Raw genomic sequence first — 880,648 nt, forward strand, 5'->3', positions numbered from 1 at the left:
AAAATAAAATAAACAATTAATTGTCTTTTAGTTATAGCAGAAAACAAATATAATTAAAAAAAACTAAATCTAAAACTAAATAATTGAAAATAAAATTGTAAAGTAAACTTCAGTGTGAATGCCTTTGTGTGGTGGCGCTTATGTTTTATACATGATTTTTCCCCGCGCTCGACCGGATTTGGTGGAGTAGTTTGCTGTGGAGCCGGGGGCCAGGCCATAATTCAAGTAAGGCGTTAATCTGTGACACCCAATGCTCTCCAAAGCCAACAACATGTGTCGGGGATGGAGATCCCAGCTGCTGCACGGGCTGATGTTCGTAGTGGAAGCCCCTGCATTTTGTCGCCGGGTGAAATATGGCACACACACTCGAAGGGGTTAATTACTCAAGGGGTCAATCGATTGGGCGCGCTGCGAGTCCAAAAATTTGAAAGTTTCCCAACCAAATAGACAAGTCAAATTGCTAGAGTAAGTCATGACCACCTTTACCACACATCAGCAAACTAATATATATTGGTTTTTTCAAGTTTTTTTTTATTCATTTTTTTGTTTTAGTTTTTCTACTCATTGTTTTTAACATTTTTTTGTGTTGGAAATTTTAAAAAAATTTTTTACTTTTTTTGTTCACGTTAGTTTAGAAATTTTTGTGGTTTCCGTTTTACACATACATATCCATATATATTCATATATATATATGTATATATGCATCGTATAATTAATTATTAATATAATAATAGTAGTAAATATTACTCTTTATGGTTTAAACTATCACGTTTTTCACATTAATCATTTCTTTCGTTTTGCTTAGTTTTCCTCTCGCATTTTTCATATTTAAGTAGCTTACAAAATTACTTTTAATAGAGTTTCCATTATGTTCATTTCGTAGGTCTGTGTGTATTGTATCATATTCGTAGAGTTAAGTTTAAATTATTCATATAAAAGTTGCAAACTTAAAGTGCACATAAAAGTCAGTGATCCAAGTGTGGTTTGTTGTGTGTTATCATAAACTAAAGTCAACACTTCATGTGAAAAACAAAATAGTTGTGGCATATGTATAATTACGCAACAGCCGATTGATTTGTCTGATCGGACATCTCTCTCATTTTGTAATATCTATAATATTGATAGATCGGATCGTTAAGCTCATACAGATACAGAATTGTCTGGCCAATGTGGTTGTGATTGTGTTTATGTGTGGATAAAATTGTATCAATTGATAAGGCGACATTTTAAAAAGAAGCTGGGAAATATATTTACAGATATCTAATGATAACAAAATAATATTTAATGAAACGTTTTTTGCACTCTTCGAATTTGTGTGGTTTGTAGTGTGTGTTGTGTGTATGCTTGCTTAGGCTAGATGGGCGAGCAAAATCGAGGAGCTGAAGGACCTTGAGAGAGTTTTGCAAACTTCTGCAACTTCACCGTTTGCCCCTTATTTAGTTATGGTATTTTCAAACGCCGTCGCGCTCTAAAGTCTCTCTATATGTGTTTGGATATATGCAGATATATATAGTTGTTATCCGTATTAAGCTTAGATTTGATTTCTCACGTATGTTTAAGTTTAGGTCTATTCACTATGCGAAACAAACTTCATTATTTCTGAATGCTTTTTTTTCGTTTGCATGATTTGCCTTTTCGTTTTTTAAAGTTTTAAACTTTTTTTTTGGACTTGACAATTTTTGTGTGATTTTAAAATTTTTTTGTTTTTTTTTTCGAATTTTTTCTGTAGTCGTAGCTTTCTCGAATTAAAAGTTAACAAGTGCAAAAATAAAGGTAAAAAATAAATGGTTTTGACATGCTTCTAAATGCTTGGCGGGGTACTGAGGTTTTCGGGGTTAACTATTTCGATAGATTGGATTGATATAGACTGGGGGCAGTGCAGTGCGACAGGGAAAGCAATGGTGGACCCGAGTCCAAGTCGGATTCCTATTTCTACTCCGCTGGCGATTGCGCTGGACTGGCTTGTGGTAAATGCTTAAATAACTAAAATTCGCTGGCACTTGAGCCCCGCTTGCCTCAATTGGGTTTAAGGATTACAAGATCTCGCTGCCTCTTAAACAAATACGTTTTACATTTGCGCTAAGGTCACACACACAAAAAATAATCATAATTATAGTTAGTAATCATATTCTTATGTACGCGTTTTCATGGCTTCAGTGTACCTTTGCATATAAAGTTATATATGTTATATATGTATTTATATATATTTTCTTTTGTAATTTACAAAATTTATTTGCATTAAGATCATTTGGTTTTTGTTGTTGCTTGCGTATCAATTTCGATTGATTGGTTTTCAGTTTTCGTTAGGTAATATTTGCATAGGTTATGTCGTTATCGTTATGGTTATGGTTATTAGCTTTAACTTTAATCGTATAGTACAACAGTTCATGGCATTACGTCAACTATTAACGCTGCTCTAAGTAGGAAAATCTTTGCCTTGATTTTTGCATCGCATAAAAAATAAGGAGAATAATCAACAGAACAAAAAAAAATAAGGGCAATCGTTTCGTTATTTTCCAAGATCATGGCTGGTTGGCACTGGTACAAAGCAGACAGACCCCGCTGTGTGTAATTGGTGTGTGTGTGTTTTGTGTGAGCATTGAGCATTTCGTAAGCAACCATTGTTTTAGTTTTTTGTCGAGGGTATGCGAGAAACAAACATTTAGAATCGTAACTACTAAACCAACGAGCGCTAGGCAAATTGCAATAAACAAATTTCAAAAATTTCACTTAATTATGCTAAACGCTAACGACTCTTCCCACTTTACGCTTGACTTGAATACTACAAAAGAATAATAAGAATGAATAAACAAAAGAGTGTGGAGCCATCAAATGCGAGGGCCCCCAGAAAACTAAGTGGTAGCTATTAACTTAAACCTAATCCAAAAAGTGTCTCTGCATTATCTTGTAACTACTTCTGCGACGACGACGACCCCGATGATACCGTTACCGCTGGTGTCGCTGCGGCCGTTCCCGCCGCTGTTGATGTTGCTGCTGATGCGGCTGCTGCTGCTGCTGCTGTAGCTGCCGCTGATGTGGTGGCACGTGCTGAGCCTGTCTGTGATCCTGCTCCTGGCTTCGGCTTCTGTTGCTGCTGCTGCTGTCGCTTGTGTGGCGCCAGGCCAGAATTGCTGCCGCCGCGTCGCAACTCGTGCTGCGATCCCTGATTGCGATTGGCCACCTGCGGCTTGTTGCCCAGGGAGCCGCTGCGAATGCGCACTGTGCTGCTGCCGAAGGAGCCTGTGCGCCTGCGATTTTGCTGCTGATTGTAGCCGCCGTATCCCTGCTGATACTGGTGATGCTGCTGCTGCTGCTGCTGTTGTTGGTGCTGTTGCTGCATCAACCTGCCCACGTAGTCGCTGCGGTTGGTGATGGTCGTGTTTAGGCGACGACCGCCGGCCGCAATTACAGCTGTGCCATCGCTCTCCGACACACTGCGGTGGCGGTTGAGCTGGCGGCCTGGATTCAGGCTGCCCACTCCTTGTAGCATCTCGTTGATCTCCGGCTCCACCACGCGGAAGTCCTCAATGTTCTTGAAGCTCTTCAGGTACTCGGCCAGCTTGGGCTGCACCTCCAACTTCTCACCATTCTTGTAGTATTTTAGGAAAGCCCAGAACTTCTCGAGGCCGTACAGTTGACCTGGTGAAAATGTTTAATATTAGTAAAAATGTTCAATGTTACATGTTATGATAATTTTTATATTTGCCCAACAAATTCTTACCTGTTTCATAATCGGCAACCGTCTCGTCCTGGAAATCCTGATAGACATTCGGTCTGAACTTCTTCTCCAAGCCGTACGAGAAGAACCGGAAGAGGCATTCAAGACCGTAGCGGAAACCATTGCCGGCATCCTCCAGCGCCAACGATCGGAACTCGTTGTACATGCTCTTGTTGAAGTTCTCGCGCAGGAAGAACGACCAGAAGCGGTACAGGGTGTTCATCTCCTGCGACTGACCGTAGCCCAAACGCCGTCGCTCCTTGAGGCAGCGCGAATGGTACTTGTGGTAGGCCTGTTGGGTGAAGTTGTTCTCCTTGAGAAGAGCATGTGATGGATGCTGGAATACGGGCAGCGACTGTGGCACCGACGATCCGAACGATCCGTACGACGAGGCGGTGGGCGATGTGCCCGCCGAGGAACCCATCGAGGTGGTGCGAGGACGATGCTCCACAGTGTCAAGCAGCCAACCGACGTGGGCCTCCACTGGCGGATTGGCGGTGTGACGGAGTTTCCTCTTTCTTGGCGTTCGGGGATCAATCGAGTGCGAGTTGGGAGCAGCATAGAAGCGGGCACGTCGGGACTTGAGAGTGTTGTTCAGCGTGGAGTTGAGTGTGGTGTCACCCACAAGGGTTTCATCAAGATCTTCCTCAAATGGTGGCGGTGGTGGCACCACCTGCGGCGGTAACACCGATTTGTTTCGACCACCGGCCAGTTTTTCGAAGTCCGCCTGGGAAATCACATTGACAGTCTTGTAATCGGCAACCACATTGGTGGTGGTCCACAGATCCTCTTCGTAGTTGACCAGTCCATCGTTGATGATGTTCTCCAGATCCTGGGTGATTTTTGTGCGCGACGTAAAGTCGGCGGTGCGGTCGTAGCCCTCGTGTTTGGGTGCGCGACCCACTTGGGCCACAATCAGCAGCTTGTTAATGTCACGATCGGCAAACTCGTAGTCTGATTCATCGTCGTCGGAGAAGTTTTCGGTGAAGTTGTTGATGCGTCCGGTTCCAGGGGGTAGGGGGTCCATTAGCTCCTCATCAAACTGGAAGTCTAGTTCTTCCTTTTCGGCATGGCACTGAGCGGATGGCGGAGCAGCTGTTTTGGATGAGGATTTGGAGTGGGTTTTGGAGTAAGCAGCATTGCCAGATTTAATGTTGTTGTTCGTGGTGGTAGTGGCGGTGGAGGTGGTTGTGGTTTTGGTGGTTGCTTTGGTGGCTGAGGAAGCATTGTTCGTGGTTACACACACAGTGGCTGATGATGAGGCGTTGGATGGGGCGTTGTTGGACGAGGACTTGGACTTGGACGAGGTGTTGTTCGTTTTGACATTATCGTTATTGTTGTTGAGCGTTTGTGAAAGCGGTGGCTGTTGTTGTTGTGGTGGTGTAGTAGCGTTTTCTTTGATAGCATTTGTTTTGGAGCGTCTCTTTACCTCTTTCCACATGCCCTCCGGCTCCGCCACCAAAGCAGCTGCTGACCCAGCTCCATTGCCCGCTGAAGCAGCACTTCTCTTGTCCGGCGTCGATGTCGACTTGGGCTTTACACTCTCAGCCAGTCCACTCAAATGTCCAGCCAGTTCAGCGGCACCACCCTCCACTTGCTGGGTCAGCGCACTGATCGCATTCACAGAGTTTAGAGCCGCAATAGTCGAGGATCTCGACTGTTGCTTATCCTGCAACATTTTGGGCACCAAATTTTGGGGGTTTCGCGGCACCGGCGGTGGCGGAATGGTGTTCAGCGGCTTTGTGGCCATGGCCGATGTGAGAATGGGCGGCGGGGAATCCGCCTCAGTCTCCTCCTCCAGCTTCTCTTGACCATCATTCTGCTCCAACTGATCCTGCTCCAGTATGCCGATAGCCTTCTGTTCCCCTTCGGTGACCTCCGGCACTTCCGTGATGGGCCAGGTGGTCGGTGTCGTCTTGGTGCGCACCTTGTAGCCCTCAAAGAGCTCCAGTTTATCCGATTCCTTAATGGCGTTTACGATCACAGCCACATCGGTGGTCAGTGCGAGAACGCGATGGAACGAGGCGATCAGAGTAACTGGGATATAGCCCTCGGGGTCCATTTTGCGGCGCAAAAAGAAGTCGCCGGTAAGATTATCGACGCTGAAATAGTATTCACTATGGGGGGCAAATGGAGATAGTTTGGAAGTCAACAAAGAGATTCTTAGTAACAACGGATGTAATGCCTTTAGCTGCAGAGTTTATATTTTTGAATATACATATATAATATATATTTATCTAGCAAAAGGCATTAGGCGAAATGTATCGATATGTACTTACACTTGCTTCTTGATGGCCTCCTTGATGCTGTTAGCGTCCAATTCGATGTAGGCGGCGGGCACGTTGCCAAAATAGTGGGTGCCCATGAGCACATACGAGGACTGCGAGTCGGCGCCGGCGGCGTCCGCCGGGAGATAGTTAGCATACTCGCCCGAAGCTAGCAGATGGCGTGGTATGCGATGAGTCGGGCGACCTGGTCCCTGTCGGGAGAATCCGCCCCGGCCTTGCCGCCCGCCACGGTACGGCGTCCGGTAGCGACGCGGCCCGCGCGTGGCTGAACCAACTCCCGCTCCCGCTGCCCCGGCACCACCCGCTGCTCCAGAGCGCTGCTCATCGAACGCTGCGGTGGTGGTGCTGCTGCTGCTACGCCAGGAATCCACGCGCTCGGACGTAGCAGTCGCTGGGCGTGACCCGTACGGATGCCGGCCAGCGTGTGGATGCCGCGACTCGACTCCCGCTCCTCCAGCACCGGGCTGACGTTCGTAGTAGACGCGCGGCGGACGGCGCTGGTCGGCAATATCGTCGCTGAAGCGCCGATTTGGTCGGCCGCCAATCGGCTTGGGGCGACTGGACTTAGCCAGATCGATGGGCAGCGGACGCCACTTGTGCTTGGGTAGCTTCTTGGTGAGGGCAGGCCCGGCAGCGGTGCTAGTAGCTCCTGCAGCAGAATTGGCCGCTGGCTCAGCGTCTCGCTGGGCTTTGGCATCATGACTCGTGCTGGCAACAGGTGCAGTTGTGGCTTGGCTGTTGGTAGTGGTGTTTGTGGTGGTGCTGCTGCTGCTAGGATTGCTGTTGCTGCTGCTGGTTGTGCCTGCGACGTTAGACTCTGTGGCAACTTCACTTGAAGTGGTATTGCTGCTGGCTGCTACTGCGGCTGCTGTTTTGGCTGACTGCTGTTTTTTCGTTGGGTTGCGCTTGGGTTCGTTGCTGGTGGCTTTGCCACTGCCAGAAGTTCCGCCAATTAGCGTCGGCCAGTCACCAACGTTGCTAAAGTCGCTGGCCTGAAAGAGATGCATTCGCTGTTTAGAATATGGTAGGTATGGGCACGTTACAAATGCAAAGACCATATCAAAGAGGTCCCATTGAAATGCATGACGCTTATTTCAATGATATATTTACTTGAAACATGGTAATATACCATCTTGTTGTCTAGACTTGTATACCCACCTTTTGATTGACCTTCTTTTTGTCCTTTACCACGACTTTGGCAAGAGCATCCGACTGGCTGGCATCAACTGTAATGAAACAAGCAGTTCTGGGCTGAGTATATCGTAGTACAAGAACAGTGTTTTAAAAATAAGAAATCAGGCCATATGCGTCGCCACAAACTGGCACCTTCTCTCGGAGCATCGGGTCAACAGAGAGAGTCGGAGTGCCAGAGAGCGGGAGACACGTGAGCAAGTGCGGCAGAGAACGTGAACCAGAGCAGTCACATGGTGATGGTGGTCGGGTCCAGGTTCTCTCGCCCGTCTCTTGCATCAAAACAACTCCGCAGGGGGTAGATAATATATACGTATATATAAATATATACGAATTTACAGAAATACACAAATCTATTTTATTTCTAAGCATTGCCTTGACACGCAACTAGATAGAGAACATTGTGCTAAATCTTAATAATCTTGCCCTATGATTATGTGATGATATGGTTGAGATTCTTTGAGGTTGCTGAACTATCGAGCTATTCGCATCGTTTTAATATTTTATGAAAAACAGCATAATAAAAATAGATTGCTACTCATAAATTATTGCATGTAAACATACAACCACTTAGTTTTTTGGCTCACAACTAGCTGTCATAGTCTCTTTTCCCCAGTTCACTTCAGATCAATTGAGTTAAGTATGGAAAATTTTCCATCCTCCAAGTGGCACTCACCAGTGGTTGTTGTTGCGGTTTCAGTTGTTGCCGCTGCTACTGCTGCTGCGGATGATGTTTCTGCTGCTGCTGATGTGCTTGCTACTGCTGCGGTTGCTGCTGCTGTTGTTGTCTGTGTGGTTGTTGTTGCTCCCTGTTGAGGTTGTTGTTGCTGCTGTGTCTTTTTGTTGCTGGCGGTGTTCTGTGCGTTGTTGTTTTGGCTGGCAGTTTGTTTAGTTTGCTGCTGCTGCTGTGCCTTTGGCTGCAAAACACGTTTGTCCAATGGAGAAGTTCCTGCCTTTGGGCTGCCGGATTGTTTGGCCGATATCTGTTGAAGTAGCAGAATGGAATTCAAGAATGTGAGTTACATTTCGCACAGTCGGTAGCCCCGAAAAACGGGTAAAAATCAATGCAACTCCAGCTCCACTCCCTATGCGCAGTGCCCCTAACCCAGATTAAGTTCGCGACGAGGGTGGCTAACTTCTATATCCACTTCTATAGCGTATATATGTATGCAATTTGGAGAGCGGCTAATTTCTCGATCTGGCCACTGGAAAATTACCTCGTTTTTGTGCAAGAACTTTTCGTCGCCTTGCCTTGGTTCACTTCTAATCAGTTGTCACTGCGGGTTTTTCGCTTATCTTTGTTTGTTTTGCCTTCCATACAACACCTTTGCTAAACTAGCAATTGGCACAGTTGTTGTTGTTGCTGGCACTACTTTTTTTGTTTATACAATTGCTTGCTAGTCCAGAAGAACTGGTACGTCCGTTCTCTCGAAACGTTGGATGAGTTCTGTGCGATAGCGACAGTTTTTTGATTCGAATATGCCTCCGCCTCTGTTTCGCTCATCCGCCTCTGCCCTTTCTTCCTCTCCCGCTCTCTTTGGCTCCCGCTCTCTTCATCAACTTTTCGCTGTCCACGCGTTGACTACGTGAGCAAAAACGACGAAGACGATGGCACAACAACAAAGGCAGAGGCGAGGGCATAACAACAACTGGTTTTACAACGCAACATAAAAGAAAGACACAGTGAAGCCTCGACTGTCGCTCTTTATTTAAATGCGAACCGAAGAAGTGTTTTTTTCAGCTTTCTTTTCGGACCAGACTTGACTTCTAGTTCAAAAGCTTTACTGTTCACATAAGATATAACTTCCACCCGAAGAAGCCCCACTGTGGCCTCAGATTCAAAACAAAAACAAAACAGAAAACAGCCGATGCGCCGGTTCATAGATGCGTGAGAGAGGAGGACGCGGAGAGTTTTACCGGCGAGAGCGTGAGCGCAGGGCACCCTGTATCTGTATCTTAATGTGTATGCGATGGATACAGGTTTTCGCTCAGTGTGCGTACGTGCGCTTGTTTTATCGTTTTGTTTTTGTACGCATTTTCTACAAATGTTGTTTTGATCCGATTTAAAGTTCACACACCCACAACGAATCGATCATAGGGCGAAAACAGGTGATACGCATATCTTTCAACAAACAAAAGACGTACAATTAAAAACACAAACATTTGCTATCTCGCTCGCGCACGATGTAACAATAACGGAGCATAAAAAGAGGCACAACAAAACAACATGTGATTTTCGGCACGTAGGCCATCCGAAGGAGAGCCGAAAATGGAGAAACGTGGCGGAAAAACTTCAAAACAAAGAGAGTGGATTAAGAAGAGAGAGAGAAAATCGTGGAGATGCTTAAATAGTCCCATAAAAAATATTACACACAGATAAAAGTGCACAAAAAAGATAAATTTGTAAATTTTCTTCTGAAGTGACAACAGAAATTGAAAAACAGGGCTTATGTTGTATGGTGTTATGTTATATAGTTCTGACCTTAAATCATTATCAACCCAAATATCACAACACCTTAATGGCTTCCTATAAAATAACATTGAAAATTACTCTCCTTGAAGGTGTGTTCATAATAAACGCTATCGTTATTGATATAATTATTATTTTCCCAGCCCCTACCTTAACTTATAAATAATTAAAACATTTTCTTTTAGTGTAACCGATGTGTCATGCTTATGCTAAAAATATTTAAACACTTTCCATGCAATTGATCACGTATTCATCAGAATTGCCAAGGATAAATTCATGATGTGTGCCAATAAGCAATTCGCAATTGCAAAGAACATTCATTTCGAATAGGAAAACTACGCATAAAACCATGACTCCGCCCAATTGCAGGGTCATGAGTCACAAGGACTTGTCATTTTGCGCAGAGAAAGGACTTTCCTATGAGTCACGATAACTATTTGAAATTTTCCATTATGCGTACCTATAAGAATCACTTTCCCACAAACTCAAGATGTGCCACTTGTCAAGCACATGTTTCCAATTCTATATTTACACAAGTATGGCTCTTATCACTTTCGAACATTTTGAACCCCCACATAATTGCTGACGTACATGGGTGTTTGTCATTCAATTTCGAATACTATAATACACATAGGTAAGCTTTTTCAAGCAGAGATTAGACATTCATTAGGATGGGTGGTTCAAGGTCAATCATAGTATAAAAACCGATCGAAATGAACGTCAGTGTACAAGTGATTCATAAAGAATTGTGTCATTAATTCACTTGCATACAGCACTACAAACTTGAACTTGCCTATAAAAAGAGCTTCAAGTATCCAATGTTTTTCAGTTTTTCAGTCATTAAGAAAACACCACTTTTAAAGAATACTATGTTTGCTTGTATATCTCTGGGATCTGCGTAAGTGCACTACATCGGGCGATCGCTGAAAGACAACTGAGGCGCCTGCAGTGCAAAATTGCTATTTAAATGGCATTAGAATCGGTCTGGCACGATAGCAGCAACTGAAATCGCACAAAACACGACAAAGAGAAGTAAAAATAATTCCAAACAATGACCGAGAGCCGGGCAAACGTGCAAAAAGACCCACATTCAGCGATTCTCGTTCTCTAAGTCAACAGTCGAATGGCTCGCAATCAGTTTGAGGTTATAGTGCAGGCGGGATCGGGGCTGAGATACAGTATATACATACATATATGTACATATACCCCTTTTTGAGGTTACGAGTCGGTCTTTCTGCGTCTTAGCAAATTAAAAAGTACGAGCAGAATGCGAAAACCAGTCAATAATGCCGGCCGCAAGACATTATGTAAAAATATTGTAAAAAAAAATCGAAAATAAAACCAGAAAACGTGCTCAGCCAATCGAGTGGCTGGCAAAAATATGGAAAAAAGTGTTCATATGGAGAACAAGTGCCGACAATCAGCTCAGCTTACATGAATAGTAATAAATTTACCAATACTCGAAGAAAACTGATAGTGCTGAAATCTAGAGGTACTATGCAGACTAAAAGATACTCAGGTGTTATAGAACCACATTCTGCTCAAAACCACTGGCATAAGAATTGATTTATTGAAATTTAACAGCTACAAGATACAAAAAAAATAAGTCACATTCTAGCTTACAACTATAGCATACCCTTCAACTGATGGGTACGAAAAAGGCCGTCCAGCTTTGAACGCAAACAGTTTAATGACTACTATTCACTCTTATTTTTCTATTTATAGTTCCATTCGTGATTAAATTAAGCGATTAAACTAGCAGGCGATTGACTGTGAAGAGAGTTGAGTAGAATAGTTGGGCTCCGAGGCGACGAACTCCATCGACACTCATCGCCGCACAAACACCGATGATAAGTTTATAGGGGGTGTGCGCGAAAAGTTGTTTACGTTCGAGCGAGTCGAGCAACTTTACTTAATGCGTAGCAGGCTTAGGAACATACATACATACATACATACGTCTTATCGAGGTCCCCACGGGGCGGTAAACAAGGCAAGAACAAATATGCACAAGTATCATGTTTAAATTCTATATTCCACAATTATTTGTGAAAGTAAAACAGATGCCGCCCCTAGGGTTTTCTATAATTTCCGAATAAATATTTGAGGTAGTCTCCATCACCTCATGGTTTTATAATCAGTCGCGTATCAGCATCGTCTAAATACATTATACTGAGTAAATCCCATAGATTACTTCTATCAGCAGTTTGAGTAACTGAATGGAACTTACATATAAAGCGATTCGAAAACAGTTTGCGCTGTGACCTTAACTCTACTTTCAATATTGTGGCTTCTAGAAACTGCGAAGGCTTGAAATTGTTGCGCAAATAATTAGTGGGTCAGCTTTTAAAATGCAAATAATTACTCAAGAATCAACAGGTAGATAAATGATAAAGAAGTGACAATATAAACAAGAGATTAAAGCCATAAATGAAAAGTGTGCATTACTTAATGTACGACCAAAGGTTATCCAATACAATTTGAAGTACAACATCTAATCTTAAAATTGGCGAGATATTGGCAGTACTTCATTTGATTAAATAATATTTGAACAATACAAGAAGGTATTGGATAGGAATTATAAAAGTGTCGAGAAATCAAATTACTTCTTTGATTTGTACTGGTTATTCAACAATAGCATTGTAGTTGGCCTGGGGAAATGCCGGTTATGTGCAGATAAAATTATCTTATAAATTTAAATTAAATTAGCACATGTGCATCTATACTGCAAAGTGCATTTATAAGTAAATATTTTGCAATTTTCTCTTGACAACAAGGGAAAAATCTTGATCGCAAGCACAAAGAACTAGGAAGTGCACGTATTCCTCTTGAAGATAAAAAGGAACGAATAAAAACTGATTATGAAGGCAAATACTGTATGTATCCATCGATATCAACAACAAAGATGACAGCAACCGGGGAAATAATGGAAAATGAATACGGTTGTGATTGTACATTGGGATTTTCAGCTAATTTGATACTCTGATAAGAGGCTTATTATGAAGCCTGAAATTCACATAGCGCTTCAGTTTGAAATTCGAATAATACTGCAACGCGATATCCGACAAAAAAATGGGCAAAACAAGATATAACCCACAATGAAACGTCAGCGTAATTGAGGCAAATTAATGTTATTAATCTCCGGTTGCAACCGAATGCCTAAAAATAGAACATTGAATCGCAATGGCTGTCAACAATAACAACAATGCAAATATCGGTGATCATTGACTTTTATAATGGGCTTAGAATTACAGGGTGAATGGTGGCGGTTGTGGAAATAATAAATTGAAAGCGATTCCCAGCTATTCCCAATTATTTTTTAAAATATATATTATTCACTGTACTGCGTGACACATTTTGTTTCTAAATTTGATACTGTTCTGTCTTTTAATTAAGTTGTTAAGATGATTGCATATTTACTTTCGTTTTCATGTTCATTATTCCTTTTTGTTTTGTTCCGCCGAAGAAAGAGAGAGAGAGAGAGAGAGAGAGAGAGAGAGAGAGAGAGGGAGCGTGCGGTTTCTTATCACTCTCTACGTAGCCCTACGTTACGTAGCGCTCGCAACGTTAGTGCAAGCAAGTGAGAGCGCGATAATCAGGGCGTCGAAAAATCAACAAGTATATCGAGTTTTAGCTTCCACGTCGGCGGCACACGCGATTTCCAGCCTTCCAGCTGTATGTGTGTACATTATTCTAATTTTGATTAGTTGTTCTTCTTAACCGCCTCGCAACAGTAACGAAACGACGAGTCCACCACGTGGTGAGTTCGGTAACACGTGCCGTTTCAGCTGTTTACGTTTCAATCTTTTGAGTAGCCTATTTCTCGTTCCGATCGCACTTTCTAATATTGAAAATTAAGAAATGAGGAAAAATAGTGGGAGTTCGACAAGTTTTCCCAGCTGCGAACTCTTCCAGAACACACGTCAACGGCAACTGGCGTGGAAAAATAAACGGAAACAACAATTTGAATTGCTGCTCTCCAACGCTTGGCAAATGTGATTTATTCCGAGTTTAATTTCACAACGATATGCACACGAGTTGTTTAAATCGAATTTGGTGTCAGGAATGTATAATTCGCTTCTGGCTGAGCAATTATCATTATAAACACACTACTAATGACACAACAATTAGCGAACTAGATTCAACTAAGTTTAAACTTATTACAAGTTACTATCTATTCTCAAAGTAAATATTCTTCTAATTCCTATTAGCCTAATTTCAGGTCCTAACTTCCGGATTTGAGCGATTGGCATGAGTCGAAAATGTCAAAAGTGAGCGAGATATTTGCATATCCATTTCAAGTGGCTCAAAACGCTTTCGAAAGCAGAGCGAATTTCGAACTGACGCTTGACGACAACTTAGTTCAGTTATCAACTTTTATGGACGTGTAAACTTTTGGCTTTCAGCCTTTTCCACAGAAAGAAAATTAGCCACACCTTTTTGCTTTTCGCTGTGTGTTTGCGTGCCTATTTCTGCTTTCGCCCTCTGTTTATTTGGCTCTCCCTTTTGCGCACGCTTTCGTCATGTTTGCGGGGGGCGGGTAGTTTGTGGTGGGCGCTGGGAGGAGGCCGTCGCCTGATGAAATAGATAAACGACAAGCGGCTGACCTTGACATTTATTTTTAGTTGGGAAATATTTAACTTTTTCTCTCGTTCGTTGCGACACCAAAACAGATGTGCCATTATAGATACACAAGGAGAATAGAAACAAAACAAATGATAAAAACAAGAAATTAAGATTTCGGCTTCACCATAGCAACAAACAAATGAATAACACCTGCTACCTAATGGATTATTAAAATTATCTTACAGTCTGGCCAAAAAATATGTATTTTTGAAATTGTTAAGAACCCACATTATTGAAGTGTGTTCGTGCTTTGGGGGCTTCACTGTACCAAAGCTAAGCGAGCATGCTTTTGTTTTTGCCAAAAAGAAAACCTTTTTTTTAGAAAGGCAAGCAGAAAACAAACGGCAGAAATACCGCCGGCAATTCGCGCTGACATTGCGTAATAAGAAACAGCCAAGAATAAATAGAAAATAAACACAATTGTGTGTTTGTTTCCCTCGATTTTGTTTTGTTTTTGATGACAAACTGCTTGCCAGACATTATGCAACCTGCAGTTGTGTATCTGTGAGATACAATTTTGCAATCGTAATCGGTTTTTCGGTTTACGATGCATTCGCATAACGGTGATAAGGGCATGAAAAACCACAACAAAAAGCGGAAAACGTGTTTCCACTGCACCGCGTGTGCTTGTTGTTGCTGCGCCTCGCACTCTGCTTTATTGGCCGCCCTGCTTTGCTCCCTCTCTTCTCCTCCGCCATTCCACGCACATTTGTTTACCAACAACCACACACACACACGCACGCACAACCAGCACAGTGGCCACACATGCATGGACATGTTTTTCCATCATTTTTACGACGCAATTTGGATACAACAAAATGAAGGTGAAGCCGAAAAACGAGTAACAAAAAAGAATATGAACTTCAATTTGAGGGGGGTTTCCTAAAAAACTGCCTTATCGGCATGTACAGTGGATACTCGCTTACTATATTTGTACTGTTTCATATCGCATTCTTCACGATTTCACACTCTTCACAATACTCTTCATATTGAAGCGCTGCTTATCGAGATTTTCTTAGTATTATCTCAACTTTTCTATGAACCGCCCACATCATTACAATTTCCACTTCGGAGAACTCATAAAAAATGTACTTAGATATTAGTTTAAGGCATATTTGCATTGACTTTTGAGTAGGTTTCGTTTTAGCAGAGCTTTTCATTAGCATTTCCAAATGTTTGTGCCTAATTCTATTCCGGTGCACTTCTAAATCTTCTGGCTATCTGAATATATTAGGATTTCCAATTAGAAGACTCCAAAGAACACTAATCAATGTATGAATAACTCTGATGAACTCCTATTCTAATGAAACAATCATTTAAGATACCCCCAAATACAATCAATAACTTAAAGATCAATCACTTGATTACTCACCTTCCATGCGTTGACCTTGGGCGGTGGGGCGGCAATGAATCGCTTGGGCGGCGGAGCTGCTCCAGCGGCGCCCTTTTCGCCCGCCTGCTGATCCCCGTCGGCGGACTTGGCCTCGTTGCCGCTGCTGCCGGCTCCCTCGATGCTGGCGCTGGGCGAGGTATCCTTGCGATCCTTGTGTACTTTCGGTCCACCGGGAGCGGCGGAGGACACAGCTCCAGCATTGGATCCGGCGGCGCCAGCTGCTCCGGCTGCCGATTTGCGGGGACTACCGCCACGCGAAGCACGTGGGCGCACTGGCTTGCGTTCGGTGTCGGAGGATCCGGTGATGCGGCGGCCACCAGCCTGCTGGGGTTTCTGACCATCGCCACGTCCTCCGGCCGGCGGCTGATCGCGCGGCTTCTCCTTGCGCGCCTTTTTGCGATCGCGACGATGATGCGATAGTACCGGCACGAAGTCGTTGTTGTCATCCAATTCCGAAGAGTTCTCGGCGGTGTTATCTCCACCAGAGGCGGCGGCACGCTTCTCACCCGTCTGGGCCAGGCTAATGCTGCCGGCACTTGGCGCTTCGCCGGCTGCCTCGGCGGCAGCGGCTTCCTCGCTCCACGACTTGAAGCTCTTCAGATTGGGCTGGTTCTCTTTGTTGTCCACGGTGGCTCTGGCGGTGGTCGTGGTGGTGCTGCTGGCGCCGGACTTCTTGGTCTCCAGGTTCTGCACCACATTGGCGTAGGAAGTGGTGGCGCTGCCTGAGGCGGCGACAGTGGCCACAGGAGCGGCACCACCCGCGGACGGCGTCTCCTCCTTGCTGGACATGCTCCTCAGTTGCGGCTGCTACTCCTGCGGTTTCTTCGACTCCGGTTTCCTCTCCAGAGTGGGCAGCACACTCGCTGCTCCTGCTCCGGCTTCGTCAGCGGCTAATCCTCGTTGTCGGGTTGGGGAAACTCTTGGCTGCTTCCTTGCCTGCTCAACGGGATGTGGTGGCTCCAGAGATAGGCTTCCAAACTGAAATGGTTGGGAATAGAAGGATTAGATTTTGCAGGCCTGTTAGTAAGTTAGAAAACAAGAGGAAAATCCAGGCCAAATACTACAATTACGTCATTTTATAACTTTTCCACGCAATGTTACTATAGCTAAGCTTGACTGTTTTGGGTCATTAACATATAGAACTATTCAGGGCAATTCTGAGGTCAATACTAATGCAATTTGTATAATAATTTGCATTAAATTAAACTTTTAAGGGAACTAAAAAATTCAAGTCAAAATCTCGAACTTAAACGGTCTTATTAGCTGTAGAAAAATATACTTTTGAAAGTAAGCAACGCAAAGATTAAAACGCAGTTTTTATGAAACAGAAACTTAAACCTCTTTACAAGAACTAAAGATTGTCCATCTAAGCCCAGCTTTACTGTGCTTACTAGGATTTTCCAACAAGATTGCGAGTTGGGCGAACTCGAGGTGTTAGTTGCTCAATTACGGCGATTAATCTCAAGTTCGCCCTCCTGCAATAATATTTACATCTTTACTTAATGCAACTATTACAGCACACACACATACACTGCACTTTGAACTTGGGGATTTCGCAATGGGGATTACTATTTTTGTGGGACTGCAGAAGAGCCTCCCGAGGAGTGCGGTGATTTTTTAGGAACTGGCCATCGGAAAAGCCTCTCCCATCGGCCGTTTTCTCGATTTTCCTCAGATGTCACGCTGCTCGGCGAATTGAATTTACTGCCACGGATTTTGCACGATTATATACTGTAGTTTGGGCGAGCGGAGAAAATCCGTTGCGAGGCACGACCAATCGTGAATCGAGAGGTATTATATTATTATGCAGCAGCCACACACAGCAGTGTTCCAAAGAAGAAGAAGAAGTGAGGTTAGATTTTTGCCCCACACAAGAGGAAGAGGAAGCAGCAACACAACGCTAAGCGACCAGGGCTGCCGCAAAGCGTGCTGTCCACTTGCCAAACTGGAGTACAACGTAATGGCATGGCGTTGAACGTAACTGGTAATACGACAGGAAATCGAAGCGAATTCAAGATGCAGATAAAATAAACTGCGCTTATAGCTACGATTTGGTTCGATTATACCCTGTGGCCTGCCACAATAGCCCTGTTTTCGCTTCACCCAATATTATGCAATATCCAATGCACTCGGCTAACGGCCTGCATTGTTGTTAGTGCCGCCCTGGTCGGGGCTTTCAAAACAGCTGATTTCGACTGCAGTTCGCCTCGAATTTCAAAACGATGCACGCGGTCACACACACATACACAAGCAAAGGTTCATTTGATTTGAATACGCACCAGAGATTGAAATGGAAACAAGAATTGTATTTTATTCCGCTATCTCTCCCACTTCTTGTTTCGTACGTACATACGTTTCGTATGCTCACTACGCACTTTCCGCTCCGCGTGTGAATACGTACGAGTGTGTGTGTGCGTGCGTGCGTGTGTTGTTATTGTTGCTTTGCTTTTGCGGGTTTCCTTGCACACACACTTTCGCACCACTACGCTGCTCGAATCACTGCCTCTCGCTCGCACTCACTCACGCGCTGCTGGGCAGAACGTTACGAATATTATTTATCGGATTTTTCGCAATTGCACACACACTCGCTGCGTTCTTGGTTGCACCGTACTTGCGACGTTCACTGGTCTTGTCAATTAACCGCAATTAGTCAATTAATTGGAGCATTATACCGCCGAAACGAAAATTAAAATCGGTTACCAGACATGTGGTTCTACGGGTCCAAAAGAAAAAGAGCAGGGTTGTTGTCCAATTCGTTTGCGTTGCGTTGCGATAGTTATCGGATGATGTGATAGCTACGGTTACCAGAGATGGCCCAATCGGCGCGTAACTGATTTCAGTTATTTATTGTTGTTTTTAAATATGATTTTGGAATTCCTTCCAGAAAAACTTACTTTTCAAGAACAAACTTATTTTTGCCATTTACCACTTGATTTGAAATTAAAAATAGGACATTCAAATTTAAGAGGTGTATCGATTTCACACTACTCAACTGCTCGGAATCTAATTTATTTTTAAGTACTTCCAATTTTTATTCTGGTAAAATTTTAAAAGTATAACGTTTTTTCAGAATTATGCCTATATAAATGTAATTTTTTCTATTTCTGAAATTTACAACGTGCTTAACATAACGTAAGCAAAATATTTCTACGTATTACAGAAATTACGTGACGTGGCCCTCGTTTTTTAAACATTTGAAACAAATGTTTAATTTCAGATAAGCATTTTTTGTAAAGACAGTTACATGTAGTTCTTTGTTTGGTTTTTTCCATTTCAAAACATATTTACTGGTAAAACATTTTCCAATCCATTTTTAATTGAAAAGAGCAAAACACTTAAAGAAAAACTGGAAATAATTATATTTCAATTGCACATTCACAAAAAGTAGTGGGTCCACAACACAAAGGGTCAGTACAGGCTACAAATGCAGGGGTTAAACATATGCGACTTCAGCCGGAAGGGGCACAAGTGGGTTAAGGGAAGTAGGTTCGGATTTTGATCCGACAAAATACCAGAAAATTTTATCTTAAGTGCTAGGGGGCTTGTTTTGTTTTTCTCAGGCCGATACTAAAATGGAATTCTTGAGGCGGCGCGAGCCAGTTAGCCAAATAGTTGGGGCGCCTACTCCACGGTCACCGACTTGGCCAGGTTCCTGGGGCAGTCCACGTCGCAGCCGCGGAGCACGGCGATGTGGTAGGACAGCAGCTGGAGCGGAATCACCGTGAGCACGCCCTGCAGGCAGTCCACGGTCCTCGGTATCTGCAGCGAACGCGTGGAGAAGGACATGGTCTCGTTGTCGCCCTCCTCGCAGATCAGGATCGGCCTGCCCTTGCGGGACGTCACCTGCTGCAGGGCATTCATGCACTTGGTGTACACCGGATCCCGCAGCACGATCATCAGCACGGGCATCTCCTTGTCCACCAGGGCCAGTGGTCCGTGTTTCAGTTCTCCAGCCAGGATTCCCTCGCTGTGCATGTACGTCAGCTCCTTGACTTTCTGCAATGAGCAAGTTAATTGGTTAAATTCAGCTCATAAGGCGTGGGACAAACATAATGATTAATTGAAGTGCACTTGGCAATAAACAAGTTAAGTGAATTGTTGACATCGGTTATTTTCCATCATTACGTTCCCAAGCATGTATTAGGATGCATAGATGAGATTCAATTAAATTATAGCTCAAATTAGATGGATTACCAGGGCGCCCTCCAAACAGGTGGCGAAGTTGAAGCCCCTGCCCATGATGAGCAGCGACTTGTGCTGGTACAACTCCTTGGCAAGCTGCTGCACCTGCGAGTTCAGCTTGAGGACCGTCCTAATGTGCTCGTCCAGCTGCGACAGGCCGTCGATGATCTCCAAGCGGCGCTGTTGCAACGAGAGACGATCCTCCGACATGACCAAGGCGAACATAACCAGCGAAATGAACTGGGAGGTGTAGGCCTTCGTGGAGGCCACTCCGATCTCGGGTCCAGCGTTGATGTGGACGCCACAGTGCGACTCGCGGCAGATGCTGCTGCCCACCGTGTTGGTAACGCCCACGATGAGCGCTCCTCGCTGCTTGCAGTACCTGAGTGCCATCAGGGTGTCCGCGGTCTCGCCCGATTGGGAGATGAAGAAGCACACGTCGTCCCTGAAAATGGGCGTGTTTCTGTCCAGAAAATCGGATGCCAGTTCCACCATTACAGGAAGTTCGGTCAGTTCCTCCAGCAGCTGCCTGGTGGCCACCGCACTGTGGTAGGAAGTGCCGCACGCAATCAGCATCAAGCGACGGCAGCGCTTGATCTCCGGTATGTACTCCTTGATGCCACCCAGAACCACGGTCTGCGTGTCGAACCTCATCCTGCCGCGCATGGTGTTGACCACGGATTCCGGCTGCTCGAAGATCTCTTTCAGCATGAAGTAGTCGTAGTTGCCCTTCATGATCTGCTGGATCTCCATCTTCAGCGTGATGATCTCGCGGGCGTGCGGATCATCGGAGGATTTGTTTAGGCGATGAATGCTAAGCGTACCATCGCTCTTGACGGCGGCCACGTCGTCATCTTCCAGGTAAATCACACGATTCGTGTGCTCAATAACGGCCGATGCGTCCGAGGCAAAGAAGTACTCCACTTCCTTGCGCTCCAGCGGTTGAAACTCGGCGCTGCAATCGCCGGGCGGCAATACTTGATACGCCTGCTGCTGCGGCTGACCATGTGGACGATGGGCCTTGGCGTACAGGATGGGTATGTGATCTGTGGCCAGCTTGGTCTTGGCCTTGATGCCCACCAAGAGCGGCGAGCCCCTCCTGGAGGCCACGCACTCGCCCGGGAAGTGCTTCGACTTGAAGGCGATGGCGAAGGCGCCCTCCAGCTGCTGAATGGCCTGCTCCACGAGCTCGCCGAAGGTGTAGCCAGGGTGCTGCTGCCACAGGTGGTGCACCAGCTTGGCAATCACCTCCGTGTCCGTGTCGGACTCGAATACATAGCCGCGCTTCTCCAGCAGCGTCTTCACATCCTTGTAGTTGGTTATAATGCCGTTGTGCACCACCACAAAGCTATTATCCTCATCGGATCGCTGCGGATGCGAGTTGACCTCGGAGGGCACACCGTGGGTGGCCCAGCGCGTGTGTGCTATGCCTATGTGGGTGTCGATGGGCAGCGAGTAGTCCTGGCCGCGACACACCTCCGCCACCGCATCCTCCAGCACCTTCACCTTCCCCGTGCGCTTCACCAGCATTATGGACTGTGGCTCGCCAGAGTTCAGCGCATCGATGGCTATGCCCGTGGAGTCGTAGCCGCGGTACTCCAGCCGCTTCAGCCCCTGCAGCAGGAGATCCAGGACCTCCTGACGCGACTTGGGCGTCAAGTAGTTTAGATACGCGAATATGCCACACATTCTGAAATGCGATTGCTTCTGCTGAAATTTGCTGGTGATTCGTGGTTTTCCACGTCGCAATGTAAACTTTCCGGTCAGCTGAGGCTGATCTTACGCTTCTGAAGCGGCTGCAATGCGATTGTCGTGTTTTTATCGCGACACTGGCTGGAATTTTTTTTGTTTTTCTCTGATAAACCCAATTATTTGCTTTTTCGGCGAAAAGAACACGTCTTCGCCCTGCTCTCCCGCTCGCACGCACACACGGGCCGCTCTTGCGCTCTCGCTCACGCACACAGCTACATCCACACGCAAGATTCCATGTAAACATTGGCTTTGTGTGACCGTATTCCAGCCAGGGATGGAACGGTAAATGTAATGAATTACTTTTTTACTATGTGTTGAAGAATATAATAAACTTTTAAAACTATATACAAAGATATATACTGTGTATATTGTCTGAAAAAGGTAAAAATAATATGACCAGACAGGCCCGATTTCAATTCATAGACTTTTTGAACGACATTCTGTTTTTCCCACAAAAAATGAGCATTGAAGATTATATTTTCTACCCCATGTTCTGAAGGTTTTGAAAGTTATGCCGAAAATCATAAAATGATTATTGGTTGCTGAGAGTCTTCAATTAAGTATTTTGACTATATATATCTGAAAGTTTACTATTTATTTGAGCGCAAAAACTTATTTATAAACAAATTTAAGAATATATATATATTGAAATTAATATATCGATACCCGAAAATATGTTTAACAAATTGTATATCGATATTTCTAACTGTATGTTTTTGACATCCATAGTTCCAAGTAAAGCTGGCAACGCCGACATTGTGCAACTCGAAAACGGCGTGAAATACGTATTAAACAGCATTTATTGGCGAAAATCGGCGTAAATAATGACGGTAAACAAGCGCGACGCGGGTGCCACGCGACCGCGGTGCTTCTTCGACATTTCCCTGGGCGGCCTGGGCGTGGGCCGCATTGTCTTCGAGCTCTTCAACGATGTGGCGCCCAAGACGGCCGAGAATTTCCGCGCTCTCTGCACGGGCGAAAAGGGATTTGGCCTGGTCACCGGCAAGAAGCTGCAGTACAAGGGCGTGATATTCCACCGGGTGGTCAAGGACTTCATGGTCCAGGCGGGCGACTTTTCCGCGGGCAATGGCACCGGCGGCGAGTCCATCTACGGCGGGACGTTCGAGGGTGAGTTCTTCCGGCTTCCGACTCGATGCCTGCATACATGCATACATACATACATGCTTGTTTGTGTGTGTGTGCTGCTGTTTGTGTGGGAAAAAATCAATACAGTGGTTATCTGATAAGAAGAACTGAAAACAAAAGGGATTATACAGGGTATATAAAGTGCTGCAAGCAGCCAAGATTCTTTTTTTAATAAAATGTCAATAAAAGGGGGTGGAATGTAATGCAAACACTGTAAGTAAAGAGATGTCTAAAAACTTCCAACCAATTACATCTAAACGGCACTACAATAATCCACTTAAGTGCAATCTTTGAAGACAAAACCTTTGATATGTCAGCCAAACAGAACAAATACCCCATTTAAATGTAAAAAATAAATGCTCACTCAAGCGACTCAATTTAAATTTACATTTTGGCAAATATTTCCATTAGAAATATAAGGGGATGGTGCACATCCTACATCTACATATTGCTAATTATACGTCTGTGTGGAAAATGGGTCAAATATGCAAATAGAAGCGGCTTGGGCAAATCCAATTACTTGCGCATTAAAAAGTTATCTAGAAAATTGGGTTTTCTGGGTGCTCATCTCTTGGGCTTTTAAGTAACATTTAAAGTAAATTTGGTTAAAACAATCTGATTCCTCTTTCCAGATGAGAGCTTCGAGCACAAGCACGATCGTCCCTTCCTGCTGTCGATGGCCAACCGGGGCAAGAACACCAATGGCTCGCAGTTCTTTATGTAAGTGCTCTCGACGGAGGGCCGTAACCGGCTGGTCCGGACTAACGTGGCCGTAAATTTAGTTTCAGTTCTGTTTCAGGCACCGATAATTCAGCTAAACTCTCTTCGCCTTCTTTTTGATCTATACTTAAACCTCTGTTGTTGTTCATTAATCTATTGCCATTTAGCCGTAGCCCGTGGGCGGTAAAGTGTGAGCTAGCGTCCCACTGACCAGCGCACAGATGCATCGCAATCTGTCCTCCATCGGCCGATGCACCGCCATCCCAGCATCCCTATTGCATTCGGTCTGTGGGTCCAAAAACCAAGCTACATGGTCTTTGGTCTCTGGGCCTCGGTCTCAGTGTGTGTCTCTCTCTCTCCCTCGCTGTCGGCTCCTTGCGGATCTTTGCCGGAATCTTGGGCTGGATCCTCACGATGGATCTGCCAGATGACAATGTGCTGGCCATGGCTAGCTGCAGCGACTCTTGCGGTTGGTGGCTTGCCAAAATCCTGTGTGCCACCTCTGCCTACACCTAGAAACCTTTAAACTTTGTTGCACATGATATTGTCTCCACCACAACCGACACCAACAACAACAACGACTGAAACAACAACAACAACACCGATTTCAACTACAACTGCCTACTGCAGCCCAACAACCAGTTAGCCAAAGTGTAAAGAATATTTTTCTCTTCTTCTGTTTCTCATTGTAGTACAACACAGCCTGCGCCACATTTGGACAAGTAAGTTAGCTTTGAGCACGTTAAGTAGATCAGCATAATAGCGTCATCTTTCCTCGTTGCAGTATCCATGTTGTATTCGGCCAAGTTATATCCGGTCAGGAGTTGGTGCGCCAATTGGAGGGTTTGCCTGTCGATCGGAACTCACGCCCGCTGCAGGATGCAGCCATTGCCAACTGCGGTGAACTAGTTAGACAGACAAAGGGTACGACTGCCATCCATTTACGCATATCCATTTTACTTGACATGTCTCTCGTCACATAGCCAAAAAGGAGAAGAAGCACAAGAGGCGCTCTACGGCCACCGAAGACTCAAACAGCGAGGAAAGTGAGACTGAAGCTAAGGCCGTGCGCAAGGCCAAGAAGAAAAAACGCAGCCGCAAAGAGTCAAAGTCGCAAAGCGAAAGCGAAGAGTATGTGATAGTGGTTGTTATTTTGTAATTTGGTTCATTTCGTTTCATTCGTATAGCAATGAAACAAGCCGCGGCAATGGAAAACATGACCAGACCCCGCAGGATGATGACGAGGACCGCGAGGAAGGCGAACTGCATCCGCTGGTCACAATTACAAAGATAGATCCTAACGAGATACCAGAGGTAACTGAACTGGATTCTCTGTTCGTATTATTGAATATACCCTTCTGTATTTAGGTATCGAACAAATTCCTAATGCGCGCGGAGCGATCAAAGTCGCTGGATCGTGAGGAGCGTGGAGCACGCGGGCAGGATCGCGATCGAGGCAAAGATCAGGATCGAGACCGCAGCCGTAACAACTTCGGTTGGTCAAAGAAACAGGCACCGCCCACATCGCGTAGCGGTCGCATTGTCAAAGGACGTGGAGTGTTTGTGAGTATATAAAGCTGTTTGTAACTCCGCACACAATTTCTAAAATGACACCATTTACAGCGCTTTCGCACCCCGTCGCGTAGTCGTTCGCGCAGCACTACGCCACCTCACTGGAAGCATGCCCAGAAGCGCACCATCAAGTTGTCCGACCTGGAGCGCATTGAGGAGGAGAGCAAGATGCGCGAGGAGGAGATGAAGCGACGCGAGCATGAGAGAAAGCGTCGCCACGAGGAGGCCACAAAGAATCCCAAGCAGTCCTTTTTCGAGCTATCCCATGCCAGCACTTACGGTGGCAAAATAACTCCGGATCGATTCTCTCCAGAGCACAAAGCCAAGTCGAAGGACGCCGCAGATCGCGGTAAAGCCAAGGAGAGAGAAAAGGCTGGCGAGAGGGATAAGGCAAGGGATGTGACTCCTGTAAAGCGCCGCAAGTCGATGGACATGAACGCCTTGGACTACGAGCAGCAGACAGAATCCGAAGCCGAGTCCGAGAACGAGGAGCAGTTGAAGGTGAAACCACCAAACAAGCCGGATATCAGAGTGGAGCCATCGACCAGCAAGGATCGCAACGCTAATCGCGATGAGCGTAAGCCCGAGGAGAAGGCTAAGTTAAAGCGCAGTCGTTCCCGGAGCCCTCGTCGCCAATCCCCTCCTCGTCGCCAGCAACGCTCGCCCGCCCGACGTCCTGGCGAAAACTACAACCAAAACCAGAATCAGAATCAGAATCAGTTTAATCGTGGCAATCGCCGAAATCCTTTTGCGGACAGAGATCGCCGCCGTCGCTCGCGCTCTCAGGATAATGAGTACCGCAATCGTTACCCCCTATCACCAATCCGAGGCAGAGGCTCGCCCAGTGGAGACCGCCGGCGTCAGCAGCGCTCCCGCAGTCAGAACCGTAGGCAGGATTCACCCAGCCAGAGGCGTCAGCTGTCGCCGGGCCGAAAACGTCAGGATTCGCCGAGTAAGCGTCCCAACTCAACGGAGAGAAAGCGGCGGGACTCGCCTGAAAGAAAGCGAGACGATTCACGCGACAGGAAGCGGGAGGCTTCTCCCAACTGGAAGCGTGAGGATTCACCTGGAAGGAAGCGCAAGGACTCCGCCAATAGAAAACGGGAGGATTCCCAAGACAAAAAGATGCAGGACAGCAAAAGGCAGGAGTATTCTGCGGGTAAGAAACGAGAGGATAGCCCGAACAAAAAACTAAAGGATTCTGATAGGAAGCGTCAGGATTCTCCTGTGAAAAGACAAGAATCGCCGGGCAGAAAGCGTCAGGACTCGCCAGGCAGGAAACGGGATTCTCCTGACAAAAGAGCTGCGGAGTCCGCCGACAAAAAGCAACAAGACTCGCTGGCCAAAAGGCACGATTCACCGGGTAGGCGGCGTAGGGACTCGCCGGAAAGGAAACGCAGGGACTCGCCTGACAGAAGGCGCAAGGATTCACCGGCCAGACGACGCCAGGAATCCTCCGGCAGAAGGCGCCAGGACTCAGATGGCAGAAGACGCCGTGAATCGTCCGGCAACAGGCGCAGTCGCAGCCGTGGACGTCGGCACAGTTCCTCGCGCAGTCGCAGTCCCTCAACTAGTCGCTCCCGCCGCCGCCGCTCGCGCAGCCCGCTGCCCAAGCTCACCTCCGCGCTGCCCATGAGCGAGGAGCGCGAGAAGGCGGCCCGCGAGAAGATGCAGAAGCGTGCGGAGGCCGCCATGCTGATGAAGGAGCACATGCGCAACGAGATCGCCAAGGAGGAGGAACGCCGCCTGGAGAAACAGCGCCAGGACGACCTGGATAAGGAGCGCACCACCCGCGAGCTGAACGAACTGGAGCGCCTGAAGGCCGAGACGCTCAGGAAGCTACATGAAGAGGATACCGTGGACCCGGAAGCGGCTGCATCCGCCGGAAGTGCGTCCAAAACCGATGCCACCAGCACCGGCGCCAAGAGCAAACGCGATTCCAGCTCGGAGAAGCGGCATCGCGAGAAGAAGCGCAAGCATAAGAAGTCCAAAAAGTCCTCGGCTCGTTCCGATAACGATGAATAAAACTACTCCTAGACTTTAGTTGATACCCCAAACGACGTCAGACCTGGTCAAGTTTCGCCAATTTCAGGCCTCCGCACGAAATTGCAATTGTAAAAATCGCGACCCCAAACATTTTGTAGCCAAGTCTGTTTAATAAAGGTAAACGTCACTGTACTGATGCACTGTCCATTTATTTTTGAACTTTTTATAGTACTGGAAAATATAATTTTTAATATATATTTAAAAATATTTATTTTCAATTTTTTAAAGACTGACAAAATGTATCTACCAAATAGCCGTGTTCCGCACCTAGCCAAGACTCGAGCCAGTGTGGTGAGTTTGGACAATCTCTCAGTGCTGCCCATACAAAAGGTGTTGCTGCCACATGCTTGGCTGCACTGTTTCAGGAAGGTTTAGGCGCTAGGTGGCGCCACTTCTAAAGAGACTAAAAGGACATTTATGTTTTTCGATTTTGTTTGTTATTTGCGAGGCATTCCATCATGATAATTGATTGACTATATAGCGTACAAGCAATATTTAGCACCATTCGCTATGCTTATTTAACATTCGATTATTGAACACATCTCTACAAACCTGTTTATTTAAAATTTCTTGTTGTACCATTTGCAATCAGAGGGCTTTCCAAAATAATCCGACCACTTCACAAATCCGACCAGTTGCAAAGCAAAGTGTAATTGTTAAACAAATTACGTGCAACAGCATATTTTTAATTTCCGAGCAGATTTGTCGGAATTGCCATTTCTTAGTTGTTTGAACTCCCTAATTGCCAAGTGAACTTGCATAAACACTCGTATATCCTCTGACCAAATTGCCCTGTGTTTGCCCAATATTCTTATATTTTATGTGCATTTCTTTTGGACCGAAGACGACCCTTTGGTTTCGAGAGACAAACAATGGCGAGGCAAGAAAAATAATAAAACTGCAAGTTCAACTTTTGGGCTGTGTGTTGTTGTTGCGGCTGCCGTTGCAAGTTGCAGGTGCAGCATTCCACAGAAAGAAAATATGTCAGAGCATTCTAAATCTAGAATGGGAGTATATGATTCATGCGGAATGACACAAAAATGTACAAATCACTGTATTAGGTGCCACAACGTATGTTGCAAACTTTAAGATACTTTTATAAGCGAAATTTAAAGCGATAACTATATAACCTGTTGGTCAGCTTCTTAGCTTAATTATTTTTTAATACTTTTTCTTAAATTTAATGGATTAACTTAATTGAAAATACACTCATTTCGGCCTGGCATTCTGTTGGTTTTCCTTGTGTGCCGGTAGTTTTTCCTCTTGTAGCTCGTGCGTTGCAAGTTGCTGATGCTGTTGTGGCGCCTAGGTGGTTGCTCGTTGCAAGTGCCACTGACAAACACAGCTGTCGAGTGCGGCGCTTAAATGGCAAGTAAACTGCAGCCGAGCGTTTGCTTTGCTAATTTTGCAGGCATTCTGCCTTTGGAGCCGCTTCTCCAGTGCCACCACACCTACTTGGCCCGCCTTCGCCTCGGCGCTCCGCCCCCTCGACAATTGTGTGGGCGTGGCTGTGCACTTGCTGCTTATTATTTGCACTCGGCAAGGCCAACAGCATAATAAATTGGGCGGCAGGAGGAGGAGGAGGAGGAGGAGGCGGTTTGCCTGCTTCTGGTGTCGGGCTGAATCGGAAAATCTTTTATTCATGAATGCCGCCCCCAGCCACCCACTGCGTCCATAAAAATTGCACAATTTGAAGCGCTTTTCCCACTTTCCCCACGAGCCGCTTAGTCTGAGACGTATGTCCAAAACCAAAAAAAAACAGAAATGCGAGAAAAGGAAGACGCGGCGCCCAAGAAAAGAATTTACGCGCCTCGAGCGGCTCTCTCAAGGATTTCGGCAATGGCTCTCCTGGAGTCGTGCCCCACCCACTTCTGGCTGCAGGCGATAGTTGCATAAATCATAAAAGCGGCACTTGTTGTTGTCCTTGCACCCACCCTCCTTTGGACCCAACCGCTCAACCTCCCCCCGCATCCCTGGCAGGACTTTACGACACTTAAGTAACGCAAGTGGGCGGCGTGAGTGTCGCCGAATGTCTGAATTTGATTGCGCGGCCACAACAGCGACTCGAGAGGTGCCACTCCCACTCCTTTACATGGATAAAGGATTCAACTCCCCGCGTAGAACTTGGCGCATTTATTTATGAAGGTCTAAAGGTCTCCCGAAGTCCTTCTCCGCCCGCCGATTTCGGTCTTCAAATTCTATTACCGGAATATTTGAGTGAAGGAGCAGCGATGCTGGAGGAAAATGCTCTTGCAAAGTGGATAAGACATCAACAGGTTGGTTTCGCTAACCAAAATAGTGGATTTGTGACCATGAAACTGGTTTGCAACCATAACAGCCTCCCGTTTTAAGCTATAGGCGAGTTTAACTGAAGCAAAGATTCGATTAAATATAAATTCAATGGCTTTCAGTGCTTCTCATGAATCAATTTATGTTTTTGAAAATGTTTTAAAACTAAGAAAATGCTCGAAGAGCGCTTAATGCTTAATGCAAGTGCTCGATTGGCCACCTGCCACCACCACCGACAAGTGGCGCCCAACGTGCGCACCACACTCGCCGCCATTTCAGGAGGGCCACGCACTTAATTTATGACTCGCCGTGCAATAATTCAAAGTCATAGGCCTCCAGAGGCCATTCAGGGAACACTCGGCCACTCATTCGCTCAAGGGGCTTCTGGAGGGGCATCTGGAGGGGCTGTTGGCCAGGCTTACGGCCACACCTCACTCACACTTTGCGGCAGCATTTGCGAAGGAATTTTTAATTAAAATATTAAAGCATTGGCTGCGAGGTGTTTTTAATCTTGAAAATTGTTTTAATTGTTATTTAGGATTTGTTGCCGATGGTTGTTGTTTGCCCATCTTGTTTGTGGTGCAATTTATGTGCGCCTAATTAGAACAGACACAGCCGCGGTGTCAGAGGTTCTGGCCGCCCTGCTCCATTTTCCCGCTCCCGCCGCTATCCGTTTCTTGTTTTTCTGCTTTCCCGCCTTATACAAAGCCGCTTCATAATTACCATATTTTCAAATTACCATTGGCCAGGGCCATGGTCGCCATTTTCCTTCGGGCCCGCGGCCATAAAAGCTAATTGTATGCGTGCGTGGCTTGGGGGGACGGAGATTGTGAGGGGGAAAGGTAAATCCTTGGCATGTTGTTTCCCCGGTGATTTATATTTAATTGTTGTCATTATGGTCATCAGAAAGCGTGTGAAGTTCCTGGAGGACCTGGCGCAACTCCGGCACTGTCCTGGCATGATGGAGTGCCCCAGCTGCTGGCGGGAATTCTTCGAGTGTTTCCTGGGTCAACACGCTGACAGATGTCTAATTGCTGGCCAGCTTACTAGTTCCCCCATAGACTTTGCTCTTCAAGGACCTTGCGCTCTTAGCATTTTTCAAAGAGAAACGTGCTGCGGAGGAACGATGGCATTGGAACAGGACACGCCAGGCGCATGACTTGCATCCACTTTCATTCCGTGCAGCCTCGCTTAGGAATCGCTTCAGTTGTGGCCCGTTGATGGCTCCACTTGGTCGATGGGGGATTGGCTTTGGTCTTGGGCTGCAGCTGGAGCGTGAGCTTAATCGAATTCGAGCAGAATATTCGATATTGATATGCATTAAATTAAATTCAATTAAATTCGGCTCTGATTGGGTCTTGGCCGAATTATTCTCACACGATGCCGTGCGTCGCTCGAGTGACACAGGCGTAATTGAATAGTTGTGGATTTGATTATGCAATTGTGCCTCAAGTGGGCAAACGGACAGTCAATTTGCCGCTGGCCAATGTAGTTCATCAGCATTTCGACCGCCGGCAGAGCAATAAATATTTTTAATTATTCATAAAATAAAAGCGAACACTTATTTGCCTGATTAATACAATTTCCCCTGCCGCAAATTGAATTAAGCTTTTTTTTATCGTCGCGATCTGGATGCAAACGATGTTGAACGATGAAATCATCAGCACGAACAGCACGAGCTATATTCATTAGTTGCATTAATCCAATATGACATTCCTTTTGCCATTTGTTTTGATGTCGCCGCCCCGCATTCGCATTCGCGTTGCTCCTTAATCAGCCTGCAAGCGATTGTGTTTTAAATGATTATTAATTTAAATGCGTTTTATGCCCTCTCAGGCGTAGCTCTACCCTATCAAAAGATACAAAAAGTTGAAAGGCGGCATATAGCATATAGGTAACTATCTGATTGTAAGCTCCACAAGCTGGAAAATGCTGAAAATGGCTATTTTCACTTTGATGAACATTGCAAAGTTATTAAACAATTAAGAGAATGTATCTAATAAAGCATATTGCCTTCTAGACATTGATTATTTTTCATTGAAACGAAGTTGTTTGTGAGATATAATATCAAAAAATCCATCTACTTACTTCCAGTTTTCTGTAATTCATAGAGTATCTCGAAAAGAGGCGTATTGAATATGGGCCACCCAGTTTTAATTGACTTATAGCATAGTTGTGGCCATAGTTGTTGCAATTATTTACAAGCGTTTGTTATTAATGAAGCATGGCAATCGGAAAAATGACTGGCGTTAATGTAATTTCCCGATTTCAACAGTTGCATCCAGCTTTCGCAAATTAGCTCAGCAAAAAAGCGGTAAGCGGAAACAAAAAGGAAAAAATGAAAAAATAAACCATTTACCCAGGGGTTCGAGGCGATGGCAGGCCTGTTTTCCCACGAAAATCGGTTTTCTCGAGTGGGGGAGGGGTGGAAAAACAAATTACTTGCGACTTGTTTGTTTTGCAAAAATACTCGCCCATTTGGGATTGGTTTTCGGGCCTAGACAAAAGTGCCTCGAGATGAAAATAGGGCTTCGTCATTTGCGAATTCGACAGTTTTCCTTCGAGAGTATCAAATCAACTCGCAAACAGCGGCGCTCAGGTATCGAAAGTCGAGGGTCCTTGGCAAGTGGGGCTCCCCCAACCAGCAATATATCCCAATAAATATGAGACGGGAAATAAAATATATCTCTCATTAAATGATGACAGAAGCAAATATGAAAACACGCCCGAGGCGGAAAATCAACCACCGAGCAGCAGGAGTGCCTGGTAACGAAAAGCAGCCAGGATACACGGCTCGGTCGTGTGGGGAGAAGACATGGAGCTGGTTGGGGCATTAATTACAACTGTCTAAGTACGATTCTGGATGGCCCCAAAACAAAGGTGGAAATGCGGGGACGAGGCCCACGAAAGCACTTGAGCTAAACAAATATTTAAGTTGATTGGGCGGGCGGCGCCGGCGAGCGGCAAATGCAAAAAGTTTCCACTCAAGAAGGAGTTCACCAAATTCGCATAAATTCAATGCGTGCCAGGGCAGCCGTGAACTTTTTAATGTATTTTAAAACACTTTCCACTAAACATTTTAAGCAAACTGCTTCCCCAGGCCTGCGCTCCGCCTTAGTCGCACTCCGTCCCCTGCCAAGTTGACTTCCTGCGAGAGCGGCAAAGTTTTCGCCCCTCCGGAGTTGCAGGCAAAATCCCACGGAGGCTGAAATCAAGTATTTCATTTTGGATTCAACTGCTGTCCGGGCAGTGCAACAACTAAATGGCAAAGTATTTCAGCTCAGCGCAGGCCGGCCCAGCCAGCACCAAGCTGGAGATACCCTGTCCTGTTGCCCATGCAACACCATAGTTCATTCGAATTTCCACCTCAAAACAAATGAACTGATAAGTGTTGGCCGGAGCAAACAAGGCGAAACAATAGTTATCAAGTGACTGTGGCTCAAGTATTATAATTCCGGCGAGTTCTTAAGTCGAATATTTCACGCCTGCCCCCAAAAAGGAAATTCGAGTTTCGTCGAGAGCTGGCTGCCATGGATACAGTGAAGCATTCGAGCAGTCCACCAGTCGAGCAGCATCAACGTGGTAATAACAATGCCAGGAATAAGAAAAAGTTCTTGAACAGTTTTCGGCCACCCCCCAGATGGTTTTCCATTTCCCCCTTCTGTCAGCTGCCAGCCAGCCGAGTTGAGTTGAGTTTTCCAGCAAGTTTTGCTTTATCGAAAATATATAAACTCCATTTTCCATTTTCCATTTTCGGGGCTTCGGGGTGCCCCGGTCAGTGTGTCAATGTTTGTTTTATGTGCCTAGGCCGAAAGTTGTTCCATCGCCAGAGGATGGCCATCGGTGGTGGCTCTGTTTTCAATCCGAGAGGTAAGAACTCGTAATTAATTACTCCGTCTGACGGTTAATAATTGAGTAAATAGAATTGGACCTCACTGCCCCACTGCGGCATCCACACATTCGAATTAATAATGCCGTCGCTGCAAAGTCTGTGGCATTTGTCCCGAACTCAATTTGTGTGTGCTTTATGACTCCACTTAGGCCTTAACTCGGGTCTTAAGCTGCCAGCATGTAATTGCATTAATTTATTTTGGCCATCTAAATTCTCCGAGCAAACGATGGCCAAACTTTGCCGGCTGCCCAGTTGCAGCTGCATCTCCAGCTGCTGTGATCTTTGACCACGACAACAATACCGATACGATGGAGCCGGTAAAAGTCTCGGGCTTAGCAGTCATTAAAACCCTGAAATGTTAGACGAATCCCAAAATAGCAGCATGCAATTCGGAGCTGCAGGATGCGAGGCAAGCTAAAGTTTTCACATTTGAAATGCAGCTAGGATTTGTTTTAGTTTTTGCTTAGCATTGCAGCCAAATATTTGCAGTGGCTCACAGATTTGCTGCTTGCAACACCACAGGCCGAGCTGCTTGACGGCTGCAATTGGAATTTGCTTTTAATTGTTTTTAATTAAGTATAATTTATTGTGCAAACATCAGAGGGCCAAGATTTGTATGCTGATGCATTCACAATTCCCCAGAGACCGAGACACTTTTGCAACCGCCACTTCATTTGCGAGCGCCAGCAGGCTGAAGGTCCTGGCACTCGAATTTAAATAATAAATACCATTATAGGTTTCTCGCTTTAATGGCTTATTGATTTTACTTTGCCGCTAATGAGCACAAGCCAGTGAGCTTCGCTGCCCATTAGGAGGACTCACTCACTTCTCACTCGACATGCTGACGGACAAGTTCCTCCGACTGCAGACCGCTTTCTTTCGCCTTCTCGGACTCGAATTGTTGCACGAACAGGATGTTGGCCATCGATATCCTTGGCGCAGCATCTGCTGCATCCTCTCGGTGGCCAGCTTCATGCCCCTGACCATCGCATTTGGCCTGCAAAACGTCCAAAATGTGGAGCAATTAACCGACTCACTCTGCTCGGTTCTCGTGGATTTACTGGCCCTGTGCAAAATCGGAATTTTCCTTTGGCTTTACAAGGACTTCAAGTTTCTAATAGGGCAGTTTTATTGTGTTTTGCAAAGGGGTAAGCTATCTATTATTGAGATACATTGTATGAACTCTATTTTCTATTAGAAACTCACTGCGCTATTGCTGAAATGATAGTGACCAGGGAAAGTCGTCGGGATCAGTTCATCAGTGCTGTGTATGCCTACTGTTTTATTACGGCTGGCCTTTCTGCCTGTCTGATGTCCCCTCTGTCCATGCTGTTCAGCTACCAACGAACAGGTGAATTGCAGCCGGACTTTCCCTTTCCCAGTGTGTAAGAAAAAGTACTGCTTAAAATCCAGAATATTAAGACACACATTCTGCAGATATCCCTGGGACAATATGAAGCTGTCCAACTACATAATTTCCTATTTCTGGAATGTGTGTGCTGCATTGGGCGTGGCACTGCCCACCGTTTGTGTGGACACACTGTTCTGTTCTTTGAGCCATAATCTCTGTGCCCTGTTCCAGATTGCCAGGCACAAAATGATGCACTTCGAGGGCAGGAATTCGAAAGAGACTCGTGAGAACTTAAAGCACGTGTTTCAACTATATGCGGTGTGCTTGGACCTGGGCCATTTCTTAAACGAATACTTCAGACCGCTCATCTTCGCCCAGTTTGTGGCAGCCTCACTGCACTTGTGTGTCCTGTGCTACCAACTGTCTGCCAATATCCTGCAGCCAGCGTTACTCTTCTATGCCGCATTTACGGCAGCAGTTGTTGGCCAGGTGTCCATATACTGCTTCTGCGGATCGAGCGTCCATTCGGAGTGTCAGCTATTTGGCCAGGCCATCTACGAGTCCAGCTGGCCCCATCTGCTGCAGGAAAACATGGAGCTTGTAAGCTCCTTAAAAATCGCCATGATGCGATCGAGTCTGGGATGTCCCATCGATGGTTACTTCTTTAAAGCCGACCGGGAGACGCTCATCACGGTGAGGAAAGCGTTTAAATATCGTTTATAAAAATGTGCATTGCCTACACAGCTTACTTTTAGACACCTTAAGTGAATGATTAATCCATACTATTAATTACCAACTTTCAACTAATTTATTTATTAATTGCACTTCCTTTTTCACCCACAGATTGTGCGCACTGCCATATCCTATGTAACACTACTCAGATCCCTGGCCTAGCTGACCGGCCTTTCATTATTCAGAGGGAGTCGTACTGGTTTGTTTAAGTCCGGAAATATTTACAATTATGCTTTAAGCCGGTGTTGTTACAGCCAGTTGGCTAATTAAGCCATGTTAATGGCAATAACTGCTATGGGAAACCAGTGCCTGCGCCTGTTAATGCCTTTTGCATTATTGGCCTTGCTCGCAACGCCATCAGGACATTGAACGCACGTATACGTAATATTTGCTGTCGCCCGCTGTCCGCCGCTGTAATTTGCTCTCGTTGTTTTTGTGTGAGCTTTTTGTTGTCCTTTTTTATGTTTTTTTTTTTTTTTTGCCATCCTCGCACAACATTGCGGTTGTCTGCACGTGCTCGACGAACGATTATGTATAAAAGTGTGACATGGTCAAAGGATTTGGCCGATTTAACTTTGTTTTGGCCGATAGACAGACGGAGCTTTGCCCCACCGCCCACCGAATGTGTGATCCCGTGTGTGTGCGGAGACTGCACGTGAGTGCGGTTGGGAAAAAGCCAATTGCAGTGACCGGGATTTCAGCGCATCCGCCGGCGGCTCTTTAGTCATAAACTGCACGCAACACGGCGGCTTAAGTTTAGCCGATTTTGTAATTTGTTTGTAGCCACAATGCGTTTGCTAACAGGCTCTGCTGTACACGCAACGAAAAAGATTCAAGAGCTATAAGTATTAAGTATTATTGTTATATTTATTAAATAAAAGGTTTGCCCAATGGCAAGCAGAACTTAAAACTTATTTGAAAGTTAGTATTGCATTCCTTTGGGCATTATTTCAGATGTATTATAACTAATGCTACCTCATCATGTTTTCCCCGTGTAATTACAACTACAAGCCGTAATGAGCGAATGGTCCTCCATCTGGTTTATGATTAATTTGCTGATTATGCGCGCACTCCTCTGAACTTTTGCTCGATTGACAAAACTGTGTGTAATTTCTGGTGTTAGCCCTTTCCCTCGGGGCTTCGATGTCTGGTCGGGAGTTGAGTGGGAGCGAGAGTTGGCCGGGCAGGCGGGCAGACAAACAAAATCAAAGACAGTCAACACTTTTGGCCGTAGCGAAAGTGGCGAAAAATATACCCCGAGGACATTGGACTATCTCACTGGCGATGTGGGTTCGTCCGTGTCCTTTCTACAGTCTCTCTGCCAGTTGTCCTTGTTTTTGCCTCCTTCTCTGTCTTTGGTTCTTCGCCTGTGTCCTTTGGCGTGTCGTGTGGCGCTTTGTGGCCCATTGAGGCAAATAGTTTCGGTTTAGTCCAATAATCATGCTATTGCAACAGAGCTTTCCCCGCATTTCTCCCCATCTCGCCAGTGTGTGTGTGTGTGTGTGTGGGTGGGTGGGCTTCCGTCCACTTTCATTCAATTGACGCTCTCCCAGTTGAAATGCCATAATAAATTCAATTGTGCCAGTGAGGCCCCCGGCGCCTGTCACTTTGTGTCAGCCCAGATCGGTTACAGCCTCCGCTTTGCCTTTATATTCCCCTCGTCATTTATTATTTTTTGGTTTCTAACATTGTCATAACATTCTCGTTCATTCCCTTTACTTCCTTTGCTGGCTTCCTTGCGCACGAAATTCTTCCCTTTTAATTTGGCAATTAATTGAATCAATCGTTCGCACTTCCTTCCGTCCTTTTTTTGGCCCATTTTCGGCCCGCCTGCCTTTTGGTATTTTAATGCCGCTAATTTATGTGGTCAATTGTTTTTAGTTTTAACGAGCGTTCCGGCCATTTTTTATTGCCAAATGGCCATTCAGCTCGACCACCACAGGACGCTCTCTCATTTTGCTTTCCTTTGCGACGGCTTACATTTTTCTGTGGCGAAGTTGATTTTACTCTTATATAACTACTGAAATAACTTCCAATTATTTCTGTGAACACACATGACTTTAAGCCAAGTTCAGGTCCGGGTTGTACCCTCAATTAGAGCATAAATATCAACTATTGCGTATACGACCCGTACGCTCTGCACTGCGCCTGCCATTGTGCATATATGCGTATGTATATGAAAGGCAAATGAATTCATTTATGTAGATTGCCTGGTAAACGGCCGAAACGAAAATAGTTTGAATGGCTGTCGGCCAGATAGATGAAGCCATCTTGAGGCGCCCGAAAGCACATCAGCATGGCGAGTTTTAAATTTCTGCTGTGCAGGATGCACGCAACACACAAAGGTGGGCCAACGACTTTTTGTCGAATGCAGCATGAGTTCGGCATTGTACACGAAATTGTTATAAAGAGCTAACCGGATATTTTCGGAATTTTTAATTAATTCGTCTGCACTGGCCCCGACTTACCGATCAACCAACAGCAACACATGTACATACACACAGGGCTGACTACCTACCTACCTACACATATCCTGGAGCTGTTGTCCGGTGCCAAGCTGTCCTTGCGTCCACTTTCGTTGCTGCAACTTGCAAGTCAGTGACCACACTCGCAAAAATACCGCCTATAGCTTAGATTGGGCTTTAATTTTAAGCAAAGTAATTCGATTTCTGTTTGACTTGGTTTCTTAGTTGCTTTTGAGTGGATTTCAATTAGGAAATCTGGAGTAGAAAAGGGATCCTTCTTAGCTTCAGAAGTTTATTATTTCTTGTGTCATTTTTTGAGGCAGGACCTTTTTGTTCAGTGCACTTATGTTCCATTTGCTGTTGTAGCCATTGTCAGGGAGCGAGCGAGGCGAACTGCAACAATTTTCGGCAATTGCTGTCCTGCCAGGACACTGGGACACACTTGCCCCCTTGTGCTGCTACTGCTACTGGCACTGGTACTGATTCTGCTCTGCTCTGCTCCTGCTTTGTTGCTGCTCATTCATTGTGCAAAGTTTGTATAAATTTTTGATTTCTTTACACAAAATGCTGTGCATGTCTCTCCGACTGTCTGATGTCCTGCCACTGATGCTCCAATGTGGAGGGTGGCGGAGGGGGGTGTGGCAGGGGGAACCTTCTGCCCCCCAGTGAGCCGCCCGCCCCCTCGTGTTACCATCCTCCTCCGGCTGATGCTTCTTTTGCTGCCTTTCTGCTCTTGCTGCTGGCACAACACAAATGCCATTGATTGAGTCACATCGCCTGGGCATATAAATCTCCACCGATGGGGTGTGGCACGCTCTCGACTTGTGTCAGAAATTCCGGGCTGCCTACCTTAAAGTTTTCGCCGTGCTGAGTCACTGTCACCGTCACATTTTCATCCTGATCCCAGACCATCGAAGCATCGAAGTCTGCTGCTGTGGCGTTTGGCGTAACTTGGCCGATGATTTCGTTATTGTTCGATTGACAATAAAAAATCAACTGAAAGTTGCAAAAGGCACAAACTGTCATTGAATTTGCGCACACACACAGAGATACACGCACACATACATGTGCAGGAGGGTCAGGATGGCCAGAATTTGGTTCCGGAGGAGTTGTAAGCATATAAAAATAAGTCGCTTGGGGCTTTCCCCCTCCACTTTACCCTAACCAATTCGCCCCTGTCCCCCGAAAAATGTGTATGCAAAAATGCAATAAGCGAGCACAGCTTAAATAAAATGCATTTCAATGATTGCATTTTGGATTAAAGCAACAAAGATTCGACAGGGCACAACAATAACATCGAGAACAGTCGACAGTTCTTTGTGCAAAACCGGCATACATACCCGTACTATATACAGTATCCCATGCCCATTCCCATGCATATTTATTAAAACTTTTCACTTTGCTTTTTAACGGCAGCCAAATGGCACTGACAGACATTGCATATCTCTCAGCTTGCTGCTCCGTTTAGGTTTAATGAAGTGCAAACAAAAATATTTTCAATTAGAGCCATGGCAAACCAAACCAAACCCAGCCAAACCGAGCAGCAACCGAGAAAACCAACGACCTAAAACGAAATGAAAAGGTAAAAGTCGAAAATACTTGGGCAGGTGAACAGCAAGTGAACGGGTAAGCAGGTGAACAGGTGAACAAGTGAGTGGCATGCAAATGCAGCTAGGATCTGCTTCTGGATCTGGAAACCGTGGTGCACTCACCTTAAGCCCGGCTGGCTGTCGGCTTTTGGGCGGGTCAGATGTACGCCCCGTTTCGTGGCCAACAAAGTGCTGTCAGCCAGATGGATTCCCGATCCTGGCCGAAGGCAAAAGGCAGAAGGCTTCCAAATATCGCCAGGATAATCCGGCACACACCACGTGCTTGATTTATGCCAAAAGTCAGGGGCTCTTTCGCCTTTTGTTTGGCAGACGCGTCGACTAAACATTCAATAAATAAGCGAAGGCAAGAAAGCAAATTACGATTCGCTGATGTTTTTACGACAGCGACGTGCCCATTTAAAAGTGTTTTTCGTTTGTGTGCCAGTGCCGCTGGCGGCACATTAAATTTATATCCAAAGATTTCACGCACTCCTAATTTATGTGGCGTGGCCAAAAGTCGTTGCTGCAAGTAATATTCCGCCGCCCGGCCAACTTTATTATTATGATATTCATCCATGCCATCACTTAAGCGATGACATTTTTATATGCGACCATCAAAAACAAAAGCGTTTTCGTTCGCAAATTGTTAACATAACGATTTTATGCCAAGGCGTAGCAAATGAAACTATTTCACCAAATAAATGGAAACATGTAAGTGTTTATCGCATCGAGCTGCGTCATTATACGATGCCAAGATGCTACGTACTTTAATTGCAGGGAGATGCTTCACAAGTTTGAAGTTTGTTTTGGATTGTGGCTCACAATTTGTCAGGATTACAAGTGTGCGGCTAGAAAACTGAAGTTTATTTAGCACAAATAAACTGTCCTTATTAAATGTCAACATGGATGCAAAGAATAAGTTTAACCAAAAGCTGCAGCTACCTTAAAGATGCGAACTGCTGTTATCCTTTAAAATGCGTTCTGTATCAAATTGATTGAAATATTCTGTATCTACAAGCCAATACGGATTCATCTTCTTGGCATAATGCAATCACTGATATATTTAATGCAATATTAAAGTTATCCTTGCACACATCGACCTTCATGAAGGGTATGTATGTATGCATAAGTACCCTTCGTGCCCAACATTCCCCTCCACGCACACGGTACTTCGGCAGCAACAATTTGCAGAAGTTTTCAACTTTCGGCTCGCAATTGTTGTTGCCACTGTGCTGCACCCTCATAAGTATTTTTTGTTATTCGCAACGCTCAGTTGTTGTTGTTTTCAGAGTCGCAGGCGTAGACATATAGCCATAATGCTCACCTGAGCGAAAGCACGGCAAAAAATATACGAAAATTTGCATGAAATCGCTTAAGTGCTTTTGCCATAACTTTACAAGAGGAGCGGGTCCTGCGGAGCCAGGACGAGGATCGGCGGGCGTGGAGCTTCAGGGCCCCACAGCAAATGCTGTTGTGAGTTTTGCATAAAAGGCAGCTACAAAAAATTGTTTGGCTGTTGCTCGCCGGGTGTATAAATAAAAAGTTTTGCACATGTGACGAGCAATAAATGCAGCAAATTAAACAGAATTCAACAAATTAAATCCGCAACAGTTATGGGAGTCATTTGCAGCGTTGTTTGCCTCGTTATTTCGCTGATGTACGGCCATTTAAATCTGCCACATCGTTTCGCCGGCGAAAGCTTCCGCATTGAGTGGAGTGTAGTCATCTTTTGTGGCCAGGACCAAACAGCCTTGAGCTGTTGCGACGACACTGAATCAAACTTAGAATAAGCAGCAAATGCTCTCATGTGCTTCCGTGTCCTGGCACTTCCTCCCACTCCTCCTTCTTTTCCCCTTTTTTGCGACCTATCAAGCCATCCATCTAGCCAGCTATCCATACCCTGGCTGTACAGCCACGTCCTGAAAGCAGCTGTTTCGTCCTTCCTCACCTGCAATCCTCTTCATTTGCTGCTTTTCTTCCACTTCTACCTGGCTGCATTGTCTGCTGTGTGTAACTAGCTCCGGGCGCCATGTGTTTTGTAATTTCCTTTCCTCTCCGGACTGTTGCCACTTTCTTGGCTTCACTTCCACTATTTCAGGTGCATTGACCCACTGACACAATCTAATCGCCCACTCAGACGGAAAAGTAAATGTGGGCGAAAAATCCCATCTAGCAGTGAGAAACAGTTAACACAACTTAAAACTCAATCGAAACTAACCATATCTATCTTGCAGATAGATAGTAACATAAGCGACAAGATAAGATTACGCAAACAGAGCAAGACCATCATATCTTATCTAGTTTAAGTTTATGGTTTTATTCCTTTAAATTCATAATTGGATCAACTTTTGGTACCCTATTTGGCCCATTCCCCTGCAAATTAATTTCAAATTTATTTCGAAATACCGAAACAATTAAATTTGACAAAATGCACGCTGAAGTGGGTGGGAAATGCGCTGCGTGGCGTGCTGCCCATTGGCCGCTGGCCACAACTGAGTGGAAAAACTCAAATGAAATTTAATTAGTGCCAAAATGTGGATACGTTTTCACTAATGACACGGCAAACCAATTTACTTGCGGCTCAGCACGTCCGTCCCTCGACGCCCCACTGTCACTCCGCCGCGCATATTTACTAGCATTTATTTGTGTTTTGCGGCATTTATGGGGCGAGTTGGTTGGTCTGTGACCCCACGACCCTATCGTTTTAATTCAATGCGTTTGCCGATTCATTTGTTTGTCGTGAAAAGTTTTTGGCAGTTGACCCAACGGTCCGACGGTCCAACGGTGGGCGGTCCAAATTCGCTTGTTTGCTGGGAAGCAAGCAAGCTTATCATTGATTTTATTGGCATAATCAGCGTGAAAATTTGCGTTACAAACTTTTTGGCAAACGGCCACGCCCCTGAATGCGATAAACATTTATCTTCATTATCAAATTTGCGGCATCCCGTTTCGTCTGAAGCCAAGGATTCGGTTGCCACCTCTGCATCCTCGTCCTCGTCCGCGTCCGTGTCCTCGTCCTTTCCTGTTGTCTGTTGGGTTTTTTTGTCGAGCGGATCGGACGGTCCGGACAGACCGCCTTCGCCATCATCATCATCGTTGGCAGCTTAATGAAAAACTTTTTGCCTCTCGCGCATAACCCTTTTTAATTTTTATTAAGCAGAAAATTGCCTGCCGGCCAGGGTCCTTCTTTCGCCCCAAGTCCTTGGGGGCTGGGAAAATGGTATGGGCACGGCACGGTTCGGTACTGAGAGGAAAAAATGTAAGCGGAAAGTAGCATAAAAATAACAACAGGCCAAGTGCGTGGCCTTGGCTTCACGGACTTTCGCTGCGCTACCACAGGAGAATAAATTCGAAAATAAGAAGTAAGCCTTTCAAGGATATGGCCGATATAATGGGAGTTCTGGAAATTATGGTACCCCAAGGGAAAAATAATATTTAAAAAATCGTTGAAGTGTCTAAAAGTTATTATCTATCACATTTAATTGATTTAAATTACGATTTAGAGTCTAATATCTTGATATCCGTTTTAAATTTACAACTGCAGCGTGCTCGAATTTCCTCTTCGCTTGGCCTAAACCCGATTATATGGCCCGTTTCGGTTAGGCCACTTTGCTTTATCAACTTTTGCCTTGTTTATTTTGCTTTGCATTTTTTGCGTTGTTGTTCTGGTTGTTCTCACAAAATCTTTGGGCCACATTTTAAGCTGATTCGCAGCGCAGAACGTGGGGCGAGGAGAGGGTGGTTTTGGAAAGCTGGGAAAGCAAATTAGGAGAGAAATAATTGCTTTCTTATTAGACCCCGAGTTCGCTCGAAATATTTTCAATCAATGACGAGGACATGGACATTGAAACGAACGCTTTTCCATTGGCTGCACGTGTCGCCTGTTTGCAGTTCATTATTGCTAGCTCATTCATCAGTTGATTGTGTTGCTATTGCATGCACAATGTACATGCCTTGGTGCCACAATGAATATTTAAATAATTCCCCGCTTGCTGCTATGCTACATATACTATATGTTTTTTTTTTTCTGCAGCGGCAGCAGCAGCATTCAATTTAATTACACGCTTTTGTGAAAAACGATTCTTTGGCCCCCGCTTCGCGCAAAGTGTGCTAGTTAATTAAATTTTAATTTTATGTGCCATTAAAATATTTAACCAAATTTAGCAGAGCTTAATAAAACGCTTAATGGTTTATTTAGTTTGGCTAATTGAAATCATTTGCGGCTCACACGGCGTATGAGTAATGACCGGGCATTAGAAAACTTGCATGTTTTATTTGTTGCGACGTATGTACGGGCGCAATGAAAGCGATTAAAAGGATAATCAATTATACATTATTTATAATTCGCACAAACACACGCACACACACACACAGACGAGGATAAACCGGTGGGGAAATTCGGGAAAATCAGGAAAAGAACTGGTTTAGCACAGCAGGCAACCTCCTTGTCGTTTTGTAAGCAACAAATTTGGCCACGCTTGCTTATTTAGTTAATTATCGCAGATTACTTGCTCTTGATTATTTTGTACCCATGAAGCTGGAATCCGGTTTCAGTTTCAGTTTCGCTTTCCCAGGGGCTGTAAAGTCAGCAAGTTTGCTCGTTGTCTGGGCGCTTGGTCCCGTCATGTTTACTTATTTTGACGCAGCATGTGGCAACTGCCAGCAGCTCACAGCGGGCCAATGCCAACTTGGATTTTCTTAGCTGACAAACAGAAGGACGAGGCCGAAAGACCCAGGAGGACGCAGGACACTTGGCTGAGAGACTCGCAGACTCGGAGACTCTGTGGCTGAAATTGAGTCTGTGGCCGATTCATTTGTAGCGTCGCCATATCAACAATTAAATTAAACGTGTTTGCCCTACCCAAGCGAGCTTAGGCGTTCAATCAGCGTTTGGAAGCTCTGGACGAAGGACGCAGAAGGTGGGCTTGGAGCTGGGTTGGGTTCGGGATGCTCTACAAGAGCTATTCAATGCACGTGCGGCATTTTAAATTACTAATTACCAGTGTTTCAGGTAACATTTGCTTTCACCTGCTTCACTTGCCGGGCCTCGCCCCTTTTCGGTCACATAATTAGGTGCAGCTCGCAAAAGGGACTTTCTGCTAGCAAAAGGCAAAAACCAACAACGAAAGTCTGGCTGCCATTCAGAGAGAACCAGCTCATTGTGGAGCTTATTAGACCAGCTAGCTAAATGAAATTCCTATGAAATATGAATGTTGTGCAGCTTCATGGCTCTGGAGCCCTTAAAGCAGTTTGCAGGCTACTGGATTTAAAGGTGAGCGATTTGTCAGTCCGCTGGCTGCATATTTCGCAGCCAATTGCCGTTCCACTGATTTCGTTTGCAGCCACGTATTGCGGTCAACATTAACAGGCCGGCGAGGCCATCATTATCGGCTTTGGAGCTGGGCAAACATGGTTGCTTGCTAGACACTATCGATTAAGTCCGTGGGGCTTTAGAGCTCATATGAAGGTGGTTTTAGAGGGGTCATTAGCGAAATCTGTTAAAGCTCAGCGGTTTTTCTTTTTTTTCAGCTTTTTCAGCCATTTATGCTAGCTTTAATATTACAACTGCGCTATCTTGTACCGACTGCCATCGCTAATCGACGCGCAGGAACATTATCATCATCATCAAGCAGGGCGGGGCCAAAAGCGGGCCCCAAACCAAACTCAATTCCCAATCCCATCATGCAGCTGACCATCCTGCTGCACTCGGTGCAGTGCAAATAAATACGCAGGCTGCAGTTGCAACGGCGACCCAAACCGTTCGCATGGCCCGTTGCAAATGAGCGGCAATAAACGCCAAAAGCAGAAAATTCAAGTTAATTACGTTTTTCAATTAAGCACTGGCTCGCCAACTGACCCCCTTTTCACCCACTCCCCCTGGTCGATGGGTATTGGAAAAGTCACCCAGTCAACGTGGGGCTGGGAACAACAATTTGGCATTGAAATTGAATTGATGTTGGAGAAGCTTAAATCGAAATCACTTTATTATTTCCCCTGGCCAGTAGGTTCGAACGATCGGTTAATGAAAAAGGACTTCGGGACACTTCAGAAAGTTTTGATCGGCTTTGTAAACTTCTCGGCGGTTCCAAAAATGTTGTGTGCCTCCGGTCGAGGCCATCGGGATTGTTGGGGGTATATTTTATTGGCGCGCTGTGAAATATGGATCCCAAATTGACCACCGAATATAATTCATCATTCATGTGTCCAAACTGACACGTCTGTGGCCGCAAACAAAAACGAAATTCACTTTGTTTGCGGTTGCCAATTGTATAAAGTAAGCTTCGTTTTATTTGCTATGCCCTTTGCTTAACCACTTTTGGTATCTCGTTTTTTTTATTCCTCTGCTGGCGCTTTGTGGTATGAAATATTCATGGTACGCATTTTATATCGGCCCAGAATTAATCAGGAAAATACGCGGCCAAGTGGAAATTTTTGTAATCATCGCGGTTGGCAGTCGATTAGCAGGATATTCAGGTGGTGCTCGGCTAGCTATCAAGCTGGGCTAATAACTCGCGTTGGTTGGCATTAAAAATTTACACAATTTTAATTTTTAAATAGGCCAAAGGCAACTTGAGTGCCCCACCTCCTGCCGCCTACCTATTTTCCTCTTAGCCACCGAAGCCACTCGAAGCCGTATAAATCCAAGATTGTGGCCGCCAACTTGTCGCATATGGGAGTGTGTGTGTGTGCATGTGTGTGTTTGGGTTTGAGTCCTTGTGAGTGCTTCTCGCGTGTGTGAGTGTGTGTGGTTGCTATCTTGACTTCATCCTTGAATGGCAACTGGGGGCTGGCTCGCCTCTCTGGCTTTGACTGTAATTGAAGCAAAATGAAAATCTTTTATTCATGAGGCTATAAAATTGCCCAATTTTCAGGCCATTAGCAAAATTTACGCCTTTTTCTCTGCACGCAGCGCATAGTGGCCATTAAACACAGTCGCCTGCATAAGTATGCAAGCCATGGCTTCATGGGCGTTTAGATTTCATTTCCCACTCATCGCGTCTGGGTTTCCTTTTTATTTCGTTAATTTTTTGATTTTTAAATACGCGGCAACACGACACCTCGCCGTTTTCGACGTGAGCAAACGGCAGGAGATGATGAGCAAGTATCTCCCTAGAAAATCGTGACAACGCGGCGTATGCTTGATTTCTGTCTTGCTGCCTCTTGACAGGACATCTACCACCACTCCCCAACCGCCGACGTCATGGCCTAATCCTATTAGGCCCGCCCGGCTTGTATCGAAAGCAGCTTAGACATGTCAACGTTGTAATTAAAAGCAGTTGAAAACATCAGACTCTGTCATCTCGTCTCGACTCGCCCGAAAATGCTGCCAAGTCACGCGTTTCCTGTCGGCTTTCCCGGCTGGAGTGGCCAGTGCCTTCCAGCCCGCTTTTCTGGCCAATTATTATGTTAATTTTATGGTCAAGTGCCGCTCTCATTGAGAGTAATTAAAGTGCAGGCAACGAGCCTGTGGGAGCCAGGCCACAAAAGGCAGTGTTTTCGTTCCACTAATTAGTTTGTTCTTAGAAACATATTTGCATGGCCCTGATTGTTTTGCCCTTAAACGTATATTATGCTCCGTGGAGGCTGAGCCCAACCGATTAATCCGTTTGCAATTAAAATTTCGCCGCCAGTGCTGCGTTGGCAATTAATCCAGCTTTGTCTGAACTTGACATTCCGGCGACTGGATAATACCCAATAGATTTTCAATTTCAATTTTCCAGCTATTGAGTTGGCACACACACGCAGCTGAAGCGCCAGCCGCCTCCTCGTCACATTTGTGTTTTTACGCCAGTGCATATAGCTCACACTCTGGCAGTTTGCCTTGCCATTGAGCCTGGGCCTCCAGCTCGGAGCAGTGTCAGCGGTTTATGGTCCTTTTGTTCCAGGAACACTGCACTCCAGCACGGAAAGAAAATCAGGTCGATTTTAAAATGTGAATTGATATCAAATCATGTTTGAAAATATTATTATATTATTTATTATAATATTATCAATATTATATATCAATGGCATATCTACAAATAAGCCATCGTATCCTTCAACTTTTCTCTCCGTGTGCGGTTTGCATCTGTTTCAGTTCGAATTTAATCGAATTTTCCGAGCCCGACCAATAGCTTTTCAATCTTTCTCAATCTCGGCTCCGCTTAGCCACATTGGGTATTCTTCACACACGGCCGGGGCCACACCCAAATATATTACTTATAAATAAATAGCCGCAGGCATTCACAGCAGACACTTGGTCAGCCTGGGTTTAATAAATATTTATGAAATCCCCCGAGCAGGCGATCTGTAGGCGATTCCTGTGCACCGGTTAGGTTAGTTAGCAACCGCTCTAATCCGGCCATCCAGGCATCCAGGGCGTCCAACAATCCCGGTACATGAGCTTAAATTATATTCAATTCCGTTAGAAATCAAACAACAATGGACAGGCGTAGCTGGGCCAGTTGGTTTGGCCATGGCCATGTTCAACATGCAAACAAATGGTCGAAAAAAAATGTTTGTTCACACAAACAGGAACACAGAGACACACACTCAAAGCGGAAGTATATAGGGGCATTTAAATATGCAAAGGAAGTGTGCACTTAATTTGTGCCATCCTTGTTGTTTGCCTTTGCCTCCACTAGTTGTCATCCTGGCCGCTGCTTTTGCTTTTGTTTGTGTGGCCAGGGAAGGGCACAAAGAGAGAAAAAGGACGAAAATAGCAGATGAGCAGCGAAGGGCCAAGCGCGCTGATCTGACCATAGAGCACAATATTCCAGCTCAAACACAAATCCCAACTAATGTGGGCCAAAAACTTTTGCGTGCCCACATGGGCCAGCTGACTCTGTTGACTGTTGAGTGGCCGGAGTGGACGGGGTGGACATCCTAGACATCCTGGACACTGGACATTCCGGACAGCTGGACTCGCGGACAGCCTTGGTGGTTAGAATGCTGGCCGTGGCCCGTTGGCCATGTGCCATGGACAAAAGTTATCAGCGCTTCGCAGTAGAACGCCCACTTTCCAGCCCCACTTTTCCAGTCCCACTTCCATCTGACAGTTTTAATTGCCTCGAATGTTTGCAAATTTCTTACGATGGGGGGCGAAAATCGTTGTAGCTTGCGGTTGGCGAGACAGACAGACGCCGGTTGCTTTCGAGGATCTTAAGCTGGCGAAAACTTGTGCGTTGTATTTTTATCCTAAATGCTATTGCAAAAGTTTTCAGATACATGCTCTAGATGAAGTGACTTACATTTGGCGAGCGGGAAAGCGAAATTAGCAGCAGCAGCTGCACTCGGCCATCAAATTAAGGGGAAATGTCCTCAGAAATTGTCGTAATACGAATAGTTTGCGTTCGACAAATTCAGTAGTGAAGTTGTGGCATTTTCTCTGACGCACTGCGTCACTTGCGATCATTAGAAATTATTGATTGACTGGCAAACAAGCTCCTTTCCTTTTTCATACCAATACATCCTTTCCTTGCCGCCGCTCAGAATCCGAGACCGGTTATACGTAGATAATTCTATTGTTTTTCTGCCACAAACCGCATGCATCAGAGGCCAGAGTTTGGGCTTGGTGTCGGTATCTTTGCTGCAGTGGCAAGCTCATCAGAATGCCAGCCGGGGCAGCCTCATCATCATCGCCTCACTCTGACTTTGGTTTATTGATTTCACAATGCAGCAGGATAGCATACGTACACATACACATATACACCCATAACAATCTGAGGCACCATCATCATGTGAGCGAGGACACATGTCGAGCACCTTGTGGTTTATCCTGCTCCAGGACCTCGGTGATGTGACTCCAATCCACAAGCTTATTACCTTGCACAAACGTTGTTTAAATTACCGGCTCCACGGCTCGAGGGCAATGTAATTAAGTTTTAATCAAACTTTAAGGCATTGCTCATCCGCCGTGTATGCCGCGCAGCGGGTTGAACTCGAAAAGGCGTGCAGGCGAAAACAAAAACAGGACGAGGACGAGCATGAGAATGAAAATAAGGACGAGGATGAGGCGGGCAGAAGACAAATGTTTGATCATTATTACGCTACCATAAATAAAGCCAGAGACCCAGAGACGCAGACTGTATAGCGAATTCCAGCACCTTTGGCCAGCTGAAAAGCGTAAATGATGATGGCCAAGACACGGGGGGCCCAGGTCGGCAAGGACAGGCCAGGCCAGGACCACCGCTGAATAACTGCGATTAAAGCGAGCAACAAAACAATTATTGAGGATTTAATTGCTCGACAGAATGTAATTAAGCAAAGGTAGCACGTCCCACGTTCCACGCTCCTGTTTCATCCCACTCCCGAGATTTCCGTAGATAAACCACAGAAGCCGAGGCACCTCCATCCATCTCGGAGTGTTTTCAATGCGGTCTCTGTGAATCGGAGGGCATTAAATGCAGAGTGCCTCAAGGGCCACTATACCTTACTGAGCTACACTATACAGTACCATACATATGACACTCTAATGGACTGAAGAGGCCTATTAAAGCCAGCTAGTCTTCAAAATCGCTTTGGCTGACGCATTGGCAACAGCTCTTGGCACTTGTTTCCGGCCAAAAGAGCTTTTGGCCGGTTGAAACTTTTGAGTAAGTTTCAATTTATTAACGAAATAAAATGCAGATAAATGCTGCGGGCAGGAAGGAAGCTAGCAGCAGGCTGAAGACAACGCCATAAGCCTCAGTCGGTGTCAAAACTTTTGATGGCCTCGTCAAGTTTCCGGCGAGTTCAAAGTTCACCTGCTGGCTGAAATAGAGGTGAATGGGTGAGTGAGTGGGTGAGTGGTTGAGGAACGGAGGCCACAATATCCTTCCTCTGACCAGGAGGTCTTTATTTTCGGCATTTCTACTGTTGTTTCTATATTGGCCAGTTGCGGGGCGTTAGGCATCAATGGCAGCGAAATTGCGGAATTTTATTTGTTACGCGCCCGCGATTTTCAATGCAATTTTCACAACTCACAGGCCGAGCTACACACAGACACACACTCACGCATACAGATACAGCGAACGAGGCACATGCAATCGCGTTTCATTGCATGTGTCTGTCTGCGCTGTGAATTGAAATTTTTCCAGCGCCGCGCTGTTCTTTCTATTTATTTGCCGCTTTTTTTTATCCACCAAGAGTCGTTGGCACTCCAAAGTCAGAAACGAACATATTGGACTGAGGGAGCTGGATCTCGGCTGGAGGCGGCAATAATGTTCCGTGTTTGCTAACACGGTCAAATGGCCAAATTGCTGCAGAACCGCATTCCGTTTTCGATGCCGAAGCGTGTTTTAAGCAGTTAAATAAAGCCGGATGCTTCTTGAGCTCTCTTTGAGAATATATCAGGGTGCCTCCAAATAGTTTGGTTCTCGAACTTTTTATCAGCATGCCTAAAAGTATGCAATAATATACTTAACATTTGAAATCACCCTTTTAGACACCTTTAAAACTTGCCATATTCTGTAGTATTAAAATATTAATATTCTCGCTTTCACTTAGAGCACTTTCACATTCTGTTGGCGCAGGAAATTGGTTTACCCTACTTGCAGACGATTTACATGTGCAACCGAAGGATTCGCGGAATGTCCTTGATAGACAGCTATCTGTTTGTGCAACTCGCCGGATGACGCCGCCTGCATAGGAATGAGCAATGAGTTGGCAAAGTTTTTCGATTAAAGTTCATAATTACACTTGCAAGTGTTGCCAGTCGTCGCTGGCTGCATTTGCCGCTCACTCACATATGTTGATTGCCAAAGTAGTTTTAATTGAAAATCTTTAGCATTCGAATGCAAAACTGGCACTACAGGTCCGCCATTTTGTGACCCGGCATCTGGAAAAGCATCCAAAATTCTGCCATTTAGGTTGGCAGACACGGCGCCATCTAAACAGCATATCTACATCTGGATATCGCAGTGCATATGTACATGCATATGTATGTACTATATAGCAAGTCTGACATTGCATCGATAGCTTCACTTTGCCTTTTTGCAGTTGCGAGTTGCGAAACTCCAACCAAACCCACGCATTTATTTCAATTCCTGTGACTGTTTAGCCATTCTTTTCCAACCCAGACAGGATGTCTCCATGTGTGTGGGTGGTCTGGAACTTGCTCGAATGACTCAAATATTTTAAATGTCTTTGTCTGACTGACTGACTCGGTAACTGGCTGAGTGCGTTGTCAATCATGTGCATCACTGGCTTTACGGCTCTTGCCATCAGAATGTCAGCCACAATGGCAATGGCGATGGCAAATAGCGAGTGCTACGAGTGAATGTGGAAAATGGAAAAACTCCGTAAATACTTTGTCTAACTGATAAGCAGTTATCCGTTCGTGTTCATCTCGGTGTAGTTTATGGCTCTATTAGGCCATTTGTTTGCCTCCCCGCCCCCTTCAAATATCATTTAACATGCAAGTCGAGCGTGTGTGCTGCCTGTTTGTTTGTCGTGTTGGCCTTCGACGACCGATTAAACAGCTGAAAGTTGTTTTATTTCCCACAGTTGGTAAAACCATGCTTTAAAAATAGAAAAAAAAATAATTTTTCCATACAAATATGTATCTTCGTATCCTTACAACCCATTTGTTTGCCATCTCCACTCAAAAATGCGAGAGTCCTCCGGCAAGACATTAAAATATAAATAACTTACTCCAAAGTCTTGCGATGCTTGCGACTCAGGCTAATTTAATTGTTTTCCCAAGCGTTTCTCGGAAAATGTCTCGCCCAATCGAGTGGCAATCAGCTAAATGTCTTGTTTCAACAACATACTTTTATACTTTTACTTTATGTTTGTTTTCTCAGAGAAAACAACAAAGAAGTCACACACAGATTGTTTTTCTTCTTTGTTATTTTTTTTTTTTAACACAATCTTGTCAACATATTAAGATAATACCTTTTTAATCCTTTGGCGACCCAAGGTCACGGTCGCCGTAAAAAAGCGACCGAGCTCCATTCACCTGCCAGCCATTTATCCCATTTTGCAGGCTGGCCATAAAAACCCTTTTATAATTATGATGACAATAAACAAGGAGACTGCCGAGACTCGTTGAGCATGCCATCCCATCCCGTCCAGCCATCCAGCCAGTCAACAATTGTTCCCTTGTCTTCTGGCAGAGATGGGATGGAAATGGATGGATGGATGGAGATGAATGTGAGGTGGAGGTGGGTGTCTTCAGGTTTTTGGGACGACGACTTTTATTAGCTACTTTGGCACGGCTTTGTTACACCTTTCATTATGAATCCCGTGGTGGGTGGGCTGCCACAACAATGCCAGGACCAAGGATATTTCAATTTAGCAGCTCAAACAGTCGCCACTTTGACGTTCGGCTGCCTTGTCTTCTTCAGCTCGGGGAAACAAGAGGCAACAGGCGTTTTCCATGGAATGCCAGACGTAAATATTTATGCGGCACAATGCCGAGAGCCAAAGGTGACGATGTCAGCTTTTTAACAGCTGCGCAATTTTCCGGCTGTCTTTGTCTGTCTGTCGTTGGCAATCTCAACTAATCTGCGGTTGTCGTAAAGTGTAAGGAGTCTCATTCGGCCGGGGTCGGGATATATATCTCGGCAATAAATGAGCAGCCAGAATATCCGAGGAGTTCATCAATCATACCAGAGACTCTTATCGCATTGAAGTGTATGTATGGGGTTTGGCCTATGAATACGGCGAGATATCGCGGGGATTATACATACATATACTACTTTTTGTTGCGGTTTCGCTTGAGTCGCCTTTTAATTGTTCTCACTTGTATAGTCGATTCATTTTTCACAGAAACCCAGACCGGAGACCCGACACTCGAGACCCTCGCGCTGAATAAACTTTAAAGACCCAAGACATCAATTGGCGTCAAGGGGTCTGGGTCTTTTGATTCTGCCATTGGGCAGCTTTAAAGAGATCATCAATCTTGTTTAATGGTTGTCCGCACGATTGAATTATTACATGTGTCAGCTGCTCGTGAGTTATTGATATTACGTAACAAATGAAGAAAGCGCTCGAATAAAAATCAACCATCAACTAGGGTCGCAGACACATGAAGATGTATATTTCAAGTGCAGTAGATTGCTTCGGTTATCTGGCATTTTATGCACTGAATGATATATTTTAAGTAATTTACTTATGAGTTTGTGTTTAAATTATTAATTCTGCCACAAGAGAAGTTACCGACCTACTGCTGTTTCATACGGAAACCCTTTTTATCTGGTTAAAAGAATCAATACCGATATAAAGTCACTTTCATCGCAAAACCCAGTGAAAAATGGGTTATTAACGAAATATCAGCGAGTAAAAAATGAAAGAGGCCGCATTTTTCCGGATTTTTGTACTTTACTCCATCCATCCTATCAGCTACATTTCCCATCACATTTTCCCACCCAAAGTGAGCAACCAGTTGCATGTCCTTTTCTGCGATTTCGCCCAGCAGGTGATGGCAAATTTCAAGCATTTTAAGCCGCCAAACAAAAACGAATCACCCGAAATTGCTGCGAGTACAACATGGCATATAAAATCGATGGGCTGCCCAACAACGAGCAGTCGATAAAATAAAGCACCAAAAAGAAAAATAGAATTCCAACGTGATTTGCATATACTTATTTACTTGTAGCGCGAAAGACAAAAAACCCAAAGAAAAGCGAATTGAGCTGCCGACGTGAATCTGCTGAAAAAAATCGAGTTCCAAGAGCAGTTCTTCTTCAAAGGATTTTCTCCAGAGGGCGACTTTGATTGCTGAATGCAATTCGGCAACGGAATGTTAATAAAATATATAGTCAGATGTCGCGAAAGACATTTTCATTCGATGAAATTTTCAATTGAAATATTACAGAGCTGATTAAATTAGCAGTATCCTTGGTTTTGATGCTACAAATATTCAGGCAAGTCACGTGCACGATATAAGCCTCGAACTTAGCTTGGCCATCAAGAGAAAATCTTAAATTGTCATTTCATATTTTCGGTGTTATCCCTGGTTAGCCACAATGGCTTTAAGCCGGTAGCGGTGACTTGATTATGCAATTTTTGGCATAGACAACCGCATAGCCAGGAGAAGTGGCAGTGGAGTTTGGTCACAAAGCGTATTTATGGTGCGGTTGGCCTGTAATGTTTATTTATGCTACATCAAACTGTGGCCATAAACTGCACTCCATGTCGTTGGCCAGGAATTTGCATAATGCAAATGAACTACTACCACCAGGAATCCGGAATCGAGTTGCTCTGCGTCCAATCATTCCACTGCGTAAGTTTTAATTGAGCCGCTCGTTGTTAATAATTGATGCATTAATACTGGCCAGCAACAGGCCAGTGTCCTTTCACTTGTTTACACCTTGTTGGCCGACAAACACAGTAATACACTGCCTGGAAGGCGGAGAAAGCTGTGCCGGTGAGCTAAAGTGGGTGAACACAATGGAGAAAGGCGAAGTCAACGACTTATGTACCTTTGGGTTGGACTGAGGTAAGGATGGGTGACAAGCATTTGAAGCATGTCACAAAAAATTTCATTTCACTCAGCCTTCTTCGGTGTCCTCTTTGCATCCTTCGCATCCTTTGTGCCGCGTGGTGTCGGCTTTTATTTTAGCTTAAAGCTGAAAATAACATTGAATGAAATCGCCCGTTTTCCTTGTTGATGTTTCTCGCCCGTGCTTTGTTTGGTTTTGTCTTTCCTGCCCGTCGCTTCAATTCTTTCTATACCGGGCTATTTCAGCAGGATATGAGGTGTTTGAATCCAATGGAGAATTTGTTACCGGGAAAAACATTTCAATCCGTTCATTGTCTACTTAAATAGATGAAAAGATAGAAATCTTAGAAAAATAGAAAGCTTACTAAACATTGTTTTCGATGCTAACCAAGGAAATAGCTTCGATTTACCTGCTTATTTTCTAATTGCCTCGTAATTGCTGGGCATCTGTTAGTCGTTACACTTTGTCTTCTAATGCTTGCTTTCTTTTTTATACCCCTGCACATTTTATCGCTTATTCGCCATCCCTCCTCCAAAGGCGCGCTAAACGCTTAGGGGCGTGGCACCGATGCTGACGCTGTCGCCGGTGTAAAACAGCATGAAAACTCAGTCACAAGCAGTGCAAAAACATTTTGACACTAATTTCATTTTGTATAGAGAAAAACAGGCACGAGTCTCTCATCCTCCGCGTTGCCTTCTCCTATAGTATATGTATATAATACTTCTTTTTTTCGGATGCCTGGCTGGCGTCAAAGGATTTTCCGGGTGGGGGAAAAAGGTTGAAATAGAAATGGAATAGAATTGTAGACAACGCAAAATGGGAGAAAATGGAAAATACATTGCCGCGAGGGACTCGAACCCTCACAAAACCCCAGGGGGTCTTGTCTTTGAAGATGGCTTGCCAGTGATTTGCTAAATAAAAATTTATGCGGCATGCTAATTGAAATGCCACACACAAAAATAACTTTCAATTTCCCCTCAAAATGCCGAGTTGCATGCGCTTTATAATTAACATTATTTTCGCAGGCTCTCAACACTTTCACACCTGTGCTGAAAATGGTTAAACAGGAGGTTTGCTGTCCTCCTGCAGGCGGGATGTATTCGCCAGGGACATTTAACGCTTCGTTTGGGCCTGGCAGAAATTAACAGCCGTGAAAACATTTAACATTTTTCAGCAAGAAGCCAAAAAAAGGAGCGACAACAAAGGGCAATGTTTCGAAATGTACAAGGAAATCGGCTGGCTTGCATCGAATCGACTGCCGAATGCTCTCCAGCAATGCTTGAACTATCTTGTAAAGGATAATTCCCTGGAAAGCACTTCATGCGGATCAACATTTTCACTCAACTCGTCTCCATTTAATTGCTTTAGCAGTGACACACCCATTCCGAGAGAAATCAGGGAGCTGAACATTCGAGACAAGTCCTGCGGCTATGGCAATCCATTGCTACCAACAAACGGCCATATAAAGGGCGCTTGCCAAGGGCTAGAAATAAGCAAAAAAAAAAAACACAAAAAGAGAAAAAACACTGGTCTGCTTGGAAATTGCAAGTGACATTAAAAGGTCCGCCGAGAGTCCCCAGAGCTCTTAGCCAACCCCGCTTAATGCCAAGAATCGCAGACAAAGAACCGGCCATAAAACAGTTGGCACAACACTGAAACACAGTTGGGGCGTAGGCAAATCGGTAGCCTCGTGAGGACTTGGTTAATTTTCAATTTGTTGCTTTGTCTGCTTGGCTCCGCTGCAAAAAAAGTTAAAGTTGCAAATGAGTTTAGCCATAAAAAGTTTTGGTCCTGAGCTGATTTTCAATTCCAGCCAGATCGTAGCATCACAGCACGCACAATTTGCCAAGGAAAACATAAATAGTAGCAACGGCAAACATATGTATGCTAAATGAGCTGGCAGAATCTGGGCAGGATTGGGGGATTGGGGTTGGGTATCCAAGGCGGTTGCGTATCCAAATTCCAAGGCATATGGCCAGGGAAATGTAACTGGGAAAATGAAGTCATGTGCTCACCTGCTCAATGCATTTCGTGTTCGTTTGTATTGTTGTCGTTCCTATTATCACAGCAACAGTAAGGGATAACATCACCGATGTGGCGGCGTGTCTATCGATGCTACATGGCCCATATCCCAGACCCTCCATCGCCTACATTTGTTACCCTGCGTATGTGTGTAAACATGATTGGAAATTCGATCACAGCTGCACACGTAGAGCACATAAATCAGCCCCTGAGTCGAGTGGGCTTCCAGCCTTCGAGGCACTCTCGGGTATCCCAAAGATACACCCCAGGGCCTGGGATATTCCAAGTGCGTGTCTGGGCCAGTTTGCGTGTGTGTGTGAGTGTATGCCGGCCAGCCAGCTCCTTTGTCGTCCTGTGTATAACACCCACATTGATATGCAAACGCTCTGTCGCCTGCTGTGCGTGTGTTGGTGCGTAAATTAACTGACCAAGTCCATGTCCATGTCCTTGTCGATGGCCATGTCGGTGCGCCGTTGTTGCCCGTGTGCTGGCGATGCAACAATTGATTGTTGCATATAAGTTTTAAAACCGCAAAATGAATTTATCTGCCCGATGGCCGGCAAATGCTGCTGGATTAATATAATTCAAAAGCCCCATGGCGGCAAGAAAAGTCTATAACTTAATTAAAAGGTCGAAACAATAAGACCTAAATATGGAACAATAGTCGTAAATGATGGCCTTTGTGCGTAAGCATGCTAAGATATGAGTAGGAAGCCTGGCAGGACATTCAGTGGGGACGTGCTGAGAGAGATATATGGGTCCTTAGTATTTCCTGAATTTCAAAATGTAAAACATAAATAAAGTTAAATTGGCCATGCACACTGTTCTTGCTTACATCACGAGCATTACATAACCAACTAAAGCGAACAGACATGCGAAATAAATGGCAGGGCAAACGACTACAAGTTACCCTAAATGCCAGTTAAACCAAGTAATGCATTGATTCAAATGGGTAAGTGCTTACAGAAATGAAGTTATTATTATTATGTGGATGGAACAACCGAAAAACTACAATAACTGCAACAATATTGTGTCTATTTTAGTTCTTTTGTCATTAAGGTATGAATTTAAAGTCTAACAAAACTGTATACATTTATACATTGTAAAATAATATTATGGCGACGAAGATTAACTTGTTGTTTTGTCTTTTGTTACCGACATTATTGAAAATATTTATCAGACAAAAAAATTGGTGACTTAATTGTTAATCCTGGGCCGAAGTGGCTATGAGTTTTTTAAGTGATTTTTCCTGATTTCATTTCAATAATCCATATCGAAACAAGTAACAAAGAAACACAATATGCCCGACAAATGCTGCGGGTTCACAAAAAATACACTGCATGCTTTTTAGGCTGACACTTCGTTTTTATATCCACATAAAAATGGTAGCTGAAAATTGTTGTTATTTTTAAACAAAAAGGCGTACAAAAAATGAGCGCCAAATAACAACTCTGGTTGATTATTTTGATGAGACGGGCGCGCAAAAGCACAGAACAGTGAACATGGCCCAAACAATCACTCGCACATAAAACAGCGAACGCATACCAGAGGCACATGTCAATGACTGGAATTTGGGGATTGGGAATCCAAGGGGGCGGGAAATTGGGGATGGGCCCAGGGATGTGGCATGGTTGCCAAATTGGCATATTTGCCATAGAAGCAAAGAGCAATTCATTCATTTGCCGCAGACAAACAATCTCGGCCGAAATAAGCATACAGCACATACAGATAAATACGCATATGAATGCGCGTATTACCGACTGTTTAAAGGAGCCCAGTGGGTGCACTGCAAAAAAAAACTTACATACAACATGATAAGGTAATGAATCCGAGAGTCTGTTATATCTGAGTAAAAAGTACCATTGCCATTGAATGTTTCAATAAATTTGAAGTTGAGCCATATATCCTATTTTCTCCTTCAAATTAAATCATCAAATCTACGTAGGCGTCTATTTGATCTGATATATAAATGAATTTTGATCTAATTTGTCTCTGTGTACCCCAAGGGCTAGTGGGTGGTGGGTGGTAGGCGTTGCTGTCGGCGACGCCAATGCCACAAACAGCGACATATTTTCAAATCAGTGCAAAATGGTAACTTCCGCTCGTTAAGCAAGTGAAAAATTAACTCTCGGCCGTAATTTGCTTATGCCCGAATATATGGGCTATGGATGGTGTGGGGGGCACTGGGTCCTTCGGATCGGATTGGCACAAAAGGACGAGGGCGGTTCCAGCTGACAATGATGCGGCTTATGTGGTGGCGTCGATGGCGACGACAACAACAATAATAAACGCTGGCGCCATAGTGCGCGTCTGGGCAGTAAATAAAAATAATTGCCTTCTGCTTCACTTCGCCTTTCGTCCTTTTCGGCAATTGCGTGAGTGTGTGTGTGAGTGCGTAGTGAGTGAGTGAGCGAGTATGTGTGTGTGATCTGTGCGTGTGTGGCAGCCATAAAAGCGTCTACATTATGAAGAAGCGGCTTAAAACTCACGCATGCCGGCAGCGGCTGAAGTAGTAGTTGTGCTCCCTCACTGGGCCAAGTTTGCCATTCTGTAATAAATGATTACTCGTGTGCCGACTCTACATACCCTGTAATCGTGCACTGAAGGGGTATATTGGGCTTTTAAAGAAATATACGAAAACTATTTCTTTATATTTTTCAAGATAATTATACCAGTATTTAAACCAATATCTCATGCTTAAACTAATTATAATGCGTAGTCCCGATAACAGGTATTCTCCGTAGGGTATCATCCAATAGTCCCTAGTTTTTACCCCTCTTTACTCGTTTTGTGTGTCAAATGGCACACAATGGCTTACTCACATGTGAGTCCGTTTTTACTGTTAAATGAAACACGTGCCAAGGAAGCAATTTCTGTGCAATCTATGACACAAGCGGTCCTTCGATCCTTGAAGCCTCCGGCTCTTTGGTCACTTTGGCGCATTTAAAACGCCACGGGGCTCGAATCGAATCGAATAGAGACGAATGGATTCGAATGGAATATAACCATGGCTATATGCGATAGTTCAGGATGGCTGAGCCAGCTCGGCGCTTTCAATTTGGCTGGAATGTTTCCGATGCCTTTGGTTTTCTCTTTTTCCACTCTTCCGATCCATTGAAATTGCTGGCCGGTTTGCTGGGTAGTCGCCGGGTTCAGGTTACCAGTTTCGGGCTCATGTTCCCATCAGCGGAAGTTAATATTTGGCCTGGTCAGGTGCACAGAGCACTGATTGCGACTGCTGATGGAAATGAGCTGGCTTTTATTGCGGCTTTTTAGAGCCGCTCTCAATTCTGAGGGCCTCAATTAGATGCACAACAAAACGAAGCGGCCGAAACACATTTCCTATTTCTGTATTTCTTCAGCTTTATTTCACTGGATTTTATTTTTATTTTCTTTTGCATTGTGCTATGTAGCTGGCAAGGAGAAATTTATGCAAGTTCTTGGCACGCTTCTGCAAGAATTCTCATTATTTTCTCAAGATTATGATTTCATAAAAATTATGTGCAGAGCGGACGGGCAACGGATACTCGGACTATCCGGACTCGGCTTTGGAAAATGACCCTCGGACATGCACATACACACATAGACGTTGCGGAAAATAAACACATACACACGTAGCCGCGCACACACACACACACATAAAACTCACACACACATACAAGAGCCCTAAAGTTTTTCTATAAAATGGAAATATTAATTTCCGAGCAAGAAATTTGTTATTTCCGCGACGCCTGCGCCAATACGATGGGTGGTGGTTGGGTTTTCTGGGTGGCGGATGCTGAAATTTTAATACGATAATAAATGACTGTTGCCCCCGAATACTCCGTAATATCCCTGCATGCCGCCGTGCACTTGCATGTACTTAAAATTTGAGTAATAAATTTGTATGCTGCAACTTTGGCCGTGCCACGTTCGACCTTTAGACGAGCCCCTAGAAGTAGGCAACGAAAGTTTGGCAAGCAAATTAAACATACTAGGCCTCGGCTGGGGTCCTTAAAGTGCAGCATGGTCCTTGTGGAGTACCCAACCCAGTTGGGTCACTCTTGAGCATGCACATCATTAAATGGATCCGAGACAACGCATAATTGCTACAGGCTCCGGTTTCCTTCCAGCCATGTGTCCAGTTGCCAACACACTGCTTACCATAAGTGTGAATTCATTTGGTTAATTAGAGCGGGATTGTTGGATTACACTGGCTGCTACGGTGTGAAACCTCACGGCGTCTTAGTTTCTGCGTCTGATTGTGTGGCTGCACTGAGAGAAAACGATATAGGCGGAAGATAGATGGAAGGAATCGACAGTTCATAATGTTAAAATAAACATTATTATAGTTCTATCTATGTAGGATCTTTGTTGCAAACTTCCATCTGCATCTATCTATTTGTATCTATCTTTAAGATACGTCCTCAGATCTCTGAGTGTATTTCAGGAGTGTGGTGACTACTTGGGACACAGTCGGCTCGGGGCCTTTTGGCCACGCATGAACAGCTCGGAATGGACTGCGGTTACCAATGCTCCGGCCTCTGGGCCATCTTCTGCCTACGGCTCCATCTTGAGTTTCCGTGATTTCGGTTTGGGAAACACTTGGCCATTACTAATGAGGTGTCTGCCTACCTGGCTACCTTGCCACTTGCTACCTGGTTACGCTGCGTCATTAAACCTGAAACAGCCATAACTAGCCGGACTGAAAGTTTGCTAATGTGACAACAAATGCGTGACAAACAACGTGGAAGAGCCGTCATTTACCCGACTAAATTGTAAATATTTTGAGCGTTCTGCAACGAGAGTTGAAAAACATAAACAGCGGTGGTTGGAAAAAAAGGAATAAGCGAAAATTGAATGTTTTTGTTGTGTGGCCAGGCAAACTGGGCAAACTTTATGGCCACAAACACAAATTACAACTACAACATTTGGCAACAATGCCAACAGCAATAACAACACCAAGTTTGCCATGCAAACAAGCCAGGTGAACGATGGAGCTTTCCACGGGGAAAAGCTGGGAAACGGGCAGCGTTGAAAGTGCTAGAAAAGTGCGCTGATTTACATGTTGGCCATGGACTCCTCTCACGGCCACTAAATTAGAAGTTACTCTGATGCTGATTTCCAGCAAAGTGCGGCGAATGGCGAACGGAGAACGGCGAGCAGGTTGGCAAAAAGGAGCCGCTTCCATTTTATCTCAATTAAAAGTTGTCCTTCAGCGTGTCAGCAGGCGGCGGGACCAGCAACGCTGTTGGCCACTTGAAAGTTTATGCCTTATGAGCCGCAAATGGCCACAGGACACGAACAGGAACACGGCACCAACCAGGCACTCCAGCACCGTCTCCCAGGCTCATAATAAAGACACACGGACCAGGCAACGGGGATATGCAGTACACTGAACGAAAAGGTAATCAAAGGTTGGTCAAATAGCTTTGATAATTCGTGTTTATATAGGCGTTATGAAATATAACTTTCTTTGGCAATTGTTTTGCTATATCTATATATGATCTAGATACATTTTTATAAACATTTTTATTCTAACTGAAGTTATGAAATTACCCAGCTATGTGCCATCACTTTATTCCGCGTGTAGTCCGTTAACTAAGTCGGCTTGGTGCGGACGAAAAAAGGTGCTGAGTCAACAGGAGCCAACTCCTGACTCGCCTGGCTGCGATGGCCATGGCCTCCAGGGTGTTTGCGACCACCATCAGGATGGGGGGCGCCTCGACATTAGCATCAGTAGCCCGGCTAGCAGGATGCCAGGATGGTCGGCAGGAGCAGGACCAACCAGCACCGACACCTACGCGTTTGTCTGCGGTCCTGCGCTCGCTGTGGCCAAGGTGCAGGTCCACTGCAACCGCAGGAGCAGGATCAGCATTCCGGAGAAGGAAGCCTGCAGCCGGGAGACCGGAGTCCATGGCCATGGTCTAACAATAAAACCGAATGTGCGGCGTGTGTGGCCGCAGTGGCCACTGTAAATCCCGAAAAGTGTGCTGCATGCTCGCAAAAAGTGCAGCAACTTAATTCAGTTTGTTTTGGGATTTTTGCGTTTTTTCACCTTTTTTTACGGTGTGTAGTTTGCCTTCGTTTGGTTTTCGCCGCTTTTTTCTAACTCATTTCGCATGCAAATAAAATCGTTATGAATTATTTATGCATGCGTCTGACTGTGTGCGGTTTGGCTGGCTTTTGAAAATAATTTTTATGTAAACTCTAGACCGTGTACAATTTAAATTTTTGTCCACTCGAATTATGTGCAAACATACGTAAGCCCATCGCTGAGCGCAAAAAGCTCAATGCATTGCGAAAAAAGTCGAATCATTATGGGGGATATTGTTGTGCGAAACCGCAGTATATAGATTATAATATTTTAATTAAAATCAAAGCATGCGCGCATAAACTATATAAAATAAATTATGCAATCAACATGAGGCAATAAAGATGCAAATGTAAAGTTTAATTTTGTATTAATAATTTCAAATATGTCATGACCCCTCTTCGTATGTTATCTTGCATATTAAGTAATTGATCATATGCGGCATTCCAATACAATATGCATTCTTTTGCAGTAAAGTTCCATGACAAGTAGTTTGCTCAATTGTCTGATGGCACTGCATTATTTAGTGGCCTCATTTGGTGTGATGTATTTCATATTAATGACATGTTTAAAATACTCAATGTCTAGCAACTGCAAGCGTACACAAAAACAACAGGCAATCAGCTCGGCTGCCACTCAGTCAGACATTCAGACAGCCAGGTGGGTGGAAAGTGGGTGGCTAACGGGCTGAAAGTGGGTGGTTTTGGATTGGATTTAGACAAAGGGGGCACCTGGCAAAGTCGGGAAAAATGAGCCGCATGGCGTGTAATCATTTCGCGGGGCTGCGTGATGTATTACACTGGCATATGATTGTTCATTTTGTGAATTTACACATGTTTACATGGCCCCCCTCATATCCGAGCCACATCCGAAAACAGCACGTAAAATTCGCTGACGATACATGCGAGTGGCGCATTTGTGATGATAAAGCGCTCTAAATTTTCTGCTCGCATTATATTTGTCACCAGACCAAACCATACCATACCATAACAGCCGCACACACGCACCTTAAATCCCTGTAATTTTGCTAAAATATTGTTTAGCTTTTGCTTGGCCCGCGGCTTTGAGCTCACGAATATGTTTGTTGATTTGCGGCTAAGCCGCTAAATGGTGCACAGAGTGCCAAGTTGATGGCGTTTGCTGTTGGCAGCGCACTTTAAGATTTATTTTCATTTGCAGCTACAAACCACTTGCCACTTGACAAAGGGCTGTGGCCAGAAAAGGGGAAACCCATGCCCCCGCATCCTCAATGTTTCGAGGGGCGCCAGTTAGCTGGGGTCGCCCTGCAGCCACCGAAGGGGATTTTTCCACACCCTCAACTAGCGTTTTCCATTCGCTTTTTTCCCCGGTTATTTCTTTCATTATTTGACCTCCAACCCCGCTGACTTGTTTGCTCATTGTCATGGCGTTCACTTTGTGACCGCGCGCTTTTTTGCAGCAGAAATTAAATGAAAGGATATTATGATTTGGTTAATGCATTTGCATTGCCGCGAAGTAAAAGCTTCGCGAGTAATTGCGGTGGAAGTTTAAGTGTGGAAAACAGCTGCAGGAAATGCCGGATTTAGCTTTGTGGCCAGGGAAACCTTTTCAAGTTCGTATGCATGCGGCTAGAGGAAAATTTAGAAGGATACCACAATTAAATTCAGAAGGTTATTACTTCTATACTTAAATCATAAAGCGTATTAAACAACTAGTTTAAGTATTAAATAGACTGAAACTTAAGAGTGTCTTGCATTCACCTTAAGAAAATTCAGAACTTTATCTCTCTTGTTTTCGCATATTCCGTGGCGGTGGAATGGTCTTAAGTGCTAGTTTGCAAGGTCAGCACGTTTGTCTGCTGCTTGACTGGCCATTAAAATGATTAAGGCCAGCTTGAGCCCCGTTTTTGCCATGGAATTCTTTTACCCGGGCAGATGACGATTCGCAGAGTCGCGGATAAATTTGCTTTACGTGCAATGCTCTGCGCTACATTTGGCAATTTACGAGTGGCAATGCCTTCTGCTCCGTTCTGTTCTGTTCTGCTCCAGCCAGAAGGCCCAAGTGGCACGCAGCGGATTCTCGCATCAGACTTAAGCCGCTTAATCCTTTTAGTGTTAAACGCGGGCCAAGTGGCAACCGGCAACTGGCAACTGGCAAGTGGAAAGTGGCAAGTGGAAAGTAGCAAGTGGCAAGTGCCAACCGGCAAGACAACCAACTTTGGCCGGAGGGACGACGAAAGACTCGCCGTCTTGTATTTCTTTAAAGCGAAGAACACAGCATGTGGAGATGAGGGAAAAGGTCCTTTCGGCTGCCAAAGGAGCCGGCGTGGGTGGCATGGACTTTGCGCTTTACACGCGTGTAATGTGCAAAAACGGCGTTTAATGCCTCACTAATCCCTCAACTACAATGCTGCCAATTTACGCAAGTGGCGCCTCTCCAACTCTGCAACTTGCCAGTGGCGTAGCCGAGGGGCGGGGGGCGGGGTTTGGGTTGGGGTCCATAAGTTGCGACGCGTCTGGCTGTGGTGTATGCTATAGTAGAGTAAGTGTAATGAATGGGGCGAAATGGGTGCACAAAACTTGCCTTGAGTAGCAAAGCATCAATTTATTTAAGTGGATTTCCGATGCTTATATTTCGTTTTGGCAAATTTCTCCAGCTTTCTCGGGCTTCACATGAATTATCATCAAAGCGATTTGGCCATGGTGCAGTTGAGTCTGCTTTATTTTACCTATGGAAATGGCGAGGCATGGCTTCCAAGAAATACTGATTCTGATAAAAATATTAATATGATTGAGATTCAGGAAAGTAATTCATTAGGAATATCTCTAGCTCAGAAGGGTAGATCTAATCTTACCTATGATGCTTAATAACGATCGACTTTAATATTTAATATATATTCAAATGTATTTTAATATTTATTGATTTTATGATCACTAGTTGTCTTATTTCAGTGGATACCAATGGATATGAATGAGTTTTTAACTAGTTTTAAATTATTTTATACAGCTTTGAGCCACTTTGTGGTGATTTAGTGCCACTGTATTAGTTGGAAAATGTGCTGCTGACGCGGCTTAATTTTCCCCCTTCCAGAACAACTGTTTCATATTCCTAAAATATATTGCCTTCGCTTTGGCAACCACACACCATATACATATCGTTATCAGAACCCATTTAATTGTGCTGCCGAATTTTCCGCAGTCCACCCTTGGAACGAAAATCATTTTGTTAAAATGAAGCGTTGATTGCCGTGAAGCTGTGCGTGAAAATGCATCAAACTTCGTTTTGTCTGGCCATTGTGAATGTTTGCTATTGCTGTTGCTCTTGTTTTGTTGTTTATTGTTTGTTGCTTTTGCCGCGATGCGTTGCATTGCGCATATAAATTGCATTTTTAACAAACAAAAATTTTTGCTGTTGGTTTTGCTTTGGCATTTTTCGCAGTTTTCCTTTTTTTCTCTTATGTTGCCGTTTTAGAATGCGATTGTGTGTTTGTGTGCCGCGTGGATTTTAATTGATTTGCTGCAGTTTTGGTCTAAATGGCAAATGCTGCTCCCACATTACGCATACGCAGTGTACGCCGGCCGCTTCCTTTCCACTTCGGCCTTTGTTTTTCGGCCGGATGCTCGAAAGTCTATCAAAACAAAATTAATTTGCAGCCATTGGCCGGTATTTGTTTTTTGGGCTAGAATCGGTGGGGCCGTCAAAATGGAGAGAAATTGCGAAGCTCGTGCTAAAATTAAAACGAAACACTTGAGTGCCAGGGCACTTCACACAGATACGCGCACTCTCACATACACACACAGACAGCAGTGTCATGGTGTTGGTGAGATAGGGGATGGGGGCATGGCTCGGTTCAGGCCAAAAACTTTGTGAAACCACTTGAAAAGTTATTTACATTTTAAGTTGTTGAGGTTCACACGACGTCAAGTTGTGTTGTGTCCTTGTGATGTGCAAAATATCTGTAGGCAGGTAGACGCTACACAAAGGACATCCCAGCACCAACCCAACTCCACCCCCTTGGCGACTGTTGCGTCAGTGTGTATCTGTGTGGTCGCCGGTGTCAAATCTGAGGACCGCAAAGGCTTACATAGAAAATCTATTAAATTGCGGTGCCGACGAAGGCGGAAAAGTAGAGTTGCTGCAGCTGGTCTTCGCTCTTCTGCTGGCAAAGTTTGCAACATAAAACAAACATTGGCGAGATATCCGCCGGAGTAGAGCCACGCGAGTCTTGACTGACGACGTCGCACTCGACGCTCTCAATGGCTGACTAAACTTTTGAATAAAAGCAGCAGCCTCGGACTCCAGGACTGCCAACTGGGAGTTTCGAGTTGCCGCTGCAGTGGCTCACACAGGAAAAAAATGAAGATCAAACTAATACTGTGTGCACGGGATCAAATAGAAAAGGTTAAGGAGTGTCGCGCAGAAATCTGTGGAAAATCTGCAAAGCTCTTCAAGAATTTATCTCCCTCGAAAAGTTCTTGAATATTTCACAAAGTTTGGAGTTCGAGAATTGGCCCTTTTCAATAATGTTGATTAACTTTAGCTAACGCGCACATATACGAGTATGTATTTTCTTTTAAATTATAACATATATATTAAATTTTTTGTATTTAAATGGTAATAAAAATAATTAATTTCCTCATGGGAAAAGTAAATAAATATACCCATTGGACAACCATGTCTTCAACAGTTCGTTTCCATGGCTCTCGCGTATTAAACAAACACCGAGTGACCCCAATTAAATATGATTTTCATTGCAGTGCATACTTGGGCCTCTGGCTGTTGGCATTGCAGTTCAGCCGGAAAACATAAAAAACTACTTGATTCTTCCTGCCGGAGTGCCAAAAGTAAGCACAGCAGCGCCACATAATAAATAAAGCGGACTGCGGGGGGCAGAAGAGCTCAGTGGTAGTTGGAGCAGCAGCAGGAAATATGGCACTTAAAGTGCTTTAAATAACATTAGAAAGTTGACTCGCTTTGGCGCAGTATGAGTGTTTAGGGGGGTCATGTTTTTGATACCCAGTCTGGGTTTTGTTGTGGATCTTGTCTGGCCGAGGGAGGAGTTCCCTTCCTTCCTTCCCCCATCATTGTCGACTTTGTCAGTCTGTTTGACTTGTGCGAAAATCTTTCAAGTTGTGACAATCTCAGGCAAAGGCGCCCTGCATTTGTTAAAGTTGTTCATTTGCAAGGCAGCTGACAGACAGACGGACAGAAACGGAGACGGCAACTAAGGAGGATCCTGCATCCTGAATCCTGGCAGCTGCCTCACTGACTCGACTCGTCTACTCACTGTTTGTCTTGTTGCTACAACGCATATGACACTTGCCACGCCCACCGCACACACACACACACACACAGCACTCCGGCGCACGCCCATAAATAAAACATTTCACTTTGTTTTGTCGACTGCCTCTTAGCCTAAACAAACAGAGAGCACCGAGAACATCGAGAATCTCGAGAACCCCTGGAACACAGCATCCCAGATCCGAGTTTGCAGCTCCTCCGCTGCCAATGTGACACACTTTGATTTGACTTTAATGCACAATAACATTTTATACTGCGCTGCCTTTGGCTGTTGTCTTTTGTCCTTTGTCTCGTGTCTGCTGAAAAATGCACAAAAGCCGGGCAAATTGATGACGGAATGCCGGAATGCAGTTCTCGTGGTGAAACCCCCAACACAAATATAGCTACTTCAAATGACTTTCAATGCTCGCTGGCAGGTTCGTGTTCACAAGACCCCACTGAAAAGCGCCCTGCGGCTTGTGCTGCCATTAATCATTATTATTCAAATCTCGGCACACTACTTATACTCGTATGCGAAAAGGATACGCATTAAAAGCCAATTAGAAGAAAATTGCACAGCTTTGTGGTTTTCGCCTTTGAGTTATCAGAAGCCGCAACAATGCTATTAAATTGCCAAAATGCAAAGGTAAACTTATGCGCAATTTGCGTTTGTGCATGTTTTGGTTACCCGAAAATGCACTTTAAATCAACGCAAGCTTTATTTCATATGAACATTAAATTGAGCAACATGTTTTTATTTAACGAAATCGGTTTATTATGGCCAGAGATATTTCTTAGAAAAAAACAACACTTGGGCCACAAAAATGCAATTATGAACAAATTGGAAACAATATAAATTTTATAGTTATTTGTTTAGTCTATTATTTAACAATTCAAAACAGAATACTCGCAGAGTGAAAGAATTGTAAATGTTCAACAGGTAGAGGCAGAGATTCCGATCTGATGAAATAAAAATTGTTGGAACTATAAGAATTAGAAGAAGATTGACATTAAGAGACGCCAAATTGGGGACTAGGATTCCCATCACGTATTTTCATATATATTTCAATAAAAACTAAACACACAATAGGGGTATTATTTCCCCTGGCCCATTAAACACTCTAGATTTAAGAAAGGGTTATTTACCCAGCCCGAATCGTCTTTCTATTCGTCGCATAATGAACTACATAATTAGTTGAATGCAAACTTTTTCCGCCTACTGACAACTTTGTGTGGCCTACGACTGCGACTAATGCAAATTTCAGGCGCTTTCGTTCCGTCTGAATTTTTTTCTGCGGACTCGACCAAAAACTTTGCCTAATTGGCAGCAGGAGGGGGGCTTTGGGGCTGGTAAAACCGGCAAGATGGAGACGGCTCTGGCCAACCGCCGACTTCAGCTGCCATAATCTACAGGCCGCCAACATGTTTAACTCCTGCACAATGTCAGCGGCGTTGTCGTCAAGTTGGCTTGGCTACATTTCGCCCGAAAAAGAAGAAAGTAGAAGTAGAAGTAGAAGACCCACTCGACAAGTCGCAACTTCGGCAAAGTTTTTGGCTGCCGAGTGCTCTCGAGGAATTTTTGAAATGCGCCTGCAAAATTGTTGACAGTTCGAGGTCGTTAACGCCGGCAGTTAAATATTGAAAACGCGCTCGCCAGCTCACCCCAAGTTATTCAATAAATGTCAGGGCGGGAAGCCAAGTCTGCAACTTGTCAGGTGGGTTTAGTGCCACCCAGGGATTGCCCAAATTATGGCAGTTGGCACGCACCAAGCATCCAGCTTCTGCGAGTATATAGCTCTCGACATATATATTTCGACGGCAATACTCACGATGCTCGGTTGGCCACATGTGTTTCGAGAGAGTGCCTTCAAAATTTTTGGGGGAAAGCGAAATTTGCAAGTTGCTGTGACCTTCGCACGGAAAATTAGTACCAGCGCATGCAAAATTTAAACTTAATTAAACTTTCGCGCGCTATGCAAATGTGTGTGTGTGCGAGTGCAAAACGCAGTGCGAGAGCGAGCCAGCCAGAATTCAATTTTAATTATGAACTTAAATCGAAAAACTTTGCATTTACACGAGGTCCTTCTGTCTGTCTGTATGTCTGTGGGTGAATGTGAACCTGCCCACGGACGAAATGCTTCTTTGCGCACGCAGACTGCCGACTGCTTTGACTGCCAGGATCCATTCAAACAGACATTCGCGGCATTCAGGACATTCATACAGTCGCACGACTGCTGCAGTTTTCTGCACTCAAAAAAAAACCATATATGCTTCACATATTTCGTCATAGAAAAACTTCACAAGCACGAAAGTGCATTAAAAGTGTTGGAAAAACCCAAATAGCACGCAAATCCAAAAGGGGGTTGGAATTTAAAATAACACTATGTTGCATTTGCTTAAAATTAATTTTCTTTCCCATACGTACATATTTTTCACATATATGTTATTATAAGCCATTTTTTATGTACGAACATACTTAAATTAATTTGAATGTTTTTGTGAGCAAGCTGTAAACCTAGAAATAAAGTACATTCCCACTAGAACAACATTCGCAAGGATAAACATTTTTATTTTAACAGGGAAACATTTAAAACGATTTTATTTTTTCAAAGGGCCTGAAATTATTCAATAGATTTTACTCAGCTTACAACAAAAACATGAATATTTTTCAACTACAGGTGTTGAATTGTAATAATACAAATACCTCGTCGCAGATTGTTACTGTTTTTCAAGTAATTTTGAAGTGAAGTTGCAATTATTTGTGGATGATTTCTGGCAGTGTGCGGTTCTCCTGCTTTTATTTATGCAAATTTTCGGGTTGTTGCACTTGCGGCGACTCTCAGCACAGAGCTATGAATGTGTGTGTGTGTGCAACTAGCCGGGAGCTAATTAAATGTGGCCCAAAACGCGGGCTGCAGCCATTGAAAAGCGAGCCAGAACAGAGCCCGCACAAAATACGAGGCGGCAGCATGGGCATTTTTAAAGCTAATTTAAAGCCGCTCCCACTTTCGGTCACAAAAGGAAGGGAAAGGACGAAAAGGAGCAGGATGCTGCGAAGCCAGCGGCATGTGGCACACATCACGTGCCGGCGAAGACATTGCAGTCGATGTTCATGCATACAAATGCAGCTGGAAAGCGAGCGGCAGGAGTTTTCCGTGGCCGTGGAAGCCTTTTTATGACGTCAGTGTGCGACTTTTGCTACTCCACTCCGCCCAAGAAACCCCAAAACTATGCCATGACTTTTAGTGTCGTCTAATGCGACGACTACGACGTGAAAGCTGCTACAATGTCGCGTTGGTCGTGCCCCTTCTCTTGCATTCCAATTCCTATTGCCATTCCCATTCCTGTTCCTTTGCCTTGTCGTTTTGTTTTTAAAACAAATTTCCCAAAATCAATATTTGCCGAAAGTGTTTTGCATACCAAATAATTTGGCCAAACAACTTGCAAGGCAGCCAGAGAGCAAGTCAGGGGGTCGAGGAAAAAAGCATAGAATTTGTAGTGGCAACAGAAGCTAAACAAATTGTCAACAAATGATTTTATTTTCCTCTCTTTTTTTTGGGGACCCCCCCCCCCCCCAATCGGTGAACCCACATACGGTGGGGCCTGACCTAACCGCAGGGCATTGGCAAACAGTAAAAAATTGAATCCAACTTTAAGTGGCATAGGAATCGGAAAAAGGACTCTAGCAGCTGAAAACTTAAATGCTCGGCAGGAATGTGGTATTATCGTAGGTAAATGGGCTGCAGAAAGCTCATATTGTACGAAGTAGTACAAGTAGACCAGCTGCCTAAGCAAATAAGCGTTTCTGCCTAATGTGTGCCTAAGTTTTCGCAAAGTTTTCTGCTGTTTGTACTTTGCATAAGTAAACAACAAACGGTCCTGGGACCAGGGCATATTTCAAGCGGTCACGGGCAACCAGGCGAGGCCCATTGATATATTACGTGTCAGTCGTTTAAGCACTGGTCATACCCTGTTAGTTAATGTAGAAAAGTCTATAAACTAACCAAAATTTATAAAAAATTAATTAAGGAATATTTATAGCAAAAAAAGAAAATGACTTAGCTAAAAATGAGTAAAGATTCTTAAAGATCTATCTCCGCATTTTGGGTTTAATCAAAATTTGTTCTTTTGTCATCAAGTTTGTATCTTTGATTTTGCCTTCTTAAAAAAATGCATCAATTTTTTGACCAGGGTAATGGGTGACTGAAAGTCCTTGCTTGTTATGGCCGGTGGCAGAAGTATGGCCAACTGGGAGCCCGCCTTCTCCAACCTCGTTAGCCAGCCGTTAGTTGGCAACACTTCCGTCAGGCAGTGCAAGTTTGACACGCGCATCAACACGCGCTTTGTCAAGCGCTCACTCCTTCGATCTTCGTCCTGCCTCGGTCTCCTGCAACAGGAAGACCGCTCAGACGCACACCCATAAACAAACTCTCGCACACACACTCGCGCGGAGATGTCCTGTGTGTGTGTGTGTGTAGGAAATTGGTTTCGCTTGGCTGCACTTTGCTGAAAAACCAATACCGTCGAGGGAGTCGAGCAGGAAGTCTTCAGCGACCGCGCCGCACTCGATAATCAGCAATGACGGCGCACATAGGACATCAGGACATCGGGACAACAGGACAGCGAGCATCAAGAGGAGCTGCGGACAGTGGGCTTAGCTCCTGTTTGGCCTCTGCTCCTTGAACCTACAATTAATTTACTTTGTTTTTCCAGCTGACCAGACATTAACATTACATACTTGACTTCCGTGCGTGCCAGGCGCACATACGCCTCCTTCGTCCTTCGATTGCTGACCTGCCATATGCCGGCATTTAGCCGTTTCCTTGCTTTAAGGATCATAAATTACTTTAAGCCGCTTTCACTGATATTTCGCTGCTCCGCTCCCCTACGTATGTGTGTGTGTGTGTGTTTTTGTGCCGAGCATATAAGCACTTTCTGGCAAAACGGTGGGCAATTATGGCGCACCTGGTTGCTATTAGGGCGTTCGCCGCGCCCGCCCCACACACCCTATGCCACTTCCGCCCGCCATCTTACCTCTAATGACAGCCATTTGTGCAGTTTTTGTCAGTTTCGCTTATTTATTACACTTGTGTTGCTCCTCGTAATTTGTTTATTTGTTGCTTTAAAACTTTTGCCACGCGACATGCAATCCGCTCTTTTTCTTTGGTATTTGTGTGCACCGGCCAAAATGAAATCGTACTAAATTGGTGATGGATTGTCGATGACGGCTTTTAAATCATTTTTGAAAATGTATTTTAGTTCCATTCTATGTGGGTTAGATAACGACGAAAGAACACAATGTACTCTTTTTAAAAATGACGCTTAACATTTATCTTGGTATAATATGGCAGTGTGGCTTGGCATAAGTTAATTTGTGAGGTCAAAAAAAAAAAAAAATATATTGTCCATTTCCATTTCCAAATATCCATTTGGATTATATGCTTTTTTTGTGTGCATCGCGAGTTTCGCTGGCTTCAGATATTTTGCTTTTGTTTAAAGCCGGTAAAGCAGCGAATCGCATTTGCATACATTGGGTTTAAATATTCATTTGCAGCAAGTTGCAGCACCGCACAATCGGCCAGCACAATAAACCCGCCCCGAATGTCCTGTCGATGTCCTGGGATGGCAAACAAGGAGCGGGACTTCGAAATGGGAACGGTTCATTGCGTTCATTTTCAGTTTGGTTTAACTTCAAACGAGACGCAATGACAGCGAAATTGAATTTGTTGCCGGTCGCGTTGATTCGAGTGACGTTCGATCGCTAATTGAAGGGATTAGCGCTGCTGACCTGTGAACCCACGAGAATGAATGAAAATCACGAGCCAAGATGCGCTGCCAAATGGGGCTTACTTGGGCGAAACAATAAACAAATTAGGCGACTGGTGCTTTAATTGAAATGCTTTGTCGCTGCTCGCACGATAAAGTAATATTAAAGTTGCCTAATGCCTAATGAGCACAAATATTGCTGGCTAAATAATAGAGGTCTCGGTGGAAAAGCAAATCCTTTTCGAGCTGCTGATGCCGATTAGAGCGGCAAATGAGCTGCTCGAAAGACAAAGGCCTTGATTGATTGCCGTGGCGGACTTAAAGTTTGCTGCTTATTTAATTAGTCAAATTTTAATGGCTTTGCCAAGGGGCTTTCGAGTGGTGAAGCATTTGGCTTAAAGCGCTCTGGCCAAATTGTTTTCGGACTCGGCTTTTAAATCAGCCTGCAGCTCTTGGCGTTTGTGTGTGTGTGGGCGAGAATTTGTTTGGATTGTTGTTTTTGCCGTTTGCTAATTTCTCGGCATAATTATGGCAATTGCCGTAAAATGTTGGGTACATATAAATTGGAAATTAGTTAATTTGCCGTTGCATTGCTCTGATTTTGGCCACTGGCCGGGGCATGCCACAAATCAATATGCAGTGCACAAGCGAGTGCATAAATATATTTATTGACATGCCAGCAATGGCAGCAATATTTTAATTAAAAACGTTTGCTAATTTCATAATTTAAGCATATTAGCTGTGCCGTTTTTTCAGCTTTTTTCGCCTTTATACTTAAATAATGCCCATGCGCTCAGCTTAATTCCTATTATTTATTTGCCAGCCTTTTAATTGATTTCGATGTTTATATTCTCCGTTTTTTACGCCTACACACTTCCATGCAATTATGTTTTTCATGTTAATTTACCAATTTGTCAGACCAAATAAAATATTATTATAATTTAAATGTATAAAAGCGCTCACCTCGCTGATACATTCACAAGCAATTTGCTCATCTACTTACGTATATTAAATGAATATTGTTGTATTTCCAGCATGCACTCCCATTATTTATGAATGCTAAACTGCAGCCTCATTTAAATTGGGCAGCCGAAAAAGCCCTTGATTACACACACTTCAAATGCCGAATAATTTTCCAAAATAATTTCAATTATGAACAGATTTTCCGGCCCCCAGCCCAGCAACCGCCCTTTCCATCCGCCGGTTTCCAAATGCAGACACAAATGGCATTTTGGTTTTGTGCTTGAACTCGAGTATGATTCAATTAAGCCTTGGCCAAAAGCGTGGCTCGGTGTCTGTCTGTATGTGTGGGCCAGCTCATGCATTTGGTTACGAGGGAGTTTGTGTGAGTGGCGGTGTTATTTTAGCGCAGTTAAATGCACAGTTTAAAGCGCATCTCACTGCCGGAATGGGAGGACGGCGCATTTAGACCAGAACTTTCAAGTTAATTAACTCAATTACTTCCATTGTTTGGCATTTGAAGATTATTCTCAAAGCTGTGAAATATTTTATAGGCCATGGAGTTCTTTTCAATAGCAATGCTAAACCAAGAACGTTTGAATACTATTTAAAATCATATTCCGACTTAATGCTCTAAATGGGTCAAAGCATTTAACTGAAAAATAAACAACACTTTTAAAACAGATTAATAGAGCATAACATTATATGGGCATGATACATAAATTCGGGTGAAATCCTTTAGAGCGGCAAAAACTTTAAGCCCGATTACACCGTAATGTATCTGTTTCGTACTTTTAAAGTAATCCAAACTTTATTTCTAAATACACAAAAGTGGTTTACTAGTACACAAATTGGGGAAAGTATTGGAGCCAACTCTCCGATTCCGAAAGAAACCTTTGCCATTTGCCCTCTGACCCCAACAAGGCATCATTAAACCCCGCACACATTTGGTGCGCTCTGTTGGCATTGCAAGTTCGTCGGACACCTTAATGGCCAACAGCCGTGACAATCTCTTTTCACATTCCGGCCATGGCCCACACATTTTGCCACTCTGTGGCCTTCTAATTGATGTAACAAGTGTTTGGGCCATGTATCTGCCAGAATTTATAAGTGGCAAAAGAGTCAGGGAAGACACAGTCAACACAGTCCAAGACGCTTGTCGATAGTAGTTGGCCTAAGGTCATCAGACACCCACATGCGACAGCGGACTGGAGACAGGGGACAGGGAGCATGGGATGGACGGAAGGACGCAGGACGACCGCAGTTGGGTCCCCAGCCGACGTCCCCCCAAGGATTCACACTCAATAGAGGACGACACGTAGCTGGGCCAAGTGCTGATGGCCCAGACAACTGCCACTGAACCGGAGGACAGAAGAGCACAGGACTCGCCGGCGATTCCAGAAGCTTTTGCCTTTGCTTTAGCTTCGACTGTTGCTTGTAATAAATTTGCTTGAAACATGCAATGCTGTTTCTGCTGCCCCCGGGGGACAAGTGCGAAGGATTCCGCAGGATACTGTCTATGTGTCTGGCTTTTGTTCTATATCCATCGCTGATGATGTCGGTTTGCCGTGCAAAGCCACAAATTGCCACTTGGCTGCCCGCTCGTGCCAATCTGGTGCAATGCCTCTACTTATTGTCCTTATTGCTCCTGCCCGCTGCTCCTGCAGATCCCACAGCTCTTGTTGTCGGCCTCTGAATAAATCTAAAGAAATAGCATTTAATGTCTATTTGCTGGAGATTAAGATAAAAAGCATTCCCTGGCAATGTCATCCGGGAAATAGGACTCGCCAGGAACTGGCCAGGACCTGGACCAGGACCTGCAGCAGCAGCATCTCTGTCTCTGGGCATTCGTGCGGCTTATCGATCTGGATTTGGTGCATTGTCTTGCTATCCGACCAATCCCTTTTCAAATGGCACGCTCGTAACTGCCACAAACAAGTGACACAATCAACACTTGATAGAACAAACACTTCTAAATTAATTAAATTGCAAATATCCTTGAAGCAGCTGCACTGCTCACTCACACACGGTCAGTTGGGCGCACACAAAAGTCTGTGCACTGTGTACAAAAAAGGACAGAAAATTAGAAATTTATCAATTTCATCGAACATTATTATCAATTAAAAATGGAAGATAAATGAAATATTTTAATGATCAGATCATTTCTTAAAACCTGTAGCTGATTATATTTAAAATGAAATTGCTACTGATTTCTTTGCAGTGCACCTTGCACATCCCATATAGTTGTCAACGTACTCTCGTCAATACTCGTCCGTAGGACCACTCTGCTCAGAGATAATCCAGGCCATCAATAATGCAAACAGTTCTTCCTGCTCCCGCACCATCCAGAAGAGCACTTCCACTTCCACTCCAGCCCACTGGGCCACTACATCGCCTTTGGACTGAAGGAGCTGTAGCCTTGTTTGCTTTTCCTTGCGTCGCCTGCAGTTCTTTTGTGCTTTTGCTTCGGCTTGGAATAGTTTTGCTTTTGTTTTTTGCACCGCCCTCTGCCAGGTTTCTTTGGCTGGCGGCCATTGCCCAACAATTTGGCCAAAGATTTCTCAAGTTGAGTTGAGTTTGGGTTAAACTTGAAAATTAAATGAAATATTTTGCAGGATCAGGTCGGGTTTCCTCCTGTGTGTGTGTGGGTGTGATGGTCAGTGCTTATGCAAATGCAATCAGAAGAATGGCCGAAAATGGTCGAAATTCGGCCACCTCAAAAGCTGTGCAAGAGGTTAGGGCCTTGTCTCTCGGGCTATCAATCAAAGTTATCTGCGGGGTGCAAATGCCGTGTTTGCCTCAAACAATATTATAGCTATGGTTTTTCCGCCCCCCATTACGCATTGCGGCCACGCCCACAAATTTACAAAAGCCGCAGCCTCGATGCGGGCGCGGTGGTTTTGGCAACAATTGCATAACACGAATATAAATTATGGGCGCGTGTAAATTTTTCAATTGCTTAATGAGCGGAAGTGGCCGTCATCGTTATGTGTTTCAAGTTGTACATGTCGCTTAAATGAATACCGCACGGAATAAGCGGGGGATTGGTCCCTTGGGGCATTTCCATCGGTATACCTATGTCCTGTATCAGCGGGCGGTGGGGCGTGGCCTCGTCAGGTGTTTCGCATGCACTGCATAATTAATTACAATTAGGCGAATATCGGGGTTTGATTGCAGGAGGCAGGAGGTTGTTCCTGTTAATTTGCAAAAGTGTTGCCCGTTGAAATACGCTGAAGCGTTCGGCGCGAGCATTTAATTTATGGGCCAGCTGTTAAATGTTGTACTTTGTGTGACAAATAGCCTGCAAAGTTGCATATATGCACTTTGAGATTTTTCGGGCACAGGTAATTAATGTGGCGAGTGGCGCCCGAATGTATGCTACATTTTATGACCCACAACGAGTGAGTGCGTGTGTGTGTTTCGTGTGCGTTTTAATAGCTTATGAAAGGACTTTATGAACTCTCGAGTTTGCCAAATTAAAATTGTCACGAGTGCTATATAAACGAATTTGCTAAATTAATTTTTGAACATCATCAAAGTCGTTTATAATTTTTTTAACTGCACTAAATTGAAATTTAACTGGGGTGCGACAGCCATAGAGAATTCTGTAAAATGAAGTATTTGCTCCCACTTTGAAGTTAATATTACTAGAATTTGAGAAATAATTGTGTGATATGCTGTAATAAAAATATTTTTGGCGAATGGCCTTTAGAGACAGCATTTCGTAGAAGTAGAAGACCGCTTTGTACTCGACTTCCAGCTGCGCAAATATAGCCATAAATTGCTTAGTTGGTTAGGCCCGCACTGCGAATTGAATCACACTTTTATTCTGGCCCGAACTCAATTTCATGGCATTTAGAGCAGATTGCGAGTGGCGGCGGACCGTCGCCGTCCGCAGAGTGACGTAAATTAAATTAGTGTCAAAAGAGCACTGTGCGAGTGTGAGTGAGCGTGAGTGAGTGTCTGTGCGTGCCTGACATGACCGACAAACATAATGACCACCAACACTAACAGAACACGAGGAATGGCTGGAAAAAAAAAATGGGTAAAAAATGGCAAGGCAAAAATTGTATGCAAATTATGCTTGACATTGTTTCAGCATACTTTTTGGCGTGTGCGCCAAGACAAAAGCTGACATTTAGCCCAAGGAGCATAAAAAGTGATACAAAACGCAGGAATGAGACAGAGAAATGGAGAAAGAGAGAGAGACAGAGAGAGAGCGACTAGAGAACGCTAGAGGGAGAAAGGGCGGTGTCAGAGAAAGGCGGGCGGGAAAACTTTGTGACATTTTTTGGCGCGCACAACGGAAACGTGCAAAACTGGCAAATTTATAATGAGCCGCGGGTTCAGGCGCTGCGCGTCCGTTCGCTCCTGCATCTGCCGCCCACTTTTCCATTTCCCCGTTTCTCCATTTCCCACCAAAACTCTATCCATTTCCAGCCAGCGGCATTTTCTTGTGCTCTGCTAAGCACTAAGCGCATTTGTCGCAAGGTTTTGACTTTAAAGCCGAGGTGCCGCGGCAGTTGAAAAGGTTCCGGGTCTCGGGTTGCGCGCTTTTGGCCATGCTTTCCACTTAATACCTGAAAATGCTTTTAAGAATTTTCATACCTTGATTTATTGGTTCGCATGCATATCCGCGCGGGCATTGATCAGAGTTTACTGCCAAGACATTTGCATTTCAAGTATGCCATGAATTGATGTATGGCATTGCTAAGGATTTCGCTAGCTGCAAATGCTGCACATAAAAAAATATATATATAAAAAATATATTAGTTATCAAAAATTGATGGTGTTATTGAAAACAGTATTTGATTGGACAAGTATACGACATACATTAGGTATTTATTTATTATTTGTAAATATGTTATACAATTACTATTAATTATTCTATACGTTTTGAAAAAAGGTCCTCAATCAATGGGTCATTCAACATTCCAAAGCCTTAATTAGTTATTAATTCATGTTAATCAAAATACACAGTTTCATATTTCCCTTTTAAGTTATTAAGAGTACATCATTATTTAAGAACTTTTTTCCTGTGTGCTTAAACTGACGTCAAGGTTCACTGCAATTTATTGCATTATTGATATTAAATCGCCGAGCGAGTGCTTTAAATTAAAATTAAATATAAAAAGAACTGGCAACGATGCTCGTCGCATTCGCCTCGTTGGTGTTGCATTCAAATTTATTTTTCACGCATGTTAAATGTATTTCCGAGCTTAATTGCGATAACGCGGCATCTTTTAACAATAAATAAGATAACGAACGCCGAACGAGCGCTGCAACAATAGCAACCGCGAAAAACATTGACAAACAAAGTGGAAACGCCGGGGGGAATAACAATTTGTTTATCTTTTAAATGCCACACAAGGATCGGCCCGGCTTGGCTTATTAAATTTGCGGCGCTGTACTCTTTTCATTTTTTTGGCTTTTGGGCCAAGTCCGCGAACTTTGAGCCAAGTAATCAGCTTGCACTTCAGCAGCCAGTGACGGCGGATACGCGGGGCGAGGGGGCTAGCCAAGCCGTTGACAAGTTGGCTAACTTTTAATGCAGCTCACTTAAAAGTTCTTACTCTCGACTGGAGCGGCAGCCTTGCGTTTACTTTATTAAAAGCCCGACGAAATCTTGATGCAATGTCAGCGCGAAAAATTTCCATACAGAATGTTGGATATGCACTCTTAAAGGTGTTTCGCTTTAAGAGTGTCCTATAATCTATGCCATTTTAACTACATTAATCGTAAACGTATGCAAAATATCGGAGGAGGCAAAAAAACGAGGACGTCTCCTCCGGCTGAAAGCATCAGTATCCTGGACGGACGGAGCACAGTCGATTGCCTGGCACTTGGACACATGTAATAATTCAATTGTGTGAACATCTATTAAGGAAGATTGATGACAAGCGCCGGGCAATGAGAGCAGCCATCCGTCCCGAGTCCTGGCTGCATGTCCTGCAGGACGGTCCTGGCTGGTCGGACAGTTGAGTCAGTGTCAGTGCGTCGCCAGAAAAAAGCAGACAAGCATACTCGCACACACACATACACTAGCTGGGGATTCGCTCATATGCAGGATAAATAAATAAATAAGAGACCAGATGGAGGAGCATCTATCATACATGCGGGCAGCAACTCAACGCTTCCTTCTCACAACGTCACACGTTTTCAAGGTGTGCGAGTCAGCTCGGATTCCTCACTCGTTGTGTTTTCATACCCGGTAGGAGGTTGGAATGAGGGGTATATAGCGTTTTATAAATGAAATATAAAGTTAAGTTAGCCTCTAGAATTATGCCATGATCCCTAGTATTCATATAAAAAAAATATGCTTTGGCAAATAACGAAAGCACTACATTTGAGGTAGTGGCTAGAAGGTATCTCTAAGTCGATAGTCTATTTTACGTGGTTATTTCTCCTTTTTTTTTATTGCACACCGCAGTCTCGCATGTGAAATAAACGCTGTCAAATGGAAAATAATTCAAGATGGGTCAGTCATGTCAGTCGCTTTTAAAGCGCTAACAGGGGAGCCGTCCAAGCGAGACGAAGCCGAAGCAATATTGACTTACTGCCGGACATTTTCAACCTTATTAAGTTGACACTGAGGCGGCCCGCCCGATTCTATGGCGCTTTTAAAGTTGTCATCTCCGCCCTTTATGACAATACGCTTGAGTGCCCGCCGCAGTGGCTTTAAAAAAAAAGGAATGTGTGCGATAAGTGGAAACAAGCTGACATTTATGCAGTTTGCCCAGCCAGCCTGCAGGCAAGCGTTCAAGCAGAGCATAGCTAAAGCAGCAGCAATAGCAGAAGCAAAAGCACGGGAAAAGCATAGCATAGCACACATCTTGGAGTGGAGTGCACATATTTTGCTGTTTCAGCTGCTGCTGCTGCGGCTGCTGTTGCGACTCCTCGAAGCTCCGGTTTCTGCGACAGCAACAAAGCCAATACAAGGAACTAACGAGCTTATTTCCAGACACCATCTCTCAGTCAAAATCGCAGCAGCCGGAACAGCGGGAGCTTCGCAGATGGAGATGGGGATGGGAACTGCTGCCTGGCGGCTACATCACATGCATGATTGACTGCGCAGTTGTGCAGCGAAACGACTGATAGTCCATATAGAAACAGGGCGACAGGACATTGAGAGCATATCGGGGTAGGGAAAACAGGTGGTCGCCAAGCCGTATCGATTGTCATAAACTCCGGCCACATGACCAGAGTTTCCCGCCACTTCATTTGTAAGTTTGATGAGTTGACTTTGGCTCGTCAGTGGATTATAGCAATTCAAGTTCGAATTTCCGCTGATCCATACTGAATTTAAGCCAATTAAGAACGACGTCTAAATAATGAAAACCGGGGCGGATACGCAACGGGGCGAAGGTGGCGTATACTTAATATGAAAAAGAAGCAGATAATAATAATTAAATTAAAGCGTGGCAAAGGTAAGAAAAACTATGGTAAGAAAAAAAGAGTTTAGCACTTCGGCTTCGGCTGCCAGTTAATTAAAAGTTTATTCTGGCGCCAGGGATGCAGCAGAACTTTGGCAACCAGATAAATCGGAATTCGTGGGCAGTGAAAATTTGATCCAAGATAAGTAATTACTTAAACTCTGCACTCTTTGAGATGATTTTATCTAACTTGTAAGCCTGAATAATATATTCGACCATCCCTGGAATTCAGGCCAGCTGCAGCTACTTATTAAAAAGCACAGTGAGCCGAACAAAACAGCACTTTATTAAACTATTATTAATTAAATGCTAGTTCTACTTATCAATTAAAATTGACTACCATGGCAGCAGGGAATAGAGGATGAGGGCCAGCAGCTGGAGAGCTAAGTAAAATTGGATTAAAAGGCGTTTCCTTTGTCCCCAGCTCCACAGCCAGCTCCACATCCTGTGAGCAGGATGCTCAATCATCGGACTTGAACTCCCGCACTCGCACAACGGAACCAAAAGAGGACAATTAAACAAGCAATTAACAGACGATCAAATTGAGTGAGTTGCCTTGTTGTTTGTCACTTGTCTTTCGGTTTTATGTGGAAAACCAATGCGAAAACGCGACGATAGCAAACAGCGAAAACCAATAAAATGAACTTGTCATAAAATTAACGCATTTATAAAGCATACAATGCGGGATTAACAACGGCGGTCCTGCTCCTGACACACTCATCCACCAACAACAAAAGCCGCTGATGAATACTGGGAATGGGAATCGGTGTGGGAATAAAAGGATATATGCGGGGAAAAGCAAATGGGGGGGTTATAAAAACTGCCGCGTGCCGTATGCCCAACTATAGGCATTTATAGGCCATTTTTATTTACACGCTGCGGACGAGTTGCGTGAGAAATAACTGCCACTTGATTTGCACAGTTCCCGGCAAACAGATAAGACAAACAACATCGCCCTGAGCCGAAGCATCAACAACACACTACAGATCATCATCGCCATCGTCATCGTCCTGGTCCTCGTCGTCGGTGGGATGTTTATGACAGACCCATAGCCATACAACGCAGTCACTGTTGATTCCACGCTCGTTAAATTAAAATTTACACACGATTTATCTGGATAAATTAGATACTCAAAACAGCATTTGACAGATGCGCGGTGAAGATGTAGTTCTTTAGATTGTTTACATACATAAGGATTTATTCTTGTTCTGGTTTGAAAAATATCAAGTACAAATTGAAATGGTTATCTGAAAACAATCGATAAGATACTAGTTTGATCGAATCTCTGGTTTTATTTCCAATTACATATCGATATTTCTAGATGAGATATTTTTGAATAAGGAATATTTTTACAACAGGGTATTCCGTGTTCGCTTTAAATAGCACATCCTCGCACCTTCCGGAGAAGAAGGCATGCCAATACTCGACTTTATCGCTGTAGTTATGAGGAAATCGCGCCGTTGCTGTGGATGTTGCTGTCGCTCCTCGTACATCGTATATTGCACGACAGCTGGCGCACACTTTGCGCCTTTGCCCACAAATTACTGCAGTCAAATTGATCGATTGTCTCGTGCAGGAGCGACAGGAAGGACGAAGGATGAAGGACGATGACGGTGGATGGGGACAACGTAATGGGGCCAAGAGGGGGGCATACCGTTTTATGATATAAGGCAAGAGGCACTGAACTGTGGTAAACGATTTGTTGTTGTTTTTGTTGTCTTGAACATTGCATGCCACAAACACGCACACACACTCACCACCCGTGCCCACCCACCCACTCACATACACACACACACAGATGAATTGAATTAAATTGGATTCGTTGAGTTTGTGTAAACAAAATTTTAATGTCTTTTTGCTTTTGAAGTCATTCACTCAAACTCAAGTTGAGCTGTGCAGCCCAGACTCTCTCGCTTAGATTCACACACACACAAACACACGGATGAGGTGGGCGGTGGGCGGATGGTCTGGAGTCACCATGATGTTGATATGTCTGACATAAATTTCATCAACTGTCTAAGTTAATGACAGTAAATTTGTTTGAAAATTGCTTTAAAATGGCAGGGCAACCAAGCAGCGCAAAAACAGTGAGAGGAGCCGGAGAGATGGGTTCGGTTGAGGCTGGTTTCGTTGGTTAGTTGTTAAGGTAGGCAGACATATAGATATGTGTATGTGTATGTACGTGTACAGCCCACCCCACCAGCACGCACACAAAGACATCGGCTGGGGCGCCATGTCGCTGTGACAGCCATGCGCCAAAGACGCTGGCACTGGGAAAAGTAAAAGAAATGACTGAATCCAGCGAAATGTGTCATGATAACTCAAATAAAGAATGGAAGCCAACCCATGCTGAAACCCGCTGTCGCAGCCTCCATCTTTTACCCCTTAACCCCTGCCTGCCCCAGCCCCTGTTCCATTCTCCACCCCCTCAACCCAATGAGTTCAAGTCAGTCAACCAGCCGCAAAATGCAAAGTGCGCGGCATTCGCGGCAGCGGAAGCAACTCGCACACACACATGGCGAAGAAAAAAAACGCATAGGGGAAAAAACTGAAAAATAGAAGCGCACAGGATGCCGGCTAGGATGAACTTATTACGTAAGAGCGAATTTATGAAGTGAAACGAGTTAAATGCCAGGCCAAAAGCAACCCAGGGTCTATGGGGTAACCGCCAGTAACCAGAATCAGAAACAACACACAAAGAAAAATCTTGTTTGTTGGCAAGTACATAAAAACTACCTACTTTAATAACATTTACCATTTATGATTCTCTGTTAGCCAAAGAAATAGATGTACCAGAACAAGTTGAGATGACAAATTACCAACTAATATCACAGTGTTTTCCCTCTGTGTTGCGACAGCTAAGAAATCATTTCGCAGCCTGTGTCTTGTGCCCAAAATTTTTAATCTGATGATGTCAACACAAATTGTGGGCCACACAGTCGAGAGGGTCGAAAAAAAACACAGCATACAGCACACACCAGCACAGCAGAAGCATAAACGCGGAGCACAGCAAGGACATCAAGGACTAAGGACTCCGCAAAACGCTCTGGCTGGCTGGCAAAAGGTTAGACGGCGAGTGTCAAGCGCGGAGCTCTCGCCTTCGAGTGCCGCACAGCTAGGATCTGAGAATCTGCGACTGCAACTGCCACAGCGGCCTTGTAGTGTCACTTGCAGCACATAAATTTGCGCGGGTTTTTATTATTTTTGTCCATTTTTTTCTATATATATATATGTGTTTTGCCAGGACTCGGTATTATACAAGTGCAATTTGCAGCTGCCGCTGCTGGCGAATTTGGCGGAGTGGCGGTGGAAAGGCGCTAATGCAAGGCACCGCAGTGTGAAGGATACGGGCATGCCTTGGCTTGTTGAGAGAGTCTCCATCCTGCGAGCCTTCGGCTTCCACCTCCTCGAAAATGTTAAATGATGTCGGATGACGACACTGCTTAGGTCACTGGACAGGTAATAATGGCCTAGGTATAATCCCACTCCCAAGAATATGAAAATTGTGTAAGTACGTTGGGAACATGCCTAATTCTGGGAATTCAAATATCTTGTTTCTTTACTAAAGCTGAATTAAAACACAATAATAGTTGTGTGTTCAAGCATAGATATTTAAAGGCACTCCGCGGGTCGGTGCACAGAAATAAAAGTTGATTTAAGCACAGCTTGATCGGTTTCAAATGGCAAACAGATTTCGATTGATATACTTTTTTCCCAGCTCCAATTTAACACTTTTTGTGTTCAGAAATCGACACATTATTCCATCAATGGCAAATACCTAAATGCATTGCAGCTGTCAAAGTAATATACATATACCGCATGTGGATTGCCGCCAAACCGCGCTTGAATGCATTTAATTAAGCCTGATATCCAAATACAATTAAAACGAACATAGTCAAAGCAAGTTGGGTGCTGCCCGCGGTTTCCTGGGCTATTAGATACCGCTATCGCAACATTTGCTTAACCGAAAACAAAGCTGTGAAGCTTCAAGGGGCCCCCGGGTCATCCTGGGAAAGGATGTTCGACGCCCCCATGCCAAAAGTCACGAGTTTGCATGTGTTTGCCCATATCTAGTTTAAATTATCGACATTGCCGCAAGTATATCAAATTTACGGCACCCAAAGTGCATGCATAACAAGTGAGTTCTAGGGGGGTTTTGGGGCGTTTTCGGTGGTTTCCCCGGGCAATCGTGGAATAGCAACATATACAATACAGTGCAAAGATAACAATGAACTTTGTGCCAAACAACAGTGTCCAATTAAATTGCATTCCGAAGCGTGTGCGCGAATTATGGATGCGGAGCAAAATGCCGTTTATTAAATTTCAATACCCAATCAATAAGCCGGGATCCGGGAAGCCAGGGCTCCAAGAATCCAAGGATCCAAGGATCCGTGGAACTCCAAGGACGCCGCTCCGTTGCAATTTAATGAAAGTATCACAATGATTGGTTTCCACTGGCGACTAAGCAGCGGCAAAAATGTCCGGCATAATGAATGGCATCGGGCAAAGACACTGGGCGCCGTCGAGCGTCGTCTTCGTCCGAGTTGCATTAGTCGCCAACATGGAAATGCTATATATAAGCCCGGACAGGAGCCTTGGCTGACAGGCAGCTTAAATCCTGCCGAAAGCGCCGGACCACTACTGCTCCTGCTCCTGCTCCTTGTGCAGCTGTAAGCTGGCGGAGAAGCATCGGCATCAGCATCAGCAATGGAGGCATCCACAGCATAGCCATAGCCATCGCCATCACCATCACCATCAGCGGACCAACCCGACAAGATGCATTGTTTGGCGTAGAATTTAATTTTAGTTTAACTTTGTAATTTATCGATGCCGTATGTCGTCGACGAGCTCAAGCTGCTCGTCGCTCTCCTGCGCGTCCTTCCTTGAAATGCGAACGTCCGAAACGGGAAAAGGTCCTTTTTGCAGGGCGGGCCATGTTACACGCGAAGAAAAAGCATACTGTTACAAAGCAAAACGTACATTTAATATACATTCTATTAGATCCATATCTCGGTTTATACATTTCAATCTTTTTTCTCGAAGTGCATTGGTGGCTATCAAGCGCAGCCCGCCGCTGACAACGCTGCTGACTACCTTCATTAGTGTTTTGTTTGGCTTTGGCTAACCATGGGGGACAGGCAGGGGATCCTTTTTTGATGTGGGCTTGCGCTTTTTGAAGTTTACCCCCGAAAACTGCACAGTTTTCGCCGCTGCAAGTTACCAATTCTACTTTTGCTTTTCTATTTCTTTTTTTTCCGTTTTTGGTTTGTTTTTTGTTTTCCCGTATATATTGTTGGATGGTTGGCCCTACCATCTGCGCTCTGTCTTGCATTTGTCTTCATCGACAGCCAAGTTGTTAGCTCTTTCATTTTTCTTTCGGTCGCAAAAACTTTGGACTCGTTCTCATTTGCCCGCTTTCCACTCAATTCCCATTTGCCCCAGTATCAGTGGCTAACTCGTTTGTCTTCTCAGTTGGCCTTTACGTATACGTAATGACAATTAGAATTGACAGACACAGCGCTCGAAAAGTTCACTTGCCCGTCCAGTTGCCTCCAGCAGATGTTATTGTTGATTGCATCTAATCCCGAAGATTTTATACTTGCTGCAGCTCGAGCAGCACCCACTCCATTAGTCCTTAATGAACAAGTTACAATTTGGGCGAGAGCTGGTCCAACCCTCTCACCCATGACAATCCCTTCTCGGTCTCATCAATATGGAATTAGACCCCTTCTTATACATATATATCCCGAGTGGAATAATAGTTCTGGCTTTATCCCAAACTCCTGGCTTGTTAGCAACCGCATTACGTGCTGCCTGCTTTTAATTTGTGGGTGTCGGTACATTCACCCCAATCAGACATATTCACATATATATGTATCTGGCTGGGGGTTATGGCGCTTGCAATTCTTGGAGATACTTTCAAGTGCACTTCGGCAGTTATTCATACTCTTTGTGGGCCAATTAATATGCTCGCATTACAAATATGCGCTCAATTACGCATAATTAGTCAAGCACGTGTAGCCACGCCCCGGCCATTAGACATGTTGAAGAAAAAGAGTGATTCTTGAGGGGATGGGTGCGGTGGAAGGGTGTTGGGAATCGGAAGGAGTAGAAGGAGGATATGGTCGCCAGGATGGCTGACTGACTAACCGACTGTCAGTCGTCTGTCTGCCATGTACATGAAAATCCAATTTCGCGTGGGTTTCATTAGCAGCTCAACCCAGCGCCGTTCGGTTTGGTTTAGATGTCTCGCACTCGTGTGGGCGACTTGAGCAATTTGGCAGAGCGCTTTCAAACGAAAAAGGACGAGACCGCAAAAAATAATTAAGCACTCGGCGAATTCGCCGCTTGACAATGTCAGCAGCTCCTTTCAGCGACAGGAATAGAAAACAGCCGAAACAGTAGAACAAATCAATGGCGCTCGGTATTGAAATATTTGCATCCTTTCTGGCCAACCAACCACGCAGTACATCCTTTCCTCTCTTCTGCGGCGAAGTCTTAGGCTGAGTGGAAATCCGAAATGCGAAGTCCTCGTAGCAACGGCGGCAAACAACAACGGACATGTGTCGCTTAACATTCTGCCAGAGGCACTCGCGTCCTGGGCCCGCTATATTGAGTTGCCTGCCCATCAGTCAGCCAGATAGCCATCCTGGCAGTCAGTTAGTCAGTGCTCAGTTCTGGGTGCTCGGTGCTCAGCTTGCTGGTCGGCATCAAATGAAGTGAAATCGATGCGCTGCTGACTCTATTCATATGAGCCAAGTAGAGACAACCGGAGGTGGGGACATCCGTCCACTGTGCCAGTCAGTCAATCCAGCACACCCAAAGAAAAGTCATGAGGGGATCCAGTAAGTTATATTACAGAAAATGAGGAACGGCGTCCTTCTGCTATTAGCAAATACAGTGAGATATAATGAGATATTTAAATATTTTTAAAAAGATAATTGATCTATTTGATTCGTAATGTGTCATTATATTTTTGTAGATAATTTTCTCCCAGTGCAGATATCAGAGGGCAGAAACCGAGAAGCAGATTCCGAGCTGCGGGCGGGCGTCATGCGGGCAGCTGTCAATGTGTCTATGGAAATGCGCGGCGCACATTTGAGTGGATTTGCTAACTGATTTTGTTGAACAGTCGACTGGCGGCGCTGCTGATTTGCTGATTGCGATGCCGCAGTGTCCGAAGTGTTCTGGTTCTGGCTCTTTGTGCTGACAATCGAATTGTGTTGACGCGGCTGGATTATTACTTCATAAGCAGGGTGAAACAATAAAATAATAATGCCAAGCCAAACCAATGCCATCAATCGCCCAAAACCCAACCAAAGCCAAGCCATCGAAGTCGCAATGTCAATTATCAGCGATTTCTTGTCAACGTCTTGGGCTTCGTGGCATGCCCTTCCGATTCGACAAACCCATTAACCATTTCATTCGATTTTCGTATGCGAATCGCAATTGCCACTGGCATTCCATATTAACGGCGGCTAAGCTAATTTGCTGCCAAGGACATGGGGCAAAATCGTGTGGATTCAACTCGGAGCCACTTGAGGGCCACCACAATGCCAATTGCCATATAAAAGTGGGCGTGGCTGGATTGAGTAATAAGCTGCGAAGCGTTGAGTTCATTTAATTGAGCCGGAGATCGAATCAATCAGTTTTGTCGAGACACCGAGATTGCTGTTTGCCAATTACGTTTGAAAATGTTTGGTTGCAATCAAAGCGAAGATATACATTTTTCTTATAACAGTTTTCATCAGAAAACATTGGCCACTTTATAACATTTTAATATGTAAAAAAAAAAAAACCAATAAACGCAATTGAGTTATATTTTTGCCAGACACCCTTTTAGCTGGCATTTGGAAAATCTGTATAAAGTGTAAAACAATAAATTTTTGCTGTTGCCGAAATTGTTTAAATTTCAGCTAGGACATACGTGCCAGAAATTTTAATTAATACCTTTTGCCAACAATCAAATATTTTACGGTTTATTTTAAAGCTATTAACCAAGGGCTTTTGGGACGTTTTTCCATAAATAAAATACAGCAAATAGCCAAATAACCGAATCATCATTTTAATGCATTTATTTTACGGTGCGAAGCGAAAAAATGTTTGCCCTCAGCTGCTGATGGAGTCACAATGACGTGACAGGACGAAATGGAACGAACTGAAACGATGGGGCGCCAAGGTAGTTATTTCCGTTCGCAGACACTTCCTCTATAGAGTTGAGAACCTGTTAAGCACTCAATGCGCAGAAGAAAACATTCGGAAATAAGTTCATTCATATGGAGTTCGGGCCAGGAGCGAGTGATTCCTCGACGGGAGCTGCGTCCGTGGTCGGGCCTTTAAATGGATTTTACGGAATCCTCATTTAAATACACAACGGGCGGCAATCATCGGCAATGGGCTAACATAGTAACGCAAATACCCTTAAAAGGCGGTTTCAATTAAAAATATATTAAATATTAGGGGAAACAATCTATTCTAAATACTATTATATTTTGAAAACTAATATACCTAATGTACAAATGGAGTGTCTTATTGACTTTCCCTTCTCCCTAGAACCTTCTCCCAATCACAGAAATGCCCAATTCGCTCTTAGTGTATGCATATGTATGGCTTTTGTGGTATATGGAAGCGAGCGAGCCAGTTCAGTAATCGCATGTGCCTGGCCGCAGGAACAACCCACATGCATACACAGCTGCCCATGAGCTTGTGTGTGTCAGTGTGTGAGTGTGGGAAAACCGGAGAAATAGCAGGAGAAAATCGGGGAAAAACCAGAGGGGAAAATGGGCAAGGGCGGAGGTCAGCGAGCGCTGGACCGGCATAAAAAGCTTGTTCTATGCAGTCGTTTAGCTTAACCGCAACATTATGTCGAATGCTGGAATCTTCAATCTGCTGATGCTGCTCCGGCTCTGGCTCCGCTTTCTAAGCGAGCTGATGGGGTTCCCCGGGGCTTTAGTCAGTGGTCCGGGAGTCCAGGAGTCGCTGGGAGTTTATGTTTCGGGTCAAGCGTGAAGGCATATTCATTTTACCCCATTTCCCATATCCGTGGCCCGGACCTAAATTCCCGCTGAAATATGCAGAGCGATGCGTGTGTACGTAAGCATTGTTTAATTTTGAAATTTTTGCCCAGCGTACCAGGGCTTAATAAGCAAAAGCCAGGGATTGCATTCCTCAGTATTGTGTTCACCGTTTCCTACGGGATTTTCTACCATCAAGGGACCTTGAAAAGTTAGACGAATGAGTTTAAATGGCAATTACCAGTCAAACATTTTGGGTGCGTTTTTCACTTTGAGCAGCAAACTTAATTCAATTGCCGCTGCACTCAGAAAAGGAAGTTTTTGGAGATCAACGGGAGGGAAAGAAGTTCGCATTCAGACTACTCCGTTCGCTGCTGGCAGGCCAAGTCCATTAAGTTGTTTTAATTATTAAGCAGCCTTAAAAGCGATGCCTTTGCGTTTTTAATTCCAACGAGCCTTTGCATTTAATTATGAGCACTTTTGTCTGCTCTGCAGCAGCACGAGTCCGCACAGATCAGAGTTTAACAAACTTTGTCAACTTGACCCTGCCCAGCGAAAAGGGTCGTCGGACAATAAATAATACGACCTCTAATATGGTGGGTGGTGGGTGATTTTCGCTGCGCGATGGGCCAAGAAGGCATATAAATTGGGGAAAAATTCCGATAGCTGGCCGATTGGCTTTTGCCACCTGACAGTTGAAACTTTTGCCGAAAAACCCAGGGAGCACATGCACGAAATCATATCCACGTACAACAAACACAAATCTTAGCCGCACACACACACACACACCGGCTTTTCTATATAAACGCACACATATACATATATGGTATATTGGGGAACTTGGGCCTGATCCCGAGACGAGGGCTAGCTGCGTCAACGGCACAATTTCGTAATTTTTATGGCAAAAGTTCTCTAATCAAATTTAATGAATTGTGAAAAAGGCAACAAATATACGACAACTTTCTGGGAAAGTTTGCCCTGAACCCGAGTCGAGCATCCAGCATCGAGCATCTCGTGGCTGATATTTCTTATAAGTAGACGTCAACCCAGGGAGTCGAGGATGCGGCATCGATTCGGTTTGGCGTTGTAAATTGGCGGATGTGATTTTTGTGGGCTGGCATTATTAAATGCGGCATAAAATCAGCCCAACCACTCCGCATTGAAGTCTAACAAATGCGCACAGTTAGCAGGGGCAGCCAACAAATTGTTGTACACATTTCGTTTTTTGCTTTTTTGACTATGGCTGCTCTAGCTGGTTGTGTCCTTTGTTGTGCCTTGTGGCTGCTGAAGTGTCCTGGCATTGTTCGAGCACTTTTCCCGGCTCAAAGTTTGTCAATGTAACGGAAAACTGTGTTTAAGTAAATTTTTCATAAATTTTCTGTTTGCTGCTAGGGTGCAGATGAATTGTGTGGAGTGTAGCAACTCGGCAAGTAAAATATGCAAAGTGAAGTTTTCATTTTTTGTATTTATTTAGTTAGAAGCAAAGTTGATATTGATATTTCCGTAATTTTGTTGAGTTGCATTAAAAAAAAAAACGATTTGTGAATTGTAATGCACGAATTCGTCAAGCTTATACTCTCATTAAGTTAATTGCAGTTAAAAAGTAATGTTGAATTTTTTTTCTAAATTTATATGTCAGCCACCCTGTTGTGTGCCTGCTGGCAGCTTTTATTATAAGCCGCCATAAATTGTTATATTTTATTAATGTGCCTCGAACGCGTCTAGTTCGTTGGTTGCCAGTTGGCCATATGGAAGTATTAATCAAAGCAAGAAAAAAAAGTGTACCATACATTTGAGCGCTGCAAAATTTTGGCTATTTTTCATTATACGCGTATTTTTGGGCGCTCTAGCCAAAGTTTTGTGCGTAACGCAACAAGAGAAACAGAAGCAATTTACGCATTGCCACAAATATTCGACATGACTTTGTGTGTGTATGTGTGTGTGTGGGTATGAGTGGGTGTGTGAGTGTGTGGTGCCATTATGATTACTCATACGCTGCGTTTGCAGCAATCATACGGCACGTTATTAGCTGTGTCAGCCTAACAAAAATAATGACAATGAGAATATGCCAAAAGTATTTGTATTTCTCCGAACGATTTATATATATGCATGGACGAGTATATATGAGCAAATGTACACACGTAGTTACCCAGCTCGTTGCCAGATGATGACGACGTCTTAACTCCTCATTGCCGTCGTCGTTAGCGTCTTGGGCCAACTGAAACGTTGAGATTTATGTCTTGGCATGATCTTTTGTGCTGCCAGAGCAGCTAAGAAAATATTATATGAAATAATACACACAAAAACACGCTTAAACACACGAGCACGCATATGATAGCATATATGTATATGTATAAGCTCCGTATATACTCGTACACTCATTTTTGGGGCGTTAAGTGCTTTCTGCTGCGTCATCTTTTAAGTATTTGCAGCATAATTAGCTCGCCGAGTGCGTGTGTCAGGAGTCGAGTGTCAAGTTGAGGAGTGTCGAGTCGAGTCGAGTCGAGGCGGGTTGAGTTGAATTTGGGCCAACTAACACGGAATTCACAGGCTAATTGTTTCGTTTCAAAAGGTACGTATATTTGTGTGGGTGAGGGTCTGTTGTTAAAGCCGGTTAATTACGGACCCCCATTGAAAATCATTTCGCTTTAAGCCTTTTGCTCTTTTGGGCTTAGAATGTCAATAGTCAGAAGACGAATTGAAAACCACATCAAAGTTTCGTGGCCCACGACCTTTTTCCACAACCTTTCAGATATTTTTTCGAATTTGTTAGCTAATTAAACATCAGTTGGCTGGCCATAAATTGCCGCTGCAATAGAAATGCTCGGCTTATAATTTGTATTTTTTTAGCCCTTGGTTTTAGGTCCGCAAATTGAGTTCATTGCACTTGTCGGCCAGCCAGCGGCATGTTGCAGCCACGCGGCGTATGCGCAATATTTGCTGGCTGTGCAGCATTTCTTTGGCACTTGGCTGGCCAAAACGCAGTCAGCTGAACTTTGACAGTGGCGGGCTATAATTTATGACTTGTTTTACAGGCACCCCCACACATACGAACACACTCCATCGATAGATGGCGCCACTCGCTAGGACGAAGGACTTGAAATATTTATGGAGTTTTCTTTTCGTTACAATTTCTCCCCCGATTTTCCGCATTTTTTCGTTTTATTTTTTTCGCTGCTGGTCGCAATGGCTTGCTTTTCGTTCTCTGATGTGGTTTTATCTTGGGGACACGCCCCCGCTGACAAGCTTTTGGAATGGGGCGGTCGGGTCGCTCAGTCAACAGTTGACTTTGCCTTTGTTTATGACATGTCCCCTCATTCATTTTAATTAATTCTAGCCAGCATTTCGCGCCCATGGCAATGACGTCCCAATGCAAACAATAAAAAACAAGCGGACAGAAAAAAAAGGACTTGGAACTCGGACTTGGAGTCGAGATTTGCCTGGACATGGCGTTGGAGGATCTGGGGCTGCCCTATGTAAAAATCACGGGGGCGTTTATGCTGGCCAACTATTTTTATTTCCATTCTCATTTTTATGCTCATTCCTGGCGGCTGCCTTACAAGTAACCCGGCAACATTGCGAATTGCGATGTCGAGGCCAGGCATTGGGGGCATGGGCATTATTGACGTAGTTTATGGAGCCATTTATGACGATTCAACATTTTTATTTCCACCGCACTGCAAGGAGTGCTGGCGGAGGATAAAAGGGCCGAAATGGGTGGAAAAAAAAGAAAACAGGAAGTAGCAAGGAGCAGCAGCAACTTAAATTTACTGCTTGTAAAAGCCGCTTGCCCCGGTGTGGGTAAATAAAAACAAAAGGCGGGGAGGGCCGCGAGAACAATGCCAAAACAGCGAAGGAGTCAGCCATAGATAAAGCTTAGATGCGCAAAGCGTATCGAGTTTCTATTATCTCTGCGAAAACGTCGCGACGTCTGGGAGTCGAAAAGTTTTTACGCAAAAGATGGGGAACTTAAAAAATAAAAAATAAATACCACGGAAACATAAAGCAAGAGCGCCAGCAGCGCCAACAGCCAAAAGGCAGTACGAGCTGCATTCACGGAGCATCTTCACACAGGCGCATAATGAAGCGCGTCATTATCCTTAAGATACATAAACAATGCCGGCGAAAGCAGCAGCTGGCTGGAGGTAGTGCAGCTGCGTTGGGTACACCCAGAAAAATCAATTGTAGAATGGAAAATTTATTCACTTTTTATAGGCGCCATTTCAGTTACATAAATGTAAAGTGCATGTGCATGCTTAAATGCAATTAAAGGGTGTCAACTAGGAATGCAGTGAAAACACATAGTTGCATACTCTCGAGAAGGATTGAGTGAAAATATATGGTTGCATACTTTTCAACACCTTTATAAATGCTTTTAAGCCCCTAGCGCTTTTTTAGACATCCACTTAAAATCATTTCTGCAATTATTTTAAACATTATTTTAATTCCACAGTGTAGAGCTAAACTATAACAAGCGGCAACAGAAGCAACAATAGACAGCCGGGCAAGCGAGTGGAAAATACTCCGGCATTGTTTCTGTTCAGTGCTTAATTACCAGGCAAAAGTTCCATAGTTCCTTGAACTGGGCGAAAGTTTGTGGCATGCGAGGATTGGACAATGTGACGGTACACAATTACCTTTTGCATTTCGCAATGCAATAAAATTCTCCCAAACCATGTTGATAAGATCCGGAAAAATATTTTCGAGTCTCTGGAGTTGTGGAATTCTCAATTAGCTTGCATAAACGTTGTTCTATTGGCCAGACAGACACAAATATGTGCATGGGTTGTCGAGTTGGCTGGGCCAAATAATGAATTTAATCGAAAAAGTGCATAGAATAATATGCATGCGAAATATTTTTAATAGATCGTTTTAGTGGCATCCTTTTGTGCTGCATGCTACATGCCGCATGCAAGTTTATTTTCTCAGAGAGAGCGAGTATTTCGCCCCCTTCTGTTTCTTGCCGAGGAGCATTTATTGGTTTTTGAATTTTAATTAAAATTTGATAGCCGGCGGCGCCAAAAGCTGCAGCTTGGGCTCGCACAAAAATATTGCAAATTGCAGCAGCATAGAAGGGTTGCATTATTTCGATTTTACAAGTAAGTTACCCCTATTCATCTACGCCCCTGGCTGGTCAATGAAGAGAAAGCCCCTGCTTTCTGCTGTTATTGTTGTCTAATACCGGCTATGGTTTTGTTTGACTGCTGAACTGGCGAGTTACGCAGATATTTGCGATCTGGTGCTCTCAATAAAAGTTTATTAAGCCAACAAATGTTGGACCACTGGCGTCGGGTGCAACAATTTGGGGCACACTGGAGCTGTGTACCATTAACCCGTAACCTGTAACCTCTGCCAATCAAATTACAGCCGCGGTTTAGCGAGCCCGGCTCAAAATTTCATTTGTGTTAAGCTGGCTAAATTGTTTTGCTTATTATGTAGCTACAATGCTGCCGGGTGTTTCTGCTACTGCACGGTGCACATGGCGTATGAGTAATGTTTATATGAAAATTATGCAAAATGCATATTAAAAAAGAAAGGTAAGCCCGCTTGCTGGCTGCTCTCTAAACGGTGGGTGCAGTAAAAATGTGAGCCAAAAGCTTCTTAAGGATTAAAAACGTCAGCAATTTTGCGGTACACAAAAAATGAGGGGCCCGAATGAAAAGAATGGAACACAAAACAGCAAGGGAGGACTCGAAAAAAGGGTAACAAAGCAAAGGCAACAGCCACAAAAATATTTAATAAATTTTACAAGTAAATAAGCACCAGCAGCAGCCGGGCGGGGAAAAGTTGTAAAAACTGCAAGAGCGCAGGATTTTTGTTGTCCACGCTGAGTGGGCAGCCATGGGTTGAGGGTTCATGGTTCAGGGGGTCGCCGGATGCCACATGTTAATGATAGTTTGCCAAAGCCGCAGCTGCAGCAAATCTGTTGCCACACGACGGTTCTCCAGCGGAATGCAAGCGGAGCAAACGGAGGGCTTTGTGTGCCTGCCTTAGTTGAGTGACATGTAAATAAAAGTAAAGTGCGTTGATGGTGACGACAAAGTGAAACGGATGCCGTTGAACGGCACATTTGGCTTTAATGCTGCATAATCGCCAAACAATTTCATTTCTCACACTCAGGTTGTTTTTGGACCTTGCTTGGCCTTTTCTGACTTTCCTGCGAGTGTCAACAGTTTTTGCAAGCTGCACGCAGGGCCATAAACACACGACCCAACCGAAAGGAGGTGGAAAGGTCCTTTAGATCTCGGGACCGCCATGTATTTGCTATGTGCTATGTGCAGCTTCGCTCCTGTCGGCCCGGTTTCGGGTCACTTAAGTTTTATGTGGCGAAACGCGTTACCAAATTGCGTTCAAATTGCGCACGCAGATAACAGTTTTTCATTACGGCACATAAAAGCGTTTGCCATTGTCCTGGACGCCGTGGTGTTGTTGTTGCTGTTGCTATTTTGGTCCTGCCAAATTGTTACGCCAACACGTGCCGCACTTTGCAGCTCATGTCAGCAGACAGAAACATCCACATCCACATTCACAGCCACATCCTCATCCTCATCCACATCAAGGGAACAGGACAGGCGGCAAAGGCAAGCCCAAACGCAAAGGCAAACTGAACGCAGGACAGCAACAGGCACAGCTTTGTCCAGTTTAATGCTGGGCAGGGTCACTTCGCACTCCAATATCACCCGGGACACCCAATCCCTGCCCACATGTCGCCGACACATCGCTGATGATTCCATAGCACTTAGATTAGAAGCTTTTCAAAAGCCACACTCGAAGAAAAGCCGGCGTGAATGCCCCGCAAATTCCTTGGAAACACGCGTTTCCATGGTCACTCGTTTAAATTCGAAGAAGTTATTTTTCTTTTACTCTTAATGTTTGTATGCAGCGTCTATTTACACATGCAGATTTAGTTTGGTCCACTCCGGGTTTTTACTGAATTAATTTTCCTTTTAAAAAAGTAAGTCATTTCTTTTGAATCCTTCGTCCTAGGTGATCCTATCCTATGGTTTTTAAATTACCGGAGAAATTGTTATATTCCCAGAGTTAAAGGGACGCTATTAAAACCATAAACATTTTCTTAGTGCACTCTATCTTTTTAAAAGTCAGAATCGTGCTTATTTAGTGGCGCCAGTAGGCGGGAAAGTTAATTTTTCAAGAGCCTAAGCGCCCGGAAGCCGATTCGAGTCACCCGATCCTGATTTAAATATGTGTCGCTGGCAGTCGCCGAAAAAGAGGCGAATCGGAAGTGGCAAGAATACTTGTACCAACATTATGTTATGCTATGGGGGCCCGAGAGATTGATGGGCGCCCGTCGAGACTTGTCTGGTTTCGGTTTTGGTCCTGCGATGCGGGAAGGCGAAAGTTTCCAGGCTGTCATTGTGTAGCATGCTTTTAGGCGCTGACAATGAAAAACTTTTGTGCTTATCATGCGTGCAAGTTTCGCCAACGTTTTAATTGAAAAATACTTAGCAAAGTCTCTAGCTCTAGTTCCCGAGCTCAAGAGAGTGTCAAATGGCAAAGGCACACCTTTAAAGCAGCCGTTCAAGTGCAATGCACACGCATGGCAGGATAACACCTTGGATCCTGGCATCCTGCGAGTCGATATGCAGCCTGCGAGCTGGGCTCGAATTTAATTGCTGGCTTAAGTTGGCTGGCCCACTAACCTAGTCAGTCCGAGGCTCTTAGCCCGGCCGACAAGCTCTCTCCTTCCATCTCTCTCTCTCTTTCTCGCTCTCTCTCATTTCCGGTTCCGCTCTCTCTTTTGGCCACGATGAGGAGGATAGTGTTTTTAATTTGGGCGGGATTAGGATGGGTTGCGTGCTTAAATTTAAAAACTCCAGGAGAGCCGGAGTAGGAGCCTCCTCCTGATTTTTGTGCCATCACGTCCTGTTGGCACGTCTCCGGCTTTCTTATTACGCACTCGTAAAAAGAAACGGCTCCTCCGCCTGACTTGTCCAACTCGTTCGGGATTATAGCCATTAACTTTGGCATTGCATATCGCTGCGTGACGTCTTTAGCGCGTGCAGTTCGTTCGGACCTGGCCTGTTTGTCACTGTAATAAACTTGGCAACAAATTGCCAGCCAGCGTGTGTCTTCCTCTAGCCCCCTTACCCATTCCCCTTCCGCGACGCTCGTTTTTTTCCTTTGACGTTTAACCCTTTGGTAGCATTTTGACACGCACGTGTCGAAAAAAGGCACATACATTTTTAAGTGATTAAAAAAGTGCGCACACACACACAAATTTCCAGCGAGAGAGACGGAAGACAATAAGCAAAAACATTTAAATGCGAGCAACGTGCAAAAAATAAATTGTTGTCAATGCGCGCTGGGCGAAAAAACGCGTTGCAGCCTCTTATCAGGCGGAACGCTTTGGACTTGGCACACAGCATCCACAAAAGGGTCCTGTGGTCCTTTTCCCAATCGTTTTGGTCCACAAAGTGCCGAAGCGTTCGCGTTCCACACGCAGCCGACAGGATGCTCGGCTCGGCTTTCTGGCCCGTCAACCGAAAACAGGAGTTCGGCTCGTCGAGCTGCCTCGTTCCGCCGCGACTTCGAGTGCGAATCAGTTGAAAAAGGTCCTTCGTGCGGGTCGGTTAGTGTAACGGTGTTTATAGCGCTCCCACTGGGAAAAGCTGCCTTCGCCCAAAAGTAAACAACAACAATAATTAAATAACATTTGTCCACCGCCCGAGTGCTGCACATATATATCCATGCGTATGCTCCATAAGTAGCTGGAAAATTTCGCAGACGACACAGAAACGTATTTAAATTATATAAACAAGAGACCGGAATCCAAATGCCCGCTAGTGGGCACTGATAACCCGCCGATAACGCGGCTCCGTGGTTCCATTGGCAATTTGCTATTTGCATTGATGAACTGTGCGCGCCGCCCGCAGTGCATAACGAAAGCAGAAACCAAGCCGTAATCCAAATTCCGTCATCCGCATCAACGGAGCGTGGGGTTCATCGATAATCAGTGGAAGAACCCCTGCAGACCTCCAGACCACAGAATCCTCCTCCTGCCCGATTATCCTTTGATGTCTGAGTGAGTGAGAGTGTGTCTCAGTGTGCAAAGTGTGAAAAAGCGCAAAATAAATATTAAAAGCGAAACGTGCGTGGATTAGAAAGCATAAACCGGCTGGCTGGCAGGCAGGCAGGCAGGATCCTTTGAAAGGAGCAGCAACCACAACAACTACCGCCAACTTGGTAGTGAGAGCAGAAACATTCCCATAAGGTTCGTATCACATCCTATACAAAGGTACCAGTTCAATGCACTGCCACTGCTCTTTGTTTTCTCTGCGCTGGGTTCTTGTTTTCCCAATTTTTCTTTCTATTTTTATTGGGGCCGCGCACGTTGGCGCATAATTTACGCTAACTTTTCACTTTGCCACCAGCTATGCCAGCTATACCAGCTATATCAGCTGTACCGGATATACCTTTTCGCTTATTTCCCCTGGCAAGTGAACTGGAAAGTTCGGCAACTGCAAACAGAAATTTGAATTTTTCCGTTAAGTGGGTCGCTCAAACTTGCACCTGTCAGAGGCCTTGGGCATTTGGTCAGCGGAGCGAGCATATGCCAACGGCCAACAATCGGTTGACAGCCCGGTCCATGGCCCCCTTGTAGGCCCATCAAGAGATCCTGGGCCGTGTAGGTCCTTGTTGATTTATGGCAATCGAAGACAGGGAATCTCCCCGTCTATTTGCCCAAGTACGAGTAGCTGTGTGTGCACAGCTCCCGTCCAACTGGAAACTAAATAATTATGTAGCCCAGGTGGGGGGCGAAAGGGGAAGCTATGGAGCTGCCGGCACCGCATTTCTGTCTCAGTTGGGTTGAGTTTAACGAACATTTATGCGAGTGCGGTTGTTTATGCTCAGCCCGAGTTATGTGGCACTCGAGAGGCGTGGCAACCACACACTCACGCACACATTCCCGTTCGCATTCGCACTGGGGCTCTTTCCCAGCCACAGTCATATGCCGTGTGCCCCAGCCCACTCGGGCTGGGGCAACAACGTTTGCATATGTTCATCAAGAATGAATTAAAAGTTATTTTAAATTCGTGACACTCGCCTAATTTTGCAGGTCTCCAAATGTTTGTGCACAGGGAAAATAACAAGCTTACAAACCAAAAAGTGTATATGTGTAAAATGTTTGAGAAGACGGGATATTAAGAATGTCGATATGTGTTATATAGCTACTTAAAGAGGGTTAAACTAAGCTTCTATACATTGCATGTGGGAATTCTTTGAATTAACATAAAAATCAATTAAATAATATTTCGAAATACTGTACCATACATGAAAATTTCAATTGAAAGCGGGAAACTCCTGCATTCTTAAGTCCAACAATCTTATGTCTTGTAAAAGGTCCCGAGTTCTTTTCACAGTGCATTTGCTGGAGCTCCTGAGTTAAATGTGTGTGTTGGGTCTGTCAGTTGTTCCCGGCGTTGCTGTGTTACGTTACTCAAGTGGCGGAGGTGTCACCTGGCAGACAGGTATGCTCGGCGACTATGATGCTGCCACTCACGAGCTCTACGCTCTAATGCGAGCACACACACATTTACATGCTCACACCCACACACACACACGCGCGTACTGCATCCGCTGCGAGTATACACTTATGTGTGCCCCATAGGGGCAATAGTATCCGGAAGGACTCGGCTTGGCAAGTGAATTAAATTTCAAATGTTTCTTAATTTACTTTTTCGGTTTTCTGTTGACAGTTCAAATTGCTATAACAAATTTCCTAGCGCTACGCATGCCACTCATTCATTCGTTCGTTCATTCATTTCACTTTGCTCACAGGCTCTGAGGGGGCGCACATGCATAAGTGAAATATTATGTACAACTGTCGGGTTTGTTTTTCCTTTGCGCTTTTTTCGCAGTTTTCTTCTTTGCCGTTTTAGCTTGTTTTCTTGTTGAATTTTTCTTGTTTTTTTGTTTGTTTTTTATTTTGTTTGCTGGTCGTTGGTGGCGAAAATAAATGAAGCCATTCGAGCGCAATCAGAATTTCGCATTAAAGCGTGGCGCACACGCATTTCCAATGCGATTGTCAGATTGAGAGCACCAACCCATATAGGAATCGTGTTCGAGGAGGAAAGTCAAAGTTGAAACGGTTATTTCAGCTCGGGCCAAGAGGATGGCTAGATGGCAGAATGTTGGCAGCACTAGGTAGAAAAATCGAACGGGGGATCAGCAGAAGAAATTGCAGACAGGTGGCAAATTGAGTAAAATAAATTAAACTGAAAGCTAATATCTAAGGACGTTAAGATGATATATAAAAGTAATACTCTCTTTATTAAAATAAAATGTCCAAGATTTACGAAATTTGGAAATTAAAATCTCCCTAAAAACGAAGAATTCTCGTCACAGAGCAAATATTTAAAATAAATTCTCTAAAATCTGAATCAACAGAACGGTGTTTAGCCAAATGTTTTTTAGCTCATGGTCCAAAATATATTTAAATACCACATCGGAAATTAAATTGAATAGTAAACATTGATAGAATTTCAGCGAAAATATCGAAATAAAAATAACATAAATGTAAATGTATTCCATTAGCTGTTTGCTGCGGGGCAAAATTTGTAGGTTATTTGATATAAGTAGAGATGTACATTGAAAATACTATAAAATGCACTTTAGTGAATGTAACTATTCCAGAACGAAATAGGATTCCAAACCGCACACATACGGCCAACAAATTCGGGGCCAAAATGTTCTCGGATATTACATTTTTCTTTGCATCCTTAAATTTACTTCATTATTTCGACTCCGTTTTGCTGATTTCCGAGTCCTTTGGGAAGGGCGCAGGCAAAGTAAACTGCAGGCAGCACTTGAGAACTTGGCTAAATGAAAGGAAACAAGAGGCAACCATCAGCGTCTGTTTGTTTGCTCGGTTGTCTTAGCCGCCGAGCGCTAAAAACCATTTAAAGTTTTCAGTTAACTCGCAAGGCAAACGGAATTGCTGCGTGCAAAATAAATAAATACTTTGCGAAACTTTCAACAGCCAGCCGTCGTGTTTTTGTGAACAGCTCGCAAATTGAACTTAAACGTAATGCAGTGGAATTACAACTTATTCGGCGTTGTACCCACCATTCCTGTCATTCGCGACGTGTTCCCAACCTTTAACTGTTGCCGGGCTCTTTGTTTCGATGCCGGCCACAAAAACCGGTCTCCACCAAATGAAATTAGTGTCAAAACGCTGCTTCTACAAGTGCTGCATGCCTCGTCAAATCCGTTTCCGTGGCGAGTGGCACAGGCTGGAAGGATAGCGACAGACAGGCGACAAGGCAAGGCCGGAACACGGGCACACTGGGTGTCCTGGCCAAAAGTGGGCGTAATCGCTGGCATCGTCGTAACAGCGATGCCAATGCCTCTGGCGGTCTAGCAACCAACGGCCAACCGGCAGCAACCAACAGCCAACAACTAGCAACCAGCAACAGCTATATTCACAACTACGAAATTATATCACCATGGTCTATGCCTACACAGAAGACAAATTTCCATAGTTTTGGCCTTTTTAAAATTCAAAAAATATTTTTAAATTTATGACCATATTTTAGAATTGGCAATTCAGATGGATTTTCAGAGAAAAACTAAACTAGAAAATTTTAAAACTCTTTAGTACATAGTTGTGTGAAAGTAAGCAAAATATTTCAAAGTGTCGCAAAAACCAATTAGCATTGTATTAATGTTAAATATATGTCCTAATTGGATTTAAGATGTCATATTTGGGCAAACGATTAAATATTTTCCTGTGTAGCTATGCTAGTTCCTGACTTTTTTCACGATGCCAATGCCTTTTAAGTTGATTATGGACGCAAAAAAAAAAGCAAGCTAGAAACAACAAAATAAAGGATAGAACGAGCAAGCAGAGCAGTGAAAAAAAGCGGCGCCGTTGTGCTGAATGAAATTGATGAAGTAGTTTCAAAAGCTGCTACTGGTGCTGCTGCACTGCCTTTGCTTCCGAGGAAAAAACCCTTCCTGACCAAGGTAAATAAGCCTTGTTTTTGCCTCGTGCTCTTTGCAACTTGTTTGCCGCTAAGTTTTTGCCAGGAGCTCCCGCGCTTTTACCTGCAAATTGAATGGGATTTCGGGCTGCAGCCTGCGAAGTGCATTGCCCCGGGAAAAGGACAATGGAGTGCATGGAGCTGCATCGCATTGTGGCCAAATGGAGTCCTACCTCGAGCGAGCCCCCTTAAGTTGCGGCCTCGCTTTGATTAACTTCAATCAGCGCTGGGGAATCGCTTTCAAAATTAAAATTTATTGCCAATTTGCGGGAAATTCGATTAAGCTTAGGCCGCTGCTTCGTTTTCCTTTTCGTGGTCCTCTGACACAAAAGCCAAAGTCGAGCTGGAAAAACACTCAGCTGGACAAGGAAGGAAGGACGGAAGGAAGTCTTGGGCATTTAAATCCAATATGTAAATGAAAACAGGATGGGAAAGCAGCAGGATCAGGCCGTTGGACTCGAACCCCCACTCGAACTGTTGAAAAGCTGTTGAAGTTTATTGGAAAAATATTCAAATCACGTGGGTGGTCTCAGCTCATCGCCCGGCAACGTCGGCTTCCTCCTGGCTGGGTGATAAAAATGGCCAAGAAATTACTTATAGATTGAATGGAATCGTCAGGCGCTCCAAGACTCCAGGTCTTTTGCCCTGGCTTAGGCATTGCTTTGCTGTTCTGGTTTGCCTTGCAACATTTTTGATCAATTTAAATGCCCGGCTAAGACAATAAAAAGTCTTATTGGACCGGCTTAGCTGGGGATTTCGAGAGGCCGAATGGCATTCGCATTGTTTTTGGCCCAGATAAGCGTGCAATTAAAACTGAAGACGACTTTTTGGACCGCTAAATGGTGAAATGATGTACGGTAGCTGGCGGTTCGAGCTGCTCTAAAACTTATCTAATAAGTGTCAGTTGGACAACGTGGGGAAAACAGAAGTGCAAACAATAACAACGTGCTGCGGCTGACCCCCGACCTCAAAGCAAAAGTTTCACTTTCGCTTTTTGGGGTAAGCACCCAAGACTTTTGTCACTTTTCCGGGCAAGGGCAACTCCCTTTCTTTTGAGGCTCTGAGTCGCCGGAGCGAGGAGCCGGAAAATCAATGCCTATAAATTGCTTGACGCCTGCTCACGCTTATTTATAGCGTAGGGATTTATGTTCGGCATATTTATTTATGAACAACAATTTGCCGGTTGCTTTAAGGCTCATTGATGCCCGGGTGAGGGTCGTAAATTAGCCGACGCCCTGCAGCAACAAATGTAAATAGTTCAATAACAAAGGCGCTGCCAATGCCAATCTGTAGAGCCCAATAACCAATAACAATACCCGGCTGCAGGCAGTTGGAACCGAGAGCCAGGAACACATGGACATCGATATAGCCAGGAATAACGTCTGTCGAGGGCAGCAATAACAAGTGGACATGTTTTATTTATGGAGGAAACGTAGACGACGACAAACGACATCGAAAGTAGCTGTTAAAATTGTTTTAATTTGCTGTTCGCAGTCGAATACACACAGCTGAAGGAGGGCAAACACAAAAACACAGCTGACAACATCGGAAAACGACAGGGCCAACAACAAGCCGTCATCAAATAAAAGCCCAGACTGAAGGTCAACTAGGATGCGAATGGGTCAGTAAGCCAAAGGCAGCCAGAGTCGGCCATCAGGGTTACAACAGATACAGGGAAAAAAAGAGAAAAACCAGTTAAATAATAAATAAAATCGAAATTCAGGGCTTAAAATCAGTAGTTTAAATAGGTATCAATAACACTTATGCGTGTCATGAATATCTGAATGTTTTTAAATTGTACATCATTTGATTACATCTTTTTACATATTTACGTTTTAGATTTATAGTCCATTTTAATATTGACCGTAGTTGTGGCATACGAATAGATTCAATCCTTTAGTTTGTAAAAATAGAACATTAAATCAAACAACAGGGTATGGATATTTATATTTGGCATTTGGCATCCGATGACAACCCTTATTTCGCACAGACGAAAGGCAAACAAACATGGGTGCAAATGAGTGTCGATGTCCTTGCTGTGGGCGGTGGGTGGTGGTCCTTGCTGTTACCAACGATATTCTCAGCTGTTGTTGCTGCTGCTTCTTGTTGGCTGGTTAAGTGACCAAATCGAGTACCAAATGGGCAAACGTCTGCTCCACCCGATGTAATAATTCAATTGTGCAGCGGACCAATGCCTTCAAGATGGATGGCGTGCATCGAGACTGGCTTTTGGCGACATTTGTGTGACGTGTTGCCCTAACTTCTTGCTGAATTATGTGTAGATATAGATATAGATATGTGTGTGCGTGTGCGACGCTGCGAGGCGCAAATGCTCGAGCTAAAAACTTTGCCAACTTTGGAAAACAAAGAAAAGTAAAAAAAGAAAAGAAACCAGCAAAGAGAGAAGCGAAGAAGTAAAGCTGAAAGCTGGTAGCAAAGAAAGCCAATGCCTTCAGTGGATTTAAGTTGGCTTTGAGACTCGCAGCAAAGCCATCGTCATCTAGTCATATACTCGTTGCCAGATAAGCATTTATACGCATTAAAGCGACAGCCAACTTTTGACCAACTTTTCCTCTTGGCAAAGTTATCAAAAATTCCACTTGCGCAGTGAATCAAGTGCCATTTACTGATTGTGTCCCACGGTGCGGCGGCTGAAAGGAGCTGCCTGTTCCTAATCCGCTTCACATTTTATCAGCGCTGTGACAGTGGCTCTCTCACATCCTTGAATTCAATCCCTCTCTATGTGTGTGTGTGTGAGTGCGTGTGTATTCATAAGTTCGTCCTAGTCCTGAACCCGGAGTCCTGAGCCTGGCCTGAAGCACTTTTAGGCGCTCTTAGCGCGCCCCAACTTCGAGTGGCCAGGCTGAAACAGCTAAAACGGCTGAATGGGAATGGGGTCGTGTTAAATCGACGCCTAATGCCACATCTAAGCCCTTAACTAGGACATTGACAGTTGTCGTTGTTGGCGGGAAAACTGTGGGAAACTTGCTCTCTGGATGCCCGACTGCTTGAATGCCGGTCATAATGAATTAATCGAAGGCCAGACACGCATTTTCCTCTAAGCCAAGACCTCCAATAAAACTATTTGAACCACGTCTTATCTGGCCGCTTTGTGGCTTTTCTCTAATGTCCAAGAGCCAGTATTTCGGTCTTATTTAAAATTAATTAGAAACGCATTAAAAGCGGATTTTATTAGACGTGATTGGGGGGATTAACAGATTCCATTGAGGAGGCTGGCCGAAAGTTCGTACATGAGTCTGAAAGTGATTACTCAGCATTTTGTTTCCCATTTCTGGTGAATTTTCAATGGCAAATATGCAGTTGGCAGGCGGCTCGGGCCGTAGAGATATGCTTGAAAATATGCTTTCTGGCCAGTCAACAGGCATTGCGCATACGTCGTGTGGGGAATGGAATGGGAGTGCAGAGCAGAAATAACAAGCGATTTTTGGGGCAAAATCAAAAATCAAGTCTTTGCTTTTGAACTACGGCAAACATGGGGACCATAAACCGGAACGTACACCCGGAGAGAGATAGCCGGAGAAAAAGCAGCGTCGAGCAAGAGGAGTAGAGCTGGAAGCAAGCTAAACATTTCCTCAATTTATTGGTGAAATACGATTTGTGCCAGGAGACTTTTACGGACTGGCTGCTGAGCTATGCCATGTACTCCAGATGCTTTTTGAGGCATCAAGGCATTTTATGCAAATGTGGCAACTTTATGGTTTGTTGCTGGTGCATGTGCATGTGCATATGCAAGTGCAATCGAAGCATATGACTTTTAAGTGAACTGTGGTCATCATTACGCCGAGCTCCTCAACGGCTTCCAATCGGCCAAATATATATTTGCACATGCCTTGGCCAGAAAAGAAGTAGCAAAGGAAAAAAATATATATTGCATAAACGGGCCTGGACATATGGAATACGGGCTAAAGCGGCTCGTAAGTGACAGTGACGGGAGGCAATAAGGACCAGAATCCTGTCCAGACTAAGCCTTTTGTACGAAAGGGGCAGGACAACAGAAAGAGAATTCATGTAAATTCAGTTGAGTTTACAATTGCAATTTTTGCATGGGGCTGCCTGCCTTGTGCCATTCGCAGGCTTTGCCTTTCGGTATGTTTTGTGCATTTGTAGCATCGTTGGCTTTCTGCTGCCTCCTGCATATTGACAGATAAATCAATCAAACTGTTCCCCCGGATGCTTCGCTCCACCACCGGAGAATGTGTTGCAAGTGGTAGTCAGCTTTCGGTTTTGGCATTTGGTACTTCGCATCAGCTTCAGTTCCCATGTGCAGTCAAAGATTTTCAATTAAAACTCTATGTTTTCCGACTTGCAAACAATAACAAAAATGACTAAATTATCCCCGGGCACAACAATGCTGTTCTAACAAAATTCCTCATTCACTTGGTATACGTATGCAGTGCGAGTATCTTAGATAATCGAAAAACTTTTCCCTGGCATGTCGAATGGCTTGAAGGAATTTTCGAAACTACGGCTACTATATATATATGGGTGCTGCGTTAAAAAACGATATCCGATTCGCTCGCAGGCGTTTTTAGAAACGCCATTAGTGCCTGACTGGAGCTATTAAAAGTGAAAAGTCAAAAGCAAAATTCATCCCTTTAACGTGCAACTTTTAGACCATAATTAATCATTTCTTGTGGCATTTCGTAAGTGTGTGTGTGTGTGTGCGGTTTTGTGGTACCGTTTCGAAAAGTTTTAACTAAAAAACTGGTATTGGCTGTGGCATCAATTATAATTAGCTCGAAAGTAGGTTCAGGCCTTAATTATACAACTGGCGGACCCCGCTAACTGTGGGCGGTTGATGGGGAAGTTGCCCAACTATGGCTGATTGCCAATAATCAAGTATACGCCCCATGGCGCCGGGGACAAAGTTTTAAAAGCTGCGTGATTTGCGTTTTACGCTTTTAGTTCACAATTTGTCTTCTATTGACGTTGGATATTGCGCATTTTAAACAATTTACGGGGGTATCAATATTTGCCGAATGTGTTTTGAATATCAAATGAGTCCCGGATTCCCATTCCGTACGGAACGCCATTCCGGGCCCTTTCACTCGTTTCGTTTCGGTTCGGTTTGGTTTGGTTGAGTTTGGTTCAGTTGCCTTTTGTCCCTGTAAATTCATTAAAAATTTGCTGCCACACGGCGAACACAAAATACAAATCCGCAGTGCAAATACACAAATTCTGCGGCCTGAAAATGCGAATGGAAACTTTTGTGTGAGTGATAAAAGAGCCGGGTTTGCTCTTTGGGTCTTCCGGCGGAGGCTGTTCGACGAACTATTTGAGCGTCTATAAATAAACAGGGAAGATGTTGAGGGGCTTTTTCGCCCCTTTTTGGTTTCGGGGCTAACAACATAAATCGAATCTTATTTATTTTGGTTTTGCAATTTCTTGAGCACGAGTGTTGCTTGCACAGATAAAACGTATTGAATGCCATGCCTAAATCGCATGCCGGCATACCCAAAAATACGTTCGATGCCTTACCATCATTTGTTGTTGCTGCTGTCGTTTCTAATGCCCTGGTCTAAGTCCTTTTGGCACCCTCGCACAAACGGAAGCGATTTGTAGGGGGTGCCGGGCATAGGAATTTTGTCATCAGGGTTGACCCAATGGTCTCTGATTGATATATGCACAGGGGAAAAAAGCGAGGAGAAATATGTATATGAAATGTCAATAAATGCCAAGTTAAGATATGGTCATGAATATTATCAAGTGAAATATTAGCACGCAGATTACAAATGGTACACACTTTAAATGACCCTCTTATAAATATAAGAATTACGAAGATATTGAATTTTTACACATACTTGAGTTTTTCTTAGTGCACACCTCAAAGGCTATCCAATTATTTTGGCTGAACTTCCAATTAGATTTCCGTTAACAGGATAGTTGGTTACAGCGATAAGAGCATTCGAGATGCGGCCTTACCCAATCGGGAATCCTATATCTTGTTGCTTTATTTATTCGCACACAGCGGCAGGGACAGGACAAGTTTAGCATGAATTCGGGTCAACTTTATGAGCAGCCACGCAGTGCGTGTTGTGTTGCTTCTGGGCCTATTCTTTGCGACTCCTGTGTGTGTTTGTTTGTTAAATTCTGCAAAATCCTTTCATACAGAAAATGGCAAACAAGCACAGTAGCAGCTTGCTCCTAGAGACAAAGGAGGAGCGAAGGTCGCAGCGAATGAATAAATAAATAAGCCAGAGCCGCTGTTCCTGCCTCTGCTACTGTATCCTGTGCCCGAATCCACAGCCCAGTCCCAATCCCATCCGAATCCTTTGAAGCAGCGCCGTTTGCTGACTGACTGCGCTGGCATTTTTGGACAGCGAGCAGCGGCGAATGGCAAATGAAATGCCGTGCAAGAATTTATAGAAAATGTATTTATGCGTCGCTCTGCTCTGTTCCATTTCGTTTCTCTGGCTACAAAGTAAACAAATCTACGAACGTGCCCCACATGCCCGGAACTCACCCATACCCATACCCACACCCCCAGCCACTCACGTATGGTATGTGTATCTCCAGCACGCACACACACACGTTTCAAGGATCTGGCGACCCATGAAAGCGAGCCAGAAATTAAATTTTCGTAAATTTGATTCGTAATGCGTGCAAGGAAATTCATTTAGCGCGGCATTGTCAAACAATTGAAACTGCCTTTTACACTTAATTGCGTGTTTATACGTCAATCAGTTTGGCCACTGAGCAGCTGGCTCCTTTGGTTGCCTCCACTATGATCCCTTGGCCACGCCCAAGAACTTCTTATCGGCCTTTGTGATTTCGTACACGTAGTGTCACGTTCTTCAAAATATGAAACGCTCACTGATTTTTAATGAACCAAAAGTTGTTGGCTTGACTTTTGGGCCAAAAGGTACAAAGTCGCAGAAAACTAGAACAGGTCGAAGGGGCAGAGGGAGAGGAAGAAAAAACTTCGCAGTCCTTTGATTAATACGTGCACTAAACGAGTCCTGGCATCCCTACCTGCGGGCATCTTCTCTAAAGTCCGGCTACATCGTTACGGTCATGTACGCAATAATTAAAAGTATCGAAACTTGTGTGTGACTCCACGTGTATCCATGTGTCCGTGTTTCCAGCTCTGTGTGTTGTATTGTGCCCTGTGTGGGCACTTGTCGCCTGGCCGCGCGGCCACTCACTGCGGCTGATTGCAAACGCAAACGCAGACCGGTGCGGGGGACGCCACTGTTAGAGATATGCCACGTTACGTATACGACATGTGGTCCAGTGTGTGTAGTGGGTATGTGGTACGTGAGCTTCTACAATTGTACGGGATTTCTTTTTCTGTGCTTTATCCCCCACACCCCACGATACAGTGAGAAAAACGAAGACAAAGGGAAAGAAAAATCGTTCTAGCTGACATGACCTCATAAGTATGAAACATAAACCATCAAAGCAATTAGGAATGTCCTTTTTGGTTGTTATTTGATTCACGGCCATCGTTTTTATTTGGCCCAAAATTATTGATTTTTCGCTCAGTGTGCGAATGCCGGCTGGCTGGCCAGTCAATTTAGGGGCATGGCCGCTGTGGCATAGATTGCCAGCGCACGGAACAAAGCAAATGACAAATAAACAAACAAACAAACGAATGGAACGAAACGTAGTCATTGGAGTTGCTGCACACGGAACGTGTGTATAAATAAAAACTTTGCAACAGTCGCCCCGAAGTCTCAGAAAGAAGGAGCAAGGCGAAGGGGCCTGGAAAAGCAGGGGAGTTCGGTGGGGGCTGTGGGCAATAAGGAAAACCCAGATAGCCAGAGAGCAGGCGATGCCCTCCTCACTAATACACAAATACACTTAAGTTATTGTTACTGTTATTTAGTTAGTTTATACCACTTTGTATTATGTGTGTGAGTTTGAGGCGGTGCGTGAGCGTGTTTGCCCTTTGTCTGCGCCCGTATTTGTTCTTCATTGTATTGCGTTTTCTTCTGATTTTCTTCCAGCCGCCACCGCAAAACCGGAAAACTCAGCCAGCAGTGCCGACAATGAATCAAACAACTCCACTTTGATTTGATTGATTTGCGCTGCGTCAGCTGGGCGCGTGTGTGCGGAAATGGGGGGAGGGTTCACAGTTGAGAGTGCAAAATGAACAAAAATTAAAATGGAAAAAAGAATTTGAATCGGCAAAGCAAATAGGAACATGGACAGCATATGGAATTGTTTGCACTGGCAATCAGACAGCAAACAAATATATTCTAAAAGACCGAATTTCAATATGCCCTCGACCCAATAAAGTTACTTAAATATTTAGACATAACTTTAAAGAAAACTATTTTTCCAAATGATCATTAACAACTGAAAGCATTCCTAATTGGTACCAAGTTTATTTATTTTTAAAAGAGCATTAATTATGATTTCCCTTGAGTATTTTGCAACTTGAATTTATAATAAATTCTACGAAATTTTAAAAGCTTAAAATTCTCTTTGTGTTTATGTTGATCAAATTTCAATTCGCATTCAAATACTCGAAGTCCTCGAGAAAGACCTTCAAGTATTTGCCACTTAATAACCAGCCAATAAATCAGATTAAGGAAAAAATATTGCACCTCAAATTTATATGCCGCCTGAAGTTCAGGCTGTGAACAAAACGTCTGAGAAGAGCATTAAGTACAGTGAAGTATTCGCAATTGATTTTAAGGTTTCCCCACCAGCAGCAATTTATTCTCCAGCTGCGAGTGTGTGGTGGCACTTATACACAGAACACCGAGCAAACCCACTCAAACTCGGCTAGGTGTTACTGGCACAAAAAGTATATGTGTGGGTCTAGGCTTAGGCCCCGTGATCCAGGATCCTGAATCCACTCCAGAGACCTTTTTTATTTGCTGGCTGGCGGTAACATGAAAATTTACTTTGCATGAATTTGTTCGTCACGCTTGATTTTTTATTTATACATCAAGCTGGCAAACCAAATATGTCACATGGGTGTGCGTAGGCCGTGAACGGATTAGGAGCGTAGCCAGCAAATGGGTTTTGAGGGGGCTTTTCGAATGGGACATAATAGATTCAAATCCCAGATACTTTTTGTTCGGTGTGAGAATGTAAATTTAATGCGTCACGGTTGGGTTTTATTTTGTAGTTAATTGCAGGTGGGAGCGCACTTAACTAATCCCTTCTACTCCACCCCTGAACTGAGTTTTTACTTTGGGGAAAGGTGGTCTTTCCCAAAGTACTTTCCCAGTCATAACCTGATGAAAAACCTTTCGAAGTTAGTGCTTTCGGTGAGCACATAAGCTCCAAGCTAATTAAAAGTCAAACAGGAATGACTTTTGCAACCCTACACACATGCATATGCAACAGCATGGTTCGAATTTGACGCATTGCTCATACGCAATGTGGGACAGCAGCAATGTCGAACAATAGCGTTTCGTAAACTTCAAACGATTGACAGGATGTAGCGGAACAAGGATGCAGAGGAGGAAAAGAAGGGAGACGAAACAGCACTGGAAGGGAATTCGCAATTGAAGCTTGCTGCTGGCTGCTGGACATCCTGCTGAGGCTTATTAAAATTTTATTGTTCAACCCAGTTGTCTGGCCGAAGAAGGAGTAGTTGACATGGGAAGGCGACATGAGAAAGTCCATGGAGGCGGGTGCCAAAGACACAATTGTGACGGCTGTAGATCGTGGGACAAAAGGAGGCGTCCACCGGAGGGCGGAGACTGTCCATTGATGGCACAAACAAAAGGCAGGTGCAAAATACGGACAAAGAAGCACTTTAACGGAGGGCATTACAGCGATGACAACGAAGGGTGGCCAATGCCGGGGATTCAGCCTTTGTGGAAGCTCGATAAATTACAAGATAGCGAAACGAATCAGACAAAACCCAAAATTAGCCGCTATTCGCTTCCTGCATTTTTTCACACTGAGGGCCCTGAGATTCTGGTAATATTTTAATAAAAATGTCAACTTTTGAGCGCCCGACAGGTCGCGTGACATGCTGCCACAGACAGGTGGTGACGCAGCAGCAGCGAGCAGCTTCAGTCTCAAGTGCCCCATCCCGAAAACTCCCCTGATGTATTTATGATGAGCCCGAACTGATCCGGCTCCTCCAACGCCAACCAGTGTGTATGTGAAGCACGTTTTGCGATTTTGTGATTTTTTGCTGAAAATCCATTTGGCGCCGCCGCACGGGCTTACAGTTTAGTTTATCTGCGTAAAAATATTTAAAGGACCCTCGTGGCCCGGCATCGGCAATCTGGAAATCTGAAAATCTGGAATCAACGCATGTAGGCCTCATAATTCTGTCAGCGTCATAAACGCGTCGCTTGCCTCAACATGGCAGCTGCATGCGAATGGAATAATAAAAGAGGACACCCAATCTGCCTGCCCCAATGCCAAAGCCCCACCACTTCTCCCCGCCCAACCTACCTATTCAACGATTCAACATGAATCTGAATCTGGCCGACTTTATGTTTTAATTTGATTTGATTTGTGTTGTGTTGCGCACACTGTCGTATGTGCAAATATTGTTAAGGCAACCAAATTTGATTTATCACGCGCTCGCACCATTGGATTTTCCCCCGCCCCTTGTCCCTGGCGTCTTAATTGGTTTTTGGCGTGCGAATTTTGGGCGCGGAAATGGGCCGAGCAATTAGCTGCACTCCGTATGCCACTTTAGATGGTGTTTGGGGGCGGTAGCAGCTTGGGTGCCTGTTAAGTGGCCGCAAGTAGCAAAAAGCTGCCAATTTCGCCCGGGGCGAGGAAGACAATTGTCGGCAGAGCTGCCAAGTGAAGTTTGCAGTGGAAATTAGGGAATCTTCACAAATACCAAGCCGCGTTTATGCGGAGCATTTTGCGAAGATGCTCCTAAGCAAGTAGTAGGGTCACCCATTTAAATTTGTTGTGAAAAACATTAGGCAATTCTTTGAAATTAGCATGAGTAAAAATAAAGATTACTTAAGCTGATGCCATACAAATAAAGTGATTAAGTAATATTCTCCAGCTTATTGAGGTTCATGAAGTGCATACCTTTTTGCGGCTTCCTTCTATTAATAATGTATTCGCCATTAATAATTTATTTGCTAAATCGTTAAATTGAAAGCGTATTTTGTTTATTGAAATAAATGCATAACATATTCATGAAACAAAACCCGCCAAGAAGGTTGAATTAGGCGGGATAAAAGGGATACCTAATTCCCCTCCCAGTTAATCGGATAAATTGAGCTTTTGTGAACTCGGATAGCCATTGGTGTGAACGGGTCTAGAAGGCGGACAGCTGCTTTCTGCCACACTTTTTGCTTCAGCCCGTTCCAGAGTCTGCTGACTGTGCTTAGGATTGAACTGCCATTTTAATTATGCAGCAGCAGCCGACAACCGACGCTCGACGGTCGACATCAGCGGGCGGTTGTAACTCAAGGGCGCGCCGAGGTCGTGGCGCCTTGCAGAGCCTGCGAAATTAATATAAAATGGCAAAAACTTTGCGAGGGCATGGCGGGTTGGACGGGGTGGGCATGTTAGCGAATAGCTACTGTGCCTCAATGGCAGATTGTGGCGCGAATGCAGCCGCCAACTGCATAAAATTTAACGAGAGACCCCGGACTGGCTGGCAGCATTCAGAAACAATTTGCTGCAGATTATGAAAATTGCTTAAGAAATTAAATTGCTGCAATGGGCGTAGCTATGTAGCCATGTAGCTATATAGCAGAAGCCGCGTTGGGCCAAAGGTCCTGCGGTCGCAGTAGCAGTCGCGGTAACCGCGGGAAATTTGCATTTCCATTTGCGGTTACGGTCGACTCCACCCCGCCGCCATTTGCCAGCGCCTTTGATTTGGCCCGGCACGTAGCGGGCGGTGGGTGGATGGTGAATGGCACACAAAAAGGATTTCTGCTGCCTGTCCACTTTCTGCCTTGGTTACTAATTCAATTTGCAATAACAACAAGACCGACAGCGGTATGCTCTAATTATATTGCGGCTGCTTTGGTCAGCCAAAGCGGCTTGGGCCGTGAACTTTATTAAAAATATTTGGGCACTGCCCCCTCGAACCTGGACTGTATTTACATACTTTTCCTTGTGCGGGAAATTTTTACGATTCCTAGACCAATTTGGAGGGCAAAGCACGCGCTGGGCCTATAAAGTGGGGCCCTTCTTTATACATTTTTTTTTTACTGTTCAATTAGCATAATGGGCACACCAAAGAAATGGCGATTCTTGTGGGGGAGTGGGGAACAGACATGAAGACGCGACTGATCCTTTTGGCAAATAAATAAATGCATAAATATAAATACAGTTGCGGTTGGACCCCGAATTTTGGGGGTACGCTGGCTGAGTTTGCCCTCTTTTACTTTTCGTCCTTTGTGCCCTTCCGTTCATTTTGAAAATGGTCAGCCGGCAGGCGGCACATCATTTCCGGTTTGTTTACGCAAATCGAGCACATTTCGCATAATTTCCTATTGCCAAATGGTGGAGCGCTGTGCACGGCATGCCAAAGTTACTCCACATATTTATATATGTATCTGCGCAATGTTTTTCTTGTGGGAAATTTTATGAAAATGCTTCCCAAATTGAATGAAAACATATTGACTATGCCATGACGACGACGTCAACGACGGCAAACGGGAAGAAAAACAACGTTGTTGATGGTTGACGGCGAGGATTCGGATTGGCAATGGAAATGGGTATGAGGGATGCGAATTGGGATGGGGTATTGGGCAAAGCGTTTGATGTTGGCACTGCAAATACATGTCCCTGTATATTTGCCTACAAGTGTATACGTATGTGTGTGCGTTTGGAATCTATGTAAGGTCTTTGGTATCTGTGAGTTTGCGTTATCGCCTGCTATTTGTATTTGCTACCCGCTGAGTGTGCGTTTGTGGGTTGCGCGGCTTTTTCTATGGTTTTTTGAATATGTCTCATTTTGTGATTGTGCCCCTGCCATTTGCCCGGCATTCTGCCTCCTACACACGAAATCCCCCCAACCGAATTCCGATCCTGGGACAAACATGCCCCTTGGAATTTGATTTGATGCCGGCCGACAATAGGGAGTGAACCCAGAAACCAAGACACACTGACCGCACTGGCTAATAAACAACAAAGCGCATAAATTGTTGGCCTAGCCAACATCCAGTATACGCCCGAGTGCCTACGCCATGGCCAATTGGCTGCAATTTAGCAAAATGCATCGAAGCGAAGGACCCCGGGTGAAAAATCCAAATAACAAAAACTAAAATAAAGTACGGAAAAAATGACGAGAGAATGTTCAGGAAGCAGGAAAATGAAGCCAGGCGACGAAGGACGACGCCGACGATGGGAGATCAAGCTCAGGAATGTTGTATACTTTCCCTGCTCGTACATAAATATATATGCAGTTTCTGGAAAACATATTGCTTTAATAGTTTAGTGCGGGAATTTTCCGGCTGGGTTATGGAATCCATTCACTTTGGTTAAATTTAACATTTTTCTTGATTGAATGAAATGTTGTGATAAGAGTTAGTTTTAGGTATTAGATTTAGATTTGACCGAATTATATTACATTTTATTTGGAATATAATATTTATACATTTACTTTTATTAAAAAAAGTTTTAAAGCTATTTTCAAAATTCAATTTTTTAATTGCAAATTAGAGCAATGGAAATTCGACTTCCTGCAGCTTACTCCTTATCCCATGATAAGCATTGTATAACAAATGGCCCTTTGGCTCCGCCCGTTCCAAATCCTAAAGGTTGTCGTTTATATCGCTTTTTTGCCATGTATATATAAATAACATCCTGCCCCTGCTGGCTGTCTTCCTTTGACTTGCCGTGCATAATTAAATCAGATCACATTTTAAAATTCCATTTATATTTACCTCTTGTCGGACCTGGGTGTCTGTCTTTTTGTCGGACGGGACCGACTCGTAAATCATGATTAAAAGCTTCGAGCGACAGGGCAGGCCGCCCAACTACTATGCCTAACACGTAGCTAACCAAAAAAAAAAGGAAGAAATATACTACAAAAAAGGACAACAACGGGGCGGCAGAAACTTCAAATAAAAAGCGCTGCGGCCAGCAAGACGACATAGCTGGCAGAGGAGCTAGTTGCCGCAAAGATGGCAGAACTGGGCGAGATTCAATTCTGGAGATACAAGTGGCACAAGAAGAGCAGTCTCTGGTTCCAACCAGCCAGCCAGCCAGCGACTGCGGTGGTGACTCACTTCTCAGCCGCCAGAGGAAAGGATGGGCAAGAAGCGAGACAACACAGCGGAAGCAACAAACAACATAGAGCACACAGTTCTAAAAAGAAAAAACGACGGGCTGAAAACGTGATATGGTGGGGTAGATGGTACATATATGTTGCTCGACTTGTATATAAGGCGAGATAAATCAAATGTGGCGAGAAATTGCAACAACAATGGCTGGCAAAGCCAAGAGCGAAGTCGCCATCGTCGGCGTCACAGGACGAACACAGAGCACAGAAAAAAGGGGAAAAAAACTAGCCAAAGCGAAAATGCGAAAAATTTATCCAATTTGGTAAAAATTTAGGTCACAGCCGGGGTTCCTCTCCTGGAAGCGCCAAAAGCGCAGCAGTGGCATCCACAGGCCACAGGAAGAGCTCAAGTGCAGCAAGTGCTGAAGCCATTGTCTCGCTCTCGTTTGTTGTTGGTCGAGGCGAGCCGAGGAGCTATTAGATAGCGTAAATTTGCAGGACGACGCAGGGCGATGCAGGACATAGAGAGAAAGGATGCAACTACTCTATACTCAACTAACGAAGCCCAACGAAACCGCACGGAACGAGGCGCAGCCGGCACAAAAGTGAGCCATGATAAATATGGCACAGGGGGGCCTGGAAAATATAAACATAAAGCATAAAACTGAAGGACCAAGGACGAAACCGGAGGCCAGTGAAGGAGTCCTGGTCAGAGTTCGTTGAAAGTTGGCAACTGCTAACTGGTTACTAGCAACTGTCATTCCCAGCGACACATACACAACTTACACAACAGCCCCACAACCGCCGAACAACCCCATTCTACTGACAGCTAATAGCACATGAAATGAGTAAATTATCGCACACTTGGTGGCACGGACAGCTCCACTCACCCCCTTTGCCAGCTAATTTGCAGTGAAAAGAAAACCAACAAGCCACAACACTGCGTATACGTGATATTTGCTCTCGGCGAGTTCTCAGCATCCCCCATGCGATGTGGCTGCCAGTTGGCAGATAAGCGAAAAAGTGCAGCGTAAAAAATCGAATGCATATTTCACAAACATAAAATGACGCAAAAAGAATAACTGGAGTAGAAATTCGAAGCCAGGAGGTGGAAAAGGTAAAAAAGTCAGAGGGTAGAAAGTGGCAAGTGTCCTGTTTCTGCAGCCATCCAGCCGTGCCAATAGTATTTTCTGAATTACTTCGCACGATATGAACTCTTGCAACAAGTCCCAATAATTCTTAAGCTGCCAATAAAGGAAAAGGAAACTCGGAGCTGCAGGAACTCCAGGAACCGTTGGGCTGTTGCTCTGCATTAAATCAATGAATCGAACGGGCAACGGATGTCAGTAAGTTGCCATTTTGAGAAATTAAAAGTGCCCGTTGCCGTTTTCATTTCCGCTCTGCCATCTACTCGCTTCCGCTGCTGCCTGCGGTCACACCGCTTTCCTTGTCCCTTCAGGTAATTCCCCAAACGCAATCCTATTAAAAAAATGCGTAAGGATACTGAAATTACTTTCGCCGGCAAGGCAGTCCAAAGGAAGGCAAAGGATCCTGGACCCCGGAAAGCCGCAAAGCACTCGATAATGATGCCCTGACCATGCTGATGCGTCCGATAATAAGCTGCCTAATAACCCAAGGCGACCTGCCGAGACGTTTATGGGCGTGGCCCGGAATGGGCGTGAAGCTCCTGCTGCTTCTGCTGCTCCTTTACAGTTCGTCAATTTTAATGGTTCTTGGGAGGACATACTCGGAAATCGCTGCTAAAAGTAATTCACTTTTATATTAAAAAGATTTTCGTTATGCCCGGGTAGGTCGCTCATTTGCATGGTGTCCTCTTCTTGGGTGTTTCGGCGTTCAGTCCCTTGGCGCGGCGAAAAAGTAATAAAATAAACAAGTGTCCTGAAAAAAAAGGACGGCCTGCTGTAAAAACCGGGTCTACACCAATGTCCGCCGACAAAATGGTGTGAAAGTGATTTATATTTTAATTCAAAAATGAATTATTTAGCACACTTTTTAATTCCTTTTAGTCTTCGTCGCTTTATTACGGCTCGAATCTGAAATTCTGATTACTTTTTATTTGCTTTTACTTCGAGAGTTTATTGCATTCGGTTTGGCCCAAAGAAATGCAAATATTTTTGCTCATTATTGCGCTACATTTAACAGGGCCAAAAGAGGCCTAAAAGCTGTTGACAGTCGGACAACACAGTGAATCCCTGTGAAATCAGAAAAACACAAACCAAATTCCATCAGACAATTTGCTGCTTAAGCGTGCAATGACATGGCACGGAAATGGAAAAAGGACTTCTGCATAACATGCATAATAAGGTACATCAGGAAGGACCCACCCACTCGACTCCACTCTGCTCCTTGGGATAACTAGTTCCTGCGATGTTATGCCTGCTCCAGAAGTTCCCCGTCATATGCAAAGCAAAATCTGGCGGTCCTTAAATAAACCATCCCGCGACTTAGCAACCCGGCTGGTGTGGCGTTATGCCTCGCATTATGGAGCGCATAAAAGCTGGTTATAACCATTATTTGGACGGATTGTAAGTCTCTGGTTAAATGCCTGTGAAATCGACAGTAAATTCAGCACTCTTTTCTGCATACTCTCTCTTGCAACTGATTATTATGAACCCATATAAGCAGCCCGGGGTACCAAAAGCGCTAACAGACCTTGGGCCAAAAACAAAGCAGCTAAAGCTAAAAGTATATATTGTGGGTGCAGGGCCAACAAACTGCGAATAGAATGGAATTTGCAGTGTCCTGGTCGCCAGACTGCAGCGAAAAAATTTGAATATAAAATGCGTTATGCTGTGGAATTGGCGAAGGACGCGGGGCGCGAGTCGTGGGGCGGCGAAAAAGGAGCGCCAGATCCTGCGGCAACAATGAAATTGCGTATGTAAATTTCATGTCGTTACCAGAGGCAGCGGCAGCAGAAGCAGCAACATTGCTGAAATAATTAAAGTGGAATGCACCCGCAACAAAAAGCGGAAGGAAAAAAAATCGCGACGCGGCCAGTTCGGAGTTGGAGTTTCCATTTTGAGTCGCAATCGCAGTTGTCCTTAGTTTCCGGGGTCCTGGGTCGCGAGTCCTGGGTCCTGGTCCTCCTGTTTGTCTATTGCCAGCTTGGCAGCTTTTTTTCACCGACTCCTCGGTCCTTCGTCCATATGCAAAATAGAAGCAGCAGCATCTGCTCCATGCTTCTTGCATTGCAAATGTGCGGCTGCAACAACGAGACACTGACTGCAACTTGTCAAAAAATGTCGCAACAACTGCGGCAGCAGCAAACGCTTTTGCTTTGCTTTGGCATAAATATGAGTGCCATCAAATTAATATGCGTGGCATATGGCGGACGATTTTGTGGTACAACATGTTAAGTGCATTCAGCGCCAGATGTTCCCACTGCAGTTAGCAAAAAAATGTAGGCCAGGAAAATGGGGATGGAAGAATCTCTCAATTTATCCCAAGATTAACAGTAAGTACAGTTGTACTTATCCTCTTTTGTTTATGTTAATAACGTTGAAGACTTCATAGTTTGCATATTCGAATACTATAAAAGAACGTGTGCAGGCTGAGGTACTTTCTTTTGATCCGATTCCGAATTGATTTCGCCTTATAGTGAATCAAAATTGAAGTTCTTGAGAATTCATGTTTTAAAGTCATTCCGGGCCCCGATTTTTTTCCTGAGTGCCTAACTTAGGTGCCTCGGGACCACTGCATAATGCAGGCAGGACTCCTTGCTGACTTCTTGGCATCTTGGCAGGTTTTTCACGCTCCTTGAGTGACGAGCACGGATGCCCGGCGTGAGTTATGATGCTTAGCCGCATTGCTGCGGCTGGCGTGGCAAAGATAAAACTCCCATCTCCTCGAGCGTTTTTCGAGTGTGCTGGAGCAGGAGGAGCTGGAGGAGTGGCATGCGCATCCGGAGCTGGAGGAGCGTTTAATTTGACTCGGAGTTGGCACCCGCAACTGTCCACGGGTGTGAAGCTTTTAGCGGAATTGTCTGCGGCATGAGTGTGTGTGTGTGTGCAACGTGCACATGTTGCACTGTCAGCTCAAGTGTGTCTGTGGAAAATCCGGCGAATCCTGTCGCCGTCACCTGTGCCCTTTGTTAATATCTCAAATGGATCTCACCGCATCGCCCCACATCGGCGGTTGTTCTTAATTTAAAAGCTTTTCATTAGAACCTCAGCTGGAAAACAAAATGCCAAGCTGTCGAATACCCGATAAGGATGGGAATATTCCACCACTCGAGGATATATGTCCATCCTAATCTACTATCTCCTGGCTAATGACATGTGAAATGTGTTGATAAAAAGCTTGGGAATGGGCACTAAGACATTATAAATTTGCGTTCCGAACGTTTGGCAGCTGTTGATTCAGTCCACTCAACGCATCACTGGGCAAAAAGTGGCCGGGCTTAGTTTTTGGGGGAGTGAAAAAGCCGGATCAGCCGTATCGAATCGGGATGGAGCACGGACCTGCCCCTTTGCCACATTAGGCACGCATCACCGGGCACACGAACTCCTTGAGGCAGGCAGCTGCTGTCGCATTTGATTAGACTTTGTTTGCTCTTCTCCCCGGTTTGGTCAAAAGGATATTGATAAAGGCATTGCGAGTCCTTCGTGTGTGTTTGTGTGTGTAAAGGTGCGTTCCGAAAGTTGAGTCAAAGGTTTTTCGCTTTGACTCGTAATTAATTTGCTTTGTTCCATCCGCTTGACTGGGCAGCAACCACCCAGAACTCCCCGAAAAGTGGGCGTGGCAAGTGGCAACCGCTGCGTCGCAGTTGGTGGCCGGCCAACTGAGATGGCCCTTCGGCCTCGACCATAAATTATTTTATTAAGCCACTTCGGACGGCCTTTCAGCACGCCCCGAAGTTATGTGAATTATTTTGCAAAAGTTAATTTCATGCAATAAATTCTAAATCGCGTTGGCTACATTTCATGCCACTGGAGGCGATTTCAATTCGTGGCTGGTTTTTGTTTTTTTCTTTGTTTTATTGTTCTACGGAAACTTTTTGGGGAGCGTGTGAAGCCTGGCCCGAAAAAGTATGCAGCATAATTACATTTTCAGCAGGTGATTAAATGGGCCGTAATTGTTTCTGGCGCTCCTGTTGTTCCTGGGCCCCCACTAATAGCCGTAATTAGTGGCTGATCCCTCTGCTGGGGGATGAGTCCGTGTCCGCAAGGCTGAGTTGGAGAGTGGGGGCTCTGGCCTAAGGGCTGGGATCTGAGAACTCTTGGGGCCTCTGACTTTAATTTATGCCCGCGTGTCTTCCAGTCGTTTGTTTGTCTGTTGGTTTGCCTGGGGCAACATTTAAATTACACGATTTAACAGTGGAGCCTCCTCGACTTTTCCTCCAGTTGTCGGGCAATAAAAGTTTTTCACTCAAAACAATAATTGAGCGACATTGCCGACCCACTTGACTTGGGTGTGTGATGGTGTGAGTGGGACTGCGAATGTGTTTGTGTTTGTGTTTGTCCTGGCTGGCTGGATGCCTGGCACTTCGGGCATCAATAAGCATCTCTTGATAAATGTCCAATTTAATTTTGCTCTCTTTACTTATCTCCGGGACTGGCGCTGTGCCTTTGATTCGGCTTCACCGCCGCCGCCCACATGGTCGCCCATTTTTTTGCCATCCTATATGCAGGAGGAGCTTTTCCAGCTTTTTATCCCATTCTTTTCGTTTCCTCCGCCTTTTTTCCGATTTTATTTCGTTTCATTGGCACCATTTCTTACACTTTGTCGGCTTCTTTTTATGCGCTCTGTAATCACGATACGAGCGAATGAATGGCATATTCGTTTGCCACTTAAGCAGATAAGCATTTCAGCAATTGAGCAGCGGGATTATGGAGAGCAGTTCGATTTATAACCTGCAAGCGGACAAATAATTTGATATAAAAATATTACACGCAGCTCTTAATACCATCACGCACTTGTTGCGAATTGAAAATTAACCTGTTTCTGTGCCGAAATCAGTGTATTTCTCATTCGAATATGGGCTTTATCTTGTGCTTCTTTCTTGGCTTCCCCACATCAATTCCATGATTTTCATTTTTTCCCTCTTTGCTGGCCAATTTATTTTCCCTTCCATTCTTCTTAGTTTTTTTGTATTTTCGTCTTTTTTTTTTGCAGCTTGCGCTTTAAATGTAATTTAATTCGTCTTCCATTTCTACTTGCAGACACTGCCGCCAGCAGACGGCGTCTGGCGCCGGAACTGTCTAGCGGGTAAGAAATATGCTGAGGCTTTGATTTAATTGAACTTGCGTCATTTTCCCCCCAAATGGAGCCCGGCCGCACTCGAATCCGGATCCGGGAACTGTGCATCTGCTCCATGTTTAAAATACGGGGGCTTATTAAACATCCAGCGGGCAGGAGACGAACGGGGTCCATTGAGTTTGGCTAATGGAAGTCTGACACTGATATCAGGCGTGCTCGCTGGGATCCTGCTTCTATGCTACACTACAAAAAATCAAGAAGCAATTCCATGGGTTTTTGAACAGCTCCTTTAAAAATATCTACACAACATATTTCAAAGCCTGAAATATGCTCTTGAACACCTTCATATTAAATTTGACTTTATTTGGAAAATATATTCCAGTGCACACCATGTTGGTGCCACATGTGGGCCAGCGGCGAGTCTAGTAAATATTGTCTCATTTGGTATGCTGTGTGCCGTGGCTAAAATCAATAAATCAAAGCTGGCCAGGGATGAGCCTGGATGAGGAGTGGCGCAGTAGGTGGACCTGCGAACTGGGTCTTGGATGCGACGTCACGAATGTCGCACTCCGGCGCGTGCCTTGGTCCCAGCTGGAGCTGCCAAACATATTTGCGTGCGCCAATGCAAACAATGCCGGGTGTTTCCACCCGTTGACCCCCACCCGCTACAAGTTGTCCAGCCACCCACTACCGCCCAACGAACCGCGCCAACTATCGTTTCAAGGCCGCCTGCTTATTCAGGCCGGTATCGCAGCCCGCATTGATAGCCTGTCTAATGTTTACAGCTGCTTTCCATGCCCAGAGGTCCTGACCTGGCAACAGGTTGACCCGAAACCCCCACGCAGGCATGCAGTGCAAACTTCAACATTGCAGCCATGAACGCCATATTCCCATATATGTATATACATATGGGGTCGAGCTGGATCTTTGCCTGCATGTCAGCTGGGAACGGAGCGACCACAAAGGCAAATACGCTTGGCTAAAACTTGAAGCGGCTCAAAAGTTTCACGTTTTAAAGGCTTAACCCAACCCTTCTGGGCCACGCCCCCCGAGGGCGGCTGTGCTGGTTTTTTATGCGCCGCTCTGTGGGTTTAAAAAGCAATTCCGCAACTGTTTTTGCAATGCCGCACCGCACACAGCATATGTATTTGTAGCTAGCTCCCATCACACATATATATTCGTATTCGTTTTTCATATATCCCAGCGGGCTGGCAACAAAGCTACCGAGCCGAGTAGAGCCATCCCAAATACCATTTCCCAGGATCCCATACGAATACCCAGTCTCCAGTCTCCCAGTTTCCAGCCACCAAACAATGCTGTCGTTATCGTCGTTTTCACTTCAATTAAAAGTTGGCAACTTTTCTTGCCATGTTTACCTAACTTGGCAGGGACAACGAAGAGGAACGAGCTCCGATTGCCATTATGCAGATTCGTATGGCTGATTACCGAATTACAAACTGTAATGGCAGCAATTGTTTTGCTGTGACTCCCCGAGTTTTCCATATGCCACACGCGAATGGTAAGTAGGCCGCAAGTTGTCACTGCAAAAAAATGGCTAAAAAGGGAGCACCCAGCCCCAACACTAAATGCCTTCGAACAGGACGAAATGGGATGGTATGTGGGTGACATGGAACAATGTCATGCAACAATTTGCAGCAGACACTCGGCGACACCCACCCACACCCACACCCACAGCCACACGACCACACACCCACTCATCCACTCACACATAAAGAAGGTCAGACCTTAAAGCACGTATCCGACGTGTGGGCCGAACGACTTCCGTGCTGTTCACGCCCCAATGCGTTTGCCCTCTCCTTCCGACCCGCTGATCCCACTGCCAGGAATTTCCGCGAACGTTAATTGCGACAAGCCAGCACTCGCCTGGGGCCAAAGGAGCAAAAGAAATGCCATCTGCTTGCACCTGGAAATGGCTAGAGACAGGTGCACGCAACTGTATAACAACTTAGTTGAGGGACTTGCCGCCCTCAAAGGAAATACTTAAAAAAAGGGATAAGAAGAAAAAGACACTCGGCACACATACGCATTAAATATGATATGAGATGTCTCCAGACTTTGTCATGTTTCCCTTGGGCAAACTCCCCCTAAAACTATATTTTCAGCAAATAATTACATACATTGTAGATACCTTAGCCTTTCTTAGGAGACATATTTTTGAAGCTACTCTCTGTAAAATCCTTTAAGGGGATTTCAAATTGTAATATATTGTTTTGATTATTTGTTGTTAAAATTCTAGAAAGGTTTTATGTATCAATCGATTTATTTGTTGCAAGTTTTGGGTATAGCTTTAATTTCCGGCCATCTCTGGCTGAAGGGGTCACGTTCAAAGTCGACCCACTGCCGACTGCATATGTTGCAATCGAGGGCAGGATGAGTTAGAGGATAACCATTTTATGGAGGTGCCATTTGCCATTTACTTGCCACCACTCGCCTCGCTTCCTTTCCATTGAGGCTGCCTGGCAGTTTGGTATCATTAAAATTGATTTTGCAGAAGGATGCTGTTCGGATGGCGGCGTGAAGCGGGAAAGAAAAGACTGAGAACCGTTGAAAGTTGGCTTTTCTATTTGCCAAACACCAAGGAATTTGCTAAATTGCTTTTCTGCTTGCACCACCAGCACCAGCTGCCTAGGCACACCTGTCCGCCCAGTCAGTGGAGGCGTGGGGAAAGGGGGCCTGCCTAAGAGGAAGCTGGATCAGTAGCTACTTGGGATGTGCGTTTGGTTTTGCAATTAGTTTTTGCCTCGGGCCAATGGCAAAAAGTTGCAATCGCTGCTTAGTCATACAAAAGCGAAAGCAACAGGGGGCGGGAAGTGGAAGGAAAAAGCTGAAAGGACCCGCCACACAGACACACACACGTAGACTCGCACGCAAGCCAAATTCTTTTTATTGTGGTCTATTGTCGAGTTATTGTTGCGACTTTGGCAACTGTAACAAAAGCGATTAAAACTACCATAAAACCTGAGCCCATTAATAGCGCAATAATATTATCAGCTTATGTCCGATGCCTCATGCAACCAAAGCGTTTCCCTCTCGTCGAACTAAACTTTGTCTCTTGTATTTTCATTAACATTTATTGGTTTTTTACTTAGACGTCAGGACATAATAACTTGGTCGAAATACACACACACGCACACAATCTGCAGGTCCTTCAGCCTCCACGGATGTGGGTGTGGCTGCCTGACTGGCGCACAATATTTCGCGGTCGTATCAGCGTCATCATAAAATAACGTTAATGACGGCAACAAGGTCGTAAAATCAAAATTTCTGCTATTTCAACGCTGAAACCGCTGCGGTTAGGAGTAGCTGAAGCTGGCAGCTTAGCAACATTGTTGATATGAGACCCGGCCAGAGATGAGATGATGGCAATGACGAAGAGGATGGCGGTTGGAGGCGATGGATAAGGAGACGGAGACGGAAACAGAGACCCAGACCAGGCCATGCCAGGCCAGACCAGACCAGACCAGAATCGAGACTTCTGCCCTTGCAAACCAGCAGGCGCCGAGATGATGGCCTGGTTACAAGCCGCACAATCAAACGCACACAGGCAGGAACACTCAGTCCGCAATGTATCTCAGCTGTAACATGTGGCGTATGCGTAATACCACGAGAATTTAATTACTTTAAAGGCGCGCCTCTAGCTGGGGCATTGGATCGGAAAACGCAAATAAAGCCATCAGACGTGCACAGATTTCTGAGATATTATCTCAGAAATAAGTGGTTTTGTAGGAACTGGTTTATTGGTTTGGACTCGACCTGCATGTGCCACTCCATGCAATTGCCTTAAGATTTTTCCCATTGAGACAGCTCCTCTAGCATTTGATTTAATGAAATATATTTGGGTACTTATATTTCAATATAAAAGAAAGACGGCTTTTCAGCGTAATGCAACTGATTAAATAATATACTTTTTTCCGCCAAGACAACTTTCCCTTCTGCAAAATTTCACCTAATGTGCTGTCCTGGCAACCAGTTGAAAGGGTCCATATATATTTCTATGTGCCAGAGGGACGTGCAGCTGTTTAAATATTCATTAGCCAGCCGGCACCGCAACTCTCCTGTGCGGCAGGTCAGGGTCGATTTGAGCGCCGCAAGTGAGAAATGATATTTGAAATTAATTTAAATCACCGAAAATGTGAGCAACCAATGAATTGGCCATTGCGAGGGTGCAGTGCTCTTGAGCTCTTGGGCGATTTTAGGCGGGGGTATCAATGGCAAATCGCTTTCAAGACCCTTTGCAGCCATTGTCTGAGCCCAGGTTTATAGCTCTTGGCCACGGTTTATGGACGAGGACGAGTGAGGGAGCATCGACGTTCAGATTTTATCGTGGCGGGCGTTAAAAGGTCGTAAATGGCTGCTGTCTGTGGCCTAAGTAAATCAGCATAAAACCTAACTAAATGAAGACAATCAAAGTGTGGCCACGCCCTAAATTGCATATACATGATATATACTATATATACATGTACATGTGGCTCTCATTTAGACATCGGGCTACTTGGATTGAGTCACAGCATCTGGCGAACTTGTTTGTAATGGTTTTTGTTGCTCCTCGGATCTGTGCACTCGAAATTATGCTGTGGCCAGGACTTTGCCTTTTGGCCTCATTCCTCTCAAAATATTTGCAGGCCAAGCAGGGAAGCAACAAAAAAAGATAGCCAGTAGTAGCCCAACAATATGGTAAACTATATAAAAATTTACCCCGGCCAAGGGACAAAAGGTCGGGATAGCGACATCATTATTGTCCCCATTGTCCTGGGCCTGGTCAAGTGGCTAGCAGTCGGGACGATGACGAGGACGATATAGCCATATAGCTATAAAGCTATGGCAGTGGCAGCAGAAGCAGCATCAGCAGCATCAAAAGCGAGCAAAAACAGCAACAAGGAAGATTTTACTGTCCTAATAAAAGACAAACAAAGGACTTTTTGGGGTGGCCTCCATGGAGCTCTTCGTATCGCAATTTTCATTATTTTATTTGCCTATAAACGGAGCCATATTTTCTGCAAGTGTATACGCCCCACACACACACTCACACAGATCCATTTGTTTATTTGCCTACACTAGACAATTTTAAGCAAAATAAGTAATTAAAAAAGTCATAAAGTGGTCGGCTGGTCGTTCTATCTCGGCAATAGCCCAAGCTCCATAAAAATCAATGCCGACAGACTGGGGCCAGGCAGCAGGATGTGGAAGAGTGGAGGGATTGGCACTCCGGCCCGGTCAATGGGTCAGTCGCGCCGAGGTCAATTCACTTGACTTTAAACGATAAACATACTCGGCAACAACAAGGCAAACAACTTGTAAGCAATTAAGGCAACGTATTGACTTCTCCTCCCTGCCCATTTTGCGTGTGCGAATGTGCAGGATGTGGCGGCTGTTGGCCAAAAGGAGCAAAGGAGCAGGGGCATGTTGGCCGAAAGGGGATGTTCGAACAGGCCGGCTGTCGCCAAGCGTCTGCCGTCGATATCCTTGTCGTCGACATGACGATATTTACTCCCTTACTCCGCGCACAGTTAACGACAGAAATAAAATAGTATTCAGCGATCAGCATACAATGCAATTCGATATCGATTCTGTTGGCAGTAAATGTCGGTTAACTTGATTAAAACAATTACGATTTATAAATGGTATTGAACTACGGATTTGATATTGTTTCTGCCAATGAAAGTACTACATGCTCATTAGTAATGCTGTCAATGACTAAAATTAACAACTTAATTTGGCTTTCAGGAAATAAAAAAAAGGATTAAACCACAAAAACTTTTTAACACGTTTCAACTGCATAGTGAAACTTGACATCCTATTTAGCTATCTCTCGATTTGAAGAGCATATCCGCTTCGGTTTCTATGATGCTTCAATTTACCCATTTAGATATTAACTGTCTAGCTAGAATTGCTGTATTATTGCCCCCCTTTTCAGTTGAATCCGCACTACGTTTTTATTTTGCATTTGTGGCCAGTTTTCGGGCGCCACTGGCCAATTAGGGACAAATTGTTTTGTCTTTTCTTTGTGCGGCGCATTTGTTTAAATGGATTTTTCTGCGTATTTTGATTTATTTAAAATATATTTTTGCATGTATTTCTATTGCATTGTATTCGTGTGTATGGGTGGGTATAAAAATAAATTTCGGTCAATGCGCTGCACAAAGTAAAGCGTTTTTATTTTGCATAAAAAGTGTTTATGCGCTGAAAATTGAGGTCGTCAGCGTTTTGGAGTACATGTGTCTGCGACTGTGAGTGTGATTGTGCATGTGTGTGAGTGTGTGCGCACTCGTGTGTGAGTGTGAGTGGCAAGTTTTGGCTCAGGGCTGAAGTGCCACCCACTTTCCACCACCCACTTTCACTACAAGAGCCTGCTAAATGTTTGGCGACATGCTGAATGCAGGCAAAAAATGAATTTCTCCGCCTGTTTGCCGCTGTTGCTGCTTTTACGGCTGGTATTGTTGCCGTGAAGTTGAGCTGTGTTAATGAAATGCGTTTGGGTTTTTTAGGCTGGCACAAAGCGCAACTTGCCGCTTGCAACAAGCAACGTGCAACTTGTGGAGGCCGAGCGAAAACTTTCGCGACTGCCTCTCGAAAAAAGGCCGCGATTCGCAACTGTAATTAAATGCAGAGCATAACTGCTCCGAGCAGCGGCAGCATTTATATACAAAGCACTAACACACAGACAGGAAAACACTTGGAAAAAAGAAGTTTACCGCTTTGAAAGTCTATGTGAAAGGTGAATGACCTCTGAAGATATGGTTCTTATTTATTATGTTACATATATGTTGTACCTTTATTTAAATTTTACTTAATTTATTAGAGTGACTTACTTTTTAGTCATTAATTAAAAACGTAACTGTGCAGTCCAATACTAGAAGTTTACTTTTAAAATCAAATTTCTTTCGTTTCTTCTTATTTTTTGTAGTGCACCGACTTTTGCGCATTTACAGTACTTTCTCTGCTTTTTGTTTTCCCCAGCATTTTGACCTAAAATTTTCGCAGCCACCGCACTAATGTCAAGTATGCTGCCGGCAGAGTTTTCATTTCGCATATGCGGCAATTATGCGCCCCTTTCCACGCTCCTGTCTGTGTGTGTGTGTGTGTGTGCGTGCTGTGTGTAAGAGTGTGGGTATGCGTGAGTGTGTCTGGGAGCAGTAACAATAATTGCGGGTAATCAAGTAATGCTCATTTGCAAGGCACAACAAAGTGTATCGTCGCGATAAAGACATCGTGCTGGCAGCGGGGTTGCGTCAAATGTGTCATGTTAATTCCAGGCGAACAGGCAGCCAAGTTAACCGCTGATTGAAGTGCGACGCCCCAGCGATAAGGCAATTTCCATTCAGGCGGGGTGTCGGCGGATTTTTCCTGGAAAAACTCGAGCTCGAGTGCGTACATATGCGTAAAAGGTGCGACTCTTGAGCACGTTACGTATACGCACAAATTGCGGCTTTATTGCGCTCAACTGTGAGCAAATAGAAAGCGGAAAAAACAAACGCACACCAAATCGAACAAAAACGTAGGCAAACAAGAGCCCAGTCATATGTGAAATGAAACAATTTCTGGCGCTAAAAAAATATTCTTAATTTATGTGTACATAGAAATACATTTCGATACTTTTTTCTGTCAATGCTAACCCAATGAAATTGTATAAAAAAAAACAAGGCATTATTTAGAAATTCGAAAGTTTGAACTTTAAGTTTCGATTGCGTGCGCAAGAGTACCAACAAGGGATTAAGGACATATAGCATAGACAAAAAATAAGAAAGTGCACTTTTCGTTTGGAATAAATTTATGTCCTTGTTTTGGCAATGACAAAAATATATTTCCCCAGAAACCATTTTAATTTATAGACGCAAAACACTATTTGCCACTGTCACACTGATACAATGAAAAACATCTTTGCTACCTGAGTTCAAATTTTAAAGGCATTTATTTTCCAGTATTTAAAGCTGGAGTTCGAGAACTAGAATGAGTGTTTAAGTGAACTGTCCCTTTCATAAAATATGTGGCATACCTGATTTGTGGATTTCCCAATTTATGAAGACTGTATTTCAGGATTTCAAAAGCCACTTAGTGCTGGAGAGCAAAAACAAATAGACCAAAAAGTTGTGTAAGACAGCGAGTTTGCACGCTTATCTTCCCCCGGCCATCAATATGCGCCAACTTTGGGAACCATCCTCCATATTCTGGCCTTTATTTTAATTTATTTGCCATTTCGGCACACACCCTCGTCGCCCAGATAAACACGGAGCATACAGAGAGCAGCGAGGCATCAACGCTTGGCTTTTTGCAAAAGGCTAAGGGAGTTGGCTTTTTATAAAAAATAACAAACTTTTTCTTTTGGTTTGTGCAAAGGGCTAAGAACAGAGGAAGCAACAACAGTTTAGCCGGCGTGTGTGAGCAAAGCAGGCTGTCAAAAAGTTACTTATTTTCTTTTAAAAACTTGTACGAGTCCTTCTGCGCTGCGCTCTCTGCTCCGCTCAATGTCCTGATTGCTCCGCCCTGTGCGATGTTTACACAGCTTTTGCTTTTGATAAGGTTAATCAAAAGTTTTTTAATCCATTCTGCATACAGGCAAACATAGACCGGCATACACATGCCGACACATACACACAAGCGCGAGCGCGAGGGATCATCAGTATCTGATTCGTGTGTCCTCATTATACATTAGTCCCCGCGAAAAAGTGCAGAGGAGCAAAAGGCAAGGCTACTTTGAGCCCGCGGCTCATTCGAACTTTCTGGCGCTGCAAAGTGAATTTCATGAATGCCAAATTATATGTATTTGTTTTCTTCAACTTGGAACAGGAACAGCCCGCACTAACCAAGCGCGGAGTGCTGAAAACTCCGAGATGGCTGGCTGTTTAAAAATCGCATAATTTATGTGCCAAAGTTCAGCGAAATCACTTTGGACAGCAGCAGCGTCGACTCCGATGGCAAAAACTTTGCAATTAAGCTCCGAGAGACATTTGGCAAACGGCAAAGTGAATCGAACCGCCTTTCCACTGCCCTCCCATCAAATGTGCCACCTCACAAGCCATTCAACCTGTTCAGGTTGCAGTCCCTGCCAGGCAGCTGCAACTTTTGCGATAACTTTAAATCATCTAATTATGAGTAGCAGGCATTGGACAAGCCTCTTTGCTCCGCAAACAGCAAAAGCAATAGCATAAACGGGAGGTGGAGTTGTGTTAGGGGAACTGCCAGTGGCAGCATTTAATTTCCGCTGTCTCAGCTCAGCCTGCTCACCTCCGGAGTCCTTCGAAGTCCTGCGGACCCCTCGATGGAAGCCGGTTCCCACCTACCGACCCACCGACCGACCGGCATAACTGACACTTTACTTCATTTCTGCTGACTGGAATTAATGGCTTTTGTTGGCATAGTTTTAACGCTTGAAGTTCGACTGCCGTGCTGTGTGTATAAAATTTATGTTCGAATTTATTGCAAAGTTTATTAGACAATTCCTTTATTTTTGCAAAGTAATTTTCGCCAAAGAAACCGATGGGAAAATTTTTGTGAAATTTATGAGCTTCATAAATGACCAGGGATCGCAGGAGGGCACGGGAGCACGGGGGCACATAAGCACCAGTCCGGTCCAGTTGTGTGCTAGTGCTAGTGCGAGTGGGCCCACGCGGCGTATGAGCAACGTGCCAATTGCCATGATTTCTGTATAACAAACGGCCGGAGGAGGAATGGAATGGCACGGAGTTAAAGGACCTGACAGAGTAAGGTCGGTAACAGCTCTTCACATTACGAAATGATGTCGGCTGAATGCAAAAATGCCATAAATATGAATGAGCTGCCGTGCAGAAAGAGGAATCCTTACCGCATCCTCATCCTCATCGTGGCGCACACTGTGCGATGCCATTGCTCAACTGATGTACTTTATTTGTTACAACATATTTAACTGTAGTTTTTCGCCCACCATCTCCAGCACCGTCCCCGTGAAAACCCCCATCATCTGCGGGCAGGCTTTTAGTTTCAGTTTTCTGCTTGTGATTTATGGCGGCGCAGGCAAAACATTTCAAAAGCCAGTCGTCGAGTCGAGAAAACTGTGTCAGGGAGCAGAGAGCACCGAGTGTGTGTGCTTGGTGGCCAGGTTGGTTGGGCGGAAGGGCCAGAACTTTTCCTCATAACTTGCTGTCCATCCGCCTGCCACTTGTTGTGTGTGTCTCATCAAAAATGTATTAACGAGCTTGCATAGCAGAAGATTTTTATCTGCCGGCGTTGATTTCATTTTGAGCTTAGTCCGAGCATCCATCTCGCCCATTTGGCTTAGATTTGTATCGCTGGCGTTTTCAACACGTGCATGCAAAGTTATTTGTGGCAGCTGCGACTCGAGGCGCCGCCTTTCCTCATTCGTTTCCAGTTTCCTTTTCACTTCTTTTGCCTTCCGGCGAAACTTTTAATGGCACATTATTTCGTGCTATAAATTATGAGTGAGGCAGCGCCGCGTATTAACCGCCAGCAGATAAAAACTGTTAACATTTAACAAAGTCAAGTGGCGCCAATGACAAAGCCCTTTGACATTTACGCTGATGAACCAAATGGAAGGATGCTGGACCCAAAAAGGTGCACTTTCGAGACTCGTCGCCCTTTCATTTGGCGACTAAGCAAGCGGAAGCTGCCGGGGAAAAAGGGAAAAGTTTCATTTCCAGGCGTGACGCGATCTTGGCAAAAAGTTTACCAGTAACACACACATATATATATATAGTAAGAGCAAAAGGCACAGACAACAGGAAAAACAAGGCCAAAACACAGAAATAGTGAGCACAAGTTTCAAATGCCACTTTATCTTGCGGCTATGCTATGCCTAGAAGTGAGCTATACATTATTTTCCTCCAGTGGCTATGTGTGTGCGTGTATGTCTGTCTGTGTGGCTGAGTTTCGGACGATATTTATGTGGGTGATGCGGATTTTTGAGCAAAATAAGCATCTACCCAACGAAAAAGTTATGAGTTTCGTGTCATAAAATGCCACCGAAACGGCGGATGCGATTCCACCTGCATGGCCATTGCTTAAACGAGTGTTTGTGTGGGCGGTAGATGTTTATGCACAAGCTCATTTCACGCTTCCGCTTCCGTTTTCTATTATGTAAGACAGCAGCGGCGGCAGCCGTGGCGGAGAAAAAACAAAATCATAAATTTGTAATAAAATAAATATTCCTTTATCCCACTATATAGTCCTCGCCCCAGCCCCAACAGCACGAAACATAACTTCAGCTTAAGCCAAAGAAAAAACCCAGGGGACGAAGCTAAAAGCGAGGCGAACAATGTTTTTTGGCAACTTTGTAACTTTCTCTTTGGCGCAAAAAATTAGCTGGAATTGAATTAAAAGCGTGGGCTAATGAAAGCGTATATTTTTGGCTTGCTAATCAAATTAAATGCAGTCAGTGCCTGATGAGCAAGCTGGGGACCAAAGGCAAATGAAAAAGGATGCGAGGATGTCACGCAGGCCAGCATTAACCCCAAAAGGACTGGGGTGGTTGGCTTCAATCTCGGCATAAGGCTGCAGGGCTGGGTTGTCATGATGCCACGCATCGTGTCGCCTACAATGTGGCAACATAAAACTATTACCGCGACGACATGAACACAACTCCTAATTACCCAGGGATTTGCATTTGTCTTGCGACGTGCACAAAAACACACACACACAAGCACATGGGGACTGAGAGAGAAATATATGGAGAACGAGGAAATACTGTATGTGAATTTGTGGCATGTTGGGGGCGTGGGTGTCATAAACGAATCTTATCTGCCGCGCCTTTTTCTGGGCTGCCACGCCCACAGCCCGGCACTCGCCTGTCTCCGACATGCAATCCCTATCATTCGCAATCTCTGGCTTTCTCTTTTTTCTCCGCTTTAATTTAACGGCTTGTAGCGGAAACGCAGCCGCCATTTTCTTTTCACTTCATTGCCATCGTTGGTGCTTTCGTCACTTCCCTTCTGCCCCTTTCCATAAAGGAAAGCTGCTCCACCCATACTGTTGCAACCCCTTGTCAAGGCCCAGTCACTACTTAGCCCAAAAGTCATTAGCTTGTCTCGTTTATCTTTTAATGAGTGTAAAATAAAAAAAAAAAACGACATGGAAGCGGCTGCTTAAGAGCTAACCAAAAATTCCGGGACAGAGGCAAATTATCGGGCTGTTAGGACTGCTCCCCCTCGACTTTCCACTTTATCTCTATCCAGAGTCAGGGGCCAAGTAGCTGGGTAATCTAAAGAGGCCTACTAATAGGCAAATGCTCGTCATTAACCCAATATCCGGAACAATGTTGCTATACATGAGCATGGAAAAATATATGAAGGGGAACGGTTTTAAGGATGTTGGCTATGAGCCTGAAACATTATTGAAATCTTTATGTCTTTAACACTATGAAAAATGTAAATAGAAAAGCCTTAAGCCTTAGATAATACCAATCACAGAGAAATAAAGGAAGGAGGTCAAACGAAATCCAATTGAAGGATATGCATGTTGTGGAATACAAAAACCCAAATTTTTCAGCAAACACCGAGCAAAACCTATCAGTCTTCGTGACAACATAATCCGATCGAATAGTTTAAGACAAGAAAATTAGATTTTATTCTCCCACCATGCAGTCTTTGCATTTTTCGCTCTACTGCACTGGCCATAGTTTACTTAGTTTTGCGCTGGATTATGTACAAGAAAATCTTTTTCCTTTACCGCCGGGAATGCTGAACTCCATGTTACTTAAAGATTATGGTCCGTTCTTCTGTTTCCATCCAACTTCCGTCATTTGTGTGGGCGCTCTTTAATGTTTTTCCCTAGATCCCGCTAGTTTACTATCGCCGCCTTGGACTGGAGTTGCTGTTGCTGCTCCTAATCTCCAGTTTCTACTTAGCATTAAGCTTGCCTTTAACCAACACTTGCACACAAATCAAGTATACGCACTGGGGTCCGGCGACTGGCCAGCAATGTTTTATCATAGTCACTCCCCGGTGGAAGGAGCCATTTCCCAGACCGCCTCTTCCTGTTTATTCTTAAGCTGCCACTTAATCCAGCCACTTCATCCGCTCCACACCCATGCCCAACCATTCCCACTCCCGTGGATAAACAGCCACGCCCCTTTTCGGGGATTCGAACGCCAAGAGCGTGTGTTTGCGTGCTCACCGGGCGGCGGATTGCCGGGATACTACGGCAAATGGTTACGGATTTTTTTGTTGCTCCGGGTTTCCTTTTTTGTCGCTCTGCCGTTTGGCCCTTAATTAAATATTAAACGCGCCTAATTGCGCATTTCATAACTCAGGCAACGGCAGGTAATTAATTATTTACGTTTAACTAAATTGAGCAGCACCAGCCACGACGGTTCACGCACAAACTTTCGGCGCCCCAGGCCTCCAAAAAACAAATATGCTCAAAATAACAGGGGAAAAAATGGGTGCCTTGTATGGATTTAACCCAAGCTTGGTAAATTAACATGTCTACGGCAGGCAAAATCGGCAGCAGAATCGTTAGCGCCTTTAAGAATTAGACCCACAAACAGTTGACTTCACATGCGTGACTTTGATGTTGAAACCGAAAGCTCGGCGATCCCGCGGGGCATTTAATTATGCAAAACTCCGTCTGGAGGAAGCTAGAATAGTGCTGCTCGTGCATAAAATGAGCCACTGGCATGATTAGCTCTGTCATCCCCGAAAACCCAAAAAACAATCCGAGGCATCGAAATTAAAACCGAGAAATCACAGAGCTGCCGTCCATTGTTCGGCCACAATTTGCACAACTTTTGGCAGCCAGTGGTTAGGAAACTTTTACATAGAGTATACACACAGAAGATGGGGCTGCTGCGATGCCATGGATGGAACTTGCTCCACAAACTATTTTCATAAATAGTCGGCGACCAGCGCCAAATGCAAACAGAGTCCGTCGTCCCGGCGTCTGGTCTCCGTCCGTCCGCCCATCCGTCTGGCCGCCCATGCCACGCCCTTTTGAGGACAGCCGCCCTCGAAATCACATCGCCGCCTTCTGGCCAAACTCCTGACAGCCACCGGACAGGCGGCGTGAATCCTTTAAGTTTCTTTTGTTCGGAATGTACTAATGCCGGTTTTTCACTGTGTGATTTATCGGTTTCGGGGTTCACAGTTCGAGTTTCAAATGCATTTTCTATGTTGCCCGTCTCTGGGTTGGGTCTGGAGCCCTCTGTCAGGGCCTAGGACTCCCAGCTACAACAAACTTCAAATGGCTTTCGGTTACCTCTCATTTGGGTGCGGGGCACTTGGTTCTCTGCGTGGGTGGCCAAACTATTTGGCCTTAAAATTGTCAACTCGTCTCAACGAGTGGCTGTTGGGTGCAATAATAACTAAATGATAAAGTTTTCGTGTGAGAATGGGCGGAAACAAATTGGACACAACTCGAATTTCAGCAACTCAAATATATTCTATAGCATCAGCTTAAGTGAATGGCAATAGCTTTTAACGGCTAAGAGTTTAACTTCGGGCCTGGCGCATTTATATTATATTGGAAAATAAATTAAAGTCAAGAGATTAAATGATAAACATATACGCCTAGAGCCTATAGCAAGTTTGTCTGAATAACAGCTCTATTTGTGAAATATGCAATAATTCAAATTGCTTAATGCGTAATGCTCATAAAGAGGTTAATCGAAACCGTTTGGGTAAACAAAGTCTGAGTATTCAAATAATGCAATGAAATTAATTAGATGTTTAAATAACTGTTTAACTTAGATTTGATTATTTTTAAGAATGCCCATGGAACGCTAAGCGAAACAATGTATTGTATAAGAACTTTTTAGAGTTGAAAGAATTATCAATACTCTATACCACAATATCTGTTTGATATCTATAACCTAGTGCCACATGCTAATTAAGAGGCTATTCGAAACCAGTTAGGCGATTAAATTGCACATTCACCGGGCAGATCTAATCAGATTTCGGTTGCCACCTCACGCCTGAGTGGATGAGCCTACAATCGCACACGGCGTCAAAGAGACGTGCAGTGGCTAATTAGGGCTCGGGACCTCAGGATGCCCCAGTCAGAGTGACAACCGCAATCGGCGTTTTGATTAAATGTTGACCCGAAACAACGGACTCTCACGACCACGTCTTCGGCGGCCGGCTATCGCTGCTGCCTGCAAATAATTACGGCTAAATTCATTAGTGAGTCATGCATAATTAAGGGAAACAGGGGGAGGAGGACGGGAGGCAGGAGGCGTGTCACCTCAAAACTGGGCAATAGCAAGTCTTTGAGTGGAAGATGCATAAGTGGCGGAGGAAGTAGGAAGACCGTTTGATCAGGCTTGGCATAAAAAAGGGGAAAGAAATCAATGTCCTTGCAGGAAGTGCCTTGGCAATTTGCAATCCTTTGTGCCATTACACAAAGCTTCCGCCGCCTGTATCCTGGCAAATGGTCGTGCTCCTGGCTCCTTCGATCCTAGTTGGGTTTCAGCCTGCAGCCAAACGCTGCTGCAATCAAAGCGTGGCCCTAGTGTTCCTAACCAGCAGGAGAAGCAGCAGCATTAATCCTTCATTGGCAATCAGGAACCTGTGATGAACTCGCCCTGCCTCACCGAAAAACGGAAGTTGTAAAAACGCCAACGCCGCACAAAAGCAAACATTGAAGGGTATTTTTGGGGGCCAATGGCTGGCGGCTTCCTTTTTGAAGCGAGCCAAAGAAGATGGGGGCTAACCAGTGGCACGGAACCGATTATAGTATTCCGTATTTGGAATCTGGATTCAGATCCGACCCCGTCGGGCATTCGTCAAACGACGCATCTAGCGGGGCAATTGTTTCGCCAAGTTTCTTTCTCGCTTTCGCTTTGTTCATTATGTACTTTCTGCTGCTTTCAGTTCTTTTATTTTGGTTTCGTCTCGTTTCGATTCGTTTGTCCTTGGTCCTTGGAGCAGAGCGAAGGGCCTTCTTTCCGGCGAGGAGGATGTGGCATAAACACTGATTGATTGATTAGAGGCTGGAGCTCCAAGAGAGGCCGGGGGAGCAGCAGCAGCAACAGCAGCACAAGTGCTCTAGTCGCCTCGCACGGGCACTAAACCTAATGAGAAGCCCTCGAGCAAGTGTCGCATCAATCAAGGACGCATTTAATGCGTTATAAGTGTGTGCGTATGATAGCAACGATTTCTCTTGATTTGCGATTATTGTTTAGGTGTATATGCTCCGTCTGACAGCGGGCGATTAGCAAAGTGGATCAGCGAAATGAATGAGTTTCAGGGCCGGCACAGCTGACTGAATCCTTTAAGTTCTTCGGGCCTTAAAGCCGTTCCACTTTCCCTGTTTCCCATTTTTCTCCCTACAACAATGCCAATTTTCGGTAGCTCAAGTGTCGGCGATTGGCATCATAGCTCCAAATCGATGCTAACTGGACAGACAACTGGGCTTACCTGATGCTGGCTCAGCATTCTGGCCTGTCATGCCTTCCGCATTAGAAACCGGTCAGCAACTGCTCTCCAATAACTACTTATTGGCTACACTTAAAAATGTTAGAAAACCACCAAAAAAAATACAAGAGGGCAGTCAACGTAAATAAATACGTCTACGTTAAGAAAATATGTAACACTGAGAAATATATGATATAAGATACTCATTTTCTCATTTTTCATTTTCATAAAAACATACTTTTAATTTGAGTGCAGCTGTTGTTAGCCATACAACAATCGATTGCGTTTTGCGAACTATTTCAGGTCATTCCAGAAAATCATCTAAATTGGCTCGGCCACTGCTTTTGATTGGTTTGCTGACGTGTCCACCCCTCCGATTTGATTCGATTTCAACTCCATCGATATTCCCGCGTACAGATACTTTTGCCCCCGTCCATCGTTTTTCGATTTTGCCAGCCCCCTGGCAAAGTGCTCATTATCAGCTGAAATGTTGTCAATTACGGATTTTCGTTTGCTTTGTTTTGATTTGACTTTCAATTGAATTTCTTCTCGGAATTTGAATATCCGGCATTGCCCTTTGTCCTTGGCTCCCCAAGAATTCAAATCCGCCCGGAACCCCCTCCCCCTCAACCAACCACCGACTTTCCCATTAGGTTAAGCGTCCTTTTCAGAGCTGACTGCTTATGATGAGCTGGGCTCTTATTGGCAAACTGCAAACTTTGTACATAAAAAATTAATTTGATTATTTCTCCCAAGCGCTTAGATTTGCGTTAATGACGCCATAATCAACTGTTTTATAGCACTTTAAAAAAGTTAATCCGACACATATACATGCACTGCGCTAGACATTTTATTTAGCTGAAGCTGTAACTTTTTTAATTACACACGTTTTCATGTCTGGCAAGAAATTTTGATGCCTCTAGAAAAGCGCCGAATAATATTTTTTGTTAATTTACTCTGTTTATTATTATGATCTACGGAGCTCGGTTGGCTTTTCACGGCACGCACACATACATTAAATTAAATATTTCAATCTTATTTAACTCTTCGTAGCACAAAAGGATTTGGGTTGGGCCAGAAATTTACTATGCGGAGAAATTTCAATTAAAATCATAATGAAATATTTGGAAATTCGTTTTTATCAAATTTGAGCCGGACTACAAATTTTGTGAATTCCTAATGCCAGAGAACACAAAGACAATGGCTGGTAATACAAAAGGGGCTGAGGAACATCAGAGGATATCAGGCCCACAACCAGGCAACCGCAAAATAATTTCCCTTAGTGCCCCGAAAACAGAAAGGCTATTAGTCAGAGAAGGCCTGCTGCTCCGGGCCAGGCCATTCAAACAATAACACCGAAACATTAAAGTTCAAAATGATGACCCGAACATAATCGACTTGCCTACAATAATATTTAAATTTAATTTAAATGCTCACATGAGGGCATTTAACGGAGTCGATCCAGAAAACCAACCCGCAAGCAAACAAATCGATGAGGATGTGTCTCAATCTGCCGGACAATTTGCAAAACGATATGCTCGAAATGGTCGAAAGGAAAGGTCGTTGGGCATGCAAAATGCAAAGGCAACACTTCGTCCTTCGTCCTTGGTCCGAGGTCCTTCATCCAGTGGGTGGCTGTGTAGGTTAATGCGATTGTTGTTTTTGAGGCAGAGGGACTACGACGACGATAACTTTGAGTCGCCTGCTTAAGAGCACAAAATGATTGGAGAGCAGAGGTCCCCCGTCCAGGCTAATGGCATTTTATTGCTCCAACTCTGGGGTTTGTCTTTAGTTCTGGTTTTCTCTGTTTATTTCGAGGGATTGCCATTCAAAATTGGAAGCAAAACGCTCTGCGCACTCGACCTTAAGACGATGCAGTAAATGACATATAAGCCCCGACCCCGGCTTATGTGCTTAGGGCGCCTTGAGTTAATGCGTTGATATGATGATATCATTATCAAAATATCCTGGTCCGTACCGCAGTATCTCCGCTTCTGTATCTGTATCTGTATGTGCAGTGTATGCTTGCGGGCCATTTGTAACTTTTGACCATTAGCTTCTGTTTTTGCGGCCAAATGGAAGCCAAACAATTGGTCTTGCTGATTTTGCGGTCTAATTGATACACGACGCAGACGTCTTGTCCTGTCAGCCAAGTTACAAATGCAACCAGCAACTGACAATTGTTTTCAATGTTTTGGTCACTAGTATCCACCCTGTTCTCGAGATCCCCCCTCTCCAGAACTGTCCACTGTTCACATATCCAATCTATTTCAGTTGTCACAGACGCACCGCCTCAGTCTCCTGTATGCCAAATAAAGCCCCCAGCTGTCAATCAGTGGGTGTTCTGATGCATCTGTCTGCTCTGGTCTGGTCTCGTCTGGGCGAACGCTGCGTATGCTTAATGCCATTTGGCTCACACGCACACCCACTCGCACAGAGAATCGCCTGTTGTGTGCTGTTTAGTTAAAGGTTTTTGTCTTGTTGCAAACTTTTTAAGCACGTCGAGCTGTTGAAACTTACGGACGCGTGTCATTGAAAGCCTTAGAAAGTTGTCAAACGGCAGAAGGGGGACACATATAGGACATAGAATGTACTCCGTGGTGCAAAGTGCAGAGATATAGACAGAAACAAAGCGCACTGAGAGAGCGGATAAATAGACTGAAGATGGGGCTAGATGGAAGAGCAACATTTCAATTTGCTGCTACTGCTGAAACTTTGACAAGTAGCCAGCCAGTTATCAATAAGCCTGAAAGCATCATCTCAAATATGATTATATGGTGCTTCAAACTTTTTCTCATGCACTGCAACTCTTTTTACAGCAGCAACAGGAGCAGCAGCAGATATTGCGACTGTAGCGGCAACAAACAGACATGGCCAGCCAAAGGATACGGAGCCGGCCAGAAGAAGGACGAAAAGGACGAAGAATGAGCAGCGCCTGCCGACCGGGAGCCTTGCATACGGCATTCAATATGCTGGCGTTGAGCTGGATTATAATCTCAGAGTTATTGCTCAGTGGTAAGTGTTCAAAAGACCCACATATAAATGGCATATTGCAGGGCTTCCCCATCCTCATCCCCATCCGTTTCCGAATACGAATCCCCCACCACTTCAGGCAGTCTGTCATGTTAAACAAGCTGAATTTATTATGCCAACTGCGTGTTGCGGGGCGTGGTTAAAATTGATTATTTAATCTACCAAATAACTGTTTATACACATATATTATGGACTGAACCACCCATTCATCCACCCATTGACCAGGAGAAAAACCAACTCTTCCGCCGAACGGCGGTGAAGTAGTCAATTTATTAAATGGCCCGGGAATGGGCGAGCATTGGCCTTTGATTAATATTGGTTTGTTCAATTAAAGTTGCCATAATTTGGCCAACCACATGCCTGTCACTCCACTTGTTTCCGTCGCCATCCCGCCGATCCCACAAATCGATGAAAACTTTTCGAATGGCATGTGTATGAACCGTTGCGAGGACAGGTCATTTATTGAGTACACTACCCTTCGAGACCGAAACTACATATTTATCATGGGTTTTTATGAGCCAGGATAAGAAGGCCATGAATATTAAAATATTTTAATATATTTCCATTTGCTCTGAGCCGGCACTTAATCAAGTGCTCGGTTTGATTAACAAATTGTGTTGCCCGCCATCTCGAAATATTCATTTAGGTCCGAACTTTTACTCATTTAGTTGAATTTATCTTTATTCATTTGGTACCTTTACAATAATTAAAGGTTTAGATGTGAATTAAATATATAAGTGTGTAAAAATTACACCCAGAAATTAATTTAATGCACCGCACCTTTTAATTGAATAATGTTCCAAGTAAAATCAATAAGATCTTTCCACATGCAGATATTTGCGATACCTGAAGTGATCACAGTTTCGTACAAATATATAAAAATTCATTTCTTTTAATGGCTTGGATGTGCGGGAAATTCTTTTAAAGCCATATCTTTAAATGTGTACGAATTCATCAAAGGCAATTAAAGGAGCATTTAAACATATTAAAACCCATATTATTTAACTTTAATTGCATATCTCAATGGCAAATACAACACTTTCTGCTCTTCACGTAAATTAATTTAACGCTTTGTGCTTATGGAATAATCATATTGGCACATCTCTTTACTGGAATTTATTTCAAATTCCAATTGATTCGAATGAGCCATGTTTAATGTTGATAATTGCGGCAACTCGCGTTGAATTGCGCTATTCAGACGGTTCAAATGGAAATGGCAAATCGAAATCGAAACGAAATGGAATAAAATAAATAAATTGCATTTAATGCAAGTTAAATTTGGTTCGGACCCTCGACTTTGTCATAAATTAACATGGAAGTGGAGTTGCCAGTAGTTCAGGTCTGATACCTTTCCTTTGCCGCCTGGTTGGGTAATTGGGTTTTATTTTTCGGTATTTCTGTTCTTTTTTTTTTGTATGCCCACTGTAGACCGCTTCTCCGTTTCCCGTTGGCCCCGCATAATCGAATTCGTACGGTTGCGTATACGACATGTGGGACAAGTCATTCGGGAGATACTACGGTTAAACGACTTTTGGGACTGTCTTTAATATTAATGCCACCGCACTCTTTCAGCTCACTGCCTGAAGGACCTGAAGATATTTGTACCGGAGGCCGTATTAATGGGAAATGCAGCGACATTGTCTTGTCAATACGATTTGGAGCAGGTAAGCGACACTTCCTCCAGGTAAAGTCGTAAGTCGGCATGCGCGGGGAAACAGCAGCCAAGTCAACAATACGGAGGATATTGTCGTCGGCGGCATGCTTAATTATTATAATTACTTGCACTTTGTCTTGCCGTCGACGCCGTCGCTCCAGCAGTCTTCTGCCTCCTGCCGCCCGTCGCCTATTGTCCTGGCTGCTCCTTCCGCTCGGCTCCTTCGGCTGGCACAGCTCCTCCACTATTCACCACTCAGGCTTTTCATTAACGCATTTTCCTTCCGTTCCTTCGCAGGCGGCGCTTTACGCGGTACGCTGGTACTTCGGACAGGAGGAGTTCTACCGCTACGTTCCCCGCGAGGCCAAGCCCACATTTGTCTTCGCCGTCGCCGGCATTAATGTTGATGTAAGTTAAATTAAGCTGAAGATCGCACAATGAGCACAAGCTGCTCGTATTTTACTCTATTAAGTATGATACTCCTTGGAATTCGAGGTGTTCCAGTAGTATCGAAAATGCTCATTTCATGTTCATATTAAAAAAAGAATAATTTCTTTAAAGTCGTTCCTCTACATTGAAATGAAAAAAGAGAATTTAACTTAAGCATTAAAATCCGGATTTGTAAAGTCAGTGCTCGGTATCTGTTAGTTCGGCCTTTTGATTATAAGCCCCGTTTGTTTTGTTTTGGTTTTTGCTCGCCCATTGTCGGCTTAATGGACAAATCACTGGAGCAGCAGGGCATGTGTTTCGCTCGGGCCGAGTTTGCATTTCAACAAATGCAAAATGGGAAAGCATTCAAATGTTGTGCAAATATTTAAATGCGGACAATGCCGGGGGCAGTCGCAGTTGCCGCTGGCGTCTTGCCGCCTGTGTGTCCCTCTTTCGGTGTCACCCATTTTATTTCTATTGCTGTGCAATATTTGTTCACTTTTATTTACAATATTCGGTGGTGTTTTGCATTTACAAGTGGGCATGTGTGTGTTGTCTGTGTATGAAATATTCCGCTTCGGAAAGTGCCACGACACACACACCAACATGCAGCTGGCTGAAATATTGCGAAAAGTGCAAAATAGTTTATGGCGCGGCTGCTGGCAAACAAAACAAACAAATAAACAAACAAATTCTGCACTTGCAGCAACAAGGAGCGGACAGGATAGCCCACCTAGTGGGGAAAAATGCTCGGCATTCGCTCTTCCATGCTGCACTCATTAATAAAAACAACAGCCGCAAAGTAAGCGATAAATTACTCGACCAGAGTCCAGTGTGAAAAGTGGCGAAATTCTTTGAACGCCATTTAAAAATCACCGTTCATCTTCATGGGAAAAGCACCTTAAAATATATAAACTGTGTACAGAATCTTCTTAACACAAAGAAAAATAAAACTTTCTTAGTAATGGTATCTTTAAAATCCCTATATAGACTGGCTAAGTACTTTGAATAACACACCTCAGTAATCTTAATCATAAAAATTGCATTAACAATTTAATGCTGTTGTACAATGTACAATATAATGTTCAACTGATTTAAGAACCCGATAACATCTGCTTTCTGCCGATCAAGTGAACGTATTCAAATAAACAGTCTGTGTGAGAGCGTCGATTTCCGAGGGTTGTGAAAAACGAATCGATTGTCGTATAATCATAAATAAATAAAATTGAATTTACCATGAAAAATTTGTATGGACGAAATATAAATTGAAAACTCATTCGTCCGCACATAAAACTGCAAACTCATTTACAAACACTTCGGGCTACATTTTTCAAATGCGCCAAAAGGGGGAACGTTAAATAATCATAAATAATGGCGTAAAGCGAGGGTGCAATGATGGAGTAATGTTTGTTTTGTGTAAGCGAAACAAAGCAATCGAGGGATGGCGAAGGCTGCTCCATAGAAATAATTTGCCCCCGACTTCCGTTTCCGGTTTGTCTGTCTGCCAGCTGCTCGCCTTGCCAAAAATCCATTGGTCTTTTTGGCCATCTCAACTGTATCGATAATGGCGTGCTGGCCACATCAATCAGCGTGGACTTGATTAATTTGCTTTGATTGTGTCTTTAATTTGCACCCCCAGTCTCCCCAATGCATTGGCCGAGACAAAAGGAGATGAAAAAGAGAGAGTCGTGCGAAAGAAAACCGAAATAAAATACAATAAAATACGGAAAAAATAAAGCAGTCCCTGCTCAGATGTTAATTTGCCACTAATTAGCATTCAAAGGCATTTTTGCACTAATTAAATATTTCGATTGCAGCGTTCGGGGTCCTTGGCGTTCTGTGGGCGTGGCTGTGGGCAGTGCAGTGGGCGGGGCGTCAAGCTATGCGTGTTAATTATTTCCCAATTCCATCTCCCCCCACCGATCTTTATTTGGCCTTACAGCGCCAGCGAATTGGAAACTATTCAATGAAAACGAGCACGCTCACAAACAAACCAACACATTGAGGTTAATGCGAAAATTTTTGTAGCCTACTTATGGGAGCGCTGCAGATGGATGCAAACTCATTTTAATTTGAGCAAATTTTCACTCCACTCCCGAGCAAAACGGCTTGAGACGCAATCAGCCGTTAACCGCTAAAGGTGAAAAGCGTAAGAAAAGATGGGAAATCCGAGTGGAGTGGAGCTTGGGGATCCTGTGGTCGATTGCATAATGCAAATGATTTAGCCATCGTGCTCGCTGTGCAATTAAGTTTGAAGGTTGCCCATAGTTTTTAGACCCCACCCCACTGGCCACGCTGCTGCTGATGATGATGCCATGTTAAAAGGTGGCTTTTGAAAAGTGCAAAAGTGCAAAAACTAAACTAAAAAATAGGTGAAGGTGGAAAAAATACCCTACACCCCAAGGCAGCAGCAACAAATCGAAATGAGGCGCCGGCAGCTGTGTTTTCCAACTTAAATTGATAGTTGCCGGCACTAACGAAGGCAAACGTCAAAGGCCACACCACAAATGGAAATGGAATTTTTAAGTTATGCCAAGGCAGCTGGGCCAAATGAAGAGGGGAATGGCTAGTGGATGCAGAATGCAGGATGCTGGATGGTGATAGTGAGCCAGCTACGAAATTGTGGCAAGTGCCTTAATTGAGATTAAAACATTATAACTTGACTTGTTTTACTTTTGCTAAATCATTTCAAACAGCTAAACACGCTTAATGAGAAAAGTTACGCTCGTGCCAAGTTGGCGGCCATTATGCATATGCATACATGTGTGTGCGAGCATGTGAATGTGAAGGAGCGTGTGTATGGGTGAGGGGCGTGTCGTAGGTGTGGTATGGGCGTGGCCCATAAAGCATCGGGCACTCGAAAGGCAGCTGCAGCTGCTGATGATGCTGCCGCTGACATCCAAAGGCACTTGTGGGCGCACTGGGCGCTGCAGGAGATGGGGGCGTGGCCGACCGACCAAAGTGCACTCGTGTCGTCCACTTGAGCGTTATTGGAATGTAAATGTATGCATATTAAGGCGGTGGGCAGGAAGTCAACGCCAAGTCGCGTCGTCAAAACTTCAAAAGTCATTCAGCAAGGCAAAGCAACAGCCACGCCTACCGCCCCTATACATCACACTCGGAAAAAAATCGTGGAACTTTAACTTCGATAATTGGTTTCTGATTTAGGACAGGTAGAGCTTCATAGGAGTATTTAAAACAAATCTAAGGGCACTTTTAATAAATATTTTCTGTTATTTATGTCAGATGTATTTCCTAGTCCTAGATTTTTCTCTGTGCAGTACTTTTCACATGTCAACGGGGACAACAGCAAAAAAAAGTAAATATATAGAAATGTAAAAAGGGGGAAATAAACAGGAAAGCCATCATGTTAAATGTAATTAAATTTTTAATTTAGAGACAGCGCTCGCTTCGCTGGCAATCTTCAATTAAAAACACAATTACCAGGCCGCTCTCTCAACGGGTTGAGGGTCATCCTTTAAAAAGGGGAAGGGACAGTCCTTTGCAGAGCGGGAACGGGAATAGGATATGCCAAGTGCTCTAAAGTTTTGCGGCTTATTCATTGTCCGCCACAACAATAAAATCGCCAGCAAGCCTCTGTCCCTGTTCCTGTCTCCCTTTCTCTGCCATCGGCTTGTGGACACACTTTTCCTCGGCACTCACCCGCTTTTCCAGCCGCGGAGATCCCAGAAATTTGCGCCCCAAAAACTTTTTGCACACTGTCAACACGGAAGGAATTATTCCGCATTAAGTTTGCGGTAATGGCAGCGTCAGTCGTACTCCAACCCACACACACACTCGAAAGCAGTGTCCTTTTGGCTTTTGCCTGAGTGTCCTGGCTGCTGGCGCGTTTGCTTTTAACATTGTTAATAACCCGACACGCCTCGCATTTATGCACAGCAATGTGCGCTTAAAATTAATGCACTTGCCTCTGGGAAATTTCAGCGGCGACCGAAAAGGGAAAACTGGCGACAGAAGTGACCAAAAAAGTTGGCCGTTGTCTATGGTCTACGATTTGAATGTACTCCCAAGGGTTCCCCCTTTTTGTGGGCTTCTTTAGGCAGTTGTTAATTAGATGCACTAGACAGGAGAAGGAGGCGAAGAATTAAGTGTGCAAAGGGCAAGGGCTAATTTTCTATGGCTGATTCAGGCAAGTTTTTAAGGTCTTAATGGGCTACATTGTAAGATAGTAGTGAGTGTTCTTTGTTGCAAAAAGGCCATGCGTAATCTGTTTCTTTTTGTACGTTTTTTTAAAATTACGTTTATATTTAGAATTATGATGGTAATTTAGTTCGATTGCTTTATTTAGGAAATTTAATATTAATTTTACTTAATTTGTATCATTCTTTCAACCACATTGGACTTTAATCCGTGTACCTTATGAAATCTCCCTTTCTGAGGACTCACTTCAATTTCCATTAGCCACTCAGGCTAGTCACATGCAGGCATTTTCCCCAAGCCATTTTTCCGCTGTTGTTGTTTACGCCATTGCGGCGGCCTTGGCTAGAAATTGTTGTGTGACAAATGGCAACAAATAAACATAATAAATAAAAATGCGAAATGCATTCGTGAAGTGTGCACACCCAGCTCCCCGGAATCGCAGAGTGTAACTAGCTGCGTCCGTCCTGCAGTCCTTCCATCCAACGGCCGCCAAATGGCATTGGTTAGAGGGTCGGTGGGTGGGGGATTGGGGGTTTTCGGGTGCTTTAGTGGGGGTGGGGCATTCACTTGGGCGTGCTGTTGTCTGCCCGGGCCAACAATGAGCACAATAAAAAGCCATGCATTTTCCAAACACCAAAAATTGTTCATAGCAACTGCTCTGGCAGCAGAAGAAGAATAACAACCGCACCGGAAACATCTCATTCACTAAATTTGTGGTCGGTTTTTGCCCAGCGTTAGGCAGTCGAAGTTGTGAAATGCCAACGGCAACTGGAAAATTCGCAGAAGTGGGTGGCATGGCCGGGGGAAAATTGGTTGGAGAAAGAGGAGCCGTTAGTTACAACAATGCTCCAGGCAACGGAAATTCGGCATGACATAATACGTGCACATGGGAGTGTGTGAGCTCGTGAGTGTGAGTGTGTGTGTCGGGGAATAGGAGTAAAGGAGTGTGTGTGTGTGTGTGCGGTTGTGTGGCCGCGACTTGAGTTGATACAGCAATAATTCATAAAGTGTTGCATGCAAACGAGGATGCTGCAGCTGAGCTCCGGCTCACACAGATACTCCGCATCCTCGCGTGCGCGTGTGTTAGTGTGCCGCATGCGACAGCGTTGGCAAAATTAAAATTGCTGCACAACAAACAGCGGAAACTCAGCGAGGAGCCAGCAGTCGCAGGAGGAAGAAAACGGAAAATGGCTGTGGGAAAGTGCTGGGAAAATGGAATGGAATGGGATGGTAGCGAAGAGTAGAGTAGAGAAAAGTGAGTCAGGCAGGGCACTGCAATGAAATTCATTGTATTCTTACAACTCGACGACTCTGGCAGCTCAGCTCAGCCGGGCCGAGAGCTTTTTTGCCGTAAAGTTATTATTTCATAAAGCCAGAATTATTGAAACAATACTTTACTCTCACACATGGGTTGAAGGGGTGTGCGTGTGTGTTGGCTGGAAAAACTCCTGTGTGTGTTTGGCATGCAAAATTACGCTTTAGTGGCGTCATTTCATTTCTTTCTTCCTTTTTCTCATGCCAGAAAGTTGCAGCTGTGGCTGCTAAAGCAATATAAAATATAAATAGAAATTAAAAGCCAACAAATAAATAAAAAGGGGGAAACGGTGTGGGCCGAGTTGGTACAGAAAAAAAACTTTTCACGACAAACGCAACTTGAGTTGAGTTTTCCCTGCCTCACATTTCGCTACTCTTTTTTTCTGTTCTTGTTTTCTCTGCCCGGAGGAGCAGTTACGAAATGGCCACAGTTTCATGCGAGCAAACTAAAAGGATGAATGTGTGTGCGGGTGTGTGTGTGTCATTCCTCAAAATGGCAGACATTTGCGTTTGTTTGGCGCGCTTCCTGGCGCTGCCACTTCCGCTTCCGCCGCAAAGAGCCACCGAGAGTAGCAACAAATAAAGTCACATGCAATTAAATAAATATGACAGACGTAGCAGGTCGCCGCAGAACAACAAGAAAAATCCCCACCGCACGAAGCAGTTGAATAAATAAAGCGGGTCAGGAACAACTTTTCCGTATATGTTTGATTACATAATTAGTGTCATTTAATTAGAGGGGGTCGCAATCGCCTCAGGCCCAGTGAAAGCGGCAACTCAACCTGTTTGTGTGCACAGCTAAATTGAAAATATTATTCAAATGGGATACTTCAACATTTAAAACAATTATTTGCTTTCACAACATTGTGTACATTTCTCTTTGCTACACTGCAATGTGTACTATAACTTATACTATATAGATAATAAAACTTACATATTATAACTTAAAAAAATAGCTTTACATTTGGTTTACTATTGTTTATTAAAAACATGGCATGACCAATCGCTACTTCATAAGTCCCTAGCCCCCATAAGTCATGGAAGCCATAATGCATCTCTAGCCCAGTGCACATTATTCATGGATCCAGGCACACCCCCTTTGCATATAGAGAACCTTATCAATACGATTCGCATTTGTTTTCATTTTACGATTGCGTAACGAGATCAGCGTCGACAAATCCGAAAGCCACTAAAACCACAGCTCGCCAGGGGCCACGAAGCAGCCATTCCATGGCCAATATGCCAATTGGCAACCGCCGCAGAGCACAGGGAATCCGAGAAGGGGTTCGAAAAGGGAGGGTAACGGGGTAAATACCAGAAGGTTGTAGGTGCCTGGCGGCCCTTATCGACGGCGTTATCTGCGAATGAACTGGCACAACTAGCTGGAAAGAAAACAACAAACTAAATAGGAAAAGCCAGGCCAAGCCGAGCAATGCGCCAAAGTGTTGAAACAATCGTAAAAAGCTGTTGTTTGCCGCGGGGCACTAGAAAGGATAAAGGATGGGGCATGGTGTATTGTGTTGTGGGTGGATGCTCCTCTATGCTGCTGCGAGTATATGCCAATAGCAATGGGACCCACCGACCGACCAACAACGGCAGCCATGCCGGGATTAGTACAGATGCAAATGAACAAAGCGATGGCAACGTTCGCGCTCTGGCTTTGGTGGCATATGCAAAACTCGAATGCGAATGGGTTGTACTCGTTGCTGGCTGAACTTAAATACAAAAGGCCAGGACTGCGATAAAAGGACCCCACTCACACACACCCACATACGCACACACGCTCGCACACTCATCCAGGCTGGTAGGTAATCGCGAGTGGTTCGCTGCTGAAGTGGATTTTGAGTAGGATATTGCACAACTGTTTGCCAAGTGGCAAGCGCTTGCTGGCAATTAACAGAATATGCTAAACTGCGACAACGAGTGCGATTCAAAAACCAAGTGGTCTCGAAGCCGGAATACCCTGTTAATGGATCTCCAAAGGGTGGTTTCCCTTTGCCAGATAGCTCTTAGGGTTCGGCATACCCAAACCAATCGAAATTTCGCTTCTGGTACTTACTCATGCTCTGCTGATTACCAACAAATGCGTTGCCTGCGCTTTTCAAGCCATCTGATGTGGGTTTTTCGGGAATGGCGATCGAAAAGAGGAATCTGTGCAAAGATGGAGTTTAATTCGTTTTGGATATTGACAGTGACAGAGACGCATTTCCATTGCAATCTCACTGGGAAACAAGACATTATTGGAGGTTCCCAAATCAGTCAAATCAAGTCTAGTGCAGAAGTCAATTAAAGCGTATCGTTATCACTTCGAGAAGTATTTTATACCTTTTATTGCACGGTGCTTTAAGTCCCTATTCCATTTGCCCACTTTCAGCTCGCCAACTCGGATGCCACGTCGGTGACGTTGAAGGGTGTCACCCGGGAGCTGAGCGGCAGCTATCAGTGCGAGGTCTCCGAGGACGCACCGCTCTTCCACACCGAGATTCGATCGGCCCACATGCAGGTGATTGAGCTGCCCAAAGACGATCCGGTGATGCAGGTGGACAAGAAGGTGATTGGCGTGAACGACAACTTCAAGGCTGTGTGCACGGTGGGACCTTCGTATCCGCCGGCCAACATCACCTGGAGCATCAACGGAAACCAGGTGAGTTGCAGGACACTCAAGCACCTTCGAAACAAGAACTAAAAAACACGCGTGACAATTACACCTTTCCAAACTCGAGATACTTCCATTTACTTAAGGGTATCATGGTATTAAGAAATGAATAGCTATAGAATATACGGACAACTTAAAAGCATTTGCATCGTCCTCGACTGCATAAAGCAAGTATACTGACATATTCCCCACTCATCTCTTGCAGATCCGCAGGACGCCGCTGCAGCGTATCTCGCAGGACACCTACGAGGGCTCCACCACGTACTCCTCGCTGGACATCTACCCCAACAGCCAGGCGCTGCAGGGCTTCTTCGAGACGAAGTACCAGCACAGCGTGAACCTGCAGTGCGTGGTGACCATCCGGCACATGTACCACAAGGTCGTGGCGCAGCGGATCGGGCTGAATGCGGCGCCGCCGACGACCATATCGCCAAATCTGCTGGGACTCGAGGGATCCAAGCGGTATGCCAACGGAGATCCGGACAACTCGGCGCTGACAGGCGCCTCTCAGCGCTGCTGCATTTGCTGTGGAGCCTTTGGCGCTGTTTCGCTGGCGATTTTCACACTGGCCATGGCGCATCTGTGACCGCAGCGGACCGCTTAAATCCGCCATGGAAAACGCAAATGCAGCCGGACAAGTCACCTCCAAGGATGAAACAACAGCGCGAGCTGTGTAATTAAAAAATAACAAAACAGAACGAGTGCTTGATAGCAAAAAAACAGCAAAGGATATGCAAAAATCAAAAGGAAAAAACAAAAAAAAACCTATAATGGGTTTGGGAGTGGGGGAAAGTGTTGGCGACAGCGACCGTGGATTGTCAACGCCTAGTAGCATGTCCTTGTATTTTATATTTTTTTTTTATTTGCCTCATTCGCCAAACAAACAAAAAAAAAACTGGGTCGCAGTCCATAAGTTCAAAGCGAAGGAATATTTTCAATGCATTAATTAATTTGCGATGGCTACATACAAAATTCTGATAATAACAATACATTAAACATAAGTCAGCCGGGGCTGAATTTCCACACAAGCTCGGGCATAGATCGAAAAGAAGGTTAAAATAATAATAGTAAAAGTAAATATATAGCATAAATTTAATACGTAACACACGTAATTGCATGTTGTGGATGAAGGCGTGGTGTTTAACTCTTCGAAAAAAAACTACAAAACTGCCTGCAGACAACACAGAGTATAGAAAAAAGAAACGAATCCATAAATTTAAATAAATTAACACATGCACTTGCAAACAACACTTGCAAACAAATTACATAACAAAAGAAAACAACAATTAATAAGCATAAGCGACACACATTTAACTACTAAGTACACCCTACCCTCCAACTACCGCAGCCTAGGCACATAAGTTATGTAAATAATTACTGTAAAGAACTAACGAAAAAACAGTAAATAATAAATTAATAAATACGAAACCCTCACATGGGCAAACATTAATTAAAGCTAGAGCAAAATGTGTGGAGAAAAAGTTAAATACAAAACTAATTAAGTCCTTATGAAAAATCTATAAAATCGGAACAGTCAAAATGGATATTGGCCAAATTCAGTTTAATTGGATTTGTTTTCATTTCAATTGTGGCTTATTTGCGGCATCATTTTGTCCATTTTCTGTTGAATGTTTTATTTCCGTCGAACGGTTTGTGTTAGCAGCATAAGATGGACTTTGTTTTAGACTAAATTTACATAAATAAATGCAGCGTATATATTTATCGAGTAATGGTTGCCGTGGAGAGGAACTTTAGTGGGTATATGTTAGTTGAAAGATGTTAAGAGTGCATTCTGCGGAACGCACTGAAGGTAAATCCAAACTCCTTGGCCAAAGGACTATTTTTAGATGTTGATGCGCAGCGCAAACTCACAAAAATTCGGGTTGATTGATTATGAGTCGTGTTCTGCATAATCGTATTTCTCAGCTAAGAAACGAACATTTTGGAAATATTTCCAATTACTGAGTAAGCCCAAAAAGCAAAATAATGTAAATCAAAAGAGAAGAGAAACCGATATTATTTTAGCGAGTTGCGGCAGATCGAAGTAACTGAAGCCCAAACTAAACTTAACTAAACTGAAATGCAAACTAATAACAAAATGTAAAATCAAACTTAAATACAGGAAAACGAGAAAATAACAAAAGCCGATGAGAGTCGAGCAAACGAGTCAACGGGAGGAAATTATATATTAAATATGCATAATTATGAATAATTTAATGCGAGTTAAGCAAAGGCAAAAAGGTCAAACGAAATCAAACCACACAAAAACCAACAAAGTGCACGCCGATGTGGGCGTGGAATTTAGCTCAAAATTAAATGCGATAAAGGCAAGAATTATATGACGAAATAAATAAATAATACAAAATGTACAAACGGTGTTTTATTGCCATTTACGGGTTTAAGCTTTGAACACTGTTTGTGTCGCCTAGCACTTTAGGTGCGCATAATTAAGGCAGTGATCCCCTTATTAGGACACACACACTTTCGCATAGGGGGACCGTTCAAGGATGCCCATGACGAAGTTGGTCCTTGTTTCTCGCGTTCGCCAACAACAGCTGCACTTACATGCAACACCAGTTACCCACTGAAGCTGATACCGCTGATGACACAGCCGGGGAGTGCTAAACACACACACACACAAGGGAGGAACAGGAGCCAGGGATCAGGGTCCTGGGACCAGGAGCAGGACCAAGACCAGGCCATCGCCAGCGTCTCATGTTTTGTAAATTAAGCAAACAAATTAAGTGCACTTGGCACCCGGCTTGCTCACACACTCTCCCTACACGCCGTGTAAGCACATTGTGATTGTAACAAAAGCACATATATCAAAACACGTATGGTGGGCACGCATCCCCTGACGCTCGTCCTTGAGCAAAGCTGCCGCTCAAGGACACCGGTCGCCCACCCCCAGCACACCGTTAGTTTGTCTTAATTAGTTGCAGCAACAGCAACAGGAGCGACAGCGCCACAAACCGTGGCACGATGCAAAGGCCACAGAATGGCAAAGCCATCGCGACCCAGCTCGTATTATTTACAAGCCATTGGCTGCAGCCAAGACCCAACCACAATTTCAACTTTGCACCACCAACCTAGGAGCTCCCTCCTCTAACACACCGCTTTCTCAACCCTTTGCGCCATAATTGTGCAGTCATCGTGCTGTTTAAAGTTTTACACGTAACCATATTGCCAAGGAGCTCGTCGCGCACACACGGCGTATGCGTAACGCAAAATGAGTAGGCAAAATGCCCAGCCTTTACCCATACGTATGGATACGTGCCGGGGGAAAACTCGGGTCTCAAGCAGCTCGAGACCTCTTCAATCGTCTTCAATATTGCTGACACAGCTACTAAGTAAATATGTAGCTTATTCTGCTGAGTAAATCAACTATAATTACACTCAACTACAGGGTGCACTTTGCAGAAGAAAGGTAAAACTTATGAAGGGCAATGCAACTCATTTAAGTGAATGTAATGGTATGCAGAAACCCATTCATATAATCTTATAAATTGTCTCTGGCTATTATTATTTCTATTAACTATGAGATAGAGAAATATCCCTTAAAGGTTTTGATCTGAAAAATACTTGTATCTTGTTTGGCAGTATAACAACTTCATACGATTACATTTTAAATAATTTGTGGCATTGAAAGACCATTCATCACTGACAGCTCACTCTGTAAAGTTTTTAAACCCTGCTGAAATGTGTTTCCGATTAGAATGGCAGCACTATATGGCTGATTCTAATCCCAGTCGCTATGCGGCTAAGCCAATACTAATGCAAATGCCCCATTTTAATTAAATGCGTATCGGGCAACAAATAATGCAAATGGGATACTGGAATTCTGGGATACTATGCTGGAATACAGAAATGCCAACCCGCTTGCCAGAAACATCAGCAAAATGAGTTGCATATTTTGAAGCACGATCTATCTATCTCCCTTCGAGTGGAGCTCCCAAATGCCAGGACAATGTTTCACAGCCTCCGCCACTTTTGGGGGCGTGGCAGAGCCGAATGATTTGGTTTATGGTCGCTGCATGCATTTAACAACACAAAACGTCGGCAGCAAACACAGTGGCCATTGGCGAAACAGCCAGCTGACTGGCTGGCATTCCGAACGCAAAAACATTGTTAAAATACAGCAACATTTTTGGATTTATAGCGCGCTAATCGCGGCCAAACAGCAAACGGCAGTGGGTGACTTAGCTGAGTGGGGTGGCACTACCATTGGGCGGGGGTCTGGCATTCCAAATTGTAATGGAAATTGAAATGCAAATGCACGGCATGACATTTACGAGTGCTTCTGCAGCAGCGGCAACATCAGACAAGAGCCAGGACAGGCCCTGCCAAAAACTCCACAATAAAATGTTGCAACTAAATACACGGGGAGAATAACAAAATATGGGTTTCTAAATTAGTTCAAAAACTCACTGGAACAAACGAAATTATATGGTTTAATGATTTCCCCGCTTTGGTTAGTTAATGGCAACTGTTCCCATTAAAATATGGCCCTTTTTCTTGATAATGAGCCGTTTTAGGATAAGAGTTGTCTTGGGTATAAGTCATACATAAATGGGCAGTTTTTCTCTCGGTGCACTACTACGGCGCCCGTTGGCGAAATCGACGTGCACTTGGCAGGCCAGGCGGCTTACTTGGCCGGCATTGTGTTTTCATTTCGCAAATGCAAAACAAGACACTGCCGGCCACGCCCTCAAATCGAGACAGCCTATAGATTTATGGCCATGCAATTAGCGAAAGAAACAGATTTTCGCCGAGAATACAATATATATTCATGGCTTAGTCGTGATGGCCGCAGAGATGCGGACGGAAGAGGGCACAAACGCTTTATGGAATCATCTTCGGGAAAAGAAGGCACCCGAAAACTGGTGATGAGCATCTTTTATGACAACCATCCGACGCCTTGGACATGCAGCTGACGGGAACGTGATGAATGCAGCTCTCGGAGGCGACATTGCATCATAAATTCAGCGAGTGACGTTTAGCAGCATCCCCGGATGGCTGAGATGCAGTGGCAGAAGGTGAAGGCGATGGCTGTGACATAATGCCGAAGCTACGTGCATTCCATTTGGCTTTGATTCGGGGCCATTGATCAAATCAAGGAGCTTCGAGCAATAAATTTCTAGATTCAAAACTAGCAAATAAACAGTTATTATGGCCTGTGCCGACTACTGGAACATTAAAAGGTGGAGTGGATCTACCGCCGAGGCGAGAAATTCTGAACCAATCGTTTAAGCAAATTGACTTTGCTTGTCTTGTCAGCCGTTGTTTGGCTTGAAAATTTGTTAATTTTGCGTTGAATTAAGATAAAATCTGCTTACACTGGCTTATGAAACCAAACATCCACTCAAACCCATGCCAAAACGAAGAAGCTCCAACCCCAAATGAACCCTTTTATTTCGGGCTAACTCTTTTGTTGCTGGCGGAGCCGTACTCCACTCCCCCTGATTGTTTTCAGATTCCGAGAACAACAAGAGCAACTCGGCAACAGTTTATTATTTTTGCTCATCAGTGGAGGCTTCTTCAACTTCCACTCCACGCCACTCCCACTCGAAATGATGTTGTAGGCACTTTTTTGGGCTGCCAGAGAAGCCCTTTCTGCAGCAACAATTCGTAGCGCAGAGATTAAAACTTTTAATTTGCTTTTAATTAATTAAGTTGAAAATCACAGCTGAAAGTCACTGGATTCCTCACTCCCAGCTCTCGTTTACACGCTGCACGCTTCACCAGTTGGCAAAGAGTAACGCCCAGAAGCCCGAAATTGTTTTACATGCCGCCTTCGAAACCTTGTCGTTGATGTTCGTAAATGAAAGTTGTATTTTTATAGGTGTTTAACTTGCTGGGAAAACTCGTTTACCTGGCGTTTAGTTTGCTATCATTAAAGTTGTCCAACTTAAAGCGTGTTTTGTGCTATTTTTGAGGCTCTCGAAGGTAAGTTTTCGGCCCAGCCATCGCAGCATATACTTGTGTGCAGTTACTATCGAGGCGACTTGGCTGGAAACATTCATCAAAGTAAAAGTGGAAAAGTTCCTCCTCTGCCGGAGTGGCCATATGCAATTCAATTTGCATGGTGCGCCCCGAATCAGAAACAGAAACCAGTTAGATGCCTGGATAATGGCCAAATAAAGAAAATTTTCAGGCGAGAGAGAGAGTTTTTGGTTTTAGCCGTAAAGCTAATTGAAAACTTATGTCGATCATAGCGGCAACCCAAACCGGAAATAGCATTCTTTCTGCTGAGCATCAAAATATTCCCTGTCCTGACATGTTCAACATTTCCACTGACTTTTCTTTTGTGCCGCACTTTTCGCCATTCATGTGGAAGTCAAGGTGACTTCTGATGCCACCTGATACACGCAGCTGCAGCTTTTGGCCCAAAAAAGAATGCTACACGCTTGTTACAGCACTCAATGCACTCGATGTCCGCTGCCTTTCCCACTTTTTCAGCCGTTCTCTTGCCTTCTGCCACATATCTTTGGCGGAAAGGAGCAGTCGACTTCTGCACCATGGATACATGGAGGAAAACTATTTGTATCGCGTTCAAAATTGTGTTGTAATTATCGAGTATTTAGGAATTATATATCCTTTTGGACGCAAAACATAAACCCTTTTGGATAGTTTATGAGGAAAGTATCCTGCAAGCATGTTTCATTGTGATTTTATGTTTTTTAGCAAAATATCAACAGGAACTACATATGTGAGACTGCACGGGGAACCGATAATGCTTTGTCATTTTTTGCCGTGCATATATTTTTCGGTTTCCTCACGTGCCTTGCCGCTCCTTTGTGTGCGCAACGTGACGGAAATTAGCGTGGCTTCGTCTGTGTGTGTGTGTGTGTGTGTGACTATGACTATGTGACTACGTCCCATATTTATTTTGCCACTCTGCTGTAGTTATGAATGTACAGATTCAGATACAGACACATGCATCTTTAGATTCCCGAAAATTCTCACTGGCTTTTCATTCTTTTTATTTAATTTTTTCTCGTTGGCTCTGGCAACTGTGATTGATGTGTGCACATACCAAGGGGTGTTTGGGTACCATGGGGGGTTGCTTTCCCCGCAACCCCTTCAACGGCCGCAAACAAACATTTTACGTTTGAGTACGCGCCACTTTTGGTTCGGCGCTCCATTCTGCTTTACTTCGCCAGAACACGAATTTGCGCATATTTGCTTTATATACAAACACTCGAACATACACACTCACACCCATACACACACACACATACAGAGACAGGAGCCAAGGCAACGCTCACATGCGCACACTTCAATCTTTTATCATAATTTCGATGCTGCACGCCTCATAAATTTGTTTGCTGAAAACATTTTCACTTCATTTATTAGAAAAAACAGACGGCCCACCCACCATTCAAGCACCCACTCTTTTCATGCCATTGGGGAAATGCATTTCCACCAACTGCTAACCACCTCGGTTTTTTTTCGTTGTATTTTTTGTATTTTCTCGCCCCACACCCGAAGCCATTTGCATATGAAATTGCAGCTGACTGTTTTCCATCTTGGTCAATTATTTGGGCAAGGCAGCCAGTGTTCGGCCTTTTATGCGTTAATTGCTTGAAAATTGAAACATGAAATTAAATGAAAACAGCCTTCGACGCTCCAGTGTCCCCGGCATATAACTCATACGCCGCGTGCGCCACAAAATGGCAGGCAGACAGATAGACGGACAGACCGCCTACAGACCGCCGCGCGACCGCTGTCCGCCACATGCAGGTAATTAATAAAAGTTCAGCCCTTGCCTTGTCCAGCCCCCAAACCACATTAAGTGTCCAAATGCACTGTAACCAATATTTTCTGAAGAATAAGGTGTTCAATAAAGATTTTTAAGTGAAGTCATAAAAGTTGCATACGTATTTTTTAAGTAATCAATATGTAAGAATATAGTTACAATAGAACTACTAAGGCAAGACTAATATTCTGTGTATAAGTGAGGTAGACCTTATTTCTTTCGCTGTATGAGAGTGTGAGCGACAATCAAGAGACATTTCTCAACGAGTCCTGGAAAGGAGGAGCCAGGAAAACGTTCGGGAATAATAAAATGCCAGTTGGACCAGAATGCGACGTTGGGCCGGTTGACAAGTGACAAATAAATGCGCTTTCAATGTGTTGGTTGTCCGCCTCTCCCGTCCTGCCCACCGTATCCTTTTCCCCCCTGTCCGCCCCTTAACCACTCCATACTAGCCATGCTGGCTGACAACTGCAGCAAAAACAGGAGCGAGCCTACGTTGCTACGTCAGTTAAATATTGCAATATTTTTGCCTGCCTCCTTCTCGAACGCTGGAAATTATGAAAAATTCACCCTGACATCGTGCCGCGTGTGTGGGCGTTCGTTTGCCCGGCTTTTGTATAATTTCGTGTGTTTTTATGCCGCAATATTGCTTGCATATTTTAATGAAACAGCCACATGACGGCTGCCGCGCACATTGCTGGCCAGGACACGCCACACCACCCGCCCCCCAAAATCGAGAATTCTTGAGAAAATGCCGCTGGCAGCCGTGACTGACAGCCCCCCGGAGCATTTACGCACCTGACTCCTGGTTCACCCACTCACAAACAACAGTCATAACATATTGACGTGTTAAACTGTGCGAATGGTGCCAGTATTGCAGGCCATATATACATAAAAAGGTACCTGCGTATAGGAGAGTTCATGGCAATAAAATTCGTCCTCAATTAACGAGAAAGCTGTGTCCATTTAAGGGTCACCAAGTCTGCAGTGACCCTAACTTTCGATCAAATCATTTTCTAAGAGTAAGATTATGGTGAAGGTGCGACAGCCTTTGGATCACCGGACAAAGAACAAAGCCGAGATCGTTGGATTGCATTCGTGGCACATCCGTTGTCCGATGCTCGTTCGAAATTGTATCAAAGCAATTGGTTGCTCGAATCCTCACCAGCAGCAGCTTACTTCTTCATGTAGCTCTAACTTTATTTATGAGTCAATGACGTCGCCTGCAACTTCCTGTGACGTGACAATTTCCCCGAGCACTTGGCACAAGGCGTCCTTGCGAGAACGAGAGGCGCCAAATGAAAACACGTGACTCCCGAGCAATTGGTGGGCAACAAAGCTCTACCTTTGAGTTATGGCCAAACGCAATGGTGCACACAAACAATGGAGGCAGCAGGAGGAGCGTGGGATCCACTCCCAAAAACCCGGACACCCAGCCACGCGGACACCGGAAGGCAACCACTGGCCACGTTTGCATTTCAATTGACTTTCCGTGAGCTTCGCTCTCCACCACATCCACGTCCACGTCCTTGTCGTCTTCGTAGTCCTTCGTCCGCCGCAGCTCTGCATTTTTCACGATAAAATCATAAATCAGCGCTGAATCAGGTAAATAAAAATAATGCTCGAACTCTGTATGCAAATTGAACCGAGAGTCGGAGCAACGGAGACTTATTCGCTGAGATTTGCCTGTGCAAAAATATGATAAAACTTGAGCCAGTCAAAAAACTTTGCAACTCTGGCCAAAAACTTGACTTTGCTTATGCGAATGAGGTGGCTGGGTGGTGGCTAAAATGTTGAATAATATTGTTGAAGACAACGCTACATTTTTCTCAAAACTTTTCCATTTTCAGAAGGATTTTAACAGACGTAAATGGAACTGACTGAGCAATCAGACTATGTTAATTAGCCTGCGCACTAAAGGGCATTCCAAATGATTCAGAACCAAGCCAAGGGGTCACACAAGTCGTTGCAAAACTTGGGTTCAATGAATTCGCGGGAAAGAAAAGCAACGAACCAATCAAAATCTAATTAACAAACCAAACCTCTATGAACTAAAGGCATCCTTAGTATATGATTGAAAAGGTATAGTTAAAGTTGATTGACTCCGATGGAATTGGCTGATGAAGAGCCTGTTTTGAGCATCACTTGTGCGTTAGATACACATACTGCTAGTTGCACAAATAGCTCCAAAATTCCTGTGGACTTGTGCGATTGGCTATAACTGCAACCACAACTGAGATTGACCTGCGCTTTATTACTTCAAAAATGCGGCATTTAGCTAATGCTCAAAGGAATCGATCGAGTCGATGATGGCGCATCGCTGGCCAATTATACGGCTTTGAGGGCATCAGTTTGGGATTGGACCGTTCCTCAGGCGTCGACTCGTTAAGTATCCGCAAAGCATGCAATCTCTGCCAGTTACTGGAATTCGGCTTTGTGGCAGACAAAACTGCATTGAAGTTGTTGCGGTTACGGCTCGACTGCCTAGTTGCCCGACTGCATGGATGCCATGGCAATTGGCCAATGCAGGCGTCGTCTTAAAGTAGGCCCAGTTTATTAATTAACGCAACCCGACCGACCACTATTCCGGCTTTGCATCCGGCAGCCCAGCAGAGACGCCTGACCACACTTGGTTTGATTCCAACCGGATGGTAACTTGGAACTGGGTATCCAGTGCACACTGGCATGCATATTAAAGTGCGATTCCCGGGCTCTGGGTATGCTCCTCCTGCATCAATTATGGGCATTCAAAACTGTTTGTAACCATTTCGCAAATGTTCAGCTGGCTAAACAAAAGCCCGCCCAAGCTTCCCCCCATCACCAGGTGGCCCCATGGAAACCGTTTGGCAAAGCCCATTGGGAGCCCAGTGCTTATCTTCACCGGACAGGTCAAGGGCTAATAGGTATCGATCCAGAGCTACCAGCCTATACATTGGCCTTAATATTTTTATAAGACTGATGGTATCGTGTAATAACAAGCATCCAGAAAGCTTGGGGGCGTGAAATTAAGCTGGGATTAGAATATTGTATATGTATATATACATTAACAAGAAGCTATGCTGTGCTTTAAACATATCGAAATAACAAACGAATTTTTATTAAAAATATTTCAGCTTCAAGTTAGCTCGACTTCTTTGGCCTGTTTGAATAGTTCTGCACACACCTACGATCGTATGGCTCTAATTAGGGAGTATGACTCCGGGGCCCAGGAACCTCCTTTCAGTTGACTTCGTTTTCAAAGGCATGCCCCGCATCATTTAAAAGTTATTAAGCACAAATGCAAACAGACGTTCGAGTTGTCTCGAAGCCATGGTTGTGTTTATCAAGACCGTGTGACGTAGATAAATATGCAGTGGGTGCACGGAGAGGGGGCTTCGAGTCCTGGCAGGATTCAAGCGGAAACGAAGCAGCACAGCAATAAATAGTGTTTGATATCAATGAGATTCGAATTATGTATATGATTTTAATCATTTTTGGGTAATAGTCTCTAGTAGAGACATGAAATTTTTATATTTATGCAGCGCATAGATATTTTGCAGCACAAAGTTATATATAAAATCAAGAGGAGAATCGCTACAATATTTTTGCGTGTACGCAAACAGAGACTCTTATAGAAAAGGCACACACACACAGACACACGCACATATGCAGAGTGAAGTCAATAAATTCTCATTTCGCTGGATGCGTGGAATATTTCACCTGCAAACAAAGTGTGCTCTTCGCTACTCTGCTCTCCGCAGACGCAATAATAAATACAAATAAAAACATGACGCATAAAGATTACAGCCACCGCAAGCGAATGCTGTAGCGAAAGGAGCCAACTCATCCAGGAGCTTTCCATCCTGCCAGAACTCCCCATCCCGCCATCCACACACTCTCAATCCAATCTATATTAAGTATACGCACCGTTTGAACCATGCATTTTAATGATGTCTCCGTTGGCCCGGGCTCGTCACCTAATCTTTCGCCCGGACTCCTGGCCTCTCGCCCTCACATCCACCTGCTGTGACGACGTAAATGTTCATTTATTTTAATTAGTATTGAGCCGGGTTGTCCCTGCACTGGCGTCTTCGATAGATCAAGGTAGCAGGATGTGGCGTAGCTCTGAGATTATATCCCGAAATGTTTTGCCACTGGAAAAAAGTTATACAACTTATTTTTTAATACCTATATTTGCTCGATATTTATTAAGCTTAAAACAAAAAACTTTAAATAATAAAAAGAAAGTAGTTATTAAATTAGAAGTAAAATTTTAAAATAACTTTGATGCTCCGATATTGGTGGTTTTGGCCAAAGTGCTCCTAAGTTCGAAATGGGGAAATCCCAGCTTCAGAACGATTCATCTCTTCAAAAAAACATTCAGGAACCTATAACCAATACTGGATCGTGCATCGAAGAATGTGAAAGTCATAAGAAACATAGAAAAGGTGAAATTTGGGCGTTACGAGATCGAAACCACGTCTTCCAGTCCATATCCTGGAATAAACGACAAGGCGATCACCATTTACGTTTGTGAATTCTGCCTAAAATACATGTTCTTGCGGAAAAGTTACTCCTACCACCTGTTCGATTGCACTCAGGAATCGCTTCTCCTGGAAGATAGCCACAGGACGAAAGTAGAACATTTTCATGATATATTAACAATTTGTATGCCAACAATTTATACTAGTAAACTGGTTGCACTCATCTACGAGAATGTCCTTATCTGATTTTATTTTTTGCGATGTACCTTACCTACCGGTCTAATAAAAAATTACATTAGCAAGATAATCAAAATTCAAGGCAGAAAGTAGGTAAAATCAAAGTATTAATGAAAAATCGATGACATCCAGTGGAACTGATTCCTCAAGCCCATTGAAGTGGCTGCGAAGTTTGATTGCGCAACTTTGATGATAGCAACGGGACATGCACTTTAAGTGAAGTCGTCAAAGAGCCTGGCAGTCGGTTGTTAGGCAATTTCAGATCCGGGCAAAGTTGACTTTTGCACTTGCACTTACTTAACCCACAGCCTCACTCAACTCACTTTGCCGTGTTGACGGTGCCGAGTAAATATTTCCATTTATGGTCCCATACACTTATTGAGCGTGGCCATCGTTCCACGTCCGCCGCTTTCCAGGAGCCAAGGGGGCTACGGGGCTACTTGACCTGGACCCGGAGACCTGGCAACTGGGAAAGTCCCTGGCACGTTGCTAATGTGCATAGCCATTAAGTCAGGGCTGCGTGTTTTGTTTACGCAACGGCGTGAGCTCTATAACTTGGCAGGGGATTGGTTGGGTTGTGTTGTGTTGGGTTGGTGCATTCAAAGGGCCCACAATGCTCTGGCATTGCTATTCGACTGTTGCATGTTGCAAGTGCGGCTGACAGGTAACCGGAAGGGGACACCAGAAATTACATTAAATCGAATGGGTTGGGGATAGTTGGACTGGGCTGGGTTGGGTAGGGTTGGGTTGCCCTAACGACAGCTAGTCAAGGCAACCAGCAACATAGCCGGGAAATGGAATCAAAACAAGCAGCATAAACAATTTAAGCAACTTCGTTATTATTATTCGACAGCTTTAATCAAAGCAGCCCTGCTATATTTTCGTCAGGGAAATGGAAATAACTTTCATCAAACGCAGTTAACAAATTGTGTACCTGTATATCTGAACAGTGTGGCCCAAAGACAACATTTCAAGGCATTCCATATTTGGTTTTTAGACGGCTTGCATTGGCCATTGCCGTAGCTGCAGCCGCAACTGTTGTCCTGGGATACACAAAAGGATTTTCAGACGCCCGGGAGTAAATACGCCAGCACTCTGTGGCGGAAGCGAAACCAAACTGCACAGCGAGGCAGCTGAAATTGATTGAAAGAACAACAAAAACGGAAAGGTGGTTGGGCATCCACCAAGTTGGCATCCAGTGGGAGGACGAGAGATCCTGTTTGTAACGAGAAATCCTGCGAAATCAAGGCAAACGTTTGATGTTCAGCCGCGCGAAGACGCCGACGTGGCAGCCAAACAACCAAAAGAGAGCAAGCAAGGGACCCAAAACCCACTCACATCGGAAACCCACTCCACCGCCCAACTTCAAGAACCTATTCAAATAAGCGACGACCACCATGTCACAAACGCAATTTGAATCCACCTCAGACAGTGCCGATGCCGCGGCAGAGTCCCTTAACAACGTTGAACCCCGTGTCGTCTGGCTGAAGACGATTATGTCCAATATGCTGGGAGTTTTTGAACCCAAGTATGTGAATGCAACGATCAGCAAAAATATGCCCGCCGTGGAGAATTTTTTCCAGCGACGTTACGAGACCCAAAACGATTTGGATTTCGTAGTGTTGTTCTTTTGGCGCACCTTTTACGACAAGCTCATCGAGGAGGAGATTACCGTACTGGAGGAGGTGCCACGCCCACCACCCACAGTTCCCGACAAAAAGGGCAAGGGCAAAAAGAAGGGCGATGCCCGGATGGCGGGCGGAAAGTCCGCCGGCAAGGCGGGAGCATCGGCAGGAGCAGCCGGAAAGGGACGCAAGAAAGCTGGCCAGGATGCAGCGCCACCAGCCGGTGGTGATCAAGAGCCCGTCGAAGAGGTCAACACTGGTGGTGAAACCACAGATGCCGAGGTAGAAGGCGAGTTGGAGGGCGAGGAGGAGGCAACCGTGGCTGGGAGTGGCAAGAGCTCAGCTCGATCCAGACGTAAGTCAGAACTACATAATATTTTCATTATTTGGGTTAGTTCTAAACTGAAGAATAAGGAATATCTGCCTTATGATTAAACTTTTACAATTATCTCTCTGTAACCACATAAAAACCATATTTTCAGCCAGCTCCGATACGGAAAACGGTAAATAAGATGGATGCATTACTTGAGTTTCCTTTGTTACTGTCCAAAGATTTTAATTTAAAAGTTTCAGTTTTTCCTCCTTTATTTTCCCCATTTTGGCAATGCATAATTTTGTAGCCCGTCCAACTTGATATCAAACGAAAATCTTGGTCCACACTTTGATTTGCGCCACCCACTTCACATCATAAATATTTAAGGGCCTCATTTTCGTTTGCCCGGCTAAAATTCATTTCTTTTGTAACTTTTAATTTGAATCAGCCATTCCGACGCAGCCACTATTCCACCCAACCGACTCATTTGATTTCCCATTGCCTGGTGCAAAGATAAGAGCAAAGTTTCGCCGGCTCATTCATTGCATTTAAATGGAAGCGCGCAACTTGCCACAATGCAAATTCCGCCCGCTGCACTTTGTTCCACCCCATCAATCTCAATCACAATCCTAATCGCGGCGCTGCATTCGCTTACTCGCTTCTGACACGCCCATTTCGACCCCTTACTAATGCACTCCCCCAAATGTTCCGCCTCCTCCTCCCAAAAGGTAGCAAATTTAGGAAGAAGAAAGCCACTTATGTACCCGTCTACGTGGAAGTGAAGGTGAGCACCCTAATTGAAAGGCACCTGGAGTGTTTGGGAGATTCCTAATTTAAAATGGCTCAACTCCCTGAATTTGATGTGATAGAACATAGTACTAGATAGTAATGTCGCCTAAAATTACAGAAACTTGTCCCGGCATACGTGAAAACCCCACAAGTGCACTGCCATTTTGGAAGGATGGAGTCCTCGGACTTGGATCCGAAGATTAAGTACATATACATCGTGCGAAAAAACCGGAGGGAGATACGTGAGTACATTAAATAATTTAAATATTAAATATGAAATACATTAGGTCTTACATTTACACTGTATTACCCACTTCTGCGTCCCTGCAAGTTGTAAACTTCTATGTCCTTTTAGCAAACTTCAGTGACGTATCAGCCTGCTTTGCCCAAATGCCCCTGTACTTTCTGCTAGGCACCGTTCGAGGGTCACTCATCAACTCGCTGAGGGATGACTTGAACCTGGTAAGTCTGAGAGAACCGTACTGCTGAGCTGCCATCCGTAATCGGACATTAAGAGACGCATCAGCAAACCAAAATCACTCAAACTTGCACCCGATTCGCTCATTTCACACACCATAAACCGTTGTTCAATCAATCAAGGACTTTAAGGCCGATCCAGCATTGTTTCAAGGACTCGTTCTTCCTTCCGTCCGCTTGTCTTTTCATCCCGAAGTCCGCTCTCCGACCGCAAAACAAAATGTTGTGACGAATTGTAATTAATTCCCGAAACAAGGCAGTCATCTATCAAAATGCCCGCTGTGCCGCAAGATTTTTCCGCTCCACTGCACCACTTTGGAGCTGTGAGGATAGCGGGCGGATTGGTTGACTTGGTTGACTCGGTGGGTGGGGCATCACGCCCACTGAACCGAGCCTTAAGCGTTGACCGCCAACGCAAATTGCTTCATCATAGCTCCAAAACGGGCTGCGGTTTCCATTAGACTGCCATGCCAGCCAAGACTTCGGCCTTGTGAATTCTGCGGTCCACAAAGTCGGCAGCGAGTGGGCTTCCATATTATTAGCTTTGCATGAAAATAAATTGGAAAATTGTTCCCTGAAAATCAGTTTTCGGCGAATGGCGAACGGGGCGAATCAATTAGAAAGTCTACACAGACCGCAGGACCTGAACAACGCGGCCTCCAATATCCGGGCACTCCATCTTTGATTCCATTGTACATGTGGGCTCTGTTTTCTTTTTTTCGCCCCAAAATCAGGTTTACAAGAGCGCCATTCAATTTCAATTTCGCGAACCGGCCACAGCGGATAGCCAGCAAATGGACAGTTATGAGGGGCAGGCCGGCGGATCTGGGGGCGGAGGAGCAGGCGGCGCTGGAGGAGAGACCGGCGAGGATATATCCAGCGAGGCCAAGGAATCGGGCCCGGGTCTATTGGAGCTATCCAAACCATCGGAATTTCGTTTGAGAGCGCTTAAACAACAAAAGTATTTAACTTTTAACAAAGGCAGTCAGGGTGTGGCATTCGCTGCTCTGCTGGCTTCTGGGGAAAAATCGGGCCTGGGTTTATTGGTTTCAAGCTGATGCTACTGGTGCTACTGCTGCTGCTGGAGTGGAGGAGTGACTGGGCTCCGATTGTGAATGCTGCCTTTCTTTCAACCAACCCATTCGAGTTTTTTTCTCTGATTTTTTTGGTGCAAATTTTCTGTTTGCTTTTGTTTTGCGCTTATCGCTGGTTACCATCGGCCACAGTTGCCGTTGCTCCCCTTTTTTATGCTCCTTTTCCCGATCCTGGTGCACAGAACCCTTTTCGCACATAAATTACAGCGCATCCGATAAGAAATTTTTATTTTTAATCGGATTTCATGCTACCATCAACGGCGCCGTACTCCGTTGTCGTCGGTGTCGTTGGGTTGTTGTCTTCTGGCCATTTTCCATTTGTTTGGCAGGCAGCATTTATGGCACTTCCTGGCGAGCCTCATTCATCCTTGCATTGGCCTTTCATTGCCGCCTCGCGAATGCCACTTGACCGCCACAGTTAAATTTTCCCCCTTTCATTTCGGGCATCTTTTTTGTTTTAACATTTTTTTTGCCCCTTTCTGTCATGCAGATTAAAAAATGCCAACGCAGGAGGTGCTGGAGTTGGGTTCGTGGCCATATCCTCGTCCACTTCCAGCGGAGTAGCCTTTGTTACGCTTTGTATTTGTTGCTCATTTTGCTTATCGGTAGCCTTTCATTACGCTTTGTGTTAATTTTGCATACTGGACGACCGTTAATTGTGTTTGTTTGTTTATTTGCCAACCCCTCCCAGGAAAATGAAGGAGGCAGAGGCGGCGGCCAAAAAGGCGAAGGCCAAGAAACCGGACGCTGAGCCCACGGAGGAGGAAGAAGAAGCTGACGCCCACAAAGTTGAGGCCCATTTGTCGTCCTCCGAGGAGGAAGGTGAGTAGATGCTTCATGGGAAGCTCCATAAACGAATTGATCGGCCTAGGTACATATCTTACTTAGTTCTCAGAAATACTTGCTCTAGACTTATTAAGAAACTTTTATTTCTATTTATGTACACGAGAAGTTACTTACCCAATAGTTCTTTACAGTGGAGGTAAAAGTCGAAAAGTTGACGATTGGTCAGCGATGGGAAAAGATGCTCAGTGAGACGAAGGCCAAAGTTGAGGCGGAACACGCTGCCGAAGAAGCCACGCCGCCACGCATCACGCCCATCCAGAGGCGGCTACTCAAGGAGATCGAGGAGTTCCAGAGTGAAATAACCTGGACCATCAATCACATTGTCTGGGCCTTCAGTCTGCCGTCGTCGTACATTCTGCCCGGTCAGGAGGCAACGGAATTCGAGGACGCTATCATTAGGGTGCCTGTCGACCCCAAAAGACTGGACCTGGTGATCACATACACCCAGCAGCAGCTGGAAGAAGTGGTAGACGGTTGGATTAAGTACCTCAAGAAGACAATGAAGACGCTTACGGATGCCAAACTAGACGATTTCACTCCAATGGCCGAGCACCGCTACTGGCACAAAATGGAGGTGGAGCTCTACGGAACTTTGGAGCAGTTAAAGACCGAGTTTGTGGTAGCTGTTCTACAGCGTCTGACTGATGATAAATCCCCAGTGCTTGATGAGTGGCAAGCTGTTGTCGAAAAGACAGAGGCTCGCTTCAAGCTGGCCAAGGAAAACTCTGACTACTTAGGAACCATCATAGATTATCTGGAGGTGAGTTTTATAATTCCACGTTTTACAGCTGAAACAAGGAATTATTTCAACCAAATAGCTTATAGTACACTACTTAAATACATACCAGATCCAAGACGTTGGAAACTAAAAAACTTATTTAAAAATGGAAATCATACATTTTATAAGTGTGGCAACGATAAAACTGGAACTTTAATATCGGTTTGGAACTAGTGGTTCGCTCAAGAGCGTGTTCCTTTCGGAACCGAAACATTAGTGCTTAATTTTCGTAGGCCTTGTTAATTTATTGTTGCTCACTTATCTTAATTGTAACCGTAACCTAACCTTAAAGCTTATCTGTGAAAGTACTAATAGTTTTAAATTTCTTTATCTACTCACCAGAAAGTACGAAGCTATGAGAGCTTTAAGATGGTGGTGCTGCAGATCCCCAACATCATGGTTGGGCTTCGTCACATCTGGACCATGTCCAGCCACTATTGCCGTGATCCCGAGATGCAGGTCCTGCTCTGCCAGATCTCGAATGTGTTCGTCCAGAAGGTGAAGAGCATCATCAACTTTGAGAACATATTCAAGTGAGTAAATTTGCAAAGTGCAGTGCGCAACTTATTTGTGAACTAGAGATGAGCGCGTGACGCGCTGGCTCATCGCATCGCATTAATCGAGTTCTTTCTGATATTAAACCGTTATGATGTATCGATGTAAATAATGTAATAAGTAGCATTATTTTGAAGTAAAATAATATTTATCTCGTGGACAGGTACTCAGCGACCTACACCTACGAGACGGCCACCAACTGTGCGAACTTGCTGCGCTGCTGGAAGCAGGCCTACAAGCTCAGTCGCCAGCACATCGAGGATTCCGGGGCTGGATCCCGTTGGGAATTCGACCGAGTGGCGCTCTTCAACGAGGTGAACCACATCCACCGCGTCGCCGTGGACATTGCCTATGTGGGTCGCGTGTTCGTCCAGTATGAGAATCTGTTTGGACACCGCTTGAAAGCCTGCATTGCGGATCCCTCGATTGTGGACAACCTGATGCGCAAGGTGTATCGCATGCTTGACGATCTGATCAAGAGCGTCGACTATGACATGTTCAGGCCGGGAAACTGGGAGAACTGGGAGTACTCGCTGGAGTTGTTCAACAAGCGGCTGGATAACGTGGAGAATGAGGCCAAGAACGTGATCGATCAAAGCATCAACTCCCTGCTGTCCTCTGAGAAGGGTCTCGACTTGGTGGTCAACGCTATGAACATAGACACCAGAGCCACTCTACAGGAGTTTGTGGCAACCAAACATGAGAATCTACTGCGATTCTTTGTGACCGAGATCAACGCAGTTGAGCGCGTATTCACGGTTTGTTGTGATTCATAAAAATAGTCCCCATATAATGTGGTTGCCTTTCCAGAAATTAAAAAAATCCCCGCCCATGGCCAAGCACCAGCCGGCCAAAATAAGTGCCATCTTCTGGGCACGCTTGCTAGGTAAGAAGCTCAAGACCTCAGTGTTGGCATTCAAGAGGGTGGAGGATGAGCCGGCTATCAAGAACAGTTTCCTGAAGCGCAGCTCTTTTAAGCAGTACTTCGAGTTAATGACTGTGATGTTCCAGTTTGAAAAGGTGCTCTTCGAGAACTTCATACAGAACGCCACTTACTTGGTGAACACCACAAACCGATCCAATGTGTTGCGTATTCGCATATGCAAGGAATCTACAAGTAGGGCTTATGAACAGTAGGTTACAAGAGATGGAATTAATCTTTGTCCCCGTAGTGTCCTATATTTCGGAGGCCGTGCAGACCTTGAAGGCCAAGCCCCGACCTGAATTGCAAATGACCAGTGATAGGCGTGTTACTCCCGTAAAGTCTTCAAATCTTATGCCCGTGCAATCGGAAGCGTTTAGTGCCTACAGCGTCGCGGATTCGGCAGGAACGGAAATCAGCTCGGAATCGGAAAACGAGGGCTTGCTAGTGGGTGACACATCACAAAAGAAGCTGATGTGCCGCATCAACCGGCTGACCGTGCTGGTGGCCATGATCATGTGGATGGTCAGTAACACGCGAAAGGCAAATATACAACTTCAGGAATGCACAGCGTTTATTAGAATGGTCAAGGATAAGAAGCCCAAAGATGTTACGGCAATGGATCGGCACTGTGTTAGGACTTGTGAATGTGAGTTATTGGGATATAACAGAGTTGTAATTGTATACACATGTCGTTTTTTCTGCTCTTAGTACTTCAACGAGCAGAGTCCCAGTATCTGCTGCCCATTTGGCGTGAACTCGTTGGGGAGAAAACACTTATCGAATATGACATGGATTTTGTCGTCAATCTGAAGCGCGATGTCTTCGATGTCCTGTTTGAAGCTCAGCAGTTTGAGCATCTTGGCTTTACACTTCCCGCAGTGTTGCGTACTGCGATCATGAAGAAGGACCTGCTCTTCAAGGACTATGAACGGATGACCGAGGTCGTTGACAGGTATAGGTCAATTATCAACAACCTGTCTATGTCAGAGGTGATCTTCCTACGCGGCCACATCTACGACACTGAACTCTTTATTCAAATGGGCGTGGGTCGATACACTTGGACCTCGTTCAATATAGGCAAATTCTGTGATCAAATCAATTCGCAGCTGCGCAAACTGACCTCTATAGTGTCCCAAATTAATTTTATTCGCCTGGATCTACGCTCTCGTATCGATATGATTAAGAGTTTCAATTTGTTCAACCTTGATGATGAACTTAAAGTTGAGGATACATCTAGAGCCTCTGGCGAATCATATCTACAAGATAGAAAGAACGCGTCCCAAAGATTCAAATCGGTCACTGGGGAAACTATAACAATGTTTTCGATCGAAAAAGACGTTCCAGCGGATGAAAAGGCAGAGCAAGCCTGCGGATCCGGCATATATCCATGTCAGGGATATTTCGAACTCTTAGAGGCATCGCGCAATCGAAAGGCAGCCCAAATGAAGAAGCTTTACGACTCCCTGGGCCCGGTATTAGTCAAGCTGGAGAGCTTGGTGTTGGGCACATTTTCTGGAAGGTCGGACCGGATGAAAACCTACTACGAGTATTGGGAAGGAGAAACATTCAAGTGTATTGTTGAGTAAGTAGTTCTCTTCTTCACTAGTTTCCTTATTAGTTAACCTATTAATTCCTTTCTTAGCATGACGTATCAGAATTTAAAGTGCTATATCAACCGCCTGCTCTCAAATAAACCGATGTTTGAGGTAAACGCTGTTCTCCTGATGTCAGAAATCGTCCTTGAGCCTTCGGTTCAGGAACTGCAGAACACCATTGTGACTGCCACTAAGGACTATATATCTAGGTTGAGAATTTTCACCCGTTGGATGACCGGGACCTGCATAGCCTGTCCACTGGTGGAAATGGGCAAACAGTTCAAGTACAATTACACGTACTATGAGGACGTCATTCAGATAAGATCTATTGTGGATCTGGTCATAAACATACACGATTTGGCTTCTAGAGTGGCGAACGAAGCCAGGGCGTTTGTGTCGCAGTGAGTAATTGCTTTATTTGTGGAAGAAAAATCCCAATTAATGCACTTTATGCCAAAGATTCCGCAAGTACTTCAATCTGTGGGCCTTCGAGAAGAGTTTCATCTGCCAGAAGTTCTTGGAAAAACAGGTGACGCTCATCGAAATCGATGAGAAATTTACATTTTACTCGTCCATTGTGGAAACGCTGGCCAACACCCGCAAGTTCCAGGACATCAAATGTGTGCGCATAAATTTGGAGCCCTTGCTGGCGAGCATAACGCAACATGCCCAGGACTGGTGCACCACACTGGGCGAGGAGCTGTTGCGCCATGTCAACGATAACATGAGGGCAATGCGTAACGAAGTCAAAGTGAGTCCTGATTCTCCAAGATTCCACAAACACATCCCTCCTAATCTGTGCAAATCTGTGGCAGACCCTTAGCCTGAATCTCAACAAGACCACACGCGAGCTGGAGGACTTCAAGCTGGTCATGACCACGATTGGCACGGTGCAGTCGTCGACGTTGACCAACGAGCAGAAAATCCACGAAATGCAGGAGACCTTCACCATTCTTAGCGAACACAAAATTATGGTAAGAATCGTCTTTAAATTTTTTGATAGGGTGCCATTGCTCAGTTTTTTCGCGAGCTTCTCATTCTAATCCAATCCTTCTGAAATGTGCACATCCCCTCCGTTTAATGAAAGTTACTTAAGTCTGCCAACCATGGTGCGCTTATTTGTGTATTCAAATGAGCAGTTTTACAAAAATCCCATCGAAATCCCAGCAGAGCTGGACTGAGGCTACTGTCACTGTTTCTATTTCTGTTTACATATGCATATTCGGCGGTCGGTCTGGCCAGGACCATTTGGAAATGGCTTTCCGCTTTTTGGCGCAGCCACCGCACAAATGGTTACGTAAATGCAGCTGCAGCAGCAGCAGCAACAGGACTATCCGTGCCAGAGTCCATGCTCCATAGTCCAGATTAGGATCCGGGCCCGGCCAATGCTGCGTATCCGAATCTGTGTCTGTGTGCTGGCCATTTCGGTATCCGCTCGCTCCGCTTCGCTTTGGTCCATTCATTTATTGATGGCATTCCGTTGCGGCGGCGACGTCGCTTAGCTTTAGCCAGACAAAAAGGAATTAACTTGCATTTTATATAAATTAATGAACGAATGAATGCATACGCCCGCACACAGGCACAGTGTAATACATATACAGCTGAGGATAAGAGAATAGCTTTTGGGATGTTCTCCATGAAATGGTAATATATATCAATCTAGCTTAAAATATGATTTACTTCCGTTTTTAAAGTCTATATAAGAATTTTCTTTCGAAATTTAAATAATAAATAATGAAAATTGGTGATCCCTGTACAGGATATGCAATTTAGATACTCTGTTAGCTACAGTTGTGACCTCACCTGTATGTATTGGCGTTGCAATTGCCGGGAAAGGCCAAATGAAAATTTATGCGGTGGCGGCCCTGAAAGCTATGCTATAGTTTTTTCCACTTCGGGTTGTGGACTGTTGGATGTTGGTTAAAAAAAGTAGTGGGTGGGGGGAGGGGTCAGAAGAGCTTGAATACCACGCTTCGCTGGTCGTTAGTGAATTTCGGCACTTTTCATGATTATTATTTGCACTCAGCCATAATTGAAGGGCACTGCTTAATTTTTATGTGCGTTGTATTTGCATATATTTCGATCCGCAGTTTAATTCACCTCTGCCATTCCAGTTCCCCTACGAGGACATGCTGATGGCCCATCACCTGGAGAAGCGCTGGAAGAGGCTCTTCCTATCGGCCCTGTATCGCTACGAGAAGCTGCAACCAATTAAGCAGAAATTCGCCGACATGACTTCCGTCGAAATCGATGAGTTCTGCGATGATGTAAGTTGTCGGAATGGAGGAAAAGGAAGTCCCCCGGAGGTCCTTCCTTTTCGAGTTGTGGCAATGGGATTAGAGCTGAGGCTGATGCTGAAGCTGAGGCTGCGCTGTCGACTTTGCATTTCCGCTATTTTGCGTTCTTTTTCTGCAATTCTGTTTTGTTTCCTCCCATTATTATTTCCTTTCAATGGCATTTTAATTGGATTTTTCCGCGCGCCCAACCATTATTGTCAATTGTTAGCGGCGACCTCGCTGCTGTCGTCAGCGTAAAATGAATTAACTTGAAGTGTTTATCATTTGAATTAGAGCGCAAGACAGACGGATGTGGTGGCTGGGTGGGTCAGAGGCCACCCATTCCCAGTGCCACTGCTACTTTGTGCTGCACTAACCTTTTCTCATTTGCTTGACAGTTGGCCGAGTTTATCAAGGATTACGACGAGAACGGGCCCGGCTCCGTGGGCGCCGAACTGGAGCGAGGAGTGCGCCTAATGGATCCGTATGGCCAGAAAATAGCCGAACGCGAAACGAGACGGGAGGAGCTGGCCAATGCAGAGCGACTGTTCGACATGGCCATGGTTGATTACCATGAGTTTGCGCGGGTGCAAACCGAGTTTGAGGGACTGCAGCAGGTGGGGTATTCTTAATAATAAATATCCTTACTTGTTCATCAGATATTTTCAAACCCCATTCACTCTGGCAGCTGTACAAACTATACAAGGCGCAGAAATACGCTCGCGAAGGATGGGGCAAGACCTTGTGGGCCGATCTGGATCCCAATGTACTGACCGAGGGCGTCGAGAGCTATCTGAAGGAGTTCCGGAAATTTACCAAGGCGGTAAGCTTTTTCTCCGGGGCGCGGCAAACTTTGCCAATTAAACAAAGTTTTTCGGCCTGCTTGGATTTTCATAAAATTACAGGACGCCTTGGAACAACAAAAGCAAAATACTTATGAACAGTGAACTCACTGTGAAAAGCGTCTTATGATGCCACTTTTACGCTCAAGCATGTCGGGCTATTCAAATAACTTAAAAGAAAATCTCACAATATTAGAAAAATCTGGTGCTTCCACTCGGTTTGCTTTCAAAAGCGTGCGATGGGAAACCCATTACATCCGTTTGCTGGGTATTTTCTTTTTTCATACCTATGGCCTTCCATGAGGTTTCCCCAAAGCTTTAGTTAAACAAGAAATGAGAATTTTCTGGCCACGCCTTGCAGCGACAAAATTTTGCACCTAAACTGATTATGACAAATTGATTTATTTACTTCACTAACAAGTTTTTGAGGAATTTCGCTGGCCGGGCTAAAAGTTTGTTGCAGCCAAAACTTTTCGCCCATCGCCCATACAAATGAAGTGGGCGTGGTACCCCCGAATGGCGCGGCCCAAAGCATCGGTGGCCATTCTAGGTGGGGTTGGCTTTCTGGCATCATAACTCCTGCGGATAGAAGATTAGTATGGCAAATATTTCAAAAGCACCGCGATTAATATAAACAGCGTAGTGGGTGCAAACAAATTTGAATATAATCATTCGACACGCACATATTTTACTGCAGTTTTATCGCGCATAATTTCGGCTGCCAGTCCCCAAAGCAGTAACTACTGAAAGGCTCTACATAATCAGCGTCCTAAAATGTAAATCAATTTGTTCAATATTGAAAATAATTAAAATGCCAGCGGCCTGTCCATGTCATCTCCCTCCGACACTTAAACCCCTATAACTCGTCCTGTCCATCGACTTGTTGACAGTGGTGCTGCATTGCTGCTGTTGCTCCTGTTGTTGCTATTTCAATTTATGTCCTGAATGGTCCGGAGTGCCGTGCATTTTGCATGTGCAAACAAACGGACGGCAGCCCGGCGTGCAAACAGACTGCGCTTTTTGGCCAACAGCAACGGCAATGATGGGAACGATGGGAGTTGGTAGCTAAAACATAACCGAGACCACTGGCCGCAGGACGCGCGTTCGTCATAATTCAATGGGGGCAACCACAGGCAACAACCACACTATTGTTTCAGCTGATTTTCAGCCAGCTAACTAACCATCCACACCCCGCTAACCAATGGGAACTTTTCGTTCTCGTTTCCAGGTGCGCACCCTGCCCGTTGGCGTCCAGCTGGAGATCCACATGAAGCAGTTCAAGGGCACTGTGCCGCTGATGGTTAGCCTCAAACACGAGGCCCTCAGGGAGCGCCACTGGCTGCAGTTGATGGAGAAGACGGGTCAGTACTTCGACATGTCACCGGCCCGATTCACGCTGGAGAACATGTTCGCCATGCAGCTGCACAAGTACCAGGAGATCGCCGAGCAGATCCTAACCAATGCCATCAAGGAGCTGCAAATCGAACGGGGTGTCCAGGCTGTCATCGAAACCTGGGCCTCGATGGCCTTCAAGACCTTCAAGCACTACAAGGGATCGGATGATCGGGGTTGGGTGCTGGGTCCGGTGGACGAGATCATGCAGATACTCGAGGATAATGCCATGAATCTACAGTCGATGGGAGCCAGTCAGTGAGTATCCCTAAGATATGAGATAAGAGCCCTAGTTATTATTATATTTATTTGTATATCACCAGGTTTATTGGACCCTTTCTGGAGACGGTGAACAAATGGGAGCGTACCTTGGCCCTTATCTCGGAGATCATCGACGAGTGGTTGGTGGTGCAGCGCAAGTGGCTCTATTTGGAGGGCATATTCATTGGCGGCGACATTCGCACCCAGCTGCCGGAGGAGGCGCGGAAATTCGATGACATTGACAAGTCGTATCGCAGGGTGAGTAATTCGTGGTATTTGCTGGTCCTGGTTATGTAGCTATTGGGTTATTTGGAACGCACACTTAGTGTCTGCCTACAATTTATTTGAGTTGATTTAATGTGTGCCGACAGTATGGCGACTCCTTACTTAACGGTAAACATAATACGCATGCAAACGACTGCTTTTGTGTATGCGTAATTGCGTAGCCGCACACACACCGAAATACGTTAGGATATCCCAGGATATCCCAGGAGCCGTAGCACATTACACATACGCAACGTTAGCCCGAGCAGTGTTTACAAATGCCAAGCACTTTCACCTTCCACTACCGACTGCTTTCTCCCCGTTCCCCGGTTTGCACGTGGGCGTGTGTGGGGGGGATAGATTTGTGTTTGTGTTTGGCGCTTAACTTCACTTAACCTTGCCAACCACTGGATTCCTTCCTTCGTTTGCTTTACGTTTCATTTGCAACATTTGCCGCCATATTTGATGCCATTTGTGAAATGATTTATTATTTTGATTTGCTCTCGACATTCGTGTTATGTTCCATACTCTCTCGATTGGTAGGGCCTCCTACTTGACTTGACCGAATTAAGATCCTTGAGTTCGGGCTGTAGTGCCACTCAGGATTAAAATTACTTTACACAATTTAAGTATTAGTATAAGTTTGTTTCACAGCTTGAAGCAACAAAGATTGCATTCTTGGAAGGGTTGTAAGTGTAAGTATTATAGAAACGTTACAGATTCAATTTACATTGAAGAGTAATGAGGGTCTTAAAAGCACGTTGGTAAATTTGGTAGTTACTAAAGACTAAAATTATATAGGTAGGGAATATGAGATGCCATATATCATACACCATAACCATTCCCACTTTCGTCTAATATGTTTGATTGTATTTGGGTTGGTCGTTGCGCTCATTGCCTTTCATAATAATTTACTGCCCCGACTGGCGATGCCGCGTTCTGGTTGCTGACTCCTGCTCCCAGCTCCCTCCTACATCTTTCTCTCCATCTTCCATTGCAGATCATGGTCGATTGTGCCAAAAATCCGTTAGTGGTGCCATTCTGCACAGTACCCGGTCGCTTAGTGGAAATACAGGGCCTGGGCATTGGCTTGGAAAATTGTCAGAAGTCGTTAAACGAATATTTGGACTCGAAGCGTCGCATTTTTCCGCGTTTCTATTTCATATCCACCGATGAGCTGCTCTCCATCCTGGGCAGCAGTGAGCCATCTGCAGTGCAGAACCACATCATTAAGGTGGGTATCGGGTGGGTTCGGTTTGGGTTCCGCATCTGGTTTCAAGTTGGTGGGTGTGCTGCCCTTTTGGTGGTGACAACAACAGATTTGCCAAACTGCCAGCGACATTATTTTTATGTACAGCGGGGCGTGTGTGTATATATATATATATATATATATGTATGTATGTATGTATATACCATAGAGTCTTGCCATAAAAGTTAATGTCACTGTTTATTCGTTCTGGCCAATGTCCATGGCGGAAATTACGCCAATTTCTGCAACACATGCACGGCTCTGGTCTCGTTTCGTTCCGTATTGGGACGCTTGAGCCGTGGTAAATTTTTATGAATTTATTTGGCTTATAAATAATATATATATTTTTTCTTTCCTCCGCCCCCGCCCCCTTCCGTTTGCATTGATTTTGCAATTTTCAGATGTACGACAATATCAAGTCGTTGCGCTTGGTCAAGGAGGGCAGCCAGACGATTGTTACCGGCATGGTTTCCAGCGAGGGCGAGGTCATGGAGTTCCGGAACTCTGGTAGGTACTGCTCCATTCCGTTCGGGAAACGGATTCGGGGCAATCCAGCATCCACGCACTGATTGCCAATTTTAAAATTGAACTTTTTTATGGCAATATTGTCTGCTGCCTGCCGGCTGGCCAATTTCTTTTAATTAATTTGAAGCCAGTCGCAGTTGGCATCGCATCGCATCGTGGCGCATTGACATGGGCATGGGATGGGCTTGGGCATCGGCATGGGCCCATCAGCCAAGCTGGGGATGATTGCTCCTCTGTTCTTACTGCCATTGTTGTTGCTTTATTGTTTGTTGTATAACACTTATTGATATTGGCAACTGGGGTTTATTTATGCGGTTATTGTCTTTTCTTTTCGCCTGCTTCTTCCTCCTCCGGGTGCGATGAATAACAGCACGGGCAGCGGGACGCGTGGAGTACTGGATGAACGATGTCCTGGACGAAATGCGCCGCTCCAACCGCTTCATAAACAAGACGGCCATCTACGACTTTGGCACAGATCTGCAAATTTCAAGGTAAGTGCTACCGTCAGCTGGGCATAAAACATATTTAATGCCCCTGTCCTTCCGCTTCCTTTTCGTATCCTTCTGGTGGGGAAGGCAGAGTGAGTCCTGGGTGGGTACCAGAGTGACACTTCGGCAGCCAATTCCTTTTATGGCCGGCGATTTACATTGCGGGAAGTCAACTGCTCCGACTCTCATCCAGTTCCCACTCCGGTCGCGACTGTATAATTTTGTCATTTCGCGCGATTTATTATTTTGTTTAAGCCGTGGGGCGCATGGCCTGGCATATTTATGGCCAATTGTATTAAATTGACAGTCATTGGCCACTTTCGATTTCAACTTTGTTGTGTCCGCAGGCCCGACTGGCTAATGAACTACCAGGGAATGGTGGGTCTGGCTGCGAGTCAAGTCTGGTGGACGGCAGAGGTGGAGGAGGCCTTCGACCAGGCCCAAAATCATGGAAACATGCGGGCCATGAAGGATTTCCTGGGCAAGAACAACTACCAGATCGAGGAGCTGGTCCTCAAGGTGCGCTCCAACCTCTCCCGCAACGATCGACTCAAGTTCAAGGCCCAGTGCACAGTGGATGTCCATGCGAGGGACATTATTGACAACTTTGTGCGGGACAATGTCCTGGATGCCAGCGAATTCAGCTGGGAAAGTCAGCTGCGTTTCTACTGGATTAAGTTCTACGATAATCTGCATGTGCTCCAGTGCTCCGGAAGCTTCGACTTCGGTTACGAGTACATGGGTCTTAATGGTCGCCTGGTTATTACTCCCCTCACGGATCGTATTTACTTAACTATAACCCAAGCTCTGCTCATGAATCTGGGTGGTGCTCCTGCTGGACCAGCTGGAACGGGTAAAACGGAGACGGTCAAGGATCTGGCCAAGGCAATGGGCCTTCTTTGTGTGGTGACCAATTGCGGCGAGGGAATGGACTACCGGGCAGTGGGCACCATACTTTCCGGCTTGGTCCAGTGCGGTGCCTGGGGATGCTTCGACGAGTTCAATCGTATCGACATATCGGTGCTTAGTGTGATATCAACCCAGTTGCAAACCATCAGGAATGGCTTAATAAGAAAACTGGATCGTTTTGTGGTATGTAGTAATAAGATTAGCCTTCAACTCTGTTTAATAATGATTTGTATCAGTTTGAAGGCGTTGAGATCCATCTTGATCCCAAATGCGGCGTGTTCGTGACCATGAATCCTGGCTACGCTGGCCGCACGGAGCTGCCAGAGTCCGTTAAGGCTTTGTTCCGCCCAGTAACTTGCATCAAGCCCGATCTAGAGCTAATCTGTCTGATCTCGCTGTTCTCTGATGGATTCCTTACAGCCAAGGTGTTGGCCAAAAAGATGACCGTTTTATACTCCCTGGCGCAGGCGCAGTTGTCGAAGCAGTGCCATTACGATTGGGGATTGAGATCCCTCAACTCCGTGCTGCGAATGGCTGGCGTAATGAAGCGGCAGTCTGAGGATCTACCGGAGGCAGTAGTACTGATGCGAGTGCTGCGTGACATGAACTTCCCCAAATTCGTGTTCGAGGATGTACCATTGTTCCTGGGACTCATCAAGGATCTGTTTCCTGGTATCGATTGCCCCCGCATCGGTTATCCCGACTTTAATGCCGCCGTGCGTCATGTGCTGGTCAACGATGGCTACATATTGCTGCCCGATCAGGTGCGTCTGTCCATTGGTTTGTGCCCTGTCACTGTCGTGTTGACAGTGGCAACAACCCATAGTCAGCCGTGTCACTCTCCTGGCGGCCATCACTTTGACACTTTGTAAATTGCGCCATGTCGCATAATCGCAAATGAAGGAAATGTTACAAAGCATTTTGCACCGGCTTCTACGGTGACCCACCGCCCACGTCCAATTTCAACTTTGCTTCTCCAACAACTGCTGACAATTTTCACTAATACAATTTTCCATTTCTTCTTTCTCTCCTCCATGCACGCTATTCTCGAACTACTGGCAAAATCCTTGCCACTTTCATCAAACAAAATGTTGCGCAAATGTCGGCCACCTCCTGCCGGAAATGGACAACTGCTGGACATGCGATGTCACCCGGGCTCGGTTCCTCCCGTCCGGGCAACACCATTTATGACAACTAAATCCCCACAATGGCAACGCCTTCTTCGTCCTTTCGAAAAACTCTGGCTGGCAGGAGGACAAAGTAGTGCAAATGTACGAGACCATGATGACCAGGCACTCGACCATGTTGGTGGGCCCTACAGGTGGCGGGAAAACTGTCGTCATAAATGCCCTGGTCAAGGCGCAGACCCACATGGGCCTGCCCACCAAGTGCCTTGTGCTTAACCCCAAGGTAAGTGGACCCATGGTTCCATCCCCCGAATTTGGACAAGCGCACAAATTGCCTCCTCCTGCGGCACTTTTAGTTTGCTCCGTCCTTTATGAGCTTAGGTGCATGTCCTTTGGCCTCGTCCTGTCTTCAAATTGCACTTTTCTCTGTTTTTCGCATTTTGCTTTGGCAAATCCGAGTTGTTAAGTGCTTGTGAAATTGTTCAATTGCATGGACAGTAATTACTCCATGCAATATTGAAAAACATTGATACTGCAATTCCGAAGCAATCAGGCTTTGGTCCACAGAAAACCCAAACATTCTATATAATTGTGCATACATTAGGCTTTAAGAAAGTATCATTGGGGAATGTATACGGTCATGTTTATCATCATATTTTTATTTGCAGGCCTGTTCTGTGATCGAATTATACGGCTTTCTGGATATGGAAACGAGGGATTGGATTGATGGATTGTTTTCAAATATATTTCGTGAAATGAATAAGCCCATCGAGCGAGAGGTACGTAAAAAGGGGCTGCCTTTTTGGGTGGGATTAGGGGGCTCCGATGGCAAGCCACTGGGAAGGTGCGGGTGCCAACCCGCCGGGAATTAAAGTGCAGCATCAGCGAATCCGCATCCGACAACGACCACGCTCAATGTCGTCCCGCGTGGGGCGCAAATGCAGGTGCTTGGTGGTTGCGTCGCATCATTCATGCGGAAATCGCGTTCATACAGTAATAAGCCGGGATTGCATAAAAACTGAACGCTGGGTATATGGGTTTGCTAAAAATTCACAATTTCTTAAACATAAATTTCATTTAGTGGGGAAGTTTCGTAGAGTCTATTTAAATCTATTATTTATTTACCTTTAAAAATTTATGAATATGTTAAAAATATTCCGAATGGCCATCAGTTATAGCCATGTTGAGGTAATACCTTGTAATGCCTTGTAGGGTAAACTAAAAAAGAATGTCCATGAGATTCGGTCAATTTTTTATTGAGTGAATCCCTGCTGATTTTCGTATCCAAGCCAAGCTCATTCATTCGGCTCCGCAGAGTAATCACTCGTGGGTGGTAAGCTGGCTGGGGGCAGCTGGGTGACGACGAAAACTCGGGTGACAGGCGTTGAGTAACGCACTTAGGCTAATGCAACCCAATGCCAACTCACCGACAGGAGCGACGTTACGCCTGCTTCGATGGAGATGTGGATGCTCTGTGGATCGAAAACATGAACTCGGTGATGGATGATAACAAGCTGCTGACTTTGGCTAACGGCGAGCGCATCCGTCTGGAGAACTACTGTGCCCTGCTCTTCGAGGTGGGCAATCTAAACTACGCCTCTCCAGCTACCGTCTCCCGGGCAGGAATGGTTTACGTGGACCCGAAAAATCTGCGATACAGTCCGTTTTGGCAGCGTTGGGTGCTCACCCGGCCGGAGCCTCAGCGGGAACTCCTTAACGACTTCTTTGAGAAGATTATCACGCAGTCCATAGCCTTCATTCTGGAGGGCCTGGATGGCACTACTCAGGGTAATCCCTTGAAGCTGGTCATAATGCAAACGGACCTGAACATGGTAACTCAGTTCTGCAACCTTTACGACGCCCTCCTGCCCAACTATGTTATGGATAGTAAGAACTACGATGAGCCGGTGCAGCAGAACTACAATACAGACAGTCTGGAGTGCTGTTTCCTGCAGGCGGTCTATGGGTCCATGGGCGCTTGTCTCGTGGAGAAGCATCAGCCTGTCTTTGATGAGTATATGAAGCGCATATCCGGCTTTCCGTTAGTGCAGGACACGCCGGAGAATCCCGCCTCTGGAGGCCAGTTTCCGCAGAGCAAGCCCACACTGTACGACTACTTCTGGGACGTCAAGGACAACGTTTGGAAGGCCTGGGAATGGGTGGTGCTGCCGTACACGCACGACCCGCAAGTGAAGTTCAGTGAGATCCTTGTGCCCACTGTGGACAACACCCGAACCAATCGGACTCTCAGTCTGATGAGCGAGGTGAGTAGTGCCTAGCTGTTTGGGAATGTCATTACTCCCAGCTTCTGGGAGATGCCTTATTAATGTTTGTCCCTATTTCGATTGCGTCGCTTAAACTCCAACTCCAATCCCGTTTACAGATCAAACGACCCGTTCTGCTTGTGGGAGAGGCTGGCACATCAAAGACGGCTACCATCATGCAATATTTGCGCAATCTCAATCCGAGTGTCAACGTAATTGAAAAATCTCTCTGACAAACGTCGCGTTCCCGGCTAACATGGCGACCCCATCCTTTTCGCTTCCCTTTCAGGTCATACTCAATATTAATTTTTCATCGAGAACCTCATCGCTGGATGTGCAGCACACCCTGGAGGCGGCCGTGGAGAAACGCACCAAGGATACGTACGGGCCTCCGATGGGCAAGAGAATTGCCTGCTTTATTGATGACATGAACATGCCGCAGGTGGATGAGTGAGTTCACGTCGTTACAGCAGCAAGATAACGAAGCGAATTCCGGCTCCATCTCATTTCGCTTATCTCCCTCCCTCGCAGATATGGCACCCAGCAGCCGATTGCCCTGCTGAAGCTATTCTTTGAACGCGGCGGCATGTACGACCGCGACAAGGATCTCAACTGGAAGAAGTTTAAGGATCTGACCTTCTACGCAGCCATGGGAACAGCGGGTGGCGGAAGGAACGAGGTGGATCCCCGATTTATCAGCATGTTCTCCACCTACAACATCATATTCCCCAACGATGAGTCCCTCATCCAGATATACTCCTCCATCTTCAAGGGCCATATGGTGTTCGTGAAGTTCCAGCCCGAGTACATGCCTATAGCCGACATGATTGTCCATATGACACTAAAACTTTTTAAGGTAAGTTTTAAGCATATAAGCATACCTAAATCGAAGGAGGTCTTCAGATTATTTATAAAAATGTATAGTGATATTCTATAATACTAACCCATTATTATTTAATTTTAATCATTACTTATAGAAATTACGTCTGTAATTACGTCGTTCAAGTCAACTTTATGACTATGGTTGGCTTTCGAATTTCATGCCTCAGAAATACCGATTATGAAATGCATTTTTGTGACATTTCAGATATTTCTCTGACACCCATATAGACTCTGAATTTATTTATCTGCCTTCGGTTGAATTTTTTCAATATCAGTGAACACCTTGACTGCATTCAGTGCAAATTAACTAGAAGAAATCAATTCCTGAATAATGCTTTAAGGCCTCTCACAAATTTTATGAAATTCGATTTACATATGCAAATAACGACAATTTTTCATAATCTGCTTTGCTGTGCCGCTCACCTCCTGCCACGCCCCACTTGCCCACCCCCGCCCCCGCTGTACAATGGAAATGGAAATTATTCAATGGTCTGTAATGCACTACGACGTCGGGCTTCGTCGTCCTCTCCATCGTCCTTGTTCTCAATCTCGTAGCTGCTCCATTGGTTTTTCGAGTGCAACTCAGTGCCGTAGTCGCCGTAGACGACCCACCCGTACTTGCACCACCAATCCACTGCACTCCAGAACCACTCCACTCTGCCCTTACAATGGTCACCCGCCTCGACGGCTGCCTAGTTGACTGTATCTGGCCCTCCGGCCCTGGCTGTGGATGTAGATGTATCTGTATCTGGTCTTGCTGCTTTGCTCAGTGCTCGTTTTGCCTATCTCTGCCGGAATATCTTGGCCGGGGCGAAATTTGATTATGTTCAAGTATTGAACTGTAGAGAGATGGCTCTTTTCGCAGCTGTGGGCGTGGCACCGGGTCCGGAGCATTAGTTTATGGTCCTTCTAACAATTGTTGACACTAAAATATTATCGCATTTCATTGCGTGCAGATAAAAATGCATTTGTCGCCGCAATTGCCACAAGCAGCCAGGGTAGCCTGGTGTCCTGGCAGCATGACCCTTCCATATCCGAAAAAATGATTTACTTACACCTGCCCTACCCCCGTCCGTCTGCCGCCCATCGGGCAAGAGGAGCTCCTAGTTCGTATGTCTTCTTTACACACTCAGGGCAAGGATATTAATGCGCCACGAAATGGAGTGAAATGAATTATTTGAATAGAATTGCCGTTTCTCAGAAGCGCGCCCTGCTGGTGCGGCGACTGCAACTTGATAATGGCTGTAAATTCAGCAACTTGGCAGTGTCCCCAAAAGGGGGCGGAGAAAGTCCTTGCTGCGACCCTTGTGAACGCATATTGCTAGTCGAGATAAAATTGATTTGTGTGGGGGCTCCTATATATGTATGGGAGACTGTGGTGTGTGAGCTCGACCGGTTACATGGCCCATTGTCTGGCTAGGCTCGCTTATGCTAATTGCTTCCTGATTCCCAGATGGTGATTGTGGACCTGCCACCGACGCCCTCCAAGTTCCACTACATTTTCAATCTGAAGGATCTGTCGCGTATCTTCGCCGGACTGCTGCTCATCGAACCCACTTGCTTCAAGGGCCTAAGGGACCTGATTAGGGTGTGGCGCAACGAGTACACCAGGATCATATGCGATCGCCTGATAACCGATAACGTGAGTGTAACTTCATTTTATTGCCAATTCTCATTACTGTATTCCTGTATACCAGGACATCGCCAATGTGCGTCGAAATCTGGCCGTGGAAGTGGCCGAACGGTTTCCCCCATCATTCGAGGAGGAGCATGGATTTATTGATGCAGCAGCAGCGGAAGCAGAGGCACAGGCTCGCTTGCTCTATGAGCCATCCAAGGCTGATATCGATGGAGGAGAGGAAGAGGGCGAAGAGGAAGAGGAGGGTGAGGAGGCGCCTCAGGTGATACTCTCGCTCAAGGACTACGTCCTGCGTGATCCGCTGCTCTTTGGAGACTTCCGCAATTTTACCAATGAATCAGAGCCTCGTTTATATGAGGATCTGTTGGACTACAACTCTGTATACTTTCTATTCACGGAGATCCTAGAGGAATACTGTGAACGCAAACAAAAGATGACATTGGTCCTGTTTGAGGACTGTCTGGAGCATCTGACCCGCGTCCATCGGACGCTGCGCATGAATCGCGGACATGTGCTGCTCATTGGAGTCGGTGGCAGCGGCAAAAAGTGCATTACTCGTCTGGCCGCCTTTGCCGCCGAATGTGATGTCTTCGAGATTACTATTTCCCGCGGATACAATGAGGCCGCGTTCCGCGAAGATCTGAAGGTCCTTTACACCATAGCGGGCGTGAAGCGAAAGAAGGTCGTGTTCTTGTTTACGGGAGCACAGGTAGCAGAAGAGGGCTTCTTAGAGTTGATTAACAACATCCTGACCGTGGGCCAAGTGCCAGCCCTGTTCCCCGATGAAGACAAGGACGGTATTGTCAATCAAGTGCGCAAGTTCGCCGAAGAGGATGGAGTTTCGGCATCCAAGTGAGTGACAGAATATTAACCATCATTCGCGTTGGCTTAATCCCATTTCCCTCAATCACAGAGACGCTGTTTGGGGCTACTTCTTGCGCACCTGTGCGGAAAACCTGCACGTGGTCCTATGTATGTCTCCAGCTGGCGATGCGCTGCGCAATCGGTGTCGAAACTTCCCGGGTCTCATTGGCAGTACCTATATCGATTGGGTGTTCCCGTGGCCCCGACAGGCTTTGTACGCGGTGGCCAAGCTCTTCCTGACCGAGCACCGCCTTATTCCGGCCAGTCATCGAGAGGCCATAGTGGAGCATGTAGTCCATGTCCATACTTCCATACAGCAGTACTCGAAGGACTATCTGGCAAAACTAAGGCGTAACAATTTTGTCACCCCGAAACACTACTTGGATTATATTAACACCTATAGGGGATTGTTGGGTACGTGAAACAACAATAGGAATAATAATATCTATTTATATTCTAATATCTTTATGCAGAGGAAAAGGCCAAATTCATTACCCAGCAACGTTCGCGTCTCGGCGAGGGCATCAAAAAAATCGAGGAAGCTTCCGTGCAAATCGACGAACTGCGTATTATTGTCACGGAGCAAAAGAAGAACGTGGCTGTTGCATCCGAGGAGTGCGAGGCTATGTTGGTCACTATCGAGTCGTCCACTCAAAAGGCTAATGTCAAGAAGGCCGAGGCGTCGGAAAAGTCTGTTGAGGTGGAGATTAAGGGCAAACAGATTGCTATCGAAAAGGACGAAGCCGAGGAGATTTTGGCAGAGGCTATGCCGGCTCTCGAGGAGGCCAGATTGGCTCTATCCCAACTCGAAAAGGCGCAGATCACTGAGATCCGATCCTTTGCCACGCCCCCAGCCGCCGTGCAAGTTGTTTGCGAATGCGTGGCTATTCTAAAGGGCTACAAGGAGATAAATTGGAAGAGTGCCAAAGGAATGATGAGCGACGTAAACTTCCTGAAGAGCTTGATGGAGATGGATTGCGAGGCATTGACCCAGAAGCAAATAACCCAGTGCCGACAGCATATGAAGACTGGCAACCTAGAGGACATGGGGAAGATATCCGTTGCTGGAGCGGGATTACTTAGATTCGTCAGAGCTGTGCTTGGCTTCTTCGATGTATATAAAGAGGTCAAGCCCAAGAAGGAACGCTTGGACTTCCTTGTGGAAGAGCAAGAAGTACAGATAAAGCTGCTGAATCACCTAAACGGAGAAATCCAAAAGTTGGAGGAGAAGCTAAACGAGTTGAACGAGAATTATGCTACCTCCATGAAACAGATGCGTGCACTTACTGAAATGATGCAGCAGGCGGAGCGTCGTCTGATTGCCTCCGACAAGTTGATCAGTGGTTTGACTTCTGAGTTAATTCGCTGGAGCAAAGAGATGGCTAGCCTGGGTCAGCAGCTTATCGACAGCGTTGGTGGGTGCCTGATAAGTGCCTCATTTTTGGCCTACACAGGCGCCTTTACATGGGAGTTCCGCAAGGCAATGGTCTTCGATGATTGGCTGGAAGACATTGCGTCCCTGGGAATTCCCATACAGCTACCATTTAAAATCGATGGTTACCTAACCACCGACGTCGAGATCTCCCAGTGGAGCAATGAGGGCCTGCCGCCCGACGAGCTTTCCATACAAAATGGCATCCTTACTATGCGCGCCTCTCGCTTCCCACTCTGCATTGATCCTCAACTGCAGGCGTTGCAGTGGATTCGAAAAAGGGAGTTCAGGAACAACCTAAAAGTTCTTTCATTCAGCGACTCTGACTTCCTCAAGCAACTGGAGATGGCCATTATGTACGGAACGCCTGTACTATTCGAAGATGTGGACGATTATATAGACCCTGTTATTGACGACATTCTACAAAAGAATATTCGCATTCAGGGTGGTCGCAAGTTCGTCATGCTGGGTGACAAGGAGGTGGACTGGGATCCTAGCTTCCGAGTCTACTTAACTACCAAGTTCTCTAACCCCAAATTCGATCCGGCAGTCTATGCCAAGGCACTTGTGATCAACTACACGGTAACCCAGACAGGATTGGAGGACCAGTTACTAAGCGTGGTAGTGGGCACCGAACGTCCGGATCTTGAGGCTCAGCGTGAGTCCTTGATCGCCCAGACCAGCGAGAATAAGCAGTTGCTGCAGCAACTGGAGGATTCACTGCTCCGCGAGCTGTCCACCTCGACGGGCAACATGTTGGACAACGTGGAACTGATTGAAACCCTGGAGAACACAAAAACTAAGGCGGGCGTCGTCATGGAACAGCTTAAACTGGCCGCGGATACGGCGGCGGACATTGAGGTGCTCCGAAATGGTTACCGTCCGGCAGCCAAACGTGGAGCTGTTCTTTTCTTTGCCCTCTCGGACATGGCCACAGTGAATAGCATGTACCAGTATGCACTGGCGGCCTATTTGGATGTATTCGTTTACTCCCTGCGAAAGGCTGTGCCGGATGCTAGTCTCAACAAGCGGCTGAACAACATCATCAAAACGCTTACGGAAAACGTTTACTGCTATGGGTGCACGGGCATCTTTGAACGGCATAAGCTGCTTTTCTCCTTCCAAATCGCCACTAAACTCGCCCAGCGGGACGGAATTTTGCTGCAATCCGAGCTGGACTTCTTCATTAAGGGCAGCATTGCTCTAACCAAGAGTGAACGCTCCAATCCCTGCAAATGGCTGAGTGAAAAGAGCTGGGAGGATGTGCTCAAGTTGGCCTTCGATTTCCCAGATATTTTCGGCACCTTACCAGACCACTTTGGTCGTTACCTTACCGAATGGAAAGAAGTGAGTTGGAGCTTTGCACACATTCTTTTAGGATCACCTAAAGGCATATTTAATTCTTTTTTTTTTTAATGAAATTAGCGAAAGGTGGAGTGTTAAAAACCACATTTGAATGCTTAAAATGGGGGCTTGTTTTGCAGCTTTTGGCAATCCACCTTTAAAGTACAGTTTAACCGTAATTTAACCACCCAAAAAGAAGAGCTTCTGAACCCCCAGGAAGGTTCAGCCGTACGCTGTTAAATGTTCATGTTTTCCATATTTTTTTTGTATTTTCTTTTCCGATTTTCCCGCTGCTCGCTTGGGTGCATCATCTTCAACGTCAACGTCAACTCCGATGCCGTTATCAAATTGCTGCTACTGCTGCTCTGTGGACGGTGCTATAAAATGCACAACAACAACGACGATGGCCCAACAACAATAAACAACCACCGACTCACCGACCCAACATCCCAACAACCCAACAACTCGGACTCGGATGGTCGATGGGAACGAAACTGCTTCTGATTCTGATTCTGACTGGCATGTGGCATTCACTGACTTCCGTTCCGTTGCCGACGCTCATTTTGCCTGCACTTATCGCCATCGCCATCGTCATCCGAATGCCCATGAACTGGGGTCTGTGGATTTTGGTCCTTTCCTCTTGGTGCTCGGTCCTCGATCCTGTGTCCTGTTCCCTGCCCATCGTACAGTGGTTCGACTTGGAGAATCCTGAGGAGGTGGCATGTCCGGGCGACTACAACATCAAATGCAATGCATTCCAGGCAAGTGCTGCGTCCTGCCGCTGCTGTATATTCATCCACTCGCTTTGCATGCTTTCAGCTTCGAGTGGTCCTGGCCAGGAGCTGCTCCTCCAACTCAGGCTCCTACTCAGATGCTCCTTCTGAGTAGTTGCTGGTGCTCTTGCCCGTTTGCCATTGAGCGTTATTGGATTTCGTACTTTATGCTCGCTTCTAGTGGATTATTATGTACAAACCAGGCACAAACCCATCTCCATACCCATACCCACACCCTCATCCATATCCATGCCCAAAAGGGGGGGCGTTTAGTTTTACTCGACTTTTGCTACGTCCTGCAACTTTGGCGCACATTTTCCTCTCAAGTTATTAGCAGCCTGTTTTTGTCAGCCAGCATGCCTGGCAGTATTCCTATATATGGATGTCTCTTCGGGTGTCTGTGTGCATTACCATATTTTATCAATTTTCCAAACCATTAGATGAGCGGCAATTTGCGCCCGCAGTCGCACTTGAAACCAGCGCCAAGCGAAGCGAGCCCAATTTGCACTTGAGTTGAGCTTGAAACCGCAGAAACCGTTGGCAACACCCAAGAGCAACAGCAATAGCAACAATGGAGCAGCTACTGGCCAACTATGGAGGACTGATGACGAGCTGTCGTCGGCTCATTGTCATCTGTGTGTATTAAAATGTCTAAAGCCCAAGGATTTCGCCCATCTCCCCCACAGAAATTAATGTTCCTGCGCTGCTTCCGCGTGGATCGCATCTTCAGGAGTATAAATCAATACATCGTCGAAACGATGGATGAGTTCTATATCATGCCGCCAGTGGTGAGCTTCACGGCCATATACGAACAGACCTCCAGCACGATTCCCGTGTGCTTTGTACTGAGTGCCGGGTCAGATCCCACAAATGATCTAATCAAACTGGCGGATACGATTGTGGGCATGTCCAACTTCTGTCACATATCTCTGGGACAGGGTCAGGAGAAGGCTGCTTTGCGACTCCTGGATGGTGCCATCAAACAGGGAATGTGGTTGATGCTGCAGAACGGACACCTGCTGATCAGGTTCGTCCGGGAGCTGGAAAAGCATTTAGATCGCATAGAGAATCCGCATCCGGACTTTAGGCTGTGGATAACAACAGATCCCACGCCCACGTTCCCCATTGGCATTCTGCAAAAGTCTTTGAAGGGTAAAGTGTATACTTCTTACTACTATAGTATACTATAGTATATTTCTTTCTGAGTATTCTTACAATTTATCTTTACTTTTGCAGTGGTCACTGAGCCACCCAATGGTCTAAAGCTCAATCTGCGCTCCACGTACTTCAAAGTGCGTCAGGAGCGCCTCGAGAGCTGCTCTCATGTGGCTTTCCGGCCACTGGTCTATGTGCTAGCCTTCTTCCACGCCGTCGTCCAAGTAAGTGGACCAGTTATAGTGAGCCGTAGATATCGCTATTTACAGAAGGAACCCAGCTGGTCGAGTGTGTGGAGTTGTTTATTTATTAATCTCTTAATTTCTAGCAGCTGAAAGCTTTTCAGAGTGAAGTTGCACAATTGATGGAGCAGCAGCAGAAGCAGTTGCAGCAAATTGATATTGATCGTCCAGTTGGAGGCACTCCGATTAATTTGTGTAACCATTTCCCATCCGCAGGAACGTCGCAAGTACGACAAGCTGGGTTGGAATATAGCGTACGATTTCAACGACACGGACTTCGAGGTGTGTACTGAAATCCTGCGCACTTACCTAACACGATGTGGCACTGGGAAAATACCGTGGAACAGTTTGAAATACCTAATTGGCGAGGTGATGTATGGAGGACGGGTCATCGATGACTTCGACCGGCGGATAACCAACTGCTACATGAACGAATACATGGGTGACTTCCTGTTCGATGAGTTTAAGGTATTCCACTTCTATGAGGACGACAACGTGGACTACTGCCTGCCGGAAGAGGAGACCATTCTGAAAGAGGACTACATAGGTGAGCGATGGGAAGTGGGTGGTCACATTGCCGAGCTATTTACATATGTAATGCATTGATAACAGCGCACATCGACAAACTGCCGCTGGTCAACAAGCCGGATGTATTTGGTTTGCATCCGAACGCGGAAATCGGTTATTACACAATGGCGGCACGCAACATTTGGAACAGTTTGATTGAGCTGCAGCCACAGACGGGTAAGTGGATGGAGTTGGATCCCGGTCGGATCCAATCCAGTGTTTAACCGCCGTACAGCCGCGGGCACAACTGCTCGAGAGATAGCATCCCGCACAAAAAACCCACATATTATCCTGATTATCAAACGCACTTGCCCCTTTCGCCTATCCGCCGATAATTCGAAGCGGTATCGGAAAAAAGTAATGATAATAATGTAATGTAGATATGACCACTGGCCACCCATGGTAAATGGTAAATGGTCAATGGTAAATGGTTCAATTTGCATGCAACGTGTGCCAATTGTCAGCCGTTTATTACATTTTATCTTGTTGATTTTCATTCCGGCACACTCTCTGCTATGCAATGTTGTATTTTTGGCATGTTGAATTTTTAATTTAATTTAATTAATTAGTTGCGGTTTTGCAATTAACTTTATTGCATGCGCCATTATTGCCGGCGCACAACAGCAATGCACACATTAAAAATTAAAATAGAACCGCACACGTAGCCCACATGGGTCGGGTCAGATTGGAGGGCAGTGCACGGCCATATGTATCTATATCCCTATATGTACACATACACACACATGTATATATCCTCACTCCCAGTCCCACTGGTATTCACTCACTTTCATCGGATTGCCGCAAATCGCAGCGAATCGAGTTCAAACCTCACCGCACCAACCGCCATCAGAAGTACCAAAAAATGGCAAAAACGTCACACAAAAGTCGATAATTTTGCGTTACGGACTTAAACGTGTTAAAACCGCCATCAGTGTGCGCTTTCCAGCTGCCAGCCCCCCAATTTAATCCACCCATTCAGAAACATGCATATTTTTTATATGTGTGGCCTTGTAAATAATTGTATATACAATTTGGAATATTTTTTAAAATATATTCGCACACACGAAGTGACCAAGTGGACACCACCGACCGAAGTCAATCCTGGTAAAGTATTCAGCGTAAACAGGGGGCCAACCCTCCATTGTCCATTTAGTGTAAATAAAAGTAATAATAAGAACAAATATTTCCACTGATTAAAAATCGAGTTTAACCATTTTATTTCAATCGAGATACGCAAGGACATACGATTGCCCAAAAAAGTTCAGCTATAGGGAATGTTTAAAACGCTACCATGAATATAAATATGAAATTCAGTCCTTATGACTCTTGTAATTCCATTGTTTTGGAGATTAATGTTGAGCATATCAATACATTTTTAATTCGTTAGTCAAAGCAGAACTTCAACCCACAAAAGGGGAAACATCAATATGCTCGAAAACCTATTGAGTAGCTCCCAGAAAAATTCCGATAATTTGCATATTCATGAGCTTTAGTATTTGCTAATTGACACTTCAACAAAAAATAAAGCGGACGCGAAAAAATTCTATTTGGGTGCCCGATAAAGGGTAAAATTAATAAAATCAACAGAAATGCAGGGAGGAGAATGGACGTGGCAGAAAAAAGGGCAAATGGAAAAACCACAGGCCCTGCATATATTACTGCGGCATGGCATTTTCCTTGCCTTTGTCCTGACACCTGCCAGAACCACAATCCTCCACTGACGTTCTCTCTCCTTTTTCGCCGCATGGTGCATCCAGGTGAGGGAACCGGTGGAATCAGCCGCGACGACTTCATCGACTCGGTGGCAGCCGGCATTCTGAAGAAGCTGCCCCCCGCCTTCGAGACATGGCGCATCCGCAAACAGATCCAGATGAGCCTGTCACCCACCGGGGTGGTGCTGCTCCAGGAGCTGGACCGCTTTAATCTGCTGGTCGTACGGATCAAGAAGACGCTGGAGCTGCTACGCAAGGTAACTAACAGTGTTAAGGATATATACATGGATAGATTATGTGGGATTTTGTCGTATATGGCTGTCAATAGAGGACGCACATAAATCCTTCAGCCTTGTTTTGCATTTCGCATTTGTTTATGCATTTGCCAACTTGGCTGGCGACCAAGCAAACAATGTCCAAATTTGAATGTGCACGATGGGTTGGAGCTGGAGGATGGGACGTTGGGCGATCCCGCCCTCAGCTAAGGCTGCATTTTGTTGCCAAAATAAATTTACAAATGCAAATGAACCCGGGCGGGCTTTTGTCTTGGCCCCGGGATCTGCAGTCACGCCCACACATGTGCCTCTCCATTGTGCCTTTTAATTTAATTGCATGCTCTCCGCAGGCCATTGCCGGCGAAATCGGCATGGACAATGTGCTGGACAACATTGCCAACTCGTTGTTCAATGGCCTCCTGCCAGCCGCGTGGAGCAAGTTGGCGCCGGCGACATGCAAACAGTTGGCCAGCTGGCTGGAGCACTTGCGGGTGAGTAGATCCGCAGTCGAGTCGAGTCGGGCCGGATCAAATGGAGTCCTTCCATACAGTCCGAAGTCCTTTCACAGGCGCTCCGCTCATTAATCAGCTAAGCGCAAAATCAATCAAGGTGAGTTCGTGTCCACTAATCAGCCCTTCTATCTATCGTTCGCACAGCTCCGGGCCGTGCAATACAAATACTGGACGCTTTCAGGGGAGCCACTGGTCATGTGGCTGTCGGGACTGCATATACCGCAGAGTTATCTCACGGCCCTGGTGCAGGTGAGTCTGCATTGTCGCGCCTTTGCTGGTGGTGCGCCGCACATAAACTTCGAGAAAAATGTCCATCGTGCAACTGATTCCTTATTTAGAAGAGTATTCCATGTCAACTTCTTACACCCAGTTTCCATCTATCAATTATAAGTTTAACGCAATTGCTTGTCACCACCATTTCATATCCCTCAAAGATTTGAACTGTACCAATTTTCTGAGTGTACTTTCCCAACCTTTCAGATTGCCTGTCGCCGCAACGCCTGGCCGTTGGATCGCTCCACGCTTTTCACCTACGTAACCAAGTTTGCGGACCCCGACGATGTGGAGGAGCGCCCTGTGACGGTGAGTAGGGACAATGCTTCCTTTCTCTCCTGCCGCCCACCCGATGTGTTCTAAATGGAAAACGATGACCCAACTCCATTCTGGTTCAGGGGCTGGCACTAATTTCGTAATTAGGAATTCTGTTTGCATTTTAATCGCTCAACTTTTTGCAGGGCTGCCTGGTGCACGGTCTGTACATCGAGGGCGGGCGCTTTGACTTGGCCACTAATCAGCTGGCGCGTTCCCATCCCAAGGTCCTGGTCGAGGAGCTGGCCATTCTCGCCGTGGAGCCCATTGAGGCGCACCGTCTCAAGCTGCAGGTTAGTGTGAATTTTGGGATCAGAGTGGAATGGTATGGGATTGGCCCGACACTGGTTACCCTGGATAGCCAGGATACCCAGGATAGCCACCGTCTGGCAGTGACAATAACTAATGTGCGCTTGTATCTACATGTGCCAGGGGCGGTAGACAGTGGCGGGGGAGTGGGCGTGGCCACGCTGATATTTGTTTAAATGCATAGCACTAAATTACAGCCAGCTTCCGCAAAACCCCCCACCAACTAATGCGTAAACTGTTGTGCTAATTGTTTCCGTATTTAAACACTGCACGCTTTTGGGCTGCGAAAGCAAGATACTTTTAAATGGGGCAGACCGTGAACTTGGTCTTCAGCATGTCTCTAACTAAACTAACTTTTTTCCATGTTCCTATAGAATACCTACCTTGCACCGGTATACACAACATCGCTGCGCAGGAACGCCATGGGTGTGGGCCTGGTCTTTGAGGCTAATTTGGCCACTTCCGAGGATCTGAGTCATTGGATTCTACAGGGCGTCTGTCTAACGCTTAATACAGATACCTAAAACTTTATAAAAAGTCTGGTGATATCCTTATGTTATTCATTCGTACGCAATATATTTGTAGCAGTTCTTCCATAAAAATAACATACTTTTCGTCCAAGTAGTAAACAATTTTAAGCTTTTAGACTTGCAGGTTTACACCTTGTTTACCCCGCTCTCCTTTTCAATTGAAAGACTGTTCTCCTTTTAGTATTGATTAATATTTATCGAATGGATTTACTAAGCCAAATAAATCTATGTTTACAGCTCTGTAGTGGCAATGGAGTTTATTATTAAGTACGTAGGTTGCTAGTGCCTGTCAATAACGTGATTTGTGCCTGAACCGCCTGATGATATGCCTCCGCTCCTCCGCCTGGCATTACCTGCGTCTCCAGCATCCGAAGCAGCCCTTGAACTTGTCCAGAATGGTCGTCTTCATGGAGGGCAGCAGGAGCTCGAGGTTCTGGGTACCAGCACTGTCGTCCGACTCCAGATCCGAGTCAATGGTCATCTCCTGTATGCTGAAGGTGTCAGTCAGTTCGTGGTTCTGCTGGCGGCGCTTGGACCGCTTCAGCTGGGCCGGAAAGAAGGAGATCTCCTCGGCCTCGTCACTGCTCTCGGATTTGTAGTCCACCAGGGGTTTGTGTTCCGGCTCGCCAGGAATGGGTAGACGGTTGATTGGTATCAGAGTGGACGACTGCGTCTTAGTGGCCTGCGAGTAGGTTGGATACTATGTATAACATATTGACCGTTGTGGGTTGTACCTGTACTCACCTGCTCCTCCTGAAACTGAGTGTAGTTCCGCCGGGCGCGCTCGACCTTCAGCTCCAGTTTGCGCTGCAGTATGCGGCAGGTGTTGGGTGGCTCGTGGCCTCGACCGCTTCCTCCGGTCGCTTCCTCCTCTTCATCGATTTCTATGGTCGTGGGGGCATAGACCTTGCCGGCACCCCTGAATGCCACCTCAAACTCCAAATCCGACATATGTTTGGGTGCTCCACTGGCCGTTTTCTGCATTGACGTTAGCCGTGAAAAATTGCATTTTCCCCGCTCAGCTGTTGTTGTTGATCCAGTGTACTTACCAGGAGTCCCGCGGCCCCATCCTCGTAAATATTGGATTGTCTGTCCTCGCTGTCGATGCCGCTATCCTCCATACTTTTAAATCTAAACTTTACAATGTTTAAAGAAGCGAGTTAAACGCGATGACAACACAAACAAATTTTATTGTCTTCCTCTGCACGACTCCAGAACTCCAATCAACCCCAGAGTGTAGGGCGCAGGCTCCACTAACAGCTGCTGCTGGGAAAACTGAGGAAAATCAATAACCCCTTGCCACAAAAGCGTTGCCAGATGGGGTGGCATTTTCCAATCGTGGGCCATCCCCCGAGTTGAATCTTTTATACATATGCACTCTTTATTATGTAGTTTTAATTTATTTACAATTACTGATTTTTAGGCTTAAATGCTTTACTCGTTGCACAGAAATGTCGTAGAAACTAAAAAGTAGAAGGCAAATTCGTTTTAGCCGCTTTTCTTTCATCGATTGAATTTAAGGTTACTCGTTATCAAGAATAAATAGGAACACAAACATAAAATCACTAATACTATTTGCTTTTGTCCTGGAAGAGAGTAAAATACTACAATAGAAGTTCGTTCGTTCTTGATCGGTAGGCTATATATATGTAGGTATATATATGGTGGCTATGGCTAAGCAACGATTGGCTTTTTTGGTCTCTCTGCTTTTGGATGATGGGGATGTCCGCGAATGTCGATCCAATTATTCTTGTGTGGTGCGTTTAAACTCAATTCAATCCGAAAACTAAACAAAATTACTCTGCTCTATCTCGCTCCGTGGAATTACACCGCATTGGGATGCAGAGGAGGCGTGGCTACCTGGCCCGCCAACGTGCAGGATCGGCAGCAGAACTTGGTGTAGTACGGATTGGAACAGTATCTGCCCTTGACGATCAGCTTGCAGTTGGCGAAGTACGGATTGTCAACGCACTCGGGCGACACAGGTACAACAGCTGGAAATACAACTACATTAGTACCCCCAAGACAGATTTTAATACACCAAACTCACATTGAATGGACACATTGGCTTCTGAATTGGCGTAGGTGTACGCATTGCTGGCCCGGCAAGTGTACTTGCCCGAATCCGCGGGTGTGACATCACTCAGCACCAGGCGATGTGGTTGGTCTGCAGTTACAAAAGATTTTGAGTTAAATAGATCGAGATATTATTAAATAACTGCTTACATGTAATTTGAACCCGCTCGTTGTTGTAGAGAGGCACGTCGTCCTTGGTCCATGTGACATTCGGTTCTGGATAGCCCTGCACGGAGCAGCTCATGACAATGGTGGATCCTGGGGTGTAGCTGTTCTTCGGCTCCAGAGCCAACACGGCATGGACATTAACTATAAATCATGTAAAGACGTGGTTAGTTTTTCGTTGGCAGAACGTACTACTAAACAGAAACATCCAACACCATGCCAGGCCAGCGATAACATGCAAATGTGCAGTACTTACCTGTGGGCTCTGGCACATAGGCCGGTCGGGTGGGTCGGTAGGGATAGCTGGGTCGCTGGGTCACAGGACGGGTGACCGGATTGAGCACATACTGCATGTATTGCTCCTCCTCTGGACTCAGAGGCCGGACAGGACCCACGGCCTTCAGAGTGACGCGCAGCGAGACCGGACGCCTCTGGTTGTACACCTCGCAGGTGTAGAGGCCAAGATCCGACAACTGGATCGAGTTAAAGACCAGCGAGTAGTCGCGGGCCATCAGGTTGTTCTTGAGGCCAAACATCTGTCCGTTGCGCCACCAGCTGACATGCGGCTCGGGGAAGCCACCGGCCGAACAGCGGATCACCGCCGGGCGGTTCAACTCCACGATCTGGGTAACGTTCTTGTCTCCGTAGATGTAGGCGGGCTGACTTACGGGTTCTACCGCCACCAAGATTCAAGCAAGCAATTACGGAAAGCAGGCAACATGCGCAAAATGTTCAATATAAAGCAGTTAGTTACATAGCCATCACCAAAGTGTATAAAGTATCAGTGGATATTAGGAATAGCAGAATCGGTAATCCGATTCACACATTTCCTACTTATGTCTATATTGAGATCTTAACATAATAACATTTAGTAAGGATAACAAAAAATACAAATGTATTGAAGAGAGTCTTAGAAACGCACCTGTAACCTGGAGGGCGACCTCACGGCGCACGGGTTCTCCCAGACCATTGCTGGCCACGCAGACGTAGGTGCCATCGTCGGTTTGACGCACTTGGACAATGGTCAGATCACCGTTGGCGGTCAGCACATATCGTCCCTTGTTCGTGTTGATCTGTAACGAACACAGTAATGCATTCAGGTGGATGGGAAAAGCGGAATCTCCCAATTGCTTACCACCAAGTTCTTGAGCGACCATGTGATATTCGGGGCTGGATTGCCGGTGGCGAAGCAGCGCAACACGGCTATGCCGCCGATGGCAGTCTGGACATCCAGCTCATGCGCCTCCTTGGGTTCCAGAGCGGCTCTGGCATCGCCCGGATAGGAGACCACTGGAGCCTGAGTCCTGGGCGGCTGAGTTGGACGAGCAGGATGCACACACAGCTGTCCGCAGCCGTCGCTGCAGCACTTGTTGTCTCCACGGCAGTCGGCATCGGTGTAGCATTCGCGGGCACATCCACTGGCATTGGCCGACAGCGTCGGGCACTCTCCTGGCTTATATATATCGCGACACACTGGAGCAAACTGGCGATCGTCGGAACTGGCCACATCGATGGCGCACTGTTGGCCCTCCGGGCAACTGTAGCCCTCGCACGGATTCTCGCAGATGCATTGCGTGCACTCTGGCTGGGATCGTGCAGCCACACGGCGAACGCCGTATGGACAGCGAAGCTCCTGGCATTCGGCATCAAAGGTATCGCACGGATTTTGTCCAATTTCGTTGTCCTGCTTGTTGGGTTCCGCTGCAAGAGAAGGGGATGGCGAGTCAGCCAGGAGAGCATTTTCAGTGAGACATTTCACTCCCAAGAACCCGTGCAGACTTAAGTCTAGTGAAGGTGCACTAACGCAACTACTACAGATGCTACTTCAAAGTTTCTACGAGAGCAAGCGATTTGGGTGTGGGCAGATTGCAAGGTGCATTTGTGGGTGGGTGAGTGCTATTTGAGGTGCAGTGAGCTCTGTGGTGCACAGAGCTTTGTGGTGCATAAGTGGCTGGAGGTGGGGCTTACGTCGGCATTGGTTCGTGCATGCCTCGAAGGATCGGAAGTTGTTTTGGTTGCCGGAGCACCCGGCGTATATGAAGGACACACAGTTTCCTGCAGCGTCGTCGTAGTACCAACGGCGCTCGTGCACCGAAGGTCCATTGCAGCGGCCCGTCGCCACCGGCAGCATGCAGATTTCTACTTACGCAAGAGAAAAACCAGTTAGCCCAGCGACTCCATGGTGACCCCCAAGTCGAGACCCGCCCGCTGTATATGTTACCTTTAGCCGAGCCCACTCTCGGTTCACGACCGGCCAGGCAAACTGTCTGGCACTCGAACAAATCGCTGAAACGGTTGCCGGTGCCATCGCACCCACCATAGGTGAACGGTTCGCAAGCCTGGCTCGCTGTGTTGAAGTAGTACTTCGTCTGCCAGTCGGTGCATGGACCCGTGGTCACCGGTTCATTGCAAACGTCTGACACAAGAGATTATAGCATCTGAAACAAGTACCCAGCCCGGCTGCCCCAAACTTACCCACTCCCTTGAACTCGCCGCACTGCCGTTCGCACTGGTCGCGGGTCTCGAAGCGGTTTCCATTGCCTCCGCATCCCGTGTAGGTGAAGGCCGTGCAGGCCATGTTCTCGCTGTCGTAGAACCACGCGGTGGTGCGGTTGTCGCATTCGCCGGCCTCCGGAGGCTCGGCGCAAACCGAATAGGTCTGTAAGACAATATTCGCATAATTATTAAGACACATGAAAAGGAGAACAATCTAACCGGCACTGAAGGCTCCTCCACTACAGTCACCCCAATACAGAAGTTCAGGCAATCGCTCTGCGTCACGAAGTTGTTGCGATTACCCCGGCATCCGGTGAACTCGAACTCGTGGCATTCTCCGCTGCGCTCATCGAAGTACCAGCGCCGAGAGAGTTCACTGCATCGTCCGCGGACCGGAGGCAGTGCACAGGTAGTCTGGGCGTCGTTGCACTCATTCTGGCACTCCTCCTCGGTGGCATAGTTGTTGGCATTACCGCCGCAGCCCGTGTAGACGAACTCGTCGCAGAGTCCCTCCGCGCTGTTGTAGAACCAGCGGGTCACGTTGTCGTAGCAGTTACCCGACTCGAAGGCCAAGAAGCACTTGGACGTGTCGTGCTCCACGGGATCGGCACCAATGCGGGTGTCTATGTTGACAGAGCAGCGAGCAGAGCACTCCTCCTCGGTGGCGAAGCGGTTATCATTGCCGCCACATCCGCCGTAGTAGAACGACTGACAACGGCCCTCGGTTTCGTTGTAGTTCCAGTGGAGCGCCCATTTGTCGCACTGCCCAGGATCAGCAGGCTGACTGCACTGAGGGACAGTAGGAGCTGGATCTGGCTGCCTGGTTGGAGCAGGTGCTCGTGGAGGCGTCGGGGCAGGAGGCTCTTGGCTAAGACAACGCTGCTGACAATCGTTTTCTGTGTCGAAGCGATTGCCATTGCCGCCACAGTTGCCATAGTAGAACTGACGGCAAGCCCCAACCTTCCGATCGAAGTGCCACTTGAGGACCCAGTCACTACATTCTCCTGGAGCGGGTTCCTCGTCACAGACGGCCTGGCTACTGGCCTGTTGCCTAGGGGCAGGGGTGGTGGTTGTGGGTTCGGGCTTGCGGTCGCAACGTGCCAAACAGGACTCCTCGGTGGAGAAGCGGTTCTCGTTGCCCCCACAGCCGCCGTAGTAGAACTGGCGACAGGCCTGATCCTGGGTGTCGTAGTACCAGCTGGTAACGTAGTTGGCACACTCGCCCACCTCGGCCGGAATCTCACAGATGTCCTTAGCTAGTTGGGTTGAGGGATTGAAAGAGTGTCAGTAGGGCGGGGGTTTGGGTAGCGGAAAACAGGAACACATTGAAAGCCTTCGGAGCAGGCAACATTTAAAGCTTACCAACTTGGCGGGGGCAGTGGTCCTCGCAGGACTCCAGGGTCGGGAAGTTGTTCTTGTTGCCACCGCAACCGGTGTAGTAGAAGGGCACGCAGCGCTTCTCATTCTCGGAGAAGTGCCACTTGGCCAGCTTTTCACTGCAATCACCAGTTTGCTTAGGAAGCGCACAGCGGTCTGGGGTTGTGGGATGGTGAAGGTGTTTGGTGCAGGAGGAGATTCGGATGCGGGTGCAGATTCGGAAAGTCGGCATAGCAAGTAACAAGCAATCATGCACATACAATAAAGTAACCAAGCAATTTTTGGGGGAAAAGGAAAGTTTGGGAAGAACATACCGTTAGCCAGGAAAAACCAGGAGGTTTAAGCTTAAAATAACTCATTAACCCAAGCAAAATATTGCATACAACTAGTCCCATTACCCAATTCATGGCACCACGATATACTAAATCAGATCTCAAACCTTTAAGAACGCCGGGCTGGCGGCAGTTGTAGTTGCAGGCATGTTCCGTGGGATAGTTGTTCTTGTTGCCCTTGCATCCACCATAGGTGAAGGGTCGGCAGATGTCCGTCTCGTTGTCGTAGTACCAACGCTCGAAGTTTCCGGCACATGGTCCGCTCTCCACAGGTTGTTCACAGGTAGCTACAGTGGAAGAATGTCGGTAATCGTGGCTCTTGAAGAAGGAATAGAGGCCCACTTACGCAGATTCTCACTGGCGGCACAAGTGCCCTGGCACTGTTCCAGGCTATCGAAGCGGTTATTGGTGCCGTAGCATCCGCCGTACTGGAACTCCTCGCACCGGTTGCGGTCAACATCGAAGTACCATTTCTTGGTGAAGCCAGTGCAGGGACCTGCGCTCTTGGGCAGCAGGCAGACGTGCTTGCCGGTGTACTCCTGGCAGGTGTCCTTGCACTCGGCCTCGCTCTCGAAGCGGTTGTCGTTGCCATCGCAGCCACCGTACCAGAAGCGAGCGCATCCTCCGTAGGATGTGTCGAAGTAGTACTTGACGCTGTAGTTGTTGCAGGTGCCCGTCTCCTTTGGCAGGCCGCAGGCCTTTTGGGGTGGCTCCTGGACATTCTCGCATCCACCGAACTTCTCGTCCGTCGCCTTGGTGACTCCATCGGGACAGCAACCGAACTTGCTCTCCACACAAGTGCAGCCCTCGCCATTGGGGCCCTTGGCCGGGGTCTTCTCGTCGTCGCAGCACTTGAACTCCGTCTGAGTACAGTGGCATCCGTGGTGGTGCGGACCCTTGGCGAAGGTGAGCCCATCTGGACAGCATCCGAACTGGGTGGCCTCGCAAGGGCAGCCCGCGTGCTTGGGTCCCTTGGCGGCAGTGATCTTGTCGGGACAGCAGCCATACTGGGTCGTCTCGCAGGCGCATCCCTCCTGGTTGTAGCCAGTTGCGGCTGACTTGTTGTCCGGGCAGCAACCATAAGGAGTGTAGTGGCATTCGCAACCCTCGTTGTTGGGACCACGCGCGGCCAAGATGTTGTCGGGGCAGCAGCCAAACTCAGTGTCCAAGCAGCAACCCTCCTTGTTGGGACCATGAGCCGGGGTCTGGGAGTTCGGACAACATCCAAAGCGCTCACGTGTGCATCCAGAGCAACCTTCGCCATTCGGACCGCTTGCAGGTGTTTGTCCATCCGGACAGCAACCGTTCTCAGACTCTGCGCAGCCCTTGGCACCTGGTGACGCAACACCACATCCCTCGAAATCAGGACCCTTGGCGGATGTTTCCGCATCGGGACAGCAACCGAATTCGGAGAAGGAGCAGGACTTCTTGGTGTCTGGCTCAAGTGTCGTCGAGTCTTGGCCTGATCCTTCGATATCAGTAGTTGTCTCTGGCTGTGACTCCTCTGTGGTAGTCGTGGGTGGCACAGTAGTGGTCTCTGGACATCCTTCATCATTCTCACCATCGGCGGCGGTGAATTTATCGGGGCAGCAGCCAAAGAGAGTCTCAGCGCACTGCGACTTGGGACAACCCTTATTATTCTTGCCCTTAGCCGGAGACACTCCGTCCAAGCAACAACCGTACTTTGTATCAGCGCAGGTCTTTGCAATGGGACAGCCCTCGTCAAAGGGTCCCTTCGGAGTGGACTTACCATCCGGACAGCAACCGTACTCGGATTTGGCGCAGGTACTCTTCTTAGGCTTACATTTACGGGGCTTGCTCTTGGTAACTTCAGAATCAAAGGAGTAAGGAGTACTGCTCTCCGATTCCTCATCCTTATCACTGGTGCTCCAGATATCACTGCTGGTGCTGTCCAGATCGGTGGACTGGGTGCTTTCTGTGGATCCGTCGGTTGTGCTTTCAGTGGAGCCTTCGGTAGTACTTTCCTCCGTTGGACCGCTTTCCGTAGTGTCGCTGGTACCTCCACTAACCGTACTATCTGTAGATTCAGTGACATCGGTTGAGGAAGCCTCAGTGGAGGAAGCATCTGTTGAGGAACCATCTGTGGAAGAGGATGAATCTGTGGAACCAGATACTTCAGTGGAAGATGAGGAGTCTGTGATGGTAGAATCAGATGTAACATCGGAGCTTGTGGAACTGGACAGGTCATCGACGGTACTTCCCTCGGTGGTCGAACCATCACTGGCGTTGGCGTCGGTGCTTTCGGTTGATCCGGAGGACTCCGTGGACAATGTAGTGTCCTCGCTTGCGCCTTCGGTTGAGCCATCAGTTGAAGCATTAGAGGAACCATCAGTAGATTGATCAGTTGATCCATCAGTGGTGCTGTCACTGCTGTCAGAAGTAGCAGTAGTTGCATCAGTGGTTGATCCATCACTGGACAGCCCGGTGGTTTCGGTTGATTCCGAGTTGGAAGTGGATGAAGAACCATCTGTTGAGCTCTCCGTTGAAGATTCGATAGTCGATGATGCATCTGTAGTTGAGGATGCGTCCAGGGTAGACGATTCTGTCGAATCAGTCGATGATTCAGGAGTAGTCTCAGTTGTCTGATCTGAAGTAGAGTCCGTGGAATCTGAAGATGCTGTTGAGTCCGAAGGGGCATCAGAAGTACTGTCTGATGAATTCTCTGTAGTACTGGGTGCGCCGTCGGTGGATTCATCAGTACTGTCACTAGAATCAGATACGGATGAGGAAGAAGCCTCTGTTGATGACTCACTAACGTTTGAAGAATTGTCCGAAGAGTCCGTGGAGTCATCTGTGGAACTTGAGGCTTCCGTGGAGCTTTCAGGAGTTGAGTCGGAAGCATTGGTGGAGTCCGTGGAATCTGATGCGCCTGAGACATCAGTCGACTCCGAAGCAGAGGCTTCTGTTGAGCTCGAGACATCTGTGGAGTCATCAGAAATTCCTGTGGTTTCAGTGGATGCATCTGTGGAGTCGCTTGAATCGGAAACTGAGGATGCTGGGGCTTCAGAAGTTGCATCGCTGGAAATACTGGAGCTTGAGTCACTGGAAGTAGAGTCACTGGAGGTGGAGTCAGAATCCGTGGAGCTAGACAAATCAGTGGAAGCCTCAGACGTTTCTTCGTCATCACCGCTTCCTTCTGTGGAAATGCCGCTGTCGGTGGTTGATTCTGAATCATATCCCGATCCCTCAAATGTGGTACCAGTCGATTCCAACTCATCATATGGTGTCGGGCTGTCACTTTGCATAAGTTCTTCGGCCTCTGGCGTAGTTTCAGTCTTTGCTGTTCCTTCCAAGTCGATGACATCTTCGCTCTTTTCATCGTCTGACAACCCATCGCTAATCAACTCAATACCATCTTCATCGCAATCCTCCTCATCATCCTCGATGGGCTTATCAGTACTGGTCAAAGGTAGAATCTCATCCTCAGTGCAGGCTTCTGAGTTACACTTTTCAGATAGAGGTTCGACCTTTTCTTCATCGCAGTTGACTGACTTGGTTCCATTGGAAAGACACAGGACCTCACGTACTCGCTCACCACCATCACAAGGCTTGCTACACTTGCCCCAAGGTCCAGTGAACCATTCGCCGGGGCAAACCTTCTCCTCGCCCTCGCAATCTTGTTCTGATTCCGGTTTCGTTTCTTTGTTGCACTTAGAGTCATCATCTGCTGGAGTTACCGTCTTGCCATCAAACTCCCCGCAAATGACAATGCGAGATTTGACACCTTTTCCGCAAGGAGCAGAGCACTTGCTCCACTCCGAGGAAAACCATTGTGCCTCGCACTTGGGCGACTTGCACGGCCGGGATAGAGTGGGTACCTCTGGTTCACAGAATTCCTCCGGATACACCTTACCTTCCTTGTTTCCACAGATGGCTGTACGTGTTTCGGTATTCTGACCACATGCATTGCACTAGAATACACAGAAATTTAGTAATTTATGGCATGCCAAATTAGTACAATACTTACGCCGCTCCATTGAGAGATTATCCAGTCAACGCCCTCACAAGGTGTCAAGAGGCAGGACTTCTCCGTCTCCGGCTTCTCCTCCACGCAATCTTCTTCGGGCAGGACTCGTTTGTGACCGTTCTCCTCGATGAAGCAGGTAACCTTTCGCGTCTGCTTTCCGTCGCCGCAAAGCTTATCACATGGCGTCCAAGGTCCCAAATGATACTTGGGACAGTTCTTGACATCGCGGTTGCACTCCTGTTTGGTGGCCGGCTTGTTTCCCACCTCCTTTAGACAAACGGCATCTTCTTCAACTGTATGCTCCCTAAATTGTTCCCACGTTATTGTTCATCATATATCTCTCGTGACTCAAAAAAAGACTTACCCCGAAGAGGAGATTCGCTCGCAGGTGATGCTCCTGTTTTGGAAGCCATCGGACCCGCAGCCCTTGGAGCACTTGGACCACTCTCCCTCTACCCAGTGTGGTGCACACGGTTCCGTGCCGCAAGCCTGTTCCTCCACTGGCTTGGACTTTTGGTCGCACAGCGATGGATTGACTTCCGCCAAAGTGATGCGGTTGTTGCAGGTGACCTTTCGACTCTGAGTGCCACCGCCGCAGGAAGCACTGCAGGCATTGAACTGGTGATGCGTCCACGTGTGCGTATCCTGCTGCGAGTGACTAAGGCTCTCCGGAATGCTGTACTCGTAGTCGAGGCTGATGTTCTTCTCCTGCACCAACATAACTATAAAGAGGCTCTCCGAGATCGGACCGCTGCAGGTCAGTTGGTCGGGAGCGGCGAAGCCCATTGGCTTCCGTTGGTAGTTCCACCACGAGTTCGCGAAGAACATGGGGCGTGGGAAGTCGATGCGCCAATCGCCGTTCAGGTAGTAGTGTCCACTGTGGTTCCGGCAGGCCAGGTAATTGCTAGAGGGCACCGTCTCCTCGATACGAATGTTGGTGGCTCCCTCTGGAAGGAGCAGCAAGTCGTTGTATCCAGGAGCCAGATCCTTCGTGGTTATGGTGTTGCGAATGGTCTTGCAGGTGCTGCCATCACCGCCACACTTTCGGCACTTGTCCTCCTTGGCATCGCTGCCCAGCATCATGTCACAGCCCACCGGCATGCACTCCCCGTTCACGCACACGTCGAGATCCTTGTCGTTGCAGCGGGTTCCGTCCACCACCTTCTCCCGCTGACGGTAGTAGAACCGCTCGCCCTTGGGCATACAGTTCAGCTCGCAGGGATTGGGCGCATTCGTGTACGGCACCCACTCGTAGAAGACTCCATCGAACTGCTGTCTGTCGAAGCGGGAGCATTGCTGCGCCCGGAAGTCGGTCTCCTCCTCCGGACAGTCTTGGGTGTTGCAGGAGAAGTATCGGCGACTGCCTCCACTGCAGACTGCCTCGCCACGATCACTGTGGAATGGTAAGAGATGTAAGAGATTTAAAACTATTTATACATAGGCAATCTAGAGGTCTCATGCCTATTATAATATTTGGCTATGATAGGGATGGAATAGGGTTGCTTTATTTTACGGCAGGTCTTGTATACTCACTCTCTTCGCAGGCACTCCCGAGTCTGGTAAGACACTCCACCGCCGCAGGTCCTGGAACAGTCCGAGGGCGAGCTCCATGGTGTCCACTCATCGGGATCGTTACCCTCGCCACCGGGCGTCACCGAGCTCTCCGGCAAGTACATGTTCGCCCCATATTGTCTTTTTTGTCTGAGTCCAGGCTGGAAAAGGGCTAAGTGGATTAGTCGTAAGTCCCTCAGGATATCCGCTGCATACTTACGAATCTGCTCTGGGAATCGTGAATGCCGGCCAGAACAATGAATGCTACCAAGGCAGTTGAGCTGCAAATGGAGAGCGAAGGAGGCAATTTAATTAAACGCCACCAGACATAACCTCGCCCAACTCGACCATTCATTAAAATCATGGGACCGAAGTCACGTGTTGACTTGTTGCACATATATAGCCATGTATTTGTTGACTTCTCCGCATGCCTGTGGACACACGAGTGCTCAGACTCATTAGAGGAGCAACAGGCTGGGTGGCTCTCTCTGGCTGGTTGGCTGGCTGGCGGGGGAGTCACCAACTTCGACTGGGACTTTCTCAAAAGACTTGGGTCTGCGTCCAGCGAAGGGGCACAAACAAACTTTTGTGGGGCTTCGCGGCGACAACATGATGAACTTGTTTATGCTCAATGGCCAGAGCAAGCAAACATTGAACTTGTTTTTGCGGCTAAATCTGTGGCGGGATAGGCGGTGGATTCCCTTACCACTGGATGGCGAAAAGAATGGGACTTGGTCAAGTAAAATTTGCAATTTCTTCGGTAACATTTTTTTATTATGCGCCGCGCGCACGGACCATAAATATGCAATGCCACATAAACAAGACATAATTTAGCAGGGCTTCCTGCCGATTTGCCAAAACGAAAGAACCAGAAAGAAGCGCAGAACCAAGCAAATAATAAGTACCGAAGCCAGGGAGAATATACGATTATGCCGCAGACAATTCGACGCCGCAGAATCTGACTTCTTCGAGGAAGTTGCTCCACGGAGGAGGATGTCGTTGCGCCCCGAGGACAAGTTGCGTGAATATGTCAAAGGCGTTCAATGTTGCAGGCAACGTTTGCTGCACTGCATCCCCGCGCTTTCTTGTTGGGGGCTTGCCAATTTAATTTCTGTCGCTGCTGCGTGCAGGGAGCCGCTCGGTTTGTTACGCTTGGACGCCTCCGACTGATGGCGCTCGCCTCCTGCCCTCTGTAATTCTGTCCTCCTGGCTACGAAGGACATGCTTTGGTGCCTGGGTCCTTGGATTCGGGAGTCCTGCCGCAGCAGGCGTGCTGTTTATGACAGCCGAGAGCAGCAGAGGGCTGGGCGCCAAGTGTGGCCATAATTTTTATGCTTCTGTGTTGGCATTTTAATGCAATTTGAGCGCATTTCCCTTTTGAAACCAATGCCAGGACACCTATTGCTTTGGCAAGGACAACGGAAGGCAAATGGCAAACCGACAACGGCACACATTTCACAGTCCATTGAGCAGGGGCGGCGTCGCCCAGTCGCCTCCTTCTCAGCCATTGCGTCATGCAAACAGGACACCACGACACTAAGACACCCGCCAAACCAGGACCAGAACCAAAATCAGGACCAACTCCATTAATTGGGCAGTTCCAAGGAAACCGATGAGCTGGCAAAAACCGCAAGAGCGCACTTCTCGATTTCGATTTCATACGCGTCTGCTGATTACGCAAAATCCTCGGACCCCCAGATATTTTGTTTGGTCGGGTGCGGAGAAATGGGTATGGGAATAACATTGTTATTGCCACATGTGGCGGAAGCCACGTGACACTAGCACAAACAGTTGGCGCAATCGTCAAATAAGTTACACATGTCATGTGAACCACCGAAATGCCGCCACAGAAATGTCAAATAAGTCTGGAGGAAATGCTAAGTTCGGGGGCGGGAACTTTACACAAATACGGTGTACTATATAATACCAGATTAATGCCGGATGGTGGGCCTTCTCCCAATCCCTGACCCCATTTAGCTTTGTGACCAGGATTTAGTTGGCTGGCGAGATCAAAGCTGCGCCTCTAAGAGGGCCAATTATCGGGTCGCAATGCCTTTCTGGCCTTCCATCTTTCTGGCCAGAAACGGTCCCACAATAGCAGTCCATTGTTCATTGTGCGCCGCATTACAAAGGCATTTGGGTTTCGGATAGCGGCTCTAAGCGGTGATAATACTTTAAGGGGCCCCGCCAATCACTGCATACATGCAGTGAGAGTGCAGGGAAATGATCCCTTTTTAGCTACACAATTGCAGCCATTATCAGTCAACTTGAACAACTGCAGCATGGATGCAAATCCAGGCCACAGATATAGTCGTACGCTCTCTCCAGACCGAGTAGCTAAAAGATATTCACTCCGCGTCCATGCCAGAGATATATTCACGATCGTGTAATTGCTTTCAAATGCCTTCCACGCAACAAGTGCATTCTGGCATAGAATGCGTAATGCACTGGGAGAAATATATTTATTTTATATACTATAGTACGATGGAACCAGGGTATTTTATTGTGATCCCAAAGGAACAGATTGCTACTTTCAAGTATTGAGTTTTCATATACAGATTGCAAGTATTAAGATACAGATACGATTTTCGTTTCAGTGAAAGAAAGTGTTTCAAGAATGTAGGTACTCCAAACAGATATCTTTCCATGTAAAATGTTGCAATGACCATCGTAAATAAAGCGCCTGCTAATGAGCCGTAAGAACAACACTATCAGCGGCACTTACTCCACAAGTGCGCGCACTTAGCCGCCAAACTCAGGACCGACAACAAATTACAGCTAATTTTGGGGCAACCAAAAGTAATCTAAATCTGAAAGGCGAACCGAAAAAAATATTATGTGGCAAGCCGAAATCCAAACAAGTGCCGCAAAAACACACATAAATTTCGAGCAGCTCTCACATCTGACCATCGGGAACTGACGTTGGATTTGTTTACATGACTCATCCGCGAGGTCGAGTTAGTAGAATTCCCCGCACTTCAATCGCAACCACCCACTAGATTCGATTCTTCGGGCCTTTCCCATGCCAATTGATCGGGGTAACAACTAGCTGGAGTTAATCAATTGGCGGTGGGGCATGCAATATGCTAGCTGCATCCATGAGGATTCCGATTCCGCAGCTGCCTGCCTCTGCAGATCCCGGGGCCCTTTGATGAAGATGGAATGCCCATGGCCCCAGTTCGCCCAGCTGCAACCGTTTGACTTCTGCTGGCCCCTTTTTCGCTTTTTTATGTTGATTGTGAGGAACGAAAGGAATTCGATGTTGCAGGCAACTGATTTAATTGCAGCCAACGGAAAATGCGTGCAAGTGCACCCACCTCCTACACAGAGAGAATACTTTATATACTATATAGGCATACAATAGAATATATGACTAAATTCCAATGTGTGTACCAAGTATTTCCCTGTGTACTTAATCCACTCCCTTTTTCCACCCAAGATCGATCCAGGCAGTAAGTCCTAATCAGCTTCGTTAGTGCGTTTTATTTGGCCGCAAAATACCAGGCAGCAATTATTGCACAGGTATCCACCTCATTAGTCGGAAGGATGCGTGCGAGTGTGACACCCGTTTGTTCAAATACAATTACATAGTCATACAATTATCACAAGACAAGCAGACTCTAATGCAAAACGCCAAATTGCGGCTGAGGTGTGGCCAGGTGAATGCGATGATGGTGCTCCTGCTGCTGCTGCCGAAGCTTCCACGATGATGATGATGATGTCTCTATGAAGAAGATGCGGGCAGAAGGCTGGTGGAGCGACGACATTTGTTGCAACGGAAGTAAATGTTTGCATTGTTGAAATTTTAATTGCATTTGCATAAAGCAACGCACACAGAGACTCAGTGGAGATGGGTATGGAGACGGAGCGACATCCACCGCTCTGGCGGGGAATGGAAGCCCCAGCTCCACTTGTGCTGCTGCCATTTTGACTGGCAGCCAAACACTTGCACACAGCCTGTCCGAGCAATTATCAATTTCGAAATTAATTTAACTTAATTGAGTAGTGAAAATAATAAACATACGCCTTTGCCCCCAAGTGTTTGCGAAATGCACAGGGATTATGCAACATTTTACCAAATTTAGTGCTGCACTGCTACAATGTTGCAGCAGCAGCAAATGTTGAACGTTGAGAGGCACAACAAAGTTTGCCCGAATGCCTAATGAAATATTTGCCACGCATTTGACCAAATGAGCAGTGCAAATGAGCAAACAGAATGCGCATTTAAGCCCAGTTCACCGAGACTGGGCCTGAGAAAAATAAAAGGGAAAGAGATTTCACTATGCGTTTCACTTTGCCAACTTACTGACCCATAAATTTCCCCCGCTGTCAACGGCGGCGGCTAAATGTTCGACGGGCAAACAAATCTTTATGACCATGTCGCGGGAGCCACCAGAAGCGGCCTCCGCCGGAGAATCAACAGTGCTGTGCAGCTAATTAGAGGCATCATAACGCCGCTGTCGCGACTTCCCATCCTCACATACCCACAGCCTCACATCCCCACATCTCCACCTCCACCTAGCCCCATGAGCATTGGCAATTTTCTATTTGCCCAACTCATTCGGCCCGAGATTGCAACAAGCTGCTTGACTTCACTTATGGCTAATAGCACTCGAAATGGGAAACAGGGGGAAATGGTTTCTAGGGAAACACACACTTTTGCACCTCCTCGAACTTTGAACCCATCCCAGCCAGTGGGGGATTATTAATCAGGCCTCTGTGTAAACATTTTAGCGCCGACTTGCGATAAAAAACACACAACGGTGCGCTCACAGGATGCCAAATGAGCTGGCATATTTCAGCACTTAATTAGCGGGGAACTAATAAACTAAGGGAAAAAGTAAATAAATGGTGGAATTCTTGAGCAAACCAAAACTATTTTGGGAAGGCTACTTTTTATAGAATTTTTAGTTATGTCAGATCATTCTTTCTGCTCTAGCAATTCAATTGCCCATTACTTATGCTAAATAGAAATATCTGTCTGAATTTCAACAGCCTGTTTGTTTCATCGAAGAAATCTAAAATAAGCAATGACCAACTCCCAATTTCACTTATTCACAATAGCCTTCAAATCAAATTGGCTTAAATGCCATCATGTTGGCCAGTACGATTACCTGACTACCTGACGCATAAAATGTGGAGCAGACATTGATTTATAGCGCAATTACGGGTTAGCTCATCGCTCCAGTACTTGTCAGTGGGTTCCTTGCGTCTTGCAGATTCCTCCGAGGTATTGGCTAAACAGCCGGACCATCGGAAGTGGTAAAAGGGCTGCGTCCCTGACCCCCAGAAAGGGCTGATAGTCGGGTCTGCATTTCGCTTCATTTGCTGTCATCAAGATGCGCATCACGTTTCCCAAGAACACCCAGCAAACCGATCGTCGCCTGTCGTCCGCCAAAACATTTTTATGGGTTTTTATATATTCCCCCTTTTTTTGCGCTCTTTTTTGGTTTTTGGCTTTTGCCTGGCGGCGAATATATTTCACTTGTTGATGCTGATGCTGTCCCTACTTTTCTGGTTTTCTGGTTCCTCAGACAGACAGAACTTTTTAGGCACATTTTACTGCATGTGACGCATCGTTTGCCGGTTGCCGGTTGCCTCCTGGTTGGATCTGCACAATTTTTGGATATTTTTGCAGTCATGCCATGGCGGTTGGCTCCTCCGTTTTTATTCTGCTGTCTGTATATAGTATTTTGTATCTTGTGCAATTTCTGCGGCGGCATATTTTGGGGCATCCTTTTTATCTTCCGCGTTGCCAGGGAGCGACGACCCCATCCGATCGATCCGATTGTGTGTGTCCATACACTCCACTCGTGTGTGCGCGTGTGTGTGTTCGTGGCGGGGCAAACATTAACAATGGCTCTTAAGCTATTTGCCACTCACACACTTGATTCGGATGGAGGAGTTGGAATAATTAACCGCCACCCAGTCGGCAGCCTTTGCTTAATTAAGCATAAGACATTAAGTCATGGGAAAGCGATGTGCAGATCGGTCGCGAAACCATTAACCGTGCCATTGGGGGTCCATCCCATCCATACCCCATCCAGAGCAGATGTGGCAAATGCAGCGTGCAACATCGCCGCCATGAACTTGGGAGGCCAGTGAGGCGTGGAATAGGCATGAACTGATCCACAGGATTGCAGCAAGTTGCAAGTGCAACAACAAGGGGGGCGTTTGTTCATAATTTGCAGCTCATTTGCCGCATCATTCGATATTCTGGAGAAGTCCATACCCACACGCCATATCCGGGCGTGGATTTTGGTTATACTGAATTTGCACACTTCGCGGCAGAGAAGCAGCCACTTTGCTAGATCAACATTTGGATTTCTGATTTATTTATAGCCATTAAGGATCAATTATGCAATTCGAGTGTTTACTCTCGACTCGAAACTCGTGTGTGCATGATGATATTCCGAGTTTCAAGGCAACTGGCTCTGCGTGTTTCATTTCAAAAGCATATATTTTGAAATTCACTGTTTATAGTTGCGGCTCTCGCACAGATCACACTCAATAAACAATTTGGCCCAGCAACTATGTGTGGGCAATTGGATTGGGTACGTGTTTTTCTTGTTGCATCCATTTTCCTGCTGCCCAGCGGAATTTAGTGTTTTCCGCGGAATATTATACTTAAAACATAACAAACATTGCCTGCGCTGGGTAAACTATATATCAGCATAGGTGGAGTCTTATATTTAGATTGGGAATTTTCATTGAGTACACAAGATCTGAGCATCCTATTTTCCACAGAAAGACGAATAGGTATGCTGGAATTTTTCGTCTCTTCTGAAGAGACTTCAAGAGAGTCTCCAACAGCGTCAACTGGAGTCAAGTTCAAAGACGTCACGAGCCACAGATTTTCGCTTAATGTAATGTATATTTTGGCCACTTAATGGCCACACACAGGCGAGATACAACCTACAAGATACTCGGTTACTGATTTACCGAGTGCGTTAAAACGTTTAGTTTGTGCCATTAAACTACAGACATAATGATGGTCTTAGGTATGTTGACCCGTTTGGGGGCTTGGATTTTGGGCTTGGGCCAGCCAAGTGATCAGATACCCTACTCGAGAAGATTTTTAAGCAATGTATTCTCAAGAACTTTTCCATTAATTCAACTAAAAAACATTGGGAAATTGAGGCAGGAAAAACTATGATATGATTTCCTGTGAATTGTGATTAGCCACACACATGTCCCCAAGCTCTGGCCAACATGGGTCATGTGGTGGCCACATTTTCATCCGAAATCTATAGTTTTTCCCATTTTCCCGCCGTTGACAAAGAGATAGAAATTTTTTGCTTTCAAGTGGCTAACGCACAGTTTTCGCGAAAAACTCTAAAGAACTTGACGAATGGATGCGCTAACTGCCAGTTGGCCGAGGAACAAGTTTCTGGGCTTTTATGTGACGGTGTCGGACTTTATGACTCTGGCCAAAAATAAAACGCACGCAACGCTTGTGGTCAGCGAAGAACCGCCTCGGGTGGAGATTATGGCCAAGATAGGGATGTCCAGCATGTGCGTGAGATCGCTGGACTCATGGCTGCCATGGAGTCAACTTTGAACCGACCTCCGAGCTGCTCCGCAAGTATCTGCTGGCCTGTCCGAGCACCTCACCTTGTTTTCCCTACCTTCTGGTGGGCAGGGATGAGGGCACTTCAAAGCACACGCACTTCACCTACGAACGCAACTCTTTGGGATAAATATTTACATTTCCATTTGAAAATTTGATTTGATTTCTTCGTTTCTTTTTCCAGGGAAGGGGTTCGAATCGCACACACATTTCGGTGAAGAAACAGAAAGACCTGTCGATGAGTTGCAGGTGAGGTAATAGCACAATTTCTGGGACAGTGGGTGGAGAACCACCGATCTGGCTGTTTGAAGTAAGATCGTGATGCCGGAAATTGAGATGTTAAAAGCGAAATCGATTGTGGTTGGAATTGGCATCGGCCCTGCCCGACCAAATTAGCTGGACTATACGTTGTTTAATTGTTTTCGATTCATTTTGAATTCCTTGAAAAGGATACGCATTCCCTCCATGAAGGCCATAATTTTTAATACAACTTCCAGAGCTTAATTGCTAATGGAAACATTTTTGCCAGGGCGCAGGACCAAGGACGAACGGCAATCAGAACTCACACAAATACAAACTAAAGCACATTAGGGGCGGGCTGGGAAAACGCTTTGAAAAATGTTGCAATTTTCATTAACAAACTTCAATTAAGTTGGCAATGTAATTTGGCATGCAAACAAAATGCTGGCCAGGATAATGGCAGTCGCGCGCAGTGTCAACATCGAGGAACAGGAGCAGAAACAGGAGCACCGCCTGTTGCACAGCGAGCACGTAGCCAGGATACGCCCACATCCACATCCGCACATGTGAAAGGACAACTGGGAGGCAGGATGAGAACTCAGGCGAGGAGGAGACCCGTGTCAAGTGTTTGCCCATGTAGTTCAAACGGAATTAAAATTCCAATTGACACAGTAATTTGCTAGCAACACAAAGGGAATCAATTTCAGGGATTGCAGTGCCGCATCAGTCGCGTTTGGATGGATATGGATACATGTTTGTCGGATGCTTACCACAACCGCCTCGATAAATCCATTTTGTGGCTCCTTGCTGGCAGGACAGCACAATAAGCGTCGCCTCACTTTTCGCGTTTCTCACCCACTCGAATAGTATATATATATAAATATATATCTATTTATTTTGTATCTTTCTGTGTCGTTCCTTGTCCCTGCAGAGTGGCTAGCACTTGAGTGGAGCACCACTTGAGTTTTAATTATCTGGCACAGAGTTGTCACTTGAAATCAGAATTCACTCGGCACTTTGCGCCTGCGCATTGCCGCAGGATATATCCGGTCGATCGATCGCGCACTATCCTAAGAGTCAAAGTCGGAGTCGAAGTATCCGCCTCGATTCGGAACACATCCGCAGGGTTTGACGGCACGCCAGCAACTGATCGAGTCGCTCGCATGCGATCGCTCTAATTCTGTGCCACACAAAAGCCGCAGCAGAGCAAAAGCAAAAGCAGCAAAGCAAAAGCAGCAAAGCAAGAGCAGAGCAGAGCAGCGGATCGGAAGCAGCAGCCCGATAATCGTGGCACCCAAGCTATATAGCTGTAGCCATAGCCATAGCTTCTTTTCTGCAGCGATAGCGCCACAAAGGACGGCTTCCGCCCCTTCTAATCTCGCGCTCCCAAATTGAAGGGGACTCTAGATGAGCCTATATGACCCAGCACCCAATCTTGTCGCTAGGGCTTCTTGGGGCATATATAAATCTACTCAGTTTATGCACGCTGCATTAGTGATCCTTTGCCAACCGGCCCCCACTAGAGACTAAAGTCGACTTGAGTTCGGTTTTTTTTTTTTGCAGTCTTTGTAACAACTGGTTCCCCGGCGACTCTCGCTGATCTTTATGCGTTGCACGTGTGTGAGGAGCGATGCGATGCGATACGATACGATCCGATCCGAAGTTGGCAAGTGATTTAGTGGCCCTGCCCTCGACCACCACATGCAGCACTCGCATTGCTCTTGCCGTGCCTGTCAAGATCAAGCGGCGGTACTAATGAGCCGCCCCTGCCAACACATGTCGACATCCTTTGGCCAGTGATCCTGACTCGTCATAACCCCGAATGCAGCTCAATTTCACTCTAATTGCCACTGGCAAACACATGTGCGATGTGTTTACTCTGATTTGCTCGCCCATTTCACAGACAAATTTAGGCATCCGTTCTGGTGTGGGATAAATTGCAGTCTGCCATTGCAAGAGCGTCATTGGTGCAGCATATTAGTTATTCGCAGCATCGATTTCACGAAATTTGATAAGTTCATTCATGAAATTCGCCCGTCTAGAAAAACTCGAAGCCTGAGCGATAATTTCCGCATTCCGCTTAGTTCGGGGTTCTATATATAGTTTATATCCAGCACTCAAATCTCAACCAAAACTCAAGTTTCCGCCGAAAAAATAAGAGGCCTGATATTATAGAGCCGAAAAATGTGTGAGAGCTACTATAATTAAATAGAACTTTAAAAACCATCAAACTTGCATGTAAATGCTACAAAAACAAATTTCTAACAAAATTTGCTTGACAACTTAGACAATTTATCTGGATTGCTTTGAAAAAACTAAAACTTTAGCATGGTAACAGCCAAATGCGATAAGGATTTTGAGTTTTACAAGTAAATCATCGCACACACTATCAAAATATTATTTTGATAGTTCCAAGTTTTTTTTTGGATCATGGCAGGAAGCTTCTACTTACAAATATGAGTGGTTTAAATACGAGATTATCTCAACCACAAGTCATATTTCCGCCAAAAATAGTTCTTGCTCGCTGATTTACAATTTTAAGCCGAGAAACCGAATAATGTGTGTGCGGTTATAAAAGTCCTTGAGCATAATTATATAAGAATGATGTTACAGTTATTTTTACACTCCCCTTATCAGCAGTCGGCCAGGGAAAGTCGCCTCCAGTTAGCTAATAAGTCGCAGAAATGAATTATCCACATTTCAAGGCAAACTGGCGACTGGCGATACAGGGAACGCGCTTGATATTATAGAAATTCGCAAACATATATGCTGAGAGGCGTGGGCTTGATATAAAAAGCATCCATTCATGAATATAGGACCAAGTTCTAATTGGCTCCGCGGCGGAAGCCTGCTATCTCTACCAGTCGATATGGGGCTACGGACACCGCCTTGGTTTGGGTGAACTCCAATTAGCAAGGCGATGACCCATTTAGAACAGCTTCCGTCTCTGGGACAGGGGCGCTTCTCCCGCTGTCGCTCTCGATGCTAGAACGTCTCCCTTATCATCGGCCAGTTCCGCTGCCACTCTATATCGGTATCCTAAACGCCTAAGTATGTGGGTGAAGGGTGGCAGCAACGGCAACAGCGGCAGCAGTGGAATCAACAGGAAGTCGGATAGCGGATTGTTTTATATAAACAGTATATAATAGAGAACTATAGATTACAAGACGATAACAAGGCAGATTTGGAAGCGCATACAAACTAGAAACCTGGATCCCAGTCCGTTTGCTGGGCCTCCATTTTCGTGGTGTAGCACTGCAGTATATCGCCGGCCTGGGGCAGCACCTTGGTGTCTCTGAAGCGTAGTCCGCACTCCACGTCCTTCTTGATGGTATCCACTTCATTCTTCAGATGTCGCATTGAATCCAGGGGGCCATCGTAGACAACCTCTCCATCACGCAGCAGGCGGAACTTTTGGGCCTTCTTCAGCACTCCCTTCGTGCAACGACAGCCCGCCACGGGAACTTCCTTGCGACCCTCGTTGATGAGGAAGTTTTGCAGGACATTGGCCTCGCCCAGAACCTCTTCAATTTCCACTGGAGGCAACTTGCTGCTCAATTGCTCCTTAAGATCGTCGATTAGACGGTAGATGATGTTGTAGCTTCGTATGTTCACTTCTTTGGCAGCTTTCAGCTGGGGAGTCTCCACTGCAAAGGCATAGATAATAGCATCGAAAGCCTTGGCCAGCTCGAGATCGCCCTCGGTCACATTTCCCACGCCATAGTGCACGATGTCCAGGCGGCAGCTCTCGTTGCTGTTATAGGTCTCTAGCACATCAAGTATGGCCTCCACAGAGCCATGCACATCGCCCTTGATAATGACACTAACCCGAGGCTTGCCCTCGTTTTCATCCACCTGTTTGACACGCTGGCCACCGCGCACCCGGAAGCGTCCGGCCAGTCGACGGGCTTCTCGCTCAGCTCTATACTTGGCCTGGTGCTCCTCATCCTTCTTGCGGATTTCATCACTGCTCGACTCGATCTTCTCCTGCTGGGACTCGTGTTCGCGGTACTTCAGCACGGCGTGGGCTTTTTTCTAATCGCAGAGATGGCACTTATTATTGTATTATCAATATAAATGAAATGCTGCACTAAATCTACCTCCGTTTCCACCTCGAGTATGAGATCACCAGCGAGCGGCAGCTCCCGCCAGCCCAGAATCTCCACTGGTGTGCCCGGTGGGGCTTCGCTCAAAGGCTGGCCATTATGATCGAAGAGACCTCGCACCTTGGCGTGAGCTAAGCCACTTAGTAACACAGAACCTTTACGAAGGGTTCCGCGGGAGACGATGGCTGTCGATAGTTTGCCACGACGGGGATCGGTCTTTGATTCCACTACAATTCCTTCAACAAGACCAGTGGGATCTGCTTTAAGTCCCATTAGGGTGGCCTGTGTGCTGACAGCCTCGGCCAGAAGTTGAAGGTTAGTGCCCTTGAGGGCTGAGATCGGAATCACTTGTACATCACCACCGCGCTCCTCGAGAGCAAGCCCCATTTGCGCTAGCTCTCGTTTACTTTTTTCCTGAAATGAATGGGGTGATAGGCGTGCTTTTTAAAAACTTCTTTATAACTTACAATATTAGCCTCTGGCTTATCAATTTTGTTGAGCGCTACGATAATAGGAACTTGAGCTTCCTTCGCCAGCTGTATGACTTCACGTGTCTGTGCCATTACGCCATCTTCTGCGGCCACCACAAGGACAATAATGTCCGTGGCAACAGCACCACGAGCTCTCATCGCGCTAAAGGCAGCATGTCCCGGTGTATCCAGAAACGTGACACGTTCTCCGTTCTCCAAGGTGACGGTAAAGGCGCCTATGTGCTGGGTAATTCCGCCAGCCTCGCCGGCAGCAACATCAGCACCTCGCAGAGAATCCAGGAGCGTGGTCTTACCGTGATCCACGTGGCCCATTACTGTCACTACAGGCGGACGGGGCTGCAGGAGCTCTGGAGCAGCTGGCGGTCTGGGTGCCACATCGCGTTCCTTTTGCTCATCTGTGTTTGATTCTTCGGGTGTGGCCACCACCCGTGTTTTGGCACCCAGTTTCTTGGCTATCTCCTGGATGATTTTGAGGTCTGCAAGCTTAAAAGCGGGTTCAATGTTGTCAGCGCCCTTGACATATAGCATGGCCTCCTGAACATCATCTGGAAGATAAATGGTCAAAAGTTCCTTCAATAAATTAAGATATAACCAGTGGATGGAATGTTTACCCAGTGGCCTTTCCAGTTCCTTCGCCAATTGGGCCACGGTCATGTGCTTCCAGATGTTTGAGGCGCCTCCGGCCGCCGTTTGCAACTTCTTGGGGGAGTACTCTATAATTCTTGGCGATTTCTAAATCAATTAGTGAGTGTGTCCTCTGGGATCAAGGGGATTATTAAGAGATTCGAGTTTTTCGGCATACAGTTTGACATTGTCATAGTGGCTCTAAAACCTACCTTCTCCTCTGCTGTTTTCCGGCGTTTCAAACTGGCGGCGCTCACATGGAATTCTCTTTGAAACGCCGGTGGCAGTTGCCATTGTGTGACTGCTCTGCTGAAGTGGAGGGTATTACCAAGTCGACTTATATTTATGATCCGCAACATTTTTTATAGATAATATTATATTTTTAATTGAATCTCGCTTATGTTTTAGATGTCGCGTAACGCAGCAGCTGACTGATACCAGGGACTGACAATCCAATCAGCTGTTTTTCAGCGCTGCCATTCATCCTGTTAGCCGCCTAGAGGGCGTGTTAAAATTGATATACAATTCAGAAAGAAGTAAAGAAAACTAAAAAAAAAACTAAATTTTTTTTTACAAAATATGTGTACTTATACTTAAGAGCGATTATTAGAAACACAGAAAAAATGAGTAATTTAAAATTAAAGTTGTCTTTCCATTAAAAAAAATACGTTAAGAACACACATTTAGTTTTTTCATTTTTGACATTTCATTTTAAATCTAACACTTTATGAAACTTCGCCGTTATTTTCACAGTATTTCCACAGTTGCCACCTTGATCTTAACACATGCCGGGAGCTGCCGTCCTCATATCTATAAAAGACCAGAGTTGCCATACTGACTATTAAACATTTGTTTTCGATAATCACATACTTCCCAATAAGTCCACAAGGTGGCGCTGCTTTAAAATGTCTAATGAAGTGTAAGATGTATGTAAAAGGATTTTGATTCCCAAGTTTAAAGTTTTAACATTACAGCGTTCTCTACACCAACTAGTCTAAAATTAAAGTATCTGTGCAACTTTTTAAAAAGAAAGTCATATTCTTTACCCAATATTGTACAAACCTATTAATAATACGAAACAATAGTGAATTGAATTAACCAATGATATGTTTGGCGTGCATGATTACCATTTCTTTGTTCAAGATCTGATGAGTTCTATTTTAAATTTTAAAGCTATAACTAAAAATGTTATTTTACCTCTTCTGCTAGAATGATTTATTTAAATCGTTGCAAATTCTTTGAATTGCCCTTCTAAGCGGCTGCGTGAGTGTCAATCACTGTCATTTGGGGCTGTAAACTCAAACTGGGCTCAAACTGGGAGGGATGGCATAGGAATGGGGATGGGGTTGGGGATAGGAATAGGGATTCTCGGCTCTCGAGGCTCGAGCCCTTCTCGTGACTGACGCTGAATGCCACTTAATTCGGTTTTGAAGCGAGTTGCATGTCAAAATGATTGCTCTTCTGCAAACAGCGCATCTGTGTTTGAATTATGATGGAGCGCGCAAATATTCCAGATGCAAATATTTGCGCAAAACTACACACACGCATGCATAGTGAGGGGCAGGCACACACGCACACATGCGGCACACAGATACGGGAGTGACTTGAAGTGCTGGCCAGGAGCTACAGCTACAGATACACATGCAGGACGCAGGACTCTCAGTTCGGAACTTTGGACTACTAATGGCAAAGCGTGGCAGCGCCAAGCACTTTTGAAAATGTGTAACCGGCACTGACTGACTTTCGCCAGCTGAGAACTGAGAGCTGAGAACTGAGGACCGAGAACCAAGGACTAAGGACGAAGGGCGAAGGACTCAGGACTCGATCCAGGAATCGTTTGGCCGGAGCCAACATTTGTTGGTGGCGGTGGAGCTGCTGCTGTTGCAGACATCCGCTGCCGGAAATACGCTTACAAACGCAACCAGCACGTACAACGCTGCTACAGGGTGTCCTTTCGAGTCCTTCCTGGCAATGGTGCCATATCACCTTCCCACTGCCCCACCATCCCGCCCCACTCTCTGTTTACTTTGCAGCGCAAGAAGACGGCAGCGACGCAAAGAACTCAAACAAAATATAACTGTTGGAAGAAGCTGATGCAACCAGCGGAATGGAGCTGCAGGGCGCGGGGGAAGCGGACACAGGAAAAGTTTACAATTTATCTAGTAAAATGTAATTAGGATCCTGGGTGCAGGCGACGAGGCACACACCCCATCCTTCCCTTCGCTTCCAGGATTTAAGTGCGTGCAACTTTCCTGGCCCTGAGCTGCTCGGCTTAAAGTTTCGAGCCATGGAGGATTTAAGTCGGGCAGAACGTGCAAAAGAGCTAAAGCAAGATATAAAATCAGGATTGAAATCATCGATTATGTACATATATGTATAAATGAATATGACCGAAGTAAAGAGATGCCTTTATTTGTAAATAAGGCACATTTCCAATTTAATTTGTAAGACTTGAGTAACTTCTAATTGTATTTTTAGTGGTCATTAGAGCGGAACAGATTTGTCTCTTTATTAATACAGATAAGCTGCATTAAATATTTCCAAATTTGTAGCTTAATCTCTTCGTTTAAGGATATAAGATAGATATAAGAAAGATAACGGATAAACAAACATAAGCTTGCTGTTGGCCAAAAATAGTGAGCCACCTTTGGCCAGCTAATCCGTTTCGCATTAAAGCAGCTCCAACCGATGTGTTTGCCCTGGTCACGTCTTAATTTCGCCACCACACCAGGTAGGCTCACATGTATAGATCCGGTTATTTGCTGAGAAATTGATTTTCGTTAATTTCAGCGAATGTGCGAAAATGGCGTGCTGAAAGCGAGGGTCGCTCGTTCAGTTCTTCCAATCGCTTGAAGCGCGGCAATGGCAACTTTTCGGCCGAACTGCGCATAAGACATGCGCAAGAGCGACTGAGATACAGATACTCACAGATACATATGAAGATACAGCCACAGATACAGATACGGATACACACGCACAAGAGAGCGAAACACCCAGGCACGCACACATTCAAGCCGACGAGGCGGAGCAAAGTAAACAAACATGGCCGAAAATGTTTGATGCTCATAATCCGATACAAGTGCAAATGCCTGCACACACACACACACACACTCTGGCATACAGAGAAACTCTGAGACCAACGCAGTTTCCAACTGGTTGGCGATTGGAAACCACACACTTATCATCTCGCTCAAGATGTGCGAACTTTTTGGCCAGGTGTTAATCACAGCAGCCATGTAATCGGCTTCAATAGCTCAGCTGCTCGTTTCTTGGGCAATCAAAAGGGGCTAAGTGACCACTCAGGCGTTGCCAAATGATTCCCTCGAATTTGGCAGCAATCGAAACACAATTGGTGGCAAAACAAGCCGCCTTAAGATGGTGGCTTACAATTTTAATAAATACCCCAACTGCTTTCAACTGCTAGGCTCTACATTTCAAGTTGATAATATTTTAGGAACGGAAAATGCACTTATCGATTTGAAAGTTGATAGTGGTAGCACTTTTCACACGGCCAAGCACTCTAGGTTAATTTATCAAGTTATCATCAGTTCCTTTTCCGGCTGTTTACCTCGCTCGAAATTGATTTGAAGTCCAGACCTCAAGTGGCAAGACCAATCAAAGCCCATTTACGACCACTCGAAGGTGGACTTTTTCGAAGCTTCTTTTTTAATTGAAGAACATTGCAGCTAATTAGTTGGTACTCTCGGAAAGTGACCCTGTCACCTATGGACACTCGAGCGGGACCAAAACTTTTCGGACATCGTTGCACTTCAAAGCTGCGACCGCCCACTTGACGCAGGAAAAGTGTCGCCCACTTGAGTGGGCACCTACCACAGCGTCGGCATCTCGGCTTTCAAGGGTTAAGCGAGGTTCTCCTCTCGATCGCTTGGGTTGGGTTTTTTTCACTTTTCTCTGTTTTTTGTTTAGGTTTTTTGCCAGCCAACAGGTAATCATCGGCGCAATGGCGGCTTTCAAATATAAGCAAAATATTGACAGAGCGGCAAACTCCAAGGTGAAAAGGCCCCGACATCAATTTCTGGCCATATACCATACCGTATATGCCCGCATCTACTTATATGCATATGCGATCCGTTGCGATATGACGTTGCCGATTCAGCAGGGCCAGGTAACACCGTCCATGGGTCCCTGGGTGTACAGGTAAATCGTGTATCGAGTATCTGAGCATTTCCATCCCCAGACCGTCCAGTTCGTTGGGTTTCACTGTTTACACACATTAGAGCCGAGCCAGCCAGCTACAACATCCGTTGTAGCCGTTGTCGACTGTCGCATTCAAATGTTGTTTTTAGCCATTGAAGTGGTAAATTTCACCTGTGTGCGAGGTGGAACCTCGATGCCAAACGGCGGCCCATAGACACGGCCACTTACAACAAATGCACTTTGGCCGGGGTTTCGGCGGTCCGGCCTTTGATAGTGGACCACACAGACTCTCCCATAAATGCGGCGACACTTGAGTTGATTGATTTCGAGATGCAAGCATCCGCGAGATGCAAAAAAAGGGAGAAAAAACACATCGAAGAGGTGGGGGAGAAATCCTGTGGGGAGGGGGCAAAAGATTCCACTCGGGTGGTCTTCCTTCTGGAAGATTCACGTTGTATACCCTATAGTGATGGTATTATATGCTCTTGGATTAGAAAAGCAGGATATTCAGAATATCAAAACCATTTAAGAGTAGTTTTTGATTTATATTATAAGCAAGGCTTCTAAATATGTAATTCTGTAAAAATCAAATTTGATAGATAGAAACTAGTTTTTAAACTGCACACTTAAAACATCAATGCTTTAAATGTTGTTTCTTAAGAAATCACCAACTACCAGGCATTTGATAGTCGTGTCCACCCAATTATGACATCCCTTCGTCTTGCCGTTCTCATCAAGAGATCGGCCATGGCTGTTAATTTGCTGGAGGAAGTTTCCATTTAGCACTTGGGCAAACAGTCCCTGGTTTCTGCAGTTGTCACCAGGCCACTTCTTGTGGCCCAGGCACATTCCAGCTCCTCGATCTGGATGCCAGAGTCCGGCCAAGTTTGCCATAAATACAAAATATCAAAAATATTATTGCCGAGGGGGTGGCGGCGCAGCCTTCTTTATTGTTGCTTCTGTTTGCGGTTTGCTGCTGCTGCTTCAAGTGCCATTCAGCTAAATTGTTTGTATGTCAATCAAAGATGAAAACGCGCAACGGAAAATGCGAAAATTAAACAGAGGGCAGTGGGTGGTGGGTGGCGTTTGGGCTTGGGCTTAGATGGTTCGACGTGGGCCATTGCCACTTAAAGTTCATTGAGGTGACGCTTGTGGTTAACAAAAAGGAAAAGGGAACACTGGCACAATAACGCGGCACTACAGCAAATTGCTTTGCTACACGAAAATGTCAAAGTATTCGCCTTAGTTGGGTGGATTTCAAGCATTCGAAGGGGTGGCATAAACATAAGGCCGAATAATAAAGCAACAACAAAGGCAGCGAGCGTTACAACCAGGCGGTAGCAACAATAACAACACTTAATCAACCGGAGGCTGCTCGAAAACCTCTTCATCCTTTATACTTTGCCCCCGCGCAGGACATACACCAATAATGTTTTAACAAAATATTGATTCACTCGGCTGGTTTTAGAGAAAGAAGTAAGTGTGTGCTTACAGACAGATTCAACAACATGTTTTTAATTTATTTATACAACATATTCAAGCCATTAAAGTTTACAAGGGAATGTCATTTTATGTATAACCTACTACCATTAACAAAATAATAGGTCTTATTAACTCATCACTTTATGTGTCTTTCATTTTCTGTAATCAGGAATATTATATCATATATATTATTTAGCTTAACAGTGAGTATGATAGTTTAAGTATGTCAGTTATCTTGGCTTAATATTTAGTCCGAAGTGAAACATAGATTTTCTCACATCCATGTCACATTCAAATGGTTCTTCCAAATACTTCCAAATTTCCTTCGCACCAACTGCAATCGCTTTAGTTATCCAGTTTAGTTCCGCCGTAATTTATGCTGTTCCCGACTTCTAACCCGTCGACCCAACTCGATTGTCCGTCCATTAGCCCACCAGTTCCATGAGTCCCTCAGTCCATGAGTCCACCAGTCCACTAGTCGGTCCTACGGAGCTCCGGCGTCTCCCTCTTGTTGTTGGTTAAATTTACATTGAAATGCGAGACTCGAAGTAATTCGAAAGTTTGATTTTAATTTGTTTTCGTTTCGCATTAGGTGGAGGAACTCCATCCGTCTCTCTTTTCCCCGTACGTGTGTGGGCGTCGAGTGCGGCTGTCTCTCTCTGTTTACACGCCCAGTTTGCATCACAAACTGAGTGACAAGGCGGCACCGCCTCGAATGGCAGGCCAACATCATCTCCATTCCCATCCCCATCCCATCATCAGCATCAGGAACCCAGGAGATAGACGAGCTGAGGTCTGGCATATTGCTCCATTTGCGCGCCCTGCTGTCTCCACATTTCCCCAATTTCCCCGAAAGGCAACCCGCCTCTCTTTCGACTTTCTCGTTCCACGGGTGTTGGTAAACTTTTGCCTGATTTTGTGTGCTTTTAACAGTTTTAATCAAATAATTGCACATGTGCTAAATGTAAACATATTTGTTCGATTCCACTAACCAGACACGCCCCCAACAGCAGGCGACCTCTCGCTCCCGCCTTGAAAATTGTGCAAAAATTGTTAAGCCAGTCGGGTTGTGGGTGGCCCTCTGGTGCACATTTGCAGCTCCAGTTCAACAGAAACCCAACCAAACCGAAACGAACCGAACTGAAGTGAAGTGAAGCTCCACAGGAATATTTACAAATGCAAACGAAACAGGAGAAAGTTCAAACATACAAACAAATGAGCGTGCAAACAGCACCGAAGACATCACATCGGCAGAAAGCAAGCAAAAGTGAGCCACCCACCCATCCAGCCACCCAACCAACCCACTCGATGCCAATTCCCGACAGGATAGCAGGACGCGTGCCAGGCACATTTTTAATTTTCAGTTCCAAGGCTAGCCCGTTCTAAGCCCAAAGGATAATAACTTGCAGCCCGGCAGATGATGAGTTAAAAATCGGGCAACATAAAATGAGAGTTGCGCGGAATGGAGCGCGTGCTTTTGTTTACACGATTCACGTGGCTCAGCGCCCGTTCGGGGATTAAATGCAACTTGAAAATATTAAAACATTTTGCGACAAGTTGGCAAATGAAAGCCCGCCCAATCATGTCAACAGCCAAGTTCCGGGAGGAGTCCGGAATCGAGGGAACCAGGGAATGCGAGGGAATCGGCAACCCGGGCATCAGCCAACGACACCAACAACAGGAAGGAATGATTTCTTGTGCCAATATTTTTCCAGAGCACACAATTTCGATTTGTCGAGTGCAACTTTGGCGCTCATCGTACTCATCATGGCTGGCGCTCAGCATTTGGCTCCAGCTCCCCGGCCACCGCCCGCTGCTCCCCTTCGTCCTGTCGGTGTTCCATGCCACGTCCTTGACACCCAGTCGACAGTCAGAGTCGCAGTCGCAGTCGGCATTCGGCTGTATGTGTGTGGTTGTGGATGTGGATGTCTCCTGCACGAATGTCAACGGAGAGGCTGCTACACAAGAAAAAATGGACTTTAAATTGGTATTCCATATTCCAATATTATTGTATCATAGCTTAATAAAGTACCTTCTCGATTTAATATTTCAAATCTTCAAATATTTTGTTTTTTACTTTTTTTATACAGATGATCCGCAGATAGGACACCCAAGTGCTTTTTTCTCAGTGGTGCTGCTAAAAAATACGTTGTGTGAAGCGTTCACATCCGCACACCCACACTCGCGCTTGTGTGTGTGTGTGCACAAACACAAGCACACTTACAGGAGTCTGGCTTGGAGAGTGTGTGTGTGTGTAGGAGTTGCTGGAAGGTGGAGAGGGGGTGTTTCTGGGGGGCTGCTACTCGCTTGCAAATCAAGTGAAATGTTTGCAAATAGAATTTGTCTGTGCTTGCTCGAGTGTTTGACTGAAATCTATATACACATATAGTTAGTGTGTGTGTGTGCCAGGATGCTCGCTCTCTTTCGCTCGATGTGTGCGTGTGTGTGTGTACATTATGATCAGTACAAATGTGAACATAACTGCACAAATATGTACATAGCAAGTCGCTCGCTGAGCTACCAAGCCCATGAACCCACCATTTCCACCATATCCAGCACATCCAGCCCATCCAGCTATTCCACCCACCCATCAGCACCACCCACTCGGAAAAGCCAGGCAGGCGAGCCAAAGAGTCGTCAGCTTTTCATGCTCGTATTTGTGCATATTTGACTGCGCTCTCTTCCAGGCATCCACGCATCAGCCATGCGCCCTGTTTGCCTTTCCCGGCGTAAGGATTAATTAGCGACCAAGTGTGGCATAAAAAAACATCGCAAAAAGGGGGGAATTTAAAAAAAAATGCAGCAGAGTATACACAAAATGAAAATAAATAAAATTATCCCTTCAATCGCATCATTTACCGAATAAAAATCAACTGCCGTGACACCTTTACTCGCTGGAAAACAAGGTCTTTGCCCTCCGCAGATAAAGTCTTGCAAAGTAAACTTCTCTGGGGATAAGATGCTATATTAGGACAAATAAGATATCAAGGGTACATAGGGTACTTTACAGAAACTTTAATCAAACTGCTTATAAGGAGGACAATATTGGTTAAGACTTCCAGGAAGGAAAGGAGAAATCCTATATTTATTTAGTTATTTAAAAATTAATAGTTTCAAACGACGCATCTTCCAACTGTTTGAATGACACAATGCACTCAGATAATGCACTTATATTCATGATAATTAAGCACCCGTCACATTATTTATATTTGTGGAAATTAGTATACTCTCTATAGGCACGACTTTGTCTCGCTCGTATTTGAATTCAATTAGATGTTATTGCTCTATTATCGGCCGTGTTGTGGAAATTATTGTTTACCAAGACAATTAGTTTGTTTTCCAATGTCATTTTAAGTGCACATGTTATACATATAGCAAACTATTCGGTAAATCAATTTAGAACTGAGTATGCACCCAATATTACAAGCCATCTACGATATGTGAGATCCATTCGGTGAATAAATCTTTCTTATAGTTAAATTATACTCCCTTTTTAGTGAAAGTTTCGCTTTTAGGATATAGACGACGATTTGATCTTAAAAGGACACAGTACGTTGACATCGTTGATTATGCAGATTTTCCTTGAATTTATTTAACTGGACTTATTTTCCCTGAAATTCTCTTAACAACTTTAAGTGCAAAAGCACACAACCCCATATATATTTTAAGAAATATGACCTCATTTATCCTGCTTTTGGGCTGTAATTTAGACAGCTCTTCATTATCGCATCGACAACAAGATTATCGCCTGATTAACATTCCGTTTTCAAGTGCAATTGCCCCGTTTTCTGGCCGAGTTGCGTAGTCGTGGCCCGGCGTTCATTAGCACAGAAAATTATAATTTTTTGTCAACGCTGCTGATGATGCCGGTTAATTGTGCCCGACAATCTTGCAAAATATGCAAACGTTTGAATTTGACATGCACACACGAAACGCTTGGCAAATAGCCGTGCAGCCAGCATCCTCCGACGGTCGACTGCAAATTTACGGGGCCAAAAAAAAAAAATACAAAAAAATACAAAAAAGGAGGGGCAACTGCATCTGAACTGCACCTGCATGCAAATGCAAACAAAACGCAGTAGCCTCCCTTCGTTCCGTGCCCGGGAATCTGGCAACTGCAACTGCATATCGCAGCAAAGGCAACTCGAAACTGCACCGCCGGAATGCCTGAATCCGGAATGCAGGGATGCTGAAGATGCTGCTGGGATGCCTGGCGAATGACTTTGAAGTGGCAACGCATATAGGGCAGGGTGTTCTTAAAAATTCATTTCATTGTCCTGCATTGTCTGGCGAGCGGGGAGGGCAAATACAGCTTTCTGCAGCGGTCGCCGATGTTCCTGCAGCCGCCATCATTTCCGTTTTAGAGCTGCCTGGCTGGATGGCAGGGTCCTCCTCGGTCCTTCGCTGCTCGGCAAAAAGATGCAAAGACAGCTAAGCAAACATCATCAGCACAAAGATGGCAGCGACAGGACGCAGCAGCAGCAGCAGCAGCAGAAGCAGGAGCACCAAGAGGAGGAGGAGGAGCTAGAGGAGCAGGACCTGAAGCTCTGTTTGCACAACGTACGACGGATATTGTGCCGATGTTTAGCAGTGAAAAGTAGTAGAGCCCCCTACACTCAGGCAAAATACAAGACACATACTGTTTACCATTAATAAGTCATTATAACAGCCACTTAAAACCATTAAATACTATTCAGCCATTTTACTATCTAGCATTTGTACAAGAGCCTCCTTAGTTGTTTTATCAAAATCCGTGAAGATGATCGGATAATCAAAGCAATTAAAAGTTACTTTATAGATAGAATAGAATTCAACCTTGTTGAATCCCAAATTTTTCTCTCAGTGCACAGCTGCAGCCGCGGCAGTCAAGCATTTGGGCAAACACAGGAGAAGAGGCGCCGGCAAAGCAACCAGTGCCCGCGGCCATAATAAGCGTGACCAGGACGAAGAGCAGCAACCAGCGTAGCAGCAGGAGCATAAGCACGAACAGGATCAGAAGCAGGAGCAGGAGCTGTAACACGATGGTCAGATGGTCTATGGCCTGCAGCGGAAATCCAGGGCTAGGCCTAACCCTAACACAATTTGAGGCAGCCCTAAGACGACAAGCGGCCAGAGAGGCCGTGACAAGTGCAGCAGCAAATAGCCGCAGGATGTCGTCGGCAGGATCTGGATCAGGAGCAGGAGTAGCAGCACCCAGAGCATCTGCTGCCCAAATCACGCCGAGGAGCAATCTGTCACAATTATAATGAAAAAGTGAAAAAGAGGAAGGCACAAAAAACTGTCAGGCGATTTCAACAATTTATAAATATTTGGCCAAGCCAAGAGATAGGAAGAAGGAAATGAGGTGCCAGGATAAATCGAAAACCAAAACGAATTTGTCATTGTTGTGCCATTTCGTCTCATAAATTTCACCTATTTGGCAAATGTGTTTTGGGACCAGGACTCGGACCAGGACTCCCTTTCCCCTAATAGGCCGTGCAATGTGTCTTGATGCAATAGTCTGGCATCCTGCTGGGATCTCCCGCTGGGCCATACAAATCGCATTACACGACTTTTTGACTCTCGCATTCAACTCTAATTACCCGGTAGTTGATTGTGTCCAGGCCGGGTCCTTTTGTCCCTTTTGCCAAAACAGGACCCAGGATAGGGGCGTTATCTGTTTGTTGCGTTGTGTCCTGTGCGGAGGAAGGAGGAGAACATGCCCCTCATTTGTTGCCAATTTGTCTGCACTTCCATGGTGGATTTCCGAGAAGAAAGCGACTTTCACACGCCACAAAAACGACCGTCAAGTCGAAGGTCATTTGGGGTCGATCCATCCCATCCCATCCCCATCGTCACATCTCTGGCAAATCCAACATAACAGCTCAGCGCACAGCATGTATAATTAAAAGAAACGACGCATCATTAGGAGCCTTATCACCAGTTAGAAGATAATGCTAAATTCAATTCTATTGTCCCCGTACAGAAACAACTGTGCGGCTTGTTCAAATATTGTATTGAAAGAGTGCTAAATGAAAAATAAGTATCTCTGTTTCAGCTAGGCAAACAGAACGCCTCGAAATTGAATAGAAATGTAGAAACGGATAGGCGAAACGTTCATCAAATGCTAGTTGAAGATTCAATGCTCTAACGCGCAGAGTTCACTAACCCGTTCTATAATTATAATTTTAAGTAAATAATTTGAAAAATAAGTGATCTTAGCAGATATGACATACCATGTTTTTAGTATCTAAGCATATAAGAACATACTGTGTACCATTTGAATTTCCATAAGATGTGATAAGGAAGTGTTCCTTAGGTTTCCTCATGTCTCGATCTACTTGCTGTACCTATGATACCCGCGATTAGAGTAGTTCGATCTTGATACTCTCCGGCGATGCTGTCGCCTGTCTGGCGGTTCATCAGGCTTCTAACTTTCCAAACAGCTTTCATTATCGCTGTCGGAGTTGTCGCCTGCTATTTGCACAGTTGCTGCATTGTGAGCCCGGGCAAAAATTCCAAATAAATGGGAAAAATACAAGCGGCCAGAAATGAGGAAAAAAAATAATAATAATAACACAGAAATAACATTGTCGCGTTAGGTCAACAGGGTCTGGCATTCGTTCCAATTTCAAGCCTATCAATACGAGAGATGTGTGTTTGCACAGGCCCCAGAATCGAAACAGTTTTGTAACGATCTTGGCCATATCTTGACTCGCGTCAAAACACACGTCAAATGTTTGCACACCCCCTCGAAAGATCGCTAACAATGCGGAGGCAAGCCCAAAAACTAAGGTAAGCAAGACGGCCCAAAGAAACCGGCTGCTTCCGCACAGGCCCAACAATGGCCTTTATAGCCAGCAGAACCAGGTAGCATTCTGCCAACCTGTCAGCCCTAATGTAACATAACATAACAACGGAGCAAATGGGCATGACATTGCCATGATCCACACAAAACACATCCGGCCCGAATGACAAATCTCACTTCTCCGGTGAAAAACTCCCCAATTTGGCCGTCATTATTACGAAATCCATTCGGCTTCCGTTCGCTCGGTTCCAGGAGGAGCACCAGATCACCTCACGTCCCATGATTCCCATCGAAAATACAGTAGCGGATGCTGTATGCAAATTCCCTCCATTCAGCCCAAGTGCCGCCAAAGAGGCGTCGGCGCTTTAGCATTCAGCTCCACTGGCGGAGGCGGGATGAAGGGGCTGGGCACCAAGTGCTCCTCCGCATGGCTAATGAGGCGGCCATTAAGTTGGTCACCTAATTGGGGCCAAGTGTAGAAGCGGGCTGATTGAGAGGCAAACATTTTGAAATGGAAACTTTTTACCAGACCGAGAAACTAGACGGGGCACCTGATGCCTGAAAGTCATACAAATTCAGATAGATTTAAGGTCCTTAAGCTGTACAAAATATCACAATAAGAGTATGTTGGAGATATTCAAATTAGTCAAAAAGTAAGGCAGCTGAATATGGATTGATCTTCTCATAACGCCGCATTTCAGAAAAAGTTGTAAACGTATTATAATAGTTAATATTGTTTTTGAGCTTATGACTCAAATTTAAAGGACCTCTTCCCTCCCTTGTGTGCCATTCTGGTTTTTAATAAATATGCACTAGCGTTAATCCGCGAGTAATAATGCCTCAATTTGGCAATCGGTCATGACTCATGAGGCAGGCCGCTTTTTGTTGGCTCTGACCGAAATGTTGATTCATTTTGTTGCCAAAAGTCATTGAGGCGGCTTAATGCCTCATATAACGGTTGATCGCGCGTATTGATTGCTTCTGTTTCGTCCGCTGCATTGTTTGAATTGACTGCGGCTGCTATTTGCATTTGTAATAATTTTTAAAATTAATTACATAAATATCTTCCAAATCTGTAAAATACATTTTATAATAATTCATTTATCGAAATGCACTTTAAAGTGTGTGTGCACAAGCGGCCGCGCACACACACACTCTGCTGCCAATATTAAACATTAAATGGCCAATGCCAACAACATTAACGTCCATTATTTGCTTGGCCCGGACTGTTGGACGGGCGGACTTTTGGGCTATTGAACTGGATGGGCGGCATTGGCAGCCCGATGTGGCCGCATGAGCCTCCAATTAGCAATAACTGTAAATGTGAAATTTGCACAAACATAAAAAGCCTTTAGCCGCCATTTTTCATTTGTCAACTGTCGGTAAATAGAGCCCGCTACCCACAAGTTTAAATTTTCATTTGCAATCACTTTAAGATTTGGCCCAAAACAATCTATTTCAAGTTAATAGCCACTGGGGGGCTTCTAGAAATACGTACGCGTTCACATGTAAAATTCCATCAAAAATCGCGGCTTTTGCCGAAATGGAAACTCGCGGATGAAAATTAAGTTTGCCTTCGCGGTTTTATAAAGCAACAAAGAGTTAAAAGTAATACGGCACTCAAATCCAGACAGGATATGGAATACCCTGAGAAATCTTTCTCTGACAATTATTACATCCAAAAACAACCCTCAGTTGATGAACATCTTTTTTGTGTCTTTCTTTTAATCTAAAACCCTTACAAACCGAATCCAATTGATGTTCTGCTGGTTTTGAGTTGCGGACTTTAATATCTTAATTTGGCTTAACCCTAATAACTATGTTCCATGACTAATTCTTCGACGCGAGGAACCTTTCGGCAGGGAATTCGCAACTCCATTTCCCCATGCCACTCCAGCTTTTTGTATTGTACTTGGCGAGCAAATATTGTGCCGCTGCCGACTGGGCGGCGTGCTGCTTCGAAAATCAAATTCCAATTGCAACGCTGCGTATACGCAACGCAATTTTTGCACCGCCAGGTTGTTGGCCCTCCTGCTCCTTCTTTTGGCCAGCGTGTGGGCCACCATCTTCATTCCGCCTGCAATTCGGTTTATTTGCCTTCACAATTTCGACTGTTTGTTGTTGGCCCTGGCCCGAAGTTGCTTGTTTGTTGTTTTTATGGACGGGGCGAAATTGTAACGTCCTCATTTCTCCACAGCCAGCGAGCCGTAAGTCTATATGTCGTACATATAAATTTTCATTATAGACTGGAGGGCATGGACACCTTCTGCCCTGGCGATTAGTCAGCTCGACATTTATTTGTCCTGTTGCAGTAATCAGCCGACAGCAACGTTGAGCAACGACGACGACGACGACGACGAGCTCTTATTTGCCTTGGCACAAATCCTGGTGCCAGCCATTTGACTGCTCTCTGGCAATATTTGTTTAATTTGCAAGCCCTTCGCTGTCCAGTTAATAAAAATGACAATGAAGCTATTTTCGCAAAAAAAAATGGATAAATGAAGGAAAAAGAAAATAACAGTTCGTGCGAGTTGGAATGCGCTGCATGTCATCAATTTTGGTTTGTGAATTTTTTAAAATGCTAAATTGCCTTGGCCATTGTTGTGTTTAGTGAGCGATAACCAGGACTGCCGCCAAACTAAAAACCAGCTGAAAAAGTCGCGGAAAAGAAGGGGTAACAATACCGCACTATACGAGAAATACACACACACGCGCGTATTTGGGGGGCCATTCGAGTGTGAGTTTTTTGGTTAAATATTTTATAATTAAAAAGCTAACACCGACTAACACCGTGCGAGGTGTGTGTGCAAACAATAAACAAACAAAATCCTTTTCAAATATTTACAGTTGGCATATAGCAAACGTTGGCGGCGACAGCGACGTTGACGCTGACCCCCTTTTTGCCCACCGGTTGAGCCCCGCCACCGCCGCCACCCATGGCGAAAATTTAAAATTTCTATTTAATTTCATTTTGCGGCGCTCGAAGGTAAGTGACACAAAAAAAGCAGGCCATGTGTGCTGTGCTTGTGCGCCTTTGGGTCATTTAATTTTGCATAGTAATTTATTTAGAGCAAAAGGAATATTTTATTGTGCTTTATGTTTTAATTTTTTAACACGCCGCTGCCGAAACAATGGCCATCATGCCCCCAGTCTATTGGCAATTCAATTGCATTGCTTTTTGCCCCATTTGTTTTCGCGTTGCCATTGTGTGTGTGCACGTCTATCCTTTATTTATAACTTTAGCCAGGACATGCACACACACACTCACACACATGCAGGCAGAGAGCAAGTTGCCAACGCGGCAAAATCGTGCGCATGTGTCACATTTTATCGCAAATTTTCACTGCGTGATGAATATTAAAAAAGAAGTTTCAAAGCCGAACCGAAAAGAGAAGGATTTCTATATGTATGCATAGAATGTGTCAAGGATTCCGGCTGAACGGGCACCTGGGTGCTCTAACATCAGGGAAATGCATGGAATTCTATAAAATATTTTATTAAATAGGAACTATAAATTAATCGAAAGATAAGGATACAAAATATATATTTAACTATTGAACTCATAAACAAGGCAAAGAAAGTCTACAGTACGTTTGAGCGTAACTCATAGATGCATCTTTTAATCCTGTTTCAATGGTCTTTCTATCTCCAAACAACTCCATCCTTTTGATTGTAGCGTATGTGGGACTGGTAAAATTCTAATAATTTTGCGCACTCCAGGCACAAACCGAATCCATCATAAATCTCGGCCCGGCTCGATGACAATGCATCATCCGTGTGCAAACAGAGTGCTAAATCTCTTATAATATCCTTTATGTCCAGGATGCGCCATATGCGTGTGTAGGCTAAGGCATGAGCACACAATCACAATCACATGTGAGAGCAGTGTGTGTGTACCTCGGTTCGATTTAAAGTTCGTTTTATTAAATTCCAGCAGAAGTAGCAGTACGAATTGGGGTATTTAAGCTGAATTGAAATCGAGGAAAGTGGCCAACGTCTCTGTTCCGTTCTGTTCTTTTTCATTCTGTGTTCCGTGTTTGGCTGCTCTGTGTGTACCTACAAGATACAATAACTTGGTCCACTAGTGCCCCCTTCAAAGTAGCCGAAAAGTACCGACAAAGTATGTGCAAACAGGAGGCCAAAAAGGAGAGCGCATAAAACAAATGAAACTCTTGTCGTAGCACCCGAGAAAAGCACAAGAAAATTTCAAGAAAAATATTAAGACAACAACAAGGAGGGCAGGCGGCAAATCCTCGAGTGTCTGCTCCACGGATGTGGGAGTCGGGGGCGTGGCAGGGACTGGGGCTTGGGCAGACAGCCAGCCATTTGTAATAGTTGCCAGGCTGCTTCCTGTTTGGCAGCCAGGCATCCTGCGCCAGTAGCGCCCCCAAACAACCCCACACCACGAGCCCTCACAGTCGGCAATAAAATGATATGAAAGTAAAAAAGTAAAAAATCAAATGTAGAAAACAAAGGGCGGGGAGATAAAGTCGAGCCAGGGGGAGAAAGGGAGCCAGTTCTTGATCTGGTTGCTGTAGCTGATGCTGCGGGCGATTCCACGTAGTCGAATCAATTCAAAACAACTGCGAATGCAATTTAATAAAATCCGTGCACGGGCGAAATTCTTTCCAAGACGAGAGCAGAGCAGAGAGTGAAATCCGGGTGGTTCTATATTGCCGGTGGTGGTGGTGGGTTGAGTCCTGAATCCCGAAGCACAAAGTCCGGGGCAAGGAGTAAAGCCAGCCCAGCGCAAAACAATAAAGCGAGCTTGTGTACACAAGGGATATGCTCCTGTCTTTCGGCACACACATACACACACACTCGCACATATCGCACACACTGGTATATACATATGAGTCCTGTGTAACAGTCGCCATATTGGCAGTCCTTTCGGTTGCCTTCTTTGTTTGCCGAGCGTTGTTAATTTGGCAATACCCGCTTTCAATTATCTTATAAATATGAAAATGCAGCAGCAAACGCTGCAGGCAACACCCCAACATCCGGCCGAATCGTAATGAAAAACGTTTCATTTTTCATTAAGAATATACAAAGACCAACTGTGCTGTGTGCCTTTCAGATCAATCAAAAAATCATGACGTACACTCCATGTCCAGATTTCGTACTCACTTTTCTCCATCGCCCGATTCCCGATTGTTTGGCCAAGGACCAAGACGCATGAAAGTGGCAAAAGTCAGCGGGTTTCGCGTACGTGCCACCAGCAACATTCGTTGCATGTTGCGGGACGCCGTCGTGACGCAATTGTGGGCATTACCCGTGCGGATTGGGAAACGTCCGCTCGGCTCACGCACTTTTACCTCTAGTGAAGTAGAAAAAAAAAAGAAGAAAAAAAACCAGGCAGACAGTGCGGACTAGGCGAGGTCGCCACTCCGTTGCGCATCTCTGGCAATGCGCAAATATGTGCACACCAGCTACATCTACGGCAGCAACAGCAACGATCACCGCAGCGACACTATTTCAATTAGCAACTGCAATGCACGCGCTAAAATATGCAAAGTGCCTGCCACTCGCGTCATGCCCATAGCGATCGATGCTCCTCCTGCCCTCCAGTGGCTCCCCCGGCTGCCGCCGATCAATCCAGCACTTGACCCCGCCATTTGCGAATGTTGTTGCTGGCACACTTTGCACCGCGGATTGCTTATTGGGCGTGTACCTCGCTGTGTGGGTAAATATTTAACGCGAAATACCGCGAAATGGCCAGATACCAGATACCCGGGCTAACAGATACTCCAGCATAAGCCGGGGAGCAGCAGCCATGCGATTCTGCGACCGACGCTCCTTCGAAATGTTTGGAAATCTCCGGAGCATGCGCAGCGATCTGGTCAATTATCGCCATGTTTGCCGATGGAATACCGCAAATACGAGCACTGGTTACTATTTCTTGCTCAGATCGGGAGCGAAAGATCCAATTTAGCCCACTCAATGGCACATCGGGCCTATTTACCTTGACCGAAAAGCATTTGCTTGTACAAAACCAGTCCTGCTCAGAGCTAAATAAAGAAACATTTGTGAAAGATCAATTGAGTTAGCTCGACTATTGGCTACCCCGTTTATAAATGTTGCACAATTCAGTGCTAGCAATAATATAGAATACGTAAGTTGGTCTTAATAACAAGTTATTGCATGTTATTTATATAGCATATAGACTTATATAATATACCTGAGCGGTTAGGCATTCGAACATACTATACCTAGACCATATGCCAGTTACTTACATTTATATTCATATACAATAGAGCATTCCCCTGTTCTCCACGAACACTGTTTATAAAAACAGAAAATACTCTATCCACCATTTAGATTCAACCGAGCGCGGCATTTTTGTAGTACCTCGTACTCGTTTGAAACACTCATTATAGGTCCGAGATGTGCTTGTTTGCGGTGATAATGACGCTCGAGCAGCGGTGCCCAGGCCATCCAGCTAACCAGCTAACCAGTTAACCAGCCAGTCAATTCAACGTTAATCACGACTTTTACTTGTCTTTAATTTTTTTGGCAAATAAGCCGGGAAAGAAGGAGAAACGGCTCGAAACTCTCGAGCGTCTGAGAAATGGGCGCGGACGGATCGGATCGATGCGATGGATCGAGTTAACATATACCGTATATACCGTACCGATATATGAAAAGGTGGATATTTCAGGCTAAGTACGGCCGAGAGGTATGTGTAAATTTTCACTGTCGCTTGCTTATTTTGTTGGTGTTTTTCTCTTTTTTTTTTTGTTTCGTGTTCGAATTCAATTTAAAATGCACGTAGTTATGTCTGTTTACTTAAGTTTTTGACGGATATTTTAACGATGTGAGCTCAACACAAATTCACTTTAAACGTTTTGCTGTGACGCGCGGGGGAGGGGGTGCGGCCACATGGGCGTGGACGAAGGGGGGAGGGCCTGAAGAGGGGACTTTTGGATGGGGCCAAGACAGCGACAAGCATTCGCGTTCGCATCCGCACCGATGACGAACGACAACGGCAAACATGTCGAGATATTCACGTCCGAGTGATAATGAGATGCGCGCCTTTTTCCACTGCGTTGCTCTCTCTCAGTCTCTCGGTATCTCCGCCTCTGTCACATTTTTCTCCTCCTCGCTGCTTTTTTCGCTGATAAACAAGATGGAGTTACATTTTTAGGTTAATTATGTGCTAAAGTGTGGGGCGGCATACGAGAAAAGGGGGCGGGGAACTGGTGTCAGTTCTCCTTGCGAGGAGAAACCGTCGAGTTATATAAACATGATATCATGGCCAGATTCAGAAATCCACAGCAGGCTGAATCCGAGCTTGTATGCATCAATGGCTCTGACATTTGGCCAATTACAGGTTACAGGGGACGCAGTTTCAAGTAAGTCCACTCAGCAACATTCAAGGCCCTCCCTCCCCATCCACCCACACAAATACACAAATCCTGTTTGTCTATAAATACATGTATGATGGGATATGCGACTCATAAATAAAATAAGGGTGATGAAAGTCCAGTTGATTTATATGCTGTAAAGGTAATGAATTTGTGGGCATCACTAGGTAGGTAGTACCATAAAACAGCAACCATAACCATAACACAATGAATTCTTTTCATAAAATATATGAGGTATCAAACAATTCGAGCAGCACAGAAAGGACATTATTTTAGGCCTTGATTCGGTATCTGCTGAATTTGTGCTAATTTATCAAAAATGACCAAAACCCAGACATGGTTGAACATCGCTGCGGTGCAAGACGTTTGCTGATGCGGCACGTTGTCCTGAAAAAGGAGCCCAGATCCTGGCCTGGCCGAGACCCAAAACCGGAAGGGAAACCCAAGCCGGATAGCCCACTATCTGGCTGCTGCTGATTCATTAAATCTGTGCTGGGAAACTGCCTGTTGTTGCCTAGTTTATGGACACGGATACGGACACGAGTCCTCAAAGCGAGGGCAAACCCACAGCAGTAGAGGCAGCAACAGCAACAGTGGCGTTGCACTAGCCGAAAGCTGTGCAAATATTTTATGCAAATGTCCGGGCCCCGTCATTGCACGGACCCGGCTATACGGCAATACGGCTACGGCTGTACGGCTCCGGCTATATGGCTACGGCTACGGCTTTGGCTACTACGGTTGGGGCCAGTGAAACGAAATTAATTTGTGTTTATACATAATATGCCTGGGTCCGGGTGTGTCCTGTTTTCCACTCAGTGCACATACGCACACACATCGTTTGAGTAGGAGGGCGGGGTGGGGGGTGGTGCGAGGTCCTGCCGCAATGAAATTTCATTATGAATATGCTGGCCAGCATCATTATCAAGAGCGGCAAAACAACGCAGTGCAGCGCACACAGCAAAGGATATGCACACACAAGGATATGCGAACGCTTTTATATGAGCTGATGCTGCTGTTGCTGTTGCTGCTGCAAATGTTGCTGCTGCAAATGCCGCTGCTGCGGTGGCTTTGCCTCCGACTGTTTGTTGTTGGCACTGTTGTTGCGGTCGGATAGAGAACGTCCGCCAGATAAGCAACAATAATGCACATGTGTCTAGAATTGAGTTTAAATATACAGACAACCAGGAGCGGCGCACGGAGTTTGCAATAGAAGCAAGATACAAATAAAGCAGACAATGCAGTTATATTAAATGAAAATTAACAAATCTGAACTTAACTAATTAATTCAACTAAGGGTTTCGTTAGAACTTAATCATATCACGTGTCTACTAATAATGCTTGTCTGTATACAATCTGATTATACTTTCGATTATATTAAACATATTTTTAGAAAAATACATAGTTGTATTTTTAGGCTTTGGTCCATCCCCTTATTAGATATATAGATATTTATTGCCTGTAGATGCTGGCAGGATGACAACCAAAATCTGAAGTTAAATATTTCGTGTTGCAAACTTTGCGGAAGTTGTGCGGGCGGCAGACACAACGCACAATGGCCACCCACACACACTATAATTTGTTGATTTTGCCACTTAAAGTCAGAGGCAGCAGGAGTTGCACTGCTCCACTGCAAGTCCTTAAACACATGTGCATGTTCAGCTCCTTGAAGAGCCACATTCCGGGATATACCACTTGCGCAGGAGTGTGTGTGCACATTTTTTGGAAATTATGCCGGCGCAGCAGAAATCGTTGATTCATACGGTTGACTCCGCTATGCAAACTCCACTGGCTGTAAATCGGGTAAACTGTTGATGCATGTGGCAGTCAGTGCCCGGACCCATGCCCATGCCCATGCCCCATCCGGCAATTCAGTTGCCACCCCACGGGAACTGGCCAAGTCATCAGCCCAGGGCCGTATGCATATGCAGTTGCCTCGATATTGCTGCAGCAGCTCCATGCTACTGGCTACTGCTGCAACTGGCGATGCTGCTGCTGCTGCTGCTGCTACTGCTGCTGTTGCTTTTGAGCAATCAATCAGCGAGCAAAAGTCAAACATTGACTTACAATCCAATCCACGGATTTAAATTGACGTATTTACCTGCGCAACGACTGTGCTCGGGCAGCCCCAAACCGTAGAGCCGGAGACCCGTAGAGCCGTAGACAATGGCAGCAGGTTCCGGAGTTGCAGTTCCGACTTGGCCAACACCCACTCCCCCTTGGATCCCCCGCATTAAATTGGGCGATTCGCCAAATTATTGAGTTGTCGCCGGCAGGAGGACATGCACATCCAATGGGCAGTGAGAGCGCAAATGGAGGGAATGGGAGTCGAGATTGGGATGGTTTATTGGGGTATGGGGGTGGTCAGTTTTCCAGGGGGTTGGCGACTCGGGGTTTTTCGGCCTCGTGTGCGGGCACGCTGTTTGGCCATTAAAGCTTCATATTTGACTTCTGAATAATTCAAATTACTAATATTGATTCGGGCCACGAGAAAAAATGTAAACGCATTGTTGTTCGGCGACATTTCAGGCATTTTGCTATGCAGGAGCAGCGCAAGCGGCACAGAAACAGCACTGAAACAGCAACAGCGACAATAAAACAGTCAACATGACAAACGTCGCGTCGCTGACGTTGACATTTGGTTGATTGGCGCCCCAGTCGTATACGTAATCAACGGAATGTTGACCACGTCCACCACGCACACGCCCACATTTGGGCGGATATAGCATATAGCCTAGCTACAAACGATATATGCTTGATTGGATACGCGCGTATACGGAAAAATGCCAGGCAGCGGTCGAGCCAACGGCCATCAAAATCGAAATGGAAATGGACATGGAAACGGGAATGGAAAATGGGTCTAGAGGAACGGTGGCGGGATATTCGACGGGACTGACCATGGAAATGGCTGCTTGTCATGCGAGTGTCAGCTCCACTGGGGCACCGAGTTGGGGTCGGGTGTCCGGATCCGGATTCGGCATGGATCCAACTGCTTATTTCCTTTTTATTGACAACCCCGCGATAGACGGGGCGGGTCGGAGTGGCGTAGTCGTAGCTTTTAACTAGTGTAAATAACGTCCTCATCAAATTGTCATAAGGACTCGCCAACACATAGCCACCACTCACACACACACACATAAAACAGGGATTCAGGAGTATTATGCATGTGGACAGCAATGGCAACCAGACACGCTAAGCAGACGAGGCCCAATAATCAAATACCCTATCCTAGATGGGAATACTGCATTTCAGGGAGTATAGATTACTAAATATTTTAACGATTTTTACCAAAAACTTACAACTTATGAAGTTAATAGCGTGGCATAATCTTCCATGATTGTAAAAGTACATCTCGAGAAAGAATAGATTCGGAGTGGTAAATTGAAGGGCATACCAACGATTTGTATATATTTTGAATTGGCAGCTATTCCCGCTGATTAGAAAATCATTTCTGTAGCTCAACTTCGGCTTGTCATTCGGTGGGTGGCACTCACGATGGTCGTTGTCCTGCGGGAAAGTAATCGTATTGCTGCCCAACCACCACGCTCCCTGATAGGGCGCGATAAGCAAGGCCAACTATTTTCATTGTCTGTCATGTTTGCCAACTTGTTCTTAATTAAGCCAGGCTGGAGAGCCAGGTACACCTACATATGTATGTGCACCCCAACCCCTGCTTTCAGTTGGGTCAATAAGCTGTTCACATTTCGCCCCAGAACCAGAGCCAAAGCCAAAGCAGCCACCATTTTGTATTTCTTGCCTTAATCAGCAGCCATATATGTGGAGCCGATAAGAGCTGGCGCAGATTGAGTCTCCCTGAGAGGAAGAAGAAGAAATAAGTCCCGGGTCTGAGCCAACGCTCTATATATAGCCGTGCACACAGGCACGACCTTTTCGCGTTATTTTTTTGTTATCTACTCGGCTGGCAGAAGAAAGAATCTGCTCTGTTCTGGGCACTGTTTGCTCGGTGTGTTGGCGCTGTCGTCGTCTTGTCTTCTCTCCGGATGCATTCACCGGAGGGCTTATCGCCATAGCCTCGACAACTGCCTCATTATACGGCGGTACAGCGGTACTGAAGTACAGCGGTACGGGGTACGCCGATCGTAGCGATCTTTCGTTATTTGCATTTATGCAGCCCGAGATTAGATACGGCACCTCCACCTCCACATCCAACGCCAGTTCAAGATACAGATACGCGAGTGCCTTGTGCGTCTTCCTGTTCTCTGGTCGGTCCCAGGTCGGTACCTGATCCAGATAATGAGGTGGCTTCCACGCGGACCGCGACTTTATCACATAGCCACGCCAGAGATAAACGACGACGGGGTCTTAGCGTCGTTGATTCTCCGCCATTCCATGCCCAGCCTTTTCTTGTTTACAAAGTGCAATTTACAACTTTTCCGAGAAGTGTACAAAAAAAGTATGCCGCCGCATTGGGGTTTATTAAAACGCCGTAAAAATCCACCCAACCCACATGGGAAAGTAAAGCACTGCGATCCCGCATGCCGGGACAATCCCCTCTTAATGCTTAATGCTTTCGCAAATAGTCCACAAACATCCGGTGATCGTCGATCTCGGACACATTTTCAAATTTTCAACATCCCCAGCCGCATTTGAATATCCAAATTATTGTTTGCCCTGCTGCGGCTTTTGTAGCGAAAAATTAAGATCACAGTGCGTCAAAGTAACCAAAACCACTCAAATGGACAAACAAAGCCAGGGCTAAAACAAAAAAAAGGCTTGACCGACTGAGTGCGTTGGAAGCTCGAGCCCGCTGTGAAAAGCAAAACCCCAATGGAATTCCAAGAAATTCCTGCACTCTTACATGGGCTGGCCATTAAAGGGGATTCCACTGGCAAAAGGCATGATGAGTATTCCTCAGGGCGGGAGGAAGTCAGAAAAGTTCTCAGGAAATGCAAAGAAGCAGTCCCACTTAGTAAAACCGAAAGATATTAAAAATTCTGCATATGCTAATTATATTTCCACCACTCGCAGTATATAGTGTTAGTAGAGCTTATAAATCCGATCTACTACTTATCCTCAACTATTTCTCGCGTATCTTATCTGTGACGCTAGAAGATTGGCTAAATCCAGTGCATCCCCCTGTCGCATCAGCCACTTTCCAACTATCAACTCGGAGCAAATCTCCCCCGCAAGAGTACTGACTCCCTAGAGCTCCAGCTAATTGTAATCCTCATATTTACCTATGCATACAAATGCGTGCCTGCTCCATTGTGGCTCCCAAAAACACATCGATTGGCAGTCGTGGGCGTCGTGCTTCGATTGTTTATTATTATCACCTACAGGTGTCGTTCCATAAACATTTTCAAACATGACGACAACATCACCGGCACTCCAGCTCCAAGCCAGGGAGCTGTGCGGCCCAGGTTGGAATCGAAGACGGAAACGGAGGAGGAGCTGTAGCCGAAGGAGGTGGAGGGGCTCCAATGCCTGTATGAATTGAACAATTGCTGAGCTGCGTTCGTTTGCGCAAAGCAAATATTTTACAAATCAAGCGCTTTTCTGATTTTGTAAATGTGGGCTACCAATTTCCCTCGGCACACACATAAACTCCACTTCGTGTGTACACATGGACGAAAGCGCAAGTCATTGGCAATGTGGCTTGGCCTGTTCCAGAGATCTACATATCCACCACTCACACTCACACTTTGTGGCAATAAAAATCGGGAAAAAAGAAGGCTCGTGCCGCAGCTAGTTGGCCCTGCAAGTCCGCAAGAGGCATTCTACTAACAATATTTAACTGAAAAATATTTATTATTTACCAATTTGTTTGCTCGACTAATAACAATAATCGTAGCAGCACAAGAACAACAACAAGAGCGGGCGCACAGAGAAGCCGCAACAAAAAAGAAAAAGTCATTCATAAAGAGCTCCAGTTTCAGGGCTCCAGAGCTACCCCAATGCACATAGCCCCACCAACGATGTGTACCCACTTCGATGCCAGCTCCCTATTCCCGCACTCCCATCCTCGCCGCCAAGGACACTGCACCGCTATGAAAATCGAATACGAAACAATCACAAATATTGGCAGCCAGCGACTGCAGGCGGGGATTCGGAGGAGCTGGGGGCAGCCGGAGCGGGAGGAGCAGCAGGTCGCCCCCATTTCGCACTTGGCAGACATGCGCTAGACGGCGGCTTGTGTACACTCTGTCCGCCATTTGCCTGCGACTCCGGCTGCACTGGAAGAAATATTCCGAAAAGCCCAACCAGTACCACCACTTTTTCAGGATTCAGATGTAGATCTTGTATAGCTTTAAACAAGTTTATTATCTTTAGCAAGCATTTAATACAATGGACAATTAGAGATTCCTATACCTTAATAGTTTTTAATACACACAAATTTTATAAAAACTTTTTACTTATTTTGAAGTGTACTGATGGTAGGAGAGCGGGACCGCCACCGACATCCTTACTGGCACAGCGGCATTGTTTTTGTTTGCCTTTTTGTATTTCTATTTACTCGCAAGTTTAGTTTGAGTTTAAATTTATTCCCGCCGCCATCCGGAATCGTCCTGAATCCTCCGGAATCGTCCTGGCCTGAAATACCATGCGTGGGCGTGTCCTCCGCCTCCTGGATGCCGGTTGGATTTCTTGTTGATTCCGCTTTGCGATGCGGCTCGATTCGATCCAATTGGATCGACCTTGCCCCCTTGCCACCACGCAATCGGCAACTTGCCACATTCCGCTCCCCTGGCTGCATTAGAGCCAAAGTTGTTAAGCAGCGCTAGATAAGTGCTCGAATAAACATAAATAATAAATGACATTTACTAAATAAAAATATTTGCGTTCGCATAATATTTGAGCAGCAAACTCAAACTCGACAGCCGAGCTCCAGCTCTCTTCCATGGCTCTTTGGGTTCTAGCCGGGCTTCGTCGTGGATGTGTTGGTATGTTTGGGATGGCCAACACAACATGGCCAACACACACACACACACATTCTGGTTGATTTCGGAAGCAATTTTGGCACCAAAGTGAACGAACGTCGCGCTTTCCTCGTCTTCCGTCTCGCCAAGTCCACAACCATGAAAGCGGGAAAAGCAGTAGTACTCCATAGTAGTATTCCGAAAAAAAGCAAAGCGAAAGCATTGCAAAATTTGTGCTTTCACTTTCATTTGTTTGCTGTAATAACAAGCGCAAGGTAGCAGCGCATTTGAAGACTGTATTGTGTACTATATAGTTGGGCTTGGGCACACAACTGCGATTCGGAAGGAGATATTCTGGGTGGCTATTCGCCTTTTGTTTATTTTCAGCTTTGACTGTGCATTTGTCAATGCAAACACACAAATATATACACAAAATTAAATCGCACAGTAAATGCCGAATGAGAAGTCATTGACACTGGCACATCGATTAAAGCCAAAGTTAGGACCCTTTTCCACTTTCGTTCACCAAAAAAAAATGGAGAGACCCAATTAATATGCAGATTCAATGACGATTAAGCGCGCTAATTATGCAAACTCAATTAAGAAATTCCCAATGAGTTTCTGCAAGTAAAAAAAGAATGTAAATTCAAGCGGTTTCTGAGCCCTCAATTATAATTATTTCCAGCGATTTTCCTTTTTGGCCAAGACAGACAGTTGACCCAGCCGTGCAATTAAGCGGAAGCGAATGGCAGACGAAAGATTAAACTGCAATTGGCCAGGCCAATCAATTGAAGTTGGTTTGAGCCAAGCTTTTTCCACGCTTTTTTCACACTTTTTCCCAGATTAATGCTGGAATGCCTGCAATTAGCTTGAAGTGTCTGCAAGCAATGTGAAGAGTCCAGATTGCAATTGGCTTATCCTCCGGCAGGCAAACAAATGTCGGAATAAAAAAGCAATCAACCAACTGCAACGACTTTGTGCGGCTTAGAGCACAACAACAGCAACATCAACCCAAACAAAAAAGGCTAAACGCAGTTTTATATTAGCCCATTGCTGGAATATCAATTGTATTAACGCCGGCCTAATCAAATCAAGATCATCAGCCAGCCAGCCACCCTCCTCCTCCGCCTTTTATGACAACCTTACCCATTCCGAAATGGGAAAATCAAAGTTCAGTGCCGGAGTACCAAACTATTAACTGCTAAAACGGCAATGGGCATGAGAGCCAGGAAAGCCGAGCGCAGTTGGATTAACATCAGCTCAGGCCAGTCACCACCCCTGCAATCAGTGCCGATCCGTATCCGTCACCGCATTTTACTCCATCCCGGGTCGACTTTTCCCGCCTCCCACCCACCAGCAGCCATCAGCCAGCACCACCCGGTGGGTCGACCTGCTCACAAATTGCTCGCCCCTTGCAGTCACACAAATGAATAATGAAACGCTTATTGTCGCAATTATTTTATTGCCCTGATATCTGTAGCCTCAAAACATACACCAAAAACGAGAATACGAGACCAAGTGAATTGGAAGGGGACGTCGGGATGTCGACGTCGATGGAAATGACGATGATGAAGAGCAATCCGCCAGCTAAAGCGTCCCCTTTGGGAAAAATCATAGAAACTATAGAAAACTATTTGAATACTCTTTCATCACTTCAATACACTTTTGTAAAAAATAAGTGTAATGTTCATATTGAGATAGTTAGACAACATGTACAAGTTGTACATAAATTATCTTATTTATTTTCGCCATTAGTTAAACATAGAAAGCACAACGTATATTTTTTATATTGGAAGAGTATTTCGAGTTTCTCAATAACATTTCTACTTTACTCTTTGCTGTTAGGACAATGCACTCTGTCTCTATCGCTCCTGCGCCCTGTCGCCAGGACTCGGTGCGCCGAGCCCAGTGTAGCCAGGACCTTCGAGCAAGAACGCAAGCCTTCGTCCTGATGTATGGCATAATCCTTGCTATTATTTGGGGTTGATTGTTCGTGAATCGGGTGTGAGGGCAGACGGCCGTTTTGTTGTTGGGCGGTTTAGGGGTTGTCCCGGCCAAGAACAACAACAGTGCATTAGCACTTTAATGCGGCTAGTGAGCATAAAATGTAGAAACAAACGCTCGCGCCCATTTCAATTAAATGCTACACGAGTCCCGGGGTCTAAGGGTCTTCCTGGGCACAAAGACACGCGGAACAAGAGCAACAACAGCATCAGCAGCATCAGCAACAATAACAAAAACAACACAGCTCCTTTATGTCCTGCGAGGCAGGAGAACCCACAATGAAATCGACATAACCCACCCACCCACTGGCACTTCCATGTCATGGCAATTTATTTCGAGGGTGTTGATGGGCGGTTTTGTTTTCATTGGATTTCCGTTGCTGTTATTCTAATGCCCGACCACGCCGGAATATTTCCAATCAAAAGGCGTCTGTCACCACCGCCGGACGGAGGCTGATTCCGGGGCTTACTCCCCCGGATTGCACTCTCCGAGTAACCTGCGTGCTAAATGCCAGCATATGTGAAAATAAGCTGTGACAAATGGCTTAATTTAGTTGTCAGTCCTCGGGCCAGAGGGCCATAAAGGGGCAGCGACAATTGTTTAACATGTAAAAATATTGGCACATTACGCATAGATAACAGCTAGTAGATATATAATGTGGAAAATATTTCGAGCTGGCTAGTTGACCTGCTGTTAGCATTTGGGCCGCAGACTTTTCAAGACTTTGATCTGACCCCGGGACTTGCACCTGACATTTATTTGCATGTCAGTCAGGTTTAAGAATTTTCTTTTTTATGTTTTGCTTTTTTTTTTTTTTGTTTTTCGTGACCCTAGAACATCTGCACGAATTTTCCCCGGGGTGGCTCGAAATTCTTCGGCGCGGCGACGTTTTGTCGACGGGTTAGACATGATTGACAGTCGCCTTATGAATGGGCGCCCATTGTGCCCGAGTGCGGAGCAGGTACTTAGCCGCCGGAGAGCTGCAGCATTACGGATTTCGAATTTTATTGGGATTGCACCCGCGGCGACAGTCGGTAAGCTTCGCTCCATGGGCTCGATCAATTACGGAGGATTTGCCAGCTCTGACATTTACATGTGCTATGCGGTGAGCTTTGCCACCGGGGCTTCCTCCGCCCACTCCACGTAACTTTCCGGGTAACTTCTGGTAGTTGTTGTGGCCCCTGCTCAATTGGCCGTAAAAACTGTTTGAGCACTCTCGAACACATGACAGGGAAAAGTGCATTTCCCCCGACTCGGCGCTCATTTGCGCATTTGCTCATTTGATGTTTTGCGGGGAATTCCGCCTGCTTACATCCTTTTGACTTGCAATTCGGAAATGATGGCTTATCCTGTTTTCTTTATTGGTTTAAGATGCCGTGAGTCGTCGCTACTTTGAATGGTCCTTGTTTTGATGGCTTAGCTGGCTTAACAATTGCTCTGGGTTCCTACCTCGGTCGCTCTCATGCCAGATCGGTTCTGTTGTCCTGTCCGTCCTGCTCATCCCATTTACCTATTTCCCTAGCTAGCGATTCATGAATGGAATCAACAAGGATCCAGCCTTCCGGGCAAAAGGACGCCAGCGCATTCACCTATGAGCCAACGATTGAATGTATCTCATCAACTGGCAAACATACACAACAATTCGCATTTATAATCATTTACATACTTTTGGTTTACTTTCATACCTATGGAAAAGGTTGTCTAGGAAAAGTTAATCAATGACAGATTTCTTTTTGAATCTATGCTGTGCAGTTCTTCAACTAAAAACCACGAACATTTAAATACCGATCACGACCAAGCCTTATTATCCTTCTCCCAAGTTGACCAACTCGGATGTTTTTTCGGAGTAAAACAAGCGGCGCTCACATGCGAAAGGCCAGGAAAAAGCCCGGAATTGGGGCAGCCGGTCTGTGTGTCAGCCGGAGTCGCCTTTTCCCGGGGCTGTTGCTCAACGCCACTTGAGCCATTTGAAGGACACACATGGACCCTACGATTCAAGCGGTTCGGTCCGGGCGAGCTGCTCCTGCTGAGCTATGCAAATCCAAAAGCCCAACAGAAGGGTGGAGCATGTGGGGGTGGCATAGTGGGTGGACTGGGAGAGGGGATGGGGGGAAGCGTTGGGTTGGGGCACCCACTTGACAAATACCATTTTCGAAATTGAAAGACAAACTTTTGAACAGTCGACGTCGGCTGCTGCTGGTCGTGCTGCTTTTGCTTTTGCTCTTGGTCTTGCTGAAAATGGAAATGAGACACAATGTGCACCAGCAGTGGCGAACGGCATCCGCATCCTGCTGACGAATTTGCTGAGTGTGTTGATTTGTTGATTCGTTTCGCCTAATCGCACCATCACCATCACGGAGAGCCGGAGAGCTGGAGAGCTGGGGAACTGGAGGGCAGGAGCGGCGGAGAGGCGGATTCGCTGCTGGAACGAGTCCGTTGGATGGTCGAGGAATGGCAGACAAACTTGTCCAGTTGGCGAGCACATTGTCCCAAGTTGGAAGCGGGCCAGGACTCGACTCCCTTGCTCCTTCGTACGCAAATGTGTTTGTCCTGTGCACGGACATGTGTGAGTCTGGGAAAGTTTGGCTCACATTGTGTGTGTGTGTGTGTCAGTGAGGAAATGTGTTGAAAATTTATTGACATTATTCAATTAATTATTGTGCAAATATTTTCGCTTGCAACACACAGATACTCGTACGCACATACACATGCACACACACATGCCCACGTAGACTCGTAAGTGGCAGGGAATTTGTCATTAATTGTGAATTAGATTGCATGAAACTGTTGCCTCTGCCAAATTTGTTTATCCTTGTTGTTCGTTGTGTGAATGTGAGTGTGGATGTGAATGAGAGTGTGAGTTGATGTGGCTGTGGAACCCATTCAATCACTCACTCGTCCATTTATGCAGTGAGGCGTTTTCCGCAAACAACCGAGCAGATCGGACCATGACCATGTCCGTTTCCGCTTTCCGCTGTTCGGCATTCGCAACCGGAACCGGATGGGCCAGCTGCCACGCCTACTTCCACGCCCACTCCCCATTTTCGCATTAATTTCGCCTGCGTATGCAAACACATTTTCAAACAAATCGAATTAATTTAATACGATATTTTGATTTGATTTTTGCAAAATGCTAAATGTATCTGTATACTTTCCGCCGTTTGTGTCGGGCATTAACTTAATTGCATTTAAATGAAAAACATTGCGAGTGCATTTCGTGCGAGTTTTAATTAAAACAAAAATAAATAATCAACCTGCGATGCGGAGCAGTCATTCGCCCGGAATGCTGAATGCTATCCGGATACTTTTTTCATTTTCCTGCTGGCTTTAAACATTTCCAATAAGACTTTCTGCCGCTGGCCAAACACTGCGTGCTGGGTTCATTCATCATACTCAGCTCCTAATGAGTTCCATCCCACACTCCCATGCCACCATACTCCCCTACTGTTGGCCTGTCAAAATGCAATTTGATTATTAGATGCCAGCCATGTGGTCGTCTGAAATTTCATCCAATCGAATGGGCTGCTGCTCCACGATAAAGGTGTGTTCGAACTGCCAATCGATAAGCCGCCTTCCTAACCGCCCGTCCGACCTCCTCTTTCCCAGCACATCAGTCACTGTCAACCCACCGAGCCGAGCCGAGCCACCCACCAACCACAAATGGGCAACCACCCACTCCCCAGCGATTCCTACTATACCAATTCCTATACCTTTCCATACCATCCATACGCATGCCGAAACGTGATTAATGCGTTGACGTTGCAGCTAAGCCCGCTGTTGCCGGCCATCATCGGCAGCAGATATAGTCCAAGATATCGGCCAAAACGTATGGCACTTTGTTTTCAGATAATGCCCAGCAGATTTCACACTCAGCCCATACAGATTTGTAATGTTTTGATTGTCGAGGGCAGAGGATGACGCGTGGCAGGACTTTTGGAACTCCTTTGCGCCGAAGGACACGTGCCCGCATTTTCGAGCGTAAGGTTTCGCGGATTAATTTCAATTTGCCAGCCAGGAAATGAGGGTGTGGCACTGCAGAGCTTTGCTGCTAATTATGTGTGGAATGTTTTAGATAAACAAGAAGAGCGAACAATGCAGCAAGGAACAGGCTGCAGCGGCCAAAAGGACATCAGATGTTGCTGTTGGGTGCTTCGCTTGCTGTTGCTGCTGATGCTGATGGTGATGATTCGTGGTGATGGCGCTGGTGCTGGCCTAATCCGTAAGTGTCGTTCTCAAGCACGCAGCAGCGGCAGGCGCTGATAGAGCACACACACACAGCAACGGAGCCGCCAAAAGGACACCGAGGACACTCGCCAGGACGAGGACCTGGGCCAGCAGTGCCCACCCACCCACTTCATAATGATGGGGCGCTGTCGACATCGACGTGTCATCGACAACCGGCAACGGTTTTGGGTGGGGTCACAGAACACAACAGCCGAGCGCAGCAGAGGCAGAGCGCACAGAGCCAGCCTGTTGGTCAGAGATAACGGCAATTTATTTTCAAGTCATCATTTTAATTATCCCGTTCGCAATGCCTGGCAATGGCAACCTTGCGTTTCTGGGCGCGGCTGGCATTAAAACGTGACAACACGATGGCAGGCAGCCATTTTGCTCATTAAAATATAATATGTATTTTTTAATTTCACAGAAATGTTTGCACAAAAATTTTCTCGAAACAAAGTTGAGAGCGCCAGTCCGTTGTCTGCTGTATCCACACCGTGTCCTTTTTCCCTTTGCCCAAAAAGAGACCACCCCCCACATTTTCGGTTCCTTGTACGTTTCCATCTTTTATTCCCTGTCTGTCTCAACTGTAGACCGAAAATCCTTTTTCCCTCTCATTCTTCTACCCTTTTTTTCTACCCAGGCGTTTTCCATTTGCCTAACCGGGTAACCCCACCCACAAGGACTGAACCCCCCAAAAAAACCCCACCACCCGGAACGGCAAAACACTCAACCCATCCGCCATCATGCGTTTTTATAACCGGAAGCGTTCATGAGAAAGTTTCCGCTTTCATAACCGAATTTTAATTAACTTTCGAAAACCTAATTACAAAGTATTATTATAATGAAAAAGCAGTGCACAAAGCGAGTGGAGATCGCAGAGGCGGGTCCGGGTCCATGGGGGTCCACGTGGAGAGATGGAACCATCCAGCCAACCAGCCAGCCAACCAAGCGAGTGCTGCCCCTGCAGCGACATCCACGACTACATCCTACGTTTCCACCACCTCCAACCAGGAGATGGCTACACTGGCAAAAAGAAACATTTGTTCCCATGGACTACATTCACTATTAAACAAGTGATTCGAAATACCATTAATAATTCTTGGCGCTTGAGTATTCAAGTCAGCACTGCCACTTTGGAATTTATACTATACCCATACTATTTTCTTACTATTAAGTAAGCCGACTAGATTGCAAAACTTTGAGTGCCACAATCGCATTAATCATGCCATGCTTAATGGCACATAGTAGTACATGAGCATTAGCGGCGAAAAATGTGATCTTACCAACATAATTAATGCTTTTTGAATAGAAAAGATTTGCCATCATTGTGAGCTACTAACTATAGAAATAGTAAATGCAAACGATTTGGTTAACTAATATGTATTGAGGCAATCCTAATGCTTAACCACTTTTTAATCCAGTGTACTTGCGCTGTCTTTGAGTGCCTTGCTGTTTGGAGATCAAGGAGCAGGAGGAGGAGGAGGACGGAGCTGGGAGGATGGCAAAGGCACTACTTCCTGTGTATCCATCCGGCATAAGCTGAGGAAAAAAGGGTTGCCCGACCACTTTTTCAACGCTTCGCAGGGATTCTCCTCGCTTTGTACGCCCCGAGTTGGCAGTGTCTCGTTTTAAAATTAAATATTCCATTAGAATATTACTACAAGATTGTGGTTCTTTATTAGCAGCAAAAGCAGCCGGGGCTTTTGGCCAGAAACTCGACTGAATTCAACTTTGTTGCCACAATCTGTGCTGCGGGAAAACCGAACTGAAATTCGGTTGCTTTTGGAAAAGTGTCTGAAACTTTTCACTCTGAATTCAATTTAAACTTGGTATTTTTGGTGAATTTTGCTTGTGTAAATAATACATTTTATCAAATAGAGGTATGCACATAATATGAAAAGAGGGGGTTCCCAGATATTATTCGATGACTTCCACGGAACTGTGGCAATCATACATTTTTAATGACCCGACAAATGTCATGTCAAAATTTTCCTATTTGCCGATTTCGAAATGCCTTTGTTTTGCCAGTTTTGTGAAAGAGAGAGTGCAGCTGAACTTGTTGGTGGAAATAGAATTTTAAATCGGTCTCCGGCAAAAATAATTGCAAATTGATGACTACAGCGGTGGCAGTCTGTGGTGTGGCATTTATGAATAGATATAGATAGAGATATAGATATAGATATAGATGTATATGTAGATATAGATATGGAATATAGCCGGGCCGCCTTGGCTAGAGAGCTCAACAAACTCTGGAGCGTCTTTAGCGCGCATGTCTGGCATTAAGGCATCGATATATAAATTGTGGACGGGCTCGGTGGGGGTTCGAGTGGGTGGTTGGGTGGTGGGACCATTGGGTGGTTGTCAGCTTAGCCGAACCAACCCCAAAACACAGATTTCCTAAGCCAGCCCAGATGGGGTTGTTTGCCAGCCGGGGTAAAATGAAGAAACTCCGCCAGAACGCTGACAGTCACAATGTCAAGGAAAAATCGAAATTGAAGCGACAACAAAATGGCGCTTCGTTTGTTGTCGCTTTTGCTGGAGACCAAGGCCCAGACCAAGTCACCCATTCCCAGGTCCCCCGATCCCACAATCCCCTATCCCCTATCCCCTAACCGCCGTACCCATTTCCAGTCCAATACAATCCAATACCGTCGACGGCGCGACCCCAGCTGAACAACAAAGCGAACTCTTTATGGAACAGCTCCAGTCGGCTTGAAGGCTATAAAAAATGTATTAAAGCCAGTCCAGTCGCCCCCACAGGCACATGTACATGTGCATACAAATAAAATGTGTCGTATGGACATATAGAAAATGGTGACCTTCCCGCTTAATTAAAAGCGACAACTGCTCGTCAAACACGCTCATGCCCGAGCTCTAGATAAGCAATAATTTTAATGTCTTCGGAATGTCCGAGAATCGTAGGACCTGGATCGTGGATTCTTCCAAATGAATCACACCGATGTTAATCAAAAGGTGGTTGTAGTTCGCCAGGGGGAACTGCGTCGGATCAGGCTCTGTTGGGTTATATTGCAGCGATAAGGTCCATTGCAGCGATAGGGAAGGTGCTCGAACTCGACTCGTAGTGCTCCATGAATATTACTAGAAAGCAAACAGAGGGGAGTCGAGTCGGGCAGAAGATATCCACTACCCTTCCCGCTCTTTTTGGCCAGGGGGATCGGTATGGGTTGTGCCTGGACTGAGATGGGTTAGTCAGTGTGTCAAGTCCGGGCGGGAATGGGACGGTATGGGACGGGATGGGATGGGTTGGGATGGGTCCCATGTCCCATGTCCCATCCTGGTTGTTTACCTTCTTGTTCCGTTGCAATTTATGAGTGCACGGCGATAAGGGTTTATCGCGGCATGGAAGTGGTGGAAAACTGCACTGTGCATCTGAGTGACGGCGATAAGATAGAGACTCCTGGAACTACTCAGCTCAGCTATCGGTCGTTCAATTCGAATTCGCTGCATTGATAGCGTCGATAGCGTCGATGGAGATAGTCAGCCATCCGGGCGGCCCAATCAATATATAAATGATTGTTGGAGGTCAGTTCAGGTTGGGAAATGAAAACTAATTTATGGTACTTTTTTTTTCCTTTTTCTTGTATTTCAAACATTAAAATAGTCGATTTTGGTTGTCGTTGACGTTGTGTTTGTTTTGCATGATTTATAATAATATTAATTTTACTAGCTTTAGAGTTGGATTTTAATTCTTGCATTGACATTTATTGAATTTTATATTGTGTATTTTACAGTAATTTTCATTTGTTTTCGTGTCTGTCAGTGTCAGTATGTGTGTGTGTTTATATTTAGACTATTTTTTATCAAGTTTAATTAATTAGCTTAGCTCAATGTAAAAATGGGTCTTTGTTTTGTGTTTGCAATTGGTTTTTTTATTTTTCATTACGCACAATATAACTAATATTAAAAATTATTGAATAATAATTGCAGTTTCGCTTTTTATGTGATTTTTTTTCATTTTTGTTTTTTGCTTTCATTATTTATGCTAATTAAACGTTAAATGCTATACAGTATTTATATTTATATTATGTTTACTTTCAAGTGGTGTGGCATAATTTCATACAATTTGATTAATTCTCGAGTTAGTTAAAAGTTGGTTGCTTGCAATGGGTCCTTAGTTAAATTGGGTTTTTCGGGGAGGGGGTTGCTTAAATGTATCTATTTATAGATTATTTACAAAATGCCTTAATCTAACGAATTCGTACAACAACAGAAGACACATAATGTAAATGAAATGCGGGATTTTGCGATACATGGTCGTATATCGATGCGCGTATATATAAATGGGAATTTGTTAAATTATTCAGTTAAAACGTGTCGTTTTCTTATGCATGGCCAGATTTTGTTGCTTAGATAGTTGAAGATTCTTAGGGTTTTGCTGGACTGCTCAATATGATGATTTCGGTTTTAGATTTCTTTTTGGTTTTGATCTTTTGCGATTCGAATTCGATTGCGATTGCGATTGCCTTTGGATAAAGGGTTTAGTATTTGTATCTCTCTTTTTGGGACTGTTTCATTTGGGGCTTTGTTTTCTGAAAGAACATTACACACGATCCCTTCTCTACATCTCCTCTCCTCAATCTTCTCCTTACTCGGATACATTTAAAATGTGATTTCAAATTTTCAGTTATAACCGCTTTGATTGTTATTGCTTGTTTCGAAACAACGAAAACAAATGGCACGGAATTATTATTTTGTATTTGTATTAGCAAAACGTAAAAATGTTAACAAAAGTTCTGCTGCACTTACAACTACATCACGGTTTCTTTCGCTCCTCCTCCTCCTCCTCCGTCTCGATTTAATAACCCCCCGGAACAGAATCTATATAATCTATATAGTACTGGAACTGAACAACTCAAAAGGCAGCGCTCTTCATAGCTATCTCTATATGTACAACTGCGAGTTGCGGCCCAAGACTCACGTGCTCAAAGGATGAGGATGCGAGTGCGGATGCGGATGCGGCCAGGTGCTAAAAGCCACCGCCACTGCACTCGCTAATTGGCAGGCCCGCAACAAAGCCGCTGCCTGTGGAGATCGGGATCTATAGCTATAGCTACAGAAGATTCTGCAGGGCGGCGGCTCCATTGAAAGCCAGGCCGTGATTCCAATTTCTATAGCCTGCCGCCGCGGCATACTGCTGATAGTTGTTGTACAACTGCTGTTGGGCGGCCTGATGCTGCTGCAGTTGCTCCTCGCTCAGATCGCTGGTGATGTTCGACGAGTCCTCCTGCAGTTCCTGCAGCAGTTGTTGCTGCTGCTGGTGGTGTTGCTGCTGCGCCGCCGCCTGCTGTTGTTGCTGCTGCTGGTGCTGCTGTTGCAGCTTCTGTGAGTAGTTAGAGCCCGATCCTGAACCCGATCCTGACCCAGATCCCGAGGCCGAAGCCGATCCCGCCTTGCCGCTGGCCTTTGCTGATGTTGCTGGTGTATTGGAAGCGGATGTCAGTTGCTGCGCCGACTGCTGCATCTGCTGCTGCTGCTGATGCAGCTGGTGCTGCTGCTGTTGCTGCTGGTGTTGCTGGTGCTGCTGCTGCAAGTGCTGTTGCTGCTGCGAGCGCAGCATCTGCTCCGCGCGTCCTTAAGCCAGCGGGTATTGGTGATGTCACAAGCTCGTGGTTCCGGCGGGCGCATGGTAGCCAAGACTCTGGTAGTAGGAGTCCTGGCCTAAGGCAGCGTGTGAGTTGGTCAGCGGACTGAGGGCGTTGTAGCCGGCGTACTGGCTCATGTCGTACATCTTGATGTCCGCCTTGGACTCCGTGGGCAGCAGGCGGTTGATGGAGAACGGGTGGCTGGAGGGCGTGTAGCCAGAGGGCTCCTGCTTCAGCGGATGCATCGACGAGTGGTAGTCGCTGATCAGCGACGGATGGCACCGATTGGCCATCATCGCCGACAGCTCCTCCTGCTGCAGCTGATGGTGCTGGTGGTGGTGATGGGTGGGCACGTGCTGCGGCTGCTGGCTGAGGCACAGTTCGGCATTGGCATGCAACATGGCCAGGGCCTCCGCGTCCTTGCTGTGCGCCGCACTCAGGACATTCACGCCGGCGATCGATGCTCCGCCCGCCTCCTTGTGGTGCTGATGGTGGTCCAGCCGGCTGTGGTGGTGGTGGTGCATGTGGTGCGAGTCCTCGTGATCCTTCTTGCCCGGACTGGTGGCCTCCAGGCTGCTGTGTGACGGACTCTTGTGTAGCTGCCTAATGGCCTCCTTCTTCTCGTCCTTGAAACGCTTCTGTCGCCGCAAATAGCACCCGTTCTCGAACATATTCCCCGAATCCGGATGAAGAGTCCAAAACGATCCCTTTCCTGGCTTGTCCGGCGTCCTGGGAATCTTCACGAAGCAATCGTTGAAGCTCAGCGAATGCCGAATGGAGTTCTGCCAGCGCTGCTGATTTTGCCTGTAGAACGGAAACAGATCCATGATGAACTGATAGATCTCCGAGAGCGTCAGCATTCTGGTGGGGTTATTCTGGATGGCCATGGTGATCAGTGAGATGTAGCTGTATGGCGGCTTGGCATGCGTGTAGCTCCTTCTGTACGTAGTTGGTTTGTCCACCCGCGATCTGCCTAGGGAATTCGGCGATCCCGTCTCCATTTCCCGCGATCCCGGCGGCATGGCACCATAGGTACCGCTCAATCCCGCCGCCGACATACTGGCTGCCGACATGGCCATGCAGCCACCCATGTTCCCGAGCGGTGATCCCATGCTGGCGTAGCTCATCGAGCTGGGGGTCATGCAGTTGCCGCCCATCGAGTTCATGGCCGCCGCACCCATGCTGCCGTTCATGCTGGCATTCATGCTGGCGCTCATACTGGCACTCATACTGGCGCTCATGCTGGCCACCGCCGCCGCCGAGTCCAGGACGCTGGAGCTGAATGTGGCCGCCGCCTGAGGGGAAACCGATGACATGCCGCCCACCGGCAGGCCCATGCTGTTCATTGTGTAGGCGGATCGGGCCAGGGGACTCATGCTGCCGCCGTTGCTCGTCGGATTCGGGTTGTTGTTGCTGGGCGGTGGGGGCCCACCGCCTCCTCCTCCGCCGCCGCCTCCACCGCCGCCCGACGGAGGACCACCGCCACCCGAGCTGGCCATGCTCACCGGAGCACTGCTCGGAGGCGGCTCCGCGTAGAGCTTCTGCATGATGTCAATGGTGGTCTGGTGGGGGCTACCCTTCAGAAAGCTGTTCAATAGTTGCGCCGTTATGTTGCCGGCTTTCGGAGGCGCTACCCTCTGGTGGATCGATGGAAAAGGCAACGCGTTCTGCAACGCGTTAGTCAAAACAAAAATCAAAAAGGAGGTCTTTAAAACGTGGCTTTACTGTGATATATTGTATATCAACTGCGGTTTCAGTGCACTATCACTGCTTCAATCGGTTTGCATATATCTGGCATTTTATCGAAAGCACTTCGGCACTTGTCACTTGTTGGCTGGAAGGTTCTGATTCCGATTACGTTTCTGATTCTGATTCTAAGCTTTGTTTGTAAACACACCGTGGCTTAATTATTTGTGCGGGATAATCATATAAAATATATATTTATTTTCTATTATGATTCGATTCTTTTTGTATTTTCTTTGTATTTTTGTATGTGATTTTTGTTGTCTGCCGCACCGAGCGGCCACAAAACACCGACGCACGAACGTGAATATCTAGCTGGCTGTTGGCCACTGAAGTCTGAAGCTGGGAGTTGTGCTGTGCTGTGCTGCTGCTTTTGCTGCTGCTGCTTTTGCTTTTGCTGCTTTGGCTGATGCTGCTGTTGCCGTTGCCGCTTTAGCTGCTGGTCCGCTCGAGTGTCTCTTTGGCTTGAGCTCTTGAATGTGACTGTTTGCAGAGGGGAACGCTTGTCTACTATTTGGCTTGCGCTTGCTGCCAACAAATATTGTTCGAGCCGCGCTCAAGTGCCTCGGCCGACGTCGGCGTCTGCAGCGGCGGCGGCGGCAGCAGCGACGCGCCCGGGCAGCACCAGCTCCGACTCGTTCTCGCCAATGGCCCGGCGGTATAGTGCGTCTCACCACCACCCTGGCGGAGTTACCAATGACAGGCGGCGGTTCTCTTACGTACACAGTGGTGCTGCGGCGCAAGCGCATTGGTCGGCTGGCCTCTTGTATCAACAGAGCAGGGCCGGTTGCCAGGCAACTGGCCATTGGGGGGCGTGGCCAGGCCGCAGTCAGCAACGCCCTCCACTCACACACCCTCAGCCGTGCGGACACAGATACACGGGCAGAGATACCGGATACGCATACAGCTGCAGATACACCCGCAGTGGCCTAGCCTAATGCTGAGCGACGCCATGTTACAGTTAACGATTTTCCCTAATGCGATCAATAATCGCTCGCTCTCCTTCTCGCCGTAGCGTGCTATCAGAAAATAAAAAGAAAAAATGTGGAAAAAAAACCATTAAGACGGGTTCTGGAGACCGAATCTCTGGGGAGACTGAGAATGCGACGACGCTCTGTTTTTCGAGAGAAACAAAAAGACCGAGTGCTTTGGTCTGGCTTGGCTTGGCTGGGTTTGGCTCCCAAACAAGACATTTAATAATATCTGTGTGTGTTTTTTCAGCCAGTTTTTTCCGTATCCGCACCGCTTTTTCCCTTTTGAGGTTAAGGTATGCCAATGTCACTCTCATTCATTCCCATTCGCATTCGTGGCGAGGCATCGCGAGCGGCAGCAGCAAGTCATCAGAACAGCGGCGCAGTTCGCCTTTTTGGCAAGTCATTGCGAAAGTGACCCAGTTCTGCATCTGGCCAGCATCATCCGCATCTCATCCGAGCATCCCACTGCATCCTACCTGAGATACCCGAAACATGAGCATCCACAGTTCATTGATAGCGCGTGCTGGCGGCTACTTCCTGGTATCCCGGCCATCTATCCACGTTTATGGTCCCGGTTAAAACGCATTCTAATTTCGGGCCATAAACCATAGACGCCTTTCCTTTTCCGCTTAACCCTTTCGTTTGGCCAAGTGTATCTGCGAGTGCCTGTGTGTGTGTGTGTGCCTGTGTGCGGGTGTGTGCCAATCCGTGAGAGTGTGTGTGTGAGCCAGGCTCATTATTGCGAGTCATAAAAAGACGATTGTCTCGTTTCTCAATGAATGTTTTGCTCAATTAAGATCTACCTGAGCTGGAGGAAAAGCGGGGAATTTCCGCATTACTTTTCCATTTGTCAATGCAGCAGTTTCCTTTCCTCTCACGTTTTTGTAGCCTACATCTAGGCGCAGAGGCCTAGAATATTTCAAATTATCAATGAAATGTAATGAAACACTTCACTTGTGGTTGAAATCACAGTTTTATGATCGCCCCATTTCCGAGTAATTAAAATGACTAATGATCATGTTATATAGAGCCGTTTGCCTTCACAAAAGCACTACTGAGTAATATTTTTATCATATTCAAGATTATCTTCAAATTGCTTGAATAATTGTTTACAATAACCATGGGCTAGATAAGATTGAGAGATAAGCGAAACTGAATCAGGAAAAAATCTTTCGCTCCACAAAGGTATTCATAATATTTAACCTTTTTAACATTGTTTGGCTTGCCACTCGGATATCTATATCCCATCGTGATGATCATTAAACATCAAACACTTTCGGTGACTGAGCACATATGTACTCAAATCCTTATGTGCACTTCTAATAACCGTAATGTGCTTAAATATTTAATATTTTTATTGTATTTCACAGGCAATTCAAGTGGCTTTGGCTCATTAATGTTTGCCGTGTGGGCGTTGGGTTGGTAGGTACTTTGGTTGTTCGGAGCGCATCAAATGTGTGCTTTTTTGGCGTAGACTCTCTGCAAATAGTAATGCCAGGCAGTCCAAAAATGTGTACTTATTTACCTTTAGTCATTTATCTATTTATTTATTTGCTTTAAAAGCGCGCCACTGTAGGTCGGATTCACATTGCGATTCGGATTCAGATTGGCTGCCTTTTTGATACAGTCGGCTATATTCGGCTCTAAGCCATACCCAAACTTTTTAATTAGTTTCAATTGTTGGCGCCCCAACAATGTATAAATGTATATTTATGGAAAATATTTGCTTTACTACTTTTTTGCCGCTTTGTTTTGATTTTTGTTGATATGGCTTTAAAATGCTGCGCTTTCTGTTTGTTTTAAGCATTTATGTGACGCATGCGCCGTGTGGCAATGACTTTACAAAATCATATACATATATCTACCGGAGCATTTGACCAACATTTCTCAGATAGATGACGTCCGCAGCTGTATCTGTTTCTATATCTATATCGGCGTGGTGGCATAATACGAATAATATTTATTTTTATTGTTATTATTGGTTATTGTTGATTTATTTGTTTGAACAATATTTTCACACAAATTAAAATACCCGGCCACCATCGGACATCGGACGATGGACATCCATATCAATGTCGTTTAAACGGTTTCGTTGTCTTATTTGCTTTGTATTTTTTGGCTTAACCCAATTATCGGGGCTCATTAGTGATTATTTAACCATTTGCAACAGCAGCAACAGATGATCGCAAAGTTCTAATATGCAGCGCAAACAATTCGAGATCTTGCAGTGTTTCATGAAGTTTACTTAACGATTCTGCTTGGGATAATTAAATGGATATACTGTATAGAGAATCTTGGGAGTGTATGCAAATTAAAGAAGGGGTTTTGTGCCAATTAAAAAACATATATATTTTGTTTATGTCACTCAATACCAAAAAAAAACTGCAGATTATCCGGTTTACGCTGGCATTTAAATCTTGTTTCGGCTCTTTTCAACTAATTTGCATTAACTTTTCCATGAAATTCATTAGAAAAGTGTTAGCTTGCATTATGGAACGTTTAATGTGTTTTGTTTTCGTAGATATACTGTTGTTTTTTACTCTTATTGCTTTTGCTCTAAATAGACCAAACAGCCAATTGTTTAAACAGCTAAGATTAGATAGAAAGTTTTATTTTAGATTTCAATATTCAATTTAGAATTGCCGCTTTTTATGGAGCATTTTGAGTGTGGGGTGTATCTGCTAGGTATTTTGCCATGGCTCTGTGAATCGGTATGCGTATCCGTATCTGTATCTGCGGCTGCGTGTGTATCTTGTTCTTTGTACTGCGTGTGCCGTAATGAGCGTAACCATAAAAGCGTCTTTTGTTTTACGACCGCATTGCGCGCGTGTTTACCATAGAAAACAATGCCAATTTTATGGCTGCCCCGGCCACGCAGACAATGGCCCAAAGAACCGCATCCCGACAGTCCAGCATCCAGCGAGTATGTAGGGTATATAGTTCCTTATGTACCTGGGGCCAAAGGTGACGGCGAATCTAGAGCAAATGGGTCGAAAGGGTGCTGGCGAGCGGGACGCTGCATTAATTAGAACGCTGCGGATATATGTATGGGTTTTAGGATCGAAATTACTTTCTTCGGGGCCATAAAGCGGCTCTTATCTAAATTAGGATGTTGCTTGTTTGCGGCTGTGTCTGCACAACGTCGCCGTTTTCACTATTTGCGTAGGTGTTTCATTTCCGTTTCACAATTTATCTGGCGAGTGTGTTTGCCGGCACACTCAGCCGCGCAGCGCACCTTTAGCCGCCTCAAGATTTTCCTCTTTCCCTACTTTCACATGTGATTTTCCCTCGCGGCCTTATCAGTTTTTGGCGCGTCAGCCGTCGTCATCGTGATTCACATTTTTCCCTCCCTGCCCGCCGCTGTTTGCACTCGAAACAGTGACAGAAACCGAAAACTGCACTTTTCCCAGGGCCCCAGTACTCGGGGTTCGAATCGGTCGATGCAGTTTGGGAATCGAGGGAATTTGGCGCATTTTGGGGTGCGTGCCTTATCGCTGGGGAGCCCATGGGGCTACGACTCTAGATATCGCATAAATCAGAGCCTAGTCGCGCTTTTGCTTGATTATTTCCATTTTATCTATTTGGCTGCGGGTGGCTATAAAGTTTCTGCTTTTTATCTTTGTGCAAACACGGGAAAGCAGTGCTATTAAGGCCCTGGCGACCTTATTTCCACCGGCCCCCAAGAAAACAGCGAGTTCTATTCTTTTAATTAGGAATCCGCAGAAGAGGTGAACCCCTCACATGCAATCCAAACAGCGGAATTCCATTTTAATTTGTGGGGTAAATAGAAAATATACGCCATATTTCAAATTATATAAGAATTTTTTGTAAACCAAAATAGTAGTTAATAACTGTTTGACTTTAATTATTTTACTAAGGCATTCCCAATTATTTATTTCTAAATTCAAGTGATCTTATGTAACATTTAACATAAGCACACATTGTAGTAAAATAGGTACCACTTTGACCGATTGTTCCTAATTTGTTTATCTTAATTTCACAGCAGATTTTTAATCCATGTTTATTCGATCTTAAGTAATTTTCCAAACAAATTATATTTTGGCTGGAATCGCTCCAATCGATTTAGTTGATTAGAACCCCGAGAGCCGGTTTTCTCCCACCAAACCAGTTTATGCAACCCCAAACTATAGCTGGGATTTCGAGAGTGACCACCACCACCGCCCATATTGATCATGCGAAAGAATGTTTTGTTCAGCTCCCGTCCGAAGATACAGATTTCTTCTATCCACTCCTCTCAAAATACCCATGCAACTTAGCACCAGGCTGCTAATTACATATTCGTTGCCTGAAAAATTAACTTTCCAGCGGCGAACATTGTAGCATGCCAGTGGCGACAACGAGACTGCTGCCAGTTTTATAAAGTCCCCCCCTGAAAAAAAATTATTTTTTTTATCTACCTATCTAACTATCTAACACAATATGTTATGAACTGAGCCTGGGCCCAGAAGCCGCCCATTTCAATGACGAGCGTTGCGCTGCGGCAGCCGAAAAGCTGTCAAATTGTCGAAAAAATTATTGTTATCGTGCTGCGCGTTATTGAGTGGCCGTGTTCACACGCAGCTCCAGCTCAAGATACAGATACGAAGACAGATACAGATACAGATACAGCTACAAAGATACATTTGTATCTACACATGTCCGTACAAACAATTCAATTAATTGTTGTAGAGCGGAATATGTCACATCGGAGGGATATGGATGGCTAGCTTTGGACTGGGCGTATAGTTTTTTTTCGAGGGGCTGTAAGCCCAAACTCTTCGGTAGTTTATTGATTTACAAGCTGGGGCCCCCGTATCGCAGATAGATGCAGGTTTAAGGGTGGCGTCCACTTGGGGTTCCAGTAGTACAACCATAACCACAGCTATCACTACAGCTGGAACTGGAACTGGAACCGACTTATCGCAGTGGCGTTGTGATTTTTTGAGTGTCGAAACGCCAAAGCAAATATGATTGGAGTTTTATTTACTCTGGCCGTCCGATTGGGTCTTAATTACTTCCGAAAACAATGACAACCGATGACCAGTGGCGATACGAGCCCCGTCGCCGAGCATTAATCAATTTACAACGAGATTTAAGCAATGGCATCGGTAAATAATAAAATAAATACAATTTGAATACCGGTTTGCCATTTTCTGGCTATCATTCATAAACTTTTGTGCGGCCTGACATGAAAATTAGCTCTTCAGCCAAGCCAGACAGGGCAGCGATCTCCGAGATCTCGTAGATCGGAGATCGCAGATCGGAGTCGTCCAAAGCTGGAACTCCGGTCGCTGAAGAGCTCCAGACTCTGGAGTTCGAGTTGGCGATGGAGATGGAGACCTGAAGAGCATGGCTGTTGATCACGGTGATGACTGCGTAAAAACGAAAAGTAAAAACACCAAACTGGCACACAGCTTCGGATGCTTGAGATGTGTTGCCCGTTTGTGTTAATCCCATCAAGACCCAGCACATTATGAAGTAGCAACACCAGCAACAATAGCACCAGCACCACCACCAACATGGAAACAGCATAAACTAGAGCTGCACTGAAAGAAATGTAGTTCATTAGAACTACACTTAATACTAATACTCAATGTATCTATATACAGTATTTTACCCATTAACTTACAGCGAAGTAAGACTCATATTTCAGAGATGAAAATATTACTAAGAAATATATAAAATAAAATAATTTTAAAAAGTTTAATGCCTTTTAAAAATAGTTTAAATTCAAGGTCGTAAATACATCACATATGTAGGCCACACCAGATAGACCCCAATTCTTTTCCGTGTGGAACGCGAAGCTTGGAGTTGGAGTTGGAGCTGCATGTGGTGAGTGCTCATGTGCTCCACTGGAGGCTCCATCTCTACATCAACGGCACAAGTGACATAAGTGGCGCTTACCCGATGATGCGTGCGCATCCAACGAGCAGCCAAAAGTCAGGCCGGAGCTCCGCAGCTTGTCTTCATCGTTTTGTAAGAGTCATCTCATCATTTTGCTCGTCGCCATCTGGTTGCGACTGGGCCCGGCTGATAAGAACGTGTTAGGTGTACCATGGAGTTGTTAAATGCAGCACCGCTGCGTCGTGTGTGGTCCATCGATGGCGCTTGATAAGAGAATTTTGGATGCATCCGATCCATGGGTCGTACCGACTTACCACGGCCTGCGAGCGACGGCTCTCCCGGTTTTTAGTTTTGGTTTTGGCCCGGTCTACCCATGACGTGACGGGCGGCTGACGTGCCAAGTGCCATCGAAAATGGCAAGTCATTGGCATTTCAACTGGACATGCGGCACCCTTGTTAGCCCGAGCTGTCTCTGCCTCTTTGGTTCCAACTCTCTGACTGGGACTCTGCAGGGCATACATATGCTCATATCTGGCAGTGACTGAACATCCTTCGACGCATAACGGGCAGCACAGGATAAAAATCCAACCCCCTCCCCTCCACCCGATGACGCAGCAATCGGCGAAAGCGTTAATTTAATAATGGCCAAATTTGTGACTAAAAGTCGGTTACTATAATTTGGGAAATGTGTGGCACCTTTTCGGCACGGGAGGTGTGTTTGTTTTCCAAGTCGCTGCTGCCCATAATTGTTACACTCGGCTGCACCAAAGTCAAAGCTACAAAGTCAATGACATCCTGAGCAAACAGCCCAGAAGTGCTCGGCAAAACTGAAAGTCTGAATCAATCGATAAGTGAAAGTAGGGAAAACTCACGGAAAACACAAGAAACTAAACCTAAAATCTATGGATGTAAGGAATAATTCCCTAACAAATATGTATATGCACTTATAAAGATGTCTAAAAATGAAAAATAGAAAAGTATAGAACGCAAATTTCCCTTTCGCTAAAAATCAAGTGGCACTAAAACACAATGCCTTTTATGGCCAGCCACAATAATTTGCTGGACAAACAAAGATCCGCCACTTCATAAATAGTTTGCACTTGACAGCTACTGCAGCAGAAGCCGTTGATTTGATTCCTGCCCCGATCTCCAAGTCCCCAAGCCCCTATCCCCAATATTCCAGAACTGAAGTTGTGGTGTGAAGTTCTTGTGATTCACTCGGTCGGTGCGAAATCAAAGAGATATCCGCCAGGCGGCGGCCAAAAGCATCATAAAAAGGTGGTACCTTGTGTCCACCAGCAGAGTTCATTGATTTTCTGTTTGGGGGGCAACTCAATCAAAAATCCAAGACGAAGCTGAAGAAGAAAACAGGAATCTGGAAGCATAAAACCGAATGAAGAACTTGGGAAAACGCGCACGGCGGTGGCACTCTATTAGCACCTCTAAAGCACAATTTACAACAAACATTTACAACTGTCAATTGGCAACAAAGCCGGCCAGCGAAGGGTGCATGTGGTGGCCAAAGAGGAGATCGGCCTGAAATTAAGGATACAGGTCACCCGACGCGGCACAAAGGCACCGCCGGTTTTAGGATCACGATGAGATGGTTTTTCGGGAACTGGCCGCTGACGAATTGCCGGCAATTAGTTAGCATTAAACAACAACTAATGGCTGCCATTGATGAGGACGTGCATCGAGAACCTTTCAATAACACACATATCAGTGTGAATGCACACAATCGTATCTGTCACAGGGCATACATACATATAGTACGGTTTAAAAAACGAAATTAATAAAAATTTCACTTGAATTGACAAAGTGCCCGAACGCCGTGACGTTCAACTGACGACAAGTGCCACTTGACAAGCTGCCGAACTTGAAATTTTTTTCATTTCAATATTTCATTGTTACCCCCGGCAAACACACGGCATATACCCAACATATAGAAGTCTGACTCCTGGTCTGGCTTGATTCGCTCGATGTGTTACCTGTCCGCCAGCCTCGTCCCACAGCTGGCGATTAATCTTGACATTGAGTTGCTGTTGCTGCTGCTGCTGCAGAGACAGATGCAAAGACAATGGCCCACTGGCATATATAAATGCGATTTCTCGACCATACACACTGTTGACAATAAATAATTTAGCCATCTATAATGGCCCGCTGATGAGTGCTGTTTGGCCTGCGAGGAGGAGGAGACGCTCCCACACTTTTCCCACCGGCGATTGCATGCGAGATTGCGATCATAATCATGGCAGTTCACGTGCAGAGCACGCGGCCGCTGGAGGAAGGACAAGTGGCAGGACTCGAAATCCAGGACATGTAATGGGATGGATGTGCGAGCAAATAGATTCCCAGGCCGTTTGAACTGGTGCTTCACGACAAGTGCGGGTCATCATAATCATCGGCATCATCATCGACATTATTACAATCGACCGCAACTACTTTAATTACACTGTTAGCCGCAGGCAAACTACACTGGCCATCACAAACTTAGGGGTAAATCTGGACAGTAGTAAGTTGGGTTTGGTAATCATTTCAGGATAATCAGGATAGTAGAAGCGAATTGTGGTGAATGATGATGAGTGTATATCCTGGTCACCCAAGTGAGCAAAAACCCAAGCTATGTATTTCCTTGCAGTCCAGTGTAAGCTGAGGTTAATAACTGTAGCACGCCGTGGGCGTGGGACGCGTAGGTGGGCGTACCCGCTTACCAATTGTAATGCAAAGCGCGCGCGCGTGTGTGGGTGAGTGGAATGGATTGGAGTGAGGGGAGGTGGGGTTCGAACCAGGACCCTCGGGCGTATTGCAAAATTCAGCTTCGCCCGATGGCAGAGCGGAGCGTCTCGCCGCTCAAGTGCCAGCCCGCCGGGCTATTGACAGAAATCAAAACGGGCCAGAATGGGCGGATTCAGTGGGCTCAATGGGCTAAATGGCAAGCGCTGGCGAGATTTTTTGCTTCCTGCAACTGCCCCCTTTTTTGCAGCCAGTTGAGACGACGGCTTATCGTGGCATCAAAACAAATTCGTTTGAAATTAATTCGGAGATTTGCTTTCATTAGGCGGCTTGCCGGGTGCAAAGTATGTAGCTGCGTTGGCAAACACAATGGCAAAAGGAGAAACCACCGACACGGCGTGCGGCTAATCCCTAAGCCAAACTTTTGGCTGGTGGAAGGTCGTTTCAGGTCCAAGTTTCGCCGCCCTCCATCCCCCGCCGACACGTGACCCTCAATTGTTACACGCCGTAAACCAACACCCACCCACCCAGGCCATTCGATTGTGTTCCGGAATCGCTTTTCTGGCTGCGTCATCACTTTGAATTTCTGGCGAACAGCCGTGTATGTTGCTCCTAATGCGACAGTTTAATTGCAGGTGAGGCGCAGCGGGTCGCGTGCCCAGGGAAGCGCCGCTGATGCAATTAGACAGCCAACGACTTTCCCATTGTCCTGCCGTGACTTCTCCATTGAATCGCCTGTGTGCGGGCGGGCCTCCTGGTGTCGCTTTCCCGGCACAGTAGCTTCTGCCTTCGCCCAGTCCTGCTGTGCGGGTGCAGTGCGGCTCACCTGGACGAAGCTCTTTTCCGACTCGATGGCGATGACTTTCTAACAGCTTTCGGCAAGGATCATAGATGCTGTTGTCTGCGGAAGTGTGCTAATTCCAATTAAGTCCTTAACGGGTTTTATAAAGAATGTATAGTTGGATATTAATAATACCACTCCATATAATATAATAACATAGCTAGCCTATAAATCAGTCGGCGACACTTTTCTCTGGGGAAAGCAAGGGTCAATTAACCCGTGTTATTTTGAGAACATATTCTCAGGGATTCGCCCACAGGACGAAGTAGATCAAAGGCGTACCCCTGCGCCGAAAAGCGCAGACCAGAAACTTGGGTTCCCATTCCATCCGCTGCACAGAAACTCGACCGCGGACCGAACAACAACGAAAAACGTGAAAAAACTTTCTCACATTACATCACGGACCAGTGAGGACGGCTAAAACAACAAGGACGAGCAACTGGAGCGCTCTAAATGGACACCGAACAACATCGTTTAATATTGATGGCCATTGTTTGAGCGCTTTATGATGGGAAAGTGAGGCCATCTCCGTGGCACTGCCTACGCTTTTCCACCGGACCACGTTGTGTTGGTGTTGCCGGTTCAAGTGAATATTTAATTAAATTGTTTTCTAATAACCACGCGCTACTTTGCTGGACGCAAAACACGCGTCCGCAAGCGGCGAGCGGCGGCAGGACACGCGGCATACGGACCGATACCAGGACACACCTTGTTGTGCCAACAACATTAGCAGGGGCCGAAATAAAAAAGTACGCTGAAAACGAGAGCCACCCCTTTTTCGCTGCGTATCCTGGTTCTAATTTTCCAAATTACGCACCATCAATCATCGCCAGCTTTGACGAACGTCGATGGCGAAGTGGATGTGGATATGGCTGATGTTGATGATGACGTTAGATACCACCCCCACCGAATCCAAACTACCTAGACCATCCCAACCAATCCTGTCCAATCCAATCCAATCCCATGGCGCAATCACTTGAAGCGAGCAACGCTGCGGCAGACGCAAGATGAAATTAAATTAAACTTCAAGTGGCCGCAAGGACCTGCTGAATCCTGAAATCCTAGAGTCCTTAACCCGTAGCCATGGGAAGCAGTGCCGCTCCGGCTGTTTTCCATCGTAATTAACGTTAATTGCGTTTGGCCATAAGCCGTACTTTTTGACTTCTCCACGTGTTCCTCGGATTGTCCACAGGATTTTCCCACCTTAATCCTTGGCCATGGCTGTGTTATTGTTATGGCTTGACTTTGGCCGACAAAAATATTGGCATTGCATAAATAAGCAGTAGATAATGCTGATCGGAAGTGATTAGAGTTTGCGGTCGGCTTTTCTTGGGAATCCTGATCCCAGCGAGACTTTAAACCCGAGACCCATCCATCTGGTAATTGAGAATGCACTCCGGCTAATGAAGGCGGTCATCGTGATGGGAAGTGACCAAATTGGCTGGACAGAGTGGGCTCAAGGATTAATATCGCAGTGCAATTAAGAGCTCAATCACTGTGACTCGACTCGGGTCTTGTTTGCCTCTCTCTGATTACATTTATGAAATTATTATTGATGTTTGGCACTGACCACCACAGCCCACAGTCCATAAATGGCACACCCCCTCCATCTGGCCCCCATAAGCCACCCCGTTTCTAATTTTGTTGAGTAGCCCTAACTCCAATGGCTTGGACATCGCCTCGGCCGGAATAGACAGGCCATTTTGATTGAAATGCAGACACAAATGCTGGCAGGCGGCCATTAAGCTGCTCCGATCTATACATAAGTATGGTCATGTAAGTAACCACAGCAGGGGGTATCTTAGCAAGGGTAATTACATATTATACCAAGGATATGCTTAGTATCAATCCAACTTTAAAGTTCGTATGGCAAATGTTTAATATTAGCTACTAAAGAACTAAATCTGAGGACTATTGTTCCGACCGCGACTGTATGTGCATCCCATATCCTCTCACACTAATCTGTATTATGTACACAGTTGATTTGCCTGCCACTCACCCACCCAGTCCCCGACCCCATGCGTCCACATCCTCGCCCAGGACTCGCCTACATAAGTAACGCCACATATGATTTCATTCATATGCAGAAGAACTATGCTCCTCCCTTCCATCAGGCCGCTCATTGATTTGCAATGCCTAAAATGTTTCAGCCTGATGATGGGTCCGTCCCTGCCCACATCCCGTGCCCCACTTGGCCCAGCCACCATCACCCATCTACCCATTGCTGTTGCTGTTCCGCTCTGCCTAACTGCCAAACATTCCCAAATGCCGAAGTGCGTGTCTTTCGCTTGGTGTGTGTGGTGTGTTTGCCATCGTTTTTGGAAATATTATATGCTCATACCTCCGTTTTCGAGTAAATTGTGTAAATATTTGCGCTCGTAAGTGGATTGGAGATGGATGAGTCTATCAGCAGAGAAGTTGGCGCTGGCAGAGCCGTTGGCATCGCCATCATCATATGCGTATGGGTTGGCCCTGCTGCTCCTCCCTGCCCAGTCGCATTATTTCCAATCCGCACCCTCAGTTCCCCAGTTATCCTCCCTCGTGGAATTTGGGTTCGCATTTGCTTTCGCATTTACCTTTCGACTTTGGCCCACAGCCCACTTGCAGCTTGTTGCATTTTAGAGAATTTCTACTTGGAAGCTCTACAATTTGACAAAGAATTTATTTCCCTATTACATCGAGAGAAACGAGTGCACAGCCGAGAATTCATTCGCACACTTAGAGGGACTAACAAAAGGCTATTTACGAGTATATAAACAATTCAGCCTTATTTGGTGGCCTTTTTGTCGGTTTCCTTCTCCGGTTCACTTTCTGTGGTCTCGTCCTCTTCCTCATCATCATCATCGTCTTCATCGCTTTCATCTTCGTAGTCTCCATCGGACTCATCTTCATCATCATCACCGCCGTAGGAGTAGCCACCACTGGCGGCGCCACCATAGTAGCCACTGCCACCGGCTCCATAGTATCCACCGTATCCCTCCTCGTCGTCGCTGTTGCCTCCTTGTTGCTGTCGCCCGAATTTGTGCGACCGAGTGGACATGCTGAGGTCCTTGGTCACCGAGGTATCGTAGTTGCACTTGGGGCACGGAATTGGCTTGTTCTTGTCGTACTTAAAGCCCTTGCGACGAACGTGATCCTCGCAGTAGCAGGTCTTGCAGCGCAGGCAGGAGTATTGACCCAGCTTGTTGCACGATTGACACTTATAGTTCTCCGACTCCAGCACCTGGAATCGAATGGATTGCATTACATTAGGCGTCACATGAATCTCGAAAGGAAGTTCGGAACAAAGCTTAATGAGTATTTTTGGTTACCCACCTGACAGCTGGCCTGGTGCTCGAACTGATCGTCCTCGCACAGGAATCCGTTGCAGAAGGAACACTTGAAAATGCGGCCGCCGTGCTCCCAGACACCGCGTTCGCACTCCAGGCAGGTCGCATTCTGCAGCGGACACGTGCAGGCGTGGTTTTGGAGACACTTGCGTCCGTGGCAGACCCACGCCTCGCAAAAGTCGCAGATAGCGCCCACCATTCCGAGGCCCGTGGTGTAGACGCCCGGATGCTTGACCACGCAATCGCCGGTCTTTAGCATGCACTTGATCTTCCCGCACTGGGCGCAAATGGGTAATCTCTGAATGCTCTGGCAGAAGTAGCAGAAGGCTCTCGACTTCTGCTTCTTCTCGCACTTGTCGCACTCCATTGGCGCATTGCAGGGCAAGTCCGCCAGGGGAACCTCCCTGCTGCGGATCTCCTTGAGGCGAAGCTTCTGCTTCTCGGCCTTCTTACGCTGCCCAGTTTTCTTTTTCGGCATTTTGGAAATCAAATAACTAGAAAACTTATTTCCTTACGTGTGCGGCAGTGTGGCTACTGCGGGTGCGGCGAAAAATACCACAAAAAGCTTTCGAATAAATATGTAGCTAAATCTTGAAAATAGCTAGAATAATGTAAACGTTGATAAAAATTGATTTTTAGTAAGTCAAAATACTTTTGAACTCATCTCAACACTGTGGAAAATATTTTTTCCTGAAATGTCCTTTAAGGTGGACCTGCGAGCACTTTGGATGCTCTGCGAGTGGAGATATTCCTTGTTCAATTGCATATTTTATTTACTCTATGAATCCAATAAACTGTATGTACGACTTACATAGATAGTAAAAAGTTCGATTTGTTTACATATTTGATTTATAAATCACGTCCGCATGTTCCTTTTTCCACCGTTCCGCTATCGTTGCTTATTTGACGGACACAGATTTTCAGTGGAAGCAAGTCATAATGTCTGCGGTAGTACCGTTTAGTGTAACCAAATGCCTTTGCTTGTATTTTGTAAGAGCTGTGCTAAGGTCTGTCTACGGCTTGTGTGGTCACATCAACATTTTTTTTCAGTCTGAGGTAACGACTTCTATAGTGAGCATCTGTCATTCTCAGTGTCGTAATTTCGCTAGTTTGGTTAAGAAATATAAAATCATTGCAGTTTAGTTAGATATTTATAAGTGCTTCGAAATGGGTGGTCACGACAACTGGAACAACGGTCAAAATGAGGAGCAAGATGTAAGTTGCATACAAAAGAATACACATATTACATACATTTTTAAGGCATGGTGAAAAGAAAGAGGACAGATATTGTAAAAGTATTGTATTAACAAGGGTATCTATCTGTCAAATTATCGTTATCGTTATCAGTAGTATCGAATAGCTGCTGTGTTTAATCGGTTTTTAGAAACGGTCACACAGTATTCAGTTTTTCATTCGTCTCGTGTGTCAGGGGACTTTCTCCATTTGCAAAGGCAAAAAATAGTTAGTATAGAAGTTACTCGACACTTGCAATAGTAAAATGGTGAACTCGAACCAGAACGGCAACTCCAATGGCCATGATGATGTAAGTATTGGTTATTAAGGGTCTAGAAATTTCGTGCAAACTGGTGTCTCGCCTTGCCGGTCGCCATTTTGAAAATTACGCATGTGTCTCAAGGGCGGAAAGTGAGGTTATGTACAGCCATTAATAAAATCAATAATTTAGGACTTTGCTCAGGACTCCATCACCGAGCCGGAGCATATGCGCAAGCTGTTCATCGGTGGCTTGGACTACCGCACCACCGACGAGAACCTGAAGGCTCACTTCGAGAAATGGGGCAACATCGTGGACGTGGTGGTCATGAAGGATCCGCGCACAAAGCGATCCCGCGGATTCGGGTTCATCACCTATTCCCACTCGAGCATGATTGATGAGGCGCAAAAGTCGCGTCCCCACAAGATCGACGGTCGAGTGGTGGAGCCCAAGCGCGCTGTTCCCCGCCAGGACATCGATTCCCCGAACGCCGGAGCCACCGTAAAGAAGCTCTTTGTTGGCGCCCTCAAGGACGACCATGATGAGCAGAGCATCCGCGACTACTTCCAGAACTTCGGCAACATCGTCGACATCAACATCGTCATCGACAAGGAGACTGGCAAGAAGCGAGGATTCGCCTTCGTCGAGTTCGACGACTACGATCCCGTGGACAAAGTTGTGTGTAAGTAGAACGATTTTGCTAATATTTTGCTAGACAATATCGCGCATCGTTTAGAAGTTATTTATTTCTTTGAGAGTAGCTTGTTAGGAAAATCACATTGCCTTGTTAGTTTTATACAATACAGATTGAATTATCTGCACAGGAAACGAATCCGTATCTTATGGTATACATTGTAAATATTAACCCCATTTGTGTATGCGGCGTTGAACAACATGCAGCTGCAACAACCCCTAATCTATATGCTCAATCAGCTCTGGAAAATTGTAAGGCTTCTCACAAATGTCCATCAGCGTCGGATAAACGAATGTAAACTATAAGCAAGAAATTCGATGAAATTGCATTTATTACCATATATCCACAGTCCCAGCTCCGCATAGCAATGTTCGATGTGCTCATGCGGCGTTTGTGACTGTAAGATGAAATCCCAGCCAGTATTATATCATTGTTGTTGGTGCTGTTCGTGCATCAACGATGAAAGAGTATATGGCACACTATAGCTTGAATCTAAAACTGTTTCCTAAAATCACAGTACTGACAAATTAACTGGTTTGAAACCATCGCCAGGGTAGTTTTTTTTTTAAACGCTGTGAGATGAATCAAAGCGTCGGCTAAGCTATGTTATGCGAATGTAAACATTGCGCCTATTCAGCGTAACACGCAGCCTCGTTACAATAGTTCAATTAATTGTTATTATGGAAATCGATACACAGTCCCAGCTCCGCATAGCAATGTTCGATGTGCTTATGCGGCGTTTGTGACTGTAAGATGAAAGACCCAGCCCATATTATATCGTGTTGTTGACGCTGTTCGTGCATCAACGATGAAAGAGTATAAGGCACAATATCAGTGGTTTACCAACTATATGAACAGAAAGAGTATACAATTAGTCTACTGACTAATGCACAGAATGGTGAATATTTTTGAGCGTGAATATATGTATCGTAAAATTAGCTACGATTCCACAGTCCCAGCTCCGCATAGCAATGTTTGATGTGCTCGTGCGGCGTTTGTGACTGTAAGATTAAATTCCAGCCAGTATTATATCATTGTTGTTGGTGCTCTTCGTGCATCAACGATGAAAGAGTATACGGCACACCTTGATTATCGAACCGATTAATCAGAAAGTTTGTAGATCACCCCCTTCGTGGACGTCACAGTACTGACAAATTGACGGGCTTGAAACAGTCGCCTGTATAGTTTTTATTTAAACGCTGTGAGATTAATTTAAGCGTCGGCTAAGCTATGTTATGCGAATGTATATTATAAATCAATTCTGTGTAACACGCAGCCTCGTTACAACTGCAAATCAAAGGCACCGAAAGGTGAATGTGTACTATCGGATATCTATCCTAATTTTAGCTAAAATTCCACAGTCCCAGCTCCGCATAGCAATGTTCGATGTGCTCGTGCGGCGTTTGTGACTGTAAGATGAAATCCCAGCCAGTATTATATTGTTGTTGTTGGTGGTGTTTGTGCACCAATGATGAAAGAGTATATGGCACACTATCCTCCGGATGCACCATATGGGGAAATTTATTTTCGAATCCCACTAATAGCATGCTTTCCCTCTTTCTTTTTGCAGTGCAAAAGCAGCATCAGCTGAATGGCAAAATGGTGGACGTGAAGAAGGCCCTGCCCAAGCAGAATGACCAACAGGGAGGTGGCGGAGGACGCGGTGGTCCGGGAGGTCGTGCCGGTGGACACCGCGGAAACATGGGCGGTGGAAACTACGGCAACCAGAATGGTGGCGGCAACTGGGTAAGGACTTATTGATCGCCAACAATTCGATTTGAGACTTATTACTGGTTAATTGGCATTGCAGAACAACGGTGGCAACAACTGGGGCAACAACCGCGGGGGTAATGACAACTGGGGCAACAACAACTTCGGTGGCGGTGGCGGCGGTGGTGGTGGTTATGGCGGTGGCAACAACAGCTGGGGCAATAACAATCCGTGGGACAATGGCAATGGAGGCGGCAACTTTGGAGGCGGCGGCAATAACTGGAACAATGGTGGCAATGATTTTGGAGGCTACCAGCAGAACTATGGCGGCGGTCCTCAGCGCGGTGGCGGCAACTTCAACAACAATCGCATGCAGCCCTACCAAGGAGGTGGTGGATTCAAAGCAGGTGAGCAAACAGCACATCTGTTGATGTATTGATAACAACTAGATAGCAAGACACAGTACCCTGACACCTAACTGTTAGAGCGTCGATAGAGTTTGGCAGTTAGCTTATTAAACGCTGTAAGATCAACTGACGATGGCCTTCGCTATGTTATGCGTATGTAAGATAATCCCAGTACGACGTAACACGCAGCCACGTTACAGTTTTTTTTATAAACAGTCACCACCAGTGTAGAAACTAGACTAGAAAGACGATTGGATATGTTCCTAACGATCCTGGGTTTTCTTTTAGGCGGTGGCAATCAAGGCAACTATGGCGGCAACAATCAGGGCTTCAATAACGGTGGCAACAACCGCAGATATTGAGAGAGATTCCGGACGAGGTGAGACATCCAAATAACCACTACTAACACCAAAATATACATAGTCCAAGGCGAATTCAGACCATTAACCAACCACCAACCGCTTATCTATCCCGTATGACCATTAATCTTTCGCTTGATTTGACAAACATAAGTTGTTTTTTTTTTTAATAGCGCCCTTATCGGCATTTTCGGTAGTTTTATAAAGCATATTGAGACTAAAATGCAAAACGGCTGAGACAGTCTGACCCACCTTACTCAACAAACTTATACGTATTTACACTTTTAAGTATTTAGAGAACAAAAACCCATCAACCAATTAAGAACTCCTTTTGCATACCAATTGTTTTAAATAACGTTTCTCATTTATCGACATTTTATAGGTGATAAAGTAAAAATCGCTCAGTATAATCCCAAAATTCAAAGTCAAGTAAACGATACGCAATTCAATGATCAATATGAAGAAGTATGAACGCACGTTCATAGTCCTAAGAAGTTTTCCGAGCACCACAAACCAAACATTACAGATTGATTGATCAGGATCAGTGCAGTGCAGTGAAGTCGTAAGAAGTTTGGTTCAGTCTTGGATTAGAACAGAAAGAGAGATCAGTACCAAGCATACCAGACCAATACAGAGTGCAGTGCAGTGCAGAGCAGTGTGTGAGCTAAACAGAAGAAACACAGCAAGTGGCAATACACGTACACAGAAGGTGACCAGGATTCCATTCAATTTGTCTTCGCAAGCGGTGATAAATTGAATGTCAAGAGGCGCATCGAAAACTATCCAATACCCACAGAATTGTAATCTATAATTTGCAACCCACATGTAGCAATCCACATAAGTAACATTGTAATTAGATCCACAAAGCCGACGGCAGGCCAAACATTTGTATTTCCACCACACAAGCAACCAACCAATCAACTTAAAACAACCAGTCATAAACGAATCAGCTATGTAAATCTTCAAGGCGGCAGCCGAGAGATATGTTTCTTTGGTTGCAGACAGCTCTCTAGTCCATCGGCTGCCGGCAACTTTTGATAATCAGAGCAGACAACACAAAATATATAAAAACATGTATTACATTTTACAACTTTACTAGGCTAAGTTCTCATAGAATTAAATCGAGTAGAGCGTGCGGAGCGACTTCTGCATCCATCCGCACGCTACCCTAGACTAAATAATTTTACTATTCAAGTTCTAAGCGAACCTGACCGTGTGTGGAGGAACCTAGATACTTAGATTTTTGAATAAGTGTCGACATGGATATAACCTCTTCCGCTGCTTAGATGTAACCGATCAACAAACAACCTTTATTGTAATTTATACATTTTAGCAAGCAGTCTGAGGAGTCAGCGCAATTATACTTAACAAAATTTACATTTTAATGTAGCTAAAAAATACAAGATGCAAAAAAAATACGCATATGTCCCGCAATTGATGTAAACTCTGACGAAAGAACAAAAAGTATATAGCAGCTAAGCCAAAGCCTCGTAGTTTTCTATATTTCTGTAGCACCATCAGCAAAAGGATCTCGATCAGAATGAGAGTGTATTTTGGAGTGTATTGCCGAGGTAACAAGGAGCAAGAAGCAAGTCTGACCAGGTCCAAAAGCCAGCCAAGAATCTCGTATACTATGTACTTTACTATAGCATTTGTTGTGGGCGGGCCATTAACGTCGTTCGAGAGTTCTCCTTTCACTCGCTTAACAGGAATCATTTTTCCCCTTTATTTGATTTGACCCCCGCCTGCTGAACCATGTCATTTACAACCATGTATATTATTGTAATTTCTGTTGCCAGTTGGCTGCGAAAAGTATGCGAAGCGCTGAAAGACTGCCGCCGCGCTACTGAATGCAGCCACGAAAGGTGCCCGCGTTTGCCAGCAACTCCGTCGCTGGGATTCGGTTCCCTGTGGGTAAGTAATCCTCCGCAGATCCCAAATCCGGAAAAAGTTGTAACTTTCAGATGGTCTGAATCGGCTCGTCGCACTTGAGAATGGAATGGATGTTGAACGATTTCCCCTCTGCAGCATCGTAAATATACGACTTTTATTTATTATTTCATTTTATTTTCTTTTATTTTAATTTTTACAATCTTTGAATAAAGAAATTTCAGAAAACCAAAGAAAATGATTTTTGAATTTAAATTTCACCAGTGCGCATATGGGGGAAAATAACGGTATATGGACAATAATTGCTGTGCGAATGTAACCTGATTAGCATGAAACCACAAATTCTGTTAAATATATTTGAATAGTTTTGAAAACATTCATTTTGTTGCATTTAATATCAGGCCACTAAAAATCATAATTATTTCATATATGGAAACTTTTTTTTTACTCATTGTGGTTGGTTTGAGTCTTCTCTAAGCGGTGAAAGTTGTCTGCGGTATATTTAAGCGGTCGTAGTGCGGTCATACTAATTGCATTTCTTTTGGGCAGGGGGCGTTAACTTGCGAATTAATGACTGTAACTAACTAAAACACCGACTAAAGGCCTCTGAAATGGACTCTACTGCCACTCGCACGCTGCCCTTTGTGTACAAGTACAAAAATCATGAAGGCCAAGACTGCGAATCCCGGCTGGACATCACTTTCCCCTTTGACCAGGAGAATCTGGAGGAGTGTATCACCCAGCTGATGTCTCTCAACCAGATGGACCCCATGATGCGGTACTTGGACGAGAATATCAGTGAGTATCAGCATGTGTGGATGGAGTACCAGCTTAAGTCGTGCTATTCCAATTAGACCTCGAACGGGAGTTGCAGAAATTCGTGGATACGGAGCAGCAAAATTTCCTGGACGACCATGCCGAAAAGCTACTCAAACAGGCGGCAAACGAGGAGCTGGACATCGAGGCCATTGTGCGGGACACAGAGAGGCTGTACAAAGAGGAACTACTGCAGTTTGCCGATCGTGTGGGTCCCAGCGATGCGGACATATTCGCCCAGAGCTTCCATCGCCTGGTGCACTCTTCGTCCCTGGAGGACATACTCAAGCGAGAGCGTGCATATGCCAAGGTGGTGTCCGACATGACCGAGCTCATGGACAGCGAGGTGGAGACGCTAAACAACTCTCAGCAGCAGGAGATGGATAGCCAGATAAACCAGTTGGACATTACCACCACTTCGGAGGATATCAACAATTTGCTGGCGCAGCAGTATACCACGCAGAATTATGTTCGGAAGCGATACGAATCCGAACTAGAGGCAATGATGGGCCATCAGAAGAATGAGTATCGAAATTGGATCACCAGTCAGGTCAGTCAGATGTTTCAAGTGTCGCCGGTGGCCACGCCGCTGGGCAACCGCTCCTCCATGTTCGTCTCACAACAGCCCTCCATGGAGGAGAGCTTCACCATTCACCTGGGCTCCCAGCTGAAGCACATGCACAACATACGCATCCTGAGTGCCAATGTCACGGAGCTCTGCAGTCCGCTGCACGCCGAGGAAAGTCTTAATGGCCTTAACATGGCTCTGGGATTGTACTCCAGTTCCCTATGCGGCGTCGTCGTGCTGACCCCTTCGATTCAGGCGCAGGCAAACAAGAATATCATTAAGAATGCCAACAAGTCCACCGAGTTCCACTTTGAACAAATCGACGTTCAGATGGAAAAGATCGAGAAGCAGATTAAGAATTTGACCACTGAAGATTCCAGTGGCAGTAGTACTAGCAACAGCAGTGCCGAGGGCAGTGCCACACCCTCGCCGACCAAGAAGAGCGTGCCCAGACTGAAAACGGGAGACTTCTTCATCACCAAGCACTCGAATCTCTCGCAAACGCATGTTATTTTTCACCTGATTTCGGACGAACCCATCAACAGTCCCAGTGAGATCAACTCGCGGCATCCGGTGATATTGGGCTTGCGAAACATCCTAAAGACAGCCAGCAGGCACGACATCACCACGCTGACCATCCCGGCTCTGCTGCGCCACGAGATGAGCGAGGACATGACCGTCCAGTGGTGCATCAGAAGAGCAGAGCTTGTGTTTAAGTGCGCAAAGGGGTTTATGATAGAATCAGCATCTTGGGGCGGAGCTGAGTTAAGGTGGCTATTGAGGTTTTCGAACGTGTAAATGTTTGTGCTAATTGTTTTGCCGATTTCAGCACCTTGCAACTGCTACTGCCTGATGACATATCGGAAAGTTTGTTCACCACTCTGGCGGGAATGGTTCCCAGCGTTTTCCACGTGGCCAATCCCAAGATACTAGTGGACACCAGCAAGTAGACTGCGAACACATTCCTCAAACTTCACTTGCAAAAAGACTTTAAATTATTTGTATGAATATACAGTTTTATTCAGATTCAGAGTTATATATGTATGTATATGCTTCGTTATTCGTCGCTTCGCTCAAAAAGTTGTTTTAACTTCAACACACTCAGAATTTTCTGTAAATGTTCCTGTATCAGTTTTTGTCAATAATTCATCGCAACCTTTTCAAAACTACAACACTACAATGTATAAGTACATATTCTCATATATATAGTTATATGTTAGGCATAGGTATCATGTGTATATTACTTCCAAATGTAAATGTTTATCTTTGGTTTCGAACCCCCATGCATTTCGTGTTGTGTGTGTATCTCTGTGGATTGTATTTTAGTCTGTTCGGTTATCTATTACGATTATAATAATGATACTTTGAATAACTCTGATCATTAACTTGTAAATATGCTTTTGAAATATATATTTATGTATATCTAAACAATTGTATTCTGCGGTATGTTATAGGTTTGTTAACAATAATTAGGTTTCTTCTGTTCATTAACATTTCGCTGTTCAACTATGCTTCGTTTTATTCTTTTTGGATTTAGCCCAGTGCGTTGTTTGTTGTGTCTGTGATTTGCTGCTTTGCAGTGGGAGTAGAGTTTCAGAAAATATTTAATTAATGCTTCAGTTGTGTATGTGTATTTGATTGGTTTGTCCGGCTTAAGGGTTACATAAAATTAGTGACAAGTGTTAAGGTACAGGAACGGACCGCTTTGAGTTTTTAGGTGCGAGCAATATAATACACATATATCGTATCTCTGGGATCTTTCTTGTGCCTTTAAAAGCACATAGTGGGAGTGGATAATCGCTTTTTGGTACTTTCGGGAACTGGATTTAAAGAATTGACATAAACAGCGTAATTAATTGGTAAAGTAGCTCGTATAAATAAATTACGTTTCTATAGCCGATTGCCAATAAATGCGCATTGGAGTAGTATGGCCTTCAGAGCACGATCCCTTGTCTTTGGGAAGCCTGTTCCAGCATAAATTATATTTGATAGTTAAATTATAAGCCGATGCTCTGTCTTACACAATGTGATTTAATAAATACTTTAAAATTAATTCTGAGAACAGTGCTGTGGTCTGAGCTCTCTTAAGTATACATTCGTGTCGTGATCTATTTAAATTTCGTTAGTTTTTGCTACATTGAAGAAGAATCCGCTACAATTCGCATGCCAAAAATGTAATGAAGTATTTTATATATGGGATTTTAGCTTAATACCTGGCGTATGCCTTAAACTACGTCGTATGGGTAGTATGCCTAAATATATTTAGTTAAATCAGAACATATTCAAAAGTTTACTAAAATTGAAACTATCACAAAAAACAAATACTTTCTGAAAAGTACTAAGGTATATAAACTCAAATAAGTTACGATTTAAGGGTTGAGTATGCAAGTGGGTGTTTTGGTGCCTTAAGGAGTGAGTTTTCGGGGAGCACAATAATATGAAATCCGGTGCGTTTACATTTGACTCTCCTTGCGCCACTGGAAGGTGCCCGACTTGACGCCAATGCTGGAGGAGCCCTGATTGCTGCTGGAAGAGAGTATGTTGTTGGTGCGCCGGATCAACTGGGATGCGGCATCAAAGCGACTGCGGATGAGCCGCATTGCCGGATTGCTGGATACTCCGCTGCGCTTGCTTTTGCTGTTGGAGAAACATAAAAATCCATAAGTTCTTTGATGTTACATTATTCAGTTATAGCTTTTCTTACCCCGAGGAGCTGGGCTGGTTTTCCTTGAGGTTGCCCAGAATAATACGCATGTGCGTGTCTCGCGCGAAATGATTATCCGGCAGCTTGGCACCTCCGCCACTGCTGGTTCCAGCCCTCTCATCGTCCACGAAGGCATTCAGACCCGGAAGTTGCCCGGGTGAACTTAATTCGCTGCTGGGCGAGTGAGGGGGCGTAGCGTACAGCGGCGACATGCATTCCATGTCGTACATGTCCGCCTCGTTGGTCATGTTGGATGCTATATGGAGAACAATAATGTTAGCTCGAAGCTGAGCTATAGAAAAACTGTTGGACATACCAAGCTGATGCTCGCTGAGATCGGGCAGAACTTGAGAGTGGCGCTGAGCCCCTCCGCCTCCACCACTGGACTTGTGTCCTGCTCCGCCCGAACTGGAAGCGTGCTTCGAGTTAACCATCAGATTATTGCGTGAGCTGAGTTTGCTTTGTCGCTGCAATTGCTGTGTGAAGGTAAGCGGCGCTTGCTGTGGGGGATTCCAAGGGATTAGCGATGGGATAACATGACATTAATCTTAAAGGATACTCACATCATTGCTGCTGCCCGTGGACTGACTAGAGATGACGCTCTTGCGCTTATGCAAACTGCTGGTGTCCGACTGCATGGTGTTCTGGTAAAAGTTGTTAGAGCTGTGCGTGGAACTGGAGGCATTGAGGACGTGCAGGTGGCTGCCATTGTGCACGGTGGCCGTGGTGGCTGCTGAGCAGACCGACGAGGCGGAGGCATGTGCCGGATACGGAGCCAGGTTCTGGTGAAGCGGCAGAGCCGGTGGCTGATCCGGAGATCTCAGCATGCTGGCATGGGCATGGAACTTGGGTTCGTTGGGATTGCTAGCTTCATCTACGTTTGGAAATGGGAAAAGGATAAAAGGGAAAGCATTAGTAACAGAGCAAGAGGCTTCTCCTGCGTGATGAACTCTTACTTTTGGTGTAGCTTTCGAAGATCTTCAGGATGCTGGTGCGACTGGACTTGGCTGCCAGCTTAATGGGCGTTCGTCCGCAGTGGTCTGACTTGTAGGGATTAGCTCCGAACTGCAGAAGGGCAATTACACACTTCTCGTGTCCCTCCTGTGCCGATATACCCAAGGCTGTGGCTCCCTGCTTGCAGGCATGATCAGCCAGAGCTCCGTAGTACAGTAGGATGTTCATTACGTCGTGGTTGCCTTGCCAGGCGCACGAGTGCAGTGGGGTTCGAGCCTCCAGGTCCATGGAGTTCACATCCGCTCCAGCCTCGATCAGGGTCTTGACCATGTCAGCATGTCCTTGCCAGGCGGCCACATGCAGAGCCGTCCGACCTTCGCTGTCCGGAATGTTGACGTCCACGTTGGTCATGTCCAGCAGGTATTTCACAATCTCCAGTTTGTTTTCCAGCGCTAGAATGTAGAGGGTGGTGCGCGAGTCCGCGTCCTTGGAGTTCACATCGCAGCAGAACTTCAGTAAAAACTCCACAGTGTCCATGTGACCCTCCAGGCAAGCCAGTCGGAAGGCAGTCTTTCCATCGTGGGCCTTTTGGTCGACGAAACTTGAGTGGATGTCCAGTAGAGCCTGCACGCAATGGAGGCGTCCCTCCTGAGCGGCCAAGTGCAAGGCGGTCTTTCCCTCGTTGTCGCACTCGTCAATTTTGGCTCCCGACTCAAGCAGTTGCAGGCACACCTCGTGGAATCCCTCAAAGGCGGCATAATGCAGTGGGGTCCAACCGGCATTATCTCGATGTGTTTCATCCAGTCCCCGATCGAGCAGTTGCCTTACCGTCTCCACATTTCCCTGGGCGGCACCAATGCTTAGCACCGTTCGTCCCTCGGAGTCCATACAATCAATTCCGCAGCCCCAGAAGAGCAGCAACTTTACTACGGTGGCGTGTCCTGCAGTGCAGGCTGCCCACAGTGGCGTGCGACCCATAAAATCCGCGAGATCCGGATCTGCAGCGTTCTCCAGAAGCAACTCGCACACTTCGGCGTTGCCCTCGAAGGAGCTGACCAGAAGTGGCGACATGCCATCGTTGTCCAACTGATCCGTATTAGCGCCATGATCCAGCAGCGTGGATATAACCTTACTATATCCTGAGGAACCACACAGGGCGGCTACGCACAGAGCACTGCGTCCATCAAGGTCCAAGTGATTGACATTAGCACCGTTCTCCAGTAGAATTTCCACGATGTCATAGTGACCCATGTAGGAGGCAGCAATCAAAGAAGTGCGTCCTTGCCGGTCCACTGAGTTCACATCAGCCCCCGACTCAATCAGCAGCTTGAGGATATCCTCGTGTCCACTCCAGGCGGCAGCTCTTAAAGCGGTGCGTCCCTCCTTGTCCGCGAGATCAATCTTACAGGCTGGTTGAGCTATGAGTAGACGCACAACCTCACTGTGACCACCCCAGGAGGCGGATCTCAGTGGAGTCCAACCATCGCGATCAGCATGGTTGACATCCACCCTCTTCATCCGTCCAGTTCCATCGTTGCAAGGCTGGGAGAAGCTTAGAAGCAGTTTCACCACCTCGAGGTGACCGTTCCTCGCGGCTATATTCAGGGCTGTCTGACCATTGTAATCCTCAATCTCCAGATCAATTGGACTCTTGCAGGCATTGAGGGCCCTCTCCAGCAGCTGATGATTGCCATCGTTGGCCAGGATGTGGATCAGAGCCTTGCCCTTGTGCAGTTCAATGTGATGGGAATCGGAGAGTTGGTGCAGCGTGCTCGAGGCATTCTCATCCTGACTCTCAGCTGGATGCTCACTGTGCTCAGAGGGACTACCAGCCCGCTGGGTCTCCATCAGGCAACTCTTCTCGGTGGACAACAAGAGATCCGCCAGCTCGAAGTCAATGTTTTGCGACTTCTCAGAGAGTTCCGGCGACATGAGCGACGACTCGCAGGAGTTCTGGGATTCGGCATTGTTGATGCCCGTCTCAATAAGCAGCTTCAGCATCTTGGCGTCTGTGGGCAGGCTGGGCTTAAAGAAATCGCACAGGAACTGGGCGAAGGGTTCGCTCAGCTCGCTGGCCAAGAAGCGCTCCAACATGGCCCGCGTCTTGGGCAGGAAATTGACGTCGTACTTGAAATCGTGCTCGCACTGGGCACAGCAGTTCATCTGGTTCGTGTAGAAGCAGTCGCTTAAATTGAGCCTCGATTCCAGCAACATCAGAATAAGATCCAGGTCCACGTGCCGACTGGTGAGATACTCCCCAGACCTTATGAGATGGTAGGCAAATCTTCGAACTGTGTTCGCACAGAGGGTATCCGCAACTAGTAGGTAGTACATGGAGATCATCACATGTCCCTCGTTTACATCGCAGATGAATTTCTTGGTGGCGAACTTGACGTCCACCAACCAATCGGCAAAAGAGTTGTGGAAGATCTTCAGGCGCTGGGCATTGGAATCGTAGGCCAGAATGTTGCGCATCAGTTGCAACCGCTTCTCGAACTCCTGGCAATCGATCGTGTAGTTGTGGGTGCGGAGACAGTTGAATAGGAAGAGCTTGTCCACGTAGCCGGAAGAAGCTAGCAGGACATTTAGCAGAGGTCGGATCTTCATGTACTGCTTTTTGTTGAAGGACTTCTGGCAGATGTACAAGTACAGACCGTTCAGAGTGCAGGGGATCAGCTTGATCTCCCGGAAACTGAAGAAGTTATCCTTGATACCGTGCAGGACCTTCTCGAGGTAAAGAATGCAGCCATTCGACTTGATGTACAGCTGATGAAGCGACTCGATTATCTCCTTGGTCAGCATGATGCTATCCTTGAAGTCAGAATTCAGCCGGTTAATGATGTACTCCTGAACGTCTTTGACGACGTGGGACTTGCGCAAATCATCCAGCGTGATTTTCTTAAAGCCGGTGAACATCTTGGTGATCTGCTTGGTCTGCTTCTTGGTGGTGCACACAAGGAATAGCCATTTGGGAAACAGGTGGATGTGATTTGACAGCAGCTCGGCCACATTGCGACTCTTGTGGTTGGTGACAGTGCCCCTTCCTCCCTTTAAAGTAGAGATGAGGTTCCCCTCGTTGATGTAGTTCTCATCGATTGAATCAATCAGCAGGAGTAATGCCGTTTTTGGTGGCGTGAGTTCCAGAAGGGGAAACAAGAAGGCCTTTTTGAAGCACTCATCCGGATTCTTTTCGATGTTGTCCACACTCAGGCACTCAAGGATCTCCGGATTGGATAGCAGCAGTTCATAGTAGCCATCCGCTATAATGGTACGACAGCTTTTCGTTTTAGGCAGTGGTGGGGGCAGGGTGTTGGTGCTTATCCGGGGCTTCTCTCCTGGAACTGGTGGTTTCAGCTGCGGTTCCTCCTGCTTGCCATTAACTTTAGTTTCTGTGAAATCAATGAGGGGTTCCGCACTGGAATCCGCCGTAGCTTCTTCTCTGGTCACCTCTTCCTTGGGCTCCTGGCTGGATTTATCCAACTCCTCTTTAAGTAGGTCATTCAGTTCCTTATCTGCTTCGGGCTTATCTTCCTTCTTGTCTTCGTTGTTGGTCTGTGGTTCCTCCACCTTGTCATCCTTGATGGCCGCTTCGATTTCGTGCTTCTCTTGGTCAGTGTTCAGATCGGCTATATCCTCGCCACCACCTTGCTGAATAGACTGGCCACCATTGCTGATGGTGGCTAGCTTAGAGGGCGATAGCACACCGCTGCCAGAACGACCCCGCTTGACGGGAATCTTTGACTTGCTCTTCGCAGGACTCGACTTGGGCGTCTCCTTGGGTTCCTGAAATTGCTTCTGCTCCTTTTCGCTGCCCATGTCCTTATCTTGTTCGGCATCACCACGTTCCCGGGAGGCCCTTTTCGGTGGATGTGTGCCGTAGTTACTGCCAGTCTTCTCGTCCGGATTCACTGAATCCGCGGCCTGCAACGGAGCCGGCTCCGACTGCTGCCGCGTGAGCGTCGTCCTGGCTGCCTTGTTGACTGTGGAGGTGCGCTGCGACTGGAAGTTGTCCAGCTCCTTGGTGTCGCACTCGCTGGCTCCCCTCTTGAGCTCCTCGATCAGCAGTTCCTCGGCATTCTCACTCAGACTGATGTTGTTCATGGCCTCGTCCAGCTTGAATTCTTGCTGCTGGGCCTCATCGCGCAGAAAGGAGAATCCCTCGTCGATGATCCGCTGGCTCTCATCCCGACTGATCAGCGAGGCATGGCTGAGCAGCTGCAGCACGATCTTTCGCATAAAAAGCGAAAGGCTGTGGCACTCTGGATTCTGGGACTCGATGAGGTAGCAGGCCAGCAGCTTCCGGTTCAGTATGCCCTTTGTTCCAGAGTTGCCCTTCATGATTGCCTGGCAAATGGAGGTCTTGCCGGAGCCATTTGAACCTAGCACTAAGCAGCCATTGTAGCTGGAGCTCGATATAGCCGCCGCCTTGGCCCGGGCGGATACGTAACTGGAGGAAGCTGCTCCTCCCAGAGCCACGGGTCCTGACTTCTTTCCCGCCGTTCGTTGCTCCAGGCAAAGGGCAATTTTTTTTAGCACCCACTCGCGGTGGATGTAAACGGTGCTCACGATGCGATTGTTTGGCTCCACGCCTGCACTGCTAACCAGTCCATTGACCTCCTTGTCCGGGGACACCTTACGTTGCATAAGAGCCTCCAGGTTGCCATCGGTATCCTCAGTTGGCTGGGTCTTCAATCCACCAGCTGCCTCTTGGCCATCCTCCTCTGGCGCTGATCCATTGGTTTCACCATTTGCGTGGTGGGCCACATCCTGGGAAAAGTTTTGCTGCACCAGATTGGCGAAGTGCTCCTCACGTGCCAGATTCGAAAAACTGGCGTTGGGACAGTCGCGTCCGGTGATCTCCAACTTCTTCTGCAACTGAGTGGTGTCCTTGAGAAAGTTGAGGATGCGCCGATCCTCTAGATGCTGGTTGGCAGTGCCAGCTGATGGCTGACTGCTGTACTTGGATCCACCGACTAGTGCACTGGTGGAGGCGCAGCCATCTACACCGTCACCCTGGGCATCGTCCTCGTCCGCATCTAGATCGGTGACCTGAACGGGATTACCGTTGCGAGCACTGGCCAATCGATTTGAGTCCCGGAAGTTGGACAGCTTCGTCTCCGCATTCCCAGTGGCCACGTGGCGAGTCCTATCGCCGCTCTTGTAGCGATCGGACTTTCGCAGCGGTGTGGCATACAGCATCTCCTTGGGCATGTTGTTGACTGGCGGCGGATGATTCTTGTTGATTGCCGGCGTGGAGTCGCAGTTCCCAATGGAGTTGGCATTGGGGTTGTGGTTGCTGCTGGCTGTCTGCGTCGATGATTTCTGCTGCTGCATCTTGCGCACCGAATCGTTGTACATCGCCTGACAGGGCAGATTTTCGTAGATGTCATTGCGCAGATTATCGTTGTCCGTGTGCTTAGACATTGTGGCTTGGCTGCTTGCTGTTGGTTGCTCTGCAGGATGTGCGTAATCCGTTTGTCGACTGCCTGCTCCCAGAAGCGGGTTCGTTGGCTTCTGCTGGCTCTGTGTGTCTGTCTGCCTTTCACTTAAGCCGCTCCTCGGTTGACTGCAAAAGGAGAGTGAGACATGGAAATGGGTTTAGTTTTATCACTTTAATATGCAGGCAACTCTCAAAACTAATCGTTGCAAGCGAATGCCAAATGGTTTAATTGCATCTTATGGGGAGATCAGTCGCTGTTGGGTAACCCGTTGGGTAGTTCAGTACATTGCATTTTGATTTGATTTCCAATTGGTAATTTATTTCATGGACTTTTATACCATTGGATAACAAAAGCATTGATTTACCTCGTCATTTTAATGAATTCCGTAGATTTAGACAAACTAATGTAAAAGTTTTTGGGATTTGATTATCTTCAATGCATAATTTCAACGGATCATTAAAGTTATTAAGACTTCTTCATCCTCTTAATCTCCTTCCTCGTTAGCTTTATTATATCCTTAAGATAACAGAAATTACCCTTTCCTATCCTTCCACATTTTAGCTTTTATGTGTCATTACTTGAACTTAACTAGCACTTTCTTCTGCCATGTTTTCCACTAGCTTCACTTTTTTAACATCCTGCAAACAATTGACCTGATTCCTATACATTTTTAACCCTTTGGCAGCTCTGGTCCCATCCCGCTCCCAGCCATTCACTTCATCCACACCCACGCCCACATCCACATCCACATCATCCACGCCCACTGGCTGTGCACACAAAAATACATATACTTGTCATCATTTTTCCTGCGCTTGTCTTTACGCGCAGTGTCTTTTGTTCTTGGGGCTTTTGCTTCTGCTTCTGTTTTTTTTTTGTTGCTGTTGCCATTTCTAAGCTTATATGCCATTTATGTGCGTCGTTGAGGAGGAGCTCCTGGTAGTGGAACGGGTGGACCAGCCCACAGCTCTGTGTAAATAGTGTTCTTGATGCCACAAAGTTTTTATTTTAAACTTCAATTTACTCGTTGAGTCTCCGTGTGTCCACGTCTGTTGGGAATGGGGATGGGGATGGGGATTTTGCAATGTAACTAATGATACGTCCCAGCACGCTTGTTGTGCAACTTTCCACCAGAAATGGAGCAAATTCAGCACGTTCTCTTGGTCCGCTGATGGCGAGGCCACAAAACCCTTGCCGTAAAAAAATCCGGGCCAAGTGAAATGAATGATTTACGCCTGCTGGAAAACGAGGGAGAGCCATTTCCAAAATGACAGCGACGAAAGGAGCGACGACGATGGATTACCATAATATTGGCAAGTCAGCTGTAAAATCCATTGATTGAACGGGTGACGGGATGACGGGGTGGCCCAGGTAGACAGACAGGATAACAGATAACGGGGAGCACAAGCAGTAAAGTCAAATGGAAATGCTCCGGACTGGCGACACATCAACTTCCTGACCGCGATGGCACGTGAGTGCTTTTGCTTTTGCTTTTCCTCTGCTTTTGGCACTGCGGCCGTTTAAGCGTAATTATTGGATGGATGCCCGCATTGTTCAACCCGGTTTGCCAGCGATTGCCACCGCGGTTTTCCACCCAACCACCCACAGGGCACCTCCCACCATCCGTCCAGCAAAGGCATCCACAACAATACGGCACGTACCAAGTTGCATTTGACTTTTCCAAATTCGAGTATTGCACGTTTTTCACGACTCTCCTTTTTTATGGGCACCAAATTGATTCGCCATTGTAAACGATATGGAAATGGCAAAAGTCTGTGATTTCAGCCGTACGATACGATCGGATTTTAAAGATTACCAACAGTGCTGAGAGAGTGCTAATTATGCAAGTTTAATGGCTTTTCCGAGGCGAGTGGTGCGTGTTACAGGCAAATTCAGTAGGGAAATAGGGGGTGCACCCCACAGCTAATTGCAATTTTCCCGGCTCTGCATAAGTTTTCCCTTCCAAACGTGACAAACTGGCAGACCGTGTAACTCTCGATAAAGTTTCCTTTGCCCATTACACAGCTCCCCCTTTGATTTTTCGTAGTTTCCAAAGTTTAATTGATGCTCCTCCGGCAATTATGCTAATTAAACGCAGAGAGCCAATCACGCATTGTAATTGAACCAATTTTATTTCGCATGTGATTCACCGCTAGGAATTTTCCACATCCCTCGCACATTGTAAATGTGTCTATAAACAGGAGGAAAATGTTAAACAAATAGCGGAGAAGCGATTTAATTAAATGGGCAAATATATTCGCCGCTGCCAAACACATTGGGTAGCAATCAGACAAGTCGGCAAGCCACATGGGGCATGGTTTTCTGCAGACATCTGGATCTGGAGCTTGAATGTGGCATATACATATATATATATATATAACATATCTGCGGCTGGCAGCTGGGTGAACTTGAGCCATGCCGGCGTGGGAATATTTCGCTTTCTGCCGTGTGCCCACAAACAAAATGCAAATGGAATATTTTCGCCTGGAAAAACAGACCCGCCCAAAAATGAGGCGCAAATAAAAGACCAAAACCCAAGAAGAAAAGGAAGCCAGTGGTCGGTTTGGGATGTAATTGAAATGTTGCACCCACAGACAGGGCGTTTAATGCACTTCGCATTTACATTTGCATTTACCGCCTGGCTGGCATTCAAAAGGATGCAGACAGGAAGTACTCCATTAATTTGTATTTACATATTTTGGCTCGCATTTTTACTCTTTTTGCATTTCCCGCTTGATGGAGGCGCTGGGCTCATGTTTAAATAATAACTCTGTGACTCGTTGACTTGCTCAATTATTCAGGCAATAACTTTTCGCAAACAAAATATATTCCATGCATGGCCAAACAGTTTGCGAGCCCAGATAAATGCATGCAAACAAAGTTAGATACAATACAGTAGGTATATTTATGGCATGCCTAGGTGGCTGCAGCGATTCATCAGTGCGACAATTGCGAGCGCAAATACTAAATCAAATATTGCATCAAATTGTTTGCGAGCAGGCAAAAGGTAAAAAATCAAGCGAAATTCGCTGTACGTGCAGAACCATGTGAAAAACAGCGGCAAAAGCAGCTTAGAGCCAACCAGTTTGCAAACTCAGGAGCACTTCCGTATCGATTTTCACATTTCCAGGCTCCCCCGGCAGCGTAACCATGAAAAACGATGGCGAAAAAGGGGCCAACCGAACTCAAAGTCTGCATACTCTGCAAAAAGTTTAGCCAGATAAATAAATATCTTAAATGATGATATATGGGCGAATAATGCCGTACGAAGTGAAACTTTATCCGGGCGTTTCCCAATCAATAGTTATTTATGTCCAATACATATTAAATTCAGTATAGCAAGGAGACTGCTTAAAGCTCTAGGTCATTCAATCCTTTTCCGCTTTTCCAGGTGGCAAATCCTTGAGGAATTGGAATGACACCTTCAACGGTAGGGAATAAATCGTTTGAAATCAAAACGAATGCTCTGGGCTCCGCTTACAGATGCGCTTAATTTCGTAATACAATGCCGCTGGAGGCTGAGCAGCTTCCCGCTTTCTAAACCTCCTAAGGACTCCCAGTGGGTTGGGCGTTTGCAGCTTGGAACGTGTCCAAAACCAATGGCATTGTGTGCTGGCTTTCGTGCCCCCTCCCATGCCGCTCCTCCTGCAGCATTTGTGGCTGCACCGGAAGCGGATTCAATGCGGGCATCGGAAAGGACAATGGTGTGTGCCGGTGGCACGGAGCAGCATCACAAATGGGAACAGGATGTCACAGAGCTGGCAGGATGCGATGTCCGTGGGCCCTTGGGTGAACGCTTAATTAAACTTAAATTTTTCATGCCTCTGTAAATGCACTTTATGCATTCACAGGACATTATGGCTATATGAAAATGAGAGGGAACAGCGCGCGCATATCCTGTGTCCTGTATCCTGTATTCTGCATAAGGGCAAACATTAAGCCTGACAGCCTGCCGTCCCCATCATCATCATGATCATCGTTCTTGGCAGGGATTTTTGTGTAATTTTCAAACTCGCATCCTTGCCCCTATTGCTCCTCCTTGGCACGCCAATCCAACTTCCTGCCATGCATTTTTCAACACTCTCCGGGGAAACACAATTTCGTGGAAAACGCAAGAGTTCATCTTAAGTGCCGAAAAAAGAACAGGGCGTGCAGCTTTTTGCACGATTTGCAAAGTTTTAATGCATTTATTTAAGTTGAAAAAGTAATTCTGCTGAGCACTGTAAGATGAACTGAAAACGCCCACTTTTCTTTTATTCCAGCAGCTTTCTTCTCTATGAAAGGGCTGTTTTAAGGCTCAAAACTGGCAGTTGGCCAAGGCAAAGTCAGGCAATTGTTTTTAAGACAAAGTGCGTAGCAATTATATTCTCAAGCAATATGAATTATTCGAGTCATGCATTTCTAACGACTGAAATCGCATTTGTTTTCTATTCGTTTTCTGTTATCAGGCAGCTGCATTGTATCTGCACATTGAAAAGCTGGCCCCTGGCATCGCTCCTCTGGTTTATCTGTGTCAACTGCCTTGTTCGCTGTCTGTTTTGCCCAGAGCAAGCATATTGACATCGTTTTTTGACAAACACTATATGCCCCCGATATCACCTTTTCATACCGGCCACACCCATTCACCCATCCTGACACCCCGCCTCCTTGACGCCTGTTCTCCGCCCGGAAAATGCAGGCACACGCACTTGCCTCTTGGCATTTCCGCCGCCTCCACTCTGCCCTTTGCTCCACAGTTTCCCAGTTTCCGCTCCCTGGTTTCGGCCATGTTTCTCTGTTTGTCTTTCAATAACTGCGAGCTGGGTAGTCTTGTGTAAATGTCATCAGAAGCACTGGGAGAATCAGATTCTATACAGTTTTTTTTCTAACAATATCCTTTCGATTAAAAAAATGTATTCATTGGGTAAAATGTTATATTCAATTTTTTGTTTGAGCTAGCAGCTTGGTGTAATAAAGTTTGATAGTAAGCTTCCAATGTAATCAATGGGTCATCAGCCACACTGTGAAAACTAATGACCAAGTTTAGAAATTACAGCCCGAACAGAATATCCAAAATAATACATTTTGGGTTTTTTTCAGTGTAATGCCAAAACCTGCCAAAGAAGTGGGAAAAAGTTGTTGGATTTGGGTTATGTTCCATGTGTGCCGAGTAGCATTTAATCAAATTAATACACACACAGGCAGACGCAACTGGGACAGAAGGACCCGAATGTCCTGACAGCTGCCTGACATTTTACAACCTTGTCCTTTCCGCCGTTTATTGATGAATGAGCAGGAGTGGCTGTGGGCTGGCAGCGAATTAAAGGGAAACGAAGAAAATGAAGTAGTGGTGGTGCTGGAGGGCATGAATACAAAATTTAATTCATGGCCTCTTTTTGTGTAAACTTTAAGGGAACTTGTCCTCCCCATTCGAGACGGCGTGTTCCCCCAGTTGCCTTTCATTACTCTGACTTGCAATCTAATTGAACTGAATACGGAAAGCTGACACAATGTCTGAAAGGATGAAAGGCCATTGGCAAGTAGCTTTTTCGGTTCTGGCCAAAGAAAATGGAATTAATTCGATCGGAGGAGCAGCAGTGCATATCCATGTCCGAGGACTCTTTCTCCATTGCCCAGACAGAAGTTCGGTTCAATTAAAGTGAAAACCTGGAGCACGTCGTCGTTGTCTGGCATCCTAAGCTCAGGTTTAATTAATGTTGCTGCTGATTACAAAGGGACAAAAAGTAGGGAGCAGAAGGTCCAAGTCGCTCCTAAGTATGCAGTAACAAATGTCCCTCGTTTTGGCATTGATTCACCCACGTTGTCGCCCTTGTCGCTCGCTGGCTTTTCTCCAAAGGGAAAAGGAAAATCAGAAAAGCGCGCAGAAAATGGGAAATATGTGGGCGGTGCGTGTGCAGTTTGGGTCAGCTTAATGTCGCTTAATTGCGGCATTTCCGCCGGTCAAGTGCAAGAACGCACATCAGCGCAAATAAACTTGACATTAAGTGAGCTGCCCGTCTGGATTATATGCGAATAACCTCAACCTAGACCAAAGTCACTAAGTGACAACTGGTGAGCACTTATGAACATGAAGTGCAATCAATGTGATAACAGTTATTGACACAATATGTTCTGCCACTCGTTGTTTAAATTTATTGGGCAGATTAAGTTTAAACGTTCAACTGAAAGTTAATTGAGCCAAAAAGGAGATAGAATTAGATTTAAATGCGTATTTAGAGATGGTTAGTCCAATTAGTCGATTAAATTGCATTTTGAATGCTCCACAAAACTACCTGTATACAAATAAGTAATTCAATTAAATAATTGATTGGCTCAGATTGTATACACAAAACATTAACCACTCGATTATGGAAAAGTGATACAAATATCTGCCCTAATTAGGGAAAAATCAATAAACCAAAACTCGTGCCCCCATCAACGGGTGCTTATTAATGATCATCCACGGCGGATTGCCCTAATGAGGCATGTAATCATGGAGTGGCTTCAATTTGGACCAGCGATGTGTTAACCAGCCTAATCCATCTCCGCCTCCTTGGCTATCTTCCCAACTTATGGGCTAAGAGAACTTTCGTGATGGATGACGCTAATTCCGGTGAGGCAGGTGGCAGCAGCATCATCAGGTGTGCGGGTTGCTAATCAAAATCAACAACACCCAAATGAACAACGCACGCCGAGGAACTCTGAAGTCCACGCCCCAACTCTTCTGTTACAGTTTTCAATTTTCCGGGCAAGTTTAGATTATATTTTGTTGCTTCCTCTGGAAAGCGTAAATTGAATCAGAACTGGAGATTTTCCAGAATGCACAAAGCAGAGGAAAAGGCTTAAACGGATTGAGGTTTCTGACATGCTCTGGCTATGAAGTTCGGATTTTGTGCTGTTTTTCCGACTGCAAAATGTCTATCCTGTTTGCTATTAGTTTAAAGTCATTTGCCAATAGCGTGAGGCTTCTGTACTTGAGTGATGTTTAAATATTTATCAGCCCTGACTAAGTGATGGAATAAGGATTTCGGACAGGCTGGTAATAAAGCTGTTTAGTTGAGAAGTTTATTGAATAAATATTTGCCGTATGCCATTTTGGAATTCTGTTTTCCGGGAAGTTGCCACAGTTATGACCTTGTGCACGGCTCAGTTCGCGGTACCAGCGCGATATGCGATAACAACAAAAGCGGATCGCATAAATTACAACGCTCCTCCATTAGCATGTAAATGCAGCCGGCAGCGCCACCACCGCACCACCAGCCACGCCCCCAACCACTCGGTGGTACCGTGCCCCACGCAAAAAGTGGATGCGACGACAGTGACAATGCTCGTATTTAACTCCTCACATTGCATATTTTATTTAATTTATTGCCGCACATATTGTGATGGCAATGCATGTGGAAGTCGGGGCACGTGTTTAAGCTTTGGGGTCTGGAGCCCCGTCAAAACCCGGGAAAGCTTAGATTGCGCTACATAGGAATATAGGAATTGTGTCAGTTGAACAGTTGGGCATGGTCATGGCGGGAATCGCATGTCCGGCGCGTGTTGTTGTCGCACTTGAGATACATTTCGAGCGGGGCAAGAAACGCAAGCCAAACTGAGGGTAAACACAGGGGTAAAATAAATTACAGAGCGAAAAAATTATGCATTTCCAGAAAATTGCAGAGCGGCGTAAAGAAAAATATAGCAAGGAAAATTTAAGTAAAATTAAATTCTTATTAGAAACAAAATGGTTACACCTAAGAATGTTCTTATTGAAGGCTTAAAACTGATAATATGTTTAGTTATACACGAATTCAATCGCTAATAATCGCTAATTTAGTTGAGTGTACATTTCTGTCATCCCTGAACAGACGAGTACAAATTAGGCGACATATATACAATGTTTTGCCACTGTTCGGCCTCCGAGTTTTAGTTTATTTTTTATGGTTTCGTTAGCCGGCCACATATTTCAAAGAAACGACAGCCGTGGGAGCCATGCAAATGCCGCCATCCGAAGTGCGCCAATTGGTCACTTGATACACATTTCGACTGCCGGTCATACCCGTTTGTTTGCCAGCACAATTGCATTTTCAGCCCGACTCTTGTTGTTTTTTCCGCACTTGGTCGGCAGATGTTATTCATGGCTTTTGGCTAATTAATGCGAGTAAGGAGCAAATGAAAATGCTGTTTAGCCACTGCCACTTGCAGCTGTCTCTTAAAACCCATCAAAACTACTTTTTTTTCTTAGGCCTACGCTGTCTTCTCGGCCATGGGCAGTTGGTCCGGAATCCCGAAGTTGCTGGCCAGCACTTTGCATAATGCGAAAAACCAAGTCTCGACGATGGCTTTCAGTTGTTTTCCGTGTCGCCGGCGAATGTGGGTTAAATGCTTTTTGCGGCTGCTGACCGCAGCTCGGAGCGCCAGTTGAGAGTCTTTTCTGCCTTTGTTTGCCCGCTGAAAATTTTCATTTGCCGCAAAAGTTTTTCATTTAATTTAATTGAAACACACTCAACAAATTGCAAATGCACTACGGAAAATGAAAGAAAATTGCGGTGGTCCGGGTAATAAACTAAAAATAAAGTCAATTATTACGCAATTAAGAGCAGTTGACTCTCTGCGGTGGCACCAAATGCTATTGAGATTGCGAGTGGCGCCCGCGTGGGTGGTTTCGTTGGGTTCAATTGGCGAGGCTAATAAGCTTTGAGAAAAATGCTTGAAATAAAAAACTGGGCTTATTTAAAGTGCCGTAATTAATCTCTGTTGTTCGCGTTGAATAGCCGACGAACCTTATCTACGCGCAGTACAAAAAGAAACCACAGAGATATCAGAATACTGCCACTTTATTATTAATTGCTGTAAACTCTGGCGGCTATGCATTCATATTCCACTGAATAAACAAAGGAAATGCATTGCCCATACGCCCTGTTGTGCGTCATAATTTTGGCTGCAAATGCGCTGCTATTCGATTTGAATCTATTTATTTGTCATTTCAATTCGACCGCAAAACGAACTCTTTTTTTGCAGCTAAGTGGGCGATAACTGGCTAACTGCAAACTGAATGGTTAAGGCCGCAAACGAGTTTGCTGCTCTCTTTGGTTTGCTGAAGAATGAAATGCCCGCGGGATGTTATGCTTGTAAATAAACTTGTTTGGTGCTAAAAACTGCTTGTAATTACAATCGAATTTCCGCCTACCAGCGAGTTGGCCAGTTAGTTGGCTTAACTATGTCAACCCGATAAGATTTGCATTTCCATCACAAAGAGACTGAACCGGAGGAGACTGACTCTCCTCCTCCTCCTCGTCTTCGTAGTCGTCGTCTCGCCTGTCACTCAATTATTTACGCTGACACTTTGTGCGGCTGGGTTTGCTGCATGGGTAATTGGCAAATCCGAACATGGTTTGCTGCATACGTGGCGTATGCGTAATGCGATCGGTGCTGGCTGCATGTTAATGCGTTGGCAAACAGCATTAACGCAAAATCCGCGCCAAGAACCGGGCAGACATGACCATAGACAACACCGCAAATACCCAAAACCCTCTCCAATTAAATGCTTTTCAATTGGCGATGCAGTAATTTGCCGATTTGGTAGTGCGATGCCAAAAGCGCCGCATTTAATTGAAGCCTATTTGGGGGCAAGTGGGGCTTGGTTAGAGCCAAAATGCAGTGGTAATATTCTCATCATTAAGCTTCCAGTTAAGTGCGCTCGCAGCGGAAATGAAAACCTCTTCGAATAATGACGAAACCCAGCAGAATTGATAAGCGCAAATAGAAGTGGAGTAAGCGCTCAAGAATGCTTCACGTTGAGTCAACAAAAAAACAAAAACAGAGGAATGACAAATGCGATTATGATGCGCACAATGAAAAGTTTCGCCCACAAAGATTCCTTCCTGATTGGCCATTGTTCTTGTTCAATTCTCAAGTAAGTTCTCAACAAACTTATTCAAAGCATTCGGCTTATCGGTTTCGGTTTTGGCCAAGAAAGGGAGAAAAGAGAGCAGAACAGAAGTCACTTGCCACAAAACAATTAGCTGAGTAGCAAGACAAAGTCGCAGTCATTGGCATTTTCCGATACGGAGGAGGCTTAAGTCCAGAGCCCCGCGAACGGCTGCTCGTACGTATATGTACATATGGGTAATACCCGTAAAACCCTGGTAAACAACTGAATGGCGCCAATGGGGGCGTGGCCAGACAACCGTAGCACCGGAATAAAAACACACGCACAGAGCAATTCATTCATGGAACTTTTCTTTTTTTGGCCAGATTGTGCCGCTCTCGTTGTTCACGCTTCATTTGGCTATTATTTTTTACCACGCTTCATTTGCCGATTTGTCTGTGCCGCTTTTGGCCTTTTGGGGCAGGGAGTGCTAATTAACAGTTGGTCCCAAATCGCATACATTAACGCTGATATATTTATTGCCATAATTGTGCGGTGCCTGGCCATACTTATATATAGATTATGGGCATTTGACTATGAGCCTCGATTGCCTCACTTCGAAAAGAAAAATATAAATAAAACTGGCCCCAGCGAAAAGTAATGAGTGAACAATTCGAGCTTTGTGTTTGCTTTGGAATTAGCGAAGTGGAAATTTTTTTGTTGCCACCGATTGCACAATGCTCAGTTAAAGCCTTTGGATATTTTAGCAAAATTGCGGCCAGATTTTAATGGTGATTCTCTCCAGCGGTCAGGACACGGCTTCTAGGTAATGAACACAAATGTTCCAAGCAAGCAGAGAACAACTTTATTGGGGAAATGGCAGTGGCAATAAAACAAAGCAATTAAAATGGCCTCCCGGAACTGGCAGACGTATATGGGTCAGGCTGGCAAAAGTTTCGGCCACTTGTCGGCCAACTCGAGCAGTGAAAGGCCAATACAATGCCAATCGGCAAACTGAAGTGGCAGCTCGGCTAATGCAGCCGGGGATGGGAAGTGTGTGCTCCAGCACTCTAAACTTTTGGCTTAGTCCACACAATGGGGTTGTGTAAAAACACAAACTGCACAGGGCTGGCTGACAGGCTCTTTTTCCCACTTGCCCCGTTCGAAATGCCACACTGCAAATTATATTGTTAATATGCAGTAAATGGGCGGAAGATTTCAGCAGAATGAGTCAGCGCAGCGCCGTTTACGTAAGGATTTCTCCGGTTTACTGTCAACATCTTTCCCTTCCTTGTTTCTGTTGTTTAGTACTCATTCATCCGCCGACTGGAGCCGTAAATTAAACAACATTTCTGTCACTTGACTTGGGTATTCATTCATTAATCAGGCCTTACCCTGTCTATAGAAATTGAAATTGTCGCTGCTACACAATAAAGCTAAATGGAAATCCAAGAGATAGCAAGTTGGACACTTTGGCTGGATGGAGGATGGCTGGGGAGGGGTGGCTGAGTGGGCGAGACCACCCACACACACACGCACAGATGGCAAACACTTTCCATTGCGTAAATTGCCTGGGCGCCCATCGAAACGTGCCATTTGAGCTCTGCCATCGATGATAAATGTTCGCTGCATGTTGCACAAGTCTTTGCAATCGGCTATCAAAGATGGACTCTGGGATATGTGAAGAGGGGCGGGGCATGCTACAAAGCAACCCATTAAAAGCCAACACCCTTTAAAGCCAAAAGCATTTGGTTCTTAACTTCCACGATCGGAAGAGAACCATAAAACTGACTTACATATCGGGCCACATCTAAAATTGATGTCATATTTCATTACAACTTTAGCTTTCCTCTAAAAATAAGTAATAAATATATGTTGTTAGCTTGCCGTTTAATTTAACAATTTAATTTAACTTAAATTCGAAAGCATTCGAATTTCTACGGGTGAAAGGGTAAATTGCTGATCATAATAAATGAAGTTGGTAAAAGTTGTACTGCACAAAACACAGCAACAATATGAATCATCATTCATAAGGCAGTTATGGCTTTTCTCTATTCCCGTGCTTGCTTGGGCGCCAAACGAATTAAGCAAATAGCTGAATTTATGAATATTTAGCCAAAGCTCTAAATAGACCCGCATTACGAGCATTTTCGCTTTCACCTCACGCCTTCTGCGGCAGACACGAAATCCCTGACCTTTGCGGCTGCCGCTGGCTCCTCTCATCCTGCCCCCAAAGCTCCTCACACCACCCCTAGTTAATTACAGCCCGCGATCTCTGGATTTTCCGGGCCCCCCTGCCGCGAGCCACCCACCCACCTTTGGCAGCTCACAAAAGGCCCCATGGAATTTTCTTTCTGGCAGCACGGGCTTCGTTAGCAGGTGGCTGTCAAATTTAGGTCAGGCACTAAGTGCAAGTGAGTGTTATGTAAATTATGGTGCGCTGCTTAAAAGGACCTGCAAGGTCCGCCCATGCCATCCGTCTGTCCGTCGTCCCAGTTTAATTTTGAGAAGTATTGCGCTGCCGTGTTGTGTGTTTGTTTGCATTCATCTTGTGAGCAAATGGAAAACTAACTGAGAACTGAAACGCTAACACCACTCCCATTTGTCAGGCCGTTAGTTAAACTGAACGGCACTTGCTGGCGGCCCTCTCTACACTTCTATACTTCTAGACTTCTATACTTCCTCACTTTTTTGCCCCTTTTTTTTAATTTAGCCATCGCTGTTGGCAGCTGACAAAGCGGCAATGTGTGTGGATGTATGCATGTGGCGCGTGGTTTGGGGCACTGGGGAGCTGCGAACGAGTGATGGAGCGAGCTGCCACCACGCGCAGCAGCATGGAAGTCTTAGAAGAAATGTTATTCCACTCGCTGGCGACCGCAGATTATATCATAACACATGCCCCATGGTATCCCCACATATCCCATATCCCATAGCCCACTTTATCCCCACTTTATGCAGCGGATCGGCCAATGACCATGGCGAAGTGCTGCTCTAAAGCAGAACGTAAATAAAGCACAAAAACAAGAGGAGCCGCATAAAAGTGCTCATACCAACAGTTGCCGACAAAACAATAGGAAACACCATATATATATCGTACTATTTTCATTAGCTTTGACAATACTACCTCAAAATACCTTTATAAAGTCTGAAGAGGCAGTCGGCTTATAAATATATAATTATTTCAAGTTCAGTTCAGTCAAACGTACATTATTAAATAACTTAATATGTTAGAAAAGTAAGAAAGATTAAAGGATTCCTACAGCTGGACCAAACTTTTGTCGAAGTAACGAAAGTTCTTTGGAACTCTGTACCCTTTACATTACATTATCTGACCCCCTGGAAACTCGAACTTTTTGAGAGTTTTTAAAGCAAAGAAGTGCTAACTTTACAGTGCTATTATTCTGGCGCTCATTGTGTTGATATATATAGCCCCAGGCCCGGCACTTTCACCCCCTTTCCTCGAATCACAACGCACAGGAAGGGAAGGCGCACACAAGTCAACAATCTCATAATCAGTTGAATTACAAAAGGCAAAGCCAGCAAATACTGGGGGGAAACGAACCGCTTGTCTTTATGGCAATTTCACTTAATGAGTCGGGCCTGTGGGGCAGACAATCGATAGACACATGGCCTGCAAGTTGCAACAATTTAACACGCCAATAAAACGCAATAACCAAATTTATCTGATTCTGGAGCAAAGGCCAAAAGGGCAAATGACGCCATGGGCGTGGCATTGTGACGCAACATGGGCGTCGTCGTCATCGTCATAATCTCATGATCGTCATGTCAAACAAAAGGCAGGAAACCAACCAACCGCCTGCCGGCTTACAATTACAATTGCTGACCCATTTCAGAGGTGAGCTGGGGTGATCCAAGCCGAACCGAGCCGAGCCGACCGAAAACCGTTTGGCCAATGCAATGAATTAATTATTCCCACTGTCATGTGCAGTTTCTCTTTCCCCCTTGGGTGCGTCGAGTCCAGTCCAGCGTTTTGGGCCAAAAATAACAAGCTACACACACTTGACGCCGGAAAAAATATCTCTCAACGAGTTGGGCCTTTGAACTATTTGTCATGGGTTTTTTTTTCGATTTATTTTCCTGCCCGGCTGCATTGGCCACAAAAATAGCCGTGTGCACAAATCTCATTTTTGGGAGTTGCGCCGTGTGCTCCATTTGCTGCACAGAACTGAAGGGAAAAGGCCGAAGCTTAGATGCCCTTTTGATTTTGTATAGAGCACGGGATAAATGTGGATCTATTTCACGACAAAAAAATCCCCCTTTTCAGCTCTTAATCAAAGGGTTCTCAGCATTTAATCTTAAGATTCGTGATATTCGTTGGGACCTGACTAAAATAGAAACAAAACGAAACTTTGAGGATTAGTATGAGCTATAATTTATTTTCTACAAATTTATTTGGCTGCCAAATCATTTTTAGCTTCAACCCCAGATACCCAAAAGTCAGATAATTAATACAATATTATTGTAATGACTAATTTTAGCAGCTCTTCGCAATCCGCTTGATTCTCAGACGCGTTTGATCGTTTGATTTCCCCAATAAATTCCCATTCCGTGTGATTAATCAATGACCAAATCTGCTGCCCTGGGAAAACAAACTGCACGCGAGCATCGTTCTACCCCAAAAAAATGAAAAAGTGTAAGAGTTGCTGGATGAGAACGTAAATCTCAGGGGTCCCAGCTGGCTGCCCGATCAAATGCAAGCGGCTGCGGCTTTTCTCGCTGGGCCCCTGGATGCCTTCCAAAAAAATGGGAAAAAATTCGTTTATTGGAGAGGAGAAAATTTAATGCGGTCACTGGCTTTTTGACATGCCGCAAACTATTTTCAAATGTGCTCGCCGACGGAGTCGCATTGCTATTTCCTACAGAGTATTCATTTCGCTTTGGTCAGCGCATTGGGAGTTCGCTTTTTTTTTTTTGTTATTTTTAGCGCCGGCTAGAGTGAAGTGTGCCCGGTCCGTGGAGCATCCTTCAACGTTTCTTATGTAAATTTCCCGTCGATTTTGTGTTATTTTTTGCTTTTTGTTTTCTGTTTTTTGTTTGCCATGCCGGCAGATGACGATGGGGATGGCGATGATGATGTTGTCGGTTTGTTAGAGTGCGGCTGCTCGGGGGCCAGTTGGAAACTAATAAAACGTCAAAGCAATTTTGACAACATGCAACTTGGAGATCTCGAGGAGGCAAAAGGCCCAGAAACACACAAAAACCCACACAAATCTTCGGTTTGAGTTGGAACAGCCTGTGAATGCTCCTCCTCTCCGCAAGGCGAAAAGTTACTTCGTAAGTTTTTCATCTTTTGCTAGTTTTTCTTTTCGCAATGCTGCTTTCATTTCGCCATATTTCTGCTGGCCCTGTTTGGTTTGGGTTAGGGGCCACTGTCTGCAGGGGATCCAGAGAGCAACGCGACTTGGGACGGGGTTAAAGTTATCTAGCTGGCATATCAGCCATAAAACCGAGCATTAAAGCCGTGTGAAAATTGCGGCTCAAGTGCTAGACTTTGTGTAACAAGATATATGCTAGATTAAAGGGTCGAGGAGCTGTTCTTGGGGTGATAAGCGTTCTTTGTTTATAGAGTTGTCAAGTGCTCATAAAAATCGAGGTGCTCGATTCGACCCTACTCCGACTACCTGCCGGGCAGAATTGGACACGCCCGTTTTCGGGTAACATGGGTTAAGTGCGGCGTCATTAGCACACACCCGCACAGTGGGACAAGAGCGGGATTTGCCGGAACCTCAGCGTGTTGCCGGCACATAAACAATACACTCTGCTACAAGGTTGCGCGACAGTCAAACACAAACAGCTTTATGGCCGATCATGGGAGGCGCTTCACACTCCTCGGCGCATCTCACGTTGAATGGGAATGACTCAGTTCCTGACCGTACACTCAAAAAAAAACAAGTCTTTGTATCCTTTACAAAGTTGTCTGTGATTGAAACTTAAGGACCCAAGATAAGAGGGCATTTAAGAAACTTCCAATAACAAATAAATATTGTAAAGGAAAGCCATTTCAAATATTGTTTTCAGTGTATCCTCTGCGCTTGTCGTGGAGTGCGTGAGTTCGGAACATTAACTGCCAAGGACCTTTCATTTCCCCGTCATTCTGCTGAATGGGAAAAAGTCGCCTAATAAAATTATAAATTTATTTGGACATCAAATGCCGCCCACAAGAATCGTTCCAAAATAATTTCTCTTTTCTGCGGCCACTTGCAAATGTGTCTCAATTCAATTAATTTGTGCTGGGATCTGGGATCCAAAGTGTTGGGCTCTAAAGTGGGCCCCAGTCAGTAGGCAGTTTGGCCGCAGGACCTGCTGCGTTGTTAAATTTTAATACTGCGGTTTATGTGCTCGAGGTTTTGGGCAAATTAAATTTTAATTGCTTGTGGTCCGCCCAAATTGGCAGTCAGCGGCGGTTTGGTGTGCTGTTTGGTCTGCTGGGTTTACTAGGCATCCAGTATTTATCAGACCATTCATTTCTTCTATGCGATTCCGACAATAACACGAAAATACAGCCGAAAACTTTGCCAAAAGCTTGACAAAAGGGCAACGAACCGTGCGCCGGCCCGGGCGAGCCAAAAGGGAAAATGTGCTGGAAAAATCGGAGAGCGCGAGCAGAAAATTATGAAAAATACCCGCTGAAAATACGAGCATTTTCCCGGCCGCCGCAAATGCAAATTCATGAAAAGACCAAGGCAAAGCCGACTTTGCTCTTGAGCTTGAAAAAGGCGCAGACGGGAGCGACGGTTCCAAATGGAAATGGAAATGGGTGTTCAAATGGCCATGGAGCTGGGAACTCTGGGAATGGTTATTCTGCAGCTCGGGATCTCTGGAGTGGCGGTGTCAGACGGACTGCTGACGGTTCAGTTGAGTAGTGTGTCTGGGCCGGGTCTAACAATTACGTCAATGGCGCAAATGTCGAAAAATGTAACAAACAAAAAACCCGTTAAGCGCAGAATGCCATCGCAATTTACAGCAGACTCATCGTCGGGATCTTTGTCATGGCATTTGATACACTCCGAACCGAATGGGTCACTTAGCTGGAACGCACTCTAGGCATGAGCTTATGCAATATAATACTACCTGTTTCTAATTTGTTGGCTTTGGTACTTTCTATTCTAGCTTTTACAATCATCTGTTATACTGTTTAATCTATAGAATACTGTAATACATTATGTGAATGTATAACTACGAACTGAAATAGGGTATTACTTTTACAGTTTATAGCCAGCACATTCAGCTTGCCCCTCTCCATGGTTTTCCCTTCTGATTCATTGCAGATTCTAGTGAAACTTTAGTGCAATTGTTTTTTGCGTTTTGTGTGTTGTTTGGTTGTTTGCTGATGATGGCGATGGCAGCCAGTGAACTGGGCAGACGATGCGTCTGCTGACTGTTGCCTTTTGGCGCTTTGCCTCTGCTCTCTCTGATTAACTCATTCATACATTCTGGCTTTCCAGAGAAAAAAAATCAAGTGTGTAGGGAAGGGGGAAGGGGGTAGTGCTGGAGGATTCGAGTGGGTGTGGCATTGTTGAAAGCCTCCCACTTCTGCGCCCAGCCCTTGATTATGATTATTTTCATTTCAAAAAGTTGGCGGCGCAGAAAAAACCGCAGCCCAAGCACAATTCTCTGTGTAGTTGGGCCAAATATTTAAAGTGCGCCGCGAGTTGGTGTAGTATTGCTAACCAAAACACACGCACACCAACAAAGGAGCACCAACACTCACGCGATTTGTGTACCCTTTGTACAGTGGTACCTTTGTAACCCGAGCTGTTTTGAGATAAAGTAAGAAATAATCTGATTTTACTATGTTGAGAACTGAGAAATAATTTCCGAATATGGATTATCCAATTACAAATTTTAAAACAATTTTCTTTTCTAATGTTTCTTGAAAACGAAATTGTTTTTCTAAATATATACTGATCTCAGGATGTATCTTCAAATGCGAAGGAGTATCTAGTGGATACGATCTAAAGTTGTAAGACGACTGTTTTTTTGCTCTTCTTTGTGAGGTTCCACTGTGGCTGGTGTGCGGTTTCTGTTGTTTCTGCTGTTACTTGGCTCGTTTAACTTTGAGCAGTTCTGAATCGCAGCAGCCGGCATGCCGGTTTTTTTTCATTCTTTTTTTCCCTACTGCAACTTTAATTGGACATGGGTTGTAGCTGTTGTTGTCGCCGCTGCTGGCGTTGGCAAACGTGTTTTATTATTTTGGTTAAATTTGGCATTCGTTTCCTACGCGGCTTGCAGCGAGGTCAACTCATCAGTTTGTTATCGTTAGGTGCGAAAGAGTTTTGGGTAACAAAATTTAAACAACTTTATTTACTCACCTCCTGGCTGGTGGCCTATGACCTTAGGGAGCAGGGGGTGGTGATAGTGGTGGTGGTGGAAAGGACATCCCCTTTCGCACTGCTTGTTGTTGGTGCAAAATCGAAGCAAATTAAACGATAATTTGTTGTGAGCAAAGTAACACGCACACACACAAGCGCACACGCGAACGCACTGCACACAGATACACCAAACACTCCCGCTCTCTTTCTCTCCTCTCTCACTTTGTGTATTTTGTTTGTTCTGGCTTTGCTTTGGTTTTGCTTTTCTTCTGCTTATGCTTCTGACTCTGCTTTTACTTGGCGATGCAAGCAGCGCGACGTTGCAACATCGTTCACATTTCACATTTCCCCCAGCTGAATGCACTTTTATCTCGCTTTTGTTGCACTTCCTCTCTTGTTTTGACTGCGGCAGATGCGGCTCCGCCTTCTGCTTCTTCTTCTGCCACTGCTTATCCTGTTTGTGCTCCCCCCTCCCTCTTGACCAATCGTCGCGTCTTCTTCACACAGCTATCCTGCGTGGGCAAGGATGTCTTGCGCTGCGTTTTCCCTTCCGTTTCGATTGCAGATCCCTTTCGGAGGAAAGATTCGATCACACACATTTAACTCGGTATTTTCACGGCGATTCCGTTTGCGTCCCACACTCGACGCGATTTATTTTTCTCAATTTTTTCGACGGCCCAGCCGCATTTTACCATTTCAAGAACCAATCGAATCGAAACGCGCAGGGTGTTTGCTGCAGTTAATACGAAAATCCCCCAAATGCGCAACTGAATGCCCTAAAAAATCCAGATATTCTCCCGAGCTCACAATTGCGTTCGCAGTGTATTCATACTACCGCGAGCTATCGATAGCCGTTCACACTGGGCCACTAAGCAAGATGTCACAATTCTTCATTTAGGTTCAAAATCCAATATGCTCGATAAATGCAAAGAAAAATATAACTAACCCGGGTTGCGATCATATTATAAATAGTCTCCTGTGCAAACAGTGCTTTATGGTTGGGGTGACGAACTCCGCTAGGCGAAGGGCAACACGGCTAAGGTGGTTTCATTCGCTGTTTGAAAAAGGTAAGTTATGTTATTTTGAATCTTATAAATCTTGCTTCTCTTTGTTAAAAAACATTAAAGATCTTATTAAAGACAAAATATTTGGTTAATTAAAAACGGAATGTAAAAATTAAACACCGTTTAGATCGCCTGATGTACAAAGCTTACAACCAAGCTAGCAATACTAATGGATTTTTGATTATATATCTAAATAGTCGCGACAGCAATTTTTGTAATTAGTACATTGTGAGCTTCAACGATATGAACATCCCACTTATGGTTGCTCTGATGTGGGTTTTCGGTGCTCTGGTACACGGAATACCCACAACTCGACACACAAACATAAAGTGCGAGGATCGGGATAAATCCTTTGGTGAAATAAAAGAGTGTCGATTGAAAGTCCTGGGTCGGGGAATTATTGGAGCTAACGTTTACTATAAAGTAAAGAAGCTACCAGTGAAGACGGTACATGTCAATTTCAGTGTGTGGAAAAGATTGTCCGGCTACCATCCATATCTATTTAACACTACCGTGGATCTTTGCCACATCATAAAGCACCCGAATCCGTCAAATGTATTCTTCTACTTTTATGGGGCACTACGGCCCTTCATCAATGCTAATCACTCTTGTCCGTTTAACGTAAGTTAAGTTTCGAAAATTTTCCTTCAATGGGTTTCTTCTAATTTTTCTATCTCACAGCACGACATCATACTCAAGAATTTCATTTTGGATGACAAGATGTTCACAATTGTTCCAGTCCCCAGGGGTAACTACATGTTCGTAATAAAAATTATGGCTAACGACGCTTGGAGGGCGACTGTTTTTTCGTATTTGGACATTAATGTTGACAAATTGTAGATTTTGTATTAATATTAATTTTTTGTATATGTGTCTACAGTCAAACCAAGTTTTCCCAATGTTTCCCGTTTTAGCAATGACACAATCCATTTGACTAACAACGTGTAAAATTAAATTCTAGCAACGCCGCTTTAATTTCAAGCAGTGAATGTAAAATATTGTACAGAAGCATATCGTTTAAGTCACAAAGTTCTTGTGTGCTGAAAGCGTAGTTAAGATAGTGTAAAATATTAAATATATTCGCTTGTAGTTGGCCGAGTCTCGTAGGCATGGTGTCGCCATCTAGGAGTGAGTTTGTTGTGGAAGATGTGGAGGCATTAATCTTACCATAGGTTCCCGTCAGCTTTATCTGCCGATCCACACTCGATCAACTTGGGGTTACCGCCAGTTGTGTCTCGGCGTCACATCCAGGCGTCATAGAAGTGCAGTCGAGCCTACATCCTCGAGTGATAAAAGTAAATAGGAAAAAATAGAAAATAGGTGCAGGGATTACGTCGGCACACTTATTTTGTACATATCTCTTATTAACAGAAAGTCACGGTTTAACTACCATACGAAATTGGCGTGGAACTTGGTTAGCAGGAGAATCATCGGTGCATCGGGACGGAGTTTCCGAATGCGACTAAAAAGCTCAACATACCGTCGTTGCTTCAGTCTTTTCGCCGTTCATTTTTTCTCATCATACTCTCCAATATCTATCGATATGCCAGAAAAATAAAGAAATTTAGCGTTCTTACTTTTACTAGCAGAATAACGGGAATAGTCGGCGAACTCGACTACAGCATTAACTAAATGAATATTTCCGGAAATTAAAAGTTTTATTTTCAAAAACAATGAAACATTTTACTTTGCTTAACGGTAAAGCGATAAGAGCATATACACTGTGGTGATGGAGGAAGCTATCTAAATGGCAAGACATTCCGGCTGGTCTGAACAGTTTGTGAGTAACTATCGTGGGCTAAACAGTCATGATAACCCTAATGCGACCAATTCATAAATGGCTCTGCTTCTGCCTAATTGCAATAATCGTAATACTCGGCATTAAAACCCAAAATGCAAATACTAAATATAAGAAATTATTGGAAAAGCCCAGAGCTTCAGAAGTCACAGGATCGGATGACTCCAATTCCGACTTCCTTCCTGCTGAAGTAGATCGAAAAGTACAGGACGAAGTCCGACCCGCATATTTTGTGGAGTCCGCCAAGTGCAAGATCCCGTATGTTGATCCCTTCGCCTCAGATGCAATGGCCATTTTCCAGCCCGAGCACTTTGAGACCTGCTCCAACGAAACCGCCCTGGTTACTCCGATCTATGACATCAGTCGGCAGCTATATACACTCTTCATCAATGAGTCGTTAGCCTCCATTATTCTCAACTCCCATGGGGGGGAGTACAATTGCTATTATCAGGAGATAACGCGGGACCGTGAGCACGACAGTTATGATAAGTAATATCTGTCTTGATATGTTTCTTATGACCAACTCCCTATTAATTTCATACTTTTCAGACTGGAGCGAAAATACTTCACTCAGAACTACGAGGTGCCGGTCCATGTTCAGGGCCTGATCTTGGCCTGCCATCGTCTGGGCAACGAGTCGGATATTTTGCAGAGCGATGCGTATAACCTCATCCAATATAGGCCACCACCCAAAGGACTCTCGCTGGAACCGTCCAAAAGGAAGCCAAGTGTCCTTATGTTCGGCATAGACAGCCTTTCGCGGATCAATTTGCGTAGAACTATGCCGAAGGTCTATAAGTTCCTAACGGGGGACGGGTGGTTCGAGCAGCAAGGATACAACAAGGTGGGTAACGAAGCCGGGATTTATAGCCGAGGACTAAATATGGATTATATCATGTGTAGATAGGCGACAACACCTTTCCCAATCTGTTGGCCATTTTGACAGGCTACAATCCTGAGTCAGCCATTAAGAAGGTGTGCAACTGGCACGAAGATGGATGCCTAGATAGGACCCCTTTTATATGGCACTACTTCCGGAATGCCAGCTACCTCACAGCCTATGCTGAGGATGAGACTGGCATGAATACATTCAACTACGTGAAACCGGGCTTCCTGGAGCAGCCCACCGACTTCTACTTAAGGCCTTTTCAGAAGGCCGTTGAAGCGGGCCTGAACACCTGGAAATGCAGTGACTGCTCGATGAGGTACTGCATCGGCCGGCGGATCACGAGCAGTTACGTCTACGACATGGGCAGAAATTTTGCCAACCGTTTCGTGGATGAGCGACCCATTTGGGGTCTGTTCTGGTCAAACAGTTTCAGCCACGACAGCTTCCAGATGCCCTCGAAAATGGAGGACTATGTGCTTAAGTACCTTCTGGACTTCGAGGCCGATGGTGTGTTCGACCAGAGTATTATGGTGTTCCTCTCGGATCATGGCTCACGCTATGGCAGAATCATGTCCCTGCCCAGTGGATTCCTAGAAGAGCGTCTTCCCTCGATGTTTATCTATTTGCCGCCTTGGTTCCGAGCTCAGTATCCGGAATACGCCAGGGCCCTTGAGCTGAATCGGAATCGACTTACATCCAACTACGATCTGCACTACACCCTGAAACACATCATCGAACTGGGCGGCACTCCAGATGGTCAAACATTGCCCAAAGCGGCCGACTGTCCCAAGTGCCAATCCCTATTTTATCCCGTCGATGAGACGAGGTCGTGTGAGGATGCCGGAATACCGGAGCACTTCTGCACCTGTGTGCCTTACAAAAGACTGGATACGCAATGGGCGAAGAGCATTGCCCCCAAGGTGATCGGTCGGATCAACGAGTATCTGGCCGGCAGGAATCTGAGTGAGATTTGCTCGGAACTCACGCTCAGCTATATTCACTTGACAGAGATGAAAGTCGAGCTAGACCAGAACTTCCACGACGATGTGCCCCGTGTGGAGGTGGGCACCTATCGCACCATGTTCAAGGTGAAGCAGAACTCCGCCGACTTTCGGGCCACCGTTATCTTCAATAATGTTACAGATTCCGTAGAGGTGGATGTACCTACCATTAGTCGGTTGGACAGCTATGAAGATGATTCCACATGTGTAAAAGATAAAACCGACAAGATGTATTGCATTTGCACTTGTGATATCAAAGATGATTAAAATGTTGTACATATATTTATCTATTTCCTCCTTTACTTGCATAATAGGTGTAATAATTACATCATTGACTGCATTTTAGGGATGTCTTCCTTTTAATCATGTTACTCGGTGAAACAAGATTTACGATATTTGATAAGTTCCCCAATAGATATACAAAGTGATCCAATTTCATATATAGATTTTTCTTATCAACAAATTTCATAGAGTATTGTTTATTTTTGTTTTGGTTGCATTAGCTATAACTGAAGGTAATCTCAAATGTACTCGCAGAAACACAGATACAGATACTTCAGCGCGATCATCTTCTCAGCTGGAACTGGAGATCGAGATTAGACCTGACCAATCAAAAGTGCTCATGCTAGAGCTTTTCCTATATATCAAGCTCTCAAGGACCCAGACATTCATCAAGACGCCTCGCAGGTCATCGGTGATAAGCGGCATGGGTACCTTGCCGTGGGCTTTTTCTAGGTTCAAAGGGCGGATGGAAAGGTGGAAGCCATCCGAGCTCACCTCTGTTTCCGCTCCTTTCAGTCGGACTTATCTGCGCTTATCATCGCGTGGGTTGTTTACCTGCACAAGCGCACGTTTAATAACAAAGGAGTCGCCCTTCCTTTTCCTGCGAGCTTTCCAGCTGCATCCATTGAACTTTATGTGGCTTGCATTTTGTCAGCAGCACTCATAAAAACCTATCTAAAATTGAATCTTAGGTGCAGCAGGGAATAATAAAATAAGATTCCGCACTTGAAACCGTTCGTCGGGGCAATCTTTAAGCAGGATTTCATCATGTGATGGGGCTGAGCTTACGTGACTCAGTGGAAAAATGGTGAGGTCCTGGTAAAATCAAAATTGAAAGCAAAGTGACAAAAAGTCACTGGAATACATTAAAGCGGCGCTTTGTTTTGCTGATATGAGATATATTTATTGTCATGGCGCGTGGATTTAAAGGGCGAAAGTGGTGGCATTGCAACAGTAAGTCCATCCAGCCGCTGCCACACTCTCCAGGGCCATGGGGCAGGTGATGCTGGTGCAGAAAGCTGGAGCCGGAGGTCGAGTTCTGGCGAAGATGTTGTTCAGGGTGATAAAAACACTGTGCGGTGCATTGGAGGAGGTGCGGACCACCTTGTAGAGCCACAGCGGCATTATGTTCTTGGTGCCGGCGCCCAGAATAATGCGACGCTGGCGGCTCCGATTGTCAGGAAGGTGCAGATCACCATTAGTCCCGGTCTTGATCCTCAGCGATCCGCCGGCACTTATGCGAGTTCGAATCCACCGCTCGATGGTCTCCCAATTGCGATCGTTGATGCTCTTGAACATGGGTGCCACATTGACGTACTTGAAGGTGGCGCACATCTGGTCTCCATAGAGGTAGTCTCCCGATGGGGTCAGATGTCCCCGATTGATGATCACATCGCGTTCGTTGGGAATATACCTCTGGTTATTGCCGAAGATGGTGCGGAATGCACGGTAAATGTTGCGAGGCAGGAAGCTTTGGGTATCGGCCTCGCTGAGCACGCCGTCCCTGGAGAAATCTGCACATGGTCGTTGAGGAACTGCAACGTGGGGGAAACAAACCCATTGAATTCTTTGCTAACAATCGGAAGAAGGTAACTTACAGAAGGTCTTGTGGTACACGGAGTGGGTAGTGAACCTGGCCCGAACTCCATTGCGATCGTAGCAGGCGCGGTAGAGCTCCAAACGCCGATTGTTGATGGTATAGCCCACGGAGTACATGGTAGCTGGACAGGAGGTATCCGTAACTGCCGTGGCCGAGGCGGCCAGTGGTCTTTGGCAGCGCATTGGGAATGGCCTGCTGAAGTTGTTGTGCGTCCGCTGACAGGTCGTCTGGACAATGTCGTTAGGCTGGCAGATCATGTGGAGCACCTCGTTGGTGCGGACCCTCTGCAGACGCTTCAGTTCGTACTGGCCGGCTGCATTGCGGTTCGTAAAGATCCTATTGGTGCCCTCGATCATTGCCCTGGAGAGCGGGCAGTCCGCCTGGGACAGGAGCACTGGAATGTGAAAGTTATTAGTTATTTGCTGCATTAGGGAAGGATTCCTTACTAATGTTAATTTCATTTAGAATCACCAGGTTGTTAGTGGTTTATATCTATGTTTTCTTACCCAATCCCAGTCCAATGGCTACGATTAGGAGCAGTTGTTGCACTTCCATCGTGCTTGTTGATCAATGAGTTGAGCCACTGGTGCTTATATACCGTTTAGGCCGGCTTTTCTGGCCTGGCCCTTTGTTCTGGCCAGGCTCGTGGGCACGTGTCTGCATTCAGACAACAGACTATTTTTGGCCATAGGCATACTTCCTCTTCTTCTACTGACTTAAATGCATGAAAAAGCGATTTTATTACTTTTCGCTATTCTGGACGGCTCAGCACTCAGGCACATTTTCCACTTGGAAAATGCGTAGTAATTGGTGCATATTTTCCCTGACTGCCGATGAAATTTATTTTCGAAAGCTATTCAGTAACAGGAACTGGCTTAGAAGGAAATATATACAGTTTATGCATGGCTAAGCATAGTTGGCCATTAGTGGTGCATATGGATAGGTGTTTTATTGGGAATTTGATGGCACTTTCCTGGGAAGAGGTGTTGTGGTTAGTTAGCCAGTGATTTCCATAGATTTTTGTGACCGAAAGCAAGGTTCAACTTTTACAAAATCCATGCCAGACAGAGGCTGCATAATGGCCGTGTTTTATTCGTCTGTCAGTTGTTGTCTGGTCATTGAAATGCTTTCTGTGCCCAAATGTTTGGGAGTTGTCTAAGTGGCTATGTGTTTTAATGGCCATGTTGCGAAATGGTTAATGCTGGGTAAAGTATGCTAGGCTTTTGTCTGATTTCCGTCCGTCTGGATTTGAAGTGGGCGTAACGCAATTTCCGCTGCTTACGAGCAATTTGGCGCTATTTGGGCACTTTTAATGCATGCTCACAGGGGCGAACCGAATTATGCCATATAAAATTTGTGACTCAAATGTGAAAATGTGCGGTTGGTGTGAGGAACTCTGCCCCCATGCTTGTGTAGAATTGTAATGGTCAATAAAAATAGAAATAAAAGTAAAAGGGGCAGCAAAATCAACAAGCCGGCCACAAAACGGGGCATAAATTAAATTGTGCCGCAGTGCAGAATGGATGCATAGAAATGGTCAGAATGTGGGTGGCCGGCATGTTGGGTGGTGCAAGTGCTCAGCCCATTCACAACGCCATTGAGTTGCGTGTTTACAGCACAATTACAACTGTTAGGTTTTATGAGAGCCCAGTTGAACGCATGTCCGGGTTGCTAAATTTATTCTGCACTTTTATGAGCTCCCAGTGTCCCCGGCCCCCCAGCCCCGCGGCTCCATTATCCACCCAGGATATCCATCAGCTCCATTCCGGCAGCACACGCACAAAACAATTTCGCAGGCGTGCGTATTTAAAAGCCGCACAGACACAAACAGCCATGCCCTGCTGAATAATTTATTTAATGTCTACTTTTAGGCGCAACCCCCGGCCAAGCAATTGCCATGGCCGCCTGCCTTTATTGCACTCGCACGCATTGAAAAGCGTTTGCCCTGCGCCACAATCGCAGCTTGAATTTAAATGGGCCAAAAGCGGGCGGCAGTGGCAGTGGCGTCCCGGGGGATAAATTTATGAGAAGCCGCTGAATGACCATTAAAACTGACGTCTCGAGTCCATTCCGAATGAGCCATGAATTCGAAGTGTTCGCACGCGTTTTAAACTGCCACGCAAGCATTTACGATTTATGAAAATGAAAATTGATTTGCGACCTAAAGGCGAAATAATATACTTTTAATTTCAGTTTAAATTATCGCAAGTTTACCATGTTTGAATATACTGTTATATCAAAAACCCAGCCAGCATTAAGATCATGGTAACAAAATGACTCATATTTGTGAGGCTCGAAGGTTTTTTGTATTGAGAAAGACACCCAATTAGGGCCTGAAAGTGGCGGGGTTGCAGCAGAACGAAAAGCCAGCCCGTGCCGTGTTGGCCAATGCCACTGGGCAATTCACGGGCTGACAAAAGTTGGGAGCAGCTGGACGTTGACGGGCGTAGATGTTATTCAGGGTGAGGAAGGCCACGATGGGCTGGTTGTTGGCGTTCCGCACTATCTTGTACATCCACTGGGGCACCGGATTCCTGTTGCCACTTAGGAAGACATTCTTGGGTCCACTGGCCGATGGCAGCGAGAGTACACCCCTGGCCCCGGTGCGCACATTCACAAAGTTGTTTCCGGTCACCGAATTGCGAACGAATCGCTCGATGGTCTCCCAGTTGCCATCGTTGATGCTCTTGAACTGCGGCACTGCATTCACATACTTGAAGGTGGCGCACAATTGGTCACCAAAGAAGAAGTCAGCCGAGGCGGCCAGATGTCCGCGATTGATGATCACATCGCGGTTGTTCGGTATATAGTTCTGGTTGTTGCCAAACAACCTCCTAAAGGTGCCGTGGATATTTCGAACCGTATAGCTAGCCTCATCCGCGCCACTGATCACTCCATCAGAACTAAACTGGACACAGGGTCGGGTGATATCTGAAAATTTTTGTAAGTTTGAAATACATATCATAATTAAGATGTATCTTACACCTACGTATATATACTTACAGAAGGGCTTTCCATACACCCGGTGTTCCACGAAGATAGCCCTCACAGCTCTCGTATCGAAACAGGCGCGATAGAGCTCCAGGAACTGGTTGTTGCCCACGTTGTAGCCCACCCGGTACATGGTAGCCGGACAGCTGCGATCCTGGACCGGTGTGGTGATGGCCGCCGGAGCAGCGCGGCAGGTCATGGGCAGGGGTGGCCGGAAGGCTGCAACCCTTCCCGCCTGGCAGGTGGTGGCCACTATGTCCCGGGGATTGCACCACATCTGCAGGGTTTCTCCAACCGCCGAACTGGCAGTTCGCTTCAGGGACAGCTGGCGGTTCCGACCACGCACCATGAAGATGCGGTTGGTCCCTTCCACTTGAGCCCTGGTGAATCGGCACTGTCCATGTGCTTAAGAATATAAACTTTACATCCAGCAATTGGCGAGAACATATTTTCATTTATTACCCAAGGCACAGAATGCCAGTAGCAGAAGTAGAATTCGCAACATATCCGAAAGATTCAACTCGGCAGTTTATCGCTTGCAGGTCTATTTATATTGTTCGGAAATCGGAGAAGTGTGTGCACAACTGTTTCAAAAATATGTGCAATTCATTCTCGAATTTTATTGTTTGCATCGACTTGCACGAGCGATCCAGAATTTATTATATTATTACATCATTATTGGTTAAACTGGGTAACGAATTAAAGGTGAAAAAGTGTGGCCTACATTATCACCTGGTTGGCTTAATTACTTCCAGATCAGAGGCCCCAGGTAATATTTAAGCCGGGGGCCTCATGCGGATATTGTCAACTTTTGTGTGCATATGCTGCCATTTGCCGATTGCAAATGTGCCTGGCAGAGTAAATGAAATTAGTTATTGGCCCGATGCCACAACCTGACCAGAACCAACCGAATCACTTTCCATTTACCCAGCGCCCCATGATTTCATTATCGTTGTTTGTTCCACAAATAACATTAGTTCGGTTTGGTTTGGTTTAGCATTGATTTTGTCCATGTCCAGCTCCACGTCCACGTCCAGTGGGCAACAACAACTCGTGTTGTGGCTGAGATTGTGTTTGTTGCCTCATCTATATGGCTGCATGGCTGGAGCTATAGCTGCAGCTATAACCAGGCCAAAACGGTGTGATTTTCTGGTTTGTTTGCGGAAAGGTGCAATAGCAGTAGCCACCATAGACGGGCGTCTCGCACATCCTTGCGAATATTTCATAAATTTATATTTGCCTGCTAAATCCCTTAACGACTGTAAGCTTTTCCGTTTGTACGGTATGCAGAAATGGCGGCCAAAACTAATACATGCGCATATATAACGTCGACTTAGAGAGCCATGTATATGGGATACCTATACGTGTGTGTGTGCCGGGACGTGCAAACTTTGCATGTGTGTATCGGAATCTGCCAAGTGCCAAGGAAGCATTTTGGGCGAAAGGCACAAACATTTGACTTTTACGCGCAATTGAGCCTGAGAATCCAGGGGAATCTCCGCACGGATGGGATAGTTTGGAGTAGCTCTTAGCAGCAGATCTAGTCCTGCCATCGACGGCCCACTCAGGGCGGCTCTTATAAATATTTATAACAGCCCACTCGACACCCACTAAATTATTAAGTTAATGTGTCGCGCTATTCAAAAAAGGCATCCACCCAACCGGGGGACCAATAAAACTCCGTGACCTCAACCCCAACCCCACATAAATGTGGTTGTGTGTGACAATTTCACGCGTCCTTCATCCCAGGATCAGAGTCCTGTGTCCCGAATCGAGCGAGCGACGTGCTTGATGTTTCTGACTATAAGGGGGCAACGATTAATAAGCTCGTTAATGTTGCGCGAAATTATTGGGGAAATGGGAAAAGTTTTGCAAGTCTAAGATTTATAAATGGCTCATGTTTAGAAGTGCAATTATAAGCCCTCGAAGACATATGAGCGATGGCAAGTTAACCAAGTTAAAGACCATAAATCAGAGATGGGTCTTGGGCGTGTGCGAGAGACTTATGAAGTTTCCGTGATATCACTGGGATCAAGGCTGCTGGCTGTCCCAAAAGTGTCACGGGGCGTATACGCTATATTGCATACTCGCCGCCGCTGCTTCGTGTGGACAATACGTATACGTACGGGTGTACGGCCATACAAGTATGCATTTCGGCGTGCCACCTTTTCACTAACATTCCCGAATGCGGTCAGCGGCAGGTGCAATGTTTGGACCCTCGTTCTTCTTTGCCACTCAGCTTGACGTTTATTAAATTTTTCGACCAAACCACAGGAAGCGGAAACCAAGGATGCTGGCGGCTGGACTGAGTCCTGGCGAGAGGGGTGTGCACTTTATGCTCGGCTGGGCGGCAGCTTAAACTCTTTTATGGGCCAAGAGTCTTTAAGTTTCCACCATTGACTGCGGTCGCCTGAGCAAACACTTTCCAAGTATTTCACTTCATTTTACTGTTTTCCACCAGCCGAACACACAGGCGCTTTATTTGATTCAGAGTTCTTTTCGGGAAATATCATCATTAGGGCTTCACATGCGACGACGTTCAAAGCGAAACGGCTCCATTACATTACAGTTTGCATGGCCCCAATTTCTGGGGCAATTATTTGCTTTGTAGCCTGCCAAAAAGGCTGCCAAAAGCAGCAGACAGACAAGGCAGCAGCACATATAGCCTTCTTGCCGCTTTTACACAATTTCCTTCCGCTTTGCTTTGCGCCGGGAAAGTATTACGATGATTTGCATAATTTTAGCGCACCTACAGCAGCCGCAAAGAAGGGGCCAAAAAAGAGGCCTAAACCACGAATCCTGCAGCGCATCCTTGTGTGCTTGATACTCCGGCCCTTCAAGCTTGTTCGTTTTTTCGGCTCGTCTTTATCTGCTTTGCTTTCACGGGTCCTTTGTTGAGGTGTGGGTCTGGTTTTCAGGATGTTCGAGGGTGTTTTTCAGGGGGTAGCCTACATTTTTGTAACTGATGTGCTGCGTTGGCTCTCATTCTCTCTCTCTCTGCTCGAATCCGCTCCTTATCTTTGTGCCTGATCGAAATTGCTTTTGTGCGGTTGCCGGGGACGAAGGACTTGCCGGAGGACCTCAGCTCGCGCCGCCCCGCAAATATCCTTCTGCTCATCAGCTCGGCTGTTGCTGTTGCTATTTTAATTTCAGTCATGTGTGCAGCCCCTTTTCTGTGGATTCTTTTTAGGCACTTTTGCAATTTTCTGCCTGTTTTGGGCTAGATATTCATATCAGCCCTATTCATATTATAGCTATTTTCCGCTATAACTGTTACTGATTGCCGCTTTGTGGCAGCATTTTTTCACCCATACCCATGCCCATGCCGCACACACCCATTCCGATTGCCATTCCCATCAGATCCTTCGTGCCGTCGCCCCTCGATTTTTGAGCACCAATTGAGATGCAAATTGCTTTTGCCTAGAATGATTTGAAAATAATTCAGTTGGTTAGCATTTTTGCCTTTACATATTTCGCTCCTCTTTTATCTGGAATTCCTGCACTCGAATTAATTTGATTCACTGGCGATAATCTTTGGCTTTAAAGTTGCGCATTAAATTTTTAATCATGATTTGGGCCCAGGCTTATTCATTTCTGAATGATTGCGTCCCATGGGACTTTACTTTTTATGCTTTTATGGTAGAAAAGCTTTTTAATATAATGATCAATAGAATTTTAAGGTATCCAAATACTCCACAAACTCAGGCGTATATATACACATAGCCTTGATATTTTGGCTCGACGGGAGAAAAATATTTTGTGTATTTTCACAAACGTCATTTCCTGCCCATTGTGCTGTAGTAAAACAATTCACGAATTTTCCAACGAATTTTCTTTGAGCTATTTCTGGATCAGGGTTGCCGCAAATTTTTGTGTGGCCAAGGAGGCGCATTTATTATCGTTGCGGACACTTGCCCACATATAGAAAACGTTTTAGCGCTTGTCGCTGCCACATGGCGCTTGCATTTCCTTGTTCATTTTCATTTGCAAATATTTATTTGTACATTTCCTCCTTGCACTATTTACCCACTTCCGTTGCAAAATCCCCCCACTCACACTCACCGCCAATGCACAGACACTGAGGGCTTTCATTTTCACTTGCCAGAAACTTGGCAAATTGCTGACCCAGAGACTTGAATGCAGTGCTGCAGATGTGAGTGGAAAATGCGACGTTTTAGTTTTCATTTCGGTTTCGGTTGGATTCGGCTTGGGGCAAATGCCTCCCTGCAATTTGCTAAAACCTAGCCAAAATGCCAAGCCCTTCAGGCGATGTGAAAAAGGAGGCCAAAGCCAGAAGCTGAGCCCCGAAAATACAGCGTTGGTTTTATATTAAATTCCCAAAAGCAGACTGCTTTTGAATAAAATTTCTAAGAGGATGTGCCCGAGAATGGCTGTCAGCAATCACTTGATACGTCGAGAGCTGCCCAATTAAGGGCAACTTATCAAGGCAATTGATTAATTGTCTCATGATTCTTAAGCCAGCCTGGCTGGTCGAATTAAAGCCGACCAGCCGGAAAGTCCTGCGCACGAAAGGTCGCCATGGGAAATCAGTTCTGCAAGTCCTGCCAGGAGCTGGAATCAGGAATCTGGAATCCCGACGCTGACATGCACATCATAAATGCTTAATGGCCACACACGCACTGCACTGCGACTGCGACTGCGATTGCAACTGCAATTGCATGTGAAACTGCTTGTGAATCTGCATCTGAATCCGCATCCTCGCCTGACATTCGACTGCGCTGCGAAAACTCGAATTGCCGGCAATCGGTGCGGATGTCAGGAATCGCATCGAGATAACTCCATGTGCATTGCGTGTCTGTTAAATTAATAAATAATTGCTCGTTCAATTTCCCGCTGGCTGTCCTCCATCTGTGTCGCACTTGGCTCCGCCAGTTTGCTCGTCCTTTCTTCCTCGATGTCCGGCGAAAGAGAAACATGGCCTGGCCGATGGCAACTGGCCTGGCCTGGCCCGGCTCGGTCCGGTCCGGCCCGTTTTCCCGCCTTTCCTATGCACCTTTTTCGCGCACACACCTGTCCGCAGTTGAGCCAGATTAATTGCCTATTTACCTCTCGGTGGAATCCCACCGCCACCCACCATCTGCTGCGCGGCTTCGCCTTTGTTTAATGATAGGCCGTGGCCAAAAATCTCTGACACTGACATGCTAATTAATAAATTATTTTGCAACAAATTAATTAGATCGCGGTGGCTGGTAAAAGTGATTGGTCATGTTGCGGCAAGCCGAAAAGAGCTGGATTTCTGAATTAAATGAAGCGATGGGTTAACTTGTCTGCTGATTGATGGGTTACCTCTCAATAGTAGGGAATTAATTTAAAAATCCATAGAAATACTACGGCCTCAAAGCTTAGTAAGGCTCTTATTTATTAATTTTATGCACCATTTTCCCACACTTTTCCTATATTTTAGCCGATCACCTGGGACCCATCCTTGGTCCTAGTTTTCTTGCCTTTTGTCCTGACACGCACGGACCCCTGAGTCGGCGTCTGTCATCATTAAAATGAATTATCTTCGCTTGGATCGGGTGAGTTTTTTGCTGACCCCTATCTAATTTAATAATAAATATTTTAATTAAAGGAGGGTAATTATTGGCCAATGCCTTTATCGCATGCTCGAGCTTTTGAGTTAATTAAAAGGAACGTTGTTGTTTTCAGTTTGTTTTTATTTGTGCTGGCAAAATAGTTGTTAAAGTTTTATGACAGCCACATAAAATATGAATTCCGTCTGCTTTCAATTACAAAAGCAGAGCAGAAAAAACAAAGCAATTTCTGTTTAAATATCGTTTATTACTTTGCGCTCAACCATTAATTAAGGGCAAATGCCGGGCGATTATTGCGTGCCGCGCGGACCAACTTGCTGCCGCACCCGTGACCAAGTGACCGCCCCGCCCACCTGCCCCTTGACCCCATCGCGTCAGCGCCTCCAGCTCCCCTCCATAGAATAGCATCTGGCATCTTGGCGAAGGGCAAATGAATGCGGAGACAATTAATTGTTGCGCTGTGTGTTCAGTTCGCGCTTTCAACATTTCATCTGCAGTTGTCAGTTACTTTTGTCGTAAGCTCCAGTCCGCTCTCGAAATCCCGCTGCCCCGCCCCCAGGAGCCCCACTACTCATCAGCACCACCATCATCATCCCCACTGCAGCACGCTTATGATAAATGAGTTGTTTTCACAATGCGGTGGCACAATCCGTCGCCTTTGTGTGTGCAGCGAGCATTTAATCCTTTGGGCTTCAAGGCATTTCAAGCGGCCATTCATTTAGTTTCCATTCCCAATGCAGGAGCCACTTAGCGTGATACCCTCGGCAATGGGCATAATGAGCACCCGGTCACCAAGGGTCCGTATTCGGGAAGCAATCTGCACTCCAAAAAAATCTGCATAATATTTATCTCGATTTTGAATATAATTTCGATGTACAATATGTATCATCAGTATTCCAATTACTTCTGATTGGAGAAAGTTCCACGTAAAATCAAGGACTTCCCTTCAAGTTCCCATATCGTTTGCCACAAGGTAGCAGCTTCCTCCAAAGTTTAAACTATATTTTTTCAAGTGTGAGTGGCTAGTCTGGCAGTGGCATAAATAGAGTCGCTTTAAAGCAATCCGCAAGCGAACAGGAAAAGTTTGCTGGGCCAAGTTCGCGCCCAGCGCCCAAGTGGTGGGTGGCGGTTGCATGGGCATGTTGCAACTAGCAGCGCACCACTGGCAACTGGCAACTTGCTTGTGCTGGCACATTCAGAGGAAAGTTTACCACTTCGGCTTTGGCCAGTTTGGAGAACACCTGGGTGCTGCATAAAGCACATGCCCATATATTTATTTAATGCGGCCAAAGGAGCCCCTCAACTTTCCCGAGCACTTGGCCAATTAATCTGTCAAGGACCAGCACACGGTGGTGATGATGATGATGATGCGTCGTGGTCGGTTGGGAAAAGTGATTGGAGCGGTTCGAAGCGTATCCCACTGTGTGCATATTCGATTAACCAAATCCCGGCGGAAGCGCGTGCCACAACTTTTGTAATATATTATTTTGCTTATTTTGTCAACAGAACTTACAAATCCCCCACCGAACTGCCCCCCGGACGCACTGCGTCCTGACAAGCCGCCGCAATGCGACCAAATCACATATAAATTATTGCGTCAAATTGAAGCTGCTGGCCGACCCGAAAGCCGATTTAAAACTTGACACAGTGTGACAGATATACACATGTGTATTTATCGCACGCGGCCCAGGTCGAATCGAAATCCCGCACATAAGCCGAAGGTATTAAGTATTTCACTTTTTTTTAACTTTAAGCGGAGTCTTCTTCCTTGTTTTTCCCCTCGAAAAACTGGAAAATCCTGAAAATAAGCTGCACGTGTGCGCTCGCTTTCTATGGTATCATGTCTATGGAATAAGCATACCGAGAGCCTTCAAAGGAGTTTAGCAATCAAAAATAATACTTAAGGGCAGCATTATTACAATTTTGGAAAAGTTTTGATTATATTTATATTTAAGTGTTCCCGAAAGGTAACAAACATATTTATTTTTGCTAAAAATAGAGCAAGCCACAGCTTAGCTAACCTAAGACTGCTGATCAGCTAAATATCAAAATGGTTGTGTATTACTGACCACGTAGGTGAAAATTAAAAATCTATGCTTTTGTTTTTAATTTTGGACTTGCAAATATTAATACGACCATGATTGCGAAAGAGCATGGTAAACAGAATACTTATGCGCGATACACACAACTACCAAGGAGGCAACAACTTGATGGGAGACTGAGTACTTCCACTAATACGAGTCCAATGCACGACGAGTTCCCCATCGGTATTCTGGTGGAGGAAGTGCAGCGGGTTCTTCTGCTCAACAGGTTGCTCCTTCGGCTGTTTCTTGATGGCAGCGCCGCATTTACCTTTGGGTTCCAATTTTGACTTGCCTGCATGCGGTACATAAGTTGTACTCTTTATAGTTTGCAAGTAGGCGAAAGGACTCACGAAGACATGGCTGCTTGGCTGGTTCAAATCCGTAGGTTTCCAGTACTCGACGGGGCATTTTGTTTGACCGAAATCGAGACACAGAGACTTTGCTAACGTTTATACACTTCTACACACTGTGTGACACGAAAGTCTTGGTAAATCGTTTGCTTTGAACGTTCACGAGCACGTGAATAATCCCTCAATTGTTATGGGGATCATGACGCCTTCGACGCGGTGTACACAACATATTACCCATCCGCAGCGTTGTCATCGTTCCGCTGATAAATCTAAAGAGATTTGTTGCGCATCCATCAAAGTGAGCATTCTTATTATTCAAAGTACTTACACTTACACTTGCGAACGAGCGTTTCGGGCAAGTGCGTGTCCTGTTTGTGTTTGCTGGCTCCTGGGTCTGATATGTTAAGGAGCAACAGTGGCAGAAATCCAAATCCAAGGAGCGCAGATAAAAAGTAAGCGCCACAAAAGTGGCACACTCACACACACAAAATCCATTAACTAAAGTGTCAATTTAGTGACAGAGATAAAACGTCACACGCACAAAGACTTGGACTTGGACACATCCACAAACGCAGACATACGCATATGTCCTTGCGGGGCGGCCAAGGAAAATAAAACGTGGGGGAAGGTGGGGGACAGGAGAATGTCAGTGGAACTGCCTTGCCTTGGCAAATAGCTGTACACAATGAATGACAGCACTTTGTATTTTTCCAAGTTTTTTTCCTCTGCATTTCCATTCCATTCCACTAACATTCCTTGCTCCTTTGGCTGTTGCGTGCTTTCTTTGTTATTTGTTTGCTCATGTCAAAAGATCTTGGGATAAAGTTATCGTTATCAGTTTGCTTGGCTAGGTCAAATCACCTGTTACGTGTCACATTCTCTTGTCTACGTTACGCATACGCCGCTTGGTCCGCAGTACTCTTAATAACCAATTGCATGTCTTGAAATGAACAAAAAATGGTGAGCACAAAAGTAAAAACAAATGAAACCAACAATTTCAATGAAACTTTTTTGGTGCGTTATCCGTTGGAAATAAAAGAACAAGTGTTTCCCAAAAAAAAAACACTAGAAATATATTGTATAAGTTTCTATCTTAAGAAACACTCTTAAAGAAATACCTTATTTTGTGGAATGGTATGCCAAAGACGATGCACAAGTGATTCAAGGAGCCCAAAAAGTGGTGCGAATAAGAAGCACAACTGAAAATTGAAATGCGCTCAAAGACGAACCGCAAGTGAAAATTGTTTTTATGTTTTGTTCCATCATTTCCTGGCTTTTCTGCCACTGACGCTTCTTTCGGCGAATTGTCTTGCAGGCATTTCGTATGCACCACGCAATACCGCAAAGCGCCACAATGTGCAAGTCAATATAGAGCCAGCGGATTGGGGAAGTAGCTCCTCCAGCTTTCAATCCATTGCCTGCCAATCGAGAGTGCGGTGCGTGCTCCAAAAATTTCCACGACTTAGCAAACATCGCCACTTGGAACACACATAAGCAGGGCTCTGAAAATGTTTCGATGATGGCAGCAGGCAGGCGTTTTCTTTTATGCAAAGTCGGGCAAATTGTATAAGCTGCATTGAAATTCAAGAGCAGACGCAGCAGAGCCACTGATAAATGACAAGCTCGTGCAAATGCAGCTCCATCTCCATCTCGGCCACTCGATCCAGTCGAACCATTCGCACCAGCAGGCAGCTTGAATTGGAGACAGCAGGAGTGCCACAACGATGCCACCTCGATGACACCTCGATGCCGCCTCGTGTGGCAGCAAAGGGGTAAAAAATGGCAAAAAATAGATAAACGGAACGGAAGGGGCGTGTAAGCTGAGAGGAATCGCCCGACACGTTTTAATTATTGGCCCAAAGGGGCGGGACAGGCGGTGCAGCCCTTTGGGGGCTGAGCACTTCATTAGGCCCATGGCGCGGCTCTAAGTAAGACACGCATATTTTTCATACTTTACAAAATCCACAAGCGGAGCGAAGCTCAATTATTCAAAACAGCCGCACAGCCCAAACCACCCGAAAAAAAAACAAAGAAAAAATAAAATAGTTTATGGAACGACTATGACATACCCTTAGCAGTTGGGCAGTTTTATACAACTGATATGAAAAAACCAAAAATAAGAATTTAAAAACGAGTACTGGGTATAATCAAATACAATATCTAGAGATGAATGGTAAAATCTGATATAAATTGTATTCTTTTCAAGCAAATTTCTTAATGCACCCGAATACAGTATACCCTTTACTCGATGCTTACCGAGTACAGCGGGTGGAGATGGAACGACTGGGAGATTGGGTGGCCTAGACACGGGTACTCCCTTACACGACATTGACTAATGTTGATATGTCGTCGTTTTTTGTTGTCGGTTTTTCCCAGCCTTCGCCTGATGGTTTATTTTTGATGTGTGTGCAGTTGAGCTTTGGCGACGTGCGTCTCCGGCGCCGAAGGACGCTCGGATGTTGGAAGGCCGGGATGTGGGGAATGTGGGGCAAGCTAGGGGATGCTGGGGACTCATCGGGATACTCGGATGCGGGCATACTCGGATGGTCGTCCCTTTTGTAGCAATTGCTGTCGTTGCTGCCAATTTGCTGCTGTGCGTTTTGTCCTGTGACAGGAAGCGTAGGCTTCTATTGCGCCTCTCCCAGCGTGTGTATGCACGTATGTGTGTGTGTGTGCGTGTCCTTCGAAGGGGGAGTGGGTGGGTGGTTACGTTCTGACGTGACACATGGTTGTAAAGGATTTTCTTTGATGATGTTATCGTTAATGGTGCATGGTCGCAGCTCAGCTCAACTCGGTTCGGTTCGGCTCGATTTCGCATCAGTTTCATCTGAAGCTAAAGCTGAAGCTACAGCTCGACATTGGCAGATCGTTAGCGCTTCCAGCGAACTTTTGCCAAACGTCTACTCCTTGAATAATGATGCTGTTGATGTTGCTGCCACACCATATCGCCCACTCCTCTGAGGGGGAGTCTTTAAAAGCAGGACTTAATTCATCCCACCGGATTGTATTCAAAACAAAACAACAAAGCAATACATTTTAATTAGCCACCCGGGCCCAAGAACCCAGTGCTAATTCAACCGGCTGACCATTGCCAGGCAAATAAGCTCGGCGGCTTGTTGTTATGTCATGTTTTCGGTTGGCGGCTTTGTGTCGCCGGAGTGTCGTAGTTGTTATTGTTAATTACCTGGCGGTGGACGTGAGTGGGACCGGGATAAGAAGAAGAAGTCCTCCGGCCTGCTGGCTTCTCGGAATGCTAATTAAAATTGAAGGGCCCAGAATGGTGTGGCAACAGTTCTTGGCAAGTTATTTGGCATAGTCCAAGCCGCATGGCTCTTAATTCTCGAGCAAACTGATTGCCGGCCCAGCCAGATGGAACGGAATGCACTCAGCTCGGTCATAATGCAGCACTTAATGTCTTATTTAATTTAACCACACAACATAAATTCATCATGAAATGGGGCTGGAATTCAATTTCCTGCAGCAATATGCAATACGCAATATGCAATGTGCATTCTACCTCTGCATTAAAATTCTTATTAAATGATATGCACTGGCCGCATACATTTTCTTCTCCGGACGCCTTAACAACGGCCCAATGTTTGGCCACAATAATGCAAAACATCAGGCTTCATAAATATCAGGAGGATCTGAATGCCTGCTCCTTGGATCCTTGGCTCCTAGCAGCTGGAAGCCACAAAAACCTATGCTGACCGCACATTAATTAACTTGGGGTGGCACACAGATATTTCCTACAGATGCTGAAACTGAATGCTCCCAAAATATATATAATGCGTATACGCAGCGTTGGCTGTTTGGGGTGAGTGCGTGTGTGCGTAAATCATTTTTGAATTGCCAGCCGTGCACCTCAAATTTGCAATGCAATCTATTACGAACTCTCGATAGGTGTAAACTTATTGGGTTGATGGCGTAATTTATATGCCCACTCGGCACGCCCCTTTGCTGTTTGCCCGTCTAATTAGCCGGGGGAAAAAATGGGCCTCGCCAAAACAGGTACACGGGTAAATTGTAACAACTGCAGTTTGGCTGTCTAGTCAATTAGCTCAAGCGTTCGGTTAATGCGAAACTTGGCTGGGTAAATGGAAATTGCAAGGCTTGTTCAACAATTCGCAGTCGTGTTGAGCATGGCTGTCATTGCTGTTGTTGCAGTTTCAGTAGTTGCATGTAGCCTAAACAAGCGGCCTGCACAAATAACAATTTCGGTTTTACATTTTACATGCATGCATAAGGAAGGACTCTCCCTGGTGTCCTTAGAAGCGAATATCGTAGGAATCGCTCTTAGGGGTTGATACTTACGTTCTCTTCGCTGGTTTAGAACAGTCGAAAGCTCTCTCTCTCTCTCCTCCCTGGTCATCCTCTCTGTGGTTCGGGTATCGCCGTTCGTGTCCTTTGAAATCCGATTACTAGGACAACGACAGTTCAGTTGCCTTTTGCCACTCAGCGGTTTGCTCTCGAGCGTTTACCAGGAAATCATGCCAGGACTTAATGCGTAAACTATGTAGTTTATTAGTTCAGCGTGGCCCGTGGGCCAAGCGCAGATTCAGATTCAGATTTAGAAACACCCTTGCACTTTCGGATGTTGTTGAGCAACAATCCATCTTCCCAGCTGCAGTTACAATTACATACAACTTACTTACAAGTTCCCCGGCGGGATGAACTGATTTCATTCAGGACACGTGACAAAATGCTGGCACTAACCCCAATAGTTGGGCCACCCGCTGGCTGTTCGTTCTCTTGTTAAGTTTTATGATATTTTGCTTATAAATAATGAATGCATATCGCTTGGCTCCTCGCAGGAGGAATCCTTGGCGAGGACTCTCGGGACGGCTGGGTGTCTGCTGAGCAGGGGTCACGTTCATTGCAGACGTTTCACACCAATTACTCGCAATTTGCATACAACAGAACCGCATGCAAATGACACAATGCAAAGTTATCCACGTCCTGTTCCCGATTCTCAGCTCTCTAGCTCTCCAGCTCTCCAGCTTCGCTGTTTTCGGGATCCCAAGTTCCTGGGTCCCCAACTGTTTCCTGCTCCCCCCATTTGCATTGGCCATGCATTTCAAATGTAATCAACGAAAGCCGAAACCAAAGCAAACTTTGCTCCCTAACCGCCAACCAGGCAGGCAGGCAGGCAGCCAGTCAGTCTGACGTTGACTCTATTAAGTAATGAATTAAGATGCGAATCGAGATCAATTGTTCGAAAACGCCACAGCGTCGAGTTTCGGCTCCCGGATTTGGGGTGGGCTGCAAAAATGCATTGGGCAAATTGCAAAAGTTTCCACTTTTCATTGGTTTTGCATCGGAGTTAGATAGAGAGAGTTCTGGTCGCACTTATAAATTAATGATTTCCCCCGAAAAACTTTCTGCCACTGTCAGTTGTGTCGATTTGCCAGGACTCTGACGTAGCTTCTGGCAATCATGTCCCTCCTGGCTGGCTGGCTAGCTGGCTGACAAGTAATCACACACACAGTTTCTCGATTGTCGGCCATTTCTTAACGAGGTTTAATTGTGTCCCCGTTAGCCGCGTTTAATTAACAACCGCATCATATGCACGGGGCGGATAAGTAACTTGTCTCGGGCCCCCCTGTCGTATGCGTGACGTGTCATTAGCCAACCTATAAATACCATTGGCCCCTAATTAATTTGTCGAGCTCAAGCTCCCGAATCGGTTTGGTGTAAGTGGCGTTTCAATTTCACTTGAATAATTTATAAAAGGCGAATCGTTAATTGGCCCAGCCGGAGCCATATGCGTGCGATGTCATAAGCCAAGGTTCAACAAGTGCCAAATGAAATTTGCCGCCGATTTTGCTCGGCGTCGCCTTGTTTGCAAAATAAACATGCGAAAAAAATTGTTGTGCTGTAAACAAGCAGATAAGCCGTTGGTATAAAACCCACATATACCGCCTGTATATATAAGTTAAAATGCATAAGGAGATGGGCGCCGACAGGGGAATACTTAGTAAAGGCAAGATTGCAAGTCAGGATCGAGCCTAAGACATATAGACTTTCAGTTCAATTCGTTAGATAGGAAATAAATAACCATAATAATATAATAGGAAAATCTATACTTTTCAATAGGGGTATATACCATTATGACGAACTGCAATGGACTTACCAAAACGCATATGAAGTACATACTACCCCTCAAAACGCAGGGTATCGTATGGGTCTTCGGATCATTTGCATACACGATATGGCGGAACGGTTGAAAAGCAGAAGGAGCTGTTTGCTGTTTGTCGGCGCAAAGTCGATTGTCGATATATACCAAATTGACGTTTAGTATAATAAATTGTAAGCCATGCCCCACAATGTCCCCATGCCGCATGTCTTGCTGGAGATCCTGGGATCCGGGAACAGGGGTCTGGATGAGCTGAGGAGCAGTTGCCATTTCGCATTGTAAATTATATTAAATATGCAAGACAATGCTTTCATATAAATCCTCTAAATGAATTTCAAGCACGCAAACACACGCGCCACCGAGCACAGATACTCACCCACACGGAGGCATGTGTATAAGTGGATACTCTTGTTGTGCCCCAAACAAAAAAATACACGAACAAAAAACATAAGGGACGAGTGCTGAGCAATTTTCTGCGCTGTTTTGCACGCGCATCGCAAAAAACTTTCGAGCTGTTTATTGGAAATTAGTTAAAGCACCCCCCAGGATACGAGTCCTGCGTGTCCCATTGCCCCAGGCTAGTTAAGCTGCTTCGCCACTGCTCAGTGGCTTAATTTCTAGCGGGCTCGTAAATCTCGGCAAAATGCTGCAGACTGTTTAAAAATTACAAACCCCGATCACGTTCTGCAGCGCAGAAAGTTTCGACTTCCTATAAACACTTGAGATGCTTTGTATTGTGTCGTAAACGGAAATGGGAAACAATTGCATAAGCGTTTTGTGGGAGGTGGGCGGAATAAAGGGGGCCTTGATTCCTCGATTGATGCGCTTAGCAGTTTGTGCGAATGCACACGTCGCCAAGGTGAACCGCACTACAGGGCGTATACTTAACCCCACCCGGTATGGTGTATAGTGGCCCCCACTTAACCCACTGGCATTCCCATTCGAATGGGCTTAACCCGACATGGCATGGCCCATTTGTTGCCGCTGCTCTTTGGCACGCTGTCGCTTTGAATGCTTTACGCTCGATTGAGTATTTATTTGATTTCTCATTTGTGTCTGCCAGTTGACTATTTCTTCTGCTTTTTTTTTTGCAGCCAACTCCCCGATTTTCCCCCCGATTTCTCGACTTTTCTCTCCATTTCTTGGCTCTTCGTGTCGCATTGCCCGGGGCCAGCTTCTCCCCTGCCACGTTGTAATTCAAGTTCTGTGGCCAAAAGTTAGCCACAGTTGATTGGTTAGACAAGGCTCTTTGTTCCAGCAAACTTCGATGGCTGTTTCTGGCTTGTCTGGCTTATTTTCCCAGCAATTGTACAGCGCTAAGTTAATGAAACTTCTGCCATGAAGCGATGTAAACTGCATTAAAGGCGCCGGGAATTGCAAAATCACGGGTAAATTGTCGGTGGCCTTTTTCCATTTTGCACCCGCACACTGCACTGTGCAGTATATTTTTTCCGGATATTTCTTTCTCCTCGAAAGAAACCCAGTATATATGGCCTGCCATTTGTTGCTGTTGCCTGCTGTTGAATGCACTAAATATTTTTCCAGTTGATATAGTGGGCAATATTGCGCATACGCCACGTGCCCATAAAATACTCACCGAAAAACGCGCCGACAAAACGCAGCATCTACGCGGCAGACAGACAATGTAGCAGGCCAATCGATGTTGGGTAACAACTTTAGCATACTTTATGCTCCGCGGCGATATCGTTTAATCGGCGAACACGTGTCCCAACTGCCAATGGAAATGGCTACTGGGTAATTGCTATCGTCGCGGAAAAGCAGAAAAGACCGCCATCAGATTATCTTGGCTGCCAGGGCCGGGCCATCGCTCTTCATTCGGCGCTTCACTTTTCAGTTGAGTTTAATGTTCCCGCGCCGGCAGCCGAATTCAATTCACTTTGATTGGCAAAACGACGCTTTTAAGTGGCCCTAAAATCGGAAGATAGCGATAATTATGCCATGAAAGCTTGTCCCTGCAATGGCAGCTTATCTCCGCAAAGTTTTCCCGTTCCCGATCTGTCAACAGCTGGAGTTTTGAGTTGCCTCCTCCTGGTTGGCATTGATAATCTGCGGATCCGGTTGAGATCTGCCGCCTGCCTTCAGTGCAATGTGTCAGTGGAAATGTGTGACACTCAACATGCCACATGCTGTCATCTCCTGATTTGCGGCAGTCATTCAGCTGAAGGTTGAATTAAAAGCCCACTTTTATGCTGGCAGAAAGGAAAATAAACCAAAAACTCGGCAGGCCGGACTCCAAATTATAGATTCCGTTTTAAAATTTTAATAAAAACGAAGCACATTTTTTGTAAGCAATTAAAATGCCAGCATTTCAATTTGATAGAATTATAAAAGGCTTTCGGTTGCTGTTGCAATTTATTTCGCCCACAGAATAAAACATTCTGTATTTTAAAAATGCATTCAGCAGATTTGCTGGTTGATTTCATCGAAGCGGAATCTTTTTTGCGAATACACACTTGCGTTTAAAATAGTAGGAAATGTGTATGGTTAAAAAAAAAAATATATATATATATGCTCACTAAATTGACTGAGGGTCATAATATGCCAATTCATCAAAATATTGCCGTTACTTAGAGGCTATATTTTACCAAAATGACATTTGAATTGATGAGCTTTTATTTTGCCACTTAAGGTTATTTGATAGGATAAAATATTTGATGCTATTATTAGCAGAATAATATTTTAATTGACGAGCAATTATTCGAGATTTTGAATTACCCAGTGTGTCTAAAATATGTCTGATGGCACACATTCTATTTTCATATTTATCTTTGTGTACAATTGCAAATAACTACTTGGCCGAAGTTCATTGCAGATGTTCTCATTAGACTTACATGGGTTTTTGGCAAAGTTACGCGCGCATCCAAAGTAATCACACGAAACCCCAGAAATGTCAAAGAAATCTGAAAAATTACTCGAGGCGCAGCTGGATGGCACGCACAAATTTATATTTCACATTTGACAGGACTTGTGTGCCAGCGGAGTGCAGTTTCCAGGACTCCGGATCAGGAGCGTTGTCATTTATTTGCAGTAGCAGCTTTCTTGCGGCAAACAATGCGAATGCAAATGAATGCTGGATGCAAATGAAATGCAATCGGTTTGTGTATTTTTCATATGCATATCTCGGCTTCTGCATCGGCACTAAGCAAGCTAAATTACAAAAATTTCTGCCATTCCATTTCGGATTCTCTGTCCAGTTCTCAGAGCATTTGAATATTTAAATTCGATTAGAAGAAGGCAGGCTGGCAGGCAGGCAGGTCTTCACATCATTGTCGAATGTCCTTAGTCCGTAGTCCGAGTCCTGATGTCCTTGTTTCTGGGAGTTCCTTGTTCCTGTGGCAGCTACACGTGTGTGCATTACCTTTTAGCATCGGCGCCTCTGGGGCATTGCTACGATTTGGTAATCTGCTTTCGAACTCGAGCTCCGAGTCCAGCTCCCCTTTCCCGGATGCCAATCGACTTTTTGGGGCTTTGCCTTTTGCTTCAGCTTTGAGTGCGCCCTGAATACAATAAAATGTTCGTTTACTGCGTACAATCAACAAATACTTTTCAATATTTAACTTGCACATTTGCGGATTTCCGCCACCTCCCCCCCGTTCACAGCACCCTGAGAGAGGCGTGGCACACATCCTTCGTCCTGGATCGACTTGCCTTCCTGCCGAGTTGTTTAACTTCTGGGCCGAAAAGGAAAACCCTTTGAAACCCGCTTGAGTGGCTCTCATAAATTTGAGTTCAGCCCCCGAGAACGCCCCTTCTATTTACACTTGCCATATAATTTGGGCCCGAATTTATGTGCCATGTGCCACGAGTCGTTCTTCTTGGGCTCCCAACTACCAATTTGTTGTCATAATTCATTGACGGAATTATTACGGGACTGGCAATCGTTTTGAATTTAATTGGCACTCTCCGCAAGAGTGGTGAAACATTTGGTCAATCGCCCGATCCCAGTCATTTCTAATACTCTTGTTGGATTTTTGCTTACATCAACTTGTGGCCCGAGGTTTATGTTATGTATGCTTCATAAGTGGCCTTTATCTCGCTTGCTACCAAAAAGAGGGAATCTAGCTTGTTTAATCCGACAAACAGTTACCAAACTTTGCCATAGAAGTCGTCGCCCTGGAGCAGTTCTCCGAAAATTTGCCCCATCTGTGGGTTTTCCATCCCTCCCCCAAACTGTAGTTTTAAATGCTTTAGCAGCTTGGAGTCCTGTTCCAAATTCGGATCACAAAGACACAATGGAATACTTGGCTCAACTTTTTCGCGATAAGCATTTGCATCTATCTGCAGACGTGCTGCAGTTCCACTTGCAGATGAAATTAGCTGCAGTTTGGCAGGAGAAACTTTCAATTTTTCATTCTGGCACAAAGCTTTGAGATCCGCGCAGCACTCGCAGCTGAATTTTTGAGCTATTAGCGAGCTGAGTGAGACAATGCCGGGCTGGGCCGGCTAAACAATGTGCATCTATTTTCGCTAGTTTTTCATAAATTATTCACGACAAAAGGACTTGCCAGCTACTGCAGCAATAAATGCAAAATAGCTCAGCATGTTTTATTGCAGCCGGCTAAAAAGATGGCATAGAAAACAGCGTGGGACATGCAGACATTCGGCAGGAAAAGCTCTCATTCCTGTCCATTCAGCATTTGTTTTTTTTTTCTTTTGTGCACGCACAAATGCATCTTAAACTGGGTGAGTGGGTAATTTCTTGAGCAAAGCACAATGCAAAAATTTGAATAAATTTAAATATACTCCTTAACGAAATATTTAAAAGTCATAAATATTATTTATTTTATCTAAAAGGCTAAACAAACAAAAATAAAAGTGCTCAGTAGCTCGGCTTATTTTATTTTACCAGTCTGTTGTACTTTTCACATTGTTCCTCGACTGCAACTTATTAAATCTCGCATCCAATCTGATTTAGCCACCATTAACAGCTGGGAGGAACTCACTCTACTCACTTATCTAACCAAATGAGTGCAAATTCATAAACTCGGCCACAGGCGGGCCACACATGTTGCCAGTCCACTCACATTTTCCAGCTGCATAATGACCGCAATAATGGATGTTGCGACTCCGTTCAACCGGCTTTTGGGTGTGCACTTATGCTTGGCACACTTTCGACCGTTTTTCCTTTTATTTTTGTGCTGAATCTCGCCTTAGTTTCGTTGACTTGGGTGTTTTAGCGGTAAGTAGGTTAAGTGATTTTCAGCTCAATTAAAATGGCTGGAAAAGTCGAGCGGCCAATGGGGCGTATGAGCGCTCTTACCGCTGACCGGCAAACAAGGCTCTGTCATATTAACTCGACACTCCAGCCGGCCAGGATGCAGGACACAGAGCCAGGACAAGCTGACAGCCTGTCAACCGTAAAACACTAAAGGCCACTTGCGGGTCGTTGCTGCTGGCGAGGCAATGCGAGGCGAGGCAATGCGACTCTACTCGACTCGACTCGAGTCGAGACTCTCTTTGCAAACTTGAGCGTGAATTGCTACTAAATTGCAACATCACAGTTAACTGCTCTAAACTTACGTGACATAATTATGCGTTTGACTAAGGAGTCGCAACAGCAAGCGGGGTAAAGGAGCGGCAAAAGGGGCTTTGTTGGGGCAGGGGGGCTGGCATATGGCAACCGGGGAGAGTCTAATGTATAAGCGTGTGTGTGAGGTTGTTTACACAATTACTACGAAATGCATGCACCACGCAGGACGTGCAGACAGCAGGACAGCAGACAAACGCACCAACATGCACTCAGAAAAATGAGTTATAAGAACGTCCATAAGAAAATAATAGTCGGAGAGACATGTTTTATATTATGATAATGGAGTCCTTTGACTATCAGACCTTTGTATATGAGTTTGCAAAAATAATTGCATACTCTTTGGGGTCCCTTAATAGTAAGTAAATGCTTGCCCAATGATAAGACTATTTTAGTATATTTCCAAACACATTTATTTTAAAAATTCTTATTAATTGAAAATGGTTAAAGTATATTCGCAAATAAAATGCTTTTCTTTGAGTGCACAGGAAATAAACAGCAGTAGGATCCCCGCCAGTTCGTGCCTGGCTACATTTACATAAGAGTGCGCTTATGGCCCCCAAAAACCCCCCTTTTCGCGCCCCACTCACACATTCACAGCTGTTTGCCAGCGGAAGATGCTTAATGAGCAGGCACACACTCGGCGCCATAAAACAGATTTTTATTGTGCCAGAATTAACTTTGTAGCACGCACGCCCGGCAGACAAAAGGACAGACAGACAGGCAGCGGGCTTGGGAAGGCGATTTCAATGAAGTGGCCCAAAACATTTGGCTGGCCAAAAATCACTTCAAGGTCGCTAAATGGAATTCCCTGGCATGTCATAATACCACTGCTGTCTGTCTGTGTAAGCCAACTCATTGAATTAGGGTGGGTGGTGTGTTGTTGTTAGGGTAGGGCTGGTTTGTAGGTGGCCCGATTTGGTCATAGGTCGCATAGCTCCATGCCATTGTGGCTGAAACAACCCAGCCATTGACATTCGACACATGCCAGGCATTAGCCTGCCAGCCGGGTGGATGTGGGACCCGGGATTCGGGATTTAGGAATCCGGATTCAGGGCGAGGACTCAGGACTCTGGCTGCTGGATACTCGCACTCGGATTGGGCTCGAGTCGAAAGCATTTTGATTAACGACATTGTGCACTAATGTCAAAAGTCATTCAATCAGCTCGAGCTGCTAGAGTAAAGGCAAGTCGAAACGAACCGAACTGAACTGAACTGGGAGCTCGAATCCAGTTAGGCGATGCTTCATTCATGGCTCCGTTGGCATTGTATTTTGCGTTGACAGTATCGATTGATCATTGGCACGTGATTGAATTCAATTTGATGAAATACTTTAGCCAATATGTCGGTGGCGTTGCGCAAATTTTTAACGATGTGGATTTTTATTTCGCCGCCGCTCTCGTCCTCGTTGTCGCACTGAATGAGCAGATTGAACAGAAATAATAAAAACGTTCTAAATAGATGATGATGTTCGGTTTTAATGGTTGACACTTGCCAGCCATGATGACATTATAATAAAGCCCTGACATCGGATGACAAATGTGTTTGCCCAGCTTACAAACGAGTATATGCGATACGTTTGTACATGCCCCTTCCACTGTTAGTTATGTGGCACATTAGCATTCCTTCCGGCCGATCCATTCCAATTAGAGTTTGTTCGCGTTACGCATCGATGGGCGGTTCGATTTAAACATTGTCCCGGGCGGAGTCTAACTTTCTGCTCTGTTTCTAATTTAAATCAGCGAAAATGTGCAGCTATCGCAAACTAAAAACCAATGGCCACAGATCCGCACAGCCACATAGCCACATGGCCACACCCACCGCCAAAATCCATCTGCCCAGCCAAAATGTTCCATGCAAATCAATTAAAATGGACGAGAAGCGGTCGATCCTGACCGAAAGTTGACAGCCAGCAGAGCGAAATCCGCTTAAAATGTTGCTGCTTCCACTTTTGTAGCTCTTCCGATTGTTGTTGTTGCTGCTGCCGCTGCTGATGCTGCTGCTGTTGCAAACAACGAACAAACAGACAAATGGATATTATCTTTTTATCTCCTGGGTTTGCCATTATTGTAACTGTTGTTCTTCTTGCCATTTTAGTTGTTGTTGCAAATGGGGCAAAGCTTTTAGAGGAGCAACAGCCGATGGCTAAAAGTGGGGAGTACGAAAGTGGCGATGCGAATGGTTTGGGAGCCCAGCCCAAACTGAGCTCAGCTTCTCGGGAGCTGTTAAAAATGCCTTAACTTGCGCAGACAGCGAGAGGGAAGTTTTATGTGCGGCCAACGTGGCGTATACGTAATGTGCTTAAGTCTCGAAATTTAATTTGATTTTCCAATTAAACCAGCGCGGCAGCCTCACCAGTCACGCTTTAAGGTGTGTGTAAGTGCAATCGCGTTTACAAATACACCCCACAAATATATGTATATGTGTATGTATAGGGGAAAATCAGCACACCTATATAAATGTGTACAAAAATATGCAATTCTTAATTGAAAATTGATTTCGCCTGGAAGGCAGGCAGCCTCAAGTGCAAATTGCTTCATTTGTATGCAATTTGCGGGTTTGCCTGTGCGTTTCGGCTTTTGGGTTGCTTCGGTTTGGTTTTTGGTCGTCGGTTTTTGCCATTGCAACTGCATTTACGCTCTGTATCTGTGTGTCTTTGTGTGTGCGGCATTTTTCTCGGATAGGAATGGATCCGTGTGCCACAGAAGTTGCTCTTACCTGGCAGCTGTTTGCTTTGCAGTCTCGGCCATTTAATTTAATGCATTATTCAACGCAAACAATTTGGGCTCTGCAATCCCGGTGTCGATGCGAATGCCGATACTAATACCAATACATATCAACTAATGCCCAACGACATGCCCTAATTTGGCAGTAATATCAATCATTGCATACATTAAGGCGCATCCGCTGATTGCACGCCAGGTTGTGGTAGTGCGTATTATTATTATTATTGTTATTATGGCCAGTGAGACCGCAATCTCCAATCCTCCCTATACACACATATATGGACATCCATACTTGATAAGCAGTTAAATGAGCGATGGTTGTGCATATGGAAACGAATCGACCATCACCACGGACAAAGTGGCTGTGTTGACGTGGGGATTAACATGTTGCGGCTTGTCGTACGTAATTATTCAAGCAACATGTCGGGAGCTCACCCATGGACCCACGGACCACAAAAGATGTTAATTAAGAAGCCAAATTTAATCGATTTGCGGGCCAGCATGTTGATAGCCTCTGTGGCCGAGGGCTTTCATGTTTGTTTCTGGAACGAGGTTAAAACCAACTGTGGCTGACGGCATCCACTTGGCTCGACCATCGGGATTCCAGAACGCGGCTTACGGCAGTCAAAGCCAAGTCCTGCATTCCTTTGAGCCAGGCGTGGCTTGTGAAAATGGAAAAAATTCATCCATCTATCCCGCTGTCCAGTGAAACAAAAACTAAAACTGAAAGCACACAAATGACCAGCAGATAGATCGAGCATTTTCCCTTTGGCCTTTACAATTGTTGCAATGCAACCGAGATTGCAGAAGGACAGGAACAACAAAAATAAAAACAAAAAAGACAAATAGAAAGAGAATTAAAAACATTTTTAGATGCTACAGTTGCTGCCACCGGAAATTCACTAATTCAAAGATGGAGTCCGTTCGCTGCAAACTTTAACTTGCACTGTTTCCGCTTCCTCTGCTACAGTTTTCCGCCTCCTCAGCTATTTTCTGGCCAAGATGGGGGTCAGGACCTCCACCTCTACCTCCAGCTCCACCTTTCAGCTTGCCAGATTTCCTTTTCTTTCGAGCGATTGCTGTGCCATTTCTTTCGTGCTACTTGGGGAGCTTTTAATGTTTTATGCCTGATTGAGTTCTGCTTTCGGGTTCGGGCTAGGGTTTTTGTGCAGACTTTTGTTCTGTTTGCCTTCGCTGGACATTTCTATGAGATTTCCGCCTTTGTGGCTTATGTTTTGAGCATTGCTGTTATTAAACTTGCAGCCACTTCAACCGGCTTTGTGCTCCCGGCCGTTGCTAAGTAATGAGATCGATTCTCTTTATTTTCCATTATTTATCCCGCCTCCGCTCAATCCCTTTGTTTTTCTACCCACCATCCATCGTCCACCGTCCACTTCCTAATTGTTGTGCTGGACTTGATGAATTGGAATTCATAGATGGTTGGCGTTTGTTTGTGGCGCAACGCTCATTGATTTTGGGGTTTTTAGCCCACGGGTAAATGACAACTTAAAATAGCAGATCCGCTGTGAAATTGTCATAAAATATTATCCACTTGCGAAAGATTCTATTTGTCACAGATACTTTTTTAATACTTTGGAATGCGATTTGGTGCTGTCATGAAAAGTGATTTTCATTGGACCGTGTTGTGTAAAGGATTAGTTCATTATTTCAGGCCGACAATAGAACCTTAGGGCTTCGATCGAATTCCAGATTAGCCCGCGTTGCATGTGAGCATACCGTGTACTCAATTAGTCATTGCATTAGTCGGCTTCTGTGTGTCTAATTGATGTATTTGCCCGGCAACATTTTGTTTCAGTCCAGGCTAGACTTTCACTCCACCAGCCACCAACTCCGCCCGCGCCTGTTGTATTCATTGTGTTGTGCTAAATAAATAAAGCAATTTGTAACGGAGTCACGTAAATTGTAATCTGGCAAATAAATTGATTTGTTTGTTAAAATCGCTGCAAGCCAGCACGAAGGACCAACTGTACCGACTGTCGGTCCGGATAGCTGCTGCTTTGATGGAACCGGAGGCGTAGCATCCTCACCCCGAACCATCTGAAAAATATCGATATCCATTACAAACTTGCTGTCAGCCTGTATTGTTTTGCCGTTTTACCTAAACAGGTCATGGCAAAGAAGCTGTGGAGGGGTTATCCTTACAGGTACACGAAAAAAGAGAACGGACCAAGTGGTGTTTGGTTTGTTCCAGGACCAGGCTCTGAGTCAGCCGGAGGCATGTTTTTCCTGGCCACCTACCAAGTGCAGATTGAATTGTATGCCTTTCGACACCTGAGACACATTGGCATGTGCTAAAGCTGAAATGTTTGCTAAATTATTAACCGGATGGCAATGCAATTAATATAATTTATGACTGTTAATTTGCTGCATTCCATGGACAAGCGTTTATCGTATTATTACTGCGCATCTTACTTCAACTACTGGCTGCTGCATTCGATCGGTAAATAATTTAATGTTGCATGCCACACAGCCGGGCAAATATTTGTTTGGTCCTGGCCAAATGAGATTTATCTCGAGGAATTTGATTTTAATATTAAACAGGTCTGAGCTCCAGGAGGCCAGGAAGGCAGACACACTCCCTCTCCACATCCAAATCCCTATTCCAATCCCGGAGACATATGCAAAAGCGGTCTGCCAGGTTGGCAGAGGCCAACTAGTTCAGCTTACTTCCGATGGCAACATTTTGGTTTTGCCCAGCTTGAACCAAACTCGGTCCGTCTGTCTAACTGGCTGAGTGTCTGCATGTCTGAATGTCTGACTGCGGCTTGGACTCTGATTTACAAGCGTAAAATAGCAGTGGCATAAAATATTTAACTATTTTGTATCGACCGTCTGTGAGTCCCAGGATCCTCTGCCAGTGGATTCGTAGTTTGGAGCTCGGAGTTCGGTTCGCCGGCCTGCCAGTTTGTTTTTGCGGCTACTCTGAAGAGGTTTCCTTTCTGCGGGGTCGGTTTTAGGTTGGTTTTTTGTTCGCAGCATTCTGCTCTAATCCATAGTATCGCGTGTATGTGTTTTGTATTTTTAATGACTTGTTATTGTTGCTGCGTCAGATATTGAAATTTTCGCCACTTAAAGCCGCAACCCCATCACCCATCACACACATTATGGCTTTAATGCGCCCTGCTAACAATGCCGACCAAAAAAGTCCCTCTGTTCGACGCATTTATTAAATTTTCATTAAAATTTATAGTTGCCTCGCCGCTGTGGCCAGGGCGCCCATAAATCAGCAAATTAATATTAGGTTGTGGCAATGCCGCCAGGAAGGTCGGCTGGCCATTGTGCCTAACACGTGGATAAGCATAATTCATGTTCGCAATGGGGAGGGGATTCCCCCACAGCTCCCTGTAAAATTTCTGACACATTCGAAAATATTTCGTCCAAATATGCGGCACCCTGGCATGTGACAAATTGAATGTGCAGCATTTAGCCACTCCACTTAAAGCCCAGAGTGCACTTTAAAGATGTACCAGGCCAGCCAGCTTCTCATCCATTAGGCCCCTACTGCCATCGGTATCGGCTTGGTCCTGGCTCCCGTGGCCTTCGTCCTGCGTCCTGCCTGCAGAGAGACTCTGACTGCCATGTGGCGTGCAAATAACAAATAAATGGCCAACTAAAACCAACATCAATCAGGTCATGTTTATGCGGGCGTGCTGCGATGAGTTTGCCCGATCCTCTGACTCGGAGCAGTCATGCAGTGGAAAGTGGCCAACAGTTTGCTTGGCGATGCTGCAGAAACCGTGTTCTATATACACATGTACAAAGCTCTGGGTCTCAGTTAATGATGTAAAGCTAATAACAGTCAGTTAATAAAAAAGCGGTATGCTATCTTATTATGTGGTTTTGTTATGACTATGTAATTAAATTACTCTAATGCATACTCTAATTATTATCAAAGCGAGCCTAATCAGGCGTTTAAAAATCAACTTGAATCATTGATATCTACGGTATGTACCCCAAAAGTATGCAGAAAAATGTAATTGTACAAAATAAACTTGTACAGTATGATGAAAAATATGTATATATGTAAATCGTATCGAAATAAATGTGACTAAGATGCCAATTCTTGGAAGCTTGGTGTGGCATTGAGCTGATAAGCTCTTAATATATGTACATTTAATTAAATACTTAGCTGTAAAATGTACACTCCAAAGATAAGATATAAAATCATTCAATTGCGTTGTTTGTGTTTCCGATTGTAATATAGCTACTTATCTTATCATTCAGAATTTTCTCTTTAAGCTTATTTTTCGATATATTCAGTTCTACTTCCAAGCTCGTACCATGAAGATGCACGAGCTACGATCTCTAATTATTACTTTGAGCTTGTTCCTAAGTGAGCTTAAGGACGCTAAGACTCTTTGGTCAACTATTGTGACAATCATTTCTTACAGCTGTGAGAAATGTCCAGTCCTCTTGCCAGATCACACAGGCTGAAACATGGACCGATCGCCTTTTTGTCCACATTGTTAACAATCGCTATGAGCTCTTGCTCACGGATCAATTGCAAGCAAATCAGCAAATAAGTTTGCTGTGCGATGGAAATGCGCAGGTGTTCACCTCCACCTGCGGGAATAATGGTCACTTCTCACCACCGTTGCCCAGGACAAACTGCTCAAAGACCATTCCACCTTCTGTGGTTCCAACTGCGAGTAATATATGCCCACATACCATGTATTTGGTTGGTTTCAGGTACGGAAATACGTTCATGGAGCTCTATCGCAGCTGCTACGACGCGAGAACCATGAAGGCGTATTTCTCCATCAACACGGTCTACCCCACCAATTTAAGTTAGTTCTTATAATACCCTAAGCTTATTTACTCACTAATGGCAACTAATTTATTACAAAATCCAGGGTCAGATCGACCGCCAACGGTGTTCGATAAGGATGGGATCATAACTCCTGCAGATGAGGCTACCTTTCAGCTGAATAGTATCTACAATCGGTTTGAGCATCTTTTTGGATCTGGACAAACATATGTGCCTTCTTCCAGAAGTCTTTCCTTCGATCGTGGTCACCTTACACCGGTTGCCGACTACAGCTTCCCAAAAATTCTGAGAAAAACGAACAAGTACTTGAATGTCGTTCCCCAGTACTACAGTATTAATCGCAGCAATTGGAAGATAGTTGAGAATTGGGTTCGAGGACAAAAGGATGTGCTAAATGTCTGCACAGGGGCATTGGGTGTTCTTCAGTTGTTGAACAGAAACCAACAATCAGTTTCGATTTACCTAGCACCGAACAAGAATCCCGTTCCCAGATGGACATACAAAATCATTAGGAGCCTAACCACCGGCATAAAGTACGTGATATTGACCTCCAATAATGGGTGGGAAGCCCAACAACCAAACCCATCATCAGTCTGTAAGGTTACTGCCTGCCCCAGAACTTTGAATCCAACTGGAAGTGGATACACCTTCTGCTGTGATCCGAATGACTTTATCAGAAGAAACGTTCCTAATTTGGCTGGTGTTTGCTAGGATGATACCGAAAGTTTCTAGAGGTTCATTTTTAATTTTGTATTTGCTTCAGTGTATATACATATTAATACATTTCAACTTGATTCAAAAAATTAAATGCATCTTTGAAAATATATCTGTTCCAAGCTGATGTACCGATTAATAGGTTATTAATCAGTGATGGGACCAGTGTTATCGCTTATAGCTGGACCGCGTTGAGAAATCTTGGGGTTTTCTGAATTAAAGAGATAATAATAATGACGAATACGATGCTGATAAGAAATACTTTTGGTTTGGCCGCGCTCTCAACGTTTCAGAATTCTTAGTTCGTAATTCAACCTTAAGCTGTGAAGATGCCGTACTTGAAGTATCTGTTGTCTAGTCTAAGCCTGTATTTCTGTGAGTATATATAAAAGAAGCTTTTATTATCAGAGGTTCAACCGATCTTAAGTTGTAGGAAGTGTTCAAGCGAGTTGCTTAATCGATTTGGCTCATTTGCACGCCAATTATGTGTACTTAAGCAAAAATAACGGAGTCTATGATATTCAGCGCAGTGATATTGTGCAAGTCCACCAGACGTTGTATCTGCTGTGCAATGGAGGACTTCATCACACCACATTCCTGTGTAGATATGACAGTGTTTTCAGTCCACCGCTAAGCTCAGCAGCATGTGCACACCCCGATCCTGTCGTGGTAAAGGTACCAGATACTTCTTGTTCCATTCCGAGTGCTATGTTCGCCGTAGGATTTTTCTACAATGAACGCTTCATGGAACTGTATCGCAATTGTTTTGATGGCTACAGCTTGGCGTTCCAACATTCCATCTATAAGGCATATCGCTACGTAAACAGTAAGTGGAAAATATTGGTGCAAACACAGTACTTAACCTGTTACTATTAGCCGTTCCACGTCCCAATCCCACTTGGCAGTCGGATCAATTAAGTGGCGGGTTTGACAATGCCTACGAGGGAAGAGCAACACAAGCTTGTTTGCTCACTAACCTGGGTGCAGTACAGCCGCAGTGTAAATTTGATCGTGGCCACATGACACCGGCTTCGGCATTCATATCCACAGAGCTCAAGAAGTCAACGTTCAGGTATCTAAATGCTATCCCCCAATATCGAGGAGTCAATCGTGGCAAATGGAAGGCCGTTGAGACCTGGGTAAACCATATGGTTGGGGGACTGTATGATAATCCAATCATCAATAACGTAAGAATAACGCGTACTTACGATGTCCTTAAGGTTTGCATTGGGGCATTGGGAGTCCATAGACTAAGACATAAAACCAATAACAACATGATACCAATTTACCTGTTGGATAATAACAAAATTCCCGTGCCAGAGTGGATGTACAAGATAGTTAGCCATCTCTCCGGAGATAAATGGGTGATGCTGACCTACAACGACGTAAGTCTCCCCAATCAGCAGGCATTAAACCAGATCTGTCATGTGATACCCTGCCATCCGGGTCTTATCCTAAATACAAGAGATGTTGGACACACAGTCTGCTGCGATCCGTACCGTTTTATTACAATGAACGCTCCACACTTAACTGGTGTTTGCTAAAGTCATCTAGCTACTTTCATAATTATCTAAATATTCCCTTAGTACTTGAAAGTGTGCATATTAAAATAAATATTAAATGGCGTCTTATCAATAACATGCAACAAACCGCGAAGATAATTGGAATTCTCAGAATTGGTGAGATAAGGGAACTGTGTGCAATTGATTTAATTTAGCAGAGCAATGATCATAATAGATGGAATGTAGAAGGAACAGAGGGGCTTATAAAGAACCTACCCCAACCCGGAAAGACAGCTTTGTCACAGTGATTGCATATTATAACTTTTTATGGTGCTTAACTTAATGCTTTATTTAATGCATTCAAAGGCAGAATTCACCACCCTTTGTTACACTATACTATCTTCGGTACACGTTGTAGTTTTGATTTTTTCCGTCTAGATGTCGCACGCGTGCGGTTTCGAATTCTCAATAGTGGGCGCCAGACATCATCGACTGGCGCCATCTATTGTCAAAAGTACTTATAGAAAGAGAAAGGAATAAGAGCGACTGAATACGCAGCAAACGGAAAGCGAGACAAATATATGCGTCAAGTGCGCAAAATTCAAACAGGGGAATTTATTTTTAATTTAAAAATATAAGTTATTTTCGTTGATTTCAACTAGAAAATTTGTATGGTTACGAAAATATTTTTAGGTATTTAGAATAAAGAGATCTATAATTTTAAACTATATTTGTAAACGAAATTCCAGAAACTAATGAATATAAAGGTAATTGTTAATCTTAAGTATTTTCCAATTTAACTATTATTTCCTAGCACTTCATTTACACCTTAAGCCATTTGTGGTTGCTTACAAATAAGAGCATTAAATGCACTTTTAAGTGGCCATAAACTATGGTGTCGTTTGGACGGAATTCCACTTCCGATGCATACAACCAACTACCACAGATAATTGCTGCTTTTGGCCAATTTACTTATTGGCTTACTCTACATACTTCGCTGGTGGACGTTGACCATGTTTGAAATTTGTACGCACTTTACACGTCTGTGGCAAAATTTTTCATCTAATTTCATGCACTTGGAAAACCGATTTTCCTCCTGGAACTGTGTTTTTCCCGACTTCCGTCAAGGCGACTCTGCCAAGCCGGTCGGCCGCCCAGTCGTCGAGTTGGGGCTTATGTAATGTTTGCAAATTGCAGTTTTACTTCTTCGGCGGTTGCGGTATTTGTTCGCTATGGCCACAGCCAACTCGTTGCTCATACGCCGTGTGTACGGCGGTAGTCTGGTGTCGGCGCTGTGGGCATTGTGCAACTTGTGACACAAATTCTTTGGCGCAGTCGGTGGTAGAGTGGTTTTGTAATTTTGGTTATTTACCCGGCATCGACGGGAAAGGCTAGCCGATGGAGCCAGTGGTCGCCGCCTTTATTGAATCACCCGAGCCCGAGGTACTTGCGTAATTATCAAATGCAGTTTTACCCATTCACAGACACGGCGGCACACAAACAAAATTCGAATTCAAAACCGCCAACGAAACGATATCAAAGAGCAGGCGGCAAACAAAGTGTGCTTTAAACTTTCTTTTCATGCGCCACTTTTAGCATTCATTTCTTTGGGCAAACATTCGTAGATGTCTCGATTCGTTTCTTCGTTTGTTAGCCGCTTCATTGATTTTCATTTACACCGACAACTCGCCGCCATCGTAATTGTTGCAATTTAACGACGCCCGCCGATGAGGTAACCCATCCGTCCATCCTCCAATTTTTGCGGCGAGTGAAAGAGCACTTTTTGTGGCCAAGAGAGCAGCCAATTTGCATTTTGGGAAATGCGACGACATACTGTCGCCCGCCATTTGCATACCAATTCGGTCTATTGAAAACGACATAAATATTTAGATAAGGTTTTATTTTAAGTCCCGGCTATTTAGTTTCTGCTGCAATTTGCGCAACACTTACCACCGCTTTCACTGACCCCTTCGATTGAGCCGGAAACTCGGAAACTTGAAAACTGACCTCTGATCGGGAAAATGGCTTTGTTTTGACTTTGTTGTGATGCATTTGATTGGTTGTAATGCCTGAATAATGCAGCGTGAAATTCCCTCTGTATTTTAAATTAAGATGTCGAAAAATATGCGGTTTTCTAATTTGATCTCTGTCACGTTGACGTGAAATGTGTGAATTATACAAGTCGTATGCAGAGAAGTTTTCACCGAATGGCTTTAGCTTCGCTTTTTATTAGCGCTACTAATTAAGTTTCGTTTATGTAGTACATATCTTTCTATTTTACTGCCACAAAGAAACCATTCCGTTGATGGGTAAACGACCACCGCCTGATAATCGTCTTAAAAGTTCATCACTCTGCTGTGTAGTTCATAATTTATAGTGGCGCGTAACGCGACAGTATGAGGTTGGTATTTAGGACCCATAAGCCGCTTTGGGGCACTCTTAACGGTATCGTGTAATGTCTTAATCAAGGCGCAACAAATGCCGTGAAAAATGGTTAAATGAAGCCCAGTGGGCGTAGCCGAAGCTAGTCGAAAATGTGATTTTCAAACGGTCATAATTAAGGTCATTTTCTAAGATTTGTTGATTAATGTGCTGTAAGTGCTTCAAGGAGGAAGTAGGGTAGGTAATAGAAATAGCATTGATACCCTGGACAAAATTTGTATGTTTTTTATATTATTTACACTTCTATTAAGCCAAAAAAATGTCATCTTTAAATCAAAAATATAAAATGTTAAAAGTATATTACTGTTTATACTGTACACCTGTTATTTAATTACCCTTTCTATAATTTAACAAATTTACATTCCCTCAACAAGTTCGTTGGCTCGGTATGTTCGATTTTTGATATTTCACTGATCCATGTGCATGACTGAGGCCATGCATGTTTATCTATGTGAAAAAACTATATCAACATCGTATAAAATACAATCTCTCTCTTCCTCTCTCTCTCTGGCCCACGATCGCAGGTCTCTTTATTAACAAAAACTCTCGGCAACTCTCTCGTTTTGCAGCTTTTGCCGCATTTCGGCAGCTCTTGCGCCTGATGCGCGCGTCTTGGGGTTTCAGTTTCGTTCACGACTCCGGCGCGTTTGGCAGCAGCAGTAAAAATCGGCAGCAAAGCTATAGCTATAGCCATATAGCCAAAGAAAACGATATCACTTTGTGCTCTTTTATTACGTGTACCCTATAAGAAAGAAGCGTTAGTTATAAATCAAATTACGTGTTTTACCTGCGCTCTTTTTTTAAAACACGCTATTGTCGCCGCGCCCTCGCGATTGTCGTTCGAGTCCACGTTTTGAGTTCGAAAACCAGAAAACAGCTGTTACAAGCAAAGCAAACCGCTAAAGGCAAAAAAACGCTCGCTCACTCGCGCCTAATATGAAGTCTTAGTTCGCTGCCTAAGTCTTTTGTTTTGTGCGGAGGCGCACGCGAATTTCAGTGTGAGAAACAGATCGGTGTGTGTGCAGAAACAAATCGAAATAAACAAGACTATTTACTGGCAGCTGCGGCAGGCAAACCAGTTGTGAAACTGCTATTCGCATCATCCATTGAACCACATTGCCCAGTGCCCAGTGCATCCCTTTCGGAAACGGCAAAATGGCGCCGAAGAAAGAGGCAACCTTGAGCCAGCAGCAGACGCAGCAGCCCATCATGGACCTGGAAAGGATAAAGCGTCACTTCAGCTGGTCGGACCCCAGTGCCATGTGAGTCACAGCCATTACAGATGTCTTAACAGGTCCCTTAATGGTCCATAAACTAGTCGTTAAGTCGAGAGACGTCGTCGAAACGGAACTGAACCATCTACCGATCATCATCTGAAGTTCGTTGCCGAAGTCATTCGATTTTACCACAAGCGATAACAACAAATAGTGGTTTGCTTCGAGGTCGCCGCTCAAGAACTTCGTGTCTTCTTTACGTTTCGATCGAATAGATTTGTGTTTTATTGCAAAAGCTAAAGTTTAAACGTACACATTGAATAACAGCCGGGCACGTGTTTTAAGTCATTTATTTTTGGAACGCCGAATCGAAAAACATATTAATCTGTTCGATATGCCGATGAATGAATATTCAAATGAGCCGAGTGAAAGAAATCGCATATGATCACATTCATTACTGGGCGAGCTGTGAAGTATTTATTTCGGATCCAAACGTGAATGACACCTCGATAGCCACCCTCGACATCTGGAGTTCGATGCATTGCACAAGGCTTACATGACGGTGGCTTGGTGAAATGGAAATTTAGACAACTCACTGGGAGCTGATCATTATGGAAGTCGGAGTCAGGAATCAGTGAGCCCAGCTTGTCGCCGCCGCGCAAATTCCCAATTTTGCAATTCGTAATAGTCTGCGCGAATTCCACGTCATGCTTATTAAGCGTTGGGCTTTAATTGCATTTATTCACATGCTAAGCAACTTTAGCCACTTCAGCCACTTTACAGAGTGACGAGTGAAATTCGCAATTATATAAATACGTAGTAAGGTAACAAATTCGTAGCAAGTTATGGCACACTCTGCGATGAGCCACTGAACGCTAAACTGAAGGCTTAAAAATAGAACCCAGGGTCGCTAAAGCTATAGGGCGATGGTTTCTATTCAAGAGACTGCTTAGCCTCGCTCGGCAACGGCTGGCTGGCTTTCAGCACTTAGCATTTAATTTAACTAATTGCAAATTCCAATAATTTCCCTAAAAAATCCGCACAATTAATGGCAAACAAATGAGTTTTCGTACAAATTAACGTCCATCATCGCCGCAATCGGCGTCAGCCCGGTGATTTTTGCAGCTGAGCGGATTGTGGCACATCCGGCAATCGGTCGATTTCGCACAATGTGTGAAAAATTATTTGGCCATAATTTCGCACAACTTCAGGTACAAGGGAGGTGTGTTTCGCTGCGAAAGTATCGGCTTTATGCAAATAAAATTGGTCATTCATTTATGCTGGTTTTCTTCTTTGGTTCGCCTTTTGAATGACATAATATTGGCAGCACATGCGATCGCATACAAGGGCGTAGCAACCAAAATGCTGCAATTAGGGGTGTAATTTTCTGAATTTTTCCTACTAAGAACTGTGTTTTGATAATATCTATATATTAATATGGACCTTATATACTAGCCCCCACCTTTTTCGTGCCAACGCCCATGTATGTACCCTGTGCCACATTATATGTCAAACATAATCATATCATTAGCATCCGAATGCGGCTTTAGGTCGGGTCTATAACCGCCGTATCGATGGTTGAAATGAGATTGTTTGTTGCCTTTAGCGGTGTTTCTCTTGTGCTGGCCTTCATTATACAACATCCACCTTACAATCAGCTACGTCACTTCCGCATGAACTAGTTCAGTTGTGAGTGGCATCGAAGTATTGGGAAATTACTCCGATTTCTGTCTGCCTTTTTTGTCAGTCAACATGTTTTACTTATACCTGTCGCTCCTGGCGTGCCGTTAATTGTTGTTATGGACGATTATGGGTGATGATTTGCAACCCAAGCACGCCCTCGTACAGACGAAGCCGTTCAAAACAGTTTTAGCACGCGCTAAAATTAAAATTCTAATGGCTGAAATTTGCAATTGGAATTCTGAAAACCATAAGCAATAAATGAGAGCTGCCTGCTTATCTGCGCAGTAATTTTATGGTTCAATTAAAATTAATTTTTTATCGCTTACTTAAGTTATTGGTTGCACCAAGTTTAAAATACTTTCTGAAGAATGTAAAATCTATATTAAGTACACAATACATTTGTAAAAACATACGCGGAACATTTTATGATAGTTTTTATACGCAAAGCCCGAATTGTGTTACGCAGTGTAAAAAGCTTTGATGTGAGCTTTGATGAATCTTATAGCTACCGCATTTTTTCGACTTACTTTGAACTTGGTTTAGCTCCCAAAAGCTCATAGCCCCGCTTATACATAAGCTTTTTATTTAATTCACTGTCGTAGCAAAATGATATAAAACTCAAGCTCAAACCAAAAGCTCTAAAGTAATTTAACATTGTCAGCGTTGTCTCATTTATTAGATTAGCCGAGACAAAAAACCTAAGCTCAATAACCATTTGATTGCTCAGTCAGACGATTATAAATACTGAATCTGAGAATGTACAGGCTCGTTGATCTCCAGTAATGGGCTTCAAAGGTCGTTGAGCAAATCTATTTTAAACTATCTTTTGTAGAACATTAGTAACTATTTTCTAACATAGTAACTATGTTCTGTACGTACATTTTCATACAGAACGTCTACAATGTATGTTGAACTTTGTTTTGTAGCCATTAAGGTATATTATGCTTAATTTCTATCCCACTCAGTGTGGAGACAGTCGTTTGGCCTGTAAGGCCACAGATCTTAAAGGAAATCACCAAGTAATCGTAATAAAAAAAATTAAAAGAGATCTGAAAAAGCACACGCCTGTCATAAGAACTTTAGCAATTGAAGATTTATTTCCGCGATGTGCAAGTGTCACTGGCTTTAGCTTTTCTGAGTAACCTACCACCTTTTGATAAACTAAAGAACACAGTTCGGAGTTATACAGTGTGAGCTAAATTTTAATGAATATCAGACATATCACGTAGGCCCGATATAATTGTCCTGAATAAAGACTGTCACATAAATTTCCGCCAGTTCTTAGGGCTTTTGTGCGGCGGTCTTTTCCACGCAACAAAGACGTTGTTATGGTCGTGTTTTTTCGGAAATTTTGTCAATATATTTTGAAGGTACTTTCACTGCAAGAAGCCACATGCATTGTCTTAGAGCAACTATTTCAGCGTATTTGCTTATGGCATTAACAACAATTTGGCCAGCCTGCTAATTGCCACAAAATGTGGTCAAACAGACAAAAAAGTTGCACAACGCGGCCAATCAACTTGGCAAAAATCTGACTCAAATGCCGTGCATTGTGTGCCAAAAAGTTTTCCCCCGATAATTATGGATATATATCCGAAAAATGGAGCTCGGTCCCAAATCGCTCGACCAGCTTTCGGTTTCCATTTGATTTGATTTTATGTGCCTTGTTTCTTTTGCTCATTTGCTAGTTTACAAAAGACCTTGACACATTTGGGGCGTGTATAATTTTTTCTTTTTTGGTAGCTTTGATAGCTTTGGCCAAAATCTTCACAAATTATTCCAGCCGAAGACGAGTCGAGCCAGATTCACTTTGCTATTCAGCTTCTTCGCTGTGACTCGAAGTGAACCAAGTAATTACAGCAAAACCAATGGGCCGTTTGCGTTTACAGCCCCTAATTGTAATTAATTTATCTGTTACATTAGCAGCTCCTTTGCATGTGGCCACTCGAAAATAAGCCAAACTAGTCGAGTCTCAGCTCCGAGCTGTTGAAATTGCATAATATTTGGCAAGCCGCGAATGAAACTACTTTGAGTGCTGAAAAGCTTGGCAGCAGCTGGAGCTTTCCACTCCATTGCTCTGAGTTGCAGTGAGCAAAATTGGAGAAATATCTTGAATATCTTGGAAAGATTTGAACACAACAACCTTATAAAGGTTAACGAAACTTAATTGATCTGATGGCTTATACGGTTGCAATTTACTTGAGGTCAATTGTTAGCTATGATGAACAGGATCAAAAAGATACAGATTAATTACTCAGCTCGGTCAAAGAGTTACCTTTAAGTTAAGCGGTAAGGCCTTTTCAGGGGGCTTATCAAGTCCTCTTTCTTGTATTAAGTCTCCTGTGACTCACAGGGGATTAGGACACAGTCTGAACGAGCGAACAAAAACGAGTTTCGAGCGAAAGGGAAATTTTATCGTTAAGTGCAATCCGTTTTATGGACTTTAGTTTGCCGACACAGTCGTCTCGTGGCTGGATGCAATTAATTTAAAGCCAGGCTGGAGCTTCTGCAGTCCGTCTGGAATTTGGCCCCTTTGCTCCGCCAGCTTCCCAGCAAACTTCCTCCTCTCAAAACCGACGACCTTGTGCCCATTTTCACAGCAGCATAAAAACACAGAGATAAACCGAAAAACGGAGGGAAAGAAGAAACTAAACCGAAATGAATGGGGACTAAGACTGGGAATGGAGGGCTATAAATGTGGATTTCAAATGTGCACATCGCAAGACAAAAGGCCGAAATTGTAAGTGAAGCTGTCGAGTGTAGTATTGATGCAATGGCAAAACCCAAAAACGTTTGTCAACCAATTTCTTTAATAACTTTAGTGCTATTTTCGCAGTTACCATTTGTTGTTGTTCTCATTTTTCCAAGCCGAAGTCAACAAACTTGTTCAAGGTGTTGTTGTTGCTTGCACAGCATGACTGGCCAAAAAAGAAACTTCCATAAGACAAAGAAAGACAAAAAGCCAAGTTAGAAAATTGCAAGCTTAGTTTTGGATTTAGTCTTGATGGCAAACCGTGTTGTCTGAATTATATTTGTGTGGGGGCGTTACCCATTAGTTGAAACTAAAACAACAGTTACGAAATTTGCGACTTTTAAGAGCGAAAATATTGAAGGCTTTACATGACTTCCACAGCACAAATTGGTATACCATGACCTGGCTTTTTACTTATTGTAAATTACCTGGAAATGGAAACTAGATTTGGATGAGCAGACTGAATCATAACGGGTATAAGACTATTTCGACATATCCCAATTTAATGATGAATGAGGAGCTGAGGAACACAGTTTTCAGGGCTCATTAGCACGTTGCTCGTCGTATATTCCAAAAACCATGTCAAGTGCGACAGCGACGCACTTCGTTTATTTATTTCTTGATATCCCCTGAAACAAGTCTGAATTGCTTGTTTTTTCCACTACAATAATATCCATTGCAGCCACTACGAGGATGTTTACAGGCCTATCAGTCAGCCGCGAAATCGGTTTTATGCGATTCATTAAATCCAACTGCCCGCTCCACATGGCGTATGAGTAATCTGTAAGGAAAAAATATCACACCGCCTATTAAATACCGATTTGTTAGCTTGATAAGTCAATGTTTTAGATCCCGGGAATGCATGACGGGCAGATATTATAGTGTATAGCAGGCGACCTTGCCAGTTAATTGCCGTTTAATAGCAAATGAAAAAATGTAAAGCTCCCAAATATTGAAACCCGACTTGCTGTCCATTGCTATTGTATTGCTGTCCATTGACCATTGACCACCTGCTTAAGATGTTCGAACGCGATTTGTTACAACACTCGATTCGATGGCACTCTTTTGGCCAGAAACACCCACATCGCCAAGTTGGCTGTGCATTTTCAATGTCAGCATTGCGCAAAACTGGACAGTTTAGTCTGTTTGGATATTTTCTTGTTTCTTTCTTGTGGCTTCGTTTTTCCCTAACACACATCAAACGCCCTTAGTCACGCCCTTAACGCCGGCTTGTTAATTTTTTCGTTTTTTTTTTCTTGGATGACATTGAAATTGTGCAATAGACAAACAACAAAATTTTAATATAGACATGTTTATTGATTTTGCGGCTTGGCTGCCTGTCTGTCCATCACTCAGCCACCAAAAGCATTCTTTGGCATAGCAATTATAGTAATTAAGGCATTTAATAATAAGGCCTTGGGCAGCTGCAAAAATGTATATCTCTCCCTGGCCCATTTGATCTATTAGCGGTGAACTTTGCTCCAGTTAGATTGCTAGTTACTTGTGCAAAGAAAAGCAATATCAGCCCTAATTAAAAAAGACTTGGGAATTTTAATGAGATTGCGATTGCAATTACGGCCAAATGAAGCCATTAAATGATCTAAAAAAAGAGAGCTGCAGTGAATGGGTGAGCGGCCCATTGGGCTTTTGCAATTCTGGCCGAAGAAGAAGATAGCCAAGGTCGTTCGTGGATTGCATAAGTGGCATGTACATGTAACGTCACTACAACGACGTAAAAAACCCAAAAACCGGGGCCCTTTTTCAGAGAAGGTGAACCGCCGCCAGGAGCGAAGCCAACAAACTTGCCACTCGTTCACTTGTTTTGCTGGACGCGACGAGCTCATTCGCCGCCAAGTTGCCACCAAACCGCTCAAAAGTGAGTGACTTTTCGAGTGCTTTTGAGGCGCAGGTGTTTTGCGGTCTGCTTTGGCTTAAGCTTAAGCTTTGCAGTCGAGTTCCAGGCACTCAGACAGTCAGTCACTCGCAGGTCCAACAACTAGACGCGTTTATAGTCGCGCTTGAAACGCACGTGCAAAAGTGCAATCGCCGTCCGCTCGCTTACCGCTCGCACGCTACCTCTCTGTCGCACTCGCTCTTGCGCTGCCTCCGTCTCTGTCGCTTCCATTGACAAAGTGTAAAGTGCAAAGCTAGCAGCGTCAAAGTCGACGCAGCGCCAGCTTCTCAGCATCAGCTTAAGTCAACTCAGCTCGGCTCAGTCCGCCTTTTGGCCAGCGACTCAAAGTCAGTCTTGGCCGAACCTTTCAGCGCAACGCAAGTGCTCCGGTTATACGCTCCCTCGGTCCGCTCGTCGTTTTTTGTATCCCATCCATCGGCGATCGAGATTACAAGCGATCGCGTTCGTGTCCTAAGTCTTTCGTTTGGCGAGAAGTGGATTATAAAACGAAATCAGCGAAACGACTGAAATTGTGTGCAAACATATTTGCTCCCAGGCCAACTAGAACGCGCATTGTAAGTGTAAATTTGCTCATCAAACAAAATGGGACTTTTTGGAATTTGCCGAGCTTGAATGGCCAACAGTGCCGACATCGCCACACGTTTCAGGAAATCGCCCAAAAGGCATTCAGTTTGATATTTAAGCGAACAACAGCTTATTCTTTACAAAAACAAATGGCCGCTCTGCTGCTTTGTCGTCAATTACTTTGTTTGCGAACTTCCACCATCATCATAATCATCATCATCGAGATCCACATCATCAATAACAAAGTGGATGTCTCCTCCCGCTTTACCTTCCCCCCTCAAAATGTTCCAACGCGTGTGCTCCGCGTTTGGCATACAAATAATGGGCGGAGTGGTCGTCATCGTCTTCCTCCCCAAAACGTTGTTAGAATATGACCACTCTGATATTACCAATCCGTCGACGGCAACTCCATCGCGATATTGCTACACATTTTGCCTGTGATGGATGTGAATTGCATAAAAAAATGTGAAAAATGTGGTCATAATTTCGGTCATTAACTGCATTTCACATCGCTCCGATGTGTCATTCATGCAGCCATCGTACATGGATATTATCGCCATGGCACTTTGCGTAATTTTGCTTTTATTGATCAGCCTTATGGCAGAGTGCAGAAGCTCTGGGAACAATACCTGCCTGGCTTTTTGTCGCAGTGGAATTTTTCTGATTCTAGTCCCGGAGCTCAAGCACTTTCATCGGGCAGTAAAAAACACGTTTCTGACCTACGACTGCCATAAGTATTTTGCTAATAGCCCTTTGATTCTCAGTATTTGCCTGAGATCAGCGCATTCCAGCTGATCCGCCCCTTGGGGCCAAATAAAGAAATTAGCGGCTTTAGGTGACGCCCACCACCAAATTGGGAAGAGGTTATCTACAAACAGAGAGCAGTTAGCCACTTTTTTCACTGGACATAGCAAATTGCAATTCGAGCAAAGTTCAGCGCAATTAAGTTCTGTGACTTTTTGCATTTTCATTGCACACTTTGCAAAGCGTCATAATAATAACAATTATATCTTACAATAAACTGCATTCATCGTCGTATTTTGTGCACCCAGAGACCTTCGTCAAAGGCCCTGAAATTAGTTGTCAAGGTTTAGCCCCTCTCTCTCCACATGTGCATTTCCGAGCTGTGCAGCATTTTAAGTTTAAACTTGAACTGGTATTTTCGACTTGGGGTTTTTTTATTTTCCAGTATCTGTCTTTCTTTCTTTCGGTCGGTGAGCATTTTGGGGGCCTCTTATTCTCTGTTTATCACGTCGCGGCTATACCTCGAGCAGAGTTCAAGGGGCCTCCGATCCATTCCACTCGGCAACAGAGTGAAGTTGACTGAGGCTGTGTCTAGATATCCAGAGGTATAGGCATCATTATTAAGCCGTAAAACGCTGCGACACTTAATTAATACCAAGGCAGCGGCGCCGAGCTATTAAGATAAAAGCTTATATAAATAGCCGGCAGAACTCGAGAAAATTCGCTTGGCAATCGGATCCGTTCCGATATGATTATGGGGATTGTTAGACTAATTGCAAACAATTTGCATTGCTCTAACCGATTTTAAGCGAACGGCTAATACTTCCCCCTGAATGATTACCCTGAGCTGCATAACAATTCAGAATCAAATTGGTCTTAAACTGGACTTAATGCTGTGCTGTGTCCCATGACGTCGGTCACTTAATAACCGATCAACAGGCCCTAATTGCTCAATAAAGTCAAGTAAGATATTTAACGAGCTGCTTGAGATTAAATCGGGACGACAGTTCGTCATATTGATTTCTCAATTGGCCTTACAGCTGTAGACCTTTAGGGTACATCTGTAATTCATACTTGTGGACATTATAAATTCAGAAGCGGTGAAAATTATTCCCTGACAAGCCCAACATTTGTTGGGGTTCACGTGACCCCTGCTGAACTCCAGGTGGCCTGGATGTGATTGTGCAACTGTGAGACATACACAACAATTGAGAAAATTAAATATTAATTGAGGCAATCGGACATTCTCTTTCGAGTTTTCGCAGGAATCGGACTTCAGACTGGTTTAAGTAGAGCAACAACTGCCGATCGATACACGCCACGAATTGATTAGGTCCGACTCAAGTTGGCTTTACAGACTACCATCTGGATTATCTAACACCTTGGTTTTAGTCAGTGGGTGAGTGAGGGTGACTGCTCGGCTATTTATTTTTGGGCACGGGCCGCCGAAAAGTCTAAAGACCTGTTGCAGAACCAGTTGCTAACTGGTTTGGCTCGCCATTTGCAGAAATGGCCAAAAGCCCGCCCGTCGAAGAAGTTGCAGTCACGAAAGTGTGTCGCATACAGTTGTACTTCTGCTGAAAAGCCAACTCACAGACATACGTGCCTGAAATTATGTCATCGGAAAAGCCAGTCGAAGAAAATGAAAACTGGCCACTAGAAATCGAAAGTGTCGGGTGTTGAGTGCTCATTCGGGAGATTATTTTTCGTTTGATATTCTTAAAATTTTCGAGGCCGAATTAACGTCTTTTTGTAGCCCACACACGTAGGCCCATTAAGCCTTAAGTTTTAATTATGGTTTTTCCTGTCTGCAGCTGCTGAAAAGTCGTTCAGCGCTTGCATTAAGATTGCCCCATTGAAATTTAAATTGTGTTGAGTGAATTCATCCAAGCATTGTCTGCAGCTGGTTAAACGGCTAAATGGTTAAATGGCTGAATGCTTTTATGCTCAACTGGCCACCTGATTGAGCAACTTTTAAATGCATTGCGAGTCCATGGGTTTTTCAGATGACTAACTCGTAACTGATGCTTGCCCCCTACTTTTTTGGGTTCTCACTTAGCACATTCGATGACGCACTTGTTAGCGCTTAGATAAAACTTTCCGCTGCACCGGAAACTCACGGAGCTTCACCATTGCATGCCAGCTACTTTTTACCTTGGCAATAGAAAAACGGCAACGCACTCGGCATGCAAACTAGGCATCAGCGAATAGCAAATGATTGCTAAGAACTCGCCTGTTGTTTTCAAAGCTGAAAGCTGAAACTTCGGTGCTTAACACATCTCCAAGTGACTCCGAAAACAACAGAGCCCAATGTCAAATGCGTACATTGCTATCGGGCTCTCAATTATTATTGTTATAACTACTTAAATTGTTATTGTTGCGCTGAACTAAGCGGCTTTTGGTCCGTTCGCATATCGAATTGCCGCTTTTAGTCCAAGAAACAATCACAGTTGTATGAATGTTGACCGTATAACGCTGCAGTCATCAGAAATGACTCAGCAATTTGGCAATATACTATTATCACAACTACAGAAGTAAACACCGCAAGGTGTTGATTGTATAATGTTTGAAACGGGGAATTTGATCAACCGGTTATTGTTACTTTTGGAGTGATCTAGGAGCAGGCTTTTCCCCCAAATTCTAAGCTACTTATGGCGTAAAATCATTGATGATTTCTCATTCATCACCAGCAATGACTTGGCCAAAAGCCTGCCAGATCATATACAACGTGACGCATGCGCGATATTGAAAGCCCAGGTGAAAGACACAAAAGCCGGCAAAGAAAAATAAATAGATACACATACATACAAGCTCTGCAAACTCCAGGTCTCCAGCCAGTGCATAAATCAAACAACAATTTACGCTCAAACATGACTATTATTTATACATTTCAGCAATGTGTGCCTGAAACACATAAAAAGCACAGCCTCACAGCCACTTGGGCATTGCAAAAGATTGGCCCGGCAGCGAAGTAAAAGTAAACGCTTAACAAAGTAACTAGCATTTAGACAAAGGCAAATAAAATCAAGCAATAGGCGAAGCAAAGCCAACAAAACAACACCCACCATCGCCGAAAAAGAAACAAATAAAATGCTGATATCAACGTAAGTAAATTCGTAGATTCGTGGGTAAACGTGCAGAGATTACGACTATAAATTGCAATCAAGGCGCGAAACAAACGCAATCATTTCGGTTTATTTTCGTTTTTTTTTCTTTCTCCATTTTGACCCACTGATGTTGACCCACTTGGGTGCAAGTCAATCGGCCATCAGTCATTGGTTTGGGATTTGGGGAATCGGCATTATCTACCAGTTTCCTGCTGTCAACGCCCGATCTCGACTTCAACACTTGTCGAGCCATCAGCATTGCATAATCCGGCGATTTGACTTTTCCAGCGCTTCACCCTTTTGCCAGTCTTTTTTCCCACTTGTGAACACATATATGTATTTTTTGTGTCTTTTGCTGATTTTTTAATCGCTTTTGCATATTTGCCAGCTAGGCCGAAAAATGCGACCGCATTTCTCAGCGGGGCGAACGAGTTTGTAATTATGTCAAATACCAAAAGGCTCATTGCATAATGCCCCGCCATTGCGAATTCGTCTTCTTTTCGTTTTAAATTCACTTCAGCGGATTCATACCATTCATGTGAAGATGAAACACTGGCCGGGTGTCTCCCAGCCTTCATTTTCAGTCCGTAAATCATGGGAGTTTGCTGATTTATTTGGCAAATGACAAGTCTGTCAGTTCAATGGCTTCCTCGTTGGCCCAAGAATAGAAGCTCTTAATCATATGCGCGCGCAAAAAGAGTACAACAAAAGGCAATTACACGACATTTGCATCTTCCGCGTGTGGCAGCGACTTGTATGGAAATGGCTAAGAGGTGTTTTGCCTGCCAATAATAAGTACCCGGTCTGGCCTGGAATTCCCCTGAGGTCTGGAGACCCAAGAACCCGCCGGGGATCGGCGTGCTTAGCATTCAGCATTCGTTTGCTGGCATCGATGCGTGACAGACTCCAGCTCATCGGAGCCAGGAACAATTTGAGCCCCCGATAATACCTCTCCCTTCAATGATTATAGACGATTAGGAGGCTCGATCATCAATGAAATCGCAGCACGAAGTGCAGCCTCTCAGGCTATTATGTAAAATAGCACTGAAAAGATCGAAGGCAATTTAGATAAATTGATTACAATCAACTTTAAAATCGTACTGTACAATCAATGTGTATACACCAGATTTGACTTTGCCATTTTTCTCGCTGTGTACTTCCTAGTCTATATCTTTATATGACCTCACTGTCGTCTCGGTGGGAGTCACTCTGCACTTTGCCTCTCGCAGCACGCGTTTATTTCAAACTATTCGCCACGACAATTACACATTCTAAAGTTCGCATTTAGCACGGTGAGCAAAGGGCGGAAAGGAAAATGTGTCAGTTATGGCAGAGCAGTGCAGTTAATATTATTGATGGTTTCTGGTTAAGGAAAATGACGAGTCCGTTGGGCTATATATGTATATTAGTGTTTCGAAGTGTTTTTTCCGCCCATAACTCAGTATGTTGACAAACCTTAACCAATTCTCACGCTTCACCATTCAGCTGGGTGCGTCTCTGAAGAAATCCACGAGATAAGCGTCCCAAAAAATGGTGGGCCCGTGCTGAGCACATAGCTGCATGCATAAATAGCGCTCTAATAGTTAATTAAATTATCAATAAGCATTCACAAACACAAACAAACACCACCATCGGCGGGCCGAAATCTTCAAGCCATAAATGTCAAGCACAAAAGTGAGGAAAAGAGGAAAAAATGTCGGTTTGTTGTCATTATAAAAAACTACCTGGCCTGACCTTGTCCATTGTTGACTGGCGCACACAGAGACGCACCGATTTACGCAACCCGCGAGTGTTGGCTGTTGTCTCTTGGCTTTTGGGCTGTGACTAACTCCGCGCCGACCACTGTACGCAAATCGAAAGACTCAGGCAACGAACTTGAAACACATTTCGTCAACCGGTCGAATGAAATTGCAGCATGGCAGCATTTCTGAGTGCGTTTGATATTCAGAATTCGTGCGGCCCAGCCCCAAATGTTGTCAGCGCATTATGCTAATATTTGATAGGCCGCATAATATAGCCACTTAATTTTCCCTGCAAACGCAGCTATTTGAGGATGTTTGCTCGCCACTCGACCGTTGAGCAACCCAATCCCAATTCCAATCCCAACCCATCTCGTGCCATATAATAAATGCAAATATTTGCCGCCGATCGAATATTTATCTTAACGAGAAGTAACGCAATCGATTAGCGAAAACTCGAGACGGCCAAATCGTTTCGTTTTCGAAAGCGACATCGGTGGGAACAGAAAAAAGGCAAAATATCGTCAATCGAATGCGCTCAATTAGTGACCTTGAACTAGTTTCCCCCTCCAGCGTATTATTTATATTTGGGTCTGCTTGTCTCGCTTCTCGTTTTCTGGTATGACTTGCTCGTTTGCCAGCGCTAATGATATGAAAACCCGAAAAAAATAATTTATAGCTGGCAGTCAAAATATGTTCAAGAGGTGCGAATGTGATTAATTGCAGGCAATTATGAACTTTCTTTCCCCGACTAATAGTGAAAACCTTGACCCAAAATTGCCGAATCTTTTGGCTGTTTGCACGTTTGCGCCGCGTGCAAAAGCTGCATGGGAATTGCATAATTTTCTGCCAATGCAAATGCAAATGATAACTGCAAACTGCAATGTGGGCTTGCATATTTGCTCGACGGCTGACCAACTTGGTAGTGGATGGATGGCTGTTGAGCAATCAACAACCATTGCTGGACCAAAACCAGACTTGGCCAACGACTTCACCTTACCTCGTGCATTCAATCCGACTTTAGCTTAACTTTAACTTTAACTTCGAACGGACTCCAGCTTTTCGGCCGACCAAGTGGCCAAAAAGCGCGTTGCTCAAGAGACGAGTGCCCAACTATAAATATTGAAATGAAAAGTGTTGCCAAGCTTGTCCATTGTATTTTTTGCCGTTTCGCTCTGTTTTATGATTTTTTGCAATGTGTGCCGCTGACATAGTTTCGGCGCCGAGATGCCGAGCTATTGAAGCGTACCCCACAAAGCCCATAACACACATTCGAAGCGGGTTCAAATGCAAATCGTTATGCAAATGTATATATCTGATATGCGACAGCAGGAAGCTGCCAATTATAACACTATTAAGTATTCTAGCTAGCGAATGAAACCAGTTTTGTATGGCTAAAACTCTCTACAATGTGTGTTTAACACTCATGATTCCCATTAATTTCCCCATTTAAAAGGATTAGCTCAGAAAGGTCTTACAAAACCGGAGCAACTAAAAGATACGCAAGGCATACGAAAAAGTGATGACAATGGTTAACAACTTTAATTGAAATGGAAACTGGGGTACTACTTTGTATACTTTGTATACTTTGAGTTTGTTCATGCGATAGATCCCTAAAGTTAAATAAACCTACACCTTAGTAATCTCCATTTTATTCAAGTTCAATAGAAGCATTTAAAATGCAAATACTCATACGATTTATGCATTGTAATTGCTACTCCATTGTTTACTTTCAGATACCCTAGCCTTTTGTTGTTTTATTTAATTGAATTATAAATAACTCTAACGAATAAGTCACCTTTTGGTTTCTATAAAGTCATACGATTATCTTTTATATCAAAAATAGGTATCAAGTGTCTTCTGTTTATATATGGATAAAGTACAATTAAAATTTAATTACTCTTGGTACCTTAATAATAATACTTTTTAAAAGCTCAATCTGAAACCTCGAACTAATTCATTTTTCCCGATATCTTTGCAGTATTTCCACAGACTCCGCGATGGCGGCCACAAACAACGATGGTGGCACACAGCCGAATGCCGTGGCGGCATGGGGTGCTCCGGCCAATGGACCACGGAACACACAGGCCGCCGTATCCGTGCGGCATGCCTTTAAGGCGTACGGAAAGAAGAAGAACGCCAACCAGGTGCTGAACAACCTGAACATGACCGTGCCCAAGGGAACAATGTGAGTGAGAGTGATCTTAGCGATTCCGGGGCGGGAGATCCATCAATAAAAGTGAAATGCTGACAGCTCAATTTAGCGAGTTTGTAAAATAGAAACGGCGAAAGTAATTAGCACCTAATGCTGGCTGAACTCGAATTCGAAATTATCAGCAATGCTAAGCGATTTCCTTGTGTCTGAGATTTGATTGCACTTGCACCGATCACCGATCTCCGATCCGATTTCGTCTACAACAGAGGTCACTTGGTTACGCTTGCGCCTAATTGCGGCTATTATATGCGGCTAACCGGTTTAGTCGTTCGACTATCTTGCAATTGAAACGGCATTTTTGCATGATAATTCCAGCGGCTAAGCGAGGGTCGTTAGGAAAGTTCGCCTGATCTCGCATCGCAGAGATGCCCCTGGTGGAGTGATCCCAATTAAGCCGCTTCCCAACTGACGTCAATGACGCGGCTAAGCCCACACGTCTTGGCAATTAATCCCGAAATCTATTTGTATGCCAGACACTGGGCTTATTTGCGTTATTCTCGAAACAAAACCAATATGCCCGGCTATATTGATCGATTGTCGTCTGAAAAGATTGCAAATGGCTGCAAAACAATAATGATGTTTGTTCAGAGACCCCCCAACTGATCTATTGCCATCTTTGTCACGGCACATGTGCTTAATTGCGGCACACGAATTTTTGGCAAACATTTAGGGGCCATAAAAATAAAAAATCGTAGATTCATTTTTTTCTACTGCCTTTGGCATTGGTTGGTTACGGCCCGAGCTGTATTATTAAATTTTGTTTATTTCTTGTTTTCGGCATTCTGAGTGATTAATTCAGCGACCTAATGCTGTGTCGTAACGGATTTTATATTTTATTCTCCGCCGTCTGTGCAGCAGTCTTGACCCAGTTAACAGCCTGGTTCGTTCAGCTTTTTGACCTAGGTCAGGTCGCCGAGTTAGTCATATATTTTTCGGCTTTGAACGAGTCAACGAACTGCTTTTCGGCTGTCAAAGTCAGTGCATTAGCGATTGAAGTCGATTAAAGGCTGGCCAACTACCAGACAGGCAGACACTCCTATCCCCAGGGGCTATATTAACAGATTTTGTCTGGTTTAATTCGCTAAATGGCTTAGCACGCTAATTATAATAATAGATTCAATAAGAGGCCAAAACGTGCGACCTACGAGCTGCAATATTTTTTGTCAAAGGCCGAAGACCAAACGAAAACAGACGACAAACTAACAATGCGATAATCACAATAATCGCAGCCACCAAGTTCATCATGATGATGATGGCGATAATAATAATGGGGGACTAACCCCTCCCCAAAAACACAAAAACGGGGCGGAGTCGCATTTTGTGATAGCTGCGGGCATTTCTTACATTTCAAGGTGAACATTTCGAAATAATTCAACTTGAACTGCTGGAATTAGCATTGACATCGCCGCCGACATGCCACGATCGTATACATATATATCTATCCAGTTACATATATAGGCTTGTTTACGGTGGCGACAGTTTTCGTGCTGCGTTGGCTAAATGTTTTTCCCTCTTTCTGCTTGCTTTTCATTTAATCTCTTTACCTCTCTGTCACGGTTGGCTTCTTGACCTTTTGTGACCCCGTTAATGGGTCAAAAAACGTATAAAAAAGTGACATTCAAGAAAAACTAAAAATGCTAATAAGTAATGTCTGCTTTCCAAAATAAAAACTTTAAAAAAGATTTTATGAGAATATAATTATACACACAACGAGTGTTTGAAAATAATAAATAAAGGTTTGGGTTTAGTATATGCTAGAATTTCATTGCTCTATCATTTCGCTCTCAACAAACACTTTTTAATTAAAATAACTTTTCTTTTCTCCCAGCTATGGTCTTCTGGGAGCCTCCGGATGTGGCAAGACCACCCTGCTCTCCTGCATCGTTGGACGTCGTTACATGGACGCCGGTGAGATCTTCGTGCTGGGCGGCAAGCCCGGCACTAGGGGATCAGGTGTTCCCGGAAAGCGTGTGGGCTATATGCCCCAGGAGATCGCACTGTACGGCGAGTTCTCCATCCAGGAGACCATGATGTACTTCGGCTGGATCTTTGGCATGGAGACCAAGGAGATCCTGGAACGTCTGCAGTTCCTGCTCAACTTCCTTGATCTGCCATCGGAGAAGCGACTGGTGAAGAATCTCAGTGGTGGTCAGCAGCGTCGTGTGAGCTTCGCTGTGGCCTTAATGCACGATCCAGAACTGCTGATCCTGGACGAACCCACCGTGGGTGTGGATCCACTTCTGCGTCAGAGCATCTGGAATCACCTGGTGCACATCACCAAGGCGGGCCAAAAGACGGTCATCATTACAACACATTATATTGAAGAGGCACGACAGGCGCATACGGTAAGGGATTCAGAGATAAGGTAGCTAAATTTAAATAAATTAATAAACTAATAATCCTCAGATCGGTCTGATGCGGTCGGGTCACCTGCTGGCAGAGGAGTCACCCAGCGTCCTGCTCTCCATTTACAAGTGCATCAGCCTGGAGGAGGTGTTCCTCAAGCTGTCCCGCATCCAAAGCCAAAAGGGCGATGTGACCCACGTGAACTTCAGGTAAGGATCTAGACTGCATGCAGCACGTGGCTAACCCGACGACAACCACTCTAATCACCACTCTGAACTCTCCACTATGACTCTCCTCCATCCGACACTCGCATGCTCGCAATCTGTGTTCCACCTCCATCTCTTTGTGGTTTTGAACTGGTTTTTCGGGAGTAGTAACAACATCTCGTTGCACGCCATGGCCTTTGGCAGCAAGATGGACAAGCCGAGTTCCAGCCAGGAGGGCGGCGTGGTGGGCCTCAACTTCCACCAAAGCAAGGAGGTGCTCATCAACGACAGCAATGGCTCCATCTACACGGTTCGTTTTGGAATATCTTTGCGATTGCTATGGTTAATCTTTACATATATCGTTTGCAACAGCTCAACCAGGAGCCCTACAGTCCGCCGCCGTCCAGGCGCAACAATAATCCCAATGACGAGGAGAGCTGCCAGGACTGTTATTCCAACCTGTGCAAGATCACCTCCAAGGGCAAAATCCGCGCCCTGCTCACCAAAAACATGCTGCGCATGTGGCGCAACGTGGGCGTCATGCTCTTCATCTTCGCCCTGCCCGTCATGCAGGTGATCCTCTTCTGCCTGGCCATCGGACGAGATCCCCAGGGCCTCAACCTGGCCATAGTCAACGGAGAGATGAACGACACGGTAAGGGTAAGACACACATTTTACACACACTATACGCACATTCCAATTCCTAGTTCACTATTCAAGGTAAAACTCAAACTATTAAAAGTTTATTAGTTTGAATACCAAGTAAAATTTATAGACTTTTTGAAATATTTTGATTGAGCCACTTTTAAGTTTCTTAAAATTAACACAACCATAAAAACGTAACAAAGTTTTAGATGGATTTTATTAGAATTTAATGCCATAAAATATACCATTTAAATAGCACTTAAATATAAGCTTAATTATCATACAACTATGATTAAAGACCAGCTTAGCCATTTTAATGATCAAATCACTTGCACTTTAACCAATTAAAATATTATATAATATAATAATATTTTCAGGAAAACTGCTATTGGGAGGACGGATGCCACTTCAAGAACCTGGGATGTCGCTATCTGAGTCATTTGAATACGAGCGTGGTTAAAACATATTATGAGGACCTGGACGATGCCAAAGAGGCCGTGAGAAAGGGCACAGCTTGGGGGGCGGTCTACATCAGCGAGAACTTCACGGACGCCTTTATTGCCCGAGCTAATCTGGGACGTGACTCCGACGAGGAAACGATCGACTCCTCCGAGGTCAAGGTCTGGCTGGACATGTCCAACCAGCAGATCGGCGTCATGCTCAATCGGGACATCCAGCTGGCCTTCAGGGACTTCGCCATGGGCCTTCTCGGCCAGTGCGGCAGCAATCCGAAATTGGGCGACGTGCCCATTCAGTTCAGGGACCCCATCTACGGCACCATGAATCCATCGTTCACCGATTTCGTGGCACCTGGCGTGATCTTGACGTAGGTTTCATAGATATACATTTAATGGGAGAGTCATTAATGTTTTTTTTTTCACATATTTAATAGCATTGTATTCTTCTTGGCTGTCGCTTTGACGTCATCGGCTCTGATTATTGAGCGCACTGAGGTAAGTCGAGAAAATCTATCCTCTTTAGGGAGCAATTATAATAAAATTTGCTTACTTCCTTTCCAGGGCTTGTTGGATCGCTCCTGGGTGGCTGGCGTCTCGCCCTTCGAGATCCTCTTCTCGCACGTGATCACCCAGTTCGTGGTGATGTGCGGACAGACCACTCTGGTGCTGATCTTCATGCTTGTGGTGTTCGGGGTGACCAACAACGGCGACCTATTCTGGGTCATCGTGCTGACCCTGCTGCAGGGCATGTGTGGAATGTGCTTCGGCTTCCTCATCTCCTCGGTGTGCGAGCTGGAGAGGAACGCCATCCAGCTTGCGCTGGGCTCCTTCTATCCCACCCTGCTGCTGTCTGGAGTGATCTGGCCGATTGAGGGCATGCCCGTTGTGCTGAGGTGAGTTCTTGTGAGGATCACTGTGTTGTGAATGGAAATTTAAGTATTCTTGTCCCCCAGATACATATCACTGTGCCTGCCACTAACGCTGGCCACCTCTTCGCTGCGCTCCATCCTCACACGTGGCTGGGCGATACTGGAGTCGGATGTGTACATCGGCTATGTGAGCACGCTGTCCTGGATCGTGGGCTTCCTGGTGCTGACGCTTCTCGTGCTGCGAGCCAAACGCGGCTAGGATCTTCAGATATTACGCTACTTTTAGATGCCTAACTTTAGAACACGATAAGTCGTCCTAGTTAGTTTACCCCCACTTCGGGTCTTCTTCTTACTTCCGCTTCCGAGTTTCACTTCCCCTCGTATCTGCCCAAATGTCATAAATTATTTAAGCACATTCGCAGCTTTCCTTAGCTTTCCACTCGGCACTCGTTTTTCCTTAGACTAAGTTCCGCACTTTCGTAGTTTAAAGCGTAAGGTTTAGGTACTCCTAAATGAAATGTTGTAAATATTTTGTGTCACGAATTCAGTAATCCGTTGCTCTAGATGTCCATTATTTGCAACCCTCTGTACTAGACCTTTTCTCGACGCCAACACGGGCAGTTTATCACATACAAACGCAACTAATTTTATATATTTTCAATGGACTGTGATTGTTTTTTCTACATAATTCACGCGAATACACGTAGGGCAAGCCTAAACAAAAAGAAAACACAATGAAAAACGAACAAAAACAATGGTGGGTTTTGTTATTAACATTAAGTAGCTTAAAGCATTTTTGTATGGGTTTAAGTTTTTTAAGGTAAAACATAATTAAATACAATAATGTACACTACCCTAAAGAGTTTGTAAAAATATATTTCAGGAAATATTATGCGCAGAGCATAAGTATTTCACAGCGAACAAACATAAGACAATGAACAACGAACAAGTGAAAAACGTTCTTATTTAAGTAAATATTAATGTGAACGCAGTTATGTATAAATAATAATAAAGCGTGAATAAATAAATAAAATTAAATTCAATTGTTGGTTTACTTACATTTTGAAATAAATGTTATCGTGTTAACATTGGCGCCAATTCACTGTTACTGGTTTCTAGCATGTTGCTAACAGTCTTTTAAATTCAGGAAATAACAACTCACTGTAATCAATTGGCTGCAATTGAATAAATATGCATTTTTATATTACCTTTTCTAATTTGGCATGAAAAAACTATAAATTAAGCGGTTAAAAGTTCAAAGTTTAAATATTTAGCGATAGCTTACTTGAATACCAGGGCTGGTTGCTAGTGTTCTACTTAAAAGCAGTGGTGCGATCTGGTAACACTGGCGTTACAGCTGATAGAAATCATAACAAAAGAGCAATGTTTTCCTGTGTTGTTTGTATTTAAATAGCGATTTTAAGCGCTATTTCGGACGCGAAAATGGACAAATCCAGGTCCACTGCGTACGACAAGTTCGTTGGCTTCGTTGAACAACTGCGGAATACGGAATGCAGGTGGGACTCAACGAAAATTTGATTGTTTTCGGTTGCATTGAATGTTTTGGGGAGGAGACCGGCAACAGTTTGTTGTTCTTTACGGAACAATATTGATTAAATAGTGATGCCCAGGTGATTTCCTGGAGGTTTTATTGCCCTTAAGATGAACCTACCAACTGGTTTGGCCAACCAAAACATTCATTCAACATTGAGCAATAAGTGCATCCGCTATGACGTCATGCCACATACCTGTACTAAAACTCATTTATTTCGAATCCCCACAGCCAAAAGCAGAAGATCACCTGCTTTCAGCAGATCGCCGAGTGCATCATGTCGCCCTCGCTGGCAGGCCACATCAACTATGCCGCCCACTGCGGCACGGCCACGAATGTTCTGCTTTTGTTCTGCGAGGATGTGGATTCCGTGGTTCGGATGAGCGCCGAGGAAAACCTCAATAAAATACTGAGGTCACTCGAGAAAACCCGGGTCAGCCGCATCCTTATGGATCTCTATGGTGAAATTAAGCGTAATGGTAACCAGAGGTAAGGAGTCAAATAGAGCTAAAAGAACAATCTAATGAAACAATAACTTTCTGCACAGATCCCTGAGGATTTGCCTGAACCTTTTCTCCTACTATGCTCCACAAATAAAGGAGAAACACATCAAGTGGTATGCCGTGAGATTGCTCCAATGTATGACCACCATTTCCCAGCGCAAGGAGACGTTGCTCCAGGAGACTCTCTGCGACTTCGTCAAGCACTTTTGCCGCCATATACAACAGGGTCTCAGCGATAGCGAATCCTGCAAACTGTTCGAGGTAGAACAATATCACTAAAGTTCTTTTATTTATATATTTAAGAGTTTGTTGACTTTTGCAGACTTTTCTGGACCATATTAGCTCCGATTGTGCCATCAAGCGTCGTTGCTCGGCCCAAAACTGCATGAGTCTGATTGAGAATGCACGCAATAGGAGCCTCATGGCCAGACATGGGGTCAACAAAGTGATGGGTAAGACAGCTTAAATAGGAAATGAATTGCTGAGAGAAATGTGAAAAATCCATATAGAAACTGAATCATTACTAACAACTATATAGTTCGTGATGTTGTGCTGTTATTTACTATTAGAAATGGTATTTACATTCAGCAGAATGATACACTTGTTTCAAAACACTGAGCCTCTATTGTTATTTCGCAAAGAGTAACACCATTAAATTTAACAATATTGCAGCCTTCATAACAGCCTCTATTGTTTGTACACTTTTGGATACACTTATTCACTATTCGCTGTTAGTTATTTAACGCATTTTCGCTACGACACTTTCTGTTCAACAGGACGCTCTTTATATTCACATCAATAATGAAAGAGGTGTTTAAAAAGCGTGTAACGGCCGAATACTAAGCCGCGCATAGATGGTCATATATATACATATATTGTTAGGTTCGTGCTGGCTCTGCAGCTAAAAAATATTTTTAATATTCTAAAAAGCCGCAAATCCATGAAAAATACCTTACCAAAATGTAAAGCCATCGAACTGCGAACTACGCGAGCGCGGGGATAGATGGTTTTTGGTTTTATTCAAACTCGCATTGTGAATGCAATCACAGCCATGGGTTTGTTTGTCTGTGGCCTGTGGGCGCTGAGGGGGCGTGGCACAATAAAAGTAACTAGACAGTTGATATAAATTATATTTCTACAGTGCTGTTGGTTACCACGCGCAATCGATGGACGAGCCATCGAATGTACGAATATACACACATATATTTTTTCCAGATTTGTTTTGATTTTAGGCAACGATAGCGGGCAGTTTTTATTTTAACATTTGCTGACTGGCGGACTGCAGCAATAACTGCAGCGGCAAAAACAAAAGTCATGGCAACGTGAGCCATGCGAAAATGCTTAAAAATTGCAAACACAAATCATTTTTTATTGAATTTTCATGAAAATATTATTGGCAAACGTCGACGAAGAGGTAAATGCACCATAGTTACGTTACATTTGCCATCGTCTTTTTATGAGCTGCATTGTCCAACAAAAAATTAAGTTTAAACCTCAGAGGAGCTCGGTGTTTGGCATTCGCAAACTATTGAATTGATATACCGGACTGGGAAAACTAATTCAATTGCTAGGACTACCTTTATGGAAGTGAAAATTCTGACCTCGCCCAAGTTCATATAAATTAAGCTTCGGCTTGACTCTTCCTTTGCTCTTTTCTTGTCCAAATGTTTACCTGCAAATCAACTCCTTTAGCTCCTGTTCCGGTTCCTAGCTCTGCTCCTTTCCCTGCCGCCTACCGGTCTTCTAGTCCTGTGTCAACTTTATGCCACTTCTCGGCAAAGGCACAATGCCAGGCAACTCTTCAGCGCATCCTTATACAGTCTGGCGCCTCTTTTTATGGGCACCCATCATAGTACTTGGGCTGCCTGTGTTCTGGCATGCTCCTGGCATGCCCCAACAAACAGACACAAAGTACGGTGCTCAGACCTCAGAACTCAGAGCTCAGCGCTCCGGGATCCTAGATCCCAAACACCAGAACCCAGACCTCAGAGCCGCCCTCGCCCTCGGCATCTCCGTTTGTTTGTCTCCCCGCCCGTAGACGAAATGAAATTTATGCACTTGGACACTTCCATGCAATAATTCATGCGAAATTGAATCAGATATTCATTCCTGTGCAGCTTTAAAGCGGATAATCAACGTTGTAAACAAATGCCAGCCGAACGAGGCCAGCAAAGCAAAGCCGGCAGCTGCAAAAGAGAGCTGGCAAAATTTATGTTGCCCACTGACTGATGCCAAAGCTAAACAAAAAGTGCAAATTATTTTCCATGTCAACTGTGTGGCAGCATAAATGGCACAATGACCATTCATAATCTGAAACCGCTGCTGATCTCTTTGAAAACGTACTCCATGGAACCCAGATTGTCCACCTGGTCGAAAATGTCAAAGTAATTATTTTAATTTTGACTTCATTTTGGGCTTATACGGTGTACGACAGCTGCAAAATTAATTAATATTCAGCTGCAACTGTATATTCGTTTGTGTATGTCAAAAAAATGTGTATGTCAAAATAAATATAAAAAATAAATATAATACTTATTTAAATTGTTGGATTTGTAATCAAATAATTGATAACATTTTTCTCTCAAAACTTCTTACTGTGCACTTTGCAGTCAGTAGGCCTCAAACTAAACACCTCTATTCGGGTGGCTATTAATTGCAGTCCTCGAACGTGCCCAGCATGAAGTCCCCCGATTCCCTGCTCTTTCCGTTTTGGGCTCGCCAATTTTGCAGAAAGTTCTTGCGGCTTCTGCCGCAATTAATTGATACACATGGAAACAGGCCGCAAGTTGTGCTCGGCAAAGTCACTTGGCTGCCATGAGGGCCATGTAAAAAGTTTCTCCGGCGAGAAGTGTTTTCAATTTTGCGCCCCAAAGGAAGAAAATGAAAACTAATTGAGTAACAAACTTCCAACATGGCGTTTTGTGATTGGTGGCGTATACGTAATGAAACGACAAATAAGCGGAGACAACAAGAGCAAGAACTGCGGGAGGTCGAGGACTCAGTCCCAGTAGCTGGGTGGTGGGTGGTGGGTGGGTCTGTGCATGTGTGCAGAGTCTATAAATATCAGATGGAAAGTTTTCAACGAGATAAATTTAATTGGAGGCAATTTGTTGCAAAACATATGAGGGAAAAGTTCGCAAGAACACGAAAGAAGTATGAACTGCAATTGGCCGGCCAAACGCCAAAGAAAGTGGCTAAAGGTATCTGGTACTGGTATTGGTATTGGTATTGGAATTGCTATCTGTAAATGTATCTGTATCAGAAGCTCGCTTATTGCTTATTGAGCAAATTGGAATTGCCAGCACACGCTGCGCAAAAAGTTTGAAGAGCGTTTTTAATTTGTATCAACAGCAGCCGTAAGTTTCCCTCCATTAACTAACTTATCCCTATTATTTCTTGTAGAGCTCCTGCTGACGGATCAGCAAGCGAGCAGCGTGCTGGGAGCCTTGGGGCTGCTGCGCCTCCTGTTGCCACAACTCATACGCGGCTACCCCGGCGATAGCCACGAAGATTCCGAGTCCTTGGCCGGCAAGAAGCAGCAACAGCAGCAGACAACGACCTCCGACTGTCGGCAAATTATTGAAATTTATGATTATTGTTTGCACCTGCTGAGCACGCAGCACAGCGCGAATCACGCCATCATAAATGCCACCCTGGAGGTCATCAACGGCATACTCCAGGCTGTGGACGCCGCATCCGATGGCCAATGTAGCCAGAGTCTGGGCCAAAGTTTGCGCCAACTGTTGTGCAATCAACAACTGCAGCACAATGAGTATTTGCGGCGAAGGAAATCATTAAAGAATCAAATATTCCAATTGAAAAATTACGAAGTGGCGACAAGTCAACACCAGCTCGAGGATGAGGATGAGAACGAGGATGTGGATGAGCTGGTGGTTGGGGCCACTGCAATGCAAATGAAAAAGAATTCAAATGCAAAACTGCAGCGGGCGAAGTGTCGCGAGCAGCAGCAGCATCAGCAGGAACTCGAAGTTGACAACAGCTCGCTGGGAATTAATGCTGGGGAAGATGCCACGACCGAGGCTCCAAGTTCCGTCGCTGATGAAGGTATGGCAAATAAGGCAGAATGCAAGTCGAGATGGTTTGTGGGTTTGCGTTTGGGAGTGTGTGCGCGCAGTCATGTGGAAATGTGACATGCTGACAGAGGATCAGAGGAACTAGGGGACAGGCGGGCGGGGCAGGACAGCGAGGACCGTGAGGACAGAGGGGCAGGCGGACGGAACCAACAGACAGACCATGCCGAAATCAAGAAAATTGAGCAATTGCACAGGCTGATAGAGACGCCCACACACAATGCACATATGAAAATTATTAGTGCATGCTTTTAGGCGGCGGCACATGCAGGAACGAGGTCAGGCCAAATTTGCATTTGCCGCCAGCGGAATCCTGCACAAATATTTACACAAATTGTAGGGCTAACCCATACCCGCACTCATGCCCACACCATTTTTGCATTTTCCAGGGGGAGAGCCGGAGTCAACGAAGCAGCGCTGCCACATTAGGAATGCCGCACGCAGCATCAGCGAATGCGTTGCCTCGGATGAGGACAAGCAGGGGCAAGGACACCGGCAGCAGCGGGACGAGGATGAAGTCGTAGTGGCGGAGGATGATGATGATGACGACGATATGGAGCTGCTGAGTGCCGAGTGTGATGACTTTACAACCCTGTCGCAACTAAATGAACAACAACAGGCGCTGTCAGCGGCATTGAAATTGCCCGCAACAACAGCAGCAGCAGCAGGCGGAGCAGCAACATCGCAGGACGATAAACTGATTGATGTTGATGCCGATGTCGGGGGGCTGCCTAAACCGCAGCATCAGTCATCTCTGCAGAATCTGCTCGCCGGCAGCGATGACAAATCCCAGCATTTGAGTGACATCGACAATGAATCTTTCAACAGCATCGATTTCGATGCCGAAATCACAATTGCCGGCAGCAAAGAGCAACAGCAGCAGCAGCAGCAACATCCACCGGCGGATGATTCGGTGGAATCCGGCGATGCAACAGCAATTGGCACATTCTTCAACAATCTGCTGTCGCATTCCAATGCAGGTGAGCCAGCCATAACTGTGATACGATATTCCATTCCGTGCAAATATTTCATTAGCAAAGTTCAAAGTTAGCGGAGCAAGTTCAAAACTATTTCCATTTGATGTTATTGCATTTCACGGTCTACCGCAGACGCCACCAAATCCCATTTTGCCCACATTTTTGATTTTTGCTTTTGTTTCTCTTTTTCTTTGCGCCAAACAATTGCGCATCTATTTGCAATATTCGGGTGGCATTCGATGGCATTATTTGCATAATTGCGACCGCGCTGCAGACGTGACTCGCAGCCAAGCCAATTGCACTTGCGAATTAATGAAGCGTAATTGTTGCCGGGTTGTCGACTGAAATTAGGCAATTCGTGCACAAGGATCTCGCCTCCTGAAGAGGAAGGATGTAGAATGTAACTCTAAAAGTGCAAGTCCGCGAAGTTATTGATTGTACTGAATTTCTCACCCAGACTTATTGTGCTTCTCGTTCTCAGCAGCTCACTTTAGGCTTAGTTTTTACATAATACAATTTAGTTTATACTTTATTATGATACTTATTTCTCTCCGTGCACTTAAGATGCATCTTGTTGTTAGCTTCGTTGTCCTCAGTCGAAATGGGCAAACAAAGCTCTGCATCCTTGATTCTAATGCTGTTTGCTGACTTTTCGATCCCGATTGATACGTCAATCAATCGGTGATATAATTTATTTTAATATTTAAATCGCTCGACTGCCTGACTGTGTGGCATCGACTCGGAATAACGAGCACCATAAGTATGCTACACTTTTCCCCTGACCTATAAATGGAATTGAAGGAGAGCGACGACTGGCAGACATGATGCCAGACCCATGTCCTGTCGTTAGTTAGTGCGCGGGGTGGAGGCTAGTAATAAACAAAGGAAATGTACTGCACTGAGCCGGAAGTACTAATTAAGCGAATGAGTTGTGGGCGGGGCACAGAGAGTCCTGGACGGGAGGGGAATAAAGACAACTGGATGGGCGAAGGACGAGATGGGGTGCGTATAAAAACCCACATCCACTTGACGTAAATGTTGGGCTTAAATCCGGCATTTCTTGTGTGTGTAAGTCTCTGCGAGGGATGCGGATTAAGCTTGAAACATGGCAATGCATTTGCGCTGTGCGATGGCCCCAAAACTCCCTCTGCCCTCCCCTCCACCTACCTCCCGCACGCCAACCTCATTGCTGGTTTTCTTGTGCCGCCACTGCCACTTGGCCAAAGCATCACACTGCAAGTTGGCAACAAAGTGGTTAAGACAAATGGGTTACGTGATAAAATGCGGTTACTCAAATTGCATGTATGCAAGCTTACATGTTGTGTCACAGTATACTCGTACGTACACGTATACACATAGACACATACGTGTGTGTTTTCGGCGCGGGTGTGCATGGTGTGTATGGTGTGTATGGCGTGTGTGTGTGTGCATTTATTTAGCATTGCCAGGAACAGTCGGCCAAAACGAGAGGAGCCAGCCATCAGTTGCTGCACTTTGCCTGCTCTGCGCTTGGCTCCTTTTTATTTTCGTCCTGCCCACCGCCTGTTGTTACTGCCGTTCCTGTTGTTGTTGTTGTTGTTATCCTTTCTGGGCCGCATTAGTTGTTTTTGCTATTGTGCACTTATGCGCTATCAGCCTTTTTGCGCTGCTTTCCCTCGTCCGTCCGCGGTAGTTATTGCCGCTTGTTTGTTTTTGTTTCTATAAATATGTACACATATATCCAGGGCTATATGTGTGCTCAGATATGTGAAGCCGCAGCCAGATCCGCCCGTCTTTATCTGCATTACAGCCCCGACGATTAGTATACTCTTGGAAGTACTCCAGTGACATACTCTTGCGATCTGAGCTTTTAATAGAAACTTCCTTATATGCCATTGGTTTTTTATTTCGTATCTCTGCTTACAATTTATAGCAAAATCCGTATAATAATAGCAATAGAATAAATATTATCGCTTATTACTAGCCTTAATAAAAGATAGCGAGTCTGGGCTTTCATTTTGTTTAGGCCAACCCACTTATGCTGCAGTCATACAACATTTTTCGCGTATGTTGGTCGTGTCCTTCCCTATATTTTCGCTGTTTTTTATACCCTTTCGCTGCATCCACATATGTAACTTGAGCAGTAAAAAACATTTGCATGTGTGCTGTTAGGCGGAGAGGTTTGCCCGTCCGTTTGGCGGGCATAAAGTAGCAGCCATGGAACCACCATCGCTTCACCGTCCTCGCCGCGGTTTTTCCGACCAGAGCCCGCGTTTCCCACGCGGTTTTCATTGTCGCCTAGTTTGGGGTTTCGCTCCTTTCCTTGCTTATACGCTTCAAAGTTGTATTTGCCATTTTTGTGTGCTGCATTTTTTTGTTTGCGTTTTCAGCGTGATTTTATTATAAAAGGAAAACACTCGACCGAAGTTGCGGAGCTGCTGCCGTTTTCACTTTTATGGAGGCGAAGCTATTAAAGCATAAAATGCCAGCCAACCCCAAACATAATTACCGGCGAGTGTATGTGCATGAAAGTTCCATAAAACTGCATGCAGGATCCCTGATTTCTGGGTGCTTTTATGAGCACCCAGCTTTTCCTAATTTGAGGGATAACTCAGATTGCTGGTTTGGGTAAATCATTTTTTTTTTAGATGAGGGATTACTTGTTAAATGCCAGATGTGCTGCTTAAACTTCGATCTGAGCTCTGGTCTGTGGGGTTTTAGGATATTAAGAGAATGATTTTGAACATTTGTTTGGTATTCAAATGTTTCAATTTAAGCGAAGCATAATTTTGCGTACGTTTGTATCCAATTTGTTGGGCTTACCCACTCCCACACTTAAAGGATGTGTTCCTGGAACACTGATCAGGCTTCCTCGGTAGTTTATCTGCCCCGAACAATACATGCGAGCACTCTGACCATAAAGTGCTCTGCTGCTTCCGTTGGCCGCAGTCGTGGAATCGTGGTTGCTCTAATTTTTACAGCTCTTGCATGCGGCCGGAACATCCATTAGAACAATAACAAAGAACAACAACAACAACTACAAGGATAGCCACAACAAGTGCATCTAAAAGATGCAGCCATTTTTAACCCACTTAAGTGGTCAGTGGGGAAGCGAGTGGCTGCACTATGCTCGTACTTTCCATGAAATTGAAGTTTTCAATTAATTTTCAATACAAGATGGAGAACCGGGAAGTTTGCCCGCGGCGGCAAGCTAATAGAACAACATAAAAAGTAGCTAGGAAAATAGTTTCAGCGGTTTTGCCCTCACATACACATACATCCGTACCAGATACTTGTGCCCTCATGGCTCACAAAGTTTGCCACGATAGACGAATGTGCCGGGTAATTGGCCGTCTGGAGTGGCCGCAAATTAGCCAACGCCATTGCTGGCATTAGTGTCAAACCAAGTTATCTGCTAGACCTTCGACGGGGCGCTCTAACTCTCGTGGCTTTTGTGCTTCCAGCTTCGGAGTCGGTCAGTAAGCTCTTTCGTCAATCAAGCGGCTCTAAGTCCACGCCCTCCAAGTCCGCTTCCACTACGGCTCCCGCCGACAAATCGGATGCCATCTCGGCCGCCTCGCTCACGCTCTCGCTTACCTCCTTGGCCAGCAGTAACCTGGAGCCGCCGGAGCGGCAGCCCTCTATTGCGGAGACGCCCACGCCGGTGGAAGACTCCTGCTCGATAACCGCCTCCCACACGGCCTCCACAGCCCTCATGATGGATGCTCCGGCCGTGGAAGTGGCAGCCTCTAAGCCCGAAACACCGCAGCTGCGTGGCACGCCCAACGGTAAGTCGCTTGCTGTCGCACCTAGGAGACACTAATTAGAAGCTTTATCTCCGCAGCTAATCCCTTTCTAGTGGAGAACTCGCCGCTCCGGCAGACAGTTGTCGGTCGTGCCCTGATCACCGTGAAAATTGGCAGCATCCTGGAGCAGTCGTTGGTCTACTATACGGCTCGCTTGGTGGCAGCTCGATTTCTGCTCAGTGGACAAGCGGCGGGATTGCAGCCCGATAGCATCAGCAGAGTTTCTATCAAGAGCCTCTCCTTGGGCGTGATTGCTCAATGTGTGCGTTTGTCTCCGAGGATTCTTCAACTCAGCCTGGAGATTAGCGAGCAGGAACTGCAGCTGCTGGAGGAGGCCACCTCTCAGACAGGAAGTGGTGATAGCACTCAAGTTTCGAGTCCACAGAGCAGCGACAATTCCCAGGTGGGCGGAGAGAAGCCACCGCTGGATAGTAGTCTCGTTCCGACTAGCTTGGAAGAGAACCTGCTTCTGCTTGACATTAAGGATGATCATTTCGGGCCGAGCACATGTCCAGCATACTTGCAGCCAGCGACACCCACCCTAAGCCGCAGTGCAGACGCTTCAGTTCTCCTACTTGATGGCGGCACTACTTCATCGCCGTTTGCCAAGAAATCGGAAGAGAAGCTCTCAAAGTCCGAGATCATTGGAAGTTCGTATAGGCCAACAGTGGCAGTTGAGGATGTGCCTCCATTGAGCATGCCTCCACGTCCACCCAAGCGCACAAAGTCAACGCGCAGTCGAGTAGGAGTTCTTGGAGCCTCCTCTTTAACTGAGAATTCTCCACCTCAAGACCGTCAGAAGCTTTCGGATATCCTGCTCTTCCATGACCACTGCGATCCCATCTTGCGGGGTGGCGTCCAGCAGGTTGTGGGTAACTTCCTGCAATCTAGTGGGGCTGGACTGTTTCTGGATCTGCAACGTGGTCTTGGCATGCAACACTTGTTGGCCATTTTGCTGAAGGTGAGTGCGTCGATAGTCCCACACACGATATTCGCACAAAGTGTTTCATAGCCAGAGGCACTCTGGCTAAAGTTCCTTTAATGGGTACCTCCCATCTGCCGGTGCCTGGTTAATGGTAAGCTACATTACATGTATGCTAACCCGCTTTGTATATCTGCCGCTATATCTTTGTCATAGCACGCCCACTTGCACTCCTTCCCTCCACCTTTCACTACTCCTTTTTCTGCCCTGCGTTTGCATAACGCATACGCCACGTTGTGCGGCTATTTGCTTTACCCTGCGTAGGGTATAGTGACTTGTTTAGAATGTTTGTTTTGGTCTTAAGCTATAAACAGTGCCTTAATTAACGCAAAAAACAGAAAAAAATAGAAAAAACATTGGTTCTCAAGAATTTTACTTAGAAATTCCAAATTCCCAGAGCATTCCATCTTCGACTGTTTCGGGTTATAATGTGGCAGCAGCGAAGTCCGCCCTCTATTTTCCCCTCTGTGCAAACATTCTATATCTATAAATATGTGCCCCTACCTTTTCGCTGTACTTTTTTCTATGTTAAACCATCAAGCTAACATATTTTAACACATGCAGGCAAACACACACGGACACGGACACGTGTCCATATCAATGGCTGCTGCCTTTTGAATATTTTCCAGCTACGGCCACCAACTCAAGCAGCCAAGCCAGTTGCAGTTGGAGCTTAGCCGGCGGCATTTTGTGTGGTTGGTTGTTTTTCATTTGAAAATAAGAAAGAAAATTCTTATCGCCTTCGCAATGTGCAAGTGCAAATGCCCCTAAAGGGAGCAGCGCGCATCCGTTGCCATCTTACTTTCTCCCATCTTTCCATTCCCATCACCGCACCATCCCACGATTCCACTATCCCACCATCCATTCCCATCTTACCCAACTTACCCTTCCGGTATGCAGAATGTGCGCATAAGTTGCACATTGATTTCTGTCTGGGGATTGGCCGTGGCAGTAAGTTGGGGCTCCGATGCGGGGATGGTTTCTTATTGAATTCAATAATTTAGTGGCCAGCACCGAACATTTAAATTGCTGCTGGCTGTTGGCCTCCCCAAAAGTGCAATTTGATTATGCAATGTTGTTGCAGCGAGATGCACGCGCAGATGAGGAGGAAGTGGAATGGGAATGGGACGCAGGACGTGCCAGCTGAAAATCACATTAGATGCCTGCTATATAATGGCTGCAAATCCGTCTCAATGGCACTTGCCAGCATACCAAAATTGAAGCCAAAACGAGATAGAGATTGTTGGGAAGGGGATCGAAATGGGGTTGGGACGGGAAGATCCTCCCCGGAGCTGGCCAGCCCAGGCCATTCCGGGGCCAAAGGCAAAGCAACTTTGATAACAATAGCCCTTTGGCCGGGTCTGCAGCTAGGAAAAGCTTGTTAGGGATTCGTTAAAAATGCACACACTCTCAGATGGATGCCCGGATGGAGGGAAGGGATGCCCGAGAGCTGGCCACTGTGTGATTGTGGAAAAGTTTTTGCTTGTGCAAACAATAAAACACAAATTCGCTTAGCCAACGTCTCGTTTTGGCCGTGGCCGTCTTATGCCTGTTCTTGAGATCCTGTATAAAGAAATTTAGCCGAAAACTTTTTGCTCTTCTCCACTTATTGCAGGGCTTTGAGGACGAGATCCACACAGTGGTTATACAAGCGTTGAATGCATTCGATAAGATATTTCCGCATGTGGTGTCCAAATATTTGACAGAGCCGCCATGTCATTATCATGCTCATCAGCAGCAGCAGCAGCAGAAGGAGCAGCAACAGCAGCAGGAGCAGGACAACCAGAAGCTGGAGCAGGACCTGCAACGACATTCAAGTGGACAACAAAAGCGTTCGGGCCAGGCGCAAACATTTGGCCAACAAACTTTTGCGAAGGACCAGGATAATGCCTTAAGCAGTCAACGGCAGCAACAAAGGCGTCCTAACGATGCCGGGACATGTGCCAACTCCTCGGCCACTGATAATGATGAGCTACTGGCTGCTCTTTTGAATGATTTCCAATTGCAATCGACTGGCATGCGGCAGCAGCCAAAGAATAATAGCACCGGCACCGGGCAGTCGGGTAATGAGCCCGATCTCGAACCCAATCCCAATCCCGCAGTGGAGCCTTTCTGTGTGTTTGCCATCTCACCGAAATTGCTCTTGAGCAAACTCCGGCTCTGCCATCACAATAAATATTGGCTGGTCCAGAATAAATACGCCGAAGTTATTTCGAATTTAAATTACGTGCTGCTGCGGTCGTACTACGCAAATTTTCGTTGTGCCATCGACAACAAAAACAGCGGCGCCAGGAAGCAGGACTCCAAGTGGCCACCGATGGATGCCAGCAGTGTCTGCCACTCTGGACGGGATGCGGAGGGCGAGGACATTGTCTGCACTTATGAGGTAAGCAGCTAAATCGTCTTATTACAGCCGCTCCCGCTAGCAGTCCACCATCCGCCGCTCGCCAGCTTGTTTATTGTGCAGATTATTTTACGAGTGTGTTTTCGCCCAGCTCTCTGGAGCCTTTGGAGCAAGTGCGCCAGAGCATCTGGAGCATCCGAGGCAATTCGAGTGCCGGGACGGGGCGCTCCTCTGACAACTCTTATTGAACATTTGTGCACTCAAGTGTGTGGCCGGGCTCTTTGTGCATTCTGCAGGAGACTGCGAGCGCATCCTGCCGAGTGCCGAATCCAGAATGACGGGACCACTGACAGCCTGACGGACTGGCTGACAGAGCTTGGGGGTTTTCGTTTTCGTGGCACCAGCTCGCACATATATTTGTTTATTTATTATTTTGACAAAGCTAAGCAATTTACTAAATGGCACTGAGAGGGAAAACGTACATCAACTCGAGAAGAGTCGGCAAACAATTGCGCCAAAAGACGACAGACGGATCAAACTGAATGCCGACAAAATGTAATAGCATGAGGAGAGCTTAAATGTGTGCCTACAACCCCATTGATGTGGAGCATTGAATTTCGTATTCCAAACGTAGTTGCAATTATGGTTGACTGTGTTTTCGCACTGTTCAAAACTTAATAGCCCGCATTTTTCGATGGGCGTTTACTTTAACAATAATTTTGCCAGAGAAAAGCTAAATTATAAATTGATGAAATATTTAAAATAACGTAGTGAGAAGTCAACAATTTTATTTAATATTTAATATAACAACAAAAGTCATTTCCAAATCGATCCCAACCAATGGTGGGCTCTTCATGCCAATGGCCATTTTCTTCAGTGTTCTTTCTACCTTGCGGACCAAATCGACTGGGCAAACCGCATCTGCACGGCCATTCGAAACTGCCAAACTGCATAATGAAAACTTGGCTCACTTTTTGATTTACAACGTGCCGTCAACTGACTCAAATGCATTTTGCCCCCTTGCAGGCGCAGTTTCTGGCTGAACTTTTGCATCTGCTCGGCGACGATGATGCGCGGGTGCGGGAACACGCCGCCTGCTGTCTTTGCCGCTTTATAATGCAAACGGCGCGCCAGGACCCAGCGCAGGGCCAAGGAGCAGGAGGCGGTGGAGACGTTATCGAAGGCAATGGCAACGTCAACGTGGAAACTCAGCAAACTAATTTCAATTTGCTGTGGGATTTTTTCGACTATCGCATATTTGGCAGCATGTCCGTGACGTTGCGTAATTTATTCCGGGCCAGTTCGACGATTGTGCCGCCTCTGGCTGAGCTGGATGCATTGGCCACCTCGAATTCAGCCCCATCCTACCCCGACACTGGCAGCACGTCCGGCTCCTCCACATCGACATCTGCCTCATACGGAGGATCCGCAGCGGCAGTCTCCGCGGCGTCGGCCTACTTCGAGGCAAGTTACGGCATCGGCATCGCCGAGGGGCATGTTTTTGCGCTGGCATCCGCGTCCCAACGTCAAATCGCGCAGGAGGAAAAAGTTTTGGCCAAAGTTTTGTATCGCTTGACAAATAAATTGATGACGCTGAATGATAAAAATGTGCAGGTAAATATTTGTGTTTGCCAATCGAACGGAGCCACCGAATCGAAGCGAATCGATCCAAACCAATCCGCCCACCCATTTTCCCTTCACAGTTTGGCATAATTTACGCGCTGCGCCTCCTGCTGAGGCACTTCAATTTCGTGGACTATCAACAGGCCTGGCTGGAATTCAATTTCGTTGAAATTTGCATTAGCTATGCCTACTACAACAATGCAACAGCTGCGGACCTCGGCTGCCAGAACGATTTGATTGATGTGATGGGCAAATTAATGGCAGGTGAGTAGTGGTCTGGCTGCCTGCCGATCACAAAAGGGGTTACTCTGTTATTTCCTTGCTGGCACAATCCCATTCCCAATCCCAATCCCCATCTCCATAACCCACAATTTCCCAAGCATCTTAACCGACATTCACATTCAAATGCCGCATTAATTCATTGCTAACTGGTGATTTCTCTGGTGCGCCTGAATGCCCTCCCGATATTTCACATATCTGTGATATTTTCGATATTTATTGGATTTATTCGACTGGGGCGGACAGTCGACGCTTTGTGGCTCGTTTGGCTAATTTAATTTGAATGGAATTACAAAAGCAGTAATTTTTAGTCTCAGACTGCATATTTAATTGCATTATGCTGTAATGAATGCTGTGGCAACGTTTGCATAAATCATTTTAATTAATTGTTTGTCATTAAATAGATTTGCATAAATATTTTCATGCTGCGGTGTAAGTGACTGGGCGCAGTTTATTTTTTTTTTAGATACTATTATTTTTAAATTTAATCAAGAAAAACGGGAAATTAGCATAAATGGTTTTAAATTTCCGTTGCACTAAATGTTTACTTCGCTACCAAAAAATAGGCAATTAACTATGGCGAAACCCAATACAGTGTGGCAATATGGTATATGATACACTTTAGCTATAAAAATGACTATTTGAGTCATTGTCGTTTTCATAGATTTGCGACATGCAGACAAACTTTATTCAATCTAATATTTTTGGTTCAAAACTACCGAAATGTTGCTCCTAATAGGCTTACGACCACACTAACTGGCATTAAAAGCTGAAACTGCATTCTGCATTCATTCTCACTTTTTTTGCATGCAACTAAACGTTTTTAATTTAATAATTCCGCACGGCATTATTAACAAAGACCATCTAAAAAATGCCAACAACTGTAGCAACATCAACAACAGTTATGCAGCTAGTGCAGTAATAAACATTTCAATTCAATTTGCGAAATGTTTATGGGTCGGAACAAAAAAAGCAAACAGAAAACCAAACTTCAACTCAATTTCATTAGGGCATTTCACAACCACCAACGACCGAACATCGAACTCCACCTCCACACTTCATCGCATGCATTAGGATGCCATAAATTTTAGGACAGTGTGGATGCAAAGGATGGGGAATGGCGACAGGCTCTTCATTATTTATCATGCCGGTCGCGTATTTGCTGCGCGCTAATGTAATCCACCATAATCAAAAAGTAATTAAATTATTAATAAACCATTAAATGTTAAACAATTTTTGTGTCAGTGACGCCGGCTGCTACCACAGCCCCATCCCTCGCCCCTAAACTAAAGCACTTGCCATGGCCATTTGAATTTGCATCCGCATTTGTGCCGCTTGCCTGCAATGTGCATTCAGCAATTTAATATTTAAGCCGCGTGTACTTATGTGCCCATGTATCCGCGTATCCGTGTATCCGCGTATCCGTGTGCCTCGCATATCTGGACATCGATTTGAAAACAGAATCGCCAAATGTTTTCCGACACTCTCGCGTGCGCTTCATGATAAGTTTTGACAGTTGCCAAAATGTATGCAAATAGTTTCCAATTCATGCCCGGCACCAAAACAAACAGCCAGCGAAATCCTTTAATTGTGGCCTATGTAAATTCACAGTTCACCGATGGCTTAAAGCCATAGAAGCACCTGCAATCCCATTGGATTTCGCGGTATGTGATGGAAGTTATATAGGGCTTTGTAGTGCACCTACATCTACAATTCCTGCTACAATTTTCAATTCAATTTGACTTGATAAATATTCAAAACAATCTTTGTTTTGCAAAATATGTACATAGCTCATTTAGCTCATAATAATAACTTCCTCTACTCTTGTATATATATGCTATGTTGCAGCTATCTTCTCTAATTTTAATGAATTTTGAAGATGATTACGTTAGATTTTAATGAATGGGAGTTTGAGGTGTACTGGAATGTGAGCAATGCTGGAGCTTCCGATAATAATAAATGAATTTAAAGAGCCCTAGGGAATCATTTATCACAATTGTTCGTGTATAGACTTGTGATACGGTGCGGTTAAATTCATCTACTTACACATCGTGAGCGGAACTCCCTCTACCTTTCTGTGGCCTCATAATCGAACGCTGACCTGGCGCCAAACTGGGAAAAATAACTGAAATGTGCGATAAATAAATATAAATTGGTAACGGAAGAATGGCGTCGTCTCATTGCGATTGTGCGCAATTTTCAATTAATTAGTAAATGTAATGCAAACGGCGATGCGGGGCTGCAGGCTATCCACTTGCACATTGTGGGCCCCGAAGGGGTTCTTTAAATGGCTCCCTTAACACTTAATTTTTATAAATATTTATGCGCATACAATTTAATTTATTTGCAAATAATAATTTTTTGCAATGCCATTTCCTTTCGCAGCCGCCAAATACAAATATATATTGCTTATTGCCACTGAATACTGAACGTTGCATTGTTGACACATAAATTGAAATGTTGCGTGCGCCGCACACACTCACATTAATTAACGCTGATAAATCATAGCATACTTTGAAGCGTTTTCCGCTTGTTACCTATGCAATTTTTGTTTTAATTTCGCATTATTTTGCCGCCTTTGCCGCTCCTACATATCCGCGTATATTGCCATGGCAATCCCATTGAATCGTGCATTTTTCAATTGCAAATCCATTAATGCGTTTTTCATTTTGTGAGCTGCAATTACGCCGCATTTGTATAATTTTAAGAGCTCGTTTGCATTTTAACACAATTAGCCCAGGTGGGATCACTTAATTTGCCATTAATAAGCCCCGCCACCGCCACCACCCATCATTTCATCATTGCAGGTGCCATGCTGAGCTCAGGTGAGCCAAACGCCGCCCACCTGGACTTTCTGCTGCGTCACAGCGTCAAGATGCTGAACATCTACTATCACTTGGTCACCAATCAGCGCCCACACACCACGGGATCCCAGTCGGGAAGCAGCAGCTCCAAGCCGCCCAAGAGCGAGCTCTTTGCCCGCGAACAGCCAGCGGCATCCCTTCAGGCTCTGGGTTACTTTGCCGGCGATTACGTTTACATGAAACTTTACAACATTTTAAGAGGTGCTAATGACAGCTACAAGGTAAGTCAGACCACGGACTCGCTGATTCCGAGCCGGGAACCGCCATTAAGTCGCTGCTGGCGCCGAAATGGCAAAAGTTGCGCGGCACGTGCACTGAGATTTCCCAGCATCCAGTATCCCAGGATTCGGTTCGAGATGGAGCTCCTGATGGAGATGGAGCTGCAGCTGGATGCACGTACAGCGCAATGCGCCGTTTTATATGCAACACTTTCCAACGCTGCCGCAGCAATGGCAATGAGTTGTAAAAATTCAGCCCGCGACGAAATGCAGCCAACGTAGCATCCACACTTGACTTTTGCCACTCGCAGCTCAAACAGAAAACTTCTCCACTCGGAGTGACTTAATGTGCGGGTTGCATTAGGTCGGCAGCACATTGCATCCGCCGCTAACTCCTCGTTCTCCTTCTACTGGATAAGTAACTCGATTTTTTCTATTTCTCCTCCCCAGATAACCATAAATCAGGAGGCCGGCAGCTTATTAATTTGTCTCCTGAAAACCTGCCTCCACGCAGTGAGCCTCTGCCTGGAGGGCATGGCGAGTGCTTCGCCCCCGGAGCTGAAATTAATCGAAGAAATACTCCACTATTTGACCAGGCTCATAAATTATGCGCCCGCCGAGTGCGTTGCATGTCTGCGGCAACTGTTGAAATATTTATTCGCCCAAAATTATGCCAGCCAAGTGCGGCTGCAGCCATCGGCCATCGGTGAAAATGGCAGTGGAATTGGCCACCATGCCGCCTTCATGCGTCCCTACTTCGCGGCCAAGGGCAGGGGTCACGGCGCCAGCTCCACATTGTTGCCAACAATAAATTCAAAACCAGCGGTGGCGGGATCCCAGCGAGGGGCACCAACCGACGCTCGCCAGCCAATTGATGCCGGCCCACTCCAGGACATGGGCATGCTCTTTGTGCACGGCCTGCAGCCACCCTCTCCGCCGGCGGGCGACTCTGTCCGGCTTATAAAGCTATTCGAGCCGCTGGTCATATACTGTCTGACGGTAAGTACACTGCGAGAAACTTATCTTTCATTTAGGCTACATTTTAAATGTATTTATGAGTATGTAATCTCTTTTCCAAAGATCCATTTTTATTTTATTTAAATGTCCAAAATGTGTTACACATTTTTCCCACTGTATAAACGCAACGTTGGCCAGCGATGGCTAATTAATTTTAGTTGTAGCCAATTTGTTTGATTAAAAATGCACAGACACGAATACCGACCATCCTGGGGAGCAGTCCTTAATCTCTTACGTGTGTGAGTGTGAGTGTGTGCGCGGATGGGTCAGAGTGCAACCATTGATATTTTATTAATGGCAAAAATTTGCCGAGCACTAGTATTCCTGCATGTAACATGTACCCTTCCCTTCCGTGCCCTTTCCAGCTCTTCATGAAATCCAATGCGCTGGTACAGGCGCCCATTTTGCGATTACTTTCCCAACTGCTGGACTTGAATGTGACCTACAGCATACTGGACTCCAAGAACGTAATATTCGATCAGGTACTGAGCAATATGGATCTGATTGAAGGGGGAATAGATAGGTGAGTGAGTACAAGATTGAATATAAATTGAATAAAAGAGTTCAAATAAACCGATTAATTTTTCACTGCCTTAATTTTGATATAACTTTTAAAACTTGTAACTATAGAAACGCCTTCATCATGGTGCCGCCCATGCTGAGATTCCTGGTGCAACTTACGCACAAGAGCGACCGGCAGCTGATCACGATACCCAAGATCATCAGCATCACCAACAATCTGCTGGCCAACGGATCGGTGCGCGAGGTGGCTCTGCTGGCCCTGAAGACCCTCAGCTACGAGCTGTTTTTCATGCACAGCCAGCTGGAGGAGGCGCTGGACACCGAGGGCCATAACTCAGGGCGAGCCGCGTGCCAGAGTCCTTTGAGTGCAGCCCCCACACCGGAAACCAGAGAGGCCTTGCTGGCGCAGCGACGCGAACTGGACACCCAACGGGAAGTGGTGCTGGGCATGCTGGAGAAGTTCATCGAAGCACGGCCGAGTCAACAGGTCCTCGCCCTACTCCTGCTGTTCGAGCGGAGTGTGCAGCAACTGGACACGCCACCGTATCGCAGTGCCCAGGATGCGGACGCCGTGTACGGGACGCTTTGTCGAGGGCTGTGCTCCCGCCAATGGCGTCTCTACAACGCCGGTGATCTGCGGCTCCTGGAGAGCTGTTTCCGCAATAACGGCAACCATGTGCTGGCCGACAGCAAGGGATTCCTGCAGCTGCTGCAGCTTTTCATCGAGCAGGTGGGTTAAATATGCAGTGGCCTAAGCTTGACAAGGCACTCAGCCAATTCACAGCTGCCCATCAAGCCCTCAATTACGGCGTGCATTAAGACTCCGGCAGTCCTATGGCCTGCACTGCTTCCGCCCATCCGTCCGTCCGCCCGTCCGTCCGCCCTCGATTGAACTCATAAATATGCGAGAAGCCTGCTTAAATATACATGCCCACACACACTTGGAGGCGTCAAGCAATTTGTAATATTTATGAATGCAGACAGAAACTTAAAATCCAGCCCGACATGCAAATGAACGTAAAGCTGTCTATCAGCCGCCTGTTTGGCAGGCTGCCAATGCAAATGACATATGAATGTCCTGAGTAGGTGTCATCGGGCGTGCCTGGCATCCACTTAATAATATAATTGAAGTAATGCCACAAATTACAACACTCTCAGTTTGGCAACGATGGCCGTGCGACTTAACTGGTACTTAGGGCCAACGCCTGCAATTGCATAAATTGAACTCGATGACATTAAACTGCCGACTGGCAGATGTTCGAGTCCTAAGATGACGGCCCATTGTGGCCATGTCTCATCACTTTCCATTCACTTCTCTTCATCGAAGATTCAATGCTCACAGGGCTTTGTCTGCAGAGTTTAAAAGCTTTTTCCACCCAATATATACAAAGGCGGTAGCCAAACACCTGTAGGCCCTCCTCGACCCTCGATACCCGTTGCTCATCAACGATTTGTCATTGCCGCCTTCCCGTCCGTCCATCTCTCCGTCCGTCCGGCCGTTCAACCCTTCGCATTTACATACACACGAATGCACTTAGTTGCAGTTACGGGGCAATTTTTTATTTTGCCCTGCTGTTGCTGGTGCTGCTGGTGTTGTTGCTGTTGCCACTGCTGTTGCTGATCCATGTGGCGCTGTAGTTAATGTGCCACATGTCGTATACGTGACATTTTTAATACCTACGCTTCAACGCCGCACATTTTCAACTATTAATGCGCATTTAAGCTACACATGCATTAACCGTCGGGTCTGTCTTCCATGCCCGTGCAGCCCGTGCCGTTAGGGCCAGCCATGCCCCCACCGCCCATTCCGACCCCCCCATAGACCAGTCAAGCGTTATGCTACAGTTAAAACCAACTTAATTACAGAGTCTCACTAGCACAGCTGGGCGTGTGTTGGTTCAGCGGGTTCGGGGGATCCAAGCGGAGTACTTGTCGTAGGCAGAGTCAATTGCATGTGAGAACTACTCCACTCCACTCGAGTCCGCTGCATCCACGTGTCTAACGGCTTTGGCCGTTGGTCACCCAACTCCCATCCCAAATCGCCCGTATTAATGGCGAACTGACACTTTACTGCCGGCGGCAATTCAACTTCATTTAGCTTGTAAGTTATGCGCCGAGCTTAAAAACTTTAACTAATTATCGTTTATTTAATTTGGACATGCATAAAAAAGATGAGACGACGGTTGGGCAAATTAACAGGGTTTACGCAGTCTTTGCCGCTCAGGTGGCATGAGTAATTAAGTCTGGCCTCCCACTCGTTTTCGCCCGGGTGTTTATGTGGGATGCAGGTGAATAGTTTATGGCAGCAACATTTTAATTGAAATTGAAATTGCACCGCAACTTAAATAACATTCTGCGTGTAAACATTGACTCGAGGAGGCACGCGAGCTGTTCAGGAAAAAATATTCTGTTTAAAATGGGTAGCACAGCAATGGGAACTGCATTCGCCACATGTGCGGAATGGGCAGGATGGGTCTGTGTCCTAATTACTGCCGGAAAATATGTTGATGTTGGCACTGGCAACTTTGTCACACAAATTTATGCAAACTTTCACACTTTACTGCACTGGCGGTCAACAACGAAAGGAGTCATCAGCCAGCGTACTTACGTCTCTTCTCAAACCAGTCTCTTTTTACATTTTCGTTGCAGGGCGTTGGGAACTTTGGTGATTTAGCTCTGGCCATGGTTATGCTGTCCAACGTAATCCTTAAAACGGAGGAGATTTATCTAGTGAATCACATTAAACTTTATTTGAAAAATAATCCAACGGCCGAGCGTCGTCTGCAGGCCCTGATGCCCAGCTCCCCATCGGCAGCTCCTCATTGGCAGGACGAGGCACCATCGACGTCTTCGGCGGCGGCAGCTGCCAGGGCGGCCGCCGCATCCTTTTCCGCCGGCCGCTCCTCCATCAGTGAAATTAACTATTTCGCCAAAGTTCTCAGCGAGAAGCTGCTCGCCTGTTTGGAGGTCCTCCTGGGCTTGGAACCGAGCTCATCCAGCCACGCCTACTGCCAGCTGGCCGGGCGCTTCGTGGATGCCCTGCTCAACGTCTGCTGTCGCTCACGGCACAAGGATGCACTTCAATCAGTTTTCCGTTTGGTTTTGGCCGAGTCTGAATTTCTCTGCAAATACTATAGCCTGCTGTTGATGAGTGCCGCAGGCCAGGGCGGATCCCACTCACTGGATGCCGTGTTGCTGGCCTGCCTGAGGTTGGTGCTCGCCATGCGGCTGGAGGAGCCGGTGGCCCTTTTGGAACAGGCCGCCCAGCTGCCGCTAAAGAAAAACTTGCAGCGGGCGTTGCTACGCGAAGTTTGTCGTGCAAATGCGGTAAGTGAATTAAGACAAAAATCGATGGTAGAATTATAAATTAATTAATAAGTTATGGTTAAACACAGAATAGTTACGCCTGGTGTTATTAATACACATAGATATAGTTTAAAATATTTTCTGAAACTTGAGGCTTTGTCTCTCATCTTTTTTGCGAACCCATTTCTCCCAGTGTAGCTAAGTAAAGAGACGGCAGTGGAGTAATGGCGAATCAGACACATTAGTTTAATTTGAATTTGGCAGACGACAGCGTTGCCGGGCCGCCAACAACCCAATCCCCACCGCCCGTCCTCCGGATGCCCCAACCATATACGACAATGCGAATTTTTCCAGCTGACAGTTGTCGCACTCGCAATTTTGCGGTTCACCGCATCGGGTTTTTGGTTTCGGCTTTCGGTTCACCGTCCCGCCGGCGACAGTGAGCCTTTAAACGGTTGGCTTACTTTAAGCACAGTTCATTGGCGGGCATAATTTTAAATGATTGCCACTCGAGCATGCCCCACTTGTTGGATAATGGCACAATCCCAATTCCCATCCCCATCCCCAGGACAATCCCCATTATTTGCCTGTGACCCGAACAAATCACGATTGTCCACTAATTGCAGGGCTGCGATTGGAGTGCGCAACAAGTGCGCCGGCTGTTCGAAGGCAGGTATCTGAATTTCCTAATTGCTGACCACTTGGAATTCATTTGCGAGCTATGCCAAGAGCGTCCCGAGTGCGGCTCATTACTGCAGGTGGCCTTGTTCCGGAATGCCCATCGATTGAGCAGGGTAAGTTGCCAGAGACTTTTGCATAACAAAGTTGCCTGCTTTTGTGTTCGTCCTTTCATCTGGTGTCCTCCATTCCCCGCCAGCAATCCGTTCGCATCGTCCTTCGGCTATTGGGACGTCTTTGTGAGCCCGCTGAACGGGAAGCCTCCGGAGACGTTGGCAGCGATGCGGATCCCACCCTGCAGGCCCTGCAACTCCTGAGTCGCCTGCACCAGCTTTACGAAGGAGAACGCTCGCTGCAGTTGCCCATCGAGCGGATGGCCCGGCGGCTGAGCGCCCAGAGTGGCCAGCCCGCCAGGAACGTCATCTACGAGCGTCTGGTGGAGGGAGACCTGGCCGGCGGAGAGGACCAGGACGCCCTGCGAACCCTGCTGTAAGTAATTCCCCTCCTATTATTCATCCCGGGCAATGGCAATTTATATTCAGTTCATTACATTGCTGCACGTTAGGGTGGGTCAGTAAAGTAAGCACAAGAACACTTATAAAATTCATGTGGCTGTTACATTTTGCGAAACCATTTTATAAAAATAGATCAGATGAAGAAGTATCTGACATTATCATTACATTTTTAAATATACAACTCGATCCACCCTCGTCAAAGTGGTTTCCCTTTCTTAACCAAGAGTACCCACTGAAAGCGAACCGAAGAGTACTCCAAGTTCGGATCAGAAGATTCTCATTATCCTCCATGCTTTTATTTATGTTTCATTGCTTCGCATCGCAGACTGAAGGACTTGGAGTGCCGCCAGGACAATGAGACTGCAACGCCGTCGCGCATAATTGATGAGAGCTGGCTCTTTGCGCAGGTAAATGGGACAAGCACTTGGCCATTATGGCACTGCCACAGCTAATTTGTTGTTATTTTTCCCCTTCCCTCTGCCGCTCCATTACTCATCCTCGATTCCTTTGACAACATTTTTCCTCCGTCATCCGCCGACAGCTAATCAAATTCGCCACCCAGCATGCCGATGCCCCGCAGCAGCAGAAGCAACTAATGCTGCTGCTCCTGGAGATCCAGTCGGAGCCGAAGCTGCAACGCCTGCTCAGAAGTCTGGGCACCGAGCAGGAGGCGAAACTACTGCGCCACGCCATCGCCGGTTCCCTGGCGGCCATGATGTCCGCCTTCCGACAGAAGTGCATCCAGCATGCACCGCACATCAACTACATGCAACCACCGCCACTGGCGCGCGTATCCTGCGCCCTGCTCATGTCAAAGGTGGCTTCCACAGAGGCCAGAAAATGCCGAAACCCACCCACCGGGGAGCAACTGGATGTGGCGCGGGCGGTGGGCGCCCTGATGGCCTGCATTCGGAATGCGGAGCAAACAGCACTCATCTACATCGATGCCCGGCTGATGGAGAAGTTCGTGGTCGAGCACCTGCTGCGCCGCGAGCATCTGCCGCAATTGCTGGCCTACCTCGACTGGCTGGCCGGAGCGGCAAAACAGATTTTGGCCATGCCAACACGACAGGAGTCGGAACAAGACGCTCTGGGCGTGCTGCTGGCCACCGTGAATGCACTTTTGCAGCAGCCCCGCGTCTGGCGGGAGCTTAATGCCAGTTCGGATCCCTCACTGCGATGCGAACTGCTCGACCTGCTGGACTCAGTGGCTCGGTGCATTCTGCAGGACACCATTTTCTATCGAAGGCACCGCCGGGATAGAAACAAGGCCAAGGGACCGGCACCCCAAGCGATTTTCCTGGCCAAATTGATTGAAACCCAAATTGAAATCGAGTCCCTGGACAGTGGCAGGGTCTTGGCAGGCGTCGAGGACGCCCGACTGCAGTTCGCAGGTCAGGAGCTGGCCCGATTCCAAGTGGCATTGGTAAGTGACAATCGGCTAGTCATTTGTCAGTACGACCCAGGAGCACTTTCCATTTTCTCGATTCTCCTCCCCTCCCCCAGTCGCTGGTCGCCTCTATCGGCATCTCGCTGCTGCGAACGCATCAGTTTTATGCCTACGCGGTCACACCCCACGAGCTCATCCAGCAGCCAGGCGTCCAGCAGCAGCAGGAGCAACAGGCAGATGGCAAGCTACCCTCCATTCCTGTGGACAGCCTGAGCGATGTCGATGTCCTGCGTCAATTTGTCAAGAGGTGAGTGTGAGTCCGGATGAAATATGAATGGCTGTTTAAGTTAAAACGGCTGTTTTTCACAACAAGTTAAGATTCAGTTTGACGCTTTAAGTTGTGTTCCAAAAAAGTTTACAAAAATAATTAGAAGAGCATTATATCGATCCATCAGGTTATGGTGACCACTACTATATTTAGACAATATGGTACTGGGCCGACTGCTAATTAAATCCGCTTATCTTTTGGTGCTCACCTTAAACCAGTCAAGTTGACACCTTGCCGGTGGGTTCCATTGTCCGCTTCCCTTATCAATCGAGCAGGCTCTGTTGCATTGTCCTGGCTGCTGCCGTTGCTGTTGGTGTCGCTTCTGTCGTTGTCACTGTGTCCGGCAACAGCAACCGGAGAGCGGGAGCAACAACCAAGTTGCTGACAATGCTCTGACAGCGGTGACGAGCGCATGGCAGCTACATGGAGCGATGATGAGGACGATGGCAGCGGCTAAACCGCAACTGGAAACATCAACATCCTGTTGTTCTATTACAAGCACAAGCACAAATCCAAACATCCACACATATGCGAGAGTGCGGGCCGTAAGACTTCATTGTCACCGTCATTGTCCTTGGCTTGTTTGCCTCGTCCTTGTCACTTGACAGGCTCCCCAAGCCGTTATAGCTATTGCTCCATTGTTTCGATGGCAGTCGTCATCATTACGCTGTCAGCCGAATGGCGAAAGCTGAATCGTCATCAGCCAGGAATTGGGCGGAATAATTGTGCACGGCTAGATGTCTGTGGCAGTGGTTGTTGGTTGGCTGGTTGTTGGGTTGTTTGCCTGTCCGGAGCCTAAAACTTGACTTCCCCCCAGAAGTATGCATACTTGCACTCCGCTCACACTTTGTCGCCCCAACCGGGCGGCAAAGCCAATCCTGTTCTGGCTTTGCCCAACCGACAAGCGCACAAACATCATAACCACATCAGCACGTGAACTGGGAAACTGGGGAACCGGGCAACCAGCGGAGCTTCTCCAGCGGCAGCGAGGAAAGCTGCGAGGATGATAACGACAAAATCCCCAAAGGGCTGACGGAGCGGAACATCAACAACTCTATTAGACGAAACTCCGCGCAGGATCAGCGTCAGCATCGCCGGCATAGACATGCATTTCGGCCAGGAGGAGCAATGGGTATGACGCTGAGGGGATGTGGGGCTTCGGAGGGGATGCATAGATGTGGGGATAAAAGCTGTCTAAAAGACACAGCGCTGCAGGAAGAGCCGCCGACGAGGCAGCGAGCGATATAAACAAATTATGAGCAGCAAAGTGAGATAAATGCATGTGTGCGTGTTGCAGATGGCTGCCAACAAAAGGCACGTCATGCCAGGATGCGGATGCGGATGCGGACGGCTGCCTCTGCTCCAGAAACATTGTTGCTAATTGCACAGAAACCACCACGATGCACAGCAGCACCCCATCACCCCGGGCTCCACTGCAAGTGATGGGTGTGATGCCTGATGGATGGTGGATGGAGCTGCCGCTTCACCGACTGCCCAAAGTAATCGAAGACTAATTGACATTTTAGGCCTGCTCACATTTTACTACACATGGCATATGCATATATGCACATACATATGTGTATAGGCATATGGTGGCATGTATATTGCATATTTTAAATATTTGAAGAGGCCAGGACTAATTGAATTAAAATTTCAAGCATTGGCTGAAAACATTTTATGCAGAAATTTGCAATTTTCAATTAATTACTTACACACACGCACAGCAGCCGACTATCGGTAATTAAATTGACACTCATAGCCACTTTGAATTCCGGATTCCAGGCTCTCCATCTTCGGATTCACCACCCGGCAGCAGTTCGAGGAGTACTTCATGACCTGCCTGCTGCTGATCAACAAGCTGTACGACGAACACATGGTCGATCAGCAGGAGCAGTTCCAGATCAAGCAGGTCTGCCTCCAGGCCATCCTCGAACTTTTAATGACGTACAAAACTTTTCCCATTGTGGGCCTGGCCAACGGACAGTTCCATCACACAACTCGCTGGCAGCGCATCACTTGTGACAGCATTAGGTGAGTCCCAGTTCCACTTCCACTTCCAGTAGCTTCAGTTCCAGCTTGGGTATGGGGTATGGGTGCTGGTTCGGGTTCGGGGTGGAAATTTATGAAAATTAAAATTCACAGAGCAGTGGATAAAGTTTTTAATGTGTAAATGGCAAAAAGTACAAATTAAATGCCAGCAAAGTTGAGTCTGCGAATGAGCGTGTATATCCTGTGATTTTCCTGTGGCACATATTATATCGTCGCCCATTACGAAAAAATCCTTCAACTTTAAATGCACAACTAATTTGTTAACATGGGAGCGGTGCGGCCAAAAACAATTTGGTAAACAAGTTTTCGGATGCTTTTACAATGTCTGCGTTTTTAATTAAAAGCGACAAAAAGTCTTTGTCGATGGGACCACGGATATTGCATATATGTAGTAAAGTATAGTATGTATACCATAGTTATAACGTGGCGTGACGTGAGCACATGAATTATGAAAATAATTTTAAAAGTTAACAAGTGCCAAACTCTTTTTTCATGTCTCCTGCTCGTCGACGCGATTCAATTGCCTGGAACGGCAAAAACATGAGAGCCAAAGCTGAAATATCAAAAACTCTGTTGACAACCCCCAGGAAATTTGCGAAATACATATTTTCCGTATTAGCTGGCCAGCAATGGCTTTTAAATGTGTGCTGTTGGCTCTTCTGGGTCTGGGTAACACGAAACTCTGACAAATCCTTGTCGCCCGATGTTGACTTTATAAATTAGTTTTTAATTACAAGCAAATAGTTTTTACTTGCCATTTCGTCTGCTCTGTCAACAGGGCGTATGCGCCATTTAGTTGATAGCAGTTGGCAGCAATAAACGTACATACACATACGCACCTTATCGCCACCGACAACCCGAACTTTTCCCACACATCCGTCACTATTGAATGTATATATTTATATATATTTCAGCCTGAAGAAACTGCACAAGGTGCAGTTGCTGGTGGATGCGTGCAATGTCTTCTATCAGCCCAATCTGGAGCGGCAGCTGGCCTACGACAATGTGATTGGCACACGCACCTTTGCGCCCAATCAGTACGATCTCAATTTCAGCTGGGCGCAAATGGAGGACCAGGCGGCGGCGGGAGTGGGTGTGGGAGTGGGCCTATCTGGCGGGGAGCAGGCAAACACGGCGGACATTAAGCAGTCCTGCGATGCGGATGTGCCCGACATGGCAATGCGCAACTATCGCCATTTTACGCAGCTGTCGGGAATTGACTTTCGCAGCAGCACGCAGCTGGTCTTTGACGTACTGCAGCAGATGATCGAGGTAAGTTCTGTCAAACTTTTACGGGCAGTCACGTCCTGTGCATTGCCAGCATTCGCACATCGCATGCTGGCCGGGCCATTCGATGGGTTTTAATTTGATTATGCAAGCCGCTTCGCGGACATTACGATGCAGCCGGGTACTCTGTTTTTGGGCGATCCTTGGGGCTTTGATTTGCCAGTGATTTCATTTGCAGATGAAACTTGCCATAACTCTTTTGCAATTCCCTCCATCCTTTGACAGCTGAATCACATCCTGGTGCTGCCCAATTTGGTAAAGTTTTGCGAGATCTGCGAGAGTCGCGACCACATCAAATGGATTAAGGAACGCTGCCTTAAACTGCAGGAGCAGGTGGCCATGGACGACACCATTTCGCATCAGGTAAGTTTCCATACAAAAAAGGCTAGCTGAAAGAATTTCTGAAATATATATAATATATTTAATATATTTATTAAGCATTATTTCAGGTTTTATCTTAAGTTTAACTTTGTTTCTGTTTCCTGGCACCACTCCGCCTGTCTATTATTTTTCATGCTAATGTTCTCTGCACTTTGCAGCACATAATCTACTTACTGTGCCGCAGCCAGGCTCTCCTGATCCCCAGCCTGGGCGAACTGCAGGTCCTGTGCTCCTTGATTGGCAACGTCTACTTGAAGAGCACGCACAGCTTCATACGCATCGCCACGTTGCAGGGGCTGCTCTGCCTGCTGGAGTGCTGCAGCAAGACCAACACGACAATGGGACGGCTCAGTGAGGAGCTGGCATTGTTGCGAGCCCTAATTGTGGGCTACATCAATCGTCATGGCATCATTGATGAGAGGTGAGTCCCGACCCTCCATGAAGGTTGAAGGAAGTGGGAGGTGGTAGGTGGGAAATAGGAAGCCGAAATACGAAATACCGAATCCGGAATCCGGATTCTGCTGTCCATAATTTGCCTCTCTGCGCAATTAACAGCCCCTCATCCAGCTGGTCCGTCAGTATTATCAGACTGTTTGCAGTACACCCGGATTGAATTAGAAGTGTGTCTTACTCGAACGCCGAAAGTTGGAAGCCATACCTGGTACCATCTTCAATTGAAACTCATCAACTCGACTTGACTGGGCTCCCCGGGTCTCAAACTCCTGCGACTGCTGGCATGTCTATATCTGTTCCACAGATCCACTCACTAATGGCAAAAGTTCTCATTTCGCATTAGTTACCTCGGCTCATCGGCATCTGGTCTCTGTGGTCTGATGTTCTGCTGCTGGATCCACCTGGCCGCCACCCCTTTTGTTTAGGGTGTTATCAAAAAGTTTTCAAGGACTGCGCCGGAAGCAGACGAACACCCGTTCCCCTCCCTTGGTAAGGGATATGCTGGCAGAGGAAGTTGCCATAACTCGACAACGTGCAGAACATCGATGAACCATGGCCATTGAAACTTTGCCGCTGCTTTCGATAGATTTTCCAAAGTCAAAACCAGCCTCCGATCAATGGAGCCGTGGTGTTGTTCGTGTTTGCGTTGCATTTGCTTGTTTATGCTCGCCAGTAAATTCTAATTATTGGCTGAGCAGCTGCCTCCTCGTTCGCGGCTTTTGGGGAGGAATTTCTTGAGCTGCACCTCCGCCGCACTTGAGTGGGTTTTTGTCGTCTGACTAGGTTTGGGGAAATGCGTCAAAATTTGAGCTTTAACTTGGGCGAAGGAATAAGAGTACGGAAGGGCATAGCGAGTATGCCCCCATTTGGCTTTGAAGGGCAAACAACTTTTATTGCGCATACGCAGCGTATGCCAAACCAATATGCCAAAACCTCAGCGAAAATTGCAGCTCCTAAAGCGGCAGAGGAACTGGTCATAAAATCAATGGATGGCCCTGCGTTTGGGAGGCACGACCATGGCAACTAATCAGCGAGCTGGCGGAGCTCGCCCGAACTAATTATTTTGTAATTTTACGCGCGAAAAGCAATAAGGGAGTGCAATAGGGGGAGGTGGCCAATTTGGCCATTGCCCACGGCATCGGCGGATGCAATTCTGCGGTCGTCAGACTTCTAATTAATTTAGATGGAAACATGCCCAGCACAGCAGCTGCAGCAGGAGCAGCTCGTTCTGTGTACAATGAGTAAACATTTCTGGGTTATCTTTGCAGCCCCCTGCCGTTCAGCGTGGAGCACACGAAGCTGGTCTGGACGCTCAATTACAGTCTGATCGAGTGGACATCGAAATTCGTGCCGCAGTGTCATCTGTTGTCAAATACAATAATTGCGGCCAACAATTTCCTGAAGACGACCGCCGACGAGGAGCTCTATCTGTGCGTTCTGCATGTGAGTACAAACTGGAATGGAGATGGGAGGATAGGATAGGATAGCCGCGTGGAAAGGACTTAGCATGCCACTTAAATGGTTGTCAGCCTTGTCTAGCCGCCATCAGGCCACTTACTAACTGTCAGCCGACTAGCGGGCCAACAAATCTGACTGCCATTGACCGGGGCAAACGTTCCCTGTTCTGGGATGGAAACCTCGATCCCTTGACTGGTGTGGCTTAGTCCTGGGCAGCCCACGTTGCGCTTAATTGGTTTTTTGATTGACAATTTTCAAACGGCAACGGAACTGTCAGTCTGACGGGTGAAAAGCCACGCGAAAGGACCGCAGCCAGTGCTGTCATAACTGACGCAGGGGCAGGAGCAGGAGCAGGAGTATCAGCCATTGGCAGTAGCCAAATGTTTATTGGCCTTGGTGGAACACTCACACATGGCCCGTTGGTCAATGGGAGCCCGTTTGCAAATTGAGCGTAATGAAAAAGAGTAGAGCATTTTGCATTTTGTTTAAGCGTTGAATACATACGTCTGCTACATAAAGAAATTCCTCAGTTGGCGAACGTAATTTGCCAGCATTTTATAGAGTTGAGATTTTAATTGCAGTTTACGAGTACATGGCGAGCGGCAAGTAATTAAAAACTGTTTTTGCACTGCATATTTCCGGGCGTCGTTCGGTCGAAAATTAAATTCGACTTTTTAACCAATTTATGAAATTTGCACGCAATTCAATTGTCCCATTTTGCTGCCTTTGCTGGCCATGATGTCCTTGTTGTTGCCGCTGCCTTTTGCTTTGATGGCCGCCACTCGGAATCCGAATCGGCATTGGAATCAGCATCATCATCATCAGCATAGCGAAGAGAAAGCGGGAGAAAGCGCAATGGGGCGCAGCGACAACAGCGGCCATAACAATAACAATTTGCCACTCAATTAGCGTGGCCATTACTGAAAAACCCACTTAAGTATGCAATGATAAAAATTCAAAAGCGAGTCGAGAGCCGCCGCATTGCTATTTCTATGAGCTGTCCTTGTTCATTGCCTTTATTTTGCTACTTTTTATATACGTGTATATGTTGCTTATTGTATTTATTTATCTCTTTGTCATTGACAGGGCCTGGAGCGCATGGTGGTCAATAGTGGAGTGCCGCCTCCTGGCATTCAGCCTACTGGAAAGGACGCCGCCGCTGGAGAACCGGTTGCCGGAGCCGGAGCAGCAGGATCCGAGGCGGGAGTTGGCGTCGTGGTCACACCGCAGATGCGACATAAAATTGAAAAACTTGCACTCGAATTGCTGAAAATGGAAAATGAGAAATTTTCGATTCCGGCATTGAAATTGCTTTTGTCCTGCATGTATGTGGGTGAGTAAGCGGGGGCTGGTCCCAAAGAAAATAACAAAAGTAATACCAAGATCAAATGGGGTAGCAAAGCGATGGGAAAACGAAAGAGCAAGTGGGGGTACGGAAATATTTCGTAATTTCATTTAATACCGCATGGGCCGCGAACGGGTTTCCACTGTTGTTATAAGAAAATTGAGCAAAGGGCGAGTGCGTTGGGGGATGGAAATTCCCAATTTCGGAATGGAAGCGTGAGAAGCAAACAATTTTAAAGGGAAGCATCCCGACAGAGGGCGGCATTAGGCGGGCAGGGCACTCTGGCCAAGTGAACTTCACTCCCCTTACGCGCCCAATGTCCTTTATTTGGATGCTGCCATGTTCCATTTTAAATGCGCTCGCTGGGATGGCGCACTTTGTGTGTTTGCGGGTCAACAGTTTGGCGCTGATCATTATGGCCATGAATGCATTGCGAGTGCGAATGCGAGTGTGTGTCCTTGCCAGAGTAAGGCTAATTGCTGTCGCCGGCGAACATCAGGGCATTCCGCCGACTGTTGCGTATCTCTGCCGTCTCTGCTGGCCAACAATTATCCCTGTTGCTGTTATTAGCGCAATTCCAGGACAATTATTATCGTTTCAACTGTCGTGCGCTCATTTCGCCTGTGCTAAAACGTTAGTTCAGTGGTTTTTCGGGGGCACAAGTTCAGTTTTTGGCATTCAATGCTCATAAATAGGTATTCGTTTAAGCACAAACTGTGAGGGTCATTTGCATAGAGTTTATCTTGGAGCGTCCTAGAAAGCTTTAGCCAATAATGTTGACACTAGACAATTTTACGTACAGAATATCTATGGTTTACTGGAATCTGTGATTTATCCTATAGAGCTCCAAGAGCCCAGAAAAACTGCAGATTAGAATGCAGAAATTCGCCAGCTTACTCAGCATGGGCTTTCATTCTTGTTCAGTTCATTAGCAGATTCTCTAGCTTTAAGGTACATGCCGCCTGGCTATGGAAATCGTCTCGATGCGGGTCAATCGTAATCCGCTCAGTCTCGTTTCATTAACCAACCCTAGCCCATCGATTTCTTTACTCCACCATGTTCTCTTTTCCATTCTCTAACGAGAAAAAATAACAGCCGTCAACCATTTTAAGCATAGCAAAAGGAATAAAAGATAGACAACTACCTTCATTTTTTCCTACACTGGCTTTGGGATGTGCCCGGCCAACCTGCTGTGCGTGGTAACTTAGCACAGCTTTCGGCTGGGCCACTCCTGGCCAGAAATTATGCAACTCGCTCCACAAATATGTCGAAGAATGCCCGCGGCGGAATGGGGTGCACGTGTGTGGATGTGGGTGAAATTGGAAGTGGAGCGTTGCGTATTTGCCTTGCACTTTGTCAGTGCACGGGATTGCCGACTGCCGACTGCTGAGTCCCTTTTCCCATGGCCACAGCACGCAAATCCTTTGAGAAACGTCAATGTTTGTGAAGCAGGCCATTCGCGATGCTTACTTCTGCCACTAAATGGCAGCAACTGCCTCGATTTTGGGCCCTACATACCACACACACTCCGCACACTCCACATACACGCCACTCACAAATCTCGAATATGGCCAACCGGGCAGGATCCTGGCTTGGGACCCAGAGAACGACCGTACCGAAACGCATCCTGGCGGAAGTTGGCTATTGCTGGGCACGCTTTTTTGCTCTTTTTCCGCCTGCTTGCCTTTTTAAAGCGTTGTGGGCTCCACGCGAAAATAAACAAAAGACCGCGTCGCCGAAGACAATACAGGTTGCCCAGCTACCACAAAAAGCATGGAAAAAATTGGAGAGTGAAGGCTTAAACAAAAAAGGAGCGAAACGGCAAAACAGGGAAAGTCGAGAAAAAACGTATATACATTTGCCCTCAAAGTTGCAAAACGCAATAATAAATATTTGTGGCAATATTGGTCACCCAGTTGGTGGAAAATGCTTGTGAGGCGAAGGACAGCAAACCCTTCCCACAAAAGGACACTCTTTAAATAATGGGACTAGGAGAGCTTGTTTCTGTTTCATTTCGTTGGCTTAGTTTGAAATTAAACAAAAGCTTTAAATATTTATTTTAGGATATTTAAGCCGTTAACAAGTGCGACAAAATTATCAGATCAGAATGTATGAACCATATATTCACCAGGGTAGAATCTATAATGCAGACCACTGGTCTTTTTTCGCTGCTTTTCGCCGTGCTTAAACTAATTTTAGAGTTTGTTAGGTTTTTCTTATTTTTCCGTGCATTGCCTGCGGCATTCGTGGCGCGCATAATTGTGGCCAGGCGCCGGGAAGCACCCCCAACCACCCCACGCCTACAAAACGCCTGCCCGGTCACTTGGCCATACTTCATGCCCGTTCAAAGCCTGCAACAACAATGCCAAAATTGGCAACAGCCAGCCAAACAAGCTGCCCGCAGGCCAACAGCCCCGACCAACAATGTTAAGCTGCAAAACAAAGGCCAAAGCCAAAGTTGGCGCGGCCAGAAGGCGGCTGAGTTGGGTTACGGGTGGTTACTGGTGGCTTTGGGTTAGGCGTTAGGGGGTGGCCAAGCTGGCCAGGTGGATCAGCTACCGCTCCACTCGCATTGTAAATAATTCGATGCCGCTAAGCCACACTAAGCAGCACACGGGCTGTGGCTTTCAGCGGTCTCTGGTCTCTGGCCGCCATCATTTTTCACCTGGCCAAAGGAACGCACATTTATTGTTGGTGACCTTCTCCACCAGTTGCGGGCTTAATCGAACAACTCTAATCTATGCCCTGTGTGTGGGCAATGCTGCTCAGCTTCAACTTTTGGTTCCGCTTTTTTGTTTAGTTTTCAATTTGATGCTTTGGTCATGGGAGAAAGTTTGGGCTAAAAGCATCGGTGCTGGGAAAAATCCATAAAATTTAAATGCAAATTTATGTACGTGTGTGTCCTGGGGAATTAGTGGGCGAGTGTGGAGGAGTGCAGTGGGGGGAAATGGAAAAAAGGAGGGCAGTGACAGCACTGGCGTGTGAAGGACCCCGAGCATGTGAATAATGGCCATCGGCATTTGGCTTGAACGCTGCCTTGTTAATTAGAAAGTTTCACTTTCTTCCCTTTTTCAGCATTCTGCGAGTGACTTACATATTTTCCATTTCATTCCATTCTCAGGCTCGGCTGCCCAGCTGGAGAACACGGAGCTGTCGAACGGAATTGTCCAGGATGACCCGGAGATAATCGCCCAGCAAAACGATAAAGTCGATATACTTTTGCATTGTATTAAATCATCGACTCGAGATGCCGCCTGGATTTATGGACAAGTGCTGTGCCAAATTATTCGTGATTTAGTGCCACCGAATGAAATATTGACGAAGGTCATAAAGGAGTTTCTGGCCATAAATCACCCGCACTGCGATGTTATTGCCATGATTGTATATCAGGTGAGTGCTGTTGGCCAAAGATCTAGCAAAGGTAAAGACGTTGGCCATTCGTGCGTGGTTGCTTCGAACACACACTCGGATTCCCATGCTGGGTGGCATTTTACGAGTCCCGGATCCAGGACCTCGTCCTTGTCTGGAGACCGGAACGGAATGGGGCCAATGCAGCGCTAATGTTTGCCCTGGCCACAAGTCGAAAGGGTAAAACACTTGCCAACTCCCTCCCCACTGCCCACATGAGTGTGCGTGTGCGACTGTGGAATTTTGGCAGCTTGAAAATTAATGGAATTCATGGCTACAGCTTGGCCTCCGTCCAGGTGCGTGGGTCAATGCGAGGAGCCGAAGCCTTCGCCTACTGGCGTCCACTGCGGGGCCATAAAAATGTTTCATTAGGTTCAAGGTTAGCCAGTGCGGTGAGTGCGTGCATGGAAATTAATAAAAACAAGCTCGGAAGCCAACGGGGCATCCCGGGATCCCATAGCGGCACAATTCGCACTGTCATTCGCAGGGCTGGATTCCCAGGCTGCGGAATTTCATTAGCCAACTTTCTGCCACAAAGTATGCTGCTGACTGCAGTCGACTTTTGCGGCCCGCCGTCGAGGCACCTTTTGAGCAGCACAATAAAATTTAATTTCCGTATTGTCGGCTTTGCTTTTATTTAAGCATTTCGTTGGCAGCTCTTAACCCGCTCCCCAATCTGCTCTGCTCCTTTACCCCGCAGGTCTTTCGCTCCGCCATCGACTCGTCGTACCTGCAGATGCTCCAGGACTGGCTGATCTGCACCCTGCCAACGTTCCTGGACCAGCCGGAGCAGCAGGGTGTCTGGGGCCTCAGCGTCATCTTTTTATCCGCCTCCATAAATCTGCATTTGATTAAACTATTTCCGCTGGTGCTCGGCATCGGAGCATCCAACTCTGCGGCAGCAGCAACAACGGCGACAACGGCAACAACTGAGGCAGAGGCAGCAGCTCCGGCGATGGCCCGAAAATTAGGTCAACACGAAATTGCATTGTTCGTGACAGCTGCACAAGATTTCCATGCGAAATTGAGTGGCGAGCAGCGGCAGCGTTTCCGCGAGGCATTCGGCAGCTTCGAGCGGAGTCAAGTCTACGGCCGGATGTTGCAGCGCCTGTGATATGATACGCAGATACCATACCATACGATACGGTGCGATGATAGTCATGGATAGAGGTTCCCAGCCGTAGGGAAACCCAACTATTTATCTTGCGTTTAATTCCCAATCGCAGCTAAAAATAAAAAGAAAGGAGCCGAGTTCGGCAGGCGGCTAAACTTGCAGCAAAGACAAGCGCAAGCGTGAATAACTAATTGCCCCAAGCTGCGGAGAAAGTTTGAGCGGATGTCCCTCTTCCTTGCGCTTGTACTACTTCATCAACTCGGAGGACCCTTGCAGACCCCAGCGAATGGAAAGTTTTTTAATAGTTGGCGAATACAAAATTAATTTATGCTTTACATTATGTGTAACTAATATTTAAATTATTGCAAACGAATGTCCGCCACCACGGCCCGCACTTCCTAATCTGGTCGAAAGTTTAACGAGGCCAGCAGCGAGCGACCCGCAATTAATTCCTGCGGCTTTCGACAAGGACCCAGGACACGGAAATTATGTTCTTGTCAGCTTTCGGCCAAAGTTGATCATTTATTTATTATGACGCTGCTTGCTGGGCAAGAAATAGAAACGCGGCCAAGGGACGCTAGTGGGCATTAGTATGCGCCTTAGCCAATTGCCGGCTAATTCCTAATCAAAATTACTTAAAAATTCCATTATGCAAACGCAAGCCCCACGCTTTGTACTCCTACTGTAATCAAAATAATAACCATATTGTTTAATGAAATAAAAATTGCTATTAAAACGAGTGCGGAACTGTGTCGTCAGCTACTTGGGGCGTATGGAAATGGAATGTTTGATTTTTGAAATGCATAAAAGCTGAGCCAAGTACTTTGCCAACTAACCGAGAAATTCGTTTTTTGGATTACCGAGCTGTATGCAAATCGGTTCGAACTTTTGCGCTCTTACCTGCTATCCTGGCGCATGTAACGTGGATCCGGCTCCTGAGCGTTTTCTACGTTCTACCGTCTTAACAACAAAGCGCATTAAAGTTGACAAAATGTTTCGTCCTCAAACTATCGCCGAAGTGCTGGACTGGAAAAAAAGTTTAACTATCCGGATTTTGCGTGAATATCTGATGCCCTGGGAAGTAGGCAAGCTTATAGTTTGTCATTTGTTTATATCTTATAAAGTTTGCTTACGTTATACCATAATGTTGGTCGTTCTTACTAACTAGCATTTTGTTATCCTGCCTAAAATCACAATACAAATGCAGAGATTTATGGAAATAGTAATTAATACAAATTTACTGAGGGAAGATTTAAAACAAGTCGGGATAAAAATTATTTCCAGGGTATTATAGCTGGGCTGTAGAGTATGCAAATCCTCTCAGTGCGTAACGGTTTAGCCGCCTGCGTGTCATTGTGTTTGTGTACCGAAATTGACAGATAAACTTTAGCTCCCACTGTGTGTGTGCGTGCGTGTGCGCGACAAGGACGGAAGATGGCTTTTGTGTGCATGCAAAGCTTGCCGGAAATTTGCCAGTTCAACGCGAAACGACAAAAAGCCGGTAGAGAAAAAATGGAGAAGGGAAGTTGCAGCACACACCGAAATGAACTGCAAAGCTGTTCAAAGTTGTTTTTCTGTTTTGGCGCGACCGCATTATGCAATCGAGCGGAGGTGGGCGTGTGTGTATGTCTGTCTGTATGGGTATGTGTCTGCCCCCTCTGACGCCCACGCGCTGTTGCTCTCTCGCTCTGGCGCACTGATTCGGTGTCAAGACAATGTGGCTATTGTCGCCATTATGCCGCACGCCAAGAGGCAATTTGGCCAATGCCTTGGCCATAAACTGCAACATTTGGGCTATCAGCATTTGGTTACGCTTCATTTGGCCACAGAACCGTAGTGCCACTCCCCCGTTTTGCGCCGCCTCGTGGGATTAGCAGTGTGAGCATGTGACTGACCGGAAAGCAGGTGGGCAGATTAAGTAGCCGACCCGTATGCCGCCATGACCTACGCTCAGAAGGCGAGTGGCTCGAATGAATGAAAGTAGACTGCGTGGGTGGTGTGCCACTTCCACTCGTTCCGCTTGCTCTCTGTCGCTGTTAACTGCGAACTCACCACTTTTCGGAGTCCTTCTCTTCGCCAGTGCTCTCTTAAATAAGGATGGCCGATGTGGAAACGGGACTGTTACCGCGTAGACTAGGTCAGTGGAGTAACAGTCCCGATTCCAGTTCGTTCCACGCACACGTAACCGTGAGTCCTTGCCACGCAGGATGTGCTGCGACAGCACAGGATATGGAGCAATTTCTTAATACTCCGATGGCTTTAAGCGGGAAAGCACGACGAGCGGGGCGACAACTGTTACACTCACAGTTATGATTATTGTTATTATGATAATGTCAGCAGCATGAGCAGTCCTCGTTGTTGTTATTCTACTCGGCTTTGGCGTTATTGTTTGGCTATTTGCTCGGTGGGGAAACGACTTATCTGTGGTGGGGCAAGCGGGTGCCCCCAAGAAATCACTGTAAAAAAGTATCAAATAGGGTGGCTATCAAAAAGCGCTTAAAATCAGTTTTGGGATACTACGTTTTTCCTGAATCCAAATACTGAAAGATATTTTTGTAAAGTTTTTTCCTTTACTTAGTTTTTTCTCAGTGTACGCCAGGGCAGCAAAACTTTGGCCAGCGAAGCGTGCTCGTTTATGGCGCCAATAGTTGCCAGCTTTATTTTGCCGACTTCCTGGTGCTCGCCTCGAATCGATCCATTGGTTTTCCCGCCTCATTTGCAAAGACACTTGGAGCCCGGTCGCCACCTGGGCCCGCGCTCCTTGATGCTCATTTGAAATTTTGATTACGCTGGCAACGCGCCGAAGAGGAACCTGTCAGCGACTGATACGCATTAATTACGTTACCTGGTGTAAAAGGCAACGCCTCGACTCTAGACAGGGCCGCTTATTAAAATTGAATAAATTATGCAAAAGTGTGAGTGGCCAGGCAGCGCGGAAAACGGGAGCCCGCACTCGAACGCCCCCACACACATACATACCTACACTATACGCCTCGGCCCGATCCGCAAGATGGACAACGCATAATTAATTCCGGTCAGTCGCCAGCGTCAAGCGAAATGCAATCAGCATCTTAAGCTGCCAAAGTCAGGACTCCACCGACAACGCAGGAGTACTACTCACGTCATTCATGTGATGACAACCACTGGCTCTCGTTGGAAAGAGATCTCATCAGGAGGAGCTATCTTGGGTGGGTAGATGAGGCCCAAGAATAAATGAATGCATGATTGAGTGAATGCGAGTTCGATTGATTGCACAAATGCAGCAGTCAATCGAGGGCGATTTCAATGCGGCATCGCGAATATTCGCCAAGTATATCAATTGCATGTTTCACGCGCCACTAAATACCCATTTAAAAGCCGGCAGCTAAATTTGCATAGTTTTATGCGTATGGCATTAGTTGGTGCAAATGCCCCATGAGCTGCAGGCAAACATCTGTCGGTTTTGTTAGCTCCATTCAGTGAAAATCATGAATTGCTTAGTTGTTTTATTCTTTAATTCCTTAACGGCTTACGCAAATAACAAACTGCGGTAACATGGTTAACAATATGGATTACACCAAGGGAGCTTGTAACACATTGCATTCCGATTAGCATTATAGCATTTATATAACATTATAAATAATTTAGGCAAATTTACTGTCTATAATTATGTTTAGTAAACAGTGCAGCCTGTATACACTTCCAATTTCAAATGGTATTATATGTAATATAATATCTACTAAGAGATGAATAAGCATAGTAGCTTAGTAATACACAAAAGATACAGACAAGCATTTCATTTAATCTAATTCAATATTTACAAATTCCTTATATCTTAACTTTAGTCATTCGAAGAGCAAAAATCCATTGATGGATTGGTCCCGTGTCCACATGTGCCCTCAAAGATTTGCTCGTAGTGACTGCAATTGGTGATCCCTAGAGTCCAGTGGTGGAGGTCCTGGCGCAGGACGTCTTGCGCGGCGGTGGCAAGTCAGATGTGTAGTTCTGGTAGCGAGAGGAGCAGTTAACGGCCTGCAGGAACAGAAGGAGAGGAACTGAGAAAACTAAGAAAATGTTGGAATATCGACAGGACTTAATGCGAAAATATACATAAAGTACCGAAGGCCGCCCAGTGAATTCACAGTTCGGCCACAATATTTGATTAATGAAGTGTTTTGATGCAGAGTCACTTTGGTGGCGCTTCGTTCGGGGAAAGTGGGGCAGTGGCAAATGGGAAATGGGGCATGGGACGAAAGCTATTCCCATGTCAAGGCCCCTGGCTGCGATTGTTGCCGTCGCTTTGCATTTGAATGATTAGATTTGATTCAATATTCAATTATTAAAGTGGTTTGAGGTGTTGAAATGCCGGCAGACAAGCAACGAATGGCCCAGTTGCCTGGCAACTGGGAAGCTGGGATACGCTATTCGGGATCTGTGGCATCCCAGCCGATTGAGGAGTGAGAGTTTTGCATATAAATGATTTATGAATTTGCGCTTTGATTGAACTGCCTAAAATTGTTGATTAGTGCCTCGTCACAGAGCCAGCACAAACAACAACAACACAGCACAGGGCTCCGGGGAAATGAATTACGGCTTTTGAACCGCCGGCAGTTGCGGTCCTTGGCTTCCCAGGTGCGCTGTGCATTCAATCGCATTGTCTGCGACCCGCTCATTATTCGATTACGGCAAATGGACAACAGCGGAAAGCTTTTAAAGCTGGTATTTCACAGCGAATTTGCACCATATTCACTCACAACAAACAATCAAATATGTACCTTGTTATTTATAAAAACCATATAGCAATTGTTTAACATACTCATATAAACGTGGTTAAGTTTAAGAGGCAAAATAAGCACATGCTAGCAGCATACAAAATAAAGTTTATAGATTACGTAGACTCAAAAAAATAGTAACAAGTAACAAGTTAATGTAGAGAAAGAAATTTTAATAAATATTCGAACGCGTGCCAAACATGTATTTGTAAAGAAATATTTTAAACAAATTTACTCCGCCTTACAGTTATGTTTAATAGGTAGTTTTCTCAGAACTCACATCCTGATGCGTCGTTGTCCACATACCAAGTTTGTTGGATTGCAAGCCCTATATGGATGATTTGGTTAAGGCGTGAAAAGGATGAAAGACCAATAGAAAGAGCCGACGAATTCGGCACATGAATAAATTACTAATCGAAGGCCAGTCACACGGCCAATTAATCAGATTGACATATTCCCAATCACGTGGTGGCCGGAAATTGCGAAAAAGGCATTCCAAACACGCTCGGGGCGCAAACAGAAACCAGAAACAATAGCGAAAAAAAAACAATACAAACAGCGGCTCGCAATTTAATTAACGTAATTAATCTAATTTAATGACTTGACAAACACATCAATTAGCGAAAGGCAAACCAAGACAGCATCAGCAGTCCAGGAACACAATTTATATGCAAAGTGGCAAAAGCTGTGCCGAAAACGCGGAAAACACGCAAAACCCACGTACCGCAGCGGGAAAACAAATTAAAATATTAAAATTAAGCCACAAAATGATTGAAAGGAAATGTTGTGGGGTAAAAGTAAAATTCTCAGATCGATGAGTACAATGTCCTGTGCACTTCCCTCGGCAGCTCCTGCTGTTTTCCTTCAGCCGCTTGTGTCTGTTTGTCCCTAAAGTAATTAAAAGTAAGTAAAGCAAAGTCACCCCCTCGCCGGTGGGCGTGGCTGTCCAGTGATTTGCCACCCGCAACGTTTCTTTTTTCCAGTACTTTCTTTTTTTTTTGCGTTTATGCAAATGGCCGCTGACCAAAAGAATTAATGCGTCCCGAAAGTGAGTTGAATTGGAATGAGCCGCCATTCTCGGAGTCCAAAAACTGCGGGCAGCCTGTCAGCCGTCTGTTTTCACTTTTTTTCACTTCTTTTGCGGGCGGTACGAAACATCAACGAATGTCAATGAATTTACAGGGGAATGCTATAAAAAGCCCGCCCAAACAAAAAATGTAAAGCCCGTAATTCCCCATTGTCTCAGTGCGTTGCTAATTTGGGCATATCTTTAAATAGCCAGCCGAACGGAAAGGAATCATTTGTAATTTAAAGCCCATTTATTGTGCCATTTGAGGGAAAACTGTGGCGTGCCAGGGAATGGAATGCCTCGTAAGCCACATCGCTGTACTTCATTAAATTGACGAGACAAAAGATCTCTACGCATACAATAATGGAAAATATTTGTTCCACAATAAAAGAGTTGAGGAGGCACTTGGTCTTGATGCCCAACAGCTGCAAATCGTCTGCGGCGGCCTTAAAAATAGAGAAATGAAGATGGACGGTCCGATGATGATCCGCTTGGCTGAAATTATTCTGTAAATTCTACCTATTTATACCGTAAATATAGATTTTGATGCTGATGCCGATGCTGCGCGAGTAAAACCAAATTCGGCCCACGCGGCGTATGCGCGTTTTTCGCACTTAACTCATTAAAACGTTTGCCGCTGGCCCATCGAAATTTAATGGGAAAACACGCGCTGTTTTTTTTTTTCTGGAAATCGCCTTTATATATTCTTTTTTTCCATTATGCTCGTAAATTATTTAATTGCATTCTAGATTTTTGATTTGAAATCAAAACATTCGCTCATTTAAAAACTCATTAGGAATAGCAATGGAAATCAGTGCTTATAGATAAAAAAACGAAAACAAATATCAAATATATAAAAAAGGTTTTGATATTTGTCAGTCAATAAATCAATATAATGGCCCACTTAAAATTACGACACATAAAAGTTTCCATCAAATGAAATGCAAACGAAAACAATGCTCTGGAAATATTTCATCGATATATTGACCGAGCACTCAGATGTCGCCACTTGAAGCAGCCTTCTCGTCCAGCTCCCGAGTGCACCCAACCCACTCCCACTCACCTTGTAAAAGGCCTTCCGGAAATTCTCGGAGAGGAAGGCGTAGAGCAGCGGATTGATGCACGAGCTGCTGTAGGCCAGAGTCTGGGCGGTGACCTGGATGACGAGCTTGGTGAGGGTGTTCGTCTCGATGATATCCAGTGACTTGAGCAGGAGGATGAGCTGTTCAATCAAACGAAGGAATATGTTTGATTATTTAAAATATATGTGGGTGTCATATGTGTTATTTCATGTCACCTGGACTGGCAGCCAGAGCGAGGCGAAGGCGATGACCACCACGACGACGAGGCGGGTGACCCGCTTGCGACCGCGCTGCGACTCCTTGGACATGCGGACGCCGGTTCCCTGGTGCCAGAGCCGCATGATCATGCGCATGTAGAGCCCGCTGATGATCATCAGGGGCAGCAGGTAGGAGCTGATGAAGAAGGTGACCTGGTAGGTGCGCGGACTGAGGAAGTCGTTCGTCGTGAAGGTGCACATGCCGTAGGTGATGTTCTTCTTTGCATCGTAGTCCACCTGCGGAAATCGATGAGAATTTTGGGGTGGGAACTATGAGCAAACGCGTGCGGTGTGGGAATCGAATATTGCGCATACGTCATGTTGGCGGTGACAGTTGCATGGCAGCCAAGCAACGTCAGACGGCCAACAGCCAGACATCGTAAATAAAACTAAACTGTCATACGAATAGTTCGGACGTCGACAACTAACTCGCAATCTCACTTTGTTTCTCTGTCGCTGACATTTGGCTGACAAATTGTTCAGCCGGAGTTTTGGATTTGGATAAAAGCGCAATGGGTATGGGCAATCGGGCTTTTGGTTCTTGTTGTTTGGGGGATCTATCGGTCTGTTGGCTAGACGAGACTGGTTTGCTGACGCTTAGGAGGGTCGTAAACTGCCTGGTGAATCGTAAAAATATTCGCAGCCTTTTGTTTACATTTTTGTTTACAATCTCCGCCCCTTCGCCGCGCTTTCAATTGATGAATGCGTGTGGAAAATCGCATTTAAAAAATCTTCCCATTAATGCCGGCATGAATTGCTTACAAAAATGTTTGTTTATGGCCCGCCCTTGTTTTCGTTACACTGAGCGAGCGATGTTGGCCCACAAATTGAGTTCGAACTCTGAATCTGCGCAGCGTCAAGTGGCCAAGGCCACAGAAGTAGACAAATCATGGCCAGACCCTCCGCTGATTTATGGGTTCATTTCGCTGGCATGTTCTCCGCGAAACCCAACGACTTAATAGACTTGACAAGCCATTAATGCCCTTTCCTCGTTCGCGAGAAATCAGCCAACAGCTGTCAATCAATGCCATGACCTGGAGATCGCATATCTAGTTACGCAGTCGGACATATGTGCCTTTATGATTATTATTTGATATCGATTTCTAATAAAAAGATAATGGCACACGCTCTCGCAGGCTCATTACATATATACCATGCATGTAGCTGGCCAATGTAATATGGAAATAATTAATAGCAAACTGTTAATTAACATGTTGATCAAACATGACTTAACTATGCCTTTTTATCGCCTGTTTCTTTGTATTTGCACACGCACACACCAGATAACAAAGCAAAGCACACATATGAGCATTCAATGTGGCCTCTATTTTTCCAGCTTAATCCTTAGACAAAGCAAAGCAAACACATAAACAAACAATAATGCCACCCATTGGAGCACTCCCCCCAACGCGAACAAAAACCGAACGAGACAAAAATAACAATATAACGAAGCGTGAAATGCCATTTAATAAAATATTAGGTTACAATAACAACACCGGGAGCAACAGTGGGCCATTGCCATCTCACAGATAAAATAGCTCATCATCCGTGTGACGATGAGATTCGTTTAATTAACCGCGACTGTCGCTTCTGGCCAAGGAAAGGGGAAACTCAACGGCACAAACAAAAAGTTGGTCGTGTGTGATGTGGGATTCGCTTTATTGGCACTGGGAAATCAGTGGAAAAAGCCCGCAGGCCATTTATTAGTATCAGCAGAAATTGGAACCAATGTCCGACCATAATTACTTGTAGTTGATACTCGCAATGGAAAAATATGATAGATATTCCGTTCTAAATAGCATTCAACAAATGTTTCAACTGTCCTACAAAATTGAATATTAGTTAATAAGCCAAGTATGTACTTGCGAATAAAAACCTAAGGTTAAAGTCTGCAAATACATTTTACTTGTATGTATATCCCCGGTAAATTCCCCTTTTAATTTCTGATATCACCCGCTGATCTCGAGCAAAACAATTCCGATCTTGGTCAATTATTCCGCAATTAAATTGTTTCTCGCACTTTTCGCATCGATCTAAAAGCTTAATGTCCAAGATGAGCATTTCAAGGTCGCCACCCGCGAAGACATTTATCATACGCAGTGTGCGCCCGAAGTTCGCAAGTGCAAAGTTTCCATAATGGCCGCTTGTTACGACTTACGACTGCCCATGATTTACGCGCTTTTGGATCAACAGTTGAATTTGAAATTTTGCAAGCCTCACGGATGGGCTGTGGGCAGATACCGCCAGTTGGCAAGTGTTTCTCGCTGGCTATCTGGTCTATAATTAAAAATTTATGAATTCAAAATAGCAAATTAGTAACAAAAACAAATCGGGCGCCGCGCATCGCGAAATTTTCAATATAAACACAAAAGAGAAAACAAGATAAAAAGGGGAAACTTTAATAGGGGCATATAGTAAAAACAAATGAGTTGTATCAGGATCAGTCGATTGGACGATCGCTGGTTTGTGCGGGGTCTTCACCTTCTGGATTACGATCTCGCAGAAGGCAGACCATCTATCTAGGTATCTATAGCTATATCAGAAACAGGCAGTCGGCACCATTGACGTGCAGCGAGAGGAATCTAACGAGGTGACGATGATGGAAAGCAATAAATTTGCCTGGCCCGTGTTCTTCACAGCAGATTCAGGCACAGCAGGCCCACTTCTGCCATTTCACCCACTCCTCCCACTCTTCCACTCCCACTTACCACCACGTCGTGGGTGAAGGCCACTGGCACCGAAACGACCAGCACCACGATCCACAAAGTCACGATGGCAATCAGGGTGATGTTCTCCGTCCTCATCATCCGTGAGCGAATGGGATGGACCACCGCCAGGAACCGATCGATGGACATCAGCACCAGTGTGTATATGGAGGCGAAGGCGGTCACCACAATCAGGTACTGGACACTGCGGCACCAGAACCTTCCATATGGCCAGTAGTACACCATGTAATCGGTGGCCGTGAAGGGAATGCAGAGGATTACGAACATCAGATCAGCGGCAGCCAGATTGACAATCATCAGGTTGGTGGTGGAGCGCATGTTGTTGTTGAAGACCACCACCAGGATGACCAGCAGGTTGCCGAAGAATCCCGTGATGGCGATGACGCCGAAGAAGAATCCCACTATCCACGGCAATGTGCCATTGATGGCCAGCCATTCTTCGTCGGTGAAGAATGAGGTGATATTCTCCTCATTTCTGGTTGCGTTTAGGCTAATGTTAGCCAGCATTGTGGTGTTCTCCATGTTTTCTCAGCTTTAGTGCACAACTTTCCGGCTCACTTTGTACTGGCTATTGGCGATTTCGCTTGATTGTCACGGGACATTTTCAATTTTGGGCTCTTTTCCGCTCACAGTTCACCAAACGCAAATAACAAATTTCCAATTAGTAGAGTTTCACAAAGCAGCCGCCACAAAAATTCAATTATCATGCCGAATACTACGACCGTTGAGCTCCGGAGACCTCAAAAACGTTCCGCATACGCCGTGTGGTATCGAACCCGACCGGAATTGTTCGCAACGTGGCGGGTGGCAAAAGCAATTTGGTCCTTGCCCGATAACGGTAATTGTAGGTGGGTAGCACAGGTAAGACAACAATAAAGGACAGCACACAAGGATCACGGTGAGGCGAGAAGCAAGAGAGTGAGTTCAAAGGTGAGGGCACGTACAAATCGGCACCGACACAACCAAACTGTGCCGAGTCACACCCTGACGACAAGGACACCGGGGTGTCCTTAGGTTCGAGGACCACGTTGCTGCACCTACACCATAAATTCAATATGATGTCTTCCTTTCGCTGCGTTTCTGTTTACATTTCTCGTTTGCTTTTTTATTGACAAACGAACGGCATAAATTTTGGGGCTATATGGCTATGGCCAAAAAACAACGTTCCTATTGTTGCTACCGACTGCTGCGCCGCGGCACGCTATATATTTTCGATTATATACTGCTGTTTTTGGCCAATTTGAAAGTCCACACTGCTCGCGTCCGTATCCAGCGCCCAACTGATTGCTGGCTGAGCTTGTTGAGGAATACTTCGATGCCTCGGCGGCGGCACAACGCCGGCAGCGACGCCAGCCATCCCAGCAAGAATAAAGGCAACAATAGCAACAACCAGCGCCGCTGGCTTCTGTGCGTGTGAGCGTGTGATGGTTTTGGGTGGCCGCCGGAGCCACCTCTTCCTCCTCATCCTCCTCATCCAATCCCAATCCCCATCAGCTGGGCTGGAATGTTTGCTCTTGTTGCTCCCACCGCTAAACTGCTGAACTGCCCAGTTGAATGGGCAACGCGCCACAGCAATTGTCGGGGCAATCACTACTTGTCCTGGGTCTGCGCCCGCTGTCTTCCATTGTCCTGCACAGCTGGATGTCCTGGCTGATGTCGTCAGCCTCGTCGGCTGCACAGCTGGCGTCGTCGCAGCTCTGCCGCGCTTAGTACATTGCTTAATTTCTCTGATTAACTGCTGGCAGAGGTGGAAAAAAAAAAACACAAAAAAAGTTGGCACGCGCTCATGTCCATGCCCCCAATTGTGCACCGAAAAAAAAGGGATAAGATTATGTCATGTCTTCTATTTATTACATTCAGTCTTTGATGCATTTTATTGACTAGTTATATATATCAGCACGGTTATTAAAGATACATATTTTACATATATTAAAGTAAGTTTTTCATACATATATTCAAGCATCCAGACCAGATGCGAACTTAAGCTATCTGGTTTTTCTCCGTGCCAGTCAGATGGGATCCACTGGTTTAACACCTTTGGTCGCCGGGGATGGCTTGTCACAACATTATATAACCGCAGCCGGCAGATATCCGAGCTCGGTCTTGGCCTAGGTTAAGTCCTCGCCTCATTTACATGCTTTTTATTGCCGCTGCCAACGCAATGCTCACCTGTCACCTGCAGACGTCGACGTCGGCGGCGCAGTCGGCTGCTGCGTCAGCGGCAGCTGTGGCCCCCATCAAACCTGCGGCGGGCCGTCCCGTCGCCTGGCATTTCTGGCTGATGTGAGTGTAGGTGGGTGGGGTTGGGAGGTGGGGTGTGGGGCTATGGCTCAGTGCACCCCTGACGAGGACGTCGCCAGCCTGATGAGATTAAATGCGAATTAAGCACCACGAACAACAAACAGCGGCTAAAAAAATAAACCAAGAAATCGCCCGGCGACAATGGCCGAGGCAAGCAGCGAAAGGCGGCATTATGTTTATTTAATGTGCAGCACTGCGTACTTAATGAAGTCTTTAATTCTTAATGCAGCTTCATTGCCTATTTAAATGGCCAACAGTGACGATGAATTGGTTGAATTTTCAAGTCCAAGACCGATCCACACTGGTTCCCCCCATAGGCCAAAAATAAAAAAACAAAGTCCAAATTTTGACTTTAAACTGTACTGATCCCGAACTGGTCCCGTACTGTTCCCGTACTAACATTTAATTTCAAACAGATCCTTCATATGACACCTATATGATATAGTGGTACCTCAACTAGATGTATTTTTGGCAGCTTTCCTCATACAATAGGAACCACAGTTTACTGTGCGATGCCGCCATCTTGCTCACTTTCTAAATTTCATTGCATACTTTGCGGCTGCCAAATAAAATTGACCGGAAATAGATTGAGAATACCGCCTCACAGTCTCGAACATGATATGACTGTGATTTCCTTTAACCAATTCACGTAATATCATATTTTAGTTAAAAATCAACTAAAACTTTGAAGAAAACTCTTCAATTTCAACAGCATATTGTAACTAAAGGCATTGCTTAAGAAATGTGCTGTAAAGGCTATGTATATTTACTTATAATAAATTTTAGCAAGGAAAAGTTTACATAAATCAGGTTCACCAACCATTTCCCATCACCTTGAAGCACAACTTTCGCAGCGTTTTAACTAAAATGGAAAGCATTATTCCAGGCGCACACTTAAATTAGCATCTAAATAAACGACTACCAGACACGAGAGTTGGGGACCACATCGCACCCATCCACATCCGCATTCACATCCGCACACACTCGAAATTTCCACTCTGCTTTTTCCCTTTTCCACGGGAGGAGCAACAATTTTTGTGATGTCAGAAAACTTTCGACGTGATTGAAATGCTTTTTAATTTTTCATCAAAATCATTTCATTGCGTCAAAATTGTTTGGGTGCTCCTGAGCGGCATGATAATCCGTATGGCGCACACACCCACTCACCGGATTGAAGGACCCATCTTGCAGGGACATTGAGCTTAACCTTTTTCGTGTGCTGCGATGGATTGGTTCATTTTTGGCATAATCATGCGATAGGGATTACAAGTCTCTGCCAGGGACACGAACTTTTGGTGTCGTCAAAGGAGAAACAGTGGGAGGAGTGCTATTTGGACTTAATGGATTTAAGCTATGGCATTTTCTGTGTTTTAATCAATGTATTTAATAGATACAGTTCAAGAGAAGTGTATTGTCAAATCTGTCATGTGATAGGAACCTTGGATGGTAACCCCGATTGGGTACCACTGTTCGCTTTGCCGAAGTCAACCTGGGACAAAAATGATGGATTATCGCTTTTTGCGCTAACGTTCACATGTTTTTATTTACTTGTATATAGCCCGTCCCGAAACCTGACCCTTTTTTTTTGGCATCTGCCAGGGGAATTAATAAATGTAAATCCGCCTGGGAGAATGGCCAAAAAAGAAGGCATCGGGGATGCTTAAGCCACACAAAAGACCACACTAATCGCTTTTTTCTCTCGTTTTGGTCCGGTGGGCGCAACTCTACGGATTTGGATTGGAAATGCCTGGGTTTTTGGGGTCGATGGCAAAAGGCGGTACGGCGACACAACTTTTACACAGCTTTTCCTATTTAATCATTCAAATTGACTTTTTTGCCAGCCTGATGGACGTTAATTTTGAAATCCCTTTTTAAACGCTGCCCACCAGCGGTTATTCCGCAACTTCCACGCTCCACGCTCGCGGCTTATAAGTTTTTAGCCCTCGCTCATTTCGTTTTCATTTTTTTGTACTTTCCGCGAATTTTCTATCCTTTTTGTTTTTCCACTGGCGCACTTAGAATGCGCTGAGTTTGCATTTGGCTTTCATTTTGCCATTTCACCGACCGACCGCCATTCTTCTAGCTAGCCGACTTCCCTTTTTAGTTTTTTAATCAAGATGTTTTAAATGCGGCCACGCCAGTGAATGATGGATTCCATTTTGTCTTTTTTCACTCTCGGCCCCCAACAAAGTAAACAGAAAGTTGGTTGCCGGGTTCGGCAAAGATTTATGCAGATAATAAAATGAGTCTTCAAATGAATAATCAAGTTTTGCATGCCTGGCTGAGGGTTCCACCGCTCATAATTAAGGTCCGTCCTTGGGCCCAGTTTACCCGGTGCCCAGTGCCCAGTTACCAGTTTGCAGTTCCCAGTTGGGTTTATGCGATGATGGAGCAGCTTTTCGAAAGCATCCAGCTTTCAAAAGGCAATACAAATTTGGCGAATTTAAGTCAAGGACTGCCCAATGCGAGGCATTCTTAAAGTGGAACGGCAATTTAGCGGGGACTTTACCTGGGCAAACTTTATAGAAAATTAAATTTTCTAGTGCTTCGCCGTTTTATTACCGCCACCGCTTTATTGTACTTGCATTTCAGGTGCAGGACAATAAAATGTCGCGATGTCGGGCGGTCATAACTTTCAGGAAACCAGGAGGAGAAGGCCCAAACACGATGCCAAAGCAACTGCAACTTGTTAGACTTCCGCCTTCCGTTTCCCTGGTCACCCAAGGCTTTTTTGTTTTTATTAACTTCCGTGAGAAATGCGATTTTTACGCGCAGCTGGCGCTATTGTGAGGGAAATATTGCAGAAGCTGCAGGATATCCAGGACACACTTGTTGCCATTGTTGAGATACAAAATTAACTTTTACGCTTTATTACCTCAAGAATGGTGAAACAAAACAAATCTTAAGTTGCAACTGCACTTTGGAAATTCTCCAACGGCAGCCACACCATGGACTTCTGTTTTCTGCTGGCATTTTCTGCTACTGTTGCTCTAACTGCCACTGTCCCTGTTTTATTTGGACTTGTTTCCGGAGTCGCCGCTTTTTGTCGCCGGCATCCGGAGGCCATCAAAATTGCCGGAAGCGCGAGCCGGGCAGTCAGTGGCATTGTCATCAACTCAATTACATTTGCGACTGACTCCTTGCAGCCGAAGGATGCCTCGCTTTTGTTCGCTGACTGATGACAGGACCGCCTAAACAAGCCGCACAATACGCGCGGCGTCGTTGGCTTTTATCTGGCCACGCCCCCACATCTGCCCCCAACTCCCGCTCCGCCCCACGAAACCATTGTGTCCTGTCTCGTGTGACGGATGCGACAGGAAGCGCTGCGAGTCTTGATAGTCCGACTCCGGCAACAAAGGCTGCGGAGCGGGAAAAAAGAGCGACTGGAGTTGGGTGCAGAAGCACCTTTTCGTATATCCATGGCGCCATAATTTACTGCTTCCCCTCAACCGGAGCCTCCGTAATCTATGGGTATGCCGCTCCGGCAGCGGAAATGTTTCACAGAGATTAGCACAACATGTCAGCGTTTTGATTTACCTGCATGCCCAGAGATTCGGCACACAAACTCAGCCACCTGAGCCCCGGGAACTAAGAGGCTCAGGTTCATCGAATCAGTATCAGTATCGTTGCCGTTATCGGATTCAGTTTCAGTATCATTAGCCAAGTTTATGTCTGCCCCTCCATTTCCAATGCAAATTGAAACGACTGCGATACGGCATGCGAGCGGCAGGTGCTCATCTCCAATCGGTCCTTGAGCGGATTATCCAGGCACAGGTGCGTCTCGGCGTGCAGGAGATGGGTGCCCAGGCGCACCCATCGCTGCGACCTCCTCGCGGTCTCATTCCGCCCGCACGCCTCCAGTGCTATTCGCATTCCGAACCCCACAGCCAGACAGAACTCCCGATGGGTGCTCAGCTGTCCACTCTGGCGCAGCATGCTCCACTGGGTGATGTCGCTGAGGTAGCAGCTCGCCAGGTTCGGCTGGGAGTCCTTTTGTCTGGCGTGCACACACCGATCCTCATTCCGCAACGTTCCCGTGGCCGACAGCTCATCGAAGTGCATCCTGCAAATCAATTGAGGGTTAGTTATTTTTCAATGAACAATAACTCAGATAGCTGACCACACAGCTCATAATAGCACAACTTTTAGAGGAACATGAAAATGTGTTAGATATATAATAAGAAAAGATGCCATCATTACTGAATATTAGATATGTCTATAGCATAGTCATGCCTTTTACATGCAATTTGAAATGCATACATTTCTTATGCACCAAACGTTTTTTCCAGTGCACTGACCTTAGTTCGGGGCTGACATGCCGCAGATACCATTCGAAGGGATGACACCGCCGTTCCGTCCGTATCCGCTGCAGCTCATCATAGGTGTGATCCAGTGGAATTCGCCTGGCCGCCGGCCTCAGTGCGTAGAACATATTTTTATACTCGTCCAGCCAGGACTCGGCTATGATTTTTGAGTTGCTGGTGGCGGGGAGGGAAGAGAGTTCAATCAGCATGTGATTGGAATGTTTATATTAAACGGAAGCCGGTCTGCAATGAAATTGAAAAATACCAGAGGCGGTGCGGCCATTTCACACCTAATCCCCGACCTCGGACTCACTGCAGATAGGTTTCCTGGGCCGGGCTCAACTGACGGTCGGATTGCGGTGGAAAGTCGAAGGCGTGGCGGCGGCGAAAGATGTGTCCGATTCGACTGCAGGGCACGATCTCAATTTGTCCACCGCAAAGCCACAATTTAATGGCCAGCTCGATGGACTCGCCGCCCCAGATCTGCAAAGGGATGAATGTGGACAACTGAGTGTATTTGCTAGGAAATGTGGCAGAGGAGAGCGGCATTCTTGGCGTTCGACATTAGCAATTAGAGCTCTTGACACTGGCTAATTGGGTTTTCTCACCTTCAGATACGGGTTGAAGCTGCCCAGCTTAAGGAACCAGTCGCGTGACATCATCAATACGCCGCCAGCGAAGACAGGACTCTGGTAGGGCATCTCCAGGCGCTCCTGGTTGGCCAGCTGTCGTTTCAGCCAGTGGAAGTGTAGGGACCAGTCAAATCCACCCTTCAGCATCTCATTGCCCTTCCGGTAGCTCAGGGTGGTCGGGTCAATGGGGTCAAGTAGTGGACTAACCGCCAGATTGGTATTGCGTGCCAGTCGCTCTAGCAGTGGCTCCAGCCAGCCCTCGTTCACCTCGCAGTGGCTGTCCAGGAAGAGCACATAACGTCCACTGGCCAGGGAGGCGCCCCTGTTGCGCGACCAAATCAGGCCCATGCGCTCCTGGTTCCTGAGGAAGATGAGACCCAGGCGATATTTCGACCAAAACACTTCGCCCATCCATCGCTTGAGGTCATCCAGCAGGGTCACTGTTAATTGAGCGATAAGTGCGACCCTTTTGCGTAAGTGGGTTCAATGGCCTACCATCCCGCTGACTGCCATCGTCCACAAGGATTAGCTCATGCAGATAGTCCTCCGGCGTTCTACTCAGCAGGGAAACAATGGTGCGCAGCAACATAGAACGCGCTTCATTGTGAAAACTGATCACCACACTCACATTGGCCTCCAAAGGGGAAGGAAGTACATAATTACGTGTAGTGCAACTAAAAGAATACAAAATATTATTTCATAATTTGAATAAAAGTTTGTTTTTCTTTTCCATACCTAGAATGCCTTGTTACGGGCAACTTACGTATAGGACCCACAGCATTACTTAAATGAATATTGTATTGGTAAAAAGCCTCCGATGTTTCTGGTGTATGGGATATGAATACGTGCCAATTCAGGTAGTTATCCACACTCTCATTTTGGTAAGCTAACAGCTAAGAAAACACTTAAATGATTTATCACATAACAGGCGGGATTAATCAACTCACTTCACCGGCGATTATATCATCATTGCGATCATTCCGTATAAATATCACTAAGAAAACCAACTGGCAGATAAGGAATGCAATGATATAGAAACTGCAATGCCGAGGAGCGCAATATTTTCCACCTGCGTACATGACGAATATATCTCGAGCAACTGAAGCTATTCCGGTTTGGAATCCACATGGCGCTCCAAGTGGTCACAAGTCGGGCCGAAAAGCAAAACTAAATCGCTGAGATTCCGCCTTCACGCTCTGCATTATAACTTCTGTTCGGCCGCCTTTCATATTATCACCTTCGAGGAAAAAGCTTGTTTTTATACTTAATTTCGCCCAGCTTTTTTACTTATCTGGCTCTGGTTGTGTCGTCACATGCAGAATGCTCCAATCGTACCTCCCCCACCGCCATATCATCGGTATATGTCACACTTGTCATTGATAAATGCTCGATAAGTCCGGCAAATATTTGTGTGCAGCTCGCAAGGTGTTAATTGCAGCCAAACGAAACTATCTATTACCCATGAGCTGTCAGTTTTTCGGGAGATTTGGGAGGTTTGGGTGCTATGGGGGCAATGGGGCTATGGGGAATGGACAGGTGAGCAAGAGCATGTTATCGATGATATTTCATTCATGGCCCTTGGCGCAATTCGCTATCAAACATTTACAAGTTTTTATCCAGCGGATTGTGATTGAATGTTATTGATATACGAGCAATGTGTAGCTGAAAAGCAAAAACATCATTTATTAGATAATTGTAATTCGAGTTTCGCCAAGGGTAATGGAATGCACTCTCATTTGTTTAAATTATGTTTGCACTATAATTGCATTATTTACTGTGTGTGTGCACTGGGGCGAAAATATTTTGCAATTCATATTTTCGCCAGCGCAATTAATTGAGTGTAATGATTTGCACAATTTTCCACCCACTCATTATATTCTGATTTGTTTTATTTTTCCGAACGGCAAACATAATTGCCGCTGATTTGCGCTCGGTAACATAATAATATGATGGACTTGCAAATATAGACTGCTTCCTATGTCAATCAGTTCATGGCAAATACATCTGCCCCGGAGTGAATTCAATTGGCTACCAAATGGCCAGCGGACTCACTCGCATATTGGCATTCCTTTTTTATGGCCTTTTGTAGCTGCCATAAATATTTCAAAGGCTAGCGTCGCGTCGGTTACGATTCACATCCACATCTCTCTGAGCATGGGGGGAAAAAATGGGGAAACTGGAGATACACACACTCGCCAGACACCATTGTCCATATTGGTTAGTGTCCGAGTTTGCTGCCGGGATAGACCGGAAGCCCCGCCTCCACCATCAGTGATGTGATTTTATTTAAAATTGTTAGGCAAAGCGGAAGTAACTCATTCAGTTAGCAACAAAATCAGGCGCCATGCCTGGTCCAAATTGGAGTGTGACTTCCGCATTGCATTAGGGTTATACTTAGTTGTTAGGTCGGACCTGGGTCCTTCGTCCTCCGCCCTTCGTCCTTCGTCCTGTGGCGGTGGCTGCTGCCCAGTTGCTGATTGACTTACGTGCCTCTCGTTTTCCTCTTCGCTCTCGGTTTGCCGTGCTTTTTTCTGGCTCTTCCCCGGATTTTACGTGCAGCGGAAATGCATTTTTCCAGTCACGTCTCCACCGACCAGACAAGTGTGCAGACAGAGCTGGAGCCGTAGCTGAAGCTCCAATTGCAGATGGTGCCAGGTAAGACATACGCCCCCACTGAGTGGCAGCGACGTCCGAGGATTCTTTTGTTTTCGGTTGCCGTTGGCGTGGGAATTTATTAAGTCGGGCGTGATCTATGCGCTCAAGCTCGAGAGAATTAAAGTGCTTTGTAATGAATGCACAGGGTGGCCAGGTGGCCCCCAGGATAAAACAGGATGCCCCTGCGGCAGCCAGGACACCTAATTGTATGCCAGGTCGCGTGTGCAGCTTAGCAATTAAGTGGCGCGGCCAATTCAAGGGCGTCCAAGGAGACCAAATTCGATATTCAATATGTTTTCAATTTGCCGCTTTTTCTCGCACATCGCAGATCCTATCAAAGGCAATCGCAAAAGCCGTAAAACAAATAAAAATAAAACGAAATTATGCCAATAAATGAATTATAAGGCGCACGCACAACGCGGCGTATACGCAACGCTAGTCACAAGCAATGGGCGACAATGCCTAAGTGGCATGTAAATGTCTGTCAGTGTGGGTGAGTGGATGGGGATGTGGATGTGTGAGTGTGGGCCATGATTATTATAAGGACACTTTCACACTCTCACACACACGCACACATGCGCTGGGCTGTGTGTTTGTTATGATAATGTTAATAGCCCAGCACAGGCTTCTAAAATTTTATTAGCAAGCGGCTTATGGAACTTTGAAAATAATAACAAAAAACCAGCAAGCAGTGCCCCTGCCTCCTGTCCCACTCACTCCTTGCTGTCTCCCTCTCGCAGGCTCCTGTTTGCCATAAAGAATATTGAGGAAATTGCTTTCTTTGCACTCGAAATGCTCAGCAGACCAGGCCGCTTAGCAGGGTGCACTCATTTCGAAATTGTTGCGTATTATCGTAAAATTTTACGCACACTCACACACACCCGCACAGTTGACGGCCAAGGACGTGCGCACACATACAAATGCGTTTCGATGCAGAGAGAAAAAGTTAAGGGATTCTTGAAGTAACATAACATACATGAAAGATACTTAAAATTTATTCAGCATAAGATTCTTACTTCAGATTCAATTTTGTTTAATTGAATAATATATTTTGGTTAAACATATCATTTTTGAAATAAAAATCTTTCCAATAACAAACATTTTCTTGCAGTGTATGGTTTCATTTTTTCGCTTGGCATTGTTTGTAGCCGACGACCGCATTTTTCTTGTCAAACATTTCCATATCCAGCTGCAGCCACATATTCGCTTAGAAGTGCGTGTGTGTCAGCTGAAAATATTTGCAAAAACAAAAGATTTCGGAGGCGCAAATTTTGTGCTTTGTTTGTTGCGGGCCATTTTATGAACTGCGGCCGCGTCCTTGAATTATTTAGTTTAATTTACCAAAGTGCTTTTCCCATAAAGTGATATGCGGCTAATTTGCAAGGACCTCGCTGCTCAGAAGGGGGACAAATCGCAGCGGGAAGATCAAAAGGGAACATCTAAAATGTAAACAGAACACATGGACGGAAATATAATTTCAATGATTTTCCATTTCGATTTCGATATGGCGAGGTAGGGAGGCCCTTGGAGAAAAACCATTTTAATGATGTTTACACAGTTTGTATGCGCCTGTCAACATGGTCGAATGTATCTCATTCCCAGTCCCAGTCTCCCTGTCACATTATGTGCTTTATGGCGATTGACTAGAACTTTTCACTATGCCCGACGGAGTACTTTAGTTGATGACATTATCGCTGCAGTACAAAAGGCTTTTTTGCCACTGCCACTTCATCTCAGTGTTTGTACAGTTTCTTCTTGCCATTCATTCGGCCGGATTTTTCGTCAATGACTCTGAGCCAAAGGACATTCCCGGCAAATATTGCTAAGCGTCTGCGCGCTTCATGGTTCTTGTGGGGCAACTTTGATTTGGCAGCGGAGGCGGCCGAGGCAGAAATTTTTCATTAATTTGATTGAACCTCAGTCAGCCGAACGGAAATGAGGCAGAACAATTTAATGTCATATTTGCGGCGCACGAAAAATTGTTTTTCATTTGATCTCCGCAGGTCTGACCTCAGTCGTAGGACAGTTCAATTTAAAAGAAACAAATTGGACAATAAATAAGGCGATTACGATATTATCATGCTGAAAATAAACTCGCCGCATGGTTCTTTCAATTTTTCAGTTGTAAACTATTGATGTTATTCTGGGAACGGTTATTTATTTGTATTTCATTTGACTTTTTGCTGATTAATCAAAAAAAAAGTTGTATTACAAATATATATTTAAATGGCTCTTACTTTGAGGCTACACAAATACATCTGTTTACTGAAAATTTGTCAATTGTATCCCAAGCTTTTTATATCGCTAAATTTTGGCCCCAACCAGTTTTTCGAATCTTTTTATGTTTGTCAGGTTAATGAGGATTCATCATATCCGTGGTAAAGCAATGCTCTTTTAACGGTTCAGACCCAAAAAATTCAGAGAATTAAATCATTTATATCGGACTATTATTAAAGAAATAACAAATACAATTGAATTTAATTAAGGAAAGGCTGAATCCAGAATTCATCCGTGCGAACTTCCGTAGTGGCTTGGCTTGTATCCGAAGTGTGGACGCCAATCATCCTTCATGTACCTCATCTTGTGATGTTTTACTCCGGAAGTGGGCAACTCTTCGCTGTGGCAAAACTGGAGCACGGCCAAAAGCAAAATAACCACCGCTTTCAACATGGCGATATATGGTTAGAAACTGACTACTCCTCTAATTTCCTTAGCTTTTTAAGGGTGATTTAGTACACCTCCCGATTGATAATTCGGATTTAACAACCAGTTAGGCATGGACCTTATATGTAGTAGTAACTATACTTACCAAGTAAGCTGGATAAATATACTTTTGTGTAACTAAACCCATTTTAAACATAATCAAATATTTAAAAACAAACATTATTTGAATAAAATTGTTATAATATTTGTTATATTGTTATATTGTTATTTACAAAATGGTATCTTCTATGCGGGAGTTTTTAATGATCTCCATGCCCATTATCGAGAAGGCGAGAGCATCGTATACCCTGATGTACAGATTCGCGCCCGTGAAGGCGGGACAGTTGTGACCAGCCACATTGATGCCGCAGATGCGTTCGTCGTGAACGAGGGGATTCCCCATGGCCAACTGGCACTGGGCCGTATACTTCATGTTCTTCACGCAGATCATGGTGTCGGTGGCGACCACCGCTTCGGGATCCCTCATGCGGAGTCGGCACGCCTGAATCGGTATGATGTACGTTGTCTGCGAGTGAATACTGTGGCGACTCCTGATCCACAGTGGCAGCTCGATGGGCTCGTATATTTCCAGCTCCGAGTCGCACAGCTTCACGGTGTCGCCAGTCACTTTGGAATTCTTTGGGGACTTGGATAGTTGAATAGCAACCAGCATGGGATCCGCTCCTTTCAGGTAGGTCTGGTTGAGCGCGACCTTTTTCCCTTCGAGGACTTCGTCATCGTACATCTTCATCGTGACCACATCATCGCTGGCCAAATCAAAACAAGTGGTAGTGGTAATCACTAGCATCTCGGATATCACTGTGCCCATGCAGATATATTTGTTTTGCTGATAGAGTCTCACCATCAGCTCGTGCAGCGGCACCTTCTTGTCCGAATTGGTCAAGGTAACTACAGGCTCCTTGGAATGTCCATACTGTACTGTGTCATTACTGGGATTATTTGGATTATTGAGATTATCAGGATTATCGGGATTATCGGGATTATTTGAATTATTGGGATTATTTGGATTATTGGGATCGGAATCCATTTCGTGATCGCTCCTTACAGTACGACGTCGTTTGTAGTTCATTTGGGTTTTTCGATTGTGCTGCGGCTTATAGGTGTCCAGCATATAGCGATGGACATGAGTGTTCGAGGATTCCGACTCGTTCGCCAGGAAAGCTAGCAGAAGGATCTGAATAATGCAGAGTGGTAGCAGCATCGTTACTCAATAAGTCTCTGGTACTAAGCATATCTTATTTTTGACTTGACCATAGTGCTTACAAAATCAATTTGTGACGCCTTATAATTTGACATTTACACTAATTGCAACCATAAAATAATATTTTTTACACTGATTAAAATGTGAATAAAACTAATAATAATCGAGAACGCTTTCAACATGATTCTCAATCGAATTCTTGACTTCTCGATCTGGTCCTCCATTAAGAGGATCATCGAATGCTAATTCCTCTGGGGGACCACCAACATAAACATTGGGCGACTTCTTCACTATGGTCTCAAGCAGGGGTGACAATGTAATTGGATTCGATTCATTGTATGGACCCGATCCGGTGAAGGCCCTCAGGGCATCCGTGGCCGTCTGGATGAAGGGTATGACCGGCCTAATGGGTAGGTATATGTCCATGTTGGTGGAGTCGTCGTCCTCGTCGCAGTGCTCTCCATATATATTGATGGCCGCCAGTTTGTTGTCAATCAGTAAGGGATCCCCAGGTCGAGTGCTGCATGTGGTCTTCTTCGAGTGCCGCTTGTTTCGCACGCAGATGAATTCCGGCTCAAAGGTGGAAACATGGAATACCTCCTTTAGGCCGTAGTAGATCTTGCAGCGATCTATGTCCATAACCCGCGTGTTGTACAGTCTGATCTGGAACTTGGGTGGACCAAAGTAGGCCATCTTTACGTCATCCCCCGCCTGTGGCCTCTTACGATGCAAGGGAATATATCGGTATTTGTCTCTGTCGAGCTTGTTAGAGAGGGCGAGCAGAGCCACGTGGTTGGTAAAGCGTTCCTTCTTATTAACCGGCATGAAAAATCCGATCACCTGATGTGGTTCGGGATTGTCGTCCAATTCTATGCCAGTCAATATGGACAGATGTTTGGCCGTGTACTCGTATATCAGATCGAATCTCCGCGGCTGGAAGCAGTGCGTCGAGGTCACGACCATCCTGCGGGAGATCAGAGCCCCCGCACAGATGACAGATCCCTCGTTCAGCACGTTCACGTAGTATGTCAAGTCCCGCGTCGCATCGAAGGGAAGTCGCTTTTGGACCTCCTCCGGCTTCGGTTTGTCCCGTTCCTCAAGGGCTTCGCGATTGTAATTTACATGGTCTTTGGTTCTGTGGGCTCGATTGTAGTAAGTGGGTCGGTGGTAGTTCTCCGAGTACCTTTTAATCCACAGGGAGGCACTGTAGTCCAGACCAAGGATGGACAAAATGCATGTGATTAGGAGTCGCATGTCGGAAAGAAACTGGCACTTTAATCAGATTCCAGCACGCCAAAAGAGATTCAGTTAGCTAACTTAATTAGTTTCACTTTGAGCAAAAGAAAATTAAGTCACTCAGAAAAAAGCTTTAATCAAATCCAAATTTGTATAAAATACAACGAATAATACAAACTTCAAATAAATGGCAAATCTGTATTGATCATTATGTCTAATTAACTTTTTCTTTAAGTATAAGATAAACAGATTTTTTCTCAATGTAGAAATATTAATTAAAAATTTAGATGAAAGCCAATCGACAGGCTCATCTCTCACATTCTCTGTGTAATTCCTGCATGTCCTTTATTTGCCGTGTCTGTCATTGTTTTGGCATTGCCATTTTTTGTAGTCTACTTTTGTGCGCGACGAAAGTGAATGAACGAATAAGGGATATTGCTGGAGTTTGTGAGAGTATATGTGCTGGCCTGCGGCTGTACATTGAATTATAAGCCAGCCATCGATGCCCGGCATTTAACTCTTGCCTTTTGCCGCCATCGAGATCGGAGCAGACAGCTGAGTGGACCGTCCTGCCAACGGCAGACGACATTGTGCCGGACATGAAAGGCTTGAAAGGTATATAAGCAAGATGGCTGAAAAAGTGCGGCGCACAACGAAGGACATAGATAATTAATTTGCTTTGATTACAGTTGTCTGGTGCGGGAAAGTACCCCCTTTTCTAGAGGAAAACTGAAAAAACTGATTCAGAATCAGTCTTCGACTGGGCCTCTGAAGTGGACTGACTGGCAGACGGAAATTGAAGTGTTTGTAATGTATGCACCGCCTGCGGCAAGAAAACGGATGAGCCAAAGGCATTTCCAGCTGGAAACTCCCTGCTCCTCTGCCGTCGACAGCAAAAAGTGACAGCCATGTCGGCAGGCTCGACGGCGACGAGTGCGTCTAATTGATGGGCAGACGAAGGCTTTTCCATGCAAATATAGAGTACGGGTCAAGATCTGGATATCCGCAGGCAAGGCGGAAAGGCACGAAGGCAGCCAGGAACAGGAGCAGGAACAGCTGCCGGGTCGGGTCGCTCATCAATTATTTAAAATATGTTACACTTGGCACATTACCCGACTGACAAACATGTGTTTGCCGTTCGCCGTTTGCCGTACCCGTAAGCCGATCCGACCGGCCATAATAGCTGGTCATTATGTTTATGTGTCGACGCCAGGGGACGTATGGGGAGACCCCACCTGGCATGGGCAGAAAAAAAAGGATATTCAACGACCTTGTCGAAATTTATGCGTACGTGCCCGGTTGAAAAACGAGGACGACGACAAGAAACCTCGGGTCATTTATTATTAGCTGTAAAACGCGTGCTGGATCCGGATTGCTTCCGGATTCAGAGGGATTTTAGTGCTCCTATGAGCTGACTTTCATCCAATAAACAATCTCCATTTGCAAGTTGGACGGGCGCCAAATCTGATACATTAGACGAGTCGCGATTTGATTAGGGATACCTTTTTATTAACTATACGGAGGCTTTGCATAAAAGGGTGTTCCAATGTTCTAGTGGCACTATGAACCCTTTCCCATAATACTGAAGCCCAATTATGAACACTGCTTAAAGGATGATTTGCGCTAGGGCGGTAGTTGAGTTTTATCCAAACGCTGTCGACGGCAAATTAAATGTCACTCACACGCCATGTAAGCCCGGCAAAGATTTTGCAGCTCATTATGCAGCATGACGCAATGAAAAACACAGGAGGGGGCCAGCTAGATGATGGGGGTTGAGCTTATTTGAATTTACAAGTTGCCAGCGACTAATGGCAAATTCAATTTCGAGAAGGGAGCACTTTAAAAGCAATCAAAGGCGCTGCTGCCGCCTAGAAGGATCTGCTCCACAGATGGATCTCTGGCCGGGATTTGGCTGCAGGGTCAGCTGTGCGAGTACATTTGTCTTGAGCAGTTTTCGGAGATGGACACGGCTAAAGGAAGCCATGGATGCAATGGACACGAACCGCCGCTGGCCAAGTGAAAAGTGGAGCAGCACCAGCACCAGAAAGGAGCAAAAGGAGCTGAAGGAGCGATCTCGGCGGTGGCGGCTTTGCCTTTGATTGCACTGGCTCTCTGCCTGTCTTCTACTCAAGCACAGTTCGTTGCACACTTGAACATACCCTCAGCAAATAAATGCAAATTTCGCCATGGCAAACACACACACATACGCACACACACAGGCACATGGACATAGACAAGGACTACTGCTCCTTTTGTTGCCGCCGTTGCACATTTCCCGAACGCCAAAGCGCTGCTCTATTTTGCCCTGCTCTTTCAACATATTTGTATAAATTTTCGATTTTCTGCTTCAATAGTCCGCCGGAGTTGCTGCTCCTCTTCACTTTGTTTATGTCTCAAGAATTCAATATTTTTTCAAACTATTCCTGCTGCTTTCCTCGCACTTGCTTTGTTGTTCAACTCTGGTTGGTTCTGGTTGGATATGTTTGGCGTTACTGCCAAAGGATTGGTAATCCCGGGACACCTTTAAGCTCTACCCACATATCTGTTCGATTTGAGCTACAGAATTTACTTTTCACTCTCACATTTTATATGCTCATTAAATTTTATTGCTCCCTTACAGTTGCTAGTCCTTCAAAGCACGCAGAACTCGTTTTGTTTTGGAATGTACGTGCTTAAACGCTGCCTGCTGCCGTTTGCTACTTAATGGCTAATTAGTGGTATAATTTACACCTTAATGACTCTACAACAATGCCAGGCAGCAGCCCAAGCTGCAGGAGGATGGGGGACGAAGGAGCAAAGCTGCTCCAGCCAAGAAGCCACAACCATGAGGCGAGGGAGCTGCAGAGCTGCTGAGCAGCTATCTAGTTTAATCCCAGCACCTTGTAGGCCACCAGTTCCCTGCTCCGAGATCCCTGCTCCACACGCCCATGGCCACATTTTATCGCTCGGCTCATATGTGTGTGCGCTGCTTTATGTGCAAATCAGCGTCCATTAATAAAGACAGCTAGCGAAACGTTACGCATACGCCGCGTTGCATTAATCACAGCAAACGATACGATGTCCTGGGCCGCAGCGTGTTAATTTCATCGCAAATGCCTTTTCCAGTATGAGAATTTATGTATGCCATTTTAGACAGTTTGATTTATGACCTCGGCTCGGAAGTGAATCGAGCTTTGGTGAATTTATTTTACTGCTTTAATCGCGGGGAGGAAATGCGTGAAAATCACACGCCTGCCAAATCAATTTATTAGTGGCTTTTCCGATTTCAGCAAACTTTAAGCGCAGAACATTAAATATGTGTCGGAAAAGCGTAGAGTAAAATTACTTTTCAATATTTCTCGCCAACCAAATTGATTGACTTGCATGCGAGGCGAGGCAAAAAATGTTGTCACGCACTCTGAAATTATTCAAAATGACACAGCTCACACATCACACAATGTGTGTGCACCTGACAAAGTCATACCAATGCCAAATCCAAAGGCGAACTCCGCGGGTGGCAATGCAATTTGCAAATTGCCATAAAGCTGCAATTGTGTCAAATATTTTAATGTAATAAGGGTCGCAGCACGATAGCTGCATGCATTCCCATTCGCATTGGCATTCAGTAGCAGGTTCAAAGGACACCCACTAATGGCGGTGCCACGTTGCGTATACGCAATGCGTCAGCAATGACATCAACTGTCGCCATTGTGAGATATGCTCGTACTTAAGGCGAGTTGCTAACGAATGGCTTATCGCCAGGGCAATTTCGCCGAGCTGATCAATTACGAACGGGCATAAATCCGTTTAGGACCACAAAATCTAAGCGGCATCCCTTAATAAAATTGGCAATCGGCGAAAAAAACTAAGGCAACCGCTCGAGCTATTCAATTTTTATTCTCTATTTTTATTTATGGCTCTGGCCGCGGTCCTTAAACCAAAACTCAAAATATATTTCTCAACGGCAATGCAGGACGACAAGGACAATCGGCAGCGAGTTAAAAAAACAAGCGAAAATATTACAACATTTTAATAGCGAAAATGAAGATTTATTGCCCACGACGACAACAGCGACGGATGACGACGCCAAAATGCCAGAAAAAAAATAATCGGGAGTTCAACTAAAAAGCGCGTTTAAAAAAAGTGAAACAAAAAGCCACTGACCAGCAAAATCGGAAGCAGTAAATGCTGGAAATCATTCAAGTAATCGACTGGAATAGGCTCTAGATATACGACTAAAATACAGCCAGAGTTTAAAATGTAGTTCTTAAATCAACATGCACTAGGGCTTAAAAAGTTGTTTATTGTTTATTAAAAAAATTATAATAGCTTAACTTAATTGCTGAACTTATCTACCCGTCATATTTTAAAATGCCCTGGGTATCGGAATGTGAAAAAAGTGCAAAGTGTAAAAATCGCTGCCGCGTCACGTCACGTCAGCCGCATGATAGACCAGTCAGAACCGCCCCTCCTTGCCACCCCAGGGGGCGTGTCCAGTCGGGAGTCAAGACCCCCCCCCTACGAGCTCCCTACGCCCGTTCACCGATTCCTGACTGCCATATACCGATTCCCTTATCGCAGCCATAGTTGCCGCCATTGTGTTGCTGCGTGTTGCTGCTGTCTGAGCTGCATGCCACAGCGACCCGTCCCGTCCCGTACCGTCCCGACCCAGGAGCGTCCCAGAAGCGTCGCCATTGTTTGCTCGCCCACTGTGCACACACAACTGGGCGTGTCCAATCAAAATATGCAAATGTTTTATCCGTAAAACGTCGCTTTGATGGAATTTCGGCACATTTCGCCGCTCAGTTGCTCCAGCTGCTGTTTTTGTTTGCTTTGGTTTGGCTTGGCCGCGTTTGCCTTGTTTTGGTTGTTTCGGATTTTTCCTTCTATTTTTTTGAAGTCCTCCTTTGTGGGGGGGGGGGGGGAGGGGAGTGCTGGCAGTTCGCAGGACCCTCCGACAAATTAGCAGTAGTTTGCCGGGCCTGACGAACGACGGGCACACGTCAATCAGCGAACAACGCGCCACGTTGCCTGATTTATATGCATAAATTTTCGCGTGCGGTTTGAGCCAGTTTGCTGGCGCTTTAATTTAATGTTGCCAACATTTGCGCGTCATTTTTGGTCAACCGGTTTTCAATAGTCATTCCCGCTAATGGAGGCGTGGCAACTGGCAGGGGGCGGCTGGCTGGCTAGCTGGCGATGATGAGCTCCATGCCCCCCACTGCTGAAATGTGAAAGCTCATTACTGCGGCTGGGGGCGTGTGGTTATCGGGGGGCGTGGCCATGTGCCTTGTGGGTAATGAATTTATGATATTACTGGTCATGCCAATAGTTGGGCAATAACACAGGGCCTACTTTTAAGGGCCCGGGCAAGAATTTCCAGTCCTTGCCCACTGAATTGGTAGTTCAATTTGCGGTTTTCGTGTGGACTGGCAGGCATTTGAGCTTATTATGCCGCTGAATGCACTTAACAGTGCTGACGGATAACTATTTAAAAAAAATAATGGAATAAGAAGAGTCAACTTAAGTTTAGTAATACGAATACCGAATATTATACATGAAAAGTTACTAAAAATCAGCATAAGCTAGAGTTGAGCAAGTATAACTTTAGTTACAATCTGGATGATTTTAGTTTCCTGTAAATTCCTAATGGCGAATCCACTTTAAGCTTCAATTTAACCACATAAAAGCAAAATGGCAGCTCTGCTCCCCAAACTCCAGTTGCAAATCCCGCAGAGAAGCCCCAGGTCAGGACCAAAAACTATAACAATATCGGTGTGCCATGGCAATGACTATTGTAATTATGAAGTAACTCAATAAACAGTTGGCATGTTACTGTTTGGAGAAACTGCATGCAAATTGCAATTAGTTTCTGTTTTGCATTTGCCATTATTATTGAATTTGGTCTAATGTGCAAATAGCATTGGCCATGGCAGTCCTCATCGGCAACCTGTAACTCAATCAATGGTGAATGCGGTTAAATTGTGGCGCACAAAGGGGACTTTAAGGGCTCGATTCGGCTCCACTCATTATTGATTCACAATGCACACACTCTTTTTGTTTTGCCAATTAGGATGGGAGTGGAATCGCAACCGCTCCAACGGCTGCAACCTCCGATATCACCTCATTATTGCTGCTAAATCCATGCGCAGACACACCGACTTCCGTTCTGGCCAAAATGAAATTTATAATGACAGCTACAGCAAACAACAAACAAACAAACAAACAAATCATGCCCTCAGATCCAGTTGCCCCCGAACAATTATGGGTAAAAGTTGAACGATACAACTAAAATGTAATCAGCCAGGACCTCCACAACGTGCATACATGTATGTGGAGAAGTAGCGAGCCATGTCCTTCTCACCATCATGTGTCCGTGTGTTTGTTTTAATTAAAATTACAGAGCCATGTTTGTGCCTTTGTTCCCGCCTTTGTTGGCAACTCGCTCTCTTAATGCTTTTTTAGTAAATAATTTATATTCAATTTTCAAATAAATTGCCAACAAAAATAGTTAGCAAACAAACGGAGGCCACCATGGGATGCATTAGACTGGAGTTTGTAATGCAGGAATAATAAACAAAAGTAAAACAGATTTGCCATATTTAATTCTATTAATCCGAGATATTAAACAATGAAAAAGGACAACGAGATGGATTTTCTGATTACTTTCAAATTGTTTAATTCGACGTTCGATTTTCAATCAGCCCATTGTGCTGGTCCAAAACCGTGTGTGTTTTCCATGGACATTGTCTGCGTTTAGTGGCAGCGGGGATTATTATAATTGTGTAAGCTATTTAAGCATGATAAACACACGGTGTCACACTCATTTGCATGCGTGTGTGTGTGTGTGTGTGTATGTCTAATGGTGGGGGTTGGAAAAACACACCCACACCTGCAGCGAAAGCAGTTTCCGTCCGTGTGCGTGTGAATGTGACGTGTGGTTGGCTTTGATATGGCATTTTCGTGTATGCGGCTGGGCCAAAAAACCGATACGAATCTCCACCAAAACTTTCAGCTTTCAACTTTCGAATTCAAGTGTCAAATTAGCTGAGCAAGCCCGACTGAACTCAAGCCCTTAAATATTAACTCTTACTTAAAAATGTACACAGCTCGCCTGGTTACCAATTAAACTGGAGTGTTGCGCTTCGCTTTCGGCCACCATCTATGCGGCATCCTTAACCATCTAGAATCCTCGCTCGGCCGCAGCATGCACACAAACTCCAAACTGCAGCTAGATAAACTGTCCGCCCTCACAGGCGCAAATATTGATAGTCTAACACAAAAGTTTTATGCACTAAAAGAACGCCTAGCGGCGGGGGTGGGGGCGGTTGCAGTGCGTCCTCCTGGCTGCCAGGATCCCTGGATCCCGGCAAAGTCAATTTTCACCCAAGTCGACGTTAGTTGAAAAGTTAGCAACACAAAGTGGGAGCGGGCTGGCTCACCGAAAGCAAAAAAAAAAATACAAAAAAAGGGGAAAAAGTAACACAAAAAGAAAATGAAAGCCGAAACGTAAATTTTTATCTCTGCGCGGTGCAGTGCAAAAAGGTTTCGAGTGCAAAATAAAGTTACTTTGGCAATGCGATGCATCAAACCGCAAAACAAGATAATTTCAACGGTAAATAAATCACAGCCACGAGTGCTGGTGCACTGGGTGGTGCCAAGTGGGTGGTGATGAGGGGTCTACCTGCACGGTTCACTGCCTTGCCTCTTTTGAGTGAAATTCAGCTCCCCAAAGTGAAACAACTGAAAAGTTGCAGGTACACACACAAAAAGAAAAGGCCTAAAACAATCAGAGCTTTTCATAACCAGTTTACTGATATTGTGTGAAATACAAATTAAACTCTTAAGCTTAGTTTTAAAATTCAGAAAAACAAACAATATTTACCTTTCTGTTCAATATTCACAGTTCTTAACGCTTTTATTTAGAGCACCACCTCACTCTTTATGCTCTCCTCGAAATATTCATTTTTCTGTAGTGTATTGTGGCAGGCAAATCCAGAGCCAAATCACTCCATTACCACCTCGGGCAACATTCGCGCGTGTTGCACAAAAAGCTGATTAGTTGCCATTGTGGCGCACACCGAGCCGAGCACACAGGTGCACTCCCAGCCGGGTGGCAGAGTGCTAGGTGTTGCAAATGCTTTACCGCCGGCACCCCGAGGATTAGCCCAATTCATGCGATTCCCAGCTCACTCACATTTCACTCACTTCCATGGCGAAAATATAGAATCGCTTCATTATTAGCATGTGAGGATCTAATTGGTTTGAATGCACTCGATAAACTTGCAATCCGATTACTCAAACCGAGCACCAAGCACCAAGCACTGTCATTTATTATTAAGCCAGGCTAGGCGAAAGGATTATTATCTAAGGACTTCGCAACTAAGTGGGGCAGCGTCGGCAATAAAAACCTCCTGATTCAGGACTAAGCACTGGAGTGGAAACGAAAGACCAAGGGAAACTGAGTAGGGTAATAAATAAAATGGCCTTGTTACACCGGGCATGGAAAAAAGGTGTCACACCCCCACGTGGAATAGCCTGCAGCCTGCAGCGAGTGCTTAAGCAAAAGTTGAACTTTAAGTGTTGCCACCTTAAGTCGACGCCATCTGCAGGCCAAAAAGCGAACCGAACTGTGGCATATTGCTCTATATGGACGAACTTCCTTCCCCATTCCCCGTAAAAACTTTTCCATTATTTTTATCTGCTTCACATTTTCAAGTAGCAAAAACTTTGATGCTGTATGCAAAAATAAAAACAGCATCCGAAAACAGGGAAAACAAAACCAAAAATTAAATACGATTTTTTTTTCCTTTTTTCCCTCATATTTTTTTTTTTTTCTTTTTCTGACACTCACAAAGCCAAAGCAGATTTTCATATACAGTACGTACATATATTTATATGGAATAAGACCTTCCCCAAACAGTTATTGTGGCTGGCCCGGCCAATTCAAGGCCCCTCGGGCTGGTGTCTTTGGCATTTTATTTAGTTTGTTATTTGTTCATACTTAAGTGTGTCGCCAGCGTCTTGTATTGGTTTTATTCGAAAAACTTGTCGTATGTCGTCCTCGAGTCGAAGAGGCGAACGAAGAAGCCAGTCAGCGATGCCCAAGACAATAACCCACGACCCAATCCAAATCCCACACCCATCCCACACCCGCAAACACTGATTTCAGATCCTTGTTGTATAAGCAAAGTAAGTTGTTGAGTAGATTACGGTTTTTGTTACGTCCGCCTGCCATTGTCTTTAAGTTTTTGCCTTCCTTTATGGGCAACGAGGTTCCGAAGGTTCCGTAGGTCCCCAGTGACCCTGTAAACTTCAAATTGCTACAAGTGACACATCCCGTCCCATGCCATCGCCCCGCATCCCATCCGTTCGATCTTGTGGGTATCCTTGCCAGGACAATGGTCAGGCGGGCAGGTGAGTATGAGGGCGATTGCGATTGTGCTTGTCTCGGTGCCAAAGCGCCTTCAATGACACAAAGCTGGCGAAAAAATCCTGAGATAAACAAATTCGAACAATGTCGTGTGTAATTTAAACACTTGTCTCCGGATCTTGATTCCTGTTTCTTGGCACTGTTACAGACATCTTGGCTGTGTCCTTTCGAATTTAAAAGAGTGAGCATAGATTTTACATTTTAAGTTCTTTTGTCTTTGGTATAGCCAAACTAGGCTATCGTCGTGGGGCCTAATAAACTTCAATACCCTATACTTTTCTATTTATTTCTATTCTGTATAATACTTCTCATCAATTACTACTAATTTCCTCGTTTTCTGGGCATAGCCCACTTTTATGTGGGTTTTCCGGTCTGTTGCAATCATTCCAAATAAACGTAAAGATGTGTATTTTGCCCAAAATTCCGGCGACTCGGAGGCAATTCAATATGGGTGAGATTCGGCGTGTGGGGAGCACGGAAAGATGTAAATCCCTTGGGCCATACACATGACATGCCATGCCTAAACCATATTTTGTGCCACAGTCATGTAAGTACATAATTCAACAAAATGTTAATTTAATTAAATTATGAATATGAAATTTTCGCTGGCTGCCTTGCCTTGTGTGTCAGGTGCAGAATGAGAGCGGGCAAATGGGGGCGGGGCAATACGGAATACTGAATGGCAGTATAAACTCGACGCGCTTCGACTGAACAAATTCATTTATATTTCGCACACGGGGGCGACACACTCTGTGCCCCAGAATTTTGTGTGGCAGCTCCGAGCACGCAAACACTGGGCAACTGAGCGCTGAAAACAGAAAGCTGAATACTGAAAACTGAAAACTGGAAACTGGAAACCAGCTCAATAACGATACAGAATGTGGCCCAAAGCCGCATATAGCATTTAGCATACAGCATATATCATGTAGCGTATGGGTCAGAAAGGCAGCGTGGCCGACCAACAGCAGCAGCCATTGCCACATGTTGATTTTGCAAAACTGAGCCGAAATTATATAATGCAATGCCGGGTAAACAAGCCGCGGCACACAGATGACTGCATAAATAAACCGAAATTCGAAGAAAACAACATCATTAAAGTGCTCTCCGGGCACGGAGCTCCGCGGCGGCAACATGGGGCAAATGTGTTCCAAGCATAGCCCCCAAACAGGACCACCACTCCAAAAACATGCACATATTCGGATGAAAATATAGAAATGCACGTGGGGACCGCCACAACCCGGCTAATATCAGGCAAATCCAGAATTACTAAAAACCAAATGGCCAGCCGCATTATAAACATGCAGCCAGGCAGTTACTAAAAATAATGAGCCCGCTGACTGAGTGTTTGGTCAGCGGTACCGAAAGAGCCATTTCTGAATGGAGTAGCTGCACTGGAAGAAATACCTGATACGAATATGAAGTCTGGCAAGACCCATGTGTCATAAAAATACGTTAACAGGTCATTATACAAGATTTTAAGCTTTAATGTTGCAGATCATTCAATATAAATAAGATTCGGATTTTTTACCTAAGCAATAATCAAGCACATACTTATCTTAAGCCAAAAATGCACAAGTTTAAGTGCAAGTAGAGCGCTCAAATTAATGAAGTTTTAGATTGAAAAGTGCAAAATGCATTTGAAATTCGCAATTCGCCAGCTCGGTCAGTTGATTTGCGTTAGGGAGCCGAAATGAAATCCGTTGAAAGCTGGCGGAGAAGCAGCATTGGTGGCAGCATTACGACGGAATTGAGTTGCTGAGCCAGGCCAAAAGCTATCGGTGCAAAATCTGCGTGGCCAGCAGAATGCGAGAACACCCAAAGACCCTATCATAAATTCAATTTTTTCTGTTGCAGCTAAGACAAAATACCAAGAGTTGACATTAAGCAGCCGGATGACGGGCGGGACAACTCGCAGGACGACTTCTAGGGTTCCCAGGACACCCAGGACTTCTCCTTCTCGGCTGCACTGACAGCGATGACGACAAGTGGGAGAGGACATCAAGTGAAATGCAACCGAGGCTCCAGCTCCATCTCCAGCTACGGCTTCAGATTCAGATTCAATGCGCGTGACAGAAACCACAGGGCTGTCAGCAGAGCAACCGCCTTGGATGGCCATTACCCCAAGTCGCAGCATCCTTCGTTTGACATGGAACCCTGTCCAGGATGGGATGGTATGTGATGGGATGGGGTGGGTTGGTATGGGATTGTCAGTTTGGTGGCTTGTAGCTGCAACTGTAACTATATATGCCAGCGCTCTTATTGTGGGCCCACTGCCGCTGTGCATTTGTAACAGAGCTTTTCGTAAATTGATCCAATTTATGCTTATTTTATGGCAAATTACGGGCGAAAGACGCAAGTCTGCCGGAGACCTCTGCCACTGACACCACAGGGAGCTGGAGAGCTCCTTGTCCGAGGACCTGATTAAAGGGGCTTTAAATATCCATATCGTCAGCTAAATGATATAAATGCGCAATCAGGAAAGGTTTAAAATTAAATACTGCCATAACCATTTTTTTAATTAACTAACGAGAGTTGAAAACGATTTTAGCTTTCTATATTTGTCAAAACCCTGGGGAAAATTTAATTATGTCAAACCGTTTGACATTTCAACTTAACTTTTGCCCAAAAAGTTTCGATTTTTCCACCGCTTTTGATGAATAAATGCAAAGTTCAATAGCTGTCAAAATTGAAAGCGCATATCGTGTTTTATTTAAATAATAGTGAATTTATAAATCTCCCCGAGCTGCGCAGTTTAATCTTGTGATTCCGGGAAGCCCCGCATGTGTGTTAAGCTTATATACATATATATAAATTCGATCCTGAATATCCACTTGAGTCGTTGGGCGCCAACTGCTGATTGTTCGCCACTTTCACCCACACAATTTGCCTGCTAACTTGCCTTTATTGGCTTCTAAATGCAGCTCTAAATCCTTTGAGCAAATTGCCATATTGCTGCCAGCTGCCTCTCGTACGGAATGTCCTTGCTGCTTGTTGCATTGTTTTCGTATAATAAAATTAAACTTATGCACTCGCTCTCCGGGTTTCTGGGGCGACTTCCCGCCCGGGGCGCTTGGGTGAGCATTTGTTAAGTGGCAAAAGATTGAAATGAAGGCAAACACACAATTGCACACAAGCCGGGACTGACGTGCAGATTATTGGCATGTAAGCGTAAGTGTGCGTGGGTGCACTGAGAAAAAATGTCTGGAGATTCAAGCAGCATATGGATAATCAAGCAAGACAGACTTAGCTGCGATTACATTAATTTCCCATAACTTTGAAAAATTTTATTAATGGTTTGATACAATTTGATAAATTTTCCAACTAAGTTTTTTCTCAGTGCTCGCATGAGGGTGTGTAAATGAAATGAAATGGAACGAATCGGTTGCAACAAAGGGGGGGTTCTGCAAGGGGCTTACCGACTGCCAGATAAAGTTAAAAGGGGCGCCAACGCAATTTGCTCGGGGTCAGTTCTCCAGCAATTTCGTTGATAACTTATGTCATTCAACAAATGAAGTTGACATGCCGAACCCTTGCTGAACCCTCTCCCTTGAGGTTGCATTTAGTATGCGCATTCAACTTTGCTGGCCCTGTCGAATGGGCCACTTTCACATTACGCACCTGGACGAATGCAGAACCTTAAACATGTCGGAGTCACCGCCTCTCAATTACCTAATTGAAATCCAAGCCAACGAGATGGGCACAAAGTCAAAGCCAGATTCTGATTCTCGATTCAGCATCCGAATCTCTCAAGGCTGTGCGCTGCATATGATTATAAGTTGCAGACTTGTGCCATTTCAATTTGCTCTTTGACATTGCCGCTCTGTGTCGAATGCAAATTGAAAAATCATCATCGAATGGCCCAGGCCAACAACATTTTGGCTGCCGGAAGCGTTTTGCTGCCGCCCCAAACTAATATTGAGGCAAGGGCGCTGCAAACTGTTTCCGTTCCACGGCCGGCGGAAAGGAAAACTGGATGGAAATGGAAAGCTGGAGCTGAAGCCCATGCCATGTGACTCTGGCTTGGCTCTTTTTTGGCACGCAAGTGGGTACACGGTTTTGGCACAGCTACTGATCCTGCTGCTCCTGCCACCCCGGTGGCTGTTGTTGTTGCTGCTGCTGCCAAAAGTCGCTTGTTAAACAGCGGAAACGGAAACGCCAACAGTCGCACAAAGCACAAAGGGAGCACAAGCACACAGGCGACTTTTGGCAACAAGACGCCCACCGGCATCGTCATCGGCAACGGCATTCCCATCCATCCATCCATCCAACGTTTTGAAAAAGTGTAAATCAAACTAATTGAATGTTTTTCGCCGAGCGAACAGCCGGTGCCAAAGATATATAACTGCGACACGCCCCGTTTAACAGGCAAAGATACTGACTCTTTTAACAAAAAATATCGAAAGCTTCTGCGATGATAAGAAATTCAATTTCGTTGGATGCACACGCTTCTGGTTGAGTGGTGCACGCTCCTTTGACAATTCGATTTGGCAAATATCGCACATACGCAGTGTTGCACTGGCCCAACTAATCAAAGGCCCATTGAGCCAAAGCTGGTAGTCGCTATTCATTAGCTCCTTGAGGTTGCGAAAGCAGGCCAAATCGCATTGAAATCAAAATGAAAAAGGAAACTAATCAAAAAACCATTGAATAGGACAAAGTTCATTAGGGCTCAAGAATATCCTTTTACTAAACCGCTACTTGAAGCAAAGTTACTTTACAAATTGTACACTTCAATAAGCCCAAGCGATAAAATACAATTATCACACCGCCTGAATAAACATCTTAGCCATTTTCCCACCAAAAGCAACCAAGTATCCAGTATCGTACATACGCCCCGCAGACAGGGTCAACTAATGAAAGCCAACCATTAAAGCGAAGTGCCTGGGATCAGTGCTCATTCCGCTAATAGTCCCTATTCATTAACCGGCCAACCCTCGAATCAATTTGCACTGAACCCTTTAAGTGAGCTGCATGTAAGCGTGCCCCAGTTTGGCCCACCTCAAACTCACCTGCATTTGTCTGCGGCTGCAAATTGCCGTTAACTTAATGAGCATTTTGGCCATAAAATCACTTGGCGCGGCTCTATTGCAACGACGCTGGCAGCCGGCACAATTTATTTGACTGTTAATTAGAAATTTAAATTATGCGCTTAGCCTTTGCCCGCGAAGAGGCACTGCCTCCTCCTCCAGCTCCACCTTCCCTCGATATCCGCGCAACCAGAGACGCCAGCGATTACTCTCCGTTCGCCATTCAATTGGCGCTGCACAAAATTAATTGCAGGCAACGGCAGCGGCGGCAAACCAGCGCCTTGGAGCATCGTTTGCGCCCTGGCAAATTCGAAATAATTTATAATTTGGCACAATTACGCTCAGGCTCAGGCCGACTGCGTCCTTCGTCCTTCGACGGCTGCCGCAGGACGAGGGCCATGAACTGGCCTGATCCGCTCCCGGGCTTCTAGTTTGGTTTGGGTTGGGATTTTTGGGTTGGGGCTCGGATTTGAGGGCCCGGGCCTGGGGCTATATGGGTCATTTGCCATGCAATTGCATTCTATTGATTTTCCTGGTTTCTCCGGCTGCCCGGCTGGCCAACTGGCTGCTGGTGGAGATGTAATAAACTTTCACTTGTTTTGTCGCCGTCGCCTCGAAGCGGGAAAGCGGAAATCAGCGGGCACCGCGGGGAAGTTGTGGATAGTGGTAAACACATTGCTCATAGCCAAAACATTTGGCACACTGCCCCGGCCAGACAACCAGGATGCACAGTCAGCGAAAATGGGTTATACGAACCAAAACGATGAGTGTCATCAAATTGGAATTCATTCTAGACAATTAAACTTTAACATTACAAAAATGCATGTTAAATGCAATAGAGACTTTCGAATTTAGCTAAAAATAAAGTAACTCATATATTTTACTTCAAGGTCTCGTGTAACTGAAATTATTTCAACCATATTTCCTATACAGTTTCTCCCTTAAAAACTCTAATATTTGGACTTTACTCAGCTGAGGCTTAAATGACCATCAACTTTCGGATTGCCGGATTAAAGCAAGATAAATCTTCCATTTTTTTCTCTGTGCAGCACCAGCAGATCTAGCCAGGATTGTCAAGTGGTTTTTGGCTTGGTCCCGAGATTTGGCTACGCTTTTGTGATTTCTTTTCTGCTGGTCCATTGTTTGCCCAGAAATTGGGTCAATAGCCTTTTGGGGGAGGTGGTGTCCTGCCCGCAGCAACTGATGCTGCCGCTTTTGCTTTTCCTGCTGATGATGATGATAATGATGGGGGTGATGATGAGGACGACGGGGATGCTGATGATGATGGCGCTGGCGATGGCTAGCTCGGTGATGAGCAGCGAGCCTGGGCTGGGCCAGACTTGCAGCCATTGTTTCAACTTCTGTGCATGTAATTTCCTCCTGCAGCATGTGCTGCATGCAGCAAGTGTGTTGTTGGCTTTTCACTTTTGTTGCTGCCACACTGATTACTGCTGCTTGTTAGTGCGTTTGACTGTGCGGTTTTTATGCTCGTTTACATGCATGTATTTGTATACCAAAGTCCTTGCCAAGCACTAAGCACCCAACGCCCAGAAGCCCAGAACCACCACCCACCAAGCCCCCTGCACTTTTGCCAAAATACACATTTTAGCTTAATTTGCAACTTGTTAGCTGGCAGCAAAACAATCTCCCGTCGGTCTCGCCAAAAACTCATGTGTAAACAAATCAAACTTGAAACTAAAGCTTAGCCCCGAACATTTCGCAATAATGAGCAATGCTCGGGGGCCAAAAGAAAACTTGTTCTTGGTCCCGAGCAGCGGGGCAACAAGTGCGACAGAAGATAGAGCCAACTTTGTTAAATCAGCTTTAAGCTGCTGCAGCTATTTGTAGTCCACGCCGTTTGCTGCCAAGCTGTGTTGATGTTTGCCAAGTTCCTTCTTATTTCGAAGAAACAAAGGTCCATTTCGTGCCACCGCAACCCATCCGCAGGAACCACTTGACTCGATTCGGATTTAGCCGAAGAGTGTTGTTTAAAATGCGTAACCATATCCCGGCCATGAATTTATGCAGTCAACTGTGTAAAAGGCGTAAAATGTCCAAAGACCATCAGTGACATCGAGGGTGGTGCCTGGGCTTGGCGGGGCATTTTGTTTTGGTTGGAGGAAACCGCCGGAAGGACTACTTCTCGAGTCGCATCCAACCGGCGGCCTCTCATTTATTTCATGCTCCATTGCATTGCGATATGTGTCAGGAACCGTGCAATCAGGCACTGGAAAAAATAAATGATAAGAAGTTTAAGCAAATATAATATATATAATATTCAATGAGGATTTAAGCTTTTATGGTTATCTCAAGCACGCTGACTGCCGAAAAAACCTCATCGTGCTCGGACCAGTAGTGTCATTAAAAATCCCAAAAAATAATACATTTGTTTCCTGTACACTAGGAATAACAAGAGCCTGGTATCTACGTAAGCCAGTGTCTTAAAGACAGCGTTTTTCCGGATCCATCTGGGACTTGTTTGGCCAGCTCACTACTCGCACTCGTTGTTTTTATTCAATTACCAATTCGAATTCGAATGCTGTCATAGCCTCACTCCAGTTCATCGCAAGCAGCTGCAGCCGTTTGTCTTGCCAATTGGCCGAGGCCATCAACAAACCGAACCCAAGCGGAGCATTATTGTAATTCAGGCAGCTACCAGCCAACCACTCGCTCTCGATTTTAAATTGTTTGGAAGCAATAAAAAGTTTATCAAGTGTAAAGCGAAAAACAGCGCACGAAGCCCTTGACTTTCGGCACTCGGTGTTAATTGTTTGAGCTTTAAGTTGGGAAACGGTGCCACATTTCAAGGACCTGGCCAAGTAAAGCTCCCAGGGCTTTATTCAAGGCAAAAGTAATACAAAACAATGGGCTCGAAAACCACCCGCACAATCAATAGCACAAAAGCGGAGAAAGAAAGACGCACAACAAATAAATCAATTGGCTTTGCCTAAAACGTTTGAAATTGATTTCAAGTTCTTTGGCCCATTGTTTTTATATGCAACAAAGGGACAATTTTTCATTTCCAACGACAACAATAAAAGCAACACAAGGTCCTTTTCATGGTGGAACACACTGGGATAGGCGCACACACACTGGAATAGACACACACATGCGGTCGATCCCTGGGCATGTAAATTGGCCGCATTGTTTATGAGCTCTGCTATCCTGCGTGTCCTCCAGCCTCGTCCTTCGAGGGACTATTGATTGTCAATTCAGTTTAAGCGCCGCCCATAAATTCAGTAAATGAGCAGAGGTCCAGCCGAAGCTGTTGCCATTTTTCTTAATTTGCTGAAATGCACAAAAACAATTTTCGATTTCCACGAAAGACGCCCACATCGCGAATTCGAATTCTATGGTTGATAGTTTGCTATTAGCTTTTGATTTCTTTCTTTATTTTCATTTACCTAACACTTTTTAAAATATCCTTAAAATAGTCTATAAATGATTTGTTTTGAAAACATTTTTAAAGCTTAACTATTGGGTACTATTACTTATCGTCCTTAAACCCCCATTTGTAGAGCCAAAAGGCTATCGAGTTGCACTTCAAATGTTTGTGTGCCCTACCTTTGTTTGGTCATTAGACCTGACACATTGTCAACACGCAACAACTGCCAACAACTGACAGCCGTCAACTGTTTATGTTTGCCATTTAGCAGGCAAAACATTTTGATTACGCATACGCCATGTGGATCGAAGCGACGTTTGTTGCTTTGACAGGCGCCTCGAATTCCATTCGCCCATAAATAAAAGTCATCTGCTGGTCATCAGTCGATTGGAGATGCATTCGCTGCTTGTTTGTGTTTCAGCGCTTTGGTTTTGTCAGCTTTGCGAAGCGGCGATTGGAGCTCAACTCTGCAAGGATTGTCGTGTGAATGTGATATATCCTGATGGCGGAAGAGGCGACCAGCAGTTCTCAGAAAACCGTCAAATAATTCGAATCATCAACAAATATAAGCCAATCAGAAGGCAGGAACTGGAATATCAAGATGAGATCGGGATGCGCCACTTGAAATTCAGCTTTATTGCGAAGATAAAGGTGGCAAATTCGGTACGATGCAGTGCAGCCTTGGTGGCTCCCAGTTTGGCGATCACCTCCAGTAATTGCTTTTCAAACGACTCCTTTAAACCGCTGCAAATTATCTTCACCGGCGGAAGAACTATCGCTGTGGATAATGTAGTCAAAGCGGATTTCTGTCCTGAGCTCAGCATTCTTCACTTGAAGAGACCCTCTGAACTCAATCCAGTTGCTCTATGCCAATTTGACCTACCATTGGGCACTAGAGTATCAATGATGATGGCCACTTCGGATCTCAGATATTACGGCCGTCGGAGAACTGAAATAATCTCGAATCGCGCTTGCAAGACAACATTCCTAGAAGAGGATTCCGTTTTTATAACTTCCAGTATGATGTGTGCAAAGAACTCAATGAATCCGGAAATGTGTGCCACTTCTCCGGGTGATGTCTTACTTATAGACCATCAATTATGCGGCTTAAACGTTTATGGATTTCGCTGTTTTCAAAATGCACTCAATGGTGATCTGTACATAAGCCTAGGCAAACTGCAGCCCATGCTCGGCGATTTGATCCGGAAACTTAGCGGTTAAAGTGAAGAATTTAAATCAGTTACGGAGAAAGGAAGCTAATTGTTGCGATGTGGGACTATATCGGTTGAAATGTTATAATGCAGCTAAGTCAGTTGGTCATACTACTAGCAGTGTCCCGAGGATCAGTTTATGGATCTTCTGAGACGGCGACGCAGTTTAATGTCGGTGAAGTACCCCGCAATGGACAGCCCTATCAGATAGTTCGCGTTATTGAGTATATAGTACCCTATCCCTACCAGAGATCACCGAAAGTTTCCGCTAGAACCTCAAGCGGAGTCAACAAGGAACCCAACAGCCTAGAGATAATTCCCGCTGAAATCGAGACTCTCCTTACCGATGGACAAGCCACAACAGAGGCACCAAAGGCGGTGAAGCATTACCTTATGCGAATCCTTTATGAAAACAAAGTCATTTGCAGTGGTGCTCTAATCTCCACTCGTCTGGTTTTAACCTCCGCCCACTGTTTTCCCAGGACTCTGCGTCAACCTCCACCTCGCTCGTACAAACTGCAGGCTAGTCGGAGTCGGATATATTCGGTGGCCAATCTAATTACCGGCGCTATTGAGGACATGGCCCTATTACTGCTTCAGGCTCCACTGGAGGATCCCTTCGTCCATCCGATTGATCTCTGCGACTCACCTCTCCAAAGAAATGACAATGTAACCATGTACATGTCACAGCAACATCTGCGCTTCCTGCGCACCAAACTCATTCCCAATAGCAATTGCAAAAGGAGCTATGCCCAGGACGAGAACGCCTTCATCACCCAGAACATGTTGTGCGCCCTGAATTCAAACCGATTGGTGGACTGCCAGACGGCCATGGGGGATGTCCTGCTCCACCAGGATCGGTTGTGCGGAGTGGACATTTACGGACAACACTGCTCCGATGGGGGTGTCAATGGAGAGCTGTATGCCGACGTCTTTAAGGCCCGGACTCAACTGATGCACTTGATTGAGCGCTATTCGAACTAAATGATTTAACTGGGAAATTACTGAATAAAAAATATATAAACGTTTGAATAAAAATTTTTAAATCACATCAGAAAGTTAGAGATTGCACATAGATTTACTGTCGCTGTTCAATGTTCGTGTGCTGCCCAAATCGAATCAATCTCACTAAACAAACACTGAAAACAAAAGGGCGAAAGTGGGGTGGACCAAAAAAATCGCAAATAAAATCAGGGGATGCCGCCTTCTGTTGGTCGCGCGCAAAATTGAAAGTCGCCACCAACAAAATCAGGGAAACACAAAGAGCACAAGCGATGTTTTTTTAACATTTTATTTTCTTTCAATTTGCGGCTTAAAAAAGTTAACTGTTTCCATCAAAATGCCCTGAACTGCAATGACTATGATGTATGTAAATTTGAGCGAAAAAACAAATGGCAAAAAACGAAAATTGTGAAAAAAACACACAATAAGAGACACAAGCTCCACCCAAACCCTCTAAAATCATCATGACAGGAAAAAGGTGTTACACTTGGCTTGAAATTTACACCGTCGGTGGGCGGGGCAACAAGGGGGCTTCAGCGGCAAAAAGAGGAAGAGATGGAGTCCTGCGAAAAAAAACCCGAAGCTTCACCGGCGGCCATGGATACGTCGCTGGCTTTTGGCTTTGGCTTTGCGCTAAAATATGCAATTTTGTCATGAAATATGCACATGTCCACCGCGCGGCAAGGACGAACCGTCGTGCCACCCAACGCCACCCACCTACAGCAGCACTATCAGCGGCGGCAACAAAATAAATTTAAAAGGCAACATACATAAATAAATTAAGCATTTAAAAACCCAGCGGGAATAATGAAAGCTATAAAAGGCTTAGGCAGTGCGAGTCTGGGAGTGCCCTTTTCAAGGATTAGGCTAATTATTAAAAACTTAATGGGAGGTAGGTATGTAGCGCTGCCAAGGAAAGTCTTTGCCATCTAAAATGACAGCGAATTCAATTGAGGTAAAGACAGGAATGATATATGTACAGCCCAAGATATAAACCAATCAAAAATGTACCAAATCTATAGCGCATCCAGAGTATCTATGTGGTCTAGAGAAAAGTTTCCATAACTTTCCCACCAGCCACGCCCACCATTTGACATTTAAATGCAACGAAGCCTGTCGAAAATGTTGCCGCCAACATCATCGCGAACAACTAAATTTATGTACATAGAAATTAATATTAAAGAAAAAACGAACAGCGTGTATTTGTATGAAATAAAGGATGCCATAGTGGATGATGGTATTAGTGCGACACGGGATAATATTGCAATTGAAAACAACAAATGGCATGAAAAAACTTCAACACTAGTGTGATAATAAAAACAATAAAACAAATATATATTCCATTTGACTAAAAATTGCTGCCCCGTGGGAATTTCGCGGGGCTAAAGCGACACCCCCAAGTCACTTGAACCACTTTAGCCACTTCGCCCCCGCTTTTCAGTGACCCGCTGACCTACCGCAAATATTTATTGTTTGACAATTTTTATTGCCTACTTTCAGGCGATTGTCGCTAGCGCAAAAGCGGAAGTGAGCTGAACGAGGGTGAAACTTTTCTGAAAAAATTCAAAAGGCGTTAAAATGATTTCGAGAAACTTTTGCCTTACGTGACTTTGGCCCCAGCATCGGTCCAGCCTACATATTGTTCAATTTCCGACCCGGCCGCACTGACTGAATCAAAATAGGTGGCATAAACAGCAGCCGCGGCAGCGGCAACAAAAGTGTTCGGAGACCCTGCGCTGGGTATAAAATAAAAGTTTTCCACTTAAGGTTTATGAAAAGTTTAAGTCCGGCCGCCGCCCGAAGGTCCGCCACCCAGCAAACACATTCACACTTACTTCAGGCCGGCAAATGCGGAAACGGAAACTACGGTCGAAAAGTGATGAATACCCAACGAGAAGGACTCGGTCCCCGTCGATCCCCGGCCAATACAACACAAAAACACACTCCAGAGGGATGCTGGCAATGACTATAATATCCATGGAACCGCTCGAAGATTTTTCGCAATAAGGAAGCGGTGCCCACTGGCTGTCCACCTTTTATTTCTTCCCGACCATAACCACTTAGGAGCCTCCGAGTTTTGCCCGAGAAAACTCCCCAAATGCAAATAATAATGTAATTGCCGGCAATCTGGCTCAAGTCTGTTTACCTTTCGCGTCGGCGTTGTTAAACTTTTATGAGATTTGAACAGAATTTTAAAGCATTTACACCTGGCCCACGCAATGACAAATGAGCAAATGAATTGAACCCGATTCCGCGGGTCTGAGAGCCAATTTAAAACCCCACCGGCTAATTGCAGGTCGGACCCACTAATTGAGTGCAAGTCAAGCAAATCGCCTAATTAGCGGAGGCCATCTAAGCGGACTACGATTGCCAGCAGAGTGGAAGGAAAGGGAAGGGAGCGGGGAGATCGAGAGAGGGAGGTAGGGAGAGAGTCCTACCGGTGAAAAGGATATGCAATTTGCACGGACAGGACACTTGATCTCAGTCGAAGCGCGGAATTGACAGGTTGGCCGCAGTATTCCGGTTTAATGCGTTATTAATTGGATGGCAAGCCGGATGCGGTGGAATGGGATTTCCCTCAATTTCCCCTCTGGCCTAGGTAAATGAATGTACACTGTAAACATGTATTATTAAATATATATATTTTATATATATATGAATATTTATGTGTAACAGTTCTACTTACCCTAACAAATATAATTCATTTAGTTAACAGTCAATTAATAGATCTAGTATATGTTAGTATTATGGAAATCCTTTAACTATTTTTACAGAAGTTTGAATTAAAAGGTCAACCACTAAAAAAAAAAACCTTCAAAAACAATTCCAAGTGCACTTTCCGACTTGTCGTATATTTAAATGGCCGTGCATATTTTTCCGACTCCACTTACGGTCTAAGTGCTAGGCCGGAGTACATTTCGAGAATGTTTTCGGATGTCGCCGGCAAGACCACGTGCCGAGGGGGAACCACGTGCCACCGGCTCCAACCACGTCGCCAGTTGACTTTTCATAGATTTAGGACTACATTTTTCTCGGAGCCACAGCGCCACTTTACCGCTGAGCCGAACGCACCGCCAGGTTTCCAGGTTTTTCCGGTGGGCGGATACGTGCCTCATCCACGTGGCTCCGCCACATCCACATCCACTTCCACTTCCACTGTCGCTGTCTTTCGTATGCCACATGTGTCGGGGGCATACACATTTACTTGAGCTGCGCATAATGAGCATTATTTATATTTAAGCTGCGGAGCAGACACAAATCGTAAATAAAACGTTTTAATTTATTAGGCAAGTGATAATTTCCGAACTGGTAGGCATATGAAATGCCATAAAACCGTCGCGATATTTGCAAAAATTGATATCCATACCTCGAGAAACGGAATACGAAGAGGTTTAACCCCAGGACTATCAATCAAATTAACCCAATGCCCAAGGCCAAGTTGCATAATGACGAAAATTGATTTCTTGGCCTTGGGGAGGTCAGCCTTTGACGTGGCCAGGTGTCCAAATTGAATCACTTAGTGTGGGCGATGAAATATAATTCAGCTTAGTGAAAAACTAATTGGGCGTGATTAACTTTGGTAGGTGTCACCCAAGGCCGTGGATTTTGTCTGATTAAATCATAAAAATTAATATACATGAATGCAATTGGCCAAATATTAGTGTCTGCAATCGAAAACAATTATAATAAAACATCAAAAATTATATAAAATATATTATATAGATGGCCAGATCAATTTTCAGCACCTGTGGCCGGAGAAGCAATGGAACTTGCCTCAGCTATTGAACTTATTACTGCATCTCCATTAGTTCCATTAAGACTCGGCCAGCTTCGCTTTTCGCCCCAAAGCTTATTATGATAATTGGAAATTATATGTAAAAATGATGACTTAGCGGCCAAGGGCCTCGGGACAATCATCCGAGCCAAACTAGCAGTAATGCCGCATTAATCTGATTATTAATGGCGCATAAAAGAATGATACAGCGATGGCGGGAGACGGCGAGCAGAACGTAATTGAATACTAATGCAATCAATTAAAGTTAAACTCCGGGCACACGTGCAAAGGACGGCCAGGAGTCGGCAGGATAAGTCCTGGAGAGCCTTCGGGAAATGGCGGAAATGGAGATGCGACTGACCGAAGTGGAAGTGCAGTGGCGGCTGGTCCGATGATGAAGGTCCCCAGCTCTGATGAGTTCAATCAAGTTGTAAACATGATTCCACATTATATTAATGCGCCGCCAGTCTCAGTAACTCAATACACAATCAACGGCGTTTTAGAGTTCATTTGCGTGGTATGAAAAGGGAAATCAAATCATAAAAAAATAATATGTCGCTTTGTGAAAGTGGGGGGGGGGGGGGGGGCAACAGGATGTGTGTCTGTGTCTGTGAGAGTCCTTCGAGGAAAAGGAATCAACATCGACAAGTCCTTACCTTTGGCATGCCTGCGTAGACGGAGGAATCCTCGAGCTCCTCTGTTCAACTTCAAATTGATGCAATTTATGAAAACTTTTGTGCGCTCAATTGCAAATACAAGTGTACAAGTGTACAATCTCTGTCATTTTTATGCACTTCCCCTAGTTATGCCAAAGCAATTTCTCTCTTTTGGCAAGTTTGCTTTCGTTTTCGCCCGAGTTCCCATCTTGATTTCCCAGCGTTTTTTCTTTTATACATTTCTGTACTCTTGTGCACTTGGCCCCCGTCGTTTTGTTCCCCTTTTTTGATTTTTTCTGCCATTCGTGCATTGTGCGGCAAATTAAGCCCATTGCAAATGATTTGATTTGCTTTCATATAGAAAATACTTCAAATTCCCTCTGCCATAGCGGCAATCACTTTAAAGTTGCCAGCCAGGCAGCGACTGCGAACGAAAAGTAATTTTCGACTAATGACTGTCATTTGTATCTGGATGCGAAATGAAATGTGCGCCACTCCTGACGGCGTTTATTTATTTTTATGGCAAGGGCACAGCGCGTGTCTGTAATTACCGCCAAACATTCAAAAGTTCCGCCAACGAATTATGGCATTTAATAATTTTGAGTGAGTGCAGCAATGCCGCAGATCCCGTTGCTCAAGCAATCCCAGGCGGAAGTAGCCAGGCAGAACTGGACCAGGAGTTGGAAATCCAATCCCATAAAGTGCCATTAAAAATTATATTGTTACTTTTGAGAACCCATATGCAAGTTTCGAGTTTATGTAGCATTAAAAGTACTGCAGTTATCCAATTTTTTTAAATTTGTGTTTAAATTTTCAGTTTGTTGACCCTTACAGTATATAAAATAAAGTCCATTCCACCCTTCATTGTTAAACGGCCTTGAAACATTCCATCAATGAAATAAACACTCCATTTATTGGCAACAGAGCCTAAGGACTCTTTACAGTAGAAAGCCAATCAAAAGTCTGTAAAAATCGAACAACAGCAGCTATTAACATTGCATGGCAACCAGGACTCGCTGTTATGAGAACACAAGCGTAACATTTCAGTAACAGAAAAGCCACCCCTGCACGTACCCCTCCTATTTCGAAAACTTCCCCGTTAGAAGGGGTGTTTTGAGACTACAGAATGTTAACTATGCTCTGTAATGTAAAGTAGCAGGATGTGTGAAAAGGATACCTGTGGCATCAGAAAAAGAACTGCTGGCCTATGTGTGAGTCTGTTTTTATGAGATACACTCAAACTAATTCAATTAATAAAGGCAAATAGACAATTTCTTTTGATTAGAAATCGCAATGAATAAAAGATTTTATGATAACTTTAAATAAAAGTTTAGATATAAGCGGTAAAAGTCCATTTAATTATTACCCACCAGATTTCTTTCAGTGCGCGATGGTAAGTTCATTTGGCAAATGGAAGCTTCTCATTTAGCTGCTGGCTGATGAGGTGGAGATTTGGGTCTAAACCAGGCCAATGGCTTTTAGCTCCCTTTAAAATAGTTTTAATTGAATTTATTGATATTTTAGAGGAGAGCAGAGATGGCCTCTTGCTCTCGCCCTCCCACAAGTCAAATTCAAACCCAACAAAGTATAGTGAGATGGAGATTGCTCGGGGCTCGGGGCTCCGAGCCCTGTGATCTGGGAATTGGAATGTGGGACTACGACTCTGCCAAATGTGGCCCAGAAAAACCAAAGTTTAGTTAACTTTTCATCAGGCTAATAAAGCGTATGTCTTTTTGGCAACAAAATGGCGGCGTTGGAGACAACGACACCAAATCAATGCTCAAATAGAGCGCGGGCTCTAAAGCTCTGTGCATGTGTGTGTGTGTGATTATAGATGCGACTAATGAATAGAAATGTCGTCCTTCAAAACTTTTCGGTTGCCAGGACAAGGAAAATCTGCCAACTTCCCTCTCACTCTTTTCGTGTGGGTTAATGAAAATCCGATTTTTGTTCTACATCACACACACACAGACACTTTATACTTTCAAGTTGACTTTGAGTTTTTGGCATTTTGAGAGCTCAAGGAAGCGTGGCAAAAGATTTGCGGCTCACTTGGAATGCAAAACTTAAATGCGTGCCATATGAATCGTTAATTGTGTGGGTGTGCCAGCGGGCGGAAACGGAAGCGGGCTGGAAGAAGAAGAGAGCGCATTGGGAAGCCGCATAGAAATCAAGGGAAAGGGTGAATAATAAATGAACCTTCCACGCTCTGGTTTGTAAGAAGGTACTCGAACTTGAGTTTCATAAATTTGAGATTATGATTTGAATATTGGATGAACTCTATTTTTGACAGCTATCAGCGTGGCAATATTTCTTGAAGGTAATTTAAGAGTTAAATGATGCGTATGTTGAATTTCCATTGCTCCAACTTACTGAGAACTACCTTAAGTTCAAGAGTGACAATAAATATTTTCTCAATTTAAATTTCTGATCCGCTCTAGTTTCCGAGTCATTAATGCGGCCCCATCCCTTGGTAAACGCTTTAATATGAAATCAAGCAGCCTTCGCAAATATTTTCATGCTCATTCATAAAATTTGACATTAGCATATTGCATTTCCATTGCGTTAATGTGACAAAATGACAAATGAAGTTGGTTTCGCTCCTCCAGTCGCGTTGCATTGCCAGTCGAGAGCCGTCTGTCTGTCTGCCTGTCTGACTGTCTCGTTTCATTTCCTCAGCCTGCCTTCCGGTTCCTCGAATGGTATTTTATGCGCTTCGCGGCAAGCTGCACTTGAATTCGCATTTGCATTTTTCCGAGCGTGGCAAAAAGCAAAACACTCTGACAAGCGTTTACAAACTCGCCAGTGCGACAACGCCAGCAACAAGCCAAGTAGCGCGGCAACTTTGAAATTGATAAATTGATTTATGCAAGCAAAACAACAAAAACGAAAGACAGAAAGAATCTCCAGAGGAGGCAAAACTTATATTTATATATAGAAACACCAGCTTTCTATATCAGCCGCACTCTCGAGTCCGTTGAATATGAAGAATAACGATGGGGGGCGAATCAAAAATTTGTAGCATACCCACAGACTGACTTGCCAGCCGCAGGACATTCAAAAGATATAGTCATTGAACCTGAGGCTCAGACAGAGTTTAGGCTTACAACCTCTGACTGCTACACACAAAATCAATTAATAAACAATATGAAACAAAATTGCAATTGTTCGTTATGTCCGCTGCAGACTTCCCCCCATCCGAAAGCTTTTGTGGCTATTTTTGCAAGAGCTTCCTTCTTCTTTTTCCAGGCACCAGTGCCGCTTAAAGTCGCTCCCAGACCCATTGTGCCGGGATTTGGCGTCATTATTGTTGCTGTGGTTCCTGCTGATTGACCCACGCCCCCTCACGTACCAATAGCAGCTCCATCGCAATGCCAACCATATTCCCGTATCAGTTTCCATTTTTTGCGAAAACACTTTCTGCTGTTCGGGGTGCTCACATATCAGTCTATTATACACCTGCGGTCAGAATAGAAGTGTTTTCTCTCCAGATTCTATTATGTTATAAAAATTCAATACTATTTAACTACAGATTCATATTTCTCTCCTTTCAATGAGGTATCGAACTTAATAGTTATATATAAATTAGTTTACCTAACGTATATACATATGCTTCTGTAATTAGGAAACATGGTGAGATACTGGCAAAAAAGAGCCAATTTTAGAAAACCATTATATTAAGTAGACAAATACCAGTGCTATTGCCGTAGGCTCATGTGTGTGTACACATATCCTTTTGCATGTGCACTGCGACATTTAAACCGTGCAGACAAACAATTCTATATGGTAAACAAGTCACGTGCCACGTGTGTTATTGCTTTTCGTTGCCTTTGATTTTCTGCACTGATGGGTGGGGGGATGGTGGGTGTGTTGTGGCATGATGCTGGCTTAATGGGCGGCACCACGCCCACTTGCCAAAGCAGCTGGCATTATAAACTTAATTAAAATATCGGCAGACAGTAATAAATGACAGCCCCCAAAAGCAGGCAATGTTTTCTTTTAGAAAGGCAAGCGGCAAATATTTAAACACTCACACATATTGCAAGGACTTTGGCGAAGATTCGCGGGCGTGTGTGTATTTATAGACACACATCCCCGTGAGTACACACATGCACAGGCACACACAATGGGGCTACAATCACAATCACAGGTAACTGCTACATGTGTAAATATTTACAAAACGCGCCAAGCGTCGACAAACCGACGCCAGGCATCTTCACTTTTGCCGCCAACGAGCGGTCGTCCTTCATTGTTGTTGCAACGCGTAACTCTTTCGCTTCGACCAGGAGCGTTACTTGGGCGCCAAAGGGCAACGGGGCCAGAATACAACTATTTCATCCAAAAAGCTACTCTATGCCGATTACCTAACTTTTTAGGCTTGTCGACAGAATTGGATCTCTGGAGTTAAACAAATTTATACCATATTTGGAAATTGTATTAAACGTTTTTTTGTTCACCTGACCTGATTAGGCGCCACATGCTCCTGTATTTTCATTCGCCCACGCATCCCAGCGCGCAGGTTTATTTATGCCTTTCAATATTTATCGCTGTTGCTCTATTTGTTTTTGTTGCTGCCACTGCCGCTTTTCGAGAATCCTCCCCATTGCAAAGTGGGTATATGTGTGTTTTATACCCTTTTATTATTATTATGCTGTCATTCCCGTTGTCGCGACATTGTCAGCAATCGTGGTACTGTGTGGTACCCTTTTGCGGGTACGTGGGATATGGATATTATGTAATCGGGAGCAGGCACACCGCCGGCATGTCCATGCTCAGTCTCTTATGTCGACATTGAAAGGGTTCTTAGTTGCCCTTAGTTTGAAGAAACCGTTTTGTGTGTCATCATGTTGAGATTGAAATCAAAACGCTTTACTACTCCCAAAACTGGTCATAACTCGAAAGTGTGAACTTCACTTCGAATACCCAAATCAATTTCGAAATTTGCTCCATTTGGCATTCCGTTCAATATGCCTCATAATGTCAACGATGCCCATATATCAAACGGTAATCGACGATGTCTTGGCAGGTTCAAGAGTGCCATAAATTTGGAGTCCACCACAAGATCTTGAAAGCACAGAGTTAGCAGTTTAATGTTTTTGGGTGAAACAGGATTTAAAATATAAGTTATTCCGTTATGCATTTGTAGTATGCCTTAGCAGATTGGCATTAAAAAACGTATTAAATACCCAAGGAAAACCAAGTAACCCATAAAACAAAAACGAAGGCTTACCTCTTTTTAGATACAGCCGTGGAATGAAATACAATCCCACCCCTAAACTGAAGCCTAAAAGGCAAATCGTTTAAACTCCCTGTTTGTCTGCTGACTTTGATATACAGCCTTTTGAGTGTCGCTCAAAGTAATAGGAAAAAAAGGAATTGGAGTATGTGGAACAACCCCTAGGGCAATGCAAAATGCATTTTATTCGGTCTGACAGTTTTTGCTCTTGCAATTCCTTGAGGATAGTAGCAGAATCAATTTAGGAAATAGCTTTAACTAAAATAAAGCATTTGGTATTCTCAGAAAGACCCAGTTCCATTACTCATTATAATAATCCTATACTTATTATAATAATCGCTAAAAATTAATTCGAATTATAACTTGGTTACCCTAAAAATAATATTAGATTGTTGAAATATTTTTAAAAATATGTTTTTAAGTACACAATTAAAACTAAGCACTATGCGAGATTAGAAGTGTACACACGATAACTGTGTCAGCTGGAGGGTAATTATTATTATTAAAATTCCCATGGCGTGCTTTTAAAAAATATATATTGGACAAAACAGCAGCGACCTTTTTAAAAAGTTTTAGTTGTGCTCGGATATATAATGGATGTCAAAATAATTATACTTGTGCTCGTCTCCCTATTTTACAAGGCAAATGGCGCCATTTACGAACTCTCTGTGGCCGATGAACAAATATTTAGAAGCTGCCCCAATCCTGAGCCAGGCACCCTCGACATCCATGGACTCTTTGATTTATCAGAGTTCTCCGCTTCCATGGATGCGGATGGACTGACTGTAAGCGGAAATCAGACCTTGCTGTGGGACATCCAACGCGGGGATCGCGTACAGGTGACTATGTCCTCGAATCCGTCCATAAAATCTAAAACATCCCAATTATTCCACAGCTGTCCATTAAGCTCTTCTACTTCGATCGGGGCACGTGGACGTCAACTCCTTTCTCTATATATTCCAAGGATTTCTGTAAAACCATGTATGATAAAAGTAATATACTTTATGAGCCCTGGACAGGACATGTCATAAACGATGTGAAGGATCTTTGTATAAATGCTCCAGGGGTAGGTTTGAACTATCGCCATATACAGAAGATCTCAAACCATTTCATTTCAGACGAAGCTCATTCTGGAGACCTATTTCCTCAGTTTGTCCGCCTCAGTTATCGCCCCACTTCGTGAAGGTCGCTACAAGGCCACCATTATTTTTCGAGCCTTCGACTCCAAGGGAACTGAGAGGCCCACCCGCATTTGCTGCGAAGTAGTAGGAGATGTTTTTAAGATTAGAAACTAACGTGAAATACTTTTCAACAACTGATTGAAGTAAAGTTAATAATCAAACATACGATGTCCTATGTTAAAAGAAAAATTAAATAAAACAAAGTACAACAAAGTGGCATCAAGTTTTAAAACTTTTGGGGTTGCCCTGGTAGGATTAATCTTATTTTGATCTATTAAATGAATTAAACCTTTCGTACTTGATTAAATAATTATAATTAATTATATTAAATTCGGACATCAATTTTTTAGATTAGAACTACGATCAGATTAAGTACGTGTATTAGAAACGTGGAGGTTAATTACTACAATCAAAACATACAGTCCACTGTAGGGGAAATATATATTCGATTTAATAGCAATGACCACAAACACTGGATTCGTGGATTCAATGGATCTATCTGGAATCCACGCTTTGCTCACCAACGAAGACTAGTACCAATTTGTGGTTGCGATTGAGGAGATACTCAGCCCGAAGCCACAGTCAATAGCCTACGATTCTTCCGGAGCCGAGAGAACGCATTTGCTTCGAAGTACAGCGCAACTTATTTAAATTATGACCAATAAAAGCCTTTGCCAAAAAGGAACGGTTCCAATTTGGGTGTGACTTGCAAAAAATGATGGAATGTTTACTAAAATATGTACGAAATTTATTATTGGTGTGAAGCGTACAAATTAAAGATCTATCTTATGTATCTATATATAATCGTTTATATGTACACTCAATTACACTTACGGGCTATGCAGAAATCAGCTTACGTCAATTACTTAAACAAATGTAGCGTCATACTCTTAATTACCTACGGGACACAATTCCGTATTCTTTTAATCGATTGCCATCGGTCCGCGACCGCCCTATTGCGCTGGTGCAACATGGTCGACACTGCTAACTTAACTAAGACACAGGAGATCGTTGAGGCGTTGATGTTGGCAGGCAGCAGATTCCGCCGCCCGATCATGTCAGATGCGGCGTGGCTGCAGTCGCCGATTTCCCCGCAAAGAATCGACTTCCGCCTGTCTGATTGGTGAAGAGTAACGTGTCAACTGAGGGCAGCATCTGGTTGGATCGCACCAGCAGAGGCACATTCACCATGGACACAGAGGGTGTCTGGGCCATGCTTGTGGTCACAGACTGAACACCATTGCCCGTACTACTAAGCTTTCCGTGTGCATTCAGCGTAAAGGCGGGTAAGTAGTAGTTCCCAGATCGCACTGGTAGAGCATTCGTCGATATGGCGACACTGGATGCGCATGAGACAGCGGTCAGCTCCATGGAGGCGGGCGACGAAAACGGCGAGGACTCCAGTGAGGGGCAAGCTAGTCGGTCGCTGGGCTTACAAGGCACTGTAAGTATAAAAGTTTAAATTAATATAAAGTTTTTAAAGGAAATACCGTTTTTTACCACGAACTGGGTAATCAATTTATAAAACAGGGCATTTTCATTAGAAACTTACAGAAGTCATCGTCTGGCAACAGCTCGTCCGGTAATTCATTCTTTATCTGGAAGTGCAGGGCAGCGGCCGAATCTGAAATGGCGTTGTCCGACGTCCCCATTTCAGTGTTTGCATTAGGCGCATCGTACAGACCGCACTCCTCCATCTCCAGGGCCTGCTCCATGATCAGCTCTTCGGCTGAAGTCAGACTAAGGCCGTGTAAGTCCAGGAACGGACCCTGAGTCTGCACTGGTTCCTTCTTGATTTGCGGCACAGCAGAAATGGGCTCTAAGTTGGACTGCTGGGGTTGGCCCTGCTGCAGCAGTTGCGGTTTTTGCTGCAGTTGCTTCGGTGCTAGCTGCTTTCGTTCTCGCTTGGCTTTGGTCTGCTTAGGGGCCGGCGGGGCCAGCGGCACCAGCACAGTGGTAAGTTCCTGCTGATGCTGTTGCGCCTGCGGCACAGGATGCACTTGCTGAAGAGCAGTACCGGCAGGTAGAGTTATTCCCAATGCAGCAAGAGTGGCCTGTTGCGGCTGCTTCTTTTTCCGCGCTTGTTTTGCAGGAGCCGGTGCAGCAGCAGACGTAAGATTAGCCTTGGCTTTAGGGTCACCAGAAGCGGAAAGTTCGTTGGGATTCACAGCTGAAGATGCTGCCGCCGCTGCTGCTGCTGCCGCGGCTGCCTTTTGGGCCTTGTTTGTAGTGGACTTTTTAGAGCAATAGGAGGGAATGTTCTCGAGGTGTTCGCCCGTTTTATGGTCCACCTTGTGCCGGCGTCTCGTGTGCTTCAGCCAATTGGGGAAGTTGGTGAAGTCTCGCGGACAATAATTGCATTTGAACGGGCGCATCCCTGTATGTATGTTGGAGTGCTGCTTCAGCTTCGAATTGCTGATGAAGCTCTTGTCGCACACTGTGCACGCGAATGGTCGCTGCTCAAGATGCACCAAGTTGTGGACCTTAAGACAGCGCTCCGTTTTGTACATCTTGCCGCACTTTTCGCAACGATAGGAACGCGTTTGCGCATGGTACTTCTGGTGACGCTGTAGATGTGAGCGCTCCTGGAATCGCTTCTGACACTCGGGACACTCGTACGGCTTCTCCGATGAGTGAATCCGTGCGTGGTGCGTGAGGTTTATTTTTTGCACAAACTTTTGGCCGCAGATGTCGCACTGGTACTTCTTGTTATCGCTGTGAATCTTCCGATGCATCCACATGCTTCCCAATTTGAGGCTAAGGTGACAGGAAAATGGTCAATAGGAATAACTATTTTGAGTTTGCAGTAACACTTACCACTTGCCGCAGTCAGGACACTTCTTCCAGGTGTCCTTGCGGCCCTCGGTGCGGTGCGTCTTTAGGTGCTTCTTCAAACCCGCCAACACCTCAAATTCCCGCTGGCACTCGCTGCAACGGTAGGTGAGCCTCAGTCTGTGAGCGGCCGCCTCATGCTTGGCCACCTCGTCGGGCGTCTCCAGCAGCAGTCCGTTGCAGTCGAGGCACTTGTGCAGCGGTGCCGGGTCCACCTCTAAGGGCTTCGTTTCCGAAGCAGCCGGAGGGGGCATGCTAGCCGCATCTGCCACCGATTCAGCCGTTTTGGCCTGCTGGAATATGGTAAACGATGGCGGCAGTAGCTCGGACTCGCACACCTCTACCTTGGTGACCACTTGCTCCGGCGGATGCTTCTCCTCGGGCGGCTCCTCTTTAAAGACCTTCAGACGCACGGCCGTCGCCGCCGGCAGCTTTGGCTTGCGTTGCAGCAGTTGAGACTGGGGCATTTGGAGCTGATGCTGCTGGTGGAGCTGTTCGGGCGATAGCTTTACGGGTGTGGAGGTGCCGCTGGAGGAAGTCTTCTTAAAAGGGGAATTAGTGAAAGCATTCGGGGGCTCGGGCCGCAGGAAAGTTACACTAAACTCCGAGCTGGAGTGGTTATCACTGGTCAGAGTGCTGGGCACGGTTGACGAGCTGGTGGCAGCCAGGTCATCGCGGCAGACGTCCGAGGAGAGATTCAGCTCGGTGTTGTTCTGGGCACTCTCGTCCAAAACGCGCCAAAAGTCGGTGGAGGAGAGACTGTTACCATTGACCAGGCTGGCGGAGCTGATGGTCACGCACGCCGACAGATCGATGTCCAGCGACTCGTCCTTGATGCTCGATATCGAATCGAAGTTGTTGATCCGCAGCAGCGAGCTGAGTATCTCGTCGTGGGCCGCCTTCGTGGGGGTGCCCGCATCGCCGCCGTAGATTTTAGGCGGCAACTTCTTGCTTGGCGCCTCCTCCTTCATTCTCTTGCCCTCGCCCTTGCCGCCTTCCATTCGCCTTGCCTTGCTTACACGTACAGGTTATGCGGTCGGCGTTTTCGCTCGCCGTATTTTGTCTTTGTTCGCCGCGCCGCTGGCGCTTTGCGTTCACTGGTCGCCGTTGCCCGGTCACTGGGTCCCCAATTCACTCATCGCGATCGCTTTCGTTGGATTAAACGCGCCGCAATTGATCGAAAAACATTTAATTATTGTGAAATGCGCCTTGGCTTTGTTGTTTTTGTCACGCTTACAATTCTCGAGTCGCCATTTTGAGAACAGTGTTAGAAGACGCGCACGAGTGGCAGTCCCGCTAAGAGCGATGCTCGCCAGGCGGGTTGTTAGCTAAATTTAATTCACGACTGGATTCATCATTCTAAATAACATTTATTGACTCAAAAGAAAATCTTGTTCAGCAAGGAAACATTTTACTTCCCAACTCCACTTATATGGTTACATTTACTTGATGATTACGTTGTAAAGAGGCTATAACGATTTTTTGAGCTTTTAAGAATATTCAAACCCTAAATATTAAAGGAGGTAGGCCCAATGATTGCATTATTTGTTTTCTTTTTATGTTAAATTCATAACCCACTTATTTATAATATGTGCGTGAAAAAATTTTTTATAATATTTTATTAAGGTTTATCTACGGTGATATTTGAAGTTGAAGTATTTGAATTTCTGCTAGAATTTGTATGTTGAGATAGGTTCTGCATGCTCACGCCAAGAAATGAACTAGTTCGCCGAAGTGGAAAAACACTGAGCACTTAAGTTACTTTCGTTATTTAATTACATTTTTGGATAGATTGTAAATATTCCATTTATCAGTGCTAAAAAATAATATCTATCAAAATTCGAAAAGCCTTTAAAAATTAATAAAAATATAGCTATGAGTCTGTCTTGGTCAAACAAAGAGATATCGGTATTGGCGGGACATGTATATCGATACCACGTTGCAATGTTAATATGGCGTCAGAGAGCGAAAACGTTGTTATGGAAAGTCCAGGTAAATTGTTGAAAAATGACAAATACCTACATTCCTTCGACCGGACTTAGATACCGTTGATTAAAAATTCAGTCCTGACTAGCCCATTTCGGAAGCTGACATTGCCACTTAGCTGGAGCAGCCCACTAAAGCATTTCGAAAAAAAGAGAACATCACGAGGCAGCGAACAACCCATAATACCGCGCGTACAGTTTATGTAAACCGCATGGATTAACCAAGACAGTTAATTGACGTTTTCCAGGTCGCCGCACACGTTCTGGTCGGAAGGCCGCATCCCCGGCTGCATCGCTGCCAACGAGAAGCACCCGACGCACATCCAAGCGGAACGTACAGGTCAGTTCATCCCACGTAGCTACAGCCTCATCCAGATCATCAGCCAATGATGTAAACGATTGCAATTTCCAGTGCGGGTGTGGCGTTGTTCCATCCGCACATGATTCTTCTCCCTGGAGGAGCGAGTGATTACCTGCAAGGGCCAACTGAAGGCACAGCATCCACTAATGCCCTGAGAAATGGCGGGAACCGTTATTAACGACTTTTAATCCTTTCAGCTAAGTGACCACGAAGAGGAAGCCGAAGAGCAAGTGGTCATGGTTCAGGAAGAGGAGGAGCCCTTTAGGGGAACGACCACTGAGGAGGCACCTGCTTTGGAGTCCCAATTCGAGGAGACTCAGCACCAAATAGAGGATGACGTGGAAATGCTGCCAGCCGAAGCTGCTGGGGTTGATGAAAAGAGCTCTTCCTTTCCGTTTGGCACGGTGGCGGAGCAACATTCAGAGACTAGTGATGATATTAAGGAGACACGCGGACAGGCTGGCGTGGACACCCTGCTGGCTTCTATGGCCGGCGATAATGCCAACAGCCTGCCCTCCGTGGGTGGAAATGACGAGTGTGACAATGTCAAGAAGGCGGACTTTGAGTACAATGTAGAGTCCCTACAGCCGCAGGTAGAGAAAATGAATTCCTCTGAGGACTCCAGCTCACAACATGCCATTGCCGAGGATCTGGCCGATGCGGACACCAGCAATGCAACCATTGTCAACACAGAGATAGTCTCCGAGGATGAGCTACCTCTGCCCAGCAAGCCTGAAATAAACGATGCCGAGGAAGTGTCCGATGAAGAGCTTCCAGCCCCGCAGCGGGCTGAATTACCAGAGGATGCTGAAGTAATCTCGGAGGATGAACTGCCCTCCAGTAATAACAATAACACCGCCACTGAGCCCAAGGCTCCTTTGAAGCGCAAGGCGGAAAACGAAAGCGTTAAGAGCACTGAAGATAAGGATGCAAGCAGTCATGAATCAAGCACAAAGGATAAGTCCTCCGAGCAGTATAATCCGGGCAGTCCCACATCTGAGAGTAACGATGCACAGCCCTCAGAGAAAAAAATCAAGGTCGAAGGTAATTGCTAATCTTCCAATGACTAATAAGTTGGCAGAGATTGACTCACAATATTTGAACCCACAGAATCGGAACCCAAGGAGAAAAAGAAGGATAAGGAGCGCGATAAAGATAAGGAGAAGGATAAGGACAAAGATAATAATAAGGATAAGGAAAAGGAGCGAAAGAAGCTGCCGGACCTAGATAAGTACTGGAGAGCTGTCAAAGATGACTCCACAGACTTCACCGGCTGGACATACTTGCTGCAATATGTTGACAATGAGGTGGTTATTTAGCCGAACGCCGAATATCCCTAATTTTAAACAAGCGATTTTTTTCTTTCTCGACAGTCGGATGCGGAGGCGGCGCGCGAGGCCTACGACACATTCCTGTCCCACTATCCTTACTGCTACGGATATTGGCGCAAGTACGCCGACTACGAGAAGCGCAAGGGCATCAAGGCAAACTGCTACAAGGTGAGTACCCCACATACATTTGGTCGTGCAAATAAATATCTTTCGCAATTTCTTGTACTACGCTTACAATTACGATTACAATTGATATTCATATATTTGTTGTTAAATGCAATTTATTATGACCTAATAAAAATACTACATTCAATAAATGCAACATCTACCAAAATACACCAAATTGAGAAGACAATACCAAACTTGCCATGAGACTAGTGCAGCATCCACTTAGGATCGTGTTTTCTCATAGGGTTCGTGTCTGCTAAATACTTTTTACGGGGAATGAATCTGAAAAGGGTACGGGCTTGATTTCTTTTAGATGGGAAAGCTTTATGGGGGTTCGTCAATTTGTTTTAAAGGCTAAACTAAGTAAATGGAAATATAAAAAATGCCTCAAAATTTGTTTACGTTTCTTTAAAGTAGTTTCTGTTTTGTAACCTTAGTTACACCAAATTCATAATTTCGAGACCGGACGTCGACCTTATTTACCACTCGTACTCCCTACACCCTAGCACTTTTTTTTTGGTGATCTTTGCCCCTGAGATATTGTTCTTTATCTTCACGACACTAATTGGACGTTTTAAGCATAAGCCACTCCTGTGTCGCACAAATCACGCTGTAACTCAGCACAGACTAGCTCAACTCTGTTGACCCTCGAACCCCAGACCGACCTGAACCCGAAAGCGACTGGTTCGTCTACTCGAAGTACGATCCGTCTACTTTCTGATCTTCGTACGTTTGTATCACCAGTTACCTCTTCAGTTACGTTACCTCCATCCTTCTTCAACACGATATAAATAGTGAGATCGCATCTCGTACAGTCGTAAGTACAAATGGCGTTTAAATGAAATTTTTAAGTCTCTTTGTGAATTTTCTTGTAAATCGAACACTTCAAGTGAGTGCCAAAAAATAATTCAACTACAACCTGTGTGTTATGAATTCCGTGTACTTGTTAAGTCGCTAAGTTATCTTTTAAGTCCGAACACCATTCACATCAAAACGATAGCCTTAAGTATCTGAGCACCTAACTATTGAAATATTACTATAAACCACGAATATTTTTATATTTCTCTTCTGCGATCAATCAACAATAAATGAAAAAATCAAAACTTGTACCGAACATACGAAATGACCAAATCCTAGGTGTTTGAGCGCGGACTGGAGGCGATTCCGCTGTCCGTGGATCTGTGGATCCACTACCTGATGCACGTTAAGTCCAATCATGGAGAGGATGAACAATTCGTCCGCTCGCAGTACGAAAGGGCAGTGAAGGCATGCGGCCTGGAGTTTCGATCGGACAAACTCTGGGATGCCTACATTCGCTGGGAGAACGAGTCAAAGCGGTACCACCGTGTGGTCCAGATCTACGATAGACTTCTGGCCATACCCACACAGGGCTATAATGGTCATTTCGACAAGTGAGTTCCACTTAAATTGATTTTGTGAATCATGCGAATAATGTATATCCACATTTCAGTTTCCAAGATTTGATCAATCAGCATGATGTAACTATCACACTTGCAAACGAGGAGGTGATCCGTCTGCGCAAAGACTTCCACGAACGTCAGCAGAGCAAGTCCTCCAAGTCATCGTCGAAGCATCGACGGGACAGCAGCAGCAGCTCCAAGGACAAAGACTCAAAGGAGCGAGAACGGGAGAAGGACAAGGATAAGGACAAAGACAAGGACAAGGAGAAGCGAGAATCTGTCGGGGGCGGTGCTGGTAAGTCGCCAAAAGATAATAGTGAAACTCAAGTCGATGAATCAGATAGTACTACCGATTTGACCACCGAAAGCGAATCATCGCATGCAGCTTCAAAGCCCGCGCTGCAGATCGATTTCAGTGATCTTAGCACGCTGAATGACGAAGAGGTGGTCAGCATAAGGGACAGGGCTATCTCGGCGCGGCGCAAAGTCCACAAGTTGACCGTTAGCGCAGTGACAGCCCGCTGGTCCTTCGAGGAGGGCATCAAGCGGCCCTACTTCCATGTGAAGCCACTCGAGAGGGCACAGCTCAAGAATTGGAAGGACTACTTGGACTTTGAGATCGAAAAAGGCGATCGCGAGCGAGTCTTGGTTCTGTTCGAAAGGTGCCTAATCGCCTGTGCTTTGTATGACGAGTTCTGGCTGAAGATGCTTCGTTATTTAGAGTCTTTGGAGGATCAGAGCGGAGTTGTGGACCTGGTACGTGATGTTTACCGCCGCGCCTGCCGCATCCATCATCCGGACAAACCGAGTCTGCACCTGATGTGGGCCGCCTTCGAGGAATGTCAAATGAACTTTGACGACGCCGCTGAAATTTTGCAGCGTATCGATCAGCGCTGCCCCAATCTCCTGCAGCTTTCCTATCGCCGTATCAACGTGGAAAGGCGTCGAGGAGCACTGGACAAGTGTCGCGAGCTGTACAAGCACTATATAGAGAGTACAAAGAACAAGGGAATTGCAGGAAGTCTGGCCATCAAGTATGCCCGTTTCCTCAATAAAATCTGTCATGATCTCGACGCCGGCTTAGCCGCCCTGCAGCAGGCGCTAGAACGTGATCCGGCCAACACTCGTGTGGCCCTGCAAATGATCGATTTGTGCCTACAGCGCTCAAAAGTCGATGAGCAGGAGGTAGTCGAAATTATGGATAAGTTCATGGCTCGCGCGGACATCGAACCCGATCAGAAGGTTTTGTTTGCTCAGCGCAAAGTGGAGTTCCTTGAGGATTTCGGCAGCACGGCCAGGGGTCTACAAGATGCTCAGCGCGCTCTGCAGCAGGCACTCACTAAAGCCAACGAAGCACAAAAGAAGAGGTAATAAATCCATGAAAATGTATCCATACTCATTCAATAATCATGTACATTCCAACAGTGATGGCAGTCCTAGTCGCAAAAACTCATCAAGCAGCAAAGAAGGTCCTCTCCCCACAGGATCCGCGGCGACAGCTTACAACAATGGTGGCTCGGCCGCAGCAGTCGCAGGCTACAACTATGGAGCATCAAATCCATACTACGGCCAGCAGAATACCGCAGTAGCCTATCCCCCACAGACGCCACAACAGGCGTCCTACGACTCTTACTACAATCAGTGGGGCTACGGTTCCGGTGGGGCCAGCGCCAACAGTGGTGGTAGCGGCTACAACTACGGCCAGTGGAGCGGCTATGGCAACTACTATTAAGTTCGCTGCCTAGATGTAACCCACTCCTCCACCTGTAGCTCTAAGACGCCACAGCTTGTTTAGTTTTGCCTTGCTGCTCTGTTAAGTTATACACATATAATTGTAATTTTTTATCAACCCCTATTTGAGACCACAAATTAACCCCACCATTGCGAAAAATAAAATATAACAGCTTTTTATCGGTCCACCATAATCGCGTTGCTTGTATTTCGCTAATATATGCTTGAAATAAGTCGAATTATGCCTAAATAGAAAATTAAATGTACAGATTGACAGTGAGCGCTCTTCGCACGGCTCAACTGAAGTCTACAGATTGGGTCGATACCAGGTCACCTCGCCCCCGTTGCATCCGGTTACAAGGAGCGGTTCCCTCGGGCTAAACTTGGCACACAAAACGACGTCCTGGTGCTCGGTGATCTTGGCTAGCTCAACCAGCTTCCGCGGTTTGCTCTTCACCTCCTCAAACGCCTGACATTTCGGATAGTCGCAGCAGTCCTCACTGTAACCAAAGAGTCTCACCCCATTGCCGTACGGCGAGCAGACAACCCGACCGTCCGCGGAGAATCCAGGTTCCTTGATGAAGCCCGGCTTGGTGTTGGTCTCGGCGGCATAGTAAAGCAGTTTCTTGGCATTTACCAGTATTGAATGACCGTTTTCCTTGAACGTTGGCGTTGTCACAGGACTATTAAAAGATCGCAGACGCAGCCTGTTTCCGATTTCTAAGCGGTCTGTGGTGTCGCTGTTGTTGCTGAAGCTGGAGATGCTGCTGGAACTACTGCTACTGGAGCTACTGCTGCTGCTCTGGTTGCTCTCTGTGGGCGGCGGGGTGGTCAGGGGGCGAGGACTGGTGCTGCTGCCCATCAGACTATTTGCCCCCAATTGTCGTAGCGGAAGCACTCCGCTGCTGATGGCGTACACAAAGTTATAGCCGCTCACATGGTTATTGGAGACGCGTGCACGGTTCTGTCGGATGGCCCGCTCCTGGACTGTGACCTCCGCCGCCCAGATATCTGGTATGAAGGAATCCGAGCGTGTCAAGACTGAAGGGTTGTCAGAGGGGCCACGCCCTGATCCAGAGTTATCCAGTTGGAACACTTGTACAGTGCTGACGCGCATCGGTCTCCGTGCCTGTCTGGGAGTCAGGCCAACCGTATCCTGGTCTTGGGATTCATTTAACGAGCTGCGGCTGGCCAGTGTGGTGTATACTCGCTTTCTCTTGGGGTGTGGTTCCACCTCGTCCTGCTCATCCTCGCTGCGCACCGGCTCCTCGTTGATGTCGTGGATGCAGGTCCACTCGCTCTGCTCGTCGCAGCTGACGTTCCTCGTCAGCATGCAGCAACAGTGCGGGTGAATCTGCAATGCCATGATCATTTCGGCGTCGTTGTTCTCCGGAAAGTCGGTGACCAGCTCCACGCGGTTCTTTTTTTGACGCTTGGAGAACACATGGTCGTACTTTGCGGCCTGCGGGATATACTGTTCACCCAACTGCATTAGTCGGTAGATACCGGGCTGGAAAATCAAACGAGCTTATTAGTTGACCATCTATCTATATATGTAACCATTTCATTTATCTGGACGAAACTTAAACTCTTTAACCAATCTGTGAAAATCACAGTGATATTTACAAACTTTCTTACCCTGAATCCGCACAGATCTTTGTGCAGCGTAGTGAGGTCAAGGTGATGGATAATCATAATGTATCCACCGCTTGTGCAGAGAACTAGCTTATCGCCCGTGGGCGAAATCCTGCAGCGCATCAGTCCACTGGCATGAAATACGCGCTGCGAGATAAGGCCCTGTTCAGTCTGCGAATTGATATCCCAGGTGAAGATGCTGCCATCGAAGCCGGAGCTTACGAGCAGCTTGTCCTTGGAGGAGTACTCGATGTTCTTCACCCAGTTGGAGTGGCCGTGTAGGACGCGCAACTTCTGCTTCATGTTCCGCAGGTCCCACAGTGCCACCGTAAAGTCATCGGAGCCGGTGGCGAAGAGGCGCTCGTCAAAAAATCTGGAGCGAGGATTAGCAACGAACCTCCTCGACCGCAACTCCTACACTTACTTGATGCAATTGACACTATCGGTGTGGGCGTCCGGTACCTTAAAGATCTCCTTCTGTGTGATGGCATCGAAGACGAGGACGCACTTCCTCTCCGTGGCGGCCACGACAACATTCCCATCGGCATTGAATTCCAGGTTGAAAATGGCCCCGGTGCGTCCCGCATCCGTGGGCGAGCAGTTGGCGTGGTAGCTATTGAACATGTTCATCGAGCTGTAAATCCGCCGCATCAGGGAGTTGTCGTCGCTCCGGTGGATGTGGAAGCCACTTTCGCGGCGGCTCAAGTACCGCTCCATCGTGTGTTCTCTGGGATCTCTGAAGTGGATCGGAAAACCTAGAGGAGTGTATGGGCGTGTGCCTTCTCGCGATTTCACAGGCACCGCGATGCAATTTCCCCGTGGCCTTTCTTGTGTTTATTCTGAATCCAGGGCTGCAACGCCTTGCAGCTTGTAACCGATTTCTTTTTACAACTGAACAATGAAGAATCAAGAAAGTCTATTAATGGTTGATTAAACTATTATTTAAAGCCAGGGTTATCATCTGAACTTAAAAAATCATTTTTTGGCACAATACTCTGTCAAATGGAATCGATTGTTTTTGCTTCGCCGTACTATGATTAACTTAAAGTATTTTTCTTCCAAAGCACTTATTGGAATTCAATATATTTTGAAATTATGATGATACAATTTTATAGTATAGCCCTAAAAACGAAGTGCTTTTACACTATTTGTAAAAACAGGAAACAAACATATTTTTAGTAAATACGTACAATTTGTTTTAGTATTTATTCTGCACCTATATAATATTAATTATTATAATATTTGTTGACAAATTGTTGATATTTAGTGATAAGAAATTGCCAATTATATTTTATTAGCTAAATATTTTTTAAACGAGTTTCAAAAAATTATACTTAATATCAAATTTGCTAATTTTGAGATAAGCAAAAATTCGATCCTATCGATAGCACATCAATTTCTACCAACCTTGTTAACCGCTTACCAACACTAAACCTATTGAAATAAACAAAATGCAGGTTCAACTGGAGATAAAATCTTTAATCATGCTAAATTACCGTTGATAAAAGCCTTTTGTGACAACTTTAAAGATCCGGACGAAATGGATCGGTTTGCTTTTAAGATCGACGCTGCCCTCAAGGCGAATCTCTGCAAGATCTGTCGGCTGTGCGGCATCGATAATCCGGGAAAAGTGCAAATACTTTTGGCAAATGAAGAAGACACCATCGACCTGGACGAGCCTAGGATGTCCCAGAAAATCTACGAGCTGGTGGGCTTCACTGTGGGTAGTTTTTTTAAAAATGGTGTTAGCGAAGTTAACCAACGCCCTTTGCAGGTGTCCGTGGACGACAAAATGCCGCAGACAATGTGCAGCCAGTGCGTGGATAAAATCAATGATTTTTATGAGTTTCGGGAAATGTGCTATGCTACGAATAAACAGACTCGAAATCTATTGGGATTGAAGCAAATAGAGCCCGCAAGAGTAAGAAATTCGATTAACTATACTAAAATTAAGGAATATACGAACTAATGTCTTGTTTACGCCTCACAGTTAATTGATCTTAAGCACATCGTTAAGGAGGAACGGCCAATTTCTGGTGCAGTTGGAAAACGGGGAAGGAAGCGTAAGGGCGAGGAATCCTGGTCAAAAAATAACAATGCCAAGCCACAGGTCAAAAAGGAGTCCTTTGTGTGGCACAAAAAGCAAAAACTACAGCCATCACAGATGGCATCATTAGTGTCCAAAAGAGAGGCGCAGATGTAACTATAATATACTTTCCTCTTGCTCTATTTGTAAATAATTCCCTTTTTTATTATCCCAGCAAAGACGAGCCCGCTGAACAGGACACAAGTCTTAAGGGATCACCGAAAAAGGCCGGTCGAAAATCTACTTGCAGCGTTTGCGGCGAGAAGTTTCTCAGCAAGGAACTAGCCGACGAGCACAAAAGCCTGGTGCATGTGCCTTCGATACCGCGCTACATGTGTAATGCCTGCAACCAGACGCACCACAACCAGAGCGACATACGCGCCCACCAGCTGTGGCATAAGCTATCCAAGACTCCCTACAAGTGTCCCCTGTGCGAGTCCAGCGTGGCCAATGCATACGCCTTTACTCGCCATTTGCGCGAACACACACCGCCCACTCCCGTCCAGCTGCTCGTCCTGGATCGGGAGTGTCCGCTGTGTAAGAAGACTTTCGTCACGAACTTCTTCTACAACACTCACCGCTGTGCCATCCGTAAACGCAAGTGCGGCGGTTGCAGTCGCACCTTGAACACCGAAGCGGCCTATATGCGTCATGCGCCAACCTGCCCAAAGATTTACCTCAACCACTCGAAGCACATCATGCCTCAGGAGGCGACCAATGAGGCGCAGATGCTAATCAAGAACGAGATCGAGGAGGAATTGATAGGTCTTCCGCCGGCCACAACAGTGCCGCCGGACTTCGTCATAGACGACGGTATGCAACCAGTAGTGGTTCTGGAGCGCCTGTCATCGCCACTTCTGCGGTCTTCGTCTGGAACCAATCAACTGGTTGATGCCAAAAGCAAAAATAGCGATAGAGTTTCTGCCAGAAATTATTTGAAACGAGTGGATCAGCTGCTGAAGAATACGATGAACACTCTGGTCAGCATTAAGCATGAGCCGGAAGTGCACATCAATGACACGGGGCCAGCTAGAGGTCAAGCCGAGAGTGATCCCGAGCCGGAACGGGATGAAGAACATCCAAGTTTTGGCGATGATTTCCGGGCAGCTTACGGTGATAGCGAGGAGGAATGTCAACCGGAAAGAGGATCCGATAAAATCTCTGCTGCTGCCTGTGACGATATTCCCAGTGTATCTGTTAAACAGGAACCCGAGTATGAAGGCTATGAAAAGCAAACGGGAGTGAAGCAGGAGCCCCTTAAGCTAAAACTTAAAATAACGAAGAACCATGGAAAGCTGAACTCTTCGCTCATAGACGATCTGGATGAGACTGGACAGGCATTTGGCAGAAGTGGCAAAAAGAAAAAGAAACGAAAGCATAAGGAACGGGAGAAGGAAGCGCCGACCGAGACCGAAAACTGTCGAACAGAACCTCAGAATCAGCCTGCGATTAGAATCAAACAGGAACCCGTCGATTATGCTCCAGAGGCCACTGTCATGACCACTATTCCTATGACTCAGTTTGAAAGCAGCTTAAACGAAAGCGAGGAAGTCGATGAGACCATGATCCAGAGTCCGGAAGATGTTAAGCCAAATCGCATGGAGCTTGATCGTATGATGCAGATCTCTAATGTGACCAGTGGCGTGGATATGGCAGAAGAAGCAATGGCATTAGAGCGAGCTGAAGAAGCCTGTCCCGAGGAGCCAAATCGGTCCCTGCAAAAGGTGAAATCCGTAAAGTCCATAGCGCGCAAAAGTACGGGAGGTGCGGAACGCAAAACGTGTAGCCCACCGAGGACGAACATTCTGCCGCAGATTGTTTCCGTTGTGAGCGGCGAGTCGGCGTTTAATATGATTTCCATTAAGCCGGAACCGAGAAATCTCGGATATGGAGACGAGGAACCAGAAGAACAACAAGAAACTACAGAAGAGATTAATCATAATGACAAGATGGAAGAGGAGGATGCCTACATAGGCAGTTTAGATCTAAGTAATGTATCTGTGAAACAGGAAAGAGAGTTGGACATTTGCGAAATAGACGCCGTGCACAGAAACGGATCGGAGAAGAGTGATGAAGACGATGACGATGGAAATGAAGACAGTGCATCATCAGCCGATGAAGCAGAGGAAGCCATGGAGCAGGACGCGGAAGAGCGCATATATCGTGAAATCGAGTTGCCACCATTAGAACTTCAAAACGAGTCACCTAGGAAAGATGTGGAATCCGAAAGAATGAATACAGAGGTACCTACTGCATTGCCTGCCAGTGAAACTCCTCCGCAAACTCCGGACGTGCTAGGTGTGGAAAAAGCAGAAGCTTCTGCTTTTAGTTTGGTCATAACCAGCATATGCAGTCAAGCTGTACCGCAACAATCGGCAGCAGGTTCAAATGAAATAGAATGTTCAATAGGCCCAAGCTCCAGCACTACAGATGAACCTCATTCCCACAGAGTGGAAAATGTCCAGCCTTCTGCAAACGACCTCCAAACTTCTACACAAGTTGCCATTGCCCCATCATCCCAGCATGATCCTTGCATTGTCTCTCAGCCTGCAGCTTCGCCCGAATCCAAAGCAGATACTAAGGATCTCCCTCTTGCAGCTTCACAGATCCAATCCTGTACCACAGAATCTTTGCCGATTCAAGCCCGTATCGAAACTGAGGATCATTCAATAGAAAACGGTGCCTCCTATCTGGAATCACGTGCTCAGCTCGACTGTCAATCCGCCGGAACAGAAAATCCTTCTGTTGTCTTAGAGCAGAACGAATCCCTCCCAAGTGGAAGCTTTGTTTCGCCTATACCTGAAAACCCCGCCCCAGGTAATTCACCACCGCACAACGATGAATCGGAATCTCTGGACAAACCAGAAACGGCAGCAGGGAGTGTAGATTCCTTAGCAACAGTGTCCCTTGATGCTCCAAAAGATACTGAATCGCTTGCTTTGCCACCTTTCGATGCAGCGATCATAGATAGTAATTACACATGCGACGAGGAGCAGCAAAATGTGCTTAATCATGAGCTCTCGGAACAGCAAGTGGCTACAATGGAACACAGACAGCTACTCGTTCACGAGGAGCAGCCGGCTTTGCTGGAGGTAATAACACCAGGACTCTCGTCTAGGCCGATCGAGGAGACTGAGAACCGCATTAACGAGCAGCAGCAGGATCTGGAGCAGGGGGAGGAACGGCCACCTCGTTTTCAGGCCAACGACGACTCCAATATCAACGAAATCGCCGAGAACAATAACAACGCCAACATTGAGCGTGAATTGCAAGACGATGCGCTCGGGGCTCAGGAAAACGTAAATCCATAGACTTCGGATAGCTGATTAGCCATACCCATATATCCAATTTATACTGGCATGCCCTCCTCATTTTGTTAGGAATTGTAAATATATACGGAATGATGAATCGTTCTTTTGAAATTACGATACGAGTAGGATCGGAGCTACCATAAGTTGAGAATAAACTTCGTTCGGATAGCATTAATTTTAAGTTAGATATACACAACTTTATTACATAAATTAATGGCTTATATGTTAGCATATGTAATTATTATGTATTTAAATACATACATCGCACAAAACTCTTTAGACATGCGTACACACATTAATTCAAAATCTGATCTACATAAATTTCTCGCTCTGACAAGCTTATTGGGTTTATTAGTTTCAAAAATGTTACGAAAACATACATATACGTAATCTTGATTTAAATACAAGCACACAGAAGAAAAATGACTACAAGTTTGCATTAAATGCGCTCGAACTAAAGGAAAATACTTATGCGTTACTAGGTCATCAATCGATTGGGTGTAACTGGATGAATAGACAGCTTTAGCGGACCCATGGGTGCCCGAGGAAGCCTTGTGGTCAACATAATTTGAATACATGCCTATTGGACTTAGCCACACTTACATTACATTTGTTAATAATTATTTCAACAAGTGAATTATTACTGAGCAAACTTGTAAATTTAGTTTATGGTTAATTGCGGGCAAATCTATTAGTTTAAATATTGTATTTGAATAATTCTCAGCTGTGGCTTTATTAATAGCAGTCACAGATTTCTTTTCGTTTGATCCTTCCCTTTGTTGTAGATTTATAAAATATATTCACTATAATAAATTTTTATCGCTCAGTTTACAGTTTTTCAGTTCGCTTAAAGGTGAATCTCAAATTTTTCACAAACTCCTCCTATATTTTGGTGTTCTCAAGTTTTTGGCACAGTAGTCTGAACGGGGTTTGCAAAACTCACCCACATATTGAAGAAACACTCGTGTGTATTATTCATATTTAATTGAGCAGCTTTATGGATATGCAAATGTGATTTGAAACAAACGAAAACGGGCAATTGCTGATAAAATTTCATAATTTGTGGTTATCCTTTAGTAGATTTTGCTTTGTTTAGTGCGTACAATTAAATTAAAGAGGTATGAAAATTCACTAACAGTATTTACAGGGATTTATCTAACGATAAACCAAAATGCCAAAGCACAAATTAAATTATTGCTTATTTTTGGAATAGTGTCTGCCTGCCCCTATCGCATCGTGTCATCCGTAGTTCCCTTAGTCCCACTCCCCTTCGTTGTCCGAGGACTCGGTTTCGTCCTCGTCCGAGTGGATGGCGTTTCCACGCGCCGCCAGCGCTCGGCGCAGTGCATCGGCTAAGGCGTCGGTGCCTGCTCCACTGTCGCTGTTTCGCTGACTGCCCAGCTCCCGTTCCTTGGCCGGTTTTAGAACAGTGCCCTGTCGGATATCCTTCATTAAATCGCTGCGCGAGTCGCCACTTCCAGTGCTGAGAGCAGCCGTGTCAACTTTCTGTTCGGATTAAGTCAAATACATGAAGAAAACCAAACAAAAATTAAACTTTCGTTCACTCACCTTCAGCTGGGTTCCCTTGCGTATGGCGTCCATTAGTGCATTGCGTGGATCTGGGGCCGCCGGAGCTGCTGGCCGGGCTGCTTGAGTCGGTGCGTGTGTGGTCGTGATGACGGGGATCTCTCCCACTGGCATGGGCGGGGGCGGTGGAGGCGGCACCGCCGCTGGTGGTGGCGGTGGTGGAGGTGGCGGCTGTAACGAAATTCAAATTATAACTTGTCCATTTTAATCGGGCACAGATGACTTACCGCCACAACGGGTGCACTGACTGGTGGCGGTGGTGGAGCGGTGCTAATGGGTGGTGGTCTGTTAGGTGGTGGAGGAGCTCGTGCGGCGCCCGGCACAGTGACGGGAACTGCGGGCGGTGGTTGTCTTGCCGGCGGCAGCGGAGGAGCAGTTCTTTGGTTGCCATTCTGAATTGAGAGATTGGATTTAGTTTAAGGAAAGATGCATGTTTAAAATGGCTAAATGAAAACTTACAGATGGATGACGGGTTGGCACCGGTGGCGGCATGGGAGCCGCTGTTTCCGTAGGGGATTCTACACTGTATTGCTTCACCGACTCCAGGACATTGTTGCTCTGTATGAAGTCGTAGATGAAGGCGCGGGTGTCCCGATCCTTTAGCTCCACTTCGGAGACACCTGCCTTCACGAAGAACTCGTTCAGCACTTTGTCGTTCTCGTTGCCCGTCAGATCAAATCCCTTCTCCGCATCCCAACCCACGTGGCTGAGGTGCATAAAGTTTGTCGGCTGGCTGATGTCCGCCTTGGTCACCTTGCGCTTCTTGTCCTTCGCATGGTTACCCAGACCGAAGCTACTGGACAGGAAATTCTTCGACGGCGCTGGCGCTGGTGCAGGCGTTAGTGTCACCGAGTTGATCTTGTTGTTCCTCAGCTGAACGCCGTCCGTGGAGGAGAACCCACCTTGCATGGGTGGTGGCCTGGCCGGCTCCCGCTGCACCTGAGGCAATGGAGCATTGGGCGCCTGCTGGCTTTTCTGCCGGTTGCGCTTCTCTTGTCGTTTGCGGTTACGCGTCTCTATGGTGGCGTCCACAATGCGGAAGAAGGAGTCGCACTCCTCCTCGGACACGAAGTTTAGTCCCACATGACCATCCTGAAAGGATTTACATATCAATATTGTTAGGTTAGATACCTAAACTGAGAAAGGAACCGAAAGATTACTCACACTGCCCTCGAAGGTGAGCAGGAAGGGTCGCGACTTGACCACCTCCATGCCATCGTAGATCTCGTGCTCCCAGATCAGCTCGTTCTTGATCAGGCAGTAGGCGCGCATGAAATAGGATCGGATGGCGCTATCCTTGACGAAGCACACCACCCCGGTGTGTCGCTTCTTCCAGTGGGCATGGGCGCTGCCCTCCGTCTTGTAGATCTGCACCACGGCGGTGTTGAGTGTCTGAAAGTGGAGCAAGCGGAGATTGCGTTACACAAAGTTATGACAATCGATAGAAAGATAGAAAGGCCCGGGGCGATTATCTAATACGGGCGAACAAAAACTTCCAACACCTTCAGTTTTCGCCTCATTTGAATGCAACTATCAATCCGACGACCACGAACTCAATGAACTGTCGCGCTCGAGCTGCTAAACTCATCTGACTTTCGGTTTCGCTAGTTTCTGGCCATCGAGTCGATGGCCCCCAGTGAGTGCTGACTCTTTTGAATACCGATTAGCCTGGCCAGCTCTTGCAGCAACTGCAACTGGGAGTTGAATGGGCAATCCAGCCGTTTGGTATGAGGAGCACGTAGCCCCGGTTGATGGAGGGCCTAAGTCTAGTCCGTGGACATTAGTCCAGTGGAGAACTTTCCGTGGATCAGTGCATTTTGCTGCAACAGTGCAACAGAGACTCATAATGTGCACAGGCAAAAATTAACTATCATCCACTGATTTAAAGTGAAATTATGTTTCTCCTAAGATAGATGGATAGATGGCACCTTCGAATTAATAAAAATTGTTCTCTGTGTCGTTTGTGTGACGGAGGACTTCGTTTATGACCCAGACAGGAAATGGTGGCGACACTCAAAGAAGTGCATCCTGCACTGCCACTGAATTGCCGCAGCAGAATAGTTGCCAAAACCATTATATGCAAGAAGCTCCGCTGCCAGAAAAGTCAAGGCAAGCGCTTATTTATTTATTGGAAACTTTGTGCAAGGACACAGGAATTACCAGCCTCTTTTAGGCCCGACCAAAGTGAGTGTGTGACTTGGTGGCCCTAACATTTGGCATTTCCCTGAGGCCAGAGAATGACCCTCAACCCGAATCGTTGCTAATTGATTCAACTGGCCGCCCCTGGGCGATGATCCAAAATGTTACGTGCTGGCAATTGAAACACTGCAGCCGAACAGCAATCCAGCATTATCAATTAATGGACACATTAGAGATGGATGGTTGGTTGGTTGGTGGGTTGGTGGATGGGCAATGGCCATGCAGAAGCATTTGCAGCTGACCTTTGGCTCAAATAAAAGAGAAAGAGGCATTGACGAGCCACTGGATTTTATGTAGCTTCGGATGTGGAAGTGGATGCTTTCCAGCCCACACAACACAGCGCAACACAGCACAGCACACAGCTTGTATCTCTGGCAAAGTGCGAAATTGTGAACACATTTGAATTTTTATTGATGCTTAGCTCTGGCTTTTTTTACTCGCGGCAACTGTGCGCGGACATAAGTAGCATTGTAAAAATGATGTCTTGCCTTCTACGTACAAGCTGCTGTTTCTTTTGAAAAGCATTAAAATCGATGGAAAACCAGCGACAGCAAAAAGTGGTCATTGCCACCGAGCGTTTGGCTCGATGGAGCAGGGGATGGGTGGGGTCTTAGCGGTACAAGTCAACCCAAATGGGCCGAGCGGTAAAATGCTCATACGCCCTGTGGCCAACTTATTATGTCAGATTATAAATAAACATTTATCCGGATATCTATAGATACCACTTTAATCGCAATGTATTTAGAGAATGTCATTGCTATTTAAAGATGCGTAAGAATACTAGAAGTGAGTCAGCTACTTCCCTTGTTTATTAAAATTCTTTCGATAGTAATCAAAGCTAGCTAATTATTCAGAGAGCAAAAGCTGGAGCCTGGCTCAAAGCGCACACTAATCCAAACTTAAACATCAATTAGAAAGTTCGGCCTGTGCAGAAAAATGCGTTAAATAAGTGTATACAAATAAATGCGTACAAGAGTTGCGACAAGCGACTGCCAAACCACAATAACAACATCGGGTTTGCTAAGCTGCAGCTTTGTGTGTTATCACACTGAATGTGGCACTATATCGCACAAAGACGGGCAGCATTCGATACGGTGAAAACAAGATATGGTTTGGTGATTGATTGAATATTTCCCGAGGTCCAACAAAGGCTTGCTCTTGAAAAAAAAACACCAGGTAATCTCTTTATCTCAGAGAGCAGAGCAGGGCAAACGAAAGATGTGGGATTAATGACATAATTTACAGATCCCAAAACGTTTTCATCGACTTGCCCAATACCCGTAGCTTCAGTGGATCAAAAACAGAGACTAAAATTATGAGAAATGGATTGGTAGTGCCTTTCTGTGCGACTTCAAAAGGGGCCAACTGCCTTAACCAGCCCACTGGTTGCATTACTTTGGCAGAGTTCAAATGCATTTGGAAATGTTTTGTCAATGGAAAGTTGCGAATTAGCAAAGCGTGAATTGCGAATCGAAATTAGCGATTTTCTCATGTTGTGCACACCATAATTATCCGCATAACGGCCGCCGTTAAATGGCCACATTCCAAGTTTCCACTCCAATTTCAGGGCATTCTTATCGCACTTGGCATTGGCCGGTGATTCGCATCGGGCGGGCGGATTGATAAGATAAGGTTCGCCTGTGTTTCGCCTCAAATACCATATGTGCCCCAATTCTTATCACCCAATGGGCCAAACTAATGGTTTCTCTTTCGTTTCGCACCACAATCGGCTTTGGCACCCCAATACTACGAAGGAATAGAGTTGGAAATAAAAAACTAATCAAGAAGTGCAAACAACTGCCTTGTGGCCTATCAATGCCGGCTCAAGCCGTTTGCTGATAGAGGCTCTAAGAAATGCTAGGTAAATATTAGTAATGCCAACAAATTCTAACAATTTGCTCTAGTAACACTGGCCAGCATACTCGGACTCTACTCTAAATGAAATTTATTTATTTGTTATATACTCATTGTCACGCCTAATTAGCATTTAATACGATAATAGTGCCCAATAAGTTGTAATCTATGTATGAGCACCATAAAACAGCTGTGTAACAATGATTCATCTTGTTTTATTTTTTTTGTACAGCACAGCGAACATTAATCTAAATGACTCAAGTAGACTTTCCAGCAAAAGAATATGGTTTTCAAATAAAACCAAAGCTAATAATGTGTACGATACTTTTTCTATAAACTGCCATGAAAGTTTTATAGCTGACCAACTAACTATAGTGCATAAAACTCAAATTTTGTTCACAGTTTTGAGCTTCCGGTGCCATCTTCAAATGGGCAAAGAAACCATTCGACTATGTTGGGCAGTGTGCAAGTGAAATTTGGTAAATATGCCAGGCAGCTGCCCGTAGACCGTAGAATGATATTATGATATAGGGTTACTGCGCTTCTGCGAAGCGTCGAGTGAAATTCGCACACGATGGGCGACACTTGAGCCGCAGGAAGTGCTTCATCAAGCTGTGGGATTTGCTCGGTGAAGGCGTTGGCGGAGGAACACAAACCATGTCATTGCTTAATTATTAATCACCCGATTGGGGGCATTATGCATCATCAGTGCTCGACTCACCTGGCACTTCTTGCCCAGCAGCTTGAAGACGGCCTCATTCTCCTCATGGGTGAGCAGCGTGCTGGCGGCATTGACCTTCGCCCGCGGACCGTCCTGCGACCTCATTCCGCTGCTCATCTGGCCGGTGTCGTTGGATCTGGGTCTGGTGCTGGATATGGGGATCTGGGCTGGTTTCCCTGCACAATACGGACACAACACGCATTTTATTGTGTGGCGAAAACAATACGCAAATGAACAAAAGCTAAATGTATTAATTTAATATCACAATACGCAGGGGACCCCGAAAAAGTAAAAAGTTCATAACAATAAAGGCACACGGAGTTACAGTTGAACTTCGATAGGGTGAACAAAAGTTCGGGATCGTAGGATTGACGATATATGAAAAGTTTTAGCTCAGGAAAAATTATATTAAAGAGGTAAGAAACTGTATATTTAACGTTTAAATGATTTATTGAAGTCAACGCCTTCGAATATAAAAAGATAACTACACTTGATAGGCTGCCTATTTTTTTGTACAGTGTACAGCTTGTAAAAACTCCGATCTACAGAGAGTTTGAGCAAGGGAGGCCGAAGTGTGTTGCGAATAACCCGATTTGGGATCGAAGAATTATGGTTTTCGGACTGCTGAATCTATGGACAGTATTGTCTTTACGGTTTTGAATGGTTTTCAACCCGAATTACGGCCAAGAGCGCGAGCGAGAGAGACCGAGGCCTGCGCTGGCTATGACGATGTAGCTGGTTATGGTGTCGGTGGGGCTGCGAGCGGATCGCCTGGGCTGAGTCACGGTGCCCGAGAGTCGGAAATCAGAAGAAACAGAAACAGTCAGCCAGCTGCGTTTGAATGTGGGCAAAAGCCAGGCCAGTGGCAAACTCTTCGAAAAGAGCCCTTATCTTTGGCGAAAAGAACTGATTAGGTGTGCGCATGTATCTATGTGTGATACATGCACAGTGGTCTGGGTTACTGAACATTCGGCACTCGCCACAAGCCACCAACCACCCCACTGTGCGCCACTCCGCAGCTCCAAGATTTGTGACAACACCTGTCCGTCGTCGCGCCAGGTGGGGTGAAAATGCAAATGTAAATAGACAGACGCTGCTGCGGATTGGGAGTAAGTCCATGGGTTGGTTTGGTTCGGCTTGGATGGGATGGGATGTTGGGCTCCCCAACTCAAGGTCTCGGATTTCCCGTGTGAGCTGCTCTGCTGGGGGGGTCGCCCATTGATTTTTTGCGTTTATTTTCGTGCACTGCTCTTCAATCTTTCGTTTTTTTTCCCACACACAACACAACACACCACAAAATCTGTGTAGTCTCTGGCCTTGCAGATTCCGGGATTCTTATCGGGAGGCTCTACTGTGCGCGCGTCCGCGTCATCGAGTGCATTGCGTTGAAAACGAGTGTTCCTCGAGTGATTCGTCTGTTCGCGGACGCACAGCTAGTTTGTTTATTCATTTATTTTTTTCACTTTAATTCAATTGCTGGGCAGTGTGACCGAACGAACCAGTCGATAGGCCAAAAATACCCTTTCGATAATTTCCTAAAATATGCAGCAAGCTCCGCCAAGGCCCTGTGCAGACCATGCTCGAGACTTTTCAATTTTGACCACCACTAGTTCCGCTTAAAAGTTTAAAACATATCTGAACTATCCGTGGGAATAGTACAATTTAGCATTTACGTTATTTTTCCGTTAAATTAATTATGTTTACCACCCCTTAAAATAGGAATAAATATTCGTCCAACTGGCTTTCAAAATATGTTTTATTTTGTTTAAAATTATAATCGAGTAAGTTCACATTGGTTTTATTTTTTGCTGACAAAAAGCATATTTCGATTTATTCATATTGAAAATGGTTAATCGCATTGAATCGGTAAAAACTAAGTCGCAAATGATGGGCTTAATGCATAAGCTGTTTCCTAAAACGGTTACCCTTAACTTGCTAAATTATATAAAAGAATACTTAAAAAGCAGTGACTAAAAATGTGATTTTCCTCTCTCTTCAGATATTTGGTGTTTGCATAAGGAAGCCAGGGGCATATTTTGAACTTAGAGTATATTCTCAATACAGATGTGCAACTATACGATTGTAATTGATTTCATTAGCTGCCCAGTTGGAGGACAACTCATCTAACTAAGTGTAAAAGTTAAATAAGAACACACATTAGACTTGGTAAACCTTTCCTAGTTAATGCGACAATCGAATATATAGCATTTATATATATGCCAGTATACATTTTGTATATATTGGGGAGTTGTTGTACACATGTTGAAAGGCCTGATCTAGTGTATATATATGCAATACATTTGGCTACACACGATCGGGAGCATCGGGAGCATCCTTCTCTGACTGTGATTTGGATTAGTTGAAGTTACTAGGAGTTTGCGCTAACTCTATGCTAAACTGGTTGCTTACAAAGTTTTAGGGTCTACGGATAATGTATAAAGTAAAAGAAGAGTAGAATATGGATTACATAGCGTATGTATATTAACTCCTATCCTAAAAACTCTTTGATTTTGACTCTGACTCTAGCTCGGCTTGTGGATGTGGACCTGTGCGTGTTCCGTTCCTAAAAAATGCTTGACAAATACAGTCCTGTTCCTCTTACAGTCTCCACTTCCGTTTTCGCTTTAACTTGGCTAAGTTGTTATCCATACTATCCTGAACAAATTAAACCTTTATTTTCGAGCGCCCACCACTGGCAGCTTGGACTTGACTCCTCCAGCGGTGCTGGGGGTATTGTCAAACGTGGAGCTGCGCAGGAGCGTCGGCTTGGTTCCATTTCCGTTGAGCATGTTGGAAGATTTGGTTTTCTGCGTCCTCAGGTTGGATGACGATTGCTTGGTTTTGGCCTCGTCCACTCTCTTCCAGATGTTGGCGATACGACTTTGCGCCTGGTTGATCTTGGCCGCAGCTGCTGCGGCTGCACTGCTTCCATTTAGGTTGGAGTTGCTGCGGGATGGTGGAGTAGTGGACGACACCCGGCCGGAAGCCACACGTGAAGCCGCTGGGGATTTGCCCGCAGCCAGTCGCAGACTGGTGTTTGCCCTTTGTGGCGTCATTCGGCGGGCCGGCGCCAATGGAATCCTTTTGGGAGACCCTGCTTTGGATGGTGAACCACCGCTGGTCGTGCCTTTCTTTGTGGGCAACTTCGAGGCGCGGTGAGTGGGACTGGTTTGAGCCGGTTTTGTCTCCACCACGGGCACTTGAACATTGGAGTTCGTGGGCTCGTCCTTGACAAAGGTTCCCTGGCGTTCCAAGCGAGCGGGAGCCGGCTCAGGCGGCGGCGTCGGCTTCTTTTTGGCTGGTAGCCTAACTCCTGACCCGCCGGCCACCAGACTGCGTTTGGCAATTGTTGGAGATAGGGTTTTCTTCTTGGACGGGGCGGCATTGTTGCTATTACGTTGACTTTGCATGCTGTAGGGTGAGACATAGGCTGGTTTCTTGCGACCTCGCACCAGTTTTACGGCCGCGGCGGGCTCCAAGGTTGTGGGCATAACGACAGATGTTCTAAGGTCCACAATTGGCGGAGGAGGAGGCAACTGTGCCGGTTCCTGACCATCGCACGACTCCGTTTCAGAGTTCTGATCGCACTCCGGGGATTCCCCTGCGTCTTCTGGAGGATCAGTACTCTCGCAAGTCTCCTGACTCTGTCCAATGCTAATGTCCGTGATGAAAGTAAACTGTTGCATCATTGCTCGAATCGAGGAGAGCTGTTCGCTTGGGCAATCGTCGGGTTGGGGTTGTATCAAAGCCAGGGGACACTCAATCAGTTGGGTCTTGTACCGCTCCGCACTGCCCCTTCTCCTTCCATTTGCGCGTGGCGAAGGCGTGGCCACAGGAACGGCAGCTTCCACAATTTCTATCTGCAAAGTTTCATTGGCCTCTGGTGCCTCCATCTCGCAGCTGGTGGCTATGGTGTAGGTCTTGAAGCGATCCTTTGTGAGACGTCGCTTGTCTTTCGGGGTGAGGGAACGACGATTGGGTGATGGAGTAGATCCGTGCTTGGGTGTGGACTCGGCCGAGCTGTAGTCATTCATTGTGGCATCCTCATCCTCGTCGAAACAACTTTGGAGCACGGTCATCGTCTGATCATCGCAAGCAGCCGTCTCATAGTTGGACACGGAAATGGTGGTGGCCATGCTGCAGTCCTGCTCACCATCGGCCACCTCAGACTGAATGCTGTCCACACTGATCATGGAGTCCAGCAGCTCATCCATCAGCGACGGAGGCTTGATGTTGTCCAGCAGGTTGCAGCTGGAGTTCACGCTCTCCGCACTTCCAGCCAAGTGACCCAGCGCACGTCTGGCTACCAAATTGGCTGGAAACATTTTTCGCGCAAAGCGGGGACTCTTGCTGGGCATCGGCTGGCGCAGGGAACTCGGCTGGGAGTGATCCTGGTAGCAGCTGTTCAGCGATTCCATTCCCGACGGCGGACGAATATTATCCAGATCCAAACTGTTCAAGCTGAAGGTCATCTCCGTGGTGTCATCGTCAGTGGCAGCGGGCTGGAGTAGATTTTCCGCCAGAGCTCGCGCTTCGAACGCAATCATGGTCGAGTTTGTCATAATGGAGGCACTCGTTCCATTGAATAACAGTCTTTGCGGCTCCAATCTGACGCCAGCATTCTGCACCTGCCCACCCAACTGGAAGTTAAGACCTCCAGACGATCCTGAGTAGCTGTCAGCATGACCATTAACCAGGGTATCCGTTTCGCCTTCAAGCGATGCTGGTTGCTGTTCATTCGTGGGCGTGATTTCAATCAACTCGTGCAGGGATCTCGCCTCCGTGGCATCTTCATCCAAGCTCAAGGAGGCCAGAACCGGTGCCGTTTGACTGACGCTGGGGAAACTCACATCATTGGGACAGGTGCTCTCGTTCCAGGTGTTGTTGCTACTGTTGTTCTTGTGGCTGTTGCTGCTGCTGTGGTTATGGCTGCTGCTGCGCAATTGCTCTGCCGAGGTAACAAACTCCATGGTCAGTCTCTCCACAGACTTCAGCATCAGGTCGGGATCCTTGTGCTTCTCGCTTGCTCCGGAGATGCACGTTTCGTTGGGAGCACTGTCCAACCTGACCATGGTCTCCATGATGAAGGACTGATTTGATTCATCGCTGGATCGATCTTCCGAGTCCAAATCCTTAGACCCAGTAGCGGTCTCGAGACCGTTCTGACTCGCGTTCCCGTTCCCTTGATTTGGAGCTGCTGGACTTCTTGCTGTGTCGGTGACGGTGTCGATGGCGTCGATAGGATTCGGGAGGATGGGGCTGCTCAGGTGCGTGGACGACTGCTGGTGCGGATTGCTGGTGGCGTGCGCTTTCTGCTCTACGTCTGGAGCTGCTGTGCTGAGGGCACTTGCTGATGTAGTAGCTGCCATTGGGTGACACGGTTCCAATGCAGCCGCAGACGTAGCCAGAACGTTTTTTGGCACGGCGTTGATCTTCTTCGAGATGCCCGTATTGATGCACTCCTGCAGCAGCTTCTCGTCCTTGCGTTCTCGCTCTCGTTCCCTATGGTGATGGTGATGATGATGATGGCGCTGCCGCTTGACCTGTCCACTAGATGGCAGCTGCACCGGCAGCGAATCGAACTGCTTGAGATTGGGATTTGACTGGACGGAGGATGAACCCACTATAGGTTGCTCCTGCATCTGCTGGGCCCGGGCGCCGGGTTCCTTCGTCTTGTACATGCCTTTGAGGATGCACAGCTCGAAGAGCGACTTTGACTGGTTGTCGTTAGAATCGCTAGAGTCCACGGAACTGTAGGACTCCTGCTGCTGGCTCTTGCGGACTGTCATCGCCGAATTCAGGGAGCTGGCCGAGGTGGCCGCATTGATGGCTATTGGCTGCGAGGAGCTCAGCGAGCTGGAGCGCTTGCCGTTCGAGCTGAAGCCAAGATTCGATTTCGGTCTATTGCAACCAGCGGCAATAGCCTACACAAATAAATAAATGGCTTAATACATAGTTAATTTGGTGATTCATGTACTGCTCACCTGACTCAGTAAGTTGGTGTCATCTTCCGAGTCAATGGATAGAGAACTAAGCGAATCATCTTGCCAATGCGGCGGTCTTCGGACTTGCTCCTGTTTGCCGGGCTTTGCTTTCATCCCAGGATTCTGATCTACACTGGATCTATTGGAAAATTGATTGATTAAATATAGTTAGTAAATACAGTTGAGATAAGCTTTTCTAACTTGAACCACCAATTAATATTTAAGCAAAACATTAAACAATTGCATTAATAATAGTAATGATATAAATCATTTGATATTGATATCACAAGTGAATTTTAATGCAATGTTCAGTTATTTAAAAAGCCTACTATACTATTTAGTGTAAATGGGATCACTACTCACGGTTCGGTCTCCTTGAGCTGCACGGCTGGCCCAACCAGACTGGATCCCACGGTGAGATTGGATAAACCAGAGACCACCGAGAAGTTGCAGGGACTGTCCTCCACCAAAAACTTGTTAATTTCATCGGCAGACGGCAGATAGCCAGGCAATTGGTTTCCGCCTCGTCGAAGCATGGCTATGGGATCTGGAGTGGGTTCAGAGAGGGGTTTCTTCATGCCATCGCGGATGCACTGCTGCAGCAGGTGGCCAGGGGCTCCACCGCAGTCCGATGCGTTCGAAGATACATCATCGGATAGCTGATGAGCGTACAGCTGTGCCTGACCAGCCGTAGCATCCTTGGGATCGGTGGAGCTCATGGAGATGACCGAAAGATTAGTGTTACTTGGTACTTTGGAGAGCAATGCTGGCGTATCCTCGGTGCAGTAGCTACGAATGGTCTCCTCAGCCACGTCCACTTCTGAGTTCACTACTGTCGATTTCACAGCCTCAGCTGGCTTCCTCTGCATACCCATGTTGATGCAGTTGGCCAAAAGGAGCTCATCCTCGTTGTCTTCCTCGGCCACACTGGCTGGGGCCTTTTCATCGTCCACTATGCTCAGGTTGCTCAAACTGGTGGCCGTGGAGAACTGAGCAGGTGTATGCTCCACGTTGAAGCTGCTCAGATCGTCCTCGAAAACGCTGCGTAATGGTTGTAGGCTGGCCGGGATTACAACCGGTGGAGAATCCACATTCTGTCCCGAACCAGCGACACTATTTCGCCGTGGAGATTGGGGCATACTTTGTGTGGGGGAATCTGGGATCTCGGATGGGGATATTACTCCACTGGCCAAGCGACTGAAGTCACTCACCACCGAGCTCTTGTCATCGCAGTTGGCCACATCTACATCCGGATCGTGTACCAGGGAGTCCATGGAACTGCGACGCGAGAACATCAACGGGGTTTCCAATGCCGAGTTGGCCTGGGTGGGAGGTTTGGTCAGGACCTGCTCTGCTGGCTGGGATTCCTGCTTCTCTAATTTGGGCTTGATATCCGCATCAGTTCCTACTATTGCCTGGTTAGCCTTACCGGATTCATCCAAGCTGCTCAGGGAATCGTAGCGACTAAAGTACCCAGGGGTTCCCTCCTCGCAGTAGTTAATGGGTTTCTCTGGAGTGTACGAACCGGAGCCACACTGCGATAGCTTGGGCAGCTTTTTGGGAGCTTCTTCCTTGGAAACCACCTCGCGTGCTTCTGGCTTGACTTCCGCTTCTGCATCCGCTTTAGCAGCGACTCGTAAATCTGTGACTGAAGCCGCATTGGATATAACATAAGGGGTATCCTCCGTCTGGTAGCACTTCACACTGTCGTCTAGTATCAGCAATATTTCCTGACCCTCGGATTTCACGGGAACTGTTCCAGCAGGAGGAGTGCTCTTTTGTGCGCCTGCTGGTCCTGATATGTCCAGGTCGGATTCAATTTGGTTCTCAGCGTAGCGAAGGCTGAAGTCCGTGGGCTGATCCAGGTCCGTTTCCTGATATGTTGAGGTCTTGGTGGCATTCTCGCTGTACTTCACCGAGTAGTCAATGGGTTGTTCCTCGGTTGCCTCCGTGTCCTGCTCCATTTCCAGATCGAAGTCCGTGATCTTGGGCTTCACCTTTCGATGGGCATCTGAAGCAGAGGCGGAGCGAATTAGATGATCGTAAGCGCAATCGGATTTGGCCGAGTACACCGAATCCCTGCTCTCGCTCTTTGTTAGCATTGCCGATCGGGTTAAACGTGGCGCAGGATGACGTCTGGATGAACTGGAGGCTCGTTCCTTATCCAGTTTTCCGCCCGTGTCCAAGTTATCGCACGTCTCGGCCGTGTGACGCTCACCCAGCTCCTGTTGCAGTGCCTTGGCTTTTCGTGCCTCCAGAGTGGGCAATGCTTTGAGGCCCATGGAGCGGGCAATGGGATCCAGCTGGTGATGATTTTGAACAGCAGGTCGGAAGTTCAAAAGGTTCTTCAAGGCCGAAGAGCTGCCCTCTGAGATCATGGCGTGTTTGGAGTGGATCAACGAACGCAACATAGGCACCGCTCCATTGTCCCACAGGAACTTCTGATCTTCGGCAGAGCGGGCTGACAGGTTCCATAGAGTTCCACAGGAGTTGCTGACCACCGTGAGGCTTTCGGACTTCAGTTGCTGCAGCAGAATAGCCAGGCAGTTGTGCTGGCGCAGGATCTGCCGATAAGGTTCACAAACAGCAATGTGGCTGGACACGTTCCGCAGGATTCCTCCCGCATTCTCAATGATCTTCAAAGTTTTGCTGGGACCTTCGTAACTTAGCATTCCTACTAGGAATGCCAAGGCCCCATCCACGGCACAGAACTCGGCCTTGTTGGTGCTGCAGTGCGCCGAGAGATTCCACAGGGCCGAGAGTATGGCCTTCAGGGTGTTCTCACTCCTATTCCGCATGGCCGCCAGGGCCAGAGCTGTCACCGTTCCAATCTCATTCAGCACTGCCTTCATGTTGCTGTCCGCTCGCCAGGAGAGATTACGCAGCACGCTGGCCGTCACCTGGAGCAGATCGTCCGGGGCCGAATCCAATTGGGCCACCAGGGCCTCCATGAATTGCTTTTGACCACACAGCAGCGCCTTGTTGTTCTCATCCCCAAAGGTCAGATTGGTCAGGGCCATCAAGGCGTATCTTCGCAGAGAATTGCAGCACTGATCCTCCGGTTTGGGTCCGTGAACGGCGTGATCCAAATGCACCAGATTGGGGATCGCGTGCAACGCCCCCAGCTCGCACATAGCGTGTCGGTGCTCCTCATCGAAGCTCACCTTCATCAGCGAAGAGATGGCGGCCAGCGGATGACGGTCGGAGTCATCTGCAATGGCCTCTCCGCCACTCTGGAGCAGCGTCTTCAGGAAGGAGCAGTAGTCAACGATCTGGTCAAGCAGTCGGAGCACCTTGGCTTCCCTCCTGCCAGCCTTCTCGTCCGGATGGCTGTGCACCACATTGTGCAGCGCCTGTCCAGCACACTTCCTCACCTCCTGGTCGTTGTCCGGTGCGTGCATCATCTGCACCAGGAGCGGCATGCAACCAGAGCGTCTAAGAGTTGCACAACTTTGAGCATTTCCGGACAGCTCCAAGAACTTTTTTGCCATTTCGAGGGGATCATTTGAGCCCAACATGGAGAGCAGTGAGTAAACACACTCCACCTTGGATCCCAAGGTGGCTTCCACTGCCGAGGAAGTGTACCGTTCATCAAAGCTGGTCGTCCAGGCAGCTCCCTTGGGCAGCCTTGGAGCAGGAGCAGGTGAATCGCCGTCCAGAAATCGAGAGAGCGTGTAAGATGGCTCCTTGCTGCGGGACGGACGACCTGCGCTCGCTGGAGAGCCTCCTCCATTCCTCGGAGGCAGTTCATCCAGCTGCTGCTGCTGCGCCGACTGTCGCTCGAAGTTCCTGTCCAGGCTGCGATTTTCTCTCATCTCCCGCAGCTCCTGCGCCAACATGTAGTCCGGCGGAATGGGGTTCTCGTCCAGAAAATGCTTGGCTGATGGTTTTTTACCAACGGCTCCGGATCCCAGTCCGACTGCGCTCTGGGTGAAGTGCAGCGTGTTGTCGTCCTGTGTGAATTCCTTCTTCGTATAGCCACTGGCTGCAAGTTCGTAGTCGCTCACTTCGCCATCCCGCTCGTACTTCTTGTCCATCTTAAGCTGCTCCCCGGAACTGGCCCCAAAGCCTTCTTCATAGTCTGGCGGGGGCACTGCGTCGTAGTCAAGGAAGTGCGGCTTACGCTCTGGCACCGAGTCCACATCCACGTCCTCCAGACTGAGCTCGGCGATGCCCTCCTCCAGATCGGGCGTCAGCGTTGGCTCCAACATGGCCTGGCGGGGATCGGGGACTGGGGATTCGGGATCTCAGTGGTCCAAGTCAATGCTCCATGGCCTGCAAGGAAAGCAGATAGAAAAACACAGTGAGCGAAGGCACAATTGAGACTCTAGATTGCTATAAATTTAGTGCCGGACCAGGGCGTGGGCTAATTATAGACGCACCACTCTGCCCGCCAATCCCTGTAGTAATCCGATGGGCAAAACTCAAACAGAGACGAGTCAGCTAGCTGCATGGATGCATATATCACATATCAGATGTGGGCAGCGCTCAGAAATGCAACAGTATTAAGTTTAAAAGGTGATTCGATATAAAATATAGCAAAAATGTAAAAGCCATTGGCGTGAGACTCTAAAAAGATGATATTGAATACATATATTCCTTTTACTTAACACTCTTTCGACTTGAAGTTCAACTTAGTTATAGTTTATTTAACTGAAGGAAGATTAAACAATATTGGCAGTCGTCAGTTTAGCGCCTACACTTAAGTCATCATGAGCATATGACTCGCTTTATGATCGATGGAAACTATGTATGTCAGGTTTATGATATGAAAATCCAGCCAAGATAAATGCTATCTCAAAAGGTGAAGTCATTGCACAAAATTAAAAGGAATGATCCAAAGCCTCAAGTTTCTTGTAGTTCTTCTTGTTCTAGAACACCAAATAAAATATAAAATCGAAATAGATTACATTCATCGACCAATTGATCTTAATGGGAAACCAATTTAATCGCTTTTCACTTTTTAATTGGCCGACCCCTATCTATAAGGTTGCTCGGTAGGATCGACTTTCTAAGTAGATGCTTAGATGCTGTTGTATCCCAGAAGAATTCGCCTATTGTGGCAGGTTCTGTGCATTGCCTGCTCTATCGCTCTGTAACTTAATCATCGGCCAACTTTCAGGTGGCGGCAGCCACAATAGCAAATGAGCAGCTAAGTCATTATCATGATTAGCTGGCGCTGCATCTTTTAGAAAGTTAGCGGCACACGGCGTCGTCTTTGCGGAATTTCCAGTGCATGAAGAAAGATACAGATGCGTTTTCAGCAGATATATTATATTGCCCCGGCTCTCATTGTTGTTGCTACACACACTCCATAAGCACAAGACATATTTCTCATTTGAGCTACCGTTGAATTATGTGCAAATGCAATTTGGTGCTGCACTTCTTTTTTTCAGCTGTTATTGTAGCGTAAAATTGAGCGTGGACGGACAGAAGTGCATAAATATGTATGTACACAGAGATAAAATAACGCAACTAACGTAAGATATCTATAAATTTATTTTCACATCTTTAATCAAGGCTCAAATAAATCCTTGGGATTCTAAGATCAATCTACAATGTATCTTGAAGTATAGCCACAATGTTTCTTTCTTAGATTAACTGCATACTTTAAGATATCGAAAAACAATCATTTTTCCTCTGTGTACCCAATCCAATTCAAGACTTTAAGTGGATTGAGTTTGGGATTGGGAATGACCCGGGTCGTGTACCAGTTCTCGCTCCACACAAGTCGACTTGTTCAAGCTCCAATTGGCAAATTAATCAAATTTTAATTGCGACCAGCGTAAAGAGCGAAAACAGCCGGCGAACGAAAAGTGGTAACCGCAATTTGAGTGGCTGTGAAATGCAAATCGCTTGTGTAACAGCGGAAATGTATCCATCCATCCAAGCCACTCGATCGGAATGCCGCACTGGACACAGTGGCCATCGTTCATCATCTCCGATCGATTGTTTGCCTAGGCCTCAAATATATAGAATATGTGATCAGCCAGCACTATCAGTGCCGCGATAAGGCAGGCAGTTCGGTTCCACCGATTAACATTTAGCAAGAGTCACGATATCAGTGCTCTCGAGGCCAAGAATTCGAAAGACGAGCAGAGCAGAGCAGAGCGATTCGATGAATCAACGATCCGCGAATTAGACAATACTACATAGATACTTTTAGTACCCCAAAGAATGCGAGAATATGCGTCACTTGTCTAGCCAAGAGCCATGTACCCGGTCCCCCAGAGACGACTCCTCGTGTCATTAACCGGCCAGCGAGTCGCACAAGGGAAACAGCCCTGCACAATGGACACAATTCGACTAGTTAGCGAAACCAGAAACAACCCCACGCTTTGAAATAAAATGCAACTGCCATATTTTAGCGGATAGAAAGTGAATCAGACTACCAACTTTTAGTCACCCAGTTTATATTTCTTTCAGAGATAACGAGATTTCAAAAACAAATGTGACTTATTGCTTGAATCATATGAATAAGTAGTTACTAGGCTCTTACTAAGCAGTTTTACTTTTAATTAAACTGATAGGTGTAAACCAATAAATAGAAGTGTTTATTTGATTAATGTATATCCAAATATCTGCATAATTAAATCAATATGAGAATGAACAATTCCATTTTTGCTAATATGCATATAAATGAAGCGCTTGTGTAGCATGGGTAGATCAGATTTGGATTTTGAAAGATTAGGCTTCATCACCTTATAGAGAGTAAGGTCTTAAAAGTGATTTTAAACCGACATATGAATGCCTATTTTGGAAAGTGTAATTTGTTGTGATAAAATGTATACTAGGTTGAAATATGTGAAAGAGGGAAACATTTTTGGGCAGATTGTATCCCATTGATGATCTGAAGGGTGGTTTTCGTCACACCCTCCCCTAAAATTAGTACAATTACAATAAGCAGGGAATATCAAAAATAAAATATTTTTCCATTAAGTGAATTCCCATTAAGCTAATCACCGATTTTGCCACCAAATCTCCCCATCCCACCCACTGTTCGGTTTTTTGGCTTGGCACACATTTTGCATACGAAATATTCGCGGCAGAATTATCAAAGAAAAAAGAATTGAAGATTTGCGGGGGAACGAAAAGCGATGAAGATGATGGCACCGCGAACCATCAAACACAGGGAAATGTACGCAAAAACATTAAACAATGAAACTACATACTAACTTCTGTACATATGTATGTACTTATGATTTCAGTGTGTGCATTTATGAGCTGGTTTAATGAACGCCACTTTTGTTTTGCTGCCCGGTTGTTTTGTGTCTTTGCCGCCGCGAGATGATGATTATGTAAATTGTAGAAAAGTAAAAGGGAAACTAAATACGAGCGCATGCAGTGTGGAATTGTGTTTTCCTTTTCTCCCATGTTTGTGGGCATGTAAGACAATCGAGCGTGCCGATATTAACGTATTTTCCTTAATGCGGTGATTAATTATGCTGAGGTGAAGTCGAATGGAAGTGCTCGAAAATAGTTATCAATTAGGCGTGCCACAATCACTTGCAGCTGTTGGAAAACAACAACAACGAAACAAACGAAACACACTGCGTTTTCCAACTGATAAAGGAGCGAGCACTCACACACATAAACACACACATGCACGCACTTTGCACACCCACACTAGAGCGCAGTCGCATTCTGATTGGGACCTTTATTGATTTTTCCTGTAAAAGGAATCGGCAGGAGAACAGGAAACTTCAAACGAGTATCTCATTCTTTCAGTTGAGCTAAACACATTTGTATTCGCCAGCTGTATAAGGTGCGCATTTATTGAGTAAACATTCTGCGTTTTATTGTCAGGCCCAAAAAGAACAATTCCAATTGGAAGAGCCAGCGACTATACTCCCACACACACACGAACCCAGAGATTCTCCGATTGGCGTACCTTGACTAAAAACACAATTTCTCGGCAGCTTCCTCGCCCACCAGATGACACATTTCCCGCTTTATCACTTGTTTGCCCACAGATATTGCCACTATTTGGATTCTTGGCTTGTTTCGCGACAAAACAAATACGAAGCGCGCCCGAAACTCCGAGTCCGCTTATCAACAAAAATTGCGACCAACCGCGGCGAGCAGTGTGACTGTTATATCGAGAATTCGAAAAACCAACAAGAAATAGCTGCTAGGGATGGGAGAATGTAGCGATATTTTGGGAAGGGATTATATATATCGTTTTAATTTTTATTTATTTGTTTATATATTTATACTGCAATTTAATTTTTACCTTTAAAGATTTAGTGCTTACATTTTATTTATTAAGACTATATTATTGCAAATTAAAAATATTATTAAACAGGTTGGCAGCGCGATTCGTGCAAGTCCTTCAAATAGTTGGCAACGCAATTTCGGTGGCTATCTCGGATAAGTAAAATAATATACACACCGTTAATTTAAAAGAAAAAACTTATAAAAAATGGAATAGAGTAAATGAGGCCAAATCAGACCAGCTTTAGGGACGGCATATTAAGACGGACTTATTATTGGTTTTTTGTTAAATTATTGATGACATAGAATGATTGTGACTCCAAAACTGTAACTGCGAAATGGTTCGAATCTTAGCTATACCATAAATACCGGTGTGACCGCTATAATGAATATTCTCGCAAATTATCAAGAGTAAGCTTATCCATCGCTTAGCAACTGGCCACACTGCATCGTATATAAGCCGACGAATCCCGAATTTTGTTGTTGTTCTTCAAACAGCTGAGCGGCGGACGGATATTTGTTGTTGCTGCGCCCGGGAAGCTGCGCAGCGGAGAACGCGAAAAATAATAAAACGCAAAAAATAGCAAAAATTAAAATCGTCGCGAGTGCAGCTGCAAACAACAGTAATAATTCGCGGAGCCAAGGGACGAGCAATTTAAATTGCGCACAGTGTAGAAATCCAATTGGAAGTTCGGCTGGGAGTCCCAAATTCGTATTGATTTTCTTGTTTGTGTGTGCTCGGGTCCGTGAAAAAGGCAACAAAAGCAAAGCCACCACTTCCAGACTTCCCAATCAGCCACTTCCTTTTCTTCCACCTAGCGGTAATCATTGCCAATTGGAACCGCGATCGTTGCCTTCCAGCGACAACAAAAACAGCGATGTAGCAAGTGTATTTGCTGCTTGTAGAAGTAGTTATTAAACAAGATAAAGTGCGAGAAAGAGAGGAAGATAGACAACAACAAAAGCGAAAGTTTTATTGAGGAGTGCGTAGATGTGTATGTGTGTGTGCATGTGAGCTATTGCGAAAAATTGTTGATAAATATTGGCCGTTATAAATGTGAATTCAAATGCAAATATTCGCCGATTAAAAGGGTGTTTTCGCAAAAATCCGTTGATTAATTATAAATGCAGGGAGTGGCCGGCTAAGTTGGATTTTTTCGGCTAAACTTGCAGCGGAGCAGCAGCGACAAAATGTGGATACCTTCGAACAACAAATACGGAGTTGGTGAGTAAATAATAAAAGTGGGCGGTGTGCCACCCACTTTTCCGAGCCACCCAGCCACCCAACCACCCCCCGTTGGGCGTCACGTGCGCGGCCTTTGTTTTTATTGCTGCCTTTTGCGGCGATTCACGCGTTTTTCCGCGAAACGCCGGATACCATGCCAACCACCCCCGCACTTTTCCGAGCGGGGAGGAAAAGCGATTTTTCTACTTATTTTTGTACACAAACTGTTTGTAGCATCATCATCCCCCAGCTCACCGCACCTCCCCCCTTTCCGACCAGCGTGTAGTGTATCTCAAAGAGATTTCCCTGTTTGTTGTTGCTGCCGCCGCGCTGCGATTTGATGTGTTTATACACACAGTTTTCCCGCACAGCGCTCGGCTGTCGCGTTGCCAATTTCCCCCCCAGCCCAGGTGTTGCCAATTTAAATGCTTTCGTAATTACGAACACCTAGAAAAATGTTTATTTTGCATGCAAAATATACGTTTTTCCAAGTTCATTTGGTTGATTTCTCTGATTCTGATCTGAAAGTAATTACATTTTAATTATATTTCCTAGTATGATAATATAAAACATACTTGGTAGATAGAATATAGAAAGGAGAAAGAAAAGGGAATCTAAACTCCTCATCCATAGGGATGCTTGCTATGGACTTTATTTTTCGCGTTACACATTTTACTTGGAATATGTAGCTGTTTTCTCCTGATTAGTTATAAGACATATCTATTATCAAGCTTTTAGCAGAATAAATAAACAGCAAATATATTTTCCCCTGCACCACAGTCTACATTTCAACGGTTACCACTGTGTAACCGGCGTGGAAAATCAAGTTGCGTGTTGTGATAACACACATGCGAACAATACAAGTGTGGATCTTGGGTATTCTTTGGGCAGCACAATGTGCTGGTTTTGGTTTCTCCTCGACTGGGATGCTCCATTATCTCCGCATTCGTCGCACTTCTCGCTTCAATGGCAGCGCTTAACAAATTACGGAGGGGACAGGGCAGGGAAGTAGTCAACAAAATAAAATAAGACAAAATAAAATAAAATAAAAGAGCCAGCGAACGACAACGGATGATTTGCGATGTACTACGTACAGCATCTTCAGTGCCAGACTCTGTGCCAAGTTTTATTCATTGTGCCGCTTCAATGGGTTTTCCTCGCCCAGATAAGCACCAATATTCATTGTTTATGGGATGCTCTACCCAAAGGAATATCTCCTGCGATGTAACGCCTAAAATGTTCCAATAAAATGAATTGATTACTTTGGTATTCTATATTGTTTTTATCTTGGTGATAAAGGGTATGCAGTATTCGTCAGTACCATCCAAGTACTCTTCATTACAGCTCCGTTTTTGTGCTCCAGTCGCTCCAGTTCGTCATCAATCGTGGAGACAGCTATTGGCTGCTGTGCGCTGACATTTGCTCCACATTCAACCCGGCAGAGATTGACATGAGAGCGGTCAGAGTTTACACAAATCAATCAGTCAGTCAGTCATCGAGCAATCCAGCGATCCAGGCTGGTTTAGCATCATTAGCGATTCGAGGCGCTGCCAAGCCAACGCCCTAACCTTGCACAATGCCCAGCAACGCCTCCTTGTGCCCACTTTGGACCCACTTCCTTGGTTCCCGGCCCACTGTCCTCCTCCTGTCCTTTCATCTGGGAGCGCCACGTGCTGGCCAACTGCAACTGCTGGGCAATGACTTCATTACCAGCGCGCTCTTTGTCCGCAGCCCTTGGTTCTGCACTTCTTCCCCTATAAGTAATTACTGTACCGCTGCTGCTGCACACACAGTCGAACATCAATAACTTGAAAGCTGAAACCGCCATCTGTCACGGGTAGTATATGGCGAATCATCTTTCAAATGTATCAGGCTTTTACTCATGTTTACATTCAGTTTTTGTATATTGAGTTCGCACATGAAATTGAAAGCACTTGGGATAATTACTATTGCAATGCTTCTTTCATAAACTCAAGGAATAGTTTAATAGACTCTACATAAAGGAAATAATATATTATATACAATCAAGATGGAATTTTGTTGTATGATTGTAAAGTATGGTTAAAATCCCTGTTTGCTGAATTGGCTGAATGAAAATTTATGGTAGCTTTTATTAAGTTTACCAACTTGAGTTTCAAAAGGTTCAATTCAGCGAGGTTGGACTGTAGCTGTGCCCTCAATTGCGCAGTGAGTCGCGTGCACAATGGTGACAATTCCGCGGAGCAACCCTCGTAAATCTGGACCTGGCCATGCGGGTCACTCCGTTCGGGAGTTGGCGAACTTAGATTCGAAGCTGAAAGTTTACGCAACTTTTTGCCAAAAAATCTGAATGAATCTGCGGGGATGAAGGGCAGCGGCGGGAAGGGACAGGCCTGCGGCACCGGATGTTGCCGCTCCGACTTTCCGCCTGCCTTTCTGCCTTTTCCAGCGAATTCCGCTGTCGCAGCGGCAATTTCAGTTTCAACTTTAATTTAATATTCATTTTATGCATTTGGCCGCACAAATTTGTGCAGCGCTTCCTTCCTTCAGAATAACACACAACCAACCGCACACACACTCACACACACGAGTGCGCATAAAATTGATTCATTTCCATTGTTTAATATGCTCGGCGGGCGCGCTTCTTTTTCATTTATTTTCCGATTCGAGTGGTGCGTACGGAACACTCGTCCATTTGAGTTGTACTTCCATAATTCGTCTTTAACGATTTATTTATGAATTGCCATTTGCGGGACACACGGCGTATGATTAACAGGCCGCGCGCACGCACACTCGAAATTTATCAGTATAACGCATTTGGGCGCATTATCGGTCACACTGCCTTCCGGATGGATGGATGGATGGAAGGGGTGTCGGTGACCCCGTCCGCGGACTGATTTATGTAAATGCCAGGTCTAGGCAAGGTACCTATCCAGTGATAGGCAACCCCCAACGGAAGTAGCCGGCCCTGCCATCGATAAGCCAGGTGAGATAAGCGATTAGATGGAAGTGAGGTAAATGTACTGAACAAATAGCGAACAAGTTCTTCCTGCCGGCGATTAATGGCCATTAACAGTTGGCGTTTATTGATGGGCATGAAATGTAAGTTTCCCAAAATGAGCAAACAAATGCGCGCCATGTGGACTCAAAGTGCTATAAGTAATTACATGCGAAAACAAAATGCAAACAGTAACAAAAAACAAACGGGTGTGCAAGCACTCAATTGAGTGGCATATATGAAATGCATTTAATTACATCGAGAGATACAAAATGCATATAATAAGCAAATATTTCAGGCCCCAACCACACGTACACATATGTATGTATATGTATCTGTGTATCCACATACCCGTTTTTACTCCAACCGACGGCAACAGCTCACAATTGCAATGAAATCCACTTGACAATGGATGGAAGTGCGCTTTGTTTAGCTGGGAGTTCGCCTCACATGCACAGATAGTGCTCCAGCATCCATTCATTTATCCAACTCTATTGTTCAGACAATGCCTGTGATAATGACATCTGATTGACATTTGGGTCATGCTTCCTTCTTCGAACAGGTTTCAGTCGATTCCGCCAAACAGAAGGCACTTAATAGGACTCGTATTTCAAATATAAAATGATGATACATTATATTAAGTCTTTACAAAATGAGTCATATGTACAAAAAAAGTTTATATTACTAATTTGCGATGAAACTTCAGGGTCAGTAAGATGTATCTTTCTGTAGCTCTATATCCAAATTTCATGTGGTAATAGTTTTGATGATGATTTTGCTCAATTTCATAACTCGTTTGCTTCAAACGACCACTTTATACTTAAGCTGGATTATTTTAAGCAATATTTGTGTGCGAAAGACGCATTAAATCATACAAACTGTGGTCATAAATATGTCATGGATATTTATTTATACGTTTTTCTTTGTTTGCCTGAGTTTTGGGGCGCAGTTTCGAGGATCTAAGCCTTGCTCTGGTCATAACTCCCTGGAGTAGCAATAACCCTAAACGATTAGGAGCTAATTTTAGTGGTTTAGGCCAGCCACTTGACCCACATTCCGGTGGTTTCCCTTTCCGCAGCCGGCGAGCGAGTTCCACTTTGTCGGCGACCTCATACTGCTGGCTATAACACAATTAATTAATTAAATTCTCAAGCCTCCCCAGTGGCACACGAGTGCAGGGGCGTCGCAGGGGGGAGGGGTCAAGTGTGAAGAAGATGGGCCCCCTCACGCCCAGCTCATTTAATCCACTTGCAGCTGAGCTGCGACTGCGGTTTGAGTCACACAGCGAGTAGTAGTAGTGCAGCAGGCAGTGCTCTTTCATTTAATTTAAAATTATTTTCCGCCTAGGGAACCCCTGCCACCCGCCAGCCCCCCTCTTCCATTTGCCATGCACTTGCCTTAACGACTTTTTTATTTAAATACGTTTGTTGACATTGCGGACTTGTTGGAGTGGGCATTGTGTCCTCCGTTCCGTTCCGTTCCGCTCCTTCCTATCCAGCTATCTCCCCCAGCTTTGCCCCTTTGTGACCGGGCATACAAAAGGAGTGATGTAAGCCGAGCCTTTTGGGATATTGCATTCATTGTAAAAGTAATTATGCTGCGCGGCCTACGATGATCCTGCCAATTTCCAGTGGCACTTCAAGTCAACTTTATGAAATTTAATATTAAATTCCCCTAAGCTGGCTAAATGCTCATTAAAACTATTTATGCACTCGGCGAAAGGGGTTAATTTATGCAGAGGATATAGAAGAGAACATTTAAGAGTGCTTTTCTACTACTAGATACATCCCAAAGATTTCATCTTTCTCTATCTTCTTCTTCAGTTAATCTGAATTAAGTTGTTGTAGTACGTTTGGCTTTTAAGATCCTGCTTCGGCTTCTTTAACCCTTTTCTGCGAGTGTACTTGCGGCGGGTTTTTCCAGTTGGCTTTGAGTTTTAGCTGCTTGCCAAGCCGACGCCTTCCTAATGTGACTGACCTAAATAGTGCAAGCGCTTGGCTGGCACTTTGCCTACTGCGTTGTGGAATCCGGGATGTGTGAGAACGTACACTCAGCAAAAATGCGGATTCTACCCGCAAACGAACTTATGGAGGAGCTTAATATCCTTTCAATAAAGGAAACATACTGCTGTCTTTATTATTTTACAAGTCTTCATATATGGAGCTTCTTGCTTGAAGTTTTTATCTTATACTTGAAATTTCTATAAACTTAAAGCACTGCCATATTTTGCGAGTGCCAAAGTGTGGGTATGTGTGCTCATTTGCTGGAGTGTTTGCCTGCGCCGACTGAAGTGCCAGGAACGGAGGTCTTCAACTGGCATTTTAAATTATAAAATACTTGCTATTTAGCGTCTCCAGAATTCATTTAAATCGGGCTGCCGCATTCGCGACGAGCAGCTCAAATTGAAGCCAGTTAGAGGCGGTTGTCGAATGCTATAGCTGAAATACTGAAAGCTGAGTGAAGTGGAGTGGAGTTGGGGCAAAGGCAGCAGCAGCAGCAGCAGCAGCAGCAGCCACCATAAAGCACTCGCAGCAGCAACAGCAACAGCAGCAGCATCTACAGTAGCAGCAGCAACAGCCACAGTAGCAACAACAGGAAGCAGTTTGCCCATTTTCATGGCACTGAAGCATTTCATTTTCATCTCTCCGGCCTCCGCCGAATCCCCCTCCATCCGTCTATCTGTCTGTCTGGGCGTGCGTTTTATTAGCTCCTTTCGTTGATATGCTCATGCCGTGCTCGCTCGTTTGTCTTTCAACAAGGGAGCCCCGCATCCACAGCCACATATACACCCACATGCACAGCAACAGCCACCCAGCCCCACAGACACCATCACCACCAGCACCACCAGTAGCACCACCATCCACATCCACATCAGCACCACCCTAGCCGAAGCAAAAAGCAGAAGCAGCAGAATCAGAAGGCCGGCTTCCTCGGCTTGCGGCGCCTCCCAGACTACAGAGTGTGCCTTGCATTTGTAATTGATACACGGCGAAAAATCGGACATGCTCTGTTCGGAATACAAATGAAGAACCCTAAGATCGAGAATGATGGGGAAGAAATTTCTTGCTAATGCCGAGGTTTACGTTGTAATCCTACAAATCACTGAAGCATGAATATTTATGAATCACACAAATCGTTTTAAAACGACTCACCTGTTTACAATTCCTTTATTTTAAAAGGGTTTATTTAGGATTACATTTTAATTGAACACTGTACTTAGAATATCCCAAAGATTCCACACAGCAGAATGTGTTGCTTGGCCTAGTAAATTCCTAGAATAATTTCAATCTAAAGTTGCCAGTGTAATCGTTGCCATAGCCACCATATCCAGCATTGCGGATATATCCCGCAGCTCGCAGAGCCCGGCGATGTGGCTCCAGTTAGAGCTCCGCTTGGCAGTGGGCTCCTTGGCACTTGGGTCTTGCTGAATCCATCCACGAGCCAAAGTGTTCGATTGCCGGCGTGGCCAAGTGCTGCTCATTGTTCCGTGTTCCCGACAAAGAGAGACACCCCCATATACACACTAAGGCTCCATAAAAATACACACATTCGGATGCATGTATTTTCCTTTCGCAGCCATTTGCCTATTTATAGTTGAAGTATTTATTGTTGCCGGGCCACTCGTGGCATGCTCAAGTGGCCACTCGAGGGGGGCACTTTAATTGCCACGCCGTCCATCCTGGGGCAATGTCATGGCCAAGAAGTGGCAACGCAACTGGTTGTAATCCAGACGCTTCTTGGACTGTAGCTGTTCCTGCTCTCATTTTCATTAACACATTTTCCCATTTCTTCGCCAACAGCCATCCACAACTGGCACGGCGATGTCCGGTTCGGCCTGGCACTGGATGTCGGCGATTCCGTGGACATTGTGGAGGAGTGCAAGCACTGGTACCGCGGCTCCTGCCCCCGAAAGTCCCGGGCAGTGGGTCTCTTCCCCAAGACCTACATACATATCAAGGACCTCTCGAAAATCGATCCTGTGGTCGCCGAATGCACGCAGGTCCTGCGCGAATGGTCGGAGATCTGGAAGCGTCTCTATGTGGTAAGTGGTTATAGTTACAACTACTTGGTTCATTTGATAAACTTCCCATTCCCAATCTTTTTCAGGATCGCGAAGCGTACAAGTTCCAAACCCTGCGCAAAGTTATGTTTTCCATATTGGAAAGTCGGAGGGAACTCCTTAGTGCCACCATGACCCAGGATCAAACTCTGGAGCTTCAGATGGTTGTGGTTTCCAAGATAGATTGGGGCAATCGGTAAGTGATCTGATATGGGATATTGATATAGAGATATTGGAAGCTAATGAAAGCACCCATAGCTTATTGAAGATAGGCTTTCGTGTATTCGCGTTTCATGTAAAGAAACATAAAGTGGTTCTTGAGGATTTCCCTTGTTTATAACAACAAATGCGTAGTACTCAAGTTCTAAAGCGCAGATTTTTTCAGAAACAATGGAAAATCCGACCTTCGGGATTGAGAAATCCAAAACCACAATCGCTTCCCGCCCACTGATAACTACTGGGTTTAGCTGAAATTGTATATAGAATATTTATTACAACTTTGAACTTAGATAGCTTGGGTTCTCTTTCGCTTTATGTAAAATGTGTTCTTTTCTAGCAATAATCACAATAATTTTGTTATAAACAAAATTGCTTAAAATTACGATATATCTGTAGACTAAATGTTAGGACAAAAATAGCGGGAGCATTGTGTATACTCGTTTAAATATTCATAATCATATTCCTTGTCGTACTCGTACCATTCGATTACTACAATTTTATATAGATCAACGTTTCGTGAGCGTGCGTGAGCGGTAAGCTGATATAGCTGCATAGGTATTCCTCGATCCGAACTATCCAACTGTCCACTATCGAGCTAACTGCTAAACTTAAGTGTATATTTTAAATGGCGCATCATTGTCAACGACCTAACTACGATACCAAGTAGCAAAATCGTTTTATGGGATATCCTCGATCGTCGTTCAATCATCTTCAACCTACAAATTGCACGGTCTGCCTGTGTCCCTCTCGTTTTTTATGATATTTTTTTTGTTTTCATTTTTATTTGATTTATTGTTTTGTATCTTCTCACTCTGTGGCTCACCTCGTGTCAATAAGGACTGCACCTGTCTTTCGCTTGCCTAGGACCAAATTCAAAGATTGTTTCCTTATAATTTTGCTAAATATATTTCGCACAGAACATTACTGAGTTGGATCTCCGAAAGTGCAATTGCTGATTCGTTCTCTTGCAGTCTTAGTGGTAGAAATGGAAATGCCCAACCTCATGACACACAACTCTCTCTATCTCCCCCCTACAAATATTATTGAGAAATCATTGAAATCATTGTTTTGAAGCCATTCCCTGGCCACGGGCTCATGTCTCCGTCTCCTTGCCGCCGCCGAAGGTCTCCACGGGCGGATAAATCGGATGGCTGATGCGGTTCATTTCCAGGGTCGACGGTGCGGATGGTGTTCGGGATGCTCCTAGCAGACCGCAGAGCTGCTGCAGCATGTCACTGTAGGATCTTGTGCTGAGGTTCTGGCTTAGGAAGTGCAAGATCAGGAAGTCACCAATCTGTTGAGAAAACCAAAAACGGATTAATATACAACTCATGTAGAGTATTTCAGCTGGGCACCCACCTCCAAACGCCTGACCAGTCCGGCGATTTCCTTGCGATGTCCCGAGCGATAAGAACGCTTGATGATGGTCTCCCGGGTGGTGGGCATCATGATAACCACCAGTGAATAGAGCACAGCCACGCCGGAGATGGTGGCCAAGATGATAAACCAGAACCTATGAAAAGTAACAAGGGTTAAAGATCTCTTCGAAGAGTAACAACCCACTCAACGACTTACCAAATGAAGATGTAGATCTTCTCGTTGAGGATATTCAGCGCGAGCACACAGAGAGTGTCGTGCTTCTGGACCGATCCACTGGGACCGAACTTGTGGAACGTGCACTTGGTGAGCCGGGGAAAGATCTCGATCATCGGATCGAAGCGCTTGTCCTGATCCATGTTGGAGAACTTGAGCACATCCGTGCCGTAGGACATGAAAGCACCGCCCAGAAACTTATCCACCATAAAGATATTCACAATCACGTTGATGAAGTTAAGCAGTTCGCAGAAAAAGTATGCGAACGAGTAGCCATTGTGGGTGTTCAAACTGTTCACGAAGTACTTGAGGATCCTGTCCTGGCGATCCCGCCGATAGTCATCCGGCACACTGACCATGCCGCGCAGTCCATCGGTGATCATGCGGATCTTGCCGTCTTCCATGTTCTTCCAAACCCAGTGGGGCACGTAGAACATGAGCCCCTGAAATAATTTACAGATTAGTTTGGTCGGAAGCGGGAATTACAATAAATTAAAGAAACCACATTTGTCACGTTTAAAGCGAACATCATGTGATAGGCCACTTCAATTAAATTCACTTTTTCTACAGACAAGATGGAACTTTTCGTATTGCAAGATTGCTCATCATCATGTAAATTGGGAAAGCGTGGGGAATTATTCAATTAAATACTGCTCCTATGGATTTCATAGGATGTAAACAATTCAAATTGTAAATATTTCCCAAGTACTTCTTACAAATATTACTTCGAGCTTCACTCACCTGGAAGAATAGCACGAATGGCACCCATTGATAGTAGCTGTGATAGCGCTTCTCGTGGCCGTACTCATTGATCAATCCCGGACCAGCCACGTCCGTTCCGATTTGCCGATGCTGCTGGCCAGGTATCGTGTACGTGTAGGTGATCCAGCAGAAGGTGTTGATCACGTGCATCGGAATGGCGCCGTCGTTGATGCAACTTATGGGATCGCCTGCAAGCGCAGAGATAGAGATACTTTTTTTAGATATGCACTCGACCTCGTCGCAATTCAGATCAAGGGAAACGCAAGCGCATTCCTCGCCAGAAACCTTCTCGCCAGCCGTTCGTCAACGTCAAGTGCCATTAGGGCAATCTCTGGTGGTCTGGTGGAGCTGGCTCCACGGTCCCAATTTGTCGACGCTGTGGGTGCGGTAACGACTATGCTACGGTTACATTTATTATGGCTGCAGACGTGCCATAGGTAAACCTGCAACATTCAACTGGATGGACGGACGGACGAACAGATAGACAGCCTTTTTTGGGTGCGCCCCAACTTTATCGTTTACTGTGACTCCCCCTGCTCCAACTCCTCTCCTTCTCGCTCCTCCCCCTTTTGGACAAACAAAGTGGATACAAATGGAGCTGCAGACGAAGGTGGAGCGGGCTGGATGGGGAATTCCCAGAACCAACCGTCAATATTTGACTGTGGTTTTGTCAGTTGTTCACTTTTGGAGCACTTCTTTTAATGCACAAATATTTGGATTGAAGCTGCTTTGCGCTTTGCGCTGCCTAGATCAGATTGAAGTCTCGCATAATTTAAACCACAAAACGTTTGAAAACTATTTGTTGCTAATTCTGATTTTTGATAACGCTAAGCATTTGTTTGTTCATGGCCTTTTGTCTTATCACCCATTTTCGAATGAAGTGAAATAACTGCTTCGAGTTTAATACAGAGCTCGCTTAAAAGTGCGTGGGAATGTAAAATCATATTAATAACAAGTACCATTATGTAAGACACCATTCACTGAGCCCAGCTGGAGCCAGATACATTGATTTTCACGCCAATTTCTGGCGAGGCACAGGCCAGCACCACCACCCGTGGCGACCGAGGAATGAGTCATTCGAATAAATGGCTTTAGCTGAAATCCGATGAGCGTGTTGCGGTCAATTTGTGAAAGCTCTGCACGCGTTTATGCCTCCGTTCCGAAGAGCTCGGATTCAAATGGGTCGAATCGTATTTCTTGGAATTTAGTGCTGCATTAGCAGCATTGCAGCAATTGCAAAAGCAAACTGACGAACTGGGCTACTCAAGTGCTAAACACTTGCATAGCTGCACTAATTTTCAGTAGGTGCTAACTCACCGATCAGATTGTTTGCGGTGACGATGATGCAACAGGTGAACAGAATGGCCGTCGTGATCCTGTAGTGGCAGCGGAAAACCATGTTGTCGATGACCGCCTTGTCCAGCAGATAGCGTATCTTGATGAAGCCGGACACAGCCGAGACCATGCCAAAGACCGCCATGTTGATGGTTGGTGTGCTGCTGCAACGAAGCTAACTGCAAGTGGAGGAGAGAGCATTAATGAGATGAGCAGCGGGACACTGTGAGAAATGGGCATAGAGTTCCTAATTGCGCTAAATTATTAATAATGATAAACATTGATTCGAATCTGTGTTACTTTGCTTTTGTTAGGATATCGGATTGGGAGCAAGTTATCATTTGTGGAGTGCATTGCAATCTGCCTTATTTCTTTGCCACACTTTATTGTGTTCTGTGTGTTTGCCTTGTGCGTTATCTAGGACAGACATGACATATTCCAAATTATTTCACCACCCTGCCTCACATACACGTCCATACTTCCTCCCCACTACTCCCAATCTGAGCTCCAGTGTCAGTCCATGTTCACATGCCATACTATGGCATACCAAACTATTCCATCGCTTGTCGGGGGCTCTCGGCGTTATCGTCGACAAGCCGCACTTACAATTAAGTAAGTGCTTGGGCAGTGCCGGAATTGTTTGTCGGGAGCATAGCTATTTCTCTTTCTAACTGAATAATGCGAGTATGTTGTGCAATCTAATCTAATCTGCGCTAAGCTCCAGGCCCAGGTTGAATGCCCTGCCCTCGCCTGGTACCCCCGTGCGGTCCCCAAAAGTACTAGATAGCTAACAAGTTCATCTCAAGAACTCGGCTCTCAGAACCGGTACAGCTTTTTGTCAACCCACGCATAAATTTCACTTTGTCCCCATGCCCACAGAGACCGAAATCCCAAGGGGTTTTGTTTTCTTTTCCCACTTTTTGGACTTTTGTATGTGCTTTTTGGGTTTCGAGTTGGGTTTTTCGATTTCGGCTCGCCGTGGATCAGGTTCTGGTTGGCTTTCTTCTCGGCTCTTTTGTTTATATGCAAATTTTTTTTGTGTTTCGGGCTATTGTGTGTTTTATGTGTGTGTTTTGGCTGTATTTCATTTCGGCACGACAGATCGCATCGTATATAACTCCGAATCCGAATCGGAATCGGAATCCGTAACTCCGAGAGCGAAACGCACACAGCAACACTGCGCCGCACGCAGGGCGCATAGAGTCGTCTCTGTCGCACGCATGCGAGCGGCAATTAAAGTCGCAAAGTATCTGTATCTGCGCAACGGCAGCTACTCCTTTTAAATGCATCAGCTTCTGCACTGAACATTCAATCTTACCACGCACACAGCGCCACGAACGGCACTCACACAGATACGCGGAGAGCACTTCATTTCGGGCCAACTTCAATTCTGGCCTTTTTCTTTCAATAACTCTTTTTTCCCTCTTTTTTTCGAAAAAGACAAAAAAAGAAACTGGTTTTAAGGTATTTTCTTTTTGGGAGCGGAGCTGAGCGGTCGCGATCGGATCCGATCGGTTGTTGCCACTGTTCTCTCTCATTTTGTGTCGTTTTCCTTGGTGTTTTGTTTTTTTCTCCTTTTTTCCTGAAGGTGTTGCTACCAAGATTGGCAACAGCAACCTGCCAGTTGGCCAGAACCGAACTGCGACGACCCCTTCGCACACTTAAGTGATTCTTTTGCTCCTGCTGGAGTCGAAGTAGCTCCGCTTTTCAGAGCTCTCCGCTCGCATTTAAATTTATTGCTGCCACTTTGACACTTCGGAAACGGGTTTTCGCTCCCAGTATTTATAATTTCTGGCTGGTTTTTTTGGTTGTTTTTTGTTTGTTTTTAACTTTGTTGCAGATGCGAGATTTCTATTATACACAAGTACAAACACACAGATACACTCAGACACAGACAGACTCAGCTGGAATTGCACTCGCAACTGCATTTGTTGGTGGTGTGCGTGCAGCTTGGTGGTTGCTCAGTGGTGCTGAGCTGTGATTTCAGACCACTCAGTGGTGCCCATACCCGTATCCGTATCTCGAAAATGTGCAGCTGCTCTCAGCGGCGTTCAAAAACCTACTGAAAACCAAGTCCCCGAGCTCGAAACCGAACGATCCATTGTATAAGTGACTCCCGAGCCGAGAGAGAGAGTCGTTCTTGCGATCTGGGTGGTTTTCCTCCCTCTCCGGCGGAACCAGCGATCCCAGCTGGTTCACGCTCCCAGTTCGAAATTACGCTCAAGCTGCATTCGCGCATTGCCTTTTACCTGAGCCGAGAGACCCGGTGTTGTTACCTGTAGAAGTATTTGGTGCCGAGGTGCAGAGGACCCACCCAACCACCTCAGGTCGCTTAGGTAGTTCTCGCTCAGATAGCTCGATTCCCAGATTTTCCCTCGATCTTGAAACGACTTGAACAAGGCCCAATAACATCTGGATTTGAAATCTGTAAATCCATTGATTAGTTTGGTCTCTGGGTGGAGGGGGTAATTTTATACAACTTTATCAGCTAGATTTGGATTTCAGATTAGGTTAGGGTAGCTTAAACAGTCGCAGTTCAAGTCGACGAAGAGCAGACAAAGATTTTGGAACACAATGGGTCACAACTGGAACACTCAATAAAAGAGTTAAAGAACAAAAGATATATTTAAGACTTGGGCAGCGTTCAAGAAAACAAAACTGTATATGTACCAATAGCTTGCTGAAAATCTCTCTCCTTATTTAAGTGATTATATTACGTATAGCATGCAATTTTAAAATTAATGCATCACAAAGTCTTTTTTATTGAATATAGTACTACAAGTACTGGAAAACTTGAAGTCTTTAGTACGTACTTTTGGTTCTTATGCAATCGCTAGACCATGCAATTATTTATCCTTCTATCAATCACTTCTAAATTAATGGGACCTCGTATCCAAACTCAAGTAAGTAAAATTAATGAGGTGGACCCCAAGTGCATTCCAATTAATTCCTCGGAACTTGGAGCTGCCAGTTCGTTTAATTTATCGCTGTTCGGCACATCCAGCGAGTCCTCTGACAGCACAGACGCCGCTCTGAAGGGTCCGCCAAGTGGGTCTAAGGAACTATTCGTCGTTATATTCCAGGCCCATATACACGTCGTAGCCGATCGCACACAGATGCGATCTCAGTGTATAGGGTTCCGAAATGAAGATCCATTTGCATGCTGAGAGCTAGACAAGCAACGCCAAACTTGTTGCCAGGCATTCCTCCCATTTCCCTGGGATCTGGGCTCCAAATTCTCCCCCCTTCGAGTTTCAAGTTCCAAGTCCGAAACCTGCAACTCCTTGGCCCGATGGAATGACTCAGCTCGGTTGCTTTGGCCCGCCGCGATCTTCGGTCTTGGCCATAATGAAATGGCATTTCGAAATGGCTGCTGCTGCTGGTGGTGCTGCTGTTTCCATGTCCTGAACCGCTGCGCTCCACTTCGCCTCCCTGCGCGTTGCACTGTTTGTTTATTGAGGGTTCCCGATGCCGGTTACCATGCCCTTATCCCTATGCTCCCTGGCCTGGCCTCTTGCCTGTGGCCTGTCGCCTCTCGCCAGAAATGTATCTGCCAGCTACACCTTTTATAAAGACATTAAATACGAAATATATGGCATGTGTGATTGTGATATGCCGTGTATCTGGGCCGCTGGTGAGACCAAACCCATAGATACAATGCAATCGAACGCGTTGTCGCTATTGCTTTTGTTTGTGGTTGACAGCCCTGCTTATCGAAGTGTAAATAATTAAATTTTTCTGTATCGTCTGGTTCTCCATCTTGTTGTGTCTTCTCGTTTCTCCTCCGCCTTTTTTGTTGTTTTTTTTTTTTGTTGTGTCATATCTTCATAGATTTCCAACACTTTAGGCGAGGCTTAATTAAAAAAGCATTTGTTAATTTGATAAGCAAAGCAGGGGTTGGCATTTTTGGGGAATACATTTGGCTGCTTCCCTTTCCCTTCACCTGTTGAGCTTTGGGTCAGGCACTTAATTAAAAGCGACTTAAAGTGTTCATTACCAGCAGGGCTACCGTTTGTATTTTTGCGGGTCCCAGGCAGCCGCGCACGCGCTCCTCTCATATTCGTATCCATGAGATACATTTTCGAGTCGCAGTGCTTCATTTGGTCACGTCAACTCAGAGCCACGGCTCCCGGCGTAACAGAGGTGGCTCGAACCCCACACAAACCTATATATCTCTATATGGCCAGAGAGCCAAACATGCCATTCCCCAGAGACCGAGACCCATAGATCTTGCTCTCCGAGGTCTCTACTATAGCACCATTGTTTCTCTACTGGTTCCGGTTCCAAAATGGAGAATCTCTCTGGAAATCCCTCCTCTCTCTCTCTCTCTCTCTCTCTATCGCTCTTTCTCATTTTGAATTTCACCTGAGCCAGAGCGAAGCCGTTTAGGCCTCGTTAACAGCAAAACGGCTTCTTCGGCTTGTTCTGGAGCTGGAGGTTGGATGGTAAAAGATGCCTGGCTCTCTCGCTGCGTAAGCCAGGTAGAAGGCGCAGCGTAGCCGAGGTAGCAGCATCGTCAACATATTGCCGATGACGTTGGACGTTGGCCACAACCTGGCTGTGAATGTGAACCTGGCCGAAACTCCGCTCCTCCTCTGCTCTCCGCTCCCCACCGCTCTTCTTGCTCCTCTCGCATGCGCCACCGGAATGCCGTGAACCCATTAGCTGGTGTAGTTTTTTGTGTACCTCATCTGGCTGGATCGGCGATCGGCTGTAAGCAGCCGAAATTTATGCGTCATGCGGGCCATGCGATGTGTGTCCAAGATCCGTGGCTGATCATCGCCATCATCATCATGTAAATTCCAATCGGTAGCCACCGTACGAAACAGCAGGCACGTACAGGCCATAGATAGTGTGAAGTTAATGATCGACCCAATCCATTTAGATACGATCTTTGGCGATAGAACTCGATTGATTCTCGATTTGAGCTACTTTCCGAAAGTTGAGTGGAGTCGTGACAGGTTCTCAGGCTGCCTTGGCACTGATTCATTCGATTTGCATGAGTTCTACGAATTACTCAGACTCCGTGGAACTTGATAGTCTACTGGTTCTATTGTAATATTAAACATATTAAACACAAACGATACATACTTTGCAGATAGGTCTATTGAAATTATTAAGAAATAACATGTAAAACACAACAATACAGAAATAGTTAAACCATCTTGAATTCTTTACTTTAAATCGATTATTTAATTTACTCACTTTCATACACTATACCCTCAGAAGCAATGTTTTATGGGATCTCCCTCTTAAAAATTGCCCAAAATAAATCTTCATTCCCTTCGCGGTGTGTTCTATTTTGGGTTTATACCCAGCTGATTAATGATGATCACCCATGATGACTGACCAAATTTGTATTTAATTCTCGGCGCTCCGCACGACTCCGTCAAGCGACAATTAATTACGAATGCGTCAATTTCCTTAAAGCTCTAATGGTTTTCCAAACAACCAGCCTGATTGCATACGAAGGGATCCCCTCGAGCGCCCGCTCCCACGATCCATTAATTGAAATGTGTGTTTTGCACACATGACAAAGTGGCAAAGTTGTTTTAGCTGGGTGTTTCCTTCCCTGATATCGCTATCAATCAACCGGCAAATGCTTTCCGATCTTTGCAGCAAACTCGGACTGGACTTGGTGCCCAGAGAGGGACCACTGGCGGTGGATCCACATGGCATTGGCATCGTGAAGCTCTACAATGTCCACGTGAGCAGTGCTGATAACGCCAAGGCCTCCTCGGTAACAATGGTAATGGAATCCAGTGGGATTGTTGTAATAACTCTTAATTTGATAACCCACAGAGTCGGGGAACTTTGAGGCGGAAGACGCAGCGCAAGATACTCACCCATCACCTGTACTTTTGCATGCGCGATTTTGGGCATCGGATCGGTGGCGATGATGCGGAGGTCTACTTTTTCCTTTATGATGGCAGTCACATGCGACCGCTGTCCGAACGGTTTCTGGTCAAAATCTCCAAGGATGGTTTCTCCAATTACATTGAAAGGTTGCACAGCAACTGCACGGTGTTCACTGACTTGGGTATGGGAGTTATCATATCAATATGTTATGTGATCTAAACCATTTTACATCTACAGGTGCCGCTGATCTCAATGAGGAACTTTACCTGGTGGCCGTGGTCATGCGCGTGGGCAAGATCATTCAGTCGGACTCAATCAAAAAGATCGAGAAGGGTGGCACGTTGGGTCATGGTCCAACCTTCCGGCGACCATTTGGAGTGGGTGTTCTCTCGCTGGGCGACATTGCACACTTCGATAGCAGTCTGGAGCAGTCCTCCGATGAGCGGGAGTATAGCTTCAAGCTGTTCCAGTGTGAGGAGAAGGACTTTCACCTGCTGCCCGAATTGATTATCAAGAAATCGAGCGGGAAGTACTCGCCCATCCAAACGAGTCAGGGAACTCAGGGCATTGTTGTGTCTCTGAAGCTCCTGCACGGTGGGCTGGGTCAAGCGCGGCAGGAGCAGCCGCTGCTCTTCCAGAGCTCTACGATAACCAGGAAGATGGGCTTCCCGGATGTCATCATGCCCGGAGATGTCCGCAACGATCTCTTCCTCAATCTGGAGCGCGGCGAATTCGAGCGCGGTGGAAAGAATACGGGGAAGAATATCCTCGTTACGGTTGTAGTGCTCGATGTGGCAGGTAATGTTCTTACCGACTGCCTTTGGGGTGCCTCCGGCATGGAATCCCAGCCGCAGTACCGGTCCATGATCCTGTACCACCAGAATGCTCCCAGTTGGAATGAGATGTTGCGCCTCAGTGTGCCGATCGACAAGTTTTCAACGGCTCATGTGCGGTTTGAGTTCCGGCACTGTTCGACGAGGGATAAGACGGAACCGAAGCTATTCGCCTTCAGCTTTGCCAGACTAATGGACACCGGAGGTGCCACTCTGGGCGACGGCCTGCACGAGTTGTATGTGTACAAGTGCGAGGATCCCGCAAAGCTTCAGGTATCCAACTATCTGCGGTTGCAGTGTAGACCCCGCGATGCACAGGCCAAAATGGATTGTGGCGGTTGCTTCAGTCGCAGTTCCAAAGAAGTGTTCGTCCTGCGTTCCCTGCTCTGCTCCACGAAGCTGACCCAGAACGCTGACCTTCTCTCGCTGCTGCAGTGGCGCACATATCCCGAAACGATCCAGGACTCGCTGACGGGAGTCCTTCGGCTCAACGATGAAGAGCTGGTCAAGTTCCTGCAGGACGTGCTGGACGCCCTGTTTGCCATGTTCTCCAATGAGGAGGGTAACAGCACCCAGCACTCGGGCCTGGTCTTCCATGTCCTAGTGAGCATCTTCAGCCTGTTGCAGAGCAACAAGTTCCAACATTTTCGGCCGGTGATGAACGAGTACATCGAGAATCATTTTGCGGCTGCTTTGGTTTACAAAGGACTCATCACCTCAGTGGAGCACATGGCCGTGTTCATGACCAAGGCAGAGCACCCAGACCCATTCCAGAAGTGCTTCGGTTCCCTGGAGTACATATTCAAGTTGCTAATCCAGTCGAGGAAACTGTTTGCCAGGGCAACAGGTGGGCAGTATGAGGACTCGTTCAAGCGGGACCTCCACTCCCTTTTTACGGCCCTCAATGGAATGCTGGCTGTGCCCTCGTACGATGTCATCATCCCCACCCAGGAGGCCCTGCTTAATTCGACGGGAGTGGTCCTGGAGCAATTGAAGGACACACTGCCCGCTCCAGAGTTGGGCATGCTGGCGCGGAATATGTTGGACGCCATTCCCCGGGGAGCTCCCATTCGGTTAATTCAGGCGAAATTGCATGCTGTCAAGGATCTGGTATCTGGGGAGTTGTTCCACGAGGATGGTATGTTACATTGCGGAGAGTAATATCCTATTTTCCTAATTAAAAACTCAATTTCAGATTCTCGCACTGTGGTTCTCTCGGTGGCCTGCAAGCACCTGCGCATGCATCTCAGTCGCCGCGATGAACTGCGTCTGTGTGCTGAGATTCTCTCGGAGATTCTTAGCCAACTGTACGATTTACAGAAGGAGCAGCGCGACAAGGTGACCAACACCTTACAGCATGACCTGGACTCTCTGTGCAAAAATATACTGGGCATTCTTATCCGTACTATAAGCATAATAATGGAGGGATCCAATGCAGTGCTGCCGCAGTTGGTTTCCTGTCTCTTGGGCTTGCTGCAGCTGCTCGACGAGACCCACTACAAGCGCTACTGGGACGAGCTGAGTCCCAACAAAGATCCGCGGGATCTGAAGGAGTTCCTGAGCAAATCACTGTTGGTGTACGAGGAACTGTTGACGCAGGACTGGCATGTGTTTCCCAACGATTGGCTGGTAATGAAACTTGCCGCCAACGATGTGCTGCGCATGTCGCTGGAGGAGTTCGCTAAGCCTCTGGTCTACCGATTCTTGGGACCACAGGCCTTCGATTCGCAGCTCTGGTGGAGCTACTTCAGTCTGGCTGTTGCCTTCTTGACACAGCCCTCCCTGCAGTTGGAGCAATATAGGGAGCCCAAGAGACTGAAGATACTCCACTCGCATGGAGACATGCGGGTGCTCATGGGCTTCCAGATACTCAGCATGTGGTCGCAGCTGGGCGAGCAGAAGCTGCATTTTATTCCATCTATGGTGGGTCCATTCCTGGAGGTCACTTTGGTACCGGAGCCAGCCTTGCGGAAGGCCACACTATCGGTCTTTTACGACATGATGCAGTGCGAGCAGGTGGGTTGCTGGGACTTTATCGTTTCAACCACGGGTATTTAATGTGAATCTGCTCAAGCAGGCTGCTCGTGGTTCGTTCCGCCTGGTGGAGAGCGAACTGATTGACAAGCTTGACCTGCTCATCAGCGAGAACAAGGGCGACGACGAGTACAGGGAGCTGTTCAGCACCATGTAAGTTGCAAAACATGCTTTACGGCAATATGTTGTACATAAATGTTTGTAAATGTCTGTAAATATACATATATGACTCACTTCACACTCATTGCAATCGCCATCCATAAAAAGGGAACATCTCAGCTTGGTGTAAGTTTAACTTAGTGCAATTTTTTCCTTGCCTTAAATGTAGTTCATTTCGCTAGTTCATTTGTTGTATATTTTATTTGTTTGTAACCTTACCCTTTGGCGGTGATTAAGGCGTAAAGTAATACCAGTTATTGTGTGCTATTAGTTTGCTGGAGAAAGTCCAAGTGGAGAACCCCAACTGGAAGGAGGCTGGCATCGCTTTCATAGCCTCAGTCACCAGACTTTTGGAGCGCCTTCTGGACTATCGTAGCGTAATGCAGGGCGAGGAAAATCGGGATAAGCGCATGACCTGCACAGTCAATCTCCTTAATTTCTATAAAAACGAAATCAACCGAAAGGAGATGTATCTGAGGTGAGTCTACAAGCAGCTAATATGTTTGTTCCAGCTTTTAATTTCATTTTTAATCCTGCAGATACATTTACAAGTTGCACAACCTGCACCTGCAGGCAGAGAATTACACAGAGGCTGGCTTCACTCTGAAACTGTATGCCTCCATGCTGAGTTGGGATCGTGAGACCCAGAGCTTTGCCCCCTTCGATAATAGTGGTCAGCCAGAGTGGCAGCGCAAGGAGCGTCTATACCACGAGGTTAACCATCATCCCTACCATACATGGAATGTACACTTAACATTAATTATGTCTTGCAGATCCTAAAATACTTCGACAAGGGAAAATGCTGGGAAAAGGGCATTCCTCTGTGCAAGGAGCTGGCTCAACTATACGAAACCCGTCGTTTTGACTATAACAAGTTGAGTGAAATACTCATTCAGGAGGCCAAATTCTTCCAGAATATCCTAACTCAGTTGCGACCGGAACCGGAATACTTCCGGGTGGGATTCTACGGAATGGGTCTGCCACTTTTTGTGCGGGTATGTGAGGAACTTTCGAAATCTCGTTTATTAAATCTACTTATGGTTATACATTTTAAAACTTTAGAACAAGCAATTTGTGTATCGTGGACTGGAGTACGAGAGAATTGGAGCCTTCACACAGCGTCTGCAAACGGAGTTTCCTAGTGCTCAGATCCTGGGCAACAACAGTCCGCCGGACAACGCCATTCTGAATGCTCCGGATCAGTACATACAGATCAGCAATGTAAGACCTGTTGGGGATGCACAGGCCTTGAAGACCGCAATGGTTCCAGTGCCGGAGAAAATAGCTCGTTTCTACGAGGTCAACGATGTAACCCGGTTCATTTACGATCGCCCCATGTACAAGGGAACAGTTGACAAGGACAATGAGTTCAAGTCGTTGTGGATAGAACGCACCATCCTAGAGATTGCTAGTCCACTGCCAGGAATTCTACGCTGGTATGAGGTCAAACAGAAAACGATGCAGGAGTTAACGCCGGTAGAGTACGCTTGCGAGATTATCAGCAACGCTGGCAAGGAACTGTCCGAGCTGATTGTGCAATATAAGCGCGATCCCAAGAGGAATATTAATCCCTTCTCCATGCGTCTGCAGGGCACAATCGATGCCAATGTCATGGGGGGTATAAGCAAGTACCAGGAGGCTTTCTTCTCCGAGCAGTTCCTCAAATCGCCGCAAGGTGCTGGACAGCAGGCAAATGTGCAGCGGCTGAAGGTACTGATACTGGAGCAGATTCAGATTCTGGAGCAGGCCCTCGAGCTACACGGTCAGCTAGCGCCTAGTGGTGTCCAGCCTCTGCACAATCGTCTTTTAGAACGCTTTTCCCAGCTTAAGCAAAGTTTATCCGGCATGGGCAGACTGAAACGTCAGCACTCCGAGAGCATTGTAAATACTCCCTTGCCACCGTTGCCTACAGAGCAGCGAGTAGCCCCGCCGACAGCTTCCTCAAGTTTGAATGCGAATGCCCACTCCAACTATGTATATGATCTTGACGAGATCTACACGAGACCGGGAGACACTGTACGACCCGTGGACCCACTCAGCTCCTACCAAACACTGAGCAAGGAGAGTCTTAGTATTCCTCTGGAGGATACTGCTGCTCCTCCAGTACCAAATCGTCCTCGCTCGCAGAACTTTATTGGAAACGGATCCATGGACAGCCCGGAGGTTCCGCCGAAACGACAGCCAACATTGAATTCTCCCAATGCTCCTCCGCTGCCTCCGCGGGGTATTACACCGGACAAGAGGGCGTCAAATCCGTTGATATTCAATGACTTCGGCTCCGGAGACGCTGTGGGGCGTCGCCATTCTCAGCAGCAGCAGCAGCATGGCCAGAAGTATTCCGTTGTTGATATTAGCTACGATGATCCAGAGGCAGATCAGCAGCCGCATTCGCTGCCGCCGAACTTCCAGGACGGAAGCGGTGGACACCTAAGCGTCTGCTTTGCCCCGAATGATTTCCGGGACTCCGGCATATCGACGACTAGCTCTATGGAACTGAACCACATGAATCTTAACAACCTGAGCGAAGACTCATCGTCGATCTCGACCATTACAGTGCAGCATCGGGAACACTGTCGCATCAGCAGCAATGGGAGTTTGGACTATAATGCCGCATCATCAATGAACATTACACAACGAGAGAGTTCGACGAGTTCGTTTGATGTGGAGGACTTTCCAGTGCCGCCGCCGCCCATTCCGCCCAAATCCTTGGCAGTGTCAAGCAACGGGGTCAACTTTTCACTCGATGAGACCCACTCACCGCATCCCAGCACACAAGCGAACACCACACAACTCAATCACAGTCAGCACCCAAATCAGAATCATTCCACAAACAGTCACCATCATCTACAGCAGCAGAATGGAGATGGCGATGGTTATAGCACGCTGCAGCACCCGATGAACGGGCTGGGCCTGGCTACACTTCCACCACCACCTTCTGCTGTTGAAGCGCCAATGCCGGCATCTGCAATAGCCTCATCCTCATCTAGTCATCAGCACGATGGCGGCACTTTTTGAGTTACAATATGTCGCTGCCATCATCCACCCGATCAGCCACATCAGCCACACAAGCCATCCTCATCCACGTCAACGTCGGACAGCACGGCCACGGATACGGCTTCGGAATCCACGGAATCCAGTTCGTCAACCCATTCGATGACGCCGCCACCGCCTCCCCCACCGCCGCCATCGTCCTTCACTCACTTACACCATCAGATGGCAGCAACAACTCACTACTGCCAGGATTGTCTGTCCTCGCCGTCGCCACCACCCACAATCATCACGGAGCAGGCACAAGTGCATCCCACTCCGGGCTTGACCTCAGCACAGCCCCACATCGAGCACTGCTCGTGTGGATTGAGTTTCTCGGTGGTTCAGGATCAGCAGGAGCAGTTTCCCAGGCTACTCCCCACGAGGTTTTCAACGCTGGAGCGGCAGACCGATGGTTTTCAGGTGGAGCAGGTGTCCGGCTGCCAGCATCATCATCATCACCAGCACAGCCCGTTGTATCATCTCCCTCAAAGCAGTCAGGATGCACACGCTCAGACGGATTTTTCCTACGCGCAGCGCTGAAAGATATATCTATAGAACAAGTGAGGGGTCCTGGCGACCCACAGAGAGTGAGATTAAATTTCGCTAGGTTTTTACCATTATTGTTTACTTTTGTTTTTAGAAATGCTCTTAATGGAACTCACGTTCTTTTGAACTATTTTTACTCTAATTATTTTTGGTGCCAAATTTTTGCTGCAAGTCCAAAGCGCAATATAAACAAATGTTGTAATGATATAGGTTGCATATACATTTTTATTAATTTTAATATTATTTTATTTTATATAATTTTATACGGGGAATTGTCGCTAAAGTTACTAAGAAGAATGTTTAGATAAGAGAATAAAGATGAAATGATTTTTATATTGAAAGAGGATATCAAATACTGAAACCAAAATTCAGAACGCTAATCAAAAACGATCAACGCAAAATATATACACTGAAAACAAAGCAGGACACCGACAAATGTGCAATGCAGTTTTTACTTTAACGAATATAGCCATATACACAAAAATAGACATATACGCCACTACTACATATTTATATGCGAACGGCAATTAGGAATTTTAAAGTGCTACTAGCTTCATAACGAATCAGATAAGTTTTCCATTTTTGTAAATTTTTAAATAAACATATTTATATAGAGTCTTCATACATGTATGTATCTGAATATACTATAAAACGCGCATTAATCAAAAGCGTTGAACTCGTATTTAAACAACTAATCATAAACTACAACTAGTCAACCACTCGAATAAACATTAATTATTACGAAAGGAAATATAAACATATTGTCTATAAATGCATGGCGCCAATATAAGAATTTACTAAAGAATTTAATAAAGTATAACAAGTAAATTGAAAAGTTTAGCATCTTCTAATATTTTAAAACGTGGGTTTTAATTTAGCCAGAGCTGCCAACTTGGCCACCTGACGGAAAGGCAAAAGGCACGCCACCTGGCGGTGATATTTCCAAGGGCACTTACATATTCAAATTAAAAAACGTTACGAGTACTTTTCATTTGCTCATTAAATACACTTTTAATGTTTATTAACCTCTCAGAAAATCATTTTACATTATTCGTATAATTGTCACTTATGTTTAGCAGCAACTTTAAACTTAAAGCATTGAGTCTGCCTATAATTATTGCTTTGTTTGTTTGAATTCGTTTGTTAGCTTACGTTTCTCTTGTTAGATTTGCTCTCTTTTTCGCCTTTCTTCGAGTGGGTGGTGTAAATTATTGACACTACTAAAACGCATTACTCATAATTGTTCGCATTGCTAGGATTAAAATAGACCGACGCTCGAAAGGTTGCTATCGTATATAGTTAAGTTGGATGTATACCCGCCCTAATGCTTAGCTCCTAGGGTATACGTACTCATAATAAATATTGCGGTTTCTAATAATATTCAATACTCGGGGAGCTCAATAAATACTTGAGGTTAATATTGCGCACTCAATTGACGTAAATGATATAAACCCATTCCATTTCGAATTCCTACTACTACGCTTTCATGTACGCGATTCGTTGCAGTAGCGATTTGCCAGGAGACTGACTGTATTGGTTTTCACACTTGTCCAACTTGAATTTGGGTTTCTAACTACTGGCACTCATCAGCAAGAAATGAGCGGTTGAGTTTTGTTCACAACTATGCACAGATTGGAGCTTTAACTAGGCTTACACTACCACTAGCTCGCTAGCTTGCCAAAATTAACAAATTGCATATCTAAAAAGTTCAACTAGGAAGAGATTAGCTTATAGGTGTTCTTATTGTAGATTTTTCGACGAGGTACAAAGTTGTACGTACGAGTATTTGAAAATAAGATGTGTTGTCGTAAGCACAATGAGGTACATGTGTATCAACATCATTCAAATCATCGTTACAATTATTCATTAATTATTATTCATGTATCATTATCAATTACTCGCTATCCATTGCGCAGCCGTATTGCAACTGAATACCCAAGAGACTAGCGTGAAAATCCGAAGACTTGGTTCCGAACTATCCTGCCATCCTTTCATCCTCTCATCCGGCCATCCTGTCCTTCGTCTCGTCTTGTCCCAGTAATAATATAACCTTAATGCTTAATACCACAGTCGAAGTAAGTACTATATGTAAATACACACATACAGTTCATATATGTATGGCCTATACCTACACCTAGATATACATATGTATATTGTTACTACATCATCTTCGCTCTCTTATACACGGTATATTCAAGTAGCGTTCGTCCTTGCCCCACTGCATCGATGGATCTCCGTCTGGTCTCATGCGGGGACTTGGGCTCGCCGCCTCCGCCAGGCGATGGGCGCGATCAGGGCGCGGATCAAGTGCGTCCGGGCCCGCCGCCTGGCCAGGATTATCCACGGCAAGGGCAGCAGCACCAGCGGCAGCAGCCAATAAGCGGGTCATAGCTCCACGTGACCTAGAGCCTGCTCCGTGGCGTTGGCGGCGGTGTGGCAAGTCTGCGTCGACATCCACTCGAAGTCCTTGATGGTAGCCTAAGTAATATGATATAATATATATAAACATGAATACCAGGAGCCTTCATCCCCGGAGTATCTAACCCACCTTGTGCATGGAGTAAACTGCCACGACGACCAGCACGTGCATTATGTTGTGGGAGTTCAGATAGTAGTCCACCACTCCGGGGAACCACTTCTCCGGGATTCGCATCGCTCCGATGGCACCGCCCAGTATGGAGACGCCGTCCTGGAACAGAGGGTTAATGGGCAAATTAGCGAGCGGTATTCGAAAGCGGATTGGTGTTTTGTGTCCGCTAGGAAAAGTGCTAAGCGGCTCTGTCCATTTACTCGAATGTACATATGTATGAAAATGTGACTTACAACTTCAACCTATGCGCACCGAGAGAGGCCAGCCAAAAACGTACAGTTATAGAAAATAGCAGTTAGTCAATTGGAAAGCCGGGACATACGCACCTGCAGGTAGACATGGGAAAGGGCCATGTGACTGCCGCCCACCATTCCACGGATGCGCAGGAAGGTCAGGATCGAGCGCATGGCGAAGGGCAGGGCGAAGCACAAGCGACGCTGCCAGGGTGAGCTGGCAGTTAGAGCCTGTCGTGGATTACGGATCGATTAGAGAGGATTCGCATCAACTGCCTGTGACACTCACCTTGTAGAGGCCCCACAGCGAGAGCACGCAGTAGGAAACAATGATGAGCCACTTGAGCACGGGGGGGAAGCACAGAGTGGTGGCTGTGACCAGGGGCAGGGCACCTGGAAATAGAAACCGGAGAGCGGAAGAGATTGTTAGCACACACAGTCTGCCCGCCGATAAGGCGGTCCAGTCGAAAAACAAAGCTCGATCGCGATGGAACGCCTCCCAGCTTCCGCCTGCCTAATCTTTGTCGCCTTGGCCGTCGGTTCATCGGCCATCCAGGGTGGAGTCTTCAAGGAGCTAACGACGCCCCTGGGTCAGCAGATCATGCGCATCGCCAAGTCGGCGGAGATGCGCTCCTTTATGGACACTTCTGTGAGTCCCTGCGACGATTTCTATGGCTATGCTTGTGGAAATTATGCGACAATAAATGCGGCAACATCGCAGAAAGACACCAATATCCGGCAGCTTATGTTTGCCAACTATCTGCGTCGGGTGAGGCAGGTGCTCAACGAGCCCCGGATAAGTACAGATCGGCCGATGGAGGTGCGCGTGAAGTATTTCTACGAGTCCTGCCTGGACACAGCGGCCTTGAGGACGAAACAGCGATCCCATCTGCTCAGTGTTCTAAGGGAGTTTGGCGGAATGCCGGCGGTGGAGGGAAAGTCCTGGGACTACGTCGGCTTCGACGCCATTGAGATGATGGCTCAGTTGCTCCGCCGCTACGGAAAGTTGACTCTACTGGGCGTCTATGTGGTTCCGGATCACTTAAACTCCCAGATTAAACGCCTTCAGTTGGGCCAAAGGCTCGATCTCGCTGAGAGCGATGAGTTTGCCAGTCTGTGGAAGAAGTATGCGCTGAAGATGCGTCTGCGGAACCTCCTGGGTCTGTCGGAGGAGCTAGCTGGAAAGACTGCTGAGGAGATAATAGAACTGGAATCGGAACTATCGCGCAGTGCTTTTGACCACAGAATGAATCGTGATCCGCGACTGATGCGCCATCTGACCATGCTGTCCAACATGAGCGATGCTTACGGACCGATTCTTAACGTGACTCGCTTTGTGACCTCCTGGTTGGGTACCGAATACAATCTTCCGGTTTTCGAATCAGTGCCTAGCTACCTTTTCCAGGTGAAGAAGATCCTGCTGAGCACCCCCAACCATGTGGTGGCCAACTATATGCTGTCCAGTCTGTTGACCGACTTTGAGATCACGGCGAATGAGGATCAACAGAAAGTAATCTGTCACGAGCGGATCACCGAGCTATTTCCCGATGTGGTGGACCATATGGTGTACCACTCATTAGAGCAGCAAAATCCCTACATAGCCAACGAGATGAGGAGTCTGTGGGTGGAGCTGAAGTCCTCCTTCCAGGAAATGCTCAGTTCCCCGGACATCGAATGGCTGGAGAAGCAGACGCGTGAGGAGTTACTAGAAAAACTCAATGGTATGTCCTTCGAGATAGCCGGCGGTCAGGCGGTCAACTTCGAGGAGCAGTACGGTGATCTGGTAGTCAGCTCCGCCGATTATTACGGCAATATCCAACGCCTGCTGGAGGTAAAGGCCAGAATTCTCCGAACAGATCTTTTGCGGGAGTCCAGAAGCGTATACTACTACCATGGTGTAACCGATACTCCTATCTACGAGACGGAAACAAATCTGGTGGTGCTACCGGTCAGCTATATGCAGCACCGCTATCTCTGGGACGAAGTTTATCCGGCTGCCCTTAAGTACGGCACTTTAGGTTTCACCCTGGCTCACGAGATGGCCCACGGTTTCGATGATCTGAATCGGCTCTACGACAGCAGGGGAAACCTCAACGACAACTGGAGCAGCCAGAGCAAGCTGGGGTTTGAGCTGGTCAAAAATTGCCTGGCGGACCAGTTTAGTGGGATGCGGTACGGCAACTTGCGATTGCGAAGATTGAAGTCGCAAGCTGAGAGTATAGCGGATAATGTGGGTATTCGCATTGCGCAGTCGGCGTACTGGAAATGGTTGGATCACGTAGAGATGGAGGAAACGGAATCCCTGCCACACATGACGCAGTCGCCGGATCAGCTTTTCTTCCTCAGCGCAGCTCAGTTCATGTGCTCGGATATCTATCCAGAAAGACGAGCGAACTTCGGGCGAAATAATTTCCATCCGCCGTATGAGGCCAGGGTATTCGCCATGATGATCAACAGCCCAGCCTTCGCCGAGGCATTCCAGTGCAGCAACTCGACCAAGATGAATCCCCCAAACAAGTGCCTGATGTATTGAGATTTCCCCTGTCTAGCTGATTACGCGCTTGTATATGTACTGAATAAAATAGTTCCGCTTCCCAAGCATTATCATCGCGTTCGTACTCACCAAAGCTTTGGCTCACCCAGATCCCGACCATGTCCAACTTGAGCAGCGTGTAGTACACATTCTCGCCCTTCTCGATGTTCATGAACAGGTGGTAGACGAAGCTGCCGCACCAGGGAGCCACCGATCCGAAGACGTGGCAGAAGGACAGGAACTTGTAGCCACTGTCCCAGGGCATCAGTCCGGGCACGATGGCCAGGATGTAGAAGATGGGTATGGCTAAAATGGTAAGATTAACGAAGGTGAACTTTTAGAACCATAAAATGTATGGGCTTGGTGCCTATCCAACTATAAGATAGATATGATGTCACCTATTTATATTTACATACAATGCGCATAGTCGGAGGTAGTAGAGCGTAATATTTAGATAGATTATTTCAGATTGGTCAGTACTCCAACATAAGCCTGACTAGTACGAAGCGAATTTGTTTGGAGCGCGAATTATATAAGAGTGCAGTTGAGATTGTATAAGAGCTGGGAGATAACATGTTGACCTACCCCAGCGCACCCTGGACATTGTATAAACAAATCCCGCTGATAAGGTGGCCGCCACCGATCGGGAGCAATTGAAAATTAGTTGAGTTTAATTAGGCGCGTGATGATGACGAGTCGGCTGTTGTGGCTCTGCCTTTTGGTGGCCATAGTTCCAGCTATGGCCAAGCCATCGGATGCGGGTGATCCCTTTGCCGACGACTTGACTTCGGATTACGCGAAGAAAATCATCGTGCAAGCGAAAGTGGCCGAAATGAAGACAATGATGAAGCCAGAGGTCTCGCCCTGCGACGACTTCTACACCCATGCCTGTGGAAACTGGCATCGCCACAATCCCGCCCAGCTATTGGGCGACGTTATGACCGACAACTTTCAATTAATATCCAAGGGATTCGATCGACGCCTCCAGCGGCTGCTGCGCGCCAATGACCTGCAATCCGAGCTGGAAAAGAAGATGCAGCGTTTCTACATGTCCTGCAATCTGGTGCACCGCGATGATGTGCACTACAAGTTGGCCCTGGAGAACGTCATCGGGGAGTACGGAGCACTCCCGGCCATGGTTGGGGCCCAGTGGAACTCCTCCGACTTCAGTTGGTGGCGAACAGTGGCCCAGATACAGCACAAATACGGAAAACAGATCATCCTGGGCCTGGAGATCATGCACGATATCCGGAACACATCGGTGAACCGCGTATACATAAGTCAGCCAGATTTTAAGACGATTAACACACGCTTAACGAATCTAATAGAGGAGGTACGCACATCCATGGATCTGCAGCAATACTTCGGTCTGAGTCCCAGCGTTGCAAAACACACGGCCGAGCAGCTCACTGAGTTGGAGAGAACTTTCTCGTCCGGTGGCTCTGGTGCAGCGACTCTGCAGGAATCACTCTCCCTCTATACGGTAGCCGATCTTCAAGAGAAGTACAGCGACCATCTAAATTTCACCGAATTCCTGGCCCTGATCCTCGGCGAGGAAAACATACCAAAGTCGTTGTACATCTATGATGAGGAGTACCTGGACAAAGCACTTCTGACCATGCGGAGCACACCGCTGGCCACACAGGCAAACTACGTTCTGTGGAAGCTGCTCGAGGACTTCCTGGTGGACGCCCAGCCCAAGGACATGGTTAAATGGTGCACCGAATCGACTAAGAAGTACTTCGGAAAGCTCGCCGAGCACGCAGTTTACAAGCGATATCGCAACCCGGACGTGGAGTCGGAAGTTCACAAGATCTGGGATCAGATCAAAGGAATCTTCAGGCATCGGCTGTTGGGAGACAAACTGGACTGGATATCCAATGCCACCAGGACGTTGGCCATCGAAAAGCTAGAACGTATGCAGCTGAACATCAACTCCTACGACGAGGAGAACTTTGAGAATGTGTATGGAGAGGTGTCCATCGATCGCCTCAATTACGTTCCAAATGTTCAGCAGCTGCTCATTGCCAAGGGCATCAGATTTGTGGCAAGGATTAATCAGCCGGCAGACTCCGTAGATGCCACAGAGCTACTCGGGTTTACTCCCGCCTACAACATTCAGGAGAACAACATCACGATCCCGGTGGCCCTGCTGCAGCCACGATATTTCTGGGGTGACCAGTATCCGGAGGCATTGAAGTACGCCACTCTGGGCTACCTCCTCGCCCACGAGATGCTACACGGCTTCGACGACGATGGAAGGCAGTACGATGCGTCTGGTAACCTGGCGCCCTGGTGGGACTTGAAATCCCGCTACGAGTTTGAGGAACGGCGCAAGTGCTTCCAGGCCCAGTATCACGAGTACCAATACGGTGGAAAAAAGCTGCCGGAGAGCAAGGATCAGTCGGAGAACATAGCGGATAGTGGAGGCCTTAAGTTGGCCTACGCCGCCTACGAGTTGTGGCTGGGTCAGCAATCCGAGGAGGTGCTTCAGCGAGAAACCATGGAGGGTCTGCCCTTCAACAGTCGCCAGCTTTTCTTCTTGGGATACGCACAATTGTTGTGTGACGACGTCCAGTTTCTGTTCCAGCCCTGGGTGAGTCAATCGGACAGGCATGCACCCAGCAAGTACCGGGTGATTGGACCACTGTCCAATTTCCAGGAGTTCCCCTGGGTCTTCAACTGCTCGCAATCGGCGCCCATGGATCCGGAGTACAAGTGCGCCATCTATTGATTCATTTGTTATTTAACTAAGTTTGCTTTAATGTTGTTTAACTTGGTAAGCTTGGTAACTTGGTAAAAATAAACAAACAAATATAATAGCATCTTTGAATTGGCAAAAATGTAGTTCTGGCATATATATAATTAATGCTGAATGTGTCTAGAAATGTAAACAAAGTAGCTTTATCAATAAGAGTGCGTAGAATCATATAGACGGTCATGGCTATATAGACGCTCTGATAATTGCTGTTGACAATATGTGTGTTTTAAATTGTCGAGAACTAACCATTCAATGACCCAACTTTTCGGTGTTAGTTTTTATTATGGGTAGAATTTAGTTCACAGTACTTTAAATTATGTCCTAACTAATCCAGGTTTACGGAGAAGAGCTGACACTTCTGGGGAGAGGTCATTCTGCTAGCGCTCCCGCAGTTGAAGTCCCGTCCAAAGGCTCTAAAGTTCGATAGTGCTCCCAGCACGCGGAGGGCATTGGGAGTGCCCAGAAACAGGGATTGCTTGTCCCGGAACTGTTCATTGGCATCATTGCACCACAACTGGGCAAAGCTGAGGAAGAACAGTCTTCGGGAGCCAAGGTTGAGTTGTGGCAAGGACTCGGAGCCCAAGAAGGATGGGTCCAGCTCGGCCAGAAGCCTTCGGTAGGCGTGGTAGGCCACCTGAATAGCCAGATTGTCGGCTATGTTCTCCGCCTGCAGATCGCTCTCCGGCAAGTACTGACCATTGAGCCGCAGTCTTCCGTACTGCTCCTTGAAGCAGGACTTCCTTTTGGAGTACTCAGCAAAGGACTTGGCATCCCACTTGGATGCATCTTCCAGGCTGTGTGCCAACTGCTGAGCCAGCAAGGTGCCCAGACTGCCATACCACACTGCTTTTGGATAGTAGCGGGACCACAGGAAGTTGGGTTGGAGCAGAGCAACTGGTAGCAGGACTCTCTTTCCCACAGGATCATAGGTGACCGATGTCTGAGCCTTCACCTTGACCCTCAAACTCTGATGGTTAAGTATGGTCCTCAGATTGTGAAGATAATCCCTAGGTTTCAGGTGCAGTTTCTCATATCGCTGCGTGAAATTGACTTCGGCATATCCATTGATCACCAGACTGGTTGTATTCAGCTGCTCTATTAGTTGTTCCCTCGTCTCCGGAACCAACCAATTCGCTGAAGAGTTTTGTAACAGACCTCTAAAGCTGCGCTGTAACTGCTGCCAGACTATATCTATTTCTTTATGGGTACCTTCATCTCCATACTGCTTGAACAACATGTGGTCAAGGAGCTCGGCAAAGAGATCCCTAACCCGGCTGACGCACTGCTCCACAACGGATTCCGCTCGCTCGTAGTAGAAGTGCTTTAAAAGCTCATTAAAGACGTAGTTAGCCAGTACGTGAGGTGGTGTCACTGTCACCAGCTCATCTAATTTCATTAGATAACCAGGCACATGCTGGTATAGGGACTCGTTGGCTTCCAACTCCCGGTCAAGGACAGTTTCCACGTACTGGGTGAGATTAGCGACATCAACGTAGTCCGCATCACTTGGAGTGTACAATTTGGACATCACTCCAACTCGGCGATCCACCATAATGGCGGCAATCTTTTGCTCAAACTCTGTGATTTCCCTTGCCGTTGTTACGGCCACTTTGGGATCCACACCTAAGTGACGTTCGAGGTGATTGGCTATGTCTTCTGCCACGCCCTTTCTGTTGGCCTCCGGACGAACCTGCTTTGGCTGTCCCACGTATATGTGATCCGCCGACTGCTGAAAGAGCAAAAGGATGTCAAAGCCGTACTGCCGCTTTATTCGCGCCACCGTGTCCAGCCAATCAAACTCCTCGGCTGGCCACTCCTGACCCGGGAGACTTAGGACGGGCATGCGTCCGAATTCAGCCACAATTTCCTGCAACTGACGTCTGTAGAGATCCTCCGCCGCCTGTCGGAAGAGCAGGCAACTGGCATAGAACTCCTTCAGTCGGAGCACGGCCACCTCATCCGTTTCCTCGTTCGCCGGCTGCTCCATCAGTCGCTGCTGCTTGTGGCTATAGGCCTTGAGCAGCAGCTGCACGAAGTTTGTCTCCCGGGGATAGGCATCGTTGGCCGGATTGATCTGGGGCCAATTTCCGCAGCTGTAGTCGTAGAAGTTGTCGCAGGCATCCGCGTCCTGCTCCATATAGCTCCGCATCTCGGCTGACTTGGACAGACGCATCAGTCGCTGGACATAGGCGCTGTCATTGGACTGCGAGATCAGCTGCTCCCGCGCCTGGATGCGCAGGTCAATGGCCGGCTGACCAGTTAGCAGGTGACCTCGACCACTTCCCACCAGATGGAGCAGCAGTAGCTGGAGCAGGGCATGTGCGATACGAAAGTTCTCCATGGCGAACACTCCGAGAGCGACTGAACGGGCAGCTCGACAAGACGCACTTCCGCACCCACTCTCTGCGACTGAGATTGAGATTAAGCTGCACTGAGAGAAATCTGAACGCAGTCCTGATATATGCATTATTCCATTCCATTATATGATATTTGGAATATATTTTCCGGTTGAGAAATATTGCCTATTGGTTTATATGCCACATATTATTGTATGTATGGGCTTGAAGTTTCTTTCAGTGCAGCACGGGGTGGAAGCGCTGCCCCAGCTCTTCCTTATCACCCGCTTGGTCGTGGGTCCCTTGTTTCTGTCCCAAGTTAGAGGGGAGTGCGTGATTGGAATACAGCTCACGTTATAGTGTAATAATTGGGTGGAATGCTATGGGCACTTAATGACGTCAGTAACTAGTATTGGCCGTTAATTGCTTTGGTTTGCATATTATTACAGTCGATAGCATTACGATTATATACTATAGAAGAGTGCATTGCATTTAAACGGGTTTCCCGTTTTGGCATGAACTTCGACGAGGTATTCTCATTTTTAAATGTATGCTAAGAACCGAAGATTTGGTTACCACCTCTAAGTTATAATAAGAAAGAAAGCGATAAGCCTAAGCGCTCCATTCCTTTTTCGGCAGCTTATTAACTACTTGGTTTATTCAAATATTTCATTTTAAAAGAGAAACATGGCGATGAAATTGCTCTGCATTTGGATTGTTGGTCACGTTGTCAGTGCCCTGGTTATAGCGGCCCCCACAAGCGAGGATGTGCTCAACCAGGACACGCCCTACATGAAGGAAATACTGCGTCAAGCCAAAGCTGCTGAGATCGAGAGCTTTATGGACCAGAAGTCGGATCCTTGCAAGGATTTCTACTCTTTCTCCTGTGGCAACTACAAGCGCATCAACTCGGCTTTGACTATGCGGGTAATGAGTACTGGAGTATTCGAGACTTTGACCAATGGATTCAACCGAAAGATCGTAAAGATGCTCAACACACCCAACGATACCTACGACACTCCGGAGGACATTCAGGTGAAGCATTTCTACGAGTCCTGTCTCCGGATCAAGGAGCTCAACTCGACGTACAGCGAAAAGCTTAAGGGGCTCATTGCTGAATTTGGAACGATGCCGCTGCTCGAAGGATCCTCCTGGCAGGAGGACGACTTCGACTGGCTGAATACTACTGCTCGCATGGCCCACCGATACGGAATAACGTCCATTATAGGCGTTGGAGTCGCCACGGACTTCGCCAATAACCAAAAAAACATTATCTACATAGGCCAGCAGGAGTTCCCACTGAAGACACGGTCCATGTATATGGACAACGAAACGGCCATCTACCGCCAAAATTATCAGAGTAATGTGGAGCTCATTTTGAAGCGATACTTAGGTGTTGAGGTCGAATTGGCAAGAAAAGCGGCCAAGGAAATGATTGACTTCGAGGTGGACTTGGCCCATGGACTGGTGGACAACAACGAGCACCTGGACCTAAGGGACCTGGTGGAACTTCTGACTGTCGCTGAATTGCGTGAGAGATATGCCCCCACCATGGACACAGACCAATTAATATTCGTGAGCATGGGAGAGAAGATTTCCGACAAGATCTACGAATTCAACAAGCGTTATCAGCAAAATTTGGTCGAGGTGATCGAGCGTACGCCCAAGAGCACTGTAGCCAACTATTTATTCATTCGCCTGATCTGGGAGTTTATAAAAAAACCAAGTGGACTGGAGGAAAAGCCGACAGAGGCCTGTGTGGACTTCACCAAGACGTACTTCGCCAAGAATCTGGACAACATGATCTACCGCCGCTACAAAAACGAGAAATCCTCCAGAGAAATCGACAACATGTGGCATCAATTGAAGTCCGCCTTTAAGGAGACCTTGTTATCCAGTCCGGCTCTAGATTGGATCGAGCCATCCACTAGAAGTCTTGCCATCGCTAAGCTGGAGGCTATGACCCTGCAGGTCAACAACTACGCTAAGGAGAACTTTACCAAGGACTTTGCGGACCTTAATTTGCAAAGCACGGACTGCGTGGAGAATTTGCGACAGGTTCAGATGATGCAAGCAAAACAAATGCGCCAATTGTTTCACCAGCCGGCTAAACCACTGGAAGCGGGCGAACTTATGAGCTATACGCCAATCAACGTCCTGGTGGAGAACACTATCAAGGTTCCTGTTTCCCTCCTACAACCCTTCTACATTTGGTCCGATGTCTACCCCAATGCGATTATGTTCGGAACCCTAGCCTACCTAATTGGACACGAGCTGATCCACGGATTCGACGACAGCGGGCGGAAGTTCGACGAGAAGGGGAACTCGAAGGATTGGTGGGATGAGAAGTCCAGCAGCAACTTCCTGAAACGGAGGGAATGCTTCACCAAGCAGTACGGCAGGTATGTCTACGATGGCATTCAACTGAAGGAGTCAACCGTGCAGTCGGAGAACATTGCGGACAACGGCGGAATGCGACTGGCCTACACCGCCTACCGGCAATGGTACGAAAACCAGCTGACACTTCCTAATGGGGCTCAGGAAATGACCAAGGAGACCCTGCCCAATATGCGATACACCGCCAAACAACTGTTCTTCATCAGCTTTGCTCAGAGCTGGTGCAACGATGTAGATCCCAAGGTGAAGGCCTTTCAGGTATCAACGGACAAGCACATGCCAGGAAAGTTCCGCGTTATTGGAACTTTATCTAACTTCGAGGAGTTTTCAAAGGAGTTCAACTGTCACGCCGGAACAGCCATGAATCCCATCGATAAATGCATACTTTACTAGAGTATATAATAGTAAAAACTAAGCAGCTCAACTTTTCAATTTTATTCGTTGTTAACTATTTACTTTGTGATTTCTAAGTTTTGGAAGGGATGAGCACTTTAGTAATGGTTAATATCCGACCTAATCCCATATTTTCTTATCCTATACCTCAACCTTAATTCATAAAGTGATGTTGAACAAATAAAATTTAAATATGCCTATTTACAATGTTTTTAGCGAAATGTGGAGATTCTGCTTTCGTCACAATTCGGAAACGTGCCGGCTGGGGCTTATATTGTTTGAGGTTTACAATAGGCACACATCAACTGGACGTCATGGCAGAGTAATCAACTACCTTGACATCAATTCTATCATTCACGTGAGTAGAACAATATAAAGAGTCTTTGCTAAAAGCACATTTACTTTAACAGCTTAATGAAGGTTATATTAAAAAATCATTGACTTCTTTCTGAGTAAAAATTCAGCCAATAAGGAAAAGTATAACAGATCCGAATCTAATTTTATAAAATGAAAGGTTTTCGCTAGTATTATACAACTAAAGCATATCTACAGAAAAAGTTTGTAGACAAGTTAAGTTCAGCTGTAATGTAACAGCTATAGTGAATGATAATGCTTCCGAGAAAAAAATGATTTGATAAAAATTAGCAAGCTGTTTGCAATCAGCAGTGAGCAATAGGAACTCAGTGTTTGAGCTGAGCACTGTGTCAGAGAGCACCCGATAACCCCAGGGTCGCCTTTTGTTTACCGAGATCCGAGGAGCGGCTTGGCTTTAATGGGGATGGCGATGAACTCATCAGATCAACTGAGGCACGACAGTCGATCATGGGAATTAAAACGAAGCACAACGCGATGCAGTTGCTCTGTATTTGCATTGCTGGCCACGTCCTAAGTGCGATGGTCGCGGCTGCTCCTACCAGCGAGGAAGATCTCAAACAGGACACGCCCTACATGAAGGAACTACTGCGTCAGGCGAAGACGGCTGAGATCGAGAGCTTTATGGACCAGAAGGCGGATCCATGCAACGATTTCTACGCATTCTCCTGTGGCAATTATAAGCGCATCAACTCGGCTTTGAGCATGCAAGTGGTCACCACTGGAGTATTCGAGACTCTGACCAAAGGACTTAACCGAAAGATCCTGAAGATGCTCAACACACCCCACGATACCTACGACACTCCGGAAGACATTAAGGTGAAGCATTTCTACGAGTCCTGCCTCCGGATCAAGGAGCTCAACTCGACGTACAGCGAAAAGCTGAAGCGGCTAATTGCTGAATTTGGAACGATGCCGCTGCTCGAAGGATCCTCCTGGCAGGAGGACGACTTCGACTGGCTGAATACTACTGCTCGCATGGCCTACCGATACGGAATAACTCCTGTTATCGGCATTGAGGTGAATAAGGACTTGGCCAGCAATACTCGGAACCGAATATACCTGGGTCAGCAGGACTTCCCGCTGGAGGCGCGTTCCATGTACGTCGATGATGCAACAGCAGTATATCGTCAGAAATATCGTAATAATATCCAGCGCATCTTGCAGCGTTCCCTGGGCGTGCAAATGGATTTGGCCAAAAAAACGGCCAAGGAACTGATTGACTTTGAGGTGGATTTGGCTCAAGGACTAGTGGACGATAGCGAAGGACTAGATCTGGGTGAATTGACCCAGTTACTCACAGTGGACGAAATCCAGAGAAGGTACTCGCCCACCTTGGATATCGACCGATTGCTGTTTGTGAGCATGGGAGAGCGCATTTCCGACCAGATTTACGAATATAACAAACGTTATCAGCAAAACTTGGTCGAAGTCATTAAGCGTACGCCCAAGCGCATTGTAGCCAACTATATATTCTTCCGGCTGATCTGGGAGTTTGTGGAGACGCCATCCGATTCGCAGGAGAAGCAGAAGCAGGCATGCGTGGACCTTACCAAGAAGTACTTTGCCAAGAATCTGGACAACATGTTCTATCGTCGCTACAACAACGAGAAATCCTCGAGAGAAATCGACAACATGTGGCGTCAATTGAAATCTACCTTTAACGAGACACTCCGTTCCAGTCCCGCCTTGAATTGGATCGAGCGACCCACACGGAACCTTGCTATGGCGAAGCTACAGGCGATGACGCTGGAGGTCAACAACTACTCAGATGACAACTTCACCGAGGAGTTTGCCGAACTCAATCTGCAAAGTGACGACTACGTGGAGAATGTGCGATATACAAGCCTACTTGGGGCCAAACAGATGCGGGAGATGCTCCACAAGCCGGCCAAACCGTTTGAGGCGGGCTCCCAACTCAGTTACACCCCGGCCAACATCCTGATAGAGAACACCATCAAGGTTCCGGTGGCCCTGCTACAGCCCTTCTACATTTGGTCCGATGTCTACCCCAATGCGATTATGTTCGGAACCCTGGCCTCCCTAATTGGACACGAGTTAATCCACGGATTCGACGACAGCGGGCGGAAGTTCGACGAGAAGGGGAACTCGAAGGATTGGTGGGATGAGAAGTCCAGCAGCAACTTCCTGAAACGACGGGACTGCTTCACCAAGCAGTACGGCAGGTATGTCTACGATGGCATTCCGCTGAAGGAGTCAACCGCGCAGTCGGAGAACATTGCGGACAACGGCGGAATGCGACTGGCCTACACCGCCTATCGGCAATGGTACGAAAACCAGCTGACACTTCCTAATGGGGCTCAGGATATGACCAAGGAGACCCTACCCAACCTGCGATACACCGCCAAACAACTGTTCTTCATCAGCTTTGCTCAGAGCTGGTGCAACGATGCACATCCCAGTGTGAAGGCACTTCAGGTGTCAACCGACCAGCACATGCCAGGAAAGTTCCGCGTTATTGGATCTTTATCTAACTTCGACGAGTTCTCGAAGGAGTTCAACTGCCCAGCCGGATCCGCCATGAATCCTAGTGAGAAATGCATACTGTACTAGTAAGATTGACCCGAAATGTCATTCCTCAACTTGATCGACCAAACCTATTTAGATTTGCTAATATTGAGGGTATTTAAATTATAGTTTCGAGTAAGCGCGAAGAAATTTTGTTGACTTGGTCAAAAAATTCAAATTTTAAAATCTGTGAAATAAATAGAACGTAAAAATTGTACCTTACACTAATGGAAGTTATCAACAAAATCCATGTTCAGCTGGGGGTGAATGCTATCTTTAGTTGGCCACTTTCTTATGCATGCCCAAGCCAACCTCAGTCAAGGTTCATTACAAATTCCGACCTAATCTATTTACGTGCCTCCACTTGGCTTTGACCGTGATTGTTACGAGCAGTTAGACGCGGCGGATCGATAATTAAGCCAGTGGTGACAGGTGGGTGGGAAAGGGGCGGAGGTGGAAGGTTGAGGGCAAACGGAACTCACCATGTGTCAGTATGTTGATGGTCTCGTTGTGCCAGTAGAACAGGCTGAGGAGGCATCCCTTGAAGGTCTGCAGTGGTCTGTAACCACGGAGTACGTAGGGATTGAACTGAAGATACGTGGGCATGTCCTGCCAGGGCAGCAGCTGGACCACATTCTCGTCGGATCCGGAACTGCTGCTGCTGCTGCTGGAGCTGCTGGCACTGCTACTAGGCCCCGATGAAGCTGCAGCTGGTGGATGCTCCGCTGCAGGGACTAGCGAACTTGTTGCTGATCCCGATCCCAGCAAGGCAGACGTTGGCGTGGTGGAAGCTTTGGCGGAAGACGTTGATGATGTGGCGGGCATATCCGGCTGAGTGGGTTCAGTGGATGCTATTGCGGTTGCTGTTTCCGTCGCCTCCTTGCCTTTCATTCCGTTCAGGGAAAGGGTCTCAGCGGGAGCACTTGGGATGCCTGGAGCTCCACACGCTTCCACTTGGCCATCAGTGGCGCGTGTAGGCGGCGTGGGTGGCGGAGTCAGCGACATGGTCTCCACGGTGCTGCCCAGGCAGTCGCATCCAGTGTTTCCTCCTCCAATCCTGGCCTTTGTGGAGCTGCCCAGCAGCTGCTGATCGGGTTTCAGGTCAACGGCGACTGCAGCGGCGGCGGCGGCAGCGGTGTCCATGCCGTGCTAATACCTTCGATCGTTTTCGAAATCGGTAGCGGTAACGGTAACGGTTACGGTTTCGGGCTCACTTCCAGTTCTAATTACTGTTCCAGTTCCGGTTCCGGTTGCGTGGCCGTTTCCGTTTCCGGTTCCCTAGCTGGCCAGCTGAAAGCGAAAGCAAACGTCATGAATTATGGATCGTCTATATGCGGCTGGCCAAGATGCGATGTGTTACGTATGTGTTGGCCAAAAAAACACGTGCGAAAGCGAAAAGGAAAATGAAAACGAGACCAGGACAATGTCAACACACACACACTCGCACAGCAGCCTCGTGACCCAAAAAGGCCTGCGCCATTTGTACTCCTCAGTGTGTGTGTGTGTAATTGAATATTCCATGCGACTCACGCGAGTCTCGGATTAGGCCACAAATATCAGCTCCCGGGCTCGGGAAAAAATCAATAAAAATACTCACTTCTGCCATGGAACGCGCAAACGTTTTTGGTACAGAATCCTACTCGCAAATGTAGAGGGATTACGTTTTTTCGGGGACTAGAATCCTGGACCGATGCTACGATGAGCAGGTTTCTCCATTCGGCTTGCAGATGTTACGTGGGCGGGGCATACTATATAGTCTATCGATGTTCAAGCCATTCCATCGGCTTCCGTGGGCTTCTTTCGGACAAAATGAAGTATATCCCAGCTAGATTGACTCTTTCCCAAAGCGACAAAACGCGGGAAGCAGAGTTCGGGGAAGTGAATCCGCGCACACGACCGTTGGGATAGGCACGTCAGTATTTGACTGAGCGTGGGCACACGATAACGATACCGTTATTTTTCCTCGCGTATTGTTATGCAATTGAATGAATCGGAACCCGTATTTTTATTGGGCGCCAAAGCAGCGCAGGCGCAGTGCCGAACATGAGGCAGCCAGCTGGTGCTCGCGCAATTACTCTTTAATTTTAAAAAGGCAAATTTACAACAATTAAAAAGTTGATTTATTTGTTTTGTAACGCTTTTGTATCAGTCGTCCGTTGCTAGTTTTGAATTTGAATACTTCCCGCCTGTATTTTCATTATCTGGCAACTTTAACTACTGCTTACTCTTACTAACACTGTGCTATGACGACCCTTAAAGGTTGCATTGCCTAACATCGATATCAAGAAAACATCGATAAGAGTCGCTCAATGAGATGTTTCTCACATCACTAACCAAGTGCAATTCAATTTAATCCGTTGCAAATAACCGCGTATTAATTATATTTGTTGCACTGCAGGCTGCTGAAAAGAGCTGTTGAAAAGAGCAGCCCAGCCAAACGAGCACCGCAATGCGGTAATTTCATCGCAAACGAGCTGATAGAGGCGTACTGCGCGCCGGAAGCGAAAAAGGGCGCCAAAAGGTGAACATTCCCATGCAAACACTCGCACTTAAGCATAAACAACAGGACAAAACCCATGCAACTACCCTCCCCGAAGGACAAACACATGCCCAGCGGCAGCGTGCAGCAAGCGAAAGCGAATTTCTCCTGGCAGTCGCTAACGCAACTCTTGAGCGGCCTGTGGCAGCGCCTCTATTTGCCGCGTTCGCCGTTTTTGGCTCTGCCAGCGCCGCCCCTCGCCACGCCCCCAGCTAATACTACGCAGCGCCGCGCGAAGAAAGAGGTAAGACGGCTGCAAAGCCCCAAACAAGATATGAAAATGCTGGACAAAACAGATAGCTCGAAAATAGGGAAAACAAGATATCCAACAAAACTGCTACCTGTCCATGGGATTTGTGGCACCCATACAGACGCAGACGCGAGAGTGCGGGTGCACAGCTGACTACGCAGCACGCCGCACACGCTCTTATTCTTAACACACGATTTATATTAGAGCAGAACAGTTACTTTCCAGTTTTTGCTCCGAGAAGCAAAGTTTTGTGTTATTGTGTTCTTTTTTATTGGTTGTAGGCAATTATTATTGTGCTTTTTTAGTTTTTCCCCCAAAGTGTTTTGTTTGGTACTGTTGTTGCGCACTCGGCAGCTCTTTTTCGTCAGCGTTTTTCAACACTGTTTAGTTGGCGTGCACAACACTGTCTCCCAGACGTGGTGAATAAAATACCAAGTGACGTGAATTGAAGGAAAAAAACACGATTTTCAACGTAAACGCACACTATTTTTCGGTGTGTTTGAAAAGCCCAAAAAGCGTTTTCAACAACAGGCAGAAGCAAGGATTTGCAGGACAACAATTGTGGATATAGCGGCAGCAGCAGCTGCTCAAAAGGCAACAACAACGGCAGCGACAGCGACGCTTCAGCCAAGCAACAACAACAGTAGCAAAGCAAAGCCAGCGGAGCGCATACAACAAAAATCAATTTTCGCGCTCGTGAAAAATATCAGCAGCAAATTGCAAGGTAGATGCGCTAATGGTTAGCTAATTAAAATGCGAAAGTTTTTGGACTTTTTCGTTGCTTTTATTTGTAGTCCGTTCCAATGCACCCACACAGGCACAATATTGCAATTTGCTTGAGCGCCCGCGTGTGCGAGTGTGTGTATGTGGGTGTGAATGTGTGCGTGTGCGTGCCAGCTGTATTCCGTACTGTACTCACCTTTTTGGTGGGAACAGCTGAAAGGGGTGGTGGGTGATACGGGGCTGTTCCCAGTGCTCACACCACCCGTTGACTTACGGTTCATAAGTACATATGTGCATGCATATATGCGCATATAGGCAGTAGTATATAGCCTATAGATAAATCTGATAGGTGTCCTATAGGTACCACAGACCCACTGACAATGTGTGTATACTACGTTTTCAGATGCCCAGAACACGGAGACTCCACCACTCAAGGGATCGCTCCTCGGCAGGCACACGAGACAAGCGCCGACGACACGATACTGCCGATCATTCGCCACCCCTAGCTGAGGCCCCATCGCCGTAAGTTCACCATCATGTTTGCATTCTCCGATTTTCCCATATTCTCGGGATTCTCTGCGAGCTATGTGAGGAACTACTCAGCTACCCATTGTACTCATGGTCTCCATTATTTCACTGCAGGCCGCGCATCACCAACACACATCACACAAGATCGGCGGCCAAGCGAAGGCGACACGAGCTCGATGCCAAGAAGGCCCAGATATCCAAGGAACCCACGTAAGTAACTCTCATGATTTGTCACTTGGCAAAACCTATTCTATCAGAGGGTCTAAAATAGATTCAAGCGAAGTTGACATCGCTGTGGAATCACATACCCTTCGGGTAAACTCTACAAGGAATATAAAAGGAATTATAAAGGAATCAGTCCCTGTATAATAACTGCTTTGAATTCCAAAGCGTTATTGTGGTCAAATATTCATCAGACGAAACGAAAAAACCCTGTCTGGTTACAAAAATCGATTGCGACATTCCCAACGCACCGAAAATATTTTAAGCTGTCAAGAGATTTGCTCTGCCTTTGTGACAGCATTTGAAAAGGAATACAAATTGTTCTTTATTGCGAAATTGATCGAGTCAATCGATTCCATTCCAGTATAGATCGTAATGCTTTTTGAATGGGTATATCCCGATAGCGCAGATTTGGCTGCATCAACCGTTTAACTAACGGTACCGTTGCTAATTTTTGATTTTATGCAAAAACATAAAAGCGGCCTTGGACAAGAAGAAACCTTAAGATTGTTAGCTCTGAATTTACTTACCTATTTCGCACTTTTCTTGCATTTAGGAGTGTGACTTGCCTGAAAGTTAAAGAGACGGAGGGGCAAGACTTAACATCTGCCTCCACAACATCGACTGAATAAACAAACTTCCCTGGTGTGAAACCTTTCGAAAAGTCTCGGCTCAGTCTCGTCCACGTAAACTGGCTCTGCCTACTGCACCACGGGTATTTCCCGCAGCTGTCGGAGATGTGGCAACCAAAGAGTCCTGCCCACGCAGCGCTCCGCGCTCCTTGGGACTCGCTTTCTTTGAATGGCTTGTAAACGGTCGTGTCTTTAATGGCGCATGGCTCCATAAAGAAGTGCCGCTCGGGCAGCAGGAGCAGCCAGAGAGACAAATTAACATTTGGCCATATATGGCAAGTGAAATCTGCGCTGGTTCCTGCCAGCTAAGAGTCATCCTCTTCAGTCGGCTTACTGTAAATTAATGCGGACTCAGCGATTTCTTTGTGCTGACCCCCTTCGGGAGGCCGGTGAACGTGGGCGTTGGGACTCCACCAGATCTGGCGGATCCTGGCGCGTTGTCCGCTGCATTTCCTCGCCTTAATTTATGCGCCTGCGTATTTAAAGCGTATTTGCATATTACTCAAAACAACGGATAACTTGAGGCGCGACGTTGTCGCATTTATTATTGTTTAATACACTTGGCGTGGCCTTTTTAGGTAGTTGCAGCAAGAGCATCTTGGGGAGTTGGCTTAATCAGAGTCGCATTTCGCAATTTATACGCCACTAGCAGCGACCGCTTTCTTTGTCGATAAAGTGACGTTTTCATGCCCGCCAGGGTGCTGCCGTTGCTGTCATTGTTTATTAACCTTTTGCATTTGCCATAAAACACGCTGGCTAAGTGTTCATGAACCACAGCAGCGGCAGATTAATCGACCTGTCTCGGCTCATTACTCAAATGTTGGTGACATCTTGCAACGCGGAAGTGGCCGAAAAACGCAGCCCAAATATGAAAATCAAACGCATCGATAAGGAGTACTATTCTCAAATGTGTATTGCCCGCGTTTCCGCCATGCTCTTGTTTTATTGTCGATCATTTTCGATTTCAATCATTTTTTATTTAAATTACAAGCCATCAATTGGGTGCACGCATGGTGCGGCGAATTCGCCGCTGCCTCGACTGCGTCTCGATCGTCTGTCTGTAAGATGGTAAACTGGAAATGCGAGCAGCGAAGTCGAGCGGTAGAGGCGGCAGCGCCGGAGGCAGCGGCGGTACAACCGACACTTGTTCGCTACCAACTTGTCGCTCGGCTGCTCAGTCGCAACGACAACTCGAAAGCGAATGGAGGTGCTGGCTTCTTCGCTCGTCGCCGTCGCCGCCGTGCAACCGCCACCAAGTGTTTTTTGAGAGAAATGTATAAGCAGCTCTATATTGTTTATAATTTTTAACAAAATGCAGTGTGTGCTTCTGAAGCACTGAAGCTCCCCGTGTGATTTGTGTGATTTTCGCGAATTGTTTATGCATCCTGGCCAAAAATAATAACTCGCGCGCCTACGGAATTTCAAATCAGCTCGAAAACACCCCCTCAATTATTCCAAGAAGTTTCAATGCTGTGCATACAGAGCTTTAGAGGACAGAAGAAAATCAGTGGCCAGTGGGAACAAACTTTAGCCAACACGCGTTAACTAAGCCAAGATAAGATAACTACGACTACGACTGCGACGATGACGCCTACGACTTATCAAAGACGGGTTGCACCGAACTGAACGGATGACTTGGAGGAACCGGACGTGCCGATAGTGCTTTTATTGGGCAAGGGATTTCGCATTTATTTCCGATTCCATTACTCATAGCGTCACAACCAGTTGCCGTTTGTCGGCTTCTGCCTGCTGTTGACCCGCTTGGCTGTTTGGCTGTTTGACTGTTTGGCCGATCGGGGGCCCAAGACTTGCGTTTCCTTTTGCGAATCAGGTTAAAAAAGTAAAAATTGTGAAAACTGGTCGGCGGAGGACCTGTTCGCAGCCGGGTCTTTGAGCTCGGCGCATGCGCAGACACTTTCTACCAACTACGAACAACGTGTATTTGGCTCGGTCAGCAAATTGCATAAAGCCTTAACTGGTTGGGATTTGGGGGTCTTATCAATGAACTTGCCAGTGGCCGGTGGCCCATGACTGGTAGCTAGTAGCTGGGGACCAATTGGATTTGCCATAGGCTAAATCGCAGTCAAGGTTCAGGGTTATTTTAGTGGCTAATTCAATTGTGGCCCTCGCCGTGCTGACAGGCCAAAAGTGGCTGGCTAAAACAAAAACGAAATGCGGCCAGCAAGAAGTCGCACAAATGCAGGGGGTTTTTTGGGTGATGGATACTGCCGTTGGGGTAGCCCACTCATAAGCCATCGAGAACGTGTTAATTACACGCGTTTCGACCAGCCATATCAGGAGCAGAAGCAGCAACAGCAGCCAGCAGCAGCAGACAATAGAAAAGTGTTCGATAAATTACTGAAACTAAAGGCTGGGCCAAGGTGTTCCATGAAATCTGGCTGACTGGTAGCCGCAGCTTACGTAGTAGTCCGTTCGCGACAGCCAAGTGTGTGCACAGCATTGGAAATTAATGCTATAAAATTCTCAAAATTCAAACAGCCAGCTATATACAAATGATAACGATAAAGCTAAAGATAAGCGATCTTCCAAGTGCACGCGTTTAAAGTAAACGTTCAGCGTTTTAAATTTCAACGCCAATTCTAAACGAGATCACTTGCAACAACAAGGAAACAACAGCATTGCCCCGCAGCAACATCAGCAATTACGAATAATTAACCAACGAGCGAGTCTATTTAACAACGAAATAAAAATCATAAAAAGCTAACAAAATGCCAGTCGTTGGTCAACAATATGGAAATGGCTTTCGGCCATACAGCTCCTTTCGAGTGCCGCGCGGCAGTTGTGGCTACGGCAACAACACCAGCGGTAGCAGCAGCAACAACAACCCCAGCAGCAACATGAGCAACAGTGTCCAAATGGGAGCAGCAGCTGCCCAACCCCTTAGCAGCAACGGAGCCAACAGATCGATGGTGAAATCGATGCCGGGCAGAAACAACAACCAGGCAGCTGGCTCCTCCTCCACATCCACAGCCTCGTCAACTTCCTCGATCCATCAGCAGGGTGTTGTGACGAGTGGCAATTTTGTACGCCAGCAGCCCTGGCGGAGCAGTTACTGCAGCAGCAACCGCCACAAGTTGCAGACCGAACAGCATCCCCACCATCAGCAGCAGAGACTGGTGAGCGGTGGCAGCGTGAAGCCACTGACGCCCAAGCTGATCCGTCGCATCGAGAGCACCTGCTCCACTGCAGCGCCCACACGCCATTGCAAGGCGAGGGCGCCACTACCGCCCACTCAGGCTGCCCGCCCGGTGACCACGCCCAGCACTGCCAGGAAACAGTATCAGCCAGCGGGCTCAGTATCATCACAGCAACCGATGGGAACCCCCACCAGCCAGAAGCGCACGTACCAGGCGGGACGAATGGCAGCCAAGGAGAACTGCCCAGCTCGTGTGGGTCAGCGCTCCACCAAGAACTATCCGGCACCGCAGCCACCATTGCCACCGCGGAGGCAGGCTGCCACCAATGATCTCACCAATGGAGGAGGAGCCGGAAAGGCCACTCCTTTGGCCCAGCGTCGCCAGCTGCCGGCCACGCCCAAGCTGAGCCTTAAGCAGCGCAGCAACGGGTGCACCCACAACGGAGAGGGAGCTGGTTCCTCGACGGGATCCAGTGATTCGCACGACTCTCCGCGCCTCAAGAAGGCCTTCTCGAATAAGTTCCCGCAGGGATTGCCCTTTGAGGAGGAGTTTTACGGACGCAATCGGTCCTACTCGCAGTCGTCCAGCAACTACAGTTTCTACAGTTCCGTGGGTGCGCCCACAACGCCTCATGATGAAGATGATGTTGGAGATATGGATGAAAAAGTCCATCGTGTTCGCTGTGATGACGATGATGAGTTCCAGCGCAAACCGTCCACTGATGAGTCTCTCTATGTGGACTTCTCGAAACTAGTGCAGACCCACCAGCAACGGCAGTACGTGCCCGCCAGCTCCTGGATAAGGGCCTCTCCAGATGAATGCGAATTGCTCCGAAACAAGCAAACTAGTCAGCTAACACCTGCCCAGCAGAGGAGGAAGAACAGCAAGTACGCACGCTCAATGCACGAGTATCTGTACAGCGATGACTCCGGACAGGCCAGGACCAAGCATCGGTTGTCCGTGGTCGATGAGCCCGAGGATGGATACTACAGCTATGCGGCTGGAACACCGGATCCGCTGCCCTCGCCGCCGCCCACGCCCCGAACGGACATCTATGTGGCCGCTGCTTCGTGGGCACCCAAGCCGCTCTACCCCGACCGCGTGCTGTTGCCACCAGCGGATGGCAACAACAATCACCAGAAGCAACAGCCGCGTCGACGGTCCGAGCACTTGGGGTCCACGACGTGTGAGTATAAGTGAGTGTCTCTTCAGCATGCGGAAACTCGAATCAGAAAACTGGAGCTAGCCTTGAGTGGCGGCACAGCTTGCTGACTAAGCGTTCTGTCCGCACTTCATTTAAAGCCACCGAGCACCTCCTCCTCGCACTGCTCTTTGTTTCATCTCCATCTTGAGCTCAACCCAACTCAATCTCGTTCTCGATGATGTTTGTTTTCTGTTTTTATTTTGATTTTTTTTCTGTATATATCTATATGTTTGTTATTGTTGGCGTTGTGCCGCTACGATTCGGTTCAAGATCTCCCCGCCAAATTTGGTCAAGCACACCGCCCCTACTTATGAGCTGAGCCGCCAGTTGCGATGTCCAAATGGCGAGCTCCGTCCAGCTCATTAGGCAACCTAAGCGCCGGGCCGGGCCAACTGCAAAGCTTTTAGCGTTCTACCCTCAAGTATGGGACACACTTTATTTGGTTGAGCGCCTCACTCTCAACCCCTTTTTCGTCGCTTTGTTGACTTAGGGGGCCCAAGAGTTCCGACCTGGTTGTTGGCCACTTTCCCGTGTTATATGATTGCGTTGTGCCCATCCGAAACAGCAGCTGATGTCCAGATTCCAATGAAATCCAAGCTCTCATCAATTAACACGTTTAGGGAACGAATTTAATGCGAATCTATGACGTTTCAGTCAGTCGTTCATTTGAGAAGATCGAATTTAGTTTAAACTTATTCAACTGTATTTAATAGGTTTTTATTTAGCTAGCAATTAGCAAAACAAATCAGTTCATACTGCTACTAAGACACATATTTATTTGAGTAAAGTAGCTGAACGTAGGTAAACTAAGCTTTAACGACTGGCCGTTAAAGTTCTTCCTTTTTGAATTCCTGATGACATAATTGCCGCGAATAGCTCTTCCTGCTGAAATATTTTTAGGCAATTATGTCAGCAGCTGGTCAAATGGAATCCTCACTTTGTCAATGTAGGTCTCCGCACCCTGGGACTCTTGATTCGAAAGGGAGCTCCCCCAAGATCTTGTCGAAACCTTTTTAATTTGGCTTTTCGTTTTGTGTATTCTGGGCTTCTGTTTCTTGCTCGGGTTCATTTATCTGACGTTTATCACGATCGGAACAAACCGGACCTGTCTCCGCAGACCCATATACGATCGCAATCGATGCTGCTACCGCCGGCGGCTGGGGTAGCCAACTAAAGCTGACAACAAAGCTTAGATCTTGAGCGTACAGTTCTCGATCGATTTCCGACAGCGCAAGGCAGGCCTAATCGAAAAAAAATAACGCCAACGATCTGAAAACAAAAGTGAATAATGGATGCAACTCTCAGCGCCGATTGAAATGTTTGTTTTTGTTTTGTATTTTTAATGTTTTTTATTGACTTCCTATAAAGAGTCAGACGAAAGGTGATTGACTACGCACCGCAAAAACCAATACAAATAACAAAAACTCGCACCCAAACAATGCAGTATGGGGAGATCTTCTAGACTCGATTTAAATTGCACACAATTTCCATCGCTTCCTTTTTCGCAGCGAGTGTGTGTGTGTAAGTTTGCGAGCGGGCCGAAAGCAGGGGGACATTTGGCATATTTAATTTGGCTTGTTGCTGAATTCGCTTAACTGTTGTTTGTTTTTGTTAACAGTAATGGCCGGCTCGGTCCGTTCGAGACTGATGGATGGGGTTACTCCGAGGAAAAGGCGGCGGCGGCGATCTCAGTGCAAAATTTCATTACGTTCATTGAACCGGGCGATCTCTCCCTCTTTGCCAACAGATTGAACTGACTCAGACCCAGACCCCGACACTGGCTGCCTGCTTGAACCCGCCCGACATGGCACTTCCTCATCCAGTGGAGCTCTGCTCCTCCTCTTTAACTGACGCACAAAGGCCTGTCCATTGCTTGCATTCCCCATCTCACTTACTGCCCGAAGTGCCAATTGATGTCCGCTGTTTGCGCAGACGCAACCAGTGACCTTGCAATTGGCCAACGTCACCTCGACACTTGGCCCTCGGCCTGCCGGCTCCTCCATGCCCTCGATCCGAGATCTGCCACCCAAATGGATTTGCATAATCCCGCAGCTGTGTTTGGGCTGCTAACATACTTGTCCCCTTACTCATTCTTTGCTTATAATATTTCTGCTTTTCATCAGTTATACTCGGCAATACTCGTAACGGCACTTCTTTTGTCATTTAAGGCTCGCGACAGTCATTTGCATTTCACCCAGTGGTCGAAACCCCCTACTTTTGCCCTCTTGGTAGCTTTTAGACTCTGGGGACAGGCCGAAAATTCCGGTTTCTCATTATGTTTCATTTGAGGACAGAGATACATGTGTATAGTACTGGCTTCTGCTTTAATCAATGAGCAGCCAAACGAAACCAGAGATACGCCATATATATATTTAATCATATTCAAGTTCTGCTGACCAGGGATGGAGTTGAAGTGTCACGTCGATAAATAGGAAGAAAAGATAGATGGGTATTTAAACATGCCAAATTAATGAATTTTAAATCACAATTATTCCATATAGGGAGTCGACTTTAAGTGACGGATAAATTGAGCTTTAATATGGGAGTTTTCTGTTTGCGGAAGTGTCGACAGAAAATTGTTATACGTAGGCATAAAACACGAAAGATTTGAGCTGTGCAACCTTAAAGTCATCAATACCAAGCATTAAATAGTTCACGAACCAAGAAAGTTCGCCTTGGTCTATTGACATAAACATGTGCCATAAGTCTTCGGTTTATTGATCCGAGTTGTTGAAATTGTTTTGGAAATGTTTTGATTTTATCTCATCTGATGAACTGTCTATCACAAAGTTGAATATATATTGAGCTGGCCTGCCATAAATAGTTCACGAACCATGATGGCAAACCTTGAACCATCCCTAGCATTTCTTGGTCTATTCAACTGCTTTCGGGTATTTTGTGTGTGTAAGCGCATAAAGCCAAAATGACGCATAACTTCTGCAGTTCATTGGAAGCGGGTATTGGAATCCAATTGTTAACGCTTTTTTATTATATTTATATTTGTATAATTTGTTTGAGCGCAGGAGGGGGCGGAGGGCAGATCGCATATGTGCGCTACGTTTTGCTTAATGTATTTATGGCATTTTCAGGGTCAGCACAAAAAATAAGCTAAATACAACAAAACGAAGAAAAATCTCTCGAGCCGCAACAAATGTTTGTCGGCGGTTGGCGGTGCAGGCAGCTCTGGTTGGTGGGTTTAAAGTGTCTCAGCTGCTCTATGTAAATCATGACAAAAAAACTGGTTTTCGAATGATTAATTTCATAATTCAATAACACGGCTGGCTTATAAGAAACTATTTTCATGAGGTTTTTATTCTCGTTCTCGGAATGGCAAGCGAGTTGCAGACTTCCACTCGCAGTGGGTTATTGTTCTTAGCAGATTTCGTTTCGGCTAATCTTGCCGACTGAATCTAAATGCTAATTGTTGTCGCAGATTCTTTATCATCTTGGAAGTGGTAAGGTGTACATGATTCGTGCAAATTGTTGGCCATTAAGGAAGTTGGCCAAGACAATGGTGTTTAATCGCAGTCAATTGCGGTATTCATTGCGTGAATGGGTGATTTTTTTACTTGCGAACATGCATATTAATCCAAGTTGGCAGAATGAATCGGTCAAGGTCGGCACAATCACTCCAGGAACTGGTGTCCACATGTTGGGATTGATAAGGCCACAAATGGGATTGGCCTGGCCATAAAACTGTTGCCTCATCTGTGTGCCTGCGAAAAGTCGAGGCCAACAGAGAAAAATAACAATATATAGAACCCCCGATGCGTCTGAGCTGGCAAAATCCTCAAGGGCAGACCGCTGAATGAGGAACTCTATAAATATGGGCGCGATTGTTCAATTACCTCACATAGAGCGGTTCAGAATAAAGATATTTCCATCCTTGAAATAACCAGCAATTCCCGTTGAAGTTCTTTAAAGTGTGAATAGCCTCTTGTAACCCCTTCAGGACAAGTAACTTCGTTTCAGTTCTCCTAATCATATCTTATCTCGATTCCCACAGGCTGTCATAACTTATTGCCACGCCGGGCAATATATCGGTCGAATTCCGACGATTACCCGCAGATCAACCCCTAAGATAACCAGTTTTAGAGCTTGGCTACCACAATGCCATATTTTAAATAACTATTTCCCAAGATATCTTATCTTGCGGCCGCCCATATCAGAGCTTTCCCCGTTTGACAACCACCAAACCCTTTGTTTACATCTACCTTAAGCATGTTTATGGTAGACCCGTTGAACCCATTACTCGTGTTCTTTTAGGTCAGCGATAATATTTTACGAGGCCTTTTATTAGTCAAGCTTTCGACCTGTTCGACTGCCTTGAGTGAAATATTAAGCCAATTACCTTACACAACGCCGATCTGAAATGCTCCAGTCCAAATTGGGAATCTATTATGAACTTGCTTTGCCATTCGCTTCCTACCCTCCTACCCCTCCCACTCTTTTGTTTCTCGAACTCGAAATCGTTTTCTGGATCTGAATCTGAATCGGAATCAACGAATCATTAATATCCAATTACAGTTGGCCATAAAAGCTGGTCTAATTTGCACGCAGCGCGTCATTAATCATAAATCAAAATGCCGAAAGAGCTGGGCTACCATGGAGCTGTATTCCTTTTATTAACTGCCGCGAGGCCGTAAGCGGCTTTTCCGCGACAGACGCCAGTCAGAGATCACAGATCTCAGATAGGTTCAATTCAGTTCGTTTCTTGGCCAAGAGTCTTTCCAGCCTACGGATCTATCCATCCCAGCTGTACACGAGCGTGTGCGCTCAAGTAGTTTTCTTGGCGGTTGCGCAGGCGTTGAGCATTTGTCATATGCGATACCACCACACTATGTTATATACGTTACGTATGGATGCAGGTCGGAACTAACGAACGAACGAATCGTACTTGTAGCAGCCAAAGTCACTTTCAGCTTCAGTTCGGTTCTGTGTTTTTCATAATTTGTGCCCAAATTTAGACGCTTTTTGGGGGCCACGTGGGCGAGGAGCAGTGAGCGCGCAACCGACAAAAATTTTCGTAATCGCTCAATGAGAGCTGGTTTTGCCTTATTAGCATATGTGGCGGCTGGTTGACTTCTTGGATCTTGGATTTGGTAGTAGCTCGATAGGTCAGTTATCTCTCGGCAATCAGCTGATTCATGCCAAGATCGCTGCCCACCCGCACTTGTGCAGCTCGTCGTCTGTCTGGGCCCCTTGGCTTCTTGTCTTCTTGGGGTGGGTGTGGTGAGTGGATGTAACATGAGCATGAACATGAGCTCTGCCCGCCGAGCTACCGATGTTATTGACACAGTTTCTGGGCTCGATCGCCGAGTCTAGGGTGCTGTGTCGCTGGGTTCACTCAGAAACTGGCGATTGCCTCACATTGTGTCATTCCTCGAACCATGAAGTACTCTCAAAGGCATTTGGCCGACGGTAGAGGTGGGCCGCTGCCAGCCAGATAGCCAACAGTAACAGTACCAGCTGAGGTAGCCATCCGGCCGAGTTGATTAACTTGATTGGTAACGCAAAACCGATTCGCCAACACACGTCTCGCACTGGCTTGCCGGCTGCCTGGCTTAAGAATCCGGCGGCAAGGCGAGCGTGGAGCGGCTTACTCGCTAAGTAGCTGAGAATCTGAGTGGCTGGCTGGCTGGGTAGCTAAGTAGCTTTCCATGTTGTCCACGCGGCTGGGCGTTGCTCCAAGGACGGCCATTCATCTGCTGTCGCCGGGTGGTTGGTTAGGTAATACCTCACGACATCGAACTAACCGGACACCTTTCTTTTGCAGTTTCGATGACAGCATCTCTTCCCGCCGACGCAAGGAGCGTTCGAAGCGTTCGCACCGCAAGTCGCCCGCCGCTAGTCGCCGGCAGCACAAGTACCGCTACAGGGACGAGACGTCCCACTCGAGCTCCCGCCGGCGGCACCGTGATCGCGCCAAGGACGAACGCGACAGCGGACGCAACAACCGCCAGTCGCAGGCTAAGGTAAAAACTTTTTATTTTATACACACCACAAGTAGCAAACAAGTGAAAATTGTAGGCAGGGCAACGAAAAAAAGGAAAACCCAAAGAAAATTCACAAACTGAAAACGAAAGCTAAAAGCAAAACAAAATGTTAAAAGAACAAACTAGGCGGACAGATAGATAATACGAATCGGACCGATCTCATTTAACCACCACCTGCGTTTCCCAATCCTTGTGCTGCATTGCCAAGAGCTGCGCCGTCCGTCTGATCAGTGCTAGAAGATCGCTTCCATCGACTCCCCCATCATGCTGTTCTTCAAGCGGTATCTTGAGAAGTCCCAGCAGGTGGCCGATCACTTCGAGAGCTCCCAGATTCCGTGCTACATCAAGATGCGTGATCTGCCGGCGCCACCGGTCGTGGATCACTGTCGCGATCTGATCCTGTCCAGCTGTTCACTGCGTTTTATGCCGTACACGGATGATTGGATAGTCGTTGAGTACTTTGCCGATCACGACAGCGATTATCTAGTAAGCATGTATGTTGTGCTATCAATCGAACCCACCCACCTCCTTCCCCTTCTTCTCCTCCTCACTAACCTATCGTTCATTACTTTTGTGTGCGTCTTGCAGTACACCCGATTCTCGAGTGGATCGGTGAAGTGATCAGCGCGCTATCATGATCGTTCGCCGCTGCACTCGATCGCTCTCTACTTTCTTATCTATGCGGCGTTGAGTTGAGCTAAATTTGTCATTAGATGTGTCACATTGCTCTGGTTCTTGGTCTTCTGGTACAGTGATTACATGGAAAAGTCACTGTAATCAGTGCAACTGAATATGGAAATGAATGTTTCAGGGCTCCAAGAGGCCGATCACTTGAGAGCTCGGTGAGTAGCATGAGTTGATAAGATAGTACTTGGAACAAAGTAACTTTGTTGGGCAAGGCCTTTAAACTGTGTCGAAATTCAGAAACTTAAATAGAGTATGGGGAAATAAATATTGGTTTGGTTTGGAATCAAGTGTAGGTTGGCAAAACCATTTGAAAACAGTAGCCACTTTAAATATAATAAAAATTTTAGGAGCTTAGTGCGGAAACGCGGTTTGAGCTGTATTCATCAGCAATAAAATGGTACTTAAATAGAGCAGTTAAGCGAAACCTTGGCAATATTCATGTGGAAATTAAGCAATTTCTATGCGATCTTCATGGCATCTCGCAGTATGAAAAACAGCTCTCAATTAAACGAGAACTTTATAGTTCCCATTCACTGTTGGTGGTTCTATATAGCTACCCCTGTGCCCAACACTCCCCGCTGTTCTAGTTATTTTCGTTCAATTGATCATTTGACATTAACTCGTTGACGGCGGCCAGAGTTTTCTTTGCTGCTCTGAGATCTGATGAGATATTGCTACTGCTGCTGCGGAAGATGCGGACTGCTCCTCGCCAGCATTGCCAGTTGCCCATGTCGCCGCCAATTAAGTGGGCTGAGTAACTCGCATAGAATTCCCTCCGCGTCATCGTTCAGTCGCCAAGCCGCCAAGATTCAGTATTTTAAGCAGTTGGAGCAGCAGCTCATCATCCGGAATGGGGCGAATGGCTGTGGCCTGGAAACATATCTGGAGGAGGATGCTTCACCCGGCGACGGAGAGAGCGTGGCCATTACCCCCTGCCTGCTGCTTAAGCGGCAACGTAACCACTTTGATCTTGTGGCCCTCTGCGATATGCCCGTGGACAAGTACTCCGGCGACAATTGGATCATCGAGGAGTACTTTGTGGACCACAATGACGACTATCTAGTGAGTCACCGAATCACAGATTGTCGACGAATATCTTTCGTTTTCTCGTGTCTCATTGTCGGCCCTACTATTCTATAGAAACACATTTACTATATTCAAAATAGTATGGAAAAAGAATATGTACAGTAATTGTAATCCTAACAAATTCCCTGCGATGTGTTAAACTAAAATTGTTAGTTATAATCTGTATATGTGATATATGTACACATGTCGATTCAAGTCAAATGGTCGTCCATATATTATTCGAATTTCTGCGAACACAAATGTTAAATCTTCTGGAAATTTTGGCATGATTTATTGGCAATGCTACTGCTTTGACCGCCGCTATATACACCGATTTTACACGGTGCCCACTCACTCTCCCTGTCTATATCCCCCCAAATACACACATGTTTATCGGCTCCCGAGAGCGACGCCTTGGGGATTCCTCTCCGCACTGTGCGCATGTTCCTCTAAAGCGCCCATGGCCCATGGCGCACAGCTGATGCTTCTTGCTCGGAGATGCGCGCGCAGCTTCATCCGGCGGAAAAGCATCTACTTGCCATTTGCTCCGTGGCCATTGGAAAATTATAAATACACGCGCCGCCGAAAGTCTGCGCTCTTCTCATCTGCGGCCAGTTTTCGGCTGAGAATTTTCAAATTCGAGGAAACCGAAACAGATTGAAATCTACGTTTGTTGGCTGTGTGTCGCCGCCACTGCTGCCATATAAACCATATAAACTACATATTGTCGTCGCTCCGTCTTCGTCGTGTAACGGTACGGGTACCACGGGGATCCCCCGCACACTCGCTGTCTCTCTCTATCCGGCCAGATCCGCCCGATCTCTATATCGATCGTCTCCTTTCGCGCACTTTGTTTATCGATATATGTGTGTGTGTGTGTGCCTGTGTGGTGTGTGTGCGTTTCTTGTGTTTTTGAACCTTCCTTTTCTTTTTGTAGTTGGCTGAGAAAAACCAAATAATCGAATAGAACAATAATTAGAGCTACATACGGGGCGTATGTGCAATATAGAAACGCATTTCGGAACGATAGGATAGGTAGAACAATTGCTGGGCACCGTGACATAATCAAGCGCAAGAACAAAAAACAACCCAAAACTTAGAACATTTAAGTGTTTTAAAAATAAAACAGTAGCAGAGCGGCAAGAACAAAATTGTCGAAAGCGAAAAAACATCAAACAAAACACTGAGTGTTAAAAAAAGTGCGCGATATTCATCGGACTGTATTTGTTTAAACAAAACGCGATGCAAGATACCAGAGCCAAACTGTTTTATTGACCCCCCGCCAATGGTGGCGAGTGTATAATTCGGAGTAATATCAAGTGGGATACCATCCAGCCTGATGAGCAGCTGTGAAACGTCCAAAACGCTGATAGTGAACTTTGCACTTCTCCACCAAGTTTGCAATTAGCGAGGCGAAAGATACTTTTAATAGAAATAGCGGATGGGGATGGAGGAGACTAATGCAACATTCACTCAATCGAATACACAGATAGAAATGAAGATAGTTTAAGATCATTTTGGAACTATGGAATGATATATATCTTCGAACCTTATTTCTTTGTAAACTATGTTACAAAGTTAAGGGTCAACTATAACAGTTTAGTTACTATTGTGCTTAGATATTATGGTGAATATTTTTTCTGTGTACTCGGAGATGAAGGCGAAGAAGACAACGCAGCGGCCAAGCAAATCAAAACAAAAACTCAAAACTAACAAATGGAGCACACACGTGTGTGTCCGTTAGTGTGTGTGCCACATAGATACAAACTATCTATATGTGCGCCACAGATCGGCGGGATTATTCATCAGGCTGCCACATCATCATCATGTTGATCTCCGCCGCTCCGGCGTCTCCTTCCGCTGCCCTCCATCCTCCACTTTCCGCTTAGCTGGCGTTTTCTATAATTTTCGAAAGCTATTTTCGTAAGGCTTGCATTTATATTTAGTTGCCACAACAAACTTATAGCAAAAATCCAAGACACAAACTTGTACATGATTAAATTTTGGCCATATGATGATGCCAACCAAAATAAAAGTCAATTGGGGTGGAAAACTTTTCCCCCTTAGATTTTCCAACTCGAATGTGTGTGCTTTCGGTACAGTGAAAGCTGTGCCAGAGCTCAGCAAAGATCAGAAAATTAATGAAAACTCAAAGCGAATTAAAAAATCCAATCAGTCGAATGTAATTATCAGAGATCAGAGATGCATCTTCTGAATGAAAGCTGTCAGTTCAATTTGCATGGCTGACCGAGGTTTCACTGTACTGGCACTAGCGTCACACGTACTGTGTACTAGGTATAACGTCGTCCATTTGTTAAAAATAAAAACAGATTTCGAACCGAACGCAGAATGGCAGGGAAAGATGCCCAATGAACCCCACCGAGATATCACACATAGGCCAAAACGATCTCTCCAGGGATATTCACACATCGCAATAGATCTAGGGCAAGGTGCAGGTCTTTTGGCTAGAATCGCAAAGGGGTAGGGGGTTTGCTTTTTGATGAGGCGGCGCCGCGATCAATGAGCTCATTGCTTTTTACGATTTGTAATTTGTATATGCCTCTGCTCTATATACCAAAACAAATTGGGGGTGCTATACATGCTTGTACCCACATATATGTCGGATGTATATGGGCGCCAAAAAGAAACAGTCTTTGGTCGAACGGCGACCATTGATACAATTAGTAAGTCAAGTCGTCGGGCATTTGCCAAAATGCCAATGAGACATTGACATTGAGCGTGCGATCGATTGTTCCGATCCGATCTGATCCGAATAGAACCAATACGAAATAATCCGATGTTGCGCAGGTTTCCTTTGGGGCCAACATTGGCAGCCTCGCGAGTCTTGCCCAGCTAGTCGAACCCAACGCAATTCGAGGGAGCCGCCAGTGCAATATTAGATAATCGAGTAATTTTTCCCCTTGGGATCCAGAAAGAAAACTGACAATCAACCGGAGAGTTCACCACACCCCTTGGAATGTCCAACGAACTTAGCGAACTGATCGCCCTTGGCTGTCCAGACCTCGCGGCACAAAAGCCTCAGGGCGGTAGCACCCAGGTGGAGTTGATCCTCAACACTGAGCGCCGCCTGAGCATAAAGCAGATGACGGCCACGGATTTGGCCACTCTAAGGGCAACAGCAGCCGCGGAAGCGGAGGCCAGATCTCGAGCGCAAGCGGAGGCGGAAGCTCGAGCAATTGCCCAGGAACAGTTGCGCCAAGCCCGCGAGGCCGAGTCCAAGGCCAGAGCACGTGCTGCCCTCGAGGTGCAGGCCCAGCTGCAGCGGGTGATGGAGAGCGAGAAACGCAGGCAACAGGAAGAGGAGGAAAGGCGCAGCAGGCAACAAGCAGAGGAGGAGCAGGAGGATGATGAAGACGAGGATGAGGAAGAGGAACTGACCAAGGGTTCCCTTCCAACCAATTCAGGTCCAAGGGAACGCATTGCTTCGCTACCCAGCAACATTGATGATGCCATGGAGATGCACCTTCTTAGCGTTTCGCAGCCGAAGGCCTCTTCCAAAGATGACTCACCGCCTAAGAAGAGTACCTCTCACATAGCGGACTCGATTGAGCTTCTGAGAATGCAGCGAGCTGCTCGGGATGCCCGTTCCCACAATCGCAGTCGAGAGCGGTCCATTTCTCCTGATCGTAATCGCGAAAGGAGCGCTGCTCCAGATCGCCTCCAGAGTTCTGCTAGCATGAGCAGTTTGGACTCGGCCAGTGCATCGGCATCCAGACAACCCAGCAAGGCAGGCAGTCGACGTGGTAGCACTACGAGTGCCACCGGTGTGGAGCCACCACTTATGGCAGCACCTCCACAGCCTACCAAATTTCCACTCACTAAGACGGTGTCAGCGCCCAACATGGACCGCCGGCGGAGCAGTCTGACATCGCTCTTCCCTGGGCCATCGCCATTGGTGGCACCCGAACCATCTCTGCACACTAATCCCGATCCAAGGGTTCAAGAACAGATTGAAGAGGATCGTCGTCGCCGGCGAATGGACGATGGTTACCGTGAGATACCCAGCGGAAAAATGGTGCATCGAACGAAGACACCGCCACCAGTGGGCACTAACCTTGGAGTAAGCCTCAAGCGGGTGACAGCGCCCAGTGGATCGATAACCATCAAGCCCAAGGAGTCGCCCATGCTGGGAGTCGTACTGCGTAGAGTGGAGAAGAAAACTGTACCGCAAAAGAGCATTCTGGACGACGATAAACCACTGTACCACTTCTCCATTGTGCGCAGCGACCACAAGGAACACGTGCCTGCTCAGAAACCAAAACCCAAGCCTGCTCCTCCAGCTGCTAAACCAAGTCCCGGTGGCATCCTCACTGGACCCCAAGTAATTCGAAACGCTCCCAAGCAACCTGTGCCCGCAAAGCCACAGCGTCCTATGCCCGGCGTTCCCATCACTATTACCAAGATCGAGGGCGACAAGATTATCATCATCAAGAAGATCATTGTGCCTAAGAACAGTAAGATACCGGAGCAGTATCTGCAGGTTGGTCGTCGTCGTGTTGGTGATCGCCTTGTGGTGTCTGTAGTTCGTCTGGTGTTTGGTGTCTCCCTCCTTTTGTGTTTTGTTCGAAATCTGTTTTATAGAATTTACCTCGATGGTAGGAACACGTTGATACACTTGGGAATAGTTATGGGTTGAAAAATAAGGAAGTGCAATGGTTTGATTGTGTAAGATATAACGAAATCATAAATAAACGCACACACACATAACACACAAAACCGCGAAAAAGGCTGAATGAACGGGTTTTGATTGATAACTGATTGCAAAACAAGCTGAATCAACGGATTCAGTTGAAATCGGATCTTTAATTCATAGAACCCAAAACGGTTCGCAGTGCGCGATTGTTTCCTATAGATGAGTGAAGATGCCGGCAAGCCAGCAAATACAGTGCCCTCAGCGGTATCCTCCTCCGCAGCCGCATCGCCAAGCCTAAGAACAAAAGAGGAATCCCAGCCAGCTATGCAGAAACCTACGCCGCCGCCGGCCAGTGGCCAGCAGTTCTTTCAGGTGGTCTCCCCGCAGTTCGCCTCTGTGCTATCATCCAGCATCCCGGAGAGCAAGTGTGCGGTGCGTTCTCCGATATCCTCCCCACTAGCAATCCGGAAGAGTCGTCCACCTCTACTGCCGGCGAGTCCAAAGTCCACTCCTCCACTACCGAGGAAACATCACCCTCTGGCTTACAACGCGGCAACGGGAACAATCAGCAGTGCCTCTGGAGCAGCGTTGCCTTCCCGGTTAATGACCACCATTGCCTCCAGCCCGGCTTCTAGTATATCGCTGTCCTCCTGTAGTTCACCTTCATCATCTCCACCACCGCCAGTACCATGTCGAGCTCCTAAGAATGCCAGTAGACCTGTTGCTGCGCCTGCTGCTCCACCTCCATCCACCTCGAACGAAATCAGTTTGGACAAGTTGCTGCAACAGCAGCAGGAGCTAGAGGAGAAATCCGCGGCAGCCACAAACAGCGCAAAAATGGATGCAAACTTCTACGATGCCGAGATTGAAATGATGAACAAGTATCTTAAGAGCCTGCCTGACTACAGCGAACTGGACAGGAAGCTGCACCAGGAGTTCCAGGAGTGCGAGGATCTCTATGACAAGATCAAGCGTCAGCAGCAGCCGCTGGCCAAGTCCAATTCGCAGCAATCGGTCACGAAGGCAGTAGGACCAGGAGTGCCTGCGATCTCCTCCGGCTTATCCAAGTCTTCTTCAATTAACTTCGCCCAGAATCCCAGCAGTCGTGGAGCTGCTCCGCGTTTGGCCTATCCCTCGATATTTTCCCAGGCTGCAGGCGAACCCAAGCTGCAGCGCAGCATTTCAAGTTCTAATATGCCAATAAGTGCACCTACTCCAATACGTCCGCTGCCCACCAAGAATGGCCTGCAAAGTGGCTCCAATCTGTCCCTTAACAAACAGTTGATGAACGAATTCTGGAGCGAGAATCTCACCAGTTCTCAAAAGCGGCAAACGCCTAAGCGAACCTTTTGGAACTACGAGAAGATCTGCGGTGCCCAGTTGGGCGATGCAGGACAACCCTTTAAGGTGGATGCAAAGACTGCCAAGAAATTGGCTATATTTGATCCCACAGTTGCGGAGGCCGCTCAGAAGGAGCTGCAGCGACCTCAGCAGTCACAGGTGCCTCAAAGTCAGCCCCACAGACTGCAGAAGAATGCCTCTTTGTCGCACCTGGATCTCAAGGTGCGTCAGGCGGTGACCAAGGACGATCTCTATAAGCTGATCTGCAACGAGCAATCGCCGTTGGCAGGATCGAATTTTGTGAGTAGAGTCCCGGTGAAGCAGCAATTTCCAGCACAGCAGCAACAGGTGCTTCCAAAGAGCATGTCCATGACGCATGTGCCGGGTGGTGGTCAACCCATGGGAGCTCCATTGCTGCGAACTTCTAGTCGCACTCATATACCCTGCTACATGAAGAATCTACCCTCTTTGAGCAGGAGCACATCAAACTCTGCAATACTCATGACCCAACCGCGAAAGGAACCTCCACCAAAGGAACCTCTGAAAGCTCCAGCACCACTTCCTGCCATAGCTGCTGCTGCGCCGACTGTGGGCAAACCAAGTGGCGTCCTAAAGAGCTCCAGCAGTTCCTGTGTCCCCTCACCGCGTTGTGCCGCTGCCTTCTTTCGCCGACCTCAAGAATCTAACAATCCTCAGCTGCAACATCACCAGCCACTTCAGAAACCGCAGCAAGTGGCGCCCATCGAGGAATCCGGGCCTGGTGATTCCGCATCTCTGGAACGAAAATCGGAGAAGAGCAATAGCACGTTAAGCACAAGCAGCTTTACGGTGACCAACTGTTGCACCACCCACCTGCCGCAGCTCTCCAAGTTCACCTCATCGTTCCATATTGCCCCCACCACAGCAACAACCACAGCCGCTACAGCAACACCGACCCCAACAGCAGCTGCAACAACAAGCGATCAGCAGCAGCAAAGTGGCGGAGCAGCGGCGATGGTGGCTGCCAACTTGGAGGTGCCAACATCGTCATCGTCTTCAGCGGCCACAAAGCGCCAGAAAGATGTTGACAACAAGCTAGAAAAATGCTTGAACGACATGCTAAAGTTGAAGACCAGCAGCAACAGCAACAGCACTAGTAACAGCAATAATAATGCAATCATGTCGCAGTCGCTGACGGGCGAGCACAAAGACCCGAAGACTGCACTCGAAGGCCCCACGAGCAGCAGCAGCAGCAAGTACGTAGGTGAATCTCAAATCCCCGTGCCAGTTCAGCTTTACGATCCGCAGAAGCCGTTGCTGCAGCAACAGCAGCAGCAACAAAGGATCTGCTATCCCATAGGCAAATCTAACTCTACCTCTCAGCTGCCCATGGGCGGCTATCAGCGATTGCTGCAACAGCAGCAGCAGCAGCAACAACAACAACAACAACAACAACAACAACAACAACAACAACAACAACAACAACAACAACAACAACAACATCACCAACAGCAACATCAGGAACAGCAGCAGTATCCGCAGCACAAGCGACCCTTCCTCAACTGGAATAGCTTTGCATGTTCCGCCATGAACGGAGCGAGTGATCCCTTCATGCAGCAGCAACACATGCCTGCCCACCAGCAACAGCAACATCTGCCACACAAGCTGCAGCAATCATACTCCTCGTCGCATGTGCCCAAGCAGGCGCCCAAATCTGGACTGGCCATGTTTCTGCAGAAGAACACCAACAAGGAGAACAAGTTTGGCCAGCCGATGCAGCAGCAGCCACCCGGCATGATGCCCCAGATGTACGGATACCAGGCGCCCCAGCAGCAATCCAAGATGAGCTATCCCCGCACCGGTGCCCCACTGACGCACTCGGCCTCCTTCAGCTCCGCCCAAAGGCCGACGGCCCTGCAGTTCCACCAGCAACATCAGCAGCAGCAGCATCTGCAGCAACAGCAGCAACACCCCCAGCAGCAACAACAGCAGCATTCCAGCTTTGGGCTGGGCATGATGAGTAGGAATTACTATAATGTGCCCAAGCAGCCAGATCGCAAGCCGCTGCAGACCTTCGATCCGTATGCCTATCCCAAGCCGAATCAGATGCAGCCGGTCAAGTACCAGCAGCAGCAGCAGCAACCGCATCCGCATACGCAGTTTCTGAATGCTTCCGCTGCAGGAGGCGGTGGCGGTGCCGCTGGGCTTCAATACGATTCAAATACAAATACGCAATTGTTTTACGCGTCGCCGGCGTCATCGTCATCGAACAAGCAACCGCAGCAACCGCAACAGCAACAGCAGCAGCAGTCGCAGCTACAACAAAGCAATTCTGTCATATTCAATCACTCGGGCCAGCAACACCAACCACATCAACAGCAGCAGAATGAAATGTCCAAGTCCGCATTGGGGCTGCACTTCATCGAGGTAGATTCTATTCCTCCAATTTATTTCTGTCTTGTTTTCGTGCTGCACATGTGTTTGAACCAAAAATGCCTACTAACAACACGCTACCGCTTCCAAAGAAAGTTTGCCCCAAAATAGCCGGCTGACTCATCGCTGGGCTCCAAAAGGCCGCCGCCGACGATGTGTTTCCCCCCGTTTTCTGTACTTTCCCTCGTTTTGCTAATTTCTGTTGGTTGGCCCCCAAGTTTGTACTTCCTGTACTCTTGGTGGCGTTTCAAGTGTGAAGCGTTCCCAAGAGCAGAGGCACTTATTGCTTACCTCCAACCTTAGAATCTCGGTCCCCTTGGCGTCTACACCGATCTCTTGGCCTCTTGTCAGGCTCTTGCACTTGTCGACATCGACAACATTGCACAATCGAGCAAAGACTGCGGGAAAATTCAATGTCAATTTTCCTCAGCTCTATTAATAGTGGCTGACTGCTTAATTTATGTTTGTTTACTCGATTTCAGCGCCTAAAAATCTTTGCATAATTGCTAACTGCCTACATGAATTTTATGCGTTGAACTTTAACTATTTTATGGCCGAATTGCGATCCCGATGTAATTGTTTTAATAATTAAAAAACACTAAACAACACGGAGCGCGTTCAGCAGAATCGAATTTCTAAAAATATGTAATACTCACGACCTGCTCTCGCGCTCTCCGACAGAAATGACTGATCGATGGGACGACTGACTCGACTACAAAATACCCCTTTCCAACCCAAACCTCATGATCCTCACCCAACCTTTCCTTTTACATTAATCGAAATTTTTTTGCATTTTTTGAACCATTATGCAACCATAAAGTGTTGTTTCCAGAGCAACTTGAATATGGTTGAGCATACCCTAGTATATTTTCGTACCTGATCTGCAGCCTCCTTAGCCTTTAGTTTTTGGCTTCTTTCGGTCGCAGCAAACAATAATAGCAACGGGAAGAAGAGGCGCACACTCAGCTCAGCAGCTCTCCCGCGGATCTTACGGATGGTGCTCCGTGCTCGGGGTTCTCGACATCGCCGATATTTTCAATCTTTATAATTAGTATTTGTGGCGTGCGCTTTCGTTCATGTTGCGCTGATTTCGGTTTGTTTGTTTCGACCAATGCGCAGGCAATCGGCGGTCGCTGAAGGAAACGCGCTGTGAAAACTGCCTGGGAAATCGGAAGCGAAGCTCGTAACCCGCATTGGATGGCTCTAAGTGCGTGAAGTGAATGGAAATGGGCGCATCTAAAGTGCGGTTTTGATGGAACCTCGAGTCCACGTCGAAATTGTCGCAGTGGCGGGGGCGACCAGCGTCTCTTGTCTCTGTTGTGTGTGTCTATTTCCGTCGAAGCTGCCGAATCTCTTACAATTTCAATTATTTTTACACATAAATACGCTCTGTCTATACTAAATCTCTACGTACATATATTGCCACTCCGAGAACGTACAATACTTTTCTATTTTTTTCGTCTACAACAAAATCATGCTCCCAACAAATACCAGAAATCAGTACAATTAATGAAATAGACCAAGTCGGAGGAGCACGATCCGTATCGGCCAAAAATTTAGACGGCAGCCCACCCACCCAACAACCGCAACCAAGCCCCTAAGAGGCGTTAAGTATTATCCGATTGTCGTCATCGTCAAAGCGGGCGAGACCCACGCGAAATCTGCCGCGGCGAGGAGGATTTCCGACATCCGAAAAAGCCAAGGAATGGCCACATTTCTGAATCGTTTTCATCGCGAAAAAAGCGAAAAGATATTGCCAGCGACGGCGGTTGCCGAAAATGGGAAAACAGCTGACGCCGAGGCGGTACAACAGCAACAGCAGCAGCAGCGTCCGCAGCGGCGGTACATGCGAAGCGCCACCGCCGCCAGCGTCACGCAGCTGCTCTCCGAGAGCTGCAACAGTCTGCTGCAGCGGTTCCGACGCAATCCAAGCGAACGACCTGATAACAAACAGCAGCAACAGCAACTGCAGCAGCAGCAACGCAATTGGTAATCGATGCAAAGGAAATGAAGCAAAAGATTTATAATTTATTTTTAATTTTGCGTGCCTTTTTTTTTTACTTTCGTCGCCTTTCGTCAAGCAAAAACTCGGTCAAAACGCAGTGCTCATTGCTTTCCATTCCCTCTATTTTCACTGCGAGTGAAATGAAAATGTATTCTCTGTGCCGCTGGCGTTAATTTAAGCAGAGTGGTCAGCGCGTAATTGCGAGTTTAGTTGCAGCGCGTCACTCCGCGGTCGAAAGTATCTCGCGATCGGATCATTTTATTCGCATCGCATCGGATCGTTTCGTTTCGTTTTGTATATTGCATTTCCCACCGCCTTTTTGGCCATCGCAAAGAAGGCCAATTATGTAAACGGTCCCAAGTGCGAGTGCGTTTTTAATCGCTTTGAACTCGCAGCTGAACTTCCAGTAGTGCGACGATCTCGAAAAGTGTGAAAATCTTGCTGCCATAAATCGTGAATAATTGCCATTGAAAAGATACGAGTCGAAATTTGATTTATCACGTGTTATTGCCAGTCATAAATCAAACAGAGCTTAACGGAGCTCTTAAATCAGTGTGATATGCACTGGATACCCCTAATTGTCAGTCTAAAGAGCCAATATAAATGCTCGTTGATCAATAATTTGAAAGTGAAATGAAAGAGAGTGGGCCGAGATTTGGCTGCGAGTGGAAATCTGATTATTGATATCTTCCAGCATGTCCATAAAAACCTCGAAACGTTAGCTACAAGATTTACGTAGTCTGTACGTCTAACAAAAGTTCAATATTTTCGCCAAAAACTTTTGGTTGCACAAAAAAGCTTGAGTTTCCCACGAGCTTTCACAGCTGTCCGGATTCTGCGAGTGAAGAATCCGAGTGATTCTCTTCAGCAGATTCTGAAATTGCCCAAATCTCTCTTCAGCTGTCTTCGGGGAATACCAAATAAATTCTCAAGTCCAAACTGTGGATGTCTGGCAAATTCTTCCTCATTACGCATGATTATAAAGTATGAAGCGAATCTCTCTTTTTCGCTGCTCTTTGTTTAACTGCAATTGCCCCTTTATTATTTATATGTGCGGGCATGTTTAAAATAAAACGTAAATGTTTCGCTTTGTTCTTTTTATTTCTTTCCGCGCTCGACCAGCAGCAATTTTATTGTTCTTCTTGTTGACTGGTTGTTTTGTCGGCGAGAGTTCAAGGCTTTTTCTGCGAAGACTTTCGATCATTTCCCATGTTGTGCTGCTAAAATGACGGAAATGTAATTACACTGCTACGGCTTACAAAGCGAAATGCATTTCGATGAAGCGTGCCCAGCTGGCGGACAAAAGAAGCATTCCCATTCGAAGCGGATCGCATCCAATCTACTATCCAATCCACCCACTCGTCTACATATGTTATTTGGGTGTTCGCCCGCTCTCGCTCGCACGCGGTAGCGACCTCTCGCTCTGGCAAGTGCGCAATATTTTCACACTTTTCACAAAAATAAAAACGATTCCTCAATATTTTCTGGCTACCGCCACCACCGCCACCGCCGCCGCCGCATCATTAGTTCCTTCATCTACTTCGTTCTTCGCATCTGCCGCCTCTTTCTTTCGTCGTCGCACGAATTTTCCGAAAAATTTTCCCCAGTTTTCCTCAGTTAAATTTTGGTCCGTGTCGTGGCAGCGCGTCCCGTCCGTCGTTCGTCGCGAACCGCGTGGATCAACGCATCCAGACCGACAAAAAAGAACCGAATAGATCCTCACCAGAACTCATTGTTTTGTTGGGCTTCTCTTTTAAGTGCGGCAGCAATAGCCGAGGATCCTAAAGACTCGACCCCAACGAATGACAGCAATAATAACAATAACAAGGGAAAAGGTGGATCCAGTAGCCAGGCCCAGAAGCAGAGCAAACGTCGCCGCAGCTCGGACAAATCCTCGGCCAGCCGGAGATATCCGGACGGGGATAGGGAACGGGAACGAGAACGAGATAGGGAACGAGAACGGGATAGGCAACAGGACAAGGAACGCGAAATGGCAGATCGCCACAGACGCTACTATGCAAGCGGAGGACTCGGCAGCACCACAGGATTGGGCTACCATCCCAGCAGCAGCGGGAGCACCAGCACCGCTGCCCTGATGGGTCGCTACCAGAAGAGCTCCACCACAGCCAACGCCCTAGACAGACTGCGCACCCACCTGAGTCCCGTGGGCGGCTACTATAAGCCACTGATTAGAGGATTGGGAGGCGGCAGGCGTGACCGCGACCTAGACGACGTTAGTATCTTCGAAACCCATAAGTGAATCAAAAGCGAGCGGTGTGGAAACCAACGGAGGAGACCACTTTCAAGACCCAGACCCAGATCGAGATCGCAAAAGCGATCTCATGACTCACAGTCGGGGTATTTAATTTTGGAAAAAGCGAAAGAAATCATCTCACCTGTCGCCCGTGAGTCAGCAAGTCACTTGCCCTAAATGTGTGACATGTCTGACTGACGGTCGAATGGGGAAATATGCGCAATTAAAGCGTTATAGGGTATAGTATATGCGTGTTTGGCCAAACAGCATTGCACCAACTATTGCTACCCCTATTGCCACATAGACGGCTATAGAAAGTTTCTTCCTACACAGAAGATATATGTGCAGATATTATATTAGGGGCCCACACGGGCGCGTTTTATAGCGCTTCTATATGCTCATTCTATATCTTCAGCTTCATTCTTGCCGTGTGCGTTTACGTTGTCGAATTTATTTTCGATTCCAACATCTCGGCGCTTTTCTCTATTCCGCTATATTTGTATTTGTATCTCTCGGTACGCTGCAGATGTGTATAAAGCTATTCACGATTTTCTGCCGCTTTATATATAAACTTTGAAGGTCGTCGCGCCGTGGACTTTTTTGTTTAGATTCTGCTAGGCATTCTAAATAAAAATAAAGGGTATCCCCTCAGCCCACCTCTCTGAAAATCCGAAAATACATGGAGAAAGCCAAATCCGGATAGAGTGGCTCTAATGTTAGTGAAATTGTGCGAAATGAAAAGGCCCAAGCACCCCATAATTAGTCATTGCCGAAAAGGCCATTTAAATGGGTCTAAGTCTAGGTCTGGGTTTGGGTTTCGGTTTCTGGGCCTTCTTCTTTCGTGGAGCGTAAAGAGTAAAGAGTTTTACGCCCGTCACCGTTGGTTTCACACGAGCGCCGCTCTTGAGCACTTTCCTTCTCCATTAAACCTGTGAATCCGAAACTGAATCTTAATCCCAATCCCCCTGAATCGTATGATTCCTCAGCGAAGAGATCTGCTCTTGGACAAGGACAGAACGCCCACCACCTCAGCGATTTCCTCAGGAGGCAAGCAGTCGGCAATTTCCCGGCTGGAGAACAAATACTCTGATATCTTGGAACGAGCGGCTGGAAGGCGGCGCCATGAAGAGGATCGCGACAAGACCCTGGAACCGGATGACTATGGTGCCAGTGGTAGTGGCGGACTGCTCCGCTCGGCCACTTCCCACCAGCTGGCGAAATCTAAGCTGTCCTCCAGCTCCTTTAATGCTTCGGATCGCAAGGAGCGCACTCCATACCGAACTCGAGCGCAAAGGCAAAGGTATATGGCCGAGTCCAATGACAGCGGCTATCTGACCAGCGGCAATCGATTGCTGGACGAGAACTACCCAGTGGACTATGGTCAGCGATACGACTATCACGACGCGCTACGCTTAGGAGGAGCATCAGGTTATCCCTCCAGTCGCTACGGCCGAAGAGGGGGCGAAGAAGAAGCCCTCTCGCCTCGCTCCACAAGAGCGTATGGAAGAACTAAAACAGTGGAAAGCCTACTGGCTGCTGAGATCCAAGACGGCGGTCGAAATGCAGCTGGACCCGCCGAGGATCGACCATTGAACTCACGGAATCGCTTTGCTCATCGACGTAAGGAGCAGCCACCACCAGAATTGACCGCTGAAGAGCGCGAAATTCTTGCCGACGATCGGTCATCGGAGGACAATGCAGCCATTCTGATGCTGCTCCGAGAAGACAATCAGTTCCTGGAGGCGAAAAAGTTCGAGGAGCGCATGCGCAAACGCCGTGAACTTAGGGATCGCGTCAAGCGCATGGAGGAAGCGGCTGAGGAGGCCAAGAAGACTGAAGCGGCCGTAGCGGCAGCAGAAGCTGAGGCAGCTGCTCTCGAGCAGGAGGCCAAACAAGCCAAGGAGGCAGCCGCAGCTGCTGCAACTGCGGCAGCAACTGCTGCCGCAACATCATCAGCAACTGCAGCCACACTGGCACCGCCACAGGAGGCGCCCAAGAAGAAGTCGCGCAGCAAAAAAGTAACTAGAGACGGTAGCGATTGCAGTGGCTCCTCCGAGAGCACCTCGGGCAGTAGCTCATCCGATGAGGCGGAAACAGAAACCGAGACGGATTCGGCTGCGCCCGGTGTGCAACTAACCCACACAGCAGACACAACCCCACAGACACAGTTCCCGTCTGTAAATGGCAACACCACCACCAGCTCCTCCATCTCCACCACCACACCCTCAAATACAGCCACCACCTCATCCACTAGCACCTCTGCTCTTTCTAACCACACAACGGCAGCAGCGACGGCACTCTCCTCCGGCACCACCAACAAGAGCCGCTTTCTGCCCCACTCAGATCGCAACAACAATGACCTCGCCAAGTACAAGCCCAGCAGCCAGCTAATGCACTCCTCCAGCTCCGGGGCACTGGCCTTCGGTGGCATTGGGGCGCGCCTTGCGGCAGCAGATGCTCGGCGTCAGCAGCAGCGGTATCAGGGCGCCAGCTCGCGTACCGCCGCGGTGCTGAGCGAGTTCGATCGCTACAAGCCATCGGGATCTGGAGCGGGCTCCGGATCGAGCTACCTCCATGACTCGTACAGCGGGAGTAGTAGGCGATCCAATGCCCTGGCAGGCAGCTCGTTGTATCCTCAGCGATCCCACCTGGATGCCTACCAGCAGCAGTACCAGCAGTCGTCCTCCTACCTGCAGCACGATCACTACCAGCTGGCCAAAAGCGCCACCTCGTCGGCCCTGTTCAACAGGTCTCGCATTCCAAAGACACTCTCGACCTTTGTAAGCAATGAGCCATCTCACGACCATCCTGCGGATGGGAGATTCCTTAGCAGCTTGAGCTTTGTTGCCGCCGCCTCTTCTAACTGCAACTGCAATTGTCCATTGACCCTGATTCCCGAACCCGATCCCCCACCCCATATCTCAAGGCCTTACATCCTAGACAATCGACCTACTACAGAAAAAGCTAACAGCATTGCGGATTGTAATCCATGTTGTCCTATTTATACAATGTTTTGATCCTGCCTGATTACTTTGCATGTGATTTTGACACTAAAACTGGGACAAAAAACGTAAGAATCCCTTTACCTCGACTTTTACAACGAATAGCAAACTACCTTATTTGTTCTTTTACCATTTAACATTTACAATATATTGCCAAACAGCTATTAATGTTATTACTACGCAGGAAGCATTCGATGGTTTGTTGTTTTTTCGTTGCCCAAGAAACAAGAGCACAGCTATTGATGCATTTCCTATTTATATATATATATATACCATTTTCGATATATACCTATTTGCCATTATATATGATATTGTTTGTACATGTTTTGATATTAACCATTTTTGTAAACACAAATTTCAAAAATTTGTCCGAACTAATTTTCTTATCGAACAAACGAAACGTATTTTTCTCGTGTTTTTTCTGAATATGATGATGAAAATCACAATGATGATGATGGGTTGATGATGATGATGTACATACACAACTTGATGGGGATGATGAAATGATGATGATGTTGGTTGGTTTACGGGCTATCTGCGGCTGACTTATAAACGGAATGCGATTGCTTTGGTGCCAACGTGGGATCCGGATCGTTCGTCGTTTGGATGGTGCGCTTTTGATGATTGCTTTGACCTGATGACCAACAACCCGTGGATCCGATCGAACCCCTGGATATATATATTTTTGTTTCTTTTTCTCTTTCTTTTTTGTTTCTTTTTCTCTCTTTCAAATTACATACTTTACCACACACGCACACACGCACCTTATGTGTACGTCTGTAAACTGCCATCGACAACCACCCAACGCCCCCAACTTCTCGCTCGCAAATTCTCCGCTCGCCGTTTCGCTCGCCTGCAAACCGCCTTCTTTCAACGGATCGAATGCACCACCCGCAACGAAACGCAATCGCAATCGTCGCCACCCACCGCAAACACCACCACCACCCCCAACCCCTGCGACATCGGCAACGCCAACGGCAACCACTGCAACGTCGTCGCTCCGCTCCAATCCGATTCGATCGAACCGAACAGACAGCAAAGCCCGTCATTCAAGATGATGCTGATGGTCACTTAATTTACCACACCGGAGACATTCTCCATCACAGATGTTCGTGACAATTTTTGGTTTTTTATTTTTCCATACTTATGTTTAGACAACAATCAGAAAACTCTTTTGAAAAACACATAAATACTTGAAAAAGAAAGAAAAAATAATGATAGGCAAAAGCCACCCCACCAGTCACACCTCTCTCTCCTCTTCTTGTAACTCTCTTTTAGTTTAAAATATTTCCAAGTTTTCATTATTATTTCTTAATTATCTCACAGCAAGACCAACCGCGTCGCGTGCAATCGGGAAATTAAGACAATTTTAAACGAAAAAAAAGAAAGAAGGACAAAGCAACATTTGAAAATGTTCACACAATTTTCGTCACTTTCGCGAAAATTTTTTGAACTTCCGAATACAGAGGTGGTCAAAAGTATTTACACAACGAGCTTTTTTTTCAATTGTCAACTAATTGAAAAAAAAGCTCGTTGTGTAAATACTTTTGACCACCTCTGTATGTCTTTGATGGCTCTAAGTTTAACTTTTACCGGCAACAAAATTCAACTGGGAAGTTTTCACACACAAACCGAACACGAACTTGTCGCATAATTAACGAATAATACTGAAAATACAAAGCCTTTCCGACTACACTCAGCTTAGTTCAAATTAGTATTTTGCCCAGCCCCCATCAAATACTTAGCTACAGCTACAGGATTAGCTTTAGAACAAGAAAATCAACCAGACAGCTAACTTTTAACACTATTTATGGGCTTGTCCGAAATCCTACTACAACTCGCTATCCTTTTCCCGAATTTCAGATAAGATCATGGCCACACTGGGCGAGGGAACTTTTGGACGTGTGGTCAAGGTCAAAGATATGGAGCGGTAAGATTTTCCAAACAAGAAATAAAAGATTTAGTACTTTAACCGCACTTTCATTGTTTCAGTGATTACTGTATGGCTTTAAAGATTATAAAGAACGTGGAAAAGTACCGCGAAGCTGCCAAGCTGGAGATAAATGCTTTGGAAAAGATTGCCCAAAAGGATCCGCATTGTGATCAGTAAGTTTGTAAATATGCAACATCCTCTTTGATTTTAGTCTAATTCTTATTCTCTTTCTTGCTTCTACAGTTTGTGCGTGAAAATGATTGACTGGTTTGATTATCATGGACACATGTGTATAGTTTTTGAAATGTTGGGGCTCAGTGTTTTCGATTTTTTGGTGAGCTATAGCTGAAATCATGAAACAAAACTGGAAAATTAATACTTTAATCGTTTTTTTACAGCGAGAGAACAACTATGAGCCATACCCGCTGGACCAAGTGCGCCATATGGCCTATCAATTATGCTACTCTGTGAAATTTCTACATGACAATCGTTTAACGCACACAGATCTCAAGCCGGAGAACATACTCTTCGTCGACTCGGATTATACTTCTCACTATAATCATAAGATTGTAAGTGCAGTCAAGCAGCTAAAAATGTGCAAATATCCTTATACTCTTATACTCTTATACTTGACAGAACCGCGAGGTGCGCCGCGTCAAGAACACGGACGTTCGCCTAATCGACTTCGGGTCGGCCACCTTCGACCACGAGCACCACAGCACAATTGTCTCGACGCGACATTACCGCGCGCCAGAGGTCATACTGGAGCTGGGGTGGTCACAGCCGTGTGACGTTTGGTCCATTGGGTAAGAGTCGGCTTGGCATTGCAAATATGCGCATATTAAATGATCGACGAAATTTTACCTACAGGTGCATCTTGTTCGAACTGTATCTGGGAATCACGCTCTTCCAAACGCACGACAATCGCGAGCACCTGGCCATGATGGAGCGAATCTTGGGACAAATACCATATCGCATGGCACGGTAATACAATGCAGCTCATGCTTTTATTTCCCAAGGCGCAGTTCTCTTCACCGAAATCGTTTAACGTGTAGCAATCATACTCTTTATAGCAAAACCAAAACAAAGTACTTCTATCATGGTAAGTTGGATTGGGATGAGAAGTCCAGTGCAGGTCGCTACGTCCGTGATCACTGCAAGCCTTTGTTCCTGTGCCAGCTGAGCGACAGCGAGGACCACTGTGAGCTCTTCAGTCTGATCAAGAAGATGCTGGAGTACGAGCCCTCGTCACGCATCACGTTAGGTAAGGTGCCGCCCACTTGTTGATTGATTCCCATGCTAATAGATCTCTTTTTGCTTTGTTTCAGGTGAGGCCCTGCATCATCCGTTCTTCGATAGGCTGCCACCGCACCATCGAGTGGGTGAGGTCAGCAACAAGCAGCCCCTTTCGTCGGGCAGCAGCAGCCGCGAACGGTCGCATAGCCTCTCCAGATGAGAATTACAGCGATTTGGTTATTGTTGACAGACAGCGCTAATTAAGCACTCACTCATACAAACATACACTCAAGGCAGTCGTCCAGCAACGTCTTGCACCCGCCTCGTAGAGTAGGCCACCAACTTTACGACGAACCCTATTTTAAGAGCAAAAGTCTTTTATTTTAAATTTTTGAACTTGACTTGTATAGATGTTTATTATACAAAAATCCATTGATCCCTTTTGATCCTTTGTTTCCAAAATACTTCGTGCACATGTTGCTGTGCATTATATTTAGAGCTGTGTAGCGCCTTGTTGCGCTTGTGCATTGTACCATACCCGCCAACAGTGTTTTGTTCTGTAATGATAACCAAATCGTGTATAATATTGAAAGTGCGGTGCGTCTTCCCGACACCAGAACCTAATTGTAAATGTCTTGCATTGTGCACACCACACCCCAAGGTGGAGGAGACTAATGAACCGACTGCAAACCGATAATTGGAATATACAAATGTAGTTGTAAAATAAGAAAGTCGCTTAAGCGCTAGTTGAAATGCATCCCCATATGTACACCTGTCACTGAACCGGGAGCCGACTAATTTGTAATTAATGCACCATTTCGAGAGCGTGAACTGTAAGCTAATGCAAGCCATTATGTACACCGCCCACGAATGTACGGATACTTGTAAATGTAAAGAGCAATTGTTATGCCAGCCTGTGTACACTTCAGCGATCGCAGCGCATTTTGTGTAAATTCAGTAGCAGCCCCCAGAGTCATCTCTCTTAGAATACGTTTTCAAATGTGTAGAGCCGTTGCCGGACTGTTTTGTTCGTTTTCGTTTACAACCGAATATCGAAAGATCAACCCATTTACACATTGCTACACACAGAGTATAATTGAATATACTTATACATACTTAATTCAAATGATTGTGAGTTAGTTTAATATTACATAAATATTAATTATAAATTACATTATTTGCAATTTAACCCGATCAACCAGCATATAAGATAAAAACCAATATTGTCAAGTTATTAAAAAGTGAAATAAATCTTAAATAAAAAAGAATTTAACCTGTTTTTAATTGAGGTAATAATGGAAACTTCTTGTCGAACTTTAGCGCAATTCAAAGGTAGATGTACATGTTGACCTTCATGTCGGAAAGGGCTGTATACTTTTAGGCCTTGCTTGGGACAGTCGTGTCCAAGTCATCTCATCACCTGAACAAATGAAAATTTCATGGATTTAATAAGCACAAAATCGCTCTCAGAGGTTTTCGTTCACATTCAGTTATCATCATGAACCTATGTTGGTCGATTTTCCTTCTCGGAGTCACGAACGCAATCGAATCACAATACTATGCCACATCAACCCGCGAGGTGGCATCCCTGCTGCAAATGGAGGACGATCTAATTGGATATATGCGTCAGTATGCGATGGAATTGCAACACAAAGTAAACACAATGCGGACGTAGGTGATTTGTTTAACTTATTAGCAACCATTGTAAGCATCGATATAATAGTTTCCAAAAGGAGTGGATGACCAAAAGGGCCCTATTACCTGCTGATCCTACGCCCTATGTGGCCAATCCGTTGATAAGCTTTCCGCTCATGCGACGCATGTATACGGAAGTTCCCAAGTTGCTGGAATTAGCTCGGGAGGAGGTCAAACAGGGCAAGTATTAGTTATATAACCATTTTCTAGAAGACTGCTTTTGAAGATTGGATTGCAGGACCATTTCAACAATTTATTGATTATGATCTGAGCAGTATTTCTGACGTAGAACTTGAAACTGCTGCAACTGGTATGATGCGATTTCAGGGCGTTTACGGTATGGATGAAAGCGAAATGGCCAATGGAAAACTACATGGCAAACAGTACAAGTGGGTTCTTATAATACCTTGGCCAGTTGAATTTCTTAATTTGCATCTCCCAATAGCTCCAGAATGAGTGCTGCAGATTGCCTTGCTGTGGCCACTCATCTAGAGAATGTGGAAAAGGGCAAACTAGCATGCAAGTGGTTTAAAGTCGCCCTTGATCAGTATGAAGATAAACTGGATCCTGTAAATAGACTACTTCAAACAGGACGCTCTCAAATCTATGAGAAATTTGGTCTAACTTTGCTCGCTATGCGTAAGTAAAAGTAGACCTATCCTGAATATGACCAATATATTTGTCACTTTTTCCAGATGATTTTCCAGCCAGTCAGGCTGCATTTAGGAAGTCTATAGAGTGGGCCTCTAAGGATGATAACACTGAGCTGGCCAAACACTTGAAGGATAACCTAGCCCATATGTTTGTGCATGTGGACAACTGCCGGGGCAAAAACCTCCTTCCCAGCAAATCCTCCCTCCGTTGTCGTTACTTCAGAGGTGGTTCCCCGTTTCTCCGATTGGCTCCTGTTAAACTTGAGCAGCTCAACTTTGAACCCTTCGTTGGGCTCTTTCATGATGCTATCTCACCAGCAGAGCAAGAGGACTTGTTACATCTCACGGATTCTAGGTTAGAGCACACACGAAAAGAAAGTTCCAGTGTAGAGGCCAAAGTGGATACAAATGCCTCTGATCATGTGAGACGAATGCACCAAAGGATCGAGGATATTACAGGATTCGAAATGGAAGAAAGCGAACCACTGACAGTTTTTAACTATGGCATTGGAGGTCAGGAGCTCATCCACTTGGACTGCGAGCAGCCCGAAGTGAGTTTGGTATCCAATATATCCCATTTGATTTACAAGGCAGGCTTTGTTTTCTAGAAGTTTATTGGATACTACCCAAAAGACTACCGCTCGGCATCTCTGATGTTTTATGTAAGTATTTATCTTTAAATTTAGTAGATTATCAAAAGATGTGTTAGCCAAAAAATCAGAGCTAAAACCTTAATACAAAATGCGAATGTTTTTAAGCCCCAGGAAAGCAAAATAATATTTGTATTTAAACCGTATACATTTCTGTTTCCCAGCTCAGTGATGTTCAAATGGGTGGCTATGCCTCTTTTCCGGATCTGGGCTTTGGCTTTAAGCCCCGTCGGGGATCGGCTTTGGTTTGGCATAATACTGACAACTCCGGCAATTGTGATACCCGAAGCTTGCAGGCCACCTGCCCGGTGCTCCTTGGAAATCAATGGGGTAAGTCGTTAAAGTTGCCCATCGATTCTTCTCTCCTCTACTTACTGTTCACCATCCGGAAAACAGTGGCCAAAAAGTGGATCAGTGGGTCAGGCCAGTGGCGCAGGAAGTCGTGTCGGAAGTAAAGAAAATGCAGTTTTCCATTCGGTTTTTATCCACTTTTGCGATAATTTATTCAATAATTTTGTCGTTATTTATATTATGATAATAAATTTTATGCACTATTTTATAGTATTCATATTTAATTTATATGCAATGTAACATTATTTGGGGCTGGGGAGAAATGGTAGGGCTTGGCATCGAATTGTCCACTTTTGATATCCTCCTTACTTTCATTAGGGAGCAGGGAGTGGGAGTTTGGCAAGGGCTTTGAGGGTTTCGAGCGGGTGGGAACAACGCGTTTCCTGATACGTATGCAAATGATATTTGAGGCAGCGGGAGGCGCCTCCGGCAATATGTATGCGTGCGTGGGCGGCAGGGGTCCAATACATTGGAGATGGGGCCACGGAACCGGAAACGGAAACGAACAACAAGAACGCAGGCAAGAGAGAAAGAGATGTCGATGTCGGTGTCCGAGGGAATCTGTAGGAATACTTGATTGCCGGCTCTTCTTCTCTCAGTTTTGATATCACGCTCCCCCGGCTCTCAGATTCAGCCTCATCCACAGTAGCATCAGCATGGCGAGGAGGGGCTGCCACGTCGTCCGGGTGCTCCTGGCCGCATTCCGAGCAGCCTCCTCGAGACCTGTGGCGATAAAAGCAAAAAAAATAGTTTCGATTATACAGAAAAGACTTAAAAATCGCTTGCTTTTGTATTTTTTTAATATTTTAATTTCAAATAACTCCACACGAGAGATTTATCCCTCCATATACGTGGTACTCACCTCCGATGTAATTCAGATGATCATCGTTGCTGGCGGAGGCGCCCGGATGAAGCTTGATTTCTGCAACACAGAACCACAGGCACCGAGAAAAAAAAACAACAGGGACAAACAAAACAAATTAAACCCTGTGATGGCGGGAGATGGTGGAGTAGAGATTGCGTATACGCACCGTATAACCGCAATGTGCCCTCGGCACGGCCCAGCGAGTTTGTGCTGACGCAGTGATAGGTGCCCACATCGGAGGGCGAGAAGGAACGCACCACCAGCAGCATGACGCCCCGATAGCCATCGCGGCGCTCCGTTATCCCGTACTTGGGCCTGCATTGGATATGGGTCGGCATGGATGGAGAGCAAGGGAATGGAATGGTTTTCGAGATGGATATGTATCACTGATGTCTGCCGTCCGGAATTCCCTCAACTTACCCGTCGAGCAGCATTTCGGGACCCGGCGAGCCGGACTCCAGGCTGGCCGTGGAGACGCTGGCGAATCCGTTGGACGTCCGCGCCCCCTTCAGCCAGTAGGAGACGGGCGACGGCGAGGCCTCCACCTGGCATTCCAGCTGTACATCGGATCCCAAGGGCGTGCCCAGGAGCTGGCTGGGGGCCCTCACCATGGGAGCAACTGTGGAGTGGAATGGTGAGTGAGTGAGTGAGTGGGCGTTCGGATTTCATCGATTGCGGAATATCGCGCAGATAAATCCACTTATTGTTCTTATTCTCATGAAATTGTTAAATTTTTCAGCAGACTGACTTTTAAAGTGGCTACTTTAAATGCTGAACCTTTGTGGACATGTGTGAATGTAATCCAATGTGAAGTTGGACTGAAAGTGACTGATATTTAGTCAGCTGTCAAGCTATGTGTAATTGAAAATGATAAGTCCTAATTTTCGGTAAAGGCGTAGGGTGCACTTGCACTTGAAGTATAATATTCTATTCAACGAGTAAATATTTGATAACTCACATTGCACACTCAGCGAGACTCGTTTGCTGACAGCAGGTGGAACATCGTTGGAGGCTATGCACAAGTAGGCGCCCATCTGACGCCTCTCCAGGCGGAGCAGCCTGAGCGAGGATCCATTATAGGACTCCACTGGAAGAGGGTAATGAATTAGGAATCAAAGGATTGCAGGGCATGTTTGTACCTTTCATGAGCTCCCTACTGCCTGGCTTGCGAATGAGTATCATTTCGCCGTCTTCCCTGCGCCAAGTGACTCTTGGCTGGGGATTTCCCGTGGCTTTGCAGGTGAGCGTGGCATCCTCGCCCTCCTGGACGGCCAGATCGGCGGAGGACTCTTCGTTGATGATATCCGGTGGTACTAAAAATATGTGGTTCCTATGAGTTTAAGTCCTATATGGGAACATGCGATCAAAGGACATACCCTGCACATCGATGCAGCCCACTTGTTTCTTCATGGGACTCGTGTTTATTTGGCACATATAGCAACCGCGGTCACTTTCCCGCAGTTTGCTGATTTTCAGTTTCCAGCTTTAAGGAGATGTAAGTATATAAGCTATATTGTCGCTATATGGAAGTTTAGTGGGCTTACGTGTGCATATCCTGATGCATGACGCTGATTCTCGCATTATGGGTTACCACCCGACCTTGGAGAGCTAAAACGGTCTGATCGGAGGCCCTTAGCCAACCAACCTATTATCAGAGGATTATATATCATATTATATATATTGCAATTCTAGGTAAATCATCCTAGCTCACCTTATTCTTGCCGAGATTGCGCACCGAGCAGGCCAGGATGGCCTCGCGTCCTGCCGGATATGTGACGTTGTTGATGAACCCTATGAACTCCGGATCGGGATCCAGCTGGGAATTGCTCTCTGCGAAGGGAGGTGGAAATGGTTGTAGTGAGGCTCCCGCTCGCAATTAAATGCCTCCCATGCCATGTCCCATTCCATGGCCACTTACCGTGATGCTGGTTCTGGGTCGAGCCACTGCCGCATTTTGTGGCCATTATCAGGATGACAAACAGCGTCGATTGCAGCAGCTTCTCCATATTGTTGTTGATGTCGTTGTTGGTGGAGTTGTTATGGCCGTTGTTGCTGCTGTTGCAGTTGCTGTTGCGGTTCTTTTATTTGCTGCAGCAGCTGCTTCTCCGCTGGCACTCTTTGTTTTCCTATTATTTTATGGGTATTTTAGTTGCTGTTTTTTTTTGCGCTTTTTTTCTGTGGGGGTCTCGCGGCAATTTCTATTTCTATTTGCATTCGAATTTGAATGCGAATTCCTATTTCAATTCCGATTCCGATTGCGAATTCTATTTACCGCGTGTTTGTGCCAATTGGGCTTTGATTTTCAGCTGGTTCGACTCGCCGCCCCACTGCCACGCCCATTGACATCTGCAAGTAAACAAGAAATGCGAGCAAAACATCAGAGCCAGAATCGGAATCAGAATCAGAATCAAATGCGGATTCAGATTCAGAAACGGAATCACAATCCCCGTCCGAAGCGGAATCATCGGTTTAAATTTATATCGCGATAAAGTGAAAAAAACGAAGAATCGAGCACAAAAGGCTGTTCAATTTGAGTGCACTAAAAGGGGGGCTGGTCTGCAGAGGGGAGGGGTGGGGATGGAGATGGGCAAAGGGGGGCTGCATTTGATGGCAGCAGCGCCCATCGCTAACTTGATTATCAAGCGTTGCAACAAATTTGACGTTGCCTGCTTTTAGGGGCATCCAATATGGCTGCCGGGCAAGCTCAATCTCACCAATACATCCATGTAATGCACTAAGCGAAATCGGATTATTAGATCAACTAAACATATTGCAAAAATAATTACTATTCAATCTACGGTCTTTTTGATTGGTAAATTTATATGCAAAGCCTAAAATCTGTTTAGCATTAAAACATTTGATAGTCTTAGGTGTTTAGCTATATATTTTCGCGCAGTGCACCACCCCCCGTTGCCACCAATTTGGGATCCCTGGCTCAGCCCAGCCCGACACAAAGTAAAAGGCAAATGCAATTTTCAACACAAACAAAAATTTATGGCTCGGCAGCAGCAGTATCCTTGGTCCGTCCAGCAGCCAGGATGCGGCAGTCAGGATGCAGAAGTTGCAATAAAAGAAGCGCCCGCGATTTTGGGAGGGCGTGAAAAGCGGTTAAAAGGGCGAAAGGTGCAAAATATGAATGTAAATATTAAAAAAGTTTCGAGGCGCACAAACTAACGAGGTGTTCGCTCATTTGCCGTGCCTCTGAAACGCGCCACAAACTCTGATCTTACGCTGCAGCGCCGCGGCCCCGCCCCCGTGCAACGACCGCCCACCTGGCGCTGCGGCATGCGCTGTAATTTAATTCCAGTGTGAAATTGAGCGCTCTCCTAATAGTGAATTTGCACTAAACCAGTTAGCAAGTCGCCGGAGCGATGTCTTGCGAACTTTTGACGAGGTGTCAATGCGATGCCCCAGGAACTGGTGAGTGTGGAGCCGGGAAAACCGAGCGATGGGAGCTTGCAGTTCCGGGTTCCGCCCGCCAACTACCTTCGGACTCCCTGCGTGGTGACATTCAAAAGGCGGAAATGTGATTTACTTATTAAATTAGAGTTTCAGAATGTTGCAGGGGCGAGAAGTTTGCTCGGCGTGGGAAGCATCCGAGCTTGCAGCATGCGAAACTTGCCACGGAGTCGGGTTTTAGCAAGGGATGTGGATGGCGATGCGAAGGGGAATCAATCTGCTTTCCTGCTAAGTGGATTAACTTACGGTTATTAAATTTAATTGTTTTCCCAGCCCATTGTATTAATGGCCTTGTGTTGGAACACAGTTCCTTCTGTTGGCTGGACGATTGTGTAATTTTTATTAGGCTTATCCACATTCGGTATCTAAATTGAATTTCTGAATATTGCGTATCGGAACTGAAATCTAGTTTTATTGACTTCCTTTTCTACTTAATTTTATTGTATTTTGAATAAATAAAACAGCACATGTCAGCATTTCCATTTGCATCTGTACACTTCCTTTCTAACTATTTTTATTTATTGTATTTAAAGCCAAACGAATGCAAACAAAATATATAATTCGCATGCCAGCTAACATACATTCATAAATTGGATACACAAGTAAATGAATTTAGAGATTCATTTTCTTGGAATTGAAATGTTTGGTTTCTGAGCATTTTATTCATCAAGTCGCTGCACTGCACACATGTAATTAAAATGAACATTAACTTTTTTCGTACCTTCTTACTGTGCATTTAGTTTACACCTAATTAGAGGTGTTCAAAGGCACCTCTTCCGATTGAATGGCTCCTTTTGCGAATGCCTCATACTCATCACATATTTACCTCGATTCGCGGCAGATTCCCAGTTAATCATCGGGCGTTATTTCGAGTGATTTCCGCTGCCTTTGGCCAAAAGCACCCGCGCCTTTTAGCCATTCCGCTGATTGCCGACCGCCCGCCTGCCAGACAACATTTGCATTAGCACTCAAAAGACGGAATATTTAAGAGCGTCCCACAGTGCGAAAATAAATAAATTTGCTGTGTAAACAGAAGCGGCGCCAAAGAGAGCAAGCTGGAAAAGCTGGAAAAACTGAGCAAGGAAGAATGAATGGGCTAGAAAAGGGAAAAACATGACAAAAAACTGCGCCCATCAAATGAAAGGAAGAAACTGCAAATCAGCGCAGTTGCACCAAAGGTAAACTTCAGGCCTGGCCAAAAAGGAGTGGGCTTTTCCGGCGCGCGGGTGGCTGGGAAAAGCGGGCGGAAAAGTGTGTAACTGTGAGCGGGGGGTGGTTGTAAGGAAAGAGAAACTCGACAAGTGGCAGCGCGACGTCGGCGGAGCAAGTGAAAGGAGCAAAAGGCGACAGCAAAGCGAACTAACACAGCGGAAAAGCCTTTTGAAGTTCCTCCACTAACACAACAACAACAAGAACAACAACATAACAGCGAAAGCAGCAACAGCAGCGTGAACAACAAAAACAAGAGGCAATGCAACAAAAACAGCAGGGACTACAAAGGATTGGTTTTCAAACTCAAAATACTAAATACTCTAATTTTGGGTTTTAAATTATAGAATTACAGAAAATCAGATCAGAGAAAAGATTTTTTCCAATCAGTGTCATTCTTTTAATTACTATTCCAATTAATAGACTTCCATGTCAATCTATAAATATCCGCGCTAATGTGATTAGTTAATATATGGGTTCCTACTATTAAAAATATATTTATAATTGCTTACCAATTTAATACAAGCAACCAAAAAAAATAAAACCAAATTATTTATTGTGTATAAATAAAGGCATTATCACCACGAATTTGTTCTACAGCCAATAATTATTTGTCTAAAATGATGTAAAAATAACAATGCGGATATTTAATCGTATAATTAACTGCAATTTTAAATTGTTCGTTTTTGCATTTGCTGTGCCTCAAGCTAAACACAAATAAATGTGTGTCGATAGTGTTTTGTTGGAGAGTTGCTTGTATAAAATAAAACAAATAAATTCTATTAACTCCCTTAGCTGTGGATAATCGCGTCAAACTGCTGGCCAAATTGAGTCGACCCAGCGGAAAACAGAAGCCAGTGCAACAAGAACAACGGCAAGCTCTTGAGTTTAAGAGCGCTGACGACGTCAGCAACGCGTCGCGAAAGCGGAAAAGCCGGGGAAAATCGGCGGGCGGTGGAAGGACGAAGGCGGAAGGACACCGAGGGTGGGTCCGCGGGTCAGTCGTGCAGGCAAATGGCAGAATGTTCGGCAAAGCAATTTGACTTAAAAATGCTTAGCACTTGCATATCCTGGCAATCGTCCCGCCAGTCGCGTCCATCGTCCATCGTCCTTCGTCCTTCGTCCGTTGCCAGCTCAGCTAAATAAGGACAACAAAAGGAGGCGGCGGAGACATGGACAGTGACGGCGACTGCGATTCCGACAAGGACAAATAAAATAAGGAGCCGGCGTAGAGCCTTAAAGGATCACGAGCTGTGAGTGCGCTTAAGCTCATTTATTTAAATTAAAACAAACACTGCAGGCGCACAGGCAGCGCAGGACATTCGTGAGTGGGGGGGAGGGGTTGGTTTCAGGGGGCTAAGCCGCCAAAGCTTCGCCTCAATGCATACATTGTGCATATCCTGCGCCCTTTCGACTCGCTTCCTGTGTACGTGTGTGTGTGTTTTGCCCTTTGGGGCCCATGAGTGTGTGTGTGTTGGCTGCAGAACTTTGGCAACATTTCCGATTGCCTGCGCCAGGGCGCTTGGAAAATATTTTGTGCCATTTGTCCTTTTTGTCATTTGTCCGGTGGCACAAACGGGGCAAATTGTTTGCAATAATGCGCGTGGCACTCTCCATTTTGCAGGTGCGACTGCCAGGTGAGCAGCGTTGCGGGGTGCCCAATGAATTTCACTCGCATTTGTAAGTGCCATTGAATAACAATAACAACGGGGCTCACCCGATAAAAGAATAAAAAAACAAGAACAATGGAGCCAGTTTTTCCGCTTTTCGCAGCTTTGGCAGTTTTGCAGGATTGCACGCTCTTACAGATTATAATTAACAGGTGAAAAAGTGGCGCAGCAATATTGTAATGTAATATGCAGCCAATTGTGACCAAATTTAATATAAAAGAATTCAATTCAGTTAATACTGACTATATGGCTTACAAGCTATTGGTGTTACCAATGTTACCTGAAAGTACCCATTCTTACATACTTTTGGCCACACTTTGCTAGTAATTCGACTGTGATTTCAGCGCATCTCATTCACTTGCCACATTATCAATCAATTGGTTTTATTTTTATTCAAGCACTTAAGCAATTAAGTCTCCTTGAGGTGGCACGAATGCGTAAAATGATCCTGTTTTGGCGAGCGGCTTGCAATCAAATTACAATTACGCACTCATTTGGCCGCAAACAAACATCTATTATGCACTTTCGAGCCATTTGTATTGGCGCTTACTGCAACAGCAACAAAGATGACAAAATGCAATAATTTGTGTTGCAAAGTTGAAGCGTAAAATCGCAAAATGAAAATGTTAATTGATTCTGTTTTATGCCACCTCCCCACTTTATTTTTTTAGTTCATGCAGTGGCTGTTGCTCTTGTTTCTTTGCAGCTGGTGTATTTGTTGTAGTTGGCAGAAAAGTTTTGTCAATGGGATTTTTTATTGCAGTCGGTAAAAGTTTTTATGTGCCACCATTAGTAGCCAATTATTGGCGACTTCTAAGGGGATTCAGAGGCGGTGGGGGGGCATTGCAAATTTATATTCCATGTCAGCGGCTTTCGACTGCAGCTGGGCAAAAACAAAAAAAACAAAAAAAAAGTGCTGGAATCGAGAAAAAGTGCTAGACAAGCGGGAATGGCCGATAATGAGCATCTAATAACTCAATTTGGGCCAATTCAAGGATAAGTAGAATGGTGGGGTCTCATTTTTTTGCAAAGGGTGGGGGCGACACTAATTAAAACCACTGCAAATGGGAAATGGCTGCAGTTGTCGGCGCTTCTTTTAGCTTAATTAAACATTGCCGCTTGACTTTTAATTGATTGTGAACAAACTGAAAAGCTTGCAGCAGACAAATAAACAATTTAACTAAATGCGCCGCAAAGTAGGCAACAGCGGGTTTTTATGGCCTGCGAGGGGCATGGATAGGCATCAAATGGTTGGCCCTCTAAGCCAGTACGACTACCGACTGCCAAGTGGCAAATGGCAAGTGGGAAGTGGCAGGGAAATGGAAATGGAAATGATGCCTGCCGTCGCCGGCTGCCTGGTGCTTGCTGCTTGCTGCTTTCCACCCGGCTGAAAACAGTGTAAATGTAAACACAGCTCAGCAACAAAAGCCAGCAAGGCGTCAGAGCAGGAACAATGCGTAAGTCGAATGAATGGTGCCCGCCCGATGGCCCCCTGGTATCCTGCCCATCCTTCACCACCCATCCACCCATAGCCGGAATGAATGAACAAATGCTGATGGCTTAGGCTGCTCCGACTTGGCCTCGTCTCTCTGTTCCTCTGCCTTTCTCCGTTTTGAGTGAGTGAATGAGTGCTGGGGACAATTGCGATAATTGCCGTTGTCTCACACCTACAGCTGCAAAATCTGGCTAAAGGGTGAAGGCGATGGGGCAGGCACCGGCACAGGCACGGGGGCAATGAAAATGTGTGGCTGCAGAGTCGTGAAATGATGACAAGAAAAAGCTTTTCCGCCGGCAGTTTGCCCGGCCCCATCCTTAAGCCCGCCCCCATCCATTCGCCGTCGTGAACCCTATTTATTCAACAATTTTCTACAATTTTATTGTTTACATTTATGTTGAAACTCACACATGAGTAGCGTGTACCCCATCTTTGGGCAAAAGTTTTTCTTGGCCTGGTCTTTCGTTATTTCCAACTCTAAACTCGGGCTTTTGCCAGCTCATGTTCGCCGCACTTTTCCCCCCTTTTATACACATTTTTTGGACGTCTTTTTTCGCGCACAATTTGCATGCGAATTTGCCGCTGTCTGTGGACCGCCCCACTTCCTCGACCGCCCCCAGTTTTCCCCATCTTGGCTGCGCGTGCCTTTTCCTTTTTCCCGCACGACTGCAGGCTGCCACTTGGCCCCCCATTTTGGCCATCTTCCCGCGCTCCTGCCACTCATCCTCCCATCTGTTTGCACGTTTTTTTTCTCCGCCCGCCGCCTCCTTGTTCATTTTTTATGCCCCGTTAACAACTTTTGCTCGGTTTACTTTTCCCGTGTCGGGCGGCGGCAGCGACGTCTTTGAAAGTTTAATTGTTGTTGCATGTCTTTTTGCGACGCCTCCTACGCCCTTGTCCTGCTGCCCCCTGCACCCGCGTCCTCCATGTCCTGCTGCTCCTGCTGCTCGCTTCGTTGTGTAAATTGTACGCCGCACGTTTTTACGCCTGCAGCGGCTCAAGAATGGAGGAGCTGGAGCAGGAGCTGAAGCAGGAGGAGGAGCACAAGGATGGAGGTCGAGCCAGCAGCAAATGAAGGACCGGGAGGAGCAAAGCTGACGAGTCGGGGACTCCGCTGTCTTACCCATATGCATATCTGTCTTTCTCAGCGCGCACAGCAATGGCCATAATTATAGCACTATCTTAAAAAGTAGCTGTTGTAACAATAACATATTTATGATTATTATATGATGATATGATATGATGATATTATATGATATCCCAGGAGCTTCAATCCTTTCCTTTACCATAGCTATCTACCCATCATATTTGAGATTGAATTTGAGGTTAATCTGTGTTTTTAAAGTCACATCGCATTGTTGAATATTAACCAACGGAAGCGAATTTGCCTGGCTGTGATATTTTTTGTGGCAGGCGCTGTGCGATTGTGAGTGGTTGGGTGTCCTGGGGTCTTCCTGCTCGTCGGAAGTGTGAAACTGAAATTGAGCAACTAAAGGACTAAAAGGCTGTTGCCTACTTCCTGTCGCTGCCGCGTTCATTGCCAACGTCTGTTACTGTTGAATGTGTGTGCGTGCGAGCATGTGTGTGGTTGTGTATAAGTGGGTGTGGGACTGTGCGTGCCTTCGACTTTATTTGGTTTACGTAGCGCTTGGCATTTATTTGCCCACAGTGAGACACTCGCAGCCAAACGAGGAAAACTTCGTTACCCCTAGAAGCAAAAAAAATGGGCAAAAATAAAGGAAAAACTCGCGTCTACGTATATTTGGGGAATTGCTCGGGGGGAGTTTGTAAAACGCACTCTGCTCGGCGATAACTCCATTGAACTGGGCACAAGTGTTGTTCCGTTTACCCCCTCATTGATCCATTTTTGCCTTTTTTTTGCATGTGTCCAGAGTTGGTAGCTCGAAGCTGAAAAGCGGAAACGGAAGCGATAAGATAACACATACACATACACATGCATGCATATGATTTTTCGCCCGCTCGTCCTGGTTCGAAGGGTTCTCTACGTTCTCTGGTTTTGTTTTCCCTTTTCCCGGCCACTTTTTTTTGCTGCCCGTGCTGTTCTGTGTGTTATCTGTTATCTAATAGTCGTGATTGCTCAATCATTTGACAAATTTGATTGTAATTGAAAAGCAGAGCTACAGGATTGACACGACGGATGGGTTACGATCGCATCGAAAGGCAAATGGCGAAATTACATTTCGACTTGTGCAAAGTGAGTTTAGGAGAAGGTTTATTTTGCGGGCCAAATTAGAAGGATTCTTAGTTCAGTTTTATGTGCGCCAAAAGACCCAACTCATATGTCAGCTTGTTATAAATGCCACATAATTATATTTATATTTTTGTTTGCCAACTTTTTGCAAACACAAGCTTCCGAATCCACAAGTGGTTTTAAAGTTTAGCTGGAGTGCAAATTTTCTTTTCAAATTTAACCTAAAACTTCTGCTAAATCTTATGTATAATTGGCTAGGCCCTGGAGCCGAGGATCTGAGCATCTTTAGAAAAATTCCTAGAATTGCTGAAGAAGCGGAAGGGGACACATAATCGGCGCTGCTAGCCGCATTTGTTGCCATAATTGCTGTTGGCTTAATTTCAACAGGCAACTTCCGTGACGGCAACTTGAATTGCTTCTCCGTCTGCTTATTGCGCTCCTGCCACTTCTGCTGCAACTCCTTCGCCGGCGACAATGACAACATGGAAATCCATTTGAGTCCACAATCTTGCTATGTTGCAGCACACATATGCGTACACATGTGCGTGTGTGGTGTGTGCATTGTTACACTCGGAGAAATTTATAACCGGTTTATTAATAGTATAGTTAGAAATGCTCAAAGTACTTTTTTCTAAGATAATAAGTAATTAAAATACATTAGTACTTTATTATATAAATAGTTAAGTTTCCTGTTTAAAGCCATCAAAATGTCTTACCTATTATTACCAACTATTAATAAAATGACTCGTGCAGTTTTCCACCATTTTCTCAGCTGAGAGAACGATTTATTTTGCAGATTGCTTGCACTTTGGCTTTGAATTCCCATGGGTCCTTTTTCGTAGTGCATGAGCTGCTGCTCATTTGGGTTTGGCTTTCTATCCGTCTGCAGCTCACTTTTCCCCCTCTCCCTTCCTCTACCCCTTCCCCTGTCCCTCTGCCCTACGCTTTCCCGGTCGCTTTGTTATTTTTATTGCAGTGGCGTTCGCTTCGCCTCCTCGTCGTTTTCCTTTTGCCGTTTGCTTGGCTCCCGAGCTCCTTTCCATGTGTGCGAGTGGGCCGGAGTGAGTGTGTGTGTGTGTGTCCTGTGTCTTGGAATCGTTTGTCCGGCACCTAGCCCCTCCTGGCGTCTGCTCATCAACGCCACATTTGTGTGCTTCTGCCTGTTGGGGTTCCTTTTCCTGGTCCTGCTGTTGAGCCCGCTCCTGTTCCTGCTCCTTTCTGCACTCCTTTCTCTGCATCCTGCAGCTCCTTACACTCCTTGCACTGCCTTCTCCATATGCAAGCCATGTCCTTCCGTGTGTGTCCGTTTCAACTGCGCATTTGTCTGGTCGCTTGAGCAGCCTTTCAGCTGTGATCACCCGCTTTTCACCGCCCTCTTCGGATTTTCCATTTTCCCACCACAGCCCCCTCCCCCTCTGCACCTCCTGTGGCTGTCTCTGTTTGCATAAATGACTGCGCCTGTGTATTTGGCATGACTCTTGAATTAATTTTGCAACATTTTAAATTGAGCGCAATTAATTGCAAAAATGTTTTATTTTTCCACTTGCACTCGTTTTTCACATTGCACATACACACTTGCCATTGCATACGTTCGTATTTGCATGTGTGTGTGTGTGTATGGGTTTGCTGTGCATTTGGTTGCCATTTTATTTTTTGTTCCCTCGCCAGCAAGTGCGAACACGCGCATTCAAGCATATGCACGTCGCCAGCGCGCCTTCTATACACTCACACCAACACACACTCGCATTTATGTATGTATGTGTTACCCATTTACCCCCACATCCATGGGCCGGCCCATCTATATGCAACGTTTTTGTTGCTCGCCCATCGTTTGGACGTGCTGCCTCTTTTGCCACTCATTTCATAGTTGCCATTTCTTTTTTGCACCCATTATTCGGCGTGAGAATGGGTATATTAAGCTGGTCGCATTTCATTCATTAGGTCGTTACATTACAATAATGTCGGTTAAATTAATTGATAAAGCCATAAGAAATTGAATTTTTAAATGATTTTCAAAGGTTTTTAAAAAGTTATCCCAATGGATATTAAAGCCATACCCACTTGATAATTTATAAACAAATATTTAGGCAGGGCAAGCATTCTTTGAAGTGAGTGTAAATAAACAAATGGCAATGCATATGTGAGATACGGCAACAGTGCGTATGAGTGATATATTTAAAAAGCATCTCGACGGCATCCAAGCCATTTCGCATTTAACTTTTTTCGTCTGGAATGAATTATACATTTGCAGCCCAGGCAACTTAAAATGACCATCAATTGGAAGCACAGCTGAGCTCCACTTAAATGGAAACCTAATTACTCTTGGGAATTTAACACAATGCCACTTGCTTACTACCTGAAATGTTATTTTGCCTACAAGTGTGTCAGTTGTGATATTTAAAACCACAAGGTTCAAAGCGAGCATGAATGGAAAACCAGGTATTTTAAATTCCAATATTTCCACATTCCTATTCTTGCTTTTGTTGTTGTTGCCGCTCTCCCCTTGTTCCTGTTTCCCCCAATTTTCTTCGCTCGCTCGCTTTCCCTGTGTATGTGTGTGTTTTTCTGTTTTTTTTTCGTTTGTGTGTTTTATGCATTGCTTTTATCGCGTTTCTAGGCTCGCACACACACAGAGAGACGCAGACACAAACACATTGAGGCCGCGGGCGTCGCATAACACGCATCGCCTAAAAGTATGCAACGTGCATTGAAAGGCTTTTACATGACACTCCACTCTCTTTGGCACCCACTCTCCACTCTCCCACCCTTCGCATTCTCCGCTTTCTGTTTCATTTTGGCCATTGTCCTTCGCCGCTGTTGCTGTTAATTTTTCGGCGCTGCTGTGGCATTTTTGTCAGCTTCACTTACATCCGCCTCACTTTACAGCCCATGTATGTGTGTATATGTGTGCGTGCAGTGCACTATGTCGCTTATTTATATCCAATTGTTCATTTGTCTTTGGTTTATGCTGCGCATACGTCATTTCTGGCCATATTTCATGCCCTCCCCCCGCACACACACACGCACATCAAAGTGATTGGAAGACTGGTGCACCACAATGTGAAATATTTTTCATTATGCTTGTTCGTATTTGCATTCCCCTTTTGTTCTTCCACTTGAAATCACAAAACTCAGGATGTAGCCTACGAGGATTTGTCAGTCGGCCCAGGAAAGTGATCAATATGCGTTGAAGGGGATATAAATAATAATCATAAATTACAGATTTACCGATCGGGATATCGGACTTGGGCAAACAATTTTTATGGCCTCTGCTGTGAAAGGAAACTTTCAGTCGTGATAATTTATCTATGTAAATATTGGATTATATATATTCTGCTGTCTGTTGCGAGAAGCTCAAATGGAATATTCGTTTCACTCTCGATATTGATTGTTTTTTATTTTTCTGGTTCAAGTTTAACGAGAATTTTAGCATTCAGTGAACTGAGAGTGAAGTATTTCATAAATGTGTGGAACGTGTTTGTGTCACAGAGAAAAGGATTTCGGTGAAATGCTTTTATTTTTGCTGAACTGATTTCAAAAATGCAAGGGCATAACAAAGAGCATAGAGGTTGAACATTGATAGCTATACTTTGGAGCTTGGTCACAATATCAAAAAAAAAAAAAAAAATGATTCCAAAACAATTTCTCTTAAGCTGCGAAAGTTGAGGAATGAAATCATCAAATTCTTCGCCACTTAAGACTTTGATAGATTGGAGTTTCAGTTCCTGTTCGCAAAATTTCCGTTCCCAGAAAAGAGCCGAAACTTCTCCACAAATCGCACTCAAATCAGTCTGTAGTAGTGCTCGATGATGTCCTGGCTGCCAAAGGATATCCGCTTTAACTTTTGCCGCAATTGAACAGAGAATTCGCAATGTGAAATTCGCTAGTATGTCTCTATATCTGTGTATTTGTATGTGTGTGTGTGTCTGTCTGTGTGTGCCTCACTCAGTATTTCATGAGAAGAAAGCGATTTTTCTTATTTATTTCTTTATTTTTCCTGCAAATTGTATCAGAATTTTTTCATCGTTTTCTTGCCTGCAATTGGTTTTCCTCTCTTTTTTTGTGTTGCCACTTTTCTGGTTTTGTTGTTGCTCATTGCTCAAATGTATTTTGCATTTTTTATGGAACTTGCAATACAACAACAAGAAAAATGGCAAATTTGTCTGTGTGTGTGTGTGCGCGAGTGCCCAAGTGAGAGAGAGTGGGACGCAGAAAGAGGAAAAGTTTTATTTCACTCTCCTTTGGCTGTCACATTTTCTTATTGTAGTTGATAAACTTGCCGTTCGTGCTCGGGCCATGTCCAAGTGTCTATGACTGTTTATGGCCCAGTCAGTCAGTCGTCCTGCCCCCCGAATCCTTCGACCCCCGCCTCCTGCATGCCCTATAAGAGTGTGTGTGTGTTTATGTGTTAGCCTTCCTGTCAGTCAGTGTGTGCATGTTTTGGTTGGTTTTTTATTATTCAGTAAATCAAATCAGTTGCCTAACAACTCAATCCAAACACTTGCAGCACGCGCCATGGACAAGGACATGGACATGGCCCAGAGCAGGACCACTTTGCCACCCACTGATCACCGCCCAGCCCCTTCTACACACACACACTCACAACTCATCTTTTTCATCTTGCTCATCTGTCAGCTGTGTCCTGGACTCCGTCTTGCTGTTATTTTTACAGTTAAGTCAATATGCAGCCGTCAAAAACAACACTTGATACTTTTGTGAGTTGCCGTAGCTGCTACTGCTGCAGACTTTTGGCCACATCCTTTGGCTCTCCATACTGCCGAAGCTACACCACCCCCTGCCCCCGCTCCTGCTTACCATCCCTTCGTATCTGTCATCTGGCCATTGTGAGTTTTCCCTTGGAAAGTTTTGCACAAAAATAAACAACACACACAGAAGTTGGCAATGAAGCAGCGCTACAAATTTATGGTCATATCAACAACAGGAGCACCCACACTGAGATACGACTACACACACTAACGCATGCTGGCAGAGAGACACACAGTTACAATTGGTTTGTTTCACTGTTAACAATGCATACATATGCATGAGCTGAGGGCGACCATAAGCGACTTACGTGCATAAGCCGTAGCAAAAAGCTTGAGCTATCATCCTAACAAGCGAGCGGACTGCAGTCCGTCATTCTGTCAGTCTGTCAATTCGCCAATCAACCAGTCGCTCAGTCCATCATCGCACACATAGACACAGTACCATCACACACACACACATACGTATGCACTCACATCCAAAAAGGATCCAAATCAGTCAGTGGATGGAAGGTGGGCGGCAGGTGGGCGGCGGAGCTCGTATTCCAAATCGTGTGAAAGCGGATTGTTATCAATTCAGATGTCGATTCGCCTTCATGCTACGTCGGTAAACTCCGGACAGGTCTAATGGTTCAGATGCGATAATCCCCCAGATATCCTACCTGCATAAGGACCTGCAGTTCCGTTGATAACCATTGAGCACTTACATTAAGTGGCTTCGATTCGAGTTATTTGGAGTAAACTAGAGCAGTTATTTACAGCTAGTAAATGGTAATAAGAGCTTTATCATTACAACTAAAATTGAAAAGGGATTTATTTAATATTTTCATGTAATCGAAGGCTAAATGGTATATAATATATCTTATTATTAAGCGTTATTAAGCAACTGAGAGTCAAGTAAATTCAAGCATGAAAAGGTTTTATTTACATACGCAAACATAAAAGATTTGAACTAAATATATATTTTTAATCTTCTTATAACCCATTTAAACCTCCTTTCAAACCAAACCATTTAATTTTCCCATTCCACTGAGAAATCCAAACTCGGCCAAGACATTTTCGAATCATTCATCATTTGGAATCATTTTCGGCCATCAATGCTTGATCGTTTCAATCGCTTTAAGGGGCATTTTCATAATCCCAAACACCACGACGCCCACGTCGAGGAAAACTTATTTTGGGCAAATCTCATAGACACGTATGCCCAAGTTGTGCGCCGTTGGCCATTACCAATTCGCAGCGAACCTTTTTTTACGATTTACGTGCCGCATCCCCTGGGATCGGTAGAAGAGGCACCAGAACCATTGTGCCAGCTCCACTTCCAAGTCCAATGCCCCCACTCGCATGCTCCATGCTCCATGCACATAGACACCTCCACTTCCACCTGGCACTCTGGTCATCCACACGGTTCGGGCTTTTAATATATCTCATATTTTTATGACGCTTACTGCAAAGTGGAGTGGTTCGAAATGGGTGGCTCACAGCCACAGGACTCGGGCTCCAAGGGTCATCATATTTTGTGTGATTTTTATTTTTTTCTCCGCTCTGGCACGGCAACTTTTGCCACTGAAATTAACAAGTCTCCACCACCAGAAACCACCACCCACAACCCACCAAGCACCACCCACAGATATTCACACGTGCAGATATGGAATGTGTGTGTGTGTGCTTTCGGCAAACATTTGGTGTTTGTTCATTTGTAATTTCGTTGTCGTCATTTGCATTCAGCCTCGCTTTGGCCAAATTGAAATTGAATCAAACGATTGCCGCGGGACATTTGCCGTTAATAAAGCCATTCAATTTTAATCATCGCCATTCAATGCAGCGCCTTTTTGCCAGCCAACATACAACAATGAAGAGCCGGCAGAAAAACGCCAAACAGGCTGGCAAACAAACAAACAATATGGCCAAGTATTTGCCCTGAACAAATTTGCCGCAATCGGCCGCATTGTTGACACATTTTGTTTGGCGGGCTTTGGTAATTCAATTCGATATTTGATTAAACTAAAACCTGCGAGCAGTCCTCCTCCTGCCGGGCTCATTTGCTCGGCTCCTGCATATTTAATGCCACATTTTTATTATCCTGGCAAAAAGCGAAACAACAAAAGTAAGAAAAGGGAGAGCGTTGCCAAAGTTGGGAGTGAAGTTTCCAAGTCAAGGCAGCAACTTCAGCTTCAACTTCAACTCATCTCGGCTCAACGCAGCTCATCTCAGTTCGGTTCAGTTCAGTTCAGTTCGGTTAAGTTCGGTTCGGATGTCAGGCCCGTCAGGACATCAGGAGCACTCAGCTGGGGAGTTGTCAGTGTCCTGGCCTCCGCATCCGCACCCCATCCTGATCCCGATTCCCGAATGCCGATTCGACCCTGTCTCCTGCACATCCTGTGGCCCACTTTCAGTGCTCACTGTGGCAACTGAGGCGTCATCATCGAGCTGGGTCCATTGTTGCTGCCCTAGCAGGACATCCAGGGATTGGCGAAGGGACCTTCGGTGGGTTTCCCTTCCTACTACTCTTTTTTTTGGTAAAATGAAGTTTTTTCCCATTCTTTCGTCATGAATTGATAATGTACACATGCTCATAAGGGGATGCGTGCGACAGGGAAGGGGCGAGTGGGTCCTTTGGGGGGGATTGTTGCTATTTGCATACGCATGTGGATGCTTATCTCCTCTGTGGCTGTATCTATAATACTGCTGAATGCACATCAGCTTCTGTATGTATGAATTTGCAGATTATTTAGCCAAAAGTTGAAAGGTATTTCGAACAAACTAAAAACAAAAAACACATTTCACTCACACACACACACGCGCATCCCGCACACAGATGAGATGAGCGAAATAAAAACAAGGAAAAACCCCCAAAACTTTTATTAAGTTGGAAGATATTTTGTTGAAATTTATACACATTTGCTTTCTTCTCCGAACGGCTTTACCCCACCATTTTCCACCACCCCTTCGGCTTAGAGCTCACTTTTGTTTCGTGTGTTGGTTGTTTTATTTCGATGCTTTTTCTGTATGTTTTTTTAGCCCATTTTTGCCCCATTTTTTGCGCCTGGCCGTTAAAAAACTACAAGCAAATGGTTCGGCACAAAATTCGGCATTTGTTCTGCCTCTATTTCCTGGTCTTTGTCTTTCGGGGCCCTCGTTTTTTATCTTCAACTGCGTCTTCGGCTTCCACGGCTTGCATTCCGCTTCATGGGGATTTATATTTTTTAATGGAAAGTTAAGCTCATAATAAACTGTTAAGAAAATGGAGCGTCTTAGTTTCCTTGCTCGTTAGTTTTCGGAAAGTAAACAAAAATCTGCTGACTGTTCTGTCCTCTCTCTTTGCCTCCTCTATCTGTGTGTGCGAGTGTGTAGCTATGTTTGTTTGCCTTTCTATGTGTGTGTGTTGAAGGGTTCGCCGCAGAACTTTGAGGGATTTGGAATACCTTAGATGGTTTAATACGCGTACCTGTGGTCAGACCAGTGGCCTTTTTCACTGGAGGCAAAGGCCTTGGTTTGTCGTCCGGATTAAACGAAAATTCCAAATCTCTAAGGGTTTTACTTCTGTTTGACCTAAAAACAATCAAAAGCGGTTGTGTGGACTTTGCATTAATTAAAATAGTGCTCCAATTTATTTAATTGTTCCAGGGCCATAATGAAAGCAACACAAAAAGAAATAAGTTTCATTTTGGCCAATATCAATTGCAGTACAATCGTTTCCCATTTAGTTTGATTTATTTATAGTTTTTATTTTAATATCGCTAGATGACTATATTTATTGCACTATTTTTCTTCTACTAGTTGAATTTGAAACAACATATTATTTCGCGTCGTGCATCAATTAATAGCTTTGTTTTCAGCCAACCATTCGCCCCTTTTGGCTGTCAAAAGCTAGGATTAACCAGACCAAAGTCACCGCGAACAATGTCCATACATAAAACTAAACATCTAAATTGGGTCCTACAGCCATTCATCAGGAACGCAATTTGCATGATTATCGCTGGAGAAAAAGTGGGTGGTTTTAGCAATTGATAATGAAAGCCTGGCGCCGAATTGGGCAAAGGATTGTGGAGGAAGGGGTTGGTACTTATGTCATTCGGCTAACATATTTATAAATAATTTCCATACTAATATGCATTTTATGTAATTAGCGGTTAAAATAATAAATACACTACATAATTATCGCTCATTGGCTGACCGCACAGAGGCAGCGACAGAAATGAACTAGCCGAGTGGAAGAGTGGGTTTGCATTATGCCGCCATGTCTGCCGGTTGTTTCATATATGTGTGTGTGTGTGTGCACTTATAGTTGGTCACTTATCGCTGCTTTTGCAGGTATCTGTACGTGTGTGTGTGTGTGTGGGCGGCGGCGGGTGGGTCGTGGCATTAAGGCATTAGCACCGCAAAAACATCAACTAATTGTGCATTTTGGCGATAATAAACACAGCCGTCGACTGGCTAAGAGTTTATTATTTCAGGCCCAGACCACACGACATAATGGTGCAAATATAAAAAATAAAAAGGAATGATTGCAGTGAGTTACCAAATCCCAGCCCACATACATATGTGACAAAAAGTTTGACATTCCCAGAGGGCGAGGGTGCCCTTTGCGGCGCAGAGAAATTAATAAGCGTCGCATTTATTAGCAGTCAAATAAAGTGATCAAAATGTCACTCATACGCAACGTATGCCGCCAGCTGATGCTGTGGCAACAGTAAAATATTTCCACTGCGAACGTATGTATGTGTGTGTGTGTGCAACAGTCAAGCCAACAAACAAAGCCACACTGCCACGCCTCCACAACGTTAAATATTTCAAATAGTTAAGCGCATTAGCGGCACTTTCAGTTTGGGTTCGGTTCGCTGGTTGGCTGCTGGCCTGAAGTGGGTTGCTGGGTTGTTGGGCTGCTTTCGGGCTGTTCAGGCTGTTTGGGCTGGAAAGCAGACAGCTGCCACTTTGCGAACACTGCGAGTGGCAGGGCCATCCCCTGAACTCCCATGCTCCGCGCGCCGTGCAACAAATCCTTTTGCATATGCCGAGAGCTATCGCATATCAAGCATACGCAGCGTGCGCCGCAGCCAATTAAAGTTTTTAATTCCCTCGCACCGCACCATCACCAGCACCTCGTTTTCCCAGCAGACAGGAGCTGGCAAACAGAGGCGGATGGCCGGATTGGCGGAGGAGCGCAGGAGCGGCGGAGTACTTATCCATTATCCATGACAATTGTTAAATGAACTTTACGCTCTAATGAGCTCATGGTACATGAATTAAAAATTCGCCAACTTTGGCCGCATCCACCGCTGACTTTTATTTAAGTTTCAAGCTGCAAACAGAGCGGAGCGAAGCGGAGTTGAAAAGTGCACAAATGTGAGTCACATCAGGCGAAGTATACATATTTGCATAAATTGAATCAATTAATGAATCGCATTATGTTTTAGTAATGAGCCCAGCAGATGCCAAAGCAATCACCCCGCGTCCCCCGGGATCGTCAGCCGACTGACTCGAAAAACTTGGCTTCAAATATTAATGTCATGTCAAACAGCAATTATGCCATGTAACAACAACAACGAGGACAGCAAGGATAACAACAATAGCGATAAATCCAGGCTCTCCATTCTTTGCATACGCACACAGGCACATCCACATTCATATATATGTATACACAGATTTCATGCGAATCTATATGTGCATATTTATACACATTTGTACACTTGAGCAATTTGGCAAATAAATCATTATTATTTCATCAAATTTGTCATTGATAATGTTACGAGAATGTTGCCAGCCATTTATGTGTGGCCATGCCTCCGTTCCGTTTGTTTGTGTGTGTGAGTGCGTGTCAGCTGCGTAAGCGTGTGTGTGCGGGAATGTCCTTGTTGAATTGCAGAAGGATTCCAAGCCCAGCCAAAGACAAAACACACTACTGAGCCAAGAACAAACGGCCCGGGAACAACGAAGCTGTTTGCCCCAGAAAGTTTATGGCAGGAAACTGCAACATAAATTCAGCCGAAACTTAAATTCATAGGCGACAATCTGATGCTGTCGGGCATTTGTCTGAAATAATTTGCAAAAAATTTAAAAGATGTGCGACAGCATATGACAGAATTAAACTATAGATGAGAAAAAGTTTGACTTATGAAATGCAATATGTGTACATAGCAGTGAAAGTAAAGAAAATGGAAACTGTGCAACATTCAGCTTACTTTCTAAAGGTAGAAATAAACTTTTGAATTCCTTAAAGTAATGTGAAAATAAGCTTTTTGCTTATTTTATAAATTATATTTAAATTATGAGAACATTAAAAGTTTAAGAAACAATGAACAACACTTGATTTAGCACCTATATGCCGCAAAACCAAACGAATTCTAAGTAAACCTGTCTTTAAATTAACACAAAGAAGACTCTTATGCTCATTTAATCTGATTTGCCGATGTACAAGAAGGATACTGAGCCTCAAAAGACGACTGACTGAGAATATTCAATCATTCCAAGGAGCTTTCATTCTGTTGGCATAATTAATATTTCAAATTGCCAGCCATCTCCTGTTTACCCCTGACTTTTCCACCAGAACCCAGCATATCCACTTGACAACAACTTAATAGTACCAATTCCCAGTAAGCACAAGTCAATCAACTTTTGGCCAGTGTATTGGGGCATATAATGACCGAACTAAAGGATAATTTAAGCTCCAGTCGGAGCTGGGAATCTGGTGTATTTATGCATTTTGTAATATCGAAATAGGTCTTCTTTTGCCGCCCACAAATGTCGAGATTCCCAACGTGGATAGATGGCAAGGATAAAGTGGGAATGATAGATTGTTGACTGGTTTGGGTAACTTTAACACACAATCGAGCATCATTATCAATCATAAATTTTGTTAAATTGCACATAGACTGTGTATGTTGGCTAGCATAAATTGTGAATTGCATTAGTTCGACATACAGGACATTTAGGACATCCAGGACATACAGGCGAAAATGCACAGATAGCTGTGTGCAATCAACGGCAAATGGTTATTAAATTTACATTCCACCAGAGACAAAATACAGAGGGCGACTGGGACGGAGATATGGCTTTTCAGATGACTTTCATTAGTTGATTTCATTCGGTTAATTCGCCAGAATATTTTGCCTTCATTACTCGACCATTTGACAAGCCGGTTGAGTGCATAACTACCCCCTCGCTTAGTTTCCTGTATTCTGCCATATTCTGCTGTATTCTGCTGTATTTTGCCAGCAGCAATAAGAAGATTAAATGCATTTTAGCTTAAATGAATTAAAAACCTGCAAGGATTCCCCGCTCGGCAGTTGAATTTTAAATTGAATTTATGTCGCCCAAAAAGGTTGCCAAACTAATTGAGGTGCCTAAGCTGATTTATATGAATTAAGTGCATTTTAACCAGCAAAGCAGTGGGAACTATAAATCTGGAAAAGACCTCTGATTAAATAAGTGACTTCGTTCGTTCTGGGTTTGCTCTCGGATTCGGAATGGATAGGATTGGCTGGTTTTGGTATGGTTTGGTTTGGTTTGGTTTGGTTTTGGTTTCGGTTTAATGCAAAGAGGAAACGCACACGTCCGTGATTTATTAGTTATTCAAGCAGTTATCGTGATTTATGATATATTGATTTATACGCCTCTTGTTTATATACATTTTTTTTGTGTTTGCTTGTTTGTTTGTTTAATAAAGCTTTCAGAAAAGTTTTCCGGATTCCCGTGATTTGCATAATTCAATAATTACGAGTGCGGACACAAGCGACAAACAGCGAACAATGGCGAGCGGAAGGGAATCTTCACTCCGATGGATTTCCCTCGATGCCGGTCTTGAGAATTAATAACAATTTGTATTCATTTGTGAATATTACAAAAGGATTATTCAAAATTAATTAAAATTTGCACTGCCAAATTGCTTTTTGGTGCACCGAGGGCAAGGGAGTCGCGATTGGTGCCACCTAAATCGAGTTTAAGCACATTGATGAGCATCAATTAATCATGCCACAAATGACACTCGCCCCAGTTGGCCTAAGCCGACGAAAGCCCCCAAATTACGCATACGACACGTTCGCCTCAAAGCGCCCGCCAAAGCCCAAGGCCCAAAGCCCCAATCCCAAATCGCAATTGCCAATTAAAAATTGAGCCCGCCGAAGAGTTGCCAATTACAGCGGTTGGTGGTTGGAAACCGAAGACATTGACACTGATGCCGTTTGCTTAAAGCACTCAATAAACGGAATCGTTTCGGACTGGTTAATGCGCGACTTAAAGAAAGCTCAAATGCACACTCATCCACCCCGAACACACACACAAACACACGCACCTGTCGGGCAAGATGGCACACAAACAAACATGTCATTATCATAATGCCGAAAGGAGTCCTCGTTGTTGCGTCTCAGGACATTGTGTCACACACAGCCGCAGCAGAAGGAGCACAGAAGGAGCAGGACGATCTGGCATTCGTGGGGTGGTGAAATGAATAGTGGGTCGGATAGAATGAGACATTCCCATTCTGCTCCAGTGAAGCATGCGAAATGGCGACAGTTTGTGTGCGCATAACTGAGCATAATCGACGCCTTTTGGTTATAATTAACTCATTAAAGTGAAACGGCAGCCGCAGGATGTGCTCGCTAAATGCGCTGCTCAGCCATCAAAGTGCACACATGTTCTCTCCCGTGTAATCCGAACCACTCAGCACACACACACACACACACACACACGCACTTGCTCACTCGTATGTCCCAGGAATCAACCGCTAACCCCAACAGAGCCAAGCCAAACCAAACCAAACCAGCCAAACAAAAGCAAGGCAAACATGCTGCTCTCGTTACGCCCACGGCCCACTGCCACGCCCACTGCCGTTGGCCCGTCTAACCGCAGGCTCGTAAATAAGAAATGAAATCAAAGTTAACATTTTATAAATCTGATTTTTATAACTTTTCTTGCACCACACCATGCCACACAAACACGCGCGCCGACTGTTGGCCAATTCCCATGTGAAATTGCAATTAAATTAATGTCACGCATACGCCGCGTATGGCAAACACACACACACACATTCACACATCCTGCCTTCTATTCAGCGGAAAGCGATGGATGGAGCGGGGGCGGGGAGAGGAAGGACGAACGGGAGCGGAACAGGAACAACGGGCCACATAGCTCAGGTTTTATTGCTCGGCCGCAAACAATAACAACACAGCCATTGCGACAGCGGCAGGAACAGAGGAACAGCAACAGAAACAGGACATCAGGACAGGAGGACATGAGGAGGGGCAACAGCAATAGCAACAGCGGCGACAACAACGACAGCGTTCACAATTAGTGCGTGTTGGGACCACAAGGACAAGGAACAGGCTCCTCGGATACCCTGCATATCGCTTAATTCGTTTTATAATTAATTATGTGGATAGATAGGATGATAGACTGCATAAATAGGACTGTAAGTAAAAACTGCCTCTTAAATTGGGTATCTAAACACTCTGGAACAAATTAATATTGTTATCCCTCCAATAATTTATGAAAATATGTATTTTTTTTTGGGTATCTATTAATTGCGATAGTGTATATAGATACTTTTTGTGACTTAACAGGATAAATATGACAAGGATAAATATGCTTCTTAAACAAAAAAATTCTATTAATTATTACTGTTTATGAAACTTTAAAGCCTTTTTTATATGGGCTTAAGTTTTTGTTAGCATTAAAAATTCGCAAGACCGCTGGTGCCGTATGACCTTTGACCCAGCTGCTACCGCGTTGGGCAGAAACAGCGACAGTAGCCAAATCGGCAGCTGCTGCTTGGCGGTCAAAGTTGCGGATGAGGGCTGGACATTTGTGCTCTGCATATAAATCGATGCTGATGTTGATGCTGTGAAAATTTGCTAAAATAACTGCAGACACAAACACGCACGCGAATCGACACATACTTGGGCAAAAGCAATTAAACTGCTAAAACCACATTTTGTGCGAGAAATAATTGCGAAAATGCCAAAACATAAAGCCGAACAACAAACATAACCGAGTGCCGCCAAAATCGAAAAACAGAGAAAAACGCACCAAATTTTTACAGCCTAAAGCAGCGCTGCCCCAATATGTAGCAACAACAGAGCATCAATTACAATCGCAGGGAGGGGCGGAGTTGGGCCCAAATCAGAGGGCCAAGCAGCCCCAAGAGGGATGACAAGGACGCAGGATACCGGTGATCGAAGCCCAACTGGCAATAAGTCAAACCCAAAACGGCAGGGACCGAAAAAAGTGGCCAAATGGCAACAACAAATCAAATATATTATAACGCACAAAAACAAACCAAACTCAAATGCCAGCTTCAATAACAATAACACAGTTGGGCGGAGACGGGGCGGGCACGGCGGGTGGTTGTGGGTGGTGGGTGGCGGGCTGGCGGTTGGAGCAGGGTCGAAGGTTACTGGCGAGGCGCTGAGGGGGGTGGAACAGTAACGAGCACTGACAGAATTCGGTTGCGGCGGTTTTGTGTTTACACTTTACAATAGGATTGCCGAGGCTTTGGCGGAATTTCACATTTTTGCCAGGGGCTTTCTAATGAAATCTCCAAAGGCAACAAATTAGTTTTCGCTGTCCCCAAAATGTGTCCTCTATAACGGAGCTGGGGGTGGTTTATCTGGAGGTTTCTAATGGTGATATTGAATAAATATTGGCGCAAGCCGAAGGGTTTTCGGGTTGCAGACCTTTTGCTCTGCTGTGATGTTTTAATTTATAATAACGCAAAGGGTAATAATAGCAAAGGATTAGTTGAGTTCATTTATCTGCAAGTATATATGTACATATTTATGCAAATCAGTAAATAAATTCCCATAGACTTGAATCATCTGTTTCACACCCTTAACCAAGTAACCTCAGCTTTCAATTATCAAAACTTGGCCCGCCTCAAAGACGATCGGTTTCAAAACAAATCACGGGTCCAACGCCAAAGTTTGGCCCAAAATTGATGCCTTATGAATCGAGAGCGCCTATATCCGCGAAGGACCAACTTTGCGCCAGCTTTGGGCCGTTGGAAACTTTGTTCATACAGTCCGATCATAAACACAGATGCGAATGCCGCGGGGTTAGCGCAGAAATGCAAAAAGCGAAGTGCGTAAACAGCCAGGATAACGAAAACAAACAGGCGGCCAGGACAAACAAAATGAATGGCGTTCGCGGTTGAGCGAAAAGACAAATTAAGATTATAAAAAAAAAGAAAATAAATATAATAATAAAAATAACACATAGCCCAGCGCAGGGCAAAAAGAGCGAAAGCAGGGGAAAAAAAGCAAATTGATTGATTGATTTATCAAATGTCTGCCATGGCAATGCCAAGGTGTGCATGGGGGGGAGGGGCTTTTCTTCCTCCAAAGGGGAAAGGGGGTGTGGCTGGCTGGTGGCAGCTGCGGCATGGCCCTGTCCATATCTTTGTCTGCGACTGTGGCGCGTTTGTGATTTGACAGACAAACTGACAGCAAGACGTGCGCAGCGACAGTCGGTCCAAAAGGCAGGGGATTCCATGGGGTTTTTTTGGGGGGATTTGGGGGTCAGGCGCTCCTGCCAGCGCCGACTGCCTGTCGGCGTTTATGTATGCGCGTAATTCCGGAGGCCAGTTCTCCGGAACGGGAAAGATGGAGTGAACTGAACTGAATTGGAGCGAAGTGAAGTGGAGCACGAGTTGGATGGCGGAGGCGGTGCGTAGGTGTGCCTATATCCTGCCGCTGTCTCTGTGCGTTTGTGTGTGTGTGTGCCTGCGACACGTAGCACATTTTATTTTCCAAGTAATAAATCAATTTTCCGCACCACTAAAAATGAAAACGAAAAACGAACGAGCGGCGCTGAAGTTGACGCTTCTATCGAGAGGGGGTTTCAAGAACTGCGTTCGGCTAGTAAAAGTCGCAGCTGGGTAGCTGGGAGGTTGGACCTGGGATCTGGAATTCGGGAGTGGGGACCAGGAGGCAACAGTTGGCGCACCTGGGCAGAGCGTAAATTAAAGTCACTAAATCAAAAAATTCCCAAAAACACAAAGGACGCGGAGTGAAGTGAGCAAGAGTGAAGCGAAGCAAACGGGAAAGTTAACATTTGTTTACGTGGTTGGTCGATTGCGGACGTCTTGGACGTGGATGGTTGGATGGTGAGTCTCAAGCTGGAGCTGGAGCTGTAGCTGTACCTATCCGGCAGTATGTCTACCTGGGAACCCGGCAAGTTTCCCAGTCATTTATTGGCCAGAAACGCAAAAGTTCGCCCCGAAATGGAGCGGAGTGGGATTGCGACTAGGAATGGGTCGAAATGAGCAGCAGCAGCAAATGAGCAACTTGGCGCAAAACAAAAAGTAAGTAAAACAATTTGTTGTTTTTACACTTGCCATCCATTAACCGAAGGGGTATACACGACTTGCATTTAACGCGGGGCAAAAGGGGTAAATTGGCAGAAAGTTGGCAGACTTCCTTCAATTTGCATGCAATTTTGGTATTTCTTCTTTTCATTTCGCACCTGCTTTTCCTTTTGGCTGAGATTCAAGTTTAAATTAAGTACTAATAATAATTTCAATTATTATTATTATCACAGCAAGTGAATTAGGGTAAATATTCCAGGCATCCCTTTTGTGGATAAATTCTTCATGTTTTTAACACCTGCTAGCAGGCTTGAAATATTTTCATAAATATTTGGTCATGTATATATTCATGGAAAAAAAGGTCCTTTGAGTGTTCTGCATCCTTAAAGCCAGAATTTTGGCATATTTTTTTATGAAATACGCCAACGATTCGTGGCGAATGTTCATTTCAGCTAGCTAAATGGCATCGCTTAGTCGAATCACTTTCATTTGGAGCACACAGACTTGATTTTTGTTTTTCTTGGCCAGTGCGGCAATTTGTTTTGAGTGGGGTCAATGGGGCCAGAACCAGGGGAGCAATGGTCAGGGGGATGGGTTTCCTAGCTGCGGGGCAGGTGGGGCAGCGTCAAAGGCAGCAAAAACAAATCAAGTCAACAATCAACGGAACGCACAAGCACACAGAATCACAGGCCAGCGAACAAACAGTTGGCCAAAACAGGTGAGGGGAGAATTGGGGGCCGTGGGGGCCAGAGACATTGGGGCAGACACCCTGTAAAAGTTAATGTAACGGCGCATTTAATTGCACGCACGGAATGAATTCCACTCCGGCACTCGGCCGCATGCCACGCCCACATTCTCCCCAGAGATGACTTTTTTCGCCTGCCAACAAAACGGACAAGCGAACGGACATACAAACTTGGCTTTTTGGCCTCACGCCGGTGTTTTCGGGCCAGGTGAGAAGCGGCAGTGAAGTAAGTAAAAATGGCTATTAGCCAAAGCATTTTATGTGGCTCCTTTTACTTGGGACACGCCCGCTTGGGCTGCTTGGCCTGCATGCTCTGCAGGATCCCTCGGATCCTCCTGCTCCTTCGGCTCCTTCGACTCCTTGTGCACCCTTAACTCTTACCCTGTCTGCCATCCTTTTGTTGCCTAATGCGCTTTGCTATTTTTTAATTATAACGCAAGTTACCTGCAAATGAAAAGTAAAAGGGCTGCCAAGACGACGACGAGGACGTCCGCATCCTGTCTCAGGAAGTGGCTGCGGCCAAGACACGAACAGCCAGGACGAAGGACCCAGGAGGGGGCGATGACGAAGAGGAGGAAGAAGCTGGCTTGGCACGGCTGAAGCCTCCCATTTTTATTTTCCTCCTTCAGACTTTCTATTTTTTGTGCTAGTTGCAACGATGCTGGAAAATTCGCTGGCAACAATTTTAATTGCGTAAACTGTGCAGTTTCTTGCCCCGTCCTGTTCGCACGCTCTAGCTCCCTCTCTGTCTATCTATCACTATCCATCTCTTTCGCCCGCTGGCTGTTGCAATCTCTAGCTTTCTCTGGTATTCCTGACCAGTTGTACCAGCAAAGGCCAAGCTGTGGCAAAATTAAATTACTCATACGCTCAGTTGGCCAGGGCTCTATATATATATGCGTCTATATAGTATATTTCTCCGTCTCTCTCCCTCTCGCCTGCCGTCTCGACTGCGACGGATTTATTGTTAATTGGAAATGAGGCATGCCCCGACTGTTTGATGCGAACGGAACAAGATTTCCACTACTCAGCCGTGGAGAAACCAGAAACCGAGGAGATTCGCCTGCCCAACAAAGGCGCAAAAACACCGAAAAAACGCTGACAAATAGCACGCGTAATTAGAAATTAAGTTTCTCTCGCTGGAGAAGTGAAGAACCGGAGCACCCCGCGAAATTTCCTCGGCCAGGAGTGATTAGTGCAATGACAATCTGAATGGGCCAACTGGAAACCGCTCGAGACTCCGCCGCAGAAGATCTGGAAACGGCGAGCTGGCAATGACAGAAACTGCTTCCGTGCCGAGCTAATTTATTACAAATGCTCGCCGGCATCTTCTGGAGCTTCTGGTGGCCCATCCCCCCTCCTCATCCCACTTCCTCCTCCGTCTGGTTTGCTTTAATGAAGGTCTTTCAATTATTTTCTAGTTATGCACTTACCAACAAAGACATCACGAGCTGCAAACTAAATTTAGTCATTTTTGAGGAAATTTACCAGCAAGAATAACTTGATCAATGAGGAGAATGTCTGTAGTTTCCCAATTATCAAATGAAATTAAAACTGTTATTCAGCAAGGCTGCATTAAATAGCTCTTAATGACCACTAATTTAAAATTACCAAATATAAAATGTATTAGGAAAATCAAGCGATATAGTGGTTATTTCCAATTAAATATACAGCCCAATTAAACTCAATTTGCACAGATAAATTTTAAATTGAAAAGCTTGGATGGAAATACCCTCTTTGTTGATTTCAATAATGATTAAAAATATAAGCTTCTCAATTATTGAGCATCTTAGAAGCAGTTAAACAAAAGTATTGAACTGAAATTAAGTAGCTTAAGCCAATTAAGTAGCATCTCCAATTTGCACTGCAAGTGGTATTTGAGTGACGCCTGGCACTTTAAATATCATAAGCTCACCAGAATGAAGCTTAAATAATCCCGAAAACCTAAACACTCATCCTGGCCCTCCTGGCCCGAACCAAACCACAGTCATATTGGTCCTGGCCTAAGCCATCTGCAGCAAGAAACCAATTTGGAAGCGCATAACTGACTTCAGGGGTTAGCTGCCGAGTCTGAAGTCTCCATCCTTCGAGCCGTTTACTCCCTCAATTACCCCGAACACGGAGATACACCCATACATACATGCAGCTACATATCTACATCTACACACGGCCACACTCGTGCATATGTATAAAGCATCAAATTAGAATGGCTAATTGCAAAGTCCTCACATCAGGAGCACATTTTCTTTTGTTAACTTGCCCAAAAACTTGCCTCCAGCAATCATCACAACTGCCAGCAAAGTGGGTGGAACTTTTTGAGGTAGGCACCAACCCCCTTCACCCCCTGATAGTGGGATGCTCCGATGGTGTTGGTGAGCTGGTGAGGAGTGGCAACTATTGCATGCTGTCCAGTCGGTCGGTAGTGTCTGCTGGCAAGCAGTTAAATTACTTCTCGTTTATTTTAAATTGTGAAAAATATGTGCAAATGCTCGGCAGCCAGCAGACATTACACAATGATACCTAACAAGACCGAACACGAAGGAGCAACCCTTCCTTCCCCATCCCAATCTCCATACCTCCATCCTCCTCCGCATCCGATGCCGATGCAAAGGAGGAAACAGGCAAAATACCCACACAGCCAGCCACCCAGGAAAGACGATGCCAGTTGGATCTGGGCAGGATTGGGGCCAGGACAAAATGGGACATGGGTTGGTGGGGTTGTCGGGTGGATTCGGGAGGTTTCGGGTGGCAAGCCAATGCAAAAACATGGGGCAAAACTCTTCTGCAATTTGCAGTGAAAATCGCATCGCACGCGCTGTATTTTCAAATAATGCGAAAAGTTTTCCGCCTATGTTTTCCCGCAGAAGAACACGAGTGAGCAGATGAGTTGGGTCGCGACTGCCGGGGAATAACCATCCACCCTTTCCAACTCAACTGCTCCAAACCAAACCAAGCCAAGCCAAGCCAAACCGAAGCGAACCGAACCGTAGAGAACTGAACTGAACTGAACTACCATCTAGAACCAGAATCAGAATCAGAATCCGAATCCGACAAAAGCAGCAAAAGCAGCAGCAGCAACTCCAATATACTTTTGTTTCTTTGCCTCTATTGTGCTGCCGTCTCTTTCTGCCGCAGTGCAGCCGTCTCTCTCGCTCCCCCAGCTGACTGCCTGCTGGCTGCGTGAAATGCAATTTCTCATATTTGCATAACTGCAGACAGCAGATAGCTCAAAATAAAGTTGAAATTTTCGCTGCGGTGGCGGCAACAACAAAGCGGCAGCAACAGCAACAACTTTAATATTGCCTGGCCGTGCTGCGTAATTGCCCCCCTTCCCCCAAAAGACCCGCAACTTTAGTCCCGATCAGCCACAAGTGCACTGCGCGAAACGCATGTTTACATATAATATAATGTATATTAGAAGTAATTATTTGAACAAAAATGATTGTGTATTAATTGCAACTAACTAGTTTTAATCATGCATTTATCATGCAATATTTATATGGTAATTAATATCATTACTACAGGCATCTACTTAGAATTCTAGAACTCCTAACTCAAATCCCACTTACGCATAAATAGGCACTTTTGTTCAAGTGTAGTAGATTATGAAATGCCATAAAAGCTTATATGAGGAAAGTATGCTTATGCTGTCTGCAAAAAAGTTATTCTTGTTAAGTCTCTCAAGCTTAGCTTATTCGCAGACACATCAAGTCATATATGATAGTGAATTAGAAATAATGAAAGTCTTGAGATAAATAATGCATTCATAATGCAATAAAATAGTATTAGTTAAGCAATCAAACTAACAATAACAATTAAAGCGTTAGGTGCACCGCAATCCGGTATGGGTCAACAGGCTTGCTAGATTTACTTTCGCAAGCAAAAAGCTATCCAATTTCGCCCAGTGCATCTGCATAGCGGCTGCAACAGCGGAATCCCTTCCGCTTGGCGCCACTACGTAGTCCGTGGGTTTCCGCCAACTGTGCGCTCGATTTTACAAAACAATACGGCAATGGAATGCGACGGGGCACGGCGGCAGCAGTGGCAGCCAAATCAACGGAGTTACGCGCACAACAGCCGCACTCCCACGCACTCAGAGCTGCGGGGGGTGGGGGGTGGTGGGTGTTGCAAGCACGGGCACAATGCAATACACCCGTACATGCATAAGACAAAGCATACTTTCGGGCGCAAATAACCGGAGCTGCGAACGGAAACCAAAATTGAGCGTCCTTCGCAACGCAGCGCGCCAGGACCAAAAAGGAAGCAGAACGAGAGTTGGTTCCATTCTATTAGGATAAACACAAATCACAGCTGGTGGCGAGGGGAGCGGAGCGGAGTGGAGTTGGGCTGCTCCACTGGCCCACTGGACGCACAAATTTCACGCACAAACAAAGCAAACAATGTCGGTGGCCAAAAGCAAACATAATTGATATCGTAATCAATTCAAAAATCTGGGAAAACTAAAAACAGCAAATGCTGTGAAAACAGCGCTGTGGACACGGGACAAGTGCGGTCCCAGCCGCAGGCGGGCCAAGCTATGTACACAAGGAGCCATGAGCCACCCAAACCACCCAGCCACCCGCTGGCACCCATTCACGCTGCCCAAAACCACTTTCCCATCAGACATATGTGCTTGCCAGTGCGTGCCACTCAATCAACTCTGAAAAAGTCTACAAATATTAGCCCCTAATACCATCGAGACTCGCATGAAGGACGATCTCGAGGGGGGTGTGTGGAGTGGCGGGCGTGGAAGGACGAACTGCACCCACGTCCATGCCCATAAAAAAGTGGAATTGTGTATAAAAATGAAGCAGCAGCAGTAGCAGCCGAGAGGCAACAAAAAGTGGCAGCTTCAAATAAAATTGTTGCGACAAAGGCGAAGGAGCAGCTGAAGGAGCAGTCCTGCCACAACGATAACATTAAGACGGAGTATCGAAAAAATGTGTAGTTCCGCACACACACACGCACACATGCTTACACACACACCGTCTGAGGCGACACAAAAGCTGAATAACAACACAATCAAGCGAGGAGCTTGGCGACTTTGTGGGCGGCTGCAGGGTGGCGAAGGAGGGGAGGCCCCAGGACGAGGAGGGAAGGGGTGGGGGCGAGCGTGTCTGGGCATAGGCAGCAGCACTGTATAAGTTGGCAGCGCCAGGCGCAAGCGGCACGTAATAACATTTTTCTAAAGAAAGCGGCAGCAGCAGCAAGAGCAGCAGCGAATACACTGAGGAAAATAGTCTATATATTTAGATTTAGTCAGAAAATAATTCTATTACTGAATAATCTTGCATATAAAATAGTCCTGCGAAGAAAGTAAATATAAATTAAATACTTCAAAGTTAAGATAATCGTATAAAATCAAACAATTAAGGGAACTTAACTAAAGTAATAGCATTCTAACAAAAAAATCTATAACACATAAGAATGGAGATATTTAGGATATCATCTAGTAATCAAATGCTATGGCATACAGTGCTAAATTGTCAATCGAGTAAATACATCGCGCATCAAATATTTTCTCTCAGTGCACCGCGAGGACAACAAAATACCGTCACACAGCGAGGCAAACGAAGATGTCAAGCGAAGGAGGAGCAGTCGAAGTTGGGGCCCCTAAAAGCAGCGAAAAATGCGAAAAGCGAAACAGGGGCAGGCAAAAAGGAGGAGGACGCAGAGGGGCAAATGTGCGTGGCGTGTCCTGGCTCTTGTGGAATGCTGTCAGGAGACAAGTTATTGTTTTTGATTTCATTTTTCTTGCGTTTCTGCGCTCTCCCAGCCGCCACTCCACTTTACGAGCTGAATGTGGCTGGAGTTCGGGGACTCCAGTTCATACATATGTGCGATTGAAGGACTTATTTCCATATGGGTAGACGCGGGACTAACCCCCAAATTGGTTAGTTCGGCTAATCGAGGTATTTGGTATTTGGGCCGGGACAGGAATCCGGCAGGATTTGCCCCGCGTGGCTTGGCTTTTTTACGAGACCCGGGCAGATTGGCGCTGGCTGCCTTATTATTATTATTATTACGATTATAAAAAGTTGCCCTAATCCGAGTGGGTAATTCATTTCTGAGAGCTGCTGCGAATCTCCGGACTCCGGAAAATGCCGGGAAACTATGACGGAAATCTTAACACTAAAGAACCCTTATGGGAATTTCAAATGTGCACGAAGTGAACGTGCTTTTCTTCTTAGCACAACTAGTTTTCGGGGCACTCCCCAGTTTAATACGGCCATATATGTGTATATTTACAGGCGAGACGGTTTATGTACTCCTGCACTCACTTTAAATTAAATTATAAATTTGTGCTGACAGTTTTCACTGTTTAATTAAGGTTTACTTGCAATTGTCACTTCATTTGATAGATGGTTTCGCTTATGAAATCCTAATAGGAACAACGTGCGCTTTAAGGAAAAAGCTGTCGGCTTAGGCTTGTCAGGCAAATAAGCGCATACTTTTAAAGTTAGCATAAGAGGCTTATTTAAAAAAGATTTGCAGGATAAGTCAGCTGTCAGATTGGATGTACTTCATAAATGTTTACCTTACAGATCGTTGAATAATTAGGAAGCCATCTAGTGGATTGTATAGCTTAATGCTCAGCTGATTATCATTGGCTTCTTTTGACTTCTGTGCATATTGTTTTCTACCTAATAGTTCTTTGATAAACCAAGAGCATTTGCAGTCCAAGATATGAGCTGGTAACTTTGTAAATAATTAAATCCCAGCAGAGGTTGAAGTTTACGGCATCTGCAAACTCCGATCATTAGGTGAAGTTTTCTTATCAAGTCTTATCCACACACCGCACTGTGTAAAACTGAAGAATCATCAAGTGGCACAGAAGCGGGCGCAAAAACAAATAGAATAAAAATAGAACCGAGAGTACAAAAAATGCAAACGATGTGAAAATGTGAATAAACCAGGAATGACAATCAATCATTCAGTTAGTTGCAGCAGCAAACTTCAGCAATTTGGGGACCCCCCTCGAAAACACCGCCCCTTTTTTCGGGAGAGGGGGTCATTAGGCCCCCGCCCTCGAGCATTTTGCCAGCCGCAATTCTGGTCTGTTTCACTCGCAAACTAACTTTCGGGTAAACTTTCTAATAAAATAGCCCTCTATGCGCCCCAAGGTCCAGGGATCCTGCCAAGTTACTGTTCCCATTCGGTGGTTATCCTGCCACACCACCGCTCGCAAAGAGAGAGTCCAAGGAACAGGAGCAACCAGAGGCGACCAGAACCGCAACAGGGGCAACTGCAGCCGCCGAGAGCCGAGGATTCAATTCACTTTTGCTGTTGTTGCAGGCACAATGCAGTTGCCAGAGTTACGAGAGAAAGCTTTTCCCAACTTTCTCTCTCTTGGCTGCCCGTTTCCATTTTGTTCCGCACATGTGTGTGTATGTGTGTGTGTGTGTGTTGGTAAGTTTGACTGTGTCTGTGTGTACATGGCCGCAACATCCGTTACAATTTTTTACGACTGCGGCGCTGACGTTGATGTTACTGCCTTGTATGCTGGTGTGTGTGTGTGTGTGTGAGTTAGGAGGGGGCATGCCACATTTAAGGATTGAGGAAATTTTTGTGGCCTCCTCCAGTAATGATATGGAATGTGTTGGAATTTCAAGAAGTTACTCCAGATTTCTTTATTTATTTAAATGAGCAGCCAGCGCGAATGCCACAAAGTCAGGCCCGTAGTAATGTCTGTCTGTGTTTGTGTCTGCCCCGATGGCTCTGTCTGTGTTGGTGCTCCTCCAACCGAGGTGGTTTGCTGGTGGCCATCCAACCAGCATCTTCAATTGACTGCCTGAATGACTAACTGACAAACTGACTGACTGACTAACTGACTGACTCACTGACTGAGTGCGCATACAACTAAATGAGCGTTGTTATCGGTCTCTGCCGCTCCCTCGGCGACTGTCTGTCTGCCTCTGAATCGCTCTACACGGCACAAAATCAAGTGGACATGCTAATGAACCCCAATCAGCTATAATTGCACAACGCCGACTGAATCCTGTAATAAAAGGCAGCTTAAGTCCTTAGACAATGGTCTAGCCATAGGTAGGCGTGGCTCAAAGCTATTTATAGAGTTCCAATAAAAGATATAAAAAAATAAACCTATAGGTTTATATTGACAATTATGCTACCGAAAATAGGAATCCTTAAGCTGCAAGACATAATATATCTGTTTTACAACCAACCTTTGTTACATTCCCTGTCCGTCATTCATCCGGCACATTTTTAACTTATAAGTTAGGCGTGAAACTTTTGTATTCGTCTTAATTAATGCATACTCTGAAAATACTTAACTTTTTCTTCCAGTGCACAACCGTCTGACTGGGTGTGTGACTGTGCGTATAATTGTGAAGGCAACCTGCTGGTGGCGGCAGCTGGGTGGAGGTGAAGGTTCAGGGGACTGGAACAGGGAACAGGGAGCATCAGCCAAGGAGCAAAGAGCAGCCAGGAGCGCTGAGCCAGCAGCAGAGTCACAGGATGAGGACGAAGGACGACGGATGATGGAGAACGGAGGACGGAGAAGATTCAACTACCCGCAATCCACAAGCAAGCAGCAACGTCATTGAAATTTATGCACGTTGTACTTTCGTGTAGTGATATTTGTATTGGGAATTAAAACTATGCCCCCGGGATTATATCCTAATTTTTGGCGCTGTTCTGCTTTGGTTGCTTCGCAACCATCTCATTCCCATTCTCTCGATGATGCCTTATTTACCCGGCCACCCACCTCATTTCCCTGGGCTGTCTGTCTTGGCATTGCCATTTTACTTCTCATTGCTTTTGTTTGCCGTGTAATTAAAATAAAGGCGTGGAGTAATTGCCGAGGTCAGTGGGCAGCGGCAAACAGCGTTGTGGATTGCTGCACTTGGCCAACCGTACGTATACGTAATGTTAACTAAGCTCACCCAGCAGCGCTGAAATTAACACTTTTTTTCGTTACTTTATTTTTTTGGCTAGTTCAGGTCGTTGGTGGGTTTTTTGTGTGGGCGGGTATTCCTTGGAGCCTGAGCTGTGAATTACCGAAAAGCAGATAAAATTCTCAGTTTAACACTTTGTTAAAATGCTACCCATACGGCTGGCTACGCTTACGTTCGTTTACGCTTACGTATACGCCATGTGGCGCGTCCGCCCATAAAGTGTGCCAACATTTGGCACCCCGTGCCCCTTGCCCCCATCACCCCCAATCCAAATTCCATACCCGAACCCAAGCCAGAGCCCAATCCCAATCCCAATCCCAACCCACTTAACTGGACTTTGGTCACGTTGCTGTGCTGCTGGTTGCCTTTCTCGATGGGCGATGGGCGATGGTCGGGGCAGTGGTTGTTGGGCGCCTGCGGTAAATTTCATTTTGCAGGGCATCATTAGACTGAGACCCAGAGACCTAGATTTCCATGCTAATTGGATTCGCAATAAAGGCGCTCGGTGCCCGGCGAGCCCGAGATCGAAGAATTCCGACCGTCTTGGCAGCCAGAGAATTTGAAGAAAAATTAAATTCCCCAGTCAACATGAATGTTTCATCTGCCACATTTTTGCAAATGAGTTATGACCGCAAAAGAATTTCGCCAGCCACAAAAAAGAAGCCAGTCAAATAAATTATTAAGAGCGAATTTGATGAATGGAGTTGACTGACAGTATGTGGGATTTCTTGGAAGCAAAAAAAAAGAGGGATAAGCCGAAGGGCAAGTCCAATGCACAAATTGTCTGAGGACCTTTATTGTGTTTTGGGAAATGCTTTAAATTAACCGAGCAAAGTTTTGGCAACTCCACTTAACTAAGTGTTGCCGACAGGCTAAATGCTTAGTGGAAACCCCTTCAAATTCCTTGGCCAAGCGCATTTCACTCGCCTCCATGTGACTCTAATCAGCGCTTAATTATGCATGCTTGCCGGGCCAAAAGTCCCCCATTAATCAGCATCATTTATTGCCGAGCAAGCTGCTCGAATTCAAACTCGAATTGAAATTCAAGCTGGCAGCCAAAAAAGCCAAGCTCGGCACGATGGCCCCAAATGGCCAAAAAGGAGCCAGGAGCAGGACAACAAGCAACTGCCAGCTAAGCCAAATTGTACGCTCAAGTGCCATAAAGCAATCAAAGTTGATATCAAAGTACCACACTGCTAACTTATGCTCTCATGTATTCAATTAGGACAGCTTTTCGAATGCCCTGCTCCTTGGAATGGAAGCCAGCCCAGCCCCTCCTCTTTCATTTAAAAGAATTAAGCACTTTTCTGCATCGCAACCACAGCAGTTGAGCGGTGGAGATGCAGCTCCTGGCATCGGTTCCTTCTGGTCCTGTTCCTTTCCGGGAGCTGCTCCTTCAGGAACTTTCAACAACTTCCTATGCCCAAAGTTTCCACAAATTAGTTATGCAAATTATGTGAGTCGCCTTTACCTCACCAGGACTCCATCTTCCACGGCTCGAAGCCAACCATCCGAGCATCCCCCACCGAAAAAGCACCCCCACTGTGATCCGGCATTTAAAACAATGGCTGGCGACCCTTGGCTGGCAAAACGCTCCCAAAAGTGAGTCCTCCGAGCAGAAGACCAGCCCGATTAGGACGCATAACAAAGTAGAATTTGTGTAAGTTCGTATTTAACATGCTTTATGCATTCCTCAATTATAAATAGATTAAAGTCCCGAATAGACTAAAGTTAAATGTTAACTTTCCGGCCAAGGCGGACACCATTCACAAAGCAATTAACGCAACAGCTCCCCTGCTCCTAGCCTGATCCTCCCCCACCCCACTCCCCCTGCTCCGCATGCTCCTTTTAGGCCGAAAAGGAAAGGCAGGAACCCAATTTAACTGACTGCCAACTTTCCACAATCACTGCCCATCATCAATTTCAGATTTTGTTGTATGTTTTATGAAGCAGTCAAGGCACAGGACAGCAGCCCGTCAACCAGACACTTGGACAGACAAACAGACAGGCTCAGAGACAGTCTGGGATTGGGTGCGGTGGAGTGGAGTGGTTGAAGGTGGGCTCTGTGCTCTGGGTCGTGGGTGGAGCTGGGTGGCTGGCTGGGTGTCGCCCTCGTGTTCGGTGGAAAGTGAAAACAATGCCTGGCCGCAAACGGCTGAGCAATGGCTGTCCAGGGAGGCGACCGCCTGCCGAGTGTGTGCGGATGCTTCTTGCTGAGTGTTTACTTAACCGTAAGCCTGACCCACCGACCCATCCAGCGCAACGAACCCATGCCACCCATGCCACCCATTCCGACCAGTGCCACCCACGGACCCCCGGCGGTGAGCTGAACTTGAACCACATTGAAACAACAAAGGCGAGCAGATAAACCAGCGATGGGTAAAAAAGGGTTGGACGGGCATCTTAAAGGATTGCTCAAGTTGGCCAAAACCAATATGTAAATGTGCGTGTTGTGATTAAGCACAAAAGCAAAGTAAGCCAGATACAAAGACGGCCAATTGGACGGCGGACTGCGGACGGACGGACGGACGGAGTTTTCTTGTCCGATGCCAAAGTCCTGAAAGCCAAAATCTCCAACCGCACCGCACACACATAATGTGGGCCAAAAACGAAGCCAAGCAAAAACGCAGCCTTGGCTAACTTTACACACCTCAAGTGTTTGTTTAGGTTGCTTTGCTTTGCCTTGCTTTGCTTGGGGTTTCGGTTTTTGTTTGAGCGATGGACCTGGCCGAGGAGGAGTCCTGGGGTCGGGGAAAACACTTAGGAAAAATTACCAAAAAAGAGGATTAGTGCAACTCGTTCAACTTGCGAGCAAAACCGATGCGCAGTGGTCAAAAGTAGTTTTGCAATCCCCAAAAACTTATCTGAGCATTTGCAAAAGCCCACAAGAGTCCACAATCCATCTTAACTATGCATTCGACACTTAAATTATTATTGGGCATGTTGAACAAACAAAATTATAAAATAGTTTGGAGTACGCTTTAGTAGTATTGTAGTGAGCTGAAGTGCATGTAAATGTAAAGTAGTAGTAGTAGTAGGATAAGTTCGTTGTTGCATCTTTTAAAATGGTATTCCAAAACAGTGTACAACATTGTTTCCGCAAACTACTTATGTGAACTGCAAATACACGAGAGTCTTGCATTAAGAAGATTATTTTATTGTAGTGTAAGTGGAGAATTTTCTGGGGCCATTTGACGTCTTTCGGTATTATAAATCCTGCCCGCAATGTAGAAAGCGATCAGATCCTTGCTCCTCCGCTTCCTTTTCGTGACCCCGCCACCCGCAGCACGTCGCATCCAAAAACAATGGCTTGGAACCCTATTAGCGTAGAGCCATCCTCCTTGGCAGGCGATTCTCACACAGGAGTGTGTGGAATTTTCAGGGGTCCGGCCATAAATTGCAACCGCCAGGTGAGCGGTAAGTGGGTGCGGTTTCAGGTGGTGCGAGGGGGCTAATGGGTCACTACTTGATGTATCACACAAACAGACACAAATGATATTTATGCTGCCGCAGTTGCTCCTTCGCCAGCTCCTTCTTCAGCTTCGCCAGCTCCTTGGGCTTCGGCGGAGGAGCCCGTGAGGCTTCTCACGGCCAGAAGCCGCGCTCTGCTTGGTGTAATAAAAACTAAAATCCGCACAACAATATGTGCGAGGATAATGCCATTTCCGTTTTATGGGATATCCTGTTAGTCCTCCCCACCCCCCTTGCGAGTGAGAGTGTGTGTGAGCTTTCGCATTTGTGGGGCTTCCTCAAGGAGCCCCAAATCTGAGCGAACGAGTTACGACTACACCGGGCCAAAATGAAGAAGCCCGGGCTGGAGGAGCCATTGCGGTGGCCATTTCAGTGATGGGTTGCGATAGGATTCGCAGGACGTAAAGGCCACGGTGGCATGCGTGCGAGTCGGGAATGAATGGATCAGAGATCAAATTTTATGGATTGCCCTGGCGCATACTATATACATACATTTGTGCGCACTCACATGATAATGAAGTCAGAAGTAAGGAATAAATTCCACAAATTTCATTAGCCCGAAAAGTGGGAGTCACTGGGAATTTAAAGTGCGGGGATCCGATAACAAAGGATTGGGGATTGGGAAATTATTGGAATTCGGATGCTGGCAAGGTTAAGTGAAAGATTTTCCTCCCAGCCTTGAACCAAATTAATTTATTAAGTCGACAATAAATCGTTGATAAATGGCAGCCCAAAGGCATTTTAAAGCTCACATTCGCAAATCGTATTGTGCAAGCGCAATCAACTTTAAGCTCAAGTGATTTCAGCAAACGGCAGCTGCATGTAATGTAATTTAAGTAAATACTTCAGAGGTGAAATACTAATCAATTAAAATAACTTATCAAAACTGAAGCGAGTAAAGAACCCCCCATAGCTTTCCCCATCGCGGACTTACAATCAGCTAATCTGTCTTACATATTTGCATATCGCCTCGGCTTCAGCTTGGATTACGATGGTTATTCATTAGCCGCATTCCTGGACGCCCTTGGCCAACAACTGGGACGCTTGCTGCGGTTAGCCGCAGGACTTTCGTCCTTCTTCTTGCTACCCCTGCCCCAGCCAACTCAACTATTACCATCTCGTTCTGAGCCATAACTAGGCAAACCTTTTTTGCTCAGTGTGTGTGCGGAACAGCAGAGGAAAAACAAACGTCCGACTGCCGGGAAAATCTGTATAAGTGTGTGTGTGTGTGAAGTAAAAAGCGCAACCGGAGAGGAGACGGATGGACAGCAGGAGGAAGAGGGCGGGGCGTTGGGCGGTGGCAGGGCTGGAAGCGGAAAGCCGGAGAGTAAGAAAAACCATAACTAAATCCATTGCCATAGGAAAATCCAAAGCAAAGTCTGCGATGCAAATAGTAGAGATTATGGGACTGCAGATGTATGAAGAACGAGATGGAGCTGGATGTGAAACCCAAGGCGCGGCTGAGAAGGACCCAAAAGGGATCCAGGGAGGACGGAGGACGAAGGTCCCCGGCAGAAGGTGTTATGTGTACGTGTGTACGAGTGTATGAGGCACAATAAATCTTGCAAGGGTGCCGAATGGCCGGGCAAGGGGCCGGAGGCCTCAGGTCCCGAGTCCTGGATTCTGAATCCTGGGCATTGGCATGGATCTGAGACGGGACTTTGGCCCCCATCCTCCACGTCCCTGCTCCGCCAGGACAGACCCACTGCCACCCAGTGCGCGCACGCCCCGTCAGTGAAAACCAAAACCAAATAAAACTGACATTATGCGAAAAGCGAAAGCCATAACTAAAAGTTGGATAACGTGGCCATGATGGAGCCGAAGTGGAGTGGGCAAGAAATCCGGAGCTGAAGCAGCCGTAAAGTTGATACTAAACCAAAGAGCAGAGCTGGCAAAGCTAAAACAAATCGGAGATGCTATTGTCAGGAGCTCTGGACGAGCAGGTGCTCCACGGACTCATTTAGGTGATAGTGTGTAAAATAGATTATAGAAAATTATTGGAAAAATATTTTCCAAACTAGTAAAGCAACCAAAGATTTTTCCCGAAATTGGGTCAAGAATTAAAACCGTTCCTTGCACTTTACATCAAATGCTAACGAGACTTTCTGGAAATGACTAGTAGTTTTATTTGGCAGTGTCATTAAACTGAGTTTTTCAGCTGTACTAAAGTTCTTGTTTTCAGATCTTAAAATATCGTTAAATTTTAATTTTTCAAGCAAACTTCTTCTGCCTAACTAAAAATGTTATAAAATATAGTTGGATTTAACCATTCATTTTTAATTAATTAGTACTTTATTACGCATCCAAGTACCTTATGAATATTAAATTCAGCAGTGGTTTAAAAAAAATGTTAAAAGCATTTCCCGACCATTCGAAATGACATTAGAATATCATTCTAATTGCTGCCCCGGAAAAACTTGATTCACTCCAACAGGTTTCAATTTGAACATCCTAGAAGCTCCTTATTGGATCATTAAATCAAGAGGGACTGAGCTGACCTAAAAAACTGAGAGGGCTTAAATGCTGCTAAGCGAACTGAGTTTGTTCCTTAATCGCCTTCAGGACCAGCCAGAACCTCCCAGGACCACCCAGAAGGTAAATCCACGGCCCTGAGCCCGCGAATCCAAACCACCTCGGAGTGCACCACAATGGATTTGCCACAGCCCAACTCCACGGCACGAGCTGAATATTCTCCGATTTTACCCTTTCTGGGCGCTGGGCGCAGAATGTTGGTGGGGATACAGATATCGGGTATGAAAAACAGAAACAGGAAAATAGAAATGATAGCAAAGTTGCAAAGGGATGCGATGCGGGCGGGCGGGCTGAAGGGGTTGCTGAAACGGAAATCGACTTTGGTAAGGAGTTTTTCTCGTACCTGTGAATCGGAATCTGAACGCTGGAGCTGCACCGAAGTTATGCAAATGTAAAGTTGTTCGTGCCTGCTCCTGGCTGCTGAATCCTGCCGCAGGATCTGCACCTCCCTCTGCTCCTGCCGCTGCTCCAACTCCCGCTGTCAATCGAAGGCGATGTCGCGAGTGCTAATGACGTTTGCTTTGATTGCGCCCCGCATGCGAATCCAAATCTGAGCCACAACTCACAACTGTCATTTTCGCAAGGATACTCGTATATGTATGTGCGATGGGCATGTAGGATGGGATGGCTTCTCGAGTGTCTATCTCAGCTGGTACTCGCAGCTCAGCTCAGCTCCTCACCGGAACTCTATTTATTTAATTTGCATGCAATTTTCAATTTTTATGCGGAATACTTGGCATTGACAGCAAACGATGCGCACATTTCGCATCGGCAATGCACAATAGAAATTGAATTGCTAAAATTTGTTTGCCCGTCCAGGGCAGCAGGCAAATGGATTGCGAACACAGTGGAATAGCGGATTTTGAGGGCTCTTCACGTCTTCACGCCAATGTCACAAGGAGCCGCATCCAAGGAGCCGAAGAAATCGCACAATTTGGCGGCGAAGATGTCAAGTATACGCCGCGTTGCCAGTGCCACACTGACTGCAATTACAATGGTGGCCAACAACAAAGACGGTATGCCGGTATGCCACACACACAGACACACAGAGGCATGCACAGGCACACACGACACACGGAGTTGAAGCCGCAAATACGTACGCTCCGCTCCGCAGGATCCGGAGGAGAAGTCTGAGGCGAAGACAGGCGACAGATCCTGGGGTTGCCCCGTCGCCAGTGTGCGAAATAAATGCACGCGCACACACACACGCTCACGAAAAAATCGCGCGAAATTTGGCGACAAAAACCAAAACAAAACAACAACTTCGTGCGCTTGGGATCACGATGAATGTTCGATGCGAAGTGCACAAATGCAGCTGCTCTCCACCACCGAACGCTCCGAAACTGAATTCGCAACTGAGCCAGCACGGAAAAAGGATGCTGCCATCTGGAGCCGAAGCGGCTGGACGCACGAAGGATGCCGACGAGCGGCACGATGACGCGGATGCTTCGGATGCTGGCCCGCAGAGCTTTTTCGGCGAGAGAGCGAGAGGAACTGGCATTGGCGACGTGTGACTTCGTTAAATTTCTGCGGCGACAGCACACAAAACGGATTCGGAAGCGGAAGTAGCAAGTAAGCGAGCAAGGAGCGCTCTGTGGCCATGTCTGTGTGCGTGGGTGTGCCTCTGTGTGTGTGTGTGTGTGGATGGGCGCGCTGAGTGGGTGGAGTGGCGCTGAAGTGGGCGAAGTAGCGCCAAGTGGCTGGCTAAAGTCGACTCGCGGAGCACGACCAGAATGGAAGTTTTGTGTTTGTGTTTTGCAATGCCAACTAAACACACATGCAGCTCCACACACACACATGTCTGTATAATAATATATATTATAAGCCAAACATACCTACGCCGTGGCATCAATATTCACATTCGCACTTGTGCGAGTATTTTCTGATTTGCTGCAATCGCGTTTGCCAACAACGAACTTGGCCAACAACAACAGCTGCCGGAGTCGCAGTCGCAATCGTAGTGGGGTATTTTCCAGCGGATGTTTGGTAAATCTTTGGCGCCGGATACCAGCGCTGTCTTCCCCGGAGTCGCAGTCCCGCCCCCTCAGATCGCCACCCCCGCAGGACACGCTTACACTCTTTTCATATCTTTCTTGCTCTTACACATGAAGGAACTCTGAAAAAAACAATGTAAAAGTATAAAATTTTATATGAAATTCTTTATTTAAAATTTATTACTAAAGAAGTCATTTCATTTGTTATCTCATATGCAAGGTATTTTAGTTCAATTAGTACATTAATTATATTTTAAAATGTACTTTTAATAAGCGTTCATCTTTTAATAGCCCAAGACATTATTGCCATAGAAAAATTGTATTTAGTAAGAACTTAGACATTTTGCTCAGTGTACTAGCTTGCACCCAGGGGTATGTATGTGTTGGTATCGATAACTAATAAAAGCATTACATTTATGTTAGAGCCAAGCGCCGTGCCCCCTTATTTTCCCCCCTTCTGTTTCGTCCTGAGCAATAATTCAGTTTTCATTTCTCTGTTTTCCTCAGTTTCTCATTTTCATTTTGCAGCCAGTGCATGTGTGCCTTGCCACCCCTCTCACCCTCTTCGTTTGCCCCTCACTTTTGCCACAGTCATGGCCAACTAATTGGAACCAGTAGCCAGCTGCGCTTTCTTGGCCCATTTTGTTGCTGCAACGGCTTGAAGAGCTGGCTGCTGGTGTCTCGTTTAGTTGCCAATTGCTTAGTTGATTTTCATTGTCTGCCCTTTGGGCCACACTCACAGGTGGCTAACAGGGCGGCGGTGTGGGTGGAAAATGCAGGGGTTTTTCCGCTGTATTGGCTTGTAAGTGAAACGATAAACGCTGTAGCTCGCTGTCATTAATTGGCTGCCGGTTGATGTTTATGTCGTTAGCTCTTCGTTACTGCAAAGAGGGAAAAGCGGATGGGATGTTTAATAATCTCCTCGCATTCAGCTGGGTTTTCACTGATTTTCCTGCTCTTCCTCAGCCGCTTTTAGCTTGATATTCAATTAACTTTCGCAGGACAAATCTGGGCGGGATCTGTTAGGGACAGCCAGGCAGAATGTTAATTAATAATGTTTGTGCTCGTATCTGAGTATCTGCGTATCTGGGCATCTGGGTATCTGGTTACTGCAAACTGGTAACTGGTATCTGGCTGATCTGGTCCTGTGCTAATGTTTAGGCCGGGCCAAAGGAACTATTCTCCATTTCCTCGCCTCAAACGGCTTCCGTCTGATCCTGAGAGCCATGTCTTCGTCTGCAGCCGTTCGTCCTTCGAGCTGTTTTTGTCAGGCTGCTGCTGCTTCTGCTGCTGCTGCTGCTGCTGCGTTCACCTGCCAGCGAGGGCGAAAAGAAAATATCCGGTTTTCAACCGCAAACTGCACTTTTCTACCCATTGTGCCTGGCTCCATTCGTTATCCTGCCACTGCTCCTGCTGAGTGGCCCCATCCCAAGCCCACACAGACGGAGCAAAGGACATGGACACGGACAGACACACGTTCGGGACATTGAATTTGTTTTGGGTTTTGATTTTTCGATTTCAGATTGCACGTTTGAATGGCCAGGACCAGAGCAGACCAGACCAGGAACAAAATCAGAATCACAACCAGAATCTGATTCGGGAGCTGGTTAGAAGGACCGAAGAGCGCAGCAAGGAAACGGGTGCCGACCCAAGTCCGACAAATTCAAGTCTGAAGTGTTGACTGCCACATTTATCGCAGCTGCATCTGCAGCCACATGAAAATATTCGAATTGATTGCAAAGTGCTGGCTGGCCATTCAATAAACTAATTAAATACAAGTGGCGTATAATTAATTTGCTGTCGAGCACCTATTTCTTGGGGATATCCGGGGAATTGAATTTTTGTTTATGCCCATCCTTAACTAATTAAATTCACCACTCTGCAGAGTGGGATCTCCTTTTGCCTTTGCCTTCTAGTCTCAGCATTGTAGATGAAAATTCATCAATTTTCAGCTCGATTCGCTCTTGCTTCGAGCATTCAAATTGTGTTTGCATTCTCAATTTTCATATTTCTCATATTTCTGGCTGCTTTTCCCTACTATTTCGTGTCGTGTTTGTCTTGGCCAAATGGAAAAATGCCGAAGTGAAAATCATCTCAGTTTCACAAGAACTCCAGAACAAAGGAAGTGGAAATTGAGTTAATTTTGCAGTCACACTCCGGGCTGGCTTTAATAAATATTGGAGTCCGTTGCCAGTAATCGAGTAATGGGCTAATGAATCAGTAGCTAGTCCAATCCTCCAATGCACTTTTCCATTAGCCGGTCCAAAGGCTTGCGGGGATCCTTGGATACATAGAAAGGCTTTTATCTCCCAGTTAATGCACAATGGCTGCAGTTAAAGTCTTCTCCAGCTGGGAGCTCATCAAACTGCCATGCATGGCCTGGCCACATAATTGCAAATGACACCGCAAAGGGAAAACTGTTTCAAGTCTACTTCTTAGGCTCTTTTCTGTTTTTTTTTTCTGCTATTTTCGTGCCCATTTCCCCTTTTTGTCCTTTGAACCCTTTGACTGCGGTTGTAGCTCCAACTGCAACTGCAACTGCAATTGCAACTGAAAGTGCAACTGCAACTGCACCTGGCAGCACTTTCCACCGCTTTCCACTTGTTTACCACTTTTTGTTCTGGCCTTGGCTTAGCTTTTCTGCCATTGTTGCCGCTTGTTTGTTGCTTGTTTGTTGCATATCGGGGAATAAGTATTTCTGGCATTATGGCTATATGAGTGCCCGGACACACGGGGAAAAACAGGAGAAAATAGAGGAAAACTGGGAAAAATAGAGGAAGCAGAACGGCAAAGAGACAACTCTAATACACTTAACCCTTGGCTGAGCTCACGGCAATCCGCTCTGCGATTTCCCTTGGCTGGCCGTTTTGGAAAAGCTCTTTTTTAATGTATAAGCATGGGTTTGTGGGAAATGGTTTTGCAATCCCCCTAGATAAGAATTTCAAATATTCATTGGGTCCAATTAAAAGGCAATATTTTGTTTTAAGTTCTTTATCTTACTTGTTGTTCTGCTCAATGAAAGGAATATAGTTCCGTTTTAATAAATAACCAATATTATTTCACCAGGCTTTTAACATTATTAAATTCCCCTTAAAAAGTTCGAAAATGCCTTTTATATGTCCCACGATCTTGAAACTCGCATCAAACTTTATCTGGACCAGTTCGAATGAAGTGAAAAGGTCAATCAAAGTTTGTCGAAGTATCCAAATTATCCAATGGCCCAGTCGAGAAGGGTTAAACTGCGGCGGGAAGGATTTCATGGGAGGCGTCTCAGGCCAGATTAACAGGGGGCCAAGCAGCCCCCACCATTCCCAATCCCTCTTAAAAAAAGAAGAGGCCAAAGAGAAAAGCTGAGACTTTGCCACGGCAAAGGATAGTGGCAATTGAACCGGCACTGGATGTCTCAACTTTTGCAGCTGCCATATCCTTGCCACAGGTCCTGCAGCAGCATCGAGTCGATGGCTAAAAAGCTGCTGCAAACGTTTTTTGGGCCGCATGCCGCTGCCATTTTTCTCGTTGTTAACCAAGTTTTCACGACTTTTGTGCTCTTTGCCGAGCTTGTTTGTTTGTTTGTTCGTTTGTTGCCGTCTGCCTGGCTCGGTACTTTTCCAACCCGCCTTTCTCAGCCCTCCTGGGCATCCTTCAGAATCGGCGTTATCGAGTTGATTGATATTTTTAAATTATGTGCCGCAGTCGGCATAAATTTTAAATTTTTCGACTACCGCTCCAAGATGCTGATGCTCTTAATCCGCCGTCGAGGGCTCAGCTCGTCCGCCGTCCGTGTCAAAATGCCAATCGAGAATCCGAGCTTCCGCCGGCATCTCCTCCTTCCTCAGTTCTACCACCCGCCATCCACTTTTTCCGATGATGATGACGATGATGTTGATTGGCGCGGCCACTGCGGTGCTGGCCTCATTTTTGCCAGCTTTTCCAGCCTGGGAAATGGGAAATGCGCTCAGTGTGTTGGTCCGTCGACGCTGGCGGCTTTAGCATAAAATTAACATTAATTTACTTGCGGTCTTTGAAGTTATTGTCGGCCTCCTGGCCGAGCCGCCGTGTTTTTTGTTCTTGTATGTTTTGAATTATGGAGCTGAAGCCGAAGCTGAAGCTGGAGCCTTCTTTGGCGCCCCGTTTCGAGATATTGGGTCGAGATCGTCGAACAATGGACACGGCCGTCGGATTTTGGGTTGCGCCGCTTATCGAAGCATGGCACAAATGTTATCGGCCATTTCCATTAATGAGGCGGCCGTTTAATGAATTCTAAAGTGTGAGCAGGATGTAGCCAGGTCCAGGCTCAGGTTCTCATCCGACAGTCAGCGCCGTTGAGGGATGTGCGAGTTCCGAGTTAGGAGCTCCGAACTGCAAACTCCTGGCTCTGTGAAAAGATTTTCGATTTCGGCTTTTCAATTGTTCGCACGGCAGCAACGCGGCCCAAAACTAATTTGCGGGCAACGTTTTAGGGTGCCGGAAATGGCTAAGGCCATTAGGCCGGGCCCAGTCGATTTCGAGTCGATCCCAGGCGGCAAAATCCCGGCCACCCGCGCCCTAATTCGCTCCCTCTCCCGGCGAACAGTCATCAAATGGCTTATGTGCCCCTTACACATGACGATTTTGGCATTTCGATAAGCCGGCGTAACAAATTTAAGCTTATACCATCGCTACACAGCTCCAACTCTCCTCCTTGTCACGCTGGCATTGATTAACTATTTCTTCAATGGCGGGCGCCCAAGTGTAGGCAACGCTTTTTTTCGATTCTGTTTGCTTTGTTTTGCAACTTGATTATTGTGATGGATTCTGGTCATTACGGACTACAGCGTACATTTTACAGTTTACTGTTTACGGGAGTTGGACCCTAACAAGTAACCTTAAACTGGGACTGGTTGTGAATCCGCTGATTACGGGGCGTATGCGCAATGTGGCTGTGCGACCAGGGAATGACTGGCAAACTGGCGGTAATAGTGATACCGGGAAAATAGATTTTCAGTTTCTAACGTTTGCAATCCCGCGCTGAAATCCGCCCTCATTAGCGAATAGTATTTAGTTACGTGCAGTGTATGCTGCTCAATGTTCATGTGGTGGCCACAAAACTTAATCAAGCCACATAATGCATGCAAATGGTAAATCAAATTTAGCACCCCAACACGGGCACAAATGAAAGGGTGCGCCACTTACTTATTCAAATCAACAAAATGACCTGCCGCAACAGCAGCAACACTCCCCGCAGCAATACACCCCGCAGCAGCCAGCAGCAACATCAGGAGCATTTAAATCAAGGAGGCTCACACGCACTCCGCTCAGACTTATTAAATGGATTAAAATGTGCTCAAAAGCGGACTTGTCGAGGGTTCTCGGAAATCGGAAGCCGCCGAAGGGTCCTTCAGCCAAAGGATTAACTGAATTGGCCGGGCAAATAATTGAAATTGCTTTCCATATTGCATGCTGAATTCCAAATAATATTTACTCCGCACAATTCAAACTTTGGCCGGCAAATGTTTGCCAGTCGCTTTGGGCCAAGAGGTCAGGTGGTGGCAAACAAAAGCGATTTGAAAATAATGCCAAAGACAAATAATATTACCTGTTACACATGGAGCCGCCCAGATAGCTACCCAATTTGGTGGGCGGCATGGAGTGGTATGGTGTGGCATGGGGAGCACGCACAGCCGGCGGCGCTATCGGTTTATTTATTTAATCAACACTCCACAGTTGGCTTAGTGGGAGCTTCCTTTTTTCGGCTGCCTTTAAGCCAAATAAAGTGCGGCGCTTAATCTTTGCCACATTTTATCAATTTAATTATTTCAATTTGAGCGTAAGCAGCGCCAACAACAAGCGACAGCCAGTGCCACCCACACAGCAGCAACGCCCACTCACACAAGGATAAAGGAGCGCCAGGAGCAGTAGTAGCTGGTGTCCTGGCGTACTGGCATCCTGCCTGTTCCTCCTGGCTAAAATGCGCGCAATCTGCGCATCAATAAACGCTTTAATCTCTGCTCTGCCTGCCATGTTGCTGCCGTTTCTGCTGTTGCTGACTTGTTTGCCCTCCGCTCCGAAGCAAAACCCCTCGAATCCTGCTTGAATCCAGCTCGAATCCCAATCCTGTGGCCCTTGTTGCCTGGCTGTTGTCTGCCCGAGTTGGTCGGGATTGGTTTTGGCCTGGTGTGCTGTGGTCTGGTCTGGGTTGGGTTGGGCCTGCCGTTGAGCTTTGACCTAAAGCGATTCAATAATCAACTGCCAACAATTTTACCGTACTTTACTTTATTTTCACGCTAAACTATCTCAAAGATGCGAGCGCATAGATACGCTACAACGATTTTTTGTGCGGATTGCAGACACACTCCGACACACACAAGGACAGCTGCACGGATATATATATATATATTTGTGTGTCTAGCCTTAGGCCAAAAGTTACCATACTAACTTGTTTTTAGTTTCCAGTTCGTACGACATCATTTTACTTTAAGCACTTAAATATACTTTGCCCCACCACCAAACCAGAACCGAACCAAACCAAACCGAACCAAGTTGAGTTGAGTTGAGCAGAGAAACGGAGCCCAGGGCAGGACAACCGTGCTACTCCTGCCACCTCCTTGCCCCCTCCACCCATGCCACGCCCCCTCGTCATCCTCCAGCGGCTAAGCCAGAAGTATATTCTATTTTATTCCACCATCTATGGGCGGCCGGTGGCGGGTGGCGGCCACTCGAGCAGTCCACACTTTTTATATCGGCAAACTTTTGTTGCGCTGCGAGTTGTTTGTGTTTTTCTTTTGCAGTTTTTCAGTTTGTGTTTCTCGGCTGCTCCTTGCCCCCTGCCCCCGCTCCCTGCCACCAGCTCCTTTCTTCCCTTCGTCCTTTGGTTTTCGGCTCAGCCAGAGATTTCTTTGGAGCCCAGCAGAAGGCCGCCAGTGATGGCGGCCATCGATTACCGGAGAGCCAGATTCGAGATAATCACCGTCCACCATCTGCACCAGATGCACTTGCAGATGCAGATGCAGATGCGGATGCAGTTGCAGATGCAGTTCCAGTTCACAGCAGACGACAATATCAACTGCTGCAGTTGGCCATGTCCGTTGTAAGTAATCAACTTCATTTATCATTGCACCAAAAGGAAATGCTTACTTATGCTGCATATTCATATTTACAAATAGGTTTCAGATATTCAGGGAAAAACCAATACTTACATAATTCGTTGTATTTACAAAAGCAGATAAGATGTAAATAGTTGCTTTTACATGCTTCATAAAAATAGTTTTCTAATAGACTTGCTAAATCTGAAATTTCCAAACACTAATGAAATCTGGCTAAAATCCAGCTGCTCCGTCATCTCCTGCCCTTCGCACCGCGCACTCCTTTGACGCATTTATGGCGCTTGGTGCCCCCGTCATTTGACTCGACCAAATCCAGTTCGAATACGGGTGGCGGCTTCCATCGAATCCATCCCTTCCATCAGTGGCATCCATCCCGAAGGCGGCGTATTGAAAAGCAGCAATGGCATCAAAATCGCATTTGAATTTAGTCGCCCTATTGTGCCCACTCCTTGGGCTCCTTGTTGTGTCCTGCCTTGTTGCCATTGCTGCCTATTGCTGGCCATTGCTCTGTTACTCCCTGCTCCTTGGGGGGGAATTGCTGGCCGAGATGGCGATGGGGATTGGATAAGGGAGTGGGTGTGGGAGCTTGGGGGATTTGCGGGCTCTCACTTCGGGCAACGCGTAAAGTCAGGCGACCCTTTTAGACTATGCGGCGCATATAAATTTCAGCTAGGGGGAGGGGGGGTGTTCTAGGCGGGGGAAGTGTCCTGCCCACGTTGTGTTCTCCACTTGTTGTTGTTGCTGTTGCTGGCGACATCGGCGGCATCGTTTTCAGCCTTGTGGGGCATTAAGGCAAATCGGGTTTAATTGAAAATAAAAATTCTTAATGGTCTTTAACCCAAGATTATGGTCCTGTATTGCCGACGTCTTTTAGTGGCCTCTTTTATTAAATGGATGTGTGTGTGTGTGTGTGAGTGACTCTGTGTGTGTTTGGTATAGGTATGTGTGAGCCGAAAACCCTTTTTGGCCGAGCATCTTCGTCTTCGTTTGGCCTGCACCATTTTTATGTCGCCGGAAGTGGCGTGTAATCGTTTTTATTTTGTAATTGTTTTAGTGCCACTTCCTTTCGTGTTTTTTATGTGCTCCCTTCCTGCTTCCGACCCGCTCCCCTCCCCTACCCTTTCCATCACCCCTCACAACCGAATTTCCTGGCCTTTTCGTTTTCGGTCCCTTCTCGACCAGGATTTTTCACAGCTCCCTTTTCCATGGTTATCCACGTCCATCGTCCATGCTTTTATGTTGTTCGGGCGCCGCGCACTTTTGGGGCCAAATAGGTGGCCTCATAAATCAAATATGTCACAGCAATTTAGGTGTCAGAAATTTTATTTTTTATTTTTATAACATTTTCCCGTCCAAAAAAAGAAATGTCCACCGGGTGTGGGGCCAGTGAAATGCGTAAAAACCCGCAAAAATATTTAGAGCCCTTCTCAATGGACAGCCGCCTTGGGTCCCCGAGAGTTAATGGCCAGAATGGTCAGAATGGCAAAAGGGTGGCCAGGGGGTCAAATATTTCGCGAGGGCTGGAAAATCCACCGGTTCGCTCTCAAGAAAACGCAGAATTTAATGAAAAAAGTTTCATAAATATGGCAATGAATTTAATTAAGGCCAACAACAACGTCAGCCAGCCAGCTCACAACACAACAGCCAAAAACACAGAAAAAAGCGTTGAGAACGGTCGGCAAAAACAAGGACAACAAAAAATGGAGGGAAACGGGCAGAAAAATGTCGGAACACTAATTACGCGAATTAAACGTCAAATTACAAAAACAATTTGTTTGCAGTCATTCGGCGAAGGAAAATCATAAAGGGGCAAATCGGTCCGCAGTGAAATGGTGGCGCCATTACGCATATGAGGGTTATAACCCCTGACGAGGTAATGAAAACTTGATGGCGTACCTGGAAATTGGCAAGATGAATGCCTGCCAGCCAGTTGGAGTGCCCAAGTTTGTATATTAAAAGATTTGGCTTTTAACAGATTAAAGGTTTTCGCTAGCTGGAGGGGCAAAAAGGAATGTATTGTTAACCCCAAGCAAATGTTACGCACATAAATCAAGAGTTGAGCAAATTAATTAGACGGCGATTAACCCCGTTTAAGTTCTACGATGCTTATCCAATCCAATTAGGTCACATCTCCATGAGAATAATCACATTCACGCCTTGCTACTTCTGGCCTAATGCCCAATTATCCTTGCCTAATCCATCAGCACACATGTAAATTTTCAAGCCCCTGTTAACATGGGGTTAATTAATTGCCAAGCCCACTCTTGCCGTAGTTTGACCCACAAACTTTTCCGGCTGGGCGCAAAACTTATTTAAATGATTTTTCCACGCACAAGCACCGCAAGAGATAATCACTTTATTAATACAATCCATATGTGGCGCTCTAATATTCGCACAGATTGAATCGCATGGCCATAAAATCATTTGGCTCTCATAACGAGCCATAAGCTAATAACGAATACAATTCCTATTAAGCTCGTCCTTAATTGAAATCCTCCACACAAAAACGAGAACAAAATCGAAGCCACTGGGCACTGAAACACTGAAACACTGAATCTGTTGACTGCTGCCTCTTTCTGTCGAATGTCAGCGAATTAAGTCTAATTACGGCCGAGTCTGGAGCGATGATGAAAAATGTTTTGGCACACGCTGTCAACGTGGGTGAAAGTTTCGGCGTTTTTCGAGGGAAATGGGCATTGAGCGCATCAAAAGCAGCCGCATCATCGAAAACGCGATAGAGATTCATTAAACGAGGCCAGCATGAGCTACATATATACACCCAGTAACCACCCAGCATCACTCCACTTCATTTCATGGTCAAATGTTAATGAATCTATCGGTCGGCTCGGCTCGTCGGCTGGTGGGCAGTACATCATTGTAATTGAGTGTTCATTAGTGGGCCAGCCAGGAACGATTTTTGGGCGGCTGGAGCGGCTGGTGCGGCTTATTGGCCCTGGCTCCTTCGATTGCGGCTATCAAATCATCGGTACAACGTCATTAACATGCCGCCAATGAAGCAGTCAAGCCGAAAGCTGAAATTCTCGCAATCCTTGGCACCCTTGTTGCCGCTGGAATACCCAAGCTCCCCCTACACTAATGCAACCCCAAGTAAACCCCGCACACATCCTCATTATCGTCTCGCAATCATCATCTTTATGCGCTAATATTTGTGATGTGCTCTCGCCAAGTTTCGCCAATTTCATTGTACATTAAAGACGTCCAGGGGCGGGGATCTCGCCGCTTCCAAGGGGGTCGGGCGGCGGGCGGCGGGCGGCGGGAATCTGTGAAGGGCCACTCGCAGCCGGTAAGTGAAGTTTACAAATATAATTTTGTAAATGTGCGTTATGCCAATGGAATGAGCAGGAAAGAAAGGGACGCCCGAAACGAACTCTTTGCGACAGAGGCGGTGGGTTGGGGGTTGGGGGTTGGCCAAAAGGGGGTGGGCAAAGGGGGGTCTTGGGGTTAGCAGTGAAACTTGAGCGCGAATGCCAAGAATAACAACAAATTGCTGTCGGTGTTGTTGTGCTTAAGTTTTTTGGCAGCGCGAAACATCTGACTGGGATTTGATTAATTCTGAAGTCGGTTTAACGTCTAAGGGGGGTTTGGCTTTTGGGTAGGGCGTTTTCCGTGGGGGGGGAGGGTCGGTTGGAAGGGGGGCTGGGCACAGCTTATTCATTTCGCTGTGGCTTCAGTCTGTCGGGTTAAACTTTGACGAGCGGCGGGTTGGGATGCCATGTTGCTGGGCATCCGGCAGACGTTAAATCAAAAGTAGCTCGAGTAACAAGTTTGATTATAAAATGCAACAACTGTAAATGTTATGACGGCGGAAATTTGTGGCAGGCAACGGATTGCGGGAGCTGAGCGAGCTGAGCGGGCTGCGGGGATCGAAATGTGGTTATATCTGCTGCATTGTTTGTGGCACTTGGCGCTCAACTCATCCCATGGACCATCGAATCAATTATTTATGAAAAGCGTCTTTAAATTACAGCCACTGATTGCTTTCATTTGGAAAAAAGTTAACTTTTAATGATGATACTTGAGTAAGACATTCGCCAAATTTAGCTACTCTTATTTACAACTGTTGGTAATCATTTAATCGATAAAATACTTTGTTCACTTTCTAGGAAAATGAAAAATGCTCTTGCTTATTTAAAGAGCGATTATCAACTTATCTAGAGCTCCTGGGCGCTGTCCCAAGTGCAAAGCCAACTTAATTGGCCTCCGATTGGACAGTTATTGGGGGAGTTGGAGGTGGTCAAACGTGTGTAAATAACTTTTGCCACTTGCCGGCACTTTATAGATAAGTCCCCCAAAAGCGACACATAATCAAAGATAGCTTTGCAGCTTGTTGGACTGCTCGGTGCATATGAGTGTGTGTGTTGGTCTCCGGTTGAGTGACAGTCAGCTCTTAACTCCCAACTCCCAACACTCCACTTCAGCTGCAGCTCCAACTGATAGTTAATTTCTGTCATTCCCTGCAAAAGGAGATGGGCATAGGGATGAGGATGGGCATGGGGACGGGGTAGGATATTCCGAAGTGAGTGCATTTGTAGCCTTTGCTGTTGCAACTTGAATTATGTGCATGTCATTGTCTAACTACACTCGCATAAAACTCATTTTCCATTTGGAGAACGCTTTTGGAAGCCGGAGCTGCTCGTGCTGTCCTGATTTTACTCCTTGGACCGGGCCATCGTCATTATCATTCAGCAATCCAACTGCGACAACGATCAAGGACAAACAAAAATACGAAAAATACGAGCTGCAGATACTCGCATCTCTACCCCTTTTGCTGCAAACACAAAATAAATTAGAATTGAAATAATTCCGGGGCGAAAGTTTGTTCCTTCTCGCTTTTATTTTCATTTTTTGGTAGTTTTTAATAAAGCAAACGGCGCTGTGCGAACTTTTCGACCAGCGGCAACGCTGCGTATGGGCAATATGCAAAAATGCCAGCGGACCCAGCTCAACTTTCCCCCGTCGGTGGCTCCCCCCGCCGCTTTCCCCGCGCTAACAGCTTTTGCGGTCGGAATTGTGGCAAACAAGCAAACAAACAAACAAAGCAATAAGGAGCGCAGGCAGGAAACAGGACTAGGAATAGGACGGGACAGGACGAGTCGGGAGTGCGACGCAGAGTTCCACAGATCCAGAGATCCAGATATAAATAAATAAAAGTTCAAGGATGCGTGCGCTTTTATCTTCTTGGTCTTTTGCCGCTGATTCCACTTGCTTTGCTTTCGTTTTTCATTTTTGCGGCGCTATTTTTTTCATTCATTTTCAGTTTATATTTTCTTCTTTTTTTTGTGGCTCATTCACGTTTTCATATTTTGTATTTTGTAAATAGCCAAGCGAAAATGCTCTCTCCGTCCGTCGCAAACTTTTTGCGGCAATTTAAACTAATGATTTAACATTTTATGCGGCTTTGTGCGTCTTTATGTTGTTCGAGGACATTCGCATTCATTCGATTCATTCCCCCCAACCCCCACAAGCTCTCATCCTCGACCATTCAGGTCCTGTCGAGACGTCGAGTCGAGGGTCGGTCAGCAAAACCGCAATTTGAATATATAAATATATTTTAATGATGTCGCCGCTCATTAATCATAATCTATTCATTAATTTTAGCCTCCTAGCCTGACATGTCCGTTGGCTAGGGGCAAGTGCGGTGGAAAGTGCGGCATTTTGGGGCACGGAATGGTTAGCTGGGATGGTTTTACAAACAAGTGAAATGTGTTTAAGCTGTATGGCTATGTCATACCTTTGTCCCAAACAAAGTGCAGATAGAATCGTGTGGCAAAGGCGGAGCGTCGGCGGAGATTCAAAACTCAAACATGACATCACAGCTAATTAACGAAAATATCCTTATCCCCGGCAGCCCAGCGAACCACCTGGCCAATTAGTAGGGGAAAACGGAAAAGCGCCGCTTTCCCTAATGACAATTTTTTTTTTCGTACATATAAATTATGCATTAGCCAACGGCAAGCTCGGCGCGGAAAGCTGTTAAATATTTGAAAAATATTTAGCGCTGAGCTCAGCTGGGCCGGCAAGTTAAACTGAGCTGAGATTTCGAATAGGCGACAGTTGGCATTTTTAAGGTGCACAGCTAAAAAAAAAAAGGATTTAAATTGGTTCACGGAATTACAGATATATATACAGTATATCTTCATTACCATGGCACGTAACACACATATTAGATCTTAATGAAAATGATATATCGACAAATTCATCATTGCAGGGGGGATTGATTTTAATCTCCCTTTTGTTTGAGTGTACGGGGGCGTCGTTGCCGGGGGCGTGACAGCTACAGAAAATGTTTCCCATTAGCCCGTTTTTATTAAATTCGAGTCACAGTTGTCCGGTTCGACTGGGTGGCAGTGAAATCGGGAGTTTGGCGCGGGCACTACAGCCGGATGGATGGATGGAGTCTCCGAGAAATCGAAGCAGGATAATTTGTCACCAACGAGGGGCTAGACTACACGGAGCTGAGGGGTTTGGGATGGCGAAGTCCTGGCAAAATGGTGAAACATTAAATTTGGCAAATAAATGGACACTTGTTTGTCATAACGCTGCAAATGCGCCCAAATAAAATGGAAAATGGAAAATGAAAATGAAAAACCAAAAAGGAAAAGCGAACGAATTGACGGTGTGACGGCAACGGCGACGGCAACGATGTAATCCAAACAAACAAAAAACGGGTAGGAAAAAAATGTTAAAAATGAAAAACAAGACCATTACCATCGGTGCAATAAAGTAGAAAACAACAAGCGCAGCTACTATTTAAGTTATTGCTAGTCGACCCAGCGGATATCCTGTAAAGGAAGCAGAAGGATATGAAAGATCAATACAAAAATTCTATTACTATTCCGTGAGCCAGGCATTCAAGTTTAATTCTAGTTAATGGAAATGTTTTTTTATTATATATTTTTATTTTAGTCATATTTTTTAGTGTAATATTTGAACCTATTTGTCAGAACAGAACAAGAGGTAGCTTTGGAATAACATGCGTGTCCATTTGGCCAAATGCAGTCAAAATGTTTAATTGGTGTTCCTGCATAAATAAAGCCGAATGAAAACCTTTATGAATTATTCAGAAATTTGACAAATTTAATTGGTTCACCTGTCCATGCAGTCATGTTCCGCACGTTGCACGTTGCGCTCGCTTAGAAAATGCATAAGCTAATTAAGAAATTTGTTAAATATTTTTGACCACTTTAGGCGTAGGCTATCCTCACTCAGTTCATGTGTCCTGTGATAGTGAAACTTATAGCCCAATCTTCGAGTAACTGAGCACTAGCCAAATCCCTGGTCCAAAGATCCGTTTCCATTATGACCTTATCGCTACATTGAATCCGATGCTGTCAAATCAATAAGGCAAATACTTTAGTGCCCTTCCATTCCAATATGCCTCAATTTGTAGCTGCACCGCATCCAGAAAGCGACGAAGAAGCTGAATCCAAGGGAAGAAAGCTGGAGAAAGGGGCGAATAAAGGGGTGAAAGGGGACGAACGGGAGTGCGAGCAAAGCGGCAAATACAACGACACGAGGAAACGGCAAATGGCAATGGCAAAAAGTAAATAAATCGCTTCAAATTTTCGCATGGATTGCGGACTAGGGGTAGAGGGGAACGGGTGGAAACGGGGTAGGGCTTAGGGGTGTGACAGAGGGGGTGGGGCTGGGACTAGGGGTTGCGAATTGGAACCCAAAAACTGCTGAGCTCAAAGCTGAGCAGAGACCAAAAGGCGACAGAGGAGAAGAAGCTGAAGGCGATGGCAAAAGTTGCAGCTGCACTGAAAGAAAATCATTGAAAAACTTAGAAACGCATGCCAAAAAAGTAAACAAGAAACTTTCGAATCTCGAAAATAAGCTTTAAGAAGTGCAAAAGATAATATAAGTATATAATGTATCTAGGTATCCGATATTGAATCTTATATCTCATAGATATCTCATCTGCGTTTGCTTAGTGTATCCACCGATAGAGGGCGCCTTTTTGCTCCTTTATTGTCTTTGTTGCTGCTGCGTGTTATTATTGTTGTTTGCTGGTTTTGTTGGTGTCGTAGGTTGTTAAAGGTTCTGCTCATTCCGAAGGATCTGGGGACAACTGGGGACACTTTCTGCGTGGCGTGGCATGTACCAGGTGCAATCTATCGATTCGCCGCCTCCCTCGCTCCCATCTCCTTTCCCCTTCCTCCCATCTACTTTATACTTTCTCCTTGGCTCCTTCTCGCCTTGTCGCCTGCTCCTTGTTTGCTATTTGTGCTCGTTATGGTTGCTGGAGCTGCCTCGCTGTTGTTGCTGCTGTTGCAGTTGAAATATTTACGACGCACGTTGGACTATTCCACTATTTGCAACACTCTGAGATGGGGCCGCGACACACGCACAAATGCTACCCGGAAATCGCAGGGGAGCGGGGCATATTCGCTTTGATATCCAGCCGGACTTCGGGTAGATCCGCTTTCGGACCTCATTCAATCGATTGGAAGTAGCATCGCATCGATTCAGAGTTAACACAATTTTATTGACAATTTTTGGTAAAAGCCGGAATTAAGCAAGCAAATATGTATATTTGGTTTAACCAATTAGAGAAAAATTTAACTTCCATTTTTATTGACCAATCAATGCTTATATTTTAATTTTTTCGCGAAACTTGTACGCTTGCGATTAAAAACCAGTTAACCAAAAAATCATCATGATCATATGGTTTTTTTAACCAGGTTTGTGCGAGTGCATATTTGTTTATCTGATTGAAGAAAAACAAAGTCCTGAAACCACGAAACTGCGTTGAACGGACAAATATTTAATTTTTATACCAGGAACATATTCTGCTTGTTATTAAATGTATATATATAAGTATGTTTAAAGTTTATTTTCCAACTTATACTTTATTTGCCAAAGGATGCAGTTGAAAAACTGGTGGTTATATCGCGAATACCGGGTATCTAGCAGTTTCGAAACTCGTCTCTGGAAATTTTTACTTTTATTCCTCATTGTTTGCCCCATGTTTGCCCCCACCCCCCACACCACCCCCCGCCGCACTAGCCCACAATCCTAGCCCCATCTTTTACTAGTTGGTTGTGCATCAGTTTTTGTATTTTTGTATTTTTGTATTTTTCGGTTCTTATTGTTGGCTGGCTAGCTGAGCAGGACGAAAGCGAAACCAAAGGGGAATACACAGTAATAAAATAACAAAATAGGAGAAAAAGTGTGGAAAAAGCAAACAAGACGCGTCCTGCTTTCATTTATAATTTTATTTATTTTTTCAATGCATTTGGCGTAAATAAAGAAGTAAAGCGTTGGCAAAAATACAAAATGCGAGAAACAAGAAAGGCGACGCTTTTTCCACCGAGAGGAGGAACTGTGGAAGCTGCGGAATAATTTGTGCAAATTTTATGTGCGGCACTTTTCATTATTTGCAAGAACAAAAATGCCAAAGAAAAAAAAAGAAGGCACAGAGAGAGTCAGACAAGTGATGGCAAAGGCGAAGAGTGGGGAGGGGTGTTTTAATAAAACCGTACACAGGGAGAAAAACGGGCGCTGGATTGGTGGAATGGCGGCTAACGGCGAGGGGGGAGGACGGGGGCCACACGCATAGAGTTTCATAAAGGCAAAGAAAGCAATTGAGTTGCGTTGAAGTGGCATAAAGTAGTGGCAAGTGGCGGTTGGGAAGTTGTTGTTGGCCCAGCTTGGCTTGCTTTTTAACCATTTTTGTTTGGTTGCTGCGCTCACCGTTCGGCGTTCTCCCTTCTGGCCCGCACACACGCACACTAATATGCACGCTCACTGGCTAACACACACATACAGCCATTGACGAAATAATAGCACTTAACAAGTGGAGCACGCTCTGCCAACAAGTGGAACTAGCTTTATTTAATCGCCAAAGTTATGAAGGTAAACATTTCAGCAAATAGGGGAAATGTTTTTATTAAGCTGTATTGCGAAGGTTTTTAATTTTATTAGTTTGCTTATATAGAGTTTGCTGTTTTATTATTAAGCAGAAAGCCATAACCTAGTTATACGCAAATAGTAATTATCTTTAAATCTAAACATACATTCTGCAAGATGCAGATTTTAGAATTGCCAGCGCTACTTTCTTGCCCTCTGCTGTGCATATAACGAGCAGGAGAGCCAGGTGAATCCTGATGCGGATGCGGAGAGCTCCTCCTGGGTTGTAATGGGAAATGAAATGAATGAATGAGCATAAGCACTTTTTTGTTTGTCTCTGTGTTTGTTTGTCTGTGGTGGCTTCCTTGGTGGATGTGTGTGCTTTCTGGAGGTGTGTGTGTGTGTGTGTGTGTGTGTTTGTGGCCGCAGACTCAGACGGTAGAAGAGAAATGATGCACTTCAAATTAAAATGCGAATGCAAGCGAAAACTTCAAAAGAAGCACTAGAACAGAAAACAGAAGCGCAAACGAGATACTAATAGACAATGCCAAATGCTCGGGGATCTCTTTCTATCTAAGGATCTGTACATGTGTATGTGTGTCTGTGTGTTGTTGTGACTCATTCGAAAGGGGCGCTGGTCCAAAGTAGGCGTGGTCGTTTCATTGAATTGAAGGACCCACCATAAACACACTAACACACTGTCCCAGCGAAAGTGTCGTCGCAATGTAGGCATGTCTATGTGTGTGCGCTTGAGTGTGTTAGTGCAGCCAGCGAAGGATAAAGTTAGCGACGATGACGAAGCAGGACTTACAAATGCACTCTGCCCCTAGAGATGGTCCTCGATTTTCGTTGGAAATTAGGCAATTAATTTAAACGGGGACGCTGTCAGACTAACCAAACTAGTCTGCTAGTCATATTTCATTTAATTCTATGACTAGTTATTATCCAACACAATTTTATTAAAATATATTTATACTATTTGATTTGCTAGATGTTCCAAGTGTTTAACAGGGCGTATACGTAATATTTTTAGTACTATTGGCACATAGATTATTTTTCCTGTAAACAGCATGAAATTAAGCCCATTTAAATACACGCCAATTGCCCAATCCTTTAAGTAATAAATTATATTTACGCCCAAGAAATCTGTACAACTCCTTGACACATTTGTCATTTCGCAAAACGTTTTCGAACAGCTTAAGCCTGATTGCGGGCCATGATGGCAGTTGTTCAAAATCACTCCGGAATCCAGACTACTGGCTCCGGATTCGCCTCGTTCCGTTGCAATTCGATTCAATTCGCTTCGATCCAATCACGTTTTGGGGCACGAACGAGGTCACGCGCCCATCCCTAATACAAATGCACTTTGGACGTGGACGACGCGCGCTAAATTCGCCTTAATTCACTTTTCATACAAAACAGGCAGCAGCACAAAAGCACGCCCCACACGCACACACACAAGCCGAGTCGAGTCGAGGGGTTGCACACACCCACACCCACCCCCACAGACACACACACACACACACACAGATAAACAGGGGCACAAACACCAGCGCAGAGAAGCAAATGCATGTTTGTTGTAATTAATTTAAAATATTATTACAAGAGCGCGCGCGAGCTCTAAACTAAAGAAGGAAGCAGAAACAGGAGCCGCGGTGGCACGAGGAGGTGGCAAAAGGATTCAGTGGGGAGGGAAGAGGAGCGGAAAGAGGAGCAGACAGTGACAAGGCAACGTTAAATAATTATAGCCCAAGCGAACTGCAAACAGAAGGCAAACAAACACAGTGGCGGCAAACAGCATGTGAAGTGAACGAGAGGGATGTGGCTAAATAACCGTATGCTGTGCTGAAAACTAAAAATGCCCCAAGCCCCCACTCCGCGATTCGCAGACTCTGGGCCAACTTTGCTTTTAATTGACGCGACAACAAGCGAAAACAGCAAATCACAAGCCCGAGCCCAAGTCCAAAGAATGGTCTAAAAGGGGGCGGGGCTGCTGAGAGTCTGCCAAAATGGCAGCAAAAAATACCAGAAACGAAATTAAAAAGGTTCGGAAAAAAGTAAGAAAGTAATAAACGTAAAGCTATTACAAAATCTGATAATGGTCTGGGGGCAATGGCAATGAGGCAGACAAATAAACGCATGCCGGCACACGCACACCAACGCAAAGGATATCAGAAAGAGAGCGGCAGCATCGCGGAGAGCCGAAAAAAGAGAGCGGAACGAGTGGCAGTGGAACACTACACCAAGCGAAAATTCAATTTGCAGTGATTAGCCTTTAAGGAGATTGTCGAATGGGATCCGCTGTAATGCTTTTAGTAAATAATAGAAGTTTCCTTTCAGCATAATAATTTATGAGCTTTAGATATATGAAAATTACCCATAAGGGCAATTGAGAGAATGCAACAATTACGAACTTGCTCCCTGCAAAAAAAAAAAAATAGCGATCATCATCTAACTACGTTTTTCCTGTGTAAACTAATGCGAGGCATCGAAAGCAAAACAAAGTGCCGAGCGGCCGTAAAAATCGTAACAATATGCCCTGCCACATCGCAGCATCAACATCGGATGCACAGCGGCAGCATCTACAGCAGCAACAACAGCGCCAGGAGCAACATAAACATTGTGGCGCGCGTGCTGCGACGGTTGCCGCAATATTAATTTCACGAATGAACAACCCTTGAATAAGCATGCACTTCATGTACCGTTATTATGGTCCAGCTACGCGAGAGGACTCGTGCTCGAGTGCTCTCTCTTTCGCGAGAGCGAAGGCGAGGAAGAGAGAGCGACCCAAACTTTCTCTGAAAGCTTTCGTCCCTTCGTTGTACTTCGTTTAACTTCGTTTAGTGAGCCGAAGCTCGCATGTGTGCGTGCTAGTGCGTGTAAGTACTGCTGCCTGTTTGTGTGTGTGAGTTTGAGGCCAGTTGCTTTTTCATTGTGCATTTCCCAGAGGTGCATTTTTCTGAAAATCTAATTTGAGAGATTGAGATTGTTTGGTCTTTCAATGTTCAGCTCGCCCGTTCGTGTTGCGACGCTTGCAATTTCTGGGCAGCCAGTAAGTCCCTATACAGCTCACATATACATATATTTAAGCAGCTATGTACGTGTGTGTGGCCATATATTAATGCTGCAGCAGCCGGATATCGGGGAGTTATGGTCTCGTCTGCGAAATGCTCCAAGTCACAGTCACACGCTCACTTTAATTGGTACAGTGCGCCGCAACGCTGTGGCAATTTCTGTTGAAAAATCTACATGGAAGATTTGCCAGCAGCAGCAGCAACAGCAACAGCAGCAGCAACATCTGCAACAGCAGCAGCAGCAGCAGCTATATCTGCAACAGCAGCAGTGGAATCCGCACGGCAGCGACTTCAATCATTGCGCGCCACGCTCGCTGCGGTTTGACAAACATTTTTCACAGAATGTGCGAAGGCAACCGCCAAGCGCCCTGGCGCCCAGCTCCTTGTTTAATGGCACACTGGCCGAAAAAGTGGGTTTTTAGGTTTCATGCTACAGCTTAATTCAATTTAAAAGTTCAGAAGTTGGGTTTAGTCTTCTAAAGAACCTTAGATTATGATATATTAGGTTGTATAATTTCAGGATGAAACCCTTTTAAATCTAGCATACTTTTTGGAGATTACTCAAGTGCAGATGGGCATGAAGTTAGTTATGGATGCTGCTCTTAACATGGTGCAGGGATTTCTCTCAGTGCATGCCGTCAGGATACCCACCCCTTTGGCCCTAGCGCGTCCCTTACTTATTCGTGTATGTTTGATGAGTATGCGAGAGTTTTATGGCTGTATTGGGAATGAGCTGTGAGCAGCCGAAGCAGGGGGCAGGGAAATCAGTGATGTGGCATGGGGCACGGGAAGCAGGTCCTGAAATGAGGACCACGACGAGCTGGAGAGGCTGCAGGTCCTGGAGCGGGAGGCACAGGCGTCAGGCTCTGGCTTTGGCTTTGGCTTTGGCTTCACGGAAACTGTGGAGGCTGATTGGGTTATGCTGTGATTTTAATTTTGAAATCATACGAATGCGAGTGCTGCAACGCAAAGCGATACGATACATGTGCGGATTTATTTATGCACACACACCTACACACAGAGCCAAATAATAAAAAAAAAAGGATGAGAGAATGAAAAAATGTGCTTGTGTGCGAGCGTAAAGCGATAAAGCGCCTTACAGGATTTTTGCATCGGACTGCTGGCTGTTCGCAATTTGATAAGCTACCTCTGGGCATTATTTTTACGACTCTTTTCCACTGCTCACACAAACACGCCTGCAAATATGCAATAAAATATTCCGATTTTAAGCTGGTGTGTAAATCAAACAAATCTTATTGTTTTCAATTTGTGCTCATTCCCGACCTCCTTCGTCCTGCGCCGCTGCCCATTTTTTCAGTCAATTGGTAAACTCTCCGACACTTGATCCTGTAGAAATCGCAGCGGCAGGAGTCCTAAGTATGTATCAACCGGGCGGGGAACGAAGTTGAGTGAAATTGTCCTGGCAACCGAAAAGTACGTGCATTTAAAAGTCAGCCACATTTATTAAGCATACGCACTGGTGAGCAATTTAAGAAATCAATGCTCGCAGTAATGAAATGGAATTCAGCATAAATTAAACAGTGTAGACCCACTCTTAGATTGGTTTACTTTAATATTTTTGTTTGCTTTTCAGATTGCTTCAAAACTTGACCTACTTCTGTAATGATAAGAACATTTTGAAAGCTCACTCTTAATTATCAAATACAGGTCAACTTGGCTGTCCCTGTTAGCCCAATAAAAAGATTATGAATTTCCCAAACAAAATGTGAAGCAGTTTTTATTGTACTTGTAATCGATCATCTACATCCACATTACGCCATCAACTTTTGCAAATTTACATTTAGAGACGTACGAACTAAGCTATACAAGATTCGGATAAAGCGTTTCAAACATATGACTATGGGCATATGGTTATGGTACAAACATACAAACGATATATACGATACATACAACTATAACTAACAACTACTGGAAACGAAAGTGTTACGAGCTTGACCGAAAGATTGGGGAGTTCAAGATATGCCCTACAATGGATACGAAAGATAGATATAGTTAAAGGATCCTATAAGAAGAGCTTGACCAGGGCATAAAGCGCCCAGGCGGCTAACGCGTAGAAAACAGCCAGTGTTGTGTAGTGCAGGACCTTCAACCTGAAACGATAGATAGTTGGGTAAAATAAGGAGTTTCGATATGAGGATCCACCTTACCTCTCGTAGCGCTTGATGGACTCGGGAATGTTGCTGGGATCATCCTTGACCACATACAGACGCAGTCCGTAGAGACTGACGCGGAACAGATTGGTCCAGTCCAGATCGCGCATATCGAAGGCGAAGAGCCGCCTATCCCGATCATCTAGCTTTTCCGTGAGTTTCCTGACATTATCGTTGTCGAATCGAAATTCGTTTGAACTGAAGTACTTGAGGACATTGCTTAGCTTGTGTATCTTGCGGTAGATCTTCATCATTCTGTGAGTGAACAATTCAAGTACTTGGAGCATGCTTAAATTAAATAAATTGTAAACCCACCTGGGCTTCTTGCCAATTATCACCATGATGGCGTCCATGACCAGGGCGGGCAATGTGTGGTAGAGGAAGCACAGGATGTGGTACTGCCACATGTGCGGCACGATGGTGAAGCGCGGATACCAGATGGACTTCCGCATCGGGATGTCACAGCCGTACTCGAAGCCATCCTCCATGTAGCGCCGCCAGGTGACCATGTTCTCCGCATCCGGCACGTAGTTGTAAATCGGCGGAGTCTCGTATCTGCGCAAAAATTAATTAGGTAATTAAATATACTCATTCAATTAGTTTTTCCCGTCTGCACTCACTTGTTCCGCGCTATATCCCACGCACTGGCCAACAGAGCATTTACACACATGTCCACGGGAACAATGTGTGCCTTGTTGTCCATGTCACCCGTGAAAACCCGCAGCACTCCGGATCCAATTCCCACGATCACTCCGCACGGACCGTACATGTTGTCGATCCAGCCAGTGACCGGTTCGCGGTAAGTGGTGATCACTGTAAATGAAGCGAAATTTATTTTTAAATTTATATTTTAAAATTTAATAAAACATGAAGCGCCCTCGAAAACCTGTTTCAAGCAAGCATATAATTAATATATTGATAACAAAAAAAGTGCGGAGAACGTAAGTTGCTTAATGAATGATTTTATTACAGAGCGATGACTTTGGAATGCTAAGCGAACGTATTATTTAATTCTACTAAACAAACTTGTTGCACAACGTGCAACTTAATTGCAGGGGCGGCACCTGAGCTAATGTATCATTATCATAGTAATTCAATTTGATAATGATTTGGAGGTTTAGTAGAGTGATCTTACCAATGCCGGGTCTGAAGATGGTAACTGGCAAATTCTGAGCGCTCTGTTGCACGACATTCTCGGCCAGGACTTTGGTGAAGGTGTATGTGTTCGGATACCCCTTGATGATGGTCGGCGTGAGGGTGTTCAGGGTGTGCTCATCGAGGCACTCGCTCAGCTTGAAGGCGTTCTCGCCAGACATGGTGCCACTGTAGAATCTCTCCTGGATGTGCCGCATGTTGCAGTGTGCAAATGCTGTGGAGACGTGGACGAGAGCCTGCCAAAGCGAGCAAATGTAATAATAGGATTATTATAGTATATGTTGCATCCAACGCACCTTCAAGTTAACAATCTCTTTGGCCAGCTTGATGATTTCCTTGGTGCCGTGCACATTGATGGCGATGGCCATTTTCAGCTTCTCATCGAATCGCACGGTGGCCGCACTGTGCAGGACGATGTTGACGTTCTCCATAATGGTCTCCCGCTCGTCGGCACTGATTCCCAGTCCAGGCAGCGAGCAGTCGCCACTGATGATGGTGATCTGGCAGCGGTACTTGGGGTTCACCTGCTTCATCTTGGCAAAGACCTGTGAACAGTGAGAAATTAAAATTAGTTAGGACGGTAGAGAATACAATTAGCAGGTCTCCATCACTTACCGGATCGTTAAACAGATCCTCGATCCTGGCGAAGGCATCCTTGCCCTTCTTGGTGCGTATCAGCAAATAGATTTGTCCCACCTCCGTGACGCGCAGCAATTTCTCGATGATAACTGGGGACACGAGACGAAATGAGATGGAATGGGATGTGGTAAGTATGTGGTCCGCATTCCAGTCACGTACTGCGAGTTGAGTGGAACTTACTTTTGCCAAAGAATCCGGTGCCGCCAGTGAGGAAGACGCCCTTGTCCTTGTAGAACATTTGCATGGGCGACTCGTCTGGGGAAGAGATCAATGCAAACAGTCATTAAACAATTAGCCAATTTGATGCGCATCATTGATGGTGGGCTCAGTGGGGCGTCCTTCCTGGCCCCCTCTTTCCCGACCAACCGAAAACCATCTGTTTGCTCAGTTGGCTTCGCTTCGGTTCGGTTTGTTTGCCACCAACTTGAAGCTCCGTCACGAATTTAAATGCGCATCAAATGCCACTTCAATTCCGCATAATTCACGCCCCACACAGACACACAAACACGCACACAAGCACACATACACACGCACAGAATCGCAGGACGACAGGATAGACCCACAAACACTCAAATAGTTGGGAGGGCACGAGGTTAGCTCCTGGCTGCATTTTTGCCAAAGTGCCAAAACGGCAACAACACTTGACGTTTCAACGCCGCCTGCCAATGGGTCTAGGAATCCTCCACACCCAACTCCACCCCCCTCCACCTCCTGCCACCCCCAGCGGAGGCCATCCATCTCTGCCCACATTGTTGTTTGCGGCATCGGTTGCCGTTGCCTGCCACTTGCTGGGCCACTCATAAATATTTGCAAGTTAGCAGCTCGTCGAGCCATTCATCTATTGTCTAAAACGCACACACGCCTAAAATACTCGCACACGCACAGTTGCATATGCTGCACGTGTGTGGCCAGCTGCTCTGGCAGAAAAGGGGGTTGGTTATCCAAATGAATCTAGAAGAATCTAATAGCTTAATTTCAACTATTTTATTACCTAGCTCAAATCTGATTCACAAATTCATCAGGATAACACTTCCCTCCTCACCTCCTTAATTAAAATGCCTAATTAGTGAGATTGAATATCTAACTTAATTAATATATATTTGATTTAATTTCACTTGTATTTCTCTGCGTGCAAGGGCTCTGTACATTCCTCAATTGAATGGCATTTCATCTTGAGATGGCCCGACTTGCCTTAGCCCTCATCTCGAGCCGCCTAATTGCCAATCGTCGGCGTAAATCACTGTCAGTTGGAGAACTGGGACCCATAGACACAGACACACACACTGATCCCCTCCGCAGATCCCAATACCCAGGCACAATTGCCACTTGATAATTGCATAATAAATGCAACATTGCCGAGCAGGATGTGCCGCCGTCGCCGCCGGTCCCTCCCTCATCCTCGTCCATTTGCCTCCGGCTGAGGCATTACAAGCACATTCATACAAATACAACTTGACACCTAGAGCTGACACCGAGCACCGAACGGCTCCAAAACGGCTCCAAAACGGCTCCTGTCCCACGGCAAGCCGCCGCTATGCCGAGCCAGCACCACCCCCTCCTTGGAGCGGATTCCTGGCCCGAGGCCGCACTCCACCACAAGCACTTGGCTGGCTCACTCAAATGTTTTGTTTACCTATGCTAATTGGCTTAAATGCAACTCGAGCGCACTTTGCATCGCCTCGCGCCCCCCACCACCAGCCCCAGCCTGAAAATGTGAAAATGTGGCAGGGCCCCCACCCACCAAAAGCGCTCCACATCCAAAAGCCATCAGAAAGACAGCACTCAGCTACCCAGGGCATCATTGTTCCGTGGACGCGGCGAAATTGAGCCTCACTTGGAGTGACTCGAGTGGGAGTTTCGAGTGCGGCGTTTAAAGCTCTTCGAGCGCTTTGGGGCATTTGTTCAACGCTAACTCCAACAGCTGAAGCAACAGCAACAACAACAGCAACATGAGCCCCCTTTGGGGCACCACGAGAAACAAAAACAACAACAACAGGAAGGGGGGTGCCCACTTTGAGTGAATTGTCAACAATTGTTGTTGGCTCTTCGGATTCTGTGGGCGACAGACAAAAAAAAGTCTGTCACATAATTTGTCAATTTCAACAAATTTTTGTTTTTGAAACCCCGCTCCCCCCACTTGACACCCTCCCCCGCAGGCAGTCATCCCCCGCTAATGTCATATTTCACATAAATGCCTTTTATTTTTCCGGGCTTGCGGTGGGGTTTTGCGTTTTGGGTACTTGATCTTGGGTCGAATTTTTGTTTGCACTTGGTTCATTTTTTTTTTGTCGACTGGCCACTTACCCTTCACGTCATTTATGAGCTGACAATGATCTTCCAGCGACTTCATGCCGTTCATAATGTTCATTATTTTGGGATCATCCATCTCGGACGGATAAATGATTTCTGATTACCTGTAGGATGAGAAAGTAAATGGGATTACATGGGGGTATAAACAGAAAATTCATGAGCAGTAAATCAGATCGCATAAGTTCATTAAACCATTTTACGTAAATTTAAAGAATTTTAAACTAAATAAAGCAAGCTGCTAATCAGTTGTAAAACCGCTTAGGAGAATGTGCCACCCACTTTAAAACGAAATTTATAGTGAAAAGAAGTGCTATTCCATTCGCTTTCAGCGACACAGATAATCCCTTAATAGAATATCTGGACACCCACCCCCCCCCCCCCCCCCCCCCCCACCACACTCCCCTTTCGAAAACTGAACAGAAGTTTGGGAAAATTATTCCTTTAATTCGAGCTAGATGAATGGGAAGCGAAAACCATAAAGCCAATTACAAGAGCCCCAAAGCGGTGGCCATGCGACTGTTTCTTGGCTACTAAAAATCAAATATATATATAAGTAAATTTCGCTCCAGTAAAGCTCGAAATTTAATTAAAACTTTGTTCGTCTCCTGGCAGACCAGAGCAGGCGGAACAGAGAAAGGGCTAGTCGGAGAGAGCGAGATGGCGAGCTGGCGGAGTGAAGGAGTGGAGCGCGTCAGGGAAATTCCTAATGAAGTGCCAGACGCACCTGTTGACACAGGCCAAAAACACAGAGAAAACCAGGTAGATATGAAAGCATAACAAAACCGAACTCGAAAAAAATTTAATAAAATTCAAATTTTCGAAAGCTAGAGCAGCGCGAAATGAAGTTGCTGAAGTTGCGATAACAAATGAGAACCCGAATCTTTGAAGTAGGCAGCTATTTGAAGTTGAAATTTCGCACTGGACCCGCATATTTTAGCCAACCCGTTTGCAGGCAAATGCAACCTGTTACTTAAACTCACATGTGTGTATACAATTGTATAATTTCAGTTCCAATTCGATTCGAGTGTCCAATGTCAGACATTGGCAGTTCGATGACGCCTGAAATTTGCGTTCAAATGCGCACTTGCCCTGCTGAAAACTGAATGCCTTGGTGGTTAGTACATACTAATGGTGATAATTACAGGCAGGGCAGCATTAACAACAAAGACATCGGTCAATTGAATTAAGTTTTCCGAAAAGGCAGACCCCGCGTCGGAGTCGCGAAATCCGGAACGAAAATGATAAAGTAATCAAAGCTCAGAGGGCATTGTTCCGCAGTCGGATATCTCAGCCAACAAAAGCAGCGGGCGCAGAACAAACAGTGCCCGTACAGTGCGTTTCACAACCGTATTTCCAGCAATTTCATTCGAGCCCAACAGGTATTTAGACTCAGAAATCGCCCTAATAGCGCCAATTTATCGATGTAATTGTGGGTGTTGGTTAATTAGCTATGTAAATGGGTGACCAGGTTGGAAAATTTTAAAATTACAAGGCGATTAGGGCGTGAAACAACAGTAGTATATACAATGGCTACTACATTATACTCATTTAAATAATTACTATCCATTCTGCCTTGAAGTACTTTAAAGCTTACATGAAATCGAATTAAAGCGAATTCCGCTTTACTTGTTTTTATATTATATTTTAGTTATATGTATCCTACTTGCTTGCAAGCATTAAAATTCAAAAAATATAATAATGACTTTACACCTTCGGCGCGCACTGTCTGTGTGTAAAAAGCTCGACAAGCAAACAACCAACGCGCCAAGAACAATGGGCAGAATCAGACAAAGAGACCCCAAAAGGAAGGCAAAGGGCTGGGATGACAAAGCGACCGCGACAGCTCGAATTCGATATGAAAATGGAAATTAAATAATTTCGCGCCAGTCAAAGTCTCGCACAATTAACCCATATTTGTCATATTTGCAAATGGAAACCGAGCAGCTCCCATTACCCATTAACCATTGCCCATTACCCACCATTGACTACCCACCACCCACTCCCCCAGTTGGCCAGTTCATCCGATCCGATGCAGTTCCTCTGCGGCCGCTGGGTGTTGCATTTCACACCAATTGAGAAGCTTTTACACCACTCGCGCTTGGCTCGGCGCTCACTCAGTCGGATGAGTGACGAAAGCAGCGCACTGCAATCCAATGACAGAAGGCGGGGATTCCCCGGGGCGAGCAGGGACACTTAGTTAGCCAGGCAGCCGGGCAGCCGGGCAGCCTGCCAGCTCCGTTCAACTGAGTGGATATCACCTAGTACTCCCTGCTCCTCCACCTCGCTGCCTGCCAAAAAAGAAAAAAAGAAACAACCCAACTCCCGACTAGCTGGCTAACTGGCAGTGCGGCCAAAAAGCCACTGCAGCTGATTGCACCACGTTGACGACCACAGAGCGTCCATCCGTCTGTCCATCCGTCTGTCCATCCGTCCGTCCATCCGACCAGCCATTGCTCCATGCAACAGAAAAGCTACGAAAGGTACTCTGTACGTTCTGTACGCACTGAATGAACTTCTCGCAGTGAAAAGGGGCAAAGGCAACCGGGCCAGGGGGTGGGTGCGGGTGCAGGGGTGCGACTTTGTAGACGAATTTATACATTGTTTAAGTATCAGCCGCAGATACTTCTCCATAGCCCCATCTCCCCCACCGTGCTTACCCCGCAGTCCACTCAGTTGTCGACACCGAAACTCCATCGTCAATGCACATCGAAGCGCAGCTAATTGAAACAGTTCGGCACAGTGGGGCAAGTGGGTCAAGGAAGTGCGTAAAAACCTAGATGTGGGATCCACCTGAAGGAAGGAGAAACGAGCTACCACAACTATAATATATTAATAAGAATCCCATATGCATAGTCCTGCCTATCATATCTTCAAAGTTTTTTGAATTTTTTTTTTAACATTGTAGTCTCAGCCTTTTGTACCACTATTGTTGTTATATGCTGAACTTTTCTTCGATTTAAAATATGCTTATTTTGACTAACAGATACTACTTAAATGTATTTTTTATATAATTTAATATGTATGTGTTTCATTCATAATCGTAGTTCTTATTTCTTTTATGGATACATTTTGCAACAGTGTATTTTCAAAATGTAAAAGTAAGTTGGCTCTTTCTTTCCGAACTTTTTATAGCGCAAAGTTATTTTCGCAAAGGCTTTGGTGCAGATATTTAACCACTGTGGGGCTCGTTGTTGCCGCTTCTGGTACTTCTTTTACTTTGGCGCTTGTTTGCGTGCGGTGCACCAGACTGCCGGTATTTGTAGTTGTTGTAATTGTTGCTGTTGTTGTTGGCCGGCCTGCTGCTGCACCGCCAGTAACAACAACAACAACAACAGCAGCTGCAGCAACACCAACAACGCGAAAAACTTTTCGGGTAACAATGGGCCAAAAAACAAAAGTATGAACCACAACAATAACAAGTGCACCCCATTGGGTGGGGAAGTGGGGCAGAATCAGCCCGGTTAGCAATGCAACAACATCACATCGGCTGCAACAATGAGAGCAACAACAACAACAACAGCAGCAAGAACGACGCGGCCAACAGCAAACAAAAAATCAGCGACTGCACCACTTTGCTTATTTCCATGGAATTCTGTTCGCACCACCCAAATGCGAATCGAAAATTACATCAGAACCGCCGGCTTTCGCCCACTTTTCCCCGCCTTTCCCCCGCTTTTCCTTCACTTTTCCCGGCCTCGGAAAACCCAAACCCTCGTCGAACACTTTTGACGAGACTCATTCGCTTTGAAATTTTATTTAATGCTTTTGTAATAAAGTGTAAAATGGTGGAAAAGTGCAAACAACGGCCACAAGAGCGCGAAATGCAAAGAGGAAAGCGGGGAAAGTGGTGCATAATATCAGCAGCGGCATCATCATCCGCCCACGGAGGCGATGGCAACATCGTTAACAGGACGAGAAAAGGTCCTGCAAGCAGAAAGGGGGCGGCATAAGTAAGAACTGCGGCCAACACCAGTGGCCACATTAAAAGAAGAAGAAATAATTAACAGCAACAGTTTGAAAGTCCATAAAATGGAAATGGCCAAGCATTGCCATCGCCATCGCCCTCGCCATCCACTGTGTGGAGCTGCCCAGGAGGAGCATCAGACCACCAACCCACCCACCACTCGCCTCATTGGCATCGCCATTACCAGTGGTGCAGACGCCATCGCCATCGCAACCGCCACGACCACCGCATGTGCCATACAACTTCCGACTTCCGTTGGCTTTGGCCTGTCTGAGAGTCTGACTGGGTCCGGAGTCGGGACTATAGTGCTATATAGTATATATATTCGCATGTATATTGCCACCGATGCACCGGGCATACCCTTCCGTGGCCAGGTGGCCATGACTGTGACCCACATTTGGTAGCATCTTCCAGTGTTTACAATGATTATTAAAGCAATTTTCCGTGTATAATTACTGTGATTATATTAGATTACACTTTCAATTACTTTGTAAGCAAATAGTTATAGAAATTATTTCGAATAGTGTCACAGCCACATAAGTGTGACCAATTAATTTAGATTATTTAAACACAATAATCTTATTTCCGTAAGGCATTCAAAATTCGTTGAGGCCGACACAAGTTGCTCTCAGCCGATTTCATTCTTTGCCATTTGTTAATACCGTTGTTGCTTTTGCTGTTGTCACTGAGTTGACACACAAGCAAAGAGTCGGTGCGAAAAGTGTTCGTTAAATCTATTAAAAGATAATTACGTGAAGACAAATGGGCGGGCAGACAGGAGCTCCACGGGGTGTCATCCTCGTGGCCATCCCATCCAGTGGTAGTGCCGGTGTCCGTATCGCCGACCGTGTCCGTATAGATGTCCGGACAACGGACAGTGGACTGCGGACAGCAGTCGTGTCCTCGCTGCGTCTGCGGTAGCTATCCATGCATACGTACATATATATGTACATATGTACGCTATTATTATTCGAGTTCGTTGATACGATAACGCTAATGGATATGGATATTGATTATAGTTTTTATGTCGCTTATGCATCGTGGCCGTTGTGGCTTCGCGCCCGACTACCGCTTTTCTTTTTCCCATCTCGGAGCTGCCGGGCTCCATTTCCCAGGCCACTCAGCGCTGGTGGTAATGATAATTTTGATTATATTGATGCGTCATTTTATGAGCCGCAATGGTATTGAAATTGAGTGGTCTGTGACAGCGTCTAGTTGATGGGCAGCCGGGCGGCATAATGGCGCAGCCAATGCCAATTAACAGCTGCTCAAATGAATCTTTCCAATGGGATCTGATGGGAGCAGACCCCATTAAGCAGGGATTAGGGCATGTTCCGCAGATTTTTTTCTTTTTTTTTTCCTTGGAACCCGCAGCCAGAACGACCTTTGGATAATATGTGTGTGCGATGCCACTTAGTGGGTCGGCGATGGTATAATTGCAGTCAGTCGATGGGAACTGCGAAGTTTAGCTATTGTTGGCGAAACGCGGTGTCTTAACGACTTTATCCAGCGTCCGATGTTTGCATTGAGCAAACTGCAGGTTTCCAGACAATCCGCCCCTGCTAAAAGCTTCTGGAAAATGCTAATTACACGTATCTTTCGAGCAGAACGTGTGCGAACTCGGAATATCCAATTACAAATCTTACACAAGTGACAAACATTTGCGGCAATTAAATTAATGAAACTTTGCGGGGCTACGTGTCTTGGATCTTGCACAGATATCACTTTGAGTATATATTCCGAGTGCTATCGGTTCATACATATCTTTCCGGCTGGGGGAGCTGCGCCTGCGTCACAAAACCCGCAAGATACACCACTGCATTCCGATCCCAACCCGATGCCCTGTTTTCTGGGTAACCAGAAGCCAGCCACACCTGAGCTGCCGGCCAATTCGAGCGTTTAACCAAATAGTTTCGGTTATGGTGTGTGGCTGGCAATAACGTTTATGTATTGGCCAGGCAAATATTGCCAAGCAATTGCCTCATACTCGCATTTTCGCATGGCCATAGCGGCAATCAAAGCCAAATTGAATAGGCAAATTACCAATCTTCATCTGCACGCAACCAAAGCTACTACTGCCACCCAAAGCTACTGGCCCAAAGAGCCATCATCGGTGAAATGTATCCAACGAAATGGGGTTTAAGTGCAGTTAAATATGAATTTGACCCCAAGGGACAGTTTGTCAGTAACTCAAAGCCAAATGGTTTATTTTATTGGGCTACCGAATGGAAACCAAGCTACTTTACTGGCTGGCTGTTTATTTAAATCATATTACCCCAAACAGTTTTTCATTTGCTGATTTTCCATGATTTCTGGGCCAACTCATTTTCACAAAATATGAATTCATATTTCATAGTTTAAAAGCTAAAGAGATGGAATCATATGAACTGAAAGCCTGTCCGAATTAGGGGCAAAACAATTCAATCGGGCCGCTCGATTAATTGAATTCTCATTAATTAAACATTAATTGCGTTTCATTATGATTTATTTTAATTTGATTGGTTTCGTTCCAGCTATAATGAATATACATATAAGGTTAATTTAAAATGTTCATACCATAAACAATGAACAAAAAGGGCAGTGAACAATTTCTAAATTAATTTCGATTGTTTGTTGCGCCATTATTTCACCTGTTTATTTATGGCCAGGTTTTCAAAGTTGTGGAAACCCTAAACGCACACCCACAAACACACACACACACACATAAGCACGCACACTATTGCCAATTGTAATTACATAATTCGCTCATTATCAATGACAACAACAAAGGCAGCAACACGACATTACAAAATCGGCGTTAACAAAAAAAGTAGCGTAGCGAATAAAAAAATATAAATAAATTAAATGCGCTCCGCTATAATTTTTATTAATTAATCGGTTTATTTTTTCTTCATTCGCGATTTTATTGCTGCCATAATCGCGAAAATCACGGCAAAAATCAATGCAACAACAATCATTTGGCATGTAATGCACAAAAGGCCCCAGCAAAAAATATTATGCAAAAACAAATTTATGCGCTAATAAATAAGCAAACATTTAAATCGTTTTCAATTGCTATCTCTATCCCCCTCTCCCCGGCATTCCGTCACCCTCTCTCTCTCGCTGCTCCAATTCGCGTAATTTATAATTGAATGTAATTTTGATTTTTGTTTCTGCATACATATAAATAACGTATGATATTTTCCAATTAAACTAAAACAAAAGCCTTACAGAGTTGAAGCTTTTTTGAAATGCAGTCACATATGAAAATTGCTGAAAATACTGTGCTGCATAGACTAGCAGATACCCATTACCAGTTTGATTGCACTTGATTTCATTTCTCGAACTGCCTATCTTTATTCCATCTGAAAGCATAGTTTATTTATTAATTATTCATGCCAGTCTCTTTATATTCCGATTGAAGTCCCCTTTCCAAGAATACCCGATTCGGTGAAGGGTATCAGTGGAGTGAGTAGTCATAATGGAAATTCTTCGCAAATTGAAATTGCAGCCTCTTGAGCTCGAAGTGGCATGCGACATGGCTGGAACTAAAGTGAGGGGGGGCGTGGCAAGGGCTCGACCCACTTACTGGGTGATGGGGCCAAGCAGCTGGGGGAGGGGCGGAGCACGAGGGGGGTAAACGGTTAAGAAATCACGTCATAAACGCGCCGAGCACGAATTATTTACAAAGCACGCGAAAGCCTAAAAGAGGGCCCTCCCCAATAAAATAACAATAAACTATGCTCAATAGCCCAGTTGATGGGCGATGGGCGGTGGGTGGTGGGCGGTGTTTGGTGGTTGGCTTGTGAGCTTGGTGGGCAGTGGGTGGTGGGTGAAGGGTGGTGCTGGGCTGGCCATAAAAACAAAGCAACAAAAGCAAAGGGAACAACAAGCCGCAGTGGCATAAACAATTGTGTTACAAATACGACTACAAATGCATAAAGGAATCCGGCAGCTACAAAACGGAGCAACAAATGTCGTCTCCTATAGACGATTATTTATTGTTAACGATTTATATTTGTTGTTTGTGCGCTGGCATAGCTCACATTTCCAGGCAGTGGCCCTCGTACGTGCGAATGTGTGAGTGCCGGCCCCAGATTGCAAGCTCCGCTCCTTGTCCTTCGTCCTTCGTCCGTCGTCCTGGCCCAAACGATTCAGCCTGATTGCCGGCTCAAGTGTCGGTCGCGTCACACGGGGCGTATGCGTGTCGGCCGGGCGTGTATTCAAGGATTCAGGGATGTAGCAAGGCAGCACTGGGGCAGGGGGCACTGGGCATGTGGAATGGGTGTGGGTGTGGCCTCTCAGAGCTGAGCACTTCGTCCTGCAGAACGCGAGGCAATCATTTTTTAATATTTTGCGGCTCCCAAATCCTTGAAGGGCACTCGGCTGAAACTGGTATTTCGTTGCCAAACGTTAAGATCTGGTCAAAAGAGGTTGTAATTTTATTGGCTTATCATCATTTACTGCAGATAAGTTCTAATGGTTAATACCCAAAGTGGTGTAAGAATTACAGCCAGACATTATGTATTTGGTTCTTATTGTGAACATTTGTAGTAACTTCTTGGCTTTATCACGTAACCATATTTGGTTAAGACAAACGCAGCGAACATCGGAAGTGCAGACTAGACCTTGGCTTACTTTTTCCGCCGATCGTGACAGTTTTTCAGACTGTTCAGCGTAGTTTTATTTCAGTGTATAGCAACTTTCCAACAATTTTGATGTTTTAACCACGTTTGGTAAACCATGCTTACCTTTTCTTTATTTTTGCTAATAATTTAGGTTGCTAAGCTCTATAGCTTCTTATATCGGTTATGTAATGTATGTACGAGGGGGATGTGATCTCTGGCTGATCTGACTACGGGCATCTCTGGCTATGATGGCCATCAGTCGCAAGTGTTGCACTTCCAGCCCGCTTTCCCACACGTCGCGGCCAACATTCTTCTTCGTCAAGTGCGCGGCATGTTTGACAGCAATGAGTGCTTAACACGTACGAGGGCTTTTGTTCGATATTCACTGATGATGCTGTTGTAGCTGTGCTCGCTGTGCTCGCTGCCATTGTGGCATTGTTGGTGTTGCTCATTTGCCACTTTATCTTGGCATTGTGCATGTTATTTACTGTCGCCCCACCGGCCTCCTTCAGCCGCCACCGCCTTTGTGCCCCCGCGCGCAGTATCTGTATCTGCGGACTGTCAAAGTATCTGTATCTGTAACTGTAACCGTAGCTGTAGCTGTATCCTATATCTGTGGTCGTGCACATGTATAGTCGGATCTCAGTGCGTGCGGATTGTTTGGTGTGTCTGTGTGACAAATTTCGTAGGAAATCATTTGCTATGCTCTGCTAAACGATGACTTCTCTCCCAGCCCTCGATGCCGTTTGTGTGACGCCCAATTCATTGAGTCTACTGCCTGCGGGTGTAGTTACCCCCACCCCCAAATAAACCCAAGAGCCCCCGAATAAACCAATTTCGAAGGAACAAGACCCAGTCCAAGACGAGGACGAAGAACAATAAGCGACCCACTGACCCACACACAAAGTGGCACAAAGATGTTTTACGACGAGTGCTGAATGTTGTTGTAGCAATTTGTTCATTACTTTTTATCTCTTGCAGATGGGGTGACCTTTGGCCTCGAAGCGAAATTGTTGCCCCTTTTTTTTCTTCGGACAATTTTCCCCATTTTTCCTGCTCGACCATTGTATTTCTATTGCCCGTTCTGAGATTTTTCCCCCATTGTTAATTCATGTGATTGCCAATGCTGTACTTATTGTTTTTGTGGCTGCTGCACCCACAACATGGCTGAAAAACAAAAAGACAAACCAACCAAAAAAAGCAAAATAAAAATATTGCAAAATTGTGTCTGGTCGTGGCCACAAGCAGTTTCCTTCAAACATGTAATTATGTACGAATTTTGTGGATAATACATGCACTGAACCCCGCCACGCCCCCAAAAATGACCGGGGGCGAAATGGGTTTTGGCTCATTTTTATGCTGCCCACAAATTGCATTCAATTTATTTTGCTTGTTGCAAATCAAAAATCTCCATAAAGCAAAATGCTTCCCCCGCACCGCTTTTGTGGACTGCATAAAAATGTTTAACATCGCATAAAAGTTATTACTTCATTTATTTCAAATGCAAACATTGTTCTCAACCAAATCCGTTTGGGAAAGTTACTACAGCCAGGATGGCAGAGTGGGAGGAATATACATTTGTTTATTGCATTTAAATTGAGTACGTTTTCGTGGGGATCTCTTCTCCATTTTTGCGGAGTAAGTGTGGCGAGTTTTCGGTACTTACAGCCAGGTAATTTGAAACTTTTATAACTTTTTAGAGCGCTTTCGAATGTTGGCTAATTTTAAATAATTAAGTTATTACTGGGCCTGAGTTAATTAAATTGTTTGCTTTTGGACACCGCTGGCTAACATACTTTTCGATTTTTGACAAGAAAACAAGATTTCAGCATATTCAACTGGTTACCACCAACCAAATCCCACTTGATTCAATAAATATTAAATGACTTTATGCTCGATTGGAACGGGAGGTGAATAAAAAATGTGGCAAATGAAAGGGAAATGAAATGCTGTGCATTTAGGGCTTATCAAGTGGCAGCTTTTGTTTATAGCAGCATGAGCACTTTAAACAGCCATTGAAACTTAATCATAGAAAGATACCCGACCTGGCTGAAACTGAAATAAAGTAGACTTTTCAATAGCAACACCGAAATCAGAAACAATTTCAAGGGTCTCCGATCAGATCAAATTCAAAGCCCAGGCTTGTGTTTTTTATTTTTAATAAATACTTAAGCGTAAACCGGATATTTCAATATCCTGCCCACTGGCGTTGGCACACACACACACAGCTCGAGAGGATATATATTTACATATACAAATACATAAACATATACATATATATAGGCTAGTGTGCGGACAGGGTAAGAATGGAAAATGCTCTGGCGTATTTGCATAAGAAAAACTAAGTTGAACCAAAATCAATGATTGCACACTACCCGCTACCCTGTGGGCCACGCCCCCGAATTCCGTGCTCCGCCCCCTTAAATCCTGCGATGAAACAGTAGACGAAGGATAAAAGTGGGCGGACGGGGAATGGGTGGGTCGCTTTCATATTATTACTTTATGGTTGCCTCCAGTTATGCATACTATAACCATAAATATGCTCCAATGGAGCCAAAGTCAGCTAGCAACAAAATCAGACCGGAGCGGAGCGAAAAATAACAACAATAGCAGGAGGGATAATATTTTGTGTTTGTATTAATGCAGCCCGCATACATATTTATACTATAACTCAGAACAATAAATAGTAAAAGCTGGATTATGATTAAATCGATTACATGGGGAGCTAACGTTGGCCAAACATTCGTTATGCTCCACTCTATGTCCATGTGTGTGTGTGCATTACGCCCACCGATGGGTCACGCCCACATTCTGCTTTATAGGGCCAGAGAAAATCCCAAAAAAAAGGGAAAATCGTAGTAAAAACGCAATCGAAATAAAGAAGTAAACAAGGAACCCATAAAAATGAGTCTATGACGGGATACATATTCATAAATGCAAACAAATTTGAGTGTGTGTGCGTCGATGTGTGCGTGTGTGTGTGTGTGGTCCAGGCAGGCACACAGATACAAAATAAATACGCAGCACTCGGTTTTCATAACTGAATTGCATGCCCGATTGAATGACGAATGGAAATTGAATGAATCCCCCAGCCAAATGCAATCGAAGATGGGAATGGAAATGGACACGGATCCGGGATGCTGGATGCTGGATGCTGGATGCAGGATACAGGACATCCATATTGACGTCCTGCGCCCTTGGTGAACGTTTTTAAAGCTGATATATTAACTTTATCCGCACTCAACCTTTATGCGCCGAAAGCAACAAATGCGATTTTTAAGCCATCGAGTATTCAGATCCGCAACAGAGTGAATTTTTGAGGAGCACTTAAATTCTCGATGCGAAAAGAGCAAAATCGCTCGTGGAGAATCGATTAATTCCTGGTTGGCTATTTCATTATGATTCCGTTTCGGGAAATTAACTAGATAACCATCTTAATTTGAAAAGCCAATTTGTGCTAATTGAAATGTTTCAGTCATGAAAGCTCAAACCAACTGACATTACGATAGCAAACATATTCACAGTGTTAAATAAAGTTTATTGAATGCCAAAAGTGGAATGAAATCATTTGAAAAACGAAATTAATTTTTATTATATAACGAGTATATGCATTTGGCTTGAGGGCAAACGTTTTGGTTCGCATTGATAATAATTTAAACTTCACATGTTCAAGTATTCTTTTCTTAGTCTTCACAATCAGTTTCAATGGCATCTCCATTAACCAAGTCTCACATCTTAAATCTTCGCTGGCACTATCTAAATGGATGAATGGATGCAACCTCTAGAGTGGCCTCTAGACCTAGACCTCCAATCCCGCCCAGTGTTCTTCGCGCCACCCATAGCTGCCCCAAAAGTCGATAAAAACGCGCAATCACAAACAGACGGAGAACGTGATGGGGAGTTGGCCAGGTGATAATTGGAGCGGGGCGGGCGATCCAAGAGCAGCTCCATAAGTTCAATGCTGGGGCACTTCACAGTTGTTAATTGCAGACACTCCCCGTGCAGCAGTTAGTTAGTTGGTTAGTTGGTCACTTAGTTGGTCATTAATGGAATCTCGGACGAGAAATTCACCAATTAAAAGTCATGATCAACTCAGCCAGACGTAGCGCCATCACACCAACTAGTTAATCATTATCCGACCGGACCAGCATCCCAGAAATCATTATATTATCGTAGTTATAGCAGCATCACCATCATCATCATCATCATCACCACGTTGTCGTTTCGGTTGGTAACTTTTCGCACTTGGCCAAACTTCCGCTGAAGGCGAACCCTGGCCAAAACTTTCATTGAACAAGAGACTTCGGAATCGACTGGTCTCGTCTCGAGGCGAGTTGAAAAACTTCAATTAGCATTAATCTTGTTGACAAAATTTGTTTGTGCAAATCAACAGAACAACATCGACGTGGCGGCAACAGCAAAAACAAGAGATTTAAATGCAAAATCAGTCAGTCAGCGCGTTTGCACACATATATTTATGGAATTAAAGTGTAACATAGGCTAGATTCTTGTCTCAGTGAGCTCAGAATCGCCTTTCACTGGCTTGGAATCCAGAAAAGTCCCTCCAAGGGCACCACACTCGTCTTTCGGTTTACTCCGCTCCTTGGATTTCATTTTTCTGCGTCCCCTGCCACTTCGATTATATGATTTTCCATCATATAGCCAATATCGTATGTCTGCATGCAGTGCAAGCGATACTCTACGAAAGGGTACTTAAGCGATACTAACTAGCTAAGCAACATCTACAATAATAACCAGAACATGCATCATTTATTTAAATTACTGCTTAGCTGTAAGATAAAAAACAGACTGTCAGTGTGTATAAACAAAAAAGCAAAAACTGGTTTGCTATTCGCGGTTCTTGACTCCAATTGTTATTTTTATGGTTACTCATCATTAATCGAACATTTTTACAAATAAGTATGAACAGCTTCAAACTGGAGAGCTATTTGTATTTCATGTTTTGAGTGTTATGTTTTTATTTTAAGAATCACCAGTTTTGATAAGGGTATTGCCGATTTGGCTTAACCTGCGATAGTAGATTCCCTTGTTTTGGTTGGCTCTTGTTTTATTCCATTTCATATTATTTTATTGCAGCTTCTCATCTGCGGCCTGCTGCCGGTTGAATCGGAGGACCCGAGGCACTTTGCATACGGATATGATCGCCATGTTATCCGCTCTGACCATGGCTTTGGCCGTGCCACATCGATAGCTTTGGCTGCAGGCGAGAGGGCATTTGCCTGGAAACAACTGGTAACTGGTAACTGGTTACTGGTTCAGCAGTTCTGGCCATTGGTTCTGGCCACTCTCGCATCGACTGGTCAAGTCAAATGGGCCGATGGCAGGAGTCGTGTAATGGGCTTAATCGCTTGCATGCATCAACTATGCCGAACTGGGGGCATGCACTGGTTGCATGTGTGAATGGAAAGTTAATGCCAGGCAAATCGCTCAACCGGCTGACTAATCAATGGTCAGACATTACCTAATAAATCGATGTTCGGTTTCATCTTACCGGTCATGCTCGACATGACAATGAAAGTGGGCACTAAGCCAACGAATTACTCAAGTGTTAATTGTAGGAAGTCCGCCGGGATGGGGATGTTCGAGTGTATATTTATTTTGCCCACTGTTTGCTACCGTTTTGTGGTTGCGGCCTTGTCCAGAGCTGAACTTTGCATTTCAGTTTAGAGCACGGAAGCAGCTCGAAATCAGTTCTACCTATTTAGTGTACTGATGGAGAAATCACACATATCAAATGATGGGCTTTCTTCGCCCATTTCCATATTGAAGCACCCTTTTTGGACGCCACACGAAGGTCGAACTGCAAATGCTGTCACGTAGAGTGGGGAAAAAGCCGGGAGATTTCGAAACTGGGACTGGGTCGCAATTGGTAACCGTGGCACAGGAACCAAACCCGTGCACACGTCGCATTTCGTCGGTGGTTTTCGGGTGCGTAATGCATAACAATGTCACCGCTTGCGAATCGAATCATAACGAATTCGAATTGGGATCGAATCCGAATCGGAATTGGAATTGGGAATCGAAATCGGAGTCGAAGTCGAGACCAGACGGATTCCCAGCAAGATCGGTGGCACGTAGGCGGAACCCGTTAGGTCCGGATCGGCTGGCCGGGCATAATTTCACGTGTTCTCCCCTTCCTCGTCGCCAAGTTGCCATGAGAATCTAGTGGCTCAGTGGCCCAGCACCACACCTCCAAAAGTTCCCGGTTCCAAGTGGCCGGGCAAACAACTTTTATTTTCACATCTATCTGTTAGATACCACGTACTGTTGGCCAGCGTACGTGCGTTTTGATATTTTAAACAAATATTTAAAACAAATTACCACAGCACAAAAGTCGTATGCAAACGAGTGAGTGTGTGAGCTGCCAAGGAACTGGGCGGCAGTGGTCTGAAATCTGGGAAACACTTGAAACAGGATCAGACCTCAAATCGAAAAAGTATCTAGTACAGAGAATCAAAAGCTGTGCGAATATGTGTTTCACTTGTGGTTCATCTACGAGGTAATAATATTTACTTTAATATAATACATTTTTTAAACAATTTAAATGAAAGGCTGGTCATAGCGCACCTCTTAAAGTGACAAAAAATAACAAAGATATCGAACAAAAACTAATTTATTATGGTTTAAGCAACAAGCTTTGTCCACTAAATGTATTTGTATATATAAGCTTGTGTCTTAACTTGGCTATAAATTAGCTGAAAGATACACAATTTCTTATATGCTGTTTACTAGAAAAATATTGAAAAATACCTAAAATAAATAGAATAATTTACTGACCACTGTTCCTCGTATTTGTTTCATTTGTTGGCTTTTAGTTAGTATCGCTCCCATCCCATTCATATTTTTTAGTTTTCCGCTTTTAGCCAGAAAGTTAGTTGTGGTCAGCGTGGCACAGCTTTGGCTTAGAAATCGAGTAGCAATAGGAAAGTGAGACAACGGTCAATAGTACGCATACGCACCGTATGAAGTGGGAAGCTAAAATAAAGGGGTTCATGTGCCCCACGAGTTGTGCAAACAAAGCAAAACAAAACGAAGCCGATGCCGAAAATCCCCCACAAAGTAAGGCAACAGTGTAAAACGCTCCACGTACGAGCGTATCTATGCATCTGTGAGATACAAAATGGCAAAGTCTTGAAACGACTGCAACTGGAACTGCGTATCGGTTGGAACTGGAGGAACTGAAGGAGCTGTAGCCGGGATGGAAGCATTTGGCCAGTTTATCAACGAGTGGAAACTTGTCCCGTTCCCCGAACAAATGCCACTGCGATTGTCAGGTTGGCAACGTTTCGTGGGGCTGCTGAAATTATGTCAAACCAGTTTGATTGAAACACTGAAAATTGTCTGCAAATTGTTTTTTACAGCATTGCCAGTGTGGTGCAACTGACAACCGTCCGGGGGGCGGCTGGAAAAGTGGGTGGTGGTGGTGGGGCGCACCGTTCGATTGGCGGACAACGTAACCAATTCGAGCCGATTGCTCTAATGCTGGCTCATTACAAATGCACAACATCAACATTAACGGCAACAACAACAAAGGATGTCGGCTTTTCTACGATTTTCGAATTATTTTTGACATAATACCAAAATGTGCGGCTCGGGGCACCGAAAGCTATGGGGAAATGCGCTTTGATTTATAGGAAGTGTGCAGCGACTTATTTGATTTCTGTAATTGGATGATTGCATTTAAGCTTTACGCAATGCAAATCATAAATAGCACAATATTGCGTGTCAATCGCCGATGGAAAATCATAATTTATGCTGCGATATGCTGTTTATATGTTAGTGAAGGTTCTCTAAACTACAAGCATATATGCAATTCAAATAATTGAATGTTTTATTAGCATATGAATTATAATATTCTTAAAAAACATAGCTGAATTCTTTGCCGCCAGTTGGACTTTAACAATCTATCCCGCTGAAATTTCAGTTGGCGTTCCACTCGCAGCAGTTAAACATTCAAAGAAATTCCGGATTTATTTATTTACAATGCATTTTAAAAATGTTCCGTCAAAGAAGCTTCAGTTGCAGTTTTATGGCTGCCCGTGTGTATGTGTATGTGTGTGTTGGCCGAAAATGCAATCGAATGGGAAATACATATGCATATGTTTCGGCACACACACACACATGAAACACATATACATATATACGTATATATTAAATGTATGCAAACTGCATAAATGCTTCCTGAATCGAATTTAATTGTATCTGGTGTCTGCATGCTGTACTCGCATCTGCATCTGCAGCTGCAACTGCATCTGTATCTGTATCTGTGCCCGTATCGCTATATGTATCTGTATCTGCCAGTGAGCGATGTTGTCTATCCATCTCGGCGAACTCGCAGTCCCGCCGCCCCGCAGCCCCCTCTTGCGGCTTTTTGGTTTAATTGGCTGCGGGAATATTCCATGTGATTACTTAATGAGCCCCAACTTATGTTTACTACGCGAAACATTGGTTCGCCCCGGTCGGTTTGGTTCGGTTTCGGTGCACAAAAGTTAAAAGGTTAACAGTGGCTGGTCGAGAGAAGTGCAAAAACAAAAAACAGAAAAAGGCGAATAATTCCGCTGCCGCTGCCGAACAACAATTGTGGGGGCGTGTGCACGTAGTTTATTATTCAATTATGCATTCATTAAGGTACATAATTAATAATTCAATTAAAGGTAGCACTGCGTAGTGCATCAATTTGTGGCAATGTTTCCCTTATTACTCATTTTCACGCACTCTGCGTTCGCACTCGATTCCATTTCGATTCCGCACAGTTCTGCCATCCGTGTCATGGGTTAACTGGGCGGCAATGGGTTAAACTCCAGGGTTCTGCTCCACTGCAACTCGAGGAAGTGGAAGCGGGCTAAGATCCGAGCCACTGGCTGCGGCATGCGTGATTTTCGATTGAAATCGAATAGCGAATCTTACAGTTTATTGCCTGCCAAATGATGCAAATCATTTTTCAATATATGTAGCTCGGCTATACGATGACTTGCCAAAAGTCTGGCAAAAATATTCCACTCCGCAAATCAGGTCTCAATTGGAATAATTCAATTAATATTGAGTCATGAAGTTGTCATTGAGTGCAGTTGCGGTTGAACTCAAGATTACAAGCGGTTTCCATACGATTTAAAAGGAAATTAAGACCCTTGAATATTTCTGTTATATTTCCGCATACCTGATACCTGAATGGTACTTAAGTACCCAGTGGAAGTGGAACTCTTCCTCCTCTAAACACGAAACACATATGACGCCCCATCCCTACTAAGATTCCACCAAAGGTCAAGAGGTGCTCCTGAAAACGCTCCAATAAGCGGCAGCAAATGCCTGACCTAAGCCACCATATTCAGCGTCTCTGCGCCGAACTGTAATTTATGTCTTTATGGCACATTACATTCAAGACAATTCACTGGCTTTACAACCTGTTGGAGTAAGTCTTTTACGGCCCCATCAGCAGAAGATCAAAGCCAGGCCATGGTAATGACCCAGTTGCCTGCGCCGGCAGACCTTTTAGCCAAGTGCCAAAGCAGCGACGCTTTCATAGCGACATGCATAATTAAAAAGCCGTTACAGGATGTACACGGTCGGGGTTTATGTTTAAATGGCCATGCCAAATTTATGGGCCCGCTCTTAATTGGGCCGAAAACGTTGGCTAACGAACAAACAAACAAACAAAAATTGGCAACTCTACGTGCAGAGTTTCGGGCCACGTTCATGTTCAATGCCGCTGGTCTGCAGCCGAATTGTGTTGACCTTTTCGCGTAGTGCTGGCCAGTGGGCAGGTGGAAAAGCAGCAGAGATTCTGAGAGAACCAGAAAGCCTTGCCCAAACCCAGTCCGAACCCAGTCGCAACCCAAACCCAAGCTCAGGCTCAAGGCGGTCAGGTGCATTTATCGCAATTAAACACTTGTTGCTGCCAAAGCAAAGCAAAAGCACTGAGCAAAAAGGCAAAAGCAAAGCTGCCACCGCAAAAACAACGCCACATCTAACAAGAAGCGAGGCGAGATTAATACGTGTATTACGACCGGGCCACGATTTCCACAACGATTCAACAACGATTCCACAACGAGCTACTAGTAGTAGATAGCTGCAGCTATGGCAATTGCGATTTGCTTAGAATGCGACAACCGCCGGGCCCCAAATAAAAGCCAAAGTGCTGACCTTGTCAGTGGCTACTATGCTACCAATATTACCAATACAACTGCTTTAGTACCACCACCAATGTGGCTTTGGAAATCGATTGCACTGCTGAATCTCGAGTGGTTTTCCTTGTGTTTGATTTTTCAATTTTTGCAGCACAAAGCGTGAGCACACACACACACACAGACGAAGAAGCGATTTTGATAGAAGAGAGGCAATTGGATTTATTTAGAATTTTATCAATATGGCTGGCATGGGAAGTTGCAGCGACAATATAATTTATATGCTCCTCCGCCCAGATGCTGCATTAAAACATATAAATAATTGCACTGTTTCGGGTTAACCCCTTGTCAATGGTTCATCTATAGTTAAAGAACACATTCCGCTTAAATCAACTGGCTGTCACTCAGAGTGGGCGATCCAGACCGCAGGAATTTTACAATTATATATTACAGCGCTCGGTAAATAATTAATAAGTGTAATATGAAACATATCAGAGCAGCTACATATGTACTGTGCCAAATATAATTACACTAATTAAATGAGCGTGCAGAATTTAATATGGCCGTGTTCAAATGAACAGCTACAAGTGTAACACTTTTATCTACAAATACGTAGAATATCTGCAGGGAAATACGATCTTTGTTGGTAATTTAATAACATAAGTTTTATACGAATCACCCAAAAATAGTTAAAATTGACAACATTTATCTTCAGAACATACCTTCATTTAGGAACGTCGCCACTTGGCAGCTTGAAAAATGTGCAGATACCGGAGGCACAGATGCAGATACAATGCAAACATTACTCAGCCGCATTGCTCGGCTACTAAACAATTTAAATGAAGATGTTCCCAATTGGATTCATGGTCAGGCGGCCGATGAGTTATTTATGCATACTTAAACACGCCTGGAAAATGCAAGGCGAAGAGCGCCTTCGGATATCTTGGCCATTTGGACACTTGGCCGCTTGGCTGTTTGGCTGCTAATTCGCAGCAGAAGCAATATTCGCACATTTATCGATTGCAAATCCATTTCGTGCAATTGCACATCTCACGTAATGCCGGCCCCTCTTGGCCAGGTCGAAACGCAGTGGCTCTGGCTTTGGATTTGGCTTTTGACTCCGATTCGGATTCGGATTCGGCTTGTGCTTGGGCTTGGGCTTTAACTGGCTGCAATGCATCGCTGCCGGATTACCCCTCGATTAATGCTGCTTGCATACAAATTGGCGCATTTGCGTTCGCCTTCACCTGCTATATGGGAAACTCGGGGGGTCTTCCCTATCCACAAGATACAGATACAGATACAGATAGAGGTGCAGATACAGACACGCGCCTGCACTCGTTAGCCAGCAGCCTGAAGTCTGAGGCGTTTGCCTTCCTTTTGGCATTCGGCAGGCAGTTGGCCAAATTGCATAAACAAAATCGCACAGCGAAATGAAAAGTGCGCAAAGTGCGAAATATAAATTACAACGCGATTCGGATTTCAATTCGAAAACATTGTCGCACGCTGAAAGTGGTAAGTGGCAAGTGGCAAGTGTCTTCCGGTGCAATCCTAATCAGCATGACTGGCCCAGTGCCAGTCACCCTGCAAATCCCATCCCAGTTATCCCATTCCATTCCCTTGGTCGCCGCTGGATAGAAATGGCAAAAAACGAGGCGAGGTGACAACATAAGCAGACTTTTCGCGGGATTTGTCAAATATTTGCGCAACGCTGCGCTTATCCATCCAAAAAAAAAAAAAGAAAAGCACTAAATCTCTGGGAAGGGCGGCAGATCCAAAACTGCAGCGTCGAGTCCCAAAAACCCTGGAACCCAAAAAATCCCCACCCCACTTGCCCACTTTTTTGTGTGCGCTTTCACGCCTCTTGGAAGGCGGGCAAACTTTTATTATTATTTCATTTTTTTCGGTTCGCCCCGCCTCGCAAGTTCAAAAAGTTTAATGCTATTTGACTTTGATTCAATGTTTGCATTGTGCCCGGGCACATCATCGATTATTTTCCACTTGACGCCCTACCACGTCAGCCCACAGAACATGGAACATGGAACATGGCCACCAGAGCCATCCGCCCACGGATCCCCAAGCTCCCAACGAATCCCCATCCGCATCCGCATCCGAACTGGAATCCCAGTTGTTTGTGGTGGACAAATGAAATATGTTTGGCCGCATCAAAAAGCCCTGGCACTGACAATGCCCCCGACTACGAGTATTTTGATAAATTGCGAATTAATTGAATCGCTATGACATGAAGTTTAGCACTATTTTCTCGACTCGCCTCAATTAAAGAGTTTGAGAGTTTGAAAAGAGTTAGATACTTTAACTGCATCCTTGAGGCCCATTTAATTGTGGCACACAAATCGATTTTTTAAACTCTGTTTCATTTCAGCACGATATGTTGATATTCTCATGCATATTTCAATGAATGCATTTCATTGCCACTTAAATTTGGCCAACGAAAGTATTTGTTTAAAGGGTCCACTTTTTAAATTCTTTATGAACTTTAATTTCCAAATTACATCGCTTAATTGAGTACGGATTTTAAATGGCTTGTAAAGCTGCCTCAAATTGCACATTTCTGCGCAGCTTAAATATGATTTACGTAATATAATAATATTTAATTCAACACATTTTTATTGCGACATTGCACTGAATGCTCCAGCATAGCTTCTAAATATTTAATATCCTCTGCTGGCCTTTTAGTTTCTTTTACAAAAGTGGCAACAAATATCGAAGTAATTTCTTTGATAGCCAGCACAGAACAATTTGTCACGGAATTGTTAAACCAAATGTCACAGATAATATTATTTATTCTGCTAAATTAGTGAGCTGCTAAGTGGGAATTTAAATATTGATCGAACTGCTCTTGATCCAGTAATGAATGTTTTTCCCAATCTAATCAATTATTTTTTGGGTTTGGCCATATATAACATGCGATTGAATGCAAACCCGTTTGAAATACACAAAGACCACGGGAGTAATATAATAATCCAACTGGCGATTATCGATTCTTTGGCAGCCGTAACTCTTTTGCCATTGCACTGGCAAAACAATGAGTTATTTCCCAATTGCCGAGTGGGTTTGTTTGTGTATTAAATTTGGGAAATTCAATGAAATTTCACACATTTTTTCGTGATTGCCTGTGTGCTGGCAATTGGCTATGAGCTCTTCGTCGGCCCCTCCTGCACCTGCGGAGCGAATCCAACCCGTTTTGGTTATTTGGGTATGTTTTTTTTAGAAAGCCATCAACACCAGCTACATTACCACCACCACCACTACCACGTCCACTGCCTAGCACATACGTAATGGCATATGTCATACGATTACCAGGTATACGGATAGCAGAGCAGATTGGCTATAATCCCATGTAATTCAAGACTCACCGATTTGCTGGCTGCACAGGCACAGATCCCACGGCCACGGATTGGATTGGAGTGGCTTTCCGCAAATTGCTGGCTAATTGGAGGGCTCGTGGATCTGCCAACACGTATCTTGCTCGCTGGCACACAGGGATATATCTCTCGGTTTTCTATCTTTTTCGGTTGCCACTTTCGAAATATATATAAATTCTCTATCCAAACGCGCTTTTCAACTGCAGCACGCGCTGTTGCACAAGAGTAGCGAAAAGAGCGATGCCAAATTGGTTGCAACAGGTGGAAAAAACTGGGAGCGCACCGCGATCCGAACCGAATCGGTTTTGTATATCCAGCGAATTGAGTCCCGGGTTTGAAAACTAACTTTCGAAGTCGATGCGAGCGTTACGCGTTCCAGAACCGCGCTGCCAGGCAGACGAAAACAGACTCAGCTCGATTGCGGCTCGCAAAAACCACAACACCTGACGGCGGCTTCTCAGTCGGTGGATCAGCGCAGTTCAGCGGCTCGATGGTGGTGCGCTTGGCGTCTCAGCGGCTCAGCGGTTTGGTGGCTCAGCGGCTCAGTGGCTCAGCGGCTGGCAGCGACGGCGGCGTCGACTGCGACGGCGACTGCAGCGTTTGGTGGGCGGTAAGCCAAACTCAAAAAAATCAAGTCAAATTGAGTGGCGCAGTTTGGACTGGCGATTGAAGTGTACACATGTACATACTCGCACTAACTTACCGCACCTGAGCATCGCGTTCGGACACTGCCAGTGTTATGATCCAATTTTATGATGGAGCCTCGTAAAGCCGGAGCATTTGCGATATGTACATCGGACTTCATTTAAGCGCTGGTCACTTGGGTTAAAATAGCGTTGGTTACTAAGCTCACAGCTGGCCATTCATTCTATTAAATGGAGCACTGAAGGTTCCAAAGCATCTTTATTAAACCATTAACAAAACGTGCTGGTTATATTTTCAATTTTACTTTCCTTATTCAGTTGTGTTTCAAAATTGAGTATTCCCATACCCAATGTATACTAGTAGTAATCAGATGACGAATGCTCAAAATATTAGCAAAGATTTCGAGATGAATGTAAATATTACTCATACGCAGCGTGTGCATATTAGATATCGATTGAATTTTCGGACTATCATTATGAGTGTTAAGAAATGCTAAATGATTCATCGAAAATGTTTCGGATTACTTTGCATTATGCGTATGGTAAGTTCTTGTATCTATCATAAAAGTTTTTAGAGTCGCTCCTCGTGTTTCGAAAGGTTTAATAAAAAATTCCTTTGTTAATTAAGTGATGATAGCTTATGATTATCTTGCTGACCCCAAGTGGTGGCTGGTAAATAAAGTGATTACTAGCTGAGATCTCTGAAACCTTGCTGGCTAATTAGAGACATTCGGCGAACCTGGACCCCGTCTTTATAGTTTGATCTGTCTGACAGGGCTGAACCCACACGGACCTCCGGCTCGGCTGACTCATCCTCGAGTGCAGTGCACATCCGCTCCATCCCTACACGAATCCCAATCCCAATCGAAATCCCAGCCCAATTGGTATTCCTGCTCCGTTCGCCCGGAGACGTCGTTGGACGTAGTTCGCTCATAAATTTTGCATTTGCTGTGTGATTTTCCTTTTTAGACGCGACAAGATTTCACTGATTTCGCATATATCGCAGCATTTATAATATATTCGCCTGGGCCGCGTATTCTAAGTCGAGTTGAGTACTGTTCAGCTGTTTGGCTGGTAATCGCAGTGCCGCCATCAATCACGTAGTTCCCAGCATGTTTTGTCGCCGATCCCATCTGTATCTGTATCTCGACGCAGTATCTTCTCACACCAGAGCCGAGCTCAAAGAGTCTATAAACTCGAATATCTCTCGCACAAGCGCTGTACGAAAACGAAACAAAAGGCCCATTAATGACAAATGCGAAATAACGAAATTAAAATAATAATCAAGCTAAATTCGCGATCCAGACACTGCATATTAATGGTGCCCCCATCAAAAGCCACTCAAGTGCACACTTTTCAGGTATGATCCGATCTTGTTCAGCTCTGTTCAAACACTTGACAATGACATGATTCGCTTTTGATGTATAATTACTTCACTTTCGAGCTACAATGGCCTGCAGATCGTTTGATGCCTTTATTTATGCTGTGTAATTGCTTTGAAATGCCTATTTACTTGTGCAGATTTCGGGGCTCCATTATATAAAAAGTTACGATTTGTAGGCGGATAGTTTGCAATGAGCAAATAGGGCAACATTTACCCAGACAACTGAGTGTTAGCTTTTTGAGTAAATACCTTGAAAATCGAATTTCTCGCCGATTTTCGCACCTGGTCTTAGTAATTAGCTTAAAAAGTTCTCTCTCATAATTGTTCTCTGGCATAATCAGTTCTTAAAGATTCAACTATCTACCTGTTTATTTTCAAGGTCATTGAAATACGTTCGAGCCAAATTAAAATACTTCTTGAGCTGATCATTCTACGATTATTGTTTTTATAAACTATTCAGTTCTATTGTGTTTCTTTTTATGCTCAACACAGACAGTTTATGGAGCGTCAAATAGCTTGCATTGCCAGACGCAATCGTATGGCCAAAATCATGTGGCCTAACCAAACATTCGAGCCGAAAAGCGAATTGCAATAAACGCAACCGGATTTTAAGAACCCCATAAAATGGAGCACTAAAAAAGCGAAAGCTGACCTTGGCGCTCTTGAGCGACAAGAATCCGGACCGAAATCGTGGATCCATCTAAACGGTTGCACCCCCAAAACTGGCCAGCTTCGTCATCGCGATAATAGCGAAGGCAAATTGCCAAGTCATTCGGGTTTTTTACCACTCCGATATTCTGGCAAATCGACTAGCAAATAGCGCCGGGCAAAGACAAACAGAAAAAAAAAAAAAACAGCGGCCAAAACAAATCAAACTCAAAGTCCAGGAGCTGCAAATCCAAAAAGGTAATTGCCAGGGCTAAATCGGATACGGAGTGTGTGGAAAATTCGTCGCGTCACGGCATAATTATTCGTGGAGGAGTCTCGATGACGAGATGATGGCCAGTAGTGTCTGGTAATTTGCCGTTTCAGCCGTGATTTACTATTGACTCCGGTGTCGGACTGCTTGATTTATTTTATGGCCAGACGCAGTGCAGCGTACGCCTCCAATATGTTCTCAAAACACAAAGAAGCCTATGCTTCCAATACCCTTCACAACTTGAAGAAGCCAAGGAATGATATATAGCATAAGACTCCTACCAGTATATGAAGATCTTGGAATAAGTCGCCTGCTCTCTAATTGCAAAGTCAAACAAATGTCTGGATTTAGTGGTGAGCAATCTAATTTTGGAACACTTCTGGGAAAACTCGAGGGAATTCCCGGAGTGAATATGGTAATGGTTTGTGGCAATGTGCGACTTCGCCCATTCAATGCAAAAATAAAATGCCCCATCGAGGGTATAAAAGTATCAGTCACGGTAGAATGCAGAATTACCAACACATTGGCTGGAAGACACACATGGACATGGCTGAACGGAAGCCATTGAAATTCAGAGCGGGTTCAAAGACGCTCGGCCACGGCAACAAATCGTGCAAACAACAACCCGCCGAATTGCATGGAGCAACATCTTCATTCCGGGCGATTTTATTGGGGGCGAGCAGGGGATCGCCGCTTGGTTGGATGGTGGATGGGGATGGGGGCGGCATAAAGACGCAGTCACCAAAGCGATTCAGCGAAATGCATTCTAGTGCCTTATTGATTGCGTTTCGTGTGCCACGCCAGAGTGCAAAAACTATGAAAATCTATTAATTCCACTCGGGGATAGGCAAATGCATCTCAAGTGGCTCGGACAGGGGAAACCGGAGATGGAGGAGATGGGGCATATGTTGGATACGGGGGATCTGGCGGATACGGAGGGGCAGCGGCCAAGTGGCTGACGTCGACACGGACATGGCTTTTGGGCCGTTGACAGGTGTTGACTGCGCTACGAGTCAGGCCATTAATGAAAACAGGTACGAGTTGTAAACAATGGACGAGTTTTCCGACTACCAGATACCCGGTGGTGGTCAGTCGTTTATTTCGTCGAAAATGGCATAGTTTCGAATGGAAATTAGATACAGTGCGCTCCTTGTCGCTTTACTTTAAGTTTAATTGAAATGGAAATCAGTGACTAACTGACGTCAATTCGTTTGCATAGCCGACAGCGATTAACTTTAAAATATAAGTCTATGTGCTTCGCATTTTAATTAAATAATAATGTATTCTTCACATCTAATTATAAATTCAGAGCCTTTCATGTTTATTCCATTTCACAACAATAAAATATTTAACACTTATAGGGTATATACCCATTATTTCTGAAAAGCAGTGAAAATGTTACGCGAATAATAGACATCCCTCTATATTCGAATTTTTCGAAGCTTGGCGTGCACTTGACTTCCGACTTTGACTCCAAAGCTGGGTGCCAGGCAATTGTTTGTTTACCGAATCTAATAATGTTGACTTTCATCAATTAATAAATAAATAAGGTGGGAAAAACACGCGTGCAATTAGCCAGGGAGCTATATGTCCATATATCTTAAGTGGCAAGTGAGGAATCGATTTTTGAATGTCAATGTCATAGTGCAATTAGACGAGGAGGCTTCCAATGGCCAACAGTTAGAGCCAAGCTAACTTACTGTAACCAAATTAAAAAGCCTATTAAATACGAAGATACCGACCAAAAAGGTCGGTCTTACAGGGTATCAGACATGTTTTACAATATATCGTTTAAAACAACAAATTCACCGCGCAGTGAACCCAGAAATGTTTATAAATTTCATAGGGCGAGCAAAAATGGCAAAAGGCTATAACAATTGATTGATTACCCGCTAATCTATAGACGTCGGAATAACTATGTTATAATTATCTGCACGGACACGAGTAACTAATTTGTTGGCAGAGCTACAAATGATATAATATCATCGAATTCGTACCACTTCTTCCTAAGCAGCCAAGTAGTCATGAAAAGAGTGCTGGTTATTTGGATGCTATCTCACTCACTTCAGCCGCCTTATCAATGTGTAAATGTCGTTTATTTGCACGAGAAGTCTAATCAAGTGTTCTACTTTTCAGGATGCTGTCATTTTCAAAATGACCAATGCAGTATGTGAGTCCTATAACAAATCCTGGGTGGAATTCGGCCTGTGTCGCCTGCGAGCTGTTAGCAGGAATAAGGTTTGCCTCAATGTCGATGCCAATTTGCTGCATCCGGTTCACGATGTCATAGTCAAGGCCAGATTGCTGAAGAGGGCCAATGGCTATAAGCCTTGGCTCTATAGCCTCAGTTTCGACGGCTGTCAGTTTATAAGGCGGAGAAATAATGCCCTGATTCGGATCGTTTGGGAACTCTTCAAGGAGTACTCGACGATCAATCACACCTGTCCCTATGTGGTAAGTCTGATGGACAAAAGCCAGTGATATGTCATATATTCATATATGTAACATTAACTAGGGTCTGCAGCAAGTCAAGAACTTCTATCTCAGGTCCGAGAAGCTGCCCACGCCCATTCCCACGGGGGAATATCTGCTGATGATTGACTGGGTGTTCAACAAGAAACCGCAGGCTGCCACAAATGTGTACTTCACCTTTGTGGAGGACCTGAAAGATAGTTAACGATCCAATAGTGCAGACCAAAAAGTCCAAACTGAACTGTAATAAATAAATAAACAATATAAGTCTATATTGTTTAAGCCCATGAAGTTTATATGGCATTTGGCCGTATATCTTTGCCATTTGAACGAGAAATTGTTTCTATCCGTGATCTGTGGAATACAAATGTGACTATTAAGTCTTTTTTCCTGAGACCACCAAGAGCACTTCCAGCAGCCAGCGCAATATCGTAATCGTAATTTAAAACAAACAATACAAAAATAATTACCAATTAAGCCCATTTTAAATTCACATTCCGTATTGCAAAGCACAAAAACAGCCTTGTCCAGTGGCATCCAGAAAACCGGCCCATTTAATAAGTTTTTAAAAACGTTGAGGGATGTGCAATAACTATTGCTAAACTAATAAACTAACTAGTTTATTCGTCTATTTGGGCTTTTAGCACTGTTCGTTACATTAAATTCAGTGTACTTGTTTTGTTTATACTTAGTATAATATAATATTGTAATATTATAATATTGTATTGTAATATAATAGTGAAATATTACATTTGCACAGAGTGGATCGTTGTGACCTTAAAGTTTTACATATTCAGACATCTGTAATATTTGTGTAATATTTTGTAATTCAAAATAATGAAGTACTTAAATATCTAATTTATCATATAGTTTAAAGTTACTGGGATGCTAATACCTCAAGGTTTAGCATGCAACATAAATTCAACTTTCTTGGGACTCATGCGGAAAGAATATCCAATTTTTTTTCCCTTTGAGGTTCAGGACCTCACAGCTCAGCTTGTGACCAATCTCCCGGATGGCCTCATCGCCAGCGTCTGCCTTTGTCCATACGGAGATTTTGTTGATATTTTTGCGAATCCTGACCAAAGCCCCACAGATCTGATCGCAGTGATCGCAGGCCTCGCCAATAAGGCAAAGAAGCACGTCCAGCCAAATTTTGTCCAGTTCGGCTGAGAACCTTTTATCCACACTGTTTGTCCAACGACCTCCGCCCTTGTTCGGCGGATCCTCCCACATGGGGCGAATGCCCTTCTTGAAGAGCATGTAATCACAGCCGCGGTTGAGCTTGGATGGCGTATCGATGCTGAAATACAGGTTCCAGAAGTCTTCGACGGTATCGAAGCTGTCAATCTCCTTCAGCATGTCCTCCCACGGTATTTCGGGATCGTAGTTTACGCCCCACAAGGTCCATGTGTTCTGCAGCTGGTGCTTGTTTGTGGCACCTAACGATGCAAGTTTGTAATCATCCAGAGAAGTCCCCCTTTTTAATTCCGACGATTCTTTGCTTTGCCTTGAGTTTTCCATTTCGCAGACACTCTGTGCTTTGAGTTTGATCCTGAAGCTCCCTTTTAAAATGCAGAGATTAATATACTGAGCAGATTTCGTAGAATTTTCTTTTGAATTATTACAAAATTTACCCGCGAGTGTGGCCAAGCTTAGAGCAAGCATTTGATCATTTCATTATTGATGAAGCAAAGCACAAGCTATTGGCTGCATTTAAATGTAAAATACATTTGACAGGCAATCAAAACCTATCGATATATCGCGTGATGCTATCGTGAGTGGTTGGGCCAGCGCTAGTATTGATTGTTAAACAAAAAGGAATTTTGCACTAGCTTGTAGGCCGCAGTTACTGCAAATTCGCGCCAGGATGGACATGATAAACAAGTTCTACTCATCCGCCGTGCAGACGGTGTCCACACTGTCCGGCGTTCTGCCCGGGAACAATGTGACGCGGGAGTACGAGGTGCTGGAACAGGTGTGCACCGCCGGAGTGGGTGAGTTTACCTGCATTACGAGTTGAACATATTGTGGCTTGCTGATACCGAGTAATCCCGCTGCCAGGTCTGATGTGGAAGGTGTACAATGGCCACAAGAAGAGCACCAAACAGGAAGTGTCCGTCTTCGTGTTCGAGAAAAAGTCGTTGGAGCGCTGGTCGAAGGATGACAGGGAGACCATGCTGGAAACACTGCGGCGCGGCGTTCAACAGCTAACCAAGATTCGACATCCTCACGTGCTAACCGTACAGCATCCGCTGGAGGAGAGTCGGGACTCGCTTGCCTTCGCCACGGAGCCGGTTTTTGCCTCCCTAGCCAACGTGGTTGGCGACAACGTGCGCTCCGAAAAGAAGCTCTATGATGTAGAGATTCGACACGGTCTGCTGCAGCTCTTCGATGGCCTGCAGTTCCTTCACCAAGACGCCAAGATTGTGCACCGCAACATTAGCGCCGAGACAATCGTGATCAACAAGAACCGCAGCTGGAAGCTGTTCGGATTCGATTTCTGCATTGCCAACCAGCCGGCCACCGATGGCACACCACACTGGCCCTTTCGGGAGTACACCACATCCCTGCACGTCCTGGCACAGCCCAGCTTGGAGTACACAGCACCGGAGCTGGCCCTGAACAGTGTCAACACACCAGACAGTGATCTGTTCTCATTGGGTAGGTACCTAGTTATATGATAGGAATGAATGAAATTTCGCAGGAGTCATAACCAGCCAAATCTTTGATCTTGTTGATAATTTACGCATAAAAGTAAATTTTTCTGCGATTATTGAAATAAGTCAACAGATAAGATATTTTATAAATAGCTACTAAGCGTTTTCATACAAGATATCTTTCATTTTAAGCAACCAGATATAGAATCGTATTAATTGAGTCTTCCTTTGCTGCAGGCGTACTAATTTTCACCATTTATGCCGGCAAGCCCCTTAAGATGTTTGGCAGTGATTACAGCAGCTTTCGGCGCTACGCAAATGATCTGAACCAGCGAAAGTACCCACCCATGAACGCAGTGCCCAGCGAGCTGACTGAAAGCCTTAAAGCTCTGCTGCATCCCAGTGCCAACCTGCGACCGAAGCTGCATGAGCTTAAGCAGATCGCTTACTTTCAAGATGTCGGGGTTAAGACACTTAGCTATTTGGACTCGCTATACCAGTGGGACAACCTGCAGAAGTCAAAGTTTTATAAGGGTCTGCCGCAGATCATTCCGACGCTACCGCACCGGGTCAATTTGCATTCGATTCTTCCCTATCTCGTCAAAGAGTTCGTCAACTCGCCAATGATACCGTTTGTGCTGCCCAACGTTCTGCTTATTGCGGAGATGAGCAGCCAACGAGAGTACTGCGACCACATCCTTCCGCACTTGAAGCCGATCTTTAAGCTTACAGACCCCATCCAGATTCTGCTGATCTTTATGCAGAAAATGGATCTATTGCTCAAGCTAACGCCAGCGGAAGAGGTGAAGCAGAGTGTTCTGCCGCTGCTTTATCGCTCTCTGGAATGCGACATGCCCCAGATCCAGGACCTCTGCCTAGCTGTGCTTCCAACATTTTCAACTCTGATCGACTACAACGCAATGAAGAACTCCGTGCTGCCACGAATCAAGAAACTGTGTCTGCAGAGCAGCAATGTGTCGGTAAAGGTTAACTGTCTGATCTCCATCGGCAAGTTGTTGGAAAACTTGGACAAGTGGCTTGTGCTAGACGAGATTCTGCCATTCTTGCAGCAGATCCAAAGCCGCGAACCTGCTATCATTATGGGAATTATTGGTAAGCTTTGAAATTAACACCAATTATCGCTTTATAACTGTACTCCTGTATTTTAGGCATTTATAAAATCGCAATGACTAACACCAAACTGGGCATAACAAAGGACGTGATGGCACACAAATGCATCCCTTATCTGGTACCATTAAGTGTGGAGAACGGCCTTACCATTGCTCAATTCAACACGATTATAGGCCTCATCAAGGAGATGATGGGGCGGGTGGAACAGGAGCAGCGGGAAAAGCTGCAGCAGCTGTCCACCATACAGAGAGACAATAAGTAAGTGCGAATTTCGGTGTGCAGCAGGTGCATTTTATTTTAATTATCACTTTACACAGACCCAAAGACGCTTCCGAAATATTGGCCAACGAGCTGGAGAACTCTACTCTCTCCCCCAACGGGTCCATCAATGGTAACAAGATCAACGATGACATGTTCTCCGGGTTCACTGTTGGACAGCCGAAAGCAGCTATCGGCGCTGCAATAGCACCGGCTAAGCCTAGGGAGCAACTCAAGTAGGATTCACTCAAGATGGAGACAAAGAAATGCTCCAAAAACTCAAGAAAAACGTCTGTAATTTCAGAATATCGCACAATACCATATCTGCTCCGCCAGCAGCCAGGCCCGACATCCTCTCCTCGATGATGCAAAGCAACCTCACTGGTCTGGGTACAACTACAGTGGCAGCTGCTCCGCCACCTGCAACTACACAAATGCCGTCAAACAATGGTTGGCACAGTGCGAATCCCCTTGTGATGAACCATCAGTTGGCCTCTCCTCAAGCCAGCAACAACAATTCCTTTTCGCTGGACGACCTGGATCCCTTCGCTGGTGGCAGACCCTCTGTTGGCGCCCCCAAAGCCAACAACACAAACGGTGCCAACATGTATACGGTGCAGCAGCCTACGGTTAACTACATTTATCCTACTGGCTACAGTCTGAACAGCATCCAGCAGCATCAGCAGCAGCAACTGCTGGGTAAACCCAGTCAGGCACCCACGCTCCAGCCGCAGACACAGCCGCTGCTGCCAACCGATAACCAGAACCTCAACGCACTTTCCCAGCAAGACATACTTAACTTTTTGAACTAGAGACAGCCGTAGTTAATAACAATTGATAGATATCCATATTCCATACATCCGATATACAAGGCAACTATATTTAACTGTCGGCGTCGATTTATGTGACACAAAATTCTAAGCGTGAATAATCTTTGGTATTAGCATTTTTGCTGGGAAATATCATTCGATTTCCTTTTTCGATTAGAATTTGTGTTGATACATTGGACGCTGACGTATATATTTATACATAAAATCTAATCTGTGCAAGTGTGTGAGTGTGTCAGTATTTTTGTGTGCGTGTTTGTTAGTAATGTTTTAAATTATATTATGTAGACTTAAACGCAAGACTTTTGAGCCCTTGCTCGTTGCCACATTCCGCAATCGATATCAAATGTGAAACGAAACGACCGCATGTAGTTAAATATAATAGTAATAGCTAGACAAAATAGCCAACTAACTATGTTCTGTGCAATTGCTCCTGACGTATTTTTTACGAAGCATATTTAATTTACTTCCACACATGAGCTCTTATTGTAATTCTACGCAAATCGAATTACTAAGAGACGAAATTGTACAGACATATATAGTTTTATTTATCTTTTATTTAATGTCATGTATTTCTTGTTAATTCAACATAAAGGTTTGTTCCTTGAGTTTTAATTTTATTAATAAAATACAAAATGTTAATGTGATTTGATAGTTTCATGGTGCAATAAACTAATTAAAAACAAAAGCTTGATAGGTTCTTAAAATTAAGTCGCATCTAAATAAGAACAATAAACAATTGTAATGGTAAATGTCGCATTGAATCCATCGTAATGACTTAACTAATCTCTTTAATTTCCTTTTACAGACTTCAATCCCTCATCGGGCAATTTGACTTTGGCAACATAGTGATTGACAGGAGATCCCAAATATAAGTGACCCTTAACTTCCAGCACGTGGGATATGCCCGAAGCTGATCTGTCAAACCCATGCAGGGATCTCACAATGTTTCCATTCCAATCCACACGCACCACAGTGCTACGCTTGGGAGCGTTCCTGATGACCAAATCGTTAAAGGAGTGAAAAAGACGAGCCGCTATGTCATTTGGATATATATGGTTCAGAACTCGAAGGGGAAGTCGCATTAGAGCCACCAAACGGGCCAGGAAAGATCTAAGCCTCGGATAGGGCGCCAACACGGCGAACAAATTGGGATTCTCACTATCTGAAGCCACGGACAGGGGCACCCAGATTCCCTCTTCATCAGCAGTGAGGTTATCCGGCCAGCCGGGCAAACCTTCCACAAACACTTCGCTTTCACCGGCTCGAGATCCTTTGAGATAGTATTTTCTTAGCCGCATGGCCGTTGTTTCGGCAAGGACAATGAAATCCTCACTGGGACTTAAGGCCAAGCCGTTGGCAAAGGACAACTCATCGAGCAGTACCTCGTTTGTCTTCTTTACACGATCGTACCTGAAAAGTCTGAGGAAAGCCAATAAATCTTATCTCTCTGGTAGATCTCTCCTTAGTTCGAACTCACCGACCCGACGGGTTGGCGAACGCAGCCAAGACAAAGTCGTCTGAAAAGGAATCCGTCCAGAATATGTCACCCTGGCGGCTAACTGCCAGCGAATTGAACAGCTTAGCCCGACGGTTTGCACCCTTGCCAGGGAGGATCTGCTCCGCCGGCACCACCACAGTTTTCTTCTTCGTTTTCAAGTCGACTTGCCATATGCCGTAGTATGCATCGGATACAATAAGATTGTTTCCCTGGGTGTCCAGGGCTAAACCCACTGGATAGCCGCACAACTCATCGTCAAATATATAATCTACGGTGAATATTAAGCGCATTATGGATACAAGTGGCCCCTTCTCCTTTTTTACCACAATGTTGACCTATCTTGGTGATAGGTTGAACCGACTCCTCATTGTTTAGTCGAATAACCTCGCCGCTGTGAATTCCTGTGTAAATCTTGTCCTCGTGGACTATGAGGCATTCGGGTCCAAATATTTTATCTTTCCACAACTGGCGGGCGCCATTTAAGTGATTGTTCAGCTCGAGAGTTCCATTCAGATCTCTAGCTGGCTTTATACTGGGAAATGCCGTACATAGATCAAATGGATTGATACCACCTCAAGAAAACCAACTTACAAATACTCTTTGAAGGGGAAAGTGGTGGTGGGAGGTAAACCCGGTAGCAGGAACAGGGCCCCCAGGAATGAGACCAAAAACAGGCTGGATTTAAGTAATGCACCAAGAAAACCCATTGTTTCTGACTGCGGTAACAAAGTTCTATTGTCAAGGTAATGTCATAAAGATTGGTTCGATTTCGAATGTGTCGATACAAAAATTCAAGGCAACTCTATACATTTGTACCCTGCTGATTGGAGCTTTCAAAGTTAATCCACAAAACATTAGATTACGTTCAATACATTTTTATTGGCAGAGGCAGAGCGTGCTTAACATGGCGATATCCGCTTAAACTGAGGCTTCTGCATTGTACTTCAATTACAGCTTTGACTCCTCCATTCCCGTCCAGCTTCTTAGCCTAGTGAGTGAGATATCACGATCGATTCGGAACGCATTGTATAAGGCGGCAACTAATCGGTTGCGAAGCGAAGTGCAGCCTGTGTAAAACACTTCGAGATACCGACTACGAAAACGATTGGCCTACAAGCTAAATATAATAACAAATACTGGCACTCAGGTGTCCACCAGAATGTGCGTGAACAGACTGTGCATTCGCCGCTCCACTTCCGTGTACACCAGTGAGTTGAGTCCATCCGAGTGCTGGCGCAGAGTCGCCGATCTCAGAAGCGCCACCCGGTTGGCATTCGGCCGCTCCGGTTTGTGCTTCAGCATGGTGTACTCACTAAACTCCATCGCGAATCGGCAAATGTCGATGTTAAGGGCCTGCAGGCGCTCGTAGAGGTCATCGTCCTCTCCGCCCCAGCCGTGGTACAGATTGGACATGCCGTTGATCTGCTGGTACTGGGCGGTGTTGATGGCCACCACGCCGCCGAAAAGACCGCGGTAAGGCAGTCGGAATCGCCAGTGATCTAGGGCAGAGCACATGTGCCGAGGACGCTCGGAGCAGGCATATATTTGACCTGAATTCAGTGGCAGGAGGTCCACGTCGTGAAGGATCAGGCAGGGAAATCCATACTCCGCAGCCACCTGGGCGCCAATGTTGAAGAGCATCGCCCTGTTGAAGGGCTTATGATCGAACTGTTCGACCAGGAAAATCCGATAGTGGATCAGCTGCTGCGGCAGGTAATTGTGCATATAGGTAAGAAAGGCGTGCAGCTGCTCCTCCCGCTGCCTGTACGGCACAATGATGGCGGTGCTGTAGCGAGCCTGACATCCTTCCGGCCGGAACTCGCCGCCAGGACGGATCTCCGCGCCGCGCTGCACAGCGTCATGGTAATGGGCCAGGTGGTAGACGAACCGGTTTTCGGCAATGATCTCCGAGTAGGTGCATTCGAAAACTTCCTGCAGGGAGACATTCCTGGTCACCTGCGGCACAAGAGCCCCCTCGATCTTTGATTCCTCGATGTAGTCGTAGTGCGATGCGAACCGGAAGGGCAGACACAGGTACACGATGAGCGTGATTAGTCCGATGGCGATGAGAAGATCATATATGTGGAAGCTGCGGACCCAGAGCCGCACGAACATCGTTGGCAGAAACAGTTGACTTAGTACGATCTTTGGAAACTCGGCATCCTTATTTCGGACGCAATCTTCGCGGCCGGTTGGCGAATAACAGCTGACGACCAGGGACGCAACGCATCAACCAACAGACAGTGAAGCTTCACCACCTCGAATTTTATTAAATCTTTCCATATATTATTCATTAATTTTATTAATGATTTTTACGAACTACTAATGTCTACTAATTAAAAAGAAAATGTTTATGAAATAAATTTTTAGGATGAATTTAATACAAAATAGCACACGATTTTTTTATAAAAGGTATACCACCGACTCTACCACACCCTTATAAATTACACAAAAATTCGATAAGAATTTGTGTTTACTTATGCTAGATTCTTCTTCTGATAAGGCTGCATAGTTGTAAATGTTGACTCATTAAAGAGAAGGTAATTGAACTAAAGAAGGTTGTAGCCGTTTATATGTATGTACTTAACCATGAGAGACATAAATAACGTTTTTAATTTATAACATTTAAAATTCCGAGTCTTTGTTCTTTATAGGGGTGTACTGATTGCTTAAAAAGTACTCACTGTAAAAACAAAGCAACAGCACTCTGGCAACGCCGTGACAGTTTTCCATCCCTGACCCGGCGAGGAAGTCTGGATTTCCTTTTACAATTTCATTAACAAATGCACCGGCGGTTTAATTGGCAAAAATGACCTCCATTATCAAGCTGCACACTATATCTGGAGCGATGGACGAGTCCCCGCCATGTTATATCCTACAGATAGACGATGTGCGGATATTACTCGACTGCGGATGGGACGAAAAGTTCGATGCCAACTTTATCAAGGAACTGAAGAGGTGACATTGAATATACATTTCAGGAAAACAATAACATAAATATTTTGTGTATTCCCAGGCAGGTGCACACCCTGGACGCCGTGCTGCTATCCCATCCGGATGCATATCATCTTGGAGCCCTGCCATACTTGGTGGGCAAGCTGGGGCTCAATTGCCCCATCTACGCCACCATTCCCGTGTTCAAAATGGGTCAAATGTTCATGTATGACCTTTACATGTCGCACTTCAACATGGGCGACTTCGATCTATTTTCGCTGGACGACGTGGACACGGCTTTCGAAAAGATCACCCAGTTGAAATACAACCAAACGGTTTCACTGAAGGGCAAGGGATATGGAATATCCATTACGCCTTTGAACGCTGGACACATGATTGGCGGCACCATCTGGAAAATTGTCAAGGTGGGCGAGGAGGATATTGTGTACGCCACCGACTTCAACCACAAGAAGGAGCGCCACTTGAGTGGCTGCGAGCTGGACAGGCTGCAAAGACCTTCGCTGCTCATTACCGACGCATACAACGCACAGTACCAGCAGGCCAGAAGGAGGGCTCGCGATGAAAAGCTCATGACCAACATCCTGCAGACGGTGCGTAACAACGGCAATGTCCTGATAGCCGTGGACACGGCAGGACGAGTCCTGGAGTTGGCCCACATGCTGGACCAGCTGTGGAAGAACAAGGAATCGGGTCTGATGGCCTACTCGCTGGCCCTTCTTAACAATGTGAGCTACAACGTGATTGAGTTCGCCAAGTCGCAGATCGAATGGATGAGTGACAAACTCACGAAGGCTTTCGAAGGTGCCCGCAACAATCCTTTCCAGTTCAAGCACATCCAGTTGTGCCACTCACTGGCGGACGTCTATAAATTGCCCGCTGGTCCAAAAGTGGTGCTGGCCAGTACTCCAGATCTGGAGAGCGGATTCACGAGGGATCTCTTCGTGCAATGGGCCAGCAATGCCAACAATAGCATAATCCTTACTACTCGTACGTCTCCCGGAACTTTAGCCATGGAACTGGTGGAGAACTGCGCACCGGGCAAGCAAATCGAATTGGACGTCAGGCGAAGAGTTGACTTAGAAGGAGCTGAGCTGGAGGAGTACCTACGCACACAGGGCGAGAAACTTAATCCCCTTATCGTGAAGCCCGATGTGGAGGAGGAGAGCAGTTCCGAGTCCGAGGACGACATCGAGATGAGCGTCATCACGGGCAAGCATGATATTGTTGTCAGACCAGAGGGTCGCCATCACTCCGGTTTTTTCAAGTCCAACAAACGACACCACGTGATGTTCCCCTATCACGAGGAAAAGGTGAAGTGCGATGAGTATGGGGAGATCATCAATCTAGACGACTATCGGATTGCGGATGCAACAGGCTATGAGTTTGTACCCATGGAGGAGCAAAACAAGGAGAATGTTAAAAAGGAAGAACCGGGCATGGGAGCAGACCAACAGGCTAACGGAGCAATCGTCGACAATGATGTTCAGTTGCTGGAGAAGCCCACCAAGCTGATAAACCAACGCAAAACAATCGAGGTAAATGCCCAAGTCCAGAGGATCGATTTCGAAGGTCGCTCTGACGGCGAGTCCATGCTAAAGATTCTCTCCCAGTTGAGGCCACGAAGGGTCATCGTCATACACGGCACTGCCGAAGGCACACAAGTAGTGGCCAGGCACTGCGAGCAAAATGTCGGTGCGCGCGTTTTTACGCCGCAGAAGGGCGAAATCATTGATGTCACCACTGAGATCCACATCTACCAGGTACGCCTGACGGAAGGACTTGTCTCCCAGCTGCAGTTCCAAAAGGGAAAGGACGCGGAGGTGGCGTGGGTGGATGGTCGCCTGGGCATGCGCGTCAAGGCCATCGAAGCACCCATGGACGTAACTGTGGAGCAGGACGCATCCGTGCAAGAAGGCAAGACATTGACTCTTGAAACACTGGCGGACGATGAGATTCCTATCCACAACTCGGTGCTCATTAACGAACTGAAACTGTCCGATTTCAAGCAGACTCTCATGCGGAATAACATCAACTCGGAGTTCTCCGGCGGCGTGCTCTGGTGCAGCAACGGAACTCTGGCCTTGAGGCGAGTGGATGCCGGCAAGGTGGCCATGGAGGGATGCTTATCCGAGGAGTACTACAAGATCAGGGAGTTGCTGTACGAGCAGTATGCGATCGTTTAATATTCAAAATGACGTTTGCCTAAGCACCTAATGCTTTACTTGTTAAGATTAAAAAGTTTTTATATAAGAGAATCAGTTGTACTTTATTGCCTACATAAATTGCAGCATGGGATCTTCTGCCCTTGGCCGCTTCTTCTTCCACTCCTCGATCTCGTCCTCTGTGGGCGCCTTCACATCATACATGCTGTTGTAGGCTCGTTTGCGATCGTCCAGTTCTTCGGGAATATCTTTTTCCTTTGTCTGCTCTTTGTCCTTTGTCTCCTTGTTCTTGGCTTTTTGTTTTCGCTGCTCCTTGGCCTTCTTTTTCTTCTCGCGCTTCTTCGACTTCTTCTTGGACTTTTTCTTCTCTGGTTTTACCTCCTCCTCTTCGGATAAGGAGGATTCCGAACTCGATGCTGAGTCCACTTCGGAGGCGGGCCTTTCTGGTGGCACTTCTGGAACCTTGAATTGGCTTTGAGCTTCGGGTTCTGTAGTAGCTGCTGCAGTGGAGCTCGTAGGATGCTGTTCCGAGTAGCCCTCTGGCTCCTGCATGCCCACGCAGTAGGAGTTCTTGATGAAGGACTTGCAGCACTTGTAACCCCAGCGTCCGGCGTTCCAGAAACTGCCCCAAACTGTTGTGTGGTTGTTGATATACACATCCTCCTCGTAGATACTGCGCGCTTTCGGCTTCTCCACGCCCTTAATAACCTTGCCGCTGCGAGAGTACTCGATGTACTCCTCGGTCTGCGCCAGCAATAGCGACTTGGGTGGAACCTGAAGATGCTCTTCGCCCCCATATTTCTCCACAATGTGTGTTTTGGTCTGGAAAAATAATGGAAATGGATGTAGTAATTTTTCCAAGAAATTTCCATTTCCAATTCCTTACGCTTGACTTAAACTGTTCCTTCTTCTGCTCGTACTCCTTCTGCAGCAGCTCCAACTTAGTGGGCTCCGCTAGCAGATGCACATCAACCCCCTTGCCGTGGGCTTCCCAGGCAAACAACTGGGCGGTGGCTTGGGCTGTAGTGTCCCCAGAAAAGCGCACAAAGTTCTCGCCAGCAAACTCAGCTCTGCAAATATGAGTGGTTAAGAAATTTCTTTATCTGTGCAACTTTTTGTTACTCACTCCTCTTCGGGGACAGCAGGGTTGGGATTGTCACGCATGGAGCGCGTCTTGGGATCGTAGTAGGCGGAGTTGGGATCCAAGTTCCTCAGGTACTTCGCCGTATCCTCGCGGATACGCAAGTTGCGCACCGTAATTCGCTGTTTGGAGTCCACCTTTGTGCCGGGCATGTCCACTTCGTCCACATACTTATCCTCGTTGCCCTCCTCATCGGATATTTCAGCATCGGGATCTAACGGGTACATTAGAGGGATATTGATTTAACTATAAACACTCTGTTACACTTTTACCTACCATTTTTGAGCTTCTCTGCTTTGAGTTGTCGCTTGGCCTCCTCCACCTTTTCGTACTCCTCAATGATCTCTCTGTGATTGGCCGGATCGTAACTGCTCCAGCGATCTCGTTTCTCATCATAGTTAACCGCCGCTTCATTGACTAAATGCTCGTCGTGCACGACGATGGATTCAGCGTACTTGGCTTGGACTTTCCGCGGCCGCTCCAGGCAGTCCTTGCGTTTGTGTGTGACGGCGCCACAGTTCTCGCAGGCTCCCTTCCGGAACTTGGTAATTATGCGTGTGGTGTTAAGTCCCTTGGGCGCCCTCTTGTCCAGCTGTCCTTGCTCGTCCTCGTGCTGCGGACGTTGATGTTTGAGAGTGGGCCCCGCCGATCCGTAATACCATGGTGCATTAGATATGTACTGCGGAATGTGGGGATTAATGTCGCGACCCTCCTCGTCGACGGCGGCTGGAGCTGTTCCCGCTTTTCGAGCCTCTTCCAGCTCCTTGGCCTTGCGCCAGTCCTCGCGGGACTTCTTCTTGGGCTCCTCCTCGGCATCCTGGTCGTGCTTGCTCAGAATGATCTGCGAGACGGGCGTGCGCATGGGCCCCGAGCTCATATTGCCAGATTTTATTTACTAGATAATATTAGTTGTAATATTTATTTCTCTTTTCTGGTATCGGCTATCGAAGAGTGTTGGCAAGCGGAGAAGCACTTGGCTTAACAGCGAAAGTGTTGGACAATCTGTGGCACCCCCACGATAGGTATCGCTCACCTTGGCACATCGCTAACGTTTTTCCAATAAGAATTGGAGTGAAGTGAACATTTTTATCAATAGTAATACGCGAAACAGTTTTAAAGCCAATAAGAAAACTACCCAGCAATGCAACGGAAAATGCTGGACACTGTGATTTTGTGAAACTGTTCGAATTCGTTGGAAAACCAAGGAAATTGCCTGGGAAAACCAATCAATTTATAACGCTGTGCAAACGGGTGCGTGTAACTGTGTGCGTGCGTGTGTGTATAAGCGCATACATATGTCGAGCGTGTGTGTGTGCGCTAGTGTGAAGGCATCCTTAATTTTTTCGCACACATAGCTGAACACTTTTTCTCTGATATACAAGTTCCTGCGCGCGCAGATGAATTATTTCATTCTTTTTGTTTCATTGTTGATTGCAATATTTTCTGCCTATTTGTTGTCGTGCATGCCCATTTCGCATAAACATAGCAAAGAAGCGTTTCAATAACTTTTCATTTAAATCCGTAAACATTTCCTATAACCAACAGTAGAGAGAGCAAGAAAGTAAGAGAGTGGTATATATAAAATCTATCGATGGGACTTTCTAAATATTACTTCGTGTGTGTTGATTGATTGTGAAGCGAAAAATGTCAGCGAAACGTGTATCTTATATTCAAAGGAAGTGCTTAGTGTACAATTTAAAAAACAAAAAATATAATATTTGAACTACGAACATAGTGGGCATTTCGTATGTTTACCAACACTGCGGTCGTCAGTGTCAGGCTGACAGGTGGACAGTACGGCAACTCTGCCAGCTGGAAGACCTTCGTTTTCACCAATTAGAAAATTACAAATTTTCCAATTGGACGGGTTAGCCAAACGTTTAGTTAATTGAGCGCACTTATTGGCGTTTCGTCAGGTGTTTCCAATTGGAGTGGGCGTGAGACGCGCGTGTATTGGTGGGTAGTAGAAGTGCGAGTGAGAGGCAGCATTAGAAATTCTTGTTGTTCTCTCTTTGTTGTTTAATCTGTGGAAAAAAGTTGACTACGCGTGTATATGTGTGTGAAAGTGTGTGTATATGTGCCATACATGCACACAAAGAATTTGCATAAAAAAGTGAGCAAGCAATGGCATTATATGTAATCAAAGCTAAACGACACTGAAAGTACTCAAGATTGTGTGCGAAGAAAAAGGGCAACTAAGTATGTACTTGTTCCCACCAAATTGCCAATTAGAAAACGCTTTGTATCCCAATTGGATGCGCATTAGACTAGTGGCGAGATTAGTGTACACTGAACAACAATCTGTGGAATTGTGAAATAAACAAAGTTGCACTCCTTGGAATGATTTATACGCTAGAAATATTACCATAGCAGATGATGGTCGCGCACTATTTTCGACTTTTGTTCTACGGACTGTTGTCGTTTGAGCGATTGCCTAATGTACACACACAAACGGGCAGAAGCACAGTGGCGGCCAAAATAGTAGTGTTGAATAATAAACGATGAAAAGAATTTATATTTTTGTAAGCTACAGCTTTTCGTTTTGCAAAAATGAATGTACATTTCTGTCTGTGAATCATGAATTTTTTCAATTTAACCCAGTATAAGTCAGTAACATTTTGAAGTAGTAGCAAAATTATTAATATTATTATCCAAGAAACTTAGAACTGAATACACATCGCATTTGAAATTGTTTATTGAACTGCTATTAATAGTTAATACGCATCGTTAAGGAAATAAATAAATATACATATATGGTGCCAATTCCTTTAACATGTCATTACTATTTTGACCGCTGCTGTGGGCGTAGATATGTGTGTGCACAAATTCCATCGATGCGAGGCTTAATCGACCTTGGGAGTGAATCGAGTATACCGCATACGCCATTCATGAGTGTCAATGACCTACGCCAACATTGGCCCACAGCGAAAGATGCGAGTGGCAGTCGGGCGATTGATTAACCCATCTCGACTGCTCTTCATCCGATTGCAGATCAGGATCACCAGCCAGCCGCACACCGCCACAAGCCGAGTGGTCCACCGCTGCTCCCCACACAGACACGCAAGGACATCGCACGGAGGACCGAGGAGCAGCCGGATCAGGCTCAGGATCACGACCAGCAATAGGATCTAGTACAGCCGGACAGGACAGTCACCGATCGCACGACCATGTTCACGGGCAAGCTGCAGATCAAGGTGTGCGAGGCGAGCGGCCTGCGGCCCACAGACTTCCAGAAGCGCCACAACCTCACCTTCGGCAAACTGGCCGACGAGCAGCTCATCGATCCCTATGTCTCCATAGATGTCGACGAGAGTCACTTCGGTAAGTGACCTCCCACTTCGATTTCAGTTCAACCATTCTGATATGGTTGGGAAACTAAAGTCAGTTAGATAGTTACAAAAGTTAGTTAAGCTAGCAGCTAGCAAAAGTGTTGCACACTTAAAAGGGTAAAAGTTAAAGGTTTTGGCAGCTAGCTTTATTTATTACTTATTTACCTGGTTCTTTTCTTACCCACAGATCGAGCGACCACACGGCCAAAGACATTCGATCCTGTTTGGAACGAGCAGTTCGTCCACGACGTGACCAATGTGAGCAACATCAACTTGACCGTCTTTCATGATGCCGCTCTGCCGCCGGATGACTTTGTGGCCAACTGCATCATCTCCTTCGAGGACCTCATGCAGAGCGAGACGCCTGTGCAGGATCTATGGGTGGGTTTCGAATATATAGTAGCTGCATGTATACGAATCCATATACTTATACTTCTTGAAACCTCACAGGTTAACTTGGAGCCGCAGGGCAAGATTCACGTCATCATTGAGCTGAAGAATCGCACGGGTACGTAGCGAAATGAAGATCTGAAAAAAGTTTAGCGAATGCTGATCGATTCCATCTGATTTCAGATAAAGCCAAAGCCGAGGCCGTGGTGGAGCACACTGTGGCCGTTAACAAGGAGTTCAAAGAGCGCGCCGGATTTAACCGACGTCGCGGTGCCATGCGTCGTCGGGTCCATCAGGTGGGTATCCATTTAAGCAGTTGAGAATGAACGTAACTAATATGTTTCGTTTGCTTGGAACCAGGTGAATGGGCACAAGTTCATGGCCACGTTTTTGCGTCAACCCACCTTCTGTTCGCATTGCCGGGAGTTTATCTGGTAAGTGGAGCCGAGCACACATGATCGTACAACTCTCGTAACGAACTCACTTAAGGGCTGAAACATCTCCGTACATCCTAAGTTGTATACGCAGTGATTAATCTGAACATGCATTTAGTTTTGGGACCTGATTTACACACACCTCTCACCATCCGACCCACTTTTGATTTGTTTCGATTCGATTCGATTCGGTTCGTTTCTACTTGGGTTGATCTATTACCTCTATGTTCTTAATGTACCACCACTTCTCATCACTCATCATCGCTCTACTTGGGCTCACATCTTTGCTCCTTTGGGTGGCTCATTCTTATGCGGTTTTAGTTTCCTTGGTTCTATACATCCATTGGCATTAACCCGGTCTCTCCGGTGGGCTATTATGCTGCTTGGGTGGCTGCTGGGGTCATCTGGGGATCACGATCTCATTACGCTTGATTTCTTACGGCGACACTCATCCATTGAAAGTAATACACTCGCACACACCAAACCAAACCACATCAAATCAAACCACCAAAGAAACACACACCACAAATCATTCAGTTACCAAAATATATATACATACAATAGCCATGGAATTTCTTGCCTTTTTGCAGGGGAATTGGTAAACAAGGCTATCAATGTCAAGGTATGTGTTTTGCTTCAGACTAAACGGAATTGAGAACCAGAGCAGCTCAGCTCTGGCGCTTCGGAGCTCCAGGATGAGCCCCCGACAAGCTATATCCAATCCATATCACTTTGCATTTGCTTGTTACGTTCGTTGTTCGTTATTCGTTGTTCGTTCGTTGTTTGCTGTTGTCGCTGTTGATGTGGCTGCCATTGGGTTTCTTTGGCTGCATTTTGAGATCAGTAATGCTATCAGTACTATTCTATCATACTCCGAAAGGATTGTCCAGCCTTCGGCATTGTCCAATGCATCCATCACTTGCTTGAGTCGGAACAGGTCCTGTCCACTGTCCCACTGCACCATAAGTCAAATCGATCTGTATGGTCCCGTCCTCGTTCCCATCACATTGCATTTTAAACACACGTTTAAAGGGAGTCCAGTACTAATCAGATTCCATTCCGATCGGGGTTAGAGAATATTCTTTATAGGTCTAGAATTACATGTAGTCTTCATCGCATACACCTCTTTACTTTGTCCGTCCGTCAGATTTACTCAATTCCATATGATAATCATGCATGCTATAGATAATCCCAGTCTCTGGATTTTAGAATCTGAAATAAGCATTTAGTTTTAAGAGACAGTTATCAGTTATTTGAAAACCAATGTCACTAAACTTAAAAACGCCAATTCTTTAGAATTGGAATCATTGGTTTAATATATCATCTTTTTAAATCTATTTCATGATGCACGATAAATTTCTCTTTGGTTCTTAAAGGGTTCAGAAAGAGTATACTCTATGGGGTCGAATAAGAATAGAAATACTATAAAGGATATTTACTTTAAATCATTGTCATGAATAAACTGAACTGCTTTTATGGCTGCCTTCGTCACTTCTCACTCTTCCAAGTAGTTTTGGTTCCAATATCAATATCTCTGGCACGAAGCATCTAAATGTTGTGATTAAACCGAAACACTAAAATTAGAGCACAGACACAGACCAAGCACAACCTAACTCCACTGACCAACATGTGAATAATCAATCACACTGCACAGCAAGAAACAGTCGACGGTTTATCAACTAATTACTGTCCACTAGATCGTGGCATTCGAGAAGGATCCCGAGCCCAATTGCTCCCAATCCGAGTCGAATGCCACGTTGGCGGACTTTGTGTCTAACCCTGAATGTTTCAACGAGCTTAGTTCAAACGAAATCCTGTAAATATACACATTCGTATGTCTAGAGTTTAGGCTAAGAAGGAAATCGCCCTGAAACAGCATTTACTAGTTTGAAATTATGAAATCATTTCATTTATTGACTTTCAAATGAAAAAGAGTAGAGAGTAGAGCTTTCTATCTTTTGATAGAAAAGATAGATGGCTCATTTTGTGCATCATGGCGATCTTCTTCCCGAGCTCATAGATTTTCATAGAGTCTTGGATTCACTGGCCTGCACTCTGCCATTGAAGAATCAAAGAAGCACCAAGTGCCCAGTTTGGATACTAATGATTTCGCCTTTGGTTTCTCTTTCCCGAAAACTCTAGTCTGCACGTTAGTTGTACATAAGAAATGTCACCTGTCGGTGGTGTCCAAGTGTCCGGGCATGCGAGATGAGGTAAGTGCCAATGGGATATCCCCGCCAGATCATAATGATCTAATCGCGAGCCTTTCCAGCAGCCAGCCAAAGTGGAGGTGGTGCCGGCGGGCCAGAGGTTCAATGTGAATATGCCGCACCGCTTCGTGGTGCACAGCTACAAGCGGTTCACGTTCTGCGACCACTGCGGATCCCTGCTCTACGGCCTGATCAAGCAGGGATTGCAGTGCGAGACCTGCGGGATGAACGTGCACAAGCGGTGCCAGAAGAACGTGGCCAACACGTGCGGCATCAACACGAAGCAGATGGCCGAGATACTCAGCTCGCTGGGCATCTCGCCGGACAAGCAGCAGCCGCGCCGCTCTAAGTACTTGAACCAGCAGGGCGGCGAGGACAACTATGGGGCATCCCTGGGCGCCGATGGCGACGGTGCTCCGGGGCAGTCGTTTCGCAGTTGCGCCTTGTCGGTGGACAGCCTGGCCACATCGACGACGACGCTGACCAGCGGGTATAATAGCAGCAGCTGCATGAGCCTGGCGGTGACCGGATCTGGAGGCGTTGGGGCCACTGGAGAGACGCGCCCGGGCAAGTGTTCCTTGCTGGACTTCAACTTCATCAAGGTGCTGGGCAAGGGCTCGTTCGGCAAGGTGATGCTCGCCGAGAAGAAGGGCACCGACGAGATCTACGCCATCAAGGTGCTCAAGAAGGACGCGATCATCCAGGACGACGACGTCGACTGCACCATGACAGAGAAGCGCATCCTGGCGCTGGCCGCCAACCATCCCTTCCTGACTGCGTTACATTCCTGTTTCCAGACCCCGGACCGCCTGTTCTTCGTGATGGAGTACGTTAACGGCGGCGATCTGATGTTCCAGATACAGAAGGCGCGTCGGTTCGAGGCCTCGCGTGCCGCCTTCTATGCGGCGGAAGTGACTCTGGCCCTGCAGTTTCTCCACACCCACGGCGTCATCTACCGCGACCTGAAGCTGGACAACATCCTGCTCGACCAGGAGGGTCACTGCAAGCTGGCCGACTTCGGCATGTGCAAGGAGGGCATCATGAATGGCATGCTGACCACCACCTTCTGCGGCACCCCCGACTACATCGCCCCGGAGATCCTCAAGGAGCAGGAGTACGGCGCCTCCGTCGACTGGTGGGCGCTGGGCGTTCTCATGTACGAGATGATGGCCGGCCAGCCGCCGTTCGAGGCCGACAACGAGGACGAGCTCTTCGACTCCATCATGCACGACGATGTCCTCTATCCGGTTTGGCTGTCCCGCGAGGCAGTCTCCATACTAAAGGGTGAGACTCCCGCTATGCTAATCTACTTTCTTACTCAGCATTACTCATGTATTACTTACTGGCAAGCTGCTGACGTGTCGTATGAGTAATATTTGCTGTTGTTTCCTTTCATCTTCAGGTTTTCTCACCAAGAATCCGGAGCAGCGACTTGGCTGCACTGGCGACGAAAACGAGATACGCAAGCATCCATTTTTCGCCAAATTGGACTGGAAGGAGCTGGAGAAGCGCAACATAAAGCCACCATTCCGACCGAAAATGGTAAGCTAAATTACATATAGTAATAACTTGACCAATATCAATTTGACACACAGAAAAATCCACGCGATGCCAACAACTTCGATGCGGAGTTCACCAAGGAGGATCCAGTGCTGACACCGATTGGAAACGAGGTGGTGCGCTGCATCAACCAGGACGAGTTCGCCGGCTTCTCGTTCGTGAATCCCAAGTTCGGACCGGAGCGCAAAGTCTACTAAGGCCCAACGATCGCAGTTCATGTTCACCTACCAGTTCGATGGATTGCGATGCGGTCGTCTGGAGTCCCGGTCGGATCGGGGGGTGGCCCAAGTCCAGCCAGATCGCCATCGCGACGAGCTGTCATCCAGCGAAAGCAGTCTAATATTTTCATTTCCCGTAACTCCCCGGCGCACTCGCCGCCCCCATTGTTGTCTGTTTCCAGCCGTAGTCGTGATGCTCGTCCTCGTTTCGTTACCGGTCCTGTGTGTAGATCACTCATCCGCATCCAACTACCAGTGCCAATTGTCGAAACTGCTAGCTTCAAATTGAACTTTGGGGCGCATAAGCCCCAAAACCCCTTTCCCTGCTTCAAGCTCCACGCCTGTTGGAATTCATTTATGTTGTTTGCCAAGCTCCCAAGAACAGAAACCAACAAAAAAAAAAAGAAAAGGAAAGAAAAGAAAAGAAAGAAGGAAGTAAGAGATACCCCCACCCATCTAGTCAATGCCCAGTGGCTGAGTGCATTTTGTTATTAGTTATTTATTGATTGTTTGACGTGCCGAATCTCAAGTTTCGCACTCGCAGACCGACAGCATCCAAGCAGAGCTCTATTTACGGGAGGCGAGGCACTTGCTCCAAGCGAATCTCAAGGGAATTTCTAACACAATAGCCGCAATGTGCCGTCTGTACCACAAACACCACACAATACATGCGACCACACGGATCTAGTTTCATTTGTTTTACGTATTCGAAATCTTGCACAACTTCCTTCTCAAGTATTAAAGCGATATTATTTTAAAGTTACCTTATTGTTAAACATGAATATTTATAAAACGAACAAAAAAAAACACAAAAACCAACAAAAACAAAATGAAGCCAAAAAGCCCTAATACAAACGCATACAATTTACCAACAAAATGGAAAAAGAAAGTAAAGCTAACTAATCATAGAGGTAAAGCTAAACCCACAAAGAGAATGTCTATAAAATTCATATTAATTTATGCTAAACAAACTATGAATACAAAACGTGTTTAGTCCGTAAGCAAACGAGGAGGAGAACAAACAAATTATATATATACATAAACATATATATAAAGTATATATATGTGAACCATATAAATTGTGAAACTAAAGCATATGCATATATAATACACACAAATGAGAAACATTTAGCGTAATTGAGGAGAGTCCGAACAAAATTAAATGAAGGATGATAGGAGACAAACAATATAACTATTATGTGTTGATTTTAAAGCCAAAGACTCAAGCTAAGTTCTATTCGCAATTACTGCATTCAAATCTAGCATAAATTTGATTGGTATCCCTTTAATGTTGTTACGATTATTATTTACTCCATAGCAAATTTCGAGTGGCGAAATTGTTTCTGTTTTTCGATTTCCGTCTACCAAAGCGAGCGAGGAATCGTGCTAAAGTAAATCATTAATAAATAATAACAACAAAGGCGGAATAGCAAGCAAAGGAGGATAACAGATGATTTATTAACTTTAAGCAGCGTTGTTAACTAAACATAAAAATCGTAAGGCAAAGGCAGGCATAAACACACATTTGTATGTAATAATAACGCCCAGTGTCTAATAATATTTGTGAAATAGCAAGCCCAGCGTAAGCGCTAGTTACCCATTTACAATTTAAATGTTAACCCAAAGTATTTTCAAGAACGCATTTTACCAAAAACAAGCAAAACACGAGAAATAAAAACAAAATAAATTAAAACCACAAACAAAACCCAAAGAAAGAAGAACAAAAGAAGTATAGGCAAATGTTGAAAGCTATGAATAATTTTTTAAGCAATGCGCTCAGAGGCCGTTGCAAAGATAGAGGCGCGTATTCAATTAAAACTAAACAAAGAGTATAAAAACAAGCAAAACTCCAGCCAACAAGATAAACTCATATGAACATAGGTATAGATTCCCGATCGGGATAGCTATCAGGATCGGAATCGGGAATAGGTCAATCGCTGCTGGTCAAGCACGGAAAGCAGAGGAAAAAAAATAAGGTACATTTAATGGGAGAGAAACAGATGAGGGATTAGAACAAATCGCGTGACCGTAACCTGACAAAAAACACAAAACTTATAGGAAAATGTGCAACCAAAAATGTTAGCTATAAGCTCTCACCGAATACGCAAAGCTGAACGCTCCCCGCGACCCCGTTGTCTCCACCTACTTACCCCGAAACTTATAGTGAATATATATGTATATCATGGCTTGCCAAAGGGGGCTCTTCAACTAAACTCCGAACTATGAAATCTGAACTCTGAACTCTGAATGTACTCACCCGATCCAGCTTAGCTAACTTTTTCTGGAGCCGCGCAGCTCAAGCAAACACTCAAACTCACACCCACTTACATATGTGCAACTTTTTCATGTACCTTTCGCATCTTAGATACTTAAATGGATTATTAAACGGAATCCCCGAAAATTGTTAACTGATCTAAGGCAGAACTACACACAAACTACTAAGAAAATATACAGAATTATTTATGGAACGGCGTACAAAACTAAAGCGCAACAAAGTGGGAGAGAAAGGTTAGGAATCATTGCAAAGTAATAATCATAGACACAAAAGTATTCAGAAAACAACACACAAAACAAAAACACAAGGCACATATACAAAGCAGATGAAAAAACAAACTACAACTGAGAAGAACACGGCATAAATAAGGTTTAAGTTATGTTTAAAAAAGAGATAAATAACTGTAACGGTAAAGTCGAAAGTCAACAGTTGATATGTTGTAAAAAAGCTATTAAATAAAAACAAAAAACACAAAAAAATGAAAAGATTACCAAGGCAGGCAAGTGAGCGTAATTGAATGTTAAAGAAGCTACTAAGTAAATGGTACGAGCAGATGTGTGCAAAGATAACCAAAGAAAGCAAATTGAAAACAAGAAAATTGATTTATAACATTAAGTGAAAACTAATTAATAAATAAAGAGGTAACACCTATGAAAAATGTAACTGATTTTGTTTAAATTTGAAAATTACAGCACTGCAGTCTGCGTAACCGGAAATGTTAAGATAACCGGTAAGGATTAACAGAAAATGGAACATTACTGAGGGTTCGAGTGTTAACAACGTTTTTGCTATGCTGCACGTTTTGAAATAAGTTTCTTATTTGTTACTAACATTACAGGGTCCTTTAAAATTCCAGTTTACATGGGGGCTTACAGCTTGCGGTTAACATGTTCTGTTAACAAGAAAGTTATCGCTTCGACCGATGTGTTATCGGCTGTTAGCTAGCAGTGCACATGTTGCCGCCGAGGAAGAAGAAGCGAACCCAAAACAAATAAATATTTGGTGCAATTTATTAATTTTACAAGACAAAAAACGAGTGCTAGACAATATGCCCAAGGTCACGAAGGAAAAGAAGAGTCGGATTCATAATGATGTGCAAAAACAGGGTGAGTCGGTAGCAAATCTAACCAAGAAACGTACTTTAAAACCACATATTTTGAATTTATAGGGATCGTTTTTAACAAGGACTTTGGCCAGCACATCCTGAAGAATCCGCTAGTGATAACCACCATGCTGGAAAAGGCCGCTCTGAGAGCCACCGATGTGGTGCTGGAAATCGGTCCTGGAACCGGAAACATGACCGTTCGGATGCTGGAGCGCGCCAAGAAAGTGATCGCCTGTGAGATTGACACCCGATTGGCCGCCGAGTTGCAGAAGCGTGTGCAGGCCACTCCGCTGCAGCCGAAGCTCCAAGTGCTGATCGGTGACTTCCTGAAGGCGGAGCTGCCCTTTTTCGATCTGTGCATCGCCAACGTGCCGTATCAGATCAGTTCGCCACTGATCTTCAAATTGCTCCTCCACCGACCACTTTTTCGGTGCGCCGTACTTATGTTCCAACGTGAGTTCGCAGAACGGTTGGTGGCCAAACCGGGTGACAAGCTCTACTGTCGCCTGAGCATCAATACCCAACTGCTGGCCCGCGTGGACATGCTTATGAAGGTGGGCAAGAACAACTTTAGGCCGCCACCAAAGGTAGAAAGCAGTGTGGTCCGGCTGGAGCCGAAGAACCCACCGCCGCCGGTCAACTTCACCGAATGGGACGGACTCACCCGTATTGCCTTCCTGCGCAAGAACAAAACGCTGGCGGCTACCTTTAAGGTGACCTCCGTTTTGGAGATGTTGGAGAAAAACTACAAGCTATATCGCTCACTCAGGAATGAGGTAAGTCTGGGAAGAGTATGATTAGCGAGATAATTGCAATTTGAATTTCCCTAGCCCATTGAAGACGACTTCAAAATGCAGGATAAGGTCATTAGTATCTTGGAGGAACAGGACATGGCCGCAAAACGTGCGAGAAGCATGGACATAGACGACTTTATGCGGCTCCTGCTGGCTTTCAATTCAGCGGGCATTCACTTCAATTAGTTGTATTTATTCTATAGATCGTTAAACTTTGTACAATTTACCAACATTAATATAAATGTTAAGCCAACGAACTCTAATTATCTCAGCATTTTTTAGCCAAACTGGTTTCCATCTAGTACAGTAGTTATCAACTAACAATCCCGTCTACAATCTGACATCAGTTACTTCCGGTTTTGAATGATTATTTGAACATTTTATAATATATATTTAACCATGAATGACTTTCTTTGGGAAAACATAAATAGATAGCTAAGTGAACTAGGAATCTCCATCCGCGCTTCCTACTGTATTTAGAATAGAACCAGCTGAGCCGGGAGAGCATCGTCTCCGAAGTGCGCAATTGAAAAGTAGCTGATTAGCTTCGATCAGATCAGTTGCCGGCCGATCGAGTTCCACTGCAGTTCAATAGGATGGCCATGCAATTGCTAGAATTGATATTACTGCTGGTGTTTTCACTCAGCAGCAGCCTTGTTCAGGGCCAAAATCCGGATCCAGCTGCCCAGCTTGGTAAGTGATATGAGGGTGACTATAATCTTACTGACCATGAACATTCCCTTTAGCTTGCACGAAGTTCAAGCAGATTGTCTTCGAGGAGCGCGTGGCCATCAGCTTCTTTTTTACCGATGCACCCATTACCTACGAGACAGTGGATTCCTGCCATGGATCCAGACCCCTGATTGTGGACGGCACGCCGGCTGAACCCAAGGAATTTCCATTTGCCGCTCGCCTCGGCCATCGGAAAACTAACAATGAAATAAAGTGGTTCTGTGGCGGCACCTTGATAAGCAATCGCCTGGTGCTCACAGCGGCTCACTGCTTCTTTTCCGAACAGTAAGTTCTTCATATCTCAAAGTTACTTTCATTCCATTGTAATCGAACAGATTTCTATATATTTATCCAGCGGTGAGGTCAACGTTGTGCGCTTGGGTGAACTGGAGTTCGATACCGACACGGATGACGCGGAGCCGGAGGACTTTGGCGTGCTCGCTCTGAAGGCACATCCGGGCTTCGAGAACCCGCAGCTCTACAATGACATTGGCATAGTTCAGCTGGATCGCGAGGTCAAGTTCAATAGGTACAAGCATCCTGCCTGCCTGCCCTTCGACGACGGCGAGCAGCACGAGTCCTTCATCGCCATCGGCTGGGGCCAGAAGAAGTTTGCCCAGAAGGAGTCGAAGAAGCTGCTGAAGGTACAGCTCCAGGGCTATAAGGACCGGTGTGTCAGCAGTGTGGATGCGAATGACGAGCTGCCCAATGGCTACGAGCCCAAGAGCCAGCTGTGCATCGGATCAAGGGACAACAAGGACACCTGCAACGGCGATTCTGGCGGTCCAGTGCTGGCCTATCACAAGGATCTCGCCTGCATGTACCACGTAATGGGCATCACCTCAGCCGGCATCACGTGCTCCACGCCCGACATTCCAAGTGCCTACACGCGGGTGCACTACTTCCTCAACTGGATCAAGGGCGAACTGGCCAAGCAGACGCAGTGAACCACTTGTTTGTTTTTAAATTCGCTTAATCTCTTACACTTGAGACCCTGGACTGGATTCTGAGAAAGCCAGAAATATACAAGTTATTAATTAATGATTGTAAATCCACCGGCTATAAACATTTGCATCTGGGTTTGCTGAGCAAACCGGTTTGAATATTGTTGGATTTGAATGAAATTTTCAGGTTTTCATTTCCGAAGAACTTTTCACTTGCTTTAAAGTCGTGACGATGCATCAATTTTGTTATGATTATGGTTTATATTACCTACTCAATATTTGTAAATATTTAAAAGCCGGAACATATTGTTTTCATCATGTTCGCCATCAAACCGGCTTTCATTTCTATTGATTTTCTGCTTGCGTAAGCCGAGAGCAAATATTAGTGTATAATATATATATATAATGTCTTATCAACAAAATCGAGGCTTTTCCCACTTTTTGTTAGCTCTCCTGCGGAGATTGCACTTTGGCAGGTTTAAAAGAGAGGCTTTTTGTTTATAAATAAACATTTTAGTTGCCTACTAAGCGTAGAGGTAGCCGCACGATGAGCAGCGCGATCTTCGCCAAGATTGTCCAGCTGGGAGCAGCATTGCTGGTTCTATTCGTCGCACGGGCGTCAGCCCAGGATCCGGATATAGCCAGGAGTAAGTGCATCATTGTTCGAAAGATCTGTTATGGATGTTTGCACTTTACAGCTTGCACTGCGTACAAGAAAAGCGTTTGGGAGGAGACGTCCGAGTTCAGCTTTCTGATCGAGAACGCACCGATTATCTACAAGACCCTGGACAAATGTACCAGCTATGCGCCGCTCATCATCGGCGGAGGACCCGCTCTGCCCAAGGAGTTTCCGCATGCTGTGCGCCTGGGACATAAAGATGACAAGGGCGAGCTGGAATGGTTCTGTGGCGGAACACTTATCAGCGACAGACATGTGCTCACCGCAGCGCATTGCCACTACTCACCACAGTCCGTACTATTCTTATCACTAAATTCCTAGACTAAATCGTAAATATATTGTGGTATCTCTTCAGAGGATCAGTGAACATCGCGCGCCTCGGAGACCTGGAGTTCGATACCAGCAACGACGATGCGGATCCGGAGGACTTCGACGTGAAGGACTTCACCGCGCACCCCGGATTCAGCTACCCGGCCATTTACAACGACATTTCCGTGGTGCGGTTGATTCGACCGGTAACCTTCAACGATTACAAGCATCCGGCCTGTCTGCCCTTCGACGATGGGCGATCGGTGCCCTCCTTCATAGCCATCGGTTGGGGTCAGCTGGAGATCGTGCCCAGGACGGAGAACAAAAAGCTACAGAAAGTAAAGCTCTACAACTATGGTACGCGCTGCAGGATCACGGCGGATAGGAATGATGAGCTGCCAGAGGGATACAATGCTACCACCCAACTGTGCATCGGGTCCAACGAGCACAAGGACACCTGCAACGGCGACTCCGGCGGACCGGTGCTCATCTATCACAAGGACTACCCCTGCATGTACCATGTGATGGGTATCACATCCATCGGAGTGGCCTGCGACACACCCGATCTTCCGGCGATGTACACACGGGTTCACTTCTACCTGGACTGGATTAAGCAGCAATTAGCCAAAAATTAGAATTGATATTCACAATTCTGTGCACAGCCTATCTCAAAATGAGTAAACAATCGTAAATGAAAAATAAAGCTTAATTGATTGAGTATTATTCACTAACATTTTCTAGAAAATCGTCGTCAAGCCAAGAATATTGAAATCCCGCAGAAAATTGATTGATTACTTCAACTGGAAAATCAACGCTGATTCTCCGGGAATTTATGTATTATCCCAATTAGATTGTACTAATGATTATGAATTATGATTCTAGTCATTCACTTAATGCCGAGCCATCCACACGATGAAAAGTTCTATCTCCGGCACGATTGTTCTTCTGGAAACTGTATGGCTGGTCAAATTGGTGGTGGCACTGAATCCTTTTCTGGCAAAAAGTGGGTTCTCTAATTATTCAAAAGAAAACCCTCTACGAGATTATCGCACTCCACAGCCTGTCTGGTGAATAAAGATAGCTTTTGGGAGGATATATCGGGGTTTAGCTTCCCGATCGAGGCTGGTCCGATCTACCAGACCCTGGACAGATGCCTGAGCAACTCTCCCCACATAATCGGCGGAGAACCCGCCTTGCCCAGGGAGTTCCCCCATGCCGCTCGCCTGGGACATCGAAACTACAAGGGCCAAGTGGAGTGGTTCTGTGGAGGAACACTCATCAGCGACAGGCACGTGCTCACCGCAGCCCATTGCCACTATTCCCCACAGATAGTTACTACTATCCGGAAATGTACAATGACATATCCGTGCTGAGGTTGAGTCGACCCGTAATCTTTAACGAGTACAAGCAACCTGCTTGTCTGCCCTTCGACAATGGGCGATCGGTACCCTCCTTTATAGCCATCGCTTGGGGTCAGCAGGGGAGCGTTCCGAGAACTGAAAACAAGAGACTGCAGAAGGTAAGGCTGTTTAACTATGGAACGCACTGCAGGATCACGGCGGACAGAAATGATGAGTTCCCCGTGGGTTACAATGCCACCACCCAACTGTGCATCGGATCCCAGGAGCACAAGGACACCTGCAACGGCAACTCCGGCGGACCGGTGCTCATATGCCACGATGAGCACCCGTGCATGTACCATGTGATGGGTATCACATCCGTCGGAGTGGCCTGCGACTCACCTGATGTTCTGGGCATGTACACAAGGGTGCACTTTTACCTGGACTGGATTAAGCAGCAACTGGCAAAAAAATAGATTTAAATTAGAAAAGATAACCTTACTATCAGTCGTAGTAGTTTTCAAATATATTTTTTATGTTTATGTTATATATTAGTATTAAATAACCTCTACCATTACCCAGAAAGACACAATATAAATAAGATCAGCGTAATACTTGCTCACCCACTTATAAAGAAGTATAAACAAAATCGTTTTGTTGTGGAATAATTGTAAAAAAACGGGGATTTCATTAGCTTTTACCCGCTTTAAACTTACCTGCATTGGGGTTTCCGTTACTAATTGATCGGTAACTAATTGGGAGCTAAACCCGTTCGGATCGCACAGTCGATCACCGATCGCCGCCTGAAGATGAAGATGTGGAGGCTGTTCTCCCAGCTGATCGTTCCGCTGGCATGTGTTTTTGGCCAGCAGTTGGATATGGATGTTGTCGGATGTAAGTGGACAAAAAGTAGCCTTGCAAGTGGTTTGAAAGATCTAGTATATAGCCACAACACGGGTATAGTTCCTATTATAATACTGTATTGACCACATTATCACAATGAAACTCCCAATTTTTCCAACTTCAGCTTGCTCGAGATACAAGAAGAACGTTTTCGAGGAGAGAATCGAGTTCGGTTTCCTCTTGCCCGGAGCTTCGATTGAGAGTCGGATCATAGACAACTGCAGGAGCTACACGCCGCTCATCGTCGGTGGTCATCCGGCCCAGCCAAGGGAATTTCCACATATGGCCCGCTTGGGGTGTCGCCCAGATCCGAGCAGCCGTACCGACTGGTTTTGTGGTGGCGTTCTGATCAGCGAGCGGTTCGTCTTAACCGCAGCTCACTGCTTGGAATCGGAAAGGTAAGTAGAGGTTTTTCGCTACTCAAGTTAGGAATCAATAACTCACTTTTTCCAGGGGAGAGGTGAATGTTGTCCGATTGGGCGAACTTGACTTCGATTCTTTGGATGAGGATGCGGCGCCCAGAGACTATATGGTTGCAGGGTACATAGCCCATCCGGGCTACGAAGATCCGGAGTTCTACCATGATATAGGTCTTGTCAAACTGACAGAGGCTGTGGTCTTTGACCTATATAAGCATCCAGCCTGTCTGCCGTTCCAGGATGAACGCTTTTCCGACTCCTTCATAGCCGTTGGCTGGGGAAGCACTGGCCTGGCGCTGAAGCCATCCGCCCAGCTGCTGAAGGTGAAGTTGCAGCGCTACGGAGATGGGGTAAGTAAGATGGCTTGGGCTATTACTTTAATAAATATATTATTCCCTTATAGGTGTGCAAAAAACTGCTTACCCGGCAGCTGGAGGAGTTCCCTCGAGGATTCGATGGAAACAACCAGCTCTGTGTGGGTTCCGAGATGGCCCAGGACACCTGTAACGGCGACTCGGGAGGACCTTTGCTAATGTACCACCGGGAATATCCCTGTATGTACGTAGTTGTGGGAATCACGTCGGCCGGATTGTCCTGTGGGTCACCAGGAATACCCGGAATCTACACTCGCGTCTATCCTTATTTAGCCTGGATAACCCGAACTTTGGCCACGTTTTAAATTATTACAAATGAATGTGTAAAATTATATAAAATATTTACTAAATACATTAAAATTAAATTTTAAAGCATTTAACAGTCCGATTAATTTAGAATCTCTGCTAAGTGGAAGCGAGTTATTCCTACGAAATCGATAGGCCGAACGTATCGATGCAGTCATCGATAGTTGTTTACCTTTTTTTCCCAAAAAAAAGAAACATTTACAAAACAAAAGTCGTCGCTGGATTTGGATTGTTAATTACCAATGACCAGAGGTCTGAATCCGCATGGCGAATAAGATGTAAGCGGACATCCTGCGCAGGATTCCACATCACAATTTCCCCTTCCTGTCTGCGGCGCATTTTGGTTTGTCCCCGCATATGTAATTGCCAATTGTGCCGGATCATGGAGAAGGATCTGGGCGAGGAAAATGACCAGGAGCAGGAGCAGCACACGGAGATGGAGCCCAAGCAGGAGATGGACGTGGCGCAGTCTTACATAACGCGGGCCAAGATGAATCCTGCCAAGAAGGATAACGAGAAGCGACGACGCAAGGATGCCATGCGAAGGGTAATTAGTGCGCCTGTGTGTGTGTTTTTACGCTTGCAGAGCTGGTTCCAATTTAGTTTGTTTTTAAATTACAAATGTTCTTGTCAAATACCAATCTTTGATTATGTTTTAGTGTCCAAAAGAAAGAACCCTTAAGTTATTATAAAATAAACTACGATCTATATATTAAGCCATGTATGTACGCCTATCAAGCCAATGCTAATCTATGGAAATGTTCCAGGTCTCGATGATACTGCGAAAATGCGACTCCCTGCGCTCGACGGAAGATCGACAATTTTTGGAGAAACACCCGGACATGGTAAAGACGACCAAGAAGCGCAAGGAGCGGGTAGAGATATACAAGGAGCGGGTTGTGGAACGCGAGGATGCGCCGCACGTGATTGAGGCGAAGGTGGAGCAGTTGGCCAACATCATTTCGCAGGCTAAGCATCTAGTTTGCTACACGGGAGCCGGTATAAGCACGGCAGCCCTGATTCCGGACTATCGCGGCAGCCAGGGAATATGGACACTGCTCCAAAAGGGCCAGGACATCGGCGAGCATGATCTATCCAGCGCGAATCCCACCTACACGCACATGGCACTCTATGAACTGCATCGCCGCAGATTGCTGCATCACGTGGTCTCCCAGAATTGTGATGGCCTGCACTTGCGATCCGGATTACCGAGAAATTCGTTGTCCGAAATCCATGGAAACATGTACGTGGAGGTGTGCAAGAACTGCCGACCGAACAGCGTTTACTGGCGCCAGTTCGACACCACGGAGATGACCGCCCGCTATTGCCACAAGACCCACCGCCTATGCCATCGCTGCTCGGAGCCTTTGTACGACACCATTGTGCACTTCGGAGAGCGGGGGAACGTCAAGTGGCCATTGAACTGGGCCGGAGCCACTGCCAATGCGCAGCGAGCGGATGTGATTCTCTGCTTGGGCTCCAGTCTCAAGGTTCTCAAGAAGTACACTTGGCTGTGGCAGATGGACCGGCCTGCCCGCCAGCGAGCAAAGATCTGTGTGGTCAACTTGCAGTGGACGCCCAAGGATGCGATTGCTAGCATAAAGATAAATGGGAAATGCGATCAGGTGATGGCCCAATTGATGCATCTGCTCCACATTCCCGTTCCCGTTTACACGAAAGAGAAGGATCCAATTTTCGCACATGCTTCGCTTCTGATGCCCGAGGAACTGCACACGCTCACACAACCTTTGCTGAAGAATGCCGATGAAGAGGAGGCCTTTACCACTACCACTGAGGAAACGCAAGACTCAACTATCTCCAGCGAGAGCTGTAGCTTTAACTACAGCGATCTTCCCATCGGCAAGGGACCCCGCATTCGCACACCCATCAAAAATGGTCGAAGGGTTAAGACTAACCTGGAGCTCCGACAGAAATTCAAGCCCCTCAATGGCCAGGACGAGGAAATTAAGATTGAGCACGTGAAAACAAATGGGGAGGTTAAAACAGAGAAGGACTTAATCATGCTGGAGTCGTCCATTAAAATAGAGACTGAAGTAAAGCTGGAGAAATCCGAGTGCCCGGAAACCCATTTTCAGCAGGAGTTGCAACTTTTGGAGCTGCTGCCAAAGCTGGAACCACTTTCTCTTAAAGAAGAGACGGAGGAAACGCCGAGCAATGGTTTTCCAGAGCTGCCAAAACTAGTCGCCATACAAAAAACTCATGCGGAAAGTTTGTCTGCGGTACCAACTGAATCAAGACTAGAGCCGCTTCAGCTGCCACCGCTGGTGCCAATTGGAGCACCACTGTCCACACCCTTTGTTGAGCCCAAATTGGTCCTGCCACCTGCCTCTCAGTCGTCCAGCATACAGATAAAGAGCGAGGGTGATGGTGAATCCGGCACAGAGAATGATAACGAAGAGGAGGAGGAAAGCGAGCTGGCCCAAGTGGATTTGTTGAGACAAAACAACGATGAGGAGCTGCTTCGCCAATTACCCACCTGGTACGATGCCAAGTATGCGTACTCTGGTCTGCATAGCATCCTGATCCCCCCACCAGCGGATCTCAATATTTGGAACTCGCAGGTGGTGCCGAACTTTGCGATGAACAGATCCGCTGCCAGTTGTTTCTTCTGCTTTGATCGGTATGCGGAGCTGGAGTGTCAGTTCTATCGGCGTTGGAACCTCAGTCAGCGCAAACACAAGAAACGGGCCAGGAGCGGTCGGTTCGTGGTCTGCGAGTGCTGTCCAACTTCCGACGACGACGATGACTACGATGAGAATATATCCTTGGCACACATAGCAGCGGCGGAAACGGCGAAGCGAAGACAGCAGCTGAGCACGAGTTTTCCACGGAAGTTGGCGCGAACCCAGGCAGGATGGTATGGCAAGGGCTATAAGAAAGGTCGGAAGCGACGATAGATTCCCATTTATGTACGGCCGTGATTCCTCCCTAAGATAAGAAGGTGAAATGATTACCCCTGAGTCAATGGCTTTTTGGAAACGTCTGATCTTATACTTGATATGAAGGAGCTAGCTGTTTCTTTTTTACGAAAAGATCGACCTGCCCTCACCGAGACATATGCTCGCTTCAATAGTATTTTAGCTATAGGTTCATAAGTCATAGATTATAGTGCCGGCGAGAATAGAATAGGGTTCCTTTTATTTAGACCTGTTTTTTAAAATGCTCTATTTGTCAGTCCTTGATTATATTAATAGGTTAACCCGTTTTTGTCTATTTTGATATTTACTTCAATTTTAATGGGTTAATTGTATGTCACAATTGTGTAACTCTCGTCCTGGTATTTTGGTGCACTTTTTGCAAAAATCATTTGTCCTTGTTTTTAATTATTAATATAGGTTTTTACTTAAGAACGCTAACCTAACATCCGCCCCTACACACGTAAGTTAAATAAACAAAATAAGCATTATGGTATATTGAAATGCATTCGATTTTTATTCGCACTTCAGTTGCAGTAACCAGTTGAGAATAAAACTGCAATAGATTCGCTTTCATTATGTGTAGAACCAAATTTATTCATTAACTTAAACATAAAGTATTGCTATTTTAGTTATAGTTTTGCGATCCCGTGTGAGTGAGTGTTTGTGTGTGATTAGGCATTCCATGCTGGGAGCGACCGGAGACGAAGAATTGGCTTCCCCATCAATCTTCAGGAGGTGTGTGAGTCTCACGTGGAACATTGCAAAATACCCAAGAATCAACAGAAGACCAGGCAACGGAAACAAACAAGGGATAACTACACACATAGAAAACAGCAGGTTGATTAGATTAACGCTATCGATCGATATTACTCGGGGGCAGGGCGTGGGCGTGGGCTCGGAATTCCAGGGTGCAAGTAGCGCACAAAACATAATACCTAGAGCTACGCAGAGCAGACAGTGGGCCAATATAAAAATACAAAGTTTCACAAATACAGGACGTGGACACGAGAAAGCGGCAGCCGATTGGAGTGTAGGTCTTTTAAATGCTCTGAGGGCGCAATGTCAGTAGCGAATCACGTTTCCATATAATACAATTATCCAATTCCGTAGACAGAAAAAGGGCGCATGCTTTGAGCACGTCGGCGTTGAGATTAAAATCGCAGCAGCAATAGTTTTTGGAGTAGCGTGTGAGGGAATGGAAATGGGAATGACTGCATAGACGGGACTGAGACTAGAGCCGGGATCACGAGCAGCTGCTTAGCTTAGGCCACGTAAATGAACATGTTGATATCATCGTCGTCCCGTCTCATATACTTGTTCTCGATCAGCCACTCCAGCTGCTCCTTGATCATTTTCTTGGACGGCAGGAACATGTTCTTCAATATATCGATGAGTTCACCCTGTGAATGAATGATTTTTTAAATCCCTTGCCTTTCAAGGAACAACTAGCTATCGAGCAACAAACCTGCAGCGCTGCGTTGTTCATCCGTTTGCGCACTTTCATGATTTTGATAATGGCCTCTTGTGTGCGCAGAATGCGCAGTTGCACAATGGACTGATTGTCCTCCTGCTGCGAGCGCTCTGTGCTCAACTGCAGGCGCCCGATGAGATTCAGCTGCGGGAGAGAACTATGGTTATGGATTATCTATTAGATAGCTAATATGCGTAATCACCTTTCCACGACGCTGCGACTTGCCATTCTTGACAATAGCGAACTCCTGATTAATATAGAACATTGTGTTCTCGGCAAAGTCCTTGGGCGAACTGATGGCCGCCGGTTCCATGAGCAGGATCTGTTTCTTTATCTTGGGGAACGCTACCAGCGACCACAACGTTCGCCTCAGTTCGGGATCTTAAAAGTACACAAACAATTAACATCAAAGGGTAAAGTAAATGTGCACGTAATCCTAACCTGGTAGTTCTGTGGCCAGGCGGAGATTCTCGTAGGAAATTTTGTCATGCTGACGCTGATTCCAGGCGAACAAGACGGCCATTTGAAAAGTGGTCACATCCAGATCGTAGCGCCCAAAGTTATTCACAAAGGTGATAGTGCCATTGCTCATGTGATGGTACCACTGCAGCTTACGGCCGGAATGCTTCTTCTTGTAAAACTCCTCCACATCAGGGATATAGTCCTCGAGCTCGATGGGCAGTGAGACCGAAACTCGCTCCGAACAGCGGGCCCAGGCACCCGCGTTGAGTATTTTAATGTTGATAGCATCGTGCCGACTTATCGAGGTGCGGAATTGAGTATTTAAGTCCTCGCTGACCTGTATACGAAAGAGCATAATGAATAAACCTGCTTCGAACATCAGTCTGGTAGAACCTACCTTTATGTCCTGGAACATGCGCGCCAGCCGATTCACGTAGTCCGCCGGCATGCCCACCTCCCGCAGCCACTCGACGATGTCCTCCTCCTTCTCGCTATCCGCACTGGTGCCCAAAATCAAGCTGTAATTGGAGGAACACATCTATGTAATCGTTCTTTTGAAGCATTATGCAGTCAACTTACCGCCTCGTCAAATGAACTTTGTGATAGCGCATAAAGACGTCCTTGTTGTTGACGTACTTCAGGACCAAGAGGACATCGCGCAGACGGGCGTCGATCTGTTCGCTGGTGAGGCGTTTGCTGAGCGGCGTTCGCCGCAGCAGCATGTCGCAGTAGTTGGCCAGTAGTTCCGGGCATTTGCTCTCCGGCGCTGTGTACTTTACACCCCGATTGGCGATACTCGTGGGTAGCTCCATCTTGAACACGCTGGTGTCGTTGACTACCGTCTTAAAAGCGATGTCGCGGGCAGTGAGGAATCGGGGATCGTCGTTAAAGGCGTTGCGCACCAGATCGCTGAACTTGTTGAACAGCTCAAGTAGCCGCTCAACGTACTTTTCCGAATCCTGAGTAATCACCTCCGAAGCGGACAGCATGTCGGCCAGTCCGGCAGACATGATGTGCCGCTGCAGGTCACCCATCATGGCCTCCACGCCAACGCCGTGCATCACTCGATCCATCAGGCGGAACATGAGATTCAATCGCTCCGTTTCATAGTCCCTGATCAAAGCTGGACACTCGGCAATGATTGAGTTGAGGTGGTCCACTATGAGCACATTGACAAGCGTGTAAGTAAGTATACTGAAGCTGCTGGGCTCCAGATACCGTTTGGCCCTGACCTCCTCCTCACGCAACTTTGAGTCGGCGTATTTCATGTAGGCCAGCACTCCGTTCTCCTGTTGTTGCTCTGCGGATTTCAGGCGATAGAACTCGGCAGTGGCCTTAAGGTACGCCATCTCGAAATTCTCCCTGTAGATCTCTAGTTTGTCCTCTGCGTTCGAAGAGAGATTTACATAGCTCTCGCGCACGCCTACCACTAGCTGGGCATCATAGGCATCTCCGTTCCGCTCGGCGTGCACAATCTTCATGGCCGACTCCTGCAGACGATGCTTGATGTCGTGGAAGATGTGCTTGTTCCAGGAGTCCAGCATGAGTTTTCGTACAGGACTGTCCTCCGTGGGGTTTTTCTTGGAGGCAGAGGTGCTGCTGCTAGAGCTCCCATTTCCGGAAGCAGCTGCAGCTGCCGCTGCTGAGCTTGTGGAGGCGGATGTGGAGGCTGCAGCAGCGGCGGCTGATGTGGAGGCTCCAGCTGCGGCTGAGGTGGAGGCTCCAGACTTTCCAGCCTGACCGCTGCAGGAAGAGGCTGCTGCCGCCGCGGCGGCACTCGTACTCGCTCCCGAGGCGGAGACGGATGCGGAGGAGCTGCTGCCACTGGAGGAGGGCTTCACCTGGGGCGACTGCTCCAGCTGGCGAAAGGGCAGCGGCAGGTAGTTGGACTGTGTAAAGAACTTGCGCCACTCCACAATGTAGGTGGCCAGAAGGGCCTGCTCGCCCCGTTGCGCTTGCACCTGGCTTTGGGCCTGGACGATGAACTCAACGATGTCCTGCTGCAGGCAGTCGTAGATCTTGGCTGCGCCCTTCTCGTCCCACAGGCACACGAAGTGGACGCCGAAGAATAGGTCCTGCCATTCGCGCTGTGACACCGTATCCTGGCGCAGTAGCTTTAAAACTATTCGCCTTTTGTCCGGCCAAACTTCCTCGAAGATGTCCCTGTCCCGTTTCCCGATTGCCTGTCGTACAGGGAGATAAAGGTATATGTGCACACTGAACTCTATATGCGTTTTCATCGTCGATCAGGTCACTTACCCGTAGCATTTTGATCGTAGCAATCTCTTTGTTTTTGTTGCTGCGTCCGCTTCACTTCATTTATATTTATTTTTTTGTAATTAGGCGATACAATACGATAGTTGGCTATCGACCAGTGTTGGTAAAATTCGCCCGAAGGGCTATCGCCCAATCGACCAATCGATTTCGGGCAGTCGATAAAACAACAGTTCGGAGTGCAGCAAAAGTGCGGGAAATCTGCGGAAATGTTATTAATCGAACATTAAGGGATACCTCGCCCAGCCGCGGTAATAATGATCAAGGAGAAATAGAAAATAATACACAGTTGTCTTGTCGAGGGTTTTGTGAAGTTCGCTAGTTTGCCCAGTTCGTTTTGATTTTTTTCTTCTCTACCTCTTCGTGCGCGAGTGAGACGAAATCAGTACTAGCAGACATCTCGCTCTAGCACACGTCCCCGACCTAATGTCTGGTCTGCATTGTTTCAGGGCTGTCAGATGTGCCTGAAATTGTCAGTTCCGTATTTCAAAATATCGCTTAATATTTCGTGTTCTAAAAATAATATATTTTGTTATGGTGCGCAAAATTTTATGTTTTCTTTATTTTCTTATTTGTTAAACTAGTAAAATAAAGTTATTTATCTATTGAATATCATTACGTTATTGCCGTTTGATGTTTATTTACATTCGAAAAGTCTTTCGCAGACAGGTGTCAACCCTAGTATTTATAACTTATCGTAAACAACGCGCTTAAATCTTTCTAAATCACAAAGAGCTTTCTAAAATTTTATTAAAGTGACTGTTGTATTTATAAACATTGAATTCTGTTTGAAACCCATAATTTTTAAAGTGAACACAATCGATGGTTGCGGGGCAAACATCGATGCTGCCAGTTATCTGTATACATCGATAGTATCGACTAACCATCGGCTTCTCTTCCAGCTCTAGCATTCACCATTTCCCTTTGTTTGCGGCGGCGGCACTCGTTGTACGGCCGTGCGAATCGAAGGAAAATCGCATAAAATCGCGGAAAGTGCACCAGCTCCGTGCTGCAATGTAAATAAACAAGGCTCTGATGAGCAGTTGCCGATAAAGTGCTTCGATTAGCTAGCAAAATGTGTGTAGAAGGCGAGAATCAGTGACGAAAACAACAACTACGTGCTGCTGCGTTCATTGACGTGACGCGAGCGTGAGTGTGTGCGTGCGTGTGTGTTTGTGTGTGTGTGCTGGCTGCTGGCGAGTGAGTGTGTGCGTGCTCCCCATATGTGTGTTGTCGAAAAAGCGTTTCAAACAACAAGCCAGCAACAAACAAATCACAACAGCACGTCACAAATTGCAATAGAAGCAGAAGCAGAAGCAGCAACACATCAAATCAAAAAAAGGCCTCCCAACAACAACATCTGTCGTGTTCTCAGAGAGTGAGAAAAAGAAAGAGCGTGTTAGAGTGAGAGAGGGGGCAAAAAGAAAGTCAACAGTCGCGTGTGAAATGAAATTCGAAAGATGTCCGCGTGTGTGTGTGTTGAGTGTATAGAATTGAGTAAGAAGCAGCGCGGCAAAAGGAAATAAGCAAAAGCAATAGCCAAAAGGAACCAACAACGAGCAGCAACAAATTACCCAATGAATCAATCAAAATTGGCATAATTTGCATTCGCCGACGTTATTGTCTATAAAACCCCCCTGAAAAACACACCACACAACAGAAGTGCAGCACAAATCTTTTGCCAATGAGTCGTAGACAGTCATTGGATCGACCAGGTGAGAAAATGCCTATCAAAACCACACAAAAAAAAAATTCGAATAGAAAAACCAAACTCGTAATCACGCTTTCTGAGAGCATGAGCGAGAGCGTGCAGCATCCGATTCTGATTTTAAAAATGCACTTGCGCACGTTCTCTTCGCCGCTCTTCTCGCTGCTTCGCTCTCGCTGCTCTTTCGGGCTAAAAATAAACGCTGGCTGCGCAGCTGCTCCCAAACACTTGAACTTTGTAAACACCTACGACACTCCAACAATTCGGCCATTGTACAGTGACAAAAACCAGCGCAATTATGAGTCTTCATCAAAAAGCCAAATCACTGAAAACTATAAATGAATGCAAGGGGCGGCCATCCGCTCTCCACTCGCTCGCCATTCTATTTTTAACCCGAGTTTCATCACACTCGAGCGGGGAAAGAGAAAGTATCTGTCACTGTCTTAAGCAGATGTAAATGTGCCTCATATAACTATAGCCTTTATGCACTGTTTGTGCATGTGTGTGCGTTGTCCGGGAAGAAAGCAGCAGATCAAAAATCACCAACTTTGGTTTGTTTGTGTTTTGTTTTTGCCAGGGCAATTAGTATTATGGCCGAATAATTCCAAGGTAAAAGCCAGGCGCTTGAAATTTGGTCTGTTTTGTTTGAAGAACTTATCGGAAGTTAAGTGCTTTTTAATAAGTAAAAAAGTAAGCTTTGGAAAATGCATTAAGCAGCAAATGAGAAAGGATAGATGGTACATGGATGAGACTATTGTAATCCAGCTATTAAGCTAAGTAGCCATCGATCTATTATGTTATGTTATTATATTTATGGTATCTTTGAGATTTAGTGTTGGAAAGGGACCTATTTCCACCAATCCTAGGGCTGCAATTTGCACTGCAATGCTGGCGCACAACAACAATAGTAATGGGCTTAGACGTAGCTGCTTGGCGTTGAGGAATGCTAACCACTTATCAGCTGCAATTAGCGATGAATGTTGAATGCAATCCGTGCATCGCTTGGGAACTCAGACTGTCCGGCCCCTCCACACACACACACACACACTACCACCACCCGTCACATACACATGCTAACACACACTCCCACGCTGTGTTCCTTTAATTTATTTATAACATTCAATGTAAACTCTGCTCAAGCGCCAGAGTCAAACGGCACAAACAATTTTCGATGCAAGGCAACAAAAACAGGGGCCAGCAGTCGCGTTTGCTTGATTTTTTATTATTTGCCACTTTGTAGGTCAGGGTTGTCGTGTGTAATGCAAAACGTGCCAGCAAATTGAATGAATAAGCGTGGCTATTCCACGGCAAGTGCATTTACAACAATTGCAGGGTATTGCCAGAAACTATAGCCACAGCCAAATAAATAAGGCATAGAATAAAATCAACTGTACAGCCATGCTTAATTGGTGTATAGAATTTCGCGTGATTGCCAATTGCAGTTGATAACCGGTTTGCGTCGGGCTAAACCAACTCGATAATGATCTATTCCCGAACGACTTCCGTTTCCACTTAAATTAAATGTAATCAGCCTGTTGCTTTATTTTAACTAGTAAACTATGGCAAAAATACAAAGCATGATTTTTTTTTATGATTACAATACGATAGTTTGCATTAAGAATGGTCAAAGTCCCGATTTCTCTCTGTGAAATGTCGCTGTCATAATTGGTTAAAGAATAAGAATAGCTGCAAAGAAGTGACAACGATTAATTTTAACTACAGTGTCTTGCTATTTCCTAATCTCAACTGACCCTATTTCCACCCAGTACTCGGAACGTTATCGATTTTTACACTGTTTACATGCGATACGATTGTGGTTATACAAAGACGTGTTGGCAGTGTTTACACTGGAAACGTTTTCCATCTACCGGTTGATGGATTGTTAATATCACGGCCGGGGGCATAACGCTCTGGAATTTGGGTTTAAACCCTGTTTAGAAAGTGGATCGAGGGAATACACCCTTGGCATTCATTTGGCGGAGGCGTTTCGGCCAATCTGATTCGATTTGTTTTGTTATTGCTTCGATTTTCGCGCTGTCTTCTTCGCGTTGACGCGTGACAAAGAGTCATTAAGTTCTGTTTAAGGTGAAATCGATTTTCCGGGCCATTAGGCGCCATTAGAATCGACGCTTATTTGAATTTTCACATTGTTTAATTATTATTGCGACGACAACTTTGGTCGGCATTATTTATTAATCAATAAACAAAATGAAACCTTATCAAGGTTATTGCTCAGATTGTATTCGAAATTTCGTAATGTCCACATGTTTATGTGGGGTTTACTAACTGATAAGCAGTTACTTATGGCCTTTTTCAAGTGCAAATATAGTAGATGTTGGATAATTTAATGAGGAAAATTCATTATTTTCAAGGTATCTGCTTAACCAAAATAATGATGAAAAATCCTAACTCAGCTCGAGTTTCTAACGATGACTCATTAGAGTTACTTGTATTCGAAGATTTATGTACGTGTATTTGCCTAAAAGGGCTAGTACTCGTGCCTTAAAAGGCTTAACTAGAACTGATTCCTCGTGCTCGGGGTATTACACTCGTTATAAATGGCATTTTGCTTATCATCAATGCTACTCCCTCCCTTTCCTCCACCCCCGACGATATCCCAGCACTTTCTCAGCGAACTGGAGCTGCTATCAGTGCAATTGTTGCTTTGTTGCGCCTAATTGCTCTTGGCTTTTTCGCTTTTGTGCAATGACTTACGAGTGGCGAACGGGGCCAAGAACAATGCTGGCGAATGGAAATTTGATTAGCATAAAGCAGGCGGACTGCCGATGGAAGGACTCCAGTGCCAAACATCGTCAGCCCCGAGTCACATCATTAATCTTGGCGCACAAAAGGGTCTCGACCGCCTTCTCGTCGCGCTAAGAAGCAGCAAAAAGTTGTCAAAAGTTGCCAAAGCAACGCACCGTGCTATTAACTCCCCTCTCGCTCGAACAGTACTTTTGGCCACTCGCACTCTCGGTTTCTACGCTTTTCCCTAATGAAATTGCTTTGATTTCTCGAAAAGCTGGTAAAGTTTTCTCATCTAGCGTCGAGACTTTTGCAGCAGCAAATTACACGAATCCTTGTGGCTTTTCCTTTTCTGTGTTTTTCTGGAGGTTGACACTTTTTTGCGGGTTTAATAACGATGGTGCCATCTAAATTAATAACAAAGAATATTCATAGCGTTTTGCATGAATAATAATATATTTATACTTATTTATGAAAGGGAAACTTATTCTGTAACTACAAAACCCATTTCACCACCTTATGAATATGTTATGCATCTTTACAATTATGGAGAACAACTATTCCTTATTATATATTCGCTTTGATAGTTAAATAAGCTATTTGGACTGGGAAAATGAGACAGCAAGATAATCAAATTATTCCCGAAAATGTGGCAGATCCTTGGGGTTGGCCATTTGGCGGTTGAGTTAAAAGTTGACACTTCTTTTTGGGGGTTAATCGCGACGCTGGCTGTGGCTGTGCGATGTGTATCTATCTATTAAAAAATCGGGGCGAGTCGAAGTGGCCAAAAGACGATGTGGAAACGACGACGTCGACAATCGCGAGTGCGCTCTCAGGAAATTGTTTTTGGGAGCACGTCGGAATTAGCGCCAATAACAATGGGAATGCGAATGCATCTGCGAATGTGAGCGGGGCCAGTCAGCAGATGAAGTCTCGTGGCAAAGTCAATTTCCCTTGGGAAAACGGAAAATTCTCAACAGACGGCACACAATAGGCCATGAAAGAGTGGAGAATTTCTTGGAGCAAAATATTATTAGCTAAAATCGATAAAATTAATAGTTATGAAGTATTTAAATGATACTGCTTACTCGTCTGAAAAAAAAAACTAAAAGATGTCATTATATTTAATTAACATTATATTTAATTATTTAAATATTTATCTAATTAATGGAAGGAAAGAAATGGGCTTTAACTAACGCACAATTGTAGGCAACACTCCTTCCACTCCTAAATTTCGTTTACCAACACTGCCCAGCAAGTCGCCGGCTCCATGTCGTTCATTGTTGTAGAACATTTGAAATATTTCCCCCGCCTAATCGACCAATTTCCGATGCTGTCCATGTATCATCCCAGCCCGGAATCCCCACTGCCGGTTGCCAGTGGCTGAACTCAGCAGAATGGTGGCCAAAAGGGGGTCAGACACAGGCTGGGCATAAATTATTTCAGACCCCCTAATGTCTAATGGCGGCGACGGATATGCGAATGCTATCCGCCAGTTGGACGTGCACAGTACAATTAGGGATGGGTGTTTAGGAACTTTCGAATTTCAAACTGGACTAGAAATACATTTCATATTTCAAATTCTAGTGTATCATTTATCAGGAAAGTTTAATTTAAGTGTACCCCCAAGCATCATAATAAAGTGTAAAATTGAATCAACTTTGGGTCTCTAATTTCCCAACCGCCAATGTTGTTTTCCGAGCGAGAGTTGGCCACTCACCCCCCTCTAATCGATTCGGTAACAATTGTTGTTGCTTGTCCGTGCTGTGCTGTTTTCATTAGGGGTTATTCCGGTTTGATCTGCAGCACAGGACGAACAATGAAGGTGGAATGGAGCCGGCAGTGGGAACACAAATCCAAACTAAATCCCAATTCCAGACCAGAACTCGTTGCTCACCTTCGTTCGCAGGACGAGCACACACACTCGCGAACACATGCAAGAGGTCCTTTCCTCTCCGCGTGCGTTTCATCTGTCATTTATCCCGTTTGTTTCTCCGCTTGTTGTTATTGCTGCTTGCTGTGCGTGTTTTTTGGCTCTCTGGAGAGTCGAGAGTTTTTGATTTTCGACATGTCGCTGCTTCTTCAACCCTTTTTTCAATGTATTTGTTTTTGCTCGTGTATGCATATGCATCTGTATTGTGTGCGTGTGGAAAGTTTTGCATTTTTATTATAGATAATTTGTGTACAGGTTTTTTGCGGCTGCCGCGCAAACTCCCAACTTTTGAACCTTCTGGTTGCTACACACGTCCGTCCCCACTTCCGTTTCATCCTCGTGCTCATTCTCGTTCTCATCGTCGTCGTCCTGTCTGCACTCTGCATATGTTGGATGTTGTTTATTTCCATTCTCACCCCCGCCCACTTCCATCCCCCCTCCTCCTTCGCTGTTGTTTTTGTTGTTTTGTGTGTGTTTGGGGAGCCATAATTAATTTTCGACGTTTGCCTGTGAAGTCTGGCAACGTTGCAATCAACCGCACAAGTTCTCTACATTAGAGAAAAAGAGTGAGAAAGGATAGTGATAGAAAGAGAGCGAGCGAGAGGAAAAGAGAGAGAGAGCTCAGGGAATTGTGTATTTATTTGTTATTAATGGAAAAATTCGGGAAAATAATTGCACATGCAAAAGTCTATCTCAAAGAATTCTTAATTATGCTTCTACGATCTTGTTATCGTAAAAAATCCATGAACTATGTATATAATTACCATATATAATATGGTATAAAAAAAGTAATGAAATTCCCAATTACGATGTGTGAAGCAGGATTAATTCAAATGAATGCAGATATATGCACAATCGGCTTTCAAAAGAACAACCACCAAGGCTGCTAAACATATGCCGCCAAACAAAATCTGGTTGTCAAGTGGGATTAGCAGATTCTTACCTTCTCATCCCTTTAACGAAATATTACGTCTGCATTGTATCGAACACAAAATAACAGTTGTCATTACAGCCTTTTCCCTGTTGCGACTCCAGTTTATGAGGCGTTGTTATTGGCTCGACATGTTTCCCGGCTGACAAAGTTTGGCAAAAGTGCAAACACCCCATCCACGCGCACACAAAACATCAGCATGCATTTCCGATGCTCAGCCAAGTTGCATTATTAACAAAATTTTACCGCCTGACGAGCTCTCCAAATCGAAATCGGGGCGTAGAAGGGGAAAGCCCCGGGCATCTTACTGCACTCCAGCGGATGCATTTTGCATGTCATCCAGTTTCAACGGGGGATCGCTCATGTGTGCACTCTGCATTTTGCATTTGTGCATTTGAGCATGGTACAATGCCACTTGACATTCGCATTCACATTGGCCGATCCACGGGCGGAGCGGGGAATCCCCCGGTTGTTAATGGGTTAATGGTCTTTGAATGTTCAACTTGGGGTTCTGCCAGCTCATGCATTTCTCCGCAACGAGCGTTGGGGGAAATGCGGTGTATCTAATTTAGTTATTTGGTTATTTTCAAGCTAAAAGTACTCGAATTCTACATGTATTTTAATTTATATTTGGGTATTTAGATAATTGCGTACATTTATACACAAATTAATGACACATTCTGAGTTGTCTGGTCGGATAAATTAGAAAAACACATTTGATATGGGAATTTTATTATAGTCCAATATATTGTGGATTTTTATATCACCATAAACAATGCTAAAATGTACAATTAATTACCGCTTACCACCTCGATTAGCAACAACAGCCTTAAAATAATGAAACGCACTGCTTGCACACACAAGTACACATTCATATTTTAATGCATGTTTGAGCATTATGTCGGCCGCCAGTTATTATGATAAAACCGAATTCAAGTTTGCTTTTCGCCTTCCGCTACGCTTGGTTATTTCCATGCCCCTCGGCTGGGTTTTTGGATCCGAATCGTTTGGGTTCTGCACCGGGTTTGGTTCACTCCCTCGAATGCCTCATTGTGAATTCAGCGGGTAAACATTTGCACAAGTGTCCGGATCGTTGAAGCCAGTTATGGACTTTTTAAGCCGCGAAATTCATTTGGTAGTGCAAGAAGGTTGATGAGAAAGCACAGGCAACGAATGTTACTAATAGAAATCGTAGTCAGTAGATGACATCCGAAGGATATATGAGCAGCATAGATCATAAGTTAAGTTAAATCCTAATTTCATGAGTAAAATATAGTTATTTCGAAAAGTCAGCACGTTTCTATTCCTGAAGTATCCATAGAAATGTAGTTTTGTGGGGGCAGAAAATGTTCTGAGTTACTAAATGCCGGTTAATTTCGATCGCGTGCTCAAGGAGAGAAAGGGTTAGTGTCCGAATTGCAACAAAATCGAAAGCGGCACGAACAGGGGGACGACTGGCATGGAAGTTGACCCAGTTCCAAGCGAGGGTATGAGATACAATGACCTTAATGTTGTTGGCCAGCAAAAGTGGAGCTTAACTTTGTGTGCAATGTTGAAGAAAACTTTGCATATTACGGGTTGGGATAGGAAGTGGATGTGGAACGGGCACTGCTGCTGGGTGGCTTCTGGTTGGAGTGGCCTGACTTTGAAAGTGAATAGCTGCTACCATGGCCCAAACCACTTTCCAATGCGCCAGAACTGCCCCAGACACCCGTTCTTTCCCAGAGGCATTTGCATTTGCCCAAGAGGTAGAGTCCTCATGCTGTTATAAATGATGTTGATATGCATGAATGGTTGGTTTTCCGACTTTCAGTCCCAGTTCTTTACTTTTTTTTTTATCGTACTGCCCCTACTCGAATGTTCTTTTTGAGCAGCAACAGTTTGTTTCATAATCCAATTATTGTCAACTTGGTGTCACTTTTCATTGATGAAACTGGAGATGTTCCACTTTACTTCCTCCTGCAAAGAGCTAACTTCCATTGATACATTTTGATGGGGTGTTGATTGGGCGAGCACTCAAGCCTGAAAACGATTTAAGGTCACTGGGTGCGGGGAGTGCCGCTGCCCTTGTTATTCTTGGGTGTGATTATTGTTTGCTTGATCTATGGCTTACTTAATCCGCCTGGCAGACCGAATTCCCCCTGTTTCGCTCCGTCAGATCATTCAGTAATCAATCAATTACCTCTAAAGATTCTGCTAATTACCGCCGGATAATCCGAGCCAAAAATAGCTAAATAATAAGAATCTGGCAGCTGCAGCCGGAGCGTGTAATGGTCGGTAATGATGGCAACATGTGCGAGGATGGTGAGTCCATAACTGGAAGACGAACAAAAGCATCTGCCGTCGTTCGCAGTAGTTGCATGTAATCTAAAGAATACCTGGCGGGCATATCGGCATCTCGCAGTCCGCACAACTAACTCCGCCTAATCCAAAGGCAGTTCAATCAGGAACAATGAACCAAACAAAGAGCCAACAACAAGGAGCGCGGAACTGGACGTGGAGTAGGAGTTAGAGTTGGAGTTGGAGCTGAAGCTGAAGCTGGAGATGGAACGAAAATGAAACACGGAGCTTATTGACAGAGGGGCAAACATCGTCTGTCCACCACACACAACGAACAACAGTTGTGGTCAAGAAATTAGGCAGCATATTCCAGTATTTATAATATCAAATAGCAAATATAACCTTTATGGTTTTTCAGAACAAATATCTGTTGTGAATATCTTTGTTTTCTATTCTTTTCGATCCATCTTGCGGATAATAACACATTGCTAATCTGTCGCCTGAGATCTATCCTCTTGAAGACAGCTGTATGCCTAGAAGGATAACACACGCTGTTTGGTTGCTTTGGCAGTACAGGTAGCATCAATATCCCATCTACTTTTTGGTCCGTCTGCTGGACAGCTGCAAAAACTGCAGCAGCAGTAGAAATTGGCCAGCCACTTACCAACGCTCTTCTCTTCAGTTCGAGTTCCTTTGAGCCGGGTTATTTTGAAGCATTTGTGCCAGGCAACCGGGCAGCCAACGTATTACCTGTTGTAAAAATGTATCTAACAAACGCATGCACACACATTTGCCCACTCCATCAGTCGATTGATTCTGTTTTAGCCTTCTTTTTGTTGCTCGGTCTTCACTTGCCAAAATTGAAGATGGATGGATGGCCAGTAAAACCATCGAGTTCTATAGCATGATTCGGGTGGGTAAGAGAGCTGCTGATGCAGTGCGGAAAAGTTATAGTTGGGGAATGTCTATATGGCCAGGCAGAAGATGAAGTGAGTGCAGATTGGAGTTTGCAGCACCATGGGTGGTACATACAAACTTTATTTGGCCACTCATCACAGCCTAAACAATTTCAATTTCCAAAAGTAACGCTGTAATTGCTTCCAAATGAAGATCGATCAATTGGTTTCTGATTTTTGGAAAACCAGTTTTGCTTCCCTTCAGAATAACTATTTATTTACCAAATAGGGGCCGTTTAAGAAGTCAAAAGTGGAATAACAAGTAAAATCAATTTTATGTTTCGACCATCAAATCGAAAAGTTGTGATTTCTTAATGGAGCAAGTGCAATTAATCTGTATCTGTTAACTTCCGGGTGCCTTCAATGCATGGGAATGTATCTGTGAGTGCGTAAGTGTGATGCATTTCACTCCACTCGCTCTGCATATTGCACTTCGCTTCGAAACGAAATTCCAAACTGTATTTCGCCAATCGCCAACAACAAATGCCAGCGAGGGGGGTGGGGCGCCGAAAAGAGAGCAAAAGAGCGAAGAGGCGCATGAGAGGGAGGCAGAGCGGGAGCAAAGCTCATCCATTAGTTGTCGTCACACACAACCTGAGATATATTCTCATTGTTCTTGATTCTGCTTCTTCTTTGCCTCTTCTTGCTCTTCTTAATTCTATCTGCACGTATGTGTGTGTGTGTATCTGTCAGTGTGTTTGCATAGGTAACGCGGGAGAGAGCGAGATGGTCAGATGGGGCTGAGCCAGCGAGAGATTGACAGATAAACCTGCGATGAGGTGAGGTTATGTTTACTGGACCACCTTCGCAGGTTCGCTCAAACAAATACGCACACAGATGCATATGCAGATTCAGATACCCTCTCTCCCTCTCTTTTCCAGTCTGTGGAAGGCAATTGACCGATGCTGCTGAAAGCGCATCTAAAAAGGTAATTTGCCTCACTTTTGAGGATACTTCACATCATTCGCTGTGAAAAGAACCTCTTTTTGTTCTTCCCTTGTTGGTGTTTAGCTACCTGCTCTTTATTGACCAGTGTTCGGGATTGATGGGCTAAATTATTTCACATTAATGTGGGAACAATTCCCAGGGGAGAAAAGAAGAAGAAATTGTACAGTGCGATCGAAGATGATCGTCAGGCAAATGGGTAATCGTTCGATAAATAATCCAGCGATTATTGGTTATCGGATTCTAAAATCCATACGCTATAAATTTTGTAAAATTGTTACAGTCACTTCATTTTAACCGATTTTGGAGTGACCTTTTGAACTCTGTGGGCTACGAAAACGTGGGTGCCATGATCTTGATAGTGTTTCCTCGTACTCTTATACAATCGTAGCTAACAAAACCGTCATATGTTAATTACCAGATATGCTAATTGTGTTTATTTCCCGGTGCTAATCCAATTTCTTTTTGTTTTGTCATTCCAGGTATGTAAATAGCTCATAATTACGCGCCACAAAAAGTGGTAGATGGATATTTCTGGATATGAAAGTTGGTAACAAGTTTTCTAACGATTTCTGAGGCAAATAATCTGTACCACAAGTTTAACGACCTTTCGAGGTTACTTAACATTTAATTGGGGTAAAACGAGGGGCCATAAACCCAAGTAATTATGGCAAGGAGATGGCGTCAAGTGAAGAAAGAGATTTCCAAATGATGTACAACCTGAACGTGACAGACTAATTGACGGCGAAGAGAGTATCCTTGGCCGAAAGTCCTCGATGCCTGCTTATTTATTTATGAAGCAATTTTTAAGGGACGAGGCGGCCGCATAAAGTGGCATCATAAAAACATGGCCAAGACGTCTGCGGAGCAATCGAGGAAGTGGATTAAAACTAATTTCCTACGTAAAGCACACACTCCAAGAAGCGGGGGGATATAACTCGGGGACTCCGGCGGAGTGGCAGTCACTCAACTCGCCTGAACTCAGCACAGTTCGGTTCAGCCATTTGGCCCCAGAGAACGACACAAAGCAATCAAAGCGCAACCAACTGGGCGAACCGACCAACTTCCATTTCCCGCCCCCCGCTCTCCCGCCCTTTTTAGCCAACCACTGTGCTGTCGGTCAACGGTGCAGAACCACCCGGTTGGACCCACCAACAGACAGTCAAAAGAACAGCCAGCCACAAATGGCCATAAAATGAGTGTGTATACAGCTGTGGTCAAAATAATGGCTCTAAAGGTGCCACTCACGAATTTATGGTACGGAATTTAATCGATTTCATTCGGGTGCTCTATAATGTATTAAAATGCAATATATCAGTTGAAAATCTAATATAAAATGGGATTCTTCAGTGGCATTGTTTAATTTATTTACCCGTTCCCATGACTTCCGGTTGTGTAAAACTAAAGGTATGCTAATTTTTCGACCGTAGTTGTGCTTCAACAAGAAGGCGAAAATTGAAGGGATTCCAGCGGGTAAGAACGAAGATTGTGGTAGAGGGGTTTTGAGAAATTACTCTGCCAACAACGTTATAATATTAGCTGTTTTTGATGTTTCTGCTGTGCTGGCTTTCGGCTTTGACATTTGTGGGTTAAAAAATAATTACCGTAATATATATAGGCTCTGAGAAACAAAGCGATTACGCAGTGAAAGAAAAGTTTGGGTTCCTTATAAATAAAAATTAGTTTAATGAGAAGGCAAATAGAGAAGTTCGCCAAGTTCTATCTGCATATCATTTGAGTAATTCCATCGATGCGAAATCGCAATTTTGTTGCAGATAATATGCAATAAAATAGTAATTGAAGCATTCTTTTTTTGAGTGTCGGTAATAAAATCCAAACGCTCCCCTGTTTCTACGCCTCCGTTTTTATGGCTAATATAATTTGGCACTTTGATTGCTACAAGACGAGGCGGTGCGAAATAAATGATTACTTGGCATGTCGAGGCAATGAACCCCAGACAATATAGCTCCGAATGGCCATACAAGTTGACTCGGTCAATTAGCGCACAAGTCCAATGGCCAAAAGCAAACGCTAGGCGTTAGCAACCACCAAATGATAGCGGCTTAAAAATAAACGCAAATTAAATAAAAATGCGTTTGAGCAAATGTGAGGCAACTAGCCAAAATATTTCGATTATAAACTATTTTTCCGCAGCGAATGTGCTGTATCTGTTATTTGCTTACACCTCTTTATTGCGCCATGCATGAATGGACCGATATCGAATTTTATTTTTGGCAAGCGCTCGAAATTCGCCGAATTATAAATAATAAATTGTAAATTGTTTTATACGTTTTTTTTTTTTTTGTTCGTTTTCCATTTGCTGTTTTTCTTATTTTCTGCTGACTTTTAATAGGCCAACTACAACATTTTTCGCGGCTGTCAGCATTTCTCACTTCTGTTTTCCCGATTTCCACCCACCCACTTGACCTGACCCATTGAAAAGGGGGGTTCGCAATTAATTGCCATCATCTGCCTACATTTTCGAGTGTATTTAGGTGTGCAAGTTTGATGTGCGAACCACTTTTAGAGGCTTACGAAGCATTTTCCGACTGTTTGATTTGTTTTCGACTCATTTCGAAGGGTTCCATGCGGGCCGTGCTGAGAACTATGCAAATTTGGCGGAAAATTGTTTAACTTTTGTGCCGAAATTAATGTCTTTATAAACCAAATAAGCCAAATAAAATTATAATATCAAGCAAAGATTTAAAAATATTATGTACAATTTTAAAATGTTTTGTTTTTGTAGGTTTTGAATTTAAGTAGAATTCATTAAAGCCTAACAAACCTTATGCTTGAAAAGTAGCAGCTTAGGCACTTTGAAGTGGGCGACTCTTGTCTCTAGGAGCTTTTGCAATATGATTTACTCTGCGAAAATGAACGTTGCCTTATTCCTGGCAGGCAAAGTGATTTTAAAGAGCCATTCACAAAATCTTTTCAGCAGATCCTGCACTCCTTTCTTGTCTGTCGGCCGCCACTCGAACCACCGTCGATAATCGGATTAGATTTTCTGGTCCTAATTGGCACTCGACAGGACGGCAAAACGGTTGCTCCAACCGCCGCAACTGCAGCCCCCTGTCTTTTTGATGTTTGGCCACAAATTCTGGACAATGGCCAAGCACCTCGGCGATTATGATGCGTCTGTATGTCTGTGTGTGCTAGTGCTAGCAAACAAATAATTAACATTTTTTGCATTTTGTTGACTTTTGTTTTTTGCTCCGCCCATTCGCGCATTGTTTGCCATCAATTCTTACACTTGCCCGCAAAATATCTAAATATTATGCTAAAGCAAACACAATTTGTAAACAGCTGCGAGTGCAACTATTCGTCCGCCCCTCGCACTCCGCCTCCTGCCGCTGCTTCTTGCCACTTGGCAATATGTTTTTGTTAGTATTGGCACAGTTTCAACAGCGGCGCAGCGACCACGCCCTAATTGCCTCGGAATCGTGGCGGCCTTTTGCCGTTTTTGTGGCCCCAAATCGCCTGGGCCGAAACATTTCAGCCCGAAAAGCTGCTAGTTGACCCACAGACAGGGGGGAAAATAAACAGAATGCTTAGCCAAATTATGAATCTGTAGCGGACGAGTTTACATTGATGCTTCTGACGGCAGGAAAGATAAATTAATGCACGGAATTCTTGGGCATTTGATTTGCTTGAATTGAATTTAATTTGAATGGGCATAATTAAATATTTTCCATTTCCGTAAGATATTTTATTGCACGTGCATTCGAAAGGAAGCCAATTTTGAGCTGCGTCCATTAAACTTGAAAAATAGTTGGTTGCTTTGCAATATGACATCAACTTTTGTGTTTGCCTAATTTAAAATCCAGCTGCATCCCCCACAGCCTGATATACATGGCTCATATCAATTTAAATTGCAAATGCCTGTGGCAAGAGTGAAAATAATTGACAACTTTTGAGTTTTCCTTCGTCCTTGCTGCGGTCTGTTTTCCTCTTTGGTTCGTTTGTTGTCTGCAACACTTTGATTTTATCGTCTAGAATTTATTTGCACATCCTTTTTGGCTTTCATTTGTCGTCTCGACGTTTCATATTTAATGTTTTCTTTGGTCCGGCGCAAAGATAAGGCTAGATTTGCCAAGACTATCCTCGGGCAGGATAGTATGTCCTTTACTTGTTTGGCCAAATCTTAAAATTGAGTGATAAATTTTGCCGAAAACTGCACCTTCTACTATAATCTTTTAGGGATTTTTCGAATTATAAGAATGGGTTCATTTAGTCCATCTCTTGAAGTCCTGACAGCAGGATCTCTTAAAGGAAATGCTCAACACTACTCCTTAGGATGCCAAACTCTGTGCAACTCTGTGCGAATCATTCGTTGCCTATGGGCCTCGTTTTATTTATGCAGGTGTGTTCGAGATATGCAACTGCCCACTGCCGAGCATCCTTGTGCGTTTGTCATATTGCAATTTGCAATTACTCCTTGTCAGACCGCAGATACACACACACACACACACACAGATGAATGGACCGGGGTCCTTTGACAGTCCAGCCTCCATTTCCCCAGCTCGTCCTTTGTGTTCGCGTGCTGTGCTGTCTGCGGCTGTTGTGTTTGCCGGCGAGAGGAGAATTCAAATTATTTGCGTTTATTTTCGAGAGCTCATTTAATTAATAACCAGGCGGTGATTATCCCCTACACCGAACGCTCCGGCATATGACACTTGCGCGGCGGCTCGAATTACTGAAACCAAATATAACTCGGCGCACGCGGCATAAAGAATCAATGTGTTTTTGTTTCGCCGAGTTTTGTGGGAAATTAAACAGAGGGATAAAAAAAAAAAAGCAGGAAATAAGAACACCGCTTGAAACCGGCGTTTACATACCCTCAAGATATATGTCGAACGATTGTAGTAGTGATATCCATCTCTAAACATCAAATGAGCATTGTAAGCAATACAATAGTGCTGAAAGTTGATTTTCTAGAACTGTAACTAAAGAGCATCTACCCTTTTCCAAAGGGCACGAAAAAGGAGTGATTCAGTCGAGCGGACTTAATAGATCCGGCGAAAATGAAATGACAACGGCTGAGGACGGCGGCCACTTCAGTGTGACAATCTAATTACACGGCTCGCTGTGCTCGAAGCATAAATTCTAACCAACAACCATTAGAGCCAGCACCCTGGATCCAGCTATCACCGGCCCCCTGACCTTTTGATCCCCCATTTCGGTGGTGGTCTTTGATGTCGCGCCGTGCATATTTGAATCCATCAATTGAGTGAATGATTGCTGAAAAGGGCTGTCTGAATCATTGCATTGCTACCGTCCCCCTCTAAGGTTTTCGATAGCTGTCCATTTGGTAATACTAAATGGATGGGGGCCAGGCCGGGCCGAAGGAGCAGCAAAATGGCCAGAATCGTAACTGAAGCACAGACGGAACAAATTCATTGTTCATTGTCGGGCTAAACACGTATTGGCCATAAAGCGTACACGTCGCTGGGCCGGGCCAATCTGGCCAAAAGAATCGGGTAACGAAATCAAAATAAAATTGTCGGTTAAATTCTTTTTCTTCTTTTCTAGCGGAGCGAACATAATCGGGGGTTGCTTATGGGATGGCCTGGTTTTCAAATGGTTTTTTAAAGTGCCTTTCTAGTCGTAGCACCGAGTGGGAAATTCATATTAAATATAAAATTTAAAAAAAAGCGCGAACCAGGATATTATTGTTATTTAAGTACTTATAGAACATTAAAAAAGACTTTAAAATCTCACTTATTACCATTTTCATGAATCCCTTTACCCTTTACCCACGTCAAATATCAAATCCAGATCGGTCAACCGGAATATCCAAAATAAAATGAAATTTCCTTAAATGTTATCCCGACATTGGCAATTGAATTCCCAGATTGCAGATTGTAAACCCTTAAACCTTTTTTTTATGCACCCCACAGGCTATTTTTTACGTTTTTGTTCGTTGGAGGGTCATAAAAAGCTGGGAAACACGAATTCAATTGGCCGAATTACACGCTCCCCTAGGCGGATACTTGATCTCCTGGCTACAAAAGTATCTCAAGTTGATTATACGCCCGCACTGTATTGACTGCCCATTTCGGGGATACATTTGCGACAATAACGAATTAACGGCAGTGTGTGGAGCGGTCTCTGAAGAAGGAAGGGGAGGGATCAGTGGTCATGGATAATAGCGTTTCCCGCTGGACCGGACCTGTTGTCCATGCAACTTAGACCTTCTATTTTGTACGTTTGCGATGCCTCGCATTGCGGTGACTGCCAAGAGTTGGCAGACAGACAGCGTCAACAGTCGGCGGTCAGGTCAGGTGATGCGATGTGATGGGGGGGATGGCTTCCAAAGGGGGTTACCCGGTGCTCCGTGCTCCGTGCTCCAGCAGGGGTGTTCCAGTTCGTTGACTTTCACGTGCGACGGGCGTTTGAAAGCCGGTAGGTTGTTTTTTATATTTATTGCGGCCCCTGCCTTCGACTTTTTGCTTCTGCTCTTGTATTTTTTACGACAGTTTTACCTGTGCACGCGTTGGCTTTTGTAAATGACAATTTTACCGTTTTGTTGTGGATGTCTGTTCACTGAACGCCTCACTTGTCCTTCCACCTGCCCAGCCCTCCCCCTGGGCAAACCAGTCTAAAGTGCTTTTAACCATGGTGTTGGCGATATAACTAGGCCGTAAAATAGCTAGATTTTCCATTTAGCAAGTGCGATATAATATCCCATTAAAATTATGACATTTTAAACGGACGGTCAGGAATTATGAAAACTAGACCTCTCTACAAATGTTATATGATAAATCAGAGTAATATATTTGCTTTCCTGGTTTTGATCTTTACCCAATTAATATGGCCTGAACTTTTAAAGCAAATATTATTCGTTATCTTTCTCAAGCTCAAAATTAAATTGGGTATGTAAATTATGGCCAAAGTGACAGCACTAATGGGAAGTGCTGGGACAGCAATTTGTTAAGCCGCTTCAATGTGTTCTTTTGGCTTTATTATGGTTGTTGCCCCCGTTGTTGTTGTTGTTGTTGTTGCTCTTGCTGTGCAAGGCAGGAAATTTGTGTTATGACTTTGCTAATGTCAAGTGCAAACAAATGTTTAAGCCAAACGACGACGCAGGCGAAGCTGAAAATGAAGCCAGAGCTGCCGCAGCCAAGCCAGCCAGCCACCAAAACGAAACGAAAATGGCCATAACATTTGTTGCAATCAGCATAATCAAAACAGGGGACTTTGGCGGCAAAGTGGAGCGGGAGGATGATAATCACACCGCAGGAAGGCACATAAAGGCAAAGGCAAAGGTGAGCTCAGGTGAGCCAGAGAGTGTGAAACGGAAAATATGTTTCTGTTCTGTTTCTGTTTCGGTCTCAAGTGTCAGGTTATTGCATGGCAGGTGCTCGAAGATGAAACGCGAAACCAGCGGAGGGAGCGGTAGCGGGAGTGGGGATCCGATTCCTGTTCCCGTCTCCAGTTGGTGCCCCCGCCCTGCTCCTCACCTGTCTGATCCGGCCAGGTTCTAGTCATCCTCCCGGCAGCGGGCACTTCATCAGTCTACGTGTATAATGATGCTTTGAAGGGCTCTGTGTGGCTGAAATACACGTAACTGAGCATAAATAAATCAGCATTAAAAACAAACCAAAGTTGCCGCTGGAATCTTAATTGCGGTGGAAACGTTAAACGATATGGCTGCACAGCGAGAAATTGTGAGTGCTCGGTGGAGCTGAAACTGGTATCTTCAATTAATTAAAACTGATGCAAATGTAGCTATAGGTTTGAGAACTTAATTTATTGGCATTTAGCTATCGCTAGAGTTGTCACAACTGATCTGGGCGCTACTCACGAAATATGAATACGCACACACGTCATGTCAATCTGGAGACCGGCCAGATAATGGGGACGTGGGGCCAAATCGGATTGGGGAGTGGGAAATGAGATCGCAATGCTCGCCTGAATGTCAATGGAATAATCCCCAGCCTACCTGGTCGCTGCCCTGTTGTTTTTCGTGGGTGCATCTGTGCATCTGCATATTTATTAAATGCATCTCGCATTGCGCGCCATCATCTCTACTCCAATTTGATATATTACACAACATAAAACGAATAAACAACGAACGGACCGAAGTACTTACATATGTACACACAAACCAGACTCGATGTGTCGAGTGCCGAGGCGAAAGAGACGGGAATAGCGCCAGCGAAAGAGAGAGCAGCATGTGGATAGATAGTCGGATTGTGGGTGCGTTTGTATGCTTTTGTGTATGCATTCAAAGGAATTAATTAATGTAGACAGCTGCAGACGAGCGCTGCGATTGTGGAAATGTGAAACAAAATGCAATTGTGCCCACATCTCGAAGATAGCTGGAGCGATGGAGAGCGAGATACAAGTACACACGTACAGCCAGAGATACAGATACAAATGCAGATACGGATGTGACTGCGGCGGATAGCACAGATAGAGATGCGAGATGGAACGGAACGGAACGAGAGATGCTTACAATTCGGATGCTCTGGGAGCTGCCACCGAAGGCAAACTAATTATCCCCGCCATATGTTGAGTGACAAACAGACAGCTCGGGGAATTCAAAGGGGATTGCCTGGGGAGGAGGTGGCAACGCGATGGGGGAAGTGGGAATCCGAATCTGAATCGAAATGGCAATGGGATGTGCGGCTCACTGAAAAATTAGTACATCAACTGACAACCGCTATTAATAGCCCCATTCCACTCAGCCCAAGTCGTTAATTTGATTTTGAGACATCAAAACGCCGAGGAACTTCATTACGAATCATTCATGATGTAAGCGATCAATGCGAACAGTGTTGAACAGGGAAACTTACCAAGTGAGAGACGTCATGAATTGCGATAAATTGCGATGGGTGTGTGTAGATTATAATAGATTTTGATTCGCAGATTTCTAATCGATTGCAGGTTTGTCTGTTTATGACTTAACTTACAAGCAATGACTAGATGAGTGTGTGAGAACAATTTCTCGGGAAATAATCACAGACGTTGTAGGTCCACCCAATTGAACTGTTTCCCATCGAACGTGATGGGAAGTTATGAGCATGATTTATGGGTAGTTTGTAGTTAACTTTTGATTTGTTCTGCCCTGTGACCTCGACACATCCCTGCCATCACCTCCCTTCCTTCGATGCCCACTTTAGTGGAGTGTTTGCGTTCTGATTCCATCAGCTGCCCTGCAGCTCTCGCCCAGTCTTAACCCAACCAAAGTCGGATATAGTCGGGCAAATCGGCGGGGGGCCGTAGAACAGGAAAAGAACGATGCCCGGCTATAAATATAATTTCTCATTGCGCTTAAAGCACACTTCACTGCTCTGATGTATGTCAATTAGTCGACAAATTGATTGCGGCGCATTCAACGCCGCCCAGCAGATGAAGAAGTAGGGTGGTTCTGGAGGGCAATAACGAGGGGCTGTCTGGGCGGGAATCTCGGAGCTGTGAGCTCGGAGTTCGGAGCCGGGATCTCGGCGGTGCCACAAACCAGAAGAACAGAGACCCCTGCCTTTATGACGATGCCGGGATGGAGTTTTGCCGGTCAACTGAGAACTGCTCCCGTTTGCGCGGCCATTCCCCTAATGCCCGTCAATTTTAACGATTTCATTTGAAGTTAATTTTAATTGCGCTTAAGTAGGAAATCTCAATTTCACAGCCATTTGTGTTCACAATCGAGGCAGGCAAATCAGAACGAATCTCAATCTGGATTTCGATGCAGTTTTAGCGGACTTAATTGTGCGATTAACATGGGATCTGATAATGTGGTGTTTCTATTAAGTGGACACCACAAATGATGCGTATGTGGGCTATTATTATGATCGTAATAATTTTTATCATCATTAGCTAAAAACTTGTAGAATGTGAAATCCGATCCATTCCTTACTCCTCGTTATATCACCCTAATGATTTGATTAACACGAAAAGCATAAATAAACCGCCATAGGTTTGGAAATCTGTTAATTAAAGTACAAGTTTATTATAGCCTATTCACCGTGCTAATCAACATTTTCCTATCTTTTTGTCGTTTCAGGTAAATAAGTCGCTTAATTACAATCAAATGATATCTGGAAATATCTGGAAATGCAATCAGGGGATGGTAAAAATAATTGATCAAAAATATGTAACCTAAAACTCTTAATGATTAGCAGCAATATTTTTACAATAGTCAAATAGTTGAAATAACAGAGATTTATGTTAACTGACATAAACAAGCTGCACAATTATATGCGAATTAAATAATGCATTGCGCTGCTATTTTGCTGTCGAATTACCTCGTTATGGAAAAATCGATTTTAGATATGTTTTAACCATTTCAATTCAATAAACATTGCATCTCTTCCCCTCCAGACAAATTTGTGTTGCCAAAACACACTGCACACGCAGCCGGCTAAAAGTATTTTCGGTAAATGAATGCAAAACTGCTGCCAAAAGCCAAAATCAACAAAAGGCAGCTAAAAAAAAAAGAGGGAGATTGGTTTCCACTGATTCCCGGGCATTTCGCTCGTCTGTTATTAACTCAATTACATTCCTGTTGCCGGATAGATATGCAAAAATAACAAGCTCAAAACGGTTCGGCACCTGGCAGATATTCCTGCTCCAGTTTGGCTAGTTTCATACCTACTTGAATGCTGCCGGGCTGCGAGGATTATGTGGACCAGGACGAACTACATTTGGCTCCTCCATTTTAGTCCATTGTTTGTCCATGGCATTCGTAGGAAATACAAACATGGCTCATTCAGATTCCGAAAATTGCTTATCGATTGCAAACCAAACACTCAGCCATAACTCTTTGGAATGTTTATGAGTGGGAACTTCTTTTTTTTAGTTTTTATAAACTACGATAGAATTTAATTTAAATCTCAAGACTATAAAAGGGAATAGAGTGGGAGAGAGAAATATATATTTAAGATAATATTTTTGTTAGTCAATAAATTAGTTCTAGACCTGGGCACCTTAGTAAGTTGCATTGTCATCAATACTTTTTGCCCCATCATCCATGACTAGAAAAAACCCCCGAATTTTCGTCTATAGAAAAATGTGTTTGTTTTTCTTTGGTATTGCTTTTGCGTTTTTCTACTTCACGCCGGCTATTTATTGACTTTATTGAGATACTTTATCTGGATTATCCAGTGCGTGAGAGTTTTGACCACAAGCAACCAACACATGCATGCTAATTGTGTTGTGATTGAATGCCACTCAATTGTGTTGCGTGTTGTGTGTACACCGCGTCGAATGCAGTGCGTGGGTGTGGGAGTGAGATGGCTAGACAGCCTGCTTCATTTTCTTCTTCTTTCCGGCCTTTGTAACAGGTTTCTGCCAATTGATTTGCCTTTGTGCCCGTGTGTTTGTGAATGCAAATTGCTGTCGGCAACTGTAAAATTGGCCATAAACCTTTTTGAACCCAAGACGGCGGAAAAGCAAAAATGTCCGCAAGAGAAACGTGTAATATTTCATCCTTTTTGTCGATTATATCGCTCGATGTCTATACGCCGTGTGTGTGCGTGTGTGTGTGTGGTGCCCCATTTTTACTCTCGCATTATAATCCATATCCATATTTTGATTCACGAGCTGCGGAGCGCCGCTTGTTTTTGTTATTGCTGTACACAAATTCGAGGGTTGCTTTTTGATGTGCTCCGTGTCGTTACCGTTATTTGTTGTTATTGTTTTGGTGGTGGCTGCGCGTGACGTGAGAGAGCCCCAAAATCTAGCGCTCTCTTTTGGGTCTCACGTGCTGAGAGAGTGAGATTAAGTAGTTTTATTTCCACTTTTTGTCGGCTTACCGTTTTATTTGATGATTACGGCTCATAACGCATAGCGCGAAAACTAACCGCCAGGTGGCGCTGTTAATGTTGTTGAACCTTTGAAGATGTAGGAAAGAAAAAGAGCATTTAAGGAGATTGCAACGACGGGGAGTTTTTTTCAAAATGATCGGTTTGTAAAGAACACGCTTAGGCGAATTTTTTTAAAGATATTTTAGGGAAGGTGATAAGCTACAAAAAAGGTTTTAGTTTATAGGCTACTATAAAAATCCTTTACTAATAGCTCTGTTCAGGATGCAAGAACTCCACGAAGACCTTTTGTACTATGGCTAATAGTACAAGCTAATTTCCTGATTGATTGTTGTCTAATGCATATTTGCATGACCCTTATCACTCAAACAGTGCTACCACCTGTTATCATGAGTAGCCAGCTCAGCCTCTTGTATCTGGCAACGCCGTCTTTGGTCCTGGTCCTTTGCATTTCGTTCCGCTCTGGCGCTCTCTCTTCCCTCTCACACTCTCCGGGGGCCTAATGTCGCTGGGATGCCTAAGTGTTTTTACGTGTTTGGTGCACCGCACACGTCTTGCAAAAGGCGCTGCCCCACCCCCAACGGCTGCTCCTTGGTCCCTCCACCCACGGTTTCGATTTTTCTGCACTCTCGCTCTCTCCCGCTCTTCCATTATTATGGTATTTTTCCAGTGTGACCACAGCGCGCTCTGTTGTGTTTTTCTGTTTTTTTCCTTTTCGGTCTCGAGTCGGAGACTCTTCGTTCTCTTTCTCATTCTCATTCTTGCCTTCGCGCGCGAAACAACAACAGCAACAAGGTGGCGGAGGACGCGAAGAGCGCAGCGTGGCAGCGTATTGAATTGGAGGAGAGCAAATGCTAGTGGCAGTGGCAGGATATCGTATTCGCATCGGGATATAAAAATGTCGAGTGCAATGAGTCGGGCTTCTAGTCTCACGTACGTGCCGGGCTCGCGATGAATGTGGCCGTATCCGTGGTCGTAGTCCTTGTTGTCCTGCCGCCGTAACCGTTACTTCTGTGTGTCACATGCACACCATGCCAAATGTAAATGCAAATGCAAATGCAATTTATTGAACCCAGGCCAAAACGTGAAGTGAAGTGCATCATCTCGCATCGTCAGTGCAGTGAAAGGCTAAAAGCAAAACAAACCGTAAAACGGAAGTGAGGAAAGGAGAGTGGGAAGAGAATCCAATTTTACTCCTGACATTTAATGGGCCAAAAACAACAGAGGCGTAAATCGCAACCAAATCTAGTGCAAAAGCAGTCAAAATTTTCACCATTTATCCGCAAATATTTAGTGAGTATCTCGAAGATGCCTCTGGGCCATAACCCCGCCCCCTTGGCCCCCACCGCCCCTCGCTCTCTCACTTTTCTCGAGCGGAAAGAGCGGAAAGAGCACGCGTGCAAATGATGTTTGGCCTCCTGATGCACTTAAAGAAAATTGAATGTGACACAATTAAACTACTTGCATGACATTATCATTAAGTCAGATCATTAATGTGCTCATGTGCTTATGTGCTTAGGCATTTGCATTTTATAGTGTCGTATCAAAACAATATTTATTAAATTGAAATACTCAATGGACAGCAATTGATTCATCTTATTTACTTCCCACATTGATATCATAAATATAAATGACTATTAGACCTGCGCGTTTCGGTTTGTAATTTCAAACTGTAGCGTTTTTTTTTTTCTTTTCTATGTTGTTATTGTTGGGCATTTTGGGGCGCAGAAGTGTAAAGCGCACGTCTTGAGGCTCAGATACGTCAATATAACAAAACACACAGATACACACACTTACACTTACACAGGCATCAAGCAACAGAGAACATCAGCGGCAACAAGAACAACGTCAATTTGTGAAGAAATGCTCGCTCGTGTGACCCTATAAAAACCATCGTCATATACCCCCCTTTTAACCCCCAGCAAATAGGATATAGATACAATTTTTTTGTTTCTTCTTCGCTGGTGGGCACTCACTCACACACACACACACAATACATCTAAACACATTTTGATGTACTCGTCACCCACACAAGCAGACTGGCAGGGAAAAATACCGATACAGATGCGGATACACAGATTGTGGTGGCACCTTTTCTTGGCTGTTTCGGTGGCCCTTCGCCTTGGCCCGGCCAATAGGTAACCATTAGATACTCTGGGCCACAGTGGTCGCGCGCTAATTGGAGCGTTAGGTGTGGGTGTATCACAGGATTTATGGTTAGAATTCCAATTAATCCTTGCTGTAGGGGAGTCAAAATAAAGAAGAGGATTCATTAACAAATTTAGTTACCAGAGTCAACGAATTCCGTCGAATATGAATAAAATCCCAATCCAAATTCGGGTTATTCAACTAAATAGTAAAAGAATTCTGTTGGAAAAGCAACGTTAAGTAAAGCAAGGTTGCTTAAGAAATCTCTTCATCGAGGCCCCACTGTACCTGGATAAGTGCCTGCCTGCAGCTGTCTGGCCTGTCCTGGTATCCATTAGATACATTTGCCCTCGCCTGGGGGTGCGTGTGTTGGCTTTGTTGCCGTGGCTATGACTGCGGCTATAAGACGGTTTGAGATTGCCCGGATTGCCTTTATTTGGGACACAACGAAATCGGATGACATGTGAGTCGGCGGGGCTCGAACATGAGGAATGTGTGCTGTAAGCAGTGCGATTTGGTTTTACGGTGGCAGGAACAGTTGCCGGAATTGTTCATTTGAGACCTGAATAATGCATTTTCAATTGGCCATAGCCACACAAGCAGCCGGCAAACCGCTTATAAGCTGCGGTTTGACTTTGCTTTGACGAGTCGGGGAGGTCCTGACATCAGAGCTGTGGCTTTAACCACAGCAAACGCCCGCCAAACCACGACAACCACACAAAGTGGTGGCAAAGCCAGCCAACGATTCCGCAAGATGTGTTAATGATTTTGGCGGATAACTTACTCGGAGGAAAACCTGTTCAATGGTGGGAACAATTAATTTACAACTTTTTACCCGCAGAACGGGTAACTGGTTTGACTAACGGCGGTTACCTTGGCTCCGTAACCCATGATCCATGATAACTTGGTGGCCCAATTGGACCCTACGTCGCCTAATCGATATGTGAGCACTGGCATCGATTGATTCTGTCACTCGGTTTTATCACTTGGCTGTCATTAAATAAATATTTAATGCCCGGCTGCATTATCCGCAATTGTGGCACTATGGCCATAGGTTGAATTGTGGATCAATTTAGGCGATAACAACTCCATTTAACTAATTGAAGCCTTGGCAGTCACTTGGAGCGTCGTCAATTGAGCGTATTTTCACAGCTTTTGTATTGTCTGTCGTTGACTCTTGCGCACTTTTATTGAATTAAGTCATTGGCAGACGGTTTGACAACTAATTTGACAGTTTGTTTTTAACTTGGATAGGTTGAGGAACGTTATTCTTTGATAAAGATAATGTAGTGAAAGCATTAAGTTAATGGTTTGGTGTTATGCTGCGGAATACACCCTGAGCAACTTAATTATTTATGGGCGAAGATGAAAGGTTTTGGTAAAAACCTATTCACCGCAGTTTAAATGGCGCATCTATAATTAATTTTCAATTTGGCTGCTCTCTCACAAAGACACAAAAGACTTTGAAAAATAATTCGAAACTTGACCTTTACTTTTGGCCAGACGCAATTTAAATTGCAGTCGGGAAAATGTTGTTGTTCCTGTCATTAGGCGAATTATCAAGCATTAAATGACATCTAATTGAGCAAAATAGGGTGAGTTTGAAAGAGGGCAGACATGGAAAATAACACAAAATGCGAGTATATATAACTCCCGAGTAGGAGCGATACAATATAGGAGGAGTAGCTGGGGAGTAGCACGTTTCCAGGAATTTGCCAAACAATACACAAAGTATACACACGAGGCATCTAGCGGAATCACATCGTCTGTCCATCAGCCTCATCCACAGCCACATCCACCTCGTGTGTACGTGAGCCGGGTGGTGGGCACTCAAACGTGCCTCTACTTATCGATTTTTATTTCATTTTCATCCGCTCCACTAGGAGACGGCCAGCCAATCCCCACAGACCCACCCATTCCTGCATTTGTCACAGTGTCCTCCCTATACACGGAAAATAAAACTGTAGGTGCTTGAATTGAATTCAATACTATTTCTTATGGATGGGGAACTGTCATAAACTTAATTTTGCCGCCAATTAAATTATTTTTCCCCCAATTTCGCATTGCTTTCTCGTAGAGAATAGTACCGATTTAACCCTCTGGACCTTGAGATGAAATAAAAAGCGCCTTCAATTTCCAAATGCCCATTGTTAGGATCTTTTTCATTGTGTATTTGCAGCATGGCTTGTCTTATTCTCATCCTGTCCTGCCAGAGCATTGTTTTTCCTTCCTACTCTGCACAAACATTTTTTTATGCTTCTACTTATAAACGCGTGCGACTAATGGAGGAGGAGGCGAGGAGCCTGGGAGTCCCGAGGATGGCGAGTCCGTAGTCGGCGACATATCGCCATAACACCATCAACAGTTCATACGGCGGGGCTAAAGCGAGTAGTCCTCAGCCGTTCTCCATTCGGATGGACCACCTAACTCCTCCTCTCCTCTGCTCCTTCTCTTGCTCCTTCTGGTTGTTGCTGCTGTTTTTTCCACGATGATGATGATCAGCATGGTGGCGATGATGATGTTGCTCCTGCAGTCGCTCACTCGGCTCCTTTTTCTGAGTCCGAATCGCGCGCACGGCTGCCATTGTTACAAAATGTGACAATAGAACGAGCCGAGAGGCAGATGCAGGGAACCAGGAGCAGAAAAAATAAAAATAAACTCAGTAGGAGAAGTTGTGGCAGCGAAATCAGCCATCCACAAGCTGAATCAGCAACAACACAACGAAAACAATAGATTGCAAGACCGATATGTGAAATACCCTTGTATTGACGAAAGGAAAATACAAGGTCATTATCGTCTGGAAATAATTGCGTGTGATTTTGGGTATCCCTTGATCGGGAGGCACTTTGGCAGGATTAATGCTTTTGTAGTTTCATTCACAAGATTTTATCGAAGAACAGGTAAAAAAGTTAAGGTTGTCACTTTATCCTTAAAATCTTTACTATTCAGATTTCTACCCAAAGTTCATGGAACCTCTTTTTGGTTGTCCTGCAATTATTCTTATTAATAACCATCTTGGGCTTAGTCGAGAGTGCATAATTTCAATGCGTTTAAAAGGAATGCCCCGCTGTGTCCAAGACCTCCGACTGAAGGCTTAATGTCCTCCAGAAGGGTAAAAGTAAGAAGCCCAACAATTGCTAAAGAGTCGCAGGATGAAAATTTCAAAACGACGATGGCGGCGCCTCTTGCTGCAGCTTCTACTTAGCAATCGTTGTTGTGGCAGGGGCAGCAATGGAGCGGGCTCGCCGGGATTGGGGTGGCACACGGTGGAAAGGAGTCGCCGTACTGAGGTCATGCCAGTCAACCGAATAAATGAAACAACAAAGACTGAGATACAGACACGAGCACAGGCACACACTTACCGCCACATAAAATATGCGAAAGCATAAGGTGGCTTTCCTACTTCTGCTCCAGCCGGGACCAAGGAGGAGGTGCCTCCAAAGTGTCCTGCGAGACGCGAGGATTCGGAGTTGGAGTCGGAGACACACCGGACTCATAGTCGCAGTCTGAGCTCCGAATATAAATATACTTCTTTTTCATTCGCCATAGCTCGGTGAAATGAAATTTACTGGAGCGAAAAAAATTGTATGGTACATTGGGGTTGGAGTGGAAGCTGAGTGCTCGGATCTGGTGACTCCGCCGGGTTATAATGCGAATAAATCCCATTAACGCATGATTTGGCAAAAAGTTCGCCAATGCGACTCATTTTCATTGGGAATTTCTTGTTTCTCCAGTGATTTATGCTTGGCTGATTCAGCTTATGTGTGCTAAATACTCGGAAATTATGTTTATTGATTGGGTTAAATGTTTGTTAAAAATTAGCATACAGCGAGGAAAGAAAAACCTATTAATATTCTATATATAATGCTTGGTGTTTGTGAATTAGTGGTGTCCAGAGTGGCCATTAAAATATAAATATTCCATTTGCTTTTCGGGTGTTATAAATGTGATTTTTCCATTTAAATAGTATATCTAGTGAAGCAATACCCTATTAGTTTGCCAGTTACCCTTTTTGTTGTACACATTTTAATCAATTAGATCTGGCTCTTTGCTTTGCTACTAGCAAAGGCAGCTTAACAACCCGAATTGCCTCCAAGGCGCACTAGAAAATATATTTTCCTTGCGGGAAGTGGAGGGGCAAATGGGGGTCGTGCCACTACAGTTGCACAGAGGGAAAACAGCTGAAACACTTTGCCACTACCTTTCAGTTCACCGTTTTTTCCAGCTGCCTTCCTCCACTCCGCTTTTCTTGTACTTGTGCTGCAGTTACGTCTGTCGTTCAAAGCGACTAAAATTTTACTGACTTTGACAAGCTGCCTCCTGGCCCGAACCCCTTCTCCTCGTGCCCCACCCCCGCCCCATTGAGGACCCCACTCCCATTCCCCGAATCCCCCTCGCCGAGTGTGTGTGCACTCAGTCAGAATTGTGCCTTGTAAATAGGATTCATCTCGCGACGAGTCGCGACCAACAGCCGCTTGGTTCTGCCCCGGCACAAAATGCAAAATATTACGCGGCTCTGGCTGAGAATCTAGATGCACTGAAAGAAAGGGGAGTAAGAAATAAGGCTAGATTGAAGTATTTTCTCATTTGAGTATGTAGTTCATCTTCGTAAGTTACTTGGAGCGATACAATGACAAAGAATAAGATGGATTAAGTCTAATAATAAACCATAGATCCATCCTGAGATGATCCTATGAACTGCCCTAGCTATTTCGCCCAGTGTAGTTCTTCCTCAAAAGCCGTCCTTAGAACGTTGATGTTGCCATTGCTGCTGCCTCTGTTTTGCGCCCAGACACTCAAGTAAATGGCCGTCAGGCAGTCGGGTGTTGGGAGTTGGGAGTCCACCCCCCGCCACGTTAGTCCGCCCAGCTTGCACAGTTTCCATCTATCTATCTATCCATCCAGCATCCATCCATGCATCCATACTACCATTTCGACCATTTTCGCCATGTCAGGCGGCAGCCAAAAGTGCGCTCATCTGTGGTTCGCCAGGCAAAAAGTTTGGCGTATCTATGAGTCTGCTGCGTCGTTTGTAGCTGTGTGTGTGTGAGTTGGGTTGGTGTGTATCTGTGTCTGCTTGTCAATTTATCCTTTAGTTTCTCTTTCATTCCTTTTTTTTCCGCCCACTTGCCACCCATCTCTGCCGCCCGTTAGTTGCGTTTGTGGTCTGCCTTTGTGTGAAATTACGAAGTCTCTGCCTTCTCGCTTCCGCCGCCTGCTAACTGTTTAATTAAAGACTGCGGAAAAGGGAGTTGTCGTGCCAAAGATATCGCTGGCTGGCCATCGAAGCCACCGTTATTACACAGCCGTTGGAAGCGGCAGATACAATGATTATGCTTCTATTACTATGATATCGCGTAACTCAATTATTTTGGTTAATACTTCATGTTATCACTCAAGGCCTCATAGGGATTGAATATAGGGTTATCTACAAAGTGCTGACCTCCAAACTTTCCCATAATATGGGATTAATCAGCCTTTTGTATCTCCCAAAAGGAGATATAATTATAATCCCGTAGATAGGATTTCCAATTTAATTGGCACTATAAAAGGATGATTCCCCTCATTTAAATGCGTATGTTTAAGTAATTACATAATTGAAATGAGAATGCTGCGACAAAAGCGTCAAAGGCAAGTCAAGCTGAACAGGGGATTATCCGCGATTCCGCCATTCAGTTGTGAAGCTGAGCACATGGGCACACACTCGTGTGTGTGAGGTGCATGGCTCTGTTGCTCTTGATTTGGACTTGTGTGCCGTATCCAATCCCGATGCCAATCCTTTGGTGGCTGCAAACAAACATCGTCCAGGCAACAAGCATCCAACGAGCAGAGCACACACAACAAAAGGCAGCAGACTCGCATTACTCGTTGCCAGGAATATATCACGGCCAACACAAACCCTCCCCCGGCCTTCTGGCCATCTTGTGATGAGGATTGAATGGCAACGACTGCTGCCAGCGGGGAGCATTCAAAAGGCAAGGAGCAGAAACAGGAGGAGGAGGAGGTGCCCTCCGCTCTGTAGGCAGATGCAGGAGGCGCTTGTTAAATTCTTTTGCATTTAGTTTTGCTGTCGATAATGATGCTGCGTCGGCAGCAGACTTCGAAACACTGGAGCCCAGCTCCTCCCCATCCCCGACCATCGAAGGCACCTTCCTTTTCCACCTCCAAAGCCTTTCAGTTGCCGACAAACAGACGAAGATGTCGATTTTGATGCATGCTTATGCTCGCTTATCCTCCTCGTTGTCTGTCCATACTCTTTTAGAGGCTATAACAGATGGATCATGCATTATGTGTTGGATCATCGTTAGGAGTATTGCTAAAGATTCACATGAAATGATTCATTTATCATCGAATTGTTACAGGGTTTGAAAGGATATATTGAAGAGCAAGTTAAAATTTCGATTTCAATTTTTTAAAAAAGGGTGTTATAGAACGCAACTTGCTGGCAGGTTGGTAATGTTCGAGTATTACCTATATCCCTTTTGATTCTCGTTTCTGGAGCCCTTCACTTGCATCTGCTGCCTGCTCCCACATCCACATATACATCCTCGTTCCTCCCTCACTTGTAGACATCCAGCTGCGGCAATATATGCAAATTATTCCTGGGAAGCTGCAAACGAAGCTTCGAGAAGGAAGGGTTTAATACAATTTACGTGGATAAAGTAACGAATTATTGAACCATACGGTACGCCCTGGACAAAAGAAATAATTTAATAAATTCAAATAGGTTGGCAAAGCCATAAGGAGTCCATATCCGGTGGATTAACTCCCTCTAAGCTCGATTCGCTCCACGCCCTCCCATCGACGCCTCGGGTTTTTCTGAAAGCGAGCTCCCAATTGAATTAAATGCCTGTCCAGATTGCCCATGCCTTTGGCCAATATTTTGAAAGCCGAAAGCGGACCACTACTCCCAGCACCTCTGAAGGCCCGAAAATCGAACAAAAGAAGAGTGGGAAAGATACTCGAGCCGAAGAAGTGCAAAGAACTCTCGAAATGAAACTGGTTCTGGCCCAAAACCCAAGCCAAATTGTATCTGTCTTCGGCTCGTGTGTCGCTGTGTGTAAGCATAGCGAAGTGGAGTGGAGTGGAGTGGAGTGGCTCCCAGCTCTCAGCTGGTGTTTGAAAATGTGCTAAGTTCTCGCTTTTGTATGCACAAAGGCGGACCAGGAGTGGGGTCGGCCAAGGGGTAGAGTAAACAACTTTGCGAAATGGCGGACAATTATGGGAGATGCGCCGCCGCCGGTTGGCAGTGCTATCTGCGAGAGATACTTGGGGCAGCCGGGGACAGTTGCCACTTTGGTCACGTACCAAAAAACGATTGCAGCTCCAGATATGCCCACATTTACACACACTCAGTATATGTATATACGTATATATCTGGGTCAACTTTGTGCCTGATTTTGTAAGCAAATATTAATTTCGCCCTGGCGCTTTCGCTTTGTTTCGTTTCGTTTCCAGGAATATTGTCTCCTCCGGGTCCGTTTCTGACGCCCAGTCCATCGCCATCGATCTCAGCTAGCCCTCGTCTGCAACCATCGCCATCGCTCTCGCCGTTCCCACAGGATGTGGTGCTCGTAGCCGGTGGCAGCCAAGTAAACGCCAACAGCAATCCCCAGGAACACGTAAGTTGATCTTGGCGAGCAAGAGCACAATTTCTCGAAATTTAACAACAGATGGGGGGAGCAGGTTTCAGATTTGGGAAATACTGCCCATATTTAGTAGAATTTAAAATTAAATTTGGTCAATTCATTCTTCTGTTTTAGGAGCGCAAGGCGGCGACGCCTGGCAGGAGACAGTCCATCCACCAGTTCACCAATGGCAGTCCCAATGCTGGAACAGTGGTCTTCCAGCCGAGCCCATCACAATCGCCGGCCGCTGCCACGACGGTCATCGGCGTGACCAGTGGTGGCCTTATAGCCACCGCCGCCGGAGGAACTGGAGCCAGTCTGAGTACCGGAGTAGGAGCCGGGAGCAGTTCCGGAGTAGGAATTGGAGTCGCGCTGCACGGAAATGCCATCGGGAACGAGCTGAATGCCACTCTGGTGGGATCGAATAATATCCAGCTCAATAAGGTATGTAGATCTTGTACATATAGTATTAGGTAGATACACCATCTTAATATCAAATTGCACTTAATAATTCATTGTTTACCATTTTCCCATTGCAGAAGGGCACAAAGCGGGCAACCCAGCAGCAGCAGCAACAACAGCAACAGCTGGGACACCAGATCTTCAGCAGCGCCGTTGCACCCACATCGATCAGCAGTGCGACTGCGGTGGCAGCCGGCGGCGGAGGCTATGGACAGTTCAATGCCACCGCCATCAGCACGCCCACCTCGTTCGCCACGGCCGGCAGTGTGGTCAGCAGCAGCGCCAAAGGTCCGACGAAGGGTCAGAAGGGGCAGCAGCAGCAGCACCAGCAGTTCCAGCACTACCAGAGCAGCAGTCCCCTGATAGCGGACAGTCCCATCCCGAGTCCCAGCGGCGCCATTGCAGCGGCGGCGATTAAGCCTCCAACCCCGCAGCCCCAACAAATGCAGATGCTGCCCCAGCAGTTCACCATCTCCCAGCAGCCGCAGCAGCAGCAGCAGGCGCAGCAGGTCTTCCAGTTCATCCAGGGACCGCAGGGCCAACTCATAGCCACCACTCCCCAGCAACAGCAGCCCATCCAGCAGCAGCAACAGCAGCAGCCTCAGCCAGTCCAGCAGCAGCAACAGCACCGATTCGTTAGCAATGCCGGAGTCACGGGAATGTCCACCGGCAAGACCGGCAAGGCACCGCAGCAGATTCTGCCCAAGCCGCAACAGGAGCTCCAGCAGCAGAAGAAGGGCGCGAACGGCGGAGCACAGATCTCGCAGTCGGCGCAGCAAACTGGCCAGGCCAACAATCCCACCCAACAGCAGCAACAACAACAGCAACAGATCCTGCTACCTGCCACCACCAACCAGCCGCAACAGTTGCTCCTTAACCAAATGCCCGTGCTGGTGCAGCAGAATCCGCAGGGCGTGCAGCTAATACTGCGTCCACCTACGCCCCAGCTGACGACCACACCGTCCCTGGTCATCCAGCAGAATGCCCGAGGGCAACCCCAACTGCAAACGCAGCCGGCACAGCAACAACTGCTGCGGATAGTGGGCACCAATGGAGCGACAATGCAGCTGGCTGCCGCGCCCACCTTCATTGTGTCCTCGCAGGCGAACCTCATCCATCAGACGGCGGCGGGTCAGTTCCAGAGCGCCATCAAGTCTGGCACGCAGCTCACGGGTCTGCATGCGGCTCTAGCACAGGCACAGGCCCAGGCGCAGGCGCCACGATCTCAGCCGTTTGCCACAACGGCCACGTTGAACACCCAGCTCCTTGGCCAGAGTGTAGCCGCCCAGCTGCAGAACTTACAGCTGGCTGCGGCCCAAATTCAGATGCCCAACGGCCTCACCGCCATATCCCAACTGCCAGCTCATCTGCAGCAGAGCTTAGGTGGAGCCACCATCAATCTGAATCAGCTGAATGGGGCGCATATCCAGCAAATAGCTAACGCTTTTCAGGCGCCACAGGCTCCAGGAACGAATAGCGGAGGAGCTAGCAGCACGACGGAGCTTTTCACTCAATCCTCGCCGGCACATGTGCCGCTGGCCGTCACCCCGGAGCCATTGCGTCAGCCCACGCCCGTGCCCATGATGCAGCAACAACAGGCTGCGATGGCCACCATTCAGTTGCAGCAGCAGCAGCAACAACAGCAGCAGGCGCAGATTCAGCAGCTGCAGCATCAACTGCAGCAAACACAGTCCCAGGTGCAGCAGGCCCAGCAATCTGTCCAGGCGACAACCATCCCGGAGCCCAAGAAGAAACCGCGACCCCGCAAAAAGAAGCAACCTCCAGCTCCAACTCCTCCAGCAGCCTCTCCGACAGTAGCACCCGCTGAAGTGAGACCCCCGACGCCACAAAAGATAGCCATTGCCGCCACGCCCGCGCCACAGCCAACTGTACGCGCCAAGTCTCCATCGCCACCGCCAACAACGATCCAGCGAAGTAGCAATGGAAAGCTGGATCTCGGCGATGTGATGAAGTTTTGCGGCATCACTGGAGACGATGACGACGACGAGGACTATGGAATGGGCCTAGACACAGGGCTAGCATCAGAACCAGAGCCAGCTCAAGCCCACGCGACTCCCACAGGAGCAGCGACGACGAGCAGCAGCGGCGACATCATGATCTCCATACCGAACCAAAACGGCAGCGATGGCCTGCCTTTTACCTTGACCATTCCCGCTCCGCAGCCCCAGTCATCGACGGGATCTCAGGCGGCGGGAAACGAATCAGCCACCGAAATACCAAATATCCTCATCAAAATCGATCCAAGTGCCGAGGCAGCGGTGCCGCCATTTGGTCTATCCACGCCACGGCTGCCCACAGCAGAAGAAATTCAGAAGCAGGCGCAGCAACATTTGGCACAACAGGCGGCAGCTGCAGCAGCGGCGGCAAAGGCAACCACTGCCACGCCCACCATCAACATTAGCCTGCCTAGCATGACATTGCAGCCGCAGGTAGCGCCGGCACCAGTTGTGACGCCAACTCCTGCCCCATCCTCGAACCCGGTGTCCACGACAGTTGTTGTCAAGCCAAGAAGGAAGCCCGCCGTGCGAAGGAATGCCAAGAAACCTGACGTGACCAGCAGCGCAAGCAATATGATCTCCTCGAGCAGTGGCACTACCACTACAATCAGCAGCAGCACTAGTACCATCCTAAACAACAGTCAACCCACCACAGTAAACACCATCACTCTAACCACGCCCACGCCAGTGACAAGCAGCAGCAATTCCACCCTGATGCTGACCCACGGAACTCCGACAGCAGTGCCCAGTCAGATTGGCAACATTCAGATCTCACAGGTTCATAATCATCACCAATCCGCCTTGCCGGTGAGCAGTGCGGTGGAGAACAAGATCCAGATAATGCCGATCCTGCCACCGGGAGCCACAGTGATGGGCGGAACACCAGGAAGCGGAGGTCATGCGCCCACCACCCAATCAACCCAGTTGGTCTTTCAGCCAGCGGCACCATCGGTGGCGCCTACGATTACTTCGGACTCCACTGGCTTCAAGCTCTCCAGCGATGGTCGGCAAATGCAGCTAGTGGCCATACCACAGGCTACTCCTCCATCGCCAGCAGCCAATTCTGCCCAACCATCGGTTCCCACGCCCACTCCTGCGTTAACTGCCGGAGGAGCTACAATTCTGCCACCTCAGTTGACAGGAATGCCCGCCAATGTATCGGTTTCTGTGGGATCCCCTGCCTCGGCTGCGGCTCTGGTGCCTCAACTCACTGGAAGCCTCACACTCACCGTGTCGGAGCAGTGCGAGCGATTGATTCTGCGACATGATCCGAACAATCCCCAGGACCATCAGTCGCAGCTCATCCTGCAGGCTCTGCTCAAGGGCGCTCTGCCTAATGTTACTATCATTAATGAGCCGACGCGCGTGGATCCAAACAAACAGACAACTCCGATGCTGCAGCCGCAGCAGCAAGTTATCCACATACCCCAGCCACTAACTCAACCCCAGCAAATTCTGCAGCAGCAACCCAAGGTTTCAACAGCTCCCAAAATAGAAGTTAAAGGTGAGTAAACTCAAAACTCAGTATTTTTGAAAAGGCAAAGCAACCCTTGACAAATTTATCATTTTTGAAAGATCATCGATTTGAATAAATAGAATAATGGCAATTATTCCTTGCAGTGGCTAACAACAGAAAGTTGGCAGGTCAGGTAACACATCCTGCCAGCAGTATGTTAGGAATGACCAGCACTACAACTACAATGTCAACGATGAAACCACCGGCCAATCTACCCGCCAAGCAGAACGAAGTCGTATCCTTCCCGCAGCTACCACTGAACTCGCAGGTTCTCATTCAGCAGCAGCCTATGATTTCTGCGCAGCTACAGCCTCAGTTGCAACCCGTCACTGTGCCCGTCAGCTTGCCCACTCAGCCGGTACCGATCCCTTCTCCGGCGCCTGCTCCACAACTGACCAACAATGGCCAGCAGCGGTACATTGCCCTGCCGCCCATTGATCCCACCACCCAACAGTTGTTCTGCCTGAACAGTGTCACGAATCAGATAACTGCGATGAGTGCGGGCCAAACGGCTGCTTCGATTGGTCCCACCGAGCGGTTGCTTATTGCTCCGGCTGGTATCAATGCTCAGCAGCTGGCTCAATGTCTGCAGTTGGGGCAACTTCATTTCAATGATGTGAATCCACTGCCTGCTCAGCAGCAACAGCAGCAGGTGGCTACCACCTCGTCTTCGATGACACTTTCAATGCCACTGCGTCCTCAGCCACCGCAGCAGCAAATAGTACATCCCATCCAGCCAATCACGAATGGACTGGCCATCACCACAACGGCCAGTAGCACGCTGACCACCACCACTAGCACCACTTCGTTAACAACGGTGACCAAGCAGGTGGCCAATGTGGCGCCGATTATAGATCAAAGCAAAGCGAAACTGGAGCCGGCTAAGGCAGCCACCAGTGGAGCCGGTGGCGGAGCGGTGGTCAAAAAGAAGCCGGTGAGGAAGCCCAAGGCAACGCCGACCAATGCCTCGGAGTTGGCCAATCTGAAGAACGCCAGCGTAGTGAAGCCGATGCCAAAGCTCGATCCCCTATCGCAAAAGCCCAACAATAACCCAGTGCAGATCGTGCAGCCTAATGTGGCCAGTGGAAAGCAGATGATTGTGGTGGGCAGCTCCAGTTGCACAACAACTACCACGACAACGATGAGCGCCAGCATCCAGCCCTTCCAGACAACGAGTGGCACCAAATTGGTGGGCGTTACGGTGCCGATGCAGCAGCAACAACCCACTGGCACGGCAGCTATATTACAACAGCAGCAGCAACAGAGGACGAGCTTCAGCTTGACGGCAACCACAGTGGCGACACCTGCCCCGATGCCTTCTCCAACGGTAGCGACTGGGGTTAGCCAACTCCAAATGCAGCAACTTCCATCCCAGCAGGCGCAGCAACAGTTGCAGCCGCAGCAGCAGCAACAGTTGCAAGCACCTAAGCAACAACAACCGCAACCAAATACTGTGTCCCGGGTGCAAACCATCCAACTTACGCCCCAGATGCAACAGATCTTCAAGCAGGTCCAGATGCAGATACAGTTCCTCACTATTAAGTTGCAAAATAAATCCACCTTCTTGCCCGTCTCCCCGGAAATTGATTCGGCAACTATTGCCGCCTACAACAAACCGATGACAGATGCGGAGATAAATCTGGCACTGCAGCGTCTCTTCGCAGAGCAGCACCGGATTCTGGCCTCCGGCAAAGAGGTGCCCACTCCAGAGGGTATGTTGCCAACAGCAAATGGAACGGGAGGCTTCAGCCTCATGCCACAGCCAGTTCAACAACAACAACAGCAGCAGCAACAGTTGCAAGCAACAGTTCCTGAGCCACTGAAGACAATCGTTCCGGCCAATGTGGTTCAGCCCAACAACCACTCATCCACTCCTGCAGGAGCGGCCACTGGTGGTGCCACAACTGCTCCCAATGTCCAGCAGAATATAACCCAGAGGATACACATCTACCCTATGCAGCACCAACAACAACAGCAGCAGCAACAACAGCAGCAGCAGCATCAGCTACAACAGACCGGAGCCAAACCAAAGCAGGCACAACCAAAGCCGACGCCGCAGCAGGAGCAACAATCGCAACTCCAAATAAAAGCCAAGGAACCGGCCAACAGGAGCAAAGTGACTAGCCAGCAGCTACAGCAAAATCCTCAGCAAATGCAACAACAGCCACCCAATGGAAGCATCAATATGTTGCCACAAAAAGTAAACATGCTGCCGGTTGTCCAGCAGCAGCAGCAGCCGCAACAACATCAGCAGCAACCAATGCTCAACAAAAGCGGGCCACCTCCACTGATCTTCGCCAGCTCTACAAATATGCTGAGCAACAGCAATAGCAACAACCTCCACACCAGCAATTCTGCGATGCAAGTGAACAACATGTTGCCCCTGCCACCATTGCAACCCCAACAGCAGCCTCAGCCACAGTTACAGCAGCCACCAACTCCAATCCTGCCGCCAGTAGCACCGCCAATGGCCATGGGTGTGGCACCAGGACCGATTGGAAATCTAGTGCCATCACTCCCGACCATACCGAGTCTGCCCCTGTATATGCCGAGCAAAATGGACGAAATGCCAACACAGAAACCAAAAATTGCACGCCTCTCCTTGTGAGTAGTTGGTTGATCAATGCCGATTTCTCGAAAAGCGGCCAACTGGATTGCAGATATAGCAATGCACCATCGAGCAACATACTAATTCTTGTTTTTTTCGCAGGTTCGTTCGCCAACTGGAGGTCGATCAGGAGAGCTGTCTGAAGCCAGATTACGTAAAGCCCTTCCGCACAAAGGATGAGGCGGTTAAAAGGCTAATCAGGTGAGAAGCTGCTTAATATGAAGGATAGAGGAGCGTATTGCTAACATGTTTCTTTTTCCAGGTATCATTGCATGCATGAGAACGACGTTGAGTTGCCTTCTGACGAAGACGAGGAGTTTGAGTCCACTGCTCTGGAATTCCAGGACAAATTCCGCCAACTGAACGGCAAGTTCCAGGAAATTCTGATGCAGGAGTCAACGGTATAAATAAAATTGTACTTTCTAGTATTTTATCTAATTGTGTATTATTTACAGCTGCCACATCGAACCTCTGAGTTACTACAAATGCAGCAGCTTATGATCGATGATCTCAAAGGCGAGATCAATGAAATTCGAACCGCTGAAAAGGAGCTAGAGCAGCAGCTCAAGGAGGAGCAGACTACCGAAAAATCGACGGCGGAAAGCGATGTACTCTCGGAGGCGAAAGTTAAGGAGGAGATCAAACAGGAACCAATCGATAAGTCTGCTCAACAAGACGGCGTTGTCGACAAATTTGATTTACTGAAAAACAGCGCTGATGTCAACAAAGCTTTCAGCAAGTCACAGCCACAGCAGCCTACTACAGTAAAGCAAGAGGAAAGCAACGAAGCTGGGGAACCTTCTGTAAATGGATCTGTGAAGAGCGAAGGTCACGATAAGGAGTCGTCGAAATACATTAAGAAGGACTACGACAACTTCGACATTGAGTCTGAGCTCACCACAAGCTTCATCATGAAGAAGGTGGAGAACAAAGCGGCTTTGGCAAAGAGCGCTGAGAATCGCTACCAGGAAAGAAATATGATCGACCAACAACAGCAGCAGCAACATATCAAAGCTAATGGAGGAGATCCCGTAGACCAGGATGATGGCTGGTACTGCCTGCAAAAGGAGCTTAACCTGATGAATAACGATCATATGCAGCAATCGCAGCAACAACTAAATGGAAACCAACAGCATCTGCCCATCAATCGCCAACAGGCAACCCAGCAATCACACTTCCTGGACAATTCAAATTCGAACAACATGATGGGCAATAGCAACCACATGTCGGATCTGTTCCCCAATGGTTGCATTGACAAGAGCAACCAGAGCACCACCAGCAGCAGCAATAGCAGTTGCGTTAGCGAAAGCCTTGCTGGTTCTAATCCCGTGAAGACTGTCTCCTCATGCAGCGGCCAGCGCGAACAGCCAGTGGTCATGGATGCTGAGCAGCAGAACGAGCATCCCGCCATCAGTGAGTTCTTTAGCAGCGATTCGGACGTGCAGAAATCCGTGGAGACACGACTGGAGGCAATGTTCGGGGAGTCCCCCGTGCACTTGGACGTTAAGAGCAGCAACGATGCCCACGACATTGAGTCCAACCTGGACGAGATTTTTGGCGACTCGAAATCGCCAGCTGCCAACCACAAAAGTAAAATGAGCATGTGGGTGCCAGACGCATCATTTATGCAGCAGGCGCCGCAGCAACAGACGTCGCAGCAGCAGCAGCAATACGCAGGACCACAGCAACCATCACAGCAGCAACATCACATCGAACTGAACTGCAACAACAATCCACGCTGGATGCAAAGCATGGAGGCGCACTACAGCGACTTTCTTTCCAGCGGGACTAGCAATGGGGAGCTGGTGAATGGAGGAGAGTCGCGGAAAAGGAGCTGGGATAGCCAGCTTATGGGCTCTGGCAGTGATATGGAAGATGACAACAGCAGCAAGCGGCTGTGCACGGCTTCTTCATCCTCCTCTTCGTCGCCCATGTCGACGCAACAGCAACACGTTCAGGTGGCACAGCATGGTCTCTTGGACTCGGACATGTTCCCCCAGATGTTGATGGATCAGCAGCCACATCAGCAGCAACAGCAGGTACAGCAGCAACACAACTTTGCCTACGCCAACATAATGGATCAGCAGCAGCAGCAACAGCACCAGCAGCAGCATTTTCAGCATAACCTGCAGCAACAGATACAACAGCAGCAGCAGATGCATGTGAGCCACATGGGCGGAGCAGCAGTAGTGGCCGGCGGAGAGTACGACGATGACATCAGTCGGCATGTGGCCAGCGCCATTGATAGCATCCTGAATCTGCAGAACAGCGGCGACTCGCTGCAGTTCTCCCTGGGTTCGATCCTCGGCGACAGCATGCTGGACGATCAACGGCAAGCAGGCGCCAATTTGCCCAGCTGCCAGCAGGAGCAGGCGATCCAACGACGCCGCCATCTGGGCGAGGAGATGAACGACTGTCTGATCAGCGGCGGTGGTTCCACAGTTAGCGGAGTGGCGGACAACAGTAGTAACATACTGCTAGAGCACCACCACCAGCAGCATCAGTTGATGCAGAGCCACCAACAGCAGCCGCACCTGCAGCATCACCACCATCAGAACATGTCGCAGGCCCAGGCGCAGCACATGGGACAGCTGAACGACTTTAGCTGTGTAGCCGGTGGCTTGGACGATCCTGTCAAGTCGATAATGACGTCCTGACTTGGAGCCCCAAGCAGCACATCAGCGGCGGAAAACGCTTCAAACAGTCTGATACTAGAGTTTAATGCCACCACCTTGTGAAAAACGGATGATAATAATGACTTCCTGATTGTATAGATACCCGTCTTAGTTGTCCTTGGTTATTGTTTTACCCCCGAGTACAACCTTTAATTAGATCTAAGTTGAGTCCGTGTAGCATAAATTGTTTTTACTTATTGTTTGTATTGTTTAGTTCAATGATTTGTACCATATTTGAAAAGCCCTCAGATAACCAATTACTTAATGCAAGGGGACAGATCGAAGAAAGCGAGGTGAAAGTAATGGCATCTACAATACGGCTGAGCCCCAATAAAGCTAAGAAAGCAATTGACGTGGTGAATTGAAAACTAAACGACGAATAGCATCAAATGCTTCTCACAGAGGTACACTAAAATGGAACGTAATATAACAAATTATATAGCTACAGTAACTAAGAGAAAGCCCTAGACAATTTATTCAAATGAAACCAAGAAAGTACGTAAGATAAAGGGAAGAAGGGAACGATGGGAATAAACACGCGCAAAATGAGAGAAATGTAAGGAATACGAATTGGTTGTATAACTTATAATTAAGTTACTTGAAGCAATTCTGAGAAACAATTAAAATCACGTTGCCAATTTTGTTGTCGTTTGAATATCAGGCAGAGCAATTTATCCGCATCCAATCGATTTTTAAAAGCCCAGATAGAATATATTTATTTACGCACTGCGTTGCGAAGGAGATTTGTAAATAGTTAGAGCATGCAGCAGTTTCAGTCGCGCCCCAGGAACTGTTCAACCAGATTATAAATATATAGCTAAGCATTTTTAAAAGGATATCATTTAAAGCGCTTCAAGTACGACTGCTTCTGATATTACAGACAAACCAACAAACCAACCAACCAACCAACCTATTGACGTGCTCAATTCGAGAGTAAAGAATATTTCGGCATAGCTACGGGTGTCATTGGAAAGCAAATGCAAAGATCTTAGGGATTAACGAGTACCAACTATGGCAAACTACGAAGCAAACCAAAAGCAGTTCAAAAATCACAATTTTAGCCAATTTAGTTTAAACATTTATAAATTATAAATTATTGAATCTAATGTAATATCTTATACACTTAAACCGATCGATTGAAACGAGAAGCTAGCAGCTCTGAGATGGGGAACCCCAGAAAACAAATAACAACAAATTAACGAATCGTATCAATTGTATCTCGATCTTGCGACAAATCTGACTTGTGATTTGTGCCACGTTTTAAATATAGATGTCTGATTAGCTTGTAAACATACATAATAAATACGATTAAAAAGTCTACAAAAGCCCACACTCAGTAAGCCACTACGAAGTTTATCCAAAACGAATCGCGACTCGCGGTAGCAATTGTAAATGTTTGACGTGGGGAGGGCGGGCGCCACGCATCAATTACATACCAGTTACAATACTAACTACTACTTTAATACCACCACTAACACACCTACTACGATACGTACTACCGTGGACGGATTGCTTGTATTACGTGTAGTCTGTAAGGGAACTTCGAGAGGTACCATATTTTAAGATGTGCTTCGTTTGTTCAAGTCACCCATCCACGACCCATGACCCATGAACCCTGACCCTGAACTCCTGAACCCAAGCCCGAATCATAAGCATAACCATCCACTCCCACAAAAGCAAAGTCTCCCATCTGCCCAGCGTCCCGTGTGAGTTGCATGATCTTGTATTTCTATTTGGAAACTTTCTAGTTATTATTCAAAGACAACCACTTTCGTGTAAAAATGTATATGTAATAGCATAATTTAAGTTGGCAACCCAAAACTGAAAAAACCTAACTCTACTGATAGATTACTAATGCGAATTGTTTTAAGTTGTATTTAGAACGAAATCGAACTCCTCAGAACTCAAATCGGTCGCCCCTCCCGCAACCAACTTTCCACAGCAACAAAGCGCAGTGTCGTCACTTGAATTGTTCAGCTAAATGTGTCTAAATGTAATTAAACATAAAGAGAAAACTAAAGATTTTTAAACAAACATTGTGAGTTTTATTAAACATCATCAGCATAGGGAGAGAGAGGACAGCAAAGCAAAGCAAAGGAAACAAAAAACTTTAATATTTGATAGTTTATTAAGCCCATCCATTCATAGTCGTCATAAACATTAAGTACATAAAACAAAAACCAACAAAAGATTCAATATAAATCTCACTGAAACGCAACAAACAACCGAAAACCCAACTGAAAACGAAAACTAAATAAAAGGAAATGCAATTAAAGTTCATGCATTTGCGTTTGTACTGGGTGAAATGTTCTTAGGAAAATAAAGAAAATTCCATACAATTTTAAAAACACTTGCATTTTATTATTGGCTCCGTTTTACATACATTCACAGGTTGCCGTGGGATCGAAAATGTTCTGATCATTTTCATTGAGATTCGTTTATTCGCTACCTTTAAGATTAAACACAAATCGACTTTGTGCTGAGTGCAACTGATTCCTAATATCATGCTAACGTAAACATACACGTTTAACTACCATAGATTACAAGGTTAAAACCTGCTGGCGGATTCGATTGATGCTACTGTCTAAAAAAAAGGGGTTTGCAATGCCCCAATATCGTGTTACAGTACGTGCTTATAGTAGGAAATAAATAATTACAAAATAACAATTATCAGTACACAGAATATTATACAATCGATTGCTTCCGATTTTCAAATGACATGTTTAATAGGAATATGGGACGATTGGCTAAAAATCCCTGGGGCGACAAATGCTGCATTTTCTTGGTGCAACCTCAAATCTAACACCTTCCAAAGGCAATGGATTAAGATAGCTGGCCTTCTATAGATAGACTTAGTAAATATTTTAAATGAATTTCGTTAGCAGAGGTCTGGCGTTAAAAAGGTGATATTGCACCCTAATTCGTCGCCCCAGGTGTTACACTTTCTCGCCATCGATCCATACCGATGTTGGGCATTGCTTTATTCGATTAGCCAACTCTGCTCTGCGTATCTCTAAACTTAGCATAGTATTTGGCATTTACGCTAAATAGCGAATACGAGTTACACGATAGATGCAGCATGAATGCGCCAACTCCATTCGGCTTTCAGTTAGTGTCGCGGACGCAACTAAGTTGCGCTGCCCCTAATTGCTTCACTTAGGCGGTAGTTAAGTCTTGAGCGGATAGACCGGCAGTGGATGGCCTTCCGAATTGAAGACCCACTGCTCCAGGTCGATTTCCTTGCGGTCGTCGCTAAACAGCAGGTAGAAGTACTTCAGGGTCTCGCTCATCCAAAAGCTTTCCATCAAATCGCGCAGACGCGTGCTCTGCGTGTTCTTTACATTTCCCATCGATGTGTAGCCAGCATTTACTTTAGCGTGAGTCTCAAACGCCTGGAAGATTTTCCATCCCATGTCCTGGTATGTCCGATTGCCAGTTAATGAGTAGAAGTAATAGAGACTCTCCACAAACTCCGGCCGCAACAGGTTGTGGGCATCGTTTGGCTTCACATAAATGTCCTGATCGTCCTTTTCGGTTAGTGCAAAATACGAGATCTCTGCAGCCAAATGTGTGGGATTCATCACGTAGGTCTGATAGCATGTATCCAATAAGTCCCTTGCAAGTATAAGGTGCGAGTCTGGCATCCCGTTCTGGTGACCCAGAATCAAAGTGCCCGGCAGATAACACGTAAGATGATCCATTTTCGGCTTAAAGTCTTTGCCATTGATCAGCTCGCCTATGTAAACCCAGTGCTCTCGTGGCGTGCGCCGCATCAGTTGTGTTAGAACTCCATCGACTGCTTGCATGTAGTCCAAAATAAGGCTAGAATAAAAAAGAGGTCAAATAAAGTAAATAATAAACAATTGGCACAGCACAGCTGTGATAAATCAACCAGCTGAAATTTCTACGTCTTAATCAAGAATTCTTTGTTCGTAATAGAAATTCTTAACTTCAATGTCACACTCATTTACGTACTTATCATTATCCCTGCGGCCGGTCTGAATCCACTGCTTGAGCAAGTACTCATAGTAGGAGTCTCCACGAGCACCAAGCGAGATAGTGGCATAGTTTCGGAATGTTCCTGTGTTGGCGTTAATGAATATGGGCACCAAACCATGATTCTTCTCCAGATCATGCACCTTCTCGTTTACTCTGTGAGCAACCTGATAAGTCAATTATTTTATAATTCGTTATTGCCCTTATCTGATCTGTGTTTACCTGTTCATAAATGGAGATGTTTGTAGAACGACTCAAATCACGAAACTCTAGCTGAATGGTGGTGACCTCACTGGTGGAGCTATCAGGGGACCACTTGGGCGAATGCGCCGAAAGATCCCCGAGATTCACATCTGAATAGGGGATATTTGACGGCGATTGAAAGGCGGGAAGTAAACGGTTGCCCAGCTCTGCAGCCTTGGCCAGAAACATTGTGTCGCCGCTCAGGTGATATGCAGACAGCAGTCCGCCTAGGACACGTATGGTGACCTCGAAAAGGTTTACATCGCGCTTGGTATCAAAGCGCAGTGATTGCTCTACCCAGTCGCGTCCTTCCTTGAATTCTGTGTAGATGTTATTGAGAAAGTTAAGGAAGGTATTTCCATAAACTAATGATTTCGTGAACACCAGGATATAGCCAACATACCATCATCCAGTCCCATTATGTACATTGTGTCCAATGAGTCAACAATGGTTAGTCCCAGACCGAACCACTCGTGGGAGTACTGGGAGATGGGCTTCAGGTTGTCGTGTCCCCATGCATACTTCTTGTAGCCCGCCCAGGAGTGTTTGAAGGCGGCCACCACAGCCGACTGTCGTTCGTTGGTGGCGCCATGGAAGTGCTGGCCCTTGGCCAGAAGGGGCTTGATCTTTTTGAGATGCTCTTTAAAGCTAACGCCGCCCAAAGTGAGTGGGTTCTTGATGGCTTGCTCAAGCTGTTCGCCCTCGCTTAGCGACTCTGCTTGCTCCTGGGCGACGGGCTCCTCTACATTGTTTAGGATGTCAATTCCACCGATGTCCTGCTCCTTGTTACTATCGGGCGGAGGCAAGGCCACAGCCATTGCCACGGCCTGGGGAAGTCCTTCAGCAGCCACCGTCTCCGGCAGACGGGCCACGTTCTCAGCTGAATTCGCTTCTCCATAGGCAACGAGCTCATTAAACTGAAATTGATTGATATTGAGATATCATTAATAGATTTAACTGGAAGTGTGCCGTGTGGGCAATAAATCAAACACCAATAGTCAATCGTATTGATACGCATGCTATCTTTATAGGCAAACAACCCCAGCCACTTAGGCACTTATCAATTAATTGGGGGGGCCTATTTACCTTATCACTAAGCGCCTCCGCCCGTGGTGCTCTCTTATCGGCCGGAACAGGTGCCGCAGCAGTGTCTTTGGGCACATCCTTATCCACACCCGGATGATGGTGCGGATTCGGCAGGGGCATTTGATATGCAACTACCTCGGCCTTGGTGTCCACATCCTTTAAACTGGCGGCCAGCAGCTGATCGCCACTTAGGCAGAGCAACACTGTCACGCAGAATCCGGTGATGCCCAGAATAATGAGATTGCGCTGACAACGCGGCAGCTGATTCCAAGCCTGAATCGTGCGACAAAAGATTGTACTTATAAGTTCGGGGTTTCTTGAGGACGCTCAAGGATCCCAGCAACTGGAATTTCTTCAGTTGACTACCTACCCGCCGCAGGCTCTTCCTGCCCCGCTCGTCAGCCGTCGCCGCTGCTCCCGGCGGGAGTGTGAGCGTTATGTGACCGCCGTCCTTCATTGTGTTTCGCTAAATGCCGCCGCCGGAATTCACAGTGTGGGAAAGTTGGATGGGAAATTCCACAGCATTCGACTCGAATAAAAATCGATTGCGGTGCGCTGCTGGCAGCGGAGGAATCGGAGCTAACTAACCGCGGTTGGTCCAACTACTACCTCCTTCACGCACTAATCATCTCTATACGTGCCAGTGCACTAATTTATATATGCTAGTTCTGGCCCACACTACGTAAAATTACAAATAAGAAATTCTAAAATTATTTCACGAGAGCTGCATTTTTGAGCTGCTCGAACCAGTGCTGCCAACTTGTTCTTCAACAGTCTGGCCAAAACGAAAGACGAGACAAGCTGTCAATCATTAACTTTTGAAAAACCTTATAAACAAATTAAATGAAATCTTAGCTATTATCACAACTTTGTAAAATAATATTGTTAATATAGCTAATGCTTTCGAAATTCCAGCTAACACAGTATGAATGTAGCCAAGTCTAGAGTGGACAACACTAGTCCCGCTTAAAAGTGATTTCTCTGGCAGCCCTGGTAAGCTCCAAGTGTGCCCACAATACGGCATTAAAGTGGTCACATCTGGTCACATCGCATTTTCACATCAAAATTTCGACGGAAGTCGGTGCGTAAACCCATAGCTCATTTTTCGTTAGATAATAGCACTTAAAACCCAAAAAAAATCACCTACAGCCGGCAACGATAGCGATAGACATAGACCCATAGGAAAGCGAACCGCAAACCGACGATGCTCCGAACCCGACTCATCCAGGCGGCCAGCTCCGCCCAGCGAGCGTTCTCCACCAGCCAGAAGGCCCTGGCGGCCAAGCAAATGACCGTGCGAGATGCCCTCAACAGCGCATTGGACGATGAGCTGGCCCGCGACGACCGCGTCTTCATCCTGGGCGAGGAAGTGGCCCAGTACGACGGTGCTTACAAGGTGAGATCTGCGACTTTTCCTGCCCCTGCGCGATTACGTAAACACCAAGCAGGCGGTTGCGACGACGACAGCTGATGCAGGTGGCCGGGATAGGGGAGGTTGGTGGTCAGCGGGGTGATATATGCGTGCTATATGTAACTACTGATAGTGATTCCGAACAGGTCGACGCGAATCCGAATGCGTGATCGGAGTGGGCAAGGTCACGCAGAATGTGTGTGACCGACTGTCTGCTGATTATAAAGATTGGCCCATAAAACAGCGATTTGTTTACCCATCTGAGGTGGATTGATGGCCGGCGTTAGCAATTCTATATTATTGGATTCATTTAAACTATGATTGTGGCAGATACAGGTGTAACAACTAGATATACACAAAATACAATACAATTATTCGTTAGAATAATGGTATTTCCTTAAGAAATTTTAGTTAATGTGTTATCAGCTTGGAAAGTTTTAAAAACAGATAAAAGATTTAAGCTCGTAATGTTCCCATCCTGAATGAGCCCCACATATTTCTGGTATCCTCACATTCTATTAATCATGTAATGCCCTTTTTAGGTTTCCCGTGGACTGTGGAAGAAATACGGCGACAAGCGCGTCATCGACACGCCAATCACAGAGATGGGCTTCGCCGGCATCGCTGTTGGCGCTGCCATGGCCGGTCTGCGTCCCGTGTGCGAGTTCATGACCTGGAATTTCTCCATGCAGGCCATCGATCACGTGAGTTGCCTCATCCTTATCCTAAGAACCACTCCCCGCACTCCAGCAGTAGGCTAACTACTCATATTATCTCATTGCCAACAAAACGTAAACCAAAAGAAAGAACACGACAATCCAATCCAAATGACCCACAACTCCAACAGCTAGCAAATAGACCAATTCAAGTGCAATATGCAGCGGCGCCTAATGGGATAATATGGGTGGATTAGCTCCTGCCCCAAGTCATAGATCGGACCTCACTAATCCCCACCCATATTATCCGATTACGTGCAGGCAAAGATACTCGATTGCGCCAAGCCGCCAGTCGGCGATCGCCCGCTGCCAATAAGCCACATAATTGAAAGCCCACGCTCAACCTGGCTGAATGAGATCAACGACATCCTGCACAGAGATCGAGTAGGCGAGCTGATTGCGCCGCCGCTGGACAAGAGCAAGTCGGACAAGATGGAGGCGGCACGCCTCATCGTCATCCGGCGGCGCAAGATGAAGAAGCACAAGCTAAAGAAGCTGCGTCGCAAGATGAAGTTCGAGTGGGCCAAGGTGCGCCAGCGCCGCGAGATGCGCAAGGAGAAGGCCTTCCAGGCCAAGCTCATATCCCAGATCAAGCAGGCGGAGGCATTCAGCGCGGAGCAGCACGTGGCGGAGATCCTGCGGCAGGCCAACGAGACGCCGCTGCCGCGTTTCTGGAAGGGACGCCGCCTGCCAGCATTTATCATTAAGCAGAAACTAGGCATTAAGTAAAGATCAAAACGGAACAGAAAGGAGTGCATCAAATAAAGCGTATTAACTTGAATTGGCGAATTTGCAGTTTGAGGGTGCATTCATCCCCACTAAACAATATTACATTTACATATTAAACACTTTATGATTCCTAATACATATTCCACATTCATAATAATATGGAGTGCTAAAATCTATCCCTTTAAAAATCCAAACCTTAGATCATCAACTCGGCGGCCAAGACCTTCTACATGTCCGCCGGCGCCGTCAATGTGCCCATTGTGTTCCGTGGTCCCAATGGAGCCGCTTCCGGTGTTGCCGCCCAGCACTCCCAGTGCTTCGCCGCCTGGTACGCTCACTGCCCCGGCCTGAAGGTCCTTTCGCCATACGATGCCGAGGATGCCCGTGGACTGTTGAAGTCCGCCATCCGTGATCCCGATCCCGTGGTTTTCCTGGAGAATGAGCTGGTCTACGGCACGGCATTCCCTGTGGCCGATAACGTGGCCGACAAGGACTTCTTGGTGCCCATCGGCAAGGCCAAGATCATGCGGCCGGGCAAGGACATTACCCTGGTGGCGCATTCCAAGGCGGTGGAGACATCGCTTCTGGCAGCTGCTGAGCTGGCCAAGAAGGGTACGGCACGGCTTTACTCTGAATGACGTGGAAAGTAGCTAACGTTCTCTTATATGTTTAGGTATTGAGGCTGAGGTCATTAACCTGCGCTCCATTCGTCCTCTGGACACGGCGACCATCTTCGCCTCTGTACGAAAGACCCACCATCTGGTGACCGTGGAGAACGGCTGGCCCCAACACGGTGAGTGAGAAATGCAGCTGATTGAAAGCCTAGCGATGTCTAAATGTTCCACCTCTTAGGCGTTGGAGCTGAGATCTGCGCTCGCATAATGGAGGACCAGACCTTCTTTGAGCTGGACGCCCCCGTATGGCGCTGTGCCGGCGTGGATGTGCCCATGCCCTATGCCAAGACGCTGGAGGCGCACGCCCTGCCCCGTGTGCAGGATCTCGTGGAGGCGACTCTTAAGGTTTTGGGTGGCAAGGTGGGCAAGGCCGCTGCGGCCAACAAGTAGGAACTCACGACTAGCCAGACGCCCGATCGGAATCCCCAGCTAACTAAATTTATAGTGCAAGTCGAAACGCTGCCTCTGGTCTAACCGAGCTGCCCCCCATAATAGTGCACCGAACTGGAAATTGAATGTTCTGAAAATGAAACACTACCACTTTCGGGTTTTGATTAGTTTTCGGACGTTCTAGTTTAATTATTTGGTTAAAGAAATCTCTTGTGAAAAATAAACGAAAACATAAATATATTTTGAGTGGGTGTTGAATATTTTGTTATATTTAATGATATAATACCAGAAGTTATAAAATATATAATTCTTATCGTTAATGATCGAAGTTTAAAAGGTGCGCGCAGCCGATGAAAACACTTTTCCATTGAGCGCTGTCCAACACTGACGACAGCTATTTTTTCGACACCAGCCTATCGTTCTGCAATAGGTGTCCTGATATCGATAGCGATAATAGCAAAGTTAACAATAACAAAAGATTTAACATAACAAATAATTGCAATGCTCTGGCTGTAATGGCAAACAGCTCCAGCTCCGACGAAAGCTGCAAGGCCCCCGACAACTTTCGCATCTCGAGCGCCTCCACAAACGGCGAAGACGAGGAATCAGATGTCGCAGGATACACAACAAAGCGCAGGCCAACGGCAGCGACGAAGGAACTGCTGAAGGATGCGAACGCCAAGGATAGGAGCACCAGCACGGGAATGGGCGCCCATATGCGGTGCCCATTGTGCCACAGCTGCAGCGCAAGCCGATTCCACTGTCGCAATTGCGTCAGAAACGGAAACATTACTCACAGCCAGGCGGAAAGGCCCGAAAGGTTTGCCCACCTTACACTCACCTTATCTAAACCACACATGTAAACTGAATCGATCTTACAATATTTTAGCCTGACGGAGAAACAGCAGCGCTACATCAACCTGCAGGCGGGCCTCAAAACCTTCAGCACGCGCTACGAACGCCTTATCGGGCAGCACCGCTCCAATGAGGATCGCCTGATGGCCATCAAGGCCAAGCGAAAACAACTGGAGCTTCTACAGCAACTAATCTCCGGCACGGGACAGAGACTGCTCGTCCTCGGCGAGCGCCGCGATGAATTGCGTCGCGCCAATGCCGAGAAGCGGAAGAACCTACCCAAATATCCGGACAAAGTCAAGATGCTCGAAAACTACGTGTTGGATCGAGTGGAGAAAATAGAGAAACTCAGGGAGACCCATCTTGGTCTCCTGGACAGCATAAAGCAGGCGGCGCGTCGCAGCATTCAGCAGCTGGTCACCTATGTGTTTCCCATAGCAGAGGTGGTCCTGAAGGAGGAGCAACAGAGGCGGGCCAGTGTGGAGCGCACCGAGGAGGCAGAAACCATAGCGGCGCTGGCCGATGCCAAGAATACATCTTACATACGCGGCAAATGGGTTTTTCATGGCAGTGGGATCAGTGAAGTTCAATACAGGATAGTGGGCCCTTCGTTGCCAGCCAATGGCGACTATACCGCCTACCTGGACTGGCTGGCAGACAACAAGGACGACGTTCCCAAGGCCACGGCCAACGAGATTACACCGAGCAGGTTCGAAGCCTACCGCATTGTGGGCGCCCTTACCTACACGGCGCAGCTGACGCAGTTGCTCAGCTTCTACCTGAACGTGCGGCTGCCACATAAGATCGCTTATGGGGACTTCTGCCGTAAGCTGCTGAACGAGGAGCAGTTCCGGCGCAAAATCTCGCGCCTCAACTCCAATATCATGTATCTGGCCTACACGCAGCAGGTGAAGTTGCGTGCGCTCATCGAACAGCACACGTTGGAAAACCTACTAGCCATCCTTGATCTGGAGCGCAGCGACTTGGGTCGATACGGGCATCTGGATGTGAACAATGCACCACTCATGAAGTCAGTGGACTCCCTACTAATCGGCATCGAGACCGCCACGGAATCGGAGTCAGAGGGTGAGTTGGCTTTGCAATTTGAGGGGAATCGTCTTTTGAAACTGATGCTGATGCCTTTCCAGACGAAAACTCCCTGCGCATGGACTGGGAGGCAGTGCCAAGCCTGACTCCGCAGCCGGAGCTGGCGGATCCCAATCTGATTCCGGCGGCCAACCAGCAGTCTACCATCGCCTTCGTGCGAATGGCGGCCACATCGGTGCTGCGCTGGATCAAATGATCGCAGACCAACAGACGCCCGATCTTTCGGCTATATCATCATGAGACACGCGTGTTATCTTTTACAAATTAGACTAAGTAATCGTTTCTGTGACAGTGCGTCGATGTTTGTCGGCAGTCGCTGGTTTTAGCGTTATCCTTTGGTTTACAGAACTAATTTTGTATCAATTATATATATATACATATATTCGCTGTGTGTAAAGAAAATGCGCCTTTTGGATTTACTTTTATTACATAACTTATTCGCCTTTATTTAATAAAAATGGTTCTCTATAAATAAATATATATAAATTTGCTTTATTAATGCTTGCATAGTACACTGACTTAGTAGGTAAACGACTCAATGAGAAACAATAATTAAACTGGTGCAATAATTGGAAAATCGGCAGACACAGCTGCGAATGAAACCTACCTAGAATCAGCACTAGAATCTTAGATTAGAATCGCAAGGGAACGAGCTGAGTGACCCTAGCTAAATGAACTTTGTGGGCAGTTGTTGCGTGGATGGGCGAGCAGCTCCAGTCGTGGTCACCACATCGCCGGCAGCGCTAGGCTGCGGCAGGCTGGGTTTAACGAATACTTGTGGCAGTGTGTTGGCAGAGGCTCCCACCTGGGCGGCGGACATGGAAACGGAGCCGTTGGCCAGCAGGTCGTAGCGCGGCGAGGCGTGGCTCATCGTGGAGAGCACGATGGCGGCGGCCATCGCCTCCTGGTTGTAAAAGGCCGTCACAGCAGCCGGAAGGGGCTGCTGTGCGGCCGATCCCGAATGTCATTGGCGCGTGGGCGTACTGGGCGCTGAGGATCCCATTCCTCCGCTTGCGCCCTTCACACTGTTCGGCGAGAAGGCCGCTTGAATGAATTGCTTTTCCATCTCCTTTAGATTTGACATGGTTTTCATTATATGCGGATCGGTGAGATCGTACACTGGACCCAGCGTTCTGGGGCTGTTGTAGATGTACATGTTATTCGCGCTGTAGCCCAGGGATCCATTTACTTGCCCTACCGCACCCAAGGACGATCTTCCTCTGTTCTGAGTCTTGTTCTTGGGCTTAGACTGGACTTTCTTTTGGGGCTTAGAGGCAGGAAAAACTCCCACAATCTCCACGCCATCCGACTCGCTGCTGCTTTCCCTGGCCACCGACGTCGTTTGCGCGGCCTTAGAGATGGCGGTGATGACAGTGGTGGTGGCAGCTAGCTGCTTGGACGTCTGAAGTATATCGCTGGTGCATTGATAGTCATCCAGGTTGATCACATGGGGAGAGGGCCGAGCTCCCACAATCACCTTGGCTTGGCCGTCGCCAGAATGCGGACTGGGATTCCCGCTGGCTGCCTGGGTGGCGGCCGTGATCAGCTTGTAGAAATTGCTGCTGGTGTTAAGGTCCAGTTTCCGGCTAGGGGATGCCAGATCCAGAACCGTACTGGCTGCTACGGCGGCGGCATTGAGTGCTGCTGCCTGAGCCGAGGTGCTCGGCATGGAGAGCAGCGTGTCCAGGTGGGGCAGGTGGTTGTTGTTATTGCTAATGGCTGGCATACTGACAGCCGCCGTGGCAGCAGGCGCCAGCTGGAATTGCGGATGCGGATTAAGTTGCGGTTGCAGCGGTAACTGCTTGGCCACCTTTTTCTTCGGCGGCTTGCTGGTCTGTTTGGGCATCTCCTTCAGCTTTCGCTTCAGACTGTTGGAGGAGGCACTTGTAGCTGAGTCCGTATCGGAGTTACCTCGAGATCGAGGGTCCTCCACTGGCTTTAGGTAGCTGCTTGCCGGCGGTATTTGCTCAGGAGCAGATACAACCCCAACGGGCTTGGGTGATGCGGACGCCGGCGGTGCCTTTGGCTTCTCCTTTGCTTTCAGCTTGGCGTTCTTGTAGCGGCTTATTTCCCTTTGCAACTCATCCAAACGCATCCAGCCTGGCGGCCACAGTTCCACCACCTTTTCCTTAAGATACCAATTGATGAACTCCTCCAACGAGTCCTTGCGCTTGGCTAGGAAAGCGTAGGACGTCCAACGCGCTTGGTACACATCGTACAGCAGATGGCGTAACTCGCTGGTCCACTGAAACTTCTTGCGCGGCATTTTGGGCGGCAGCTCGGAGTTCACTTCCGCAGCTCTGAAAATACGAACCATGATGTAAAGGAACCTAATCATTATTTCGCTTAACAATCTTACGCCTGTTCAGCAAATGTGCGCAGTTCCGTCTCATAGTTGGCTACCGCCTTAGGCATGACCACAGCAACAGCCCGCCGCAGCTTCTCCAGCATGATGGTGGACTTCCTCTTCTCCTCCTTCGCACGCACTTGTTTCCCTTTGCGCAGCATGTAGTACTTCGGCAGTTGCAGCTGATACTCGATGTGGGAGAAGACCATGTTGCGCTCGTTGCGGTCCGTGCACAGCACCGCCTCGTACACCCTAAAGTAGATTAATGGATATAAGACTTTAATCTGTTCTTAGTGTATACTTTTGTTGCAAACTCACCGAAGCAGTAGTGGCGAAAGCTTCACATCCAGATTAAACTTCTTGCCGCACATGTCTCGACTCTTCACCGCTTCTTTGAAGCTGTTGACTGCGGTCACAATGTCCGCATCCAATGTGGTGGGCAGCAGAGTGTCGGCGGTGCGAAGATCTTAAAAATAAACACGTGAAAAGGTGATTTGAACCAAATAATACTTGTAAGTAACTCACTTTCCTGCCCATCCTTGCCTTGCTGACCGGCCTGCCTATCTGAACGGCCTTGCTCAGAGTCCATATCGCTGCTGTCGCTGCTGGACACGTCGGTGGAAACACACTTCAGCTCGCCGTTGCCGACGCCCTTGACAGCTGCCGTGCCGCTCTGCGACTTTAGGAAGCTGTCTCGCTTGGCCTTTAGCATGTCCTTGACCGTTGTGGTCTTAACCACCTTCTTTAAAGCTTGCGCCTGGGCCTGACTCTGCGGCAGGGCCTGAAGCTGGCTTGCTGGCTGAGTCTGGATAGGGTCTTGGCCGTCTTCCGTGTCCGAAATCTCCACCGTGCTGGGTCGTGGCGAGTTTGAGGATGAGGAAGTGGTGATCGGCTTAGTCGGCGGCTTCTTGCCACTCGTCGAAGAACTTGCGCTTGGTTTGGATTTGCCCGTGACGATGACCTTGGCCCGCTTAGCTTGATGATTGTCTTTGTACTTGCTGCTGGATTTGGCTGTGGCAGCAGAGTCCTCGTCCTCGAGACTTTCACTCTCGGAGTCGTCTTCGGAGTCGCTTTCATCGTTCTCCTCGGAGTCGTCCTCGGAGTCGCTCTCGTCCTCCTCCTCATTGTTGCCATCATCGTTTTCGTCATCATCGTCCGAGGATGACGATGAGCTTTCCGAGCTGGACGAGACCATGCGCTTGCGTGATCGCTCTGGCATTTTGATGATGGCATCTGTTCGTGTGGTGTAGGACTTCTTGGTGAGGTTCTTGAACTCCAGTGCGCCACAGTTGATGTAGAAACCGCCCTCCAGAGTTTCCGCCTCCTCCGGTATGATTTCGTCGTACTGGACAGAACATATAGTTTAAGGTAAATAATTTCAGTGCATTCGTCGGTAAATATTTCTTGTTCTTACGGCTTCCGTGTTGTCGATGAATGAGTCCGACTCATCGTAGCCCATTCCAATGTCCCGGTAGTCGTCCTTTTTGCTTTTCCCCCTGCCTGTGGCATAGGAGTTGCCGTACTTTGCCTCCAGCTCCTTGACGATCCGTGCCACATCGTCATCGTTGTCGGCAAAGGGATCAGTGCCTGCGATGCCATTGGTAGTGCTCACCTGCTTCAGCTTTTTGGTCTTTTTCTACGAATTACAAGGGCTGAGAAGGCGATCCTCCAACTGGGTTATACACTCTTACCTTTTCCAAATACAAAAGCCGGGAGTAGTTGAACTCGGGATACTTGTTCGAATCGGTCTCGAACAGATCGAGTTTGATGCGGATGCACTTGGCAGTCTTTGTCGTGGGTTTGGAGCTGTTTTCGGGTGCAGCGGACGGAGCATCAGGCTCCAGGAAGTTGCTGCCGAAGCGCGAGAAGCCCGCATCGCCCTGGATGATCGAGGTGAGGGTGACGCGCTTGTGCTCGCCCCCCTTTGACATTTCCGGCGGGCAGAGTTACGGATATTCAGTGGGATTTGGTTTCCTTTGAGCAGAAAGGGCCTTCCCGCCCTTTTTTTTCGAAAGAGCCGCGTGTTCTTCGCCGCTCTTTCCCACTCTCTCACAGCCAAACAAAAACAACAGAGACGTCGCTGCTGCTGCTGCTGCTGCTGCTCCTCCTCCTCCTTTTGCGCTGCTTCCTCTTTTTCTCGGGATGTCTGTTTTAGGTTTTCTGCACGTACACCAAGCAACCACAACCACTTAATAACCGTGGCAATTTCACTCTGAGCTGCACTTTCTTGTTGTTGCTCCACAAACACTGCTTATCAACATAAACAAATGGCGAGGACTTGCGCCGGATTGCACTACTTCAATCGCCGCCCGCTTTGCAGCTGCATCCGCCGACCACGGCCACGAATAATTGTCACTTTTCTGGGGGAATGAAAAAGTGGAAACTTTTTTGGGGGGTTTCAGATTGGTTGGCTTGCCGGCACGAAAACAACACAGTCCGTAACGGCAGCACACCGGGGACTAAACACACGCAATCGACGCTACCAAAGGGGACATTTAAACGATTCGACCAGGCGCTTTTCGCACGGCCAGGAGCGCGATTCTTAAATTGTTTCTTGTTAAAATCCTCAACGCTACATTCTCTCCGCTCCACCCCGCACCGAAGATCCGACCCTGCTTTTGGCTTTCGCACTCGCGTTGCGCAGCACTGGTCGCGGATTTCGCAAATTACACCGAGCCGTTCACACTGCGCGCAGCACAGGCCGAGCCTTGCTGCGGTTTGCTGCATTTATCAATATTTAGTTGTTATGGGTGCTATGTATTTCCAAAATATTGTTAGTTACAAATTCATTAGCTTGGCATTGAGTTCATTTTCAAAGTTAAGTTCCGAACTACCAAGTTGATGGATAAAGTAACATGCATAGCTGGCTTATACTATTTAAAGCTTAATTGTTTTAATAGGACCCAAAATCATACTATAATGCGAACATATTTATAAAGTAGCCAATAAGTAGCCGGATCTGGCTTGAAAGCGGCCAACACTTTCACTAGCTTTTGTGCATCCCTGTGCAGTGCCACATTCCACACACATTTCTGCTTTGTTTTGACCAGAACGGGCCGCTTTGCAGCACTGTTCGGCACAGCTGTTCAGAGTTTGGGGCCGCGGTTGGTGGGCAAATTTTCTTGGGGCGATTCAGTATTATTTCGATTGTCAAGCAGTTTACTTCGTGGAAAGTCAAGTGCTCGCCGTTTAATTAGCGTAAGTGCAAGTGAGTCGCAGTACGTGAGCTTGGGGGGTTTAATTTCATGCGCCCGCTCCACAACAAAAACAAGCGAAACGAAAAGAGTTGCATGCACAGAAATTCGAATTCGGTCGAAACTGCAAGGTGTTATTATAACGGGAATGGCCAGTGCTCGTTATCGGGTGAAAACGATTAGGATTGTGCAATTAACAAAAGTGTGCCGTGCTGCTCTTTTCATAATCCAATCCAACCCAATCCCCAACTCCCCCACTACCAAACCCCAAGTGGCTCCACACAAACACTAGCACATAAACACTTATGCTGCCTTTATGCTTGCAGCCCCACTCGAGCTCTTTTATGTATGTATGTACATATTTATCCAACGAATGCAAGTGACCGACGTCCAAAGAGCAACGTACGGGATACGGAGCTTCGACAAAGGCTTCCCGGTATCAGTGGTCCGGTGACTTTCGCCGGAGTAGTGACTCCGTCCCAGAAAGCGAGCTGAACAAAAAGCCCCCAGCCGCTCGTAAAAAAGTGTCATGAGACAATAAAGGAACTTTAAGAAAGAAAGGAAAAGCGACGAGAAGAGTGGAGCTCCTTTGTTGCATCTCTGGAAGAATCAGTCGGCTCCGAAGCAAAGGTGAGTAATACTGCTCCATTACGAAATTAAGGGGCCTTGTACATTTGTAGTTCCAAAAAACTACAAGGGGAAATCGTTCATCTGGGAAACAAGAGACTACAATTATAAGATAAGAACTGCGACTGCTTTCTTTTATCTCAAGTGACGTAGTCCAAGGTAAGCACAGTAAACACTCGATGCAAGGACAACTGAGGTGTAAACCATTTTTCCATTCTACAAACTATGCAAATGGATTAGATATGAAAGCGAACACCCGTTTTCTTATCATGTCTGCGGGTTTCTTTGCAAAAATAAAAAGTTTGGCGCTACTGCGAGTGTTGCCTGTAGCACTGCTGGAATGACAAACTCTACTCCCAGACATTGAAATTCCTACACCAAAATGGAGTTACGGCAATCGACCTTGAAACATGTGGCCCCAAATGCCTTGCCAACCCAAATTGGTTTCCCATTTTCTATGAAAACTTGTGTGTTTTTTTGGTAATTCATCCATTAAAGGCGGCAGCCGGTTTTTCATCTCAAATGGACAGAAGCCGCAAACAAAAATAAAGCGATACACATAAACAATCAAACAACAGCAACAAGTGAGCGCACAAATTTAATTTGCTTTTAATGCGTCATTATTGCAAATTCGCGACACGCTCGAGCTGCTTTTCTGCTACCTCTTCGCAGATTTTCGCATCCCCAGGAGGGGATAGGGTGTCAAAAAACACAGGGGTGCCGAGTGTTTATCGGGTGGACGTAGAGTGCCAGTGGCGGGCTGCAGTTCTCCGGTTCGTACAGTTCGCGATCGCTATCGTTATCAGGGCGAATTAAGGGGAATTCAAGCGAATGAGCGACCCTTTACTTATTTGTTTTCATGATTAATTAAATGAGTCTGCAGTAGGATTATGTACACGCAATAATTATGAATAATTCACCAGCTCATCCAGAGCTATTCTTAAAGTTCATTTTATCCAGCAGAAAACTTTGTCACAGAGCTGGGTTCATTAATCATTAAAAGGTTAAAAAGTCAATAATCTTATTCATAAACATAGTGAGAAACAAAGAGTATAGTATTTAATTGTGATTCAATTCAAAAGGAATCGTTGGCCGCCTGTCGTTGATATGATCAAACCGCACTTTATCGCCGCCAATTTCATTTGCCCATCGTACTTTCCCCAACCAAACCAACATATAAACTAGAACAAAAAGAGCCGCTGGTGGTTGGCTTCACCGCCAACACGACCACCCACTACAGATGTGGTTTTCCATTTTTAAAACAGTGACGCATGCACGGAAATAAATTACATGATATACGCCCGACAGTCTCATTACCTAGAGACGACGACCCATCGATAGTGGCTCTATATACATACATAAAACACTTGGTTCTTCTTTGACTTTTTCAGTAGAGAGCGATGACGGAAAGCGTGGAGTTGATGAACAAGTACGGCGAGCCATTGCGCTACGACCGGAACTTCACGGGACCGAGGCAGAGGGATCGCAGCTGCACGGATGTGCCCTGCCTGCTGCTATTCGTCCTCTTCCTGGGCGGATGGGCCTTCATCGCCCAGTACGCCATCAAGAACGGCGATCTCAACAAACTGCTGATGCCCACGGACTCCTTTAACCGGAAGTGCGGCATGGACTCCGGAGTGCTGAACAAGGAGAACCTGTTCTTTTTCGACTTGAATCGGTGCATGGATCCAATTGTACCCATTACTGGATGTGACACTCCACAGGTGAGATACCACTAACATCAAATCTGCAAGGAATTCATCGTATAATGAAATATGTATTTCAACAGGTTTGTGTGGAGACTTGTCCCCGAGAGACCTTCGTCTGGGATACTATGAAGGACAAACTTAGTTTTGCGGAGCTGCATAGTCGCCTCATCTGCCTATCGGAGGAGCACAAGGCGCAGATCCGCACCAAATCGGACATTCAGGATGCCATTAACCAGAACCAGTGCGCACGCTGGTACATCAAGAGTGCTCCATTCCTCAAACGATGCCTCTTCGAGTTCTCGCAGGGCGTGTGTGATTATATTCCCTCGTTCCTACTGAACGGAGGAAGGTCGAGTCGGGAGCTGCATCTGTTGCCCGGAAACGCCACCACAGAACTTCAACTGCAGGCCGATGTCATGTACCAGAGTATGACGGAGGCCCAGGCTCTCGTTGTTCCACAGTCGAATGGCAAACAGACTCCAGTGGACGAGGGACCGATCATCCAGTGTAAGCGCAGACTCAACGAGGCTGTCATCAAGGAGAAGATGATGCATACCGACACTAGGCTGGCCAAGCTCGTGGGCAACATGGTGGCGCACTTCTACAATGGCACAAACGACGCCCAGCTGTTGGGAGAAAAGATTGTCGAGGATCTTGTCAACTCCTGGTCGATCGTTTTGGTGGCTTGCTTCTGCACCCTGGTAGCCTCACTGATCTACATCGCTCTAATGCGGTGGCTCTCGGCTCCGATCCTCTGGTTCTCCATCTTCGGCGTGCTTATCGGCTTGCTGGTGGGGATTTACTTCTCCGTAAAGCAGTACATCCACTGGGAGAAGACGCCTACGGTACCCGTACACGGCTTGAATCTGCACTCCACGGTCAAGAATGTTCTGCAGAGCCAGAACACCTGGCTCTACCTGTCCATCTTCGTAGGCGTGTCCTTCGTGGTTATCCTGTTGCTGGTAATTGTGCTAAGAAAGCGCATCCAGATAGCCATCGCCCTAACCAAGGAGGGCAGCAAGGCGGTGAGCAGCGTGATCAGCACCGTGTTCTTCCCCATCTTCTCCTGGATACTCTTCATTGCCGCCATAGCGTTTGCCATTGGCGTGGGCCTGTATCTGGGCTCAATTGGAGATCCTTCGTTTAGAATGGTGCGGCAGCTGACGAAAAGTGGCGAAGTGACCAGCGAGGACTGCGTCTGCGAAGGTCCAGCCATCAACTACACAGTGGGCGGATCCTGCAAGCCGGAAGTGTTCCAGCAATATTGCAGCGTTCGGCTGACCTCATTTTCCCAGAACCTGAACCCTTGCTTGAACACCACCTGCAGCTTTGACTCGGTTAACAATCCAATCGAGATTAAGTGGGCCATCTTCTACAACGTCTTCGGCTTCCTCTGGCTGAGCTTCTTTATTTCCGCCTTTAGCTACATGGTCCTGGCATCAACCTTCGCCCGATGGTACTGGACCTTCAAAAAGAGGGATGTGCCCTACTTCATCCTCACAAGGGCATTCTTCCAAACTGCTGTCTACCATCTGGGCACTGTGGCCTTCGGTTCGCTCATCCTGGCCATCGTCCGCCTGATCCGTCTGGTGCTGGAGTACATCCACGAGAAGCTGAAGAAGTACGACAATGCGGTGACACGAGCCATCCTCTGCTGCATGCGCTGCTTCTTTTGGCTGTTGGAGACCTTCCTGAAATTCCTCAATCGGAATGCCTACATCATGTGCGCCATTCACGGCAAGAACTTCTGCTCCAGTGCCGCGGACTCGTTTAACCTGATTATGAGGAACTTCCTGCGTGTAGTGACGCTGGATCAGGTCACGGACTTTTTGTTCTTTTTGTCGAAACTGCTGTTAACCGCAGGGGCGGGTGCGTCCACCTACTACTTCCTGGACAATAATCCGACCATTATTCGGCTAAATTACATCGCAGTGCCCACCACTGTGGTGGTAATTGCCGCCTTCCTCATAACGAGCGTGTTTTTCGGTGTGTACTCGACGGCAGTGGACACACTGTTTCTGTGTTTCCTGGAGGACTGCGAGCGCAACGACGGCTCGCCGGAGAAGCCGTTCTTCATGTCCAAGCAGCTAATGAAGATTCTTGGCAAGAAGAACAATCTGCCGCCGCGTCAGCGCCGCGGAAAGTAGGAGACTCAGAGGCGGAACGGAAGTGCAAATAATAAGTTAATTAAAGTAAAGCATATATATATATATTTATTATAGCCCAAAAACGAAACGATCGGGGTTGTGAGCGATTGCTCAAACGGCTGCAATTGGGTTTGCATAAGATGCACGCTCCTTTGCCAATACTCTTAATCTTTAATCTAGTGTATATAATACGCCAGTATCCGTATCCATATGTAAAGTTTTTTATGCGGCTAGACTTGTGATAGACGCGGACCATAAAGACCAAAAGTAATACCATACAATAACTTGTATACAGAGACACAAAAGTACATATCTCACATTCATGCAGTTTAGGTTAACGATAATGATTTTAATTTTCGAATTTAATAAAAATGAATTCATTGAAGTCACAATTTTCAGTTTGGTTCTTAATTTATTTTACTTTCTCCAGCATTCAATTTATTCATATTTTTTATTTTTATACAATTTGTTTTTTGTTTCTACCATTCATTCATCTAGAGCGCTCAACCCACTCATTTCAGAAAGTCTGATTTTGCAAGGATGTAACAGATTGGTGAAGCCGCAATGAAGAACAATAGCTATAAGATTTGACTTTTAAAAGTATATATAATAAACTTAAATACTGCCTCAAAGGTTGTTTATTTCAGTAATAATCTGCCTTAAGTCTAGAAACTCGTTCACAAAGCTCATAAACAATTAGAAAATGAATACAAAATCTATTACCTCAACAATATTGGCCATTCGAGATTACCGTGGACTAAAAGATAATATCCTTGAGCACGCTATCGCTGATGTTCTGCAGGTCATCCTCACTGCCAATCTGATCAAAATCGAATTTATGCGAGACATTGAATGCATTCTTATCGTTTTCATTGTTGAAATCGGGATCAAGCTGCAGTGAGTCCTGTAAAACAATGGAAATGGAGATTCGTATTTCGTGTTTGATTAATAAGTCACGAAGTCAAGGCACGAATTATTATGTATCCCACTTACGTTAATTGTTCTGTCGTTGAGCTGAAGACGTGGCGCGACGTCTTGCTGGTAGCTGTCGGTGTGCGGCACAAGTGCATCCAGGCGTCCAGATGGCGAGGTGCTGAGATTGAGGACATTCCGAGATACCTCTAGGACTTTTATAACCGCAGCGCTTTTGGCGATCAGTGAGGTGTTGTTTTCCGAAGTGCGCGGAATGCGCTCAATTCGGGTGCACTCGCTACTATTCAAGGGTGTAAAGGGATCGCTGGGTTCCGTTGGTGAGGCCTGAGGAGAGATCACTGCTGCTCCTGGCAGCGGCGCCTCATCGAATCCGAAGGAGGCTTGCATTTGCTTCCACTTGCTGCCCAGGGAGGAGAGATTCGCCTGCGGAGCTGCCTTGACCTTGGAGGTGTTCTTGTGAATGGTGCGCAGCATTTGCATGGGATCGTTGATCTTGGATCGGTTCAACGTGCCATTAAGATCAATGCCGGTCGACTGGTCAAGGGCTTTTAGCTTGCGTGCTGATCGAGGCGGCGCAGGTGCTGAAAAGGAAAACTCATAAGGATGGAGGTTACTAAGCGAAGTGTTTAGTTCACTCCTTACCGAGTAAGCTGTTGCTTAAGGCATCGAACTGTTTGCCATTGAAGTCGTCCTGGAGTGCAAGACGCACAGGTGCATTGCGACCGCCACCGCCGCCCATGTCGATTCTGATGGGAGGCGTAGAAACAAATTTGGAGCTGATAACCGATTCGAAGCGAGGCGTGGCCGGCTGAAGCGTCTGTACCTTGGCGGAGCCACTTGCATTGGCACTTCCCTTGTCCTTTTTGGACGGATCGTTCAGTTTCTTTAGTAAATTGTTCAATTGGATTTCGGACTGTGAAAGTTCCACTCGAAGAGCCTGCAAATCCGTGGTGACGAACGCATTCGATTCGTTGTAGTGGTCATTAGCATCCAGTTGCTCGGCAATTGTGCCGCTGATCCGATTGAAGCCGTTCAAGAGCGCCTCCACTTTAGATGCGCCCAAAGGATCGTAGAAATCTGCGAAGGAATTGAAACTCAATTACATTTGAAGACCTGCAAGGATACAATCAAAGATGTCTCACCTCCTTCTGTGACTGCATCACAGTCGAACAGCACTCGCATGCCTCGCAGTGCCTTCTCCACCGCCTCCTTGCTATGGTTGTTCTCGGCTTGCTTCAGCTGGAAAAGATCGATTGCCTCCTTGAGACCACACAGAGATGCCTCCAGGTCCAATTTCCTTTCGGTGGGTTGGGTAATGACCCGCTCCACGCCAAGTGCAGCGGTGGCTTCGAACTCATCCAGAAAGCCATCATCCGCCAGTTGCTCTTCGGGCACTCCCATGTCTGCAGACAGATCGGCCATCAGGCGTCTGATCTTCTGGGTCTTGTCGCGCAACAGGGCCGTATTCTCCTCCAGATTGACCACATACGACGAGGCGTACTCCTTCATCACCGCATTTTGGCGGGCCATGACCTTGGCGCTTACGTTTGGTGTTCCCGCCTCCAAGCTGAGTGACTTCTCGCGCTGCTTGATGAGCTCCTGGATCACAAAGCCCACGAACTCAAGCAGGAAGTTGATAAATCTCATGCCTCCGGGCATCACCACCAGATACGACTTGATGTTGGCCCAATGCAGGTGATGCTTCTCGTTCAGATGCTTCAGATACTCCACCGTGCTGGAGCGAAAGTTCGCCTCCGACTTCTTGTCGGTGATGGGCCAGAAGAAGCGGCGCTTGAACTCCGCCGGATCCAGCAGGCGGAAGAGGTAGTGCATCACATGCACGAAGGCCACCTGGTTGGGCTTGAGGAACATGTCCCAGGCAATCAGCTTGCGCAGCTCGTCCGGCAAGGGGTGCACCAGGGCCAGTCCCTGCAGCTTCCTGTGCAGCTTCTCGCTCTGCTCCTTCTCTTCGGCTTTCCACGGCGCAATTATGGTACGGTCCATATTTTAGCACAGAAATGAAGTAGAATATGGCGGTTTAGTTTGAAGTTCTTTGTTTTTGTTGCTGCGCAGTGTTACCAAGTGGCTGAATTCAACTGTATGAAGCCGTTCCCACTGCCTGTTTACATTCTCGAAAAATGTTATATAAAAGTGATAAATCTATTTTATTTCCCTATGAATAGCATTTGCAAATAGCATTTGTTACATACATGTTTCTTATAATTTTTCCCAGATATTTTCATTTAAGTAAAATTTATTTCCCGAGTTACTCGATTGGTATAAATCCAATGACCTGCCACGGTCACACTTCATTCATAGTTCGGAAATTTGTCGGTTGCTGGAATTTGTAGACGAATTTATATTTAATTTTTAAGCACTTGGTAATTAACTAATCGACGTTCATTTCGAAGTGACCCCCCGACAAACTAAATAGTTTTCGGATAAATCGCGAGCCCAGTCACGGAGTGATCCCCAACGAGCCGAAAACCTTGGCATCCGGGTCCAACGTAGCACTTTCTTTTTGTCCGCGGCGGAGAAAAATCAATATACGCATGGGGTATAGAAATCGAATCTCGGCGCATATATAGTATAGATTACAGACAAGTAATCTGGGGGACAAGCGAACGTCCGCCCCCCGATAATCAAATCAGCGTGAAAATGTGTATGCGACACGGCCGCAAATCTTCGGAAGAAACCCAGTTTGGCCATGAATCATGCAATTGAATGGGACCATTATGTACTATATATGTACATATGCATTCTGATTTAGTGTCTGTTCTCCATTCGCAGATATCGGGAATCCGGCTGCCACAATGGGTTCCCTGTTCCGCAGCGAGGAAATGGCGCTGTGCCAGCTGTTCCTGCAGAGCGAGGCGGCCTACGCCTGCGTCTCCGAGTTGGGAGAACTGGGATTGGTCCAGTTCCGAGATGTGAGTAGGATGGGTTACATAAAGATGCGGTCGAGACAGCCGCACTGACTAACCATAAGCCACAAGCATACCTCTTACCTCATTAGCGAATTCGGTATTCCATGAAACGTTCCCTTTAACGCGAATGCAAAGTAAATGCAAAGCTGGTGACACCAGCCACAAAATGCATAGTATAACTACGTGTGTTACCTCATTTAAATGAAATTGAAAAATATAGTGGCATAAGTTTAGTGCTATAGCTTGATCGCACACATGAAGTAGCTTTGAGATCCCCCAATAACGACCAACTCTTTTGAAATCCGCAGCTCAATCCCGATGTCAACGCCTTCCAGAGGAAGTTCGTCAACGAGGTGCGCCGCTGCGATGAGATGGAGCGCAAGCTGCGTTACCTGGAGAAGGAGATCAAGAAGGATGGCATACCCATGTTGGACACCGGGGAGAGTCCCGAGGCCCCGCAGCCCCGCGAGATGATCGACCTGGAGGTATACGCCGCCATACTCCTTGTTTTCTGCTAAACACTCTTGAACTTATATGGCTTTCTTGTCTGCTGCTCAGGCCACCTTTGAGAAACTGGAGAACGAGTTGAGGGAGGTGAATCAGAACGCCGAGGCCCTGAAGCGCAATTTTCTGGAGCTGACCGAGCTTAAGCACATTTTGCGCAAAACTCAGGTGTTCTTCGATGAGGTAAGCTGCGGCATGAGTAACTCCACATGGGTATCAGCTAACAAACTGCGATCGGTTACCGATTTAGCACTAACAAATGCCGGCCATTGAAGCGGCCGGTAACTAACCAACTTTTCTAAGCAATAACCAATTTCCCAACCGACAACACAAGTGTGGCAGCCACGACTTCTAGTCACATAAGTAATCTATCCCAAACTACACTCTAAAATGATTTCCCCGTATCTCCCTACTCGGCACGTATATCCTCCTTCTCCGCTTCCAAAGGCAAACGATGTGTGCTTTCTTACCCTTCAATTTCAGTTTGTACATATATATAGTAATGTGCGTTTGATATCAGTTGATGGTTATTGTTTCTTTCGGACGTGTTCCTGGGCAATCAGAGGAAAGCCTTGGCGCAGTAGGTTCTAAAATATAATAAAACAAAGGGTTTTGGAACCCCTTTTCCTTCTGGTTGCTTGTGAGGAACACATCCGCGTTGTACCCTTTCAAATGCTTCGTTTTCCCCAACACTCTGTTTATACATATATATATGTACCTAGATGTTTGTACAACCTTATTGTTTATTATTAATTATTTGACTCTTCGGTTACTTTATTATGCGTTTTACATTTTGTTTTTCCATATCAATCAATACACAATCAATCAACCAACAAACCAACCAACACCTCCCCGACCAAAAATCAATAAACCGAAAAACCAAACCGCACACAACACGTACACCCACCAAAAACACCACCCAATGACCCAAGTCGGTGCCCACGGTGTACAAGTCGAGTAGCGCATACTCATCCAGCAAATATCGGCGATATCCGCAGATGGCCGACAACCAAAACGAGGACGAGCAGGCGCAGCTGCTGGGCGAGGAGGGTGTCCGGGCCAGCCAGCCGGGCCAGAATTTGAAGCTTGGGTAAATATTGATGCGGACCTGGGAGATGGGAGCACGGACGACGGACCACGACGGGAACAGGGGAAAACTAAACTCAGGCCAAGACCCACTCGCCTTCGCTCTCCTGCTCCTCTCACTCCTTGCTGTTTGTGTTCTACGCGTCCATGTCGCATCCATGTACCTTTGATGAGTGTTCCATGTTTTTCACGAGCTAGGCTGTCGAATTGATTTCAAACATAAGCACATTGTCTACTTGTTTGCTCTGGTGTCGGTTTCCAAAACTATGCCTAATCCAATCTAACCCAATCCAATCCAATCCCATACCCCACATGCCCACAAAACCCAAAAACTAACTTTCGGCGGCGGTTTTACTAACCACTTTCTAAGAGTTATCTCCAAGCTAACCTGTTCGTAAGTCGAGTCGAAATGACCTTTGCCCACCATTCACACTTTCTAGCAAGAAGGCGGCGTTAACCAAACGACCGAGTCGATGACCCGCGCCTTGATCACGGACGAGGCACGCACCGCTGGTGCCTCCATGGGTCCCGTACAGCTCGGGTACGTATCCAGCAGGCCAGCTTCGGAAGCGGGAAAGACGCACACGCGGGCGTGGACCGCAGTTCCGTCGGCAGGCAAATACTCTTTGGGCGGATAAGAGTGTACATAATGGGATAAATTGTAATTTTAAATGGTGTACTTTTGGTTATCTTAACCCATTGGGTCTTATTTTAGTATATCAGTCCACAAAGGCATATTTATATTTACTCTAATCTACTCTTTGTTCGATTTGTTTAACATATGTACATACCCAGAGATCCTATCTTTAATAGTATCACATAAAGTAATCAGATTAGTGCCGCCCAGGGAGCTTTTGCCTTGCCCAATCTTTTTTAGCTCTTAACCAACGAAATGCCACACAAAATTATTGCTTACTGCCGCCAACGCCAAACTAACCAATCTCAGAACGCCAATGCAGCTGCGCCGCCACAGAGAAAGATTAACCGAACCATGTCCATTTATAACGTCCAGCTTGGAGTCTCCTGGAGTTTCGAGCAATAATTTTCTGTGCAAGATCCCAAAATGACACATCGAAAGCCACTAAATTAAACGTCGTTCTCTTCTTATGCTCCTCTCTTCCCCACACAAAAATGTCCAACCGAAAAATAATGTTGAAAATATAGTTACATGGAGAAATCAAACGAACGTGAGGATTATCTTCCATGGTTGGTACCCTGCCCCTTCAAAAAATAAAAGAACATGACTAGGTCAAACAATCAGTCAAACTCGATCCATTAGCCAACGAACAGCGCTCATCAATCGTATTTGTATTCGTATTCGATCGGTCAATCAGCTGTATATAGAAACATGTCATTAGCTTCGCTCGCCTCGCCTTGCCTCCCAGCACCGCCCCGCATCCCGTCCAGAACTCAGAGTGCCACCTAGAGTGCTAACGTGTCACCCATTCAACCGATCCCACCCCGTGCCTCATTCATCCCGATCCTCGCTCTCGTAACGCCTTGCGCGTCCATTGGTAACTTGTGCTTGAGAGTTTAGTTTTCCTTGTTTGTCGTAAATAACCGGAATGACTTTGTTGGATAGCCCGTAGCGGAGATCTCTCACTAATAGCTGCTTCCTAATACCCTCTAGCTTCGTGGCTGGCGTCATCCTGAGGGAGCGACTGCCGGCCTTCGAGCGGATGCTGTGGCGCGCCTGCAGGGGCAACGTCTTCCTGCGCCAGGCGATGATCGAGACGCCGCTGGAGGATCCCACCAATGTGAGTATCAACTGGGTTGGTGGTCATCTAAAACATCAACCGAAATGAATCAGTAACCTAATAACTTATTTGATTCGCATTTTCAGGGCGACCAGGTGCACAAGTCCGTGTTCATCATCTTCTTCCAGGGTGACCAGCTGAAGACGCGCGTCAAGAAGATCTGCGAGGGCTTCCGGGCCACGCTCTATCCTTGCCCTGAAGCTCCAGCCGATCGGCGAGAGATGGCCATGGGTGTGATGACCCGCATCGAAGATCTGAACACCGTGCTCGGCCAGACGCAGGACCATCGCCATCGTGTCCTGGTCGCTGCGGCCAAGAACCTTAAGAACTGGTTCGTCAAGGTGCGCAAGATCAAGGCAATCTACCATACGCTGAATCTCTTCAATCTGGACGTGACCCAGAAGTGTCTGATCGCCGAGTGCTGGGTGCCGCTGCTGGACATTGAAACCATCCAGCTGGCCTTGCGCCGCGGAACCGAAAGATCGGGATCGTCGGTGCCGCCAATTCTCAACCGGATGCAGACGTTCGAGAATCCGCCGACCTACAATCGAACGAACAAGTTTACCAAGGCCTTCCAGGCATTGATCGATGCCTATGGCGTGGCCAGCTATCGGGAAATGAATCCGGCACCCTACACGATCATCACCTTTCCCTTCCTGTTCGCCGTGATGTTTGGAGATTTGGGCCACGGAGCTATCATGGCGCTCTTTGGTCTCTGGATGATTCGAAAGGAGAAGGGACTGGCGGCTCAGAAGACGGACAACGAGATTTGGAACATTTTCTTCGGCGGACGGTACATCATCTTCCTCATGGGCGTCTTCTCCATGTACACGGGTCTTATATACAACGATATATTCTCAAAGTCGCTGAATATCTTTGGATCGCATTGGCATTTGTCCTACAACAAGTCCACCGTGATGGAAAACAAGTTCCTGCAGTTGAGCCCGAAAGGCGACTACGAGGGCGCTCCGTATCCGTTCGGCATGGACCCCATATGGCAGGTGGCGGGAGCCAATAAGATCATCTTCCACAACGCTTACAAAATGAAGATCTCGATCATTTTCGGTGTTATCCACATGATCTTCGGTGTGGTGATGAGCTGGCACAACCATACGTATTTCCGGAACAGGATTTCCCTGCTATACGAGTTCATTCCCCAGCTGGTCTTTCTGCTGCTGCTGTTCTTCTACATGGTTCTGTTGATGTTCATCAAGTGGATCAAATTTGCCGCCACCAATAATAGTGAGCTTTTTCCTTTTAACCTTCTATTTGGCTGGAGTTTAATGACATCGTTATCCCATTTAGAGCCCTACTCCGAAGCCTGCGCGCCTTCAATCCTGATCACCTTTATCGACATGGTGCTTTTTAACACGCCCAAGCCACCTCCGGAGAAATGTGAAACCTATATGTTCATGGGCCAGCACTTTATCCAGGTGTTATTTGTCCTGGTTGCCGTCGGCTGCATTCCCGTAATGTTGCTAGCCAAGCCGCTGCTCATCATGCAGGCCCGCAAGCAGGCGAACGTAAGTAGACACTAGTTCGATGCACCCCATTACTTTCATAGAAAGGCGTTCCATCTACATCACAACATATCCAAGCACCTTGCACTCCAAACTCTCCACCTTATACTAACTGCTTCTCGTTTATCTGTGCTCCCGATTAACAAAATTATAACCCCCAACCAAATCCACACCGAATAAACTAAAACACTTCAATCCACAAACCGTAGGAAGAGGTTAGTCGTGTCGTTTATTGTCGATGTTAAATCGAACTTCTCTAATTGCATAATTACATTTAAATAGTAATATGCTGTCAATACTTTTTCCTTTAGAGAAGTTCGACTTTAGTGCCCCCAAATGCTCGTCTTTACGCAGTTAATAATATACTTCACTTGCAGGTACAGCCCATTGCAGGAGCCACTTCAGATGCAGAAGCCGGCGGCGTGTCCAATGGCGGCTCACACGGTGGTGGCGGTGGCCATGAGGAGGAAGAGGAGCTCTCTGAGATCTTCATTCACCAGAGCATCCACACCATCGAGTACGTCCTAGGTTCGGTATCCCACACCGCTTCCTATCTCCGATTGTGGGCGCTTTCCTTGGCCCATGCCCGTAAGTAATCGATGCAGTAGTACAACCTAAACAATTACTTAAGCGAAGCATTCTTACCTGACAGAGTTGGCTGAGGTGCTGTGGACCATGGTCCTCTCGATTGGCTTGAAGCAGGAAGGGCCGGTGGGTGGCATCGTATTGACCTGCGTGTTTGCCTTCTGGGCCATTCTCACCGTTGGCATTCTGGTACTCATGGAGGGCTTGTCTGCCTTCCTGCACACGCTGCGTCTCCATTGGTAAGTCACCTAATCCCCGAGAAATATGAAATGGTATCTAATTGAACGGCTTTCTTATAGGGTCGAGTTCCAGAGCAAGTTCTACAAGGGCCAGGGTTACGCCTTCCAACCCTTCTCGTTTGATGCCATCATAGAAAACGGAGCTGCAGCCGCCGAGGAGTAAATGAAGCGGAATCGGTCAGAGCAACAACCAAAGCACGTTGAGAGTCTCATTGCGTTATATGAAATTAACTATCCAAATACGTGGAATCTACCAGTTACAGTAACAAACATATATGTACGTTTTAATGTTTAATTGTCGTGAATTTATCTATGTATGTATATCGTATAGCCCCAGCAAGCGTTAGATTGCTAACAATATTTAATGTTCTTCGTAGACGTTCTCGTGTTTATTAACTATACTTGTAAACTCAAATAAATAGCAAAAGCTAACCCCTTGGGGTTGGCACCAAAAGAAGCTTGCAGTTGGGAATGTTTATTGGCATTCAATGGGACATCAGTTGATTGATGGCGGAAACGAATTTGCTGAGATTTTCCGGGTTCGTTTCATAGGGCTTTAGGGCTGTAAAGTCCAGAGTAGCTAGCTGGGCATCCAAGTCGGTAACTTTGCAGTAATACAGATAGTTTTCAGCGGCTAGTTGCTTGGCCAACTCCAGTTGGTGATTGTCCATGAGCGTGTCATTTATCACAATGAGTCCAGGTTTATGGTTATTTAGTATATCCATGCAAGTTCCGGCTCCCGCATGTCCAATAATTAGGTCTGCGGACTTAACGTCCTCTATATTTGGACGGAATTTGTACTGCTCTATCTGGATTCCGTAGTTCTTTTTTATCAATTGTATTTCATCGTCTGTTAATGGTTGCGAATTTCCGTGCTGTATGACGAGTTTGGTGCATTTCCGTTTCTGCAGAGCTTTGAGTGCGGGTTCCGAAGATGCAGTTGATATTAGAGCATCGAATTTGGTGGTGCCCACGGTAATGTAAACTGTGTTTAAATGCATTTTCGGTAAATAGTTAAACAACAAGACACAGCTGTTCCGACTTGTGCTTCCTCTTCGCCTTTGCCATTCAGCCGGCGTAACTCAAACGCCGTTCAATTAAATACCAGCTTGGAAGTTTAAAACACCGGCCATAACCGTTACTTTAGCTACTAGGCCTGCAGTAAATAAGTAAAAAGAGTATTGAAATAGTTGTAAGCAATAATTATTTAAGCAAAATGCTTAAATTCAATTTTAAACGTAAGTATTCGTAAGGACTGTAACCCTCAGTTTATTTCGCTCTCACGCAGCCAAAGTGCGAATTTCGCGCACGCGATCGCCATCTCGCTCATTGTGCTTCCATTCCATTTCCATCGCAGCTTGTTTATTCCGTTTATTCAGTTCTCAACCGTTAGCCGTAACGGTTGTGCCCGCGCTCGTCGGGAAAATACACGAAAGAACTGTGCTCCGTTTAGTAATAGTCCCTTGGCAAATTGCATTTTGATTAGTTTGGCAGCTCAGCCTTAGTTCAAGTGATTTGTTTACATTTAATTCAATTAATTAGGCGTCTGCCAGGCTGCCAAAAGTGAGTGTGCGCTTGTGTGGGTGACCGACCACGAATCAGTGTCGCGCCAACGCAACGGTAAAGGTGCGAAAGAGTCCGACAAACGGTTTTCCAGGACGGAGGTGAAACGGTAAATTAAATTATTCCCACGTTTCGAATTCTGCGTATGTGTGGGTGTGGGCGATTTGTGCGTGTGTGTGCACTGAGAAAAATACAATGACATGGCGATCATTTTGCACTACCATTAAACTAAAAATATAAGTACATTAAACGATTTAAGTGCAAATCTTTATGTGCTGTGAAACGCTTCAAGTATTAAACTATCCTAGGTGCACAAGTATTACATGATATAAATAAAAATTTGCCATGCGCTTTTCGCTTTGATTTTTCTTTCTGTGCTTGCCGGCTGCTGTTTGCACGTCGGAAGGTAATTGACTAATCAACACTTCGTTTAATTTCGTTTTTATATCTGCACCCTCCCCATTTGTTTATTTGGCAAACGCTTTTCAAGTTTGCCTGCCATCTGGCAGCGATTAATATAAAAAAAAACAAACACTTTCTAGCCTCAAATGCTCGATATTACGAGAATAAGACGCTCACGCAGGACCCATAAATTTGCCGGCCAGAAACTTTCCTCTCCTTATGATCGCCAATTTATGGTGATCTCCCGCTTATTTACTATCCAAATTTGTAGAAATCATCTGGTACTGCCCCAAAATTCAATTAGAGCACCCGTGCAAATTATCGAGTTGCCCAGCGATCGGTTATTCTCTTTTTCCAACACCCCAGCCCCCCTTTCCACCCCTCAGAATACACACCCACACACTTACACACGCGTGGACCATCACTCAACGGTCAATAAATTGGCGCTCTCTTTTTTTCTTGTTTTTGGTTTTGTTTTGATGGGCGAGCAAAAAGCCACGCGATTTAAATTTAATGTCTTAATCGTGGGCGTGTGAAGAACCAATATTTACATGTCTCCGCTGTCTCTTGATTCCCTCTTGCCACCCCCACAACTTTCCCAATGATTTGTCAATATTCGCTTTCCCACTCGCAGGCGTTCATGTCCTTGTGTTTATTAACTGGCTGCACTGTGAGAAAAGCGAACACTCTAGTCCTAAAAATTGGTTCGACTGATCAAAAAGAAATGGTTAAATTTGAGCAAAGTTGAACATGTTAACATCTAATTAGTTAGGAATTTTGAAGATTTCCAGCAAATAATGCGTGAATAATAGTGTACTAGCCTTATCCATCGCCATATGCTGACACATTGCCAGCGGCTTACACGCAGTTTATCAATGAAATATTGCTATAAATTGGATGCCCAACGAGCGCGAGCGACCCAGGGATACGGACCCCATGGAGGCGGGATGGAATGGAATGGGTTGGGCGGAGTGGGCTGAGGCGGATGGAGGCGGCGTATCATTTGCAGCCTTATTTTAATGAAGGTCATCGTGCCAGCGGCGAGGTTGACTTCTGTACATGGTTGTCGGCGTTTAATTGCAGCAATTTGCAAAAACAGCAGCAGCATCAGCAGCAGCATCAACCGAAGGAGAAAGAGCAGGGTGCTGCATATGCTGCAAATGCTACAAATGCTACAGAAGCTGATCAAATTAATGCCATAACTCAATTAGCCGGCGGGCGTATTTGCATGAATATATAAGTTGATTTACGACAATGTTGTTTGTTGCCCGCTCAATTTGTGCTTAAACTTTTGCCAATTGATAATAGCGTCGCTGCTCTACGAGGAGACATCTGGGTTCAGCTACAATCTGTGACTGCTGAGGAAACTCACTTTTAGTATAAAGTAGTCCCAAGAATGGGTCCCCTGGCCATTGACATCGCGATAAGAACGTCTTCAAGCAGACCTAATAATATTAAACCGAATAGTATTGCTATTCTAGCAGATTTTTTTTAGACATATACAAATATTCCTTTCTTCTTCACTTAGATGCAACTTTTCCCACTTTCATTGACTAAAATTCGACTTCCCAAATATCGTACTAATTGTTAAAATCACGATCGCAGTCTATTAACATGTATTTTTAACTCTCTTCCTATTTAAAAATAATTCCTTAGTTATTAAGTGTAAAAATCAATTATCGCCTTGCTCTAATTTACTGCGAAAATCATCATAATTGTGTGGGTTACTTGTGGATTTGATTCGGGGGATTGGAAATGCCCCACGCATATTCCAACTCCACCGACAACTTCTGAATGGGAAATATCGCGAATTTAAATATATATTTCAGTCGATGACATTGGCAGTGGGAAACACCCTTCCCATCCAGCCAGTTGCAAGTGGCTCCCCAACGGAGCTCCACTAAAAAACCCGCTGGGTGAGTTAAGCTTATATCCAAGTCGCCGCGTAAGCCAGCCATTAATATTTTACAACTGTGCACGAGCACAAGTATTATTTAAACCCTTTCCATTCAAATCTTTTAATGACATTTATCTATACATAAGGACAAGGGCTTCTGATTTTTCAAATACTTTGTCCTGCCAGAACCAAGAGTTCTTGTTTTGAGTAGCGTATAAAAACGTCTTTATCGACTAAGATACTCTGCTGGATAATACATCAATTTGTTTATTACGTGAGCAATGATTTTTTGCTACTCGTTGTAAAATCATACACTTGTTTTCCCCATCGACGATGAGCTAATGAATCAGTTACGTTCTCGACGACCCCTTCTGAGCAGCAAACTAAACGGTCTCCTACTCGAAAAACGAAAGCCCTGTTCGCAAGCCCCTTTCTGTGGCTTCGCTTGTCAGCCACAAGGACATGGCTCATGCGCAATTTACGCAATTTAATCGGAACACCAGATAGCCAAAGGGGTTGGCCCTGGGGCAGAGAAACCACTTAAGTGGAACCCCGAGATTGCAGGCTGCACAACCTGCAGTTGGATATCATATTACTTGGGCTTATATTGAAAGCTAGAGCGGAAGTGGTTGTGCAAGTGGTTGCCCAGATCCTGCTTCCTGTTTAAGGAATCGGAACTGCTTTAACCTTATTAGGCTACGACTTAATCTTTTTGTTCATCATTGTAAAGTTTGTTTCATCTCCTACTGCAGCCATCATGGTCGTTAAGGAGATACCGCTCCACGAGAATCTAAACATGGAAAGCCGACCGGTGAATGCCGCTGCGCCCATCACTACCACCACTTTCTCGAAAGGCGGGCGTCGCTACAGTGTGTCCTTGACCACCGCCATTCTGCTGGCCTCCTTCTTCATCTGCACCCTGCTAGCAGTGGGCTTTATCGTCTATAACTTTGCCACATGCGCTGAACTGGAGCCCGATTCCGATGAGGATATCGTTTGCACCAGCTACCATTTGAGGAGGTTGAAGGCTGGTCATGATGACGCACCTAAATACGATCGAGATGTCCGTCTGCCGCACTCCATTCGCCCACTGAAGTACAACATCACGATCGAACCGCAGCTCAGCGGCAACTTCACATTTGCCGGTAGTGTTCAGATCAGGATAAGGGTGCTGGAGGATTGCTATAACATCACCATGCACGCTGAGGAGCTGAACATATCGCGTAGCGACGCCTCCGTCCACCGAGTGCTGAACAATGGAGAACCGGAAGGCGACGGTCTGCGGATTCACAAACAGTACCTGGTGGGGGCCAAACAGTTCTTCGTGATCGAGCTGTATGACAAGCTGCTCAAAGATGTGGAGTACGTGGTGCATCTACGCTTTGATGGCATTATCCAGGACTATCTGCAGGGATTTTACCGCAGCTCCTACGAGGTGCACAACGAGACGAGGTGGGTAGCTTCTACCCAGTTCCAGGCCACAGATGCCCGACGAGCTTTTCCCTGCTTTGATGAGCCCGCCCTGAAGGCCAACTTTACGTTGCACATCGCTCGTCCTCGCAACATGACCACCATATCCAATATGCCGATTGTGTCCAGCAACGATCAGTGAGCATTGCTTTTGTTATCAATGTAATTACTCTATTTAAGCGTGATCTTTGAACTCCTTAGCGCCACCATGCCAAGCTATGTGTGGGATCACTTTGCCGAATCGCTGCCCATGTCCACCTATCTGGTTGCCTATGCCATATCCGACTTTACGCACATCTCATCGGGTAACTTTTCCGTCTGGGCTCGAGCGGATGCCATCAAGTCGGCAGAGTATGCACTGTCGGTGGGTCCCAGGATTCTTACATTCCTGCAGGACTTCTTCAATGTAACGTTCCCCCTGCCGAAGATCGACATGATTGCTCTACCAGAGTTCCAAGCGGGCGCCATGGAGAACTGGGGTCTAATTACCTTTAGGGAGACTGCAATGCTTTATGACCCAGGAGTAGCCACGGCCAATAACAAACAGCGAGTGGCATCGGTCGTGGGTCACGAGTTGGCCCACCAGTGGTTCGGTAACCTGGTAACACCGAGCTGGTGGTCGGATATCTGGCTAAACGAGGGATTTGCCAGCTACATGGAGTACCTGACGGCTGATGCAGTTGCGCCCGAGTGGAAGCAGTTGGACCAGTTTGTGGTTAATGAGCTGCAAGCAGTGTTCCAACTGGACGCCCTTTCCACATCCCACAAGATCTCCCACGAGGTGTTCAATCCGCAGGAGATTTCGGAAATCTTCGATAGAATTTCCTACGCCAAGGGTTCAACTATTATTCGCATGATGGCCCACTTCCTCACAAATCCAATTTTCCGTCGGGGTCTCAGCAAATACCTGCAGGAAATGTAAGACCTTTGAGAATGATAACCGATTTATATTCGTATATACTAAAATTGAGCCGCTTTCAGGGCTTACAACTCTGCAACGCAGGACGATCTATGGCATTTCCTTACCATTGAAGCCAAATCCTCTGGGTTGCTGGACAATAGCAGAAGTGTTAAGGAGATCATGGACACGTGGACACTGCAAACCGGCTATCCGGTGGTCAAGGTGTCGAGGCATCCCAACTCCGATGTGATTCGTCTAGAGCAGGTTCGCTTTGTGTACACCAACACCACCAGGGAGGATGAGAGTCTCCTGTGGTACATACCCATTACGTTTACCACTGACTCCCAGTTGAATTTTGCCAACACCCGTCCGACTACATGGATGCCGCGTACTAAGCTGTACGAGCTGGAGAACAGGGAACTCTCCTTGGCCAAGTGGTTCATTTTCAACGTTCAACAGACAGGTTACTACCGCGTCAACTACGATCTAGAAAACTGGATGGCGATCACAGAACACCTGATGGATGTGGACAACTTTGAGGACATTGCACCTGCGAACCGTGCTCAGTTGATCGATGATGTGATGAATTTGGCCAGAGGTTCTTATTTGTCCTATGAAACCGCCATGAATCTGACCCGCTACCTGGGCCATGAACTTGGTCATGTGCCGTGGAAGGCGGCCGTCAGCAACTTCATTTTTATCGACTCCATGTTCGTCAACTCCGGCGACTACGACCTTCTAAAGGTTTGCTTTTAACCATTGGGCGTGCTATAAATATTATTTTATATTCTTGTTTCTCATAGAACTATCTGCTTAAGCAGTTGAAGAAGGTCTACGACCAAGTAGGCTTCAAGGACTCGCAGGACGAAACTGAGGACATCCTGGTGAAGCTGAAGCGTGCCGATATTCTGAGCATGGCCTGTCATTTGGGTCACCAAGAGTGCATCGCGGAGGCCAGCAGGCACTTCCAGAACTGGGTGCAGACGCCGAATCCAGATTCGAATAATCCGTAAGAAATCAACGTACTAATCAATACACTCCACACGTTTGCAATAAATTATTATTATTTTTTGTTCAGCATTGTGCCAAATCTCAGGGGAGTCGTTTACTGCTCTGCAATACAATACGGCACCGAGTACGAATGGGACTTTGCTTTCGAGCGCTTTTTGAAGACGAACGTGCCTGGGGAGAAGGATCTGCTGTTGAATGCCCTCGGCTGCTCCAAGGAGCCCTGGTTGCTCTATCGTTTCTTGCGACGCGGCATTTCCGGCCAGCACATCCGGAAACAGGACTTGTTCCGGGTATTCGCAGCAGTTTCCAGCACGGTTGTGGGTCAGAACATAGCCTTTGATTTCCTGCGCAACAACTGGCAGGAGATCAAGACCTAGTAAGTGGCGAAATAGTCGCTATATTTCACGCAGTACTAAAGGGATTACATTTTTTTTCAGCATGGGCTCACAGATGTCCAGCATCCACACGTTGTTCAAGTTCGCCACGAAGGGCTTCAACTCAAAGTTCCAGCTGGGCGAGTTTGAGAACTTCGTGAAGGACGCCCACTGGGACTACGACAGACCCGTGCAACAGATCGTGGAGCACATCGAGACCAGCGTCGACTGGATGAACAAGAACTACAAGTCGATCGTGAGGTGGCTGGAGAACGAGGCGCAAGCGTAAGGAACGGATCCTGCGGCTTGGCTGGATCTAGGCTGCAGCAGTATTAGATTTCGCAGCTGCAACTGCATGGGTTGGGCCGCCAATGCATTTATGTGTAGTATTTATGTCGCGTGTTTTACCAATTCAGAGTCGCCAAAGAGAGAAAGCCCTTGGCAGATCGTCCAGAGCATCACGTTTTTCATTACTTTTAATGTATGCCTTCTTTTCATAACTATTATGAGAGTCTTGTAATTTTAATTTGTACTTAAATGTAATTGTAAATGTAAATGGAATATAACATTGTTCGTCACAAAAAAGATATGTAAAGCCTATTCCCGTTTCACAGCCTGGTTTTTCCATTTCGGAACTCTGATCACATTTGCGAACATCAAGGTGCCCACAAAGACCAGCGCGGTGCCCAGCCAGTGCCACCAGGTGAATGGATTACGGAAGTACATGATCGAAAAGACCAGCGAGATGAACTTGCGGAGTGTGAGGATCAGAGTCACCGTCAGTGAGCTGCATTCCGTGGTCAGGGTGTAAACGGAGCTGATGCACAAATGCTGCGCCAGCACGTTGCCCAATAAGTACAGCAGGATTAGTGGCACTGCCACGCCCAGGAGTGGCAACTGGTAGGATTCGCCAGCGAACGCCAAAAGCCAGTGCGTCCGTATGTCGTCATGCATGAGCAGGAAGGCGGGCAGTGGCAACAGGTGGGTGTAATACAACGCTTCCCTGGCGCACTTGCCATGACGTCGATACAGCAACTCCTGGGTAATGCCCATGTAGGAGGACACAAACAGAGCCAGCACCAAGAGTGCCACGCCCAACAGCCACCAGAACGTATCCGTCTCGGCGCCATTGTCCAAATTCTCCCTCTTACCCACCAAATCCGGACTGGAGAAATATGTGCAGACAAAAATGCCCACGCTGATCATGAGCACCGATATGTACTGACTCAACCGGTAGCTCCTCTTCAGGATCAACGTGCCCAGGCACATGTTGGAGATCAGCGAACCGCCGCGGATGATCATGTGCAGTGTCATTGGAACATTGAACTTGAACACGTAGTTGTTACACACGCTGGTCAGGAAAAACATGGCCACAAGAAGCCCATAGTCGCGCAGGCTGATCACTCTCTGAGCCAGGCCAAACTTCGAAGTGAAAATGAAGCCCTCGAGGGCAATAAATGCAAACTGGGCGCCAGTTATAAGGTTTCCAGCGCCGGGATCCAGTTTAACCAGGAGCTCCAGGAAGACGACGCCACTGCAGCAGCCCAAAAAAACGCCGCAGATGGCCGAAATAGCGCGGATGGATAAATTCATGAACTCGGCCAACGAAAGTAGACGATTTCCACCAACTTTAACCTACGATCTGGGCCATGACGAGCTTTCAAGCCAACTTTCTTTCCTTCGGCCATACAAAACGTAAACAAAGACAACAGGTGGTTATCGATAGAGATCGGTTCGGGCACAGCTGATTTTGGTTTATCGAAAGTTATTGAAATTCAAATATTTACAAGCGAAACAGAAAAGATTTATGATTTTAAGAGAATATTTTATTTAATGTATATTACATTCAAAACCAAACTTAAATATGCTGCCTAATCACAATCGAAATATTCGCACCAACAGTCTTTTACAACAATTACAAAATACAATGATGAATGCTAAGAAAGAAATTTTACAGATGAGCAAATTAATGGTATATGACTTATTTTTCCTTTTCCAGCAAGGCAATAATTTTGTTCAACTTTTCCGTCTGCTGGGCCTCGAAATTGTCCAGTCTCTTGGACACTAACTGCGTCAGCTTCTCAAATCTCATGTCGATGTGCTCCTTGAGGATTGCGACATCGTTGGAAGGCGATGCTGCCTCCTGGGCTTGTTCCTTCGCCCGCGGGGAATAGCCCTTCATCAGGCTCATGAACTGCTCGAACTTTTCGGCCTGCTCCTCCTTCTTCAAGGGACTCGTGCCCCCTCTTTGCAGCAGCTCCTGGATTCGCTGCGCATCCATTGGCCTGGGCATCTGGGTGGTTATGCCGTTGGGATTCGGCGCCACCTGGAGCAGGGCTCCGTAAACGCAGATCTCGCTGGCCGAGGTGAGCATCTTCAGGTTTAGGTCATTTATCCCGGATCGGTCGATTTCCATGTCATAGCGATAGGGTCGCACCGCAACCTCTGGGTCCTCCTCGTCGACGCAAGTGCCGTAAATGGTCTCGCAGTACTCCTGCAAGGGTCCAATGAACAGCTCCACCTTGGGAGCGCTGCAAATCAGGGTGAGCGCGGCGATTTTGAAGCGGTTCGGGATCTGGAACCGCAGCTCACAAGGCGGCGGCGAATCCGCCGACTGCATGGAAAACAGCACGGCGCGATCCTCGTCGATCACATCGTCCAAGTCGGGCCTGCGGACAAAGGAGGTTGCGAAATCACTTGATGAAAACCAGTTTCGGGGCGTGGAATCCTTTGTCTCACTTCACAAAGACGTCTTCGTCGGACAAGCGGGTGGCCACCAGTTGGTCCAGCCCGTTGCCCGACAGTTGGGGCCAAGTGCAGCGCGCGGTGACCTTTTCGCACATGCTTTAAGTGACAAAAGTGGGAATTTATGAGAGGAAATTTTAAAAACAGCTAAATTTAAAAATCAAAACACAAATATAATGATGGCAAACGCGAACGATAACAGCTGCGGGGGATGCCAACCTGTTGCACAGCACAAACTAATTGGACATTTTTCGCTTGTGTAGCTCGACGCGCTATTCCAATAAGACCATACTCCGAGTCCAATCAGAGCAGGTACCGCAGCTGCGCACTACGTTTTTCCAACAGAACGGCAATCTCGCGGCCTGACAGCTGCGACCTTGGACGGCTCCCTTGTAGGTCAAACTTCAGCAGAATTCCCACACATTGCAGTCGCAGCGAAGGCGGCAGCTTAAGAACGAGTACACAATTATCCGAAGAGTGATCAACGCAGCTAACATGGGCGGCAAGTACAAGATCGTGATGGTGCGCCACGGCGAGTCCGAGTGGAACCAGAAGAATCAGTTCTGCGGCTGGTACGACGCCAACCTCAGCGAAAAGGGTGAGTGATTACATCAATTCGAAATTCCAACCACATATGTGGGATCAAAATTCTGATGTATGTACATCTAGTTCCCAGTGGATGATCCTTTGCCATGACCAGTTTTACAATAGTTCTCCTTTTGCATTTATCCGATTAATCTTCTTTGACCTAGTGCAACATTATCTCATTCAAACTTTTCTGTGATAAAAATAGGTCTCTACAAACAAAAGCTTTCCAGTGCAATTTTCAGAAGCATCTACATTTTAGATTGTTACATTTTTAAAGTAAAAAATTTGCTAGCTCATATGTTTCTAGCGTTCAGATTATGCTTATGAGCTTAATTTGATAGGCTATCGTCTTTATTTAACCCTAGTAATCAAATTAAATTAAACGCATGCCTTTCAATTAGATTAAATTGGCTTGAGTTTGTTACCCAACACGGCGTATACTTAATGTTATCCATACACCTGTCCAAATAGGTCAGGAGGAGGCTCTAGCCGCCGGCAAGGCCGTCAAGGAGGCCGGCCTGGAGTTCGATGTGGCCCACACCTCGGTGCTGACCCGCGCCCAGGTGACGCTGGCTAGCATCCTGAAGGCCAGTGGCCACAAGGAGATCCCCATCCAGAAGACCTGGCGCCTGAACGAGCGCCACTACGGTGGACTCACTGGCCTGAACAAGGCCGAGACCGCCGCCAAGTACGGCGAGGCCCAGGTGCAGATCTGGCGTCGCAGCTTCGACACCCCGCCACCACCGATGGAGCCGGGCCATCCGTACTACGAGAACATCGTGAAGGATCCCCGCTACGCCGAGGGTCCCAAGCCGGAGGAGTTCCCCCAGTTCGAGTCTCTCAAGCTGACCATCGAGCGCACACTGCCCTACTGGAACGACGTCATCATTCCCCAGATGAAGGAGGGCAAGCGCATCCTGATCGCCGCCCACGGCAACAGCCTCCGTGGCATCGTCAAGCATTTAGACAGTGAGCATGGGAAATATGCCTAACATATCATCATTTTACCATATCCTTGTCCTATCCAGACCTCTCTGAGGACGCCATCATGGCCCTGAACCTGCCCACGGGCATTCCGTTCGTCTACGAGCTGGACGAGAACTTCAAGCCGGTGGTGTCGATGCAGTTCCTCGGCGACGAGGAGACCGTGAAGAAGGCCATCGAGGCCGTTGCCGCCCAGGGCAAGGCCAAGTAAGCACGCAGGGCAGCTCTCATGAGAATCCACTCAAGCACGGCACAAGTCAGAGCATTCTGATTACGCTTCTGTTCAAGATGTAGCCAATCCCATTCGTTGTTGTTGTTCGCGTAGCAGTAATTGGTTCATCCCCACTACAGTTAATAAATAATTTATTATTACACTCAGAGGACAGGCGGAGGAGGCTTCATTTATTGTCCGGCTCACTTCTTCTTATTCTTTTTGCCGTCCTTGGCCAGTTCCAGACCCAGGATGCACTTGGGCGGCACCTTGTACGTTTCCGTGAGCAGCGTGTGCACAAATCGCACCTGGTTGCCCTGGATCTGCAGCTGCTCGTGTTTCTGGTGCGGCAGTTTCACCACACTGGTGCTGGCGGCGGCACCCTGCTTGCACAGCTTGATGAACTCGGCCAGGATGATGCCGTACGCCTCGATGTTGCTGACCAGCGTCACCTTCTTGTTGCCCGATCGCGTGGCCAGGGACATCTGGATGAGGGGCTTGCCGCTCGTGTCTTTGCCACTGCACATCTGATAGGAGTGCTCCATCTTGCTGGTGATGAGGGAGCACATCTCGCTTAGCGAAGCCTCCCTGTTTCCATACAGCTCGATCAGAGTGTCGTCGGGGCGCACCAGCTTGGTCAGCGGATGGAGGAGACCATGTTTGCTCACGTACTCCCGCACAATCTTCTTGATCTGACCCGCCGGGATTCCCTCGCCCCGCTTGTAATTTAGCTTGGTGAAGAAGGCTGCCGTGACATCGGTCACTACGTACATCTCCTTGAGCTCGGAGTGGAAGAGGGGCGTTTCGGACGCCGCTCCATTGGCTTCGCCTGCCTTGACATCGGTTATAAAGTTCACCACTTCGGGGTGTTCCAGGTCCACAGATGTGATCTTATCCACTCCCTTGCTCTCCTCCCGCACCACAATGAAGCCCTGGTCCACCATTTCGGCCAGGAAGTTGGAGAGCTTTTTGTAGCGCGTCTTCTTTAGGTCGATTTGTTCCGTGGCCTCCGTGACCACATAGAGTCTGTAGAAATTGCTCGTCAGCAGAGGCAGGGGCAGCTTCTTTCCATTGTTTTTCAAGGCGGAGAGGAAGGCGTTCTTGAGTATAAGTTCCGGTGACACTTCCTCCGCGGCTTCTTCGTCGAACTCGGGGTCTTCCTGGCTTTCCAAGGTCATAGCAGCAGTTTCCGTTTCCAGTTCCTCTGTTTGTGCCACGGAAGCGAAGGACACAGGAGCGGGAGTAGCTGGGCTGGCGGCCTTTCTCCTTTCCGCCTCAGACCCAAGAGCAGGGAAATCCTCGCCAGACAAGGCCTTTGTCTTGACCAGCGGGATTTGCTGCACCAGACTGGGCTCATGCGACCAGAGCTTGTCCCCAAAGAGGTGGAGCATCTTGATGGCCACACCGTGACCTCCGCACATGTACAGATCATCGCTAGAGCGAGACAACTGCCCCACGCCCACAGCAGATTTGTTGTTTGTGAGGTTTACGGCCACTGAAACAGACAATGAGATCAATACTCGTTACCTGGGGAATCCCAAGCAGATACCCACTCAACTGTCCCTTTTTGAAGTGCCCGTACATGCTCAGTCCCACGCCCAGGGGCACCACTCCGGGCAGCATGAGGTCCGCTCCGTTCGTCAGCTTGGGCAGCACACCCTCGTGGGTGGTGAAATAGGGCAGGATGTCCGGAACGATCCACAGGGTGTACAGGGTGGGCACCAGTTGACCGCCGTCCAGCTCGAAGAACAACGGCAGCTTGTCGACGCAGTACACCACGCTCTGAACTCCGCCGTGCGTGAGGATCTTCACCTGGGTCACCGCCGCCTTCGCCGGCACCAGCTGATCCACGGACACATGGGGGAACGCCGCCTCCACGCGCTGCCGGAACCTCTTGCTATCGGATCCCTTGAGGGCAGCACTGCTCTTGGGTCTGTACGGCTTGAGAAACATCTGTAGTTGGTGGTGTGCACTTGAGGAGTTCGTGAAATGGTTTGGAATGGACACATGCACAGTGAAAACAAATAACTGGCAATCGGGGGTGCTGCTCTGGCTATTTTCCCGCCAGTTTGAATATTAGAAAATATTGATGGGATTCGATATTTTAAAACCAAGTATAAGAAACATAAGAATAAGATGCAGAACAAGAATTGAACATGAAATAAAGAAGTGAATCCTGTCTGTTCTTTCCACAACTATTAATCAAAATTAGTTAAGAGCAGGCGTTATTGCAAGGACAGCAAGAGCAGTAAAAATTACGGCGGTGCGGAAAATTGCGAAACGCCAAGGATTTCCTCAGGTAGCAAACGACAGAAAACCCAGGATCTTGTAAGACGCCATTTTATTCAACAAAACATCTGCGTAACAATTCTGTGCACACGGCCTTGTGACTCGAAGATGCGCGTTTGATTCATAGTTTTAGTTAGCTCGACTTTGTACTTGGAATAAAAATAAGTAGGTATACCCCCGATAATATTTGAAAAACATAGCCCGGCCCGGTAACAAGATTCGATCCTAGTCCGAATCCGAGTCGGAATTGCTGTCCCTGGCTGTGCCGCGCGCTTGGGTAGGTGGATCGTAGATGTGGAGGCTTTTGCGCCAGATCTTCACGAGACCATCGAAGGCGCGGCGGCTGTACTTTCCGTGCTTGTTCGGGGTGCGCGGATGATCGCGAGTCCGCTCGGCCTTCGGCACCATTTCCACATAGCGCTCGTAGGCGGCAGTATTCTTTCCGTAATCTATTTGCTTCTGCCTGCGACTTAGGATGGCGGGATCGGCTTCGGTGTAGGAGGAGGAGGATGATGTGGAGGACGTGTAGCTGTTGTGGCGCACCCGTTTCTCCTCCTTGTGGGCCCTGAAGTAGCCAGACTTGTTTGCGTTCCTCGAATGCTGATTGTTGCCGCCTTTGGGCGCAGCTGCATCTCCGTTGGCCGAGGAGTTGCTGCTGTTCGGACTGTTGGAGCGACTGTTCTCGTTGCTGGGCGGCGTAAACGAGTGTCGGCGCTTGTAGGGCGTCTTTAGCTTCTCCTCCTTGACCAGGCGCTCGAACTTTACCTCGTTGACGCCATCCAGGAATTCAAAAGCCATCTCCCGGCCCTCGCCCTCTTTGCACTCAAGATTACCATCGGATGTCTCCTTTTTGGCCAAGGAACCGCAGCTGACAGCGCTGCTATTCAGGGAGCTGGAGGCCTGCACGCGCAAACAAGAGACTTAAATGTCTTCTCGATCATAGCTACCATCCTTTACTTACCTCGTCACTGTGGCCAAACTCCGCGCGGACCTCCTGGGCCCAGCTCTGCATGGTTGGCTTCATATCGATCGAAATTGAGGATGCTGAGGAATTCAGGCTGCCGGAGCCTTTCTGCGGTGTGTTCTCCACGGACATGTGCTGATCCTCGCAGAGCATGTTGTGCAATTGTGTTCAGTTTGTTTACTGTGATCTGTAGGATGCGGTCCGCTGCTGGCGAGGATGTTATCGCGGCAGTGTTTTGCGTTTTCTGCCCAAACCTTCGCGCGTTTTTTGTTGTGGATGCGATGCGCAGTGTGCCCAGGAGAGGAGGTGGTAAGTAAGCGGCAAAAAGATACCACAACACAGTATAACCTGGTCACTCCAACAAATTTTAAACTATGCTCCACATGCCTTCCATTTCATTTCCATTTTGTTAAAATTTGATGTCCAATACATACTTAAGCTTACAGTAAATTTACAGCGATTTTTAAATTGTCTGAGGGAGGCTCAAACAATATCGATGTGTACCGATACACATCGATAGCAAAACATCGAGCAACCAACCATTACCAACACTGTCCGCTTACCGAGTGATTTAGCATTTTTTCGGCACAAAAGAAAACTGAAAATTGAAACGGTGCAATTGTTGGTTAGTACGCAGAAGAACGATTTGTTTTCATAGCAAACGTAAAGTTTTCGAGCCCAAGTTGAACATACGTCACTTTAATATCCGTAGAACATACTTTTGACTGGAAACAACGCAGCTGGAAAATGAGTCTTACGTCCGCCGCGGGGATAATTTCCCTACTCGATGAGCCAATGCCGGATCTTAAGGTATTCGCCCTCAAAAAGCTGGACAACATCGTGGATGAGTTCTGGCCGGAGATCTCGGAGTCCATCGAGAAGATCGAGATGCTGCACGAGGATCGCAGCTTCCCCGAAAACAAGCTAGCTGGCATGGTGGCCTCCAAGGTGTTCTATCACCTGGGCTCCTTCGAGGACGCTCTGACGTACGCCCTGGGCGCTGGTGATCTGTTCGACGTGAATGCCCGCAATGAATACACGGAGACCATCATTGCCAAGTGCATCGATTTCTACATTGCCCAGCGGGTGGAGTTCATCGAGAACCCCAAGGAGGCGAGTGTCGTAGACGAGCGGCTGGAGGGCATTGTGAACAGGATGATTCAGCGCTGTCTGGACGACAACCAGTTCCGCCAGGCTCTGGGCATCGCCCTGGAGACCCGTCGCATGGACACCTTCAAGGACGCCATCATGAAGTCGGACGATGTGCGTGGCATGCTGGCCTACGCCTACAACGTGACCATGTCCCTCATCCAGAACCGTGGCTTCCGCAACGAGGTGCTGCGCTGTCTGGTCAGTCTCTACCGTGATCTGGGTGTGCCGGACTACGTGAACATGTGTCAGTGCCTCATCTTCCTGGAGGACCCCTTCGCCGTAGCCGAGATGCTGGACAACCTCACACGGTCATCGGTGGAGACAAACAATCTGATGGCCTATCAGATTGCCTTTGATTTGTACGAGTCGGCGACGCAAGAGTTTCTGGGCAATGTGCTGCAGCACCTAAAAAACACCGCTCCTATCCCAACCGCCCTGCCCAGCACATTTAAGCCCCAGGGTACCACCTCCGAGGATGGTGCCAAGTCGGAGGGAGACAAGTCCAAGTCTGAAGAGGATATCACAGAGGAGAAGCCAGGTAAACTAGGTTTTCTAACCCAGTCCCTTAAAGTACTTATAAATCGCATTTTATTCACCTAGCTGATGATAAAATAGAGCGCACAATCGATTCCCTTAACGAGGTTGAAAAGTTGCATCAGAAGAACATTGAAAAGCTCATATCGATCCTCTCCGGCGAGGTTTCCATCGACCTACAGCTCCAATTCCTAATCCGCAGCAACCACGCCGACTTGCAGGTCCTTCGAGGCACAAAGGAAGCGGTCCGTGTGTCTATCTGCCACACAGCCACTGTTATTGCCAACGCCTTCATGCACAGCGGCACCACCTCCGACCAATTCCTGCGCGACAACCTCGACTGGCTGGCCAGGGCCACGAATTGGGCCAAGCTGACGGCAACAGCTTCGCTTGGAGTAATTCATCGGGGTCACGAGAAGGACTCGCTGGCTCTCATGCAGAGCTATCTGCCCAAGGAGGCTGGTCCAAGTTCTGGTTACTCTGAGGGTGGTGCCCTGTATGCTTTAGGCTTGATCCATGCGAATCACGGAGCTAACATTATAGACTACCTGCTGCAACAGCTGAAGGATGCCCAAAACGAGAATGTGCGTCATGGCGGCTGCCTGGGACTGGGTCTTGCTGGCATGGGCACCCATCGCCAGGATCTGTATGAGCAGCTGAAATTTAATTTGTATCAAGATGACGCGGTTACCGGTGAGGCAGCGGGTATTGCCATGGGTATGGTCATGCTGGGCTCCAAGAACGCCCAGGCCATCGAGGACATGGTGTCGTATGCGCAGGAGACGCAGCACGAGAAGATCCTTCGCGGCCTAGCTGTTGGCATCTCCCTCACAATGTTCTCTCGTTTGGAGGAGGCCGACCCCCTGGTGACCAGCCTGTCTTCCGACAAGGATCCTGTGCTGCGCCGCTCGGGAATGTACACCATAGCTATGGCCTACAATGGCACTGGTAGCAACAAGGCCATCCGCAAGCTGCTACACGTGGCCGTCTCCGACGTGAATGATGATGTGCGTCGTGCTGCTGTGACTGCCATTGGCTTCATCCTGTTCCGCACTCCGGAGCAGTGTCCCTCTGTGGTCAGCCTTTTGGCCGAGTCCTACAACCCGCACGTTCGTTACGGAGCCGCAATGGCTCTTGGTATCGCCTGTGCCGGCACAGGTTTGCGTGAGGCCATTGCCCTGCTGGAGCCAATGGTGAAGTTCGATCCGGTCAACTTTGTGCGCCAGGGAGCTTTGATCGCCTCTGCCATGATCCTGATTCAGCACACGGACCAGAGCTGTCCCAAGTCCACCTTCTTCCGTCAGCTGTACGCCGAGGTCATTAGCAACAAGCACGAAGATGTGATGGCGAAGTACGGTGCCATTCTGGCTCAGGGTAAGCAATATAACAATATAACACCATCCCTTTTCGTTATTTAGACAATTATTTGTTAATTCGCATTGTTGAAAGATAAAAGGCGAAATTCTCACATCTATTAAACATTGGTTTCAGTCGTTTTCCCGCCAAGCTTCAAGATAAGATTAGTACATACTCAAAATTATAAATAATCCATTTAAAGCTAAGCGAACGGCCATAGGTATTTTTTAGGAATATATAATTACCAAATCGCCCTTTCCAGGTATTTCTAATTAGGCATTGACTTTTTTCAGGTATTATTGATGCTGGTGGCCGAAATGCTACTCTGTCCCTGCAATCCCGTACAGGACACACCAACCTGCAGGCAGTGGTGGGCATGCTGGCTTTCACCCAGTACTGGTACTGGTTCCCCCTGGCCCACACCCTTTCCCTTGCCTTCACACCCACCTGTGTTATCGGCCTGAACTCCGATCTGAAAATGCCCAAGATGGAGTACAAGTCGGCGGCAAAGCCCTCGTTATACGCATATCCCGCCCCACTGGAGGAGAAGAAGAGCGAGGAGCGCGAGAAGGTGGCCACCGCAGTTCTGTCCATTGCCGCCCGCCAGAAGAGACGCGAGAATGCCGACAAAAAGGAGGATGAGAAGATGGATGTGGACGAGGACAGCAAGGAGGGTGCCGCCGTCAAGAAGGACGAGGAAGCCAAGGCCGATGAGAAGATGGTAACGGATGAGAAACCCAAGAAGAAGGATGAGAAGGAAAAGAAAAAGGAAGAGGATAAGGACAAGGAGGCAGCTGGCACCAGCAGCGAAAAGGATAAGGAGAAAGACAAGAAGGAGAAGAAGGAGCCAGAGCCGACCTCCGAAATCCTGCAGAATCCCGCTCGCGTTCTTCGTCAGCAACTGAAGGTCCTTAGCGTTATTGATGGCCAGTCGTATGAGCCGCTGAAGGATGTCACCATCGGTGGAATTATTGTATTCCAGCACACTGGCAAAGCAGAGGACCAGGAGCTAGTTGAGCCAGTTGCCGCATTTGGACCGATGAACGACGAGGAGAAGGAGCCGGAGCCCCCAGAGCCCTTCGATTACATCGAAGACTAAATGGGCATGCTGTTTGTCATTATCTAAGTAAACCCTGTTCGATTTTCAACCTTGCATACGTTTCATGAGAACAACTAATCGGCAAGAACACGAAATGCTAATCCCTAATTATAACACAATAAATGGTCATCATATAGATGTAAATAATGTGTACTTTGGTTTATGGTGGTGGTCGCCAACCTACTTTTTATCTCCTTAGAACTCGATCAAGAAGATTGTTTCGCCACCCGCTGAAAGAGCCGCCTCCCAAACAAAAATAAGTGATTTCACAACGCTCGGCAATTGCCCACAGTCTCTCTCAATTTGCAATTTGCATGGCCGTTTCTCGAAAGGGGTTTGGGGCACCGTGGCCCCAAGTTATACGGGTGTTTGGATTTTAAGATGGTTATTTGCAAACGAATCGGGGTTGCATTCAATTATTGTAAATATAAGCATTTGATCATATATGGCGTTAAATAATGTTCTTTGGAAATCATATTTTTAAAAAAAAAAATGCCCATGTGCGTTGCCATGGAACTCGATGTTTGCAAACAATCTTTCAACAAGTAAATGATCCATATATTTATAACTTTTATGACTGGTTCTAACCACTTTCATTGCAAAGAAGGGAGAAATACAAACACTATTAAAATCACTGTTATTATCCGTGGACAAGCACTGCAAAAGCAAGTGCAGTTCAATGGTGTGTCGACCTAGAGATACCATGTTAAAATGAGTGCCTTACTATTTGCCCTCGTACTGCTTATGAAAATGGAGATCATTGAGCAAACTAATTAAATATTATTTTTACCATCTGAAGATTACATATTTTAAAAGAATATGTTATCTGTTTTTACGGTATGTTTAAATTTAGTGGGTAGAAAACAAAGACCACTACCATGTGACAAACAATTTAACGAACCCAGTACACCCCTCTTATCTTTTCTTTTGAAGGGTATAAAATGCGACTAGGTGGCAACGCTGCGAGCACTCTCTCGCGCTCGGGTATAAATGAAGAGCGATTACTTTGGACCAGCTCAGTAGGTTTTTTTTGTTGTTCCGTGCGGGTGCTCTTTTCGCGTAATATTAGTGTAAATTCCCATAGCTTCTAGTGTTGACCAGATTGTGAACGTTGTGCCAGACGTCTGTTAATTAGCATATAGCACAACGAATATATATACCAAAAATCCGGCAAAATTACAACTCATCTCCGACGCAGTAGCCAGTTCTTTGTTACTCGCGCAAATAACGGTAAATGTGGATAACGGTGGATAAATCACTGCTGACCTCGACCTAGACAACAATTTTGTACATACATATGTACATTGTATAAACCGAAAGCGACAAACCGATTTGTTGTTGCCGGCTATGCATTATTGATTTTCAACATCCAATTCGACAGGAGAGCGTTGGACAGGGGGGAGTGGATCGGAGAAAGCGAGTTAATCAGAGCCGCAACGTAACGGTAAACCCCCGATCCCGGCCACCTTAGAACCAGAACCCATCCCAAAGTTATGAACCGCACCAGGAGGAAGGTGGTGCGCCCAAAGAATCCCTTCACCAAAGCCAACTTCTTCTCACAATGGAGCTTCTGGTGAGTTTAACAACAAACGTGTGCATGTGTAGAATTAATCAAAACATGAAAACAGACTTGGAGTCACTCCTTTATTAGTCATGAGAATACCACTTACGGTAAATCAAATGTACTATTCTGTAGCACGTGTTCTCACCATATTGTAGTATCAGGTTTATATCAGGGCAGCACCTATCGCATAATTAGTTTAGTTGTATTAGCCTTTTTGGGCCGATAAGTTTGGTGTGCTTGATAAGGTTCCCGTTATAATGAGAATGGCAATTCGATGGCACAGTTTTATTAAATGTCACCGCGGGCCACAAGGTTACATCTTTATCTGGCGTCCACAATGAACGCTTGCCAATTGCAACCAGATGGATCTGGCACCCGGGGTTTATTACGATTTCCTCCAATAAACAAAGCGTTCATAGTCTGACTAGAGCTGATAAGGCTGAAATCTTAATTCACTATTCATTGTCACATTTACTACGAATATTCAAATGTTCGCTCTACGGCTACACAATTTACAATATGTGTACACAATAGACTGAATTGTAATTTATGAAAAAGTCTTAGCGATTGCAGGCAGGGCCGTCACATGAGCGCGGTTTTAATTTAAGATCGCGGAGTTCGATTGCCCGTTTTCTCATGATTTTTCAGTAGGCACTTAAAGGAAAGCAATTCGTCGGAAGACTGAATCAATTGGTCTAAGTTTTGCGTAAAGAGCATACGATTTCGATCCGATTTTATTATGATTTAAAGACAACAAAGTCTGTAAATCAATTTGAATTTTTATAACCTGTATTTCGGCACGATAGAATCAAGTTTATTCAAATCGCCCATAGCTCCAACATTCATATGATTAACGCGAATCAATTAACGCCCATTTGGTGTTGATGTTCACAAATACTACATGTCTACATTCATCATTTTAATATTGGTTTATTTTGATGATAATCTGCTGACATGGAATAAGCTACATTACTGAACAGACAATGTCATTTCAAATTAACATTTATACTCTCTTACTACCCAGTTTCCACACTATACATGCATATATAGATATGTGCAAGTGTCTACACACGTCCGCGCGTTTAATTAATATTTAATCAAACAATGCCTCCGGGGGTTTTCGCAGATCTTGCACTGACGAAATTCGCAAGAAAATGATGTCGCTGGCAGGCCTTGTCTATGTTTTATCAGAGGAGTTCCCTAAAGCGCCTACTGTATCTAAATTGGGGTCGTCGTTACATAGACTTTACTTAATTAAACACCAATAAAGAGTAGGAAATCGTATAAAATCTTAAGGCCTAACAACAGAAAATGACCTTGTCTCCCTCATTATCAGAACATTTAAAGGTCTTCTGTAGTACTACTGTATTGCCATCGTAAACCTTAACATGTGCGTCTTTAGTTTAATTGCAATTAAATTAAGATAAGGATATACAGGATTTAAGTGCCTTAGTAGTTATACTGTAGGTTTCTGTGTTACTATTCTGACCTTTTAATCTTTACCCATGACTTTAAATCTTTCAGGTGGATGCGAGACCTGTTCAAGCGAGGCCTCCAGGGTCCGCTGACGGACGAGGAGCTGTATCAACATAGAAAGACCCTGGATAGTGAAAGAGTGACGAACAAGTTTGCGGATCTGTGGGAGGATGAGCTAAAACGAAGTAATCCCAGTGTGGTGAGGATGATCCTTCGAGCATACGGCAAGATTTTCGTGCCCATGGGGCTGGCGTTCTCCATAAGCGAAACGATTTGCAAGTAGGTAGAAACGCATGCTAACTCAACTCCCGTGCTAATCCCATTTACTTTTCGTTCGTTCAGATCTCTCATGCCGCTATTCCTGGGCGGTCTGGTCGGTTACTTTGCCACAAATCAGACGGACATAAGTGAAAAGACAGCATATCTGTATGCCATGGGAATTGTGATTTGCATGCTGGTGCCTGTGATAACGTTCCACCCCTTTATCTTCTACATCTTTCAAGTGGGCACCAAGCTGCGGCTGGCCCTCTCGGGTCTCATCTACCGCAAGGTCCTGCAGGTCTCGAAGAGCAGCAGTAACGATGGTCTGCGAGGAAGAGCAATCAATATTTTGTCCAACGACCTTGGCCGCTTCGACGTGGCGCTGTGTTTCCTTCATGATACATGGAAAGGGCCGATGGAGTCGATACTGATTGGCTTTCTCATGTACCGTGAAATTGGTATATCGGCTGTGATCGGTGTGTCCTTTATGCTCAGCTTTATCCCACTGCAAGCGTGGGCAGCCAAGAAAGCCGCCTACTATCGCCAAATGACGGCAGAGCGAACGGATATGCGTGTCAAGCTGATGAACGAGATCATCCAAGGCATCCAAGTGATCAAGATGTATGCGTGGGAGAAAAGCTTTGCCCGGGTCATCGCCGAAGTTCGCCTCAAGGAGGTGAAGGCCATTCGAGGCACTGCCTACATCCATGCCGCTCTTGGTTGCACCTCCATGATATCGCCGCTATCTGTGTTCCTGGCGCTGTGCTCCTACGTTTACCTTGGTGATCCCTTGACCGCTCAAAAGGTGTACACAGTTTCATCCTATTTCAACATGCTTAACGATTCAATGGTAACCTTTTGGCCTATGTCTATTACGTTTATTGCCGAGGCCTTGGTCTCGGCAAAACGTTGCAAAGATTTTCTACTAGACGGAGACAGAGCGGAGGTACCCATAAACTTGGAAGCAAATCAACAAACTGGCAAAAACAAGCGCAAAATCAGCAAAAAGGACAAACAAAAGAACGTAGAGTTGAACGGTACCCTGCTGTCCAATGGCCAAGTGCACCACAATCGTCTAAGGGATTATGATCCGGAGGCAACGAAAAAATGTGTGGTGCTCAAAAATGTATCTGCTTCGTGGGACACCAGTGATGGTCATGCCAACTGTGCCATCGAGGACTTCAGCACGGACATAAAGGATCAAACACTGGCTGCCGTCGTGGGACCTGTGGGTGCCGGCAAGTCCAGCTTTTTGAACGTCCTGCTTGGCGAAGTCGGCATCGATAAGGGTGAAGCCATGGTCCACGGCAAGATCTCGTATGCCTCACAGGAAAGCTGGGTATTCGAGGGAACTATTCGAGACAACATCGTTTTTGTGGAGGATTACAACGAGAGGCGGTACAAGAAGGTGGTGAAAGTGTGTGGCTTGGAGCGGGATATGGAGCTGCTGCCTCGCGGAGATCTGACAGTGGTTGGAGAGCGAGGAGTGAGTCTCAGCGGTGGCCAAAAGGCCCGAGTTAGTTTAGCTCGAGCAGTCTACCGCAAGGCGGATATATATCTTCTGGATGACCCTCTGTCTGCTGTGGATACCCACGTGGGCAAGCACATCTTCGATCGCTGCATACGCGACTTTCTCTCCAACAAGATTCGAATTCTGGTCACCCATCAGGTGCAATATCTGTTCGATGTGGAGCACTTGCTGCTAATGGGGTCCGGAAAGATAACGGCCCAGGGCAGCTACCAGGAACTCCAGCGCTCCCGCCAGTTTCAATTCCTAGAGCAGACGCAGCACGACGAGAGCGGCATCGATACTCACAGTGTCAGCAGCTATTTGTCTCGTAGCGATTCCGAGAAGAGCATGGAGCATCAGCACAACCAGCTGCTTCGACCGGACGAGCATGTAGAGGACGTCAACCAGGAGCAGCAAACTGTGGGTTCCATCAAAATGCACGTCTACGCCTCATACATCAAAGCATTGGATAGTACCTTTCTGTTGGGCATTGTTATTTCATTGTTCGTCTGCGCCAGGATTATGTTAACCGGAGTGGATTACTTCTTGTCTAGATGGTAAACTATTTTAATATTCATTTTGGTTTCCTAATACTAATTAATAAATTCATATTCCAGGGTCATTTGGGAAGAGCAAATAGCTGTTAATAGCACTACAACGCTACTTAACGAAACCGACACGACGATTGTCAATGATACGCTGCCGATCAATGCCACGGATCCATCTATAGCGCCTTTATTAGCAAGCGATATCCAGGCAGGCATTCGCCAGGAGCTAGTACTCTTCTATGCCACCATACTGGGCGCCACACTGATAGTCTACCTCATTCGGACCTTTGGCTTCTTCAAAATGTGCCTGCGCATCTCTCTGCACCTGCACGACAGGCTCTTCCGGGGAATCACCCGGGCCAGCATGTACTTCTTCAATACGAACTCCTCAGGACGAATTCTGAATCGCTTCTCCAAGGATATAAGGACAGTGGATACGGATCTGCCGCACACACTGCTGGACTGTCTCGCCTTCATTATCGATGTTTCTGGCGTTGTGATTATTGTGGCTATTGCAAACTATTGGCTCCTGATTCCAGCTGCCATCATTGGTGTTATTCTCGGCATGATACGCTACCTTTACGTGAACACCAGTCGCAGTGTTAAGCGCTTGGAGTCCATATGTAAGTATGAATTGTATAATTGCGGATCAGTACAAGAGTCGCGTTTTATTATAATTAAAATGTTCATATTTCAATTTATGAAAAGTTCTAAAACTATTAAAGTCCTTCCCTGCGTTTCTTTTTTTTCAGCTCGTAGTCCTGTTTTCTCGTTGACTAACCAAACCTTCCAGGGTCTCACCACCATTCGCGCTTTGCAGGCCCAAAGCGCCTTGGAGCTGGAGTTCCATGAGTACCAGAACACCAACACCTCCGCCTGGTTTCTGTTCCTTTCCTGCACTCGTGCCTTTGCCTTGTGGTCGGACATGTTGTGTATCGTCTATATGACGGCGGTAACATTCAGCTTTCTGCTGCTCAAGGACGAGTTCGACAGCGGCGACGTGGGATTGGCCATTTTGCACTCCACGACGATGACTGGAATGTGCCAGTGGGGCATGCGGCAGACAGCGGAGCTGGAAAACCAGATGACCAGTGTAGAGCGGGTGCTCGAGTATACGGAACAGCCGTCGGAGGCACCTCTAGAGACGCCGGAGAAGTTCAAGCCAAAGAGCGAGTGGCCCAGCAAGGGACGCATCGAGTTCATTAACTTCAAGCTGCGCTACTCACCCAAAGAAGCACCTGTGTTAAGGGATCTAAACTTCACTATTGAACCGCGCGAAAAAATTGGCATTGTAGGGCGCACTGGCGCTGGTAAATCGTCCATCATCCAGTCTATCTTCCGATTGGCCTGCAACGAGGGCATGATCCGCATTGATGACGTGGACATTGAGCATATAGGCTTGCACGATCTGCGCAGTCAGGTTTCAATCATACCCCAGGATCCGGTTTTGTTTTCCGGCACTTTGCGCTACAACTTGGATCCCATGGACGAGCGTTCGGACGAGGAGATGTGGAAGGCTCTTGGCGATGTGGAGTTGCGTTCCTACGTGTCCACTTTAATTGGTGGTCTGAACTGCCGCATGTATGACGGGGGTTCCAACTTTAGTGTGGGCCAGAGGCAGTTGGTGTGCCTCGCGAGAGCCATCCTAAGGCACAATAAAATTCTGATTATGGACGAGGCTACAGCCAACGTTGATCCAGAGTAAGTAACGGAGATAAAGAAGTTTATTTGTATATAGTATATAAATTGTTATAACCCTTGCAGAACCGACAAGCTTATCCAGCAGACCATTCGCTCCAAGTTTGCGCACTGCACTGTATTGACTATAGCCCATCGATTACACACCGTGATGGACAGCGACCGGGTACTAGTCATGGATGCCGGCGAGGTACGCGAGCTGGGACATCCTTACGAGCTGCTGCAGCGAACTGGAGGATACCTTCGCCAGCTGGTGGACAACACGGGCGCAGCCACCTCCTTTGCTCTGCAACAGGCGGCGGAGCAGAGTTACAGCAAACAGATCCTGGGAGATGATACGGCCGCCGAGGACTTGAACATCACACTGGCGATGGAGGAGAAGACCCAGTGACCGAGACGCACACTCATCTACTTGTAGACTTGCTTAAGGTTTAGATCATAAGAACTGAAAGTATTATGTACATAGCACAGTTGTACTTAAAGCTAACGAAATACCTATTGCCTTGTACTTACGGAATATTTGTAAGCTTGATTATCGCCACGAATTTATGTATGTATATGTTCCATAGCGTACTGAGTAATGTATACGTATCACCTATGTTTTGTACGTCATGTGTTCAATTGGCAAACCTATCGAAAGCAATTCGCAAACGCCGTGCACAAATCAGAGCAAGTTCAATAAAACGTAGACAAATAGTGATTTAGGTACTTTTTTAAAATATGTAGCTAATGTAGGATTACCACATCGTACTTATAGATACGTACAATCTCAATAAAGTGCCTGAGAATTATTACTTACAAATGAAACAAATGTGTGAAGTGAAGTGTTTTAATCTCCTTCTCGGCGGCAAACACCTTTCATCTTCAACATGCGATTATCGGTGCATTAACCCATTAATGAGCACTTACGTTTGGGAAATACAGATAATATATGTTTGCACAGTTTAATATTCTTCCTTAAAAAATATATCATCTTATGTGCGCATAAAGAATAATCCATTATCAGTGAATAAAAGTGGCAATTCACCGACTGGTTGGAATTGAACTAAACTCTTGGTCATGGCTGTCAAGATCCGAGTGAATCATGCGTGGATCGATAAGGATGAACCCGTCCGTAGCTCCAATTAAAATTGTCAATTGCTGAAAAGTGTAATCAAAGTAAGTCTACACGGTAGCTGTGATTACGATAAGATACCGGCTAGGGTCCACCGTTGCCCGCAGCTCCGCACCATACTGCCCACCGGGACCGGGATGTCCCGACCGCGGCCAAAAACTCTCGCAAACAACAGCGAAAGCCACTTAGGCAAAAATCGTGGCCAGAGTTGCTGCATCGCCTGCTTCTGCTCCGATGTCGACTGATGGGTGGCTGTCAGGGGGAATTAAGATAAAACTGGGCTGCCCCTGGCCGATAGGGCGGATCATTGATTTACAGCGATGATTCCCGAGCACGGCGTAGTGGCTAGTGGTTAGTTAAAATTGAAATGCCCGGACGGGCAGCAGTCAGTGGCGAGTGGAGCGGCGCAAGAATCGCACGCGAGTGCCTTGAATCGTGTCAAGGATCTAACATACGTTCAAATATATGTGATATTATTAATGTTCGCGGGTTCGCTAGTATAGCTAGTAACTATATATGTGCACGGCGGCCAAGTTCGAATAATAATGAGTGCGGTCCATGAGCAGCGCCAGCCGAATCCAGTGACAAAGGCCAACTTCTTTTCCAAATGGTTTTTTATGTGAGTGAAAGCGAGTGCCACTCCTGCGTATACGTAATATTTAAATCGTCATACGTAATGTTTCTAAAATAACGAGGTGGTGAGAAGCACTCCCGTCGATCAAGTTAACTTATTTCGTGAGCTGACCCCTCGTGAAGTCCTGCTGATAAGATACAGACCTTTCCAGCTGACGGACTGCCCACCATGATCAGTATTTATGGGCACCGCACCTTGGCCGTCACTCGAAATTTACGGCGCGAGCGAATTCGTTTGATTCCTTTGAAGAGCGATAAAAGAATCCGCGACAGCCCGGCGACACCTGTCATGTCCGTCAATAACCAGTTCCCTCGCCCTGTGCTCCCTCTATCCTTCCAGCTGGACGCGCGAGATTCTCGTCAAGGGACTGCAACGGAGTCTGGATCCTTCGGATCTCTACGAGACCGAGCCCAGTCTCGAGAGCACCCAGGTGTCCTCCTTCCTGCTCGGCCACTGGGAGCAGGAGCTCAAGCGGTCCAAGCCCAACGTCCTGCGCATGATATTCAAGGCCTACGGCTGGAGCTTTGTGCCGGCGAGCATCGTGTACTCCATCATGGCCATAGCAGTGCAGTAAGTACTATGCGTGGGCAGGAATATGAATCTTAGGACTGATGCTTTATTTTATTAATAAACCCCTAGCACAACGCAGCCCTTGATGTTGGGCGGCTTGGTGTCCTTCTTCTCGGAGAGCACGGGGAAGATCACAAAGCATTCGGCCTACTTGTACGCCATGGGCGTGGTGCTTTGCTCCCTCATCTCCGGGCTTTTCTTCCACCCATTTATGAAATACCTTTTCAGAGTGGGCTCTCGCGTCCGTCTGGCCTGCGCCGGACTCGTCTACCGGAAGTTCCTCCGGGTCTCGGTGGCGGCTGACAACAGCGGAGTGAGTGGCTATGCCATATCCCTGATGGCCACCGACCTGCCCACCTTCAACGAGTCCTTCTACTGCTTCCACGAACTGTGGCGCGGTCCTTTGGAGGGCGTGGTCTTCGTCTACATCATATACCAACTGATTGGATGGCCAGCGGTTGTGGGACTGGGCACCATCGTGGCCTTCATCCCACTCCAAGCCTGGGCCGCACGGGCAATAGCGCGGTACAAGAGGAGTTCGGCGGATGTGGGAGATGAAAGGGTGAAGCTGATGAACGAGATCATCGCCGCCATGCAGCTCATCAAGATGTACGCCTGGGAGAAGTCCTTCGCCAAGCTGATAGGCAAAGTGCGAAAAGAGGAAATGGACTCCATAAGGGGGTCCACCTACATCTACGCAGGACTACAGTGCACAGGCATGATCTCCAAGCTGTCCCTCTTCCTCTCCCTGGTGACCTATGTCTTCACGGGCGACATAGTCACCTCGCAGAAGGTGTTTATTGTCGCCAGCTATTATGATCACCTTAACGATTCCTTGCTCCACTCCTGGCCGCTGGCCATCAACATGTGGGTGGAGACCTTTGTGGTGGCCAATCGCGTGAAGGACTTCCTCTTCCAGCACGAGAATCCAGCTGATGGTGGAGTACACAACTTTAAGGAGGCTGAGGATAATCCGGAGCACGGCAACTTCTTCGGACGCACCCACAAACCCAAGGCCGAAGTAAAGAGCATTACGGTCCATAAACTCACTGCGAGTTGGGATCAGAAGAAGCAGGAGAAGCGCCATCGCCACATCGAGGATGTGAGTTTTCAGGCCCAGGATCAGCAATTTGTGGGAATCGTGGGAACCGTGGGTGCGGGAAAGAGCACCCTTCTACAAGTGATCCTCGGGGAACTGGATATTATTAGTGGCAGTGTGGACGTCAATGGAGTCCTCAGTTATGCTCCTCAGGAGCCCTGGTTACTCCGGGGTAGTCTGCGAGATAATATCCTCTTTACGGAACCCTACGATGAGCAGCGTTATCTGGAGGTCCTCCGAGTTTGCCATCTTGACAGGGATGTGGAACAGCTGCCCCTGGGCGATAGCACCAGGCTGGGCGAAGGTGGTGCCAGTCTGAGTGGCGGTCAAAAGGCAAGAGTTAGCCTTGCGCGGGCTGTCTACCGGAAGGCGGATATCTACCTCCTGGACGATCCGCTTTCCGCTGTGGATTCTCATGTGAGCAAGATGCTCCTGGATCGGTGTCTCAACGAGTTCCTGTCCAAGAAGATTCGCATCCTGGTCACCCATCGTGTTCAGCTGCTCAGGCACGTGGATCATTTGGTCCTGCTCGAGGGTGGACGCATCTCTGTCCAGGGGCACTATGATGCCCTCAAGAAGCTAATTCGATTCAGGATGTCGGTGGCCAATGATGCGGAGGTGGCCAAGTTGCGGGCCATGCGAACGGATAGTGTCTACGAGGAGCCTGAGCCAAGGAAATCTCTGTCCCAGGAGGAGCATCTGGATCGGCACGAGATAGAGCAGCAGTTCAAGGAGCAGCAGCAAATAGGATCTGTGAAGCTGCACACCTACAAGGAGTACTTCAAGGTGCTGGGGCATCCGTTGGTCGTGGTGCTCATCCTACTGATGTTCGTCGTGGCCCGTTCCTCCGAGGCAACCATGGATATTTTCCTGTCCAAGTGGTATGTGGAATGCCTTGCACTTATTTTCGGCTTAAATGACTAACATTGTTGTGAGATGAGTCAGTCTGATTTATAGATTGCGACGTGTTTAATAGCACTACATGATAAAAGCGTGTTCCACTTGTTGATTGCAATAAATATTGCCCGAATTTCCGCACAGATGGGACACAGCCCATTATCTCGACGCCACATGTTATATGGTTATATTTCAGTATCAGAAGGTGAAAATAGGAAGTCTGGGCTCCACAACACCCATACTGATTTCATGTTCAATTGAATCTTTCGGGGAATACCTTGGATTGTTTGTTGATTAAAATGTGCTAGTAATGAAAGCTAGAGATAAGGCTCTGTTTTGATTATATTGTATATAGACAATATTGATTTCATAGTTTAAAGGACGAATTTCTATATTTCTGCAGGGCAACTTGGGAGGAGACGGAACCCAATCAGCACGAGCCCATTCCGGAGTATCATAGAACTCGACTGCGCATGATGATCCTGTATACGTTCCTCATCCTGTGCACCCTCATCTTCTACGTGCTCCGCACCTTTGGCTTCTTTATGATGACCCTGCGGATATCGCTGCGCATCCACGACCAGCTCTTCCAAGGAGTCATCCGAGCCTTCATGCACTTCTTCACGCTGGCCACCTCCGGCCGGATTTTGAATCGTTTCTCCAGCGATGTTCTGGCCATCGATGTCAATCTGCCGCAGGCTCTGATGGACTCCATTGAATTTGCTGTAAATGCTCTGGCGGTGCTCGCCGTGGTCAGCACGGCGAATATTTGGCTCCTCCTACCGGCCATCGTGGTGGTGGCCCTGTTGTACGGCTGTAGGTGTCTCTATATAGGAGCTAGCCGGAGTTTGAAGCGCATAGAAACTATATGTGAGTAGCCTTGGCGTACTGCTCAAGTCTAGTGACTAATCCAATCTCTTCCAGCTCGCAGTCCCATCTACTCCCACACAAATGCCACCTTCAAGGGATTGGCAACCATCCGTGCTCTGAATGGCACCAAGTACATGGAGCGGGACTTCCACTACTACCAGAACGAGAACACCTCTGCTCTGTACCTTCATGTGAGCATTAACCGGGCCTTCGCCTTCTGGACGGACCTCATCTGCGTGCTGTACATTCTGGCGGTGACATTCAGTTTCTTGCTCTTCGACAAGCACAGAGGATACTACAGCGGAGATGTGGGTCTGGCCATCACACAGTCCATGAAACTGGTGCTCATGTGCCAGGCGGGAATGCGGCAAACCGTGGAGCTCGAGAACATGATGACTAGCGTGGAGCGGGTAATGGAGTATGTGAACATACCATCGGAACCTGCCTTTGAAACGGAGGAGTCCGTCAATCTGCCGAAGCACTGGCCCAGTGGAGGACAGCTGGACTTCAGGGATCTGCGGCTGCGCTACAGTAATCACGGGCCCTACATCCTCAAAGGTCTCACCTTCACCATCCGTGGCGAGGAGAAGATCGGCATTGTGGGGCATACGGCGGCGGGCAAGTCCTCCATTGTCCATGCCCTCTTTCGGTTGGCTCACATCGATGGACACATCTGCATCGATGGCTTCGAGACATCCCAGCTGGGCCTGCACGACCTGAGACGTAGGATCTCGATCATACCGCAGGACCCGGTGCTCTTCTCGGGATCCCTCCGCTTCAACCTCGATCCCTTCGAGGAGAAGACGGACGAGGAACTGTGGCTGGCCCTGGAGGCCGTCAAGCTCAAGGAGTTTGTATCGAATCTGAAGGAGGGCATAAACTGCAGGCTCCACGACTGCGGGGCCAACTTCAGCATGGGCCAGAGGCAGCTGGTCTGCCTGGCCAGAGCCCTCCTGCGCCAGAACAAAATACTCATCATGGACGAGGCCACAGCCAACGTGGATCCCGAGTAAGTCTATTAAAACGAATTCATGCGTGAAGATCAGCTGACTGAAAGCAAATTTGAGGCAGAACGCACAAAGTTTGATTGATGGTTTAATTCCGACGGTTTGTTGCGGTTTGAAAAATCAAAACGAGCGACGTCGGGAGTGACAAACGAAATCAAAATCAGTCACTTTCGCTTCAAAATCAGCTGATGTTGATCGATGATCTTTACAATTTCTCAATGAAGTTGAAAATTTGCATTGAAAGCGACGTAGAAAAGGTTCTTTCTGCGTGACAGTTGAAAACGTGTTTCTGATAAGACCAGGATGCTTAAAATATTAGTAGTGCCGTAGTATTTTGATTCAACAATCGAAACTATCTGGATCTAGAACTTTTAATGAGTGCCGAGTTTATTTACCCCAAAGTTTATTGATAAATATTTCACTTAGTAGTTGGTTTTCGATGTATTACAACTTTTCGTTCGCATATTCGCCCTGCAGGACCGACAATCTCATCCAGGAGGCGATCCACACCAAGTTCGCCCACTGCACCGTGCTGACCATCGCCCACCGGCTGCACACCGTCATGGACAACGACCGCGTGATGGTGGTGGACATGGGCCGTGTGGTGGAGCTGGGGCATCCGCACGAGCTGCTGCACAACCGGCATGGATACCTGCACCGCTTCGTGGAGAAGACGGGCGTGGGAACTGCGCAGCACCTGCGCCACCTGGCGGAGCAGAGCTACCGGAAGAGGGTGCTGGGCCGGAAGTCGGAGGATCAGGGATCCGTGCTGGATCTGGGGTACAAGGGGACGACGCTGTGAAAGACTGCTGGGGGGAATCAATTGGTACACCGGGGTGGAGTGGTTTTCGTTCGTAGGTATGGTAATATAGACTTTATTATAGTGAACTGATCTTTAAATATAGTTATATATATGTATATACTTTATATGTAGTTCATAATATACTCGATCGATCGTTTGCCTTCTGGAATTTGAAAAAGCAATTTGTCTTGTAGGTTAAGATTACATTACCATCGTCTATATTTTGCTACTCGTACTGTCTGGCTTTGATTCGCTCTCTATAACTACGATCCTTTCTAGTATCCTTTTGGTTTGGTTTTGCTTTGTTTTCTCTGTAGTTACAAGTCGCATGAAAATCGAAATGTTGAACTCTATAAGTTGCTTCTCTTCTAGGCTTAAAGATTTAGGTTGTCTCCTCGCTTCACTTTAGTTTCGATTTGTATGGCTTAGATGTGCGATAATGGCGTTTGATTCTAGATGTATAATATTAGCATTACAAGATATCGATTTCGATTTCGCTTCTTATATAAAATTGTTGTTTTTCTTGGTAGAGTGTAAATGAATTATCGCATTCGGTTTGGTAGCAGTTTTCCACGAAACTTTAATACAAGTTCATATATAGTTGGATGTGGTTGTGTATAATGTAAATATTAAAGTAAATAAAGCATATTTATGTATGTATATAATTGGTTTTAAAATATTCTCCTCGTAGCTTATTTAAAATTCGCTTAAAGTCTGCCTTCAACAATATTTGATGTAAATAGAAAAATCAGTGACTCATTTATTTGTATCCTCTTTATAATTAGTTGTAATATACTCTAGATCTTTGGTGCTTAGATGTAAGTGTCTTGCGGTTGGTAAAACAAAGTTAGACCTTGAAATTCTTCCCCAAATTCCAAAGCCTAAATTGTTTTCTGAATGCCCTTTAGAATGTAAATAAGTAACTAGATTTGGTTGTCCTAGAAATAAGATTGTTTGTTTGCTCGTTTTGTTTTAAGAAAAATTCGATGCTTTAATAAAATTGTTTTCGTTTTTTTTTGTATTTTCCGTAAGTTTTCTCCTCGTCACTCTAATTGTAATTGTTTAGCTAGAGGTTCTCAAGCAACTTTAAGATTTTTTCGCTCTACGTTTACTTGTATCTTGTATTCATTTTGGTATTCTCACAGTTAAGCTTCTTTGATTGAGCACAAAAGCAAATGAGAATCGTCTGTCGGTTTTTTGGGGGCAACAACTAAACCTTATCAATATCGATTTCTATTCCTACTATGGCTATAAACTGCAGATCTGCAGCCGATGTACCATTCGGCCTTCGCATTGGACAGACCCGCAAATCTTCCCCTATTTCCGGCTAGCCCAGTGCACTGCCCGAAAATCCTCGGCCCGACCAGCAATGTGCGGTGTGAGTAAATCAGCTTAAAAGTTGAAACTTAGGTGTGAAATCCATACCGTCAACTGGAAGTCAATTTAGATTTTGGTGTAGTCGTTATGCTTAATATCATGTTGTCAGTGTTCCCTAAAATTTGCTCAGCTAGTTGATATAAAGTATAGGTACTCCTTTGCATCCGAACCCAGATCCGTTCGGGAACGAAAAGCTAATGCCGAAGGAAACGAGGATAAGGATAAGGTGAATGTGCGTGCTTCGCAATGAAACGCATATTTTGATTATAAAATATGGTCCCGAGGTTGTTAAATATTTCTTCAACTTGGTTTCTCATCGACTCTGGGTAATAACATCCATATGTGGGAGCTAGAGCGGCAATTGGATCTATAATATTAGTATATAGATAAGGCGTTGTATCAGCGGTTTGCATTTGGTTTCGGCCAATTAAACGCATCTTTGGCCACGATGCAGTGCCTCCGATGGCTGGCTAAAGAACACTACGATTGAGATCATGCCCTAGTTTCCCTACGCTGTGAATTCTCTGTTTTCCTATTCTGTGTTTTAAATCCTTAAATCCTTAAAGCCTTTAACCCAAAGCTTAGTTATATAACTGCATTACAATATGTTATTTAAATTAGTAAAGTTTCCCTTATCGGTTGCATCGTTTTTGTTTCTTTGTATTTGGTTTTTGTGTTTTTTTTTGGTTGAAAAAAAGAGTAGTATGAATTTGTTATGCAAGGTTTTTTTCAATTATTTTTTACGGTGTAGTCGTACGTAAGTAATTCATTTAGCATTGTTCTGGGTGTATGTGTGTGTGTGTTTCTTTACACGCTCCATATTCATATAGTAAGTATATAATTGGTTTGGTTAAAAAATTTCCATTAATCGCAAAAATGGTCTTTGTCAAAAAGAGTCGAACAATGGCCTCCATGTGTAATTCGATTTTTTGTGTGTTGTTCGCCGGCCACGCCCCTTTTGGGAGCGTGCCCGCCTTATTATCGCGTGCATATACCGTGACTAGATGTTCCTATAGTTTGTGCTGCATTTCGTGTCCTGTGTTCGTGTGTCAGAGAGTTAGCCAGTTAATCCTGCCCATGCCATCATAGCTTTGTGCTTGAAGTAGCCATCCTGTTTCCTTACTTCTGACCCGGCTCGATGATCTCGACGGTAACGCTCTCGGCCACCGGGTTCGTGGTGATGTTGGTGATCAGCGACTGGTCCTGCGACTGCGGCGACTGCGGCTGCTCCTTCGGCTGGTGGCCATGTGGGTGGTGCTGGCGATGGGCGGATCCGTGGCGCTCGTGGTGGACGACCTTGCCGGGAGCCACTGAGTTGCTGCGGTTGGAGCGCACCGAGGCTGCGGATGCATTGCTGCCATGCGACTCGGAATGGGAGCCTGCGGGTTAGATGTCCGTGCAAAGGAAAGGGATGAGTATCTGGGGGATTACGGGCTCAGCTACTCGCTACTCGGATAACCGGCTGAAGGGAAGTTATCGTTGGCATCACAGGACAACAGCAATGTGGTCAACGGGATCCCGACACTCGACTTCGAGTTCGAAGGAGTCCTTCGTTCTACGTGGCATATTCTATGAACAGCAGGCGATCGAAGGAGTTTTTCCTATAGCTTGTTCTTTTATGAAGATCTTATAGGAGAAAACACATATGCGATCGCATGCCGTACTGTAAAAATAATATATATCTTAAGGAAGCCAGTTAAGGAAACTATAGATAGCCGTGCTAGAAAGGAAAGAAACCAAAGCGGAAACGGAACTCAAAAGGAATGCTGCATGGATAAGTTGGTTGGAAAAAGAGAAAGATTCGATGAGGTATTCTTTGGTACGAGTATCTACGATCGTTTATCATTGTATCTGTAGCGCATGGTGTCTGCATCTGAGTCTGCTTTTGTATCTGTGTGTGTCTTCTAGGGAGTGGTGGAAGTTGGAGCAGTAGTAGCTTTACATACAGGTTAACCGCAACTCTTGACTACAGATTAAGACTAGGGTAACAACACTTCGAGCCAAAAAGAACAACAACGAGAACAATGACTACGAGTACACTGGGGGAAAAGACGCCAACCAATCAGGTATATCTGTGTGTATTTCAAAACTGAAGCTTATGCAACTGTGACGTCGATGTTGGGTTTTTCACTTGCTTAAAGAACTTATATTGGACAGAACTATTTGGGAATTACAAGTGATTTAATGACGTTAATTCTCTATTTGGACTAATACTTCTGATTGCAGTCGACGTAATTTCCCGCAGTGCACAGATACTTTTACGGATACGAGTACAACTGTTGGGACACAACTTTCGCTAGACAAGACATCAACTTTACGAGTACACTACGCAGAGGGTATTCTTGTATTGCTTGGGAGTGGGTGTGGTTCGCCTTCTGGGCTGCCTACCTCTTTGGACCCTGATATGGATGCGTTTGTTTCTAGCGGTTTGGATGTGATACGTTTACGGACACACACGGATATGCGCGAGTATCTATGTGTACAGCGTGGTGATCTAGAGCTCCGGAACCCTAGAACTTGTTGGTCCGACCACAGGCTGGTGCCGTTCCCGCCGGGGACACATACGTGGTGGTGGTGATGGTGTTGGCGTTGGCGGTGCTCGTGGTGCTGGTGGCGTTGGCATGGGCCATTGGCAACTGGTGACCCGCCGAGGGCGGGGGCGTGGGCGTGGGCGAGGGCGTGGCCGAGGCAGCATACGTTGCGGTGGCATTCGTGGCCGTAGCCGTGCTGGCCGTGGTCGTTGGCACGTAGGGCAGAAAGTGGCTGTGGACCAGGTTGTGCTGGCTGGCGGCACTCGGATGCTCCAGGAGTCTCGAGCAGGTGGACACATCGCTCACCCGCGAATCACTCGACCGCGTATTGCTCTTCGACCGGATCATACGTCCTTTTTGGTTTTTGGTTTTTAGTTTTATTTGTGTTTTCAGTTTCGGTTTGTTGTTGTTCGTGTTTGTTTGTTTGTTGTTTTTTTGGGGGGAATGAGCGGTTGGATACGTTTAGTATATCGCCTTTCAGCTGGGCACGCGACATTTAGTCAGTGGGTTAAATGGGTGGTTTCGGGTGGTTTCGCCTTTCGGTTTGGTGGGGGCACAAACTCAAACTCAAACAGGAATATAAATAACCCAAAAAATGTAATTTCAACCAACTGTCCGCCGGGCTTAGCACACCAACAATTATCGCCGTAGTGGCGTTGAGTAATACGCTTCTTAAACTGTCAGTCAAATTGATTGAGCCCCCGAAGAGTTGTTGTTCCTGTGTTCCCGAACTTTGGGATAAGGTGGTCACTTTGGTGGTCACTATGCTACCCAGCGCACTAGTTGCATTTTAAAATAAAGAAATTTAATTTTATTAAAACTGAAAAGAACAATAACTTCAAATCGTACAAGTTCCAATCATTTTCATATCAGAAAAGGCAAAAAAAAGATGGTTGCTGGATGATTGATAGAGTTCTTAGTTTGTAATTTGTGAGATTCTGTTTGATAAGCATTCTAAGTTATTCAGAATATTCTAGCGAGCTGAAAAACAACCTTAGCTACATAATTTTTTATTACACCAACATCTTCAGATTCTTTTAACCTGGGTTGACTGACCCATTACCTAAACATTCAATGAACTTTAAAAAAAGTTTATTCAAACCTCTAAACCATAGATAGTTAGTCGCGCTTTTCTATATTGTACAATATAAGTTCCCTTAGAACTCTCATCACGTTTTTCGCGCTGATCCACAGCCCCAGTGAATTAAGTTTAGTTGGGTGATTTTGTACGTATATTGTTTGGTGACTGACTGGTCAATTGGCTGACTGACTGACTGATTGATTGATTGATTGGATAAGTAAGTTTAAGGGGTTTCCCTTCTGTTCTGTTCGTATTTAGTTTGGCTGTAAAAGAAAGTTCTGCAAGTTGTCGAGACGAAAACAAGAGGAACCAACACAAAAATGACAAGTTGAAATGGTAAAAGAAGAACCGAAAATGCAACCGCGGAAGACCAGAGACCAGAGAGATTGGAGGAAGTGCTGACCATCGACTGGGGGGCATGGAATACAAACCTGTCTTACCTAGCGACGGATTGGGGGAGTGGGGCCGCAGGGAGGCCATGCTGGGCTGCCGGGATGGCGCCCGCACCGACATCCTGGACCCTCGGCGCTCCTGGCCGTGGAGCAGCTTGCTGTCCCGCAGCAGGGAGACGTTCATCAGGCGAGGATTGGGCGTGTTGAAGATGGTTCGGTTCTCACGCCAGCGAGCTCTGCAAATTACGGCCATGAATTAGTCACATTTCAGGACCCCACGGATCATATTATCCGGTAGATGCGGGCTGGGCAAGCGGGGGTGCACGAGTAATGGTGCGGGAATATGGGGGCCATGGTTACTCCAGCTTAATGCCAATTAATGCAGAAACGCTGTTTATTAGACTGGAAATTAATTGGTGCTCGAGTTATGTATCTAGCCAGCCACAAATTAAGGAAGCCCCATCAAAGCATCGACAGGCCAATTGACCCAGTTTATTGACAAGCCAACGGATGAGATGGTTGAGCTGAGTGAAAGGAGACTTAAGGATCTTTGATTTGCACCGTAAATGATGCCATTACTTCTAGTGAAGGCAAGATATTTTTTGTGGAGCAAGGGAGATTAATAGTTCATTAATTGGAACTTTATAATATATATATACTTTTCTTTAGAACTTCTTAGGTTCGTTTCAAGGCTCCAAGCAAAGGTACTTTCATTTTGAAATGGCTTCCTAGATTATGGGTGCACTCAAGCGATTTGATCGATTCCTCCAATGGTGTGTGACTGTTGACCCAGATTGAAGGCTTAAACTATTTGCGTGGGTGTGCGGGTGCGGGGGATGGAGATGAAGATGGAGATGTTTGCATTGCAATTTACTCACTGGCTAAACAATCGCAGGACGACACAAATAATAACAAACATCAATGCCATTCCTACCAGCACGCCAATCATGGCCGGGTCGATGTAGGTCTCGGGTCCCCTCTTGTCCTGGCGCCCTGCAAACAGCCGAGTGGCAAAAGGACAACAAACAACACAGCCCCATTAACCATAAGCAGTGCCGGCTTAAGTCTACGCGCTCCTTAACCACCGACCTTTGCACTCCACGGATCCGTCCTTGCCCCAAATGGGCGACATCTCGAACCGGCAGATGCAGCGTCCATCACGGCACTCCGTCTGGAAGTATCGCATCTCGCACTGCTCGTTGAAGAAGCAGGACTCGTTCACGGCGGCCTCTGTGGAGGAGGAACAGAAAGGACACCAAATGGAATCAGTTAAGCTGACAAAGGGTCAACATGCAGTCGCGCAAAATATATACAATAGCTTAAAACTATAAAGTATTCATAAAATTTCTAGCAATTTCTTGCACTTCTAGATATGTCCTTAAAATGTTATAGCTGTAGGTAAGTATTGAACAATTTATTACATATTCAAAAGCATAATCTAGCTAACAGCCCCGATTTCTTTCAGTGCCCCAAGCAACAAGCAACAACAGGCGATGGCCCATATCAGGGAAAATATTTCCCGGCTGTCGCGGCTGTTTGCGGATTGATTTAATGGCTGATTGAAGTGCGATATGGCCGGGGCGGATTGACTTTCCACTCCGTCCACTCAGTCCACTCGGCTGACAAATATTATCGTGGAACAAGCGCGGAGGAGGCCCGGCGATTACGCCCCCGATGCGGTGGGCAGATACTCGGCTGAGGAGGAGTCCACTCCGGAGACTTCTGCCTTCTGGCTTCTGACAGACTCGATGATGGCTGTCAGCCACGTTGATGATCAATGGCCGGGAGATATTCGGCCGGGAATTACGATTGAGTCACGCCCATAGAAATAGATCTCCGCCTGTCAGCGGCTTTGAGTTCGATCCCCAGCCATAAATACGCATTCGAAGTGTCCGCCGCTTCGATTTGAATTTATAGTATCGCACGTGTGCCATGGCCGAATATCAATTGTGATTATGTCAAATGTGCATTAGTTGCACTTTTCACAAGTCTCTAATGCGGCTGCCAAGTTTCTATTTTAATTTACAGATTTTCTGGGCCCGCAATCGGAAAATTGCAGCTTTCCTGACTCTTTTTTAATGAAAACTTGGCAGGGTGACAGCTCGGAAGAACGGATGGCAAAGGGCTTGCAGTAACGACTACCACCTACCTTTGCCACATTTGTCATAGTGATTGGTGACGGGCAGATCCTCGGTGCACTGGCAGGACTTCTTCTTGGGATCGCAGATGGAGCCGGGGAAGCCGCATTCCAGGGTATTATCGCACTTGTCGCCGAACTTCTTCTGCCCACGGCTGGCATAATCTGCGGGCGAAAGAAAAAAGGATGTGGATAGGATATATATTTCATGACATCAACGTGACTAATCCCAGGCGTAAAATTTGTAATGAAACCGCTGCGAAAACTTTCGATTCGCCACTGTGCATATCAATAAAGAATAAAAGCTGGCAACAAACTTTCTGCGAAATGCTTTCCAAATCCCCCGACGACTTGTGGGCAGATTAAAATGTAAATTCTTTAGCAGCCTTCGAGGTGTTGGTGTGTTGGTTTTTCATTTCCCTATTTTTTTTTTTTTTGTTTTTCGCCCGTGCGAGCGACGAACGAGTGAGTATGTGTTTGCTTGTTTTTTCCCCCGAGCATTTCACGGTGCACTTGAGCCGCCCGGCTGCTAGGAATCCTTCATTAACTTTGAATGGAATGAAAACACTCGAGTCGGCAGTGAGTTGCGTTTGCGGCCCTTCACATCTTAATTAAGCTCTTGGGAGCAACTCTACGGTTTCCGGGGATTCCCCGCCCGCCGCCACTCAGTGCAAAATCTCAGCGCAGGACTTGAGCCACATGCTCCACATACACCTCTAATTCTGTTGATACTCCTTCTACGGCCCATAATTACCGGCCCCAAAAGCCAAGAGGAAGCCCAGACCAGGACCCAGGCCAAGACCAAGACCATCAGGCAGCGGATGCGCCGACATTTAAGCCAACGGAAGTGAAAAGACAAAACAAAATGGCTGCTCATGCACAAGCGGGTGCGCCATTTTCCAGTTCATGCCCATGTGCCACTATTAGTGGTATTAGTGGTATTAGCGGGGCCTTTTTTATGGTTGGGGCCAGCTCTATTTGCCAGCGGTTTATTTTTAAATGCAACGGCTATGAATAGGGCTCTAGTTTGCGAGGGGCTGCGAAAAGTGAATGCTAATGCGAATAATGGCGGGTTTCTGCAGATTGCTAGACAGCTGGATACCCTACCAAGACAAGAATTCATATCTCAAGAGCATGACTAGCGTGTTTCCTTAAGTTAAAATCAATATTTCAATCGGACTAGTGAAGAGAAGGCTTTGAATGGATTATAAGTTATTCGATTTACTCGGTTGTGCTCCCAATGGTATTGGCCAGTAATAGGCATTGGATGGGTCGCACAGCTGGGTCCCATCTGCAGCGTATTACTTATGCATTAGGTCCGTACCCGCATCAATCGACCCCGTCGTACCCTCTACTTGCAGTCTGCCAAGAGGAAGCCCAGATGCCGCAGCATCAGCAGTCCACAAAGCTTCGCTTACGTCTTTTCCCCAGATGAGTTTTATTTGGTTTTCGCTTCCGTGGCGCAGCAGCAGCGGGCAATTCTGTGAAAGTGTTGACAAAGTGGCTGGGGTGCGCTGCCGTGGACCATGTCCGTGACCCGAGGCCAACCTTTGATGGCCAGAGAGAGCACCACCAAAAAGCGATTACCCAATGGCCAGAGCCAGAGGCATATTTCACCCGGAGGAAGGGCCTAAAATCTGAATCGCACATGTCAGACGAGTGGAGCGCCCACATTAAACAGCCAAAGCTGCAACAGAGCCAGCATTTATAATTAACCGAACTGGGCCGAGCCATTAAAGCCAACTTTGCTTATTTCGGCACCATCATTAGGCCGCCTAGGAAAAAAAGCCATGCGAGTACATGGAAAACTTTTCACATTCCAACTAGAACACATCGCAGACAGGCCATTTAAGTTTCGGATGAGAAAACTAGAAGGGATGAGTACGAGCCACGAGCCCCAGCACAGTGGCTTAAAAGCTTTTGAGCAAATGGGCTAGGAAATTGTATAAAGCATTCCTGTCTGACAGTCAGAAAGTCCCTTTAAGGCGTTCAGCTTCTTCGAGAGTTTATTAAAAAAGGCAAGAAGTTCGTTCAAGGTAAAAACTGAGGCCAATTTAAAGATATGAATAAAGCCATTCGTGTTGCACTACAAACTTTAGTTATGGAGAATATGTATCATATAAACGTGAATTAACCTGACTTAATTAAATTTTAATTAACTAGTCTGGCCTTGTGCTACTGAAAGACTGTATATTCCTAAGAGATCGTAACGAAGGAAATAAAATGGGGTACTTATACAGCCTTCCTCGGTTTAATGCCACTGTGGAACTTATGCAATTGCAATGGAATTGCCGGCAGTTAGATGAACAAAGGACTGTCAAGGCAGCCGCATGTACATATGAATGTATGATTATATGACACCTCGATGACGCCATTGCGGTCTATTTCCATGCTGAAATAGGGCTAAGTCAGTGGTAATCCCGCTCCCATGCGCATCATTCTTATCTAAGCCTTGGACTACTTACCGAACTCTGGCGTTGTCGTCTCCGGACCCGCACTAAAGGCATTCACGGCAAAGAAATTATCGCCGTCATCGCCGAGCGTCAGCGGCGGCAGCAGGGCAATAACGGAAATCAGGCACAGGAGCAGGCCGTTAAGGCGCTCCCAGCCCCATTCCGCACCCAACATCCTCCGCCGGCTGCGGCCCTGCTTCATCGGAAGTCGCAGGCCAAGGCTCTTCCGCTGATGCCCCACGTTGGGCGCCATTAATATGGTATGCCTGGTATTGCCTCTGCCGCCTGTTGTTTTTCTGGGCGTGGGCGTTGCTGATGGTGTTCTCTTTGGATTGGAGACCAAGTTGGCTTGGCAATTGTTGCTGCTGGTGCTGCTGCTGCTGCTGCTGCTGTTGGTGGTCAAACACTCAGCGTCTGTGGCGTCGTCGTCTTCGTCAGCTGGCTGCTGCTGTTGCGTCTCACATGGTTCGCGTGTTTCGCGCCTCAGGGGCTGGCGGCCCTTGATTGTGGCAGCTCCTTGACGGGGCCGGGGCTCTAGAGCCCCATCTAATCTCATATTATTCGATCGTCGTCGTGCTCCTCATCCATGCTGCTCCGACTTTATTAATTTGCACACTATTGGCGTGGCTCCTCTGCTTGGTTCTTTTTGCTGTTCGCTTGGTTTCCGTCTGTTCCTGTGCTCGCCCTCGTGTCCGGTTCACATCAAAGTCGGTCACTGCAAGAAGAAGCGGAGGAAATGGTATGGGGTTAGTTGTAGTTTCGGCTGGGGGATTCAATCAGGGGACAAAGCCAGGCTAATCACTTTGCGGCGTGTGAAATTACAAACCGTTGTTGAAACAATTTCCGAAAGTGCCACCAAAAGTCTGTAACTGAAACCGAAATTGACACATAGTCGGCTCCACCCAGGGCCAGGACGAAAACTGTCACAACTGTGAGCGGCGTTTTGGCCTTTTGGCACTGCAAACCGGATTGAGTGACGGCCAATTTGTGTGTCTATGACAGTTAATTGGATTAGGCGCACCCACAGACGCCATCAGCGAGCGGATGTGGACGGTGTAAGTCCATTGTGGAAGCGAAAATATTACAGAATTTAATTAAAACCCATTTTCCATTATATTATTTAATTGCATGACAATGATTTGTGTTTGCTGCGGCTGCCCAGAACACGACCGAGCGATAAATAAATCGGGAATTTTATAACATGCAACGCATGTTGGTCGACAAGTGCTGCTTGTTTAGTCAGCGATTATGGGCCATGTCAGGGTTTTGTGGCCAAGTGGTGGCATTCGTCTGCATATCAGGCCTAAACATGCACTCGGGGCTTGTCAAATAGGCCAAAATAAACAGAGCTATTCAGCACTAACAGCAATCGAGTGGGAGGAATAGTGGGAGCCTACTTATAAGCTTGAACTAAATTATTCTGCTTGGTGTATGCACTCATTGTTATCAGCATTTTGTGGCCTACGCACTTCTGAGCGGACCTAAAACCACACTGATGGTCAAATAATAGACTGCAGTCTGTCCAAATAACTTGAGTACAGAACCACACGTTGGCCTAAATATACACGCGCATACCGACATTAATAACCAACCGGTTTTAAGGAAGCTCGTCTGCTTTGAATGCCTTAAAGTGTCCACACATCTATTTATAAAGATTTGTCAAAAGAATGTCAACCGCAGGTATTTTTAGAAATTTGTGTGCATACAAATGGTCCTTGACAAGGAAAGTCTATTGTCTGAGGCCATTTATATACGTTTGTAAGCGTGCTTATATATGAGATCAGGGTTGTGGCTGAAGTAGTGCATTGTTTTCCACATTTCAGCCTTTAATATAAACACCCTGTAAGCCCAGCTTAAATAGAAAAACCTGAACCTGCGCAACGCAAGAAAGTGTCCGCAGTTCTATTTATAAAGATTTGCCAAAAATAAAGAGCTAATCGCAATTGTTTATGGAAACATACACTCCTGTGAGCAGTTCCTGACAGGCAAATGCCTTTGTTTCGGGCCTTGGTTACAAGCCAAATGAGCCGGCTTTGGTGCTGATTTCAAAATAAGTGCTTTCGGGTTCCCAGGGACAGAGTGGGAAAATGTTGCCAGGATTTTCCGTCCTGGCAGACAGTGCAAATCCCCATTCTCGTGTAATTTATGCTCACTCGCAGCGAATGTGTGGCACAAATTCATCGGTTTAAGCCTGTTTTGGCTCCTCTGTAACGATTGCGATTAAGGATACTAGCATGTCCTGCGCGGAGAAACTCGTAAGCGCGTGAGCCACTGGGGCGCAAATGATGTACGGGAAACATGTTGCATATTTATGCCAACGTATCTGCCCGATTTCCACACGCAAAGCGAGGAATTGTTTTTCGTTTTTCATAAATTCATGCGTTGTCAATTGGACGATGAGTATTCATTACACGGCGTATACGCAATATATTCCATGTGACTGCCTTCAGGCCCCCAAAATTGTGACAACGAGGGACTTGGGGCCCTAAGAAGATGTGATTGGTATGGTTTGGTGCTGGTGGTGATGTTGATGTTGATGGGACAAATGCCTGACACATGAAAGGCAGCCACGAACAAGGAAATTACAACCATGGTATCACAGCATCTACAACAACAGCAACGACCACAGCTGCCACAACGGATGTAGACCCAACTTTACGGGTACAGTGAAAGTTCACTAATCGAGCACGGCTATCCGGGCAAGTTCATACGCCGCAGAGAACACAATTTGCTCACTAATTGCTAATTACTGGTGTAATGAAATCAAATTGGAGTTCATTCCATGGCACTTCTTTGTCCAAGCTCCGCCTTTGTTTGGTGTTCTTTTGTTGCTGGCAATTACACACAGTTCACTGTACTCGTAAAGAGGGATTACTCAGACACCAACCAAGAAAGTGAGTTTATTAATTTATACTTCACAATATTTAATTGGATATTAAAGTGGGCTGCTATCATTTTGGGAACCAATCTTCGAAATAAAATATTCTAAATGAATCACTTTCAGTTTGGCTTTCATTCAAACTTTGAATTCACTGTAGCACGTGGGCCGTAGTTGTTTTGCCGACGGCTGTACCGCATATTTTCGCATGCGGCAACGTGGCGTATGCGCAACGCAGCGGCCCACGCGAACGAGATAACCCTAATCAGGCTAAGATCGTGCTAATTAACATGACACAAGCATAAATCATAAGCCAGGTGGCCGGCTGACCCATCAACTGGGCTCCAGGACATACGGCGACTGGTCCAATAAATACTTTTTGCGCCGGAATCAGCCATTGTTTTAGCGTGAGCCTCAAGGACACGCGCTTGGGGCGTAAAAGTAAGAAAATAAAACTACAAACAGTCGCAGAGAGCCAATTCAGAAATTCGTGCAATAAATTCAGCAAACAATGGCTAAGGACACACGTGTGCGTGTGTGTGTCTGTGCGTGTGTGTTGTTCGAGTATTTGCAGTAACAACAATGCATAGCCAAACATGGCTAAGCCAAACAATAGGTCCCTCCACATGGAAAAGCCGTCGGAACGAGGGCAAACAGCGCCAGTCCAAGTGGGCTCGAGTTCCACAGACGCCGCCAAAACGGAACGCACCCTGGCTTAGCGCCAGCCGGATAGATACTACATTCAGATAGAGATACAGATGAAATGCCGATACAGAAACAGTTGAACTTCCTTAAGTTGAATAACCAATTAAAAGGAACTTTGAATTATGGCCAAAAAATGTTCCATTAGAGAGGCACAATGCTGTTGCTTGGCCAAATTGAGTTGCTCATCCATAACACATACTATTTTTTACAGCTGATAGTCTTAACTAATGACAATTGTGACTTTTTGGATGATTTTGAAGTTTTCGAATTTTACTCAATTTTCGCATTTTTGGTAAGGGGTTACATCATAAAATTAGAAAAAATCGAAAATTTTTTTTTTTCAAAATTGTGAATGTTAATCTTTTATAAATGGTTTTAGTAGCTTTTTAAAGTATTCCATTACGTTTTCCGATTAATTTTTTCATTTTTATGGCCAAAATACCTCTTTTTAAATGGATTTTCAAGCTCTAAATTGGCCAAAATGCAACTTAAAACCATAAGACACACTTTTTTTTACGGCTAAGAGTATATTCTAACTAAAAATAATGTCATTTGGTTGATTTGAAATTTTTCGATTTTTGCCAATTTTCGCATTTTTGGTAAGGGGTTACATCACAAAATTTCACAAAAATCGTCAAATTTTTTTTCTCAAAACTTTAAATACCATTATTTTTAAAATACATTTAAGAGTTGAACAAGGCATGCCATTCCATTTTCTGATCAATATTTCAGTTTTTATGGCCAAATTACGAATTTGTTAGTGAGAAATTATCACTTGTATGCATGAAAACAAATAAATTAATATAACAAATTGTGTTACAAGAGCAATGAATACATAATTACACTTCAGCTTCAAAATGAAATAGACAGCCACATATGTTATTTTTGACATTGACCCAGCTTTAATTTTCATAATGAGAAAACGACATGTGCTCATTAATTGGCACATGGAAATGTGTCACTGAGCCCATGTAAACATGAAAAAGCAAATGCACTGAATATTGGCGATTAGTTAGCGTTGAAAAAGCTCTGATTAAATATTGACTTAAATTGATTGCTTCGACTGCATTCGCAACGCTTAATGTCTGAGTTTCGGAGGCCTGACTGTACTTGCTGCATGCTAAATTTTATTGATTGCTGATGGGAGCAATCTAAGTGGAGAATCTAAAGAGCAGAGCCAAACTGCAGTTCGTTTCGCATATTTTAAGCGGCCCCCCATCGATTGAGGCCAGAATCTTTGCGAATGCGTGCCATTACAGCAATTATTCGCCAAGATTTATGTGCTCGGAACAAATGGCTTGGCATTTGGCACACGACCACAGACACCAAGCGACCAGAGACGAGCGGCAGTCAGTGACTCGCACAAAGGACCAAAGGACGCAAGGACTGAAGGAGCAAAAGGACGAAGACGAATAACCGCACCATTGCTCTCGGCCAGCCAGCAAGACACTCACACAATGGAGGCGCCTCAATGCGCCGCCTAATGGCCCCAAGATTCAGCAAAACTAATAGAATCTGCTCTCATTTTGTTTGGTCAACACACACTGGCAAAATCGCCGAAAATAAATAATCTAGCCAGCGGCTACAATTCAATGATTAAATCCATAACTCAATGTCCGAAATGAACTCGAATCGATTTGGGGACAATGCATCTATCTTCCATGAATCCAGCAGCTCAAAGTCCAAAGCATCGGTTTGAATAATAAATATGCTAGGGTTGTTTAATCAGACGATTAGGATATAAACTTTTTCAGGCACTTTGGGACTTAACCAGGCCAAAATGCCAAGCCACAAATTGAGACCAGTCTCCAGTCTCAAGTCGCCATAATTAAATCAATGTTCTACCTTCCAACGAGACCTCAATTTGGGGCCAGTGATTGAATTGGAATTTGCAGTTCGGTTTCAGAATTAATTAAAGCAACGTCAGATATGAAAATATGACGCTGAGGGAAAAATGCTGAGAGCAATGAAATTTACTAATTGGATTGCCCTCAACTCTTGCAACTTTCAGTGTGGCAAATTGAATGGGAATGCGTGGCGACCCGCGGGGAATCGCTCGAGAATTTTCCTGCGAAAATTAAACCCAAATGAAATGGCCGATTGAGCAATCAGTGGGCAAGAACATCGATTCGAGTCGATTACAGGTCGTTGGATGGATGCCATTGTCCTTCCTTCCTTCCCTTTCGTTCCAAATCTCCCATCTTTCCAGTATCCAAGTTCCGACGAGGATGCATTTCTGGGCGACACGCTCCGTGAATCAGACCCTCGAGACGACTTTGGGGCGGGGCTACTGGGATGTCACCTCGAAGGTGGGGCATTGGAATGGAAAATAATGAAAAGTTTCCACCTATTTCTATTAAAAACTTGTTTGCTTCGCCGGTGAATTAAATTTGAAACTAAATTACACGCTCCGAAATAGAATTACTACCATGTTTCCATGTTTGTATACCAATATAAAAGTGCGCTAGTTAATTCGTGACTCACTCCATTTCCCAGGCCGCGGAAAATCCGATCCATTTACCTGCGCTTACTTTTCCACCGAGTGTGAGTAATGCTTATCGCATTCATGGCTAAATTACGTTACATTTAGTTTTATATTTCAAATGTTCCCCAGCAACGGTGTGTGTGTTTTTGTGTGTGTGAATAGCGTATATTAAAACTCAATTAAATATCGCATGTTGTCAAATTGCCCATCGCAGTGTATGCATAGTATATTCAGCATGGAAAAGCGAGCTCGGAAAATTCCTGGCTGCTGTTGCTCCTCATTATGAATTAATTTGGGCTCGCATTTCATTTCGGGCGGCGCGAAGGACCCGGCTTACTAAGTGGATATACGAATGCCATTCCAAATATGAATGAATTATGATCGCTGGAACGAGACGAAACTGTTGAGCTTCGAGCCAGTTGGATGGAGGCTTCGCAGGATTCGCAGGATTCGGGGACGTCGTTGGCGCCCTGGTTCCTTTTTCGGGTTGCCACGTGAAGGGCAATAAATAAATGGCGAAAAATGCGAAATACAATAAAGTATTGCCAGCGACCAAACAAACAAAGGTTACAAAGACACACTGGGGGTAAAATGATATCAGATTTGGCAGAAAAAGATATTGAATTCGGACGAAACGGTTCCTTGTAAGCCAAGTTCATCAGTGTCCAGAGCAAATATGTTTCCTTTTCCTTGAGATTTTATCTTTGAAGTTCCCAATGAAAAGGTATTCAACTTCCTGAAGATGCGTTTAGCTAAATGTCAAAGTGTATGTAATCACTAGTAATTTGCTTCAGTGTACTGTGACGACGACGACAACAGCCAGGCGACTGGCGAGCGGAAATGGCGTGAGTTGTACACGTTGTAGGGGGCGTGTGCCGGGCACTTCCCCCACTCCTCCCACTCCTTCCTCCTACGTGTCTGCCCCCCCACTGGATCCTTCAGCTCCGTTCGGCCGCCTAAAAGCAAACGCATTGAATCAAAGGAAATCACGAAACATGGCGTGGCAAGCGGCGGTTCCTGCAGACTGCCTTTGAGTCCATTGAGAAAGGGTAGCTGGCCTGGAAACTTCTGTGCCACCCCACCGCCCAATTAGCCCGCGAGGGTCGTGCCTTAAATACTGAAATGCTGAATGCTGAAATACCGAGTGGCGAATAAAGAGCCGGCGAAGATTTGCAGCTTGTCTTGGCGGGCGGATGTATGCATGCCCCATGCCCTTTGATAATAAATAAACTCGGGCCTTTGTCGTCGGGCGGCGCTTGCCTCTTGCCATTGTGCATTTCCGTTTCCGCTGGCAGAAGGGCGATGTGGGGGGAGGGGGGCAGGAAAAGGAAGTGGGGGCGAGTTCAATGTAAACGGATTTCCATCGGGTTGCCATCGCAATTGATTCCAGCAGTTGAGCGGAGTTGTTGGCAGTCGATGGGCAACATTTAACCTTTGCCGCCTGACACATTATAAATAAATGGTTTGACTTTGCACAGCTTGCAGCTGTCATATATATTTCGATGTGCAAATGCCACATAACAAATGTGTGCACTATCACTCATGCGCCCCATCTGGCGGTTGCCCCATGCAATATCACCCATACGCCCCGTGTGCAGCCAGCCAAAAGCGAACCGAATACGAGTATATGAGCCCGGTTAATGAGTTTCTAATGCACGCAACGAGGCGTTCAGTGGGTGATTGTACTAAATCAGATATGTCAGCATGTCGCACACCAGCACGGTGATATACTTTCTGATTCATCTGATTCCCTTTGGTCTGTGGGAAATTCAAAGCGGATATCACCCTGTGTTCGATCTACTGCGCTCCGCTTTTATACTGCCGTTGATTTGCGGGGGCAATTTAAACGCAATTTCCCCGAACAATAGAAATTTTAGCCATTAAATTCGCTTGCCATGCTGAAAGCCATCAACAATGCATCCGGCGTCGCATTCGAAATTCGCAGTGAAATTCCCAATCCCGAATCCAGTGCACTTTTACGTGTCGAACTAACGATGAATGTTGCAAATTATTGCCGGCCAGACAGGATGGATATATTCAGGGACGAACTTTACGCTCCAAGATACCCATGGAAAGTCATAAATATTTCAGGGAATGTATTGGACCAAAAAGATACTTCTTTCTATGCACATTTTTGGTGCTTCTCTGGTTACCTGAGGCAGCTACATTCAAACTTGCAACATAAAATAAGTTACCACGTTTCAACCACAAATTTTCATCGCCAATCATATCCCAGTTTAAAGTTATCAAAGGCGACAGACCATTATCTAGATATACCCAAAAATACCCATCGATTTCTGCTCTCAGCATGCAAATCTTCCGCTTTTCGCAGTCGCTCGCCGGATGCAACTGCGGATGTGGATGTGGCAGTGCTGGGATTGGATGGGATGCGATGGGATGGGATGTCGCCTCCAGAATGAATCGCCTGAAAGTGCTGCAATATTTAACCTCTGCGTCGTGTGCAGGCCACGTGCGAAAAGTGGGGCTTGGGCGAGTGGCACATATAGCCACCAATGCGGAAGGAAAATGCGATTTTGCCAGGCTTAGGCACGGGAATCCACAAGCTCTGGAATCCATTTAGAGCGGCGTGAAGTGGCGCTAATCGAGTGCCGTTGGATGGTCATTGGTCATTATAATGCCTGCAACGCGCACTCCATTGATCACGCACGGAAAATAAAATATGTGCCGTTGGTGTACCATAAATAGAACACGGTCTAAAAGGTGGCATGCACTGAGAGAAATAAATGCTATGAACAACCTCATACAATAATTCTGGCGGCTAATGTTACACAGAACTGTGAACGAGCCAGTTGCTTAGTCATTTGCTTGGATAGAGATTTTCTTCAAATGGTACCTAGTATCTAGTATCACTATTTATATGTAGTAGGTCATTATAGTTTTTCCCAGTGCACGTCTGAGCCAAGTGTCGGGGGTGATAGACTGGCATATGCACTTGCCATGACATGGTTAATGTGACAACGACTGTTTGCACAGTTTGCTTAATATTCCACACGTGCTGCCGCACATATAAAGGACTATGTGCTGTACACATGTAGGATAATGAGGGTGTCAGAGGTCGACTTCTCGACTCCGGGCCACTCGACTCCTCGGTTCTGTGTCATCAGCGAAACGGGGCCAGTCGACCGCTGGCAATTGTATTATGTGCACACACTCACAGCCCAAAGCCCCAGAGATGCGGCATTTAGTTATCCTTAAGCTACTTAAAGGACAGACTCACCTCAGCCAAATTAATTAGTGCAATTAAGCTAACCACGCCTATGGGAAGCGCTGTCAGCCCTCGAAAGCTCTAGAAGTATTTGCCCGAAAATTAAGTATACGCCGTGGATAGCGCTGTACTTCATTGGCATTCATGCTGACCCACCGCAGCAGCCATTTGCCAGGGGAAAATCAAGCAGAAAGTTTCGAGCAAAAGGATTCAAATGTCGAAGCGAAACGATTTTCCAAGCAGCCAAACAATTTATCTTCGCAGCGCCGGAGCTGGCTGGCCTATAAAAATGGCAATCATTATTATAGTCATGTACCAGGCAATGGGGCGTTACGGCAATCAACGCCAGCGTCCCCGCCAGAGCTCCATAAATAAGCGCGCAATTTCAATTTTCAACAACGCCCCAGAGGAGCTCATACTCGAGCTAAAGAGGAGCTGAGGAGCGAAACCCGGAGACAGACGCAGGCCGCATCGAAGATTATATGGTATATGGCCTATATGGTAAATGGCAGGCAGGCCGTGGTGTGTATTTAAATGCATATTTTAATAGCCATAAAGCGGGCAGCTCGTCGGCCTAAACGGGAGGAGCCGCAAATGCCAGCGGGCGCACTTAAAGGCCTCCTCCATGCGGATTTCGATTGCGAGTCCGCCTTGGATACGGATACTTGGCCGGGACAAGGACGAATGCGCAACTAAAACAAGAGAAGCCTCCTCGTACGGGGAACGTCGTATATAAATTATAAACGCAAACTGTGCGACAAGGATTTCTGGTTGGGTTTTCGGTTTGCTATACGGCTTGTCTGCTCTTCCTACTCGCCTTTTTTCAAGTTTTATTTCTGCCGGTCGACATGCGATTTCGATGGCAAATGATTTTGCATTTGCCTGAGGGGTGGAGTGGGGCTGGGGTTGGATTTGGCCTATAGGGCGGCAAATCGAAGCATAAACGGGCATGCCACATGGTGCAAGTCGAAGGTCAAGGGTCATGCCGGCAGTCGGATCCCCTCGAAATTTACTGCAACACTTGCCGCCGGCCCAAAGGCATCACATTGTGCCATATACTTTGGTTGTATTTATAGGCTGGATGGAAATTGATGACGTCTCCATCGACCACGCCCCCTGCCTGCCCCCATATCCTCGATATCCTTCGGCGGCGCGATGTCATGCCGCATGCAGATTGTCGTGCAGCAAGTAGCGAAGTAACTGCCACTGCAATTGGAGTTACTTCACTGAAAGAATGGCGATCTTAAAGCGAATGATATAGAAACAGAATATCGGAAAATGTAACCAAATGTAAAAAGACTTAAACTTCCTTCGTCTGAGCTTAGCAAATGTATCTCTATCTGATCAAGGGCTTAAACTTCCTGCAAGTCTGAAAGATTCTTTAAATGCAGCTGACTTGTTCTAGATCTAAGTTACCCCCTTTTTCTTCAAGTGTGTGCAACGGCAACTGCCGCAAAGTCTGTGTTAGCCGGAATCGATCCGAAGGAGGAGCAGCGCAACTCGAGTCCTTATAACTTCACCCCACTGTGCATGTGCACATTCGCCAAACTCTGTGTCTGTGTGTGTGGCAAGGCGAGTGTGCTGGTGTGAGTGGAGGCCAGACCATGTGCCTATGCCGTATCCTTACGCCTATGGATATGCCACGCGATGTGATTGTGAATGCGAAAATGTGGCGACGCCGAGGGAAAGTTGGGCTCCCAGCGAAGTTCGCTTTGGTTTGGCTTGGCTTGGCTTTGCTGGGCTGCTGGCCCCAAAGCTTGTGGGCCAGGATGACGTAGTCCTCCGGCTGAAGTGTGTTAGTATGTCTGCCCTTCCGACTTGGGGTTGCACACACACACCAGCGCACAGCGTACCCATACAGGCGCAACGAGGGTGCGAAGGGGCATTAAATGGTTCGTGTTTTCCCTGCCCTTTTTCATATTTTCATTTGTGCCTCATCTCGCCCGTTTGTCGCCCATATTGGGGTCGCCTGACGGTTCGTACTTTAAAAGCGCCATTTAGTCCGCGCGCAGCCTAAATTATTAAAAGCAAATCCAACACACCGCACACGGGCAGTTCATTAAATTCAATGTATGCAAAATAGCGGCAACAAATGCGGCAAAAGGCAATCTTCCGCCACCCACTCGGCCATCCAGCTGTTGTCATTTTCGAGCCACGAGCCCCAAAAAGAAGCAAGTTTGCAAGCCAAGCTCATCATAATCATGTGCCTGCCAAATGCAGGCGGAGAAAAGTGGCACACTTTTGCAAGAAAAGATGAGAAAATGTTGGTATTTCATCAGAGCAACAAGATATTTCACACAAATCATAAATACTAACATCGCAGCAAGTCACATTTACCGAATGAAAAATTCCATTGCCTACTTTTAGGCACCAATACAACTTTAGGCACCAAATTGCTTTCAAATACAGATAACTTCAAGATCTTGTATAGATTTCTGATAAGTTCGACTCTTTTCGGATTATGAATTGTGTTTGCCACAGTTTAACCAACAATTTGGTGCTACTGCAGCTAGTTTTTGCTGCGTGTAGCAACTTTGCTGCGCAAATATGTTTCGCCAACTTCAATTTGAGTCCCAGGTAGTAAGTTCACCGCCGTGTGCGTGTGTTTGAGGGGCATGCCGTGTTACTGTTGCCGTCGCTGTGTGTGTGTGAGTTGGCTTTTTTATGCGTCACGTGAGAATTTCCTTTATTATTATTTGACTTGGCTGCCACGGTACATATCACGTATACGCAACGTACAATTCCGCAGAAAGAGCATTGATTTTTTTGATTTGCTTTCAGTTCGGTTCGCCATTCCCCCCTTTTCGTTTATTACTTTGATTGCTTTTCACTGTTTTCTTCGTTTTATTTTTATTTTTTTGTTTTTTTTTTTTGGTTTGAGGGCATGGATACGCTGCAGTTTGTGCTTTTCTTTGCCCTGCTCAAGCAGAAAAATATTTGCTTGCCATTTATGTATATTCTTCTGTTTTCGTCTCGTTTTTTGTTTGTGTTTGGCACTTTTTTTATTCTTGTTGCACGCTGTTCGGTTCATCACCACATTCGCACACTTACACACTCACTCACACTCATTCACTCACTCACACACACACACTCACGCGCGTAAGAAATATACTAGTAAAATACAAATTGCTCACAATTTCCTTTGCTCTAGATAGCTGTTGTTGCTGCTGCTGCTGCCTCGCACTGTTTGTTTTCCGCCCTGGATTTTCTCGGAAAACTCCACGACCACGCGCTTCGACGTCTGACCACGTTCTGAGCCGAATTTCCCACAGCCTTGGTGGAAAATGCGAATGTTGGTGAAAAGTCTGCGAGGAAAAGTCACCATCAGGCGGCAGCCGCTTTCGGCTCTCACAGGACCTGCGCATTTCCCGCCTGCAGGTGACACACTTTTCCGCGCCAACCGTCGCCGATGAAGTGGATTTTCCGACCCCTACCCGGGCCACCTCTCCACCCCCCTTCTCTGCGTCCATAAGCTCCACTATTTACATGGCACATCGGTTTAAGGCGGCTGGCAGTTTTCCTTCGTTTCCCCACTTTTTTCGTACTTTAGTTTGAAGTAAATTTCGCATGCATTGGCCGGAGGATGGGTGCACTGAAAGAAACACGCTAGCAGCTTGCATAAATATGTAGATATTAATTGATAAAATATTTAGCTTACAAAGAGCTTTAAAATTAGTGATAATGGAATGAGTTTGTTGTAAATATAGTGTATTTATATAAAAAAGAACGCAGATCCTTGTATTTAGGATAATCATATATGATGAATAGATTAATGAAATAGATTTCTATAACAATTTTTGTCACCTAATATTTTCCCCTGTGTAGCGTAAAAAGACCTGGTGTGATGTGGCGCAAATGTCATTTTCAATGGCCGAAAATTTCGGGATGCTGCTGCCCAGTGCAGGGAGTTGAAAGTTCGCATTCGCCGCATCCATAATGGATGACATGTCCTTTCGGCCCGCTGATCCTTCGGTTAAAGCAAAGCCACCGGGTTAACTGACCTTTGCAGTGCGGCCAACTTGAAATGCAAATAGACGCCAATGCCCAATTGTAAAGTTCAGCAATCTAGAGTATTATTTATCACGTTTCAGCACAAACACATTGCCAAAAGCAAACAATTTAGTTTTGTGCGCAAAAGTTGCTGACGCTGGCACGTGCAATTTGAATAATTAACCGAACATTTTAATTAATGAAACTAGTTTGGTATTGACTTGGCCCAAAGTGTGAGTGCGTGTGTGTATCTGAGCACTAAAAAGTGTGTGTTAGCCCGAAGTGTTGTTGGTCATTTGCAAATTTATTAAATTAGAATTTGTGTGCCATTCGGTATGCTGTTTGAATAAAAAGAGATAATTAAAGTGAGCAGAAATAAGTGGGCACTCGATTTATATTTTTTATTTAGTTACCATTCTATAATGAAAAAGTTTATAATGAAAAGCAATTAAATCAGTGGATTTAAACGTAAATTTATAGCTAAAATATGCGGCGAAAATAGGAATTATAAAACAAAGCTGTGTTGTGTACCATTTGTTATAGCTTAATTGATAATTATTTCGCATAATTATTTCTCTTAATGAGTATAAACACTATTTTAAAACAATTCGAAATAAGTATGCATTAAAGCAAATGTTTAAAGTTAAAGAACTGACTTAATTATTTCATTTGTATTCCAACTGACAGCAGCTGTTGCAATTATCCCACTTGCCAAAAACTAAAGTGAAAACGAGGTGGTGGAAAACCATATTCCACGGAGGAATGGCGTTGGCGGATCCCAGAAAGGAAACCGCCGACTGAAGCTGGGAAATGCGAAACGCAGCGGATTCAAAGGGGGAAAACCGCCAGAAAAAATGAGAAATCAGAAAAGGAAAACCCAACCGGAGCCAACTCAATTCATTGAAATCAACGCCAACGGCGGCTGCCTGTCAATTAAAACATTAAAACGCGCTGAAAAATGCAGCGAACAGGCGCAAAGTAAACAAACTGCGGAACATTTTGCAGTGCGGACAGCATTTTCCAACATTTTCCAACATTTTCAGCGATTAGAAGCATAGAATTTCGCAATGGAGCACTTAGAGCAGCACCAGAGTTTCGGGCCCAGACTACCAAACCGAGCAAAGAAATCCGATTCGGCGACCAGGGGAGGGACTAATGTGTGACCCAGTTTGGATCACTGTGCAGGAAAGGAACTCTGTGTGTTTTGGCCATTTGCTTTTTGATCATTAAAAACTGGTTGGCCCCACTACGTTTGCGGTCAGCTTAATAGCACCGCTGCGGCCATAATTTAGTCAAAGCAAATCTATTGGGATGGCAGCTGGCATCTGTCAAGGATTTATTCGTGTCACATCATTCCGTGTTAGTTCTTTCGAGACTTAAAAACCGAATAAAATAATGATTTACGGTTGGGTCTAGTGCAATTGTTTAGTAAAATTTAAGAAATCAAAGGCTATTAATTACTATTTATCACAACAGTTGATCAACAGCAAAGAGTTCTAGAGTAAAGCGTGGAATATTCGTTTATATTTTTGCATATTATTTACTTTTTTAAGCAGTACAAATAACTTGTTAGAATGAGTTTTATCGTAGTCAAGAAAAAGATGATTTAGGGCACTGACTTCCCCAATAACTGGCTTTCTTGGATAGCTAAACGCTCCTATTTAAGCACCCCCGACAGTGGCTATCTATCCACTTGGACCGCCCGCCCATGTCTTCGGCGGCAGCGGCGCTTGTGGCATTGCCGGCTGGGTTTATAAGCGGCCGGCGATGGCGGCGGCGAGCCGAGTTTCAGCGTCAGATTAGCCGAGAGCGCGCGCGTTTTTTCCCACGATCAGGAAAATCGAATTCCAGAGCCATGAAGGATCGATTCAAGTGGTTGTCGCTGGAGCTGCTCCTGCTGATAGGCGCCGCAGTCGCCTTTCCGGACGGCGCTCCGGCGGACACGTGCGTAAAGCAGCGGGCGAATCAGCCGAATCATGGCAAGGCCCGGAGTCAGCCCGCCCACTCGAATCCGTACGAGGTGGTGGCCGATGCGCAGAGCTATCATCCCGGCCAGCAGATATCGGTGGTCATCTACCCGCACTCGGACCAGAGCACCGTCTTCCGGGGATTCTTCCTGCAGGCGCGCGATGCCAACTCGAACGAGTGGATCGGCGAGTGGGTGCAGAGCGAGAACACCAAGACCATTCCGGAGTGCTCGGCCATCACGCACTCGGACAACCGGGACAAGCTGGGCGCCAAGCTCATCTGGAAGGCACCGCAAAATAAGCGGGGCCATGTCTACTTCACGTAAGTTGATAACTATAGCTTAAGCGTATGGAACTATTAGAAAGATCTAGAGTCTAGAAAGAACTAATCTAACTAACTTAAGTGTTGAGTAGTGATCTTACAGTCACAGCAAACGTACTTAAATGTCTGCAGAAGTTTTACTACCAACTTCATTTAATAAATGACCGCTTAGCACCCATTTTTTTGGACAGTTTCAATGAAGCACTTTGTCAAAACTGGCTTCGTACAACACAGTACGTGTCTTCTATGGCCCATCACCCTCGTAATCATCATCATTATCATCGGAGGCGGAGACGGTGGAAGTAGCCTAAGCCGTGGCAACATCATCGTGGCCCGTGAAGGGATTCATTAATCATACGCCACGTTGACCCACATAATGTAATGCGCGCATAATTGTCAGGCGGACAAAAACTTGCCGGATAATCGCACAAAAGGCATTATGTAATTGATTTATTTGGAAAGAGCACACCCCCCATCAATGGTCCACAAAAAAGGCATCAAAGGCAAAGACGCCGCGCAGTGACAAGCTCAAAAAAGCCAAAGAAAAGCTGTCAATGCTTTTTAAGCAACTTTGTCAACTTTGTCGCCAGATAACACTGGCCAACATAAGCAAGTGCCAACTGTGAATTAACCACACAAAACTTATTTTCCGGACACTTGTCTCATTTATCATTCTACCAAAACCAAAATATGCAAATATGGGAATTAATCACAAACAGACAAGCAAAGTTTATGGACACATCTTGCACAAGCAACAATATTTGAAATCAATACTCAAAGTACACTAAGGGAATTAATGGCTACAATATTAGCTATAAAATGTATTATTTTATCCTTAACCATTTTATAGAACATGACAGTACTGTTGTCCAGTGTCGTCTCACCTCAAAAATCATCTGCTGAAATTGCCCAATCATCATCTACTAACTATTTATAGACTCTCTTGCGAATAAATTAGAAACAATCATGACTTGCGAGCAACCACAAGAATTAACATTTTCACTTTTCGCTGCAGGGGCACTGTGCTACAGGAGTACGGAACGTTTTGGAGCGACATTGTGAACAAAGTGCAGGCGGAGCGGCCATAACTGAAATTATGTACTTACTTTTAAGGCAGCCGGGCAATAAATCTTAAAAACCCTAATTAGTCAAAACGAAATTGTTGTTTGAGGATTTTTTCGACTGCCATTCACCATTCCGACGGCTTGGACGCCAAAGGCGCCCCATTGAGCTGTGCAATCAACATTACAGGGCAAAATTATTGGCTTTTTGGCTCAGCGTTTATGAATGACCAGCCCACATCCCAACGCCCGAAGAGGCGAACCAGTTCCCGCCGCCCACCACAGACAGCACCTTGCCACCCACATCCTCCCACATCCACCCACTATACTCCAAGTCCGCAAATGGAACGCACGAGCCGAGCACGTTTGGGTTTCCAGACACGTTGGCCAGCTTCTCATAGGAAATTCGTTCTGGGCGCACCAGCAAATTGGAAACTCTAAGCACCTTTCAGTCGGGCTGTGCTATACAGTAATTAGACGGCCAACGAATTTGGCCAAGACATAGGCCAAGATAAGTATTCGTAGCATAGGTCCAAAGCACTTCTGATTGCCCTTTTACAATAGGAAGCGGATAAGGATAAGGCATCAGTTTGCAGATATGACCAGGCGTGCAAAAGAGTTCGCGGAATTCCTAATCGGCAGACGGTTTGGTTTGCTTTTAATTTACTACCAATTATGGTGCCAATGTGTATTGTAACTTACTTAAACATCAACTAGTCGTAAGCATCAACAAATAATTCATATATTCTATTAAAATTTATGAAATCTTAAACACACCGTCGCATGCATCGATGCTCCACTGTACAGTGCACTTATACATTTCGCTTGCGGCTTGTTTACTCGCCTGCGAACTCAGTCGCTCGCTTGTTATTGTCATTCCAGCGAAAAGTGCATGGCAACCCACGCTGGCTTGGGGGCGGGGCACACACGCTGAAGTGGGGGGCGCACTGGGGAGCACTTTGTTTTCGTGCGTTGCACATATGTATGTATGTACATACGTACATATGTAATTATATACGTTAGCCGACTTGTTTTGATCGAATTCGCCGTACCGCGCGCCTTTGTCTGGCTTCGTGGACTCCACAGGAGCGCAGTCCAGAATGGGGGGTTCGGAGTGGAATACCCTCCCGGGGGAGAATCCGTCACTGGAGCAACCGAGTTCGTTGTCCAGTCGGGCGAGTTTGAGTCTGTTTTTCCGCACGCGTTTTGTTTACTGCCCGGTGACTTGTTGCTGTTCTCTGCGCCGCCTTCGTCTCGTTTATCAGCGATTGCGAATACTCGCACGGGCAGCTCAACACTTTAGTCAATACTTAGCCGCTTCCCAGAGAGGTTCATAGATCGCAGACGCACTACATAGTATCAGCATGGTTATCAACTTCGCCGCCGGTCCAGCCAAGTTGCCCGAAGAGGTCGGTGAAATGGGTGGCACCACTCCGTCACACACGTGACTTAAGTCTGTAATAGTAACCTTGATTACATTGTAATCTCTAACTACATATGTAGGTTCTGAAAGAGGTGCAGGAAAACCTTGTCAACTGCAATGGCAGCGGCATCTCGGTCATGGAGATGTCTCATCGCTCCAGCAACTACGCCAAGATTCACGATGCGACCATCAGCGATCTTCGCGAGCTCCTCAACGTGCCCAGCAACTACAAGATCCTGCTGATGCAGGGCGGCGGCACCGGACAGTTCGCTGCAGTGGCTCTGAACTTGATTGGCAAGACTGGCACTGCTGATTATGTAATCACCGGCTCCTGGTCGGCCAAGGCGGCCAAGGAGGCGGCTCAGTACGGCACTGTGAACGCTGTGCTGCCTAAGTTGGCCAAGTATACAACTGTTCCACGACAGGAGACCTGGAAGCTGGACCCCAATGCCTCGTATGTCTACTACTGCGACAATGAGACCGTAGAGGGCGTTGAGTTCGACTTTGTGCCCGAGGTGCCAGCCGGTGTGCCACTCGTGGCCGATATGTCCTCCAACTTTCTGTCGCGTCCCTTCGATGTCTCCAAGTTTGGCGTCATCTATGCGGGAGCCCAGAAGAATATCGGACCAGCGGGCACCACGGTGATCATTGTCCGGGACGATTTGATAGGCAAGCACTTGAAGATCACGCCCTCCATCCTCAACTTTGAGCAGATGGACAAGAACAACTCACTGCTGAATACTCCGCCGACCTTTGGGTGAGCCCAGAATGATACATAGCTTCTGAATTCTTTGTTAAACTTTCTCCTTGCAGCATTTATGTGATGGGGCTGGTTTTCAAGTGGATCAAGCGGAACGGAGGAGTCGCTGGAATGGCCAAGCTGGCAGCGGCTAAGTCCAAGCTGATTTACGACACCATCAACCAGTCGAATGGATTCTACTACTGTCCAGTGGATGTGAATGTGCGTTCCCGAATGAATGTACCCTTCCGTATTGGCAGTGCCAGTGGAGATGATGCTCTGGAGAAGGAGTTCCTGAGCAAAGCCGAGGCGGAGGGCATGATCCAGTTGAAGGGCCATCGGTCGGTGGGCGGCATTCGAGCCTCCCTCTACAATGCTGTAACGCTGGCGGAGACCCAACAGTTGGCCAATCTGATGCTGGCCTTTTACAAGAACAATAAAAATTAAGCAGGTTCATCTGTAATTGAATAGTTTTTGATTTTACAAAAGGCCGCGTTGGCGGAAGATCTCGTCCAGCTTAAGTTCCAGGTTGGCGTTGGTTCCTCGCAAATTGTCCACCACCTTTTTGGCCCAAATGAAGTACTGCTCACGACGCTCCTGGAAAGAAAATATGTAATACATAAGTTTAAGTTTTTCAAAGCAAGCTGGGCCCGAGTACCTGTGTCCATCCTGTCGGTGTGTTGACTTGCAGATCCCTTAGGTTATCCAGTTTGTCGGCCAGCTTTATGAGCTTCGCTCTGCAGCTACTTTTGGCTGCATTTTCTATTTGCAGGCGTTTTCTCTCCTGTTTCTCCAGGGACTTGTCGTCCGTCACCTCCCTCACTAGTCCACAAACATCCGGTCCAAAGAGTTTCTCAACATCCTCGAAAGATGCGTCCGTATCCTCCACGACATCGTGCAAAAGTGCAGCCATTAGGACTCCCTCATCTGTAATGCAGGCCTCCACGGAGAGAATAGTGCTCACATTGATCACATGGTTCACATATGGGGTTTCCTGAGGGTCCTTGAAATACAAAAAGTTAGTATTTATGTTTTAAATATATAATATGTTGCGTTATAATAAGCTCACCATGCGCCGTTGCTGCCGGTGCTTCAAAGCCGCATATTGCAGGCACTCCATGAATTTGGCAGATGGATATGTGGCCATTGTTACAAGAAATAACTAAATAAACCAAATTTAAAGTCTAAACTTTATTTTTAGCAAACTCAAACTTTGTTTACATTTTTAACATAACAGCTGATTTAACAGACCGGCAAGAATCAATAACAGAGCAATTGTTCGTGCTTTACAGCACGGATGGTTAAGCCCTGGAAAACCTATCGATAAATAAAATGCGCGGCATTCATTTAAATTCAAAAACCTTTATTTAAACAGTTCACCAAACTTAGTCCTTCTTCTCGTTCTGGTTCTCGCACTTGTTGCACTCCTGCTCCTTGGCCTTGCGCGCTGCTTTGGCGACCTCCTCCGCCTCCCTTTTGGCCTGGGCCTCCAGTTCGGGAATGAAGAAAATCTTGCGAGACTTGAGCGTTGACCACTTGAAACGCTTGATGTAATAGGAAATGCCAATCAAAAAGGCCGAAATCAGAGTAACCTTGATGAGCAGCAGGCGGCGTTCGTCGGTCTCCGGTTCTGAAGTCCACTTGAGGAAGACACACACATCCTTGGCAATTTGGGCGGCCGATGCAGGCACATTTGGATCTTCAAAGGAGACCACCTCATTGTCAACTACCTTGCCCATGGCAATCGCTCCGCCCGAGAAGTACGGATTGAAGTACAGTCCATCACGAAGGGCAAAACCAGCCGGAGGATCACAGTAACCGGTGAGCAGGGAGAACACGTAATCCTCGCCGCCCTTGCGAGCCGACACAATATAACTGAGATCCGGCGGATAAGAGCCATTGTTGGCGGAACGGGCCGCCTCCTCGTTGGCGTATGGAGAGGGGAAGTGATCGGACAGCTTGCCCGGACGCTCGTAGTACTCGCCCTCCTCGTTGGGGCCATCTCGCACCGTGATGGCCTCCGCCTCGGCCTTGGCCTCCGCCTCCGTCATGCACACTCCCACCAGGTTGCGATAGGCCATGTACTGCAAGGAGTGGCAGGAGGAGCAGACCTCCTTGTAAACGGTGTAACCTCGGCGCACGCTCTCCTTGTCCAAGGCGGACAAAAGCCCTTTGTGATTCCAGTGCTGGTGCGCCGGATGCACGCAGTCCGAGGATGCATCCACGCTGCTTTCCAGGGCGTAGATCAGCAGCCCTGCTGTTCCGGTTAGGGCTCCCAGGGCGCCCAGCAGCTTGCGATTTCCAGAAAAGCCGCTTCCACGACCCGGAAAACTTGTGCGCGGTCGCACCCATGTCCGCTGTATGCTGCTCCTGGCCAGCTGGAACAGATTGCTGTTTAGACTCCGGAATTTGTTGGCCATTTTCGGTCGGATTCAGCTTTATCTCTCAAAACGATTTATTTACAATGTCAAGGCAACCAGTGTTGGAAATCTCTGTTGACTGGGGTTGTCACCACTTCGGAAATATTCTACTGGAATGGAATCACGTGTGTTGCGGTAAGGAAATATTTTAAAATTTAAATATACCAACATAATATGCAAAATTATGGATCAAGTGAATGGCTTAAATGCAGTAATAACAATTCCTTGATTATTTTTAATGACAACATTCGGTAACAATTGAAAGATTAACGCTTAGAAACATATCTCTAGTCTACTCACCTATGGCAAAATATTAGACTTCCTCCTTTGGTGGCAAAAAATCGTCATTGCGAAGAAAATATGTAATTGTTTGGAAATATTGAAATGTGTAAAAGTATAAGCTTTTTCACAACAATTTTTTAATGACATTTCACACAAAGCTGGCAAGAGCAACCTTAACTACTAATTAAGATACATATCGATCGAAATGCACTTAAAAACTCAGCTTAACTATTTCGTAAGCATATAAGCCCCTTTCCCTTGTGTAGCCAGTATTAAAAAAGTTAGTTTCTGGAACTACAGAGAAGGAAGGATGCTTAGAAATGCCAGCGCAGACTTTCTTCCACATCAAACCCAGCTCAGCCAGATTCTTATCGTCGATCTTTCCCCATAAAGCATATGTAAACCAAAACCCACCCAAATTGCTGTTATTCTTCACAGCTAAAAGGTTGAATCAACGTTTTTCTCTATTGTTGTAACGATCGCCTCCTTCTGGGTTTCTTTCCTGTCCAACGAGCGGAGCAACTGAAAAATACAGAAAAAAGCAAATGCCAGGGCACTTTCATTTGTTATCTGGCTCAGTAATCTGTAAATCTGTAACAGCCCACCAAACAACGGTGCATACAATATTTCCTAGCCATTCTTCACACTGTGTGACCACGAAATCGTCAAAGTCAGGCCCAAGCCAGCTTTTACAACAGCCAAGGAGCAGGGGCGTCGGCTTACCACAATTTTTGGGGGCTCAGAACGTGGGCACAGTAATAAAGCAACCAATAATTGACATACAGCTGCTTTTACCGCCTTCAAATTACTCAGAACCCACTGAACTCCATTACAAAGCTTGGATTGTAAGCTTAGAAGAGTAACCCTCTTTTCGACGCCCATGGCAACCAATAATGACAATGCACTGTCGACGTCGACAGAGCGATGTAAACTCTATTTTTTTTTGTTTTTGGTGAAAATTTGTACCTGATTTTATATTTCCCTTTTTTGTTACACTCTTTTTGTAGCTGTTGGTCTGGTTTTCTTGTTTTTTTTTCAGTTATTACGTATTTCCATGTTTACCATATTTTACACGCGCTTACAGGCACACAGATACAGATACTTCCACGTATACAGATGCAGATACATTTACCCCCGGATTTTCCCTATGTGCGTTTTTAGAGTTCTGCTTCTGCGCAGCGATGCATAATTCCCACTTTTGAAATTTGTGTGCGGTTGTTGTTGTTGTTTTCCTCTGCGGTGGTGGCTAAATGTTGTTGTTGTTGTTCCCGTTGCCGCTGCGCAATTAATAATTCTTTTCGACTGGCGTGAAATTTTCATAAGCAAGAAAAAGCAGCAGCAGCAACAGCAACCGCACCAACTTTCCATGAAAATCTCCGGCCATTAGTAGCAATCGCAACGCTTTTCACCGTGGAAAACCGCAGAGATTGTGCTGCGACCCCATAGAAATGGGCTCACGTCATGAATTTTATTCAAATTACAAACTCATTAATAAATGGCGTTGTTTACATTTAAGTAGAAAACAAAGCAGGCATGATTGTCCAATTTCGAGATGGTTATATACTATGGTTATGAAAATCTATCATAAAATATATGAAACTATAAAGATATAAGGAAATGCAGTGGTACTGTGGTTAATTGGTATCTACATATTTCTCTACTTAATAGCGAAAGGATGTGTTGCAATCCTTTTTCCCAAATTGCTCGTATTTATCACAGGAGTAACTGCACTGAAGTGGTCTAAAATATGCAATTGACTGCGGGGTAAACACAAAGACCGGACTATGTCCAAATCAGATATAAAATGCAAGAGATATGACTTATCAACTGAATAATTATTCGTGAAAAAGATGGGCCTGCAAATAAAAATACCCGACTACGGCACAAAAAAGTGTGCATAATTTAGCAATAAATGTAAATATTACTGGTCCGCTTCCTTTGGGAGCCAAAGCGCCATGCTGCTGCAGTTTCCTGTCCTCCTCTCCAGAGCAAGATGATGATTCCATCATCATCATTATCATCATCATCATCATCAGCAGCAACACCATCATCCGCCAGAGGATCGTAATAACGATGAAGCTGTGTGCTGGCCATGTCCCACTCCTTATCTTGGCAGCACGAAAACCAGAAACAAGAATTATAGACCAAAAGCCAGTTGCAGTGCGAGTGCATCTTGCATCTTTGCCACCGATCCCCAGTACGTAGGTGTGTGTGTGTTAGTGCCAGTGCTGGTGCGGGGGCACTGCATCGGTGGGTATCTGTGTGAGCAGCGCCTTTGGCCACAAGTGAATGCATCCCAGCACCAAGCACCGCCAAGCTGCATCTGCTGCACTCGCAGTGCTGGACAACGCTAGAAGAAAATCAAAGCTGCGCTTCTGAGATACAAAGCGGAAACCATTAATTTGGCCAGGTTGCTTCATTTGGGTATGTCCATACAAAAGAAAGAATCGCTGTTAGCAATTACACTCTTTAAGCTAGTTTATAAATATATGATTTCCAATTGATTTGTATTTATAGGCTGCATTGCTTAAACTGAACTACAAAACATCTCTCTCTTCAATAAAAACCAGCTTTCATTTAATATTCAACACAGAAGGTATCCCCAAACATTTTGCTCATAATAAACATCTTTCGTTTATGACGTATCTGAAAGATCGTTTTAACGCGTGCGCAGCTACCGTTGAATGCGTTGGAAAATCGCATGCGAGAAATTAACGCTCTCTTTGCCTCTCTCTTTCGATTTCGCATCGTTCGGATTCTCGTTCTCGCTGCTCATTTACCGCTCAATTTCGCAAAGACAACAACAGCAAAATCGCTTCGCTCCCTTATATACAACAACATCACGATTTGTGCGCGTGTATGGGTGGAATGTATCTGTGTGTGCGTCAATTGCGAGTGTGAGCGAGTGTGCTTATGTGTAGCATGCGGTTTTGCTTTGGATTTTTGTAAACTTTTTCGCAGTCTTCGGTCGCCAAGAGAAAAGACCAAGCTTCGGGAGAAAGATACAGATACGGAGCTGGCGGACGCAATGGGCAGGAGGGGGATGGGGGCAAGAAAAGATGCAGAGGAGAACGAACTTCATTATGAGGTTGTAACTGTCTTTTCAATTTCTCGTTCTGCCCGATTCGCTTTGCCAAATGGAGCCTAGAAGATGGATCTGCGTCTCCTCTCGATTCTCCTCTTGATTCTTCTGCCCCTTCTTCTCCATTCTGCTCGCCCCCCTCCCTAAGCACACACACACACCCATACAATCAGCAGTGCCCGTTGATGTTGATGAGTTTTGTTTTAATTCTGCTTCTTGACTTCAATTTCTTATAAAGATTGTTTATATGCACGTAATACAGTGCAGCCTTCCTAAAACGAACTTGTTTATACAATATTTTGATAATTTAAACAAAATATTAGTTTATTATTGAATTTGACTGGCGTGAGCCTCAAAAACATCTTAAACATCTTATAGCCCCGTTCAAATGTATCTGAGCTTATGCATCTGCATGCGCATCTGTGAAGTGCAGGTCCCACTGTGGTTGTTGCTGTGATTTGGTGAATCGCGCGTAGCCGATTGTAATTATTGTAATCGAGTCTCGAACCGATCGATCCGATACGATACGATCGCAATAGCGCACAGCCATTGCCATCGCGATCGCCGCTTGGGGTTGGCAAGATCATCGTCTTCGGCTGATTTGATTCTGTTTTAGCTGCTTTGATCATTTCGTAATAGTTTTCTCAGTGCTCTGCTCCGCTTAAATCATCATCGTGGCCAAGACGCAGCCGATCTTGGCCATCCCACTGATCGCACCAATCCCAATCTCCCAGTCCAATGCCAGTGCTCGTGATCGTTTCGCTTGAGCCGAGCCCGCGCTTTTCTCTTTGAAGCCAACGTCATCGACAGTCCCAGTCATGCCACACACAACACACTACTCACAACACACCGCACAACACACACCACACACTCCGCAGTACCAGTCATCATGGCTGTTGCTATTGCTATTGCTATAGTTGTCTTGGCCGTTGCTTTTTACTAAAAGTTGATTGACTGTCTGTTCATTTAGCCGCTTGTCCATGGCTCGCTCCGTTTGTTGGCTTTGTGTGCTCTTTGGGTTACACTGAGAACAAATCTGTATGTAAAGTATAAATGAAATAGTATGGATTAACATCTTTATGAGCCATCAAACATAATCGACTTGAGCAACATTGCGATATTGGGTACTTCATCTTAAGCACTTTTCTATGAATTCAGAAGGATAGAAGTAATGTATATTTTCTTCGAGTGCACTTTTGTTGCCCCCTTGCCGTTTGGAGCTTCGGTTGCGGCTTCTCTTGCACATTTCGTTTTAGGCCATTATAGTTTTGAACATGTTCAAGTGCCATTCTCACGATTGTTTATAGTCTTTTAATTTCAGCCGGAGCAAAAGAAATAAACAGTGAAATTTAGCAGCAGGCGATTTGAGCCGTTCTTAGGCCTAATGTTCTGGAAACAACATGAAACCGAGTCAATGGCGAGCTAAATCTCGGTTTCGGGTGCAGTTTCAGCTTACAGCTGGCTTTATCGCACCAGCTCCAACTCGGACGCCGTCATCTGCAGAAGCAGCTGAAGCCCCAGCTGAAGCTCCAGCTGAAGCCCCAGCTGGCAGCGGTGAAAGGCCTGAAGTGATCAATAAGTACCAGGGAGCTCGACGATCCTCAGGCCACGGAACTCGAGTGCCCGAAATGTGTGCCTATTAAACAGTCATCAATGATTGTTACATTCTACAAATAGAAAACGGCGGAGCCATCGGGAGAGAATGCTTGGAGCAACGGCAGCAGCGAAGGAGATCAATCCGGCGAACGTTTGGCAGATCTATGAGTCATGATCCGCGGATCGACTTGAGCGCTCGATCAATAAGATATTTTAGAAACTGGCGCAAACTATTATTGAGATATAATTCAGGTGTGCTCCTAACGCTCCTAACGATCGCTTCGTGAATTACTTGCTCATCAGCCAGATATTGATCTTAAATGTTATGATCTGGCGATCTGTTTTACGAGTCTAGGATTAAGTTTATGATTAGGGTGGGGCTTCCATTGGGAAAGTAGATATAAGAAACTGTCCACGGGCCTACAGATGTGGGTTAATTGTAAAGATCTTTAGTAACTTGTAAAAGTTCCTATGATCGCGAAACTAGTTCAATGGAAACCCCAAGACACTTAACATAAGTAAGATAAAAGATAGGTAGCCATCTTGAGTTCGATACCTCCAGGAAATGCAAGATGTTATACTTCAGAGTCTTGCACTCGAAATTCCTTCAATTAAGCCAGCCGTCGGTCGATGAGAAGTCATTCCCAAACGGTCACCTCGATCGGTCGTCGATCGTTAATTAACTCCCATCGAACTGCCACCAAATTGACATTCCCAGTCCAAAAGTTTGCCAGCTTGCAGTTTGCAGTTCGCAGTTTCCCATTTACCATTTCGACGGCTTTTGTCCATCGCATTTGGGCCCCAGATCGTGGGTATCACGATCATCTTGGGCAATTTTCGCGCATGGAACTTTCAACTCCAAAATGGACTGACAATTGATTTGTGCCAGCAAAGAGCTGCAGAGCAAAAAAAAATAAGCAAAGCGCAGAAAAGCAAAACAAAGCCTGTCTGCAATTTAAATTAAAAGCGCAATTGAACTGGAAAATTCGTCTAAATTGTTTTCACAATTACCCACACACGGCAACCTGAGCCGCTCAGGGTGACAGCCGGGGAAAAGCGCGGAGTTCAAGCGCGGAGTTTTCCGCCATCTCTCCGCTTTTCCACATCCATTTCCACGGCCCGGTCACAATCAAATCCAATCCTCGGCCATCGCGGCCTAACAACATGCAATACTCGTACCCGTAGAGCCTGGTCACAATACATAAAAATTTCAAAACTAATGATGCCGAGAGGAGCTGAGGAGCCTGGATTAAACAACAGCACAAAAAAATAGAAATAGGGAAAAAACGAGCTGCTTTCGTTCGCAATTTATGCATGAGAAGAAAGATCTTTGGCAGAAGAAATGGTCCGCTTTTTGTGGGAGTTCTGCTTTTTGGCCTGGCTTGGTTTGGCTTGGCTTGGCTTGGCTGTATTTCTTCGCTGCGAGATGATAAAGATCGGAAAAGGCCCAAGTTTAGAAAGGCAATAGCGAAAGAGCAGCATCCGAGGCGAGTATCTATGTATCTATGTATCTGCAATACATAAATTGTATGTATCCATGCGGTCTACAATGTATCTCCTCTGTTTGGCTGTGTGCACATGTGCATGGCTGTGTGTGTGTGTGTGTGTATCTATGTAATGAGCATGTAACTAAACTTCTGTGTAGCCAAAACTCCTACAACAGCGAGGCAACAAAAACAAAAAGCCTAGACCCAGTCTATAGCTCTGCAACTCCCTCAATACCCGTTTGCCACAACTTCAATTCAACTGAACTGTACTCTGTACTCTTCGGGGCTCTCAGTCTCCAGTCCTCAGTCCTCGGTCTTCGGTCTTCGGACCCAGTCTCCAGTATTCAGTTTTCAGTTTTCAGTTTTTCTGGCCGTGCTCTATCTGATGATGGCCGTTAACGTTAAAAGTTAAGGCCCGAAGAGCGCCCGACCCGACCTGCTGCCCTGTCTTCCCCGCCCGACCCACGCTGCCCGAGCGATTCTCAACTCCCGATTCTTCTGCCAGTGACTCGTAAACATGAGCTACGTTCTTGCCCCATTCCCCTTTCTTTTCAGCCGGGTTTTGTTTTTCCCCGCCGCGTCTTGACTTCATTTGTTTGGCTTTTTGGGAGACGAAACTGGTTATTGCTCTCGCCTGTTCTTCGGCTCGCTTGCTTACTACCCATTTTTGTTTTTTTTTTTTTGTTTCTTGTTTGGCTTTTTTTCGGTTAACTGAGCGGTGGTCTCCGCTCGGCTCCTCGAGTATATCTCTCTGTTTTTCGGGGCCCCAGTGGCGTACACATAAGCAAAGCGGCCCCTTGGCCACGTAAATGGCCCATGGAGATCCCGGCGACCACGTCGCTGCGCAGGCCACGCAGCTTCCAGCCTCCTAGTCTCCTGGTCGGTCTTCTAGTCTCCCAGTCAACAGCTACCACAAACAGGGTGTATTGCTTAAAGAGGAACTAGAAGAACTAGGCGATATACTCATAGAATCCAACCTATGCAATCAGATTTCAGCTTCAATCCTAAAACCATTATTACAGATCCACCTTTCATTTTAAGAAACTAAATGTGGGTACATCTCCTTCCCAGTAGCTGTTCTGCTTAGCCAATGGCCACTGTAGTCGGCGATTGAAGCGGGGCACCTAGCCGAACCGAACGACAACCAAATCTCGGTGTTGCAGGCAGCTTCTAAGTGGAGTTCGGTTCGGTTTGGTGGGCATGGGCAGCGTGCAGCAGCAAGTAGGAAGTGGGCGCTTGGCGAAGGCTTGGCCTGGACTTGGTCTAAGACCAAGATCGGGACTGGCCACCTCCTCCTCCTCCTGTTCCTCCTGTGCCTCCTGTGCCTCCTGTGCCTCCTGTGCCGCCTGTGCCTCCTGTTCCTCCCGTTGGGCAACTTTTTTCCGCACAACTCCTTTGTTACATTTTGCGAGCGAGCCAGAGGTAAACGATCGTTAGAAAGGTTTTATATGAAGCCATGGCTTCAGATTTGCGCTCACGTCTATTTATTGGACTTGCAGTTGCTGGGGCCATAGCTGAATCTGAAGCTGGTCTGGATCTCTATGTGCTGGAGCTGTCGTTTCTGCACGGAAAAAGAAACTCATAGAATTGGATGAGTTTCCGAAAAAGGCAAGCACTTTGAATCCTATACGTTCTTGATACAAATAAAGATTTGAGTAACTTTTAGGCGCTTAACTATCAAAGAATAGAAAATAGCTCATCACTTTAATCGGAACGATGAAATAGATCATTTTTATCTATCATTATGATTACCATTTAATAGTACTCTTGCCCAAAAATAATCCATTTTTTTTGGTGCACGGTCATGTTACCACCGCCTGTCGTTTAGGATGGCTCTTGGCCGTGCTGTTTGTTTTGTTTTGGCCTGCACAGTTTTTTATCCGTTTTGGTGGCCTGTCCTCCATCCTCCGAACTCGGTGCTCCCGACTCCTAGCTGCTAGCTGCCAGCTCCTAGCTGCTGGCTCCCAGTTCCCTGCTCCATCCTCAATGGTCCATCCAGACTCAACTTCAGTGGAAGTGGAAGTGGCATGAAATGCTGTTAACCTCGTTTGAACTTTGCCATTTGTTTGAGCCATTGGATAGGCCGATCTTTCTTCTTGGCAATGGTTTTTATTTTCCCCATTTTTCGTATTTCTTTCAGCGATCCTCTCGCTGTTTTTGGACTGTTTAGACAGGCCGGCCAAGCAATTTAAATATATTGCAAACAAAAGGAGTGTATGTAATTTAATGTGAGTGGACGTCGGACGCGGACGTGGACGTAGATGTGGATGTGCATGTGGATGTGGATGGGGCCTAGAAATGGGATTGGAATGGTTTTGGTTTGGCTTGGCATGGGCATGGGGGCTGGATGATGGGGACCATGGACCGTGGCAGTTGGGCAATGGCTGAAAAACACCACTGACATTTACAATGCGAGAGATACGGGTCCGAGCACCAGCTGGAGATTGGCCGGGTCAGGCCATAGCCAATCCTCCTCCGCACCTCTTCGTCGATAGCCGAAGAAAACCCCCCCTGGGAAACCCCTCGGAGATCACCTCAAACACCTCTGTCAATGCAACTGCTGCCTACACACCTCGAAATTTTCGCAATGACAAGTAGCCCAGGCATGTGTGATTTTTGTAATCTACAAAACAGAGCTGGTGTTGCCCCAGGCTGGTCTTCCACTAAGGCTGGGCTTTGAACTGGGTTAGACCCACCAACTGTGGGAAGAACAGAGCGTTTAATTGGGCCAAGCGAGAGATTGGGGGAGGAAGTCGAACTCCACACAGGGAACATTCTCTTAGTACGATCGGTATCATCATTTTACTGTATGTATCACAATAATATTATTACTATTGAAATGAGCACTGAAATATTTGGTATAAACCAAGAACCCCTTCATTTAAATGTTATTTTTTACACCTACATATTTACAAAATCTAATTTTCTGTTTAAAACTTGCTATCTAAGCCTCCATAGTGCCTCCTCCTAACTTCTTGCAACCGGTTTCGCCCAGTGCATTCAAAGTATTCAAGAGCAGCGACCATAAAGACGTTCCAGCTTGTCAGATGAACCGAGATTAGTTTATGTTTTTGGGGGAAGAACGGTGGCGAACAAACGGTAGCGGATGACCTGATCCAAGACCATTACCATTACTATTACCATTACCGTGGCCCGTTTTGGCCCGCTTCCTAGTCCGACCAATTAGCACTATCTAAAGTGGAGTGTTGGGTTCCTTTTGCGTTTTATGGGAACTGGGCTACACTGTGTGCAACCCCTCCCCCACCCCTCTAACAAGAAGAAATACCCTGCAGATACCCGTACGTACGTAGAAATACGCCTACGTCCACGCCCACACAATCGGCAATTAGCCAGCGTCGCCGAATTTCAATTACAGGAAGCGGAAAATGAATGAAAATACGCGTATGGAAATGCCAGTTCTGCAAACTTCATTGAGCAAGCAGATAACTGTGTCAAAAAGAAGAAGGTATTCTATATATATGTACATACGTTTGTATGTTTGTATATAATGGGCAAGAAGAAGAACAAGCAGAAGAAGGGCGAGCAACAGCTGCGCAAGCGCTTTAAGAATAGGGAGGGAAGCGCATGGAAAGGGAGGAAAGCTAAGACAGACAACAACCCTTCTTGGTTTTTGGCCAAGCCATTGACACACCGAAATAAAAGGAAACAACTGAAATTCCGCATGTCTGTACATTGATAACTACACGCACAGAAAAGTGGATCACTTGGGAAAATTATTAACTTATTTACTAAGTAATCATACTAAATTTTAGGCATTTCTGGTACTTATTGATACTATTATTAAGTTATTCTTTTGACAAATGTTGTGTAAAATCAAGAAAACTATCTTAATAAGGCATTTTTTGTTTTGGTGCATCCGAAGGTTTGTCGGGTAAACCTTTCTACTACACTTCAAGAAACCACCCCGAGAAGAAGAAGGCGAAGAGGAGTCGACGGCCGTTGTAATTATTTTAATATTTTTTTTTCACTGCGTCATCATTATTTTTCTCTGCCTTTGATATATAATTCAGCTTTGTATCATTTGCACACACGATTGCACACATACAAAGGGGAGAGAAATTCACGCTCAGCAATAAATGTGTGTATGTGAGTAGAGTTCAATTACCAGGCTTACCAGGGTTGTCAAGGTAGACAAAAAAACAAAACAATAATTTAAATTAAATATGCAAACGACACGTTGAGTAGGTAAAGGGAGTGATCGTGGTTGACCGTTTTCGAGAAACCCGGAATTTAAATCTATAACATGACAACAATTAAGGTAACCAGGAAACGAGCGGCTCGGCAACCCTGCTATCGTGAGCCGTATATAAATGGAAGAGCGTCACTCGCGATCACTTCAGTTTCAGTTTGTCCTGCGCCGTCGTCGTGGCGTGCCGTGTTTTTGCTCCTTCCGAGAAAGAGTTTAAGGGTTTTAAAGAAGAAATGCCATAAACAAATAGTAGTTACTGAAAGTAAAGTATTCAACGCGTGTTTTCTGCGTACGGCGGGAGTGTGTGTGTGCCATTCTAAACTCAAATTGCCGTTGATTACAAGCCAAGCTCACCCACACACACGTACGATCTCCATCGCCATCGCTCACACATTTGAGACTGCCTTGCCGATAAAAACGAACGGATGCAAGCAGCATTTACAGTTCAAATGTGCCGTCTAATTAGAAATGATTTAATTTCAATAGCGATTTAATAAAAACGAATTTGCGAAACGAAGCGACGCCGCCGCGTGTGTATTTCGTACGTACGTATGCATATATGTTTGTGCCTGTGTGTAATTCGCCATACTTCTTCAATTCAAAGAACAGACAGAAGAAGAACACAACAACAAGAGGGCAAGACCAAAGACACTAGAATAACAAGATGCGTAACGGCCATACATTCGTTTGGCACTATGCAGCCACTTTTTTGGTGAAGGCCAAATTTGCTCTCTTTCCGCTCGCTCACGTTGAGAGCGTAAGAAATATAAAAGAATCTAGAAGACGATTTTCGGGCCGAAATCAATTCTGATCGAAGAAACGAATTTACATATTTGGAGTTGTGACCAATTTCGTAGCAATATGATGAAATAAAATAAAAATTCCCTGACTATTATAATAATTATTATAATAATAATTAAAGCAAATACAAAGGAAATTATTATAACTACTGTAATTTGAAACATAAATTTTCCAAAAAGAAGACATAACATTGAGAAATAAATATTTCAAAAAAATAATAATTATTTTTTAATTTCATAAAAAAATAATAATTTTATTAATAAATAATAAAAATAATAATTTTATTAATAAATAATAAAAATAATAATATTTCATAAAAAATAATAATACGTAGTAGAAAATAAAAATTAATAAATTAAATAAAAATATGAAAACAGTTCGTTGCAAAAGTCATATCGTCAGGCACGAAGTGCGGACACAAGCACTCAACAATCATTGCCTTATTAATTTTTCTCACGCCGCAAGCTGAATACCCTAATGACAAGTATTCTAATATAAAGTCATTTTCGAAATTTATTTTGTGATGTACATAGATTCGTCTATTACTATTTCTAAGCTTTATTTAAATAATAATAACGTTGAGGCAATGCAAAACAAGAATTTTTCGCATGGTGCCAATTGATAAAAAATAATATAGATTTAAAGTCAACGAACTTCTAAGGTGAAGGGCATATTTTGTCAAATTTACAATACATGAGCATACGTGTGCACACATACAGTTGTATGCTATCACTGTATGCGTAGAAAAGAGCTGTTTGCTGTAGCGCTCTCCGCTCTTTCTCTCTCGAACAAAAACTCAAGAGAGCCTGGAGCCACCTCTAGAGCCACGGCCAAAAAATCGCGTGCCAAAAATTTGTATGGCCGTTACGCATCTTGTTATTCTAGTGTCTTTGGCAAGACATACTTGAGAAATAAAGCAAAACCAACAGCAACAACAACTATCGCTATCAACTTGCTTCTCTTTCGCTCTCTCTCCCGCTCTTTACCGTTTTGCTGTGCGCGAGTGTAAGCTTCGCTTTGTTAGTGTACGGGTATGTATATAAGCGGGCGAGCAACAAAAAAAAAAAGACTTACGCTGAATTTTCCCTATATTTTTGCGCCTGCCAATAAGCGATTCTTTGGCGGAGTTGCCACACCGCCGTGCAGATCGTGGAATTTTTAATTGGAATTGGGAAAGATTCATTGCGTACGCTTATGTGTATGTGTGTAGAGCTGATAAGAAGCAGAGAAAGCTGAAAAGAGACGCCGCTTATCAACGCTAAAAAGAAAAAAATCGAAAAAAGAAGGAGGAACAGAAACGAACTAAATGGGTCGAGCACATTGTCGTGTATTGTGTTTTGCACTATCGCTTAATAATTGAAATTAAAGAGGAGGCGAGGGAAATGGAGAACGCAAAAATCCCATTATAATGGAATTGGGACTGGAGCTGGAATTGGAATTCATACTGCTGTTTTTAGTGGGTGGGGGTCCAGTGTTTCACATTGATTTTCTTAGTATTTGTGACTAGATCCACACTCATTAATAACGGTAGTTCAATCATCAAGCACGTGTTTTCTTGACAAACTTCGCGTGTACTTCCTTCGAAAAGCAAAGGGACAAACAGGTGGTGATCTTTGAAGAAAAAGAGACGCAAGGTAATTAGTCAATGTCTCGCACGCACACAACGTCATTCAGACGGAACGACCAAAAAAAAAAGATGGAAAAGAGCACCTGTTGGAGTGCCCAAAAGAGAGGGAAAGAGAGCCCAAAAGGAAGAGCGATAGCGGAAGAGCGACTTGATTGCTGGTCCGAAATAAAATGAAAATTAATGCTAATTTAGACCACTTTCGGGCCAGGCAAAACAGGCCCAGAACAACGATCCCCCAAATTCAAAATTAATTGTAGCCAACTGGGAAAATTGTTAGCCTAACAACAAAGGTTAAAAGTTCAACAACTGTTGCCAGCTGAGTCACTGATCTGCGTACAGTTGCGGTGGAAATAATAGTGCTCACATTGCTCAGATCTTACAAGAAAGTCAATTAAGAGCAAAGAGAAAATAAATACATAATTTGTGTCTTTGATAAAACTCAGTCAGTCACCTTTTGTTTCCACTTAAATTATTTTTGAATTATGCTCAGCAAATCCACGGTTTTTAAATATTCCAAAACTATTATTTACCCCGCAACTGTCTTTTTTTTTCTGTTCTTCTGTAGTTCCGCCTCCCTAACTTGACATTTCCCTCGGTTTCTACCGGAACAAATTGCTGAAATACCGAATTCTGAGAAGACACCGCTCTCGCATAGTTCAGATTAATAGTTGTTGCATTTGTATACACCCCCAAACTCGACAAACAAATAATTTCCGTCGAATCGGGTGGCTGGCCTGTATCAGTCACTATATGTATCGGATTTTATCCAACTCTGCTCTCCGTTTTTGTGCCCCGATCAGCAGAAATTCAAACTGCAGCGACGCCACAATTCTTAAACAATTCTCAAAGACGACGGCGATTCTGATTCCGATTCCGATTCTGATTCTGTCGGCTTTTCGTCAGAGGAGAATCATGGAGGTGGGTGCAAGGGAGCGGTGGGGGGAGGAGGTGGAGGGGGTGCCACATATTATTGTATAAATCAGCAGAAAAAACGGCAAACTGCGGACGGGCGAACAAAAAATAATAAACCTTAATTCGAAGCTCGGAGCTTGATTCATTCATATTACCCGGGGATCCGAACAAAAGTGGTGGTGGTGGCCGAAAAGGGGAAGGGGAACTGCTGACTGTGGCCACCCAATTGAGCTATGAAAACCGATCAAACCGATCGCAATTGTTGGCAGGCACGAGAGCAATGACATGACATGCAAACTACTAAGCCCCAAACGGAAAACCCAATATCGAAAACCCAAAACGAAAAAGAAAAACCAAAGCCAAACCCAATCACCAATCACAAAAATGCCACAGAAAGTCGTGCAGGGGCAATAATCATCATCCGGGCGAGAAAGGAGCCCAAAAGTGGGGATGTGGGGAAGGATGCTCTTTTCTGACTCTATTTTGTCGGCGAACATGGATCTAGTGCACGGTGGTTCATGATTAAGTTCGTGACTAGATTTCATGCTCGTCTATTAAGTTGGGTCAGCACAACGAAGAGAGCGGAGCTTTCCATCTCACGGGGATCGGCGGGAGTCGTTTCCCAACCCAACCCCTCCGGCTGAGTGGCCAATTAGCCAAACGCATTAATTATGGGAGAAGTATATTTGATTGACCCGTGACCCACATCGAGTGGCACACGCCCCGCAGCAGCAGCAACTCCCGAAAAATGAGGGCGTGTTGCAAGATACTCGTAGCAAGCACCAAGCACCACTACATGGAGTCAATGGCCTGCTGTCCCGCATGCTGCACATGCGCTCGGTCCGGGAAAACAGCAGTAGCCTTGCCGATTTGCGGTCCTTTATCTGCCAAACGGACTGACAGCAGCCGCCGAATGTGGAAAAGCAAAGCCCACGGCAGTCAACGGTCCACCAATTTATGGGCTGGTGACACGCGATTAAAAATCGAATCCGAGTGGCCCCTACAGAAGCACAGACACAGAAACCCAGGCCATTGGGTACTGGGAACTTGGAACTGCAACGCCAATAGATTTTCGTGTGAAAACTCGGCGAGGGTTGTTGTTGCCGTTGTGTTGTTACCGTGGCGCCTGCGGGTAAGTAACGGCTTTTTGCCCGCCTTTTGTCACATGGTGAGAAAAAAATAAGCAAAATATCTCTTGGAACATGCCTTTTAAATGTATGCATATGCCTTATAAATGGCTCAACATTCAAGGCACCCAACTGAACCTCGAGCTATTTAGTTACGGAAATCTAACAAAAAACTATTCAGTAGCAAATTTCTTAATGATCCATAATAACTTGTATTTGTACAACAAGCTATTTACAATCCACAGGTTTTTGTTACACTTCTATTCAAAGTTAAATGACCTTTTCGTTAAGATTGTCATGTTAATTGAATTATACGATCTGCTGTTTAAAGTTTGCTGAATAGACTTTGTTTAAAAAAGAGAAAATAGTAAAATAATAATCTTAATTAACTATCGACTCTAAAACCTATTATCAAATTAATAGATAATACTTAAAAATGATTAGCTACACTTTTTTTCCAGTGAACCTTGTTGCCAACGACAAGATGACGAAACATACACATTTACCTACACATGTACGTATGTATGTGCGTTCTGTTGCGTGGGCGTTTGAGTGTAACTGTAACACCTGCTGCCGCTATTAACACAGCATTTCGCTGCTCTCCAATTTTAATTTCAGGCCAAAGGAATGAAGCCGGAACACCTTTCAACCCCGTGGGCCATTGTTAGTGCTCCGTGGCTAGGGCTAGATGGCTACTGTATGGCCACTTGCTGCACGGCCGTGGAGCTACTCCTCCCACACGATTTGCTTCACGCTCATTTAAATGCCAACGCACCGGAGGGAGGAGAGAGCAGGGCACTTCACTTCGGCTGCTCGGCTGGCTTATTTACATATTTTCTAAATGAATATGGGCCCCGCGAGTTTGCAACCCCGGCCGGCGGTGGCAAAGCCGAGAAGCGCATTCAGTTGCAACGGCCGCGGCAGCTGGCTTTCCCTGCACTGGATTTCCACTTCCTCCCGGTCGAAGCAGCCGCAGCAGCAGCAGCAAAAGCAATCAGGAACAGCAGCAGCAGCAACAAGAAGCCGTCAAACGCCGCAACTAATTGATATAATAGTTAAAATAACAAACTAACGAGAAAGAGGTTGTCGTCGGCGAACGCGGCGCGTTGGAGAAGTGCAAAACCTTTCCAATTTGAAAATAGTTTTCCTGCTATGTGTGCTCGTTCCCACAAGCGCGGCAAGAGCAACTCATACCAACCCACGGCTCCACCACCACCAACCAGATGCAGCAACAACTGCATCAACTGCAACATCGGCTTAGAACAAGCACAAGCAGCGAAAGCCTGCACTTCGCCAAGCGGTGATTGGGAAGAGGGGCTGCAGCTGGAGCTGGAGTTGCAGCCAGAGTAGAAGCTGGAGCTGGAGAAGATGACAATGCAGCGATTAGAGCAATGCAGAACTTGAACTCTACGACGGCGGCAGCTGGAAAAATGTTTGCCCCGATCCCCGGGACACAGACTCAGTCCGTCCCAATGCGCGGCATTTCCGTTCGGAAAAAAAAAAAGATGCTGTCGAGAAGGAAGGCCCTCGATCGATTCGATGCTGATGCATTCTGCTGGGGTGGGGGGAACGTAGTTATCATGTTTGTAGTATCTAAATAAAGTACCTGTAATGGTTTTCATTAAGCAATGCGTCGTCTTTGGCTTCTTAATTTATGAAGACGGGAAATATTATATGTGAGAAATAAAATGTTCAATATTCAGATCATTGATCTGAACAACAGAAGAAAATACTGTTTTGTTTGACGTTGTAATATCTTAGCAGAGTTGTTATTATTTGCCAATTAATAAAACATTTTTATATTAAAACAAAAATCTGTTCCTAAAATTTGAATCACCATCATAACATAGTTCGCTGCTGTTAACATCGACTAGGCTGCTATTCGCAAAGATTATGTTTTTGCTTTACAACACAGTGTCTGACGATCGGTAAATAACAGAAATTCAAATTATGAAATATCAGGCCATACTAAAAAGTAAGCTAAATGTAAATATAAAACGAAATCGCATTTTATAGGGGAACACTTCAAATTCAAATAACGGTCGTTTACGAATAAACGCCCCTGATTTGAAATAATATCTTTGCTACGAACGATCAGTTAG

The 880,648-nt window shown here is 45.7% G+C and overlaps 85 protein-coding genes, 1 long non-coding RNA gene and 1 pseudogene across 145 annotated transcripts; 46 read left to right on the forward strand and 41 right to left on the reverse strand.

Moving 5' to 3' along the window:
* Positions 1 to 1,224: 1,224 nt before the first annotated feature.
* LOC117145492 (la-related protein 1) lies at positions 1,225 to 18,403 on the reverse strand. Of its 2 annotated transcripts, none has more exons than XM_033311169.1 (7): positions 17,963 to 18,403; positions 15,663 to 16,661; positions 7,874 to 8,180; positions 7,165 to 7,232; positions 5,998 to 6,998; positions 3,722 to 5,835; positions 1,225 to 3,639 (listed from the first exon to the last, which is right to left on the reverse strand). In XM_033311169.1, the coding sequence occupies exons 2-7, from the start codon at positions 16,470 to 16,472 to the stop codon at positions 2,912 to 2,914; spliced, it is 5,028 nt and encodes a 1,675-aa protein (XP_033167060.1). In that variant the 5' UTR covers positions 16,473 to 16,661; positions 17,963 to 18,403; the 3' UTR covers positions 1,225 to 2,911. The 2 variants fall into 2 exon arrangements, with proteins under 2 accessions (XP_033167060.1, XP_033167061.1); XM_033311170.1 differs by lacking the exon at positions 17,963 to 18,403 and adding an exon at positions 17,214 to 17,500.
* Positions 18,404 to 19,018: 615 nt separating this feature from the next.
* LOC117145493 (glutamine--fructose-6-phosphate aminotransferase [isomerizing] 2) lies at positions 19,019 to 21,847 on the reverse strand. Its single transcript, XM_033311171.1, has 2 exons — positions 19,878 to 21,847; positions 19,019 to 19,679 (listed from the first exon to the last, which is right to left on the reverse strand). Exons 1-2 carry the CDS (start codon positions 21,552 to 21,554, stop codon positions 19,305 to 19,307), a joined length of 2,052 nt encoding a protein of 683 aa, XP_033167062.1. The 5' UTR covers positions 21,555 to 21,847; the 3' UTR covers positions 19,019 to 19,304.
* Positions 21,848 to 22,348: 501 nt separating this feature from the next.
* On the forward strand, positions 22,349 to 27,233 carry LOC117142664 (peptidyl-prolyl cis-trans isomerase G). The gene is made up of 8 exons (XM_033306796.1): positions 22,349 to 22,745; positions 23,396 to 23,483; positions 24,176 to 24,205; positions 24,268 to 24,407; positions 24,467 to 24,614; positions 24,671 to 24,797; positions 24,852 to 25,046; positions 25,107 to 27,233. Exons 1-8 carry the CDS (start codon positions 22,442 to 22,444, stop codon positions 27,078 to 27,080), a joined length of 3,006 nt encoding a protein of 1,001 aa, XP_033162687.1. The 5' UTR covers positions 22,349 to 22,441; the 3' UTR covers positions 27,081 to 27,233.
* Positions 27,234 to 33,150: 5,917 nt separating this feature from the next.
* Positions 33,151 to 35,770, forward strand: LOC117142665 (putative odorant receptor 98b). The gene is made up of 5 exons (XM_033306797.1): positions 33,151 to 33,260; positions 34,019 to 34,430; positions 34,481 to 34,667; positions 34,720 to 35,326; positions 35,477 to 35,770. The coding sequence occupies exons 2-5, from the start codon at positions 34,121 to 34,123 to the stop codon at positions 35,525 to 35,527; spliced, it is 1,155 nt and encodes a 384-aa protein (XP_033162688.1). The 5' UTR covers positions 33,151 to 33,260; positions 34,019 to 34,120; the 3' UTR covers positions 35,528 to 35,770.
* A 10,212-nt stretch (positions 35,771 to 45,982) lies between these two features.
* On the reverse strand, positions 45,983 to 172,133 carry LOC117142668. Its single transcript, XR_004459569.1, has 4 exons — positions 172,045 to 172,133; positions 165,993 to 166,219; positions 79,515 to 79,641; positions 45,983 to 46,229 (listed from the first exon to the last, which is right to left on the reverse strand). It is a non-coding gene; the product is annotated as an uncharacterized LOC117142668 (long non-coding RNA).
* LOC117142666 lies at positions 99,933 to 156,665 on the forward strand. Of its 2 annotated transcripts, none has more exons than XM_033306798.1 (7): positions 99,933 to 100,585; positions 124,686 to 124,731; positions 143,900 to 144,095; positions 145,686 to 145,777; positions 146,065 to 146,175; positions 154,046 to 154,315; positions 154,533 to 156,665. In XM_033306798.1, the coding sequence occupies exons 3-7, from the start codon at positions 143,951 to 143,953 to the stop codon at positions 154,911 to 154,913; spliced, it is 999 nt and encodes a 332-aa protein (XP_033162689.1). In that variant the 5' UTR covers positions 99,933 to 100,585; positions 124,686 to 124,731; positions 143,900 to 143,950; the 3' UTR covers positions 154,914 to 156,665. The 2 variants fall into 2 exon arrangements, with proteins under 2 accessions (XP_033162689.1, XP_033162690.1); XM_033306799.1 differs by having other exon boundaries at positions 143,903 to 144,095.
* On the forward strand, positions 168,068 to 200,448 carry LOC117142661 (dynein heavy chain 10, axonemal). The gene is made up of 46 exons (XM_033306789.1): positions 168,068 to 168,766; positions 169,453 to 169,508; positions 169,632 to 169,755; positions 169,869 to 169,975; positions 170,725 to 170,951; positions 171,776 to 171,906; positions 172,062 to 172,690; positions 173,051 to 173,241; positions 173,427 to 174,021; positions 174,074 to 174,380; positions 174,436 to 174,834; positions 174,897 to 175,770; positions 175,831 to 176,184; positions 176,243 to 176,534; positions 176,599 to 176,757; positions 177,898 to 178,050; positions 178,458 to 178,676; positions 178,748 to 178,882; positions 180,130 to 180,551; positions 180,617 to 180,812; positions 181,819 to 182,052; positions 182,469 to 182,574; positions 182,963 to 183,083; positions 183,428 to 184,172; positions 184,226 to 184,753; positions 185,241 to 185,399; positions 185,785 to 185,895; positions 186,550 to 187,380; positions 187,500 to 187,592; positions 187,670 to 187,830; positions 187,912 to 188,236; positions 189,716 to 189,904; positions 189,960 to 190,753; positions 190,815 to 191,179; positions 191,239 to 193,544; positions 194,231 to 194,302; positions 195,001 to 195,466; positions 195,551 to 195,693; positions 195,928 to 196,258; positions 196,324 to 196,455; positions 198,036 to 198,247; positions 198,616 to 198,756; positions 198,922 to 199,026; positions 199,258 to 199,359; positions 199,512 to 199,658; positions 200,049 to 200,448. Exons 1-46 carry the CDS (start codon positions 168,184 to 168,186, stop codon positions 200,196 to 200,198), a joined length of 15,222 nt encoding a protein of 5,073 aa, XP_033162680.1. The 5' UTR covers positions 168,068 to 168,183; the 3' UTR covers positions 200,199 to 200,448.
* LOC117142667 lies at positions 200,440 to 201,474 on the reverse strand. Its single transcript, XM_033306801.1, has 3 exons — positions 201,254 to 201,474; positions 200,949 to 201,182; positions 200,440 to 200,886 (listed from the first exon to the last, which is right to left on the reverse strand). Exons 1-3 carry the CDS (start codon positions 201,323 to 201,325, stop codon positions 200,554 to 200,556), a joined length of 639 nt encoding a protein of 212 aa, XP_033162692.1. The 5' UTR covers positions 201,326 to 201,474; the 3' UTR covers positions 200,440 to 200,553.
* Positions 201,475 to 201,566: 92 nt separating this feature from the next.
* Positions 201,567 to 221,190, reverse strand: LOC117142662 (papilin). Of its 6 annotated transcripts, XM_033306790.1 has the most exons (18): positions 220,770 to 221,190; positions 212,410 to 212,470; positions 212,172 to 212,350; positions 211,003 to 212,031; positions 210,639 to 210,942; positions 206,997 to 210,582; positions 206,758 to 206,937; positions 206,304 to 206,474; positions 205,161 to 206,197; positions 204,921 to 205,104; positions 204,667 to 204,861; positions 204,414 to 204,584; positions 203,581 to 204,146; positions 203,368 to 203,518; positions 202,702 to 203,118; positions 202,431 to 202,589; positions 202,255 to 202,371; positions 201,567 to 202,198 (listed from the first exon to the last, which is right to left on the reverse strand). In XM_033306790.1, the coding sequence occupies exons 1-18, from the start codon at positions 220,790 to 220,792 to the stop codon at positions 202,029 to 202,031; spliced, it is 8,700 nt and encodes a 2,899-aa protein (XP_033162681.1). In that variant the 5' UTR covers positions 220,793 to 221,190; the 3' UTR covers positions 201,567 to 202,028. The 6 variants fall into 6 exon arrangements, with proteins under 6 accessions (XP_033162681.1, XP_033162682.1, XP_033162684.1 ...); XM_033306791.1 differs by lacking the exon at positions 206,304 to 206,474 and having other exon boundaries at positions 220,770 to 221,189; XM_033306793.1 differs by lacking the exon at positions 202,702 to 203,118 and having other exon boundaries at positions 220,770 to 221,188.
* Positions 221,191 to 223,109: 1,919 nt separating this feature from the next.
* Positions 223,110 to 225,663, reverse strand: LOC117144919 (translation initiation factor IF-2, mitochondrial). Of its 2 annotated transcripts, none has more exons than XM_033310366.1 (5): positions 225,433 to 225,663; positions 225,208 to 225,328; positions 224,573 to 225,141; positions 224,100 to 224,519; positions 223,110 to 224,034 (listed from the first exon to the last, which is right to left on the reverse strand). In XM_033310366.1, exons 1-5 carry the CDS (start codon positions 225,577 to 225,579, stop codon positions 223,201 to 223,203), a joined length of 2,091 nt encoding a protein of 696 aa, XP_033166257.1. In that variant the 5' UTR covers positions 225,580 to 225,663; the 3' UTR covers positions 223,110 to 223,200. The 2 variants fall into 2 exon arrangements, with proteins under 2 accessions (XP_033166257.1, XP_033166258.1); XM_033310367.1 differs by having other exon boundaries at positions 225,208 to 225,317; positions 225,433 to 225,522.
* A 36,050-nt stretch (positions 225,664 to 261,713) lies between these two features.
* LOC117144525 (protein fork head) lies at positions 261,714 to 265,959 on the reverse strand. The gene is given in 1 exon segment (XM_033309747.1): positions 261,714 to 265,959. A coding segment is annotated over 1 exon segment (2,079 nt). The 5' UTR covers positions 265,265 to 265,959; the 3' UTR covers positions 261,714 to 263,185.
* Positions 265,960 to 278,495: 12,536 nt separating this feature from the next.
* Positions 278,496 to 279,727, reverse strand: LOC117144276 (zinc finger protein 330 homolog). Its single transcript, XM_033309379.1, has 2 exons — positions 279,168 to 279,727; positions 278,496 to 279,075 (listed from the first exon to the last, which is right to left on the reverse strand). Exons 1-2 carry the CDS (start codon positions 279,657 to 279,659, stop codon positions 278,620 to 278,622), a joined length of 948 nt encoding a protein of 315 aa, XP_033165270.1. The 5' UTR covers positions 279,660 to 279,727; the 3' UTR covers positions 278,496 to 278,619.
* A 498-nt stretch (positions 279,728 to 280,225) lies between these two features.
* On the forward strand, positions 280,226 to 285,956 carry LOC117144576 (heterogeneous nuclear ribonucleoprotein A1). Of its 6 annotated transcripts, none has more exons than XM_033309833.1 (6): positions 280,227 to 280,396; positions 280,866 to 281,355; positions 282,938 to 283,113; positions 283,178 to 283,484; positions 283,773 to 283,863; positions 285,643 to 285,956. In XM_033309833.1, exons 1-5 carry the CDS (start codon positions 280,349 to 280,351, stop codon positions 283,844 to 283,846), a joined length of 1,095 nt encoding a protein of 364 aa, XP_033165724.1. In that variant the 5' UTR covers positions 280,227 to 280,348; the 3' UTR covers positions 283,847 to 283,863; positions 285,643 to 285,956. The 6 variants fall into 6 exon arrangements, with proteins under 6 accessions (XP_033165721.1, XP_033165724.1, XP_033165723.1 ...); XM_033309832.1 differs by lacking the exon at positions 285,643 to 285,956 and adding an exon at positions 284,226 to 284,320 and having other exon boundaries at positions 280,228 to 280,396; XM_033309834.1 differs by lacking the exons at positions 280,227 to 280,396; positions 285,643 to 285,956 and adding exons at positions 280,564 to 280,724; positions 284,226 to 284,320.
* A 274-nt stretch (positions 285,957 to 286,230) lies between these two features.
* On the forward strand, positions 286,231 to 288,548 carry LOC117144575 (protein C12orf4 homolog). Its single transcript, XM_033309829.1, has 3 exons — positions 286,231 to 286,531; positions 286,588 to 287,887; positions 287,947 to 288,548. Exons 1-3 carry the CDS (start codon positions 286,345 to 286,347, stop codon positions 288,065 to 288,067), a joined length of 1,608 nt encoding a protein of 535 aa, XP_033165720.1. The 5' UTR covers positions 286,231 to 286,344; the 3' UTR covers positions 288,068 to 288,548.
* LOC117144574 (ankyrin repeat domain-containing protein 50) lies at positions 288,113 to 315,122 on the reverse strand. The gene is made up of 6 exons (XM_033309827.1): positions 314,382 to 315,122; positions 290,778 to 296,341; positions 290,385 to 290,695; positions 290,138 to 290,321; positions 289,822 to 290,077; positions 288,113 to 289,754 (listed from the first exon to the last, which is right to left on the reverse strand). Exons 2-6 carry the CDS (start codon positions 296,197 to 296,199, stop codon positions 289,571 to 289,573), a joined length of 6,357 nt encoding a protein of 2,118 aa, XP_033165718.1. The 5' UTR covers positions 296,200 to 296,341; positions 314,382 to 315,122; the 3' UTR covers positions 288,113 to 289,570.
* A 566-nt stretch (positions 315,123 to 315,688) lies between these two features.
* LOC117145695 lies at positions 315,689 to 316,503 on the forward strand. The gene is made up of 2 exons (XM_033311436.1): positions 315,689 to 316,066; positions 316,127 to 316,503. Exons 1-2 carry the CDS (start codon positions 315,689 to 315,691, stop codon positions 316,283 to 316,285), a joined length of 537 nt encoding a protein of 178 aa, XP_033167327.1. The 3' UTR covers positions 316,286 to 316,503.
* Positions 316,504 to 316,567: 64 nt separating this feature from the next.
* Positions 316,568 to 319,502, forward strand: LOC117145631. Of its 2 annotated transcripts, XM_033311351.1 has the most exons (4): positions 316,568 to 316,740; positions 316,817 to 317,732; positions 317,793 to 318,087; positions 318,147 to 319,502. In XM_033311351.1, the coding sequence occupies exons 2-4, from the start codon at positions 317,254 to 317,256 to the stop codon at positions 319,398 to 319,400; spliced, it is 2,028 nt and encodes a 675-aa protein (XP_033167242.1). In that variant the 5' UTR covers positions 316,568 to 316,740; positions 316,817 to 317,253; the 3' UTR covers positions 319,401 to 319,502. The 2 variants fall into 2 exon arrangements, with proteins under 2 accessions (XP_033167242.1, XP_033167241.1); XM_033311350.1 differs by having other exon boundaries at positions 316,568 to 317,732.
* Positions 319,503 to 320,339: 837 nt separating this feature from the next.
* On the reverse strand, positions 320,340 to 321,570 carry LOC117145704. Its single transcript, XM_033311449.1, has 3 exons — positions 321,522 to 321,570; positions 321,014 to 321,409; positions 320,340 to 320,950 (listed from the first exon to the last, which is right to left on the reverse strand). The coding sequence occupies exons 1-3, from the start codon at positions 321,568 to 321,570 to the stop codon at positions 320,340 to 320,342; spliced, it is 1,056 nt and encodes a 351-aa protein (XP_033167340.1).
* Positions 321,571 to 323,341: 1,771 nt separating this feature from the next.
* Positions 323,342 to 324,511, reverse strand: LOC117145400. The gene is made up of 3 exons (XM_033311038.1): positions 324,469 to 324,511; positions 324,019 to 324,411; positions 323,342 to 323,946 (listed from the first exon to the last, which is right to left on the reverse strand). The coding sequence occupies exons 1-3, from the start codon at positions 324,509 to 324,511 to the stop codon at positions 323,342 to 323,344; spliced, it is 1,041 nt and encodes a 346-aa protein (XP_033166929.1).
* A 7,007-nt stretch (positions 324,512 to 331,518) lies between these two features.
* Positions 331,519 to 332,121, reverse strand: LOC117144639. The gene is made up of 2 exons (XM_033309935.1): positions 331,996 to 332,121; positions 331,519 to 331,937 (listed from the first exon to the last, which is right to left on the reverse strand). The coding sequence occupies exons 1-2, from the start codon at positions 332,051 to 332,053 to the stop codon at positions 331,750 to 331,752; spliced, it is 246 nt and encodes an 81-aa protein (XP_033165826.1). The 5' UTR covers positions 332,054 to 332,121; the 3' UTR covers positions 331,519 to 331,749.
* Positions 332,122 to 350,701: 18,580 nt separating this feature from the next.
* LOC117143809 lies at positions 350,702 to 351,990 on the forward strand. The gene is made up of 3 exons (XM_033308654.1): positions 350,702 to 350,759; positions 350,818 to 351,213; positions 351,280 to 351,990. The coding sequence occupies exons 1-3, from the start codon at positions 350,708 to 350,710 to the stop codon at positions 351,903 to 351,905; spliced, it is 1,074 nt and encodes a 357-aa protein (XP_033164545.1). The 5' UTR covers positions 350,702 to 350,707; the 3' UTR covers positions 351,906 to 351,990.
* Positions 351,991 to 352,211: 221 nt separating this feature from the next.
* On the forward strand, positions 352,212 to 353,557 carry LOC117145501. Its single transcript, XM_033311182.1, has 3 exons — positions 352,212 to 352,283; positions 352,336 to 352,734; positions 352,785 to 353,557. Exons 1-3 carry the CDS (start codon positions 352,238 to 352,240, stop codon positions 353,450 to 353,452), a joined length of 1,113 nt encoding a protein of 370 aa, XP_033167073.1. The 5' UTR covers positions 352,212 to 352,237; the 3' UTR covers positions 353,453 to 353,557.
* Positions 353,558 to 356,490: 2,933 nt separating this feature from the next.
* Positions 356,491 to 377,352, forward strand: LOC117143623 (ABC transporter G family member 20). 8 transcript variants are annotated; one of them, XM_033308396.1, is made up of 11 exons: positions 363,522 to 363,970; positions 367,619 to 367,828; positions 371,552 to 371,758; positions 373,614 to 374,130; positions 374,192 to 374,340; positions 374,542 to 374,647; positions 374,710 to 374,991; positions 375,360 to 375,808; positions 375,875 to 375,935; positions 376,002 to 376,333; positions 376,394 to 377,352. In XM_033308396.1, the coding sequence occupies exons 2-11, from the start codon at positions 367,815 to 367,817 to the stop codon at positions 376,566 to 376,568; spliced, it is 2,292 nt and encodes a 763-aa protein (XP_033164287.1). In that variant the 5' UTR covers positions 363,522 to 363,970; positions 367,619 to 367,814; the 3' UTR covers positions 376,569 to 377,352. The 8 variants fall into 8 exon arrangements, with proteins under 8 accessions (XP_033164280.1, XP_033164281.1, XP_033164282.1 ...); XM_033308393.1 differs by having other exon boundaries at positions 363,524 to 363,970; positions 374,506 to 374,647; positions 374,710 to 374,997; XM_033308394.1 differs by having other exon boundaries at positions 363,525 to 363,970; positions 374,506 to 374,647.
* Positions 377,353 to 377,752: 400 nt separating this feature from the next.
* LOC117145988 lies at positions 377,753 to 415,517 on the forward strand. Its single transcript, XM_033311902.1, has 29 exons — positions 377,753 to 377,826; positions 378,093 to 378,350; positions 378,409 to 378,625; positions 378,687 to 378,816; positions 381,767 to 382,429; positions 382,845 to 383,435; positions 386,876 to 387,199; positions 387,256 to 388,178; positions 389,815 to 390,585; positions 391,570 to 392,157; positions 392,247 to 392,430; positions 395,253 to 395,530; positions 395,978 to 396,526; positions 396,910 to 397,067; positions 397,175 to 397,796; positions 399,716 to 400,393; positions 400,999 to 401,166; positions 401,250 to 401,539; positions 401,891 to 401,972; positions 402,107 to 402,991; positions 403,072 to 403,262; positions 405,066 to 405,314; positions 406,247 to 406,604; positions 406,845 to 406,982; positions 407,159 to 407,421; positions 408,722 to 408,896; positions 409,998 to 410,244; positions 413,378 to 413,646; positions 414,365 to 415,517. The coding sequence occupies exons 1-29, from the start codon at positions 377,753 to 377,755 to the stop codon at positions 414,776 to 414,778; spliced, it is 10,737 nt and encodes a 3,578-aa protein (XP_033167793.1). The 3' UTR covers positions 414,779 to 415,517.
* A 2,748-nt stretch (positions 415,518 to 418,265) lies between these two features.
* On the reverse strand, positions 418,266 to 425,935 carry LOC117145092 (allatostatin-A receptor). Of its 2 annotated transcripts, XM_033310611.1 has the most exons (5): positions 424,646 to 425,935; positions 421,896 to 422,174; positions 421,662 to 421,820; positions 419,775 to 419,857; positions 418,713 to 418,789 (listed from the first exon to the last, which is right to left on the reverse strand). In XM_033310611.1, the coding sequence occupies exons 1-4, from the start codon at positions 425,183 to 425,185 to the stop codon at positions 419,783 to 419,785; spliced, it is 1,053 nt and encodes a 350-aa protein (XP_033166502.1). In that variant the 5' UTR covers positions 425,186 to 425,935; the 3' UTR covers positions 418,713 to 418,789; positions 419,775 to 419,782. The 2 variants fall into 2 exon arrangements, with proteins under 2 accessions (XP_033166501.1, XP_033166502.1); XM_033310610.1 differs by lacking the exon at positions 419,775 to 419,857 and having other exon boundaries at positions 418,266 to 418,789.
* Positions 425,936 to 429,834: 3,899 nt separating this feature from the next.
* On the reverse strand, positions 429,835 to 433,048 carry LOC117143882 (putative polypeptide N-acetylgalactosaminyltransferase 13). 2 transcript variants are annotated; one of them, XM_033308768.1, is made up of 7 exons: positions 432,848 to 432,979; positions 432,636 to 432,793; positions 432,396 to 432,574; positions 431,877 to 432,340; positions 431,582 to 431,751; positions 431,263 to 431,442; positions 429,835 to 431,027 (listed from the first exon to the last, which is right to left on the reverse strand). In XM_033308768.1, the coding sequence occupies exons 1-7, from the start codon at positions 432,977 to 432,979 to the stop codon at positions 430,631 to 430,633; spliced, it is 1,680 nt and encodes a 559-aa protein (XP_033164659.1). In that variant the 3' UTR covers positions 429,835 to 430,630. The 2 variants fall into 2 exon arrangements, with proteins under 2 accessions (XP_033164659.1, XP_033164660.1); XM_033308769.1 differs by lacking the exon at positions 429,835 to 431,027 and having other exon boundaries at positions 431,343 to 431,442; positions 431,616 to 431,751; positions 432,848 to 433,048.
* A 4,424-nt stretch (positions 433,049 to 437,472) lies between these two features.
* Positions 437,473 to 438,497, reverse strand: LOC117145540 (seminase). The gene has a single exon (XM_033311235.1). The coding sequence runs from the start codon at positions 438,478 to 438,480 to the stop codon at positions 437,488 to 437,490; it is 993 nt and encodes a 330-aa protein (XP_033167126.1). The 5' UTR covers positions 438,481 to 438,497; the 3' UTR covers positions 437,473 to 437,487.
* Positions 438,498 to 438,546: 49 nt separating this feature from the next.
* On the reverse strand, positions 438,547 to 439,735 carry LOC117145539. The gene has a single exon (XM_033311234.1). The coding sequence runs from the start codon at positions 439,732 to 439,734 to the stop codon at positions 438,634 to 438,636; it is 1,101 nt and encodes a 366-aa protein (XP_033167125.1). The 5' UTR covers position 439,735; the 3' UTR covers positions 438,547 to 438,633.
* An 18,198-nt stretch (positions 439,736 to 457,933) lies between these two features.
* LOC117143679 lies at positions 457,934 to 458,772 on the forward strand. Its single transcript, XM_033308464.1, has one exon. It carries the CDS (start codon positions 457,934 to 457,936, stop codon positions 458,759 to 458,761), a length of 828 nt encoding a protein of 275 aa, XP_033164355.1. The 3' UTR covers positions 458,762 to 458,772.
* LOC117143678 (seminase) lies at positions 458,771 to 459,761 on the forward strand. Its single transcript, XM_033308463.1, has one exon. The coding sequence runs from the start codon at positions 458,839 to 458,841 to the stop codon at positions 459,733 to 459,735; it is 897 nt and encodes a 298-aa protein (XP_033164354.1). The 5' UTR covers positions 458,771 to 458,838; the 3' UTR covers positions 459,736 to 459,761.
* Positions 459,762 to 470,009: 10,248 nt separating this feature from the next.
* LOC117144719 lies at positions 470,010 to 470,768 on the forward strand. The gene is made up of 3 exons (XM_033310057.1): positions 470,010 to 470,259; positions 470,316 to 470,486; positions 470,539 to 470,768. Exons 1-3 carry the CDS (start codon positions 470,014 to 470,016, stop codon positions 470,713 to 470,715), a joined length of 594 nt encoding a protein of 197 aa, XP_033165948.1. The 5' UTR covers positions 470,010 to 470,013; the 3' UTR covers positions 470,716 to 470,768.
* A 557-nt stretch (positions 470,769 to 471,325) lies between these two features.
* On the reverse strand, positions 471,326 to 474,683 carry LOC117143988 (serendipity locus protein H-1). The gene is made up of 3 exons (XM_033308931.1): positions 473,419 to 474,683; positions 472,154 to 473,358; positions 471,326 to 472,043 (listed from the first exon to the last, which is right to left on the reverse strand). The coding sequence occupies exons 1-3, from the start codon at positions 474,432 to 474,434 to the stop codon at positions 471,655 to 471,657; spliced, it is 2,610 nt and encodes an 869-aa protein (XP_033164822.1). The 5' UTR covers positions 474,435 to 474,683; the 3' UTR covers positions 471,326 to 471,654.
* A 640-nt stretch (positions 474,684 to 475,323) lies between these two features.
* Positions 475,324 to 480,624, forward strand: LOC117142578 (pre-mRNA-processing factor 39). Its single transcript, XM_033306646.1, has 8 exons — positions 475,324 to 475,425; positions 475,667 to 475,758; positions 475,977 to 476,823; positions 476,890 to 477,086; positions 477,153 to 477,278; positions 478,416 to 478,690; positions 478,750 to 480,066; positions 480,125 to 480,624. The coding sequence occupies exons 1-8, from the start codon at positions 475,386 to 475,388 to the stop codon at positions 480,429 to 480,431; spliced, it is 3,201 nt and encodes a 1,066-aa protein (XP_033162537.1). The 5' UTR covers positions 475,324 to 475,385; the 3' UTR covers positions 480,432 to 480,624.
* On the reverse strand, positions 480,605 to 482,922 carry LOC117142579 (DDB1- and CUL4-associated factor 10 homolog). The gene is made up of 3 exons (XM_033306648.1): positions 482,490 to 482,922; positions 482,069 to 482,438; positions 480,605 to 481,940 (listed from the first exon to the last, which is right to left on the reverse strand). The coding sequence occupies exons 1-3, from the start codon at positions 482,780 to 482,782 to the stop codon at positions 480,738 to 480,740; spliced, it is 1,866 nt and encodes a 621-aa protein (XP_033162539.1). The 5' UTR covers positions 482,783 to 482,922; the 3' UTR covers positions 480,605 to 480,737.
* A 572-nt stretch (positions 482,923 to 483,494) lies between these two features.
* Positions 483,495 to 487,676, forward strand: LOC117142618. Its single transcript, XM_033306703.1, has 4 exons — positions 483,495 to 483,785; positions 483,840 to 483,986; positions 484,056 to 484,264; positions 484,327 to 487,676. The coding sequence occupies exons 1-4, from the start codon at positions 483,606 to 483,608 to the stop codon at positions 487,460 to 487,462; spliced, it is 3,672 nt and encodes a 1,223-aa protein (XP_033162594.1). The 5' UTR covers positions 483,495 to 483,605; the 3' UTR covers positions 487,463 to 487,676.
* A 103-nt stretch (positions 487,677 to 487,779) lies between these two features.
* On the reverse strand, positions 487,780 to 495,325 carry LOC117142619 (neural Wiskott-Aldrich syndrome protein). 2 transcript variants are annotated; one of them, XM_033306704.1, is made up of 7 exons: positions 495,116 to 495,325; positions 493,824 to 493,999; positions 490,214 to 490,441; positions 489,509 to 490,141; positions 489,277 to 489,441; positions 489,032 to 489,220; positions 487,780 to 488,968 (listed from the first exon to the last, which is right to left on the reverse strand). In XM_033306704.1, the coding sequence occupies exons 2-7, from the start codon at positions 493,938 to 493,940 to the stop codon at positions 488,717 to 488,719; spliced, it is 1,584 nt and encodes a 527-aa protein (XP_033162595.1). In that variant the 5' UTR covers positions 493,941 to 493,999; positions 495,116 to 495,325; the 3' UTR covers positions 487,780 to 488,716. The 2 variants fall into 2 exon arrangements, with proteins under 2 accessions (XP_033162595.1, XP_033162596.1); XM_033306705.1 differs by lacking the exons at positions 493,824 to 493,999; positions 495,116 to 495,325 and adding an exon at positions 490,552 to 490,607.
* Positions 495,326 to 496,282: 957 nt separating this feature from the next.
* Positions 496,283 to 507,896, reverse strand: LOC117142564. The gene is made up of 4 exons (XM_033306616.1): positions 507,699 to 507,896; positions 500,171 to 504,082; positions 499,808 to 499,946; positions 496,283 to 499,747 (listed from the first exon to the last, which is right to left on the reverse strand). Exons 2-4 carry the CDS (start codon positions 504,016 to 504,018, stop codon positions 496,496 to 496,498), a joined length of 7,239 nt encoding a protein of 2,412 aa, XP_033162507.1. The 5' UTR covers positions 504,019 to 504,082; positions 507,699 to 507,896; the 3' UTR covers positions 496,283 to 496,495.
* Positions 507,897 to 508,514: 618 nt separating this feature from the next.
* On the forward strand, positions 508,515 to 533,488 carry LOC117144530 (dedicator of cytokinesis protein 3). Of its 2 annotated transcripts, XM_033309754.1 has the most exons (13): positions 508,515 to 509,246; positions 516,024 to 516,265; positions 516,331 to 516,479; positions 525,812 to 525,932; positions 525,995 to 526,232; positions 526,289 to 528,022; positions 528,080 to 528,900; positions 528,962 to 529,071; positions 529,186 to 529,203; positions 529,349 to 529,555; positions 529,617 to 529,791; positions 529,851 to 530,072; positions 530,140 to 533,488. In XM_033309754.1, exons 1-13 carry the CDS (start codon positions 509,213 to 509,215, stop codon positions 532,090 to 532,092), a joined length of 6,024 nt encoding a protein of 2,007 aa, XP_033165645.1. In that variant the 5' UTR covers positions 508,515 to 509,212; the 3' UTR covers positions 532,093 to 533,488. The 2 variants fall into 2 exon arrangements, with proteins under 2 accessions (XP_033165645.1, XP_033165646.1); XM_033309755.1 differs by lacking the exon at positions 529,186 to 529,203.
* On the reverse strand, positions 516,992 to 522,302 carry LOC117144538 (innexin inx3). The gene is made up of 6 exons (XM_033309771.1): positions 522,201 to 522,302; positions 520,175 to 520,371; positions 518,837 to 519,045; positions 518,078 to 518,538; positions 517,862 to 518,015; positions 516,992 to 517,796 (listed from the first exon to the last, which is right to left on the reverse strand). Exons 2-6 carry the CDS (start codon positions 520,335 to 520,337, stop codon positions 517,596 to 517,598), a joined length of 1,188 nt encoding a protein of 395 aa, XP_033165662.1. The 5' UTR covers positions 520,338 to 520,371; positions 522,201 to 522,302; the 3' UTR covers positions 516,992 to 517,595.
* A 147-nt stretch (positions 533,489 to 533,635) lies between the features above and the next one.
* Positions 533,636 to 550,725, reverse strand: LOC117144537 (progestin and adipoQ receptor family member 4). 2 transcript variants are annotated; one of them, XM_033309768.1, is made up of 8 exons: positions 550,395 to 550,725; positions 549,280 to 550,087; positions 538,100 to 538,315; positions 535,766 to 535,869; positions 535,570 to 535,707; positions 535,477 to 535,485; positions 535,202 to 535,342; positions 533,636 to 535,131 (listed from the first exon to the last, which is right to left on the reverse strand). In XM_033309768.1, the coding sequence occupies exons 2-8, from the start codon at positions 549,938 to 549,940 to the stop codon at positions 535,039 to 535,041; spliced, it is 1,362 nt and encodes a 453-aa protein (XP_033165659.1). In that variant the 5' UTR covers positions 549,941 to 550,087; positions 550,395 to 550,725; the 3' UTR covers positions 533,636 to 535,038. The 2 variants fall into 2 exon arrangements, with proteins under 2 accessions (XP_033165659.1, XP_033165661.1); XM_033309770.1 differs by lacking the exon at positions 535,477 to 535,485.
* Positions 535,964 to 538,077, forward strand: LOC117144534 (neprilysin-1). The gene has a single exon (XM_033309765.1). It carries the CDS (start codon positions 535,964 to 535,966, stop codon positions 538,007 to 538,009), a length of 2,046 nt encoding a protein of 681 aa, XP_033165656.1. The 3' UTR covers positions 538,010 to 538,077.
* LOC117144533 (neprilysin-1) lies at positions 538,684 to 540,834 on the forward strand. Its single transcript, XM_033309764.1, has one exon. It carries the CDS (start codon positions 538,695 to 538,697, stop codon positions 540,741 to 540,743), a length of 2,049 nt encoding a protein of 682 aa, XP_033165655.1. The 5' UTR covers positions 538,684 to 538,694; the 3' UTR covers positions 540,744 to 540,834.
* On the reverse strand, positions 541,033 to 543,122 carry LOC117144535 (neprilysin-4). Its single transcript, XM_033309766.1, has one exon. The coding sequence runs from the start codon at positions 543,109 to 543,111 to the stop codon at positions 541,096 to 541,098; it is 2,016 nt and encodes a 671-aa protein (XP_033165657.1). The 5' UTR covers positions 543,112 to 543,122; the 3' UTR covers positions 541,033 to 541,095.
* Positions 543,791 to 545,896, forward strand: LOC117144536 (endothelin-converting enzyme homolog). Its single transcript, XM_033309767.1, has one exon. It carries the CDS (start codon positions 543,794 to 543,796, stop codon positions 545,894 to 545,896), a length of 2,103 nt encoding a protein of 700 aa, XP_033165658.1. The 5' UTR covers positions 543,791 to 543,793.
* On the forward strand, positions 546,694 to 549,019 carry LOC117144532 (neprilysin-4). Its single transcript, XM_033309763.1, has one exon. The coding sequence runs from the start codon at positions 546,719 to 546,721 to the stop codon at positions 548,840 to 548,842; it is 2,124 nt and encodes a 707-aa protein (XP_033165654.1). The 5' UTR covers positions 546,694 to 546,718; the 3' UTR covers positions 548,843 to 549,019.
* A 410-nt stretch (positions 550,726 to 551,135) lies between the features above and the next one.
* LOC117144531 (serine/threonine-protein kinase Doa) lies at positions 551,136 to 585,074 on the forward strand. 6 transcript variants are annotated; one of them, XM_033309760.1, is made up of 13 exons: positions 551,136 to 551,580; positions 552,713 to 552,831; positions 552,952 to 553,047; positions 563,830 to 564,028; positions 582,502 to 582,577; positions 583,333 to 583,399; positions 583,462 to 583,575; positions 583,646 to 583,736; positions 583,801 to 583,971; positions 584,039 to 584,208; positions 584,273 to 584,386; positions 584,476 to 584,666; positions 584,731 to 585,074. In XM_033309760.1, the coding sequence occupies exons 1-13, from the start codon at positions 551,374 to 551,376 to the stop codon at positions 584,856 to 584,858; spliced, it is 1,743 nt and encodes a 580-aa protein (XP_033165651.1). In that variant the 5' UTR covers positions 551,136 to 551,373; the 3' UTR covers positions 584,859 to 585,074. The 6 variants fall into 6 exon arrangements, with proteins under 6 accessions (XP_033165651.1, XP_033165649.1, XP_033165650.1 ...); XM_033309758.1 differs by lacking the exons at positions 551,136 to 551,580; positions 552,713 to 552,831; positions 552,952 to 553,047 and adding exons at positions 554,867 to 554,965; positions 556,191 to 558,045 and having other exon boundaries at positions 584,458 to 584,666; XM_033309759.1 differs by lacking the exons at positions 551,136 to 551,580; positions 552,713 to 552,831; positions 552,952 to 553,047 and adding exons at positions 554,868 to 554,965; positions 556,191 to 558,045.
* A 1,062-nt stretch (positions 585,075 to 586,136) lies between these two features.
* On the forward strand, positions 586,137 to 588,146 carry LOC117145218 (prolyl 4-hydroxylase subunit alpha-1). Its single transcript, XM_033310789.1, has 8 exons — positions 586,137 to 586,309; positions 586,362 to 586,513; positions 586,572 to 586,722; positions 586,779 to 586,972; positions 587,029 to 587,537; positions 587,595 to 587,648; positions 587,801 to 587,966; positions 588,033 to 588,146. Exons 1-8 carry the CDS (start codon positions 586,137 to 586,139, stop codon positions 588,089 to 588,091), a joined length of 1,458 nt encoding a protein of 485 aa, XP_033166680.1. The 3' UTR covers positions 588,092 to 588,146.
* A 49-nt stretch (positions 588,147 to 588,195) lies between these two features.
* On the reverse strand, positions 588,196 to 632,958 carry LOC117145217 (lachesin). Of its 3 annotated transcripts, XM_033310786.1 has the most exons (12): positions 632,725 to 632,958; positions 631,968 to 632,311; positions 590,771 to 591,198; positions 590,564 to 590,682; positions 590,397 to 590,497; positions 590,229 to 590,335; positions 589,992 to 590,165; positions 589,811 to 589,939; positions 589,273 to 589,471; positions 589,019 to 589,167; positions 588,850 to 588,909; positions 588,595 to 588,710 (listed from the first exon to the last, which is right to left on the reverse strand). In XM_033310786.1, exons 3-12 carry the CDS (start codon positions 590,856 to 590,858, stop codon positions 588,595 to 588,597), a joined length of 1,242 nt encoding a protein of 413 aa, XP_033166677.1. In that variant the 5' UTR covers positions 590,859 to 591,198; positions 631,968 to 632,311; positions 632,725 to 632,958. The 3 variants fall into 3 exon arrangements, with proteins under 3 accessions (XP_033166678.1, XP_033166677.1, XP_033166679.1); XM_033310787.1 differs by having other exon boundaries at positions 588,196 to 588,710; positions 631,968 to 632,958; XM_033310788.1 differs by lacking the exons at positions 631,968 to 632,311; positions 632,725 to 632,958 and adding an exon at positions 598,484 to 598,547.
* A 22,406-nt stretch (positions 632,959 to 655,364) lies between these two features.
* Positions 655,365 to 682,437, reverse strand: LOC117146033 (fatty acyl-CoA reductase wat). 2 transcript variants are annotated; one of them, XM_033311965.1, is made up of 10 exons: positions 682,013 to 682,437; positions 659,917 to 660,026; positions 657,793 to 657,867; positions 657,589 to 657,701; positions 657,270 to 657,518; positions 656,954 to 657,209; positions 656,439 to 656,631; positions 656,134 to 656,373; positions 655,816 to 656,073; positions 655,365 to 655,758 (listed from the first exon to the last, which is right to left on the reverse strand). In XM_033311965.1, exons 2-10 carry the CDS (start codon positions 659,996 to 659,998, stop codon positions 655,671 to 655,673), a joined length of 1,554 nt encoding a protein of 517 aa, XP_033167856.1. In that variant the 5' UTR covers positions 659,999 to 660,026; positions 682,013 to 682,437; the 3' UTR covers positions 655,365 to 655,670. The 2 variants fall into 2 exon arrangements, with proteins under 2 accessions (XP_033167856.1, XP_033167855.1); XM_033311964.1 differs by lacking the exon at positions 682,013 to 682,437 and adding an exon at positions 660,903 to 660,992 and having other exon boundaries at positions 655,671 to 655,758.
* Positions 682,438 to 683,037: 600 nt separating this feature from the next.
* LOC117146038 lies at positions 683,038 to 687,736 on the forward strand. Of its 5 annotated transcripts, none has more exons than XM_033311973.1 (3): positions 683,038 to 683,207; positions 687,105 to 687,422; positions 687,484 to 687,736. In XM_033311973.1, exons 1-3 carry the CDS (start codon positions 683,163 to 683,165, stop codon positions 687,643 to 687,645), a joined length of 525 nt encoding a protein of 174 aa, XP_033167864.1. In that variant the 5' UTR covers positions 683,038 to 683,162; the 3' UTR covers positions 687,646 to 687,736. The 5 variants fall into 5 exon arrangements, with proteins under 5 accessions (XP_033167864.1, XP_033167865.1, XP_033167862.1 ...); XM_033311974.1 differs by lacking the exon at positions 683,038 to 683,207 and adding an exon at positions 683,254 to 683,337; XM_033311971.1 differs by lacking the exon at positions 683,038 to 683,207 and adding an exon at positions 683,735 to 684,025.
* A 297-nt stretch (positions 687,737 to 688,033) lies between these two features.
* On the reverse strand, positions 688,034 to 689,161 carry LOC117146037 (eukaryotic translation initiation factor 4E1). Of its 2 annotated transcripts, none has more exons than XM_033311969.1 (2): positions 689,078 to 689,161; positions 688,034 to 689,005 (listed from the first exon to the last, which is right to left on the reverse strand). In XM_033311969.1, the coding sequence occupies exons 1-2, from the start codon at positions 689,106 to 689,108 to the stop codon at positions 688,362 to 688,364; spliced, it is 675 nt and encodes a 224-aa protein (XP_033167860.1). In that variant the 5' UTR covers positions 689,109 to 689,161; the 3' UTR covers positions 688,034 to 688,361. The 2 variants fall into 2 exon arrangements, with proteins under 2 accessions (XP_033167860.1, XP_033167859.1); XM_033311968.1 differs by having other exon boundaries at positions 689,069 to 689,140.
* Positions 689,162 to 689,217: 56 nt separating this feature from the next.
* On the forward strand, positions 689,218 to 693,015 carry LOC117146032 (SCY1-like protein 2). The gene is made up of 6 exons (XM_033311963.1): positions 689,218 to 689,437; positions 689,505 to 690,104; positions 690,338 to 691,213; positions 691,270 to 691,489; positions 691,549 to 691,725; positions 691,794 to 693,015. Exons 1-6 carry the CDS (start codon positions 689,311 to 689,313, stop codon positions 692,299 to 692,301), a joined length of 2,508 nt encoding a protein of 835 aa, XP_033167854.1. The 5' UTR covers positions 689,218 to 689,310; the 3' UTR covers positions 692,302 to 693,015.
* A 40-nt stretch (positions 693,016 to 693,055) lies between these two features.
* LOC117146034 (adipocyte plasma membrane-associated protein) lies at positions 693,056 to 694,574 on the reverse strand. Its single transcript, XM_033311966.1, has 4 exons — positions 694,409 to 694,574; positions 694,141 to 694,349; positions 693,797 to 694,085; positions 693,056 to 693,738 (listed from the first exon to the last, which is right to left on the reverse strand). Exons 1-4 carry the CDS (start codon positions 694,522 to 694,524, stop codon positions 693,108 to 693,110), a joined length of 1,245 nt encoding a protein of 414 aa, XP_033167857.1. The 5' UTR covers positions 694,525 to 694,574; the 3' UTR covers positions 693,056 to 693,107.
* Positions 694,575 to 694,676: 102 nt separating this feature from the next.
* On the reverse strand, positions 694,677 to 696,035 carry LOC117146036 (beta-1,4-N-acetylgalactosaminyltransferase bre-4). The gene has a single exon (XM_033311967.1). It carries the CDS (start codon positions 695,930 to 695,932, stop codon positions 694,961 to 694,963), a length of 972 nt encoding a protein of 323 aa, XP_033167858.1. The 5' UTR covers positions 695,933 to 696,035; the 3' UTR covers positions 694,677 to 694,960.
* A 499-nt stretch (positions 696,036 to 696,534) lies between these two features.
* LOC117145845 (probable cleavage and polyadenylation specificity factor subunit 2) lies at positions 696,535 to 699,027 on the forward strand. The gene is made up of 2 exons (XM_033311658.1): positions 696,535 to 696,775; positions 696,834 to 699,027. The coding sequence occupies exons 1-2, from the start codon at positions 696,627 to 696,629 to the stop codon at positions 698,953 to 698,955; spliced, it is 2,271 nt and encodes a 756-aa protein (XP_033167549.1). The 5' UTR covers positions 696,535 to 696,626; the 3' UTR covers positions 698,956 to 699,027.
* Positions 699,020 to 701,044, reverse strand: LOC117145848 (pre-mRNA-splicing factor Slu7). The gene is made up of 4 exons (XM_033311664.1): positions 700,352 to 701,044; positions 700,061 to 700,289; positions 699,821 to 700,004; positions 699,020 to 699,756 (listed from the first exon to the last, which is right to left on the reverse strand). The coding sequence occupies exons 1-4, from the start codon at positions 700,950 to 700,952 to the stop codon at positions 699,046 to 699,048; spliced, it is 1,725 nt and encodes a 574-aa protein (XP_033167555.1). The 5' UTR covers positions 700,953 to 701,044; the 3' UTR covers positions 699,020 to 699,045.
* Positions 701,045 to 701,109: 65 nt separating this feature from the next.
* On the forward strand, positions 701,110 to 710,069 carry LOC117145846 (protein kinase C). 5 transcript variants are annotated; one of them, XM_033311659.1, is made up of 11 exons: positions 701,110 to 701,326; positions 703,067 to 703,396; positions 703,592 to 703,785; positions 703,855 to 703,912; positions 703,978 to 704,090; positions 704,155 to 704,228; positions 704,819 to 704,850; positions 706,371 to 706,441; positions 706,501 to 707,722; positions 707,841 to 707,980; positions 708,034 to 710,069. In XM_033311659.1, the coding sequence occupies exons 2-11, from the start codon at positions 703,243 to 703,245 to the stop codon at positions 708,193 to 708,195; spliced, it is 2,220 nt and encodes a 739-aa protein (XP_033167550.1). In that variant the 5' UTR covers positions 701,110 to 701,326; positions 703,067 to 703,242; the 3' UTR covers positions 708,196 to 710,069. The 5 variants fall into 5 exon arrangements, with proteins under 5 accessions (XP_033167550.1, XP_033167553.1, XP_033167551.1 ...); XM_033311662.1 differs by having other exon boundaries at positions 706,504 to 707,722; XM_033311660.1 differs by lacking the exon at positions 701,110 to 701,326 and adding an exon at positions 701,869 to 702,031.
* Positions 710,070 to 711,429: 1,360 nt separating this feature from the next.
* Positions 711,430 to 712,653, forward strand: LOC117144419 (probable dimethyladenosine transferase). The gene is made up of 3 exons (XM_033309561.1): positions 711,430 to 711,597; positions 711,660 to 712,372; positions 712,427 to 712,653. Exons 1-3 carry the CDS (start codon positions 711,540 to 711,542, stop codon positions 712,574 to 712,576), a joined length of 921 nt encoding a protein of 306 aa, XP_033165452.1. The 5' UTR covers positions 711,430 to 711,539; the 3' UTR covers positions 712,577 to 712,653.
* A 309-nt stretch (positions 712,654 to 712,962) lies between these two features.
* LOC117144421 (venom protease) lies at positions 712,963 to 714,413 on the forward strand. Its single transcript, XM_033309563.1, has 3 exons — positions 712,963 to 713,083; positions 713,137 to 713,407; positions 713,478 to 714,413. Exons 1-3 carry the CDS (start codon positions 712,987 to 712,989, stop codon positions 714,067 to 714,069), a joined length of 960 nt encoding a protein of 319 aa, XP_033165454.1. The 5' UTR covers positions 712,963 to 712,986; the 3' UTR covers positions 714,070 to 714,413.
* Positions 714,414 to 714,515: 102 nt separating this feature from the next.
* LOC117144420 (serine protease snake) lies at positions 714,516 to 715,787 on the forward strand. The gene is made up of 3 exons (XM_033309562.1): positions 714,516 to 714,713; positions 714,765 to 715,035; positions 715,101 to 715,787. The coding sequence occupies exons 1-3, from the start codon at positions 714,614 to 714,616 to the stop codon at positions 715,687 to 715,689; spliced, it is 960 nt and encodes a 319-aa protein (XP_033165453.1). The 5' UTR covers positions 714,516 to 714,613; the 3' UTR covers positions 715,690 to 715,787.
* Positions 715,788 to 715,966: 179 nt separating this feature from the next.
* On the forward strand, positions 715,967 to 716,870 carry LOC117145705 (annotated as a pseudogene).
* A 124-nt stretch (positions 716,871 to 716,994) lies between these two features.
* On the forward strand, positions 716,995 to 718,408 carry LOC117143305 (serine protease snake). Its single transcript, XM_033307914.1, has 4 exons — positions 716,995 to 717,288; positions 717,422 to 717,695; positions 717,751 to 718,066; positions 718,120 to 718,408. The coding sequence occupies exons 1-4, from the start codon at positions 717,204 to 717,206 to the stop codon at positions 718,393 to 718,395; spliced, it is 951 nt and encodes a 316-aa protein (XP_033163805.1). The 5' UTR covers positions 716,995 to 717,203; the 3' UTR covers positions 718,396 to 718,408.
* Positions 718,409 to 718,566: 158 nt separating this feature from the next.
* Positions 718,567 to 721,834, forward strand: LOC117142401 (NAD-dependent protein deacetylase Sirt7). Its single transcript, XM_033306348.1, has 2 exons — positions 718,567 to 718,943; positions 719,164 to 721,834. The coding sequence occupies exons 1-2, from the start codon at positions 718,779 to 718,781 to the stop codon at positions 721,312 to 721,314; spliced, it is 2,316 nt and encodes a 771-aa protein (XP_033162239.1). The 5' UTR covers positions 718,567 to 718,778; the 3' UTR covers positions 721,315 to 721,834.
* A 64-nt stretch (positions 721,835 to 721,898) lies between these two features.
* LOC117142400 (cullin-5) lies at positions 721,899 to 725,656 on the reverse strand. The gene is made up of 7 exons (XM_033306346.1): positions 725,528 to 725,656; positions 723,848 to 725,451; positions 723,666 to 723,786; positions 723,248 to 723,605; positions 723,009 to 723,187; positions 722,801 to 722,950; positions 721,899 to 722,735 (listed from the first exon to the last, which is right to left on the reverse strand). Exons 1-7 carry the CDS (start codon positions 725,534 to 725,536, stop codon positions 722,598 to 722,600), a joined length of 2,559 nt encoding a protein of 852 aa, XP_033162237.1. The 5' UTR covers positions 725,537 to 725,656; the 3' UTR covers positions 721,899 to 722,597.
* Positions 725,657 to 725,690: 34 nt separating this feature from the next.
* Positions 725,691 to 770,202, forward strand: LOC117142399 (nuclear receptor coactivator 6). Its single transcript, XM_033306345.1, has 9 exons — positions 725,691 to 725,793; positions 726,445 to 727,257; positions 758,415 to 758,578; positions 758,720 to 759,028; positions 759,124 to 762,568; positions 762,685 to 765,184; positions 765,291 to 765,389; positions 765,451 to 765,589; positions 765,644 to 770,202. The coding sequence occupies exons 2-9, from the start codon at positions 727,227 to 727,229 to the stop codon at positions 767,843 to 767,845; spliced, it is 8,889 nt and encodes a 2,962-aa protein (XP_033162236.1). The 5' UTR covers positions 725,691 to 725,793; positions 726,445 to 727,226; the 3' UTR covers positions 767,846 to 770,202.
* LOC117142402 (endoplasmic reticulum mannosyl-oligosaccharide 1,2-alpha-mannosidase) lies at positions 770,198 to 773,954 on the reverse strand. Its single transcript, XM_033306349.1, has 6 exons — positions 773,559 to 773,954; positions 773,189 to 773,461; positions 772,506 to 773,019; positions 772,082 to 772,422; positions 771,839 to 772,026; positions 770,198 to 771,685 (listed from the first exon to the last, which is right to left on the reverse strand). Exons 1-6 carry the CDS (start codon positions 773,643 to 773,645, stop codon positions 771,031 to 771,033), a joined length of 2,058 nt encoding a protein of 685 aa, XP_033162240.1. The 5' UTR covers positions 773,646 to 773,954; the 3' UTR covers positions 770,198 to 771,030.
* Positions 773,955 to 774,167: 213 nt separating this feature from the next.
* LOC117144529 (pyruvate dehydrogenase E1 component subunit beta, mitochondrial) lies at positions 774,168 to 777,348 on the forward strand. 2 transcript variants are annotated; one of them, XM_033309752.1, is made up of 6 exons: positions 774,171 to 774,269; positions 774,338 to 774,584; positions 775,142 to 775,303; positions 776,245 to 776,656; positions 776,718 to 776,837; positions 776,897 to 777,348. In XM_033309752.1, the coding sequence occupies exons 2-6, from the start codon at positions 774,393 to 774,395 to the stop codon at positions 777,106 to 777,108; spliced, it is 1,098 nt and encodes a 365-aa protein (XP_033165643.1). In that variant the 5' UTR covers positions 774,171 to 774,269; positions 774,338 to 774,392; the 3' UTR covers positions 777,109 to 777,348. The 2 variants fall into 2 exon arrangements, with proteins under 2 accessions (XP_033165644.1, XP_033165643.1); XM_033309753.1 differs by lacking the exons at positions 776,245 to 776,656; positions 776,718 to 776,837; positions 776,897 to 777,348 and adding an exon at positions 775,577 to 776,096 and having other exon boundaries at positions 774,168 to 774,269.
* Positions 777,349 to 777,528: 180 nt separating this feature from the next.
* LOC117142981 (beclin 1-associated autophagy-related key regulator) lies at positions 777,529 to 779,333 on the forward strand. Its single transcript, XM_033307332.1, has 3 exons — positions 777,529 to 777,928; positions 777,998 to 779,049; positions 779,112 to 779,333. The coding sequence occupies exons 1-3, from the start codon at positions 777,624 to 777,626 to the stop codon at positions 779,264 to 779,266; spliced, it is 1,512 nt and encodes a 503-aa protein (XP_033163223.1). The 5' UTR covers positions 777,529 to 777,623; the 3' UTR covers positions 779,267 to 779,333.
* Positions 779,334 to 779,538: 205 nt separating this feature from the next.
* Positions 779,539 to 784,036, reverse strand: LOC117142979 (yemanuclein). Its single transcript, XM_033307331.1, has 6 exons — positions 783,109 to 784,036; positions 782,832 to 783,053; positions 781,943 to 782,762; positions 781,736 to 781,883; positions 781,430 to 781,669; positions 779,539 to 781,370 (listed from the first exon to the last, which is right to left on the reverse strand). The coding sequence occupies exons 1-6, from the start codon at positions 783,346 to 783,348 to the stop codon at positions 780,035 to 780,037; spliced, it is 3,006 nt and encodes a 1,001-aa protein (XP_033163222.1). The 5' UTR covers positions 783,349 to 784,036; the 3' UTR covers positions 779,539 to 780,034.
* Positions 784,037 to 784,507: 471 nt separating this feature from the next.
* LOC117145729 (CTL-like protein 2) lies at positions 784,508 to 789,486 on the forward strand. 2 transcript variants are annotated; one of them, XM_033311487.1, is made up of 4 exons: positions 784,508 to 784,615; positions 784,938 to 785,241; positions 786,630 to 786,962; positions 787,028 to 789,486. In XM_033311487.1, exons 3-4 carry the CDS (start codon positions 786,639 to 786,641, stop codon positions 789,092 to 789,094), a joined length of 2,391 nt encoding a protein of 796 aa, XP_033167378.1. In that variant the 5' UTR covers positions 784,508 to 784,615; positions 784,938 to 785,241; positions 786,630 to 786,638; the 3' UTR covers positions 789,095 to 789,486. The 2 variants fall into 2 exon arrangements, with proteins under 2 accessions (XP_033167378.1, XP_033167379.1); XM_033311488.1 differs by having other exon boundaries at positions 784,519 to 784,625.
* Positions 789,487 to 789,714: 228 nt separating this feature from the next.
* LOC117145730 (augmin complex subunit dgt6) lies at positions 789,715 to 792,123 on the reverse strand. Its single transcript, XM_033311489.1, has 4 exons — positions 791,170 to 792,123; positions 790,670 to 791,104; positions 790,088 to 790,608; positions 789,715 to 789,998 (listed from the first exon to the last, which is right to left on the reverse strand). The coding sequence occupies exons 1-4, from the start codon at positions 792,029 to 792,031 to the stop codon at positions 789,852 to 789,854; spliced, it is 1,965 nt and encodes a 654-aa protein (XP_033167380.1). The 5' UTR covers positions 792,032 to 792,123; the 3' UTR covers positions 789,715 to 789,851.
* A 181-nt stretch (positions 792,124 to 792,304) lies between these two features.
* Positions 792,305 to 799,099, forward strand: LOC117145728 (V-type proton ATPase 116 kDa subunit a). Of its 9 annotated transcripts, XM_033311481.1 has the most exons (13): positions 792,305 to 792,408; positions 792,818 to 792,957; positions 793,263 to 793,439; positions 793,513 to 793,641; positions 794,985 to 795,085; positions 795,709 to 795,750; positions 796,175 to 796,301; positions 796,388 to 797,543; positions 797,607 to 797,824; positions 798,031 to 798,036; positions 798,199 to 798,409; positions 798,474 to 798,645; positions 798,706 to 799,099. In XM_033311481.1, the coding sequence occupies exons 2-13, from the start codon at positions 792,841 to 792,843 to the stop codon at positions 798,806 to 798,808; spliced, it is 2,559 nt and encodes an 852-aa protein (XP_033167372.1). In that variant the 5' UTR covers positions 792,305 to 792,408; positions 792,818 to 792,840; the 3' UTR covers positions 798,809 to 799,099. The 9 variants fall into 9 exon arrangements, with proteins under 9 accessions (XP_033167372.1, XP_033167368.1, XP_033167373.1 ...); XM_033311477.1 differs by lacking the exons at positions 794,985 to 795,085; positions 795,709 to 795,750 and adding an exon at positions 794,391 to 794,548; XM_033311482.1 differs by lacking the exon at positions 798,031 to 798,036.
* Positions 799,100 to 799,104: 5 nt separating this feature from the next.
* Positions 799,105 to 799,722, reverse strand: LOC117145736 (UDP-N-acetylglucosamine transferase subunit ALG13 homolog). Its single transcript, XM_033311496.1, has one exon. It carries the CDS (start codon positions 799,644 to 799,646, stop codon positions 799,131 to 799,133), a length of 516 nt encoding a protein of 171 aa, XP_033167387.1. The 5' UTR covers positions 799,647 to 799,722; the 3' UTR covers positions 799,105 to 799,130.
* A 139-nt stretch (positions 799,723 to 799,861) lies between these two features.
* LOC117145726 (aminopeptidase N) lies at positions 799,862 to 806,850 on the forward strand. 2 transcript variants are annotated; one of them, XM_033311475.1, is made up of 7 exons: positions 799,862 to 799,883; positions 803,260 to 804,115; positions 804,179 to 804,895; positions 804,959 to 805,622; positions 805,682 to 805,887; positions 805,957 to 806,265; positions 806,327 to 806,850. In XM_033311475.1, exons 1-7 carry the CDS (start codon positions 799,862 to 799,864, stop codon positions 806,550 to 806,552), a joined length of 3,000 nt encoding a protein of 999 aa, XP_033167366.1. In that variant the 3' UTR covers positions 806,553 to 806,850. The 2 variants fall into 2 exon arrangements, with proteins under 2 accessions (XP_033167366.1, XP_033167367.1); XM_033311476.1 differs by lacking the exon at positions 799,862 to 799,883 and adding an exon at positions 800,021 to 800,317 and having other exon boundaries at positions 806,327 to 806,552.
* LOC117145732 (UDP-xylose and UDP-N-acetylglucosamine transporter) lies at positions 806,843 to 807,987 on the reverse strand. Its single transcript, XM_033311492.1, has one exon. It carries the CDS (start codon positions 807,854 to 807,856, stop codon positions 806,861 to 806,863), a length of 996 nt encoding a protein of 331 aa, XP_033167383.1. The 5' UTR covers positions 807,857 to 807,987; the 3' UTR covers positions 806,843 to 806,860.
* Positions 807,988 to 808,067: 80 nt separating this feature from the next.
* LOC117145734 lies at positions 808,068 to 809,221 on the reverse strand. Its single transcript, XM_033311494.1, has 2 exons — positions 809,003 to 809,221; positions 808,068 to 808,932 (listed from the first exon to the last, which is right to left on the reverse strand). The coding sequence occupies exons 1-2, from the start codon at positions 809,104 to 809,106 to the stop codon at positions 808,245 to 808,247; spliced, it is 792 nt and encodes a 263-aa protein (XP_033167385.1). The 5' UTR covers positions 809,107 to 809,221; the 3' UTR covers positions 808,068 to 808,244.
* Positions 809,222 to 809,318: 97 nt separating this feature from the next.
* Positions 809,319 to 810,960, forward strand: LOC117145735 (phosphoglycerate mutase 1). The gene is made up of 3 exons (XM_033311495.1): positions 809,319 to 809,606; positions 810,068 to 810,565; positions 810,625 to 810,960. Exons 1-3 carry the CDS (start codon positions 809,504 to 809,506, stop codon positions 810,789 to 810,791), a joined length of 768 nt encoding a protein of 255 aa, XP_033167386.1. The 5' UTR covers positions 809,319 to 809,503; the 3' UTR covers positions 810,792 to 810,960.
* Positions 810,931 to 812,829, reverse strand: LOC117145731 (eukaryotic translation initiation factor 2D). Its single transcript, XM_033311491.1, has 2 exons — positions 812,345 to 812,829; positions 810,931 to 812,286 (listed from the first exon to the last, which is right to left on the reverse strand). The coding sequence occupies exons 1-2, from the start codon at positions 812,742 to 812,744 to the stop codon at positions 810,995 to 810,997; spliced, it is 1,692 nt and encodes a 563-aa protein (XP_033167382.1). The 5' UTR covers positions 812,745 to 812,829; the 3' UTR covers positions 810,931 to 810,994.
* A 286-nt stretch (positions 812,830 to 813,115) lies between these two features.
* Positions 813,116 to 814,350, reverse strand: LOC117145733 (histone RNA hairpin-binding protein). Its single transcript, XM_033311493.1, has 2 exons — positions 814,042 to 814,350; positions 813,116 to 813,980 (listed from the first exon to the last, which is right to left on the reverse strand). The coding sequence occupies exons 1-2, from the start codon at positions 814,195 to 814,197 to the stop codon at positions 813,306 to 813,308; spliced, it is 831 nt and encodes a 276-aa protein (XP_033167384.1). The 5' UTR covers positions 814,198 to 814,350; the 3' UTR covers positions 813,116 to 813,305.
* Positions 814,351 to 814,564: 214 nt separating this feature from the next.
* On the forward strand, positions 814,565 to 818,332 carry LOC117145725 (26S proteasome non-ATPase regulatory subunit 1). The gene is made up of 4 exons (XM_033311474.1): positions 814,565 to 814,669; positions 814,757 to 815,734; positions 815,797 to 817,104; positions 817,380 to 818,332. Exons 2-4 carry the CDS (start codon positions 814,792 to 814,794, stop codon positions 818,183 to 818,185), a joined length of 3,057 nt encoding a protein of 1,018 aa, XP_033167365.1. The 5' UTR covers positions 814,565 to 814,669; positions 814,757 to 814,791; the 3' UTR covers positions 818,186 to 818,332.
* An 866-nt stretch (positions 818,333 to 819,198) lies between these two features.
* On the forward strand, positions 819,199 to 825,938 carry LOC117143636 (probable multidrug resistance-associated protein lethal(2)03659). 2 transcript variants are annotated; one of them, XM_033308413.1, is made up of 7 exons: positions 819,199 to 819,415; positions 819,567 to 819,758; positions 821,274 to 821,504; positions 821,568 to 823,553; positions 823,614 to 824,167; positions 824,297 to 825,245; positions 825,309 to 825,938. In XM_033308413.1, exons 2-7 carry the CDS (start codon positions 819,679 to 819,681, stop codon positions 825,631 to 825,633), a joined length of 4,125 nt encoding a protein of 1,374 aa, XP_033164304.1. In that variant the 5' UTR covers positions 819,199 to 819,415; positions 819,567 to 819,678; the 3' UTR covers positions 825,634 to 825,938. The 2 variants fall into 2 exon arrangements, with proteins under 2 accessions (XP_033164304.1, XP_033164305.1); XM_033308414.1 differs by having other exon boundaries at positions 819,199 to 819,758.
* An 826-nt stretch (positions 825,939 to 826,764) lies between these two features.
* LOC117144470 (probable multidrug resistance-associated protein lethal(2)03659) lies at positions 826,765 to 832,320 on the forward strand. Its single transcript, XM_033309639.1, has 6 exons — positions 826,765 to 826,975; positions 827,330 to 827,560; positions 827,630 to 829,540; positions 829,960 to 830,426; positions 830,481 to 831,435; positions 831,911 to 832,320. The coding sequence occupies exons 1-6, from the start codon at positions 826,902 to 826,904 to the stop codon at positions 832,233 to 832,235; spliced, it is 3,963 nt and encodes a 1,320-aa protein (XP_033165530.1). The 5' UTR covers positions 826,765 to 826,901; the 3' UTR covers positions 832,236 to 832,320.
* LOC117144471 lies at positions 832,309 to 854,754 on the reverse strand. Of its 4 annotated transcripts, none has more exons than XM_033309641.1 (8): positions 854,635 to 854,754; positions 842,219 to 842,921; positions 839,766 to 839,918; positions 838,706 to 838,846; positions 838,495 to 838,609; positions 837,665 to 837,852; positions 836,001 to 836,496; positions 834,906 to 834,991 (listed from the first exon to the last, which is right to left on the reverse strand). In XM_033309641.1, the coding sequence occupies exons 2-7, from the start codon at positions 842,760 to 842,762 to the stop codon at positions 836,123 to 836,125; spliced, it is 1,515 nt and encodes a 504-aa protein (XP_033165532.1). In that variant the 5' UTR covers positions 842,763 to 842,921; positions 854,635 to 854,754; the 3' UTR covers positions 834,906 to 834,991; positions 836,001 to 836,122. The 4 variants fall into 4 exon arrangements, with proteins under 4 accessions (XP_033165534.1, XP_033165533.1, XP_033165532.1 ...); XM_033309640.1 differs by having other exon boundaries at positions 837,656 to 837,852; XM_033309643.1 differs by lacking the exon at positions 836,001 to 836,496 and having other exon boundaries at positions 832,309 to 834,991.
* A 2,481-nt stretch (positions 854,755 to 857,235) lies between these two features.
* On the forward strand, positions 857,236 to 859,390 carry LOC117144106 (putative defense protein 3). Its single transcript, XM_033309124.1, has 2 exons — positions 857,236 to 857,779; positions 858,795 to 859,390. Exons 1-2 carry the CDS (start codon positions 857,346 to 857,348, stop codon positions 858,865 to 858,867), a joined length of 507 nt encoding a protein of 168 aa, XP_033165015.1. The 5' UTR covers positions 857,236 to 857,345; the 3' UTR covers positions 858,868 to 859,390.
* A 747-nt stretch (positions 859,391 to 860,137) lies between these two features.
* LOC117144124 (probable phosphoserine aminotransferase) lies at positions 860,138 to 861,465 on the forward strand. Its single transcript, XM_033309147.1, has 3 exons — positions 860,138 to 860,249; positions 860,344 to 861,020; positions 861,077 to 861,465. Exons 1-3 carry the CDS (start codon positions 860,205 to 860,207, stop codon positions 861,447 to 861,449), a joined length of 1,095 nt encoding a protein of 364 aa, XP_033165038.1. The 5' UTR covers positions 860,138 to 860,204; the 3' UTR covers positions 861,450 to 861,465.
* Positions 861,446 to 862,231, reverse strand: LOC117144126 (guanosine-3',5'-bis(diphosphate) 3'-pyrophosphohydrolase MESH1). The gene is made up of 3 exons (XM_033309150.1): positions 862,072 to 862,231; positions 861,661 to 862,005; positions 861,446 to 861,599 (listed from the first exon to the last, which is right to left on the reverse strand). Exons 1-3 carry the CDS (start codon positions 862,147 to 862,149, stop codon positions 861,483 to 861,485), a joined length of 540 nt encoding a protein of 179 aa, XP_033165041.1. The 5' UTR covers positions 862,150 to 862,231; the 3' UTR covers positions 861,446 to 861,482.
* Positions 862,232 to 862,350: 119 nt separating this feature from the next.
* LOC117144125 (cytochrome c1, heme protein, mitochondrial) lies at positions 862,351 to 864,155 on the reverse strand. 2 transcript variants are annotated; one of them, XM_033309149.1, is made up of 3 exons: positions 864,119 to 864,155; positions 863,723 to 863,747; positions 862,351 to 863,529 (listed from the first exon to the last, which is right to left on the reverse strand). In XM_033309149.1, the coding sequence occupies exon 3, from the start codon at positions 863,420 to 863,422 to the stop codon at positions 862,388 to 862,390; it is 1,035 nt and encodes a 344-aa protein (XP_033165040.1). In that variant the 5' UTR covers positions 863,423 to 863,529; positions 863,723 to 863,747; positions 864,119 to 864,155; the 3' UTR covers positions 862,351 to 862,387. The 2 variants fall into 2 exon arrangements, with proteins under 2 accessions (XP_033165040.1, XP_033165039.1); XM_033309148.1 differs by lacking the exon at positions 864,119 to 864,155 and having other exon boundaries at positions 862,351 to 863,532; positions 863,723 to 863,858.
* Positions 864,156 to 880,648: the final 16,493 nt, after the last annotated feature.

The sequence above is a fragment of the Drosophila mauritiana genome, chromosome 3R (genome assembly GCF_004382145.1).
Source record: "Drosophila mauritiana strain mau12 chromosome 3R, ASM438214v1, whole genome shotgun sequence".
In the NCBI taxonomy this organism is placed as follows: Eukaryota; Metazoa; Arthropoda; class Insecta; order Diptera; family Drosophilidae; genus Drosophila; species Drosophila mauritiana.

What these genes read in the sequence shown, in the direction of transcription:
- LOC117145218 (XM_033310789.1), top strand. Translation starts at nt 586,137, where the DNA reads ATGAACCTATGTTGGTCGATTTTCCTTCTCGGAGTCACGAACGCAATC. An exon ending in TGGACTGCGAGCAGCCCGAA is followed by an intron (nt 587,538 to 587,594) that starts GTGAGTTTGGTA and finishes TTTGTTTTCTAG; the next exon opens with AAGTTTATTGGATACTACCC. An exon ending in GCTCCTTGGAAATCAATGGG is followed by an intron (nt 587,967 to 588,032) that starts GTAAGTCGTTAA and finishes TCCGGAAAACAG; the next exon opens with TGGCCAAAAAGTGGATCAGT.
- LOC117145540 (XM_033311235.1), bottom strand. Translation starts at nt 438,480, where the DNA reads ATGCTGCTACCACTCTGCATTATTCAGATCCTTCTGCTAGCTTTCCTG.
- LOC117146037 (XM_033311968.1), bottom strand. Translation starts at nt 689,108, where the DNA reads ATGCTTGCTCTAAGCTTGGCCACACTCGCGGGTAAATTTT. An exon ending in CACACTCGCGGGTAAATTTT is followed by an intron (nt 689,006 to 689,068) that starts GTAATAATTCAA and finishes GCATTTTAAAAG; the next exon opens with GGAGCTTCAGGATCAAACTC.
- LOC117143988 (XM_033308931.1), bottom strand. Translation starts at nt 474,434, where the DNA reads ATGGAAGGCGGCAAGGGCGAGGGCAAGAGAATGAAGGAGGAGGCGCCA. An exon ending in TGTCCTGACTGCGGCAAGTG is followed by an intron (nt 473,359 to 473,418) that starts GTAAGTGTTACT and finishes CTGTCACCTTAG; the next exon opens with CCTCAAATTGGGAAGCATGT. An exon ending in GTTGCCAGACGATGACTTCT is followed by an intron (nt 472,044 to 472,153) that starts GTAAGTTTCTAA and finishes TTATACTTACAG; the next exon opens with TGCCTTGTAAGCCCAGCGAC.
- LOC117145731 (XM_033311491.1), bottom strand. Translation starts at nt 812,744, where the DNA reads ATGTTTCTCAAGCCGTACAGACCCAAGAGCAGTGCTGCCCTCAAGGGA. An exon ending in CTTCAAAAAGGGACAGTTGA is followed by an intron (nt 812,287 to 812,344) that starts GTGGGTATCTGC and finishes TGTCTGTTTCAG; the next exon opens with TGGCCGTAAACCTCACAAAC.
- LOC117145735 (XM_033311495.1), top strand. Translation starts at nt 809,504, where the DNA reads ATGGGCGGCAAGTACAAGATCGTGATGGTGCGCCACGGCGAGTCCGAG. An exon ending in CGCCAACCTCAGCGAAAAGG is followed by an intron (nt 809,607 to 810,067) that starts GTGAGTGATTAC and finishes CTGTCCAAATAG; the next exon opens with GTCAGGAGGAGGCTCTAGCC. An exon ending in CATCGTCAAGCATTTAGACA is followed by an intron (nt 810,566 to 810,624) that starts GTGAGCATGGGA and finishes TGTCCTATCCAG; the next exon opens with ACCTCTCTGAGGACGCCATC.
- LOC117145704 (XM_033311449.1), bottom strand. Translation starts at nt 321,570, where the DNA reads ATGGAAGTGCAACAACTGCTCCTAATCGTAGCCATTGGACTGGGATTG. An exon ending in AGCCATTGGACTGGGATTGG is followed by an intron (nt 321,410 to 321,521) that starts GTAAGAAAACAT and finishes TTCACATTCCAG; the next exon opens with TGCTCCTGTCCCAGGCGGAC. An exon ending in CGTGTACCACAAGACCTTCT is followed by an intron (nt 320,951 to 321,013) that starts GTAAGTTACCTT and finishes CCCACGTTGCAG; the next exon opens with TTCCTCAACGACCATGTGCA.
- LOC117143678 (XM_033308463.1), top strand. Translation starts at nt 458,839, where the DNA reads ATGCAGCTAAGTCAGTTGGTCATACTACTAGCAGTGTCCCGAGGATCA.
- LOC117145845 (XM_033311658.1), top strand. Translation starts at nt 696,627, where the DNA reads ATGACCTCCATTATCAAGCTGCACACTATATCTGGAGCGATGGACGAG. An exon ending in TTTATCAAGGAACTGAAGAG is followed by an intron (nt 696,776 to 696,833) that starts GTGACATTGAAT and finishes GTGTATTCCCAG; the next exon opens with GCAGGTGCACACCCTGGACG.
- LOC117145539 (XM_033311234.1), bottom strand. Translation starts at nt 439,734, where the DNA reads ATGCGACTCCTAATCACATGCATTTTGTCCATCCTTGGTCTGGACTAC.
- LOC117146033 (XM_033311965.1), bottom strand. Translation starts at nt 659,998, where the DNA reads ATGGATGATCCCAAAATAATGAACATTATGAACGGCATGAAGTCGCTG. An exon ending in GCTCATAAATGACGTGAAGG is followed by an intron (nt 657,868 to 659,916) that starts GTAAGTGGCCAG and finishes TCTCTTCCCCAG; the next exon opens with ACGAGTCGCCCATGCAAATG. An exon ending in TGGGATATAGCGCGGAACAA is followed by an intron (nt 656,374 to 656,438) that starts GTGAGTGCAGAC and finishes ATTTTTGCGCAG; the next exon opens with ATACGAGACTCCGCCGATTT.
- LOC117143623 (XM_033308389.1), top strand. Translation starts at nt 357,008, where the DNA reads ATGGCGCCGAAGAAAGAGGCAACCTTGAGCCAGCAGCAGACGCAGCAG. An exon ending in TGGTCGGACCCCAGTGCCAT is followed by an intron (nt 357,115 to 371,551) that starts GTGAGTCACAGC and finishes ATATCTTTGCAG; the next exon opens with TATTTCCACAGACTCCGCGA. An exon ending in AGGCACGACAGGCGCATACG is followed by an intron (nt 374,131 to 374,191) that starts GTAAGGGATTCA and finishes AATAATCCTCAG; the next exon opens with ATCGGTCTGATGCGGTCGGG.
- LOC117142979 (XM_033307331.1), bottom strand. Translation starts at nt 783,348, where the DNA reads ATGTCAAAGGGGGGCGAGCACAAGCGCGTCACCCTCACCTCGATCATC. An exon ending in GGCTTTTGTATTTGGAAAAG is followed by an intron (nt 783,054 to 783,108) that starts GTAAGAGTGTAT and finishes TGTAATTCGTAG; the next exon opens with AAAAAGACCAAAAAGCTGAA. An exon ending in AGGCAAGGATGGGCAGGAAA is followed by an intron (nt 781,884 to 781,942) that starts GTGAGTTACTTA and finishes TTTATTTTTAAG; the next exon opens with ATCTTCGCACCGCCGACACT.
- LOC117145493 (XM_033311171.1), bottom strand. Translation starts at nt 21,554, where the DNA reads ATGTGTGGCATATTCGCGTATCTAAACTACTTGACGCCCAAGTCGCGT. An exon ending in CCTGTTTGGAGGGCGCCCTG is followed by an intron (nt 19,680 to 19,877) that starts GTAATCCATCTA and finishes TGCTCATTGCAG; the next exon opens with AAAGTCAAGGAGCTGACGTA.
- LOC117142618 (XM_033306703.1), top strand. Translation starts at nt 483,606, where the DNA reads ATGGATCGGTTTGCTTTTAAGATCGACGCTGCCCTCAAGGCGAATCTC. An exon ending in ACGAGCTGGTGGGCTTCACT is followed by an intron (nt 483,786 to 483,839) that starts GTGGGTAGTTTT and finishes CGCCCTTTGCAG; the next exon opens with GTGTCCGTGGACGACAAAAT. An exon ending in TCCAAAAGAGAGGCGCAGAT is followed by an intron (nt 484,265 to 484,326) that starts GTAACTATAATA and finishes TTATTATCCCAG; the next exon opens with CAAAGACGAGCCCGCTGAAC.
- LOC117145695 (XM_033311436.1), top strand. Translation starts at nt 315,689, where the DNA reads ATGAACATCCCACTTATGGTTGCTCTGATGTGGGTTTTCGGTGCTCTG. An exon ending in ATCACTCTTGTCCGTTTAAC is followed by an intron (nt 316,067 to 316,126) that starts GTAAGTTAAGTT and finishes TCTATCTCACAG; the next exon opens with CACGACATCATACTCAAGAA.
- LOC117142619 (XM_033306704.1), bottom strand. Translation starts at nt 493,940, where the DNA reads ATGAGCAGCGGAATGAGGTCGCAGGACGGTCCGCGGGCGAAGGTCAAT. An exon ending in TGCTCACCTTCGAGGGCAGT is followed by an intron (nt 490,142 to 490,213) that starts GTGAGTAATCTT and finishes AAATCCTTTCAG; the next exon opens with GATGGTCATGTGGGACTAAA. An exon ending in TGCCAACCCGTCATCCATCT is followed by an intron (nt 489,442 to 489,508) that starts GTAAGTTTTCAT and finishes CTCTCAATTCAG; the next exon opens with AATGGCAACCAAAGAACTGC.
- LOC117144536 (XM_033309767.1), top strand. Translation starts at nt 543,794, where the DNA reads ATGGCGATGAAATTGCTCTGCATTTGGATTGTTGGTCACGTTGTCAGT.
- LOC117144276 (XM_033309379.1), bottom strand. Translation starts at nt 279,659, where the DNA reads ATGCCGAAAAAGAAAACTGGGCAGCGTAAGAAGGCCGAGAAGCAGAAG. An exon ending in AGCACCAGGCCAGCTGTCAG is followed by an intron (nt 279,076 to 279,167) that starts GTGGGTAACCAA and finishes ATTCGATTCCAG; the next exon opens with GTGCTGGAGTCGGAGAACTA.
- LOC117145730 (XM_033311489.1), bottom strand. Translation starts at nt 792,031, where the DNA reads ATGGACCGTACCATAATTGCGCCGTGGAAAGCCGAAGAGAAGGAGCAG. An exon ending in CTTAAGCAACAGCTTACTCG is followed by an intron (nt 790,609 to 790,669) that starts GTAAGGAGTGAA and finishes TTTCCTTTTCAG; the next exon opens with CACCTGCGCCGCCTCGATCA. An exon ending in TCAACGACAGAACAATTAAC is followed by an intron (nt 789,999 to 790,087) that starts GTAAGTGGGATA and finishes ATTGTTTTACAG; the next exon opens with GACTCACTGCAGCTTGATCC.
- LOC117142981 (XM_033307332.1), top strand. Translation starts at nt 777,624, where the DNA reads ATGGCAAACAGCTCCAGCTCCGACGAAAGCTGCAAGGCCCCCGACAAC. An exon ending in CAGGCGGAAAGGCCCGAAAG is followed by an intron (nt 777,929 to 777,997) that starts GTTTGCCCACCT and finishes ACAATATTTTAG; the next exon opens with CCTGACGGAGAAACAGCAGC. An exon ending in CACGGAATCGGAGTCAGAGG is followed by an intron (nt 779,050 to 779,111) that starts GTGAGTTGGCTT and finishes ATGCCTTTCCAG; the next exon opens with ACGAAAACTCCCTGCGCATG.
- LOC117146032 (XM_033311963.1), top strand. Translation starts at nt 689,311, where the DNA reads ATGGACATGATAAACAAGTTCTACTCATCCGCCGTGCAGACGGTGTCC. An exon ending in GGTGTGCACCGCCGGAGTGG is followed by an intron (nt 689,438 to 689,504) that starts GTGAGTTTACCT and finishes TCCCGCTGCCAG; the next exon opens with GTCTGATGTGGAAGGTGTAC. An exon ending in AAGCCTAGGGAGCAACTCAA is followed by an intron (nt 691,726 to 691,793) that starts GTAGGATTCACT and finishes CTGTAATTTCAG; the next exon opens with AATATCGCACAATACCATAT.
- LOC117145631 (XM_033311350.1), top strand. Translation starts at nt 317,254, where the DNA reads ATGATAACCCTAATGCGACCAATTCATAAATGGCTCTGCTTCTGCCTA. An exon ending in GAGCACGACAGTTATGATAA is followed by an intron (nt 317,733 to 317,792) that starts GTAATATCTGTC and finishes CATACTTTTCAG; the next exon opens with ACTGGAGCGAAAATACTTCA. An exon ending in AGCAGCAAGGATACAACAAG is followed by an intron (nt 318,088 to 318,146) that starts GTGGGTAACGAA and finishes TATCATGTGTAG; the next exon opens with ATAGGCGACAACACCTTTCC.
- LOC117143882 (XM_033308768.1), bottom strand. Translation starts at nt 432,979, where the DNA reads ATGTACGCAGGTGGAAAATATTGCGCTCCTCGGCATTGCAGTTTCTAT. An exon ending in CCCGTAACAAGGCATTCTAG is followed by an intron (nt 432,575 to 432,635) that starts GTATGGAAAAGA and finishes GTATTCTTTTAG; the next exon opens with TTGCACTACACGTAATTATG. An exon ending in CGATGGCAGTCAGCGGGATG is followed by an intron (nt 432,341 to 432,395) that starts GTAGGCCATTGA and finishes CTCAATTAACAG; the next exon opens with TGACCCTGCTGGATGACCTC.
- LOC117143679 (XM_033308464.1), top strand. Translation starts at nt 457,934, where the DNA reads ATGCATTCGCTGCTTGTTTGTGTTTCAGCGCTTTGGTTTTGTCAGCTT.
- LOC117145848 (XM_033311664.1), bottom strand. Translation starts at nt 700,952, where the DNA reads ATGAGCTCGGGGCCCATGCGCACGCCCGTCTCGCAGATCATTCTGAGC. An exon ending in AGCAGAGAAGCTCAAAAATG is followed by an intron (nt 700,290 to 700,351) that starts GTAGGTAAAAGT and finishes TGTACCCGTTAG; the next exon opens with ATCCCGATGCTGAAATATCC. An exon ending in CCTGCTGTCCCCGAAGAGGA is followed by an intron (nt 700,005 to 700,060) that starts GTGAGTAACAAA and finishes TCATATTTGCAG; the next exon opens with AGCTGAGTTTGCTGGCGAGA.
- LOC117145501 (XM_033311182.1), top strand. Translation starts at nt 352,238, where the DNA reads ATGCCGTACTTGAAGTATCTGTTGTCTAGTCTAAGCCTGTATTTCT. An exon ending in TAGTCTAAGCCTGTATTTCT is followed by an intron (nt 352,284 to 352,335) that starts GTGAGTATATAT and finishes ACCGATCTTAAG; the next exon opens with TTGTAGGAAGTGTTCAAGCG. An exon ending in GGCATATCGCTACGTAAACA is followed by an intron (nt 352,735 to 352,784) that starts GTAAGTGGAAAA and finishes TGTTACTATTAG; the next exon opens with CCGTTCCACGTCCCAATCCC.
- LOC117144919 (XM_033310366.1), bottom strand. Translation starts at nt 225,579, where the DNA reads ATGTTGCGGATCATAAATATAAGTCGACTTGGTAATACCCTCCACTTC. An exon ending in ATAAGCCAGAGGCTAATATT is followed by an intron (nt 224,520 to 224,572) that starts GTAAGTTATAAA and finishes CATTCATTTCAG; the next exon opens with GAAAAAAGTAAACGAGAGCT. An exon ending in TACTCGAGGTGGAAACGGAG is followed by an intron (nt 224,035 to 224,099) that starts GTAGATTTAGTG and finishes CTCTGCGATTAG; the next exon opens with AAAAAAGCCCACGCCGTGCT.
- LOC117145732 (XM_033311492.1), bottom strand. Translation starts at nt 807,856, where the DNA reads ATGAATTTATCCATCCGCGCTATTTCGGCCATCTGCGGCGTTTTTTTG.
- LOC117143809 (XM_033308654.1), top strand. Translation starts at nt 350,708, where the DNA reads ATGAAGATGCACGAGCTACGATCTCTAATTATTACTTTGAGCTTGTTC. An exon ending in TACTTTGAGCTTGTTCCTAA is followed by an intron (nt 350,760 to 350,817) that starts GTGAGCTTAAGG and finishes CATTTCTTACAG; the next exon opens with CTGTGAGAAATGTCCAGTCC. An exon ending in GGTCTACCCCACCAATTTAA is followed by an intron (nt 351,214 to 351,279) that starts GTTAGTTCTTAT and finishes TACAAAATCCAG; the next exon opens with GGTCAGATCGACCGCCAACG.
- LOC117145726 (XM_033311475.1), top strand. Translation starts at nt 799,862, where the DNA reads ATGCTTAAATTCAATTTTAAAC. An exon ending in AGCAAATACCTGCAGGAAAT is followed by an intron (nt 804,896 to 804,958) that starts GTAAGACCTTTG and finishes AGCCGCTTTCAG; the next exon opens with GGCTTACAACTCTGCAACGC. An exon ending in GCGACTACGACCTTCTAAAG is followed by an intron (nt 805,623 to 805,681) that starts GTTTGCTTTTAA and finishes TGTTTCTCATAG; the next exon opens with AACTATCTGCTTAAGCAGTT.
- LOC117142400 (XM_033306346.1), bottom strand. An exon ending in CCTGGCCACAGAACTACCAG is followed by an intron (nt 723,188 to 723,247) that starts GTTAGGATTACG and finishes TGTACTTTTAAG; the next exon opens with ATCCCGAACTGAGGCGAACG. An exon ending in TGAACAACGCAGCGCTGCAG is followed by an intron (nt 722,736 to 722,800) that starts GTTTGTTGCTCG and finishes ATTCATTCACAG; the next exon opens with GGTGAACTCATCGATATATT.
- LOC117144530 (XM_033309754.1), top strand. Translation starts at nt 509,213, where the DNA reads ATGTGGATACCTTCGAACAACAAATACGGAGTTG. An exon ending in CACGGTGTTCACTGACTTGG is followed by an intron (nt 526,233 to 526,288) that starts GTATGGGAGTTA and finishes TTACATCTACAG; the next exon opens with GTGCCGCTGATCTCAATGAG. An exon ending in GGAGTTGTTCCACGAGGATG is followed by an intron (nt 528,023 to 528,079) that starts GTATGTTACATT and finishes ACTCAATTTCAG; the next exon opens with ATTCTCGCACTGTGGTTCTC.
- LOC117144419 (XM_033309561.1), top strand. Translation starts at nt 711,540, where the DNA reads ATGCCCAAGGTCACGAAGGAAAAGAAGAGTCGGATTCATAATGATGTG. An exon ending in TAATGATGTGCAAAAACAGG is followed by an intron (nt 711,598 to 711,659) that starts GTGAGTCGGTAG and finishes TTGAATTTATAG; the next exon opens with GGATCGTTTTTAACAAGGAC. An exon ending in ATCGCTCACTCAGGAATGAG is followed by an intron (nt 712,373 to 712,426) that starts GTAAGTCTGGGA and finishes GAATTTCCCTAG; the next exon opens with CCCATTGAAGACGACTTCAA.
- LOC117142661 (XM_033306789.1), top strand. Translation starts at nt 168,184, where the DNA reads ATGTCACAAACGCAATTTGAATCCACCTCAGACAGTGCCGATGCCGCG. An exon ending in AACTTTGAGAACATATTCAA is followed by an intron (nt 173,242 to 173,426) that starts GTGAGTAAATTT and finishes TCTCGTGGACAG; the next exon opens with GTACTCAGCGACCTACACCT. An exon ending in CATGGAGTTCCGGAACTCTG is followed by an intron (nt 182,575 to 182,962) that starts GTAGGTACTGCT and finishes GATGAATAACAG; the next exon opens with CACGGGCAGCGGGACGCGTG.
- LOC117144124 (XM_033309147.1), top strand. Translation starts at nt 860,205, where the DNA reads ATGGTTATCAACTTCGCCGCCGGTCCAGCCAAGTTGCCCGAAGAG. An exon ending in CAGCCAAGTTGCCCGAAGAG is followed by an intron (nt 860,250 to 860,343) that starts GTCGGTGAAATG and finishes CTACATATGTAG; the next exon opens with GTTCTGAAAGAGGTGCAGGA. An exon ending in AATACTCCGCCGACCTTTGG is followed by an intron (nt 861,021 to 861,076) that starts GTGAGCCCAGAA and finishes TTCTCCTTGCAG; the next exon opens with CATTTATGTGATGGGGCTGG.
- LOC117145725 (XM_033311474.1), top strand. Translation starts at nt 814,792, where the DNA reads ATGAGTCTTACGTCCGCCGCGGGGATAATTTCCCTACTCGATGAGCCA. An exon ending in TATCACAGAGGAGAAGCCAG is followed by an intron (nt 815,735 to 815,796) that starts GTAAACTAGGTT and finishes TTATTCACCTAG; the next exon opens with CTGATGATAAAATAGAGCGC. An exon ending in CGGTGCCATTCTGGCTCAGG is followed by an intron (nt 817,105 to 817,379) that starts GTAAGCAATATA and finishes GACTTTTTTCAG; the next exon opens with GTATTATTGATGCTGGTGGC.
- LOC117145736 (XM_033311496.1), bottom strand. Translation starts at nt 799,646, where the DNA reads ATGCATTTAAACACAGTTTACATTACCGTGGGCACCACCAAATTCGAT.
- LOC117144126 (XM_033309150.1), bottom strand. Translation starts at nt 862,149, where the DNA reads ATGGCCACATATCCATCTGCCAAATTCATGGAGTGCCTGCAATATGCG. An exon ending in ACCGGCAGCAACGGCGCATG is followed by an intron (nt 862,006 to 862,071) that starts GTGAGCTTATTA and finishes TTGTATTTCAAG; the next exon opens with GACCCTCAGGAAACCCCATA. An exon ending in CACCGACAGGATGGACACAG is followed by an intron (nt 861,600 to 861,660) that starts GTACTCGGGCCC and finishes TTTTCTTTCCAG; the next exon opens with GAGCGTCGTGAGCAGTACTT.
- LOC117142667 (XM_033306801.1), bottom strand. Translation starts at nt 201,325, where the DNA reads ATGGAGGATAGCGGCATCGACAGCGAGGACAGACAATCCAATATTTAC. An exon ending in ATGGGGCCGCGGGACTCCTG is followed by an intron (nt 201,183 to 201,253) that starts GTAAGTACACTG and finishes ACGTCAATGCAG; the next exon opens with AAAACGGCCAGTGGAGCACC. An exon ending in CTCAGTTTCAGGAGGAGCAG is followed by an intron (nt 200,887 to 200,948) that starts GTGAGTACAGGT and finishes ACCTACTCGCAG; the next exon opens with GCCACTAAGACGCAGTCGTC.
- LOC117144531 (XM_033309762.1), top strand. Translation starts at nt 568,779, where the DNA reads ATGTCCAACGAACTTAGCGAACTGATCGCCCTTGGCTGTCCAGACCTC. An exon ending in AAGGATCCGCATTGTGATCA is followed by an intron (nt 583,576 to 583,645) that starts GTAAGTTTGTAA and finishes TTGCTTCTACAG; the next exon opens with TTTGTGCGTGAAAATGATTG. An exon ending in TGTGACGTTTGGTCCATTGG is followed by an intron (nt 584,209 to 584,272) that starts GTAAGAGTCGGC and finishes TTTTACCTACAG; the next exon opens with GTGCATCTTGTTCGAACTGT.
- LOC117145092 (XM_033310610.1), bottom strand. Translation starts at nt 425,185, where the DNA reads ATGGAGAACACCACAATGCTGGCTAACATTAGCCTAAACGCAACCAGA. An exon ending in CCTTCACCCACGACGTGGTG is followed by an intron (nt 422,175 to 424,645) that starts GTAAGTGGGAGT and finishes CGATTTCCGCAG; the next exon opens with GTGGACTACGATGCAAAGAA. An exon ending in CGCTCTGGCTGCCAGTCCAG is followed by an intron (nt 421,821 to 421,895) that starts GTGACATGAAAT and finishes TTGATTGAACAG; the next exon opens with CTCATCCTCCTGCTCAAGTC.
- LOC117143636 (XM_033308414.1), top strand. Translation starts at nt 819,679, where the DNA reads ATGAACCGCACCAGGAGGAAGGTGGTGCGCCCAAAGAATCCCTTCACC. An exon ending in TTCTCACAATGGAGCTTCTG is followed by an intron (nt 819,759 to 821,273) that starts GTGAGTTTAACA and finishes TAAATCTTTCAG; the next exon opens with GTGGATGCGAGACCTGTTCA. An exon ending in ACAGCCAACGTTGATCCAGA is followed by an intron (nt 825,246 to 825,308) that starts GTAAGTAACGGA and finishes TAACCCTTGCAG; the next exon opens with AACCGACAAGCTTATCCAGC.
- LOC117145729 (XM_033311487.1), top strand. Translation starts at nt 786,639, where the DNA reads ATGACGGAAAGCGTGGAGTTGATGAACAAGTACGGCGAGCCATTGCGC. An exon ending in CTGGATGTGACACTCCACAG is followed by an intron (nt 786,963 to 787,027) that starts GTGAGATACCAC and finishes GTATTTCAACAG; the next exon opens with GTTTGTGTGGAGACTTGTCC.
- LOC117144576 (XM_033309830.1), top strand. Translation starts at nt 280,349, where the DNA reads ATGGGTGGTCACGACAACTGGAACAACGGTCAAAATGAGGAGCAAGAT. An exon ending in TCCCGTGGACAAAGTTGTGT is followed by an intron (nt 281,356 to 282,937) that starts GTAAGTAGAACG and finishes TTCTTTTTGCAG; the next exon opens with TGCAAAAGCAGCATCAGCTG. An exon ending in AGGTGGTGGATTCAAAGCAG is followed by an intron (nt 283,485 to 284,225) that starts GTGAGCAAACAG and finishes GACATTTTATAG; the next exon opens with GTGATAAAGTAAAAATCGCT.
- LOC117142579 (XM_033306648.1), bottom strand. Translation starts at nt 482,782, where the DNA reads ATGGAGCGGTACTTGAGCCGCCGCGAAAGTGGCTTCCACATCCACCGG. An exon ending in GATAGTGTCAATTGCATCAA is followed by an intron (nt 482,439 to 482,489) that starts GTAAGTGTAGGA and finishes TCCTCGCTCCAG; the next exon opens with ATTTTTTGACGAGCGCCTCT. An exon ending in AAGATCTGTGCGGATTCAGG is followed by an intron (nt 481,941 to 482,068) that starts GTAAGAAAGTTT and finishes TTGATTTTCCAG; the next exon opens with CCCGGTATCTACCGACTAAT.
- LOC117144575 (XM_033309829.1), top strand. Translation starts at nt 286,345, where the DNA reads ATGGACTCTACTGCCACTCGCACGCTGCCCTTTGTGTACAAGTACAAA. An exon ending in GTACTTGGACGAGAATATCA is followed by an intron (nt 286,532 to 286,587) that starts GTGAGTATCAGC and finishes TATTCCAATTAG; the next exon opens with ACCTCGAACGGGAGTTGCAG. An exon ending in TGGGGCGGAGCTGAGTTAAG is followed by an intron (nt 287,888 to 287,946) that starts GTGGCTATTGAG and finishes TGCCGATTTCAG; the next exon opens with CACCTTGCAACTGCTACTGC.
- LOC117144125 (XM_033309149.1), bottom strand. Translation starts at nt 863,422, where the DNA reads ATGGCCAACAAATTCCGGAGTCTAAACAGCAATCTGTTCCAGCTGGCC.
- LOC117142401 (XM_033306348.1), top strand. Translation starts at nt 718,779, where the DNA reads ATGGAGAAGGATCTGGGCGAGGAAAATGACCAGGAGCAGGAGCAGCAC. An exon ending in GCAAGGATGCCATGCGAAGG is followed by an intron (nt 718,944 to 719,163) that starts GTAATTAGTGCG and finishes GAAATGTTCCAG; the next exon opens with GTCTCGATGATACTGCGAAA.
- LOC117146036 (XM_033311967.1), bottom strand. Translation starts at nt 695,932, where the DNA reads ATGTTCGTGCGGCTCTGGGTCCGCAGCTTCCACATATATGATCTTCTC.
- LOC117144532 (XM_033309763.1), top strand. Translation starts at nt 546,719, where the DNA reads ATGGGAATTAAAACGAAGCACAACGCGATGCAGTTGCTCTGTATTTGC.
- LOC117144420 (XM_033309562.1), top strand. Translation starts at nt 714,614, where the DNA reads ATGAGCAGCGCGATCTTCGCCAAGATTGTCCAGCTGGGAGCAGCATTG. An exon ending in GGATCCGGATATAGCCAGGA is followed by an intron (nt 714,714 to 714,764) that starts GTAAGTGCATCA and finishes TGCACTTTACAG; the next exon opens with CTTGCACTGCGTACAAGAAA. An exon ending in CATTGCCACTACTCACCACA is followed by an intron (nt 715,036 to 715,100) that starts GTCCGTACTATT and finishes GTATCTCTTCAG; the next exon opens with AGGATCAGTGAACATCGCGC.
- LOC117142666 (XM_033306798.1), top strand. Translation starts at nt 143,951, where the DNA reads ATGGCCAGCCAAAGGATACGGAGCCGGCCAGAAGAAGGACGAAAAGGA. An exon ending in CTCAGAGTTATTGCTCAGTG is followed by an intron (nt 144,096 to 145,685) that starts GTAAGTGTTCAA and finishes GCACTCTTTCAG; the next exon opens with CTCACTGCCTGAAGGACCTG. An exon ending in GGAGCATCAACGGAAACCAG is followed by an intron (nt 154,316 to 154,532) that starts GTGAGTTGCAGG and finishes CATCTCTTGCAG; the next exon opens with ATCCGCAGGACGCCGCTGCA.
- LOC117144574 (XM_033309827.1), bottom strand. Translation starts at nt 296,199, where the DNA reads ATGTCTAAGCACACGGACAACGATAATCTGCGCAATGACATCTACGAA. An exon ending in CTTCGAAAGCTACACCAAAA is followed by an intron (nt 290,696 to 290,777) that starts GTAAGAGTTCAT and finishes TTCCAAACGTAG; the next exon opens with ATGAAGCTAGCAATCCCAAC. An exon ending in CCACGGGCAGCAGCAATGAT is followed by an intron (nt 290,322 to 290,384) that starts GTGAGTATCCTT and finishes AATCCCCCACAG; the next exon opens with CAAGCGCCGCTTACCTTCAC.
- LOC117145846 (XM_033311659.1), top strand. Translation starts at nt 703,243, where the DNA reads ATGTTCACGGGCAAGCTGCAGATCAAGGTGTGCGAGGCGAGCGGCCTG. An exon ending in TGTCGACGAGAGTCACTTCG is followed by an intron (nt 703,397 to 703,591) that starts GTAAGTGACCTC and finishes TCTTACCCACAG; the next exon opens with ATCGAGCGACCACACGGCCA. An exon ending in CATTGCCGGGAGTTTATCTG is followed by an intron (nt 704,229 to 704,818) that starts GTAAGTGGAGCC and finishes GCCTTTTTGCAG; the next exon opens with GGGAATTGGTAAACAAGGCT.
- LOC117144537 (XM_033309768.1), bottom strand. Translation starts at nt 549,940, where the DNA reads ATGGACACCGCTGCCGCCGCCGCCGCTGCAGTCGCCGTTGACCTGAAA. An exon ending in CGCTGTGGGGCCTCTACAAG is followed by an intron (nt 535,708 to 535,765) that starts GTGAGTGTCACA and finishes AATCCACGACAG; the next exon opens with GCTCTAACTGCCAGCTCACC. An exon ending in CAGTTTACTCCATGCACAAG is followed by an intron (nt 535,132 to 535,201) that starts GTGGGTTAGATA and finishes CATATTACTTAG; the next exon opens with GCTACCATCAAGGACTTCGA.
- LOC117144106 (XM_033309124.1), top strand. Translation starts at nt 857,346, where the DNA reads ATGAAGGATCGATTCAAGTGGTTGTCGCTGGAGCTGCTCCTGCTGATA. An exon ending in CGGGGCCATGTCTACTTCAC is followed by an intron (nt 857,780 to 858,794) that starts GTAAGTTGATAA and finishes TTTTCGCTGCAG; the next exon opens with GGGCACTGTGCTACAGGAGT.
- LOC117142402 (XM_033306349.1), bottom strand. Translation starts at nt 773,645, where the DNA reads ATGAAGGACGGCGGTCACATAACGCTCACACTCCCGCCGGGAGCAGCG. An exon ending in GCAGGAAGAGCCTGCGGCGG is followed by an intron (nt 773,462 to 773,558) that starts GTAGGTAGTCAA and finishes CGCACGATTCAG; the next exon opens with GCTTGGAATCAGCTGCCGCG. An exon ending in CATAATGGGACTGGATGATG is followed by an intron (nt 772,423 to 772,505) that starts GTATGTTGGCTA and finishes ACATCTACACAG; the next exon opens with AATTCAAGGAAGGACGCGAC.
- LOC117142399 (XM_033306345.1), top strand. Translation starts at nt 727,227, where the DNA reads ATGAGTCGTAGACAGTCATTGGATCGACCAG. An exon ending in ACAGTCATTGGATCGACCAG is followed by an intron (nt 727,258 to 758,414) that starts GTGAGAAAATGC and finishes TTTCGTTTCCAG; the next exon opens with GAATATTGTCTCCTCCGGGT. An exon ending in ACAGCAATCCCCAGGAACAC is followed by an intron (nt 758,579 to 758,719) that starts GTAAGTTGATCT and finishes CTTCTGTTTTAG; the next exon opens with GAGCGCAAGGCGGCGACGCC.
- LOC117144534 (XM_033309765.1), top strand. Translation starts at nt 535,964, where the DNA reads ATGGAACGCCTCCCAGCTTCCGCCTGCCTAATCTTTGTCGCCTTGGCC.
- LOC117144639 (XM_033309935.1), bottom strand. Translation starts at nt 332,053, where the DNA reads ATGCCCCGTCGAGTACTGGAAACCTACGGATTTGAACCAGCCAAGCAG. An exon ending in AGCCAAGCAGCCATGTCTTC is followed by an intron (nt 331,938 to 331,995) that starts GTGAGTCCTTTC and finishes TACCGCATGCAG; the next exon opens with GCAAGTCAAAATTGGAACCC.
- LOC117145733 (XM_033311493.1), bottom strand. Translation starts at nt 814,197, where the DNA reads ATGCTCTGCGAGGATCAGCACATGTCCGTGGAGAACACACCGCAGAAA. An exon ending in AGTTTGGCCACAGTGACGAG is followed by an intron (nt 813,981 to 814,041) that starts GTAAGTAAAGGA and finishes TTGCGCGTGCAG; the next exon opens with GCCTCCAGCTCCCTGAATAG.
- LOC117146038 (XM_033311971.1), top strand. Translation starts at nt 683,921, where the DNA reads ATGCGAAATAACGAAATTAAAATAATAATCAAGCTAAATTCGCGATCC. An exon ending in CTCAAGTGCACACTTTTCAG is followed by an intron (nt 684,026 to 687,104) that starts GTATGATCCGAT and finishes TCTACTTTTCAG; the next exon opens with GATGCTGTCATTTTCAAAAT. An exon ending in ATCACACCTGTCCCTATGTG is followed by an intron (nt 687,423 to 687,483) that starts GTAAGTCTGATG and finishes AACATTAACTAG; the next exon opens with GGTCTGCAGCAAGTCAAGAA.
- LOC117144529 (XM_033309752.1), top strand. Translation starts at nt 774,393, where the DNA reads ATGCTCCGAACCCGACTCATCCAGGCGGCCAGCTCCGCCCAGCGAGCG. An exon ending in TGCTGAGCTGGCCAAGAAGG is followed by an intron (nt 776,657 to 776,717) that starts GTACGGCACGGC and finishes TTATATGTTTAG; the next exon opens with GTATTGAGGCTGAGGTCATT. An exon ending in GAACGGCTGGCCCCAACACG is followed by an intron (nt 776,838 to 776,896) that starts GTGAGTGAGAAA and finishes TCCACCTCTTAG; the next exon opens with GCGTTGGAGCTGAGATCTGC.
- LOC117145728 (XM_033311477.1), top strand. Translation starts at nt 792,841, where the DNA reads ATGGGTTCCCTGTTCCGCAGCGAGGAAATGGCGCTGTGCCAGCTGTTC. An exon ending in GCGAGATGATCGACCTGGAG is followed by an intron (nt 793,440 to 793,512) that starts GTATACGCCGCC and finishes TCTGCTGCTCAG; the next exon opens with GCCACCTTTGAGAAACTGGA. An exon ending in GGCCAGAATTTGAAGCTTGG is followed by an intron (nt 794,549 to 796,174) that starts GTAAATATTGAT and finishes AATACCCTCTAG; the next exon opens with CTTCGTGGCTGGCGTCATCC.
- LOC117145217 (XM_033310787.1), bottom strand. Translation starts at nt 590,858, where the DNA reads ATGGAGAAGCTGCTGCAATCGACGCTGTTTGTCATCCTGATAATGGCC. An exon ending in GACCCAGAACCAGCATCACG is followed by an intron (nt 590,683 to 590,770) that starts GTAAGTGGCCAT and finishes CTCCCTTCGCAG; the next exon opens with AGAGCAATTCCCAGCTGGAT. An exon ending in AGTCTCGCTGAGTGTGCAAT is followed by an intron (nt 589,472 to 589,810) that starts GTGAGTTATCAA and finishes TCCACTCCACAG; the next exon opens with TTGCTCCCATGGTGAGGGCC.
- LOC117142662 (XM_033306790.1), bottom strand. Translation starts at nt 220,792, where the DNA reads ATGGATTTATCGAGGCGGTTGTG. An exon ending in ATGCACGAACCAATGCCGAC is followed by an intron (nt 204,147 to 204,413) that starts GTAAGCCCCACC and finishes CTTCTCTTGCAG; the next exon opens with CGGAACCCAACAAGCAGGAC. An exon ending in CTATGTGCCAGAGCCCACAG is followed by an intron (nt 202,590 to 202,701) that starts GTAAGTACTGCA and finishes CATGATTTATAG; the next exon opens with TTAATGTCCATGCCGTGTTG.
- LOC117144535 (XM_033309766.1), bottom strand. Translation starts at nt 543,111, where the DNA reads ATGGAGAACTTTCGTATCGCACATGCCCTGCTCCAGCTACTGCTGCTC.
- LOC117144719 (XM_033310057.1), top strand. Translation starts at nt 470,014, where the DNA reads ATGGATGTCAAAATAATTATACTTGTGCTCGTCTCCCTATTTTACAAG. An exon ending in AACGCGGGGATCGCGTACAG is followed by an intron (nt 470,260 to 470,315) that starts GTGACTATGTCC and finishes ATTATTCCACAG; the next exon opens with CTGTCCATTAAGCTCTTCTA. An exon ending in TTTGTATAAATGCTCCAGGG is followed by an intron (nt 470,487 to 470,538) that starts GTAGGTTTGAAC and finishes ATTTCATTTCAG; the next exon opens with ACGAAGCTCATTCTGGAGAC.
- LOC117142665 (XM_033306797.1), top strand. Translation starts at nt 34,121, where the DNA reads ATGCTGACGGACAAGTTCCTCCGACTGCAGACCGCTTTCTTTCGCCTT. An exon ending in TTATTGTGTTTTGCAAAGGG is followed by an intron (nt 34,431 to 34,480) that starts GTAAGCTATCTA and finishes ATTTTCTATTAG; the next exon opens with AAACTCACTGCGCTATTGCT. An exon ending in GACTTTCCCTTTCCCAGTGT is followed by an intron (nt 34,668 to 34,719) that starts GTAAGAAAAAGT and finishes CACATTCTGCAG; the next exon opens with ATATCCCTGGGACAATATGA.
- LOC117145734 (XM_033311494.1), bottom strand. Translation starts at nt 809,106, where the DNA reads ATGTGCGAAAAGGTCACCGCGCGCTGCACTTGGCCCCAACTGTCGGGC. An exon ending in GACGAAGACGTCTTTGTGAA is followed by an intron (nt 808,933 to 809,002) that starts GTGAGACAAAGG and finishes CTTTGTCCGCAG; the next exon opens with GCCCGACTTGGACGATGTGA.
- LOC117142578 (XM_033306646.1), top strand. Translation starts at nt 475,386, where the DNA reads ATGGCGTCAGAGAGCGAAAACGTTGTTATGGAAAGTCCAG. An exon ending in CATCCAAGCGGAACGTACAG is followed by an intron (nt 475,759 to 475,976) that starts GTCAGTTCATCC and finishes TAATCCTTTCAG; the next exon opens with CTAAGTGACCACGAAGAGGA. An exon ending in TATAATGGTCATTTCGACAA is followed by an intron (nt 478,691 to 478,749) that starts GTGAGTTCCACT and finishes TCCACATTTCAG; the next exon opens with TTTCCAAGATTTGATCAATC.
- LOC117144421 (XM_033309563.1), top strand. Translation starts at nt 712,987, where the DNA reads ATGGCCATGCAATTGCTAGAATTGATATTACTGCTGGTGTTTTCACTC. An exon ending in GGATCCAGCTGCCCAGCTTG is followed by an intron (nt 713,084 to 713,136) that starts GTAAGTGATATG and finishes CATTCCCTTTAG; the next exon opens with CTTGCACGAAGTTCAAGCAG. An exon ending in CACTGCTTCTTTTCCGAACA is followed by an intron (nt 713,408 to 713,477) that starts GTAAGTTCTTCA and finishes ATATTTATCCAG; the next exon opens with CGGTGAGGTCAACGTTGTGC.
- LOC117144533 (XM_033309764.1), top strand. Translation starts at nt 538,695, where the DNA reads ATGATGACGAGTCGGCTGTTGTGGCTCTGCCTTTTGGTGGCCATAGTT.
- LOC117144538 (XM_033309771.1), bottom strand. Translation starts at nt 520,337, where the DNA reads ATGGCGGTCTTTGGCATGGTCTCGGCTGTGTCCGGCTTCATCAAGATA. An exon ending in AAGATCTACATCTTCATTTG is followed by an intron (nt 518,016 to 518,077) that starts GTAAGTCGTTGA and finishes TACTTTTCATAG; the next exon opens with GTTCTGGTTTATCATCTTGG. An exon ending in GACTGGTCAGGCGTTTGGAG is followed by an intron (nt 517,797 to 517,861) that starts GTGGGTGCCCAG and finishes TTTTCTCAACAG; the next exon opens with ATTGGTGACTTCCTGATCTT.
- LOC117144471 (XM_033309640.1), bottom strand. Translation starts at nt 842,762, where the DNA reads ATGAGATTAGATGGGGCTCTAGAGCCCCGGCCCCGTCAAGGAGCTGCC. An exon ending in GACGACAACGCCAGAGTTCG is followed by an intron (nt 839,919 to 842,218) that starts GTAAGTAGTCCA and finishes TTTCGCCCGCAG; the next exon opens with ATTATGCCAGCCGTGGGCAG. An exon ending in TCCGTCGCTAGGTAAGACAG is followed by an intron (nt 836,497 to 837,655) that starts GTTTGTATTCCA and finishes AAAACCAAAAAG; the next exon opens with GACGTATGATCCGGTCGAAG.
- LOC117142664 (XM_033306796.1), top strand. Translation starts at nt 22,442, where the DNA reads ATGACGGTAAACAAGCGCGACGCGGGTGCCACGCGACCGCGGTGCTTC. An exon ending in ACTAGTTAGACAGACAAAGG is followed by an intron (nt 24,408 to 24,466) that starts GTACGACTGCCA and finishes CTCGTCACATAG; the next exon opens with CCAAAAAGGAGAAGAAGCAC. An exon ending in TCGCAAAGCGAAAGCGAAGA is followed by an intron (nt 24,615 to 24,670) that starts GTATGTGATAGT and finishes TCATTCGTATAG; the next exon opens with CAATGAAACAAGCCGCGGCA.
- LOC117145400 (XM_033311038.1), bottom strand. Translation starts at nt 324,511, where the DNA reads ATGTTGCGAATTCTACTTCTGCTACTGGCATTCTGTGCCTTGG. An exon ending in ACTGGCATTCTGTGCCTTGG is followed by an intron (nt 324,412 to 324,468) that starts GTAATAAATGAA and finishes TATATTCTTAAG; the next exon opens with CACATGGACAGTGCCGATTC. An exon ending in GGTGTATGGAAAGCCCTTCT is followed by an intron (nt 323,947 to 324,018) that starts GTAAGTATATAT and finishes AAAAATTTTCAG; the next exon opens with ATATCACCCGACCCTGTGTC.
- LOC117146034 (XM_033311966.1), bottom strand. Translation starts at nt 694,524, where the DNA reads ATGGGTTTTCTTGGTGCATTACTTAAATCCAGCCTGTTTTTGGTCTCA. An exon ending in CAAGATAGGTCAACATTGTG is followed by an intron (nt 694,086 to 694,140) that starts GTAAAAAAGGAG and finishes TATTCACCGTAG; the next exon opens with ATTATATATTTGACGATGAG. An exon ending in TTCGCCAACCCGTCGGGTCG is followed by an intron (nt 693,739 to 693,796) that starts GTGAGTTCGAAC and finishes GGCTTTCCTCAG; the next exon opens with ACTTTTCAGGTACGATCGTG.
- LOC117144470 (XM_033309639.1), top strand. Translation starts at nt 826,902, where the DNA reads ATGAGTGCGGTCCATGAGCAGCGCCAGCCGAATCCAGTGACAAAGGCC. An exon ending in GAAGCGCATAGAAACTATAT is followed by an intron (nt 830,427 to 830,480) that starts GTGAGTAGCCTT and finishes AATCTCTTCCAG; the next exon opens with CTCGCAGTCCCATCTACTCC. An exon ending in ACAGCCAACGTGGATCCCGA is followed by an intron (nt 831,436 to 831,910) that starts GTAAGTCTATTA and finishes TTCGCCCTGCAG; the next exon opens with GACCGACAATCTCATCCAGG.
- LOC117142564 (XM_033306616.1), bottom strand. Translation starts at nt 504,018, where the DNA reads ATGTTGGAGCCAACGCTGACGCCCGATCTGGAGGAGGGCATCGCCGAG. An exon ending in CAGCTCAAGGAGACCGAACC is followed by an intron (nt 499,947 to 500,170) that starts GTGAGTAGTGAT and finishes ATTTTCCAATAG; the next exon opens with ATCCAGTGTAGATCAGAATC. An exon ending in ACACCAACTTACTGAGTCAG is followed by an intron (nt 499,748 to 499,807) that starts GTGAGCAGTACA and finishes TTATTTGTGTAG; the next exon opens with GCTATTGCCGCTGGTTGCAA.
- LOC117143305 (XM_033307914.1), top strand. Translation starts at nt 717,204, where the DNA reads ATGAAGATGTGGAGGCTGTTCTCCCAGCTGATCGTTCCGCTGGCATGT. An exon ending in GGATATGGATGTTGTCGGAT is followed by an intron (nt 717,289 to 717,421) that starts GTAAGTGGACAA and finishes TTCCAACTTCAG; the next exon opens with CTTGCTCGAGATACAAGAAG. An exon ending in CACTGCTTGGAATCGGAAAG is followed by an intron (nt 717,696 to 717,750) that starts GTAAGTAGAGGT and finishes CACTTTTTCCAG; the next exon opens with GGGAGAGGTGAATGTTGTCC.
- LOC117145492 (XM_033311169.1), bottom strand. Translation starts at nt 16,472, where the DNA reads ATGTCCAGCAAGGAGGAGACGCCGTCCGCGGGTGGTGCCGCTCCTGTG. An exon ending in AACCGCAACAACAACCACTG is followed by an intron (nt 7,233 to 7,873) that starts GTGAGTGCCACT and finishes GTTTCATTACAG; the next exon opens with TTGATGCCAGCCAGTCGGAT. An exon ending in GAGGCCATCAAGAAGCAAGT is followed by an intron (nt 5,836 to 5,997) that starts GTAAGTACATAT and finishes TGCCCCCCATAG; the next exon opens with TGAATACTATTTCAGCGTCG.
- LOC117145988 (XM_033311902.1), top strand. Translation starts at nt 377,753, where the DNA reads ATGGACAAATCCAGGTCCACTGCGTACGACAAGTTCGTTGGCTTCGTT. An exon ending in AAGTTCCGTCGCTGATGAAG is followed by an intron (nt 382,430 to 382,844) that starts GTATGGCAAATA and finishes TGCATTTTCCAG; the next exon opens with GGGGAGAGCCGGAGTCAACG. An exon ending in TGAATGATAAAAATGTGCAG is followed by an intron (nt 392,158 to 392,246) that starts GTAAATATTTGT and finishes TTCCCTTCACAG; the next exon opens with TTTGGCATAATTTACGCGCT.